Source organism: Acinonyx jubatus, chromosome C1 (genome assembly GCF_027475565.1).
Source record: "Acinonyx jubatus isolate Ajub_Pintada_27869175 chromosome C1, VMU_Ajub_asm_v1.0, whole genome shotgun sequence".
Taxonomy (NCBI): Eukaryota; Metazoa; Chordata; class Mammalia; order Carnivora; family Felidae; genus Acinonyx; species Acinonyx jubatus.
Window position 1 is genome coordinate 173,700,093 of NC_069381.1, and position 924,628 is coordinate 174,624,720.

The following is a 924,628-nucleotide window of genomic DNA, read 5'->3' on the forward strand; positions in this document are numbered from 1 at the left end:
ACCAGGGACATTTCCTGAACCACCAGGCCCTGGACAGTACATTATCTCTTCTTAATATAGCCATTACTCTCAGTAGCAGGAAACATTACAGGTTTTCCTAACACACAGAAGAAGACAGAGACCCAGACAAAATGCCAAGAGAGAGGAATTCATCCCAAAAGAAAGAACAAAAAAGGTCACAGCCAGGGAGCTAATCAAGACAGATATAAGTAATATGCCTGATCCAGAATTTATTGTTTTAATTTTATTTTAATGTTTATTCATTTTTGAGAGAGAGAGAAACACAGCATGAGTAGGGTAGGGGCAGTGGGAGAGAGAGGGAGACACAGAGAATCCAAAGCAGGCTCCAGGCTCCGAGCTATCAGCACAGAGCCCGATGCATGGCTCAAACTCACAGACCATAAGATAATGACCTGAGCCGAAGTTGGTCACTTAACTGACTGAGCCACTCAGCTGCCCCAACTGATCCAGAATTTAAAGCAACAATCGTAAGGTAGCTGAGCTTGAGAAAGGCATAGAAGATACCAGGGAGTCCCTTACCACAAAGATAAAAGACCTAAAACCTCATTATGCCAAAATGAAAAATGCAGTAACTGAGATTTGAAACTGACTGAATGTAATTGCCAAAAGGATGGAAGAAACATAGGAACCAATAAGTGAAACAAAGATAAAATTATGGAAAATAATGAAGCTAAAAAGAAGAGGGAAAGAAAAATATTAGATCACAAATATGGAGTTGCTAAGGAACTCAGCAACTCCATAAAGCATAATAATATTTATATCATAGAAGTCCCAGAAGAAGAGAGAAAAAAAGTGGACAGGTTTATTTGAGAAAATTATAGCTGAAAATTTCCTTAATCTAGGGAAGGAAACAGGCATCCAAATCCAGGAGGCACAGAGGACCCCATCAAAATCAACAAAAACAGGCCAACAGATGCAGAAAAAGCATTAGAGAAAGTACAGCATCCATTCTTGATAAAAGCTCTCAAGAAAATAAGGATAGGGGAACATACCTCAATATCATAAAAGACATATACTAAAGACCCACAATTAATATCATCCTCAGTGGGGGAAGAACTGAGAGCTTTTCCTCTACATTCAGGAACAAAACAGGATGTCCATTCTCACCACCACTGTTATTTAACTTAGTACTGGAAGAACTAGCCTCAGCAATCAGACAACAAAATGAAATAAAAGGCATACAAATTAGCAAGGAAAAGTCAAACTTTCACTATTTCCAGATGACATGATACTCTATATAGAAAACCTGAAGGACTCCACCAAAAAATTGCTGGAACTGATAAACAAATTCAGTAAAGTCGCAGGATCTATACACCAATAATGAAGCAGTAGAAAGAGAAATAAAAAAATCAATCCCATTTACAACTGCACCCAAAACCATAGGATACCTAGGAATAAACCTAACCAAAGAAGTGAAAGTTCTGTACCTTGTAAACTATAGAACACTTTGGAAAGAAACTGAAGAAGACACAAAGAAATGGAAAAACATTCCATGCTTATGGATTGGAAGAACAAATAGTGTTAAAATGTCTATACTACTCAAAGCAATCTACACATTTAATGCAATCTGTATCAAAAAACTACCAGTGTTTTTCACAGAGGTAGAACAAACAATCCTAAAATTTGTATGGAACCACAAAAGACCCCAGACAGCCAAAGCAATCTGGAAAAAGAAAAGCAAAGGTGGAAACATCATGATTCCAGACTTTAAGCCATGTTACAAAGCTGTATTCATCAAGACTATGTTACTGGCGCAAAAACCGACACATAGATCAATGGACAGAATAGAAAACCCAGAAATGGACCCACAACTACATGGTCAACTAATCTTTGACAAAGCAGGAAAGAATATCCAATGGAAAAAATACAGTGTCTTCAACAACTGATGCTGGGAAACTAAACAGCTACATGCTGAAACTGGACCACTTTCTTACACCATACACACAAATAAATTCAAAATGGGTGAAAGACCTATATATGAGACAGGAAGCCATCAAAATCCTCACGGAGAATACAGTCAGCAATCTCTTTGACCTCAGCCATAGCAACTTCTTATTAGACATGTCACTGGAGGCAAGGGAATTAAAAGCAAAAATGAACTATTGGGATTACATCAAAATAAAAAGCTTCTGCACTGCAAGGGAAACCATCAACAAAACAAAAAGGCAACCTACTGAATGGGAGAAAATATTTGGAAATGACATATCATATAAAAGGTTACTATCCAAAATATATAAAGAACTTTTACAACTCAACACCCAAAAAACAAATAATCCAATTAAAAATGGGTAGAAGACATGAACAGACATTCTCCAAAGAAGACATTCAGATGGCCAACAGACACATGAAAAGGTACTCAACATCACTCATCATCAGTGAAATACAAATCAAAACTACAATGAGATATCACCTCATATCTGTCAGAATGGCTAAAATCAAAAACACAAGAAACAAGAGGTGTTGGCGAGGATGCAGAGAAAGAGGAAGCCTCTTGTACTGCTGGTGGGAATGTAAACTGGTCCAGCCACTGTGGAAAACAGTGTGGAGGTTCCTCAAAAAATAAAAAAAAAAACCACAACTACCTACAATCCAGCAATTGCACTACTAGGTATTTACCCAAGGGATACAAAAATACAGATTCAAAGGGGTACATGCACCCCAATGTTTATAGCGGCATTAACGACAACAGCCAAACTATGCAAAGAGCCCAAGTATCCATTGACTGATGAATGGATAAAGAAGACGTGGTATGTGTGCATATATATATAATGTGTGCATATATACATACATATATATATATATAATATTAGCTATCAAAAAGAATGAAATCTTGCCATTTGTAACAAAGTGGATGGAGCTAGAGCTAGACTGTATTATGCTAAGCCAAACAAGTCAGTCAGAGAAAGACAAATAGCATATGATTTCACTCATGTGGAATTTAAGAAATGAAACAGGTGAATATGGGGGGGGCAGTCAGAGAAAGAGAAAGGCAACCATAAAACAGACTCTTAACTATAGAGAACAAACTAAGGGTTGCTGGACAGGAGAGTGGGTGGGGGGGTTGGATTAAATGGGTGACAGATATAAAGGAGGGCACTAGTTGTGATGAGCACTGAGTGTTACATGTAAGTGATGAACCACTAAATTCTACTCCTGAAACTAATATTACCTTATATGTTTACTAAGTGAAATTTAAATAAAAACTTGAAATTACATAAAAAAGAAAGTAAACAAAAAGCAAACAAACAGAAAATGCCAAGATAAAAATTTCTTTAGTTGAACTAAACATTTTAATTAAACCATGTGCCTTATAGAAAAAAAGCCCAGTTACGGGCTTATATTCATGGAGAACCCCACCTAGTTATATTTTATCTTCATCTACATGACTCTAAGTAAAATTACAATTAGTTCAAATATTAGTACCAGTTGTATGATCATAATTTCAGTTATTTGAACAACACAGTCTCCCAAGTTCTAACTGCCTGACTTCATACTCTTTCACCTCCTCCCTCTTTCCCTGTCCCCTATATATATTCTTCTGCAAAAGCCATCCTCTGCCCCTTCTTTTTTTATTATTACTTATTTTGGGGAAAGCACAAGTGGGAGAGGGGCAGAGAGAGGGGGACAGAGGATCTGAAGCGGGCTCTGCGTTGACAGGCTGACAGCAGTGAGCCTAACGTGGGGCTTGAACTCACAAACCGCAAGATCATGACCCGAGCCAAAGGCGAACACTCAACTTCACCACCCAGGTGCCCCTACCCCTTCTTTCAAGAGGCCTAAACCACCAGGCTGGACTGCAGTGGCAGCCATACCTATGATGACAGCAGCATCAGCAGTAAGGCTTTAGTCATCCGGAATTTAATCTCAGCCTTGTGTACTCCACTTCCACTATAAACCATTGGGAGCTATGGACACATATCCATGTGTTGTTTTGTTTTGTTTTCCTAGGGCAAGCCAATAACCACAGCATAGCAGCGCTTTTAATACTAAAACAACAGAACCTACAAGCTAACTTGTAAATTGAACTACCTTGAACTAACTTGTTTGCTTGTTTACACTATGATAATACAAATAGAATTTTCCTGGTAGTTGCTTCACAAAGAAAGAAAAAAACACCAAGGTAGAGTTACATTGTTACCATAAACAAATTTTTAGTACAGCTTTGTAAAACCTTATTATAGCTAATAGTCAGAACTAGGATAAAAATACCCAGCTATGAAGAGCTCTGCATTATAAAGAAGGCATTCTCTACAAATGTGCTTCACTAATACATCAATTAGATTTTATTTGTTCCTGTTGATTCACTCAGATGGACACATTTCTGCATGTTTTAGAAGCACCTAAATGCAAATTTGGTAACAATAAATGCCTAATCACTTTGAGATTCTTTAGATATTAAGCATTTCATAACTTTATTTCATTGACTACCATTCACTGTAGTCTAGCTCACAGAGATGGTTATGTTTAACTTTGCTTCTTCATTAATGTGGAACAGAACTTTTTAAGCACATCCTTAGTCTTTCCTAAAAATTTTTTAATGTTTATTTATTTCTGAGAGAGAGAGAGAGAGCACGAGCAGGGGAGGGGCAGAGAGAGAGGAAAACACAGAATCCGAAGCAGACCCCAGGCTCTGAGCTGTCAGCACAGAGCCCAACATGTGGATTGAACTCATGAGCTTTGAGATCATGAGCTGAGCTGAAGTCAGATACTCAACTGACTGGTCCACCCAGGTGCCCCAAGCATATCCTTAGTCTTTGAGAACATGTGAACATGTGACAGAAGTCATGGAAAAAGCTAAGATAATTTTAATCAACCTCTTTCTTAACTGTCAGACAAGTAAAGATGCATGGGCAGTATAAGAAGCATTTTTCACTGGTGTCATTCACAAGCCACACTGACCCCTACCTAGATTGTAAGATAGTATCACCAATAATGAAGTGTTCAGATCCAGTTAATACAAGAGCAGGGCCGAGACCAGAGTGAGGTGTATGAGATACCTAGAGTGGAAAATCTAAAGAGGTGCTCATTGCAGCCCCTGAGAGTGTGTGCATCCTTAAAATCTGCACCTATGTGTCTCATTTGTCTTACTCCAGTCCCTGCCCTACACAAGATCCCCAAAGTGATGTTGGCTGTAGGAACCAAGGGTGCCCGATCTCCACATTCCATAGCTGAAACTAAACTGCAGAACCAATCTTATCTCTGGTAGAAAGGGTTTACTCATCTTCAGCACAGTGCTTGGGAGACTCAGCCATTTCCCTTAAGTGACTGAGATCAGCCTGGTATGCTTTTCAACTAAGCTAAGACACTGCCTCCTTCCCCCCCCCCCCCCCGCCACCAAGTGCCTGTATGATAAGACCCAGGAGTCCCCCTTCCAGATACCAGAGCCCTGCTTATAAACACTAGTCCAAGATCTCAGGCCTCGTCACCTTCTGACAGAATTCCTGATGCAACACACCTACTTAGATTACAGTATTACCTCTTCCTTGATTTTACCTCCTTGTTATTTGACTCTAGAGCCTGGTCCAAATCCCACTCCATGCAATTTCCAGTTCTGTCTGCTGCTGAGACCACCCTCTAGGTGGCTGATCTAGGCTTCTTATAAGTCTGTGGCTCGATGTGTCACCTTTCAATTGGCATCCAGTAGCCCTACCCCAGCAAAGTGAACAGAACTATCTATTTATTGTGACAACCAAAAATGCCTCCAGCCTTAGCCCTGTTGAGAATCACTGGAAGTAGAAGATAGGACCTATTTTCAATAAGAAACAGGCCAAGCATTTTGGAACCTGGTTCTTTCCAATCCATTGGTTCATAAATCTTGCTTGTGTCAAATTCATTTTGGGGAACTTCTCTTTATATTATTTTTTAGTTTTTGGGAGAGGGTGCATGTGAGGAGTGGAGAGAGGCAAAGGGAGAGAGAGAATCTTTTTTAAAAATTTTTAACAGTTTTATTCATTTTTTAGAGACAGAGAGACAGAGCACGAGCAGGGGAGGGGCAGAGAGAGGGGGGGACACAGAATCCAAAGCAGGCTCTAGGCTCTGAGCTGTCAGCACAGAGCCCGACGCGGGGCTGGAACCCATGAACCATGAGATCATGACCTGAGCTGAAGTCGGCCACTTAACTGACTGAGCCACCCAGGAGCCCCAGAGAGAGAGAATCTTGATCTTGCTTGTGTCAAATTCATCTAGGGGAACTTCTCTTTTTATTGTTTTTTATTTTTTGAGAAGGGGGTGTGGGGGGAGAGAGTGTATGTGAGCAGTGGAGAGGGGCAGAGGGAGAGAGAGAGAGAATCTTGATCCCCCGGCCCTGGGATCATGACCTGAGCCAAAATCAAGAGTCAGACACTCAACCAACTGATCCACCCAGGCATTCATCTGGGGGAGCTTCTAACTTACCCTTTTAACACACACTTAAATAGTGCTTACTATGTGTCTTAAACTATTTTAAACACCTGACAAACATTAACTCATTCAATCCTCATAACAACCCTTTGAGTTAGGCATTATCATTATTCCCATTCTACAGATTAGGAAACTGAGGCTTGAAGGGTTAATGACTTATTTACCCAAAGTCACACATCTAATAAATATAAGCCTAAATTCAAGCTCAGCCCTTTGGGTTATAGGGTAAATGGTAAACACTATGTTATGCAGCAGACAACCATATCCCATTCCTAAAGATTTGTTTCAGTAAATCTAGGGAAAGGACTGTGATATCTGTATGCAATATGAACAAAATTTTGAGGTGACTTTGTATAGTTAGAAGGGCACCCACCACCAGCACTATTCCACACCTCATTGTGGAGAGACAGAAAGGAGACTTATGTGGCTAGAAATGTGTGTTATAATATACCAAGAAAGCAAAGAAAAACAGTGGTTGGGGGCACTATTCATTCAAAACCTTGGAAGACAAGGTAATAATACACCTCATTTTCATAAAATAGTCAACAGTGAACTATGTATTGTTAAATGGAATAAAATATATTAAGAATGTAGCATCAGAGGAAGAGAATAGCATTAATAGACATGAAATTATCTTGTTAAGTAGATACATGACAGCAATGGACTTAAATGAAGGAAGAACAGCCTTGCTGGTTGTATGGTGAGATACAGATAGTCCTGAACCAGTCAGGCAAGACAAATGATACCAGGTAACCCCAAAGTGTGATTTTAAGCAATGCAGTAATTATAGCAGCTGAGGGAGGAAATAGACACGACTGGATACACATGAAAAAATAAGATAAAATGTGAAAGAACTTTGAAAGCAGTTTAGCACCATACTAATATAACTATCACCACTTTGTTTAGTAGTAGGTCATCTTAAGTGGCCCCCAGGAATAGAACACACACAACAACAACGAAACCAAAACAACAGAAATATCCAAACCGGGCAGAGCCATAAGCAACAATCCACCACCAAAAGGGAGTGAGCAGCTGTAGACCAATCAGCAGTATTTCTGACTACTCAGTATGGAAATAATTGAGTCAAAGAGTAAACTCAAACCTGAACCAGAACTTCTACTCTGCCAGCCACTGCCATAGAAGGTGGAGTACAAAGAAGACCAATATACTGAGAACTTGGTTTCTAGCATTATAGAAAAGCTTCACTTTTTCCTGCAAGCACAAATTAAAATCATATCCCATGTGTCAGGAAAGGTGTGGTCCCAGATTCCCACCATCTCGGCTGTATTAAACCCTAAAAGTGTTGGAGAACCAGCCAGGAGGTGAGTTAAAAGAATGCCAAATTTCAGTTTTTAATTAATATAATATTTGGTAATAAAAATTTTAAAAACTATTATCTGGAGCACCTGGGTGGTTCAGTTGGTTAAGTGTCCGACTTTGGCTCAGGTCATGATCTTATGGTCCATGGGTTTGAGCCCCACATCAGGCTCTGTGCTGACAGCTCACAACCTGGAGCTTGCTTCTTATTCTGTGTCTCCCTCTCTCTCTGATCCTCCCCTGCTCATGCTCTGTCTCTTTCTCTCAAAAACAAGCAAACATTAAAAAATTTTAAAAACTATTACTTGTGAATATGCCCTCAAAACTTTTTTCCCCTTCCCCTATGTTAATCTGTTTCATTTCTTAAATTCCACATATGAGTGAAATCATATGGTATTTATATTTCTCTGACTGACTTATTTCACTTAGCATAATACACCCTACCTCCATCCATGTCATTGCAAATGGCAAGATTTCATTCTTTTTGATAGCTGAGTAATATTCCAGTGTGTGTGTGTGTGTGTGTGTGTGTGTGTGTGTGTGTGTGTGTACACCATATCTCCTTTATGAATTCATTAGTCAATGGCCATTTAGGCTCTTTCCATAATGTGGCCATTGTTAATAATGCTGTTATAAATATCAGGGTGCATGTGCCTCTTCAAATCAAAATTTTTGTATCCTTTGGGTAAATACATAGTAGTGAAATTGCTGAATCATAGGGTAGTTCTATTTTTCACTTTTTGAGGAACCTCCATACTGTTTTCCAGAGTGGCTGCACCAGTTTCTGTTCCCACCAACAATGCAAGAGGGTTCTCCTTTCTCCACATCCTCACCAACATCTGTTGTTTCCCATGTTGTTAATTTTAGCCATTTTGACAGGTGTGAGGTGCTGTCTCCTCCTGGTTTTGATTTGTATTTCACTGATGATGAATTATGTTGACCATCTTTTCATGTGTCTGTTAGCCATTTGGATGTCTTCTTTGGAAAAGTGTTCATGTCTTCCACTCATTTCTTAACTGGATTATTTGTTTTTTGGGTGTTGAGTTTGATAAGTTCTTTATAGATTTTGGATACTAACCCTTTATCAGCTATATCATTTGCAAGTATCTTCTCCCATTCTGTAGGCTGCCTTTTAGTTTTGTTGACTGTTTCCTTTGCTATGCAAAATTTTTTATCTTGATAAGGTCCTAATAGTTCATTTTTGCTTTGTTTTCCTTGCCTCCAGAAACATGTCTAATAAGAAGTTGCTACAGCCAAGGTCAAAGAGGTTGCTGCCTGTGTTCTCCTCTAGGATTTTGATGGTTTCCTGTCTCACATTTAGGTCTTTCACCTATTTTGAATTCATTTTTGTGTATGGTATATGAAAGTAATCCAGCTTCATTCTTTTGCATGTAGCTGTCTAGTTTTCCCAACACCATTTGTTGAAGAGACTGTATTTTTTCCACTGGATATTCTTTCCTGCTTTGTCAAAGATTAGTTGACCATATAGTTGTGGGTCCATTTCTTGGTTTTCTAGCCTGCTCCATTGATCTATGTGTCTGTTTTTGTGCCAGTACCATACCATCTTGATAACTATAGCTTTATAATGTAGCTTGAAGTCTGAAATTTGATGTCTCCAGCTTTGCTTTGCTTTTTCAAGATTGATTTGGCTATTGACTGAGATTCCACCAAAAAGTTGCTAAAACTGATACACAAATTCAGCAAAGTCACAGGATGCAAAATCAATTACAGAAATATATTGCATTTCTATATACACCAATAATGAAGGAGCAGAAAGAGAAATAACACCAAAATCCATAAGATTTACAATTGTACCAAAAACTATAAAATACCTAGGAATAAACCTAACTTAAGAGGTAAACGTTCTGTACCTTGTAAACTATAGAACACTTAGGAAAGAAATTGAAGAAGACACAAAAAAATGGAAAAACATTCCATGCCCATGGATTGGAAGAACAAATAGTGTTAAAATGTCTATATTACTCAAAGCAATCTACACATTTAATGCAATCTGTATCAAAATACCACCAGCATTTTTCATAGAGCTAGAACAAACAGTCCTAAAATTTGTATGGAACCAGAATTTCTTTAATATAAGAGACATTATAATGGAATTTATTAATACTCTCCAGAAGTATGAAAACATTTTACACTCAGCAACATAGAAAGGCTATTCTGAAATATAGACACATGTACACATAGAAAGCTTATAGCTTCAGTTTTACATCTCAATCCCAGGTTGAAAGCAAAACAGAAATACAAACCTTCACCAGCCCAGATCTCAAAAAGCAGTTCTATTTCCCAGTGGGCACAAAGTTCTTAATTAATTTGAGCTCACAAAAGACAAAAAGACCATAAAACTGGATTCTCTTTCATCTCTCTTCTAATAGAGACTAGATCTCCATCATGCAACAGGTATCTTCAAATGTTTATACCATAAAATCAAATTCCCAATCACCGCTGCTACCAATGTATAATAACTTATCAGACATGCATTAATTAGAAACAAAAACAAATTTTTAAAAATCAGTAAAAAGTAAAAGTAGACAGTTAACTTAGTTCTATAACCACTTTGAATTTACTCTAAGAGCCAATAAAAGATACACCTGGGCCTAAATAACTCTGAGGTGCACTTCCTTAGCCATACAATTTCACTCCCTCAGTTGAGTACACATCAGTTGGCATCTCCATGGAAGCTTGAGAGTTCCTATGTTGAAGTATAATTTTCAAATATACAAAATCATGTCTCTCATGAAAGTATAATATGAACATATGTCATATTACTCAATTTTATTCATTTTATTCAATCCAATTAATGAAGGAACAGATGTCAAAACAACAGTTTATTAAAAATTAGGCATATATTAATAAAAAATCATTATTAACTGCAGAGTTAGATGTAAAACTGATTAATTTCTTACAGAACAATCAATCACAACCTGTGGCATTATCTGGTCCGCCAGATAGAAATTATTTGCATCTCTGCCACAAAATTTACAAGTTAACCTCTGCTCCTGCATAATTGTAAAATAGCCCAGTCAATAGAAAATAACGTTCAGAAAAGATATTAAAGAACACCTCTTAATCTCTTGCCTGTTTACAACGTTTGGATAATTTTTCTCATAGGAGATACTGTAAATATTGCATGCAACATACTTATACTAAAAATTTATTCATTTATCAGAAATTTATATTTAACTAGGCATCCTATATTTATCTTTTAACCCTAATAAGTAGTTAGCAAAAATTTTACCAAGTCTGTAGGGTTCCGTTGCCAAAAATGTTATCTATTAAATCTATGCCTAGTTTCATATCCTTCTTTGCCTAGATAATAAATAGGAAGTGGTATTTTTACCGCTCTTCTATTCTTTATATTTACCACTGGGGGGCGCATATAACTCACAATCCACTGGATTCCAGCTCGTGTGGTGACCACAGGAGCTTTTCCACATCAGATCCGCTAGGGCACCGTTCAGATACCACTCACATTTCACGAACGTCCTAAGCAACTGTGCGCACGCGCACAACTGCTCCCAAGATAGAGCGGGTTTGCGCAGGCGCTCTAGCAAATGCGCAGCCGCTATCGGTAAGACAGATGGGAAAGTGAAAGGAAGGGGGTGGGGGCCGCTGGGAGCGCGCATGCGCTGAATTGGAGCCTGTTGGGTAGTGGGAGCTAGTGGGGTGCCGTATCCTGAGTTCACCGCGCTCTGTGGAGATGCCCAGCCGTGGGTCTCAACCCGAGGACGGCGCTGCGCTGTCCTCTGCAGATAACTCGACCCCGCACAAGGAGGATCTTAGCAGCAAGGTGAGTGTAGGACGAGTCGCGAACCTTCGGACTGGGCTCTGCTTGACTCCAAAGAAGATCCACCGCGCCACATGGCCCGCCCTCGACTTTGCCCTGAGTCTTAGCACTTGGCAGCCACAGTTAAAGGGAGATCGTGAAATTTGCCCGAAGAGTAGACCCATTTGGCAGTGGGACAGAGGCTTGGTGGAGGTCTTTTCTCTTTACTCTGTAAACCATTAGAAATACGGCCCACCCCAGATCCGGATGCTACAGTATTTCCCATCTCAGAAAATGTCACCACTATCCATTCAGTTGTCCATGCCAATAACCTGGAAGCCATTCTTGACGCCCATCACCTACCAGTTCTACATCTGAAGTTCATTTCAAATAGATCCCTTCATCACAGTGTACGCTCACCATCCTAAACGAGCCATCTTCATCCACCATCGGGAATCTTCCATAGGTTTCCTAACCACTCTCTCCGCATCCATCCTTACCTTCTTCCTATCTGTTCTCCACTGTAGCGAGAGCAATGATCCTGAAACGTGTATCTGATGGTCACTGTTCTACCCAAAAAGGTCGGGGCTGGGGGGGTGGGGGGAGGGCTAAGCAATGTAAATCTTAACCGCCATAAACAAAAATATACTGGAGATGGGAATGGTTATAGCCATTCAGGTATTAGATGTCCTAGATTTTACTTTAGTTTTGTCCTAAACTAACATCTCAGGCAAGTCACTCATCTCTCCGTATCCGTTTCCTTGTTTGAAGTAAAGTGAAATGTATAATGTACACCTGTCATTCCTAAAATGAATGGGGAAGCACTGTTCAAACGTAAGTCTGAAGGTTATACAAATTTGGTCTTGGAATTCAACTCCAATCTAGCCAGTTACTACACTGACTGGAGAAACAGAAGAGTACACACCCATAGGGAGTGAATTTTCTTTTCATTTTTTTTAAATATATGAAATTGATTGTCAAATTGGTTTCCATACATTACCCAGTGCTCATCCCAAAAGATGCCCTCTTCAATGCCTATCACCTACCCTACCCTCCCTCCCACCCCCCATCAACCCTCAGTTTGTTCTCAGTTTTTAAGAGTCTCTTATGCTTTGGCTCTCTCCCACTCTAACCTCTCTTTATTTTTTTTTCCTTCCCCTCCCCCATGGGTTCCTGTTAAGTTTCTCAGGATCCACATAAGAGTGAAAACATGTGGTATCTGTCTTTCTCTGTATGGCTTATTTCACTTAGCATCACACTCTCCAGTTCCATCCATGTTGCTACAAAGGGCCATATTTCATTCTTTCTCATTGCCACATAGTAGGGAGTGAATTTTCAAACCACATACAACCTACTCCAATTACTACCATAGCAAGCCATTTATGCTGATGTGTGACAGATCTGTGAGGTGTGTGAGGTAGGACAGAGTTTATAAAACCTGCTTTTAGAGGCACTGATAACACAATGTAATCGGTCATGTTCACAGTATAACTGCCCTTGCTGAAAAGAGTTAGAAATTCACTCCCACTTAATTGTGCCCTAGCCTACTAATAAAAAGTGAGGCCTAGTTCAGCAGTGCCAGGACTGTGCTAGTCTTTGAAATGTAAAGAGGAATAAAGCCAAGATGGAAAGTGATAACACCTTAACAGCCCCAGGTAGGTCATTTAGTACTACTTGTTTGTTCTGCATGTGTGGCTGCACTATTTATACATGAATCATGGAAACCATTGATATTTGAGAGGGAAGAAAAGTAGCCTACTCCTTATGACATTTGCTATTTGTAAAAAATAATAATAATAAAAATAAAACATAACTTAAAAGAAGTCATTAAAAATACTCTTGGTGCTTATTGTCTATTTTAAATAAAAGGTGCAAACTTAGTTTAGTAACTCTGGTCCTTGCATGAATGCTGGTTACCAACACTAAACCCTCTGTCTGGGTTCAGTGGGCTTTCTGACACCTATCAAGTATAATCACTGTTTCCTTTTTCAACTTCCCCCCAGGCGCACCCTCACACACTGCTGTTGGAAAGAATCTATATGTTCACAGACTGCCCATCTGGATAGTCAGTAAATTATAATCCCATATCCCATCTCCAATTTTAAAGGGCCCTCAATTGAACATACTTGATAGCCTCTGATTTAAGAAGTTTTTCTTTTATTTCAATAGATTAAAGAACAAAAAATTGTTGTGGATGAACTTTCTAACCTGAAGAAGAACAGGGTGAGTTATTAGAGTAATTCTGAATTGTATGTGGGAGAGTTTGATTATATTAACTATATACTAAAGTTACAAGAATTATATCTAAGATTTATATTTACATTAAAATTTGCAAGATGTCAGCATTCTTTTTAGTTACATTGCAAAAGTGTCCAAGATTTTATACACATACATACTTATATGTTAATTATAGTTGATAATATTTTATTCCCATCATATACAATTCACATAACCTTTGAACTAAAAGGTACTAATTATACAATGTAATCACTAATGGTATTTATTTTATACTTGAATTTGGTGTTTTCTTTTGAAATAAATAACCTTAAAATATATTAAGGAGACTATGCCTTTAAGTGAATGTGGATAGTTGTTGAAAAACAAAAAGGATAAATTGCTTCTCTCTTCCTCACATTTTTTACACAAATCTGCCAAATATTTAACATGGTTATTTAATGACAATTCCATTAATGTATCTATAAACAAGCAAGCTACTGCTTTATGTGTAGTAATACTGTCAAAAATTACATTTTAAAGTTCAGGAAGAAATTATTTTGAGCCCTTTAAAATATTTGATACTGACAGGTTGGTTAGCCCTTTCTGATACTGTCACTTAAAGGAATTTTAGAACTTAAGTCACAACTGATACAAACTTTCTAGAGGGCAAGTTGGCAGAGTATATCAAAGCCTTAAAACTATGTAGCATTTTGACCCAGTAGTTCCCCTTATAGGAATTGATACCTATGAATCATGGGATTATACAAAGATTTAGTTACAAAGAAATTCATTACAACTTTGATTTCTAAAGTTGGTTATACCTTCAATGTGTAAAACATGAAGACTTAACCAAATAAACTGTAATGTTATACCCATACAATAATGTTGTAAAAGAATGTTTATTGATAACAGAAACTGTTCCCAATATGTTGTTCCTTGATAAAAGCAAATAATAAATCTGTATTTATAATAAGAGCCTTTTTTGTTCAAGAAAACTGATATGGTATATACAGAAAAAACATTTCACTTCAGTGTTAATGGTAGCAATTTCTAGATGGTAGAATAATGGGTGACTTTTGTTTACCTGTAATTTGCTAAGGTATTGTTCTGAATATACGTTACTGAAGTTCAGGAATATATACTAAAAGGATTCAGAGTTTCGACATAACACTTTTTAGATCAAATCATAATATTAGCCTAAATTATGTTTTGCAGAAAGTATATAGGCAGCAACAGAACAGCAACATATTCTTTCTTGCAGACCGAACAGAAATGCTTTCTGAAAGCAAAAGTAAGTTTATTTGGTATATTATATAGAAATGCATGGAAAGTCTTTTCTAGGCTTTCTGTAGAAAATAATAGTAGTGCCTAAATTATATTGTCTATCTGAATGTTTAAATCTATATCTGAAGATTGGATGGTGATATACATATAAGTAAGATTAATGCTGTGGTTTGGTTTTCTTCAAGTTAGCCTAAGAGTGTTAGAAAGCTATAATTATTAATGTGTGCTTTAGAATTTTAGATAGATCTAGGTATGAAAATTTTCTACAACTTTCTCCTTTTATGACTTTGAGTGAATTACTTTGGGACTCAAAAGTTTTGTGGGATTTAAACAAGAAAGGGAAAAGAGAACCTGGGTGACTCATTTTGGTTAAGCATCCAACTTTGCCTCAGGTCGTGATCTCATGGCCCCTGAGTTCAAGCCTGCGTGGGGCTCTGTGCTGACATCTTGGAGCCTAGAGCCTGCTTTGGATTCTGTCTCCCTCTCTCTGTCTCTCTGCCCCTCTCCCTCACTCTCTTTCTGTCTCTCAAAAATAAATAATACATGTTAAAAAAATTTTTAATTAAAAAAATAAATAGGAAGGAATGTATAAAGTTCATAGTCCAGTGCCTAGGCCAAAGTAAGCATTTAATAAATGGAAATTATTTTCCTAAAAGTTAAACATTGTCATCAGAAGCCTGTTGTAAATGATTATTCACACTAACACAGTGCATATGCTCAAGTGCTTTGATCTTGGTAAGTAGCCTATGTTGCTCTATGAATTACTAGGTGAAGGTCCAAGAATTTTTATTTTACTTGACGTATCTTCTCCCCTCCCTCCACAGATATATTGGATGAACTGAAAAAAGAATACCAAGAAATAGAAAACTCAGAGAAGACCAAAATCAAGAAATAATATTTTATTTTATCAAGAAATAACTTGATTTCACATAACAATGTGTGGCATTTGCTGTTCTGTAAGCTTTTCTGTTGAGCATTTCAGCAAAGATTTGAAAGGGGATTTACTGTATAATCTTAACCGACGGGGACCCAACAGTAGTAAACAGTTGTTAAAGTCTGATGTTAGCTACCAGTGTTTATTTTCTGGTCATGTCCTTCACTTAAGAGGTGTTTTGACTGCCCAGCCTGTGGAAGATGAAAGAGGCAATGTGTTCCTGTGGAATGGAGAAGTCTTTAGTGGCATAAAGGTTGAAGCTGAAGAAAATGATACCCAAGTAATGTTTAATTATCTTTTCTCTTGTAAGACTGAATCTGATATTTTGTCACTCTTCTCAGAAGTCCAGGGTCCTTGGTCTTTTATATATTACCAAGCATCTAGTCATCATTTATGGTTTGGTAGGGATTTTTTTGGTCGCCGTAGCTTGCTTTGGCATTTTAGTAATTTGGGCAAGAGTTTCTGCCTGTCTTCAGTTGGTGCCCAAACATCTGGAGTGGCCAACCAGTGGCAAGAAGTTCCAGCATCTGGAATTTTTAGAATTGATCTCAAGTCTCCTTCCATTTCCGAATCTTTGGTTTTAAAATTGTACCCTTGGAAATGTATTTCTAGGGAGAATGTTATCAAAGAATGTGTTAATAGCCTGACTCAAATTTCAGCAAACTTGCCAACATTTGTATCAGTGGTAGCAAATGAAGCCAAACTCTGTCTTAAAGAACCTGTTGTTCCTTTAAATATGACGTTGCCACAAGCTCCATTTGAGATTTATTGCAGTAACATTGCTAGTGTCCCACCTACCAGGGAAACGCTTCAGGTCTTTCTTACTGATGGACACATGAAGGAAGTAGTTCAGCAGTTCATTGATGTCCTGAGTATCGCAGTGAAGAGACGTGTCTTATGTTTACCTAGGGGTGAAAACCTGACACAAAGTGAGGTTTTGAAAAGTTGTGATAGGAAAGCAAATGTTGCAATCCTGTTTTCTGGGGGTATTGATTCCATGGTTATTGCGGCCCTTGCTGACCATCATGTACCTTTAGATGAACCCATTGACCTTCTTAATGTGGCATTCATGACTAAAGAAAAGACCATACTTACTGGTTTTAACAAAAAGAGGAAAAAACAGAAAAATCATTGTGAAATGCCTTCTGAAGAATCCTCTAAAAATGCTGCTGCTGCTGCTGCTGCTGCTGCTGCTGTTGCTGGTAACGATGATGATAGTTCTGATAAACAATTCAGTGTACCAGATCGTATCTCAGGAAGAGTGGGACTGAAGGAACTACAGGCTGCTAACCCTTCCCGGACTTGGAATTTTGTTGAAATTAATGTTTCTCTGGAAGAACTGCAAGAATTAAGAAGAACTCGAATATGCCACCTGGTTCAGCCCTTGGATACAGTGTTGGACGATAGCATTGGCTGTGCAGTCTGGTTTGCTTCTAGAGGAATTGGTTGGTTAGTGACCCAGGACGAAGCAAAATCATATCAGAGCAGCGCAAAGGTATGGCACAGAATGTCTACTCGAAGAATTTCTGAGACCTAATTTTTATCCTTTAAAGCTATTAGCATTTAGATTGCAAGAACATAGCGTATTTTAATTGCATTTAATCTACAATGCAACATAGAAGACTTTTATTTAAAAAAAATTTTTTTTTAACGTTTATTTATTTTTGAGACAGAGAGAGACAGAGCATGAACAGGGGAGGAGCAGAGAGAGAGGGAGACACAGAATCTGAAACAGGCTCCAGGCTCTGAGCTGTCAGCACAGAGCCCGACGCGGTGCTCGAACTCACGGACTGTGAGATCATGACCTGAGCCGAAGTCGGATGCTTAACCGACCAAGCCACCCAGGCGCCCCTAGAAGACTTTTTTAAAAATTGGGCATATTTTTACTACTTTATGACTTGCCGTGTGTTTTTTGTCTGAAGATGTTATTTTTGAGATTATAATTTTTTAAGCTTTGCTTTTGTCTTTATCATATATCATAAAAAGGGATTTCTGTAAACCGTTACAGGTGGTTCTTACTGGAATCGGTGCTGATGAGCAACTTGCAGGTTATTCTCGTCACCGTGTCCGCTTTCAGACCCATGGAATGGAAGGATTAAATAAGGAAATCGAGATGGAACTGGGTCGAATTTCCTCTAGAAATCTTGGTCGTGATGACAGAGTTATTGGTGATCATGGAAAAGAAGCAAGGTAATTCAAATTAAGTGTTGTGGGTAATTTTGTAAACAAACAAAACATTAGCCTGTGGAGAATTTTAGGTCCCTTTCTTTGGAGACCACTCAAATGAGTAACAGTAGCAACAATAATATGTTGGCTTTATATTACAAACACCGTCAGTCAGAGGGAGAGTGGGGTGGGCGGGGCAGCCAGAAGAGCACTTGTTGTCCAGAGCTCATTCTGTAAGGAATGTCTTGGCATGACTGTTATTAGTACCACAGCGAAAAAGACTATAAAACCGAGGTAGTGAAATGCTGAGAGAAAGTATTTAATGGGTTTGGTTTTGTTGTAAATGTTTACTTTCCTCCCAGCAAGAGCATAGGCCCTACCCCCACGTTTTGCCCTCCAGTGTTAGAGAACCCAGCTTTGTCTCTAGGGACATATATGCATGCTCGATCCATGCTGATGTAAATGCTGGTTCCAGAACTGGATTCCCCTCTGCTATGTGTGTTTTGAACTCAGTTTGGTCATATGTTGCAGGTTACCTAAAACTTGCCAAGAGATCAAGGCATTTACATATGTATACTTTTTTTTAAATTCAGGGGTTTATTTTTACCTAACAGTATATTTATGGTGGTAGTGAACAAGTGCTTGAGAACACCTTTTTAAATTATTAAGGATAAAAAAAAATGTGTTATAGTTATAAAAAGCAGAAGTTTGTTCAAGTGGGTTAATTTATTAAGTGGTAGTTTATTAAAAGGGTACAGCATGCGAGAACAGGGAGTCCAGATCAGCTTTGTGAGAACATCGTAATACACCTACTCTAACACTTCACCATTTCTTACCTCTATTTCAGTTTCTTATATATATTATATAATTTAAATATATACCACAGTATAAAAACTATAAAAATATTTTCCTTTTGAAGGGTGTGTATATTTGAGAGAGAGCGATATTCAGTCCTTTATTTCAGGTAGGTCAGAGAAAAGGGAATTTATTTTATTTCGTAGAACAGTTAATTCTAAAGGCCCCATATGATACCCTCAGGTAAAAGTGCATATGAGGAATGTTTAAACAGCTAATAGAGAATTGTGATTTAACAAATACCCTGATAGTGGGTGGATATAAATAATTTATTACTAAATTATTATACTTTTATTTATTATTTATTTATTTATTGTTTATTATGCATTTGGCATGCTGTTAATTCAGCGATCAATTGATTAGATTATGCTATATATAGATTTGCTTTTGCGATTAATTCATTTTTATAAAATATTTCATATGACGAATGCCTTACCTTTTCCAGTCTCTCTACTGGAGCTAGGATAAAATTTAATAAAACAGAAAGAAACACTACTGTAACAGTATTGCATATTAAGGAATTGGCAGGAGAGTATTAAAGTATTTTAGGGGCACCTAGATGGCTCAGTGGGTTAACCATCTAACTTTAGCTCAGGTCATGATCTCATTTCGTGAGTTCGAGCCCCGTGTCAGGCTCTGTGCCGACAGCTCAAAGTCTGGGGCCTGCTTCAGATTCTGTGTCTCCCTCTCTCTGTGCCCCTCTTCCACTCATGGTCTATCTTTCTCTGTCTTTCAAAAATGAATAAATGTTAAAAAAAAATTTTTAGAAAAAAAAAGTAAACAAAACAAAACAACACAGAATTTTCTAGGAAATCAGGGAAGCCAAAGGGCAGAAAGTTAGTTTTTTAAATCTAATACTTTATTCTGTTATACTGATTTGTCACCATTTAAATGGGTTGAATGTAATTAAATAATTTTGATACTGTAAGATTTTACCATAAGTAAACATTTCACAATTTCAGGATTATAGAGTGCTTCTATATTGATCTCATATTCATTCTCTTTTTATATGATAAAGAACAAACACAGATTGAATAATTGACCTAAGACCATACTTGTTTTCAAGGCACTGCTAAAGATTCCTTGTGAAACAATTTGAGATTATTTCTTACCATAGGCCTAATGTATTTATTTTTTCAGGCAAAATTTATTTTGTAGTATATGTATTAAAATTAGTCACATGAAACATTTGTCAGTGTGATTACATTTTAGGTGTGAAATTGTGTAAATAACCAGAATATTTTTAATTGAGAAAAATAGTGCCATGAAAAATTAATTTGATGCTATAAATTTTAACATTGAATAAAATGCAAAAGAAATAATCATAACAAATTGGATCTTTTTATGTAGTGGTTATGTTTATCTATTTATTTTAGATTTCCTTTCCTGGATGAAAATGTCGTCTCCTTTCTAAATTCCCTACCAGTTTGGGAGAAGGCAAACTTGACTTTGCCCCGTGGAATTGGTGAAAAACTAATTTTGCGTCTTGCAGCAGTGGAACTTGGCTTAACAACCTCTCCTCTTCTGCCGAAACGGGCCATGCAGTTTGGATCCAGAATTGCAAAAATGGAAAAGAATAATGAAAAGGCATCTGATAAATGTGAAAGGCTCCAAGTCATTTCCTTAGAAAACCTTTCTATTGAAAAGGAGATTAAAACATAATATTTCACAATGTAACAACATTTACTGAATGATGATTATGTAAAAATAAAACACTCGGCTGCTTTATTATTATACAATCTAATGGTTTTAAGGTTCATTACATGAATTTATATTTAACTATATAGCTTAATATAACCAAGTTAGTCAAGTTGACGAGAAAAAGAGAATACTTGAAAGAATAGTTGGGATGTTTTAAACTGTGATATCAACATTGCTTTGAGCTCTTACATGGTAATGTCCCACCAGCAACAAAAGAAGGCAGCTTTTACTGACTCTTGTCATGGTAGCTACACCCAGAAATAACTCAATTTGTCATTGTCGTCAGGGGCCTGGCTTAAACAGGGCCTTCTTTGGCAGAAGAGAGAACTCAGGTTTACAGAAGCTAAGCAATTTGCTTGAGATTCACACTCCTGAGCAATACTTGGTACTTCTGTTACATCTCTTTAGGCAGCTCATTTTCTCAGTCAGAACTTGTGACTATTTTAAGCATTCTGTCCCACACATCTGTGCCTTCCTCTCTTTGCCCCATTCTCAGCTCATGACCTGAGCTTTTCACAGATCAAAGTCATCAGGACAGGAAATGTGTCCATCCACCCATCAAAAAGCTGTGCCTCCACCTGCTTTCTGTATCCCAACCCTTGCCTGTCTCGTCAGCCCCTCTTTTATAGGATCCTTCCTATCAACGTTTAAAGGAGTCTGGTCTAACCAATGTAAAATGCACATACATAGTTCTATATTTTCCTCTGCTTACCATCTCTTGCCTCCTATCCATACTCCATCCTCTCCACCTTTTCAGCTCCACTCCAGCCTTACATCCGCCCACATTAGTTGTGACCACCATACCAAGGTCACTGGCGTCTATCCCCAATTAGTGCTGACACCCTTTCTGGATCTGTTCAGAGTACTTCGATTCTTTTAATCTTAGTGGGAAAGCAGTTTCAGGATACTGACAAACAGAAGTCTGTTGGACACTTTCACATGCCCTGAATTTATCCCCTGGTAAATGCAATGTCTAAACCATATTTAAATACTACTTTAATGGCTTTCATCCCTTTACCTGAAGGCAGACAACTTCCAGTATCTATGTGGTCCTGAGCACCAAACTGACATTGCTCTTTATCAGAAGTAGATAAACTAAGAGGTTTGCCTAGCGGCCTAGATTTGAATATAGTAACAATTTTTAATAGTAACAATATAGTTCAACACTAAAAAGATCTATCATCTATATTGTGATGACTATGTAAGCAGGCACTACTTTATGAGCTTTACATGTATTGATCCAGTTGAATCTGTAGGGAATTTCCAGGTCATCTCCAGCAGAATACTTGTGTGTAGGTGTTTTGTTTATTCCTCAGAGGGCCTGGTTTCTTTTTTTTTTTTTTTTAATTTGTTTTTTCAACGTTTATTTATTTTTGGGACAGAGAGACAGAGCATGAACGGGGCAGGGGCAGAGAGAGAGGGAGACACAGAATCGGAAACAGGCTCCAGGCTCTGAGCCATCAGCCCAGAGCCCGACGCGGGGCTCGAACTCACGGACCGCGAGATCCCGACCTGGCAGAAGTCGGACGCTTAACCGACTACGCCACCCAGGCGCCCCGGGCCTGGTTTCTTTTTAGAACCTTCTTACTACTACATTCCATAAGCCTGGGATGAGGATCTGTGTTAGTCCTTAAACAATTTTTCCCAAGATTTGAAACAGTTGGAACAAACCATCTAGGTACCTAAGCAAAAAACTTTTAAGTAGAAGAATTTACATACATTGTTCATAAGTGCAAACATGCAAATCTCTTAAAGAAGCAGTGATTTTTTCACATCCCCTGCCCTGAACAGCAATCATAAATTTTTAATACTACCTCCGTAGCAACTGAAATAATGACATGGTTGGACTAAGAAATTCTGCCCCCAAATGTTATAAAACCACCTTGTTGGCAAACTCTGTGGAAAAGTTGAAGTTATCCCCCTTGAGGTAGCAGCAACAGCCAATGAAGTTGGGCATTCCCCTATTCACAAAACACTTCTCTTGGCTTCTGTGACTAATCTTGGTTTTCATGACAGCTGTCTCTGTGTTCTTTGGTAACTCCATCCTCTCCACCCAACCTTTAAATATTAAATTTCTCAGGTCTCCCATCCTAGGTTCCGAGCTTTTTTTCTCAGTTCTTTCCCTCAATGATTTCAGCCACCCCCTTGGCTTTTGTCACCGTAAGACTGCCCAAATGTATGCATCTACTGCAGGCTGCCATTCTAACCCCAGTTGTATATCTACAGCACATATGGCATCTCTACTTGGGTTCTCTTACAAATATATCAAGGTCAGTATGTCCACAGCTGAACTCTTAATCTTGCCTTGATCTCCCATTTCTCCTGACAAATTTGGGTGCCACCTGGACAACCACTCTCTTTTTGAACACTCAACCCCCATTCAGTCTGTTGCCACTTCGTTATTTCTCGAATCCATCCACAGCGCTGCATCTCCGCTGCCACCGCGCTAGTCTGTACCTAGCATCTACAGCCACCAACCCAGCCTAAACTTTTACAATGAAGCTCAGGATCATCAACTCAGCGACCCGGGTGATCAGGCCCTCATCTGCCTCTATGGCCAGTTTTGTGCCCACGTCTCTCTAGTTCTTTAACCAAGGTTTTGTTTGGTTTCTCAAAAAGTTCAACTTTCTTCTCAACTGGATTCTTCATCACCTGTTGTGCCCCGTATCTGGAAAGCTATTTCTCCAACTCCACTTGGATAGCTCTTTTTCATCTTCCAGGCTCAGCTTAAAATATCACTTCCTCTGGGCACCCCTTCCGAGCCCCTGGTTTTGGTTAGCCTTCCTTCATATGCTATCATTACATCTCACATTATCACCCTGTTTCAAAATACTTGTATGATCATCTGTGTAACTGGAAGCACCTTGAGGTTTTGTGTCTGTCCTGCCCTCCAGCGGTCTCCAACTCCTGGCACAGTGCCTGGCTCATAATAAACGTTCCATAAATATTTGCTGACTGAAAGAATGATGATGGAGGTAGGATTCCAACTCAGGACTCCTTCGGGGCCTGGAGCCTTCATCTCTGCCACTCTGGTTTTGTGTTTTCATAGAGACAAATCGTGAAAGGGAAAAGTAATGGGGAAGCACGGTGCCCAGAACACGCAGCGGGACTGAGTTTTAAAGAACGGAGGGGCCGGGACACCTTTCAGCAGTGCGGTGTGACCGCCGAGCGGGGGAAGGCCCTACGCGCGGGCAGGCCCTACGTGCGGGCGGACACGGGCGCCCCCTTGCGGCGCAGCCGGGCTATCCTCGCGCCAGAACTACCGGCTTCCACACGCAGATCTCCCGCTAGAAGCAGAGGACGCCCGGGAGGGTCGACAGAGTGCGCTGGGCAAGCAGCCCTCCGCAGGGAGTCTCCTCAGGGAGACTGCCTTCAGATCCCACCCGCAGCGGTTCCCCCCTGCTCTCGCCCACGCGGGGCTCCGGACGGTGGATTCTGGCCCAGGGAGAAGCCATTCGAGACGGCCACCGTCCCTGGCCTCCAGGAATATTCTAAGGACCAGTGTGGACGCAGTCTCCCTCTCCTGGACAAGGAAACAATCATTTCAAAGTAGGTTTCTTCCCTTCCCTTGTCCTTGCCTTTTTCTCGCGTCCATGTGGGCATAGGTCTTGGACAAACCTGGCTTGGCTCTAATTCCGAAGGTATGAAACCATAGGCACAGTCTGTAAACTTCCTAGTCTCCATTTCTGCGTCTACCTAGTGGGGATACCAACGCCTATCTCAAAGAGCTGGGTTCTCCAAGTGTCCTGCCCGAATTAGCAGTATGGACATCATCTCTAATCTTTCAGAAATGCAGATTCCCTGGCTCACTCCAACCGACTGAATCAGAAATTCTACAGCAAGTTCCAACAACCTGTTTTAACAAGCCCTAGAGGTTTCAATACAGGCTAAATGTTGAGAATCACTATATACGAAGGGCCAATTAAATGAAATAAATAAAATACTATGTAGAAAGAACTGGACAAATAGTAGATGCTCAAAAAATAGTGCTTATGATCATTATTTTTCCAGGAACAGAAAGGCATTTAGTTACATAGAAGCAGAAAGTTAAGCAGGCTCTTCTTGTCTTTCCTTTTCCTTTAAGCAGGTCTTTATTTTCTTGCTTTTAAAAAAACTGAAAACAAAACAAATCTACAAAAAGCCTTCTCCAACAAAAAAGGAATAGATACACAACAGTAGCTTCTCTATCAACATTTCTTTTTGACATACTTCTTAGTGTCTTTTGACTTCTTTTGAAAAGCAGAATATGATTAATGTTAAAGGCATTTTCTTTTAATGTTTATTTGTTTTGAGAGAGAGAGAGAGAATGCGTGAGAAGGGGCAGAGAGATAATGGAGAGAGAATCCCAAGCAGGCTCTGCTCTGATATCACAGAGCCCTACATGGGGCTGAATCTCCCAAACCATGAGATCATAACCTGAACAGAAATCAAGAGTAGGATGCTTAACTGAGCCACGCAGGTGCCTCAAGGTTAAAAGTTTTATTATTTTATTTTAACTCAAATTTCAACTTTCTTATGGTGCAATTAGCTTAAGATTGAAAATTGTAATAGAACTACCATATGACCCAGCAATTCCACCTCTGGGTATTTAACTGCAGAAAATTAAAACACTAACTCAAAATGATATACGCACCCCCATCTTCACTGTAGCATTATTTACAACAGTCCAGATATGGAGACAACGTAAGTGTCCATCAGTAGATGAATGGATAAAGAAAATGTGGGTAATGTGTACAACAGAATATTCAGCCATAAAAAAGAATGAAATATTGCTATTTGCAACAACATGGGTGGACTTTTAGGGCATTATGCTAAATGAAATAAGACCGAAAGACAAATACTGTATGATCTCACTTATATGTAGAATTAAAACACACACACACACACACACACACGTTCATAAATACAGGGAACAGATTGGTGGTTGCCAGAGGAGAGGGTTGGGGGGTAGGTGAAGTTGGAAGGGAGTCAAAAGTACAGACCTCCAGTTATAAAATAAATGAGTCATGGGGTGTAATGTACAGCATGACAACTACAGTTAATACTGCATTGCATATTTGAAAAGTTGTTGAGATAGCAAATCTTAAAAGTAGGTATTACAAAAAACAATTTTGTTACTATGTATGGTGTTGATGTTAGCTAGACTTATTGTGATCATTTCAAAATATCTACAAATATTGAATCGTTGTGTTGTAGACCTCAAACTATTATAATATTGTATGACAACTGTACCTCAATTGTTAAAAATGTTATTAAAACAAGACTGAAAATGTAATGGTTGATCATGAAACAACCTAATAAAGGTGCAGATTTATTTCTTGAGAAATCTAGCTTCATTACCATGACAAATTTCATTGCCTTTTTCTTTTTAGTCATTGCAGAAACTTCAGAAAGGACACCTACAATTAATTAGAAATGTTAAGATTGCCCAAAAAAGGATTACCTAGATTTGATCAAATTCAAGATGAAGAAACCTACCTGGAAAACTTATCCATACAGAGAAATGCTTCTGTTTTTTTTGAAAAATATGATCGGAGTGAAGTACAAGAGTTGCTAACTACTGCCTTAGTCAGCTGGTTGTCTGCCAAAGATGATGTCCGCTCTCAGTTGGACATCCCATGTGGAATTATGAGTCAAATGAATAATGTCAGTTTCTCCACTGCAATCCTTCTGACTCCTGTGGACCCTGTTGCCCTCTTAGACTATAGAGAAGTTCATCAAATTATAAGGGAGTTGGCTGTTGGAATTTATTGCTTTAATCAAATTCCCTCAATCAGTTTAGAAGCTAATTATGATCAGAGTTCTTCTTGTCAATTACCACCAGCTTATTATGATACCAGAATTGGGCAAATTCTGATCAATATTGACTACATGCTGAAAGCACTGTGGCATGGAATATACATGCCCAAAGAAAAACGAGCCAGATTCTCTGAATTATGGCGTACTATCATGGACATTGATCCAGATGGGAAGCCTCAAACAAATAAAGATATTTTTGCAGAGTTTAGTGCAGCAGGTAAGAGAATTTAATATGTTTTATTAGAAGCCATCTTTTTAATTTAGTAATTTATCTTTGGCTCAGTTTTACGTATTTAGTCACATTTCTTAAAAGAGATATTTTGAACTCCAAAGAATCTTTTCAATAAACCTTTCATTTTTTTCAATGGCACCAAAATTATGTTTAAGTCTTGCGTCTTTCATCTTAACCTCCAACTTCTGCAGAACAGATCAGATTTCAAATACTTGATAAAGAGTTTTCAGTTTATACCTTTTCTTACACAGCCTAAATAGGAAAATCAGTAATAGAGTCAAGAGTAGAATTGGAATGCAATGAGAAAAATCTCTGAACTTGAAAACAAAATGATTGCCAGTTTGGTTAGTCATCTATAATGCCATTTTTGTAAATCTCAAAAATGAATGATATGAAAGTTGAAGTTAAGGATCAATTTGCATCAATGATCTAAGCTTTGGTATTTTAGTAGCATTTGGTTTAATAAGTATTTTTGGTTCACCTAACTTTTAAATTCCTTCTTTTTTTTTTATTTTTTAAAATGTGTAGTTATTTTTGAGACCGAGAGAGGTGGGGGGAGGGGGAGAGAGACAGAGCAAGAGGGAGACAGAGTCTGAAGTGGGATCCAGGTTCTGAGCTGTTAGCTCACGAACCTTGAGATCATGAGCTGAACGGAGGTAGGGTGCTTAATGGACTGAGCCACCCAGGTGCCCCTTAAATTCCTTCCTTCTTAGGGCCTGACTTCTCTAAAGCCTGTATATTCACAGTAGGTACCACTAAATCCTGTGCATCTCCTCAGCATATGTAAATTTTTTATTCTTAAAAAAAAAAAAAATTCCTGTAAGTTCCTTTGTAGCAGGCCAAATGGAATGGAGAGTAAAATGGAAAATGTGTGCTCCAGACAGTATTCCCAGCTACTTTCGCTGATTAAATATATCTAATCATTTTCTAAATAGATTTCCAGTTTGTGGGCACAGGCTTAAAGAGAAGTCTCAATTCAGTTAAAAATGTACTAGAATTTCACTTGACTGGAGTTGAGAGCACAGCAATAGATTTTATATAGATTTTAATCTCATTGGAAACTGGAAAAGGATGACAATTTGTCTTCAGGAATAAAATGTCACTCAGATGCTTCCTTTCTTGACTATTCTGAGAACAAATTTGTTGATTTGTGTATTGCATGTAATTGTTTGCACTTTATGGGGTTGATATTCAAAATATAAGATTTTCAATCTTTATTCAGTGTGTTTTTATACATAATCTTAATATGGCAATAAGTTTCTGCATAACCTTACTAAGGAAGAAAAGAATTAATATTCTCCCCTAATTAGCCAGATTTCCCTTGGCTAAATAGATCTAATAACAGAAGCTTTTAATGGTCAATTAGGTGGAAAAGAACCACTTTTTATCTGAACTGTACATGTAATTGAGGAGAAAATTACCTGAAAAAGACTTTAGTTTGTCAATATAAATCTGGTTACTAAAGCAAATGCCCTGAAAACAAAATTTGTTTCTTAGCGTCTCAATAAAATGTGGAAGAATTGTGATCATTTGAATATTTAATACAGTTAATGGTAAGGTAGTTTCATGGAGTTTTCTTATTTTTCCTTCTGTCATTGATAGCTAAATAAAAAATTATACATACACATACAAAATATACATATATATGTTCATAAAGGACTCTAGTTTGATTTATTCGTTTTACAAATATTCACTGAGTTTTTATTTCTAGCTTAGACACAAAAGTAAGTCTGATGTCAAGAACAAGTAAACAGGAAGCTTACATACACATAATCTCCATGAAAAAGAAGACGCTTACCTGCCCTGTTTATCCCTACATGTTTTGTGCCTAAGATAGTCCCTGATACAAAGTAGGCATCAACAGATATTTGTTAAATTGAATTAACTGAATTGAGTTTAATTGAATCAATGAAGAATTAAATGGGAACAGGGGTGTTACACAGCTTGAGGGGATTTCTACCATTACCAGTTGATCAGATTGGAAATTAAGTCTAGCATGGATGTCCCAGAGGGATTTAATAACTGAACTGAGGGAGCAAGTCCTCAGCAAGCATGTCACAGATAGATAGATCAGCTCAAAGTTTTGACTAAAGGGTCCAATCAGGATGATGTACAATGACTACAATTGGATGGTCATTCCCCAACCACCACATTCAGAACTATACACCACTGAACACTTCTGAATTTGGGCTAAGACTTAAACCACAGAAGTGCTTGTTTGCTACTTATGCTATTTACTGTATCTACCACTGGACTGCTGTGAAGTTCAAGTGCCTGAGAATAAGATTTGCTTGATGGCAGTGAGGCAGCCTGACTCACCTGCTCTGGGTTGGGTTTTCAGAGATGTTTCAGGCTCTGTAGCCTTACTGTACTAGCAAGCAGTACAGTCTCTTGAAGATGGTATTTCTGTGTCTCAAAGGTAGTTTAGATAGCTAATAGCTCTCATTTCCATGCAGGGTAATCAACTTCTGTTGAGAGCAGTCTCCAAGAGTAGTGAGTATAAGGCAGAAATTCTCCTCTTGTGGGTGAGAATTATTCAATCTGTGGCGTTGGTGGAGTAAGGACTAATGCCACCTGGCTTGGTGCAGAGTACCATAGGATTGGAGGGTCACTGGCTTCTGAAAGATTATAGCTATAACTGGAACTGACAAATCCCTTCTTGTTGTTCAAGTATTTGAAGTGAGAAGGCTGAAGCAATGAAAAATATTGCCAGTAATATCTAGTGAATTCCATTCATTTCTGCATTCCCTTGACAGTTCCCTCTTAAAGGACACTGACACTTTGGCATGACGTAGCTGCATTGTTGAAGAGAATATGACATGGTCAAAGTCTTAAAAACACATTTCAGTGTTTTCCTAGAAGTACTATCATTGCTGGTAGTTTACAATCTCCAAGGCTAGATCAGGTAATGTAAATAAATTAAGATGTCATTTTGGTAGTTGATGACACTTCTATCCTGGAAGTTGTCCACTAATCCATTTGCTAATCACTGGAAGACAGCAGGGAACATTACACAAGCCAGATGATGTTTCTCTGTAATTGAATTGGCCAAGTTGTGTCTGGGAAACTAAGTTGCATTGTTTGCCTTTCCTGATCGAGATGATGGCAAGAGCTTTATGAAGAATTTGAGCTCTACAGATGTTCAGGATCAGCAGATATTGATAGTGGTTTCCAATGATGTTTGAGACTTGACAATTCTGACAAAAATTGGGTTTGCTTTTCTTCCCTTTTTACGAAGATTACTTGGAATCATCATTCCCACCTGGCATTTGTCAAGCAAGGCAAGGGCCAGAGCTGAGAGATTTGACTGGTAAAGAAACAACAAGCCCTTTTGAGAGTCACATATTTAGGTGGAAACTTTCATCATAGAAGTCAAATTCTGGAGAGTGATCTGGGTTAGAGGTACATACTAAGGAGTCATTCACATATGAAAGTCTGAAAAGCCTTTGGATCATTTGGTGAGAATATCAATAATAAAAAGGGACAAGGCCATGATAGGAGGGAGCATACGTCCTACTGTGTAATTAAGAACAGAGGGCTTCTGGTTAGTGGATGACAAAATTGAATATATCATGTGACTTCATGGCCCACCATCTGGTCTCTTCAGCCCAACTATTGTATCTGAGGCTACCCCAATAAGGATCCTCTCAGAGTGATGCTCCTGGTTAACAGGATCAGAGACAGGTAGAGATGTTCTAATCAAGTTGTAGGGGGAGTGGGGGAGCACCCAGAGACTAACTGCCTACATTTTCAGGGATGATATTAAAAATACTTAACCACCAGTACAGCATGATCACTGAGCAATAAGAACAGACATCAGCCATAATGTTGGAGTAGGATCTCAGAGACCTCTTGTTTGTCATAGGTAGCCTTTGCTGGATCATGAAGCTTTCCAGGAGATCCCAGGGGAGGGAGGTATTCAAACAGCTTGGGGCTATAGCAATTCAGTCTACCAAACAATAAGAAAGGGATCAATATTTTTACAACCGATGTGGCCATATTGATACATGTCAGCTAAATATCAGCTCCAGACAGTTCTACTTAATTCTCCTTTCCTGGCTGGGAAAGGAGTCCATGTCTAGACTAGTTGTGACTCTGATCCCTTTTTCACTGTATATGAGTGAAGCTGGAAATCTTTCCAAATTCAGTCACTCCACCACCATGTGCCCTTGGGGAAAGTGCTGTTACATTAAAGCACTTTGTAATATTGGCTGTCAGGCCATCAAAGATGAGCATCATACCAAGACGGAGATTTTTTTTCTCCCTTACTATGCTTGGGAGTCTGCTGAAGCACCAGCAGCATCAGCATGCTTCAGGCACTGTAACAATGGTGTAGTGCAAACAATGGTATATGACCAAGCAGAATGCACACCAGACCTTTACAGGAACAGGAACAGGTACGGGCTCCCCATCATGCACCACATTTGGAACATTGCTGTGAAATCTTGCACGGCCCAAGTGTCAGACTTGGGGAAAGGAACCCAGACTCTTAGACTGTGGGGCTTTTTATACTTCATGATCAGGGAAACAGCAGGTCAGAGGCCAGGTACAAAGGCAATGTGTATTAGCCTAGATTACCCCCAAATTAGAGCCTGAAATGGGGGCTTAAATCAGGGTAGATTATAGGAAATAACTCTAAGGAACAGAAGTGGGGGGCAGGAAAAGTGAATAGAAAAGGAGGAAACATCAATCCAAGGATGTGCTTCTGAGCTTTCATTAAGATCCATTTTGTAAGAGTCAAAGGTTGCTCCCTCACTCTCCAGATTTGTTCTTGCATTGGAATGACTGGATGGGTTCCATCAGAAGTCTAACACAGCAGTGGTAGAGAAGTCCCAGGGTAAAAATAAGAGCCATGTGGTGCATCTGAAGCAAAGCACAGTTACATCTTTGTGAAGCTGGTTAGGGCAACAACAGCTAGAGTGAAAAATACAGTCTGGGAGGAAGTGAGGTAGAAGTGTCTGATAAACAGAGTGACTCATGGAACCTTGGCCCCAGCTCTATCCTCAGTGTTTGAGGTAGAGAGGGAATGCCACTCCTCCACTGACTTGACCAGGAAACTGGGGTCCAAGCCTTGTAGTTGTGGCTATACAAGGGCAAGCTAGCAGCAAGAATTTCTATATCATCATGCATATTTGGGGAAGTGGCACCTCCTCTCTTGGCATGACTGAGAGACTGGGCTCAAGTCTTGGAACTGCCCATGTCACTGCTCTCAGAAAACGATAGCAACAGCAATAGAGAAGGAGAATACCAAACTCCGGTCATATTATCTAGTTTTCTGTAGGGGATTTTAATTTCTTGATCTGAATAATTCTTGGATTCTTCAATGTATTACATAAGGTTTGTAGGATGAGAGGAAAGAAGGAAAAACATATGTTTGTGATAGAAAAATGTGGGAGCGACTTTTAGTTGACACACACACACACACACACACACACAAGACCTTGTTTAATACTACAACTGGAAGTGAATTGGGTTTGTTTGTTTTTTGGTTTTGTTTTTTATGCCTCTGCTTATTCCCTGCCCTTTTATCTGTAATGCCCTCCTCCTGCCACTTTACCTCACCCTTCCCCATTCTTCCCCAGGTCATTGTTTCCCCCTTCTCAAGACTTGATTCAGACACAGCCTCCTCTGTCCTATGCACACTGTATCATTTTGTATTGAAATGACTGATTTCATCTCTGTCTCCTGTATTAGCCCTTAAGCTCCTTCTCAAGAGCACAGAAAAATGTCTTTTTTGTTTTTAAATTCTCAGCACCTTATAGCGTGCTTGCAGATAGTAAACTTTCAATACTTGTGGAAATTAAGTGGTTAATAACAATAGAATGTGAAAGAAAGAGGAGACTCTTGGGCTTCTAGTTTGAGGAACTGGTAGATAAATAGAATCATTAACCATGACAAAGAATGAAAAAAGCAGATTGGGGGGAGATGAAGGATGAACTTAGTTTGGGAGTGCTTCTGTGACGTTCAGATAAAGAGAAGTACTAGGCATTGAAAAAGAATGGAGTTCAGGAGCAAAAAGCAGGGCCGGAGATAAGATTAAATTAGCATAGTATAGAGGTTAAAACAATGGAATCTAGTGTTTCCCCTCCCTGTCCTTCAAATTCAGTTATATCCAATTTTTTTATTAAATCCTTTTTCATTTTCTACATTATGACTTTGTACATATCTGATTTGTATAACATGCTGTGATCACACTTCCTCTAATAACTTTTTATTTTTTGTGACATGAACAACTGTGTCATTAAAACAAATTAGTTCGGTTTTCCGATTCAGCCCCAAACTTTTGAACAGCAATATCGAACTCCTCTCAGTACAGCGAAATATCAGGTAGCGCAGCAATTCCATTTTTTCCCTTAGCGATGTTTCGGTCCACACCTTCCTTCATTCTCCTATGCTCGCGTGAACTGACTGGTATCTTTTCCAGGCAATTTCTCTTCCGGTTCTCCAAAATCCTTTCTCCCTTTCTCGACCCTCGCAGCCCTGCACGCCCGCCCGCCCTCCCGCCTTTCCTCCTCCCCTCCCCCTTTCCGCTCCCAGTCCCGGTCTTTCACCTGAGAGGTTTTCCTCATCTGTGTGGAAACACTTGCAATTTGTTCTCATTTAGAAGTGGGGCAGGAACAGGGCTTGCTGACTGCTACCACTGCACTGTAGTGATCGGGAAGAAACCCTGCCCCTTCACTGGGGAGCTTCTCCCCACATGTTGTATTAGTAGGTCTTTTCTCCTTGATCCATCGGTTTCCCGCAGACTCCCGCCTGGAAGGAGGGCGAGACTGGGGCCAGAGGAGGGGGAGGGGCTGAAGATGTCCCCCTTTCAGCGCGCAGACTCACTTTGCCGGGTTTTCAGCTCAGCCTCTCCTCCCGGCCCTCAGCGGTGCTGCTCAAACCTTTTAGAGAGGAAGGGGAGGGGCTGTGTTCTCTGGGGAAGACGATCGGGGAGTTTCACTGCACCAATTCAGACTTCGAACCAATCTTTTTTTTTTTCTTCTGCTGCTGCTGCTTCTGTTTCTGCTCCGGGGGCCCCCCTCCCCCCCCCCCCCCCCCCGTAAATCTGACGTGACGATCTGTTAGATTCTACAGGCTTCCAATTTCTAAGGCTTCCTGACTTTCTGTGGGGAGAAGTGACTTGCTGCCTGTTGGCCCCCAGCCACCTCAGGCTACAAAGTTTTAGGCGTGTCAACAATACTCTGGCTTATGTTTAGATTTTTTTTTAAGCTGTCAGAAATACTTAAATTTCTTTATAATTTCTTAAATTTTGCAAAAAGGAGGTGAATCATAGTGGCCACTTAAAAATCCAAGTGAGGGGTGCCTGGGTGGCTGAGTTGGTTAAGTGTCTGTCGCTTGATTTTGGCTCCAGTCATGATCTCGCAGTTGTGACTTCCAGCTCCGCATTGGGCTCCGCACTTTCGGATCTTCTGTCTCCCTCTGCCTCTCTCTCTATCTGTCCCTCCCTGCGCGGGCTCGCTCTCTCGCTCTCTCGCTCTTTGAAAAATAAATAAATATTTTTAAAAAATAAAAATAAAAATGTAAGTGTATTCTGCTTTTTTTTGGAGGGTTTTTTTTAATAGATTTGAGGAAGGAAAAAGAAAAACGCAAATTGATGTCTCATTTACACGTCTAAAGCACGTATGTTAACAAACGCCACATTTTCTGTGAAGTCATTTTGTGATTCTAAGCAGTTTTCTCAAGCTTAGATTAAGGGTAACATTCTAAGTGTAATTGTCTTTAAGAAGACAATTTGGCAGCAAGGAAGTCCTTAATTTCATCATAAATCGGAAGAAAATGTAACAGGAAATTTGTCATTGATACTAGAGAAAAATCGAGTTTTAATTCTTATTTATTTCATCACGATTAGTTAGCAGGAAAGTTCTTATTGTATATGTTTAGCTTCTGTTATCAGCAAAAACAAGAAATGTGTAATAATATAAGGCTTGGAAAAGAAAATTATACTTTTGGCCAAGTGAGAAACTGATGCCCTGTTTAAAGGGAAATCACATTTTCTTGTTCTTCCTTAGTTAACCCTGATTAAATATGGGACTTAGGTTGTTTCCATGGTATGGTGTTTCTTTCCTCCAAAGACAACGGAAATCTATTCTAATTCTACAAGCTTCCATCTTTCTTTACTCTGCTTAGTTAGCACCAATCAACCTGCTTTTCATCTTTAATAATTTTTTTGGCATCTCATCATCACTTTGTCACTTTAGTAGGATTTCAAGATGAAACCCAGTGTTCAATACACTCTATTTATCCAGAAGCCACATATGATGTTTTCACTATCCAAAATTTTTCTTTTTTACTGTTAAGGTTTGGTTGATATTACAAAGGATCCAGACTTTAATGGAATCTATGATGAAGACATGAATGAAGATCCAACATATGATCCCAACAGCCCTGAAGAAAAAGCTGTTTTTATGAAATATGCTGAAAATATTATGCTAAAATTGACATTCAGTACCATACAAGTTCAACAGTGTGAAAATGTTTTTATATTTGAAACAGCCTATTGGCTTACTAATGCTATAAAATGTAATCAGGATTATCTTGATATTTGTACCTATCAGAGACTACAGCAAAGATTATATCTTCAGAAAAAGGTTATTCAAAAACACTTTGAGAAGAAAACAGACCTCAGAAAAGGGATAGGATACCTAAAGTTAATATGTTTTCTGACTCCATTTCTACTGAGTTTGAAAAAGAAGATGAAAGTTCCATATTTAGATAGTCTGCTTCCACTTTTTTCAGGTAAAAGTATCACCACAGATCAAATATAAAATAATTATATATATATATATACACATATATATATGTATATATATATATACATATATGTATATATATACATATATATATGTGTGTATATATATATATATATGTTAAATTTATATTTAAATTCAATTTTGTCTGTAGTATTTGAGTCCACTCATGTAACCTAGCTGTAGCCTGTTAGAAAGAAAAAACAAAATTTAATGTCTCCTAAGTAGTTAAAAATATTTGGTATATGTACATAGTACTTGGTATGAATTTATACTATAATTAAGGGCTATTGGAAGACTTTAAACATGTTCTGAGAAAAATAGGGAAATAGGCCATGTTCATGATGGAACAACATTGTGAATGTATCATATCTGATTCAAATTACTCTATAAATTCAATGTACTTCTTTTCAAAATCCCTATTGTGTTTTTCACGAAAGTTTAGAAATTGATTCTGTAATTAATATGGAGCAGTACAGGATCATGAATGGTCTTACATTTCTGAAAAGGAGCTGAAAACATATTTTAAAACTTTACTAATGTGTCAGCACTATTATACACAAATAAACCAATGTAAGAGAAGAAAGCTGAAATAGGACCATACTTACATGGAATTTGACAGGACTGCAGGGCATACTGTTCCTCCCACCCAGATTAACACACAATTTATATATTTTCATTGGTGCCCAAACGTGCACCAATTATGGGAGCAATTATGGGAGGATGTCAGCCATATCTGTAATGTTTTATTACTTAGATTATTGGAAGCAAATATGACTGTTAATAGTTAAATCTAGGAGGTGGTATTAGGGTGTTATATTATTCCTTGTACTTTTCTGTACCTTTTACCTTTCTCAAAATGCATTATATACTTTTCATTAATGAAACCATATTCTGCTAACAAGTCAAAATATTGAATCTAATCCTTACTGGACTTTTAGAAAATTATTATTATTTTTTTTAATAAATGTTATATGTGGATTTTATTACTTTCCAAAAAAGTGAGCTGGTTTGACTTTTTTTTTTTGTCAGTGAGAGATACCCACCTATTTCTCATTAGTGTCTCTTTTTGCCTAAACCAGCTCAGGTTAAGTTTTTATTTATTTAGCCAAAGATTCTCTGAGGCAGAGTTTCAAATCTTTTCTGACAATTGGAGGTAAGATACTAGTCTTAAGCTCACACATAGAATAATGTTTTAACTAGTCTCTTGAAATGTCTGTACAATGAAACTACAGAAAATGCCCAAAATGTGTGATATATTTTCATGTTTAAAATATATACTAAGACTATGATTTTATAGACTGTAACTGCCAAGATTTTCAGTTAATATGGAGTTTTCTTCAGTTGGTTTATGTAAATGAGAATCCAGATCTCCAAAATATGATTGTTTATATGCTGTTTTCACTTTTTAAATAAAAGTTTCTTTTTATTTTGGAGATGACAAGGTCAAGACAGAGCGAGAACTGCCTCCATTTATTTATGGGCGAGATTTTAAATGCCAGCATTTTCACTACAAAGAGGATCAATATTTTCATGTTCATGGAGGAATTGAATTTGATATCAGCACACCTTCAGTTGAGAATGCTTTGGAAGACTTTAAGGTTTAAATTATTATTGTTCCTGAAATGGTTTGTCATTTCCCAGCGCTTTTATCTCATTCTCCATCCATAAAGAGTCTCTTGCTGGCACAGGCACTAGGCAGCTCTCCAAATGATTATCTTCCTAACTCACTAGTTTTTTCATACATTATGTAACACACATGAATGAAGTCCAGCTACCCTAAGGTAGTATGTGAAGTGTCAGAGATAAAATGACAGATAAGCTAGGTACAGCTATCTTCATAGAATTTATAGATCTCAAATGGACTATATTTGCGCTAAAATTGTTGATCAAAGAATACAGTAGAAATCCCTCAACATTCACTATACACTTTCCTTGAAGAAATCTTCCATTTTCCTTGAAGATTAGTATTAAAACACAGATCCTCTAGAGTTTAAGAACAGTAATTTCATCTAGAATTTAATATAAACATTATACATGTGAATTGTCATTGCTTTTCTACCTTCTTTATATTTTCTTTTGTATTTTTTCCTCCCTCCTGAAGTAGGAACTGGATACGTGCAAATATTATTAGGGTTTTATGGGATATTATATTAAAAATTTATCATTTACGTGTACAAAATTTCATCTAAAATAAACCATAATTGATGGGGCACCTGGGTGGCTCAGTCAGTTGAGCACCTGACCCTTGATTTTTGGCTCAGGTCATAATCCCAGGGTTGTGGGATAGAGCTCATGTCAGGCCCCATGCTGGGTGTGGGGTCTGCTTAAGGTTTTCTCTCTCTCTCTCTCTCTCTCTCTCTCTCCCCCCCCATTCCCAACTTGTGCATGCATGCATTCTCTCTATATATCAAATTAAAAAGAAAAAGCTATAATTGTTTAGACTTATTTAAAGATATGTTTTTAATAATATAACTCATATTTTAGAATAATTTAGAAAAAATACGGGATTGTGCTGCTAATACATTTGTAGAAGATTTAGGATACAAAGAACATTACTCAATACCAGTCATGGAAGTTAACGGAAAAAGGTAAGGAACTTTTCAGTAATTATTCACAGTAGTGACAACCTGTTGAAAGTTAGGAGAAAACAAGGAAAGTGTCAAAATGCAAAGGCTAACTTAATACCTCAGCATGGAGATCCTAGCACAATAACGCCTGTGACTGAAATAGTCAACAAAATAAATAATATATTTATTACTTCATGCACTTTGGTACATTCTGTGTAATAATCTTTAGAGATAGTGATTAGTTCTTATAATTAACATCGTTATTAAATGGGAATGGAGGTGAGGATCAAATCCTATGAGCCTACTGAAAAGCAGTGGACTCAGCAAATACCCCTTTAGTTCCATAACAGATATGATTTAAAATCCTCTTCCTCTGCTGGGTCTTGTTACGCCTGCCAATTTTTGAAGCAGTGTGTTTTTCTTAGTATTGCTAGGATCTTTATGTCTTGTGTTCTTGGGTTTCCATGTCTTGGATACTGAAGTTTATGGAAAGTAGAGTAGGGGCATTACTATTAGGAGGTAGAGACTTGAGATTTAAAAGCATATAGGAGAGGTTTTTTTGTTTTCTGTTTTTTTAACGCATGGAAGTGGTTTAGAGACCAGGACCAAGTCTGGAACTCTGGAGAATAGCAGCTTTTAAATAGGGAGATGCAAAAGAGAGAACGAAGGAGTTGAGAAGGAATGATATAAGGAGGAGGACCAAGAAAGTACAATAGCATGGAAGCCAAATGGGGAGGAATTTTTAAATATGGAAATAGATTAAAAGCATCAAATTCAACAGAGAAAAAGGCCAAGTCAACTTAAGACTGAAGACAGCACTCTAAATTCGGCAGTGACTTGGGAAGAGGATTAGTTCTGGCTTTAGGCTATGTTTAGTGAGCTGAAGGGTGAAGCTGGGGAGAGTTCATGTGATGTGAAGAAGACAAAGATTACACATGCATCTCCAAGATGCATGGTCGTGAGGAAAATAAGAGAAAGGAGGCAAAGGGAGAATCAGGATAAACAATGAAAGGTGGGTCTTTTCATTGAATACTGTCTGGATGCACACATAGTACTAGAGATGAAGTCAAAGACCATGTGGCTAATGACTTCCATGATTTTGGAGGGAATTAAGTAGTAGACCTCATGCCTCTAGAATGGACAGTTGGTGTGCATCTCGCTCAAGAAGGAATCCCTCATTCAGGGATCCAGCAACTGCTGACACATTCCATGTACAACACCTGCCAAAGTAAATAGTATTTCAGAAGCACCTCTGAATAACACTTTATCCCCCCAGGCTCCAGTGACTAGCTGGACACTAATGATCCTGAGGATGCAGGGAGGCAGCTGAGATAAAAGCTGTACTTGGTGAGAGGTTGTTATAGGTAAAGGAGTATGGTTGGCATAAGCCCACTGTCATTGAACAGTAAGAGATCCAGTCAAATTGTTTCAATGGGATACTGTAGTAGAATGGTTCTCTAGTTTCTGACTAATGCACAACATTGGTCATCAATGTTGGTGAATTGCAGATAGATGGATTTGAATTTGCAGACTTGCAAAGGCAGCATGAGCTTGTTTCCCAGACCCAGGCAGCATGGAGTAAAAGTAAAAACCACAAGTGGAGTAATAATCAGTGTTTTCTTGGTTCCTGTAACAATTACTAGAGAATCTTCAGTTCCATAATATCCCCCCTACATAGTTATTTTAGGAATCTCATATGCCAATGGATCAGCTCTCAGGTACTGTGAGATATCTTCAGTTTTCCTCTTTCCTGTCTGAGCAATCTGTAATGATCCACTCCTGGGCCCCTGGAGCTCAACAGACCCTATGAAGGCAACTCAACATTAATGCCATTGTTGTCTCTGACATCATTTCTCCTGGTTGTGGATCTGGGGTCACTTCTGGAGCTGGCTTCTCCTGATGCCTGTTAAATACCTTGTATCAACTGTGAGGCATGTTGAAGCCAATCCAGTGAAGTAAGTATTTCTTTCCCAATTTTATTGGTGTCAAGGAAGTGCTACCTTGAACTCCTAATAATTTGATGCAAAAACAGCTCTTTTAGTCATTTTGCTAACAGTTCTTTTCTGTGATGTAGGGATCATTTGGTGAATGATTGAAAACATGCCATGTTAAAATCTCCCCTCTTTGATTTTAGGGGCATTGTTAGTGGACTGAGGTCTTGAGTCTTGATGTTCTCTTTCCTCAGAATGGTTTATCTCCTAGGAAACCCCTGGTCCATTATGAAAATAGGGTCAGTTCCACTGGCCCTCCAGGCATGCCTGAAAACATCTAAATCCTAGATTCATTTTGGTTCAGGTTGGGCCCTCCTACCATACCAGAATCAAAAAGTAGGGGCCACAGTCAGATACCCAGGATTTGGCCATTCCATTAAAGTACAAGAACTCATGAATTATTAAGGTGACAATGACTGGAGCAAAAAGATTAATTTATATCAGTACCAAAATGTCCTATTTTGGGGACAGTATACCAGCATCATGATGTTGCTGTGATTATTAGGAGGCAGGTCAGAAATCAACTTAATGTGACAATGGTGTATCAGGGAAATGTGGTCCTAGAAGCTCCTCAAAAACTGGGTGCAGATTCCCAGGTAGAAGAATCTGAAGGGAGCTGTTATAGTTCCTGCTATAACTAGAGCTAGGGAGCTAGAAGCTCCTCAAAATCTGCACTGGGTGCAGATTCCCAGGTAGAAGAATCTGAAGGGAACTGTTTTAAAAGTGAGGCCCCCTTATAGTTCCTGCTAATATCTACACATAGGTTTTGAGTAAGAGCAGTGATATGTCCCTATGCAGTACTTGAATGAATTCTCCCTCAAAGCACTGGCCATCTGGGCTTTCTATGCTTCCATAGAAAGGGGGCCAGTGCAGATAGTGTATCCAATCTTGGGGGGAAGGGGTCACAAAAGTCTGTGGCCAAAGACTTTCTCAGGGTATAGCCACCTTCACCACCTCTTGCTTCTCCAGTTTCTAGGGTAGGATAGCCCCCTGCTGGTTCTGGAAGCTTGATTTGTATTGGATAAGTAAATTGAATTTCTAGAAGAAATCAACCCACATTCCTTTGGTATTTGTTAAATTTATACATCTGTTTCATTGCCTGAGCAGTGATCTAAGAGTACATCACTAAGTACCAGAGCCCCCAAAGGTAGTCAGCAGCTTCTGACCCCATAGCAAGTTACCACAGCCAGAGGCAGCTCCCTGGAGAAGTACATGAAAAGATAGAGGTTGCTGGCACTGGGGCTCTATGATGTGGAGCTGGGCCACTGAGAGACCAAAGGACATCCTTAGTGTGATCTCCTGGGCCTGTATCCGTGGAGGCAGTCTTATGAGACTTGGAGTATCTGTTTGTGGTGTCCACTCTTAGCAGCGTGTGTGACACCAAGAGAAGGTGAGCTGTTTTCTTCTAGGTATTTAGTTTAGTCATCCAATGTGAATCAAGCATCCAGGTCTGATTCAGACAGCCCCTTAAGGTCCTAGAGCTTATCATTGCTGTGATGTGAAAGCCTTCAAATCTGAGTAAGATTCAGAGTACCTGCTCCTCGATTTTAGAAGCAAGTCCCTAGTGATGAAGTTGGCACCTGTACAAGTTGAGGCCCATGGGCAGTGACAAGTTCCACCACCTGGACTGGCGCTGTCTCTGCAAGGTGTGGGTAAAGATGGCCTTTAGTTTATATTTTTATGGTCTAGTTTCTCTTGGGGTGAGAGGATGGTAGACGGGAAGAATGACAACCTCAAATAAATGCAAACAGGTCCTCAAACATGCCTTTATCCATGCAGAAGTCTATATTATTCAGAAAACTGAAGTGGAAGTAAAGGTCAAGGAAGAGAGGATATTAGCCTCTGACCAGTTCATAACATAGCATTTCCCTAAGACTTTCTTTTTCAATCAAGTCCAATTTAAACTACATTTTTGTACTTAATTATTATAGAAAAATAAAGTTTAGCTAGCATAGAAAAAAAGTAGCAAATTACTTCAAAGTCAGAAAGATTGATGTTTTTTCTTTATTTTTTTTTATAGCTACTATGTGATCTGTTTTGAACTTGAAACTTTCTATCATCAACTATATAAGACAAAGTGGTGGGGAGCCATAAATGAAATCGTGAACAATCTGAAACCAAAAAGACTTCCTCTAACAGATGCTCAATTACATGAGCAATTTAAGAAAAAATTTGGCTTCAAAAAAGCTATGAAATGCAAGGTATTTCAGTAATCATTACATAATTTAGTATAGGAGGCTATTATAGATAATATGTTATTATAGGTAAGTATATGTCTCAAATTTTTATTTTAGGGATAACTATTGGGTTAAATTAAGTTTTCAATATGAAATATAAATTCCACATTTTAGCAGCTTAGAAGCCATACAATTCTGGATAATAAATTTCTGGTAGGGTTGCAAAACAATCTGTTAATGAACTGGATTGTGACCAATCTTAATAAAGGTTAGTATTTATTGAGTGCTTATTTTATATGCCAGGCACTTTATAAATCCTTTTCACAAACTGTTTCAAGGTACTAGTACTACTGTTGTCATTCTGGTTTTACAAATGAGAAATTTGAGGCATTTATTTACCATTTATTTGTTTCAATGTCCATAAATTTAAGAATTGAATAAACTGTTCATTTAATTTTAAAATATTAAGTGGTCAGAATGTTTCAAAGAAGAGTGTAGTATTTTTACCTCTCTATTCTGAGAACTAGAACAAAGACGACAAATTGTATTTCTATAGCTATGTAATTTTAGTTTCTAGATTTCTAAATTAGATTGTTCTTAAATCAGAAAAGGAACCCAGGGATCTTCATTTGCTTAAGTATTTCAGGAAGCAAATTTTCCCATTTTAAGCATCTACAAAGAAGTAGCTATAATTTCTCCCTAAAAAGTGGGGGGTGGGGAACTTCCCAAAAATATTTTTTAAACTTCTCAATGTTTCTTAATAGTTCTAACAACTTTAATCATTGCCCAGTGAGACACTTTCAAATGGAAAGTGAAAATTCTACTATGACTGAGCACCAATCATGTAATTATATCAATACATACTTATTAATTATATATTAGTATTATATTTATTATAAATATATTAATATATGTTTATCGTCCTTTTTTTCCTTAAACCAAAGTTTAGGTGTATTTTAAAGAAACTTATTCTGGTGCTCTTAATCCTTTTAGAGCATCCCATTTGGTATGAAGTCTGCTGTTAAAAGAGGATTATCTGCTGTTTTCCATACATTTAGCCGTAAAACCTCAAGCTTGACCATCAATATTTCAGATGAGGCAGGCTATGCCATTTTCCATCATGCTGCTTTACACAACAGAGTTTCTATTATATGTCAACTGTGCAATGCTAGCTTCAACGTCAACCAAAGACGCTTTGTTATGTCTAGCCAAGGTACCATAAAGTTTAAAACATCCAAACTGTTTTTCTTTTACCTGCTCCTACTCAGAGTTAAGAAGACATGTTGATTGTAGAGCAAGATAAAAATTTGGTATTGTATCTAGAGCATAGTTGAGGTTTGTGTTTCCCTTATTTCAGAGAGGCTCTTTTCTAAGTATCACTTATTGCTCTCTCATATAGTATTATTTATTTCTTTATTGTGTCTCCCTCACTTGAACATAAGCTCTGTAAAAGGCAATGATTTGCTTTACTTTGTTTGCTATGGTATTTGAACGCCTAGAAGAAAGCCTGGCATTGTAGGTGCTCAGGAAGTAGTTGTTGGATGAATGCATGATTGGATGAACACAAGGTAGCATTTGATAACCACTGGCATAATTAAAACACAATGGTGCACTATAGAAATTCACAGAAAAGGTAGATAAGTAGAGATCCCAGCAGAAGATCCATTTTTATCCCAGAGTTCTCAAGCAGGGAATAACTTTTTCACAATATATAAACTTAAATAATATTTAATAACAAAAAATTCTTATAATAATAATTGTTTTTACTTAATGGCCCCTTTAAAGCTAACCCTAATTTTGACTTTTAAAAAGCCATTTTTCCTGATTCTTAGGTAGGAATATATATATATATATATATATAAAATATATGTTTATATATATATATATATAAAATATATGTTTATATATATATTCCTATTCACTGGAATAAATTTAACCAGTATAAAAATAACAATGTTGAAAATGAAAGCAGAAGTTCTCTATAACTGAAAAGGGAAATACAGATTTAATATCAGGAATGGCCGATAAGAAAATTGTGATTTTATATTTTATCTTATATTTTATATCTTATATTGTATCTTATAATATTTTATATCTTAAAAAGCTGTGTTATATTTTCACACACCAAAACATGTTCTGCTTTAATCCTACTGGCTACTAATAAATTATGTACTCTTATCAGTATAATTAATATGTTTTCATATTAAGATGCTTCTATTACTTGATTAAAATAGCACAAATTCAGTTAAATTTAAATATAACAAGTAGCTTATTGTTTAAAGATACATAATATTTTAAGCCTTTCTTGGTGTGAAATAAATCTTTGGTAAATTAAAGTCTCTCATTCATCCTGTGACTGCTTGGATTTCCATTTGCTAAGAATTGGATAGATTTTGACATACGGAAAATGTATAACTCTACTGGCAACATCCACATATGATGACTTACCCAACACAAAACTGCACCAACTGTCAGTTTTAACCAGACTCTAGAGATGTAGCATTCCAGGTCTGCTCTGCCATGATGCCGGCCGTGTGCACCAAGCCCAGATGGCTTGACCAAAACCTCCACTCAATCCTGTCATTGATATCTAAATATAGCAATTTTATTCTTATTCATATGAATCTATTTTGACTAATCTAGGGAACTCATATATGTTAGTAATCGTACTTCTGTGTGTATTCCCCTTTAAAACAGAGTCATCAAAAATGGATGTGAAAAAAGAAAGAAATGGTAAGATATAAATAAAATATTTGGTGCATTTGAAAAGGATATTGCATGTATTAAAACTCTTCTATAGTATATAATCTCCAAAATGTTCTGTTACATGGAAATGTCACATAATGATATTTTCTATATATTTTGAAGTCTAAATTTTTTCTGCCTATGGTTGTTTATTCATATTCCTCTTAAGTCTTGTTTTTTTTTTCTTTTTTCTTATTTTTACTGTGGAATTTACAGTTACCTCTACTTATTTTTTAAAAATCAATCCCCTGGGGCGCCTGGGTGGCGCAGTCGGTTAAGCGTCCGACTTCAGCCAGGTCACGATCTCGCGGTCCGTGAGTTCGAGCGGCGCGTCGGGCTCTGGGCTGATGGCTTGGAGCCTGGAGCCTGTTTCCGATTCTGTGTCTCCCTCTCTCTTTGCCCCTCCCCCGTTCATGCTCTGTCTCTCTCTGTCCCAAAAATAAATAAAAAACGTTGGAAAAAAATTAAAGAAATAAATAAATAAAAATCAATCCCCAAAGTAGTTTTTATGCCAAAAAAAAAAAAAAAAAGCAGTTAATATTATTTAGATATGCTGCCACCTAGTGACAGTAACAATGTATGAGGACTGAGGAATGAGGCATTCTTGACTGAGGTGAGAGATTTTACCTAAGTAGTTTTTGTTAAATGTTAATTTATTTAGTGTGTGTGTGTGTGGGGGGGGGGGGGTCTGGTGCTGAGAGAGAGGGAGAGAGGAAGGATCCTAAGCAGGCTTCTCGCTTTCAGCACAGAGCTGGACACAGGGCTCCATCTCACAAACAGATCATGACTGGAGCAGAAATCAAGAGTCAGACACTTAACCGACTCAGGTGCCCTTGACCTAAGTATTGAATATGGAAAATCAGAAAAAATTTTAAAGGCTGTACCTTCCATATCTATATCTAAAAGACTATATACCTTCATACTCTATATAGGATAATTCAAGGAGGGTTTTTTTTTTCTTTCAGGTTTTAGGCATGTTTAATAGATCAACGACAACCAACTTCAGCTTGATTTATCCCCAGAATATTCAGCTAGCAACACAATGACCTGACATGAAAGTGGTGAATCCTAGCATGATTTAGCCATTCTTCCATGTCAAGAGTTTAACATCTTTTTTAAAATTCCAGTATAATTAATGTACAGTGTTATATTAGTTTCAGGTGTACAATACAGTGATTCTACAGTTCTATACATTACTCAGTACTCATCATGATAAGTGTACTCTTTAGTCTCCATCACCTATTTCACCCATTTCCCCTCCCCACATCCCCTCTGGTAACCACCAGTTTGTTCTGAATATATGAGTCTATCTTTTGTCTCTTTTTTCCTTTGTTTTGTTTCTTAAATTCCACGTATGAGTGAAGTCATATGGTATTTGTGTTTCTCTGATCTACTAGTTTCACTTTGCATTATATCCTCTAAATCCATCAATGTTGTTGCAAATGTCAAGATTTCATTCCTTTTTCTGGCTGAATAGTATTCCATTGTGTATACAGTAAAACCTTGGTTTGCAAACATAATTCATTTTGGAACCATGCTTGTAATCCAAAGCAGTTGTATATAAAAGCAAATTTCCCCGTAAGAAATAATGGAAACTCAGATGATTTTTCCACAACCCAAAAATATTCATACAAAAATGATTACAATACTGTAATATAATACAAAGTAATAAAGAAAATATAAAATTAACCTGCACTTAGTTTGAAAACCATCATGGCTGGTGTGAGCGAGATAAGAGAGAGGAAGGTTATTGTGTAGGACAACTTTTACCATCACTAATGGAATCACTGCTATCTATTGACTCAATGAAATCTTTTTCTTTCCATGCAACTTTAACAAGGAACCTATCCAATGACACTTGATTTTGCCTCCTTTGAGAATTTTGTGGAAATGTGACGTTACATTGTTGTTAAACAGATTCATCGCTGGTACTCTTACAGCCTTATTCAGGTGGTGCTTTTCTACATAATTTTGCACTGTTTCCAACACTTTACACATCTCCCTAATCTCATTTGAAGTGAGGGATTCCTCTGCCTTTTTCTCCTCCTCTTCACATGAGATGCAGGCATAGACTTCTTATAAAATCTTACAATTTTGGCCACTCACATACCTCATTCGTACTTTTCGATGATTTCCTTCTTAACTTCCACCACAATCATCTCCTTCTTACCGCCTTTCTTTTCAACATTTTTCCGCACAGGGACCATTGTATATGCTTACACAGATGTTGAATATAGTACAGTATTAATAAACTTGTCATATACTGTATTTAATGTAACTGGCAATAAGGCAGCAGAGGAAAGTGTCTATATCTGCAGGCAGGCTGACCTAGAATGAAGCAAAGTATCCATAAGCTTACTATTGGATGGAAAAGCAAAGGACTGTCCATAGGTGCTTTGAAGTGACAAAAAAATACACTGTTGGTGCCAGCTGTGGGCACCTTCCAACGTTTTGAAAAATCACTGATTTCTGCCAAACACTGCAGCCTGAGACTGAACATCCGAGCATGGGAGATGATCACCCACAATCCCACAGAGAGAGAGAGAGAGAGACAGAACCATTGGCTTAGTTGTGATCATGTGATATTCGACATCACATACTACTCGTATTGCAAGACATCACTTGTTTATCAAATTAAAATTTACTAGAAATGTTTGCTTGTCTTGTGGAACACTCACGGAACAAGTTACTCCCAATCCAAGGTTTTACTGTATGTGCATACCACATATTCTTTACCCATTCATCTATCAGTGGAGACTTGGGCTGCTTCCATATTTTGGCTATTGTATATAATGCTGCAATAAACATAGGGATGCATGCATATTTTTGAATTAGTGTTTTTGAATTCTTTGGGTAAATACCCTGTAGTGTGATAACTGTATTATATGGTAATTCTATTTTTAATTTTTTGAGGAATGTCCATTGTGGTTTTCATTTGCATTTCCCTCATAATTACTGATGTTGAGCATCTTTTCATGTGTCTTTTGGCCGTCTGTATGTCTTCTTTGGAGAAATATCTGTTCATGTCTTCTGCCCATTTTTAAATTGGATTATTTGTTTTTTTGGTATTGAGTTGTATATGTTCTTTATATATTCTGTATATTAACCCCTAGATCAGAGTTTTCAACCAGACAATAGTTTCTTCAGACAACATAAGCCCCTCCAGAACTTCCCTAATTCTAGTATGTCTTAGGCCAGTGTTTCTCATCCTCAGCACTGTTGACATTGTGAGCTGGATAATTCTTTGTTGTTGGGGGCTTTCCTGTGTACTATCAAATGTTTTGTAGTATCCCTGACTTCTCTACCCACTAAATGCAGCAACCTCCACCCCAGGTCTTACAAACAAAAATGTCATCAGACATTGCAGATGTTGTGGGGAGGGCACTTCATCCTACTATTCTGGGATAAACTTTCAAGTACAAAGGAATCATCCAGGGATCTTGTTAAAATGAAGATTCTGTTTTAGCAGCCTGGGTGGGTGCCAAGATTCAGCATTTCTATTAAACACAATTTCAAGTAGTAAGAGGGGGATATAGGATAGTACTCCTGCCCCTGGATTGTGCTGAAATATTTTTTGGAGGGAGGTGGAGAGGAGAAGGAGAGGGTGAGTGGGGAGACTTCTGTGTGTGTGTGTGTGTGTGTGTGTGTGTGTGTGTGTGTGTGTGTGTTTAAAAAAACAAAAAAAATGTTGAGGTCATTTTGATTTTTTTAAGTTTATTTATTTATTTTGAGAGAGAGTGTGAGAGAACAAGCAGGGGCGGGGCAGAGGGAAAGGGAGATAGAGAATCCAAGCAGGCTCTACACCCTCAGCACAGAGCCCTATGTGGGGCTCAAACCCACAAACCATGAGATCATGACCTGAGCTGAAACCAAGAGTCAGATATTTAACCAACTGCACCACCCAGGTGCCCCTTGGTGTTTCTCCTGCTGAGAGCAACCAACAGCCTTTCATTGACTGAAATAAACCAACATATTCTATAGTCCTATGATTAGGTCTCAGTCTTTTGTGAGAGCCTGTGCTCCTGGACTGTGAACTTCACATGTCTTTGTTAGTCCTCTCCCTGACCTTAGCTGTGTCAGGATGGATGAAGAGTGGCTAGAGTTGGGTATTTCCCTTCCCCTAGGTAGGTTAGGCTCTGATAAAACCCAGCAGGTTAGGCTCTGGTATAACAGTTTCTCCTGAGGCCAAACCTTGTTAAGGAAAATGGAATGCTCTGCTATATCTCAAAATGGTTCCTTTTTCCCTCCCCCTGCTAGAAGCATGAGGGGATTTTTCTCCAATATCCATTGTGAGATCCTGGTCAAACTCCAGGAGTTAAAACTCACTAAAGCATGGGGGCCTCCTGGGACTGGGGCCCCCAGAGTTTTAAACTCTCAGACTTATCACAATGAGCTGCCAGCAATTCGTCAATTATAGTTCAGATTTCCCTACTGTTACTAAAACCCAAGTTCAGCTGCCTGCTGCTCGAAAAGCCAATACTTGAGGGGCACCTGGGTGGCTCAGTCGGTTAAGCATCTGACTCTTGGTTTTGGCTCTGTCATGATTTCAGGGCTTGTGAGTTCCAGCCACACATCGGGCTCCATGCTGACAGTATGGAGACTGCTTGGGATTCTCTCTCTCTCTCTCTCTCTCTCTCTCTCTCTCTCTCTCTCTCTCTCAAAATAAGTAAATAAGCTTAAAGGAAAAAAAAGCCAATACTCAGAGACAGTTTTGATTGAAAAGGAATCTGAGCTTTATTCAGGAGGCCTGCCACTAAGAAAGCAGACTCTTGTCCCCCAAGGCCAACTCTGAGGTTTCTGCCTCACCCAGGGATTTTTTTTAAGGAGTCTATGGCAGTTAATCAGTAAATCAACTACAATTGTCCATAAAAGTTCTTAATTACACACAGACACAATGGTGTCAGTGACAGATGTTATCTCAGTGCTTGAAGGTTGTGCAAGGTAGTTGTGCAAAGGGGTCTGGTTCCTTACTGCTCAGGGGTTGTACAGGAGGGTCTGATTTCTGTTTTGTGATGTGCAGAAGCCTCTGTTTTTTCTAAGAAAGAATGCATGATCTATAGATTACAAAGAAATGGCAATCACTCACATGGGCTAAGTAAGGGTGATTGCTAAAGCTTAAAGACTACTTGGTTGGCTGGAGGGGCCCAGGGGGCTTTACTACTCACTGGTTCTTGTGGAAGTTTCTTTTCAGTAAATTTTGATTCTCTGTATCAGCCTGTCCATATCTTCATTTTTGGAGGCAGTGTTTTTGCCCTGAGACCTCACTTCTGTATCGAATCTAAGAAGCATTGTTGATTTTTCAGTTTGTTTAAACTTTTTACTTGCTCTTAGGACATAGTGATGATTTATGCGCCTTCCATGCCTGACCAGAAACTGGAAGACTAAGCAGTGACTTTAGGTAGATAGATCAGAGAAAATACTGTAGATTGCCAAAGGCTGTGATGTAAAGCTTAGATGAATAAGGCAGGCCAGAGGTCATTGGAAGTGTCTTGAGTTGGGAGAAAACCAGTGCTTCACTGAGGAATTACCATTTAGGCTGAGAAATAGGAGTTAACTGGACCCTGGTCAGAAAAGCGTGTGGGAGAAGGAAGCTCTCAGCAGGAATAGCCCAAGGTGACTGGATCATTCATCATCCAAATAAGGGAGACATGAAAATGGAAGAGGCACTGTTAATCATTATGCTCAGGCAACAGGCATAGATGAGTACTTTCCTGGGCAAGCTGGGTCGTGTGGCTGATTACCCCACATTTGAAGAGAAGAAGAAGGCCCAGATGAAGAGAACAAGTTGTGTATGTCATGGGTGTTTTGGGGTGAGGGAGGTAGCTGTTGGTTCAGGTGAATTGGAACCAGTGGATCCTTTTCCTGTATTCATGATCGATGACGTTTTGAAACCTCTGAAGCGTTTTAAGCAAGGAGGTAAAAAGATCAGATTTATAATTTGAAATAATGGATTGGTGAAGGGCAAGAACAAGGTGGGGTACCAGCTGGGCGGCTTGGAGTGGGGAGGTGGTGGCAATAAAGATAAGTTCTAGAGATATTTAGTCTTGGCAATGGACTGGTTATGGAGATGAAATGAGAAGGAGACACTAAGGAGTCTTTCAGGTGTCTGATTTGTAGAACTGGCCGGATAGTGATATCCTTCACTGATTTAGGTAGCAGTGAAAGAGGACCAGGTTTGGAGGGGAGTTCAATTCAGAACATGTTAAGTTTGACGTGGTGTGTGGAGACACCTCGTAAGAGGTTAGAGATAAAGATGTGGAGCTTGGAGAAGAAACAAATCTAGAGACATAATCCTGGGAGTCACCGACTTATAGGTGGTAAATGAAGTCACTGTGAAGATAAAAAGGCCAGAGACAGAGCCCTAAGGCTCATGTAGGCATTGGGATAATGAGAACGTCCCAAAGGAGACTCAAAAGGAGTAGCCAGAGAGGTAGGAGAAAAATAGGAGGTTATGGTATCACAAAAGCCAAGGGGGGAGGGGGGAACATTTTAAAGAGGAAGAACCTTACTGTTGAGAGGTAAGATGAGAATTGAAAAACACCCACTGGATTTAGTGACATGGAGGGCTTTTGTGAGCATATTTTTCTTTGAATTTCAAAGGATTTTACCTCTTACTACAAAACATTTAAGTAAAATGGAAAATAAACAAGAAATAGCTTATTTGATATCACAAAACTATTTTACACATTGACTGAATTTTTCAAATATTTAATATTTTCAATGTTATTTATTCTTCATTTATAAAGAAGTACTAATTTTTAATGGTCAGACATCCTGAATTAAAGAAATCTAGAATTGCCTAAAATTATACTTTTTAATGCTTATCTTGCTTATCTTTTATGATATAAAAGCTCCAGATAAGCACTAAAAAGCTCCACAGATGGATATCAAAAAGATATGTTTTTAGATGGACATTTTAGATCTTGACCGCCTAAATAATTGTCCATACATTTTAGGTCCAACACCTCTACACCTGGCTGCACAGGCTTGCTCACTGGAAACAACCATCTGTCTCCTCTGTTTCAAAGCTGATTACACACTTTCTGAAAAAAGAGGTTGGATGCCGATTCATTTTGCTGCTTTCTATGACAATATTGGCATCATCATTGCTCTCTGCAGGAAGGATCCTAGTTTGATAGAAGCAGAGGCGACAGCTGAGTAAGTTATTAAGCATTTGTAAAAACATAAACCTCTGCTCTCATGGCTTGCCCCAAACACTGACAGTAAAAGGAATGGTTGATATGATCCATGTGAAAGGCTATGTAAGGCTTACCCTCTGGTCCCTATCTTCTTCATCTACCACTTACCTCTACAATGTATAAAGAGAGAACTGCCATTGACCTATCCATGCTATCTGAAAGAATAAGAAGTAAACCCTAGGAAGTTTTTGCTAAACTTTTCTTAGTGGTTTGGTTCCACAGACCAGTTTATCAGGTTAATTACTTAGTGCTCTGGAAGAAGCCTGAGACTAAGGAGGAGAAAAATTGCTCTAAATTGGAATCTACTCAACCAGGAAACAGCACAAGATTATCAAAGGCTGTAGATTACCAGATTATCCAGACCAGTGTGGATAGGCCTCAGATAACAGGAGAAACATCTAATGGTATACAGAAGAGAAACACATTAAAAAGAAGAAAATAACTATGGGGGCACCTGGCTGGCTCATCTGGTGGAGCATGTGGCTCTTGATCTTGGGGTTGTGAGTTCAAGCTCCACATTGGGTGTAGAGATTACTTAAAAATAAAATCTTAAAAAACGTTTTTTTTTTAAGAAGAAGAAAATAACTTTGAAATAGAGAAACACCCCAAATACAATTTCACAATTTAGCTTCTATTTCACAATTCTCTTTCATAATTTAGCAGAGGACCAAACTTTAAGATGGAGGTGTAACTTCTCCTGAAGGGTACATTCTTGGTTATAATTGAAACACAAAGTTATCATTTTGAATCTGAACATGGTTTAGGCATAGTTTCATTCAGATATTTCTGGGTCTTCAGATAACCTGGCCATTATGATTAAGTGAAGAAATTAATCCTCCCTCTAGGTTGGGGCAAAGATGTATGTAAAGAAACCTTTCAGGAAACAATGGTCTCTGGCTAATAGTTTCTCTAAGAGACTCTGGAAAGAGCCATGGAATATAGAGACCCAAATCAGCTCTGCTCAGTCATATTGTGACAATGTCTTTGAGTGGAGGGGCATAATGATTAGTGGGTTGTAAAAGCTCAAACAATTGGATATCAGAGGTGGAAATAAGAAGCTATCTGTGAACATAAGGAAAAAGGAAAGGATTCATAGAGAGGACAATTACCGAGGTTGGGATCTGTGTGGAGTTAATGAAGAGTGCGACCATGCAGGTGTGTATGAATATGGAGCCCAAATGAAGGTATGACAAGGAACTGAGAGATCAGAACACAGATGGTAATTAGCATGGATGTTAAAGTCACAATCCAAGGGGCATGTTGGTGAGGCAGTTCAGGAGCTAAGATGCTGGAAGAGCACCCTGCAGGGCAGGGGGAATGGCAATATGGAACTGAAAAGAGAAATACAATTTATTGGGTAGTATGCTTTTCATGAGGAAAATCAGAGTGATAGTGTTAAAGTAGAAGTAATCTTTATTCCTACCACTGAATAGGATAAATAAAGCAATAGAACAGTCTTATTAAAGAACAAAAGGGAGAAAGTGAAGAGATGTTTACTCATAAAAGACAAGAGTTTCTCTAGGACCCAGGGAAAATGAGATAGAGGAGAGAGAGAGTTTTGGGGCTAACTGGGCAAAGGTGAAAGAAAGTTCAAGGACAGGCAGCAAGAGAAAGAGGGCTTCACAAAGAGAGAGGCATGGGTATAAGGATAAAAAGTAGGCATGTGACAGTGAAAAGACAATGAGAGGGAAACTATGTATTGAGACTTGCTAAGCACCTTATTCATCCCTTACACTAACACTGTGAGCTGAGTGTTGTTATCCTCATTCCTCGACAGATGAAGACAATAACCCAATTTGCTTAAGGTCACACTGCTAGTGAGTAGATCTGTTAAGATACAATCAAAGCCACTGTGACAAACATATGCCAAAATATTGTAGTTTAAACAAGGTAAACATGTAACCTTCCTCCTGTTGCTTCTTCACATGTGGCTTCCATATCCTGATACAAAATGCCTACTCTTGCTTTCATCGTTATGCCTGTATTTTAGCCATGAAGAGAAACAGAAATGCAAAGTAATGGCACATTCCTGTTCTCTTTAGGGAATTGCCCAGGTCACTTCTACTAACATTACATTGGCCAAACTTAGTCATTGGCCAATAGGTATCCATAAAGGAAGCTAGGATGTAACATTTGGCTGGACAGTCATGTGCCCAACCAAAGATCTTCAGTATCTAAGAAGTAGATAGTGGGATTTTTGAGAAAATCTGTTAGTTTCTGCCACGATGAGGAAGCTGGGATTTGAGAACTGGACATGAAGAATAAAGAAGTGGCTTGGAACACTCCCTGGGCTCAGTTTCACTATGTGTACAATGGGCTGATGATACTTGCCTTGCTGTTTCCTTCGCTCATAGAGTTGTAAGGATTAGATGAGGTGGTGTATTCTAAGAACTTTGAACGTTATCAACTTCTAAACAAATTATAAGGTGTGATAATTAAGTTGGGAGGGAAAGTAGGGGCAAATACTAAGGACAGCCAAGGCAAGGGAGGCAAATCTATTTACATGTGGAATATATAGAATAATACCATGTACTGAAGAGAAGGTGATGATATAAATCAATATAAACCAGCCTTCCTCCAACAGCAATGTGAATGGCTTCGCAAGAAGTACATTTGACACTATACGTGTGCTTAATTATCATAATATGTTCCTTGATTTTTAGGAATCAGTGTACTCCACTATTGCTTGCTGCCACTTCAGGAGCACTGGACACTATTCAATACCTATTTTCTCTTGGTGCTAACTGGAGAAAAACAGATATTAAAGGAAACAATATAATTCATTTATCAGTGCTAACCTTTCATACAGAGGTTCTCAAGCATATAATAGAGTTAAATATTCCTGAACTTCCTGTTTGGAAAACTTTGGTAGGTGAGTGCACAACACATAATCTCTTTATAAATAAATGTTCTCATTATTATTCAGCTTAATCGTTGATACTCTGAAATAGAGCAAATAAAATAATACATGCATCATATTTTAAACAGTTAAAATCAAAAACTGTTTAGTTAAAAGCAGAAATACAAATAATACTGAACTATATTTTGTGTGTTCAAAAGTACTTTTATTTCTAAATTAAAATCAAAGAATAATAACTCACACTGTACTTTACACAATTATATTTATTTTTATTTTCCAACTTCCTCCAAAAGTCCATCTATCCTCCTTTCTGTCAAAAAGCAAATTAAAACAAACAAAAAACAAGGAAAGAGGAAGAAAATTAATTAAAGTGAAGAAAACTCCCTCCAATTTATTCCTTCCTAATTTAAAAGACAGATTCAGGGGCGCCTGGGTGGCTCAGTTGGTTAAGTGTCAGATCCTTGATTTTGGCTCAGGTCCTGATCTCAGGGTGATGAGATCAGGCCCTACATCAGGCTCCATGCTGAGTGTGGAGCCTGCTTAAGATTCTCTCTCTCCCTCTTTCTCTGCCCCACCCTGGCTTGCATACGTGTGTGTGCACGCTGTAAAATAAAATAAAATAAATAAATAAATAAATAAATAAATAAATAAATAAAACATAGATTCAGCAACATTTTCCCTCATATATTGATATATGTTTTATGAAAAGTTTTGCTTGAGATGTTGCTCCAGATTTTTGTTTGGTCTATCCTGAAATATTATAAGGATAAGGATCTCTAAGCCAATTGAATGCACAAATCTGATTTTACTATCCCTCAAAACCCCACTAAAATTACACGGAGCTTAACTAATAACATTAGCAACAGTAGGAAATAAGCATTCAAGAGAAAACAGGAAAGGAGAAACTAGCAATAAAATGTTGGAAACAGGCAAGTCTTAGAATTTAGCAGACTGGACAAATCATCCCAAGCTGACAGTGGGAAATCTGAGGACCTCTCAGACTTACACCATAAATCCTCACTAGGCACTCTGACTGAGAGCACCAGGCTAGGCCAGAAAGACCGAAAGATGCCAAGGCAGGAATTCTCCTCAACAGACAGGAAACTGGGAGTCTGCACCAAGAGAAAAGCAAAGGTGATTTCAAAGATGACAGCAAATGAAGTCCCCGAATGGAAACTGTGTACCCGGGCCAAAGGGATGTGGGAGGAATTACCGACAGGTACAAAGAAAACTAGGCAGATGGAATAAAATAAGGTTCCCAAGAAAGACAAAAGTAAGAAAGGAGACAAAACTGTAGTATGCTGCAATGCTTACCTGTGAATAATACCTGCATAGGCATTATAGTATAAGTATGGAATATTCATTTAACTGAATACTATAAATGTGGGGAAGGGGAGGGAGAGGGGTGGCAGCACAGTGGTGGAAGAGCTTACTTCTCATTTACCATAACATGAAGTCAGTCGATGATGTCCAAAATTGACAGAGCAAATGGTCATAGTGTATATAAGCATTTAGAAATATGGAGGTATATTGAAAGTCCAAAATGGTTATATCTGGAGAGATGAACTCAGAAAAGCGGAGGGTAAAGAGACACCAGAAAAGAATACTTCTATGTGGTTTCTTCTTGTATGATAGACGTTGTTTAAAAGGATGTATATTTATTTGCATTACCTCCACATGAATTTATAGTATAAATGCATTTAGGATTTTTTGAAGTTATCTTCTTCATACTCAGGAAATGTATAAAGCTGCCTATATGCTTTAATAGATATTACATTTTTATTGACAATAACGTAGTTTACTTTGCCATTCTTGAAAGCTTACGCTTAAATTTTATTGAACAACTGATTTCAGGCAAAAGAGAAGTGTACTGTTTCCCAAGTAAATTTGAACCATATGACCAGTCAATCCAAGTCATTCAGACCAAGTATTAAACATTTCAGGATTTTTCTACTAACTGTATAGATTATAAACCTCAGAGATTATGGGCATTTGCAACCTGTTCAGCACCCCTCAGAAGGCCGTGCACAGAGGGAATTTAATGAATGCATTTGGTGTAATAGTCGTTATCTCAACTCACAGCTTCACTTGGCCTGTACAGAAGCAGATCATTCCATTCCCTCTTCTAAAATTACAATATGCATTTTTCTGTTGAATGCTTGCCAGAAATGTTGCAGTGTGAAAGCTATAAACGAAGGATGATGGCTGTGATGTCCTTGGAAGTAATTTGCTTAGCAAATGCTGGATACTGGAAATATATTTTGGATGCAGGTGACGTAAAATCCATTTACTGTCTTTTGCTTACACTATTTTATGTAGCTATAATTATATTCAATCGGTTTAAAATCTATTTTTAATTGTAGAGAAAACTTTTTAGTTGATTTTAAGTTTCTATTTTTCTTTTTTCCAAGGTTATTACCTTTACCTGACGATATATGTAAAATTTTTAATTCGAGTATAGTTGACGCACAGTGTTACATTAGTTTCAGGTGTACAACATAGTGATTCAACTACTCTATACATTATGCTATACTTACCACAAGTGTAGCTACCATCTGTCATTGTGCAATGCTATTACAATACCATTGACTATATTCCCTACGCTGTGGCTTTTATTCCTGTGACATATTCATTCCATAATCGGAAGTCTGTGTCACTCACTCACACCTTTACCCATTTTACCCATGTCTCCACCCCCTTCCCCTCTGGGAACCATCAGTTTGGCCTTGTATTTATAGGTCTGATTCTACTTTTTGTTTGTTTTATTTTTTAGATTCTACATATAAGTGAGATCATATGGTATTTGTCTTTCTCTGACAACCTTATATTTTATTTCTCATGTGGAAACTGCACACAATCAAAAAACTATATAAATTCTACTTCTCTAAAACTTTGTAAACTTAAAAATGATACTAAATTACTGTACTACATTTTATATTTACTTTCAATTAGAAATTATCCTTATTCTGTATTTACACAATTTATTTTTTAAATTAAAATGGGGCAGCTGGGATGGCGCAGTCTGTTAAGCGTCCGACTTCAGCTAAGGTCATGATCCCGCGGTTTGTGAGTTCGAGCCCCGCGTCGGACTCTGTGCTGACAGCTCAGAGCCTGAATCCTGCTTTAGATTCTGTGTCTCCCCCTCTCTCTGTTCCTCCCCCAATGCAATCTGTCTCTGTCTCTGTCTCTCAAAGATAAATAAACATTTAAAAAAATAGCAGGGTTTTGTGTATGGGTGTGTGTGTGTGTGTGTGTGTGTGTGCTGAGCACCAGGTATTGTATGGAAGTGTTAAATCATTCACTATATTTACAACTGAAACTAACATTACACTGTATATTAACTAACTGGAATTCAGATAAAAACTTTAAAAAATAGCAGTTTTTGTGTCAACCCTGGGTTTGTCACTAGCTCTGCATTTAGAATTTAAGTTAATTGCTCGCCCTCTATAACCCTAATTTCCTTGTTAATCAAATGATTCCTACCTCAGTTAGTTGTTTTGAGAATAGCACTTTCCAATATAACTTTGTGAAATGATGGAAACGTTCTATCTTCATTGTCTAATATGGTATCCACTACTCTAATGTGGATATTGGGCATACATAAGATGCTCCATAAATATTTGTTGAATGAATAAATAAATGAATAAAAAAAATTACAAGTAGTACCCTAAAACTAACATTTAGTATTCCTAAAAACATGTACAAAAATCTGTGTCCAAAAGGTAAACTATAGATAAATAAGTCATGAGGGAGGTATCATTTCAGGTAGATAAATAAATAAAGCCCTGGTTATACGGTTATATTTTCCAACATTTCTTGTGTCTCCAGAGTGTGCTCTCTTCTTTCATAGTGAACTGATATAACAAACATCTGACTGAAGCCAATTTTCTTTTTTCACCATGCCCAGTGATTTCCATCCTTGAACCAATTATAATTAATGAAGCTAAGGTTGCTTTTTACTAGATTCAGCACTTTTTGTTTTTCAGTTGCTTGTAAAAACTATAGGTAAAATATAATAAAATGCTCAAATAATTGTACAAATGCTGCCACACAAATTTAAAGAATATCCAAAACTGAACTGTATCATGTGGTGGCTCAAAGAATTTATTCATCTATCATTTGAAGCTGAAAATCCATGGTTCCAAGGTGGCTTAGCGTTACCAACATGAAATAATAGGCTTGTGTGCTATGTGAAAATCAGACGTGTGAACATGAGAGCTGCTTGAATTATGGAAAAGACAGACAGATGAATTCATATGGTTTCAAATTATAATTTTATAAACATGTTATAGAATTATTTGCTAATTGTTCATATGGCGATGACCACAGCCATTATTTAAATCTTATCATGATAAATTAACTATAAATGGTTACAAATAATTCATGCTTTTTCTTGATTTCTTTATTGCAGGTACCATTCCTGCCTTAATTAATCTATTAAAATGTTCCAAAATAAAATTACAGTGCAAAACAGTTGGGTTATTGAGTAATATCTCAACACATGCAAACATAGTGCATGCTATAGTAGAGGCGGGAGGCATTCCAGCTCTGATCAACCTACTGGTTTCTGATGAACCTGAACTACATTCTCGCTGTGCTGTCATTTTATATGACATTGCTCAACTTGAAAACAAGGATGTTATTGCCACATGTGTAAGTTCTTTTCATAGAATATAGTTTTGACTGACATTCCCTGGGTGTCTCAGTCGGTTAAGCATCTGACTTTGGCTCAGTTCATGATCTCATGGTTTGTGAGTTCCAGCCCTGTGTCGGGCTCTGTGCTGACAGCTCAGAGTCTGCAGCCTGCTTCTGTTCTGTGTCTCCTTCTCTCTCTGCTCCTTCCCTGCCTGTGCTCTGTCCCTCTGTCTCTCAAAAATAAACAAACATCAAAAAAATTAAAAAAAAAAAAAAAGAAGCTAGAAAGGTACATACCCATTTATTATGCAGTGGTGAAATTCCCAGGGAAGAAATCCAATCTCAAAGAAGATGGCAAAGAACAAACCTGCCACAATCCCATGAGTGCTAAAAGTAAACAAGAGCAAGATAGTACCAGAGCAAGCACAGCAAAGGACATGAGCTTCAGCAGAGGTATCCGGGTCCCCTCTCCCTTTCTCCCAAGCAACACAGTAGGCCCCAGTGGATGCTATCCACACATTGGGTTTTTGATGTACCTGAACAACCTCGAGCCTGAGAAACCTATCACTTTGGTAGCAACCAGTAAGCAAACCTGTTGTTTGTCTAAAGGGAAATGTTATCACCACACCTTTCAAGGTTACCAGCTACATAAAAATCCTGAGGCTTGGCCTAGGTGAAAGAGCTGGCATAGTCTTGATACGCTCCAACATGGGTAGGAATGCAAGAGGCCCAGGGAGGACTGTTTCTCAACAGAAATGATCACCCAAGATAACACAGAAGGCTGGGCAAGGGCCTACTTAGCTCTAGGGTGTGGTTGCTTCTTTTTGTTTATGAGAGGGTATTACAAGAAATGCTACCACTTTGGCTATTTCTGTCCTGGCTGGAAAATGCAGTCCAACTGTACCAGAAAGTTATTTTTTGTGAACACCAAGCAATCTTTGCCCTGCTGCATTTCCTCAAATGAAACCCACTATATTGTGTCTGCTTATGCTTGATTTAAGATCTTTTATGAGATATTTATAAGATTATTTTTATTGTTTTCTTCAGTAGATGCTTCTTCACCATGGATTGAATAATTTAGCATCATAAAATGTACCTTTTTTGTCGAGTGTAATACTTTTTTCCTGAATTCTATATTGTCCACAATTATGTTTGTGATGTTTCCTTTGCACTCTCATGTTTAATTTGGCTCTGCCCATCCTTTTTAACTTTTCTGAGTCATTTCCTGTTGGTTGGTTTGTTATCTTTGGGAAATATATTGGAAATATAGACACCCCAGACTCACCTCTAGAGTTAGTCTTTACTTATTTAGAATTTATAATCTCCGGCTAATCTAATAATTACCCAGAATTGGGATAAATGTGTCCCTTGAATCAGCATATTTAGGTTATGCTTTGCCACTCACTTTGTATTGAGTGTATGTATTGAGCTCATTTATACTCATTGACATGACATGTTTAACCTTAGTTCTGTCATAGTTTGTTATTACTATCTTTTTAACTTTAATCTATTGTGTGGTCAGTGTTTTCCTTCTCTTTTTATCTTTAAAGTGCAGGATTTACATGTCAACATTCATTACCTGTATTTCCTGGGACTTAGTATAACTTTTCAACATGTATATTCATCTTCTTTTATTTTTAGAATGCTTTCCTGAATTCATATCTTTAAGTATTTTTTTTTCTGTAATATTCTTTTAGTCCATTCACACGAGGACTTTTTGTAAGTTTATTAGATGGCAGATTCTATTCTAGATGTTGGGGTTATAACAGTGAACAAAACAAATAAAACCCCAGTTTCATGGAAATTGTATTCTACTTGGGAGTAGCAAGACCATGAGCAAAGCAAATAAAACAAACATATATGTTAGGTGAAAATAAGTGGTAAGGGGGGCAATAAAGCAGAGAAAGGGGAGAGGGGAGCGTGGTGAAAAATACTTCAATAAGTATTTGCATTTGAGTGCAGACTTAAAGTAGATGAGAAAGTGTGTCATGTTTTTCTGCTGGAAAGAGTATTCTAGGCTGAGGAAACAAGTGCAAAGTTAATGGAAGTTGGAATGTGCCTGGTATGTTCAAGGAGCTACAAGAAACCAAAAGTAGCTGAGGGGAGAGATACAGGAGATGCTCAGCTGGGTTGGGTAATGGTGGGCCACATCACGGTTGTGGGGGCAACTGTCAGACACCTTGCTTTTGCTCTGAGTATGTTAAGCCATTGAATGATTTTGTTCTGGGAAGTTCCATGAAGAGATTTAGATCTACCCTCTATTGAAATAGGTGGGCAAGAGTGGATGTGTCAAGGCTAATTCAAAGCTATTATAGTAATCCAGATGACAGATAAAGGTATCTTGAACCAGGGTAATAATAGTGAAAATGGTGAGAAGTGATCACATTCTGTATTATATATTTTTTAATGTTTATTTATTTTTGAGAGAGAGAGAGAGACAGAGTGTGAGCAGGGGAGGGGCAGAGAGAGAGAGAGAGAGAGAGAGACAGAATCTGAAGCAGGCTCCAGGCTCTGAGCTGTCAGCACAGATCCCAATGCGGGGCTTGAACCCAAGAGCTGTGAAATCATGACTTGAGCCAAAGTCGGACGCTCAACCAACTGAGCCACCCAATCGCCCCTACATTCTGTATTATATTTTGAAAGTTAAGTTCACCAGGATCTGTGGGAAAGTTGAAAGATATGGAGGGACCTCAAAGGAGACTAAGAAGGAATGGCCAACAAGGTAGGAGGAAACCTGAAGAATCTGTATCAGCCAAATGAAGAAAGTGTTTCAAAGAGGAAAGAATGATCAATAGTGTCAAAGCTATTGTAAGGTGAAAGTCAAATACTGACCATTGCATTTATTTGCCTGAATTAAATGACCAGCTCTCTTTGGGAACACTAATTATTTGCATATTATATTACCTTTTCCTGCCTTACATAGCTATCATTTTTTCTCTCGTCCTTTTCCACTCATTGTTTCATTTTATTTCATTTTTTTCCTTAATCCTGTCCTTGTCCCTTGCTATGTTTTTCAGCATTGTTTATTTTTGTGTGGATTACAATTTGGCTTTTATATTTCTCCACATCTTTCCTGAGCTTTTCCAGCTCTCATTTCTTCTCCCCTATTTCAAAAATATCTTCCCTGAGCTCTGATGTATCTCCTGTGCACTCTTGTTTTATAGAAGTGATTGTTTCATTAATTTTTTTCATTGATAATAATGTACCACTTTAAGTTAAAATCTCATCTATTTTTGTGGAAATATTTTTTTGATGAACATTAACCATTTGTCGTAAATTTTTCTACTTTTTTTTCTTAAATATATTTGGACAGATGCTGTTCTAGTTCTGTTTTGATCATTACTCATCTTTGAATTAAGTAAGTTCTTTCTCGTCCTGCTACTTGCAGGAAGTATATGTGGGAAAGGGTCCAGTTCTAGGCTAGCAAGCATATGACTTATGCCACAGAGTTGTATGCATGGGTTCTTTCAGCTTTACTTTTCCCTAAGCCAACAGAGACTGGTGCATAGTACCTCACAATGTAAGATTCTATTTCCTCCACAATGCGGAGTCCATCTCTTCCTTTTTACCTCACCGAGAGTCTACTTCTTCCAAACATATCTTGTCAGTATGATTCCTTGTCAATCCTTGCCTTCCTTCATTTTTGAAACATTATGCCAAATTGACCCAGGAAAGAGCCTGCTTCCATCCTGTATATACCAATTCCTATTATTTCAGACAGGGAATTGTGTATTTCTTTTTCTGCCCCTCAAGGTCAAGGGGCAGAAGGTCAAGGTCTGCCCCACAGACAACTGTGGTCTGCCAGCATTTCCTATGGAGAGTGGCCATGGGAGATCTCTCTAATTCTTGCTGGTAATTCACACAAACTTATTGTGGCTCAATATTACAGATGTCTCCTAACTTTATTGAAAATGAGGTTACATTTCTGTTTATCTTCCTTAGTATTCTTGCATTATTTCTGTTAGTAGAGAGAAATGCTACCTTTATTCCATTTAAAATTAGGAATTTATATTTAAAAATATTTTGTGTTGCACAAATATAATTACCAATTACCAGTACGATGTTTACAATGGCAAATATTTCCAAATTGGCAGTGTATTTAATTGATCTTACTCAATTACTTTACTTTTTAGACATTTATTAAATGTTACAGTGAACTTGTAGCCTTAACTTATTTTGCTGTAGAGGAGACTATTTTATGCTCAGAGTTAACTGTCATTTAATGTGACATGCCAGTAGAGACATTTGTTTATGGGCAACCATTCTCTCCTATGTAAGCAGATATTTATAGCAAGAAAGATTATAGACTTACATTTTTAAATAAAGATTGCATAAATCTTAAATAATTCTATTGTAATTAATTTTTTGTTTCCTTATCTTTAGAATGGAATCCCAGCTCTGATAAGTCTCTTGAAGTTAAACACAGAAAATGTGCTAGTAAATGTAATGAACTGTATACGGGTATTATGTATGGGAAATGAACAAAATCAAAGAGCAGTGAGAGACCATAAAGGCATCCAATATCTTATCACATTTCTGAGTTCAGATTCAGGTGAGCCTCAATTTCTATATTATTTTTAAGTGGCTGGATATACTGAGTGAAGCAAATACAGGTTGGACTTGCCTTATATGAAGACATGTCCTGTTATCTTAGAGTGCATCTAGACATATAGAATATAAACTAAACATCTCAAACACTCAAATTCAAACACCAAATTTATAAAAGGAATTGACTCTCAAAGGTATAGTTTTTATAAAAAAAAGTTTAACTGGATTTCTCTATAAATGGAAATACTGGCATAAATAATGAAAATCATGCAGTTAATATGCCCAGGGACTTGAGTAGATGACTCCTTGTATGAATAATACATATATTGATCATTGGAACGTTTTATAAGTTACAACAAAAACTTCAGGTTTTCTGTGAGATATTGGTATCAAAATTCAAAGTCATCACATCTTTAAGCTAATTATCAGACTCTGAAGTACATATCAGTTCTAAGAACATCACAGGCTATGATGTACTGTGGGTACTCTTGCAGGTACTGCAAATGATCTCTTAGGTTCCATAAGTATTATCTCATCCCAGTGAGCATACACATAACAGGGTAAGCTTCAAATCCATGGTTTTCCCCAAATTTGAGGGGATAAAAAATTGGGGAAAAGCTTGTCCTTTTTTTTTTTTTTAAAAGGAAATAGAGCTTATTGGGGAGCCTGGGTGGCTTAGCTAGTTAAGCATTTGACTCTTGATCTTGGCTCAGGTCATAATCGCAGTGTGTGAGTTTGAGCCCCACATGGGGCTCTGTGCGGACAGTGCCGAGCCTGCTTGGGATTCTGTCTCTCTCTCTCTCTCTGCCACTTCCCCACTTGCTCTCTCTCTCTCTCTCTCTGTCTCTCTCTGTCTCTCTCAAAATAAATAAACTTTAAAAAGCTCTTTTAAAAAAAGTTTATTGAATACACCATAAAGGAGTGGCGGACAGGACAGCAAAGGAGAGACTGTCTGCCAAGCTTGCCCATTTGTCTTCCTGCTTAGTTTATCATCTTTCTGGTCTAGTTCTCTAGGAATAAATACAGAAAAAAAATACGTTCGTTGATATGTAATACAAGGTTATGGATAAAGGGATTGTTGCAGAAGACTTTCTTTTACTTTAGAGCTTCAAAGTTAAGGAATTATCATCTTCTAAGAACCTCTGTCATATAGGGAAATCATTTGAAAGTCCTTTCCCTTCATCACAAATTCCTAAGGTCATCAGCTTGCCCTCCATCAGTAACTATGCTCTACTTTATCATTTTTAAGACTAGCATTAGAGATTATGTATAGAATCGTCCAATCACTATGCACTATGTTGTACATCTGCAACTAATATAACATGGTATGTCAATTATACTTCAATTTAAAAAAGAATAGCATTAAAGAGAACCAGCTTTTATGCATATTTTAGCCATAGAATTTCTACTTGTTTATAATTACTCTTTAGTTTATTCTTTGTGTTTTATCACCTAAAATTTAAATACAGGGACTACTTTTTCCCTATCCTTTTTCATCTTCCCAACCCCAGATGCTAGAACAAAGCACAAACTGTAGAGAGAATTTGAATGAATAATAAATACATTCATGAAAGAAACCTATAGAAATAAATTGTTGAAATTGTTTCTTTTGGTGCTCTTGTCTTATCTAAATGAAAGTAATTCATCCTACACTATAATCTATATTATCTCTGCATTCCAAGGAAGATAATTTTTGGGAAAAAAAGGAAATTATTTTTTTCTCTTTGTTTATAACTTATAAGTACTTCATTTATAATTTTAGTGCTTCAACAAGTAATTCTCCTGACTGTTAGCTGGTTTGGCAAGTTGTAGGAGATCACAAAGGAATTTTGTTAATTCCAATATCCTCTTAAACATTCTCAACCACTCTAAGATCTCATGCATTAAAGTAAAATGGCCCCAAAGCAGAGTCACATGCAGTTTCTTGAGACTATGGATTCATTAACATCTCCTTAGTCTTGACCCCTACCTCCAGGAGTTCCTCAACCTTTGCTGAGTTTGGTTTGTTTTAAGCCTTTGCTTCACCCATCTTTAGCTGCTTATTTCACACTCTTCCACATATGTGTGTGCCTGCATGCATATTCTCATTCCTACAATGTGTCAGATTTCATCTTTTCTGTGGCACACAGTTTTCCTGTTCTGTGTCATGAGGCCACTATGGCAATTGAAATATGTAACAGAAAGTATACAAAATACTTTTCAACTGCCAACTATCTGAGCAAAACTTAAAGAGCACCTCATCCTTCTTAGAATGGTTATTCACACATTTCACTGCAGAAGTGTTTTCTCCAGACTCTCCCGGATGTTATGTAATACATAATATATGCACTCATTATCTTCTAAAATCTGAAAATTTAGGAATTCTGTTTGCAAGAGTTTTAGATAAAGATTGCCTCTACCATTAAGCTTCTTGCACCTCTTTTTTTTTAACATTTTAAAAATGTTTACTTATTATTTTTGAGGGAGACAGAGCACGAGCGGGGGTGGGGGGTGGGGCAGAGAGAGAGGGAGACAGAGAATCTGAAGCAGGCTCCAGGCTCCAAGCTGTCAGCACAGAGCCAGACGGGGGGCTTGAACCCACGAATTCATGAGATCACGACTTGAGCCAAAGTCGGACACTTAACTGAGCCACCCAGGCACCTTCTTGCACCTAACTGTTAAAGTTGGGAGTTCCTTGGGCATCTGTTCTTGTTTTGCTGCTTTTCCTTTTTCTTTTCTTTTCTTTTCTCTTTTCTTTTTTCACACAGCACATTCTCTCAAGCAAGTCTATTTACTGTTCAGAATTTTGTTATGGTTAGAATCTATTCTTTCTAGTCCTGTATCCAAATCCCTGACCTCTCTGAGCTTTAGAGCTAGTTTGGATTATTGAGGAGCTAAGACAGCCCTTCTTCCTTTAGAAGAATTGATAATAAACACATGAATCAAATAGAGATCAAAACTTCAGCCTTATTGCTTGCTTTGAGAAAATAGTAAACAAATAAAAACAGTGCCCAAAAGAACCCAAGGCATGCATTTGCAATGACTCATTTTCCAAATTAAGAAATTATGTTAACTCACTATTCCTTTTATGGGGGAAATGAGTAACATGCCTGAGTGGGATGTGAGAGAAGTAATTTCCACTTTTTGAACTGACATAGCAGTAAGGGGTAAGAGAAACAATGATCCCCCCACATTCTCTTAATTTTATTAACCTATTGGGCTTAACAACATTCCAAGTGTTACTAGAGTGATGTATGTAAAATGCAAATTGATCATATCTTTTCTCTCCTTTATTTTTTTTTAAAGTTTATTTATTTATTTTGAGAGACAGCATGAGTAGGGGAGGGGCAGAGAGAGAGAGGAACACAGAGAATCCTAAGCAGGCTCCACATCATCAGCACAGAGCCTGATATGGGGCTTGAACTCATGAAACTGTAAGATCATGAGCTGAGCTGAAACCAAGAGTCTGACACTTAACTGACTGACTGAGCCACCTGTCCCTCTTTACTTTCCTTTAAGTCATTCCCTAGCTCTTTGTCACCTAGGATAAAGTTCAACTTTCTATCATAGTCTATAAGTCCTTCTAACCTTCCAACTCCAAAGGGAAATTATCTTCCTATCACTCCCTTCCTGTCTTATTTTACTCTAAAGTAGTATGGAACCTATTGCTATTTCATACTTCTGGCTTTTGGCTTGCTCCACAAGGTCAAGAACTTTTGTCTTGTTGGTTCATCACTGTTTCCCAGTGCCTAGGACAGTGCCTGGCATATAGTAGCTCCTCAATAAAGTATTTGCTGAAAAAACAAATGACTGAATGATGAAAATATTCATAGCAAAAAGTTAGTATATTTGATATAAGTGATATATATAAATTGATATGAACAATAAGGGCTTACTAGAGAGAGAAAACTAACCCAAATAGTCTATGAAAGAACAAATGCTGGATTGAGTCTGCCTGTTTGGATACAAAAATGACTTCTGTACATTTTTTGACTTTTTGAAACATATGTCTTACATATTAAAACACACACACACACACACACACACACACACACACACACACAGGATCTATAAGGCTACCAGGGGGAAACTAAAATTGAAACCAAACAGAATCAACTGTATTTCAAATTGATGACATAAAGATTTTAAAAGAAGAAAAAAATGAATACAAGTGAATTTTGACATAGCACTTCACTATATAGCCTCAGTCTAGGGGAATAAAAAAAAAACTGCAAACATATCTTGAATTCTTCTTAGTGGATTTGTATTTCATAGTGATATGGATGAAACAGCTCTGAACTGTTAAAGTATTAAAAGTATTGTAGAAATGAACATGTGAATAAATATGTTGATAGTTTTGGGTTCTCACTGTGAAAAGAACTGTAAGAATGTAGGAAGGCAATAAAGAATCCTGTGAGGTTGGATTGGAATTGGAACATTGGAAATACATACATTTTCCTAATCTTGTCTAGTAAGAGTCTAGAAGAAATGATACTTAAGTAGCAATGAACACATCTAGTACTCAAATCTTGATTTCTAAGTACCATTCCTAATTAAAAGGAACCAGAACTTCTTGGAAAAATGGTTTATTTCAGGGGTAGAGCAGAGCAGGAATTGGTGAGTCTGAAACATCATACTGTGACAGAAAGTAAAAAAAAAAGTTAAAAAAAATGATGGATGTCTATCAATTGTTGCTAAATCTTGAGAGAGCTCTCAGATTTATTCTTGAAACTTTCCTGTAAGTTTTAAAGAGAACAAGCACAACTGGTTAAAAAGTATATATGAAATGCTGTAGTCTCACCAGTAACCAAAAATATGAAATAGGAGATACAATTTTTTGCCTATCAAATTAGCTAAATTTATGTATTTATTCTTAATGATAATATCTATATTTAAAAAGATACAGCAACATTGAAATGCTCATACTCTGATTATGAAAGGCTAAGATGCAATGGTCAATTTTGGAAAGTAATTTAATGTGATATATTAAATTACTCCAGGAATTCCTGGGACACTATACTAAGGGAAGAAACAGGAAGGAAAAATACCTTATGTGCCAACATTTCTCCTAAACATTGTTTAAAACAGTGAAAAGTTGGAAACACCATGTATTTTTTTTTTTTTTTTAATGTGAGGTTTTCCTACCACTCAGTGTGGCTCAGTCAGTTAGGTGTCCGGCTCTTGATTTTGGTTCATGGTTCATAAGATTGAGCCATGTGCTATCAGTCAGGAGCCTGCTTGGGATTGTCTCTCTTCCTTTCTCTCTGCCCCTCTCCCATTCACACTTGTTCTCTCTCAAAATAAATAAATAAACTTAAAAAAATGTGAATGGCTAAGGAAATGTAATACATTCATTAATGAATATTTGAGAGACGATGTTCATAAAGAAAGGGAAAATGTTTTACTTGTAAATTAAAATGCAGGATATTGTGCTTATAGTACAACTATATAAAATATGTCCAGAACATTATTTAAATATGTCTTTTCACTTAAAAAGTGAATGAGAATAGGGCACCTGGGTGGCTCAGTTGGTTAAGTGTCCAACTCTTGAACTCTGCTCAGGTCATGATCTCAGCATTTGTGAGTTCGATCCCCATATTAGGCTCTGTGCTCCTAGCACAGAGCCTGCTTGGACTTTTCTCTCTCTCTGCCCCTCTCCTGCTCTCTCTCTCTCTTTCTCTCTCTCTCTCTCAGAATAAATAAGTAGGCTTTTTAAAAAAAAAAAGTTAATGAGATAAACAAAATATTTGTGTTTGGGTGGTGAGAATCTGGGTGGTTTTATTTCTATTTTTCTTTATTTTCTAAATTTTTACACACTCTATAAGTTTGATTCTATAATATGAGAATCCAATGATAAGTTGCATTTTTAAAATATTTTTAAAAGATTTATTTAACTGTTCCTTGGATTGATTTGAAGATGTGTTGAAGGCTGTATCTTCTGCAACGATTGCTGAGGTGGCACGTGACAACAGGGAAGTTCAGAACGCTATGGCTTCAGAGGGAGCCATTCCTCCTCTGGTGGCCCTTTTTAAACGGAAACACCTTAGTGTCCAAGTGAAGGGTGCAATGGCTGTGGAATCACTGGCGAGTTACAACCCATACATACAGAGAGAATTTCTGGAAAAATCATTAAGTAAATATCTTTTAAAACTCCTCAAGGTAGGAATTTTTATGATTACTTGTCATTTTTCTTAGACAAAGTATTCAATATTGAATTTTGTAAAGTGAAAAGAAAACTAAAACCAATTCTAGAATAAACATTTTATAAAACATTCCTACAGTGTTCAATCGATGCTCATTGAAAGAATGGAATATATTTTTTTAATAGGCATTTCAAATAGATGTTAAGGAACAAGGAGCTGTAGCCCTTTGGGCCTTGGCAGGACAAACCCTGAAACAACAGAAGTATATGGCAGAACAGATTGGATACAACTTTATAATAAATATGCTTTTGTCACCATCAGCTAAAATGCAGTATGTTGGTGAGTTCTTTTCTATGCATCCACTTGCACAATGTAAAGCAGCACACTGAAGTGTCGGACATGTTTCTTGCTTTTCTTTACCAGGAGGTGAAGCAGTCATAGCTCTAAGTAAGGACAGCAGGATGCATCAAAATCAAATATGTGAAGGAAATGGAATTGCACCATTGGTTCGCTTACTAAGGATCAATAAAATAGCTGAAGGCACACTTCTGAGTGTCATCAGAGCAGTGGGGTCCATTTGTATTGGTTTGTAATTATTTCCTCAATTTTTAAAATATCAATAAGATTCTTCCCTTCCTCTCTGTTCCCATTGACAGAGCCCTAAATCATATTTAATTTATTCAAGGATTACCATTTTTTTTTATTTCTCCAAGACTTTAATGAGTAAAAGTGGTATAATTAATAATTTTATATCCATTTTCCCCTTTAACTCTGGTTATAAAGGGTAATGAGGACAATGATCCTTGGCTATTTTGAGTTAAAAGAATCTCATTTTTTTTTTTTTTGAGTGTAAGAGAAAAATATTTCTTCTTTTGAATTTCAAGAACTGTATGTTTTATACGGATTCTTAATGTTGGGGCACATTTTTCAATTCCAGTCTTTTTCCATAATGATTCTTTCTTTATAAAGTGGCCAGTAGGTCTAGTTCCTTTCATTGCAAAGGAGTTAACCTTTTGGGATATCTGTAAAAGTGCTGTCAGTGGTTGATCAACCAAAAATAAAAAACTTGGGTTCTTTGCTGACCTTCATGAATGTGTGGGGCTGACTGTAGACTGTTTCTTATAGATAAGAAAAAAAGCCCCCTTTTTTTTTCTAGTTGATTATATTTCCTCGAAAAATAGTCTAGCTGAATGAAGAATGTAGGAATTGGTTCCAAAAAGATTTGTTTCTCCTCACTTGAAAAAACTACCTTGCAGAAATTCATTAAACTCCAAGGCAATCAGTCAGACAAAATAATGTGTCTTTTTTCAGTCCAAACCTCTGGTATACATTATAGATCTTTCTAAAATTTTAATAGATGGTAACATATATACAAAGATACCTTGTGTGTGTGCGCGCATGTGCAATTGCTTCTCATTAGTTCACTTCAAAGCTGTCTACATTTGCCATAGACAAAGGATTCTCCAGTAGAACTACAGAAGAAAACTCATTTCAAATTTACTAGTTTAGACTGGTTATATACATACACACACCTTCTTTTTTCTTCCTTATCATGTTCATGTTTTCTTCTATGGTCTTGAACATATGTAATATATTTAAAATGGCTGTTTTAACTTCTCTGTAACTAGTTCTAGCATCTATATCATCTCTGGGTCTCTCTCTTTTCTTTTTTTTTTTCAACGTTTTTTATTTATTTTTGGGACAGAGAGAGACAGAGCATGAACGGGGGAGGGGCAGAGAGAGAGGGAGACACAGAATCGGAAACAGGCTCCAGGCTCTGAGCCATCAGCCCAGAGCCCGACGCGCCGCTCGAACTCACGGACCGCGAGATCGTGACCTGGCTGAAGTCGGACGCTTAACCGACTGCGCCACCCAGGCGCCCCTCTGGGTCTCTTTCTATTGGTTGATTTTTTTTTCTTGATTATGAACCATATTTTCCTACTTCTTTACATACCTAGAAAAATTTAAATGTGGGTGTTTAAATATTGACATAATTTACATACAATAAAATATTTGAATAAAATATATAATAGCATAAAATATAAAAATACCTTCAATTGGGGGTGTCTGGGTGGCTCAGTTAGTTAAGCGTCTGACTCTTAATTTTGACTCAGGTTATGATCTCACAATTTGTGAGACTGAGTCCCACATCAGGCTCCGTGCTGTCAGCACAGAGACTGCTTAGGATTCTCTCTTTTTCCCTCTCTCTGCTCTTCCCCTGTGCATGCTGTCTCAAAATAAATAAATAAACTTTAAAAATACATTAAACTGTACAATTTGATGAATTTTGACATATGCTTTCAGCTGTATATCCATCACCACAATCAATGAACATAACCATCACCCCCAATGGTTTCATTGTGTGCCTTTGTAATCCCTCCCTCTTTATACTCCCATTCCCAGAGAACCACTGATCTGTTTTCTATCATTAGAGATTAGTTTGTATTTTCTAGAATTTTATGTAGATGGATATACAGGTATACTTTTTTTCTTGCTTCTTTCACTCAACAGTTATTTTGATATTTATGCATATTATTTTGTATACCAATAGTTCACTTTTATAATGCTGAGTAGTATTCCATTGTATGGTATGATGGATAATTTTATGCCTTATGATATACATACTTATTACCTACCTACCTAACTACCTACATACATATCTTGTTGGTTCTGTTTTTCTGGAAAATCCTGATTAATACAAATGGATATTCTGTGATTTGTTTATCCATGCACCCATTGATGGACATTTAGATTGTTTAGTTTCTTGCTATTGTAAATAAAATTGCTATGAACATTTGTGTATAAGTTTTTGTACAGACACAAATATTTTCATTTTTGGGGGGTAAACACCTAAAAGTAGGATTGCTGGATCATATGGGAGGTGTTTGTTTAACTTTTAGAGAAACTGCCAGATGGTTTTTCAACATTGTGTTTTAACTTTGCATTCCTCCTAGCAGTGTGTGAGAATCCAAGAGCTTCACATACTCGCCATCACTTAGTATTAGGATTTTAGCCATTGTAGTTAGTGGGTGTGCAGTAAATCTCATTGTGGTTTTAACTTGCATTTCCCTAATGATTAGTGATGCAGAACATCTTTTCATGTGCTCATTTGCCATTTGTATATCCTTTTTGGTAAAGTGTCTGTTCAGATATCTTGCCCATTTTAAAAATTGTGATGTCTTATTGAGTTGTAAGCATTCCTTATATATTCTAGATACAAATCCTCTGTTAGATGTATGTTTAGCATATATTTTTCCCAGTCTGGGTGGGTCCTTCCATTTTTGGGACAGGGTCTTTTTATTTTTTTATATGTTCATTTTTGAGAGAGAGAGAGAAAGAGCATATGTGAGATGGGGGAAGGGCAGAGAGCGAGGGAGACAGAGGATCAGAAGCGGGCTCTGCACTGACAGCACTAACAGCAGAGAGCCTGAAGCAAGGGCTCAAACTCATGAACTGCGAGATCATTACCTGAGCTGAAATCAGATGCTTAACCAACTGAGTCACACAGGTGCCCCTGTAACAGGGTCCTTTGAAGAGCAAAAGTTTTTAATTTTGATTAAGTCCAGTTTATTGATATTTAAAATTTTTTAGTTCATAAGTTTTGTGTTCTCTTTAAGAAACCTCTGCCAAACTCAAGATCATAAAGGCTTTCTGTTTTCCTCTGTTTAGATGTATGATCCATGTAAGTTAATTTTTGCATATGGCTGACATTTATTATTATTTTTTTTTGCATATGGCTATCCAATTGCTTTAGCCCACTTATTGAAAAGATTATCTTTTCCTCCACTGAATTTTTGTGGGTCTATTTCTGGACTTTTTATTCCATTCTATTTACATATTTGTCTATCTTTATGCTATACTCACTCACTGTCTTAATTATTGGAAGTTTACAGTAAATCTGGAAAGCAGGAAGTATAAGTCCTTCAACTTTGCTATTCTTTTTCAAAGTTGTTTCAAAGTCTCCCAATCCATAAACACAGCGTTTCTCTCTACTTGCTTAGGTCTTCTTTAATATATCTCAGCAATGATTCCTAGTTTCCAATACACAGTTTTTGTACACATTTTATCTTAGGTATTATTTTTAAATCATGCATAATAAACTTTGATTGAATGCTGGACATTGTGAGTTGTAAACTGTTAGATGCTGGATTTTATGGTCTTCCTGTAAACAGTTAGGTTCTGTTCTGGCATGTGATTATCTTACTCGGGATCAGTTTGATCCTTTTTCAGCTAGCTTTCAAGCTTTGTTAGCACAAGTCTAGAGTAGCCTTTACTCTGGAACTAACTTAACTCCACTATTAGGATGATATAGTTCCAAGGACTCAATTCCTTGTATAATCCCTTGAGTTATGACATATCTGAACTCTGGCCATAGAGCACAAACCATTCTTAGCCCTGTGTGAGCTGTGAGAATTGTTCAGCTTACTTCTTATAGTGGTTCTGTTCCCAACCTAATGGAGTTTCATCTCACTATTAACGTGAAAATTCAAAGATTTGAGGGTATTCTTTTCACACCACCATCATCTTATCATAATCATTATTATTAAAGCTATTCATTCTGAGGGGACCTACCTACAGCACCTTAACCCTGGGAAATCTCCCTGCTTACTCCTTTTCCACCTACTCTGAAGTGAGCAATCCCCTTTCTGTGATTCCAGTGTATTTTTCTCTACCTCTGTTAAAGCACTTACTGCATGTATATAGTTGCTTCCCCTATAAACTCCTTGGGGGCAGACATTCTAATTTCTCTTTTTAGTCCTAATTCCTACTTCAATTCCTGGTACATTAGGCATTCAATATCTGTCAGCTGAATCAAGAATATTCATGTGGGGCCCCTGGGTGGCTAAGTCAGTTAAGTGTCTGACTCTTGGTTTCGGCTCAGGTCATGATCTCAGGGTTGTGAGATCTAGCCCTGCATCAGGTGCCATGCTGGGTGGGGAACCTGATTAAGATTCTCTCTTTCTCATTCTCTCTCTCACCCTCTTTCCCTCCCTCTACCTTCCCCCCTACTCTGCTCACAAGTGGGCTCTGTCTCTCTAAAAGAAAGAAAGAAAGAAAGAAAGAAAGAAAGAAAGAAAGAAAGAAAGAAAGAAAGAAAGAGAGAGAGAAAGAGAGAGAGAGAAAGAAAGAAAGAAAGAAAGAAAGAAAGAAAGAAAGAAAGAAGAAAGAAAGAAAGAAAGAAGGGAGTAAGGAAGGAAGGAAGCAAGGAAGGAAGGAAGGAAGGAAGAATATTCATGTAATCAGTGTCTGTGTATATTCCTGGGTGGTCAGTGGGGGACTAGGGACAAGGAAACAAACATGTTCTTTGCTCTTTCTATTACCTGCAGTTCCTTCAAACTTCCCCAGATGATACTAAGTAGGTGACTTCCTTCATTGTTCAGAGACAGGTCTGATCTTGTATTTATATTTAAGTATATAAACCCTCAGTGTATGTGTTGTGATTTTTGATGGCAAAATAAAAGAATTACAATTATTTATACATGTTCACTAGACAGAGATGACTTTTAAATTGAAATTAGGCCTACAATTTAAAGTATTATGTTATAAAAGGAGACAGTAAGGTTATCTTTTTAGTATGTGTATTTAAGGAATCTAGAATTTTTAACCAGGTGATTTACTCTAGTCATTTTTATAAAAATAATTTTTTATGGAATATAATAGCACCTGTAAAGTACTTTGCAAATAAAAATCTTCAAAAAGTGATAGCTATTATACTTTTATTCCTTGATAGTCTAGCATTCTTATTTCTTTGTTTTGTGACTATTAGAAAAACATCCACACTTCTAATAGTAATTTTTCCATGTTTATTCATTCTGCCTTTTAAAAAAATTAATTCAGGGGGCACCTGGGTGGCTCAGTCCGTTAAGCATCCAACTCTTGATCTCGGCTCACGTCTTGATCTCAGGGTTATAAGTCTGAGTCCCACATTGGGCTCCATGCAGGGTGTGGTGCCTACTTAAAAAAAAAAATAATTCAGGTAAAATAGTGTTGACACAGCATTTCCTTTTGTAACTTATTAACCATATTATGCTAGAACACTTTATCAGCCAAATACACCAAGCTATTTTTGACCTTACCATTTCTAAGATAGAAAGAAATATTATCTTATTGACATGTATGTTCTTATAGGTGTTGCCCATACAAGTAATCCCATCAGTCAACAATTTGTTGTAGAGGAAAATGCCTTTCCAGTACTTATTCATTTACTGAGAAATCACCCTTCTCCTAACATTAAGGTATATAAATGGTTTTAATATTTTTTCTGATACAGTAAAAATTAACAGAAATATGACTTTCTGAGAATAAACTGTATCTTCATGCAAGTTCACAAGTATACTAGAAAAATTTAACCTATCCTAAAAGTTTAAAATAAAAGAGTTGCTTTATAAATATAGTAGTAAAGTTAATTTTATTAAAATAATAAATTTTCAAATAATTAAGTCTTGTGTCCTTACTCATCAAAATTTTATTCCTCAGATATTTGGTTATTCACAGAATTTCTTCCCTACTTCCTCAGATATTGATTGCTAAAACTGGGTGGGGATGATGAGGATATGTGATTTATGTAGCAAAAATTCTCAAATTTAAGTGATTCCTGTCAATGTTAACCATCAAAACAGTCCTACCTCTACCAACGTGAACATTACAAATATCTTACAAGCTGTTTAAGAGTCATTCACTCTTCTATTTACTTCTAGTGAACTGCCTTTAATAAAATGACATTCGCATATATTCAAATCCTTTGGAGATTTATGACATCTAGAGTTGGCCAGGCAGGAAATTATAACAACAAAAAATACATTTTCTCTTCAAAATTAGGTATGAGTTCTGCTGGAAATGAGAAAACAGAAATATGTAAGCAAATACAGAATTATTTCTTTTAAGGAATGTGTTATCAGAAAAGATGTTAGAAGTTATGCAGCTTTTCTGGTTATGAAAGAGATTATTCTGTTATAGGAGTTGATTAGGGAAACGGAAGGAGCATATTCTTGCAATTTTTTTGGCTTGAATTATATGAAAAGCTACACTGACTTTCAAAGTACAAATAAATTTCAGAAGACCATGGAATTTGCCACATAAAAATACATTTTTATTTTAAAACATGCATTTTCATGTTTTAAACAGTTTACTTTTACTGTGCCCATCCATATTTCAGTATATGCTTTCAATGAGTTCTTCAACTTGTTAAAAACATAACATCAATACATTTCAATACTTTTCTTCAAATAAGATGCGATAGTAAACAAAATAATTTTGAAATAATAAGCATGCTGTTCAAATTCATAACATTTTTCATAGAAGTGCATAATGTAATCTTAAAAAACTTATCTTGAGTCCCGAAAATAAACAAAGTTCATTTACATCCTCCTAAAAGGCTTCAGAATGTGAATTAAATGACCCTGGAACTAGAGCAAAACTATTCTTCAGGACTACTTCCCAGTCTTGGGAATTTTTTCCTTAATTGATAGGCCTTCCACTGAAGCCTTAGAATTCAATGGTCAACAGCTAACAAGCAGTTCAAAACAGTTTTTTATTCCAGGCCAGGATTTAAAAAAAAAAAATTCTCTTTTAGATGTGGAAAGGATACAACTATGCACTTAAGATAATACCTCCTCACATTTCCTGCTGGCTCTGGTTGCTCCCCCCCCACCTCTCAAACGGAGCTTTGTGTTGGTGATGGCACACTTAGGAAGGATATTTTCCCAGCTGTTAAAAATTGCTAGGGACATTGCTTCGGACATTGTAAATGCCTCTCTATTATTAGAGAATTGGAATCAATGAATTACACAGTTGAATTAGTATATCCCATATAAATGTTTGTATAATGAAATATGTCATTTGATAAACCATGAGTGAAAAATAAACTAATTTCTACATACTTAGGTTGAAGTGGCATTTTCCTTGGCATGCATTGTCCTAGGGAATGATCTGTTACAGAATGAATTACAAGAAAATGAAGGATTTAAGTATGCCGATGTCCTTCATCTTCTTCACTCACAAGATAAGGTAATGCCTTTACAAAATGTTAAAGCTCATGTAGAATGGTTTTTAGACCATATCCTCAAATTATGTCTTTTGCACACCAATATTTAAATATATTACATAAGAAATGTAAAATCTCTTTGGTAGATCATTAGTTTGTAATAATGAAATATTGTTCCATATTTTTCATAGTTGACTTATTTCATCTTTGAAAGGTAGCAATTTTTTTCTATTTATTTATTTATATTTTATATTTTATTTTTTATTTTTAAAAATTTACATCTAAATTAGTTAGCATATAGTGCAACAATGATTTCAGGAGTAGATTCCTTAGTGCCCCTTACCCATTTAGCCCATCTCTCCTCCCACAACCCCTCCTGTAACCCTCAGTTTGTTCTACATATTTATGAGTCTCTTATGTTTTGTACCCCTCCCTGTTTTTATGTTATTTTTGTTTCCCTTCCCTTATGTTCATCTGTTTTGTCTCTTAAAACCTCATATGAGTGAAGTCATATGATTTTTGTCTTTCTCTGACTGACTAATTTCACTCAGCATAATACTCTCCAATTCCATCCAATTCCATTCCATTCAAATTTCTTCACCGGATTATTTGTTTTTTGGGTGTTGAGTTTGATACGTTCTTTATAGATTTTTGGATACTAACCCTTTATCTGATATGTCATTTACAAACATCCTCTCCCATTCTGTCGGTTGCCTTTCAGTTTTGCTGATTGTTTCCTTGTTGTGCAGAAGCTTTTTATTTTGATGAGGTCATAGTAGTTCATTTTTGCTTTTGTTTCCCTTGCCTCCGGAGACATGTTGAGTAAGAAGTTGGTATGGCCAAGATCAAAAAGGTTTTTGCCTGCTTTCTCCTCTAGGATTTTAATGGCTTCCTGTCTTATATTGAGGTTTTTCAATCATTTCGGGTTTATTTTTATGTATGGTGTAAGAAAGAGGTCCAGGTTCATTCTTCTGCATGTCGCTGTCCAGTTTTCCCAGGACCACTTGCTGAAGAGACTGTCTTTATTCCATTGGATATTATTTCCTGCTTTGTCAAAGATTAGTTGGCCATTCATTTGTGGGTCCATTTCTGGGTTCTCTATTCTGTTCCATTGATCTGAGTGTCTGTTCTTGTGCCAGTACCATACTGTCTTGATGATTACAGCTTTGTAGTATAGCTTGAAGTCTGGGATTGTGATGCCTCCTGCTTTGGTTTTCTTTTTCAAGATTGCTTTGGCTATTCGGGGTCTTTTCTGGTTCCATACAAATTTTAGGATTATTTGTTCTAGCTCTGTGAAGAATGCTGGTGTTATTTTGATAGGCATTGCATTGAATATGTAGATTGCTTTGGGTAGTATCGACATTTTAACAATATTTGTTCTTCCTATCCAGGAACATGGAATCTTTTTCCATTTTTTTTGTGTCTCCTTCAATTTCCTTCATAAGCTTTCTATAGTTTTCAGCATATAGATTTTGGTTAGATTTATTCCTAGGTATTTTATGGGTTTTTTTGTGCAACTGTAAATGGGATTGATTCCTTGATTTCTCTTTCTGTCACTTCATTGTTAGTGTATAGGAATGCAACCGATTTCTGTGCATTGATTTTATATCCTGCAACTTGGCTGAATTCATGAATCAGTTCTAGCAGTTTTTTGGTGTAATCTTTTGGATTTTCCATATAGAGTATCATGTCATCTGCAAAGACAGAAAGTTTGACCTCCTCCTGGCCGACCTGGATGCCTTTTTATTTGTGTTGTCTGGTTGCAGAGGCTAAGACTTCCAATACTATGTTGAATAACAGTGATGAGAATGGACATCCCTTCCTGACCTTAGGGGGAAAGCTCTCAGTTTTTCCCCATTACGGATATTAGTGTTGGGTCATTCATATATGGTGTTTATGATCTCGAGGTATGTTCCTTCTATCCCTACTTTCTTGAGGGTTTTTATCAAGAAAGGCTGCTGTATTTTGTCAAATGCTTTTTCTGCATCTATTGAGAGGATCATATGGTTCTTGTCCTTTCTTTTATTGATGTGATGAATCACTTTAATCGTTTTGCAGATATTGAACGAGCCCTGCATCCCAGGTATAAATCCCACTTGGTCGTGGTGAATAATTTTTTTAATGTATTTTTGGAGCCGGTTGGCTAATATCTTGTTGAGGATTTTGCATCCATGTTCATCAGGGAAATGGGTCTATAGTTCTCCTTTTTAGTGGGGTCTCTGTCTGGGTTTGGAATCAAGGTAGTGCTGGCTTCATAGAGTTTGGAAGTTTTCCTTCCATTTCTATTTTTTGGAACACCTTCAAGAGAATAGGTGTTAACTCTTCCTTAAGTGTTTGGTAGAATTCCCCTGGAAAGCCATCTGGCCTTGGCAGATTTTTGATTACTAATTCGATTTCCTTACTGGTTATGGGTCTGTTCAAATTTTCTATTTCTTCCTGTTTCAGTTTTTGTAGTGTATATGTTTCTAGGAATTTGTCCATTTTTCCAGATTACCCATTTTATTGGCATATAATTGCTTACAATATTCTTTTTTATTGTTTTTATTTCTGCTGTGTTGGTTGTGATCTCTCCTCTTTCATTCTTGATTTTATTCATTTGGGTCCTTTCTTTTTTCTTTTTGATCAAACAGGCTAGTGGTTTATCAATTTTAATTCTTTTAAAGAATCAGCTTCTGATTTCATTGATCTGTTCTACTGGTTTTGTTGTTGTTGTTGTTGTTGATTTGTTTCAATAGCATTAATTTCTGCTCTAATATTTGTTATTTCCTGTCTTCTGCTGGTTTGGGGTTTTATTTGCTGTCCTTTTCCCAGCTCCTTAAGGTGTAAGGTTAGGTTGTGTATCAGAGATCTTTCTTCCTTCTTTAGTAGGGTCTGGATTGCTATATACTTTCCTCTTATGACCTTTGCTGCATCCCAGAGGTTTTAGGTTGTGGTGTTATCATTTTCATTGACTTCCATATACTTTCTAATTTCCTCTTTAACTGCTTGGTTAGCCCATTCATTCTTTAGTAGGATGCTCTTCAGTCTCCAAGTATTTGTTACCTTTCCAAATTTTTTCTTGTGGTTGATTTCGAGTTTCATAGGGGTGTGGTCTGAAAATATGCATGGTATGATCTTGATCTTTTTGTGCTTACTTAGGGCTGATTTGTGTCCCAGTATATGGTCTATTCTGGAGAACGTTCCCTGTGCACTGGAGAAGAATGTATATTCTGCTGCTTTAGGAGGAAATGTTCTGAATATATGTTAAGTCCATCTGGTCCAGTGTGTCATTCAAAGCCATTGTTTCCTTGTTGATTTTTTGATTAGATATCTGTCCATTGCTGTGAGTGGGGTGTTGAAGTCTCCTACTATTATGGTATTACTATTGATGAGTTTGTGATTGTGATTAATTGATTTATATATTTGGGTGCTTCCACATTTGGTGGATAAATGTTTACAATTGTTAGGTCTTCTTAGTGGATAGACCCCTTGATTATGATATAATGCCCTGCTGCATCTCTTGATACAGTTGAAAGGTAGCAATTTTAACGCTTAGAGAGCCAATAAACAAATCTCTTCTGTCCTGGACGCATCAAAATTTTTCTTTTTGAAATTTTATGAAATTTGAAATTTTATGACCTTTCAACTCTCAGTCACCCACTATTCTAGTGGTGCTTCTCAAACTTTGTGATAAAGGAAAGCCTTCCCCCAGCAATCTGTAATGGGTAGGATAATTAAAACAACAAAAACTTTAAATTTTGCAATAATTTTAGGTTTTCCAAAATTTTGCAAAAATAGTGGAGTGTTCTAGCATATCCTTCATCCCGCTTTCCTGGAGGTCAACCAGCAATTAACATTGATACCATACTATTAACTAATCTGCAAACTTTATTTAAATTTTGCCAATTTTCTCAGCAGTGTCCTTTTTCTGTCCCAGAATGCAATGTAGGACCTCACATTACATCTATTTGTCATGTCCCTTTAGTTTCCTTCAATCTGTGAAACTCGGTCCTTTGTTTTTCATGATTTTACATGTCTTCCATGATTTTGACATTTTTGATGAGTCCACACCAGTTACTTTGTAGAATGTCCTTCAATTTGAGTTATCTGATGTTTTCTCATGATTAAATTGAAGTTATGCATTTTGGCAAGAATACCATAGAAATGATGTGGTCTTCTTCATTCACCTGTCTAGTGCATCATTTCAGGAGGTACATGGTGCTGTTATGTCTTATAACTGGCAATGTTAACTTTGGGTACTTGGTTAAGGTAGTATCTGCCATATTTCTCCACTGTAAAGTCACTGTACTTCCCTTTTTTAATAAGTATCTTAAGGTGAGACATTTTGAGCCTATGAAAATATTCTGTTTTGCATGTACTTTTGCTCAACAATTTTAGCATCTACTGATGCAGCAATGATTACTGTGGTATTTGGCTAACGACAATTTTTTTTAAAAGTTCTCCTTTTTTTTTTTTAAATCAAATTTATACTTAAATTCCAGTTAGTTAACATGCAGTGTACTATTAGTTTCAGGTGTACAATGTAGTGATTCATCACTTACATACAACACTGGTCCTCACTACAAGTGCCCTCCTTAATCCCCATCATCTACTCAACCCATCTCCCCACCCACTTCCCTTCTCGTCACGATCAGTTTGTTCTCTATATTTAAGAGTCTGTTTCTTGGTTTTCCTCTCTTTTATTCCCCTCTATGTTTGTTTTACTTCTTAAATTCCACCTATGAGTGAAATCATATGGTATTTGCCTTTCTCTGACTGACTTATTTCGCTTAGCATACTACTTTCTAGCTCCATCCACGTCCTTGCAAATGGCAAGATTCATTCTTTTTATGGCTGAGTAATATACCATTGTATATATACATATACACCACATCTTTATTCATTCATCAGGCAATGGACATTTGGGATCTTTACATAATTTGGCTATTGTTGATAATGCTGCCACAAACATCTTTCTAGATTTATTAGTTGGTATTTAACTATAAGGAAGAGCTGTTCCTTTTAAATTCGAATTCCCAGTTTTTGTAATCCTGATGTCAACCATTTTGTCGACTGTCATTGGTCCATGGGCCATACTTTGGATACCACTAACCCTAGAGAAATTTGAGAACTTTTGTTGTCTATAGTGCATTTAGCAATTAGGGAAGAAAACTGCCAACTGTCAGCTTTAGATTTGGGAGGAAGAAAAGAGGGCTATGGGGGAGAAATGAACTCAAAGCATTATTTATTAATATATAGATTTCTACTGTACTGTGGTATATGAAAAAATGGAGATGTGCTGCTGTAATAATATGGGGAATATGGGGAATATAGGGTGAGGAGACTGAATTTGTGTCTGACTGACTCTTTAAGCCACCTTTCTTCTCTCTCTGTTCATTCCACATTTTATTCTCATTGCTCATTCCTCAGGGACACCCTTCTCCTTTTTCTTCTACTACTCATTCTGCTCTTAATCATTCTCCTTTTCTTCTCAGCCTGTTCCCACCTGCTTCATTCACTGGACCCTGTTCTTTTGTGTATTCCTAATACTTTTCTTCTTGCTTATGGCCAGGTGACTACTTTGTGTGTACATAATTTTTATTATGGAAAATTTCAAACACATACAGAATAAAAGAGTAGCACAATGAACTTAAATATTCCTCTGACCCCGTTTCAGCACTTATCAATTCATGGCCAGTTTTATTTAATCTATATATCCACTTGCTCTTCCTATATTATTTTTCAAGAAAATCTCAGGCATCATATAATTTTATTGGTAAATATTTTAGTATGCACATATAGCACTTTTATGTAATGATTAACACCGAAAGAAGAAAACTCGCTAAGATTTATGGTTCTCTCTGTACTACACTGTTCAAGCAAAATATTAAAAATAAGATTTAGTCATAAAGTTCTATCTTTTGGGTCTTTCTGGAAGATCTACCATACTTGTTCATCTTTGGCAAGTGAACAGACTCTAAGAATTGGCTTTTGCTCTGTTTGCCAAGTCCCAGAAAATTAAAATGTGATTTGTAAATCATCTTTCTTTTGTTTCCCTCTTAGGATATAGTACAGACTTTTACAAATGAACTTATTTTGAGAGATGATAGAGACCATCCCACAATGCATAACATGTAATATATAGTATGCTATACAAGGAAGTTTTGACTTATCAAATTCTACTTTGAAATGTTGAAATGAAAATAAAAATATGTTAAAACAAAAAAGTTGAGGGTTAGTGAAATTATGGAATTTCCTATTTCTGTTTAGGTATTTATTTGCACAATTATTAACTAACATTCCCTCTGAATATGAAAATTACTTCTCTCTTCTCCCTGAAGCCACAACTTACTTCTCTATTTAATCTGTTCAATGACATCCTGGGTTGACTCTATTACCTGTTTTCCCCAATGATGTCATGTTTTACTCCTAGAGATAAGAATGTAATGTATTTAGATGGGCGAGAATTCAAAATCTATTACCTTGAGTAACATAATAAATCAACTAAGTTAAAGATAATGCATGTGGGGCACTTGGGTGGCTCAGTCAGTTAAGTGTCTGACTCTTGATTTCAGTTCAGGTCATTGTCTCACCGTTCGTGAATTTGAGCTCTGCATCAAGCTTTGCACTAACAGCACAGAGCTTACTTGGGATTCTCTCTCCCTCTCTTTCTGCTGGCTCTCTCTCTCTCTCTCTCTTAAAAATAAATAAAAATAAATAAACCTAAAACCTGCCTTTTTGAGTTAAAAAAAAGAAAAAAAGATAACGCATGTTTCTCCTATTTCTAGGATGTTTGTTTAAGAGCAGGCTATGCATTAACCCTTTTTGCCTTCAATAATCGCCTTCAACAATACTTAATATTGGAAAGTGGAATAATGACCATATCAATTTTTGAACCTTTTCTTGAATCAACAATTGAAACTGAGAAGGCAATGGCAGCATTTCAGGTACAAAACTGAAGTTAAAACTTCAAATCCATAAGTGTCTTTTTAGTCAAAAACTTGAAAATTAGAAAAAATTTTAATCTGGAAAAGTGTTTACTGATTTGTAAAATTTGCAGTATTTTTCACACCAGCCCTTTCCACCTCATAAAATCCCTGTTATTTATGAGGATATCTTCATTTTACCAGCACTTTTTGCCTTTGTACCTTACCTGATGCTTATAAGAACCCTGTCAGGTTGATGGGCAGATAGTATTATTTTTATCATCCACATATTACAGGCAGAAAAACATGGTAGTATCCAAGACATGTTTTCTAACTGCAGATCTTTACCTGATCACACTGGTTCTTCAACCCATGACAACTAGATGTATATGGGTTCTTCTTATTCTCTCTCTTCTTTTTCTAGCCTATAACATTTAGGAGAAATATTTTCTATGAACCCATACTTCAAGAATGGAAAACCTGCAAATATTGTAGGAAGAATGCAATGGCCTACCATGTTCACTGCAGTAATCAGATAGCGACAAGCACTCTAACTCACACCCCTGCCATTTGCTTTTCTTCTACTGAATAATACCAAATTACCCCTCTAACCTTCCTGAGAAGTAGCCAAAAAACATTAAAGCTTAATTAGAGAAGCCAAATAGAAAACATTCAATGATTCTATGCTTCTTTTTGTTTTCAGATTATTATATTAGCTAAAGTCATTATAGACATGGACTATATTACTTTGTCTGCAAGAGGTGTCACTATTTTAGTTGACAGTCTGTATTCAGTTCATTCTACCACTATTGTCTTGACAGGTAAGAAATAACTGGAAGGTAGTTACATAAAATAACTACATAAAACTATTTTCAAAAATAATTTTTTGTAATCTGAGCAATAATAAAATAATAAGCCTGATACTATGTCACATGGTTTGAAGAATGAGCTGGTACAAATCTACATGAACTCCACAGTAAGCCTACATGGAACAATGGGAGTCTACTCTGCACCCCAAAAAGCAGCAGGGTAACTCTGAACATGGCCTTTTTGATTTCTTACTTTTTCAAACCTCTAATTATTTTTTCCAGAAAGAAAATGAGAATTAAACTATGAGCTACCACCAACAAAGTTTACACACTGATTTATGAAAGTAATGGCAGATTTATACTGCTATACTTCTGTCTGGTTTTCTTTTGATCAATTGTTCACATTTTGCTAACATTTAAAGAGTTCCCTTTGTTGCTATGCAATATAGCAAAGCAAAATAGTCCAACAGAGTTCTTGGCACACTTACGCTAGTTGTGTAACTGTATCTCCTCCAGAGCTAACTTTCAAAATTAATAATAAGCTAATTGACTTGATATATCACTTTTTTTTTTAAACGTTTATTTATTTTTGAGACAGAGAGAGACAGAGCATGAACAGGGGAGGGGCAGAGAGAGAGTGGGAGGCACAGAATCTGAAACAGGCTCCAGGCTCTGAGCTGTCAGCACAGAGCCCGACGTGGGGCTCGAACTCACGGACTGTGAGATCATGACCTGAGCCGAAGTCGGACGCTTAACCGACTGAGCCACCCAGGCGCCCTGATAGATCACTCTCAACACAACATGAAACAGTATCAGGATGACAACCATGTGGAGTGACTACTACCAAAAAATAGTTTTTTTGTTTGTTTGTTTGTTTGTTTTAACTGAAATGGATCATAGAAGGTAGGAAAGGAAATCATACTTGCTGCCATGGAATTATATTTTTACTTGAGATGGAAGGAAAATTCATGCAAACACAAACTTTCTGATGGAAACTAGGACAAAAACATGTTTAAAAGAAATTATTAAATACTTTTTATCTAAATAGCATTCTTAATTCAAGTCATAGTAATTCTATGGCTCTGAGAAACAACTGTAGTGGGTTTAAATTTTACTCCACAACCTCTTTTGTGCAAGAAATACCATATTATACTAGCTTTCACATATTGTCTCAGGCTGGTAGGAACTGAATCTCAAAAATTACTGGGCCTTTCTCTGCACTCCACCATCAGAGTCATATGCATCTCCAGAGTCTGGGGTATCTCAAGCAAAGCAGGATATTCAGGCTGCAGATATAATGTAAAATAAGTGTCGTGCTAAAGGTCTAAGTCATGGTTCCCAGAAGAAGCTCCAAAGGCACAGAAGTTTTGCAAAGACTAGGATTTCTGTTGCCAACTGTCCAGTTTTCCTATGTGCACTACATAACCATTCTCCACTCAAAGCTCCTGTTCCTATCATCTCCTTCTTAGTCTTAGAGTCTCTGACTGCCTCCATTTGTTCCCCATTTCTTACTCCTCATCTTCAGAGACACCTCTCTTCCTTTCTCCTTTTCACCTAAAATAATGCCTTCTATACACATAGATTTTAATATATAAGCCTGAAGAAAAGGTTATCTTAAGACAATTTTCGCTCCAAGCCATACAACCCATCCCTCCCCATCCTGAAACAATAAATACAAAGGCCTTGGTTTATAAAGAAGGCCAGAAAAAAAAAAATACAAGAACAAAAACCCAATGAATACCTCAATAAAGTATCCATCCACATTTATATGGGTGGATGCCTTTATATCTTAAAATTTGTGTTGCACTTTTTCCAACACAGCAACAATATTGTGAAACAATATCACATGAATGCTTTAAAAATAAAACACATATTTGAATGAAACAGTTGTAGCCTGGTAGCTGCACATTTATTTTATTACTGAATTACCTTATTTTCAACCCCCAAACATTTGTTTTTATGGCAAAAACTTCAATGATTTTAAGTTTAAGTTAGTAATACATTGCTTGGTTTTAAAATCCCATTAAGCTCTTAACTCAAAGCAATCTGGGCTACAAAGAGGACATACTAACTTTAAAATTTTTTTTTTTTTTTTAACGTTAAACTTCTGTGCCTTTGGAGCCACCCAGGCGCCCTAGAGGACATACTAACTTTTTATGGTAGTTCAATCATTACGTTCATAGTCATTAAAAAAGTGCTAAACCTCAGGGGTGCCTGGGTGGCTCAGTTGGTTAAGCTTTCAGCTCATGTCATGATCCCATGGTTCATGAGATTGAGCCCCACATCAGGCTCTGCGCTGACAGCAGAGAGCTCTGAGCACAAAGCTACTTGGGATTCTCTCTCTCTCCCTCTTTGCCCCTCCCCTGCTCATATGTGCTCTCTCTGTCTCTTAAAATAAATAAATAAACAAACCTAAAAAAATGTAAAAATGTTAAAGCTCAAAACAAAATATATTCTGAAGCCATGGGGATAAAAACCTCTGATTTTCAAAATTCCCCACTCTTAGATAAAGCTAATTAATTTTTACTGTTTGTGACAGAAAACCAAATCACAATTTGGGGGAAAAACTTCCACATTTAATATATACATGCTTTTTCTCAGATCTTCTTCATTAACAGAGATGTCTTGTGACTCAACCCTTTTTAACAATATGTGCAAATGAACAAAAGTACAGTATATCAGTTTATATCATTTAAATAACACAAGCATTTTTTTTCTTATTTGTAGGAAATTTAATAGCTAGCCTGGCTCATTCTAGAGCTGGTATTCCAGAAGCATTTGCCACATTAGGGACAATCCAACGGCTCTGCTATCATTTGTATTCAGAAAAAGAAGAGGTAAAAACAAAAGTCTTTCTATAATTGAATATTCTAAAAATGTAAGTTGCCTCTCACTTTTGTGGGCTAATTTCTCCACAGGTTAAGTATGTTATATAATAGTTCATGTTACTAATACAAAATTAGAGGAGTTTTCTAGTACAGTATCTGCCATCCACAATTCTGTTCCTACAACACGTGCACATTTAACTTCAATAACTTAAGATTCAATCTACAAATAAGTACACTGATGATATAGAAATTGGTAATTAAAATATTTATAAAATCTCTCACAAAAACTGGTTAGTTACTAACCAGTGATGTCACTAAGTCATTTCTATGATTATTTGGAATGCATGAAAATGGAATCCATTGGAGTTTTCCTTATCTGCCAAACAGGATTAGAGATGACAGTGTGAAGAAGGCTGGGCTGGCTGTAGTAGTGGTTTGCCTCTAAGTATTCCCCTGCACTTCCCCCCTCCAGGTCTAAGGTAGTGTTTCTCCAACTTCAGGGAATATAGGAATTACTTGGAAGACTTGTTACACCATAGATTGCTGGGCTCCATTCCCAGGGTTTCTGATTGAATATATCTGGTATAGGCCCTACAATGTGCATTTCTAACAAGTTCCTAGAAGCTGAAACTGATGGATAAGGGCCATACACTGAGAACCACTGTTCAAGGTATGGAAGTTATATGGGCATATAAAGCAGTCAGATGCCAATGTAGAGACCAGTATATGAACCCTCTGTTACCCGGGATGTGTGTGGTTTTTGTTCATTCTATGACAGTTCTTAGGCCACCACTAACAGATTTTCTAAGAACTTCCCAGGAATATACTTTAATTAATCATATGAGTAACTTAATTACTTCAGGGTCACAGACTAAGGGTATTCCCTTTAAGAAAGGAAAGATCTACTTTTTCTGTTTTTGCCAGTGGAAAACTGAATCGCTTTCCTGAGTGTCTTATTTTAAACTTGTTTTTATCTTATCGTCTCTTATCTGGTTTCCTATTATAATCAACTGAGCTGTTTTGAAAAATTCCAGTGTCCAGACTGCACTCCAAAATAATTAAATCAGATCGTCTAGGGGTGGTAACTAGGCACGAGTAATTTTCATAACTATCAAGGGGATTCCAATGCACAATCAAGACTGAGACCCACTGTCCTACTTCAAACTCAATGGTTCTTACTCTGGCTGCATATTAGAATCACCTGTGGCACTTTTAAAAAACAATACAAAAGCCCAGATTCTACCCCCAAGCGAGTCTGATTCAGTTGGTGGGTTTTTGTTGTTGTTTCTAACTGCTGACGATTCTAAAATGCAGTCCGGACTGAGAACAACTACTAGTAATTAGTGGCAGTTGACATCTCTCTCTCTGAAAACATCGTTGTTATGCGTCCATGTATAGATTGCCATTGGTTGACACATGTTTGTTAAACATAGCTACAAAGACTTTCTTAGGAAATGTTTAATGAGAACATGTGTTAGATGTTTTAGCTCAATGGAGGAACTGTTTCTTCACTTAGGTTCGCACAGCTTGCTCCTGTGCTCTTGGCTACTTAACTTACAACGCAAGTGCTTTCCGCATCCTATTAAAGGAATGCAGAAATAAGCCTAATCAGTTCCTTCGATTAACAAATAATATCAGCAGAGATGCAAGTATTAACCCAGCATTTCTAAAGGAATTTCAGATGCAACAGCGAGTGGGACTTCCTGCATTAAGGTATTGTGTCTGTATTTGTGAAGTTGAAATTATCGATAAAGGAACTTGTAAGAAAGTTTAAGGAAGCTCAAACAAGGGGAACTATTTTTGTGCCTTGTATACCAAGAGATACACTTCATTCTAAATGTCCACTGCCAAAGCCTGTTTTAATTCTGATTTTGCAACAGAACTTCTTGTGCCGGCATGAACACAACCAGATCTTGGGGATCCTGTTTGGCCAAGATTATTCACATTTCAGAAAGCTTTTTGGGATTCTGGTTGCCTCCAAGTCTGATCCAAGAAGCCATTTTGGGGATATACTTGAGAGATTTGAGCTGACCAGGAATGCCACCATGACCTTGGCATCAGATGGGACTTTGGAACCCGATTCAAAGTTAGGCCAGACTCCCAGGATAGAAACAGCTAAATCAGACTCGGTGACTGGAGTTATGGCAAAGTCTGAAAGGCATTTATTTACTCGGAGGATTTTGCTTCAGTGTTATAGTTTCATTATAGCTTAAGCTTCTGCAAAAGGGAGAGGAGAATCTCCTTAGAATGGGCACATTTTCTTTTCTTTAGTAGATATAGCTGCATTACAAGTCTCTGCAACTAGCACTATTTATGTGTAGGAAACAGAACTATTCAAGGTACAGTATTAACTCTATAATAATAGAAAAGAATAAGATCCAATACATCATGGTTCTATAAACCAATTTTTAGTACATCTTCATTTTAAGTCTTTGGAAAACTGAAAACCCAAAACTGAGTACCTAATTTTATATAATAAGCCAGGGAAATCTAAATTAAATTGCTATAATTGACATTTTTTTAAAAAAAATTTAATGTTTATTTATTTTTGAGACAGAGAACATGAATGGGGGAGGTTTAGAGAAAGGGAGACACAGCATCCAAAGCAGGCTCCAGGCTCTGAGCTGTCAGCACAGAGCCCGACGCAGGGCTCAAACTCAGGGACTGTGAGATCATGACCTGAGCCGAAGTCGGATGCTTAACTGACTGAGCCACCCAGGCACCCCTATAATTGACATTGTTAAAAATAATATTTACTGGCTCAAAAATCAATTTAGGATAAATAATGAAAAGTATTATTTTACACAGTCACTCCCCCAACTAGCCTACATAGCAACTTTTTGAGAATTACAAAAAGATGTCCCTTCCTTGGGTACTTTACTGTCATCTACTGGAAAATAGGTGTAAAAACTATACCAATCTACAGTGACCGAGGATGAATGGCAGCCCCTGGAGCTGTGAACACCCAACTTTTAGGATTCTACATGTGCTACCGAAGCGAGCACCCAACTTTTAGGATTGTAAGTAGTGATCAGTGGTCAGTAAACTTGTAAGAATGATTACCAGGTGAGGTGAAGCTAGTAAGCAAATAATAATTACTACCATAACTAACAGTGTTAAGAACTCTCCTTAGAGTATTTATATGGACTATTCCCTTTAATTTTCATAACAACTCAGTGAATGAGTTTGGTTAAATGAAACTATAGGAAATGTGCTAAAAGATTATTAAAATCAGTTTGGAAACTTTGGGATAGACAACAATACCCTTCCACAAAATATTCCTTGATACCACTACTGGAAAGTACAATGATTGTGGTTGGGATCATGATAGCATTTTTTTGGTGCACATATCACTTCTCTATTCCCATGCCCCCATCCAGCCCCAAGAGTAGCAGATTAGAAAAGTCTTTGTATATGGAAATTTTGAAATATGGAGAGAGAGACATAATTTTACTGGTGTTAACTGAACCTGTATGGAAACACTCTGAGCCTACATGCTAGCCTAAATGTTACCCTGTAGCCATCAAGTTGGCATATGAACAGATTGAAGACTATGCCTCATTAAAGTGGATGGCAGCAAATGTTCCTCATCAAATTAGCCAGTTATACATTTGTGATAACCACCTTTAATATATTAGCTTAGGCAAGACTTAAATATTATTACCAGGGAAATTCTGTAACTATGTTACACACACAGGATGATGATTTAAAATAATTGCTTTTAAATCCCTACACATACACACACACACACACACACACACACACCCCTATATTAACTAGGTACACCTTGTTTGGCTTGAAACACTTCATTGGTAAACCATTGCTTTGAAAATAAAGTTTAAATTTTGTTGTATTCTTAATACCTAAAATGACCTTTCTCCAACCTATCTTCCATCATATATCTCTAGATACCTGTAATTCCAACCATGCTAGACTACTTAGTATTCTCTGAACATGCCATGCTGTTTTATAGTACTATAATTTTTCATATCCTATTCCCTCTGTCTCATTCATTTGAAGACATATTTTCTTCAAAACCTAGCTGAAGTGTCTCTTTTACCATGAAGTTTTCACTGATCACTTCAAGCAGATTTAACGTTCCAAATGTTTGAGTGATAAGTGGGTAAATGAGTGACTGAATATAAAATACCTACAGGTAACATGCATAGTTAGTACAGGTAACATATAAATTAGGCCACTGGGTATGGAATTTATTGCCTGGGTGTACTAAAGTCTTTATATATTCCTAGTTTTTGTGATACATGTTTTCCTTTTAGTCTAGAGAAAAATGGAGGACCATCCATAACTCCTGTCTTTAAGAAAGGTAATTGATTTTTCTTTCATCTCTGAGGTACCTCCTAGACCTGACACTTTACAATTCTGTGTTCCATTTCTAAAAATTCAAACTGTAGAGGTTTACCCCCTAAAAAGTTTACCTGTAAACTCTGCTTTTGTCATTCTGTATACTTAAAATACCTTCCCATTTATAAGACCATGTTAATCATTTCTTTCAAGGCCTTTCCTACTATATCACTTGACATAAATCCTTCTCTGTTTGCTTTTTCTCATAAGCCATGCATAGAAATAGGTCATTATTGAAACAACATGTAAGTATGGCTTAAATTACAATATTTCTATTGTTTTGTTTCATGTACAACTTGTCTGTGGGTTCTTAGGGCAGAGATCACATTTTTTCCACTGATACTCTACAGTTTTATATATATTTGGCAGATGATGGCTGAGTGACTTAGGCCTGTAAAATCAGAGCCCAGATCTTGTAAGGTTACTATTAGATATGAAAGAGGGAAAAGAAATTTACTTTTTTATTTCATTTATATACTTAGTGCTTGTTCATGTGTGTTTAGTGTAGGACCAATATCAGCCTTGGTATATTATCCTATAATCAAAAGCAAGGATAGAACATTCAAAAGTCACAATCAGTTTGTAGGTGTCACAAATGGAAAGGGAGAGAAAAAAAGAGAATACAAGGACAAGAGAGAACTTCACTTATTCAGGGAGTTTCTGAGGAAAGCTAGATGTGTGGGGGAGGCTATATTTCTGAATATCATGGGTAGAAGAATATTTTTTGTATAGCTTCTTTAGTGTAAGAGTAATTTACATAAAGGAATAAAGTCAATCCCATTTTTTTCTTCACTTTAATATTGGTTTCTAAATAGCAATCTGTGTACCAATAATGGTCTGATAATGTTTTCACGGGTTTATGATAACATAAGAAAAAATAAGGACAATATAGCAAGTTTCTCATAAAGTTAATTTCATTCAATATAAAATGTGTCATTTTGAGATAGCACCTTTTATAGTTTCTTTTGGGTATTAAAATATCTCTTGTTTTATAAAATTGTGTTGCTATTTGTTCTTTTATTAGTCTCAACTTGGCATAATAACAAGCTGGAACCATATTTTGGCGCCCACAAATTTTTGCACTCTGACATCTACAAGTCTGGAAGCTACTGATCCATTCTCTTATTATGTTTTAGTGATTTGGACAGAGTAGAACTATACAGAACCAAGAGCAATGAGAATGTATCTAGGGCTCTTGGGCTTAAGAAAGAGACATTTAATTGTGCCTCTCTCATTTTTAGGGAAAGAGTACCGAAGAAAATTAAAACCTAAAATTCAACCAAGAGATTCTTTGACTTTGATACCTCCTGTAACAAATTTCATGGGACTCTTCAACACAACAAAAAAGACCACTGTTTCTCACAACGTTTTTTCCTTTTCATCTGCAACTTCATCAGATATCACAGAAGTATCAAGACCAAGAATAGTGTTCTTGAGCCAACTAGGGAAACATGTGCAGAAAGCTAATCCAGAGCCTACCGAAGGCTAATAAAAGCATTAGAAGGAACGTATAGAAGAATTCCTGAGCAATCTTTTTAATTTTTTTTTTTTTTAAGATTTTAAGTAATCTCTATATCCAACACGGGGCTCAAACTCACCACCCTGAGACCAAGAGTCACATGCTCTGACTGAGCCATCCAGATGCCCCCCAATTTTTTTACCTTTAATTTTAATCTAATTGTGGTAAAATACATACAACATAACTAAGTAAACAGAGTATTTCAGCGAATTGCCTTTTACCTGTACTATTAGCTAACTTTGGTAAATATGCTTGCCCGTATAGAGTTCAACGTTTTTCCCTTCCTTTTCCTTTTCACCTTTTCCCTTCTTTCCCTTCCTTCCTTCCGTCTGGCCTCTGAGAGGCCTACAGATATGGAATGTTTCTAAAAATTGCTTTTTCTTTATCTGTAGTTTCTCTTATTTATATCATGAACTCAATGTTAACAAGTATGGTTGTATTGATGCACCTGTAGCAGTTTTGATACTTAAAAATTTTAAGAACTTAGATTATAGATATCCCCATTTTATAATATTTGTGACAGCGGGAAGAAATTTTGGTCAATTTCTTTCCATAGTTTATATGCACTCTGATTGTGTGAGCCACAGGAAATACTGATACTGCTTCTTTGTGAATTCAGGTTCATATGATACAGAATACAAATTTAAATGAAAACTGTGAATTCACAAACTAATAGTTTCTTCCAAATAATATTTACAAACCAATTCTATCATAGCTATACTTCAACAGCAAAGAATGCAAAGTTGTATAAATATTGGCTGTTTCTATATGTTCCCTCATATAAAGTACATTTTTTTATTCTCGAATGGATGATCCAAAAGCAGTATTCTATGATTACAATTCTTAAAAAAAAAAAAAAAAAAGGAATTACTTATGGAATTTCCCAAGAAAGAGGTCACCTTAAGGCAGGATTAAAGTAAGAAATCTTTTCATTTTCGATTTTTATCCTTACCCCCTAGTTTCTTAACAAAGCAAGTCATTGAGTAGAAAGCTAACAACCTGGTCCAGTATGGATGATGTGACATAACTCTTTACTGGTAAAATCTCTCAAAGGACATTAAAGTCAGCATCATCATCTTTATAGTCAAAGCACAGTACATTTAGTTACTTTAATCTAGGCAGAAAAAAAGTGATAAACTGGTATAAAGATTCAAAATCAGAGGAAATTATCTAAAAACAAAACCGAAAACCTTTACATTTCATTTACTTTCATTGATTAAATACAATTTCTAAAATAATGGATATAAATATATGTGGTCAACTAAAAAGTACAGTACACACTAGAAGGATTACTTAAAATCTCAATGGATTTTAAGAAATGTATAGATATCCCAATTGCTCCAGGGAATATACCTAATAACATATATTTTCATAATTAATAACATGCATTCTGTTAGAGTCACCTTTTGTCTTCATTTAGAATTCTCTGATTTGACATGACTTTGACCTGGCTACATTTCTAAAATTTCTCTCTCATTAGTAAAGTTAGGCTAATGTCTCAGCAGGAGTCAAAAAAATAGCTTCTACTGGTAACCACCTTTTTGCCAGGGGTGAGGGTAGGGGCAGGGTACACAGGAAATGGGTGAAATAAGTGAAGGTGATTAAGAGGTACAGACTTCCAATTATAAGATAAATTTGTCAGGGGATGAAAAGTACAGCCTAGAGAATATAGTCAATAATACTGTAATAACTTTGTATGGTACAGATGGTAAAACTATACTTATCATGGTGTCATAATACATATCGATGTTGAATCACTATGTTGTACACCTCAAATTAACATAATATTGTATGTCAATTACAGTTCAATTAAAAATAAATAAATTTAGGGGCACCTGGGTGGCTCAGCTGGTTAAGCGTTCAACTCTTGATTTCGGCTCAGGTCATGATCCTAGGGTTGTGGGATCGAGACCCACGTTGAGGTCTGTGCTGGATATGGAGCCTGCTTAAGATTCTCTCTCTCCCTCTCCCTCTGCCCCTCCCCAACTCACACGTGTGCTCTTAAATAAATAAATACATTTAATAAAATAAAATAAATAGGATATAATGTAAAAAAATAGCTTTTAGTATCCTGATATGAGAAGATAGAAAGATCTAGGCCTGTATAATATGGGGCCAGGATTTAACAGAATCATTGTATATCGTCCAAGGTTTTCTTTCTACCTACCAATAGCAGTACATTCTTTTCCCCACAAGATGTTTTATTTTACTTTCGATAATAAAAAACCTATACTACCTTATAAGACTATAACATATTATTGGTCTCTCAGAAGACCAGGTTAAACATCATATATAAGAAAAGGAATAACATAAGAAAGTCTTGATGAACAATTAATATTATGTATCTTCCACAACTTGATATACAAAAAAAATCACAACTTAATGTTGAAATCCTACCTTAAGAGATTGTTTGAAAAGCAAAAATCAAATCTTCATTTTTAATCGTGGTACTTTTATGGCAGCTTCTCCAACTTCTTTTGATATATCTACTCCAAGAGGACATCTGCATCACAATCAGATAAATCATATTATTTCAAATATTTGCATCCTGATCTGTCACTATTTGCTTTGAATTCTGACAAACAGTATACATATCTAATGTACAGTTAATCATATGTGATGATGGTTCTTGAATATAAATACAGCAGAAATAATGGGTGAAGAAAAGGCCAGTTCCTTTAACAAGAACTCTAAATTTCATAATTTTTTAAACCACTTTGAAGTATAGTTGACATGTGAAAAGCTATACATCTTTAATGTATACAATTCAATGAGTTTGAGCATTGAGAAGTTTTTGAAAGAAATAGTTCTGCTCTCATACTGTAAATAAATTAAAAACTTGAAATAAGAAAAAAAAAACAACAACAAAAATACGTTATAATTCTCTACAAAGCTGAAAGGGTAAAAACAGTTCACCATACAGCTAAAGTCAAATCTACATCCATTCCTACTTTAGAAATTCTCCAGGTTTTTACTGATTCTTCTTTGAGGTTTCAAAAGCTGGGTTGTTTCTTTTTCCACCTTCCTCTGTTGCTACCGGCAGGAGAGGTCTTAGATCCAACCCTCTTTCTCTGTGCTTTCCCAGTAAATAATTTTGGCCTCAGATTTCTGCTTTTTAGCAACGTTGCCCAATGTAAGGCTTCAACTGGACCCTAATGTGAAAAAAGTCATCACCTCCAGCCTCAACACTGCCACAAGAAGGCAACACTGGATCAGACATTATATTCTACCTGAGGGTAAGCCATCATCATAGGAGATTCCTTCTAACACAACTAATTAAACTCTGTTCGTTTATAGTCTTAATACTCTGTGGTTCATGTAGCAATAGTTATGGACTAAAATACTGAAAAGTTTTAAAACATTAAATGAAATCATGTGGAAAATAGAATTATAGACTATGAAACATAATCATCCTTTAGTATTTTTACTATTCCAGAAATAACTTAGACCAAAACTTGATAACAAATTGAAACACTGTGCTATTCTTTGGAACTCTGATTTGGTAGAGGAAATAAGGCTTTCAGAAAGTAGCTATCTCTTGGCCATTTTCAGCTGCCTGTGGAGGAGCATACTCACAACCCAGTCTCAGACCTGATTGCTTTTTACAAATTTTTCTGAAGTTTCCCAGCATACCAGCTGGTCCTGAGATTGCTTTGATATTGCAAAAGTCCAGACCATGGACATGGTTTCCATTCTGCTAGTAAATGAGGGTATTCATCATCCCTACCCACCCACCTATTTTTAACCTATGATTTGTCAAAATGTTTATGATTTGATACTGTAGCAAAAATATTTATTAGGAAGAAATTTCATGAAATAATATAATCTTTATTCAGGTACCACCAGAATATTGATGAAAACCTCATATATAAAAGGCTTTGAATTTTATACTGCAACTTGCATAGAGATTATAAACGGTACTACATACTTTGGTTCATAGCGGATGCCTTCTGTGTTGTGTAAAATGCCCAAGCCAGCACGCAATCTTTCAATACCATTCCTAAATAAGAATCATTAAAATAAAATAAATAGACCAGGGTTTAAAGGAAGAAGACTTAACATGATGAAATAGAAATTAATATTTACATAATTATGAGTGAAGCACATATATCCTGTGGCTTACCATGCAATCATAATGCCATTGTCAGTGCACAGTCTGGGAGGAGGACATAACAAAGTGCATTGTGTTGCATTTGTTACAATTTCCAGAGCTTTTCGGATATATAGGTTACTTGCGACACCTCCAGATACAACCTGAAGGAATTGAGAAGACCCAAATCAACAAATACTACATAAGGATATGAGCCAAACTGTTAGCTAAACCTGGGGAAAATACAAGCATTATACAATAAGAAAATATTACATTTTGATAGGTGGGGAACAGGCAAGTGATATAGCTATATGATAAAAATTTGGAAGAAAAGAAAATCAATAATTTCAATACCAGCATCACTATTATTTTTATATATATTCTTCTAACATTTTTCTAATTATAATCATAGTACAACAATATGTTAGACCCTGTTGTTTTTACTTATAAGCATTTTTTTCATTTTATATTATTCTTAAAAAGCTATTACCTTTGATATTCACATAATATTCTATTTTGTGAATCTACCATCATTTAAATATTTTCTCATTTTATAAGTTTCAAAAGGATGAAGTTTAAGATACAGTTAAACAGGAAGTTTACCAAGGCTTACATGCAGATTTAAATGGATTTCATCAAAGGAACATAAATTTCAAGGAAACTAGCTTATTTTTCTAAAATAACAGTAACAGTTACTGTATTTCATTTCTTATTGCAAACCCACTTTTAAATTCAATAAGAGGCAGCCTTGGAGTTTTTTGCCACACAGTCTGTAAAGATGTCCCATAAAGCTGACATAGAAGCTGTACGAGAAATGGCTGTTAGTATTTATTCTGCATAATTTCATTCTGTCAGGGCTAGCACAGGACATAAAGATATCATATTCTATGCACAGGATCAATTAAGTTCCTAGAAGGAAAATAACATACTATAAAGTGTTACTATTATTGTTAGAGGCGATAACAAAACTTACCAGCACTGCATTACTTTGAGATAACAAATCTCTCTGCTTGCAAAACAGAATGGCACGATGTGTTCTTTTTGCAATGTGGCACGCTGTTGTGTGCTGTACTGCAGCAGCAATGTGTGCAGCCGAAGACAGGATTTGCCCCTTCTGGATCCCTGCAGAAACGAATAGGTGTTTTTAGGCACAATCCAGGATTACTTATTTTTCCAACTCTACAAATTAGAAATATACCTTCCTCTTTTTCCTTTTGTGTTATTATCTTATCAATAACATGTTGAAGTCCAGTAAAAGAAAAATCACAATTTTTAGCTCGTTGCATGGGAGGTTTGAAATCAAAATGCAGTTTATTTCCTTGTTTGGCCAAATGTTCTATAGCTTTCCCACCACTCATGGTAGAGCACTCGGGATGTTTTATCAAAGAAAGTCTTCTTGCTACCTTTCAAAAACAAACAAAAATTTTGTAATGAGTCATAAAATGGCACATTTTGAAACCAAGGTACAAAGGAAATGAAATTTACTAAAACAAAACAAAACAAAACTGGATGAATAAGACATGCTATACTTGTACAAATATGGACTATAGCTAGCAAGCCAGTAAACACAGACTTACTCCTGACAACCTTATCAATAGTGGCCAATCACTGCTTCCCTATCTACTCTTGCTCTTCTATTGGGGATAAAAAATAAGTTTGAAGTTCACAATGACTGCTTAATGATAAACTTCAAATATTAGAACCTGCCCATTTCTTCTAATCATTTCTGCTGTTGGCAGCGGGATTTTTGCATATAGCAGTAGGCTCTGTACAATTCAGAAACAAAGAAAAAAGAAACCTGCTTGGTAGTGGTGTCAACAACTGTGATGTTTAATCACAAAACTTTGTGCATCTTTAATGTCTTTATGTTATCTTTATATATCTTATTTCACATTTTTATAGTACTTGGCAATTTCTTTCACGTCTTTTTTGATTAAAAACATAACTGCATCTGCAAACTATTTGAGCCTTTATGTACTAATCTAAACCTCTTATCATTTTATTAATAATGGGTAAGAATCTTTTATAAAACTATGTACTACTTTTTCTTTTTTTCTTATTGCATATAAATTTTTTTCAGTCTAATATGTTTATCAGAAATATTTAGATAAATGGTAGTGTAGTGCATCTCTTAATATTTGATTGAAACAGACACCATAACAGAAAAGAGAAATTAATTCTTTAATGATTACCTTGTCAAGCATGTCACCTGGTGCTATGTCCAAAGATTTTCCCAGAAGCAGAAAATCTGAAACTCCTCTAACTAATGCCAATAGACAATGACCTCCAGAAATCAAAAGAACTAAAAAGGGAAATTCTACTTTATTTAATAACCTAATAGTAAGTGCATGAGCCTCCATATGATGAATGGGAATAAAGGGTTTCTTTAATTGGTCTACCAGTTGTAAGCTAAATGATAAGCCTACGCCCAAGCTTAAAGCAAGTCCTGGTTTGACGGTAGTTGCAATTGCTGAGAGTTCACTTGGAGAGACTTTACTGGTAGAGAGAGCTTCTTGCACTATTCGTTGAATATTTTCTCTGTGAAGCTGTTGAGCTACTGGAGGAACAATTCCACCTGTTCTGGGGAAAAAACAAACAAACAGCTTTTTGTAATTTTAAGATTGTGAAAATAGACTAAGAAAAGTTTTGTATTAGGGCTGAAGGCATGTTTTCAAATTAATCATTATATAGCTAAAAATGTTAGTCATACATTCAAATATGTGTGCCTTATAATGCAACACAATATAAGAATTCAATATGCAGGGATTAAGGGTGTAATGTCTCTGACTTCAAAATTGTACACAACAGGGGTGCCTGGGTGGCTCAGTCGGTTAAGTAGCCGACTTCGGCTCAGGTCATGATCTCGCGGTCCGTGAATTCGAGCCCCGCGTCAGGCTCTGTGCTGACAGCTCAAAGCCTGGAGCCTGTTTCAGATTCTGTGATTCCCTCTCTCTGACCCTCCCCCATTCATGCTCTGTCTCTCTCTGTCTCAAAAATAAATAAAAGTTAAAAAAAAAAATTAAAAAAAATTGTACACAACAAATTCCTATGGATTTGTTAATATACGGAATCACCAAAATAATCTTAAGAAGCATTCTAATGAAGATGTCTTGAACAAGAAAAGGCCAGGATAAAATTGGATTTTAGAAAAATTATCTCTCTGAAGACAGGGAGATTTTTTTTAAGGTTATTATAAAAGTATTTGTGTAAGATGATTACATCTTATACTATGTGATCATGGGAAGTGAAAGAATGGGGAAGAGAGCCTTGAAAACTGTTAAGTTAGACTGGATATAAGGGGAAAGGGGACCAAGGCATCCAAGATGATTCAGATATTCAGCTGGAATGACTGGGAGAAAAGAAATACTAACAGAGAGAAACATGAAGACAGTTTTGTAAAGAAGGTGAGTTTATTTTTAAACATGTTGCACTTGATTAAGGTCATGGCAGGACAGTAGACAGCTTGCAACCTTGAAATACAGTGTGGGAATCTAGTGCTTAGAGCTGATCGTTTTGATTTTTGGTCTATGTAGGACAAACAGTGGATAACCACTCCAAATGTCAAGAGTAAATAAGTAGTTGCTAGAAAAAGTTTGCCAGAATGAGACTGACTTACAATCATAAAGGCAGAGCAATAAAATATAGGGTCTACAAAATATACCTCTAACCTCAAAAAAATCTTTGAATATTTGATGCTGCTAGTTCTAGACATAGAAGTGAAAATCCTAGGGTGCCTGGGTGGCTCAGTCAGGTAAGTGTCTGACTCTTGGTTTTGGCTCAGGTCATGATCTCATGGTTCATGGGTTCAAGCGCTGCATCGGGCTCTGTGCTGACAGTGTGGAGCTTGCTTGGGATTCTCTCTCTGCCCCTCCCCCACTCTCTGTTGCATGTGCACACTTTCTCTTAAAATAAATAAACTAAAAAAAAAAAGAAAGAAAATCATCAGTAAGAACATTCAATTAATATTTATTTAACTGAGATGCCTGGGTGGCTCAGTCAGTTAAGCATCTGACTTCAGCTCAGGTCATGATTTCGTGGTCTAGGAGTTCAAGCCCCGCGTCTGGCTCTGTGCTGACAGCTCAGAGCCTGGAGCCTGCTTCAGAGTCTGTGTCTTCCCCTCTCTCTGCCCCTCCCCCTCATGCTCTGTCTCTCTCTGTCTCCCAAAAATGAATAAACGTTAAAAAAAATTTTTTTTAATTTACTTAAACAGTTATAATATGTATTGTGTCAGGTAATGAGGGAAACAAAAGAAACCATCTTATTTCAACACATCCACATAGTAATACTATTTTCTTTAATTTTTTTTTTTTTTTTTTTTTTTTTTTTGCTGGTTGTTTTTAGTTTGTTTGTTTTTAAGTTTATTTATTTTGTTAGAGAGAGATAGAGGCAGGGAGAGAGGGAGAGAGAGAATCCCAAGCAAACTCCACGCTGTCAGTGCAGAGCCGGACATGGGGCTCAAACTCATGAACTCTGAGATCATAACCTGAGCCAAAATCAAGAGTCAGACACTTAACCGACTGAGCCACTCAGGCGCCCCATGTTTGCCTCGGTTCTTCAGAGCTACTTTTTCTCTTATATTCTTCAACTCTGTTAATGGCATCAAACCTCCTAATCACTTGGGTTTCAGGTTTCATCTTTATCTCCTTTATCTCACTGTCCACATTAAATATATCACCATTCCCAAGTTCAAAAACTCTCATTATCTCAGTCTATTCAAAGTCTACTAACTGCAGTTCCCCCAGACAGATTTTCTGATCCTTGGAGTCTATTCTATATTGTATTACCAGAAAATAAAGCACAATGCTGACCCCATAACTCTCCTACTCAAAAGTGTTTACTTTATTGAAATTTAGGTGACTTTAAGTGCAAATCCTCTCCCTCCCACTTCTTTCTTCCTTCTCCCACTTGCTTACCTCCCTTCCTTTCTGGGCATCTTCTATATATTTTACCTTCAAAGGATTATGCTAGCTAAGGACCAGAGACAATAAGACCATGGCTTTATTCTCAAAAGAATTACTTTGTACACAGTATGGAGAGTAGGTAATTGAGTGACCAAAAAGCTAACAAAGAGGCAGGAAAACCATCTGGCCTCAAAGCTGGAGCCAAATGTTGCCAGGAAACTGTAGGATTTCAATAAATGCAGAGATGAGCTGTGCAGATGGTACCATAGTTTGCTTGCCTGTGTATCAAGTAACCTATGCACTAACTAAACTGAATGTCCGGTATTTTCTCACCTCTTTGCCTTCACTATGATGCTTACTCGTACAACAATATTTTTTTCATCTCCATTCATTGAAGGCCTATTTTTCAAGGCCACTAATATCAGATGCAACATATCAGATGCTACTCTGAGTATCAAGGCATGGTATAGTGATTAATACAGACACAGCCCCTGTCACCATAGAGCTTAGAGTCTATTGGGGGAAAGAGTATACATAAGTAAACAAATGTAAAAATTATCAAAAGGATGATGAAGAAGATAAGCAGGGTTAGATAACATGCAATAAACATGGTAGAAGTACTTAATTTTGATAAAGTGGTTAGGAGAGGCCTTTCTGTGCAGTTAACATTTCCACGTTCAAATGTCCAGAACTCTTGGAAATACTGAAAGAACCATGGAACTGGGGCATGGTAGTAACACTTACTGTTTGCACTGGTTTCATACTTTATGCTGTCTTGTACTGTATGTTGTATGTTTCCTTTCAGGTCTATATATGATGAGATTAGGTGAGGCTCCTTGAAGGTAAGGACTTTCTAGTACTTCACCACGCCTTATTATTGCCTGCTGCAGTCCCTTTTACATAGTGTGTAACTCTTAGAGGCCTATTCTGTCTCTTCACATGTATTATTTCTATTATGCTCCCCACAATCCTGTAAGGGAAGCATTATCTTTCCCATTTTACAGATATGAAAACATAATCAGAGAGGGTAAGGAACTTGCCTAAAATCAGAGCCAATACCAAGCGCCTAATTCATAATTCAAATACAGGTCTGTGATCTCAAAATACCAACCTTTTTCACTACGCAGATGTTATAAATTGGTGGCCTGAAGGCATATTTTATCTGTTCAGTATTTTAGTATAGTTCAAGCTAGCTACTAATTTTAAAAATCTGGAGATATTACAGTTACATTCTGGATTTCCATTTTCTCTAGAAAATTCTGATGATCAAATAACACAGGGCCTACATTTCTGCATGGCAACAATTGGCTGGAGCTGAGTAGTGACCCCCTCCAGATATCTTCCACTTTATATCCAGCCCACTTATCTATATAACCCGACTAGTGGTCCTCTGCAAACAGATGAGTTTATAAACCTTGCACCATTCTGTGGTTTAATACAGCAGTATATTATTTATTTAAGTGTCAACATGAGTTTTATGTATACATGTGAATAGGAATTTTTTTTTTCCAGTGATCAACACAGGTTAGAGGTAGGGTCATACTCTCCAAGGACTTCAGTCGAGACCAAGAAACATACAGGTGAGCAAAAGAAGAGAAATTACTGAGGAGAAATTATGGATAAATATTGGAGTTGGGAATGAGTTTAGGTTTTTTTGGCAACAGGATTAGCTAAAGTTGGACTTTATTGTGGAGAGCCTTAGAAACCAGGTTGAAGGGCTTCAGGTTTTCTACAGCGGTTATTAGAAGTTTTCACACAAAAGAAATGAGCTCTTAAAACTGAGCTTTTATATATACTGAGCTTTTAGAAAAGAATTATTTTATTTTACTTCCCCCCCCCCCAAAAAAAATTGGGAACTACAAAGATAATGTCTACTTACTTTAAATGAACTTCAGTTTGGGAATGTATTGCTTCTCCCAAAACATTTCCAGTTTCATCCACCACAGCAGCTGCCGTATCATCACAACTGGTTTCAATCCCCAATACTAGTTTATGAAGAAATACTTTTCCAGGACGAAAATTAAAACTTCTTAAAAATTCATAAATTTCCCTTCTTGATGGTTTAGAAAAAACTCCTGCTGCCTTATTCAATATTAGCATACTTACTCTATAGATAATTCCTGGAAAAGAAATGAAGAAACAATTATTGGGAATGGACATTGACCACTAACCCATTTAGGTAAGCAAAATTCTAAAAAACTTGATTTATTTTTCAATATAATAATTTTGTAAAATTATAGGAAAGTTTTGGAAAAGTTAGCAAAAATTTTTAAAGGCTGTAGCAACCCATTAATATCAATGACAGTAGGAATGAATATAATGTTCTTTAAGGGGGAAAACAGGGAAGTCAGATATGAAATTTTTTAGTATTACTATCATGCTGTTCTTAGCATACTATTCATTATTCTTTATAAAACAGCTAATAGTCGCATGGATAGTTATCTGAAAAGTGCTATTTATTGTTTGATAGCTATTAACTAAGATAGAATTGGTTTTAAAAAATAATAAAGGCAAGACAGAACAAATAAAAATAAATGCATTCTATTTCCTGAAAATATCTTTCAAAATAAAAATTGATAATTTAGTTTGAACACAAGAATTCACATTAAAGACACACATTTTAGTCATCTACTTTGGAAACAAGTGTTCTTATGAAGCTCATCTTAAAAGAACCACTTCTTATCTAAAACAACTGCAACCTAATACCCATTTTATCCATTAATTTCAATTTCTCTAACTCAATCTCCATTTTACCACAAGTTTATCATAATAAGGATCTCCCCCAAATCCCTTTTCCCTCCTCACATAAAAGCAGTCCATCACTAAAGCACCCTGGTATCTTCACACTTCCAAGTATCTAGTTTCATGACTCTAAATCATCTGTCCTAGAACTTTCTGGATGCTTAAGGAGGTCCTTTCCCTACACACTAATGGACAAAATGGGTAAATGAGAGAATATTGGAATTTTTATTGTTCCACTGGGGCAAACGGCATCCAGGGATGAGAGTGATGAAAAACCTCGCAGAGGGGAGTGGTGGGGAATGTAGCACAGAAAACACACCTGGAGAACTTTGCAGTCACAAAACCCACGCAAGGCTGCCTGTGCTGAGCATTTGTCTTTGGGCCAAGAAGACTCCCAAGTGAACCCAGGGAACTTGGCCAGTACCAATCTCTGTTGTAGGAAGGCGAAGGGCTTCTACTGGAATCGTTCTTCCAGGCACACGAAAGAACCAGTAAGAGAGGGGTGAGCAATTTCACCCACCTTCCTCGTGAATGACAGTAGCTAGTAGAGGCGTCCTTTCCCTAGCAAAGTCAGTCGCTGCGTTATTGCAGGAGGAAGAGACCGACCTTGTCGCCCCGGAAGTGATGTCATCAACACAGTCCCGCGTCTCGTCTCCAGGACTAGCTGCTATAAACCTAGAGGGCGTTACACTTAATTCAGTTAAAAAAAAAAAGTATAAATGCTGTCTTTGTCCAAGATTCAGTGCGTGTACTCACGCGCTTCCCTTAGATTTGTAGTAACAAGACTTTTACAACATCACACGGCTAATGACCGATCTAGCGGAGGCCGAACGCAGATTTGTCTGACTACACAGCATTAAGTTCTAAACACTACGCTACACTAAAAGACAATTTTGTTTGTCTTTGGATGGAATTTGGACGCCACTGTGAGAAAAGGATGGAGATTATTCGTCATTCCATTTTAGAGGAACTATCATCAAATCTAAAAGTTGTGGCCTGAAACAGCTAGTACTTTCAGAAGCAGAGTGGAAAGTAGGGACGACACCAAGGACTTGATTGTACAAGGTTCCGAGGGAACGGAAGCGCTTCTGATCGGATAGTCTAAACCGTTACTCCCGCTTTTTGGAGTAAAAGGTGTGGGGCTAGTCCGTTTTTGTGATTAAAAAGAGGAGGAGGAGATGGTACATATTCACTTAACATTAAAAAATTATCCTATTTTCGTAATGCATTGGATGGTTTTTGCTTACTATGTATGCAGACTTCAGAGTAATATGTACTCATATTCTTGGACCTTTTTCAGTTTTTTTTTTTTAAATTACTATTATTGGTATGTGAACTTGTTGTCATTTGTATGAATAGATTTATCCCCAAAGGCTCTCTTCTTCCCTGCTAGACCTTAAGTTTTACTAAGCAAGGACTTCATATATGCAAGGTTCGATAGCCTGTCACGTATATCTGCATCTTGAATGGCAAGAAGCTCTTGGTATAAAAGAAGTGAATCATGGTTGGGAAGTCACAGTTAGAGTCTAGCAATAAGACACAAATATATATATTCATAATTACCAGAATGTTATTGAGGTTTTTTTTTAGGTGGAACTGATGCTTTCAAAAATTTCACTTATGGTAATAGCAGCTAATTAACAATAAAGTGGCACTTTTGTTGTACCAGGCAGTGTTGCAGATTATTTAATCCTCACTACAATCCGGTGAGGTAGCTAGTGTCCTTATTTTATAGATGAGAATTTGATGATTTGCAGGTCACACAGCTAGTAAATGCAAAGCTAAGAAGTTAGGCCATATGGTTCTGGAAACTTGTTTCCTTAATTTCTAGAAGAAAAAATAACCCATATTTTCTCTAGTATATGTGGCTGACCCACAAAAAGGAAAAAAGAAAAATTAAGACCAAAAGGTGAAGAAAAATTAGTTATCCTAATTGCAAATGATTTGTTAGAGGTTATTTTATATGCTGAAATCTAGTCTGAACATAAAAACTTTCACATCTGGCATTTTTTTGCAATTTGAATTATGTTCAGCAAGTGTGTCTCAATGCCCTCCTGTGCAAGAATGTGTCAGGAGTTATCCCTTTTGTATGTGTTGGAATCACTGGTAGATTCTCATCCAGGAACTTTTGGCTAGTGTTGAGTCTTAATGCTGCATTATGTGAAACAGCAGAGCTCTAGGACACAGTAGGAAGGAATTTTATTCTTCCTTTGATTGATTTCATGTGAGTAGCAGAAAGAAAAGGCACTTATACTAATACCACATATTTGGCAAGTGAAGGTACACATTTTCCATCTTCTTTATTGTACTAGAGGAAAAATTATTGGTGGAAAGGCATTTATGCTCTCTGAGATCTGAGCTTCCATACAGATCATTTCATAGTTTGAATGCCACTGGTGGACATTCTCAACAAAATATGACCTAACTACTGTAACTTCCACTTGAATCCAGAATTCCAACTGAATCGAAACATGCTATTTTGTCAATGCTATTGCCCAAGTTTTCATTTGTAAGCTTTTGAGGAAAATTACATACAGAAGAACCTTTACAATATTCATTTCCTAATTATGTATTACTAAATAGGATTTTATTTTCATTTACCATGTATTTATTGGGTTCTTCCCTTTCAGCTGGGAACTTTATTAGTTGTTGGGGATAAAACATAAGATTCACTCCCTATCTTCAAGGAACTGAGTCTAATGATGTAATTACAATACAGCATTATTGTACGCATTGAGAGTGGGAAGTTGCTGGGAGAAGGTGGTGTAGCTTGCCACAGATGTATCCACAGCCTAGCAGGACCTGGGTGTGATTACTGGGTTTCAACATCTCATTGTCTTCTAGGCTTGAAATTGGTTTATCAGATCTGGAAGTGACTGGACTCTGGGGTGCTGAGTCCCATGCTCCATCTGCTAAGAAATTGTAAAAACCATAACACTAATGTGTTAATGTATGAGAAATGTAATGATGGAGCTAGGTTACCTAAGCTTGCTGGTCCTTACCTTCTCTGTATTGAGCAAATTACAATGAAAGCAGAATCAAATTACAATCAGATTGTTTGGTAAATATGGAATGAATGCAATAGAAATGAGTTTGGTGCTTCTAATGGTTAATGTTTCAGGCCCGATGCATGTTTCCATTTGAATCACCTGTCTTACATGCTTCATGGGTTGGATTGTGCTAAAAATACGTTATCATTTGCTTTCTTCCTTTTTAAAGAGCTTTTTTTGTTGAAAAATCTTTGATGTGGAACATTCTTTCATTAATGGTAATACTGTCAATCAGGTCTCATCCTTGGAAGATATTTTGCTTTTTACCTTAGTTGCTTAGCCACTATGCTTATTTTACAAATTTACTCAGCTGATTTTATTGTGGTGAAATACATGCAACAAAATTTATCATTTTAACCATTTTTAGGTGTACAGTTCAATGGCATTAAGTATAGTCACATTGTTGTGCAACCGTCTTTACCATCCATCTACAAAACTTTTTCATCTTCCCCAACTGAAACTGTACCCATTAAACACTAATTCTCCATTTCCCCTTCTTGCCAGCCCCTGGAAACCACCGTTCTTTCTGACTACCAAGTACCTCATATAAGTGGGATCATACAATATTTGTCCTTTTGTGACTGGCTTATTTCACTTATTAGCATTAATGTCAAGGTTCAGCCAATGTGGTAGCATGTGTCACGATTTCTTTTAAAGTAGACTAATATTCTATTGTTTGTATATACCACATTTTGTTTATCCATTCATCTGTCAATGGTCACTTCGGTTCTTTTCACCTGCTAACTATAGTGAATAATGCTTCTACAGACATGGATTGTATAAATATCTTTTCAAATCCCTGCTTTCACTTCTCTTGGGTACATATCCAGAATTGGAACTACTGGATCATATGGTAAATCTGTTCAATGTTTTGAGAAATTGCCAGATCCAAACGGTCTCAGTTTTCAAGTGTGTGGGGTATGTATATTTTCGGCAGGGGAGGGAAAGGGTAAATTTTTTTGTTACTCCCATATGTTAAGTGCCGTAACAGAAACATAGGATTTGATAATTCATAGGAGGGACCTATGTTTCAAAGCAGAATCACTGTATAAGGTTTTTATGTAGTATGTGGTATACTGGTATTTTCTCAGAAATGCCAGTTAAATCATCCGGCTTTTCTGTTCCCATTTAAGAAATTGTAACATGAATAATGCATGCTTATCTTCTTGATAATATGCTCAAGTTTTTCTTTTTGGTTTTTTTTTTTTTTTCAGAATCTGAATGTTTTCCAAAAAGTGTTGTCAATAGAAATTTTTAAATACATTATTTGGAAAATCAGAGATTTAAATACTATAAAATTCCTGTCATAAGAAGAGTTCATTGTACAGTGTTAATGCAGTTTACTATAGTTCTTATAATTGAGAACTTATTTTTATCAATATAATTATACAGTTAGAGTGAACATAGTGATAAACTTGGCCTATCTGCTAAACTTAGAATTATATAGAACTTCAGTGTACAGGCTGAGCCACTTCCATAATGATTAGTTGATTATTAACGGCTTAAACGAGTTAAGAAATGGAACTAAACTACTATGCTTAACATGGAATCTGAATATATTTCTACTAAACTGTTTTAGTTATGAAATATTTCAGATTATGAAAGTGTCAAGAATACTATAATCAACTTCTGTGAACCCAACCCTCATTCAAGAGAAAAAACATCACCCAAAGCAGTTGAAGCCTTCTGTATGCTATTTACCTAAGATATTCAGTATTCTAAACTTGAGTTTATAATTCTCCTGTGTTCATTTGAAGTGAAATGAAAAATTTTAAACCCCAAATATGAAACTACCTGCTGAATCATTTTTAACTGGAACTGAAATTGTGGACTAAAATAAAAACCTGAGGCCTTTCATAGATCTTCTTTTTGACATTAGGCAAAATGAAGGTTTATCTTTGCTAGTCTCTTACCTACCTTCTTTCCCTGCCCAGTGCTACTCCAAACTCCCTTCTAGATTGTTTTACTTAGACCTGTCTTCCCAGTACTGCACCTGTTTACATTTTCTATATCAACATGTAATATCCATGAAAGTAATTTTAAAATTACTTTTAGGGGCGCCTGGGTGGCGCAGTCGGTTAAGCGTCCGACTTCAGCCAGGTCACGACCTTGCGGTCCGTGAGTTCGAGCCCCGCGTCGGGCTCTGGGCTGATGGCTCAGAGCCTGAAGCCTGTTTCCGATTCTGTGTCTCCCTCTCTCTCTGCCCCTCCCCCGTTCATGCTCTGTCTCTCTCTGTCCCAAAAATAAATAAACGTTGAAAAAAAAATTACTTTTATATCTGTCCTATTAGAAGGATTACAAAACTGCCCCGGTCTATACTGGGTTGCTGTATTTGTCTTCTTCAGGATTAGCACGAGTATTCTGGCGTCATATTTACTGGTAACATATTAATAAAGAAGATATAGGAGACATATATTGCATGGCAGTCAAGATTCAACTTGAGCTAGACAAGATAAATTAACAGGTTAAAACCTAACAAGATGGGGTTCCACAGGAAAAAGAAATCTTAGACTTGGCTTAATAAATCCATTAAGTATGTGAAGGGAAAGCCATCATTTATGATACTACATGTTGGAGAGTTGAGGTTTTCGTGACTGTAAGGTGAATCAGTGGTATGCGGCTGTCAAAATAGCTAAAGTATGAAGTTATATTAAAAAGGGCGGGAGGGGAGCGCCTGGGTGGCTCAGTCGGTTAAGCATCCGACTTGGGCTCAGGTCATGATCTCGAGGTCCGTGGGTTCGAGCCCCGCGTCGGGCTCTGTGTTGACAGCTCAGAGCCTGGAGCCTGTTTCAGATTCTGTGTCTCCCTCTTTCTCTGACCCTCCCCTGTTCATGCTCTCTCTCTGTCTCAAAAATAAATAAATGTTAAAAAAAAAATTAAAAAAAAGGGTAGGGGGGAGGAAGGGAATCCAGAATATGGAAAGCGGTACTGTTGTAGTGACACCACATCTTATCACCTCCTGTAGTTAGCTCTAGTGCCATATAATAATGAACTGCAACTCAGAAGAGCATTACCAGGATAGCAGGAGAAATTTGAAACAGTATCAGTTGGAAAATGGTGAAGGCTCTGGTAATGTTTATTCAGTGCTGCTGATAACAGTTTAAAAGTTAAACAATTGAAGCCTTACGTAGAATAAGGATAGATTTTGGCTCAATTTAAAACGTTATAATTTCCATTACAAAAATGCAGCCTTGTAAGTTTAAATCCTCTTTTATTAGCATTAATGCAGAAATGAATGGTGGTGTGGCAGTTAATGAAAACTCAAGGTATGGTAAGGGGTTGAAATTACATAGCCTCCTAGGTCTTTTCCAACTCTTAGCATCATGTAACTCCACAAGGGTAATTCATGCAAACATTAGTTAAGGAGATATTATGCCCTTTAGGATCCCTATAGTTTAATAGACCATAGTGCCATAAACCTAGGAAATACAGTCCTATGCTTAAGAAAAAAAGAGGGGAGGGAAGGTGGGGCAGGTCAAAAAGACACAGAAGCCAACCTGGAAATTACCATTGCAAACTCTGACTTCCAAAGGCCAAATATGGAGGACAATTTAAACAACAAATTAATAATGATGATAATGGATTGTAAACCAAAGAATAAGATATCTGTAGGTCCAAAATTATATAAGTGATTGAATAAATAAATGGAGAAGAGAAAAATCTTCCTTACAGAATCCAATAAATAAATGTAGGGGAAATGAGGCAAATAGAAAATCACCATGGAACTCCACAGTAATAGATGTTGCAGGAAATATTCATCAATGAACGCTGAAATTAGTGGTACTTCTGAGCTCATGCATATTTAGAAACTGCCACCGTCTCCTGACTTGAAATTAGGAGCAATTACAGCATTAGCAGTTAGTTTTGTTCCAAATAACAAGTCATTATGGAATTTTTTTTTAAGTTTGTTTTTTATATTAAACTGTTTAAACTTGTGAAATTGGGAAGTTTGCATATTTAACACAACCATTCACCTAGTGTTAAGACCAAAAAAGCATATCCCAAATTTGACCACTACTCACCACTTCATCAGCCATTCCCCTAGTCTGAGCTACCTGTTGTATGTAGTTTGCCAACTATTCCTCCTGCTTCCTATTCCTTTACACTCTATTCTCAACATTAGCCAGTAACCTTTAAAATAAAATCAGATCCCTTTAATCTCTAATATAAAACCATCCAATGGCCTTGTCAAGCTTAGAAAAAATTTGCTTATAACCTTGGTCAATACAGCTCTATATGATCTGACCCACACCTACTTCTCTGACCTCATTTGTTAGCATTCTCATCCTCCTTGTTTATTACTCCTTGCTAGTCCCAGTGGCTGTCTTGTTTTTCCTCAAAAACACAACCTTATTCCTGCCCCAGAGCTTTTAATATTATCATTACCTACACTGGGAAGCCTCTTTCCCCAGATGTTTGTACTGCTTGCTCCTTTAGGTCTAAATATCACCTTACGAACATTAGGGAAGACCTTTCTGAGGTAGACTCCCCTGCCTTTCACCTGCTTAATTTTTTTCCCATGGCATTTATCACTACATGAAATGATATGTATTTTTGACTCATTTATTATGTTCTCCAATTTGAATATAAGCTTATTAAGGGAAAAGATTTTAATAAGCTTATATTCAAATTGGAGAACATATAATAAATGAGTCAAAAATAATGTCTTGCTTGCAAACTGTATCCACAATACCTAAAACAATACCCACAACAGAGTGGGCCCTCTGAATAAATATTTTTAAAACATTATAGGATGAAGAGTGGGGGAAGCAGAAGGCCTGCATTAACAGAAGATTTCTATCTCTGAAGTCTGTGCAAAAAGTAAGCCTTTTGAGGTAAACTTTAAAATGAAGAAAAAGAGGAGCACCTAGGTGGCTCAGTCGGTTAAACACCCAACTTTGGCTCAGGTCATGATCTCACAGTTCACGAGTTTGAGCCCTGTGTTGGGCTCTGTGCTGACAGCTCAGAGTCTGGAGCCTGCTTCAGCTTTTGTGTCTCCCTCTCTCTCTATCTCTCTCCTGCTCGCACTCTGTCTCTTTTTCTCAAAAATAAATAAACATGAAAAAAAATTAAAATGAAGAAAAACAAAGCAACATTTTTAACTACCTTAATGAAATTCAGTTGCTTAAACACAACTTGAAAAATGTGACATTGCTGACTGAATTTGGAGATTTACAATAATCTTACACCAAAGAAAAGTTTTATTCAAGTATAGATTACTAACTAAAAAATACATGGGTAAAAGACAAACATACAAAGGCATATCATACAATGGAGTTCTAAACTCAATACTTTTGAAATACAAAACAATGATCATTACCCCCATAAGTCAGTTTATTGAAACAAATTGATTTTTCAGTTGGTCTATAACTCTTGTCACTCAGTTTTGTTTACAAATGTTACTGGATATTTCAGTCTCATCCCATATCAGAACTTTGGTTTTGACATGTTTACTTCTCAAAGTAGTATGCAGTTATTTTTTGCAACTAATTAATATCAATTATAGGAAGCTTCTCTAAGTCACAAGAATTCAATATGGTTGCTGTTTTGGAAAGAGTTACCACTTTGGGTTATCTACACCAAGACCCATGAACTGAAAGGCCAAACATTAATGAGCAAAATATGGGGAGTGAGAGCAGGGGGACTAAGGAAAGATGTTTTCTTTTGCTGTAGACCTGCTAAAGATGACTCCATTATTTACTATGGTACTACTGCTAGAGAAGCAGTTTCTGCCAGACCACAGGTTGGCTATATAGTTGTCCACTTTATGTTTCCTTTTCTAAATAACAGCAGACTTTAACAATTAGATTGATCAACCAAATAAGCAGAGACCTCTAAATTACCATATACTCTAACTGTGTGAAATAAATTATTTTCTTAGTTGGTTTAGCAGCCTTGTGTCTGGAAAGGCAACAAAACCCATTCCGTTCCAAAATTAGAAGGTTGATTCAGAGGCTGTTTGTAAGATGCTGTCTTCTGTCACCAGTCATGAAGGTGGACCTTCATGAACTCATTAACTAATAAATGTAACTCATTAATTAATAAATGTAAAAATGACCTCAATCTATCAACACAATGTTGAGCCAGCAAAAGCAAAAAAAGTACAATCATAAGGTAAGGATTGGATTGTATAAAACAAGAGAGAAATATCCTCCTCTACAACACAAGAGGAACATGTATGGTAATAAAAACAATCTATAATAAACTTGTAAAGAGATGATTCTGGTTTACACGTTAAGTCTGCTTAAACTGACCATGACTGAATGATTGGAAATTTTCTTCTCCTAACATAATGCCCATTCATTATAAGCTAAGCTGGTCTTGTTTTCTTATAAATCTCTCATTTCTTTGAATTCATCTACTAATCCTTCAGTGTACAGCCATTTAACTTATAAGCTGGGCCTGCCCAGCCTGCCTATAACACCTCTCTTCAGAAAGATACCAGATGCATTAAACAGAGGCATCTTCTAGTAAATACCTGCACTTCAAAACAGCATGTGAAGAACCAGCAACTGGCCCTTCAATGTAAATACTTCTCATTTCACAATATCACGGAAACAGTGCAGTTTACTAACCACTCCTTCCTTACAGAAAATTCAGTAGCTGTAAAAATTTTCTGTTCCATTTCAAAACATTTCAATACTTATTAATTCCAAAGATCTGAACACCATGTAGCTGTGGCATTTTGGGAATTAGTACACTCAGGAGAGAAGCTGTGTTTAGGATGAAGTGAGTTGGATCATACTTCGTATAGAAACTTGCCAGAAAATATCTGTAGAAATAAAAGTTAAAATATATATAACATCTAAAAATGAAATTAATTAGAATTTATTAAAAAATTTAAAGGTAAAAAAAGCCACTGAAACATAAATACCTAAAAACAGGATCACTTTTGAGTACTAAAACAGGAGGCACCAGATGGGGGTCTAAATTCATTCGGGATTTAAAATTTTATTTAATGGAGGCATATATGCACATTTTGCATTTCTGCAATCATGTGAAATGCATTTAAAAGAATGTGTTTGCTACTTAGCATCCTTTAAAGAAGTCTTTCAAACTAGGGTTCGTATACTCTGAAATTTCAGGTACAGTTTTGTATTTAGGTGTATGTTTCTGAAGAGAAGATCCAGACCCAAAGCATCTATCATAGTCTCAAAGGGTTTGTGACCCACCAAAAGGTTAAAAACTACTGCTATAAAGTTGTGAAAATGGGGTGTTAGTACATTAATACAATTCAGTATCTTTGAAAGAAAACAAGTACTTGGTTGCCTTTTTTTGATGTTTATTGTAGCCAAACAGGTTGATAACCAGTTTAACTGGAAATCTGGAAAACACTGTTGTAACATTCCAGCTGTTTTGCTGTAACTGACCATATGTACACATTCAAAGACATCCAATATCTAAGAATTTGTTTTAACAAGCCTAAGCTACCTTTAGGACCATAAAGTATCAAGTCAGAATGTCTAGTTTTACCCAAGTGCACATCAGAGTGCAGACACATCATTTGGACACTGAGAATATCCTAATATAGACAGGATTTAAGAATAAAACATTGGGGCATCTGGGTGGCTCAGTCGGTTAAGCGTCCGACTTCAGCTCAGGTCATGATCCCGCGGTCCGTGAGTTCGAGCCCCACATCAGGCTCTGTGCTGACAGCTCAGAGCCTGGAGTCTGCTTCAGATTCTGTGTTTCCATCTCTCTCTGCCCCTCCCCTTTCATGCTCTTTCTCTCTCAAAAATAAACATTAAAATAATAATAATAACAATAATAATAATAAATTAAAAAGAATAAAACATCATACTCTACTTGATCACGACTAAGAAGTTAGTCTATGTATGGGTGTTTGTCTAATTGGTACTTTTAGAGTACACAGTAAAGTATTCTAATAGCCTTTCCTCTAAATATGGTCATTAATTTCTAGTAAGAGGAGATAAATTATCTTCTGTAATATGGTTAGAAAAGAATAGCTATTTTGAAGTATGACTAAAAACATCACAGAGCTGTATACATCATTTTCAGAGCCATCTATATTGAGAAATTCTATAATCTTCCACCTATTTCACAAACTATAATCAGAAAATTCTTCAAGAATAAACCATATTCTTCAATCTTTAGTTTAAACCCTTTCTTCCAGCTTTCATATATTTGAAGACTGTGTTTATACTTCCTACCACTTGCATTTAGTAAGCTCATTTGATTTCCTATAATCAATATGGGTTAACCCATAACTTGACGTGTTGGAAATAAATATTTTTGGAATGGCTCCTCCTCATCATACTGTAGCATATATTGTATGCATCATACTGTCCCCTTTGTCGTTTAATAGAAACTAATTTTATGTGTAAATTACATGAAAATTACAGGTTCTTACAAAAACCTAGACAACCCTCTGAGGGGATGCTAAACCGAGGTGGGAGTCATGTAATAGCATTTATATGCCGAAGTATATACTGGAAAGAGACGTGTATTAGGCACTAGAAGTTTAGGATTTCATCTGGGCTCTTGACTCCAACCAGTTGCAAGATCTGGAACAAGGTAATGCATTTGAGTCTGTTCCTTTATCTAAAAATTTGGGATAACAATGCATATCCTACCTACCTGACAAATGATCAAATAAGAAAATGTGAAAGCACTCTGAAAAGTATCAATGCTATATAGATGGCTTTAGTGTTGTTTCTTCAGTTATATAAGGAATTTAATCACAGAATATTTGAAATCATGCCTGTGGGTCAAAAATATATTTTTAGAAATACGGATGTTGTACACAGGTACATCTTAGTTGACAATTTTGTGATAGCTGTTATTGAAAATTCAGTATACATGTCAGGCTTTTTACATTAATTATAATGCAATCCTCAACATTTTACAGATGAGGAAATGAGGCTTCAAAGAAATGGCCAAAAGTCACAAAGTTAGAAAGCAGTCCAAATTTAGGGCTGTTTGAATAACTATTATTCCTGTTACTGTGTTTATCTTTGTTAGATCATACAAATCATTTCTCTTTTGACATTAATTTTATATACGGCTCAAACAAAAATTTAAAAAATTTCCTCAAAGTCCTAACAACATAAAAAAAAAAAAAATCTACCACTTTATGATCAATTTATTCTTTTCATTTAAAAATGCCTTCCTTTTCCTGAAATCTACTTTCCCTAAGTCTCAGTTTAACGAATCCTAATTTAGTCTCCAAGGAGTCTTTCCACTTACTCCAGACTGCACTGATTCTAAATCATGGATATGTTATATATATGAGCTATATGGTATACAGTGTTTGCTTAAAGTAGATGTAAAACATCCATTATATGCATGCAACAATACTGAGTGTGGAATTCAAAGCAATCTACACATTTATAAATTCTTTGCAGAAATAAAACATTTATAATAACAGAAATAATGCAAAGTGGCATAAATAAGGGATGTGTAATAACTACTAAAGGAGTTCAAAACAGGCATTATTTTTTAAGGTTGGGTGCTAAGGAGAAGACCGCATGAGAAGGCAGAATTTAAATACTGAAAGAAGAGTAAGATAAATTAAGAACGGAGAAGGTATTTCAGGTAGGAGAAATGATTTGAACAAAGGCATAGAAATAGGACTATGCACGAAGCATTAAAAAAAAAATGCTGCTTAGAAGAGCTTGACCAGGTGGGAGTTGGGTGGGGGTAAAATATTCACATAAAGGAAAAATAAGGTAGGAACCATTTTGTGGAGGGCCCTGAATGTCAGGCAACAGGAGGAAATTTAAGGTTAAATGCTTTACAGACAGATATTATCTCATTTATTTCTTAAGGCATCCAATTGAATTATGTAGTATTAGCTAGAATTTTATCCATAAGCAAACCAAGTAGGTGGTGCGATAAACAGGATTCAACCCAGGTCTGTCCTACGATGAAAGCCTAACTTCTTTTATCTATAAACTATACAGCAATCTCTCCCAAGGAGCTTGAACATCCAAACTGGGGGAGGTGGGTGGTCAATGAAATTCATCTGAAATCACCCAAATCCTTGGTTAGGGTGATTAATCTAATAGTGGAATATAAAATAAGATTATGCATTTAGCTTTCTTGTAAGTAACTTAAGGATATGAACTACAACATATTTGATCTGTGTATCCTAGGTCTAAACACACTGATGAGCACATTATTGTTGTTGTCTCCATGTATTACTGACTGACGTAAAAACAGTTTATCACCAGCTTGTTAAATTTTGTCTGTATTTTATGCTCTGAGTTAGCTATTTATTGGTAGAGGTTTCAACAAATATTCTGTTTCTAACTGAAATTCAACCTAATAAAAGGACAGCTTCCTCTTATCCAATCTTCTTCATACCTAAAAATTTCCATCACTTACAGAATTATTGGAGAAATTGTGAAAAACTTCCGTGAAGATGTAAACTGTACTCCATAGTCCAGCTGTTCCCAATGAGTTAGGAGCCGTGCTTTACCCTGGTCAGGAGTTTCAAAAGGTGTTCCTTTTACTGCATGCAAAAATACATACATCCCCTGAAAAACAAGCAATATCAAATATAAAATTAGTATTTGTCAGTAAGCATTAAGATAGTTCCAGACTGCTTATGGCAGTATGGGTGATTTAACTTAACAGTTCAAGTTTTAAGCTTTCATTACTATTTGTGAAAGACCAGTTTCTTCATAGTAAAATAAAACTTTCAGGGGCATATAAAAAATCTTTGGGGAAAACCAGTAAAAGGTCAACCAAAAAAGTAACCTGTTTTCATCTCCTATTAAATTGAAATGCACACACACAAAAAATGAGGATAGCTTTACATCATTACATTTAGATTTTCTAACTCCCTTCTTATTAGGAAATAGGATTATCTTATCCTTGATGTATAGGAATGTTCAGTGTCACATTAGTAAATCTGATGATACTTCTAAAATGACAAAAACATACAAATTGGTAAATAATAATAAACAAAATTTCTGTATCAGGGGAAAATGGGTTTGATAATACTTAATATTAGGACTGTGTTTGTCTCAATGGTTTTCTTCTAAAGCGAGAAAGATGGTTATGTAGTAAGAATAATTTTCAACTCAATTTGCTTTTAAAATCACCACTGTGCCCCAATGGAGTTTCTTTTGTAGTTGTGTTTTTTGTTTTTGTTTTGTTTTCTTTTTTAAAGTAAAAAGTCTTACTAAAAGCCATTCTGTTCAGGGATATGTTTGAACATCTAATTTTGTGATTAGGTAAAAACCAATATATACTAGATTTGGTTTCCTTGAGATTATGATATCCATTCAGATCACTGGTATTACTACATTGCAGGATCACTGTCTGAGGCACCAGTAACAGGATATTCCTGCCTAAATATTATCATGAAACAGTTTTTCCCACTAGAAGTCATAACGAGGTATCATTTTTTTCTATTTCAACTTTCAATAAATGTATGGGAAGAAAAGAAAAACTTGTGATTTGAAATTTTATATTATTAACTAGGTTAAGACAGCCCTCCTTCTCCAAGCTTAGCCTACTTACTAGTTACTCCACTAGGCAATTAAAAAGTTGTTTGGCTGCAATAACACCTAAACTATATAGAAACACTCATGTTCAAATGGATTAACTCAACAAATTTATCAAGTGGCTTATGTGTATAGGACACAGGACATGTATGCATTTATGAAATTGAGTAAAACATGTCCACAGTCTTGAAAAAAACTCAATCTCCTAAGAGACGATGAGAAAAAAAAAAGATATGCATAAGCAATTAGAATATAGATCAGAAATTGCTATCATAGGTACAATCAGAGTATTCAGCAAATACAAAAGAGGGAAAGGTTCCTTGTTGCTGAGGCAAAAGCTGTGATGCTACCTTGTCAGCTACCTCATTCTTGAAGGTTCAGCTCAAATGACAATCCTTAATGAGGCCCTCCTTGTTAGTAGTAGCCTATGTGCTTGTATAGAATTTTATTGAAAATATTTTATTTATAGCACAACATATTGTTGGAATTGTTTACATGTTTATTTTTCCATTAGCCTGAATACCTCAGGAACAAGGGCTGGTATATAGCAAGTATTAGACATTAAGCCAAGATGAAGGTAAGCTAAGGGATATTTATTCTGTAAGCACAAAGAAACCATATTCACATGGGCTTTACGGGAGACAATAAAACAGAAATTACACGCTTTTAAATTCTGAAGAGTATGTGACCCAAAAGGCAAAGACTGTGTTTTTTCTAACCAGGGATAACAACCAGGTCTACTTTCCCATTTAAAAGCATTCAGAATATATTTCACATTTTTAATTGGTTTAAAGTGGGCTATCTTCAAAAGAAACTTAAATTTGGAGTCATGTAATTGCTTACATCTATGGCTGGTACGTAGGTCTTTAGTGTGGTGAACTAATAAGTCAGAAGTTTGCTTCCCTACGTGTTGTCAATTACCATGTGGCCATATATTGTGTTTCAATATCAGTTAGCCAATTGAAAATACAGGGCGGGGGAGGGGGTGACTTCTAAAGCATATTTAATACATGTCTCATTGGAGAAGAGAAAATTACATGACAATACAGACTAATTAATTCAGCAAACATTTACATAAGTCTTTAGAGATATGGAAAATAAAAAGATAAATTCCTAATTATAAAACTATGATAAATATAAGGATAAAAGAATGTAGGATGGGAGTTTTGTAGTTTTCTGGAGGTGATATTTGAGTAGTTTTCCTGCACTAAGAATCAGCCTGGCAGAGGGGGATGGAGGAAGGGATATTACAATAGTGGAAAAAGAGCCTAAGCCAAAGCAAAAAAAGGTGAAAGCAAGATCATTTTCATTATTGTTAGAGAAAAATTCCTGTTTGGAGATGAGCTGATATAAGATTGAGTCCTTTTCTTGCCTCTATACTATTCAACTGGTCTTATATGCCACATAATAAACTTGTTATTTTATTATGAATGTAATGGGGAATCATAAAAGGACTTAGAGCATGACTTAAGCATATATGCATTTTATTTATTTATTTATTTTTTAATTTTTTTTTTTCAACGTTTATTTATTTGTGGGACAGAGAGAGACAGAGCATGAACGGGGAGGGGCAGAGAGAGAGGGAGACACAGAATCGGAAACAGGCTCCAGGCTCTGAGCACTCAGCACAGAGCCCGACGCGGGGCTCGAACTCACGGACCGTGAGATCGTGACCTGGCTGAAGTCGGACGCTTAACCGACTGCGCCACCCAGGCGCCCCTATGCATTTTAAAAATAACTGTGCCAACTTGGAATGGAGGAGAGTAGAATAGAAGAACATCAAGGAGACCATTTGATCTACTGGAGTAATCCACCTGAGAAAAAAATAAGGGTATAAATTACAGTAGTATCTGTGGGGATCAAGTTGAGAGACAGTAAAGCAGAACAGACAGGGCTTTGACTATATGGATATGGAAGATAAAGGAAAAGCAGTTAACCTAAAACTAGAGTGACCATATATCCTAGTTGGCACGGATGGTCCTGATTTATACCTGTTTTCTTGGATTAGTTATTACTAGAGTTCCCTTTTACTCTCAAAACAGACTCAGTTTCGATAATACATTATATGAATCACTTTACCTTTGAAGCTATCTGGCTTGACTTATTGGGCATACAGTGGTGCCTTTAGATTAGATAAGGAATAAAGCCAGAGGAACGGGTCATAAGTGGTAAGAGATCAGGAATGAGTTCAATTTATATTTGTTTGTTCTAGGGTAGAAACCGAAAATATGGATAGATGAAGTACCCTAGGCACAATACATAGAATAAAAAGAGATGAAAAAACGAACCTTGGAGACAGCAATATTTAGGAGACGAAAATAGAAGACTGTACAAGAAACAAAGAAGGAAAAATCAGAAATATCTAGGAAAAAGTGATCCCATGGAAGCCAAAGGAAAGGAATTCTAGTAAAAGATATAATTCTTGTCAAATATTTCAGAGAAGTTGCTACTTAAAACTAGTGTTTGCCCTATCAAAGTCCATTGCATAAAATGTACTAAATGGACATTCACTTATTTTTACCACATTATCCTGCCCTCCTCCAGTCAAATTCAAATACTCTTCAGAAGACAGGGAATAAAGAAATACATAGTTAATCTGGATTCAATTAAAAATTTGAATTAATTGTATTTCTCCCCTTTCATTCTGCTTTCATAGGCTGTTAAAGATAAGAAAAGTCACTATCAGTTGTTCTTTTTTTAAACAGATAATTTCCAGGCTGCATCATATGGTCAATAGAGTCAACTGAATCTCTGATACTTTGTAGAGCTATCCTATAGTACAGAAGACCCACAGTCAACATGAAGAAGCTAAGGCACTATAAGATCCTCAATAATGTATGATTAAGCTCAAAATTTCTATACTGAACCAGGAAAGTATATTTAAACAATTCAGAAAAGTTTCTAACAAGGATTGAAACCGAAGATGTTTTAGACTCCAGTTAATCAAAAACCATAACTTCTTCTGAAGCATTCTCTTTAATACTATAGTAGCCTGAATTACAGTATCTTGGAAGTGTTGCTAAAATGGCCTATTTTCTAGATCCCATGAAACCAAAAGGAGAAAAAAAGGCATAGAGAAAGGGCCGATGTTTAAATATAAAGAATTAATAGATAACCCTATCTATCCCATATTAGATATGGCTATCTTCAAAGTTATCATATATACTAAAAATTACTGAACTGTACACTTTTAAGTCAGCAAATTTTATGTTACATACATTAAAAATTATACCTCAATAAAACTTTTAAACTAAGTGGTGTTTTTCTTTTTTTTAATTTTGTGGTAGAAAAACAAAATTTTTTTTAATGTTTATTTATTTTTGAGAAACAGAGAGACAGTGCGAGGAGAAGGGCAGAGAGAGAGAGAGGGAGACAAAGAATCTGAAGCAGGCTCCAGGTTCTGAGCTGTCAGCACAGGGCCCAATGTGGGGCTCAAACCCACAAACTGTGAGAGCATGACCTGAGCTGAAATCGGAAGCTCAACCGACTGGGCCACCCAGGCGCCCCATGTTTTTCTTTTCTTTAACATAAAGATTTAAGCTTTTAGGAAATTGTTTTTAAATACACATAACATAAAATATATCTTAATCATTTTTTAAGTGTACAGTTCAGTGGCATTAAGTACATTCACACTGTTATGCAACTATCACCACCATCTGTCTCCAGAACTCTTTTCATCTTGCAAAACTGAAACTGGACTCATTAAACAGCAACTCCCCATTTCTTTCTCCCTCAGCCCCCGATAAGCACTAAAGCATAGGCTTTTAACCGCTTTATATAAGGTGAAATTCTTACCAGATTATGTATCACATTTGTCAAGGTCCAAGCAACAGGAACACTGAAGAAGGGAATACTAAGTAGAACAATATGAAGCAAGCCAACTCCCAAGGCATATGTCAGCCACATACCCCGGCTGTTCATTACACGGGTATTTGGATTCACCTCACTGTGGGCAACTCCAACATTCATGTTTGCTCTGTAGGAAAGCAATGAAATGAATCAACACTGACAGAACCGGAAACTTAAATACTCTACTCTCACATGACAAAATAAGTGTGTTACTAGGATCATTTTTCTCTGGTTGTTCTGAAATAAAATAAACACACTCACCAAAATATGCTATTTGCAGATCTGCTAATAAAAGCAGTAAATAATTTTTAAATCTGACTTCATGATAAGACTAACAACTTATTTTTACAGTTCTTATCGATAAAATAAGCAATTAAAATCCCTTTCCTAAAGCTTGTGTTCTAGCATGCTGGTTTTACTAAATGAAATAACAGACAGGAAAACTCAACTGAAAGAAAACCTACATTTTCTTATGAGACCAAAGTGAAAGCTCAGGAGCTAAACATACCAACAGAAAAGACCAATATAAAAAAAAAGACCAAAGCTGCAGCATTATTTATAACAGCCAAAATATGGAACCAACCCAAGTGTCTATCCACAGATGAATGTATAGAGAAGATGTGATGTATGTATATAATAGAATATCACTCAGCCATAAAAGAGAACGAAATCTTGTCATTTGCAACAACATTGATGAACCTAGACAATATACTGCTAAGTGAAATAAGTCAGAGAAAGACAAATACCATATGGTTTCACTTATATGTGGAATTTAAGAAACACACACACACACACACACACACACACACACACCAAAAAAAAAGAAATATAAACACAGAGAACAAACTGGTGGTGGTTGCCAGACAGGAGGTTTGTGGGGAGATGGATGAAATAAATAGAGGTGATTAAGAGTACACTTATCTTGATGATCACTGAGAAATGTACAGAATTGTTAAATCATTATATTGTACACCTGAAACTAAATAGAAAACTGTATGTTAATTACACACTTGAATTAAAGATGACAAAAAAAAGTAAAGTAGATGCAGCTAGTCTATTATGAGTAGCCAGACTCTTACATATAATGTAATGTTGTTTCCATAAAGAGTGGTCAGGTTCAATTCACTTCTTTTTAAATACTGAACCTGGGAGGAACATAATGTGGTGAAAAATTTATATGGTCAAGGGATAAAGCTTGTTTCTGTCCCCTGGTACAGTAAGGTTACAACAATGATTCCTCCTTTAACTTGTCAACTCTCCTTAAATTTTAGTTTTTTTTTCTTTCATTTTCTAAGTTTTTCCCTTTATTGCATTCAAGTGGAACACCAAAGGAGAAATGGATTACTGGTTCCCAGTTAATTTAATGCTGGCATTTACTTGGTTCTAAGAATCCCTTGAACAAAGTATAACCGTCTTGAAGAATACCTATCATCCCAGTAAAAACCAACCAGTGAGACTGAAAGGGGGACATGGTGAAAGTATATTTGGAACAGCTGATTTAGAAATAAATGAACCCTTTCCATAACAGAGTTGGCACTAAGAGAGGAATTTCCCATAACTGCATGCAACAAGTGTTTCCAGAGTAAAATGCCTCATTCTCTTTCCAAAAATCTATGGAAAACGCACGCATCAAGGTTTATGGTGATGAAAGTTGGTCGCACTAAGAAGCAAAAGTCTCAAATTTACGTGTGTAAATACTTCTTCTAACCTAAACACATCTACTTTGCATCGTACATTATTTTCATGAGCTATAGGTTATATTTAAAAGATACCACAACTCAAGATACTTTTCCATTTTTCTACAGGATGGAGGGGGAAAAAAATAAAGCTCGAAAAAGGCTTAAAATTTATATCTAGCCTGGAAGGCAAAGCTGGTGTGGTACGGACCCTACGCCGGTTCACAAAATCTTTGCAAGAAGGCAGCCGCGCCGCTTCAGGACAAAGACTTCCGACATTGTCTGCCTACGCGAGTGCCCCGAGGGCTGCGACCCGCTAGGACCCTCTTGGGGACTCCATCGCCAGCCAGACAACCACGGGCAGCTTTCCCCGAATGCTGGAGCGCCTGGCCAGTGAAAGCTCAGCAAAAGCCGCTGCTGCTACCCCCGAAGGGCCTCCTCCACCCTCCCCGTCCTTCTCAGAGCTACACATCCCGCCAGTACCACGGCAAGACGACGAGAATGTGGGGGCAAGCCTCGGTGGCCACTAGACCCGCACGGTCAGACTGGGAGCCCCGGACGCAACCGTAGTTCACTCTCTCCCCTCAAGCCTACCCTGGCCGGCTAGCAGCTCCCTACCTAGCAGCACATCCCCTACAGCCGTTTTTGACCACTCACCCGCCGGCCAGCTGGGAGCACAACTAGCTCCGCGGCGACGGCGTCTCTCCCAGGCCGAATGCCAATGATCAACCTCAGCGCAGCGCAGCGCAGCGCAGCTTGCGGAAGCTTTCAGAGCCGAACGCGCCGTCAGGGGATTGGCCGCGGACAGCGTCAATCCCACGTTCCTCGGGAAGGGCGGGACTAAGTGCTGCGCGCCTAGGGCCCACCCCGCCGCGCGCGCTGGGGGCGAGTCCGAGTTCCGCGAGGCTGGGCCCATGAACCTTGCGGGACGCTGTCAGCTCCGACGGTGGATGGTAATTGCCTGCCTCCCGCGAGCAAGAAGGTAGTGTTGTGTGCCTAACGGCCATTCATTCTTATCTTCTCGTAGTCTCGGGAGTCCCTTCTCCTCAACTTGTCCCGGTCGGCGTGCAAGCGCCACTGGCCGCCGTGTGCCCTCCTCCCCTCCACTAACCGCAGGGGCGGGAAGCGGCCGAAGCCAGGCTCTTGGGCGCGCGCGCGTGGAGAGCGGTCTTTGAGCAGGTCTGGGCTCGCTAATGTCTGGTGTGGCCATTCCTGACCAAACCGTGTTTAGGCCTTTGTTGCAGCCCATTTCCCAGATCCTTCTGAGTGCAGGACTTCAAGTTGCCTGCCAGGCAGACATTTTAGCCCCGGACAGCCGTAACTCGTGAGTGTGGTTTAGGTTGTATGTTGTGGCGTCCTACAGCTGAGGCAAGCAAACTCTCACTTAACCATGGTTTTTACTGGTGTCATTCTGGGTGTATCCACGCGTTGAAGACAGGCACTTGTAATACCTGCTGAGGAAATGTGAATTTCAAAAATTTATCTTCTTTGAGAACGGAGAGGAAAAGTTAAGATTATTTGAAATCATCTCTGACAGCGAATTTCATTACCTCGTCAGTTTGTGATTTGTATTCCTGAAGTAACTTTCAGTAATATTTCAAAATTAGTGTAAAAGAAGGTTGGTTATAGCTATGTATGTATCTTGCATTTCTATTGGTTCTATGAAACTATTGGGTTATATTTATTATGGTTCTTTTTCCACTTTAGTTTTTCCTTGTTTTTAAAAATGTGTATTTATTTATTTTGAGAGAGCTGTAGTGGGGGGGGGGGGGCGGGGGAAGGGAGCAGAGAGAGGAAGATGCCAAGCAGTCTCCATGCTCAGTGCAGAGCCCCACGCTGGCCAGATCCCAATCCAGTGAGATGATGATCAGAGCTGAAATCAAGAGTTGGAGGACAAACTGACTGAGACCCCAGGTGCCCTACATTTATCATGTTTTCAAAGTAAATTATTTCACTGTGTTTCCCTAAAGCCTATTAAGTTCTCTGCTTTCTTTTTTAGGTACTTTGTTGTCCTTAAATGACTTTCCTGGAAGTACTTTCAGGAGTGTTTGATTTCCTTCCCATTAAATATGGAAGACTGATTCCTGATAATTTCACACATTCTATGCTGTGATGTAAGCCTGACTGCAACTCTTTCACTTTTCAGAATGTGTCATTTAGCATATATACGGTGGAATGCTGGCTGTGTTCAACAGGTTATGCTAAGGATATGAGTTTAATATAAAATCTCTGTCCTCAGAGAACTCTGAGCCAGGAGGAAGAGACAGAAAAACAATGGTTAGAATAGCCTATGCTGAGTTTCCGTTAGCTCTAAGGAAAAGGTGCTATGGGAGTACAGACAAAGAAATGCCTAATCTGTTCAGTGGGAGAGGGTTGATGTTGGAGTGGTTAAGAAGGGCTTCCTTGAGGAGGTGATACTTGAACTAAATCTGGAAGGATGATTAGAAGTCATTCGTATAGAAAGGGAACCTTGTGAGCTAAGGAACCAGTGAGTGCCACCACATTAAGAGAGACAGGTTGTGCAGTATGACAGGCTTACTGTGCATTTTTAGAACAGTGGGATGAGGTTAGAAAGATAAAGGTCCAGTTAAGGATTTTGGACTTTACCTGGTTAGCAGTTGGAACTCTTTTTTTTTTTTTTTTTAATTAAAAAAATTTTTTTTTTTAATGTTTATTTATTTTTGAAAGACAGAGACAGAATGCGAGTGGGTTAGGGGCAGAGAGAGAGAGGGAGACAGAATCTGAAGCAGGCTCCAGGCTCCGAGGTGTCAGCATAGAGCCCAACTCAGGGCTCAAACTCATGAGCTGGGAGATCATGACCTAAGCCGAAGTTGGATGCTCAACCGACTGAGCCACCCAGGCGCCCCAGCAGTTGGAACTCTTTATAAAATTTTAAGTAGGGTAGCAACATGATGAAATTTAAATATAGAAAGAACCCTATCATTGGTTGAGATTGAGGCAGAATATCAAGGTGGTTATTGCAGTGCATTAGGAGAGAAATGTTTAAGGGCTAAACAGAGGTCATAGGTATAGAGAGGACTAGTATGAGAAATATTTAGGTAGTAGGATAGATAGGACTGAGTGGCAGAATATAGAAAAAGTAGAATTTTTAGGATGATTTCAGGATTTTTAATTTTTCCATGTGAGACTGGATGAGCTGAGCATTGCCTTTGAGTGAAACATGCCAAGATATGCAGGTGTGTATCCATCACAGACTAGTTTTGTGATCATGAATCTTCTGATCTTGTTCTTATAAAACTTTCAAATTTCATTTGTAATAGAGGAATGATAGGGTTGTTGTAAGGACTAATGGGAATTGTGTGTGTGTGTGTGTGTGTGTGTGTGTGTGTGTATATGTATATAGATATATACATATATATACATATCTATATGAAATTGCTTATGGTAGCTGTTTTTATTACCAAATATGGGAAGATAGTTTTTTTTTAATATATGAAATTTATTGTCAAATTTGTTTCCATACAACACCCAGTGCTCATCCCAAAAGATGCCCTCTTCAATGCCCATCACCTACCCTCCCCTTCCTCCCACCCCCCACCAACCCTCAGTTTGTTCTCAGTCTTTAAGAGTCTCATATGCTTTGGCTCTCTCCCACGCTAACCTCTTTTCTTTTCCTCCTTCTCTTCCCCCATGGGTTTCTGTTAAGTTTCTCAGGATCCACATAAGAGTGAAAACATATGGTATGTCTTTCTCTGTATGGCTTATTTCACTTAGCATGACACTCTCCAGTTCATCCACGTTGCTACAAAGGGCCATATTTCATTCTTTCTCATTGCCACGTAGTAGTCCATTGTGTATATAAACCACAGTTTCTTTATCCATTCATCAGTTGATGGACACCTAGGCTTTTTCCACAATTTGGCTGTTGTTGAGAGTGCTGCTATAAACATTGGGGTACAAGTGCCCCTATGCAGCAGTACTCCTGTATCCCTTGGGTAAATTCCTAGCAGTGCTATTGCTGGGTCATAGGGTAAGTCTGTTTTTAATTTTTTGAGGAACCTCCACACTGTTTTCTAGAGCGGCTGCCCCAGTTTGCATTCCCACCAACAGTGCAAGAGGGTTCCCGTTTCTCCACATCCTCGCCAGCATCTATAGTCTCCTGATTTGTTCATTTTAGCCACTCTGACTGGCGTGAGGTGATATCTGAGTGTGGTTTTGATTTGTATTTCCCTGATGAGGAGTGATGTTGAGCATCTTTTCATGTGCCTGTTGGCCATCTGGGTGTCTTCTTTAGAGAAGTGTCTATTCATGTCTTCTGCCCATTTCTTCACTGGATTATTTGTTTTTCAGGTGTGGAGTTTGGTGAGCTCTTTATAGATTTTGGATACTAGCCCTTTGTCCGATAGGTCATTTGCAAATATCTTTTCCCATTCCATTGGTTGCCTTTTAGTTTTGTTGATTGTTTCCTTTGCTGTGCAGAAGCTTTTTATCTTCATGAGGTCTATGGGAAGATAGTTAATTAGAGAAGGTCTGAGGTCAATTTGGGACATGTTATCTAAATGATGATATTTAGAAAGTTCTTGGAAATAAAGTCCTTCAGTCCAGAAAAAAGTCTGATTAGGAGATACAGGTGAGGTAGGGGATAATATGGAAGCCAGTTAAAATAGAGTGTGACTTGCTAGGAAGGAGGACACTTTTCCTAATGTTTACATTGGCTTGCTGGTAGAATTGTTCTTTGTGGCCCTTGATTAGTATTCTTCCAAGTGCTTGCTGTGAGTGAAGTACTATGATTGTTCTGTGCTGCATCCAGAAATACATAATATATGATTACCTGCATTCAGAAGTTGTACAGGTCAAGACAGGTGTGATAAACATCCCATGAGTGATGCAAGCCAAGTTTTTTAAGAATGTAGGGGGAGGAAAGGATCGTTCTTGGTTGAGTGATCAGAAGGGACCATGTTACAAATGACTTTGGAACTGAGTCTAGATTGATAGGTAGGATCGCACAAGGAAGTAGAGATGCAAATAATGGGATTGATGGCAAAAGAAGATTGAGGTTTTTGACTTGAGTCACTAAGAACAGTGTGTTACTAAGAGAAACAGCAAAGTGAAGTAGAGGGCATGGGAAGGGGCGCAGGATGATAAATTCTGTTTTACAAGTACTTATCTTGAGGTCACTTTGACACTGATTATTAGAAAAGGCTGTTTTGGGGGTGCCTGGGTGTATCAGTCAGTTAAGCATCAGACTTTTTATTTTGGCTCAGGTCATGATCTCACTGGTCATGAGTTTGAGCCCCATGTTAGGCTCTGTGCTGACAGCGAGGTGCCTGCTTAGGATTCTCTCCCTCTTCGTCTCTCTCTGCTCCTCCCCTGCTCACTCTCGTTCTCTCTCTCCCCCTCAAAATAAATAAGCTTAAAGAAAAAAAAATGCCTGTTTTAATGTGGGAAAAGAAGAGAGATCTCTGTTGTGGTTATAGATTTAGATGTTTGGCATCATAAAGAAACAAGATAATCATTGGGGTAATAGGGTTGAGGGAAGAATTTTTTTGCTTTTGCTTTGAAGGTCAAGATGCCTGTGGGAGGACTGGATAAAGAAAGTAGATGAAAGTTCTTAGAAAGAAGAGACATTGACTTGGGAGTTAGGGAAGTAGAGTATGGGCAAAGGTGTAAACATTTTTAAGAAACCAGAGGACATAGTGGGGTGGAGGAGGTAAGATGTGTGTGAAGATAGAAGAGTGCATGCTGTGGTCTGCCTTGACCTCAGTAAACTGGAAGATTGGGATGAAATTAGGGACTTGGGGAGAAAAATAGTAAATTTGGTAAGACAGATTGTAGAGAATGAGGCAAAGATGCTGAGGATTAATAAGATTGCCCAGAAAGAGTAAAAGGTGAGGTGATGCTAAAGTTATACCCCAAAGTTTGATTTGTTTTTCTTAGATCCTTGGGATTCTCAAACTAAAGTAGAAGACCTCTTGAACCCAAGCCTGACCTGATTCCAGGCCATGGATTAACCTCTGTGGAAGTAAGGATTCGAAGGTGAGGGTAGGGACGGTATTCATTTAGGTGTTTGGAGGAACTCAATGTAGTCCAAGTATCCTGGGATCTTTAAAATGTGTATGTGAAATGTTGTAATAAGTTGTATTCATTATCTTATTTACTTCTCACCAAAACCATATATTATTATCTTCTCCATTTCTATAGATTAGGTGATTGAGTTCTAGATTTTAATTTTATTAGCATACGAGCTAGGATATAACGAAACCTGCTCTGTTTCGTTATAACAGATATAACAGAGCCTGCTCTGTTAACCACTACTCTGTATGTCTCTGTCCAATAGAACTATAATGTATGCCATGTATAATTTTAGATGTTCTCATAATCATATTAAAACAAATTTTAAAAATGAAGTTAATTTTAATACTGAGGTAAGCCAGTATATTCAGAACATCATTTTATCTTAAGGTCCATATAAGAACTTAATAAAAGTGTATATTGTATATGTTTTTTTATATTGTTTGAAACCCAGATTGTATTAGAATATCTTAATTTGGAGTAGCCACATTTCAAGTGCTCAGTAGTCACATTTGCCTAGTGGCTACCATGTTGGATAGTGCGGCTCTATATCCTCAGACCTGTGTCCAGTCAGAACCTTGGGTAGAGTGCAGAGGGTGCCTTTTGCTATGATAGCACTAATTTGTCTGAATGGTATGAGAGTGGAGTGGCCTAACTGTCCACACTGTTTTCCAGACTACAATAGCCTCCCAGCCCTTGAGAGCCACAAAAAAAATTGAGAGATGGTTGTTTACAAAGCCACTCTCCCTAAAACTATGTACCCCAAAACTAAATCAAATATGCAGCTTAATTAGAAGTTAATTGTTAGTATTAAAAATTCCCATCATTCCATTCCATAATGACCCCATATCACAATACTGTACATTTTCTGTAGCCTTGTCATTTATAGAAAACTTCATATAGCTTGCTTATTTGATCCTCACAGCAAACCAGTGAGACACTATCCCCATTGATACAGGTAATGAATTGATTTTATACAGAAAGGTAAGTGATTTGTTTGAGTTAACATGTAATAAAGATGAACCTCCAAACACGTTTTTTAAAGACTCCAATCTGGTATGTTTTTCTGCTGTGCTAATCAGATTCGCCTTGTACAAAGCATAATATAGTTCTATTTATTAACAGTGATCAGTTAATATTGCTCAGAACTCAGTATGTTGGCCTCTTCCCATAAATGCATCCCCTAAATTCCTATGTAATTGTTCTAGTGGCTACTCTCCATTTCTTGTTTACCTATTCTTTACATGACTGTGCTGTTTATGTTTTAATTTGCCTGAGAAAGGATCCTAAATGGATATCTTTCTAGTTTGTTTGGCATTGCTGGCATTGCTTTTGTTTGGATTTAGATTCCATAGGATCAAATCATGTGAGCATGTGAATCATGGTAAATTAAAGAAGTACCTAGGGTTCCCCTCTTTCCCATTTTTGGGTCTTGCAATAGAAAATAGAAGAATTGCACTCTTTCAAGTTAGTGTTTTTTCTTTTCCTGAAATCTCTTCTGAAATTAAGCATTAAGGCAGATGCAAACCTTACTCCCTGTATGCTTTACATATGGGATTTCCATATGAGGTTTTTTTTTGTTTCTTTGTTTGAAAGGGTTTTATTAGACAAAGGTTTTTTAAATTTATTTAAAAATTTTTTTAGTGAGTAGGGGACAGCAGCAGAGTGGGGAAGAGAGAATCTCAAGCAGGTTCCATGCTCAGTGTGGACCTTGATAAGGGGCTCAATCTCACGAGCCTGTGATCATGACCTGAGCTGAAATTAAGAGTCAGGCACTCAACTAACTGAGCCACTCAGGTGCCCCTAGACAAAGGCTTTTTTAGCTAAAACATTTAGTGGCAAAGAGATTTTGGATATATAGGTTCGACTGTATGTAAAGGACCTTGAATGCCAGCATAGAGATTGGAGCTTTGTCTTGGGAAGCTCCATGATTGGAATGATGTTTTAGGCACGGTAGTATAGAAGATAGCTATCTGATATGTCTGAGATCTGAGTAGTTTATATTAATGGTAATGCTAGGGTCTAGGTACCCTAATTGCAATAGAGCTCAGTAACTGAAAAAGGCATTGGACTCATCATAATGTATAGATGGTTAATGATGTTTGAGAATGCCATTAAGGCTTATGACTGACTGATGTCATCCACATCCCAAGGATCCACCTGGTCATTCCTAGCTTGGTAGATCATATACTACACGCATTATAGCACAATTCTTCTTATTGTTGTTTAATTATTACCATAGTGTGATATACTAGCTAACTTCTCTGTGCCTCAGTCTCGTAAGATGGAGGTGAGATTTCTATTTTAAAAAATATTGTAAGAAATAAATGATTTAATACTGTGTGCTTAAAATAGAACCTGGCATACTGGGAAGTTCAGTAAATGTGAGCTGCTATTAATTATTGTTACTATCAGATCTGTTAGGAATGTTTGATAATGTTTATTTTTATAACTTACATTTTATCTTTAGCTACTCTGCTAAAAGCTAGAATGAAACAGTTGCCTGCAGCAACAGTGCGCCTCCTTTCAAGTTCTCAGATAATCACTTCAGTGGTCAGTGTTGTGAAAGAGCTCATTGAAAACTCCTTGGATGCAGGTGCCACAAGCATAGATGTTAAACTGGTGAGTGTCCCTGAAAAGCCAAATACCTTTAAAGCAAAAAAGGGCTGGGCAGATGAGTTCTCCTTACAGCTGTTATCTTTCTCTTTATTAGTGAATTATTCTTAGGACATTGCATGTTTTACTTTCTTAAGAGTAAATTCTTAAAAATAAATTTTAACTTAAGTCAGTATTACAGTAACACTAAAGGAAATTTTAAAAGAAAAGTTATTCTTTAGGACTCCATCACCAAAAACATGAATCTAATTTGTCCGTATTTTCTACTATTATTCTTTGGTTATGCTTGGTTATTTACTTGTTTTATGCTCATTTGCATTTTATCTTTTCTACAAACCTAATTTCAAAACTATTCCCCTTGTTGTGTCATAGTTGTCACATTAAAAAATTTTAAGTGCTATATATTAAATCATGAGTTAATATGACTTACGATATTGATTTATTACAATTGGTTTGCATGTCTATCTCCCTTATTATAAACTACTAGCTCCTAGAGGTAAGGTATATATTTTTTCATTTTTTGTGTGCTTCATACCTGGCCAGTGCCTGGTACATAACGGTGAATAAATTGTTTGAGTGAATGTAGGAATACATTTTTATAATCTTCTAATTATCAGGTATTTACAGTTAGTATGACAGCATAAATGATACTGATAAAAATCTTTATAGCAAAGGCTTTCCTTTTTTCATATATATATATGTATATATATATTTTATAGTTTGTATGTGAACTACATATACATGTAGTTGTAATTGCTCCTTATAAAAACTCTGAATTATCTACTACTATACCTGTTTTACAAGTAATTAAGGTTCTGAGAACTTTCCCAAAGTCCTATAATTAGTAAGTAGTGAATCAGATTGCAGTTCAGATCTTTCTGTTTCTAAAACCCATTCAAGATCTTTGCTCTATGCTAGTGGTTTTAATAATGTTTGGGTGCATCAGAATACTTTAGTTACTGGGCCCTAGAATTACATTTGTAACAAGTTTCTAGTTGATGCTGAGAACTGCTGTTATAAGCCATTTCAAACCTGTATTAGAGTTTTTTTTTAAATTTTTTTTTCTACATTTATTTATTTTTGAGAGAGCACTAGTGGGGGAGGGGCAGAGAGAGAGAGAGACAGACAGACAGACAGACAGACAGAATCCAAAGCAGGCTCCAGGCTCTGAGTTGTCAGCACAGAGCCCAACGTGGGGCTCGAACTCACAAACTGTGAGATTGTGACCTGAGCCGAAGTTGGACGCTCAACCGACTGAGCCATCCAGGTGCCCCAAACCTGTATTTGTTTTCAACAATATACAGTTGGCCCTTGAACAACACAGGTTTGAACTGCATGAGTCCACTTTGATGTGGATTTTTTATTTGATAAATATAGTACAGTACTGCGAATATATTTTCTTTTCCTTACGATTTTAATAACATTGTCTTTTTCTGAATTTACTTTATTGTAAGAATATATAGCATATACTATATGTAACATACAAAATGTGTGTTAATTGACTTTTTGTGTTATTGGTGAAGCTGCTAGTCAATATGAGGCTATTAAGAGGAGGCTGGGAACATGGCGGAGTAAGAGGACCCTAAGCTCACCTAGTTCCACAGATACAACTAGGTAACACTCACATCAGTGTAAATAACCCGGAACAGACTTGAAGGCTGGCAAAACAAACTCCACAACTAAAGAGAAGTGGTAGACAAGAGGCCACATCAAAGACGGTAGGAAGAGCAGAGACGTGGTGGGGAGTGCTCCATGGAGGGGAGAGAACTGCAGATATGAAGAGGGAGGAGAAATAGACTATATTGCACTAGGCAACCTGCATGGGGAAGATGAAGCCCCAAATATGTGGCTTTGAAAGCCAGAGGGGCCGAATTCCATGAATTCTTAAAGCCAGCAGGACCTAAAGCATGGAATTTTAAAAAGCCACATTCTGGGAGAGCCTGGATAACAATAGGAAGTAGAGTCCCTGCCCTTAAAGAGAGAGCACAACCAACAGCCCTTGGAGTTACAGCATAGAAACAGCAGTTTGAAAATGGGAGGGAGAGTAGTTTACTCATTTCAGAGCATGTCCCGGACAGCAGGGATCACTGTGGGTCTCCTCCCGGAAAAAAGGAATGGGCAGATACCATTTCTCTCCCATATGCCCCAGTGCAAACACATGGCCACGTGTGAGAACCAGCGTGGCACTGACACTACCTAACTTGCTTACCCCATGGCCCCTGCCCCAACACTGCACTTCAGCAGATCCATACTTCCCAGTCACATATGCCTCAGTTCTGACATTTTGAGTCCCCTCTCCCAGAAGACCAGTGCAAACCTTCCCAACACTGTATCTTCCAACCTATGCACTATGTGGGGCTTCAGTCTAGCAGCAGCAGCAGGTCTCGTTTTGCAAGCAGACCAACACTCATCTTGTTAAAACTGTGTGCCCCACAGCAGCCAGGGACCAAATAGTGCCCACAACAGTCAAGGAGAATCTCTGCAGGGTACTGCAGCAAAGGAAAAAGCAGCCAGGATACAACAGCAGGCCCAACACACATAGGAGACACTCCTGAAGTGACACGTTCTGGTGAATAGGGGACACTGCACTGTGGTTGACTTTCCTAACACACAGAAACAGACACAGAGAGCTAGACACAATGAAGAGACAGGATATATGTACCGAATGAAAGAGCAAGGCCAAACCACAGCAAGAAACCTAGGAGAAACAGATAGATACAAGTAATATGCCTGATAGAGAATTTAAAGTAATGATCATAAAGATACTGAACTTGAGAAAAGAGTGGAGGACATCAGTGAGGTCCTTAACAAAGAGAGAAAAAAAGAACAAGCTATAAATAACACAGTAAATGAAATTTAAGAAACAATAGATCGAATAATAGCAGGCTAGAGGATGCAGAGGAGCAAATTAGCAACCTGGAGCACAGAATCTTAGAAAGTAATCAAGCCAAACGGTGAGAGAAAAAATTATTCAAAATGAGAATGGACTTAGAGAAGTCAGTGACTCCATCAAGCATAATATTTGTACTATAGGGATCCCCGAAGAAGAGAAAAGGGGGAAGAAAATATATTTGAAGAAATAATAGCTGAAAATGTCCTTAATCTGGGAAAGGAAACAGAGGTCCAGATGCAGGAGGCACAGAGATCCCTCAACAAAATCAACCCAAGGAGGCATACATAAAGACATATAGTAATTAAAATGGCAAAAAGTAGTGATAGAGAATTTTAAAAGCAGTAAGAGAAGCCAGTTCCATATAAGGGAAACCCCATAAGGCTATCAGCAGGTTTGTCAGTAGAAACTTGGCAGGCCAGAAGGGAATGGCATGATATAGTCAAAGTGCTGACAGGAAAAAACCTACAGCCAAGAGTACTCTATTCATCAAGGCAATCATTCAGAACAGGAGAGAGAGAGTTTCCCCATTCAGAATAGGAGAGAGAAAAAGGAATTCATGACCACTAAACCAACCCTCCTATAAGAAATGTTAAAGGGGATGGGGCACCTGGGTGGCTCAGTCAGTTGAGCGGTTGACTTCGGCTCAGGTCACGATCTCGCGGTCCATGAGTTCGAGCCCCGCATCAGGCCTCTGTGCTGACAGCTCAGAGCCTGGAGCCTGTTTCAGATTCTGTGTCTCCCTCTCTCTGACCCTCCCCTGTTCATGCTCTGTCTCTCTCTGTCTCAAAAAAAACGTTAAAAAAAAATTTTTTTAATAAAAAAAAAAAAGAAATGTTAAAGGGGAGTCTTTGAGTGGAAAGGGAAGAGCAAAAGTAGGAGTAAAAAAAGTGAGAAGCACTAAAGCAGTAAAAATAAGTATGTCTTTAAAAATTGGTCAAGAGTGGGGCGCCTGGGTGGCTCAGCCAGTTGGGCAGCTGACTTCAGCTTACGTCATGATCTCACAGCTTGTGAGCTCGAGCTCCACATGGGGCTCTGCGCTGACAGCTCAGAGCCTGGAGCCTGCTTTAGATTCTGTGTCTCTCTGCCTCTCTGCCCCACCCCCACTCGCATTCTGTCTGTCTTTCAAAAATAAATAAACATTTAAATAAAAATAAAATAAAAATCAGTCAAGAGATTCACAGAAGGATGTAAAATATGACACCATATACCTAAAACATTTGGAGAGAGAAGAAATGGTTCAGACTTAAGTGACCATCGATCAGCTTAATATAGACTGCTATATGCAAAAACCCAAAAAGCCAGTAATAAAAATGCAAAAAATAAAGAGAAAAGAATCCAGGTATATAATTTTAAAGAAAGCCAGCAAACCTTGAAAGAGAGCAAGAGAAGAAAGTATCAGAGAACTACAAAAACAGCCACAAAACAAGTAACAAAATGGCAATAAATATCAATAATTACTTTGAATATAAATGGACTAAATGTTCAAATCAAAAGATGTACGGTGATGGAATTGATAAAAACCCAAGACCAGTCTATTTTCTGCCAACAACAGACTCATTTCAGACCTAAAAACATCTGCAGATTGGAAGTGGGGGATGGAGAAACATATTTCATGTATATGATGTCAAAAGAAAGCAGGGGTAGCAATGATTTATGTCGGACAAAATAGACTTTAAAACCAAGACAGTAACAAGAGACAAGGGCACTCTATAATTGTAAAGAGGACAATCCAGCAAGAAGATGTAACAACTGTAAATATTTATGCACCCAACGTAGCACTTAAATGAGTAAAATAGTTAAAAAGAAACAGGAACTAATTGATAGTAATAAAATAACATAGAGGACTTTAACACTTCACTTACATCAGTCGACAGATAATCTAGGAAAATCAACAGGGAAACAGTAGCTTTGAATGACACACTGGACCAAATGGATTTAACAGATATATTTAGGACAGTCCATTCTAAAACAGCAGAATAGACTTTCTTTTCATATTCCATCCTAGAACAGCAGAATACACTTTCTTTTCAAGTGCTCATCACACATTCTCCAGAATGGATCACATATTAGGCCACAACACAAGTGTCAACATTCAGAAAGAACAAAGTCATACCATGCATCTTTTCTGACCATAATGAAACCAAATAACCACAAAGAATCTGGAAAGAGCACAAATACATAGAAGTTAAATAACATGCTACCAAACAATGAATAGGTCAGCCAAGAAATCAAAGAAATTAAAAAAAAAAAAAAAAAGAAAAAAAAAACCATGGAGACAAATGAAAATGCAACAGTCTAAAATCTTTGGGATGCAGCAAAAGTGGATCTAAGATGGAAGTTTACAGCAATACAGGCTTACCTCAAGAAGCAAGAAAAATTTCACACAACCTAACCGTATACCTAAAGGAGCTAGAAAAAGAACAAACAAAACCCAAAATGAGTAGAAGAAAGGAGATGTAAAGATTAGAGCAGAAATAAATGACACAAACTAAAAAAGTAATAAAATGTCAGTTTAGGAGCTGGTTTTTAGAAAGGATCAAAAGGATTGGTAAGCCTCTAGTTAGACTCATCAAAAAAGAAAAAAAGAAATAAAATCACAAATGAAGAGAAATAACCAACACCACAGAAATACAATTAGAATATTATGAAAAAGTATATGCCAACAAATTGTAGAACCTAGAAGAAACATAAATTCCTAGAAATTTATGAACTACCAAAAACTGCAAAAAGGAAGATATAAAAAATTTGAATAGACTGATTACCAGCAGTGAAATTGAATCGGTAATCAAAAAACTCCCAACAGACAGAAATTGCAAATGAACTGGCTTTACAGGGGAATTCTTCTAAACATTTTAGGAGTTAATACCTACTCTCAAACTATTCCACAAAAATAGAGGAAGGAAAACTTCCAAATTTATTGTATGAGGTCAGCATTACCCCGTCACCAAAGCCAGATAAAGACATCACAATTAAAGAGAACTGCAATCCAAAATCTCTGATGAACATAGATGCCAAAATCCTCAACAAAATTTTAGCAAAGAGAATCCAACAGTACATTTAAAAACATCATTCACCATGGGAGATGCCTGGGTAGTTCAGTTGGTTAAGCATCTGACTTCAGCTCAGGTCATGATCTCCACTTTGTGAGTTCAAGCACCACATCAGGCTGTCTGCTGTCAGCACAGAGCCCACTTTGGATCCTCTGTCCCTCTCTGCCCCTTCCCTGACCTCAAGAATAAATAAACATAAAAAAAAATTTTTTTTAATGTTTTATTTATTTTTGAGACAGAGAGAGACAGAGCATGAGCAGGGGAGGGGCAGAGACAGAGGACACACAGAATCTGAAGCAGGCTCCAGGCTCTGAGCCGTCAGCACACAGTCCAACACGGGGCTTGAACTCACAAACCACGAGATCATAACCTGAGCCAAAGTTGGAAGCCCAACCGACTGAGCCACCCAGGCGCACCCCCCCCTTTTTTATTTTTATTTTTTTAAATGTTTTATTTATTTTTGAGACCGAGAGTATGAGCAGGGGAGGGGCAACATTTAAAAAATTTATTCACCATGATCAAGTGGGATTTATTCTTGGGTTGCAAGGGTTTTTCAATATTTGAGAATCAGTCAATGAGAGGATAAAAACCGTATTATTTCAATAGGTGCAGGAAAAGTATTTGACAAAATACAATATCCATTCATGATAAAAGCCTTCAACAACGACAACAAACCATCACTAGAGTAGGTTTAGACAGAACATAACTCGATATAATACCACTGACATAGTAATGGAGAAGAACTGAGAGCTTTTCCCCTAAGGTCAGGAACAAGACAAGGATGTCCACTCTCACCACCTTTATTCACATGTTGCTGGAAGTCCTAGATATCAGACAATAGGTAGTCAGACAACAGAAAATAATAAAAGGCATCCAAATTGGTAAAGAGGAAATAAAACTTTCACAATTTGCAGATGACATGATACTATATTTTAAAAACCCTAAAGACTCCTCCAAAAACTGCTAGAACTAGAACTACCATAAATGAATTCAGTAAAGTCACACAATACAAAATCAACATACAGAAATCTGTTTCACTTCTGTATACTAATAATGAAGTAACAGAAAGAAATTTCAAAAAATCCCATCTACAACTGCACCTAAAATAATAAGGTACCTAAGAATAAAGTTAACCAAGGAAGTGAAAGATCTATACTCTGAAAACTGTAAACTCTGTTGGAAGAAATTGAAGACATGAAGAAGTGGAGAGACATTCCATGTTTATGGGTTAGGAGAACAAATGTTAAAATGTTCATGCTACCCAAAGCAATCTACAAATTTAATACAATCCCCATCAAAATAACAACACCATTTTTCACAGAACGGGAATAAACAGTCCTAAAATTTGTATGGAATCACAAAGACCCTGAATAGCCAAAGCAGTCTTGAAAAAGAAATACAAAACTGGAAGGATCACAATCCCAAACTTCCAAGTTATATTACAAAGCTGTAGTAATCAAAACACTATGGTACCAGTACAAAAATAGACACATAGATCAATAGAACAGAAAACCCAGAAGTAAACCCATAATTTTATGGTCAATTAATCTTCCACAAAGGAAGCAAGAAAAATGCAATGGGAAAAAGACAGTCTCTTCAATAAATAGTGCTGGGAAAACTGGACAGCTATATGCGAAAGAAACTGCACCACTTTCTTAAACCATACACACAAATAAATTCAAAATGGATTAAAAATCTAAATGTGAGACCTGAAACCATAAACTCTTGTAAGAGCATTGTGTGACAGACATAATTTGTCAGACTTTGGCTGTAACATTTTTCTAGATATGTCTTATCAGACCAGTGAAGTAAAAGCAAAAATAAGCTATTAGCACAACATCACAATAAAAAGCCTCTGCACAGCAAAGAAAACAGTAAAACTAGAAGGCAACCCACCAAATGGGTGAAGATATTTGCAAATGGCATATCCAAAATGTATAGAGAACTGCTACAACTCAACACCAAAACCCCAAATAATCCAATTAAAAAATAGAATACATGAACATTCTCCCAAAGAAGTACAGATGACTAACAAACATGAAATGATGTTCAGCATCATCAGAGAAACGCAAATCAAAACTGCAATGAGAGATCACCTCACACCTGTTAGAATGGCTAAAATCACCAACACAAGAAACAAAGTGTTAAAGGTGTGGAGAAAAAGGAACCCTCTTGCACTCTTGGTGGGAATGCAAACTGGTGCAGGCACTGTGGAAAACAATATTGAGGTTCATCAAAAAGTTAAAAATAGAACTACCCTATGATGAAATAGGTGAAGGGGATTAACAGCACACTTGTCTTGATGAGCACCAAGTAATAGATGAAAGTACTAAATCACTATATTGTACACTTGAACATAATGCTATGTTAACTCTGCTAGAATTAAAAATTAAAAAAAAACAGGCTATTAAGTTCTTGAGAAGTCAAAAATTATACATGGATTTTTGACAACGTGGGAGTCAGCACCCCTAATTCTTGTGTTCAAGGGTCAACGTATTGTAACCTTTATAAACATGGAAAATATTTATTAAACCCAAAGAAAGGCAATTTATGTTTTTTAGGGTATTTTGTATACTATAGTGACTGATTCTGATTAGAATACAATTGATAATAAATAGGATTAGATAATTATATTTGACATATTTCACTCCTGAATCTTAGGCAGACATACTTTGTTCTTAAAGCTCTCTGGAAGAAAAGCACGTTTTTAAAAATAGTGTTAGGCAGCCCACAGAAGTCTTCTGATAAAAGTAAAGTACGCATTTTTATCTGGCTGTATATTTTAGTATCTTGCTATTTACCAGTTTCTGCTTTGTAGAGTTTGAAAATAAATGACTGTGTTGCTGTACATGATAAGACTTGTTTTATTATGATTTCATACAATAATAACTATCCTGACTAGGAATGTTTTCATAATTAGTTAAAGTTGATCTTATTTTAAAAATTTAAACAGATCTTTGTATTATTTTACTCACGTGTCTGGAGTTGTATTTGTATTGCAAGATTAGTTTTCTGTAGTTAATGATTTTTCTATAAAATGAAGCAGCCAAACTGTTTCTAGGATGTTAATTGTGGATTGAGAGAGATGAGGAACTAATTCTTAAGGGTCTCCCTCCAACACCTTACATATCTAATTTACCTAAAAAGTACTTACACAGTATTACTTAAATTCAGGTTATTAAAAAACTATTATTTTAAAATACTAGAGTGATTGTAATTGCAGGAAGATCTCTATAGGGATTTAGATTTTGTTTTTGAACCTTTTTTTAAATGTTTATTTTAATTTATTTTGAGAGGGGGGTGGGGGGGGGGCAGAGAAAGGGAGAGAGACAGAATCCCGAGCCGCATCATGGGGCTCGAACTTGCAAACTGAGATCATGACCTGAGCTGAGATCAAGAGTCATACACTTAACCAGCTGAGCCACTCAGGTGTCCCTAGATTTTGTTTTTGTCATGTATGCATACTTTTAGTATTAGCCTACAAATACTAAGCTATGAATTGAGTTGGGGTTTTTTTCCTCATTTTTCAAGTAAAGAACTCACAGAGATTGCCAAATTTAATGTATTTTCTCAGCATTTTTCTGTTCAGTGATTATTTGCAAAAAGAACTTTAGGAGGTTATACTAAATATTTAAAATTCTTATGAAAGCAGTAAATAGTTAAAGGGAGAAAGTATTGAAAAGTATTAAAAGGCTGAATAAGGATAATTGCTAGACTCTTGGTGGGTAGAATCAGCTGCTGTTTTTGAAGGTGATAGTATTCAGTTTTGTTTTTTTGAGAGATTATATATGCAAAAGCATATATAATTTAGTAGAATTTTCTTAGTCAAGTTTAAATGTAAATTTAAACACAGACATCCAATGGTGCTGAAATACTTCAAGGGAACTGACTTCTTTATTTTACAATTAGACTGACTTCTTTATTTTACAATTGAATCTGAGTTCAGGGAAAACAAGGGGCTTCCCCATTGTACCATAGTTAGGAATTGATAGAGTTAACAATTTGAACTCTTACTTTCTTAATATTAAGATTCCACAAAAGGTAAATAAATGACACAACTGTTTCTCTTATGTTGCTTTCTGTTTCTGTGACAACAGTTTACTGTATGTACTAAAAGTATTCTTTAACTTTTTATAGGAGAACTATGGATTTGATAAAATTGAGGTGCGAGACAATGGTGAGGGTATCAAGGCCACTGATGCACCTGTAATGGCAATGAAATACTACACTTCAAAAATAAATAGTCATGAAGATCTTGAAAATTTGACAACTTACGGTTTTCGTGGAGAAGCATTGGGGTCAATTTGTTGTGTAGCTGAGGTAAGGTAATTTATATTGACTTTTTTAGTGATTTCACACTCAGAATGGTAGCATTAAGAGAAAACTAACCCAGGATTTGGCAGAGTGTAGTTTTTTTTTTATTGTAGTAGAATATACATAACATAAAATTTACCATTTAAGCCATTTTTAAGTGTACAGTTCAGTGATTTTAAGCATGTGTAGCCATCATTGCCATCCATTTCCAGAACTTTGACATCACTCCAAACTAAAACTCTGTGCCCATTTAATGGTTAGTCCCCATTATCCTTCTCCACCTCCAATCCCTTGTAACTACTATTCTACTTTCTGTCTCCATGAATTTGACTAATAGAGTCATATAATATTTAACCTTTTGTGTCTGGCTTATTTCATTTAGCAAAATGTCTTCTACATCTTATAACATGTATTGGAATTTTATTCCTTCTTAAGGTTGAATGATCCTCTGTGGTATGTTTAAATCATGTTTTTGTTTATCCTTTTATTTGTTGATGGACATTTGGGTTATTTCCACCTTTTGGCCATTGTGAATAATGCTACTGTGAATGTGGGTGTGCAAATGTCTGTTGAAGTCCCTGCTTTCACTTTTTTTGAGTAAAAATCTAGAAGTGGAATTGCTGTATCATGGTAATTCTGTCTGATCTTTTGAGGAAAGGCAAAGTGTGTTTTGCAATGTTAATATTTTGTTTTAAGTTTATTTATTTTGAGAGAGAGCACATGTGCGAGTAGACGAGGGGCAGAGAGAGAATCCTAAGCAGGGCTCGAATTCACTGTGAGGTCGTGACCTGAGCTGAAATCCAGAGTCCGAGGCTTAACGGACTGAGCCACCCAGGAAGTGCTACAATGTTAATGTTTATAAATAGAAAAAGTACTTTAATGACCCATTGACTTTGAAAAAATGTATTCAAATTAAACCGCTATCTTAATTATAAGCTCTTCTTAGAGATTTTACTGTAGTAAAGTTCATTGTGAATCTCTAAGAGTGGTGGCTTTATAGTAGTTACATTTCCCTATGCGTACTTGACTATGAAATCCTTTTATTGGTAAGCATTTCACTGTTTTGTTGTTATTGTACTGTGGAACCCACTCTGGAAATACCTCTCTAGTAAATACAGATAGATTGATTCTAGAGATGTGAATTGACTTGTTCTAAACCCTAGCTAATCAGAGGCAGACTGGATCCCAGAACTTTGCTCTCCTGATCCTGGTTAGGTGCTTTCAATGTTGGTAACCCCTCATTTCAGTGCCTGAGCAACTTGTTTGCGTAGTACCATTTATACTTCTCTGCCTCTGCACTAGATTTCATAACTAGTTTGTGGCAAAGCCTATCTAAAACTTTGATCTGTTCATTTCCATGTGTCTCACTTACATTTGATCACACTACTCTGTACTAGGTTCTTTGTGCTCTACTGTTACTCTGTATGTCAGGCTCTGTTTTATAGTGTGATGGTATGTTTCCCATGTGTGCTCACTGGCTGTGTATCCCTCCATTTGTGCTTTGGCTTGTAGACTCTATTTGGGTGAGAATGCTCAGGTACAATTAAATGATAGGACTTTGTACCTCTTGTCCCAGAAAAGTGTCATGTATATGAGATAATGTTGCTCTTTTGTCATCCATTCTTTGGGCATCTGTTAGGTAGCCAGCCTCATCTCCCTGGCAGTCATATAATCTCCATGCTTATTGTGGTCTTCCCTTTTTCCTTCTGCCCTTAGAGTGCTGGCATAGTGTAGATTTTCTCCATTTTTTTATGAAGAGTCCCAGCACAGTATCTACTTTTCTCTTTGACTTTGGGGCTCTGTAAAGTGATACCTAACTAACAAAGAAAAATTGTGGGTAGAGGACGAGGTAGGGTTTAAAGTGGGAGAGTTTACTCTTCTAGTACTAGGGGTAAGACTAGGGGCCCTTGTGTGTTAGAATCTAGATGTTCACACATTGGTAGAGGAGAAAAGGCCTTGTCCTTCCTTACGTGCATTCTGCTTAAAACCTTTATCCAAAACACTTTATTTAAGTTCACTGAGTCTCCAAATATATTTTAGGGAAGAGCAACTAGAGGGTACAACTAACTGGACATTGCCCTTCTTCCTCCCTAGAGACTGTATCTGGGAACCTATAGCCCTGGGATCTTGTAGAAAGTGTTTGTTTCTAGAATGGGGTCAGATTTGTATCGGGGAACCTCTCAAACTCCCAGTACTATCACATACTATTGTTTGAGCTTTTGGTAGCTATTTTAGAAATCATACAATTTATTTGAAAACATAATTATTTGATTTTTTAGCTGTTGTCCAAACGTGGTAGTCTTTAAGGTATATTTTGGCAGAGTATTGTTGAATAATATACAGCTTTTCTGGGTTTTTAAAAATTAATTGATTTTTTTATTTGAGTATAGCTGATGACATTAGTTTCGGGTATGCAGCATAGTGATTTGACAAGTTTATAAATCATGTTGTCTTCACTACAACTATAGCTAACATGTCTTAATATATTGCTATTACAGTATCATTGACTATATTCCTTATGCTGTGCCTTTTATTCCCCATGACTTAATCATTCCATAATCGAAAGCCATTATCTCCTTTCACTCAGAGGTGGAATCTAAGGGATAAAAAAACCCACAAATGAATAAACAAAAAAAAGGCATTTCTGTATTTCCTATAAGATATATATAACTTTTTAGAACTGAAATTGGTTATTATCAGCTTTGTCTACTAGGTGGCAGCACTATACTTAGTCTTTTAAAATGCATGGTAATAAGCCATATGATTTACTCAAATCTTTACTGTAGTTCTGATTTTAAATGGCAGTTTTGCAAGTCTGTGTCCAGTGGTGTTCTCTATTTTGTTTCTTTTTTTGATGACTTAGGCCCACTTGATATCCAAGTTTGTCATTTTGTCTTTTGTTTCATTTTTGATGCATTTTAATGCCTTGAGTATAAATACTTGAAGTAATTTGTATACCAAAATTACAAGAGAAGTAAAGGAATTGTCTATCAGCATAACCTAAAACTGTAAACTTTTTAAAAATTATATTCAGTTTACACATTGTAATGTCAGGTGTTTATTTTATAGAATATTAACAGCATTTTATGTAAATCTCTTTTCTTGTAAATCTTTGGGAAACCCTCACATCGGTATGTGTGTGTGTATTTTACATACTCCAGGGCAAGATATATACTATAGTCAGCACCCCTGAAGGTTCTCTCATTCCCTGTCCCAGTTAGTATTTCTCAGAGGTAATAGTTGTTATGACCTCTGTCAACATAGATTAGTTCTACCTGTTCTTGAACTTGATCTAAATGAAATCTTACAGTATATATTATTTTGTCACAGATGTTTTGATGATGATTTGAGCTTGTTTCTGAAAGCCAAAGCATCACCAAAAAATCTAGAACTGGAAGGGATCTTGGTAGTAGTAGTGGCCCCTGGTTCACTGGCAGATCCCCCATGACAGGACTGAAAACTCACCCCTCTAGCTGCCAAGCATTGGTAACTGAATGCTCAAAGCTGTGTCTCTCTGGCGATTGCCTTTACCTCATCTGTACAGCAGTAACTTACCCATATTGTGCAGGGCAACCTGCATCCAGTGACTGACTAATGAGGGGTTATAAAGATTCTATTCCAATTTAGAACAACTCTGCCATGCTATCTCTGGTCCAGAGTGGCAACCCCCCCCCCCCCCAACTCCCATCAGGGTCAGCCAAGTCCTTGTTTGTGACTACAGAGCCCCACTTCTTTTTCTGTCCTGCCCTCACAGGTGATCATCTCTGGAGCACCCCCAGTGAACTTCCTGCTCACTAGTCTTCGTCTCAGTCTGCTTCATGAGTAGCCACCCTAAAATGTAGGTCTTCTATGGATCTGTCTTCTCATATTATTGATAAGGAAACTGAGGTCTTATGTAGCCAAATGCTAGGTCTTCTTACTCCAACTTCAAAATATAGTCTAATAGTTACTGTTTCATTGTGTGTTGTTTGCAGGGTGCTTTGCTAAGTAGTTCACTTTAGAAGAACTGTGCACAGTGCAGTAAATGGAATATGAAAATTGTGACCTATTTAGGGACATATAATGTGTCCATGGCAAAGCCAAGAATTCATTTCCAATATCCTGTCTCCCAGTACTGAATTTTCCACAGTAGGTCATGCTTCCGTCTTACTAGCATGGTTAGAGAGGTATCTATTAGTTTAAAATTACTTCATATTAAAATAATAAATATATCCAGGCCTGCAGTGGTAGGCTCAGTAGATGGTATCAAGGAGTAGTCAAGTTGAAACTTACGTGAAAGGATTCTGAACAGTATTTCAGAAATACAGAAAGTAATATATGCTTGTTAAGGTCAATTAGATTTAAAAAATTGTTATTCAGGATTTATTGTTATTAATTATTAATGAGTGCTTTTTGGAGAAAAAAGCTTACTTTTTAAATGTAACGAGTATTCTTTACCACTCAGAAAGAATTGAAGTTTTATGTATAGAAGTTGCATATTTACTTTTAAAGGCTCCAATTTATTTTGAAAATCTTTGGACAGAGATTATAGTTACATAATAAAAATTAGCGATTTGGTTATTTTATCTGCCAGATTAACTGATGCAGACAATTTTAAAGTCATAAAGATGTAAATTATCTCAGGCTCGGTAGATTGATAATTTGTATCTGGAATATAGTTTTGTCACACTATTAAATGGCCATCACCGAAAATTCTGATTGTTGAAAGTATTCTTATTAAAGATGTTAATAATTTTAGTTACAAAAAGAAAATTAAGTAGGTTTTTAGCAAAATTGGAGGAATTTAAAACATATCTTATTCTATATTCTTTATTGACACACTTTAAAAGAATGGGCAGTTTTCCTAATTTGTCAATTTTAAAATGACTTCCAGTCTTAGAATTAAACAGTCCAAAGGAGTAAACCATTGTTTTTATACCTTCAGAGTATCCTGTTGGCATTTAAAAATGTAATTATGCTTGATAAATCCATGATGAATGTATCAGTTACTGACACAAATTGATACGGTTTTCTTTAAAATCTTGAAATTTATTGTTGTTTGTAGAGCAATAATTTGGAGATACTTGTTTTCTTCAGTGTTAAATTCCTGGTACTGATTAAAAAGCATACTGACTAAAATGAGCTAGAGGTAGTGAAAATTCTGTTTTGAGCTGTTCATAAAATTTTTTGTGAAGACTTTGTATATATTCTTATCACATAATAAAACACATAATAAAAGATTTTATTTCTTTTTAGGTAGATATTTTATATATTTATTAAAAAATGATCTTTTTCCTTTCCAGAGAAATGTTTAAGAAAGTTATACATTTTTTGAACCGGATTTTAAGTGGAGGCTAAGTTACACTTCAGTTTTAGGAGAAATACAGAACAGTTTTGTTTTCTTAAAATCAAAACAAACTCAATGAAAAGTCAGAACCCTAATTCTCAAGTGTTTGCATAAGAGACTTGGCCAAAGGCATAAAGCAGGTTAACTTTTCTGAGAGTCGTGTGAGGATAATGATTTGAGAGTCAATTGAAATAATACATATTAAAGTATCTTTAATACAGTCATGTGCCGTACAAATGAAAGTTACTTTCAGTCTGGACTTGAATGTGAAAAGTAGTATGTACCTTTATCATAAAGTTGATAATATCATCATACTTGCTCATTTTCTTGTTGACAAGCAGTATTTCACCCTTTCAAAGTTTATGCAGACAACTCAACATTTTTGGGAAATCGTTTCTAAAGTTTAACAGACATTCCTACATAAATTCCTTCTATTTCTCACAAAAGGTCTTTATTCTGTAGCCTAAGTTCATTATTTTCTCTTGTTTATCCCTCTGAAGAACTAACAGAGGTGCCAGCCATCCTTTGTATAACACTAATGTTTATGGATTCATTCCTCCATTTTTTAATTAGTTACAATGTGCTGGGTATTACTCTGATCTACCAAGTTTATTTTACACAATTTTGTGATGAGATGACATCGTGTGTGGGTTTTTTAAAATTTCATTAAACCTCCATGGCTCAAAAGGGGCAGAATGAGAAGCTATGTCATTCTGTTTTAAAGATGAAGGTTGGGACTTCCTTAATTGTGGGCCCCCATATCTGTAAAAAGGTAGGAGGAAGCTGCTAGCATCATTTTGATGTTTTCTGCCTCCTGTCCACAGTGTAGATAGAGTACCTTTCATGTTCTTTAGAGCCATGGTGACAGAGCTGTAATTAAAATAGGCACAGGAACTTTTGAAGAGTAGGGTAGGTATCCTGCTTTCTAAAGTGTAGCTTCCTCACAGGTAATAGAACTCTGTTCTAAGGAGAAAAGCCAGGGCCAAGATTTTCCTATTGCTAGTCTCCCTCAGTGAAGTATCTGGGAGAAGGTTATGAAGTCAGAGCTCTTATATTAGTGTACAACTATGCATAGGCAGGCACACTCACAGAAAGAAAGACATTTCAGTGATCCAGGCAAAATTGATATTTCAGCTGAATCATGAAGACCATTTACCTTAGTTTTCAGACTCCTGTGTCTGTGCCAAGGTGTTCATCCAAAAATCAGCAAAAAATAAAAATAAAAAATAAGAACAAACTTTAACATAATTGTCTTAAATGAATTTTTGTCAAGAAAGGTTTTTTTGCATGAATTGACAGTATGTATACTAAAGTTTTAACTGAGTTTTATCTAAAACATTGAGAAAACTTATGCTTATCTAAAGTTTAGATGCTTTTATGAATTTTGTGAATTTTAACTTTGTATTAGTATTATATAATTTTTGAAACTCAGTAACTAGACCAAAAAGACAGTTTTTCATAACTGATAGCCAATATAATCTGTAAGGTTCTCTGAGAACTCTTAAAACTTTACCTTTTAAAATAAACTTCTCCTTTTAAAATTCTTTAAATAAATTTTAGTTCTTCCCTTGACACCACTAGATTCATTCTGCCACAGTTCATTAGTGTCTCTAGTAAGAAGCGCAAGTAAAAATTCGTAATATTAGAGATGCATCTGATGGTGGAGTTACTGCAGGTTCAAAATGTTAACTGCTGCAGAGCTAACACATTCTAAGCCTGTGCCTGGTCCAAAAAAAGGTTTGCTGTCCAGGACACAGGGTCATATGAAATGAACTCTTGAAATACAGTTCCTTCCTCTGAGGAGCACATTGTATTTAACAAATTTGTGAAACATGCTAACCTGTGTTGTCCTTCGCTGTCTTTAGCAGTGAATTGTGAAGCATTTCCTATCAAGATAAATTTTCACAGTACCCTTACACATTCTAATTCAAAAAAATTAATATTGGAAAACAATAGTGTATTTTTTTTTTACTTTAATACAAATGTTACATTTATGACCAGTAAGGTCCTATTTTACTTTTTAGCACATCAGTTTATTCATCTAAGTTGGGGTATTTTGCTATTAACTAATATGTTTAAAGGATGAACAAGTTAATATTTATAAAATGCTTTGGAAGTAGTTAAAACAAAAATCCATATAACCTTGTGGAGTATTAGTATCATTTTCATCTTATCATTGCACTTCCTTAAAGATGATAGAGTAATCATTTATTCAGGACCATCTAACAAGCCACTGGCTTAATTAGTACTAGAACTCAGAGTTTTAGGACTACTTTTGCTTAATAACACCAACTTTAGGTCAGGTGGCTAGCTCTTTGGAGAATAGAAATAGAATTCAGTTGACCTTGGCATTTTTGAAAAATGGTTGGTTAAATGTAGAATTGTTTTTACAGGGACAATCATAGAGTAATTAAATTAAGAGACAGGAAAGAAATTTTCTGTACTCTTTATTTTTAAACAGAGTTTATTAGAGAAAATCACTACTGGACAAAATAGAGTTGGGGATGTAGCAGGGAAGATTAAGATTGGTTATCAGGAAAACTTTTAAAGTTATACAACTTTTGAACCACGGAATATAATTTTGGAAGAAGTAGAAGAATCACTTAAGGTTATACAGAGGCTCACAACTTTGATTTAGCTGTATGTTTTTGGAAAACAGCTTAAGGCAGTGCTTCTGGTAAGGAATTTTATGGACATTACCCTTAGAGTCTAATAGATTCTAATATTGTGAGCTAGAGAAGCTGTGTGTGTGTGTGTGTGTGTGTGTGTGTGTGTGTGTGTGTGTTTGTTTGTGTGTTTGTGCACGTAATGGTGACTCTGCTATTCCCTGCCTGGTATCTACATGTTTTATAGCCATATGGCCTGCTGTAAATTAGTGCATGTTTAGGGCAGAGTGTCAGAACCATCAAATCCAATGTAGATCCAACTGGACCTAGATGAGTTCCAGCAGTGGAGCTGGATCTTTGTGGCTTCTTTCTTAAATATAAGTTTCAGATAACTCTCCTGAGTTCACAGATGGCCAAGAAAGATTGCTTCCAATTTTGGATCATTATTGCTCACAAAAAGTGTAAGGAGGGCATCCTCTTCTGAATCCATTGTGCTTTCCTGAAGAAGTATGCCCACTCCCTGCCTGTTATTTTCTGACAGTGGAATGGTTTTCTATTGTCATGCTCTCCCACTAATCTCACAGAGTAGGTAAACAGAAAGCCAAGGGTGAGGGTAGCTCAGAAGAATGCAGACATTCTTAAATTTATATTTATGTGACTGTAACACCTTAGGAAATATTTTTATGCTCAGTGAAATCTTTTCTTACACATAAATGTCTTAGTGCTAATATCTTCTTCATTTAACAAAAAAATTACATTTAAATAGTTCAGGTTTTAAGCATTTAAACTACATTTAAATTACATTTAAATAGCTTGGTTTTAAGAAAAAATTGTCCACAAATGTATGTGTGTATGATTTATATTTTTTTATTCTTTTGAACCATTACCTTGAAATACAGAAAATACATTACCTTTTTATACAGATTATAAAAAGAACGATTATTTTACAAAAGGCTTTTTCACATTACCAACAAATTTATGGAAATTGTCTTTTAAAAAGCAAGTTTCCCAGAGTGCCTGGGTAGCTCAGTCATTTGAGCGTTCGACTCCTCATTTTGGCTCAGGTCATGATCTCACAGTTTGTGAAATTGAACCCTGCATTGGGCTCTGCACTGACAGTGCAGAGCCTGCTTGGGATTCTTTCCCTCCCTCTCTTTCTGCCCCTCCCTTGCTCGTGTGCTCTCTCTCTCCCTCTCAAAGTAAATAAACAAAAAGAAGTTTCCCTAATGCAGTTACAGTATTTGATTTTACAGATGTAAGTCATATAATACAAATAGCCATTTCAGTCATATATACAAATAACCAGTACATTTCAGATGTATAGATTTGTGTATGAGTATTTTAGTTAAAGTTAAATACTCAAAATAAAAATCAGTAATTTGCCACATAAAAAATATAAAGTAGCCTACTATTAGTGTACTACTGTTAGGCTACTAATTAGCCTATTAGTTACTATTAGTGTAACTCTAAGGGAATATTATAGGAGAAGTGGTCATAAGAGCTTAACAAGTAAGACTTTAAAAAAAAAATTTTTTTTTAATGTTTATTTTTGAGAGAGAGAGAGACAGAATGGGAGCAGGAGAGGGGCAGAGAGAAAGGGAGACACAGAATCTGAAGCAGCCTCCAGGCTTTGAACTGTCAGCACAGAGCCTGACGCAGGGCTCGAACTCCCAAACCTTGAGATCATGACCTGAGCTGAAGTCGGATGCTTAATCAACTGAACCACCCAGGCGCCCCTAACTTTAATTTTTCTTTTTTTTTTAAATTTTAAAGAGGGAGAGGGAGACTGCAAGCGCAAGCAGGGGAGAGGGGCAGAGGGAGAAAGAGAGCTGGAATCTTCAGCAGGCTCCACACTCAGTATGGAGCCCAACATGGGGCTCGATCTCACAAACTGAGATCATGACCTGAGCTGAAATCAAGAGTTAGATGCTTAACCAACTGAGCCACTCAGGTGCCCCAAACTTTTTTTCAATCTTAAGTAAATGTATAATCATTTTAAATTTAATTTGATAATGAGTCCACTGCAAAATCTAAAATCATAATTTTATTAGTTTTTTTATATTCCAGGTTTTGATTACAACAAGGACAGCTTCTGATAATTTTGGCACCCAGTATGTTTTGGATGGCAGCGGCCACATAATTTCTCAAAAACCTTCACATCTTGGTCAAGGTAAGAGAGTAGCTTTGTAGTTTTGCCTTTTCTTTCTTGTTTATTTTATTTTTTTCTTGTTTATTTTTTTAAAAATTGTTACATCTCAAATTCAGATGCATTACTTCAGGTTTGCTCGTGATAAAGGGTAGTTAACTTCCAAGTGAATATTCAACCCCTACTTTAGTCACCAATCTCTTAAATACTTAGTTTTCTAAAGAGAGACTGTTAAAAGACTATGGAGAGTATAGACATTTTAACAGTATTCATTCTTCCAATCTTGAGCATGGAATGTTTTGCTATTTCTTTGTGTCTTCTTTAATTTCTTTCATAAGCTTTCTATAGTTTTCAGCATACAGATCTTTTATGTCTTTGGTTAGGTTTATTCCTGGGTATCTTATTGTTTTTGGTGCAGTTGTAAATGGGATCAATTCCTTGATTCCTTTTTCTGATGCTTTATTATTGGTATATAGAAATGTAATCGATTTCTGCACGTTGATCTTATATCCTAGGACTTTACTGAATTCACGTATCAGTTCTAGCAATTTTTTGGTGGAGTCTTTTGGGTTATCCATGTAGAGTATCATGTCATCTGTTAAGAGTGAAAATTTGACTTCTTCTTTTTCAGTTGGTATGCCTTTTATTTCTTTCTGTTGTCTGATTGCTGAGGCTAGGGCTCACAGCACTGTGTTGAACAACAGTGGTGAGAATGGACATCCCTGTTGTGTTCCTGACCTTAGGGGGAAAGCTCTCAGGTTTTTCCCCATTGAGGATGATATTAGCTGTGGAACAAACTGAGGATTGCTGGAGGGGAGGTGTATGATAAGATGGGCTAAATGGGTGATGGACTTTAAGAAGGGCATTTGTTGGGATGAGCACTGAGTATTATATATAAAAGATGAATCACTGGGTTCTCCTGAAACCAATACTACACTGTATACTAACTAACTTGAATTTAAATAAATTAATTTTTAAAAACAGACTATGGACAAAAACATGGATTAGTTACTCTTTTGTAAAAACTGTAAGAGCAATTATTTTGCTATTGTTGGATCACTTAGTGTCCTCTTTATATGTGAAGGATATTTTATTGAAATGCCTAAAACATTATTGATTTGGTAATTGTAATAAACCATATAATTAAGATACTATGATTAAATAATTAAAATATATCTGTTTATGGAAAACTTGAAATGTATGTGCAAATAAATAGAATAATGTACCCATCACTCAATTGCAACAACTCTTAGCTCATTGCTAATGTTACTTCATCTAATAATATTGCTCTATTAATTATTATTACAGTTCTTTCGTGTTTTATACACTTATGTAATTTTATTACATTTTAGTTGACATCTTATGTTTTTATGTTCCTTTACTGTCCACTTACAACAAAAAAGAAAAGCTTTTCAGGCTTGAGTTTCATGTATCTCCTTTAATTGTTTCCATACCACTAACTTCCGGTAATGAGTGTTTAAAATGAGAGAATGTTGAAGGTATGACCTCTTTAGTCATGTTCAAAAGAATTATTTGATCTGAAAGGATTTGTTGCTGTTTGCCCTTCTTTTCCAATTGAATTATAAATTCATTTTTTAATTTTGTGGTCCCTCATTGTAATTTATTGAAGTACTATATTTTTTCTTTAGTTTCTTCCAATTTTACTATTAAATTATTAGATCTATCTTTTTAATAATTACCATCTTTTTTCATTAAAATATATTTATTATGTCTTAATACTGATACCAAATTCACTTTTTCTTATTTTTTAATCTTCAAATTGCTGATTAATTTGCATATTAAGAATTTATATTTTTATATCCACACAAAGGAAAGAGTCAGTTGGAACTTCTAAGAAAACACTTTTTTTTTTTGGCATTTACTCAGTTAATAAAAATGAGCTCATCTTGTAGCTGTTTAATTTGATGTATGATAATATTGTACATATTTTACTTAAAAATAATAGACTGTGATTCTTTTTCTTTTTTATGTACTGAAGGTTACAAAGGAGAAGGCTTTTTTTGTTTAGTATAGTCCCTTTCCAGAAATGTTCTGACCCCAATTCTGAGGAGTTCAAATTAGGAGGCCATTAGGAGATATTTGGGTGGCTCTCCAGTAGAGTACTTTGAAGTAATCTAGTCACCTTATAAAACTTAAATGTATTTATTTTTATCTTAGTAGTAGCCAGTCTAATCTGGATGGCCTGTTGCTCTGCATCACTCATACTTCTCATGCTTTTCTGTGTTCATCACCATGGGAACTATGAAATAGCAATACTTAAATATGGAATCCTTCTGATCTCTGCCCATTTGTTGATTGATTTTTCTTTTCTTGCTGACCCAAGTCTTCTACTTTGAGTGAAACTAGGTATGCATATTAAGGAACTTCTGTAGTCAGTAAATGAACCTTATTTTCTTTAGCATATTCCTTTTATCTTAAGAAACAACATACTTGGAAGGTCAGTAGTTGTGAAACTAGTAATTGCCTTTCATGATTCATTTTTATCTCCTAATTATAGTTGGTTGGCTAGGAAAACAACAAAGAATCAAGCTCTTACTTTTAAATTTCTGTAGATGGACATATTATAGAAATCTACAGCACTTTTAAAAGCTTTTTACATTTATATTGCCTTAGTGCTGATAGTTTTTGAGTGATTGGATCACAGACTCACATTTCACCACCAGCTGTCATTCAACTTCCATTTAAATATTTTCTGTGTAGGATAAAACTACAGTACAACCATCCTAATTAGTACCTGTGCATTTAGGGTTCTTGTAGATAAATTTCTGCAGTGGTGTGAACATCCTTGCTTCACAGTTACTCTTCATATCATCTGATCAGAAGATGACACCTAACTGTAGGTGCTGGGACAACTTAAAGCAAAATCTTTTTTAGACACTGGAAAATTTGTTACCCCTTAATTTTTTTTTTTTTAACATTCATTTTTGAGAGAGAGACAGAGTGTGAGTAGCGGAGGGGCCCAGAGAAAGGGAGACAAAGAATCTGAAGTAGCTCCAGGCTCCGAGCTGTCAGCACAGAGCTGGACATGGGGCTGGAATTCAGTGAGATCATGACCTGAGCTGAAGTCAGACGCTTAACCAACTGAGCCACCCAGGCACCCCTGTTACCCCTTTAAAAACCATATTTAAGATGTTTAAAAATAGTTTACTAGAGATTTCAATTCTGGTTTTCCTGGGTGTAGGTATTCGTTTTGTGGATTAATTTAGCCCTTTAAAATGATGTATGTGCTTAATAGCGTGTCATTTTAAATTACCCTTCTGTTCACTTCTGTTTTAAGACACTTAAAAATTTATAAGAAATGTAAAAATAATTTTAAATTATCTTACAATAACTTAATAAATTATTTGTTGTAATCATACCTTTTTTCTGTTATTACTTCCATTTCCTTTACCCTAGATAATCAGTAGTAAGCTTTCTAAATTGATTTACCCTCTTGGCAAATTCTTTTAACATATCCTAGTACTTCTGCCGTAGGAATTTCTCAGGTATCAAAAATAGTATATTTAAAGTACTCTGATCAGGGTCATTCCTTTCCTTACCCTGTTACTAGAGTAGAGCATCGTGTTCTTTGTAAATCCCTGTTAGGTATGATTGTGCATGAATTGGAAGATTTTTTTCATGTTGAGACTGAAACTTTATTCATTAAATAGTTTTTAAAAAGTTTGATGTATTCAAGCAACCCTACCTCTTTACATTAGGAATATAAATAGCTAGCTGCCTTTATAAGTGGCATAACATAGGGTCATGTAAAAATATAACAGGGAACATATTATAGGATTGCAGTTTAATTCTGGTGTTTGTAGAATGTGCTAAAGTTAGAGAGCTGAGCAGTTCTCTTGTAAAATATGATAGTATACTAGGGCCTCCTCCCTATTGGCCAATATTACTTGGTACTTTTTTTAAGGATACACATTTCATTTGGAATCAACATAGTTTTCCATCATTAAGTTTTATTCAAACATATATAATTCTTGGCTTATTGTTAAATCTCAATTTGCTCTAAGAGAACATTTTTAACTGCTGAAGCAATAATTTATCAGTTAATATATGGATTAATTATAGTGTGGTCTTTCACGTATAACATATTTAAAAAGTCAACAAGTACCTTTTCGTACATTTGTATTTTGCTTTATTGATTTCTGCCTGCCTTCCTTCTCACCATCTGTCCACAGATACACAGATATACACAGATATACTGTCACCACAGCTACAGTATATGCTCTTATATTTGTCACAGGCTAGTGGAGAACACAGATGAGTTAAAGGAACTCAGAGTAGTGGAGAACACAGATGACTAAGTAATGACAGTAAAAAGAAGCCACCAGCTGCCTAGAGGAAGGTTAGGGAGTTTTTCAGAAAAGTTATCATTTGAGTTTGAAGATGGTAGGTAAGAAGGGGTGGGGGTTTAACCTTGTAGCAAGAGAAGAAAGATGAAGAGGAAAAGCACCAATTGAAGAACTATGTCACAAAGAAGACAAATACCATATGATTTCACTCATATGTGGAACTTAAGAAACAAAACAGATGAACATGGGGAAAAAAAAGAGAGGCAAACCATAAAACAGACTCCTGATTATGAAGAACGAATGAGGGTTGCTGGAAGGGAGGTGGGCAGCGGGATGAAATGGGTGAAGGGTATTAAGGAAGGCACTTGTGATGAGCACTGGGTGTGGTATGTAAGGGATGAATTACCAAATCCTGTACCTGAAACTAATATTACACTGTATTTTAGCTAAATAAAATCTAATAAAAACTTGGAGGGCAAAAAAGGAAGTTAAATGAGTTAGGTTCAAGAAAAAGATGAGTAGACAAGAAAAGTACTTGCATCCCTGGGAGCATTAACTGAGTCTGGGGGCATAGGTGGGCAAAGGAACAAGTCTGCCATGAACAAGGCATCTTTTATGGCCCTAGGAGGAACCAGCTGAACTTCTTTAACAGCCATGTGTAAGCTGACATGAGATATTGGAGGATGGGATCCTCAGACAGAGTTGGTTCACCTCAGATGCCAGATCTCATCAGGACTTACGCTTAGTAAGCAGTGATAAAGAAAATTAGGACTGAGCTAGAGAGACAAAGTTTTGCAGTGCTAGAGATCCCAAAACCTTGCTAGAAGAAAAGACCCCATTCCATCTTTAAGACATTTGAAACGAGAAGTGAACTAGAGCTAAATAAAGGGGCAGCTCAGCTCCAACCCAGATACATTGCTAATTATATTGAAGAGATTCTCTCTTTAGCTACTTGACAGAGGAAATAAAGTGCCTTCTCTGGGGGAAAATACCTACTTACGTATCTATTTTTCTTTCATTTACTTATGTATCTATGCAATGTCTGGCAAAAATAAAAATATTAAGAAACAAAGGAAAATGGGATCTATAAGAGAAAAAAATAGTTGATATAAGAAAACAAACATGACCTCATATTTGAATTAGCAGACAAGAACTTAAAACAACTATGTTAAAGAATTTAGAGGAAAAGATGGTCAAAATTGCTAAAAAGGTAGACAATTTCAGCAGAGAAATGGAACTCTAAAAAAGAACCAAGTGAAATTTCTAAAACTGAAAGTAAAAGTTTATTTCTTATAACCAGCAGTGAGCCACTGAACCTTTTTAGGTAGAGGGTGAATGTCATGGTATTTCTAAAATTAATTAGAACACTGTAACTCCTACCATAAACTATGTCTTATTATAAGAAATGTTATCTTGAACTAAGTTTTGAAGGAGGGAAAGGGACTTGACATAGATTTGAAACAGATTTTTAGGATAGAACAGGCCTAAAAGACTTACACAATATTGGCAGTAAGAGGGAGAGGGAAGAATCAGTTAAATCTAGAGTATCTGCCTTTGGAAACTGTTGGATGTTAGTGTTATATGAGAAAGAGGATTAAGTGTAAGTATCAGACGTAAGAAGGAAAAGAATGAGTTCAGGTCTGGGTGTGGTTGATTTGAGGTGGCTTTGGGACATTCAGGTGATATTGAGTGAGCGTTTATTTATAACTTGAATGCTGTCAGTTTCATATGTATATCTTTAGTAAATTCTAAGATGTGTGTTTTCTCACATTTTGACGTCTCTAAAAACAGGTCGTGGCTTGTAATTAATGGCCTCCCCAAATCCTTTTTGGATGGGAAGTTTTGTGCATTATTGATAATTCATGTGTTGATTGCAGGAATAAACAAGTTTCATATTTTTTTTTGCAAAACAACAAATGCTTTGTGAGACCTAAAAAGAGAATATAGCCACAAGTGAAAAAAACTGGGTTAAGTACAAAAGGTTTGCTATCACATGCCAGGCACTGAAAACGAAGACACAAGAGGAAATTGCCATATCAGTGAGGATAGATAAAAGAAATATCTAAGCAGTGAGAGGCTGGTGTGGACCAATTCATGTATTGCACAGGACTGTTGTTAAGGCATTGTATCATGAATTATTTGGCATATATTTTCTTTTTCAGAGATTCATAAAAGTATAGTGTTTCTTATAACTTTGATCAAGAATCATTGGCATACATGTAGTAGTTGAAACTTTGGGCGTGGAGGAAATATCTAGAAAGAACATAGAGTGAAATGAGAAAAAGGCATAAGAGGTCTCTGATGATAGGGTCTGATACACTCTGCTCTGAGTGTGTCCTTTGTTTAGCAGGAAGGCAGAGTGCATACCTGTTGTGATTGCTGGACATGTGCACTCCTTGATCTCTGTCAACTTCACCTCGATGTGAATTTGGCAGTAGCCTGTTTACTTTCCTAAGGCAGAAAATGTAGCACCAGAGTGTTACAAGTGAGAAATACCATGGTGTTCCAAGGACTTTAATTCTGTGTGTGAAGGTGACATGTTAAATTTAGGCCAAAAAAATACCTACCTAAAAATGGAGGAAAGCAAAAAAAAATTTTAATTAAATTGTTAGTAACGTAATATGCTGATGAACTTACCTGATCAAGAGAAAAGAAGCAGGAAAACATCAAATGTGAGCAAAATAGAAATACAGCTTTTCCCTTGTTTTTTCTCCCCTCAAAGATCTTTTTTCCCTAAGATAAAAAAAATTGTATATATTTATAAAATAAAGTTTCAAAAATTATAAAAACACCATGTGTCCCTTATAACTAAGAAAACAGTCCAAACAAATTTGGGGTTTATTCTTATTACCACATTTGTGTTTTTTTCTTCTATGCATTCATTTCTGTGCATGCATTTCTATTTGTTATTCAAAACTTTTTTGTTAAATGCCTGTAGGTTATTAGTCATTGAGGTGCTGGGGCTGTAATGTCATACGTGGTACATAATCATTTGCTCTCATGCTTCTTGTATTCTAAAAGGGGAGGCGGACACAAATTTTTTCAAATATTGATAATTTCTAGGAAGAAATAAAACATGGTTTCACTTTGGGAGAACCAGTCTTTGATAGGGCATTCAGGGATGGATTCTTTAAAGAGGTGATACTTAGGTTAGGATCTGAAAGTTGATAAAGGAGTTAGCCTTGCAAAAGGTAGTAGGGGGAAGACCATATGCAAAAGTTCTGAGGTGCAAATAAGTATGATGTGTTGGAGGACACACCAGAAGGAGAACATTGGTAGGAAAGGAAATTGCCATAGTCAAGAATATATAGGTCCATATAAGTTTTAGCCCTTTTTATTCCCAACCCCTTTACTCCAGTTATCCAGTGTTATTAATAATAGTGTAAAACAGTTTCATGCTACTGTTAGGCCCTCCCCTACATCTCTTTCATTTCAATAATTCCTATTTCACAGTTACATTGCAAATGCCAGCCATGTTGCCATATTATGTTTACATTTGGCTAAAACTCTTTGCTTATCAGTTTTATTTTCTCATCTTCTTCTGTCATAAAACTTCTATTTTGATATAATTCTCATTTGGCTAGTGCTCATCCACCACTGTTTTAATAAAATATACTTGGGGAATGAACTTCTGAATCCTTGCAGTGTCTTCATTTTATCCTTATACATAGCCCTTACTGGGTGTAAGTTTCTAAATTTCTTAAACTTACTGGGTGTAAGTTTCTTAATTACCCCTCAATCATTTGTAGATTGTCTTCTAATGTTATAGTTAAGAAATTTGATGCTAGCATTTCCTCATAAGGAACTTACTGTCTCTGAAAGTTTCTAAAATTTTTTCCTTACCCTTAAATTAATCCTAAAATTTAGGATTTCCAGTGGAAGTGTGGTGTCTCTTTCTCCATATATACATACACACACACACACACACACACACACACAAATATTCCTGCTTGTAGTAAGCTCTTGAAATTTGTACTAAAGACTTTAATTCAAGAAAATTTTCTTCTGTTTAGTTAAACCTGTATTTGTTTCTTTTTCTCTTCCTGGAACTCCTGATTTTATGCTAGGGTTTCTAAGTCTTATATTTTCCTCATGATTGCCATTCTGTTTTGTTCTTTTTTGTGAGCAGTAGGTCAAAGATTGACCTATTGCAGCAACTTTTAGCCTTTCTGACTTTCGTTCACATAGTACATTTTAATCCTACAAATCTAATCAAAGCAAAAAATTCTTGATGCAGTATATACTCTTACTATGTGTGATACACTCTATTTTCTGCTCTTGTTTAGTATATTCTAGACTTTATTTAATTTTAAAAAAATACTAGTTGCTATATATACTAAATCAGTGATTCTCAACCAAGGACAGTTTTGCCTCCCAAGAGACATTTGGCATTGTGTGGAGACATTTTTATTGTCATGACTGAGTTGGATACTGCTGGCATCTAATGGGTAGAGGCCGGAGATACAATTACACATCCTACAATGCACAGGACAGCCCCCTCAACAAATGTCAGTAATGCCAAGTTGAAAACTGTACACTAAATTGATTTTTTGACTTCTCAGTGCTTTGTTTCTCAACCCTGGCAGTACAGCATTAGAATCACATGAGAGGATTGATTTACTAAGTTGAGATTAGCTCATGACTGGTAGTTTTAAAAGTTCCTCAATGTTTAAAAAACACAGATTTATGGTATAGTAATGAGAAAATATCAGGCCTAATTGTGTGTGTGTGCGTGTGTGTGTGTGTGTGTGTTTAACAAAAGCTGGTTATTAATCTGATATGTAAGCATTATAATATTTATACTTTTATTCAACTTTTTAGTTACTACACTAGTAAAAAGAAAATCTTTGTGTCAGATTATACTGTGTTTTGAATATTTGTTGTTCAGAAGATGAAATTAAACCAGACAGTTAGACATTATTTCAGATAAGAATTTTTAGTGTAGTAATTAAGGTTATCACATTTGCTATATTTTAGCCTTATACCACCTATATATTGTATTTTAAGGTGCAGACTAAGCATCATTCCAGGTGGTTTGAATATCAGCAAATTATTAAGATACTACATTCTGGTGAGCCCATGTTTCTGTGTGGTGGTAGAAATCAGATTATTCTTGTTTAGATCACACAGAAGAGATAATACTTAGCCAAGTTAGTCCAGTTACAAATAGGAGTCTAGCAGAGGATCAGAGTAAGTTGCAAAGTTGAGCCACATTGGGTTCCCGGAGTTGGGGGAGGACTGGCCTTCAGTGATAGAAGGGGTTGAATATATTGTATATAGATTTGAAGATGTGTGAAGTTCTTTTCACATCTAAATGTGCTTTCCTCTTATCTGCCAACAGGTACAACTGTGACTGCTTTAAGATTGTTTAAGAATCTACCTGTAAGAAAGCAGTTTTACTCAACTGCTAAAAAATGTAAAGATGAAATAAAAAAGATCCAGGATCTCCTCATAAGCTATGGTATACTTAAACCTGACTTAAGGATTGTTTTTATACATAACAAGGTAAGTATTATTATGTTTCTATAAGAGTTTTCGGTATATGATATTATAAAGGCACAATTTTATCAAAATCAGATATGTAAAGTCTTCTTGCAAAAATTTGTCCACATTTGTTTAGTTTATTATATAAAGAATCTCTTTACTTTCTTATCTGACATCTAGATGAAATCTGATTGAACCTTTCATAATTTCTGAGATCAGGGATTTTGCCAGTAGACATCCAAGAAATATTTGAGTGCTACCTAAATATGCAGATGTATAAGACTTGTTCTTTTCCTTTAAGGAGTTCACAATTTAGTGACATTTTTCACCTTCTATTACAAACTGTTTCTCCTTTGGAAGAGTTTTTTTTGTTTTTTTAAAGGAAACTACCTCATTTCTTCCCAGTTTTCAAGTGAGGCTGATTAAGAAATTCTTGTTGCTTGATGAATCTTGATAGAATGAAAGGTATTTTCTGATTATTCTGTTTTTCATAAAATTCCACATGTGCACTTGAAATATTTAAGAGAGGAAAGCACAAGTATGGAAACCCAATAGGGAGTTGAGAGTTAACATTTATTGAGGCCCTACACAATGCTACATCATATCCTGGGTACATTAAACTCCTATGATCCACAGCAACAACTGAGTGAAGTAGACATATCAATTTACCATTGTCCTCTGGACTGAACTCAAGAGAGGTTTAATACTTTGCTCTGTGTTGCACAGCTAGTAAATTGTTGAGATGGGATTTGAAACTTAACATGCCTACAGAGTGCAGGCTATTTCCACTCTGCTGTCTTGTCTTTTCATTTGAATACCTTATGTATATATAGTTCTTTTCCAGGTTTCAGAACACTTACTAATAACTTTGTAAGTTAAGCAGCATTATTTCTATTTGTAGGAGGAACTTAAAGCTCAGAGGAATCAAAGAAATTGTTATATACTTTACAGTAATTAGTAGTACTAGGGTCAGAATCCTTTTTCATCCAGCATTCTTTCTATACTGTGTCTATTTACTTGTTATTAAGATGATTCTGTCTTAAACCAAACCTTGGTGGAATATTTATGATCAAAATCTTTGGTCATTTTAAAAAAAACAGAAAAGAAAGAAAAACATTAAGATTAGTCAGCCACCTATTCCTGCTACCATAGAACTCAACCACATGATACCTTGAGATCTCTTCCTGCTCTACCATGCTATGATTCCTCAGGATGTTGATAGATGGAGGCTCATCCCGGTAGTATAAATAACCCTATGACCTCTTTATCCAAAGGACATTTAGCAATTAAAAGCTGAATATACCCAAGTTAAGAAAAGATCAAGGACAGAAGAAAGTGATTGGGAAGGGAAAACATATGAAAAAGGTAAAATATGAAGATAGGAACTTCTTGTTTTTAAAGAAAAGCAACAATAAGGAGAAAATAGAATAAAACAAGATTTCTGCCTCATGTAATAGAAATGAGTATTTAAAGTCAAATATATATATTTTCTAAGTTTTGGATAAGTTTATATTATTTTCCAACCACTGTACGATCACCAGTACAGGCATTATCTTTTGAGAATGGAAGGTAGTATTTTATAATATGCTGCATTTTATTATTTTTTGAGGACAGCACATCTGAACTTACATTGAATAAACACAAGTCCCTTGATAAGCCTTCAGTAATTTCAGATTCAGTTCAAATCCTAAAGAGTATGCTGAGAGCATTTTACCATGAAAATAATGTGAGATTATCAAAAATCTTACAGTAAAATTAAGTATTAGTATTATTACACAAGATCAAGGACTGAATTAGAAGAAGCACTCTGTCTTCAAGCTTCCTTCTCTTAGTACAAATTATTGTGCCACTTTTTTCTTTCTTAGTAGTGCTGTTGTGCCTCAAATGCTGAAATATATTGTTAAACCTCCCAGAATGGCAGTGGCACATATCATAAATCTCTTTGAACATTGAGTCCTGCTCTCCTCTTAGCCTTTTCTTTTAAACATGTTTATCATTCTTTATGTGCTTTTCAGAAGAATTTTTTGCCTTTGCTTGAAATTTAAACATGACTATATTGACATCTTTTCTTGAAATTTTTTTCTACTTTATAAACAATCATATTGCACATAATATGAGAAGTACTATTGCTATTTTGACATCTTGGATTAGATAGTGTTCCTTCTTTTTATGAAGGTTTAACCTGCCAAGACATTCTTTGAATACTGATAATGTTGATGTTCTTGCCAGTATGGTTATGTTAGAAAGAGGTATTTTTCTTCTTTCATCACCATGTTCCTTGAAAGCATATTGAATAATGAGACAGCCAAAGGGAAATAATTTACAAGTGGATTCAGTGACTTTATTTAAAGTAGATATTATTTGGGGAAATGTTAGAGCCATTCCTTAAACAAGCACTATAGTCTTCAGCTTTAGTTGTAATAACTGAATTCCTATGAAGTCCTGCTGTGTATATTTTCATTTATAATGTAGTTATTTCCTAGAACTAAAAAATTTTCTCAGTGTGATTATATGAAACCAATTTAGTATTCTAGCTCTTTCATATATGCATGAATAGTTCTGTAGACGACTAGTTTAGAATATAATGTTAAATTGTGATTTCAAATAAGGGGTACTTTCATATTTCATGGTTGTTGGTTTTTGTGAATGTTTTCTTCTGCCTAAAATACTATTTATGGTTGTAAAAATTGTTTTGAATTGAATTTTGTCTTGATAATTAGAGGCCCACAGGTATTGAAAAGCTGAATTGGATTATCATTGATACCAGAAGGTTTTAACTGTTACAAGAGAATAGTAATTAAGGAGTGACTTTCCATCTACCTACCCTACCTCCATGTCACATTACTCTGAAGGCTTATTGGGATCAGTTTATTTTTAAGGTCTGGAAGAATGATGACACAGCTTTGAAGAGTTGAATATCTCTGGCATCAGTCAATCTGGGAAGAGGCAGGACCTTAGCTGGAAACAGAAACCCAGAAAACTGGCCATAGAGATTTGGTAGTGTGTGTAGTGGCTTCCTCTCTTGACATAGTTTTCTGGGTCGCTAGGAGGGTACTCTTTTGTGGTGGTGGCTGAAGATGTAGGAGGAAGGGGGTGACCAAGAATGAGAAAGAAGGGACATGTTTATTAGATTATAAACTGAAGATTAAAAAGTAGTAGTTTATAATATGTATCCCCAACATTCATGATATTCTCTTTGTTCATTGTATTATTATTATTTTTTTTTGTAACTCTCAGCCTTTTACACAAATATTGTTAAATGTCTCAGTTTTGTTTCAGCTGTACTATATGAGGAATCAAGAAAAAGTCCACAGTTGGGCCAGTATTACCCACATCCCAAGCAAGGTTATGGAGGCAGTATAGTCAACAGGAAATTCCAGTTCAAGACTGTAGTTCAAATGCCCTTTCCTTAAATTCCCTTTCTTTCTTCTAGTTCCAACTTTGAAAGTTTGAGTGGGTTTTGTTTTTTGTTTTGTTTTGTTTTTAATTAATGAAGGTGGAGGTCCATTCAGAATAGTTTTCAGGTTAGCTTGAGGTTGATTATCAGTCTTGATTGGTTGGTTGGGATTTTTTGGTGATGTTGTGTTTTGTTTTGTTTTTTTGCTGCCTGCAAATTAATGATAACTAAATTCTTTAAATGGTTCTGTTTTTTTCTTTATTATATTCTTTTACTTTTCACCTAGTTTCTGTTAACTTATATAGAAAAGATGAAAGACATACATAAGTCACATTTCATAGTATATTTTAAGCTTATTTATTGTTTTTATTTTTAATTTATTTATTTTGAGAGAGAGAGAGAGCGCACACACACACACACGAGTGGAAAGGGGCAGAGAGAGAAGGAAACAGGGAATCCCAAGCAGACTCCATGCTGTCAGCACAGAGCCCAGCACAGGGCTTGATCTCACGAACCGTTAAGATCAGGACCAGAGCCGAAATCAATAGTCAGATATTCAGTGGAATGAGTCACCCAGGCACCCCTACTGTAGTTTATTTTTTATCTTGATGTTTATCCATACTATCCATATTGAAGGAATCTCTGAGTTCTTCCCCTATCCCCAGCAAGACATAATTATTCTTCGTCGTCTTCTGTAACATTATTTACATATTTCTATTATGTCATTTTTGCTTTGTTGGCAATGATTTGTGTACTATCTTTCCTTCTCAGCAGACTCTTGTGGGAGGGAGAACTGCATCTAATTCATATTCCCCTTAATACTCAGTGCATAGCACACAGTAAAATACTAAATGAAATACATGGTGCTAAAATCAAAATCACAAAAATTTATAAAGCTCCAGTTTTGAACACTCTGGCCTCTTTCAGAACAGGCGTCACTGGAGAATCCAATAGGATGAATCCTCAAAAAAGGATTCATTTTATATAATATGAGGATTCATCCTTTTAGATTCTTCAGTGACCTCTTAGATATTTACAGAGTATATTCTCACTTGTATTCATATATACTGTTCTAGTCTCTTTTCTTGGCATGTAAGTCGTTGATATGTCTTCATTAGAACTAGTGAGGAAATACATAAAGATTGCATGGAGGGACAGTGAGTGGGAAACACTTGACAGGGACATAGTCTTTAAGTTATCAATTTAACATATTTTGTTTCTATTAACTTAGTTAAATGGAACTATATGATTATTCCTTCACAAATTCTCTAACCAAATACATCTTACAGTTACTATTTATCCTAATACATTTCTCTACTTCAAAACAGTAGATTTCTCTTCTGATCAGTAATTTCCAGAGAATTCTGCACAAATCTAGCTTTTTGAGCTTAGGCCAGTAAAAGTTGATCACATGATCTCTAAGGCCCTTTTCAACTCTAAACCTCTTTGAGTTTTAAGGATGTCTACATAAATCTTAAGCACTTCATTTCTTAAAAAATTGGAGCTTCACATTTCCATCACTTAGAAGTTCTAAGAAGGTGATTTATATATCAAATCACAAAATATAAGCATTTATGCCTCCTAGATTTTTAGGTCTTTACATCTAGAAAAGACCACTGAAAATCTTTTTTGTCCTGTCCTAAACCTTTTAGCAAATAGAGTATTTTTATCTCTATCCCTTCCCATTTTATCTTCACGTGACCATGTGAGTGGATTGCCTAATAACTTAAATGTTTAATGTAGCATAAGATGAGCTAAAGTTCAATTCTCTTAGCTCTTAATGCAATATTTATTCTCCTTTGCTATAGCTTTTCCACAGCTACTAGATACAGAGCTTTGAGTATGTGCTATGGAATAATTATGTGATAGCCTATGGAATAATTACATGATAGGAGTTTACAGAATAAGTGAGGAAGATGTGAAAGTGTATGAACGTTTAAATAGATGAAAAGAATAATGAAAAGTTACTGATTATCAAATGATATTGGTAAATACTATGAAAAGGGAAAGGTTACTTCAGGCTAGAATAGTCAAGGAAGACTTCATGGTGGATGTATTTTGATCTGTATCTTTCTGTGGATGTTTAACAAATGTCTTGGCTGGACTGGAGCTGATGCTGGTGTAGATCAGTGTGTGTGGAGATAGGTCTGACCCCCATGAACAAGAGTTTTTTCTTGCTCTGAATAGATAAAATGTCACTTTACCTGTAACAAAATGCTTAGAGAACTTGCCTAAAGCCTAAGAGCTTCATGAAAATAAACTTAAAACCTCTTTATAGCTGGAATTCAGTTCCATACTAAATGTAGATGGTGAGGCAGGAGAGGGTCAGCAGAATTTCTGAAAAAAACCCTATGAGTAAGTGAAGGTATCTGATCTGGACAGAAAGCAACACTTCTCCTTAGGTTTTTTTATTGATAGGAGCCAGATGAGAGCCCAGAGCAGTGAGGTGTAGATGTCCATGGGTAGTTATCAACAGGGAATCTTTAAGACCATCTCTCTCTCCTCCATGCTTTTATCTGTGTGTCAGATGGTATTTCCAGAACTCTCAATCCTGGCAAGACCTCTCTAGTCTTTCCCTTAAGAGTCAAAGTCTTGCAACTGTGAAGTGCTTTGGGACTGCCAGCCCTAATCTCATCATGTTTCTATTCGCTTTTATGTCAATCAACTCAAGAAGGCTGAGTCTCTCAATTCATTCTTTATCACCCTGGACTCTTTTTCTCATCCAAATCATTTGTCTCTTACATATCCCCATGTCCTGAAATGTCCCATTTCATGATTAGTCACAAGTAAAATCCTCTGTGTCCTTAGCCTTTTCTTGCTCTGGAATCTGACTTTCCCTGAGAACACTATATCCTCTGCAGCCCTTTCAAATGGTGACTGATTTCTCTCATCTGTTTCTCACTTCCTTGTTCCTCATTGCAACTTCCAGACCATTCCTTTTTCTCTCCAACCCAAAATCTCATTCAGATTTTAATTTCATGTCTTTAGATCCCTAGATCACTATCACTCTGTGATTTCAGTATCCACATAGTCCTTTCTAGCTTCTCAAATCTTTTAGCTTTTCTCCAGTGATGTTCTTTCCACCCTACTGTAGCTATTAATTCCAGTGGCTATACCATAGACTTTGTTATTGCCAAAAACCACTTCCTCCATAATTTCATTGTTAAGTATTTCACTCTCTGACCATGACCTCCTGTGTTCCCAGCTTATTCCATCCAGCAACCTTCAGACTCTACTGGATCCATTGATCCTACCATCTTTTAATTGTTTTTTATCCATTTTTTCCTCATTTCTCTGCTTAAATTATAAGGTCCATAATTATCATGCTGTCCTTGGGTACTCCCTTAGTTTCTTGCTTCTCTCTCACTGAACTGTGCTTGTTTGACTAACCAAATCCTGGTGAAAGCCATCTTTTTGTCCTCTTGGTGCCTGAACCAAGCTGAATGTTGTAGAAGAAAATACACACCCATCATGACTTTAAATTCATGATCACTAATTTGAGTGCTGCCTGGCAGTCATACTGTGTTTCTCTAGTGCATTTTTCTCTCCTGATCTCCTACATCAATGCTTTAAACAGACTGTAATGTGTATGTAGATCACCTGGGATTTCAGGATGCAGATTCTGATTTAGTAAGTTAGAAAGGGCCTGAGATTGTACATTCTCAACAAGCCTCCAAATGATGTGGTTGCTGCTGTCCATGAACTACACATTGATTGGCAAGGTCCCAAATGGCCATTTCATCTGTCCTGTCCTCAGACGGCCAACACCTTCTTTTCCGTCTTCACTGTCATCTGACCTTACACCCTATTTTAGTGAGAAAATTGAGGCAATCAGGAAAGGACTTCCACAAATCTATCCACCTATCTGCAGCTGTGTCCATACATCAGCCTTCCCTTCCATCACTATGGATGTACTCCCCACGTTCCTAGGAAAAGCTGACTTGGCACCTCTTCTAGAAATAGTTGTTTTTATTCATTGTCTCCAATTACTGTCCTCCCATTCTCTCTTGAACCTATTTTCTCTCAGTTTTTCTCTACCACTCTCCCAAAACTGCTCTTGTCAGGGACACCATTTACCTCCACATTGCTAAATCCAGTAGTCACTTCTCAGTCCTTATCTTAGTTAGCATTTGCCACAGTTGATCTTCTCATCCTTGAAACACTTTTTAACTTGGCTTCTAAGTCTGCACAACTTGTTTTTTTCCTCTCTCTCTTTCTACATCAGTCCTCTAGTTGCATTTCATATCCTAACTTCTAAACTTTTAGTGTCCTACAGTTTACTCTCTTGTATATATGTGTGTGTGTATATACACATTTTCATAGTGTGCTTATTCAAATGACTTTACATATCATTTATCCATTGATGACTCCTAAATTTTTATCTCCATTCTATAACTCTCTCCTGAACTCCAGAGTCTGATTACCACCCAGAAATCCTCTGCATATTTGGTAATGATAATTTGACACATTTAACTTGTCAAAAACTGAGCTTTGTATCTCCTCTTCTGGAACTTTTTCCACAGCCTTTCCCATCAATATATGAGAATTCTGTATTTCTAGGTGGCAAACCAAATGCCTTAAGATTATCCTTGACTATTGATTCTCTTTCACTTTGATTCAAGAGTAAATTCTGTAGGCCTACCTTCAAAATATATGTAAAACCTAACCAGATTTCACCATGTCAGTGACTACCACTGTGGTTCAAGCCATCATCTCTCACCTGGGTTTTTTTAATAGTATCCTAATTGGATCTCTCCACTTCCTTCTTTGCTGTTTTAAGTCTGTTTACTGCCCAATAACTAGAGTGATTCTGTAAAAATGTAAGTCAGATCATGCAACTCCTCTTTAATGAGTTTCCATATCAGAGTAAAATCAAAGCCTTTGTAAATGGCCTATCAATTTTACATCCAGGTCAGTAAACTTTGTTTAAAAAAAAGAATCATATAGTAAATATTTTGGGGTTTGGGGGCTATACAGTCTCTTACAACTCTTCAGCCTTGCCTTTGTAGCATGAAAGCAGCCACAGACTGGAAAACTTCAAAAAGAACATTTAAAGGCAGTCAGCCCCTTGGCCTGTAGTTTGCTTCCCTTTTGTAGATGATCTGATTCACCATTTCATCTGATGTCATTTATTTCTTTCCTCTTACTCACTTTGTTTCAGTTGAACTAACCTCCTTGTTGTTCCTTGAACTTGTTAGTCATACTTCCAATTCAGGACCTTTGTGTTTGTAGTTCCTTTGCCTAGAAGATTTTTGTATACATTTGGCTCAATCTCATCTTTTAAAACTTCTCAGGCTTTCTTTAGCCACCCTAAAATTGCAGTTATTTCCCCTGTCCCACACACATTTTCCTGCTCTATTTTTCTTCTTAAAACTCATAACCATCTAATATGGTATATATTGTACTTATCTTGATTTATTGTCTTTCTCTTCTCTAGAATATAATTTCCATGAGAGGAAAGGTGTTTTACTACTGTCTCACTGCTGCACTCCTAGAGCCTACAGTAGTATTTCATGTAGGTGCTCAAAAAAAATAGGTGGTAAATGAATGTAATCAAGGGTTCAGAGCATGGAGGACAGGAGTGCTCCATCACATGAGTGGCACTAGTGCATACTAAATTGTAAATGTAGGTAGTTAAGCACTTATGATACAGGCTGATGAGGTCACTAAAGATTAAAGACAGCAACTGGAACAGAGAGGTAGCAAAATAGCAAGTATCGGCTCTTAGACCTGAAACACTTCCTTTTCCTTCTGGGGAACTCATAGAAAGTCTGAGAAAAGGGAGGGCTGACTTTGGTCTCTAGGCAGATGTGGATATTATTGAAGTAGACACAACCTGTAGTGAAGTAGACACAACTTGTAATTTCATCTAGGACCCCCCCCCCCCCCCGCCCCAGGTGGGTGAGTCTATATTATAGAATTTGCTAATATGGATAAATGGATCAAATCATTCTAGGTAGAGAAATAGTGTGAAGATAAAAGGTATAGGTAGGTAAGTACAGAGCACATTTAGAGGCAGTTAAATCAGTTTAGGTGAGTCAGGTATTTTATATAGAGAAGTAGAGGAAGATAGATAAGTGAAAGATAATTTGAGGCTAGATTATAAAAGAATATAAAAAAATATAAAAGAATGCTAGGCTGAATCTTTTTTGTTTCTTTTTAATAGAAAATTGGGAATAGGGAAATGATCAAGGTGTTAACTCTGACATTAGTTTGGCAGTAGTGTGCAGGAAAGAATTGTAGGAGGCTTTGAGCAGTAAGTGTTACAGCTTTAAGCTGTAACAAAAGTCCAGGCACCTTGGGCCTGAATAAGGATAAATACATTGACAAAGAAAGCAAAGGGTGTCTGTGATAGCCATTATAAGGAAGAATCAATGAGACTGGTTGACTGACTGCATGTGGAAAATGAACACAAAAGATCTGAGGGTATCTGATTTATTTAATTTACATGCCTAGGAAAATGATAATGCTACATCCCTTTTATATCCCTGGATGGGTGTATCTGACTTTCACTTTTAATATGTAGTTACCTTCATGTATTACTCTGACATAATTTTGATTTCACTTTAAAAAGAATCTAATACAAACAAAAAATGAGGTTTTGAAGTGAAGTTATTGTTACCTCATCAATAAAGGTTTTGGTAACTAGTCAATTAAGAAAGGAAAGTTAATCATCTCCAAGTTGGATGTTAGTTGTTAGCTTTAAACCTTACTGCTTGTTTTTTTTTTTTTTAAGTGTTTTTTTTATTTTTGAGACAGAGACAGAGCATGCAGGGGAGGGGCAGAGAGAGAGTGAGACACAGAATCTGAAGCAGGCTCCAGGCTTTGAGCTGTCAGCACAGAGCCCGATGCGGGGCTCGAGCTCACAAACCGCGAGATCATGACCTGAGCCGAAGTCAGACGCTCAACCGACTGAGCCACCCAGGTGCCCCAAAACTTACTGCTTGTTTTTAAAAAGAGGCACAATGGGCACCTGGGTGCTCAGTTGGTTAAACCTCCAACTCTTGATTTTGGCTCAGGTCATGACCTCACGGTTGTGAGATCAAGCCCCGTGTTGCACTGTGTTATGGGCATGGATCCTGCTTAAGATTCTCTGTCTCTGTCTCTCTGTCTCTCTCTCTGTCTCTCCCTCTCCCCCCGACCTGTCCCACCCCTATGCGGGCATACACTTTCTCTCTCCCCCTCTCTATCAAAAAAAAGGCATAAAATTAGAAAATAAGGTTATCTATCACCAGGACATTTGCCTGAATAAAACAGGATGCTTGGGAAGAGAAGTACCATCAGGGAAACACCAGGAGCCAGCTGATGGGAGTATTAGAAGCTCAGAATCTCTGGATTTGGTGTTTATCTCTTTCTTTCTAAACATTATTTTGTCAAGAACACTTAACATGAGAGCTACTTCTTAATCTTTTTAGTATACGGTGCAATATTGTTGACTAGAGGTACAATGTTACACAGCAGATCTTTAGAACTTAATTGTGTTTAACTGAAATTTGATGCCCATTCATTAGTAACTCCCTATTTTCCCCTCCCCCCCATCCCCTGGATAACTACCATTCCATTCTTTGATTTAATGAACTTAACTAATACCTCATATAAGCAGATTCATGGATTTGTCTTTCTGTGACTGACTTATTTCACTTGGCATAATATCCCCAAGAATCCTCCATGTTGTCACATATTACAGAATTTCCTTTTTTAAGGCTGAATAATATTCTATCAAATGGATATACTACATTTTCTTTAACCATTGATCTGTCAGTGGACATTTAAGTTGTTTCCACATCCTAGCTGTTGTATGTAATACTGCAGTGAATGTGAGTGCTAATACCACTTTCAGAGCCTGCTTTCAGTTCCTTTGAATAAATACTCTGTCATGAGATTGGATTCCTAGATCATATAGTAGTTCTGTTTTTAATATTTTGAGGTACCTCCATACTATTTCCATAGTATTTGCATCCTCATGAATAGTATACAAGGGTTCCAGTTTTTCCACATCTTTCTCAATATTTATCTTTTCAGTTTTTGATAATAGCCATCCTGACAGGTGTGAGGTGATACCTCATTGTGGTTTTAATTTGCATTTACCTGATGATTAGTGAGATTGAGCATTTTTTCACATATCTGATGGCCTTTTATATTTTCTTCTTTGGAGAAATGTCTGTTCAAGGTCTTCACCCATTTTTTCATTGGTATTAGTGTTTTTGTTAGGGAGTTATAGGAGTGCCTTACATACTTTGGAGATTAATCATTAGATATATAGTTTGTACATGTTTTCTACCATTCCATGGGTTGCCTTTTCATTCTGTTGATAGCTTCCTTAGCTGTGCAGAAGCATTTTAGTTTGATTAGTCCCTCTTGTCTGTTTTTCTTTGTTGCTTGTGCTTTTGGTGTAATATCAAAGAAATCATTGCCAAGATCAGCATCATGAAGATTTTCTCCTGTCTTCTCTTTTAGGAGTTTTACAATTTTTGGTCTTATATTTAAGTCTTTAATTCATTTTAAATTGATTTCTATGTATAATGTAAGATAAGGGTCCAACTTCGTTCTTTTGTATATGGATATCATTTTTCCAGCCCTGTTGGTTGAAGAGACTCTCCTTTCTGCATTGTGTGTTCTTGACATCCTCATCAGATATCAGTTGACCATATATGCATGGATTTATTTCTAGGCTTTCTACTCTTTTCCGTCTGCCTTTATGATTGTCTTTATGCCAGTACCATACTGTTGTGTTTACTGTAGTAATATATTTTGAAAGTAGGTAGTGTGATGTCTCCAGTTTTGTTCTTTACCTCTGGATTGATTTGGCTGTTTGTGGTCTTTTGTGGTTCCATGAGTTTTAGAATTGTGTTTTTCTATTTCTATAAAGAATGTCATTAGGATTTTTGGTAGGAATTGCATTGAATTTGTAGAGTGCTTTGGGTAATATGGACATTTTAATAATACTAAATCTTCTGATCCATGAACACAGGATGCCTTCCCATTTGTCATCTTTAATTTCTTTTGTCAGTGTTTTGTTGTTCTCAGCCTACAAGTCTTTCACCTTTTAAATTTATTCCTAAGTATTTTTTTCCTTTTTGGTGCTCTTGTAAATGGGATTGTTTTTCTAATTCTTTTTCAGATAGCTCATTGTTAGTGGATAGCTGGTTTTGTATGTTGATTTTGTATCTCGCAACTTTACTGAATTTATTAGTTCTAAGTTTTTTTTTAATATGATATTTTTGTTATTTTGAGAGAGAGAAAGAGCAGACGAGAGGCAAAGAGAAAGGGAGAGAGAATTCCACGTAGGCTCTGTGCTGTCAGTGCAGAGCCCAACATGGGTCTCAAACCCATGAACCATGAGATCATGACCTGGGCTGAAATTAAGAGTCAGATGCTAACCCAACTGAGCCACTTACGTACCCCCTAACAGGTTTTTGATGGAGTCTTCAGGGTTTTCTATGTATAGGATCGTGTCATCTGCAAACATGGACAATTTTACTTCTTCCTTTCTGGTTTGGATGCCTTTTATTTCTTTTTCTTGCCTAATTGCTTTAGCCAGGACTTTAAGTTGTATGATGAATAGAAGTGGCAGAAACAGGCATCCTTGTCTTGTTCCTGATCTCAAAAAAAAAAAAAACTTTTAGTTTTTTACCATGGAGTGTAATGACTGCTATGGGATTTTCATAGATGGCTTTTATTATGTTGAGGTACTTTCCTCCTATTCCTAGTTTATTGAGTTTTAATCATGAAATGGTGTTGAGTTCTATCAAATGCTTTTTCTGTACCTGTTGAGAGAATGATGCAATTTTTATCCTTTATTTTGTTAATATACTGTATCAAAAAAAACAACTCTTAGGTTTTTTTTCTGCTGTTTTTCTATTTTCTCTTTAATTTATTTCTGCTCTGTTCTAATCTTTATTTCCTTCCTTCTGCTAACTTTGCTCTTATTTTATTGTTTTTCTAGCTCCTTCAGGTGCTAGAAAAGTTGGTTGGTTGGGCTAGTTAGGTTGTTTATTTGACATCTTTCTTTTTTAATGTGTTATTGCTCTGGATAAACTGTACTGCTTTTACTGCATCCCATAAGTTTTGGTACATTGTCTTTCATTTACCTTAAAGTATTTTCTGATATTCTTGTGTCTTTGACTCAGTGGTTGTTTAGGAGTGTGTTATTTAATTTCCACATACTGTGACTTTTCTACTTTTCTTCCTGTTGATTTCTAGTTTCATTCCATTGTGGTCAGAAAAAATTCCTTGATATGTTTCAATCTGCCTAAATTTGTTAAGACTTGTTTTGTCTTAATTAAGAAATATCTCATGAAAAATAAATTGTAATAGAAAAGGTATTCTATTCAGTGAGAATAAAGAGGAAAAGCTGAAATCAAATAGTTACAAAGCAAAAGCAGCTTGATTTGCACATAACCTTTTCTGTAAAGTTAAATATGGATGGAAGTGATGGTTCAGGGTTCCAAGATGAAAGCGCTTTCAGAAAGGCTAATCTGAAAGATTATTAGAAAAACATTTCTAATAAGATTAATCAAATCTTGGAAATAATCTTTCTTGTTTTAAAGACCACAGAGAGTGTCTACAATCTTCCTTTGAAAGTTCTGTAAAGATTAATTTCATGTTTTTAAATTTTTATTTAACTTTTTGAAAAATCCTATCTTTACAGGGTTCAAAAACCAAAAAAAAAATAAGAAAAGGTACAGTGAAAAAATTACTCTTAATTAGCTCCTATAAGCCTCCCCTCCCATAGGTGAAGTTACTGGTACTAATTTCTTTGTAATCTTCAGGAAAAATTATTATGTATACTCTATTTCAAAAAATGAATATAAAATAAGAGACATTGAAGCTGAGTAAAAGTAAGGATAAGAGATACTAAATTCAGACTTGTGTTGAATAAATTTTACTCTTCCTTTTTTAGTCTGTGGGTACATAGCAAGAATCAAGTCATATGAATGTTTATGATGTTAATACAATGTGATATTCTTTTAGCAGTAGTGATAATTATATTGGAAGTAGTTAAAGCTTTTTTAAAGAAATTCAGGTGGGAACTTATTAGTATATCTGTGCATATTATCTGTTTCAAAGGTTTGATTGCAGTCTAGGCCAATATGTATACTTTTTATTTCATATTCTAGAATGAGTCACCTTTGGTCAGGCAGTGTTAGTAGCAGTGCATTTTTTAGTTAATTGTACATCACCTGTGTGCAGCCTCCTTTTTCCTGCTATTGCAAATTGACTTCACAGTTGAGGCTTACTACTTTAATACTGAGTATCTCATCTAATCACTTCCTTCAAATAGTATATGTCAATGAAATAGGAAGAGTGACAAGATATATTTGGCTAATGTCAATCAATTACTTAATGTGCATGTAATAATATATTTTTTATTGAGGTGTTTTTGCACTGTCATCGTACTGACTAGAGTCAGATTCTTACTTGGCACATCCAGATGCTCCAACTTTGTGTGACCTAGATAGAAAACATATGGGGGTATGTGTGTGTATTTTTAGCACATGTTAAGCTTTCAGCCTTAGGGCAAAATATATGCAAAACTTCAAGAAGTGAAAAGAAAATCTCTTTTAGAAAAGAATACAGGATTGATGAAATGGTGGAGAAAACAAACTAAACTAAAAACTTTGCTGTAGAAAATACAGTATTTAAAAATTGAGTTTCTTTAAAAACAAAGATCCTTAATTTTTAATTACCACATTTAAAAAATTTTTCATCCATTGTTTTCACAATGGGTTCTTTTTTTTGAAAATGAATTTTACTTTGCCTAAGTTGAAGTGAGGATTTAATTTGTTGGCAGACCTCTTTATCATTTATTGCTATCCCAACTGTAACTCATTTAGAAAATGCTCCTAAATTAGCCCCATTGATCTGATGCAATAATCGCCTACTGTGAAATGTTGTTCCAGAACTACTAGCCATGTTCACTTTAAGAAAAGAAATTCTACATTTAATGATTCTTATGTTTGATAGCTTTTTTAGAACCCATTTCTTCAAGTGATCTTTTTGCAATCCTGTGCACTAGCTGTTTATCAGGTCAGGCAGTGAAATAACATGTTTGGATTAATCAGCAGCTAAGATTTATATCTTTAGGCATCACCTTAGGCAGCACTCTAATACAAACTAAAATTATATATTTACATTAGAAGTATTACAAGTTTTATGTGTATTCAGTGCAGGAAATTTAGAAATCTTAAAACATTAATTTTCTTGAAATATTTTCTTGACTACTTTTTAAAACATCTTTACATGTATATATCAGAGATGTAGCTTTAAAGAGAGAAACTTTTTGTGAATAAATTGTTATTGCTCAACTGTTCCTTGTTTAGAGTAAATTGTGATATGGAAAGTTTGAAGCAGGGGCACTTCATTCCCGTACATTATTCAGAACTTTACCTACTTTCTGTTATTTTGAATATTGTTCCTTAAAACACCAGCTAATAGCTGGCTTAAAATAACAGCTATAATTCAGAAGCCAGCAGGGGTACTGGGGTGGCTCAGTTGTTTAAGCGGCCGACTCTTAATGTCGGCTCGGGTCATGATCTCCCAGTTTGTGAGTTGGAGCCCCGCAGCAGGCTCTGCACAGACAGCCTGCTTGGATTCTCTCTCTCCCTCTCTCTCTCTGCCCCTCCTCTGCTCTCTCTCTCTCTCAAAAATGAATAAAAAACATTAAAAAAAAAAAAAAGAAAGAATCCAGCAGTTCTTTGTCTTTTTACGTGCAAACATACAGGAAATGTAAAGAGTGCAGTCTGGCATTTCCTCAAAAACTAGTTACCATATTACCCAGCAATTTCACTTCTAGGAACATACCCAAGAGAAATGGAAACGTATTTCACACAAAAACTTGCACATGAATGTTCATACCCACATCATTCATAATAGCCAAAAGGTAGAAAAAATCCAAACATATATCATCCAGTGAAAGGATAGTTCAAAAATATAGCCATACAGTGGAATATTACTTAATCATTAAAAAAGGAAGGAGAGTGCCACCTTGATGGCTCAGTTGATTAAGTGTCTGACTCTTGATTTCAACTCAGGTCATCGTTTCATGGTTTGTGAGATTGAGCCCCATGCTGGGCTCTGCTCTGCAGTGGTTATGGAACCTGCTTAAAATTCTCTCTACTTCCCCCCCTAATCCTCCCCCCATTCCCTATTGACAAATCTCATGTGATCTAGGGAAAAATCTCACAGACATCTAAAGCCAAACATCGTGAAATCTCCTTCAAAACAACAACAACAAGGGGGCACTGTTACAACATGGATAAACCTTGAAAATGTTACATTAAGTGAAAGAAACCACTCACAAAAAACTATGTATTGTATGATTCCATTTATATGAAAAACCCCAAGTAGGCAAATTTATAGAGACAGAAGGTAAATTAGTGATCACCTTGGGTAAAGGTGGCAGAGAATGGAGGGTGTTAATGGGTACAGGGTTTCTCTTTGGAATGATAAAATTGTTCTAAAATTAGTTGTGATAGTTGCATAACCTTGTAAATATACTGAAAACCATTGTCTTATACACTTAAAATGGGAGAATTTGTATGGTTTATGAATTGTATCTCAATAAAAGTGTAATATTTAAAAAATGAAAGAAAAATAGAGGTTCCTTTGGATTTCCTAAAGTAAATTAGTAGACAATGACTATAATTTCTTTCCTTTTTTTTTTTTTTTAAGCCCCCACACCCAGCATGGAGCTTAACTTGGGGCTTGAACTCACTACCCTGAGTTCAAGACCTAAGCTGAGATCATGAGTCAGATGCTTAACCTACTGAACCATCCAGGTGCCCCAAAGACTATAATTTCTAACCCATGTAGTGAGATGACAACCCACAGTCTTAATTTTTAAAAATAAAGAAGTCGTTTTCAATTCCACTCAGGTTACTTTTCTCTAGAAAAATGTATTCTACAAATGTTCATTCCTTCAACAAATTGTTTGTTGTGCCCTATTGGGTATATGACAGTGTTCTTGATACCAGGGACACCGTTGCATTCCTGATTCTTCTTTTCTTCCTCTCCACATGCAGTCAGTCACCAAGTCACATTAAGTCTATTTCATGTCCTTTAGTTTATCCGTGTTCTCTTCCCCTCTTAGCAATATGTGTGGTTCTATTACCTAGACCAGTCTCAACCACAGTATTAATATTAGTAAAATACCAGAGATTGTAAATGTTTTACCTTAAAAAAAAAACTAGAGGAATAATCCTGTAAATGTCATTTTCACTAACTTGTATTCCACTTTGTTTTTTGGTAAGTGGAAGAAAAATTGTTAGCTTTACAGCTAGTGTGCCAGGAATCACACACAGTCCTCAGGGCTGAATGGGAATGTTTTATGAATGTGGACTTCAATTTTGCATGTCCTCAGTATAAGTTGAGACACTTTGAGTTGGATTAATACAGTCACATTTTTAAAAATCCATATTACTTTAGTTTCAGTTCTCAATAAATCATTGTTATAAAAGATCATTTTGATTTAAATACAGTTTACCTATTACATAAATTTAAGATATATACAGCATGTTATGGGGCACCTAGGTGGCTCAGTTGGTTGAGCATCTGACTTCGGCTCAGGTCATGATCTCACGGTCTGTGGGTTCAAGCCCCGCATCGGGCTCTGTGCTGACAGCTCAGAGCCTGGAGCCTGCTTTGGATTCTGTGTCTGTCTGTCTCTCTCTCTCTCTCTGTCTCTCTCTGCCCCTCCCCCACTTGTGCTTTGTCTGTCTCTCTCTCAAAAATAAAATGTAAAAAAAAATTTTTTTTAATTAAAAAGAAAGATTTACAGCATGTTAAATGATACATTTATATATTGTAATATAGTTACCATTGTAGCAATAATAAGTATTTCTGTCATATTACATAATTTTCTTTAGTGGTTGGGATAATTAGGTTCTGCTCTCATAACAAGTTTAATGATTATTATGTAATACTGTTGTCAGTATTTGCTATATTATGCATTAGATCTCTAGGACTTATTTACTACTTGTTGCAAGTTTGTACCTTTAAACAACATCTGTCCTATTTCCCCATCCCCTAGTAACTACCATTTTATTCTGTGATTTCTACAAGTTTGTCTTTACATTCCATATATGAATGATATCATACAGTATTTATCTTTCTTTGTCTGACTTCTCTCACTTAACATAATGTCCTTAAAATCCAAAGATCTTTTTCTGATATCTATGTGTGATCAGGCATTTTCCCAACTAGATGTGTTTCTCCAGTGACTCTGCATTGCATGTAAGATAAACCATAAACTTGCTTCCATGGTATGATAGTTCATTCAGGATCTTGCTCCTTTCTGTCCAGCTTCCATCCTCAGCAAAGGCATATTCTCTATGCTTCCATGTGTTGCATGTGCCCTTCTATCTGTCAGCATTGCCCTTCCCATGATTTGTGGATGGCCAGCTCCTTTCAGGTCTCACTGCACATGCATTTGGCTCTGTGAAGTAGACCTAGGTTTCTTCTATACTGCCTCCTCTGTGTTTTGTAATAGCGGTTTTTATAATGCATTATAATTTTTATTTATTTTTATTTAATTTACATCAAAGTTAGCGTATGGTGCAATAATGATTTCAGGAGTGGAATGCAGTGATTCACCCCCTACGTATAACACCCATTGCTCATCCCAACAAGTGTCTTCTTCTATGCCTCTTGCCCACAACCCCTCCAGCAACCCTCAGTTCTCTGTATTTAAGAGTCTCTTATGTTTTGTCCCCCTCCCTGTTTTTATATCATTTTTGCTTCCCTTCTCCTGTGTTCATCTGTTTTGTATTTAAATTCCACATGAGTGAAGTCATATGATACTTGTCTTTGACTAATTTCGCTTAGCATAATACCCTCTAGTTCCATCCACATAGTTGCAAATGGCAAGGTTTCATTCTTTTTGATTGCCGAGTAATACTCCATTTTAAAAAAAATTTTTTTTTTTTAACGTTTATTTATTTTTGAGATGGAGACAGAGCATGAACGGGGGAGGATCAGAGAGAGAGGGAGACACAGAATCCGAAACAGGCTCCAGGCTCTGAGCGGTCAGCACAGAGCCCGACGCGGGGCTCGAACTCACAGAACGCAAGATCGTGACCTGAGCCGAAGTCGGCCGCTTAACCGACTGAGCCACCCAGGCGCCCCTACTCCATTTTACACATATACCACATCTTCTTTATCCAGTCATCTGTTGATGGACATTTGGGCTCATTCCATACTTTGGCTATTGTTGAGAGCACTGCTACAAACATTGGGGTGCATGTGTCCCTTCAAAACAGCACACCTTTATCCTTTGGATAAATACCTAGTAGTGTAATTGCTGGGTCGTTGGGTAGTTCTAGTTCTAATTTTTTGAGGAACCTCCATACTGTTTTCCAGAATGGCTGCATCACTTTGCATTCCCACCAGCAGTGCAAAAGAGATCTTCTTTCTCTGCATCCTCACCAACATCTGTTGTTGCCAGAGTTGTTAATGTTAGCCATTCTGACAGGTGTGAGGTGGTATCTCATTGTGGTTTTGATTTGTATTTCCCAGATGATGAGTGATGTTGAGCATTTTTTTCATGTGTCTGTTAGCCATATGGATGTCTTATTTTGAACAGTGTCTGTTCATGTCTTTTGCCCATTTCTTCACTGAATTCTTTGTTTTTCAGGTGTTGAGTTTGGTAAGTTCTTTATAGATTTTGGATAGTAACCTTTTATCTGATATGTCATTTGCAAATATCTTCTCCCATTCCGTTGGTTGCCTTTTAGTTTTGCTGATTGTTTCTTTTGCTGTGCAGAAGCTTTCTATTTTGATGAGGTCCCAATAGTTCATTTTTGCTTTTGTTTCCCTTTCCTCCAGAGATGTGTTGAGTAAGAAGTTGCTGTGGCCGAAGTCAAAGAGGTTTTTGCCTGCTTTCTCCTCGAGGATTTTGATGACTTCCTGTTTTATTTTTAGGTCTTTCATCCATTTTGAGTTTATTTTTGTGTGTGGTGTAAGAAAATGGTCCAGGTTCATTCTGCATTTGGCTGTCCAGTTTCCCAACACCATTTGCTGAAGAGACTGTCTTTATTCCATTGGGTATTCTTTCTGGCTTTGTCAAAGATTAGTTGCCCATATGTTTGTGGGTCCATTTCTGGGTTCTCTGTTCTGTTCCATCAATCTGAGTGTCTGTTTCTGTGCCACTATATACTGTCTTGATGATTATAGCTTTGTAATACAGCTTGAAATCCAGAATTGTGATGCCTCCAGCTTTGGTTTTCTTTTTCAGGATTGCTTTGGCTATTCAGGGTCTTTTCTGGTCCCATACAAATTTTAGGATTGTTTGTTCTAGCTCTGTGAAGAATGCTGGTGTTGTTTTCATAGGGATGGCATTAAATATGTAGATTGCTTTGGGTGGTATTGACATTTTAACAATATTTGTCCTTCCAATCCATGAGCATGGAATATTTTTCCTTTGTGTGTGTGTGTGTGTGTCTTCTTAAGTTTCTTTTATAAGCTTTCTATAGTTTTCAGTGTATAGATTTTTCACCTCTTTGGTTAGGTTTATTTGTAGGTATTTTATGAGTTTTGGTGCAATTGTAAATGGGATCAATTCTTTGAATTCTCTTTCTGTTGCTTCATTATTCGTGTATAGAAATGCAACTGATTTCTGTGCATTTATTTTATATCTTACAACTTTGCTGAATTCATGAATCAATTCTAGCTGGGTTTTTTGGTAGAATCTTTTGGGTTTTCTGTATAGAATATCATGTCATCTGCGAAGAGTGCAAGTTTGACTTCCTCCTTGCCAGTTTGGGTATCTTTTATTCCTTTGTGTTGTCTGATTGCTGAGGCTAAGACTTCCAATACTGTGTTGAATAACAGTGGTATGAGTGGACATCCCTGTCATGTTCCTGACCTAAGGGGGAAGCTGTCAGTTTTTCCCCATTGAGGATGATATTAGCAGTGGGTCTCTCATATATGGCTTCTGTGATCTTGAGGTATGATCCTTCTATCCCTACTTTCTTGAGGGTTTTTATCAAGAAAGGATGCTGTATTTTGTTGAATGCTTTCTCTGCATCTATTGAGAGGATCATGTGGTTCTTACTCTTTATTTTATTAACACAATATATCACATTGATTTGCGGACATTAAACCAACCTTGCATCCCAGGTATAAGTCCCACTTGATTGTGGTGAATAATTTTTTTAATGTACTGTTGGATCTGGTTAGCTAGTATCTTGTTGAGAATTTTTGCATCCATGTTCATCAGGGAAATTGGTCTATAGTTCTCCTTTTTAGTGGGGTCCTTGTCTGGTTTTGGAATCAAGGTAATGCTGGCCTCATAGAATGAGTTTGAAGTTTTCCTTCCATTTCTATTTTCTGGAACAGCTTCAAAAGAATAGGTGTTAACTCTTCTTTAAATGTTTGGTAGAATTCCCCTGGAAAACCATCCAGCCCTGGATTTTTGTTTTTTGGGAGGTATTATGCATTATAATTATTTTAATATTTTGTTTTCCTTTTATATTTTTAGCTTGTTGAGAGCCAGTTCCTTGTCCTTTCATCTTTGTATTCCCAGCTTTTAGCATGGAATCTGGTATGAAGTTAATGCTCAGTAAATATTTGCTGAAAAAATTCAAAATCAGTTTCTCTAATTAATTGGGATAAGTATATATTATATGTAATGAAATTAAAGATTAGAAATGTTCTTGTGATTCTTCATCCCATGTTTCCTGGAGCAGTGACAGTTTTAAATAGTCCAGTGTATTGTCCTTTAAGTATAAATGTAGTTATCAAGACATAATTTTTTGTTTAGAAATATACACATTAAACCTATACCTCAGTTTTTAATTATTTACTATTTTTTAATACTTAGATTTCATGTAGTTTGTATATTTTTTTCTAATTCAGATCACTTTCAAAGCAATACATAATAGTGAGATGTTGAAGTTCTCAGTTTTTCCCCGTTGAGGATGATATTAGCTGTGGGCTTTTCATTAGAAAGGGAAGGAAAACTTCCAGGCTTATTTTATGAAGCCAGCATTAGTTTAATTCCCAAACCAGACAGAGACCCAGCAAAAAAAAGAGAACTATAGGCCAATATCCCTGATGAATATGGATGCAAAAATTCTCAACAAGATGCTAGCAAATCGAATTCAAATAAATAAATTCAAATAAATAAAAAATTATTCACCGTGATCAAGTGGGATTCATTCCTGGGCTGCAGGGCTAGTTCAATATTTGTAAATCAACCAATGTGATACATCACATTAATAAAAGAAAAGATAAGAACCATATGATCCTGTCAATCGGTGCAGAAAAAGCATTTGACAAAATTCAGCATCCTTTCTTAATAAAAACCCTGGAGAAAGTCGGGATAGAAGTAACATAGAAAGATAATTTTATTTATTTATTTTTTTAATTAAAAAAAAAATTTTTTTAACATTTATTCTTGAGACAGAGACAGAGCGTGAACAGGGGAGGGGCAGAGAGAGAGGGAGACCCAGAACCTGAAACAGCCACCCGGCTCTGAGCTGTCAGCACAGAGCCCGACGTGGGGCTCAAACCCACAAACTGTGAGATCATGACCTGAGCTGAAGTTGGACGCTTAACCGACTGAGCCACCCAGGCGCCCCAAAGATAATTTTAAAGAGCATGCATTATCTCAAATTTTTATATAAGTGTATTTACAGAAATCATTTAGCTTAACAATTTAAATGTACTTTGAATTATATATTCTAAAGTTTAGGATTAGGTACTGGCCTTTGTGTTTGCCTACATTGTATATTTTCATGTTTCAAAAATTCTGGGAGATAAATATTGTTAGTCATCTTGTAGAGAGAACACCGAGGTTAGGGGAAGTTAAATAGATTTTATGCTGTAACATATACAGTTACTAAAATTCAGAACCAGAGTTCTGACTGACTGTATAGCCCATGCTTCTCTTCTAAATGATATTGAAAATACAAGCTGGGGATGAATGCTAAATACAGAAATAAATGGTGTAGTACTTGAATTTAGTAAATCTAAATTGTATTCAAAGTTATCTGTGTCTTTTGTCCTTAGGCGGTTATTTGGCAGAAAACTAGAGTATCTGATCATAAGATGGCTCTCATGTCTGTTCTGGGGACTGCTGTTATGGGCAACATGGAATCCTTTCAGTACCACTGTGAAGAATCTCAGGTATACAACAAAGTGTTCTTTAATAATTCTGGTTTAACAATGAAACTCAATTATTTTTCTTCTGGGGAGTTGAGGTGGCAATAAGTTCTTGTAACATTTTACTTAAATATATGTATAGGTAAAAAAAGAACATAACATTTACAGCTTATATTTAACCCTCTCTCCCTATCCCTACTTCCTGTTTTTATCTTTGTATTTGTTTTTAATTTTAAGCATTGTGGTTACATTATTTTTTTTATAATGATTTTCAATTGAGTATCTTATCTGTTTACATTTCAGTATTAAAGAAGAGTTGAGTTCTCTTACCTTTGTTTTCCCTTTCCTATTCTAAATAGATTCTGCATCTTTCTTTTCTTGATCTCTAGCTTCAGACAGTGCTTCTTGAGTTCCTATAATGTTAGATGAGGTTACGAACACTCCAACTCTTACTTGCTCTTCCCTCTCTCAGTTGTGTCCACTCTACTTTTATGTTGTCAAGCAATTTGTTTTCTTTTATAACCATTTTTAAGTTTTCCATCTTTTGTTTGAAAATTGATTCTAAAAGTTGAAAACTTATATGGAGTATATTACTATGGCTACAAATAATTTACATTGTAAAGCCTAGTATTGTTCTAGGATCACATTTCTTAAGAATCCACATTATGTATCCATGCCATACAAATGAGACTATTTCTATTGTCCCAATTAAATAGAATATCCTTTCTTGTTGTATTTATTGCTCAAAATGTCATGTTTTTCTTTGCTTTATCTGTGGACTCTTATATAGTTTCTTGCTTTTTCTGGAGTTTCTAAGATCTGGGTTTTTTCCCTTTTTTAAGTGAAGAAACTTTTCTTCGTCTTGTCAGCAATAAAATCCAGCACTTTTACTTACTCCAACTATAGCTAGAGTTCCATTTTTTTTTAAATAATTAGATTTAGAACCCAATTTCTTATTTGGACTGATCGCATATCAGACATTCTGCACAGATCTTATCCTGGAATGGAATTTTTTTTCATAGGAGTACTAGTTGTTTCCACTATTTCTTATATCCCATGCCTTTTTCTTTCTTAGTCTTTGTTATCATTTTTCTCATATACATCTTTAGTTAACTTCCACAGAAAGGGGATATGAGGGGTAGACTTTTATATACAAGAATGACTTTATTTTGTACTTCTCTTAATAGTCTGGTAGAGGTAGAATTCTAGGTTGAAAATAAGTTTTTTTTTATGTTTTTTTTTCAATATATGAAGTTTATTGTCAAATTGGTTTCCATAACACCCAGTGTTCATCCCAAAAGGTGCCCTCCTCAATACCCATCACCCACCCTCCCCTCCCTCCCACCCCCCATCAACCCTCAGTTTGTTCTCAGTTTTTAAGAGTCTCTTATGCTTTGGCTCTCTCCCACTCTAACCTCTTTTTTTTTTTCCTTCCCCTCCCCCATGGGTTTCTGTTAAGTTTCTCAGGATCCACATAAGAGTGAAACCATATGGTATCTGTCTTTCTCTGTATGGCTTATTTCACTTAGCATAACACTCTCCAGTTCCATCCATGTTGCTACAAAGGGCCATATTTCATTCTTTCTCATTGCCACGTAGTACTCCATTGTGTATATAAACCACAATTTCTTTATCCATTCATCAGTTGATGGACATTTAGGCTCTTTCCATCATTTGGCTAATGTTGAGAGTGCTGCTATAAACATTGGGGTACAAGTGCCCCTATGCATCAGCACTCCTGTATCCCTTGGGTAAATTCCTAGCAGTGCTATTGCTGGGTCATAGGGTAGGTCTATTTTTAATTTTTTGAGGAACCTCCACACTGTTTTCCAGAGTGGCTGCACCAGTTTGCATTCCCACCAACAGTGCAAGAGGGTTCCCGTTTCTCCACAGCCTCGCCAACATCTATAGTCCCCTGATATGTTCATTTTGGCCACTCTGACTGGCGTGAGGTGATATCTGAGTGTGGTTTTGATTTGTATTTCCCTGATGAGGAGCGACGTTGAGCATCTTTTCATGTGCCTGTTGGCCATCCGGATGTCTTCTTTAGAGAAATGTCTATTCATGTTTTCTGCCCATTTCTTCACTGGGTTATTTGTTTTTCGGGTGTGGAGTTTGGTGAGCTCTTTATAGATTTTGGATACTAGCCCTTTGTCCGATATGTCATTTGCAAATATCTTTTCCCATTCCATTGGTTGCCTTTTAGTTTTGTTGGTTGTTTCCTTTGCTGTGCAGAAGCTTTTTATTTTCACAAGGTCCCAGTAGTTCATTTTTGCTTTTAATTCCCTTGCCTTTGGGGATGTGTCAAGTAAGAGATTGCTGAGGTTGAGGTCAGAGAGGTCTTTTCCTGCTTTCTCCTCTAGGGTTTTGATGGTTTCCTGTCTCACATTCAGGTCCTTTATCCATTTTGAGTTTATTTTTGTGAATGGTGTAAGAAAGTGGTCTAGTTTCATTCTTCTGCATGTTGCTGTCCAGTTCTCCCAGCCCCATTTGTTAAAGAGACTGTCTTTTTTCCATTGGATGTTCTTTCCTGCTTTGTCAAAGATGAGTTGGCCATACGTTTGTGGGTCTAGTTCTGGGGTTTCTATTCTATTCCATTGGTCTATGTGTCTGTTTTTGTGCCAATACCATGCTGTCTTGATGATTACAGCTTTGTAGTAGAGGCTAAAGTCTGGGATTGTGATGCCTCCTGCTTTGGTCTTCTTCTTCAAAATTACTTTGGCTATTCGGAGCCTTTTGTGGTTCCATATGAATTTTAGGATTGCTTGTTCTAGTTTCGAGAAGAATGCTGGTGCAATTTTGATTGGGATTGCATTGAATGTGTAGATAGCTTTGGGTGGTATTGACATTTTGACAATATTTATTCTTCCAATCCATGAGCACGGAATGTCTTTCCATTTCTTTATATCTTCTTCAATTTCCTTCATAAGCTTTCTATAGTTTTCAGCATACAGATGTTTTACATCTTTGGTTACATTTATTCCTAGGTATTTTATGCTTCTTGGTGCAATTGTGAATGGATCAGTTTCTTTTTTTTTTTTTTTTTAATTTTTTTTTTAACGTTTTTTTTTTTTTAATTTATTTTTGAGACAGAGAGAGACAGAGCATGAACAGGGGAGGGGCAGAGAGAGAGGGAGACACAGAATCTGAAGCAGGCTCCAGGTTCTGAGCCATCAGCCCAGAGCCCGACGCGGGGCTCGAACTCACGGACCGCGAGATCGTGACCTGAGCTGAAGTCAGACGCTTAACTGAGTGAGCCACTCAGGCGCCCCGGGATCAATTTCTTTATTTGTCTTTCTGTTTCTTCATTATTAGTGTATAAGAATGCAACTGATTTCTGTACATTGATTTTGTATCCTGCAACTTTGCTAAATTCATGTATCAGTTCTAGCAGAGAAAATAAGTTTAAAGGCATTTAATGTCTTTGACCATTCACTGTGGCTGATGGGAAGATGTATGCATTCCAATTCTTTCTTTCTAGCTGATCTGTGTTTTTTTTTTTTTTCTGAACGTTTTTTAGGATCTTTGTGTTCAGTTTTTTAAGCATGTCTATAGATGTGTCTTTTATTACTCATTTGCTTTTTATACTGAACACTTGGTTTGAGACTTCTTGAGTCTGAATAGTCATATATCTTTTTCAGCTCTGGGTTATATACTTCTAGCTGTCATAACTTTGATAATTTTTCCCCTTTTTTTTGAGAGACAGAGCATGAGTGGGGGAGGGGCAGAGAGAGAGACGGAGACACAGAATCCGAAGCAGGCTCCAGGCTCTGAGCTCTCAGCACAGAGCCTGACACGGGGCTCAAACCACAAACTGTGAGATTGTGACCTGACCCGAAGTCAGACGCTGAACCGACTGAGCCACCCAGGCACCTCGATAATTTTTCTCTTTTAATTAAACTCCTTATTATTGATTTAGGACTTCCTCTTACTTTTCTCTTACTATTTTTCTCAGGTTTTCATATTTTTTCTGTAAGTTTTTGGAGATGTCTGACCCTCTTTTGCCCCTTCTGAATATTTTGAAACCTTTATGTTTAATTTCCAAAGGCATTTTTAAATTTACCGCTTTTTCACAACTTCTTACTGTTTTGTGGATACAAAATCTTGAATCTTTAGAGATGCTAAGTTTTGTTTCTATTTTAAAGTTGTTTCTTAAACTATCTATTGCTTAGGAGGTCAATTTTGCTTTGCTTTTCAGGTCTTTTACCTCCAAGCCATCTTTTTGTGTGAATAAGAAATCTAATTGGGAACTCAGTGTTTGTGGCTAGACTTATTGACTATTAGGCTTTACTTGACTATTAATTAATCAAGATCCTGTTCCTGTTCCCAGACTCTGGGGGAGTCACAAATACCATCATGGGGTGGGGGCTTAGCACACTGCACTCATACTCACTGTTCTAGTTCTCAGGAAATTCATTTCATTTCTTTCCCTTCCCTGCCCCCTCCATTCCCTTTCTTCTTCTTTTTCTTTTTTTTTTCCTTTCTAGCACAAAATTAGATCAATTGTTCTTATTCAGTCTCTATAGAAGAGTCTATAATTATTCTTATTCAGTTTATTTACAGAAGAGTCTATAAAATAGAATCTGTTTGTTTTTGCTGCTCTGTTGACCTTAAACCTGAAGGCTGTCTGTTGTGCTGGGCAGTTGGTTTCTCTGTTCTATTCTTTCTTTTTTCATAATTTGTTGAAATCTTTTTCTACTACTCGTTCTTCTCTTTTTCTTGCAGTATTGAGTTCTTAATTATTATCATTTTATTAGCCTTAGGTGGGAGTTTATACTCAGTTAATATTCTCTGCCTGAAGAACAATTCAGGCCATCCTTACTGGCCAGCTATAGTACCTGGAGCATGGCCATGATCTGACATGTGTCCTGTTTTTCAGAGCTCCCTTAATAGTTGTTCAGTGGTTTCAATATAACCTAGTGCCACCTTAGTCTGGTTATGATGGCTGACCTGGGATAGTAAAGGTACTGTCTTGGGCTAGTAAATTCCCCTGTGTTCCTCGTGGCTTCGTGGGACTTTGTTGTTGACACTGGTAACCCAGGAAGCTTATGACAGGAGATCCAGACTCCGGGTCTTTGGTATTGTGCTCTAGAGATTCTAGCTGTCATAGTTTGGTCTGAAGACCAGCAGCATTGGCGTTACTTGTATGCTTGTTAGAAGTGAAGGATCTCTGGCCTCGTCCCAGAATACTGAATCAGGATATGCATTTTAACAAGGTTCCCAGTGCACATTCAAGTATGAAAAACAGATTTAGACCTTGGTCAGTTATGATTTCATGTGTGATTGGAACTATCCCATTAGTTTTGCAATTGAGAATTTTTTCCCCTAATCTGTATTGAGATGTGTTGCCATATCTCTGCTTGCCCATTGTTTTTTTAAATTTTCTCTTTTTTTAATTCTCTCTCTCTTTTTTTTTTTAAAGTTTATTTATTCTTGAGAGATAGAGAGAGACAGAGCATGAGCAGGGGAGGGGCAGAGTGAGATGAGGAGACACAGAATCCGAAGTAAGCCCCAGGCTCTGAGCTGTCAGCACAGAGTCCGACGCCGGGCTCGAACCCACGAACCGTGAGATCATGACCTGAGCCAAAGTCAGACGCTTAACTGACTGAGCCACCCAGGCGCCCCTTAATTTTCTCTTGAGATAGAATTGTGTGAGGACTGCTGGTAATCCATCTTGGATATCAAAACTTTTGCTACACCTTCATGTGATTATTCTTGCATGGAGGAATAGGGTAATTTAGAAAGCATGTGTTGCTGAATCATTCCAGTTCCATGAGTTGTCAGAATAATAACCTTTTAAGTGTGTCTCTAGTGAGTGATCATCTAATCAAATCCCTGTTCTATTTGTGTACTGCATATTTAAATAGGTGCTATATTTATGTTGCCAGTAGCCACCCATCACCACTCCATGCTTCCTGGGCTTGTAAGGAGGGTTGTCCTATATCAGAGTTTCTTTGACCTCTTCTCATTCCTGCCCAAAAGCAATCTTAAGTTGCTTGTCAACGCTAATAGTTGTCCCCCCTCATCTCACTTTTATCCCATTACATACCTTCAAGTTGGGACACTTGCCACCAAGGCCCCTTCACTGTACTGGGATGGCAAACACATTGGTCATTGGGAACCTTGGGTATAGAGAATCTTTATATATCTCTTCCTACAATGTTGAAGGTCCGTTTCTTAACTACAGCCACTCCATGTTGTACAGTCTCTTAATTATGGGTGGTGATCCCAGCTATACTGCTGCTGTGGTAGCATTTATTAGGAGTTTCCCAGTGTGGCTTTGTTGGCTTAAGGGAGCTCCTAAAGCTTTATTTTGTTTCATATTTGTTTTTTGGCATCTGTCTTCTCTGGATATTTTTTATCTCTGCATTATTCCATGCCAAGTTCTTGGTGAATTCCTCAGTGCTGTCTGATTTTTATTCCCAAATCTGTGTATTTCCAGGATTTAGAATTTATTCATTTTCCTCTTCTCTTTTAAACTTAATTATAACTGTGGGGTTCCTGGGTGGCTCAGTCGGTTGAGCATCCGACTTCGGCTCAGGTCATGATCTCGAGTCTGTGAGTTAGAGCCCCACATTGGGATCTGTGCTGACAGCTCAGAGCCTGGACCCTGCTTCGGATTCTGTGTCTCCCTTTCTCTTTGACACTCCCGCTGCTTGCGCTCTATCTCTCTCTGTCTTTCAAAAATGAATAAGTATTTTTAAAAATAAAAAAAAGACTTGAGCTGAGATCAAAAGTTGGACGCTTTTGATACCTGGATGGTACCCCTGCTTTTTCTTCACTCTTAAAAGTATAGTACACATACTAACTTCAAAGTTCTTTTCATATTGCTGTACTGTTTCTACTTTCGTGGGAGAATGTTCTTTCATTCTCTGCTGTTTGATATACTTTGAAATTTTAATTTGCACAGTCATCATGAATGTAAGTTTATTGTTTTTGTTATTTTGTTTTTACTCACTCGACCTTCTCCCTCTCTGTGGTTTGGCAGATACCACCACCCTCCAGGCCCCATTTTAAAACCAGGTAGTTCATGTCTTTCATCCTGCCAAGATTTTACAGACCTCTTTTCCTAGCTGACTTGGCTTAGCTTTATTTTTGATTTTGGAGTTATCCATGCTCTTTCCTATAATCCTTGCAAGCAGCCCCACAAACCGTGGTCACAGTATTTTTAAGCATTTTTGAAGGGGTGAAAGGGAGGTGTCTCAGCAGCCCATTTCATATGGAAAGACTGATTTTGATCTCTTGCCTTGTATGTATTTTCTGTCCCTGTTTCCACATCAGAATTTAAATTCTAACTGGCATAAATAGTTTCTTTTCTAAATTGAGATATAGTTGACATATAACATTATATTAATTTCAAGTGTACAACAAAATATGTATGTATTACAAAATGATCACCACAGTAAGTCTAGTTACATCCATTACTACACATAGTTACAAAAATTTTTTTTTCTGACAGCTGGTTTGTGATCCTAGAGCACATAGGGCTTTTGATTTCAGCCATCACTTTCTGTTATGGTTTGCATCCATAACATCTTGTATTTGTCTTACTTTTAAATGGTTCAGTCTTTTGAAATTTTTGTATAAGTTGATTTTATCTATCACTGCTATATATTTGCAGTTGTGATGGGGTGGGGAGAAGGGAGTTCCTTCATGAACTTATTCCAGTGTTCTGAGCAGAAGTACTTAAATTATTACTTTAGAAATAGAACTCCCTGGTGTTCTTGAGGCTTACTGAAAGAGGAGACTACTGTTAGGACACCAGTCAGGGTTACTTGAACAGAATCAGAGTAGAGGAAAGGAGATAGGTTTGACAGATTGGATAGGTGGCAGGGCTCATTATCATGCTAAGGGAACGTAGGAGAAACCAGTTGTGCAGCAGGACAGCAATGGGGTGAAGTATTTTATCAAGTTTTGAATGTGGTGAGATTGAGAAGATTTTTGTGACAGCTAGTTAAAAATAGAAAGCATTTGGGGGGTGAAAGAAATACAGGCTGCACATCTTTATCTTAGTATCGCTGGTGTATCTATATAGATGTGAATGATATTACTTGGAGAGTAGAGACCAAGAAAAAAGGCTCTGATGATAGAACTCAGGACCATCATCATTTATAGGCGGTAAGCAAAGGGAAAGAAATCAGCAAACCAGACTAAGAGGAAGTGTTGGGGGGAAGCAGAAAGATGAAAAGAGAAGGCTGAAGCAGAGTGGTGCTTCCCAAATTAAAGAATTATGGTGTCAAGATCTGCAGAGAGTCAAAAAGTTGACTGAGTGTCCATTGGAGATGTAGTAGTAGCCAGATTATAGGAGGTTGGAGATGAGGGTAAAGAGGGAGAGGTCTACAGTTGAAGAGTAATCAGGGGAGAAGTATTTATGTTTTGCTTTTCTTTTTTTTTTTTGTTTTGTTTTCTAGGTTGAGGAATATTTAGGCAGAGAGTCCTGTATAGTCAAATTTTTTATTTGGTTGCACTGATTTGGTCTAACAGTCATTCTTTTTCCATAAACTACCATGATTTTCATTTTTAGAGCACTTTAAGACTACTCTTTGATTTTACTTTTTTGTATAACTTAAATAATAGTTAGTTCTTAAGGTTATCCTAAGCCATTTTTAAAGCTCAGTATTTGGTAATAATAATAATTATTCAGTGGACAACTAAGATGGTATAAAAAGAAAACATTAGTAATATCACCAGTTTTTTCTTCATTTTATTTTTTATTCTTACCTATTTGGGGAAGGTTTTTTTGTTTTAAGTCCACAAACCCAGTAAGTCTTTCAGAGACTAAACAGGTGCTTTCTGATGCTCAGCAGGTACTTAAAGAAGGGTCTCAAGTTACCTGGTATATGATACAACCATTTATAAATGCTGTGAAGTTTTACAGTTAATTAAGTAGTATTTTGTAATGGATTATCCAGCTTTATTAATTTATTTTTTAAATTGGCATAGTTTGGCACTGTGACAGTAATGCACTTAGTGTTCTAAAATTGGTGATGCAGCTCCTTAAACACTTACTTCCAAGGGTAGGGATAGCCATAGACTTATATGGCAGCCTACTCACTATGTTAGTGAAGAGCCTCGTGGTTTCTGCTTACCTAAAAATAGCATCTCCACTGACAGTCTCACTTTCCTAAACCTAAGCTGAAATTTTACTATTAGTGGGTTTTTTTTAAACAGGTTAATATAAATACATCTGTTTCTAGTTGTTCCATGTAAGAGACTATAGGGCTTGTATTTTAAATAACTTGACCAAGGTCCCGTAGTTAGTAGTGGAGCTGGGATTTAAATCATGTCAGTCTGGCTCTATCCTGTATTCTTAACAATTCTCTATATTATCTTTAAAGGTAAAAAGTAGGAGCGTTTTCCTTGCCTTCTATCTCCTCAATCTCTCTCTTTTCTCTGGTATTTTTTTTCTAGGATCCTTCATCATTTTCTGTCTCCTCTTCATACATTTGTAAAATAGAGAAAGCATAAAAATAATTGGTTTGATTGTAGATAGGTTCTCTAAACAAGAATGGAAATAAAGTATTGCAATCAGTGTCAAAGAGTAAAAGACGGTTTTTAATTGAGAAATGAAAATTCAGATTGACTTCACAGCCCACTCAGAATAAAGATATAAACTAGTCACTTCTCTACATGAAGAGCTGGCTAAAAAGGACAAACAGCTAAAAGAAAATCACAATATGAAGAATTTTTAAATGTTAAAAGAAATTTTTAAAAGTCTAAAGAAGATAGGGTTGAACAGAGATCAGTATTTATGCTGTATGTCTGTGACAGTAAGGCATATGCTCATTCATGAAGCTTTTATGAATGCTAATTTTTCCTTAAAATAGAGTTGTAGAAAGAGAGACTGAGAACATCAATGTAATATATGCTTCAGTATTTCATTTAAGGTTAATGTTCAAGGCATGGTTATCAGCAAGTATATAACTCTTGAGACCATAAGATGAAAATCCATTTTGTTTTTTTATAACGCTTGTATATAGCCAGACCCCTGGAACCACAGTCATTGTTGACAATGCACATTAATTCTGTAATTATTTATTATAATTGCAGATTTATCTAAGTGGATTTCTTCCAAAGCAAGATGCAGACCACTCTTTTACAAGTCTTTCAACCCCAGAAAGGACTTTTATCTTTATAAACAGTCGACCAGTACATCAAAAAGACATATTAAAGGTAATCTATTTTGGGAAAAAAATATTGCTTGGATCAGAAATGAAAACTAGCCCTGTCATTTGTCAGCTTATTATGAGGACTACTTCTAAGGATTTGCTCTAAAATATAAAGAAAAGAAAAAGAGATACAGTAATATTTTTTAAGCATTGAGCTAGGTGTCTTACATAGGACTTCACAACAATTCTGTGATGAACTGTTATCCTCATTTATAGTGAAGAAACTGAAATGTTAGTGACTTTCTTAGCCCACTGTAGCCAGGAAGTAACAGAGTTTGGATTTGAAGCCTGGATTTTGATAACATCCATGACACTATGATCTTTTAACCATGAGGCCAGTTACATTGAATATTTGTACTTCCTAATGAATATACTTGTATTTCATGCAAGTTCAAGGGCTCTAAATGAGTAGTACCATTTAGATACTGCTTTTCCTAACAAGAAGTTACATCCACTCAGTTTCTCAGCTGACTGTACTTCTTTTGGTTGTATTTAAGGATGGCAATACTATCCTTATATACATGGTATTTTTATTTCTAGCTAATCCGACATTATTACAGTCTGAAGTGCCTAAAGGAATCCACTCGTTTGTATCCCATTTTCTTTCTGAAAATTGATGTTCCTACAGCTGATGTGGATGTAAATTTAACACCAGATAAAAGTCAAGTATTATTACAGAATAAGGTAATTTTGGATAATTTTTTAAAATTTATGTTATTTATAATCTTATGCAGCTCTAACCATTTTCATGTGTGAGAGTTTTTATGTATTTTTAAATATTTTAAATCTAGCTTATTTATTATTTTCATAATTTTCTGTAACATTTGTTAATTTATATTTTTAGGAATCTGTTTTAATTGCTCTTGAAAATCTGATGACGACTTGTTACGGATCACTACCTGGTACAAATGAAAATAATAAAACAGATGTTTCCTCAGCTGACATGGTTGTTAGTAATACAACAGAAACAGATGTGCTTTTTAATAAGATGGAATCATCTGGAAATAATTATCCAAATGTTGATACTTCAGCCATTCCTTTCCAAAATGATGTGCATAATGATAAATCTGGGAAAAACACTAATTATTGTTTAAGTCATCAGCTACATGTTGATGACCATTATGATGATCATTTTAATAGTGAAAATTCTAACATTAATAAGAACACTAGAAATACATTTCAGGAGATCCCAGTGAATAATTTATCATGTGAGGATGCTCAGAAGGAATGTAGTGAAACTTGTTTTGTAGATGCTGTTAAGCACACCCAATCAGAAAATGGCAATAAAAGCAATAGAGATGAGAGTGGGAAAAATAAGGAAGCAGCAGGTCCTGAGAAGTCTTTGGAAATCTGTGCAGATGACTGGAGCAAGGGAAATACACTTAAAAATTCAATGGGAGAAAACATTGAACCTGTGAAAATTTTAGTGCCTCAAGAAAGTTCACCGTGTAAATTAAGTAATAATACTTCTCCAAGCCCTGAACAAAAGAATCTCAGTGAAGGTTCCTGTAACAAAAAATCAAATGTGGTAGACAACAAATCTGGACAGCTTACAGCTTATGACTTAATTAGCAATCGAGTAATCAAGAAACCCATGTCAGCAAGTGCCCTTTTTGTTCAAGATCATCGTGCTCAGTTTCTCACAGAAAAGCTGGAGGATGCAACAGTACAAATTGAAGAACTGTGGAAGACATTGAGTGAAGAGGAAAAACTGAAGTAAGTTTCCAGAGCTTGCATGTGACCTGATGCTGAGATATTTCCATTCTATATGACTCACTGGGTTAAAAAAAAAAAATTAAACTTCTTATTTATGGAAAAGCAGAATGGAAAATACCTTTTGGTTTGGCTAGAGTACCAATTTTGGCATCACTTTTTTAAATTTAGAGGTTTTTAGTTTTTTGTTTTGTTTTTTGTTTTTGCTACAAGCCTTAACTACTGTCTTATTATTGAAATTTGAAGTTCAAGGTTTTCCATTCTTCTTAATTTAAAACTACTATTTTCTTCTGTTTCTTATTTTATGTTAAACAATCTTTCTATGACAGGATTTTCTCTTTTTAAAGCTTATGCATTAAAACATCTGTAGCAGTGGCGGTTTTAAGAAATATCTTGACCATTCCCCTTTTTAAATTGGTCTTCAAAATATGTAACACAGTATAAAAATTACAATATTTTTGCAGATTCGGTTTAGTGGAGTTAATGCTATCCCTCTTCAGTATAATTCAAGGATTCCTTCTAAAATCTTTTATTTATTTGTTGGCAACTAATAAACTGTGGTGAGGTTTTTTGGTAGGTAAATAAGTGGTTTGATCTGTCTTTGATTAAAATAACTACATATTACGTGCCACCTTTAGATCAGATGATCTAAATAAATATCATAAAATAATATGATGAGTGTTTATAGTTGACTGAGGGCACTTACTATAAATACAGAGTACTATGTCTTAAGTGATCTAGCCCACCAGAAAATGAAAGAGTGGAATTATACTTCCAATTATGTATTCGTATTTGGGGCATATCAATATTACATGAAACATCTGGAAAACAATTTAAATGCAACTTACCATTTAGATCGACAAATTATGTGGATACTAGATCAGTTTTTTGTTTTGTTTTTTTACTTTTTCATTAACTTATTCAATCTTACCCTCAATTTAAAAGAATAATGATTAACACCAGTAGGCAAAGCCTCCATAAATTAGCTTCTCTCTTTACTTTTTATTTATTTTTTCTTTCTTTTTTGGTGGGGATGGTTGTATTTTTTCTTTTCCCAGACATACACAAAAATAGACTAAGCAGACAATGAACCCATACCTTGTTTCACGAACCATCATCTCGTGGTCCGTTTCGTTTCATCTGTACCTCTATGCACTTCACTTTTCCTTTTTACCATTATTATTCTGAAGCACATCCTAGGATAGTATCATATATTTCATAAACATTTTAGCATGTATAATAAGATACTCTTATTTTAAATATAGCCCTACTACACTCATAATAATTTTTAAAACAAGAATTGCTTAATATCCCCAAATATTCAGTGTTTGGATTTCTGATTACTTCATAAATATCAAATTTTTAAGTTTGTTTATTTAAATCAGGCTGCAAATAAGGTTCACACATTGTGATTGTCTTTAGTTTTATCTAAGTGATACAGGCATTTTAAAGATCAGTGCATTTAACTTTAGTACAGCAGGCCCACAAAAGTTGAATTGCATTGACCAGCAGAGAGATGATGAATTGAGTATTATCTGAGAATAGGGAAAAAAGGCATAGATGCTTCCCTTTCCTGGAAGGTAGTGACAGTATAACAGCTTAGAATAGCCATTCCCTTACAACCCAACAGCAGGTATTGTTCCTGTTGACTTTTGGGGAGTGTGTGTCAGCATTGTTTCTTTTTGTAGGCCTCAAGGTAGAAGATTATGGTTAATAGAACTCATCTAAAAATATGTTTATCATCAGACAGTATTCTGGAATCCAGAATCTTCTCTGTCTTACTGCCATCAGGTAGACAAAAGAGGCAGTGTTGGTCAAGAGCAGACCTCTGGAACTACACCAGGTTTTAATTTGAGTTTCTTTCTCTGCTGACTTTTTCTAAAAATGTGTGGGCAGTATCTCTTGGGTTGTTGGAAGGATTAAATAAGATTTTGTGTGTTATAAGAAAAATGGCACATAGTAAATAATTGTTCATGATCTTACTCAGTTTTTAACCTGTGAACAGAAAACTTGTTACTGACATTATTTTTCACTTGCTTAATCAAGATTAATTTGGAGGCCAGAAATAGAAGAAAATACAGGTATTTTGGAATCAGAGAGCTACAGTGTGTCACAAAATGTTGTGTTACAATCTTCCAGGGCCAGGGGTTTTGGGACCATGAGGGCTGTGTCCAAAATTATGATTAGTGAGAAAGTAGAGCAAAAATGAGATCACACTCAGCAATCACAGTAACTACCACTTTTTTGTAGTATTTACTTTGGAATTCTTTCCGTGATCCTAAATTCTGTAAGAAGTGCTAAGGGATATCAGAGTAGACTCCTCTTCTATGGATAAGAGACTTCTATGGACTTTCCATCTATCCTCTCTTCATTTTTTGTCCTATTCCTTCTGTTTCTTTCCCTTCTTCTTCTCTTCCTCCTTTCCCTTCCCTTCTTTTTCTTATTGTTTCTTTCCCTTACTTCTTCCTTCTCTTCCTCCTTTCCCTTCCTTTTCCCTTCTCCTTTTCTTCTTCCTCCTTCCCTCCTTTCCTTCCTGTCTTTAGTTAGAGTATTTATTAAAGACATTCTGCATACAAGGACCTATGTACTCTAGCTAATCATTTCAGATACAGTGATAAATAAAATATACATGATGCAGTATAGTGAGGAAGACACAAACAGTAATGATAGAAGACAATGAGTTTTAAAATAAACACAAGGAGTTATGAAAATACTTAGCAGTTGGGCTTAATGTCATCTATGAGACAGGAAATGAATGATTCCCTGAATAGAAATTAATCAGAAAGGTGTAGGGAATTTTCTAGATAAAATGGTACATAAGGCTCAGAAGCTAGAAGGAAAATAGTGTTATTGAGGAAATAAAAGATGCCACTTTGACAAGAACAGAATATGAGAGAGTATAGTAAAGTAAGTGGAGGGAAGGCAGGCCAGATTATGGAAGGTTCTGTAAGCCATAACACAGAGTTTGAATAAGGTCTAGGATCAGGGTTTTTCTGCTGAGAGCATAGGACAGACTTTGGAGTAGGGGTACTTCATTTTTTAGTTCTTCCTTTCTGGATATATTTTCCTTTGCTTTTTTTTCCTTTCCTTTCTTCTCCTTTCATTTCTAAATATGGATTAGAAACCATATTTAGACCATGTGCCCTGTCACCGGGGTTTCAGTCAATTGATGTTAATTTGAACTTTTCATTTGTAGTAGCTATGAACATATTTTTACCTAAAATAAAAAATAATAATATTTAGTTGGAGTATTGAAAATGATATACATAATTACAGGTAACCTGTAGTTACAAAAACATTTGAATTGATTACTGGTCAAATCAGAATTAATATTTTCCATTCAGGTTACTGAATCCCTTAATGACATTAAGTCAAAGGTAGCAGCTGTTTTTACTTAACATTTACTTAATATTCCTTTGGACATAGCTTTTTATATTTCCCAAGGAACTAATTAAATTGACTTCTTGAGTAAATCACAAGATTAGTACCATATGTGAAAATTTACACATTATAATTAATTACAAATGGTGACCTTCATCTTGAACTCATTTTTCACTGTAAGGGAAAAATCTTGAATTCAAATATCCAAGAGCTAAAAATACTTATTTTTATAGTACCTATTGAAAATAAACTGTCAAAAATTGTGTGTTTTGTATAGCTAATCCAGAACTTCAGATTCTAAGTAGAAGTAGGAAAAAATTAGGTACAGAATTTTATGAGTATAGCCTGGTAAGTAACCAGAGATAATTTTTTTTTAATCTAGTTTACAGCGAAACAAGGTCTTTCTTAACTTCCTATCCAGCTAACATTCCTGCATTTAACAAACATGTACTGAGTACAAACTACACAATATGTTGTAGTCTCTTATCTCTTAGTCTCACCTTTAACATTTAATATAGTTCTCCCAAGAATATCATTACTTGCTAACACATATCTAAATTTCTCCTTTAAAATGTTTCATGTATATTACCTACAATAGAACTTAGCCAGTTTCTTAAGAGTTACTTAAGATTAGAAATAATGTTAATTCTCCAGTCTCAAATTTAAAACTGCATTTAAAATTTTTTTAGTAAAGTTGCTTAAATAATTACCAACCTGTAGTCAGCCATGTTCCCCCATTCATTATAAGATGTATTTCTTGATAGAAAATGATAGCAAACATTTGTAATCCTTTACTGTGGTGCCAAGCATTACTCTGTAAGTACTCGACACATTGTAACTCATTTTATTGCTCACATCAAAACTGTAAAGTAGATGTAGGTTAATTATATATTACAGGCAATTATCCTGAGGCACAGAAAAATTAAATAATTTGCGTAGGTTTACAGAGCTACCAAGTGGCAGAACCAGACCAGAGAGTCTGTCTCCAGGGTCTGTGCTCTTGACTATTACACTTTGCTGGACACCAAAGTTCAGTTCCGGTCTGGGTATGCATTAGAATCACCCATGGAGCCTTTTTTTTTTTTTTTTTAATATAGAACGCTTCACGAATTTGCATGTCATCCTTGCGCAGGGGCCATGCTAATCTTCTCTGTATCGTTCCAATTTTAGTATATGTGCTGCTGAAGCGAGCACCCATGGAGCCTTTTAAAAACAGTGCTGTTCAACCTCAACCTAGGCCTGGACAATTAGAAAATCTGAGAGTAGGACTCCGGCATCTTATTTTTTTAGGAAAGGGTTATATAATCACAATGTTAGACTACCTTTGATTTGCTCTAGAAGTTTCATTTTATTCCTGCTATCATTAACCACCCCCCCCTCCAAAAAAAAGATCTCTAGACATTTTACCCAGTATAATTTTAAAATATTCATTATCTTGTACCTTTGAAATGAACTAAATTAAATGGTTTGGATGTGTTGAGTTTATTTGAATTTATTTTTTCACTGATGACTCTAAAATGAGAAACAAATAGCAACTGAAAAAATTAATATTTAAGTATGAATCATTATAAATTTAATCATAAAATTTTTATTTTGCATGCTATCATAGTGAATTTTAATTTTACTAGTGTCTATTTAGTACATGGAGTATTAAAGTGTATGCATTTTCTTACATAGTGCTCAGGGAATTGTTTATTCCATGTTGATATTACAGTAAATGTGTAAGGAACTCTTCAGATGTCGAATTGACTATTTTATTTAGTTACATCTTTAAAAAAATTGTTTTAATGTTTATTTTATATTTTGAGAGACAGCATGAGCAGGGGAGGAGGGACACAGAGAGCAGGAGACACAGAATCCGAAACAGGCTCCAGGCTCTGAGCTGTCAGCCCAGAGCACAACATGGGGCTTGAACCCACAAACCATGAAATCATGACCTGAGCCAAAGGTGGATGCTTAACCAACTGAGCCACCCAGGCACCCTCTAAAAAAACCTTTTTTTAGAGAGTAAGAGAGAGAGAGAGAGAGAGGGAGAACAACGAAGAGAGGGGCAGAGGGAGGGAGAGACAGAATCTTAAGTAGGCTCCGTGGTCAGCGCAGAGCCTGATGGAAGACTTGTACCGGCGACCCTGCAATCATGACCTGAGCCAAGATCAAGTGTCAGACACTCAATTGACTGAGCCACCCAGAAGCCCTGAGAATTATATTAAAAGATCCTTTTTCTTTTTTACCTACATAGTTACCATTTTTTGGGGCTCATCATTTTTTCCTATAGATCAGAATTTCTATCTGGTATCAGCCCTTAACAGTGCAATTATTGTTGGCAAAAGATTCTAAGCTTTTATCTGAAAATGTTTGTATCATCTTCATTTTCGAAAGACCTGTTGGCTTTGTAGCATTGAAGTCTATATTCTGTTGGCACTTAAAAGATGTTATTCACTGTCATTTGGCTTTACATTGCTTCTGATGAGAATTTATATCCATCTTTTGTTGTATTCTTTTTTGTATTGTCTTTTTTTCCCCTCTCAGTGCTTTCAGAATTTCGTGTTTATCTTTGGTTCTGAGCAATTTCATTTTCATATGCCTAGCCGTGGACTTTGTATTTATCCTGCTTAGGGTTCACTGACCTTCTTGGATCTGTAATAAAAGGTTTCATTTATACAAATTACAACATCCATGCTATAATTTCTTCAATTTTTTTTCCCCTCACTATTATGGTTTTTATCCGGGACTCCCAATTACATATATGTGAGGTTGTTGTGCCATAGGCCACTGAGATTTTTTTTTTTAATCTTCATTATTTCTTTCCATTGTTCAGATTGGATCACTTCTACTGATCTGTCTTCAAGTTTGCTAACCCTTCTTTTGCCATCCCTGATCTGCTAAGCCTGCCCAGGGAATTTTTCATTTCAAATACTGTGTTTTTTAGTTCTAGAATTTCCATTTCCATTTGGTTCTTTGTAACGTCCCTTCTCTGTTTAGATTCCCCTTCTTTTCTCTCATTATGATCTTCTTTTGCCTTAAGTCCTTAAATATTTATTAAAACCTAATTTTAAAAAAAAATTTTTCTTTTTTGCAAATTCCAACATCTGAGTGAATGATCTTGAGGTTGGTTTTACTGACCACTTTTTCTCTTGACTGTGACTCTCATTTTCTTGTTTTATTGCTTGAATGGTAACTTTTGATTATATAATGGACATTGTGGGTGATCTGTTGAAGAAACTGTAGGTTTTGTTATCTTCTTCTGAAGTGTATTCATGTTTTTTTCTACCAAGCATTTAAATTACTGACAGATCATGTTGAGCTTGTGGAGGCTGTTTTATATATCCTTAGAGAGAGAGTTTAAATTTGGCCCTTAATCCTAGGGCAAATCCTAGCTTCCTTAGTTCTAAGACATAATTTTTTCCTTACCCTGGCCCTACTCCAGTTTTAATTTAAAATCCATAGTGTTTACTAAGCTATCTAATTATGTAGAATTCAAACTCGAAACTCCATTTACCCTGGAGTGGTAGTCACTAAAATCTCTTTTTAGCTCATTTAACATTCTAGCAGTTGTTTTCCTCTGGGTTGCCACAAATGGGATTTTCTCCTTCAATTTCCATTTGTTTTGGAAGCAAGGAACTCTGTTCTGGTGATTCAAGCTAATAAGAGTGCAACTTATAATATTATGTGATATAAAAATAATAAAAATCATAAAAAATTTTTTTAAAGTGCAGCTTATTTCTTGAGTTTTTGCCACTTCCCCTTAATGCTGGGGGCTGTCTTCTGTGTAACATCTGTATAAATATGGATATCTTTTTTTTTTTAACTTTATTTTGGGAAAGAGAGAAAGCGTAAGCTGGGGAGGGGCAGAGAGAGAGAATCCCAAGCAGGCTCCCCACTTGCAGAGCCCAACATGAGGCTCAAACCCCAAACCGTGAGATCATGACCTGAGTCAAAGTTGGACACTTGACCAACTGAACCACCCAGGCACCTCTGGATCTCTTTTTTCAAATGTCGAATTTATTCCAATATCTGCCTGTTTTTGGTTGCTCTTCATGCCTATTTTAAATGGTTGTTTTCTGTATTTTGTGCAGAGTTTATCATAATTATGTACGGGAAGTTCTTTCATCATTATCAGATTTAGAATACCAGAGCTTTACTTTTTATAAAATTTACTTCAGATGATTAATATATTTCTGATTATGGCCTCATTAGTTATATTTTATCTTTATTCATAGATATGAAGAGAAGGCTACTAAAGATTTGGAACGATACAATAAGCAAATCAAGAGAGCCATTGAACAAGAGTCACAAATGCCATTAAAAGATGGCAGAAAAAAGATAAAGCCCACCAGTGCATGGCATTTGGCACAGAAGCACAAATTGAAAACTTCATTATCGAATCAGCCAAAACTTGAAGACCTTTTTCAGTGCCAAATTGAAAAAAGAAAGAACCAAAATGTTAAAATAGTTCAGATCCCCTTTTCTATGGAAAACTTAAAAAAAAATTTTGAGAAACAAAAATTTGACTTAGAAGAGAAGGACGAATTTTGCTTGATCCACAATCTCAAGTTTCCTGATGGGTGGCTAATTACATCCAAAACAGAGGTAATGTTATTAAATCCTTACAGAGTAGAAGAAGCCCTCCTATTTAAAAGACTTATTGAGAATCATAAACTTCCTGCAGAGCCACTGGAAAAGCCAATTATATTAACAGAGAGGTATGGTGAAATAATATAATTCTTTTTTTTAACTCTCAAAACATTTATCAATCCATACTAGATTAGAAATTGAAAGTAACAAGTTGGAAGTGTTTCTAGTAGGGAAAAGTTTCCTAGTAGGAAAAAGATTTATTTAAAGAAATCTTTTTAAAATTTGATTTTCTAATCTTTAATGGAATTGTTTTTAAATTACTCATTTTAGAGTATGCTAGATAGTTTACTTCTGCAATTAATAAATAACCTCAATTCTTCTGTACACAGTGACTTTCCTAAGGGTAATTTTGAAGTTAGGTTGCCATGACTCTCTTTCATTGTACACTCTTTTAACATTTTAAACATATACCAAAATTGAATTATACAATGAATGCCTTGATCAACAATTATCAAGATTTTCCCACATTTGTCTACTTATCCTTTCAAATGTATATGTATGCTGTGTGTATATGTATGTGTGTTGTGTGTATGTGTACATACATATTTTCTTTCCTAAGTATTTTTTAGGCAGTTCCCACCCAAACATCTTTCAGTATCTTTCTCTTAAAAATGACTTACCTAAAGGGCTTTGGAAAGAGACAAGGGATGATCAGCTGCTTTCTTTGGCCTCTGGAAAGACATGATAACTGGCTGGAATGGTCATGCTTTGTATGTACTGATCAAAACAGTACATAACAGGTATCCAGCATCGAGAGGAGACCAATACCTCTGTTCAGGATCCAGTCTCCCTTCTCTACTTACACTTTCTCCTTCCCCTTCTTAGCTGTATGCATGGCTGCCCAGTCAGAGAATATGTTTCCAAACTCTGTCTCTTTGAGCCCAGGTAATTGAACTGGACCATTGAGATGTGAATAGACATGTTTACAAGTTCCGTGTTACTGTCTTACAGACAAAGCCAAAAAAATATAAAAATGACTTACCTAACTACAGTTCCTATCTTTCACAATATTAATTCCTTGAAAGCGTTCTTCATGGTCTCAAAATGTCTTTTTTTATAGTTTGTTTTTTTTAATTTTTTTTAATGCTTATTTATTTTGAGAGAGAAAGACAGTGTGAGTGGGGGAGGGGCAGAGAGAGAAGGAAACAGAATCTGAAGCAGGCTCCAGGCTCCAAGCATAGAGTCCAACACAGGGCTCCAACTCACTAACCGCAAGATCGTGCCCTGAGCCGAAGTCAGACACCCAACTGACTGAGCCACCCAAACACCCCTCTTTTTTATAGTTTTTAATGTATCAAGTTTAATTTTTATCTAAACAAGGTCCAGCCATCACATTTTGTTATGTCTCTTAAATCTCTTCTAAATATCACACCATTAACTTATTGTTGATAACAGTCATTTGTTCATTAGATTATCCTGTTATCTCAGTTTGACCCTTTGCTTCCTTAAGGTGGTGTTTAACTTGTTTCTCTCTCTCCCATATTTAAACAGAAGACAGCCCGAGAGGATTGAATAGATTTAAATTATCCTTTTTAGTATCACAGTTCAATAGGTTGTGCTATGTGCTTTGTATTTCATCACATCAAAAGGCACTTATCACTGGGTTCAGCCATTGACAGCCTACTTTTATACCTTAAAATTCCCTATCAACCTTTCCATTTAATGGATTCATCCATTGATGATTGTTTCCTGAACTGATTTTATTATACTTTGCAAAATGGGGTATTTCCCTTTTATCCTACATGAGCAAAGTATTTTCTGTAAAAGAGACTAATAACTATTAACATTTGCCTTTTTTATATTTAATACCTCTTTTTTAGTCTGACACAGGAGAGAATCTTATGTATGATAAAGGAGATTAAAAACCTGAAATTAGAAAGATATTGAGGATTTGTTCTCTAGGACACATCACTAGGTAATTGTTTCAGAACTCCCAAGAATAAATTACAACAAAATCTTTTATACAATATATTAAAACGCTTGTGTTAAAAACCCTGCCACCAGAAGAAAAAATAGGGCCAGGACACAGGAAAACATTTGTCCCAAGGCTACCTTTTTTAATTAAGGCCATGGTAATCACATTCACTAAAATCCAGCATAGTATTCTTTCATAGTAGAATCCTTTCGTAGTATTCTTTTAAGATTGGCTTAGGAAACTGTTGAAGAATTAGAAAAAGAATTAATACAGATTTGGGGTATATTAAACAGTTCAGAAATCTGATCGTACTTTCTCTTTTCTCCCCTTAAAAAGAGCTAGAGTGTATCTGAAATTTTAAACTTGATTGCTTTTCTAAATGGTATTTGTGAACTTTCATTTAAAGTTCAAAATTCATTTTGTGTGCTTGTACAAATTATATGTTTTAAAAAATATTTTCCTGTTACATTCTGTTTTTCAAAACCAAATACATTAAAAATTATTTTTGGAGGCCCATACTAGCCTGAAAAAAAGCTTTCTTATTTGAACATGAACTGCAACAAAGCTGAATTCAAAATTGTTTTCACCCTTCTTATCAAATGTGACATCCCCACCACAATGAATGTAAGTTTTTCATAACTGTGTCAAAGACAGGGTAGTTATGGGCTGGGCTTAGTTTTCTCACTATGGTTCTTTTTTTTTTTTTTTTTTTATGTTTATTTTTTGAGAGAAAGAGAGAGCCAGAGCTCGAGCAGGGGAGGGGCAGAGAGAGAGGAAGACACAGAATCCAAAGCAGGCTCCAGGCTCTGAGCTGTCAGCACAGAGCCTAACACGGGGCTCAGACCCAGGAGCTGTGCGATCATGACCTGAGCCGAAGTCGGCTGCTCAACCGACTGAGCCACCCAGGCACCCCTCTCACTATGGTTGTAATGCAGGAATGGAGTAATTTAGATTTCTATAAAATAAAAAATAAGAGCTCAATAATAGCAATAACAATGGCTAATGTTTGTTGAGGACTTACAAGAGCTTTACTAAACCCTTTGATTTTCACAACAACCTTATGATACAATAATATAGCTATGGCATTATTTATAAAGTTTTCAATTGTATGATTTGAGAGAGCACAGTTTTTGATTTCACATTTAGTTTGTCATGTTCTGAAAAATAGAAACTGTCTTTTATGACTAGTCTTCCTCCTTTCTGTTCACGGTATACAGTAGGTCTTCTAAAGATACAGAAATGTAAAAAAATAAAGTTTCTTACAGGGTTAGTTATATCTTTGTATTTTGGTTACTGATGATTTTTAGAGGGCCCTTGGGTTAACTTTTTCCCATAAATCCTCTTATTTAATTTTACATATTTAATAAGTTAAAAGACCATTAATTTCTTTTTCAGTCTTTTTAATGGATCTCATTACTTAGAGATTTTATGTAAAATGACCACAGATGATCAGAGACACAGTGGATCAACTTACCTGTCTGATCCTCGTCTTACAGCAAATGGTTTCAAGATAAAATTAATACCAGGTATGATAATGTGATTTAATATTTCCTGACTTGGAAATAAGTCTTGTTCCAGAAGTTACATTTGAGTTTCATAATGTACATATCATGGTATATTTTTATTTCATGAAAAGTACAGCGTCAGCTATGTATGTAAAAAGTCATATTTCAAAAAGGTCACTTCTGTTGGAAACAAGCAACCTTGGCATCTCTTTCAGTATATTACCTGGCATTTGTGTTTTCATAACTAATCGAGTAGTTTCATTGTAATGTTTGACCTCTTTTGTCACAAAATGCAAACTGCCTACTTTGTTTAAATTATTTAATACTCCTTTAGATGGGAAAGATATACGTAGTATATTGGAAAGGTCTAACAAAAGTGGACCTCTCTTACCTTTTTAAAAGGATTTTTACTTGTTTTGCCAGTTGGGTTTGTAACATCAGCAATCTTACTATTTGGAGAGTGAGTGATTTGATTCCATTGCTTTGCTAAAAAGACTGTGATAAAACTATTTACTTTGTGTGGCAATTCACTGGGTGGAGAGAAAAGTAAATCCTTCTGGCTAGGAGACTTCAGTTTTCCTGGTTGGCCTTTCTCTCTTCTTTCATAGCTTCCATATTTAACTTTTTTCTGCCCTAACTTCCTATGTTCATCTTGTCCTACTACTTTCCCTTCATCTGGTATCAAAGGTGCTGCGCAGAGTCATCCCACTGTCCCTTCTCCTGTTTGTCCCTAAAGCTGTCATGACCAAGGTGTAGAAAAATAAAGTTCAACCAAAACAGTGTTGAAAATTTTTACAGGAATGTTTTACTGAGACATAAAAAGAATATAAGTAAAAACAATATACAAAACTATGAAATTAGATATATGCAGAAAATGTTTTGGTGCAACAAACTTTAACTTCATTGACTTTTGCAGTTTTAGGAACACCTACCGTGAAATTTCTTACCTTCTACCTCAGTCTGGATATTTAGATTTGGAGTGAAAAGCTAGTCCAAATCTCAACTCTGCCATTTAAAGGGTTTTCTTGGGAAAGTCATTTGGCCTCAATATTTTCTCATTATAACAACTAATAATTATTGAATAATTATAATGTACAGGGCATGATTCTAAATATTAAATGTATTAATTTAATCTTCCTAATAGCCCTATGAAGTATGTTCTATTGCTGTCTCCATTTTATAGATGGAAAAATCAAGGCACAATGAAGTTTGCTTAAAGATACACGGTTAGTGGTAGAACAAGGATTTAAACCCAAGCATCTTTATAGGCTACCTTTTAACTAATTTATTATATTGCTTCTTTTAAAGTGGAGATATTTACTTTATAAAGTAGTTAGCACTTAACTAGGTACTTACAGGAATCAATACGCGTAGTATTTGACAGTGGTAGGTGTTTGAATATTCTCTTTTCTTGCCATCTTCCAGTACCCCTTTCTGAAAGGACTTGTCCTCATTTCTTTTAGTCATAGAAATCTTTCTTCCTTGGGACCCCTAACATCTTTTTAAATTATTTGAAGTGTGAAGCTAGGGGTGTGTGTATGTATATATGTAGTTAAATATTTTTTTCTTAATCTATTTTTCTGATTAACTATGTGGTATTGCTGGCAGGTGCCATTTTTTTTTTTCATGAAAGATGTTATCACAGCAATTTTTTTTTTTTTTTTGCATTTCCCATCCCTGAAATGCAGCCAAATCAACACCAAACACCAAGCCATCTTGCATACCTATAAAACTGATTTGAGGATTAACACAGCAATCTGCACAACTTGAACCACAGAACTCCGCAGGTTCACAGCAATTTTTTTTTTAAGTTAGGAGAGCCAACTTTTTATTTTTTTATTTTTTTATTTTTGAGTTACCCGGTAAGTTTCTATCTGACAGATGCTTTCAGCTCTTAGCTTTGTGGAAGTGTTTTTTAAGGCCTTTGGAATACCAGGTACCTTGCATGGCACCAGAGATAAAAATGACTAAGACTTATCTGCAAACTGACTTGATTTGATTGGAATTAACTTTACTTAGATTGTCATCAGCATTATTTATCTTACCAATAACAAACACATCAGATTAAAAACTCTCATGTTCTTTTTTAAGCCCTTTTTTTCCCTTCATTAATTTTTATGTCATGTTTTCCTAAAGACCACTTCTTTTTTTAGAGTTTGTTGTCTTAGACTAACTTTGGATAAACAGTTTGCCAGTTGTCAGAAAACATCGTTGAATAAAGATAAAGACATTTAAAAAAGAGGAAGAGTAATACATCTGGCTTTGAGGGAAGATTCTGAATGTGATCCTAAGAATTTTGCTTGTTAATGGGAATAGCGTTTTGTTTTACATCAACAAGAATTCCATATTTTAGGAGGTGAAAACTTGTCGGGGCACCTGGGTGGCTCAGTCGGTTAAGCATCCATCTGACTCTTGATTTCGGCTCAGGTTATGATCTCACAACTCGTGGGTTTGAGTCCCAAGATGGGCTAAGTTTCCTATATCTGTTTCAAATCTAGAAATTAAAATATTGCTTAATTTCCTCATCTGTTGCCAAATACTTTATTCACATCCACAAGTAATTCTGTGAAATGTGTATTATTTTCCAGGGCAAATGTAGTAAGTATTAGACTTTTCAGTCTAATCATAGCATAAAAGGTACAGAACCAGCGTAGTGGAAAGTCTCTTAGCTGATGTTTTTGTAATTTACTTATCTGTATATATGTGTAAAAATATGTGAACTAGAATATTCTGCTTCTTCCTCTTTGCCTACCTAAACCCTGTATCAAGTCCCATTTAAATTCCCCTTTTATTTCCCTTCATTCAACTCTTGTGTTTTATCCCTTAATGTTTAATTATAGATCTTCTTCTGTTACTCTATAGTTGTTTCCAAGGAGGAACATAGGATGCCTCCTCTATTATACCACCACTGCATCTTATCCAGGTCAAGGAACTGATCTGTAACTGGAAGCAGATTAGGTATAGGATCACTGACATGTCAGGATCTGAAACTCTTCAAGCTACATCACTCCTTTTTTTTTTTATCTATTGATAGCTACCACTTATCCAACATTGGACTGTCTCATTTTCTTTACTTCTAGGTAACCATGGTATGAAATTCAATATTAACAGTGTTACACAGAGCCAAAGAAGACAATCTCTGCTATTTTGCAGCATTTTAAAATGCATTCTAAAGCCAAATTTGATCCTTTGGAATTTATATTGTTATGGGTATTTTACCCCATTATATATCCAATCTAGTTTTTAGTTTTATTTTAATCACTAAATTAAAGTAGTTTAATAAATAATGTCAGTTTTAAATATTGTTTTACTAAAATATTTTAAAACATTTAAAACATTTAAAACATTAGTATTTCATTTTTTCAAGTTAGTGATATATTAATAAGTTAGTATAGTGGTAATCATTTGTAATATATAAGTGTATCAAGTCAATACTTTGTAAACCATAAATTTGTATAGTGTTTATCAATTATATCTCAATAAAGTTGGAAAAAATAAATTACTATGAATATTTTTATAATTAAGTTAAAATAGTCACAGAGATAATTCAGGCCTTTAAGCTAGATATTAACCTAGTAGAATAGAATTTGAACAGCAACAGTTGTTAAAACACTTAAATCAATTTTATTTTAATAAATATCATGGGACTCCATATTCTCTCCAAAGTAGGAAGTGTTCTACACAAATGGAGAGAACAGAAGTGCAATAACAGAGATACAAAGCACATGTGGTGTCTATGAGCACTTATGACTTAATGTGAAATCCTATGGGAAATTATCATTTGTTCTCCAACTAAGGAACAAAACTTTGTCCTGACTATATTAAATTCTAAGGAAGGTTCACTAAATGTTTTCACAGTGATTTTGTTTTTAATAGGCATTTTCTGGAATATAATTCAAACAAAACTATATCTACATGTGGTTTTATTTATTTTTCTTTTAGGTGTTTCCATTGCTGAAGACTACTTGGAAATAGAAGAAATGGCTAATTGTCTCCCATTCTATGGAGTGATGGACTTAAAAGAAATTCTTAATGCCATATTAAACAAAAATGCAAAGGAAGTTTATGAATGTAGACCTCGTAAAGTGATAAGTTATTTGGAGGTATGCATTATTAGATTATGTAGGTTGTTTAGGTTTTAAGATACTTAACTGTTTATCAATAAAATAGTAAACATTCAAAATAGTAAAGTTTCTGTTAGGTTTATTATATGTTTGCAAGAAGAAATACTACCAAAAAAAGAAAACTTCATTAAAAGTTTCACATCATAAACTGGTTGTAGTAAACTCTATCATGGATCCTTACCGTAACATTATTTCATGAGTACATATTGAGGAAGAGCCCTATGAAGGACACCCTTTATAGTGATGGTTTTTCTGAGGTTTTTTGTTTGTTTGTTTTTGTTTTTTGTTTGGAGTAGTTTTTCTGATTTTTAAGAAAGGATTCAAAATTTCTCCACTTTTACACCAAATACCTGTCTATAAAGGATTTTAAGCCCTGATCTCTTCAAGAGCAAAAAGGGAGAGTGAGTGAAAGATGTAGATTATTGAATAAATGGAAATTTTAGTTTTCTAGGAATATTTACCACAAATAAGAAATATAACAGTGGGTTAAAAAATGAATTCTAAAGTAATAGAGGATGGAAGAAGCTTATAAAGTTTTAAATGTTCAAGTATATGATAGTAGTGGGAAAACAATAGTGATTGTGTTTGAAGTTCTATCCCTTAGGTTTGGTATTTTAAAAACAAACCTGAATGTAAATAAAATCTGTTTTCTCCCTTTTAAAAAAAATGGGCCATTTTTGGTCAGACTCTTACCATGGTGTGTGCCCATTGCATTCTGAGGGTCAGACTTTTGGAAAGTCCACTTTTTACCCTTTCTGAAGATTGTATTCAATAGTATTCAGTGAGTCCTTCAAGAGCTTTGCCTTGTGGAACTTCCTAGCCTATTGTGGGAGCAATTTAACACGGATAGTTTCTAATGGCTTCAAAGGAATCTTTTCTTACGAAAGAGGTAGTATAAACTTAAACGAAGGTTGAAGGAGTTGAGGGGCATGTTTTGGGTATTGACGAACCATGTGGAAAGAAATACGATTTCAAAAATAACAAAAATGGTTGGATATTTAGATATAAATATTTTTACTAATATTATACTTCTCATTACATTAAGGCAATTGTGGATTGATTGTTAAGGAAGAGAGCCTGGGAAAAAAAGAACTTCCATAAGATCTACAGGCATATTTCCATTTAAGTTCAAGCTGAATAAGATGAATCAGAAATAAAAGATAGGAGAATAAAAGAAAAACCAAACAGAGGTACATATAAAAGTGAAGGAACGAAAGAAATTTCAAAATGAGTAATTAGTATCATATTCTCTATAGGGTAATAGTTGCTAGAAGACCATCAGGTATGGCTGCTAGATAGCAATAATAATAGAGAAATAGTCAGGAGAAGACTTGCCAATGGCTGAACAGCAGAGCAGTGGTGAAAAAGTGTAGGCTGCAAGTCACATGGTGTTAAAAAAAGAGAGATTAACTTGTCTGTGTTTCTGTGTTGTTGATGGGAAAGACTGACATAAAAGATTGGAGAGCGGATGTTCCAAAAGAGGCAGGAAGGAAGATGGGATAAAAGATATAAGCTTTAGAAAGGAGAAACTGTTCTCTTAAGAGCAGAAGAGAGGGAAAATGAAAGTAAAAATATTTTGAGGTAAACTTGAGAGAAGTGATGTATGTGATCCATGTGGGAAAGGAGTAGGAAAAGTTATCTGCTGAGAGTGAAGAGGCTGGGGAGGCATTGGGGATTTGAGTGTAGTAGAGAATATCTGAAAATAAGAGTTGTAGGTACTATAAGAAAAGGTTGATTAGAGAAGAATAAGATGTCCAAATGGCATTGAGGACTCATAAGAGCTAACACTGGTATTGGATCCAGCCAGGACAGTTTGGAAATTTTCTAACAGTGCTTGGTACAATTTATCCAGCTGTAGCAATTAGCAAGATGAATATGTAGAACAAGGGGGTGAGTGAGCAAATTTGAACCCATAGTGTATATACAAGAAACTGTGTTATGTCCTAGAGGAATAAATATGGTTCCTAGAGGAACCTAAAGATGAATTAGGTTCTAGTAGGAATCAAAAATGAATGCAGGAAGCTGGAGATAATATCCTTAATGTCTCACTAACTATTCAGGACCTTAAGTAGGGAAAGATAAGAAAGGTGCTGGTGAGGCAGAAAATTAAGGAGGGATTGAGGAGATTACAGGTCAAATTAAAGAAAAGAATAGGTTTAGTTAGAGAGGAGTAGGATGGTTGGAAAGATAAAGGGAAGAGGGTGTGTGGTTGCAGAGAATAATATTAGGCTCACCTTCTTTGAAAAAAAATTTTTAATGTTTATTTTTGAGAGAGAGGGAAAGAGTGTGAGATGAGGAGGGGCAGAGAGAAGAGGGAGACACAGAATCCAAAGCAGGCTCCATGCTCCAAACTGCCAGCCAGACTCAGGGCTCAAACCCATGAACCTTGAGATCATGACCTGAGCTGAAGTTGGACGCTTAACCAGCTGAGCTACCCAGGCACCCTTAGGCTCAAGTTCTTTGAAGTACAAGAATTTTTTTTAAATAAATCTTAAAAGAAGCTAGCTTTGCTAATACTATTTATCCCTAAACGCTCAGTTTTTCCTATCTCAGAAAACAGCATCACCATACTGAAAATGCAGACATTATCCTTGGGTCTATATCCATCATAACTAGTCCACCAGCAAGTCTTGACTCTACCTCCTGCTCGTGTCAGGAGTCTTTAAACCTCCTTCCATCTCCACTGCTATCACCCTTGTCAAAGACTCACCAGTCCGGACTGTAGTAATTGCCTGCAAGACTGCTTCTCTTCTTGACCTGCCTCAAACCATACTTCACACAACAGCAAAACTGATTGTTTTAAAATGTGAAGCAAATATTAGGCTCTTGCTTTAAAACCCCCTGGTTATTTCCCTGTGCATTCATCCTGTCCTAAAGGGTGATCTGGCCCCTACTTAACTCCCTTTCTTGTTTCCCTTTTCTACTTAGTAACTATGCTACACCCACAGTGACCATTCAGTTCTTTCTGTTACTTCTGCCTGAAATGCTTTTCTTACCCCATGATCTTTGCATTATTTCTTATTTAAATTGAAACTTAAATGTCACCTTGAAGAAGCTTTCCCTAACCACACAATCACTCTCTATCTTGTTGCCTAGTTTAATTTTGCACACTATTACTTACTGAAATTTTCTTTGTCTTTTTATGTTTTGTTTCTCTGCACTAGAATAGAATATAAATTTCACAAGAACAAGGATGTTGTTTGTCTTATTCTTCTCTGTGTGTAGAACCTACAATAATGACTAACATAATTTGTGCTTCATATGTGAGTAAATGAGTAATAAAAAGAATATAATCAATTTTCTGCCTTCTCTCTTGCCAGAAATAACAGGTTTTCTGCTTCAGGGTGTATCATGGTAAAATGTATGGCTTTCTCTTCACAGGGAGAAGCAGTGCGTCTATCTAGACAGTTGCCGATGTACTTGTCAAAAGAGGATATCCAAGACATTATGTACAGAATGAAGCACGAATTTGGAAATGAAATTAAAGGGTGTGTTCATGGTCGCCCGTTTTTTCATCATTTAATCCATATTCCAGAAGCTACCTAATTAAATATGTTTAAGAAATTTGTTCCTATTAAAATTGATAATAAAACGAGTCAGTTTTAAACCATCTTTGTATTATCATGTATTAAATGGTTATTTTATAAGTGAGGATTTACTGACTTGCATATTGAAAAAGGATTCGGGGCGCCTGGGTGGCGCAGTCGGTTAAGCGTCCGACTTCAGCCAGGTCACGATCTCGCGGTCTGTGAGTTCGAGCCCCGCGTCAGGCTCTGGGCTGATGGCTCGGAGCCTGGAGTCTGTTTCCGATTCTGTGTCTCCCTCTCTCTCTGCCCCTCCCCCGTTCATGCTCTGTCTCTCTCTGTCCCAAAAATAAATAAATGTTGAAAAAGGATTCAAAAACTGGAAAACTTAAATAAACTAACATTGACTGTTCATTTTATTCTGAAGAACCAGCTGTCATAACAATTATTGGTTGTAAACCCCAAACTCCAAATACCTAGTATTCTTGGGTGGTTGATTTACTAAGGGCTGTGGACTAAATCATGTCCCTAAAATTTATATGTTGAAGTCCTAACCCCTAGTGTGATGGTATTTGGAAATAGGGTCTTTTAGGAGGTAATTAGGTTTAGATGAAGTCATAAGAGTAAGGGCCCTCATGGTAGGATTAGTGCCCTTATAAGATAAGAGACACCAGAGCTTTTGCTCACCCTCTCCTTTTCTCCTACCAACCCCCATGTGAAGATACAGTGAGAAGGTGGCCCTTCATGATCCAGTAATAGAGATCTCACCACAAACCATGCTGACACCTTGATCTTGGACTTCTAGCCTCTAGAACTGTGAGAAAATAAATGTTGTGCTTTTAAGCCACCAGTCTAATGGTATTTTGTTATGGCAGCCTGAGTGGACTTTTACACTGGGTCGGTGCCATGCAGAGAAAAATCACACAGACTGAGCTGGCATATCTGACAGAAGTTATCAATGTTGTTTAAAGTATGATGGGGAGACAGGGAGTGGGAGAAAGTGAGAAAATGAAGTTTAGAGGAAAAGAAGTTTAGCTTTCAAAATCCTGCCATTTACCTCTATTTTGGGGTAACAGTTTAGAAATTGCTGTCTCTTAAATGGAAATTATTGGGTTTTGGGGTCAACATTTGTCAGAGAACATGGGAAGATCCAGAGATTTAACAAAATTTAGGTTAACATTATTCATTGTGTTTGTGTCCTTTCAAAAACTAGATCCCCCAGTGCACCAAAACACTTAATTTGCAAAAAATTCGTTTTATAAAGTAAAATGTTCTATACTGGATACATGATCTCCGTATTCCATATCATCTCAAGTTTAAATTTTTTTTAAATTTTTTTTAACGTTTATTTTTTTGAGACAGAGACAGAGTATGAATGGGGTGGGTCAGCGAGAGAGGGAGACACAGAATCCGAAACAGGCTCCAGGCTCCCAGCTGTCGGCACAGAGCCCAACATGGGCCTCGAACTCACAGACCATGAGACAATGACCTGAGCCGAAGTTGGACGCTCAACCGACTGAGCCACTCAGGTGCACCTAAAAAACTTTTTTTTAATTTTTATTTTTTTTGAGAGAGAGTGTGAGCATGGAGGGGCAGAGCAAGAGGAGACACAACTCAAAGCAGGCTCCAGGCTCTGAGCGTCAGCACAGAGCCAGGTGCGGGGCTCCAACTCACAAACCGTAAGATCATGACCTGAGCTGAAGTCAGACGCTTAACCAATGGAGCCACCCAGGCGCCCCAAAAAGTTTAAAAAAAATTTTTTTAATTATTTTTCTAAGCAAAGATCACAAAGACCTTGCCTCATGTTTTATTCTAAATTTTTTTTTTAACCTTTTATTTGTTTTTGAGACAGGGAGAGACAGAGCATGAACAGGGGAGGGTCAGAGAGAGAGGGAGACACAGAATCCGAAACAGGCTCCAGGCTCTGAGCTGTCAGCACAGAGCCCGACGCGGGGCTCCAACTCACAAACCGTAAGATCATGACCTGAGCCGAAGTCGGCTGCTCAACCGACTGAGCCACCCAGGTGCCCCAAGAAGTTTTAAATTCTTAAGACCCTTGTGTTAAGAGGTACAAATTGTGATACCCTGGAAATCTACCTGGGTACAAATTGTGATACCCTAGAAATCCACCTGTAGACAGTCCTTTTTTCCTGCCAGCACAGTCCTCTTACCCATAACCTAAATAGTATATATTTTTTCCATTACCTCCTTTCAAAGTTTGGGGCCCCTCTCTAGGAGACATTTCTGGTAGTAATCCTTTTTTTTATTTTTTAATTTTTTTTTTAATTTTTTAACCTTTATTGACCTTTGAGACAGAGAGCATGAACGGGGGAAGGTTCAGAGAGAGAGGGAGACACAGAATCTGAAACAGGCTCTAGGCTCTGAGCTGTCAGCACGGAGCCTGACGCAGGGCTCGAACTCACGGACTGTGAGATCATGACCTGAGCAGAAATCGGACGCTCAACCGACTGAGCCACCCAGGTGCCCCGGTAGTAATCCTTTTTAAAACACTGGGTAAATTGAAGAAAGAGAGAAGCCTACAGAGACATAAAAGATGAAATTTGCACCATACATTTGTACCAGCAAATGTATGTAAGCAAAATTTAGTACTCATTTTGTAGCTGATAACAGTTGTTGCAACAGGTCCTACAATGGCCTCTAAAACAAAGGTTTTTCTTTGCAGTTATGGGTCATGCCCGATGAGACTAGTAGTAATGACGGCAGGTATTTATTACCTATTTGCTAGATACACTATGCACTTACCTTGTATGATCTCATTTAATCTTCACAACAAATTTAAGATTGTAAGTACTATTGAGACTCTAATCCTACCACTATTACACATCCTGCCATGAGAAATGGCCCTCAAGAATCATTAGGGACAACAAAAACATAAGGGGTAAAATGAAAACTATAAAACATTTCCTGGCGCCGCTGTAAGGAATGCTACATCACCTTTGGGCTGCAACGCTTTCTCAGCGAGTCTGGTGGGTGGGATCCCGGTTGGTCCAGAAGAGGCCCCTTCTCTGGGCATCTTAGGAGTCTGCGGAAGCCCCGCCCAGCGCACTGCCGGGCTTCCTTCCCCATCCCCCACAAGCCCTTGCGGCCGCCGTGGCACCACCGGACAAAATGGCGGGAGCGGGTGGCAGCGACGGCCAAGCCCTGGCTCCCAGGATATTGGTAACGGCTGATGCATTTTGGTCAGCTGGCGCTAGGCATTACGGGCAAGGGGAGGAGATCTAGAGAGAAAGAAAGGCCCACCCCAAATGGCCCATTTTTCTCACTAGCTTGCGGTTTGGCCGCGGAGAGGGACGACCCTCAGGGAGTGAATTCTTAAAGTGCTCTTGAGACCCAAGGGCTTAGTGTAAGATCCCACCCATAGCTGGAGCGCAGAAGTGACGCCAAAGCCATGCAGAGGCGAGGCTTGCAGGCCTCTCTTGCTTGGCCCTTTTGCTTTGAGGGTAGCCACGCGTGGTCCGGCAGTGCCTATGACGTTTAGTTTAACCTGAAAAATGTTAGGCCCTAATTCAGATGGACAGGTTTTTGTTGTTATTTTCACTGGCTGTTTGATTCTCTGTGATCTTATGCACATTTTCTGGCTAGAAATTGCCAACTATCTCACCAGCAGCCTACATTTCTTAAGTAAAAATGTAAATATGACCTATTTATTGGGCCCCCAAATTTTGACCCACTAACTTAAAAACCAAAGTTGCCGGGCAAATTAAAATACCAATAATATTAAGGTATTTAAATGAATTAGACTTATTCTTGGAATTGGAGCATTCTAGATTGACTATGGCAAACCAGTGTTGGTGGATTCATAGTTAATAAAAAGAATCTTTGAGGTGGCCTAATCCAACCCAATTTTGCAGACAAATAATTAAATGATCTAGTACTGTACTAGTTCTACCTCAAATGTCATTACCATAAACAAAACAAAGAAAGGTAAGTAGTGAAAGAAAAAATAAATTTGTACTGCAAAGCCAAATAAAAACTGATTTGGTATTGTCAATTACTTCCTATCATAAGCATCAATAATTAAGAATTAACTGTTACCTTGGTCTAGATCTGTTGGTTGATCTCAACCTAAACTTAAAAATTTTTTAATATTCTAAACCTTTACTGTTTCCAGTAATACTAACAACACACCACTTAACTCTCACCACTATTGCCTTGAGATTGTTTTCTCTGCTTATTTTTTATTACACTTTTTATTACTCCTTAAGCCACTACAGATTCATGTAAGGATACTTTTTCTAGTTTTTAAACTCCTGTCCCAGTGGTTATCAAATTTGAGCCACACAAATTGGAACCACTACCCTATCCTATATCAGAGCTCTCCCAACAATCTCAAGTTCATTCCTTTTAGCTCCTTATTTTTTCATCTCTGTAGTAAAGATGTTGAACTTGACCCCCAAGTACACAATCATTTCTAACATTCTATGATTTTGTTTCTTTCTATGTTGTCTTGAATGTTCATTAGCAGGACCTGGAATAACCTTGTTGCAGTTATTTAATTGAGTTAATCCCTGTGTTACTATTGACCATGTTTAAGTACCTCTGAACTAGCCCACTTTTTCCATAAAATATTTTAAATTAATCAGTGGCAGAGGTGAGTGGAATAGATTTCTTCCACCCTACTCAAAGTGGACTAGAAATCACTCAACAAATTCCTCTGTCTCTAATTGTATATTCATTTCCTTGTTTTTTCAATAACATTTACCAAGTGTCATGCTCAGTGCTGAAAAGAGAAGACATCCTTTGCCCTCTAGAGGAGAAAACTATTGCAATCTAATATGATGAATGTTAGGAGGATATGTAGTATATACTACAGGAGTTTAAAGGGGCACCCACTTCAACTTGGAGAAACTAGTAAGCTGAGCCTTGATAAAGAATTAGCTGGGAGAAGAAAGAAAAGAAGGGTATTTCAGGCAGACGGTACAGCATGTGCCAGTGCATTGATGAATGCAAGGAATTCTACATCATTGGATCTTGAGTAAATGGAGATTTGATTAGAATAATAGGCAGTACCTTGATCATAAAGGGTCTGAGGCCTCTAAGGATTTGGGAAATTTTATCATAAGTGTTGTGAAAATCCATTAAATTTCAAAGCAGGTAAGTACACAGTAAGGTTCAGAAGACTTTAGCCAAGTTAAAACCAGATAGAGCAAGTTAGCGGGCTACTTCAGAATTCAGACAATGTGAGTGATCCAAATGAAAAGAGATAAAGGTTCTGTGGAGGCTAACAGAGTCTATTTGACAGGTATTGAGGCCCTCATAGCCTTGTGGGGGTTTTCAGTTTGCCCCCACATGGGATGATGCCATAATAGAATTAAAGTGGAAAAGAAGTCTCTCCTCATTTGGCTAATTTATGGTGATAACATTATTAGAAGAATGGAGGCTCCTTTGGCTTTCCTTCCTACACTAAGAAGTCAGAGTAATTTCAGCTAATCCTTCTGAGTTTCTCACGGACTAGGAAAATCATTCAGTATCTTTTTAAAAATGAAAAAAAAATTTTTAATGTTTTATTTATTTTTGAGAGCAAAAGAAAGAATGGGAGCAGGGGAGGGAAAGAGAGAGGGGGAGACACAGAATCCGAAGCAGGCTCCAGGCTCTAAGCTGTCAGCACAGAGCCTGATGCAGGGACTAAAACTCACGAGCTGTGAGATCATGACCTGAACCGAAGTCGGATGCTTAACCAAATGAGCCACCCAGGCACCCCCCTTTTTAAAAAAATTATTAGATCAGGTGTTTAAGTTGTAATCTAGGCTTGTATCTGGGGCCTTTTGGAAATCAACCTAAAGTTTCTAGTTGTTCCTTAAATGAAATAGTTTTACTTACAAAGGACTTCAATAATTCAAATATAATTTCCTAGAAAATTTACGTTCAGATGATTAGCAAAACAAAATAATAGTTGTCAAATTTAAAATTATATTTAATGCTGAACTGATTTGATTTTGAAGAACTCTCTCATAGGCATTTTATGTTTTATAATTTAGATCACAGAAATGAGTGATGAGTTAAGAAGCAAGCAAGAAATTGTGAATGGATTGAATATATTTTTGGAAGAAAATGGTATGTTTTCAAACGTTTATTCCTTTAAAAGACATTTTTGGTTTTAAATTTGCTTTCATTTTATCTAAAGATGTTGATAAATAACAGCAAGTTAACTTGCAGGACAATGATCCTATTCTGCCCCAAAATATATTTTAAGTAATTCACTAATAATAATATCAAAAAACATTTCTGTGTGTCTTTATATATAAATAGCTGAATGTACATAAGTTCCTTATTACCCATTTTTAAGTTCCTTGCACTTTTTTGGATCTGTCTCCTTAGCTTCCCTAATTACATAAAAAGAACTATCATAGATCAAACATTTTCCCACATACATAGTGACGATCCTTGATGTCCCACATAAAAAGTAAGATTCCCCTCCATACATGTAGTTTCTAATTTGTCAAAGATTTTTTATAGGAACAATCAGATTGTAGCTATTTTTTCCACTTAAAACCAAAATTGAATGTACAATACTTCTCTGCTTCCAAAGTTGGAAGAAGGATACTTCATATTTTCTAGATTTCTTCAGATGAGAAGTTTGAGGATGCCCTGTATATACTAGTGTAAGAGTATGGCCCCAAGTCAATACTTCTCAAAACTTTACTGTGCATTTGAATCTTTTGGACATCTTCCTAAAATTCATGTCTGATTCAGTAGTTCTGGAGTAGGATCTGATATTCTCACATTTCTACTGGCTCAGATAGTCTAGAGTAGGATCTGATATTCTGCATTTCTCACATTTCTATTTGTTAACACAATTTATGTGCACTGGGTTAATAAGAGTGCATATAATCCTTTGGCTAAATGCTAGATTCTTGAAATAGAATACAGATACATTTTTTAATACAAACATATACTGAAAATCAAATAATCAGAATTATGACTCTGTTTATGGTTCTCTATTCTCAATTTCCATTGGGAAGTTGGATTTAGATTTTCTTATGGGACATCATTCTTTATTTAAGAAGTTGGACTTCTATATTCTCAGAAATGTTACTGAGGTAGCTGGTTCCAAAATGGCCCCCATCAATTCTTACCTTCTTGTACCCACAAGCCATTCCCGCATTAAGAGGTGAAGAATGTTCCTCCACTTCTTTGAATCTGAGCTAGTTTATGATTACTTTGGCCATTAGATTATAAGTGACACTATATGCCTTCTAAGACGAAGTCATAGAAGCTTTGTAGCTTTCCTGCAGGCTTGCTTGAAACAGCTTCCCTGGGGAACTCAGAAGTCATTCTTTCTACGTTGAGTCTGTTTTAGAAAACACAAGCTAGCCAGGTGGAGAAAAGATGCTTGACTACTTTTTTCCCAGTTGTTGAACCATCCTAAGCTCAGGTGTCAGACATTGAGGGAAGATGCCTTCAGATGTCTCTAGCCTCAGCTATCATCTGTTTACAACTATATGAAACACCCCCAGTGAGAACTGCCCAGCTGAGCTCTTCAGCCTTCAGAACCACAAAAGATAAATTGTTAAACCACTAAGTTTTGAGGTGGTTTTTAAATTTTTTTTAATGTTTATTTATTTTGAGGGAGAGAGAGACAGAGTGCGAGCAGGGGAGGGGCAGAAAGACAGGGAGACACAAAATCTGAAGCAGGCTCCAGACTGAGCTGTCAGCACAGAGCCCGCGTGGGACTGGAACTCATGAAATGTGAGATCCTGACCTGAGCCTAAGTCAGACACTTAGACGACTGAGCCACCCAAACGCCCCTGAAGTGGTTTATTATACAGAGACAGAACACTTATATTATGCCAGTTTGAGGAGACTTATTAAAATGTTCTGTTGATCTTTCAGAAAATGATCAATATAGGAGTTGCAAATTCATCTGAAATTTTCATACAAAATATTGTAGTCTTTTTAAATATAAATTTATTTATGAAATATCTGGCATTTTAATTTCTTCTCATAAAAATGTTCTAGCATTAAAGAATTTATATTTATGTTTTATGATCATGCTTTTGAGATTGGAGATAATACTACTTTTGAGGATTATTTAAATATCTGATTTTCAGCTCTTCCACATATCATGAGAATTTTCCATTTTCACTTGTCCATGTTGTCACCTATCCATGGGATCAAACTATGAGTGAGAAAAAGATTAATATTGTTTACTGAATATTAACTTTTCTTTTTTCTTTGATTCATGCTATGATTTGTCTATATATTGCTCTCCACAATAGTTTCTTAAAGGAATCTCCTTTGGGCACTTTACCACTTTCATAAAGAATGATTTTAGTGACATTTTAAATTTATTCACTCACTCCATTTTCATCAGACATCTGTCATAAACCACCTTAGGGAATTCAAGACCCAGAGGGATTCAAAATTAAATAAAACATAATCTCTGCCTTTAGGAAGATTTGGTCTATTAAAAGAGAATAGTCCACAAATAACTCTATTAGAATCAATATTTTTGAATGAGAGGAATAAAAATGCAGGGAAGTTCAGAATAAATGAAAATCACATCAGTAAGGGTGATCAGCTTCACAAAGAAAATTGCACAGCTGGGCTGTGGGCCTGGGAATTTATCTTGTTGGCATGGTTTTTTGTTTGCTTTATTTTTTCCCACTTCTCACTTTTAATGAAATATTTTCACATTCTTTCATCATGGGTTATATTATGTTGAGTATACTTTTAACATAATTTTTATTCCATTTATTTAAATTTAAAAAAAGCAGTTCACCCATTTTTCCAACTCCCCACCCCTAGCCTCTACAACCACCAATTTGCAATCTGTACCTATTAGTTTTTTAGATTCCACATATAAGAGATCATATGGTATTTATCATTCTCCGACTTATTTCACTTAGCATAATACCTTCTAGGTCCGTCCATGTTATTACAACTGACAAATGTTACAAATGTTTTTTATGGCTAAATAATATTCCATTATATATATAAACCACAATTTTTTTATCCATTCATTCATTAGTAGACACTTAGGTTGCTTACATATTTTGGCTTGGTAAATAATGCTACAGTGAACATGGGGGTGCATATATCTTTTCAAATAAGAGTTTTATTTTTGAGGGGATATATACCCAGAATAGGGATTGTTGGACCATATGGTAATTATATTTTTAATTTTTTGAGGAATCTCTATACTGTTTGCATGTGGTTGTACCAATTTACATTCCCATCAGCAGTGCACAAGGGTCCCCTTCTCTCCACATCCTTGCCTACACTTGTTATTTCTTGTCTTTTTGACAACAGCTATTCTAATAGGTGTGAGGTGATATCTCATTGTGGTTTTTATTTGCATTTCCCTGATGATTAATGGTGTTGAGCATCTTTTCATGTACACGTGAGCATCTGTATGTCTTCTTTGGAAAAATGTCTGTTCAGATACCCTGCCCATTTTTTAATTGGTTTGTTTGTTTTTTAAAGGAAAAAAAATTGGAACAGGAAAGAAAAGGTGACTTGAACACTATTTCCAAAAAGGACTTGCAATGATTACCATTAAAGAACAAATAAAATGAGATCAAAACCATTAACATAGATGAAGACATTCAAATTAAATAGTAAAGGAAAAAGAAAGTGAAAGAATACAGAAAAGACAAGATGAAAATGCTCTCTGGGTGGAGAGCACAGCCAGAGTCAATAGGAAGAAGGGAAGAGGCCCTCGGGTTGGAGGGAACCTGTATTGTTTGATCACTGCCAAAGTTCTTCCCTTTCTCCTCCTCACCCATACCTTATAGGACTCTGCACTAATAATTAATCCCAGTGCCTGGACATCCTTCAGCTGGCCAAAATCCTGTGTGTGTGTGTGTGTGTGTGTGTGTGTGTGTGTGTGTGTGTGTGTGTGTTTTCCAAAACAGTGAGGTAAACTCTAAACCCTAGCACTTATTTTGTTTGCCATTTATTTAATGCTTAGTATACTTAGTATTAAAGTCACTTACTATTGTAATTTTTCTTGGGTATAATTTTATCTCTTCTTATCTTTATCACCTAGCATGGTGCCTAACCCACAAAGCAATCTATAATTATCTGTATATTTGAATGATGACATTTTATTTAGCACACTCTCCCTTTAATTTCAAGTCTGGAGGTATTGACAAACCAATACTATTCTTAGTCCCCATCCAAAGGAGAGTCCTAGGAAATAAGATTAGAGGTTCATTTGGAAGCAAATTTTGAAGGGCCTTGAATATCAGGCTAAATATTTTCAACTTTAGTAAGAGCAGCTAAAAATTTTTAAGCAGGGAAGTAACATAATCAGAACTGTGTGTTAAGAATATTAATTTAAAACATGTTGAAAATGAATTGGAATGGATAAGAATAGAGATAAGGAGGTTAGTTGAAAAAAATCACACTGCAAAATTCCATTTACATTATATCTTAAGTGTCTTAGTAATCTCATGTTCATTGTGTTCATTCAACATAGAAGAACTTTCTTTAGAAGAGCTTGAAGAATTTGACATTCTTGAGGTATAAAAATACATTATTCAAAACTTAAATTCAATCAAAGTAAATTTTAAGGCATATATTTTTATTTTGTATCTTTCAGTTCTAAATGATTCTTTTTTTTTTTCAAAACTTTATTATTTTTTTTTTAGTAATCTCTATACCCCATGTGGAGCTTGAGCTCATGACCCGAGATCAAGAGTTGCATGCTCTTCTGACTGAGCCAGCCAGGGACCCCTTCATTTTTCAGTTCTAATATTTGTCAGTAAAATGTGTTCATTAGTGACTCTGGATGATGATCAAACCATACTTAACAAGAATGTCGAGTTCATGGTGCACATGGACAAAAAGATGCTTTAAATTCATTTAATTTACCTTGATTTTCATAATAGCAAATTTCTGATGTTTTGCCTGGGGGAAATGTATATTTTATTATCCTTCTCTATAGCCTTTCTGGGCTCCATATTCTTATTGTAGTCTCTATACTTTCTCCTGCATTCTACAGAGGCCTGAATATTTCCAGATCACCTCTTGTTTGTTCTTTTCTTTCCCAACTACCAATTATACTTACTGTCTTAATTTGGTTGATCTTGGCCAATTGTTAAAAAGAATTAGATTGAAAGGGACTTGTATCAATGTGAATGATATAAAGATACATTCTATCATAACGGGAGAAAAACTATGGTGTGGATGACTAGGATATTTGGATTTTAAAATGAATCAGTTGCCCTGAAATTAATCTCTATAAATAATTGAATTTCAGGCAATTTAGGGATATACATTTTGGGAGAGAATTGCGTACTCTCATATACATGTTAAGCCTGAACCTAATATGCATTTTTCTTTTCCCCAAAGGAGGAAGAAACAGAAACTATAAGTGAAGATGGTTGTTCAAAAGAAGCACATGATATGTCAGTGAAATACACAAATTTCTTTAAAACCGATAACTTTTATTCAAATATAAGACATATATGTCCTATATTTATGAATCACCAGTAGTGTAGAATGTGGGCCTTTGAGTTGGAAAGCTTCAGGTTTAAATTCCAGCTGTATCTTTTATTAGCTCTGTTACTGTAGACTATTCAACTTCTATGTGCATCCTCTGTGTTGTATAGGGAAAATAATTTACTTTGCCAAGTTTTGTAAAGACAAAATAAGGGAAATGTAAAGCAACTAGTACAATACCTAGGACATGGTAGATACTCAGTGAATATGAGTTCACATCCCTTGTTCTTTTGTCCTATTTCTTAAGGGAATATAACAGTTAAAAACCAAAGCATTTTATTTATTTTTTGCCTGTTTGCCTTGCCCCTGCCTCCTTCCTTCCTTCCTTCCTTCCTTCCTTCCTTCCTTCCTTCCTTCCTTCCTTCCTTCCTTCCTTTTTTTAAAAAGTATTTTAAAAATGCTTAATCTTTCACTGTGCACCGAAGTATAACAAATGTATATCATTTTTGGTAAGTAACTCATCATGACAGTATCTTAGAGTCAGAAACCATTAATGATTAGATGCTGACAATAATTTGATAGTATGAATTTACAGTTAATTTTCTACTAAGCTAATGAAAGAGAGCTCCTGTGTAGTTAAAAATAATTTATATTTTCATTGAAGTTTGCTGTACTATATGGATATTTTTGGTCTGATTATTCCTAACTCTTCAAAGAAAAGAAGAACATTTTGAAGGTACATTTTAAGCATCTCTGGAAATGTATTGAATTTCTTTATCTTTTTCTTCTCAAATTCTTCTCTTACTGATAACTCCATTTTAGAAACAGATTGCATCAACTCTCAATGACATAAAGTATCTTTCTAAGCCAGATCTGAAACCACTGTCACTGTAATAACCTACTTGGGGTGCATAAGTTTTATATATTTCTGGGAGCAAATCGACAATTCATGAAAGCTCTTCTTCCAGCTTCTCCTTGTTTTGAATAAGCAGATCATCTTTATTTCAACAAAATGCTTTAATTGGGTGACAGTGTTGAAGAATTTAAAAGTTACATGTAACCTAGAGATTGTACCAAATCTTTTGAACTCAGAATGGAATGAAGTAGAAAAGTGAGAGTAGGGACTAAAGCTCTCCAAGGGTTCAGGGTAATAATAAAATAGTTAAAATTAATTCAAAACTTATATTTACTAGATACTATTCTAAGCCCTTTGTATATGTTTTCTTTTTTAAGATTTATTTATTTTAGAGCACAAGCAGGGAAGGGGCACAGAGAGAGGGGGACAGAAGATCCAAAGCGGACTCTGCACTGACAGCAGTGAGCCTCATGTGGGGCTCAAACTCACAAACCATGAGATCATGACCTGAGCTGAAGTTAGACGCTCAACCGACTGATCCTCCCAGGCACTCCAAGCCCTTTATATATGTTAACTCATTTAGAGAACTAGACATTGCCTGAATTGTAAGTACAGCTTTTAGGTGACTTGAAGTGAAAATGAGGACTGCTTAAAAAGAAAAAAAAAAGAGGCATCCCCACAAACATATTTTTCCATCTGTTTCCATCTTTTCTTTCACATACACATTATATATACTTCATTTTATATGTTGTCTTCTCCATCTTTTTTGTGTGCCCACACACTTCTCTGTTCACATGTTTTGTCATATATATATATATATATATATATATATATATATATATATATATATATATATATGCTTTTAGCACACATGCATCTGTATACATATAATCACTATTGCACACTGCGTTCAATCTCCCAAGTCAGGAATATGGCAGCTGTTTTAACATCTCCATGATCATCTTGTCCGTTCTACCTCCAAAAAGCTCTTGAATTGCTTCACTCATCAAAACTACTGTCCTAGTCCAAACTCTAATCACTTTTGGCCTCAACCATATTGAAAGACCTCTTTTTTTCTTTAGTCCTACCTACTTATTCATATTTCCTGTTGCTACCAAAGACTCTCAAATACAAATCTAATCAAACCATTCTTCTTGCTTATAATCATTGTTATAAATCAAAATTCTTAGTATGATGTATCAAGCATGTCATAGCCTGGCTTCTATATTTTCAGTTCATTTCCAATCATTTTTTTCTCTTCTACCCCAAGTTTTGACATGCTAAATTGCTTGACATTTTCTAAAATACTCGTTGGTTTTCCTGCTTTTCTACACATTCCTCTCTTTAGAATATCTGTCTCCCAACTTTCTGCTACCTGCTACCTCTCTATCCCAGGTCAGTTCAGAGTCACCCATGAAACTTTGATTTATCCTACAACACTCAAAATTAATGTTAATTCTTGAGAATTAATTCTTGATCTTCTTGAGCAAATTGAGCATTCTCTCCTTATTGTGTTTTCATAGCATCTTGTACCTATTTTACCATCCTTGCCACCTCACCTATTTTCACATTATACACTTCTTTATATATAGTTCCTCTCTCTGAATATATATTTCCTCCTTTTTTACATGACCTTCCTTTTTTTTCTACTGTATAAAAATATATAGGTTTCTAAATACATCAGTATTGTTTACATGTATAATTTTATAATATATAAGATAAAAATTATGTGTCCATCATCCCCACCAAATTTTGACACCTGAAGGACAAGCCATATTTTGTTTTTATCTTTAGAGGCTTTAAAACATCCTGGTACACTGGAATCACTAAATGAAATTTATTTATTTATTTTACAGTTATTTGTTAAGGGCTTTTATATACCAGGAGTGTTTTAGATGCTAAGAAATAGAGAACAAACCACACCAAAGCTCTGGCCTTCAGAGACTTTATACTCTATGCTTAATGATCGTCTTAATCAATTGATATAAATTTCCTAAACCCACATCTTCAAGTACAGAAAATATACAATTATTAAGCAGAGATTTTAGTGAAGTCATTTATGTCACTTTACAAATTAATCTGAATTATTATATTCTAAATGTTAATCTGAATTAATGCTATTCCATTTTTTTAATAGTGTAAGGTCACCTCAAAAAGTGTCCCTCAGGAGTATCTCATCAGATGAAGAGGTTAGGATTAAATTAACTAAGAAATTTGTCAACTTTAGTAACTAAATGAAAAAATGAAAAAAATGAAAAAAAGTAAAATTTTACCACTAATTAATTATTAATAACATATTAATGATTTTATTAATAATTAGTGTTATAAGAATTTAAGCTACTCTCCTGACATTTTTTTAGAATCTCAGGTAATCTCCTTTTTTTATGTGTTTGTGTATTTGTAAACATATAGTCTGTGTCACAAAATGAGAACAGCCTTAAATGTATGTATATACAGTTGAGACAGGGATTATTTACTACTGCGTTGTGGTGCCTCAAGGAGGCTGCCAGAAGTTCTCTTCAACTTCATATTTATTTATGAGTTAATTCAAACATACCAGAATATAATAGACTTTTATGCTCACCATTTAGGTTTAATCAAGTTAGCCCTATTTTCTTTAAATTCAAGGATCTAAAGTGTGGTCCTTGGCCTAGCAGCATTAACATATCACCTGGGAGTTTATTCGAAATGCAGAATCTCAGCCTACCCCCCATTCCCAACCTATTGAATCACAATTCTGTGTTTTAACAAAATTCCTTAGCTATTTGAAACTTTGCTGTAAATCCTTTTTTTTTAACTTTTTAAATTATTTTTCAACGTTTATTTATTATTGAGAGACAGACACAGAGCATGAGCAGGGGAGGGGCCGAGAGATGGAGAGACCCAGAATCTGAAGCAGGCTCCAGGTTCTGAGCTGTCAGCACAGAGCCCAACGCGGGGCTCGAACTCACAAACCACGAGATCATGACCTGAGCTGAAGTCAGATGCTTAACCAAGTCGGACGCTTACCCGACTGAGCCACCCAGACTCCCTGTAAACCCTTTTTAAAAAAAAGGTTTATTTAATTTTGAGAGAGAGAGAGAGAGAGCGCGGGAGGTGCAGAGAGGTCAGGGGCAGAGGATAGAAAGCGGGCTCCGTGCTGTCAGCGCAGAGCCCAATGCAGGGGTCAGACTCAGAACTGTGACATCATGACTTGAGCCAAAGGTGAGCCGCTCAGCTGACTGAGCCACCCAGGTGTCTCTTCTGTAAATCCTTTTTAAAAGGAAGATATAGTTTTGTTGATGGTTTCCTTTGCAGTGCAGAAGCTTTTTATCTTCATGAGGTCCCAGTAGTTCATTTTTGGTTTTAATTCCCTTGCCTTTGGAGATGTGTCAAGTTAAGAAATTGCTGTGGCTGAGGTCAGAGAGGCTTTTTCCTGCTTTCTCCTCTAGGGTTTCTATGGTTTCCTGTCTCACATTCAGGTCCTTCATCCATTTTGAGTTTATTTTTGTGAATGGTGTGAGAAAGTGGTCTAGTTTCGACCTTCTGCATGTTGCTGTCCAGTTCTCCCAGCACCATTTGTTAAAGAGACTGTCTTTTTTCCATTGGATGTTCTTTCCTGCTTTGTCAAAGATGAGTTGCCCATACTTTTGTGGGTTCAGTTCTGGAGTCTCTGTTCTATTCCATTGGTCTATGTGTCTGTTTTTGTGCTGATACCGTGCTGTCTTGATGATTACAGCTTTGTAGTAGAGGCTAAAGCCTGGGATTGTGATGCCTCCCGCTTTGGTCTTCTTCTTCAATATTACTTTGGCTATTCGGGGTCTTCTGTGGTTTCATACAAATTTTAGGACTGCTTGTTCTAGCCTCGAGAAGAATGCTTGATAGGGATTGCATTGAACGTGTAGATTGCTTTGGGTAGTATTGGCATTTTAACAATATTTATTCTTGCAATCCATGAGCACAGAATGTTTTTCCATTTCTTTATATCTTCTTCAATTTCCTTCATAAGCTTTCTATAGTTTTCAGCATACAGATCTTTTACCTCTTTGGTTAGGTTTATTCCCAGGTAGTTTATGATTCTTGGTGCAATTGTGAATGGGATCAGTTTCTTTATTTGTCTTTCTGTTGCTTCATTATTAGCATATAAGAATGCAACTGATTTCTGTACATTAATTTTGTATCCTGCGACTTTGCTGAATTCATGTATCAGTTCTAGCAGACTTTTGGTGGAGCCTGTCGGGTTTTCTATGTATAATATCATGTCATCTGCAAAAAGTGAAAGCTTGACTTCATCTTTGCCAAATTTGATGCCTTTGATTTCATTTTGTTGTCTGATTGCTGATGCTAGAACTTCCAACTCTAGGTTAAACAACAGCGGTGAGAGTGGACATCCCTGTCGTGTTCCTGATCTCAGGGGGAAAGTTCTCAGTTTTTCCCCATTGAGGATGATACTAGCTTTGGGCTTTTCATAAATGGCATTTATGATGTTTCAGTATGTTCCTTCTATCCCGACTTCCTCGAGGGTTTTTATTAAGAAAGGTTGCTGAATTTTGTCAAATGCTTTTTCTGCATCAATGACAAGATCATATGGTTCTTATCTTTTCTTTTATTAATGTGATGTATCACATTGATTGATTTGTGAATATGGAACCAGCCCTGCAGCCCAGGAATGAATCCCACTTGATCATGGTGAATAATTCTTTTTATATGCTATTGAATTTGATTTGCTAGTATCTTGTTGAGAATTTTTGCATCCATATTCATCAGGGATATTGGCCTGTAGTTCTCTTTTTTTGCTTGGTCTCTGTCTGGTTTGGGAATCAAAAAAAGATATTTGCAAATGATATATCAGACAGAGGGCTAGTATCCAAAATCTATAAAGAGCTCACCAAACTCCACACCCCAAAACCAAATAATCCAGTGAAGAAATGGGCAGAAGACATGAATAGACACTTCTCTAAAGAAGACATCCAGATGGCCAACAGGCACAGGAACAGATGCTCAACATCACTCCTCGTCAAGGAAATACAAATCAAAACCACACTCAGATACCACCTCATGCCAGTCAGAGTGGCTAAAATGAACAAATCAGGAGACTGTAGATGCTGGCAAGGATGTGGAGAAACAGGAACTGTCTTGCACTGTTGGTGGGACTGCAGACTGCTACAGCTACTCTGGAAAACAGTGTGGAGGTTCCTCAAACAATTAAAAATAGACCGACCCTATGACCCAGCAATAGCACTGCTAGGAATTTACCCAAGGGATACAGGAGTGCTGATGCATAGGGGCACTTGTACCCCAATGTTTATAGCAGCACTCTCAACAATAGCCAAATTATGGAAAGAGCCTAAATGTCCATCAACTGATGAATGGAGAAAGAAATTGTGGTTTATATACACAATGGAGTACTACGTGGCAATGAGAAAGAATGAAATATGGCCTTTTGTAGCAATGTGGATGGGACTGGAGAGTGTTATGCTAAGTGAAATAAGTCATACAGAGAAAGACAGATACCATATGTTTTCACTCTTATGTGGATCCTGAGAAACTTTAAGCCATGGGGGAGGGGAAGGAAAAAAAAAGAGAGGGAGGGAGGGAGGGAGGCAAATCATAAGAGACTCTTAAAAACAGAGAATAAACTGAGAGTTGATGGGGGGCGAGAGGGAGGGGAAAGTGGGTGATGGGCATTGAGGAGGGAACCTGTTGGGACGAGCACTGGGTGTTGTATGGAAACCAATTTGACAATAAGTTTCATATTTAAAAAAAGAGGAAGATATATATCCAGCAAAACTTGCTCCCCTCCCATGCTATTCACTTCCCTCTCTCACAACAGGTAATAACTATTCTAAAGTTGATATGTATCCTTTTTGTCCATAGTTTAAATTTTTATCACATAGTTTTGTATCACTAATTACACACATGCACACAGACTTTTTAAACTTTATATAATATATAAATGCAGAGTTTTTTCTGCAACTTTTTTCACTTGAACGGTATTTTTGAAGTTTATCCACGTCAGTCAGGAAATTCTTACTTGCCCCAGTGTTAACAAGTTTTTCTCTCATGTTTTCTTTCAAGAGTTCTTCTACTTTGTTTTTCATACTTATTAGAGTCACCAGAAATTAAAAAGATGACTTTATTGAGGGTATTGCAGGAGTGACAACATTCATTAGGAACATCTCAAAAGAAGGGGACCTGAATTTTATAAAGGCAGGTAAACAAGGAAGTTATAGTCACTGAAGAAGGGTAGAAGTGGGTCATATCTAGCAATAAGTTAGAACAGAGTGATCTTTTGTAGTTAATTGGTTCTGGAAACACAAAAAAAGTGGAGGGATTTTTCAACTACCACTCCTTTCAGAGAACACAGGGTTCAGCTAAAGTTCAACATTGCCACACTTAAGAATTGAGTTCATCTAGAATTTATTTTGTATGTATTCAAATATTTTTTATCATACAGATTATCAGTTTTCAGTTATCCTAATGATATTTATTACTGAGGCATATCCTACCTCCACTGATTTTTGAATTCCCTATTCTATTTCATTGGTTTTGCTTGTCTTAGAGTTAATACACAGTTTTTAATTATTACAGCTTTAGAAAATAAATCTGTTACAAATGTTCTTGAAAAGAACATCCATTTGTTGAGTGCGGATTTATACACACACACACACACATACACACTACACACACCCTTTCATTAGATCAGCTGAGGCTTGTTAATTGTGTTAACACAAACATGCATGAACTTTTGTTTTTTTGTTAGATATTGAGTACTGAAAGAGGATGTTAAAATGTTTTACTGTGATTGTGGATGTTTTTACTTTTGGTTCCAGTGGAAAGTTTTTGTTTGTTTGTTTTGTACTCATTTGAAAGTTACACTCTGGTTTTGTTTTGGTTTTATCCCCATTAAGTGCCTAGGGACCATGCACATTTAGATATTTAGTAAACCATGTTTATGACTTGGAGCAGAGGATGTAGCTGAAAATGCAGACTTGAAATAATTGTGTAAGTGAAGCCTCTGGTATAGATAAGTTATTCAAAGAGCATACTGAGAGGAAGAAAATTTAGAACTACATTTATTTAGAAAATAAGAATGGAATCCTGAGCAACACTAATATTTAAGGAACAGGATGAGCCCATCTATATTGTTGAGATGAGGCAACCAAAAAAAAAAATGTTGCAGAGGCAGGGGAGATCAAGCAACAGTCATCCCAAAAGCCAAGGGAAATGATAACTTCAGGAAGAAGGGTAAAGTCAGTATTAAATGCTCAGGAGAGGTCAAATAAGACAAGGATTGCAGAATATCCTTTAGTTTTAATAGGTTAGAGACCATTGGTGAACTTAGCAGGAGTACTTTCAGTAGACCAGAAAGAATGTATATCTTATTTTAGAGGGTTGACAAGTTTATGAGAAAAGAAGAGTGTACACCTGAAGCATAATATAATGAGGATAGAGTGTGTTAGCCAAAGTAGGACACGAAGCCAAGTGAGAATTTTTGATTTAAATATACTAAAAAAAAAAAAAAACCACACCCTTGAACATGTTTATATATTAGGAAAGAGGCATAGAGAAGAATGTGTAAAAGTACAGAAGAGAGGGAATCATTAACAGAATACGATAGACATAGGATCCAGCAGGATAGGAGGAAATAAAGATAGGAACTGATGGAGGGAATGGAGCATTAGGACCACTTTCTAGTGGAGGTCAGGTACACACCTTAGCTCTGTTTAATTGCAGAGTGATATACGTCATCTAGTACCTTTAATTCTGGGAAACATTTTAACTGCTGGTAGAAGAAGAACAGATTTCATCTTTTCTTCATTTTCTTCATGTCTGTCTAGCTTCTTGCGAGTGCTTGAAACTATTTCTCACTGCAAGGAATGGAGACTTCCCTTTAGACCTCAGTCATTTAGTGTTCCAAGAAATTTGGATATTCTTCTCATAGACCATGATTCAGTGTGCCCATGTACATGAAAGTTACATTAGTTCTAGAGGATACCATTTACTGATTTTTCTTTGTCGAGAACTGGGGCATGGATATATATATATATATATATATATATATATATATATGTATGTGTGTGTGTGTGTGTATATATATATATATATATATATATATATATATATATATATGTATATATCCCTGCTTCTGAAGGGTTAAAGATCTTCTGAGCTGCCAGTGTATTATCATCACCTATTTTTCATGTCAGGATGATCTGGGATTTCCTTGGAGACTTTTTTCTTTTTCCTTTGTCTTTTTTTTTTTTTTTTTTTTTTTTAAGTAGGCTCCATGCCCACTGTGGGCCCCAGTTCAGGGCTTGAATCACAACCCCTGAGATCAAGACCTGAGCTGAGACCAAGAGTCAGACACTTAACTGACTGAGCCACCCAGGTACTCCACTTGGAGACTTTTAATTCAAAGAATTTATAGGATCCTGTAATGTATCTACATTGTATCTACAGTGTCAGTTTTGCATAATTGTTCCACCTTTTCCAATTTGAATTTTTTTTTTTTAATACGGCAAGGAAAAGGAAGCAGAGCAGAAGCTTATCTGTGTTGTTTTATCTAGGTCAACTTCCTCAGAGTTACATATCATTTGAAATAAACAGGTCTTTTTTGTTCACTTCCTGCTCTAAGCGTATCTAAAAAGTTTCTTACATTGCCTCGATAGTTTTCATACATCAGTTCTCATTCTGGGCTGACTTCAAAGACTCAGTTTTTACAGATTAGTAGTATCACTGCTGTAAATCTGAGCAGTTTACAAAGTACTTTCATATGAATGAGCTTAATCATTCTGTTTTATGTTCATTTCTGTCCTTCATATAGATTCTTGGAAAATATTAAGTCATATGTTTCCTGAGCCATGACATTATTATTTTTATTGAGATCATTGGTAACTATATTGTCAGAAATAGGGTAATAAGTGGATTTTTTGCATCCACTCTTTTTTTTATCTATAATTGTTCAAGGGTCTTTGACCATGGATTCAAACCTATTTGTATAATAATTTTGAAATATTTTTTTTCTATGGTCCAAGCTGTGTGTTTTCCTTTGTTTGGCTATTGCTCTTTCTCAACCCTCGTATCTGTGAATCTACTGTCTCTCTTTTTTATTCATCTATTACCCCATTGTCTATTACCTTCATTCTCTCTCTCCTTTATAACCTGTTATTATAAAAGCATTATCTGTATTTGCTTCTTTCCTTTTTACCTCCTGTTTGTTTTTTAGATTAATTTGTGTAAGTGTTGCTATTCATTTTAGAGAAGGTGAAAAATTCAAAACCAAAAGGGAAAAGGTTACCTAAATTCCTACCCAGGCCCAATTTCTGTTCTTTTAAAAGGTCTTTTTTTTTTTTATGCACATAGACAGCATTCATGAAATTAAAATAATATTAAACATGGGGGTCTATGTCTTGCTTCCCTGATCAGTAATCATGAACACATTGTCGTATCAGTAAATATGTGTTGCCATTTCAGTTACCAGTTCAGTAAATATGTGTTTACCATATCAGTAAAGATTTGTGTTACCATTTAAATCATAGCATAGTATATCATATAGATTTGTGTGAACTTATTTAAACAATATCGAATTGTTGCATTTTTGTTTGCTTCCAGTTATTTCTCTCCATTATAAACAATGCAGCCCACAAACTTTTTTTATAAAAATATGTGCCTATTTATTTGCTTAGGATAAATTTGTAAGATGTGCAATTTTTACACCTAAGAATATGACTATTTTAAAAAGATGTTTTATACGTTACCACATTTACTCCCAGAAAAGATGGTAGTAGTTAACTCTCACATCAGCAGTAATTGTCAGTGGAGATTTTACCACACCTTTGCCAATGCCAGTTATCTTTGCTCATCAGGCAAGTAAAATATCTTGCTGTTATTTTAGTATGCATTTTATTGATTACTAGTGAATATGAAATATTTTTGTATGTTAATTGAGCATTCTGTGTCTTCTTTTTTGAATGCCCTGTTCTGTTTTTTACCAATTTCTTTTTCTATTTAGAGTACCAGTAGTTTTATTATTTATAGAACTACTCTGCTGGAGAGAGTAAAACTTTGTTCTATTTTGTTGAAAATAATATTACCGGTTTATTATTTGTATTTAACTTGATGGTAGTATATTTTGCCACAGAGATGTTTTAGGGTTTTATGTAATCAAATATTGTAGAGGCTTTTTAAAATTTTTTTCCCTTGGTATTCTAACAAAAATAATCACAATTAAAAATTATATAAATGTATATTATTATTTTTTTCTGCTACTTTTACATTATTAATGAAAATCTTTATGAAAATTCATTTGGTATGAGAAATGACATGGATATCTACTTTTCTTTTCTAAAATGTTAGCCATTTGTCTCAATAATTCGTGTTTACCTGAAATGCCTAGATCATATGCTAAATTATGCACTCAAGCATATTAGCTCTATGCCCTTGATTAAATTACTTAACCTCTGCGCTTTTTTTATCCATAAAATGGAGATAATAAATTTTTTTCAAGAGCTAAATATGTCATTAAATCAAATGTAAATATGAATAAGACATATATACCATTTAACACATTGATTAACTCATACTATATGCCCAATAAATGAGTTATTATTATTTTTGGTTAGCGTTGTTGAGTCTATTTTGTTATCAGGTCTAAACTTTTTATAATTATTGCAATATGAGAAATTTTAATACATGGTAGGCCAAATTTTCCATCTTTATGATTCTTTGAAGTCTAAGAGATTATATTCATCTTAATCTGTGAAAATTGTATATTTCTTTACTATTCTCTACATATCATATAGATATCTGACTATTCTAAATACTGTTCTTAATTATTTTATCTGTTGTTTTTCCTGAGAATTATTACTAGGAATATTGTCTTTAGTTATCTTTTGTTTCCAATGTAACTACAGTTTCTTAAACTTATAAAATATTTTATTCATTTTCAGAGACTTAATATGAGAATTAAGAAGTTTGGTATAATTACAAATGAAGAATTCAGAAAACCACCAGAAAATTCTTGGTAATTCCTGCCTTTCTAATCTAAAAAGTCTTTTTTTTAATGCAAAATCTGAAATACTTGCTACATGATAGTTGCATAGTTAGAAATTTCTCAAAAAGCTTTTCTTTATTTTTTCCTTAAAGCTTTGGATTCAATATGTCAACTGGTATGTACTGTCACTATTAAAAGTGAGTGCTTTCAAAATGTTAAAGTAGACATGTGTAGGACATAAACACAATTTATAAGTAATAGGTATCAGAATTATCTTTTTCTTCGGTCAGCCATGGAAAGTCCATACTTTGGTGTTCAACTTTTGCTATCTCTTTTTTTCATGACCCAAAATTTTTGTTTGAATTTAGTCAGTAGGGAAGACCAACAATAGGAAGGATATCAGTTTTCCTGCACATCTTAGCAGCACATATTCTCTTCCCTTTTCCTTGTTCAAGTGCATTAAATAAAAATGATTCTTTGTTAATTATTTCTTAAGGAGATGATAAGATAAACTGAAGAGAAAGAAACTAATAATTGGGGAGTGAGGAAGGAAGGAAATAGCATGGTTTAATAGAATTATATTACAAGGTACTGTAAAATAGGTTTTTTTAAGGATCTTGAGTATAAGAAAAACTGGAAGTGTAAACTATAGAGGAAACATTTATAAATGGAAGATCAGCAAATAAAAGTTGAGCAAGATAGCTGCATATGTTACATAACTATATATTGTGTTGCATAATTTTCTTTGAAAGATACAAAAACTTTACATACAGAATATATTACTGGGTTTAATTTTAATTATTGTGGGAGGTTATATAGGATAAGTTTAATCCAAAATAATAGAAGAGGGATGCCTGGGTCGCTTAGATGGTTAAGCATCCGACTCTTGATCTTGGCTCAGGTCGTGATCTCACAGTTCCTGAGATTGCATCCAGTTCTGTGCTGACAGCACAAAGCCTGCTTGGGATTCTCTCTCCCTCTCCCTTACCTTCCCCTGCTTGTACTCACTCTCTCTCTCAAAATAAAAAAATAAACTTAATAATAATATTAACAATATGGAAAATAATATGATTGCATTTAATAATGTGATATTAAACACACTTATAAATTAAATTTCTAACCACAAGTCATAGATAGCTGAATTATTATTAAAATACTACACAATAATTTGTATACATAACAATAATTCTTAGAGCAAGGGAAGATCTTGAAGAGAAGTTTCTATCATTTAAGGAAAATTAAGTTTTTTTATTGTAATTTGTGTTAAGTATATCTCATTCATTATATTTTAATTCTTTGAGAATTGATAGTTAACATCACCATTAGAGTCAGTAAATATTTGAATGCCTTTTATGTGTAAACATTAGATTAATTCAAATTTTTAGATCATTCTATATTGGAAAAAGAGATGATACATTGCCTGTTAGGACACACTTCAGATAATAAGTGATGGGACTGATAATGTATATGATTTATAGAAAGTAAACTTAGCATTTTAGAGTCATTCTTAATATGTAAAAATTTTAATTTACAAGTAATATATGTAAGTGAAAAGATCATTCAAGATTTGCTTTCTTTGATTTCTGTACACTTTTTAGTAACTCTTGTATAGCTTAAAATAGGTTCAACTATATATTTTGATTAAATGGTGGTTAGTATCTGCATTAGGCAATACATGAAAAAATCATGAATTCTGTTTTCTTACATTTATACAGTGCTAGATGCCTTACAAATTGCCATCATATACATTTTTGTGTAATTCTCACAGATATACTATAGGTCATTACTCTGTTTTGCAGACGAAGCACAGCATGTTGAAGTGACTAACCCAAGGTTTGTTCCCGGCAGATCTCTTTTCTCTTGATTCACCTCCCTTCCCACCATGCTAACATTCTGCAGAGTTGTTTACAAAATTATGGTTACATTTATACTTTGTTATAAGGACAAGTTATTTGTTTCTTTTAGTCATCTCTGAATATATGAAAGTTGTTAACACAGAATGGGAAAAGATTACCTAACTGGATTCCTTAATGAGAAATGCAAAAACAATTTCCTAGTGAGTCATCTTGGCCATGTTGAGGCCAGAACCTGTTTTTTAGAGTCACTTTTGGGAAAAGATATTTGAAAATAAGGAATGGTTTTCTAAATGATGGTGCAGTTATTAACATTAGTAGACTTGGCATTTAATCCTTGCATTTACACAAACCACCCTGAGAGAAAATATGGCACAGAAGAAATGATTTTGTATACTACAAAGAACACTGTTTAGAGTGAAAAGACCTGTGTTCAAATCATGGCTCTGGTGCTTTCTAGTTCATTGACCTAAAGAAAGTCATTTATCCTCTTTGAACCTTAGTTTCTTACTTAAAAAAACGAATACTGCTATCATCTGATAGGATTGTCCAGGTGAAACAAGATCATATATGTCAAAACACTATATAGGGTTTTTTTTTTCATTTATTGCTTCTAAAAACTATACTTCTGTGACTCTGTCATTTTTCTCTCCAAAAGGATGAGATTAAAACTCCTCTCTGATTTTAAAACTCTATCACCAATAAGTAAGATTTACAAATAAAGAAATTCAGGAATAAAATTTTCACCTAAAAGAAAGTTTGTTAAAGTGTTTGATAAGAGTAAGATACAATTATGTCATAATTTATTTGTCTTCTAAATCTGGATTTTTAGTCTTGTGAAGCTAAGGACTGCTGCAGTTGTATTTCCTAAGAAGTTGATGGTTTGTTGTAAGTACATGGTGACTCAGGTTTCCATTTGTCTCCGTGCTTAGAGAAATATTTTGAACTGTATTATTTATTTTAGAAGTGTGAAAATGAAGACATTTACGTAGCTCAGGGGCTGAATGAATACAGGATATAGGAAGAATCATGCATTTGTCATAAGACTGATATTCACAATTCCCATACCTGCCACACAATAAAATCTGAAACTCGACATAATGGGAAAAAAATCCTGTAGCACATAAGGTAATTTTAGATTCTTCTAGTGAAAGAAAATTCTTATCTTTTGTCTTTAATATCTATAGTCTACAATTAAAAAACCTTGAATCCTTGACCACTATTAAAATTTTAGGTATTTATTATGTTAAAAGTGCTTCCATCCCAGTCTATGGTCAGTTGATAATTATCTGTTTAATTGAATCAGTACTGTGTATGAATTTCCAAGCTCTCATCAGCTGTGGGAAATTGTGCTTCAGTGACTTTCATTCAGCATCTGCTTGAACAAATGTGGATTTGAATAAGTCCTCTCTAGCATTTACATTCAACTTTAGGAAGAGAGAATTTTAGAGCAAAATTTGAAAATTTCTTTCCAGTATAAGGGAGGACTTTACACAGACAGATGCCCCAAGGAAGGAAGGTAGCAATTTGGTTTGCCTTTTATATTAAATTTAGAGTGGTATGTTTTTGTCCAATTTGAACTGGATTGCAGGTAAGAGTGAACAGAGTGAAAGAATGAATAACATTTTTCACTTGTTTTGATTCAGGTCTTCATGGGAGAGTTTGCATTTTACTTGAAATATGAATTCTCAGACCATTAGATTTTTGTATTTCTTTCAACATATTTACCAAGCATTGAATATGTTAGGAATTATGTGAGTGCACTCATGCATATACTCTTCAGAGTCATTCTTTGAATGTGAAATTATTCTCATTTTTAAAGGGAGGAAATGAATATTTAAGAGAGAAATTAGTCTAAGAAACAACTGGTTAGTATCATATAAGTCATTTGAATTTATCTTTCAATTCTGTGTGTTTCTTAATTTTTGCAAACATGAAACTTTTTAAATTATAAAATTAATTCCAGTTCACTGTAGAAAATTTGAAGAATGCAGAATACAACAGAAAAATACACACAAAAAGAAATAGAAAATTTGAACAGATGGATAACCAGCAAAGAAAATGAATCATTGATTAAAAATAAAAAATCCCAACACACAAACGTCCAGGACCAGATGACTTCACAGGCAAATTCTACCAAAAAGAGTTAATACTCTTTTTAAGTTTGTCTAACAAATAGAAAAGGAAGAAAAACTTTCAAATCCATTGTATGAGGCCAAACTTACCTTGATATCAAAACCAGATAAAGACACCACAAAAGAGAACTACGGACCAGTATCCCTGATGCATATAGATGGAAAAATCCTCAACAAAATACTGGCAAACCATGTTCAACAATACACTTAAAAAAGTCATTCACCACTATCAAATGGGACTCATTCCTGGGTTGTAAGGATGGTTTAGTATTCTCAAATCAATCGACGTGATACATCAATTGCATCAATATGAGAAAGGAGGGGCGCCTGGGTGGCTAGGTCAGCTGGGTGTCTGACTCCTGATTTCTGCTTGGGTCGTGATCTCATGGTTCGTGAGATCAAGCCCCACACCAGGCTTGTGCTGACAATGTGGAGCCTCCTTGGGATTCTCTCCCTCTCTCTCTGCCCTTCCCCCATGTGTGTGCTCTCTCACTTTCTTTCTCTCTCTCTCAAATAATAAAGTTTTTAAAAAAAGAAAGAAAGGGTAAGAACCATGTGATCATTTCAGCAGATGCAGAAAAAGCTTTTGACAAAGTACAACATCCATTCATGATTAAAAAAAAAAAAAAGAAAAACACTCAACAAAGTAGGTTTAGAGGAAACATACCTCAACATAAGGCCATACATAAAAAACCTACAGCTAACATCATCCTTAATGAGAAAAAACAGAGCTTTTCCCCTAAGGTCAGCAATAAGACACGGTTGTCCACTCTCACCATTTTTATTCAACATAGTTCTAGTAGACCTAGCCACAGTAATCAGATAACAAAAAGAAATAAAAGGCATACAAATTGGTAAGGAAGAAGTAAAACTTGCCCTATATGCAGATGACATAATATACACAGAAAACCTAAAGACCACAAGAAAACTAGAGCTGATAAATGAATTCAGTAAAGTTGCTCAATACAAAATCAGTGTATAGAAATCTATTGCCAATAGATTTATTACCAATAATGAAAAAGAAGAAAGAAATTAAGAAAATAATCCCCTTTATAATTGCTCCAAAAATAATAAACCTAGCCAAAAGAATAAACCTAACTAAAGAAGTCAAAACCCTGTATTCTGAAAATAATAAAACATTGATGAAAGAAATTGAAGATGACACAAAGAAATGGAAAGATATTCCATGCTCATGGATTAGAAAAACAAATATTATTACAATGTCTATACTATACCCAAAGCAATCTTCTGATTTAATGCAATCCCTATCAGAAATCCAACAGGAGATATAGCTGAGAAGATGGCAGTGTAGGAGGACGCTGGGCTCACCTCGTCCTGCTGATTGCTTAGATTCCACCCACATCTGCCTGAATAACCCAGAAAATCGCCAGAAGTCTAGCAGAATGGACTCTCCGGAGCCAAGCGTAGACAAGAGGCCCACAGAAGAGGATAGGAAGGGCAGAGAGGCAGTGCGTGCTACAAGGACTGGCAGGAGGGAGCCGGGGCAGTGGAGGGGCAGCCCGCCAGGCAAGCCAGAGACCCGAAAGTCTGGCTTGTGAAAGCGGAGGGGCCAGACTCCGTGAGTTCTGACAGCCAGTGGGACTAACATCTGGAATGTTAAAAGTCAACAGCTCTGCTCTCAGCGGGGAGGGCAAGAGGACACCGGAAGGGAGGGTTGTTGAGTCCCAAAAGGACAGAGATTGATGGGGGAACAAAGGCGCTGGCAAGTGCCATTTCCCTCTCCGATCCCCCAGCCAAAATTCCAAAGGGAACCAGTTCCTGTCACCGAATTTGCTTGCACCGTGCAAATGCCCAACGCTGTGCTTCTGTGGATCCATCCCTCCAATGGGCCTGCTTCCCTCCTGGTGCTGCAGGGCCCCTCCCACAGGGGACCACCAGTGGCAAAGCTAGCTCTAAGCCTGCCTTTCCGGCCCCTGTGCACCTTGCGGATCCACCCCATCTAATACACCCTTAGCCAGATCCCATCAAAGCAGCACCACAAGCCTGGCAGTGTGCAAGCAGCCCCGACAGGGACCACACCACTCCACAGTGAGTCCTGCCCCTGGGAGAGGGGGAGATAAGGTACACACGAGTCTGACTGTGGCCCCAGAGGTGGGCTGGGGGCAGACATTGGGTCTGACTGCGGCCCGCCCACCAACACACGTTTCTCCAGACAGCACAGGGGAAGTGCCCTGCAGTTTGGAGCTACTGCAGGGACCACCCAAAATGACAAAACGGAAGAATTCTCCTCAAAAGAAACTCTAGGAAGTAGCGACAGCTAACAAATTGATCAAAACCGATTTAAGCAATATAATGGAACAGGAATTTAAAATAATAGTCATAAAATTAATCGCTGGGCTTGAAAAAAGCATAGAGGACAGCAGAGAATCTATTGCTACAGAGATCAAGGGACTAAAAAATAGTCATGAGGAACTAAAATATGCTATAAATGAGGTTCAAAATAAAATGGAGGCATCCATAGCACGGATTGAAGAGGCAGAGTAGAGACTAGGTGAATTAGAAGATAAAATTATGAAAAAGAGGAAACTGAGACAAAGATTAAAAAAATCGAAGAGTATGAGGGGAGAATTAGAGAACTAAATGATGCAATCAAACGGAACAATATCCATATCATAGGAATTCCAGAAGAGAAAGGGGCTGAAGGTGTACTTGAACAAATCATAGCTGAGAACTTCCCTGATCTGGGGGAAGGACACAGGCATTAAAATCCAAAAGGCACAGAGAACTTCCTTCAGATGTAATTTGAATCGATCTTCAGCATGACCTATCATAGTGAAACTGGCAAAATACAAGGATAAAGAGAGAATTCTGAAAGCAGCTAGGGATAAATAGGTCCTAACATACAAAGGTAGACACATAAGGGTAGTCACAGACCTATCTACTGAAACTTGGCAGGCCAGAAAAGAATGGCAGGAAATCTTCAATGTGATGAACAAAAAATATGCAGCCAAGAATCCTTTATCCAGCAAGTCTGTCATTCAGAATAGAAGGAGAGATAAAGGTTTTCCCAAACAAACAAAAACTGAAGGAATTCATCACCACTAAACCAGCCCTACAAGAGATCCTAAGGGGGACTCCGTGAGTAAAACGTTGCAAGGATCACAAAGTACCAGAGACCTCACTACAAGCCCGAAACCTACAGACATCACAATGACTCTAAACCCATATCTTTCAATAATAACACTGTAAATGGACTAAATGCTCCAACCAAAAGACAAGACCCATCTATTTTCTGTCTACAAGAGACTCGTTTTAGACCTGAGGAGACCTTCAGATTGAAAGTGAGGGGATGGAGAACTATCTATCATGCTACTGGAAGTCAAAAGAAAGCTGGAGTAGCCATACTCCTATCAGAGAAACTAGACTTTAAAGGCTGTAACAAGAGATGAAGAAGGACATTGTATCATAATCAAGGGGTCTATAGACCAAGAAGAAATTAAATAATAGGTTCTTTTTCAAAGAACTTTTTCCTATTTCAAGATCAAATATAAAAATATTTTCTTTGTGTGTTTTTTTCTTTTGGGGTTTTTACGTCTGTCATTCACTTATTCCCCAAGTCTTCCCAAGTGTCTAAATTGCTTTTCAGTACATTTACACATATTATGTAATCTATCATTTTTATTTTCTTAAAGTTACCTCACTGGAGGCTTCTGACCTGCTGTACTTTGAATTGGTCATTCTCTATGCCTCATTCCCAGCTGTTTCCCAGGGATCTAACATCATCTGGGGCTTCATTTTACATCTCTCTGGAGTTCAATATAGTTTCATGAATTCCAATGTCTTTCTCTTTCCTGTTTTCTACCTTTTTTAGTGAGGCATGTCCTCCAGTCATTTCTTGAGAAATGGTACATAAGAAAGTTTTTCAGACCTCCCATGCCTGAAATCACTTACATCTGATTGCTTTTACTCAGCAGGATATAGAATTCTAGTATGGAAAAAAAAAATTCTCACAGAACTTTAAAGGCATTACTTTTTTTTTGTCTTAGCTTTTAGTGGTGCTGTCTGAAGCCATTTTAAGTCTTAATCATTTTTGTATCTGACTTGTTTATTCTCTCTTGAAACTTGTGGGACCTTTTCTTTATTCTAACCATTCTGGAATTTCCTGATAATGTGTCTTGGTGAGGATTTGATTTTATCATTGTGCTGAGCACTCCATGTGCCTTTTCAGTTTTAAATTTATGTTCTTTAGTCTGAGATATTTCCTTATTTTTTAGTTGGTTTCTTTCTGTGTGTATTCTCTTAAATTTGTTTTATGAAATTTTTCTTCAATTGATGTATAGATTGATAGATAATGCATGCACACATATACACATGTGCATATATATGGATAATTTTCTGTCTCTTTGCCTTTATGCTGTATTTTCTAAATTTTCTCAACTTTATTTTCCAACTTTAAAAAGATTTGTGCTAATCTATTATTAATATCAACTGTTCATATCCAAATTTTTCAAATAATTTATGAACATTTTTAAACATATAGAAAAACTGAAAGAACAGTACTATGATTACGCATATTCTCACCTTCTTGACTTACAGTTGTTAACATTTGCCATATTTATCCACATTTGTATTTTTTTTCTAAACTGTTTGAAAGATGTAATCCTCATGACACTTGATCTTGAAGTACTTCAAGATGTGTCTCTTAATGGAATGCATTTCCTAGAAATAAGAACATTATTCAAAAATAAAATTGGTGTCACACGTAAGAAAATTAATATAAATGTCTTAAATCACCTATTATCCATCCATATTCAGATTTTCCCAATCCAAAAATGTCTTGTGGAACTGATTTTTTAGGATTCATATCCAGTCAGATTCATTCATTGCATTGGCTATTTTATCTCTTAGTTTCATTTCATATTGAACAGTTCTCTCATTTTTTTATATGGCTTTGCCCTTTTAAGGAGACCAAGAAAGTTGTCTTGAGGAAAGAATTATATCCTGGATTTGTTTGTTTTCTCTTGGTTTTCTTCTACTTGTTCTATGCTTTGTATTTCTAAGCTCAAATAATTTGATTAGATTCAGGTTAAATCTTTTTGGCAGGAATACTTCATAGGTGATACTGGGTATTTCATCTTACATATAGCAAAAGGGTGTAATACCAGGTTGTTCCACTTGATGCTAAGTTTGATCATTTGGTGAAGGTGGTGACTACTTGACCTCATCATTGTAAAGATAGCCTTTTCCTTTGCAATTAGTGAGTAATCTGTGGGAAGATACTTTGGTATTGTGCAAATATTCCTAAATGGGTTATTACACTGGAGGTTCCAGACTGGCAATTTCTTTTTTTTTCTTTGAGACAGAGCACGCATGAGCAAGGAGGAGGGGCAGGAGGATGAGAGAGAGAGAGAGAGAGAGAGAGAGAGAGAGAGAGAGAGAGAGAGAATCTTAAATAGACTCCATGTTCAGTGTGTAGCCTGACATGGGGCTCAATCCCATAACCGTGGGATCATGATCTGAGCCAATAGCAAGAGTCAGATGCTCAACCGGCTGAGCCACCCAGGTGCCCCCAGAATAGCAATTTCTAATTGGATTGTTCTTTTTATATTTATTAGCTGATTTCTTTTTTTTCTGTAAGGTAAAGCTCTCCCTCATCAGCTAGGGTAAAAACAAAAAACAGGATGAATGTCTAATTCTGGAACATTTACCAATTTTCACTATAAAAGTCATATGATATTTCTCTTCTATGGTGGCAGATGAGGGGTTTTTTCTTCCTTTCCCTTTAACTGGTACTATGGATTCTTGAATGTTTATTAATTTAGTATCTTAGCGCCAACCACAAATACTCTTTTAAACTAAAATGGTCCCAAACCTAGCCATTAAAAGTCCTTTCAAGCTGGTTTTATGTCCTTCTGACATGTCCTGTTATATAGTCTTTGAGCACATCACTGTTTTTTCACATATATGATGCCCAGGCTCATCTTGTACTTCCCTCGCCCCTGTAAATCAGCCATGTTTCCTGGTTCTTTTTGTTCAGAATGGCATATGGAACCTCATGGCAGGTGTTTTAGATGTACTCCTTCACTGGGATGATCTTAATAATTTTCGGCTTCCTGAGTGGCAAGGATGGATAGAGATACATACCACCCATGTCTTTTTTTAAAAAAAACTCTTGAGTTCAAATAAATAATTTCTAACTCAACTAAAATATTTCAGGGTTTTATTTTACTGCTTTGTTTTCATATTTAATTTTTTTCTTACCCTAAAAATATGAGTTCTTGTAACATAACATGTTATTTTGTTTTATTTTACAATGTATGTAAAATTACTTTTAGAAGTCAATACCAAGGTTATTGCCAACTGTGAAAGTGCTGATGGAAATTTAAGACTTTTTCACATGTTTTGTTTATATCTAAAAGAAAGTCAGTATTGTAAGAATATTTGATATGACTTTTGTGTGGTTTTACGGGTGGTTTTGTAACAGAGTTTGGGATTTTTTGTTTTTGTTTTTTTGCTTCAATTTGCTTTCAGTTTCACAGTTTAATTTTACTTTAAGCTATATAAAACATTTTTTTAATATTCAAAGTCAAAACCTAAATTAAAAATATATTTAAAGAAGTCTTACTTCCATTCCCTCCCCTCCACCATACCATTCTTATAGACATTGTTATAGAGAATCATTTTTATTAGTTTTGTATATTTCCATTGTTTCTCTTTGCAAAAATATCCAAATACATATATACATATGTGTAATTTATTCCTACTTGTTGAGTAAAAGGCAGCATATTTTATTCACTGTTCTGCACCTTGATTTTTTTAATTGAAGTATAATATACATACAATATTAGTTTCAAGTGTACAACTTATTGACTCAGTAATTCTGTACATTGCTCACCATGATAAGTGTAGTCACCATTTGTCACCATACGTTATTATAATAATTTTGACTGTATTTTCTATGCTGTATTTTTCATCTCCATGACTTCTTTATTTTATAACTGCAAGTTTGTACCTCTTACTCCCCTTTACTTATTCCACCCATCCCTCCATCCAGCTCCCCTCTGGCAACCACTAGTTTCTTCTCTGTATTTGAAAGAAAGTTTTGGGGGCACCTGGGTGGCTCAGGTCGTGATCTTATAGTTCATGGGTTCGAGCCCCACGTCAGGCTCCATGTTGACAGTGCAGGGCTTGCTTGGGATTCTCTCTCTCTTTCCTCCTGTCTCTACCGCTCCCCTGCTCGCATTCTCTCTCTTTCTCTCAAAATAAATAAAAATAGCTTTTAAAAAAAGAGTTTTTGTTGTTGTTTCTTTGTTCATTTATTTTGTTTTTAGATTCCTCATATAAGTGAAATTAAATAGTATTTGTCTGTCTTTATTTGACTTATTTCCCTTATTATAATATCCTTAATCCATGTTGTCTTAAAGGATAAGATCTCATGTTTTTAATGGCTAAGGAATGTGTGTGTGTGTGTGTGTGTCTGTGTGTTTACCACATCTTCATTATCCATTCATTGACACTTGGGTTGCTTGCATCCTTGGCTATTGTAGCTAATGCTACAATAAACATAGGAGTATATATATGTCTTTTTGAATTAGTGTCTTTTCCCCCTTTGGGTAAATACCTCATAGTGGAATTACTGGATTATATGATATTTCTATTTTTAATTTTTTGAGAAACCTCCATAGTGTTTTCCACAGTGGCTCTACCAATTTACATTCCCACCCATGGTGAACAAGTGTTTCTCTTTCTCCACATCCTTACCAACACTAGTTATTCTTTGTCTTTTTGATTCTAGTCATTCTGACAGGTATAAGGTAATATCTCATTGTAGTCCTGATTTACATTTCCCTGATGAGTAGTGATAGTGAGCATCTTTTAATGTGCCTGTGAGGAATGCCTGGGTGGCTCAGTCACTTGAGCATCCAACTTCGGCTCAGGTCATGATCTCACAGTTTTGAGTTTGAGTCCCGCATGGGGTTCTGTGCTGACAGCTCGGAGCCTAGAGCCTGCTTCAGATTCTGTGTCTCCCTCTATCTGCCCCTCCCCCACTCATGCTCGCTCTCTCTCTCTCTCTCTCTCTCTCTCCCTCTGTCAAAAATAAATAAACATTAAAAAAATTTTTAATGTGCCTGTTGGGTCATCTGTATATGTTCTTTGGAAAAATGTCTATTCAGGTCCTATGCCCATTTTTTTAATTGGGTCATTTGTATTTTTGATGTTGAGTTGTAGAAGTTCTTTGTGTTTTGGGATATTAGTCATTTATCGGATATATCTTTTGCAAGTATTTTCTCCCATTTTGTAGATTGTCTTTTCATTTGTTGATGGTCTCCTTTGCTGTGCAAAAGCTTTTCATTTTGGTTTAGTCCCAGTAGTTTATTCTTGCTTTTGTTTCCCTTGCCTGAGGAGACACCTAGAAAAATGTTGCAAAGGACTACATCAAAGAAATTACTGCCTATATTTTTTCTAAAAGTTTTGTGGCTTTAGGTCTCACATTTAGGTCTTTAATCCATTTTGAATTTATTTTCATGTATGGTATAAGAAAATGGTCCAATGTCATTCTTTTGCATGTAGCTATCCAGTTTTCCCAACACCATTTATTGAAGACATTGTCTTTTCCCCACTGTATATTCTTGCCTTCTTTGTCATATATAGTTGACCATATAATCATAGGCTTATTTCTGGGCTCTGTATGTGTTCCATTGATCTATGTGTGTGTTTTTGTTACAGTATCATATTCTTTTGATTATTATAGCTTTCTAGTATATCTTGAAATCTGGGATTGTGACACCTCCAGTTTTGTTCCTTCTTCTCAAGATTGCTTTGGGTATTCAGGGTATTTTATGGTTCTATACAAATGTTAGTTTTTATTTGTTCTAGTTCTGTAAAGAATGTTGTTGGTATTTTGATGCGCATTGCTTTGAATATAGCTTGCTTTGTGTAGTATATTTTAACAGTATTCTTCCAATCTATTAGTGTGGATTATTATTCAATTTGTGTCATCTTTCATTGATATTTTACAATTTTCAAAGTACAAGTCTTTCATCTCCTTGGTTAAGTTATTCCTAGGTATTTTATTCTTTTGGGGGCAGTTGCAAATGGGATTGTTTTCTTAATTTCTCTTTCTGCTGTGTCATTATTAGTGTATAGAAAGGCAATAAAATTCTATTAATTTTGTATCCTGTGACTTTACTGAATTCATTTATTAGTTCTAATAGTTTTTTGGTGGTCTTTAGGATTTCTATGCATAATATCATGTCATCTGCAAATAGTGACTGTTTTACTTACTTTTTACCAGTAAGGATTATTTTCTTTTTACATTTATTTATTTATTTTGAGAGAGAGTGTGTACAAGTGGAGGAGGGGCAGAGAGAAAACCCCCACAGGCAGCACAGAGTCTAATGCAGGGCTTGAACTCATAAACTACACAATCATGACCTGAGCCAAAACCAAGAGTTGGATGCTTAACCGACTGAGCCACCCAGGTGCCCCAGTATGGATTCTTTTTATTTCTTTTTCTTGTTTGATTGCTGAAAGTAGGACTTCCCGTATTAAGTTGAATAAAAGTGGTGAGGGTAGACATCCATGTCTTATTTTTGATCTTAAAGGAAAAGGTTTAAGTTTTTTACCATTGAGGATGATGTTAGCTGTGAGGTTTTCATATATGACCTCTATGTTGAGGTATGTTCCATCTAGACCCACGTTATTGAGATGAATGGATGTTATATTTGGCAAATGCTTTCTTTTAATGTGACATATCACATCAATTGATTTGTGAATATTAAACCACCTTTGCATCCCTAGGATAAATCCAGTTTGATTATGGTGAATTTTTTTTTTTAATGTTTTGTTGACTTTGGTTTGCTAGTATTTTGTTGAGGATTTTTGCATCTTTGTTCATTAGAGATATCAGCCCATAGTTTTATTTTTTCATAGCATCTTTGGTTTCGGTATCAGGGTAATGCTGGCTTTGTAGAATGAGTTTGGAAGTTTTCCTTCCTCTTCTATTTGTGGAATAGTTAGAGAAGAGTAGGTATTAACTCTTTTAAATATTTGGTAGAATTCACCTGTGAAACCATGTGGTCCTGGATTTTTTTATTATTGGTAGTTTTTCAATTGCCAATTCAATTTCATTTCTTACAATCACTTCAAAATTATTTCTTATAATCTGTTCAAATTTTCTATGTCTTCCTGTTTCACTTTTGGAAGATCTGTTTTTAGGAATTTATTCATTTCCTTTAGATTGTCCAATTTGTTGGCATTTATCTATAGCAATCTCTTAAAATTCTTTGTATTTCTGTGGTGTCAGTTGTTCTTTTTCCATTTCTGATTTTATTTATTTGAGTTTTCTCTCTTTTTTTTCTTGATGAGTTATGCTAAAGGTTCATCAATTTTGCTTATCTTTTCAAAGAACCAGCTTCTTGTTTCATTGATCTTTTCTTTTTTTTTTTTTTTTGTCTTTCATTTATTTCTGTTATAGTATTTATTATTCCCTCCTTCTAGTAGCTTTGGGCTTTGTTCTTTTTTTTCTAGCTCTTTTAAGTATAAGACTAGGTTTATTTGAGCTTTTTTTTGTTTCATGAGACAAGCTTGTATTGCATCTTGCTTTTTTTCATTTAACAATATATCATGGAAATGGCTCCAAATTAGCACATAGTTTCCTCACTCTATTCTTATGGCTGCATATTATTATATCGAGATTTTACAGTTTACTCAACTAGTACCCTAATATATTTATTTGTATTGCTCTGGTCTTTGTTATTACAAATAATGCCTTAATGAATAACTTTGTGCCTATGTCATTTTTTACTGGTGGAGATGTATATTCAGGATGGATCCTTGAAATAGGAACACTGGGTCAAAGGGTAAATATATTTAAAATTTTGTTAGATCTAGCCAAACCCTATCAATAGGGGTTCTACCATTTTGCACTTCCATCAATAATAAATGAATAAGCGTCTTTCTTCATAGGCAATTTGAGTTCTTTTGAAGGTTTCATATCCCTTTGTTCCTTCTGAGTTCCTCTTTTAGTTTGCAGTTCAGTTTTTTATGTTAGTGTCTTTTCTCACATGTCTTCTTATCCTTGGCTGCCTGTTTATACTAAGAATAAGAGACATTAAATAGCTGGTTGGGTGGGACTTGTTTATTGAAGGCTTCGTTAAATGGTTATTTGACAACTGTTCCTTTGTGGACCAGGCCAGAATTCAGGTCTTTTCTTTGGGCTGGTCATATTCCCAAGGAAGAATAGTTTAATTTCCTTCTTAAAGGGTAAACCTGGCTACCAGCATTTTGGAAACCCAGTTTCCAATATAAGAGATCTTTATATTCAGTTTGGGAGATAGTGTTTTGGTGAGGATAAGAGGGGATAATAATATCTTAGAAGAGCATCTGTACCATCTTACACTTAAATTATTTTGTATAAAAGATTGAAACCAGGTGACAGCATGGTTTCTCTCTATCTCCAGTCTTTTAGCAATATTGGGGATATAACTTGTGAATCTCCTTGACAATATGATATTGCTAATGGGTGAATTTAAATAATTACATTTATGGGGCACTTGGGTGGCTCAGTAGACTAAGTGTCTGACTTTGGCTCAGGTCACAGCCTCGCGGTTTGTGAGTTTGAGCCCCGCACTGGGCCCTGTGCTGACAACTCAGAACCTGGAGCCTGCTTCAGATTCTGTCTCCCTCTCTCTCTGCCCCTCCCCTGTTTATGCGGTCTCTTTCTCTTTTTCAAAACTAGATAAACATTTAAAATTTTTTAAAATAGGGGCGCCTGGGTGCCGCAGTCGGTTAAGCGTCCGACTTCAGCCAAGTCACGATCTCGCGGTCCGTGAGTTCGAGCCCCGCGTCGGGCTCTGGGCTGATGGCTCAGAGCCTGGAGCCTGTTTCCGATTCTGTGTCTCCCTCTCTCTCTGCCCCTCCCCCGTTCATGCTCTGTCTCTCTCTGTCCCAAAAATAAATAAAACGTTGAAAAAAATTTTTTTAAATTTTTTAAAATAAATAAAAAATAAATAATTACAAAAAATAATAAATAATTATGGGGATTACTGATGTATTTGGACATATTGCCATTATCTTATTTTATGCTTTTTGTTTTGTGTGTGTGTGTGTGTGTGTGTGTGTTCTTTCAATTAATGCTTTCTGCTTAAAAGAATTAAATTTACTTTCCCTTTTTCAGTTTCCCTTAGTTTGGAAGCTATGGACTTTATTTCTGTTTTTTGTTTGGTTGTTGTTCTTGGTGTTTGTTGTTTTTTTATTTTTTATGGTTACTTTTAAATGTTTAAAATATATCCTGGACTATAAATTTTTTTAACAAAATTAGTCAACATCTCTCCTCCCCCTGAATTACATAAATTTAACTTTACCCATAGAGCCCCCAAGGCTGTTTCTTGTTAAAATATTTTATCTAGCATTTGTTTCAGTATTTTAACACAAAACTTAGTAATGTTATATCAGTTGTTAAATTAACCAACATTTTATCAGCTTCTGTGTTTACCATTCATACTTACAACTGTCTTTTTGTCTCATTTTTTTTCAATTTTTGTTTTTTTCTTCAAATTTGATTATCTTGATTGAAACTTTAAGCTACAAAAATAAATAGACAAAAATAGCAATGATAGAAGGAGTAGTAGGGCCAAGTAATAATAACATAGTTTCAGTAGATAATATATTAATAACATGGGATTAAGCAGATATCAATGGAATGAAATTGGTGACTCAGATTTAACCTACGAGAATGAAAAAACAAGTGCTATAAATCATTGGTGAAGTAATGATTTATTCAGAACCATATTCAGGCATTACATTATTAATTTAGACAAAAAAGCTTAGAATCCTATCTCATACTGTGTTTCAAAGTTCTGGGTGTATTAAATTATACACACACACACACACACACACACACACACACATATAATGTCAAACTAGAGCAAAACTAGTAGAAAATAAAAATGTATATCAGACTTCTAAGAGGACTTTTTAAGTATAAGAGTTATTGGTTGAAGTGAACAGGTAATATATAAGTATATACCTTTAAAATCAAAGGGTATATGAATGTGAAAATGTTTGGAAAAACATAAAGCCTTAGAGATACAAATTATTTATGAGTTGTAGGTAGTATATATAGTGATTAGAGGTGAGGCTTCGAAAGCAAATATGACAGTTACCTGCTCTGCAAAGTCAGAGTGCCCTTCCCATTAACTAACACACTGTGCAAAATTTGTTCAATAAATGTCCATTGAATGTATTTTGAATGAGTCTGTCTGAGGCAGTTTCTTCATTGGTATGGTGACCATGTATTGTAGTTTTCCTAGAACACCTGTACTCCAAGCATAACTATGCCTTTTGCCTTTATTCTGAGAAATGTACCAATTTTTTCAGTTAATCTCATGGTTACCTTATTTATACATTTTGGAAAATGCCAGTCTTGCAGAGATGACCTAAAGGTTACAAATAATCCAGGTAAAGACTTATATACACAGCACTTGGCACACATAGATAGTGCTCAATAATGATAGCTACTGTAAGGAACAGCTTAGATTGCTTATGTAAATATTGATGTATTTCTTCCAGTTTTTATTTTTATTTATTTATTCTTTTTTTAATTGAAATCCAAGTTAGTTAACATATAGTGTAATAATGATTTCAGGAATAGAATTTAGCAATTCATCACACAACATTCAGTACTCATCCCAACAGGTGCCCTCCTTAATGCCCATCGTCCATTTAACCCATCCCCCCATCTTCCAGTTTTTAAAATTGGGTCCACTATCTGACAATATTTAATATCATTTGATATCTGAATTACCTTTTATTTTTAGGCCAAGAAGTCAATATCGACATGGTAAGCAATGATATTTATATACAAAAAATTATTGATATTAATGGTTATTAATATGTTTTGTATGTACCTCAAACCCTTTATGAAAGCTACTGATTTCAATAGTGATAGTTATAAAACTTTTACATTTAGAGTTGTGTTAAAGGTGTTTTTTCATGTATAAAAATGTTTTCTGTAACACGGGTCCAATATCTAGCTAGAACAAATATGTTTTGCTTTAGCTCTATGTTTGAATTAGCCCCCTATGAATAAATTATTCTGAAATTGAGCATATTTTGAGTTTAGCTTTCTGATACAAATTTTATTCATTTAAGAACTTATCATTTGAAATGGATAGGGCATTTACCTTTGAATTATGAAATTTTGCTAAATAAATATTACAGGGGCGCCTGGGTGACTCAGTGGGTTTAACATCTGACTTCAGCTCAGGTCATGATCCCACAGCTCTTGTTTCGAGCCCTGCATCTGGCTCTGGAGCCTGCTCAGAGCCTGGAGCCTGCTTTGGATTCTGTGTCTCCATCTCTCTGCACCTCCCTGCACTTGCTGTCTCTCTCAAAAATAAGCATTCAAAAAATAAATTAATCAATATACAAATGAAAGCTATTTTAATGACTTAAAAAAATTTTTTAAGGTTTATTTACTTTTGAGACAGAGAGAGAGACAGAGACAGAGCATGAACGGGGGGGGGGGGGGTGCAGAGAGAGAGGGAGACACAGAATCTGAAGCAGGCTCCAGGCTCTGAGCTGTTAGCACAGAGCCTGATGCGTGGCTCACACTCAGGAACCATGAGATCATGACCTGGACTGAAGTGGGAGGCTTAACCAACTTAACCACCCAGGTGCCCCTATTTTAATGACTTTAGAACATTAGAGGCACTGTTTACATAAAAGCCATGGTAATTTATAACCTCTACTTTTTATATAGGGAATGTTTGAGAATAAGAGAATGTTTTTGGTAACTAATTTTAACAAGGTTAAAGTTAACAGTTGCAGCCTTATCCCAGCATTGGTTACAGTGTATTTCTTTATTGTTTTTTGTTTGTTTGTTTATTTTGGCTTCATAGTATCACAAAAGTCTTGATTCACAGTGTCGTTACACTCACCTGAATACTCTCTTAAAAGTGGACCTAGGCAGGCCAATTTGAATTTAAGCCAATAGCTCCATAGTGAACTATACTTTCCCAAATTGTACTATCATAAGAATTTGAAATGTATTCAGAAATCACCAAACAAAAAAAGTTTACTCCAAGGTCTGTATCTGTTCCCTCCATCTGTCTGTTGATCTCTCTCTTAATCTATCTCTATTCCCTCCCTTTGACACCCAGACTAATGCATTGATGATCTTTCAGTTTGTGCAATAAATATGTCATATACGACATCTGAGTTTATATTTTTAATTGCTTTTTTAAAAGTTTTTTTTCAGTTTTATTTATTTATTTTGAAAGAGAGAGACAGCATGAGTGGAGGAGGGGTAGAGAGAGAGGGAGACAGAAAATCCCAAGCCGGTTCCATGCTGTCAGCGCAGAGCCTGATGTGGGGCTCAAACTCACAAAACCATGAGATCATGGCCTGAGCTGAAACTGAGAGCTGGATGCTTAACCAACTGAGCCACCTAAGCACCCCTAAAGTTTTTATTGAAATTTCACTTAGTTAAGACATAGTGTAATATTAATTTCAAGTGTACAATATAGTGATTCAACAATTCCGTACAACACCTGGTGCTCATTACAAGTGCCCTCCTATATCCCCATAACCTCTTTCACCCAGCCCCTCACCCACCTCCCCTCTGGTAACCATCAGTGTGTTCTCTTTAATTAAGAGTCTGTCTCTTGGTTTATCTCTCTCTCTCTCTCTGTCCCTTTGCTGATTTGTTTTGTTTCTTAAATTCCATGAGTGAAATCATATAGTATTTGTCTTTCTCTGACTTATTTCGCTTAGCATAACTCTGTAGCTCCATCCATGTCATTACAACCACCTTACTAATTTGAAAAATTAAGGATATACTTTATGAAGAATCACAGGTATTAATATAGAAACATTTTAGTGGAGGCTGATCTGTTTTGAATTGTAAAAGGCATTATATATTGGAGCACTTAGGTGGCTCATTGGTTAAGTGTCCGACTTCGGTGCAGGTCATGATCTCACGGTTTATGAGTTCGAGCCCCGCATCAGGCTCTGTGCTGACAGTTCAGAGCCTGGAGACTGCTTCGGATTCTGTGTCTCCCTCTCTCTTTGTTCCTCCTCCGCTCATGCTCTGTCTCTCTCTCTCAAAAATAAACATTTAAAAAAATTTTAAGGCATTATATATTAACAAGTATGTAAGAACATAAACACATTTTCACTTAATTTTGGCCATGTATCACCATCAGGGCAAGATATTTTACATCAACCAAACTTTTAGCCACACTAGCATATTATGTTCATGACTTTATTCATTGTTCTGTCTACAGAAGTAATAAAGGCTCAGTATTTATCCACAATATATGCTTTGGTCAGAAGAATCCTTATGACAGTATTTGGAGCAGCACTGGCACAAAACAGGCCCTTAGAAAGGCCCTTAGAAAGCTAATAAATACCTGTCAGGACACCTCAGCTTATTTTGGTACTACAGGTTGGTAATGGGGAGGCATTACTCTGTGATCAGCAGACCACTCCACGTCAAGAAGTTGATGATTATAAAAATATTTACATAAGTGCATCATAATAGCAACCCTATAGTTTTGTTGTTGAGTTATGTCATGCCTTCTCTTATTTAATGTCATGCCTTATTTTTTTTCTTTTATTTAAATCCTAGTTACTTAACATATAGTGTAATAATGGTTTCAGGAGTAGAATTTAGTGATTCATCACTTACATATAACACCCAGTGCTCATCCCAACAAGTGCCCTCCTTAATGCCCACCACCCATTTAGCTCATCCCCTCTCCCAATACCCCTCCAACAATCCTCAGTTTGTTTTATCTAAGAGTCTTTTATGGTTTGTCTTCCTCTCTGTTTTTATTTTATATGAATTTTTAACCTGGAAAAATTCAAATGACACAGTCATAGAACAATTTGAAAATCCCTTTTGATTTTTAGTAGGTAATATTTTCACCTATTCTGATACTGTATACTTAACAGTGAAATTTTAGTTCTTTACAATTCACTTATTTACTACTAAAAATAGTTCTCTTTGGATTAATATGTATCAGTAGTCTGTTATATTTATGAGTGTCTTATTTTATTTAATTATAACAATTAAAGCATAATTAAATTTCCTTTACTGTTAATCAGTATTTAATCAATATTGAAATCAGAAACTAAATTGCTAATATGGTAGCAAATAAAGCTGTTTATTTAAATTTTCAGTGAAAGCAAAGACACGGCTTTTGTTTTGGGATATAAAACAAGGTGATATGTAACATATGTAACTTTTTGAATGGTACTTATAAGCAGTATTTTGTAATTTACTCTTTTCACTAAAGGTTGGAGGTAATCTGACATAAACTATATGTACCTCAATCTCTGTTTCCTTTTCAAGCACTGTTCACATCTCAAGTAAAGGCAGAATTAATTCCATGCGTTTAAGTTAAGGTTCTAATATACCCTTCCAAAATGAAGTCCTCTATGTATTACTCTACATGGATTTATATAGTGATGCAAAATTTTGAGTCTTTGAAAAACAGAGAATGAATGGGAGGAAGAATTTACTTCATCTGAAGAAATAATGGCATAGTAAGTAGACGGAAAGCACACTAGTTAGACTTAATAATGCTCTCAGAATTTACAATGGATAACCACATCATAGTTTTAGAAATAACAATCAATACTTAGGGATATTTTAAAAGAAATTGTATAGAACAAGGAAGTTGAGCTTTGCTAGTCTTAACATACCATTTTATTAGAACCTAGCTGAACATCTGATTCTAATTATGTATTTGTTACTAATTTGGGAGCAAATATATTAGTTTTTAAGACTGAAGTAGGAGATACATGCAGTAAGATTATTAAATTATGAAAGAGATTTAGAGAATTTATTGATTTGTTACCATCCTGAAATTTTTCAAGCCACAGCTGTAACTCGCTACTTGATTGTTAGGTGAAGTGCAGTGGCTACTCAAGTGCTATGTAATGTAACCCCCATGCCGGGATCTCATGATTCTCCCCATACCTATACCTAATGTAGAAATTTGACTAAATTTATACAATATGGCTTTTTAAAATTCAGTAGTTTTTCATTGCTAGAAACACTCATTCTGTATTCTTTAAAGGCTAATTCTTTTTAAGGCATTGAACTGTCATTCCTACTGTCTTTAATGAATTGACAAGTGATTTTGTTAGAGACAAAATGGTGTTAGGTCACCTAACTGCTTTAGCAAGTACTTTAAAATCTCAGTTTTCTAAGAGAGGCTCTATTTGATTCTTTCCTCTCATAGTTTTTCTTTTATATCTATATCAGCTGCTTCTTTTATTAACACAAATTGGTCGGTCCACAATTCCTTATGAACATAAATAGACTGCAAAATAAATATGTAATTATTAGAATATAATAATTAAAATTATTATAATTAAACAATTTAACATAATCTTGTATGAGAAAGAAATTTAAAAATTCTTTAAAGTATACATTGTGCTTTTGTATTTAGTATACCACAGCATATACTTCAATGAAATTCCAAATAATAAAACCCTTTCTTGATAATTAAATATGATAAAGATTAAGATAGCTTGGATAAATCATCATATACAGTAACTAAATTTATGAAGACTGAGAGCCTTACGAAATGTATATAAACAACTCCCGAATATTATTATCATATGATTTGGATTATTGACTATATACTTTGACTTATTTTACAAATCAGAAAATCCCGTGGTATGTTGCTACGGTAACATGATTTTACCACATTATAGAGAGAGTTAAGCTTTGTTAGATTCTGCAGTAAAATTGATGTTTTTCTGTATTCTTTTGATGTAAAACTTTGCTTCCTGTGTTTCTTTTCAAAACTTAAGCAGCAAACTAATAGAATTTTCACTGAGCATAACTTGTTTCCAGAAGGACCATAAAGCAGTTGTAACTAAATGACCTGACTGAGGACACTTTATGGCAAAGCTGTAGAGTATTTTGTTTAAATTTGTAACTTAGCTAACAAGGAAACAGAACTATTGGGGAAAGATCTGAAGTCTTTATATAATCTTAAATAATTAAAATGTATATATCTTATATGTTTTTCCCTAGGTGTATATCTCAAAATATAGACATAGTCTCAAGGACTCTCTTAAGTATTTGTAAATGTTAGTGAACCTCTTTTTCTGAAGCTAATTTGACAAATGTCTTTATTTTAGGAAACGAAAAGAAAGAGATTGGAATGCTTTGGACTTCTTTGATATCCTACGTTAACATTTCCTCTCTAAGTTTTATATATTAAAGTAAATATAATAACCAAATTAAAATATTTCAGTGTTCTTTCTTATCACCAATACTTTAGTATTTTCATTGACCTTGATTTTGTAATTGTCCCATAATGTCACCGTTATAATTTGTAAAATCTAAAAATTAATTATCCATGTTTATTAAATTCCTAGAATAAAGTTAGTTCTTTTACTTGAGATATTTTAAGTTGATTGTGGCATATGATGTTTTAAAAACGAGCAAACAAAAAAATAAAAAAACTATTTGGTTAATGTTATGTGGTATTCACAAACTTTGGTTACGCTGACTTGCTTTAGGTGAGTGATTATTGAGAATTTATTATAAAAATACTGAATTTCCTTATGTGGCCTTGGATTAAATATATATGGCTACAGATTAGCTGAATACTTGTCAAAATAAATTATAAGCTCAAGCTTCATTATCATTTGTAGTTTAAACATAACAAATCTGATACAGTGTTACTTCATAATTTTGATGCTCTTTGCAGTAAATTTGATATAGAACAGTTGCTAAAGAAACCCTGTTCAGATGTGTGACCATTTTTATGGAAAACATCTGGGGTAATTATAATTAGTTCAGGATGTGTATTGTTTAAAAATAATCTTGAATTCATGAAGAAAGAAGTGTATCTTTTCCACAATGACTAGAATGATCCAAGTTAGTATAAAAAATTCTCTAAGTTATTGGTAGCTGTTCTTACAGTATAATTTTAGAGTATTCCAAAAGGAAATGAGGAGTAACTTTTATGTAAAATGCCAAATTGGCACTTTACACCTGTTAGTGTGTTTCGTTTAGAACAGCTGTGTCTTTTATTATCAGTAAACAGATGCAGAAAGTAATGGAATGTTTTAAAGCAATATGTTAATCCTGTCTTCCACTACTGAACTGTCTCACAATATAGTGATTAAATATTGACTGTGCAGCTGTTACTTACAATTATAGAATTTCTTAGTTAATTTCTCCTTCCCAGGCCCAGATGAGATCTAATTTCTAATCTTAAAGTATTCATAATGTAGTTTGTTTATCACAATTTGATTTCTAAAGATCAGTTCAGTTTGACTGTTAAGGAGACTGATTCATAGATTCATATGTTTATAAAATTCTTACTCTCTCTCTGAATTGACTAATATTCTAGGTAGCATAAATAATTTTTAAAAGTTTTTTAAATAAATTGTTGAATATGAAGATGGTTATTAAATAAGTAGCAATTTTTTTAATTTTATGCTTGAAAATTGCCATCAATAAGCTAAAAAGGAAATTATGGTTCTTTTATCAAATATAAATGGAGCAGAGTACATAATACTTTCTTAGAATAATGACCATATTCATGCAAAATCACCCTGAAAATTATTTCAGTTCTAGTGACCCTTTTGTAGTTTGTGTTTTAATCCTTACATCTTACCTTGTCAGAAAAGATATTTTAGATGCCACAATAGTAATTATCACTTTTATACTTAAGCAGTTGTATTAGGTAAGATTGTTTTATTATTAATGATAAGATTAATTTTACTCTTAATATCTGAAAGTATTTATTTATGCAAAGAACTTTATATATATTATGTATTCTTGCCACTTTTTGTAGATGAGGAAATTCTACTGTAGAGATATGATGTAAATTGATCAAATCTTACAGCTGGGAAGTGGTGGAGACTGGATTTAAACCCAGGCATTTTCACCCTCAGGCCTCTTGTTCTTAACAACTTTGCATTTTGCCTGCCTTTAGCATCTAACACTAGCATTATATAGAAGGGAAATTATGTGCAAAGTAAACTTTGGTTCCTTTCTTTGAAGCCACTCTGTGTGTACTCCAAAGTGATAGTTATCTCATTTAGTCCTCTTGCCTAAAAAGAAGACATAACTAAAACATGCATGGAAAGAGGAAGAGTTCCAGTGTTTGGTTTTCTTACCACACGATGACTGTGTCAGTGATAGTGAACATCATGAGGAGTGTCACAGGTATTGTGACATAGTCTACACTAGAAAAGATTTACAAATACCTCCTTATGATTTTACTCTAATTGGGCTAGTTTGTGAAGACAACTCCAACAATCTGATCCCCTTCCCAAAAAGGAAACTTTATTTGGTTCAAGAGATTTTAAAAAGCAGCATGATATAATTTATACCTATGTTATATTATTTATGCCTTACCCCAGAAGTATCAGCTATTATTAAACTTTATTAGACTGTTCCCTGTGAGATATTATTACTAACCACTTCTATACTTGTAGTTTATTTTTGTCATTTGTCGTAAGAAGTACCCCATATTATAGTATGAAGAAACTGACACTCACTCAGTGAGCTTAAATTAATTGGTCAAGATCAAGGCTAGCAAATGGTGTTTGTATGCAGTTGATTAAAAAAAAAAAAAAACTCTAGAAATCTAAAAGTGTCCCGCTAATTACTTTTGTAGAGAGTTTTAAGATTTCCATTTCTAACAGATGGTTACTTCAATGTAGTTTCCCTTGACACTGATGAGAATGCTTATAAGATTAACTAGGATCAGCAATGTCATGAGGTATTGCTGGTAGAAACTTAATATAATAGAGGCCCATTATAAGGTGGTTTTTAAGGGGAAAAATGTTCTTGCATAAAAGTCTGAAATATGAGAAGAAGCATAGACATATATTTTTGCCTACAAGACTATGAAATATCATTTTTTATGTTGTCAGTTTTAAATGAATATTTTACATATTTTGCTAAATTTAATCAGTTATGCTATATTCAACATTGGTATTTTATTCAAATTATTTTTTATTTGTCTCCATCAAAATTAATTATCCAACACAGAGAATAAAAGATAATAAAATTATCATTTTATATAGTACAAAGATTTCTTAGGCAGAAGTATTTTGTCGTTTTTTTTTTCTTATTTCTTGAAGTGAACATTTATTTTGAGATAATTGTAGATTTACATGTAGTTTTAAGTAATAATACTACCAGAGAGTGTAACTTTTACCCAGTTCCCATCAATTATAGCATGTTGCGAAACTATATAGTACAATATCCTACCTAGAACAATTGATGTTAAAACAGTCAAGATACAGAACATTTCCATCACTATAAGGATCCCTCATGTTAACCTGACACAGCCACAGCTACTTTGTTTCCCACCGCCTTCCCGTAACCCTACAACAAACAGCTAATCTGTTCTCCATTTCTGCAGTTTTGTCATTTAAAGAATGTTATATAAATGGAATCATACAGTATGTAACCTTTTGGGAATGTTCCCCCCGCCCCCACCCCCACACACAGCATAACCCAGCCTCCAGATTCATCCAGAGAGTTGTTGCATGTATCAGTAGTTTGTTACTTTTTATTGCTGACTAGTATTCCATAATATGGATGTGCCACTGTGATTGTTTAGTCTTTCACCCATTGAAGGACGTCTGGGTTGTTTCCAAAACAATGTAAAATCTGGTTTATTCAATGGCACTGAAGTTTTATAGCTTTATATTTTACACTTAAACCCATGATTGATTTTGATTTAATTCTTGTATGAGGTGTGAAACTTAGATAAATTGGTGTTAATGGACACCAAATTGGTCCAGCATCATTTGTTGAAACAGCTATCTTTGCTTCATGGAATTGTTTTTACATTTTAGTCAAAAATCAGTTGTGCACATTTGTATGGTGTGTTTCTTGGTTCTTATTTGTATTCCATTGATCTATCTGTGTATCCCTCATCTAATATCATAATGTCCTGATTACTGTGTCTATATAATGCCTTGAAAATGGGCATTCTATTCCTGTCACTTTATTTTTACAAAGTTGTTTTAGTTTTTCTAGTTTCTTTACTCTTCATAAAAATTTTAGAATAATCTCACCTATATCTATAAAAATTCCTGCTGGGATTTTTGATAGGAACTGAATTAAGTTTGAATATCAGTGTGGAGACTATTGAAATTGCTGCTATATTGTGTCTTCTAATACATGAATACAGTGTGTTTCTGCATTTATTTAGGATTTTTATCTCTTATCACCATTTTGTATTTTCAGCATGCAAGTACTGTATGTCTTGTTAGATTTATAACTTGTTAGGCTTATACATTTTTCTTGAATGGTTATAAAAGGTACTGTACTTTTTACATTTTGTGTCTATGTGGTTATCTCTAGTATATAGTAGTACAGTTGGTTTTTGTGTGTTTATCTTATATCCTGCAACCTTGCTGAAATTATTCTGGAAGTTTTTTTGTGGATTCCTTGGGCTTTTCTATGTAGACAATCATATCATCTGGAAATAGAGACAGTTTTCTTTCTTTTTAGTTTCTGTGCCTTTTGTTTTTTCTACCATTCCACCAGCTATGTTAAATGGAAGTAGTGTAGAGAAGACATTCCTTTACTTGTTCCCTGTCTTAAGGATTTCTCACTAAGTTTTTCCCTTCTGTTTTATCATTGACTGTAATGTGGGCTGTAGGTTTTTGTATATATTCTGTCAAGTTGAAGAAGCTCCTTCTATTCTCATTTTTCTGAGTTTTTTTAAATTATAAAATGAGTATTGAATTTTGCCAGATGTTTTTTATGCATTGACCATTATGATCTAGTGATTTTTCTTTATCTTGTTAATAATGAAGGAATAAATTGATTTTCAAGTATTGAACCAGACTTGTATCCCTGGAATAAACCCCATTGATCATAGAGAAAAAAACCTGTTTATATATTGCTGAATTCTATTTACTAATACTTTAAGGATGTTTGCATCTATACTCATGAGGGATAGTGGTCTGTAGTTTTCTTTCAATATACTGTTTTTTTTTTATTTTGGTGTCAGGCTATTATTAACTTCATTAAATAAATTGTAAAGTGTTCCATCCTCTTCTCTTTTCTGGAAAAGGTTGTGCAGAGTTTGTGTCAATTCTTATTTAAACATTTGGTAGACTCCTGCGCCAGGAGATTTATTACATGTGGAGTTTTTTAAATGATGGGTTATTCAGTCTAAGGTAATTATGATTATGTTGGATATTATCTATTTCATATTATGAGTTATGGTAGTTTGTGTTTTTTGAGATATTGCACCATTTTATCCAAATTGTCAGATTTGTGTGGGCAGGGTTCTTTGTAATATTTTCTTATTATCCTTTTGATGCTTGCAGGTCTGTTATGACATCACTATTTCATTTTGGATATTGGTAATTTTTGTCTTTGTCTATTTTTGCTTTGTCAGTTTTGTAAGAGGTCAGTTCTAGTGTTCTTTTTGAAGAACCAGCTCACAATTTCTTTCATTTTTCTCTATAGGTTTTCAACTTTTTATATCATTGATTTCTTATCTTTATTATATCCTTCCTTCTGCTTGCTTTGGACTTATTTTGATTTTTTTCTGGGATCTTGAGGTGAGAACAGATTATTGATAAGAGACTTTTCATATAAATATATTTAATGGGTAAAATTTTTGCTTTCAGTACCTTTTTATCTGAGTCATGCATATTTTGATGTGTTTTATTCCCACTTCATTCAGTTCAGTGTATTTTTTTAAATTATGTTCAGACTTGTCTTTGACTTATGGATTATTTAGGAGTATGTTTTGTTGTTGGTAGGTGTTTGAAGATATTCCCATTATCCTTCTGATATTTGATTTCTAGTTAGATTCCATGGTGATCAGAGAACATACTCTATTATATTTCAATTATTTTAAATTTGTTGAGGTTTGTTTTACAGCCCAAGGTATAGTCTATGTTGGTATATGTTCTATGGGCATTTGAATAGAGTGTATATTCTACTTTTAGGAGTGGAGTATTCTGTAAATGTTTGTTAGATCTTGTTTATTGATTGTGTTGTTCAGATCTTATATCATTCCTAATGTTCTGTCTAGTTCTATCAATTGTTGAGAGAGGAGTATTGGAATCTCCAACTGTAATTGTGGGTTTTCTATTTCCTCTATTCTGTCAGTTTTTACCTCAAATATTACAGCTTTGCTGTTTGGTGTGTACACATTTCAGATTGCTATATTGTCTTAATGGATTGACTCTTTTTCATCATATAATGTCACTCTTTGTATCTAGTAATTTTCTGCAGTCTACTAGAGCCACACTTGCTTTCTATTGATTTATGTTTGCATTATACATATTTTCTATCCTTTTATTTTCATCCTGATTACATTACTATATTTGAAGTCGTATTTCTTTATATATATATATGTATATATATATATATGTATATATATATGTATATATATATGTATATATATATATATATATATATATACACACACACACATATACACATATATATACACTTTTTTTGAGAGAGAGAGAGATCACATGCATGTGTGCAAGTAGGGGAGGGGAAGAGAGAGAGGGAGGGAGAGAATCTTAAGCAGGCTTCATGCTCAGTGCAGAGCCTGATGTGGAGCTCAGTCTTACAAACCTGAGTTCATGACCTGAGCTGAAATCAAGAGTTGGATGCTTAACCAACTAAGCCATCCTGGCACCCCTGAAGTTAAATTTGTTTTAGACAGCCACTGTCTAATTATGAATATATTGGACCTAAGTCTGCCTCTTTTTTCTGTTTAATGTGTTTTTTCATTTTTATTTTATTTTCTCTGATTTTCTCTAGGTCACCTGAACATTTTTTAGAATTTTGATTTATCTTTAGTGTTTTTGAGTTTCTCTTTGTATAGTTTTTTAGAGGTTGCTCTAGCTGTTGCTGTACACACACACACACATACACACACACCCAACTGCTCTTGTCATTTTACCAGTTCAAGTATAGAAGCTTTATTTCCCTTCTGTTATTTTATCTTTTCCCATTTATAATATAATTGTTTGAAGTATTGCTCTACATACATTTAGAGACATAGTAGTTAATGTGATAATTTTTACTTCAGCTGTCAAATATAATTTAGAAACTCAAGAAGTAAAGTGTAGTGTATTTACCCATACTTTTTGCTTACTGTATTCTTTCTTCCTTCTTGATATTCCAAGATTTCTTCTTTTATTATTCTCTTTTTGTTTAGAGGATTTCCTGTAGCTTTTTTATACAGTGGGTCTGTTGATGACAAATTCTGCTAGTTTTTCTTCATCTAGGAATGTTTTGATTAATCTGTCCTTCCTGAAGGAATTTTAATGGATATAGAATTTTGGGTTAACAGCTCTTTACTTGTAGCTCTTGAAAAATGTTATCCCACTTCCCTCTAGCCTCCATGGTTTCTAATGAAAAATCTACTGTCATCTGAATTGTTTCTTGCTGCTTTCAAGATTTTTTTCTTTGTCATTAGTTTCAGAAGTCTGACAATGATATGTATTGGTACAGATTTATTTGGGTTTATGTTTGGGGGCTTACCTTGAATATGTAAGTATATGTCTTTTGCATTTCCTAACTAGGGTGCTTGGGTGGCTCAGTCAGTTGCAACTTTTAATTTGAAGTAATGTTACACTTACAAAAATTTGCAAAAATAGTACAAAGAATTCTATACCCTTTACTCAGATGCTCCAAATATTAACATTTTACCACATTTGATTTAGCATTCTCTCTTACCTTTCTCTGAAACGCTATGAACCATTTAGGCTGCACACATAATGCCCCTTAACCTCTAAAAATTTTACTATATATTTCTGAAAATTAAGGACAGTCTTGAAAACTTAATACAATTATCAAAATCAGTAAATTAACATTGATACAGTATCATTGTCTAATCTATATACTTGTGCTTTCCAATATGATAGCCACTAGCCATGTGTGGCTACTTAAATTAATTAGACATTGGTTCCTCAGTCACACTACTTAACATTTCAAGCACTTGGCAGTTCAGTGGCTATTGTATGGGAAAGCATAGATTTAGACCATTTTCATCATTGCATAAAGTTCTACTAGACAGTTATGGTCTAGAGATTCTAATTGTGCCGCTTGTTCCACTAATGCCCTTTACAGCAAAAGAAAAAGAGTTCCAAATTTCGCTACACATCCTACTGCTCTTACTTTGGTTCAGGATCCCTTATTATATTCAGTTTTGAGAAGAGGTTTCATATAATTAGCATTATTTCCTTTTTTTTAATCAATTCTCTTTTTCTTTCAGTTTTATTGAGATATAATTGGCATACAGCACTAAGGTGTGCAGCATAATGACTTTTATATATTATGAAATTATTGCCACAATAAGTTTAGTTAATATCCATCATCTCATATAGATATTAAAAAAATAAAAGGAAAAATATTTTTTCCTTGTGATGAGAACTCTTGGGGTCTACCGTCTTAGCAACTTTCATATATACCATGCAGCAGTGTTAACTACTGTAATGTGCATCCCTTATTTATCTTATAATTTGAAGTTTGTCCCTTTTAACCCCCACTTTCATTCAATTCCCCTACTTCTACCCCTGCTAACCACAAATCTGATCTCTTTTTCTGAGTTTGGGTTTTGTTTGTTTTTTAGATTCTACATATAAGTGAAATCATGCAGTATTTGTCTTTCTTTGACTTGTTTCACTTAACGCCCTCAAATTCCATTCATGTTGTCAAAAATGGCAGGATTTCCTTCTTTTTTATGGCTGAATAGTATTCCATCACACACACACACACACACGCACACACACACTATATTTTCTTTACCTATTCATCTGTTGATAGATGTTTAGATTGTTTTCATGTCTTCACTATTATAAATAATGCTGCAGTGAACATGGAGATGCAGATATCCTTTCGAATCATCAATTCCAAACACACCTTTTTTTTTTTTAATATTTTAACATTCTGGAAATCAGGAGTATCTTACAATGAATAGTGAATTACAATCCCTGTATGTCAAGCATCTGTTCTCATGTATTTATACTTGTGGAAACATGCAGGAATTTACCCAAACTAACTCATATCAACATCATTTTGGTTGGGTTATATGTACTGTTGATATTACATTTGTTAAGTTCAGTTGTCATTAAAAAAGATTTCAAAAATATTATACCATTATTTGCCATTGAAATGAAAAAAAATTATTTTATTTGCAAAAAGCCCAGAGCAGCAAGGCATAAATTAAAAAAAAATTTTTTTAATGTTTATTTATTTTTGAGAGAGAAAGACAGAGTGTGAGCAAGGGAGGGGCAGAGAGAGGGAGACAGAAAATCCGAAGCAGGCTCCAGGCTCTGAACCGTCAGCATAGAGCCCAATGCAGGGATTGAACTCACAAACGGTGAGATCATGACCTGAGGTGAAGTCAGACACTTAACCAACTGAGCCACCCAGGCGCCTCAAGGCATAAATGTTTTATATTAATGAAGGTTTAAATTCTTCTTGTAGGATAAAGAAGTGCCAGCATCAGAACTTGCATAATGGGTGCCAATGGTTTGGGAAATCCCAGAGACAATAGTTGAGCATTAACCAGTGCAGCATTAGAAACTCTCTAAGTGGGACGCCTGGGTGGCTTAGTTAGTTGAGCAAACATCTCTTGATTTCAGCTCAGGTCATGACCCCACGGTTCATGGGATTGACCCCAACTTGGGTTCTATGCTAACAGTGTGCAACCTGTTTGGGATTCTCTCTCTCTTCCTCTCACTTTGCCCCTCACCTGCTCGTGTGCTCTCTTTCTCAAAATAAATAAATAAACATTTTTTAAAAAACCCTCTAGGTGACACAAAGGATGATAATGTTTAGAAAAACCTGCAGCAGCAAGAACCAGTATATGAAATTGGTATAGCTACCAAGAAGAATATTTCCCCAACTTCCTCTTTGTATGTTATCATGGGGAATCATAGACAAAAAAGAAATTCCCAAAGAGCAAAGATAGGCCCCTAGAGGATGGTGGTGATAGTAATTCTCCCCATCAGCAAAATCAGGGCAGTCAGTCTTTTCAAGGAATTTAATCTACTGTCAGGGGTAGGAGTCTTTGCAATATCTACTAAGTGGGTTTAACAGCTGATACAGATCAATGACTGTTAGTGTTTCTAATTCTTCCTTTTTCCAAATAAGAGTTTCATTATGGTTATCCTTTCCCACATTACCATTGGATATTGGCCGAGAGGGAACAGATAATTTGTCTTTTTTTTTACAGATATATATAGACCATTAGGAGGCACAGTTACTAAATTTTATTCCTCTTTCTTCCATAATAACAGAGCCATAACTAAGATATGGTTGCCTGGCCTGGACTAGATTTCCCAGTCTTCCTTGCAGCAAAGCCATGGTCATGTGACAAAGATTTCACCAATGGAATGTGAGCAGAAGAGATGTAACTTCAGATTCTTTTGCTTAAAAGAATTTCCCTGGCCCTGAGATTTTATTTAAAAAAATTTTTTTTAAATTTTTTTTAATGGTTACTTATTTTTGAGAGAAAGAGACAGAGCATGTGCAGGGGATGGGCAGACAGAGAGGGAGACACAGAATCAGAAGCAGGCTCCAGGCTCCAAGCTGTCAGCCCAGAGCCTGATGCAGGGCTCGAACTCGTGAACCGTGAGATCATGACCTAAGGTGAAGTTGGACGCTTAACTGACTGAGCCACCCAGGCACCCCTATTTTTTTTTTAATTTTAATGTTCATTTATTTTTGAGAGATCAAGTGCAAGTGGAGGAGGGGCAGAGAGAGAGTGGGACAGAGAATCTGAAGGGGGCTCTGCTGCTTGAACTCACAAACTGTGTGATCCTGACCTGAGCCAAAGTTGGATGCTTAACCGACTGAGCCACCCAGGCACCCCTGGGATTTTATTATTATTATCGGGTTTATTTAAAATCAATCAAAAATGACAGTTCACACATTTCTCCCAGTCCCCACCCCCTGACGCTGTCAACCACCAATCTGTTCTTTGTATATATTAGATTCCATATAAAGGAGAGATCATACAGTATTTGTCTTTGACTTATTTCACTTAGCATAATGGCCTTGAGGTCCATCCATGTTGTTGCAAATGGCAAGATTTCATTCTCTTTTATGGATGAATAATATTGTGGGGTTTTTTTTCTAATTCTATCAAATCTTCCATCGTCATTAATTGCAATTCTGTTTTAAGAAAGAAAACACACACACACACACACACACACACACACACACACCACAATCTACTTATCCATTTATCCATGAATAGACAATGAGGTTGTTTACATATCTTGGCTATTGTAAATAATGCTGCGGTGGACATATCTTTTCAAGTTAGTATTTTCATTTTATATGGATAAATACCCAGAAGTAGAGTTGTTGGATCACATAGTAATTATATTTTAAATTTTTTGAAGAACTTCCATACAATTTTACATAGTGGTTGTACCAATTTACATTCCCACCAATAGTGCACAAGGGTCCCCTTTTCTCCACATCCTTCCAGCACTTGTTATTTCTTGTCTTTTTGGTAACAGCCAAAAGATGTGAGGTGATATCTCATTGTGGTTTTGATTTGCATTTCCCCGATGATTAATGATGTTGAGCATCTTTTCATGTACACGTGAGCATCTGTATGTCTTCTTTGGAAAAATGTCTGTTCAGATACTTTGTCAATTTTTTCATTGGATTGTTTTCTGCTATTGGGTTGTATAAGTTCTTTATATATTTTGGATATTAGCCCCTTGTCAGATAAATGATTTGAAAATACTTTCATTCAGTATGTTACTTTTTCATTTTGATGGTTTACTTTGCTCTGCAGAAGCTTTTTTAGTCTATTGTAGTCCCACTTGTTTTTCTTGCATTTGTTGCTAGAATTTGGTTATTTTCTTGCTTGTTATATACCTTTAATAATGTCAGTGCTTATGCAACAGGTTATCATTAGAGAGAGAGAGATTACATTAGGGTTGCAACTAGCAGTTTATTCAAGTATCTCTCAAAAAACATTCCTAGTCTTTTGGGGGGAAATATAAACATGAAGTACGAGTAACTTCTTAGAAAGTCAAAACTGTACCTCCTAGCATTATGTTTGGCACTTAAGTTAATGCTCAGTAAATATTTGTTGAATGAATGAATAATAGCTAAAGGAAGGACTCAATTTGCTGTTATTTTTTTTAATGTTTATTAGTTTTGAGAGAGAGGCACAGACAGAGCACAAGTCGGGGAGGGGCAGAGGGAGAAGGAGACACAGAATCTGAAACAGGCTCTGTAACTCTGAGCAGTCACAGAGCCCGACTCAGGGTTTCGAACCCACAAACTGCGAGATCATGACCTGAGCCGGAGTCAGACGCTCAACCGACTGAGCCGCGCAGGTGTTATTATTATTTTTTATTTTCTTATGTTATTATTATTTTTATTTTAAATTCCTCAGATCATTTTTTAACTTAATAGTTTTTCATATGTGAGCCATTTTTTACTTTTAACACTTTGCTGCCTATATAACTATAATTATCTATTAAAACATTCCTAAATTGTCTTCTGTAGAAAAGTATGAGTGTTCAAATTTTCAAAAAGGGGTGGGAATTTCATGTACAAAAATCAGGTTGATATTTTTTCCAGCACTTTTCTCACAGAGTCTTTCATACTCTATTATTCTGCATTGTAAATCTCTTACAGGAAGGAAAATACGCAGTATCTTTGAAGCTTATTTAATGATAAAACCCATTTCCTCAGTTTGTTAGAGACCATGGTATCATAGAACACACTTCAGGAAATGCTTATCTGATCTCTAAAATTCTTTCTAACTTTCTTTAGACTTATTTCTTTGTTATTTTTTTGTATCACATTGTCATTTTTAGTCTACTTGATATGCCCAAAATGAATTTTCTTTCTCACTAATCCAGACAGCCTCTTTTCAACTAAATGACATGGCTTATGAAATCCATTGGTTTTCCAAAAAGCTGAGCCCATGTATTACAGATGGCTTTAGGAAGATTATTCATCTAAACATTTGTCACATGCTCATCAGACAAATTTAATACAATTTTTCAAAATTATTTAGATTCTTTGTAAACCATTCTATACACCTTTGTAGGAGATGTTTTGTATCTTAATAGAAAAAGTAGTAGAAATTTTAAACATTCATAGAATGTTGAGTCAGTCTCTTAATGGCAAAATTATGCAGAGTAAGAAAAGTCCATAGAAATAGAACCAAGAGGAGTCTATATAAATAGTAATGCGAAGACGAGTGAATTCCTTTTTAGCTGTAACATCGCATTTTTTGTGTGTTGCACAAATTGTTTAGCCGTTTCTAAACACATTTCCATTTACGTCATTTGTAAAAACTGCCTAGCCTCATATTCTGGAAAACTGACAAAGTTGTAATGAACAGATGCAGATTCCGTAATTGTAATTGGCTTTTACTCTAAACCAATGTTCTGACTCATGCATCATTAATGATTTCTATTTTTCTCCATATATTACCTTACAAATACGAAAGGGTATCTTTCATAGTGAAAAACTTGACTTTTTAAAATGAGGGCTTATTACATTATGACCTATGTGTTCTCCAAACACCTATATTTAAACCTAGAATTCTGTTTAACATTTTGCTTGTATTTCTTTTTCCATAATATTTTTTATTTTATTTTTGCATTTCCCAGAGAAGCACACAATTTTAAATGTAACCCTTCTTTTGATTGTATTTTTCTTACCATTAATAAGTTCTTGTTTTTTAAACTAGATATTATAACATATGGTATATCTATTTTATGTTTTTTTCACAAATTCAACTTAATCTGAAAAATGAGACATAAATATGAGTAGATAAGATTTTAATCATAACATAGAAACAACTTTCACTTTCCAAAGTGGGACTAATTTAGGTAAATATCTGAAAGACTTAAAGGGACCAAATAATCTTGTTTTAAGCATAATACATACACGTTTTTAAATAAGATGAAATAAACCCCCCCCAAAATCCTGATCTTTGAATAATTCTTTGGTAGTTTCTGACTATTGCTGAATTTTGTTTTATGAATGGAGAGCATAATATATATTAATGAAGGAATGATTGTTTTATACTTATTTTTGTGGTAGTTTATAGGTTCTTTTCATGAAAGTGCTAAACTACAGAGCAAGTGTTTTGGCATATTGTTGCTTGTTGTAAGGAAGACTTAATAGCTTGTTATGGACTATTAATATGAACAGAAGTCATTTAGAGTTCAGATATATATTTAGAACTAACATGTGTGCAAAAAGATACAAAGTGAATCAAGAAATTCTGGAAAAGATAGTTTGAAAAGGAGAAATTGCTATTTTCTAGCTAGCATTAATGAAATAAATATGGAAAAGAGATTTAAATGTTTTCTTTATTTTGAAGAATTTGAGTCTCAAATAGTAACTTAGAATTGATAGAATTAAATCAGTAAAAATGTGAAACTCTTTAAAATAGTAGTTACATAAATTTAATTTTAAATGTTCAACTAGGAAACCCAAAAAGTTAGAACTGCTGGTTGGATGATTACAAACTGAACATCTGAGTTTAGTAATAAAATGCCATTTGTTATTGCTATAGCAAATTTAAAATAATTACATATAAATTAGTTTTCTCTGGCTTTGAAAATCGCTTTATCATACTATTTTGCATAAAGAAGAATCATCATATTGCAGTACTTATTGAACAAATGTTAGTAGGAATGTAAGTGAATGATTTATTATTTAACTTCTAATTTGTTGATTAAAAGGTATGTATAATGTAAGCAAATGCCAAGTAGGTTTGCTGCATGAATTTTGCAGCATATGGTAAACTAAAACCCTGTTGACCTTTTGGTCTTGTTGATCACATGCATGAAGATGATCATCTGTTAATCTCTACTAATCACTGGTACATCCTTGTACAGAAGACAGAACGGTTTTTATTTGTGCTACATTTGCTCTTTTGGAAACTGCTTTAACAAGGAATTTTTAAGAATTATTTTATAACCTTAAGATGGTAAAATAATAAACATTTTATCTAAAGAATTTTAAAATAAGACTTAGAATTTTCAACCTATATATATCTCCATATTTTGTTTTTTATGAGTTTATTTTAGATACCAGTAAAATTTTTCTGAAAGTCATAGATATGAATGATTCTATTAGGCTTACCAATGCACACATGCACAGACTCGTGCACTTTTACATATACGGTAGATATGTGTTGTTTCTTGTTAGAATTGTAAGAAAAAGAAAACAATAGGGCTTCTCAACCTTTGATATGCATATGAATTATCTGAGATCTTGTTAAAATCTAGTTTCTGATTCAGTAGTTCTACAATGTTGTTTGAGACTCTGCATTTCTAGCAAGGTCCCAGTTCATGACTATGCAGCTGGTGTGAGGTCTGCAAGCATTTTCTTTAAGGGTCTAGGTAGCAAATATTTTAGACTTTGCACAATAAGGATATTGGGTAGGCATTTACATAACAAGACAAAAAAATGAATGTTTTATTGGTAAAATTCAAAGTATAATAATTTGTTGTGGGTGCTTCCATATAATAAGACACCATTCAGCAATAAAAAGGAATGATCTAGCGATACACACAACAGGAATGAATCTCAAAAAGAAGGAGAAAGATGCCCTTACTGTAAATTACAAGAAGGAAGAAAAGTTCCTCACTAATGGTCTTTCCAGAAAATTGATGCTTTTGCAGCAGGAGAAAGCCAAACTAGAAGGGCATCTTGAACAGGACCAGGAATTCCAGGTCAACAAAGTGATGAAGAGAAATGTTAAAACTGGAGAATGTTATACCATTTCTAAGTACCATACACTGGAGCAAGTTTGTTGGGGAGACTAATATTCCATCCTGCTTCTCCTCACATGCATATTGAAGGTCTTTTGTCCCTTGATGCAGAGTTGTTCAATAGGAACTGCACTGCAAGAAATAAGTATATGGTAACCCAGTATACTGATATTTCTGTAGCTGCGTCTATGACTGCAACAGAGTTCATGAATAATGCAAAAGCAGCCAACCAACCAAAAAAACCACTTCTGGAGTTAGAAGTGAGGTGAAGTTCCTGAGGGAACTGTTTGGATGAAAGAAATGTTTTGTATCTTGATTGTGATAGTGGTTATGCAGGTGTATGTGTTTTTCAAAACTCATTGAACTTGGGGAATCTAGCTGACAATTTGTGAGGACATTCAAGCAGCTCAGTGGAGAGGCCTATGTAGTTAGAGGAACTAGGATCTGTTTCCTAGCCATCCTGGAAGCCTATCTCTCAGCCTCACTCAAACCTTCAGGTTACTCTACGCCATGGCTGAAAGCTTAATTGCAACTTTATTAGAGAGTTGGAGCCAGAAGCACCCAATTAAGCCACTCCCATAGTAAACCACACAGACTGATAGTAAATCTTTGTTGTCTTAAACCAAAACTACAACTAAAAAACCTCAAACCATATTGTTTTGGTTTATTGTATTTAAGTTATATACTTCAGTAATAAAGATTTTCAAAAACAATCTTAGTTGACAGTCTTCAGCTAAGATAATATGTGAAATACATTGTGAATCATAAATCAGTATCCAGGGGCACCTGGGTGGCTCAGTGGTTTAAGCTTCCGACTTTGACTCAGGTCATGATCTCACCATTTGTGGGTTCGAGCCCTATGTCAGGGTCTGTGCTGACAGCTCAGAGCCTGGAGCCTGCTTCAGATTCTGTGTCTCCCTCTCTCTCTGCCCCTCCCCTGCTTGTGTGCACTCTCTCTCTCTCAAAAATAAACATTAAAAAATATTTAAAAAAATAAAATCATAAGTCAATATCCAAATATGTTATTACTGTTTTCAGTACTCCCTAAGAATACTTTACATTGTAGGTGGGACTGCATATAATCTGTATCCCTTTCATCAGGAGATTGTTTATTCTGAAGTTATTTATACCTGACCATTATACATTTAGGGTAAATATTAAGTAGTCATCTACTCTAAGAATATGTCTAATGTCTTCAGTAGAAGAGTGGGGACTTCTGAAATATTTGCTTGGGGACCCAGGATTTAAATATGCTATGTTTACCACTTGACATTATCCAAAATAGAAATGAAGGTAGTATGGTGATATAGTGTCATAAGTTTTGGACACTATATCAAGAAAACTAGATTTCATTCCCCACTCAGGTACTAATTCACAAAACAGTCACGGAAAAATTCATCAAATTTCTCTGGATCTCAATTTCCTACTTTATAAAAATGAAGTTATTGGATTAGATTGTCTTAAATAACTTTAAAATCTATGATTCTATGAAGTAGTAACCTTAAAGGATGATGAGAATATAATATATAGAATAAAATAGCATAAATGTAGCATTAAAAATGCTTCTATTGCTGATTTTACATGAAACAATTTTACATGAAACAATTTTACATGAAACAAGACAGTTCACTCTGATGCTTTTCTATATTCCTACTTTTTTAACAAGAAGTCTTTGAAAGAAAGGATTTTGATTTAACAACCTGAAAGTGTTGGCTATGTTGTAGCATTGTACATTGTGAGGCAAAAAAGTAGAAACTAAAATGTCTATTTTCAGATATTTATCTTAAACATCCTGTTTTTCCTTTTAGCTCATAAAATCTTTTCAATCCAAAATTCTGAAAAATTCTGAATTTATGTTACTAGATTTTTAGTCATGAAAAATAGGTGCATGTATTATGATAAAAAGTTATTTCTTTCTTAAATCTTCAAATAGAGAATTTAAAGCAAAAGAGTTTACACTTTGCAAATGTTTTCATTCCTCTAAGTCTTGAATTTCATACCAGAAAGCTAGCTTGTTCTGCAATATGTAAGTATAGTAATCCATGATCAACACACACAAACATTATTTTAAAAGTATAGTTTATTAATCTCCTAATTGTGCTATCTTATGTTAACATTAAACTATGCCTGGTGCAACTTTGGGGTCATGTATACCTAGAAACAAATAACTGTCATTTATCAGCTCTATATGAGTTGTTCAGACTTTCTGAACCCTAGTTTATTTACTTTCTTTTTTTTTTAAAGGGAGCAAAAATACCTATCTTATGAAATTGCTGAGGATTAAGTGATCAAGCATAACAAAAGTACTTAAGATTGAGAAATTATTTTCTTTTGTTCCCCAAAGTTAACAAATTTAGCAATGAATGCATCAATTATTAGATCTAACAAATGAATTTTTGTTTTGCCATATATGAAAAACTAGTAACAGAAAAAAGATTAATTTGATCCCTTAAGTTTCATCTTGTCCCATCTGCATATGTTTTGGCTTGATGTGTGACTATTTCCTGTATTTTTTGTACTTCATCAGTTCTGAATAGTTTCAAGCATGGATTACTAAGTATTCACGTATTTTTATAAGCATATGATTTTAAACTATTTTACTAGTGCTTAAATCATTTTCATTTAGTCTAGTATTGCTTGGTAGCTAAATGTATGAAATATTTAATGAAGACACGATGTATGTGGCACTTACTAGCCAGACAGTAGTAGATTGGAATTGCCACACTAAATATATGACTTTGGGCAAGTTGTATAACCTCTGAACATAAATTTTTCAAGAAGTTAAAAAGTGATAATGATTAAGTGCTTAACTTGGTACTTAATACTTGAGTATTAAGCACTCAAAAATGTTCGTTATATACCATCATCATTGTTAAATGACAATTACAGATTTAACCCTATCTGGATTAAGTTAGTTGACTGTTGGTGATTTCTGATTCTAACCAGAGTTTTCAAATTTATGTGAAGAATAAATCTATTGCCATTATTCAAAAGTGCATACTTTAATGATAGACAAGTAGTATTATTTTTATTGAAGATGGCATGTTACATGAAAATTTGAAACAGTAAGTCTATATTGCTGAGATTCTTGACTAGGAAGCTTACCAAATCATCATTTGTTGGGTCATGCCAGAATGACTTAGTGGAAAGTTTGAATTATTAGATATTTAACACTTAAGTATCTTTGTTTTCTTCCCATAGAACTTACCACAGTTGTAAATACAGTATAAGCAGTATGTAAATATTAATTCGTTAATATTAATTGCTGTAATTTGGGAAAATTAAAAATGTTTAGCATTCTTAACTTTACTGCACACCAGCAAATAAAATCCTGAAAGTTAACAGAGGAAGAAATTAATTCACAATTTACAAAATATTTTTTAACAAGTCTTAGTTTTCACACATTCAGAAAATGAGATTCATATCAGAAGAAGAATTATTACTTTGTCTCTGCCTCAGATCAGAGGACATAGGGCTTTCTGTACATCTCTATTTTCTTTTGAAGCTTAATTTTTTACATTTAACTCTAAAAATTTTTTTTAATGTTTATGTTTTGAGAGAGAGAGAGCGCAAGCGGGGTAGGGACAGAGAGAGAAGGAGACACAGGATCCGAAGCAGACGCCAGGCTGTGAGCTGTCAGCACAGAGCCTGACTCAGGGCCAGAACCCACTAACTGCAAGATCATGATCTGAGCAGAAGTGGGACACTCAACCAGTTAAGCCACCAGAGCGCCCCTACATTTAACTCTTTAAAGTGAGTTTTTTTCTTATTGCTACATTAACATGTACTTCACCCCCACCAAAAAAGAAACTTTAATACAGAGAACAATATAAAAGTACATGTAGTTCTTCCTCTCAGGATTACCCACTATGAATATGTGTCTGTACTTTTATGGGCTCTACTTATTTTTTATGTATTCACATTTTTACATGTATATAAGTATAAATATATGTGTGTATATATAGACACACACACACACACACACACACACACACATCTATATACCCACCCCTCAAAACATATTGCCTTTTCACTTTTTCTATTAGGGTCTTGATATTTTTAGTTTAAGTGTTCTTCTATATAAAACATATATAGCATGTTAATATATATATAGCATATATCTAACAAAGTACTGCCATAATTTTGTGGTATTTTTTACTGTCATGAATTTAAAATTTTTAGTCCCTCCCTGAAAAAGACAAAAAAATTTTCTTTTAGTTATACTTTCAGTGTTAGGCTTAGAAAGATCTTTTTAACCCAAAGGTTATTTAAGTATTTGTTTGTGTTTTTGCTAGTTCTTCTATGGTTTCATTTTTACATTTAACTCTTTAATCCTTTGGTAAATGCTTGAAGTACTTTAAAGCCCAAGCCATACAGTAGGGAAGTACATCTGTATGTACTATGACCTACATTTCACGGTCCTGAAATAGTTCCCCAAATGCCCTTCCAAGGGCTGAAAATCTAAAGTTAGAGAATCATCTTAGTTTTTAATACAACATTTGCTCAAAGTAAGAAAGAGGCTTAGGTTAGCCCCCTGTTTCTTCCCCCTGCCCTGTGGTGGTCAATGATACATCCTTAGAGCTTGAGCTTCTGATCTTCCAAATCAGATGTCACTGGGAATTGAAATAAAACAATTTTTCTTCTTGAGAGAGTACCTAGATATTAGAAATAAAAACCATTCTATGAAGATTGTATTTTGGACTTGTAAGCCAAGAAGTTAGATTTTTTTTTATCCGCTCTATTCCCTGAGGGCAAAATTTATAAATAAAAAGAAATGAGTAAAAGAAGGTTAACAATAGGGAATGGAAAGAGCAATCTTTCAATATCTAAAACCAGCCCATTACAGTTATTTTTATGGTCATTTTGAGGCAGGATACTTCCACTTCCTTAGGATAGGCAACCATAAGATAATTACAGGCATGTATGTTTTTAAGAAATTTTGCCTTGAAAATGGTAGTTTGTAGTAATAGAAAGGAGGAAAATGCGAGCTAGAATTAATGTCAAAACAGAGGAAAAGAATATAATAATAACAGAAATTAGAAATAAGTGGCTTTGTCCTCTGTGCCAGTCCTGAGGATTGTTATCTTTTCTTGATGGTTTAACATTTTTGGTGCCCACTAATGTGATAGCATCCCTAGCCAAAGACTTTCTGTCCAGGGTCCACTTATGAGTCTGAGATAGGGAAATAGGGGACAGTTTGCATCTAAAAAAAAAAGACTTTCCCAAGGGCATTGTCTGTCTAGTTTACTAATATAATCCAAATATGCCAAGAATGCTTGGCACATAAATGCCCAAATGACCCCAATAATGTTAATAAAAGCAACTGACATTTATATGATTCTTACTACATATTAGGCACTTCATAAGACTTTTACATAATATTAATTCATCCCTCATAACAATCTATGAGACAGGTATTGTTAATACCCTAATGTTTACAGATAATGAAATTGATGTACAGAAGTTAGGTGACTTCCCCAAAGGTCTAATGGCTAATAAATAATTGGCAGAACTAAGATACAAACAAGCACTTGGGTTCAGAGTCCAGCTCTTCACTGGTAACCTCCACCTTTTGTTTGTGATGATGAATGAATGAATGAAGCACACAAGTGCATGGCCAAAATGAAAACAGTGTCAGAGGGTTAGAATGAAATTCGAGGTGATGGTAATGTATGTTGAGACAGAGAAGTTGGGTGAAGATGTAGTAATATCATCAAGGTTGGGAATCAAGGTTAGAGGGAAGGCAAGAGAAAGGGAAGAAATATAGTCCAGGTCAGGTATTTCTAGAAGCAGAAAGAATGTTCTGTAAGTCCTTTTTTCTTATCCTCTTGGTATGAGCTGCTTAGAGGTACATCACCTTCATCAAATTTTAATTTGCAAATTAGAACATCAGCATACATGGTTTGACCAAACTTCTCTCCTGGTTTGTTGATGTGTTTATGTGAGAAACCTTACAAATATATAAACATTAAATCACAGTGTATTTGAATATTAAATATTGTTTTAACTGTTACAATAACACACCTTTGCATCATTTTTATTGTAATGACTAATTCAGCTCACTTAATTATTATTTTTTGCAGACATCTGTTAGCATATCTCATATTAATTGATTTGGAATATTGCAGTTCTATTGACCATCAATGACTTTTCTAATATTCAAACATTATCAGCAAAATTGATCTCTGCATTCTTGCTCAGAATTAGACCATACACTTGTGCATGTGTTTGTTACTGATGAATGAATTACCGGTTATCTTTGTCCTCTAAAAGGTTTCTCTTTAACCTATTCAGCTAGCAAATTCTTACTGGGATGAGATTTAAGAACACAGAATTTATCAGAAACACCACTATGTGACAAAACAGGAAGAGAAGCACCTGGGTGGCTCAGTTAGTTAAGCCTATGACTCTTGATTTTGACTCAGGCTATGATCTCAGGGTTGTAAGACTGAGTCCTGGGTGGGGCTCCATGCTGGGCGTGGAACTTGCTTAAGTTCTCGCTTTCCCTCTCTATCTGCCCTTCCCCCCTTGTGCTCCCAAGTGTGCGCTATCAAAACAAACAAACAAAAAAACCCAAAACTTAATCCAATACAAGTTTCTTAAAAATTAGGGTAACTCAGAAAGTTAACATAGAACAACACCAGATAGATATGTTCACAGTGAATATCATTGTTAGCCATTTGCTTTGTTTTCTTGCGAAAAATTATGTTCACAAATGATGTCTAGTGCTGATATATTCTGCCTCTCCATTTTGGAAATAACAGGATCCACAGTCTATCTAAAGATCTTTCAAAAAAATTCTTTATAATATAGTCCATTTTCAACTGCTAATGTTTCAGCACTTTTGAATTTATTTTGCCTAGTATATTTTTCAAGAGCAGTTAGAAGAACTCTCAAATCTTACAAACATTACAAAATTGATCTGTGTTGCACTATAATAAAATCACAAATTTAATACTATACACATCTAAATCACTTTAAGATTTTTACAATAAATTCAGCTTGAAGAATATCAAACATGTTTTTCTTATAAAGGTAGTCCATGTTTATATTATAATGTTTAGATATTACAGAAAGGTTAGATATGAAAAGTAAAAAAATCCCTTTTTCCACCCACCTCAACTCCCATTACACAGAACTTTCTATACTTACACATATATATCCCTTTTGGTAAACAAATTACATCAGCTCCATTATTAATTCACATTACAAATGTGTCCTTTACAACCAATATTCACCAGTGTTTTATTGCAGTTAAGTGATAAGTTATAGAAAACTTTGCAGAAACCTGTGTTTTTTGTAGCTCCAGATTTATCAGCCAATAAACTAATTTAATATATCAACTGCCACCAAAACTAGAAAAAATAATCATTTACCTAGCCATCTGTCTATGCCACAATTTTTCATATGTATTTCTGTTGTTTAATTTTTAAAGTATATTCTGTGATAGAACAACTATGATATTTTCTCAATTTCTATGGTACAATTTTTTAGCTTCAGTAGTAAGACTTTTTCATAAGTGAATAACAGTATGAAAAATAGTTTCAAACAAGGAAAAGATGGGTAAGTAGTTCTACATTAAAATTAGGAACTGTTGGGGCATCTGGGTGGCTTAGTTGGTTAAGCGTCTAACTCTTGATCTCCGCTCAGGTCTTAATTTCAGGGTCATGAGTTCAGGCCCCACACTGGGCTCTGCACTGAGCATGAAGCCTACTTTAAAAAAAAGTTGGTGTGTGGGGGGGGAACTGTTGATCAAAAGACATAAAAAGAGTAAAAAGACAAGGCATTGAGAAAAAAATTGGCAACATATAATTGACAAAGAACTAATCTCTAGAGTAAATAAATAATTCTTCCCTGTTCAGTTAAGAAAAAGACAAGCAATTCCAAATGAAAATGAACAAGAGACTTGAAGAAACACTTCATAAGAGGTTATCAGTATGGCTGTTAAACAATCAAAAAGGTTCTCAACCTCATTGGTAATTGAAGAAGTACAAATTAAAACCACAAATAGATACTGCTATAAACTTACCAGTTTGGCTTATATTTAAAGTCTGAGAATATAAAGTATTGACAAGGAGATGGAGCAGCTGAAATACTTACATACTGCTGGTAGGAGTATAAATTAGTAAAAAGCAAATTAGAGAATAATTTGACATAACAATGCATATATTACATATAATTTTGACATTTCATGCATGTGTGTGTATATACATGTATATACATATACCCTTTAGAAACTCTTGGATATGCGAACCAAGACAGTTGGGCAAAATTGTTAGTAACACTAGGCAAAAACTGGGAACATGCCAAATGCCCATCAATAATAGAATGGATAAATATACTTTGGTACTTTTATATGGCATAATTATATACAGCAATAAAAATTCATTAAATACAGCTGCCCATAATAACTTGGATGAATCTCGGGATTACAGTGTTGAACAAAGTAAGTGTCAAAAAAATACTTACAGTATTATTTCTTTTATATAATGTTTAGAATATTCAAAAGTAAACAACAGTTGATTAAGGATGCAACCTTATGTGGTACCACCTAAAGAAATGCAAGAAACTGAAATACACAAAATTCAGGAAAGTGATTACCTCTGAGGTGCAAAGGGGAAGGAAATGAGTTCAGGAAAAGACACAAAGAACTAAAGTGGTAATGTTATTTTCTTAAACAGAGGTGGCATATAAATATTTCCTATCAATATTTAATTAAAACTAAAAAATAATTATATAAAACAATTTAAATTAATATAGAAATTTAGTTTTTAATATCATCTAAATACCTGAACATTATCTTTCTGTAAAATGATATATATTCCCCTCCTCTGGAATACTAGCTGTGTTTCATGTAGAAGTAATGCTCTAGAGACTGAGTTATAGCGGTATAGGCAATCTTTCATATAGTGTAAGAATGCAGCTATTTCCACCATAAGAAATACATTGAATAAATAGACTTGATTTAACAGGTTAACTTTTTCTTTGACAGTATTCCTTTTTTCCCTTTGATACTATTCTTAAAATATTCCTTTATGTACTGAATTTTTCAAAAAATTAGAGCAGTATTTGTAAGCATGCTTTAATTTTAAGAAAATATTTGAAAATTGCCAATTTTAAATACTGATAGTTTCCAAAGTAAATGCTATTATCGATACATTATTAGATTTTGCTGAGTAAAGCTGTTTCCACACAAAAACATCTTGGCCACCTGCAACTGTTTGTCAGTGGACTTTGAGAACACTAGTAGTAATTGTAAACTTAGGAATGTGTGACAAGCTAACAGCCAGCTGTGCATATCCTGACTTCTTCCAGGTGTTAAAATAAATATGACCATTTGGTTCACTTGTAACTCAACAAAAATATTTCATGATTCATTAGCTTAAAAATCCATTTATAATTTCTGTATTGGAGGGAGTGGATAATGTTATATTCATTTGAAATGAAAAACTACATACCCAGAAATATTTGTGGTATCATTACTTATTATATTCAATGGTCTCTTCATAAAATGAAAAGAATTTTAATGTAACATTTGTGTAGATTTTTTTTCACATTCTTTTCACACGAAAACACTACTGAGCCACTTCCGCCTATAGGCATCAAAAAGAATGAAAAAAAGAAATCCAAGTATGTTTTTTATTCAGTCAGAGTTCAACTTGCCTTGACAGAACCCAGTTCCAAACTGATCTGATATTAATTTCTATCTTTGTTCCATACCATATGTTTGATCATTAATTGATAATAATTACTATTTTTTGAGCATTGCTGTTAAGCATTAGCTCAAGAGACCCAGATGCCTAAATCTTGCCTTGGGTAAACTACCCATCCTCGAAAGTTTCCTGAAGAAGAATATGCATATAAGAGAAAACTGCAAGTGGAAAAATCCAAATCCATTTTATTATTAGATTATCTTGTATCTGAAACTCCAAATACAGAGCTAGAGTTCTTAGATAATCTGGAGTAGAATATATGGCTTAGGCAGCTCCTTAAAATAATATACTCAGGAAGAGCAAAGAGATGGAGTGAGCTAAAAGAAAAAAGAGTGGAGTTAGTTCTCTTACCCCTCCCTCCCTCCCATCACACGCACTTCTATTTCTAATCTGTTATGGCAGTGATTGCTAGGATCCAATCTTAACAATAAAGCAGAAGAGAGATTCTACACTTTGAAAGAGAAGATACTTTCTTGCCTTTTCCAGAGATGAAGATAAATTAGTATAATTGGTCAGATTCCTGGACACTAACTCGGGCTTGTTAACTTCTGGCAGAGACTATGTTTTCAAAAAGAAATATATTGATGCAGACAGCTTTGTTTTCTTGAGTGATACCTACCATGTGACTTACCAGAGGGTATTAAAGTCAGGATAGTTAGGTTCTTATCCCCACCTCTGTGGCCACTAACTTGATATTCCTTTTTTTTTTTTTTTAATAAAAGTGTAACATGCCTATGGAGATGCCTATTTTAAAATCAATGGTAAGAGGTTTTGATTAACTCCAGTTCCAGACTAGATCAAAATTTCATGCCTGTTTATTTTCTGTTCCAAATAATGCCCAGCTTTGCACCCCAATCTACACCAAATTTTAGAAGTTTATGCTGGGGTTTTGCCCAGTCTTTGGCCAGTAGTGTCTTTGACCAATACTTATAAATGCCCAAATTCTGCCTGTTTGGGTTTCAGAGGCAGTTTAATACATAAGACGAGTTGGGGGAGGGTGTCAAACTACATTCCTCTTACTCTTTCAAATCAGGTCTTCCTACCAATTCCAGCCTTATACAAAAGAAGAGAAGGCAGGGAGGGACCCCCACCCACACCCACACCCACACCCAGTCTTTCCACACATACATGGCCCAGTATTTGTTTTGGACTATGACCAATCAAATTAATGATTGTTCCTTGGGAAGAGAATGAGGAGAGCCAGGCAAAGGAGGAGGGAGCTTGAGCATGTTTTCTTTCCAAAGGATATATCTACTGTACCAGACACTACCATACACACTGGCTTCAGAGCTTAGGAGTGTGCTTAACATTAGTTTTTTGGTCTTGTTGAAATTGACTTCAAGTCGGACTGCCTTTACCGTACTAGTTCAGAGAACAGTTTGTTTAAAGACTAAAAGAGAAGTCTTTTTTTTCCAGGAAACAATATATTTACTTTTGTATAAAGGTCTATAAAGCTTATATATTCATTAGGGAGATTTTATTTACATCATTATTCCAAGGTTTTGACTTTTTAAGATTTTTATAAACAAAGTGTCAGACTCAACTAGGACATATTTAAAATATCGTATAAAATATACAATGCATTTTTATACAAATAGATGAACATTAGTCTCTTCATAGTAACTTTTATCAATCTAATATAAACAATGAAAACTGCTGTAAGACCTATTAAGATACATGAATGTGTTCAAGTTAGAAACACTAAAGGCAGGAATTAAGGATGCTACGTATTTTTTCATTTTCAACATTGTTATAAAGGAAGAAATGTAAGCAATACTAACATTAGAAAAGAAAAAAAAAAAACTACCAGCAGATACTATGAGTTCTCTCAAATGAAAAATAATCAACTGAAAAACTTTTAGATTTGACCAGATCTTGGATAAATATACACTTTAAACTATTAACAGTAGTCACCCCTGAGAAAGGGGGGGGAGGGGGATAAAGGTGGATATTTACTTTTTAATCAATGTACTGTATTATGCACTTTGATAGTGTCTGAACTTTTACAATGAGCATGTATTTGTCATTTGAAAAACTAAACTGTATTAACACTTTACATAAAAATCCATTTAAAAATTTTCAAAAGAGCTCTATGTAAGATGCTTCACTGTATATATTGGATATCTTTGCATAACTTGAACCATTATAAAACAGTGGTATAAACCATATTTTACATTTTGGAAACAACCCAGATGTCCTTCAGTGGGTGAATGGTTAACTTTGATACATCCATAGAGTACTACTCAGTAATAAAAAGGAATTATAGGGGCACCTGGGTGCTCAGTCAGTTAAGCATCTGACTTAGGCTCAGGTCACGATCTTGTGGTTCATGAGTTCGAGCCCTGCATCAGGCTCTGTGCTGACAGCTCAGGGCATAGAGCCTGCTTCAGATTCTGTCTCCCCCTCTGTCTGCCCCTCCCCCATTCACACTCTGCTTCTCTCTTTCTCAAAAATAAACATTAAAAAAATTTTTTTTAAAAAGGAATTATTGATACATACAACAACTTGGTTAAATCTCCAGGGAGATTATGGGAGATTATGCTGAGTGAGGAGAAAGAAACAGTCCCAAAATATTACATACTTTGTGATTTCACTTATACCACATTATCAAATAACAAAATCTTAGAAATGGAGAACAGATTAGTGACCACCAGGACCGAGGGCTGGGAGGAGGAGTCAGGAGTGAGGTGGGAGTGGTTATAAAAGAACACGAAGGATCTTTGTAAAGAAACTCTTTGGTATCTTGACTGTGGTGGTGTATACACGAACTTATACATGTGATGAAATTGTGCAGAAATAAATACACAAATAAGTACAAGTAAAACTGGGAAATCTGAATAAGATTGGTGGATTGTATCAATATCTGTATACTGGTTTTTATACCAAACCATAGTTTGGCAAGATGTTACCATTAGTGAAACTGGGTAAAGGTACATGGGATCTTGCTGCATTATTTGGTATAATTTCACATGAATCTATAATAATCTTAAAATTTTCTATACCAATGAAGGATAGCTAAGAATTCCACAGAAATTATAAAAACTATCACACATTCAAGTGGCCCAGATAATCCCAAGGAAAATAAGTAAGTAAAACCTTGGTTTGAAAGTATAATTCCTTCTGGAAACATGCTTATAATCCAAAGCACTTGTGTATCAAAGTGAATTTTAAGAACCATTGGCTCAGTTGGGATTGTGTGAGGCTCCGTGTCACATACTACTTGTATTGCAAGACATTGCTCATTTATCAAGTTAAAATTTATTAGAAATGTTTGCTTGTCTTGCAGAACACTCATAGAACAAGTTACTCAATCCAAAATTTTACTGTAAAGAGATTCTGCACGTAGAGTGGTAAGAACAGCTAGGTATTTACCAATTTGCAATTTCCCTTTCTTGCTTAGTAACAGAAGTGCCAGAGACATGACTGTTTAATCTATATTATTGAGTCTCCTTTATGGTTAGATGTGACTTATTGCCTCAATTCTTACCTACATAATGCTTTCAGCTGGAGACCTTAAGAAATAAAAAGTCTAGAGGTGCCTGGGTGGCTCAATCAGTTGAGCCTCCGACTCTTGATTTTAGCTCAGGTCATGATCCCAGAGTTGTGGTATTGATTGAGTCCCATGTCAGACTCCATCCTTAGCATGGAGACTGCTTAAGATCCACCCCCCCCCCCGCCCCACCTCTGCCCCTCTCCCCAGCTCACATTTTCTCTCTAAAATTAAAAAAATAATAAAATTTTAAAAATTAAAAAAAAATAGTGGCACATGGGTGGCTCAGTTGATTAAGCCTCTAAATTCAGCTCAGGTCATGATAGGATTCGTAAGTTTGAGCCCTGAATCGGGCTGTCTGCTGTAAGCATGGAGCCTGCTTCAGATCCTCTGTCTCCCTCTCTGTTCCTCCCCGTCTTTCACTCTCTCACTCAAAAATAAATAAATATTAAAAATAAAAAAGAAAGAAACAGGCTACCTCCATTTCTTTCTTCTTCTTATAGGAATATGCCTATAACCTGGTTTTGACCATAGGGGTGGCAGGGAAACTAGATGGAAGGAACCTGGGTTCCTGAATAACAGTGTAGGGGAGAGCCCACTTACCAACCTGGAATAGGCAGCTTAGATTGTTACCTATAATATTGAACTACTTTGTGTTTAGTTTTCTTCTTGCACACCTGGTATTTCCCTGAACTGATAATATACCTAGACATACAGATGAGACTGTAACTGCAGAAAAACCAAAAAGAAAAACAAAAATACTTTTAAAGGAGCTACTGTTAACAGAAACAGACCTTGAAATGGTATCTCTAATGAGCTAAAAGAATAACCACCATTCTAAATTCTATACCTGATTTAAAGATTCTTCAAAAACAAGAATGAAATAAGATAATTATCACAATAGAATAGAGATTATAATAAGCAGAATTTGACAGAAGAAATTCCCATGGATGTACTTTATTCAGAGCTGAAGTGATCCCAGATAAAATGTTTGAGATGTAAGAACAAAGAAATATTGTCTTAATAATAATGTTTAATGATAAAAAAGATTTATTTAAAATATTGGAGAACAACAGAATATAAATCAAAAGAAGGGCAGATGTTCCTGTATAGTTCAGGAAGAGAATAAAAGATACTAATATAAAACTTTTAAGGGGTGCCTGGGTGGCTCAGATGGTTAAGTGTCTGACTCTTGATTTTGGCTCAGCTCATGATCTCGTGGTTATGAGATCAAGCCCCACATCACTCAGCATGGAGTCTGCTTAAGATTCTCTGTCTCTCTCCCTCTGCCTCTCCACCCCAACTCATGCTCTCTCTCACTTTCTTTAAAGAAAAATTTACAAAAAAAGGATTAAAGAAAACTAAAGAATAATATAATGAATGCCTATATATCTTCCACCCAGCTTGAGACATAAAACATTACTAACAGAGTTAAAATTGTATGTAATTTTCCTGGATTATATTGTCTTCTTTTCCATGACTCCTCCAAATATTACTACTATATTGTATTTGATATCATTTTGATATTTTTGGAATACTTTTATTAAATATTTATCTCTTTAGCAATATAGCTTTTAACAATCTCTTTAGCAATATAGCTTTGCATGTTTTGAAACTTAACATAAATGTTATCACCATGTGTTCTTTTGCAACTTGCCTTTTTGCTCAGTGTTGTCTTTATGTTGTGTTATGTATATTTGTATTGAAACACATAAGTATTTCATTCATGTTCACTGCTGAGTAATATTCCATTGCATTAATATGCTGCCTCAATTTACTCATTCTTCTGTTAATGGCCATTTTGGTTACTCAAAGTGTTGCTATTTTAAATAATAGTGCTATGAATATTTTCCCACATATGCCTTTAGGCAAGAGTTATGCCCTTATGCAAAGAGTTCCTTTGAGTTATGTACTTAAGAGTGTAAGTACTGGTCATAGGGTATGCATATTTTCATAAGCTATTGTCAAATTGTTCTCCAAAGTATTTGTACCAGTTTATATTCATTAGCATATAAAATGAATATTCTGTACATCCTCACTAACACTATTGCCAGATATTAAAAATTTTGTAATTATAGCAAGCATGAAATTATATCTTTCTGTTGCTCTAATTTGCATTTTCTTGATAACCCATGAGGTTGATCATCTTTTTGTATATTTATTGGCCTTTTAGTTTTCTTCTCTCATGAATTGCCTTTCATTCCACTTTAGTTTGTAATCTTCAACAATAGCCTAAATGGCTAGGTCAAATTTATTTAATTAGGAAATCTTTATGAAGTGCCTTCTATATTTCAGTCATTGTGCTAGATGCTGAATATATAATGGAATGAATATATAATAAGATAGTCCACTGTCCTTGCCCTAATGTAGGATACAATATGATTCTCTGCCCTGCCGTTTTTTCAGCTTATAGTGTTGAGAAATAATTGAATATTTTCCTCTGGACTAACTCAGTTTGATAACCATTGATTTTCATGCAAATATCTACTCTCAGGTGAAGACATCCAGAGGGCTTTTATAGAGTAAAGTCATCTCAGACTCATATAATTTCAAATATTGAAATTTGATGTTTTTGAAACATGTTTTTAAAAATGATGTTTGTCTAAAAAGATTTGATATGCTTACTAGGCGTCCAAGTAGACAAACATTTGGACACTCAACTCTGGATTCAGAAGAGAAATCCAAGCTGTTAACATAATTTTGGTCGTCATTTGTTTATAAATGGATTTAAATCCATGAGACAGGATGAAGTCATTGGAATGAGTGCAAATAAAAAGTAAACGAGGCATTGGACTGGACCTTGGGGCATTCTGACATTTCAAAGTTGTGAAGGTCTGGAAAAATCTCAAAAGAGACAGAGTAGTATTCAGTAACATAAACAAACAAAAAAAGGAGCATGTGGGCACTTGAAAGTCTTACAAGGGCAATGTCTCAGAGGACAGAGTGATAAAATATCAACTACTGCTGATATTTTAAATAAAATAACATCTGAAGGTTAATAAAATTATACTAAAAAATAAAATGGTTGAGATAAGTACTGTGGGGTGTGGCATATAAAATTTTATAAGCATTAAGAGGAGAATTTGAATCAATGACTTACCTAAAAACATTATAACTACTGAAATGTGAAGAAAGAGTGAAATAAGCTAGTTGAAATGAGAAGAGTCTTTTATATAAAGGAAACAACAGGTATAAATGTTTTGCAGGTGGAAAGAGACGAAAATAAGCCAGTGTAACTGGTGTAAGTGAATTAAAGAAAAATAAAAAGGAACATAGTAGGAGATGGGAGCTGGGCAGGTCTAGGACCATGCACAGCTTTGGGCCATGCCATGATTTTTGTTCTTAATTTATCCTAGTGGTAATGGGAACTAATGTTTTTGATGAAAAGTCCGATGCCATTTGTATTCTTGATCTTTTGCGTATTACTTATTGTTTCTCTAAGGAAACTTTTAAGACTTTCTCTTTATTCCCAGTTTTCTAAAATTTTATGGAAATGTGCCTTGTTCTAGATTTCTTCTTTCATTTTACTGGGTATTCATTCATTGGGTAATTTCAGCCTTGAGATTTATGTTGTTTAGTTTTGGAAATTTTCTTGTATTATTTCTTTGTTAGTTTCTTCCAATTTCTCCTCTTTTTCTGAAACTTGTTTTAGATGATTGACCACCCAAAAGGATTCTTAAATTGTTGTATTTTTTTCTCTCCTGTGGCTTATATGTGATTTGCAAATATTTTCCTCCTATCTCTGGCTTGTATTATCATTTTTTGAAGAATGTATTACACAAAACAAAGTTTTGAATTTTGAGTAATCTGATTAATTGATTTTTTTTCTCTTGTGAATTGTTTTTGGTATCATGTCTAAGAACTCTTTACTTAAGTTATGAAGATTTTCTTTTAAAAACCTTACTGTTACACATTTTACATTTAGATCCATGATCCATACTGAGTTACTTTTAAAAAAAATTTTTTTTAATGTTTATGTTTGAGAGAGAGAGACAGACAGAGTGCAAGCAGGGGAGAGGCAGATAGAGAGGGAGACACAGAATCTGAAGCAGGCTCCAGGCTCTGAGCTGTCAGCACAGAGCCTGACACGGAGCTCAAACTCACAAGCCACAAGTTCATGACCTGAGCCAAAGTCAGATGTTCAACCGACTGAGCCACCCAGGCCCCCCCATACTGAGTTACTTTTTGTTTAAGGTGTGAAGTTTAGTAAAGTGGTTTTAATGAGGTGGTTTAAATTGAGTTTCTCAATCTCAATCTCTCCATCCCTCAGTCCCTCTGTCCCTCTAAACTTCTCAATCTCTCTCTGTCTCTCTTCCTCCCCCCCCCCACCACATAGAAGTGGTCTCATAAGCAATTTTCAGATTCTTCCAGTATTACCTTTTCCCATTGATTTGTTTTTGCACTTTTCACTTGCTATACAATTCTGGGTTACAGGTTTCTTTGTTTTTTTCTTTTGGCACTTTAAAAATGTCATACCACTTTTTAAAAAAAATTGTGTTGAAAATCATATAACATGAGATTTACCCTCCTAACAAACTTTTAAATATAAAGTATAGTATTATTTACTGTTACAACAATGTTGTACAACGGATCTCTAAAACTTTTTCATCTTGCGTAACTGACAATTTATATACTTTGAACAGTAACTTCCCACTTATTCCTCCCCCACCCAGCCCCTGGCAAACACACTCCTATTTTGTGCTTTGATTAATTTGACTACCTTAGAAACCTAATATAAATAAAATCATGCAGTATTTGTCTTTCTGTGACTGGCTTACTTCACTTAGTATAATGTCCTCAAGTTTCATCCGTGCTTTGTAGCACATTACAGAATTTTAGTCTTTTTATGGCTGAATAATACTCCATTGTGTGCGTGTACCAAATTTTCTTTATTTGTGATAGACATTTAGATTTTTTCCACCTCTTGGCTATTATGAACAATGCTGCAATGAACATGAGAGTATAGAGATCTTTTAGAGTTTCTGGTTTAAATTCGTTTGGTTAAATAACTCAGAAGTTGGATTGCTGGATCATATGGTAGTTTTGTTTTGTTTTTGTTTTTGTTTTTTGAGGAATCATCATACTGTTCTCATAGCAGTTGCATCATTTTACATTCCCAACAGCAGTATAAAAGGATTTCAACTTCTCAACATTTTCACCAATAACTGGTATTTTTTTTTTAATTATGGCCATCTTCATAGGTGTGAAGTGATCTCATTGTGATTCTTATATATTGCCATTTCCCTGATGATTAGTAAGGTTGAGTGTCTTTTTTCTCCTCTTTCTAATCCTTTGGTCACTCTTTAGTTTGGGAGAGGATGAGATGCTTCTGTTTGCTTTTCTACTTAGTGCAAGTTAGGAATTGTCAACAGGGCTCTATCCCAAGTGTCTGGTATGGAAGGAAAGACCACTGCTCCTTTCATTATGTTTACTTGGAGTTGGGAGGGTATAGTAAAAAGAATTCTTTTCTTCAGAGCCACCCTCTTCCTAGTTCTTTGGGTAGGGCTCTCTTTGGGGCTTTTTTTTTTTTTTTTATCTGTGCCCATTGCATATATACAAGACAAACAAACAAGAAAAAAATAGCATACTCACATAGTCACATAGGTTTCAGTTCCATGGTCCATAGTCAGTCTGTCTTCTTTTTTCCACCTTTCAGAGTTGCATTTTGTCCATGGTTTTGTTTTTGTTTTTTGTTTTTTTGTAATTAGCAAGAGGAATGTGGTTGAATATGCTTACTCTACCTTGCCCAGAACTGAAAGTTTTTTGAAGATTTAATTATCATTTCTTTAAAGTTTTCTTCTGCTCCAGCATTCTCTTAATTTCCTCCTAATTTGATTTCTTCTTTTTGCTACATTTTCACGTTGGAGGCTAAAATTCACTATTCATATTTAATAGTGAGGCACTAAAAATCTGGTTACAGACTCTTATTCTTCTATGGGGCTTGAATGACTAGCAATTTTTACAATAGGGCAATCTCTGGCTAGGTGCTGTTTTTATTGGATACCACTATTAAAGTATAACTTTCAAACATGTTAAAAAACACAACTCATACAAATTAAAAATAAACAAGTATCAAAGATTTTATTTGACTCAGTAAGATGATATGACTAATTCAAAGGAAAGTTGAGAAGCTAGCATATGCATATGCTAATATTTATTTATCTTCAGCTGGTTGCAGAAGAGGAAGTCAGAGTGACACTCCCTGGATGGCCATGAAAGCATGCATCCATGCTGTGAACTGCCTATGGGGGCCATGTGGAAAGGAGCTGAGATGGACCAGTGGGTGATGATGAGCAAGAAAAGGGGGACCTCAGTCATAAACCCCAAAGAACCAAATTCTGCTAACAAAAAGAATAAGCTTGGAAGAGGATTTTCTCCCCCAAGGCCTCCTGATGAGAACTTAATCTAGCTGACAGGTTGATATCAGCCTTGTGATACTCTTAGCAGGGACCCAACCTTGCCTTGCCAGACTTCTGTCATACAGAACTGTATGCGAACAAGTGGGTGTTGTTTTAAGCTGCTAAGCTTCTGGTAATTTGTTATGCAGTAACAAAAAATTAATACAATGACAAAAATGGGTGTATATAAGTTGGTAAACATGTAAGTAAGTTGAAACAAACATCCACATAAAAATAACAATATTATCTATTTGGGGGGTCTCCAAAAAAGGCAAATTTCTGAGCAATATCATATAAATTAAAAGGGATTGGCCATAGTTAAAGTATTCTAAGGTATTTATATTCAGGGACAGAAATTTGTAGGTGTGTCTCTCCTAAAAAAAGATCAGATCCTACATCTTATTTCCCCTTCTTTCTGGGAAAATGCCCATTCAATCAGTTCCCTACATCCTATGCAATGAGGCGGCCATATGTCAAGTTCTGACCAACATAATATGAAATTGGAGTCATGTGTGCACTTTTCACTTTATTTGCTTAAAAAAATCACCTGTCCTAGACTTCTCTTTCCCCTTTTTGATGTTTGAGACATAGACAATATAGAGTCCTAACTTTGACCGTACAAATGCAGACTGTAGGGAATAGTGGAACAATAAAATGGAATCATCTAAGTCCCTGAATGACTAAAAAAGCAGACCCATACTGCTAACCTGACCATATCTTAGGACCATTACTTGAGATAGAAATTTACATTATTTAACTCTGTATTTTCAGAGCTCTTTCTACTCTCTATTTCTAGAGCTCTTTCTTAGATTAACTTAAACTTAACCTTAACTAAATCAGTCCCTGAACCAAGTGGAACAATCACAGAAACCTAAAGTATGGGGCACTTGGCTTAGCAAAATTTAGGGCTTAGTAGTAAGGCAATGGATCTTATGTTGTTTGGGGTACAGAAGCAGTTGGCTCTTTCCAGCTTGTGAGGCTCAAATTTCTGGATTCTCTATCCCTTTCCTTCTCTGCTTGCAAATTGGCATATTCTTGCCTTAGCTCATCTTTTTCTTATAATACCTTGCTAAAAGCAGCAAGAGCAGCCAACACATATTCCTTATTGCTTTTAGTAGTGAATTAAAAGAAATAACATGAGATAAAATTACAACTCTAAACATTTCCCTAAAGCTTCCTCAAAGAAAGCCGATCATTGACAAAGATTGGATTAAGTATGTTGCTTTCTAACGTAAACCTATTTTTCAGATAACCTCAAAGTAGCTGTAATTAAAATGAGAAAGAAGGTGAGAAGGAGCCAAGATGTCAGGAAAAGTTTGGCTTAGAAACTTTGTCCAAAAAAAAACCAAACAAAAAACAAACAAAACAAAAAACACAAACTAAACAAACCAACAACAACAAAACCTTTAATGTGATTACTGGCATATAAACAAACAGGAAATAAATAGAATGGAATTCTACTGAGTAGTTTTGAGAATTATACCACCAACAAGTCTATCAGAAAGATCTTGTGAAAAGCTGTGGTTGTTCAATATTTAAAGCAACTCTCAAGGTCCCAAACCTACTCTAGTAATGAAGTGGGCTGTTAAAACAGTGCACCATCCCCCACCACAATTTCCTCTCTACCCTACCTACATTCTCTCTAAAATCAGGTATAGCCACTGAAGATTAGGAACAATGAAGAACATCTAGAAGGCAAAGGCAGAATTCATAGATGGTAAGGGAGTTTTTCTTAGTGCTCAAAACTAGCATGTAACCAAGGAAATTTCTTTACTACTAGGTCAAGAGTTTCTTTATAATTCTTGCCCAGGGTTATTTCCTCCTGTATATTGGACGAGTGATGACTTTGTATTTTCCATTCTTCCTTATCCAAAAGGTGTACCATCATTGTATATTAGGGTTCAGGTTCATATAACTTGTCTATTAATATGTTGTTCACAGGACTATGAAGAGCTTCATATGAACTGAACAGAGAGAATTTTGCAGCACCTAGATAGCTTGGATTTTGGACTAGAGAGGATCTTGGATTATATTCATGAAGAGATTAAGTCTTTTCAACGTGTGGGAAGTAAGTATGCATAACTATTTAGATGGTCAGACTCCTCCTTGTCTATGAAAGATCTATTGCCCCCTTCTTGCTAGCACATGGTCTTACCAACAGGAGACTACAATCCCCATTCTGATTTACAGTAAGATACTACCATATGACTAACTTCTTGCTATTGGACAGAAGCGCTGTGTGCAACGTCTGGCCTCATTGGCTTAAAAGAAAATTGCCTACGCTGGATTTTCTCTCTTCTTCCTATGGCATGTAGATGTGGTAGCAATCCAGCTTTGACAATGCAGGTGAGGATTGACGTGACAATGCAATGACATAGAGGCAGACTAGGGCTCTGAATTATCTAATGAGCAGAGCCACCATATTAACCTGGACTGCTTGCTTCAGGACTATTACATGAAGGAAAAGTCAACTTTTTGTTAAGACATTGTATCTTTGAGTAGCTTAGCCTTTTCCCTAATTACCAGAGGGCTAAGACAGCATCTTAGATTAGGCTTTGTTAAATATGCATGATACATACAATGTCAAGGGTAGCCACTAAAAGAACAGAAATAGAGTGCATAACTTCCCGTGTAAAAATCTTAATGTTTACCCCCCTTCCAAAAAAGAAGTAGAAGCAAAGAAGAAAAGCAGAACAAATAGCATAAAGTAAGATTATAGAAACAAGTCCAGAAATATAAGTAGTCTCAATATATGTAACAAGCTGAACTCACCAATTAAAATCACAAGAATATAGAAAGATTAAAAGTAAAAGAATAGAAAAATATATATATATTAGGCAAATACAGTAAAACTTTGGTTTGTGAGCATAATTCATTCTGGAAACATGCTTGTAATCTAAAGCACTTGTATATCAAGGCAAATTTCAAGAACCATTGGCTCAGTTGTGATCATATGGTGTTTGGCATCACATACTACTCATATGGCAAGACATTGCTCGTTTATTAAAATTTATTAGAAATGTTTGCTCGCCTTGCAGAACACAGAACAAGTTACTCATAATCCAAGATTTACTGTTATCAAAATAGTATTGAAGTAGTTATATATCTATTAGACAAACTCTGACACATGAAACATCATTAGGGATAAGAAGAGTCACTACATACAAATTTTAATTCTGCAGGAAGATATAACAATTCTGAATTTGTATTACCCTAATAACACAGTCATGAAATACATGGGGATTATTTTAAGAGAGGTTTAACCCTATCTGGAAAAGTATCCTTGATTCTGGATGTAGAAAATTTCAAGGAATCCTCAAAAAAATTTACTATAACTTCTAAACAAATTGAGCAAGATGGCTCAAATAAATTTGACAAAAGAAGCACAAGACTTGTATACAAAAAACCAAAACATTGCTAAAAGAAATTAAAGATCTATATCAGTAGAAAAATATTTCATATTTATGGATTGGAAGACTCAATATTATCAAGATGGACTTCTGCCTAAATTAATCTATACATTCAATGCAATCCCTATCAAAATCCTAGCAAACTTTATTTTGTAGAAATGGACAAGCTGATCCTAAAATTTCTATAGAAATATAAAGAACATAGAATAGCAAAAGAATTTTAAGGGGAGCCTGAATGGGTCAGTCAGTTAAGCATCCAACTTCAGCTCAAGTAAGTCATGATCTTGTTTTTTGTTAGTTCGGGCCCTGCATTGGGCTCTGCACTGACAATGTAGAGTTGCTTGGTATTCTCTCCCTCTCTGCTCCTGTCCATCTCTCTCTCTCTCTCTCTCTCTCTCTCTCTCTCTCTCTCTCTCTCTCTCTCAAAATAAATAAACTTTTAAAAAAAGAGTTTTGAAAAGGACAATTTTACTTTTTCTTTTTTTTAATTTTTATTTAAATTCTAGTTAGTTAACATATAGTAATATTAGTTTCAGGAGTAGAATTTAGAGATTCATCACTTACATATAACATCCAGTGCTCATCACAACAAGTGCATGCCTTAATATCCATCACCTATTTAGCCCATCCCCCATCCACCTCCCTCTGTCAACCCTCCGTTTGTTCTCTATCATTGAGTCTCTTACAGTTTGCCTCCCTCTTTTTTTCCCTTCCCCTATGTTCATCTGTTTTGTTTCTTAAATTCCACATATGAGTGAAATCACATGGTATTTGTCTTTCTCTGACTGACTTCTGTTTTTTAAATTATTTTCTTTATATCTTTCTTTCTGTATATCTTTTTAGGAATGTTTCACTTCCATAAATTTGTCTAACTCATTGGTATAAAGTTGTTTATAATATTTATTTATTTAAAGCTTTAATTTCTACAGAGTCAGAATTGATATGCTCTCTTTTATTCCTAATTATGACAACTTGTGTCTTTCTATTTTCTTGGTCAGCTGTAAGCACTGCTTTAGTTTCTTCCAATAGATTTTGGTACCTTGTGTTTTCTGATTTACCTTGTGATAGCTATTTTGACATCTGGGTTATTTTGAAATGCATTTAACTTTCAAATATTTCAGGATTTCAAAGATTTGTTTCTGTTAATTTTAAATTGAATCTCTTTGTGGTTAGAAAATATAACTTTGTGTGAAAAGATATATTTTTATAGTTTTTTATATTAGCACACAAATTTACCATTATAGTGCTCTTCACGTCTTCCTATGGATTTCAGTCACTTTCTTAGAGCCTGGGGGACTTTCTTTAGTACTTTTTTTGCAGGGCAAGTGTACTAGCAGTGATTTCTCTCAGTATTTGTTTATCTGGGAATGATTTGATTTGATCTGATTTGATTTGGTTTGGTTTTTCCCTGCATCTGACTGCTTAATTTTCTTTTTTGACACTCTAGGGACTAGGTATCTGAAGAAGGATAGGGTACACAAGTACAGATTTGAAGTCAGTGTACTGTCCATTTGGGGACTGTGGCCTCTCACAGTCTTCCTTCCATGACTGAAATATTTTTGGTGTATTACTATTTTAGGGTCAGGCATTGATTTTGACAAAAGTCTTTGTTCTTAGACATCTGAGGTAATGTGGACTCTTAAGAGAGCCTACAAAACTAGACCAGTTGTAAGTGTTTGAGGTTGCCTACAGCAGGAATTGTCCTTAACATAAACAATAGAAGGACATTTATAGTTATATACTTATTTGCTCACAGAATCAAAGTAAGAGTTCAGTAGCTAGACTTCTAGAAGTACAGGAATTCACTTTTACACTCACTAGAAATGAGATATCTTGGGCCATCTCTTTTAATATCCTCAGGATTTCAATGGTCAGACTGCTGGATAATTCAGTTACAACCACCTTTGGTCTTTGTACCTCAAACCTAATGATTATGTTTCCCAAAGAAGATGGGCTAACTTGGGTAACATGACCACCTTTGTGGTAAGAATCCTGTGATTGTCAGTCCCACTAACCATATGAAGTAAATAATTTCCATAAGTAAAAACTTTGCTATTATCAAAAGAGAGAGAAGGGACACTGGACAACCAAGCAAACTATACTCTAAATTTACTGTGTCATCTCTTCTTCATACCACATGTGACTTGACTAAAAGTTGGTCATTATTTTTGCCTGCCCAGGATTTATTTCCTTTTATGTTAATAGTACTCTATTACTCCTTAGATATCCTTTCCTATATCCATTTCGTGTGACTGGAGGTCTAGTCATGCATATGTGACCCTAGTGAGGACAATTCAAACTGAGAAGTTTCAATTCCATGATTTTTTCTTGGAACTGTTATGAGAAAGGTACTCTTTTTCTTCTGGAGATTTACCTTAATATATGATGGATAGTTCCATCAGGTATAGAATTACTGGTTGACTATTTTTTCATTTCAGCACTTGGAATGTGTCATTCTCTTGCCTTCTGATCTACATTGGTTTTTAATGAAAAGTCAACTATTAATTGTATTGGTGCTACTTTGTGTATGAGTTGTTTTCTTGTTGATGTCAAGATTTCTCTTAAATCCTTCAACTTTTAAACTATGGTAATGTCTACTTAAGGATCTTTTTGTATTTATCTTACTTGGAGTTTGTTGAGCTTCCTGGATCTATAGAATTTTTTTCTTCAAATTCAGGATTTTTTTAGCCATTATTTCTTCTAATATTATTCTGCTCTTTTGTGCTCTTATTTTTGGAAGAGACTCCCATTACATGTGTGGTGGTACAGTTGATGTTGTCCCACAGGTCTTTGAGGGTCTATTCATTTTTCTTCAATCCTTATTCTTTTTGTTCACCAGACTGTATAATTTACAATTGCTCTATCATCACTTCTCTGATTGTTTTTTCTGCCATCTCAAATATGCTGGTGAAACCCTATAGTGAATTATTAATCTTCAACTCCAGATTTGCTATTTATTTCTTTCATCTTTTAATAATTTCTGCATCCTTATTGAAAATCTCTATCTGTTGATTCTTTGTTGTCATACTTTAATTCTTTATACATGGTTTTCTTTAGTTCTTTGAACATATTTGTAGTAGCTGCTTTACAAATCTTTGCTAAATCACAACATCTGGAGCATCTGAAGACACTCAGAGATAATTTCTATTGACTGCTTTTTTTCTAAGGAGGACCTCACTTTCCTGTTTCTTTGCATATCCCATAGTTTTTTTTGTTGGAAACTGAACATATTAGGTAATGTACTGTAGCATTCTGAATGCTTAATCTCCCCCTTCCTCCCACCTCTTAATCCCATAAAGTCGTGCTTGGTTTCTGTTTGTTCATTTGTTTAGTTACTTGCCTGGGCTTATTCTGTGAAATCTCCCTTGTGGAGTGTTACCACTGATGTCTCTATTCATTTTTAAAAATTTTGTTTTTATTTGCAAACTTGGCTTTCTAGGTTCTGCCTTTCATCTGCATAGTTTAGTAGTCTATCATTGATTGACAAATATTGTGTTCAAATACCTTGAGCCAATAAAGCTCTAGGATCTACAGATAGATCTATATGTAGGCAGGGGAACACATTCAGGACATTTTCATACCTGGCTCAGGTTTTACTTTCAATGGAGCCCTTTTGAGTTTCCTGTATGCCACATGAGTAAATTCTCAGGAGTGTGTGATTAACTTGGGACGACTCCTTACCCACTGCATACATATACAGCCTCAGTCAGTAATATACTTGCCCAGCCAAGGCTGAAACCTTGGGGAAGTAGAGTCAAGCTATTGGCTGTCCCCCACTGGGCAGCCATTGGGAAGTCCCTTCTATCGGCAATGCCATTCCAAATCAAGTGATCCCCTTTTGAAGGTAGCAGAGAAGCTGCCAATCCTCCCAGCTTGCCCCACCTGACAAAACCTCTACACAGACCAAGACAGATGTGGTAGGTACAGCCTCAGGCCCGGACACCACACATTCCTACTGTTTTTACCTGACATTCAGCCATACAGCAAGCATTAAAATGCTTCTTAGACTGTTTCTGTCTGTAATTTCCAGAGTGATGAGATGGTTATTTTTGTGCATTTGCCCAATTTATAGTTACTTTTTGGGAGAGTGTTGGCTGAACACATCACTATGCTGTAGCCAGAAACTTTGTCCTCTGCTTTTATCTAGACCTTCTCTTTTCTTCATCTCTTTTTTTCTTATCTTGTTGAAAATTTATTTCACTCTCTGTAGTTTCTCTTCAGTGTGGGAAACCATTGTAGAAAGCGGTCCTAGTGGCTCAGTTTTATGAATTCATAGGGGCTAGTCAGCTCCAACCCTTATCATGGACGCTTTGTACTTACCCGCTACTGGACTACACATCTGCTCTTCTCAAGGTAACTCACTGCTTTCCATTGAATACCTGCTATTGACTTTGGTTATCAGGGCCATCAGATGGTTTATTTTTCCCTCTGTCTTTACTTTCACAGATGCTAAGTTCTTAAATGTCTTAAGGTCTGTCCTTGCCTGTTTGATTTTTGGGTTTTCTGGGAATACTTTGTCACCCAGCCTTCTCGTAAATGCCTATAGAATTTTGATTTTTTTTTTAATTTAGTTGCTTTTTCTGTTTTTATGTGAGGATTCAGAAATATGCAAACTATGCCATCAGTGCTCCAGTGCTATGAATGTCCTGGAATACTGGATCTTTATGTTGTTCATTAAATTGTCTAGTTTTTTTTCCCCTAAAAGGTATTTAGTGTTTCTTGTTGGTTTTATTCCTAGGTGAGTTATAGTGTGTATTGCAATTAAAAGCAGAAAACTATTTTTCTCATTACATTTTTTGATAGGAACACTATCGACTTCTGCAGGTTGGTCTGGCATCTGAATTCCTTACTAACCTCTTTTTAGTTTAAAATTTTAAAAGTTCATTTTGGATATTCTAGGAAGACCACTATCTATTTATGTAAATAATTACATTTTTCTTCCACCTTTTCTAATTTAAACTTCATAAATATCCTTCCATGTCTGTACTTATAGAGCTAATTCTTTTTTTGTTGCTATTTGCATTTATTTACTTACATCATTCTGCCATAATCTATGTAAACAGTTTTCTTTTGACAATTAGATTACTTCCAACTTTTTCCTGTTATAAAAAATATATCTTTGGGGATTTATATGAATATTTCCATAGACTAAATTCCTAAAAATAGAAATATGGGACAAGTGATATATATACATAAAATTGTCCTCCAAGTTATTTTTAGTAATTATAATAAATTTTAATTGACTTTCTTTCATTACCCTCATCTATTCTGTCACCAAATCTTTTTTTTTAATGTTTATTTATTTTAGAGAGAGAGAGCACAAGCAAGGGAGGGGTAGAGAGAGAAGGAAACACAGAATCTGAAGCAGGTCAGCACAGAGGCTGATGCAGGACTTGAACTCGTGAACCGCAAGATCATGACCTGAGCCAAAGTTAGATGCTTAACAGACTGAACCACCCAGGCACCCCTATTCTGTCATTCAATTTTAACTCTCAGTTTATAATTTCAAGAATCTTGTCACTTCTCACAGTTAATCACTGATTTTACCTGATCCAAGATGTCATCAGTTGGCGGTGGGAAGGGGGCATGGATTATTGTAATGACATAACCAATCTCTCTGTTTCCATCCTTGTTGAAGAATCTATTCTCTTAGAATCACATTCAACTTAGCCAATGTGAGTATATGAAAATGTAAGCCACATAATATAAGTGTTCTGATCAAAATCCTCCCCTAGTTTTAATTTATACAGAATAAAAGTCAAAATTTTTACAATGCCTCATAAGGCCTTTTATGATCTCTTTTTTATCACTTACCTTAGCACTTAATACTATTTCCAGCAGATCTATTTCAAAAGTATGCCTTCCTTCCCCTTAGGTACTAATATTCTCCTTATTTTGTGTCAAGAAATATTTTCTTTTATATCATATTGTTTCTTATTTTATGTTTTTTCATCCTTTTATTTTGAAAACAACAAACACCTGTTTTTCACACCTCTGCCCTAGATATCATCTAATTTCCATTGATATCATATGATTATATGATTATGTCATGTGATTATAATCATTTTACCATGAGCTTAGGGCACTTCTGCCTTACCAGGACCCCTTGCAAAGGAAGGAATCAGCTAAGAAACAGTAGCAGAAGCAGCAGATACACATGGAGAAGGGGAAGCAGTAAGGGGAGGAGAAGCAAGAGGACATTCTAGTATAAACTTTTGAGTGTGTCTACCTTTCTGGGAGGGAGAAGTACCAAGATTTTATTGGATATTTCAGTGAACTCAAGGGACAGCGCTCTAGGATCAATTGCTTAAGGTATCAGGTCTACCACTCTGGGAGTAATCTCACCACCTTCTCCTCAGCCTCCTGCATCTCTGCCACAGGACTTCTACGTAACCCAGATGCTGTTACCTACAGAGTCCTGTCACAACCTTTATATTTTGCCATTGTAGGGCAGACAAAAGATTTCCCAGTGGCATGTTCCCTATTAGTCTCATGGTTTTCCCATTTCTGTCCCTAAATTAGGAGAGAAGACCATGGGGTTTAGAGTCTGCATTTTTTTATTCTCAAAAGGCAATACTGTTTTCCTGTGGAAGTGAATGGCAGGCACCTTGTAGTGTCCTCCTTTAGTTTAGAACTCCCTTTAAATATTTTCAATTTTGGAGCATTTGGCATTCTTTCCTTAGCTGTAAACACTAACTCAACTTTTCCTCATTTTTATATTTTCCTTGGTCAATTTAGTTGGGATTGGGAAGAAGGGAGGCAGATACTGTTTCTTATCTGAATTTTTGTCCTTTAGCCTTCTTTCTTGATAGTATCTGATGTACTATACTGGTGCTCAATATGTATGAGTTTCCGTTATCATCCAGTGGAGGTGCAAATGAGCCCTAAAGGTACCTAAAGATGGCCATTTAAACATTCCACTATGTCTAGTGAGAAAAATATAGCCCTAAATATATAATATTTTATGTTCTTATCACTTATTCACAAGATGAATGAGTGATTAGTCTGTGACAAGATTGTGTCAGAGGACTAGAGAATATTCAAGAATTGCAGTTACAAAGTTGGTATTCCTTGACACCATTTTTTAAATTTAATTTTTAATTTTTTAAATTTGCATCCAAATTAGCATATAGTGCAACAATGATTTCAGGAGTGATTCCTTAGTGCCCCTTACCCATTTAGCCCATCCCCCCTCCCACAACCCCTCCAGTAACCCTCAGTTTGTTCTCCATATTTATGAGTCTCTTCTGTTTTGTCCCTTCACTTCCCTCCCCTCCCTTATGTTCATATGTTTTGTCTCTTAAAGTCCTCATATGAGTGAAGTCATATGATTTTTGTCTTTTTCTGACTGACTAGTCATAATACCCTCTAGTTCCATCCACTTAGTTGCAAATGGCAAGATTTCATTCTTTTTGATTGCCAAGTAATACTCCATTGTATATATATACCACATCTTCCTTATCCATTCATCTGCCGATGGACATTTGGGCTCTTTCCATACTTTGGCTATTGTTGATAGTGCTGCTAGAAACATGGGGGGGTGCATGTGTCCCTTCAAAACAGCACATCTGTATCCCATGGCTAAATGCCCAATAGTGCAATTGCTGGGTTGTAGGGTAGTTCTATTTTTAGTTTTTTGAGGAACCTCCATACTGTTTTCCAGAGTGGCTGCACCAGCTTGCATTCCCACCAACAACGCAAAAGAAATCCTCTTTGTTCACATCCTTGCCAACATCTGTTATTGCTTGAGTTGTTAATGTTAGACATTCTGACAGGTGTAAGGTGGTATCTCATTGTGGTTTTAATTTGTATTTCCCTGATGATGAGTGATGTTGAGCATTTTTTCATGTGTCGGTTGGCCATCCAGATGTCTTCTTTGGAGAAGTGTCTATTCATGTCTTTTGCGCATTTCTTCACTGGATTATTTGTTTTTTGGGTGTTGAGTTTGATAAGTTCTTTATAGATTTTGGATACTAACCCTTTATCTGATATGTCATTTGCAAATATCTTCTCCCATTCTGTCGTTTGCCTTTTAGTTTTGCTGATTGTTTCCTTTGCTGTACAGAAGCGTTTTATTTTGACGAGGTCCCAGTAGTTTATTTTTGCTTTTGTTGCCCTTGCCTCCAGAGACATGTTGAGTAAGAAGTTGGTGTGGCCAAGATCAAAGAGGTTTTTGCCTGCTTTCTCCTCGAGCATTTTGTTGGTTTCCTGTCTTACATTGAGGTCTTTCATCCATTTTGAGTTCATTTTTGTGTATGGTGTAAGAAAGTGGTCCAGGTTCATTTTTCTGCATGTTGCTGTCCAGTTTTCCCAGTACCAGTTGCTGAAGAGACTGTCTTTATTCCATTGGATATTATTTTCTGCTTTGTCAAAGATTATTTGGCCATACGTTTGTGGGTCCATTTCTGGGTTCTCTATTCTGTTCCATTGATCTGAGTGCCTGTTCTTGTGCCAGTACCCTACTGTCTTGATGATTACAGCTTTGTAGTATAGCTTGAAGTCTGGGATTGTGATGCCTCCTGCTTTGGTTTTCTTTTTCAAGATTGCTTTGGCTATTCGGGGTCTTTTGTGGTTCCATACAAATTTTAGGATTATTTGTTCTAGCTCTGTGAAGAATGCTGGTGTTATTTTGATAGGTATTGCATTGAATATGTAGATTGCTTTGGGTAGTATCAACATTGTAAACATTTATGCACCAAATGTGGAAGCACCCAAATATATAAATCAATTAATCACAAACATAAAGAAACTCATCGATAATAATACCTTAATAGTAGGAAACTTTAATACCCCACTCACAGCAATGGACAGATCATCTAATCAAAAAATCAACAAGGAAACAATGGCTTTGAATGACACACTGGACCAGACGGACTTAACAGATATATTCAGAACATCTCATCCCAAAGCAGAAGAATATACATTCTTCTCCAGTGCACATGGAACGTTCTCCAGAGTAGACCATATACTGGGACACAAATCAGCCCTAAGTAAGTACAAAAAGATCGAGATCATACCGTGCATATTTTCAAACCACGATGCTATGAAACTCGAAATCAACCACAAGAAAAAATTTGGAAAGGTAATAAATACTTAGAGACTGAAGAACATCCTACTAAAGAATGAATGGGCTAACCAAGCAGTTAAAGAGGAAATTAAAAAGTATATGGAAGTCAATGAAAATGATAACACCACAACCCAAAACCTCTGGGATGCAGCAAAGGCAGTCATAAGAGGAAAGTATATAGCAATCCAGGCCTTCCTAAAGAAAGAAGAAAGATCTCAGATACACAACCTAACCTTATGCCTTAAGGATCCAGAAAAAGAACAACAAATAAAACCACAAACCATCAGAAGACAGGAAATAATAAAGATTAGAGCAGAAATTAATGCTATCGAAACCAAAAAAAACAGTAGAACAGATCAATGAAACCAGAAGCTGGTTCTTTGAAAGAATTAACAAAGTTGATAAACCACTAGCCAGTTTGATCAATAAGAAAAGGGAAAGGACCCTAATACATAAAATCAAGAATGAAAGAGGAGAGATCACAACCAACACAATGGAAATAAAAACAATAATAAGAGAATATTATGAGCAATTATATGCCAATAAAATGGGTAATCTGGAAGAAATGGACAAACTCCTAGAGACATATACACTACCAAAACTGAAACAGGAAGAAATAGAAAATTTGAACAGACCCATAATTAGTAAGGAAATTGAATTAGTAATCAAAAATATGCCAAAAAACAAGAACCCAGGGCCAGATTTCTTTCCAGGGGAATTCTACCAAACATTTAAGGAAGAGTTAACACATATTCTTTTGAAACTGTTCCAAAAAATAGAAATGGAAAGAAAACTTCCAAACTCTTTCTATGAAGCCAGCATTACCTTGATTCCAAAACCAGCAGAGACCCCACTAAAAAGGAGAACTATAGACCAATTTCCCTGATGAACATGGATGCACAAATCCTCAACAAGATATTAGCCAACTGGATCCAACAATACATTAAAAAAATTATTCACCACGACCAAGTGGGATTTATACGTGGGATGCAGGGCTGGTTCAATATCCGCAAAACAATTAATGTGATTCATCACATCAATAAAAGAAAGGACAAGAACCGTATGATCCTCTCAATAGATGCAGAGAAAGCTTTTGACAAAATACAGCATCTTTCTTGATAAGGACCCTCAGAAAGTAGGGATAGAAAGAACATACCTCAAGATCATAAAAGACATATATGAATGACCTAACGCTAATATCATCCTCAATGGGGAAAAACTGAGAGCTTTCCCTGTAAGGTCAGGAACAAGACAAGGATGTCCACTCTCGCCACTGTTATTCAACATAGTGTTGGAAGTCTTAGCCTCTGCAATCAGACAACACAAATAAAAAACATCCAAATCGGCCAGGAGGAGGTCAGACTTTCACTCTTCGCAGATGACATGACACTCTATATGGAAAACCCAAAAGATTCCACCAAAAAACTGCTAGAATTGATTCATGAATTCAGCAAAGTTGCAGGATATAAAATCAATGCACAGAAATCGGTTGCATTCCTATACACCAACAATGAAGCCACAGAAAGAGAAATCAAGGAATCGATCCCATTTACAGTTGCACCATAAAATACCATAGAGGTATTTCACCAAAGAGGTGAAAAATCTATACACTGAAAACTATAGGAAGCTTATGAAAGAAATTGAGGATGACACAAAGAAATGGAAAAAGATTCCATGCTCCTGGATAGGAAGTAATTTTAAAGCTATGAGGAAAGGAGAAGAGTCAGGGATATCTCTAAGGTTTGGGTTCTGAGCAACAAGAAAAAAGGAGAGAGAAAGAGAATCCCAAGCAGACTCCATGCTCAATGCAGAGCCTGACTCAGGGTGCAATCCCACGACCCTGGGATCATGACCTGAGCTGAAATCAAGAGTTGGATGTTCAACTGACAGAGCCACCCAGGCACCCCTGTTCTAGCAATTTTTAAGAGCTCTTACTATATCACAGAAGTCAGCCCATTATCTGTTATTTGCAATAGAAATATTTTTGTAAGTTTTTTAATTTTAATTCTGGTACTGTTAACACACAGTGTTATATTAGTTTCCTATGTACAATATAGTGATGCAGCAATTTTATACATTACACAGTGTTCATCATGATAAGTGTGCTCCTTAATCCCCATCACCTATTTCATCCATCCACCCTCCTACCCACCTCTGGTAACCATTAGTTTGTTCTCAATAATTAAGAATCTGTTTCTTGGTTTGTCTGCCTCTCTCTTTTTTATCTTTGCTGTTTTTTTCTTAAATTCCATATGAGTGAAATTATATGGTATTTATCTTTATTTGACTGACTTGTTTTGTGTAGAATTATACTCTTTAGTTCCATCCACACTGTTGCAAATGGCAAGATATCATCCTTCTTTATGGCTGGTAATATTCCATTGTATATACTACCACATCTTTATCTATTCATCCATTGATGGATACTTGGGCTTCTTCCATAATTTGGCTATTGTAAATAATGCTGCAATAAACGTAGATGTTCATGTATCCCCTTAAATTAATTTTTTTGGTGGGGGTAAATACCCAGTAGTGTGATTATTGGATCATAGGATAATTCTATTTTTAAGTTTTCGAGGAATCTCTGCAATGGAAATATTTTTTTCCTAAATGTGTTGAGTCTGTTGAATTTGTTTATAATCTCTTATACCATACATATTTTTTATTTTAGCTTGGTCAAACATGTTATGTGTGTCATTTTTAAACTTTTCTGCTAATGATTTAATGTCATACTTTTTACTTTTAAGTGTTTAATCAACCTGTACGTAAGCTTGTATGTGATGTGAGATCAAGGTCCAGACTTATTTCTTGCAGATGATTGGCCAATTGAGCCAATACCATTTATTATGTATCACATCCTTTTCCCACTGAATTGAGACACCACATTTGTCATCTATACTCAGATCTATTCTGTTTAACCAAAGACGGTTTTTAAACCATTTTAACCATTTATAGGTATACACTTCAATAGCAGTAAGTGCATTCACAATGTTGTGCAACCATCACCACCATTCATTTGCAGAATCTTTCATCTTCCCCAAGTTAAACTCTGTATCCATTAAATAATAACTCTCCATTCTATCCATTCTATTTTCTGTAGCTATGAATTTGATTACTGTAGGTACTTCATATCAGTGAAATTATTCAGTATTTGTCCTTTTGTGAATGGCTGATTTCACTTGATGTAATGTCTTCAATGTTTATTGATGTTGTTGTAGTGTGTGTCAGAATTTCCTTCCTTTTTACAGCTGAATAATTTCCCATTGTATGTAGATGATACATTTTATTTATCCTTTCATCCATCAATGAGCACTTGGGTCACATCCACTTTTTGGCTATTGTGAATAATACTTCTAAGAACATGAGTGTACAAATATCTGTTTGAATCCCTCCCTGCTTTCAGTTTTTTTGGGTATATATCTAATAACTGAATTTCTATGCCAATACCATGCTGATTTCTAAACACCCTATAGATTTTATTTCTATGTAAAACAGATCATTTTATCATTTACATTTCTCGATGTTTATTGCTATTACAGAAAGAAAGGCTATTGATTTTATTATATTTAATCACCTTAGATTCTTGTATGATTTCCAATAGAATTTTATTATGGTTTCTTGGAATTTCTAGATAGTATGCATCACTTTCTGATATCTGATGCTGATTTAAATTATTTTTGTATCTTACTTAAGATGATATTTGCTATGGTTTTTAGAAAAGAATCTTTATCACATTTAAGTCATCTTAGATATAAATACCTCTTGGCATCTACTGTTATGACCATACAGTTTTTCTCCTTTAATTGGTGATGTAGAAAATATGTTAGCAGATTTCTTGATATAGTATCATCCTTGTATTGTTGGAGTTAAAACTTACTTAATGGTAGAATATTATTCTTTTGAAACAATGCTGTATTACATTTTTTAATATTTTACTTAAAATTTGTCATGGTAATTATTTTGCAATATATACATATATCAAATCATGTACACCTACAATTAATACAATGTTATATGTCACGTATATCTTAGTAAAACTGGAAGGAAAAAAAGAGATACTTTGATGGGAAAGCTTGAAAAATATTATAGAGATTTATCATTCTGGAGAAAAATCCTTCTCTGTTTTTATTCCAATATTTTCTTTTTATTTTAAAACATCAAACTTTTAAAATTAAATTTGTTTCTTATAATAGAACAATCTCTTTAGTTTTAAGAGGATTATCTTCCTAGGAACATAGGGAAAAAGAAAACCATATTAGATTTCCTTTGGAGTATAAACAGAACCTCAAAAGATCATATTCACTGTGCTGTAAGTAATGTATAAAAATTTACCAATCCATTTTTAATAGTTTGAAGTAAAGATATCTTAGTTAGAATATAACATTTTCTAATTTAGTGATGATTACAATTTTTAGATGTTTTCTGAGAGACCACCGAAACTCCATTAAAGAGGAAACATACCAATTTTTCCTTGTAGTAATTTCCCCATACCTGGGGAATAAGTATAAGTATAAATCTATACTATTATTGCCTTATAAAATTCAAGATGTCCTCCAGGGGGCACTAGATGCAATAGTGAGTGTATCTGATGTTAAAGCAAATACAAATGACATGTGTGGGGAAGTAATGAGGTAGGAGGGCAGCATGACTACCATGGTGCTCCTATTGGAGCTGTTGTCAATTAGCAGTATCCTAGTAAATGTGGACTTCCTAAGGATATGCATCTAGATAAAGCAATTATGTGGCTGATACACACTTGGAATCGTAAAAGTTTTTTTGAGTGAAAAACCAAGTTAAGGTTTACAAAACTGGCATATATTCATTTATCAAGATGCCTAGTTCATTCCACTCCATATACAAGGACACAGAGAAGTAAAGTCATGCTTATATATACCTTGTGCAATTGTAGAGTGGGCACAACTCCTATGCAATGCTAAATTGGAAAAAGTATATTTAGACTGCATTTCTGAAGAGAAGGCACATTGAGGCATATTCAGACTTATGTCATTGAAAGCCAGTGCAAACATATTATTTGTTCAGAACCTCATCTAGGCTTGAGTAATTCCCAGTGGATACTTGAATTAACTCAAGTTGATTGTAGGGTCATATATAAACTTCCAAATTAGTCTAAGAGGTTCTATATATTCTAAAATATCTGGTTTTAATACCACATGCATCTAATAATCCAGCCATTTGTTATTTCTAACTGAGACTATTGATGCACCATATGTATATGTCTTTTACTTTGTTGTAAAGGAAAATCTCTAAATTTATTTATAATTGCTTGGAATGATTATGTCTAGAGGAATTACATTTGTGTCCCCAAACCAGGGAATCAGCATTAGCAATTATTTAAAAAATCCTTTTTGTATCTCTGTTTTTGAGCTGAATGTCTTATTTGCCTTGAATATAATTGCCTTCCTCCAACTCTTTCTTACATTCTGACTGCTGTATTTTTCTCTATCTATACTTATTACTACTATGGAACACAGGGTTGAGATTGGTTGGGGCTTTTTAAAAAGTTTCTAAGTAAGATTTGGTAATCCAAATAATTATTCTTTTTAACTCTATCAGAAAATACCTGTCCACAAGATGCAATCATTTATTAGTAGGTTATAGATAAGATGAAAACTAGCCCAGATTGTTCCATGTCTGGACAAATAGGGAACTACTAGGCAAGGTAAACAAAAATCAGACAGTTATTCTTTGAAATCCCACAAATTCAATAAATTCAATCATCTACTTATTGATCTTCTAGCCTCCCAGGAATGCCTTCTCTGATTCATCTGCCAGATTACTGTTCTTAACATAATACTCTTGGGGTGCCTGGGTGACTCAGTCGGTTAAGTGTCTGACCCTTGATTTAGGTTCGGGTCATGATCTCATGGATAGGGGGATCGAGCACCAAGTCAGGCTCTGCACTGACAGTGCAGAGTCTGCTTGGGATTCTCTTTCCCTCCTTCCCTCTCTGCCCCTCCCCTTCTTGCTCTCTCTCTTTCAAAATAAATAAGATTTAAAAAAAAGACCACAATATTCTTATCACATTAATTTTTACTGTCCTTTCTATCACATCCACCCTTTCCACACACACTCAAAAGATTCAGTGTGTCCTCATTTCCTATATAATATGTAGGATAGACTTATTACCCTGCATTTCAAGTTCTCCATAATAAAACCTCAACCCATTTTTTTGGTCATTCACTAAATATTTATTAAGTGCCTATTATGTGTGTATTTTCTCTATAATTGATTTAATCTTTGTCCTTTTCTTCATTCTTTGGCACTTTTTAAAGGCTTTCCTTTTCCTTGACAATTAGGTTTTCAGTACTGTCTATCTTAGTATTTCTTTTTTTTTTTTTTTTAGATTGTTTTACTTGTTTGAGAGAGAGAGACAGAGAGACAGAGAGACAGAGAGCATGAGTGGGGGAGGGGCAGAGAGGGAGAGAGAGAGAGAATCCCCCAGGAGATCATGACCTGAGCTGAAATGAAGAGTCAGATGCTGGGATGCCTGGATGGCTCAGTCGATTAAGGGACTGACTATTTCGGCTTAGGTCATGATCTCACAGTTTGTGAGTTGGAACCCCACATCAGGCTCTCCGCTGTCAGCACAGAGCCTACTTTGGATCCTCTGTCTTCCTCTCTTCCCCACCCCCTCAAAAATAAATAAATAAACACTTAAAAATAAATAAATAAAAATGCTATTTAAAAAAAGAGAGTCAGTTGCTTAACTGAGTGAGCAACCCAGGTACCCCATATCTTAGTATGTCTTTTTTGTTAGCTCTATATTATTGTTTTCATGCTCAGTTCCTTTTCTTTGTTGTCAGTCTCCATTTTAACCTCATTCCATTTTGCCATGAGCTTTTAAATTTTTTCTTGCTCTACAGATTTCATGCTCTCTTTAATATGAGAGCTTTGTTGAAAATTTTCTTCTGTTTCCTGGAGGGATGTCTACTTTCAGAATGCATTCTTCATTTGTTTGCCGCACGCTATGTTTTCTCTCTCCTCTCCCTCCCTCCATAAGTTTTCCTTTATACTGTAGTATATTTATAGAAGTCATGCTATCTCTTTTTATTCTTCATTCCCTTCCACTTTGAAAGATCATGTTTATATCATTCCTTTAGAGCTTTAGTTTGAAGGCATATTTTTTAGGGCTTATGTCCTATCACATTTTTTTAAATTATGTGAAATAAGAGATTTTGGAAATAATCAAACGAACATGCATGTGTTCATCACTTGTTTAAGAAATAAAACATTTACTTTTCTGCATGTGTGTTGTTCAAAGTGGAGGTGTGAGTAGGCAGGGAATACTTAGCTGTGTCTGTAGGCAACCATGATATTTGGATTTCTTCTCTACTCTTTACTTTCTACTCTTCCTTTTTGTAATTAAACAAGCATTCTGTACCTGATTTCACTTTACTTGGACAAAAATCCTTCGGACTTTGTAATCTCTTATTCAAGGTGAATGTTAAACTTTTACTTCTAACCATGACAGTCCTTTCTGGTGTTGAGCAAAACTTAAGGGTTTTGGTTAAGATGCTATTAATACCTAGTTTTTCATCCTACCAGGTGAAAGACATTTTTCAAGGGTATACTCCTTATTATTTCTTGTCTTCATTTCTTTATCTAGAAAATCACTGTTTATTAATGGAGATGGTTAGCTCTGGATGATTATAGGCCATTATTATATCTTTCTACCTGACACATGTGCATTCACATGCACAAACACACACACACCATCAGAAATGACATAAAAACAAACAGAAAAACGCCACCAAAATGCCAGATCCTAACTTTCCCCTTATTTATTTGTTATTTATCCATGATGGTGGGAAATGACACCTGTTGCAATTCTCCTATTTCCATGGGTTTTGTAACAACCTTCTCGATCTGCTTCTTTTCAGATTAGGAAGCATTCATGAGAATTTTCAGAGTTTACAAACTCATCTTATTCCCCAAATTTGGCAGAGGCATTTTTTGCCAACTGTTAATTATTAGAATCTTCTTCCTCTTTATCTGGATAATACTTTTCAATTTTATAGTATGGAATTTTGTATCATTCTTAGTCTGAGTGCTACTAGTATATATTTTTTCAGATTTGGTTATTTTTGTTGTTTTCGTTTTGGTGTATTTTGCTTTTGCTATTGTTCATTTTATTGTATTTTTAAGGAAGGGAGGTTTTGTGATTCAAATTTTCACTACCATTTTCCCTAGCCACTATTTCTTTTCTTACAAAGTTTCTCTCCTCCATTTATATTGCTCTCTTAGTTCTCTTCTCTCTTTTTTTATGCCTTCTTCTAACCTCCAAGATTTCTCCTCTTTCTGCTTTTCCTTGAAGTTTTGATATCTCCTAAAATTTTATTCTTGACTCTCTTTTATCTCCAGTGCATGAGTTACCCTCTACACACTAGTGCTATCACATTTATAGCTCTTGCTCAATCTTACTAGACTTCTTCTATTTCTTGTCTCCTATTGAGCATATAACCTTGGTTATATTCTGTGCTCACTGCTTATTCAACATCCTAAAAATAGAATTTATCTTATATGTGAAACCTAATTTTTCCCCTGTATTTCTGATCTCCACACTGGACATCATTATCTATCCAATTGCCCATGGTGGAGGCATATTCTTTTTAGACGTGTCTTCCATTTTAGCTCTCACATCCAACTGATCATTAAGATCTGTTAGTTTTTTCTCCCAAATATCCATTTAGGGTGACAACCTCATACTTCGTCTCCCTGCTTCTAGTCTCATCCTTTTCTTTAAAAAAATTTTTTTAATGTTGTATTCATTTTTGAGAGAGAGAGAGAGACAGAGTATAAGCGGAGGAGGGGCAGAGAGAGAAGGAGACACAGAATCTGAAGCAGACTCCAGACTTCGAGCTGTCAGTAGAGCCTGACTGGTGAACCGTGAGATCATGACCCGAGCCTAGATCTGACGCTTAACCAACTGAACCACCCAGGGGCTCCTCATCTCTTTTTCATTAACACTCTATGTTAATACTAGAGTGATTCTTTCCAAAAGTAATTGGACTACTTGCAAATTTGAATTCTTTCAGTCACACACTATTTAATACAAGGTATGTTTCAAAATCTTTAGCAGGGCACAGGAGATGCTTCAGAACCTAGCCCCTTGTTGCCTTCAGATTCTTAACTCCTCTTCCTACTTTCCATCTTTCCATATCACATGCCCACAATAAATAATTATTTTTATATAGTTTTAAAACACTACTAGTTTTCAAGCTCCTCACTACTATTACCGGTGGTTCAAGGATGAACACAGGGGTGTGAATGTGTAGGAACTGCGTGTTAGTGAAAAATATCTGGCACACTGGCTGTTGTGCACAAAGTAGGTTCGTATTAAAGTTTGTTGAATTACCCAGTAGTGGAACTACTGAATCATAAGGTAGTTCTATTTTTAATTTTTTGAGGAACCCCTATGCCATCTTCCACAGTGGCTGCACCAGTTTGCATTCCCACCAGCAGTGCATGAGGGTTCCTTTTTCCCCATCTCCTCGCAAACACTGGTTGTTTCTTATGTTTTTGATTTTAGCCACTCTGACAAGTGAAAAGTGAGATCTCACTGGGGTTTAATTTTAAGTGAGAGAAGTCAGTCAGAGAAAGACAAATACTTACCATATGATTTCACTCATATGTGGAATTTAAGAAACAAAACAAGCAAACAACAACAAAAGACAAACCAAAAATCAGATGCAAACACATAGAATAAATTGATGGATGCCAGAGGAAAGGTGGATGAGGAGATGGATGAAATAGATAAAGGGGATTAAGAGTATACTTATCTTGATGAGCACTGAAAAATGTATAGAATTGTCAAATCATTATATTGCACATCTAAAACTAGTGCAACACTGTATGTTAATTATACTTGAATATTTTTTTAAAAGTGTATTGAATTAAATTGAATAAACATTTTGGTCATTTAGTGTGCTAGGCACTTCACAGAATGCCTAGATTAATAAAACCATTTCTTGCCTTTAAGTAGTTTACAATCTACTGCTTGTAAACCAGTCTGGTGAGAAAGGCTGAAGTGTAAACAACTAAACCGGCTGTGCCTTGAAGTATAATGTAAATAGCTGGTGAATAGATTGCAGGGAAAGTGCAAAAAGAAGGCAAATGGAAAGAATAATTCAGCTTGGAGGATGGTAATGGGATGGCTTCTTGGCAGAAATGGTATATACCTTAGGAATTAAAAACGTTTCCAAACAGAAAAGATTAGAGAAAATTCACTTGAAAGGGAAAAACAGGAACCGCAGTAACAAGATGCAAAAGTAAATGGCCTTTGGAGGGAGTTAGTACAGGGTAGCTGTAACTTAATGAAATTTTTTTTATGTTAAAGTACTTACGTTTTGAAAAATATAATAAATGTTATTATTCCATAAAACACATTAATTTTCTTAAGTCCTTTCTTTATATATACCTCAATTATGGATTTCAGTGTAACCCAGATCCAAAATTCCATGATTAGAATTTGAGAACGGTTTTATTGCATGCACTAAAATACAAGTACTTAAGTTGGCCCTTGGAAAGATTATGTACCTCAGCATTAACTTTATACTCAACACCATTTGTTAAAAGAGTAAAATTTCCTGCCCCCTAACCCCTGCCCTCACCCCACATGCCACACCATGTTCCATATCCAAGACTGGGACATGCATGCACAATGCTCTACTCTTAATAGAGCCAATGGGAATCATATGGTGGCCGTATGTACTAGAGAGCAAACTTGACTTGAGGTTTCAACTAACTAATTTATCAGGTTTCACACACTTTATACCAGTCACATTCTGCATACAGGGAGGAGTACATATAAACATGACCACTTAGTAAACTTTTGGTTTCCATTTAAAAAGGAGGAAGTAGGTTAAAATGAAGATTTAAAACATCTTTATTTTTAAATTAAGTGATGTACATAAGTCTGCCACAATTAGCACCCAAAATTCAGTGTGACCTTTCAGGCAGCTGGTGATGCTCTAATATTTCTGAGTAGTACGTAAAAGGTGAAAGGGCATATCTCCTTTCAATGTGCATATGTAACTGCAATAAGTATTAATAGGAGTACATACTTGTGGATAATCCTGGAATGTATATCTATATTTATAATTAGGAATAGTTATGTGAATTTGATATAAATATCTGTCATCAGTGGTGTTTGATTATCAATTTCCCCTGTACATTTTGCAAGAACTAGAAGCATATGGCAGTCTACTATTAGGTTTATAACAGGTAATAAAAGTGTTTAGAATTTCTTTAAATTCTTTCTTGCATAACAATATTCAGAATCCATAAATTTCAATGGGAGGATACTTTTTTATTTGTTTTATTGTGCAAAGTTACAGCAAATGATCAGACCAGTCATTGTAGAACTTTAAAATGTAATTTTGTACATGAAATTCAGTTCTTACCTGCCTGCTTTTTGTATCCCAGATGAAATCTCAAGAGCGGAGATGTTTCTTCTATTATAATCCCTTGTTCTCCACACAAATTTCTCTTATTTTCTGGTTTGTTTTAATTTCCTTTCTTTGCTTAGCTTTTCTGTTGTCCTCATTCCCTGCCCTATGCTTCAGATATGTATGATTGGTGGGGAGAAGTGAAAATAAACATAAAAACATGTTTGTATAAAGGATTTTAGGTGGTTTTTATTTTCTCCTTTATATTTTTCTTTATTGTTTGAGGTTTACAAGCATTAGAAAAATTAAAAAATGATTTTTCTGATCATAAAAATCTAGCATTAACATCCTAGAAACTTTAAGAACTTGCTCAGTAGGATTCTTAATGTATAGGTTTTAGAGACAAGCTGTTTCCTGTGATTAGATTAATTTCCAAATGAATTTATTTGACTTGTTCATGATGTTGCTCTAACCAAGAGATGTTTATGAAACAGTTCACTGAATATTAGGAAGGTCTTTGCATTTTACATGTCAGACAAAATGATAACTCTTTTCTTCACTAGATTGTCACTATGAAGGCAGGAACCAACCTGATTCTTCTTAGTATGGAAAATAGTCACACCCTCTCTTTTATCTTAGTAGGTATTTGTTGAATTATTTAACATCTGGCACACTTACAAATCAGTTTAGGAAATGTTCCAACACAAAAACTGGCAAAGTACATGATGTACATTTTATGTGAATATAAGGTAATGCAGTCCATTATTTCACAAAGAAAGAAACACAAATGGCCAATGCTCATGAAAGATGTTTTACCTCATTAAGAATCAAGCAATACAAGTGGAAACGAATGGTGTATTTTTTTTTCCTTCAGGATTCAAAATATTTGCTTATCCTCAGGATTTCTAGGGGTTAGAGAAAACTGTGCACCTTCATGATCTATTGATAGAAGTGAAAATTGTTTCAATTTATTCCGGGAAGCAGTTTGGAAATATGCATCAAATATAACATATATGGAATTTTTGACCCTACAATTCTCTCTCTAAGAATTTATCTTAAGGCTATGATCAAGTGGGGTAAAATGTCTATGTAAGGGTATTTGTGGTTGCATTGATTATTAGAAGAATTAAAACTCTAAATATCCATCAATGGAAATTTATTAAATATACTGTGATTCCTTTATATAATGGAATCCCGTGTGACCATTATAATGATGGTCCGTATTTATTGATCTGTAGAAATAGTAATGACATATTGTTGAATGAAAAAGCAGATTAAAATACAGCATGTGTAGTATGATTCTGCATATCAAGGTGGGAAAACTTTTGCTGTAAAAGGTAGTAAATATTTTAAGTTTTGTGGGTCATCCAGTCTCTGTCATATTATTCAAATACAAAAGTAGCCATGGACAATGTGTAAGCAAGTGAGCATGGTTATGTTCCAATAAATCTTTATTTACAGAAATAGGCAGCCACCTTGTAGCTTGCTAACCCTTAATATATATGTAGAAGTGTGTGTGTGTGTGTGTGTGTGTGTAGAAAGAATATACATTTCTAGAGGAGTGTTCACACAAATGTTAACAGTATGGCTACATAGGAGGGATTATAGAGGCTTTTTACTTGTTACTTGTATTTTCTATATTGTTTGATGTTTACAGACATTAGAAAAAATCATAAAGATTCCTTATTCTTTCATAAAAGGTAAGACACTGTTTGCCTTGCAGAAAAATAGGTTCATAGGATAAGATGCCTGAGAGTTCTATTTTTAAGATCTTCCATGTTACATACGTAAATATGAAATACAGTAGTATTTAAATAGAGTTAACCATTTCATTTGGTACAAAATCACCTCATGCCTGCATTACTGTACTTGCTATTTTAATATTATCCTTGCTGCTGGTTTTTAATAGCTCTTCTTCTTATTGGTACAGACACAATTGCCAAATTTAACTAAGTGCATTTTTTAATGTAGAATTCTATTATCTAGGTTTTCTAGGATCTATCAGAAGTAATCCAATTTTGGGGGCGCCTGGGTGGCGCAGTCGGTTAAGCGTCCGACTTCAGCCAGGTCACGATCTCGCGGTCCGTGAGTTCGAGCCCTGCGTCAGGCTCTGGGCTGATGGCTCTGAGCCTGGAGTCTGTTTCCGATTCTGTGTCTCCCTCTCTCTCTGCCCCTCCCCCGTTCATGCTCTGTCTCTCTCTGTCCCAAAAATAAATAAAAAACGTTGAAAAAAAATTTAAAAAAAAAGAAGTAATCCAATTTTGTAATAAATACACACACACACACACACACACACACACACACACACACACTACTTTCCTGGCTCTTCCATTTCTGTTACTGCCAGATTTCTGGTTTCTCTTCCTATTCCTTAATATAAGAGTCCCCGCATTTCTGTCCTTGTTCTCATCTCTTGCTACATTGTTTCTTTTGGCATTTTTGTGGAGTCAAATACCACCTCTAATGTGCAGACTCATCTAGACACTCATGAACATAAATGACAGTCAATTCTGTCTTGGGAATTTATTCAAACCCACACCAATTTACAATAACAAGTTACCCATAACTACTTTCAGCTCCTCATGTGGGCTTTAGCTTTCCATCAAGCTCCTACTATAGATGTGCCAAATATGGATTTACTAACTCAGCTTTAACATCTGGATCACCACACTATGCCTAGATTGTGAACCACATTTCCAATATCAGCCTTGGAAGAGGCATTTTGGTGCCTTCTGGATATGTATTTGGAGAGAGGAGGAATACAAGTAGAGAAACCAATTAGTCTGGCATGTAGTTTTTTAGGCAAGATGTAATGGTGGTTTTAACAAGCTGGATTACAGTGGAAATGAAAAGAAGTAAATGGCTTCTGGGATTTTAAGAACACTAACAAGATTTAGTGATGGAGTAGATTTGGAAATGTGAAAGAGAGGGTCCACCAAAGATAACTCAGTTTTCTGGCATGTACAAACAGGGGAAACTGGCTTCCCCCCTCCCCACCCCCTCCGCCATGAAGTCGAAAGCTATTATCATCTGCTGAGACCGAGAAGTAAGGGTTCAGAAGTTTGACGATTTGGCTAGGCAGAGGGGGAATGGCTGTATCAGGCAGAAGGAGCAATATTAGCAAAGGCTTGAAGGTATGGAAATAGTGTTTTCTGCAAATTGTGTATACTTGAGTATTCAATAGTATAAAGTGTGGGGTAGGGAAGGTCAGTATAGAGAAGTCTGGGAAAGTAAGCTAACCCCTCATTGTGAAGGATCTTAAGTCCCATACTAATTAGTTTTTGCCATATCTTTATAATTCAGCTCTCCTCAGACATTTAGATCTATAGACTGCTAAAATTTCATATCCAGTTTATGAGACCAACATAGATTTACCTGCTTTTATTTTGCATAGTAAAGCATTAAAGCCATAATAAAAACAACTATTTTTCCTTTATGTTCCATTGCTTATAGTTTTCTGTTAAGGAGATTTTGAAAACTTAACACTAAGTATTTCTCACATTTCAGGAATAGTTCTAGAATTGACCTAACTCTAAATTACATTATAAAGGAAGCTAAAGAGCATATAAATCATGCCAAAAATACTTAGGATTGGGAGGACTGGATGCCTCAGGGAATTGGTAATTTGATCCAAAGCCTGTCACCTGTTAAAATTTATCCTGGGTCAGTAGTGACTGAAAATCATCACGACCTGACAGGTGTTCAGGATCGTGTGTAAAATGAAGTGGCAGATTCAGTATAGTTCCTACTTGGCACGTGTATGCATTACTGAAACCACTGCAACATTAATTGATAACTATGCTGGCAATCTTGATCGAGGTGCCAAGGACTAACTGACCTGAACTCCCTTCACCCCTACTTACATGCCTTTTTAAATAGGCTCAAGTGTGCTTGTATAGTAGAAAAGTGTGTTTGGGCCTGCTCTTTGACTACATGACTTTATACCTAAAATTGACCATCTATGTTTTTTCACAGTGGATTCCTTTATTATTACATTGGAGGGTTGTTTTTTTTTTCCTGGTGAAATGTTTTGTCTGTCTTTTGAGTCATCAGATACTATAAAGCATCAAGTTCCTACTACTTATCACCCACGGGATAAGTAGGTCCATTCCTTTAATGTAGTCTCTCCTTGGAATTTAACTTAGAAGCATGAATATGCTATGCTCTTAAATGTATAAGAATTTATATCACTCAAATATTACTGAAAAGATTGTTTTTAAATGTAGTTAATATGTCATTCAAATATCATTACTTTATATACTAGAGAGTCAAAAATGAAAGAAGCCAATCCAGCCCTCCCTAGTTGGTAATGGGTGAAGGAGAGGAGAAATAAAAGTGCTGATCCTCACTGGTATCATATAATAAATTCTTTTCCCTCAATAAAGGATCATGATGATGTGCAGAACTGTACATGTGAGTTTAGCCTGAACCACAACAAGATTTTAGCCAGGTAGAACAAAGAAGCAAACTTTTTAACAATAATCTAGTAGTTTTGTTGATTGCAAGCTTCTACTCTCTATCAGGAACATGATTGTGCTGCTTAGGAAATGGCTTGATAGTGCTCCTTGGTTAGTGGTTATGGGGAGTCTTAAATTTAACTAGCAAATTATTCTCTCCTTCTACAGCTTCTTCTAGATTGCTAAGAAAAGATGAAACAGAGTAAATCTCAAATGTATGTGTTGATAGACAAAAATAATGATGGCATGAAATTTAAATTGACTTCCAGTCAAGGCAATAAATATATGTCCAGAGTCTTGCCTCCAGGTTAACAGCATACCTTTGCAGACTACCTGACCAGAGTTGGGGACATAACTTGTGACCATGGGGCAAAACTGGTTAATCTATTTGTGGAATAAATTCATGAATTTATTATCATCATGCCTTTATAAACTGCACAATAACAGATTGGGCTGATTATAGATGAATTATTCAGCTTTGTTTTTCTGCCTCTGCAGTTCTCAAATATGCTTTGTCCTTCTGCCTTCATATCTTTGCTTGTGGTGTCCCATCTCCTTAGAACTTGTTCCCTTTACTTCTCCCTTCCTCTCTCCTCACCCTCCCCTTCTATCCACACCTCTCTCCTGGCCCAGTAAACTTCTAACTCATCTTTCTAGGTTTAGAGTATCTGCAGATTCTTTTCTAGTCCTCTGTCTCTCTCCAGCCATATCCACTCTCCACTCGGCAGTATTAATTTTTCTTTCCACACATTTAGCAATTGTGTTGTAGCCGATTGTATTTGTATCTGTGGGCTCATTAAAGGAGAGACTATTGTGTGTTTAACATGTAGTAGACACCTAGAGATGTTTAGGGCATGAATGATTGAATGAATAATTACAGCTTTATTCATTCCAATTTTGTTATATTTAAATAAGTGTTTTGTCTCAGATGAATTTTTAAAGGACCAGAGAAATATCTATAGAGGCACTTCTAAGTATTTTTGCTTCTAATGAACTTAATTTTAAAAATCTTGACTAGGGCGCCTGGGTGGCTCAGTCGGTTAAGTGTCCGACTTCAGCTCAGGTCCTGATCTCGCGGACTGTGGGTTGGAGCCCCGCGTCGGGCTCTGTGCTGACAGCTCAGAGCCTGGAGCCTGTTTCAGATTCTGTGTCTCCCTCTCTCTGACCCTCCCCCATTCATGCTCTGTCTCAAAAATAAATAAAGGTATAAATAAATAAATAAATAAATAAAGTAAAAATAAAAATCTTGACTATAATTTTACTGACTGGTATGAGGTAGTTTTCATGATTGCTAATTGGTGTACATACGTTGAAAATTAGCTAACAGACTCTTTTCTTTGATCAGTCATGTGAAGTTCCACAAGTTTTATACTTTACTCCAGGGAAAAATGTGGCAAGATGGTTGGAGGATTGTAAATAGCACAAACCTAGCAATCTACAGTGCAAAAATAATTTTTTTGACTGTTAATTATGGAAAAGTTTGAATATATTCAAAACTACAGAGAATAGTTCAGTGCATTCCCTGTGACCAATCATCCAGCATTCAGCGTTTGAGCGCATGGCCAGGCTTGTTTCATCTACTCCCTACGCATTGTCCCTGCCCCAGATTTTCTTAAAGGCAGACTTATTGAGGTCTTATTTATATAAAATATACTGTATGCTTTTTAAAGGGTAAAGGTCAAAGAGTTGGAATAAATGTACACAGTTCTATATGTGTTCAGGATACAGAACGTCTCTATTACCACAAACATTTCCCTCATGCCACTTCATAGCCAGTCTCCTTACCCACCCGTCCTCTGGCAACCACTGGTTTGTTTCTGTTACTGGAGTTTGGCCTTTGTCTAGAATGTCATGTAAATAGAGTCAAACAGTAGGGAGCTTTTTGTGTCTGGTATCTTCCATTTAATATAAGGCTTTTGAGATTCATCCATGCTGTTGCATGTATCAATAATTGTTCAGTTTTCTCTATTTTATGGATGTACTATATAATTTGTTTATTCAACAGATGGTGGACATTTAGATTGTTTCCTGTTTTAGGCTATTATGAGTGAAGCAACTTTGAGCATTTACATACAGGCTTTTCCCTGGATATATATGTATTTATTTCTCTTGGATAAATACCTAGGTGTGAAATTGTTAGGTCAAAGGATGCGTAGGGGTATTTTTATAAGAAATGGCTAAACTGTTTCCCAAAGTGGCCTCACCATTTAAGGGGAAAATCCAGTGAGTTTCAGTGTGAAATTTCAAACTAAGAAAACTATCCAAATTCTGGAGTTTTAAATTTCTGTTACCAATAAATCTTTGATCTAAAGTGCTTGGCTATTTTTATTACTCAAAGCAATGAGACTCACTGAGGCAACTATCAAGACATCTTGCTGCCTACTGCTGGCAAGGTCCTGGCTAGAGTTCTCTTGGACAGACCTCAGTCCAGCCCTGCCAACCATGTGCTCCCAAAATCACAACGTGGCTGTGGGCCATGGCGCAGTACAGCTGACTTGATCTTTGCAGCGTGTTTGGATTTAGGAAAGTCAGGGCTTAACTCAGGCTGTATCTTAAAAGATTGCAGATTCCAGAACATTCATTTTTCTGGTTAAATGAAGCTGCCACTGAAGAAACAAACCTTATATGTAGGGTTAAAATAGGTTATTTTTAAATTGAAAAAGTAATCACTGCCAGTAAGTATTTTGGAAGGGAAGTGTAAACAATGGCATCCTAGAACATTATCCTTTGACCTGGTGAAATGATTTGATTAAGCCAGGAGTTCCAGCTCTTGATAGTACTTTTTTTTGGTCATCAGAGTTCTGAAAAATCCTGTATTTAAGAGAACGGCATATTTTCAATTATGTTAGAAAATTAAAAGTGCCTTATTTAGTTCTTGCTTTGAGATGGTGTAGAATAGATTCAGATATATTATTATTATTATCGACATCTCATTTTCAACTGCCATTAGTTGAATGCCACACACAATGAGGCCCTATACCAGATCTCTATCTTTAAGCATAACAGATTAAATTAAAATGACTGGAACAGTTTCCTAGAAGACCAAGTACACGACAGCTTTAGCAACATGCAAGCTTTATCCAGTCTGTGATGGAAGTGCACAGGAATTACTCTCTGCTATTAAACAAATTTTGGCAATTTTTAAAATAAAAAATCTATATAACTATCCTTGAAATTTATAGCACAACACAACAGATAAACTGCCAACCAAGAAGGTGTAAGGTCTCATTTTATTTTCAGAGAAGGCCGAATAACTGCTGGATAAGGATGTTGTTGATGATTCCTAAAACTGGGAGAAAGTTCCAGTGAAACCTGAAATGACTCACTCCTAGGGATCAGACAGCCTTGAAGTCTACCCACAGAGTAAGCAGACTTGATTTCTTTTGGATTTCTAAAACTTAATATGATTCTTTGCCATAGCTACCCAGACTAGACACAGTCCCACAGTAATATTTATTTGCACCAAATGCTGTAGTCATTCAGAACCCGTCTAGGATGCCCAAGATTTCAGACACAGCTTATATCTGCACCATAGAGTGATTATAAATCTTAGATTGGAAAATCAAGTCAGTGTGAGGGGTGGGCCAGAAACCTGTAGAAAGAAAGAAGAAATAGAAACGTTATGCAGAGTTTGGAAGGGCATTTCCCTTTGCTTGAACTCTGAATTTTCAAAGTATTGAGACTTTTCAGAAGGGGAAGGCAGAGACAGCTCAGGTCCTAAATACAGTGTTGCCTATTTAGAGAATAGACTGCAAAGCCAGGGTAGAAGGAGTACCTGCAGCTAGTACTGTGGGTGTGAAGAATGGTTTAAAACAGCCAAGACCATCATAGTGGAGTTATGCTGGCTTTCTAAGAGACAAGGCTCAGCTGATATCCATGTTGCTCTTGAGCCTGAGTGTCCAGTTCCAGAGCCTAAGGAGTCTTTTTCGTTAGGGTCCATCTAGTGAGGCTGAATTGTAATAGTCACAAACTGGGGTTGAAGAGATGTAACTTTATTTCCTTAAACTGGTCTCATCTTGCTTTGAAACCTCCACTCTTTCTAATGATAGAAATGACTGAAACAATCAGCAAAACTAAAAGGCAACTGACGGAATGGGAGAAGATATTTGCAAACAACATATCAGATAAAGGGTTAGTATCCAAAATCTATAAAGAACTTATCAAACTCAACACCCAAAAAACAAATAATTCAGTGAAGAAATGGGCAAAAGACATGAATAGACACTTCTCCAAAGAAGACATCTGGATGGCCAACCGACACATGAAAAAATGCTCAACATCACTCATCATCAGGGAAATACAAATCAAAACCACAATGAGATACCACCTTATACCTGTCAGAAAGGCTAACATTAACAGCTCAGGCAACAACAGATGTTGGCGAGGATGCAGAGAAAGAGGATCTCTTTTGCACTGCTGATGGAAATGCAAGCTGGTGCAGCCACTCTGGAAAACGGTATGGAGGTTCCTCAAAAAATTAAACATAGAACTACCCTACGACCCAGCAATTGCACTACTGGGCATTTATCCAAGGGATACAGATGTCCTGTTTCGAAGGGACACATGCACCCCCCATGTTTCTAGCAGCACTATCAACAATAGCCAAAGTATGGAAAGAGCCCAAATGTCCATCGATGGATGAATGGATAAAGAAAATGTGGTATATATATATATATATATATATATATATATACACAATGGAATATTACTTGGCAATCCAAAAGAATGAAATCTTGCCATTTGCAACTAAGTGGATGGAACTAGAGGCTATTATGCAAAGTGAAATTAGTCAGAGAAAGACAAATATCATATGACTTCACTCATATGAGGACTTTAAGACACAGAACAGAGGAACATAAGGGAAGGGAAGCAAAAATAATATAAAAACAGGGAGGGGGACAAAACATAAGACACTCTTAAATATGGAGAACAGAGGGTTGCTTGGAGGGGTTGTGGGAGGGGGGGATGGGCTAAATGGGTAAGGGTCATTAAGGAATCTGCTCCTGAAATCATTGTTGCACGATATGCTAACTAATTTGGATGTAAATTAAGAAAAGAAAATTAAAAAAAAAGAAAATGATTAAACTTGCTCATCAAAGTTATCTCTTTTACAGTTAAAAATTTAGTTGTTTTTTTTTTTGAGGTAAATACTGAAAGATTCCGCTTACAGAAATATCCAAAATAATCAAACTCCTAGAAACACAAAGTAGAATGGTGTGGGCCTGGGGCTGCAGGTGGTGGCAGTGGTGGTGGGGAGGGGGAAACGAGGAGGGAGTTGTTCCATGTGTTTATAGTTTCAGTTTTACACAACGGAGAAGTTCTAGAGATCTGTTCCACAACAATGCGAATATAGTTAACCTTACTAAAATGTACACTTAAAAATGTTAAGATGGTAAATTTTATGTCATGTGTCATTTTACCCATTTTTAAAATAAAAATAAATTAGAGATCACCAAAAAATTTAGGTTTTGGCGGGGGGCTATTACACTTTTTTCAACATTCTTCATTTCCAAAGGGTTCTCCCCTTATGCCTATTTGGCTTTTCTAAATGAATCTGGAACAGAAAGCCTCACCTAACTTCCTGGTATTGCAGAAGGGTTTTCTGCTCCTTCCCCTCAGGCTTCTTGAGGTGATTTGTTTTGCTTAGCCTAAGGGCATCATCCTTTCCTCTTGATGTATCTACTTTAATTTAGCTAGGGTACTTGGTGACTGAGTATCCTGTCTGGTAGCCACTGATACATTGCTGGTTTCACTTAACTTTTGAAGCATTGTGCTGGCACCTGTTGTCAATGACCACACTATTGCTTCCAGTTATGAGGTTTCTGTACTTTGTCATCATCATCTGAACCCAGCAGCCTGTCCAGCAGCCCATTCAATATGCTGTCCCCCCACTTGGAGACCTAGAGGTTCTTAGATACTTTCTTAGAAACTGTCTGGAGAGTTCAGGATCCCGTGTGAATGTCCTTTATTGTAGCCATCTACCAAGTCACCGCTACTCAGCCACTCTGGCATCATACTAGATATAGGACCATGTCAAGCAAAGGAAGTCTCTTAAAGGTTTCTGAGTTTCCATGCTGCACAGGAATCAGGGCACCAGTGTCAGTATTCTTTGATTCTTTCAGATTTGTCTGTATTTTTCCCCTCTACTTACTTCTCTCAGCCAAGTTTTGACCCCAAAACAGGAGCAAGAATACCTGGATATATTCTTTCACTTTCTTACTCTTTCTCTTTCCTTCTGCCCGGAAAAAAAAATTATATCATATCCCAATTTCCTAGTTAGTGTTTTCTCTACTTTCCCAGGGACAATGAGCCTCAGCCTCATGGTTTACCCTCCTTGACCACAAATCGACTGGGAGAGGAGGGTAAGGAATTACCAAGAAGGAAAAAAAAATTGCGTGGCAAATATTTTTACAATATCTTCACTTCATCTGGGCTTCTTTGTAGATTCCTCTCTTCCTGCTTCTCCATGTCTTGTTCACTCTATTTCTTACATGTTTCTAATTACATTCATTACAACTATTTTTAGTGCCCCAATAGTGGGTGAGAGTGAAGTTCTAGAATCAAACTACCTCAGTTCACACCTGGTTCTGCTAACTCACCAGCTATGTGAATGTATGAACTTCCTTAGCTCTCTGTGCTTCAGTTTCTTTACCTGTTAAATATAGATTAATAATAGCCCTAACTCTGTAGATGAGTTAATTGTAGAAAAACACTTTGAACGGTGTCTGAAATATAGTAATTACTCAGTTAATGTTAGGTTTTAGATTTAGACCGTCGTCACTTCTCCTCTAGACTAGTAAAATAGATTTCTAATTTTAATTCATTATCCCTATTTCCACCCCTAGACGTCTTCATTTATACTGTTATATAGAATTCAGAGGATCTGAGAATTGTGTGGGAGAAATTATATCTTTATTTACCTCTTATTTAACCAAAATTTGGCATTTCTTTCCATTCTGCACGTAGGCTTGAAAGCACAAAAGTATTTATATGTGTGGCCATGTCACCAACAGAAATCACAAATATTTTGTGTCACATTGTAGTTTTTGCAAGTATCTCATTTATGCCCATCACGACTTTTAAATTATGATAGTTATTCATCTCGCTACTAGGTGTTGTTATTTATTTCATTAAGTTTTTGTGTTATCAGATTTTATTATATTACATTTAAAGTATTTTTATAATTACAATTTAAGCCATTATTTTGAGAAGGGATATACAGGCTTCATCAGACATCAAAGGGACCTTGGCACAAAAGAGGTTAAAATACCTTATTTGAAGTAGGTTTTTTAAAAAACTTATATCTAACCATTTTGCTTCCTGATTAAAATCTTTCACAAGCTCTCATCACTGACCATATTAAAGCACGAACTCCTTAAGCAGATATACAAGGCATATACTGTATGTTCAGTATATCCTTGAGGCCCTATTGTCCCTCCAACCATCCTGAAATAGTCTCAGGACCTGGAAGGCATCATGCTCTTCCATGCCTGCATGTGTGTGCGTGGGGGGGGGGGGTGGGGGGGGGAGGGAGTTGTTTTGGAATGCTCTTCTTCCTTCTTCTTCCTCATTTATTCCTTCTCCTTGTTCATCCATCAGACTTTTACTCATCATTAAAGACATGCTGACATCATCTCCTCCTTGAAGTCCTCAGTGAACTCCCAGTATGACTGAGGTGACTTTCCTCTCCTCTCCCACAGCACCATGTGTAGACCACTTTTCACATTTTATTAAATTTGTTTACTTTTCTGCTTTCACTAGATTGTGAGCTCCTTGAGTGAGAGCCATTATTTATGCATCTCCTCCCCTCTCTCGGTTCCTGCAGTAGTATCTAGGACTCAATGAATGGGTAAAATCTGATCGGGTATCACACAAATATTAACAGAATTGATATTATCTCAGAGGAAAAGTACCAGAGACATACTGAATTATTTTCATGCCCTCCTTTTCTGATAATAGTAGGGGGGAAACGTTGCTTCTTTGGGAAGCTGAGGTGTAACTGAGGAGAAGCTTTGTTACTTTGTAGGGGGAGGATATGTGTAATATTTTTCCTCTGAGGTCCTGGGAGAAAGGGATCTTGGCTTGGCATCTGTAGAGGTAAGGGACACTATCCTGGAAGGATTTGATTGTTGTGGGCTAAATATCCCACACCTAAAGTGAAGTAGGAATTAACATATGACAATAGAAGACTTAACATTTTTGAGGGAATAAATGGATGAATATATGAGAAGGGCTGCAGCTGGTCATTTCTGACCAGACAGAAACACTGTTGCCAATCATTCTACTGTTTTCACATTCATCTGTACTGATTATGGTTAGATTTCAAGAGAGTGCCTGATTTGACACTTAGGCATCCTGTGTTATTGCTTAATTTTATGGAAATAACTTTTTGGATCTAAGGATCTATGTGGTCAAGATAAGTGTCTGTTATGCACCATTCCACATTTCAAATCACTCTCGTGGGAAAGATAGTGTAAATGATGACAACTGAATACTCATCTTTATCTGAAGGAAAATAAATTGGACACTATGCCAAAATGGAGTTGAGATGGATTAAAGATTTTTAAAGTAAATAAGCCATAAAAATATTAGAAAATATAAGATGCATTCTAAAATATAAAGACATAGTGGAAAAGGCCTTTCTGAGTACGAAACAAAAACGGGAAGTCATAAAAAAAGACTAAAATATGTGACATCATACAAACACTTAAATTCTGTGTTAAAACACACACACACACACACACACACACACACACACACACACAAAAGAAACCACAGTCAAAAGGCAAAATAAAAATCTGAAGTAGTGGTAGCTAATTTCTTAACTATGTAGATTTAAAAAAATACTACCAACCTAATAGAAAAAGTGAGCAAAAGAGAAAAACAGTTACCAGAAAAGGAAGTACAAATGATTCTTAAACATAAAAAAAATTAATCATCTCAGTCAAAATAAGAAAAATGCAATTAAAATCATGATCAGATACCATTTTTCACCTATCAGACTAGAAATAGGAAGGGAAAATATGTAATCTCCTACATTATTAATGGAAATATAAATTGGTACAACCTTTAGAGAACATAAATGGGGAATATATATTAAATTAAGGAAAATCATATCCTTTGACTCTGCAAAAAGAATTTTCACATACACATGCACATACACACACACTTCCTTCTTTCAGTCTACATGGATATTGTCATGCAAACTGCAGCAACCATGTTGTACCATACAAGGTGACAGCGTTAAGGCCCAGCAAACACTGAGAGGATGACAGAGAGGTAGAAGGAGTCTAACTCTTCACTGATATTATTGAGCTACGGATCTTACTGTACCTAGAGCTGCCTTACATCTGCACTTATACAAGAAAACACGTTTTCTACTGCTTCAGCTATATTTGAATTGGGGTTTCTGTTACTTACAGCTGAAAGTATTTTAAATAAATAAGGAAATATGTATGTACATATATACATCATGTGTATATCTATACACACAAGTCTTTAAATTTGAGTATGCTATTGTGAAATCTATCATAATCAATGTAACCATACCTTATTGTTGGAATATGTTATTACCCATTTTTAAAAATAATAATATTGTGATTTTACAAAAATGTTTATACCTTTGTTTTCTTTGAGTAAAATTTTAGAAATAAAATCACTGTATGGAAACTTTAAGGGTCTTGTTAGATATTGGAAGGCAACTGGTCAGGAAATGTGTAGAGTGTTCATTTCTGATCACCCTTACTAATAACACTAGATATTAACATAAAAATGTGCTGCATTTGTAAATGAAAGGATAAGTAATTTTAATTTACATTTTTATTATTAGTGAGAATGAACGCTGTGATTTATTAAAAGGTTACATTTTTCCAGAGGGTGCTTTTCAGATCAGAATCACAAAAAATAAAATAAAATAAGATTGCAAGTATCTAGCAAAATTTTAAGTCCAAGAGTATAGGGTTCAGGAATGAAATATAAAGGGTTAGTACATAGATTTGGTCAGCCAGAACTTATTACTACATCTTCTCACATAAAGATCTCATGAGCTGATGATTGGAGTGAATTTGTTGGAAAGAGAGAAGCTTCAGTCATTAGCCTCTTTTGGTGCCCTATCTCACAGGCTGAGCTGGACATAAGGAGGAGAAACACATTACAATCCTCCTCTAAGTATGGAGATTTGACCATAGGGGGATATTGTGCATCATTTTCTGGGTGAGGTGCAGGGAGGTGATAAATATTATTAACGCAGTCCCCATCAACATTATAATGTTGCATCTATAAAGTAGAAATGGTAATATATCACAAGGGGATTTGAGCTAAAAGCTGACATAAGTTGTGCAACAATTAGAAAGTCATATTTTTTCACTTTTGAGCTAATGATTGAAAAATTGTACCACTACATTTGCATTTGTATTTCTTCCATTATGTATGAATCTCTTAGTCACTCATTAGTCACAAGCATCTCTGAACTCAACTTCTTCATTTTATTTTTTTTTAAGAATATGGGATTTTTTTGTTTTTTTTAAATGTTATTTATTTTTGAGAGAAAGAAAGACAGAGCACAAGTGGGGGAGGGGCAGAGACAGTGGGGGACACAGACCGGAGGCAGGTTCTGCACTCACAGCAGAGAGCTCCAAGTGGGGCTCAAACTCATGAACGGTGAGAGCATGATCTGAGCTGAAGTCAGACGCTTAACTGACTGAGCCACAGGTGCCCCTCATCTTCTTCATTTTAAAAATGGAGATAAGAAGGGGTGCCTGGGTGGCTCAGTCGGTTAAGTGTCCAACTCTTGATTTCAGCTCAGGTCATGATCTCACGGTTCATGGGATTGAGCCCTGTATCAGTCTCTGCACTGGCAGCACAGAGCCTGCTTAGGATTTTCTCTCTCTCTCTCTCTCTCTCTCTCTCTGTCCCTCCCCCACAATCTCTCTTAAAATAAATAAAAATGTAGATAATATCTACATAATATGCTTTCTTATTGTAAATAAATGCTCCTGCTTCTTGGATCCTATGGGTGGTTTATTTGTTGCCAAGATGAATAGAGTATATGGGAGCCAAGTACACTAACTAGGTAATATACCTAGTCAACAACTATATGTATTGTGTCAACACAGTATACATTGTGTCAACAGATATAAAGCCATATTCCAGGCTCTGGCATACATTCTGCCCTGCAATGACACCACTCTTTGGCCAGTACCAGGAATCTGTAGTCAAACACCTGGTCAAGCAAGGTGGGGGCTTACTGTTGATAGTCTACCCACCTTTATCAGCAAAGAAGAGAGGTCCTCTGGCACTGCAGTTGCAGGACTGTTTCTTCCAGGAAAGTCCCACTTGCAGTGTTTCGGTCATAGGAGTACATCTTGGCCTATGAGTAGATGAGAACCCAGCCTGATTCCCATCAATCAGTCCTATGCCACTTCCTCGGAATTTTGTCTGATTCTGGAGCTATAAAAATCTTCAGTTTGCTGTAATACACAGGTTCTGGTAGATTCTAGTCTTTGGGACAATATTGCTGGCTGCCAAGGCACATCTACAAGTGGGGAGGACTACCCTCATCTACTTTTTTTTGTTATAATTTCTATCCCATGGCACCTGGCCTGGTTTAGAGCCCATGATGACCTAAGGTTCATTAATAGAATCCTTTACTTAGGGTACAGGCAAGCATATAACTCATGCCATTACTTGAGTAATGAGCTGCTGAGAAGTATGAAGCTTTTCAGGAAGATATTCTTGGAGCTTGAAGCCAAGTAGTTGCCTCAATGACTGCCTGATTGTTTCCGTTTAACAATTTGGATTTTCTCCCACAGTCACTTCAGTGTGCTCAGTAAATTGGTGTTTTATGCTTGATTTTTACTTTCAGAATTCTGTCTCAGCATTATGAGGATCTGATGTCATGATGTAGGCAAACGTTCTTGTATTGACATGTTTTGTTTTTGGCTGGTGGAGGATGCCAGAATTTTGAGTTCCATGGGAATAGAGCCAAGAGACGTTTGGCTTCTCAGTTGGAGTTAGTGTCCGTGGGAGCGGATCTGGGAAAGTCTTGTAGAGGATCCATGGCCAAAACCGCATAATCAAATTTTGTTCTGAATAGGGTCCTTCATAAGATGTTAGAAAAAAAAAGAACATAACACTTATTGGAAAAATTTTTTCTTAATAGAATAATCTTGAATGGTTAGGGAAAATAAAGAAGTTACTTAGTAGTTTCATCTGTTTGAATTTTAAAGTTACCTTTATGATTAATTGAATCAAAATTGCTGTTGTTCCTTCTTAGGAGAACTTTTCAACACCTCCTTAAGATCAGAATCTGGGAATATGATTTAGATCTCTATAACTTAAATCTAGTGAATCGTGTTTTGCCTAGAGTGCATATGTAGAACTAATAAAATAAAATTTTGTTAAGTCAATTTTTTTAAGAAAGTACATACGTATGTGTTGTTGAATAAAAAATTACCTTTATTATGGAGCAGAAATAATAGCATTACATTGTTAAAAACTTTTCTGTCTTACAGTAACCCAAAACCGGAATCAATGAAACTAAACATGTACATCTTTGCTTACTGCCAAGCTATGCATTTCTGTATCAGGAATGTTTAGTGTAATGTTCCATCATAGCTGACGTGATGTATGGCTGCCTGTATGACTTTTATAGCAGATTATTAGAGAGTTGTTTATCATTATTACACATACATTTTATGCCTGTCAAATGAAATAGGCAGCTTCATATATAAAATCTTATGTTCAAGAGTATCCTGTGTTCTTGACAGGATATAATATTCATTGAGTTATTTTTATAGGTAGCCTAGTAAAATAAATGTAAATATTCCCTCCATTTAGTGTTTTAAATGGCAAGAAAGATAATTTTGCTATAAATCATGCATGCTATCTAATTACAATGTGTTCATTTTCCAAAGACATTCTCTGTAAAATTCCATCCAGACATGAATGAACTAAATTTAGTATCATTTTGCATTGTTTGACATCTTACACAGAGATGACCCAAATGAATGTAGTTTACTTTGATATGTTTTGCAGTGCGTAAACTAGAACTGAGTGACCATGGAAATGAAATTTAACACTATACATGTAAGTATATGTACTTGCCAGGCAAGTCATGGTTGCATATCACATTTTAGCCTATGGTTTAATTCTTAGTTGTATCATAGGGTAGTATTCATGTGTCTTATTTTAGGAACCACATGCGAAGTAACCGCTTGAGCTAAAGCCGACCCAACATGTGTCTTATTTTAAAACATGATCATCTGATGGGGTGCCTAGGTGGCTCAGTCGGTTAATCATCCGACTTTGGCCGAGGTCATGATCTTGCAGTTCATGAGTTCGAACCCTGTGTCAGGCTCTGTGCTGACATCTCAGGGCCTGGTGCCTGCTTTGGACTCTGTGTCTCCCTCTCTCTCTGCCCCTCCCCTGCTTGTGCTCTGTCTCTCTCTCTCAAAAATAAACTTTAAAAAAAGTGATCATCTGATATTTTAAATGAATTTTTTAACATACTACACTTTTAATAAGTACTATTGGAATGATCAAACAAGTGTAACTGATCTAGATTCCTATTTCTTATATAATCAAAATACAAATATAAATACTATGTTTCCTTGGTCGTTTGATTAATTTTGTTTAGCCTCAGTTCCCACTATGAAATGAGTGTTACAATGATAATAGTTAACTTTCAGCAATATGAAGATGAAATTACATCATTAATGTGAAAGCACTTTGAAAACTGTTAATTATTAATTTATTATTAATTTACTTGTTATTACTATATACAATAAAGTAATGGATTTAAGTGCATAATACCATAGATTTCCCATTAGAGACTATCTATCCAGGAAAATCTTCAGGTCGATAAAATTTATTTAAATAGATGTAAATTGTGATAATCCTATGAACATTTATTTAGTGTCTTGTATTGACTTTTCCCAGCAAACAAACCATGACTTAGAGCTTCTTGTTTGTTTTTAGCTCTCCTGCATTTTGTCCTCTGGAATCATTCTTCCCACTCTGACCCACCCTTCATTCCTCTCTAGCATTTTAGAGCTCTTGTCTCAGTTCTTGAAGCAATTCGCTTTACAACTTTGGGCAACCCTGTCTCTAGACCTCAATTCTGTCATATATAAATCAGATGATTTCTAAGGTTTGTTCCAGACCTCACATAACACTGACCCATTTCCACCTCTCTGTGCCCATTTCTGTGCTATGCTAATCACCCTGTCTTTGTCCTCCTTCTCATTAATACCAGCTCTACTCTCCCCCACTAAAATGCAGCCCCAGAGCCTTTTGCAGAAGCCAACGCTAAATCCAGTAAGGACATATTACAACATATAAACATTAAAAAATATATAGCTTCACTCTTCCATTAGGGCTTGGTGAAGAATTGTAACCAGAGCAATAAATTTTGTTAAACTGCTCTTAGTTCACATCCAGGCTGGCCACTGAGATACCTCCCATTGTCACAGATCCTCAAGGTTTTCTCTCCTGTTAACTGGGAACAATAATGTCTTATGTACTGAGCATGTCACAAAAGTGCGTGGCACAAATGTGGTGCTCAATAAATATTACCATCTCATACCCTCCTAATTCTGATACCCACACATCACTAGTCCTGATGATATCCTAATTTTGTTTTTGAAACATAAAAAAGAATATGCTTCTATAATTTGAAGTCCATTTTATTTAGTTATCTAGTTTAACCTATCATAGAGTTGCCAGTTGGTGATTGGATAGTCTTTAAGAAACAAAATGTTTTTGTAAATAATAAGGGTTTTAGCACGTTAAGACATCCAGGCTGATTTGAAATTTATATTCCTTTTGTAACACTCAAATTGTTTAACAAGTAAAACTGATTAATTGGGAAACAGCCATGATAAATATATTTTATTACTTCATAAATAATATTTATCTTAGGAAGAAAAATACAAGATCCTTCCCAAGCGTTTATAAACTAGGTTCTATGGATGCACTCTAGGAAGGCCCTAAATTCCCTGAAATTGTATGCAAAGTTGTGAGTTTTATTTCTTCTGGTGAGACTGTCTTTAGTTTTCAACAGATTTCAAAAGGGTCATTGACATCCTAAAATGTGTCTGTCATGATTTAAAGTGAAATAAATTTGTTTTCATTTTTAGGGTTGAGTAATTTGGCTCTAATTTAAATACTGTCAATATCAAATGACTGCCTTCTTTTAAGAAAATAAGGTTCTATACAAAAGTGTAAAAACCAACTTGAATACAAAAAGGACTGTTCAGTTTGGAAGGGTTTTTGTTTTTATATTCATGTATGCATGTATGTATTTTTAACTACTATAGGTCGGTAGGAAGTATGAGAAGTCTTACAAAACAGTTAGAATATTAAAACTGATGCACTGATTGAACTTTACATGATGTTTTCTGAAAATCCCAGAGGTTACTATGATACCACAAGTGGATATTCTTGAGGTTCTGACAATGAAAGTTATGAGTATTCTTGCCATTTCTAAGACCTTAGCAAAATAGAAAAGGAAATGCCTAGGTCCTGTCACAAAAGAGATTGATCCTGCTGCTTTCTTTCATGATCATATGGGCTTCAAAGAGGGCTACCACACAGTGAAGCTGGTGTGATCCTGGGGCTCCTTGGTAAAGGTGAGTATAAAGATTGGGGAGTCCTGTGACTGGGTCTTTAGAAACCAAGGGTGTTTGTTCCTCCCATGACAGAGAGCAAGGTCCCCAGTTATTTGTACTCCAGAGCCCAAGGTACGTGAATGGGCCAACTAACCCAGACTTTGGGATCAGGTGTATCCATGGCCCTAGAAGAAGTAGGTTCTGGTGTGTGTGTAACTGAAAGTGGCCTCTCCCCATCACCATAGCTGGTCCTTCACTCAACAGGGGCAACCCCCTCACAGCTCTAGACTGGTCAATGTTAAATATATTCATGCTAAAGTTAGAAAAAGTACTACACTTCGTTTGTATGAGTGTAAATTGCTGTAATATCATTGGTGGTTAAAAATTACATTTACATTAATTATAAATTACTTATTTAGGAACCATAACACTAGATAGAATTTTGATTATCTCTTCTATTAGACTTAGAGACTGCTTTATAGCAAAGTTATTAAACTACTGAGGGTGTACTGAAGAGAGTCCACTTCAAAGACATTACATACAGTGTTACACTTAAGGATTTCTAGGTACTTTATAATTGTTTTTCAATTCAATTTGAAAATTGGTGCCCCCAAAGTTCAAATAAACGTGCCAGTATCATTAAATGCTAAGAAAAATAAATTCAGCTTCTCTCTGTCCCTGTGGCTTCAGTAGAACTTGTAACTCTAGGACTATATATCCTTGCCAACAGCAATGCATTTGGAAATTGAACCTATGAAAACATATAAATAGTTTTCAGGTCAAGATAAAGAGAAATGAAACAAGTATAACTAGTTCTTGCTTTCGTGTATTTAAAGCAACTTGACCAGAACCAATTTAATGGGAATTTCACTTATGAGAACTTGAGCAGCAGACTTACAATTCCTAACCCAAACTTTTCTGCTAAACCATTAGAATTTTATAATAAAGTGAAATCAGAAATGCAGAATTAACCATTATAACATAAAACTTGTCTTTCAAAAAAGGTGAAAACACTTTAATATAATTTAGATTGTTTCTACACATTAGATGTAGGAAATAATTTCACTTAGTCATAAGTACAATGAATTTGATTAACAAAATCCTAATTTACAAAATAGAAGTAAATATATGCAGAAATATATTCATTATCAAATTATAAAATAAAATTAACAATTAACAATTCTTGTTAAGATATCATCATATTATTATTTTGCATTTCAGATAATATATATTTTGCATTTCAGATAATAGAGTTAAATCATTTTGGTATGCTTAATAATATTTATAAGTATTAAAATAATGGAACGTTGAGATTTGAATACAATGACAGTAAACCATTGAAATTTCACATTCACATTATACAGCCATCCTGAATCCATAAGTGAATGTTAATAATGTAAAAAAATATAAAATGATTGTAATATAACCATCTAACCATTACCATATGGAGTTTTAAGACCACTATTTAATTTGCTAATTTGCTCTGAAATATAAGCAGTTGCTTTTCTGTGATCCATGACATGTCTTTGTGCCTTAAGACTTAATTTGAAATGTCCTTACCGTAAAAATATACCAAAGTAAATAAAAAAGGAGACACTTATTTACAAAACAATATTGTATACATATTACATAAATGCAATTGTTTCAAAGTCTTTTTATACAATATTGATAGAATCAGTCATTTCCATTATTTTATCATAAAAACTGCAGTGTTGCAAAGGCAGGCTGTAATTTTGAAATTCTGATTAAAAACAAATACTTTTTGGCTGCCTTTTAAGATAATGCAGTTTCTTCAAGTATGCTACAGAATTGAATGCTGACCTCTAGAAAAATGATTCTTCTTTCATTAAAGAAAATCCATTCCCCATTTGGAGGTGTATGACAATGCACCTTAAGAAAGGAGAAACTTACTATTTTACTGAATGTTTTTTATTCAAGAAACCCGATAATATCGGCCATTCAGCCTATTGTATTAGCACCATTGGCATGGATTGTTAGTGTACTGTACAGATCATAATAGGGATGGGGACTTGCAAATGGTGTACCATCCCTATTTTTGTGGAATTTCATCTTACCAGTATGCTATCGTACAATATAAATTCAAGTGTTGGAGGATGATTCAGATGACAGTATTTAACAATCCTGCATTTTACCAATACTACATACAGATTTTACTGTAGATATTAAATGATACCATAAAGAAATAGACTTTAAAGCACACTCCTTTAATTCACGAGAACACAAGGAGAATTGCTTTCATTTACCTAGATATGTTGTAATACATATGAACATAAAAGTAATTTGATCTCCTCGTTCAAAAACTCTGGAAATCATAAGACTTTTTGTTGTATGATTTATTTTGATGGTTAAATGCCAACCATTGCATATATTCTCTTTTAGTCCATATACTGAGCTTGTGCGTAAGTAACTGTAGCATACTCAAGGCTTATAGCCTGTGGTACATAATTTCACAGTTTCAAAATTGTTGAGGGGAAGGCCTTCCATATTTTAGGAAGTTATGAACCAAATATAAATCTCATGAGCACCCACAGCGATCTACTACCATGGCTGGAATTTTCCCATATATTATTTGTTCTTTGCCATTAAAATATAGCATATTAATTGGAGACATCTTGGTGGGAGTACAGCAGGGGCCTGCTGAACCTCTGGGGTTTGCTTGGTGTACAAGATGAGTATGAGGATATTTTTGTAAAAACACAAATTCACACTCTCCAGAGCAGTAATTGGCCTTATATCTTTTGGGTGCAATAATCCAATCCCATCCAAAAGCTTCAAAATCCACAGTGAGAGGGTAACGACAGCACCGAGATTCTGTTGAGTGCTCATCACAGTCAAGCCCAAAATCTCGTCTGGATCTTTTTGGTGTGTCTGTCACCTTGACTTCTAAAAAGGGATTCTGCATGAGAAGGAAAAGAACAATCAGTAATATTAATAAGTCCTGAAACACTTTCCTACTTCAAGAAGTCATTATTGAAGAAATTAATCATTTTGCTCATACCACATTTATTTTTTAAAGGCACGGCATTAAGGAATTTTAATTTACACTAGGTGTGATTCTTCCCTTATGGCTCATAAGAACATAGCAACAATGCTAATTCTCCTGTGGTCAGATCTATGTCTTTTTAATTTTTGTGTTTACTGGTTTGAGTATCTGAATGCCTGGCACATAACAGATACTCTGAAAATATTTATGGGAAGGAAGGGACAGAGGGAGGAGAGTCAGGGAGGAGGGAGGACAGCAGGGATGAAGAAAGCAGTTAGTTCTCTCTCTTCTAATTAAATATGTTGGCTAAATATGTCTGATGACTTCTGGAGGGATAAGTATATTCATCCATCCTCTGTTCCCTAGATCTTTAATTGGGGAAACTTGCTATTAAAGCCAGAGCAAAATAGTTACCTCCCAGCCCTTTATGGATTGTAATAGGAAAAAGAGAGGTAGGGTAATGAAGGTGGTAGTGTGCATACTGGGTTGGAAAGAAAAACTCTGAGGAAGAGAGGGACAGATTCAGAAGATACAAAAAATATTTCATTTTATTTTTTCACTGAATGTTTCTATTCATATATTTAAACAATAATTTGCTAGTTCTTCCCTTGCCCCAATCTTTTAATGCATTTGAGACTTATCTTTTTATATGGGAAGATCTGAGGAGTAGGTCATATTAATAATTATGTTTAACTTGTTTGATAATAATAATCTGTTTAATATTTATTTATTTATTTATTTTTATTTATTTATTTTTAACGTTTATTTATTTTTTTGAAACAGAGAGAGACAGAGCATGAACGGGGGAGGGGCAGAGAGAGGGAGACACAGAATCAGAAGCAGGCTCCAGGCTCTGAGCCATCAGCCCAGAGCCCGATGCGGGGCTTGAACTCACGGACCGCGAGATCATGACCTGAGCTGAAGTCAGATGCTTAACCGACTGAGCCACCCAGGCGCCCCTGTTTAATAATAATTTAAACTTCTGTCGCATTACCAACTTTGATCATTAAAATAATACCCATAAAAAGTACTTTCTTAAATAATTAATAATGGTTTTTATCCTATATCAAAATAAAAATCAAAATCGACTTGGTAATTATTGTTATTTAATATTATAAAAAATCACATCATTTTGTGAGTCAATCACCTGTTATGTAGCACATTTAAAGAAATATATATCATTTGGAAAATTATATAATCTTTTAAAGAATATGTTTTGATTTAAAGTAGATCTGACCTTGGGACCTCATCAAAATAAAAAGCTTCTGCACAGCAAAGGAAACAATCAGCAAAACTAAAAGGCAACCGACGGAATGGGAGAAGGTATTTGCAAACAACATATCAGATAAAGGGTTAGTATCCAAAATCTATAAAGAACTTATCAAACTCAACACCCAAAAAACAAATAATCCAGTGAAGAAATGGGCAAAAGACATGAATAGACACTTCTCCAAAGAAGACATCCAGATGGCCAACTGACACAGGAAAAAATGCTCAACATCACTCATCATCAGGGAAATACAAATCAAAACCACAATGAGATACCACCTCACACTTTTCAGAATGGCTAACGTTAACAACTCAGGCAACAACAGATGTTGGCGAGGATGAGGATGCAGAGAAAGAGGATCTCTTTTTGCATTGTTGGTGGGAATGCAAGCTGGTACAGCCACTCTGGAAAACGGTATGGAGGTTCCTCAAAAAACTAAAAATAGAACTATCCTACAACCTACCAATTGCACTACTAGGCATTTATCCAAGGGATACAGGTGTCCTGTTTCGAAGGGACACATGCACCCCCCCCATGTTTCTAGCAGCACTATCAACAATAGCCAAAGTAAGGAAAGAGCCCAAATGTCCATCGGCAGATGAATGGATAAGGAAGATATGTCCATCGGCAGATGAATGGATAAGGAAGATGTGGTGTATATATATATATATATATATATATATATATATATATATATATATACATACATATCATGGAGTATTACTCGCCAATCAAAAAGAATGAAATCTTGCCATTTGCAACTACATGGTTGGGACTGGAGGGTATTATGCTAAGCAAAATTAGTCAGAGAAAGACAAGTATCATATGACTTCACTCATGTGAGGACTTTAAGAGACAAAACAGATGAACATAAGGGAAGGGAAACAAAAATAATATAAAAACAGGGAGGGGGACAAAACAAGAGACTCTTAAATATGGAGAACAAACTGAGGATTACTGGAGAGGTTGTGGAAGGGGGGATGGGCTAAATGAGTAAGGGTCATTAAGGAATCTACTCCTGAAATCATTGCACTATATGCTAACTAATTTGGATGTAAATTTAAAAAAAAAAACAAAACTAAAAAAATAAAGTAGATCTGACTTAATAATTATATACTTCTTTAAAACCAAGACCATTTAAAGACTAAAAAGATAGCATTTATTGTTTGCAAGTATCATGTTTTGTTCTAAATTATGTCAATAGGTTTCAGAAGTAAAAAGTGTGGTCACATTAAATAAGTTTGTGAAAGCAGAACAGTGAGTAACTCTAAACTTATACTAGGGTTTAAAATGGTTTTTATAAAATTTTATAATATATGAAGTATTGTCATCTGCTTGGTCTGATATTAATTAGTTGGCATCACCTAAGTAAACCCTTGCACAAAAATGGTAAGGCAGCTTCGAAATAAGCTAGGTGACAAATGTTAAGTAGCTTGGAAATTTAAATTTCATTAGGGATAATTCACAAAGTAATCTACATGTACATCAGTCAACAGTCTACAAAATAATAAACATATTTATTATGAGAAACCTTGAAGATGATACATTTAATAAGACATAGGCCTAAACATATCATACTATAAATATCATATTTATATAAACATAAATAAAGATATAAACATATCATGCTATAAATAAAAGCATTTTATTTTAATTATAATTTTTCAAGTTTGTTTTTTCTGCTTTTCTAAACCAAAAAATTTCAATATATTTGGCACTTTTCTGGGATAAAAAGATATGTTTAAATTTGTTGGCTATGTAGTAGAATCCACTATGAAGATTTCATGTTTTTATCCATGAAATCATGTAGCATATCAATGAAAAGCACTTTATATTTCATCCCCGCTTCTAAAGAACTCCCTAAGAAGTTAAGGACTATGGCATAACTGTTTTTTTTAATCCTCATGCAAAATAAAAGTATCAAGAGGGTGTTTCATAGGATATGAAATTAGACACCTACTTTTTATTGGGTACAGAGCTACCATTGGAGTAAGATACTTTTGTCTGGTTTATGAGCATAGGAAATGGGTAGTGATTTTTCCACTATTATTCATTCACATGATGAATCAAAATGTAGCAATGTTTGCTGCTAGATGTTATTTTCAGTTATCACTTACCAGCCCATCTTCTCCTGGTCCTGGGAAGGTTACAGCAAGATCATGACCATTCTCATCTAAAGCTTTGATTTCAATGCCTAAGTTGGATTCAGGCTGTTTGAGCCAATTTTGCAACACTGTCTTCACATCAATGCTCTGCCAAATACCAGTGCCTGGGTTCATGTCAAGTTTCAGAGATCGGATTCCAGTATACCTTGTACCGTCTTTCATGGGTTTGATGAGTCTCAGGATTTGCACAAACACTGTTGTAGGAGTCTTGACGGGTCTCAGATATATCCACAGTTGAGCCTTTACGACTTTATTATATTGTATTTTAGAGCTAAATTTAAAGAAGCAACATTTGGGTTTTCCTTCCACTTGCATTAGAAGATCAGCTATAAATGAATAAGAAAAGAAAAATAGTTATTGAAATTATTTCTCATAAAAAATGAATAAAAAATTGGTGAGCATTTTTCCCCCATTGGAATAGTGAATGCATATTTTAAAGTGAAAAACCATGTAGGATTTCATTCATAATTCAGAAAAATATCAAAGAAAATAATTACTCTAGCTTTTCAGAATTTTTTAGATATATGTTTTTTCAGCTGTTTATGAGGAATCTGCTCCCTCTCAGAGAACTGTGGGCTAAAGAGAATTCTATGAAAGAATGAGCAGTGGATGAAATTTTAAAATGATGATGATTAGAGAGAACAAGAGACACCGTGGAGGAACATCCACTTAGAATTCTTTGGGAATCTGAGTAGTTACACTTACTGAGCAGCTGTACCAATCAGTCTGGAAGAAGGAACCCTTCCCCCAGGCCTGAATTACCTGGGGACAAGACACGCTGAGCAACTAACTGAGCCTTGGGAATTAGTAGAAAATATAGCACATCTGTTATGTTTTGGCTCTGGAATAGCCCTAAAGGAACAAAACGAATCAGGTAATTAGCACAAAAATGTGCATGTTATATTCAGGCTTATCTCAAAAGTTAGAAACACGGTCTTTAGAGCCAGGTTGTCGTTGTAAGCAGCACAAGCAGTTTCTTCCCCCCTTTTGTTTTTCCAAGATTGTTTACAAATAAGGTAAATTTACTCCAGGACTAGATAGCAGAGTCTTAAAAGAGAATTATTTGTTGCATTGTAACATGATTGCCTAATAAGCAAAACAGTATTTGAAACTGCTTTGAGTCAGGTTTCAAGTGTATAAAAGCACTGTTTAAAGCAAGACTGCAGATACATAGCATAAAATCTTTCTTGTCTTGCCTTCTCTGTTAAGATGACTGTCTGCCTTTCCTTGAGTGTCGTTTTGAAATGACTGAAAAAGCAATGGTACAAAATATCTTCTCTTTCAGAAGCAAGGTAGATACTACAGGTAATAGTCCTCCTTCCTCATATGAAGAAGAAAACAATATTTTAGAAGGCCATTGAGCAATGTGCCTTCCTGGAAACATGCAAACCAGGGACTCTCAACAATAGTGCCAGGGTCAAGGGAGAAGTGGGACTTTGTGAGCCATAACCTGTTTAATTAAAATGTTTATTTCTTAGGCATTTTCTAATAATAAGCTCATGATTATCATTCTGCTATGTCACTTCATCACTGGTCTTACTAATACATTAAATTAAAAAAACATTTTTTATACTCTCCAGTGTAAAAGCTTTCAAAGTTAAATATTTTAATTTGTAAAGAACATAAAAACACTGTGAGGAGTAGCTTTGAATAACAGAAGTCATTCTAGGCATTTAGCAGAAGACGTTTTTCTCTTTTATTAGAGAAAAAAACTTGTTATTACAGATGCCTATTTCAGGCAACTAAATGCAATCATGAAATTTCATGTAGGTTTTTAACATTGTTTGTAGTATCTCCCAATCGTTGCCTTGCAGGTACTGAGCAGTGAAAGCATAAGCATTTCCTATTTGTCAAATTTAACTAAACATTAATGCCATGCAAACATTTTATTTTATCTCCTTTTGGGTTTTTAGTGCAGCAGATTTCAGTCTCATTAGTAGATTTCCCATGAAATCTTGAAAAAGAGAAACTCTTCCTTCCTACTTACATACAAGCCAACGGCTTGTTAAAAGAGCCTGAAAATAGATCTGTTTCTCATAAACACTAGAACCACAGTCAGCAGAATTGTTGATATACACTAAGAGAGCTACTCACACTCGGTGGGCATGGTAATGATCGTTTCCGTGGTAGCGTGGTAATCGTCGTCTTCCAAAGAGCCATCACTGCTGTCATCTCTCTGGACATCGTACTGATCAATCAGTTCCCGGAGCGGAGGAGCTTTGGGCAAAAGTTGTCTTATAGCATCTTTGCTGATGTTGGGAGCCGTTTCCAGGCGAAGTTTACTGAGGATCTGAATTTTTATGGCTTCTATTCTTGAAGATTTAGTGTTTTGTCTCCAAGTACATGCATTGCACAGCCCCTCTTTTTCCACATTTTCTTTTTGCTCACTGTTCTCATTTAGATCCACTGGACCAGCAACAATCAGCATAAACAGGTAAATATAAACATAGATTTGCAGTTTCTGCATGATTTTAAAATCAATACAATCTTTTTCCTTGTTCTTATTTCTTCCTTTTACTTTTCTTTTGCTTTTGAGTAATGCCAAGCACAATTTTAATGCCTGTACAGTCTGAGAGACAACTTGCCACACCAGTGAATCTTTTATACTGTATTCCAAGTGGCTTTTTATATTCCAACTTTGATGAGACAAGTGTCGTCAGGATCTATGATTGGCTCTTGCTCCACAATGAATCTCGCTGTCAGAGGTTAAAACCCTGTCTGTCACAAGTCACCAAACAGTATTTTGTTACAGTCAAGGGTGAGCTGATTCATTCGACTACTTCATAAAAGAAATAAATCTACAAATAATGAAAGATATATGTGACATTTGAAAAAAAATAAAGTCTATGTTAACAATAATAGAAACTACACTTAAATCTTCTTAATCTTTACATGTGAAACTCAGGTTATAATTTAAATAAGTAAATCATAGTTTTACACTTCATGCTTAAAAAGTTGAAATGTTACTTCCTTAAAAATTAAAATGAGTATCTGTTATTTAGGCAAGCATTTGAAGTAAAAATAATTTTATTTACTGTATTAAATTATGTTTAAGTGCCGTGTTATTAGGGAAATATGAATTTAAGTTAGGAAGACCTGAATTTAAAGAAAAGCTAAGATAGTGTTACTAGTAAAAGATTGGCAGCTAAAATTTGAGAGGCTTGTTTTCCTGTTTAAATTCTTAGCACACATTAAAAATCAACTTATTATAATGTTATATTACACATGGAATTATTTTTAAATAATTTAATGTTTTTCATTACTATGAAAATGGTGCTCAATTTTTGGCTGATTACTATTCAGTTCTTTCCTCTTGTAAAGCTGCAGATTAGTATTATTCAGAAGATGTGTTTCTTCATTGTTTATTACCAAGAGGATAATGTCAGCTAGTAGAAAAAAATCTCTGAACTCAGAATAAGAAGACAATGGGTTTTACGACTGGCAATGCAGCACGTAAGCACAGTTTGCCTCAGATTTCCATTGGCAAAAGTAAAAAGCCTAGTATCCATTCTATGTAAATTATATCAAAATACTGTCAGCACATAAAAGTGAAAGAGCATCATAATAAAGGGGTGTCCGTTTTTAACATTCTCCAATACTACGATTGGTTTGCACCCCTTTGCCAGTTTCTCATTTTGACCAGAGGGCAGACACCTGGCAGGGATTTGGGGTAAGGTCTGGGAGCAGAGAATGGAGCTTTTTGTTCTCTAAATTTAAGTGGCCTGTGTAGGGATCAAACTCTCAACCTTAGCTTTGGGAGCCACAAGATCTAATCAAATGAACTGTTAAAGAGCTAAGCAAACATAGCCAGTGAGAAACAAGCTGTTTCCAGGCCACAGGAGATTTCTTCTTCCTACTGCTTTTTGGGAAGCTAAGGACTCCTAGGAGAGTTAATCCATTACCTACCCCCACCCCCAAGAGAATGCAGTGGCTCATATCAAATATTTATTTTTTAGGTCACTACCACTTTTGCACATTGTACACTAATTTACTGCCTCAGTGCACTAAAATGCAACTCAGTAGCCTGAAAAGTTAATGCATTTTCATCAAATTCTTAAGAGGTATCTACATCTCTTGAGAAAAAATGGCCTTACATAATGCATTAGATTTGCCCATCATTAAAGATTAAGGAAAACCAGACACAAACCAGATGCCTGAAGGGTTTCAGATACTCTATTGTGGAACAATATTAGATCAGGCTTATAAAGTTTTATTTAGTAAATTTATTTTTCTATGTATAAATATTGGCAAGGTTATAATCATTGTAACATATGTTCCTGTATACTTCTGAGTAAGTCAAGGTTTTTTTGTTTTGTTTTTTTTTAAACTTGATTAGAATTGCATAGCAGTTGGGAACCCGGGCTCTGGAGTCAGGCAGACCTGAGTTCAAATCTCAACATTGCCACTTCTAACTATGTGATAATGGATGAGGTACTTAACTTATCTAACCTTCAGTTTCCTCAGAGAGCTTTGGAGGGATGTAATTTAATAATGCATGTAAATTGCTGAATATAGTGCCTGTCATATAGTAAGTGATTGGTAACTGTTACTTGAGTGCTCAGTCTTTGTTTCCTACAGAGGGGTTTGGGATTATGCTTAAATATATCCTCCCCATGAACTAGAACTGGTTGTAGCTGCCAATTATCAATTCATGTAGACTACCTCTTTAGTCCTCTGAGGTAACTAGAATTTTCTAAGGCAGGCCTGTTGCAGGCATATTTCAGCTCTTTATTCTTACTACATAGAATAAAGAAAGGTTGTCATTTCCACATATAGTCAATGCTTATTATTCATGGATTCCATATTTGCAAATTTGCCTACTTGCTAAAATTTATTTTTAACCCAAAATCAATGCACAGGGTGCTTTTGTGGCCAGTCATGCACATGCACAGAATGGTGAAATTTTGAATCTTCTAAGGCACAGGTTCCCAGCTGAGGTCATACAAGACAATGCTCTGACTTGTTTCAGCTCTCATACTGTAAACAAATGCCCTTTTTGCAATCTATTTAGTACCACATTTTTTACATTTTTTGGTGGGACCACTGTTTATAGTGGTCCCCAGTGCCTAGTGCTAAGGTGCTGTGCTCCTAAGAACGAGAAGGCTGTGATGGAAAGTAGAATAGTGGTTGCTAGGGACTTTGAGGAGGGGTTGGTGGGAGAGTTACTGTTTGATACCTACAGAGTTTCAATTTGGGAAGATCAAAAAGTTCTGGAGGTAGATGTTGATGATGGCTGCACAAAATATAAATGTATTTAGTGCCACCAAACTCTATACTTAAAAATGGTTAAAAGGCCAATTTTATGTTATATATGTTTTACTAGAGTTTAAGAAATAAGGTTGTGATGTCTTAGAAAAAAAATTCCTTATGGAAAACTATGTTGTTAGATGAGCTCTATTCAGGCTTGAGTTATCTATAACCTGTTGGCTGTGAGTTCAATGTTAATGAATCCACAGTATGTATTAAATAGGATATTTTTAAACAGATAAACAGGGTTATATATTGATTGGTTGGTAAAAATGTTGTGACCAGAGGCTCACAGGAATGTAGCCTTGTATTTCCTCTAGGAGCAGAGGTTCAATAATCACTCGTTCAGTGCTGGCAGTGACTTTATAGAACATAACTACTGTGAATATTGAAAATCTATATCTAACCAACTTTGATCAACATTGAATGAGTTAAGAGGTACTGAAGAAATTTCGTGAACATATATTGCTTCTCCATATATTGCCTGGGACTGCAACCTTCCCAAGGCCTCAGAGTAGGAACCTTCACTGTGGTCTGACTGCTGATGGCCTGGCTTTGGCTGTTTCATGAAGGAGACAGGACAGTGTGTGATTAGGATGAGTGAGCAGAGAAGAATTTCTTTTAGCTGACTGGGAGAAGTTGGTCAACCAGCTTGTTGGCTTTGTCTTAGGTTGGCCATCTTTAAAAGCAGTTTCTCATAGGAATCAGATTTTAGGTGATTAATGCAGCACTTCACAAGACTTGTATTTTTCTTTCCCCTATGCTTCTTTGCACTGAGTGGGCCTTACATTTCTAAATGTTTATTTATTTATTTTTGAGACAGAGAGAAAGAGATTGGGGGGAGGGCAGAGAGAGAGAGGAAGATAAAGAATCCCAAACAGGTTCTGCACTGCCTGACACAGTGCTCTGACTTACGAATTGCAAGATAATGACCTAAGCCAAAATCAAGAGTTGGATGCTCAACCGACTGAGCCACCCAAGGCACTTCGGGCCTCACATTTCTGTAACCGTAAGTAAGGTAGTAAGCAAACTTCTCTCATCTCTGATACAAATACCAGGGGGTGTTTTAAAATAACTTTGAGAGTATAAAGCATATTTCCCCAAGCAGGTTTATGGCTTTACTCTTTATAATCTGGGAACTACTGAGTACACAAATATAAAGCTTGCCAGATTTTTTTTTTTTGCATTTTCCTTTTTTTTCAATATATGAAGTTTATTGTCAAATTGGTTTCCATACAACACCCAGTGCTCATCCCAAAAGGCGCCCTCCTCAATACCCATCACCCAACCTCCCCTCCCTCCCACCCCCCATCAACCCTCAGTTTCTCAGTTTTTAAGAGTCTCTTACGCTTTCGCTCTCTCCCACTCTAACCTCCTTTTTTTTTTTCCTTCCCCTCCCCCATGGGTTTCTGTTAAGTTTCTCAGGATCCACATAAGAGTGAAAACATATGGTATCTGTCTTTCTCTGTATGGCTTATGTCACTTAGCATCACACTCTCCAGTTCCATCCATGTTGCTACAAAGGGCCATATTTCGTTCTTTCTCATTGCCACGTAGTACTCCATTGTGTATATAAACCACAATTTCTTTATCCATTCATCAGTTGATGGACATTTAGGCTCTTTCCATCATTTGGCTATTGTTGAGAGTGCTGCTATAAACATTGGGGTACAAGTGCCCCTATGCATCAGTACTCCTGTATCCCTTGGGTAAATTCCTAGCAGTGCTATTGCTGGGTCATAGGGTAGGTCTATTTTTAATTTTTTGAGGAGCCTCCACACTGTTTTCCAGAGCGGCTGCACCAATTTGCATTCCCACCAACAGTGCAAGAGGGTTCCCGTTTCTCCACATCCTCTCCACATCTATAGTCTCCTGATTTGTTCATTTTGGCCACTCTGACTGGCGTAAGGTGATATCTGAGTGTGGTTTTGATTTGTATTTCCCTGATGAGGAGCAACGCTGAGCATCTTTTCATGTGTCTGTTGGCCATCCGGATGTCTTCTTTAGAGAAGTGTCTATTCATTGTTTTCTGCCCATTTCTTCACTGGGTTATTTGTTTTTCGAGTGTGGAGTTTGGTGAGCTCTTTATAGATTTTGGATACTAAGGCTTGCCAGATTTTAAATGATGTGGCCAAAGAAAGGAGAAGACTAGGAATTAGAATGGATCATGAGTTATTCAACTCTGTTGTAGGAAAAAAACAGAAAGGTATTTTATCTGATCACTCTTGCCATTTCCTTGTAATGACAGCCCTTTAGTGTCATTCTGTGCTAATTATGCTTAAGGCCAGAAAAAAAGACTGTATGGTGTTATAGTGTCCAACTCACACAGCAGCATGAGAAAGTAGTCATCCCACATTGATGTCCAATTACTAATGCTTTAAATAGATTAGAACAAAAATTAACAGAAACAAAAGTATTCTTGAGCGAGAGACCAACAGTATAGGAATAAGAGACCTGAAATATACTTTGACTTTGCTGCTGAGGTTTTATGTGACCTTGAATGAGTTGATTAGCAAAGCCTTCATTTATGAATCTAGGTATGTATGTATTCTTTTTAATTTTTTAATGTTTGTTTATTTTTGAGAGAGAGAGAGAGACAGAGAGTGAGTGGGGGAGGGGCAGAGACAGAGAGGAGTTACAGAATCTGAAGCAGGCTCCAGGCTCTGAGCTGTCAGCACAGATCCTGACACAGGACTGGAATTCATGAACTGAGATCATGACCTGAACTGAAGTTGGATGCTTAACCAACCGAGCCACCCAGGTGTCCTTGTATGTATGTATGTATGTATGTATTAATTTATTATTTTATGAAATATTTTAATGCCTACATGTACCTGGAAATGTGCTGGAGTTTAAGGAGAAAACAACGAGCCAGACAGAAATTATCACTGTCATCATAAAACCTACAGTCTAGTTTCTTTGTGTAAAACATGAAGAGATTTGATTAGGTGTGCCCCTTCAGCTGAGGTTTATCCTCTAAGGTAGTAAATCTTAAACTTTTTGGTCTCAGGATTCTTTTACACTCTTAAATATTATAAACAATCCTCAAAAGGTTTTGTTTATATTGGTCATAGTTATCAATATTTAACGTATCACAAAATTAAAAATGAGAAATTTTAAAATATAAGCATTCACAAGCATATATTGTATTTGCTGACAGTGATGATGTTGTCACATGTCATGGAGCCTCTGGAAAACCCCACTGTACACAAAAGAAAAAAAATAAGAGTAGTAAAAACACATCTTAGCATCACTATGAAAATAGTTTTTATTTCAGAGACTCTCTGAAAGGGTCTCCACTCCAGAGATTCCCAGACCACACTTTGAGAACCATGCCCCAAGTGATAATGTTTATACTTCAATTAAATATTGTTTCCCTGTAACTTGAATACCCTCTTCCTAGTACCTGTAGCTTTGCTTTTAATGAGAAATCAAATATGGGAATTTTTAAACATTGTGTATTTATTTACTGACACATAATTGTAGCCAAGAGCAGAAATATAAATATTACTCTACTATAATCACCAACTACCAACTTACAGTATATCGAGAGAACATTTTCACATTTGTCAATTCTAGGGTATTGACTGAAATCTGTGGTCGTGAGGAATTTTTGTATATGGTCTTCAGTTCAGTCTTGAGATAATAACATCCATATTATGGCAATGCTTCATAATAATGTCCCAGATAGTAAAGTTTCTGCATTCTACCCTACTTTAGAGGTAGAATTAACTCAAAAAAAAAAAAACTTCAAAATGTGATTTCTGCTCTCTTTCCTTTCCAAAGTAGGAACTCTAATTTATTTATTAGAGATTTGAAATGCAGAGAATAGAGTTATAATTTAGCTTTCTCATTTTTTCCATTGAAAAAAGATGCTATACTCAAAGAGTTAGTGCTAACATTGTATAGGTTGTGCATGCCTTTATTATTAAAATCCTAAATTGCTTGCTTTTTCCCCCTTACTTGTCTTCCTGCAACTCCAAACAGACTTTGAGCTCTTTAAAGGCTGGGAATTATTGTGTTCATTTTTGTGTCTTCAGTTCTTGGTTCAACAGCCAGCACATAATTATGTTGGCAAAAGGGTATTCACTTAATAATTAAACTAATAAATGAATGAATGTTTCCTTAAATACAAGAAACATCAACTTCCTAATTTTCCAATGGTAGAATTAGTTATTTATAGCTTTTCTAAGTGACTCTAGTTGTGTTTTTAGTTTGCGCTGATGATGGTCTGTAGCATTTCTCCTGGGGTCCCTCCTCTGCCAACTGGTAGGGAGACTGGTGTTACAGGTCCCTGTTGTCTTTGCCACCTCTAGTAGTTCTCTGGTAGAGCAATGAGCACTTTGAACGTCCCAGGGGAGCTTTTGCATTTAAGAATTATGACTACCCTTAGACATCGTGTGGCTCTTAATGGGGACCTTGCTAGGGAGTGGCCATGACACCACTATTTAAGACCTTAAGACGAGAGCTCCCACCCAACATAGGTCATATTTAGGTCAAATTGATTTTCAGGAGTATCAAAGGTAGCCAGAGAAGAGAAAAGAAATCTCAAAAGAGCAGTGTGTATGTCTGTGTGTGTGTGTGTGTGTGTGTGTGTGTGTGTGTGTGTTTAAGCAAGGCAAAGGTAGAACAATCTTTTTTACCTTGACCCAATGCAGAGAACTGAGAACTGATTATATGTGCCATAGTCTTCACTTCTCCTTCACATTCTTTTCTGTAAAGTACTAAGTTTCTCAGTGATCCTTCTCTCCCTGCTTTCTTCTCATACGAGAAAGAAGGAGCTTTCCTCCAAAACTGGGATAGAGTTTATCACCTCAGTTTACCCAGGAAGGCATAGCTCTTTGAGTGAATAGCCAAGGTGGGCCAGAGGTCAACCTATTTCCCAGAATGCCCTCTTAAATAAAGTTCCTTAGCTCCCAGGGATGTCTGTGAGTTCCATAAGTAATTTCATAAAACTTAGCTCTTTATGCATTTTCTAGATCATCCAGATAACCACCTTACATCTGATTACTGCTTCAATGTCTTCATTTTCTACACTGTCTGCAAATACAGTGTTTACAGGTGAGGGTTTTGTTTTTTTGTTTGTTTTGTTTTGTTTTTGCTATAATCAAGCTGACTTCAAGTGCCACCTAGAGTGATAGGGGTTACCTTTTACTCATGGGAATTCTTTTAAAAAAATTTTTTGGAAAGGTATCTTTACATTATTCAAGTTTGAGAACCTGGCTCAAATAATTTCCTATTTTATCCATAGTAAATAAGCATAGCTACTTCAGTTCTTTGCCCAAAGACAGTGGCTTAGTTTGGAAAAAGTCTGTAATTCACTAATTTATCTCTTTTTGCTGGAGCTAAATTTTCTTTTTAGAAAATTTAGACTGGGTGGCTCAGTCGGTTGAGCGTCCGACTTCGGCTCAGGTCATGATCTCGAAGTCTGTGAGTTAGAGCCCCGCGTCGGGCTCTCTGCTGACAGCTCAGAGCCTGGAGCCTGCTTCAGATTCTGTGTCTCCCTCTCTCTCTCTCTGCCCCTCCCCTGCTCATGCTCTGTCTCTCTCTGTCTTAGAAATAAATAAATATTTAAAAAAATTGTTTTTCTTTTTTGTGTATGTTGAATGTATATGCAGTGAGACAGCATGTCGAATATTTCAGACTGCCTGATTGCAAGTTATACCAGTCTTGAGTTGGGCTCTCTAATTTGCTCCAGCCACACCCTCACTTTCAGCCTACATTTCCACACATTGCCCATCATCCTGGATTAAGAAGGCACAAACTTCTGCCTGCAGCTATACATTTTCTTCCCAAAATTTAATGAAGTCAAATTTTTAAAATTTACAAATGAGAAATATAATAAGTGTAATAAGAAGTTAATATTCATTATTTTTGATGACCGATTTCCTTCATAATATTTTGATTTACTTTAGAACAAGCACAGGGTTTCCAGAGCAGATAACAATATAGATTGCATTGGCAAAGGCATATCTTTTGTTTTAAAATCTTTACCCTTATTATTGAGTTAAGCTTTCTGGTAAAGAACCACTTCCCAAGAGAAAATCTTGCAGTTTTCAGGGTTTTGTTTTGGGGGCCTTTGGAAACCATAGTAGTCTCAATAAAGAGTGTTTTTCTGGAAATAAAAAGAAATATTTTAACTTTTTTTAGATTTGGGTTTTAAAATGTAAAATCTTAAAATGCTTTTTTAAAAAAATAACTCCCTTTGTACTCAATTAGTGGCTTGGCAGTAATGATAGCCTTAGAAGAGTTTAGTTCCTTCCAAGAGTATTCAGAAAATGTTTTCTTCTTTTTTTGGAATTGCCTACAGCATTGTTTTTTATAATTCATAGAGTATTGGCTTCCAGAAGCATTCCGTTTCCAAATTCTTTTGTAAATTCCTAGAAAGAACTCTTCAAAAAATAATATCCATTTGGTCATGTTTTCATTTACTTGTTCATTAAACACTTATTAGCACCTGGTTTATGATAGGTACTATGCCAAGAATTGGAAACAAGGGGGCGGGGGAAATGATGCTTTTTGCCTAGGGGGAAAAAACTCTGAATTTTAGAAATAAAAGAATTTTAAGATGGTCATGTCTAATCTACTTGTGAGCACATGGAGAAACTGAGGCCCAGAGAAAGGTTGCATAACTTAAATTATTAAATTTTAAAAAGCTTGTTTGATTTACAAAGGTAATTTGCATTGAAGTACTTTTGAAGCACCAAGTATTTCTTTTACATTGAGTTAGGATTTTTTTTTAATGTTCTAAAATTAACAAATAAGGTCAGTGCTCAATTTCCTGGGTCAATGCCACAGTGGTGCCCTTTGTTCTTGGAACCAGTCCATAGTCTGGCTTGGCAACTGAAAGACCCAATGACCTGCATTTGGCAATTAGTATAGGAGTTTTAGTGTCTACTGACTAAACATACTTTGATTGCCCATTTGCTTAGATATTGGGGGTCAGCCTTTTGTTATAGAATGTCACCCTTTCTGTTAAACTCATTTTTCAATATTTTGTATTATATACTTGCATTCTGGAAATTTCAAATGAATAAGTCAGTAGTTTCTAGTAATTTTAACCATAGAGAGCTCTGACCTTTTTTTATTAGTTTAAAAAAACATACCACCTTTAATTATAGGAAAAACATTTCATTTAATTAGATTTAACATGAACATTCTGGCCTCTGCTGGGAACTCTAAGAACTACATCACTCGTACTACCAATTGTTCTAAGGTCTAAGGACTTAAACCTTGAATTCAGTTTTATATACATTCTCTCTTTTTTTGTAACATACAGAAATGTATTAAATAAAATCTGTAAGTAAAGCTAATGCTTTACTATTATTGAAACTCGAAATCTGTGTTAAATGTTGGACATTTTTACATGGCACATGAACTTAAATCTACCATAATTCAAATTTTGTACCTTGGTTTTCAGTATGAAGAAATCTAATATTTTTCATCTGCACTCCAACTCAGATGAGAAATCTGATAAGAAAACAGGTGAAATGTAAATACTTGAAAAAATGTGGGAAAGGATCTACTTAGCATTTCATTTCATCAAATATTTGCAGAATACCTAGTGTTTGGTTGTGGGTAGGCACTGAGTATATTTATAGAAAACATTGCCCCATTTCAGTGGATAATAGTTATAAAACAGCACTCAGCAAATGTGAAATCATGGAATGGAGTATTGACAGTAGGACAAACCAACAGTTTCTTGGGTATAGCTGGAACAATTTATGTACATGGGAGGCAGGCTGGAGGGTGGTGGACAAATGAGAGACTGGAAACAAGATTATAAAACCTCCCCTTTCCAAAACATGTGAATAAATAAATACTCTTCCCTAAACAGTCTCTATGAGCTCTCTGACTTTGACCAAATTAAGTGACCTTCATTTCCTTTTCTGCAAAATGGAAATATAGGTCACATTGTGAGGCCTAAATGAGATAAAGTGCCAAGAACAGTGCCTGGTGCCGAGTAAGCACTTAGTAAATATTCAATGTTAAAATCACTGTCAACATGTAATAATAATATCAGTTGTACCTAACAATATGTATATAATTAATGTTAATTTGTATTAGAAATCTTTGCAAAACTGAAAATTTATTAATTGAAATTTTGTAAAGTGAGAGATGAGTATACTGTTGACTCTTGAATAATATAGGTGTTAGAGGCCCCAACCCCCATGCAGTCGAAAATCTGCATATAACTTTTGACTTCTCCAAAACTTAACTAATAGCCTACTGTTGACCAGAAGCCTCACCAATAATATACGTGCTAATTAATACATATTCTGTATGTTATTAAATAAAAATAATGTATTATATATACAGTAAAGTAAGCTAGAAAAAAGAAAAGGTTAAGGAACTCATAAGAGAAAATATATTTACAGTACTGTACTGTATTTACTGAAAAAAAACCTGTGTATAAATGGACCTGCACAACACAACCTGTGTTGTTCAAGAGTCAGCTGTATATGATGTACACAAGGGGAGTATCTAAAGCAAAATGACTAAAAAAAAAAAACTAGAAAGAAAAATGTGGGGGGAAAACATGCCAGGTAAATGCTAACAAAAAGAAAGCTGGGGTCATGATATTAATCACAGATAAACAAAATTTAAGGCAGATAAGACAGGACAAATAGGGAAATTTTATGATGGCAAAGGATTTGCAGAAAGGATACACCTTTCATATATCTTCAACCACTGAATAATATAATAGCAAAAATAAATAAAGAAAAACTGCAGAAATACAAGGAAAAATGATCAGACATGAAATAGTAGCAGCCTACTTTAATTCACTTCATGGATCAAGCTGTCAAAAGTTAGTAAGAATATACCGGAGCAACAAAGTCAATAAGGTTGATGAAATAAATGTGGTTAATGGAATAGATGAAATAGATACCCTGTTAACTGATAATCTTATTTTAAAAAACTCATGAAACATTTACCAAATTGACTAAATATATTGGCTCCTACCCAAAAAACTTCTCAATAAATTCCCAAAATTAAAAATAATCTAGACCACAGTCTCTGATAACAGTGTAATTAAGCAAAAATGAATAACCAAAATAAAATTCAATGTCTCCACTACTTGGAAATACAAAAGTTATTTAAAAGAATTTTGGGTACAAATTGGAAGTAAAACTGATATTGCATAATGTGTACAAAATAATAATTAAACACTATGTAGAAAATAATAATTAAAACATTATATACCAAGACCTATAGGATATAACTATCAGTGTGTTTAGCAGATATTAATAGCTGTAAACATGTATTGCTAAACTAGAAAACATGAGATAGCAAACTATTTAACTCAAAAATATTAGAAAATGAACTACAAGGGCACCTGGGTGGCTCAGTCAGTTAAGTGTCTGACTCTTGATCTCAGCTCAGGTCATGATCTCAGGGTCATGAATTCAAACCCCGTGTTGGACTCTACCCTGGGCGTGAAGACTACTTAATAAAAAAAATTAAAATTAAAATTAAAAAAACTCAAAAAAAATCCCCAAAGCAACGAAATAAACTATAAAAAAAGCCATAATACACTAGCTAAGCTCATCAAAACAAATAAGGCACAAATATTCTAAATTAAAAAAGGGAAGATTTATAGACACTGTGAGAGAATTAAAGAATTAAGAGTATACTGGAGAAGTATTATACAAATAAATTTAAAGACCTGTGTGAAATTAAGATGATAAAGATTTTCTAGAGAAAAACATAACATAGAAAGAACATGGAATAATTACCAAAGAACTAGTCTCTGAAATGTGCCAGTTTATAGATGATTCTTGCAAATCTTCAAAGGACAGATAGTATTTTTCAAAATAGTGTTTTCAGGTGAGCATTTTTTTTTTTTACTGAAATATAACAATATAAAGTGTATTCTCATAGTAAAGGCAAGTATTATTTAGGTGAAACTTTTGGTTCAATGTATATATTTATACCAGGTTTCCTTTTAAAGCTGCATTTCTTATTGTGAGTCACAAGCAAAACACTCTGAAAGCTAACTTTTCTAGAATTTTAGTAAATTAAAGAATGAAAATAAATGGACAGGAAGCTTACAAAAAAATTTAAGCTCCCATAGTACTGATGCTAACACCTGGCAATGATAATAAGAAAAGAATATTGACACAAAATTTTAAATTAAGTATTAGCAAGTACAATTCTGCAGCACATTGAAAGAACAGCATACTGTAGCCAAGCCCAGTCATTCCAGCAGTGCAGACATGGTTCGATATCTGAAATTATTAATATCTTTCAACATATTAATAGGTAAAAGGAGGTGGGAACATGATTGTCTTAATAGATTCCTGTAAGGCACATGACAGAAGTCCTTTAATTAGGATCAGTCTTTATTTAAAAACCTTCAGTAAAATATGAGGAGATGGAGAGCTTGTTAAAGTGATAAATCAGTATTATGTTTAATGATAAAACACTATGCATATTTCATTAAAATTGGAAATATATGAATTATATATTCATATATATAATCATAAATTTTCTTCATAACTTCATATATATATAATTATAACTATTACTTGTCGTTTTTATGGCATTATTAGCCAAGAAAAATAGACAAGATAGGAGGATAAGGGGTGCAAATATAGGGGGAAAAAAGAGCCACAGATAGAGGACAATAAAAGACAATATTACAGATGGTATAATTTAATGCCTGTAAAAAAAAACTAAAGAATCAACTGAAAAATATATATATATTTAGTAAGATGGCATGTTACAAAATTAATACAGTCTGAAATCACAGATTTTGTCTATGCCAAAAGTAAATAACAAGAAAATATAATGAACAAAAAAAGATGTCATTCAAAATAATAGCCAAAACTAAACCAAACCAGATAAAAAAACACCTAAGGAGAACTCAGCTAGAGGTATGTGGGCTCTACATTAGTAGTTCTTAACCCTGACTGGGGTGAAGCTCTTCATAAATACACAACGCCTGTGCTTGCCACCAAGCCAATTAAGCCTTTGGGGGTAGGGCCTAAACATCTGTATTTTTCCATCCAAGTGATTGTAAAATATAAAGAAAAAACTGCTGCTCCATATGAAGAAAATATTAAAAATCATAATAAATGGAACAACACATCCTATTCATGGATAGGGAGACTCAATGTTGTATAAATCCCATTCTCTTTAATCTACAAATGCAGTGTAATTTCCACTTAAAATAGCAGTCAGTTTTTAAACATAAGAAGTATTTCAGAATAGCTAGGTAAGTTTTGCAAAGGCAGAGAAATGAGAGGGGACTAACATTCATGGATATGAAAACATTTTAAGAACTGGTCATTTAAAATAGCATGTTATTGACAGAAAATAAAAAGGTAGAGAAGTGACACCGAAAAAAAAGGAGTGAAAAATAGAACCAAGCAAGGGTCATTTTTAAGTTAGGCCACTAAAAAGATGCATTATGTATTAGTATTGAGACAGACCAAGAGTCACATGGACCCCTGGCTGTAAGCTCCATAAAAGCAGGGATAATTTCATATAAGTCAAAAATTTAAATCTCAAAAATGAAACTAGAAAAGTATGAAAAGAAAAATGTGAGTGCTTTTTGTATACCATTATGTAAATTTTGAAGTGGTGCCTTACGGTCTAAGAATATATATGCACATGAATTTGTTTAAGGTTTTCTTTGCCATGATGGAAATTTAAAATTCACTAGTCACATTTATCAATTTTTTCTATTGTAGCTTGATAAATATGCCTCAGTAAAAGTTTTTCATTTCAGCATGGCAAAGAAAACCTCTAAAAAAAGTCATGCACAGTACAAAATATTTTCCTTTTTTTTTTAAGTTTATTTATTTATTTTGAGAGAGAGAGAGAGCAAGAGAGGGAGGGGCAGAGAGAGAGTAAGAGCGAATCCTAACCAAGCTCCCCACTGTCCGCTCAGAGCCCCTTACAGTGCTAAAACCCACGAACTAAGAGATCATGACCTGAGCCAAAATGAAGAGTCGGACACTTAACCAACTGAGCCACCCAGGTACCCAACATAAAATATTTTCTAATTTTTCTTGTGGTTAGTTCTTTCACCTAATGGTTACTTACAAGTATGTTGTTTAGATATTTCCAGATATTTAGAGATTTTCTAGATAAACTTTTGTTACCAATTTCTAGTTTAATTCTGTTCTGATCCGAGAACATACTCTATATGATTTCAATCCTTTTTCATGTATTGAAGCTGGTATTATGACCCAGCAGATGGTCTATCTTGGTGGGTATTTCATGAGCACTTGAAAAGAATATGTATCCTTTTATTGTTGCCTGTAGGATTCAAAAAATGTCTATTAGGTAAAATATGATTAAGTTTTATATATACTTATTTCTTTTTCTTCTTCTTTTTTTTTTTTTTGAGAGAGAGGGAGAGTGTGAGAAGAGCACACGCACGAGTGGGGGAGGGACAGAGGCTAGAAACCACGTGTGTTTATTCTGAGACGTTCTGTGTAAGGATGCCCTCCTTAATCCCCATCGCTATTTCTCCCATCTCTTCCGCCTTCTCCCCTTTGGTACCCATCAGTTTGTTTTCTATGGTTAAGAGCTCCAAGAGAAAGATAAACAGAGAGAGAATCCCAAGCAGGTTCCACGCCCAGTGTGGAGCCCAATGTGGTGGTGGGGGTGGATCTCACAACTGTGGGATCATGACCTGAGCCAAAATCAAGTCAGTTGGCTAACTGACTGAACCACCCAGGCACCCCATCCTTACTTATTTCTATCTACTTGTTCTATCAGTTACTGAGAGAGGAGTATTGAAGTCTCCAGCTCTAAAATGTTGGATCTGACCATTTCTCTGTTCATTTCTGTCAGTTTTTGCTTCATGTATTTTGAATTTTTTTTTTCAACGTTTATTTATTTTTGGGACAGAGAGAGACAGAGCATGAACTGGGGAGGGGCAGAGAGAGAGGGAGACACAGAATCGGAAACAGGCTCCAGGCTCTGAGCCATCAGCCCAGAGCCTGACGAGGGGCTCGAACTCACGGACCGCGAGATCGTGACCTGGCTGAAGTCGGACGCTTAACCGACTGCGCCACCCAGGCGCCCCTGCTTCATGTATTTTGAAGCTGCATAATTGGATGCATTCATATTTACAGTTCTAATCTTTCTTGATGAATTTGACTCTTTTATCATTATGCAATGTTCCTCTTTATCTCTGGTAGTATTCCTTGTCTTGGATTCTGCTTTGTCTGATATTAATATAGCTACTCCATTTTTCTTAAGATTAGTGTTTGCACTAATTTCTTTTCCCAGCCAATTACTTTCAACCTATCTGTGTCTGAATGTTTATTTTTATTTTGAAAAATTTTAATTCCAGTATAGTTAACATACAGTGTTATATTAGCTTCAGGTGTACAATATAGTGATTCAACAATTTTACACATTACTCAGTGCTCTTCATAATAAGTGTACTCTTAATCCCGTTCACCTATCCCCCCATCCACCTCCCCTCTGGTTACTATCTGTTTGTTCTCTATAGTTAAGAGTCTGTTTTTTAGTTTGTATTTTGCTTTGTCTTGTTTCCTAAATTACACATATGAGTAAAATCATATGCTATGTGTTTTTCTCTGACTTATTTCACTTATCATTATACTCTCCCATCCATGCTGTTGCAAATGGCAGGATTTCATTTGTTTATATGGCTGAGGAATATTCCATTGTATATATATACCACATCTCCTTCATCCATTCATCTATTGATGAAACTTGTGTTTCTTCCTTAATTTGACTATTATAAATAATGCTACAATAAATATAGAATGCATATATCTTTTCAAATTTGTATTTTTGTATTCTTTGGGTAAATTACCCAGTAATGGAATTGTGGAATCATGTAGTAATTTTATTTGTGCCTTTATTTTCAAAGTGTGTTTCTTGAGGACCACATATCATTGAGTTTTCCTTTTTTTAATTCAGTCTTGCAACATTTGCCTTCTAATTAGAGTATTTAGATTATTTACATTTAGTGCAGTTATCTGTATGGCTCAGTTTAAGTCTAGCATGTTGCTTTTGTTTTCTATTTGTCCCACCTGGGTTTTTTTGTTTGTTTTTCTCTTTCTATCTTATTTCAGATTATCTTTTAGTGATTAATTTTATCTCCATTATTGATTTATTCACAATGCCTGATTGTTTTATGTATGTAGTGGTTGCTCTAGAGTTTATAATATGCATCTTTATCACAGTCTACTTTTAAATAATATCTTATTGCTTCATGTATAATGTAAGAACCTCATAACAATATACTTCTATTTCTCCTCTCCCATCCTTTGTGTGGTTGCTGCCATACCTACATTATAAATCTCCTAATACATTCATTATTATTTTTTGCCTTAAGCAGTCAATTTTCTAGAAAAAGTTTTTATACTTATGCATATATTTATCATTTTCAATGTTCCTCATTTTGTTGGGTAGACCAGGATTTCTCAACCTTAGCACTATTGACACTTTGGACTGGATAATTCTTTACTGTGACTGTCCTATACACTGTAGGATCTTTAGCAACATCACTGGCTGTACTATTAGATGCAATAACAACTCTCCCCCAGGTCATGCCAACCTGAAAACAATTTTTTTGCCAACAAACAAATGTCTCTAGACATTGCCACAAGTTCCCTGGGAGATGAAACTGTTACCAGTTGGGAGATAAAACTGTCACCAGTTGAGAACTACTGGAGTCAACTGAAGTTTCTATATGAAATTATTTTCCTTAAGCCTAAAAAAATATTCTTGAACACTTCTTTTACTTCAGGATTGTTGGTGACAAGTCATCTCAGCTTCTGTTTGTCTGAAAAAGGCATTATTTTACTTTTATTTTTGAGGAATATTTTCACTGGATGTAGACTTTTCTATTAACAAAATTTTCCTTTAAGCATTTTAACAATGCCATTTCATTGTCCTCTAGATAACATTGTTTCCCACAAGAAATTGGTAGTAAAACATGTCATTGCTCTTGTACAGCTTGTCTTTTTCTTTGACTACTTTTAAGATTATTTTCTTTATCATTGGTTCTCATCCACTTCATTATAACGTGCCTTGATGTGGTTTTCTTTGTTGGCTTCATTGGCTTTTCTGGATTTGGGATTTTATAGTTTTCATCAAATTTGGAAAAATTTAGCCATTATTTATTCAAATACTTTTTTCTTTCCCATCCCATTCTGGGACTTTAATTGCACATAAATTAATTAGACAACTTGATGTTGTCCTACAGGTCACAGAGTTTCTATTTGTATTATTTTTGATTCTCTTCTTTTCTCTGTGCTTCAGTTTTGATAGCTTCCATGACTATTCTTCTGGTTCATTGATTTTTTTTTTCTGCAGTGTCTAATCACCTATTAGTCTCATCAAGTGAAATTTTCATTTCAGACATTGTATTTCATTCCTAGAAAATCCATTTGGTTCTTTAATATATCTTTCTTTACTTCCCTTATTGTGTTTATGTTTGAGAACTTTGAGCATATTTTAATGACTGTTTTAAAATTCTTGTCTGCAGATTCCATTACCTATGTCTTTTGTGTGTGTGTGTGTGTGTGTGTGTGTGTGTGTGTGTGTCTGTTGACTGTTTTTTTCTCCTGGTTATGAGTCACATTTTTTTTCTCTCATTTGTATATCTGGTCAATTTTAATTGGGTGTAAGGAATTGTAAATGTTATATTGCAAAATTTTTGAATTTTGTTTTCTTCCTTTAGAGTGTTGAAGTTGGTTTAAACAAGCCATTAAGTTACTTGGAGATAGCTGGATGTTTTGACTTTCAAGCTTTGCTTGTGTGGATCTACAGTAGCCTTTATTCCAGGCCTAGTTTAGTCCGATTACTGAAGTATGACTTTTCTAAGGTCATTTAATGCCCTGAATATCCAATAAGTCTTTCTACTATGGCTGGTCAAAACTTAGAGTTCTTTGTGATCCTGAAGAATGTTCAACTTATGGTTCCCCTGGCCCTTGAAGCTTCACTCTGTTAACTTATAACTGATTTTAGATTTAAAGGAACCCCTGTGCAGACTTCTGGAGTCTTTCTTTGCATAGCTCCCTCCTTTCTGGAACTCTGCCACACAATATCCTCAGCCTCGCCAATTTCTGTTTCCTCAACTTAGCAAGATTATTGTACTCTCTTCCCCTTCTCTACCTTGTGATCCAAAATGTGCCTCATTGTTACAGCAGGAAGGCAAGTAAAGTACCAGAAAACCATATGTGCCTGAGTTAGTAGTCCCCTTAGAAGACAAATATAACAAAGGGAAAAATGAAACAACAATGACAGGAAAAGGGCTAAATTTCTTCTTACCTTCAATCCAGGACCCTTAAGAATAAGAAAAAGTTAAGCCAATAGAAAAATGGCAAAACATAAATACTAAGTTCTAATGAACCTATAAAAAGTATTCAACCTCACTCCTAAGTAAAAATATAATTAAAATACCAGTGAAATTCCATTTCTCATTCAAGTATCAGGATGAACACAAGAAAATAGCCTCTTCCTTCCCTCTTGGTGGGAGTGTAAATTTTAATTTTTATCCACACTGCAGGACAATTTGGCACTCTCAAATTTTTAAATATGTTATTCCCCTTTGACCCAGCAATTCCATTTTCTTGGATTTGACCTCAGATTAACTTACACAAACTCAAAAATATTTGTAGAGCTTATAATGTTGAAAAGGTAGAAATAATGTACATGTCTAATAATTTAAAATAAATAAGTTACAGTATCTCTAAGCAGATCTATATGTATATACTGACATGGAAAGATGACTATAATATACTAAGTGGAGAAAGCAAATTTTAGAACAGAATAGATTTTATAACAATGAAAAAAGAAAAGTTATATTCAATACACATACGCTTTCTTCATAGAAATTTCATCCAACCCCATGACTTTTAATATCAAATATTTGCTGGTGTTTGCTCCAGACTTATATTCAACAGTCTACTTTACATCTCTGTTGGATAGTTAATAGGAATTTCCAATTCAACATGGCCAAAGCAGAAGGCCTGATTTACCAATTCTTTCCCCCACACAGCCTTCCCCATCTCAGTAAATGACACCACCATTCAACCACTTGTTCATGTCAAACACCTGGAGTCAAAGAATTTTTCTCACTAAGCTCCCTACTCCACATCATTCAGTAGGAATAAAGGAGTCAGAAAGCTGGAAGTTATAATAGAGTATTTCCTGGTTGTGGGATAATGAAATAGCTACCATTTTTTCAACTAGCAATAAATTAGTCACTATATCAGGAACTTCATACACGTTATCTCATTTAATCCTCACAAAACTCTATAAGGCAAAAGTTATTTCAACATTCATAATAATTTAAAATTTCACTTTTCAGTGAAAAGTGAGCCTTGTGTGTATGTTTGTGTTTATGTATAAATCCTCTTGTGTTTCTCTTTCCCTGTTGCAGCATATAATTCCTGCCAGAATATGGTTACCAGGTAACATAGATGTCCTAGAATACCCGTTTAGTCCCAAAGTAGATTCTAGTGGAGACATATTAGGCACTTGTTGTGAGGTGTTGATTCTCATAGCTGTTATGTGCGGATAGGTCCTGATATTCCCATTTCTTCACTAGTTCAAATTCTATGATGTAGAATGCATTCTCCCTAGGTTATACAAAAATTGTGCTGCTTTCCCAGTTGGATAAAAATATTAGCTGTCTTTATGTTTACACGGGTGCAGTTTTTTTTAAACAAATGCATTCAGCGTGATTTATTACTCAGCAGAATCACAGAGGGGTTTGAAAATTAATTTTATCAGATGCTGTGCTAAGTTCCAGTAACAAAAAAAATTAATAAAAACACGATGCCCCTGATGACCTTACATTCCAGTGGGGGAGACAGACTTGTAAACAGATATGTTAAAGTAGAAGGTGGTAAGTGTTCTTCTGAGGATTGAGCAAAGAGCTGTCAGTGCAAAAGCACAGAGGACTCTGCCTAAGGGAGTCAAGAAGGTTTAACAGAATAGGTGACATTTGAGCTAGATCTTGAAGGATGGGCAAGAGTTTGCCAGGTGAATGAGATGATCTCTATATAAAGTGCCTAGTACAGGGCCAGGCACTTGGTAAGACCCAATAAATGTTAACATCTAGTTCCAGTTGGGGAAGTGTTCCAGGCAGAGGACACAGGTCAGAACACTTATTGAGTACCTTGTATATGTCAGGCACTGTTCCAGGTTCTTTAGTCCTATGTGCCAGGCACATCCTGTGAAGACAGATAATTACACAAGGGTCTGGTGTGAGCCATGTTCAGGTCTACTATTTATAGACTTTGCTCTCAAGATGGAGCAGAGATGTTTGTTTTAACACTGCTGACACATTTCATCTTGTTTGCAACCCCCTCCTACAACAGTATTAACAGCACTGAGCAGCTAATGATTGTTCTAGACTCAGTTTCATGAAGGCAGTGGTGACATTCTAGCCCCACTCCTCCTGTGTTCAGGGCCACTTTGATCTGCACTTGGGTCAGGTCCAGGCAATAGCTCATCCTCATAGCAAGGATGGAAGAATCCCGATGCTGGCTTTTCTGTTATAGTTCAATAACCCAGTAGGTTCAACTTGCCCTGTCTTCAGTAAGCCCCTTTATGATAACTGACCACCAAATCGTGATGTTTATTCTATAGTAGAGTAGGAAATAGTACAGAATAAATAGAATCTAGGGACGCCTGGGTGACTCAGTCATTTAAGCAACTGACTTGATTTTGGCTCAGGTCATGATCTCACGGTCATTGAGCTTGAGCCCCTTATTGGGTTCTGTGCTGTGTGTGGAGCCTACTTGGGATTCTCTCTCACCCTCTCTCTCTGTCCCTCTCCTGCTATGTCTCTCTCTCTGTGTCTCTGTCTCTCTCTCTCAAAATAAATAAATAAACTTAAGAAAATAAAATCTATACTGTTACCTGAATGTATTGTACAAAACAGAACCTATACATTTCTGTGTCTAAAATAGAACACTTCTAAATGTTACAAACATTCTATGATTGTTTTTAGTAGAGTTTTACTAGCATAGTCCAGTTACAAATAACAGAACAGATGTGCCAGGTGTTTCACAATTTATTTAATTCTCACAGAAATTCTATAACATAGGAAATATTTTAATTATTATACAAATTAGGAAACTAAGGCACAGAACATTCAACATACCTAAAACTAAAAATGGCAGTGCTAGAATTTGAAACCAGGTCTATCGAACTCCCACCCTGCTCTCTCTCCTCTATAACAGTGTCCAGTCTTAATCCTACCATTTAGTATGGTTCCACCATATGCCAGACATAATGTGAGATGCTCAAATACATTCTCTCTAACCCTCATGAATTTTCTTTCATGCAACATTTAAAGCAATTGAATACCTTGTTAGCAGTCACAGCCAGCAAGTTACAGATCTCAACTTCAAGCCTGGGCCTAAGACTTGGAAGCCTACTTTCTTTCTATCATACTACACAGTGGTTCTCTACCCTAGAGTACCTTGAAATCAAATGGGGAACTTTGAAAAAAAAAAAGTCCCACCTCCAGAGAGTCTAGTTTAATGGTCTGGAGTAGAGCCCAGGTGATTTAAAGCTTCTAGGTGATTACAACGTGCTGTCTGGCTTGAGACCACAGCTCTTAAAAGTTAAAGTGAATAGGAACCTTGAGGTAAGGCACAGTTTCATTTATCATTTATCATGGTGGAAAATGCCACTTATAGATTATTTTTGAAGTGATTATATTTTTGTAGAAAGTTCTGAAGAATATAGAGGAACCAATATGGGCTTTGGAGTAAGAATGACCTGACTTTGAACCTTAACTTTGACCCTGTCTTACTGACTGGCCCTTGGCAAGTTACTTAGCATTCTGCAAAATACTTATTGTGAAAGATGTAAAAGGTGACCTTGAGAAGAGGATTCTCATCTTGGAATAAATGGAGTGAATGCTGCCCTTCGTGCTCTCCTCCTGTAGTTCATCGTGCACAAAATGAATTAAAAGGGACCTGGGAAAACTCCTTGGTTTTTCCAGTCAACCTCTTTCTTTCCTCCCTCCCTCCCTCCCTTCCTTCCTTCCTTCCTTCTTTCCTTCCTTCCTTTCCTTTCTGCCACTGACTTTATTGATTTTATAAATCTTACAACAACAGCGACCATTCTGCTCATAAAAGGAGCCAAATTGCAATAAAACAGACCAAGTGAGAGCGGGGGTGAGGGAAAGGGCCAGGAATTCACTCAGAAAAGCTGATAGCTGTTAACATGAAACTGGCAGAGACAGAGAAGGAAGATGCCTGCAAGAGTGAGAATTTCCAAAAAACTAAAATGGCAAGGGGAGAGTATTTCGGAAAGACTTCAGAGTACATCAGAGATGAGTACAGTAGCAATCTCTTGTTTTGTGGAGGACTGAGGAGAAGTCCCCATTAGGCTGCAGACTTTGGAAGCTTAAAGCTGGGGCTGGGGACTGGCAGCTCCGGAGACAGCATCACAAGAAGCAGCACCACTCTTGAGAGCACCCGAAGCCATCCCAGGACTGCTTAGTGTTGGCACCACTTGTGTCCTTCAGCCATTCTCAGAAAACCCATCTTCTGCCTTCCGCTGCCAAACATTCCCAAACCACCAGGACTCTTCTTACAACTACTCAGGACTGATTCGTTTCCTGCCAGACCACATGGCATCGCTGGGAGGTGACCAGGAGAGGATGATTCCCTCTTAGCCAGAATGTCAGTGTGGGATATGCATGCTAGGTGAGAGGGGAAGGGAGAGGATATTTATTTTTTATAGTTAAATTATTTATTTTTTTTTAATTATTTTAAATTATTTTTTTTAATTCTAGTATAATCAACATACAGTGTTATATTAGTTTCAGGTGTACAATATAGTAATGCAACAAGTCTATACATTACATGGTGCTCATCAGTGTACTTTTAATCCCCATCACCTGGTTCACTCATCCCCACACCACATCCACCTCCCTCTGGTAGCCATCAGTTTCTTCATATTTAAGAATCTAGTTGGGGCTTTTTGGTTGTTTCGCTTTTTTCTTTTTTCATTTGTTTCTTAAATTCCACACATCAGTAAAATCATATGGTGTTTGTCTTTCCCGGACTGATTCATCTCACTTAGTATTATACCTTTTAGATCCATCCATGTAGTTGAACGAGGGTTCCTTTTTCTCCACCTTCTCACCAACACTTGTTTCTTATGTTGTTGATTTTAGTTATTCTGACAGGTGTGAGTTGATACCTCATAGTGGTTTTGATTTGCATTTCTCTGATGAAGAGTGATATTGAGCATCTTTTCATGTGTCTGTTGGTCATTTGTATGTCTTCTTTGCAGAAATGTCTGTTCATGTTTTCTGCCAATTTTTAATTGAATTATTTGTGTTTTTGGTGTTGAGTTGTATAAGTTATTTATATGTTTTGGATACTAACCGTTTATTGGATATGTCATTTGCAAATATCTTCTTTCATTCAGCAGGTTGTCTTTTAGTTGTATTGATTATTTCCTTGGCTGTGCAGAAGCTTTATATTGTGATGTAGTCTATTTTTACTTTTGTTTCCCTTTCCTTGGGAGACATATCTAGAAAAATGTTGCTATTGCCAAATGTCAGAGAAATTACTGCCTGTACTCTCTTTTAGAGTTTTTATGGTTTCAGGTCTCATGTTCAGGTCTTTAATCCATTTTGAGTTTATTTTTGAAAATGTAAGAAAGTGGTCCAGTTTCATTCTTTTGCATGTAGCTGTCCAGTTTTCCCAATGCCTTTTGTTAAAGACTGTCTCTTTCCCATTGCATATTCTCATCTCCTTTGTCATAGATTAACTAACCTTATAAATGTGGGTTTATTTCTGGGCTCTCTATTCTGTTCCAATGATCTTTGTGTCTATTTTTTGTGCCACTAGCATACTGTTTTGATTACTACAGCTTTGTGGTATATCTTGAAATCTGAGATTGTGATATCTCCAGTTTTGTTCTACTTTTTCAAGATTGCTTTGGCAACTTGGGGTCTTTGTGGTTTCATACAAATTTTAGGATTATTCTAGTTCTGTAAAAAAATGTTGATATTTTGATGAAGATTGCATTGACTATAGACTGCTTTGGGTACTATGGACATTTTAACAATATTTGTTCTCCCAGTCTATGAGCATGGAATATCTTTTCATTTATTTGTGTCATCTTCAATTTCTTTCATCAGCGTTTTATAGTTTCAGAGTACAGGTCTTTCACCACCTTTTAAAATTTCTCTTTCTGCTACTTCATTATTAGTGTATGGAAATGCAACCCATTTCTGTGTGTTGATTTTTTTTATCCTGCAACTTTACTGAATTCACTTATCAGTTCTAGTAGTTTTTTTGGTGGAATCTTTAGGGTTTTCTGTGTACTATAGCATTTGCAAATAGTGAAAGTTTTTCTTCTTCTATACCAATTTATATGCCTTTTATTTCTTTTTCTTGTCTGGTTGCTGTGGCTAGGACTTCGAGTACTATGTTGAATAAAAGTGATGAGAGTGTGTATCCTTGTCTTGTTCCTGATCTTAGGGGGAAAGCTCTCAACTTTTCACCGTTGAGTATGATATTAGCTGTGAGATTTTTTTCCATATGGCCTTTATTATGTTGAGGTTATGTTCCCTTTAAACCTAAAGGGAAGGATATTTGTAATGTCTCAGATTAGACTCAAAGTATATTTTGTAATAGAAACAATGTCTGGATGATTATTAGACTTCTTGGTTATGTAAGTAGAGCCTACTCATAATTTTTTCAGAAATGTACTGTATTTTATATTCAAATAGGACTGTATTTCAGTGACCTTTTGTGTCAAATAGGCTTTAAGGAATTAGTGTGGAAGCTTAACCATCATTATAACACTGTTTCTGTGAGAAATATGGTGGCACTACTTGGGGCTGTAAGAATTATCTTCTTTCCTTTCTGACTCAGCTTAACAGATATAGTGCCCACTGGTCATCTAATGAAAAGAGAATGAGGCAGCTCAAAGAATGCTGTGTGCTATCTGGAGGTTGGCAGAACTCTTTTAGCTATTGATTATAAGTTCACAACATACTTGAGGTCGAGGGCCACTGCTCTCCTTCATGTGTGTCCCTCTTCTTCCCGAGCAACCTATCATATAATATGAGCATATAGTGGACATTAATATATACAAAGATTAGATCTGAAATCAGGAATGACCTCACTGTTAGTGGAAAAAATGGACACCAGGAGTCTATACCATGCATGCAGTGACAAAATGTTCCTCAAAACGTAACCTATTGTTTCTAAGAATCAGGTGCCTTTTAATGACAAGACTTTGGGAAATTAAGTGATTATTAGTGTAAAATATCATGGTGGAAATTATGAGTTTAAGGGCCTGGGAGTTGTTCTGAGTATACTGGAAAACTTACATAAAGAAAGTGATAAATTCAGGGATTTATATTATTAGCTCAAGGTACTGTCAGAGAATCAGAAAATTTCCTTGACTACCTTAAAAAAAAAAGAAGAAGCCTTATTTCTTGTATCAGTGGGTCTGAGGTACCAAAAATCAAACCTACATTTGATTTTACAGCTTTATGCATTACAATGTAGACTTTCTAAGCACCGATTGGGAGCATGGTATCCCCAAAATAGAAATACTTGGGTAGGTTCCAATGATCCAGCTATGTTGAGTCCCCAAATCTCACTGAGTGTTTGCTGTCAGTAGAAGTAACATTTGTTCCTCTGTCTGATATAATCTTTATTTTTGCTTAATAACCTGATATAATATTACCTGAGATAGTCGATTTGTCAGAGGGTGATGACTCGCCTTGTACCCAGACCCAGGCCTATTCCATAATTAAATTCAAATCCTGGAGTTCCTCAGGGAAGAAGATAAAAAAGAAAAAAACTGAAAAATATTCATGATTACAGTCCTCATTTCTACATAGTTGATGAGCTATAGTTGGTATTTGCAACTCCCTTCTTTCACTACCCTTACCCTGTTCCTACTGTCAGCTACACTTTAGCTGGTCATAATTATTTATCAGTTACAGTGATCTAAACTTTCATTCTTGACACATCTGAACCGTTAGTGATTCTTGCTTGGCTTAGGTTGCTCTAATCTTCTAATAGCTTTCATCATGAATGTGGGAGTATTAAGAGCTGCCCAGAGAATCCCTGGACCTCCAGACATAGTCTTCCCTCTCTGCTTTGTAGTACCAACCCTTTTTCTACTTTATAATTAGGATCAGTTGCCCCAGCCAGTACAGTAACCCCCTCCTTTGCTTGTTGGTTCAGTGGCATGAAGAACCCAAAGTGGCTAATGTGGCCATCTCAAATCCCATTCAGTGGAGCCCTTCTGTTATTTCTTAGAGAGAGTATTCTTCCTTTGGAAACTAAGAACAAATTGTGGAGATGGAAACAAAAGTTGCATGAGTTCGGTCAATAGGAATTACAATAAAGGAGTCACCACTACTATACTTTGGTTCTTAGAGCTAAGTGTGGCTATGGAAGAAATAGCATTATATATTGGTTGCTGGCTTAGGGAATATAGTAAAACTTGTGTGACAGCTCCCAGTCCCACTTGTGGCAATAGTGCATTCCACCATTTTATCAAACCACCTTCTTCATATGGACATGACCTATGTCTTCAACTCTAATTCTTTAAATGGAATTTCTTAGTCAAAAGCAATATATTATGCGATTCTAGGACTGTGAACAAGGAAGTCCCTAAATCCACGGATAGCGGTGCTACCAGAAACGTTATAGGCAAAGAAGGCAAATCCATATCCAAGTTAAGTGTCTTGTCCTCTATGATAATATAGGTTCAGTGTAATACATCTGCCATCAGGTGCTGGCAGATCCTGGGATTCGTGCCATTTTAGAAATTTAGTCTCTGATGTTGGTGAGATAGGCACTCATCAGTGATAGTAGCCAGATCAGGCTTGGTGAAGGGTGTGGTGAAGTCTGTGTTCTTAAGCCCACACTGTTGCCAGGATCATTATATTCCTGAGCCCATTATACAAGCACCAGGGTGGCTGGGAAAGACAGCTAACTGATATCCACAGGATTTGTCATATTGTTTACTTGATTACTGAAAATCTTTTGTCAGTGGATGTCTTTTATTAAGCATTTATATGGGACACAATATCCTCACTCTCCCCTCTCTGAGAAGCCCATCCATATAACTCTTCTTCAGATCTCCTTTTAACCAGTCTACCAGTCCTGTTTTTTTCAAGCCTCTGACTTATTTTTTCTAGCCTCCTTGTCCAAATAGCCACTTATCTGTGAATCAATGTAGATCTCTACTTCTGTTTATCTCTCTGCCAGGTAAAGTGGACAGTCAGGTTTTAACACATATATCATGAAGTCTTCTACCTTGTGGCCTTGCCATCTTCCATAGGTACAGGGTAGGCTCTACTGTGTCCCCATTGGTCGTGAAATCAATAAACTTCTATAATCTATCTGGTCATATTGGGACAAACTTTTATCTTGTTCTGTCTTCAAACTTCTATCTTCTATCTTGTTCTCTTTACTTGATGCCCTCCTCTTCTTTCCTTCTCCAGAACTCCTAATATAATCTTTTCTATAAAAGATAAGAAGAATTTTTTTAACCTCAAATTAAGATTTCTCCATGCAAAAAAATTCCAGAAGTAAAGAAATAGAAAATAATCTGGCTACCTGCTTGAATAGTTGTAGAGGAAATAAATTACAAAGAAATAATAAAAATAATGTCTCAAATATATCCTGCACATAATTCTTTACAGTTTCAAAGCTCATTCGATATTTCATTTTATTATCACTGAAACACTGTGAAGTATAGCTGATATGATTATATACATTTTAAAGATGACACAGTTGAAATGCAGAAGGAGTAAAGTGGCTTTGCCAAAGGTTCCATAACTGCCTAAGACTATAAGCTGGGACCAGGATTTTACCTTCTAGTAGAGTGACAAGAGAATGAATGCGCAAATCCCATTGTCATGATATCCTGGGGGAACTCTTGATTTATGGAGTGGAGAGAGCTGTTGATTGATGGAAGAAAGTTAAAGCAGCAAAGGGTATGCTGGAATGGGTGACTCCAGGGCACTGAGTAAAGGGTAAGAATCAGAGTCAGGCTTTCCAGAAAATCCTGGTGTAAGAACCACTACCATTGTGTTATTTTTCTTTTGTCCTTTTTCTTAGTACATTATCAAGAGTTTTCTTAGGGGTAAAGAATGGGGAAGGACATAAAAAGCATACTCAAACCCAAAGTAATATTTCAAAAAGATCAAAATAGCAGAGATGGGGAACACAGGTGACCTAGTAGAGGACAGAACAACTTAACACTCCAAAAATAAACTTGAGTCTGATATGAAGTTATATAAACTGACAGGCCAAAGAGGAAAGAAAAAAAAACTGTCATGTTAATATCAATTAGAAATTTTTCTTTTTAGTAAAGTTGAGTCCTCATTTACCAAATCAAATGTATAATTTATTTTAAAACCCAGGTTCCTGAGGTTTTGCTTGCCCTCCTCATTTTGTGGGTTATAGACATTTTTATTTGTTGTGACATAAAACTCCATCTGTGTAAACAGGCCCAAGAACTCAGCAGATGTCTATTTCCTGTTAATCCCAATTCTGTAACCTAAAGCATGTCGTTTAACCTCTCTGGACCAAAGTCTATTTCATCAGTCATGAATTAAAGAGATAATGCTACATATCCTCTAAGCCTCTCCTAGCTTCCAAATGCAATTATTCTATGAAAACTTTTTATCCTTACACAGACCTGATTTGGCTTCTTCAGTTAAAAAAAAAAAAAAAAAAAAAAAAAAGACTCCAGCAGGGGTCACTATAGTCACATTGTGCCCTAAATCTGATTCTCTTTTATGTTCTAATTTACAGTTTATATCTGCCCTTTGTTTTGATTTTCTGTTTGAGACTACATAGAGCCTCTCTTGTACCCAGATGTTATCTGAATTGATTTCCAATGTACTTCGAAAACCCACTGCAATGTTCTTTTGTTCTGTTTCTTTGTCTTTCTTTCTTTCTTTTTCCTGTCCTTAGAGATCATTTTACCTCTATCGACTCTGGGGTTCTTAGGAGAATTTATTTTATTTAATTAACTACATTATGTTTTTCACCTCTGAGAACTGTAATGAAAATATAATATTGTATATTTCTTTAAATGTGTGATATTAAAACAAAACACAAAATTCAACCCTATCCTGAAGGGTTGTTTTTTGTTTGGGGAGGTTTTTTTAGTCTATGAACACCTAAAAAATGTAGTTAGCTTCTTTAGAAGCCACTCGTCCTCAAGAACCCTGAAATTCTATTAATTGCTTATACTCCTCCATAGTTATTTTGCTATATACATGAAACATAAAAGAACTGGTTTATATATCTAAGAGAAAGTATGGATTTCAATGACAGTTCTAATTTCAAATACCCTGCCCATTATCAAATTATATCCTATGGTTTTGTTCTGAAAACATAGAGACTGTACATATGAAGAGATGGGAACACTGTGTCCATTATGCTAGAAGATAGCCATCCAAAAAAGTCAATGTTACTCCCAGAAAATCATAGGATTCCCCAGAACCCTAAATTTTAGGATTAAGTCCTTAGTCTTAAACTCTGAAATTTAGGACATTTTAGAACGAGGATTCTATTTAGGACTACTCTAAAGGGGTTCAATCTGCCTTAAAACCTCTCCCCCAAATCCGTACATTTATACAAAAGCTAAGAGTGTATCAGGAACTTCTCATACCTTGAAGAGCAGTGTCTCTGATCCTTTGGCCCAATGTATGTGGCATCCCCATCATGACACTACTTAGCACAAAGTAGTTCTTAACAGGCATATGACGGCCCATTTAGTCTTCTTCTGTCCTTTCCTCCTTATACATACCTGCCTATCCCTTTGAGAAAGATTGATATTGCCCCTCTCAATGGCAGCACTAGCTGCTGCCGCCATTTCCAACATTACCATTTTAAAGTCTTAGTCCAGTTAAGCAGGATGGCTGGTCACAAATAACAGTGAAAACACTGGTATGTAGCTTCAGAGACAAGGTTATGAAAAGTATTACATCTTCTGCCTTGGCCTCTTGGATTGAGGGAACCAGCTGTCATTCCTCAACTAGTCCTGTGGAGAGGAACTAAGGCCTCCTAACAAAAACCAGCACCAACTTGCTAGCCACAATGGTGAGCCCCTTGTAAGAGGATTCTTCCCAAGTGGATTGAGTTCCATTTCTTCTTCCAACTCCAGCAGAGTAGCCTTCTTTTCTCTACTTGTATGTAGCCTCCAACAACCACCCCCAACAACCCCTGATTTTACATAACTGTACTTATTCAACTGCCACAGCTAACTGATCAGATTTCTCTTGGGATGAGTTCCAGCCTGGGTCAGGTATGTACCTCTCCATGCAGGAATACCTCATCTGTGGCTGGACTTTTTGGTACATAGTACAGACAGGGCTGTGGTGCAAAAATAGAAGGCAGCTTTCAGGGAAAGGTGTATGAGCTAAACAGGTCCCGCAAGTGGTTTCTACCAGCGTCCTATCCGATTTCTCCCCTAGCAAGAGTACTTCTCTTAGAATAGAATTTGACAATCTAATCTAATTGCCTGCTTATTTTCAGGTATTCATTCTATTCTGTAGGCTCCTCGAGGGCAGGAACTCTGGCCTATTACAGATGTATCTATCCTCAGCACTTAGCACAATACCTGACACTTAGTAGGTAGTTTTAAAAAAAGTTGAAGGTGTGCCCTTTATGAAAAGACTTTGGTATTTTTACTGCTTAGTTGCCACCACATTAATAGAAGGAATTTTTGCTTAGTATTCCCAAGAATGGGCAATGCCCATGAAAGTTCAACCATGTATTGCATTTAAAAAGACATTTTTTTTTGATGCTATATAAATCAGGCAATCTATCAGTGGTACGTGTTTACATTTGGGGACAGAAACAGAAATTCATTTGTAGTTTAATTCTGGAAGACTAAAAAAATATTACCAGAATTTCCGGTTTGACATCTGATATACAAATTTGTTTTAGAAAGTGTGTTACTTCACCGGAATCCTACTACCATGATGTTTAGACAGTAATTCAAAAGAATTTTAAGCTGTATTGAAATATGTTACAAGTGACCTACTTTCAAAGGTAAAGAGCTGTTTCCTCTGTTTCTTAAAGTAAAAGATAGTTTATCAAACTAGTAGAGATTATCCTCTTTAATTAAAAAAAAAAAATCAGAAGTGGCCCAAGTGGAACCATTTTAAGGACTAAAGAGGTCATAATTTATATTAGTGATTTTAAAAGTCTATTCAATGATGTAAGTTATGTCTTTTAAATTTCTAGAGACCAAACTTTGTCTCTAGAATTCACAATATCCCTGTGATCCCTTTCAAATATGAAATTTCATGATTCTAATAATAAATACAAACATAAATATAAATAAATTCCATAAATTTGTTTTTGTAATTTTGCATAAGCTTTGAAATAAATTTAATAAACACAAATATAAATATGCTAAAAATTCTGTTTCTAGAATAGTTTTTAATACCTAACAGAATTTGAATGCAGTGTAATGCATATTCATCATGGAAAATTTATAAAATATAGACAGCACAAGGTTAAAACCAAAAATCACTTGTAATCTTTTCATTTATGAATAAGTACTGTTAACATTTTGGCTTATATACTCAGTAAGTAAACAAATTAACTGACTACAATGTGAATATTTTCCCATCACTAAATATTTTTGTATGTTATTGTGAATGATTATATAGCATCATGTCATATTAATATTTGGCAATTTAATTAATATTCTATTGTAGGACATTTAGGTTCTTTCAAATTTCTGTCATAATAACATTGCAAAATATATCCTTGATGTCTTTTTTGTAAATACATATATTATATATAAATATATAAAGAATATATATTTTAAAAGAGACACATTTTTGGGCACGTGGGTGGCTCAGTCGGTTGAGTGTCTGACTTTGGCTTAAGTCATGATCTCACAGTTCACAAGTCTGAGCCCTGTGTCAGGCTCTGTGCTGACAGCTCAGAGCCTGGAGCCTTCTTCAGAGTCAGTGTCTCCCTCTCTCTCTGTCCCTCCCTTGCTCACACTCTTGTCTCTCTCTCTCTCTCTCTCTCTCTCTGAAAATAAATAAAAACATTTAAAAATAATTAAAGAAAAAAGAGACACATTTTCAATAAATACATCTTTAAGAATTTGAATCCTTTTTCCATCTTTCTTCAGAAAGACGTATTGATTTGGATGTGTAACAGGGATATTCAAAAGTGACTGTTTACCCCAAATCCTTGCCAACCCAGAGTAGTAGCCTTTTAAGAACACTGTTCATCTGATCTGGGCATAGTTTTGTATTTCATCAGAGTAAAAGACTGGCTATTAAAACCAGAGTTCTGTTGTCTAATTCTAACTTCTGTGAATAAAATTCCACTTATATTGGGCTTTTTTGCTAGAAGCAAAAGTACTAGAAACGCTGTGTTATCAATAGTTCATTCTTAGGACTATAATAATTCATTATATTCATAAAGGTGGTGTTCTCTTGGGCCACACATCTACAGAAACTTTAAACCACAGGTAAAAAGTGTTTAGACAGTACAGATGGGCTTATCAGGGCAATAGATGAATGTTTACTGTTTAAAAAAAAAGTCACTACTCTACTAAGCTAAAATAGTAGTAATACATGTGGCAAGAATCAGAAAATAAATATTCTTGGATGCCTTATAGTGTAAGTCGGGGACAAGAGAATTCTGTTTAAGATTATAGAATAAAGATTTGTATTATAGAATAAAGATTTATATTCTTGGCCCCAGAGTTTTTTTAAACTATTGCCTGTGATAGGATAATGTTTTATTTGCATGTTTTCCTTTCTTCATCCATAATTTCATTTCATTTAGGGAATACTTTTTATTTATGTGATCTCTTCCTTTTCATTCAGTCTTTTGGGGATAAGTTTCCTGTAATTTAAAGGTCAGATTTGGCCCTGTGTAATTGTTAAAATGCTGTTAAATAGATTCCAAACACAGCTGTCAGTGTATCTTCACTTTGGGAATTCCTGGGCTTGGTAGTCTGACCGTGGGAACCTACAGAAGAAGGTGGGAAAACGGTTGGAAGCAGTCAGAGAGGAAAGCGATCTACTCACCCACTCACTCTAAACTGGGCCAGGAAGGGCCTGACCTCTTTTTGTGGTCCCCTGTCGTGTGACGGAGCACCCAGTGCAGCTACGGAAGCAGCAGCTGTCTGCTGAAGGACTAGGGCATTGCTTTCTCTGATGCTCTTCTCCAACGCTCCCGCCTGGGCTTCCATCCTCCCCCAGCTATGAAGAGGGTGAACTCCTACATCCTTTAGTGTGACCTTAGACTCTGTAGGAAAGGTTTGGTGGGTGTGGGTCTTGGGGCTGGAAGGTGAGATGAGTCCCAAAGCAATTCCAAAGTATATTGCATCCATCTGTAGGGATCTTCCAAGACGTTTTCAGAGATATATTTTTTATAAATTAAAAAAAATTTTTTAAAGTTTTTTAAATTTATTTGGAAAAAGAGAGAGTGTGTGAGCGGGGTAGAAGCAGAGAGAGGAGACAGAGAGAAGCCCAAACAGACTCCATGCTGTCAGTGCAGAGACCTATGTGGGGCTCAAACTCACGAACTGTGAGATCATGACCTGAGCTGAAATCAAGAGTCAGATGCTTAACTGACTGAGCCACCCAGGCACCCAGGAGACAACAAAGGGGATGCATGTACCATTTGAGCTGTTTAGTAATAGGAGGTAGCACCCCCCGCCCCAAGTGCCTTTTACGTGCCAGAACTTTTACATATTATTTCTAATCTTTTCAGCAATCCTATGAGGCTGGTACTATTACTGACATTTTGTAGATAAGAAAACTGAGCTTCTTAAAAGTTAAATTGTTGGCTCAAAACCACAGAATATGGAATGCCAGGACCATGATTGAAACCCAGGCCTATCTGACTCTCAAATCCCCCACTCTTTCCACGTAGGTTAAGTATTTTTTAAAGGGGTCAAGAGGAGTGGAATTCTAAGTTTGCAAGTGTTTGTTTTATGTTTTCTGGCTGTATTTGCAGGATTACTTCATTTTTTATTTTGAACTCTGTTTTCCAGAAATCAAAGGATTGATTACAGGATGTTTTCTTGCCAGCAAAGTCTGTTGAGCTGAATCACAAACATCGCCTTGCCTTCTGTCACTATTCATAATTTATTCATGGATCACTGACTGGTTCCTTTATTAGCATTATATCTGAGTTATGTATTTTGAATGATCCTTTAAGGCTTTGGGGGGGGATGTTGAAGGAGCAGTAGGGAGAGGCATTTTATAGATAGTTTTAAGTAAGAAACAAATAATTACTTATAATAATGGATAATAATCCATGAGAGGCACTAAATATAATTCCTACAAATCACATAAATTGAAAAGAATTTTTGGTAACATCAGAAACAAATAAGATGGAAACTCAAGGATTCAGAGGAACAGGGTGTATATATACATGTACATTATCTCATATTCAAAGGGATTTATTACAGGGATTTGACCTTATGGAGTTTGAGAACTAGTTAAGCAGTTTCTGTAAACCATTGTCTTCCTATCTCATGTTGGAGCTTGAAGTCCAACAGGCAGGCAGTTGTGAAGAAAAGATAGATATGATGTAGGAGAAAGCAAGAACCAGCTAGAACCTACGGCTTGAGATGGAGCCTCACAGGTGGTCTGACACCTTTGTTCTTGTTGCTTCTGACCTTGGTGGGGTAGGTGGTCTGCAGAAGCCACTTCTTTCTTCATGGAGTTAAACCCCCACCTCAGGATTCAGGGAGGCTGAGGAGGATCTAGGTGAAGGTGACCCAGTTTCAACTATGGCACTGCCTCACCAATAAAGAGAGCCAGCCAGTAGAGAAGTGACAATATAGTTGAACTACAACATGGCTGCCACTTTCCTGCCACCCTCCGTATTTCCCCACAAGAATGGCTTTTGTTGCTCACCCTAACCTACAAGAAAAGAAAACTCAAGAAATTTAGTTCAGTCTAGACAGGTTGACAAAATTATCACACTAAACAAAAAGAATATTAGGATATAGCACTGGAGAAAAGAGGGCAAAGTACTATTGGCCAAAATAAGAACTCTTAATGAGGCCAATTAAGACACCTTCAGACTATCACAGCACATAGCCATTCTGCTTAGTGGTCTTGCTGTCTCCCTGCACTTTCACCAGGTATAAAGCACAGATCATATGTACAACCCCATTTCAGGGAGTTAGCTGCCTGCCTGTATGTTGGCCCAGAGAGCAGGGTACAAGGCTGTTTTATCTGCTGTTAACAAATATCCATGTTATCATTGCTTCTTCTCTGATGTTGTTCTCCCTTCCCTTTTCCCAGATAATTCCCTCCTTAAATTTCCAATTCTTAAAACTTTTTCTTTGCTTTTGTTATTAGTTTTGCTATTGCCATTGTAACATATCACCACAAATTTAGTGGCTTAAAACAATAGAAATTTTGGGCGCCTGGGTGGCTCAGTCGGTTAAGCGTCCGACTTCAGCTCAGGTCACGATCTCGCGGTCCGTGAGTTTGAGCCCCGCGTCGGGCTCTGGGCTGATGGCTCAGAGCCTGGAGCCTGCTTCCGATTCTGTGTCTCCCTCTCTCTCTGCCCCTGCCCCGTTCATGCTCTGTCTCTCTCTGTCTCAAAAATAAATAAAACGTTAAAAAAAAATTTAAGAAAAAAAAAACAAAAAACAATAGAAATTTATCTTACAGTTCTAGAGTTCAAGTCTAAAATAGGTCTCCCTGGGCTAAAAGCAGGGTGTGAGTAGGACTGTACTCCCTCTGAGGACTCTAAGGGAAAATGAATTTCTTTGCCTTTTCCATCTTCTAAAGATGACTAACCTTTCTTGGTTCATAGCTCTCTTTAATCTTCAAAGCCAGCAATGGCCAGTCAAGCCTTTTTGTGTTGTCTAACTCTGATACTGACTCCTCTGCTTCTCTCTTCCACATTTAAAGACCCTGTGGATAGATTTAAGTCTCCTTAATTCCACCTGTAATCTTTTTTTTAAACTTAAATCCAAGTTAGTTGGCATATAGTGCAACACTGATTTCAGGAGTAGATTCCTTAATGCCCCTTACCCATTTAGCCCATGCCCTCTCCCACAACCCCACCAGTTACCCTCTGTTTGTTCTCCATATTTAAGAGTCTCTTATGTTTTTGTCCCGCTCCCTGTTTTTATATTATTTTTTGCTTTCCTTCCCTTATGTTCATCTGGTTTGTATCTTACAGTCCTCATATGAGGGAAGTCATATGATATTTGTCTTTTTCTGACTGACTAGTTTCGCTTACCATAATATCCTCTAGTTCCATCCAGGTAGTTGCAAATGGCAAGATTTCATTCTTTTTGACTGCCAAGTAATACTCCATTGTATATATATACTACATCTGCTTTATCCATTCATCCATCGTCCATCTGTAATTTTAATTCCCCCTTTCCATATAACCTAACATATTTGCAAGTTGTAGGGGTTAAGACATGGACGTTGTGGGGGGCTGTTGTTCTGCCCATCACACTTTTCCATTATTTTCATGGCTTGGGCCATTTGTAGGCTAGAATTTAGGAGTAGTGTTAAAGGCCCTTGGCTTTCCACTTTGCTACAATCCTCACACTGAGGCAATGAGCAAAAACTAGCTAACTAGTAAGGGCTAAACACAAAAGACAAAGAAATACCCGAAAAAATATCAATTAATAGTCAGAAGTAATTTCCTATCACAGAAACAACCATATGTGTTTATGAGGACTGGCTATATGGCCATTCTTATCTCTCCACAGGACTTTATTGGGCAATAGTCCTGATTCCCTTGCAGTCTAGTGGCACAGCTGGATTCCTATTGCTGAAGTGATAGATTTCTTTATTGTTCCCAAATGCATTTTCCTAGACACTTGCTTTTCCACCCAGGGCAAAATCCTTCTCTTCTTAAAAAGTTTGGATTCACCATTCAACTCTCTTCCTTCTCATTGCTCTTATCTACCAACTTGCAATGGCACTTCCTTTCACTAAATGCTATAGCACCTCATTCAGTTTTTCTTTCTCCTACAACTCTGACAATCATCAAGGATGCCCTTCCATAATGACTTTATTTGTAATCACCTTCACCTCCATCCATCTCAGCAGCCATGGAGAAACATTAATTTCTCATTTAATATCCATGCACTCCTTCAAGTTTCCCAGCCCCTTTGCAAATAGATGAAGCCATATGATGACTTCTGGACAAAGGATTGTGAACTGAAGTCACATGTTTTGCTTCTAGACCAAGGCATTTAAGAACTTGGTGTAGTCTTATCCTCTGTCATAGAAACCTGGAAGCGTTTCAAAAAAGCAGCATGCATGATAAATAAAGCTTTGTTTTATTTGATATTTGTATCTGAGATTGGCACTAATCTTTTAATGCAGGATAGTTTATATTATCTTGACTAATATAGATACCATTCCCAGAGTGAGACTCTGGAACTCATCCCTGGAAAGTCTTCCACCTTTGAAACCACCTCTACAAACTTCACATTTTTAGTTTATAGACTCTGATCATTTTGGCTGACTTGCTTGGATCTATCACTACTTCCAACTTTCAGTCCATTGACCATTTGTTTTAGTTTGTTTGGGCTGCTATAACAGAATACTACAGACCGGGTAGATTATAAACAACAGAAAACTATTTCTCACAGTTATGAAAGCTAGAAGTCTGAGATCAGAGTGCCAGCAAAGTTGAATGAGCAGTCTTCTGGGTTCATAGCCGGTACCTTCTCTCTCTGTCCTCACATGGCAGAAGGGCCCTAGGGATCTATCTGGAGCGTCTTTTATAAGGCACTAATTCCATTCATGAGGATTCCACCCTCATGACAAGAGCACCTGCTATGGTCTGACTTCCTAATATCAATATCTTTGGGGGTTAGGATTTTAACCTATGAATTTTCGGGTTATACAAACATGCAGACCATAGCACTCTTCTATTATCTTCTCGTCTTCTCCCTCCTATATTGTTTCCTCCCTTGTCCAGTCTGTATTCCATAATCCATCATCTTAACTAGCTACTTTCATGTCAATATTCTAACTTACTGTGACTCATTGTCCTTTTCTAGCACCTGTCTGGCAAAGTCCCAAGCCTGGCAAAGCCAGGTACCCACCTCTATGTTTATGCTCAGGATGAAGAACACTAGCAGAGAAAAATCATATGAACTGGAAGACTTATGAGCTGTCAATGTTGCCTGGAAATCCCACTGTGTCTTTATGGTCCATTCTGTCTTAAACTCTGTCTCCTCAAGCCTCTGTCCTACTACCTACCCTATTATACTGAGCAGATGAACTCACCTTCTAGTTTACAGAGAAAATAACACAAAGAAGAACTACCACAATCTTTCAAAAATCAATTTACAAACCTATCTGCATCTGTATCTGTCCTTCCTTTTCCCCTCTTGTTATAGTGCTGTCCCCCCATTAAAGGCCAATCCTTTACCTCTGCTCTGAATCCCCATCCTCTTCCAGTTTGTCAGAAATTTTATGTTGGTAAATGTCTTTCCTTTCTGTAATAACTTCTTTGGTGTCCTTCCCATTAGCTAATAAATATTCTCAAGTCTGTTCCTTCTTAAGGGGAAAAAAGTCATCCTTCATGTAATACTTCCCTCCAGCTGTTCTTTTCTTGGCTCCTCTTTACCTCTACCCAACTGTCAAGTGAGTAGAATCCCTCAAGGTAGATCACAAACCCTCTTTTTCTTCTACTCTACTGTCTCTCTTCAGAAAATTTCATCTACCCCAAACAATTCAGTTTTCTTGTTTTTTCTTTTTTAAATTTTATTTATTTATTTTTGAGAGAGAGAGCAAGCAGGTAAGGGCAGAGGGAGAGGGGAGACAGAGAGAATCCCAAGCAGGCTCTGCACCATCAGCACAGAGCCTGATGCAGGGCTTGAACTCATGAACTGTGAGATCGTGACCTAAACCAAAATCAAGAGTTGGACACTTAACCGACTAAGCCACCCAGGCACCCCCAATTCAGTTTCTTTTTTATTTTCAGCTCAGATTTATGCTCTGAGCCCCAACCCAGATAGCCTGCAGCTTACTTGGTATCTCCACCAGGCTGTCTGCTGCCTTAAACTCAACATGCCCCAAAACAAACTTGGGATCAAGTTTGTTCCTTCTTGTGTTATTTCATTAAATGGTATTAACAACTACTCAAGCCAAGCACCTGGGAGTAATCTTTGACTCATCCCTATCCCTTCCCCAGTTAAGTCTGGATGCAAGTATTAACTAAATTCACTACTAAAAGTCTCCTGAGTTCATTCACTTTTATCTACCCTCCCTGCCTGGTTCAAGTCACCATCATCTCCTGCTGGACTACCATACACTTCCCCCACCCACAGACACACACTACTCTTTTTGGGCTCTAATCCATTCTCTATTCTTCATTTTCAAAATACAAACCTATAAAGTTTTTCAGTAGCTGCTCATTTGCTTTGAAAAAAAAAATCCAGATTATTAACATGATTTTCATACTTCATATCACTCTTCAATCTTAACTCATGCCCCTCTACCTTTACCCTCTACCCTTCAGTTCTGTAATACTTAGAACATCACAGATGCTCCATAAATATTTCTTGAATGAATGAATATGTTTTTTAAAAGTTTCCCAAATTTATCATGTTGTAACATGAGCTGATATGAAAGAATTCTTCACCCTTCTGCTCTAAATATGGAAAATATATATCACTTAAAGCTTCTTTATATTGCTGAGCTTGAAGCCAAGAAAGAGTTCTCAGAATTAAATCAGAATTAAAGACAGAACTCTAAGTCAGAGTGCTAAGCAGAACCTCACGCCCCACACACATCATAGAATTGTTGAACCAGATACAGGCCTTAAGAGCTGGAATTGGTTCTAAGAAGTCTCCTGGAAGAAGGTTCCATGTTCTGGGACCTAAGAGGAAAGTTTGAGCTATTTAGATAAATCTGGGAATCACAAAAGGTTGTACTGACTTTGAAATGAAGACTAAGGGAACTCTGCCCATCAGCCCAGAACAACAAGAAGAGGGTTTATAGTATCCCAGGATCACAGAGGAGAGGACATCACCTGTAAGAAATCAAACGCCAAGGTCCGTGCCATTCACAGATGGAGAATTTGAAATCACATGGCCTAAGTGGAGGAAACTGAAGCTGAGAAATTAACCTAAAAAGGGAGCCAATTCTTTTGCTCAAGTTGAAGCAAAACAAAAGCAGCCTGTAAACCACTTCCCCACAGAGACCTCTCTTCTAATGACTAGCTCATGGTTAAAATTTATAAACCATGCTATAAAACAAACTATTCATGAAGGTCAGCTGGTGAAAGAAATAGGAACCACAGCTTGGAAGAGTAGAATAACCTGGATGAAAAATTTACAGAGTATGTTTAAAATGTTCAAAGGGATGAAGGATGGAATGTAAACCATAAGGGAAGAAAACAATGAGAAAAATGATCGTAAGAATTTGAAAAAATGTATATATTAGAATTTAGAAGTCAAATGTAATGTTCTTTCCCCTCCTAACGCCTTAGTAAATGTTCTTCCCTCTGCCTGGACACTCACGCTCATATCTTTACCTTCAAATTCCTACTCACCTTTGCAGTCTCAGCTTAGACGTCCTCTCTGGAGGAGACCCTTTGCCAGCCTCTGAGAGGGCATCGTTTCCTGTCTAATAAACCCTGTGGCGCTTTCACCTGTCTTTTTAGCAACACTAGACACAGTTATAGTTTCTAGTTCAGTGTTTGTCATTCATGTAGGATGTAAACTCCATGAAGTCAGGTCCCATTTCTGCCTTGTTTTCCATCGTATATCCAGTGCCTCATACAGTGTCGAGCACAAGGTTACTGACAGGGCAGCTACGCCTCCTAAGGTCATCCCAGTATACACCTGCTGCCTGGAGTAATTGTTAATCATCTCTTGTGCTCCCCTTCATCCAGTTTGAGAAATAAGTTATATGTATACCCTGATTATTGGCTAATTGATATATTGAGCCAAAATGCCTAATTCACTATTCCTGTCCTTAAAATCTCATTGAGATCTACAAACTCTCCCAACCACTTTTAGCTTTCTTTCTTGCCTAGGTAGTTTAGACTGAGCTCTTTATTGAAAAATACCCTAAATCTCTCAATGTCTTTTTTTCTCCTGTGCTACAACCTTGCAAATCTCTAGGTTTCTAGCAAATCCACTTGATTTCTTTGCTTCTTTACTTGGGTTGATATATTTTGTTATTTTTCTCTAGCAGCCAGTTGCGTTGATACTGGCACAAATTCATTGTTTCCCACTCAGGTGGGCCATTAGGGCTTCTTTGTAAGGTTCCCTAAAGTCCTGACAGACTTCAAATGTGCCTCTGACCCACCACTGTCACCCTGTACTGAGGTTTGGGGTTTGAGAGTCTGTTTATCCCACTGAACAGAATTCCTTGGTGATGGGGCCTTTCTCATACTCCTCTCTCTTCCTCTAGTATCTTGCAGATTTCCTGGCACAGAGTAAGTTCTAGACATAAGTATTTGATGAATGAATGAGGACAGGAATGAATGACAAAGAACTGATGCAAGAAGCAGTAGTAGGAACAATGGAACATAATGGTAATATTCATGCTATGTGACAATATTACCATCTGACTTATCAACTTTTTAAGTTATGGCAAAATAAGCAAGTATGCATTGTGTTTCTTGTTTGTGAGGTATGTAATATGAGATATTATAATAATTAAAACTATAGATACATCATACTAGGACAATTATACTATGTTTAATTTAACTGGCCTTAATGCCTGTATGGTATCTGTTCTGAGCAGCCCAAATGGCAATGAGATCCAAGGATATCTGAAAATTTTGTCACTGGAGTGACACATATTCCAATATATGTTCTCAGTCTTATAAAACATATTCAGTTTTACTGAGTTCCTGTAGTTCCTACCCTAGAAAAAGCTCCTTCCTACATTTCTTTTTTTTAATGTTCTTTAAACTTTTTTTAATATTTATGTTTAATTTTTGAGAGAGGGAGAAACAGCACAAGCAGGGCAGGGGCAGAGAGAGAGGGAGGCACAGAATCTGAAGCAAGCTCCAGGCTCTGAGCTGTCCACACAGAGCCCGACACAGGGTTGAACTCAAGAACCACGAGATCATGACCTCAGGGAAAGTCGGACGCCTAACCCACGAATCCACCCAGGTGCCCCCTTCCTGCATTTCTATCCATCTGTGCCATTATTCATCTGTGCCAATATTCATCCTAATCCTAAATCTGATTGTCAGACCTCTCTTTGCCCTATCCTACTTCTCTGTTCTTAATTTTTGTTTAAGCCCTTAGACATTGGTATCTTTAAAAGTTTCTGTCCTCTCTCCTTATCACTTATCTTCTACACTCCTGGATGACTCTGAATTTGGCAGCCATAACGTCTTTATCTCTTGGATCTAGATTAATTCTTGTGTGAGCAAATCATCTTTACAGTCCAACTGAGGTACCTCATAGCAATCAGTATCATCATTCTACATGTCCAGGAAATGTAACTGTTCAACAAAATGCTTTGAAGTGACTACATTCTTTGTCTCTGTCTGACCCCCCCCCCCCAAAAAAACAACAACCAGGGACTGATAGTTCACTAAAATATCTTTTTTCGTTAGCATTTAGGGCAAACGATTGTCTAGCAACTCAAGAGGTGTGTTTTTTGTTGTGGTAATGTTAAGTGGTGACCATCACTGAGGAACAGCTTAAATTCACCCAACTGAGGAGATTCTATTCCTAGATCCTACTATTCTGCCAGCAAGAAACATAAGCTGGAGAGGGAAGGGTTGAAATTAGAGACTGCTAAGTAATCTTTGGCAGCTGTGTGGGCCACATCTAGGTGTACTGAAAGGAAAGGCCATATTTATATGGAATAATGTTCTTTTTACTCAAATGTCTATGCTATTATGCTTCTGTATTCTAATATTATATGTTTCTTGGTCAATATCTAAAATGTGAGAAGCAGGATGATATAGTGGAAAGAGCATCCAAACTGACCTGGGTTCCAATCGATTCTATCATTTACTAGGGGCATGATCTTTGACAAGTCACCAAATTGCTCTGAGATTATGTCTTCACCTGTAAAATGGGAATGCTAATACTTACTTCACTGAGTTGTTAAGAGAATAAAAAAATATTTAAAGTATATGACAGAACATCTGGCATAAAATAAGCAATTATTTAAAACAAGTTTTCATGGAAGTTGTTCCAAGGTTTTGCCTTATTCATCCCGATGTACTTGGCCTCGGGACTTCAAGCCAGAGAAGGAAGTAAAATGGATTTTTATTTTAGTTTGAGAACTATGGAATTGGGCTGGTTTGCCAATAGACGTAGGCTATTTAGATGAGTCTATTTGATTTCAGGATGATGTCCAGCCTCATCCTTCACCAGCTGAGTACTTCTTGTTCCAGAAGTGCGTTGCTGAAAGAGTGGAGTCATACAAAGTCAGGCGTGGGTGTCTCAAGAAAGCAATGCCAGGACACAGTTTTGGAAACATAGTCTAAGAGTCATCCAGTAGCATTTATTACTATTCTGTGCAAAGAAACTCAACCAGACAATGCGAGGTAATGCAAAAGAACAGATCAAATTGAGTTTTACAGCATCAACAATATTTATGTCTGGACTAGACTTTAAAGGCTACTAAATATTAGTTAAGATCAGAATTCAATTCATTCATTTTATGGATGAAGAAGTGGGGCCTAGAGAAGTTAAGTAACAAAGCCAGCTGTCCTTACTGATAATCCAGTATATTTGTCACTAAACTCTTCTGATAACATAGTTCCTGCTCCATGTAGAAATTTAGGGACGTGTCCAAATTTTACATAAGGACAACTCAAAAAGATCTATTAACCAATGCAATCACTTTCAGTTATACAAAGAAAGCTAAATTTGTTATAATAAAAGATGTTCTGTGAAAATGTTTGGAAGGACCACAAGCTGTTCCCCTGTGATTTAGCTGCTAGTTACTCTTGGTGCCTAAATGGCAACTCCACTCTGGATATTCCCTGAGGGAAAGCTGAAATGATTGAAATGACTGGATTGGCATTTGAATCAAGGAAAGTCTTAAATAAGATGTTCATCTTGGCAGCCTGGATATAAAACCCATAAGAAATGTCTAGGAGTGTCTATTGGAATCAAAAGAGAATGGGAGATTAAGAAGTTAGAATAAAAATCTAGTGATGGAACACGTATTTGAGGCTATGTTGTTCATCTACATTGTTTTGTTGTTGTTTTATTTGGTTTTGTTTCTGAACTCCTTAGGATTCTTAACAAAATTCCATAAAGACCTCATTTCAAGATAAAAAGAAGAAATTGTTCTCTTTTTAAAAACGTAAAACGTAGGGTCAGCTGGGTGACTCAGTTGGTTGAGCATCCAACTTCTGCTCAGGTCATGATCTTGAGGTTTGTGGGTTCAAACCCTGTGTCAGGATCACTGCTGTCAGCATGGATTCCACTTCAGATCCTCTATCTCCCTCTCTCTCTGCGCCTCCCTTGCTTGTGCGCTGTCTCTCAAAAATAAATCAAAATTAAAAAAAACCCCTAAAACATAAATGTATAACTTTCAAAGAAAAGTCAAAGAGGCTAAATAAGTTGACTGGAACTCTAACTGAAATTTGCCTCACTTTCCTAAATTCTTACCAGTGAAGGGTAAGGCCTTATTATCCCTCTCAAAATTCTTAGGTGAGATTTATGCTTTCTTCAGTTTCTGATTACTTCATGGGTGTTGGTTTATAGTGTCATAAGAAAAATGGAGGAAGAATGAGAATTAATAAGATGTGTTTTTGCAGTATCCTTGTCTTAACTGTGAAACGGTATGTCCTGCCTTTCAAATCTCATTGATTTTTATATATTATAATGTGAGGGCCAAGGGAAAGGTCAGTACAGTGTGAGATAGGGGAGAACCAGGCACTGAGTTAGAATTATAGGTCAGCAAAGTAGGGGTAAAGGAAGTTGTGATAAGTAGGCAGTCCAACAGGTGTGAATGCATATTTGAGTTTCACCAGCCTCTAGGTATAACATTCATCTCTACTGCCAACATTACCATGCCTGCAGCACCCATCCTGAATTAGGCCTCTACACTATTTTCTCAGGTTTGTTCTGACAGTAACCCAAGAACTGTCACACAGGCTCCTTTCTCCTTGGGCCTCTATGCCACCACCTCTGCTGACAATGGTCTCACAAGATCCCTCTGCATGGGGTAGGTGGTTTCATTTCCAGGTCCCCATTGCCTATCCCAGGATCTGCCTCTTTCTACAGTTCATGGGATAGACCTGTCCATTTCATTCTGAAGAAATTGTAACTTCAGGGTGTGAACTTGCCTTACAAACCCACAGGGAATATTACAACAAAATGCAACAACCTAGCATCAGAAAATTGGGCTAATTTTTGTGGTGCTACCATGAAACTACATCCATGGTGCTACGTGTTGAGGGTAGAACTGACCAAGGGCGAAGGCTTTCAAACTAGCGTGCGTCAGATCACCTGGAGTTTCTCTCACAAACTGGAGACTGCTGGACTCCCAACTCCAGAGCTTCTGATCCAATAGTTCTGGTGTAGGGCCTGAGAACTTGAATTTTTACAAGTTCTCATGTGATACCAATGCTGCTGGCCCAAGGAACCACACTTTGAAAACCACTGGCCTAGTGTAGGATGAGATCAAGAGAAAATCACAACAGAATGGAGTAGCCCAACATCAGAATGTGGAATATATGATACTTCCATAAGTATCACATAGGGAAGGTATATTTGACCAAAGAATGTTAAGCTATTTTTAATAAGATTACTTTAATCTTGAAAACTGACAACATTTGGACAAAATACCACATTGTGAAATGACAAATCACCCAGAAAACTCCTAGGAGTGATATCACTCCTAATCTTTCTTTCAAGCATCCCCATGATATCACTATATTTAAATTCTCACAGAGAACAAAGAGCACTGTTTTCCAGACCCATATGAAACAGCTATCTTTACACCCTGCTGTAACACTACTGTTTCCTCTTAGACATCAGGAAATAAATTAACTATTTTTAAAGGCCCTTTAATTCCCTTAAATCCAGAGTTAGCCCAGACTCTGCTCAGACGTAAGTTGAAATCAAAGTTACAGTAACACTAATTAACAACAATGACATCACATGAGGTGAACAAATACAGTAGTGGATAATGTAAAAAATAATTATAAAATCATAACATTTTTTTCTTTTATACAGGATGACTCACATAAGTAACATCACTATTTAGTATCATAGATTCACCTAGTCTCAAAAATGATCTAGAAGTTGTAATCAGTGATGTTTAAGAACATAAATTTGGGGCATGAAGTGCTTCTGACCATGTTTTATATCTGCTAATGGATGCTGAGACATCTGCTGCTTTTACCGTCTCTGAGAGCCATCCTTACCCTGTTACATACATGGAAGTCTAAGAAAAAATCTGATACACACCCCTAAGGAGAAGAGTAAGAATGTGGGGCACAGAGATTGGGGAGAGGGCTTCCACTGTGCCCCAGGGGCTAACTCTCAGAGCATTTAGAAGCTCAAAGACAGTTCAAGATCAGAACAATTTCTTTAGGACTCCTAATCTTTCTTTCTAAAGAACCATTGGTCAAGTATTGGAAAGCAATGATTATAATTCTGTGCCAGAAGTAGGTGATTTGGGCCTCTAAGAGAGCAGAGAACCCCTCAAGGCATGGGAATGGTCTGATTTGTGCTGTGCATGGTCACAGCAAGGAGATTAGAAATTGAGTGATGAATAGGAGCTGCCAGGTGACCCATATACATCATCAAAATATCTATTTTGAAAACAAAACACAACCTGTGTTGGAATCTGTCTGTTGCTTGCTTCTTTCCACCTCAGAGACGAAATCAGATTCCTTCTCATGGCTGAGTCCCATTACTGGTAATCGAATTACTGAGTAGTACATCATCTCAAATAGAAGACTGAGCCTCAGAATGCCCAGTGTCCATTAGCCATCAAGGGATATTGCATTAATATACCCAAGCAGAGGTATGATATTACACTGTAAATGTGTTTGGAAGATTTTTATTATCATTCTAACTTAGTGAGTATGCCAGCATCATCTCTTCTAACCCTGAGTAAACTAAGCTAAGTATTTAGAGAGATTAAGTCTTTCAGGACCAGCCTAAGTTACCATTTAAGGCACTTGTGAAAGCAATAATAAGCTTCCCTGGGTCTTTAATGTTTGTTCTTAAAATAGAATATATGGATATATATAAAAACACATATGACTAAGAAATAGATTTCATATGAGGAATGTATGTATGTGTGCACACACACCCATATATCTTAAAAAATATATAATATAGTTTTTGTTTATAAATTTTACATACATTGTATAAATTTACATCTGTTTATTTTTTACTCATGTTATGTTTTTAGATTCCATGTTCTTATATTTAGAACAACTTACTTCCTTCCCACTTCTGCATGAGTCATTCCAATCATATACCAATCAAACATGGTATATCCCTCCATTATTTATAACCTTTAATAGAATGTTGTAACCTTATTTGTGACCTTTAAAGAATTTTAAAGAATAGATTTTTCTTTTGCATTCATTGTTGGTTTATGTAGGGAAACTTATTAATGTTTTTATTACTGTTGCAATATCTTATTTTCTGTTAGAGCAACACTACAAATTTTTGTATATAAATCTCATATTTTACTTATTTCTTTTTTATTTATTTAATTTATTTAGTTTGGGGCTTGTCTTCTATTGTCCAGGACATACAGTGTTCTACGTCAATAATAGGATCTTTATCTCGATTCTAAATGTAAAAGGAACTCTTCTAAAATTTCTCCATTAATATGAATCTTGCTATATATTTCCCTTATCAGAGTAAAAGAATTCCCTTCCATTCCTACTTTTATTTTCTTTAAATTTTTATTAGTTTTCTTTATTATTTTTTTAATATGAAATTTATTGTCAAATTGGTTTCCATACAACACCCAGTGCTCATCCCACAGGTGCCCTCCTCAATGCCCATCACCCACTTTCCCCTCCCTCCCACCACCCCCCCCATCAACCCTTAGTTTATTCTCAGTTTTTAAGAGTCTCTTATGGTTTGGCTCCCTCCCTCTCTAACTTTTTTTTTCCTTCTTAAGAGCTTTTTATCACAGATAGTAGTTGGATTTTATCAAACTCTTTTTTAAAGTTTATTGAGTTAGTTATATGCCTTCTCTCTTCTAGACTTTACCTTCCTGGTATAAACCTTAGTTGATCATGATGTTTTGTTGTTACTATTGTTATTTATAGCATGTTGGGTTTAATTACTTTTTTGTTTAGTATTTTTGCATCTTTGTTTATATATAAAATTAACCCATAATCTCCTTTTCTCTGTCTATCCTTTTTAAATCTGGTATGAAGTAGCATTATAACATTAATTGGTTAGCTTTAATTGGAGGGTATGGGTTTCTTGTGGACCTTATCTGTAAAACAGCCCAGACATGGCCACTTGTAAACTTTTTTTTTTCAATAATTGATTAAATTTCCTTAGTACCTATTGGTCTGTTAAAGTTTTCTTTCACCTTGGTAAATTTCAAAATTTTCTCTTTCTTCAGTATTTGTTTTCATTTCATCAAGTTTTCAGATTTACTAACTTGTAGTTTATGATGTGCTTTCATTATTTTTTTAAAAATATGTTATTCTTTTGGCTAGTTTCACTTTTTGTTTAGTATATTATTTATTTACATCTTCCTGCTTTTTAGTAAGCCTTTTCATTCAGTCCTAAATATTTTTGAAAATATCTTTCCTTAATTTGTTCAGAGACAACCCAGTAGAGTGGATAAGAGTCTCACAGAAGACACTCAACATATATACACATGCATATGTATATGGTATACATGCATGTAGGTATATGCATATATATGTAAGCATGCATGCATGTATACATACATACATATGCATATATTTTTATGTATATTCATACATTTATTCAAAAGGCATTATATTTTATGCAGTCTATTTTATTTATAATTTTATTTATCCATATACTTATTTTATTGTTTATTCTTTATTCTCTTCTTTTACACTGTTTCCTCTATTTTCTAAACTTTCTTCTCTTTGTCCTTCAGTTTGGATATTTTCTTGTGATCTGTTTTCTGGTTCATTAATTCTCTCTTGAGCCATGTGTAATCTGCCTTGAAAGCAATCCATCGTATTATTAATTTCAGTTATTGTTCTTTTTAGTTCTAGACTTTCTTTTCAGCTCTTTTGTATAGTTTTTAGTTCCCTGCCAAAATTCTAAATCTTGCTTTTAGTTCCCTGAAGATATTAGGCATTATTTTAACTACCACTATCTGATAACATCTTTATCCTTGTATATCTCTTTCTTTTAACTATTATTTCTCTTACTATTTGGGGATGTTTACTAGTATGCCTGGGTTTTGTTTAGCTTGATACTATAATTGAATATGAAGAACTGTAGAAATATTTTGAGGATCAGCATGACGCTGTTTTTCCTCCAGAGAGGATTTACTCTTGTCTAGGTGTCTAGGTGCATTAGTGACCCAGACTATTTTAGTTTAATCCAGTTATTGAGGTGATTTGAAGCTGACTGTTCTATTTTAGTTCACATTTACTCCTGGAGTGCAGTATTTGGGGATGCCATTTGAAGCAGGGAGTGTTACAAGTCCCAGATTACTGCTTAATTGGCCCTGCAGTCTAGTTTTTATCCTACTAACCCTATGAATCTGTGAAAAGCTCAGTTCATCTTGTAGCCTATCAGCTGATTCTTCCGGAATCGATACATGTCCCAAATATCAGCTGTCCCATGTTTGTTTTTTTCTTTTCCTGAACCCTGGTGCTGTAATTCTTCTTAGGCTCTCCAATATAGCTTTCCTAGTTCTCAGCAGGTGCGTTGATTGGAATTACCAGATTCACCATTACAGAAAATATATATACTTTTTTAAACCTGGCATGACATTATTTCTATTGTTTTACATTACCCATTGTTTATATAGGTTACCTAAGTATTTGTCATTTTCTTCATTATTCATTTCTTTCGTAGATGCTTTAGAATTTTTGCTCTGAGTATATTGGTAGTAAATGCTTTCTTTTTTTTTTCTTCACAGAATCTCTTTATTCTTGAAAAATATTGCTACTGAATATGGTTTGACTGTTCTTTTTCAGCACAATAAAGATGCCATTCGACTTACTTTTAGTTTGCATTATTGCTGTACAGAAATCAGCTATACTTGTCTATTGGCTATTTGAGTTTCTTGAATTTATAGAATAATGTATGTCTTTGTAGAATTTTCAGCCATTATCTTTTAAAGTATTGGTCTCTCCTTTCTTTCTTTATAAGACACCAATTTGATATGCCAACCCTTCTTATTTTATCCTTTAAAAATATAACCCTCACTCTTAAAAACTGAGAACAAACTGAGGGTTGATGGGGGGTGGGAGGGAGGGGAGGGTGGGTGATGGGTATTGAGGAGGGCACCTTTTGGGATGAGCACTGGGTGTTGTATGGAAACCAATTTGACAATAAATTTCATGTATTGAAAAATAAATAAATAAATAAATAAATAACCCTCTTTCATATATTCTATTATCTCCCAATGCTGTATTCTGGATATTTTCTCTTTACTTATCTTCCTAGCTGAATGTAATCTACTGATTAACCTATCCACTGAGTTCTTAATTTGGGACATTGTATTTTTCTGTTTTAGAGGCTTAATTCGCTTCCTTTTAAATATGATTTATTAATCTTTATAGGTTCTTTTTCCTTGCAAACTTTCCCTCCAAATTTGTCTTTATTTATTTAAACATAATTATTTTACAGTCTTTGACTGATAATTCTGGTATCTGAACATTTGTAGATCTGTTTCTTTTGTCTATTGCTTTTCCCAGTTCTCATTTATAGTGTTTTGTTTATTAACTTGGTTATTTTGGGCTGCCTTATAGCCATTGTACTTTCAAAAATATTACAAGGATATTCTGAGATCTTGCATAAAGTTACTTTTTTCCAGAAGTTTCAAATTGGTTTCTGCCAAATACCTAGAGATATTACTTTAATTATATTACCATATCAGGGACACCTTAATCCATGTTTAAGACTTAAGGTCCCCCCCCCAAAATGACTTAAGGACCCTGGGTCTATGTTAATGATGGAAATGTACACTGTAATACCCCATAAGTGCTGGTTCATTTCTAGTTAACACTTAGTCTCAGAATGTAACTTTGTGAGAGCCCAGATCATTATGGAAAGTGTCTATAGTATTTAGATTCTTCACCTTGTGTGACGCTGGGCTTTTTTTTCTCAAATGAAGTTATCAGAATGGAAGTTTAAATACACTGGGATTGGCAAACACTTTCAGGCCCAAAGAGGACACTATATTGGCTTACCTCTTTAGGTTCCTTTGTCCCCTTCAGGCTTTAGTAACTCCTGGTAACTCCTTAAAATCTTGTTGGCTGTTTGTTAGTTTTAGGAAGATTTTTAAAAATTCTCCAGTGTCTGACTCTTAATTTCAGCTCAGGTCATGATCTCATGACCTCAGGTTTGTGGGATCGAGCCCCACGTCAGGCTCTGACCTGACAGTGTGGGGCCTGCTTGGGATTCTCTCTCTCCCTCTCTCTCTGCTCCTCTCTTGCTTGCCTGTTCTCTCTCTCCCTCTCTCAAAATAAATTTAAAAACTTAACAAATTTATTCAATATGTTTAGTTGTTTTCAACAGGACTCATTCAGATAACCAAATTTACTATATCCCCCTGCCAAAAAAAGAAAAAAAAGTAGAAGAAGAAGACATAATAAAAGCAGGAGTTTCCCCGAAGAACCTTGTTTTTCAGTTCTAATTTTATTTCATTAAAGTCAGAGAATATAGGTTGTCAGGTCTTTGGAAGCTCAGTATATTAATATTTTTGTATGCATCCTTTAAATAACATAGCACTGCATTTCTTTAACCTGATGCATTGAACCCCTTTATAAGGCTTATCATTACAATTATTGTGTCATCTTTCGGCTTATCATTTTACTCCAGGCTTTGTTGAAGCCACCACCTGTATAAAGATATAACCTGACAGTACATTGTCTCAGCTGCACTATGGATCTCTTGCTTTGTACTCCAAGACTTTACCACCACTGCCTGGGACACCTGCAAGAACCTTTCACCAATGTGACAGATGAGTGAACCAAGAAGTGCAGATGAATTAACAACCATGGGCAACCCTTGATCAATGAAGCATAGGAGCTGGAAGATAAATATTCCTCTCTTCTATCCTTTGAGTAGATAATTCTAAGGTGCATCCTGTCTGGCTTCTCAGAAGACCCTAGTGGATTGAGCCCCAATTGCCCACCATTGTGATTGACTTGATAAAGCAGTCTTAAATGGACTCTGTTAAATTGGTTTTCCCTCCTCTCAGTGTCACTCTTGCCAGTCCCCTACTGGCAAGTCCCCCAGTTCTTTGGGATTCTTTCCAAAGTAACTGCCTAGATACAAAACCATGAGGGAAGCTAGGAAGAAGCACAATGCTTTCTTCCTGACTTTAGTTTCTTTTTCTCCTTTTCTTTCCTTTATTGGGTAATCAAATTTGCTTCCTCTGTTCTGAAAGTTACTCATTCTAGGAGCACCTGGATGGCTCAGTTGGTTAAGCATCCAACTCTTGATCTCAGGTCAGGTCTTGATCTCGGGGTCATGAGGCTGGGGTGCAAGCCCTACTTAAAAAAGCTTACTTTAAAAAAAAAGGAGAAAGTTACTCATTCTACTTTTACTCCCTGGCAGTTACTTCAAAGTTACTAAAGTAGAAGAACTATCTAAAGTTTATCAATATCTCAGTCTTTTCCTCAAACAGATAATCTTAACTGGTTCTTAACACATTTTTATCTACATCTGTGCACGCCAAGATCCTATTTGTATGATTTAGCATTTTTATTCCAGATTCATATTGGTCAAGTGGGCTTATTTGTAGTAATGGCTCATTTAAACAATTAAAGTACACAATTCTTTACTCTTTCACATTTATCTCACTGTCTGCTCCTGAATTTGTCTCTTTTTTCCTCTGGAGTTTGGGCTATAATAGTTATTTCAAAGAGGATGTATGGTAAACTTTCTGTAATATTTATTTCTCCTCACATTTAAAATATAATTTGGCTAGAAGTAAGATTCTAGGTTTAAATGTATTCTCCTTCTGAACTCTGAAGATATAGCTCCAATGTTTTCTAACCAGTATTGCAGTTGAAAAGTCTAATCCCTCTGTGATTCCTGATTTGAAGGTGGTTACTTTTATTTCCTTTTTTTATTTTTATATTTTCTTTTTGCCTCTGGAAACATTTAGAATTTTCTTTGTCTTTGAAATTGTTTTCTTTTTTTAATTTTTTTTAAAAATTTTATTTTAGAGAAAGAGCATGTGCATGAGCAGGGAAGAGGGGCAGAGGGAGACAGAATTGCAAGCAGGCTCCATGCTCAGTGTGGAGCCTGATGCAGGGCTTGATCCCACAAGTCTGGGATCATGACCTGAGCTGAAACCAAGATCTGATACTTGACCAACTGAGCCACCCAGGTGTCCCTATCTTTGAAATTGTTAACTTCTATTGTCGTCTGAGTTTGTTACCTTTATTTCAAAATGCTCACCTTCCTTAGAGATCTAATTAATTTTCCCTTTAAGCTCATCTTTATTTTTTGGCACAGTGGATTGCCTTGGTTAGTGACATTTACCTTGAACAAAAGCCTAAACCTTGGCTTATGTTTCTCATAGGGTGTGTGTGTGTGCGCACACATGTGCATGTGTGCATGAGACAGAAGAGAAAAAATGAGTGGAGAGGGAATGAGAAGACAGGGGAGGAGAGAAGAAATGCATGTGTACCTTAATCAGGGTTCCATTGTTCTATTTTCCCTTTCAGTGGCCCACTCCTCCCTTGGAGGTGTTCTCAGTCCCTGCACTGGAGGCACTGTTCATGTCTCAGAGCAAACACCTTTATATTTTATTTCATTTCTTGGTCAGGGAGTGAGGAATACAGGAAATGCACAGTTACACACTACCTCCTCTGACTTCTACTCCAGCTAGATCCAGGCACTATTCCTATCTTAATGCGGTTGTTTCCAGCTGATACTCTTGCTTTCTAGCTCCATGATATCAATGTAATGGGTAATGTTCTAGGTCTGGGAGGTTCATGCTCATGCAGTGTGTGTGTGTGTGTGTGTGTGTGTGTGTGTGTGTGTGTGTTAATGCACAGCAAATGTCCCATATTGCAGAGCTTTTATTTCTCTACAAACCTGTAAGCCTTTAATGTTGGTCAAACTTCCAACATTAAAATGAAGAGATATATTCTAGTTTTGGCCCCAGTTTGGCTGACTGACTATGATTGCCACTCCCAGTTTTAGGTTCCCACAGGAGAGTAAGAGGGGAAGAAGAATTTGCCATCAGCACTATCAACCTCAATCCGTATCTCTACTTCTACCTTCTGGCCCTTCCCTCTACCCTCACCACCATTTTCCATCTACATTGGGTTTATACTACCTTCTCATTCATAAGGAGCACTCACAAGGTTGGTTTCCATTGCTGAACATGGCTCTCGGTTTCATAAATTTCCTCCTCCCTCTTCTGGTCCTTTTTGGCCCACAGTTGGAGGTAAAGTGGGAGCCAGCAGCCTGAACCTGGTTTCCCATCTGGCAGAACTGGGTTTGCTTTATCTTTAAACTCTCATGTGGCTACTTAACTCTGTATGGGTGTATGTAGGTGGATTAATTTTTTCCCCCCAAGATGCCTGACCTGGTCTACTATAAACACATTCCAAAACTAGTTTATAATGGAAATAACACTGCAAGCTGAAGGGAGGCAGTACAGCCTAGTGATTAAGGGTGTGGGATGTGGGGTCAGATGACTAGGGTGCAAATTCCGGCTCTTGAGGTACACTGATGGCATGACTGAATAACTTACTATCTGTATATCGCTTTATATCTCCATATCTCAGTGTCCTAATCTCTAAGATGCAAATGGCTAATGCAGATCTTTTCTCCTGTTATTTTTCTTTACCAGGTGAGCTCTATTACGGACTTTGCATGTAGGTGGCAGTCAGGTAGCAAGGGATATTGGAGCTGAAATATAGTGGCCCTTTAAAAGAAAAACATGCAAAACTATAAATACAAAATTAGAGACAGGGCCTTGGAAGAGGCCTATGCAGGTGAGGAGCACCCCTGAGCTTCACTGCAAATTTCCTCTGCTGCGATGGGAATGGTGCAGAAACTACTTTGGGGTTATTCTATAGTGTTATTGGGGGTGTATTTTTACTTAATATAGTCCCTGGCAGATAGTAAGCATGCAATCAGGGTTAGTTTTTATTATTCTTGGAGGAAACACACAGGGTCCTGTGTTGAAATAAGTGTGGGAATACTGCACAGTCTTTCACTCTTGGAGACTGATAATGCATGCTAACATGTAATTGTAATACAATAATCGAAATGTGCAGATAACTCGGAAGCTTTGTCACTTTGTAGCCAATCTTGTCTTCTTCCCATGCTCACCATCTGCTGCTTCAAAAAACAAAACAAAACAGAAAGTCCAATCTAGTTTACACGTCCATCCAATATTTTAAATACAGTTGACCCTTGACCAACACAGGTTTGAACTTCAGATTCACTTATACACAGATTTTTTTACAGTACAGTGCTGCAAGTGTATTTTCTTTTCCTTCTGATTTTCTTAATAACATTTTCTTTTCTGTAGCTTTATTGTAAGATTACAGTATAGAATACAGATAACATACAAAATATGTGTTAGTTGACTATGTTGTTGGTAAGGCATCTGGTCAACAGTGGGCTATTAGGAGTTAAGTTTTGGGGGAGTCAAAAGTTACACATGGAATTTCGACTGTGTAGGGGGTTGGTGCCCCCAACCCCTGTGTTGTTCAAGGGTCAACTGTAGTTGTCTTAGGAAGTACTTGGGTTCACTTGCATAAAATGCCTAGTGTCTTATCTATCCTCTTCCTTCCACCAAGAAGGTCAGATGTCTGAAATAAGATATATTATTATTATTATTATTATTATTATTATTGTTATTATTATTATTATTATTATATTAAGAGAGGTATATGGCTTATATGACCAGAAGGCATGGGGGTAAGATAGGCCTCTGGCATTCCCAGTGCTCTACCTTCGTTACCTCCTTTGCATGCTGGGCAGTCTGTCTGCCTGGTGGCTGAAGGAGGCTGCTGTTCCTTCTAGTTTAGGCAAAGGCCCTTGTGGGACTCACTGATGGACTCAGCCTCACTTTCAGCTCCTGATGATGCTAGGGACACGTACTCTCCAACTTTAACAGGAATAAGAATCACCAGGATAGCTTGTTAAAAATACAAATTCCTGGAGTAAGTAGGCTTTAGGTAGAGCCTGAGACTTTAAATTTTTCAAAAATCTCCTAGGTGGTGATGGTGGTGACGCAGCCCATCCAGGGAGCATGCTTTGAGTTATCAAGGCTCCCCTTTGAAATCTGTGACTGCAATATAGCCCTACCTGAGAAGTCTACCCTGTAGCCAACTTCTGGCTACCTTCCCTGCATGGCCACTATTTAAAAGGATTCTCAGCCCAGAAATGTAACCTCTTGGCAACTCTCTATCTGATCATGCTATGTCAACATGTTGTAACTGCTCCATGTCGGGGTGGGATGGGGTGGGGTGGGACAGTCTGAGAGAACTTTCTTCCAAAGTGGGGCAAGCACTGCTCCTTTACCTTCAGTATTTCCCTCACATACTGAGCATTCCTCCCCATCGCCAGGTCAAAGCCAAGACAGCAGAGTGGTTCTCATGTCTGCTTTTCTCTCTGTCTACCTCTCTCCCCTGCACCTCCTTCCCATTAATTACCAGGCCTGAGAGAAGAGAAGGATGCTCATTCATTTCTCTTACACCATAATCTTCTGCTCAGAATCATTCCGTAGTTTCCCATCTCAGAATAAAAGACCAAATCCTCATGCAGACCTATAAGATCTTACATGGCCTAGCTTCTTGGTTCCTCTCTTATTCCAAAGCTCTGGCTCTTCTCCTATTGCCTCCTCCACTCAGTCTGGCCTCCTTAATGCCCCACTGATACCCAGGGACACTGTTCTAGGGTCCTTACCATACCTATTAGCAATGTCTTGGAACACGGTTTGGGAAACACAGACTAGGGAGTAGTTAAATATTCCTCAAAATGTAAGATACTGTCACTTTGTTAAGCTGAAAAGTAAGAGACACATCACTAAGCAGAACTCAAGGCACTGTCAACAAAGCAATTCAAAATTGTCAAGACCTCAACCACAAGGAGATACTATCTCACACCTGTCAAATGGCTGAAGTAAAAAACACAAGAAACAACAAGCATTGGGAGGATGTGGAGGAGAAGGAATCCTCGTGCCCTGTTGGTGGGAATGTAAACTGGTGCAGCCACTGAGGAGAACAGTATGGAGGTTCCTCAAAAAATTAGAAATACCATATGATCCCATAATTCCACTTTTGGATATTTAACCAAAGAATATGAAAACAGTAATTTGAAAAGATATATGCACCCCTATGTTTATTGCAGCATTATTTACAAGATATGGAAGCAACCTAGGTATATATTGATAGATGAATGGATAAAGAAAATATGGTATGTATACACAATGGAATATTTTCATAAAAAGAATGAACTCGTCATTTGCAACAACATGGATGAACCTAAAGTGTATTATGCTAAGTGAGATATGTCAGTCCGAGAAAGACAAATGCCATGCAATTTCACTTATATGTGGGATCTGAAAAACAAAACAAATGAGCCAACAAACAGTGCTTAAATACAAAGAACAAACTGGTGGTTGCCAAAGGGGAGAGTGGTAGGGGAGTGGGTAAATAGGTGAAAGGGATGAAGAGGTTAAAAAATATTAAGACCTGAGTCTTACAGCTAGAAAAAATTAAGGTTGAAACTTAGTTTGGCTCCTTACTTGCTGTATATGACACCAGTAAAATTACTTAACCTTTCTTGTCCTTCTTTTACTTAAAATAAGTATAGGCAGTCCTTGCTTTGCACGGTTCCGACATGTACACATTTCAGTCACCATCGTTTAGTTAAATTATACCAGTTTCCCAACAACACAGTTCAAACAGCAGTTACCACATGTAGTAACTGTGAGTAATTGCATAAAATACAAACTTTGTTGCTAGCATTTCGGTCTCAAATTGCCATGTAAAATAATAGACGCACATTACAGTCAATAATCTATCACATCACCTTTTTCAAAGTCTGTCCCTGATTGGCACTGTGCACCTGTTATTCACTTCATGCACAGACCGCAAAGCCTATATTGTATTGCCTCCTTGGCAGGGATAAACACATGTGACATTTTACAAAAATCGCTAACCAAAAGAAGAAATGAGCTAAAGAACATGAAATGCAGCAAAGAAATGAAAAGTGCTGATGCTAGAAATGAAATTGAAATCAAACATAAATGGAGTGAAAGAAGTAGCTGACCATGGGAATGTTAGTATTGCTGCCAGTGGAGAGCCCCTAGACCTGCAACCAGAGAAACAGTGAAGGCTGCTTAGCAACACGAGGAAAGTAATTATGAAGAAAAAGGGGAAGACATCGCAGAACAAGACGCTGGCAAGAAACTTCCCGCTAGGGGCCCTGGGTGGTTCAGTCTGTTAAGCGTCCAACTTAGGGCTCAGGTCATGATCTCGTGGTCTGTGAGTTTGAGTCCCACCTCAGGCTCTGTGTTGACAGCTCGGAGCCTGGAGTCTGCTTCGGATTCTGTGTCTCCCTCTCTCTCTGCTCCTCCCCCACTTGTGCTCATGTGCGTTCTCTCTCTCTCTCTTCCCCTCTCTCCCTCTCTCTCAAAAATAAATGTTAAAAAAATTAAAAAAGAAACTTCCCACGAAAGGAAGTCTCAATGATATGTCATGACATTGATAAAGGATAAGCTGATCCAGACTGAAAACAGATTATGTCCATTTGCCAAAGAGTAAGAAAGATGCTGGATCCATATTGTAAGATACATGACAGGCAGAAGGAAGCTGGAGCTGTTCAGACTACTCTCCATAAGTGTTTATAACTTAGTGTTTATAACTAAATCTCAATAAGAAATAAAATACTTCAGTTCTATATGTTTCTAATGTTTTAAATTACAGTATACTAATTTACTAATTTTATAAATTTTTAGATTTCCTCACATATTTAGAATCTAACAATAAGAGAATTTTAAAAGCTTTGACAAAACGTTTTTAAAATCATGGACCATTGTAATTTTTCCCATTGATTATTAGACTCTCCGCACACTTTCAGCCTGCACATTTTTATAGTCCTGTATTATCTACCATGCAAAGGGAAGACTACCTGGATAGTAAAAGAATTTACCTTACAGGGTTTGGGAGCAGATTAAATGAAACTGTGTGGCAAGCACTGACTGTGTGGTCTGGCCTGCATTAGGCTCTAAATGAATGTTGTCTATTTTATGGGATTGTTCCCAGTTGCTTTACCTTGTAGGAATTTGGGAGAATTATAGATATGTATGACTTATTTTAAATTATAATTGGGTGATTTAGTATCATTGGAAATATTTTAAAAAATTTATTCCAAACTAAATAACTAAGCATTTCCTCCAAAAGAATTTGTGACGGCTATTTCCTGCCTCCCCACCCAAAAACATCCACAAAACTTATGAGTCATCCATGGAAGGAGAATACAACATTTAGGAGCACTTCCATTAGATAAGGAATCAAAAGGATTCAAATACATTACAAATAAGACATTATTGTTTCATTTCCTTAGTATTATTATTATTATTATTATTATTTGTCCATCCCTGGGTTTTCCCTTTAAAAATAAAAAGTGTCCAGGCACCTGGGTGGCTCAGTCGGTTAAGCATGTGACTCTTGATTTAGGCTACAGTCATGATCTCGTGGTTCATGAGTGCAAGGCCTGCATAGGGCTCTGTGCTGACAAAGTGGAGCCTGCTTGGGATTCTCACTCTCCCTCTCTCTCTGCCCCTCCCCCATTTGTATGTTCTCTATCAAAATAAATAAAATAAAATAAAAAACAAAGAGTGTAAATTTCCTTTAAAAATATGGTTTTGGGGCGCTTGGGTGGCTCAGTCGGTTGACTGACTTTGGCTCAGGCCATGATCTCTCAGTTCGTGAGTTCGAGCCCCACTTTGGGCTCTGCGCTGACAGCTCAGAGCCAGCAGCCTGCTCTAGATTCTGTGTCTCCCTCTCTCTCTGCCCCTCCCCTGCTGGTGCTCTGTCTCTATCTTCCTCAGAAATAAACAAACGTTAAAAATTTTTTTTAACTATGGTTTTAGAGATAAAAGAATGCACATTACCTGAAGCTCATTTGGGGAATTACTCGTGGAAGTGCCCACAATGCTTACAGAAAGGGGGACTTTTCAAAGGGATCAGCACAAGGCCAATGGAGGTCTTATATGGGATCTTAGGACCCAAGAAAATCCTGGAAATGAAGAGAAGTGATGATGTACCTGTTATTTAACTGTTGATCCTATATTGAAAATAGCAGCTTAAAATACTCCAGAAATGATTTTTGTTGGTTACATGATCATGTGCCTTGTAGTGGAGGAAAGCTCTTAAGAGGCTGCCTGCTGATGAGTGAGCGTTTTTGGTTTTTGGTTTTTGGTTTTGTTTTGTTTCTTTTTTGATGGGCAGCTTGTGAGGATTTTTTTGAGAGGGGGTAGGTGGTAGGGGAGCAATGTGTGAGTTTTGATGCTCTTGAAGAATACTGTATCTGTTACAGAATCTAGTTGGGCTGCTGAACTGATAAAGTGAGTGTGGCTTGTATCAGTTCTTGTCACCAGGGAGAAGTAGTATGTGCTCAATCGTTAAAATGGTTTACTGCGTGCAGATATTCTTAAAGAAGCGGTTGAGCTAAGACTGCAACCTAGTGGTGAGTTTGTTATTAGGAAAAAAGTGGCTGCACTCATTATAGGCCATTATTTGAATTCAAAGTGAAAATAACTACAAAAGAGAAGTATGCTCTTGTCCTTCATGGGAAGATTGGTCTTCGAGGAGTGTTGTCCAGGGGCTAGAAATGGAGAGAGGATGACTGGAATCGGACGCCTGTGTAGGTAGCATTTTCTATCTTGTCTGAAACTTCTGCTCACTTCCCTGTTGGTCTCTTTAAAGATGAGGTAAAACCTTGCTGGGCCTGCCCTGGCTGATCTTCTCACACTAGTTGGACTCATTTCTTCTGTTTACTGGTTTAATCCGTTCCATCTTAAGGTAGACTTTGACTTGCTTTTTGTTTCTGTGATTGAAGCGATTCGAATCCTACTATTCTTGAAGCCAAGTAAATATTTCGTGTAACATGATTCTAAGTATCATTCTCATTATTCTTTGACTCAACAATAATGTTGTTTTTTTTTTACAGTCTGACATAGCTTTTATTTCTTAGAAATGCCTCTTACTCATTGTATTGATTACTATTTCATATTCTATTGTATTAACATGGAAAATTGATTGACAAAGCACCACTGAGGCTTTGTTCCTGTTAAAAGGATCGCTTCTCTTCATACAAAATGTGGAATATCTGAGAAATGTCTCTGTGTAAGAATTTGAGCCTTTTAATTATTGTGTATCTTGATCTCACTTTTAAAGTCTGCTTGTATCTTAATTTCCCTCATTTTTCATCAATCTTTTTTAAGCATATACTTAAAAATTAATTTAATTGTTTTTTGATTTTCATTATCAAATCATTCTTGCTCCTTAGTACTCTAATTTTTAGTTCACTTATATAAAACCTTTCTTTTTATGTAGTTTTATTTTGTGCTCCTAAATGTTGGAGTATGGGAGTCTGTAGCATTGCCAAATGCAAAACTTTACCTGTGAATTTTTTTTCTTTGTTTGCTCCTCCCAAATCTTTTTTTCTGGCAAAGCTGCTTGTTATTTGGGTATGAAATCTGGTTATTCTGTACGTAATAAAAATCAGTCTTGTGCTTTCATGAAGGGTGTCAATATATACTAGCATTGGCTTTCAAATTCTTTCTCCACCTCAGGTCTTCTGCATTTAATTTAAGTGCATCTTCAGAAAATGTCTTCATTCTTTCAAGTTTATGTGCTCCTAAATGTTGGAGTATGGGAGTCCATAGCATTGCCAAATACAGATAACTCATGATTGCAAGCAAGATTCACTGCAGTAAGTTGACTGTAGGAAGCCCATCTCTGTCAGTGAAATGATGGCCTCTATAAAATTTAGAGGATTTTTTGTCTCCAGTGTCATCCTAATGAAACAGTTTTGGATTTTTGTGTGCTCTTTAAAACAACTTTCTACAAAGTACAAATTTGGACTTGATTTTAAATGCAGTGAACCAAGAAAGCTATGAAATCAGCCACTCTGTAATCGATACAGAAATCAATGCTGTAATAGTAAATTATCTGAGAGAGCTTTCTCTTTTCCTAGCACTCATTTGGGATGTATCCTGGGAAATCTGTGACACAAAGATCATGGTGGCTGACATGGCAAAAGACAATTTCTACTAAAATAAAAGTTTGTGGGGCAAAATGCTTTTCTATAAATTAAAGAGCATAATATTGAGGGAACCAAAATAAATCCTTCCTCCCCCATGCACTTAATTATATTTTAGAAAGAGGAGACAAATTAATGAAACAGCATGACAGTTCTCAGAGCTATAGATTTTCAACAAAATTACTTATATAATGAAGCTATGAAAAATATATGAGGAGATATTTTTGAAGGCCCTCAAAATCTTTTTACAAACAATAATGTCTTTAATAATTCAGATTTATTAATTACTCCAGAAGTAATATATTGAAAATGAGAGTACATTGCATACTGGAAAGTATCATTATATAATTAAAATTTTATTAACAGAAAATCATGTTGTATAAATATGTGTAAAAATACTATAGTAAATCGAAAGCATCTTTGCAGTGTCCTTTTAAAGAAAGCTTAATTTTTGAATAATTCCTGATTCTCATATATGAGAGAAACCCACAAAGTTTATTTTTCAGGTCTCAAAGAGCTATTTTATCTGGCATTCTAAATACATCTAAGAGAAATGTAAGGAATACTGTTTTCTTTTACATCCTTCTCTAACAACAAAAAGATACCTTTAGTTGGTGATTAATGTTATTTAAAGTCCATAATAAAAGCTCCTGGATACATACTTGTTTAAGGGCAAAATAGAGTAGGTTACAGAACTACGACTTTAGGTAAGGGAAGATGAAGCAAACAGAATTTGGCCCACAAAATCACAGATGTGGAGAGGGCCAGAGTGGTAGGAAAAAGGGGGCAGTCAGTAAATGTCTAACTCTTGATTTCAGCTCCGGTCACGATCTCATGATTTGTGAGATCAGGCCCCGCTTTGGGCTTTGTTCTGTCAGCACTTGGGATTCTCTCTCTCTGCCCCTCCCCTGCTCACCCTCTTTCTTTCTCTCTGTCAAAATAAACAAACATTTTTTTAAACAAAGAAAGAAATGACATCAGAAGAACTGTCATCCTTTTTTGTTTTGTTTTTTAACTTTGTAGGCTTAAATAGATGATAGATGGCTAGAAAGAGAATATACCTACTCACTGTCCTGAAGTTTCTGATGGATTTGTGTATTTGGCCCAGGACATAGAGGCTTAGTGGAAGTCAGCTGGCCACATATCTCAGCAGCTTCCCTTGGCCACCAGAGCCCTTAAAAGAGGGATATACAAGTTTTAATACTAGCTGCAAAAGGTAAGCCTTTTCAGATCCAGGAAGTTTTATGTTATCCTATGCTTTAAAAAAAATTTTTTTTTTAATGTTTCTTATATTTGAGAGAGAGACAGAGACAGAGAGACAGAGAGCAAGCAGGGGAGGGGCAGAGAGAGAGGAAGACACAGAATCAGAAGCAGGCTCCAGGCTTTGAGCTACCAGCACAGAGCCTGATGCGGGGCTCAAACTCACAGACCGTGAGATCATGATCTGAGCTGAAGTCAGCCGCTTAACCTACTGAGCCACCCAGGTGCCCCTATCCTGTACTTTTTGTACCAGGGACATACTTTACTATTTAAGAAGAACTTGGACAATATATGCCCTCATTGGAAAAAACAACTAAGACATCTACGACTCTCTCAGCAGCAAGTTCATTGAGAAGAAAAAGCAGAATGAATGCCCAGATCCACAAGTAGTGTCCTGAACTCCAGCTTTCTGAGGTCTCAGAAAGCCTATTTCCCCCCAAATACTCTTTCCTCCTTCAACCCCATATCCCTAAACCACTACCCAGAGCAATTAATTGATGGGATATAGAGACATGAATGGTGAATTTATGGATGATAAATCTTGCACAAGCTCAATACTTGCACAGGTTTGAGAGGGGTGGTAAATCTTAAAACTATTTAAATGTAGCTCTTATACTACTACAAAATAAAAATTCATGTGGAAAAAAGCACTATAAAGTTTATTCATCCCTTATGATCTGCAAGAAGATGATTCAAAATGGGGTATTTTTTTTCCTAGCAAATTGTCTCAGGCACATTTTCTCCCACCTTACCTGTTTTAATGTTTAGGTAACACTGGATGGAATAAGTCTCAGCTAGCATTTCTGTTTGTACTTGCTGTTCAAAGTGTGGTATGTGGACCAGTAAAATTAGTACCATGTGAGGACTTGTTAAAAATGTAGACATGTAGTCTCCATCCTATACCTACTAAATTAGAATCTGCATTTTTAAAAGACCCCTGGGTAATTCATAGCATATTACATTTTGAGAAATGCTGCTTTATGTAACTTAGGGTGGGTTACTGAATCTTTCCCCTTCTTGTTTTCTCTTTGGTCAAATGTGTAGGAATTTTAAGACTACAAGGAACCTATTATGAGGATTAGTGGTTTAGCATAGACTCTGGAACCAGCGTGGCTGAGTTTGATTCCCAACTCTGCCACTTACTGTGTGAACTTGGGTAAGTTATATAGCTGCCCTGTGTCCCAATTTCCTCATTTGAAAAATAGGTATTATGTGATGGGTATTAAGGATGGCACTTGTTGTGATGAGCACTAGGTGTTATATGTAGGTGATGGATCACTAAATTCTACTCCTGAAACCAATTTTATCAGATATGTTAACTAACTAGTATTTAAATAAAAACTTGAAATTTAAAAAAACTTTAAAAAAATAGGGATTATAATCGTATGTACTTCATGAAGTTGTGAAAAATCGAATTTAACAAATGGAAGTATTTAGATTAGTGCTAACTTAGTACAGAATAGGTACATGTATCAGTTCTCATTATGACAACATTCTGGATTAACTACCATTCTAGAACATATGGAGATGCCAACTGACTAATTTTGAAAGATACAAGTGAGAGTTTTCCGTTAGTGTGTTTGGAGACTTGAGGAAAGGTCCATGGAGAAAGTGGGAATCTAGAATAGCTTTAGGGGATGACGAAATTTGGGGATGATTAGAGACAAAAAGCATTTAAGGGCATTCCAGGTGAAACAGGTATAGAGGCAGGAATAAATACTTGAAGAGGAACAGAGGAAAGCAGGGAATAATACCTACTGGGTGCCAGGAATGTTGAAGAAGGTGTGGGGTGACAAGAGCGGGAGGCTGGTTAAGCATTTGAGAGGCTAAGATTAGATCTTCTTAATTCCAGACTAAAAAATGGGAGATAGATGGATAGATAGATAGATAGAGGCGAACAGAATAAAATGATGCAGGAAAACAATAGACAGGATGGCTCAGTGGAAGAGAGAACAAAAGAAATACGAAGCAGGATTTGGTTATTAGACATGGAGAAAATATAGGGGAGGAGGCAATTATAGCTCCAGGATTTTAAGTCTGCGGGATGAGGAATGTGAAGGTGTTTTTAGCAAAAATGAGAATATTAGAAGCATAGGTGCTTTGAAGAAAAGATATGTTTGTTTTTTGAAGTGTTGAGTACAAAAGATGGAAATACATCCAATAAATGATTTGGCAGATGTAGCAGACAGAGCTCCATTTGGAAAAAGGGCCATCATACTTTTGCCTTTTATTTTTGCATTACTGAGCACATGACTGCCATCAATACAAAAGTAACACCTTAGAATTCTAGAATGATATCTTTGTTTTCTTTATATGTTTCAAATTCTCAGAATCTGTCTCTAAATATTTTTAAAGTAAGTTCAAATTAAATGAATTGCAGTATTGTTTTTTTGTGAATCAATCAGAGAACCTGAAGGACGATGAGTCTCACATCCACTATTCCATTATTCTGGTCCCTGGACAGCATTTCCACTAGCCTCAAAGGAATTAAGAACAAAGGAAATATGTAGCTCTCAGACTTTTCTAAATACTCCCAGACCTAGAAGGCAAAGATCTTAATCTTTTTGTTCAGGAAATAGACAGGCACAATTCAGTGCCGTCATCAATAATGTTGACCAGAGTCTCTTGCCTTTAATGAAACAGGAGCAGAAAAATTGATTGGGAGGTGGCATGTATCTTATCATAATACCCATCACTGGGTGAAAAGTGCATTTGTGAGCAAATCTAATACTGCCTAGCAACTGTTTCCAGGCAAAGGGGGCTTGGGAGCCAGCTGTGGTTGCCTTTCAGGAGACACCAGCCTGTTTCTATACACTTCACTACCTGTTTGGGATTATTTGGATTCCAGTTTTAAGGTATAGTTTTTATTGGAAACTCTTAATACTAAACATTTTGCTTTTTAGTGATGGACACAATAAACCTAATATTACTCCTTTTTGTCCCTCTCTAAATATAACTACACAGATTTTTAACCATAATGGAATATGTCTGATGTCAGGAGCTTCTATGTTTTAAAAGCTATTTGTCCATTCCTTTTAAACCTGCCAGTTTCTTAAGTGGTCTAAGACCATACCCAGATAAATTTACACCCACTTCTGAGAGCATAAGATGTGGTATTATATATACATCAGAAACTTTAAACTTTTAACTCTCCCCCTGGAAAATCCATCCCTGGCCTTCTTGTGCAGACACTCCTCTCCTTCCAGAGCTGAGCATGATTTATGTTCTTGCCCCTGGCCTCTGCAGCAGGATGTAGCTCAGCTCATAGCAGTGAAGCAGGAGTCCAGAGGAACTGGGAGTTATGCCAGAATTTGATGAGGGGCAAACAGGCCATGCTAGTAAGTAGAAGTCTCTCCAGGGAGAAGAGTGCTCAGAAAACTTAGAGGAATACAGTAAATACCATAGACTCATCCTGGTTGAGTACCTTCTGATACACCTGAGCAGTTCACCACCATCCCCCCTCCCGCCCCTGATTCTGTCCCAGCTTGTTGTTCCTGGAGTCTGCAAAGACTTCCCAAAGTAGACACTTACGTTCAGTCAACCACACGTTCATGCTTTTATCCCCATGGCTGCTGGAAAGCCTCACTCTCTTTCTGGCTCATTTTCCTCCTGCTGTCCAGTCTCTTCCTTCCATTCCACAGGATCCTCTGAGAGCCCTATCCCTTTGCAAACCTACTTCCCTCATCACATCATTATTATGATGTGAGGTTGAAACCCCAAGGACCTTACTTCATCTCCAGCCCCCTCAAACTGAGCCTGCTCTTTTTCTATAACCATAGCCTCATTTTTTATTATTTTTTTAAATATGAAATTTATTGTCAAATTGGTTTCCATACAACGCCCGGTGCTACCATAACCTCATTAACAAGAACCAGACTGCCTTCCTCTTTAGCTACCTACGCCGCTTCCAGGCCTTTCTTATTTATTTTCATGAAAAGCCCCTCTGCATTTGGGAGACAGTGTAGCATTCAAAACCACAGGATTTAGATGTGGACCATGTTTTGGAATGCTGGATAGATCACCCAACTTTTCTGATCCTCTATTTCCATATCTGGAAAAAGAGGATAAGAATATCATTTTGCAAGTTTATGGAGGTTAATTCATTCTTTCTTCTCACAAACCTTTACTGATTACCACGTGCCAAGCATTTTTCAAAGTACTGAGAAAAACAGTTCTGCCTTCATGAAGCTTGTAGTCTCATGAGATAACAGTTAAGAGTCTGTTTTGGTTTGTCTCTCTTTTTTGTTTGTTTGTTGTTTTGTTTCCTAAATTCCACATAGGAGTGAAATCATATGATATTTGTCTTTCTCTGACTAATTTACTTCACTTAGCATTATACTCCCTAGCTCCATCCACGTTGTTGCAAATGGCAAGAATTCATTCTTTTTTATGGCTGAGTAATATTTCATTGTATATATAGACCACTTCTTCTTTATCCATTCACCTGTTGGTGGACACTTGGATTGCTTTCACATTTTGGCTCTTGTAAATAATGCTGCCATAAACAGAAAGGTGCATGTATCTTTCCAAGTTAGTATTTTCATATTCTTTGGGTAAATACCCAGTAGTGGAATTACTGGATCATATGGTAGTTCTATTTTTAACATTTGAGGAAACTCTTTAATGTTTCCTACAGGGGCCACCCTAGTTTACCAGTTTGCATTCCCTTCACAGAGTGTTTCCTCTTCTCCACATCCTCGCCAACACTTTTTTTCTTCAGGTTTTTATTTTAGCCATTCTGACAGATATGAGGTGATATCTTATTGTTGTTTTGATTTGCACTTACCTGATGATTAGTGATGTTGAGCATCTTTTCATGTGTTGGCCAACCTTATGTCTTCTTTAGAGAAATGTCTGTTCATTGTCTTCTGCTGTGCATTTTTAATTGGATTGTGTGTGTGTGTGTGTGTGTGTGTGTGTGTGTGTGTGTGTGTTAAGTTCTATAAGTTCTTTATATATTTTGGATACTAACCTTTTATCAGATATGTCATTTGCAAATACCTTCTCCCATATAGTGGGTTGTCTTTTGGTTTCATTGATTGTTTCCTTCACTGTGAAGAAGCTTTTTGTTTTGATGTAGTCCTAATAGTTTATGTTTTCTTTTGTTTCCTTTGCATCCAGAGACCTATCTAGAAAAAAATGTTGCTGTTGCCAATGTCAGAAAAATTACTGTCTGTGCTCTCTTCTAGGATTTTTATGGTTTCAGGTCTCACATTTAGGTCTTTAATCCACTTTAAGTTTATTTTTGTATATAGTGTAAGAAAATGGCCCAGTTTCATTCTTTTGTATATAGCTGTTTAGTTTTCCCAGAACCATTTATTTAAGAGACTGTTACCTATTGTGTATTCTTACCTCCTTAATCTAAGATTATTTGACCGTATAAATATGGGTTTATTTCTGGGCTGTCTATTCTGTCCTATTGATCTAGGTGTCTATTTTTGTGCTGGTACCATACTGTTTTGATTACCACAGCTTTGTAGTATAACTTAAAATCTGGGATTGTGATTCCTCCAGTTTTGGGGTTTTTTTCTTTCCAAGATTGCTTTGGTTATTGGGGGTCTTTTGTGGTTCCATACAAATTTTAGAATTGTTTGTTCTAGTTCTATGAAAAATTCTGTTGGTATTTTGATAGGGATTACATTAAATCTGTAGATTGCTTTGGGTAGTATGGATATTTTAACAGTATTTGTTCTCCCAGTCCATGAGCATGAAATGTCTTGCCATTTGTTTGTGTCATCTCTATCCTCTTTCATCAGTGTTTTATAGTTTTCAGAGTACAGGTCTTTCATCTCTTTGGTTAAGCTCATTCTTAGGTATTTTATTATTTGGGTGCAAATGCAAATGGGATTGTTTGCCTAATTTCTCTTTTTGCTGCTTCATTATTAGTGTATAGAAATGCAGTGGATTTCTGTACATCAGTTTTGTGTCCTGCAATCTTACTGAATTCAATGATCAGTTCTAGTAGTTTTTGGGTGGGGTCTTTAGGGTTTTCCACATATAGTATCATGTCACCTTCAAATAATAAAAGTTTTACTTTTTCTGTACCAATTTAGATGCCTTTTATTCCTTTCTCTTGTCTGATTGTTGTGGCTAGGATTCTGAGTTCTATGTTGAATAAAAGTGGTAAGAGTGGACATCTGGCCTTAGGGAGAGTTTTCAGTTTTTCACCATTGAGTATGATGTAAGCTGTGGGTTTTTCATATATGGCCTTTATTATGTTGAGGTATTTTCCCTCTAAAGTGACTTTGTTGAGGGTTTTTATCATGAATGGATGTTGTCCTTTGTCAAATGCTTTTTTCTCCATCTACTGAAATAATCGTATGGTTTTCATCCTTTCTTTTGTTTATGTGCTATATCACATTGATTGATTTGTGAATATTGAACCACCTTTGCATCCCAGGAATAAATTCCACTTGATCGTGGTGAAAGACTTCTTTAATGTATTGTTGGATTCAGTTTGCTAATATTTGGTGAGGATTTTTGCATCTATGTTCATCAGAAATATTGGTCTGTAATTCTCTTTTTTTGTAGTGTCTTTATTTGGTTTTGGTGTCAGGGTAATGCTGACCTCATATAATTTGGAATTTTGAATTTGGAAGGTTTCTTTCCTCTTCTATTTTTTGGAATAGTTTAAGAAAACTAGGTATTAACTCTTTATTTTTTTTTAAATGTTTTTTAGTAGGCTCCACAGCCAACATGGGGCTTGAACTGACAACCCTGAAATCATGGTATACCAACTGAAATAGCCAGGTACACCCCTAACTCTTCTTTAAATATTTGGGTGTATTCACCTGTGAAGCTCTCTGGTCCTGGATTTTTGTTTGTTGAGAGTTTTATGATTACTGATTCAATTTAATTGCTGGTAATCAGTGTGTTCAAATTTTCTACTTCTTCCTGATTCAGTTTTGGGAGGTTATATGTTTCTAGAAATTTATCCATTTCTTCTCAGTTGTCCAATATGTTGGCATATAATTTTTAATAATATTCTCTTATAATCCTTTGTATTTCTGTGGCATCCATTGTTATTTCTCCTCTTTCATCTCTGATTTTGTTTATTTGAGTTTTTTCTCTCTCTTTATATTTTTTTGATTCATCTGATTAAAGGTTTATCAATTTATTGACTTACACAAACCAGCGCCTGGTGTTATTGATCTCTTGCATTGTTTTTTTTAAGATTTTATGTCGTTTGTTTTTGCTCTAATCTTTATGATTTCCTTCCTTCTACTGGTTTGAGTTTTGTTTGTTTTTCTTTTTCTAGCTCCTTTAGGTGTAAAGTTAAGTTGTTCATTTGAGATCTTTCTTGCTTCTTGAGGTAGGCCTGTGTTGCTATGAACTTCACTTTTAGAACAAATTTTGCTGCATCCCAAAGATTTTGGATTTTTGTGTTTTCATTTTCATTTGCCTCCATGTATATTTTGATTCCTTGGTTGACCCATTCATTGTTTAGTAGCATATTATTTAAACTCCATGTATTTGTGCTCTCTACAGATTTTTTTTTATGGTTGATTTCTAGATTCATAGCATTGTGTTCAGAAAAGATGCATGGTATGACTTTCATCTTTTTGAATTTATTGAGACTTATTTTTGGCCTCATGTGATCTATTGTGGAGAATGTTACATATGAGCTTGAAAAGAATGTGTATTCTGTTTTAGGATGGAATGTTCTGAATATATGTTAGATCCCTCTGGTCCAATGTGTCATTCAAAGCCTGTTTCCTTGTTGATTTTCTGTTTAGCTGATCTATCCATTGATGTAAGTGGGGTGTTAAAGTTGCATACTTGTATTGTGTTACTATTGATTACTTTATTTATGCTTGTTATTAACTACTTTATGTTTTTGGGTTCTTTCAAGTTGGGTGCATAAATATTTGCAATTGTTATATATTCTTTTTTTTTTTAATGTTTATTTGTTTTTGAGAGAAAGAGAGAGAGAGACAGAGACAGAATGTGAGTAGGCAAGGGGCAGAGAGAGAGTGAGATAGAATTTGAAACATGCTCCAGGCTCCAAGCTGTCAGCACAGAGTCTGACATGCAGCTTGAACCCATGGACCGTGAGATCATGATCTGAGCCGAAGCTGGACGCTTAACTGAGTGAACCCCCCCAGGCGCCCCTATATTCTTTTTTTAAGTTTATTTGTTTTTAAGTTCATTTATTTGGGGGGGCAAAGAGAGAGGGAGAGAGAGAATCCCAAGTAGGCTCTACACCATCAGTGTAGAGCCCAATGTGGGGCTTGATTTCATGAACCATGAGATCATGAATTGAGCTGAAGCCAAAAGTCAGACGCTTAAGGGATAGAGCCACCCAGGTACCCTGTTATATATTCTTGTTGGATTGTTCCCTTTATAATTATGTAGTGTCCTTCTTTGTCTCTTGTTACAGTCTTTGTTTTAAAATCTATTTTGTCCAATATAAGTATTGCTACCCCAGCTGTCTTTTCACATCCATTTGTATGAAAAATGCTTCACCATCCCTTGGCTTTCAATCTGCTTGTATCTTAGGTCTGAAATGAGTCTCTTGTAGGCAGCATATGGATGGGTCTTGCCCTTTTATCCTTCTGTGCCCTTGTATCTTTTGACTGGAGTATTTAGTCTATTTACATTCAAAGTAATTATTGACAGGTGTGTGCTTACTGCCATTTTTGTTTCGTATTTTGTGGTTGTTTTTGTAGTTCTTCTCTTTTCTTTTCTTCTCTTGCTCTCTCCTCTCACAGTTAGTTGGCTTTCTGTAGTGATATACTTGATATACTTTCTGTAGTGATATACTTTCTCTTTACTTTTTGCATATCTATGACTGGTTTTTGATTTGTGGTTACCATTTGGTTTGTTTATAACATCTTATGCATATGGAAGTCTGTATTAAGTTGATGGTCACTTTAAGTTTGAACCCATTCTTTACTCCTCTACTCTCCATGTTTTAGGTATATAGTGTCCTACTTTACAAACTTATTTTGTGATTTCCTTGACTGATTTTTATAGATATACTTATTTTTTACTTCTTTAGTGCTTTCTACTTTTTTTACTCCTACTTATGGTCTTTCTTTTCTACTCAAAGAGTCCTCTTTAACATATCCTGTAGGGCTGGTTTGGTGATCATGAATTCCTCTAACTTTTGTTTGTCTGGGAAACTCTTTATCTCTCCTTCTATTCTGAATGAAGGCCTTGCTGGATAGAGTATTCTTGGCTGCAGGGTTTTTTTCCTTTTAGCACTTTGTATATATCATGCCACTCCCTTCTGGCTTGTAAAATTTCTGCTGAAAAAATCCACTGGTAGCCTTATGAGGTTTCTCTTGTATGCAACTGTTTTATTTTTCTTGTTGTTTTTAAAATTCTCTTTTAATCACTACTTTTTGCCATTTTAATTACCATGTGTCTTGGTGTGGACCTCTTTAGGTTGATTTTGTTGGGGCCTCTCTGTGCCTCCTGGATCTGGATTTCTGTCTCCCTCCCCATATTCAGGAAGTTTCCAGCTATTATTTCTTCAAATAAATTTTCTGCCCCCTTCTCTCTCTCTTCTTCTTCTGGAATCCCTATCGTGTGAATGTTATTACGCCTGATGGCCTATTTTCATTTCTAGTCTATTTCATTTCATTTCAAGTCTGTTTTCATTTTTTTGCTCTTACCTGTTCAGCTTGATTATTTTCCATTAGTCTGTCCTCCAGTTTGCTGATCCATTCTTCTGCTCTCTATCTATTGTGTTTTTTATTTGATTTATTGAGTTCTTCACCTCTAAGTGATTCTTTTTTATGTTTTCTATCCCTTTGTTAAGGGTCTCACTGAGGTTTTTCACCCTTTTCTCAAATCTGGGAATATCTTTATGACCACTCTGAGGTTAGTAAACAAATTACCCTCCTATATACCCTATATACCCTAGGCATTTTTCAAACTGCTGCTTCTATGCTGTGTCTCTGAGGGGCTATTTGTTGTTCTGTCTCTTTAAGGGAGGGAACTGAGTTTTCTCTGACCTTTCTGGCTCTTCCAAAGCCAAGTCGTTGATTTTTAAAGTTCTAGGTTTTAAGTCTTGCTGATTATAAGAACTCATGAAATCTGGCCCCTCTGGTGTTCAAAGCCAAATGTTGTGGGGATTCGTCTTTCCCATGTGGGTACACCAGGGTGAGAATCTGTTTCTCTCCACTCTCTGTGCTATTGGCTCCTTCCCTCCTGCAGACACTCCTGTAGGTCTCTTTAGCTCTGGATCACATCTCTGCCCTTCCTACCTTCTTCAGTGTGGCCTCTTCCCTATACTTAGCTGTGAAGAGTTTGTTCTGCCAGACTTCAGGGTGTTTTCTGGTTTATTTACACTAATGTGAATGCTATCTAGTTGTATCCATGGGACAAGGCAAACTTAGGGTCCTCCTACTGTACCATCTTCCTCAGAAGTCTACATTTATAATTGCAAATACATAGTAATTTAAATTACTTTAGCATGTTTTAATATCTGGTAAGGATAGTACCCTTATTGTTATCAGAATTTTCTAGGCTATTTTTCTTTGTTCATGTGTTTTTTTCATGAGAACTTTAAAACTGGCTTATCTAGTTCCAGAAAATCACCTGTATTTTTATTATAATTGTTCCTTGGTAATTTATAAATGTAACATACTGCCTTGTGATATTGAATCTTCCTATCAAAGAACACAGTATGTCTTTACATTTGTTCAGATTAACTTTTATATCCTTTGTATTAGAACAATTCTCCTTTAGTTCTGCATATTTCATAGTAAGTCTTGATTATTTTGAATTTTATTGTTATTGAAATGGGATTTACTTGTTTATTATTTTAAGTCAAATTTGTATGTATTTATTTTAATTCTGTATGTTGCTCAATTTCTCTTTATGAATAAATTTATATTCTGCTTGATGCCAGCAGACTAGGTCTGAGGACCATCCAAGAGGGTCCTTGGCTTCACACAGGAAGGAAATCAAATGTGAGCCAGCTGGAGGTGAAAGCAGAGTTTACTGAAGATCTAGAGAGAGTAGATATGAGACAGAGTGAGTGTCTGAGAGACTCAGAAAGGAAAGGAGGGAGTCTCATCTTTGGGATCAGGGTTTTTTTGGTTTTTGTTTTTTTTTTTTTTTTGTGGGTTTTTTTGTGGGGTTTTTTGGGTTTTTTGTTTTTTTGTTTTTGTTTTTTTGTTTTGTTTTGGTTTGGTTTTTTTTTGAGGATGGAGTTCTCATGTATGTGTACATGTACAAGCATTCAGGAACCAGTTAGAACAAAGAGCCCAGGTGTCATTCCTTGGAGTCAGGGGGTCTTGGCATTGAAATGTATAGCACTGATAGTCTGGAATGTGCATTTGATAGCTCCCTCTAGTCATTCTCACCTGGTCCTTCTTTAGATGTTATTTATCCTAGAGAACCATTAACTCCTTATCCCTTACATGGAGGATATATGCTCTTTACAAGACATGTGTAAGGTGGGGGGGGGGGGGGTGCAGGTCCTAGCAAAAACAGAAGCAGGAAAAAGGAGCAAAAGGCAGATTTTTATGGAGTCCTTTAGTTTCCCTGTCTCATTGTTACCTTGCTGAATTGTTTGTCATCATTTTCATTTGCTATCTCTTGGATTTTCCAGGTGTACAATCATACTATCTACAAATATGTAGTTTTTATTTTTCCAACTGTTACACCTTTAATTATCTGTGGTATTGGAGTTATTGGACAATCAATTAGACAATATGAAGTAGTAGTGGTGATTGTGGACATCTTTGCCTATTTCCTGACTTTGTGAGAAACATCTCCAGTGTTTCTCCATTAGGAAATATGCTAGCCTTAGGGCTGATATAAAATATGTATAAGCATATAAAGGAAGTTTTCATCAACTCTTATTTTGAGTTCTTTTTAAAGAATCTAGAGTAGATTTGATTTTTATCAAATGCCTTTTCAACAGCTATGTACATGAACAGAATTTTTCTCCATGGATACTTTAATACGTTATAACACATTAATATATTTTGTACTGTTGAGCCATTCTTGTGCAGGTGGTGGGGAGGAAACCCATTTGATTATGATCCATTATTCTCTTAATGTTTGTTAATAATTTATTATCTTTTTCAATTGATATTCAACAGTAAAAATGATCATTTTTTTTGCAATTTATCAGGTTTTAGTATCAAAGTCATAATTTATAAAATAATCTGGAAGTTTTCATTTTTCTAATATCTGGGACAGTTTAAATAGCATTAGAATTACCTATCTCTAAAGATTCCTTTGTGAGACAAGACAATGGTACTTTTTAGGGGTGGAATACACATTTGCAACATACAAAAGCAACAATTAGTTTGCAACCACTTCTTTAGGCTTTTCCTCAATTCTAACACACAATTTTAGTATTAGTGTTTAACTTTGGTATTCTTAACTATACTTACGCTACTACAACCTAATTCATCTATTTCAATGGAAATTGAGCTCTGAAGAATTTCCAAATCTTCTGGGGTTTTAGTTGATTACATTTTCGTGAAACATTATCCATCTTATCCAGGTTTATTTACTTTCTAGAGTTGTATGCAGTAACTTCTTAATCCTCTTTGTTTCTGTGATTATTTCCATCTCTTCATATCTTTTTTTTTTAACCGTTTGATCTATTTTGGATTGGAAAGTATATTAAAGTGTTCTATTTTTAGTGCGTTTCTGTTTCTCCTTGTATATTCTATAGCTTTTACTTCATGAGAGTTATTGCTAAGTTATTTGGTACATAGATATTCATATCATATCTTCCTTGTCAATTCTTCCCTTTAGCATTGAGGTCTTTTAAAATTGCTTTTTGGGGGGGGCGCCTGGGTGGCGCAGTCGGTTAAGCGTCCGACTTCAGCCAGGTCACGATCTCGCGGTCCGGGAGTTCGAGCCCCGCGTCAGGCTCTGGGCTGATGGCTCAGAGCCTGGAGCCTGTTTCCGATTCTGTGTCTCCCTCTCCCTCTGCCCCTCCCCCATTCATGCTCTGTCTCTCTCTGTCCCAAAAATAAATAAACGTTGAAAAACAAAATTTTTTTTTAAAAATAAAATTGCTTTTTGGTTTGGATTATGTATTCATACATATCAAAACCATGGTCCATACTTTCTTTTTGTTCGTATTTGCTCATCCTTTTTAAAAAATGTTTTTATTTATTTATTTTGAGGGGGATAGAGAGAGGATCCCAAGCAGGCTCCATTCTGTCAGTGCAGAACCCCACGTGTTGCTTGATCTCATGAACCATGAGATCATGACCTGAGCCAAAATCAAGAGTCAAATCCTTAACCAACTGAACTATCTGGGCACCCCTCATCCTTTTATTTTTATCTTTACTGAATTGCATTGCCTTAGGAGTATATTTTGTTTAGGGCTGAGTTTTGCTTTACAATAGCAGTAGGACCTGTATCATGCACACAAACCTCAAAAGTCACATTTTCTTATGTTCCACTGGCCAAAGCAAGTTATACAGTTGAGTCTGGATTTAAGGGGTGGAGAAATAAACTCCACTCTCAGGGAGAAGTTGTAAAATACTGTGGCAATTTGAGCAGAGACTTAGTCCACTCCAGGCAACAAGATAGACTGCCCATGTGGGAGCTAATGAGGAATGGAGAAGAGATATATACCTGCAGGCAGATCTCCCACCTGAGACCCTTTTTCCAAGGCTTATTTAAGAATCCATACAAGTATTAGAAGAGAAAGCCAGCATTTGAACATGTTCACAGTTCATTGATGGACACTCAGTGTTAGTCACAGAAGCAGGGACTCACAACACTGTAATTTGCCCCAGTCCAGGAAAGAGACATTTTTCTTTCTTCTCTCTACAAATACAGAAGAGCTAGAAAGAGGCTGAGGCAGTTTCTGGGAGCCAGAGCCTTGTCTGTCCTTCTCACTCTAAGCTGACAGAGCCATAGTTTTAACCTAAGTTAAGGGAGGATGGGAGAAAAACTAAACAATCCAAATTATGTATTTCTGATAACTGGAAATGACTGAATGACTGTAGAATCAGGCCAAGATCATTGAAGGAGCCTCTCCACAACAGAAAAGAGAAATTTAACAGAGCACAGAGAAGAGATTGAGGAAAAGAAACAAGAAGCAGAGATGGAAAACAAAGGAGAAAATGTGGCATAACTAATAAAGCAAGGTCCTCAAGGAAATCGAAAGGGTTGGCTGGAGTTAATATAGCCTGGTCTTCAATAGGAAGAAACAAATTTCATCCTCCAAGAATGGAGGAAAAGCTGTTAAGAATGGGTATGAATACAGGTGATTATGCATACAGGAGTCTGGAAAGCTGATAACCTCAATTCTCTTAATGAAGTAGGAAGTGAGGATGTCTGATGAGAATAAGGACAGCTTGAACAGTGAGGAAAATTTATAATGTTCATTGAAATACTGGGGTCAGAATTGACCTAAGGTGGTAAACAAAAGTAAATTACCTTTTTTCTCTGCTAGCAACAAGTTATAAAAGAGAAAAAAAAAACCCAAAAGACCATCTAAAAAAAAATAAAATGTTATATAAAGGCATCAAGGGGTGCCTGGGTGGCTTAGTCAGTTGAGCATCCGACTTTGGCTCAGGTCATGATCTCGCAGTCTGTGAGTTCGACCCCGTGTAGGGCTCTGTGCTGACAGCTCGGAGCCTGGAGCCTGCTTCGGATTCTGTGTCTCCCTCTCTCTGCCCCTTCCCCGCTCATGCTCTGTCTCTCTCTCTGTTAAAAATAAATAAACATTAAAAAAATTTTTTTAATTAAAAAAAATCAAACAATATGTCTTTAAATAGAAAGATACAATATGAAAAAACCATGAATTATCCCCAAATTAAGGAAATATAATATAATATAATTGTAATTTAAATTTGACTAATATTTGGGAGGAATTGGCTAAAGTGATCTTAAAGTTTATGTGAGATAATACATGAATATAAGACTCGTGAGGAATGATTAGCCTTAAAAGATTAAAACATATCACAACCTCCTTATATTGGCTTCGGTTTGGGCTTAGTAAGAGACAAGTCAGAGGACAGAATAGAGAGAGCTCAGAAATAGATTCCAGTACATGTGGGTATTTGATATGTAACAAAAATGGTATTTCAGTTAAAAAGGATAAGATGGGTTATTTTTAAAATGGTGCTGACCTAACAGTGTATTCATCTGGAAAAGAGTATTTCAAGAAGTTCCAGGTTGATTAAAGAAAAGAAGGAAAAAATAATAGGTTTCATATGCAAGAAATATTCCTCAAGTTGTTGATTAACCGAGATAGGACTTAGAAGCTATGAAAGAAAATACACACATAATTTAAAAATTTAATCCATTTAAAAAGGATTAAACATCAACCAAAAGGAAATGAACGTTGTGCTTCAACATAAACTTAACTTTAAAAAAAGAAGCAATGGGGGGTTCCTGGGTGGCTCAGTTGGTTGAGCATCTGACTCTTGATTTCGGCTCAGGTCATAATCCCAGGATCATGGGCTCAAACCCTGAATTGGGCTCTGTGCTGAGTGGGGAGCCTACTTAAGATTCTCTTTTTATCCCTTGGTCCCTTTCCCCCACTTGTGCTCTCTCTCTCTCTCTCTCTCTCTCTAAAATAAATAAATAAATCAGGGTGCTTGGGTGTATCAGTTGGTTGAGCATTGGACTCTTGATTTGGGCTCAGTTCGTGATCCCAGCATTGTGGGATAGAGCCCCAAGAGCCTCATGTTGGGCTCCATGCTGAGCGTGAAGCCTTAATATTCTCTCTCTCCCTCTGCCCCTCTCCCCTTCTTGTGCTCTCTCTCTCTTTAAAATTAATTAATTTAAAAAAGAAAGAAAAACCAAATAAGTTTCAATAATAATAATAATAATAATAAAATTAAAAAGGAAATCATAACTTAGGGAAATGACCTGAAATACATGATAGAGGTTTAAGCTATATAAAAAGTACTTACAAATGGATAAAAACACAAATAGCCAAAAAGAAAAAACGGGCAAATGAGATTGGGAGAAAGCAAATCCAAGAGGTCACTAAACATGAACTCATGCCCAACTTTGCTAGGAGTTAGGGAAATGCAAATAAAATAATATCAATATATTACTGTATAACCATTAGATGAGCAAAAGTGAAAAGGGGAAGTACCTCTTGCTGAAGACATTCAGGGAAAGGGTACTTTCTTGTATGCAGAAATGGTAACTGTTTCAGCCTTTTTAAAAAGAAATATGACTTAGCCATTGAAATTAATAATATATTTATCTCTCCCACTCTTAGGATCCTGTCCCATGGAAATAAAATCACTGCTAGATGAGATCTACATACAATTATGTGTGTTGTAGCACTGTTTGTAATAGTTAAAAGACTGAAAACAAAGTAAATGCCCCTCAGTTGGTGAGTGACTAAGTAATGATGGCACCCCCACATCATGTAGTATTATGCAGCCATTAAAAGAAGTAAATAAGGTTCTTAAGAAGCATGTGCCCTGAGCTAGGAACTCATTTGGTCCTTACAACAACTTAGTAGGTGGTGGTAATTTTACAGGTAAGAAAACTAAAACACAATTTTTTAAGTTACCCAAGGCTTCACACATCTGTATTCAAAATTACTATATTTTTTCCTTATGCCAAGATCACCTCCAACATTAAACAGTTACTTGGAGATATTTTCATAACACTGTGTAGTACAAAAATATTAACACACAGAAGCATATATAATGAGATATTATTATTATAAAAACAAATGACCACCTAAATTTTGTTCACATATACATACACATGCACACACACACACCACACAGCATGCTATATATCTAGAATATATTTGTATACTAGAAAAAGTAAGAACCGCTACACATGAGGTTGTTAACCTTATTCCTTATGGAAGAAGCATATTTACTATTCATAGTAAAAAAATTATGTAAGCTGTAATCCCAAGAGCTATTTATGAAAGAATGGCTTTCTGAGGGGAAGAGTGGATTCTACATGAGTTTTACGTTCACCTTGGTTTTTTTATTTTTTAATTGTATATATTTTTTATTTATTTTACTAATTTATTTATTTATTTATTTATTTTCTCAATATATGAAATTTATTGTCAAATTGGTTTCCATACAACACCCAGTGCTCATCCCAAAAGGTGCCCTCCTCAATACCCATTACCCACCCTCCCCTCCCTCCCACCCCCCATCAACCCTCAGTTTAATTGTATATATTTTTTAATTACAATGCCTGATTGAGGGAAGAGAAAGCTATATTCATTGGGGGGGAAAAATCTAAGTTAATGGGGATATAATAATAATACATCTATAAAGACACCTGAAGATTATTTCCACACATCTCTAGAACTTAAAAAGTTAATGCTAACAAGAGAAAGTATAGTGATAGTATACAAGACTTAATGTGTAAGACTCTAAATATCAGGTCATGAAAGAACAGTTTTTTAGCAGAAGTTAAATTTACATTTTAGAATGTAAGCAGACCCTTCAAATAAGCAGTTTCATTTTAAAAATTGGGTGCCATACTATTTTTTACACTAATTAATTTGAAGCAACTTAAATACTGTTTTACTTATTGAACAGAAACCAGTAAGAAATTATTTTTATAATTCTATATAAATACTTATATATTTTAGATGAGTTCTATTATACACAAACTATAATCACATTACTTTTAACATTATTGATAAAATTATAAATTCTTGAGGTGATCCACAGTCTCATATTATCACTAAGAAGTTTATCTTTTTGATTCTATTCAACATGGACAAGATCACCTCCAACATTAAGCAGTCACTAGGTGGAAAGAAAGGGTGAACGCAGGCCCTGAAGTTCCCGCTGAACAAGGGAAAGTGACATAACAGGCTGACATAAAAAAGCGATGAAGTGTAGCAGAGAGTATGAACACAGGGCAAAGGCCTTAAGAAGCAGGGAAATGCTCACGTTGGCAGACAGGAGTGGGCCAGAGAATTTTATTCATTTTGCAGGAGAAAGCTTATCTTCAGGGGAGGGCCAGGATTCCCATTGGGCCTGGAGGAGAGGTTTCTAGGACAAGATGAGGGTATAGGAGCTTGAGGAAAATGGGATTAAGATTCTCAGGGCTGCAGTGAAAGGGGCTGAGGTAAAGCATAACGGTGGGATTTCACCAGAGCTGAGAAACAAAGGTGTAAGGGAACTAGAGAAGGGAGGTGGTCCGAGTTGTGATGAAGCACTTGGCTTCCTCCTTGCACATGATAGGCCTCCACCCAGTTTGGTACAAATTCTACTGGTGCTGTAGCTGCCTTAGAGTCCCATGTGGTCTGACCTGTCTTGGGGTCTTGTGTACAAGGGCCTTTGACAGTAGTGGAGCCGAAGGGCAAGACCTCCTAGAGGGTCATGCAAGTTCTAGATGAGTCTGTTGTGCTGAGTTGTTGTAGTCTCACTTCTATACAAATCACTATCAATGGCATTTTTGTGAGTATAAAATATTCACTTTTTGATCAATATCTGGAGATCTTAGATGCTTTTCATCAAATTCAGGACGTGCCCTATTTCTCTTTGGGAAGCGGTGCTGCTAGAGTGGCACAGTTCTGTCATATTTGGCTGGGAGTGGGACTCATTTCTTTGAGGATCCTTTGTTTTGTGAAGCGTGGTGTTCCAAGTTCTCTTTCCCTGAGGCCTAGGCTGATGACTGCTTTGTAACTACATTGCTCTAGCCAACATGAAGTAAAGTAATAGAGCTTGCCAATAACATTCAATTATCTCAGATTGAGAGATCACTTACAGAAAAAAAGCTGAATTCAGTGACTCACAAAACTTGGCATATATGGAAGGAGAAAATGTCAAGGAAGTCAGTGAAGAAAAATGCAAAAAGATTCAAGTTGTAGTAATCAATTCTAAAAAGCCATTGTTGGCCCCCTGAACTTCTGTTCTTTAACTTCTGAAACCACTGCCTTTATCTGAAAACATTAAGCTGCTATGAACGAGAATTTGTCAATGCCAAACTGGAAATCATTTATGGGTTTTGAATTTCATTGCAAATAAAACTTTATTAAACACTTCCTTTTAATATTCCAATTTAAAGTTGAGAGTTGACACCATTCTTTAGATCCAGGCAGCTACACTGGCAGTTCATTTTTGGGTTTCTTTTTGTTCATTTTTGAAGATGTAATTATGAACTTTTTGAGGACAATCATGGAGTATTTGATCTTCTCATGGATCTGGTTTTAATGCGACTTTCAATCTCAGGTTACTTTGATCTTTTTGGTTTGTTTCTCAAGTTAAGTTGCTTTGCAAGCATCTACATATTCAAAGGCCTCAGAGTAGGTTAAGCTAATGATTATTTATGAACTGCCTTTAGATATTGTTCCATTATCACCATGCTCTATTCCTATCCAACTTTTCCCACTTGCCTTGATGGCACAAGAAGAAGGGTTTTTTTTTTAAGTCACGGTCATAGGCATATATGTTCATGTTACTCCTGGAGGATCCCCCACCTCAAAATGCCAAGCTCAAAGTATTGGGTTCTTGGTCTTTTTTTTACAATTCTTATGAAAATTGCATAGCTTACCATAGCTTATGCTGAAAGAACATACTTTGAAATTTGTTTTCTCCAGTGATATTTACAAGGTATGATTAAATAAAACTTGTGTGTTGACTTATGGAATGGGAAACAAATTAGAATTTTAGGGCATACTTCTTTCTCATTTAATGCAAGTATGACTAGACTTTTGTGTTTGACCCACACTGACGAGGCAAAGTGACAAGAAGGCAAATGTTTTATGTAATTTGTAGCTCTCTTTCTTCATCTGGGATTTTTAAAAAGAGAAATAGGCTTTGAAAAATTAAAGATATTAAATAATAACCACAAAAGGACTGTAGCATGAGGAATGTCTGATTCCAAGTTAGGTAAAGTGTATAAATTCCATGAACAGCTTTTAATTCTTAGTAAACAGTGAAATCTTCAAATGATGCCACACATCCATTTGCAGTTATGTAAAAATCTAGTCATACTTGCTTCAAATCAGAAAGAAATGTATTATATTCCAGATTGTTTCCCTAAATGGAACTGTGGTTTCAGTCAGCTAAATTCTATAAATTTATAGCCAATAGTTATAGAAAAATTCAATACTATTTCATGTTATGTGAAGTCAAAGTCATATGATTGAACTGTATATGAATAAGAACCACTACATAAAGTATGAGTAGGTAAATATTTACTGTAAAATATATAAAATATTGAAAGGAAATATATTGAAAAAACAGTAAGAAGTTCTATCTTTGAATAACATACTGATTTTTTATTATGTTTAATCTTTTATGTTATTTTTTTAATGTTTGTTTATTTTTAAGAGGGGGGGGAGGAGCAGAGAGAGAGGGAGACAGAGGCTTGTGCTGACAGCACCGAGCCCGATGTGGGGTTCAAACTCACAAACCGTGAGATCGTGACCTGAGCCGAAGTCAGATGCTTAACTGACTGAGCCACCCAGGCACCCCTTTTTTTTTTTTAAGTAAGCTCTATGACCAGCGTGGGGCTTGAATTCACAACACTGAGGTCAAGCATCCCATGCTCTACAGACTGAGCCAACCAGTCACCTCTATTCTGTTTAATCTTGAAAGAACTAATGGTTAGAATTAATTTAGCTCTGGTCAATCACTAATAGTCTTCAATGAAACCTAATAAAATACTGATATATGAAGAATGCTAAAATGTAACTTGATAGTTGGTCTTGATTCATAGATAAGCAAATAGTTTTTTCTAAGAGACCTGAAATTCTTTTGAAGCTTCCCAATTATTTAGGGATAAAACCATCGCTTTAACTCAAGTCTCTTGATTACTAGATTTATAATTAAATTAAACATTTTCTCAAAAATAATACATGATGAAAAAGTGAATGCAAATATGAAAGGGAAAACTATTTAATCAATCATCAGTGGTTTTCTGAGTTCCCAACCCATCTTCTGTTTTTAAAGGGTAATTTTCTGATGCTGTTTTTTATAGTTGGAGGTAATTCTAAAATAGGCCACGTATTCTGCTTTTCTCATTTTTGTTTAAGTTGTGGAGAGAACAGCTACATATCTAGAGTCGTCTGTCAGTCTTGTCAGCTATGCAGGACTGAGCCAGCTGTAGAGAAGAAACTCAATTCTAGCTGCTGTTGAAAAGAAGCTTCCACTAATTTCAGTACCAGTGCCAGTGCTTGAAGGAAGACTTTACACAAAGAAATCCTTGCCTCCAGAAATTATCAGTAACACTTTCTATTAACTTGTCACCGTGCTTGCCTTTATCAGCCCTGCATGGATGGCCCAATATGATTGAACCCAGAATGCAGTTTGTACCAGTCTTTAAAAGGCATTTCTTTACTCTATCCAAATGGCATACCTACTAATTTAATGGACGTTCCATCTAAAATTATACTAGATTTTTTTTCATAACACATCTGGGCTTCCTAGGCCTATAATCTAAACAAGTAGCAAGTGTTCTGCAGGCATAATCATTCATTTTTTTTACTTTTGCCATGTCCTTTTAATAGAGAGATCTGTCAGACTCACTATATGACAGAATATTAGTTTTTTGTTTGGGGGGTTTTATTATTTTTTTTTTTTAACCTTTCATCAACCTTTGATTCCTGGAGCAGGAATCAGTTATGAGATAAAATGTAACAGTTTAATACAGACAGTCCCCCCACGGCTTTACAGATGGTTATGCAGAAGCAGAGCTGAGCAGTGGAAGTATTCTCTTGTATTTGCCAGTGCATTGAAATAGGAATAGATTCTGGATTTACTCTTGGATAAACAGGTTACTTTTTGTTTGTTTGTTCAGCTGCCAAAAAGAAAAGACCTATAATCAGATGATAGGAGTTTATTATTCAGAACCAGTAGTGACCTTAGAAGACTATTAGTTGTACTCTCTAATCACAGCCAGAAAGAAGGAAGATGGTATCAGTTCAACTATTCCAAACCAAGGACTTTAGTTTTGGTAGACATATTACCAATATTACTCTCCTCAGCCACTCTAGGCAACGAAGTAGTTGGGACAAAAATGGAGTGAAAATCTTGGGAAGGAAATAAGCCCTAAATGTGGAACATTTACATGGAAGAGAAACTTGTCATTAAAACTCCATGAAAAGAAGCTTTGGAAAAGACCAAAGAATTGCGAATAGAGCTACAAAGGCAACATCTGAGAGAAACAAGTTTTACTACAATCTCTACTACTACATTTATGACTACTGAGGTAAGGTGGTAAGGCTTTATGCCTTTTGTTTTCTTCATCAGTAAAACTGGAAGAATAATATCCCCATGTTCACTTACCAGGAAAATCCAAGCTGACTATCCAAGAACCTTGCTTAAGATTTATCAGTAATAAATAAATAAAAAACACTTCAGTTCTGATAGACATATCAGAGGATTCCTTTGGAGTTTCCTTAAGATGTTGGGTACATGGGAGCATTTATAGGAGGCATTTTAAAGAAGATATTTATGGCACTGGGTACTGCCCATCAGAGTTGATGGATTAGGAGAGGTATAAGAGGAATGCTGCCTGGAACTGCGGCCAGATTTAATAGGCCATTGTGTGAACAACTGAGACTTTAGACTCAGGCGTGGGTTCAAATTCAAGTTCTAGCTTCCATTTCCTCATATTTGAAACAGAAATTATACATACCGCAAAGTGTTATTGTGAGGATTAAATGAGATAGTGTGTGGAAGGCCATTGTGGCTCCCAGCACATAGTGGGTGCTCAGTAAATAGTCATTATCATTGTTACCTCTAAGTTATAGTAGCTCCCTATTTCCTCAAGCAACGTTATCAGTTAAGTGAAATATCACAAGCCATAAAATATCCCCATGTGGATAGACTGTTGCTTATATTGAATCAGCTAGAATTCTTCCTTGCATACCAATTAATACATGTGGTAGTAGACTTGCTTGTTTTAAGGAAAAAATCTTTAAAAGATGACAAACTGCTTCCTTAGCAACAAATATAGGAGGGCTCTCTCTGCCCTTGTACAGGGCACACACAGTAAGACATCAAGATGATGCCTTAGTGTTGGAATGGATGCAGTCCAAAGGCCAGCTCACATGTCTTCATATTGTAAAATAACTCCTAAGTTATAGAATCTTGGCTTTGGAGAAATTTCCTTAGAAGATATAGAATTTTACTATTCCTTTTAAAAATCTTCATGCTATGTTCCAGATAGATTACCTAACTTCTGGTTTAAGAGGAAGCCCACAAACCATTCTGTCCTGTTGTAAACTTTAACCAATAGAAAGTCCTTTCTTTTTTTTTTTTAATATGAAATTTATTGTCAAATTGGTTTCCATATAACACCCAGTGCTCATCCCAACAGGTGCCCTCAATGCCCATCACCCACCCTCCCCTTCTTCCCCCCCCCCCCCCCCCATCAACCCTTAGTTTATTCTCAGTTTTTAAGAGTCTCTTATGGTTTGGCTCTCTCCCTCTCTAACTTTTGTTTTTTCCATCCCCTCCCCCATGGTCTTCTGTTAGGTTTCTCAGGATCCACATATGAGTGAAAACATATGGTATCTGTCTTTCTCTGTATGACTTATTTCACTTAGCATAACACTCTCCAGTTCCATCCACGCTGCTACAAAGGGCCATATTTCATTCTTTCTCATTGCCACATAGTGCTCCATTGTGTATATAAACCACAATTTCTTTATCCATTCATGAGTTGATGGACATTTAGGCTCTTTCCATCATTTGGCTATTGTTGAGAGTGCTGCTATAAACATTGGGGTACAAGTGCCCCTATGCATCAGCACTCCTGTATCCCTTGGGTAAATTCCTAGCAGTGCTATTTAGAAAGTCCTTTCTTAATTAAATCCAGATCTGCCTGCCATGATTTTTTCCTGGTGGTTCTTCCCATGAGAGCAATGTAGATTAATCCCCTCAACCATGTGAATACCCCTCAGATACCTATTCTAATACCCCTAAATTCTTGAATAAACATCTTAATGTTTAATAATTTTTATATTAAAGTTAAATATTTGCTAAATATACTTTGAAAATGGGAATAATAAAATTTTTTTATCCAGAATTTTTATCCAGAATCTCCACATTTCCAGGAGGGAAGCTGAACTATTTTGATCAAACTAGAACATTATTTTTAACAACCATGGTATTCAGACAATGGATAATGAGTCATAATGAAAGACGCATATGCCCTAAGTAAAAAACATATAATACAATATGATGTCTGAAATAATAAATTTTGGAGCAATGATTGTAGTATTTACCTGGTTTTAAATGTCTTATACCCACATTGTAATCAAATGAAGTTGGCCCCATCTCAGTGCCAGAAATGGTTGTCCAAATAAACATGGTTAAAGACTTAAAGAAGCTCAGACCCATGGATCTAAGTAGTAATGTTTTCCTCTGTTTAAAGTGAGATGAAATCATAGTAAGCACCACAGCAGAGTAAGAATGTTCAATTCAGCAAACATTTAATACCTTCCATATGCCAGGCACCAGAAATAAGTACATAGAATACATAAAGTACACAGTTCCTGTCCTCAAGATGTTTACAATACAGGGAGAGGACAAATATAGGTCACCATTAAAGACAGCAAAATAATTTTTAAAAATAAGATGCTAATTTATTTCCAGACATTTCTACCTTTTGGGGGGGGGGGATATTAAATTTACTTATACAAGAGAAATAGAGCACTGATGGTGATTTAAAATAAAGACTCCAAAATATATTTAATTTAGTGTAAAGATCTTCAGACAGATCTTCCATAGGTACAAGGAGACTTATTTACTGACAAATATACATTAATAAGCTTAAAGACTGTTAACCTTAAAAATAAAACTGCCAGTTATTTTAATCAGCAAAAATGGATTTATTCAGAAATGGCAGACAATTGCAGTCGGGCACAGGCAAGCTACAGCAAAACCATAGGCAAGTCCAGAGAACAAAAGAGAGGACCGCACTTATATGGAAGAAAGAGAGGAGTTGGGAAGGCTGTTATAAACAAAAAGTCCATGAAAACTAGGAGTTCCAAGCATAGTAGCTTTTCATTGGTTGAGTAGTGACAGTCTCTCATTGACTGGGCTACTGCTGGTGAAGGAGGAAAGCCTTTCTTCTTCCTGCTGCTGGGGTAGTATAGTATTCAAAGTCCCTCTCCTCCTATGGAGTCTGCAATTGACAACAGTGGTAGGGCACGAGAGCTCCCCCTGCTGGTCCCCTAACTCCATTGTAAATGAAGTTTTCCTTTTATTCACAATACTAAAACTGAGAATGTAGAACTTTAAGGAAATATGAAACAAGGGAGAAGAAGAAATAGGCCTATGGCACAGTTGACAACTTGTCTAATTGTTAATGAACAGAATTGGATTATATAATACATAGTCAGGAAATATTGTTCCTTAATACTCTATCTAATGCTCTGTGCTAGTTAAACTCTTATTTGAAATTTTTCCCTAGTTTGCATTGGCAGACATTTAATTGCATCTGGAGAACAAGAATGGGTCTAGTGAAGCCTGACAAACATGAGTAAAGGAAATTCGGTGAGAAAAAGTTAAACATTTTTTCCTCAGGAAAAGAGAAGTTCTGAGGGGTGATTGGATTCTTGACTTTCCTATAAGGAAGATAATGTAAATCACTTCTCATTTCAGTGACATAATGAATAAGACTAGAATAGCCTCAAATGAAGCTTTGAAAATTTACTTTGGGCATAAGAACTTTTAAACATATTCAGATATATATTAAAATATTAAAATGGGAAATTCTCCCAGTGGGTTTATATTGGCACTTATTTAGCTGGTCAGGTAATCTGATAATTTGCTCTTTGATTCCGAGAAAATGTTGACCAAGCATAGGTCTTTCACAACAGTGTAATTAAGGTTTATAACAAGATTTTGAAGCCTGCTATGGCATAGGAAAAACTAGGAGTATTACATGGAGTGCAGAAAAAGTTTCAGGAGTGAAGGATGACACCATTTTCATACCTACAGCTAGTTCTTCATCAAGAAATGTGTTTATGTGTCTTGGGCTACAAAAAATTGAAGAATCAATGTGTCACTTCTGCTGCTGAATTTTTTTTATAGCTTTGAATCCTAAAACCCTAGTCTAGGGCCTGACATGAAAATATGTCTGTCGCCTACTCAGAGGAGATATCTGGGTCTCTCAGCCAAATCTAAAATATCTTAGCATGTTTAAGACATATTTTGGAGAGACCATTTTAGCCTAAACATAAAAAATAATTCATAAAACCTGAATCAGTGAAAAGTATATGTGGGAAATAGCCTTGTTTCCAGTAACCACTAAGAAGTTGGTTTCCCCCCCAACCCCCCCGCCCTGGACTAGTGGACTATTTATGAGAAATGAGGAGATACAATTTTAATTTGTATATGCATAAAATAAAAGCATTATTTTTATCTTAACATAGTTTTATTATTATGAAAATCAAAATGTTAAAATGAGGTTTCTCATAGGTCTTATCTGTGTGCTAGTCAATCAGTTTATACCCCATGATGGTGTATCATAATGGTAATTTTTTTCTGCCTCATTTTTTATCCTTTATAAATTGTTTCTGTGACTTCCATAACTCTCTAATGGACATGCATGCTCTAGTCTCTATATGAACATTCACATACTATGCCATCTACTTGTCCTGTCCTCATCACTTTGTTATCAGAAAGCAAATGAAGACATTTGATCTTTGGTGTTCTAGTAAGAGCCCCAATGGCAGGTGAGTCCTGGTGACCAGATCTCTCCTGACAGGGTCACATCATTTCACTAGTTAGAGTTCTTTTAGAGAGAAGATTCCTTCTACCTCGCTGGCATGGCCTCCCTTGCTTCTCCCAGAGATGTAAGCTCTGAGTGGTCAACCTGAAGCAGGAATGGAAGTTAGAGGTGCTCAGGGTTTAGATGGAGAAACCAGTGGAGGGAGTCAGCTACCTACCTCTCTCTGAACTGTCCAGAGTGGAAGTGTTGTAGGTGGCTGGGTTGGAAATGGGATTTCTTTACAAGGGTAAGTTACTATCTGGCATACAGTCCTCAATCCAGCTTAATACCTCTTTGCTGTTGATAGCATGGGTTCTGGGGTCAGACTGCTTGTGCTCAGATTCTAGTATTTTATTGTTACTGTTTTAATTATGCTTCCTTCCATGCCCTTCAGAAAGAAAACCCGCTGCACATTTGTTAGAGCCCAGGCTCCCTCACCCTAACCACATTCAAGTTGGGCTGTCTTTGGGGTCTTTCATTTCCTCTCTCACTTTGTTCTCCAGTTTTTATTAATTTTTTTTTACATTTATTTATTTTTTAAGAGATAGAGACAGCGTGAGCAGGGGAGGGGCAGAGAGAGAGAGAGAGAGAGAGAGACAGAATCTGAAGCAGGCTCCAGGCTGTCAGCACAGAGCCCGATGCGGGGCCCGAACCCACGAACCGCGAGATCATGACCTGAGCCGAAGTCTGCCGCTCAACCGACTGAGCCTCCCAGGCGCCCCTGTTCTCCAGTTTTTAAAAGTTTTATTTAGCACGATTTCAAAATCGTACAGTCGGCGTCACTACCAATTTGATGAGCTCCGGGTTCCCTCCTCAACCATCTTGTTCAAGCCAGGATGGGAGGATAACAGGAGAGCAGAAATACCGGGCTTTGTTTGGCTCCTAGTTCCAGGCTGCGGTGGCTTTGAGGAAAAGCCAGCCTTTTTGAGCCCCAGCAGCAGGGGGCGCTCGGTTCCTCCGAGCCATTTTAGCTCTGGCTCTTACCATATTGACCAAAGCATGACCTGCAGTCCCGAGGAGAGGCCAAGGCTCTGCTTACCTTTTGACATCCTAAGGTTGGAGGCAGGTTTCTTCTCAAAAGCACTCGGAAAAGCAGCTTCTCCCACGGCCGTAGTGAGTTCAGGGCCTGCATCCTTCCTAGTTCTGAGTGAATCAAGTACCTCTAGCAGTGGGGGTCAGCCAGCAGCCCAAATAAGGCCCCGCCAGTCTGCAGCCTGGCCGGTCCACACCACCTTAGACTTGGGACTCTGAGTATGAGGCCAATCTGGAGAGGCAGCGCAGACAGGTGGCAAGGGCTGCTTTCGGGTTTTTCTGTGTCTTGGCCAGACCCAGGATGATGGAGGGAGAGCCTGGCTTGGATCTGGCCAGAACAACAGCCCCTGTGACAAGTGCCACCCACAGGGAACAGGGAGGCCCAGCACAAAGCTTCCACATGACTCCATTTTTTAGACCAAAGGGTCAGAGAACAACTAACATTTGGTAAAGATGATCCACTGTATCTTTTTTTTTTAAGTTTATTTTTATTTATTTTGACAGAGAACAAGTGGGGGAGGGGCGGAAAGAGAGGAAGCCAGAAACCCAAGTAGGCTCTGTGCTGTCAGTGCAGAACCTGGACAGAGCAGAGCCTGATACCAGGCTCGGACTCACGAATCTAAGATCATGAATCCAGCTAAAGTCAAGAGTCCTTCGCTCAGCCGAGTCACCCAGGTGCCCCAGATCCACTGTACCTTTGAACTGAGTGAAAGAAGAGGATGTGCGCCTAGGGAAGTTATTTCTCTTCTAGGCAAGGCCGGAGACTCTTTCCTCCCCCACTTCTGCTGGGGTAACTGGGAAGTGAAACACAAATTTCCAAGTTTCTGTTTTCTTGCCTTGAGCACATCAAGAGCTGACACTGAGCTCTCAGTGTGGAACCCAGAGGTCTCATGGATTATTCCAGCACTAGTTTGGTAAAGGCTTAATGCTGGGAAAGAAAAAAGGCAAGTAATGAAATAGGTTAAGTGAAGAATTAGGCCTAAAGGTGGATCCTGGCATTTGATCATAATTATTTAGCATGATATGCCTGAAATATGTAGAACTAAAATTTGCTTGTATTAGTATAATCAACTTGTATACATTAAAATTTGATACATATCAGACAAATCAACATAAGTGTATTCACATTCTGTGTCAGAATGTACCCACTGCAATTCCACTAATCATTTTATCATGCAGAAAAATTACATTTCTGGGCTACTGTATTTGTATATAAAGTCACCTTAGTTAATTTAAACATAGTAGTAAGAATGCTCGGTGCACTTAAAATCTGAAAGATTCTGAGCTAGATTTTGTATAATGTACGCTCTCAACTCCTCAGCAATCTAACTATATTCTTTCCCATGTTATATCTTTAGAGACCTAAGCTTCACGTTAGTCTACAAATTGTGGGCTTTGTAGGTTCAGGTGTTTCTTTTTCACATTTAGTTTTGCAGCTGTGAGTCTCAGGGTCCTCATCTGTAATGTGAAGGAGTCAGGTGAAGCTGTCCCTAAAGTCTCTCCAAGCATGGATTTTGCATGACCACTCCACTGTAGAACACAACTAAAATAATGGTTCTTTTGTAGTCTTCTTGGGGCTTTTACTGCTGCTAGGAATCATGCGGGGCAGATGCAGGCACCACGTGGAACGCACAGGGAAACACAACTGAATAATGGCCATGTATTGAGAGAGTGACTTCAATAGTTTAAAGAGCGAGAAAATGGTGTTTGGCTAGAGGTGTTTTGTTTTGAGAAACAATCTTGGAAAATGTTCTTCTTGAGTATTTTGGGATGGAGACGTAGAAAATGGATGTGTACTTTTAAATGATTAAATGCTCCAAGCACTTTTGCTCTGCATGCTCACGGTGCAAACTAGTTAGGAAGGCCAGAATCCTTGGCCTAGCCCTGGAAAGTGGGGTTTGAGGTCAAAGTGGGTTTGACTGCTACGCCTAGATCTGAGCTCCAGATAGCTTAGCTGGGAAGTCTGCCGCGAGGCTTCTGCGAGTTCACCCGCTTAGCGTGGCGGGCCGAGCATCTGCTCTCCCCAAGGCAATCTCCGCCCGTCGTGCGGTGGTCTCAGAGACCATTCCCTCCTCTTACCTGGGCAGAGCCCAGAACAGTTAGCAGCTCAGGTGGTTCGGATGAGGGGCGGAGGAGGAGCAGGCAGCGAAGTGAGTTGCTCACTTCTGTTTTGTTGGAAATTTGGGGATCTAATTCCTGCTGCGGAAGCGGCAGCACTCTGGATAGTGGGAATGAGGGCGGTGGTGTCCCGCCCCTGCCTTGTACCCGGCGCCAGCCGACGTGTCGGTGGCGGTCCTCGCAGCCTTGTACTTGCGTGCGGCCCGCAGAGGGCGCGTGCTGGAGCCGAGCACCCTTGGGTTGCCACCTGCGGGGCCCGGCTGGCCTGGTTCGGGGCGCGAACCCGCGAGGAGCGCGCGGCGGGCGCGTCGGCGGCGACAACGGCGGCTGGAGGAGGGGCCCAGAGCCCAGAGCCGTGCCAAAGGACACCCCGTCCTCCAAATGCTGCCACTTGAGTGAGGCGCGCGAGAAGGCGGCGCCGCTGGCCTTGCAGCCGGACTGCGCTGCGCTCCGCACCCCGCCGCCCTGACGCCAACCGGCGCCCCCCCGGGCGGCGGCTTCAGGGACCGAGCAGCGCACGCAGCCGGCCAATGCCGGATGCCTCCCCGGCCCCGCGGCCGTCCCGAGGGGCGTTGGGCACGCAGCCGCCCCGGCGATGTGCTGTGTAAGTGAACACCTGGGAGGTGGGCGACCGCTGTGTGTCCGTCGGTCTTGGCTCGTCAGCTTTGCCCTTTGGGTTTTTCAATGGCAGAAACCTGGGAGTTACAGGCGACTTTAATTCAAGCAGACCTCTCGCGGCCAGCTGCCTCGGATAGAGCCTCACGTCTCCGTCTCCTCATTGAGAAGTTAGCCCCCACCCCTTCCACTTGGTTCTGAGCCCCAAGTCCGAGGTATTGCATTTCTGAGCTGCAGTTTCATTCTCCTTCCTACCTGAAGAGTGACTGAAGATTTTCAGGTAAAAGATTTGCCTATGAGCATTTAATTTGTATGCCAAACTGTCAGGCTTGTGCGCCGAATGACATGTGATGAGCAAAGTACTAGCTCTTGTGCTCTTTTAGAGCTGTGGGAGGCTGTGTCTTGGGGCGAATTATACTGCAAAGGGGGGGGGGGGGATCGGAATAGATCTGTAAGATCCTTCAGCCATTAGCTAAAGGATCCGAGAAGCAAAGCGGAACAATAGGAGTTGTCTATCTTCTGTTTCCTGTCTGCCCTCTCCCCATCCTTTATGGAAATTAACATAAAATTATAAACTAGTAAATGTTCCCATTAAAGACTACATCTTTTTAGGATCTTTTTAGGATCTGGTGTATGCAGTATTTACCTGAAGCAAAATTGTAATTAAGGATTCAGAGGAATAAAGAATCTACTTTTATTATGACTAAGTATAAATCACGTCAAGATCAACAGTTGAATAAACCTTTTTTTTCTTTGGATGAGGTCATTTTCAAGTACTTGATAGAGCCAATATCAATATATAGATGGGAAACAATATTATTTACGTCTTCTATTTGACATGTTCAGCAAAACGATCTGGAAAAACAATTATTTCCAGTTTTTAACTTTTTTATCTTGCCATCAAACAAAAATTGCCGAAATTACCTATTAGGCTCACAATCTTATAGTAAAAGGGGTACTTTAAAATCATAGACCAACCTCTAATCCATGTTAGTATCTCCTTTGTAGCATTTCTGACACACAAGCCACATTTTCATCGAACACTTCAGTGACAGGGAACTCACCACTTTTAAGGTATCCCTTCTTTCTGTTGCCATTAATAAGGCTCTGTTTACACTGAACTGACCCACTGCTTCCTTGGACCTGTTTCTCATTAGGCTTACTTTTGTCAGTAGTCCTCCAACTTGTGAAATTACATAGATAATATTTCAACAGAGAAGATCTAAAATTCATCCATCTGAAAGGAGTCTATGACCAAAAAATAGTAAAGAAATGAAAAGTCTAAAGTGGTACAGAGTTAAGAATAGAATTATTCTTAACCTATACAATTATTGTGAGGGTTAAGTGAAATAATGTTCATAAACTACTTGGTATAGCTACCTAGAAGTCAGTAAATGTTAGTTATCTTCACGAAAAAGTCATTGCTTTTATGTTTCCTTCCATACTTAAGACCTTTCTCTGTGCTGAAGATCCTTAGCCCCAAATTGAATTCAATAATTCAATCTAATCTGAACAGTGCAAAATGCAGTGAATTCCTATCTTCAAACAAAATCATCTAACACTTAATTGGCTTTTGTAATAAATACACCACAGTTGACTGAAAACCTCACCACCACCAGCCTCTCCCTCCCTCTCCCCTACCCCCAACACATTGCTATCAACGTAGGCTTTATTAATTTTTTAATTATACAGTTAAAAATGTCCTGAACATGAACAATTTTTTTTTCTCTTGTGTGACACTAAGCTTCCAATTTCCAGTTTGCTAGGTATGTTTTAGATTTGATCATGGCATTCATCATGCTAATTCTATCTTCTAGTTTTATGTCACCTGCACATTTGGTGAGTTTGTACACCAGACATCCAAGCCATTAATAATATATGAAACCGTTCCTTTTGCCATGGTGGCTCACCTAGAATTCTGCCTGTGTGGCACAGTAGAAGTGGCCCTGGACTTTTGGAGGCTGGTTTTAGAGCTTGACGGTGACACTTACTAGCTCTGTGACCTTGGGAAACTTATTTTCCATATCAATAACGTCATATTAGTAACATCTACTTTTCAGGATGTTTATTAGAATTAACACCCATGTACTGAAAGTACCAGATATAGACCTGCTTGGGAATGTAGTCAGCCTTGAGAGATATTGCTGAGACAAATCAATGATCAGCTGAATTCAGTTAGCACTGTCCGCCTTATTTATCAAACTATTCTAGCCTGTAGGTCAGTCTTCATTATAAGACATCATGAGAAAAAGTTTAATCAAATGCTTTGCTAAAAATAAACATCTTGAGTATTCCTAATCTATCACAAAAGTAAATGATACTAGTTTAAAAATGACTGATTCATAGTGAATTTTGAATGTCTAGTTCCTAGAAATCCCCAATCTTTTCCCTCAGAATATTCAGTTTACTGATTAAATTTTGAATTTTGCCAGAAATTAGTGTCAAACTAACTTGTCTGCAATACCTAGGGATTCAAATTTCCTTTTGTTTCAGAGTTTGAAATAAACTGGGAGAAAAGAAACTGACTGAGTCTCTGGCTTCTTGAGATGTCCCTCCTTCATGTTTTTTTCACTTTGTTTTTGTTTTTAATGTTTTTATTTATTTTTGAGAGAGAGAGAGAGTAGGGAAGGAGTATAGAGAGAGGGAGACACAGAATTTGAAGCAGACTCCAGGTTCTGAGCTGTCAGCACAGAGCCCGATGCAGGGCTTGAACGCACAAACCTGTAAGATCATGACCTGAGCCGAAGTCAGATGTTTAACCTACTGAGCCATCCAGGTGCCCCTTTCTTAATTTTTTCAAAGGTTGTAATATTGCTGTGCTTCTGTATGCAGGCTTTCCCTGGAATATAATTCACCAGAAGTTGTGACTTCTTCTGCTTGTACCTAGGTTCTCTCTTAATGCGGTCTCTTCTGTCCTTTCCTGCATAAAAATCATTTGCTTTTGAGAAAGCAAAATAGTTGCTGAGCAGTTCTGTTTTCTTTCTCTACTTAATATACCATCTGCTCTTGGGTTTGGGAATTTTTTTTTTAACTGGATCCTGTCTTCCATAGTGAGTGTACTATAAACAGTATGCAGCAACTCAGTGGTGGAGAAATATAATCAATCATGACATTATAATGTTGAAAGTTTGGGAAGTAATAACTAACTCTAGTCAGTATCTGATATAGGAAGAGCCGTACTTTAAGAATTAATTTATTCCTTATAAATTCAAAGTTGTAAAATCAAGGATGTGTTGGGGAAGAAATTTTTTTCTCTAACTTTCTAGGTTCTTTGCTGATAAATTGATATAAGATAGATTAACAGGAGGAAAAACAAATTTAACTATATCCATACAGGAGCCCCATAAGAGACCCAATAGTAAATTGGGCAATTGAGGCTTATATGCCACCCTGAGCTAGGGAATGGGATCTGGGGTTAAAGGGGGAAGAAGGGCAATTCACAGGATGATAGGAGTAGATATTTGGCAATTAGGTGTTTGATCTGTCATGTAGATAGGGAGCCTGGAGATAACTTTTACTTGAATGACCTATCTAAATTCTTTTAAATAGTTAAAGGAGAGGTCAGAGTTTTTCTTGAATTTGCTGGGTCTCAATTGCCTTCAGCTCAAAATAATCCACATGCCAAAGTGGCCTAATTTGGATTCATGTAATCTCCCTTTCAGATGTTGTACAAGAGGCTGGAAGTAACATAAATTAGTGAAGCTGGATAGGTGTTGGATACAAGGGAGTGAGAGAGCCCTGTGAACTGGGGAGTGAATGTTCAGCTCAGAATTATTCTAATTCAGAACAGTTTAAACATTGCACTGGCCAAACAAAACACCAACCCAACACTACCATGAGTTTGTGGCCTTTGTTTTTAAGTGTGATGAAAGAAATAGAACTCTGTATAGTTCACAGTTTTACTGTCAACATCTAACACACTTTGAAGTACACGGATATTTGGTAAATAGCCAAACTTTAATTAGCATTCATTAAACTCATGGATGTAAGAACTGCTCTATGCATAATAACAAAAGGAGAAATGACTGTTGCCTTTGAGGAATATTTAATCTCATTTGGGGAGTAAGCACTTAGAAATTAGACCAACTGGACATCAGTTCAAGAAGAGAATTCTGAATAAGGGTTAGAGGAATTCCAGGAAGTCTGGACAAAGAGATGGGGCTTCCCTAGCCATGAAGATAGTATGGATTTGGTTTAAGCAGGGAAGAGGGAAGGAGTGTTAGGTGGAGATAAGGGGGAGGTTGTGTGTTTCAACATAAGGGAAGCTACAAGGAGAAAATGAGCATGGGTGTGTGTGGTAAGGAGAATAATTGACGGGACAGGAAACTTCCTTGGATTAGTTAAATTTAATAGGTAAAAAGAGGGCTTTAAAAAAATGTTTAAATTAGATGTACCTCTGCCCCCACCTCATCCCAACATCCCACTTCCACCCTAAAATACTGTACTGTCAGCTACAAAAAATAGGAACTCTGTAATGACCACATTCTTTAGGAATGTGGCATATGCATAATGAAAGAATGATCAAACTTAAAAGAGCAAAACTTTCTGAATTCTGGATCTTTTGACCTAGATTCCAAGTGGATTTGGACACCGTTTTCCCATATCTCCACGTAAGAATAATAGTTCTTTTAAGTATTCAGAAGTACATACACTACTGTATTAATTCAGTGCATAGTACTTAATACACTTAATTTATTATTTATGCCTCCTACTTGTTCTAAAATATTTGATTTCACTAAATAACATAAAGACTAATCTTGAATTTTTAGGGAAAGAGAAAAACTCTTTCTCAACCCTTCTAAGTTCATTGGCTGGGTCTGCAAATCAAACTGATAATAGATTAACAGGAGGAAAAAACATTTAATTACCTATGTACACATGGGGGTTCACAAAGGAATGTGCTTCAAGGAAACAGAATTGGAGACTTATATGTCATCTTAAGAAAGGGTGAAAACCATGGGAAAGAGGGTAGACAAAGGAAAAGGAGTTTGGGGCTCCTGGGTGGAGGTAAGTTATGGGAAGGTGACTAGGAAATATATGATAAATCAGGATTTGTTTTATAAGGCCTGTTAAACAGATAAGAGTTGTCTCAGATGATGAAAATTGTCTCTGGAGTAGTTTTCCTTCTCATATAGGAGATGAAGGACCTTTAAAAAGGGAAATTTGTGTCCTGCTTTTTTGACAAAAAGGGGGGTGCTGAGAGCTTATTGCCTTTGGCTCAAAGCAACCCTTATACCATTGTGGCATGTGTTGGGATGGCAAACTCTGATCTCCTTCAAATTCATTAATGGCATTTGAGGTAAAGAAAATTTAATGATCCAGAAAAATGTCAGTTAAGATAATTTGATCTATTAAAATGACTAAGATTTAGATATTTTGGATGAACTTTGATTAGAAACTACTTATTAAAGTTCATGCTTGAGTAAGGCAAAGTCTCTACCCTCCATGAATTCATAGATGTGTGAGAGAGAGAAATATACCATCCATCCCGTGGAATGAGATGCATTCACATTGTAATAGAATTTCACAAGAATTGACATTTTTAGGATTGTTTTTGGAGTGTATGGCTTCCACCTTTGAAGAAGATTTTGAGATTGGGGAATCTTGTGTGTTTTTTGCGGGTTGGACTTTCGTGAACAGGATTGGGACAACTGTTCAGAACAAGGGAGTGTGAGTTATCCAAAATAATCTGTTCAAATGCCAGCTTCTCTTAATAGTAGCAGAATAGCAGCTACATTTTTATAGCGCTGGTTTTCCTTACTGCAATTCAAGGAGGAATTTGGGGCAGGAATTAACCTAAGTTTAGAAATGAGGATACAGAGAAGCAAAGGAAAGTCCCTATAATCACATTGCTAATTAAATTCCTCTACCCCTATCCAGTTAAAATCCATTTGAAGACATCGCTATGAAAAATTTATTGATTTTTTTTCCTTTTTTGAGCTCTGAATATACACATTTGTTGTATGTGTATTTCTCTCCATACACCCAGTGAAGTTGAAAGAAAACTAGACTCAACACACTGATTTTGAGTATAAAGTAATTTTGTTCAGTGGAGACCTTTTAAGTTTGGTATTTTTATGGTATCACAGAGTCATTTTTTAAATTTACTTTTAAAATTCTAATATAATTAATATACCATGCTATAGTAGTTTCTGGTGTCCAATATAGTGATTCAATGATTTTAGAAATTACTCAGTGATCATTGTGATACAAGTACTCCTCATACCCTTACCTATTTCACCCACCCCCCCAACTCACCTTTGATAGCTATTAATTCTCTATAATTAAGAGTCTTGTTTTTTGTCTTTTTAAAAATTTCTTTGTTTTGTTTCTTAAATTCCTCATACAGTACTTTTCTTTCTGTTTTATCTCAGTATTATACCCTCTACATCTATCTGTTTTGTTGCAAATGGCAAGATTTCAGTCCTTTTTATGGTTGAGTAATACTCCATTGTGTGTGTGTATGTATGTATGTATTTATATATATATATATAGTGTGTGTGTGTGTATACACATATACATACACACCACATCTCTTTTTTTTTTATATGAAGTTTATTGTCAAATTGGTTTCCATACAACACCCAGTGCTCATCCCAACAACACCACATCTCTTTTATCCTTTCACCTACTAATGGACCCTTGGGCTGCTTCCATTATTTGGCTATTATAAATAATGCTGCAATAAACATAGGAATGCATATATCTTTACAAATTAGTGTTTTCGTATTCTTTGGGTAAATAGCCAGTAGTGGAGTTACTGGATCATATGATAGTTCTATTTTTTATTTTTTGAGGAACCTCCATTCTGTTTTCCACAGTGGCTGCACTAGTTTGCATTCCAACCAAGAGTGCATGAGGGTTCCTTTTACTTCACATCCTCACAGCACTTGTTGTTTCGTGTGTGTGTGTGTGTGTGTGTGTGTGTGTGTGTGTGTGTGTGTCTAGCCTCATACACTAGAGGTGTGAGGTGATATTTCATTGTGGTTTTAATTTGTATTTCTCTGATGTTGAGCATCTTTTCATGTATCTGTTGGCCATCTGTATGTTTTCTTAGGAGAAATGTCTGTTCATGTCTTCTGCCCATTTTTTACATTTTTTGTTTGTTTTTGTTTTGGTGTTGGATTGTGTAAGTACTTTATATATTTTGGATACTAACCCCTTATCAGATGTATCATTTGCAAATATCTTTTCCCATTCAGTAGGTTCTCTTTGAGTTTTTTTGATTGTTTCCTTTTCTGGAAAGAAGGTTTTTATTTTGGTATAGTCCCAATAGTTTATTTTTGTTTTTGTTTCCCTCGCTCCAGGAGACATATCTAGAAAGATGTTGTTATGGACAGCGTCAGACAAATTACGGCCTGTGCTCTTTTCTAGGATTTTTATGGTTTCAGGTCTCACATTTAGGTCCTCAATCCAGTTTGAATTTGTGTGTGTATGTGGTGTAAGAGTGGTCCGGTTTCATTCTTTTGCATGTAGCTCTTCAGTTTTCCCAGTACCATTCGTTGAAGAGACTTTTTTCCCATAGGAAATTCTTGCCTCCTATGTCAAAGATTAATTGACAATATAATCAAAGGTTTATTCCTGGGTTTTCTATTCTAGTCTATTGATCTTTATGTCTATTTTTGTGCCAGTACCATACTGATTGATTCCTAGAACGTTTTAGTATAACTTGAAATCTGGGATTGTGATACCTACAGTTTTGCTTTTCATTGTCAATATTTCTGTGGCTATTCAGAGTCTTTTGTGGTTCCATGCAAATTTTAGAATTGTTTGTTCTAGATCTGTGAAAAATGCTGTGGTATTTTGATAGGGATTACATTAAATCTGTAGATTTCTTTGGGTAGAATAGACATTTTAACAATATTTGTTCTTCAAATCCATAACCATGGAATATCTTTCCATTTGTTTGTATCATCTTCAGTTTCTTTCATCAGTGTTTTATAGTTTTCAGAATACAGGTACTTCACTTCTTCGGTTAAGTTTATCCATAGGTACTTTATTGTTTTTGGTGCAATTGTAAATGGGATTGTTTTCTTAATTTCTCTTTCTGCTGCTTCCTTATTAGTGTATAGAAATGCAGTGGATTTCTGTATGTTGATTTTCTGTCCTGCAACTTGCTGAATTTATTCATCAGTTCTAGTAGTTTTTCAGTGGAGTCTTTAGGTTTTCTGTATATACTATCATGTCATCTGCAAATAATGAAAATTTTACTTCTTTTTTGCCAATTTAGATGCCTTTTATTCCTTTCTCTTCTCTGATTGCTGTGGCTAGGACTTCCGGTACTATATTGAATAATAGTAGTGACAGTGGACATTCTTATCTTGTTCCTAATTTTAGGGGAAAAGTTCTGCTTTTCACAAGTAAGTATAATATTAGCTGTGGATTTTTCATATAAATTCTTTATCATGTTGAGGTATATTCTCTGTAAACCTATTTTGTTGAGAGTTTTTATCATGAATGATGTCTTTTGTCAACTGCTTTTTCTACATCTATTGAAATAATCATATGGTTTTTATCCTTTTACTGATGTGATGTATCATGTTGATTGATTTGTGAATACTGAACCACTCTTGAAACTCCTCTTTCATTTCTGATTTTGTTTGAGTCGTCTCTCCTTGTCAGTCTACTCTCTTGTCACAGACTCTGAGCCTGGAGTTCTCTCTTGTCCACCAAGAGAGCAGACTCAGAATTGAATATGAGAGAGGCTAATGTCTGGGAGGAGACAAGAGCCCTGAACAGGGGTTTCGTCTCTATTTGTTGAGCTCCTAAGATCTTACATACATGATGAAGTTGAAAGCAATTAGACAGTAATCATTAACTGGTGTGTGTAAGAAGCAAAGGGTCTGGGCAGCAAGTGGAGTTTGTGATCAAAGCACAATAGTATATTGGTGCCAGATGAAAAGTAATTTCCTTCAGGTGGTATAACAAGTTACTCGTGATCCCATTATAATATCTCGCTAACTAACCTTGGACGCTTTTGCCCTGTGGCGGCAGCTTTCTGCTCTAAACTCTAACCCATTTTTGTAAGTATAAGAAATTCTTGGATCTGTCTCCCCTCACTCTTTCTCCTCCCTCCTGTTCTCTCTCTCTGCCTCTTTCTCTCTCTCTCCTGAGTTTGGCTAAAGGTCTATCAATTCTGTTGATCTTTTCAAAGAAATAGCTCCTGGTTTCATTGATCTTTTCTATTGGGGCTTTTTTTAAGTTTCTGTTTCATTTATTTCTGCTCTAATCTTTATGATTTCCCTCCTTCTACTGGTTTGAGGTTTGTTTGTTCTTCTTTCCCTAGGTCCTTTAGGTGTAAAGTTAGGTTGTTCATTTGAGATTTTTCTTGCTTCTTGAGATAGGCCTGAATTGCTATAAACTTACCTCTTAGAATAGTTTTTGCTGTATCTCAAGGATTTTGGACTGTTGTGTTTTCATTCTCATTTGTCTCCATGTATTTTGTTATTTCCTCTTTCATTTCTTGGTCATCCTATTCATTGTTTAGTAGCATGTTTTTTAACCTCCATATATTTGTGCTCTTTCCAGATTTCTTCTTGTGGTTGATTTCTAGTTTCATATCATTGTGGTCAGAAAAGATGCATGGTATGACTGATCTTTTTGAATTTGTTGAGACTTATTTTATGACCTAATATATCACTTATTGTGAAGAATGTTCCATGTGCACTTGAAAAGAATGTAGATTCTGTTTTAGAATGGAACATTCTGAATATATTTGTCAGATTCATCTGGTCCAATGTGTCATTCAAAGCCACTGGTTCCTTGTTGATTTTGTTTGGATGATCTATCCATTGATGTAAGTGGGGTGTTAAAGTTGCATACTTGTATCTTGTTACTATTGGTTACTTCCTTTATGTTTCATAATAGCTGTTTTATGTATCTGGGTGCTTTCCTGTTGGGTGCATAAATATTTACAATTGTTATATCTTCATGTTGGACTGTTCCCTTTATGAATATACAGTATCCTTCTTAGTCTCGTTACAGTCTTTAAAGTCTGTTTTGACCTATATAAGTTTTGCTACCCCAGCTTTCTTTTCACATCCATTTACATGATAAATGCTTTTCTGTCCTTTCACTTTCTTTTTTTTTTTTTTTGAAGTTTATTTATTTTGAGAGAGAGAAAGCGTGAGCATGAGCATGAGCACGGGAGGGACAGAGAGAGGGAGAGAGAGAAAATCCCAGGAAGGCTCCCCACTGTCAGAGCAGAGCCTGATACGGGGCTCAGACTCATGAACCATGAGATCATGACCTAAGCTGAAGTCAGATGCTTAACCAACTGAGCCACCCAGTTCCCCTCTATCCCTTCACTTTCAATCTGCATGTATCTTTAGGTCTGAAATGAGTTTTTTGTAGACAGTGTATGAATGGGTCTTGGTTTGTTATCCACTCCATCACCCTATGTCTTTTGACTGGAATATTTAGTCTGTTTACATTCAAAGTAATTATTGATAGGTATGTACTTATTGCTCTTTTGTTACTTGTTTTATGGTTGTGTATGTAGTTCTCTGTTCCTTTCTTCCCTTGCTCTCTTCTGTCATGATTAGTTGCCTTTCTTTAATGATATACTTAGATTCCTTTCTCTTTATTTTTTGCATACTTACGACTGGTTTTTGATTTGTGGTTAACATGTGGTTTATATATAACATCTTATGCTCATAACAGCCTATACTAAGTTGATGGTTGCTTAAGTTTGAACACATTCTTTAATCCTTTCCCCCTCCCACCACGTTTTAGGTATATGTTGTCATAATTTACAGACTTTCATTTTGTGAGACTATTGACTGATTTTCATAGATATAATTAATTTTATTGCTTCCTACTTTAGTGCTTCCTACTTTTCTTACTCCTACTTATGGTCTTTCCTTTCCACTCAGAGTCCCCATTAGCATTTCTTGTAGGGCTGGTTTAATGGTCATGAATTCCTTTAGCTTTTGTTTGTCTGGAAGCCTCTTTTAATTACCATTTGTCTTGGTGTGGACCTCCTTGAGTTGATTTTGTTGGGGGCTCTCTCTGTGCCTCCTGGATGTGGATTTCTGTCTCCTTCCCCATACTCAGGAAGCTTTCAGCTATTATTTCTCCAAATTTTCTGTCCCCTTTTCTCTCTCTTCTCCTTCAGAATCCCTTCAGAATAAAATGTTGTTTCATGTGATGATGTCACTAAATTCCCTTAATCTATTCTTACCTTTCTTCTGCTTTCTCTGTCCTGTTCAGCTTGATTGCATTCCATTACTCTGTCCTCCAGGTCGCTGTTCCATTCTTCTGCTTTCTCCACTACTATTTATTCCTGCCTGTGTACTTTTAACTTCAGTTAATGAGTTCATTTCTGATTTATTCTTTTGTATGTTTTCTTTCTATTTTGAAGATCTCACTGAAACCCTCCTCTCTTTTCTCAAGTACAGTATCTTTATGACCATTACTTTAAATTCTCTATCAGACATATTACTTATTTGTGTTTCATTTAGCTGTCTTGATGTGATTTTATCTTGTTCTTTCATTTGGGACATATTCCTTGATCTTCTATTTTTTCTAACTCTCTGTGTTTCTCTGTGTTAGGAAAGTCAGCTATGTCCCTTGCTCTTGAAAGTAGTGGCCTTATGAAGAAGAGGTCCTGTAGTGCCCTGCAGCAGTGTCCCCTGTTCACCAGACTCTGGCGCTTCAGGGGTATCTCTGTGTGTGTTGCATGTACCCTACTGTTGTGGCTGAGCCACATTTGCCTTCAGTCCAGTCATCTGCAATGGCTATCTGCCTGTTGTGGGCAGGGTTTGGTCCCTCTGTTGTTAGTGAGCCAGTCTGGGGCCACCTTGGGCTTGATTTGGGTCAGATCAGGCATCTGCCAGGGCTGCAGTAGCACTGAATTACAGGGCTTTTGTTGGTAGGTGGGGCCTGCAGTCAGGCCAGTTGTCTGCCCCCAGGCCACTGCTAGTGCCACCGTTGAACTGGTGTGTGTGGTTATCTTTTTCTCTTCCCAAGGAAGAAGTCACTTTGGGGCTGTTGGGGCTCTTGCACAATGCCATGCTTAGTGCTCTGCATTGGATGGACTCCTGCCCAGTGCAGTTTGGGTGGGGCAGATCCACAGGTTATGCAGGGGTGGGGTGGGTGATGTTAGCAAGGTTTGCACTTATCCGCTGTAGCAGGAGACCTTTGTAGAAGTCCTGTGGAGGACGGGTTGGAGGGGATCAGACTGCAGAAGAATGCAGGACTGGGGTATGCTATTAGCAAGCTAGGTAGAGATCATGTTCCCGCTGGTTCCTACAAGTGTCTGTGTATCTGGGGAGCAGAGGAGGAAAATGGTGCCAACCACCTCTTTTGTTCCTAGAGAAGTCTCCCAAAGATCCCTGCCCCTTCAGCACACCCTGAGATTAGTAAATAAATCTCCTTCCTGTGTACCCCAGGCATTTTTCAAACTGCATCTTCTGTACTGTATGTCAGGGCTGTTTGTTATGCTATCTCCATTTCCTATAGCCCTCTGGGTTCCCCAGAGCCAAGCTAGCTGAGTTTTAAAGTTCCTGGTGTTAAGCCCCACTGATTCTAACAACTTGCCAAGTTAAGCCCCACTGGTTTTTCAAAGCCAAATATTGTGGGGATCCATCTTCCCAGTGTGGGTTCTCCATGCCGCAGGTGCCTGGAGTGGGGTCTTCTCTTCCCTCTCCATGCCTGTAGTATTCCGCCCTCCTGTGGACAATCTTATGGGTCAGTTTGGTTCCTGGCCACATCTCCATCCTTTCAACCATTTTTGATGTGGCCTCTTCTCTGCGTTTAGCTATGGAGAATCTGTTCTGCCAGTCTTCAGGTTATTTTCTAGGTTACTTTTACTGATGTGGGTGTTAGCTAGATGTGTCCATGGGATAAGATAAGCTTAGGATCCTCCTACCCTGTCATCTTCTCTGGAAGCCTCAAGGTGTCATTTTTTTTAAAAAAGAATCTTGGTCAGGATCTTAGATGAACTGCCAGTCTACGCTCAAAGAAATAAGAACTGGCTTCACAAAAAATAATTTTACCAAACCCTAAAATCTCAAACAATTTTTCCCTTCCTCCTGTACATATAGTGTTAGAATTAATAAAAGACATACTTTACACTACACATAGAACAGCACTGCCCCCAAAGTCATATAAGTAGGGTAGAATGTAAGATTCAGGAATATTTAGGTAAATCACAGATGATAAATACTGAATTTATGGAAGATATAGGAATTGCTCAACTTTTTTTTTTAATACATGAAAATTATTGTCAAATTGGTTTCCATACAACACCCAGTGCTCATCCCAAAAGGTGCCCTTCTCAATACCCATCACCCACCCTCCCCTCCCTCCCACCCCCCATCAACCCTCAGTTTGTTCTCAGTTTTTAACAGTCTCTTATGCTTTGGCTCTCTCCCACTGTAACCTCTTTTTTTTTTTTTTTCCTTCCCCTCCCCCATGGGTTTCTGTTAAGTTTCTCAGGATCCACATAAGAGTGAAACCATATGGTATCTGTCTTTCTCTGTATGGCTTATTTCACTTAGCATCACACTCTCCAGTTCCATCCACGTTGCTACAAAGGGCCGTATTTCGTTCTTTCTCATTGCCCTGTAGTACTCCATTGTGTATATAAACCACAATTTCTTTATCCATTCATCAGTTGATGGACATTTAGGCTCTTTCCATCATTTGGCTATTGTTGAGAGTGCTGCTATAAACATTGGGGTACAAGTGCCCCTATGCATCAGTACTCCTGTATCCCTTGGATAAATTCCTAGCAGTGCTATTGCTGGGTCATAGGGTAGGTCTATTTTTAATTTTCTGAGGAACCTCCACACTGTTTTCCAGAGCGGCTGCACCAATTTGCATTCCCACCAACAGTGCAAGAGGGTTCCCGTTTCTCCACATCCTCTCCAGCATCTATAGTCTCCTGATTTGTTCATTTTGGCCACTCTGACTGGCGTGAGGTGATATCTGAGTGTGGTTTTGATTTGTATTTCCCTGATAAGGAGCGACGTTGAACATCTTTTCATGTGCCTGTTGGCCATCCGGATGTCTTCTTTAGAGAAGTGTCTATTCATGTTTTCTGCCCATTTCTTCACTGGGTTATTTGTTTTTCGGGTGTGGAGTTTGGTGAGCTCTTTATAGATTTTGGATACTAGCCCTTTGTCCGATATGTCGTTTGCAAATATCTTTTCCCATTCCGTTGGTTGCCTTTTAGTTTTGTTGGTTGTTTCCTTTGCTGTGCAGAAGCTTTTTATCTTCATAAGGTTCCAGTAGTTCATTTTTGCTTTTAATTCCCTTGCCTTTGGGATGTGTCAAGTAAGAGATTGCTACGGCTGAGGTCAGAGAGGTCTTTTCCTGCTTTCTCCTCTAAGGTTTTGATGGTTTCCTGTCTCACATTCAGGTCCTTTATCCATTTTGAGTTTATTTTTGTGAATGGTGTGAGAAAGTGGTCTAGTTTCAACCTTCTGCATGTTGCTGTCCAGTTCTCCCAGCACCATTTGTTAAAGAGACTGTCTTTTTTCCATTGGATGTTCTTTCCTGCTTTGTCAAAGATGAGTTGGCCATACGTTTGTGGGTCTAGTTCTGGGGTTTCTATTCTATTCCATTGGTCTATGTGTCTGTTTTTGTGCCAATACCATGCTGTCTTGATGATTACAGCTTTGTAGTAGAGGCTAAAGTCTGGGATTGTGATGCCTCCTGCTTTGGTCTTCTTCTTCAAAATTACTTTGGCTATTCAGGGCCTTTTGTGGTTCCATATGAATTTTAGGATTGCTTGTTCTAGTTTCGAGAAGAATGCTGGTACAATTTTGATTGGGATTGCATTGAATGTGTAGATAGCTTTGGGTAGTATTGACATTTTGATAATATTTATTCTTCCAATCTATGAGCAGGGAATGTCTTTCCATTTCTTTATATCTTCTTCAACTCCCTTCATAAGCTTTCTATAGTTTTCAGCATACAGATCTTTTACATCTTTGGTTAGATTTATTCCTAGGTATTTTATGCTTCTTGGTGCAATTGTGAATGGGATCAGTTTCTTTATTTGTCTTTCTGTTGCTTCATTGTTAGTGTATAAGAATGCAACTGATTTCTGTACATTGATTTTGTATCCGGCAACTTTGCTGAATTCATGTATCAGTTCTAGCAGACTTTTGGTGGAGTCTATCGGATTTTCCATGTATAATACCATGTCATCTGCAAAAAGCGAAAGCTTGACTTCATCTTTGCCAATTTTGATGCCTTTGATTTCCTTTTGTTGTCTGATTGCTGATGCTAGAACTTCCAGCACTATGTTAAACAACAGCGGTGAGAGTGGGCATCCCTGTCGTGTTCCTGATCTCAGGGAAAAAGCTCTCAGTTTTTCCCCGTTGAGGATGATGTTAGCTGTGGGCTTTTCATAAATGGCTTTTATGATCTTTAAGTATGTTCCTTCTATCCCGACTTTCTCAAGGGTTTTTATTAAGAAAGGGTGCTGGATTTTGTCAAAGGCCTTTTCTGCATCGATTGACAGGATCATATGGTTCTTCTCTTTTTTTTTTTGTTAATGTGATGTATCACGTTGATTGATTTGGGAATGTTGAACCAGCCCTGCATCCCAGGAATGAATCCCACTTGATCATGGTGAATAATTCTTTTCATATGCCGTTGAATTCGATTTGCTAGTATCTTATTGAGAATTTTTGCATCCATATTCATCAGGGATATTGGCCTGTAGTTCTCTTTTTTTACTGGGTCTCTGTCTGGTTTAGGAATCAAAGTAATACTGGCTTCATAGAATGAGTCTGGAAGTTTTCCTTCCCTTTCTATTTCTTGGAATAGCTTGAGAAGGATAGGTATTATCTCTGCTTTAAACATCTGGTAGAACTCCCCTGGGAAGCCATCTGGTCCTGGACTCTTATTTGTTGGGAGATTTTTGATAACCGATTCAATTTCTTCGCTGGTTATGGGTCTGTTCAAGCTTTCTATTTCCTCCTGATTGAGTTTTGGAAGCGTGTGGGTGTTTAGGAATTTGTCCATTTCTTCCAGGTTGTCCAATTTGTTGGCATATAATTTTCATACTATTCCCTGATAATTGTTTGTATCTCTGAGGGATTGGTTGTAATAATTCCATTTTCATTCATGATTTTATCTATTTGGGTCATCTCCCTTTTCTTTTTGAGAAGCCTGGCTAGAGGTTTGTCAATTTTGTTTATTTTTTCAAAAAACCAACTCTTGGTTTCGTTGATCTGCTCTACAGTTTTTTTAGATTCTATATTGTTTATTTCTGCTCTGATCTTTATTATTTCTCTTCTTCTGCTGGGTTTAGGCTGCCTTTGCTATTCTGCTTCTATTTCCTTTAGGTGTGCTGTTAGATTTTGTATTTGGGATTTTTCTTGTTTCTTGAGATAGGCCTGGATTGCAATGTATTTTCCTCTCAGGACTGCCTTCGCTGCGTCCCAAAGCATTTGGATTGTTGTATTTTCATTTTCGTTTGTTTCCATATATTTTTGAATTTCTTCTCTAATTGCCTGGTTGACCCACTCATTCGTTAGTAGGGTGTTCTTTAACCTCCATGCTTTTGGAGGTTTTCCAGACTTTTTCCTGTGGTTGATTTCAAGCTTCATAGCATTGTGGTCTGAAAGTATGCATGGTATAATTTCAATTCTTGTAAACTTATGAAGGGCTGTTTTGTGACCCAGTATATGATCTATCTTGGAGAATGTTCCATGTGCACTCGAGAAGAAAGTATATTCTGTTGCTTTGGGATGCAGAGTTCTAAATATATCTGTCAAGTCCATCTGATCCAATGTATCATTCAGGGCCCTTGTTTCTTTATTGACCGTGTGTCTAGATGATCTATCCATTTCTGTAAGTGGGGTGTTAAAGTCCCCTGCAATTACCACATTCTTATCAATAAGGTTGCTTATGTTTATGAGTAATTGTTTTATATATTTGGGGGCTCCAGTATTTGGCGCATAGACATTTATAATTGTTAGCTCTTCCTGATGGATAGACCCTGTAATTATTATATAATGCCCTTCTTCATCTCTTGTTACAGCCTTTAATTTAAAGTCTAGTTTGTCTAAGTATGGCTACTCCAGCTTTCTTTTGGCTTCCAGTAGCATGATAAATAGTTCTCCATCCCCTCACTCTCAATCTAAAGGTGTCCTCAGGTCTAAAATGAGTCTCTTGTAGACAGCAAATAGATGGGTCTTGTTTTTTTATCCATTCTGATACCCTATGTCTTTTGGTTGGCGCATTTAATCCATTTACATTCAGTGTTATTATACAAAGATACGGGTTTAGAGTCATTGTGATGTCTGTATGTTTTATGCTTGTAGTGATGTCTCTGGTACTTTGTCTTACAGGATCCCCCTTAGGATCTCTTGTAGGGCTGGTTTAGTGGTGAGAAATTCCTTCAGTTTTTGTTTGTTTGGGAAGACCTTTATCTCTCCTTCTATTCTAAATGACAGACTTGCTGGATAAAGGATTCTCGGCTGCATATTTTTCCTGTTTAGCACACTGAAAATATCGTGCCAATCCTTTCTGGCCTGCCAAGTTTCAAAAGAGATCAGTCATGAGTCTTATAGGTCTCCCTTTATATGTGAGGGCACGTTTATCCCTTGCTGCTTTCAGAATTTTCTCTTTATCCTTGTATGTTGCCAGTTTCACTATGATATGTCGTGCAGAATATCGATTCAAGTTACGTCTGAAGGGAGTTCTCTGTGCCTCTTGGATTTCAATGCCTTTTTCCTTCCCCAGTTCAGGGAAGTTCTCAGCTACAATTTCTTCAAGTACCCCTTCAGCACCTTTCCCTCTCTCTTCCTCCTCTGGGATACCAATTATGCATATATTATTTCTTTTTAGTGTATCACTTAGTTCTCTAATTTTCCCCTCATACTCCTGGATTTTTTTTTTTCTCTCTTTCTCTCAGCTTCCTCTTTTTCCATAACTTTATCTTCTAGTTCACCTATTCTCTCCTCTGCCTCTTCAATCCGAGCTGTCGTCGTTTCCATTTTGTTTTGCATTTCGTTTAAAGCGCTTTTCAGCTCCTCGTGACTGTTCCTTAGTCCCTTGATCTCTGTAGCAAGAGATTCTCTGCTTTCCTCTATACTGTCTTCAAGCCCAGCGATTAATTTTATGACTATTATTCTAAATTCACTTTCTGTTATATTATTTAAATCCTTTTTGATCAGTTCATTAGCTGTCGTTATTTCCTGGAGATTCTTCTGAGGGGAATTCTTCCGTTTGGTCATTTTGGATAGTCCCTGGAGTGGTGAGGACCTGCAGGGCACTTCCCCTGTGCTGTGGTGTATAACTGGAGTTGGTGGGCGGGGCCACAGTCCGACCTGATGTCTGCCCCCAGCCCACCGCTGGGGCCACAGTCAGACTGGTGTGTGCCTTCTCTTCCCCTCTCCTAGGGGTGGGATTCACTGTGGGGTGGCGTGGCCCGTCTGGGCTACTTGCACACTGCCAGGCTTGTGATGCTGGGGATCTGGCGTATTAGTTGGGGTGGGTAGGCAAGGTGCCCGGGGGGCAGGAGGCGCAGGATTAGCTCGCTTCTCCTTAGGAGAAGCCCTCCACTTCAGGAGGGGCCCTGTGGCAGTGGGCAGCAGATTCGCTGCCGGAGGTTTGGCTCCGCAGAAGCACAGAGTTGGGTGTTTGCGCGGAGCGAGCAAGTTCCCTGGCAGGAACTGGTTCTCTGGGATTTTGGCTGGGGGATGGGCGGGGGAGATGGCGCCGGCAAGCACCTTTTTTCCCCACCAAACTGAGCTCTGTCGTCCAGGGGCTCAGCAGCTCTCCCTCCCTTTGTCCTCCAGCCTTCCCGCTTTCTGAGCAGAGCTGTTAACTTATGACCTCCCAGATGCTAAGTCGTGCTTGCTGTCGGAACTTGCTGTCGGCCCCTCCGCTTTTGCCAGCCAGACTCGGGGGCTCTGCTTGGCCGGCAGGCTGCCCCTCCGCCCCAGCTCCTCCCGCCAGTCCGTGGAGCGTGCACCGCCTCGCCGCCCTTCCTACCCTCTTCCGTGGGCCTCTTGTCTGCGCTTGGCTCCGGAGAGTCCGTTCTGCTATCCTCTGGCGGTTTTCTGGGTTATTTAGGCAGGTGTAGGTGGAATCTAAGTGATCAGCAGGACACGCGGTGAGCCAGCGTTCTCCTACGCCGCCATCTTCCCTCTCTCCCTCAACTTTTTAATATTCTGATTATAAATCTTAATCTTTTAGAACCAGTGCCATGGAAGGCATCTACAATTTCTCCTCACAAACTTGTGCTTGGTTCTAACCAATTTTGCATTAGTTTAGCCCTCTCATTTGACTCAGCTTGATGGCTTTTTTTTTTTTTTTAATTTAGATGTATTATAGTCCTATTGACTATTTTTACTTGCTTAAGTATTACCACTTGGATCAGTGGATCCAGTGCTGTTCTCTTTCTTCACAAAATGGTGAGTCTCATATTAGCATTAAATCTGGGTTTGAAGGATAAAATGTGTTACATTACATTATCAGGTTGGCTTTTTTAAAAAGACATTTCCGATACAAATTACATATACACACACACACACACACACATATATATATACACACACACATATATATGTATATATATACACACACATATATTTGAAAAAATTTTGGGAAACAGAGAAAAGCATAAAGAGGAAATTTAAGTTACCTATGATCCCACCATCCAAAGAGCAACTCTGTTCATGTTTTCTTGTATTTAACTCTATTTTTTCTTAAGCATCTATATTTTAAAAACCAGAATAATACATATATATTTTTCTGCTTTTAAAAATTATCAGTTCTTAAGACTCGGATAAATCTATTCTTTGTAAACTTTTCTACCATGTTTTAGGAGGCAGGTTGTAATATTTTCAATGTTTGGTGTCTTTTTTTAGCTAATAATAATTATACTTAAAATTATATGATATTACAAGATAGGCTTTATAACAGTCTTGAAAATATTTTCAGTGAATGGAAATGTAGGAAATTACTAGTTCAAATAACAAATATGTGAGTACACAATACATGTTTTAAAACAATACTTTCGTTTGTTTTGTCATGGATAAATAAACCTCTTGACTAGTTATTTAAAAACTTAACATATGAGTATTGCCTCATGCTACTAAGTATTCTTTTAAAAAGTTATCATCTGTTTATTATGAACTACCCTAAAAGTAGGTGGCTTAAAATAACATACATTAATTTTGCAGTCCCTGTGAATCAGGAATCTGGGTGCAGCTTAGATGAGTGCCTGCCTGTCAAAGCCTTTCACAGTTGCCAGTTGGGGCTGTGATCTCATCTGAAGGCTTAAGTGGGGAACAAACCAGTTCTATGCACCCTGCTGTACAGAGATTTTCCTCGATTCCTTGCCTCATGGGCCTCTCCATAACACAGAAGTTGGCTTCCATCAGAGTAAGAGTGCAAGACAGAAGCCATGGTCTCTTTAACATTTAATCTTGGAAATGACATCCCATCACTTTTGCTATACTCTATTGTTAGAAGTAAATCATTGGTCCTACAAGAAGAGGGAATTAAGCAAGGGATGGGAATTTCCGGAGGCAGAGATTACTTGGGGGCCATTGTAGAGGCTATCTACTACAGTTATTTAACAGTTACATAATATTCAGGATATAAGCCTATGATAAATCACATGTCATTGCACATGTAGCTTATTTTCAATTCTTCTAATTATAAAAAGACTACCATGAAAAAGCTTATATATAAATTTTTGTTGGCAACTCTGATCATTTCTTTAAGATAGATTTCTGAGGTGGGATATTTGGCTTAAAGCTTCTAACATGAGTTGTTATGCTACTATTGAAGCAGTTGAAACTACTACCTGTGTTTGAGAATGTTCATTGTACCGTATCGCCTTTAAGACCATTCTTTTTTTTTAAATTTTTTAAATGTTTATTCATTTTTGAGAGAGAGACACAGTGTGAGTGGGGAGGGGCAGAGAGAGAGGGGGACACAGAATCCGAAGAAGGCTCTAGGCTCTGAGCTGTCAGCACAGAGCCCAACACCAGGCTCAAACTCACAAACTGTGAGATCATGACCTGAGCCGAAGTCAGATGCTTAACCGACTGAGCCAGCCAGGCGCCCTAAGACCATTCTTTTAAAGAATGGGCTTGTAAAATAAATTGTTCCATAAATACACTGTTTATCTGATTTAGTGCATATCATGAAATCTGAAAGGGAGAAATTGTGATATGGCAGCGAGATCCCTGAAGCCATATTCAAAAGATCTGAGTACCAGAACAGGCAGTGCAACTGGTCTCTCGTGCGTGTCATCCAGACTATGTGCTTCCTCAGGCAGGATATTTAACTTGCTTACGTACACAGTCTACATCAATGTACTTTGTAAAATATGGAAAAATAATTCCTTTCTGTTGCATAAAAGATCGATAAGACACCAGGGAAAGAGTAAAAGGAAAAATGGAAATGAGATATGCTCAATAGAAACAGAGATAGATGGATAACTTACTCTGAAAAGCTCCAGACACTTGGTTATCATTTGTAATGTATGGTTATATATACTCTGCTGCTCTCTTTGTAGGAGTACAGCTATACCTTGTTTTATTGCACTTTGTAGATACTGCCTTTTTTACAAATCGAAGATTTGTGGCAACCCTGTGTTAAGCTAGTCTGTCTGCACCATTTTTCCAACAGCATTTGCTCACTTCATCTCTCTGTCACGTTTTGGTAATTCTCACAATATTTCAAACTTTTATTATTTGTTATGGTGATCTATGATGAGTGATTACAACTCACTGAAAGCTCAGATGATCGTTAGCAGTTTTTAGCAGTAAAGCATTTTTATTTACATTCGCATTTTTAGACATAATGCTGTGGCACACTCAGGAGACTACAGAATACTGTAAACATAACTTTTATTTTTATTGGGAAACCAAGACATTCTTTTCACTTGCTTTATTGTGATATTTGCTTTAACAGTCAGTGGTCTGGAACTGAACCCACAGTTTTTTTGAGGTATGCCTGTATAGGAATTTCTTTCTAACATCTAGAGTTAAATTATTTAAGTCAATTAACATTTACTGAAGCCCTTCATTATGCATGCGTATAGAAGTGAGATGCAAGGATGAATAACAATGACTTATTACCAGTCTTCTTTTAGAAAGCATTTAAGTGCTGTGACCATGTTCAAGCCTTTACGAGTCCATCTGGTATGGGTACAGACTTGTAAACAAGGCAGAATGGGAAATACAGTGATGAAAATAAATATGGCACGGAAACCCAAGAGTGTGATAGAGTGATATTAGGTAGTGAGATGGCCTTTATACAGGAAGTGGACTTGAGATGCACACTTAAGAATAGGTAAATTTTTAGAAAGAAGAAATTTTTGTGTAGTAATACTAGAGAGAAGGAGAAATGATAAGAAAGCCCTTTTTAAGAGACAAAGCATTTTACAAATGTGAAGAAGGAATCTATGGAATAATTGGCTTAGCATATAAGGATGATTGGATCATGATTTTCAGCCTACAGTGAGTTTTAAGACTGAACATTCATTTTTGCATTAGTTTTGGTTTCATGTTCTGATTCAAGTTCCAATTCCTAGTTTCAGGTACAGGGTCTAAAGAGCAGTCCAGGTGTAACAAACTAAAGACAATATTCTGACGTTGTTACCAGTTTTTCATACCACCTCCATTTCACAACAGTTGTTTAAGGAACTGGCTTCAGAATTTTATGGAGCTTAATTCATGCATCACAAGTACAGCTGTGTCATTTAGCTGTGGCCTGACATGACTAAGAAATGAATATAGAATATAAAGTTTAAATGTTTTAAATTCTTGGGGTGCCTGGGTGGCTCATTCAGTTGAACATGCGACTCTTGATTTGGCTCAGGTCAGGATCCCAGGGTCATGGAACTGAGTCCCTGGTCAGGGGGTGGAGCATGGAGCCTGCTCAAGCTTCTCTCTCCCTCTGTCCCTCTCCCCTGCTTATGCACACCCCTTTTCTCTAAAAAAAAAAAAAAACAAGTATATGTTTAATGTTTTATATTCTTAGTGGTGATCTAGATCAAATTTTTTTCTTCAGCTAGTTTTTTTTTTTTTTTTCCCAACTAATTGATCAGTAGTTACTCTCCATTTTCCTGCAGGGATTTATATGGATAGTACTGGAAGAATTACTGCAGACTAAGATTCAATATTCCTAGTCATAAATAGGATTGGTCAGGTGAAACCAAACATGTACCCAGAGTAAAGCTCAGAGGGCCAGGAGGAATGCCTGTTTCTCTTCTCCACCTGGAGGACTTGGTAAAATGGGTGAAACATGGACACCTGTTTTAGATCTATCACCTGATTGTAATGATTCAAAATCACTGTCAGCATTCTTATATTCTTCTCTTTCTTTAATTATCTTAAAGTACAGTAAAGCGCTTAACATAATAGTTTGGTAATAGTAGTTTTAGGGGACAATCTAAGAGAAAGAAGGAAAGGAAATGACACTTACTGAACACCTTGCTTGTTCCAAAACAATTCTAGATGTTTTATATATGGAAGCTCACTTAAATTTTATGATGAATGTCTGAGGTGGATCTCGGTTTACAGATGAAGTCCTACCACATAGCTCTACTCAGGTTTATTAGAATCTCATACATTAGCCTCTCAATTAACAGTGTTATTTCCCCTGCCCCTCCATTGAGAAAACCGAACCCCAAATGTGACCTCACGAAGAGTCATCCTGAGACCACCGTGCAGGTGAGCAAATGCACGCTGTGTACGTTCTGCATGCCTGAGGACCAATCCAACTGTTTGGTTTGCCATATTTTCCAGCTTTTACTTTTTGGTGAGAGTATTAAATCTGACTTCATTTGTTTGCCAGTTTAACTGGCATCATTTGACCCTGTTATGAATTTAAAGTCTAAGTGATTCTCAATATTAACAGGACAAAGACCTCTGTTTAAAGTCCAATTTTATGGACCCCCCCCCCCAACAAGAAAGAAAATATACTCTTAGTTTCCATTATTAGAGAATGAATAATGACAAACATCCTATTAGGAACTCAGGTATTTTTTTTAATGAACTCATGTTTTTTAATGAATTAGCATTTATTAATTGCATCTACATTGAAATTTGAAAAATATATATGCATAAGACTTTTTTTTAAGATTATTTTGAGAGCAAGAGAGAGCACACATGGGAGGAGCAGAGGGAGATGGAGAGAGAATCCCAAGCAGGTTCCTCACTGTCAGCGTGCAGCCCAATGCATGGTTTGAATCATGAGATCATGACCTGAGCTGAAATCAAGAGTAGGACATTTAACTGAATGAGCCACCCAGGCACCCCTATATGCATAAGACTTCTTTTAAAGACTATAGCATTTTTTAAATTATATAAAGATTCGCATTAATTCAGGGCTAGGGCCCATTTTAAGCCATAGCTTGAGATTTAAACATCTTGGAAACCTGTTCAGAGGCTTAGAATATGATATAAAGTAGGACAGCAGTAATAACCATTTCTGTTAATCTAGTATTTAAGGTGGACTTTCAGGGATTTAGAGGTCTATTCATTTCCAGAGCAGATATTTAGAAGCTGCTTTTTTTTGGCTAGTGCTTTGTGTTTGGGCCTCATACTCAAGTTATGGCTTTTTTGACACCTTCCCTGGTATATTCCAAAGGAGCTTACTCATGAGGCTTAGTTTGATGACACTGCATCCAGGATGGAGCACCACAGCTCTGAAATGAACTACACGGAATGAATGGGCTACAGTAATTTAAATCTTCTGTTTGAAGGATCCAATAGAAGACCCAGTAGGTGCTAGACCTGTTCCCAAGGGAAGTGCCAGGGCTGTGGCCTGACACCCTCCACATACTTAGTGCTTTGAGGCTCCTCAGTAACATTGAGGGAAACAAGTCAAAGGACTTTTCTTTTATGCATGCCTGTGCTCTGCCTGCGTGTGTGTGTGTGTGTGTGTGTGTGTGGGTGTTGGGATTGGGGGGGTGAGGGAGAAGGTGTGGTGGGAGGAAAGGCATCTTTATATTGTATTTAGCTGCCAGTGGCATAAACAAAAAATGGCCACTTCTCCTATTAAGGCAAAGATAAAACAAATTAAGGACTTTCACTGGGCATCTACACTATTTATTGCCTGAATAAGCTGTCATCTTGTCTCACTCTGCCTCTCTTTATTTGTTCAATAAGTTTGAAAGCACTTAAAGACATTGGTCCTGAACACATAATAGAGACTAATTAAAGACTGGCTGGATGGTTAAGGAATGTTCTCACAGCTCTTTATGTATCTTAAGATTATAAACTAAAGTATAAACAAAATGGATTTTCAGTATTTTTATTGAAGTATAATTAGCATACAATGTTATGTTAGTTTCAGGTATACAACATATTCATTCAACAGTTCTATACATTACTCAGTGCTCACCATGATAAGTGTAGTCACTGTCACAAGGTTATTATAATATTATGACTGTGTTCCCTGTACTTTTATATTTTATAGACTGTACTTTTCATCTCTGTGACTTATCACTGGAAGTCTATACCTTTTAATCCCCTTTATCATTTCACCCATCCTCCCACTCACTTCTCCTGTGGCAACTACCAATTTGTGCTCTGTATTTAAGAGTCTGGGTTTTTTTGTTTATTTCTTTGTTCATTTGTCTTTAGGTTTCACATTTAAGTGACGTCACATGGTACTTGTCCTTCTCTGACTTATTTCATTTAACATTATACCCTCTAGGTCCATCTATGTTGTTGCAAGTGGCAAGATCTCATTTTTCTTTTCTTTATGGCTGAATAATATTCCATTGTGTGCGTGCATGCGTGTGTGTACACATAAATCATATCTTCTTTATCCATTCATCTATATGGACACTTGGGTCACTTCCATATCTTGGCTATTGTAAAATAATGCTGCAATAACATAGGGGTGCATATATCTCTTTGAATTAGTGTTTTCACTTTCTTTGGGTAAATACCCAGTAGTGAAATTATTGGATTATATGGTATTTCTATTTTTAATTTTTTTAGGAACTGCTGTGTTATTTTCCACAGTGGCTGCACCAGTTTGCATTCCCACCAACAGTGCACAGGGGTTTTCTTTTTCTCCACATCCTCACCAACACCTGTTTTTCTTTTTGATTCTAGCCATTCTGACAGGTGTATGGTGATATTTCATTGTGGTTTTGCTTTGCATTTTCCTGATGATTAGTGATGTTGAGCATCTTTTCTTGTGTCTGTTGACCATGTGTATGTCTTCTCTGGAAAAATGTCTATTCAGGTCCTCTGCACATTTTAAAATCAGATTGTTTCTTTTGTGTTGGGCTGTATAAGTTCTTCATATATTTTGGATGTTAATCTCTTACTGGATATATCATTCTCAAATATCTTCTCCCATTCAGTAGGTTGCCTTTTCATTTTGTTGTTTCCTTTGGTGTGCAAAAGGTTTTTATTTTGATGTAGTCCCAATGGTTTGCCTTTGTTTCCCTTGCCTTAAAGGACATAGTTAGAAAAATATCGCTAAGGACGGTGTCAAAGAGATTACCGCCTGTGTTTTCATCTAGGAATTTTATTTTTTTTCAGGTCTCACAGTTAGGTCTTGAATCTATTTTGAGTTTATTTCTGGTGTGAGAAAGTGGTCCATTTTTATTCTTTTGCATGTAGCTGTCGTTTGCCCAGCACCATTTATTGAAGAGACTGTCTTTTCCCTATTGTCTATTCTTGCCTCCTTTGTCATAGACTAACTGGCCATACAGTACAGGTTTATTTCTGGGCTCACTTTTGAAAATTGATTTCTTTAATCAGCCATTTAAAATGACAAGAGCTAAAATACTTTTCCTGGTTAATATCCAGCATTTATTGTATTATGCCTTCAGCTGATAGCCATAGTAACTTCCCAGCCAGACAGATGAATAATGTAGGCTGAAAATTAACTTAGGACAGCTGATCCCACATGTTGTCCTAAGAAGGTTAATTGTACAATCTGCTAAATTATTGACTTGCATTAATAACTAACACTGTTGAGGGCGCCTGGTTGGCTCAATCAGTTGAGCGTCCAACTCTTGATTTTGGCTCAGGTCATGATCCCAGGGCCATGGGGATCTCTCCAAGTTCCTAAAGGAAGTGAGAAAGCCCTTGAACTGGTAGCAGTGGGTAGATGGAGGGTTCTTGCTTTTCTGTAGGTGCCGAAGAATATGACCACTGAGTTTGGGCTGATTTAGGCCAGTGTGAGAGCAATGGAAATCACATGCCTATCACAGGAGGCACACAGCACTGTGAGCTGGTTTGTGCACTGGATGCTGCCTCATCACTTTAAGAGTTAGAATTTTAGACTGATTTTAAAACTTGGTGTGACTGATTCAAGCAGGCAGCCTTTTTCAGGTATAAATATATCAATTCCCTGGACTTGTATCTCCCAGAATGTTCTCAAAACTGTTACATACATTTTATTGAAGTAAAAATTACAGTGAAATTACATAGATATTAAGGGTATAATTTGAAAAGTTTTGACAAATGTATATACTCATGTAATCAACACTCTAATCAAGATATACATTTATATCACTTAGAACATTCTTTCACGACCCCTTCCACACAGCCCTTACTCAAAGAAAACTATGTATGATTTCCATTTATGGGATTAATATCGTCCATTCTTAAAATTCATAGAAATACGATCAGCCTTTTGTATCTGGCTTGACACATTTCTGAGATTCACCCATGTTGTTGCATTTATCTACAGTTCATTCTTTTTTATTGTCAACTAGTATTCCATTTCATGGAGATCCCCAATTTGCTTCTCCAATAAGCCTACTGATGGACATTTAGGTTGTTTCCAGCTTTGCTGTGAATAAAGCTTCTATGGACATTAGCATACAAGTTTTTTGGCAGACATGTTTCCATTTGTCTTAGATGAATGCCTAGAAATATATATATATACATCAATTTGGGAAGTAGTGACACCTTAATATTGTCTTTGAGATCATAACACTTTATTTCAGTTTTCTCAGTAACAGTTTGTATTATTCATACAAATATACAAATACACAATATTATGCAGTGTAGTTCTTTAATGTTTTGTTATATTTATCCCTAAGGGTTCATACTTTCCACCCTATTCCAAGTGGCATTAATTTCATCTTCCAGTTCTTCACTGCCTAATCATAAAGTAATTGATTTTTGTGTAGCAATTTTAGATCTTGAGACCTTGCTAAAATTCTAGTTTTTTGTATAATCTTAAAGATTTTCTACATATACAATCATATCATCTGCAAATAAAAGCAATTTCCTTTTCCTTTTGGACAGTCTTTGTATTTCTCCCCTCCCCCAGTACAATATTAATAGCAATCATGAGAATGAACATTGTTGACTTGTTCCTATCATGGCAAAAGTATTCACTTTCACCATTAACATTAGTTTTAAGGAAATTCCTATTGCTAGTTTGCTGAGAATTTTTATCATGAATGGTGGTTTTATCAAATGCTTTTTCTACATTTATTGAGAGGATTATCCAGTTATGGTAATCTTTATGTTTTGTTTGTTTTTGAGAGAGTAAGTACATGAGCTAGGGAGAGGAGCAAAGGGAGAAAGAGAATCCTAAACAGTCTCCATGCTCAGCACGGAGCCTGATGCAGGGCTCGATCCCACGACCCTGGGATCATGACCTGAGCAGAAATCAAGAATCAGATGCTTAACTGACTGAGCCACCCAAGTGCCCCAGTAATCTATATGTTAGTGATGAATTATAGGACCACCTGGGTGGCTCAGTCAGTTAAGTGTCCAACTGTTGATTTCAGCTCAGGGCATGGTCTCACAGTTCACGAGTTCAAGTGCCGCACTGGGCTCTGCACTGACTGACAGTGTGGAACTTGCTTGGGATTTCCTTCTCAAAAAATAAATAAGCTAAAAATTAAAAAAATGTGAATTATATTTCTTGACTTTTGAATGTTCTGTTGCATTTCTTGCATTCCTGGTATAAATCCCACTTGGTCATGATGTATTAACCATTCTACATATGAATTGAATTTGCCATTTAAAAAAAAATGTGATCTGTGTCTGTGTTCATGAGGGATATTGACTTGTAGAGTTTTCTTCAAATCTCTTTACTTCTGGTAACAGTGTAATCCTGACCTGATATAGAATAAATTTAGAAGTGTTTCCTCCTTCTCTGTTTTCTGAAGAGTTTAAGTTGGATTGGTATTATTTCTTCCTGGAGTGTCTGAAACAATTTAGAGCACTAGCTAGTCTTTTAAGCCTGGGGTTTCTTTTTGGAAAGATTGAAGTTATAGATCTAATTTCTTTAATTGATAATGAGCTATCAACCTTTCTATTTTCTCTTGTGTTGGTTTTGGTAATTTGGTATTGTTGTAAAGTTGTACATAATATTCTCTGGTTGGTTTGTTTAACACATATAGCATCTGTACTACTGTTTTTCTCACATCTTGGTAATGTGTCCTGTCACTTTTCTTGATCAGAGTAGAGACTTCTCTATTTTATTAAATCTTCCTTAAAAACCAGCATTGGTTCCACTGATTTTTCTCTATTGTTTGCCCTTTTTGCTTCATTGATTTTTGCTCTTATCCATATTATTTCCTTCCTTCTACTTATTTTTGGTTTACTTTTCTTTTTCTAGTTTCTTATGGTCATAGTTTAGATCACTGATTTAAACTAAACCTTCATTTTTATTAGAAGCATTTAAATCCATCTCTTTCCCTCTAAGCGCTAGTGATACATTTAAAAAAATTGGGGGTGCCTGGGTGGCTCAGTCGGTTGAGCGTCCAACTTTGGCTCAGGTCATGACCTCATGGTTTGTGGGTTCAAGCCCCGCGTCGAGCTCTGTGCTGACAGCTCAGAGCCTGGAGCCTGCTTCCAATTCTGTGTCTCCCTCTCTCTCTGACCCTCCCCCACTCACACTCTGTCTCTCTCTCAAAATAAACATTAAAAAAAATTTTTTTAATTTGATATGGTTTCTATTTAGTTGAAAACATTTTAATTTCCCTGTGATTTCTTCCTTGCCCCACGGGTTATTCAGAAATGCGATAGTTTCCAAATATTTAGGGCCTTTCTGTATATTTTATTACCACTTATTTCTAATTTAATTCTGTGGTGGTTGGAAAATATACTCTAAGATTTCAAGCTTTTGAAACCTTTTGAGACCACCATGTTGTCTTAGTGAATATTCCATATGCAGTTAAGAATATATATCCTGCAGGTGTTGGGTATAGTATTTTATAAATGTTAACTAACTCAAGTTACTAGTTCAAATACTAGTTGAATACTAGTGTTCAAAATTCGAATTCTGTATTTTTTCCCTTGGATATTATATCCTTTACCAAGAGAGCAATGTTCATTTCTCCCTTTACTTCTGTCAGTTTTTCCTTCATGTATTTTGAAGCTCTGTTGCTAGCTACATATACACTTATGATTGTCGTACCTTCCTCACTGACACACAAAATGTCCCTCTTTATTTCTGGTAATCCCTCGGGTCTTGAAGTCTACTTTGATATTCATATAGCTATAGAAACTTTTTTATGCTTCCTATTTTCATGGTATGTCCTTTCTAACTCTCTTGCTTGCAACTTTTATATCCATATTTAATTAAAGTACATCTCTTATAGGTAGTATATAGTTGGATTTTTTATAAAGGACTTTATTTTTTAGAGCAGTTTTAGGGTCACAGCAAAATGGAGCAGGCAGTACAGATATTCCCCGCACTCCCCCACCCCAACACATACAGCCTCACCCACTATCAACATCCCCATTCCAGAGTGGTATATTTGTTACATGAACACACCATCATTACTCAAAGTCCATAGTTTACACTAGGGGTCACTCTTTGTTGTGTGTTCAATAAATTTTGACAAATGTATAATGCTGTGTATGCACCACTGTGGTATCATACAGAGTAGCTCACAGTCCTAAAAATGCTCTATGTTCTATCTGTTCAGCCCTCCCTCCTTTCTAATCCTTGGCAACAACCATCATACTTTTTACTATTTCCATAGAGTTACCTTTTCCAGAATACCATAGTTGGAAGGATTGGCTTAATACTGTCATATGCATTTAAGTTTCCTCCTTTTCTTTTCATGGCTTGATAACTGATTTCTTTTTAGCAATGAATCACATTCCATTGTATATACAACTGTTTGTCCACCTACTGAAGGACATTTTTGTTGCTTCCAACTTTGGCAATTATGAATAAAACTTACTATAAACATCCATATGTAGGCTTTCATGTGGACATAATTTTTCAACTCATTTGGGTAAATACCAAGGAGTATGACTGCTGGCTCATATGGTAAGATTATGTTTAGTTTTGTAAGAAAACACCAAACTGTCTTCCAAAGTAGCTGTACTATTTTGCATTCTCACCAACAATGAATGAGTTTCTGTTGTTCCCCATTCTTGCCAGCATTTGAGGTCATCAATGTTTGAATTTTCACCATTTTAATAAGTTATAATGCTATCTCAGTGTTGTTTTAATTTGCAATTACCTAAGATAGGATGTTGAACACCTTTTCATATGCTTACTTGCCATCCATCTTCTTTGATGAGGTGTCTGTTCAGATCTCTTGCCCATTTTTTAAAATAAGTTTGAGAGAGAGCATGCATGTACAGGGGAGGGACAGAGAGAATCCCAAGCAGACTCTGCACTGTCAACACAGAGCTGGACTTGGGATTCGAACCCATGAACCATGAGATCATGACCAGAAGCCAAAATCAAGAGTCAGGCCTTAACCAACTGAGCCACCCAGGCACCCCTACATCTGTTGCCCATTTTTAAATCAGGTTGTTTTCTTGTTGAGTTTTAACAGTTCTTTGTACATTATAGATAATCCTTTATCAGATATGCTGTTGCTTCTCATTTTCTTGACAGTGTCTTACACAGAGCAGAAGTTTTTAACCTGATGAAATACAAATTATCATTTATTTCATGGATCATGCCTTTGGTGTTACATCTAAAAGGTGATCACCGGGGCGCCTGGGTGGCTCAGTTGGTTAAGCGGCTGACTTCGGCCCGGGTCATGATCTCGCAGTTTGTGAGTTTGAGCCCCGCATCGGGCTCTGTGCTGACGGCTCAGAGCCTGGAGCCTGCTTCTGATTCTGTGTCTCCTTCTCTCTCTGCCCCTCGCCCACTTGTGCTCTGTCTCTATCAAAAATAAATAAAATGTAAAAAAATAAAAGGTGATCACCAAGCCCAAGGTCATCTAGATTTATCTAGATTTAACATCTGGATGTGATCTTCTAGGAGTCTTATAGTTTCATGTTTTACACTTAGGTCTGTGATCAATTTTGAGTTAATTTTTGTGATTGGTGCAAGGCATTTTTGTTTGTTTTTTGGTTTGTTTTTGTGGCTATACAATTCCAGTACATGTTGAAAAGACCACCTTCGCTCCACTGTCAGAGATCTGTTGGCTATGTTTGTGTGGGTTGGATCTTAACTATTTGGCCTTTTAATTGAAATTTTTAGTCTCTTTCCTTCCACATAATTTTTGATATGTAAGGGTTTAAGTCAGTCACTTTGCTGTTTTCTAATTGCCCCATATTCTTTTTCCTTCCTATATTCTTTATTTCCTGCTCTCTGGGTTAAATGTGTCTAATTCCTCATTGCTAATTTCTCATTGTTTTTAAGCCATACTTTTTTGTGGTTTCTCTGTTCACATTTTAAAACTTTTTCCCCAGATTGGATATATCTATAGACTTATGTTCAAGTTCATTAATCCTTTCTTAAGTATCCAATAGCTCATATGATGAGTTCATTTTAGTTCTTGAGTTTACAATTTCCATGTCTCTGATGAGATTCTCTACTTGTTCACTCTTTATGATCATTTCTCCTGTAAATCCTTGAACGTATTTAAATAGCATCTTTACAGTTCTATTGTGTTAATTACCAAATAGTGGGTCATTTGGGGGTCTATTTCTAATAACTGTTTTTTGATAGGGCACATTTTCCTGTTTTGCATGGCAAGTAATTTTTATTCTAGGATGATTGTTGTGGATGATACCCTTGAAGGAGTCTGGATTATGTCATCTTCTTTTAAGTGGTATTTTATTCTTTGGGACTGTTTGTTTGACCTTAGGCTAGCCAGTCCATAGGCCATATTGGACTGTTTTTGTCAACTTTTATTGGAACATAGCCACTGCCCACTTTTTTACATATTGTCTACAGCTACTCTACACTAAAACAGCAGGACTACATAGTTGTGACACAGAACTATACGGCTCACAAACCTAAGTCCTATGCGATCTTGCCCTTTAAGAAAGTTTGCCAACTCCTGCTCTAGGATTCACACCAGACTCCTAAGGTGTCAGGTTTCACTGAGGTGTCTCCATTTGGGTTGGTCTGGTTACTCCAAGGATTCTGCGGCACTAAGTCTTGCAAATTTTTTTCCTGTACATGCGCATCCTAAGTCCTCAGACAAGTACTCTTGATGAGACCCCATCAGATGGGAGACCCCACTTCTGCCTCCCTCCCAACAGCTCCCTTATCTCTTGAAACTTCTGTTTCAGTAACCCAATCTCTTCAGCTCAGTAGCATCAACACTCTAGTTAGGGCCAATTTCCCCAAGATAATCCTGGAAGATGCTCCCAGGCAGAATCTCAGGATGCTTAATTAAGGGGTTTAACAGTCTGTGTTTCTGTTCTCCCAAAGATCACAGTCCTGTGCTGGTGTTCAATGCCTGAAAATATCTGCCCACATATTTTGTCCAGGTTTAAAGTTGTTTTTTGTGAGGGTACATCCGGCACTAGTTATTTTGTTATGGTAGATAAAGCTGCTTTTTACAGAACCAGAGATCCTAGAAAACAAAATATTGTGATAATTCTACTCCTGGCCTTTTATTTGACATTTACTGAATAATCATTTTCAGGTTAACTGTGTACAATTCCCTTAACCATCCCGGATAGTACAAAGTAGACACTATGTAAGTCATTACATGTTGGCCATGTACAACCAGGAGAGTTCCCGTCTGCAGGGAGTTCAGTCTAGTAAATCAGACAAACATTATACACATCCCCTTTTCCCTTTTTGAAATACATCTCTAGCAAGGCATACAGAACTAGAGGTAATTAAAAGCAGAGGGCTAGATTTCCTCCCCTTTCCCACCATATATCCTTATTGGAAGTAGTATTATGAGAGACACTGGATAGGCTTTATAGAAATCTAAAAAAATATAGGGCAAAGGTCACCTCTTCTGGACTTTGACTATCAAGTGTTTAAAAAAAACTACAATTACCATGCATTTAAATCCATTTTTAATCTTAAGATCAGTAGTTTCTAAAATAAGTCAACTGAGTTTGATTTTGTGAATTTGTCTAGAGCTATGTCTTTTGGGTCCAAAAACTAAGATATAACCAAGGATCATAATCCTATAGAGACTTTACCTGTGCTTTCTTATGGCTACACTCCCTCCAGTGAAGTTGCTTTGTATTTTGCTACTGTTAAGTCCTATCTTAAGATAGGACGTGCAAGCTTATAAGGCACATTGTGAGCACTGCAGTCTACTTACTGACCGGACATCAAACGAGAGTGAGACATTTAGTGGGGGGGGAGAAACTTTTAACCTTATTTTAAATTAATCTGAGCTTTTCATATAGTTTCATAGGGAGTATCTCATTCAGAAGGAAAAAAAAAAAACAAAAAACAGGTGGCTTTGCCTCATCTAACTTGTGTTGGCTAAAGGTTGTCATTCTCTTTGAATTGTAAACCTCTAACCAGAGGACAAAGCCTGACTCTGAAAACAGTCCAAGATGTGTAGGCTCATGAGGTTTAAGGCAGGAGCAAATGTCTGATATGCTTGTTTCTCTCAACAGTACAGATCAGGGGTTGGCAAACATTTTCTGTAAAGGGCCAGACAGTAAATATTTTAGGCATCTCAGGCTACGCGGTTTCTGTCAAAACCACTCAACTCTGCCACTGTAGCATGAAAGTAGCCGTAGAGAACACATAAGCAGATAACACAGCTGTGTTCTAATAAACTTAATTTACAAAAACAGGCAGCTAGGATTTGATCTAGAGTTTGCTGAACCCTGGTGCACATAAATTAGCAAAAGTTTAACTGTGTTTTTAGTTTTATAAAATGTTCAAGATCTTGAAAAATTTTCCTATTTTGTAAATTGCCAGTTTTACTGAATGGTTATCTTTTCTGTTGATGAGATAAAGCTGTTATTACCTCCCAACTCCTGCAAGTGACCAACAGTGGTAGAGAACTATTTCTACATGCTACCTAATCACACAGTATTTTGCAAGTGGTAACTTCAAAATGAAACTTTTCTTTTGACAGATAAACACTACAGGTGAAGATTGGTAAAAAGACGCACTGATTACTGCGGTGGCCTGGAGAGGAAAAGCGCTGGTCGGTATCACATGGACAAGCTCAGTGTTTTCCAAAGATGCTGTTGAAGTAGTCTTTGCTACTGCTTTCCTTCAAAGCTCTTCATAACATGGGCTGCATGAAATCAAAGCAAACTTTCCCATTTCCTACCACATGTGAGAGTGAGAAGCAGCATGCAAGTGAAGAAAGCTTTATGTCTGGAGACAGATTTCTACCTAGGATGCCTTCTCCAGTTAATGTCGAACAGGAAGTGAAGAAACCATCAGGGCCCGAAACTGTGGTCTTCGAATTTGCACATCGCCTGTCCCAGGAAATCCTGAGTGATGCCTTGCAGCAGTGGGCAGGCAATAACATCAAGTACTATGACATCCCATATATTGAGAGTGAGGGGCCTTGACGCTGTAGGATGATGATAACTTCTTGAATTGTGGATAAAGTTGGTGCTAGCTTAAATACATGAAACAATAGCAAAAACTGATGTGAATAAATACAAATAACTACGTCTGGATGTAAAAAAAAAAAAGTCTATGGTAATATCAAGAGTATACAATACTTACATGAAATATGTTAAGCACTTTTTATGTTAACAGTGATTTCTACCTGCTTGGTCTTGGATTTCAGTCATTTAAAGGGCTAAACATAGGTCCTGTACCACAGTAATCAGCTGGTATGTCATAGCACTTTCTTCCTGAGGCAGTAATAGAATCACCAAAGAAATCCAATGGTTATTTTAAAGACACTCCTTTTAAAATTACTATTTGTTAATTTACACACACACATACAAATAAGACATGAGAAGGTTTTTTTTTTCCCCCAAAACGCCTTGGCAAGGAAATGGCACTTAAGCCACAGTAATTAACAGTGGGTCTTGTTTGTCAAAACCATTTGTGTCAAGGATTCCTACTTCTTAACACAAATGATCAAGCAGTAGAAAGCAACCCATGCAGAAATAGTCCACTTTGAAACCTGTCCTTAAGATATTTTTGTAGATGAAAAGCCTAACTACCACCTTGAACCTCAGGGCCCTAACTAACCTCAGCTATCATTGGATGACTCAAGACATCGCACATACGGCACCCGAATGAGATACAATTTACAGAAGTCATGACATTAATGTTTGTGGTATTGAATTAAGCAGCCCAGTGATATAACAAGAAAACAAGAATTTTTACAAATAGAAATACAGTAAATTTTAAAATAAATAACAGAAGCCCTAGTCAAGGTAGAAAGCAGAACCTATTCTCAGTGCATGTATGTTAAGTTTTACCATCTCAAAGATGCAGAAGGTTGGTATATGGGCAATCGTTCCCATTTTTCTTATTGACTGGTGGGACCAGTCTATGCATGAGTATATACAGTTGTATTACAAAAGACCAAATGCTCCTCCAAAGAGTATTCGTGTGTGTGTACGGTAACAATGCCCTTAAAGCATTTAAAGCCATATATGATTTTCTTAAATTTGTCTACCTTTTTGAGGAAGTTTTTTAACAAGTAACTACTGTTTGAGATCAATGGTACTAGAAAATTTGGGAGGGGAAGAAGATATTGAGAAGACATACCTGTAGAAAAATTGGGATGCAGTCACTGGAATTTTCATCAAGATTTGCTGCACACTGACTTTAATTGGAAAGGGAATTATTTTTTAAGTCTGTGTGCATTAGATTCTTTTATTTCCAACAGACCCTGGTCACCAATATCTAAAGAAAGGCAGAAGAAGACCTGCGAAATATGTATTTGGCCTTAAAAGCAGGCGGAAATGCTACCTCTAGTTTTAACCATGATACTTTGAAACCCACAAATAGAGTAAATTCTCCCGGTTGCATGGACAAAGAAAGTTCTTTGAAGTGAGTGATGTGCTATCTTTCCGTTGCCTTTAGACACTTGGTCATTCAACTTTCACTTTACCTAGTCCCAAGATCTGAACTGTCCTGTTGTACTTGCAATCTAGAAACAAAGTAGAAAAACTCACCATCCCCATTTATACAAGGATCTGAAGTCATAAGACTAAGGGACAAAAAGTTTTCTGAAAGTGCAAAACATATTTCCAGCTCATGAAGAAAAATTTAGGTTTTTGAGTATACTAATGACTCAGACAAAAGCTTAGATGTTGCTGTTTTTCATTCATTTTGTATCTCACATCAAGATATTTTTGCTGCAAAGTCACTCACTGTTTAAAAGGTGTAATTAAGTATGTAAGGTAATACAATATTATGGTGAGAACACAAAGCCATAGCTACACTAAATTTTTCAGCATACATAGGGATGTAGACTGGCGAGTTTTATTACAGCTAAGTGTTTTAACCTCAGGTTTCTCCTGTGCCTGGGCCCCTATTTCCCAGGGGGGTAGCAGGCACGCCTGTTCAGATCCATATCTAGCTAGAAGTATAATCTCTGTTGCCCTGACACTATGACAGTATGGTTTTGTCACCAAGCACCAACCCCTCACTCCTGAATCATTTTAACAGAGTATAGTATCTGGTAGTATAGACTTATCTTGGAAATATATGCTGTATTATGTCAAAACATGGACAAGGAACTACAAGGCTTGCGTAATCAGTGAGTTAGCAGATAAACCAAGTTGGAGGCAGGCAGGAAAAAGAACTGGATAAGCAAATGTGTACCACATGTGATCATTATCAAGATATAGTTTGGCCTTGATGACGAGACAGATGAGAACATCTTTGATAGGATTCCTTCTATCATACCTTCATATTTAAATACTGGATTTACTTCACTTTGAACTTTCATGAACAGTAAAAGGTCTATTTGAGAAGGAAGGAACATATAAAACAGACGACTGGAAGAATTATTAGCTACTGGAAAGGGAGACATTTGTTCCAACTTCTATCACAAACACAGATGAAATAAGAATAGTGGCCAAATCATAAGGGAAAGGAAACGGGGGGGAAAGAGGGCCCAAGAAACAGCACTCACGTCAGGCTCCATCAGAAGACACACTGCAAAACAAGTCTCCATTGTTCTTGACTGAGGGAAGGGACACAGTAGCAAGTTCCTTTCTTTACCACCCTGACAGGTGACCAACTACTGACTCTTTTCTCTCGAGAACATCCAGGATAGGCGCAGATGAGCCGCAGCCAGGGCGACAAAGAACCTGCTGATGGCAACTGTAAACGAAGATTCTCAGAGGAAGCGTGCAGGTCCCTCACTTACACAGACTCACGTAACCCCGCAAAAGTGCTTCCCTGCTCCCTTCTCCAGTTAAAGGTCTCCTGTGTGCTCTTACCTTTCAGTTACAAGCCTTTGATATCAGAGTGCTCCACTTTCAGTTGCCTTATCTGTCCTTTGCTAACCACCTATGGTCATTAGCACTCAAAGCACAATTTGGAAGGGGATAAAAACGATCCTAGTTCCAAAGGAATAATTGGTGTCAAATTGCCTTATTAGTATTAAAAATAGACATACTGCTGAATGAATGAGCTAGCATGACACATGTATCCTACTTAATATCATTGCCATTTTATGAGATGAGGGAACTATACTTTTTTATTGTATAGTTTTAGGAATCAAGTAAATTCAAGGAATAGTAGTTAAAAAACAAAGTTCCAACAAATCTATTGTTTGCTTAATCATAAGGCCCTCACTATGTATCTGTGTGGCCAAATAGAACATATCTTCCTTGGGCAAGTGGGCACAAGCTCAGATGTACTCCCTATCTCTTACTTTGCAAAACTCACATTTTGTTAGCTAATTCTCTTCCTGTAAGACTTAGCTATGAAATGGTATATTTTTTTCCAAATATTTTTGAGAAAACATTTTTTTCTAACTGTACAAAAGTCTAGTTGCAATTAACTAGCTATGAGTTCTTATTAAAGCAAATGCCTTTCAACATTGTATACTGTCAAATTTTTTGACATAAAGAACAACATTTTATGCATGTCTAATGAATACAAAGTGAATAAAAATACAAATAATTTCTTGGATCATTCAGGTCCAATTTAAGAGCTTTAAGAATATAAATGTAAACATGTCCATTATCATGCTGTCTTTAGTCTAAATCTGTTCCTCACTTTTTGGGGGGCGGAATGCTTCATGTTAAATATTAAAAATAGAAAATTTAAAGCAACTCCTTCTAGACTGCAATTTCCTCATCTAAAAGAGGAGTGCAGGATATAAGTTTTGATGTCTTTCTCAGTTCTTCCACCTTTGTGGAAATCTGAAATTTTCTTCATTTCTGAGGGGTTTTGGATGAAGGAAAAACTGTAACAAGTTATAAATGATAAACTGGCCTTTAAAGGTCATTCTTCTCTAGACTTTAATGTGCCAAGTCTGGAACACCCTGCAGTTTCTTGTGTACCTTAAGAAAAACTTATTTTGTCAACAGTACCAATTATTGAAGGTATTTCTATTTTGAACAAAACTCCTGCTTTCGACTTTTTTTTCCTCCTGATTTAAACTACATAATGGCAAATAATTTCCCACACTTCTTAATTTCTCATTCTGTCAGTTTAACAAATCCTAAAAAAAACAATGAGAAATAATGCTTTCACTTTCACTATAGGAAGGATTCTGGTTAATTTTAGGGAAGACCAAAGATGAGTTAATAATACTAGAGAGATAACCTCATAAAAACCTTTTTGCTTTCCCTGAGATTTCTAATATTATAAAAGGAACACTTCTACAGTAACATAATTATTTTAAAATAGATTTATTCATGCAGAAAATTCTATGAAGCATTAACACAACAGACAAAAAAATTTCAGGGCCATTTCTTAATCATCTATATATAGGTTTATTTAATCAATGTACAAACTACTACCCAAAGCCAAAACATAAGGTTCCCATTTCAATTAGAGATTTCAACTCCACAATCTCTAAAGAATTTCAAATTTTCCCATCTATAAAGCAGGGGTTGGCAAACATTTTCTGCAAAGGATCACACAGTAAATATTTTAGGCTTTGCTAGCCTGACAATCTCTGTTGCAACTACTCAAAGCACCCATAGAAAATATGTAGAGATGAGTATAGTTACGTTCCAATAAAGCTTCATTTGTGGACACTGATACTTGAATTTCATGTAATTTTCACACATCATGTAATATTAGTATTTGCTTTCTTCCTCTAACCATTTAAAAATGCAGAAACCATTCTTAGCTGGTGGAAAAATAAATAACAGGCAGCAGGCCAGATCTGGCCCATGTGCCATAGTTTGCCAACATCTGCTCCAAAATAATCCCTTAAAAATCCAGCCACTTTATAATTTCAAATCGTTACTTGCCAGAGATTTAAAGTAACTATTCAAATCTTCTTCAGTAACTTCTTTTAGATTAGCCGGTTTCCATTTTGGGCTCTGGTCTTTATCTATTAAAACTGTCAAGTGAAGACATAAGAAATGTTAGTACATTTCTTTCAGGTATTACCAGATTTTAATTACAGAACTGACAGAAACTACCTTAACACAAGGCATATTTTCTATAGCACTTTTTCTGCAAAGTTTAAATCTTCGTATGTGTTCCATTTTTCTTTTTAAATTAAGCCCCAACAGAATTTGGATGGATGATGACCCATGTGGTTATCTCCCAACCTGCTAAGTCTGATGCCCGGAACTTGAATATAGCCTATGAACTAATGTGGTTTAAGACTTGGAACTCTTTTTCCTTCTTCAAACAAAACTGTAAATGAAATCTTCCTGTTATAAAACAGCTAAAACCAGGGTTGGTGTAGTTTAAAGGGAAGGCAGGGGAGGGTGGAGGGCCCAGATCTGCCTTCTAACCTCCTCCACATTGAGTTGAAAGGAAAATTACTTAGAAGGGGATGACTTTATGCATAATTAAACGAGGATACTGTTTTGCTGAATCCTCTGGTTCACACAGCTCTGCATTAAAATACCAGACCACCTTCAGGTTATCATAAGAAACTCGACTTCTCTTATTTCGGTGTAGTCATCATTTAGTGTAGCCACATAGCATCCCCCCAGGATCATAAGTATGAGGCAATCGGCAAACCTCTCCTTTAAAAAGGTAGGCGAGTGTCCACTTCCTGGTTGTGACTGTATACTATAGTTATACAAATGTTACTGTTTGGGAAAACTTGGAGGGCACATAGGATCTCTCTATATTATTTCTTAAAACTGCATGTTAATCTACAATTATCTCAAAAATTTTTTTAAAAGAGAAAGGGACTAGGTATGGTTATGGGAGGGAATTTCAACCATATTTAAAATGTAAATAATTCCTGTGAATGATAAAAATATTTAAACATAAAAACTCTGAACTTAAAAAACCAAATTTAGTATTAAAAAGTTAAATAAAGAAGCAATCTGGAAACCAAGAAACAGGAAGCAAAGGGGCTTTCTGCATTATTAAATGTGGATACTAGAGGTTTTTAAGGCTCGGCTGCCTAGCTACATGATTCTAGCTAGTATCAGATCAGTGGTAACACTGAACACTGATGTTATGATCCCTGCCAATTTGACAGTTTTACATTCCCCAGACAGCATAAGTAAAAACAATTCTGGAACATTTCTTCAAGAGTCTCTTCCTTTTTAAGCCCTCTGGCCAATGCTATCATGCTATCTACCTCCTTGACAGTCTGAAGGGCAAAATGAAAGAGAATATTAGTCAAATCTGTATGTTCTTTTATTTCAAACTGACATAATTTTTTACTTAGCATAGATATAACAAGTTCTTGCCATGTAGACAGCTCAGGGTTTTTCAAGTCTCGTGAGGCACCCACTCAAATCCCATTTGGTAACTCTCTAGCTCTGCTGAAATAACCTATTTTTATTTTCTTCTATAACCAGGAAGAAGTTTATTCTAGATGTTAAGAGTAAGAATTTTTAACAACCACTCCCCTAATTTGCTAGTTTATTTTATCTAATTTGCTAACATATTTTATCATTAGCAAACTGTAGCAAACATTTGGTTATTATGCAAGAACACCAAACAGTTTTACCCAGGATACTGCTTTCAAAATAAGGAGCTTATGCTAAAGATGGGGCAGTATACTTTCTCTTCATTAGAAAGTAGCTTGATAAGCTCTTGCCTTATGAATCAGAATGTTGATGCTGCTTGGTTTTAACTCTGTTTCCTTAAGATAATAGACAGTAAATATGAAAAAAAAAACCTTCGTTTTTTAAGTTTAAGAAGGGCTGCTATAACATATAATGAGTATTTTAGCAATAAAACCCAAATAGCACACACATCCTTCTAATAACTAATAGTTGTCTAGGCTCTGATCCACATGCAGCAAGAATTTGCAGGGAATTAGTGGGAAAAGTGCTTATTTTACCTGGTTTCTATAAAACATATAGCCATCTCCTCTGACTCAATTCCCTGTGTCTTCTAAGAGAATTCAAACCCCTGCTTATTTTTTTTTAATTTTTTTTAACATTTATTCATTTTTGAAAGACAGAAAGAGACAGAGCATGAATGGGGGAGGGGCAGAGAGAGAGGGAGACACAGAATCTGAAGCAGGCTCCAGGCTCTGAGCTGTAAGCACAGAGCCCAATGCGGGGCTTGAACTCACGGACCGTGAGATCATGACCTGAGCCGAAGTCGGCCGCCCAACCGACTGAGCCACCCAGGCGCCCCTAAACCCCTGCTTATTTCTGATATTTTATCATGCCATAAATTAAGATAATTCTACAATGGTGACCAGTATTTATCAAAGCTTACAGCTCAAAGAACATAATCTTTTATTTAGATAAAGTAAATACAGAGTCTGCACTATATTAAAGTGATCAATAAAAACATTAAAAAATTAGATGTGCAAAACACATGCAAAGGTTAAGAACTCATTTTATACAACATAAAAAACAGCTATTATTTATAGGGATATGAGCTTATACATAAAAAATTGTTGCAAATTTGCTAAAAACAAAAAAAAAAAAACCATTTCACTTGCTTTTTCTAAATATGCTGACTTTGGAGATGATAAAGATAAACCAGAAATTAATAAGAACACTAGCACATGTTACCAATTATGTCATATGGTTTTTCTCAATGTCAATTTTGAACTTGTAGGTATAGGCAAAGAGGTAATGGTAGAGATTCAATGCTGCTGGGATTTTGCCAGGCCAGTACTAGAAAGAAGAGGGGCAGGGGACTTGAGGGCTTCTTGCAAGGGAATAAATGCACCTTTCAAAGGTTTCAGCAACAGAATGAGTGTTCAAACTCAGCTGCACTTAGCAGAGGCAGTCTGTGTGACTGTAGAAGCAGGGTCACCTCTTAGAAATTAGGGAGCGGTGACATAAGGTTATGTGAATTTTTCAAACAATATTGGTTTTAAAGACAGATCTTCCCTTATATGTCAGTTGGTAATATTAAAATAGCAACAACTTTGCAATCTTTATGAAGGTATAATTTTCACTAATAAAACAACTATCATCTTTGATTAACAGTATAGGCTCGCAAATCCTATTTCCATAATAGCCAGGAAGAAGACAACCATCACTTACCTGCCCTAACACCTTCATGAAAGTCATGGCCTCCCTGAAAGAAAATGAGATTAAATGGTGAATTTCCAGGCATCCTCATTCGCAGTGATGATCTCTCCCCTCCACCCACTGTAGCCTCCCACCCCATGGCCATAGCCTGAAATATACATTTAGAGACTGGACTGCCTTTATGACCCACTCTCTGATCACCACCTCCGATTCTTATCTGCTCGAGTATCTTCACTTGGAAATCTCTGACCCCACTGAACACCACCGATACTACAACTTTTCCACCACTCACCTTGCTCTTCATCCAGCCCAGTCTCCCCAGTCCATTAATGTGGTCACCTTGCCTCAAAAATGCCCTCAACTCCCTCAAGCCTTTTTCCTCCCTCTAGTCTTTCCTGGCAAAATCCCAGCACCAGCTGTCCCTACCATTTACCTCTGCCTTCTTTCGAGCAGCTAAATCTTGCTGCCGAAAAATCATACAACTGTGACTGGTTTCATTTAAAATTCATGACCATACAGTGGCTAAACTTAACAATTCAGGAAACAACAGATGCTGGTGAGGATGTGGAGAAACGGGAACCCTCTTGCACTGTTGGTGGGAATGCAAACAGGTGCAGCCACTCTGGAGAACTGTGGAGGTTCCTCAAAAAATTAAAAATAGAACTATCCTACAACCCAGCAATAGCACTACTAGGAATTTATCCAAAGGATATATAGGGGCACATGTACCCCAATGTTTATAGCAGCACTTTCAACAATAGCCAAATTATGGAAAGAGCCTAAATGTCCATCAACTGATGAATGGATAAAGAAATTGTGGTTTATATACACAATGGAATATTACGTGGCAATGAGAAAGAATGAAATCATGCCATTTGCAGCAACATGGATGGAACTGGAAGGTATTATGCTGAGTGAAATAAGCCAGTCAGAGAAAGACAGATATCATATGTTTTCACTCATATCTAGATCTTGAGAAACTTAACAGAAGACCATGGGGGAAGGGAAGGTGAAAAAATGGTTACAAACAGAGAGGGAGGGAGGCAAACCTTAAGAGATTCTTAAATACAGAGAACAAACTGAGGGTTGATGCGGGGGGTGGGGTGGGAGAGGGGAAAATGGGTGACGGGCACTGAAGAGGGCACCTGTTGGGATGAGCACTGGGTATTGTATGTAAGCGATGAACCATGGGAATCTGCCCCAAAACCAAGAGCACACTTTACACACTGAATGTTAGCCAATTTGACAGTAAATTCGATTTTTAAAAAATTAAAAAAAATTAAAGTTCATGACCACAAACCTCAAACAGGCATGGAAAACTGCCTAACAATCCACGTTCTGTTCCCTGCTTCCCAGGATGATAATTCTAACTGCCTTCTACCTTCTCAACCTCTAATCCTAGCATATCTCTAGTTCTCCTCCTGGCATCATCAGTGTCGGCAGCATAACTCAGTGACTGACTACAATTCAAATGTCTGGGCTCACCTCCTGGCTCCACTACATGGTTGGTAGCTATGTGACCTTTATCTACTAATTTCATTAATGCCAAGCTTCCTTGCATGAAATGGCAACATCAGTCATCATCAGCAGCATCACAGGATTATCTTACTCCACATCCCAGCACAGTGTCTGACACACAGTTAAGTATCCAGGAAATGCTACTGGTATCATCAACATTATCTTTTTTCTCTATTGGATCATTTCCAATCAATTATAAACATGTTCTAGTATCTTCCACCTTATAAAATAACAAGGAACCTCACTTGATTCCACAGTCCTAACTTCTACCCTACTTCTGTTTTAAGAAGAGTTGTGTACATATAGCCGTCACTTCTCCACATCCCATTTATTCATTTCCTCTCCAGCTCCCCATACTATAACTTTTGCCCCCACACTCTAAACGGCTTGCCAAAACCACCTGTAACTTCAGTGTTGCCATATGCTGAGTATGACTTTATCCTCCCCTACTGGGCACTTTCACAGTGCTTCCTCCTCCTTGAAACATTGATCTCTTGCTTTCATGACTCCTGGTTCTTCCACCTCTGTCCTTTTTCTCTTCCACCCTATTCAAAATTTCTTGGGGCTCAGATCCGGGCTCTCTCATTTTCCTTCTATATGCTCTTACCCATTCTATACCCAACACATGAGCACCTGAGTTATCAATTCTGTTAAGATACAAGATCACGTCACTCCTCTACTCAAAAACATCCAGTACCTTCCCATGTTATTCAGAACAAAAGCCAGAGTTTTATAAAGGCCTTTGAGGAAGCTACATATGCTCTGCCCAGTCCTTCTCTACCCTGTTAGCTCTCATCTCTCTCACTCACTTGACGCTCCTTCTCTGCCCATGCCACCCATCAAGGCTTCCTGCAGCTCCTAGAACAGGCAGGCACACCCCCGCCTCATGGCTTTGTACTGCCTCTGCCTGGATGCTCTTCCCCAGATACTTACACAGCTCATTCCTTCACTTCCTTCAGGTTTTTACTCAGAGAACATCTTTCCAGTCAGGTCTTTTCTGGTCATCCTATCTGTAAATTCAAACTCTCCCTCACCTCCTCCTTACGCCATACCCTCCTTCCCACTTTACTTCTTCTCCTTAGTACTTATAATCATATACTATATATTTTATAATTTTATCTGTTTATGATCTATCTCCCCCACTATAAAGTAAGTTCCATAAGAGCAGGTATTTTTGTCTGTTTTGTGGACCTATGCATTCTTGGTGCCCCTAACAATGTCTAGCACATGGTAAGCATTCTTATTAAGTAAATAAATCTCCAAAGCTTCAGACTTAAATCTCTAACCCACAGCTCCGAGCTCCAATTCCTAAATGCATTCTTTCCTTCTCTCACATCCATCATCAAGGCCTATCAATCCTCTCCCACATTATTCCCAAAATCATTCACTTCTCTCCGTTGCCGCCACCCTCGCCGAAGCCACTGCAACTTCACAGCTGGATTACTGCAAAAACTCAAATCTGGTCTCTACATCCCCTCTTGAATCCTTCTAACCCCATCTCCATTCAGCAGCAATAATTACTTTCTTAAAGCAAACAGAATCAAATCATCCACTGCTGAAACCCAAGGGACTTTTCGACATACTCCTTTCTCACCCTTCGGGTCACAGATGAGCACGCATCTCAAAGACGTCTTTTCTGACAACTTATTTCCCTTCGTCTTTCCCACCTGCTCCTGTCCCTGCCTCATTCTCTCCCATCATCAACCTGTATGTTTCCTTTGGAGCACTTGCCACAATTTGTAACTATTTTACATATTTTGTTTACTTGGTCTTCATAGTCTCAGTAGACTCTAAATTTCATGAGAACAAGGACTGGGTCACTCTTTCTACAACATAACACTTAGCACAGAACCCGGCAACAACACAGCTAATGGATTTGCTGAAGGAAGGAAGGAATCAATCAATCCAGGCAGTGCAGTAAATGTACAGTGAGAAGCATGGACTGTGTGAGGTATACTGGGGTAGTAGTGGAGAGTACAGGGCCCCCGAGGGAAACCACCTGGTTTCACACACCATGTGTCTGCCACTTAATAGCTATACCACCTTAGGCAGGTTACATCTCTCTGCCAGCTTCCTCATCTGTAAAGTGGAGACAAGAATAATACCTACCATTCTAGAAATAGCGTAAAATTTAACGGACAGGATGTATGTGAAGTGCCTGGCATAGTACCTTTCTTAACAAACAACAGACCTCAGCTGCCACTTTCATCCTACTAGGAGCGACTTTAAGATTAAAGGGACTAACCGAATTTTATTTATAATTGGATGAACTGCTTGAACACCTTAACTATTTTTTTTGTTGTTGTTTATTTATTTATTTTGAGAGAGAATGCACGAGCAGAGGAGGGAAAGAGTGAGAGGAGGGAGAGAATCCCAAGCAGGCTCTGTGCTGCCAGCGCAGAACCCAACACAGAGCTCAATCCCACTAACGGTGAGATCATAACCCGAGTCAAAATCAAGAATCGGACACTCAACCAACTGAGCTCCCCAGGCACTCCCCTTAACTACTGCAAGACATGAAAGTCCATTTGGGATATCTGCTTCCTGGTTATTAAACAGAGTATTTTCTTTAGGGCATAAATTTATTAACCTAAAGGCCTTCTACCCATAACACAAAAGCAGTGATTCTGCTTTCAAAGAGTTTATCGTCTACAAGAGGAAATCTCTAGGACTCTGAAATGTTTCATAAAATTAATTTTCTAGGTGATTATTTTCTACTTTAAGTGTATTTATAATGGAACTTTCAGTCCTAATCTATTAACTAAAACATGTAACAGACTAGTAACTTCAATTCATACATTCTATATATGTATATATGGGTGTATATATACATATTCTGTATACACACACACACACACACACACACATATATATATATATATATATTCTCCTTGTTTTACCAATGAGGGAACTCAGCTATAGAGAGTTTATGCCTCTTATCCCAAGGTCAGAGACCATGCCTGAAAAATGGTTAATTTCTACTTTGAATTCCACCTGAGGTTAGAGGCTTTCTTATAGTACATGCAAATGTAATTGCCATTTCATAAAGGCTTAAGAACAACTTGGAAGAATAGTTCCACACATCTTAAGTTAACTGGCCTGTTGTGTTTCCACAGAGTATATTTACAGATAGTTTTAAGTTTCTTGTTTATAGCTTTCTGTATTTTACATGCTCTACAATGAACATCTATTACTTTCATAAATAGAAAATAACTATTTTTCAAAAATTCTTACCATACAAGCTTGACTCAGCCGATATTCCATAATTAATACTTCTTGCAAGGTCTTTGAAGACCCCTCCATGAGTTGCCTTAGTGTGATCTTTAGGGATGTTGGAGACATTTTATTAATTACCTATGAAAGAAAAAAAATTTTTGCTAGGTTTAGCCCAATAGTTCCTTTATTGTCTACAATAAGCATTTTGATATAAATCTTATTAAAATTTTCTCCTTAAACAGTACTTTCATATGACAGTTTCATAAAAGTAAGATTATACCTTAGCCTAATCCTGCCAAAGCACCAGCAGTTTTCTAATCTATTATAACAAGAAAGATCATTCCATCAGTGGAATAAATTCTGTGCCTATAACTTAATAACATAAATCTGTATTTTGTAGCTGCCTGACATAAATTATGATCCCAACTAAGTAAGCAGTGATTATGTTTAAATAAAATTAATACACATCTTATAAACAACAAATATATCAGAGGACATTTTACTTTATAAAGAAGCTGGAGTCAAAATACAGTAGTCTTTCCTTCCCTTTTTGTGACTAAAGAGAAGTGTTTTTAACTGAACTATAGTTTTTACCTATAAATAAATCAACTTACCTTAAAAGGAGAGAAAACAATTCAAGATACCATGAGATGGCTTCTACAGTATTTAAATATTTAATAAAATAGAATTACAGGCCCAGCTGGTTGGCTACAGTGCTATACCACTTCCTTCTGCATTTAAAGATGCTATTACTAGTGTTCTGACATATGTGTATGACTGTGACCAACAGCTGCTACAAGAGGTCCCATCACATGTTGTGTAACCCTAACCCTAACCCTAACCCTTTTCCTTATAATTGCAATATACAGTTTTCACGTGTGTTGAGTGACTGTCTCAAAGGTATAAATTTCACTTTTTGAGGTCAAAGAATTCCCCACATCAAGACTCCAGGTTCTTTGTAGCATCCTCAAGTCTTGCACACAGATTTGGAGAACAGACTGAATGGAAAGGACAGTATATTACCTACCAGCTGCTAAAATTTAGATGGCTACTCTACAGGAAAAGGTCAGTGAAGATCAGTATCCTACCTGCAGTCACAATGCTGAAGAAAAGACAGACAGAGAGAGAGAGAGAGAGAGAGAGAGAGAGAGAGAGAGAAAGCAATTAAGGCTTTTATGTACCTGATTCATTTTCACAGGAACTCACCCTTTTGCCCCCAGTGTCGTACGCACATGATCTCATTTAATGCCCAAGTAGCAACACCACTCACATTCTTGCCTTTCTGGTTGCAGGCCACAAGGTTGATGGCACCCATAAAGCAGTCTGCATACTGTGCTAGGAGGCCCCTCCTTTCCACAGGCAAGAAGACAAGAGGTCCATTTTGCTGATGAAACCACTGGTTTTCTCTAGCCAGAGCCATGCCCACATTATCACAGGTGAACATCTGGAAGAACTTCATTCACAATGCTAAAAGGTGTTCTTAAAGGAGTGACACAGCCAACTTTGATCTCTTCTAGTCTGCAAAGTCAATGAAGCTCCAATTCCCTTTCCAACAGGGCTGTATTATATAAACCCACAGTCATGTACCTCAGAACTACAATGATGTCTAATTGCCTGTGTCCTCTTTCTTGGTTTGGCACTTTATATGCAATCTAGAATTCTCAAAACACAAACTCTATCTTTGCTATACTTCCTCATTTGGCTACCAATTAATTTCATTAAAAAGGCCACTTAACAAGAAAGCAATCCCATTTATAATTGCACCAAAAAATAAGATACCTAGGAATAAATAACCAAGGAGATAAAAAAACCTGTATTCTGAAAACTATAGAACATTGATGAAAGAAACTGCAGATGACACAAATGGAAAGATATTCCATGCTCATGGATTAGAAGAACCAAATACTGTTAAAATGTCTATACTGCCCAAAGCAATATATAGATTTAATGCAATCCCTATCAAAATACCAACAGCATTTTCCACAGAAGTAGAATACTACTAAAATTTATATGGACGCACAAAAGACCCCAAATAGCCAAAGCAATCTTGAGAAAGAAGAACAAGGCTGGAGGTATTACAATCCCAGATTTCAAGATACACTACAAAGCTAGAGTAATCCAAGCAGTATGGTACTGGCACAAGAAGAAACACATAGACCAATGAAACAGAACAGAGACCCCAGAAATAAGCCCACACTTATACGGTCAATTAATCTACAAGAAAGGAGGCAAGAATATACAATGGGGAAAAGATAGGTTCTTTAATAAATGGTGTTGGGAAAACTGGACAGCTACATGCAAAAGAAAGAAACTGGACCACTTTCTTACAACATACCAAAAATAAGCTCAAAATGGATAAAGACCTAAATGTGAAACCTGAAACCATAAAACTCTGAGAAGAAAACACAGGCAGTAATTTCTTTGACACTGACAGTAGAAATATTTTTCTAAAAAAAAAAATTTTTTTATATATGTCTAAGGCAAGGGAAACAAAAGCGAAAATAAACTACTGAGAGTATGTACACACACACACACACACACACACACACACACACACACACACAAGCTTTTGTGCAGCGAAGGAAACCATCAACAAAATGACCAGGCAACCTACTGAATGGGGAAAGATATCTGCAAATGATATGTCCAAAAAGGAATTGATATCCAAAATATATAAAGAACTTATACAACTCAACACAAAAACAATCTAATTAAAAAGAGGCAGAAGACATGAATGGACATTTTCCCAAAGACATATACATGGCCAACAAACACATGAAAAGCAATTCAGCCTCACTAAGCATCAGGGAAATGTAAATCAAAACCACCACAAGATATCACTGTATACCTGTCAGAATAGCCAGTATCAAAAAGACCAGAAACAACAAGTGTTGGTGAGGATGTGGAGAAAAAGGAACTCTTGTGAACTGTTGGTAGGAATGCATACTGGTGCAGCCACTGGAGAAAACATTATGTAGGTTCCTCAAAAAATTAAAAATAGGATTACCATATGATCCAGTAATTCCACTACCAGGTATTTACCCAAAGAAAACAAAAACATTAATTTGAAAAGATACATGCATCCCTATGTTTATTGCAGCATTATTTACAATAGCCAAGATATGAAAGCCACTCAAGCATCCAACAACAGATGAATGAATAAAGATATGGTGTGTATATACAATGGAGCATGACTCAGCCATAAAAAAGAACGAGATCTTGACTTTTACAACATGGATGGACCTAGTGTGTATAATGCTAAGCGAAGTAAATCAGAGAAAGACAAATACTGTATGATTTCACTAATATATGGAATTTAAGAAACAAAATAAATAAACAAAGAAAAAAGAAAAAAACAAAAACAAAACAGACTTAAATACAGAGAACTGGTGGTTGTCAGAGGGAGGCAGGTGGAGGAATGGATGAAATAGGGTAAAAAGGCCGTGTAAGGGGTCCTCCAGTTGTCTGTGCTTGTGCACACACACATAAATACACAAGAGGAAAAAAAAGGGCAGAAAATTTCATTTGAAAAGCTCCACTGGTTCAGACATTTCATGAATTAGTAATTACAGATATTTCCTAAGACAGACATCATATGTAAAGAAAGAGTATACTGGCAATTTGACACACTCAGGGTTTGAACTCAAGTCCAACAACTCAGCAGAATTCCAGTTCCACGACCTCCTACATGATCAATCTTAATTTCCTCATTAGTAAAATGGATATAGTAACACTACCTACCTCATAAATGGTATGGCAATACACGATGTGCACCATGTCAGAAACCAAGCCAAACAGGGAAGGGAACAGATGGAACATGTACTAAGTAGATTTCCCTCAGCTCTGAGGCAAGGACATACACATGTATGCACATAATACAAATGAAACCAGAGGTCACACAGAGAGGAATCCAAACCCAAGCCTACCAATTCCAAAGCCTACATTCTTCTTCTACCAGGCAAGGCAACCATAGTCAATGTCAAAGGCTAAAAAAAGGCCAAAAAGAGCAAAGATGGAAAAGATGTTACATCAGGTGTAGAAAGAAGCAAATAAAAACTTGCTTGTGCAATTTTGATGGCGGGGGGGGGAGGGGGGGGGGCAGACAAAGTCAGTATGGTAGTTTGAGAAAAAACAGCCAAGAGAAGGCTTTTTTGTGAAAGTAGGCAAGCTCCTGAAAATAACAGCAAAAGAAAATGTGCACTAACCCAAGAAGGTAAAATTTTGAAGATAACTGAAAGAGGGAGAGGGCTGATGCGTTAGCTCCTAAATGAGACAGGAAAGGACAGAATGAGGGCACAGATGGGGATGCTGTCCTTGACAAGAAGGTGAGACACATGTTAGAGGAATCAAAAGGATGACAGAAGAGAGTTAAAGGAGCTCATACAATACAGCCTCATTCATTAAGAAGGGAACACAGAGACTATTCCAGAAAATTGGCTGAATGATTAGAATTTGGATCTTCAGCTATGTCAGAAATGTGTATGGATACGATCCTGCACCCACACAGCCTAGTAAACACATTTCTACTTGGTAAAACATTGGTTAACGCTGTCACCAAATTATCTGACCCTTTAAAGATTAGCTGTCTCCTGTATGCCAAAGAGTCATCTTCTTTCCTTTTTTTTTTTTTTTGTTTTAAAGTTTAATTTTTTTCTTTATTTTAAGAGACGGGGGGGGGGGAGGGTGAGGGAGGGGGAGAGAGAGAGAGAGAGAGAGAGAGAGAGAGAGAGAGAGAGAGAGAGAGAGAGAATGAATCCTAAGCAGGCTCCATGCTGCCAGTGCAGAGCCCGACAATGGGCTTGATCCCAGGAACCATGAGATCATGACCTGAGCCAAAATGAAGAGTTGGACATTCAACCAACTGAGCCACCCAGGTGCCCCTTTTCTTTTTTTATGAAATAATTCACACTCTCATCTCACTTTAATATTACTGAGCATTTACTATGCTTTAGAGATTTCAGAGGAGAAAACAGTGAATAGGACAGGGTCCTTGCACTCAAAGAATGGTATCAGCATTATAATCATTGCTTTTTGGGTAACAATCCTAGGAAACCTTTTTGTGTTAAGTTTTATCAAATCCTGGGAAATTTCCAAAAAAAAGAAAAACTCAGGATACTGCTTCAGCATCTACCAGAATACCCAGTAATACACAGTCTGATATTCGGGGTGCCTGGATGGCTCAATCAGTTAAGCATCCAACTTTGGCTCAGGTCATGATCTCACAGTTTGTGGGTTCAAGCCTCACGTCGAGCTCTGTGCTGACAGCTCAGAGCCTGGAGCCTGCTTTGGATTCTGCATCTCTCTCTCTCTCTCTCTCTCTCTCCCCTTCCCCCAATTGTGCTCTCTCTTAGTCTCTCAAAAATGAACAAATAATATTTAAAAACAAAAGCAAACTAATATTCAACAAGCCTATAATGATGCAATTAAAAGAATATTATTTAACAAGCCTATAAGGATACAATTAGAAGAATTCTACTAAGTAGGCCTCCTGGCTGACTGAAGGGCTATATAGATAGATAAGCTCCAGCTCCTTCTCTGATTCAGTAGGTGATCTTAGAAAATGAGCTTCTGAGGGTTTTTTCCTTTATAAAAAAGGATGTCACTTATGACATTCTCAAAGTCTAGGCTCTGTCAGATTTAACTCCAAGAAGGACCTTAACAATTAGGAATTCATGTATATTTAGATCATTTATATTAACTATGCTATGAACTGTGAATATTTTTCTAAATAATCATCTTACATATTTTGTACTCCTTTCTATAAGTCTTTTCCAGACATGTTCAGATTGACAATAAGCCAACAGAAATATAAAATATACCTACACTAGAGCAAGTCAGTCTAATTCACAGTAAACTGCAGTTTCACAGAAATATTTTTATTTTTTAAATATATATATTTTTTATCATTCTGAAGGGTCATATTATTATATAAAGATAAAATAGCACTTTAAAGAAATGGGCACTAGTATTTATTTTTCTTATCTATAGCAAAGGCTTAGAGCCAGTCCAAGAGGAGTGCTTTTTGCAACCTTAAGACTTTTTTAGTAATTTCTTAAAAGCATCAACAATTTTATAAAAATGCAAAGACAGGGTCTAAAGAATCAAATACTGGGGCACCTGGCTCAGTCAGTTGAGCATTTAACTCTCGGTTTTGGCTTAGGTCATGATCTCATGGTTCGTGAGTTCAAGTCCTGTGTCAAGCTCTATGCTGACAGAGCAAAGCCTGCTTGGAATTCTCTCTCTTCCTCTCTCTCTGCCCTCCCCTGCTCGTGCTCTCTCAAAATAAGAAAGGAAGAAAGAAAGAAAGAGAGAAAGAAAGAGAGAAAGAAAGAGAGGAAGAAAGAGAGGAAGGAAGGAAGGAAGGAAGGAAGGAAGGAAGGAAGGAAGGAAGGAAGAAAAGAAAGAAAGAAAGAAAGAAAGAAAGAAAGAAAGACAGAAAGAAAGACAGAAAGAAAGACAGAAAGAAAGAAAGAAAGGCACGTGGGTGGCTTGGGTGGTTAAGCATCTGACTTCAGCTCAGGTCATGATCTCACTGTTTGTGAGTTTGAGCCCCGTGTTGGGCTCTGTGCTGACAGCTCAGAGCCTGGAGCCTGCTTCAGATCTGTGTCTCCCTCTCTCTCTCTCTGCCCCTCCCCTGCTCACACTCTATCTCCCTGTCTCAAAAATAAATAAACAAAAATTTTAGAAAGGAAGAAAGAGAGACAGAGAGAGAGAGAGAGAGAGAGAGAGAGAGAGAGAGAGAGAGAGAGAAAGAAAGAAAGAAAGAAAGAAAGAAAGAAAGAAAGAAAGAAAGAAAGAAAGAAAGAAAGAAAGAAAGAATCAAGTACTACTATTTCATATTATCCTAAATGCTCATGATAGTATTTTAGGATCACTGATAATCCATCAGTGCACTGGAGAAATGTTTGCTCTTCCTGTTTACCTAAGTTGATGCGTTTCCCCATCAAGGTTTATTGTACTCCTTCCCCAAAGGCACAATGCATCCATCAACACTGCATTAAATTATTCTTATTGACAGCAATATATAGCATAATATAATGGGTGCCTTTAGCAAATATAATGCCCACTTCTATAGGTCAAACTGCCTTAAAAAAAAAACAATGTGGTATGTCATGTTTTTTAAAATTTATTTTTATTTTTTAAAAATTCTTTTACATGTTTATTTTCAAGAGAAAGCACATGAGTGGGGGAGGGGATCTTCAGACAGAGGATCTGAAGCCTGCTGTGTTCGGACAGCAGCGAGCCTGATGTGGGGCTGGAACTCAAGAACCATGAGATCATAACCCAACCTGAACCCAGATGCTTAACTGACTGAGCCACCCAGGTGCCCCTTATTTTTTTAAGTAATTAGCTTTACTCAGGTAGAACTTAGAAAATTCATTCAATTTAAGTGCACTGTTCCCTAAGTTACGATAAATGTTTACAGTTGTGCAACTACCCCCACAATCAAGATACAGAACATTTCCATCATCCTGAAGAGATCTCCACTACTCCCAGGTAATTGATCTGTTTTCTAGCCCTATAGTTTTCTCTTCTCCAGAATTTCATAAAAATAAAATCATAAAGTAACCCTTTGTGTCTGCTTTCTTTCACTTGGCACAATGCTTCTGAGATTCATCCATGTCATTTCACGTATCAACAAATCATCCCTTCTTATAGCTGAGCAGTATTCCAGGTTTTGGCTACTGTAAGTAAAGTTGCTATGAATGTGTAAGTACAAGCATCTGCGTGGACATAGGTTTACATTTTTCTTGGGTAAATAAATCCCTTCGGGTGGGATTTTTGGGTCTTACAGTAAATGTACATTTAACTTTATAAGAGACTGCCAAATTGCTTTCCTGCCAGCAGTGTGTAAGTTGTAGATGTTGGTACTGTCAACCTTTAAATTCTATTTTTAGTATATGTGCTGCCGAAGTGAGCACAACCTTTAAATTCTAGCCACTCTAACAGATGCACAGTGACATCTCACTGGTTTTAATCTGTATTTTCCTAGTAATCAAGGATCTTGAACATTATTTCATGTGGCCACTCATACATGTTCTTTGGCGAAGGGTCTAAATTCCCATTTTCTGGGTGTGTTTATATTCTCATTAAGTTGTAAGCAGTCTATTTATATACACTGGATTAAAATCATGTTATCAGGGGCACCTGGGTGGCTCAGTTAGTTAAATGTCCAACTCTTGATTTAGCCTCAGGTCATGATCTCAGGTCATTAGATCAAGCCCTGTGATGGGCTCTGTTCTGGGTGTGGAGCCTGCTTAAGATTCTTTTTCTCCCTCTCCCTTTGCCCCTCCCCCACTCACACTCTCTAAATAAATAAATGAATAAATAGATAAAATCTTGTTATCAGATACAAATTTTGCAAATATATTTCTTCCCAATATGTGGCTTCTTGATTCTCTTCATAAAGTCTTTCAAAAAGAAAACTATTTAATTATAATAAAGATCAATTTATCAATTTTTTTCCTTTGGAATTCTTGCTTTTTGCATTAAAAAAAAAAAAATCTTGACTTTGGGGCACCTGGGTGGCTCAGTTGGTTAAGGGTCCGACTCTTGATTTTGGCTCAGGTCTTTGATTGTGGCTCAGGTCATGATCTCACGGTTCATGGGACTGAGCCCCACGTTGGGCTTTGCACTAACAGCACGGAGCCTGCTTGGGATTCTCTCCCTCTCTCTCTGCCCCTCCCCAGTTTGCGTGTGCATGCTCGCTCACTCTCTATTTTTTTTTTAACGTTTATTTATTATTGAGAAACAGAGAGAGACAGAGTATGAGCATGGGAGGGGCAGAGAGAAGGGGAGACACAGAATTTGAAATAGGCTCCAGGCTCCGAGCTGTCAGCACAGAGCCCCACGCGGGGCCCGAACCCACCAACCGTGAGATCATGACCTGAGATGAAGTCAGACATTCAGTCAACTGAGCCACCCAGGTGCCCCTGCTCTCTTTCAAAATAAATAAACTTAAAAAAAAAATCTTGGCTAACCCAAAGTCACAAAGATTTTCTATGTTTTCTTTTAGAAGTAGAGTTTTAGCTTTTACATTTAGGTGCATAATCCACTTTGAATTGCATGTGGTGGGAAGGAATTCAGAGCATGAAACCTAAAGATATATTGCTTTGGTACACTGATTATTTTGAGTTAAAGGGATGTAAGAAATGATCTGACCCTCCTTGTTTTCCTGGAACCAGGAAATAAAACTCCTATGTGAAAGATGCCCTCCCTGTAGCAGGAGGAAGACATTCTTATCACCAGAGACAAGGAATGTGGGGTCAAGACATCTGTACAAACCTTGTTAAACTCATCCGTATCTTCCTACTTACTTCTTCAGCACTTACTACCCCTAGCCCAAACTCCTTTTTCTGGTCAATTCTTCACAAATTTGTCTAAAAGGTACAAAAGCTCTGGTTATTTGTTCAGGTCTTCATTCTCTTGTGCAGGCTCCCATGTACATGTAAAAATTTAATGAAACCTGTATGTTTTCTCTTATTAATCTGGCTTATGTCAGTTTAATTGTTAGGCTGGGCTAAAGACCCTAGGAAGAGAGAGGAGAATTTTCTCCACCCCTACAGGTGCAAGGGAAGAGTCAAGTACCTCATTCTCTTGCACAGGGATATCTAATTGTTCCAGAACCATTTGTTGAAAAGACTATCTTTTCCCCCACTGAATTAATTACCTTGAGAGCTCAGGGCAGCCTTTACTTTAGTATTAACTTACCCCCACTACTAAAGTGTAAACCTCCTGGCTGATGGCAACATGAACTCTTCCCAGACCTGTATGAGTCTTGTTAAATGCTCAGACTACTACTTTCCTATGGTTCCTTCCATGGTCTTGTAGAGTTTCACTTAAAACATGTACAGATCATGGGACACCTGGGTGGCTCAGTCGGTTAAGCATCTGACTTTGGCTCAGGTCATGATCTCGCAGTTCGTGAGTTCAAGCCCCATATCAGGCTCTGTGCTGACAGCTCAGAGCCTGGAGCCTGCTTCAGATTCTGTGTCTCCCTCTCTCTCTCTGCCCCTTCCCTGCTTGTGCCCTGTGTCTCTGTCTCTCAAAAATAAATATTTAAAAAAAATTTTTTTAAACAGAATATTGATTCAGATCAATATTCTGAAAATTCCTGCAAGAAGGAAGCTGAGTCAATTTTAAGGCTTTCCCATTTGTTTCCCTTCTCTCAGAAGTCACAGTCCTAGGCTGCCTGCATTGTCCAATGTTGCCAAACACTTGTTTCATATACTTTGTCCAGTTTTCTAGTTGTTTACAAGAGAGAAACAACTCCTGTAGCACTTAATTCTTCATGAATATGTGTCAATTTTTAAATGGTGTAGCACATGACTAACAATTCTCAAAGCTTACAGAAAGATTAGTAATCTTTTAAATTTAATTTCTCTAATATTTTGTTGCTCTTTGTTAAATCTATGCCTAGTTATTATTTTTAGTTTTCCTTTTCCTCTAATTTTTAAAGTGCATGAATTCTTTACAGAAGCCTATCATATTCTTACATATTTACTTCAAGTATAAAACTGAGTTTCATTTATTCTTCACAAAACTAGCACTCAAAACCAAATACATACGTCCCAGATTAGAGAAAAGAAATTCCTTGGGGAGCCTAGGTGGCTCAGTCGGTTGAGCATCCGACTTCGGCTCAGGTCATGATCTCAAGGTTCACGAGTTTGAGCCCCACGTCAGGCTCTGTGCTGACAGCTCAGAGCCTGGAGCCTGCTTCAATTCTGTGTCTCCCTCTCTTTCTGCCCCTCCCCTGCTCATACTCTATCTCTCCCTCAAAAATATAAATGAACATTAAAAAAAAAATAAAAAGAAAAAAGAAATTCCAAAGAATTTTAAAAGTTTTCTAGTATTAAAAAAGGAATTATATACCCTCTAAGCCTTTAACACAGTAGGCCATCCTATTATATCCTATCAATAACTAAGAAAACACCTGAAAAACAAGTCAAAAGCAACACTGGCTTCCCTGGCCATTTGCTCAGGACCACTTTCTGGACACTAATTGGACCCACTGCTCCTTGCTCTTATTTTTCTGTCTGGCTATGGACTTCATACCCCAGCACTACTAAGGATTACTGACCCCACTAAACTATCTTTCCTTGGCTTAGTGTCCATGTTGACAGTTGGGCTATGAGGCAGGAGGGGAGGGAGGGGGGGGGTGTCTCAATCTCTTCTATTCATATTCTTTTGATTACTGATATCACTTGCAGTTCTAGAAAATAAATACTTCTCCCATTGGCTCTGAAGAACTTCGCAAGCCTGCTATTACCAGAAAAGGGAGATGACATAGGATAGCATTTCCTACAGCTCAATCATACACCCCTCCCCCCCGCCAAAACCCAACTAAAAAATAGGTAAAGGACTTGAACTAGACATTTCTCCAAAGAAGATACAAATGGCCAGCAAGTATATGAAAAGATGTTCAGTATCACTCATCATTAGAGAAATGTAAATCAAAAACCACAATGAGCTATCATGTCATAGCCATTAGGATGGTTACCATCAAGAAGACAGAAAATAATGAGTTGGCCAAGAGTAGAAAAATTGGAACCTTATGCACTGTTGGTGGGTGGTAATGTAAAATGGTGCAGCTGCTATGGAAAACAGTATGGAGGTTCCTCAACAGTTAAAAACAGAATTACCATATAATGCAGCAATTCCACTCTGGGTATATATCCAAAAGAATTAAAAGGGTCTTGAAAAGATATTTGTACATCCATGTTCATAGCAGCATGTTCACAAGAGCCAAAAGGTAGAAGCAATCCAAATTAAATGTCCATCAACAGGATGAAGAAAATGTATTATATACATACAATGGAATATTATTATTCAGCCTTAAAAAGGAATGAAATTCTGGCACATGCTACAACATGTATGAACTTTGAAACATTATGCTAAGTGAAATAAGCCAGTCACAATAGGACAACTGCTGTATGATTCCACTTGTGTGAGGCATCCAGCATAGTCAAATTTACAGCAGCAGAGAGCAGAATAGTGGTTGCCAGAGACTGGAGGGAGGAGGAAATAGGGAGTTATTATTTAATGGGTATAAAGTTTCATTCAGTTTTATAAGATGAAAATGTTCTGGAGATTGGTTGTACAACAAGTGAATATACCTAACAAAAGTGAGGTATATACTTAAAAATAGTTAAGATGGTAAATTTTATGCTGTATGTATTTTACCGCAATTAAAACACACACACACACACCCCATATCAACTGGAGACTTTGGTCAAGGTTTCCCTAACGTTTAAATAGCCCAAACAGCTTACATGGATTGTTTGGCATGAAGAACAACCTACACCCAAAGGGGGATTAAAGGAGATTGGAGGAATTCCAACCATAAGCATTTAAAAAAAAAAAAAGTGTATTGGAACATTTGGAACATTGAAGGGAAATCTAAGAAAGGAAGTGAGAAGCCATAAAATAAGGTACTATGAAAATTGCATCAGTTGTAAAGAATTTACAAGCTACTCATATTTGTTCTTTTTTTAAAATCCATGTTATCCTACAGTGATTAGCAGTAAAAACTTTAAAAATCTAAACAAAGGATAAAAAAGCTTATGTTTTTATTTAATGATTAGCCAAGTATATTGAAAAGATTTTGTTCTTCCCCGTGAGCAATCATGGAAAGGAACACTTATACACAGAATAGGTGGTTGCAATTTGGAACTTAAATAGACCTACAGAAGGAAGACAGGAATCCCTGAAGAGCCCACAGGGATTAGGAGCAATCCTAGAAGCTTACTGACAAGTAAGCTTGTCACAAGTATTAGAATCTAATACTTGTCACAAGTATTAGAATCTTTTAAAAATTTTGTTCAAATTTTGATCTGCAAATCTTTCATGGAAGCATTGAAAACTATCTTCAGGGTTTTTTCTTGATGTATGCTTCTGGTTGAGATAATTAAAAGGAACCCTGTATCTAAGCTCTAACAGGGAAGCCTCAGTGGGGATTTTTTGATCTTCACACCATGTTATTCCCAGCAGATACTAGTATTGCGGAGCCACATTCATTCACCAGAGCTATAGGTCAACTGAAAAAAAATGAAAACCTATCCTCCCAATGGGAGTGCTTATGGTGATCCCAGCTGTCATGGCTGGCTTGCCTTTTTGAATACATAATCACCATACTGCCAGAGGTACAGAAGGAAAACTGAAAGAATATTTGAGTTCTATGCCTTGATTTTGGCTTAGGCTGGTGGTTTTCAAACGATATGTCTAGTTGCATATCTGTACTGCTTTAAAGTGACATCATTTAACTTACAAGGTAAGGTGCTACATGACTATTTTCAAATGAAATTGCTAAGTGCATACTTAATTGGGCCCCATTGCTGGGGGAAAAAACAAAAACAGGAATACTAGTTTCTATATTGCTCTGGAAACAAGAGAACCAGCTTCAAGTCAGAATCCTTGATATATAAAATGATTATCCACATTTATGCAAACATTCCTAAAAGTTAATGGTGATATTAATTTTTTGAATTAGGCTGATCTACTCTAATTTATGCCTATCCTTGAACGCTAACAGACTTGTAATTACTAAGTAAGACCCTAGACTAACGTAAGATTTCCACCTTAAGAGTATAGTAACAATGCAGAAATATTTCCGTCTTCACAAGTAAAACTTTAAATTTTTGTAAGTTTTCTGACAACTGAAACACTAAAATTATATGAAAAATACTATCAGATAAGGAAGAGCTAAAACACCTTTTCTTTAGAGTTTAAGGAGGGGTGCCTGGGTGGCTCAGTCAGTTAAGCATCTGACTTCGGCTCGGGTCATGATCTCATGGTTTGTGGGTTGGAGCCCCGTGTCAGACTCTGTGTTGACAGCTCGAAGCCTGGAGCCTGCTTCAGATTCTGTGTTTCCCTGTCTCTTTGCCCCTCCCCAATTCACACTCTGTCTCTGTCTCTCAAAAATTAATAAACATCGAAAAACAATTTAAAAAAATAAAGTCTAAGCGGGGGGGGGGGGGAAGAGTTAAGATGGAGGAGAAAAAGTAGGGGGACCCTGGGCTTTCCTGGTCACTCAAACACAGCTGTACCGAAGTCAGATCACTTGGAACACCCAGGAAATTAAACTGCGGAGTGGCAGAAATATCTCTGTGGCTGGGGGAGACAGTGTGGCAGGTGCATGGTGTGTGGAAGTGAACTGCAGGACAGAAAAACTGTGGTGCTGAGGAGGAGAAGGAACCCTTTCCATGGAGAGACAAAAGGGAGAGAATGATAGAGGGGTTGAGAGACTGCAGCACTGGGTCCACATAAGAGGAAAACCTCTCTGGACCATGGACTAGAGGAGCAAGAAATACTGAGTGTCACAGTTTTGTTTTTGTTTTTTTTTTTTTTTCAAACAGCATGTGGAGCTCAAACTCTGAGGTTTTGTAAGTGAGTGGTTTTCTCTGGAGCAGAGCTGTGGTGTGTGCTCCTGGGGAAGAGGGAGCTGGACCCAGAGTACAAGCATGGTGTAGGGATCCCCAAGGTCCATTGGAAAAGAACATTCCCCTTCCTGGAGTACTTCCGGAAGGTGCCAGCAAAAGGCCTTTCATTGGTAGGGGACAGAGGTACACACAGAAGGCATATAACCTCGTTACTGCTTTTAGTGGTGCTACACCCCAGACCCCATGCACTGCACAGGTGTGGAACTATTTTCCTGGGACAAAGGAGGTCAGACACAGCATGGAGAGGCTCTACTCCGGGGTGGGGGGGGGGTGGTCCACGCTGTGTCAAATCCCTTAAGATTTTGCATTTTAGATCCCAGCTGTGTACCAAAGAAGAAAAACGCAGGAAAGCTGTCACTCAGGGCCAGGTGACTGCCCTCACTATTCTGTGAAGGTTTCCTGAATAGTGGGGGGGAGAAAAGACAGTAGGGTGGCACCATTTCCCACCCCCCCCCCAACACCAACATGGTGGTACTTCAAAGAGCAACACAATGGTCCCCAGTGCAGGTGGGACCCCGCTGCCCCCTGTGCCTGGCAACTGCTTATTTACTGGGGCAAGACTGACGCTGAGCCAAAGCATGCAGACCTCTCCTCCAGAAGACCAGCACAGCAAGCATCCCCGTGTACCAAGTGCACTGAAAATCAAATGCTTCAAAGCATCACCTGCAGTTCTGGTGGAAATAGAATCAGGCTTACTTTTTTTTTCCTTTCTTCTTTTTTTCTTTTCCTTTGGAATCAGTATTATATTTTTTGACTCTGTTTTTTTTTTTTTTTTCATTCCTTTTCCTTCTCTCTCTTTTTTTATCAGGCTTTTTTTCTTCCTTTTTTTTCCCCCAGGCTTATTTTAACAAACAAATTAAAGCACACTGAGTTAAAGGTCCAACCCCCCCCCCCAACCCCCGCAAGCAAGGAGGAGCTCTGCAGCTGACTGACCAGTGGGAAAGCACAGCCAATCTGCAATAATATAGTACACACAGTTTACACCAGACACACTTCCTGAAGTGCCAGGCCCTGGACAGTGTATGACCTCCTTTTAATGTAGTAGCATTACTCTCACGTGCAGGAAACGTAACGAGCTTAGCCAAAATGACAAGATGGAGGAATTCTCCCCAAAAGAAAGGTCAAGAAGAAATCCTAGCCAGGGACTTGCTCAAAACAGATATAAGCAATATTATCTGAACAAGAATTTAGAACATCAGTCCTAAGACTACTAGCTGGGCTTGAGAAAGCATAGAAGACACCAGAAAAACCCTTGCTGCAGAGATCAAAGACCTAAAAACTAGTCAGGCTAAAATAAGAAATGTGATAACTGAGATGCAAAATCAACACGATAGAGTCACAATGAGGAATGAAGCAGCAGAGGAGAGAATAGGTGATATAGAAGATAAAATTATGTAACATAATGAAGCTGAAAAGAAGGAAACAAAACTATTAGATCGCTAGGGAACTCAACAATTCCATCAAGCGAAACAATATAGGTATCATAGGAGTCTCAGAAGAAGAAGATTGGGAAAAAGGGGTAGAAGGCTTATTTGAACAAATTATAGCTGAGGATCTCCCTAACCTGGGGAAGGAAACAGGTACTCAGGCCCAAAAGGCACAGAGAATTCTCCTCAAGATCAACAAAAACAGGTCAACAGCACAACATATCATAGTGAAACTTGCAAAATACAAAGATAAAGAGAGAATTGTGAAAGCAGCCAGGGACAATAGGTCCTTAACCTCCAATGGTAAACACATAAGGTTAGCAGCAGATCTATCCACTGAAATGTGGCAGGCCAGATGGGAGTAGCAGAAAATATTCAATGTACTGAATGGGAAAAATATGCAGCCAAGAATGCTTTATCCAGCAAGGCTGTCATTCAGAATAGAAGGAGAGACAGAGGTTCCCAGACAAAAACTAAAGGGGTTTGTGACCGCTAAACCAGCCCCACAAGAAATTTTAAGGGGGACTCTTTGGGTACAAACAGAAACCTCCCCCAACCTCCAAAAAACAAAACAAAACAAAGCAAAACAACAACAGCAAAGCATCAAAGCCTAGAAAGGACCAGAGAATCACCAGAAACACCAACTCCACAGGTAACACAATGGCACTAAATTCATATCTTTCAATAATCACTCTGAATGTTAATGGACTAAATGCCCTAATCAAAAGACCTAAGGTTTCAGAATGAATAAAAAAACAAGATCCATCTATATGCAGCTTATTTTAGACCTAAAGACACCTGCAGATTGAAAGTGAGGGGATGGAAAATCATCTGTCATGCTAATGGACATCAAAGGAAAGCCAGCATAGCCATAATTAGACAAACTACATTTTAAAACAAAGATTGTAACAAGAGATGAATGAAGAAGGGCATTATATCATAATTAAGGGGTCTATCCATCAAGAGCAGCTAACAATTGTAACTATACCCGCAAGTTGAAAGCACTCAAATATATAAATCAATTAATAACAAACAAACTCATTGATAATAACACAGTAATAGCAGGGGACTTTAACATCCCACTTACAACAATGGGCAGATCACCTAAACAAGGAAGATCATCAACAAGAAAACAATGGCTTTGGTGTTGTTTTTTTTTTTCATTACAATTTTTTTTTTAATGCTTATTTATTTTTGAGAGAGAGAGAGAGAGAGAGAGAGAGAGAGAGCAAGCACACACACACGAGCTGGGGAGGGGCAGAGACAGAGGGAGACACAGAATCCGGAGCAGGATCCAGGCTCTGAGCTGTCAGCACAGAGCCCAATGAAGGGCTCAAACTCCCGAACTACGAGATCATAACCTGAGCCAACGTCAGATGCCCAACTGACTGAGCCACCCAGATGCCCAATGCAAACAATAGCTTTAAATGACACATTACACCAATGGGCTTAACAAACATATTCAGAACATTTCATCCTAAAGCAGCAGAACACACATTCTTCTCAAGTACACATGAAACATTCTACAGAATAGATTACATACTGGGTCACAAATCAGCCCTCAACAAATATAAAAAGATCAAGATCATATCATGCATATTTTCAAATCACAATGCAATGACTTGTAATTAAACACACGAAAACATTTGGAAAACCCTCAAATACATGGAGGTTAAAGGGTATCCTACCAAAGAACGAATGGGTTACCAGGAAATTAAAGAATAAAAAAATATATGGAAGCAAACAGAAATGAAAATATGACAGTCCAAACTCTTTGGGATGTAGCAAAGGCAGTGCTAAGAGGAACGAATATTAGAATTGAGGCCTATCTCAAGAAGCAAGAAAGATCCCAAATCTTGCACCCAAGCAAGAAAGGTGCCCAAAGATCTGGCACCTAAAGGAGCCAGAAAAGGAGCAAATAAAGCCTAAAGCCAGCAGAAGGGAAATAATAAAGATTACAGAAGTAAACAATCTAGAAACAGCAACAACAACAAAAACAGTAGAACAGATCAACAAAACCAAGAGCTGGTTCTTTAAAAGAATAAACAAAATTGATAAACCTTTAGCCAGATTTATCAAAAAGAGAAAGGATCCAAATAGATAAAAACACAAAGGAAAGAGGAGATATCACAATAAACATTACAGAAATACAAATTAAGAGAGAATACTATGAAAAATTATATGTCAGCAAACTGGGCAATCTGGAAGAAATGGACAAAATCCTATAGAAACCTGCAAAGTACCAAAACTGAAAAAAGAAGAAATAGAAAATCTGAAGAGACCTGTAACCAGCAAAGAAATTCAATCAGTAATCAAAAATCTCCCAACAAATATAAAACCTCCTAGAGTCCTGGGCCAGATGGCTTCCCAGGGGAATTCTACCAGACATTTCAAGAAGATTTAATACCTATTCTCAAACTGTTCCAAAAAAATAGAAATGGAAGGAAAGCTTCCACACTCATTCTATGAAGCCAGCATTACCTTGATTCCAAAACCAAAGACCCCACTAAAAAGAATTATAGGCCAATATCCCTGATGAACCTGGGTGCAAAAATTCTCAACAAGATACCAGCAAAGTGAATTCAACAGTACATTAAAAGAATTATTCACCATGATCAAGTAGGATTTATTCCTGGGCTGCAGGGCTGGTTCCATATTCACAAATCAGTCAATGTTATATACCACATTAATAAAAGAATAGATAAGAACCATATGATCCTGTCAATAGATGGAGAAAAAGCATCTGAAAAATACAGCATCCATTCTTGACAAAAACCCTCAACAAAGTAGGGACAGATGGAAAATACCTCAACATCATCAAGGCCATATATGAAAGACACACAGCTAATATCTTCCTTAACAGGGAAAGACTGAGAGCATTTCCCTTATGGTTAGGAACAAAGCATTTCCCTTATGGTTAGGAACAAAATAAAGATGCCCACTCTCACCACTACTATTTAAGACTGGAAGTCTTAGCCTTAGCAGTCAGGCAACAAAAAGAAATAAAGGGCATACAAATTGGCAAGGAAAAAGTCAAACTTTCAGTATTTGCAGACGACACGATACTCTATGTGGAAAACCCAAAAGACTCCACCAAAGAATTGCTACAACTAATGCATGAATTCAGCAAAGTCGTAGGATATAAAAACAATGTTCGGAAATCTGGTGCATTTCGAACAATAATGAAGCAGCAGAAAAAGATATCAAGGAATTGATTCCATTTATAATCGCACCAAAAACAATAAGATACCTAGGAATAAACCTAATTAAAGAGGTAAAAGATCTGTATTCTGAAAACTACAGAAGACATGAAAGAAGTTGAAGAGGACACAATGAAATGGAAAAACATTCCTTGCTCATTGATTGGAAGAACAAACATTGTTGAAATGTCTATACTGCCCAAAGCAATCTACACACTTAATGGAATCCCTATCAAAATATCACCAGCATTCTTCGCAGAGCTAAAACAATCCTAAAATTTGTACAGAACCACAACAGACCCCAAATAGCCAAAGCAATCCTGAAAAAGAAAAACAAAACTGGAGGAATCACAAGTCTGGATTTCAAGCTATATTACAAAGCTGAGGTCATCAAGACAGTATGGTATTGGCACAAAAACAGACATATAGATCAATGGAACAGAATAGACAACCCAGAAATTGACCCACAACTATATGGTCAACAAATCTTTGACAAAGCAGGAAAGACTATCCAACGGAAAAAAGGTCTCTTCAACAAATGGTGTTGGGAAAACTGGATGGCAACATGCAGAAAAATTGGAACACTTTCTTACACCAGACACATTCAAAATGTATGAAAGAGCTAAATGTGAGACAGGAAACCATCAAAATCCTACAGTAGAACACAGGTAGCAACCTCTTTAACCTCTGCTAGAGCAACTTTTTAGTGCACATGTTGCCAAAGGCAAGGGAAACAAAAGCAAACATGAACTACTGGGACCTCATCAAGATCTTCTCTGCACAGAGAAGGAGACAATCAACAGAACTCAAAGACAGCCTACACAATGGGAAAAGATATTTGTAAATGACATATATGATGGTTAGTATCCAAAATCTATAAAGAACTTATCAAATTCAACACCCAAAAAACAACCAACCAGTAAAGAAATGGGCAGACGTCATGAATAGACATTTTTCCAAAGAAGATATCCAGATGGCCAACAGACACATGAAAAGATGCTGAACATCACTCATTATCAGGGAAATACAAATCAAAACCACAATGAGATACCACCTGGCACCTGTCAGAGTGGCTAAAATTAACACAAGAGACAACAGGTGTTAGTGAGGATGCAGTGAAAGAGGAACCCTCTTGCACTGTTGATGGGAACACAAACTGGTGCAGCCACTCTGGAGAACAGTATGGAGGTTCCTCAAATAGTTAAAAATAGAATTACCCTATGATCCAAGAATTGCACTAGGTATTTACCTAAAGGATACAAAAATACAGATTGAAAGGGGTACATGCACCCTGATGTTTATAGCAGCATTATCAACAATAGCCAAACTATGGAGAGAGCCCACATGTCCATCAACTGATGAGTGGATAAAAAAGATGTGGTGTGTATACACACACACACACACACACACACACACACACACACACACACGAGTATCAGGCATCAAAAAGAATGAAATCTTGCCATTTGTAATGACATGAAGCTATATTCACGGAGCTAGAATGTATTATACTAAGCAAACTAAGTCAATCAGCAAAGTAAGTCAAATACCATAATTTCATTCATATGTGGAATTTAAGAAACAAAACAGGTGAATATATGGGAAGACAGGGAGGAGAAAAGAGGGAATCAAATCATAAGAGACTCTTAACCATAGAGAACAAACAGAGTTGATGGGGGGAGGTGGGTGGGAGATGGGCTAGATGGGTGATGGGTACTAAAGACAGCACTTGTGATGAGCACTGGGTGTTATAAGTAAGTAATGAATTACTGAATTCTATTCCTGAAACCAATATTGCACTGTATATTAACTAAGATTTGAATTAGAAAAAAGAAAAATAAAATATAAGGAAACACTTTTTTTCTTTCTTTTATGTAGAAGTCTGAAATATTCCAAGTTTCATAATTATATTGTAGTTCCAAGCACATCAGTATCCAGTGTGCACTCCTTTATACAAAAACAGCTTTTCTTCTGCTGTTACCTGTTGAGTCACCTTGTAGAAAGATCAAAGTGTGCCTAACACTGACAAACACTGCTTAAAATTCAACTATGGCTATGGATGGGGCCTCTTTATTAGTTTGAAAAGGATCATTTTTTTTTAATTTTTATCACTGTTGCTTAGAAAGACCATATATTGATCTGTTGCATATTAAATAGAATATATAGATTAAAGGCACAAATTGCAATATATTACAAGAAGACTATTCTCCAATGACCCAGCCTTTCTAATAAAAATGTCCTTAAATGTTTCTCCCCAGGACAAGGAGGACTACAGGGAGATGAAGCATGCTTACTGAAGTCTCTGTTACAGTCACAGGACCTAAAAACAGCTCAGCTTTGCTATAAACATCCAGCAGGTAGACAAGACACTTGGGTATAGATAAAGGTTTTGTGAAACTGCTTTCTGAGGCTCAAGTGAGCTCAGGAAAAAAAACCCAAAAAACTGTGCAGTGTCACCACCATGGAGCTGATGCCCTTCAAGGTTTCCCTATCACAAAATCCACCACACTCAGAGCAGAAATGATCCATATATTACCTTCAACTGTTCTAAGGCAAAAGATGAACCATCTTGCTGTAAATTTTCAATAATCTGTTCCACAGTATTGGCTGAGAAGCAACTATAAAAAAGGAAACACATGATTTCACCAATCTGCAAGCAATTTCTTCTTTCCAAAATAGCAATGAATATAAACACAGGCTTTCCCCAAACTGCATTTCAATAATGAAAAAATTTCTAAGATACTTTACAGGATGATGAAATAAAACACTGCCTCTCTGGGTGTTTGCAGTCTGCTTTCATTAATTCAACACGAAGCCAATTTTTTCTTTTTTTTGCTTTCTTGCGTCTATTATATGTAAATAAATATTGTAACTGTGAAAAACTGATGCTTCTAAAATTAGAGGTAGATGTCTTATTTTCCAGTAATTTTCCTCCTCTTATGTTCCTTAAGCCAGTCTGTCAATCTCTCAAATCACTGCACAAAAAAATTCTTGGCTGATCAGCTTCATAAGAACTCTGTAAAAAATGACTTTACAAAAATAAAAGATAATTCAATTGTTATTTTCTAGCCTCATCTTTAAAAAAAGATGTTTTGCACTAAAATGAATCAGCATGATAAAGTATATGGATTTAATCCCTCTGAAAGAGTAAGCAAGAAGCTACTTTAAAAAGTGAAAATAAAAGCACTATGCTATCTAATCTCAGAATTCAGTGCATTTCCAAACACAATGTAATAATGTTAGCAAATTCAATTTAATACAGTCCTTCCAAGACCTCTCCTTAAGTACCTGTTTATTTTGTCCATGTGTTCCTCAAGTATAAAAGACTTGTCTTGATCAATCTTGGACTGTTTGGGAAAAAAAATCTCATAATTAACTTGAAGTAACCCAAATCTTCTAAAAGTCCTTTAAAATGTCATCAAATTTAATAATACACTTTGAGTCAAATTATCACTTTCAGTCAAATTATATCCAACAAGCTCATAAATAACTAAAAATCCAGACTGTATTTTTCCAGAGTAGGCCTTAAAAGTGTGAACGGCAAAATATGTTCTTGTATTTTTATGTAGAATTCATTATATATGCTACATCATTAAAATATGTCAATGAACTAAGCATTTTAAGGGACCTGAGAAATCATCCTGTCCAAATTTCCATTTGGTATGGAAATTCCTACATGACTGTTATCTCTGTAGCGCTGACCTCCAGGGACAGAAAACAGTACCTCAGGAAGGAACTCACAAATGATTGAACAATTAGGATTTTTTTTTTTTTATTCTGGACCAAACTAGTCCTTTCCTGTTTATAGTGCTAGTTAATCCTACTTCCACCTCTCTTCTCACACAGAACAGTTTTGTGTTCCCTCACAAACCAGGTCCAGTCCTTCTACATTAGCTACAGGTATGACTGGGTCATAGCAAAGTATAGCAGGGCTCCACATATCCTTGTTTGTTCTGGGTACAACACTTTTACTAATAAGACTAAGCCTGAGTTAGTTTTCAGGCAGTTCTATTATGCTGCTATTTTTTTTAAACCAGTCCCATTGTAAGCTACATTTCTCCCGTGCTATACTTTATAAATTTGGTACTTTGGATGGAAATTCAAAATTTTCACTTATCTCTATTGTGATCCTGTGATTTAAAATAAGAAATACAAGGGCAACCAGCTGGCTCAGTCAGTAGAGCATGTGACTCTTGATTTTGGAGTTGTGGGTTTGAGCCCTAACTTGGAGGTAGAGACTACTTAAAAATAAAATCTTAAAAAAATATAAAAAAATACATATTTAGTCTTTGCCCATACATTTGTTCTTTGTTGCTGGCTCTTAGCTCCCCCAAACCTTGGAATTTCTCTAAACAGGGCATCGTTTTGTAGTATTTGGTCTTTTGTCCTGGGTTCCTAAAATAAAGGTGAAATGGGTCTTTGGTTATTCATAACAAGCCCCTTCCAACCACACTAGAGTTCAAGTTAATGAGGGGACTTTTGGAAAAGAAAGGGCTGACTTCCAGGGAAACCAACCAGTGATTAGAGGGTGAGACTGAAAGTCCCTCCCCCACACTAGTACCACCTCCCCACTTCCCTCCATCTCCAGTGAGGGGAAAGAGGTTGTGGACTGAGTTCAGTCACCAATGGCCAATAGTTTAATCAACAGTGAGTACGTAATAAAGCCTCCATAAAAATCCAATAGGATGGAGAGCTTCCAGGTTAGTGAACACATCTCCAAGTGGGCAGAGTGGTACACCCCAACCTCACTGGGACAGAAGCTCCTGGGCTTGAGACCCTTCTAGACCTTGCCCTGTGTACCATTTACTGGACTATTCATTCGTATCTTTTACTGTATCCTTTATAATAAACCAAAAACACTGTTTCCCTGAGTTCTATGAGAAATTCTGGCAAATTATCAAACCCAGGGAAGGGGTCATGAGAACCCCAATTTATGGCCAACCAGTCAGAAGTGACAAGTTGGGACTTGTGCCTGGCATCTGAAATGGGGTCGGTTTTGTGGGACTGAGACATTAGGGTGTGGTATCTGATGCTAACTCCAGGTAGACAGCATTAGGATTAAAACTGACTACTGGACATCCATCTGGTGTTGCAGAGAATTGCCTGATGTGTGCACACACATTTGGTGTCAAAAGTGTTATGAGTGTGGTAGTAGTGGGAGAGTAAAGGAAAACACAGGGAGTGATTTTTTAATCCATATTCTTTCACCTAATTTTTTTTCTTAGTTTCAAGTCAATTTGATCAAAATGCTGTCAACAGTCTCATCCAATTCACTGAGAAAAATTCTAAAAAACTGAAAAAGGCCAACATGACTTTATTTATAGACTAATACCCTCAAATTTAACAGAACTGTTTGATAAGGCCCTTCAACTCCCACACACTATAATTCACGCTATATTTACCCAACATGAGAGACTGTCAAATGCTTTGACAAAAATCTGGTGAAATCCTCATGCACTCTGTGTTCACAGTCAGAGCACTGAACATTCAGGGGCTCTGTGAATCCATATTCATGTTCTTGAGTTCTGGATAAAATTCTTATACTATTTTTCTAAAGATTTCCTCCCCTCTCACTTCTCTGTTATGAATTCCTAATAATAAGATATTAGACCTCTTGGAATAATACCTCTAATCTTCCTTTCTCTTCATTTTCCAGGTTATTAACCTTTCTGTCTTGTTACAGTTTTCTTCCACCTTCAATTTTAATCTAATCTGTTGTGGGGTTTTTCCCTTTTGTTAATCACACTTCTCTTTTATTCTTTGACTACTTTATTTTATTGCTTTTATTTTTAATTTTTATTTTTGAGAGAGAGAGAGACAGAGCATGAGTGGGGGAGCGGCAGAGAGTGGGAGACAAAGAATCTGAAGCAGGCCCCAGGCTCTGAGCTGTCAGCACAGAGCCTAATGTGGGGCTCGAACTCTCAAACCACAAGATCATGACCTGCTCAATCAACTGAGACACCCAGACGTCCCTGAATACTTTACTTTATAACTTCTGTTCTTATTTCACAGATGAAATATTTTCCTCTTATCAGAACCATAAAAATTTTAACAGTTATAGTTTTTCTTCCTTTCCTTCCTCCCTCTTTCTCTTTCTCCTCCCTGCATTGTCTGCTTGTTTCAAGTGCCTTCTTTGTTTTTACACTTAGCATAAAAAATTTTAGTGTGAAGTATTACAATTAAATAGCTTTATGTGTAAAGTCAATCGTAGTTATAGGATTATCAATTGTCAATTGTCGGAAGCATTACAGATATCAGGCAAAGACCTGGATGTTTCCTGGAGGCGGAGGGGGGGGCGGTGGGGACAGTCCTCAAGTGGCAACATCTATAGTTTTTTTTCTTTTTCTTCAAATGTACTGCTTGGAAGTGGGATGGTGGCATTGACCGAATGTTTGTGTCACCCCAAAATTCATGCTGAAACTTTAATCCCCAAAGTGATGGTATTTGGAGATGGTGCCTTTGGGAGATAATTAAGTCAAGAGGGTGGAGCCCTCATGATGGGATTAGGATCCTTATAAGAAGAGACCTGAGAGAGTTCACTTTGCTGTGTAAGGACACAGCAAGAAGGAGGTCATCTGCAAACCAGGAAGAGGGTCCTCACCAAGAATTTAACTGACACCAAATCTTTGGAATTTCCAGCCTCCAGAACTGTGAGAAATAAGTTTCTATTGTTTAAGCCATCAAACTTAATGGTGTTTTTATTACAGCTGCCCAAACTAAGATAGAGGATATTTAATAGTCTGGAAGCTAACTAGAAGAAGAGGCTAGGGGTATTCCTATTCACTATGTTATGCCTCTTTTTTTTTTTTTTTTTTTGGAAGAACCTGCTCCTTTCCCTCAGTCAGCAAGGTCTGTTTGATTTGATCTAAGGAGTAAATTTCCAATCTTCCTTCAGTCAGGCTATGAAAGGTTAGTTGCTGCTACAGGAGGAAGACTTGTGGAGGCCTAACTGCTCCTTATAAAAATTTGAAGGGATCCTCTTGTTTTTTCTGTCCATCTCCACACCCCAGTCTTCAGAGGACCCTGGTACCTTACAGAGCATACACAGCAAGAACTGGCTTGCTTCTTACTGCCTTCCCCCACTGAAAGATAAGACTTCAATGTTCTCAAATCTAAAGTAGCCGCCCCCTAGGGGCGCCTGGGTGGCTCAGTCAGTTAAGCGTCTGACTTCAGCTCAGGTCATGATCTTGCGGATCGTGAGTTCGAGCCCCGCATCGGGCTCTGTCCTGACAGCTCAGAGCCTGGAGCCTGTTTCAGATTCTGTGTCTCCCTCTCTCTCTGCCCCTCCCCCGTCCACGTTCTCTGTCTCAAAAATAAATAAATGTTAAATAAATAAATAAATAAATAAATTTAAAGTAGCTGCCCTCATCCTTCTGTTTTCAGCCTTCCAAAATATTGACATCTCATGCCTGCCACTTTCTCCTTTTCTGTTCTTTGTGGATTTGCACCTTTTTTATTCCTTCATTACAATTAAGTGGGGTTTTAGAAGGGAGCATGTATTCAACCCATCAAGTTTAATAAAAAGTCATATAACATTTTTAGAGTTTTGGCTCTTAAAAGAAAGTTAAATAACATAAGTAAGGAATTACAAGTGACACTGCAATATATTTTATTATTATATTTAGATATGTACCAGAGTTTCACTTTTAGCAGCTCAACAGGGTCAACACTGAACCATCCATTACAGACATGTCACAGTGTACTGTAAAAAGCCCTTGCAAGGGCAATCACAAGGTTATGCACTGATATTCACCAGCAATGAGAAGATAAGCTGTGCAGTTGTGCAGCAAAGAAGTTGTCTTCTCAGATGACTATCCTAACAATTGTGAAGCAGTGATCCTTCCATCAAGCTTTAAAGAAAATTAATCTCAGCATATTTATATCCACCAACTGCTAATTGTTCAATCACTCCCTCTTCCCCATGAATTAAAATCTGAAGTTAGAATACTGAAAGATTACCTTTGTATGGTAAGCTTCTAAGACATCCGCAATATTTTCTTTTGAAGGTGATTTTAGGGCTATCAAATCTTCTTCTAACATGCCCAACTAAAAGAGGAAAAAAAAAAAAAAAGAAAACACTTGAAACCCAAAAGAAACACTTTTTTTTTTTTAGAAACCTTATATTCTTTTTAAAAATACTTGTCTTAAAATTATGATGTGCTCTCTTCAGCTGAATCAGTGAAGGAAACTTTCTCTGAAGTTGAATGCACACACATTCCCACACAGCACATACCTTGCAAGGAACTAGATAAAGATGGAAGAAAATAAAGAGGAGAAAGAGAGACATTCATCTTTGTTTCTCTCTGGCTATTAGACACTTGAAATGTAGTATTGCAACCAAAGATCTGAATTACAAATTTTAACTAAAATTGCCACATGTGACTAATGGCTACTATAGTCAATGCACAGCTATACCATACAGCCACACTTAACTCTCCATCTATATCCCTCACATACCTGTTCTAAGCTCAACAAATGGGACTTTTTATTGTTTCCAAAACATACCAAATGCTTTCCTGCCCATGAGCTTGCTCATTACATATTTTCTCTATCCAGAATGCCTTTCCTGACAAAACTCATCTTAAGGCTTAGCTGAACTGCAACCTCTGTGGGAAAACTTCCAGTCCCTTCTTATAAGTAAGTTTTCCCTCCTTTCAATCCACTGAGTACTTTCTCTGTATGACAGAGAAGGGAATAGGTTGTGCATTAGCACTGTCTCCCATCCTTAACTAAATTCCGCTCTATTCAAGATTGTCCCTCCAGAAGAGATAATGGACTCCTATGTTTGCTTCCTATTACACCTAAAGAGAAGAATGGGACTGCCCCCTACTCAATGTGACTGTGGATGCCCAAAACATGGAGAAAGATCTGAAACTTCAAGCAAATGTGATAGAAGGCCCTCCTAACAGTGTACAGGAAACAATTTTCAACTTTGTGTACTTTATTTTTTTTTTCTTAATGTTTATTTATTTTTGAGAGAGACAGAGACAGAATGCAAGTGGGTTAGGGGCAGAGAGAGAGGGAGACACAGAATCCGAAGCACACTCCAGGCTCTGAGCTGTCAGCACAGAGCCCGACGCAGGGCTCAAACTCATGGACCGCGAGATCATGACCTGAGCCAAAGTTGGACACTCAACTGACTGAGCCACCCAGATGCCCCTGTACTTTGTACTTTTTTATAATATTCCTTCTCCTATCCCAAAACATCTCCTTCAAGATCAGATATTCATTTAGAGACCTATGTGCATCCTGGAAAGCTAAGTTCACCCCATAGTTCCAGAAATGGAACACATTAATGGAGCACATTAGCAAGGTGGGCTAGTTGATACAGGCTAACCCACTTTCGGGTTCAAGGGTGATATAAGCCAGTTCAATGAGAGTGAGCTAAGCCAGTTGAAGCAGAATAAATCCCAAATCTCTTACTGGGAATTCTGAGGCAAAACCACATTGAATTGGATTTTCTCTTACTTTTACCACAAAGAGATTTAACTACTATGGTAGAAACTGCCATCCCCATTTGGAAATGAGAAAACTGGGTGATAAAGAAGCTAAATTCAACCTAGGATTTAAACTCAAGCTGTCTGTCTGCAGTTCTTTCCCACTATGCTATACTGTGCTAAGAAAATTGGCCACATTGTTAAAAAGAAGAGACAGATAAGCAACATGTGTCCCTTGCAACAGATACCCTTTAGAAAAGTTTTTAAGACTATTTTACAAATGGAACCCTTAAATGCACTGGTAAGGAAACTCACAATTGAGAAGACCTTTCAAAAATGTTTTTATAAAAGCCTATCTTTTTATATATAAATTTAAATCTTTATATATTAGGTTTTCTTAAAGAAGGTGTGGGGTTTTTTTGACCAAAGTGTAAATATTCATTAAAAATTAGGCACTGAAGGTGTCAGGCAAAACAGCCCTGAATCCAGATATAATTCTCTCCATTTTGCACATAAGGAAACATGATTGGAGAGCTTAAATACTGTCTCAAAGGTCACACAGCTTTAAGCGGCAGATCCTGGATTCAGACCCATGTCTAACCAAAAGCCTGTGATCTCAACCACTCATAATGCCTCCATGTACAATAGGAATTATTCTAACAACACAAAATGCAATCATCCAAGCAATTACCTTTTCAGAATCCACAAAATGTGTCGCAATTCCTGCTGCATACACATCTCTTCCTTTCAGTCTGAATCCTGTTAACGCAAGGAAGTAACCAAGTTTTCCTTGAAGTCGTGGCAAGAAATAACCTCCACCCACATCAGGGAAGAGTCCTGTAATAAAATAATGGAAAGAGATATCGACTCAAATGAAAAAAAAGAATGTAACTCTTTGAGATCAGATGGCCATCTCTCTCCGGAATTTGAATCTATACTAAAAATATTACTAAACTAAGTACTATCCAATGCAATCAAAATCACAAAAGACTTGCTATTAAATTGTGCTAACTTGAGGTTTTTTTCAAAATTTTCACATCTTACTGCCATACAAGTTAAAGTATTTGACAGCATAATTTTCTATATATAAGTAGTACTCAATAAATACTACCTAAAGTTTCCTATTTTTGATCATCTCTGAAATAGTAAAAACCGAAAGAATACTTTCTTTCCAAATGATAAGCAAAGAAAAAATATGCATAATCCAATATTATGTGAAAATTCATTATCATTTAAGTCATAGTCTATTCCATTAGTCAATGATATAATATTCAAGATTTAAAGTGATGCCATAACCTTTAGTCCTACGAAGAACAAGTTTACACCTAACAAAATCACTTGCATTAACTCTTTTCTTAGCCATCTTTTTTTAATTCCCTTATTAAAAATTCCTTATTAAAAATGACTGAAAGTAGCATATGCAAATATATGCCAGTACTTTTTGGTACTTAAGAGCTCCTTAAATAACTGTGACCCTCTTGTTTTATAATCCATGTATCTATTCTAAGATTGCTTCATTTATTCAAGTTGAGACTAGAACACAGGCATTCAAATTCTTCCCAATTCTACTTGACAAAAAAGTTCTTAGACTTGAAAGAATTACCATTCTACTCTAAATATCTCTTAGCATCTCAAATAAAAAAGGTCTAAAAGGGAATTCATGAGTTCCCCCAACTGCCATCATCTCCCTTCCAATATCACTCACCTCAATAAAGCAAGCACACAGCCATCCAGCCTGGACACCTTCTTCTCATAACCACCCCTTTAGCACCCACCAGTGACTATGACCTATTGATTCCTCCTCCAGAAAGTTCTCCCTACAATGAATGGCCAGAGTGATTTTTTTTTAATTTTTTAATGTTTATTTATTTTTGAGAGAGAGAGAGAGAGAGAGAGAGAGAAAGACAGAGTGCAAGCAGGGAAGGGGCAGAGAGATAGGGAGACACAGAATCTGACACAGGCTCCAGGCTCTGAGCTGTCAGCACAGAGCCTGATGTGGGGCCCAAACCCACAACTGTGAGATCATGACCTGAGCTGAAGTCAGATGCCCAACTAACACCCAGGCACCCCACCAGAGTGATCTTTTTAATTACACAAACCTTGATCATGTTTTGCCTTCTACTGCTTAAAACTCTTCCATAACTCTTCCAGAAAGTCTATCCCTCTTAGATTAAAACTAACACTTTCAAAGTCTTCAAGGCACCCAACCACTTTTTCAAATACATCTCTTACTATACTCACTCACTACATTCCAGCCACTCTGTTCTTCTTTCAGTTCCCCAACATTCTATACTCTACATACATTCTACACCATATACTACCTTCCCCACAGCCTCAGCAGCACTCTTCACAAGTGAAAAAATACTTTGTCCTGAAGTACTTTCCTCTGCTCCAGGGTAACACATTCTCTCTTTTTGCCCCTGCCTCAGTGGCTGCTTCTTTCCTTCCCCTACTGCCGGGTCCACTTCCCTTGCTTGACCTCTACATGCTGCTATGCCTAGGCTTGACCTTAGGCTATCCCTACCTCCCTACACACATATTTCCTCAGCACTTTTGGCTCTAGATAACATCTGTATGCTCTTAAGTCCCTGTTATGGACTGAACTGTGTCCCCCACAAAATTTTTAAACTGAAGACTTGACCCCCCCCCCACCATGTGACAATTTGGATATAGGCCCTCTAAAAAGATAAAGTTAAATGAGGTTATAATGCTAGGCCCTAATCCAGTACAACTGATCTTTATAAGAAGAAGACAACAGCACTAGAAGCACAGACACACAGGAAGGGCCATGTGAGGACACAGCAAGAAGGCAGCTATCCAGAAGCCAAGGAGAGAAGCCTCAGGTGAAACCAAACCTTCCAATACGTTGGTCTTAGACTTCCAGCCTCCAGAACTGTGAAAAGTAAATGTTGTTTACATCACCAGTCTATAGTATTGTTATTGTAGCCCTAACAGACCAATACGCTTCCAAATCTATATATCTAACTTATGCCTTTTCCCTTGAATAGGAAACTCTTTAGATCTGCACTCTAGACATAAGCACATGGATAATAAGCACCTCAAATATAACATGGCAAAAACACAATATGATTCCCAAAACCCTCTAACTACATGGCTCCTTCCCTAATCAGCCTCATCCATCCAGCCACACAAGCTAAACACCTTGGAATTATTCCTGATTCATCACATGAGTAAGCCAGTTCACTCCAAAACATTTTTCAAATCTATTTTATTCCAACATATAGTTCCATACTACCCCCAGCCAAAATCACCCCCTTTTAGACCTGTGCTATCCAATAGAATTTTCTGTGATGATGAAAATGTTCTATAATCTATGCTATCCAATATGGTAGGCACTAGACAGAATGTGGCTATTAAACACTTGAAATGTGGCTGGTGTGACTAATGAACTAAATTTATTTGAATTTAATTTATATTTAAATAGCCATATGCGGCCAATAGCTATAATATTATACAGCATAGTTCTAGATTAATATAATGACCTCCTAACAAGTCTCCCTGCTACTGCTCTTGTAACCCTATAATCCATTATCCTTAAAGTAGAATGATGGTATTAAAATGTAAATCAGACAAAGGGAGTTATGGTGGAGAAGTGGAGTGACCGGGACTTTCCTCATCCCTCCATCACAGCTGTACTAAGGTCAGATCACTTGGAACACCCAGGAAGTGGATCTGCAGAGTGGCAGAAGGATCTCCACAGTTGGAGAGAGACAGCTTAGCAGGATTGAGGTGCCTGTATGTAAATTGGGGGAGATAAAATGGCAGAGGCACAGAAGGGAGGGAAACCCTTTATGCAAAGACAAAAGGGAGAGAGAAGGGGGTTGTAAAAGTCAGCATCGAGGAAGGAATGGAAGAAAGACTAATTGTTAAAACAATTATGGTTCAGATAAGAAGAAAATATTTCATCTGTGAAATAAGAACAGTGGTTATAAAGTAAAGTAGTCAGGGGCACCTGGGTGGCTCAGTCGGTTGAGTGTCCAACTTCAGCTCAGGTCATGATCTCACCATTCCCGAGTTCAAGCTCTGTGTTGGGCTCTTTGCTAACAGCTCAGAGCCTGAAGCCTGCTTCAGATTCTGTGTCTCCCTCCCTCTCGGCCCCTCTCCTGCCCATGCTCTCTCTCTCTCTCAAAATTAACATTAAAAAAATTTTTTTAATGTCGAGAGTCCAATAAAAAAAATACAAGACATTGGGGTGCCTGGGTAACTCAAATGGTTAAGCAGTCGACTCTTGGTTTTGGCTCAAGTCATGATCTCACAGTTCATGAGTTTGAGTCCCAAATACGGCTCTACTTGGGATTCTCTCTCTCCCCGTCTCTCTGCCCCTCCCCTGGCATGCACTTGTGCTTTCTCTCTCTCAATATGAATAAACTTAAAGAAAATTGCAAGGCATTTAAAAAAGCAGGAAAATACTACCCATAATGAGGTGATAAAACAATCAAAATTGACACAGAATTGACATAATAAACATAAGAATTAGCAAACAAGAACATTAACACAGAATAAGTATATCTTATAGGTTCAAAAAGTTAAGTAGAAACAGAAGATATAAAAAAGACGTAAATGATACTTACAGAGATAAAAACCAAGATGAATGTATAAATAGAAAAATATCTGAATGGGAATTAAAGGAAATTACACTTAGTAAAAGATTAGTGAACTTGAAGACACAGGAATAGAAACTATTTAAATGAAAAAATGAAAAGCTTTCAAAATAAACAATACGTTAATGAGTTTAATATAAGTTTAAATGGAGTTCCTGTAAAGGGAGTGGGGGAAAGAAAAACACTTGAAGAAATAATGTCAACGTTGGAAAATTCAACAAAAACTATAAATCTAAGCTCAAGAAACACAAGCATAAGATGAAAAATACACCACAGCACATTATAATCATTTAGCCCCAAACAAATGTAAGTAGAAAATCTTAAGAGCAGCCAGAGATAATAAAAGCACACTGACAGAGGAACAAAGATGAGGAAAGCAGATTTCTCATGGGAAACATAAACAAGACAGCAATGCAACAACATCTTTAAAGTATTGAAATTTAAAAATCAGAATAGAATAAAATTGTATCCCAGGAGTCAAATCGCTGGCTTCAGCTTTCACCTTAGGAGATTAGAGAAAGAAGAGATGAAACCCAAAGGAGTAAAAGAAAGTAAATAGGATAAGATCAGAAAACAAGAAAATAGAACATGAAATAAAAAAGATGATTTCTGAGACCAATAAATAAACTTCTAATTAGAATGATCAGAAAAAAAATGAGAAGACACAAATTACTAATATCAAGCACTACAAAGTCTACAAAACACTAAAAAGGTAAGGGAATGTTATAAAAAACTTTATGCTCATAAACTGGACAAATTCCTTACAAGACCCACTGTACTAAAGCTTTTGCAAGAAATAGATAATCTGAATAGCCCTACATCTATTAAATACTTTGAAACCGCAGTTAAAAATCTTCTCACAGAGAAAAATTCAGGCCTCAATGGCTTCACTGATGAATTCTACCAAAGATAGAAAAAAATTATACTAATTCTACATAAACTCTTTGAGAAAATGAGGCCACCATTACCCTCATACCAAAACAAAACAAGGACACTACACGAAAATCACAGACCAATGTCTTTCATGAACAGAGATGTAAAAATTCCAAATAAAATTTTAGTATACCAAACCTAAAAACGTATAAAAAGTATAACACATCATATCAGATTGAGATTTATCTTAGTGATGCAGGGTTAGTTTAATGAAAAACCAATCAAAGTAATTCACCACTAACAAACTAAAAAGGAAAAATCAATAATCATCTCAACTAATGCAGAAAAAGTTTTGGCTTTAGAGATCCAAAATCCATTCCTAATAAAAACCCTCAGCAATTTAGGAATTGCTGATAAAGGACACCTGATAAAGGGCACCTAATGAAAAACTTATACCTAACCTCCTACTTGAAGGACTGAATGTTTTCCCTAAGACCAAGAACAAGGCAGGAATACCCACACTCAACACTTCTATTCAACATTGTATTAGAGGTTCTATCCAGTGCAAAAAACAATTAAGTAAATAAATACTATCCAGATTGGAAAGGAAAATGTAAAACTGACTTTATTGGTAAATGGTATAATTATTTATACAAAAAATCTAATACAGGAGCGCCTGGGTGGCTCAGTCGGTTAAGCAGCTTGACTTCGGCTCAGGTCATGATTTCGCGGTCCGTGAGTTCAAGCCCCACGTCAGGCTCTGTGCTGACAGCTCAGAGCCTGGAGCCTGTTTCAGATTCTGTGTCTCCCTCTCTCTGACCCTCCCCTGTTCATGCTCTGTCTCTCTCTGTCTCAAAAATAAATAAACGTTAAAAAAATTTTAAAAAAAATCTAATACAGCCTACAAAAAAAATTCTACTAGAAATAATGAGTTTAGCAAGTTTGCAGAACACAAAGTCAGTATAGAATCAATTATATTTCACATGGCAGTCCAAGATGGTGGCTTAGGAAGAACCTGAATTTGCCTTCTTCCAGACATACCAGATCTAAATCTAAATATAGAGCAATTCTTGCAGAAAAAGAACCGAGAACTGATTGAACAGCTTCTGCACAAAAAATGATAGGGGGAACCACATACATAAGAGTAGAAGAGACAGAGACATAGTAACCACAGGAACACCACTCCCAATGTGATAACTTGACGAAAGAAGGGATGTCACGGAGGGGCCCCTGCATAGACTGGCCAATACTGGGCACAGCAAAACAAAACAAAATAATACAAAACAAAACATAGCTGTTAATCCACTATTAACCCTAAGGCATCCACCAAAAAGGCAGGGAACTGCTGGAACTCTCTGGGGTCAGAGGTGCCAGCAAGCACCACATTTTATATGCCCCCTCCAGCTTCATAGTGCAGATGGGAGCAGGGTCCAGGCACTCTAGTCAACTTAGTAGGGCTGCCCTAGCAAGTCCCAGGTTCCTAGCCCACAACAATTCCGGCTGTCCCCTGAAGCCCCAGGTGTCCTGCCAAGGTAACCCCAGAGCAGCACACTCCTGGCCCATGTCTGCTCCACTCCAACCAGCCAAAGCTGCCAGACATACCAGTCTACACAGAGGATGCTCCTAACTCATGGCCACTTCTTCAAGACTAAAAGAGGGAGGTAGCTATTCTAATTCACAGGAGACACACACACACACACACACACACACACACACACACACACACACAGTCAAACAAGAGGAGGAGACACAGGAGTATGTTCCAGACAAAAGAAGATAAAATCCTGGGGTGGGGGAGGGGGGACCTTAATGAAACAGAGATAAGTAATTTACCTGATAAAGTGTTCAAAGTAATGGTCATAAAGACCCTCACTGAACTCAAGAATGAACAAACTTCAACACAGAGTTAGAAAATATAGGAACCAAAGCTGAAGAATAACTGAACAGGTCAGCATCTGGCAGAGTAGAAACTACCTAATCAGAACAGCAAAAAGAAAAAAGAATTTTATTTTATTTTTTTACATATATTTAAAAAAATTTTTAATGTTTATTTTTGAGAGAGAAAGAGAAAGAGAGCACGAGTAGGGGAGGGATAGATAGAGAGAGGTAGACATGGAATCCGAAGCAGGCTCCAGGCTCTGAGCTGTCAGCACAGAGCCCGACGCGGGGCTCGAACTCACGGACCGTGAGACCGTGACCTGAGCCGAAGTCGGATGCTTAACCGACTGAGCCACTCAGGCGCCCCAAGAAAGAAGAATTTTAAAAAATGAGGGTGGATTTAGGGACTTCTAGGAAAATATCAAGTACACAAATATTCACATTATAGGGCCCCAGAAGGAGAAGAGAGAGAGAAAGGGTCAGAAAACTTATTTGAGGAATTGATGGCTGAAAACTTCCCTAACCTGGGGAAAGAAACAGACATCCAGGTCCAAGAATCAAAGAATCCCAAACAAGATGAACCCAAAGAAACCCAAGCCAAGACATTATAATTTAAAAAAAGCAAAAGTTGGGGTGACAGGATGGCTTAGTCAGTTATCACTACCTAACTTCTTTATAAAGCAACAACAATCAAGACAGTGTAGGGGCACCTGGGTGGTTCAGTTGGTTGAATGTCAGCTCTTGATTTTGGCTCAGGTCATGATCCCAGGGTCATGGGATTGAGCCCCGAGTCGGGCTCTGAGCTGAGCATGGAGCCTGTTTACAATATTCTCTCCCCCTCCCCTGCTCACACGCACATGTGCTCTCTCTCCCAAATTAAAAAAAAAAAAAAAAGGCAGGGTGGGGTTGGCATCAATAGAATATATATAAAGATACAGAAGCCATCAGTGGAGAAACAATAGCTGTCTTCAAATGCAGTGTGTGAATGACTACATGTCTATAGGTAAAATAATAAAACTTGACCTAGACCTTCTATCTATATTTCACACCATATACAAAAATTTCAAAAAGGATCATAGATGTGAATATAAGACTATTTTCCCCTAGTAATACTTTACCTAAAATTAACTACAATTTGTTAGTGCTGCCAATTAAATATTCTTGCTTGCGTGTTTTCAGATACAATTACTGAGCTAATACAACTTCCAGGTGTCTTCCTATTCTAAGTTCTTAAAGAGCTCTTTCATTGCTGTAATCTCAGCAAGATTCCATCAATTCCTTTAACAACAGTGTAATCTGAAACATATCAAAAGATAATTCTAAAAATGATTATGAAAAATTTGGAGGTTTTTACCGATTGCTGTTTCTGGCATTGCAAAAATAGACTTCTCAGTAGCCACTCGGAATTGCCCATGAACTGAGACACCAACTCCCTAGGAAAATAAGGCAAAAAGTTGTTTTAAAATGCTGAAAAACAAACAAACATAGACTCATATACACACATACATTTTAAACCAAGTAAATTATATTCCACAAGAATTTCTTTTAGGGGATACACTGGAGGAAAACCCTGAAACACATAATTTCAGGAGAACTTACTGGACAAAAAATATATGGGTAGCCGTGATATGTGGAATGCATTTGTTTTCAATCAGTATTTTTTGCTATGTTTCATGCCCTTTTCCCCCATTCCCTCTCATTTCAAATCAGATACAGCATTACAGAACAGTGACTCTTCCCAGAACCACTGAGTGCTGCTGTTGGCGGACCGTTCATCAGAGGAGCACAACCAAGTTATTCTAGCTAATTTCAATAGCTTTAAACAGAATATTAACACATTTTATTCATTCACCTATTTCATGGTTTCATTTATTGTGTATTTCAGAATATTGGCAACATTGTTTTTATCAGATACAATATTTAACGGCCAACTATACAACTTCTAAAAAGTGATTACTGAACACAAGTTTTAGAAAATAAGATCTGGCCGAAAATCTCCGATTTGTTCAATGTCACTGAAAAGGGCAAACTTAATAGTCATCTTTGAAAAACATATTTGAAAAAACATATTTGAATACAATGAAATAAGAGGTACACGTGTAATGACTAAGTATCCAGTTCATGTCAGTGCTCACACTATACACACATTTCCTATGTTGTGTTCTTTTTACATTATTCAGAATTTCTGTTAGATTGTTTTAGTTCTTCTCATTCTTGGTTCTTTTTAACCAGTGTACTCTTCATCATCACAGTATTAAAGGTGTTAAAACATATAAAGTATGTGGAACAATGCCAGGCACTTAAGAGTTCTATAAGCATTAACTAAACAGAAAGGGCCTCACCTCTATCTGGTTCTTCTAATCTTTCATTACAATTTCTTCAACTCTTTGAAGTGTTTTCATACTCAGTTTTAAGAAAACACTCAAAAATACATGCAATTTCTTATAAATTTTATGTTCTGTATGCTAAGCTTAAATTTTAGAAAACCATGCAAATAAACACGGAAGTGAATATAATTCTTCAGCCACCACCTACATCTTTTGGTGTCAACATTTATAAGTTAAATCTACAATGTTCGATACTCTTTGTACAGGTAAATATCATCGTTATAGGTATTCTATCATGACACAGTCAACTGACAACACTGACCCAAATTCAATTGTATGTATTCGAAGATCACAATCTTACAAATTTTAATGAAAATAGAACATTACTAGTTTCATTAATAATTTATTATACTATTTTAAAAGTCCTTGCTTCATATTCTACTCCCCACTTCAGTTTATCACATTGTAGATGAGAGTTATCAGTATTCACGAATGTCTTGCTAAGAACTTAGAGTTGGAATGGACTCCCAGTTTTTGGACTTTGTTGAGTCCCCAGACTCAGAACTGCCTCCCTCTCGGGTTGCACAGTAGGTAGATCTCCAGGCCTCACTGACTGACCCTGTTTCAAACCATACTCCTCTGGTTATTGCCTCCTACCTCTTTTAATTAACCCTGAATTCCACAAATAGCAAGGACTATATCCGCCTTTATTAAATCTGACCATAGCCCCAATCCTAGTCTCCTCTCTTTTTTCCAGAGAAAGTTACTAATTTGGTATGTAACCCTTCAGATTTTTTCCCTGTGTATCTCTAACACATATTTGAACAAACATGTTTATATGAGACACACATACACTTCAAACTGATCCATGGCATGCAAGGTATACATAGTATGGCCCAGCTCACCTCTGACCTCATCTCCCATCACACTTGCTGTGCTTATTCCACCAGCCACAGGGCCTTCATGCCATTCCTCCAAAATTCCAAGCCTTTACAATTTCAATTAATCATACAATTTTAAAGTGAGGAAAACATACTAAAGAAGAATACTACCTGCCCCATTGCTGCCCTTTCTCTATGGGAAACTTCTCTGTCCAGAGACTTTGCCCTTCCCTGAGCGGTGGCTGAACTAGGGATGGGCACCCAATGGAGGTGCCTTACACCAGAACTGTAAGGCCCATGGAGCAAAGGGGGAGAAAGAAAAGTGCATTAGACAAGGTTCTCACTGTCAGGTATTTAAACTAAAACATGGTGGGCAGCTGTGAGTTGATGACAGCCAAAGCTTAAAGGTCATTTGAAATTTGAGCCGAAGACATGTGAGCCAAGTTAAAGCAGAAACTACATAGGGTGAAGACAAATAAATGGAGAAATCTGCATGCAGCCTGTACAGCACAGAGAACAAAGCAAACACACAAAAAGCAGTGGAGACAATTGGAGAGAAAAAATGACAAACATACTACTTACATTTGCCTCAAGTCCACACTTGCAGTTCAATTTTTAGGAAGGCAAGCTACGCTACAGATTTTGTCTATGGATTCCTGTGTAATCCCTGTGCTTGTCTAATAACTGCTCCATTCTCTTTTCTGCATCTGTTTCATTAAGTCCATCTTTTCAATTAAAAAAGTCTCTCACCACATTTTCGATTAGAACCAGATCTACATCCTGTCAAGCTTCAGCATCACACAGTATAAGCTGCCTTGTGCCCTTTTTCCTAACAGAGCTCATCCCTGACTAGTCATTTCCATTCTATCTCCTGAAATCCCCCTTACCTGGCAAGAGAACCACCTAACAGCCAAACTTCTCTATAAAGGGCCTTATCTACCTCTTGATATCAATAGAGAAAGAAATTTATGAGCCCCATATTCTTTGATCCAGAAACTACAGATCCTGTACTCATTGATTCAGTGCTTTATCTTGTTATTACGTGATACCTTTTGTTTCACCCGTAGCTGAAAAAACAATGAATGAAATCAAACACTTCAAGATTTTAGAAAAAATTTATTAATGACAAGCTTTCAGAATAAGAGATCCTTGCCATAAGTACCATTAAGAGCCAATTTTAAAAGCCTTTCAATTAAGAGGAAAGCTGGGAAAATGCAAGCCACCTCGCTTGGAGATACTACAAATATAAATGCTGATCAATGTTCAAAGGGAAATAGCAACGACATGGCAGATTCATATCTAAATTTTGTATCTTATATAAAAGAATCCATTATAGGTTGTTTACAATAAGCCCTCCCTTGAATCTTTAAAAATTTACTGTTATATACTTTCTAAACTCCTTTGCTAGACTAAAAAGGCTTCAAAGTCTTCAAATTTTATTGGATTAATGGTTATACTGTACAGATTTATTCCCCAAATGTAAGATATCATTCTTATTCCTGACTCTTCTCAAACACTCCCCCTGCATCCTACCAAACCCACTAGTCAAATCTCATTTCATCTAACTGGATTGTATCTGTAGCATTTGGCAAAGCTGCTTAGTCCCTACATCAGGAAACACTTAACTTGACTTTGAGATACCATCACTCTCCTGGTTTTCCTTGCGTCTCATTAATTGTTCTTGTTCTTCTCCTTGACACCAAAATGTTGATCTGCCCTCCTCCCCACCCCCCCAATGATCAGATGTCTTTCCACTGTCCACCTGTACTCTCTTCTTTCTACATTTGTTCCCTAGGTGATCTCTTCCAAGAGCCCCAGGAATTTAAGCACCATAACACTAATGACTTAAATTATTTCTCCATCCTGATTTCTCTAGAATTGCATACCTAGCCACCTATTTCACATCTCCATTTGAAGCTCTAGTATTTTTCTCAATGTTCATACATCAGAAATAAATCTCTTGATTTACTGAGGAATAAATTGAGAAATAAATCTCCTTAAATGAGTGGCTCCCTCAGTAAATAGCACCACCATTCACCCAGCTGGTCAGGCCAAAAACCTCAGCATCATCCTCTTTCTTTCTGATCTCCCAATCTCATCTATGAACCTGTCTGGATAGTTCTTACCTCAAAATATACTTTGGATCAGGCCACGGTTCACATCTCCACTGTAACAGCCCGAGTTGAAGTCACTACTATCTCTGCCTGGGCTAGTCTTGCTTCTGTTCTTGCCATAATCCATTCTCTACCCAGCAGCCAAGGAAGCTTATTAAATAAATGTAAATCAGTTAAAGTTTTCTCCTGCCCAAAATTCTCCAGTGACTTCCCATCACATTAAAGTATTACCAAATTTCCTCCTCATGGCCAATAAGGCTCTATGTGATTTGGTCCCTTTTTAGCTCCCTCATCTTAGAGTTTTACCATTTTCCACACTCCTCACTTTCATTCAGGTCAGGCACATTGGTGTACTTTTTGTTTTTTCTTTAATAACTTTCTTGACATAGAATACACATTCAAAAGTATACAAATAGTAACAAATGATAAGTATACAGGTCCAGTGGGTTATCCCAAAGCGAACACACCCAAGTAATGAAAATGCAGATAAAAATTATCAGAAATTATTTTATGCACTCTGTCAACTCATTATCTCCTCCATCCTTCAGGCAACTACTATCCTTCCAACAAAATAAGATTTATGTTTTCTGGTTTTGTATTGATATAAATAGGATTATAGAGTATATACTATTTATCTTTTAGTCAACATTCTGTGAGATTCGTTCATGTTGTGTGCAGCAATTTTTTTTCATTGTACAGCAGTCCTTTGTATGAATAATTTATTGATCTATTCTACTATAAATAGCCAGTTAGGTTTCTAGTTTGGGACTATTGCAAATAATGATTCGATGCCATTCTTATGCATATCTTTTGGTGCAAATGTAAGTGCATACATTTTGATGGGGTATATATACCAGGGAGTAAAACTACTGGGTCAAAGGACACTAATTCAAGCAATTTTAAAAAAATAACAATTTTCAGGGTATGTGGGTAGCTCAGTCAGTTGAGTATCCAACTTCAGCTCAGGTCATGGTCTCACGGTCCTTGGGTTTGAGCCCTGTGTCATGCTCTGTGTTCCCCTCTCTCTCTGCTCCTCCCCCACTCACATTCTCTCTCTCAAAACTAAACATTAAAAAAAATTTTTTGGGGGGCGCCTGGGTGGCTCAAGTCGGTTGGGTGTCCGACTTCAGCTCAGGTCATGATCTCACAGTCTGAGTTCAAGCCCCGCGTTGGGCTCTGTGCTGACAGCTCAGAGCCTGGAGCCTGCTTCAGATTCTGTGTCTCCCTCTCTCTCTGACCCTCCCCTGTTCATGCTCTCTGTCTCAAAAATAAATAAACATTGAAAAAAAAATTTTTTTTTAATTTTTTAATAACGATTTTCCAAAGCATTATTAGTACCAACTTTGTACTCCACCAGAAGTGAGTTTGTTATTTCCTATCCTCACCAATATTTGGTCTTTCAGAATTTTAGCTATTTTAACAAGTATATGTTAATATTCCATCGTTACTTCAATTTGCATCCTTGATGATTAACGCAGTTGAGTGTTTTGTTACATTTATTTGTTATCTGGATATCTTTGTGATAGGTCTATTCTCATCTAGTGCTCATTTTTCCATTGGATTTTTGTATTGATTGTAGAAATTCTTTATGCATTCTGGATATGATTCCTTTACCAGACATATGCATTCCAGGAGCTATTTTCTAGCCCATGGTTTGCCTTTTCACTCTTATTGATGACTCAGAATGCACAAAGTTCTTAGTTTTTAAATGTGTTATTTTTGTTTATGGTGCATTTATGTATTATTTAAGTAATCTTTCCCTACCCTTAAGACACAGCCATAAGTGTATGTTTCAAATATTCAGAATTTCTAGTTATTATTATTGAGTGCTATCTTAATTCTATTGGGGCCAGAGTCTGGAGATTAATCCTTTGAAATTAATTCTGTAAGACTAATTCTATGACCAATTTTGGTGAATGTCCCATGCACACATGAAATGAACATATCTGCAGTTACTGAATACATGTTAATTGGATCAAGTTTATTAGACAATGTTCAAATTACATGTATGCGTGAAAAATGTGTGTATATATGTACTTACACTGAGCTGTTTTCTGCTCCAGATTGTGGTTTTGTCTATTTCCCCTCTTAGGACTTTCTACTTTTTAGCATAAAAATGTTTGACAATATCATACCAGTAGAGTTACTTCAGATAGCCAGGGGTTTGTTCCCATAGTTTCTCAGTTTTAACACTACTGTCATACTGTATGTTATGGAACTCATTAAGTATAACTCAGTTCAGCTTCATATTCAGTTATAAACTGAGAGTTTTAGATAAATATTTATAAAATAGTTTTCTACAGTTTATTAAGGTCAATAAAATTTTCAGAATCTGACTTCAGTGATCCTAAGAGGGTGAAGATCTGAACAGAGTTTAACAGACTGAACTAAGCCCTACCTGCTAAGGGAACAAATAATGGAATTTAGGGCTTGCCAAACTGGGCCCCTCAATGCAACACCCTAGGAGTTAAGGTTACCTGAATCCAGACCAGCCCTCACCTGGAGTGAAGCCCAGCTACATATCCTTCCATCCCTGACTGGATCTAGATGATTGGAATTACTAGTGCTCTCAACCTAGACACCTGCTAGAAACAAAGGCACATCTTCCTTGAAGGAAGATAATGTCATCCCAGGACTCAAATAATAGTCAGAAGTAACTAGCACCTGATTAGAAATAATCCAACATGTAAGAAAGGACCACATGACTAACACCAAAGAGAAACAATACACAGCAGATTCACAGGGCATACAAATTTGGGTTTGTTATAGCTAACCATTCTATAACTATGAAATGTCCTTCTATATCAAATAAGTTTGTCATAAAATTTACCTTGTTATTAAAATATGTCAACTGCCTTTTAGTTTAGTGGTGGTATAGTATCTAATTTACATTTAACCCTTCTGTGCCTTTTATTTATGGTGTCCCAAGCACTCGGACATTCTTTTTTACTTTTATTAATAGTAAACAATCATCACTGCAGTACTGTGCTCACCTTGTGCTAATAAAGTAAAATGAATTTGATCCATTTTTACAACTTAGTATAAAAATGCTAATAGGGACAAACAAAAAGCAACTAAACAATATATGAACGTAGTCAAACTCATACTGCCCTAAGAGTAACAATTACTTATTTAAATTTTATAATCTTTAAAGGCAAAATTTAGGCAACCTAAGACTTTTTAATTAAGAGACATAGATGAGTTTTTAGACTGTTTGATAGATGGAAAAAGCTGACATAGCTTTATTTAAGGCTTTTTACAAAGATCTTATAATTACTTAAAAAGCACGGTTAAATTCTTTACAATGCAAATATGTTAATTAGCAACTAGAAATAAGCACCACTTATATATTTCCAGATAATATTACTATTTGAGACAAAAACATTGTAAAAATTGATAATTATAAGAATATTTAAAGTTAACCTAAGATATAGTCAACCATTCCATTATTATATTTATTTTTTTATGTTTATTTTTGAGAATGAGAGAGAGATAGACAGAAAGCGAGCAGGGGAGGGGCAGAGTGAGAGGGAGACACAGAATCCGAAGGAGGCTCCAGGCTCTGAGCTGTCAGCACAGAGTCCAACACATGGATCCAACTTGTGAACAGTGAGATCATGACCTGAGCCAAGTCGGACACTTAACTGACTGAGCCACCCAGGTAGTCCCCATGATTTATGTTAACGGCAAGATTATTCTCTCCACAAACAAGGACACATGTGGAACAATTTAATTTGGTGCTTGAAAAAGAAATGTTCCAGATAATAGTATTGTATTAGTGTTAAATTTCTTGATTTTGGTGTCTTTATTCTTAGGCTATATGCACTGAACAATTTAACAATAGTTATCACATCTCTAACTTTCTCTCAAATGGTTAAAAAAATTCTTCACAGATAGATGCAGAAGAGAGGAAGAGAGAATGATAAACACATGTGGAAATAACAGGGAATATGACGAATACATAGGAGTTCTCTGTACTGTTATTGCATCTTTTGCGTAAACTTGAAGTTGTTTCACAATAAAAATGCTTTTCTAATTAAAAAAATAAATTAAAATTAAATGTTACAGAGTAAACAGAGCCAACAACCACCGTTAAGAAAGCAACTAACCGAGAAAGGCACACAATGGGATGATGTGACTAATGCTTATACAAAGAGTCATGGATTTAAATTCTAATCAGGGAGAATGAGGAAGCTCCTGCCCAGAATGAACACTGCATCACAGTATCGGAGAGTATGTGAGAGTCCTCTCTCATCATCATTCAGGGTTTGAAACAGTGCTTTCAAATAGGTATAAGTTTCTGTTAGAAATTCAAACAGGTTTTTCATTGTACATTACTTCACTATAGTATAAAAGTTAATATCATAAATATACAATAAGTTTCATAATGTATCTCTGGGACCACATGCATTAGATTAGCAGTCTGATCAGCAGTCTCCACAGTGAAAACAAAGACTTTATTATGCTTCTCGCATTAATATTAATAGGCTAGTACTGCATATTAATGATACTAATACATTGATTACATAATGTTAATGTATTTTAACTCCCCCTGCTTTGGATGCGTAATTCATATTATTTCTGAATGAAAATTATATTCAGCAGAACCAAACAGTCGAATAAAAATATTTATTTAGATATTAACAGTCTACCATTCTTCAGGTATAGTTTTACTTTAAGTAAAAAAGCCAGAGGGATACATGAAAGTTGCTAAGAGAGTAAATCTTAAAAGCTCTCATCACAAGAAGACAAAAAAGACTTTTGTTAACCATTTGTGGTGATGGATATTATTGTGGTAATCATTTTGCAGTAGATACACATTCCAAATCATTACACAGTACACCTAAAACTAACACAATGTTATAGGTCAATTATATTTCAGTTTAAGGAATAAATGAATTTTGGCATGTCATACCTTAAAGCATAAATTTGAAATAACTTAAAAATATTCAAAGTTTTTTTTTACCTCAATGAGCACATTCCTCAATATATGCATATTTATGAATTATGTATGTACACGTGTCCAACTATAACATATACGTATCTGTAACATATTGCACATTTCATTTATTTATTTTTGAGAGCATGAGAGAGAGAGAGAAAATCTTAAGCAAGTTCCATCCTCAGCGCAGAGCCTGATGCAGGACTCGATCCCACAACTATGGGGATCGTGACCTAGCTGAAGTCAAGAGTAGGATGCTCGACTGACTGAGTAACCCAGGAGCCCCAGGCTCATGCTACATTTATACACTTAACAGAAGTTTAAAAAGAAGTTCTAAGAAACCACTGCTTTATATCATATACTTAAGCAAAAAGGATTATTACACTAGGAGTACTCTTACTCGACCTTTGATTTACCAAGGATTTCCATTAATTCTGTAAAGCATATTAATGTCCATATTAACTAGCACCTGAAAACTACTCTCTGGCTACTTTTTGATACAATTTCATACTACGATCTGTGGAGTTTAGAGTTTATGAAATGTTAGTCATATGTATTTCTAGTCTGTTTATGCCAGTCGTACTTGTATAGTAAGTATGTGCTTTAAATAAAATTCATTGTAAACTGATAAGAGTATAAAAATAAAGAGTTGGTTCTATGAGAACCAGGTTGAATACTCTAGAAAAATATGAAAAAGACAAGTCACTAAAAAAAATTTGGTATAGGGGAAAGAGAGTAATTATTTCAACTGGCTTTATCTTTAGTAATATTGTTATTCTAAAACTAGTATATGTATTAGGACACAGCAAATCTGTAACGGTGTTAACATTATTTTTAAAAAAAAGATGTTTAATATAAAAAAGATACCAATATCAAAGAAGTAAAAATCTAAATTTGAATAGATGTATTAACTCAGGACCTATCTTCTTTTAAAAACAAGATCTGTATTCTTAGTTCTGTTCACTGAAAGAGTGTAGAAACAATCAACTTAACTAGTGCCCAGGCTGTTATTGCTAACTACCATTTTCTACTAGAAGTAACCAGAGCTGTCTTGGAGAAACAGCTGACTTTCAGGTCTGGGGAATGCAGCATACAAGAGGAACCTAGGATATGCTCTTTACCACAAAACAAACTATCAAAGACTTCTGGGGCACAGTAGCCAACTTGAAATTTCCCATGACAAGGCCATTCTTCTGATTTGCCTCTTCTGGACCCCTTTTATTCAGTGCCTTTTATAGGGTCCTTGTTCTGCCCCTGGCCAATAAACATTGGGTGTTTTTTGTTTTAGGATTCCAATCTGGACTTACTTTGGTTGTCACTCTTTCTGTCACATTTCCTTGCATAATCTTTTCTATTGTCAAGTTTTCAATACAAGGCAGCTCTAAGAAAATGAATTTCTGAAAAAAATCCTCAGATTCTACAAAACTGCACAGAGCTTACAGGAAAAATAGAGTTTGGGCAGTCTGCTCAAAACCTACGCAACTTTGTAATCTGAATGCTAACAGAAACTGTAAATGGTCCCAGGGACCTGATCTAGATCACCCAGTCAGGCATCTCATTATAAACAAAGAATACCAGAGCAGGTATTTAAAATGCACAAAAATAAAGTGGAAACAATGGCAATACTTTAATCAGGGCAGGACCAGCAGGTGTGGAGAACAAAGCAGGCAGAAGTGCAACTAAAAGCCAGTGGGGCTGCCCTTAAACATCCAAGTGCCGGGTGTATGTGGGTCGGGGTGGGGGGGGGTATGGGGGGGTAGCTCTGGGTGGAAGCTGCCCAACAAGTATTTAATTTTCTTAAAATATAGACAAGAGAATTCCTATTCACTGTACATCAACAGATCTAAGCACTTGTTTCCTGCATAGCTGATGATTATATATTTATTGCCACTATCCTATCTCCCCTTGTCTAGAAAAAAACCCTGCATATGAACCAACACAACTTTTACATTATTGCTAACATGATTTCACCACTTACCAATCACTTATGAGCTTATTCATGCTCCAGAAGCACACACTGTAGAGCATACTGTGCCTACACGAGTCCCAAACTGAACTTCTTGCCCAGGCAACACCCTGATTTTCAGACTTGCATAACCAACACTTTTGTTCAGACACACCCACCCATGTGGATAGTCCACAGGCATTTCACATTTAACAAGCCCGAAATTAAACTCATCTCTGTTCACCCTCCCGTCTACACCGCCTGCCATTCTTCCTCCAAAATCTCAGTGAACAGTCCACCCTTCATTCGAGTGCCCACACTAGACCTGGAACTCAAGCTTGCCTCCTCCTCCTCTTTACCCTCCCATGTTCTAGCCCTCATCAAATCCCAAGTCTCCTAAATATTGCCCATAAATCTAATTTTCAGGTCCTTGATGCTACCCTAGTCCAAAATCACCATAATCTCTCACCTGGATCCCTGCAATAACTTGCTAAACAATCTCTTTACTTCCAACCCTAACCCCCTCCAATCTGTTCTTCCCACAAGAGACTTATCTTTCTAAAATGCAAACCTGATCAAGCCATCTCCCCATCTAAAAGCACTTTAAAGGCTCTCCTTACTGATTTTAGGATAAACTACCCAACATAGCTTATATAAAAGGACTGATCTAGCTTCTTGTTTACCTTTCTGGCCTCAGACTTTAACCACTATCTCCTTCACACTCCAAAATCCAGGCACACTGATGTTTACCCAAATACACATTCTCTCATCTCCTTTTACATGTCTCTATCTTCTCATTTTGCCCACTGTCCTTCCACACTACATCAACACCTTATACACATTAGCAATCATATTTCTCCACTATTTCCAACTTGTTCTTTCCTGACTGCTGATAGAACTTCCTCCAAGATGCTTCCCCTACACCAGCCCTTTCACTAAAGTACTCACACATATTCACACAGTTGAGGATGGTACTGTTGTGTATTTCCAGAATACCTGTCCCTGCCTCTCTCTACTGGAAGCTCCATAAGGAAAGAAAACATATCTGCCTTGTTAACTATTTTAGCCCAGAGTCTAACCAGTATTTAGCACACACAGATTAACTTTTGATGGCTGGGTGAAATAGTGGAGAATAATCTCAAATAATGGCTAAAATCATAATGAACCTCTTGTTAACATTAAACCTCTTAAGTCAATATATCGGTAGGAGAATGAGCTCATTTTAAGGGCAAGAGGAGCTCCCTCCCCCTTTCTTCTTAGTGCAATAATCTGATGCCTCAATAAGGAACCGAGCCCTCTAGACCACAAATCATTCAACCCAACATGGTGTATGGATGACATGGTAGATGAAACAGAGGCAGGGTAAGGATGGCACAGGGAGGAGGTGCCTGCCTCTTGACCAAGAACCTAGGGGAAATTCACAATTAAAAACAAATTGAACCAAAATCCTACGAATATATCCACAGGAAAGGGCCAAGGAAAAAAGAAAAGAACTCCCTGTAGATCTGAGAATCTGCAAGTCTGTAGAAGTTGCCAAGAATACCCATACTCCTATAAAGTCAAAGTTCTATACTGAGTTCTATATTGAGTCACAACTCAATACCTTAAAATGGTGGATAAGGGAGGCAACAAAGCCAAGGTCCTGGTAAGGAAATACAAGCACCTCCCAATTCTGCCTTTAGATATCCCTGAGTCAGGGGTAAAAGAGTAAAGTGGAGAATCAAGGGTTCTATCTAATAAGACAGACAAGGGGTAAAATAGAGTTAAAAAGTATAGGAACTTCTGTTAGAGGATAATCCATTGCAACTTCAAAAATACAACCCAATGTTTACCTATGAAAAAGGCTGAGAAACTAAATGACCCTAAAACTTTACTATCAGAAATTGTGCAACTATAAAGCCATCCTAACTCTCCCCTAAAAAGGCATACGGAAATCATAGAATACCATAGGGAGAGAGGGAGACCCTACCCCTCTCTATCAAGACAAAGAGGATAATCACCCACACTGGAAGAAAGTTCAACATGAGCACAGATAAAAATGAAGGCATATAAGCACATATTCTACACACTTTGAAATCCAATGGAAATTTCCTAATTCTTCCTTTCACAGCCCCTGCAGTCTCATACCCCTGTCTATGCCTTTAAACTTTAAATTTTCCATTATATTGATCATAAAGCCTTTTGCTAGCAGCATCTTAGGACACTTTGAGAGATACAACAATACCATACTGCACCATATTTTGAGTTGGGGAGGGGGGCGAACTTTATTTCTATTATAAAATGCATTGTGGGAAGAGAAGAGAAAGAAGGAATGGAGAAAAGGAGAAGAAAGGAAGGAAGAAAGAAATTTGAAAGCTCTTTAAATCCAGTTCAGTTGAGAGGGAAATGGGGATGGAACTACACATACAGAGAAAATTTTAAAGATTTTTCTCTGTTCTATATCTACTTAAAATTAATATTGATTTTTAGGCATTTTCCTTTCTATATATACATATATATTAATGTGAAAAAATATGAATTTAGATGTTTAAACTAAAGGGAAAAGGAATTAAAAATATGTCTTTCTGGGAAACAGAATGACCTATTCTTTCAAATTGCTCATAATAAAAAATTGTTAATCTATTGCAAAAACACTGGAATGACATAATCTTCAACAATTTTGAGCAACTACGTGAAGAAGCACTTAGCAAACATTTTTTATTTTACCATAGACTAAAATATGGAGTAAAGTTTCAAATTTCTGAAATCTAAAACATAATGGAATATAGCCATCCCCTCTACAAAGTTTCATGCTACTTACTCTTCATGATAGAGAACATAAGTAAAATTGTTACTTTCCTTGATTGGGAAAAAAAAAGTTTATATAAGAAAAAGAAAAAAACCACAAAAATAAAAGCAAGCTCTATGGTGCCATCTTTTGGATTGTTCAAGTGTTCTTAACATATTAGTAAGAATGCCCAGTATTTTTTTTATTTTCATTTTTTTCCTGGTTCCTTCCACATTCACAAGGCAGCTCTTCCTTCAACATTTCTATTATTTTCCTTCCCTTTATTCTGCAGTATTTTTTCAGGGATTTTCTTCCCCAGTATTTGGACAAAGAAAGCAGGATCAACCCATGCTCAGTAACTGCCAACAAGCCAAGAAGTACATGTGGCCCGTTGATCCTACTTTCTAATCACAGCTGTTAGTAGAGTCCCTTCCCAAAATGATGTGCAAGATCTAAGCAATTCCCAGTGCCCAAGAGGCTTTATTTAGTTTGGTTCTACCAGAAAAAGAGGGGTCTTCTTATAGTCCCAAAGACTAAATCTCTGAAACACTGAACATGGAATCTTTGAAATTCTGCCCTTTGGCCTCCTACAACCTACTTAAATCCTTTCTTTTCTTGCCATGAAGGTACATTCTGACCTCTCACTTTCTTAAAGGCTTGTCTTTGGTATAGCCAGTGCCATGCAATTTTCCACTTTTTCTGTAATTATTTCATGTTTTTCCAAGTTTATTCAAGGCCAAAAACATTTAAGACTTCTTTGTAACTGCACAGACACAACATAGATATTTGTAACTGATAAGAAACGCAGTTTCAGAAAACTTCATAAAGTACCCAAACACTTTCACTGACGTGAGATTTTGTGCAATAGATACAATTTAGGCAAACACATCCCCAACCACTCAGTCTAAGAAAACCTTAACATTCCAGGTGCTTTTCTGAAGCTGTTGGAAGCAGTTTATTTATAAGTAGAAAAACACTCTATGTAACAAGAAAAAATTCAATCGTTCTGTTGGTTAAAAAAGTTTGCTAATTCAAGAAACGAAAATAGTATATAACATAATTAAGAACATATTCTTTTGGGTGGAAATAAGTCTAAAAGTGTTATATGCAAATATTATATCCTAAACCTAGAAAGCTCCAAAATCCAAACATGATTTTGTTTCAATGAGTTCTGCCATATTACATTAATCATCTCATTTCTGATTAATAATGACTAACTTATTTTTAATAAACTCACATATCAATGATGCGTGTATAATAGTCTACTCACCCCACCCATTGTAATTCCATGAATAAGTGCAACATATGGTTTCTGGCAAGAACCTAAAAGAAACAGAGCTATAATTAGTTACAATGTTTAAAATATATTCACTTTTTCAAAAATCACATATTACACTAACTCTGAATATTTTCCCTAGAAAAATTTTGTAAGAAATACCAAAGTAGCTAAATATACGGCTTGTAAAATATGTTTTTAAAATGTCAATTTCTACACAATCCTGATCATCTATTTAATTTAGCAATTCAACACTTCAATTTCAAACAAAATGAAAGCCTTTTATAGCTCAGCCATTGAAAAATGTAATTAAGATTTACTTTATAAGCCATGGCTGTTTATGTACACAGTTGTATTCAAAGGAATGTAATTTGTTTTCAATACATCCAAAGTATTTGGATACAAAGAGAAGTGCAGCATACAATACAAAGCAAGGACTGGGAGTCAAAAAGACCCAGATTCTAGTCTCAGCTTTGTCATTAACTATATCCAACTATATTCAACATATATACTACTGGCATCAGATGTACCCCACCCCCCGACATGTACACACCTATATATTGGCAATTCAACACATATATAGCTTTTGGTATACATACACATACACACACACACACACACACACACACACACACACACACACACAAGTTAATGTATATGCACATATATGTGTATGTGATACACATGTAAGTTTCCTCATCTATTAAACAATGAGAATATTAAACAATGAGAATATATGGCCTCAGAAGTTCCTTTCAGCTCAAAAATTCTGTAAAATTTTACTCTGTTCCTTTCCCTTTTTTCTTTTTCCTCTGAGAGGGGGAGTTGCTTATAATATAACAAAAATGTAAATCACTGAGCTTCTGTTACAGCTTGTTGCCAATATTACTTCCTTAGTGAAGACCACAAAAAAAAAAAAAACTTCAGTTTTTTTGGTTTCTCTTTTGGACTTTATTTTTTTTTTCCTTTTTGATTGAAGTGTAGTCAACATACAACGTTCGTTATATTAGTTTCAGGTGTAAGACATAGTGACTCAACAAGTTTATATACATTATGCTATGGTCACCACCATTGTAGCTACCATCTGTTACCATGCAATGCCACTATAATATCATTGACTATATTCTCAATGGGCTGTACCTTTTATTCCTGTGACTTATTCATTCCATAACTGGAAGACTGTATTGCTCACTCCCCGCTTCACTCATTTTACCCATGCCTCTACCCTCTTTACCTCTGGCAACCATCAGTTTGTTCTCTGTATTTATGGGTCTGTTTCTGCTGTCTGTTTATTCATTTGTTTTTTAGATTTCACATATAAGTGAAACCATACGGGATTTGTCTTTCTCCTTTTTCATCTAGTATAATACCCTCCAGGTCCATCCATATTGTCACAGATGGCAAGATCTCATTCTTTTTTTAAGGTTGAGTAATATTCCATGTAATGTAGAAGGGTAAAACTACAGTTTTAACACAACTAGCAGTTCTGTAAATGTTTCCAATTTGCCAAATAAGCCATCAAAGCACAATTCCAGAATTAATGTAATTCTGATTTCATATTTGCAAGGACTTCCACAGCCTTCAGTCTTGAGCTAGAATTCCCTTCAATCTTGAACTGCAATTCCCTACAGAACTCTAATTCCCTAGAAACTATGGAAAGAAGTTTCTCTATTGGGATGGAGATACACAATCCCCCCATTTCAGCTATAGATATATATATTTCAGACATAAAACATTAGAAGCTAATTGATGCAGTGCATAAAGCCACAATCTGTCAAATTCCTTATTAGCTAAAATAGGTCACTACAATGTATAGAAATTAAACCTTGAACGCTTCCTATTTTTTTACCCAACTGCTTCAAGGTTTTCTCCTATCTCCTTTTATTTAGTATAGAACTGCACTAATATAGTAGCCACTAGCCAAATGTAGCTATTAAATTAAAATTAATTACAGTTAAGTAAAATTTAAAATTCAGTTTCTTGCTCACACTAGCCCCATTTCAAGTTCTCATTAGCCATATGTGGCTGGTAGCAATCACGTTGGACAACACAGATACAGAATAATTTCATCATTGCAGAAAGTCCTATTGGATATCACTGGTATAAATTTTCAAAATGAGTAAGCCATTCTAAGTAAATCCGATACACAGAATTTGAGACTTAAAGAAGTGAGAGATGTCCATTCAATCCAGCTCACTGAGTTAAATCAAGAAACAGCCTCTTTTCCCCACTCCTACTTCAAAGATATATAAATTCTAGGAAAAAAAAATTTTTTAATGCACATCCAAGTTAAAAGCCAAACAAAGGATATCCATCAGTGCCATAACAAACCCAAAATCAATAGCTGAGGAGAAGCTACAGCCAATAATTGTGAGTGAGTGTGTATTTATTTTAAGTCAGAAAGAAATTCTAAGGGTGCCTGGGTGGCTTAGTCAGTTAAGCCTCTGACTGGCTCAGGTCACGATCTCGTGGTTTGTGGGTTCGAGCCCCATGTCGGGCTCTGTGCTGACAGCTTAGAGCCTGGAGCCTGGTCTGGATTCTGTGTCTCCCTGTCTCTCTGCCCCTCCCCTGCTCACACTCTGTCAAAAATAAACAAACATTAGAAAACAAATTTTTTTTAAATAAATTCTAGGCCATATAATTTATGAAATGGACTACCTGCATAAAAGCTCATGCTAGGAAGAGCTATTGGATATGCAAAACATGATTAGAAAACCCATCTGCTGAGCCAGGAAGTCAATAAATTCCTTCCAGGAGAGGGAGAGAAAAAGCATGCTCAAGTACAGGATAACAAGCACCACCACTACCACTGCACAAAAAAATCAAAACACCCCTAACAAATTTGCAATAGAAGTAATATCCATAACCTGGTAAAATAAATAAATAAATACATAAATAAATAAATGTCTACAAAAAGATAATACTAAAAATTAAAATTGTAAAAGCTTTCCCATGGACATCAGAAATAACACTACAATCATTCAACATTGTAACGGAGGTCCTATCCCCAAAATATAGGAAAATTCATAATATAAAAATTGTAGAGACAGAGGTGAAAAAAAATTATGTGCAGATGGTATAACTGCCTATGTAGAAAAGCCAAGAGAATCTATAGAAGTATCATTAGAATAACAAATTTCAGCAGGGCTGCTAGATATAAGAACCAAATTTAAATTTCAAATCACTTCAATATGCCAAAGACAGTAAATTACAAAATTTAACGGTAAAAATTACAACTAAATGTAGTAACAAAAAAGTAAGCTACCTAAGAATAAAACTTAAAAAAAAAAAAAAAGCAGGAAGATCTTTATGAATAAAGTTACAAAACATTATTCAAGGATATAAAAAGTCAAATCTGATGAAAAGTTCCAAATTGGTTTAGGGTAAGAGTTACCCAAGTTTACTAAGTTATTGAATTATGTATTTGAAATGGGTGAGTTTCATGGTACGCAAACTATTAACTCCACAAGTTTTTATGTGTTCATACAGATATGCCACACGCATAGATGGGAAGACTCAACATGAAAGACGTCAATTCACCCTAACCTATAATTGTCATTCCAATCAAAACCTCAATGGAATCTTCTGTAGAGCCAGACAAAATAAAACTAAAATTCTAAAATTCATATGTAAGATCAAAAGCCTAAGTGTAGCCAAGACAATTCTAAAAGACAACAAAGGCAACTTACACTACTAGATAGAAACATATCTTACAGCTGTAATAATTGTGACACTGTAGTTTCATCATAAGTACAAATAGACCACTGAACAAAGAAGCCCAGAAACAGACCAGGTCACATATAAGAACTTGATACCTGACAGAGGTATCATTAACATCAGTGAAAAAGGCATGAAATTTACACATAAAAGAAATCACAACATCTGGCTTTCTAGCTGAAAACTAAAAGTTAAAGGATGTCACATGCAAAAAACTATCCCAAGTACATTAAAGACTTAGAGTACAAAGAAACAAAATATTGAAACTATTAAAAGAAAATATGACAACATCTTAATAACCTCAGTGTTGTTACACGGTTTAATGCAAAAAAGCATAAATCATAAAGGAAAATATATGCGTTTCAACTCATCAAATAAAAAACTTAGATATACCAAAAAATAACCTGAAGTAGCAAACAGAGAGAAGTATGTATAGTTTACAAAAACGAGGAATCCAGAATACATAAAGACCTACACAATCAGTAAGAAAAAGACAATCCAACGGAAAGATGAAGAAAGGATGACACTGAAAAGAAAATCTAAATGATCACTTAAGAAAACACCTTCTATCAGGGCGCCTGGGTGGCTCAGACAGTTGGGTGTCTGACTTTGGCTCAGGTCATGTTCTCACGGTTCATGGTTCGAGCCCCGCATCGGGCTCTGTGCTGACAGCTCAGAGCCTGGAGCCTGCTTCTGATTCTGGGTCTCCCTCTCTCTGGCCCTCCCCCCGCTCACGCTCTTTCTCAAAAATAAATAAACATTAAAAAAAAAGAAAACACCTTCAATCTCACCAATATGCAATGAAATACAAATTAAAGCCACAGTAAGATATTAAACATACAAAGTTTAACACAAAAAAATGATGGAAACAACATGCAAAAAATAAAGTCTTGTACTTTAGAGAAGAATCTGGAAACAGCTGAAGACCTATAAACTATGATCCATCCATTCTGCTTCTATTATTCCTAGAGAAACTTTTGTACATAGACACTAAGGGGACCATATCTGTATTAGTAAAAATTTGAAATAACCTAAAATATTAATTAATGTAGAACAGAAAAGTAATGTGGGATACATTCATAATACAGAATACTACCCAACAGTTTCGTTCCATGTTATTAAAAACAACTTATGCACTGGTATACATAGTAAGATGTTACTTCTATAAATTTCAAAACCACACAGTAATACTACTTTTGTTCATAAATATACAGTAAAAATATTAAGTATGGTCTAGTAGAATACACTAAAAACTAACGACAACAGTTGCTCCTTGAGGAGAGATAATGGTTGCTTCTGGGGAGAGAAAAGAATGGCACTAAGGAAAACAACAGAGCCAACTAAAGTATAAGTTTAAAACATGTAGTATTTTATCCCTTCTAAATACATCTTAAAACATCAAGCAAAAATAAAATATTAATGTCTGTTCATTCTGGCTGGTGGGTACACAATTATTTATTATATTATTCCCTGCAACTTAACATTTGAAGCACATGCTTGATAAAAGTACTGCTTCACTTCCAATGAAACTTGGAACATCAACTATAAAGGCATTTTCATCCCAGAGTTCCTGAAGAATTAGGAAACGGTACTTAATTTTACAGAGACAACTGAGGCCCAAGATTTTTGTTTTCTAAGAAAGCCAGCGATATAATCAGAATCCATGTTTTCATACTGAGTGTAGGACATACAGTAACTAAGTATAGCTTACTAATATTAAAGTATGAATTGTTCTGGAATGAGCAGTCAGAATAGTTTAATCAGCTTTATTTATGCCTGACATATAGTCTATGAAAGAGTAGAAAGAGTAATAAGAATGTCTACTGATTGTATCTTTAACAATTGACACTGCAGCTCATATCTTGATTCCATTTTTAAAGCTCTCAGAGGAACACACATACCAATGGCATTGTTCAGCCTATATTCTTCTCTAAAGAAATCTTGAGCTATCTTCTGGTTTGCCCTTCCAGCTTCTGAGATCACTACAAAAAAAAAAAAAGGAAAGAAGAGGAGAAGAAAGGGAAAAAGATTGTAATTTTTTAATAAAGTGCTTTCTAGTTAACACTGTCAAAGAGAAAGAGAATAAATTTAAAATACTGTGATATTAAGTACCAGGGGAAACTCTAGAATGGTTTGTTAAAGTTTTGAAGTGCCCTTGCCACAGACACAGCCCCAGATCCATATTCAAAGTCAAAACTTCAAGGCAAAAATTCTTAAGAATTTCTTACAAAGCGCTATACCTAATTTAGAACTTATATATTGCTACCATTTTATTTTGACTATTTTCTATAGCACCCAAATAAAGATTTGCTGGATATACATTTCCAATGGTAACATATATTAACACAAAGTACATTATACATACACACAGAGAAATATAAGCACGTGTGTGCATGCGTATCCATGTACCCATACACACAGTACAATATATTCTGTCTAGTTAAATATTTCTGCCACATTCATTTCACCATGAAACACTGAGCACCCACTGTATTCCTAGTCCAGTCAATGTTAAGACTACTACCAAACCATTCTCTTCCATATACTGTAAGATTATATGCCTTTCCTCTTTAAGTCTTTTTAATGTTTTTTTAAGTGTCTTTTTTATTTATTTTTCAGAGAGAGACAGACTGCAAGCAGGGGAGGGGCAGAGAGAGGGGAAGAGACACAGAATCTGAAACAGGTTCCAGGCTCTGAGGTGTCAGCACAGAGCCCCATGCAGGGCTCAAACTCAGGAATGGCGAGATCATGACCTGAGCCCAAGTCGGACACTCAAACAACTGAGTCACCTAGGCACCCTTTCTAAGAATTATCTACTAAAATACAAATTAAAATATAAACATATTTCTTCTATGGGAAAGAGTTACCTAAAAATTGACTATAGGTAATTAGACTAATTCTAGAAAACTGATATATTTTCTTTCAAAATGTTCCAAATGTTGACTTCTTTTTCTTGTTTTTAAAAGAAAGTTTTGGTGTCTATTTTTTGTCATTAATGGTATTTCACTGATATACGCATGCCCCCAAACCCTCATCTATTATTTCTTATTCAGTTCTTACCACTATTTAGCAATTCTAAAATGACAAAAGTGCAAATTATATTGCCTATGGAATGAAGCTGTTACCTCAAAAATCTTTGATTTCCTCTTTATCTTATTCTAATCAATTAATTCCATAGAAGTTAAAATTAAATGAATAGCGTTTAAAAAAATTTTTTTTTCTGAGTGCCCACTTATCATCTTGGACTAAATAAACATCTTTAAAGCAACTAAATTTCCTGGAATTGAAGACCACTTCTTTATACACATAAACTAAATCTGTAACTTGTAACTGTACCTCCAAATATCAATATATATATATATACTTATATATATATACATTTACATATATATATTTATATATATAATATAAAGTTAAATGTGTATGTAAAAATAGCTCACAGTTAGAAGAAGCTAAAAACAATACGTAAGGTTCTGCCTGTCTGTAAACTATGAAGATCATAGGCTCAACTCCACAATAAAGGTTAGCTCCATGCTGAAAAACATTTTTTTAAATATATTCATGTTGTGGGCAAAACAATAAATTCAAACACAATTCAGTTAACAAATCTATCTAAGCAACTGAAATTTTAACACTCAAGTTACTTTAAATTTAATAGGTATCTAAATGTCCATCAACTGGCGAATGGATAAAGATGTGGTTTACATATATAATGGAATACTACTTGGCAATGAGAAAGAATGAAATCTTGCCATTTGCAGCAATGTGGAGGGAACTGGAGGGTATTATGCTAAGTGAAATAAGTCAGGCAGAGAAAGACAGATACCATATGTTTTCACTCATATGTGGATCCTGAGAAACTTAACAGAAGGCCATGGGGGAAGGAAAAGGGGGGAAAAAAAGTTACAGAGAGGGAAGGAAACAAACCATAAGAGATTCTTAAATACTGGGTTGATGGGGGGTGGGGGAGAGGTGAAAGTGGGTGATGGGCAATTGAGGAGGGCACCTGTTGGGATGAGCACTGGGTACTGTATGGAAACCAATTTGACAATAAATCACATTTAATAATAAAAAAATTTAATAGGTACCTAAAATTATATCCTAAATCAAGCTTGTTTTTCCTATTCCAAATATAATAGAAACAGTACTGCCTTAACACAATACAAAAATAAATAAATAACACACACACGATAAAAACTCAAGGAAAAAAAACCATCCCTGAACTCTACCAATTTCATTACAAAGTGTAAAAACAGTTTCAGTATATATTAAATACTGAAATATCATCACCAGTGGTGATGATAAATACATGACTTTGATCCTGAGAATATACATTTCTTCTTTCTTTTGTCTTTAATAGTTATATGTATACAGATTGACCTAAAGAATTAGAAAGGAGAATTAATCTTTTTAACTCATTTCAACGTTTTTAAACGTCTGTAAAAATACATTGACAATAGGATAAATGTATAAGTACATTCTTGCTTTGGGATCATGAACTGGGGAAAAGCACAAGCACAGTCAAGGAGATATGTGAAAGAATGTCATATTTGGACAATGACAAGTCACTCAACATGGCCAGATTGTCAGGTTATAGAACAAATTGAATTGCTGAATATCAGCTAACCTAAAATAAAAAGTGGACTCACACACCATAACTATACATTTTGTTTAGGATGATTTAGGTTGAAAGACAGGATATATGAAGAGCACATACATAGTTTAAAAAAATGCTATTCTCATTTTTCTAATATTAACTACAAAAGCTAAGACATTATAATAAAAAAAATTCTAAGTAAAGCAAATTACAAAGTACTACAAAAATTTCCTGTTGGTTTTATCAGTTCTACTCAGGGAAAAAAGCATTTAGGTTAAGAGGAGGAAAAGTTTTTACCTCTGATATCACCCCCAGAACAGAAAGCCTTTCCACCAGCTCCTTTTATAATGATCAGGAAAGTTTCAGGATCTTGTTCCCAATTCTATCCAAATTGAAAAGAAAATGGGAAAAGCATACTATAAATGAAAACTCATTTAAAAAATCTATATGCATTTATATACACATATGGATACACACATATACATGTATAGATAAATATATGTCAATACACATAAAGTACAAGCTTTATAAAGTACATCCAAAAGAATGGATCCTAACTTCATTTTCTTTTCTGACATAAATTGGAGACTATTCCAACAAAGTTGCTAGATGAATACACTTTGTGATCCAAATTGTATGATGATATCTGAAGAATCTTTGCCATGACAACTTTGAGACCAAGATGAAAGAAGATGGGCTTAAATATACATCCCAGAAGCTTATAAATCTGGTGAACAAATCAGTCCAAAGACTGTTGATAAACTGAACAAGAACCTTTCTATTGTGGTAATATAGGGCTCCAACCTACTGACAAATTTATAAGCAATAGAATGAAACCACAATACTGATTAAATCTTGAAGTGATTTGAGGTTGGCAGGGGCAACTAATAAATAATCAGGATGAAAGAATCAAGAGCCAAGGGCAATTCAAAAGACTATTCACTAAAACATCAGTTAACCAGAGACAAAAAATTAACAGGAGCTGTATAAATTCTACACTTGAGAATAAAAATATAAACACACAAGGAAGAGGTGTAGCTGGATGGATGTGGCTGTCCAAAAGACTAATGCAATATTGGATTACATTAATAGAAATATGGCATTCTAACATGGAAGTTTCTACTTTCTTCCACTCTGGTCCACTCCAACCTGAAATACTTGATTTCTCTTTATTACATTTAAAGACATATTATAAAGTGTCCCAAACGGACATAAGGAAATAAAAGACAAACTCATCAAATGAAAAATTAAGGAACTTGTAACCAGGGGAGAATTAGTCTTTGTGGCTGACCATATTAGGTACACCATTTCACTTCACAATAATCCTGTGAGATATTATAATCCCCATTTCACGGCTGAGGTAAATGAAGGACAGAAAGATGAACACTCCCAAGCTGAAGAGTTAATAAACAGAAGTCCAAGTTTCAAACAAAGTAGTCCAACTACAAGTCATGCTTTTCCACAGCACCATGCAGTTCACTTAGAATAGAAAAGCTTATAGCCTTCTCTAAGAATCGTGTCGAAATGCTGTCACATGGAACGTTAGATTTGTATACTCCTGTCCCAAGAGGCAGAACTATTATCACTGGTTAAAAGGTCAGAGAAGCACAGTGGCAAAACACAGGAAGAAACTCAGAGCTATGGAAAAGTGGAAGGAGCTCTCAGGAAGTCATGAAGTCCCCGTCATTAGGGATGCTTCAAGATAATCACATAGGGAAAGGACGAAGACAAGAAATCAGTGGGGCTTGGGCACTGATCCCAAAGATTCCATGGAAGAGAATCCCAGAAATGTTCTTTTAGGATACATTCTTATTTATTTTTAATGTTTGTTTATTTTTCAGAGAGGAGAGGGAGAGGGAGGGGGGGGGAGAGAGAGAGAGAGAGAGAGAGAGAGAGAGAGAGAGAGAGAGAGAGAGAGCAAGTTGGGGAAGGGCAGAGAAAGAGGGAGATACAGAATCCAAAGCAGGCTCCAGGCTCTGAGCTGTCAGCACAGAGCCTGACACGGGCTCGAACTCATGGGGTCCAAGATCATGACCTGAGCTGAAGTTGGCCACTCAACCGACTGAGCCACCCAGGTGCCCCGAAGGATACATTTTTTAAAGTATCCATATAATTTAAAGAAATCACAAACCTTTAGTTGTGGATAAATGTGCCGAATCATATTAAGGTTTAATGCATTTAGGAACTTTGGTCTGTTTAGTGTTATCACTCCTGCACAACCTCTTCTTTCCAGTAGTACTTCTCCTGCTGCATCCATGTGCATAGACCTTCTCTGTGTAAAAAAAAGATTAAGCCTAGGATGAAATTCATTAAGATTTTGTCACAAGCCAATATTAAACCATATGCAGGTATACTTCAGAGGTGCTGTGGATTCAGCTCCAGACCACCACAATAAAGCAAATACTGCAATAAATTCAAATGATTTTTCCCCCAGTGCATATAACAGTTATGTGTGTCCCATGAACACAACTAGATAACTATCAGTTCATCCTAAATACCCCCAGAAATCAACCTGAAGGCTGACAGAACAAACTCCACAACTAAAGGGAGAGAAGAGGCCACACTATAGAAGCCAAGTTAAACACATGCTTGATAATTATGTCAACCTTGCTTTATGACTGCATAAAGCTGACACTGTGCAAAGGGGGGAAAAAAAGGAATTTTGCTAGTAAATACTAATGATCATCTGCACTTTGAGTCAGAATCTTTGCTGGTGGAGAGTTTTGCCTCAATGTTGATGGCTACTGACTGATCAGGGTGGAAGTTGCTGAAGGTTGGGGAGGCTGTGGCAATTTCTTAAAATAAGACAACAGCCAGGTTTGCTGTATTGAAGGACTCTTCCTTTCACAATTTCTCTGTAGCATGCAATGCTGTTTGATAGCAGTGTACCCACAGCAGAGCTTTCAAAATTAGAGTCAATCCTCTCAAACCTCAAGGAGCTGCTTTATCTACTATGTTTATGTAACAGTCTTAGATCCTTTGTTGTCATTCCAACAATCTTCACAGCATCTTCATCAAGAGTAGATTCCATCTCAAGAAACCATTTTCTTTGCTCATCCATAAAAAGCAACTCCTTCTTCATAGTTTGATCATGAAATGGCAGCAATTCAGTCACATCTTCAGGCTCCACTTTTAATTCTAGGTCTCTTGTTGTTTCCACCACATCTTCAGTTACTTCCTCCACTGATGTCTTGAACCCATCAAAATCATCCATGAGGGTTAGAATGAACTTCTTCTAACTCCTATGAATGTTGCTAGCTTTGGGCCTCTTCCCAAGAATCACGGATGTTCTTAATGGCATCTAGAGTGGTGAATCCCTTCCAGAAGGTTTTCAATTTACTTTGCCCAGATCCAAAGGACTCACTCTCTATGGCAGCTATAGTCTTATAAAATGTATTTCTTAAATAATAAGCCTTGAAAATTCAAAATTGCTCATTGACCCAGGGATGCAGAATAGATGCTGTGTTAGCAAGCTCCATCAAAGTTCTTGGGCAACCAGGTGCATAGTCAATGAGCAGTATATTGAAAGGCATCTTTTTTTCTGAGCAGTAGGTTTCAACGATAGACTTAAAATATTGAGGAGGCACCTGAATGGCTCACTCGGTTGAGTGTCCAACTTCAGGTCAGATCATGATCTTGGTTCTTGAGTTCGAGCCCCACATTGGGCTCATCAGGGCTTCAGATCCTGTTCCCCTCTCTCTGCCCCTCCCCTGCTTATGCTTTCCCAAAAGCAAACAAACATTAATAAACATTTTACATATATACATGTATACACATGTATACATGTATATACGTAAATGTGTGTATGTGTATTCAGTAAACCATGTTGTAAACAGCTGTGCTTCAACCAGGCTTTGTTGTTCCATTTATAAAGCACAGCAGAGTAGATTTGGCATGATTCTTAGGTGCCCCAGGATTTTCAGAATGATCAATGAGTATTAGCTTCAACTTAAAGTCAACAGCTGCATTAGCCCCTAACAAGGAAGTGAGCCTATCCTTTGAAGCTCTGAAGCCAGCCATTGACTTCTAGTTATCAAAGTCTTAGATGACCTCTTCTTCCAACAGAAGACTGTTCCATCTATATTGAAGATCTTGTTTATTAGTCACCTTCATTATCTTAGCTAGACCTTCTGGATGACTGGCTGCCCTTTGCCATCAGCACTTGCTGCTTCACCTTGCATCTTTACATTATGGAGATGGCCTTCTTTAAACCCCATTACTAACTTCTGCTAGCTTCAAACTTTTCTTCTGTAGCTTCCTCACCTCTCTCAGCCTTCATAGAACTGAACAGTTAAGGCCTTATTCTGGATTAGGTTTGACCTTAGGAAATGTAGCTGGTCTGATCTTCTATCCCAACTAAAGCTTTCTCCTTATCAGCAATAAGGATGTTTCACATTCTTATTCATGTGTTCACCTGAGTAACACTTTTCATTTCCTTCAAAAACATTTCCTTTGCATTCACAACCTGGCTAACTGGTGCAAGAGGCCTAGCTTTTGACCTATCTTGGCTTTTGACGTGCCCTCCTCACTAAGCTTAAGCATTTTTGGCTTTTGATTTCAAGTGAGAGACATTTGACTCTTCCTTTCATTTGTACACTTGGAGGCACAATTATTAATTGGCCTAATTTCAATGCTGTTGTGTCTCAGGGAATAGGGATGCCTAAGGAGAGGGACATGAAAGAACAGCAGATTGGTGGAGCAGTCAGAAGAAACACAATATTTATTAAGTTCACCATCTTATGTGGGTGCATTCATGGCGCCACCAAAACAATTACAACAGTAACATCAAGATCACCGTTCATCAGAATAGTGAAAAAATTTGAAATATCATGAGAATTACCAAAATGTGACACACAGACACAGAGTGAGCAAATGTTGTTGGAAAAATACCACCAATAGATTTGCTCTGCTGATGCAGGGTTGCCGCAAACCTTCAATTTGTAAAAAAAAAAAAAAAAAATCTGCAAAGCACAATGACACGAGGTATGCCTGGACATTAAATGCAAATCTTTCATACAAGTTAACAGTAAGTAATCCAATGGACTACTACGTATATCTGACAAAGTTTCTTTTTCTCTTTTAAATGCTTATTTATTTTGAGAACAGCACACGAGCAGGGGAGGGGCAGAGAGGGAGTGAGAGGGAGAATCCCAAGCAGGCTCCACCAACACAGGGTTTGATCCTATAAGAGATCATGACCTGAGCTGAAAACAGAGTCAGAGGCTTAACCAACTGAGCCACACAGGTGCCCCTGACAAAGGTCTCTAAAATTCTTTAAATTCTGTAGAAAAGCAAAATATACATACCAAAAGCAAAAGTATATACATAGTATATACAAAGTACACACATAGTAATTAAATCTTTTTTGTTTCTGAAGGAACAGAGTCAACTGATTTAGAACAGAACCTAGTCTTAGAATTACTTGGACTACAAAATACTCTCAAATCTCTTAATTTATTACTATATACCAAATAATATGTTAGGTGCTTGCAAAGCAAAGATGAATAAAGAGGGCAAATAATTCTGACTACAGTAACTACTGACAATTTGAAAAAAAATAGAAAAGGGGATATTTGAGCTGGGCCTTGATGCATGCCAAGAAAAAGAGTGCAAGAATCCTAGAGAATAACACATCCTAAAACAAACAACGGATATTTGGAAACATCAAGATTTTTTTTTTAATGTTTACTTATTTTGAGAGAGAGCGAGCATGAGAAGGGGAGGGACAGGGACAATGAGAAAGGTGGAGAGAGAATCCCAAGCAGGCTGTGCACTGTCAGCATAGGACCAGATGTAGTGCTCTATCTCACGAACCTTGAGATCATGACCTGGGCTGAAATCAAGAGTAGGGCACTTAACCAACTGAGCCACCCAGGCGCCCAGGAAATATTAAGATGTTAAATATGAGTGAATAAAGGCTGACTGAGGAAATGAGGGATAGGAAAGTAAACAGATTAAGCAGGTGAGGCCAGATTATAAAATGACAGACTTACAAGTCATATGGCTGTGATGAACTGGCCTATATGCTTACTTAGGAACTCATACGCTATAACTTAATTATCAGATTTCACTGCTCATGTAATATATAGTACTAATATAAACACCTGTAAGAAACATAACAATCTCCCAGGACTCTGCTATACACAATTGTTAGGACTAATGGCACAATCATACTTATTACTTTAACTAAAAACAATGCTTTAACCTTCACATGAGAACTGTGTACAATATAAAGCTTAAATTGGAAAATTTTAACTAGAGAATGCTAATTAAAAGCAAATGCACACTTCTTAACTGAAATCTAGTAAAACACAGAAGTCCATAATTTAATAGCATTAAATGTTACACAGTGTTTAAGTCTTCATAAAATCATGCTGCACATTTAATGTCAGCTTAGTTTTTATTAAAATTCATTATCAGATAAAAATAACGTATATTCACTTACAAGGGTTATGGAAAAGGCTATTAAAAACAAAGTCTGAATTTTTTCAATTAAAACTTAAATTGGATAAAGTGTAAGTATCCAAAATCTACAAAGAACTTACCTAACTCAACACCCAAAAAAACAAATAATCTAGTGAAGAAATGGACAGGAGACATGAACAGACACTTTTCCAAAGAAGACATCCAGACGGCTAACAGACACATGAAAAGAAGCTCAACATCACTCATCATCAGGGAAGTACAAATCAAAACCACACTGAGATACCACCTTACACTGGTCAGAGTGGCTAAAATTAACAATTGAGGAAACAATGGATGTTGGTGAGGATGTGGAGAAAGGGCAACCCTCTTGCACTGTTGGTGGGAATGCAAACTGATGCAGCCACTGTAAAACAGTGTGGAGGTTCCTCAAAAAATTAAAAATAGAATTACCCTATGACCCAGCAATAGCACTACTAGGAATTTATCCAAAGATACAGGAGTGCTGATTCATAGGAGTACATGGACCCCAATGTTTATAGCAGTGCTATCAACAATTGCCAAATTATGGAAAAAGCCCAAATGTTCATCAACTTGTGAATGGATAAAGACGTGGTTTACTTATACAATGGAATACTACTTGGCAATGAGAAAGAATGAAATCCTGCCATTTGCAACAAGTAATGCAACAAGTAATACCTGGATGGAACTGGAGGGTATTATGCTAAGTGAAATAGATCAGAGAAAGACAGATATCATATGTTTTCACTCATGTGCAATTTGAGAAACTTAACAGAAGACCATAGGGGAAGGGAAGGAAAAAAAAATAGTTACAAACCATAAGAGACTCTTAAATACAGAGAACTAAGGGTTGATGGAGGAGGCGGAGGGTGGGGGGGGGGGGTGTGTTGGGGAGAAAATGGGTGATGGGCATTGAGGAGGGCACTTGTTGGGATGAGCACTGGGTGTTGTATGTAAGTGATGAATCATGGGAATCTGCTCCCGAAGCCAAGAGCACATTGTATACTCTGTTAGCTAACTTGAAAATAAATTATATATATATAAATAAATATGAGAGAGAATACCATTGGACTCCCGATACATGATGCCATGTGTGGTCACGGCAGGCCCAAACTGTCCATTCTTGCAGGCCATCCAAATTATGACTTGTTTGAGCTGCAAACTGATAAAAGGGATTTTTCCATGACTAGTCACCTATATGGCTATCCAGATGACCTAGTGCCATTTAGCAATAAAACCATCCTTTTTTCATTGCTCTGAAGTAACATTTTTATGGTAATTCTTATTTCCATATCTATGTGGATCTGTTTTGTACCAATGATTACATTGGTTCTTAATGTCTCATTACCACATTGTTTTTATTACTATTTTATTTTAATCATTGTTGATAGCATACCAATGTCTTCCAATATTGTTTTCCTTCAACACTGTTTTCTTGATCTTTTGTGTTTTCTTATGGATTTTAGAGTCAGCTTGTCAATATCTACAACAAACTTCTGCAGGGAGTATGACTACTATGGCAGTGAATTTAAAGACCTATTTAGTGGGACTGACACTTTTGTAATATTGAGTGTTTTATATATAATTTAAAATTTCAAAATTTTATATTTCCCTGAGTAGAGACTGTCCACACCTTTCATTGGATGTATTCCAATTGTTTTTATTTCATTTATTTTTAACATTTTAAAAGGCAACCACTTAATAGTTTTTAATTATTATTTGTGTATGGGGAAAGAGTCTATTATTCATATTGACCTTATAACAGCTAATAAAAATTTCCCCAAGCATCCCTTAAAGTAATTAAATTAAATTAGGGGCACCTGGATGGCTCAGTCAGTTGGGCATCCAACTCCTGCTCGGGTCATGATCTCTCAGTTCGTGGGTTCAAGCCCCGCATCGGGCTCTGTGCGGACAGCTTGGAGCCTGCCTGGAGCTTGCTTCAGATTCTGTATCTCCCTCCCTCTCTGCCCCTCCCCCACTCATGCGCACGCGCGCTCTCTCTCTCAAAAATAAACATTTTAAAAAATTAAAAAAAAAACTTAGAACCTATAACTATAGTAAAATGTTTTTTAACCAACTTGGCAAGAAGTTTGGTATCCTGTGATATCTAGAGGGTGAGGAAACAGATATACTGTAGGAGCAAAAACTATTGGAGAGCCTAAGAAAAATAACCTGACAACCCATTTTTTAAAGCATATACACTGGGGGCACCTGGGTGGCTCAGTTGGGCGTCCGACTTTGGCTCAGGTCATGATTTCACAGTCCACCGTCTGTGGGTTCGAGCCCTGCATCGGGCTCTGTGCTGACAGCTTGGAACCTGGAGCCTGCTTCGGATTCCGTGACTCCCTCTCTCTGCCTCTCCCCTGCTCCTGCTCTGTCTCTCTCTCTCTCTGAAGAGTAAGTAAACATTAAAAAAAAAATTTTTTTTAAAGCATACACACCGACACAGTAATCCTTGTTCCAGAAGTTTATCCTATAGACATGTTTACATATGGGCAAAATGAATACACAAGAATAGTCACTGCAATGTCATTAGTAATGGCAAAACATTAGAAATGACCTAAATGTTACCAGTGAGAGGCTGGTTGAAAGAATTATAACCATTCCTACAAAAATGCATACTACAGAGGCTTTAAACGGAATGAGGCAGGGGCACCTATGTGCCCCAGTAAGTTAAGTGTCCAACTCTTGGTTTCAGCTTGAGTCATGATCTCACGGCTTGTGAGTTGGAGCCCCACATCCGGCTTTGTGCAGATGGCGCAGAGCCTGCTTGGAATTCTCTGTCTCCCTCTCTCAAAAATAAACATTAAAAAAATAAAAAGAATGGGGCAGCTACCTCTCCATACACTGTTGTGTAACAACCAGGCAGTGTGTTTACAATGCTGCCCACCCACTCCGTACACGGACACATACATTTTTACACACAGAATGTATTTCTTTTTTTATTTTTTTTTAATGTTTATTTTTCACAGAGAGAGAGAGACAGAGCATGAGCGGGAGAGAGGCAGAGAGAGAGGGAGACACAGAATCCGAAGCAGGCTCCAGGCTCTGAGCTGTCAGCACAGAGCCTGACGCGGGGCTCGAACCCACAGACCACGAGATCATGACCTGAGCCGAAGTCGGATGCTCAACCGACTGAGCCACCCAGGCGCCCCAGAATGTATTTCTAAATAGATACAGAAAACATTGCTAAAATGGTTGCCTCCAGGAGAGAAAATTGGACATAGAAGTGAGGGGTGGGAAGACTTTTTAATGTATGATCCCTTTGAACTTTTTGAATTCTGTGCCTTATGTATTTACTACCTATTCAAACCAGTATTTTAAAAAAAATTTTTTAATAAGAGTAATACATTAAGTGTAAAAGGTATTAAGCCATCTCCAAAAGGGAACTTCATTAAAAGGCTTTGTTCCAGAGGGCACTCTTGTTTGACTGTCCATGGGGTCCCCTGAACCCCAGTAATGATCCCACATGTGCGGGAGAGTTGGGAAGATAGGACAACATGCATATACGTGTGCACTGATGACAGCCCCTATTTCCTGCTAAACCATACACTGGTTTCATGGAGCATTCCAGAAAGTTTTAAGGAAGGGTTTTCACAAAGCAAGGCCCAGAGAGCTGTGAGCATCTTTGTTCTCCCACTGGAAATTCAACTGTATATAAGGAAGAGCAAATGTTAAAATCATTTAAAGAGAGTTATTTTTCATAGTTTGCAGTACAAAAATGTGTTTCAAGTACGTGTTATTGTAAAATAGTTGTTTGTACTTATGTTCTTATAACATCTGTTACGTTTACTCTTCCTCTAGTTCTGACTTGTAGAAATAGCAATAAATCTATTTTTTCATCCCTAAAAGAAAAAAAAAGATGCTAAGTAAACATATGAGTTAGGAAACTGTATTTTTTCATTTTCTTACCTTACTGATACTAAAAGCATTTGTGGTAAAAGCAAATTATACACAAAAATCACAAAAGAAACCAGACCAAAAAGGACACCAAGTCCACCAGCAGACACAGCCTTCCCCAGATTTCACCTATCACCTTCTTTGCAGACCTACTCTAGCGGTTAAAGTACCTAGCTTCTCTGATTTTCGTCCAAGTTCCTACTGACCCACTTGTGTTAGTAGATGAGTAGGACAGATGGTAAGTTTTCTGACCCTCCGACTCCTTCTCTAGACCCTCTCATAATTTCTGTCGGTATTGTGGAAGATCTTATTCCCATACTAAATCTTTTATTCCATAATACTGTAGGGGAGAAAACATAATTTTCCCCCTACCCTTCCAGGTTCTTGGCTAAACTCCTCCCCCACTGTAATAAAGACAGATTAACTGGAGAAAATTTTCATTTCTTAAGTAAGGTGGACCACAATGGTGTGAGACTCAAAAGCAGCAAGGCAACTGAGGTTCATATACCATCCTGAGCTAAGAAAAGAAATAGGGTCTGAGGCTCCTTTCTAATTTCTTTCAGGCATTTGAAAGGGAGGTAAAAAGCTTTTCCCAAATCTGCTGGGTCTTGACTGCCTTCAGCTCAAAATAATTCACATGCCAAAGCTGCATATTTAAGGAATGGCATATTCTGCTCCCCTTAAATACCCATAGTGGTTGTACCTCCTTGATTAAACCCTTACTCATATGACAGGACAGATGACAGATTAAAACAGCTATACTTTTCAGATAACCGCATCATTTTAAATCTTAAAATACAGACAAAAGTTTTCCTATCATACAAGCATGTTAAATGCAAGTATTAATAAACTTTCATCTCGAGATCTCCATACTAGCCAAATTTCTGTTTGAACCCAAGTCAAATTTGTCAGCCAAAAAAAATTTCATGGTTTTCACTGAGTAGTTTATATAAATTATCACCCAATATGGAAGCAATCCTTCAAAACTTTATTATTATTTGGTTTCAGCTTCGAGATGTTGAGAGCTGAAAAGATGCTCATCCTAACCTTATTAACAAGAAAAAAGGCTGAACAGACTGCAAATTAATGGCTTCTGGTAAGCTCAGAGAACTGAGGTCACAGGGCAAATGGCTGTAATAAAATCTGGAGAGTGACAGGTGCCTTCAGGGACACACAGGACCAAAATATTCGCTTACTTCAGGCAAAAGCTTTCAGGAAGATTAATTAGAATTTTTGATGACCTGCTGGAAGCCAAATGTGGGCAAATGTGACAGCATGAAGCTCCTGGGGAGGTCACAGTCATGCAGGGGTTTTCTCTGGCTGGCTTTTCCTCCTGGAATCCAACCAGGAGCTCTCAGGGAAAACTGGAGAAAGCTCTCCTGTGTGGTGCTGGCTGGGGTAGGGAAACAGCAGGTATAGAGAAATCCTTTCCCCTCATCTTTCATACAAAACAAAAGGCTAAATCTGAAGGGGAGTGAGGAAGAACTTCAAAGTCTGTAGCCCAGGGTTCTGGTGAAGCCTCACTATAGTGGGGGAAGTAAATGGAGGTCTACAAAATAAAAGCCTTAATCTCATGGGGGAAGAACCTCGAAACCATTCCCAAAGACATCAGTGTTTACCAACCACAACTGAGGAAAAGAAATGAAGGGCAAAGGAAAGGGAGAAAAAAAAAGCAGCCTATCCCTGGAGGAGGGACAGGAACACTTGTGAGGGCCACATCCCTTAAAACCATGGTTCACAGTACCTTCCAAACATTAAGGCTTAATGGGATAACATTGATAAACTGAGTTTCATCACCATTAAAAACTTCCATTCTGCACAAGATACTATTAAGACAATGAAAGACAAGCCAGAAATTGGAAGAAAATATTTGAATAGCACATACCTGATAAACGACTTGCATCCAGAATATATAAACTCTTAAAACTCAGTAAGAAAAACCCAATATTAAAATGAGAAAAAAAAACGACACCCTGAAGCTCTTCACCAAAGATATGTGGATGGCAAACAAACATAGGAAATGCTCAAAATCATCTGAAGATCATTAGGAAAATGCAAATTAAAACCACAAGGAGGGGGTGCCTGGGTGGCTCAGTCAGGTGGGCAACCAACTCTTAGTTTTGGCTGGAGTCATGAGCTCACGGTTTGGGGGTTCGAGCCCCACATCAGGCTCGAGACTGGGAGCCTGCTTGGGATTCTTTCTCCCTCCCTCTCTGCCCCTCCCATGCACTCATTCACTCACACTCTCTCTCAAATAAACAAACTTAAAAAAAAAAACCAAAACGCAATGAGATAGCACTACACACATCAAAATGGCTGAAATCCAAACACAGACAATAACACGCTGCCAAAGGTACAGAACAACAGGCACTCTCACTCTGCTGGTGAGAATACAAAATGGTACAATGACTTTGGGAGACAATTTGGCAAATACTTATAAAGTTACACATAGGCTTAACATACAACCCAGCTGTTGCACCCTTGTGTATTTATCCAAGTGAATTAAAAACTTATGTTCACACAAAAACCTGTACACAAATGTTTAGCAGCCTCACTCATAACTGACAAAAACTGGAAGCAACCAAAATGCTCTTCAACAGGGAAACGGACAAACTGGCATATCCAAAATGGAATACCAGTGATAAAAAGGACCAAGTCATCAATTCATGCAACATAGATGAATCTTAGATGCATTTCACCGAGTGAAAGGATCCAAACCCCAAAGCCTATATATTGTATCATTCCATTCATAAGACATTCTGTAAAGGACACAACAATGGGGGCATAACACACATCAGTGGTTGGGGGTAGCAGAGGCCGACTACTAAGGGAAAGCACAGGGGAAGTTTTAGGTGATGGAACTGCTCTGTATGGTTGTGGGGTGCTGGACGCATGATTTACGCATTTGTCAAAATGCACAGAAATGTACCTCACAAAAAGTAAACTTCAATGTATACAAACTATGCTTAAAAAAAAAAAGACAGACAGCTAAGATGTCACAGGATTCCAACATGGAATGCAGACTGACAAATCTAATTAAATTACACATGTATGACATAGCATCACTGACGTAATCATGATGGTGACTTCAGGGGAGCTGACCCAAGTAACTTTGGAAAACAGTCATCTGATTAGAAAATGTAAAGATAAATACAAAAGGACTCTGTCTATCAACACTGTGCTCTAGTTGGTAAATTTGTTTTTCATGGGGATGGTTAACAATTCTGAAACTGCTTTGCATGCATACTAGGGTGAAATAAGTAACAGAGGAAAGTTATAGATAAACAAGAAGGGAAGCTTCTACAATGAACCCTGCCCTGTGGCTCTGGATTAAAGTCAGAGATGCCGTCAGAATGATCTCCTGCTTAGCTTATATATATATGTGTGTGTGTGTGTATATATACACACACACAGGATAGAGATACAACTACAGACACGTATACATACATTAGTTATAGTGTAACTACATTAATAACAGGGTTAGTATACAGTGTGTGTGCAATCTGCTATACATACATACATTACCCTAGCTCTCTCCCCCTGGAGAAAGCCATCATTCCCCAGTATCAAAAAGCACTCCCAGAGGTCAGATCTTGATTTCTAAATGCAATTCTCTGATACAGAGCTCCAACCAGGGCTTCTTGGAGAAATGGCTGATTCCAGAGCTGTAAGAAGGAAAACATGAGGAGCCCAGAGCACACTTCTGGCATGAAAAAGTAAGGAAGCATTAAAAAAAATAGGATCATATCAAAAGGACACAAGATCCAGAATGAAGGAATTCCTCATAGCCAAAGCTAGAATAATTTGAGTAACACAATGTGATATTAGATTATAACCCAAAGAGTAAGGATAAATGAGCCCACACAGGTATCAATAACTGAATAAAGAAATGGAGAATGGCTCTTTTTTCCTACAGAAGATTCCTAAATAATACACGTAAAAATCTCCCTTCCGGTAGGCAGAGCTTAGTCGCCTCACCTTCTGAGTGTGGGCTGAATTTACTAACTTGCTTCTAAAGAACAGAATGTGACAAGGGAATAATGGTAACTTTAGAGGGGAGAAACCAAACAAACACCACTTTAACCAAGTAATAAAGGTCAGCATCACCAGCTATGTAGTGTGAATGTCATGTATCCCTGATGCCTACATCAAAACCCACAGATACTCTGTTACGATGTGTTGAAAAGGGCGCTTTTCTTTTGTGTTATTCTCTCCAAAAACATTTTAACTGCAGTTTACTTATTAAAAACAAAAAACACTAGATCCAAGCCTAGATTAAGGGATATTCTACAGGCTACCGTGCCAATACTCCTCCAAACTTTTAAGGTCACAAAAAATAAGATGCAGAAACTGTCACAGGCCAGAAGAGACTAAAGAGACATGACAAGGAAATGCAATATGGTATCCTGGAACAGAAAACTAATGGAAACACATGAAATCCAAATAAAGTTTAAAGTTAATAGTAACATACCAATGTTCTTAATTTTGACAAATGTACCATGGGAAATGCATTCATTTGCTAGGGCTGTCAACTCAAAGTACCACAAGCTAAGTGGCTTAAACAACAGAAAGTTACTGTCTCAGAGTTCTGGAGGCTAGAAGCCCAAGATGGAGGTGTCAGCGGGAGGACCACACTCCCCCTAAAGGTGGCTAAGGGGAAGGATCTGTCCCGGGCCTCTCTCTTAGCTTCTGATAGTTCTTGGTTTGAAGCAGCCTAAGTACAATCTTCACATCACTTCTCCCAGGATGCTTGTCTCCAAATTTTCCCTATATAAGGACAAGAGTCATTTTGGATTGATCCAGTTATCTCTCCTCCTGTATGACCTCATCTTAACTATTTATGTCTGCCATGACCCTATTTCCAATTTGGCTGTTAGAAGACGCTATCTGCCATGGGCCCTGGGGTTTCCTTGCAGTTTAATGCTTGGGTCGTGAACCCAAGGGCCTGACCATTCTCTTTGCCTGGTCATTTTCAGGGTTGTATTTGCTGTGAGCAACTTTAAAGAAAGGGTAATGTCTCCCTCTGGGACAGGAGAGCAGGCTTGCTTACAGCTTGCTACAAATCAGCAGGTTCCCCAAATTCAATTTTATTGTTCTGTAATGCAACCCACGACACATGCAGGCATTCTTCTGGGCCTTCTATGTCACCCCGTGGAACTTGGGGAGCAAGGTAAACCAATACAGACATCAAGCTCAAGGCTGTTTGAAGTGCCACTAACAAGAGTTTCATATCCTCTGCCACCATCCATGTAGTAAAGGCTAACTATTAGCTTGTAATTGGGGTAAAAATCAAATCCCAAGCCCAATGCTGTCCAGTCAGCCCGAAAGCCCTTGGCCCTCCACCTGCCCCCTCCCCATCACAGCCCTCTTCCTCTGTATCAAAATATAACTATCCTGATTTGTACAGTAAACACAAAGTGTAAATCCAAAAACATCATCTATTTTTTTAAATGGATATATTTTTCAAGTCTTTTAATCTAGAAGTTCTCCCTTCATCCCTTTCTTTTCCTTACAATTTGTTGAAAATAACAGGCCAATTAACCTGTAAAGTTTCCCAGGGTTTTGCTGATTCCACATGCATGCTACATACTTATTTTTAACAGCTGTCCATTTTTACATATCAATTTAATCAGTCCCCTATTGGTAAACACTGAGTAATTTTCAATTTTTGCTATTTCAGTGATGCAGGAATATTTTTAAGCATGGATCTCCAAGCACGTAGGCCAAGTACTTTTCAGGACATTTACAGAGGGTCAGACTTTGAGCAAAGAATATTACAGAATCTCCTGGTAATGCCATTAGAATGACGTAAATGAATGGACAAATAGGATTTTTTTCTTACCTGAAAAATTCATGGCCTTCTCAAAACCTAAAAACAACTGTTAGTTCATTAACCAAAATCATTCAAGCGAAAGGAGATAAAGCTTCCAGTATTTGCATAATTGATGTATAGGTTAATTCTGCAGAAAAAATTAAATATCTGTTCTGAAAATATCACAAATTTTTAACAAAATCTAGAAAAGGTTTCTATAAAGAAAAATTGCCATATTAGGAAAAATTACAGAGACTAGAGTTGGAAATGGAATTCACATACAATCCACAGTTGGGCAGGGAAGGGGGTAGGACATAAGGGATAAAGGACAACATAGAAGGGAAAGAAGAAATGCTTCTAGCCAGAACCACGATAAAGGAGGAAAATAGATGTAAGGTGGAAGGAAATTAGAACTTTATTAAATCTTTATTGTACATCCAGGAAAGACAACAGGTTCACATTTACTTTTATTTTCAAATATTTTCTTAGGCAATCAGCAAAAGCTGTTCCTTATTATTAACTTACCATTTAGAAGTTTTCCATGGACACTATGGTAAAACATTTGACTGAACACTTAATCCTGAAAACACCTCTAATGAGTTATATACCAGAAACTCCTTTCCACAGATAAGGAAACTGAGGCCCAGGGAAGTTAGATCACTTGCCTAGAGTCATACAGCTTCGGGGCAGGACCAAGATTCAAATCTAGGTTTACCTCATTCTAGAACTATTGCTGTAACCATTATACCCCTAAACAGACTCTCCCAATCATCTTCTTCAAATGATATCATCCTACCCACTCTAACTCACTCCACAGAACTTTTTCTACTTCCATAAGGCCTGGGTGACCCGTTATTTACATCTGTTCCAAGGAGAAACGTGAAGGAAACTTGCTGAAATCTATAAACACCATCAACACACAGCTCTGTGCTGAACTGAATGCATGACGTCGGCCAAAATAAAACTCCTAAGCCACACACAACTTTAGGATGTCTACTTTGCTAGAACATAGAAATATTCTGGCAAAATTCATAATAGCAACATTTCCCAAAATGTGCAAAAGGATGATTGGTGCTGCTATGCGGAAAGATAAATGGTCCATGGTCAAATCAGTCTGGGGAAAAAACTTAAATAACAATAAGACACTTTAGTCCTTAATATGCAAATATTAAATATAAATTTTTTAAACAATGAGCAGTTTTTTTACCTCATTAAAAATTTTTTTTCATGGAATATTTACTTCTTTGGACTTGTACTTTGCAGGCTACATTTTGGAAAACACTTTAGAGTTGTCATAAACATTGTGAGAAATGAACCTTTCCAGTACCTGATACATAGGTATCTCAAAAATGTTTAAAAAGCTTGGATGAATAATCCATCATTCTAGTGACGCAGTTCTGCTATAACACAAGCCTAGGGCAAACATCACGTTGTGGATATCCACACCTTCCATTATATGTAACATCCACTGCCATTGAATGGAGTTGCAACCCACAGACACACCCAGGAAAATAGCCTATCTTTAGCCGAACATGATTTTTTCTGACATCTGACTTTCGTCTTTATCCAAACACATATCTTTCCTACTCCTAAGATTTTCACCTATTTCCAGCAAATGTTGAATGCCATTAAATTTAAATTACTGTAACCCAAAAAGGACACCAAAGCAATGTAAGTAAGGTTCTTAGCATCTAACAACATTTAATAAATGTTGATTATTCCACCTTCACTCAATCCTTCCTGACTTCAAATTAGATCAGTAAATTACTCCACAATATTTCAGAGCCTCTGAAATGGTCTTTAGCTGTGTTCTATTCTCTCACCTTTTTGTGATAAGCTACTTTCCATCTTCAATTATTACCTTTAGGCAGCTGGCTCAAACTTGCATTTCTTTACTTCTCCAGAGGCCTGGGCCCCTATTTCCAAATGCCTGCTAAAATTACAGAAGTGCATGGTGCCCTATGCTCAACTTGGTAAAAAACCAAATTTACCAACAAATTTCTCCCCAACAAATCTGTCTCTCCTCCTCTGTTCCCTAGAACAGGTTAAGGCATCACCATTTTTCTCAACCAGACTTGTTCTCTTTCCCTCTCTGCCAACAATGTGAGGCAGTTACCAAGTACTAGAAAATCTATTTCTAAAACAACTCTCTCTTCCATTCCATTCTATTCCCATTGCTGTAAGCCATGTTACAATCTTCCTCTCTGGCAGATTTCCAGAACCTTTGCCTGGTGGTCTGTCTATACTTCACACTGCCACCAGAGAAAATTTTGTTAAAACATAATTTTAATCTTGTTCCTGCCATTCAAAAATGGTCAATGACTCCCTGTTACCTTCAAAAACATCCAAGTTACTTAGCATGGCCTTCAAGTCTCTACATTGGATCCCGGGTAAAATGGGCCCACCACCACATAGCACTCCTTATAACACAGATACTCAGAAAGCCCTAAACGTAACCGCTATTCTCCATCACACCATTCTTGCCACATAGAACAAGCATATTGTGTAACAGAAAGAAACCAGATTTTAGAGTCATACAAATGCAAACATTAGTTTAGCCACTCACTACTGTACACCCTCAAGCAAGTTATTCTCAGAGCCTCAGTTTCTGCCTTTGTAAAATGGAGATAATAGAATCACTTTAGGATTACTATATGAACATCCACTTATTCCCGTCTCCACATGTTGAAACCATAATTGTTCTTCAAGGCCCAGATCAAATGATTTTCCTCCAGTAAGCTTTCATTGGTTATAAAGTCAGTATCACTCTAGCCCACCTTTGTTCACACCTTTAATTTATTTGGTCTTTTTACCACACTTTGTTAAATATCCTTTTTTTAATTTAAAGTTAGTTAACATAAAGTGAAGTCTTGGCTTCAGGAGTAGAACCCAGTGATTCACCTCTTACATAGGACACCCAGTGCTCATCCCAAAAAGTGCCCTCCTTAGGGCCGAGCACCTATTTAACCCATCCCACCTACCTCCTCTCCAACAATACTCAGTTCTCTGTATTTAAGAGTCTCTTATGGTTTGCCTCCCTGTTTTTATCTTATTTTTCCCTCCCTTCTCCTATGTTAATCTGTTGAATTTCTCAAATTCCATGAGTGAAATTATATATCTTTGACTTATTTCACTTAGCATAATACACTCTAGTTTCATCCATGTTACTGTAATAGGCAAAATTTCATTCTTTTTCATCACCAAGTAGTAACCCATTGTATATATTTGGCCTCTCCATAATTTGGCTATTGTTGATAGCACTACTATGAACATTGGGGTGCACGTGTCCCTTCGAATCAGCACTCCTGTGTATCCTTTGGATAAATACCTAGTACTGCAATTGCTGGGTCATAGGGTAGTTCTATTTTTAATTGTTTGAGGAACCTCCACACTGTTTTCCAGAACGGCTGCACCAGTTTGCATTCCCACCAGCAGTGCAAAAGTGTTCGCCTTTCTCGGCATCCTCACCAACATCTGTTGTTTCCTGAATTGTTCATTTTAGCCATTCTGACAGGTATGAGGCGGTGTCTCATGGTAGTTTTGATTTGTATTTCCCTGATGATGAGTGATGTTGAGCATTTTTTCACGTGTCGGTTGGCCATCTGGATGTCTTCTTTGGAGAAGTGTCTATTCATGCCATCTGTCCATTTCTTCACTGGATTATTTGTTTTTCAGGTGTTGAGCTTAGTAAGTTCTTTATAGATTTTGGATACTAACCCTTTATCTGATATGTCATTTGCAAACATTTTCTCCCATTCCATCAGTTGCCTTTTAGTTTTGTTGATGGGTTTTTTTGTTGTACAGAAGCTTTTTATATTAGTAAATATTTCTAGGCCTTTTTATTAGACTATTCATTTCTTGAGGTCAGGAATGGTCTTTCATAATAGTATGTCAAAGCACTTAGTTCACTGCATACAAAGCAAGCACTTAATGTGTATCTGTTCAAAAACCGTAGATTATAAATTGGTTGACACAGATTCTAGATCATCACCTAGATATACAAAATAAGACTTGACTGCTGTCGTGAAAACGATAAGTACAGTGTCATTTCATGCAGCCCATCCAGTGAACCTTCATATGGAAAAGAACTACTTTCAGAAATAAGACCACAGTTTTCTCCGTGTTGAGATCGAATTTATATGGAAGAAATGAGCTTTTGCACATTAAATGCTGTGTAAGAGTTTAAAATATAACATTATGGAGGAGCGCCTGGGTGGCTCAGTCAGTTAAGCATCTGACTTCAGCTCAAGTCATGATCTCACAGTTCGTGGGTTCAAGCCCCACGTCGGGCTCTGTGCTGACAGCTCAGAGCCTGGAGCTTGCTTCAGATTCTGTCTCCCTCGCTCTCTGCCCTACCCTTGTTCACACTCTGTCTCTATCTCTCATATATAAATAAACATTAAAAAAATTTTTTAATAGAATATCATGGAGAAAGAAAGAAATCTTTCCATGAATACTTTTGCAAAAATATGTCCACATCAGCCTATAGATACAAATGAAACCTCATTAATAGGTTCTACTTGCTTGCATTAGCTTGATAAACCTTGCCCCCCTTTCCAGGTTCAGGTCTTCATCCACAATCTTTGAAGGGTAAGAATGTCATACTGTTATCATAAATCAGTCCTATCCACTTCTCATAACTCTGCCAATAGTACTGCCATCAGTTGCATGCTTTCATCACTCCATTATGAAATAAAAAGGGCTCTTGCTCTATTGGCTTTCTTAGAAGGGTCACGGAAGGACTCCTTGGAATACAGCCGATCTCTGAAGCACATGTAAAAGCCAACACTGGGATAAGAATGATTCAGTCTTCAAGCCCTGCTAAAAGTTCAGTTTATCTTCCTTCTCACAATGTGGTTTATGCCTCAGGTCACTATAGTCCAGGTGATCTGGATTCTGTCATGTCTTTCTATTCTACCTGGGTGCATGTGTATAAATATGAATCTGTAATATTAAGTTCTTATTCCTAGAAACTCCTCAGCTCCCATGTATATATGCTGACTAAAAGTAGGATGAGATATTCCAGTCTTAATTTGCCCATCTCCATTTAGGCTTACCTGAAACAGATTCTGCAAGTTACTTAATGCCCACTCTGCCTCAGGCTGTAAAGTACAATAGGAAAGTCTATGGAGCCAGACCGACTGGATTAAAATTCCACCTCCTATTTACTAGCTGGGTGACAGTGAGGCATATTACATAGCCTCTCTGTCCTTCAATTTCTGATCCATTAAGTAGGGATAAAGCCATATAATCCCTTAACCAAAAACCCTTGGGTCCAGATATGTTTCAAAATTCAGAAAATTTTCTAGATTTTGGAAAGGTAACACCATACATATTAATGCTATAAAAAACATCCCAAGTAGAATCTGGTGAGTACACTGCAGTAAAATGCTTTAACACTTCTGCAGCAAACGATGAATATGCGTACCTATTAGGATAAAGAAAAAAGAGCTTCAAGTACATTCAGGTCAGATTTTGTCACAAAATGCATTTATCACAAACCACAAACTTTTGGTTTTGAGGTTTCAGAATTACAGTTAAAAGATCCACAGTATCTATTCTATAGAACTACAATGAGAATTAACTGAGCAAATACATATCAAGTACTTGGAAGAGCACCTGGCATACAATAAGTGCTATATCAGAGTGACTTGGCCTTTTGTTTGTTTGTTTTCTATGTACAAGGTACTTGCCAGGCTACACAAGAGTATTTTAGTCCATTTGAGCTGCTATAACAAAAGTATCATAGACTGGGTGACTTATACAACACTTCTCACAATTCTGGAGGCTGGGGGGTCCAAGATCAAGGCACCTGCAGATGTAGTCTCATGAAGTCCCTCTTTCTAGTTCACAAAAGACTGTCTTCTTGCTGTGTACTCCTTCATAAGGGAAAAGAGGTGAGAAAGCCCTTTGGGGTCTCTCTTATAGGAGCACTGAGCCCATTCATGAAAACACCACCCTTCTTACCTAATCATCTCCTAAAGGCCCAACCTCCAAATACAATTGCATTGGGGATTAGATTTTAATATATAAAGTTCAATCCATAGCAGAGAGACACAAAAATTAATAAAAATTATTTCTTCTTTGCAAACTGATAAACTAAAAACATCTAAGCTTTGGAAGAATGTTATTTGAACGATAGTAGCTAACAAGTATAAAATAATTACACACCAAGCACTAGTGCTAGATTTTTAAGTGAATTATTTACCATTCATAAGTACTCTAAGATGGATAGTATTATCTTCATTCTATAACATCTAAAAGGAAGCTGAGAGAGATGAGATAATCTACCCAAAATTAAGTAGTGGACCCATTATTTAACCTAAGCATTCTGGGGCACCTGGGTGGCTCAATTAAGTGTCCGACTTCGGCTCAGGTCATGATCTCACAGTTCTTGAGTTCAAGTCTGAGGTCGGGCACTGTGCTGACAGCTCTGAACCTGGAGCCTGCTTTGGATTCTGTCTGTCTGTCTGTCTCTCTCTCAAAAGTAAATAAACATCAAAAAATAAAAATAAACCCAATCAGGGGCACCTCGGTGGCTCAGTCGGTTGGGCGTCTGACTTCAGCTCAGTTCATGATCTCACAGCCCATGAGTTCAAGCCCCGCGTCAGGCTTTGTGCTGACAGCTCAGAGCCTGGAGCCTGTTTCAGATTCTGTGTCTCCCTGTCTCTCTGACCCTCCCCTGCTCATGCTCTGTCTTTCTCTGTCTCAAAAATAAAATAAAAACATTTAAAAATTAAAAAAAAAAAATAAACCCAATCATCCTGAATTGAAGACCACAACTCTTTTTTTTTTTTTAATTTTTTTTTTAACATTTATTTATTTTTGAGACAGAGAGAGACAGAGCATGAACGGTGGAGGGTCAAAGAGAGAGAAGGAGGCACAGAATCTGAAACAGGCTCCAGGCTCTCAGCTGTCAGCACAGAGCCCGACGCGGGGCTTGAACTCACGAACCGCGAGATCATGACCTGAGCCGAAGTCAGACGCTTAACCGACTGAGCCACCCAGGTGCCCAAAGACCACACTCTTATTCATAACTTTCTACCATCTCGTACAAGTTGTGTCAAGTCTTGACACAAGTCTTAAAAAATTGGGAACCATGTGGCATAAAGGTCAACAAAATCTGCCAGTATTTTCCACTTCCCTAAGAACATTTTATATTACACATCATAATCTAATAATGCCAGCAAAACAGAGTCCAAACTTACCAAATGTTGCAGTATGATATTCGTCCTTTTGAATGAATTAAACCTGAAACAAATGTAGAATACAATGAACACAGTAATGTGGGTAGTCATGCCTCAATGTATAAATACCATATTTCCTTTTGTTTTAGCCTCTTCTAAATGATATTAGAAAAAAAATGTTTTTGGTTTTTTTTAAAGGTTTAACTCTCATTCTTTGTGGTAAGAACACAAAACGGTACAGCTACTTTGAAAGACAATTTGGCAGTTTCTTACAAAACTAAACATACCTTACCACATAATCCAGCAACTACACTCCTTGGTATTTACCCAAATGAAGTGAAAACTTATACACACACACACACACACACACACACACACACACACACACACACACACACACAAACTTGCACATGCATGTTTATGGTAGCTTTACTCAGAATAGCCAAAATACGGAAGTAATCAAGAGGTCCTCCAATAGGTGAATGGATGAACAAATTATGGTATATCTATACAATGGAATACTACTCAGCAATGAAAAGAAATCATCAATCATTCCACAATAAGACATACAGAAATCTTAAATACATACTGCTAAGCAAAGGAAGCCAATCTGAAAAGGCTATATATGGTATTATTCCAACTACAGGACATTCTGAAAAAGCCAAACCATGGGGACAGTAAAAGATCAGTGGTTACCAGGAGTTTGGGGGAGGGAGAAAAGGAAGAATACGTAGAGCACATGGAATGTTTTCAGCAGTGAAATTAGTCTGTAGGATTATATAGTAGAGACATGCCACACATTTGTCAATTTTCTACTCAATATTTTAATAAACCTAAAACTGCTCTAAAAAATAAAGTATTAATTAAAAAAAAAGAGTTTGGTAAAGATACAATAAGCATTCTCAGACACTGCTGTGAAATCTATAAATTGGTACTACCTTCCCAGCAGGCAATCTGGAAGCACAGTTCCACAACCTTTAAAATGATCATACCCTTACGCCTAGTAATTTCACAAGCATTTGTATTAGGGAAATCACAGATGATCAAATTTTGATTTATAAGGATGTTCACAATTATTTACAGAAGGGAAAAACTGGAAACAAACAATTTTTTTGTGTGTGTATACATTTAGTTTTCCTACAACAATGTAAGTTGTACACTTTTAATATTTAAAAGTGACATTATCTTGGGGCACCTGGGTGGCTCAGTCAGTTGAATGTCCAACTTTATTTTGGCTCAGGTCATGATTCCAGGGTCGTGGGATCGAACCCTGCATTGGGCTCTGTGCTGAGCACAGAATCTGCTTGGGATTTTCTCTCTCTCTCTCTCTCTCTCTCTCTCTCTCTCTCTCTCTCCCCCTCCCTCCCTCCCTCCCCATGCCCCCTCCCCACTTGTGTTCTCTTTCTAAAAAAATAACAGAAATAAATTTTAAAAATAAAACTGAGCATTATCTTTCCTTTCCAGTAAAACAAAATTAAAAATAAAATTATGATAGAGAATGTCAATTCCATAGAATGTCAATTCCAAATAAGATCCTACACATTCTTCTAATTTTCCCATCAAGTGGCAGAACTCAAGTCATCATTAGGAGAGAATTTTATTTTAAACGTATCATCTTAAACTGCAAGGATGTCCATTAAACATCACAAACATGCCAAAGAAGCCATGCTGTCAAAATGCCCACTTAACTCATCCAAACATCTTAAACCCACCCTTTACTGACCTTCTCTAACGCCATTTTAAGGTTTTTATTTTTTTAACGTTTACTTATTTTTGAGAAAGAGAGACACAGACAGACAGAGCACAAGTGGGGAGGGGAAGAGAGCAAGGGAGACACAGAAATCTGAAGCAGGTTCCAGGCTCTGAGCTGTCAGCACAGAGCCTGACTTAGGGTCCAAACTCACCAACCATGAGATCATGACTGGAGCTGAAGTCAGACGCTCAAGTGACTGAACACCCAGGTGCCCCTATTATGTTTATTTTATATCTTGCTTTCTTTTTGTAATTCTATTGTGATTATGTTTCCATGTCAAAAGTATTATTTAAATATTTTTAAGTAAATATTTTCATTGGTTTTGTAATGGTTTTGTACAGATGACAGTTTTTAAAATATTACTAGAGGCAGCTAGACCAAGTTGCTGCCTTCACCCTTTGCCTCCACCATCCCGACCCCCACCAAAGTCAGTAAAAAGAAACTCAACCCTAACCACGATGGAGCCCTTGAGACCTCAGAAAAAGAACACAAGGAGCAGTTGAATGCATTAATGAAGTACAGAATGCAATAGACTTAATGAACAAGCCAATGAGGTTTTGAAAGTGCAACAGACCTATAACAAATGCCACTGACCAATTTTTTCCAGAAGAGGTTGGAATTGATTGCCCAAATCCCACATCTTTGGGTTAACATTTGTCACTCATCCACAAGTATCTGCACTGCATTATTGGACAGGAGTTAGAGTGACATAATTTGAAGATATTAAATCACGTTACAGAATTGTGATAAAAAAAAAAGAACCTTACTTTGAATATAAAGTTCTCTCCAAAGAATTTCATCAAAATGAGAGTGGTAATCCATCTTCAAAGTACACTGAAATCAGATGGAAATCCAGAAAGGATGTGACAAAATGTTCAAGTTAAATGCAGAATAAAGCCAGCAGGAAGAGAGAGCATGAGGAACTCACAGAGTTCTTTCTCTGGCTTACTGATGATTCTGATGCAGGTGCAGAGGAGTTTAGGGGAGCTCATCAAAGATATTTGGCCAAATCCATTACAGTACTACTTGGTTCTTGACATGCTGATGAAAGGGATGAAGATGATGATGATGGAGTTGGAGCAAAGAGAGAAGGATGAGGAGAAGATGACTAAGGGAACGCTAATGGATTCTAACCTTTTTAAATTTTCTCCAGGCCCCACAAGCAACTTTCAATCTTCCCACCTCCCCCACCTCTTGTGTTCAGTCGCTCTGGTTTTTTGAAGCCCCTTCTGATTTGTACTATGGTTCTCAACTTACTTTAGGAGGAAATACCTTGAGAAGAATACAGTGGGTACAGAATCCCTATCCCTTTTGGTTCCAAATTCATTTTTATCCTTTCCTGCTTAAAAATTTTATGAAATCAACACCACAGTGTTCTGTGGAGGAAAAAAAGAACAACCTTCTGCTCCCTTAGCTCTGCTGGAAGCTGGAGGGTGCTGGGCTCCTGTGTAGTACATAGAATTTTAGCTTTTTTCCTCCTTTCTCTGTATATTTGGCTCAGAGAATACACTGCCTCTGTGTGAGTATGAACAGTTAGCATCTACCAACGCGTATCTATTTTCTTACGTAAAAAAAAGAAAACCACAGGGCACCCGAGTGGCTCAGTTGGTTAAGTGTCTGACTTCGGTTCAGGTCATGACCTCACAGTTCATGGAGCACCCCCCCCGAATTATAAATTCAGGTGACTTAATTTATAAAAACATTTGTAACCCAACTTTTCCAGAATGTTTTCTTTTATATTACACTTAAATTGAACAATACCACAAAAAACAAAAAGGGGGAAACCACTAATTTGTTTAAATTGGTCACACTTCACATTCCTGGACTAGCAGGTTTTGAATTTGTCTTACCACAAGTAAAATATTCTAGCCCAGTAATTCCACAATTTGTCTGAACATTAGAATTACCTGGAAACCCTAGTAAACATTCCAAAGCCCAGCTCACAGCCAAGAACAATTAAATCAAACTCTGGAGGTCGGACACAGGCATAGGTATTTTGTTTGGAGCTCCTCTAAGTGATCCCAAAGTGCAGACAAGTGGTCATTAAAATCAACTTTGTAAAAATTAAACTGAAGTGACAGATACTAGCATATTGCTTATTTAGGGGTATTTTCTAAATAGGGATTTCATATAGACTTTTAAAATCTGAACTATACTTATCATGAAGCACCATTTTTAAAATTTTTTTGAACTTAAAAAATTCCAAAAAAATAAAGTTGAATTATCAAAGATTTAAGGACTAATTTCTTTAGATCCAGAATAACCCTGAATTCCTTAATAAGACCAGTACCCAAATGCCAGTTCAAGGTTAAACACAATGCTGCCAGACTGGCATGTCTTATGTAATAGTTTAAGTACTACCTGCTGCATACAGAAACACAGGCCTGGCTTCAAGTCTTGGTTTTATCTGGGAGATAGAATTTTAGCTCAAAGAAAGTCAATGTATACCTACCAAACGCAAGTGCAAAGCACTGTGCACAGCACTTAAAGGTCACAAAAATCTCTGGAGCAATTGCTACAAAACACAAAAAGCTAAAAGGTTCCTTACCAGACTCCATATAATCATTAATTTTATTTCTTCCAATTTATACTCAACCATTATTTAAAATCTGCTATTATCTTTTACATCTTAAAAAATGTATTTGAGTGTTTAGAGTCCCCAAATAATTCTGAATTTATGGTCTTCTCTTTCCTTCCTATTGGCTCCCAGACTGCCATCTGGTGGAGAGAAATGGACACGCACACTCTAGCTACTGCTAATTTACTAAACCACTTAAGCAGACTTACTTCCTTCAGGTGATGGTCAACTGGTCTGCTTGGGGCAGCTGTTCTCCAAGTGTGGTTCCTGAACCAGCACCATCAGCATCCCGGGACACATGTTAGAAATGCAAAGTCTTGGCCCCACCCCAGACCCACTGAATTAGAAACTGTGGAGTGAGCCCAGAAATCTGTGTTTAACAAACCTCCCAAGTGATTCTGATAAATGCCAAAGGTAAAAACAACTGACTTAGAAGGAGAAGAACATTATCAGTCGGGAGATTTTTTGCAATTAACCAATAAAGCACTCACGAGTTTACAAAATTAAACAACTTTTCATGAATTTTTTTTAAGATGAGATCATGAAAATAGTGCTTAATAAAGATTACAGCAGAAGTAGGCAAGGGAGAAGGTGAAGAGAACAAAAAATCAAACCCAAGGCCAGGTAATTCAGGCATGAACTGACAAACAGCAGCTGCAGAAACAAAGGAATGATTTACTAGGAACTATTAGTAAAAATTCAAGGAAAAGAACTTTGTCAACAGCAATTCCAAGATTTCAAGCGAGAATAGCTGAGAATATAGGCACTGAAAAGGCTGGCAAGGAAACTAGCTGGTTTGTAGAATGAAATATGAATTCCATTTTCAGTTTCTTGAGACTGTACTGACATAAGTAGAAACATTCAAGAGCAAGCAGACTGGAGTCTGAAAGAAAAGTTAGAACTGAAGACACGTCACAAAATTACCTGCCAGCTCTCTATGAGGAGTAGATGAAGGATCTGCAGTTGAAAATTAGTGGCCTGAATGCTGGGTCTACAAATGTGTTTCGTCTGGTCAGCAGTGTTTTAAAACAACAAACATTTAAAACCAAAAGGTTCCACCTAAAAATGCAGTTTCCCAGAAAAATTAGTTACGGAAACTGCAGGTCTACATTCTACAATGGCAACAATGCCTGGGGCTGAGAAGCTGGCTCCTTTAGACAGAGCACTTTCTCCAGCTCATAGTTCCCTACTAGTCCCCAGTGCTGCCATCTAGACAGCATCACTCAATGCTTCCTTCCTAGCCTCTGCATTTGGGTCTGTGACTCCTAACACAGAAAAAATATAAGGGAATCAAATATTGAGCCTTCAGATACAACTATGTATGTAGTGAAAGAGAAAAGAGGCAGCTCAAGAAGAACCAAAATAGTGTAGTTCAACAGAGTACACAGCAAATGGATAAGGCACTGAGTGCCTTTAACAACTTAAAAGATCAATCTCTTTGAAGAGCCTCCCTGCCCGTCTCTTTCCTTTCTAAATCCCATTCTTCTCATACTTATACTTTTCCTTTAAGACACTATCAGAGTTTATAACTATTACTTTTATTTAAACATCTGTTTCTTGTCTGCTTTCCTTTGGGACTTCAAGGCCTTAATAAGGAAGATAACAAGTAGTCCAGATTGGCTACAGGATAACAAAAGTGCCTAGAACTCCCAGAAGCTAGAATATAAAAGTCTGGTAGAATTCATGAGTAAATTGGGGCCAAATCTTTGAAATCGGGCTGGGAAATTTTTATTTAATTCCAGAGGTAGGAGGACTTCTTAGGAGAAGAATGGCAGACACTGAACTGAACTTTAGCAAGATTAACCTGGCAGTGAGATGCGGAAGCTATTCAAACTGGGAAGAAGTCCACCAACAAGTTTCTGCAAAATGAACAAATGAAAAATTTGAAACGATTGTTCAAATTTGAATCAGCAGTCAGAAATAAGAATTGGGAACGTGGGAGAATTTACATAACTTTAAAAATGTAGAAGAATAATAAGAGTTCCAAGAAATTGGAAGTGCAGATGAGGAGTAAGGGTTACACTTACATGCAAGTTACAGTTGAGGTACAAATGAGACATTCAGGTGAGTGTGGCCAGCACTAGCACTTTGGATAAATCAAGATTAGACATACACATTTGAGAGTTTTCTTCAGAGAACTGTGCTTTATTTGGAACCTTCCCCCTCAAAAAACCCAAGGGCTGTACTGGCACTAGGGCAAGATAAGAAGTAGTGGAGAGGGAGGAGGGAAAGTGCCAGAAAAGTCAAGGGAAACCAGAGTTCAAGAGGGGACTGCCCAACAATGTCAACCACAGCTGAGAGGACTTATTTCCTCTCAAAAGCACTGTGGCACCCTATTCCTTAATACATTTGTGGGTTAGGCTATTGTAGACTAGATGACACTGGCCTCAGGTCTCTGCTTTGCTAGGGTAATATCCACTCCAAGGTCCTGGAAAAGACCTGATTTAAACCCCAAAAATGGTCCGGGACTCACCTAACCAGTCTGCAACCTTGAGATCAGAGGGTGGAATAAAGCCAACTTGAACTCTAGGGGTGTCAGATTCTTTCCCAAGTCAGTTAATTTTGTTAACCAATATGTCTTCCTATTTGTTTCTCAAATAATCCAGTGTTTACTCACAACTTCAAAAAGCAGCAGCAATAATGACATGTGCTGATTTTCTTAATATTTGCCATGTTCAGAGACACAGGGACAACTAATTTCAAGGTATTAAAAAAACAAAAACAAATGGGACGCCTGGCTGGCTCAGCTGGTAGAATGTGCAACTCTTGATCTTAGGGTTGTGAGTTTGAGATCTCACACTGGGCATGGAGCCTACTTTAAAAAATAAAATGCCATTAAAAAAAAAGAAAGCATTCACATTGCTGGGCACCTGGCTCACTTAGTCAGAAGAGCATGCAACTCTTCTTTTTTTTTTTTAATGTTTATTTGTATGGGGGGGGGGGGTGAGTGGAGAGGGGCAGAGGAAGACAATCTGAAGCAGGCTCCAGGCTCTGAGTTGTCAGCACAGAGCCAGCCACACGTGGGGCTCGAACTCAGGAACCTGGAGATCTGGAGATCGTGACCTCAGCCAAAGTCTGACACTTAACCGACTGAGCCACGCGGGTACACCAGAAAGGCGTGAAACTCTTGATCTCAAGGTTGTGAGCTTGAGCCCCACATGAGTTGGGGGGGGGGGGGGGTAAAGATTACTTAAGTAAAAACACAAAACAAAAAAGAAACTCTTCCACTTTTCTTTTATTGAGATCCAGGTCTGTGAATACAATGTTAAACAACCCGACATCTTCCCCTAAAGCAGTAACCACTGTTCTTAAACCAAAGAAATGCTCCCATCCCTTTCCCCCAAGGCAAACTCAAAAGCTAAAGAACCCAGCAATTGAAGTTATGGAGTAAATAAGATGGCTCTCTTTTCAAGTGGTCACAGCTGCTACCTGAATGCACAGGGGCAGGCAGTAAGCCTCAAGACTGATGCAGCCTAACTTCCTACACTCATTACGACTAGATTTCCTTAACTGAGCTCAAGATGCATTCAGCAGCACTTTCAAAAGCTGAACACCAAGTTCGCACACATACTCCACCAAACCACAATATGTGTCCACAACACTAACCTGGATGTTCCGTACACCTGTATTAACGCTGGAGCCAGCCAACAGAACTGAACGAGAAAGGCACACCACGTGCACAGGTCTAACAGCCGCCAAAGCAGGAGCGTTTGTTAGCCGCACAAAACACAGCACGAAAATCCTCCGCGTTGAAACCCCGCGTGTCCCCCCAAACTATACTCAGCTTTGAAGAAAGGAAAGAAATGGGAGTCAAAAGTAAAGAAAGTTGTGTGTGCCCTGGGGAGACCGCTTTTAGGCACACAGGCTTGAGCAACGGAACGCAGAATACATATCGGCCCATCAGGCGACCCATCTCGAGATATTTAGTGGCCCTAACCGACCAATGAGCTACTTACCACTAGGCACAGTTGCCAAGGAATGAATTCCATACGTGGCCACACCTCCTCAACTTTCCCCTTTAAAAACAGGCCCATTCACGGCCTCCGTGCAGCCTCTTCCATGCAGTCCTGCTCGCGGCTCCCTTACGATATAGTCAATAAACTTCTATCTTCTTTGTTCTGCCTCAGGTGAATTCCTACACCTCCCGCCCCTTCCACCTGATCGTTGCCCCACATTTGGGGGTCCCCACCAAATGCGGAGACACCACAAGGTCAAGGCTGAATACGAACCAGAATAGCAGAAAACGAAGGTGATGCTGCGAAGAAGGCGCCTAAACACAGTAAGAGCGACATAACAGAAAGGGGCCCGGGCTCAGATCTAAGAGCTGAGCCTCCAAAAGTGACTAGAAATTTCGAGGCCAGGCAGTCGCCACCTGCAACCCTCTGCCACCTCGGTGAGCGCAGCCCCGGAGCCTGCGCTGGCAGCTCGCTAGCTCACTCACCCGCACATGAAGCTCCACGCCTCTGGCAGCCCCATGGCGAAGACACCCACAACCTTAAAGTAGTCAGAGCAGGCGCACAAGAGTGGCTCGTCGCGCCGCACTTCAGACCCGCCCGCCGCCGCCGCCGCCGCCGGGCGCCTCCAGACACAGATGACAAGTCCTCCAGGCGGCCAGAGAGGCCCACTACGGGATTTTCCGCTACCGGAGGGCGCTGAGGGGCAGGGCGAAAACCCCTGCGGGAGGAAATGGGTGGAGAGCGGAAGAAGCGGACGGGGCGGGCTTGGCTAGGGGGCGGGGCCTAGGCGAAGGCGGAAGGCGAGATCCGGCATCGCTGGAGTAGCGGCCGAGTGCTGACCCCCGCTGACGCCAGCTGACTGGGCAAAGAGAAGTGGCTCCCTGGAGGCTCTCTTGGGCTGGGCTTCACCGGTGTCGTTTGACTAGCGGAGACTGACATGACAGACTTTGCTTGAATTTGAAGATTTTTTTTAACTAAAAATATAAGCTTAGTATTCTCTCGTTTGAGGATCAGATGAAATACGCTTGATAATAGGACACTGATGTAGTTTAATCCTAACCTTACCACAGCAGAACTTCTTTTACATTAGGATCGGTATATTTCAAGTTTTTTGGAAAAGTTATTGATCCCCTACTCCTCTACAATAGCAGGCAAAAATCTGTCCCATTAAGAGGTGATAGATAACGTCTTCACCAACAAAACTGAAAGTTAACTGTTACCAACGAAAGCCTAATTCTATTCAGAACGTAGCTTACTCAAAATACTCGAAGTATTACTCAAAGTATACTCAAAATTACTCAAGATTTACCTTATACATTAGGATCCACTGTTGATTCAGAAGACTGTTCTTCTGTATCCCAATACACCCAGATGTCCAGCAGCAAACATTTCATCACCGCTAAAGCATTGGCACATTTGTCAGAAAAAAGGAATTCAGTGAAGCATTTCAGAGGGAGGGGAGTTAAAAGAGTTAATCCTAGCAAATTAACATTTAAGAAGATACTGTCAAGACTTTGGTCAAAAGTTACTTTTCTAACTTAGATCAAATATATGTACTGAATGCCCACTGAACAAAAGACAAACAGGCATCCCAGAAGGAACTTCTGACCTGCAATTCAGTTTTTAAACAGCTATGGGACATCAATATTTTATATCACCATCTGACATTGCCATCATTCAGTGTGCACAAAAAGTCTCATTCAGTGTGCACAAAAAAATGAATGGATCCCTCAACGCAGTACGGTTTATTGGAAAGAGCATGGGCTTTCCTGTTAAACAGCCCAAGATTATATAATCTTCCCTGTTCCCTTAGCTTCATGTGCACATAGCCTGTGTCTCATAAGGCCTCATGCTTAGAAAGGCTCTGCATTTGGTTTAATGTTCTATTTTTAACAAGTTTTTAACAAGGTGCACCACATTTTCATTTTGCTACAGGCAGATCCTAGAAATTAATGTAGTTGGTCCTGTCTTGTCCCTAGCATGCTGACTTTAGTGACCTTGGGCAAATTATGTAACCCAAGATGTTTTTCAAAAGTGTTTATACCATTTTGGATTAAGTATTCTTTCTAGAGGTACTTCGGTAGCTCAGTCTGTTGAGCATCCCACTCTTGATTTTGGCTCAGGTCATGATCCCAGAGTCATGCGATCAAACCCCGTATCGGGCTCAGTGGTGAGCATGGAGCCTGCTTAAGATTCTCTCTCTCTCTCTCTCTCTCTCTCTCTCTCTCTCTCTCTCTCTCTCTCCCCCTTCCTCCCCCACTTGCACTCTCTCTCTCTAAAAATAAATCTTAAAAAAAAAAAAAAGAATTCTGGTTGCAGAAAACCCACAGAATAGGAAAAAAAACTTTGCAAATGTAGTATTTGATAAAGATTTTGTACCTAGAACATGTAAAGAACTATTACAACTTAATTTTAAAAAGACACAGATCCTTCTATTTAAAAATGAGCAAGGGATCTGAATAGACAGCTCTCCAAAGAAGATCTACAAATGATAAATAATCTTATGAAAAGATACTCAACATAATTAGCCATCAAGAAAGTACAAACCAAAACCACAATGAGATACGACTTGATACTCACTAAGATGGTTATAATCAAAAAGACAAACAGTAATAAGTGTTGATGAAGATACAGAGAAATAATAATCTTCATATACTGATGGTGGGAATGTAAAATTATATGGCCATTTTGAAAAAATTTGGGAATCCCTCAATTGGTTAAATATAGACAACCATAAGACCTAGTAATTCCACTCCTATGTATATACCCCAAAGAAATGAAAGTATAGTCCACACAAATGTTTATAACTATTCATAATAACCAAAAAGTAGAAACAAGTATGTATCAACTGATGGGTTTAAAAAGTGACATATTCATATAATGAAATATTATTTGGCTATGAAAAAGATGAACCTTGAAAACACTATGTTAAGTGAAAGAAACCAAGTGTGAAAGACCAAATATTGTGTGATTTCATTAACATGAGTGTCCAGAATAAGCAAATGTACAGAGCCAAAAGTAGACTAGGGTTCAGGAAGGGTGACAGCTAAGAGGTATTGGGTTTCTTTGGACTAATAAAAATACTTTAAAATGTATTGTGGTTATGGGTGAACTATACTAAAAGTCATTAAATTGTATACTTTAAATGGGTGAACTGATTGGTACATGAATTATATCTTAATTTTAGAAGAATTCTGGTTGCTCCACATCCTCATCAACATTTTATGCTTTCAGTCTTTATTTTTACCCTACTGATGTGTGGGTAGTGTTATCTCATTGTGGTTTCAATTTGCATTTCCCTGGTGTCTAATAATAATTGAGCACTTTTTTTCTTTGCCTCTCTTCTTTTGTAAAGTGGCTGTTCAAGTCTCTTGCCTATTGTAAACGAAGTTATCTTTTTCTTACTGCTTGATGCAATCATTCTGTGTTGCTGTTACAATTTGCCCCCAAGTTTAGCAGCTTAAAATAACAAATATTTATTATCTCTCTCAGATTCTGAGGTTTAGGAATCAGAGAGAGGCTGAGAGGTAGTTCTGGCTCAGAGTCTCTCCTGAGGTTGCAGTCACAGTGTTTGCTAGGACTACAGTCATTTGAATGCTCATTTGGGGCAGGAGGACCCCCTTCCAAACTCACTTATGGGCTCATTGTCAAGCTTCAGTTCCTTGCTACATAGGCCTTTCCACGGAGCTGCTCACAACATAGCAGCTCCATTTCTCCAGAGTAAGTGAGCCAACACAGAGAAACACCAAAACAGAAGCCAGAGTATCTTTTATAATCTAATCTTGAAAGTGAAGTACTATCACTGTGGCCTTATTCTATTGGTCACACATACCACACCTGGAGGCGAGGATCACTGAGGGCTGTGTGGAGGCTGGCTACCACTCGTGAATTATTTTTTTTCTTTTCTCATTACCAGTCAGTCATCAAGGCACACCAATTATTTCTTTGAAGCATCTCTCAGATTTGCCCTATCCTCTTGCCCTGTCCCATGGCAACCATTTCAGCACCCACATATAACTCATTCCAAATCTAACTTCCCTCTTCACCCACAATCATCACACCCTTCAATGCACTCTGCATTTCATTGACAACAAATTCTCCCAAGATACTATTCAACTTTGGCTTATTATTCAGCTGCTAAATAATCTCGCAATTGTCTATAGCTATGTTGACCAATACTAGACACGTGTGGCTATTGAGCATTTGAAATGTGGCTTGTGCAAGTGAGGAAATGAATTTGTCTTTAATTTAAATTTAACAACTGAAGCAGTGTAAAATTTTTTTAATATTGATTACATGTTAAAACGGTTATATTTTAGATATATTGGGTTAGGGAAAATATATGATTATTTTCAGTTGTTTCTTTTTATTTTTTTAGTGTGACATAGAAAGTTTTAAATTACATACGTGGCATTATTATTGAACAGCAGTGGTCTGTAATGTCGAGTTCAAACTGACTGACTTTTGAGGTGACAGAAATAGGGCTCTACCTTACCTACCCAAACTTATTTCCCATGTACCTGCCCTCATTCCTGTCACACATCTCTCCTGGATGCCCCTGAGTACCTAATGTTCATGTCCTGCCTCTGTTCCTTGGTTCAGGTGATTTCTTATGTCAGGAAAGCTGTTCTTCTTTCATCCTCTTCTAAAATTTTTCCATCCTGAGGGCCTGTCTTGAGTCTCATTTTCCTGCAACAGTCTCTTATTCTAACCTGTACCAGATTCTTTTCTCCTGCATTTGAATTATACTTCTCATCAGCATCCTAGTTCATCACTCATTTAATGCTTAATTGCTGAATGCTAATCTTCTCTCTTGAATTATACATTCCTTGAGGATAGAAACTATATCTTATATGTTGTCTGAATTTTTCGAAAACCTAGTGCTGGGAACATGATAAACAGGCATACAGATTTGATATACTAATTAACTAATTAGGAAAGATTTTGCATACAAATAACTGTGTGAATCTTAATCAGTGTAAACCTGGCATTGGTATGGAAAATAAGTTGTAAAAATTATTTGTCAAAACACAAATGCTCCTTGAATTAAGTACGCACAACATGTGAAAGATTATCCAGGAGCCAACACCAGGCAGGGAAGTGACTCCCTAGTGCTCTTCCCTGTTAGAAAGTGATTGGTAATCAATGAAAGGCTCTGAAAAGCTTGCCAAAAGATCACCACTGTTGGGTTGAGGTCCCTCAGCACACCTAGCCCCACCCCCTACCCCTAAGCTCCACCACCAAACAAGGATCTCTTCAGTGCCAGAAGTGAGCTGCTTACACTAGCTGTCCCAATAACCCACTTCTGGAAAAGCCTCAGCGGTTGTGCCTTTTCTTCACTCTAACCAGCCTGAGGCTGTGCTACTTGGTCAGTTCTACCCTGCTCCCTTGCCCATGAGTTGGGTAGTAAGTCTTAAGGCTCAACCCTCCACTCCCTTCGATCAGTCTTCTTGAAAGAGTGCTGAAACCCACTCATTTCACCTTCTTTTCATACCTGAATTTCCCAAAATTTTGCAAAGTGGCCTTTTGTGGGAATAGTGTTTTGAGCCAATCTTTTTGTTTGTGTGCGTGTGTGTGTTTTTGTTGCTGTTGTTTTTGTTTTGTTTTCTTTTGTTTTATGCCAAGCTCCAGGGAAAAAGCCTGACCTAGAATTATCTCATTGGTCCCAACCTAAAGCTGTAAGTGTAGTGGTCTCAGTGTACCCCTTTGGCCAGCACCAACCACAGGATGCATACAACACAGACTACATGCACAGAGTCCCAGGTGTCTTCCCAAACAAAAGGAATTGGGTCATACAGTGGAGGCCAAAAAGTAAGACATTGCTCAATTATTACCAACAAGCAGTGCAGAAAACAGACCTTGATCCAATGACAATGTTAATCTCAACTTATTGGTCCCAAAAAGGATGTGATACTTTCTTATATATAACTAGGTGAGCAATATGGGATACTGTTGAACCTGTGACCCAACAGCTCTTCTTTTAAGGCATTTATCGTTTTCTCCTTTGTACTACAGTCATGGATGAGTAACCTTATAGACCCCAGAGTTCTGGGGAAGCCCAAAGTCCAGTAATGAAATCTGATCCCTTCCTTTTCCTCTTGCTCAGCCCAGTGCAAGTTAAATAAGCCCTTCTGTAAGGCTAATATTCAGTAAATAACATCAGTATGGCTACATGGTTGTTAAGACATCGAAATGCTTCCAAACCAATTAATAAGTACCCACTGTCCATGTCAGCTAATCTGGTCAATCTGGCCCAAGGACCCCAGGTGGGCACTACTGAGGAGACCAACCTGGTACCTGCCAACCAGCAGGCCACAGCTGTCTACACTAGACCACAATGCCATGTGCTCATAGTAGGCCAAGCCCTTTTATGGAAGATAACACTTCTGGCAATAGTGCTGTGTACCTGAAGGCATGTGCCTGGTGCCTGTCAGGCTGGGCCTTGACTGCTGCGGGCTAACCCCAACATTGCCCTCACAGCACTGCAGTATACCACAGCTGTTCAATATCTTGAATATCACCCTTGCCCTTTTGTATGTTTGTGCTAATCACTGTGTGCAAACCAACGAACAGGACCCGACTACGTGCATAGTAGTGCAGTTATTGAAAGTATCACATATGCCAAAACTGGATCCAAAAAATCTCAAGTAGCACCACATCTGGGTGCCTTTTCTTCTCTCTCCCTCTTTTCTTGGCCACATGCAATCTCGTGCACACTTGTGAGATGTCTGCTTCTCTCCTGGTGCTTTGTCTAGTCAATTTGAAGGCCTATTATAATCCAGGTACTATGTGAGGTGTTGGGCCCTGCAGCCTTGGAGGTTAAAGTGTGCTATGGAAGCACCTAGTAAGGCCACCTGTCATAAACCAGAAATCAGAGAAGGCTTCTCAGAAGAAGTGACTGTTTTAGACATAGGGAAACTCGGCACAGATAGAGCAAAGCATACAACTGCAGATTCTGATGGTGGCACTAGAGAGGTAGGGTGGGATCAGATCACAAAGAGCCCGTGAAGCCACCTTTAAAGAGTATGTAAGCAGAAATACGACATTATCAGATTTTAGTTCCGTCAGTATCACTTTGAAGTACGGCCGGTGGGTCAGAGAGAACATGCCTGGCTCCCCACACTCCTCCCCATATCTTTTCTGTGCTTTCATACTTGCTTGACTTGCAAGAAGTTTTGATTTGCCCCGGCTTGTCTGATCCCAACTGTACTTCATGACATCATCCCACAATTTGGCTTTTAAATAGTTATTTATTTACGTACTCTTTTTGCTTTTGCCATGTTTGCTAACTAGCCAATCTGTTTCTCATTATCTGAACTCAGCAGAGCAATCTGATTAGCTCATGAATGTGAGACCTTGGATCAAGGAGCCATGGGGTTTCATCATCTATTTGGATACTGGGGATGTCCGTGGCTTCCAAGATTAAGTGGGTTTGGCAGGGAAGGGTGACTTATTTCCCAGATCATCAACCAGTATCCATGCCCAGAGTTATGATTCAAATAGCAACTGATAAAAATAGGAGCATTAATAAAATAGAAAATTTTAAAAACAAAAATGGTTTCTGTTAGAAAAAAATGTGCACAGAAACATTCTAGAAGAATATCTACCCCAAATGTTAACAACAGGTAGGTGGTGGTGAAAGTATGGGTAACTCAGTACTTCTCTATAGTTATTTATATTTTCTATTGTTTCTCATGAGAAAAGTTGTTTTATTAACAAAACACAAAAGTGGTTTTAAAGAAATGACAAATACTGCACAAAATCTACCATATTTTTTTCTTTATAAGTAATTCTGAAAATAGTTTTTAGACAAATTTTCTGTTTACTAGATGCACTGGATTCTAGGGAGTTGCTACCAGGTAGTGATGTACCACATCAAAGAAGATTGAAAGGTTTATGTTTTTTCCATAAAATAGTTTCTCCAAATAAAATTCTTAGAAAAGCTTTAATACAGCTGGTCCAAAGGTAGTGAGTTATTTCAATTGATTGTTCGCAGTCAGTTACAGATCTCTTTGTTCTACTCTTCCCCTTTTTCACTATTGCACTTCACTAAAAAAAAAGGAAAAGAAAAAGAAAAGCTGTAATGCATTTCTTGACTTTGATATATTGCATGTCAAATTATATCTCTAATAATTAAAAACACACACATAACACATACACATCATAAGATGTAATGCTAACATTGTAAAGACTTCAAAAAAACATAAGCCTTGATACATAGTAACAGTACAGAATCTATTTGTATATTTCTAATAATTGGCATATTTCTAATATGCAATGTCATTATTTAAAAATATGTGTATTATACAGGCACAATATTGAGGACCTCAGTTTAGCAATGCATATTTAAAATGACTATTAAAACATCTCCAAATGAGTAAATGAGTAAACTGATCTGTCCTACCAAGTTCAGTAAGTTACATTACAAATTCTATGACATTAGCAAGTGCCACAGGGAACTGTGTAATCAGGAAGATCTTTTGTAATAATTATGGCTTTTAAGCTCTTCCGGGTTTCCCTAGAACTGTTTGTATGTATGTACACATAGCAATAATAGTTACAAAAATGTAAGTAGATTAACATTTGTCTTAAAGTATGCATATACCTTTATTAGATGCTTTAATATTTGGTATCTCTTTTAGGGAGGAGAAATAAAATCAAATGAATGTTGAAATAGTATGTTTTTCTACTCATATGAGAAAGGTTTTCGAATCCTTTTCAGAGTCACTTTTACGTTGTGCTTGGTTGGTGAGACTTTCTATGCTCTTACTACTATATTCACTTTCCCTGAAGGCTAAGGAAAGAAATTATAATTATTGGTATTCCATGCAACTACAATGCTCAAAAACCCTCCTTTAAGACTCTTGCCTCCAAATCCAAATTAAAAAACCAAGATAACTCATCCCATGATATTAGTGGTAATATCAATTGAAATTTGTGTAATTTCTGCCTATATTTAGGAGCAAAAGAATAACTTAGAGCAAAAAGATAGTGGAAGGCAAGACAGCAATGTTTGGGATGTGTTTTTAAGATTCACAGTGGATAAAGTAGGAAGTAATTTTCAGCTGATGAAAGGTTTATGGTAAATGGTAACACCAAAGATTTTTTTCAAGTTTTAATTTGTGACTTCAACAGCAACAACTTAGAGATAGCTGCTGCTGTATGCTGACCTCTTCCTAGGTTCTGGAGTGTATTAAGGATGGGACCTCCACCCTGACAGAGAACATAAGACTATGTAAGAAGATGGAGAGCAGGAGGCCAGAAATGGTGTGGAGAAGTGAATGGTGACTGGAAATTCACTGCTTTTCCTCATCCTGTCAAGCAATGGCCTGCACCTTTCACTTAATTCATTGGTCCTCACAGAAGCATCTGTTGAATTGCATTTACTATTATTTCCAACATAAAATGTAACTGTATTTGTCAGGTAATATATTTAACTTTTCTTGTGGAAAAAGAGGGGGAAAATGTGTATGAAGAAAGACACTGAAATAAGCACCAAAAAAGGAGACAAGTGTATGTTCTTCCTAATTTTCCAAGGTTTTCTTTCCATTTATAACATTTCTTTTGTGGAAACCTGAGATTAGTCACAATAAGCAAATATTCCAGTGTCAGTACATTCCATAAAAACACTTACGATAATCATTTAGGGTCAGATTTAATATTTGTGAAGGCATTTTAAAAGCTAGCATTATTTTTAAGTTGTAAGGTATTAGGAGTAATAATACAGCCTATGTGCCCAAATGTGTCTCCAAAGGCACTTAAATACCAGAAAAAGAAATTAGTTAACAAATTAAAAACCCAGTATAATCAGCATGTGAGAGATCTATTTGTCTCCTCTTGCCTTTCTAGTCTCTTGTTGCCTTAAGTTTTTACGAGAATGATTTGGTAACATGATGTGTAATGGAGATAATATGGGTGCAGTTTAGGAAAAGAACTTGATTTTGTGTGTTAGATATTTTAAAGTAGCCTTTTAAAGTTCTTACTGAATAGCTAAGAAATTAAGAGATATTTGATGTTCTAGTCCCTATGAAATGAATGTCATAATCATACTTGTCATGCAATATCCAAAAGATAGATTACGAAATTGTTAACAATTCGTAAAAATTGTTAAAAATTTGTAAAGCTACGCCAACTTATTCCAAAGCAAAACACACCAAAGGAATAAGCAATCAGGATATAAATATTCTGAGATTACAAAGTATGCAATAAAATGATTTTACAAACTAAAGAGTATCAGGGAGGATCCAACAATAAATTGATTTTAGGGTCTTCTCTGGATAGCTAATGTAAACAAGAAAATATTCAGGAAAGTTTAAGAATTGGAGGAAATGACTCAATTGATAATATGCTCCAGCAGATAACCTTTGTACTAAACCACAAGAACACTCTACACTAATCAGCAGGGGCTGGGCTGGGCAGTTTAGTAAGGAATGTTCAAATGAAGACAGGGGAAGGCGATCCAGTGTCCCTCCCCCAAACTTTTTGCTCTCAGATTCCAGTGTTTAACTTAATTTAATCCAGTGTTAATTAAGACAGAGTGGAGATCAGACCCTAAGGATCCATATACTTCAAGGCTTTGAAATTTACTATATTTTACCTCTAGGAACATGGAAAAGTAAGTGAAAAAGTATATAATTCCCATTTTATGAAAATTAACATATATACATTGTGTGTGTGTGTGTGTGTGTGTGAGTAGTGTGATAGAACAAAGATAAATATATAAACCCAATAAAATTTTGCTAGAAGCCTATAAGCCCAGGAATTGGAAAACACCTATAAATATATTTGCATTACTTGTTCTAAAAAATCTATCCTTTGCTTTTGATACCTTAGCTACTTGTAGCCCTCAATATTATATCTGATTTCCCCTAGATTATATAGTTCAGTAAATTTTCACTGTAACTTAAGAACAACTCAAAAAGTTGTAATATACTATCACAAATGCTAATGATTTCTCCCTCAAATCTTTAAAAGAAATCACAGCTCTGCTTTGTTTTCACAAGAGTTGTTCAATCTTTTCTAAGACAAGTATAAATGATTCGTACTAGTTAATGATTTAAAAGGAATCCATAAGATTGTGCAATATGGTGCTAGGAAACTCTTACAATTAATTCAAATCTAGTCCTTGTGTGGATAACCTACATTTTCCTTATTTGTTAACCACCTAATATACTGTGGTTGCGTCATCTTTCCATACACTTGACAGAAAATATACAGGTGGCAAATGCTGCAAAAATCATTAAAATCCAGCCAACTACAGTCAAAACCAATTTCACACGTCTAGCAGCTGATTTCAGGTTATGAGGTGTGGCAGGGGCAGGTGTGCAATGTTGATCTATGAGGGAACAACTGGAGACTTCAAGCGAGTTTAATATGACGGAGGAAAGGGTATGACTCAGTCTAGAAAGCTGAGAACTGCCTGCTGCCACTGCTACTAGTGACCCTGATTCTAGAGCCCTTGGCTAACGTGTCATTAAAAGTCATGTTGAGCTTCCGATTTCAGCTCAGGTCATGTTGAGTCAGTCAGTTGAGCTTTCGATTTCAGCTCAGGTCATGATCTCACAGTTTGTGGGTTCAAGCCCCACATTGGGCTCTGTGCTGACAGCTCAGAGCCTGGAGCCTGCTTTGGATTCTGTGTCTCCCTCACTCTCTGCCCCTCCCCCACTCACACTGTCTTTCTCTCTCTCTCTCAAAAATAAATAAACCTTAAAAAAATTAAATCATGTTTCAAAAAATATATAAATCATTTAATGATATGGCAAAATGCTCATATCTGATGATTAAACAACAGCTCACAAAACAGTATGTTTAGTACATTTGTAAAAATAATACAGAGAGAGAAGATGGAACATTATACTCTAAAATGCTAACGGTTACAGTATTTGCGGTGGGTTTTATTTCCTTCATATTTTTTTCACATTTTTTGAGTTTCCACAAACTTTTCTTCATAATGTGTTAATTTTATAACAAGAAAAAAGTCAACAGTTTCATCTGAAAGCATTTATTTAGAATACTTAGACTATTTTTCAAAATATTTACAATATTTGAAAAAGCTAATTTGGGCACAGAGTTACATTATTGAAATTAAAAGGCTATGCCGTTGGCACAGTATAATCCAAAAGAAGATGAATGAAAGGAAATAGAGGACTCAGAAATATGGCCTAGTGCATAAAACAGCTTAAAGTATGATACATTGATCATTACACATTAGTGGGATGTTTGCTCACTAACAATGTCAGGAAAGTTGGCTAGATATTTGAGGGAAAATGAACTTGGAGTAATAAAAATGCAACTAAAACTGTGATGTGAAATTAGGAAAGGTTTTTTTTGTTTGTTTGTCGGTGTGTATTTGATAATAGACACAGTAATGAGATAGGCAACATCATTGACAGTGAGGAGTGTTTTGAAGGGCAATTGTCATATTGTAGTCATATTGTAGACTATGTAATTCTAGGCATCTAACCTAAAGAAATATAATAGACACTGGAAATTTATGAAGGATATATCTTCTAGACTTGGACTCTTTAAATCTGTGTTTTCAAACTGTGTTCCAAAGAGCTCTGGTGTTCTGTGATGGTGGGGAGAGGGGCAGAGTATGCCTCAAAGATAAGGAAGAAGGTTCCTTTAACTCTGCAGGTGGCTTTTATTTATATGTTATGTGCCTATAGATTACTTATTTTCTTAAAGATTCCACTGAAAACATTAAGTTAGAACACCACTACACTGGACTCTTTGATTTCTTCAATAAAATGCAATGGAGTGTTATTTCTCAAAAACTATTGGAGAAGTAGAGAACAATAGTCAGAGTGTTACATTCCCAAACGCTGGACCCATGGTAATTTAAATTCCTGCTTCAGGAAACCTGAAATCATTCTATAATTACCTTGTAAATAGTCAAAATCTCAGATATAAAATCTGAGACTATCCGGGCCTGTCACTTAAGAAATAAAAGATTGGAGTTCTATGATATTCACCAGTGTTCTTTAACATATCAGTCTGTCCTAACAAGAACCAACTTCCACTCAGATGTTTCAACAGAAGAGGTTTTATTAACTGAGAACAAACTGAGGGTTGATGGGAGGTGGGTGATGGGTATTGAGGAGGGCACCTTTTGGGATGAGCACTGGGTGTTGTATGGAAACCAATTTGACAATAAACTTCATATATTGAAAAAAAAAAAGAAGAGATTTTATTGAAGGGACTACTTATAGAAGTTTTGGGTTAGGTTTAGGGTAGGGCAAAGGTATATAACATGACATGGAGATGGTAAGAGATGTGGAGGTACCCAGGTTCTGACAACGTAAGAAGCCACTGACCACTGCTAGGACTGAAGGGGTAAGGGGAGGAGATCAAAACCAGGAAAAGAGGTGAGAATAAATACCCCAACTTTTCTCCTTTTCCCCCTCCAACCTATTGTCGGTATAACCCATTGGTCAATCCTACCTGGAATGACCCCAGAGAAAATAGTTTTTGAAAGTTCTGCCTTCAGAGGCACAGAGTTTAGCAGAGAAGGATGGAAAATGGATCTGGCCGAGAGCTGGTAGAAAGTAACTGGCAAACTTACAATAGTGAAGTATTGGGAACCCTGATCCAATAATAGGGGAATGCTTAAGTAAATGATGGTATTAACCATTCTCTAATTAAGTAAATAATGGTACTCAAAAGACCGTTATGAATTCAAGGAGCATGGCAGAGACAGCAAACAACTCCATCTGGGAGAGTGAATTCAGGGGAAATTTTCTCAAAAATCTAAGCTAAAGTGCTTTTTTGCTGCCTAAGCAAAGTTTCTTATATTTTTGCTTATTACAAAAGCAACACATATTCACTACAGGAAGCACACACATAACAGAAAACCAAATATCTACAATTTCACCTCTAGCCCAAGACCACTATCAATATCTCAGTGTGTTTACAGCTTTCCAGATCTTTTTCTATGCGTACATACACATGATTATGTCGTATTTGAGATGATAACATAGATATGCTTTTCTTAATGTAATAAATCACGAATACTATCTCATGCAATAAATATCATTCTGCAACTTTTAAAAACATTTAAAACTTTTAAAATACTTGTTTCCTCATATCTGGTTGTGACTAATTTCTCTCCTCAGACATTTAGCATGCTTTCTTTTTTGGCTATTACCAAATGCACTAGGATGAACTTTCTTGAAGTCTACTCTTTGTACACATTACTGCCTTCATGCCAATTTCAGTCCACAGCCTGTTTTTCTACAGCCCTGAAGCTAATAGCTCTCATATTTTTAAAGGGTTTTGAAAACAAAAGCACACACACAAAGAAGCAACAGAAACATATGTGGCATATGTGGCTGCAAAGCCTAAAGTATTTACCATCTGGGCTCTTACAGAAAACATTTGTCAATTCCTGTATTATGAATTCCCAGAAATGCAGTTTTTGAGGCAAAGGGTGTGAACATTTTTTGAGGCTTTTACTGGGTTCGGCCAAGTTGCCCTCTAGAAACACTGAAGTAACTTATATCCTTCTCAGTACTGAGCTTGGTGGTTGACAGAGAATCTGAAGCAGGCTCCATGCTGTCAGCACAGAGCCCAATGAGGGGCTCCAACTCACTAATGGTGAGATCATGACCGGAGCCGAAAACCAAAAGTCAGATGCTTAACCGACTGAGCCACCCAGGTGCCCTGCAAATTGCAAATTTTTTGACAGTTTTTACTTGTCTTTTACCTTTATGGGTCTTTTTGATGAAAGAAATTAAAAATTCTATAGTCAAGTCTGTCACTTTTCCTTTGTAATTTTGCCCTTTGCTCCAAGCTTACTTTCAGATTAAAAGCAATTCACTTATATTTTCTCCTTGCACTTTTAAGACTTCTAAAAAATTTAAATCTTTTAATCCTTCTCAAATTTAGAGTCTGAGGAAGATATTTAAAACACCAATATGTAATAGAATGGGAGTCACATTGCTGGGTTCAAATTCGGCCTCACTACATATTACATGTTTAAGTAAATGACCTAACCTCTTAGGTTCAGATTTCTTTTTAAGTGGAAATAACAATAACACCTACCCCAGGACTGATTTAAGAAAGAACAGCTATACAACACAAAAAGCACTTAGCATAGTGCCCTTAGCTATTATCATAGTAGCTAGAGAATCCGGCCTGCAAAAGAACTTGAGTTGTCCCACGCTAGAGACCACAGAAGCAGGCTAGGAGCAGAAACATGAGTTCAGTCTGGGAGATGGAAAGTTGTAAGCTCTATTTCCTGGACTATGACAAGTTGAGTGTTGCCCTGGGCTCCTGTGTTGGTGGTTCCTCACAGCCCAGGGAACGGCGGACCAGGCGTTGACAACTCAGGAGGCAGTCTTGGGTGCTTTTGGAAAATACAGTTAAGAAAACCTGCCAGCTGGAACTTTAAAACAGAGCTTCTAAATTTCTAGCCATGGAGTGAGTTACAGGTATGTAGATATTGGTCTCCTTGGTCCTCCAGGTGGAAGGGCCCAGTTATGCCTGCAGAAGGAGCCTGTTTTGTTCACCCTGTTTGGGGCTGTATCATTTCCTAGCTGTGCCAAGAAGTGAAAGGAAAGGGCAGAAGGCCCAATGCATTCACAGACAACATTCAGTCGGTTGGGCCAGCTGCCAGGCCACCTTCTACTCAAAATTTCATGTTGCTTTTTAAAAATTTTGAATCCACCCCCAATTCAAAAATATTAAAAAAAATTTTTTTTTATATGTTTATTTATCTTTGAGAGAGAGAGAGAGAGAGAGAGAGCGCGCGCGCGCATGATCAGGGGAGGGGCAGAGAGACAGGGAGACATAGAATCCAAAGCAGGCTCTAGGCTCCCAGCTGTCAGCACAGAGCCGGGACACGGGGGCTTGAACCCACTAACTCAGAGATCATGGCCTGAGCGGAAGTCAGATGCTTAACTGACTGAGCCACACAGGCGCCCCTCAAAACCATTTTTAAGGCATCCTGAAAACCACAGTTTAAAGGGTTTTTAGAGAGAGGGGTTCCCTACCTATGATGTGCTTCCTGTCAAGGTGGCCCTAGGCCCACACCTTATAAGGCAAAGGCCCGGGAGACACCGCCTTGGTTTGGAGAACCACCAGCACACTTGACATTTCTATTAGAATAGTGGGACCCGATTGTCACTGGCAGAAAGTCTATGTTCAGAGCTGCCGACCCGTCTGTCAAAAACCCTGAATCCCCAAAAGAGTACGGAAAAATGGAGCAGGAGGATTTCACAAACGAAATTTGTGGGCGGCCGCAAAGAAAGAACAAAAACAGCGGGTTAGGTGACCCGGGGGCCTTTTCCTCCTAGCGCCCCTGCTCCCTGAATCATCATGCTCTACTTGTGACGTCGCAGACGCTTGGCCCCGGCGGGCGTGGGATGCCCTCGCCGCCCCCGGGAGCCTCCAGGCGTCACCGCGTTTCCACGCCGCGGTCCCGCGTGGGCCGCGGGGGGGCGGCGGCCCCGCGGATGCTGACGGTCCGAGAGCCGGGACGAACGGGGCAGCGAGCACGACGGCGCGCTACGCGGTCCCCTCGAGCGCCCCCCGCGGTGCCGCGGACCCCAAGCCCTCGGGCTAAGCCTGCGGCCAGCAGCCTGCAGCCCCTCCGCCAGCCTCCGCGCCCGCCGCCGCCTCCGCCGCCGCCGCCGCATTTTCCTCCTCCTCCTCCCCCGCCTCTTCCGTTTCTGGAGGGAAAGGCTGCAGCCTCCTTCGCTCCGCATCCCCGGCTTAGGTAATACGGTTTCCTTCTTGCGTGCCCCTCGCCTCGCCGCCGCCGCCTCCCCACGCCTCGGATCTGGGTCCCCGGGCTGGGCGGAAGGCACGCGCCCCACCGCCCCAGCGGACGGTAGGTGAGTAAACCGGGCCCGGGAGGCTCCGTGCTTCTCCGCCTGGCCTGTGACGACCTCTGTCCGCGGCAGTCAGGCTGCCACCCGGCCCGCCCGCATCGCGGCTGCAGCCCGGCGGGGCGGGCCGAGGAGCTCACGGCTCCCGCGGCTTCCTCGGCTCCCTCCGCCCTGCAGAAATGACCCGAAAGAAGCAGAGGGTGGGAAGAAAGATTAGCCAACAACTTTGTTAAAACAAAAACAAAAACAAAAAAACAAACCGATCTTGAGCATTTCTAGATCGAAGAAGCTGACCTGACAGTTGCGGAGAGCAGTGGCCCAGGTTCAACAGGTAGATGGCGTAGCTGTCCAGCGCCCCTTGGTTTTGCTTTGGGAGATGCTTCGAAGTGTCCGTTGGGGCTGGCTGCCGCTGGTGACCTACTAGATGAGTGTAAAATAAACATGATGAGGCTATATTTAGAAAAGTCTTTACTTCCTTGCTTTTAATTCTCTGCATTTGGAAGGGCGGTTTTGTGAGATGTGCATAGATAGGTGGTGTGGCCAGAATAGTAAGTGGGAAAATTTTAATTTGGCCGAATCCTATACGCTGTTAGACACAAAGAGCATGAAAAAAATCCCTAGATTATTTAGTACATCCATGAAAAATACATACGAACAATTAAGGTGTGTATTTGGGAGATTTCCAGTTGTAAAGCTAATTTTAAGGCATTGAATAAGCAGAAATTTGCCCTCTGTTTGAATGGCATTCACTTCAAAAGAACAGTGGGTTAAGGCTGTATGGACAGACCACTTAAGTGAATCCCACATATTGAAAATAAAACATTTTTTTGGCCCTTTTCCTGTGATTCCTAACTTTGAAACCAAAGAAGTTGATGAGGATCAGCCCCACTCAGCCGGATAACAGTCTAATGGTGAAAATAATCCACTGAACTACTATTGAGTGATGAATTAGCTAAGTGATCTCATTTTTTACTTTAAAAATAGGGAATATAAAGAAAAGATAAAGGCAGGGGAAAAGTTCGTTTTTTCAAAACATACTTATTGAATTATTTAGAGCCGACTTTATTTTTAAGCTTTTGTGGATTTTTATACTACTCTTTAAATTAGTTCTTGGTCATAAAGAGGATTATGTAAGATGCATAAAGTTACACTTTTTGCATGGAATAAGCTACCATTTCTTTTCATGCTTTGGGACTAAACCGTGCTTGGAAATTGCATGCTTGGAAATTGCAGCCTGGACTTGCCCTTTGATGTGAAATACCTCATTACAGATTTAAATTATGACTGTACTTGTGGTACTCCTGAAAAATAAAAAAGAAAGAAAATATGTCTTGTTGGGCATATAAGGACTGTGAAACAAAAGTTATAAGTTTATTCATTATGTATGTATTTCTCCTTTTATTTCTCTCTGATAACAACTAGAAAATGTCTTATTCTATTCCATCTTGTAGATAAATTGTGTAAAGATAATTACATTGGGGCGTCTGGGTGGCTCAGTCGGTTCAGTGTCTGACTTCGGCTCAGGTCATGATCTCCTGGTTTGTGGGTTTGAGACCCACGTAGGGCTCTGTGCTGACAGCTCAGAGCCTGGAGCCTGCTTTGGATTCTGTGTTTCCGTGTCTCTCTACCCCTCCCCTGCTCATGCTGTCCCTCTGTCTCTCAAAAATAAATACATGTTAAAAAAATTTTTAAAGATAATTACATCATGTAAAGTGATTAATAACAAGTGTCTTCCTCCTTTATTAAAGATGAGGATGGTGTATATGAGAACTTTTTCTGGATGTGTTCCTAATAAATGTCCTTATTAAAATATTTTGAATCTTTAAATGAAGCTAAAAAAAACTCTGTACACTGATGTTTTTGTTTGGTTTAGGGTTTAGAAATAAAAGCAGGGTTGACAACATTTATCTTCCCATCTCATGATTAGCATAGTGTTTCCCAGATTTGCCTAGTTAAAAAAAAAAATACCTCAGGCACATAGGGGAGGGGGCAACAAAAGTGGTTTAAAGATTCCCAGGTTGCAGCTTGGAACTTCTTGAATCAGAATCTCTAAGGGAAAGAAGATACTTCAAATAGGTCAAAATGACAAAATTTTAAAAAGACAAACGAAAAAGGCAAGGATGGGAAACACAAGTGGGAAATAACTATTGCTGGAATGAGTAGGTGACATAACCTATTCTCATTCCTGTACATAAAATGGTCTTAAATGGAAGCTATGGTTTTATTAATGTGATGAAGTCACCCATTTAGGAAATCTGAAACTTTTATATCCTTTTGTAGTCAAGCCTCCTGATGATTGAATCTAACAAACATTTTTGCATGTTTAGTCTCTTTTATGTGGTATGCAATGTTAATTCAAGTCCTTTAATGTTATAGGAACATTTTATTAATGGGCTTTTAATATAGATTACTGTGACTAGTAATCTACAGCAAATTCTTGTGTTTGATCATTTCTCTTTCATGTAACAGATTTCTTTACTGCCCCTTTTGTGTTCCTAAATAGGGAAGATAAGCACACACATTTTAATAACTTATTTATAACTTTTACTAAAATGACCTAACTCCATCCAAAAGAGAAAAAAAAAAAAACTTTACCTGGGCATAAAACATGGGCAGTTATATATAAAAACAAATTAACAAAATAGAATATTAAATATCTATAAAAGAATTTGTCAAGATGAATTGCCACAATGGAAAGTGTCAGAGTATTCTGTCCTCTTCTTCTCTCTTCCTTCCTTTTCTTTATTTCTCTTGTTTTGTTGTATTTTGTTTTTTGAGGGGAGGAGGAGGTTTGTTTGCTAGCTTATTTTTATTTTTAATCAACTAAATATTTAAAATCTATTATCCAAGTTTAAATTAATGTAAATGTTTGCTAACTTTATCAATAGATACTTGAACGTATCCTTTTCTTTACAGAGTGCAATGCTAATGAGAGTTATAATTAATAGCTAAGGAGTTAGGGGCACCTGGATGGCTTAGTCAGTTGAACATCCAACTTTAGCCTACGTCATGATCTTGCCGATCCTGAGTTGAAGCTCCGCATCAGACTCTGCTGACAGCTCAGAGCCTGGAGCCTGTTTTGGATTCTGTGTTTCCCTCTCTCGCTTTGCTCCTCCCCGACTCACACTCTGTCTCTCTCTTTCAAAAATAAACATTTAAAAAATTAAAAAAAAAAAAAACAAAGGAGTTAAATTCAAATGATCAAAGCAAACTGTTCTCTTTTTTTAATGTTTATTTATTTTGAGAGAGAGAGTGTGTGTGTGCACATGCCCATGCAGCAGGGGAGAAGCAGAGAGGGAGAGAGAATCCCAACGAGGCTCTGACAGTGCAGACCCCCATGAGAAGCTTTATCGCAAGAACCATGAGATCTTGACCTGAGCCAAAATCAAGAGTCAGACACTTAACTGACTGAGCCACCCAGGTGCCCCAGAAACTGTTCTTTTAATATTGCTTAAGGAGAACCTAGTTTAGTTATAGTGATGTCATAATTTTTCATTATCAATTGCTTTTTAAATAGGATCTGATCTTCCAAATTCTAGAAAACATCTGTTTTTCTCCTGGGAATTTGTAACAATCACATATAATCAATCACATATAGTCCCAATTTGACCTGGGAATAAGAAAGCTCTGTTTTACAAACATGGCTGATGGTAAGCATCATTAATACCAAAGAATGGGGAGATAGAAATAAAGAATTCAGATCAGGAAGATAAATATTAACCAACTTAGATAGTTATCTATGGTTGTAGGATTAGCAAGCATGCAGGATAATTTTTACATGTTGGCTTTAATGAGCCATTTATGTCTTTTTACTAGTTTGAACTTTTTGAATAAAAGGACTATATTCTTTTATTAGTTTGTGTTCCTTTAAAGGCAAATGTTACATTCAGTTTTTGGTATTGATTTATTCAACATCTGTCAATATCTGTTAAAAATCAACTTTTGCCTCTATAACGTGGAAGTAGAATGACAGGAGGTAGGCTGCTACACCCAGCCTGCAAAAAAATGATACATAACGTGATCTATGACCTTGCTTTCCTACTGTAATATTCAGAGAATATATTTGGGTCATGTTACTTATCATCACAGAAATAAAAAATAATAGCAATTGTCTAAAAAGATCAATAAAGAACTCCTTTGAATCACATTTCTCCTAACAGTTATAATTTGAAAATTTACATAATGAATAATCCTTGACAGACTAATTTTGGTGGAAGAAAATCCATGTAAACATGTTTGTTTCCAGTGGAATGAAAATCAGTCAATTAACTTACAAAACTCCCCCTGTGTGTTACAAGGGACATTGAAAAAAATGTGTGTCTTACTCTCAAGGAATTTATAGCCCATTAGAGAGAGAACAATGGTGCCTGAAGGGCTGGCTTGGAGGGGACGTAGGCCCTCCTCATAACATTCATTAGCTCCTTCACCCACACCCAAAGCATTGCATATGAAAATATAATCCAAGTATTAAAAATCCGTGTGATTCCTGTAAAAAATCAACTTAAAGACAAATAGCCTAGTGCCCATTCTTTCAACCCAATTTTCATGCCCCTTTCCCAGCCTCATTTTTTTTCATTCAACAAATATTTACTATGCCCTCATTAGGTAGATGATAAATAGCCATAGCTTTTAAAATGTGCATTTTTTGAACCTAAAATTTTGTTTTTTACTCTTTAAAAACTGTAATAACATGAAATTTACCATTATAACCATTTTTGAGAGTATAATTCACGGACATTAAGTACGTTCTCATTGTTAACCAACCATCACCACTCTCTATCTGTAGAACTTTTTCCTTATCCCAAACTGATACTCTGGACCCACTGAACAATAACTCCCCATTCTCCTCTCCCTCCAGCCTCCGTAACCACCATTTCACTTCCTATGAATTTGACTACTCTGGGTACCTCATATAAGTGGAATCATACAATATTTGTTCTTTTGAGTCCGGCTTATTTCACTCAGCCTAACGTTTGCAAGGTTCATCCATGTTGTAGGATGTGCCAGAATTTCATTACTTTTTAAGGCTGGATAATATTCCCCAACCTCTTTTGATTTGGAAGATAGATATAAAAAACGGAAGTTTTGAACTGGAACACACCATACAAATCCCCTTTAAGCTCTCTGTCCCTGCTTTCATTTTTCATATTTACAAAAATAAGGAAAACAAGTCCCTGAGCTTGTGGCCCAAGTTTCACACCTGGTTGGATAGAGGCAAAGTGGGGCCTAAGAACCAGCTCTTCTATGGCCTAAACGAAAGCTCTTTCTGCTACACACCCATGAAGCCCATGCAGCCAATAAAAGACAAGTGTTGAATGAGTTGGTGCCAAAAGCGAGTGTTGCAGGTTTGAGAAAGAAAGTTAAAATAATTGAAAAATGCTACCTTTGAATGGAAACATTGGAACCGATTTGAAGATTAGTAAGACTGGATTCTGAGTAACAGTTATCATCACTATAAATAATCTTCTCCTGGAAAAGACTCTTCTACAAGCCATACATCTTGTCTCTTTTCTTTCTGCTTTGAATTATACATTACATTTGTATTCTTAAAAATATTTATTTTGGGGGCACCTGGGTGGCTCAGCCAGTTAAATATCTGACTCTCGGTTTCGACTGGGGTCCTGATCTCACCATTCATTTTGTGAGGTCAAACCCCTTGTCGGACTCTGTGCTGACAGCACAGAGCCTGCTTGGGATCCTGTCTCTCCCTTTCTGTCTACACCCCTCCCCCACTCTCGTGCACTCTCTCAAAATAAATAAATAAAACATTAAAAAATATATTTATTCTTTCCTATGGTTAAGATAGTTACACTGAATCTGCTTCTATTTTTCATATTTTGAGGGAATTCAGGTTTCATTTGTGACTCCATGATTGTTCTAAACACATCCTTCACCGTATAGAAGTTTAAACATACAGTTGAAACTTAGAAGAAAGAAAACTATCCAAATGAATAGGGTTTCTATTTAGTGAAAATGTTCCTAACTATGGTGAAGAGGCTTAAAAGGGTCACTATCAAATTTAAAATTATTTCTGAATGGAATTCATAGTTTTCAAATGAATACTGGGAAGTCTTTGAATGCATATTTTATTCAAGTATTATGCTAATATGAAATACTTATTAGGTAGATCAAGTTGTGTTTCCTCCCCAGCATTTAATTTTCTTTACAAAAAAGGCAACATAAATTGACCCTTTAGCCAACCAAGGCCCATCATTCTTGGCTGCAGTATATATAGGATTCCCTGTTCTGCTTCCAAGTGAACAGCCAGACACAGAGTTCACTGGTGCACTTCATGTTTCCTTAAATTATCAGAAAAGGATCTGCTGAGCAATGTTCCCTGTCCTCAACCTAGATCTCCTGAATCAATATATCCAGGCGCAAAGTCCAAAAATCTGTATTTTTAAACAATCATCCCATTTAGTTCTTGATCTTACTAATCTGGAAAGCATTGCTTGAGCACAAGATCCCATTTATAAGCTACCAGAACATTGGAAATGGAGGACATTTTTGTGGTCTATTGCTATAAGTAGCATCAGTGAGAAAAATGTGGACTACTGTGGTCCAATAGTAGCCTTAACAGGGCTAGGGTGAGGTAGGCTGACCAGCTTGAAGGCAGCACGTATGCAAATGCCATCTGAAGGTAATGAAGGAGGGAGGGAGAAATGTTAAGGTTAAATAGATGGATTTACATATCCCATATTTAATGTCTTGCCTAACGAAACCAAGTTAAACTTAGTATTCTGGTCTTTTAATCGACTAAATTCATCGTGTCAAGATAGGTCACCTCCGGATGACAAAGCATAACCTCAGATTCTGATGTGGCACAAAGGTGGTTCAGTTCTAGTCATCCAGATACAGCTTTGATTTGTTTTTGTAAATGAATACAGAATATATGCAGATTTTTATGTGAATAAATATAGTCCCACATGCCTAACAGCACCTAGGTGTTGCTGATAAAAGCCAAGCACAATAAGCCATATTACAAGGACGAACTCTGTATTTACAAAGCTCAGAGAAAATGCATCAGATGACATTGTTAAATACCTCTGAGATATGTGCTAAGAGTTATAAGAAACCACACACCTTTAAAACTTCGGGTTTTTGTAAAATGTTTATTTTTAAGAGAGAGAGAGAGAGCGCACGCACCCAAGAGTAGGGGAGGGGCAGAGAGAGAGGGAGACAGAGGATCCCAAGCGGGCTCCTTGCTGGCAGCAGGCTCACAGGGCTGGAACTAATTAATGAACTGACAGATTGTGACCTGTGCTGAAGTTGGACACTCAACTGACTGAGCCACCCAGGTGCCCCAAAGTTTTGGTTTTTAAAAGCTTTATTTTTATGCAATCTCTACATTCAAAGTGGGGCTCGAACTCACGACCCCAAGATTAAGAGTTGCACGTTCTACTGGCTGAGGCAGCCAAGTACCCCAGAAACCACACACCTTTAAATCTCCTGCCAGACAGAGCCTAGACAAGCAAACCAATGTACTGGTGTTGGTGAGATGGAACACAGATTTGGCTGGCCTCTGTGCTCCAGGTGCACAAGAAGGAGGGTCAGGCATGGTTCCTGGAGGAGCCAACTGATGAACTGACTGTTCTCTCTCTTTCTCCCTGCCCTCCCCTTTTAAAAAATACTTTTTATCGAATTAGAAACACATGCAGAAAAGTATGCAGGTTCAAAGTGCATAGCTTGATGAATTTACACAAAGTCAACCTACTCGTGCAACTGTCACTCAGATCCAGAACATTACCAGTGCCTAAAAGCCCCCATCATATCCCCCCATCAGTAACCTCTCCTTCTTCTCCAAGAGGAACCACCATTGTCACTTCTAATACCGTAAGTTAGTTTTGCCTATTTTCAGACTTCAAATACATTACATTGCACAGTATGTATATTTTGTGGCTGACTTCTTTCAACAGTGTGTGTCTGTGAGATGCATCCACCTTGTTTCCTAGAGCAGTAATTCATTCATTCTCACTGCTATGTAGATCTACTTATGTGAACATGCCATAGTTTGTTCCATCTTATGATTGATGGTTGTTTGGCTTATTTCTAGTGTTAACTTGTCACAAATTATGCAATCATAAATATTCTCATGCCTGCCTTTCATATTCATACATGCATGAATTTTTGTAGGGTGTATGTCTACAAGGGAAATGGCTGGATCACAGACTATGCTTATATTCAACAACTTAGAAGTAATTTCCAACACTGGCTTTACCAATTTCATTCACACCCCAGTGTATAAGAGTCTCATTGCTCCAAATCCTCACCAAAACTGGAAAGTGTTAGTCTTTGATTTAAGCTATTCCATCCATTGGATAGGCAGTGGTGTCCTGTTGTGATTTTAAGTTGTATTTTCCTGATTACTGAGATAGAATATCTTTCCATATGTTTATTGACCATTTAAATATCCTCTTTTATGAAGTATCTGTTCAAGTATTTGTTTGTTTGTTTGTTTTGCCCGTGAACTGATTGTGAGAAAGTAAGTAAACATTAGGCATAGAAGGCAGGTGGAAAGGCATCATCAACCAGAGGGAACAGCATTACAAATTAGAGCATAGGAGTAAATGAACAGATAGTGGGAAATCAATTATGAAAATGCTAAATTTAGAACCTATGAATTGATGACAGCAATATCGCACAGTACAAAGTAAAATAACAGTACAAAGTAAAAAAAATACAGGTGGTCTCACACTGTACTTCTTAATGGATTCTGAGAAATGTTTGACAAATACCTGAAAGTTGAATACAGCTTATCCACTAGAAAGATAATTTAATTTCCAGTTAGCTAAAAGGTAGTATTTAAATACCTAGTAATGCTTATGATACAGTTCCCCTGTGGCCTAGGTAACCGGATGGGCCGACGAAAGATCCATAGGGGCATCAGGAGAGGCTATTTTTACCAAGTTGCTCTTTAGCCCTCACTGGTTGCTCCAACTGAGCCAACTGAGACCCCGCCATACTTTATGTGGGTCCACTTCTGTTCTGCCCTATCCCTTCTGCCAGGGAAGCCGCCATTCTCTCAACTAGCCCCTAAAGCAGTCCTAAGCAGGAAATAGAGGGAGAACAAGGTCTGTGTTTCCCCTAAAACTGTGCACTAAGTGAAGCCTTGGTCAGCCCCTCAGCATGTGCCCACCTAGGGAGACTCCTGGACATTTGCACCCCCTTGAGAGAAGTCTCCACAAACACATTTCTTGTAAAACACCCAGGTATTTCATGGACGTCTGGCCTTTCCCCCCAACAGCAATAGCTGTCAGGCATGGCCACCACACAACAGCTTCCAACTGTCAACCTTCAGAGGATGAGCGAAAAACTAAATTCAGGATGTGAATGGTGGAGGTGGGGTGGGGAGTCATTGTATATTGGACAAAATGTAAGTTCCCTAGAAGTTGTAGAAGTTATGTATGAAGTTATCTGCAGGAAGAAAGGAATGTCAACAGAAATGCTTTGACCTACTTGCTTACTCACTAGCAGTTCTGTTTTGCTGAGGGCCCTTATCTATGTCGTCACACTTCTGTCACTGTAAACAGCTAAGGGGCAAGGCCAGTTCCTGGTACAACCAGGCTCTTCACACAAAAAGAACACACTTGGGCCCTAGAATCCGCATAAAATATCCTGACAAAATGTCCCCCTTGACAGTATAATGATCCTCTCAAGCCATCCATACAGGGCCTACCATGATGTCAGAGTAGCCATGCAGCCTCCAGGAGCCAAGTTTCCACTCAGACGCCCAGAAACTGAAGCAATCAGATCTGGCCTGCATAAAGGAAGTTTATCTGGGTCATTCAGAGAATTACAAGTAGCTCCCAGCCTTTGGGATTTAATGGACTAGTAAATTTTCAGAAAAGATTTTGGCGACCCATATAAAGTTGCCAACCTCTTATTTTCTCAAGGAAGGACACGTGACTGTATTTCTGTGAAGTTGTATTTAATAGTCATAGCTGTCCTTTGTTATCTCCTATATGCAAAGCTCTGTGCTCGGTACTTTTCCAGAAATATCTCATTTGATCTTCACAGTGTCCCTGCACTTTAAGTATTCTATTCATATTACAGATGAGGAGAGAGGCTCAGACGGCGTAAGTAAATTACCTGATGCCCCACAGCTAGTTAATGGCAAAGCCAGGTTTTGATCCCAGGTTTGTCTCCAAAGCCTGTGTCTTTCCCACTGTACTGTTTATCACATCTGAAATATGCATATATTATTCAAATGTGATTTTTAAAATACTGGTGTTCTGATGAGATGACAGGATGGTTAGGAATTAAAATGGAGTTTTGTCTGTGTAGAGATTTGGGTTTCCATGAAAAGTCTTAAGAACAGTTTTTTCACCCACTTCAATGTATTCAATATTTCTCCAACTGGGGATGAAAAAATTCCCCAAAAGCTAAAGAGACCATTTCTGTCTGACATTGCGATACACTATTATGTTGACATACATTTGGTCTGAGATGGTGAGGAATATAACTTCTTCAAACCTGTTCTGCTCAAAAGTGCCTTGAAGTAGGTTGTCCCAGAGTAAGGCTTACAGGAGGTTATTTCAATGTTCACTGTATCATTAATGATTTGGCTGTTAAAGTGAGTACCTCCTATTAGGAAAGACTGACTCACAGAATTAAATTTATTGACCATATAGACGGGGCAAAGTACCTTACTCCATCTTTACTATCTGGCCAGAAGACAGAAGATGAAGGAATAGATTTTGTTGACATTTGCTAAGATTATCAAGCAATACCTCTTTCAGGAGAGGTGTTGGGTGATAAGTTGTATTCCCTCAAAATGTGCATGTTGTAGCCCTAACCCCCAGTACCTCATAATGTGACTGTATTTGGAGACAGGGTCTTCAAAGAGATCATTAGGGTTTATGGTATCATATGGATGAGCCCTCATCCAATCTGACTGGTGTCTTTATAAAAAGAGGAAGAGACACCGGGGATGTTCATGCACAGAGGAAAGGCTATAGGAGGACACAGCGAGGAGGTGGTCATCTGCACATCAAGGAGGGAGGCTTCAGGAGAAACCAAACGTGTAGACACCTTGCTCTTGGAACTTCAGAACTATGAGAAAATACATTTCTGTTGTTGAAGCTACCCTGTCTGTGGCATTTTGTTCTGGCAACCCTAGCAAACTGATGCAACAGGAATTAGATATTTGGAATGAGCTAAGCCCTTCCCGCTGATGCCAACACAGCCATTTAAGTGAGACATCAGTAGAATATGATGGATGAGATTTTACTCTCCAGCAAAGATGGTATACATTGAAGATCAGCTGGGGAAAGGTTTTTCTAAGAGTACAAAGGAAGTGTCAGATAGTGATTTTTAATAGTCAAATTAGTGACAGCTGTCAGCTAGGTGTGTTTCTCTAATTTTTTTGCCATATAATAGCAATAATATACTTATAGTATATAGTAATAATATACTTATAGCAATAATATACTTATGGTTATTTACCCAATAATTACTTTTCCCCTGACTTAACAGGTAAGAATTTATGAAAGAATTTTACTGGCTACGGTGATGGCTAATAGAGCAACTGCCATTTTCCTGGGACTTGGATCTTGTCATAGTCACTTCCTAGCTGTGTGATTTTGGACAAACTACTTAACCTCCTGTGCCTCAGTCTCTTTATCTGTAAAATAGAGATAATAGTACCTTCTTCATAAAGTTTTGTGAAAATTAAATAAATAATATATGTAAAGTGCTTAGAAGGATACCTGGCATACAGTAAGCACCCAATACATGTTAGCTATTATTTTAACTTGGCCCTGTCTCTGCATGTGGATAACCAATAGAAGAACTCTTGCACCTACATGGTTCCACCAAGATATCTGCCACCAGGTGCCAGCCCCCATGGACTTGCCAGAATGGTGTTGAAGAAGAAGAAGTGGGCCTGAAGAATAGTAGATATTCAATCTCAGTGGTCAGGGGAGCCTGGGTGGCTCAGTCGGTTAAGCATCGGACTTTGGCTCAGGTCATGATCTCATGGTTTGTGAATTCAAGCCCCGTGTTGGGCTTTGTGCTGACAGCTCAGAGCCTGGAGCCTGCTTCAGATTCTGTGTCTCCCTCGCTCTCTGCCCCTACCCAGCTCATTCTCTGTCTCTGTCTCTCAAAAAATAAACATTGAAAAAAATATATTAAAAAACCTCAGTGGTCAGCATCATCTAGGAGGCTGACAAAAATATAGATTCCTAGGCCCTTTCCCTAAAGATTCTGATTCACCAAGTTTGGATGGAGCCCAGGAATTTGTCTTTTTAGTAGGCACCTTGGTTAATTCTGATACAGGTGGTTCTCAGAACAACTATTAAGAAATACTAATCAAAAATAATTTCTTCTTTATTGAAGGCTATTAAATTATGGCAAATGTCATAACTTACTAATCATGAGTCTGTAATAATTTTCATTTAAGGCATTTGAAATGTTTAAATAAAACTAGCTTAGGTTAAAAAATGAGTATGTAGACTTGTTTTTAAAAATCATCTGAGGGGTGCCTGGGTAGCTCAGTCAGTTAAGCATCTGACTGACTCTTGATTTCAGCTCAGGTCATGGTCTCGCAGCTTGTGAGATTGAGGCTCGAGTCAGACTCTGTGCTGAGAGCACAGAGCCTGCTTGGGATTCTCTCTCTCTCTCTCTCTCTCTCTCTCTCTTTCTCTGCCCCTCCCCAACTCGTGTGTGCTCTCTTTCTCTCTCAAAATAAACATTTAAAAAAAGCATCTGAAAGATAATTTCCACAAGTGTTTTTAAGAGTTATTGATAAACCTGAAGAAATTCAGCATCGAGTGTAGACCTCAGTTTTTCCATAGACAATTTGAGTTATTCCAGTTGAGTCACTCAAGGTGAGGATGAATTGTTCAGTGCTCCCCTCAGGCTAATGGCCTGAGTGACCTGAGTTGAGGGCAGATGGTGAGAGATACATGGAAGCAGTTTGAAGAGAAGCACAGAGAATGTTGGTTCAGTTTGTATGGTGGAAATGGTCCATTCAGCCAGAAAGTAGCAGGCTAGTTGTGCAAATTAATCAGAAAGTTTTGCATGTAGATAATGATAGCTGTGAGAGATTTTTTAGGAAGCTAGGATCCTGGAGAAAGGTAAACAGTGCTGGGTTCTATAGGATGGCTGGAGAAAGCATAGTCCGAAGTTGAAACTGGGCATTCAATCCGGAGCTTAATAAAATATGATAGTGTTGTCCAGGGTCAGAAGAAAGAGTGATTAAGGTTGGACTCTAAGATAACTTTGGAACTGAAAAACCCGAGTATTGTGTTATGATGAATTCCTAAAATCTGTACACCTATTAATTGCAGGACTGAAGTTTATAGCTGATACTTCTTTCCTGCTGGTCAAGCTGCTGTGCTCAAGTTGTGAGAGAATGGTCATTATTGAGGAAATAAAGGTCAAGTTCAAAGGGGAGAAACTCCAGATCCCTGGGGTGAGCTTTCTGTGGGAAGAAAGGGGTAGTGGTGTGGCCTCTGTAAGTAGCTCACCTGAGTGTTCTGAGGGCATCATAGGGAAAGTTTCTTGGTTGTGCAACAGTGCAGTAGTATAGTGTTTCTTTAAACAAACTTGGTTTTAACAAAGTTGAGGGAAATAGACAATACTGATACTGTTTATCTAGAAAGCTTTCAAATTAGACTCCTTAAAATCTTTATGCTGCTTTTAAGATAAGCTATTTGGATGCTATTGGTTCACTGATTATTTTCTCTTCACTTATAATCAGTTACTTAGAACATTTACAAAGAAATCAATATTATCAGAGTTACTGAATTTATACCCTTGGGGCATATGTATTCCAAGATATGTATGTATCCGGGTATATACACATTTCATATAACTTATAATTTATAGTGTACAGGTGCCATAAATTATTTCTAAGTCAAAGTGCCTCAGCTTATTAATATAACTTTTTTTAAAAATGTTTTAATGTTTATTTACTTTTGAGAGAAAGAGAGGCACAGTGTGAGAGGGAAAGGAACAGAGAGAGGGAGACACAGAATCTGAAGCAGGCTCCAGGCTCTGAGCTATCAGCACAGAACCTGATGTGGGGCTCGAAATCACAAACCATGAGATCATGACCTGAGCTGAAGTTGGATGCTTAACCGACTGAGCCACCCAGGCGCCCCTGTTTTTCTTAGTGTTTAGGTTCAAGTCAACCACAGTGAATCTTTGACTATTATTCACTCCTGGATGAAAAATGGCAGTTAGGTAGGCAGGTGTTTTTGTTTAATTTTTAACTTCATCTTCTCTACCACCTGACAGCTCTGTGTGTTATTACCATAGCACTACTTTGGACAACTGTCTCCACGAATTGACGAATTATTGTCCTTCATGCTTAATTGTCCCAAGATAGTTTTAATTTTTTTTTTCAACGTTTATTTATTTTTGGGACAGAGAGAGACAGAGCATGAACGGGGGAGGGGCAGAGAGAGAGGGAGACACAGAATCGGAAACAGGCTCCAGGCTCTGAGCCATCAGCCCAGAGCCCAACGCGGGGCTCGAACTCACGGACCATGAGATCGTGACCTGGCTGAAGTCGGACGCTTAACCGACTGCGCCACCCAGGCGCCCCCCAAGATAGTTTTGAATGTCATTTCTTATTATAAAAATAGTATATATTTATTGTAGAATATTTGAAAATTATAGAAAAGCATAATAAAAAAATCATTTACAATTCTCGTACTCAATAACTACCATTAAATATCTGCATAACTACCAGTACAGCATCACCTATTGGTCTTTCAATCTCGCTCTCTCCTCTCTCTGTCTCTCTCTCTCTCTCTCTAGATATATATATACATACATATATACATATATATATGTATGTATTTATATGTATACATATATACGTATATATGTGTATACACACACACACACACACACACCTAGAGAATGTATGTGTGCATATAAACACAAATTGGTAACATATTATCATACTATATACATAGCTATAAGGTTTTCCAGTTTAATGCTATAGCATTAACATATCTCCATATTATTAAATATTCCTTAAAAACGTGATTTTAAGGACCACATAGTAGTCTGTCATACATTTTACAAATATTTAAGATTATTTTCAACCTTTTGCTATTGTAAACAATATTAATCCTTCTTTTGCAAATATATCTTAACCCAACTCTGACTTTTTTAAAACAAATTAAGCCAAAATGGAATTACTGCCTAAAGATAAGTGACATACGTAGCAATCTTGATACATTTATCTCAAACCCCCTCTGGAAAGCCATTTGTTTGCATGTCCCTGAGTAGAGCATCCGCACCTGTTTCACCATACCTGCAAGAATGAATGCTAGCTTAAAATAGCTTTGTCTACCTAGTAGCAAAGGAAGAGATCTCATTGTTTTTATTCACTTCTGTTACTGTTGAGGTTGGACATATTTTCTCATGGTGGTTGACGCATAATCTTAAGAATATAGCATTTTTTTTTGGCAAACTTAAGACAAACCAACTATGACCACTCACAGTTAACTCCATTGCAAGGACATCCTTGTTATATTAATCCTCAGCCTCTGAGAGTCCATTAAGGGAATTTTTTTTTAAGAAGTTGAGTGTTTATTATGACAATAAAGATCCTGGGCTTGTGAATGAGACTGACTCAGAGCCCTGCCGTTTAGTCTTTTGTAACCCTGAAGAAGTTACCCAATCTTTCTAGGCTTCAGGTTTCCTTGACTGTAAAACAAAACTGACAATCCTCACAGTAATTCTCACAATGACATCGCATTTTAAGCTTGTTGGAGCTTTCAGTGAAATGCACCTACTGCTGAAAAGTGAGAAATGTTTCCTAATTACCCAATTGCTATGTCAAGTTATGACAGCATACTTCTTAGAAGCCAGAACTTTTAAAGTCCCAACAAGTTGTGTGTTTTACTTTACTATTTAAACTTTTACAGCAGCATAGATTGTGGGACTTTTTTCTCCCCATTAAAAAAAAAGGTAGTTGGAAGACAGCTTAGCTGTTAGCCCAAGTGTGGCTTCAGAGTCTTGTAGGACACTACAGTGCTTGCTGAAGTGATGCTTAGTACTTTAGAAAGTTGCCCTAAAACGGATAAGGACAAATCCTCTTCCACTTCTGTCTTCTTCCCCAATAGGGTGAAAGAAAGTGCTGCTTCAACATTGCCACTGAGCCTGTGTGATCATTCTAAGGTCATTACAAGACTTCTGTTTTCCTTTTAACATTGTGCTTGTATCCACCTGCCTGCCCATCTAGGGATTTAGAAATATAATGTAGAGGATTCTCAAAGACTTCCCTTCTCTGAGAATTCAATTCTTTGCATAATGGATTTTTGAGACTGAAAGTACATTTTGAAGTATTAAAGAATAACTTTGATATTTTAGATGCGATCTGCTCTTTCACACTGAAGATGTGACTAGGGCATATGCTAGCTGTTCAGCCCTGCCGACCAGGTTGACTGCCAGACGGGCTGTTTAGTAGTGTCAGAGGCACCCTGACATCATTCCCTGAACTGCTTTCTCTTTCACATTCTTGTACTTTTCCAGCTGACAGCCCAGAGGGTAGGTGCCGATTCCACCAGCACCGCCACTGGAAAGCAAGGTTCAGAATGTCAGATATCCTCCGGGAGCTGCTCCGTGTCTCTGAGAAAGCTGCCAACATCGCCCGGGCATGCAGGCAGCAGGAAGCCCTCTTCCAGCTGCTGATAGAAGAAAAGAAAGAGGGAGAAAAGAACAAGAAGTTTGCAGTTGATTTCAAGACCCTGGCTGATGTACTGGTACAGGAAGTTATAAAACAGAATATGGAGAACAAGGTAAGAAAGGTCACAGCCAAGGTAATTGCCCTGTGGTTTTTTTCCGATAGAATAGCATGCCTTTTCCTTTTCCCTCCCCACCTCAGAATACTAGTGCCTAGGATTCTAACAAACAACTTGGGTTTTCCCCTCCCCTTGTTTTGACTACAAAATTACCAAAATGTTCATTGCAGAAAAAATTTAAAATACGGAAAAGCAAATAAGGGAAAAAAAATCACAATTCTGACAGCTAAAGAGAAACATTTGGGCGTGGAGCTTTTTACTTATCAATGAATTTCTTTTTAATAAATAATACATGTTCTCTGGAAAATAAGCAAAAATAAGAATCCTTAATCCTAACACTAGAGAGAACGACAGCTATGTTTTACCAAATCTTGTAGGAACATTTTCCGTCTATATGTAGTTGTTTGCATGGCACATAGAACTGATCTCAGTAGAAATGAGAACATACTGTTTTATTGAGTTCTTTTTTTAACTTGACATATCATATCCCACCTTTTGATGTAATCTTGTATCTAATGGTTGCCTCAGTTATTGGCTTGTACTGTCCTGGATACTGGAAATTCCCTTTATTATAATAGAAAAACATTTATAACTAACAATGATTGTGATTCTAGGTATCTTAAGCTGACTGGGAAAAGAAACTATTTGTAAGTAGTTATAACAAACAATAGCACTAGCAGACAATTACGAGTCCTCACTGTGTGTCAGGCACTTCTAAGGGCTTTAAGTATATTAATTTATGTAACTATTATAATATTATATAATTATAAATAATATAAATAATTATAAATAATATATATTTATATTTTATATTAAAATTGTAATAATTTTATGAGGTAGAAACTATTATTCCAATGTAATGGATGAGAAAAGGGAAGCACAGAGAGGTTAAGTAACTTGTCCAAAGTTACACAGCAAGCAAATAGCAGGGCTGGCTTTTGAACACAGGCCGACTGGCTCCAGAGTTTGTGCTCTTTGCAATACTATGTTGCCTTTATATGATAATAATTACATATTTTTTTAAGATTTGAGAGGATAGAACTTTATTGCAGGAAGCAGTACAAAATATTGGAATAGTTTCTATGAAATTCTCAAAATGTTGGGAATCATTTGGAACCATTTAAATGAATTCTTGAACATAGGCAGGAAGAGAGAATAAATGACCCCTTGAAATCTCTGCCAACTATACTTTTTCATGCCCTATAATATATAGCTCCAATAAATGAAGCAAGTTTATTTTTGTTACTGATCGAGATAGTTGGGTGCAAGAGAAGGTTGAGCAACTGCATTAGAAATGTATCAACATGCACAGTTATTGGCTAATATTTGCCCCCAAGCATTTTAACAAGCTGAGGTAACTGTTCATTGATAAACATATGACAGGACTTATGAACAAATAAAGGACATTCATTGCTGGCTATATAAGAGGCTTTGTTTCATGACCCTTATATCCTGTAGCCTCGGGATGAATGGGCTCACTGGCAGCCCCTGTTGACTTGGATTGTTCTTCAGAAGAGGAAAAAAATAACAAGTGGTTGCAGGCATTGTTAAAGCTATTGGCCATCTGCAAATGACTGGGTTCAAATATCTGAAGCATTTCCTTGCTTTTGTTCCCTGAGAACATCATGCATATCGTAACTGAGCACATATTTTGAGAAAAATTATCTTTACCACAGAGAGGATCAGAAGCAAAATGTCCCTGAAAGCTTCCTGGTCATACAAGGGATGAGAGAAGATTCTTACTTAGCTCCATTTTTTCATTCTATTTTGATGCATTATCAGTCAATAAAATATTCCAACCCCCCTTTTTTTTCTGTATCCCCTTCCTTGCCTGAAGTCTCGCGATACCTCCAACAAGTGCGGAAGACACCTGAAAATGAAAGCAATGACATCTAATGTCATCCTCTGATCCCTTCTATCCAGTCTCAAGTCATAGTCTTAGGTACTTGGTCAATCCCTCTAACTCACATAAGCCAGTAGGCTGCTGTTGAAGAGCAACAGTTCAAGTGTCTCCTTTGCAAATATTCTAGTTCTATCGCCTGTAAGTGGAAGGATGAAGTTTCTAAAGTACTTCTGCAGACCCAACAGAACATAAGGAAACCAGACTTCTACCACGATTTGAACTTCCTGGAGGAGCAAAGAAGCAGGAAAATATTAGAAAACTAAGTACTGAACCAACCTGACTTCACTTTTTATACTAGATTGATTTCTGGGATTGTAAATTTCTAAATTTCAGATCTAGTTGTACTATTTAATTTGAAGTACAAAATGAGAATATGCACAGAATTGAACATGTATGTGGGATTTGGGGATTTTTTGGTTTTTGCTTTGTCTTTGTTTTTGTCTTTTTGTTTCTTTGTCATACTCTAAATCATTCAGTTTCCAGGCTTGGGAAAAAACATTTTGGGAGAAGAATCCAATGAGTTTACTAATGATTTGGGTAAGTATAAGAATCCTAATGTATTTTTATAATTTAATTATTATATGGTATTGTAATTTTCAATGACATCAAGAAATAAAGGAATGTTTGTAAGCCTTTCATATAAATAGCATATTTTAATGTTAAGCTTCATTGAGTACCTCAGAATATTATGCCATTCAAGTTAGAGAGATGTAGTATCTTGTAAGTATTTAGCAAGTCCACATGTATTATTTTATATATAAATCTGTACCATTTAAATAATGTTTGGGGAAGTTTCATGGCCCTTTGAGAATCTAATGGAAGTCACAGATACTCTCAGAAAGATGCACATTTACAGTTATATAGACAATTTTAGGTTCAAGTTTTGTGTTTTTTTGTTTTTTGTTTTTGTTTTGTTTTGCTTTTTTAGAGAGAGAGCATGAGTAGATGAGAGGGGCAGAGGGAGAGAAACAATCTTTTTAAAAAAAAATTTTTTTTAATGTTCTATTTATTCTTGAGAGAGAGACAGAGACAGAGCATGAGCGAGGAAGGGGCAAAGAGAGTGGGAGACACAGAATCTGAAGCAGGCTCCAGGCTCCGAGCTGTCAGCTCAGAGCCCGATGTGGGGCTTGAACTCACAAGCCGTGAGATCATGACCCGAGCTGAAGTCGGATGCTCAACCGACTGAGCCACTCAGGCACCCCGAGAAACAATCTTAAGTAGGCTCCGTGCTCAGTTTGGAGCCAGACACAGGGCTCTATCCCATGACGCTGGTACCATGACCTGAGAGGAAGTCAAAATTTGGATGCTCAGTCAACTGGCCAGGTGCCCCTAGGTCCAAGTTTTAAACCCATTCATGGACCTCCCGGGGAGTCTGTAGACCTTGGTTGAGAATCTAGAGAGGCCCTGTCTCTGAAATACTGTGTGCTCTTGAGTAAAGAAAACGTGTTCACCTCATTAGTTCTCTGGTCTCAGAACCTTGGTAAAAGGAGTTGGATTAAATAAAAGGTTCCTTTAATACCAAATTTTATGTCTTCTTTAATTAGTTTCCTGTGGGCCAGATTGTCCGTTGATCTACTTCCATGTTCCCTTATGGTAGAGAGAAAAATATCAAAATCTCTGATCCCTTAGAGAGAAACAAATTATTTTTAGTTTGGGTGTTTTATTTGTTTAAGGTAGAAGATTAAAATAGTGAACTTTAATCACTGATCACTGACAAATAGTTAAACCTCTAGAGGCACAGTTACAAAGGCAAAAACTAATTTCTGGATTAACGCTGGGAAAATTTTCCCCTTTGTGGGCTGTGTATTAAGATGCAATTAGTTCTATGATACTCCTTGAGAGAAATCTCATTTAAACTTCTTAAGGTTGAAAAAAACACCTGTGATTAACTGGTAAGAAGTCCTATGCTTGCCTACCTCAAAAACAATTTAGTATTTTATTTACCTAGAATTATAGGGGCAAAAAGGCATTCCACATACATATTCCTGAGAACCGAAGGGGAGAATGAGTTTAGCGTGCTGGGGGTGGGTCACAGAAACATGGCACGTGGGATGGATAAGGTAAGTGGGGGCAGGAACAGAGCGTGGAAGTTTGCAGGAGGAGTTTGAATTTTCCTCTAAGTGTGATGGGAATTCACTAGAGATTTTTTTTATTCTTTTTTATTTTTTTAAGTTTATTTATTTTGAGACAGAGAGAGAGAGTGTGTGTGTGAGAGTGAGCAGGGGAGGGGCAGAGAGAGAGGGAGAGAGAGAACATCCCAAATAGGCTCCTCACTGTCAAGGAGAAACCTGATGTGGGGCTTGATCTCACAAACCATGAGATTCATGACCTGGGCCTAAATCAAGAGTCAGATGCTTAACTGACTGAGCCACCCAGGTGCCCTTCACTGGAGCATTTTAAGCACAGGAGTGATGTGATATGATTTGCTTCTTGGCCTGATCCCATGACTTTTACTAAGCCCAGTCATAGGTGCTTGGTTAAGTGGCAGTGATTAGCATTATGATTCCCCAACTTCAACAGTCTAATTTAATTTGAACTTAACTAAATATAATTGAATGTTTCTTGCTGATACAGTCATCATTGTAATAGATTCATACTGTGTTTCCCAAACTTTAATGATCACATGAATCACTTGGGATTCTTTAAAACTCAGGTGTGGGATGGAGCCTGAAGTTCTGAATTTCTAACAGGCTCTCAGGTGATGCTGCTGCCAGTCCTTGGAATGGCTAGGGTCACTAGTAGTACTTGTCTATGTACCTAAAAACCCCCAAAGTGCCATGTCTTCTTCTTTTAAAAAGTTTATATTCACCATTGCCGTCCCTTTGTGTTGCTACTAAGTTGCCTATTTTTGCCTCTTTCCTCACTTCTGTTGGGAGCTAGAAACCAGATTAACCAAGGGTCTAAGAAGCATGTTCAAAGTGATCGTGAAGCAGCTGGATTTGGTAACTTGTGGTTTCATTTGGATGAGTAGCTTTACTTACATCCTAATTTCCAGTGGGTTTCACAGAGGAGAGCTATTTCTAGGTATGTCATTTAGAGTCATGCAGTTTACCACACATAAACAGTAGTTACACTTCATCTTATGGTACTTTGCTGAGCATAAACACCTTTTAGTTAAAAGCAGTTTTATAGAGGGAGGTAGAAGCATTTCGTGTGCTGATAAAACTTCCCTTCTTTTCGATAATACATTCTAACACTAACAAGGTGACCTGTGTATATTCAGAAGGCAAAAGGCATAAAACATAAATATTATCAAGGGCTCGGGATTCAGGGTTTCTTAACTGGTTCATGAGTTCCCTTAAACTAGATGCAAGATTGTATGTATGTTCCCCTGTGGACATTTTCCTGGGAAGAAGTTTCTTTGATACCTGGAATCTACCCCTCACGTCATACTAGGTATTTCGGCCACTACTGGGCACCTGTGACCTTGTGAAGCTGCCTGGGTGATTCTGGCAGTCAACCAGGGTAGGAACCAGGAGTATGAACATATTGCCCTCGCCCAATCTAAGTGCACAGCTTTGGCTCTTCCTCACCCCTCAGTTGTTGTTTCTCCCCCAGAGCTCTTGAAATGTAATGGCTTTTAGTTTGTCTTTATTCCAGGGGAAAAGATTATCTTGAGACTGTGTCCAACAGAGGAAGAAACAGTAGAGCTTCTTAGCAAAGTCCTTAATGGTAACAAGTTGGCGTCTGAAGCATTAGCCAAGGTTGTCCATCAGGATGTCACTTTTACTGACCCAACTCTGGATTCAATAGAGATCAGCATTCCACAGGACATTTTGGGAATCTGGGTGGATCCCATAGGTAAGTAGAGGAGAATGTTTGCTTTTATTTGTTCTTATTAGTAATCCTTTTGTGGGAGGAGGCATGGGAAAATAAAAATTCAGAGTGTAGTTTAATTCTCCTAGAAGATTTTAACATTTCAGAGTTATAAAATGAATAGTGAAGAGTGAAAGTATACGTGTGATGATGTGTTGTTATGTGTATATTTGTAACATTTCTACAATGGATATGCACAAGTATTTGTGTGCCATCTCTGTGTGTGCATATATATACAAAGCTGAATTAACGTACACACACACACACACACACACACACACACACACACAGCTGAATTAATTCATCTTTGAAAGACTTCAGAGGCCAGACTGGTAAATATGAGAGAATAATGAACTGATAGTAGCTATAACTAATTGAGCACACGTCCCATTTAAAGAATACTCAGCTCTAGCAGATTATTGCCATATAGGAGTACAGTCTAGATGTTTAGGTTTTTAAAGAGAAACCAAAATCCAGGTTTTTAAGTGATAGCTCCCATTTTTTAACCACTGACTACTAATTCAATTAAACAAGTAAACAGTCAAAACCACTGTATAGGTCAAGCAAAACACAGTATAACACAGCTGAATGTGATTCACTCCCAGTTTGTGTGCCCTATGTAAATCTTACCTATTATTTTCTTGGGCATGGTTGTGGTAGAACCCTAGTTTATAGCTCTGTGTTTTAACAGTGTAGGTGTATTTCAGTGATGCTATTAATACAATGCCCAGGATATTAATTTGCAGAGTCTCTCCTTTTTTTTTCATTTCCACTTGCCTACCACATTCTGCCCAATACAGTTGGGACCACTCCCAGGCACCCCCTGCCCCCATCCTCCCATCTTGCAAGCACATTAATATAACATTACAGAAGTGCCTTTAATCATCAGGGAATTACAGAACATTCAGTTGATGGATTACATATGCAAACTAAGATTTCCCAAAATCTTTTATCACACAATGGTAAATTAGCATTAGTTGTGGTTTTCTGAGGGACCAGAATCTCCTATTTCTTGGTTCTATCCTGAATTGATTCTGCTAGCCAGCTCTTTTGCACAGCACACCTTAACTGGGTATTAACTCACTACTAGATGTTGGCAGTCAGCTGCTGGCATGTATGTCTCTTAAGCTCATTGCCTTCTTTTTCACAGGAGGACTATCAATTTCTTCCTTTTGTGCCACCATCACTGACTCTCTCTTCTAATTTAAGGGACAGGGGTGCCTGGGTGGCTCAGTCAGTTAAGTGCCCGACTTCAGCTCAGGTCATGATCTCACAGTTTGTGAGTTCCAGCCCCGCATCACGCTCTGTACTGATGGCTCAGAGCCTGGAGCCTGCTTCTGATTCTGTGTCTCCCTCTCTCTCTGCCCCTCCCCCACTCATGCTCTGTCTCTGTCTCAAAAATAAATAAAACATTTTTAAAAAAATTTAATTTGAGGGACAAAAAAAAAAAAGGTAATTTCACCCCTGAGAGATTTCTGGAAGGAGATTTTCCCATCCATCCACACTATACTTGTCCTCTGATTAGTAAGAGGCTCTAAAGAAACACCACAGTCATCCTGAGTCATTAGCTTTTAAATGCTTTTGACATATGATGGATATTTGAGTGCTTATGGTATGTGAGGTGCTATGCTAGATGCCACATGAACTACAGACATGTCCTCTCCCTTCAAGAGTTCCCACAGAGTTGGGAAAAATGGAACACAAGCAGCTTGAAAATGGAAGTACAAGAGGTCAAATAACAATTTGAAACAAGTGACACTCAAAGGCAAAACTTGACTGATTACTCTCTTAGTCTGTTCGGGCTGTGCTAACAAAATACCATGGACTAGGTAGCTTATAAATAATAGAAACTTATTTCTCAAAGTTCTGGAGTGCCTGCATGGTGAGATGAGGGCCCTCTTCCTGCTTCATAGCTGGCACCTTCTCACCATGTCCTTATAGAGTGGAAAAGACTAAGGATCTCTCTGGAGCCTCTTCTATTAAGGCACTAATCTCATTAATTAAGGTTTCACTCTCATGACTTAGGTATCTCCCAGAGGCCTAACTTACTAATACAATCACCTTTATGGGGTTAGAATTTGGGGAGAATACATTCAGACCACAGTAGTTACCAAATTGGTAGAACACAGAAATGATACAGCACAGCGTTTCCAGTTGTATCCATCATTATCTTTGAAATAATCATTACCTGAATCCAAACAAATGTGCTTCATTTTTTTTTTCCAGATTCAACTTATCAGTATATAAAAGGTTCTGCTGACATTAAATCCAACCAAGGAATCTTCCCCAGTGGACTTCAGTGTGTCACCATTTTAATTGGTGTCTATGACCTACAGACAGGAGTGCCCCTAATGGGAGTCATCAACCAACCTTTTGTATCACAAGATCTAAACACACTCAGGTAAGATCTATCACTCCACATGACATTACCATGACTTGATACACTAAGATGTTCCTACTAAAGTCTGCAGGTTTAAATTAAAACTCCTTCTATTTTCAATCCTGGGTTAAATATCATTTTAGTGGGGCTAGGTGGATGCTGATAGAAACTGCAAGGTGCTCTGCTAGATGCCACATGAACTACAGACATGTCCTCTCCCTTCCAGAGTTCCCACAGAGTTGGGAAAAATGGAACACAAGCAGCTTAAAAATGGAAGTACAAGAGGTCAGACCATTCCTGGAGGCCAGAAATCCCACAGATGTTTCCACATTGTTCTAGACTGATGTGATAATGCTGACAGCATTCCTAACTGGCAGCCACATGACACGTGCAGGCATAGGAGTTACTTTTACAAACCAATTAGCTACTTGATACCTATTTCTAGCCTTAAGGGCATTGAGATTTGTTGCCTGATATACTTTTTTCATATCATCCTGTTGGAAAACAACATAAGTAATAAAACAAATGTGACAGCCTATGGCCACAAACTGAAAGTTCTCTTCTGCAGGTGGAAAGGACAGTGCTACTGGGGCCTTTCTTACATGGATACCAACATCCATTCACTTCAGCGTCTTGACTCTACAAGAAAGAACAGTGAAGCGCGGAGCCAAATGACTGAAAACACCAGCTCTGAGGCGGAACGCTCCCACCCGTTTTCAGCGGTCATTAGTACGAGTGAAAAGGACACTATCAAAGCCGCATTGTCACGTGTATGTGGCGAGCGCATATTCCGGGCAGCCGGGGCTGGTTACAAGAGCCTTTGTGTTGTCCAAGGCCTTGTTGACATTTACATCTTTTCAGAGGATACCACGTTCAAGTGGGACTCTTGTGCGGCTCATGCCATACTCAGGGCCATGGGTGGGGGAATGGTAGACTTAAGAGAATGCCTGCAAAGAAATTCAGAAATGGGGCTTGATTTGCCACAGCTGGTGTACCACGTGGAAAACGAAGGTGCTGCTGGCGTGGATCGGTGGGCCAATAAGGGAGGACTGATTGCATACAGATCAAGGAAGCAACTGGAGACATTCCTGAGCCTCCTTATCCAAAACCTTGCGCCTGTGGATACATGCACGTAGATGAACTCTGTTCTCATGTACTTGAAAACCCAACTGTGAACAATTTCCCACATCTCTTATCTTTTGAAGACAGCTTTGTCCTATGGATGGTCAACGTTCTCCTTCCTCTTTTGAGGAGCATTTTTCCATTATGTGTTCATAATAACGATAATTTCAATAAATGAATGACATCATGTAGCAGTTACATTCATGTGCAAAGTTCTTAATAGTGGATATTGTGCTACTAGTGTTGCTTGAAACACTGCAATAAAATATTGAAGAGGAAAAATTCCTGCTCAATTAGTAATACTCTTCCAAGCACCTAAGCATAAATAAAGTGTCACTGAAATACTAGGGAGAGCACAGGAAAGGGCTGTGCTTGGGTTTTGCTTCCTGTCTTGAAGGGAAAATCTGCAGCTCTAGCCTTTGGCAGAACATTTAGAACTGTCAATTTTATGCATAATTTAGCCAAATTCAAATACTTTCAATAGTATTCTTATGTTGCTTATGAGAATTAAAGCCTGGAACACCGTGTGCCCCCTCCTACTCTCTCTCACACTCCTTCTCTCACACGTGCACACACCCCCTCTCTCACACATGGGCATGCACGCTCAAATATTCTCTATTTCTCTCTCTAATATCCTCACATACACACTCCATTTCTATCTATAAGGTAGAGGGGATAAGGAGGTTTCTGTAATTCTTGCAATTTTTACACTTCAAAAACTAGGAGTAGAGTTAAATATGGACAGTCCTTATGTCTACTAGAATCCCATATTGAATGTCCTCTGAGGTGGATGTGGACCTCTTTTCCTATTCTCTTAAGCAGCATTGGTAAGGTCGGAGGCCCCCATCTGAAGGGATCCAGCTCTCAGCTCTGACTTCTTTCCGCCTCGCGCCCTCTGGGGGCCAAAGGATATTTCTGCAGCATCTTCTATTTTTTTTTTTTTTTTTTTTACAATTACAATGAAAAGAACTGTCCAACTCTTTTTAATAGTATTGTGTTGCATACAGCAGATTCAATCATTACTGATAATTGAGTTATAGTGTTTAAAGCCATCTTTATGCTTTGTGATTGACTGTTGGCTCTCAAGCTATATATTCTTACCACTTGCAATGTTGTTTTAATGGTTGATTTTAAATACAAGATAATCCGTTCTTCATAAACCACATTAAAAATAAAAACCCAGAGGGGCGACTGGGTGGCTCAGTCCGTGAAGCATCCAATTTTGGCTCTGGTCATGATCTCATGGCTCAGGAGTTCAAGCCCCACGTTGGGCTCTGTGCTGACAGCTCAGAGCCTGGAGCCTGCTTCGGATTCTGTGTCTCCCTCTCTCTCTGCCCCTCCCCCGCTCATGCTCTGTTTCTGTCTCTCAAAAATAAACATTAAAAACAATAAAATAAATAACAATAAAAACCCAGAGTGGTGCCTGGGTGGCTCAGTTGGTTGAGCGTCCAGCTCTTGAGTTTGGCTCAGGTCATGATCACAGTTCGTGAGTTTGAGCCCTGAGCTGACAGTGCAGAGCCTGCCTGGGATTCTCTTTCTCTGTCTCTCTCAAAATAAATAAACTTAAAAAAAAAAACCAGAAAAGAAAACCTGGAAAATAGTCCTTCTCCCTGAATGGAGAAACAGAATATGGTTCAAGAAAAAGCATTTATTGGGGCACTTGGGTGGCTCAGTCAGTTAAGTGTCTGACTTCAGGTCAGGTCATGGCTCAGGTCATGATCTCATGGTTCACTATCAGCGCAGAGCCCACTTGGGATCCTCTGTCTCCCTCTCTTTACCTCTCTCTCTCTCTCAAAACAAAAAGGAATAGCATTTATTGTCCCTATGAACATTTTTAGGATATGTAAATTATCAATAAAATGCAGTGAAAACAGTCCTCTTCAGTGTGATCTGAACAAGCAGTTTGCTAATTTATTGGAGAAGAAAATCTAGACAAGACAGGAAATCAGATCTATTCTGTTAACGTCCATTATGCACACTCCTTGTCAATCTGCAGGAAAGCCAAGGCCCTTCCTTAAGCATGCATCGGTAGGTTACGTCTGTATTTTTTCTTGCATAAACTACATCCATGGGAATATGACCTCTAGTGTTGATTTCCTTAGAAGAAAAACTTAAAAATACTTGCAAAGTGATCGTAGAACATATTCTGAATTTAAAATTTTTCCCTCTATTTTTACAATAGTTTCATACTCTAATTTTTTTTAAGACTCACCTTTATTAGGGCACTTGGCTGGCTTGATCAGTGAAGGATGTGATTCTTGATCTTGGGGTTGTGAGTTCGAGTCCCACGTTGGGTGTGGAGATTACTTAAAAATAAAATCTTCAAAAAAAAAAAAGACTCACTTTCATCAACCCTTTCCAATGCCTTTAATTATTTCTTTTCAAAATCATGCTCTATCATTTTTACTTTATATTTAATCAATCTATTAAAAGTACAATCGGAATATATAATTTGGGGAGCAGCTGAGTAGCTCAGTCGGTTTAGTGTCTGACTTTGGCTCAAGTCATGATCTCACAGTTCATGAGTTCGAGCTCTACATTGGGCTCTGTGCTGACAGCACAGAACCTGGAGCCTGCTTTGGATTCTGTGTCTTCCTCTCTCTCTGCCCCTCTCCCACTCGCACTCTGTCTCTCTCTAAAAAACAAATAGACATTAAAAATTTTTTTAAAAAGAATATACAATTTGGAAAGTAGTCAACAACTCTTGGCAAACACAGAACTCAACTGACAGGAATGGGAAATGGGGGTAGTGGGCAGAGGGAATGTGCCAGGTAGCGTGTTGGCCATGAAGGTCAGGGGTCTGGTGCATTGGCCAATGTGTTTTAAAGGAGACTGGAGAGAGAGACTAATCTGCCAGTCACTTAGATAGACGGTGATAAAAAGACAGCTTCCACTGCATAATGGGAAGAGCAGTTCTGGGAACCCAAGTCACTTCCTCCACTCTAATGTCCTTTTTTTTCACTCTAATATCCTTTTGATGGTAAGGCAGGAACAAGAGAGTTTGCAGTAACTGGAATTTGAGGAAAACTGGCCACCTTTCTCTACAGTAAAAGCTAAGCCCTTTCAAGTGGGTTTGGAAATCAGTAACTTGAGATACGATGCTATGTAAATGCTTCTATGTTAGGCCAAGTATTTTTAAAAGCACAGAGTTCCACGCCAGGAGAGCTAACCAACCTCACACTTTCAAACAAGCCCAGCTATGCCCATGGTGTATTCGGACAGCTTGCAGCAGGGGCAAACTCATCATACAGTTAAATTGATATATCAAGGCTTTCGAGTATAGAAGTAGACAAAATAATGAAAAGTCAGAGAGAGAGAGTTCATATATTTTTATCCTTAGAATACAGGAAGGAGAGGGGCGCCTGGGTGGCTCAGTCGGTTGGGCAGCCAACTACGGCTCAGGTCATGATCTTGCGGTCTATGGGTTCGAACCCCATGTCGGGCTATGTGTTGTGAGCTCAGAGCCTGGAGCCTACTTCTGATTCTGTGTCTTCCTCTCTCTGCCCCTTTCCTGCTTGCTCTCTGTCTCTCTCTCTCTCTCTCTCAAAATTAATAAACATTAAAAAAATTTTTTTAAAAAGAGAATACAGGAAGGAGTGCCATTACAGTGGGAAATTGGTAGCTTTGATATTACTTTTCCCCCAGGATAGATATTTCTATCAATTTATCATATTAATATATCCTAATCAAAATGATATATGTGAGACATTGTTTTTTTAGAAATAATTTCTAGGGATTATAATTTCATTATCCAGATTATTCTGAGAATCATAATCCAATCTATCAGTAATCTAGACTTGTGCTTCCCAAATGATATCCACAGCCTCAGGTGGCTGTTGAGCACTTGAAGTGCATCTACTCTGAATTGAGATGTGCTATAAATGGAAATACATACTGGATTTTATGAAAAAAAGTAAAATATTCATAATTCATTATAGATATGTCTATAAGACAATTTTTTTTGCAAAGGGACAATAGTTTTATTTTTTATTTTTGCAAGAGAGAGAGAGAGAGAGAAAGAGAGAAGGGGAAAAGGGAGAAGGAGAGAATCTTATGCAGGCTCCATACCCAGCACAGGGCCTGGTGCAGGGCTCGATCCTATGACTGTGAGATCATGACCTGAGCTGAAAGCAAGAGTTGGACCCTTAACCAACTGACCTACCCAGGCACCCCAGGATAATAGTTTTAAATTTTAGAACAAAATACCTTAACTTGCAACTTAATGAATATTATAACAAAGCAATAGTTCAGTAAGGCATTAAGTTCACTATTAAAAGCAATTAGTAAGTATTTACTTACTGGTTTTATTTTCTAGGTCCTATCAGTAAGGTAGTCATTTACATTTTGTTGTTTTAGTTCTCACATTTCCTATTGTAACTACTGGTTTATTCCTTCTTTCATGCAATCATATGTTACTGTATCTTCACTAGCTGATTTAATTTCTATTAAAAATAACATGATTGGGGCGCCTGGGTGGCTCGGTCGGTTAAGCATCCGACTTCGGCTCAGGTCATGATCTCACGGCCCGTGAGTTCGAGCCCCACATCGGGCTTTGTGCTGACGGCTCAGAGCCTGGAGCCTGTTTCCGATTCTGTGTCTCCCTCTCTCTCTGCCCCTCCCCTGTTCATGCTCTGTCTCTGTCTCAAAAATAAATAAACGTTAAAAAAAATTAAAAAAAAATAACATGACTGGGGTGGGTGCCTTGGTGGTTCAGTTGATTAAGCGTCCAGCTCTTGATTTTGGCTCAGGTCATGATCTCACAGTGTGTGGGTTCGAGCCCCAGATTGGGCTCTGTGCTGATGGTGCAGAGCCTGCTTAGGATTCTTTCTCTCTCCCTCTCTCTCTTCCAGGCTCTCTCTCTCAAAATAAATAAACTTAAACATTTTTTAATAGAAGAAAAAATAACATGACTATGGGGAAATTATTGTCCACCACTTTGTTTCAATAGGCCAAAGTGAACCAGAGATGAAACGTGACATATATCTTGCCACCAAAGGAAGAGTAAAAACTGGTACAAGGGGAAGGACATGGGTTTTAGAGTAAACAGGGCTGGGTTCACTGGGATCATTTACGATGTGATCTTAAGCTAAAATACTAAGCCATGTAACCTCTTTGAATCCCAGTTTCTTCATCTGGTAAAATGATTTACACCATCTCTCAGGAATATTGTGAGAAGGAAATGAAATAACATATGTACATCTCTAACACAGTAGACTGATGCTCAATAAAACAAGCTACTAATACTTTTATTATTCCTATATGATGCAGTCAGCCTAAAAATTACCAGGAAACAAGACATAAGTTAAAAGTTAAACAGTAAGTTAAAGGAGAGACCTCACTTTATTCAGTCAGCAATTCAGTTGATTAATGAATAGAGACTAATGGGCCAGGTCACTTAGATGGATGGTGATAACAAGAGGGCTTCCTCTACTGCACCGCAGTAAGAGCAGTCTCTGGGCAGCTTAATTCTTTTGTTTTAATATAGTAACAATACTATATTAGCAGTTAACACATTGATCGCCAGATTCCAAGTGCTGTGTTAGATATTTACTTGCATTCTTTTATTTAAGATAATAAGCAAATTTGTGTATCCCTAGATGCCATGGCATAACACGGTCTTTTCCTCCTAACTAGATATTTTGCTTACATTTAAAAAACTAAATTAGTTAAGCTAATTATTTTTCAAGATTTTCTTTTTAGAACATTTTCCACAGATGCCTCTCACCTGTTACCCTCTACCAGCCACTTGCTTCCTCCTACCGTCACCCCTAACTCAGCCCAACTGTTCCTAAGGACTGGCTCCCACATTGAGCAGGGTCCTAAAGATCATTGCCTTTTAATACACTTTGTATGTTGCCAATCTTCTGCCCTGGTTCCCTGCATGAGATTTTAAAATGCCAAGAGACATATATATTGTAAAGGGCTTTTTGCTATGTTATAATGATAGGAGTATAAAAACGGACTTTTGCACCTATGTATAAAGTCTTTAAGATGGCCCTTCTGACCGGAAGAAGTCCAGCCAAGCTATGCCTGCAGGAATACTTTATATCAGTAAGCATTAACCTTAACTATGAGTGGCAAAATGACAAAATAACGGTGGCTTCAATTAAGATGAAAGCGGTTTGGTAAGCTGAATGGTGGTTCTACCCCAGTGTCCTCAGGGACTCGGACTCCTTCCATCCTTCGACTACGGCCCTTCTTCTCATGGTCTAAGACAACAGGATCTGCATTGCAGGTAGCAAGAGAGAGGAAAAGATAGGAAAGAGTAGGTGATTTCTCAGCTCAGTGACCAGAACCTAGTCACATGACTATACTTATATGGGAAGCTGGAGAATGCACCCAGCCATGTACCCAGCCCAAAACCAGGCAGTTTATCACCCTGGAAGATAGGAAACAGGCAATGGAGAACAACCAGTAGTCTCTATCACTCAGTCAAACTGAGCTGTCCAGGCTTTGGCCTTGGTCTGACTGCTGATCACACATCACTTGTTCTTATCACTAATGCCTCATGACCTTTATAGTCAGATTATTCCAACCTTTAGCCACGGTCACTTATCTAGTTATAATGTACTTATCTATTTCATCCCCAAGGAATTAAAAGTGCCATAAATGTATGCATTTATCAAAATGATGAAGAAAGTGAACCTCCTGCCAATAAAAGCACAGATGAAAATACAAGACAAACATAAGCAGTGATTCCTCTCCCAAAATCTGGGATAAATCTCTGAGCAACTTCCCTATCACCTCCTCCTATCAAACCAGCCCCCCTGCCTCTGTCTGTTGAGTGCACAGCATGCAGACGAGCTTGTGTCCAGTCTATACTCTGCTTAGCCATTCACCTTAGGAGTCAGCTTGGCCCAGTCCACAGAAGCTGGATATAACTCCCTGTCCTGCATTCACAGCCCAGAGTGTGTTGCTGCAACCGGCCTTACACAGCTACCACGCAAAAACAGCACTGCGCATTCCATGGCAGAAAGTCAAACCACACATGCACACATTTGCTGCATTCCTCCAAGGGGAAAAAAGCAAGCAGAGGTTACAGTTTCCTTCTTGTCCCCCAGTTTTGTTTCCATTTTTTCCTCCAAGTGCTAAATGCAAAGACAGAGTAAAAACACTAAGTTGTAACCTTCACATCCATAGTGAACACCTCTAATTGTATCTGGCTTGGTACAGACTGGTTGAAACACATGTTCATAAAGCAAGCCTAAGTAACAGCACGTGTCCCCTTAGAATGGAAGGGAACTCCATTAAAGTCTGGTTTGTGCGCAAGTAAATCTTTGAAACTGATCCAGGGGAAAGTAGCTGTTTTGAGCTGAACTTTTGTTCAGGTTTTATTTGTTTATTATTTCTGATAACCAGCCTAGCCAAAATTCTGGCTCTCAGGAATATTCAATTCTCAGGAATATTCAATATTCCTGATCCTGAGCCATGACTATGCAGGATTTAGAGTTTTCTTTATTTACCCATTAGAAAGAAAGAAAGAAAGAAAGAAAGAAAGAAAGAAAGAAAGAAAGAAAAAAAGAAAAAGGAAAGGAAGGAAAAGCAAAAAGGCAGAACCATTCCTGGGCTGGCTTCGTGGCCTTGTGACTTGTGCAACTGCAGCAGGCTCCACATCAGAAAGGCACTGAACCTGGTTCTGCTATTGTCATCTTGAAATTCTTAAAAACTTTTTCTTTGAGAGTAGGCCAGCAGGGAGATGGGTTATATAGGTGACAGGGATTAAGGAGGGCACTTGTGATGAGTACCAGGTATTATATGTAAGTGAGGGATTAAACTCTACACCAGAAACCAATATTACACTGCACGTTAACTGGAATTTAAAGAAAAACTTGGAGGGAAAAAAAATAAAATCCTCTTCTTATAACAACAAAAAAATTATCTTTGAACTTGTAAGTTAAGTGGAAAGGACAGTGAAGCACGTGCATGAACAGGGGCATGATGTACAATGTGTGTCCGTCCCTCTTCCTGTTGCCCCCATTCCATTCACCTAATGCTCACAGTGCCCGGTGAGGACAGAATTCTCATGGGCCCATGATGTACAGGACTTCAATGAGACTCAAACTGAATACAAGTGTGTTACACTTATGACTAAGTGGGGGCACTGACAGCCTCCGAGAGCCAGAACTTGCTTCCAATGAAAAAGGAAGGCAATGGTGTTCTGAGGAACCTGAATGAACAACCAAGAAAACCTACCACCCCTTTCTTATCTGTGTATTTTTATCTGTGTATTTATTTATTCTTTATTCTGTGTATTCTTATCTGTGTATTTATGCAATTAGCAAATTGCATAGGCTGAAGATCATGGCATGGAAGGAAAGGGAACGAGAGGGCCACCTACAGTGCCTTCTCTTTCTAGTCCTTCCTTGCCGGTAAGCTGAAGGTAGTGAGGGCTGGCAGAATGTGTAAGTACCAAGAAAAGAAAAGAAATAAAAACAGTTGAGCTAGTGTCATGGACTGTTTCCACTACTGTGGTAAGAATAAAATATATATTCATGTAGAGCTATGGAAAATGGATCATGTAATTCTGGTGATTCCATATAAAAATTAAATACACTTCTATCTGCATTTAAAACTGGCATGACATAATATAAAGATGAATAAAATTCATGCCAATAAGTGAAGTTTTAAAATTTTCTTTACCTAGAATGACATTAAAGAGCAAATAAACAATATCATGATGGGCTGAGAGACCGTGGAAGAAAGGAAAAGTCTTTTTATTTTAGACCTGTATGTACTTAAGTACTTTAGTACTGTGTTTTATTACCTTTTCTCCTGCTGTCTGAAAAAAGGCCCCCCATTTTCATTTTGCACCAGGTGCCACAAACTATGTAGCCGGTCCCAAATTGGTCTCATTTCCACTTCTAACCTCACTGTCTTTTTCTCTATCTGAATTTTTGTCATATCTGCTGGCCAGTCCCGGAGCCAGCCCACCAGTGAGCTAGGTCTACCCTAACTGAGAGTTGAAGGGTCTTTTTAGTTTATCCCCAAACTGAGATGATAAGGGAACCAAACTATGTTTTGTGTACATTTCTCACCTGGGAAGTAAGCTGGCCCTTTGTGCTGTGACATTTCAAGCACTTTTGCCATAAGCTTACTGACACTCTCCACCAGGTGTCTCCAGCAGATTTTTGCAGGCACTTAACATAATATCAAAGGCAAATTATAGCAAAGTTCTTGTCTTGGCTAACTTTTTCCAAAGGGTTGCCTTTAAATTACATCATTATGTTTTAAATATGCTGCTTTCTTAAAACAACTCATTCCTTTTATTGTGTCTTAAGTAGTCTTTTCATTACATGCTTCTTAAAGAACTGGAATATATGAAGAAGTAAAAACAAGGAGAAAAATCCAACACCCAGACACAATTACTGCTGACATTTTAGTCAATTTTCCTAGAGTGGTTTTCCTTCTGTACAGAGAAGAGGGAAAACATGAGCTACAGAGGGGGGGAGAAGATAGCTGTAATATATATATGGCAAAGGGCCTGTATCCTGAAGATATAAAGGACTCCTACAGAGTCAACCAGAAAAATAAAGCCCAATTTTAAAATGGCCACAAGACCCTTTACAAAAGAGAGTGTTTAAATGGCCAATAAATATATGAAAAGTGTTCAACATCACTAGTCACCAAGAAAATGCATTAAAACCACATAGACACGGGGCGCCTGGGTGGGTCAGTCAGTTAGTCAAGCCTCTGACTCTTGATTTCAGCTCAGGTCATGGTCTCGGGGTTTTTGAGTTTGCGGGTTTGTAAGTTGGAGCCCTAAGGGGCTTCCACTGCTTGGAATTCTCTCTCTCCCTCTTTCTCTGCCCCTCCCCCACTCTCTGTCTCTGTTTCTCTCTCTCAAAATAAATAAACTATATAAAATAAATAAACTTAGAATAAAATCCACATAGACATGCCACTACACCCACCAGAATAATATGTATTCAAACTTGGAACAACTAAAAGTCTCTTACATTGCTGGTGGGAGCATAAATTTGTACAGCTACTTTAGAAAAATATTTAACACATATCTGAACAGCCACTTTGGAAAAATATTTAATAAAGCTGAACATATGTGTGTTCTATGACCGTTTTCTAGGTATATGCCCAACAGAAATGCATGTAAATATACATCAAGCGACATTTACAAGAATATCCATAGCAACAGTATTCAAAATAGCCAAACCCTGAAAACTAAGCAAATGCTCAACTACAGTAGAATAAGTAAATATGTCACTGTATACTGAAATAGAATGAAACAGTATGGACTAATCTCACATACATTATGCTGAATGAAAGAAGCAACAGAGAAAAAGCATGTACTATATGATACCATTCATATGATGTTCAAAACTAAGCAAAACTAAGGGAAAGCACCATCAAGATCCCTCCTCAGGAGGAAATGCCTCAACTGACTGAAGATCACATTGCCAGTCCTGGGGGCTCTGAGCTTCAGAGCTCCTGTAGAGTTAGTTAAGACTTTGCTGACATTGCAATTCAACCTAACTTCTACTTCTGCTCAGTCCTGTTTCTTTCCTTCCCCTCCCTCCCCTCCTCGTCTCTTCCCTCCTCCCACAATCATTGGTCCCTGCTACACAGTATATCTGAGGCTGCCTCCTTGGGAACCTAATCTAAATGAGAGTAGTAGTTACCTTTGGGGACTCCATGACTAGAGAAGGGCAGGAGAGAGCTTGTTGGGGTGCCAGTAATGTTTTATGCCTTGATGGCAGGTACACAGGAGTGTTTATTTTGTAAAAGTTCATGGAGCTGTATAAATTTTGTATATTTTACTATATGTATGTTATACTTCAATTAAAACATCTGCAATACAAAAAGCCAATGAATATAATTGAAGAATGTGTATATTTGAACATTTTTCTAATTATTCCATTAAGATAAATTCCTAGAAGCGAAATTACTAGATCAAAAATGGACATTCTAAATTTGGCTGCCTATTGAAAAAGGGTCCTCCAGAAAACGTATACCAAATGATACCTTATCAGCAGAGGATGAGAATGTTCATTTCCCACATCCTTGCCAACACTAGATAACATCAATTTTCCAATCTAATATGTGAAAAAAGTAAATCAGGTTGTTTTAATATTCTACGGCTCTTCTTTAGAACTAACTACATGCTGATGATTAGTTGGCCAATTGTAAGTAATTAGTGAAGTCTACTGTATTCTTTGAATTATACCATTTTATTATGCAAAGTAAAAAAAAAAGTTTAACTATTTGTATTAAAGAACCGGCAAACACACATTACAGAGAAGCAAGTTTGAACTCAATACAAAAAGCATTTTGAAAGATTTGAGATGTCCAACCGTGGAATGGACTACATTCTTTTTTTTTTAATGTTTATTTTTGAGAGAGAGAGAGAGAGCAGTGGAGGGGCAGAGAGAGAGAGGGGGAGACAGGAGATCCAAAGCCAGCTCCGTGCTGTCAATGTGAAGCCCAATGTGGGGCTTGAACCCAAGAGAACCCCATGAACCGTGAGATCACGACCTGAGCGAAAGTGTCATGCTCCCCGACGGAGCAACCCGGGCGCTGTGAATGAACTTCACTCTAACTACCATTTATCCTACAGGCCTTGGGCAGGGGCTAGTAAAATCTAGATGACCCTTTTCCTAGGATTTGAGGCATGATCCCTAGTTTTCATGATGAATCAGATCATCTATATTGGTTGTTTCTGTTGTTGTTTTGTTTTATGGTTTGTGGGATTTTTAGTAATTTAGTTTTCACAGTTTTGTAATTCTTTTCCTTTATAAAATTTTCTAAAAATTTATTCATTTAAGTAATCTCTATACCCAACATGGGGCTCAAATTCATGACCCCAAGATCAAGTTATGCTCCTCTGACTAAGCCAGCCAGGTGCCCCTATATTGGGTTTTTTAAATTATAAAATTCTAACATACCATGCTTAAAAAAAATTCTTTTCTTTATGTAGTTTTTCACTTAAAGATCTCATTCATTTCTGCAACTTCAACTATGTATTTGATTCCCAAATTTCTAAAAAGAAAGATGGAAAAGAGGAGGGAATAAAGAAAGGGTATGGATTGGAATAGGGAGAAATCCTAATCTCTCTTTCAAACCCTGGACCTATATTTCTCAGTGCCTGCTGGCCACTTCCACCTCCATGCCTGGCCAGGCCATGGAACTCAGCCGCTTCCAAAGCGATCCTCTTTCCCAGTCTGCCCTCCCCCTCTTCCTCTAGCATTCTCATTTCCTGAGTCCAGGCCTCCTCTTCCAGATCCTGCCCTTACAAACTCTGGAGTCCCATTTTCACCCTTGAGCTCTTTCTTCCCAGTCTCTCCCCATCTCCTGGCCTCTAGCACCCTTTTATCCTTCAAACCTCCAGGTCACCACTTTGGGCCAGACCTCTCCTTGCCTGTGACTCACTCTTACACACATACTGCAACATGGCTTTGAGGAACCTGCATAGTTCAAGAAAAGCTACACTGTGGGTCAGAGTTAAATCTGCAGCTGTGGGTGATACGTGACTGTGGGCGGGACAACTCCCTGTGCTGCAGTCTCTTCATTGGCAGGACAGTCACAAGGGACCCTTATTTTTTTTTTTTTTAATTTTTTGACGTTTTATTTATTTTTGAGAGATAGAGAGACTGAGCGTGAGTGGGGGAGGGGCAGAGAGAGAGAGGGACACACAGAATCCGAAGCAGGCTCCAGGCTCCAAGCTGTCAGCACAGAGGTGGGGCTCGAACTCATGAGCTGTGACATCATGACTACAGCCAAAGTCGGATGCTTAACTGACTTAGCCACCAAGGCACCCCCACAAGGAGCCCTTTTGATGCCAGTATTGTACAATTGATTCCAAGTCAGGCTCTCATTTCCCTCAAAACCCTCTGGTGACTTTCTGTTAGCTCCTAGGCTTTAGCTTGTCTACAAGACTTTCTTCCTGCTTCCCCCCTACCCCCTGCAAAGGAAATTTAGAAAAATAGGAGAGGCTGTCAAAATCTTTTCTTAGATTTTGAGACTCTTAGCACGTAGCTGCTTTTTGCTGGGTGTCTCATCATTTTGCCCATAGCATGTATGGGCATCGCAAAAGAAAGCCTTGAAGGGAAATTGCATGCAAAGCACCAGACTCACTGTTCTCTATTCTTCTCTCTGGGCTCTTAAGCCCTCAGATATTGGCTGCCCAATCCTTAAACTCCAATTTCTGTCTCCCTAAGTCCAGTGAGACAGCCATAAGCTGGAGCTCCCTCTGTCTCTAGGTCCCACATGGTGAATTTGAGAATACCTTGGGGTAAGCAAAGATTTTGGGACAAAACACTAATCATAGTGGGCAAACTGGAAATAACCTCAATGATTATTAATAAAAGAATGGCTAAAATAACTTGCAGTCTATGTATATTTCACAGTATATTATGCAACCAATAAAAAGAAAGAGTTATGTCTAGATGCCTTGTTATGCAAACATACTCATGGTATAGGGTAATGGTGCATAGTGTTGCTAAGTGAAGAAAAGTTTATAAAAGTGATTCCGTTTGCAAATTAAAAAAAAATTATTCTAAAAGTCTGTAAATAAATACACCAAACTATTCATAGTAATTATGCCGGTGGATAGGATTATAAAAGAATCATTTTCTGTATCATTTTGTTTCCAATATACAAGAATTATATATTTTATAATTAGGATAAACAGTGAAATAAAGTTGATACATTTCTTTAAGAAAAAAGTAACATTTGGACTACAAGTCATATATACCCTCTGGAATGTAAGCTTGATGAAAGTAGGGACTTTTTAAACATATGAGGCTGGATTCCCAGCACCTAGAACAGTGTGAGTTTCAAAATGGGCACTTAGTATAATATTGGTCAAATGAATGAGTATGTCCAGAAGTATTTGACGTGAATGTTAAGACACTGGAGCTATCTTCCTATATCTAGTAATCTCCAAAAGAGCAATACATGTGGTATTATGGGAAAATATTTTAAGGGGCTCAGTCAGTTAAGTGTCCAACTTCAGCTCAAGTCATGATCTCACGGTTCATGGGTTCAAGCCCCACATTGGGCTCTGTGCTGACAGCTCAGAGCCTGGAGCTTGGAGCCTGGAATCTGCTTTGGATTCTGTCTCCCTCTCTCTCTGCCCTTGCCCCACTCATTCTCTCTCTCTCTCAAAAACAAATAAACATTAAAAAATTTTAATATCATGGCCTGTTTTGTTTCTGTGTGTGTGTATGTGTGCTCTGTATTATTCCATTTCAATAAGGACTGTACCAGAACTTTGAGCACCCAATAAATATTAACTAAATAATTGTTCAGTAATTGGTATTTCAGGGGTGCCTGGGTGGCTCAGTTGGTTGAGTGTCTGACCCTTGATTTCTGTTCAGGTCATGATCTCAAGGTTTGTGAGATCGAGCCCCACATCAGGCTCCATGCTGCCATGGCAGATGGCATGGGATTCTGCTTGGGATTCTCTCTCTTGCCCTTTCTCTCTTCCCCTTCCTCACTCACATGCACTCTGTCTCTCTCTGTCTCTCAAAATAAGTAAAAATAAAAACTTAAAAAGAAAACTTTTAACAATTGGTATTTCATTACTTATTGTCAGTGATAAAAATGATGACCTGGTATTTAAGGATGTAAACTTTACTCCTATTTTATTTTAGCAATATTAAATTTAAAGTTTTTTTATTTCTTTTTAAACAGTTTATTTATTTTTGACAGAGACAGAGCATGAGTGGGGAGAGGCAGAGAAAGACAGAGACAGAATCTGAAGCAGGCTCCAGGCTCTGAGCTGTCAGCACAGAGCCCAACGCCGGGCTCGAACCCATGAACCGTGAGATCATGACCTGAGCCGAAGTCGGTTGCTTAACCAACTGAGCCACCCAGGCACCCCTTAGCAATATTAAATTTAGTAGAGAGTCAAATTCCAATCTAGTTAAGTGACAATAGATGGACTTATGATTCCTTTTACATTCTCTATGTGCCATGTCATAATATTTTCAATATAGGATACACAGAAGACTAGTGATATAACAATAAAATTTTCAATGTATTTTCTGGGGAGGGGGTTATTTATTTTTTTAATATATGAAATTTATTGTCAAATTGGTTTCCATACAACACCCAGTGCTCATCCCAAAAGATGCCCTCTTCAATACCCATCACCTCCCCTCCCCTCCCTCCCACCCCCCATCAACCCTCAGTTTGTTCTCAGTTTTTAAGAGTCTCTTATGCTTTGGCTCTCTCCCACTCTAACCTCTTTTTTTTTTCCTTCCCCTCTCCCATGGGTTTCTGTTAAGTTTCTCAGTATCCACATAAGAGTGAAAACATATGGTATCTGTCTTTCTCTGTATGGCTTATTTCACTTAGCATCACACTCTCCAGTTCCATCCACGTTGCTACAAAGGGCCATATTTCATTCTTTCTCATTGACATGTAGTACTCCATTGTGTATATAAACCACAGTTTCTTTATCCATTCATCAGTTGATGGACATTTAGGTTCTTCCCAAAATTTGGCTATTGTTGAGAATGCTGCTATAAACATTGGGGTACAAGTGCCCCTATGCATCAGTACTCCTGTATCCCTTGGGTAAATTCCTAGCAGTGCTATTGCTGGGTCATAGGGTAGGTCTATTTTTAATTTTCTGAGGAACCTCCACACTGTTTTCCAGAGTGGCTGCACCAATTTGCATTCCCACCAACAGTGCAAGAGGGTTCCTGTTTCTCCACATCCTCTCCAGCATCTATAGTCTCCTGATTTGTTCATTTTAGCCACTCTGACTGGCATGAGGTCATATCTGAGTGTGGTTTTGATTTGTATTTCCCTGATAAGGAGCGACGTTGAGCATCTTTTCATGTGCCTGTTGGCCATCCGGATGTCTTCTTTAGAGAAGTGTCTATTCATGTTTTCTGCCCATTTCTTCACTGGGTTATTTGTTTTCCGGGTGTGGAGTTTGGTGAGCTCTTTATAGATTTTGGATGCTAGCCCTTTGTCCGATATGTCATTTGCAAATATCTTTTCCCATTCCGTTGGTTGCCTTTTAATTTTGTGGGTTGTTTCCTTTGCTGTGCAGAAGCTTTTTATCTTCATAAGGTCCCAGTAGTTCATTTTTGCTTTTAATTCCCTTGCCTTTGGGGATGTGTCAAGTAAGAGATTGCTACGGCTGAGGTCAGAGAGGTCTTTTCCTGCTTTCTCCTCTAGGGTTTTGATGGTTTCCTGTCTTACATTCAGGTCCTTTATCCATTTTGAGTTTATTTTTGTGAATGGTGTAAGAAAGTGGTCTAGTTTCATTCTTCTGCAGGTTGCTGTCCAGTTCTCCCAGCACCATTTGTTAAAGAGACTGTCTTTTTTCCATTGGATATTCTTTCCTGCTTTGTCAAAGATGAGTTGGCCATACGTTTGTGGGTCTAGTTCTGGGGTTTCTATTCTATTCCATTGGTCTATGTGTCTGTTTTTGTGCCAATACCATGCTGTCTTGATGATTACAGCTTTGTAGTAGAGGCTAAAGTCTGGGATTGTGATGCCTCCTGCTTTGGTCTTCTTCTTCAAAATTACTTTGGCTATTCGGGGCCTTTTGTGGTTCCATATGAATTTTAGGATTGCTTGTTCTAGCTTCGAGAAGAATGCTGGTGCAATTTTGATTGGGATTGCATTGAATGTGTAGATAGCTTTGGGTAGTATTGACATTTTAACAATATTTATTCCAACAGAATTTTCAACAACAGCGACAAAAAACTTGTTTACCCTCCCAGGCCTTTTGTTTTAAAGAAAAACATTGTTTACTGCATATTTTTTTAAAGCAGAGATGAAAACACTTGATATGTACAGACTACAGGGAATCACAACAACATGTATATAAAGAGACCTTAAAGATGACCAATTCCAAGTTCATTCATTTTATATAAGAGACCCTTATAACAATAGAGGTTCAGTTATCTACATACAGTGAGGGAATTCAGTGTCCTCAGGCCTTAGGGTCCCAGAGTGAACAGTTGGGACATTTTTAATAATAAATACAACAGAACTAAAAGGCAACCTACGGAAAGGGAGAAGATATTTGCAAATGACATACCTGATAAAGGGTTAGTATCCATAATATATAAAGAACTTATAAAACTTCACAGCCAAAAAAAAATAATCCAATTAAAAATGGGCAGAAGACATGAATACACATTTTTCCAAAAAGACATCCAGATGGCCAACAGACACATTAAAAGATGCTCAAGGGGCACCTGGGTGGCTCGGTCAGTTGGGTGTCTGACTTTGGCTCAGGTCATGATCTCACAGTTTGTGAGTTTGAGGCCTGTGTCTGACAGTTCAGAGCCTGGAGTCTGCTTCTGATTCTGTGTCTTCCTCTCTCTCTGCCCCTCTCCCGCTCACACTCTGTCTCTCTTTCCCTCTCTCTCTTAAAATAAATAAATAAATAAATAAACATTAAAAAAAGATGCTCCATATCACTGATCATCAGGGAAACACAATTCAAACCCACAATGAGATATCACCTCACACCTGTCAGAATGGCTAAAATAAAAAACACAGGAGAGGTGCCTGGGTGGCTCAGTCAGTTAAGTGTCCAACTCTTGATCTCAGCTTAGGTGTTGATCTCAGGGTTGTGAGTTCAAGCCCTGTGTTGGGCTCTGCACCAGGCATGAAGCCTATCCAAAAACAAAACAAAACAAAACCTCAAAACAAGAAACAACAGGTGCTGGCAAGGATGTGGAGGAAAAGGAACTCTCTTGCACTGTTGGTGGAAATGCAAACCGGTGCAGCCACTTTGGAAAACAGTATGGAGGTTCCTCAAAAAGTTAAAAATAGAACTACCCTACAACGCAGCAATTGCACTACTCGGTATTTACCCAAAGAATACAAAAACGCTACTCAAAGGGATCATGCACCCCTATGTTTATAGCAGCATTATCCACAACAGCCAAAGTATGGAAAAGAGCTCAAGTTCAAGTGTCCACTGTGGAAACAGCCCAAGTGCCTATCGATAGATGAATGGATAAAGAAGATGTGGCGCATATATATATATATATATATATATATATATATATTGCCATAAAAAAGTATTGCCATTTGCAATTGCATGGATGGAGCTAGAGAGTATTATGCTAAGCGAAATAAGCCAGTCAGAGAAAAACAAATACCATATGATTTCACTCATATGTGGAATTTAAGAAACAAAACAAACAAGCAAAGAGAAAATAAAAAGAAAGAGGCAAACCAAGAAACAGACTCAACTATAGAGAACAAACTGAGGGTTACCAGAAGGGAGGTTGGTGGGGAAATATCTGGGTGAAATAGGTGAGGGGATTAAGGAGTACACTTTTTGTGGGGCACTGGGTGGGCTCAGTCAGTTAAGCGGTTAAGCATCTGACTTTGGCTCAGGTAATGATCTCACAGTTCATGAGTTCAAGCCCTGTGTCAGGCTCTGTGCTGACAGCTCAGAGCCTGGAGACTGCTTCGGACTCTGTGTCTCCCTCTCTCTCTGCCCCTCTCCTGCTCACACTTATTCTCTCCCTCTCAAAAATGAATACACTTCAAAAAAAAAAAAAGAGTACACTTGTGATGAGCACCAGGTGTTGTATGAAGTACTGAATCACTATATTATACATCTGAAACTAATATTACACTGTGTATTAACTAACTGGAATTTTTGTTTTAATTTTTTTTAAGGTTTATTTATTTTTGAGACAGAGAGAGACAGAGCATGAATGGGGTAGGGGCAGAGAGAGAGGGAGACACAGAATCTGAAGCAGGCTCCAGGCTCTGAGCTGTCAGCACAGAGCCCGACGCAGGGCTCGAACTCACAAACCGCTAGATCATGACCTGAGCTGAAGTCAGACACTCAGACACTCAACTGACTGAGCCACTCAGATGCCCCTAAGGAACTGGAATTTTTTTTTTAAAAACTTAAAAAATAAAAGCAAAAATCAACAGAAACAAAAATACGATTTGACTTTAAATCATTCAGAATAGTTCAATTATTTCATACTTTTGTTTTGACATATATTCTAAAATACCATATAGCAAAAGTTTTAAATTCTATGTTAGTGCAAGTTGGTGAGTATACAAATATGTGTTTCTTTGTTGTTGTCTTTTTATTTTTTTTTAAGTTTATTTATTTATTTGGCGTGCAGAGGGACAGTGAGAGAGGGAGAGGGAGAGAACCCCAAGCAGGCTCCTGTCAGTGCAGAGGTCAATGTGGGGCTCTAACTCACAAACCATGAGATCATGACCTGAGTCAAAGTTGGACACTTAACCCATTGAGCCATCCAGGCACTTCTGTTGTTGTCTTTTTAATTTAAGTCCATAATTACAAACATACTGTTTTACCTACACAGCTCTCCTGAATTATAGTAAGTCCACCATCATATAGAAAAATATTCAATATGAAGAAGGATCATTTTATATAAATTAACTCATTAGTAAACTCCTAGACAACCAAATGGTATGATGGATTGGGCTATGGTCTGTGGCATGCAGAACATTGTTTTCAACTGATCTGCTGAGTGAAATACAAATGGAGGCATTACAATGAATCAAGAGGAAATGATGACACTTTGGATATCACAGCAACAGCTTCTCTAGAAAGGCTTTAGGATTATAAATACATTCCAGTTGATACCCAAGATAACACTTTGCAAAGGATACAGAACTAGAAAATGTTCAGAGAAAGTGACCAAGATAGTGAGAATTTTCTTGTTGTTCTGAATGGTGTCATTTCCCCCCATACTATGGTGTTTATTCTTTAAATGGTATTTAGGAAATAGTGAATTCTGTATATCAATTTTATACCTTGTCATATTACATAAAAACCTATTTTTTAGTTCTAATAATTCTTCAGTTTGATTCCCTTGAATTTTTCTAGATATATAATCAAATAGTATACATAAAACAATTTCATTTCTTCCTTTCCAATATGTATAGCTCATCTTTTATTTTCTTACTGCATTGGCTAGAAGTTCTGGAAGAACACTTTAGCAAGCATATGGAGGATGATTATGAGTAGGTGTACTTTTCTGGCTCCTTAACACGCACAGATTAGCCTTAGTAATGAGAGTTTATTCTAAAAATAAATGGTAACTTTATATAGCAAGGAAGGGAAGTTTCCTAATTTCTTGTATAATATCTCGAGTCCTTTGGAAGCAACCAATCTGGGGCACTCCTCTTGGACAGAGTTTTAAGCCATGAATACCCTGAGGCATCGACTCCCTTTCAGTCCAGTATTGCAGAGTTGCACTGGGCTTATAAAATAAGACTGGACTGTGGTCCAGTCTGTAGTGGCCAGGAGGAAAGAGGTGATTTTACTCGTTCACACAGAACATGAGTCACAGCCTCCCTGCCTCCACAGCTTTGCAAAGGTATAATTGATATGCAATAAACTGCATATATTTAAAGTGTACAATTTGATAAGTTTTTGTAAACCACTCCTAAAGCCGTCACCACAATTAAGATAATGAACATATCCATCATCCTCCAACTTTTCTTCATGCCCCTTTATAATTCTTCCCTTCCTTCCCCTCTCATTTCCATTCCCAGGCAACCACGGATCTGCTTTCTGTTCCTATAGGTCAGTTTGCATTTTTTAGTTTTTATAAATGGAGCTCTACTGGACTCTCCTTTTTTGGAGGGGAGTGTCTGGCTTCTTTCACTCAAGATAATTATTTTTGATATTCATCCATATATGTTTATATATTTATTAATGCATATATCAGTAGTTGTTTCTTTTTACTGCTGAGTAGTATTCCATTGTATGAATAAACCACAATTTTTTTATCTGTTCTCGTACTGATGAACATTTAGGTTGTTTCCAGTTCTTGGCTGTTACAAATAAAGCTGCTATGTACATTCATGTATAAGTCATTATGTGAACATATGTCTTCATTTCTCTTGGAGAAATACCCAGGAATAGAATAGCTGGAGTAGGTTTATGATTAACTTTTAAAGAAACTGCCAAATTATTTTTTTTCTTTCTTTAAAATTTTTTTAACGTTTATTTATTTTTGAGAGACAGAGACAGTGACAGAGCATGAGCAGAAGAGGGGCAGAAAGAGAGGGAGACACAGAATCCAAAGCAGGCTCCAGGCTCCGGGCTGTCAGCACACAGCCGGACGTGGGGCTCAAACTGACAAACCCTCAGATCATGACCTGAGGGTCATGATCACTCAACTGTCACTCAACTGACTGAGCCACCCAGGTGCCCCCAAATTATTTTTCAAAGTGGTTTAACTATTTTGTATTCCTACCAGCTCTGTGTGAGGTTCTGCTTACTCCACATTCCCTTCAATACTTGGTATGTCCAGTCTTTTAATTCACCATTTATTTATTTGTTTACTTATTCTATTACACGCATACTGGTATATCACTGAGTTTTTGACTTGCATTTCTCTAATGCAGAGTTTCTCAACCTTACTACTATTGACATCTTAGACCAAATAATTCTTTGTGTGGGGGCCTGTCCTGTGCATCCCTGGCCTCTACTCACTACATGCCAGTAGTACCCTTGAATCCAGTTGTCACCATCAAAAATGTCTCCAGACGTTGCCAAATGTCTCTGGGGTGTAGAGGCAAAATTGTACCCAGTTCAAAGATTGCGCTAAGTGGGCACCTGGGTGGCCCAGTTGGTTAAGTGTCTGACTTTTTATTTCTGTTCAGGCCATGATCTTGCAGTTCTTGAGATGGAGCCCCACATTGGGCTCTGTGCTGACAGCACAAAACCTGCTTGGGATTCTCTCTCTCCCTCTCTCTCTGCCTCATCTGTGTGCACGCTGTCTCTCAAAATACAAAAATAAACATTAAAAAAAAAAGATTAGCAGCTAACGATATTGAGCACCTTTTCATGTGCTTATTTGCCATTGACATATTTTCCATGGTAAAGTATATTTCAAATCTTTTGCTCATTTTTAAATTGGATTGTCTTGATATTGTTGAGTTGTGAGAGTTCTTACATATTCTAGGTGCAAGCCATGTGTTGGATATATGTTTGAAAATATTTCCCCTATCCTATGCCTTCCCTTTTCATTTTTAGAACATTGTGTTTTGGAGAGCAAAAGTTCTTAATTTTGATAAAGTCCAATTTATTATTTTTTAGTTTGTATTTTTAATATTATACTTAAGAAAAGTTGCCAAATTAAATGTAAATGAAGTTTTCCTCTGGAAGTTTTATGGTTTTATCTATTATATTTAGGTATATAATTGATTTTGAGTTAATTTTATAGGGGGTATGAGGTAAAGTTGAGGCCCACTTTTTATTTTTTTTATTTTTACTTTTGTTTTTTTTAAGTAGGTTCCATGCCCAATGTGGGGCTTGAACTCACAACTCAAAGATCGAAAGTCACGTGCTCCGCTGACTGAGCAAGCCAGGAGCACTTTTTAAATGTGGATAATCAACTGTTCCAGCACCTGTGTTGGAAACATTATCCTTTCTCTATAGAATCACCTTGGTAGCTTCATTGAAAATCAATTGTATATGTGTGTGTCTCTTTCTGGACTCTCCATTCTGTCCCATTTGTCTCTTCATTATCTTTATACCAATACCACACTGTCTTGATTACTGTAGGTTTATAATAAGTTTGGAAATTAGATAGTATAAGTCTCCAACTTTGTTCTTTTTCACAGTTGTTCTGCATACTAGATCCTTCACACCTGTGTAAATTTAGAATCAGTTTGTCAATTCCTACAAAAAAGCTTGTGGAGATTTTGACTGGAGTGGTGTTTAATCTGTAGATGAGGGGAGAACTGACATTTTAAGAATACTGACTCTAATCCAGTATTATGGTTCATTACTTCCATTCATTTAGATTTTCTTTAATTTCTCTCAGAAGTGTGTGGTAATCTTTAACACTAAAAAGTTTTTTAACAAAAAGTTTTTAACAGGTCAAAAATAAGTATTTTATATTTTTGATGTCATATAAATGGTATCTCATAAATGTAAATTACTTGTCATTCACTGCTCATACAGGAAAATATGATTCATTTTTAAGTTGATTTTTTTCTTAGTTTTTTCTTTTAGCGTTTATTTATTTTTGAGACAGAGAGAGACAGAGCATGAATGGGGGAGGGGCAGAGAGAGAGGGAGACACAGAATCTGAAGCAGGTTCCAGGCTCTGAGCTGTCAGCACAGAGCTCGACGCGGGGCTCGAACTCATGGACCATGAGATCATGACCTGAGCCGAAGTCAGATGCTTAACCGACCAAGCCACCCAGGCGCCCCTAAGTTGATTTTTTTATCTTGCAAACGGGATATTCTCACTAATTAGTTCTTTCAGTTCTTTCATTATAGATTGTTTAGAATTTTCTATATAGACAAACATGTCACCTATGAATAAAGACCGTTTTACTTTTTTCTCTTTCCAACTGTCATGCTTTTTATTTTTCTAGCGTTATATTAAATAGAACTATTAAATTGAATAGTTGTTGGAGTCTGTCAGCTTGTTCTGTTGAGATAATCACATTTCTTTTTTATTCTGCTCACATAATGAATTACATTGATTGGATTTTAAATATTGATCCAACCTTGCATTCTTGGAATAAACCCCAGTGGTCAGAGTGTGTTGTGATTTTTAATATATTGCTGGATGCAATTTGTTAAAATTTCATTAAGAATTTTTGCATCTGTGTTAGGGATATTGGCCTGTAGTTTTACTTTCTTATAATATTTTTGTCTGGTTTTAGGATCACGATAATTTTAGCCTCATAAATTGAGTTGGGAAGAGTTCCCTCCTCTTCGATTTTTGGAAGTAATTGTATAGAAGTGGTATTATTTCTTAGTTAAACCTTTGGTAAAACTTACCATCTAGGCCTAGAATTCTCTTTGTGAGAAAGTATTAAAGTACAAATTTAATTTCTTTAATAGATATATGTCTAATTGTGTTCTCTATTTCTTGTTCAAGTAGCTTTGATAGTTTATATCTTTGAAAAAATTTGTGTATTTCATTTAAGTTGACAAATTTATTAGTATATAATTGTTCATAATATTATTATCCTTTCAATAGGATTGGTAATGATACCCTCTCATTTTTTTTTTTATACTGGTAACTTGTATCTTCTCTTTTTATCTCCTGTTCTATTTGGTTAGAAGATTATCAATTTTATTGATCTTTTCAAAGAACCAACCATTAATTTTATTGATTTGGCAAAGATTTTTTGGATAGGACACCAAAAGTATAATCCATAAAATTAAAAAGTTGATAAATTGGATTTTATAAAAATTAAAAACTCTGCCCTGCAAAAGGCACTGTTAAAAGAAAAAGAAGACAACCTAAGGACTTGTAGTAACATTTGCAAATCACATATCTGGTAGAGGACTTATATCCAGAATATATAAGGAACTCTCAAAATTCAATAATAAGAATATAAACAACCCAATAAAAATGGGCAGGAGAAAGTGTCCACTAATAGATAAATGGATAAAGAAAATGTGAATATATAGATAATGAAATATTAGCCATGAAAAAGAATGAAATCTTGCCATTTGTGATAACAAGGATGGACCTAGAAGGTATTATGCTAAGTGAAATAAGTCAGAGAAAGAGAAATACTATATGACATCACTTATATGTGGAATCTAAAAAACTAAGGAACAAACAAAACAAAACAGAAATAGACTCACAGATACACAAACATGGATACCACTGGTTACCAGAAGGGAAGGGGATTGGAAGGGCCAGTAATATATGTGCAGGGGATTAAGAGGTACAAACTTCCACTTACAAAATAAATAAGTCATGGGATATAATCTACACCGTAAAGAATATAGTTATAATATTGTAATAGCTTTGTAAGGTAACAGATAGTAACTAAATTTATCATGGGGATCATTTCATAATGCAGAAAAATATTGAATGAGTATGATCTACACCTGAAACTAATAGGATATTGTAGGTCAATTATACTTCACTTTAAAAAAAGAAATATTTATTTCTTTTAAATAAACTTTCCAACAGAAATGTTCCTAAGCCTCAAAAGAAACCTAACAAGATATAACGGATAGCATGTTCTCATCAATCTAGCTATGTGACCTTAGAGAGTTTAAAATCGATGACCTCACTTTTTTCTTCTGCAAAATGGGAATAGTAGTAACTACCTTAAAATGTTGTAAAAATTAGACTTTGTGCATATATATCAGCATCTGTATATATTAAGTCCCTGTCATAGGTCCTAGTTCCTGGGAACTAGGTGGTAGCAATCAAAACCTTCTTGTGCTTATAATTACAGTGATTTCTTTATATAGTGCCTCCCTCATTAGACAATTGGTTCCTTGAAGATAGATACCATGCCTCTGAATTCATTTCTGTATCCTATCCCCATTCCCAATTAACTAATGTATTGCAAAGTGCCCGGTACTTAGAAAGCCTTTTTTCTGTTTGTTTTCATTTTAATAAAAGTAGCCTAGGAGTGCCTGAGTGGCTCAGTCAGTTGAGCATCCACTCTTGATTTTGGCTCAGGTTATGATTCTAGGGTCCTGGAATCAAGCCCCACAATGGGGGCTCTGCACTGAGCATGGAACCTGCTTGGGATTCTTCTCTTCTCTTCTCTCTCTCTCTCTCTCTGTCTCTCCCCTTTGCCCCTCTTCTCTACTTGCATGCTCGCTCACTCTCTCTAAAATAAAATAAAATAAAATAAAATAAAATAAAATAAAATAAAATAAAAATAAAGTTGCCTAAATGTATTCAATTTTTAAAAAATGGGTGAAAGATTTGACACTTTACCAAAGAGAAATATAAGCATATGTAAAGATGCACAATATTTTTAGTTGTAGGGAAAGGCAAATGAAAACCGTAATGATATGCCCTGCACACCTATTAGAAGGGTTAAAATAAACACATTGTAAATGACAAGTGCTGGCAAAGTCTTGCCACCTATTGCTGGCAAAAAATGCCAATGTTACAGCTGCACTGAAAACGGTTTGGCTATTTCTTATAAACTTAAATATGTGCCCCACGTGCCCCAGCAACTCCACTCTTACGTATTTACTCGAGTGAACCGAAAGCCTTTCTTTACACAAAATGTGTATACACACATTTACAGAAGTCTTATTAATAATAACCAATAACTGGAAACAGCCCAGATATCCTTCAATCAGTGAGTGGATGAAATGGAACACTACTCAACAATAAAAGGAATAAATGATTGATTCAGTGGATCCTAAACAGAATTTGCTAACTGAAAGAAGTCAGACCTAAAAGGTTACATTTTGTATGATTCCATTTACATGACATTCTAGAAAAGGCAATCTATAGGCACTGTTAGGATAAGTGGTTGCCAGGAGTTAGGGGGGTTAAGTACAAAGTGACATAGCACAAGGGCATTTTTAAGGTGATGGAACTGTTCTTTCCGTTGCTGAGCTGATAGGTACATGACTCTTTGCACTTTTTAAAAACCTACAGAACAATCCACCAAAATTAATGAATCCCACTCTATGTAAATAAGAAATAGAATGTGGGAGGGCAATTCAAGATAAAATGCAACATTTTGGCAAGTGATTCTAATTGCATTACAAATTAATCTAATTGCGTTATACACGAGTAACCACGTTGAAAGGTTGAGTAAGAAAGGAACTGACCTAAGGAGCTTTGGAAAACAGTGTTTTAACTGGATATTGTAAGGCTAATCAAAAAATTTCCAAAACACTGTGCTCAGGGCGCCTGGGGGCTCAGCTGGTTAAGTGTCCAACTTCGACTTCTGTCATGATCTCACGGTCTGTGAGCTTGAGCCCTGCATCAGGCTCTGTGCGGTAGCTCAAAGCCTGGAGACTGCTTTGGATTCTGTGTCTCCTTCTCTCTTTACCCCTCCCCACCCTCGTGCTCTGTCTCTTTGTCTGTCTCTCTCTCTCTCAAAAATAAATAAACATTAAAACACACACACACACACACACACACTGTACTCTAGTTGGTAAACTTACTTCTCTGGGGTATTAGTGAAACTACTTAAACTATTTGAATCATGCATACTGATTTGGGATAAATAAGTAAGTCTCTTGTAGATAAAGCAAGCCAGGTTTCTCGCTGGCAAAGAAAGTTATAAATAAGCACAAATAGTTATAAATAAGCTGGATTGGAATTGAAAGTATCAGTATGAACTCATGTGCTGTTTTGTTTTTAATTATATATACAGTTAGACAGGTACAGAAATAAATGCAGACATGTATGGATAAATGGATTAGTAAACATACATACATTTCCTACTCCGTCCACTGATAGGGCCTAGAAGCAGTGATATCCCAGTTATAATGGCCACAATCAGTTGGTTTCTAAACACCATCCTTCAACAAAAAGACAGCTCTTTGGAGAAGTTGGTTCTAGTGCTGGAATACGTGAGATGGGTCTAGAGCATCTTGTGATGCCAAAGCTCCTAAAAATAAATAAATAAATAAATAAATAGGCACAGAAATAAACACAATGTGGTATATACTAAAATGGAATATTAGTTAACCTTATAAAGGAAAGACATTTCAACACACACTACAACATGGATGAACCCTGAGAAAATCATGCTAAGTGAACCCAGCCAGACACAAAAGGACAAATACTGTATGATTTGCCTTATATAAAGTACCTAGAGTAGTCAAATTCATAAAGTAGAATGCTGGGTTCCAGAGGCTAAAAGGAGGAGAAGATGGAAGTTATTGCTTAATATGTTTGTAGTTTCAGTTTCAGAAGATGAAACAGTTATAAAGATGGATGATGGTGATGGTCGCACAACAATGTGAACACACTTAATGCTACCAAACTATGTGCTTAAAATAGTTACAATGGTAAATTCTATGTTATGCATTTTTTACCACAATTAAAAAAAATAAGTTTATGAAGCAACTAACGTGAGGACTGATTTTAGAAAATGTTTTGCCAAAGTTCATGGTTATTTATATGTTTAAAATTCTGCTGTAAATAATAAATTATACTCAAATTCCACCCTGAAAAAAATCACAGAAGTCAACCTGAAAAGAATACCCAATGGCTAAATACAGAACAATTTGAGAATGAAAATAATGAAAAAATTGAATTTTAAGTCAAAGAATAGAATAAATATCCATGAGTCAATACTGATATAAATAAATAAGTAAATAAGTGGAGAAGAAGGGAAAACTTTTTTCTGCAAGAGAATTCCAATTAATAAGTGTATAGGTAATAAGGAAAATGGGAAATCTCCATTAGAACATCACAGTAATAAAAGCTGCCAGTAGGAACAACCAGTGGAAGCTAAAATGAATGAACAAAGGTTTAAGAGGAAATGGCATATTTGCATTAAGTATCAAAGTGTCTCCTTCCAAATACTGTTGATTAGAAAGTGAAAGAGAGAAATCTAGTAGACATCACCCTTCTCAAGGGATCAAGATTAACATCATAGGATGTGTGTGCTTCCTGATATGATCTGAGAAGTGCACATACCTCAGTGACATTCTTCCTCCAAAGATATGGCCTCACTCTAACCATGAGAAAGTATCAGTAAAACTAAATTGAGAATCATTCTATAAACTACCTGACTAGTATCCTAGTACTAATAACAAGGTAAAGGAAGGAACAGGGAAAATTGAGGAGCAATCACAGATTGAAGGTGACTAGGGAGACACAAGTGTTATGTACAATCCGGGATTCGATCCTGGAACAGAAAAAAGGATGTTGGTGGAAAGACCAGTGAGATCCAAATAGCATCTGTATCAGGGTTCAGCAATGTCAGTGTCTTTGTTTTGATCATTGTACTATCATTATGTAAGATGCTAGCATTGGAGGAAGCTGGTTGAGCTCTCTGTTCTATTTTTATAATTTCCCTGTAAGTATAAATTTATTTCAAAATTTATCTCAAAATAAAAGATTAAAAAAAAAAAAAAAAAGAAGACTGAAAATACCAAGTCAGGGCAAGGAGTATACATTCTTGCAACCCCCTTGGGAATCTTTTTGGTATTAACTAATAAAGGTGAAAACCTACATATTCTATAATTTAGCAATTACACTTCTAGGTATATAGGATAGAAATTCATATATACGTGAACCAAAAAACAAGTACAGCAATGTTCATAGCAGCATTATTTATAATTGTGAAGGAATGTAAATAATCCAAATGTCCAGCAACTGAAGAATAAAAAAAATGTGGCATCTTTGTATACTGGAAATGAAGTAACTACAGACAGCAATGTAATTTTGAGGAAAAGAAATCAAATATAAAAGACTACATACGTTGATTCCTTTTATATAAAGTTCTAAAACAGGCAAAACAAATCTGTGGGATTACAAATGAGAATGATGGTTACCTTTGGGGAGAAGGGTGGGGTAGTAATTTGTAAGGGTTACAGGGGGACCTTTTGAGGTGTTGGTAATATTCAATTTCCTGCTAGTGGTAGTGATAACACAGAGTTTTTATTACATTTATTATAAATTACTGAATTTTACTCTTATGGTTTATTGAATTTGTACCCTTATGACCTTCTACAGGTCATATACTCTAAGAAAAAGATTTAAATATTAAGAAATAAAGGGCACCTGGGTGGCTCAAGTGGTTAAACAACCAACTCTTGATTTCAGCTCAGGTCATGATCTCAAGGTCATGATCTCAAGGTCATGAAACTGAGCCCTGCATCAGGCTCTGCACTGGGCGTGGAGCCTGCCTAAGATTCTCTCATTCTCTCCCTCCCTCCCTCCCTCTCTCTCTCTCTCTCTCTACCTCTGCCCCTCCCCTGCTTGTGTGCATGCACAGTCTCTCAAAAAATAAATAAAAATAATGATTTTTTTAAAAAGATTAAGAAATAAGTATACTTTAAAAAAATTATGTAACTGTGATCCACATTTAGTGCCTTGATTTGTGTTGGACAGATTTTCAAGGCTCAAGACAGGGAAGCCATTTTGGACACTTTTTCATGAAGACCTTAGAGTAGTATAGGTAGGGATGGGCAAGATGAAGCATGTTACAGAAATGACAAGGAAATAAAATTGGTAAGACTTAGTGTTTGACTGAAGGTGGTGAAAAATTTGGAACTTCATGCATTAAGCCATAAAAATCTAATGAATTTTTCTTAATTGGAAAGGAACAAGATGGAAGTGATATTTTTGAAATGTTAATCTGTGTGCCACTCATAGGATATGCTACCTCCTATAATAATCTTTTATTTTTAGATTTTTTTTAATGTTTATTTATTTCTGAGACAGAGCATGAGTGAGGGAGGGGCAGAGAGAGGGAGGGAGACACAGAATCAGAAGCAGGCTCCAGGCTCTGAGCTGTCAGCATGGAGCCCAATGCAGGGCTTGAACTCACAAACTGTGAGATCATGCCTGAGCCGAAGTCGGTCGCTCAACTGACTGAGCCACCCAGGTGCCCCTATAATCAATCTTTTTTAAGCCATGTCTCTGCTAGTAAGTAAATCACAAGCCTTTTGATGGAAAAGACCTGAATTTTATGTTTCCTTGTATATCTGGGGCTTAACTTTATGGTACACTACAGTGAATTTATTATTGTCTAACAAACACATATGATGATGATGTGCTACTGGACTGTGAACAGACAAGAAAACATCTTTGAAAATACATGAAGAAAATTACATTCAAACACCTATTACAATTTAAAAAAACTCTTACTATGTCATAAACTCTTATTTAAACTTGATAAATACACAGAGGGATATTTTAGTAACCTAATGAAAAATTATATACCTCAAAGCACTAGCTAGTCTTATTCTCAATAGTGAAGCAAGAGGGGCCGTCATAGTAAAAAAAAAGTAATAACACAAGGGACAACTATTAATCATCATGAGTATTTATGATTGTTTCGTCAATGTAATGATATTTTCAAAAACAGATATAAATATTGGAAAAGAGACTACAATATCATTATTTGTAGGTTGATATGCTTACCCACCTGGAAAATTCTGAGAATTAAGCAAAAAGATACCAGAATAAAGGATTTCTAGAAGTTAGCCATCTTTCCTATTTATATTTTAGGCCACTTAAAAAAAAATAAATACAGATACATATAGATAAGTGGGTTAAATTATTTACCTTTTGAGAGATACAGTGAGAGTTGGGGAGAGGCAGAGAGAGATGGAGAAAGAGAGAATCCCAAGCAGGCACTGCCAGCACAGAGCCCGACACAAGGCTTGAAACTATGAAACGATGAGATCATGACCTGATCCAGAACCAAGAGCTGGGCGCTCAACCAAATGAGCCACCCAGGCACCTCAGCCATCTTTTGAGTCTAGTATAAATAGCACTTTCTCCATGAAGCCAAAGCCAAGGAAAGAAGCGATGGTGGCAACGGGAGCAAAAAGGAACCAACCTCATCACACTTGTCACCTATAATTTATACATTTATTATCATCCATTTATCTGACAAATATTTATCACCTCTCCCTCCGTGGCCCTTCCGTTTCCTCCCACATGAGACCACCAATCTCCAAAGCTTGGTGTTTATCCTCCTACCTTTCTCTATGCTCACACAAGCCAATTCTACGAGTCAGCTTCTGTGATGCAGTAACAGGGGTATGGGAGGGCTGCTAGTTGCATCTAGTATCTATTCTGTCCACTGGTCATGGTAATAGAATTTTAATCTGTGCATATGCCACTAAAGACTATATTTCTCAGGCTTCCTTGCAGCTAGATATGGCTGAACACTGAGTTCTGCCACTGGGATTTAAGTGTAATATGTACCTTCTAGCCATGTTCTTAAAAGAAAGGAACATGCCTTCCCCTTCCTGTTTCTCTTTCCCAATGACTGGAATGTGAATACGATGGGAAGAGTTGGAGAAGGCATGTTGGAGTTTGAGATGAGAGCTTTATGTTGAAAGTGACAGAACAATAAGATCAAAGGAACATAAACCTCCTGGTCCCCAACACCACTGAGCCACCTATTTATGTAAACTTTTATAAGGGAGGGAAACACTTTCATCGTGTTTGAACCACCATATGTTGACTGTTACTATGCTAACACAAATAATACAACTCTCGAACAAGACATGTTGTTCCCGGTTTTTAAGGAGCTCATGGTCCACCATGGAAGACAAACAAGTCATTAAAATGCTATTTTGTAAGTGCCATATTAGAGAAGGCACCAGGTACATGAAGCCCTTAAAGGGCAAAAAGCCTAGTCTACAGGGATATAATGTTTTTTATATGGCATCTGAAGGAAGGAAGCTGGAGTGGTATCTACTCAATCCTGCTTAAAAAAAAACTTCTCTAGGCTTCAGTGACAATACCCTTCTGAATTTCCTCCTCCTTCTATGGCTGATCCTTCTTTGTCCCTCCTCCCACACCAACTGACTTTTCCAAAGATTCTCGCATATATTCTCTCTCCGGGTGATCCCCTTCATTCCCATGATTATACACAGCACCTCAGTGCTGAATACCTGCTGAGTCCAGCCCTCTCTTTTGAGCTTTAGACTCATATATTTAATTGCCTACTTCACAGTTCCACCTGCATGTCTTACAAGCATCTCAATGCAGTATGCCAAAATGTGAACTCTTCTTTTCTTCCCTCCAACCCGCTCCTCCCACAGTCTTCTCCCTCTCAGTAAAGGTTATCACCATCCACCCAGTTTGCATGAGCCAGAAACTTGTGAGTCATTCTTGCCGCCTCCTTTCCCTTGCCTCCCACACCCAAAACATCACCAAGTGTGCTGATACATTTCCAAACACTCTGTCTCAAATCCATCCACTTTCTCCAGCCCCATCGCTCGCTACCACTCTGCTCTAAACTACTGTTAATCTCTCTTCTCACCAATGGCTGTTTTCTAAATGAGTCTCACTTCTTCTGTCCTCTCAGTCCCATTCTTCACATAATAGCCACTTCCGGATCTTTTAAAGGTACAAGTCAGACCTCTTAAATGTCCCTCAATGGATCCCATTGAATGTAAATTGAAATCCAAAATGCTTAACAGGAGGCACAGGTTTCTGCCTAAACTGCCTGGGCCAACTTTTCCAACCTAATCTCTTGACATTTACCTTTAGCTCCCCACTCACTTTTTTTTTTAATATGAAATTTATTGTCAAATTGGTTTCCATACAACACCCAGTGCTCATCCCAACAGGTGCCCTCCTCAATGCCCATCACCCATCCTCCCCTCCCTCCCACTCCCCATCAACCTTCAGTTTATTCTCAGTTTTTAAGAGTCTCTTATGGTTTGGCTCTCTCCCTAACTTTTTTTTTCCTTCCCCTCCCCCATGGTCTCCTGTTAAGTTTCTCAGGATCCACATAAGAGTGAAACCATATGGTATCTGTCTTTCTCTGTATGACTTATTTCACTTAGCATCACACTCTCCAGTTCCATCCACGTTGCTACAAAAGGCCATATTTCATTCTTTCTCATTGCCAAGTAGTATTCCATTGTGTATATACATCACAATTTCTTTATTCATTCATCAGTTGATGGACATTTAGGCTCTTTCCATAATTCGGCTATCGTTGAAAGTGCTGCTATAAACACCAAAGCTGAACTCTTTGCTGCCTCAGAGCTGCCCATTCTGTGGGGCAAGGTCTGCCCAGAACTCTTCCCGGCCCTCTCCTCAGGTCTTAGTTTACTACTTCCTCAGAGGACTTTCATATTCTCCAATCTAAATTATACCCCTCCATTTTCCTTTTGCATAGTACCTTGTTTTCCTGCCTGTGCAAGACTGCTCGTTGACTTCCCAAATCTACTCACCGTTTCTTTTGTAGTAATAGAATTTAGCTGTGCATATGGCTGCTCAGCTAAACTAGACTTCCCTCCTTTGCACCTAGATGTAGATATGTGACCATTTCCGCCAAGGGGAAATGCATGGATACGATGTGTACAAACACTGGGGCTTCCCTTTAAGTGACTGGGCTTCTGCTTCCCCGTCCCACGTACTGGGAATGGTGGGACCTAAAGGAGTCACCTTGGAGAGATGGAATCCATGTGTTCTATGGATGGTGGGGACACACTAATAACCTTGGCCTGCCTACTTACAGATGGTTACATGAGAAAAAAAATTTAATCATATTTAACTACTAGAATTTTGAATCTCTTTGTTATAGTCAAGGGACTTTGGATGGGATTTAAGTAGAGGAGTAAGGCCTGCTGGTAGCACATCCAGGAGGCCTGACACAATATGAGTGGTCTCCCATGGTATTACGCAGCACCGTGGGACTGCAAAGAAGTGACATAGGTCAGATGTTTTTAAACATTACTTGGGTTGCAATAGGAAAACTGATTGGATGAGAGCACACATTAAAGCAAAGAGGCCCAATAAATGGTGATTATAAGGTAGAGGAGAGAACCTCATGGATGAGCTTAAAACAGGGACAGAAAACAGAAGACAAATTCCTGAGATATTCTGAAAGATGGTCTCCAGAGGGCTTGGTGTTGACTGGGTGTGGCAGGCAAAGTCATTGCCCCCTAGGGATGCCAACGTCCTCATCCCAGGAACCTGTGAATATGTCACCTTACAAGGCCAAAAGGAATTTGCAGATGTGATTAAGTTAAGGCTCTTAAAAATAGACTCTTAACTGTAGAGAAGAAACTGATGGTTACCAGAAGGGAGGTGGGTGGGGGATGGGCCAAATGGGTGATAAGTAATAAGGAGGGCACTTGTACTGGGTGCTATATGCCAGTGATAAATCACTAAATCCTACACCTGAAGCTAACATTACTCTGTATGTTAACTAACTGGAATTTAAAGAAAAACTCAAAAAACAAAAAAGTTAAGGCTCTTGATAGGAGAAGACTATCCTGCTTACCAGGATGAACCCAGTGTCATCACAAGGATCCTTAAAGGAAGGAGGCATGGAAGGTCAGAGCCAGGAAGCAATGTCACAACTGAAGCAGAAGTTAGAGTGGGGGGCTCTGAAGATGGAAGGAAGGCTCCCTCCACAAGCCAAGGAATGTGAGCAACCTTGAGAATCTGCAAAGGTAAAGCAGAGGGTTCTTCTGTAAAGTCTACAGATGGAAGACACTTGAAGACACCTTGATTTTAGTTCAGTAACACCCATTTTGGACTTCAGACTTCTAGACTATAAGACAGTAAATTTGTGTTGCTTTGATCTGCTAAGTGTGTGGTAATTTAGTATCGCAGCAATAAGAAACGAATACAGTGAGTATGAGGGTAAGGGTGAAAGGGGCGTCAAGTATGAGGCACCTGTACAACTGGGTGGATGACCATTTGGGAACCCACAAGTAAGAGTGAGTGGGGAGGGGCAGAAGCCAACGAAGGGCTGATGTGGGACTCAGGGCCTGTGAAACAACCTACTGGACAACTGGCCACATGGATCTGGCACTCAGGAGAAAAGCTGCCCCAGAGAAGAATAGGGAAGAGCAAGCACAGGGAAAAAACAAAAACAAAAACAAAAACAAAAAAACAGAAGAAAGAAAGGCCTAGAACAAAAGACAGGTATTGTATACAAAGGGAAGTGGCTAAAGAGGAAAAGAAAAACCCAGGGGATGTGGGTCACAAAAATCAGTGGAAGGGAGAATTTCAAGGAGGGAATAGTCAATGCAGTAGGTCCTCTCTTATCGACAGGGGATAAACTTTGAGACCCTGAATGGATGCTTGAAAAACAGATGGGGGCCCTGGGTGGCTCAGTCAACTAAGCATCTGACTCTTGATTTAGGCTCAGGTCATAATCTCCCGGTTCATGGGATAGAGCCCCATATCTGGCTCTGTGCTAACAGCACACAGCCTGCTTAGGGTTCTCTCTCTCCTTTACTCTCCCTCTCTCTCAAAATAAATAAACTTAAAAAAAAAGTGGTGAAAAAAAAAAAGCGCAGATAGTACCAAACTCTATACTCTGTTTTTTCCGATGCATACAAATTTGTGATAAAGTTTAATTCATAAATTAAGCACAGTAAGAGATAAAAAACATTAACCAACACTAAAATGGAACAATTAGAGCAGTATACTGTAATAAAAGTTATGTGAATGTGGTGTCTCTTTCAAAATATTGGATGGTACTCACCCTTCTTGTGATGATGAGAGATGATAAAATGCCTAAGTGAGGAGACAGAGTGAGGTGAATGATGTAGGCGTTGCAACGTACCATAGGCTACTATTAAGGATCATGTGCTTCCAGACCTTGGTTAGACCTCGGGTAATGGAAACTCAGGAAAGCAAAACCGCTGATAAGGGGGACTACTGTTGTGTCCAATGATGCTAACAGGTGGACAGAGAAAAGCAGATGATACCATTTGCATGTATGTAAAACCCCCAACCCTCCACATGTGAATATAGGTATTTCTAAATATTTCTAAGAGTGAAGAAGAAGGTCTGGTTAAGAGCCGGGGCCCTGAAGCTGGATGACCTTGGTTTGCATGTGGATTCCACCACTTAATGGTGTCACCTTGGTCAAGTCACTTAACTTTTACAGGCACCGGTTTTCTCATTTGTAAAATGGGATAATAACAGTAGCTACTTGTATGTGACTCTTGTAAGAATTAAATGAATGAATATATGGAAAGTGCCTGGCATCAGGGTAAGTCCTGTATTAGCTATTATTATTATTATTATCACATATAGTGATGTGTTTGCTTTGTTATTTAAGAATAATAAATTCTGCCAAAGGAAATAGGAGACACAAACATTATAAGGGGGAAATATAAAACTGAAGTAGAAGCAAATAGTTTGTGAGAGAAAGTACATAGTATGTATGTAAACTGAACGTAGAGGAAAGGATAGAAGGTCCAAGTAGGCACCAAATACTCTTGATGCAGTAAACCTTCAGGAAGCACATGAGACACTCAATATTAGGAATAATACATTAAAATGGTTAAAAAGGCTAAAATCACCACTCACTGGTAATACCTGCATGGCTTCCACTTGTTCTTTGCCTGACAAATGCAGTTAAAAGCCACAGCTACCGGTCAGGCTAAATGGTGAGCAGGAACAGTGGCCAGGCACCTGGTTCCTGTGCCTCAGTACAGAAAGCATATGTTGGCTCTGGCACCAGGCATCTCCTATCTGTCAAGTCCCCTTGTTGCACCTCAGTGATGGTCCTTGTAACCCCACCAACAACACAAGGAAGGCTGAATCAAGGAGAGAAGGGGAGAGAAAGGCACATTTCATAAAACATACCACCTCACGTGCACCCTATCCTAAGTGTGTTAATCTACCCTCTCTTTTCCCCCTGGTTTCTTACCCTGTATTGTAAATTGATTCAAAAAGCATATGACATCAACATCTTAATTTGGGGAACCTTTCTGTGCCGGGACCTCTGGGATAGCCCACCCGGCAGTGCACTTGGAAGCTAACCACCACACCCATTCGGTACCCCACAGGGGTAGGGAGATGAAGGGTAGCAGATCACTTTTCTTTGGTGCATGTGTGCATCTTATACTGAAAAGGGAAGGGGCTGCCAGGAAAAAAAATCCTGCCCAAACAGGGCCAATGAAAACAAGATTTTCTGCTATGCTGACCCTTGAGGCTATCCCGTCCTATTTGAAATAGAAACACCAGCTTACATCTCTAGGATGATTTGGCTTCACTTTTCAACATGGACCTGCCTTTGAGCATCTTTGGTTTAAGAACTACCCTATTTTCCTACAATTTGTTCCTGTTCTCCTTTCCCCCTCCTTCCATATGGAGGAGAGAACGTGAACGGTGTTAGATGTGGAATCTGTTCACTTTCCTCTCCCCACTTTTTAAGGTTGCTTCTTTAATAGCTAGACAGAAGAGGATGGTAATTCTATCACGATAGCTACCAACTGGATACTTTGTGAGCTGTCCGTTCCAATAATGCAGTAGGAAGCTGTCTAAAGGCCACGCTAGACCCAAATATCTCATTCTCTAACAACCACCTAATCTCTTTCATTTTAAATTTCAGCATTCACTGCCTTTAACTGTTTTGCTTTTCTGCAAAAGTACTGCAACTATATTTATCATGAGGCTAATGTCGCTTAGGCTTCAGAACACTTCCTGGGGTCCAGGAGGGGCTACAGTGACTTTGCATTCGTAATTTTGTTTCATTAATTTGTCTCTAAATAGGGACCTCAAACCCCAAAGTTTCTCATCATTTCTCATCAATAGGATTTCGTGGTTAAATCCTGGAAATGAAAGAAGACTTCTCTCCCTTTTATTTAGTGATTTTTGGATAGGTCACATTAAATTTCAGCCTCGGTTTTATCAGTTCTAAGTAATAGTACTATCTGTACCTTTAGGACTATGGTAAGGTTAAATGGCCCTTAAACAGTGTTTCATATATTAGAAATGTTCATAAATGTAAGTTGCCATTATCGTTGCTGTTTATTGCTAGGACAAGACCAGAAGCTCCCTGAGAACGCTATGTGGCACCCCCAGAGCCCATCACGGGCTCACAAAAATACTTACAGAGGGAATGCTACCTTTTACAACCACTCCACTCTCCCCACCTTCCCAGCGGGTCTAACCAGAAATACAACTTGCATTACGTTCTTAGTGCGACACGCGCGGTTACCTCCTTCAGCAACGCGCCAGATACTCGGTAACACCTTCCCAATTTGAAACGCTGATGTAGCTCCGGTGTATCCTACCCCCGCGAGTCCAGGAACCCACGCCGTTTGCCTCCAGTCCCCTGCCTCCTTCCTCTCTCCCTGGTCAACTGAGGACAGTCTGCCACGCTCGGGACCAGAGGCTCTGAGATAGCCCCCTAAGAGCGTCAGCACTGTGTCTGCGCTTAATAAGCGCTCAATAAACGCCAAGGATGTAGATTCCCAAGCAGGCCGCCATCTCCTCCCCGCACCCTCCCGCGGGAGCGAGGCCTGCATCACTAGCCTGGGGAGGGAGCCGGGGCGGGGTGGGGTCGGCTGGGGTGCGGGGATAGAACCTGCGTCTGCTTTCCCCAGCCCCGCGCGCTTCCCCGGCAAGGCTGGTTCCGGGGGTCCCCCGGGGCCGGCGGGGCGGGCGGGAGGCCGGGAGGAGCGGCCGCCGACGCATCCGCCGCCGCCGCAGGAGGCGGAGCGCTGCACCTGGCGGCGGGTGCTCGGCGCTCAGCCCTGAAGCGGGTCCAGCTGGTAGCCAGCGGCGGAGGCACCCGGTCGTGGAGGAGCAGGAGGAAAGGTCGCCCCGGAGGGTGCGCTCGGTTCGCCGCTGCGGGTCGCCCCAATCGGCCCGCATCCCTCGGCCGCGCCCCGCCCGCCGCAGCCCCCGAGGAGCCAGCGACCCGCCCGAGATGGTGCGCGACGCCCCGACAGCCGCCGCCCCGGCGCCCCGAGCCGCCGCCCCGCGCCGGGGGGAGATGGCTCCCCGCACCCCGCGCAGCTGAACGCCAGCGCCGCCCGCAGCAGGTGAGTCGGGGCCCGGTGCGCGGGGAGGGGGCGCTCGGCGGGGGCGGCCCAGCAGCCCCACCCAAGCTTTCCCCTGCGGGGGCCGGGCCTGAGGGCGGAGAGCCCCCCTCCGGCGCGCGCACACCTGCTGTCGGGGGAAGGGGGCCTCGGAGGCGCTGCTCCCGGGGCGGGCAGGTGTGGGTGTCTCGGTTCCCAGTCCCGCTTGCCCGTCGCTCCCTCCCTCCCTCCTAGCCTCCCTCCCCTCGGCTTCTGTGTCGGCTGTCATCTTTATAGGGCGCTGGGGAGGCAGCAGCCGGCACCCCCGGCGCCCGGCGCAGGCAGCACTTCCGCAAACGTAACTGGAGTAGGGAAAACAAAGGCGCTGCCGGAGGGAGCCCTAGCCGGGCGCAGGCAGCAGCAGGGGGTGGGGGTGGGGGTGCAGGCAGAGGGCTGGGCCCCGAAGGCCAGGCCATTCTCCGCCCGCTCCCACCGGCGCCCTTGCCATAAACATCCTTGGGGGAAAGGAGGAGGCGAGAACCTCCAGACGGCCCCAGTGAAAGAACGTGGCCGCCCGTGTGCGGGGAGGAAATTGACAGCGTCTGATTCCCCAGGTGAAAAAATACAAAAATATACCTCCCCCGCCCCCCCCCTCGCACCCCACCCCAGGCCTGCTACCACCTCCTGCTTCTTTACTTAACTAAAGTCTAACATGGTGTAACATGTCCCTAGAGCTCTTGGAGGTGCTAATGGGGGTTACTAGCCTTTCTCGGTCCTATTTATTCCCTACATAGCTCGCTGTTAAATTTAAGTAGGATACTGAAAAATTTCAAACGCAGCTTACCCCTTCATCTACCTCTTCCCCACGTAGAGAGACCGGTGGGTTAATTACCCTTAAGGCAGGTACACGGTGCATTTTGCCTCTCCCATACACATTCACAGCCACAAACATTTCCATTTCATCCAAAAATATTTAGTAAACATCTTACAGAGTTCCTGGAGCAGAAAAAAACCCTGCCTAATTGTTGTAAGAAAAAACCTTAAATTAAGGCGTTGAGTTTCTAATTCCTATTGGTGTCTACATAGTTGTATGTCCTTGGGCACATCACATCTTCCCCAGCCTCAGTTTTTTTCACATGTAGAAGGAGATGGTTGGATGGTATGGTGGCCAGGTTTGCCTTTAATTGTTCTAGAAGTTCAGGATTTTGTGGAAATCCAGCCTTTTCAATATAGATGGATATAAGGGGTGGGTGGACAGTTAACCAACAACATATGTGTATTTAGTAGATTCCTGCTGTCTGGAGGGCATCCCTTCCCTAAGACACTGGGAGCTAGCCAGCTAAAGGTGTATGCATCATCGATGGTTTGTTAACTAAAAGGAGAGGATAGGAACCCTAGTCATTGGGAAGATTGACTTTTGACACCTTAAGCTGCTGGTCATTAGCAGACATGCAAGATATTTTCAGTTATTTAGTGATAGTCAGATGGCTTGTGTTTATCACAGGTTGGAAGTGAAATTTAGGATTGCTTAGGAGGAGGCTGGGACATTGCTGTTTAGCCCAGTGCATGACACTGGGGGAGTAGGACAGAGGATCCTGTTTCAATAAGGCATTAAAGCTACTAGGCATGTTTACAGTAATTTAGGCTCTGTTTCTATACAAATAAGGCAAACTAAAACACAAAGATAGAACAGCAAGGTTTGCATGTGTTCAGTGGTACAAGGTATTGGATCGCCAAGTCTATCTGGATTGTTGACAGTAATAAGGCATTTTTTGAGCACTTAACTATGTTCAAAACACAATCTTACACACTTAATTTCTAGATCTCTGAGAGATGAGTCTTTTCCCCAGCATTGTGAGTGACGAAAAGGAAGCTGAGAAGAGTTAAAGAATGTACACAAACCACATAATCGGTGAGAGGTGGAATTAGGTTTGACTCCATGTTTCTGGCTCCAAAGCCTGGGAAGTTTCCACAACGTGTGCCTCCTTATTCAGGACCCATTGGGCCTCACCACCTAAGCGGGTGCCCTCGTTTGCTTTCTGCCTTTGAAAATTAGCTACATTTCAATGTACGTGTATTCCATGGTAACAGTTTTCTATGTAAGATCAATATTTATATTGCAGGCATATTAATGCAAATATATTTACCCATTTCTCACCATTTTTAGGTTGAAGGCAAGTGTAAGTACATGAAAATGACCAAAGATAAATTTAGTTTTAGGCAGACAGGATTTTTTGTTTTACTTCTTTTGATAGTAAGTCTTGACTTAGCAATTGCATTGTAGGGAAAGGGAGAGATGGAATAAATGTAAATGTGTCTGTTAGCCACTTTGATACATTGTCTTGGGGAGAATCAAGATACAGTTAAGTGAAAAAGGCATTTGAAAAAGATTTATATGCAGATACTTAACGGTGCATACAGGCACACGTACGCCTCATTGTCCGCAAACCGTTGACATTGACTACTTGAAGGAAGTGGGATGGGGTGATGGAAAGAGGGTGCTTTTCTTTTTTCCTTGTGAGGTTATGTTTGGGTTATTTATTTATTTATTTTTATTTATTATTTTTTTTTTGTTTGGGTTTTTTAAAAGGGCCTGTATAGCCTGAATTTTTTTGCCCTAAATCCTGAAGGACACACTGTGTATAGTACTTGGCCCTAGCGATGATTTCAGTTAACATTTGCTTTGTAGTTGGTTTTCATTCTCGTATTTAGAAGACACTTATTTATCACTTTGCGAAGTGGCACTGTCTTAATTTAGTTGGCCAGGAAGCTTTTGGAAACTCTCAGAGTCATTTGTTACGACAATGATTTATTGGTGCAGAGCCCAAAGCAGAAAACCAAACCAAAACAAATAACTGAAATGTTAAACAACTAAACCTTGAGCCTATATATTAATATGTATTTGCTATAGATATTGAAACTTGTCTTGCTAGTCTGTGGCTCTAAATAGCTGCCAGCACACCCACACCCCTACCCCTACCTCAGTACCCACAAAAGCTACCCAGAGTGTTGTATTAAAAGTAGCCTCCCTCCGCCTTGGTCTAATGTCATGTAAATGCAGCTAAGCTGGGGATGTGCTGATGATTGTGTGGAAGGGAGGTTTGAGGCTCAGAGATGTGAAGGAAAACCCTGTATTACCTTAGGTTCTGGTGGTGCTGCTGCACTTAGGCAGCGGGGGAGGGATGGAATGGGAGAGGATGGGCCAGATGGAGTGAAATTGACGCTCTGAGAAAAAACATATTCCAGAGGTATGGCGAGAGGATTGAATAAAGGAGGGCTAAGACACCTTTTTTGACATTTGTTGCGGTGTGTGTTTGAGAAGACAAATACAGAGAACATTTTGCAAATAGGAAACCGAAAGTCCAACTTGAATAACTCCGAGGGTACGCTTTGATCTGAGGCCAAGAGTGGGATTGGGGTAGAGTGGGAGACTGGCCCTCATGAGTCAGCAGAGGCCAGAGGGAGCTCTGGCGTGGCTTTGTGGAGGATAAAAGGAGAACTAGAAAGAGGAACTGGTGTTGTCTCAACAAGCCTGATTTGTGGGTTAACTGTGCCAAGGGAAAGTGAGTAAGGAGCCTGAGGTGGTAGTTAGCTGCCTGTATGACTCTGTAGACAGACATCCACTGCACAGCTCGGTGCCCTCTGCTTTCCACAAGCTGCCTCCCCGTGGGCCCTTCTGCCCATGGGGTGCAGAGTAGGGATGTGGCCAGCAGAGGAACCCTGGAACCCTGGAACCCTGGAACAGTGGAGGAGTGGGGCCCTATGAGCCATGTGGCAAATTCTTCTCTTGTAACTGCACTGGGTACTTTAGGGACAAGGTTAAGGTAGAATTGGCCCCAAGGTAAACAAGGCCTGTCTCCAGCATAGTTAAGCTTCTGCAGCTATTACGAGTGCCTTCTTAATTCTGTTTTAAGATAATTTATGTGGAGTTGTGTTTATTGGACAAATGGAACCCAAACTCACCTTTGTGAGGGAGTTTGAATAAAAGATTTTATTGTTGGGGTGCCTGGGTGGCTCAATTGGTTAAGCGTCCAACTTTGACTCAGGTCGTGATGTCACAGCTTGTGAATTCCAGCCCCGCATCAGGCTCTGTGCTAACAGCTCGGAGCCTGGAGCCTGCTTCAGATTCTGCATCTCCCTCTCTGTATGCCCCTCCCCTGTCTCTCTCTGAGACACGCTCTGTCTCTCTCTCTCTCTCTCAAAAATAAACATTAAAATTTTTTTAAAAATTAAAAAATACAAGATTTTATTGTTATGCTTCCATAGGGTAAAGATACACATTTTAATTTTATTTACTACATAATCAGGTTCCCTATATTTTGAAGGTATGATATCTTTTTTAAAATTATTTTTTGTTGAAGTATAGCAGACATACAGTGTTACATTAGTTTCAGGTGTATAGCATAGTGATTCAACAAGTCTGTACCTTAAGCAGTGGTTACCACAATAAGTATAGTTACCATGTGCCTCCTTACAAAGTTGTGGCAGTATTATTGACTATATTCCCTATGCTGTACTTTTCATTGCCATGACTTATTTATTTTATAAGTGGAAATTTGTATCTCTTAATCCGCTTTACCTATTTTGTCCATCCTTTCAACATCCCTCCCCTCTGGCAACCACCAGTTCTCTGTATTTATGAGTATGATTCTATTTTTTGTTTGTTCATTTGTTTTGTTTTTTAGACTCTACATGTAAGTGAAATCATATAGTATTTGTCTTCCTGTCTGACTTATTTCACTTAGGATAAGACCCTCTAGGTCCATCCTTGTTGCAGCTGGCAAGATCTCATTCCTTTTTACGGCTGAGTAATATTTCATTGTATATATTGTATATTTCACTTATATATATTCTTTAACCATTCATTAGTGGACACTTGGGCTACATATCTTGGCTATTGTAAATAATGCTACAGTAAACACAGACATGCATATATCTTTTCCAATTTGTGTTTTCATTTTCTTTGGGTAAACATCCAGCAATAGAATTACTGGATCCTGTGGTAATTCTATTTTCAGTTTTTTGTGGAATCTCCATAGTGTTTTTCATAGTGGCTGCACCAATTTACATTCCATTAACAGTGCACAGGAGTTCCCCTTTTTCCATCACAAAGATATAAAAACTTTTAAGAAATGTCTCAAAGCCAGGGCGCCTGGGGGGTTCAGTCGGTTGAGCATCCGACTTCAGCTTAGGTCATGATCTCATGGTTTGTGAGCTTGAGCCCCCACATGGGGCTTTCTGCTGTCAGCACAGAGCCTACTTTGGATCCTCTGTCCCCTTCTCTCTCTGCCCCCCCCCCCCCCGCCCGCTCATTCTCTCTCTCAAAAATACATAAACATTAAGAAAAAAAAATGTCTCAAAGCCCTTAAAACAGGCCTTTTCAGTTGTCTCTTCAAGTGAGCAGGAACAGCCCAAGGAGAAGCCGACTTCAATTTAGCAACTTGCTGTGACTTTTTACAAACTACAGAATCAAGGGTGCCCTGATTGTCAGTCAGCTACCTTGTACTTAAAATAATGCCTCTTTCATATGTATTTTAAAAGTGATAAATGCTCAGGGCACCTGGGTGGCTCAGTCAGTTAAGTGTCCGGCTCTTGATTTTTGGCTCAGGTCATGATCCTGGGGTAGTGGGCTCGAGCCCTGTGTAGGCTCCTCACTGAGCATGCAGCCTGCTTGGAATTCATTCTCTCTCTCTCTCTCTCTCTCTCTCTCTCTTTCTCCCTCTGCCTCTCTCCCCACTCACACTCCCTCTCTCAAAATAAAATAAAACATATTTAAAAGTGATAAAGGCTCATCGGAGGAAAATCCAGCAAAGTGTAAGAAAAAAAATTAAAGTACTCCTCACTTCACAGAAATAGCCCTAGTAATATTTTGTTATTTTCTTCAAGTTTTTTTCTAAAACATATTTCATATGAAGCACATAGACTTACAAGTATAAACTCTTGCAATACATAGGGGTTTTTATCCTGCTTTTTTTTTTCACTTAATGTGATGCATATATCATAAGCATTTCTCCATATTCTATTCAGTTCTATTCAGTTCTATTTTTTTATCCTATGGATATAAGTTTGTATTTTTCTCTGACATGGATATGCCACGTTTATTTAACTGCTCCTGTTACTGATTGCTTTCTGTGCTTCAGCTTTGATTATTATGAAAAGTACAGAAATGAACATCCTTACACTTAAATCCTTGCATTCTCATGAGAGAATTACAATGAGGGTGCCTGTCAATCTTCATCCTTACCAGCACTGAATATTTTCATTTTCAAAAGTATTGGTAGGGCATGTATGTATTTTTACTTTAATGGGCTAGGTAATAAGTCATTTTCTGAAAGAAATTTATAGCTCATGCTAACTCTCAAGAGTTCTAACAGCATAAGAAACAATTTTAGATTATATATACTGGAATGTGTTAGGATATAAATTGTTGTTTTAGATAATGGCATTTAGGGGATATAAATAAAAATCATAGATAATAGCTATATGTCTGTAGAAAAATGTATTTTAAATCTTGGCAGTCTATATTTTGATCCAAAGTATAAACTCATAAAATATGTGTCTGAGCACCTAGAAATTCCTAAAATGCCTTATCTTATGGGTAGATCATACTTTTTGTAACCCTCTTAACTTCCTTGGTGTCTTAATGGTGTCAGAATGGTCAAGTAATGACACCAGTCTTTTACTGAATAAGCTTTCATCAAATACCCATTGCAATTATAACATTATTTTACGTGTGTGTGTGTGTGTGTGTGTGCATGTTAGTGCTCTAACCTAATGTTATATTACTAATACTTGGAGTTGTGTTTTTATTTCTCCTTATAATTCTTATTTTTACACAGTCTGCTTTTTCAGTGTTCCTAGTGTTTTTAGATCTTGAACCTATAGTCCTATACCAATATATTTACCTGAGTGAGTCCTTTTCTGAAAAGATTTGAAAAAAATTGTATCTGTCTCTGTGTATAAAACAGGCATTCACATAACTAGATTGAAAAATAAACCAAGAAGCATTTTAATAGTATTGTAATTCATCTTTTTTTCAACTATTGTATCTTCCATATAAGTTGCTCCTCAAGTATAGCAAGCAAAAATTTATTGAGGAAAATCTTTCTCTAAAACCTTAAGCAAATAACTTCTTTCAGTATCAACCTTTTAGAAATCTTTTGTTTCAGGCTTTGAAAAGATAAGTCTAAGATTTTTCATGTTGGCTTCTTGGCAAAGAAACAAAGATTGCATTTACAGCCACTAAACTAGTGAATAATTCCGTAAGATTAAGTGTTGACTTGTGGCGGTGGCCAGGTTCACCGTGGCCGGCTCTGGTGCTGACCCGGTTACATGAAAGTAGTTACGCTTGGAGGGTCCCTTGTCTGAGAAAAATGCATAGAAAGCTAGAAGAATCACACGAACACTTACCAGAGAAATAAGTGCATGATGGTAGCATCAGTGTACATCCAAAAATGAGTAGAAGGCATAGGCGTGACACATTTGTTTTAATGCTTTCAAAGACTTCTGGCAAGGACTCCATGGCTCCCACAGGTTGGAACTGTCACTCTGGAGGAAGCGAGTGGCTGGGATTCCATCCATGCCCACTGCTGTGGGTAGAGGGGAGTGGTGAGTAGGGAGGCTGGACGGGCCTGTCTTGGGAAACATGTTGCTGGCATTCCAGAATTGAAAAATAGAAAGAATTTCCTCTAACTTAAAAATGATGCACTCTGGGGGTGCCTGGCTGGCTCAGTCGGTGGAGCGTGCGACTCTTGATCTCAGGACCGTGAGCTTGGGCCTCACGGTGGGTGTAGAGATTACTTAAAAAATAAAATCTTTAAAAGTAAATACAAGTTCTGAACTCTGTAATACCCAGGTTCTTTCAGCACTCGTGCTTCAGTAATCTGGGTACTGCCACTGTTTGGAATATTAGTTCAGTGGGGAGACGGTTTCTAAGTGTCAGCAATTGAAGTGCAACAAATATTGGAAACCCAGCCTATTCATTAGTATGGTTATCCTACACAAGCAATTTCCTTGCCCTTTCTGGCTATTGATCTTTGTTTAGGGAGAGATGACTGTACTTCGGTTCTATTTTTACAAACCTTCTGTGACCCTGCCCCCCCTTAAATCTCTTCGTTTTCCTTCCTTTTTTAAAAATTTTTTAAAATGTTTATGCACTTTTGAGAGAGAGACAGATAGTGTGAATGGAGGAGAGTCAGAAAGAGAAGAGACAGAATCTAAAAGCCTCCAGGCTCTGAACTGTCAGCACAGAGCCCAACGCAGGGCTCAAACTCCTGAACTGAGAGATCATGACCTGAGCTGAAGTCCGATGCTTAACTGACTGAGCCACCCAGGCACCCGTCTTTATTTTCCTTCTTGAGTATCAGCAGCAGCATATTCAGTTACTTTCACTCCTTATTTTGAAACATCCACTGGATTTTGTTGTTGTTGGAGAAACTCAAGATCGAAATATCTTTTAAAAAACATTCTGTTCATGTTGTGATTTGAACTGTTACTTGTTCTTCACACTAGGCTTGTTTTAAGGCAGGAAGTTTATTTGAAATGTAGAAGGAAATGAGGTTCTGGGGCCTGCTTCAAATTTATACTAGAAGCTACTGGCACAGTATTTAATCAGAAGCCAAAAACAAGAATCTGCTTCCATGATGGTTGATGAAGTCTAAGGACCTAAATTACCAATTTTTAAATGACATTTAGTTGGGTCTTACGCAAAATGAAAGTGAAAATCCCCCTTGGCATTTTTTATTACTAAAACCACATTTAGGATTAAAGACTATTTCCTCCTCCACATCCACACCCAGAAGAGGTGAGAATAACTTGTTCCTTTCACCCTCTTAGCAGTATGAAGGGAAATATGTTAGGATTTCAGCTCCTATCTTTCATGTTTATTATGTTACAAATATAATTAAAATGTTCCTACAGGTGATTATATTTTATTTTATTTTTTTTTAATTTTTAAATGTTTATTTATTTTTGAGAGAGGGAGAGAGACAGAGTGTGAGCAAGGGAGGAGCAGAGAGAGAGGGAGACACAGAATCCGAAACAGGCTCCAGGCTCTGAGCTTTCAGTGCAGAGCCCCTTGGGGGCTCGAACCCACAAACCATGAGATCATGACCTGAGCCGAAGTCAGATGCTCAACCGACTGAGCCACCCAGGTGCCCCCTGGTGACTACATTTTAAATGAAAAGGTATTTCTGGTCTGGAGATACCTAATTATCATTCCAGTCCCTAATCCAACAGTGTGTTTTTGTTTGTTTGTTTGTTACATTTATTCATTTTTGAGAGACAGAGAGAGCACAAGCAGTGGAGGGGCAGAGAGAGAGGGAGACCTAGAATCCGAAGTAGGCTCCAGGCTCAGGGCTGTCAGCACAGAGCCCAACGCGGGGCTCAAACTCACAAACCACGAGATCATGACCTGAGCCGAAGTTAGACGCTTAAGCTTAACCAACTGAACCACCCAGACACCCCTCCAACAGTGTGTTCTCTAGTGAGTCAGTATGCATCCTCTCCCACCTGATCGCCTGCAAAAACTAGGCTGAGGACATGGAAGTGGATATAAACTTAAATCCATAAGCACTGATGGGTAAAATTCTAGCCTAGTTCATGGGTGGTGCCAAAAAGTTCTAGAATACTCACTTGGGAAGGATGTTTCTAGAGTAATTGTAAAATATGGCCTAGCATTTCAATGAAATAGTACAGCTTGAGGAGCATGATCACAATCATCACCAGCAACATATGTGGTTTTGAGTTAGAAAAATACTTTTTCAATACATTATTTCATTTATGCCCTAAAATCCCTCTGTGAGTTAGTTGACTTGGGTTTGTGTTTTGATCCCCATTTTATAATGAGTAAAGGGAGGCTCAAAGAGGCACTGATTTGTCAAAGCCAGGAGAGCAATTGGGACTTCTTTCTGTACTTCCTAAAATTAATCTGTCACATTAAACTTTAGTAAAATATTATATATACAATATATTATCATCAGGTAATAATCAAAAATAATCTTTATTGGAGCCTACAAGAGTAAAGGGCAATATGCTGAGCACTAGATTCCTCATTCAAGGAGATTATAATCTAGTTGGGAAGACAGGAAGTACTTATAAAAAGAGCAATAAAATTATCCACAAGTCTTACCACACCTCAGGTGTGAGACCAGTCTCCAGAAGCAGAGAAAGGAGTCAGGAAAATATCGTTAAGTTTATTCTATTTCCAGATGTTATAAAATATTGCATTAGGTACAATTCATAGAGTACTATCCAAAGTAAATTCTATCACAGAATATTAGTACTTATAAATATGTACTGGTTAAGACCAGTACATTAAAAGGTCAAATGTTAGGAAAACCTTAATAGGGTGGCAGTAGCAAAATCCTGCCATTCTGTTTTCTGCACTGAAGCTATAATAATCTTTGTACAATACAAATGTGACCATTGTATTCTAGTCTGTTTCATTCTCTTCAGTGGCTCCCTGTTGTGCTCGAAATAAATAATACCAACAAGTTCTATATATTATATTGGGCACTAGGCTAAGATTGAACTGCATTATGCTTTTTCATCCCCCCTGGCTACCCTAACGGAAAATATTATTACGTTCCTCCTTTTGTAGATGGGGAGACTTTGAGAAGTAGCTTCTCCAAGGTCATTGATCCAGTCAGTGGCAGAGCTAGGATTCTAATCTCTGACAGTCCCTAATCCCCTGCTCAGTGACCTCTTAGTAGTGTGTAGAAGGCCCTTCTTGATTAGGCCCTCCCCTGCTCCTCTTGTGGATTACTCTCTCATCCTTGAAGACTTCCTTAAGGCCCCACCCAGAGACTTCTGTGTCAACTCTGCTTGCTCCTGTTTTAACATATAGCATCGTGTATTTGGCTGTGCTTACCCCTCTCTCTTTCTTACCACTGGACTTGGTAGCAGGGACTGGGTCTTCACCATTTGAATTACTGATCACCAAACACGCATCCCATCCAATTGTTGGCGCTAAGTTTGTATTTGTTGGATTAAAAAAAAAGAACATCTTAATTTTCATTGTAAGTGTCTAATATGGTATTTTGTGTTCTCTCCTGTCATCCCTCAGCATGATTTGTAGGGCCATCTGTGATCTGTTGCTATCCGCTAGCCTCAGATGCCCTTCAGCCCCAGTATTACCATTTTAAGGATCTTCTGTTATCTCTTCTCTTCCCCCATCCTGGAATAGTTTTCCCTTTCATCTTTGCCCAAGGCAAATCCTACATATCTTTCAGGGTTCAAGTTAAGTCCCTCATTCTCTTGACAACCTCTGTCTGAAGTTTGGGCTCTCTGCTCTGAGCCCCAGAAGCATCCCATTGTCTGTTAACATTTTCTGTTAATTATGGGGTGCTATGTGGCTTCTCATCTGTTATTCTTGTGACTTATCATTTAAATCTTCCTTGTGTTTTGGGCTCAACTTGTCAACTATAAAGCAAGTCTTTGAGGCCCAAGACCATGTTTTTGACATCCCTGTCTAGTGAGACAGCATGCTAAGAGCACAGACTGTCTGGATTTGAATGCCAGCTCTCCTTCTTACTCCCTGTTAACCTTGGGCTAATCATATAGTTTCCCTGTGGCCCATTTTCCTCATTGTCAAGTTGGGAGAGTAATCATAGTCACCCCAGAGAACTATTGGGATTAAATGAGTTAATACATTTTAAACCCATAGCAGATATTACTTAAGTGTTGTTGTGTTGTAGTTAGTAATAATTGTGATGATAACATAGCCCGCTGAGCCCTTATTAAAGTAAAAATATGTTGTCAAGATGGCCAGCCACAAGGTACGCATTAGCCACTGTATGGATCAGTTTGCTTGTCACCCAGCAGACAGGTTTTGCTATGAGCCTGGGAAAGGTCCACCAGGAATAACAGGGATGGCAGGTTCTGGATTCTGGAAGGAGTTTCAGTCCAAGTGGAATACTGTTGGCAGCAACTGTGGGGACCACTGAGTATCTGGAGGGTTCAAGCTGGATTTTGGGGAATCAAGCTGGGCTGGAAGGACTAGAATCAGTTTTGATCTTACAGTTTGGCTGAGCCATTAAGGAGCCATGTCAAAATGCTCCAAAAGGGAGAGGAAGATTCTAAAACAGTCATTCACCTCTGTACATCTTAATGCCCTTGTAGCTTATATAACTGTTATAAAACCAACCTTATGTTTCTTTTTCATGACATTGGCAAAAGGTCTAGCAGATGCTAAAACAATCCTTATTGAAAAAGATCTGCTGGAATTGACACTGAATGCTGTCCTCTGAGGAGAGCGCTTTCTGGAAAATTCTGGGGGTTGAACTGAATGTTCAAGAATGTAGTGCCTGAATACCAGGACTCTAAGACTTGTTTAGAGTGGTTTCTCTATGTCTGTGCTCATAATAGATTGCAGCAGTAGTTAGAGACCTGCCCTGGGACTCACATTGATCAATGCTAGAGAGAATGGTCAATAACAGTTGACAGTGTAGAGGTAGCTCTGAGGGTCCAGAAAGTGGATTTTCCTGTTTTGCAGCTTCAGTACTGGTCTCTGGGCAATACTGAGTTATGATGGCAATGGTGCCAGGGAAATGTCCTTTCTGTGTCATCCAGGGATTATTTCCTCTCCATTGCTTGTGGTTATGTTGCTACGTTATAATGCCTGCAAGTCTGACCTTTGGCAATTTGTTTAAAATTTTTTTTTGTTAATGTTCATTTTTGTGAGAGAGACACAGAAACAGAGCATGAGTGGGAGGGGGCAGAGAGACGGAGACCCAGAATCCAAAGGAGGCTCCAAGTTCTGAGCTGTTAGCACAGAGCTCGACACGGGGCTCAAACGTACAAACAGGGAGATCATGGCCTGAGCTGAAGTCCGATGCTTAACCGACTGAGCCACCCAGGTGCCCCGACCTTTGATAATTATTATTCCAAAGAACATATTCAAGTTTAAGGGTTTTTTTCCCCCCCTCAAAGTTGAATCCATTTCCATACTCATATATTTGTGGATAACTCAATATACGTTTAAGCAGTTTCAATTTACATACATAATGAAGAAAGCTATCAATTTTAACAAGGATTATTTCATCACCTGTCATCAATAATTCAGAAATACCTGCTATTTGAATGACTCAGGGTAGGTACTGGTAGAATGTCTTTCCAGGTTTTAAAAGGCTGTGTTCTTACAGCATTAGAGAGTGCTAAATGAGAAAACTTTTCTGCTTTCCTAATAAATAAAAGCCCTTCTTATCCAAGCTGGCTTAACAGCAATCCTACAATAGAGATTTCCCAGAGAAGTTAATAAATTTTAATTCTGTGTACTATTTGAAATGTCTTCTCTCCTTTTTAAAAGTTTCTTTTAGGGACACCTGGGTGGCTCAGTTGGTTAAGCATCTGAGTTCAGCTCAGGTCATGACCTCACGGTCTTGAGTTCAAGCCCCGCATCAGGCTCTGTGCTGCCAGCTCAGAGCCTGGAGCCTGCTTTGGATTCTGTGTCCTTCTCTCTGCCCCACCACCACTAACACTTTGTTTTTCTCTCTCTAAAAAATAAATAAACATTAAAAAGTTTCTTTTAAACAAATCATTTTTTTAAACAAATGAGCTTTTTTTTTTTTTTTTTAAATGTTCATTTAGTTTTTGAGAGAGCCAGCACACAAGCAGGGGAAGGGCAGAGAGAAGGGGACAGAGGATCCAAAGCAGTGTCTGTGCTGACAGCAGAGGGCCCGGCCCACGTGGGGCTCAAACCCACGAACTGAGAGATCATGACCTGAGCTGAAGTTGGATGCTCAGTCAACTGAACCACCTGAGCGCCCCTCTTTTAAACAAATCTTTAAGACTCAGAGGTTTAAACAAAATGTTAGTTTAATGGGTTCGTGTTGTTAAATACTTAATAAACAAAATCCCTCCTTGGTTTGTAAAGAGATTAAGTACTTCATCCAACATATAAATATTTTTACTGCTCTTTATACTTGCTCTATCAATCCTTATAGCAAATTAAATGTAATCTAATGCAGCCAAAGCATGGCCTACTTTGGGACATATTTTAATTTTACTAAAATACAGAGGTTGTTTTCGTTTATTTGCTTCTTTTTGTCCCTGATCCTATGATAGCACAGATGAATATATTTAAACTGTATTTTGTCACTGTGTTTTAAATGTGATTATTTTGGGGGTGCCTGGCTGGGTCAGTCAGTAGAACATGTGACTTTTGACCTCAGGGTTGTGAGTTTGAGCCCCACATTGGGCACGGAACCTACTTAAAATAATACGTAAATAAAAATAAAAAGTTTAAAAAAAATAACTGTGATTATTTTGGTTCCTTTTCCTCAAAATCTAAGTATAACCTGAAAATATTGTCTAAATATTAATGTCCTGAATTGAAAGTGAAAGTTTTTGTTTGTGTATATTTTTAGATTTCAAATTCTTATAAAAGTTACTGAATGTGACATTCATATAAAGGTACAGAGTGTTATAATACAGGAACATTCCCTTACCTACTTTGCATTTGTTTATACTTTGAGGACTACTTAACATCTGGACTCCTGTAACAGGAGACACCTTGCATAACCTTATGATAATAAAAAATAATTTGAATAAGATAGAGAGGAAAGAATGCTTTGGAAGAAAGTCCCTCATCAAGGTTTAAATCAACACACTAACGTAAGATATTTTGCAGCGTGGAATTAGCATTTGGGCATCAGTTCTCATCATCACGTGGACAATTCAGAGACTTGTACCCTTTTAAAAGGACTTTGTGTCCTTCTGTGACCTCCTTGTTAAAGACTCAGTGGTTGATTTATGGAAGATAATTAATTAAAGGCCACCTGATTAGAATTCATAGTCAGAATGCATTTTGTACAATTCTGAAAACTATCTTTAGTTTGTCATAGAAGGGTACAAGTAGCTGCTTTAAATTACTTTCTTTTGTAAAGGTAAAGCTCATATGACTGTGTATTTCTTTTTTCTTTATGTTTATTTATTTATTTATTTTGAGAGAGAGCGTGCACACAAGTAAGTGTGAGTGGGGGAGGGGCAGAGAGAGAGGGAGAGGGAGAGCGCCCAACGCAGGGCTCAGTTTCATGAACTGTGAGATCATGACCTGAGCTGAAACCAAGAGCCGGACACTTAACCGACTGAGCCACCCACCCAGGCACACCTTAATTTTTATTTTTTAAAGCAGAATACAAAGTGGTTTTTTTTTTTTTTAAGATGAACATTTTTTTTAAAAAAATGAACAAGTTTATAAAGTAAAACACCAGATTCTATACCTTTCCTCATTTCCCATCCCAGAGGCAACTACTTTCTTGCCTTTTAGGCCACTATTTTGATATTTATCTGTGTATTTTTAAATAAAATGCTTGCATTCTTAGCTCTTGATTTTTTTTTTAAATTTTTTTTTTAACGTTTATTTATCTTTGGGACAGAGAGAGACAGAGCATGAATGAGGGAGGGGCAGAGAGAGAGGGAGACCAGAATCGGAAGCAGGCTCCAGGCTGTGAGCCATCAGCCCAGAGCCTGACTCAGGGCTCGAACTCACAGACCGCGAGATCGTGACCTGAGCTGAAGTCGGACGCCCAACCGACTGAGCCACCCAGGCGCCCCTCTTGATTTTTAAATGTAGGCATTATCTACTGTCTTCCCACCTTGGAAGGTATGGGACTAACTCTTGTTTCCTGCCCCAGCTCTCTATACCTGTTCAGTCTTCTCAGTTCCTATCTTCCCACTGTTGTTGGACTTTACATTAGTAGGACTGTGTAATCATAGCTGAGACATGTAGTAAACTGTGGTTATTTTTTTTTTCCTGTGCCACTTTTTGTTTTCTTGTGATGTTTTGCTTACCTAACTTTCTCTCTGCTTGCCACTAATTCATCCCCAGTCTCTTCACCGTTAGAGTTCCTCTTGACACATTCAGATGTCTTGTTATTCTGTCAGTGTCCTTTTGCTGTCAGAGCTCTCGGGGAGCCTTCAGACCTGCCACTGCTAGACCTGCTGCCCTCTCCATCTGGTGCACAGCTGTCACGCCGGGATCTGTGGTCACCAGTGTGCTTGTGTCCCTTTTCCTGTCTCCCACATCAGGTCTTTTTTTTTTTTTTTAATTTTTAAAAAATGTTTATTTATTTTTGAGACAGAGAGAGACAGAGCATGAGCGGGGGAGGGGTAGAGAGAGAGGGAGACAACAGAATCTGAAACAGGCTCCAGGCCTGTCAGCACAGAGCCCAATGCAGGGTGCCAACCTCACATCAGGTCTTTAATGTCCTATATCCCCTTTTTCTTCATTTAGTCCACCCCCCTTTTGGGGGGGGGCACACACAATCTGAGAAACATGAGAGGTACATTTTTTTGAGAAACTGCGTATGTAAAATGTCTTTCTTTATTTCACCTAGAAACTTGAATAATAATTTAGCTGGCTATAGCTTCCAGTATTACTGTTGAGAAATCTGAAGCCATCTCTGGTTCTTGATCCTTAGTATGTGACACATTTTATTCTCTGAAACTTTGTGGGGTCATCTGTTTGTCCTAGTGTTCTGAAATTTTAATGATGTGCCTTGGCTCAGGTCTGTTTTATTCTCTGTGCCTGGTGCTCAGTGGGTTGCCTCAGTCAGATAATTCATAGCTTTCAGTTCTGAGAAATTTTCTCAAATTAAAAAAATTTCCTTCTCTTAATTTTCTCTATTTTCTCTTCTTGGAGTTCTAATGTTTGTAGATACTTGACTTTCTGGATGATCCTATATTTGTCGTGTCATTTCTGTCCTACTTTCATCTGTTTTCTTTTTTTTCTTCTTCAGATTTTAGGTTAAGTTCATTTTTTGTTGAAAAAAAATCATACAAATCAGTGACCTTTTACACATTGAACCCATCCATATAATAAAGAGCCAGATCAAAAACTATAAAATTATCAGCACCCTAGAGCACCTTCTAGTCACCACCTCCCCCAAGGGTAACTACTATTTTAAAAATAAAACTTTTATTAAAACTAAGGTTTTTGTTTTGAGATAACTGTAGATTCACATACAGTTGTAAAAAATAATACAGAGATGGCCTATGTATCCTGTGCTCACTTTTCCCCAATGGTAACATCTTGCACAACTTTAGTACAGTAGCACAGCCAGGATACATCTATATGGTCGAGATACAGAACGCTGTATCACCACCAGGATTTCTCATGCTTCCCTTCTGTAGCCACTCTGCCACTTTCCTCTTGCCTCTATTCCCTACTTAACTCCTGGAAGTCTCTTATGTGTTCTCCATTTCAGTAATTTCATCATTCCAAGGATGATACAGGAATGGAATCATACATTATGTAATCTTTTAAGATTGACTTTTTTCACTCTTTACAGTTCTCTGAGATCTGTTCAGGTGATTATATGAACCAATAGTTTGTTCCCCTTTTATTGCCGCATAATATTCCATGGTATGGATGTACCATAGTTTGTTGAACTAGTCCATTGAAGGACATCTGGTTATTTCTAGTTTGGGGGGTATTACAAATAAAGCTGCTATAAATATTTGGGTTTTTTTTAATGTTTATTTATTTTTTAGAGAGACAGAGAGTGTGAGCAGGGGAGGGGTAGAGAGGGAGACACAGAAGCTGAAACAGGCTCCAGGCTTTGAACTGTCAGCACAGAGCCTGATGTAGGGCTCGAACTCACAGACCGTGAGATCATGACCCAAGCCAAAGTTGGACGCCCAACCGACTGAGCCACCCAAGCACCCCCTGCTATCAATATTTGTGTATTAGTATTTTGTGTGAAATTTTTTCATTTCTCTGAGATAAGTGCCCAAAAGTGCAGTGGCTGGGTTATGTGGTAGTCACATGTTTAAATTGTTAAGAAATTGCCAAACTTCTTTCCAGAGTAGCTGTACATCCCCACCAGCAATGTAGGAGTAATCTAGTTTCTTTTTTATCCTTGTCAGAATTTGATGTTGTCACTATTTGTATTTTAGCCACTGTTACACATGTCATGATACCTTTTAATTAAATTTACACTTCCCTGATGGTTAATGACCATGAACATCTTTTCCTCTATCTATATGCATCTGTATATCCTGTATCTCCACTTTGACGAAATGTCTCTTCATGTCTTGTGTGCATTTTCTAATTGGATTATTTGGGGTTTGTTTTTTGTTTTTTGTTTTTTACTGTTGAGTTTTGACAATTCTTTATATATTCTAGATAGCCATTTGTTGAGTGTGTCTTGCAAATATTTTCTCCTAGTCTATAATTTGTCTTTTCCTCCTTTTAGTAGAGACTTCTACAGAACAAATTTTTAAAATTTTGATGAAATCTAATTTATCAATTTTCTCTTTTATAAATCATGCTTTTGGTGTTAGGTCTAAGAACTCTTTGGCTAGCTTTAGAGCCTGAAGATTTTCTCCCAGGTTTTTTCCCTGAAAGTTATGTAGTTTTACATCTTACATTTAAATCCATGATCCATTTTGAGTTAATAATATTCATAAAAGGCATGAAACTTAGGTTGATGTTCATTTTTTGCCTATTGATGTCTAATTGTTCCAGCACCATTTATTGAAAAAGTTATATTTCTCTCATTAAATTGTTTTTGCATCTTTGTGAAATACCGGTTGGGCATATTTGGGTGGATTTATTCCTGGGCTCTCTGTTCTGTTCCATTGATCAATGTGTCTGTTCTTCTGCCAATGCCACATAGACTTGATTACTGTGTAGCCATAATAAATCTTCTTTTTCAAAATTGCTTTAGCTATTCTTGTTCCCTTTTCTTTTTTTTTTTTATTATTAAAAAAAAATTTTTTTTAACGTTTATTTATTTTTGAGACAGAGAGAGACAGAGCATGAATGGGGGGAGGGTCAGAGAGAGAGGGAGACACAGAATCAGAAGCAGGCTCCAGGTTCTGAGCTGTCAGCGCAGAGCCCGACGCGGGGCTCGAACTCACGGACTGCGAGATCATGACCTGAGCCGAAGTCGGAGGCTTAACAGACTGAGCCACCCAGGCGCCCCTCTTGTTCCCTTTTCATGTAAATTTTAGAATAATCATGTCTATTTCAAAAAAAAACCAAAAACAAAAAACCTTGCTCAGATTTTGGTAGGGTTAGTGTTAAACCTGTTATAAATTTTAAGAGAATTGAAATCTTTGCTGTGTTGAATGTTCCAGTTCATGAACGTGGTCTGTCTTTCCAATTAATTAATTAATTAACCTATTTATTTATGAGAGGGGGCGCAAGTGAATGAGGAGCAGAGAGAGAGAAGCGGGGCTCACATGAAGTGGGGCTCATGCTCACCCAAAGTGGGGCTTGAGCTTACCCATTGTGGGACTCGAACTCACGGACTGTGAGATCATGACCTGAGCTGAAGTCAGATGCTTAATGACTGGGCCACCCAGGCCCCCACTATTTATTTAGATTTTTATTTCTTTCATCAGCATTTTGTAGTTTTTAACATATAGTCCTATGCATCAATTTACATTTAAATATTTATTCTTTCTAGGAGATTTTGTAGATTTCTTGATATTTTCTACATAGTCTCATGTCAGCTGCAAATAGAGACAGTTTCTTTCTTTCTTTTTGATCTGTATACCTTTTGTTTTCTTTTTTGTCCTTATTGAAATGCCATTTGATTTTTGACAGATCAAAAAAGAATGAAATATGCAACACTATGTTGCATAAGAGTGGTAAGACCAGATGATCTTGCTTTGCTCCTCTAGAGAAAAAAGTCTTTCACCATTAAATGTAATGTTACCTGTACGTTTTTGTAGATGATCTTTATCCAATTGAGGAAGTTTCCCTGTCTTCCTGTTTTTCTGAGACTTTTCATGAGTGAGTATTTAATTTCGTCAGAATCTTTTTCTGCATTGATTAACAGCATTATGATACTCTTTTTCTTCAGCTTAATGTGGATTTACATTGATTGATTTTCAAATATTGCACTAGCCTTGTATCCTTGGAATAGATCTCACTTGGTCAAAGTGTACAATTCTTTTTATATATTGCTAAATTTTCTTTTCTAATATTTTGCTAACGATTTTTGTGTCTATGTTTATAAGGAATATTGGTCTGTAGTTTTCTGGTGTTTGCACTGTTTTTCTTAATATAAGATTCTGGGTTGATAATTCTTTCTTTTAAATATTTTTAATGTTTTATTTATTTTTGAGAGGGAGAGAGACAAAGTGCCAGTGGGGGAGGGGCAGAGAAAGAGGGAGACAGAATCTGAAGCAGCTTCCAGGCTCTGAGTTGTCAGCACAGAGCCTGACGTGGGGCTCAAACTCACAAACTGTGTGATCATGACCTGAGCTGAAGTTGGATGTTTAACCGACTGAGCTACTGAGGCACCCTGATAATTCTTTTCTTTCACAAAATATATCATGCCACTTCCTTCTGGTGTATATAGTTTCTAATGAGAAATCTGCTATCATTTGTTTTTCCAATATTGGTAAGTTGTGAGTCCTGTGTCATTGCTTTCAAGATTTTTTCTTTGTCTTTGATTTCCAGTTTGACTATGATGTGTTTTGGTGTGGGTTTCTCTTGTTTGGAGCACATTCAGTATCTTGAATCTGTAGGTCTTTTGCCAGCTTGAAAATTTTCATCTTTTATTTCTTTGAGTAGTTCATCTGTGCCCTTTTCTTCTCTTTCCAGGACTTTGATGACATGAATGTTCAATCTTCATGATCCCACAGGTCCTTGAGGCTCTGTTAATTTTTTTTTTCCAGTCTATTCTCTCTGTTGTTCAGATTATGTAATTTCTATGTTCTGTCTTTCAGTTCGCTCATTTTCCCTCTCTCCTCCATTCTGCTGTAGAGTCCATCCATTGAGTTTTTTGTAGTTTGGTTATTGTCTTTTCCAGTTCTAAAATTTCCATTTTGTCTCTCTTTATATGTTACATTTTTTGCTGGGACTTTCTATTTCTGTGCTTCAGCTTTCTTCTTTTCATTTTTTTAAGTGTGTTTGTAATCACTTGTTGAAGCATTTTTTGAAGTCTCGCAGGTTCTTGGTATGCATTATTTTTTATTGAAATTTTGACACTTTGGGTATTATGTTATGAAACTGTGGGTTGTATTTAAGCCTTCTGTTCCAGCTGGATTTTTCTGACATGCTCTAGCAAGGGAATTGGAGATGTTGCCTCAGCACTGCCAGATGGAAGTAGAAGTCCAGGTTCCCCACTCAGCCCCTCATGACACCTGAGGGTGAAGGAGCTCCTTGTTACTGTGATGTAGAGATGGGTGTTCTGACACCCCATTAGGTGTCCACCGATACCTTCCTGGCTGGAAGGAATAGGAATGCCTCGTTACTGCTCCCCATGTGGCTTCCACTGACACCGTAGTGCTGGGTGGTGGCAAAAGTCATGAGTCTCTATTAGACCTCTTCTGACGCCACCTCAGGTGGGAAAGGTAGGGGTTTCTTGTTACTAACAGGTGGGAGTGGAAGTCCAGGATCCCCCTGTGTTCTCCACTGATGCTGTTGTGGGGATATGATCTCATCACCACCTAGCAGTGATGAAAGTCCCAGCCCCCTACTTGGTGTTCTCTGATGACACCTCAGCTTAGGGGTTGGGGTGCCCTCTTGTAGCCTGGTGAGGGTGGAAGTCTGGGCTCCTGTGCAGCCTTTGTTGGTGGAGGTGGGAGTAAGGCCACATTACCCTGGTCTCCTTCTGTGGTATTTGGCTGGAGTAGAGCAGTTATTACCTAAAGCTTTCTGTTTTTTCTAGGCTGCATTTTCCCTCATCCTTAAGCCAGAGAGGACTTTGTTTTTTGTTGTTTGGTTGGTTGGTTGGTTGGTTTTGGTTTGCATTCATTGGTATTTTCAAGTTCTGTAGCCCCACTCATCCCCATGTTCTTTGGGTACCAAGGTCCCTAGCAGGTCTGCCTTCTGTCTGTCTTTCAGAGTCTTCTGTATTTGGTTTATATATAATGTCCCAGTTGTACTCAGCAGGAGCAGTATGGAAAAGTCTGTCTACTTCATCTCTTTGGAAGCAAAAACGTATCCTGACTTTAATACCATCAATTAGTTTGCCTGCTTTTGTAACTCTGTATAAATGGAATCATACAGTGTGTGCTCTTTTGCTTCTTTCTTTTCTCAGTCCATATTATGTTTGTGACATTCATCCTGGTCATTGCATGAAGTTGTAGTTTGTTCATTTTTACTGCTATCCAGTATTTCGTTATGTGAATATAACATACTTTGTGTATTCTGCTGTAGACAGGTTGTTCCCAGTTTTGAGCCATTAAAATTGTTCTGCCGTGAACATTTTTTGTAGATGTCATTTGGTGAATAGATTACTACTCAATACATATCTAGGACTTGTCGTCAGGTATACATTCAGGTTTGATAGCTATTCCCAAACTGTTACCAAAGTAGCGTATCCATTTACATTCCTACCAGCAATCTATGAGCATTCCGGTTGCTTTGCATCCTCACCAACACTTGGTATTATCTTTCCTATTTATTTTAGCCATTTTGGGAATATGTTGTATTGTTGCATTTATTAATAAGTCTTTTTCTATCCTGAAATCTTTAAGATATTTTTCTGTTTTATTCTAAAATTATGTTACTTTATCTTTTACTTTTATTTATGTTGTATTTAAAAAATTTTTAAAGTAAACTCTACTCGAACACGAGGCTCAAACTCACAACTCTGAGATCAAGAGTCACATGCTCTACTAACTGAGCCAGGCAGGCGCCCCTGTCTTTTATTTTTAGATATACAGTCCATATGGAATTGATTTTTGTATATGAAGTGAAGTGGAAGATCTGTTTGTTGTTGTTCTTTTTCTTTAAGAAGTTGCCTCAAATTTTTCTTTTATATCATCCCTTACTTTGACATTTATGCTCTTTTTTCCACAAAAACATTTCCATAACTTTTTCATTCAGGCATTCCTTTCATTCCCCTCCTCTTCCTTCTTTAAAAATATGTATTATTTTTGTTTCATAGTTGCATTTCTTTTCCTATTGCTGAAGATAACACATTTAGAAGTATTTTCCTCCCCACATAGCTCCTATTTTCCCCATGTGTTTTTTTTTGTTTTTTGTTTTTGTTTTTTGCTGTTTGTTTTGGTTCTTTTTTTTTATTTATTTAAGTTTATTTTAAGAAAGAGCATGAGTGGGAGACGGGCAGAAAAAGGGGGACAGAGAATCCCAAGCAGGCTCTCCATTGACACCAGAGAACCCAATGTGGGGCTTGAATTCACAAACTGTGAGGTCATAACCTGAGCCAAAGTCGGATGCCCAACCAACTAAGCCACCAGGCATCCCCATGGTTCTATCTTTCATGTAAGATACTTTCCTCAAATGTCTTATAATTCTGGTGACTGATCATATCTAGTGACAGGGCTTGATGACGCTGGGCTTCCATGTAGAGGGATTTGGTGGGATGTTTAGTTAGGGAGGCTTCAGTATCAGCATCTCCAGAGAAGAACCTTCCAGTTTCCTGCCTGGAGGATGAAAGCCTTGCCAGCTTCTGGGAACCTTGTGAGAGAAATGGGATGGAGATTTGGGACAGGTCTAAGGCTTGGAATCAGCATGTATATGTTCACTTCCTGCCCTGTTTTCAGTATGGCACCCCTACTCTCAACTCCAGCTATTTCTGTATGACAACAGAACTTGTTTTATCCTCTCCAGAGGAAAAAACCTCTACTTGTTTGGTGAGCCACATGGGGTGGAGAAGGGGATTGGGTGTCCTGAGTTGGTGTTCAGATTTTCAGTCAACTCCATTGACAGCAGCCTCCACTCCCTCTCTATACACACACACACATACACACACATACACACACACACACACACACACACACACACACTCTTCCTTGCACTTCAACCTGATATGGCCAACCTATGAGCTTTTGAAGGATTCTGAGTAATAAATTATTCCACTGTCAGCCAAGGTTTCTGTTTTCTTAGGTCTACTAAGTTATTTACCAATTGTCTAACTATATTCTGGCTTCCAGAATCTTATTTTATTTTTCCATTTACAGGCGCTTTAATTCTCCTAGCTTGGACTATTGGATTTTGACTTTAAAAATATATATGTGTGTGTGTGTGTGTGTGTGTGTGTGTGTGTGTGTGGTCATTTTAGTGGGGTTTAGGGTTGGAGGCCAGATGTACACAACCTGCCATCTTCACCCCGAAGTGCCATGAAATTTTATACACTTGAAAAAGAACAAATATTTCTTTAAAGTTTGAGCTCAGAAATGAAAATAATTTAGAAAATAAGTCCAAAGGAGAATTATTGTTATTTTCAGGTGATGAGATGGAATTGGAACCGACTGGGATGGGTGAAAGCACTAATGATGAAAAAATAAATAAATATAGAACATTGAGGAAAGTCTTTCAGCTGGACAGCAAAATATTGGATTTTGCTTTTCCTTCAAGTTTTGTGGGGAAAAAAGTTTCCTTTCACTCCAGGAAAAACATGAGTTAGGAACTAGTGGGGGCGACACCATATTGTGAATGCACTAAATTCCACGGAATCATTTACATAAAATGGTTAATTTTATGTTATGTGAATTTTACCTCAAATAAAAAATTTTCTTAAATCTAAAAATAAGAAACACACAAACATTTTCAAAACTTAACAGCTATTTTGACACCTGGCTTTTGGGGGTAAAAGATAAGTTGACTTACTACACGGGTCTCATTAAGTTGTGTTTCTATTGTCTGCCTAGGAGCTATTTTTAAAATTTTTACAGGCATGATTCTGGAAGATTTTCAGAAAGTTAGTCTTCGTTTTGGGAAAAGGGAAAGCAAGATCTATTCCAAGGGGTAGCAAAATGAAGTTATTTCTCTCTGGCTTAGAAGGTGAAAGGAAGTAATACGTATTTAATGTATATGCCTCCTACCTCAGAATATATTCATTGCAGCATGACAGGTCTTGATGCAAGCAGGACCTTTTGGCTCTTTAATTCTCTGTATAATGGAAGAAAGGGAAATTCTGGTGGAATGTGGCACAGTTCCTATAAATTTATACTATTGATATATTACTTATCTTTTGTATGAAACACCCTGTCTTATAAAAAGGTTTAATAAAAAGGCAACATTTTATTGCCCAGAATGTAACATTTGGCAGTTTATTGTGGTTTTTAGAGCACACAGCTTAAAGCCATAATATTAGGGTTCAAATCCTCACTCTACCCCTTACACAAGTTGTTTAAGCTCACCATGCCTCATTTTTCTCATCTGCAACATGGAGAAGATAGAAGGGATTTTATGATCAGTATGAATCAATACATTTAAAGATCTTTATGTGTTGCCTGGCATAGAGTAAGTGCTCATTCAATAAATGGTATCTGCCATTTTTTTCCTGACATTTTTTAAAACTATAATCCATAAAAGCACAGCTGGAGAAACATATGCAGTATAAACAGTGTGAGGACTGTCTCCTTACCCAGGGTATCTGTCATGGCTGTAGTGACCAACTCCAATTGCAAATGTGCATTTTGCTCCCTCATTCTCATTACATTTGTGGTTGTGGTTAAAAGCTTATTTCTACTTTTCTATAGAAACTTAATGATTGTAGCTACCTTTATTTCCTAAAAATTCTGTACCTCATAGTGCATCAGATTTGTTTGAAAAGTAAAACCAATAAACTATAAGGACTATTTATTTTCAATTCTCTATATTTGGTTTAGACATAATCCCTGTCATTTGTACATTTTCACTAGACATCGATGAAAAAGATTTGAGATTGAACCGGAGCCATAAACTTGCCATTAGAATGTGTAATTTGTCAGTCAGTGGCCACAAAGAGTATTTGATGTTTTGAAAGCTGTTTTTCTTTTTTAGTATTGTATGACTGCAAGTGACAAATGGGAGAATTCTCTCTCATAATTATTATTTTTAGTAGTTTGAAACTCCTCAGTTTCTTGCAAGATGAAGCTCAGTGCTTAAATGTTATTTTCATACTAAGCCATCTTTTAAATTTTACTTTACAGATCAACAATAAAAATTTTGAAAGTCACAAAACTTTAAAATTTTCTGATGGTGGTGAGAAGCCATGGCGGCAGATGATAAAGTTGCCATCTTAACCGATGATGAAGAGGAACAGAAGAGAAAATACGTGCTTGCTGATCCCTTTAATGGTATTTCCAGGGAACCTGAACCACCTTCAAATGAAACACCCACCTCTACAGAAACATCTGCTCTTCCTGAGGAGGAAGTAGACTGGATAGAGAAACATTGTGTTAAAATAAACAATGATCTTCTGATATCCAAGGTCTTCTATTTTTTCTTTTACTCTGCATATGGCTCTCTTTACCCACTTCTGCCTGTGTATTATAAACAGCTGGGAATGTCACCAAGCCAGAGTGGATTGCTAGTAGGTATCCGATACTTCATTGAATTCTGCAGTGCCCCATTTTGGGGTGTAGTTGCAGATCGCTTTAGAAAAGGCAAAATTGTCCTCCTCTTTTCTCTTTTGTGTTGGGTTTTATTCAACTTGGGCATTGGATTTGTCAAACCCGCTACCTTGAGATGTGTACCAAAGATTCCCCCAACGTCTCGTCCCACCAACTCAAGTCATCTGTTAACTATCCCGCCAACCAATTCTTCCATTACCACATCACCAAGAATGCGTGAGAAAAGGAGCCTGCTCCCTTCCACTTGGCCAGTGATATTAGAAACAGAGCCCAATGTCACTGAAACTGTCATCTTTTCGACAGCTCCAAATAAGACCAGTGCACCCACCCCACAACCTCAGACAGATGAAATTACTGACCATATTATGGACTTGACCTTGAATCCGAGCACGGCAACCCCTGCCTTCCTGGGAAATGTAACCAGAGAGACGACCACTGCTATTGTCACTACCACCAAATCTTTACCTTCTGATCAAGTCACTCTTGTTTATGATCAACAAGAAGTTGAGGCTATATTCTTGGTGATCTTGGTGGTTGTCATAATAGGAGAATTTTTCAGTGCCTCTTCTGTCACCATTGTGGACACTGTAACACTTCAGTATCTGGGAAAACACAGAGATCGCTATGGATTGCAGCGTATGTGGGGCTCCCTGGGCTGGGGCCTGGCGATGCTGTCTGTCGGCATTGGGATTGACTACACACACATAGAAGTGATCATTGATGGAAAGGGGTGTAAACCCCCTGAATATCGGAACTACCAGATCGTCTTTATTGTCTTTGGGGTTCTCATGACCATGGCTTTGATTGTTGCCACTCAGTTCCGGTTCCGCTACAACCATTTCAAAAACAATGAAAATAAAGGAAAAGAGGTGGAGATCCCTCAAGTGGAGAGAAACAGCTCTACAGAGTCCTCTGAGGAGACACCAACCACCACGAGCCACTCACAAGCCTTCAACTTTTGGGACTTAATCAGACTGCTTTGCAGTGTGCAGTATGGCTCGGTGTTGTTCGTGGCATGGTTTATGGGTTTTGGATATGGCTTTGTGTTCACCTTTCTCTACTGGCATTTGGAAGACTTGAATGGAACTACAACTCTCTTTGGGGTCTGTTCAGTCCTGAGTCATGTGTCTGAGCTGACAGCTTATTTTTTTAGTCACAAGCTTATTGAATTGATTGGCCATATCAGGTAAGAACATGCTTATTATTGCTGCCCCTCAGCAACTGAACCTCATCTTTTTAGTTCACAGCTCTTTTTAGCACATAGAAAGAAACTGTAATTTGTGTTGGGGTAAGGCTGGAACGGGAATGAGACTTCCTGTTGCTCTTCCTCCTCAAAATACAAACAAAAGGAAGGAAGTAATGAACCTACTTGGATTATCTAAAACAAACAAAAAATGCTGCTTCCTCTTTGTATGCCAGGAGGCTCTTGGAATAAATGTTTTCAGGTATAGGAGCACCAATGTAGTGAACTAGATTATGCTGTGGACCTCGAAGGGTCCACTTGTCCCAGGCATTTGTGAAGGAGGGTTTAAGTGGATAAAGTGGTTTAGGTTTTTTCAGCCTTCAGTTATTCTCAGCCCTTGTTATATATGGTGTTTTATGAAGATGTCCAAATTATTTAATTAGGCTGTGATATGACCCATCATAATCCCTAATCCATGATACTACATAGAGAAGATTCTTACATGATTTTTTTCCCTGATTATTACATCAGTCTCTGCATTTTTGTCTGCCCTGAAGACATGGGACATTTAAAAATCTTTCTTTCACCTAAATTTCCCGTATGATCTTTTTAGTCAAAAAAAAATCTATAAATGCCTGCTGTTTCTTGTGTAATTTTCCTCACCATTAATGTTTGTCTGAAGTTGATCGAACAGTACCTTGCTCTTTGTAAGTCTTTCTTCTCTGTTGTTGGTCTAAAATGTACAGCTAGCTACACTTAAGCCTTCCTAAGTAGAAAAGTATGGCATGTCTGACCCTAAAATTTGAAGTTGCTATGACTGAAAGAGAGCAACCACGCGTATTTGTGTGTGTCTGTGTGGTAATCATTAAATCTATTTCTGTGAGAAATTAAAAAGGAGAAATAGGCACTGACAAGATTTGAGAAACAGTGACCTTTTTTCCTTTCCTTTGTCTTCTATTAACTGAAGATTTTAATTAGTTAATAACTTAAGTAATTTGATTTAGTTTAAAGTTTCAACCTAGAATCATTCTTTTCCCCCAAACAATTGTGAATATTTTTTTCTTGTTTGGTTGCTTTTGCTTTGGGAGGCTGTGTCCTACTGCTTTTGTTTCTCAAATCTTTCACCCCTTTGTTATCACTAAACAAAGCCAAGCATTGTATAGATGGTTCCGAGACCCACAGGGTCCCCAAGGCATATTCAGTGGGTCCAATTTGAAAACAGTCTTAGAATATTAAGGACTTGGAAGGTCCTTTAACTTTGTCCAGGTAGTGTTTACATTCTCTGAGCTGTGTGGATTCACCATGATGCATGGGATACTTGTCTTCAGCAGGAGTGTATGAGTGACTTCTCTCTTCAACTAATAGCATCTTTAAAATCACAGTCATTTGGACTGGGCACGTGTGGGCAGGAGGCGAGGCCACCCAGGCCCCCTGGGGTGGTGGGGGGGTGGGTGAAATATTAAAAAAAAAATAACAGGCATTTATTCCCAGAGAGGTACTCAGGCCTTATGAGTGAGTGGTGTTCCTAGATGTCATGGTTTAATCAATTAATTTGAATATTGAATATTAATTTGAATAATTGAATATTGACTCAGTACAGAGTATGAGTGTGCATTCTGTTTTCAAAAAAATTGTTAGACTCTTCTCACATGCTAAGAAAAGAAGTTTCTTCTCTGTCTCTGCCTTTTGTCTAAGGTGTATATTTTCATGATAAAATCCTGGAAGATTTACTACTAATTTTGGTAATTACATGAAACTTACTCTTGTATTTCCTGAGCATTTTTAGTTGTGTTTCCTTTTTTCCTGAGCATTACTAGTTACTTATTACTTAAAAACCTACAGCTCCGTTAACCTTAATTTTCTGGCTTTTATGTACAGAAAACATATTCCTTTTCTTATTTAATGATGTGATGGAAGAAAAAGGCTCTTGTGGTCACTTTGCTGCCCCCAAGAGTCTACTGGGATTCCATTCATTAATTTGTGGTCATTTACCTCTTTTGGGTTTTGATTCTGTCCATTAAATGTATTATCTTCACTACTTTTGTAAGATCCTAATAGCTGTGGCGAGATTATGCTCACTGTTCAAGTAGAACAGATATGTTTCTTTTGATGAGAATTTGTGGAGCCCAGTCAGGTGGTGGTGATTGAGATTTGGGGGCTTGAAAGTGTGATGATGACAGTTGTAAACATTTCACTGGAATTCTGTCATACAGTCAATAGTTGACAAAGAGATTATGTTTCTATGAATTGATAGTCTTTTATGTATTCCTTATAGGATCATAAGGAGGGATCTGCCTGTGGCTCTTATGTATGCACATATTTTTTTTTTCAATACTCTGACTGTCTTATTGTTTGTTTTTAGGAGTCTGAACCACCATAAAGATGGTAAATACCCTAATGTAGCCCAAAGTGGATTTTCCACAACTTTTTAATATAGATTCATAATGAAGAAAAATATCATACCAGAAAACAGTTTTTTAAAATAGCATGTCCAGGGGCACCTGAGTGGCTCAGTCTGTTAAGTGCCCAACTTCAGCTCAGGTCATGATCTCACAGTTTGTGAGTTCAAGCCCTGCTTCAGGTTCTGTACTGACAGCTCAGAGCCTGGAGCCTGCTTCAGATTCTGTGTCTCCCTCTCTTTCTGTCCTTTCTCCACTCTCACTCTGTCTGTCTCTCTCTCTTTCAAAAATAAATAAACATTAGAAGAAAAATATTGTAAAAAATAATAAAATACAATGTCCACTTTTGAAGTACTTAGCATTTTAACAGTTACACAGTTTGGGTCCAGTTTTTCAGGGGATAAACTAACAGTCTAACCACACACACACACACACACACACACACACACACACACACAGAAGTGATTTCTGGTTTTGATCTTGGATTTTGTTCTTCTCTGGAAAGTAGCTTCTCAGGCAAATAGGATAATGCTGACTATTTCCACTAAAAGAGGTAAATTTCTTTTGATGTGAAATCACATGACTTTGGAATTTACAGCAAGTATATTTCTAAGCTAATTTATGTAAAGGTGATAACTAGACTTCTTTAACTAGAAATATAAATGTATCTTAAGGATACGTTTATGCTGCTGAATGTTTTAACAGCTGTGAGTAGAGCTGAGATCAAAATACATTGCAATTAATCATTTGTAAATTTGTAAATCATTGCTATCCAGTATTAGGCCATCACCTATGTTATTTGATTTAAATTTGTTTAAATTTTAAGGGATACAAAAATCTACTCAATCAACTCTGACTTTGCCCTAAAATTCTTGCACTCAAGGTCAGTTTTGCCATTCAAATGTCATTTGGAAGGGGTTATAGATTAACCATGCTTAGCCATTAATTACTACTTAATAGTAGCCAAGTATCCCAACGAGCTAGCCAGTCACTTGGTAAAGAAGCAAACAGCAAGAGGAAGAAAGCACAGGTTTTCCTGGTGCAAGAAGACCAAGAACAGAGAACAAGACACTGGGCTGAGGACCAGCCCTGTCCTGGGCTGAGGACACATGAGACATAGGATGTGAAGTTTTGTCATTGGAGGAACAGCAATCAGCATTATAAGAAGGAGGAAACACTACTGTCGGGGTGCTCAGGGAAGGCTTCACAGAGGAGGTGGAATTCGAGCCTGCCATTGAAGGATTTAGAGAAGATCGTGTTTATTTACTTAAGTTTCGCTGCTTCTCCTCTCCCTTGTTCTACCATTATATTAGCTAAATCTAGATCTGCTGGCTGCCAGATCCTATTCTCACCCTCCGTGGCAGGGTGCTGATTTCTGCAGGCTACTTCTCCCAGGACCTGGTCTCCTGGCTTCTGCATGGGTTCAGCCCATCCAGTAGTTCTCAACCAGCAGACACAGGAGGAATGCTTTCAGGACTCCTGGTGCTCAGGCTGCATTCAGACCTGTTACTTACGGCTCCCTAGGGTGAACCCAGGCATTCACACTTCTTCAAGTTCCCTGGTTGGTTTTGGTTGATTTCATCGTGTGACCAAGATTGCTGGCCACCAAGCTGGTGAGAGGCACAAGTGGAGGACTAGAGGGAGGGAGGGAGGAAGGGAAAAAATCCAGGGCATTTCCTTCTTTTTAGCTCCTACAGTGTCTTCTGTGAGTTTTGGCAACTGTTTTCTTCAGTCCTTTCAGGTGGATCTTTCCTAGCTTTGAGGACTTTCCTCAGAGGCAGATCAGTGCTCAGCCACTGTGGCTCTCCGCACAGCCCTCTTCAGTCTCTACCCTGCCCCCCAGACTCTCAGTCTTTCTCCTCAGCTCTGAAGACCCCTGTGCCCTGTCAGGCAGCGTCTCTCAGAGCTGCTGTACCTCCCTGTGGCCCGCCACCATGGGTGTCCCTGACCCCTGCTAACAAGCCCATTCCCGTCAGCCTTCCACCATGGGCCTGCCAGAGGCTGCCTGAGTTCCCTCACCAGACTGGGCTTCTCAACACTTCGTTGCAGTTCTTGGTGAAAATGCAAAAAGAGTGTGGACCTTAAGCAACTTCTTTCTCTTCTCATTTTTTTAATGTTCATATGTTTTTGAGAGAGAGAGAGAGACCGACCGACCAACGCCACGAGGGAGGGGCAGAGAGAGGGAGACTGAGAATTCGAAGCAGGTTCCCGAATGTCAGTGCAGTGTCTGACGTGGGGCGCAAACACAGCCATCCAGGTGCCCCTGTCTTCTCATTTTTTAAAGGAGACTTAATTTTCACAGTAAATTTGTAGTTAAGTAATACATTCTCTACAGGAGCAAGTATTTCTCTTATTTAAAGATCAAAACCCTGCATATTTGTTCAGTTTAGCGGAACGGCTATTTAGGCTTAGAGAACTGCAGGTTCATGGGATGTAGGGCCTCCCACTGAAAGGACTGGGAGATTCGAGGCCAGGTGGGTGCTGGGATTAGGAATGCAAACTTTATCCTGGAGGCAGTAGGGAATCACTGCAAGGTTCAGAGCAGGGGAGCGTCATAGATTTTTATTTACTTTGAAGCAGGGAACCCACTGAGAGGGTTCTTAAAATAGTCCAAGGGAGAGCTGAAACAGAGAGAAATGATACAGACCTGAACTACAGCAGCACCAACAGAAATTGAGGGAAGGGATGGACTTGGGAGGTAAAATTAACAGAATGGTTTGTATGTGGGAAATAAAGTAGAGTTCCCCATGTTTCCAGTTTGGGTATCCAGTGTCCAGTTTCGTGGTTCCTCTAAATCCAACAGGAAATTCAGGAAGGAGATGCAGATTCAGGGCAATGCAATCTGAATCATAATTGGGCTTGAAATTGGAACATCTATTTGGGAATGTCTAACAGAGAGTTGATTATTCCAAGCCTGAAGCTTAAGCTGTATCTCCAAGCTTAGGATTGGGGATATCCATTTGGGACAGTTGAAACTGTGAACACAGATAAGATCAGCAAGGAAATTTTGTGGTCAAGAGAAATGGGCTGAGGAAAGTCAATTATGGTGGTCTCCAAGATTTATTCTTATTGAAATGTTGGTCTATGCTCTATAGCTTAAAGTGTGTATTCTCATGCTTAAGAATATTTTGTGTTGGGGGAGTGTGCGGTATGGTATTCACTGTAACCTTTTTCCATCTTGCTTTAGGAGGAAATGACCTTTTGAGCTCTTCTCCAATCCCATCTCGAGCCAGGCACCCTCTATGAGTGTTTATAAGTGGACTTAAAACATAAACAAGGAAGAGAGAAAAATAAAGGGAGAAGGAATGTAAGGAGCAGAAACAGAAAGAAAGAAAAGTAGAGAAAGGAAATGCTGTTCTCTTGAGGGGAGGGGATGGTTTCTTCTTGTCCTTATTCATGAAAGGCACTGCCACATAGTGGTTCCAGACACAGGCTTAGAGTCCCATTGCCTGGTTTCAGAGCCCGGCTTCGCCTTTTGGAACTGTGTGGCTGTGGACAAGTTATGTAAGTTTTTGCATCTCTGTTTTGTCATCTGTAAATAGGGATACTTTTAGTACCTACATCTTAATTGTTGTTTTTATTTCTTTTAATGAAGACTAATGAGATAAAGTAGGGCAAGTGCTTAGCACAGTGGCTGGCATATATTAGGAGTTCAGTTGATTTTTTAAAATTATTACTTGGTCAATCCTCGGCTATATCATGTTGCTTATACAAGAGCCATTGACTATGACAAAAACGCAGGGGCTTAGCACAGTATCACAAGTGTACAGGTCATTAAGCCTGCAAAGTCCAAATGTTTGTGGTTTTCAAAATTTTCAAAACTAACACTCTTTTCAAAAACATTTTGATCCAACTGAGTTTTTCTCCGCCCCCCCCCTCCCCATTTTATGACTATAGATTGTTTATATACTCTCTGGTGCCATTTTTTAGGGTTTGGTAAGTATAAGCTACCATTTCTGTAATGCTGACATACAGAGTGATTATCATTGTAACTGTCATTATTTATATGTGATAGATTTCTATTTTTTCTATTTCTCTCCCACTTTACCTTCAAAGACATTGATATCCATTTTTATAGGAAAAGCCTTTTAGAGCTATTACAAGCAAGTATAGATTCTCATTATTAAAAAGCTGTGAGCTATAGAATCTCAAAAGTAGAACTTACGATCAAGAGTTGAAAGGGAGTAATTTGCTTTTTATAGTCCCTTGAAAAGAGCAACTCTGCAAAGAAATACATTACCATGTTATAGCTACCAGGCTGACTTGTTAATAACAGCATTACTGATAATTGAGCCATTCCTAGTTCAGAACAAAGGCCATTATGGCAAGGTAGTGTAAGTGAATCCAGGACTTTTATTTATTGGTGTCATATTTGGTTTATTTTCTCTTCTACCTCTGGTGGCTGGCTTGACCCAGGTGCTCACTGAGTTAAAGAGAACAGAACTCACTCTGTATGAGCTGTAACTTGTGGTTGTGGACAGCCTCCTGCCCCTGCAATCTCACGGGCTGAGATGATGTCTGTCAGGGTGTGCACCAGCAAGAGTAAACACCGCTCCTGCAAATTCATTACCTAGACCACACTGTGGGACCAGTTCTGCAGCCCCTGGGGTGCTCAAGTGAGACATTTTCTGTGGAATGAAAATTGCATTTTAAGGTATAGCCTTATCTGGAAAAACTTAAACACATGCAGAAAGACATGTACATGGACACTTACTTGCTTATGCAGCTTTCTAACAGTGGAAAAGAGAGTCTAAATATCTATCAACTGAAGAATAAATATGTTCAATATGGTATAGTCGTAAGATAGAAGCCTATGCAAAAGGTAAAAGGAATGGACTAGATCAATATGCCAACATGGAAAGCTCTCAAAAATATGTTGAATGGGGGGGTTGTGCCTGGGTGGCTCAGTTGGTTAAGCGTCCAACTTCGGCTCAGTTCAAGATTTCACAGTTTGTGAACCCCCACATAGGGCTCTATGCTGACAGCTCAGAGCCTGGAGCCTGCTTCAGATTCTGTGTCTCCCTCTCTCTCAGCCCCTCCCCGGCTCTCTCTTTTTCTCTCTGTCTCTCTAAAAAATAAATAAACATTAAATAAAATCTTTAAGAAATATATTGAATGGAGAAAAAGCAAGTTTCAGAATGATACATAGTTTGGTACATTTATGCATATCTTCACAATGCATTTTATTTTATTTATTTATTTTTTAATTTTTTTTTAATGTCTATTTATTTCTGAGACAGAGCATGAGTGGGGGACGGACAGAGAGAGAGGGAGACACAGAATCCGAAGCAGGCTCCAGGCTCTGAGCTGTCAGCACAGAGCCCAACGCAGGGTTCGAACTCATAGACCGTGAGATCATGACCGGAGCCGAAGTCGGACGTTTAACAGACTGAGCCACCCAGGCACCCCTTCACAATGCATTTTAAAAGCTACACATATTTTAAGGCCGCCTTGGTGGCTCAGTCGGTTAAGCATCTGACTTCATGAAGCTTAGGTCAGGATCTCACCATTCATGAGTTCAACCCAGATTCGGGCTCTATGCTAACAGCTCAGAGCCTGCAGCCTGCTTCAGATTCTGTGTGTGTGTGTGTGTGTGTGTGTGTGTGTGTGTGTGCGTGCGTGTGCGTGTCTCTCTGCCCCTCCTCCACTGGCACGCTGTCTCTCTCTCTCTCTTTCAAAAATGAATAAACATTACAAAAATTTAAAAAAAATAAAAGCTACACATATTTTTATGGGTATATCTATATCAAAAGACATTTAAATTTGGAGAGGAAAAATATATTTCAAATTCCTATTAGCCCTGGACAGGATGTAGAAAGGAGGTGACTGGGATGGGGAACAAAGAGGACAAGAAGAACCTCCACTTTATCCATAATATTTAATTTTTAAAGAAAATATGGAAAAATACTCATAATTTTCCATTCTTGGTGCTAGATATATACCTTGCAGGTTTTTTTCTGGATTTTCTGTTGGAAAATAGCTGAAAGCTTGTCTACTTAATAGTGAATCATTATAATTATACTTATATAGAATTGTGTGTTAGTGTAACTGTATATATTTTATAGACACGTATTATATACCAATATGTCAAACATTGAGAATTTGTGCCCCTGATATGTACATTGCCCATGTGTTTACTCCTAAGTAGCATATATATAAATGACTAAAAGTGTATTTTCTATAAGTATCATGGCCTTAGGTCTTTCAAATGAGATCAGATGCAAATTTATACTATCTTATTGGGAATTAATATCAAACTGCCCAACAACCATGTTTTGGGTAGCAAGTACATTTCTTTATATACAAAAAGAAATTAAGGTACCGAAAAGACAAGTGAAATCCCAAAGACCATAAAGTTTATTGCAGGCAGTAAGCCCAAGTATGAGTGTTTGTACCAGCAGTTTAATTATTTTGAGTCATACAGTGCCCATTTACTGCCTTTTTTTGTGTGCAGTCAAAAATCTAAGTAATCTGACTAATTATATTTCTACTTCTCCATGGAAATATTTATCAGACTGCAATTATATAATTGTGTAGGATACTTTCAAGAGTGGATAAGAAAAGAAATTTTCTTAGAAGTTTACTACAAAGCATACCTCTCCAAAGCCTTTCCAACTGGAAGGAAGAATACTGCTCCGTTCTTATTGCTGAAGTAGTAAGCGTCTTTTCTTCACCTTTTCTCTGCTGAAAACAGCATCTCTGAATAGTAATCTGTAAGCAGACAAACAGTACTTTGTTAACTTTTCCTGAAAAAGATAATCCACAGATTGAAGCTCAGACATTTTCAAAAAGAGTAAATGTTATTACATTTGTCTAGGTACTGTATCTTTGAACCATGCTGCGGTGTTTTGAAGTTGACCACTGGGTACCGTGAGGAATCCTCATGGATGAAGTGTTGGCCATAGTCCTTGGCTGTGACTGTGGAATGTTGGCCAGACATTTCATTCCATTTAGAAGAATGAGAAAGAGAAGGGAGCAAATTGGTCTAGCCTTGGCTTCAGTCACCTTTTCAAGCCCTGGTAGAATTGTGGGGTAGTCTGGTAGCTATCCTGTTGCCTTTTGTTCTTCTTTTTGCCAGTCTACCTATACGGAGTGTGTATGTGTGCATGACCTAGGTTCAGATCTCACACTTACTGTATGTCTGACCTTGGTTAAGCAGCAATTTAGCTTTGTTAAGCCTTTTAGGTTCCTCATTTATAAAATGGGGTTAATAATTGTACTGCATAGCATTGTGATTAAGATTAAATGACATAATGGATAGCAATGCTAAGTGCTCAACTATAAACAGTAGGTCGTATTGTTACTGTTATTATTAATTGACTCCTTCAACAAGTATTTATTAAGCACATACTAGATGACAGAGACTTTCCTAGACCCTGGAGCTATATCAAGTGTGTAGTAAGATAAACACAGGCTCCTCATGGAAGGAACTAACATACGGTTGGGGTAGACAATAAGCAGTAAACAGATTATTATATTTCTGAGGATGATGAGTAATATATGGCAAAAATAACACAGGATGAGGGTTCACAGAGTGACTGAGTAGAGGAGACTGTTTTAGCTTGGGTGGGCTAGGAGAAGTGACCTTCTCTGAAGAAGTGACATTTGAGTAGAGTCCTGAATAGAAGCTACCCAGTGAAGATTTGGGGCACCGAGGAAGCCACAAGTGTGAATGGCCTAATGTGAGAGTGAGGACTAACGGGAAGTCAGCAAGGTGGACAGGGATCCTGAAGGGCCTTGAGGACCACATTAAAGGATAGCACGTGACACATCTAAGAGAAGTGGGAGCCATTGGCGAGTTTGAGGAAGTGGTGATATGAACAGATTTCTGCTTTTGTGTTTTTTAAAAATATCTATATGAGTGGTAAATTTATCATCATTATTTACCTTGTTCTACTTTAGAAGGGTCCCGATTTACTTCAGTCTCTGAGTTACAGAGAAATTATAGGTTGTTTTCTTCTTAAGTCATAAACTGGTAATCCATGCACTACCTTTGTTGATTTAATGCCTTCCACCAATCCAGATGAAGGTTTTGAGTTTTTGTGGGGTTTTCTTTTTCTTCTCTTTTTTTCTTTTCTTTTTTTTTTTTAGCAACTTCACAATTCAGAATAGCCATGCAATCTAGAGGATAAACAAAATATAAACATTAAACATTTAAAAATCTCCAACTTTAACAAAAATATAATTATAGGATGATACTACAAAAATAATAATAGCTGGTATGCTACCATTTGAGTGCTTATTATGGAAAAGTGCTTACGAAGGCATGTGCTAAATACTCTATGCCACACCCTCATTTAACTCTTTTAGTGGCCTTGTGAGTTAAGCATTGGTATGTCTATTTCAAATAAGAAAGGTTCAGAGTAGTTAAATAAGTTGCCAGTGGTGACACAGTTAGTAAACAGCAGAGGTAAGATTCAAACCCAAGCCATTCAGATCCCAAAGCTCATGATCTCAGCTACTTTATAGATTCATGGGCACAGACTTAGAGTGGCAAGTATTGCCCCTTTATGCAACCCAGTCTTACCTCTCAGTCTTCTTCTTTTCTGTTGTGGATGACCAGTGTCAGTACAATTTTTTCACCTGTTTCAAGCACCTTCCTTTATCTTCCTGGTAAGACCTCCATTCCTCTAAAATGCCCATTCTCTCAAATTATTCCTTTTACCCCCGATCAAATTCACATTTCTCTAGATTAGCTGCCTTTCAGTAGTGTGAGGATGAGAGTCATATAAAACTCACACTGAATATAAGTGGAAAAAACTAATGTTTCTCATGATGGCTGTGTATCATATAGAGTTAATTCACAATTAAATATTATGTTCACTCAAATGTTTTTTTAAAAGAAAGCTTTATTAAAGACCAGATCCTGTTCTAGGATACAATGTTGAACAAGATAGACACAGCACCTCTATCATGGGGGTTCACATAGTGTAGAAGACCATATAACAAACAAAAGTGTTGGGTGCTACAGAAATGTTAACTTAGGCACCTAAGACATTGGGAATGGGAAAAGAATAAAGCAAATAAAACTGAAAGTTCTTTTGGGCAGGATTTACTGTAGCTGGAGCAAGGGAGAAGTTATTTTGTGAGCTAGATACCACATAGGTGGTGGTGCCACCCGCCAAGGAAGGGAACCCAGGGAGGCGGGGAGAGGATACTGGAGTATGGACCTTGTGTGAAGCCTCTGAGACAGTGGAGATGCCCACTGTTGTATTTGTAAGTCTAGATCTTGGAAGAGAGGAGGAGGCTGGAGAGAGGTCTTTGGGGGAACACTGACTGGCATGTAAGTAGGACAACTAGCTCCATCCCATGATTTCAGTTTTCTGTAACCATCTTCCTTCTCTACTTCCCTTCAGCTAGTAGATCCATTTTGGGAAACCATTTACCGCAAATAAGGAACGTGTTACTATCAGTGTTACTTCTGGAAAGCAGTGCCTACCACAGAGCAGGACTATTGAAAAGAGGCAAACTCAGTGCTTCTAAGATGGGGATGAAAATTATATCCTAAAGTCAGAACCTGAAGTCTTGATGATTATTTCTCTAATGTTCTCTTGATGTTATTCACTCATAACTCAAGGCCTTCATCCTAGAGTGAGCCACTATTCACCCTTAGGAATGGTGGCCCCTGCATTTCCATGGGACTGGAGAAACATAGTACTGGAGGGAATATGATGCCCCAAATAGCCTAATGGCTTAGGTGTGATTTTTTGTGCTTAGGGCTTACTTGATAAGTGCAATTTAAACTAAGAAAGCAAACCAAGACCAGCAAACAAATCAATTACTATTTTTTAATACACATGCCTGAAGGTAAAATTATTTTTTATTGCCTTAACTGAGGAATGCCACTGATAACTGGAATATACTTTATTCCACAGATTCTTGTATCTTTTAGAGGGAACCATTTTATTCTCAGTTTCCTAATTAGACTACATTAGAAAATCATTATTTCCATTTCTAATTTCTAGATCACCAATAAAAATAAATGGAAATAATACTGTAGGCTTTACAATTTATACAGTTTTCATAAATATTTTTATTGTTATAGCCATTTGACAAAACAGTTAAGTTTTGTTATATTCATTTTACAGTGGCTTGATGAGAGCCGGATAACCTCCATTGGTGGAAAAGACATGTTGACTCCCTGGGGGCCTGGGGTGGAGCACCTGAGAACCTGCAGCCAGGGTTCATGGAGCCCCAGGGTAGGTTCCTAATTGTGTCAGAGAACATGGGTATTAAGAACAGAGAAGCCTGTTGCTATGGACTGAATTGTGTCCACCCTGAAATCCATGTGTTGAAGCCCTAACCCCGAGCGTGATGGTATTTGGAGATGGGGCCTTTGGGAGGTGACTAAGGTTATATGAAATCATGAGGGTGGGGCCTTCATGATGGGATTAGTACCCTTATAAGAAGAGACACTAGAGAGCTTGCTCTGGCTCTTTCTCTCCACCATGGCAGGACACAGTGAGAAGGTGGCCATCTGCAAGTCAGGAAGAGGGTTTTCAGCAGAATCCAACAGTGCTGGCACCCTGTTCTCAGATTTCCATGTTCCAGAACTGTTAGAAAATAGATTTCTCTTGTTTAAGCCACCCATTCTGTAGTATTTTGTTATGATAGCCTGAGGTGACTAAGACCTATGTCCTAACAGAGCAAGGAGAGCCTAAGAAGGATAGAGAGGGCTGGGATTCCCAAAGATTCTAAGAGTCAGAGGATACTGGAGTAGGAGTTATGTGTGGCTTAATATTGGGATGACTGTGAGAGTGAGTCAAGCAGTGGTAAACTTCTTTTTCTGCATGTGTACTCCATTCCTGGTGGCATTTACATTGGTTGGATGGGCAGATCCACCATGCATGACTAAGAAGGAACAGATTTGGTATGATTGCCCAAGGTCTGCCCTTCTGAATGGTGGGGTGGGGACTCAGCCCAGGTCTCTGGCTGGTAGATCCCATACTCTTTTCAGTGAATCAGATAATAATGTTGGCATCCATCAAAGTAGATGAAGACTAGTTTCATTATTACTTGATTACTACTCTTAACCAAGTTACTCTTAATTATGAATACTCTTTTGTTACTACTAAGTTATTACTATTAAGTTATTCTTAGTTCTATCAACAAGATTTTGTTAGAAATCTAGTATGTTTCAAATCCAAGTAGAATATCACAGCAAATTTTTGTGAAACAAGATTTTTAAGGTAGAATGGTCATTGTGTGTGTGTGTGTGTGTGTGTGTGTGTGTGTGTGCGCGTGCGCGCATGTGTGTAAAAGAGTACCCTTTCAATTTCTCTGTTTGCCTCCAATCCTCATTGTCAGGGTGGAGGAGGTCTGCTGACTATGGGAAGGGTGTAGGATTTGACAGCAGAAGATCTCAAGTTGAGTCTTGGTTCTGCGATTTGTTTAGTTTTGTGACTCTGGCAACTTGGTTCACCTTTCAGGGCCTTGATTTCTTCAGCTGCAAAATAGGATTCATGAGAACTCTTGCCCTTCCTATTTCAGAAGATTATTGGCAGGAACAAATGAGATAGTAAGTGGGAAAAATGCTAAAGAATTGGAGAACATTATAGAAATACTAGTATGAAGGGTTAGGCATGGTGAGGGGCCTGCAGTAAGCAGAGGTCTCAAGGCCACTGAGGTTGATGGTCTTTTTTCCTTAATGTCACAAAAAAGGGGGAAGAGGAGTGGGTTTGGACAGAATCTAATATTCAGTTACAGTTTCCTATTTTGAAAAAGAATGGAACAAAATTTCTAGTCATAAAAATATATTAATTGACAAGTTTGGGGCAGGAGTTTACTGAAATTGTATTTTTTTGTTCTTTCTTGAAAAACTCATAACCTAATTTTCACTTCAGGGAGAGTGTTTAGCATTGTGAGTTGGGATTACATTGAATTAAGTCTGAAAGCTAGTGAAAGTTCAAGAAAGAGAGAAAGAGAGGGAGATAGCTCAAATTCAGTGTTGGTAGGTAGAGTAGTTGACTCTTCACAGTGGGTTCTGTGGAGCTACTTTAGGGATCAAGGAAGGGAAAAGATCCGGGCAACTTTCAACCCCCTGGTGGGCTAAGCCCATCTCAGAGACCTCCCAGGTGGGTCTAGAGACCTGAAGTGTTGATGAACACAGCCTGAGTCGGTGGTTGGACCTACACAAGATGGAGACTCTTAGCCCCTGTCTTTGCTGTCTCCCTACAGTCCTGTTAGGGGTGTGTGTGTGTGTGGGGGGGTGCCCCTCCCTAATTTCTGTTCCTTACCCAGCCCAAGCCAGATAGTCAATTTCTGATTATTTGGTTTCAAAGTCTGTCTGCTTGGGGACAGAAATCCTGGCTCACCTTGTGTCCTGCCTTAGCATTGACACCTGAACTTTCTGGGGCTACCTCAGGAGAAATAGGTTTTTGACCCATTTTATCTCATAACAAAATTTTCCTCTTAACTTTTCTTTTTTGATCCAGGATATTGGGCAGCTGTTGACTGGCATTTGCTTTACTACTTTCCTCTTATGCCATTCCTCTTAATGATTCATCAAAGTTTAAAATGTTAACTGTCTTCTAAAGTCAACTCAAACATATATCCAACTTCCTTGATCCAAACGCATAGCTGTTACCATAGGCATAACCACACTAGCGTCACCAGGCCCTGTCGCTACTGGTCCAATCCACAGGCGTTTCTTCAGGCCCTTGTCTAAGTCTGACTTCATGTAGGAACCCTGGAGTAGGAACACAGCACATTGTTGTTATCTACCAAAAGAGCCAAAGGGCAAGGGAGCAGGGACCTTGACTTTCACTGGCTAATGGATTTTGAGGCCCCCATTCTGCCTGTCTGGACCTCTATTTCCTTGTCTTTATAAGACGGTTGGACTTAATGGCTGTGGCTTCTTTGAGTTCTGACTCTAATGATCTAACTTTCTACTGTGGTTGGTTTTAGTATGTGAAAAACCACACATCAGACCTCACTGCTCCCTGCCCACCCCTGCAAGGACTCAGACTCTGAATGGGTTTTGCTGAGAAATCAGAAATGTGCACACTGCCATTCATGCAAATTCATCCAGGCGATGCCATGACAACAGACTGTCTGGTCAGAGATGGGCAATGTGATTTATGATAGTGGATCTGTATAGAGGATTTTCTTTCTGGAAGGCCAGTAGATTTGAATGGAAGTTAGAACTATAAAACTTGGACATTTATCCATGTACTGGCTCAGAATTTGTAAAACACTTGGCTGCCCTTGCTGAGATGTTTGCATTTTATTTTATTTGCATTTTGTTTAATGCTAGTGAAGGCAGTTATGACCATTCCTGAGAAAAGTCTACTGCCAGTATGTCTGTGCCCTGGATGACATCACTTCAGACAAGGTGTGGCCTAGGCCCCACCATGCTGCCTGTTGTAAAAACGTATTAATTAGCTCTGTTTGTCAAAGCCTTTCACTCTACATCAACCACTGGAAAAGTAAATAGCAGTCCCCTAGATAACATAAATGAATAAATATAGTTGGATTGGGTTGTACAAACTGCTAACAATTCTTTTCTAAGGGTGCAGCCTCATGCTACTTCAGAAGCCCAGGGCAGCTACCACTGGCATCATACATTTTATTTGTGATCCACGGAATAAATAGCTCTTGAGTAAAACACGGCATTCTTTACTAAATTTTGTTGGAATTCTAAGTAACCTTGGAGATCATTTTTGTGGCCTGAATTGTGTCCCCTCCCCCAAATTCATATACTGAACTCCTAACCTCTAATACCTCAGAATGTGACTGCATTTGGAGACAGGGTCTTTAAAGAGGTAGTTGAGGGGCACCTGGGTGGCTCAGTCAGTTAAGCGTCTGACTTTGACTTGGGTTATGATCATGTGGTTTGTGGGTTTGAGCCCCATGTTGGGCTCTCTGCTGTCAGCGTGGGGCCTGCTTTGGATCCTCTGTCCCCTCGCTCTCTGCCTTCCCACACTTGGGCTGTCTCTCTCATTCTCAAAAATAAACATTTAAAAAAATTTAAAGGGTAGTTGAAATGAAGTCGTTAGCGTAGACCAGTGTCTAATATAATGGGTGTCCTTATGAGAAAAGGAGATTGGGACACAGGCACACATTGAAGAAAGACCATGTGAGGACACAAGGAGAAGACAGCCATCTACAAGCCAAGGAAAGAGGCCTTAGAAGAAACTAATACTGCTGATACCTCGATCTTAGATTTCTAGCCTCCAGAATTGTGAGAAAATCAATTCTGTTGTTTAAGTCACCCAGTCTGAGGTATTCGTTATGGTAGAGCTAGCAAACTAATACCATCACATACGCTTAGCTTGAGCCCAGTTTAGATTTCTTTCCCCCTACTCCTCGGCAGATGGTTAGTCTTTGGCCACTTCTAGTGATGTGGAACTTGCTACCTCACAAGGTAGCTAAGATCTTGTCTCACTTAGGACTCTTTCACTTGAGGAAGCAGAAAACCTTACTCAAAGGGGCTTAAGGAAAACAAGGAATGTATTGTCCAACTGCAAAGTCTAGCAGATACCTGTAGGGGTAGCTTTAATCGGAGCTCATATGATGCAGTCAGAACCTGGGTTTCTTCGTCTACCAGCTCTGCCTTCTACTGGGTAGGCTTCCTATGCCTATGCTGAAGTCCCAGGCCAGTCCAGGATCAGATCCAGCTGAAAAGAGAGAATGCTTTATTTTCTTAGTTTCTGCTTAGCAGCTAAAACAATTTCTATTGTACTGACTGCTCACAGGTCTGACTTAGGGTTAACATAGCCCCTTCCCTCCTCAGCAGAAAAGGCCTTTATGAATGTCCCTCATACAGCTTTGTCTCTCCAGTTCTCTCATGGATTTTCCACAGGGCATCTTATCCCAGACTCCCCACTATTCTTTCCCCTCCTTATTCTGGCTCCTTTCTTTTTTTGCCAGTGATCCCTTTAATTGTTCCCACTTCCTCCTGTGGTTTGGCCAAAGTCAAGAACAGTGAGACTATTATCTCCTTTTGGTTTGGTCATGATACTCCTTCAGCCTGAATTTTGATGAACTTGTTTAACTCCCTCAAATTTAGCTTAGGGTCAACTAAAACTCTTGAGGCCTATTTCAAATTAATTGCTATACTAAATGTCAATGATTCTTGTTTGGAAATGATAGAATTTGTATTTTATATATACCTCAGGTCATCTCATGGAAAATTTTTAAACAAAAACTTATATGGGGTGTGTGTGCGTGTGTGTGTGTGTGTGTGTGTGTGTGTGTGTGTGTGTGTGTGTTTGGTCATCTAACTTTTACCCAAATGGAAACTAGAACAAAACAGCATATTGTGTCTTCCAAGTAGTTGGGTTCCATTAATTAAGGTTCTGTTTTGTTTTGAACATCCTTATTTTTCTACCTAAGATACACACAACCTTAAGAAAAAGTAGACAGATAAACTAAAGGGACAATAGAGAGGAGTAAATATGGCCAGGAACCAGCACAGTGAGCCAGCTGATGATTGCCATAATTATACTCTTAGCTTGTCAATCACTGAGAGAGGAAATATTTGAAGGCAGCTAAATAAAGAATGACTTAACACCAACAGAGGCTCAGACTTCACTTTTTCTAGCAGAAAAAAAAAAGGAAGTATTGGTAGCTGTACAAACCATAGGTAAATGAATAGTCTTTTTCCTTCAATCACTCTTCGGACATACAATATGGTTCTTATGCTCTGTTCTACAAGGATGGGTCCGTAGCCAGCTACGCCTGTTTAATGAAAGGAGCTTGGTGACTTGGTGTCTCTATTGATGATCCCCTTGGCTGTGCTGTGTTTGGTACGGGAGCGCCACTGATTCTTTGAGCTTTGTGGCATGTATGCTCTTAGTCCTCTAGTGAGATGGGCCTGTGGGTACCCAAGAACCCTGTTATCTGCTAGTGCACATGTGTTGAAGATTCACTGCATGATGCTTCAGGACGCCCTCAGATAAGCAAACAACAGACAGCTGTTCATTGAACTATTGCTTGTTCACAGAAATGACTTATTATCTTCAACCATAGCCTATTAACATTAATCACAAATGGTGACAAATATGGACATCCATTTTTTTAATCATCCTAGTTCCAGGTTTTTTTTTATAAATCAAATAATTCTTTCACATACCTGTCTCTTATATACACACACACATAAAATTATAAGCATAATATATTTCATAGTTCATATCTTGTTCATCACCATATCCCTGGCACTTAGCACAGTGTGTTCAGTAAATATTTGTTGAGTGATGTTCTATTTAAAGTATTTATATTTTCCCTCTAGTTATTGAATATTTATTGAGTGCCTACTGTGTGCCAAGCACTGGGGATAAAACCTAGCCAATATTACATGAAATTGATCTCACCCCGCATGAAGCATACAGCCAGGTTGTTGACACACAGGTACAACTGAGATAAGGATTATGAGGAGAGGCACATGATAACAGCTGTGATCACATATAAAGGAATTGAGTGAGATCGGAAGGAAGGGTAGGACATCAGGTCATACTGAGGGATAGGTTGGGACAGTAGCCCAGTGGGTCCATTTGGCATTTGTGTGGCTGGAGGACAGAGAGCTAAGCAGAACATTGTACCAGATAGGCTGCAGAGAAACATGTTTTATAATAGAATCTTGTTTCTATCAGCTGCTTTGTTTCAAAGGTTCCCATTGTGTCACATACATTTTCTGATGATCCAAGTGGTCCTTGAAGTAAATAAGCACTTTCCTGAAGTCTCTAGAGAGAGACTGCCATTTCCTTTGTCCAGGAAGAATACAATAATGGTGATGCTGATTATTTTATGTCCTTTTCTTAACTATTTGTGTCTATATGGTTTACTTACACTCAATCTCACAACAAATTCAAAAGATAGCAATAATATTGAATAGTAGCTAGGATATCATATTGTTTTCATAATTTTTTAAAAGTTTATTTTAATTACTTTGGGAGACAGAGAACGGGAGGGGCAGAGAGAGAGAGAGAGAGAGAGAGAGAGAGAGAGAGAGAATCCCAAGCAGACTCCACACTGTCAGTGCAGAGCCCAATGTGGGACTTGAACCCACAAACTATGAAATCATGATCCTAGCTGAAGTCGAGTTGAATGCTTAACCAACTGAGACACCCAGGAGCCCAAAAAAGTACTAGTTTTATTATAAAATAACCACCAATTTGTCCTTCCAATACTGTGAATTGTTGTTGTATAAGAAATTATAATGTCATAAACACTTTTTTTCTCCTGTTATATTTTGCTCAAATACAGAATCAAGGAGCAGGGGCACTTTGTCAAGGTGACACCTGTCACACGTTTGACAAGTGATTTGGGTTTTCCATGGTGTAGTTGTTTTCTGCTAAAGCATTTGCTTCCTACCAATCGTGCCCATCCTCTTTATAGAGAAGTTCACTTATATCAACCACCTATTCTAAAATTGCCTTTATTTCTTGCCTAATTTTATACTTACTGACTTCCTGTTGTGAAATAGGAAAGCGATGAGGTTGTCTCTGAGCTTCTTCATTATAGATGCTCATTAGGTATCTGTATCTCAGTGAGAAGCATTTTTCACCCTATTCTTCTGTACTTCCAGACCTCATAGTGCTCAGGAATATTCTAGGACTCTGAACATGTGCTTTATATTCAGTATAAAGAATTTGACCATCCAGAAGATGATCTAGTAAAACATTTTTAATTTCTTTTTATTCCAAATCCTTAATTTCATAGGTGTGCATGAATTCATTTGCTAGGGCTGCCACAATAAAGCACCACAGATTGGATGGCTTAAACAACTAGAAATTTATTTCCTGAACAGTCCTGGAAGCTAAAAGTCCAAGATCAAGATGTCAGCAGGTTTTATTTCTTCCGAGGAACTCTCCACTGTCTTCATCCCAGCCTTCTCTCTGAGCCTGTCTCTGACCTGTTCTGTTCTCTTCTTATCAGGACACCAGTCATACTGGATTAGGACCCACCCATGCGACATCATTTAAATGTCGTATTTAATGATATGTATTTAATGATACATATACGTATTTAAAGGCCCTATCTCCTTATATAGTCACACTCCAAGGTACTGAGGGTTAGGACCTGGGACTTCAACATATGAAATTCAGGGGACACAATTCAGCCCATAACAGTGATGAAATGTCAGTTTAAAATTTTTTTTAATGTGTATTTATTTTTGAGAAGCGGAGGAGGGGCAGAGAGAGAGGGAGCTACAGAATCCAAAGCAGGCTCCAGGCTCCAAGCTGTCAGCACAGAGCCCGATGTGGGGCTCGAACCCACGAACCGTGGGATCACGACCTGAGCCAAAGTTGGACATGTAACCGACTGAGCCACCCAGGTGCCCCTGCCTGTTATTAATCTTAAAGTTGAGTGTCTGACTTCAGCAGGGATAATAACATCTACTCTGCAGGCTTGTTATAATTACAACACAGTGAATCACCCAAAATAAGCACTCAATAAATTGTAGCATTATTATTATTGTTGTTAGTAGTAGTAGTAGTAGTAGTAGTAATTATTTTAAAGAAAAGCATCCAAGTACCCTCTTGTTTTCTGACAGTACCTTTATTCCAGAATTCCAAAAGAGAGAGGAACACTATCATTTCGTCCTCATCAACCATTCTGGGGTAGCCAGTGCTTCAAGAAATCAGCAAGAGTAAAATTGTGAATTGTGAGCAGAAAGGCAGCATTTTGACCCATGAAAAGGGAAAAGAATTAGATATGTATTTATTGAATAGTCACTGAAAAGTATTTCAGCAACCTAAGAATCTCTTTAATACATGAAAGGGATATTTAAACTGACATATCACTGGGAAGCTGTGTGGCATGACCTAGACCAGTGGTTCTTTACCCTGGCTTAGTATCTGAATAAACTGGGGAGGTTTCTAAAGCATAGTGCGTGGGTTCCAGCCAGAGAGATCTTTATTGAGACTAGCATGGGCCTTGACATCTGTCGTTTTTAATAGTTACCTGAGTAAATCTGATGTATAGCCAAGAACTAATGAGCTAGATCAGGGCTTAGCAGGCTTCAGCGCTTGGGCCAAATCTGGCCTGCTGCCTGTTTCTGTATGGCCCAGAACTAAAGGTGGTTTCTGTATTTTTAAGTGGTTGAAAAAAGTCAAAGAAGAATAATATTTTGTGATGCATAAAAACTACAGTTGACCTTTGAACAACATGGGTTTGAACTGTACAGGTCCTCTTATACACAGAATTTTTCAATAAATATAGTATGGTACTGCAAATGTATTTTCCTTATGTTTTCCTTAGTAACATTTCCTTTATCTTATTATTAGAATATAGTATATAATACATATAACATATAAAATACATTGACTGTTTATGTTATTGGTAAGGCTTCCAGTCAATAGTAGGCTATTGGTAGTTAAGTTTTAGGGGAATCAAAAGTTATATGTGAATTTCCTACTATGCAGGGGGTTGGCACCTCTAATCCCTGCATTGTTTAGAGGTCAGCTGTCTATGAAATTTAAATTTCACTGTTCATAATTCAAATCTTACTGGAATACAGCCATCCATGCTCCCTCATGGACATATTGTCTATGCTGCTTTCACACTACAGTGGCAAGGTTGAGTAGTGGCAACAGACCTACAAAGCCTAAACTATTTATGTATGGCCCTTTACAGAAAATGTTTACTGACCCCTGAGGCTATGTCAAGGTCATCAACAGAGTTAGATTAGAACTTAAAAAGGAGACATGGGTTGTGTCATTTGTATGTTTGTGTGATGTATTTTGCATTTTAATTTCCTGTGGGCTTTTTGTTGTTGTTTCCCAGCAGAAGGACCCTTGTTGATGGATCTGTATAGCAAGTTTCTTCAGGAAATTTTTATCAAACAGGATCTAAACATATGCTTTTTTCCTCAAAACATTCAAGTACAAAGAACATAATGTCCACAGAATATGATAACCCAGACCTTTTCAACACTGAAGATCTCCTAAATCTCTTTTAATATCTATTTCCTATCCCATCCCTGCCCCTCAACCATTTTTGTCTTTCTTCCCATCCTTCTGTTCCCTATTTGTGGTTAATATCAGCTGGATGCCTCAAAGCATTTCCTTTCCTTGATCCAGTGTTGGGAAAAGAGAACAATGTTTATTTGATGATTTTAATATAAAAATATAGTTGAGCAAGATGAGGAAAATACCACTGACTGTTATATCGGCTTATTTCTTTTACCTTTGAATTTTCATTCACTTGAATTAAGAAAAAAAAAGCATTAAGATTAGAAAATTAAAGAAAATGGAAAACAAGTTAGAAAGAGAAATCCTTAGGGGTGCCTGGGTGGCTCAGTCAGTTAAGCATCTGACTCTTGATTTCAGCTCAGGTCATGATCTCATGGTTTGTGAGATCAAGCCCCACATGGTGCTCTGTACTAACAGCACAGAGTCTGCTTGGGATTCTCTCTCTCTCCCTCTGTCTCTGCCCCTCCTCCACTTGTGTGTGCTCATTTGTTCTCTCTCTCTCTCTCAAAATCAATAACTAAACTTCAAAAAAAAAAAAGATTAAATAAAAAAAAAGAGAAATCTCTACCATCAGGCTGTGTTTTATACAAAGAAACAACCACCGTTTACTTCCAAACCAGCTCATCCAGTTCAGAAAGACAGAGAATGTAACATACCACTTAAGGCCTTTAATTATTTTGTTTTCCTCACAATTTTGGTGGTGGTACTTATGAGGGGAGAAAGTGATGTTGATATATATTTATTAGTTTGGTAAGCATATGATATCATGGATTTATTTGTAAATAATGAAGATGTGTCAATTGAACTGACAGAAAAAAGTATTTGATCTCCAAATTGTTTATTATTCATCATCGGATGATAGTTTTCGATGACCTTGAGAGTCTCCTTATAAAACTTGGTGTCTTCGATATTGCATGTGAGACCAAGTTCATATTCATGTTCTCATTTTTATCCTGTCCTTCCCCCATCAGAGTAAAGTAGCTATAATCCCAGCATGTTTACCCTACAGCCACCTGGAAGGAAGCCAGTAATGTCATTAGACATGGCAGTGTGCCCAGGCTATCTTAAAAAAGCATCAGCTCTGCTCCTAATTAAGTTTCAGGAAGGGTGATGGTCACTTTTATATTAACAGGTGTTTTTGAAAAGGCTAACGGCAGATACGTTAGAAGCAGCCTTCTTTCTCCTAAGAGTTCCTGGTTAACTTGAATTGTCTTTTAGCTTGCCCACTCCTAAGTTTGAACACTGCTGGATGATGGATGGTTTGGGCAGGGGAAGACATAGGTAATATTTGCATGCTTTATGCCTCATTCCAGGGCCTCATCTTCTTCTCCCCAACCCCCCCCCCTTTTTTTTAGGGTTCTGTACATTGGCCTGGCTTGCAATACGGCTCGCTATATTTATATTTCCTACCTGGAAAATGCCTGGACTGTTCTCCCCATGGAAGTTCTTCAAGGTAAGTTAACAGCTGGAATTAGAATTATTTTTCTACCTGACTGAGCTATGACTGTGTAAAAGTTGAGTGGCCTTCAGCATGTGACTCTGTGAAGGAAGGGCAGTCCTACTGTTTTATAGGATTTTGAAATGGTTGTTAAGGAAGAGGTGACATCAGGGGAGTTGGCTCTTCAGTTACTCTGAGTGTTCTGTGTTTGTTGAGCCAAACAAAGCTGGATTTGTCCCACACCCTTGTGATTAAACAAAGAAAAAGGAACTCTGGAATAAACTGTTATGTACAATTGTTACGCATGCACATCCAAAGGTAGTTTTAAGTATAAAAGGATTTATCTTTTAAAGGCTTTGGTATTTTGGTGTTTGTAGGTTAACTGTAGATACTGGAAAAGGTTGTCATAATTATTTTATTTCTTCAGTTACTTTGATCACATCTAGTGATTTACAACTAAAGCTTTACAGTCAAGCTATTATTTTCCCATGAACTTTTAAAAGCTTTGCTCAAATGTGAGTTCTTCTCTTTGCTTCATTGGACTGTTTCCCTTCAACATATAACTTCGAAAAAAAATTTTTAGGAGGCTCTGGCCATATGCCTTAGGAGCAATGAAAACTTGGATTTCTATACAAAGTTCATTGACATATTCGCTCATATAATCTAGACTGTGTATTGAAAACCCTTGTTAGCTGCTTGGCTGAGCCATTTGGTGGTTGGCATTATGATTAAAATAAAGGTTCAGGACAAGATGATTGGAGTTGAGGTCTTCTGGGACATCCCAGGCTCCTAAATCATTAATTGTACTAGATAGTATGTGATTATACACAATTTCATTAGCTTTAGAGACCGCCATTATTATTTTCCAACACTGAGGATACAAATATAGCACAATCAACATAACTTCTCATCATGATCTGTAAGATGAAACAAAATGTATAAAATGCAAACACCAAATCCCATTGTGGCATTGAAAAAAAACTATCCTTATTGAAAGGAAACATAATTTATATTCACATTATAATAAAATTAAAATATATACATAATCTAAAGGTCTTTAGACCTTTAGGCTTTTCTCAGGTCTGGTGCAATAGTATAATTGATGAAAGGGGATTTTATTTGTAATAGGAAATGGAAATTTGGTCTTATAAGAAATTATTGTTCATAATAATTAGAACTCTGAAAGAGTCTTTTTTTTTTTTAATGTTTATTTTTGAGGGGGGGGGGTGGCTGCAGAGAGAGAGAGGGAGACACAGAATCCAAAGCAGGCTCCAGGCTCTGAGCTATCAGCACAGAGCCCAACAAGGGGCTCGAACTCACGAACCATGAGATCATGAGCTAAGCCGAAGTCAGATGCTTAACCAACTTAGCCACACAGGTGCTCCTCTGAAAGTCTTGAGGCAGAGCACATACCTCAGCATTGTGTCATTTAAGAATAACAAAGCACTAAATATGGACTGCAGGAAAGACTTGTGTAATAACATGGCAAATGCAACACAGTTCTTTGATATCCCATTTTTAGTCCTATTGTATGAGGCAGGATTCTTGCCTCTTTATTAATTGGTATGCCACAGTGTGCAGACTCTACATTAAAAAGCTAACTGGTATGCCCGTAGAAAACAAAGCATATTGTAATAATATATGCATATATCTTTCTTTCTCCTTTTAATTTGATATGAATTAAATGACATAAGTGACTCAAGAAAAGAGAGAAAAGAAGCTTTTTAATTAACTGGTTAAAGGAACAAAAGAGGAATTTTATAAAAGGGAAAAAATAAATGTTATGAATCAAAAAACTTTTTTCCTATTAATTTATCAAAGGTATATTAAATAACTACAAGAGTCAGGTAGCATGCTGGGAATGTAATAAAGGTAATAAAATGTAATAAAAAATAATATATTAACTAGGGCCCCAAGGTCTCCCCATCTGTTCTGGAAGCTGGATATGTAAACACATAATTACTACAGCATGTTAGATGGAATCAGAAAAATGTACCAGGTAACAGAGAAGCTCCTTGGAAGGAGCAGGGAGTGGAATGATAAAGATATTATTTAAAGATTTCCCAAGGAAATCACTTATGAGCTGGAGTTTGAAGGGTGCATAGGAATCCACTCTGGCATAGAGAAAATGCCACAGAGCCATGTGCCAGAGCTAAGACATGGAAAGCAGAATGGCAACTTCAGGGAAACTAAGTGTATGCCATGGCTAGAGCTTGATGGGTTTATCATCATCATCCCAAGCTGCCAACCCAGGACATATTTACATAATACTATGGATACCTCAGAGTGGTTATCCCAGGATTTAGGGAGCTGGCCATGTTTGAATCCAAACAGGAATTCTGCTTCCCATGGCAGGCTATAGTTTATACCTCTGTCGTTCATTTTATTTTCCCCTGTGCTCTTAGAAATCTAGTTCCTGATCTGAAGCAAGTGAAAGGGGGATCTGTAAATACCTAGAGTCACTTTGTCTCACAGAGGGCTCTGTGACCACTTCTAAGAGTTCTTTGTGTCTAAGACTGGAGGAGACCGTTTGATACCCTAGCAGAAGTGAGTGCTGAGTGTGTTTTGGTTGTACAATGGAAACAAAATCCCTTGCCTTTGTTAGACCCGTGCGCTCCCCACAGAAAATAGTGGATCACCCACGTGGAATAAATCCGGCATCACAGAAATGCACTTCTGACTGAAGAGGTTTGTTTTGCCAGTCTGGATTCTTCCACCTTTACAGGTGTCGTCCAAGTGCTTTCAAGTCTTTGTGCTTAAGGCAGCTCTACTTAGGATGTAGGAGAGACAAGAAAAAATGATGAAAAAACACTGAGTTAATTTTAGGACAAGCCCACTATCATAATAGATGCTCCTTCATTCCTTGACTGGAATTGTTACTGATGATTACCAGAGACCTAGTCTTGGCCGGGGGTGGGGTGTGGGGGTGCAGAGCATCTTGACAGTGAATAGTCAGCACTTCCATTCCCAGCCAGTGCCATATAAGACACTCTTCTTTAAAAAAAATAGAGGTGAGGTCTATCTCTTCATCCTGTTACTCCTTGCCTCATCCCCAGAACACCATGAGAACTAGTATCACCTAGTGGACAACAGAATAGGAGGAGACAAGGGGTGTGCTTTATTCCCTATCTTCCACTGCCCATCTCTCCCTCTTTGGGACTGAATGTAACAGGTAAGACTGTTGGATAATGGTGGGAATTGTGAGGATGTTTCTTTTCCCAAGATCTTTTATATTTAGTGGCCAGTATTCTTGTATTCCCTTGCAGGTTTATCCTTTTAGCAGTTCAGCTACCATCTGCAGCAAACATGTTGTTCTGTAAGCAACTGGCAGCACCATATAGAGAAGCAGAAGACATATTTCCTGCCCATAAGAAGCCTGCCATTTATTTTAAAAAGAGACAGTGGGTCTAAGTCCCTAAAACTATTGCTGGGTACAGTGGAAGGAGTAGGAGAGTTTATATATATTTCTCAAGATCTCATTTTTAAAGACCTATAGGAATTTTCTCTGTTACTTTTGTACAAGAAACATTTAAACATTCATGGTTGTGATCAAGCATATCTATTTGTTATAAAGATCAAAAATAGATATTTTATGCTCCTTCCTATGCAGGTACTGGTTGTGAATCCTTACTAACTTTGAGATGAATGTGATCAAAATTATTCTTGCTATAAAATGCATTTAAGGCGACTAAGGCCAGTGTAGTAGGGCTGCTGTAACAAAAGAGGTCCTTCGAGGTACTTGAATGGTTTAAGCACTGACAGGTGCAAATGAGGTCTGTGTCAGGTCCTTCTCTGCAGGATGCTCTATCAGTGGGAGCTGGGTTAAGATTTTGATGAAAGATGTCCTTCATTTTTACCAGTAGGAGGGCTTGAACTGATATTTATGAAGTTTTGCTCTTATTTAGTATACCAATTCAGCCAAATAAGAACTGTGTTTTCCTTCCTCTTATGTTCTGGAAGATCATGGAGACATTATGAAAGGATAGTGCAGTCCTTATCTGACAGCAGCAATTCTAGACATGGCTCTAGTCTGTTAGCATCAATATTGGAAATTGTCTGTCTGGCTTAACCCTTGAAACACAAGTCACTTGCCACATGAATATGTAGGATAGAAAAAATGCTCTGGGTTTAGCTTTTCAGTTGATAAACCAACATATAAAAGTCACTGGTGTTAACTGTTAAAATCATTTTTTAAATCAGAATTGTCTTATAAATTGCAGTAGAGCAATTTTATTCTGTGTCACTCCCATGGTTTATTTAGTTACTAAAACTCTTATATAACTTTTTCTTTAAAATAGGCATTATTTTGTCCACCTAAAATTCACTTTAAATGTCTTCTGCTTCAAGAATCCTGTTCTGGACATTTTATCCCATACTTGGCTCTTCCTTTTCTGAATTGTTCTTAGATTTATGGACTGTGTTATATAGTTTAGTACTTAATTGCTATCCAATTATTTTACAAATACTAGTTTAACTTCATGATTTAGTTTTAATTCTTTAATTTTTTTTTTATTTAAATTCGTTAGTTAACATACAGTGTAGTCTTGGTTTCAGAAGTAGGACCCAGTGATTTATCTCTTACGTATGACACCCAGTGCTAATCCCTAAAAGTGCCCTCCTTAGTGCCCATCACCCACTCAGCCCACCACCACCCATCTCCTCTCCAGAAACTCTCAGTTTGTTCTCTGTATTTAAGAGTCTCTTATGGTTTGCCTCCCTCTCTGTTTTTATCTTGTTTTTCCTTCCCTTCCTCTATCTTCATCGGTCTTGTTTCTTAAATTCCACATATGAGTGAAATCATATATGTCTTTCTCTGACTTACTTCGGTTAGCATGATACATTCTAGTTCCATCCACATTGTTGCAAATGGCAAGATTTCATTCTTTTTCATCACTAATAGTCCACTGTATGTTTGTACGTGTATATCTATATTGATATTGATATATAGATATACCACATATTCTCTATCCATTCATTAGTCCATGGACATTTGACTCTTTCCATAATTTGGCTATTGTTGATAGTGCTGCTGTAAACATTAGGGTGCATGTGCCCCTTTGAAGCAGTACACCTGTATCCTTTGGATAAATACTTAGTACTGCAATTTCTGGGTGATAGGGTAGTTCTATTTTTAATTGTTTAAGGAATCTCCACACTGTTTTCCAGAGTGGCTGCACAGGTTTGCATTCCTACCAGCAGTGCAAAAGGGTTCCCCTTTTCCTACATCCTTGCCAACATCTGTTGTTTGATGAGTTGTTGATTTTAGCTATTCTGACAGGTGTGAAGTGGTATCTCATTGTGGTTTTGATTTGTATTTCCCTGACAGTGAGTGATGTTGAGCATTTTCTCATGTGTCTGTTAGCCATCTGGATGTCTTCTTTGGAAAAGTGTCTATTCATGTCTTTTGCCCATTTTTTAATTGGATTATTTGATTTTTGGGTGTTGAGTTTGGTAAGTTCTCTATAGTTTTTGGATACTAACCCTTTATCTGATATGTCATTTGGAAACATCTTCTCCCATTACGTCAGTTACCTTTTAGTTTTGTTGATTTGTTGATTGTTTCCTTCACTGTGCAGAAGCTTTTTATCTTGATGAGGTCTCAACAGTTCATTTTTACTTTTATTTCCCTTACCTCCCTTCAGAGACATGTCAAGTAAGAAGTTGCTGTGGCCTAGGTCAAAGAAGTTGTTGCTTGTTTTCTTCTGTGGGATTTTGATGGTTTCCTGTCTCACATTTAGGTCTTTCATCCATTTTGAATTTATTTTTGTGTATGGTGTAAGAAAGTGGTCCGGTTTCACTCTTCTGCATGTTGTCATCCAGTTTTCCCAGCTGAAGAGACTGTCTTTTTTTCATTGGATACTCTTTCCTGCTTTGTTGAAGATTAGTTGGCCATGTATCTGTGGGTCCATTTCTGGGTTCTCTCTTCTATTCCATTGATCTATGGGTCTGTTTATATGCCAGTACCATACTGTCTTAATGATTACAGCTTTGTAATACAGCTGTAATACAGTTTAAAGTCTGAAATTGTGATGCCTCTAGCTTTGGTTTTCTTTTTCAACAATACTTTGGCTATTTGAGGTCCTTTGTGGATCCATACAAATTTTAGGATTGTTTGTTCTAGCTCTGTGAAGAATGCTGGTGCTATTTTGATAAAGACTACATTGAATGTATAGATTGCTTTGGGTACTATAGACATTTAACAATATTTGTTCTTCCAATCCATGAGCATGGAATGTTTCTGCCATTTCTTTGTGTTGTCTTCAGTTTCTTTCATAAGCTTTCTGTAGTTTTCAGCATATAGATCTTTTACCTCTTTGATTAGGTTTATTCCTAGGTATCTTGTGGTTTTTGGTACAATTGTAAATAGCATTGATTCCTTGATTTCTCTTTCTGCTCCTTCATTATTGGTGTATAGAAATGCAACCAATTTCTGTACCTTGATTCTATATCCTGCGACTTTGCTGAATTCATGGATCAGCTCTAGCCGTTTTTTGGTGGAGTCTTTTGGGTTTTCCATGTAGAGTATCATTTCATCTGTAAAGTTTGACTTCTTCCTTGCCAATTTGGATGCCTTTTCTTTCTTTTTGTTGTCTGATTGTTGAGGCTAGGACTTCCAGTACTATGTTGAACAGTGGTGAGAGTGGACAACTGTGTCATGTTCCTGATCTTAGGGGGAAAGCCCTCAGGTTTTCTCCATTGAGGATGATATTAGCTGTGGGCCTTTCATATATGGCTTTTATGATGTTGAGGTATGTTCCTTCTATCCTCTTGAGGATTCTTATCAAGAATGGATGCTGTATTTTGTCAAATGCTTTTTCTATATCTATTGAAAGGATCATACGGTTCTTATCCTTTCTTTTATTAATGTGATGTATCATGTTGATTAATTTGTGAATATTAAAAAAAATTTTTTTTAATGTTTATTTATTTTTGAGACAGAGAGAGACAGAGCATGAACAGGGGAGGGGCAGAGAGAGAGGGAGACACAGAATCTGAAACAGTCTCCAGGCTCTGAGCTGTCAGCACAGAGCCCGACACGGGGCTCGAACTCACGGACCGTGAGATCATGACCTGAGCTGAAGTCAGACGCTTAACCGACCAAGCCACCCAGGCGCCCCTAATTTGTGAATATTAAACCAGTCCTGAAGCCCAGGAATAAATCCCACTTGATCATGGTGAATAATTCTTTTAATATACTGTTCAATTCCATTTGCTAGTATCTTGTTGAGAATTTTTGCAGCCAGATTCATCAGGGGTATTGACTGTAATTCTCCTTGTTAGTGGGATCTTTGTCTATTTTGGAATCAAGGTAATGCTGGCTTCATAGAATGAGTTTGGAAGCTTTTCTTCAAGTCCTATTTTTTTGGAATAGTTTAAGAATAGGTGTTAACTCTTCTTTAAATGTCTGGTGGAGGGGTAACTGGATGGCTCAGCTGGTTAAGTGTCCAGCTTTGGCTTAGGTCATGATCTCATCATGAGTTCAAACCCCACATCAGGCTCTCTAATGTCAGCACAGAACCTCTGTGGATCCTCTATCCCCTTCTCTCTCTGATCCTCCTCTACTGGCTGTCTCTCTCTCTCTTTCTCAAAATAAATAAACTTTAAAAGAAAAAAAGTCTGGTAGAATTACCCTGTGAAGCCATCTGGCTCAGGACTCCTATTTGTTGGGAGATTTTTATTTTTATTTTTTTACTTTTTGCATTTTTTTAAATATGAAATTTATTGTCAAATTGGTTTCCATACAACATCCAGTGCTCATCCCAAAAGGTGCCCTCCTCAATACCCATTACCCACCCTCCCCTCCCTCCCACCCCCCCATCATACAGAGAAAGACAGCTACCATATGTTTTCACTCTTCTGTGGATCCTGAGAAACTTAACGCAAGTCTATGGGGGAGGGGAAGGAAAAAAAAAGGTTAGAGAGGGATGTTGGGAGATTTTTGATAACCGATTTAATTTCTTTGCTGGTTTTGGGCCTGTCCAAATTTTCTATTTCTTCCTTTTGAGTTTTGGTAGTGTGTGAGTATCTAGGAATTTGTCCATTTCTTCCAGATTGTCCAATTTGTTGGCATATAGTTTTTCATAGTATTCTCTTATAATTTGTATTTCAGTGGTGTTGGTTGTGATCTTTCTTCTTTTATTCATGATTTTATCCATTTGAGTCCTCTCTCTTTTCTTTTTGAGAAGTCTGGCTAGGGGCTTATCAATTTTGTTTATTCTTTCAAAATACCAGCTTTTAGTTTCATTGGTCTGTTCTGCTCTTTTGGATTCTCTATTATTTATTTCTGCTCTAATCTTTATTATTTCCCTACTTCTGCTGGCTTTGGGCTTTATTTGCTGCTCCTTTTCTAGCTCCTTTAGATGTAAGGCTAGAGTGTGTATTTGGGACTTTTTTTGCTTCTTAAGATAGGCCTGAATTGCAATGTACTTTCCTTTTAGGACTGCCTTTGCTGCACCCCGAAGGCTTTGGACTGTCATGTTTTCATTTTCATTTGCTTCCATGTATTTTTTAATTTCTTCTTTAATTTTCTGGTTAACCCATTCATTCTTTAGTAGGATGTTCTTTAACCTCCAGGTATTTATTTGAAGGCTTTTCAGATTTTTTCTTGTGGTTGATTTCAAGTTTTGTAGCATTGTGATCTGAAAATATGCATGGTATGATCTCTGTCTTTTTGTATCTGTTGGGGGCTGATTTGCGACCCAATATATGATCTATTCTGGAGAATGTTCTATGTGCACTTTAGAATAATGTGTATTCTGCTGCTTTAGGATGAAATATTCTGAATATATCTGCTAAGTCCATCTGGTCTGGTGTGTCATTCAGAGCTGTTGTTTCCTTGTTGGATTTTCTGCTTAGATGAATCTGTCTATTGTTGTAAGTGGAGTATTAAAAGTCTCCTACAATAATGTTATTATTATTAATGAGTTTATGTTTGTGATTAATTGACATATTTGGGTGTTTCAAGTTGGGAGCATAAATATTTACAATTGTTAGATCTTCTTGTGGATAGACCCCTTAATTATGATTTAATGCCCTTCTTTATATCTTGTTACTGTCTTTGTTTTAAAATCTAGTTTGTCTGATATAAGCATGGCTACTCCAGCTTTCTTTTGACATCCATTGGCATGATGGATGGTTCTCCATCCCACTTTTTTTTTTTTCCCCAATCCCCTCACTTTCAATCTGCAGGTGTCCTCAGGACTAAAATGAGCCTCTTTTAGGCAGCATATAGATGAATCTTGTTTTTTTATCACTTCTGATACCCTGTGTCTTTTGATTGGGGCATTTAGTACATTTACATTCAGAGTGATTATTGAAAGATACGAATTTAGTGCCATTATGCTATCTTTAGATTTCGTGTTTCTGGTGATGTTCTCTCGTCCTTTGTAGTCTTTGCTGGTTTCCACTCAGAGAGTCCCCCTTAGAATTTCTTGCAGGGCTGGTTTAGTGGTTATAAACTCCTTTAGGTTTTGTTTGGGAAAGTCTTTATCTCTTCTATTCTGAATGACAGCTTTGCTGGGTAAAGGATTCTTGGCTTCATATTTTTCCTACTCAGCACATTGAATATTTCCTGCCACTCCCTTCTGGCCTGCCAAGTTTCAGTGGACAGGTCTGCTACCAACCTTATGTGTCTACACTTGTAGGTTAAGGACCTTTTGTCCCTGGCTGCTTTCAGAATTCTGTCTTTATCTTTGTATTTTGCCAATTTCACTATGATACGTCATGGTGTTGACATGTTTTTATTGATTTTGAAGGGGGTTCTTTGTGCCTCTTGGAGTTGGATGCTTGGTTAAGGAAGTTTTCAGTTATATCCAAATAAACCTTCAGCCCCTTTTTCTTGCTCTTCTGCTTCTAGGACTCCTATGATACGGATATTGCTTTGTTTCATGGAATCACTTAGTTCTCTCATTCGCCCCCTAGTGATCTAGTAATTTCCTTTCCCTCTTTTTTTCAGCTTCATTATTTGCCACAGTTTTATCTTCTATTTCACCTATTCTCTCCTCTGTCTTCAGTCCTTGCTGTCACTGTATCTAGTTTATTTTCATCTCAGCTATTGATTTTTTAATTCATCTTGACTACTTTTTAGGTCTTTGATCTCTGCAGCAAGGGCTTCTTTGGTGTCTTCTATGCTTTTTTCAAGACCAGCTAGTAGTCTTATGACCGTTGTTCTAAATTCTTGTTCAAATATATTGTTTACATCTTAAATTCAAAGACCATGCTGACACTTTTTGAATTCTCCAGAGAAACACGCACATAGGAAGATACACTTGATGTTATAATCTGCAAAATGTACTGTAATTGTATTTTCTAATTTTTAAAGTTCTTGAATAATACAGTAAGTTCTATGTCAAAAATTTATAAATATGTAAAGAAAAATTGAAAACTAAATTTAAAAGCTGAATCTTCAATATGATAACTTTTTTCCTAGAATACCATCCTGTCTCCATTGCATATCTATAAAAACATCAGTATGTTTTTAATCATTTACTTATGTTCCCACCTCATTCTATAAATTATTTAAGACAACTTACCAAAATATGCAATAATATATAGAAACTATAAAGTGCTTAGGCTTGAATTAGACTGTCTTGTATTCCAGCTCTCACCTATAAACTATGTGTTGTGAGGCAAGATGCTAAGCCTTAGACTCTTGTGCTATGGAACAAACTGATATGAGTATTAAATAAACTGATGCATGTGAAGTATTTGGCATATTACACGGCACACAGTTACCTTCAATAGATGTTAGATAATATAAGTAAAATGAAAAATTATAAATAAATAAAAATCAGGACCAAAGGAAATATAATTTAGAAGATTCTCCTTGAAGAGGTTAAATTGCAATTATGCATTAAAGCCTGGCCATAAATGATTAGTCACTGCACACTGTTCTTAAAGCTTTCTTTGGGAAGTGAAATTTTTACTGTCTTTGATATAACACCAGTTCTCATGTGTGGCTTGATATGGGGAATCACTGAGCATGAAGCATACACTGGTTAGCAAGTTTTGACATTAAACACAGTCAGTTTTGGTGGTAACCTCCTAAAACCTTTTTAAAGGTATGCTGAGGCAATGGTGCCTCCATGTGAAATTCACAAGGGCCCATAAAATATTGTTATATCAGTTATAGACCTTTTTTTTTTTTTTAAAAAAAGCAACTCACATGTCTTTTTTTTTTTAACTTGTAAAGTGAAGCTTATAGAGACTTACAGAAGCTTCATTTCTTTTTTAAAATATTTATTTTTGAGAGAGAGAAAGAGAGGACACATGTGCAGGGGAGGGGCAGAGAGAGAGGGAGATGGAGGATCCAAAGTGGGCTCCACAGTGACAGCAGAGAGCCTGACGCGGGGCTCAAACTCACGAACCATGAGATCATGACCTGACCCAAAGTTGGACGCTCAACCAACTGGGCCACCCAGGCGCCCCTCCTCTGTTCATTTTTACTCATACATGGGATTTGGAATCTTTCTCCAACCTTACCCAGGGCACCTTTTATCTCCAAATGCTTTTTCCTTATACCGCAACATGTGACCACTGCCTGCTTCATTTCATTTCACCATTCTTTTGCTCAGCTGCCATTGTGTGTCAAGCCCTGTGCTAGGTGCTGGATATGTTTATTCTCCTCAAGGAATTCAATGTCTTTTTCTTTCAGGTAAATCCAGGCACTTTTCACCCATTAGACTATAAACTCCATGGTGGTTAAAGAGGTGTTTTAATGTGTACATTATCAGATTTTCAAAGCAGAGCAGGGGTTCTGGCACATAGTCTGGGTGCTCAGTAAGTGCTATTTGAATGAATAGCATGAAGGTGATTCTTGTAGTGCTATATGTTGGTGGATATGGGAGCACTGATCTTTAACAATATTGTATGTCTTATTTAAAGTGTCTTTTGTGCAACACATGTATGGTTCATGCAGCTGCTGCTGATAGGTCAACTGCTCTCTGTAGGGTTCTGTGCTCTTTTTAAAAGGTCCATTGCTGTTGGTGGCCCTTACTTTGGAAGAGACACTGGGCTTGCTTTTAACTGATGTGAAATGTATCCTTTTCACCTGATATGAAATGTATCCTTTTCTTCATGGACACATAGTTGGACTCTATTTCCCAGCCTCCCTTGCAGTTAGGTATGACCATTTGGCTAATTCCGTTCAGTGGCTGTGAGCAGGAATGATGTGTTTCACTTCTAAACCCAGACCATAAAATTTTCGATGTGCCTTCCTCCACTCTCTACTCTGCCAGCTGGATATATGTACCCAGGGTAACCAGGTGTTGAAGATGGCTGAAGCTCTGTAGCCCGCATCCCTAACAACTACATGGAGCACAGCTGTTACTCTTCCTGACCCATGCCCATTGGGCTTTAGATGAGCAAGAAAATAAAACATCTAATGTATGAAACCACTAAGATTCCAAGGTTTATCCATTACAACAGCTATCATTACTTTAACCAATACAGACTCCTTTTATTGCCAGCCCAGTGGAGATTTTGGTTTTTGGTTTTTGTTTTGTTGTTGTTGTTGTTTTTAGAAAGAGCAGTCTCTTACTTTTCACTATATGGATCTTTCAGAAGCTTTTTTTAACTTTTTTTTTTTTTTTTAAGCCCAGCATTTGAGAAGTACCTTGAAGTAACTGACATGTATGCTTTGGTCCATCAATGGAAAGGGTCTGTCACAACTGATTCAGTGTGCCAGTGCTTTGGGGATACTTATGTTTTGTTTAGTGAGCATAAGTCAGTGGCAGAGCAAGAAAAACAAAAGAAAAAATCCCAGTTCTCCAGTATTTTGATTGTCAGTTCTCACCCCTCCCAGCCATTACAATGGCTTTGTAAAAGCCAGGCAGCATTTTACAAAGAGCAGCTGTCTACTGGTGAAGAAAGGATTTTTTTCTTGCTAATACCTGCATACATTTATTGCAGTAGAGCATTTTTCTGGGACAAGACTGAACAATCTTGAAATTCATGTTACAGGATCAGATACCAATCTTGAATATTATAAGGTAAAGAGTTATTTGAGACATATAAAAAACTTGATAATATCAATGATCTGAGCTCTTTGGAAAAGGAGGGGAAGTAGGTAGTAAGATTATACATTTTTTTTTAATTAGTAGATTTTTGGGGGCATGTTTGATATTATCAAAAAACTTCTCAAAATAGATAGTTATGTTTACTATATAATACTTACAATAGTTGTTATGAGGGTATATAGTATAGTACTTAAGCACTATACTTCTATACCTTTGGTTCAAATCCTATTCTACTACCCTGTTGTCTATGTGACTTTGGACAAGGCACTTTAATCTCTCTGTGCCTACTTTCCTTTTTTAGAAAAGGGAGAATAAAAATAGTACTTACTACTGGGAAGAATAAATGAGATAATCTATATAAAACACTTAGCACAGGAGCACCTGGGTGGCTCAGTTGGTTGGGTGTCCAACTCTTGATTTTGGCTCAGGTCATGATCTCACTCATGTTTTGTAGGTTTGAGCCCCACGCTGGGCTCTGTGCTGATGGTGCAGAGCCTACTTGGGATTCTCTCTTTCCCTCTTTCTCTGCCCACGCATGCTCTTTCTCTCTCTCTCTCTCAAAATAAATAAACTTAAAAAAAAAAAACACAGCACAATTCCTGGTAGACTACTATATCATTAATGAAAAAAATTCAATGTGAGTCATACTTATTTCCAGTGGTTCTTGATTATTCAAATGTAGTGTATTCCCAAACAGTTAAGGTCCTGGATGTAGGTCCTGTGAAGCTATGTCTGTGTTTCTGTTAAGCCTTGTAAGTAATCATGTGGGACGCTAGTAAAGGTAAGGAATTGACTGAGAGACTAAGACTCAGACTGAGAGACTGAGTGACTTGTGTGGTCTTTGAGAGTCATTCACTGCCAATTAACATACGGTATTGAATTGCCACTCAAACATATATATTAAGCACCTCTTATGTGAGTTGGGTGTTTGAATTGCCATTCACAAATATCAGTAGTTTTCTGACAAGTAGCCAAGGAAGGAGAGTCAATTGCAAGGAGAGTCACTTCAAGTACCTTTGTTACTATTACCAGTCAGGGGGCAACATCTTTTTATTCTTCGACTAATCCATCAACCTAGTTATCTCATACTAAAAGGTTTAAAAACTTATAAAAGCTCTAGTGTGAAAACACTTTACCCATACCACTGAATAATTTATTTCATCATATAGGGAATAATCAGCTACTACTTTTTTCATAGTTCTCTAATAAAAGGTAAAGTGGATGGAAGCATTTTCTTTTCTCGGCTTCTATCTTTTACCTCCTAAATCTTACAGGAAAGTTTCAGGTAGCACAATTGCTACGATTTTCTTTGTCTTACAAATAAGAAAAATGGCAGAGGGTTTTTAAGTTTCTAGATTGCTTTTTCCTTGTTTTAAAATTAGAGGGCCAGAATACAACTGTGATTAAAAACACTGTCAAGAGTTTCAGATAATTAATATGATTACTAGAAGTTTGCATATTTAATTTAAGAATAAGAATCACAACTCCATAATTGTCTTTTATATACAAAGGTGTTATTACCAACCCAGTCCCCTCTTGTGGATTTTTTAGTTTTGCTAGTTTCTTCTCTAGGAAGTGGTATGGATTCTTCTGTTTACATGATATTTTGAAATAAGGTATCTCAGAGAAACCAATTTTAGTTTTATATCTTCCCTGGAAAATGTTGGAGCATACAGGCAGAATGGCTTTCATTCTTTTGCATTTGGTTCCAAAGAAAAAATTTCTACTGTATGGTTTACTATATTTTCCTTCAGTTAATGCCCTGAGTTGCTTTACGGAATGTGGTTCCCAATTATCTTATTAGTCCTCAAAAGCAGTAAAGAAACTCTAGAAATCTAACTATAGAGAATCTTTTACAACTGCCACTTAATACCACCCCCTAAATTCTAATAGTTTAGAACCTTTAAGAATCCTGACTTAAGTCATCCTGCTGGAAGATGCTTTAATTATCTTAGAAGACTCAGTGTTTTAGAAAACACTTAGAATTTTGAAGAAAAAGAAAGAAGCCCTATTTACTGCTAGACTTATAGTTGATCTAGAATTACAGCAAATATATATTTGCTATTGTTTTGGTCACATAAATACATAGGCCCATCTCTGTCTACTTGTAAATCCTGCAGTTGATTGCTCAGACACAGACAAAACGATAGATTTGGCTTCACTATTAAAGTTAATTTACAGTCATTTGATGTGGTTTCAGATCTTTGATGATTCATTTTTAAGAAATGATTTCCACCTCTATGTTGGATTTTACCATTGAATCTAATTAATTTTGAATATATCTGGGGTGCCTGGAAGGCTCAGTTGGTTAGGTGTCCAACTCTTGGTTTCAGCTCAGGTCATGATCTTGTGGTTTTGTGGTTCATGAGTTTGAGCCCACATCGGGCTTTGTGCTGACAGCATGGAGTCTATTTGGGATTCTTTGTCTCCCTCACTCTCTGCCCCTCCCTGCTCATGTGCTCACTCGCTCTCTCAAAAATAAACATTAAAAAAATTTTTTTGAATACATTCATTTTATTTCTTGGAATATAGGAGTTTTTCCTTAGTGTTGTTAATGAAGAAAAACGTGTATCTGAGAAGAAATGGAGTTTAGCAGGATCTTTAATAATATAAAGGGAAGTATTTAAAAGTATTTCCATTGTGTACTACTGTGTCAACATTTATAATTAAGACTATCCAGGAATTACTCAGTTCTGAGAAAGCTGGCATTATCTAAGGTACTGCAGTTGTTTAGTCAGATAAAGCAAATATTTCATTTGACTTCTGTGGAAATTAAGTATGCATACTATTTCTAGTCATCTAAGTAACCTGGTTGAAATGATTACTGAAACATATATAAACCTCATAAAAATTATTTCTATTGTTTCAGTTAACTATAGGGCATATAATCTAACATATCCAGCAAAAATAGTGTTTATTCGATTATTGAATAGTGGAATCCACTTAAGTGCAGATCATCCCTGGTAATTTAATTGTATGCTAGACATTGCGAATTTTACTTTTTTGGGTGCTAGATATTTTTGTATTTCTTATAAATATTCTTTAGCTTTGTTCTGGGACACAGATAAATTACTTGGAAATAGTATGATCCTTTTGGGCTTTGCTTTTGAAGATTACTTAGGTGGGACCAGAGCACTGTTCCCAGTAATTCTAATTCTTTCATAATACTAACACAAGACCCTTCTGAATACTCTACCAATCATGAACTTCCCTGTGTGGTTGAAATAGGTACTATTCCTGGCCCTGTATGGGTTCTGAGTACTGTTGTCTGCGGTGATTTTGGATGGTTCTTCCCTGGCTGTGCATAGTTTGTACCTATGTTTTTGCTGCAGCACTCTGCTGAATTACTTGAGGGTATTCAAGTACCTTGAGGGTACCTGCCAATCCCTCTAGTTTCTGTAAAGCTCTCTCCTCTCTGGTACTCTGCCCTAGAACTCTAGCTGCCTTGGTCTCTCCAGACTGTTAGCTTCATCTCAACTCAGTGGCTCCCCCTCTATGCCTTGCAGCTATTTTTTTTTTTTAAGTTTATTTATTTGTTGCAGGGAAGGGGGGGGGCACAAAGACAGGGAGAGAGGGAGAGAGAGAATCCTCAGCGGGCTCCATGCCCAGCATGGAGCCCAAAGTGGGGCTCTAACTCATGACCATGAGACCATGACCTGAGCCAAAACCAAAAGCCTGACGCTTCACTGAGTGAGCCACCCAGGCACCCCTGCCTTGAGGCTTTTAAACTCTAACCAGACAGTAAGCTGGGGCTCCTCATTTGTTTCCCATCAATCAGAGATCAGTCATTATTGTTGATATCCAGTGTCTTGGGAACTATATTTCATATATTGTGTCCAATTCTGGTTGTTTCAGAAGGAGGGCAAATCCAGTCCATTATTCCATTTTTGTCAGAAGCGGACTAATGTCAGATTAAATATTAAGTGAATATTAATCTTCTAGTTTCATTTTTCAAAACCTAGGTTATGAGTTTCTGATGACAGTATCTCCAACTAGGATTATTTTTCAGGGAGCAAGCTCATTACTTAATCTAGGCAGAATCAGATGATTTCTTAACCCCTTCTCAGTAAAACTTGTTGTGACAGTATCTTTTTATTACATGTATTTACTTATTTATTATTTTTTATTAAATTTAAAGCAGTGTTCTAATAGAGATTTAAATTTAGACAATGCACAGTTGCTGTACATTTAAAATAACGACCCAAATTATTTTTCACCTGTTATCTTTATCCTTTCCTCCCTCCGACAAATGGTGAAAATATAATGAAACTGGTATTGAGGCATTGTAAATGGTCTCTGCGCTCTTTCAGAAAACCAATTGGAACTATATATTAAAAGGTATAAAAATTGTTATATCCTTTGAATCATTAGCCTTATTTATAGAACTATAGCCAAATAAATAATCTCAGATTATCTAAAAAGCTGTATCTCTAAGAATGTTATTCTTAAAAAAAATTTTTTTTAATGTTTATTTATTTTTGAGACAGAGAGAGACAGAGCATGAACGGGGGAGGATCAGAGAGAGGGAGACACAGAATCTGAAACAGGCTCCAGGCTCTGAGCTGTCAGCACAGAGCCCGATGCGGGGCTCGAACTCACGGACCGCGAGATCACGACCTGAGCCGAAGTCGGCCGCTTAACCGACTGAGCCACCCAGGCGCCCGACTAAGAATGTTATTCTTGGTGCTAATCATAATGGAAATAATTTTAGGTAAAAACATGTGTCCAGTAAGGAGTTAAAACCCAAAATATATCAAGAACTTCGATAACTGAACAACAAAACTCCCCACACAACCTAGTTCAAAAATTGGCCAGGGTGCCTGGGTGGCTCAGTTGGTTAAGTATCCAACTCTTGATTTCGGCTCATGTCATGATCTCATGGAGCCTGCTTGGGATTCTTTGTTTTCCTCTCTCTCTCTCTGCCCCTCCCCTACTTGTTCATTCTCTCTCTCTCATAAGTAAATAAACAAACATTTAAAAAAAAGCTGGGGTGCCTGGGTGGCTCAATCAGTTAAGTGTCCAACTCTTGGTTCTGGCTCAAGTCATGATCTCATGGCTTGTGAGTTCCAGCCTGCATCAGGCTCTGCTCTAACAGTGTGGAGCCTGCTTGGAATTTTCCCTCCCTCCCTCTCTCCGGCCCTCTCCCACTCATGCTCTATCTCTCTCTCTCAAATCAATAAATAAATAATTTTTAATAAGTTATTTTAAAAAATGGGCAAAAGACTTGAATAGACATTTCTCCAAAGGAGATATACAAATGGCCAGTAAACACATTAAAAAAAAAAAAAATGTTTATCTTCACTAGCCAGTAGGGAATGCAGATCAAAACCACAATGAGATACCACTTCATACCCATTAGGAATGCTATTATAAAAAAAACACAGAAAATAACAAGTGCCAGTGAGGATGTGGAGAAATTGGAACGAACTCTTGCGCATTTCTGATGGGAATGTAAAATGGTACAGCTACTGTGGGAAACAGGTAGTTCCTCCAAGTGTTGAACATATTATTACTGTATGACTTAGTAATTCCACTTCTAGGTATAACACACCAAAGAACTGACAGCAGGGACTCAAACAGATATCGAACACCCATAAACATTGCAGCAGTATTCACAGTAGCCAAAAGGTGGAAACAACTGAACTGTCCATCAACAGATGAGTAAACAAAGTGTGTTATATACCTGCAATGGAATATTAAAAAGGAGGGGAATTCTGACACCTACTACAAACGTGGATGAACTCTGAAGACATTATGCTAAGTGATAAGCCAGACACAGAAAGACAAATAGCGATTCCACAGATAAATGATTCCACTTATATGAGGTACCCAGAGTAGCCAGATTCAGAGACAGAAAGTAGAATAGTGGTCTCCAGGGCCTAGAGGCAGTTATTGTTCAATGGGTGCAGAGCTTCAGTTTGCAGTGTTAAAATCTGGAGATGGATGGTTGCATACCACTTTGAAGGTACTTTAATGCTTAAAAGTGGTTAAAGATGGTAAATTTTACGTTATGTATATTTTACCATAAATCATACATATGTCTTTATTAGGTAGGTGTGTGTGTGTGTGTGTGTGTGTGTGTGTGTGTGTGTGTAATTAAATAAATAATTCACTCTCCACAAAAGAGTAACCTAGGCAATGCTGATCAGACAATCCCACTCTTCTTCCTCTCCAGGAGTGACACACGCGGCCATCTGGGCAGCGTGCATTTCTTATCTCAGTGCAGCAGTTCCCCCTGAGCTGAGGACGTCTGCTCAGGGCATCCTGCAGGGCCTTCACCTAGGTTTGGGGAGAGGTTGTGGTGCCATGATCGGAGGCGTATTAGTCAATTATTTTGGTAAGAATGACTTTCTCCTTTTCCTTTCCTTCATTGTTGAAAACATGACTTTTTTTTTAGCAACACCTCAGTAAACACTTAAATTATTACTGAAGGTTGCCAGAAGTTAAAACTCCAGTCAGTATTCATATTATCTTCCTCACTTTCATGGTAGTCATAATTGTAAAGCTGAGTTCTTAAGTCATTAAGATGATTAGAGCCAGCCTGTAACTGTGCACACGTCTGTGACAAACAGCCTAATGAGATGCTACAGATACCTCAAAGGAGCCAAACAAATGAATGGACAGCATGTGCTTTTGGATTGAAGCAAAGTACCCTAACCTTGCTGATATTAATGCTAGAAGAAAGAAAATTCATCATTGTTATTCCAGAAAAATCTAGCTATTTGCTGGCTTTGGTAATGTCACTACATCTCTTGATAACACAATCTGTCTGCCCTGTCAGGTCTCCCTTATCGGAAATACAGGGGGTGGGGTGGAAATAAGATTACCCTGCTCAAGGGATCTGGACTGATCAGTCATCTATGGAAGGTGGGCCCAGGGTATCTGAATTTATAGCACTACTTGAGCTCTGCTGTCCCAACTACAGATTAGTAGGGCTGTTTAATAGTTAGGTAAATGGTGCTCAAAGAAGAGAGCACCACTGAGTTTTATGGTAAGAGGCACTCAGAGATAATCCTTTATAAATACAGTTTTAAAATTTGATGAATGACCAATCCAATACCAGCATCTGGGTCTCCTGGGACCTACCAGGCCTGTGTTTTTCCACTCTATGAAGCCACTGGCTATTCATCATTCTCTGGTTTGTCCTAAGCTCTGCTGCCTTTGCCCTGAACTTCAGCACATTGACAGCCGTAGATGAGGGCTCTCTGCATTTCCTGGAATCACTCTATGCAGTGCTCTGTTTTCACAGGGGCTGCCGCAACCTTTCGAGGAATCGGCATGGCCTGCCTGGTGATCCTCCTGCTTTTTGCCCTGATCCAGTGGCTGGCAGTGCCCGGTGAGGAAGAAGGTAAACCTGTTTATTCTTTCTGAATGGTTCTAAAGGTTGAAGCCATGGAGAAACCCAGAGGTGGTCACAGAATACATAGCAGACCTGCCTGGCTGGATTTTCTCAGTGGTGTATGAGAAAATGAATTGATGTGTACCATTGTCAGAAGCTGTGTCCTATGTTGAAAAGGATACTGGCCATTTTAAGTAGCTTGGGGGTTTTCTTGTTTTTGTTTTGTTTTATAGTACAAAGTAGTATAGGAAGTACTGGTTTTAAATTTCTCTGGTATTCTAAAGGGATTTTGCACATATAAAGCTATGCAGTAATTTTACTACTAGGGATAGGGAGTGGTATTACTTACTATGTTTTTGCCTTCATTTGAAAAAAGTGTCTTAAAATTTAAATTTGAAGTTTTCCCTTAACCAGGCATGGCCTTCATTAAAATTGTTATATACAAAGGAGGTTATATCAAATATAATGTACAAGTTGAATCAGCTTTTTTTTTTTTAATGAAGAAAGCCAACTAGTAGAATGGAAATATTCTTGCTTAACTCATGGGTCCCAGAACAAGGCTCATCTTCTTTGTCCTATCCTTTGAGGGGCATTTGTTTGCCTCAAGTACCTAAAATGCTTCTGTAAAGGGAAAAACTAGCTTATTACAGAAAATTCCAAGGCCGGTTTTAATGCTAACGAGCTATACAGAAAAGAGGACCAATACTGGTCTTTCTCACATTTTTTTTCCTCATGATCCTAAATGGTCTATGCCTTCAGTAAAAGGCCAACAGAAACAGCTATTTCTGGCATTTCCTGTTTTGATGCTTATCTTTAAAAACTCAGTCCTGTAAGTGGGCCTAAGGCCACATTCATTATAACCCATGCCCACAGATTAAGTTATATCTAAGTTTAATGAAAAATATATTTCATAAACAAATACAAGTTAATGTCTATTAATCCCTATAAAGAGTTCCTGCAAGATGAACATCACATCTGTTGCTCAGTACCTGCACCAAGAGGCCCCTGATACATAGCAATTTATTAATGTTGCCAAGTACACTAGCATGGGCTCATGGGATTGTCTACTTACTTTGTTTGTTTAAATATGACGAAAACTCCAAAAAATGATTTAAACATGATTTTCTCTCCAGACAAGACAATGTTGGCAGAAAGGATTCCCGTGCCCTCTAGTCCTGTTCCCATAGCCACCATTGACTTGGTACAGCAACAGACCGAAGACGTCATGCCACGCATTGAGCCCAGACTTCCTCCCAAGAAAACCAAGCACCAGGAAGAACAGGAGGACGTGAACAAGCCAGCCTGGGGCGTCAGCTCCTCCCCCTGGGTGACCTTTGTCTACGCACTCTACCAAATTAAAGAGATGATGCAGCTAACAAGAGACAACCGTGCTCCTGAGATACAGCCTTTGCAGGTAAAGTCCCTACCTTAAGTGGGCTCAGTTGTGTTAATTATTCACTCACCAAGATTTATGGTAGGTCTAGTGGGCAAAATAAGACACACAAATAATTTTAGTATTCTATGACAAGTGCATTATAGAGGTGTATACAAGGTTGTGCAGAGGGAAAATTCCACCTTATGGAGCACAGGAAGGCTTCACAGAGAAGACATTTCTTGAAAGAAAGAAAATTTTAAAAATCCAATAAATTGTATATTTCTTTAAAATTTCAGTGTTGACAGGTACCAGTTCCAGTGAGCATATATGGTTCTTGCCATGGGAGACCGTTAACTATTAATTTCTGTAATTCTAAAATTCTAGTGGGGACATTATATATAATAGGACTTCAATAAATAATCTGATGAATTAATGAATTCTGTATGAGTCTAATGGGATACGCAACTTAGTGGAACTGTGACCTCATGTGAAAAATAAAAAGTATGATTTTTCTTATCCCTGGAGATGTGGTCTCTCCTGAGTAAAGTCAAATCATGTTGATAAAACTGGGGGTAATTGTAACTAAAGCTATATACTGCCTTTGGAAATGATTAAGTGTGACTTCTATGAATAGTCTGGCTAAAGTAATGAGTCTACTTCCTTGTGTTTAATCATGTCCTTTTACTTGATGAGTCATGGTCAGCTATATATATTAGAGTAGCTTCTGAGGACACATAAGAAAGACAAAAATAAAGAGTAATTTGGATAATCTCCTTTTTAAAAAATAGTTTGAACTATGTTAGTTCAATTTCTCATGACTTTGTAAACTAACATGTAATATTTCTATAATTTAAACCAAATCTGATTTCTTCACCCATAATCATAATGCATCCTGGTGTATGCATGATCCTATTCATTTATCAAGATTATAAACTCACATGAATCCCCTGCCCAGTCAAAATGGAGAGTATCAGGGTGGGAGGAGCATATAAAGAATGTGAAGCAGGAGAAAGGATGAGATCTTCTGGTTGAATAGCAATGTTTTCATTACTTTGGGTATTCAACCTTATTTTTATGGAAGCCTATTAGGCTTATATATCATTGCACTTTTTTTTTTTCTGGCATGTTAGGATCAATAAAAACTGGCTGGTATGGCTTGGTTATTTTTATGAATAAGAAGTCATTATATTAAGATTTCTTTCCATTTTAGAATCAATCACAGAAATAAAACTTTTTTTGGTGCTCAGTTATTTGAAATGATATATACTAATTGAGAGAAAAACCCATTTTGGTTCTTTATTTATCTTGAGAGAGAGAGGGCACACACGCACAGGTGAGGGGCACAGAGAGAGAATCCCCAGCAGGCTCTGCACTATCAGTGCAGAGCCCAATGCGGGGCTCAATCCCAGGAACCGTGAGATCACGACCTGAGCCGAAATCAAGAGACGCTTAACCGACTGAGCCACCCAGGTGCCCCGGAAAATCTGTTTTTAGAAAAACATGTTTCCTGATTTGTATAAGTCAGAATGTATCACGGAATGTGGCAACATGGCATCTTACAGACATGCTGTGGGTGATGCGCTGGGGTATGCGTGTACTCCTAGTTTCTTATAGTGTATGACCTAAGTGGTTGTTGCCATTCTCTTTTTTCACACAGATGTTCTGTGTTGTTTGACTTTTAGCGTGCACTTTAAATCCCCAAATATACATCAGGACTCTTAATTTCAGGACATTCTTTCCTGGCTTTGTGTCTGAGGCTGAGAAGCCTTACTTACTTTCTGTCAGACAAGTGCCTCCAGCTCTTGAATTCTGCAGTCTCAGCAAATGACCTGAGTTTCAATTCTATGCTGCTTGCTCAGTGACTTATCACAGTGATGGAGGCTCAGTAAACATTTGTTGATGTAAATTATTTTCCTAGTAGTAACAGGCATTTTGGTAGTGATGTTCCGTTATCCACAAGATACGTCTACTTACAGTGTTTGTGTTTTTCATGCGGCTTTGGCAGTTGCACATAGGAAAAGAGATGAAAGGTAAGACATTCTATCTTTATTCCTCTTACTTGTTCTTTGAAGTTACTTCAGGATGATCTTCCCATGTTTCCTATATCTTACTTGAAAGCATATAAAAAGTGTTGGATTTATTTGTTAGCACCGACTACAAAACATCTTTTCTTTTTTCCTTCCAGGGGACCAGTGAGAATCGGGAAAATTCTCTAGCTGGTGGAGTCCGGCCTGTCCCATGTGAGACTCATTCTGACCCATCCAGAAACCAGCCATCCCCTCAAGCAGCAGCATCTCAGACACAGAGCAGCCCCACTCACCCCAGTGTGGACCAGCGTGTGGAGAAGGAGGACCAGCAGGCTCAGCCTGCCGCTGGGGGACACTGAGGGCTCCCACTCATCTCCCACCCTGCATGGAACTGGGCCCCTCTGCCAGGACAGAGGGAGAGGCTCCCTGAACCCAAGACATGCCTCACCTTGAGAAGCATAGCACTATATACTCTTCTAAATACCTGAACTCATCAACATGGAAACACACACACACACACACACACACACAGAAGCTACAGTACATATTGACAGAAACAGGTAAATTTCTATAATCCCACTGGAATCACAGAAGGGAAATAAGAGTTCGGTAAGGACTTCAGTTCTTTGGTTGGTTAGGTTAAGAACTGTAGGACTTCTTTGCCAGGGCAGTTAGGGTTGAAAGCAGCAGTTACACTAAGTAAGTGGAGGGAAAGAAAGTGTTTCAAGGTGAATGCTGATACAGTTTCCCTCTTTTGATTATTTATTCTAATTATTTGGTTCTTAATGCAAACTGGGAAGAAATAAAATATATCTATAATTTTGTTTCTCTTGAAGAGAACTATTTAAAAAATTACAAGACATATTTAAGAAGTAGCCAGATAAAAGTTACTAGCTTATATGCTTTTGTTTAAAAAACAAAACAGAGAAACAGGAAAAAGTTTCATCAGAAACTTGGCATATCTCTAGCAAATATATTTTTATATGTATATGTTATATAATGAAAATAGTCCATTCTTTGAGCAGCAAAAGCCGTACTGACTACCACAAACTAAGCTGAGCTTTAAATGCCTTTTGTTTTTAAATGGGCTTTAAGACAAGAGGACAGAATATTTCAAATCAACCAACCAACTCAGTATCCTATGGCTTGACAGACAAAGGTTTACCAAATATATTGATACTGTAAATAGCCTCTATCACTATTTCACAATTTTATAGTGATTTGGGCTCTAAATAGCTGATGGAATTTTTAAAAAAATCACTGAATTCCTAAGGGTTTCTTTAATTAAGCAGTACTATTTACAAATAACAGTGTAAGATTTAAGTGCCTGGGAGAGGGATTATAATTTTTAAAAATTACACAATGGGTAAGTTTTTGTTTTGTTTTTGGTGAAGGGAAAAGGTGGTGAACAGGAAGCCAGGAATGGAAAGGATTAAGAAGTAACTATATTTTCCAATGACTAAAGAAATAATCTCAGTGTATTCCTTTTCATGAAGATACAGTCAGACACTGGACAGATGAGACAGGGGTGTGCTACTGTAAATATTATACCTACAGTCAGAACAGTGGCTAGGTGACTCACGCATAAAGCTTGCTGCTAAAAATGAAAAGCTAAGGATACTAAGAAGCCTTGGGGGAGGGCTGTGGAAAAAGCACTGCTTTACCTGAATTGAAGGTCAATGGTATGTGTAATAACTGTGAGTGAGCACAGGAGAGAGGAAAGAAAAGAACAGAGTTAAAAATGAGCAACTCACCTTACCTCCTGACCCTGATTAGACAAGATCAGTTGTAAAGTGAGGGCCTCTCCACGACACCATACTTCTGCCCAATACTGCATCTGGGAGAAGAAAGTCTATACTTGGATGTTTAGCTTTGCCACAAAACACAGCTTAAAAATAAAATAATGGAAAGAAATAGAATTAAGCAAATAGCTATTTTTGCACTTGAACTGAAACGTACTGTACTGTAAATTATCATGACTCATTTTAAGTGACCTTTAAAATCAGATGTATTTATTATGCTTATGTAACTATAGAAATAAAGAAGTGGCTGACAGGCTGAACCTCACCTATGAATGTACAGTATGTGGATTTGTGACACTGACTTTAGGAAGTCAAAAACTTATACTGTGTCTTGTGTTTACAGTTCTGATTTATTCCTTTGAAAAGCCTGCTGTTTTGGAAATGCACAGTTGACATGTTGAAATAAAAATAAATATCATTTTTAAATATTTCTTAAATGATAAAGATGTGACCAAACAAATAAAAGCCCTTTACTCTGGAATAATTGAGACCAAATTCAACAGGCCTTTGTTATGGAACATTTACTATGAACGCTGATGCATTGATGCAGTAATTTCTAGCCTTTTTAGGGAAGATACCTTCATGGGGTTCTGCACTCTGTTACTTTTTCTTGCTGTCCTCAAAGTGCCATGTGGCATTTTAAAAAATATTAAGTGTATTCAAATTAAATTCTGATACTTTTATAACCCCAGTTGAGATCCCTTGGGAATCCCCAGAGTTGTCACAAAACCTGGGCTGATATAATCACTGTCTTAAGTCTTATTTCATACTCTTTCTCTTATGAGTGTAGAAAGAGTAAATTACTGGAGTCCTGAGCTTGTGTGGATCCAAAAAGGCTAGTTGCTAATTATCAAACTATTTATTCAAAGCCTTAAGTAGAATATTAGATGATTATAACACACATAGATCCACTAGCCAGTAAACCTCAGGAATAGCCTAAGTTATTCATAGGAAGAACAACACTACTTTACTGGCTTACTACTCTCGCCATGGGCCACAGGAAGTGATTGCCTCAGCACTTCCCGGATTTGCAATTCCTCCAGTAAAGTGGGGTGGGGGCTGCTGGTGGTACTGGGACCATTACCTAAGCAGTATTCCTTCAAGCCAATCTGGAGTTAAGCAGTGAATCTTGGAAAAGGAGAACCACATCTACAGTTACTGGGTTTGGTTGTGTGCCAAGGAGATGATCTTTTTGTCCTTAAAACAACCCAGTGTAGCTCCTGGAATAGGAACTCCCATAATAGGAAGAGTCTGCAGCTAATAGAGCTTCCCTCATGGAACCGAGATCACAGAGCCAGGATTCAAACTGAAACCTGCCTGATGCCAAAGCTCAGGTCCACCCAGCACCTTCCCCCAGAAGGTGGGGAGGCCACTCCATGCTTCTGCTGTGGTAGAACAAGCTACAGAGCAGCCCTGGCCTGCACCTGTGCCTGATTCGGGTATGTGGTTCTATTTCCATTAGGATTTCTAGATATTCCAAGATACCCAGAAATCCAGTAACTTCAAACCCCTGGTGTTTTGTTAGTTGTGAGTGTCAGACCCCTTATACTCTGGAGGTGACTTGGATAGTCTGGCAACCCTGTAGACAAAACTTGGGAGGCTGGCCGGGACCCTGAAGGCCCATGTCACAGGAGTCAGGAAAGACAAGCCAGTACCCAGGAGCAACAGCTTTGGTAAAGCAGCACCTTCTGGTATGGTAGCCATTAGCCACAGGTGGCTATTAAGCACTTGCTATGTGGCTAGTGCATCTGAGGAATTAGATTTCTCATTTAAATTTAAACAGTCACATGAGGCTCATGGCTACCATACCTGGACACTGTAGTTCTAGAGGAAGAGATCATTTTGGGGTGATCTCTGGGCCTCAGTTCTCTCATCTTCAGTATGAGAGGCTGGACCCTAAAATTATGTTATTCTGTGAAGATGAGGCATGCTGTGTCAGAGCTGACTACAGGGAAGTGAAAAGTGATTTTCCCTTTAGAAGTTCTGTCCTTTGCTGCGTGGGGATAAGACAAAGCTACTTCGGAAGCCCCAAAACGCTCCTGTGCCATTTCTGCAAAGCTCTAAGATTACCTGACTCAAGAATTCCAAACCATCAAGCAGATGGGGAGACAGCGGGACCAAATAAAGGGGTGAGAGAAAGGGAGACTGGTTTCTCAAGTCAGAAAGTAATTTACCTTATGCCAGACAAACCGTGGCTTAAGAGAGTAACTGGAAATATGTTGATGTCTAGACTGGGGGAGAAATGAGCCCAGTCCAGGTGGCTCTCACTCGGCTCTCATCTGCTTCAAGTGGCTAATGCCAAGACCATCTGCACCACTGTGGCTCCAGGAAGATTTTAGATGGCAACCCAGGAACCTGACAGCGCTGGGGGTAAATTGTGGGCTCTGGAGTGCCACTGTCTGGACTTGAGTCTCAGCTCTGCCAGAGGAAATTTACATATATTCACAACCTCTCTGTGCCTCAGAGGCACTGTAAAATGACGGTAATTGTAATATCTGCCTTCAGGTTGTTTTGATGTTGAAACACAGAGGTACCTGACACACAGTGTGCACTATAAATACTGCCATCGTTGTGTGGCCAAGAGCCCATGGCAAGAGGAGTGCAGTCTCATTTCCCCAACCAGCACCCCGTTCTCTTCATAGTTTGTTAACACTGACATCTATAATAAGATCGCATTCCCCCGGACTACAGTGCTATGTTACGATGTTTGCCGACACCTAGTAAGTTGTACAGTCAAGCATTTGGTTCCAACGTGAATTATAATCATTAAGTTGGTTGCAGATATGAGTTCGTTAAGGGACAAAATTAAGCAAAATATAAGTTGAGGAGCTGGGGAAGAATGACAAGTAACAAGGGCCAAATCTATAGTGTGCAAAAGCCATAGACAGGAGAGGTTATAGGATATCTGTTCCACAGTTTCAATATTTCTTTTCTAAGAGGTGTCAAAAAGATGTAAGCAAGAGTTTTATAATCATTTAACAAGTTACATACCCTCTTTCCCAATTGTCAGCTATTATTCTCTTCACCTGTAAACTTGTATTTTAAAAAGGTCAGGAACTTTTTGTTCCCTGAAAATCTCAATGGGGGTAGGGGGGAAGGGTCTCAAAAAAATAACATGTAGACCAGTGCTACTCAATTCTAATTTACTTTTAGTGTACAAAAGTACAGATTTGCAGTAGTTTGGAGGCGGGGGAATTGGTCCATTGCCCCAGAGTTGGCACACACATAAATTCAGGAGATGTAGTCATCTCTTCAACTGATCAGCCACTTAACTTGACTTTGTTTTTTTAAAGATGGCAGGAAAGGAAATAGCAAGGGCACGGGCCCTGACACACTGAGCCTTACATTCTGATTATACCACTTTAGCTACATATGTCCTTTAGCAACCTTCTCCGAGTCTTTCCTCAGTTGAAAAATGGAAATAATGCTAAAGTATATTACAGTGATTATAAGTCAAAATGAAGAGGCATAGAAAGTGCCCAGTATAGTACTTGACAGATCACCAATAAATGCTGGTTCTCCTCCCCTTTCTCCTTTTGATTATTGCCTTTCTGGAAAATGGACCAAATGTAAAAAATAGATTCTCCCAAATTATTTAAATAATAGTGGTTAAAATAGTGGGTGGCTCAGTTGGTTAAGCACCCGGCTCTTGATTTCGGCTCAGGTCATGATCTCACAGTTGTGTGGGGGGCCCCTGTGGGGCTCCTTGCTGGGTATGAAGCCGGCTTAAGATTCTCTCCCTCTGTCCCTCCCCCGCTTGTGCTCACATGTGTGTGTGCTCGCACTCTCTCTCAAAAAAAAAAAATTTAAACAAGGGGTGTCTCTGTGGCTCAGTAGGTTGAGTGACTTTGGCTCAGTCCTGATCTCGCTGTTCCGGAGTTTGAGCCCCGCATCGGGCTCTGTGCTGACAGCTCAGAATCTGGAGCCTGTTTCAGATTCTGTGTCTCCCTCTCTTTTTCTGCCCCTCCCCTGCTTGCGCTCTGTCTCTCTTGCTCTCAAAAATAAATAAACATTAAAAAAATTAAAAAAAAATTGAAACAATAAAGAGCAGCTATCCCATTGAATGTGTCTTCCAAGATGTATCCTACTAAATATACACTCAGCCCAAATCTCCTGTGACCTGTGAAGGCATCACATTCAGAGACCATAGCAAAAATAGGCAGTTACCTTAAAATGGTAACTAGATTCCTAAGCCAGAGAAAGACTGAAGATTTTAAGAACGTATCTGAATGAAGAACATGCCCAGTAGAAGGGGGTGGAGATGCTGGTCAGTGACAACAGGCACAGACAGGAAAAGCTGGCAGGGTCTGCATAAAGGAGGCCTGTGCCAAAAGATTTAGTACCTCATCACGTTAGGGTAGTCCCACTGAGGGATTAAATTAGACTTTTTGGGCTGGTGACATCAAACACTTGAATTATGTAACAAACTCCCTTTGTTCTCTTTCTGCTCAAGCAACCTTATTCCTACTATTTGACCCCTCATAGATCTGTCTTCTGGGAGAGAATCTGCTGGTCTTATGAATTCAAGTGTTTTTATCCTTATGCTAGTTTTATTTTTGGCTGTGAGTCACTAAATACACTATATGAATTGGCTAACTCATGTGGTAAACTCATCAGTGTCATACCTCTTGGTGGGGGTCTCAGAAGGCAGCAGTGGGGTCACCTACAAACACCTCTCTATCTTAATGCAGGCATCTTCAAAATTCTACATCCATTATGTTATTTATGCAACAGCTGGACAAAAAAGGCTGATTTAAAAAACTGTACTTCTTTAGGAAATAACCTCATACACAATAATCCTTTTTCTTTTCTTAACGCAACTGCAGGGGTCTTAATTTATGAACTTGTTTCGATACATTGATATAATCCATCATCTATTCCAAGCCTCTTAAAAACTGAAATCTCTTAAATTTCTAGATTTTTTTTAAAAAAGGTCATAAATTGAAATACTGTCCTAAACATCAGATGGACATTCCCCTCTGATTTCAGCCCTTAGTATTATTGGCAAAGTGTACAACCAATTCACAAAGCAATTTTTGTGATATGTAAAACGTGTTTTAAAACATTTTAAAAATAACATTTGAATGATATAATTGTTTAAGCATGGCCCCCTTACGCTAAATCTCACCCACACATTTTGGTGTCAAATAGCCCCAACTTGCTAACAACAGTAAGCTTTTATGAGGCACCTTGCCTAAGCACTAACACAAAGCATCTGTTCTGTTTCATAATTGCACACCTATGGCGATATGAAGCACGAAGCCAACTTTTAACCGTGAAGGGCAGAGCCATTTTACTGAATGGTCATTTAAACAGTTTAAAGGACTTTAAATAAAGGAGGGAGAGGGAGGTGGGAGGGGGAAGACAGAGAGAGGAGGGAAGGGAGAAAGGAAAGAAGAGAAAAAAGCTCTCCTATGGGAGTCATCGGTGTATTGCTTCACGGGGATTAGAACTGTGATCAGCACTATAATAAACCCCAAATCAAATGAACACAACAGAAATACACCAAATGTATCACAACTCATGCTTGTAACTGTTTTGCTTTTCACAGTACTCACATAACAGAAACTGACAAATCCATGATTCCCTCTAAAATAAACCTGAAAAACAGCATCCCAGAAGACTCTTGTACTCTTCCTCTCTTTAGCTGTTTTTATTGTGATGGTCCCACCCAGCTTGACCCACTATGGCCTCCTTCTGCAGCCAGCCCCTCTTCAACATGGCATAGGTAAGGCCCAGACTGCAACTGACTGTGCACACATCATTCAGACACACATTCTGCCAAAAACTGCCTCCTGGGAGGTGAACATGGTGAGCACAGCACTGATGCATCTGACACATTCATAATATACCGGCAATAAATTTAATTATAAAAAATTCAGATAAAACTATAACAAAAGTGTCAGACCTGTTTACACTTATAAAACAGTCATCATCATAATCATCATAAATCTGAATGGAAGATTCTTTGATATTTGAAATCAATCTATGTGAAAGCACAGATTGAATTTAGTGCATTTCACAAAGACTGCAGAACTCTTAATACTGAAAGGTGTCTGTAAAAAGAGGAACTGGTAAAATACTGACACACTGCTTCAAAGAGAAAATATTTGAAAATCAACCTAGAAAGTTCCAAATGGGTAGCCATGCTCTCATTTTAACAATTAGAAACACTCTACTGATCTTGGCTCAGGAAAGCAGCTCCTAAATTTTCTGTAATGTCCTTCCTCCGTATCCACATCCCTCCTAGTAAAAAGAGATTCCTCATTCTGTATGCCTCTTTAAGAACTCAACACAGCAAAACCTTCTTTAAGTGAATCAATTTAGCACATCTTAACCCTTAGATTGTTTTGCCATGTTCAGATCTTTTCTCAGCTCTTAGTTTTGGCCTTCTTTCCCCAGGGTCAAAGCTCAGGGTCATTTCACTCCGGAGAATCAAGAAAAAAATATTTGTTCTCTGAAGAAAGATCACAAGTCTGTTGTGTAGGAAACTGTTACAAATATATATAACTAAATTTTAAAAATGGACCAGTCAACTCAAAATGTCACAAGAGGTTAAGTGTCTTCAATTGCAATATACAAAAAATTATAGAAAATAATTCCTTCTAAAATTTATATGTCTACAAAAATCTTATCAAACTTTAAAATATAATCTTAGGAAATGTTCTCTATCATAGTTATCAAATAGATAGTTGTCCATTATTAAAAAATAAAAAAGTCACCAATACTGTGAGATCCAAGGCTGTAGGGAGATGGCCCCTAGGCTCACCTCTGAAGGTCTCTTCTTAACCCTGAGTTGTAGGTAACATTAGGGCTGATGTCTAGTCCCAGTGCTGCCTCTAAATAGCTTTGTAGTTTTGGACAAGTTATTGAACCTCCCCAAATCTCAATTCTGCCATCATTAGCATTTTCCAAACTGCTCCAAGGAATATCAATCTCACGGAAAAGGGTTCTGTGGTCAAATTAAGTCAGAAATGGCAGCACACAGTTTCTATCCAGGAGATTGACAACGTGCATCGTCAGTATTAAAGGCTCTGAGAAGTCCTGTGGTACATTTGTTTAACTTTGTTACTATCTTAGTTGACCTCACAATCCCTTTACTGACTAGCACTTATTAGCACCCTGTGGATTATACTTTGGAAAACACTGGTCCAGCATATCTCAGGTCTCTTCCAACACTTATATGCAGTCTTCAGACACAGGTTCTGAGGTTAAGATTTAATGCCTGGTGTTGACAAGGCAGATGTTCATGTTAACTTGCTCTTTGAAGATCAACGTGATTCTCTTGTTCCTAATGAAAGTCTTCATTCAAGGAAAGTGGCAATGACTCTCACAAAATCTTGATGACTACAATAAGTAGCAGAACTCACCAAGAACGAGAAGTTATCTTCAATAATGTTTAGTTTTCCTTTCCAGTATGACTCTTCTCCATAGCAAATGCTTTTGCCACTGTTCCCTAGAACCGTTCTGCCCAATGTTAATAGGATCCTTGCCCTTAGCCCATTTCTTGTCCAGAATGAAGTCAATGGTCATCAGGCAGTCCTCAGGTTAAAAAGCTGTTCTTCCAAGAAGGCGCCCCCAAAACCATATTGCTCTTCATGCAGACTAATTTCTTCAGGCGACAAGTGGCTTCCTCCAAGAACAAAGTCTGCAAATCTAATAAGTAGTTTTTTTGTTTTAAATAAAGTTAATGTTATCACAGAAAGGTTTATGTGGAAGATAACATGTTCTCTTGCTATTTATCCTCTTTTTAATTAAATTTGACTTTATGTCAATAGAGAATGGCATTTATACATTGGGTGTAAAAATGGGAATGGCTTAGGTGATCCCTCTGGAGATATTCAGAGAAAGAGCAGAGAAGGAGGCTGACTTACGAGCACTGACTGCTGCTTATCCTAACGAGTCCTGTTTTCTAATTCCTTTTCTCTTATTAGAGTCATTATTCATTCATTATTTTAGTACATCAATACTTTCCCCCTTCAATGTTTAATTTGAGGGCACTGTTATTTAGATAAAACTATGAAGGAAGGGAAGCAGTAAGGAAAAAGATTTTGGGACAAAGATGTCTTTCCTGGTAAGCTTTGACAATTACTTTCGACACCGGTCACTTCTCATGTGGAAGTTATGTTTACGACCTTCCGTATCAAACATCAGGTCACTATTTGTCCTGACATTAGCAGCTCTGTGCAAGTCAGAGCACTGAAGAAAGAGCAGGGCCACTGACAGTTTCCGCATCATGGGTTCTCCTGGGCAGCGGTCTGTTCCTAATGTGAAGTACCTGTAGCAAACCGTCACAGTGTTTTCACAATCATCCCAACCCCAGTGTGGTCCCGGCAGCTGAGCAGGGCTTACTTGTTAGGAGCCTGGAGTCTGGAGACTACCAGCCACGTGGGGAAGTCGGGCCTGCGGCAGGCTCCACGCAGCTCCTCCAGGGCGCTGCTTGTCTCAGCATCAGCCTGTTCCCGGTATTCATCTTCAGTCAGATACTTAAACACTGGCTTCTTGGATGTCCACCATTTCTTCATTTTCCTAAAACATGTGGCATTTGGTTGCTAGATTCCTGGTCATATTTGACTGCTCAATTCAACCCTTAAGATTTATAAAACTACATTTCTTAGAAAGTAACAGTAATACTTAACTTCTTGACACCATACTATACTTTTTTATGGTTCTTACTGTGACTATGGAATACAGAACATGCAGTTCGGGCTAATAGTACATTTCTTCTCTTCCTGGACCATCCTAAATAATGTTCTTAGGAATTTGAGACTCAATTTCTGATAGACATGTTAATTGTATTCTCAGTAATTTTCAATCGCACAATCAGATCGTTGAAAGTTTGGTTTCCTTATGCTTGGCCTGCTCATTATCTTGGGCGCTAACAGAAGCAAATCTTTTGAGATACCGTTTTACAGAGACCTGGTAGAATTCATGGCCACTTACTTGCTAGACCTAAAGGAAAAAAAAAAAAAGGAAGATTTGTGGGATATCACCTCCACCTAGTGGTGGTGATTCTGACTAATCCTAGAGACAGGGAGTAAATACCATACAAAAGTCGTTTGTGTACAATAATTTATAATTCCTCCTTTGCTTACATGCTAAGGGGCTCATTATTGGAATTTTCTTTTTGAATCGGGAAAGTCCTAAAGGGGAGAATCTCATAAAGATGGTAATGATGATAAGGTTTTAACACATATGTTACATTTATCAATGAGTTTTTAAAAATGTTCTTGGGTGGTTTAAAATTTAACCAGAGATTCCCAAATCTGGATGAGTACAAGAATTACCAGGAGGTGGTTAAACATATATTTTCTTGAGTGTTGGGACCTGAAAAGTCTTTTAAAGATTGTGTGGTGGATGATGAGTCAGATTGAGGAACCACCAATATTGTTTCCTTTTCCTTGTCTGAACACCTAGCCTGATCTCCCTAGAGGAAAACCTCTGGTCTCTGAGCAGAAGACTGGAACACAGTCCTGGCTTTGAGTTTTACCCACTGTATCAACTGAGGCAACTATTAACAGCTCTGACCCTCACTTTGCTCATATGAACAAAGTGAAAGCAATAACATCTACCTCACAGGACACCTGGGTGGCTCAGTGGGTTAAGTGTCCAACTTTGGCTCCGGTCATGATCTCGTGGTTTGTGAGTTCGAGCCCTGTGTTGGGCTCTGTGCTGACAGCTTAGCCCAGAGCCTGCTTCAGATTCTGTGTCTCCCTTGCTCTTTGCCCTTGTGCACTTTTGCCATCTCTGTCATAAATAAATAAACTTAAAAAAAATTTTTTTTTAAATATAACATCTAAACCTCATTAGGTCACTATACAGGTTAGATGAGATATTTTGTGTAAAGCGAGTGGCCTATAGTAAGTGTTCAATAAGGATAATCAAGAGAGTAGCTACCATATATTAGGATATATTCAAACAGCTCTTTGTAAAACTAAAATACTGTACAAATCAAGGTATTATTTCTCTGGTTTGTTATTTATGTTCCTGTTTTGTTGTTGTTTTGTCTTGTACTTGTTCACATAATTATTCATTAGCAAAATGAAAAGCTAAAGAAGTTACAAAACATTTTATTAGGTTTGTGTTAACAGAACGCACAGCAAATGCATAAAAGGACCATCACACAGGTAACAGAACACACCTTACACTTGGTGAGGCAGCTGGAGGTTTAAAACAAAAGGGGTCCAAATGCTAACCCGCGTTCCTCAAGCCACAAGCCTGGCAAAGGACCCAGGCCTGGGGAATGTGGATGGCTAGCCTCCTCCTAGCAGAGGGACCTCTGGTAGTCCCAGTCACCTTTGGCCTCTGAGGCAGTGCAGAGAGCAGCTAGCAGCAGCCCCTCTGTCCCAGCCTCGCTACCTTGCAGTCTTGCCAACATTCTCTGCACAAGGGCCCTGTCCTGTCACTGGCTATATGTGTAGTAGCAGATCCATAGACTACAATTACCAGAGTCTCCTTCCTCTCAGCCAGGTTTACCTCATAAATATTTATTAACACCCTCACTCCCTCACTGTCTCTCTGCCCAACTCTGGGCCCTCATCACCTCTTGCCTGGACCGCTATGATGTCACTGTCCCAGGGCCTCCCGCTTACATCCACCCTCTGTGCCAGAAGGCAGATGGGCCACATTCTGCCACCCAATGAGGTTCATGGTCTCTGCTTTGATTGTGTTAACTGTATTTTTATTTTTAGATTAGTTGCCAACATTTAAAAATAATAAGAATTCACATTCAAATCCATATTTCCAGCTTTTCTAAAAAAAACCAAAAGATCTGGCAAGGCAGGGCCCATATTCCTATGTGGTAATAATCAGCTCAAGCTGAGTAGTAATTGCCCCCTTACTGATGAGGTTGCATTGTAGAATTTCTCACAGTCCTCATGATGGCCCCACTGACTCACCCCTGCTCAGCATCACCCAGTCAGGACCAGCCCCAAGCATTTGGATTTGTAATTCTGGTCTAGGCAGCAGGCAGAGAATGCTGACTGCATTGCAGAATGGCTTCTTGCCTCCACTATGCACAGGATCAGACTAGATTCCTTAACACAGCCTGTGATGCCTCCACAACCTGGCCGACGGCCATCTCCCTTGCCTGCCTCATGATGCTACCAAACTGGGCTTTCTCCCTGTAAGGGAGGTCCTTCCCACATTTATTCACCCGGCTGTTTTAATTCATTAAGGTTCAGCCCAGTAATATCTCTTTCAGGAACTCTCCTGAACTCTATGTGCCATAGTCCCTGAACAGGCATATTTTTAACACTCCAAAGATACAGAAACGCATGCTGATGGCTCAGCAAGTACACCTCAAGGGTAGGGACTATCTCCTTCATCTGTGCACCTGACACAAAAACAGGTGTTCAGGCTCAGTGACTAAGGAGAGACATAATACACTTGTGACAACAGAAGCTACCTCATCTCTCTTTCTGTATTTTTCAAGAGCTTAAGCCTTAACTTTATTTAAAAAAAAAAAATTTTTTTAATGTTTATTTATTTTTGAGACAGAGATAGACAGAACATGAATGGGGGAGGGTCACAGAGAGAGGGAGACACAGAATCTGAAACAGGCTCCAGGCTCTGAGCTGTCAGCACAGAGCCCGACGCGGGGCTCGAACTCATGGACCGTGAGATCATGACCTGAGCTGAAGTCGGACACTTAACCGACCAAGCCACCCAAGAGCCCCTTAAGCCTTAACTTTAAACCTAAAAAAACCCAAAAAGTCCTAAGCATAAACAATACATTCATTTAGCTCTATTTCATAAGCACAACAAATACCTTTAAAGCAATCTTTGGTCCTAATGAAAGGAAATGTAGAATAAAAGTAGAAATTGTAGGCAACCCAGAACCCAAGTAATTTTGCCCCTGATCTTAGTAAGTTCTAGGTGAGCTGTAATTACCTAGTATTTGGGGGTAGACCTCTGAAAGATTAATGAAGACTAGAAATGGAGATGGGATTAGATGCTTAAATTCTCTATCCTCTTTCTCTCCCAAATCCCCAGATGAAATGTAGTTAATTGTGAGACTAAATAGGACACATCCAAGAAACTTCCCCAAACAATAAAGAAAACCAGAACTCAAAATGTCACATTTACAAGGAGAAAAAAGATACGCACCACCTCATATAAGTGAACGCCTTCAGTGGGTAGCGTAGACTCCTGGAGGCCAGGATGAGGATCAGAGCTGCATAGGAGCCCTGGGGCACGGTGACTCCACAATAGATCAGAACCAGGGCGAGGAGCCGCAGTGTCCATGTCAAAAGAGTCACGCTCCTTTCATCAACCAGGGGCCCATGCTTATAACAAACAGCAAAGCTGAGAAATCCAGCTACCAAAACATAGCCTGTAAAAGCAGAAGAACTTGAAAATCTGAACCTGAAAAGTTATGTGAAAGATCCTGGTAGAGCCTTGACTTAAGCAGAAAACCTTCATTTGTTTTCTTTTCCCAAAGAAGTAAGGCTGAAAAACACGTAGAGGGCTAGTTATTCCTTCAATGTGAGATACTGTGCTTTTTGTGATAATTAAGGTTGTCTAATAATAAATTATTATGATAGGTATATTTTTTAGTTCAGAGTCCTAGATGGGCAAATGATACCATAGTTCCTTTGGTCAGGAATAAGCCTCAGCATATGTCACAGTTGGCTACAAACCCTATTTTTTCATTTTTGCTTTCTAGTCAAAAAAAGAAAATATAGTGGAGGGATCAGTCTATACCCCCCTAATACAGTGCTCAGTTTCTACATTAATAATGGCAGGATGATGAGATATTCTGCATCCTCCCTCTGATCTGATGTGAAATACACATCTCCTCTGATGTATACTATGAAAAATGGTTCACTTGTGTCTAAGAAAGCCTCAAGATCTAATTTCCAGTTTAGGAAATACAGGGGAGAGAGGAGCAAGTTAAATTATACCACAAAGGAGTAATCAGAAAAATCCAGACAGTTGGGACACTCTACAGGACAACTAGTCTCTTCACCAGAGCACTATGATGAAAAAAGCAATTGTTATGGATTAAAAAAGACCTACAAGACATAATAAACGCAAAATATGGTACTGGACTATATCCCACCTTATACAGACCAACCATCAAGGACACTGGGGAAATCTGAACATGGCCTGAGTAATTTATGTAATTATTGATTTTTTTAAGATTTAATAGGTATTTAACTATAGAAGAAAATGCTCTTTTTTTAGAGATGTTTATTGAAATATTTAGAAGAACATACCATGATATCTGTAATTTACTTTAAAAATACTTAAGCATAAAAAGAAAAATGAGCTAAAGACATAAAAATCTTCAGTTAAAACAAAAATTGATTGCTTCTGTTTTGGGTGGGTGAACTTATATGAGAAGTTTGGCACCAAGGGCTTAGGAGAAAGTTGACCCTCCCATTCTCCATTATTCCCCAATTAAAACAAATAAATAATTTTTAAAACTTGTTCATCTGTTTTTGCTTTCAGGAAATAAGAACAAGTGGTTTCTTAATAGCTTCTCTGTTTCTGAAAATTCAAGTTTTCATTAGTAATTTATATTTAGGATTTTTCACCTTTCATGCTGAATACATTAAGAAAAAGAAAGAGTCATGATTCAAAGGATAAAAGCAGTCAAAAGGGACAAATACTTTTTTGCTCTTTTCATCATTAGTACAGAAAACTAAGAAAGATGTCATTGGGAAATAGACTAAAATGAGATCTAAAAGGGTTGCCTGGGTGGTTCAGTCAGTTGGGTGTCCAACTCTTGATTTCGGCTCGGGTTGTGATCTCACCGTTTGTGAGTTCAAGCCCCCCCATCAGGCTCTATGCTGACAGGGAGAAGCCTGCTTGGGATTCCCTCTGTCTCTCTCCTCTCCTCTCCTCCCTCCCTCCCTCCCTCCTTCTCTCTCTCTCTTTCTCTCTCTCTCTCTCTGTCTGTCCCTCCCCCACTTATGCTCTCTCCAAATAAATAAATAAACAAACTTAAAGAAAAAGAGAGATCTAATGAACTGAAATCATCAACTGTGGGAATAAAATAAAATGTTTTTAACAGCACTTCTTAGTTCAAAAGGAAAATTTAGATGCTAGAGAGAAACATACTTCCAAAGGAAGGCCTCTTAGTTATACTTTCAGCTTTGTCAATAATACATATATATATATTTTTTTTTAATTACCTACCTAATATATATATTCTGTTTTCATGCCATAGCCACTTCAGATCTTCCATCAAATGGCATACAACATAAACTGAAGCAAACCAACAACCAACCATTAGAGCCCAAAAGGTGCTATACTGTGTGTGAAAGAGAATAAATGACACAGGTTTTGGTTCATTCACTCTCACAAAAATAGGAGGAAACAAATAAACCCTTTATATTATTAGAAACTTCTACATCACACTGCACTGAGGTCAATTCAAGGTGCTCTCTGGTGTCTTGTTAAAGTTATGGCCCATGAACCAGCAGCATTGGCATTACCCGGGAGCTTGCTGGAATGCAGACTCTTGGGCCCCATGGCAGACCCCCAAATCACAACCTGCATTTCAGCAGGATAATACTCAGGTAACTTGCATGTATACTAAAGGTGGAGGTGGAGAGGCACTGTTTTAAAGAATAAATTTATCTCAAAATAATGCCAGTGTTGCAAGCTTTAATCAGAGTATCTGCAACATTATCAACATTAACTAATATTTATCCTCAACTAAGTGCAGGGCATTCTTTCATTAAAGGTGTTTCGGTGAACTAATAATAATGAAGAAATCCCCAGTTGTAGCAATGCTGTTACTCAAGGCTTTGATGGTTCAGCATCACGACATTCCTCAGGTCTGTCAAGATAAGAGAAATTTCTACTCAGCATAGAATCAGCCCCCACCATTCCTAAGAAAGATCTACTACCTGAAAGTAAAAGGGTCTTGGGGCAACTGGGTTGCTCAGTTGGTTAAGCGTCCAACTTTGGCTCAGGTCATGATCTCACAGCTCCTGAGTTCGAGCCCCGCATTGGGCTCTGTGCTGACAGCTCAGAGCCTGAAGCCTGCTTCAGATTATGTGTCTCCCTCTCTCTCTGTCCCTCCCCTCCCTGCACTCACACTCTGTGTCTCTCTCTGTCTCTCAAAAATAAGTAAACATTAAAAAAAATTTTTTTAAATAATGGGGTCTCAAAAAAGTATCACCAAAAGTTATATTTACTTAAGGGTATACATAATAACAAATAAAAATGGAATCTCTAGAAAAAGATACATTTTAAAACCAGTTTTGTAATACAGTGTAGAAATACAGTTTGAATTTGGAACTGTCATAATCAATGTGATTAACTTTGATCCATTTTGCATGTCTATGAGATCATGGTTTCCCTCTTTTATTCATTTATACACAGTATGCCTACCTTAGGAATAAACCTTTTCACCAGAAGCAGGACAAAGACTAACGTCATTAGAACACCTAGCACGGTCCCAGAAGAGTAAAAGAAAATAGGACTTCTGTCAAAACAAGCAAATAAAGGCAATTTAAATGCCAAGCAGCACTTTCAGTATTAAAACTGTTTAACCTGACGATAGCAACTATAAAGAATACGAAGAAGAAAAACTCAGATGTTAGTTTTAATTAGATCCTATACTCTTAAAAAATGAAATTTCTATACTTGAAATTTATAGTCAATAGCTTGCCACTAACTCAAAACAAAATGTCTGAGTTATCTATGTTTAGAATCTGATCCAAGAATAATTACTGAGTGCCTACCATGTAGCAGGCACTTGTCTGAGAGCTCTGCATGCATTCACAACAGCCCTGTGAAATAGTTATCCATGTCAAAATTTTACAGAGGAGGAAGCTAAGACACCAAGAAGTTAAAGACCTTCCATAAGTCAGTATCTGCCAACTGGAGGATTCAGGCTTATAGCCCATCTCCTCTGAGTCCAAGCTTTACTCTGCAGGCTATGTAACTAACATTGGTTTTATAAAGGCCATGGATTACATTAAACATACTTAATTGCACTACAAGAAAGATGAACAGTATTAAGAATAGCAAGCTAAGAAGTAAAATATTATTGGAAAAGGACTCCTTTTTCATGAAAGAAGTTGTAATAAACAAAATATCAGGATGCTATGTTTATCTAAGAGTCAAATATTTGTTAAACTCAACCTTCTGTATCAGAGCCACAAATGTTGGAGGCAGCTTGAATCTAATAGAGAGAGCAAGCATCTGGCATCAGAAAACCTGAATATAAATCTCAGCCCTAGCAAGAACTAGTCAGTGATGATGAATGTTGGTTTTCTCATTGATAAAATGAGAACAATAATGCAAAGTTCACATAATGAAGAGGATCAAATAAAAAACGTACATTAATACGTAACACAAAATGATGCATGTAAAAGCATGCTGTAATATATACGTACATATCATGTGTACTGTTTCTGGTTTTAAAAGGCCTTTCAAGCACTATCTTCAGAACTACTGTTTGTAAAACCTAAAGCAAGAACTGCAAACTAGTGTGGAAATACTTAGTATAGGGTCAAAATTGTCCTATACTCTTTTTAATTTACAAAATTAACAAAATAAAAAGGGATACTTACCTACTCAAGGTCTTTGCATAAAAGAAGAGTAAAATACCTGCTACAAACACAAGGAAGAGTTTGAAATCCACAACTGGAATAAAAAAGACACACACACACAACAAAGACTTTGTGTCAATGTAGTTGGTAAAGGAAAAGTCACTTTATTGAAATGTCACTCCAGAAAAACTAAATCCATAAAATCAAGTATAATGAAAACAGACTTACTGTTTCGATTCACACTAATTGTATAGATAAATATCTTCCTGACAGGCTTCACAGAGAAGCACATGGTCTCTCCATATGGATTGATGATTATGGTAACTTCATTAGACTCCTTTGGTGTCCAAAAATTATGAATCACACATTTGATAAAAGATAGAATGGTTTCTGGATACTGACAATTATGTCTTCCTGTGATATATGCAATATTGAGCAGACCTGAACTGGTAATTTTCACCTATAAAATAAGAACAAAGAAATCCATAAACACAGAAGTTAAAACTTCTCATAAGCTCCTTCAAATCATAAGCAGAGGAGTAAAGAGAGCCCAAGATAACTGGATAAAGAACACTCAGATATACACGATCCCAAGGGATCCCAGGGATGGACCTACAGATCTGTGTTTAGTTCAAACACACTGAGCACAGAGACTTTTGAAAGTGGTTATTTCTTCCCCTGAGTTGTAGGTGACTTAACTCCCTCCTGTAGCAAGTTGTTGTGGTCAAGGGACATGTGAAAAAGGATGACAAAAGTAATAGGTGGCAAACTATTTGGTTATAAACATGAGAACAGGAATTATGTCTCTACCATTTTCTACTGTGTTGTGAGAAAAAGCACTTCCTTCTGGATCAGCTGAGCATATGTAATTCAGGCTTCTCTCCCCATGCCTCCTGAAGAAGGACCAGAATCCAACCACAGGTCCTATTCCAGTCTCACAACAAAGTACTGGCTACAGTACCAAGCAAACAGTGACAATCCAGTGTTCATTAAAGAACAATTCTGCTGCTGCCTTTCTCCCTCTCTATTCCTCTTCTCTGTCCAAGAGTAAGGCAAGCCTGAAAAGGATAGTGAGATCACCAACTCTGAAGACACGGCATCAGGTGATATAACCCATTACCTACACTCATTTCTCCTGGACTTTAGTTCCTGGCTCACTGATGCTCTCTCTCTAATACTATTTCCTGTCATATTTCTCAGGGTTCAATGTGTTTATTATGTACGCCAAACTCCTTCCAATGCTCTGATTCTCAGCATCTTGAGCTCCTACCCTCTTATGCTTGTTCTCTGCCCCACCTCAGCTAACTACTCCCACGGCCACACCCAGGACCTTGTTCATACCAAACTACAGCCCCACTACAGGTTGTTTCATGCATCCCACTGGCTGACCACCAACTCCTACCTTTCTAGCATGCCCTGTATAGTACCTCGACCCCAGTAAGCCTTTGACCCCACCATGGATCAAGCCATTTTTTCCCTGCTCCTCACCCCTTTGATGTCCTTAGCCCCTTCTTAATCCAGCTAAATTCCACGATCGATCATTACAAATCATTCTCTTGCAGGTACCCGACTCATTTGCACTGCTCTTGCTTTGTCACATCCACCTGCAAAATCCAACTCTCCACCCATTCTACTCTTGGCATTTGTACCACCCAATGGTGCTAGATAAACACATAGTAGCTTGACTTCAAGCCCCTGAGTGGGAACCTGAAGTGGGACCTGCAGCTGTAGGCGATCACACCACATTCCTATCTACTCTCCACTCTCTTCAACAAAGATTTCACAGCTTTTCCTTCCTCAACACCAATACCTCCTCCCCTTCCTCACTCTCCACTGAAAATGAAAGAAGCCAGAAGAGAACATCAACAGGTTCCTATCCCCACCTCCACCCACCCGGCAACACCTGCAGGCACGTGCTCTGCTTCCTGCCTGTGGGGAGGAACTTTCTGCCACAGAGGAGACTTAAAGAAGATTCTCAAGGCACAGAATCAGACCCACCTCTGTCCACTCAAGGACAGCCTACCAGCACTTCGTCCCTCTCTGTTAGACCATTCCTATCAGGACACAAACATGTTGAAGCTTTTCCATTTAAAAACAAAAAAGCCACTTTCCCCTCCCGCTATCCCCTTGCTTCCCAGTGCACTCAGATTCTTTTAAAAAGTTGCCCATACCTGCAGTCTTCAGTTCTTCTCCTCTCCATTCTCTCCTTAACCCTCTTCCAATGTGTCGTTTCCAACAGGCTGTCCCTGACAAAGTCACCAGGGACCTCCATGTTGCTAAATCAAATGGCCAGTGCATTCTCCGTCATCATATTTGATCCACCAACAGCATTTTGGCCCTGCTTGTAACACTTCTTCCCACAGCGTCCTGGACATCTTCACCTGTTGCTCCTTGTCTCTCTCTCCTCTGTTGGCCTCTTCCTCCTCCCTGACCTCTTCATTTAAGACTGACCCAGGCTCAGCCATTGGTTCTCCATCTAAACCCACTCCTTAGCACTGTCTATAAACATGCATCACTGCTTAGTTTTGAAAAAAGAAACACAGGAAAGACAGAAGCTAGTAATATTGACTACCCACAAGGGTTGGATAGGAATGATAGAGAAATGAGGGAGAGTGACACTTCTCTGAGGATACTTCTGTGTAGACCTGTGATTTTAAACCATACTAATATTGCACATACTAAAAAATAATTATAATAAAATCAACTAGGATGGGGGAAAGCCCTTAAAAATAAAAACAAATATATTTCAAATGAAAATGGAAATGAATGAAACCAAATATATTTCAAATGAATAATATAACCATATTGAAGGAGGATGGGTGGGAATGAATTAACCTAAGTAATTTTGGAGCATAGTATTAGACTATGTACTGTTAAACTAGAGATAAAACACACTCTAAACAAACGTTGACAAATAAATAATAAATAAACAAATTACTACCCTAGCATTAAGCAAATAAATTAATATACTGAGGATAATGAAAACCAGGTTCCCCATTATCAGAGAAGAAAGTTACAAATACGACAAGGAGAGAGATTAGACTGAACCCAGTAGTATGGGAGATATCAAAAAGCATGTTTTTTTGTTTTTGTTTTTAATTTCAGAGAGAGAGAGAGAGAGAGAGAGAGAGAGTGTGTGTGTGTGTGTGTGTGAGTGGGGGAGAGGGGCACAGGGAGAGGGAGAGAGAATCCCAAGCAGGCTCCATGCTTAGCACAGAACCCAATACAGGGCTCGGGTCCAAAACCCTGGGATCATGACCTGGGCTGAAATCAAGAGTTGGAAGCTCAACAAACTGAGCCACCCAGGTGCCCAGAATGCATGTTTTTTAACAGATAGAGTGACAGGGGGCCCCTGGTTGGCTCAGTTGGTTGAGCATCCAACTTTGGCTCAGGTCATGATCTCATGGTTCATGAGTTCAAGCCCCACAGTGGGCTTCATGCTGATAGTGTGGAGCCTGCTTTGGATTCTCTCTCTCTCTTGCAAAAACACATATTAAAAAAAAAATACAGTGACAGAAATAGATACATGTGCAGGTGTAGGGGTGTATATGTCTCTGTGTCTCTGTGTGTCTGCATATGACAATGGTATCCCAGCACTAATAAACACACCTAACTCTGAATGCTCCTTGAAAAAATGTAGGATTCCAGAGCTGGGTTTAGGAAATTACAAGATAAGCCTGGAGCATCCTGTTTGCCAGAGATGCTCAAATGATAGGCACAAATTAAAAGGACACATGAGATACTTTAAAAAAAAATTTTTTTTAATGTTTTTATTTAATTTTTAGAGAGAGGGCGTGAGTGGAGGAGGGGCAGAGAGAGAGGGAGACACAGAATCCGAAGCAGGGTCCAGGCTCTGAGCTGTCAGCACACAGTCTGACACGGGGCTCAAACTGACAAACTGTGAGATCATGATCTGAGCCGAAGTCAGACGCTTAACTGACTGAGCCACCCAGGTGCTCCCACATGAGATACTTTGAAGGAACTCCTACTGGCCAAATCTAGGATAATTTGAATATCAAAATAAATTACGAGGTAATGGATTCTAATCCACTGAATGAATTGGCAATCTGTAATATTACATGAATATAAATAAACTGGAGAAGGAAAAAGTCTTCCTTCTTGAAGAATACTGATGAATGAGGAAAGAGTAATGGAATTAGAAAATCACCATTTGATAAAACAGCATGATGATAACTGGTTCAGGCAAGCATCATCAATGGACGATAAAACTACAGGGTGAAAGGTAAGGAAAAGAGTATCTACATAGTTTCAAAGTATCCCTCAAAATACTCATTTATTACAAAGGGGAAAATGGTCACTTTCCAGTGGTAAAATTGTAAACTGACAATACCACCTTAAGCAGGTGATCAAAATGGGGTATATTATCAGTAATAGTACAAATCAACATCATATGCCTTCTGATATGCTGTCCCATCTTTTTCCCTCAGCCTAGAACACTCTTTCTTGGTATATTATCTTGGTAACTCACTAACTTCATTAAAATCTTTCTCAGGGCACCTGGGTAGCTCAGTCAGTTAAGTGTCTGACTTTGGATCAGATCATGATCTCCTGGTTCATGAGTTTGAGCCCCACGTCGGGCTCTGTGCTGACAGCTCAGAGCCTAGAGCCTGTTTTGGATCCTGTGTCTCTCTCTCTCTCTGCCCCTCCTCCTCCACTTGCGCTGTCTCTCTGTGTGTCTCTCTCTCAAAAACGATTAAACATTTAAAAAAATTACAGTCTTTCTTAAATATCACCTTCTCTACAAGAACTACCCCGATCACTCTTTTTATACTACCCCCCCACCTTCCTCATTCCGCTTACCTTACTCTACATTTTCTTTTTTCATAGCACTTACTAGTTTTATAATTTTCTTCTCTATTACATTTATGGCCTATCTCCTATCCCTAGGAGTATAAACATCACAGGAGCAGGGATCTATTTTGTTCACTGATGTATCCTAAGGGCCTATAATAGTTCCTGGCACTTAACTAGTGCTTAATAAGTATTATTAATGAAGGAAAAGTACTGGGCTATTGAGATTAACTATTATCTTGGCCATACCTAGAATCAGAGAGGGGCTTGGGATAGCAATGATTTTGGAAAGTATGTATCTGAATAGCAAGCACACTGTGCTCACTTAGAAACCATATTTATTTGGAGTAGTTTGGGGAAGGGCTGATGAAGCATATGAAGAGTTAATGTACCCTTCCACATATCCCTTTCCCTTGGGCCACTGGATGTGATTCCCAAGCTAGCTTTCATACTGATACACAGCTCTATGTCATATAAAAGCTATTTTGTATTCTTGAAGAAGTACATTTTAATTCCCAGCTCCTCAGACATAATTTAAACATAGGCTCTTACCTGCAGAGTTGACCACATGTATTTCCACTCCATTCGGGAATTTCGATTGTAGCAGTAACAGTCTGACTCAGAAGTTTTAATTAAATCCATTTCCTTCAGAGCTTTACACCTTGGAACTGAGAGATCGAAAAGCGATTATATTTCCTAAATATTTAATTTCCCGCAATCTTATCTTTTTTTTCCCTTTTATTCACAATAATAATGCATTTTACATTCTCTAAATGAATTCTCCTACATAGTAAGTATAGTCCCTCCATCTTTCCAACCTACAGGAGACAGACAAAAAATTAGTCTAGTGTCAGTACTCTTGTGATATATGGAAGGCACTATAAGAACACAGAAGGTGGGCAGGAGGATGGGTTAAATGGGTGGTCGGTATTAAGGAGGGCACTTGTGATGAGCACTAGGTGTTGTATGTGAGTGATGAATCACTACATTCTACACCTGAAACTAATATTACACTGTTATGTTAATGAACTGGAGTTCAAATAAAAAGTGAAAGTAAAAAAAAAAAAAAACTCAGAATGGGTACTTCAGTCTTGAAGTAGAGGGCAAGAATTGGTGGCAGCTTCAACACCTGCAGCTAGAGAGGTAAGCAGTAGTTACTACTCACTCTAAGGAGTATGGACTTCATGCTGAAAGCAGAGCATGGAAGGATTTTAGGTAAGCATCAAAGTCTCAGCAGGAAACTGATGACACTCAAAAGGGTTTAACTGAAGAGTTCAGTGAGGATGTGGGCAGAGTTAAGGCATTAACAATAAGGCGCTGTGAACTTCCCAGACATCAACAACAGCAGGAAGCCTTTAACATCCTTGCCTGAAATGGCAAAGGGAGGGCCCAACGTTACCAGAGCTGCTGAAGCCCAGAGGACAGTAGTGTCATGGGATGCAATCCCTGCCAAAATGTGGAACAGTGGGATGAAGGTATGACTACTTCAACCTCTCTCTCCTGCCCTCCCATCAGTGCCTCTCACTGGCCAAATGTAATGGGAAGCAGGAGGGCAAAGAAGCCCAGGTGATGCAGTCCACAGATGTCCACTTCCAGACACCGAGCAGGGAAGAGAGGGGCACAGAACGGATCTGTGAGAACAGAGAATAACCAGTTTAATAGGGAAATAACAGGTACACAGTTGTGTTTTAGAGAAAGAATTCTAAAGCAATGTGCAATTTTAGAGGTGAGGAAGTCTAAAAGTAGAAGAACCACTAAGGAGGCTACTAAAGGAGTCCAAGCAAGAAACGAACTAGGTAGGAGGGAGAAAGAACAGATAAAAGACCACTTAGGACTGAAATCAACAGGCTTTGGAGATTCATTAGATGAGGGAGAGCAAGAAGACGACCTGAAAGTTCTGGTGAGTGGAAAGATGGTGAGGTCCCTCACCCAGAAAAGGAACACTGGAGAAGATGCAAGCCTGTGCAGGGAAAGGGGGATGAGTTCAATTTGGGACATAACCGAGTTTTGGTTGGTGGGACTAAGTGAAAACGGATAGATCTACAACACAGGAGAAATGTGGGGACAGAAGTAGATACATATGTGTCTGCATATATAAATATATGTGCATCTGTATGTTATATACAGCATATAAATAACATTTAATACAACACAACACAATCTAATATACAGAGGAAGAGAGACAGGTGCTTTATGAGAGGGTAAATGCCATACGAAAACTGTAAAGTAATGGGATTCATTTTATTCTGTGGCTGCCTCTGTATCTGAATTTAAAGTGAAGTGAGATGAAAGTCATAAATTCTTCTGGATCCAGGACAGGGTGTCTGTCACCACTACACATGTCAACAGGAAACAGGCACAGAGAATGTTATGGGCACACAGAAAAATGGGCCTCATGCCCATCCCCCAACTCCTCTAAGGAGAGTGTGGTCAGCTGCTCCATAAAAACATCAAGTGAAGTTAGAATAATCTGCTGCACCACAGTTCGGGAAGAACTAAGTAACTAGAAACTAGTCTACAATTACATCCATTCAGGGAATGATATCGAATAAGCCCACATAGGTTTGTGTCCTAGCTAGAAGCATCCTAAGCATTAAGCTTAAAGGAAGTGAAGACAGACTTGGGGAGAAGATGCAGAGAATACCCACCAATGCAACTGCATGGAAGTCACAAAGCTACACAAAGCAGGAAAGTCACATGAGAACCCAGTATCTTCCAATGTGACACTGTCAAATCATTTAATCTATACTCTTTTAAAAAAAAAATTTTTTTTTAACCTTTATTTTTGAGACAGAGAGAGACAGAGCATGAATGGGGGAGGGGCAGAGAGAGAGGGAGACACAGAATCGGAAGCAGGTTCCAGGCTCTGAGCCATCAGCCCAGAGCCCGACGTGGGGCTCGAACTCACAGACCGTGAGATCGTGACCTGAGCTGAAGTCGGACGCTTAACCGACTGAGCCACCCAGGCGCCCCAAATCTATACTCTTAACATTGTGAGGAAATGCACAGTTTTTTAAATATACCAACAAATTTGCAGAGTTTGAGAGTCTGAGATGGAAATACAAGAATCCAGGTGAAGAGGCAGGTCTCAAAACGGCACGTAAAGGAAGCTCTAGAAGCTCTCTGCTAAATACAGACTACTAAAAATTAAAACTGCATGCCCTGGGGGTGAGGGGGCCACTGGCTGGCTCAGTCCGTTGAGCAGCTGACTTCAGCTCAGGTCACGATTTCACTGTCTCTGAGTTCAAGCCCCATGTCAGGCTCGGTGCTGACAGCTCAGAGCCTGGAGCCTGCTTCAGATTCTGTCTCCCTCTCTCTGCCCTCCCCTGCTCACACTCTGTCTCTCCCTCTCTCTCAAAAATAAATAAACATTTTTAAAACATGCATCCCTCGGCACAGCCTGTTTATATACAAGACCAAAAGGGGAATGCAGAACCAGTGCTACCAACACACAAAGCAACCAACTGCTGAGGCAAATTCTTGGATATATCTGAGATGCAAATGACTCCTGGCCAAGGGCTACACAGGGGAGAAAGCACTCCTGGACATTGAAGAGCTGGCAGCTAGCTGTAGAAGAGACAATGTCAAAGGCAGTGTAGAACCTGGGAACACCTAAGCAACTAAAACACATAAAAGCCCTCAGCTAGTGAGAACAAGCATTAGAAGGAGGGCTGTCGACTGGCCTTCTGGTATCCTATGTTCTGCCTCTACGCAGCCCTCCTGTTGGGTCTCTGAGCAGGAACAGGTCTCTACCGGGTGGCTAGAGTTGACAACTTTATACTGACAACTATATTCCTCAGTAAAAGAGGGGAATCCCTACCTATTGTTGAAAGGGGAGTGCATTCCAACCAGGCAGGTAAAGGGGGTGAGGCTTAAGGTCCACAGACCCCAGCAGCCCCAGACCACTGTAAGAATGTTAACTTCCAGCCAGTTGTTTCTTCAGGGCTACTCCTAATACGACACTTGTGCTCAATGCCAGGAGCTTCTCTCTGCATCGCCTCTCCTAGTGGGCTCCACTACTTCAAGGAATCAATTCCTGTAAGAACAGTGAACTACTCTTGTTAGTAGTTTGAGGGAATATCCTGTTTCCGGGACCTGAGCTTTGCAAACAAATACTGCCTTCAAATGAGTTTGCTCCCCCTTGGTCCTAAGACTGTCTCCTTAAATCATTTGGTATCTGTAACTTTTAAGAGCAAGATGGTGCAATTTAAATACAGTGCAATGATCTGAATTTAGAAGTAAATGCTTCTCTGCTGTCCAAACCAGTCTTCTTGCACTTGGATTACTGTAATAGCCATTTAGCTGGTTTCCCTGCTTCCAGAATTGCCCCTATGACATTTCCCTACTACCGATTCTCCAATCAGCATATAGATCTTTCAAAAACATCCATCAGAGCAGATTATTTACCTGCTCAAAACCAATGACTTCTCATTGCATTCATAATAAAATCCACCATCCCTTCCAAGGACCTAGTACTCTGACCTTCTCTCCTCCACCCCTCCCCCTCTCAGCTACTCCGGCCACACCGATCCTCCCATCCTCAAGATGCCGAACCATTTCTACCGCAAGTTTTCCTACTTGCCAATTCCTTCACCTGCAATCTGCCTTCCCCAGATTTTGGCAGAGCTTGCTCCTTCTCATAATATATGTTTGCCCAAATGTCACCTTCTCAGGAAGACCTTCTCTGACCCCACTGTCTAAAATGGCACACTCCAGCCCCTTTTATCTACTTTCTCCTCACTCTGCTTTATTTTGTCTTCATATTATTATTCGTTCATACTTTGTCTCTCCATGAAGTTAGGGACAGCAAGTTAATTACCATATCTCCAGCCTTTAAATATCAGTCTTCTGTGTGTGTGTTGTAATTCCAGAGGGTTAGTGAGTTATTTGGGCATGCATAGCCCAGACAGTGAAAGCCTGACCAATCTTTGTAAAAGTCTGGCCAGCACCAGTCAGCACAATAAAAGGAGGTACACTTTGTCCCTCCCTTTGAAGCAACATGATGTAAACAAACATCCTATCCAGTCTGTGTCATTCCCATCACGCCTACAGAACCCACAGGACCTACAGAACCTACCCTACTCCATCATCAATATACCTTAACTAGAGGGTTGAGAGCTGTAATCCTTAAGATCCCTTGGACTAGGGACTCTCTTCTTTGTCCTCACTGGTTAGAGAAGGGCAGAGAGATGCAAGAGGCAATGTTTTTGTTTTACTCATATATGGTACATCAGTGTGTTCTACATAGGAGGCCTCCCAGTTAGAAGAGAATAACTTGCTCTGAGTTTCTCCTTGGTCCTCAACAGGATTAAGTAAAGTACAGAAGGAGGTAGGTTGCTCTGGCTATTGATTTCAATAGAAACACTACTAAAAGCATGTTGCAAAGTGTTCCCCTGGAACAAAGTGTTCCTCCAGAGTGGCCTCTGGCTCTTGAGGTCAAGTTGATGTCGAATTTACACAATACATGAGATATGATAGATAAGGTGTTTGTATTTCATGGTGTCCACTGGCTGCCCTCATTGTTATTAACTCTCTTCTGAGATGAATTTCATTCAATCCACACAAGAACTCCGAAATACCTAAGGAAGAACATGCCTAACTTCAAGTGAGTTCATGTAAACCATAAGCCATGGGCTAGCTGGGCTAAGCGTAAGATACTGTAGCAATCAAGATTGTTATCTATTGCCCAAGTGTGCACACTCTTTCTAAAATAAAAAATAAGCAAATAAATAAATAAATAAATAAATAAATAAATAAATAGAGATTGTTAAGTAGGCTGGACTACTGCCTTCCTAGAGATAACAAGATCTTCTAATCTTAGATTGTTTATAAAGGTTATCTTTCCTAGGTCTCTCCTCCCTTAAATAATCTTCTAGAGACATTTCATTATTCAGTTTCTTCCTCCTCCATCTCCACCTAAGGGTGGAAATAGAAAACATAGCCAGCTAATCTGAACTCTATTGGCTGTTCAAGCCCTGAACTTCAAGACCTGAACTCTGTGAAGTTGCCAGATGTCTATAGGTATCATTTATTTATGTGGCCTCAGTCATGCTGGTTCATTCTGCTAGGATGGAACTTCCTGGAGGCAGATGTAGGGAAACCCAAAAATATCACAATGATACCAACAAAATCCCTTCACAATATAATCAAGAAAACAAAAGGGAATTTCTGGGGCTTCATAAAAACTTAATAATAATCATTCATCTGATCAGAAGAGAACAATACCTGCCTAGGGACAGCTACTGCTTCCACCTGAGGCTGAAATATGCTTCCACCCTAGAAGGTGCCCCATAACCTGGGTATTCACATCCTCACACCTGATTCCAGATGCAGAGAAAGTTCTGGAAGTGTGGGCTATCCCAGCTCTGCCTCATCTCCTAAGCACTTAGGGAGTATCTACAGGGCCAGCCCAGCATGCCATCATCACAATGCCTACCCCAGCAAGTCTGCAACTCTAAGTCGCAAAATGACCATTGCCTTCTGTAACTCTATGCAGTCCTCAGCAGGTTCTCTTGATTCTGCAATAAACCTGACTTCCGTAGAATATATTTCTGGACAATTGTGCCCAAAAGGCTAAGACAAAGCGCAGTTATTTACATTACCAAAGGATCTGAGTCAGGGTTACCTTACCCAATGAGATTCCTTAGTTCATTTTATTTTTTATTTAAAAAAATTTTTTTGATGTTTATGAGAGAGAAAGGGAGAGAGACAGAGCATGAGCTGGGGAGGGCAGAGAGAGAGGGAGACACAGAATCCGAAGCAGCTCCAGGCTCTGAGCTGTCAGCACAGAGCCCGACGCAGGGCTCGAACTCACAGACCACAAGATCATGACCTGAGCCGAAGTTGGAGGCTCAACAGACTGAGCCACCCAGGTGCCCCCTTAGTTCATTTTAAATACCACTCAATTTAGGGGCGCCTGGGTCATTCAGTCCGTTAAGTGTCAGACTCTTGGTTTCAGCTCAGGTCATGATCTCACAGTTCCTGAGATGGAGGTTCTATGTCATGACAGCTCCCTCTCTCTCTCTGCCCCTCTCCTGCCAGTGTGGGTGCTCATACATGTGTGCTCGCTTGCTCTCTCAAAATAAATAAATATTAAAAAAATGTTTTAAAAAGTGCCAATTTATAAATATTCAATGAATCTAATTTTAACATTACATAGCTTATATAAAAAAGGGACAGATGGGTATCACCTGCTTTAACTAATAAATTACATTTAAAATTACTCCTTTGTACTACTTTTGTCATTTTTTAGTTTTCCTAATATAAAAGGATATATTTAAGTTAAAGAATTTAGTCATATGTAAGGTAAAAATATTCAGTCAAAACTTCAGAAAAGGGCAGGTAGTACTTAAACCTACTTATAGCATGTGCTAAAAATAAAAAGCACAAACACTCCTCAAATCCTAGCAGATCTTAAACAACCTCCAACATAAAAATATTTCAGCAACGTTCTTCAAAAATTTAACCTTACATGGCCCTCATATGGGAAATAAATATCTTCAGATGAAACTATAATATAAAATCACTTATTAAATTAGACTGCCATTTTCTCCATCTGGCCTATCACTGCTTTTCTTTTGGGACAAAGAAGGGGAGGTAGAAGAATAGGAAAAACAAAAAGGAAAACCAACAAAACGTAGCTCCTGAAAGGTCAAAGGAAGAAGGACTTTTCTGGGTATTATTTTATAAATTCCTAGTTTCAAAGGAGTTACCATGGAGCACCAAAGTTACAAAGTTAACTTTCCTATTCTAGTAACCCTAGTTTTTTTTTAACCGGACTTGAATATCAATCTGGATTTTTATTTCTCCAAGAATGTGCATAGAGGATGAATCTGAAATTAGCACATGCTGATGTACATTCAGGCTAATTTTAACTTCGAGTACTGATTTTTCTTCTCCATAGAGAAGAACCTTGAAAGCTGTAGTTTCAAGTGGCCTATTGCTATATAGTTCAAGCATGGGAATTCAACCCAGTGGCCTGAACTTTATCATAGGACATGTGGTCTCTAGGGCCCTCTCCCACTCGCTGCAAACTATGAATAACTCTTCCTTTCAGCCAGACAACTATCTGCTTCTCCTGTGTCATTTGCCTCTGACTTTCATCCAAATAGGGTGACAGAAAGCTGGCTTCGCTCTAAATGTTCTCTATTGTACGGAAGGGTGTGTACATTCAAGACAGAATTTTACAACAGTAAGTATCATCTAATCCAAGCTTCTCATGTTATAGATGGGCCCTATTTCATGAAACGAAGTACCAGCTGTTTGATCGCAGGGATACTCATAAAACCACTTTTGGAGCAACAATGTTCCTTAGACCTAGTCTAGTCCAGAGGTTCCAATGTGGTGTCTTTAGAACCTTCACAGGATCCAGGATGCTCCATAGCCTCTGCTGTATAGTATATCTGGAATGGCAAGTGTTACTATAAGGCTATGTAAATTGCCATTTTTCTTAGCTGTGGGCTAGAATTCTATCAACTCGGTGGGCATCCTGCATGTCTTGGGCAGAACAGTAGCTCTGATAAGCATTTACGTGGGTCTTTGGCTAACAAAATAGAAGGAAGAATAGTTAATACTAAATGTAATAGAAATATGAGAAATATTGGGTTGACTGAAACAAATAAAAAAGTGAGGAAAATATTGGAAGCCATTCAGCAACAGAAGAACTTTATTTTACTCATGAGAAAACCATTGTCCATAAAGATTATGTGCCTGGACCAAAGTAAATTCTGCGAGTGGGGAAATGTAATGAATAACTAGAACTCAAGGTTCTGGGTGTTGGTCCAAGGCTACTTACAATTTTCTGGCTGCTGCTATGCTCAGAAACCCTCCCTCTTAGACACATCTGTCATTTATTTTTTCATCAGTATATAGACTGGTTACATTTCTTACTCCTAAAGCCTGACTTTCCTCATCTGTAAAACGGGTATGTAAATGGTACTTAAGCCCATAGGGTTACTGTGGGTATTAAAAAAGATTATGCATTTAAAGCACTTTTAACACATAGGAAGCACTCAAGGAATGTCCATTCAATGAAAACTGGTACCGAACAGTTCCCCAAGTGTTTAACGCACTGCAAGATTCCCATGAGTTGGCAGCTCTGGCAGAATCGGAAAACTGTCCTCATCCTTAGACAAAGAACCTTGATCTCGTTGGAGAGGCTAAAGGATCACACTTGGGTAACCCCCTTGCGAACAGAGGTTACCAATGAGAGGAGGAGAAGCTGGTGGACAGAAATTCCAGGAAATCTTTTAAAGGATTTTACGCGAGGAGTGGGGATGAGCTAGAAATGTTAAGCTCATAGCATATTACTAGAAGTTCTGGAGTCGGAACTCGCGACCTCCCTTCCGTGCCAGGATCTTGAGAGCACTCCACAGATAGCCCTTAACAACAATATGAGGAGCTACCATCTCTTGTTTCCTATGTAACATCGTGCACACTTTAAACATCACAACAATCCCGTCAGACAGGATCTGCTTTACATGTGACCAGTAGCGTGCCTTGCTCAAGGTCGCAGAGCTAGTCAGAGGCAGGGGAATTTCGGTCTAATTCTAAAGCTAAAGCTCTTCTATTGAGTACAAAGTAATAGCTATATAGAGAAATACTGAGGTTTTCAACACAAATGGATGTACTATACAAAAGTCTTGTGTTGAAAGTCGGGAGACTAGCTAGGGTCAGCTGTGCCAGTGACAAGCTGTGTGACCTCAGACAAATCAAAACATCTCGGAGCTTTGGTTGCTGCTTCGTAAACGAGGAAACTGGGCTAGACTGAGCTTGGCGGTTGCTTCTACTCCTAAAATCATAAAAGTGTCCAAGTGACAGCAAGAAGACCAGGGAAACCCAAGCAGGCGATAAGGGATGTTGGGCCTGCCGCCGGCCACACCCGGCGAGCCTTAGGGGACGAGAAAGCGCCCACCGGGCTGCCTGAGCCTTACCGCCGCCGCCGAGGGCAGGGAGAGCGCCCTCGAGCCGCCAAGGCCTACGAACCGAGGAGTCCGGGAGCGCGCGTGCGCGCCGGCCGCCAGTGCCCGCGGTTACCTGCCAACGCCGCCGCCGCCTCCTCCTCTCCGCGCACCGCGCCAGCGGGCGGCGCGGACAAGGGCTGCAGCCAGATTAGCAGCCACCACCGCCCCAGGGGCGGCCGCATCCCGCCCCGGGACCAGCTCCGCGCCCCCGTTCGGCCGATAGTAGCAGCAATGGCGCAAGGCCTACGAGGAGGCTGAGCCGGGCGGCGAGACCCGTACGCGGGAAAGGCGGAGGCCCCGCCTTTCCGGGGCTGAGGAGTTAGCTCTGGGCTGCGGGCGACGGCTGGTCGAGGCCTGGGGGCTCCCTGTAGCCCCCCTCTGGCCCCTACCGGCCTCGGGGCTTCCGGGCCTCGTCTTCCCCTGAGGCAGTTGGGCCGTGGCCCAGTCCCGTCGGTCCCTGCGCCAGGGTGGAAACGGCGGCGGGGGGAGGGGTGGGAGCTCCTCTGTGAATTTTGCCTAAAACTTCCCTGACCGGTGACCTGCGGAGTTTTAGGTCTCAGTTCTCGGAGGTCCCCTGAGCGATGCCTCTTGAAGGGCCCTTCAGGAACAACTCCCACGCCCCCTCACACCTTTTTTTTTTTTTTAACAAATCAAAGTTTATTTTTCCTTTTTTTTTCTCCCATTTTCCTTTGTGTATGTAACAATAACAAACTGGCAATATGGTTGCTTAAGTAACACTTATATGTCCAAGCTCATCAACACACCACACTTCAGTATAAAGAGGGTGTAAAATGGTCCCTCACCAATACAGCACGTCTTAAAATAGCTTGCATTTAAAAAAAGAAAAAGAAAACTGATTGATGGATGCCACAGGGAGGGGGAAAGGCGGGCAAAATGCGCAAACAGTTCAAAAAAATACAAACTTACAATTATAAATAAGTTCTGGTGACGAAATGTACAGTATGATGACTAAAGTTAATACTGTAATGTCTATTTGAAATTCGCTAAGAGTAGATCTTAAAAGTTCTCACCATACACAAAAGTCTTTGTAATTCTGTGAGGTGATGTATCTTACTATGATGATCATTTTGCAATATATACATATATCAATCATGTTGTACACCTAAAACTAACACAATATTATATGTCAATTATCTCAATAAAACTGGGAAAAATATCTTGAGTGGCCTTAATATTGATAATTAGTAGAGAACTTGCAGTTAAGTAATATATATACTGTAGCTTTTTTTCTTTTTAAAGAACGGAACTTTCTCAGGCCCTAGAAACCCATGAAGGTGATTCAATATTTCATACCAAACATTTATTAGAACAAAAGTTCATTTCCTCTTTTCTAATTCTGGTCTTCTGGTTATGTACCTCAGGGAAGCCAATTGTGACAGAAATCATCCTCTAAAAATAACTTAGCTTCATTTTCCCTAAAGGTATGAGTAGGACTGACTAGACTTACCCTGGCTTCAAAGTAAGGTTTAACCAACTGTCCTCAACCTCCTGGCACCGTGTGTGCAGCCATAGATGGTTTGGGAAGTTCAGAAATCTCCTTATAAGGAATTCTTCAAGGGGATGAGTTTTACAAATAAACTGTTATTAATGAAACTGCCACCTTGTCTAACCCTGCAGACTGTCTCCAGAGAAACTGCAGAGCTCCTGGTCCAAGTGTGAGGTGTGCATTTGCCTCTTGCACAATGACTTTTTTTTCTAACCACATTCATTTTGATTTAATTTTGGATGGCACTATAAAAAGTGGCTAAAAGAAGCAGGTAGATACATGTGTTTTCCTGCAGCAGCATCTGGTAGAGAAAGGAGCAGGCAGCAGTATAATAAATTAATATTTAAATTAGGAATAAGTTCTGGTGATGAAATGTACAGTGTGATGACTAAAGTTAACAATACTGTAGTGTATATCTGAAAGTTGCTATGAGTAGATCTTACAAGTTCGCATCATACACAAAAGTTTTTGCGCTCTATCTTTCCATCCATCAGAAAATAGAGAAAAAGTTTGTCCATCAGTAGGTCAGTGAAGTGAGAAAGTTGTAGTTGAAATCACCATTAAACTTGCCAAGAGGATGTAAAACAATTGTAATTGGATAATAGCACCAGCTCATAAATTTCTACACCAAAAGAGATGATTAAAAAAGGAAAAAAAAATCATTGCCTCCTAAGGCAGTTGCCCAATAGTGGCACAGATTTTAGCTGTGGACTTCTGGTAAACAGCCCATGTCCACCTCTAAGATGGGATGAAGCACTACGGCTTGGGGGTCTGGATCTCATAGATAATGAAGAAGTTGGCACTTTCTCCAGAATGCTATTATTGGTGTGGGTAATAAGTAAATGTTTAGCAATGAAAATGCAGATTCCCAAGACATACCCTCTGGAGACTGATTCAGTTCATCTGGGGAGAGCCCAAAATATGCCTTCTTAATCTGTACCCCAAATGATTCAAAATCTTTAGAATTAAAATTTGAGTTTTATAAGTTTCATGCTTGACAGGAAGTGGCTTTTTCAGCAAGTTTGTAATCACAGCTAAAATATTGTGTGTCTGTACTTTATGTAATTCATATTGGTTTAACATGACATATTTTGGGGGGAAATGTGTAACAAAGAGCTTCCTTAGTATTATTTTAGTGACCTGAATTTTTATTTTCATTTTATTTTATTTTTAAATTTTATTAATTCATTTTGAGAGAGAGAGAGAGAGAGAGCAAGGGAGGGGCAGAAAGAGAAGGAGAGAGAATCCCAAGCAGGCCTTGAGATGTCAGTGTGGAACCCAATGCAGGGCTCAAACTCTCGAACTGTGAAATCATGGCCTGAGCCCAAACCAAGTTGGATGCTTAACCAACTGAGCCATCTAGGCGCCCCATGACCTGAGTTTTTAAATTCCATATGACTATTTCCACACGGTATAAAAAAGATTATAATTCAATTTTCAGCCTCTGCATTTTTATTTCTAGAGTTCTTGTTCTTCATAACTAATTAATTTTCTATAACTGTCATAGTGTTATAATCAGTCATTATGAATCAGAAGTAAAATTTAGCTCATGTCAGAAATTATTTAGGAACTTTCACTTGGTTTCTAGGTAGGTAGAACATTTAATTAAACGAATTAGAATAAAATAAAGTTCTACTACTTTGGGCTCTTTCATAAAGATTTGGTGTATTACTGCAATGATACCTGCCAATGTCATAAAGATTACATAGGCTATATGTCGTAACTTCTTTTTTTTCATTTATTTATTTTTGAGAGAGAGCGCAAGCGCATGAGTAGGGGAGAGGAGCAGAGGGAGAGAGAGAGAGAGAGAATTTTTTTTAAATGCTTATTATTTATTTTGAGAGGTACAAAGATAGCACAAGTGGGGGGAGGGGCAGAGAGAGAGGGAGAGAGAATCCCAAGCAGGCTCTGCGCTGTCAGCACAGAGCCACTCTGGGGCTTGATGCGATGAACCCTAAGATCATGACTTGAGCCAAAACCAGAAGTCAGACGCTCAGGACCCCAGAGAGAAAGAGAGACAATCTTGAGCAGGTTCTGCCATCAGCATGGAGCCCAACACAGGTATCAATCCCATGACCCTGGAATCATGGTTTGAGCCAAAATCAAGAGTCAGATGTTCAAATGACTAAGCCACCCAGGTGCCCCCATAACTTCTTTTTAGAAGTTCCCAGTTTTAGAATTCTACATATAAGAGAAAAAAAAGAAACCACCACCACCAACAGGCTGTTCAAGACCTCTCCATAAAAGAAACAAAGAAAGAAGTTGACTTGTTGGATCATGTTTTTCTTAACAGATTTCATTTGTGAGATATTTTGAAATTGACTTGCTATATACTAGTTCAGTAATTTTAGGAATAACTCATGTCAAAACTAAAAGGGAGATAGCTTTGCAGTATGACTAAGTGATATTAGGAAGTATGAGAATAAATATAATTTATAAGAAAGATAATATGTCTTCTATACTAAATTAGTAAACCTCATGGTAAAAAATAATTGTCAAATTCAATTCAAATGTTTCAATTCAAAGAGAGAGATGTGGAATTCTTTAAAATCGTAGTTCTTGGGGCACCTGGGTGGCTCAGTTGGTTGGGCGCTCGACTTTGGCTCAGGTCATGATCTCATGGTTTGTGATTTGGGGCCCTATGTCTGGCTCTGTGCTGACAGCTCAGAGCCTGGAGCCTGGTTCAGATTCTGTGTCTCCCTCTCTCTGACCCTCCCCCGTTCATGCTTTGTCTCCCTCTGTCTCAAAAATAAGTAAACGTTTTAAAAAAATTAAAAAAAAAAAAAAACGATTATAGTGAGATCATTATATTTCAAAATCAATTTTTCTTTCCAGGAAAGCTGTAAACTGCAGATGTCCTTTTCATTTAAATTCCTTAACTGACTCTATTGGTTATTTATTGACAATGAAAAAAAATTTGTGTATGATTTAGGAGCCCTTCCATTCAGTTATAACAGGGATTTTCTCTTCTTGCTTTCAGTTCTTGATCATGTACTTTCTTCAGAATGCCCCCAGTGGTCACAGTCTATCCAGAAAATTCCTCAATCTATTTTCATGTGTTTTTGGAAAGAACTCAAATATTTTTTAAAAAGGGCATGTGGGGGCTGGGAGATGAAGATAAATATAACAGAGTCTCAGATTTTGCTCTTCTGTGTGTATGTTCTCTCTCCCCACCCCCTCTTGCTCTCCAAATCAGATATAAATAACTTCTATTTCCAATATTGCTGTCTCCTTGTATCTATATCGGGCTAGATCCAAGTATATTATGGAATTGTTGTAAAGATATTTGACTTCCTTTATTTTTCCAGAATGCTATTGTTGATCATGGGAGCGGAAACAAAGTGTAAGCAACTATTGGGAAGATATTTATAATGTTTTATTTATAATAAAAACAATATTTTATTTATGAGGAAAACTGACACAAGAGAGTCTGTTCTGAACTGTTTCTATAACACAATCATAGTTTCTAGATTAGTCATGTTTCAGTGGAGATTATGGAAAGTGGAAATAATTCAATTAATTGCTTCTAGTTTTTGCTAATGTTATTGATCATATTTTGCCCATAAAGCCTATGTGCCTGAAATTTTACTTACATTAAGCAAAGTCTATAAAGCTAGATGAAAAAAATTATTATTCAATACATTTCAGGAACTTTCCCCCTCACTCAATTATATTTCTTCGCTGTGATTTATGGGCTCTGTCCTTATTGACTGGGTCAAAAACTCCACCTATATTATCAGAGTATGTATTAATTAGGATGTTCCCAACTACCAGTAACAGGATTTCCGACTAAAAGTGCTTTAAACCATGAAGACATTTATTATGTCACATGGAAGTAAGTCCCAAGGCAAGTTAATTCAGCAGCTTAAGTGTGCTATCAAGGTCTCAGACTGTTTTCAGCTCTCTACTTCACTCACCACTCTTAGCTTATCTTTAAGCTTTTCTCCTCATAACTGAAACAGGCTGCCAATGCCCCTGCTGCTGGGTCCTGACACAACCATGACCAAAGGCAAGGGGCACTAACTCCCCTTCCATCTCTTGAATAGGGGAGTAAAGCCATTCTTAGAAACCCTCACCTTCACCCTCCCTGCAGCGTCCCTTGCTGGTTCTATTAGAAGTGACTAGCCCATGCCCTTGCTAAATGGGGTGGAGTGAGTATCTGGCATTTTCAGCCTCCATGGTGGGAAGTGGTTTCACAGAAGACAAAAACTGGAATAGCAATAGACAGGGAATAAAATCATTATGGTGATAGTTCTGACAGTTTCCAAATGCTTTCAGAGTTTTCTGAAGATGGCAATTGAAATTTACGCTGACTTAATAAACAAGTTTTATTCATTATCACAAACTTTGATAAATGTATTTTCTTTTTGAAATTTAACCATGGACTCAAAATGGGAATTGCTTCTACATCAAGTAAGTATTTTTCTTTCTGTTGCTCTTTTGTAGATTTACATAACATCTTTATTCTAAGACATTGAATTTCCTAAATAGCAAATATTTCCTATTCTAATAATGAAAGAGAAGAAAATTAAACAAAGGAGTATGGGTTATTATAGGGAGAGTAAGGGGACAGTAATAAGAATGTAGATAAAGGAAAACAAGGAAGGGTAGAGTACTGAGCAGTGACTATTCTGGATGGTCTAATGTGAGAGAGTTCAGTTAACTAGGTCACTTGCCACTTGGAATGAAGGGCAGGATGAGCCATTAAGACTCTGTAGGAAATAGAGAGAAAGGAGGAGGGAGTTAATTCCTTTTTCAGGCATGCATTCTGCAGGTTAGAATTTGTCTGTCCCAACCACAGGTGTGTCCCTGGAAATGCATGTTCATATAGGTTGGCACTCCTTTTTTTTTTTTTCTTTTTTTCACTTACAGATATTTTGCCCAACAACAATGCTTAAGATAATCCATCTAAATATTTAAGGCTTTTAACTTGTTTCTGCAATAATTAAAGATAAACCCATTAATATTTCTTGAATTTCTTTTAGGATTGAGAGGTTACTCCTCCTGCCTTCCATTTTACCATTTCACCTGGTTCTTTTTTGCTTTTTCCTAGTTTTCCCCCTTTCTACTCCTTACCTGATATTATAATCATCAGAAATATTATAGGTTCTTTTTAACACTTTATCGATCTTGAATAATAGACAAGAAAGAATTTTGTTGAAACTCTCCCTTTGTTGTGATAGGTATTCTTTACGTTAGATAGGTTTTAGTTGTTTTAATCCTTATATCTATTATAAAATAAAACTATATAAAGCAACACAAAATGAATGTATACCTTTATGAGTTACTTATTACAAGGCAGACATTTTTGTAGCCAACACCCAAATCAAGATATAGAATTTTCCAGCTATTCCAGAAGCTTTCCATGTGCCTCATCAATTTCAAACCACCTACCTCTCCCCAAAGGACCCCCCATCCTAATCTTTGTAGTAATTATTTCCATGTGTTTCTTTATCGTTATGTAGCGGAAGTGCATATCCATAGACATTATGTTTCTGCCCGTTAAATTTAAAAACTTTTAATGTGTTTTTTTTTTTAACTTATTTTTGAGAGAGAAAGAGATAGAGCATGAGCATGGAAGGGGCAGAGAGAGAGGGAGACACAGAATCCGAAGTAATCCCAATCCCAGGCTCCAAGGCTCTAAAATGTCAGCACAGAGCCCGAAGCGGGGGGTCGAACTCATGAACTGCGAGATCATGACCTGAGCTGAAGCTGGATGCTTAACCAACTGAGCCACCCAGACACCCCCCATTAAATTTCTTTTAAGTTTATTTATCTTGAGAGAGAGAGAACATGAGTGGTGGACAGGCAGACAGAAGAGGAGAGAGGGAGAATTCCAAGCAGGCTCCCCTCTGTCAGAGCATAGGAGCATAGCCCAACATGGGGCTCGATTTCATGAACCATGAGATCATGACCTGAGCCAAAATCAAGTCTAATGCTTAACCGAGTCACCCACCCACCCATGCCCATTAAATATTTTTAATATATCTTTAAAATCTCATTCTACAGGTTCATCCTTCCACCATTTGGAAATTTGCTATTTTCATACTCATGGTGCAGTACAGCATGTTCCTCTGTCCTCAGTATTTCCTGAAAACTGGCAGCTGGCTTAAGAAGCTTCACTGGACTTGGGTTTTATTTCTTTCAGCAAGATGATAGGTTGTATTGTGTTCTTTCATCACGAGACATATGATGTTTGGTTGATTCTTTTTTTGTGATATTACTAACTGTTGATATCTGGATCCATTAATTCACTGGGGGGTTGCAAATGGTGATATTCAAATTCCATTAATTCTTTGTCACTTATTGTTTGGGATACTTTAATCAGGAAATATATTTCCTTATGTATTATATGGTTACTCTGTGGTACAGTTCATTAAGAAAAGGTAGGACAAGTACTTGGTTCTTTCTTCCTATTTACTAGGTTTTTTTGTTGTCTTTTAAAAATGTTTATTTATTTATTTTGAAAGAAAGAGAGTGGGGGAGGGGTAGAGAGAGAGGATGAGAGAGAATCCCAAGCAGGCTCTACACTGTCAATGCAGAACCCGACAAAGTGTTCAAACTCACAAACTGTAAGATCATGACCTGAGCTGAAATCAAGAGTCTGACACTTAACTGACTGAGCCATCCAGGTGCCCCCTATTTACTAGTTTTTAAGAGAATAAGTTGGTTTCTTATCTTCCTCTGAAGGTGACTCTATGTTTTAAAAAATATTATCATATAATCATTATATGATTTCAACATATTGGATAGGTTTCAATCAATGGCAATTCTTTTTTGAAGCTCAAATTGTCCTTTGGCTAAGAGGATTCTCTTCAGTTTGGCTTCTGAGCCCTTTCCACACACCATACTAATTTTGGATAACTTCTTTGATTTTTAATTTTATTTTAAGGTTTATTAATTTGTTTGGAGAAGTGTGGAGAGAGGGGCAGTGAGAGAGGGAGAAAGAGACTCCGAAGCAGGCTCTGCACTGACGTGGGGCTCAAACACTCAAACCATGAGATCATGACCTGAGCCGAAACCAAGAGCTAGATGCTTAACTGATTGAGCCACCCAGGTGCCCCTTCTCTGATATTTTATATCAGTGGTCCAGGTTCATCCTGTACTTGTCCCAGACATGGAATCACAGCCATGTTTCCAAAAGTTCTGATTTCTTATACAATTTCAAGATCATAATCTAGGTGCTAATACTTATCGTTCCAGGGGTGGTTATTGTTTCTGGGCCTTTCCAGTGGCAGAGCTAGGAAATCTATTTATTGATAAGTATGCATATAGATATGATTTTACATATAAAAATACCTAGTATACTGATATTTCCAATTAAAATTCAGAACTGTGGGGTTTTTTACTTAGCCTTTTTTATCCTTTTACTACATCTGTATCTCTAATACTCCATAACAAGATTTCTGGTTCCCAAGGATATAGGAGATGATGGAATTAGAATATTTAATAATTACTCATCCACATTGTACACATGACAGGTCCAGAATAACAACATACATATTACTGCCACCAATATAATTACAAGGAACAGCTTAAAATATTCTTTATATGCTCTCCCCACTCTCACTCAATTTTTTATAGTTATATTATTTCTATATTCTGCAAGAATATAGCTCTTACATATATACTCTCTTTTAGCTCCCATTTAATAATATTTCTTCAGTTAACTATGTTTTACTATATACGACCCATCCTTATATGGATGTCACCCTGATCATTTTGTCTAAAACTCATCCTCTACTAGATTCTTCAGGAAGGGCTAATGAAAACAATATTCTCTGAGTTCCTGCATATTGGTAACTGCCGGTCTATGCTTTTTACAGCAAAAAGTCAGTTTTGCACGATATAAAATCCTCAGTTCACATTTTATTTCTTGCATCTCTTAAACATGTTATTTCGTTTTCTTTTTGGCATAAAGTATAGCTGTCAAAACAAAATAAAACAAAACCTTGATGATAATCTAATTTTCTTATCCTGTAAGTTACTTGGTGGTTTTCACTGCATACTCAATGGAATATTTTCATTTTCTTTAAAGTTCATTGAATTTACTGGAACTATGTCCTGGTGTTGATTATTCTGGGTCAATATTCTCAGCTACCTGGTATGCTTTTTCAACACATAGTTTCAAATTGTTTTTTATTTAATGAAAAGTTCTCTTTATTGTGTTTAGTATTTGTTTTGTCACCTTGTTTTGTGTCTCTTCTTCAAAGATTCTGGTCACTTGTTTTTGAATCCTTTTGTCAATCTTCACTATTTTGTCACTTTCTCTCAAAATTTTTTTATTTTTTATTTGTTAAAAATTTTCTCCTTTTTACATTTTATTTCTCTTAGGCATAATCTGTTTAATTATATTTGCTTTCGTGTTCCTTCTAGTTTACTGTCACTTCTGAAATTATTTTTAATGTTTATTTATCTTTGAGAGAGAGCACGGGGGAGAGGAGGGGCAGAGAGTGGGAGACAGAATGGGAAGCAGGCTCCAGGCTCTGAGCTGTCAGCACAAAGCCTGACGTCAGGTTTGAACCCACTAACGGTGAGATCATGAACTGAGCCAAAGTTGGACGCTTAACTGACTGAGCCACCCAGGCGCCCCTGAAATTTTTTTTTTCAATTTCTAATTGTCTCCTGAGTTCTGCCACCTCAGTGGCAGTGTTTTTAAATTTTTCTGAGTTTAAAAAATTTTGATTGTTTTTATTTCATATCTTTTATCATTTTCTTAATGTATTTTAGCTTCTTTTGTGATAGAAGGCTATAGTTTTGATTTGTTCTGTGGGTCTCTTTCTGGCATAGGGATACTATTCCACTAATTATTTTTCTCAGATATGACTTTGCAAAGGATTTGGCCTCAATACTTTTTTTGTTTCTCATTTTTATGTGAAAATGTTTTTCTAGAACTTTTAGTAGGAGATGTGGTTTTTGAGTAGCTTCTCTAACTTCACAAACTCCGTCATCTGCTGTTTTCATGAAGTTAAGAAGGATCGGCTTGCTTTATGACAGTTCCTGGTCCTGTTGCCTCCCTCCCAAGACATTTTTATTTGGGCCTCCTTCTATCTCTGTTCTGTTGTCTCTGTCCAGCTCAATTGTGATTCCGCTCTCATTTCTCTTCTGTGTGACTCCCAGTCCTTTGATGGGAGCTCTGGAAGGTGTCTAGAGAGAGTTCGTAGGGCCTACACTGCTTAAATACCTTCAGTCTTTGTAACAGACCTGGTGCACTCACCATCTACTGGATTGGGCAAAACCTACCCACACTTTCTAGAAATAGTTGCTACTTTGGACTTCTCCCAGTCTCAAGTTTGTCAAAGTCTGCCAAGCTTCCCTGCTTCTCTCTGCTTTTCCTGCTCAGAGGTTGATATGATTCAGGTCTTGTGGCTCCTGGTGGTTTGTCCTTACTCACATGTATTTTGAAGTCTTTGTGGATGCCTTGTAACCTAGCATCAGTGTAAATGTTGTCCATGGGCTTTTGATTTTATTGAGTTGTTCTGTGTATTTTTATGTTGAGACTTGGATTCAAAATTATTCTGCCTCTGTAGTCATCTCCCTAGAACCCACCAAACAGATTTAAAATATTCTCTTCTTTAAGTAGAATCTACCTTTTGACACGAATTGGAAATGGTAAGTGCTAATAACTTCCTAAGCCCTGATAATTTTATTATAATTTTAGTAGGGTTTAGGGAATGTCTTCTCAATGTTAGAAAATCCTCCGAGAGCTTCAGAGGCATGTATTTGTGTCTACTTCCTCACACAATTAAAGAGAGAAAATTTCCATATCCTCAACCCAGTTTAAGAAATTAAGTGCTCCAGGTATTAATGGAAAATCCAACTTCATATAAAACTTCAGCGCAAAGCAGGTTATAAGCTGAATATAATAAAAGTAATAATTCTTACTGTTGTATAGGAGGAGGTGTGTTTACAGTGTTTTTGCAAAAAAGTATCTCATCTCAGCCTCAAAATAACCTTAGGGAGGTAATGTTATTATGAGTCCCACTCTTCAGAAGAAGAAATTGAACTTAGAGGACTTCGATGATTTGACTTAAGATTTTTCGCAGACAGGATCTACGTATAAAGGGTTTACTCTTCCACCAAGGCCTCAGCCTCAGAGAGATCCCTGTGGGGCATGTGAAAAAGGAAGAGGAACCTGCCTAGCCAGCTCTAGGGATCACACATTTCCTGAGGACCCAGAGGGTAGTAGGTGATGCAGGTGGTTGTCTCTCACAGTCTGGTTCTCTCCCACAGTCCTGCTAAGAGCCTGTCTACAGCCTGTAAGTGACAGAGTGGCACCTGAACTTAGGACTCTAGACCCCTTGAAAGGTTTGCTTTTTTCTGCCAGCTGACATCAGTTTCAGCCGCATGTTTTGTGCGACCCGCAGCACATTGAGTAGCTCCGTGTGGCCTCGCTGTACCTGCATGTTGTTGGATACGAGTAACTTTGATTCAAGGTAGATGTGAACAGACAGGGCCAGGGCATTTCTGGTGCTTCTGGCAGCACTTCTCCAATGTTCACAAGAGAATCCTGTCCCAAACCTTCAGGAAGTCTTTCATTACATCCTAGTATTTCACCTTAAAATTTGTGCAACTTTAAAATTTTACTTTGCAATATACCTGTGCTATTTGAATTCAAAAAGAGCATTTCCCATACTTGCCAGCAAGTAAAATTGTTGCTATAAGGAGGACCTAGACTGTTTGTCCGGTGGCTCCTTGGTACCCCCTGGCATATAACCACATACTCCTAAAGTTTGAAAGCTTCATAGGAAGTGGAAGAAGAAGGCTGCATGCAGGTCTACCATGGGAGTTTGAAGGTTTTGCTCCATGTTTGAACTTTATTCTGTAGACACTGAGAAACCAATGCCGTATTTTAAGAAAGAAACTGACCTGGTCAATTTTGTGTTTTAGAGGAATGGCTTTGAACTTCTATGATCATCACCTATAGTAAGAAATACATTTTACATGGCGATTCATATGCAGACTGTATGTGCATATACACATATATGAATGTGTATATAGACACATATATGAAGCAAAAATTTGATAAAACATTATCCTAATACTTCCCATTCTAGTCTATTTCATCTGGAAAAAGTTAATGCAATTCATTAAACTGGTTGCAATTTTTTTATTTTTTTATTTAAAAAACTTTTTTTATATGTTTATTTTTTGAGAGACAGAGTGTGAGTTGGGGAGGGGCAGAGAGAGAGAGGGAGACACAGAATCCGAAGCAGGCTCCAGGCTCCACCCTGTCAGCACAGAGACCGACGTGGGGCTGGAACTCTCAAGCTGTGAGATCCTGACCTGAGCTGAAGTCAGACGCTTAACTGACTGAGCCACCGAGGCGCCCCTGCAATTTTTTAAAAAAAATCGTTTTGGTGGCAGTATGGAGGAAGGGAGATAGTAGGACCAGTTAAAGTGCAAATAGGTCAGGATAATCAGGATATAAAGCAAGGCAGTGGCAGTGGGGATGCATTTAGAATCCACAGAAATTGGTTACTAATTGCCCACGAAAGTGATTTGGGGTTTCTGCTTTGAGTGAATGTCCATCCTATTTACTGAGACTAGGAAAACAAAAGATACAAGTTCAGAAAGAAAAATAATAAATTCCAGTTGGAAGTGAGTTTGAAGTACATGCAAGACTAGTTAAGTAGCTGGGTAGGAGATTTGGAGCTCAGGAAGGAGGTGCGAGCAGGAGAGAAAGATCTGGGACTCTTGAGCATAGATGTCTTAATTCAAGGTGGGGAATGGGGACAAGACTGCCAGGATGAGTGGAAAGAGTCAAATGAGAGGAGGGCCAAGGACAGAACCTGAACACCTTCATTTGAAAGGAGAGCAGAAGGGCACCTGAGTGGCTCAGATGGTTGAGCGCCAGACTTCAGCTTAGGTCATGATCTTGCGGTTCGTGAGTTTGAGCCCTGTGTCAGGCTCTGTGCTGACAGTTCAGAGCCTGGACCCTGCTTTGGATTCTGTGTCTCCCTCTCTCTGTCTCTGCCCCTCCTCTGCTCATGCTTTCTCTCTCTCTCTCTCTCAGTCTCTCTCTCTCTCTCTCTCTCTGTCTCTCTCTCAAAAACAAATAATCATTAAAAAAAATTTTAGTAAATAAAAGGAGGGCAGAAAAGAAGAGCCTGCAACAGAAACTGATAACAGACAGGAGAGCAGAGGGTCACTTGCGCCAAAGAAAGAATTTTCAAGGAAGGAGTAGTCAGCAGAGCTAATGCAGGAGGAAGGTCTAATAAGATACAATTTAGCAACCAGAAGGGCATTCTATCTTGAGAGATAGCAACAAAAGGGGGTAGTGATTTAGGCAAGCAGTCATAAATGCTTAGCAAAGACACTTTGCTAAGTCTTTGAACTTCAGGACAAATATGCCATGTGTTGGTGTTATTGTGATTTTAGGTGATAACTTATATTTAATTCAATACCTATTTATGGAGAGCCTGCTCTGGGCAAGGAGTTTATATTTATTAACTCACACCCCAAAAATGTTAAATTTGGCTGTTGTTTATAAGTGCCATGGATTTACAGTAAAACCTTGGTTTGCAAGCATAATTTGTCTGGAAACATGCTTGTAAACCAAAGCACTTGTATATCAAAGCAAATTTCAAGAACTGTTGGCTCAGTTATGATCATGTGTTGTTCGGTGTCACATACTACCTGTATTGCAAGACATCACTCGTTTATTAAGTTAAAATTTATTGGAAATGTTCACTCGTCTTGAGAAACACTCACAGAACAAGTTACTCGCAATCCAAGGTTCTACTGTATTGTGAATTCAGTTCATTCACATAGCAGATCGTTAACATACATAGGAGGTACAGCCATTAAATCGACTTATTCCTGTTAATTATAACCTGAATGGACCTGGGTAAAGTTAGGGATCCAATTGTCAGTGTTTGTATTCCAAGCAATTTTTAAGTACTGAAATACTGTGTTTGTTACAATATCAGTAGTATTTTAAAAAAATGACAAATCTGGATAATTTATGCAACAGGTATCCAGAGAATTTATACACTGCATTACTATTGCAAATGGAACAGAACTGTACCCATTAAGAACATTTTAATGCTTCTTCCAGGAGGATTAGAAGTTGCTACTGGGCAGGAAGATGAGGGGATGTTCCCAGACTCCATACCACCATTTCCTCAGGGGCTGGATTCTCTCTGCTTCCCTCAGTAGTGTTCATCTTCTTACATCCTGTCCCCTTCTCCAATCACCCTATGTGAGAGGACTCAAGAAGTGGGAAAGGGTCATCCCTGCCTTAAACAGCAGTCTTCTCTCAGAGAACACTTGACAGCAAAGTGTGGCACAGAATGAAGACTGTATGTATTAGACAGCTAGAGCCGCCATAACAAAATACCACAGACCGGGTGGCTTACATGACATAAATTTATTTTCTCACAGTTCTAGAGGCTAGAAATCCAAGATCAAAATGTCAACAGGGTTGGTTTCTTCTGAGGCGTCTCTCCTTGACTTCTAGATGGCCGAATTCTCCCTGTGTCTTTACAAGGTCTTTCTTCTGTGTGTGTCTGGGTCCTAATCTCTTCTTTTAAGGAGACTAATAGAGTTGAACTAGGGCCCACCCATAAAACCTCATTTTAACTTAATTGACCCTTTAAAGGTCCTATCTCCAAATACAGTCACATTTTGAGGTACTAAGGGTTAGGACTTCAACAAATGAATTTGGGGGCAGAGACACAATTCAGTCCATAGCACCAAATAGGTTTATTTCTTAAAAATAAAATACAGGCATTTTAGTATTCTACAAAATAAGTGTCAAAATACCAGTATTACAAATAACATCACAGCTTTCTTCATAATATAATGAGGTCAGTTACTTAAGTATATTATAGATAGACTTTCTATTTTAGTGACGTCTAGAATAGTCTTAGAGGCTATTAACTTTATTTTTTAAAAACTAAGAGGATCTTACTTTTTATTTTACTGTGCAACCACTGCTGCCCAACTGTTTCATCTTGCCTTTGACTGGATGTCCTCAACACATAGAAAAATTTTGTATGAAAACCTAGTTTTTAAAGGGTAATTAAGAGATGTCAGTAAACGGGAAGAGAAAGACAAATCTTTGAATTGGGATTCACTGGGCTGACCTAAAAGAGAAAATTCAAACAGTCCTTTCCCTCTTTAGAAAGTCCACCAGGGACCAAGCCCAGCAGACCTGAATTAGCTCAAAGGGAAAGCACAGGCGAAGACCAGGAGAAATGGGACACAAACTCCTTCACTAGCTCTGGTCTGAGAAGACTACTTCCTGGCCAGGAAGCTCCCATTGTTAAATAGAGGACTAGGTGTCTCCAGTCCCCTCCCAGTTGCCCAAGAAATGCACTATAGCATCAGAGTGGGCACTTTCTACTCTGCATCCCACCGTCCCAGTTCATGTGCTTCTCAAGGGAGTCATGAACACTCCACACGTATTTCTGGAGGCTGCTATGGGTGGAGGCCAGTGCCCTTTCATCCCACCTCGTTTGTTGATTGATTGATTGATTGATTCATCAAATGTTACAGATTTCCCACCCTATTGGCCAAGTCCTTTGCAGTGGAGTCTGTGTGGCTCATGCAGTAAATGTGGCTTGGCTGTGCATTAAGATGACCTCTATGATCTGTCTTTACCCTCATGTTATAGGAGTCTGTGCTTCAGTTTCAGACTTTAATGCAGATGTTTAAATAATCCCAAGTACAGTTTTTAAAAGAAACTTAATATAAATGCCTGGGGCTAACAAATAAGGAAAGAAAGGTGTCCCTTTCTTCCTAGAGTTTTCACGCTTGTTTTAGATGGAAAATTTAAGTTCACCTAACCATGAACCTTCAACATGTTCCTCTGCTCTGCTTTGGGCCATTCTTGTTTATGAAGGCAACTCCCAGATCACTCATAAAACTGCATATGAACTGAAACATTCTTCGAAGAGGTAATTTTTAAAATTCAAAATTACTATCTGTAAGATGGCATCATCAGCAAGTTTTGCTTTTTAAAATTAGAATTGCTAATGAATTGTTTTCTAATGCTCTTTTTACCATCCTATGGATATTTTCTTAAGACATTCACATTTGTAAAATGGCTTTGTTTTCTCTGCTTGGCTCTCTCATCACCCACACAAACCTGGCCTCCTACTCTTTGCTGACTCAGGGGCCCAGCCTCTTCCCACACAAGTGCTCAGTGACCTGGTGCCCGCTACCCACCCTCTCTTTTGTTCTCCCACAAATCCACCCCCTCACCTTCTCTCCTCCATACAGGTAGACATTTTCATACTCCCACTGCTCAGCAGCCAAAGCCAAATAATGGCCTGGGGGTGGGCAGGAAGAAGAATACTTTTTCCCAATGACCATTATGGTTTGTTTTTTTAATTAATAAGCTCTATCCACAAATTAGTTGATAAACAATTCTTTTATTCTTAGATTATTTTTTAAAAACTCCTTCATACACAATAATTGGATTTTCTATTTTTGAGAACTCTACCAAAATGTAGACACATTGAGTGTTGTAACTTTTTTCAGCAAAAACAGATGCTCTTATTTTTTTATCCAAAGTAAAATGTTTTACTCACATTTTCGAGTGAATGGGTGTACCAATGGGACAATGGCTCATTGGGATGGTTATTTGCAATGACAGTGTTTGAGCTATAGCTGAAATCAATAGGCAGCCTGACAAGATTAATTAGCTGCAAATTATGCCTGAGCCCATACCAGAAATAAGGGCCAGCCCACTCATCAAAAACCTGCCAAGAACTCCCCACCCTGTGGGGCTAGCCCTGGGGGAGGCAGAAAGACCCGTCTCTGCTACTTATGTATGTTTTTAAGGTTACCAGAAAGGCTTTCCCTAAATCATCCTCACCTTTATGTTGCTATGCCTAAAATTCCAGCATTAAAGAGTCATTCCTGAACCTTCTCAGCATTTATAGTATGACGAATTAGAAAGATGCTGGATTTTCTTCCATTCATGACAACTGTTTTTATCTTTTCATAGAGTTCACATTATATACTACTTGGCATAAACAGAATCTATTCTGCAAAGCCACAAATCTACTCTTTAATAGGAAATATGAGCATAATAGTGGGTTTTAATAAGGAGCACACAATTGAATTTGTGTTGGTATGGTTTGTTTTGTTTTGTTGTTTAGCTTTTCCAATGTTATAATTGATATGAACTCCTTGAAAGAAGGCTGGGACCATTTCTCCTCTTCATTAATCTCTCTGAGGTGTGGCACCATACCTGACATATAGTAGCACTCAGTCCATGACTGGAAAATTGCTTCCTGTCCCTGGTAATTTCTCTTGTCATCACTAAGACCTGGGGGCAATTTTATTCTACTTTATATACACAACTAATTTACTCTTTGTTTTTTTCACAACACTGCACCTGTTTTCTTAAGTAGTCATCATTTTCTCTCTTGTATCATTTTTTTTAACGTTTATTTATTTTTGAGACAGAGCATGAGCGGGGGGGGGGGGCAGAGAGAGAGGGAGACACAGAATCTGAAACAGGCTCCAGGCTCTGAGGTGGCAGCACAGAGCCTGACGCGGGGCTTGAACTCATGGACCTCGAGATCATGACCTGAGCCGAAGTCGGACACTTAACCGACCAAGCCACCCAGGCGCCCCTCTTGTATCATTTTTTTTTTAATTTTTTTCAACGTTTATTTATTTTTGGGACAGAGAGAGACAGAGCATGAACGGGGGAGGCGCAGAGAGAGAGGGAGACACAGAATCGGAAGCAGGCTCCAGGCTCTGAGCCATCAGCCCAGAGCCTGACGCGGGGCTCGAACTCCCGGACCGCGAGATCGTGACCTGGCTGAAGTTGGACGCTTAACCGACTGCGCCACCCAGGCGCCCCTCTTGTATCATTTTTAATCTTAGAGCTCTTCATGGCTCATAAGGACTTTTAAGATAGAGTGCTATATGATTTAACTTTATATGCTCACATAAAGCAAGGCTTCTTACATAAAAAGCTTCTTGCATAAAAAGATGTGAGCCAGGTGCAAATACCTCACTGCACCTCTTGCAGCCACAGTGGTGATATGACTACCAGTAAATTTCTACTTGTTGGCTTCCAGCTAAAGATGGGGGAGCCTGGGTAGCTCAGTCGGTTAAGTGTCCGACTTCGGCTCAGGTCAGTATCTCACAGTCCGTGAGTTTGAGACCCACGTAGGGCTCTGTGCTGACAGCTCAGAGCCTGGAGCCTGCTTTGAATTCTGTGTCTCCCTCTCTCCCTCTGCCCATCCCCCTGTTTGCGCTCTGTCTCTGTCTCTCAAAAATAAACATTAAAAAAAAAAAAAAGAAAAGATGGTAAATGAACCCAGGCATATATGTCCTTTCAGTAGAGGCCAGAAGAGGGGATAGGAATAGGTGAGAGATTTCAACAAATATTTGAAGGAAAGAGAATTAAGAAGGGTTAACGGCCCAATTGGGGAGGAAGCCTCTAAGTCGAAAGTGTGTAAAGTGGGGCATACTGAAGATAAGCAAGATATTTTGCCTTGAAAAACCTAAAAGAGGCTCAGGACTTGGAATCACCAGATTTGGCAGAGTGGGAGTGAGATGTGTGGTGTAAAGCATGAGATAAGTTGAAAGCTTGAAAAGAACAGACAACTGCTTTTGTACCCTTCGGCACAGAAAATCAGCAGCTGTGCTACCCCCTCACCCAAGGAGGAGATAGAAGGTTTATTTCCTGGAGATACTCAGTAGCAAAGGCCTGAGCATCAGAGAAACCAGGCCTGGCAGATGACATGGATATGGCATGGCGATTAAACAGTGAAACAAATTACAAGTCTACACTGAGGGGGCACCTGGGTGGTTCAGTCTGCTAAGTATCTGACTTCGGCTCAGGTCATGATCTCATGGTTCGTCGGTTCGTGCCCCGCGTTGGGTTCTGTTCTGACAGCTCAGAGCCTGGAGCCTGCCTCGGATTCTGTGTCTTGCTCTCTCTCTGACCCTCCCTCGCTGGCTCTCTCTCTCTCTCTCTCTCTCTTTGTCTCTGTCAAAAGTAAATAAAAACATTAAAAAATACAAAAAAAAAAAAAAAAAAAGAAAGAGGTCTATATTGGGAATGGTTGGATTATCTGTGTTCTCTCCCCTGCCACACAATCAAAGAACTGTTAATCAAACAACTAACCTCTAGGCCAGTGTTTTTCAAACTGTGGGTTATGAAATCAGTTATGATTAGTGGATTATGAAATCAGTTTAATGGATCATAACCAACATTGTCATGGGCTGAGTTCCCCAGGAAACAGACTCTAGGATTCAGTTATGAGTTCAGAATATTTATTAGGGCATGCCCCTGGGATCAATACCTGCAGAAGAAAACAGAACAAATTACTACAGCCCCCATATTGGATGTGGCCATCCCAGGGAATGTGACCTTGGGCATGGCAGCTCTCTGCACTGAGGCAATCCCTTAAAGGGCTGACAGCTGCAGACTGCCCACCAGCAACACTCTCATCAGCTGGGGAACCAGTCTTTCATTGCAGAGGGATCTGAATGATACATCACAAGGTCTCTCAGAAACATTAAAGAAAATAAAGTTCAGTAGACTGGGTAGAAAATATCAGAGTGCGTTACATGTAGACAAAGTAAATATTTTTGCATGAAAGCTTTTTGCCTTTATGTATATGTATGTGTGTGTGGACTGGGGTGTGATGGAAAATCACTTCTTACTGTCAAAAATGTTTATAAGTCACTTTCCTTGGCAAGAAATTAGTGGAATGTTTTCTGAAAAGCTAAACTGACCCAGAGAAGAAACAAAATGTTTTCTCCACAATCCACAAGTGAAGTCCGTCACTCTCTAACCCCATCTGCCCATACAGAGTTCCTCATCAGCTTTTTAGCACCTATTCTTAAATTTAAAGGAACAACAAAAAGACCACTGGGCATGTAAGGCAACCTCTAACTTTAAAGAGAGAACTCAGTTTGAAAAACACAAAGAATAAAAGAGGAAACTGTAGAGAATAGAAACAGCACTCTTCATATCCTAACTTATAACGTCAAAAATCATGAAAAGATTTTATATATAAAATAAAAGCAGGGGGCGCCTGGGTGCCTCAGTCAGTTAAGTGTCTGACTTTATCAGGTCATGATCTCACAGTTCATGAGTTTGAGCCCTGCGTCAGCCTCTGTGCTGACAGCCCAGAGCCTGGAGCCTGCTTCAGATTCTGTGTCTCCCTCTCTCTCTACCCCTCACCCCACTAACTCTGTCTCTCCCTCTCTCTCAAAAATAAATAAAATATTAAAAACAAGAAAACTCATTAAAATAAAAGCAGAACACTATGATAAAAGAACAATTAAGGAGAAAACAGGAGAGGGCTCTTGGAAATGAAAAATATTATAATAAAAAATTTTCAGTAGAAGAATCAGAAGACAAAGTCAGGGAAATCTGATGAAAACAGAACCAAAACATGCATAGATGAACAATGAGAAAAAAGATATGAGATTTAGAGATTCAGTCCAGTAAGTACAATATCTGACTAGAAGTAGTTCCCAAAAAAGAAGAAATGGAGAAAAAATTACACAAGAAAAGTTCCCAGAACTGCAAGGCATAAGTTTCCAAATTGAAAGTGCCTACCAAGTACAGCACAACAAATGAAAACAGGCACATCATTGAGAAGTGTCAGACCACTGGGAATATAGAAAGAACCTCAAAAGCTTCCAGGAATAGAAAAGCAAATGACTCTTACACTACAAAGTAGGAATCAGCAGACTTCTCAACCACAATGTTGGACTAGAAAAAGCAATCAAACAGTGCTTTAAGAATTATGCAGGATAAATTTTTTAAACCTAGAATATAATACCCAGCCAAACTATCAAAGTGTGACAGCAGAATAAAAACTTTTCAGATACAGAAAAATTCAGAAAATTTATCTCCCATGTATCTTTTGTAGCAAGCTACTACAGCAGATTATCTAGAAAAATAAGGGGAAGAAAACAAGAAAGAGAAAGACATTAGATCTAAGAAATAGGAGATCCATTACATTTGACATGAAAAGGGAACCCACATGGTCATGGCGAAGGTGATTTGGGTGCAGCAGCTCTTCAAGAAGCCTAAAGAGCAACAAGTTCAGATTGATGCAAGAGGATAAAGGGCTTCTGGAAGGATATCTCCAAGAAAATAAAGAAATTTATAGAATCTTTCATAAATATCAATGTATTAAGAGATTTACATTTCTGGAAGATAATAGGGAATTAGTTTTTTTAAATTCTTTAATTCCATACAGACAGTGTTATATTAGTTTCAGGTATACAATATAGTGATTCAATAGTTCTATACATTATTCAGCACTCATCATGATAAGTGTACTCTTTAATCCCCATCACCTATTTCACCTACCCACCCCCCACCTCCCTCTGGTAACCATCAGTTTGTTCTCTATAATTAAGAGTCTGTTTCTTGGTTTCTCTTTCTCTCTCTTTTTTTCCTTCCCATATGTTCACTTGTTTTGTTTCTTAAATTCCACATATGAATGAAATCATATGGTATTTGTCTTTCTCTGACTGACTTATTTTGCTTAGCATAATACTCTCTACATCCATCCATGTTGTTGTAAATAGCAAGATTTCATTCTTTTTTATGGCTGAATAATATTCCATTATGTATATATACCATTTCTTCTCTATTGATCTACTGATGGATACTTGGGCTGCTTCACTAATTTTGTTATTGTAAATAATGCTGCTATAAACATAGGGATGTAAGTATCTCTAAATTAGTGTTTTTGTACTTTTTGGGTAAATACCCAGTAGTGTAGTTGCTGGAATTTAGAGTAGTTCTATTTTTAACTTTCTGAGGAAACTCCATACTGTTTTCCACAGTGGCTGCACCACTGTTTGCATTCCTACTAACAGTGCAAGAGGGTTCCTTTTTTTTCCACATCCTCACCAATACTTATTTTTTCTTGTGTTGTTTATTTTAGCCATTGTGACAGGTGTGAGGTGATATCTCATTGTAGTTTTCATTTGCATTTCCTTGATAATGAGTGATGCTGAGCATCATTTAATGTGTCTGTCAGTCATCTCTTATGTCTTCTTTGTAGAACTGTCTGTCCACATTTTCTGCTCATTTCTAAACTGGATTATTTGTTTTTTGGGTGTTGAGTTTTAGAAGTTCTTTATATATTTTGGACACTAACCTTTTAATAGATATGCCATTTGTAAATATCTTCTCCCATTCAGTAGTTTGACTTTTAGTTTTGCTGTTTCCTTCATTGTGTAGAAGATTTTTATTTTGATGTAGTCCCAATAGTTTATTTTTGTTTTTATTTCCCTTGCCTTAGGAGACATATCTAGAAAAGCGTTGCTATGTCTGACATCAGAGACATACTGCTTATGTTCTCTTCTAGGATTTCTATGGGTTCAGGCATTACAGTTAGGTCTTTAATACATTTTGGATTTCTTTTGGTGTATGATGTAAGAAAGTGGTCCAGTTTCATTCATTTGCAGGTAGCTGCTCAGTTTTCCCAATACTGTTTGTTGAAGGACTGTCTTTTTCCCATTGCATATTCTTTTCTCTTTTGTTAAAGACTAATTGACCATATAATTGTGATTTTATTTCTGGGTTTTCTATTCTGTTCTGTTGATCTACGTGTTTATTTTTGTGCCAGCACCATACTCTTTTGATTACTACAGCTTTATAAAATATAATTTGAAATCTGGAATTGTGAAACTTCTTATTTTGTTTTCTTTTTCAAGATTGATTTGGCTATTCTGGGTCTTTTGTAGTTTTAAATAAATTTTAGGATTGTTTGTTCTAGTTTTGTGAAAAATGCTATTAGCATTTTGATAGGGATTGCATTAAATGTGTGATTGCTTTGGGTAGTATAGGCATTTTAACAATATTTATTCTTCCAGTCCACAGACACGGAATGTCTTTCTATTTCCTTGTGTCTTCTTCAAATTCTTTCATCAATGTTTTATAGTTTTCAGAGTACAGTTCTTTCACCTTGGTGAAGTTTATTTCTGGGAATTTTATTATTTTTGGTGAAATTGTAAATGGGATTGTTTTCTTAACTTCTCTTCCTGCTGCTTCATTATTAGTGTATAGGAATGCAACAGATTTCTGTACATTGATTTTTGTATGCTGTGACTTTACTGAATTCATTTATTACTTCTAGTAGTTTATTTGGTGGAGTCTTTATGGTTTTCTACATACAATATCACATCATTTGCAGAATGTGAAAATCCTACTTCTTTACCAATGTGAATGCCTTTTATTTCTTTTTGTGGTTTAATTGGACTACAACTTCCAGTACTATGTTAAATAAAAGTGTATGCCACATCTTCTTTACACATTCACATCTTGATGGACACTTGGGCTACTGCATAATTTGGCTATTGTAAACAATGTTGCAATAAAAAACCCCACAGGGCGTGTGTATTATCCTTTCAAATTAGTGTTTTTATTTTCTTAAGGAATTAATTTTTGACAGGTACATAGAAAAGTAAGCATACGAATAAAATGAGATAATCATCAATTCTCAGGAAAACAAATTTGTGCCCAGAGAAGCAATATAATCATAGTATATTATATGCCTCAGCTTTAAATAATATTTACATCATCTTAATCGTGTAAAAACTGATCAGTGATCTGATAAAGCCATTGTATATAACCATATTAGGAAAATTAGAGGAGAGAAGAGACTAAATCCATATCTTCCCTAGAGGAGAGTCACAGATAATACATGGAACTTTGAGAAATCAAGAAACAGCAGTAAAAATGTGGAGATAAATACCAGATGAAACACCTGAAAGAGTTGAGTGTGGTTGCTTTTGGGAATGGAAGCAGATCTTGTAGGTTAGACAGGGAAAGAGGCTACTTTTTTTCTTTTAGACTTTGAAGAGATACGTAGCTATTAAAACTTTGCACATTTCTAACCTAGATGAAAATATAAACATTTGGAGAAAGAAAAATGACAACACAGGCATATTGTTTTTGAGATATGGAGGCCACCATCTTAAAAGCTAAAGGGAAAGCTTGAAAGTGGTTTCCTTTGGAGGAGTGGGACTGGATTTGATTTTCACTGTAAGCCCTATCTGATTCTGTGGATTTGTGACGAGGTTGCATTGAAGAAAATTTTTATTTTATTATTTATTATTTTTTAATGTTCATTTATTTTTGAGAGACAGAGAGAGATGGGGAGGGAGGGGAGGGACAGAGAGACAGAGGGAGACAGAGGAGCTGAAGCAGGCTCTGTAGTGACAGCAGTGAGCCTGATGTGGGGCTGGAACTCATGCAACTGTGAGATCATGACCTGAGCTGAATGTGGACGCTCAACCAACGGAGCCACCCAGGTGCCCCTAAAGGAAAAATTTAAATACAAATAATTGCAAGAATGAATCCAGGCATGTAAACACTTAGGAAGAGTTTTGAATTTTAGCTCTGCCTACTTAGTTGATTAGGTTCCTAATTTTTAAAATCTTTAATGTCTGCCTTACAAAGGGTAAGGAATTCATGAGAAAATACATTAGGAACCTCCTGGTAGATTGAAAATGATCAATAAATGTTCCCCTTTTCCCTCTTACAGCTAAAACCAGGGCACTAGTTTTCAGTAGTATAAACTCATTCTTTGAAACCCTTCTCTTTCCTGGACTCACAAGGACCCTTCCATTACATCTTGGATATAAAAGAAATAGTGTACACGTGCATAATGAAGTCATTTAAAAAAAATCCTAAGTGAAATAATAAATGTCCTTTGTGTAATCTGACTAACCTTGCAATCCATCCATTTTTTCAACAATAAACTATGCAATACATAGTTTGACTTTTCTCAAGCCTTAATGATTTTTGAATGAGTTCCAGATTCAAATTTTATCTAATAGTAAACAGAACCAATCCGTCCATTGTAGAATGACATTAAAGCTGGGCTGTGGCGAATAGGTTAGGAGTGAGGGATTGAGAAATTGAACCCTACATTTTTGGGGGCAGGCAGGCTTCCTGGATCAGTAGCCCCTGGCCAGGATCAGCCTAACTGTTTCATACAGCACTGTGTAATTGTTACTATTTTCCTTTGAGTGCCATGTCATGAAAAAGGTTGGGAAGTACTGCCTTAAAGAGGTGACATAAAAATCCATTGTAAGGATGGAGAGCCATTTAGGTAAGGTCTTTTTCAGTTGCTTCCTTATTAAATTTATAAGAGAAGTAGTTAAATTTACGTGTCTTTAAATGAGTTTTTGACGTCCCCAAAATCTGTGTGGAAATTATGTAACATTACGTTTATGTATGAGTTGGGATTATCAAGGTTAGCTACAATTAACTTAACTGAGACCCCAAGACAGTCATTTAAGCAATGAGATCATTACTCTGTCCGTAAAAAGAATTCTGGAGAAAGCTAGCCCAAGGCTAGCACGGTGGTTCATCATCATCATCAAAGATCTGGCTGCTTTTAGCTTTTGGTCTTGCATCGTTAAGGCATGAGTCTCAGCTCAGGGAGCACAAACCAGCACATCCACACCCCAAAAATTAGGATGGAGGGGGAGAAGAAGGGTGTGCCCTCTTCCTTTTATGAAGACTTTCCAGAAGTTACCACCCTATTTACATTTAGGTCTCATTGTGTGGAACTTAGTCACATGACCACACAGCTATAAGCATGGTCGCAAACTGTGGTCTTTTAACTTGTTGGCAGTATGTCTAGCTTAAAATGGGAGTTTTATTAGAGACAGAAGAATGATTATTTTGTAGGCAAACAGCAGTCTTCACATGTTTTAGTAACTGCCATGTAATTCATTTCAAACAAAAACCATCTGTCAAGTAATTATTTAATATATACTGCTAGAAAGGCTGAAATAAGCATTAAGGAAGATGAATTAGGAAATTCATTATTTGACATCCTGATTACATATTATTGCTGGATTTAATAATTCATGATGAAGACAGTGTAGCTAGGGGATAAAAACTCAGATTCCAAAGTAGACTGTCTGACTTCCATTTATTAGTTGTGTGAGCTTGAGAAAATTGCTTAAGTGCTCTATGCCTTAGTTTTCTTTTTTTGTAAGGTCAAGGTAAAATAGTAGTACCTATCTGATAGAAATTTGAAGGATTAAATGAGTTAATACATGTAATGTACTTAGAGTAGTATCTGGCATATACTAAGTACTCAACAAATCTTAGCTATTAATAAATCTTTTACTTAAATTGAAATCTTTTTCTTTAAAATCATATGTAGCTATGACAATCTGGTTCTCCATTAAGAATTTCCAGGTATGAAATGCTTTCCTGGTTTCACATTTGTAGATGCTTGAAAACGGTGATCCCTGGAGTAAAACCATAGGGCTTTACTTGAGCTAATAAGTGTTATGTTTCATAGTAACATTAAGAAAAAGAAAAGATGGGGGGCGCCTGGGTAGCTCAGTAGGTTGAGCATCAGGGTGTCTTCTTTGGTTCATCTGGCATTTCCTGGGTTCCAGCAGTGCATCAGGCTTGCTGCTATCTGTGCGGGCTGCTTCAGATCCTCTGCTTCCTTCTCTCTATGCTCCTCCCCTGCCCACGTGCTCTCGCAAAAATAAACATTAAAAAGAAAGTAAGAAAGCAAGAAAGGAAGAAGAAAGAAAGAAAGAAAGAAAGAAAGAGAAAGAAAGAAAGAAAAAGAAAGAGAGAGAAAGGAGGAGCACCTGGGTGGTTTAGTCGGTTAAGTGACTGAATCTCAATTTAGGCTCAGGTGTAGCCATTGAGCCCTGCATGGGTCTCCACACTGACGATGCACAGCCTGCTTGGGATTCTCTCTCTCCTCTCACTCTCTGCCCCTTCCCTGACTCTGTCTCTCTCAAAATAAATAAACTTAAAAAACAGAGAGAGAGAGAGAGAGACAGACAGACAGACAGACACACACACACACACACACACACACACACAGAAAGGGCGAGAAAGAAAGAGGAATTAGGTATTGGTCAAACTGAACCTTGACTGGTTTGTCTCCTTTCTCCTCCCCTGTCTCCCACTTCTGCCTTTGAGTGGACTGTACTGATGACAGTCCACCCCACCAGCCCTGCAGTCTGAGGTCTCCTACTGCCTCAGGGCTGTTTAAAATTATAAATTTCCTAGGGGAATGCAAGCTGGTGCAGCCACTCTGGAAGACAGTATGGAGGTTCCTCAAAAAACTAAAAATAGAACTACCCTACAACCCAGCAATTGCACTAGTAGGCATTTATCCAAGGGATACAGGTGTGCTGTTTCGAAGGGACTCATGCACCTCAACGTTTATAGCAGCGCTATCAACAATAGCCAAAGTATGGAAAGAGTCCAAATGGCCATCGATGGATGAATAGATAAAGACGATGTGGTATATATATACAATGGAGTATTAATTGACAATCAAAAAGAATGAAATCTTGCCATTTGCAACTACGTGGATGGAACTAGAGGGTATTATGCTAAGTGAAATTACTCAGAGAAAGACAAAAATCATATGACTTCACTCATATGAGGACTTTCAGAGACAAAACAGATGAACACAAGGGAAGGGAAACAAAAATAATATAAAAACAGGGAGGGAGACAAAGCATAAGAGACTCATAAATATGGAGAACAAACAGAGGGTTACTGGAGGGGGTGTGGGAGGGGAGATGGGCTAAATGGGTAAGGGGCATTAAGGAATCTACTCCTGAAATCATTGTTGCACTATATGCTAACTAATTTGGATGTAAATTTAAAAAAATAATAAAAATTTTTATAAATTATAAATGTCCTAGATCGGGACAAAAATGTAACCTCCAGGGGCACCTGGGTGGCTCAGTCCATTAAGCATCTGACTTTGGCTCAGGTCATGATCTCACAGTTCATGAGTTTGAGCCCGGCATCAGGCTCTGTGCTGATAGCTCAGAGCCTGGAGCCTGCTTCGGATTCCTTGTCTCCCTCTCTCTCTGCCCCTCCCCTGCTCATGCTCTGTCTCTCTATCAAAAACAAACAAATAAATAAGCAAAAACATTAAAAAAAAAAAAAGGTCACTTACATGTGTGTATCTCTATTATTTTTGTTTTCTTTCCCCAGATTTTCCTCAAACATTTCCACAAAAGTGAGAGGATGTATTTTCCTTTTGGAAAAAACAATATTCAAGTGAAATTTTGAGGATTTGTTGCATTAAAACTATGCTAACACATAATCATCTTCTTTTAATAATTAAAGAAGTTTCAGAAAAATACAAAGTTCATATTTCCATTAACGTATGGCTTTCATCTTTGGACCCGGGACGACTGCTTCAATGGTTGCCGTTTCCTTTCTAGTGGGAGGGGATAAATAAGGCACAGGGAACATGTGCCCTGTCACTTTTCTGGGCAAAACTGGGAAACTGCATACATTCCTCTTACCTCTACTCTATCGGCAAGAACCTAGTCATATGGCAATACCTGGATTCAAGAGAGGCTGGGAAATGTGGTCCATAGCTGGGTGTCCCTCTGAATGGCTAAAATTAGAGGTGGGGGTTCTATTACTAAAAGGAGGAAGGAGAGGACAAAGTTGGAGTGTGTTAGCAATCTTTGCCACACGATTGTATCACACAGTTGCAATACTGTAAAAACAATTTTATGTTGTTTTTTACTTAGCATTATATCAAAAGCTTTTTTCCCCCACATTACTGCATGATTTTCATAATTATAAGCAACAAATAGCTTTATAATAATTTATTGAGTGATAATCAATAAGTTCTTTAACTCTTCCTGTTATTGAAAATGTAGATTCTTTCTAGTTCTTCACTGTTCTAAAACAAGGTCACAATAGATCTTTCTGTGACTATAATTTTTTCATCTTCTTGAGATGACTCCCTTAGGACAAATTCCAGGAACTGGGGATTACTAGGTCAAAAGAGTGTGTGAACAGTTTATGATTCTTAATGTTTTTGTTCCAAATTGGCTTCTGAGAAGGCAGTACCAATTTGTTCCCAAAGGAAATATGCACATTTTTTTTTTCCTATGAATGTGGCAAGGGAGACACGGTCACATATCCTTATAGGTAGAATATTTTCAGTTTTCAGAGTCTGGCTGGAACAGTCAGGATACCCAAGACTTGGGTTTCAATCTCTTATTCTGCCATTTCCTAGCTATTTAGCTGTAGGCCAGTACTTACTCTCCCTGTGCCTCAGATTCCTTACGTTAAAATCGAGGATAAAAATATTCCCCTTATAAGATTGTCTGGTAATCATTAAGGCTATTAACAAATCTTCTGTCTTATCATCTTCTATGCACATGTTAAAAATATAATTCCCTGCTCCCTTGAAGATAGATATGGCTATGTGACTTTCTTTAGCCAGTGATATGGAAGCAAGTCACATGTCATCTCCAGGCATACATTCTAAGACTTGTTTGTGATTTGCCACATTCTTTTTTCCCCTTTGCCATGTGGTCAGAAGTATTTTGGATCATACTAGCTCCTTAAATGAGCCCTAGAATAAGCATGGCACAGAGAGGAGCCCCAAGCTGTGATGGATATGTAAATTGAGTAAAAAAGAAATCTTTGTTGTTTTTTCTTAAGCCACTGAGACTTTGGGATTGTCTGTTATTGCCACATAATGTAGCCTATCCTGACTACTGCAGATTTACTCAGGATTAATAAAATAATAAGCATGCTATTATTTGGTCCAAGATGTTGAACCAAAGGAAGAGCCTCAATATATGTCCTTTGCAATAATAATTACTACCATTCATTCTGCGCTTTCTATATACCAGACGTTTGTATACACTATCACGTATCTTCAAAACAATGTTGCATATTATAAAGGTCCCCATTTTATAAAGGAGAAAAAACAAAGCTCAGAACGGTTAGTGTTTTACCTGACATCATCCAGCTAGAAAGCTGCAGGGCTGCAATTCAATCCTGGTGTATTTCTTCCCATTTTAATCTATTTTCTTTGTGTTTGGATTTTTTTGGCATTATTATTATTATTATTATTATTATTATTTACAGCACTGTGTAAATTTCTCGACAGTCTTTGGTTATGAACTTTGCATGTATTCCTGCAACAAAGCTTCTATTTTCTTAAACTTGTTGCAAGATAAACAAAAATTGAGACAAAGTTTCAGTAGCTTGCTCTTCAAGCCCCTGCTTGTTCCCCAGAAGAAACCTCAAGAACCCCAGTACCCTTTATATTTTTCTTGGCCTGAGAATATACCTGAGAGCAGTTAAGATTTATATGCTTATGAAAGGAAAAAAATAGTTTTAAAATTGGAATGCAATGAGTCAGATTAGAATGAGTTAGATTAGATGAAGTAAATTCTAAAATCCAACATCTATGGACTCTTTCAATAGCTTGATGAAGATATGATTCACATACCACACAATTCAACAATGTAAAGTTACAATTTAATGGATTTTAGTATATTCACAGAGATGTGTATCCATTGCACAAATCAATTTTGGAATATTTTCATTACCTCAAAAAGAAATCCCACACCCCTTAGCTGTCGCCCATCCTCCCATCCACTCCTCACCCCACCCTCCAGCCCTAGGCGCTTACTAATTTACTTTCTGGGCTATGCTTCTTTTTACATGGCTCTCTAAATGTCAGTTTCCAGCCACTCCCAACAAATGATCTTTCTTCCCACCTACCCCCAGCCCCACTCCCAACTCAGCAAAGCTATGCTCAATTATTTTTAATTCAAAGCTCAAATTCTGAAGTATCTGGTACAAAAACTAATTTTTTCTAAAAACTTGTTTGCTTGCTTCACTAAACTTAGAATTTCATTGCAGGGGCACCTGGGTGGTTCAGTCAGTTAAGTGTCTGACTCTTGATTTTGGCTCAGGTCATGATCTCACAGTTTGTGAGTTCCAGCCCCATGTTGGGCTCCTTGCTGGCAGTGCAGGGCCTGCTTGAGATTCTCTCTCTCTCTCTCTCTCTGCCCACTCTCAAAATAAATAAAAACTTTAAAATAAATAAAAAACTTTAAAAACAAACCCCCAAAAAACCCACAAAATCTTTTTTTCTCTTTCACTATTCTCTTATGAGCCTTTTCAAAGCTTGTTAGTACCACTAATTCTTTATATATAATGGTCAAATAAATAAGATTAAATTAAAGTTGCTCTCCTTTTGACCCTAGTTTTTAAAAAGTGTTGGTTAGGAGAAAGGCAAAACTTGAAATTAATGGTTAAAAAGAGTACTAAGGATCATTTATGAATTTTAGTGACTTATATTCACAATTACTATGGGGAATATCTGATTTACCTTTTATAATGCTCATTGCCATGGAAAATTATTGACAACTTGTTGAATTGGGTTCTATTTGTTACCCTGAGACTCTTAAACTATTTGAAACATATGGCTGGAAACAATAATTTCTAGAACTAGTACCAACTTCCAAAGTTTGTTGATGGAAGGCAGAACTGATGCTAATACATTTTACTGGTGTTAAATAAAGCAGGAAGCAACAAAATAAAGCTAAACATTAAGAGCAGGGGAGGAGGGAGTTATTCCCTAGGAAGGAAGAAATTAATGAAGTGTGAATGCTTATACACCCTTGAAGACAGTATTTCCTCAACATACTGAAATGAGGGTGAATTAACTAGTTTATGGGGGGAGGGTCTGGTTCTAGTCTCTACTTGTGCTGTGCTGACTTGTCTTTTGTGTTTTGGAAACGTCTGGTGATAGCAACCTCTGAGTCTGTGGTAAAACCCAGTCCAAAGACATGTGAAGCCTGGACACGCGAGGTTGAACAAGCATATCCCAGAGACATGAAATATAGTAACAATGTTGGGGAGGTATGGTAACGCAAAAAACAGTGTTGGTGAACAAGAACGCTTGAGGGGTCATGGCTTAATCTAAAGAGAAAGCACACACTTTATTGGTAAAGAGGATATGGTATACCTTTTCATGTTTTTCAATGACCTTTGCAAATTCTAATTCTGCCCTAATTATAACTGCCTTGTTCTCATGAAGCTTACCCTCAGCAAATGTTTATTCAGCAACTACAAAATTATGCATAACTCACTGAGCTAGGAACTGTGAGGGATACAATATAGAAATGACCGGAGTCCTGGCCTCGAGATGGCGAGGGAAAGCACACTGTGCCTGGGAGTCAGCAAGTTCAGCCTATAGACTACTACATTGGTGGGGAGAATGGAAGACAGAGCTGGAAAGGAGGACTCAAACTGGTAGCTTCCTGAACACCAAAGTTATACGTTAGGACTTTATTCTTTGGAAAGAAGGGACTCACCGATTTTTTTGTTTTGTTTTTAACGTGGAAAAAAAGCAATCAGAGCTGTTTCTGGCTATTTAGTCACATATTTTTTGTCCTGTTGATACAATCTTTCCTTAGATGGTAAATTTTCAGTGGACAAAAACAGTATCTATCTTACTTGCTTGTTTAATGTTCAATGCAGTGTGATAGGCTATGCTTAATACTCACTCCATGTAAACAGCAGCTGTTATTAAAAATTCATGTGTTCTTAGAATGGAAGGAATAAAGGACCCCCATTGTTCTTAACATTCATTTAGTTAAACTAGAGGAAAATTCACCTCACCAAGGAAAAATAGGAAACCTAGGCAACATGGCAAATCATTTGCCCAGGAAGAGCACTTTTAAATCCTAGTGAAGCTATCAAGTACTACCCAGCATGGAAACAGTATAAATTCGTATGTTTTGTATTCCATTCATCCAGCATTTTTTTCAGTGTCTTGTCTGTAGGTAGATTCCAGGTGATTAACATATATTTAAATTATCTAAGATTCTGGTTAAACAGAATCAACCTTAATTCCCCTCTTTTCTTGTCCCCCATATCATCTGTGGGTTTGTAGGGTCCCCTAGCCTCAGGCAACTTGCTGTAATGAACAGGATGTGAGGGACACCACCACAGGCACTGTGCTGTAGAGAGCAACTCAAGAAAGGACTGGAAAACCGTGCAGCAGTTAGAGGGAGGGTGGAACGAAAGGTGATGACCCCTGTAGAGTCTGCACTGGCTCCTCTGGGGATCTGAAGAGGGAAACCAAGAGTGTTTGTAGTTTCCAGAAATAGGACGTATTGCCAGCTTCTTTCCGTACTCTGTCTTAGCCTGGCTGTGGGAGAAGAACAGGCAGGCACATGCAGGCTGACTTTCCTGCTTGTGACAGCTCCAGATTACAAATGTGCAGAACCAGATTACAACACCAGCATTCCCAGGCCCTGGCAGCAAAGTGGGGTGAGCTGGGATGAGGTGAAGGAAAATCCTAAAAGAAAGGAAAGCAGAGGAGATCATGAGATGAAGAGGAAGTAGGCTGGTAGATATGGTCCTCAGGTGTGGGAAAAGTCTGTGTGGAAGACAGGACAAGGGCCCCAGACAAAGTCTTGTGTTGCCTGGGCGTGTGTCTGAGAGAGATGTGGGTGTGTTTGCAGAGGAAGCTGTGGGGGCATGTGTGTGTGTGCACCGTGCACGGTAGGGAGGGGTTTCATTGAGGCAGGAGTGGGAGGGTGTGTGCAGTAGGGTGTGGAGTGTGGGGGTGGGGAGAAAAGAGTGAGGAGCAAGGGAGGACTTGTATGGAGTGCCAGGAACACCCATTCCACAGAGGAAAACTGCCAGCTGCCAGAGAGTCAAATCTCCTTTATGGGAACGGATCGGCTCCCCACAGTGGATTTTGGCCACAGATCCTACCCCAGGAATCTTGCCAGATGTTTGACCCATGAAGGGAGGAACACAGTTTCTGGGTTTTTACCACACCCTGATCCATGATCTTTCCCAGGGACTGATGTTTTTGCTTGGGTATTATCACAGCGTTGGTCACAGAGCAGCCTTTCTTGGCAGACAGTCTAGTGAATAGAACAGTAAATCAGAAAGAAATACTTTCTAGTCTTGATTTCATTGTGTGCTTTTTGATGGCCTTTGGAACCCTACCATAATATTTCTGTGCTTGATTCTAAATTTTCCTAGTAACAAGGAAGAGTATATCAACCAGCTGAGGAAAATGTGGTGTAGAATTAATAACTGCAATGACGAAGTAATTATAAGGACCGATGGGTGACAAATTTTAATCCAGTATGAGAGAGAACTTGTACTACTTAGAAGTGTTCAAACCTAGGAGAAATTGATGTAGGAGAAAGTATACATCATGTCATTAGAAGTATCCGGACAGGAGATGCGCAGCTGTTAGGTATTTAGGGGGAATTCCCGAAGCAAATAAAAGGTGTACTTAAGGTACTTAAGGTACCCAAAGAGTTATGCAAAAACTCTGAGATGTTATAATGCTAGAATTATTATTATTATTTTTAAAGTTTATTTGTTTGTTTGGTTATTTATTTATTTTGAAAGAGAGACAGAGAGAGAGAGAGACAGAGAGAAAGGAAGAGAGAGAATCCCAAGCAGACTTTGTGCTGTGAGGACAGAGCCCGATGTGGGGCTCTATCTCACAAGCCATGAGATCATGACCTGAGCCGAAATCAAGAGTCGGGTGCTTAACTGACTGAGCCACCCAGGTGCCCCATAATTCTAGAATTACACAGTACTTTAAGCAATACAGAATTATTTCAAATATTAAGATGCCCTGGATATGGAATAACCAAAGCATTAAATGATCAACTAACAAAGACTGTCTCTGTGTTTAGCACTGTTATTGGATAGGCTCTATGTACAGCATAAAGGTAGAGAGAACCTGAGGTCCAAGTTTTTCACTGTAGCCCTTAAACAAACTAAATACAGAGAAGAAGGCTATGTTATACACCAAGGAGAAGTATTCAATAAAAACAGGCTAGAACTCTCGTCAGTCATTCCTGAATAGTTTGTTTCTAAGAGCGATCCAGTCCAACTTTATGTAGTACTGAAAGAATGCTAGAAGTTTCCCCTTCAGTGATTAAAACTTTCAGATGTTTGCTGACCACCCAGTTCAGACACATACTAGGTGCTTGCTTGAGAGCTGGTACAGAAGTCTTTAGAACTTCCTTAGCTTCCAAAAACTGTTGATAAGTTTTCTCAAACATTAATGTGCATTTTAATCATGGGGACCTACTAAAATGTAGACTCTAAATCAGCAGGTATGAGGTAAGGCCTAAGATTCTGTTTCTTTCTTTTTCAAAATTTTTAATTTTTTTTTTTTTTGAGAGAGAGAGCAAGTGGGGGAGGCGCGGGGGGGGGGGGGTAGGGAGAGAGAATCCCAAGCAGGGATTCACACTGACAGTGTGAAGCCTGATACGGGACTTGATGCAGGGCTTGAACTCATGAACCGCGATGTCATGACCTAAGCCAAAGTCAGACACTTAACCCACTTAGCCACCCAGGTGCCCCAAGATCCTATTTCTAAGAGATGCTGATGATGTTCATCAAAGAAGCAAGGCTATGGATGAAGGCTGTCAGGAAATTACAAGTATTCCCATATTTTCCTGGGCAAGCGCACACAGTGCATCAGAAGGGTAAAATTCAATTCTACCCCATCCATAGAATCACAAAATTAGTAGTACAAAAGGAGAAAAGCCTTGCAAAGCCATCTAAAAAACATAATTTGGTTATTTTCACTGGCCAAAGATTTATTATGTGAGGGAGTATCAGATCTGTGTGGGCTAGACGGGGGTCTCCTTACGGTGGTGATAATATGATCTATTAGGATAAATGTCAGGGATTTCTTGGGAATTCCAGACTACACTGTCAAGTAGATAAACTTTGTTTTTTTTAGTCCCTTCTTACCCTTTGTCTCTTCCTTCTTAGAACACACCTTTCTATAAGAGGGAACATTGAACTTTTCCCTCAGGACTTTGACCTCAACTAATTTTCTTCATTTCCTCTAAGGACTCAGATGGTAAATAATTCAAGGTGTGACCCTTCCCAGGGAACTCTAGACACAAAAGGATAAAGCTCTATCAGCATATGTCAGAACTATGACAGGTATAAAAGTATATTTTGATAGGAGGGCTTACTTAAATAGCCTTTTACTTCTTCCACAGTCTGACCTGACTCAGGATAAAAGGAGTGGGGAGCAGTAGGTATTGGGAAGAGTCATTGTTAACCATTCTCTGAATGGTTACTTATTTATTTTGCATCAATGAATCGGAAATAATTAGATTCGACCCTGTTTCTCACCTCAGAATAGAGAGCAACTAACGTCATACCATATATTTTTAACTATACCAGAAATGTAAAAATTACTGGCTTCATCCATTCACAGCTTAGCTCTCCAGTAATACTGTCCATCCAGGACACAATACAAATGAAGAATTATGCAAAAAGTTCCCTGAACCAGCAAAACGGATGCCATTAAATTCCTATGTGAAAGCTCATGAGAGCTAAAGGTGTTGGTATTCATATAATCAGTATCTCCCACTTAATGTCAGTAATCCATTAGTGACAATAAGATGTTCCATGTAAACAAAGCTGACTGGAAGCCTATTTCTCATTATTTCAAATGGGAAAAATTATAATGTGTTGCGCATCAGCCCTAAACCACCAGCAAATTACTTAAAACGGAATGAAAACATGGTAAAATGTGTATAGTACATGTTATGATGTAAAATGACTAAACAATGCTTGTTGATCATCCAAGAACTGAGACGGTTTTTAACAGCTGCTTTGTATGCTGTGATGTCTCTCTTAGTACCCGTGACAGAGAAAATTACCTTTGTTGACAATATATACTTTTTAAAGTGTGTACACATGATTCTGACTTTCTATCAGTTGTGTTTCTTTTCCCACTTACTGCTTTTTAAAAGTGTTCTATTGAGTGTTGAGTATGTAAATATACACTTATCCGAAGATTTATGGGAAAAACGTGTATTTACATACTGAAAACTCAATAGAACATAGAATATATATATATATATATATATATATATATATATATATATATATGAAGTTGGGTGTCAAAACCAAGAGGAAATTCTATGAGAAAAATGTTCACTGGGGAGATGTTTGTGGCATATGTCTAGTGGTATGCTGGAGCCTACTTATAGTAGTTTGCAAGAACCAATGGCTAAATTTTCAGTAATTTAGCAAGCTGGCTGATATCACATTGGTAATTTGAAATTGGCCATGGTGGGAGTATTTATACCACAAAAGTAGGCAAATGATACAAATCAGGGACTCCTCCCACCCCCATGAGAGCTGGTTGCTAAGCATTTACCAGTTGAGTTACCACTGAGTATGCCTATACAGTATTTCACCAGATGTAAGATACCATTGGTTGTTGGGCGGATTATAGTATGTCATAGTAAAAATAATCCCCAAACATCATTGGTTTACACAATGAAAGCTTATTTCATGCTACAATGAGGGTCACTTGGGGCTTCTCCTCTACTGGGTCACTCAGGAGCCATATGCTGATAAAGTCTCCATCACCTCTATAAGAGGCTTCAGGGTTTACTGTGCTGACAGAAAAGTCATTTGAAAGTCAAGACCTAGTTTTTATATACTTTGATCCAGAAATAACACAAGTCACTTTCCACCCATATCCCTCTGGCCAGAACTAGTCATGTGGCACAACCTACTTAAAAGAGCCCTGGGAAGCATAGGGAACAGATTAGGTAAGCACCACTGGTCCAGTCACACACACCATTACATTATATGTCTCTGAGGAAAAAAAAAAATACCAATTAAACTATGACTTAAGGCTTTTATTATAACATAGAATGAGTTATTTGGATATGTAGTTTTTTGGGGTTTTTGTTTGTTTATTTGTTTGTTTGAGAAAAAGAGCACACACACAGGAGACAGAGGGAGAGGGAGAGAGAGGGAGAATCTGAAGCAGCCTCCACGCTCAGCACTGAGCCTGACACAGGGCTCCATCCCACAACCCTGGGATCATGACCTGAGCCGAAATCAAAAGCAGGACTCTCAACTGAGCCACCAATGTGCCCCTGGACAAAGATTTAAGAAAATCATTTATCATGCATAGCAAAGGGTAAATTAGTCAAAACAAATTGGTTTAACTATTCCCTAAAATTTCTTCACGTGTAGAAGCTGGTTCCTCTGAATCACTTTTGGATGCAGTCAACTGGTATCTCTACAGCGTATCAGACACTGTGCCACCAAGAACATGAGCGAGGTGGCATTTCCTAAGAGGGCTCCATTACTGTCTCTAATACTTTTTTCCAAACCACTGGCACCCATTATAAAAGTTTTAATTCTGGAGCTTTATAGGTCCTACTGGAAGCTATTCATGGAAGTTTTTCAGACCACACGTTTATACTCCCACCTCAAGTATCCTCAAATGACATTGTCTGGAGCTGTGCAGTTGTCCGGTTAGACCCTGACAGGAAAAACCAAGTCACTATCCTTTCAGTGAGCTCGGTTTTATAATGGACTAATTCCTCACAGAGAGAGGCAACTGTGTCACGAATCCTGCTTGGCTGAGTGTGATTTGAGAAGCCATAGGTTGTAAGATACGTTGATTATAGAGACGTTGAATATACAAAATAAATAGATTAAATGTATTTTAGACCCTATTAAATATCATACTTAACTAAGAGGGATGACTAAACCTTAGCCTTAAAGATTTTTTAAAACATGATGAGCAGAAAGAAGAAGAAAAGCACAGTGATTTATTTCAAAGCTATACGTTGTTTTCCTCTCAAGAGATGGAAGCTGGAATTCACCTGCAGGACAGAATGTTTTCATATTTTGGAAAAATAATCAGAATGAGTCATTTAGGTGTTCATACGTAAGCAAAGGCCTTGTCTTACATTGGTGACTCTGTGTTGCTAAACATCCCTGTGTTATAACTCAACAACAAATGCCTGTTTTGCAATCTGTAGAGTTGCATCTCTGAGCATTGTATCTCCCTTAGACAAATATTTATTTTCTTTAGCATATGAACTTAGACTATATTGTGCCTGAAAAGTATCACTTATTTACTTAGAGATTTGTGCCCATTGTTGTCCAGAAGCAAAATCTGGAGACTGCATGAAGAATGAGCAGGCAGGGCCTCCTGTGAGTGGACAGACCACACAAAGGAGCAGAAAGGACTCAACAAGGCCAGGACTATCAGCGCCTGTGGGCAATATAAGGTTGAGTTGTCTAGAGTGTATTGATGTTGGGCTGTTGTGTTTTGATGCATTATCCTACTGGGAACCATGGGATAAGTAAGATACTGGTACCAATGAGTGATGATTGGAAAAGTTGGCCTTGAACTGGAAGGAGGAAACATCTCCTTTCCATCTCTGGAGCTTGGCTTGGGCTTGTGTTTGGAGTTGTGCGGTTGTTAGATCTGCTTCTGCAGTTGGAGTGAGCTGCACTGGGGTGGGAACCAAATGGCATAAACTCAGAATGGGTCTGAGCCTCCCTGAGTTCAGGGGTAAGCACATCTGGCAGCCAAACCTAGCAGCAGTTAGACAATGTGCTCCTCTTCTGTTATTCCCCAACCTTCAGTTAAGCTTGTTAGTAGTGCAGCCTGGTCTCCGGGGGCTCTAGTGAATGAAGGGAAGATCTGTTTCACAGCTGAGATGAAATGACACAGAACAGAGTGAGCGCTTTCCTCTGGAGTCAAAGAGGTGAGGGCAGCATATTAGGAAGGAAAGGTTTCTTCCTGGAAGCCAATCACAATCTGAGAACAGAAGCCTGAAGTACAGGGAAGAAGATCAAAACTTTTATCTAAAGTAAGCAGAAATACTCAAAGCAATGAAAAAAAATTAATGCAATAGCTCCATGGAACCAGGTTATAGTCAAACAGTGACATGCACTCTTTTACAGCCCAGTACAATATTGTGCATTTGTCATGAAAACTCCAAGTTCTTAAGAAAAAGTTGAGTTGGACAAACTCGGTTTAAGATCACATCAAAGTACATACTGCCATTGAGACAGATTTTTACACAATTTGTTAGTATAAAGAATGTACTTACGACATAATAGCTTCACTCTCAGATATCTGGAAACCTTGGCTATTTTTCCCTGAAAAACCTGGACAGTTATTTCGCTCATCCAATTCACGGCACTGGCATTATAGGACATCTCGGTATTTTCCCTGAAAGCATTTGGAGACGTTCCCTGTGTGTTTCTAACAATGCTCTAACAGCTCATATGAATCTAACAAGCATGAATTTATCTAAATCTTTCTTTATCCTATTTATATTTGTGGACTACGCAACATCTTGAGGATAATGAGTTCCATATGTTTACTACCCACTGTATAAAGTAATGCCATCTTTTATTTATCTTTAAACTACTTTCATAGAATTTCAATGGGTGCCCTTGAGTTTTAGCATTCCAGGATTTGAGGATGTTCTCACTCTGGGGCCCCAGCTAGCACAGACAGGGCTTTATGCAGAGGAGGAAAAAGCACCCTCTGGCATTCAGTTTAGGAATGGGTGCTCCGCCTTTCAGGCAGATGTGGCCTTGTTCCAGGGGCATGGTTCAGTGAGCAGAACACGGCTAGATTTCAGACCCAATGTGGCCCCCGCTCCGTCCCCCATTCCTCACTATGCCCTTGGCCAGGTGCCCTTGCAGCATCCAACTGGTACAATGGCAGGCAGCAGCCTTGAACCTCACCACATAGATCCTTTAAAGACTTTACAGATTTTGATAATAAACTCTCTCTCTCCGGTTTTGCCTTCCTGAGATATCTTAGTCTTCCCGTTTGTTCCCAATTTAGAGCTATTGAGCCTTCTCTGCCTTTCTTGGGATGTGGGGTTCAGGCTGAGGAGCAGCCCCAGACATTTTCTGCCTTCTTCCTGGGACCCTCAGGATCCAGTGACCGTCAGCAGGCTGCTGGGCTTTAGAGCAGCCACAAAACAGAGGCCAGAGCAACAAGTCAATAATAAATTCTATTTCCAGGGTTTCAAGTGGATAATTCAGAGATGATCATCTTATAGTCATAGTTTAGATTCATTTGCCCCAGACTTACCGTCTGCTTGTTGCCCACACCGAGAACTCCCGGATACTTTTCTATCCATTTCCCGAGCTTGATGAGGTCTCTCTTCATTTTATCTTCATCAGTGCAGAACTGTACCACCTGTACCTGTCACTCTTCAGATTTGATTCTCTATTTCCTTTCCAAAAACATATTCGAATCCTAAGTAATACAGGGACTAGCAATAAGGATAACACCACTTACAAACAAATACTGAAGATCATGAGTTTATTTCCCCTTTCCTTTAAAAAAAAAAAAAAAAAAGGCTTTAAGCCTGTCCTCCGCTCATCTACCCCAGGGCCTGACACTTGGTTGTTACTCAGTGAGAGAATAAATGACTAGATTCCCCTTAAAGTCAGTTTTGTTTTGGTTTCATTTGTTGTTGTATAGAAGCAGCCTCTGTTGTACACATTTGCAAGGCCCTCATTCTCCTTGTTCTGCTCAGTGAACATTGGGACTGTAGTGATGCATGGGTTATGTAATTAGATCCTTCTAGAATGTTGGATACTGCACCCAGTCATCCAGTGAAATTTAATTGTTCAGCTTTCTTTTCATCCCAGGTCTTTGTTCCCATATTTAAAATATATTGGGGCACCTGGGTGGCTCGGTTGGTTAAGCATCTGAATCTTAATTTCGGCTCAGGTCATGATCTCACAGTTTGTGGGTTCGAGACCTGCATCAGGCTCTGTGCTGACAGTGCAGAGTCTACTTGGGATTTTCTCTCCCTCTCTCTCTGCCCATCCCCCATTCACATTCTCCTCTCTCTCTCTCTCAAAAGTAAATAAATAAACACTAAAAAAATATATCAAGTATTTCTAAAACTAACAGTTCCATTTCAATTTTACCTTTAGATAAAACGCTTACATATTTTCCCTAATTCTACCATAGAAGGGGTTTTCTGGGGGAGAAAAGTTCTATACAAACCTCAACTAATAAAGGTTTTTATCATAAGCACTTTTCTCTTCAATGGAGAATTCTGCTATTTTCAAATTATTTAATTAAAAAATTTAACGATTAATGTAAAAAAATTTAAACACATAGAGTCACTAGTAAAAGGAACCCCAACATATACACATGTTCCTGCTTCAACAGTTTTTAGCTGCTCTTGAACTTAACCGTGGTTTGTTAGTTTGTTTTTAACATGCCTTGACATCTATTGTCTCTTCTGCTCCTGAAATTATCATGTTCTTCCTCCTCTTGTGGGGATTTTTATTTTAACCTCTTGTGGCAGGTTGAAAATTTATTTAAGTAATCATAAGCTCCCAACATATCCACCTGTATTATCCACAGAATGACATAGGCTATGGACTTCCTAATCACAGGCTGTTTGAGTGCCATTCTCATATTGTTTGTTACTGGATACTTGTCAATTGTATTTCTGTGAGCAAAGCATTGATTTGCCCTTTGTTGTTTTAAAGGATGTTTATGTGGCAAAAAGCCTTCAAAGTGAGAGGTAGCAGGAATACTCACTGACCATTACAGAAAGATTCTGGGCTCAGGGTTCATCTCCTGTAACTCAGCACTGCACAGGGTGATGTCATCTGGCATATTCCCCTCACCCTGTGGGAACTGGGACTGAGGAGCTGATGTTAAAATGCCAATGCTCTGGCCGTCGCTATTGCTGTAATAAACTCCTTCATCTCTGACCTAGGAATCTTGTTGTTGTTGTTGTTGTTGTTGTTTTTCCTAGCATCCATGAAACTATGGCATGTTAACTTACTGGTTTGCTAGTCGGGTAAATGTCAGACCCTTCACAGTTCTTGACAGTTTTGGCAATGATAGTGGGTGCTGATATAAAAGACACGGCCTTCTGGAAGGGAACGGATGAGTGCCTCACAGGCCAGTTAACAGGATTTGAGGGAAGTCTGGGGTAATCACTAGTGAATGGACTAAATTTTGTGGCCAACTAGGAAATAGATGTTTGTTTGTTTTACTTTGTTGCCTGATAATGACAAGGAATTAGAAAGGTGGTTGCAGGCTGAATATCAGGAAGTAGTTTCAGAGACAGTTGCCTAAGTGCCTTGATTGTTGCTACCTTTCCCCTGGATGGGGGAACTTCTTTACCAACCGAGGAGTCAACACTGAATGTGTAACAGCCAGTGCTAAGATTTATCCTGGGTGGGCAGAAGTTTCCACCCCCATCCAGACAAGTTACACAGACACGCATCCACAAAGAGCATGAAAGGAAGGATATTCGCTACCACCACGGGCAAAAACCAGATGGGTCATTAGAGCTTCCACTGGTCACATGGGGATGAGGGGGTGGGGTTTATAACAGTTATCAAGGAAGAATGCAACAACTGTGCTTTCTGATACCTCAAAGCCTCCTGTAATCTATAATGCTAATTTTAGATCCATTTGGAGATGACAGTAAAAGGTCTCAGAATTTTTTTTTGCAGTGAATCCTGGCTACTATAAGGGAATACTGGCCTTCTTTGGGAGATTTTTTTCTGAGACAGAAAAACTCTTGTTTTGAAATGGTTTGAAAAACCATTTATGAGGCACTGACTAGGGTCCAGGCTCTTACTTCTCTGGATTGGGTTTATAATGTTAATAAATGAGAAAGAGAAAATGATCTCTCTCTACCCTCTCTGACCTCAACCACATTAAGGAGAAACCATTAGAGGTAGGGGCTGACATTTCCCTTCCTATCCCCAAGGAGGATTAAAGGCCATACACATCCATTTCAGTAAGCTGGGGAGTCCTGGAGTGAAGTAAAACTTTTATGACTCTATTGGTACAGAAGCCCAATTCACTATCCTACCTGCATGAGTGGAAGGAAAAGGCATGCAGATTCACCTAATGGAGTTGGGCAGGGTTTATAGTGGGGAAAGGAAGCTAGCCTGACTTTGTGGGTGCTGCCTTTTTAGCCAATTCAATGTACTGTTGTTGCTGCTTCTACATCTTTTTTGTTGTTGTTGTTAATGTTTATTTCTTTTTGAGAGACAGAGAGAGACATGGCATGAGTAGGGGAGGGGCAGAGAGAGAGGGAGACACAGAATCTGAAGGAGGCTCCAGGCTCTGAGCTGTCAGCACAGAGCCCGACACGGGGCTCGAACTCATGGAGTGTGAGATCATGACCTGAGCCGAAGTTGGACGCTCAGCCGACTGAGCCACCCAGGCGCCCCACTGCTTCTACATCTTAATGTCAATGAGAATTGATGCTTATACTTCTCTGTTCCATAAGTATCAGAGAGGATTCTCCTCAGTTGAGAAGAGGTGCATGTAGAGAATGTTAAGATGACACACAAGCCTTTATAGTGATGCCTAGGGGATTTAGGTACTCCCAGAGGGGCACTAAAAACATATTGGAGGTCTTGCTGTGCAAATGAGACTGACCTACAAGTGCCAGTGGTAAGATGTGCCATTAGTCTGTAAAATGGATCCAGTGGCAGTCACAATGTTTGGCACAGGTGGTGTAATGGGGGCAACAACTGAATTCAGTTGCCAGGATGTATGTATTTAGTGAGCACCTCTACCCTCTAACATCTAAAGCTTTCCTTACGTGATGTCCCGTCAATTGGCAAATCAGAAGCCTCAGTTCAACCACTGTGACTACAGTATTATCATATGTCTCTTAGAGGTGGCTGATAAACCTTGAAAAAATTCAGGGGCCTGCTGACCAAGTAGTTTCTTGAAGCTATGTGGGTGGATTCACAACATTCAATTTTTCTGTCAGTCAAGGAAAAACTGCCATCTCTTTGACAACCTGCCACCAAAAGGATGCCCATGTTGGATACTTCAAGTACTGGAGACAGTGAATGCCTCATTTGGGGACTCTATTTGGCTCTTCGTATGGGTTCACTTGCAAATCAACATCCTTTGAGTGGAGCCCAAATGACTAGACTGCATTGGAAGCTATCCAGAAAGTTACAACATAAAGTGTTGTAACTTTAAACCATAACTTTAAAGACACCTCTGAGCTAGAAGTCTCTGTGCCTGATGATTTTGTTGATTAGAGCCTCTAGCACAGGGAGGCAGCCTCCACCCAGAGATGCCCCTTTGGGATTTTAGATTCATTACCTTCATGATACAACGATCAGGAAAATTCCTTTGACAAATACTTATTAGCTTGCTAAAACTGAACGCCTGACCCACGGAAGCCTTACAACTTTCTGATGTGATATTCCTATTTTTGGGTGAGTCACCTCAGATTCAGGCCCAACAAGCTTCACTTGTCAAGTGAAAATGGTATATTTAAGAACACAGCCAGCTTGGCCTCAGCAGCTTCTAGACTTTACATATAACAATGGTACCTATTCTTTGGGGGAAAACTGTTCCCCACTATGCCAACTAAGGCAAAGTCACTGGCTCTATAGGGCCCTTAATTCACAGCAGTTTCCCTAAATGCCTGAGCCTCACTATTCCAATAGGCTGAAACTTGGTGTAATTCATAGGGCTGCTATGGTCATTCAAGTTCAGTGCCAATGATGCAAGCCCAAAATAAAGGAAGTTGCTCTAGTCATTGGGCTGAAATCAAGGCTGTTCTCATAGCAATGGACAATACTGTCCTTGAAGAACTTTGATATACATATTTTTTTACTGACTCTTGGGCCATTGTCAATGGTCTAGCTATTTGATCTGCCTCTTAGAAACTAAAGACTGACAGATTAAAGACACCCCTCTTTGGGGCTATGAACTGTGTGAATAAACTGTGGCTGCTGATAGAAGTGTCTGGATTAAGCCCAGGCTAAGAATCTATTCTCTGTTGAGACTGACTGGACTCAAGTCACTGACTAAGCTAAGCCTGCACTGCCCAGATTTCTACCATCCATGCCTGGATCCATCCCCTTAGTAGACATGGAAACACATCTACCATCACAGACTGGGCATAAAGTAAAGGCCTCTATGTTTCTGATGCAGAGGCTACAGCTGCATGCCAGACTTGGAGCTCCTGCCAAAGTTGACTCATTTGTCTTGTAATGAGGGAGGACACATCACCCGGGGCATCGACTCCACCCACTCCTAGTAGACTGACTGCTTTTGGCCTTTCATTCCCTCTCAGCATTACCCACAGGACCTCACTTCTATTGATACTTTTTCAGGTGATGGTGTTTTTGTTCTAGTCCGGTCAACCAATTCTAGCCACACTGCTGTTACCCTTGAAACTAATCCATGTCAAGTTTTTGGCTGTCTGGACCATTTGCAGTCTGACAATGGTGTGTCTTCTATCACAAGCCATTCAACAATGAGCTGACAGTCAAGGCATTTGATGGACCTTCCATGCTCCCTGCCTTTCTGCATCTGAAAGCCATCCTGCATCCTGAGCACTGGAATGGCCTCCTCAGTAACTGGCTCAATATTACCTCCATCTCTATCTCCCTCATCTCCTCCTGGTCCACACACATTAGTAAGACAATCTGATCACTGAATGCAATCTCCCCAGAAGGGGATCATTTTCTCTCAGCTGCTTCCTGGGTAATGATTAGCATGCAAGGGGTAGGAAGTTATATAGTCCTAACTAGAAAACCCAAGACTCTACTCTTGCCGTTCCCAGTTAAGATACTTTTACTTTTCTCCTCATGGCAACCTCAGGCTAGCCTGGTTGGTTCACCTACTATTGCTGTAAATAATAAACTGTCTTCTATCTCTGATTTTTATTTTCTTATTTCTTATTTCTTATTTCTTCTGCTAGAATAAACGAAATTATACAAGGCTAACTTGTTAGCTTGCAAGTAGGGTACAACATCAGACTTTTCATAGTCCTTGACACTATCCTACACTGAACAGCAGTCTGGATTGTAAAACACTCATAGCATACAGCTCTAAAGAAATGATGCTTGCTTTTTACCTTTCTGCCTAGTGTTGTCAAACTGAGGGTGATGACTCTGTTACATGCTCTTACGGACTCAGCAAGATTATGCTAAGAACGTTTTGACAAAAACTGGAAATGAGTAGGATCCAGGCACTATTTGTTTCCTTTGTATTACCATGCAGAACAAGAACCTGTGGATTTTCTTTGCCAGTTGCCATCACACTTACAGGGTCCAGGGTGTGATTATCTACATGAGAGTGTGCTTCTTAATGACCTTTCCTCCGCGGTGACAATGTGTACAACAAAGACTCTCATTACAGTAAAGATGGTATGCAGCTCAAATCAGGGTTGCCTAACTGAAATTTTAATATCACTGCTGATAGCCATGAATATGTTTAAAGAACTTGTTGTGAAAGCTCCTCGTATGTTTACTAGTATGATTCAGCCTCCATGCTGTGAGATTACAGTTCAGGAGGTTCCTGATACAGTAGGGATAATGCTAGCTCGCACCGTGTGAGCGTGTGTGTGCGCATGCGTGCATGTGCACATAGGCTGCCCTTCAGAACATATTAATTCCTCAAACCCAGGAAAAGTGAAGGAGCTTTTTTCTCACTTGCTAAGAAAGGCTTCTGCAGTTATCATAAAGCACAACCTCAGAAGGCCTTTGTTTATATCAGTTAGTGCGTAACAGTTCTGACACGCAGTGCTTCACATGTTTTCACACGTGTGTGTGATCGCTGACGCTCATGGAAACCTCATGAAGCTTGAGGGCCCTGGAGACTGAAGATGGCTCAGCGATATCCCTGGAAATGGTCATGGGCAACCGGACAAGGGTACATTAGTGCTGTTGGGGAGTTTGTGGATGATTCAATAAACACTTATTGAATGTTTGAATTCTTGAACCCTACTATCTGCAGGTATTGTAGGAGACACTAAGAAAACACAGATGCTAAAACATTTGCCCATGAAAGGCTGTCCATCTAGTGGAGGCACCATTAAATGGCCTGTAAACCAATAACCATTTTACATGTGAATGTGCATACAAGATACTAAATGGTAATAAAGAGGTGGAAATGATTAACTCTGCCTGGGATTAAATGAGAAAATTGAGAGTGTAAAGTGGTTTTGAGGTCCAGTACTGTGTTCGGGAGTGTTACATTTAACTTTGTATTCTGTGCACCATGAGGCTTAGACCTCCTCAGAGGTGCAGGCAGGAAGGTGAGCTCTGGAGTCACACAGCCCTGGGTTTGAATTTCAGCTCAACTATTAACAACCACTTATTAGTTCTGTGACTAGGAAATTAACTTCTGTCAAATCTGGTATCTTTATTGTTAAAGTAGGAATGCTTATATCACTATACTGAATTATGAGGATCGGAGGAAATAACCAATCTAGGAACATCTGGGTAGCTCAGTCGGTTAAGCGTCTAACTCTTGATCTCAGCTCAGGTCTTGATCTCAGGATCATGAGATCTCAGGAGTGTGTCTGGGTGGCTCAGTCAGTTAAGCGTCCGACTTTGGCTCAGGTCATGATCTCTGCAGTCCGTAGGTTTGAGCCCCGCGCCGGGCTCTGTGCTGACAGTTCAGAGCCTGGAGCCTGCTTTGGATTCTGGGTCTCCCTCTCTCTCTGCCCCTCACCTGCTCACACTCTGTGTCTTTCTCTGTCTCAAAAATAAACAAATGTTCTTTAAAGAAAGGAAATGACCAATCTAATGCGTACACAAAGTAAGCGCTCCATACATGTTAGTCCCTCTTCCCTCTTAACCATTCACCCCTTATTCCTGTATTAAGTGATGTAGAAAAGCCAAATTACCTGCTTACTGGGAGTCATCATTTGGTCATTTTGTCAGGGATTTGTGGCAGAGTCCAGAGTATTTTGCAGTTTGAAAGCCAAATAATTGAGTGAGTATAAGGAGAGGGGAAACAACAAGAATGCTTTTTGCTGCTTATTTTACATAATTCTCTTTTTTAATCTTCAAAAAACCCTGTAAGGTCATGTTTTCCTCGTATTGGAGACAATTTTATTACCTACTATAATATTTAGTATTACTTAATTCATTTTGTTTTGTGTGTGTATTACCCTTCATAACCTTGAGATAGGTGTGTTTTTGTTGTTGTTGTTGTTGTTATTTTTAATTAGTAAGGGTCCCAAATTCAGGTACACTTCAAACAGATGAGAATAGTTGGCGACTGCCATCCAGTACTGATGGAAGAAGGCCTCGTGTATACATGTGCTCAATTAACCGAGAGCTTGGTATATTTTCCATATACATATAGTATACACATAATTCCTCATTAAGAGTAAATGTACAGTTTCTTTATGTTTTTTTAAGTTTATTTATTTATTTTGAGAGTGGTATGGGACAGAGAGAGAGGGAGAGAGAGAATCCCAAGGAGGCTCTGCACTGTCACCGTGGAGTCAGACACAGGGCTTGAACTCACGAACTGTGAAATCATGACCTGGGCCAAAATCAAGAGTCAGATGCTTAACTGGCTGAGGCACCCAGGTGCCTCTAAAGGTTCTTTTAAACAATGGGTAAAGAAAACAAATTTATATTATCTTTTGGTTTCTTTTTTATCAACATATCACAGCCTTAAAGTTATACAGAGTTCATGATTGGAATGTTCCTTTATCTCTCACCCTGAATCTTAGCTGGAAGTCAGAGCTCTCCCCAAGGGTTGGGTATGGCTCTAGGGCTTTGGTGTAGATTTACCGTATCAAAATAATTTTTCTCCCAGTCAGCTATGCTTTCTTCCTACATCAGACAAGAGGGCACTGAAGAGAAGACATTAGCTTATCTTTTTAAAACTTCTGATCAGCCCCAAGACATCTGCCTTGCCCTAGCTTCTCTGTTATCAATGCTTCTGTTGGCTTTCCCAAAGCTCCTCATATTACTGAGGGTATGAAATAAGTAGTTCTAACCAAAGACTCTAAAATACAGCATAGTTCTAAAAAGAAAGTTTATTTTTCTCATGTGATATAGACTAAAGCAGACCACTGGGGCCAGCCAGAGGGCTGTTCCATGAGGTCATTCAGGGAAGTCTGTCTCTCCATCTTGTTGCTCTACCATGCCCTTGGGGTTATATTCTCATGCCCTGGGCTCAAAGCTGGTTGATCCATGTCTGAGTTTCAGCCAGAGAGAAGAGTTAGAAAGTCTTACCAAGTGGCTGTGTCCTTAAGGAGATAATTTAGACAGGGCATACATTAGTTCATTTCTCAATGGCCTGAATTTAGTCACAAGGTCACCCCTAATACCAAGGAAAGCTGAGAAATGTAGTTTATAAACTAATGGCCATGAGCCTAGCTAGAAATTAAGGAGCTCTATTACAAAACAGAGGAGAAAGGATACTGAGAAACAATCTCATGCACACCCCATAAGAGAAAAGGTGGAAGAGATGAGTAGATAGGTAATAGAAGAGCAGAACCTCCCCCGTCCCCCCTTTTTTGGGGGAAGTCCCCAGTCAGGAAGCATTCATCCATTTTAAAGTGTTTAGTATGTCTCTCCCACTATCATCCCTCTGTGGCAGCTCCTAGCTGCATCCTCTACAGTAAGCACACTGATTGGCCTCCCTGTCTCTCCCCTCGCCTGCAAATCCACCATTAACTCAAGTCAGCAGAATCTCTAACAGCTACAAACTAGACAACATCACTTCTCTACTTAGAACTCACCACAAACCTCTCCTCGCAATGACAATCAAATCTAAGTTCTGGACTGTGGCCTGGAATGTTGCCCTCCTGTCTTCTGCTTGTTCCTTTTCCTTCTCTGTACTCTGCCACTGTCTTTTGGTTGTTGTTCTTCCTTGACTATACTAAACTTGTCCTCATCTTGGTTCTTTCCCTTATGCTATTCCTTCTGCTTAAGAGACCAGATCTTTACAAAGTTGTCTCTTTCTAATATTCGGGCTTCAACCCCAAGGTGACCACTTTAGTGAGGTCTTCCATGAACATTCCAGCCAAAGCTCCCTCACCTCTCAGTCACCATCAGTGACATAACCCAAAATATTTCCTTCATCACCTGCATCACCACCACTATCATTTTATTATTTAATTACATGTTTATAGTATATAAGCTTTTGGAGATAGGATACTGTTCACCACCGTGAACAGCTCTTAGCAGGCACCATGGCCCTATGAACATATAGCAGGCGGTCTGTAATTATCTGTTAGCTGACAGGCTTGACCTTTGTAAAACAGTAAAACGATTTATCTCATAGCTATTAGTACAGGTCCTTGAACAGTGTAGGTATTCAGTAAATTTTTATTAAATGAATAGAACTAGCTACAAATCCAGTGCTTCAGAGAGATAAGGAGTGCTGTTTGAAAAGGCTTTTACATAAGTATTTTGTTTTTAGTTAATACTTTCCTAAACATTAAAGAATTCAATAAGCGTTGTAAAATATAGAGGCAAGTATAAAGAAAAGTCTTACCACTGAAAGCAAATCATTGTTAACATTTTGGTAAATACTCACCTAGACTTTCTTCCTATATGCTCACACTCATACAATTGTAAAAATTGGTATTATACCATATACAGGCATACCTTGTTTTTTGCTCTACTGCACTTCTCAGATACTACATTTTTGTGTTTAAAAGCATTTTTTTAAATGTTTATTCATTTTTGAGAGAGAGAGACACACACACACAGCACAAGTGGGGGAGGAGCAGATGGAGAGGGAGACACAGAATCCGAAGCAGGCTCCAGGCTCTGAGCTGCCAGCACAGAGCCCGATGTGGGGCTCGAACTCATGAACTGTGAGATCATGACCTGAGCTGAAGTCGGACGCTCAACCGACTGAGCCACCCAGACTCCCCTCCACAGATATTACATTTTTCACAAATTGAAGGTTTGAGGTAACCCTGCACTGGGCAAATCTATTGGTACCACTTTTCCAATAGCATTTGTTCACTTCGTGTCTGTGTCACATCTTGGTAACTCTTACAATATTTCACACTTTTTCATTAAATATAACAAATATGGTGATCTGTGATCAGTGATCTTTGATGTTACTATTATAGTTGTTTTTGGGCACCACAAACCGTGCCCATATAATGATGAACTTGATTGATGACTGCTGTGTGTATTTGACTGTTCCACCGACCTGCTGTTCCCCTGTCTCCCTCCCTCTCCTCAGGCGCCCCACCCCCACTCCCTGAGACACAACAATATTGAAATTAGACCAATGAATAACCCTACAATGGCCTCTAAATGTTTAGTTGAAAAGAAGAGTTGTAAGTCTTTCACTTTAAATCAAAATCTAGAAATGATTAACCTTAGTGAGGAAGTCACAGCAAAAGCCGAGACAGGCTGAGAGCCAGGCCTCTTGTGTCAGCTCCCCAAATTGTGAATGCAAAGGAAAAGATCTAGAAGGAAATTAAAAGTGCTACTCCAGTGAGCACACAGATGATAAGAAAGTGAAACAGTTTTATTGTTAGTATGGAGAAAGTTTTAGCGGTCTGGATAGAAAGAAGATCAAACCAGCCACAACATTCCCTTAAGCAAAACCTAATCCAGAATAAGGCCCTAACTCTTTTCAATTCTGTGAAGGTTGAGAGAGGTGAGGAGGCTACAGAAGAAAAGTTTGAAACTAGCAAAGATTGGTTCATGTGGTTTAAGGAAAGAAGCTGTCTCCATAACATAAAAGTGCAGGGTGAAGCAGTAAGCACTGATTGTAGAAGCTGCAGCAAGTTCTCCAGAAGATCTTGCTGAGGAAATTGGTGAAGGTGGTTACACTAAGTGATAGATTTTCTGTGTAAATGAAACAGCCTTATACTGGAAGAAGATGCCATCTAGGACTTTAACAGCTAGAGAGGAAAAGTCAATGTCTGTGTTCAAAGCTTCAAAAGATAGGCTGACTCTCTTTTAGGGGCTAATGCAGCTGGTGACTTTAAGTTGAAGTCAATCCTCATTGACCATTCTGAAGATCCTAGGGCCCTTAAGAATTATGCTAAATCTACTCTATCTGTACTCTATAAATGGAACAACAGAGCCTGGACAGCACATTTATTTACAACATAATATACTGAATATTTTAAGCCTACTACTGAGACATACAGCTCAGAAAAAAAGATTCCTTTCCAAATAATTCTGCTCATTGACAATGTACCTGCTAAGCCAAGAGCCCTGATGGAGATGTACAGTGAGATTAATGTTTTCATGCCCACTAAAACACAACATCCATTCTGCAGCCCATGGGTCAAGGAGTAATTTTGACTTTCAAGTCTTATTATTTAAGAAATAGGTTTCATAAGGTTGTAGGTGCCTTAGATAGTAATTCCTCTGATGGATCTGGGCAGAGTAAATTGAAAACTTTCTGGAAAGGATTCACCATTCTAGATGCCAGTAAGAACATTCATGATTCATGGGAGAAGTCAAAATATCAACATTCACAGGAGTTTGGAAGAAGTTGATTCCAACCCACATGGATGACCTTGAGGGATTCAAGACTTCAGTTGAGGAAGTAACTGCAGATGTGGTGGAAATAGCAAGAGAACTAGAATTAGAAATGGAGCCTGAAGATGTTACTGAATTGCTACCAATCTCATGATGAAACTTTAATGGATGAGGAATTGCTTCTTATGGATGAGCAAAGAAAGTAGTTTCTTGAGATGAAATAGACTCCTGATGAGGATGCTATAAAGATAGTTGAAATGGCAATAAAAGATTTAGAATACTCCATAAACTTACTTGATAAAGCAGCAGTAGAGTTTGAGAGGAATAACTCCAATCTGGAAGGAAGTTCTGTGGGTAAAATGCTATGGCATCACATGCTACAGAGAAATTGTTCATGAAAGGAAGAGTCAATCAATGCATCAAACTTCACTGTTGTCTTATTTTAAAAGATTTCCACAGTTACCCTAACTTTCAGCAACCACTATCTTGATCAGTCAGCAGCCATCAACATCCAGGCAAGAACTCCCAACAGCAAAAAAAAAAAAAAAAAAAAAAAGTTAGGACCCACTGAAGGCACACATGATGGAATGGTTAGCATTTTCTAGTGATAAACTATTTCTTAATTATATACAATGCTTTTTTTCAATATATGAAATTTATTGTCAAATTGGTTTCCATACAACACCCAGTGCTCATCCCAAAAGGTGCCCTCCTCAATACACATCACCCACCCTCCCCACCCTCCCACCCCCCATCAACCCTCAGTTTGTTCTCAGTTTTTAAGAGTCTCTTATGCTTTGGCTCTCTCCCACTCTAACCTCTTTTTTTTTTTCCTTCCCCTCCCCCATGGGTTTCTGTTAAGTTTCTCAGGATCCACATAAGAGTGAAAACATATGGTATCTGTCTTTCTCTGTATGGCTTATTTCACTTAGCATCACACTCTCCAGTTCCATCCACGTTGCTACAAAGGGCCGTATTTCGTTCTTTCTCATTGCCCTGTAGTACTCCATTGTGAATATAAACCACAATTTCTTTATCCATTCATCAGTTGATGGACATTTAGGCTCTTTCCATCATTTGGCTATTGTTGAGAGTGCTGCTATAAACATTGGGGTACAAGTGCCCCTATGCATCAGTACTCCTGTATCCCTTGGGTAAATTCCTAGCAGTGCTATTGCTGGGTCATAGAGTAGGTCTATTTTTAATTTTCTGAGGAACCTCCACACTGTTTTCCAGAGTGGCTGCACCAATTTGCATTCCCACCAACAGTGCAAGAGGGTTCCCGTTTCTCCACATCCTCTCCAGCATCTATAGTCTCCTGATTTGTTCATTTTGGCCACTCTGACTGGCATGAGGTCATATCTGAGTGTGGTTTTGATTTGTATTTCCCTGATAAGGAGCGACGTTGAGCATCTTTTCATGTGCCTGTTGGCCATCCGGATGTCTTCTTTAGAGAAGTGTCTATTCATGTTTTCTGCCCATTTCTTCACTGGGTTATTTGTTTTCCGGGTGTGGAGTTTGGTGAGCTCTTTATAGATTTTGGATGCTAGCCCTTTGTCCGATATGTCATTTGCAAATATCTTTTCCCATTCCGTTGGTTGCCTTTTAATTTTGTGGGTTGTTTCCTTTGCTGTGCAGAAGCTTTTAATCTTCATAAGGTCCCAGTAATTCATTTTTGCTTTTAATTCCCTTGCCTTTGGGGATGCGTCGAGTAAGAGATTGCTACGGCTGAGGTCAGAGAGGTCTTTTCCTGCTTTCTCCTCTAGGGTTTCGATGGTTTCCTGTCTCATATTCAGGTCCTTTATCCATTTTGAGTTTATTTTTGTGAATGGTGTGAGAAAGTGGTCTAGTTTCAATCTTCTGCATGTTTCTGTCCAGTTCTCCCAGCACCATTTGTTAAAGAGACTGTCTTTTTTCCATTGGATGTTCTTTCCTGCTTTGTCAAAGATGAGTTGGCCATACGTTTGTGGGTCTAGTTCTGGGGTTTCTGTTCTATTCCATTGGTCTATGTGTCTGTTTTTGTGCCAATACCATGCTGTCTTGATGATTACAGCTTTGTAGTAGAGGCTAAAGTCTGGGATTGTGATGCCTCCTGCTTTGGTCTTCTTCTTCAAAATTACTTTGGCTATTCGGGGCCTTTTGTGGTTCCATAAGAATTTTAGGATTGCTTGTTCTAGTTTCGAGAAGAATGCTGGTGCAATTTTGATTGGGATTGCATTGAATGTGTAGATAGCTTTGTATACAATGTTTTTTAAGAGATGCTGCTATTGCACAGAGACCACAGTATAGTGTAAACGTAACTTGTATATACGCTGGGAAACCAAAAAATTCATTTGACTTGCTTTATTGCAATATTTGCTTCATTGAAGTGATCTGGAACCAAACTCACATGTATGCCTATATGCAGTTTATTTACTTATTTATTTTTTAGGTATGAGATGTATTTATTTTTATTTTTTTATTCCAGTATAATTAACATACAGTGTTATATTAGTGTCAGGTGTACAATGTAATGATTCAACAAGTCTACACATTTCTCATCATGTGCTCATCAAGGTAAGTGTACTCTTAATCCCCTTTATCTATTTCACCCATCCCCTTACCCACCTCCCCTCTGGTAACCACTAATTTGTTCTTTGCATTTAATAATCTAGGTTTTTTGTTTTGTTTTGTCTCTATGTGCAGTTTAAATAGAAAACTTGCCAAGTATACTCACAAGGAATGTTTGATTAATTGATTGATTGATTAATTAATTTTATGTCAGACGAGTAATATGCTGAGGTAGTAACAAGAGAGAGACTCATGTCACACAAGAGCATGACGACCCAATCAAAGTTCCAAAATAATGCTTATTTTAAAGTATGAGGGCAAACATTAAAATAAATTAGATTGTGTGCTTTAGTTCTATGTTTCAGGTGGTGATTAAAGAAAGCACAGAATCAATTTTGCATGACACATCTATTAGCTGGCAGACACATGCTCCATGCTAGGGGCTCTCTGCAGAGTATAGGAAAAAAGAATTCTCTAGAAAAGTTTGTCAAGCCTGAGATGCTGCTTATTTTTATTTAGATCTAACTAACTCTTCTTCCCTTCCACAGAAGAGCACTGATTGCTTGTGCTTTCATCTTCCCTAGCAAAAGATGGTAAAATATCAACGGAAGAAAACTATCAAGATTTATTTTTGCCTTTACCACAAACAAGTATGTAATGCAAACTGCCATGATGGAACTGTACAGATATGGCTATGCTATCAAAATGTCAGGGATGCTTTCTTTCCGGAAGGTGGGGGAAAACAACTAGATTTGGAAATCTGGTATACAAATGTATATGAATATACAAATGCCATTTATAGATCCAGATATGTCCATCCACCCATAAGTATATATAGTTGGCACCAAGTCACTAAGCATAAAGATGTTGTGGGTGTTTACAACTTTTTTAAAAAAGGCATTATTTGCATTAAAAATGTTTTCTAATTTCCACAATAGTCTATGTGAGGAGTTGGGAAATTTGGGTGAAAAGATAAGAGTGGGGGAAGAAAAGTACTAGAAACAAATTGGACACAAATGCATATAAATACCACAGTCTTTTGTGTTTTCAGCCTTTTACATACACAGAAGACGACGTACCTTGTGTTTCCGGTTCTGACTTTGCCCAGCAACTGGTATGAGTTTGGTCAAGTCACTTTCCTTCCTTAAGCCTTTGTTTCTTCATCACCAAAATAAAACGAGAGAGAGAGAGAGAGAGAGAGAGATGTTGGCATTAGTACATCACGTAGCTCCCCTAAGCAGTACAGAATGTCCCCTCCAGCCTAGCATTCTATGATTGTTACTATGAATACATTAATCGTGTTATTTTGCACAGATTAATTATATGGGTTACTGCTAATTTTTTTCTTTTGTCGTTTTGTTTGTTTGAAGGATGCTGGTAGGTGGTTTTGCTAAATGGGGCTTTCTTTACCTGCTTGAAATTTCTTGTGTGGTATCTACCAACATGACTGTTACCAGTTATCTGTCAGTTGCGTCTGCAAGCCTCTGATGCTGGTTGAAGCTTGACTTAGGCCAAAACCCTTCTCAAGTGGGTTTACTGTGGATGGTACTGTTCATAAAAGGGGTGGTTGATGACTTGTCTCAGGGAGACCATACTGAAGAATACAGTCACTTCAGAGCTTTGGCCAGAGAGACAGGGGACTGGATGAGGAAATGGCAGTGTGCAGTATGGTTTTCAAGAGAGAAAAAGTACTTGCCATAAGTGATCAGTGGTTTGTGAAAATAAAATTATGCTGAAGTCCTGTAAATCTTGTGAATACTAAAGACTTCATCATCAGCCACAGAACAACTCTTGAGAAAGGAAACACACTGCCTGAAAATTTCCTGCTGCCTTGAATAAGGGCTTGGAGGGTAAGAAGGAAAAATGGACATCAACCGAAAGGAATAACACAAAGAATGCTCATGTGTCAGTCACTGCTGAAATAGACAGTTAAAACTTCCATGACAGAAGGAAAACCCTCGCAGAGGTGCCCCATACAGCGGTCGAGAATCCCAGGCTAAGGCTCAGCCACAGTTCTAAAACCTTAGAATAAAATCAACAATCCCTCTAATTGTTTATCACAATGCTTTCTTTAGACATTTTACTTGAGGAGTTGGGGTGGAGCGAAGAATAAGAAAATCCTTTCTGAGCTTGCCTTACATCTAGTTTGAAAGTAGAATTTCTTTACTGGAACTGCTGATCTGTAAGGCCACCAGTTTATGTGGGTTTCAAAGGGCTCTTAGAGTTCAAGTATGGATGTGTTCTGTTTGTGTGCCAGTACTGTGCACATACACACACACACCCGCCCCGTTTATATCTCCAAGCCAGTGTTTCTCAATCTCTGAACTACTGATATTTGGGGTCAGTTAAGTCTTTTTTTTTTTTTTTAGTGTTTATTTTTGAGAGACATAGAGAGAGAGGGGAGGAGGAGGAGCAGAAAGAGAGGGAGACAGAAGCTCTGTGCTGACAACAGGCAGCCCAACGGAGGGCTGGAAATCAGGAACTTCGAGATCATGACATGAGCCAAAGTTGGAAGCTTAACCAATTGAGGCACCCGTGTGCCCCTGGTCAGTTAATTGTTTATTCTGGGGCTGTCCTGTGTATTGTAGGCTGTTTGTGAGCATGCCTCGGTTCACCTACCAGCAGCCAGTGCTATCTCCCCCTTCTCTTTACCTGCACCCCCATCTCCCCTGACATCCAAAAATATTTCTGAACGTTGCCAAATGTCTCCTGGGGGACAAAAATCTCCCTTGGTTGAAAACTTCGGGCTGAGATAAGGATCTTTAGAGAGAGCAAAGGAAGACAGAGAGTGAGTAACATGAGGCTTTTCTCTAGGATTCAGATACTTATTCTCAGGGTTACTCTATTTATGGAAATTATTCGAAGATGCTTATAAGTGTTTTTAGGAAGCTGCTGTCATTCCAAACAAGCCAAATATTGCAAATATTATTTTAAACTGTAACTCATAACCGCTTTCTACAGCATGTCTTCATGGATTCAAGCATTTGCCTTAAAGAATGCTGTTGATTATTTGTTGTTTTCACAACTTGTGTCACCGCTGGCCTTCCCCTTGTAATAGCATCAAGTAGTGTTCTGGTTTTTCCCCCAAACTTTGCAAACCACTGATACATTGCTGAAGATACATTTTAGCAGACTAACTTTTTTTTTTTTTTTAACTGCACTTCTCAAAGAACCCACTTCGTCTACTTGCTAGGAGAGAAATTATTTTTAATCTGAATGTAATTGAGGCATAGTTACCTAGATCCACTTTGACATTTTGCCACACAGTCTTAAAATATTTTGCAAGTAGCAAAATTATACTTTGATACAACACTGACCTTACCAAGTAACCTTATGACCGAACCTAATATCTTAAGTAAAGGTGACCAGAATTAATATACCTTAATCTGAAGCTTAAGGAATACGCCCTTATTCAGTGTTTATATCTTATCTTGACTTGTATTTTACTTCCAAAGGAGAGGAAAACAGTACAAAGGATGAGGGGTTTTGTGTGTGTGTTTGTTTCCTGGTGGTAGCACTCCAGGACTTTCCTTCCAGAATTTATTTCAACATCATTTATTGAACACTGACTGTGAGCAAGGATTTATGCCAGTTTTTAGCAGATTTTGTTTTTGCAGTAAAATCAGATGCATTTCTTTTAAAATTGTGCTGTGATGAATCTTTTCTCTATTATTTTGATATTAGTGAAGATTAACTACCACAAAAGTAATGTTTTCTCCATCTATAAATGCAGGACTAAAAAAGACTAGAAGAGAGGGAATCTACAAAAGGGAGACTGGGTTTTTAAAAAGCCAGATATATAATATTATAAGATTAAAATAGGTGGTGAGAATTCTGTTTCTTATCACTTCGCTATTTGGCATTAAGTGGACAAAAAAGCAGACACTCTCAGGCTAACTTTTTATTTTCTTCTGGATAGATGGCAGGCCCAGAATATCACAGGTTAAACTCTTGAAATGCCTATAATTTCAGATGAGTGAGTTCTGGTAAAAATATACACTTTCTGGCCTATAAATTGTCCATCATGTTTTTCCATATTTGCTACTGTTTTATTATAATATGTTAAATACCAGTAAATAGGAACAGTGTGAATATTACTATTGCATTTAAGGATTTTAACTTTAATTCTTACTTGCTTTTAGATTCTGCATCTTTTATGTTAGGTGCCTGGTCTCCAATTTTGTGTTGATTTACTTGGCTGTGTGGGAGTTATGTAAAATTATCCAACTGATATAAGCCAGGTGTTCACAGCTCTTTATGCATCAGGGACTACACTGGAAGCTTTCCAAGAGTAGGTGTCTGTGACCTATATAGCAAGTATGACAAAGATGGCACATGGGCCTATTTGCAGTGTCCCTTAGGCAAGCCGTCCCCTCAAGCTCACTGACCTCCTCCAAGGTCTCCTGCCTCCCGAATCCCAGACCCACTCCCCAATCATTTGGGAGAAATGTCTTTGGCAACAGTCAGCTCTATGGTGCCTTCCTGACCAACATGGAGAGTTTGCAGCAGCACAGCGGCCCCCGCCCTCTCCCATGGCTGAGTGTCATCTTCACACCTCTACATCCTACACCCCTAGCTGGTCTGAATGGTACAAAGCAACTAGAGCCTCAGAAAGTTACTTTTCAGAGGTTCTAACCCCAGCTGCAGATAGCACAGGAAACAATACATTCGCTATCTTTAACAAAAACGATTATTTTAACATTTATTCATTTTTGAGAGACAGAGACTGAGTGGGGGAGGGGAAGAGAGAGAGAGGGAGACAGAATCCGAAGCAGGCTCCAGGCTCTGAGCTGTCAGCATGGAACCCAACGCAGGTCTCGAACCCACGAGCTGGGAGATCATGACCTGAGCGGAAGTCAGAAGGTTAACTGACTGAGCTGCTCAGGCACCCCAAAAGCTGTTCTTTTAAAAACACTTTCTCTTGTTCTTCTGCTCATTCTTTTCTTTTTATGTTGTTTCGAATTCTTGTTTCTTGGTTATTCTTTTCACAGAGGGAGAAGAGAGAGGTTAAAAAGCAACCAGAAGATACTGGAGAAGGGAAAGAGACTTGCTAGTGGAGGGCTCACGGGGAGGGTTATCAGCACTCATTTTAGAGCAAGACTGGGGCCGCTGGAATAGAAATTACTTGCTTACTGTAGGATTGTATGGCAGCAGTCATGGACCCAAGTGGTAGGGACCGTAGCAACGTGTCCCTAGCTCTGCAACGCAGCCAGCATTCCTGCCCTCCCGCCACAAACACACAAATAAAACCCTGGGCAATTCAAGGGTGCAAGTAGGACTTAGGTAGTGTATTAGTCAAGGTTCTCCAGGGAAATAGAATCCATAGGAGAGACAGAAGGAAGGACAGAAGGTAGGGGACAGAGGGAGGAAGGGAGGAGAAAAAAACCAAAGATACAGAGAGAAAGGGAGACAGACAAGAGAGAAAAGAGATGTACTTATTTTAAGGAATTTGCTCACATAATTGTGAGGCAATTTGTAGGGCAGACTGGCAGGCTAGAAATTTGGGCACAAGTTGATGTTGCAGTCTTGAGTCTGAATTCTGCAGGGCAGAGGGCTGGAAACTCGGGCAGTGTCTCTATATTGTAGTCTTGAGAAGTATTCCTTCTTGGGAAATCTGTCTTTGCTCTTAAAGTCTTCAAATGTTTCCATGAGGCCACCCACATTATGGAGGATAACTGCTTTACCCAAACTCTGATTTAAAAGTTAATCACATTAAAAGCAAAACAAAACAAACAAAAACAAAAAAAAACAAAAAACAAAACCTGTACATAAACATCCAGATTAGTGTTTGACCAGAAGACTGGTCACCACAGCCTAGGCAAACTGACACATAAAGTTAACCACCACAAGCAGTGTGGAATCCAGAGAGTGCCCCCAAATCATCAAAAATCCACCCCTCCCCAGCTTCCTTGGTGAAGGCCTCCACTGACCCATCTTCCAGTCATGCCCCATGAACAAACACTGTGGCTAAGGGAATGCAGGTCCCTGGCTAGGGCTGAGAATGGGGGGAGAGGCTGCTGTGTTACAGAAGGGATGTTGAGAGGGCATCAGGAGCTGTTCAATTAGAGGGATCCCACCCGCCAGAAGTAAGGGACAGGGGAGTGTCATTTTGGGAAGGAAAAGAAAACATTTTGTGCATATCTAGACCTTGAGTACTTAAAAGGTGGGAAACAGAAGGGAGAGAGGAGAGACCCTTTGGGAGAAAAGAAGGGCTCTTGCTGGAATGTCCTATATGCTCCTGCAGCTGGAGGTGGGCAGTTTTTCCAGTGGTCACATCAGATATCAAATGCAACTGATGGGCATGTATCACATTAGCTTGAGTTAAACTACCTTTGAATCTCATGAAACTTTTCTTTGAGGAAAATTTACTTTTTCTCATTGATTTGAAGTCAGTAATTTCTGTTCCTCTGAACACAGAATTGCTTTTAATTATAAATGCATGACATTTAAAATTATTTAAATACAAATATTTTTACACCAACGGGTGTGGAATGTGGGGTGTGGGATGTGGGGATGGAAGCAATGAATTCTTTCCTGTGCAGAAACCCTGCTAGAAAAATATTTTCCCTTAGTCATCGTTACAAAAATCATCCCTCTCAGGGATGCTTGTTATTTAAAATTAAATGGAATTGGCATTTGGAGATTTTTTTGAATAATTTAGCTGGATTTATTTCAATGATTACATAATGGCTACGAATGGGTCAAGGCCCCAGTCATATCAGGGAATGAAGAAATGTATTTGTTTATATGGCCATTGTTCATCTGCCTCACCTACTCTCATCTCCTGCTTCCATCCCCAAGGCTGCTACCCCCACTTGTCTCACACACTCCATAAGGATAGAGACTACCTTTGATTTATCTTACTCTCTGGTGTGGTCTCTGACATATAGCACAGTGCACCCGTGTGTGTTGAGCTGAACTGAACATTGATATCTGGGGATCCTGGCCATTTAGGAAGATAGAGAATGCTATGATAGTTCTGTAACTTCTCAGCAAACAAAGTTCCTTTAGAACAAAGTCAACAATGTTATAACAACAGCCTTACAGATTTCTAAATGCACAGCTGTCATTACTGGCAGCTGCTTACGCCAAAAATCTTACGTGCGCTAATGTCTGCCAAATATTGGAAACCAACTCTAGGCAAAGTCTGAAGTATGTTTCCTATATCCCCACTATTCACCTTAAAAAAAAAATCTATTTATTTCGAGAGAGAGAGAGAAAGCAGGGGAGGGGCAGAGAGAAAAGGAGAGAGGGGATCCCAAGGAGGGATGCGGGACTCGAACTCACAAGCCATGAGATCATGACCTGAGACAAAATCAAGAGTTGGACCCTTAACCGACTGAGCCGCCCAGCTCCCCCCACCCACTATTCACCTCTTTTAAATTTCCCTTTTTTAATATTTCTCTTTTTCATGTTCAGATCTCCCCTACCCTTTCCATTCCTTCCTTTTATCAAAATAGGAAAGAACCTCATTTTAATCATTTTTACTTGTAAGTTAGTCAACTGATTATAATTTGGAATTAATGAATTTCATTTGACTTTTCTTGATTATAAAATGAAAAAATGTGTTACACTCTAAAAGGAAAGCCAGGTATGAATAAGCAGATGGGGATGGTCCTTCTGCTCATCTGTGGGTGCCTCCTTTCTTCCATTTCTGCTTTCCTTCTTGGGGAGTACGTGGGAAAGAGGCATAGACAGGGCCACCCTAAAGAGCACCCCTTACAGTACAATGACTTTAAGCCATTGAGGGTGACTAGAAGCCGTCCAATAAAAAAGATGGTCATGCACTTTTTCATATACCAAACATCTATTTCCAGGACCTGAATAGAGCTATGGATCTTGGAGATCCATTTCTCTATGGATCATAAGTCCACTTTGCCCTACCCCAACCACTTTAGGCAAATAATTTCCTTTCTTTCTTTTGAACACAGGCCAGTCCCCTCCCCCAACTTTAACTCAACTCTTGTCATCCACGGGCTTTAACAAAAACTACCACATGCCGGGAGGGCCTGGGTGGCTCAGTTGGTTAAGCATCTGATTTCATGGCTTGTGAGTTTGAGCCCTGCGTCAGGCTCTGTGCTGACAGCTCCAAGCCTGGAACCTACTTGAGATTCTGTGTCTCTCTCTCTCCCTCTCTCTCTCTCTGCCCCTCCCTGGCTCATGCTCTCTCTCTCCCTCTCTCTCTCAAAAATGAATAAACATTAAAAAAAATTTTTTTTTTAATTACCATGTGCCAACTCTGTGCATTGCTAGGAGTCTGCAAATATTGCTAATCTGAAAACAGTCCTGGAAGACTGTATTAACCACCACAAGCAGTGCGGAATCCAGAGAGTAACCCCAAATCATCAGAAATCTAAAATCGCCCCTCTCCAGCTTCCTTGGTGAAGGCTTTAATTGACCCATCTTCTTCTAGTCCATGCCCCAGTGAACAAACTGTGGCTAAGGGAATGCAATTCCCTGGCTGGGGCCGAGAATGGGGGCAGAGGTTGTTGTGTTACAGAAGAGATGTGGAGAAGGCATCAACACCCCAGCAAGACAGGCTAACATTGTTTCCATTTCACCTGTGTGATTCAGGGAGGCTAGGGACATCCTCAAGCTCATAACATTAAGTGACCAAGTCAGGAAGCTTGGGTGTCTTCAGCAATAAAGCCCATGTCTACTCCCAGATGGATTTTTAATGTTGTCTGGCAGTCTGGCATTTATTTGTTTAAAAATTGACAATTTAATTGTGCTGCTTCCCTAACCTGAAATCTTGGATTATATCCTCATGCCCCCTATATTATTTCTGCCTCCACCTAAATGTCTCTTGGGAACTTCACATTCCACGTGATCAAAACTGAATGCAACACTGTTCCTATGTTCCTAGCCTTTAATTCAATCAAGTCAGCTACTTACACTAGAAACCTGGGACTCCTGATTTTCCCCTTTCTGTCATTCTCTTTTTAAAAAATTAGCCACTAAGTCCTATAGATTCTTTCTCCCACATATACATACAAATACACATGTGGTGCTATAAAACCCTCCTTGACTTCTCTGGAAAACTCGGTCCCTCTGCACCTTCCACCACTGTTGATACATGCCGTGATTATAAGAACATACACCACTGTTCTTGGAGTGTCTGTTGATAGAGTGCATCTTGCCCCCACCGGAGACAGAACTCTATATAGGGGCAAAGGTCTTATATTGTCTGTGCTTGGAACTCAAGGCATCTTGCATTGTTTCTAGCACATGGTAGATCCTCCATCAATACCGCTGGGCTGGTTTTAATTGGAGTGCATCAGAGGAAGAACGGTCTCATAGTGCTTATATCTGAGATTTAGATACCTCCTTATGATTAAGCTGAGGCCTGAGCAAAATAGGTGATTTTCAAAGTTTGTCTTTTATGTGTGTGACCTCTTCTGTTTTAGTCCCTTTTTCATATCAGTAACAGCCCCTCTCCTTTTAGATCCCCAGTGACCATCTACATTTCCTCTGTCCCTTTCCCCAAATCAGGAAGGATCTAGAAACATCACTTGTATCACAACTGAAACTCTCAGCTCTACTGCACACTAGCTGGGATTGTGGGCAAGTTCTTAACCTGTCTGAAATTGTTTCTTCATTTATAATACAGATATGAAAATACCTGCCTCCTAGAGTTGCCATGGAGATTCAGTTTAAAAAAACAAACAAACAACTCTACATAAAGCATTAACACTATCCTAAGCACATAATAATGGCCCGATTAAGGGGCACCTGGGTGGCTCTGCCGGTTGTGCATCCAACTTCAGCTCAGGTCATGATCTCACAGTTCTTGGGGTCGAGCCCCATGTCAGGCTCTGTGCTGACAGCTCAGAGCCCGGAGCCTGCTTCGGATTCTGTCTCCCTCTTTTTCTGCCCCTCCCCCACTCACACTCTCTCTCTCTCTCTCTCTCTCTCTCTCTCTCTCTCTCAAAAATAAATAAACATTACAAAAAATGGCCCAATTAATGTTAAAAGAAGACTGCCTTATTAATACCAATATGCTAATTCTTTCCAATGTATTTACTTTAAAAATTGCTATTTAATTATGGAATGCATGATCTCTTATTAAAGAAACCTATTTGTTCAACTAGTATCTATTGAAGCTTCCCTGGTGTCTTGCTTCACACCTGAGAACACAGGAAAAAGACTGGATCCTAGCACTGGGGAGTGGAATTTCCCACCTTTGTGATATAGTGAGGTGTGCTGAGGGCAAGTTTCCCAAAGAAGGGTTCCAAGAGGGCTGAAATCAGTCAGAGGAGGGCAGTCCTGTTAGAGGAAACATGAACAAAGGGGACAGAAGTCAGACAGGGTTTGACAGGAGAGGACGAATGACAAGTCATTTGGTTCAGCTGTAGCTTGGGTGCATGTAGGCTGGGGCAGGGGAGTCAGAAAGATGAGGCTAGAAAAGGTAAGCGGGTGGCCAAATCCTCAGGGGCAATAGCAAGTAGGTGGGAAAGATGTGGGCTGGGGTTCTTCTAGCCTGGGGGAAATCACGGCTATGTTTGCATACTGGAATAACTGGGAGCTTTTAAAAATACCAAAGCCTAGGCCCCTAAACAATTACATATAAACCACTATGGGTGGAACTGAAGCTTCATTTTTTTTTTTAAAGTTCCCCAAATGATTCTAATATGTAGCTGAATTTGAGAGCTGCTATATAATCTAGTCCTCAAAATCATATCAATCCAAATTCAGCTATGAAGGTAACGATGTGATAATCATTGACCTTCAGAATGGGGGAAGTGGGAGCTGTGTTTTTCAAATTAATTAATTTCTTATTGTGGAAAAATATACATAGCATGAAATTGATCATTTTCACCATTTTCAAGTATGTAGTTCAGTGGCATTAAGTACACTCACATTGTTGTCCAACCATCACTTTTCATTATTTTTCATTATTCCAAAATGAAACTCTGTGCCCACTAAACACTAATTCCCCATTCCTCCCTCCCTCAGCCATTCTACTTTCTGTCTCTAAATTTGACTACTCTAGGTACCTCATGTAAGTGGCACCATATAGTACATGTCCTTCTGTGACTAGCTTATTTCATTTAGCATAATATCCTCAAGATGTACCCATGTGGTAGCTTGTGTCATAATTTCCTTTCTTTTTAAGGTTGAATAATATTCCACTGCATGTACATACCACATCTGATCCATTCATCCACCAGCAGAAACTTACACCCATATAAGGGTGTATAAATGGGTGTACTAATATTGATTTGAGTCCCTGTTTTCAATTCCAGAAGTGGAATTCCTAGGTTATATGGTAATTCTATTTTAATTTTTTTGAGGAACTTTAATACTGTTTTCTACAGCAGCTGCACTATTTTCCATTCCCGCCAGCAGTGCACAAGTTTTTTGTTTTGTTTTAATGTCTATTTAATTTTGAGACAGAGAGCAAATGTGAGCAGGGGAGGAGCAGAGAGAGGGAAACAGAGAATATGAAGCAGACTCTACACTGTCAGCACAAAGCCCAACATGGGGCTTGAACCCAGGAACTGTGAGATCATGACCTGAGCCGAAGTCAAATGTTCAACTGACTGAGCCACTCAGGCACCGCCCCCCCCCCCAATTATTCCACTTCTTTACTAACACTTGTTATTTTCTGTTTAGTGTGTGTGTGTGTGTGTGTGTGTGTGTGTGTGTGTGTTTGTGTTTGTGTGTGTGTGTTTATAATAGCTATCCCAATGGGTGTGAAACAGTATCTCACTGTGGTTTTGATTTGCATTCTCTAATGATCAGTGATGATGAACATTTGTTATGTACTTATTAGCCACCTGTATTTCTTCTCTGGAAAAATGTCTAAGTAATTTTTCCATTTTTAAAATTGGGTTGTCGGTTTTTTGTATAAGTTCTTGATATATTATGGTTATTAATCCTTTGTCAGATATGTGATTTGCAAATATTTTCTCCCATTTCACTAGTTGTCGTGTGCATTAGTGGTATAGTGGTGAGCATAGCTGACTTCCATTTCATTGTCTTTTCACTCTGTCGATAGTATCCTTTGATGCACAAAAGTATTTAATTTTGATGAAGTTCATTTCATCTATTTTTTTCTTTTGCTGCCTGTACTTTTAATGTAATCACCCCTGTGTTTTGCAAATGTGTGCACAAAGTACCACAGGTTGGGCTCCCCATAGAGAAGACTGAGATGGAGGCTGGTATATACGGTATTTTAGGCAGTGCTCTTGGTATCACCACCTGTGGAAGGGAAGGGAAAGGAGCATGGGCAGCAGGAGAAATTGGGCTGTGATGAAGGCTCAAGGAAAGACTCAACTGATCATCACAATGAATTCTGAAGCTGAGAAGAACCTTCAGAGATGTCCTTCATTTGGGTGAAAGGGACAGCCTTTATATTTGACCCGTCATTGGATAGGGGTACTACCAGAAGGGGCTATGACCAAGAATAAAGCAGCTCTTTTCAGGCCAGGCAATGCCAAAGAAGGCTGACAGCTGAAAACTGTTGGCCACGTGCTCTCCCTGCATCTGGTCTTCATTATTGGAAGGAAATCTGGGTGACATAACATAACATCCACTACATTCCCAAAGAAGTCTCCTCTTGCTTGCTTTAGTCTCCTGGTGCTTGTTCTGGTCCCCTCCTGGTGAAGGGGAGCTGGGTGACATATCACCATCCACTACAGTCCCAAAGAGGTCTCCTCTTGCTTGCTTTGATGCTCCTGGTCCACTGGAACTTTACTATAATTTAGGGAAGTATCTAAGGTCATCAGGAATCCCCAGCCTATTGCTGGCCCACTCTCTCCCTTCTCTTCTTCACTCTTCATTTTTCAATCCCTGGTCTCTCTCTTCCCCACCTACAACACAGTAACATTACTGTTGCCCTCCTGTTGGTCATGGCTCAGCATTCTTCCACCTCAAGCCTTTTATTGCTCAAGACATGATGAGCAGGAATGGGAGCAGAATGTGGCTGCTTAAATCCTGGAGTATGGGTGGACGGCATGAGAGAACAGCAGAGAAATGTTGGGATAAAGTACTTATGCACAGAGTATCCCATACCAGGAGCTGAGGTACTGAGGGAGAGGATATTGAATCAAATAAGTACATGATGAGAACATTAAGAAGAAAAACGATGACAGTTAAATAGTACTTGACGTTAGGGACATAATAAACATTCACCTTAGTTTTAGATGTTGAAAAAATGGCAAAATGAGAAAAAAAATGCAAAGTTAATATTTATGTCTAATCGCTATCCAGCACAATAATTCAGTATATAATAAAATGTGTTCAAACTTAAATGTGTTAATACTTTATTTCTAGTTGTATTTGATTAGAACTGTAAACTCTTACATACAAATATGGGGCTTCATAAATTGTGGTTCACATAGCATGGAGATCTGCTCACAAACCCAAAACACCAGAGGGAATGTTCACTACAGTGCATCCTCTTTTAGATTGAAGAAAAGGGTACTTTTGGATCCTTCCCATGGCCCCTTGGCTCTCACAGATACAGAACCTATTGTACTGAGTTCCTAATCCTAAACTCTAAGATTTGCTTCTCATACAAATTTCCCCTTGGTCATCTTATCTGTGTAGTGTAACTATGTTTTGTGACTTTTCCCTAAAAATAAGTTTTAGAATATTTGAATAATTGGATTTATGAACATTTCAATTCCTAGCCCTTAGGTAACCTACTCCTCTTTGGTTTTAATGAAAGTCCACTACCCAAGGCCTTTATGTCATCTAAAGTCAGACTTCATTTGGAAGTTCAGTAATCTTTTTTTCTAAGAAGTATTCTTGAAAAAGTATTATCTATTTGGAAATGGTTTAGGGCAATCTAGATGGAGAAAAAAAATGTAGATTTTATATTCTTCTCTTCCTTTCCTAGTTGTATGGCTCCAAGATACCAGAATTTCCCCCCACTCTCACCCTACTGCATCCCACCCCCACTCTCGCCCCAAACTAAATTATCCCTATAAGAGAGGTAAGTAATATATATACTGATTGAAAACATTTCACCTGCACAGAATTTCCACTTGACCTCTGTTTCATTTTTGAGTGTCATTTCCAATACTTTCTCTGACCCTATTTCTACTGCAGTCTATATCTTCAGACTAAGAAAAAATAACATTTCTCTGAGGAAATTTACTCTGAATAGACCTCCAAATGCAAATTCTCTGGAAAATAACAAGATTATGCACTCTTTAAAAACAAGTTTTGATATTTCCTTCATACTAGAGCCTCATTTCTCTTAGGACAGCCATGGGGGAATTGAAGGATTTCTTCACTTGCATTAGTTTTCTGTATCCTCATCACCATGATTATCGCTATTAAGTGTTTAGCCTACATTTTTATGATTCAATCTTGGAAATGGTTTTTAGAGTTTTGTGATCATTTCCTCGTTTCCATTTTTCAGGCTTTTACAATGACATTAGCTATTGTCCTTTTTTTAAACTGCCCGAAAATCAGGATTTAAATTTTAGTATCAAGTAGCTAAATGGAAAATCCCTCTCCTGGGATTCTTAGGAAGGTCACACGAGAAGCCTCCAAGGATGCGCTATCTCATCATAGGTTACAAGCTCAAGATCATAGAACTAGGTCAGAAGCCCAAGATCTGAGCAGGTTCTCCACTCTGCTAACAACTTTATCAGCATAACTCATCAAGGCTTAAGCACTATCATCCTGCCTTTCCGTGGCTTTGCCCCACTGTTGGCTTAGTGTGGCCAAACTACAAATCTCTTTTTAGTCTTCTCTCCTTTTGTCTATCAGTTCTTCACCTTTTCCCAAGTGTTCCAGGCAGTTCCTTTTTCCTTATCATCAGTTTCTAGCAAGTAGTTCTTAGACTCTCCAGGCCAGGATGGAGCACTACAAGTATATCTCTTAGGGATCATTAGCACTTCGTGAGAAACACCCAAACTTCCCCCATTGAGACCCTTCAAAGGTAGAGTACTGCTGTGAGATTTTATGTATCTTAATTCCTTCTCCCACCATCATTCCTTTTGTCCCTTCCACCAAGCAGAAGTTATTAGATAGGAATAAATGATGTCATCTTCAACAAAGGAGATAATTCCCATTACTAACTTCTTTTTTTTTTTAAGTTTATTTATTACTTTGAGAGAGAGAGAGAGAGAGAGAGAGAGAGAGAGAGAGAGAGAGAGAGGGCAAGAGAGAAAGTGAGCATGAACAGGGAGGAGCTGAGAGAGAAGGAGAGAGAGAATCCCAAGCAGGCTCTGTACTGTCAGGCAGAGTCCAATGTGGGTCTCAATCCCATGAAGCAGGAGATCATGACCTGAGCTGAAATCAAGAGTCAGAAGCCTAACCGACTAAGCCACCCAACCCCCCCCCCCGCTTCCCAATTATTAACTTCTAACTTAATCTATGACTGGGTTATAGTGTTATCTGAAAATAGAAGATTCTTTATTCTTTTAAAGTTCTTATTATCCCCACAATGTCTAAAATGTTGGGAGTTGGTAGAATGAAAGTTAGCAAAGAATAATCTCTCTTCTATCAGATGTAGCAAAGCTGATTCTCAATTCAAAGAGCAGGACTGGTTTTGCTATTAAGACTAATAGTAACCCATTTGTTGCTTGGCTTTTAAAGTACAAGAGGTGGACTTAAAAAAACTTTTTTTCAATGGTTTCCTTTTCAGATGGTAATTGTCATACACAAATAATGCATGGCTGAGCAGAATCAAACCTGGGGTGTGTGCAGGGTCAGTTCCAGAAACAAAAGACAGGTTTCTACAATCTAAGGGAGAGGTTCAGGAGACAGCCAAGGGCAATACTTACTGTTCCCTAGGCATGGCATAGAAGTAAGAGCAAAGTACTAAAAGCTGACAGTGAGAGATGAATAATGGCCACTGGGAAAAAGGGCAAGCTATTAGGCAATAGGCAGTTGGAAAACAGAGATTAAAAGTTAGAAAATAGAACCAAAGCCATTCAATTAATTCTGTCATTCTGTATCTTCCCTGGTTGGGACTGCTTTTGCCTGGGTGGCCAGTCCTGCATTGGCTCTTGGGCCTCAGCTTCTTAAAGGTACTACCTGGCACCTGGCATCACTATCATCATCAAATCAGTGCTTATTTTCCCAGGATGCAGAGCAAGTGTTGATTTGCCAGATCCCCTGAGAACTAAACTCTTAGTCGGATATGATAGCATCTTTTCTTCTCAGAAGATTTTTGAGAAGGTTTTCTGAAGTTGACACCTTTACTGACTTCCTGCAGCTTATTTTATAAACATCTGTGGCATATATGCTATTAAAATTTGTGCACAAAGGTACTGTATCCTTACAAGCATCAGAAGAGTATGGAAAGAAGCTATTGTAGCTACTTACCACAACCAGTTGTTTGCTCTCAGGTGGTGGGAGATAAAAAAGAATGCTTGGAAGACACGAAAAGAGAGACACAGAAAATTTCCTTTTGCAATACTCAGCCTTTTCCAGAGAAAATATGTAACCTGTAGTGGGCATTGTTTCCACATCTTATTACAATATTGAAAAGGACAAGAAGTCCCAAAAGAACTTGTAGATCTCATTAGTGTTAGCAATTCAGTCGTGCCCATCAATGGAATTTAAAGAGAGCTATACTGGGAACTTCATGAACCCGATAAAGGTCATCTACAAAAAACTCCGATACATACATGATGGTGAAAGACTGGATACTTTCGCCCTCGGATTAGGACAAAGAAAAGGATATCCACTCTTGCTACTTCTGTTCAACACTGTGCTAGAGAACCTAGACAAGGCAATTAGGCAGGGGAAAAAAAAACCACAGAAGTCATAATATTGGAAAGAAAAAAGTAAAACTACCTCTATTTGTAGATGACATGATCACGTATATAGAAAATCCTAAGGACTCTATTAAAAACAATATTAGAACTAATAAACAATATTAAAAGTTGCAGGATACAAGATCAATATACAAATCTCAATATATTTCAGTATACTAGCAATTAACAATGTGAAACTAAGAAAACAATTTCACTTAAAGTAGCATCTAAAAGAATAAAATAGGAATAAGTTTAACAAAATAAGTGTAACATTTGTACACTGAAAACTCTAAAACAATACTGAAAGAAATAAAGGCCTAACTAAATGGGAAGACACTTCAGGTTCATACATTGGAAGACTTAATATTGTTAAAATGGTGATACTCTGCAAATTGGTCTGCATATTCAATATAATACATATTAGAATTCTGGCTGGCTCTTTTTGCAGAAATTGCCTGACACTTCCCTATTTCAAAATTTACTACAAAGCTTCAGCAAACGAGACAATGTAGTAGTGGCATACAGGTAAACATATAGATCAATGAAGTAGAATTGAAAGTCCAGAAATAAACCCTCATATATATGACCATTGATTTTCTACAAGGAAGCCAGCCAGACAATTCAAGGGGACAACTAGGTATCTACATGCAAAAGAATGAAGTTGGATGTTGACCTTTCACCGTTTAGAATGATACCTCAAAATAAATCAATAGAATTACAAAAGTCTTAGAAGAAAACATAGGAATAAATTTTTGTGACCTTGACTTAGGTTTCTCAGATATGACACCAAAAGCACAAGCAACAACAAGAGAAGATAAATTGGACATCATCAAAATTAAAAACTTTTGTGCTGCACTTTAAGAAAATAAAAAGACAACCCACAGAATGGCACAAAATACTTGAAAATCAAACATCTGATAAGGGACTTGTACCAGAATATATAAAGAATTCTTAAAATTCAACAATAAAAAGGGAAATAACCCAATTAAAAATAGGCAGCAGATTTGAATAGATATTCCTTCAAAGTAGATATACAAATGAGCAACAATCACATGGAAGAAATGCTCAACGTCATTAGTCATTAGGGAAATGCAAATCAAAACCATAATGAGATACTGCTTCACACCTACTAGGATGACCATCATAAACAAATTGGACGATAACAAGTGTTGGCAAGTATAAGGAGAAATTTGAAACTTTATCCTTTGTTGGTGGGAATGTAAGATGACACAGTCAATTTGAAAGACAGTTTCTGTTCCTCAAAAAGTTAAATACAGAGCTACCATTGACCTAGCAATTCTAGTTCTAGGTATACGTCCAAGAGAACTGAAAACATATGTCCACACAAAAACTCGTACACTAAGATTCGTAACAGCATTATTCATAGTAGGTAAAAAGTGGCAACAACTCAAATGTCCATCAGCTGATGAATAAGTAAACAAAATGCAGTATTCATACGATGAAATATTATTTGGCCATAAAAAGGAATAAACATGGATGAAACTTGAAACATCATTCTGAATGAAAGAAGGCAGAAACTAAAGGCCATATATTGTATGATTTCTTTTTTATAAAATGTCCAGAATCCACAGAGACACACAGAAAGTAGATTGGTAGTTGCCAGGGTTTGGGGGAGGGGATTGGGGAGTAATTGCTAATGGATTCAGGGTTTCTTTTTGGGGTGATGAAAATGTTGTGGAAACTGTGCTGATCATGGGGCAACTTTGTGAATACACCAAAAACACTGAATTGCACACTTGAAAGGGTAGATTTTTTGGCATGTGAATTACATCTCATTAAAACTGTTGTGAAAGAAAAAAAGAAAGAAAGAAAAAGAGGGAGGGAGGAAAGGAAGGAAGGAAGGAAGAAAAAGTGAGCCGTACATAAAGTAATCTGTGATGGTCTATTTAGGTCACCATCAGCCCTAACAACTTCAATGCTGTCAAGTATTTGCATTTGTTAGCTTGTGTTTAGTTGTGCCTGCCTTCCTTCCTTCTTTTTTTCCTTTTCTTTTCTTTTTACATTTTGAAGCTTCAATCCAAGTCATCCAGCCAAATGTATTCTCAAACATGTGTTTGTAACATATCTGAGTCCATGGCCAAGTAATCCAGATTTAGGGAGAAAAGTATGACCAAATTCATTCATTCATTCATTTATTTTTTAAAGAGTGAGAGAGCATGAGTGGGGGAGGGGCAGAGAGAGAAGGAGAGAGAGAATCCCAAGAAAGCTCCATGCTCAGTGTGGAGCCCAATATGGAACTCAATCTGATGACCCTGGGATCATGACCTGAGCCCAAATCAAGGGTCAGATACTCAACTGACTGAGCCACCCAGGAGCCCCTGACCAAATTCATTTTAGTCACAGATTAACAGACAGGGGGACTCTAGAGACCGAAATGTTTCTTTTCCAAATATGGTGATATAGAATTATTAAATTAATGATAGGTTCCTTTTAGTGCCAGGTTAATATCTGAAAATAACAATCAATTTAAAAGTTAGAATGAATAACAAATGGAATGAAACACACATTCAAATGTACTCTGAGGAATGCCCTTTTATATTATCATATTAAGAGTATATTAAAAAAGAGCTGTACTTGTGGGTGTATAATGATTTTAGGTAGTTATGCAGCACCCTTCTTTTCAAGTGCTCAGAATGCTTTACAGCATTTACTTCGACAATTGTCACAACACCCTTGTGGGTGGCAAGTGCTGTGCTAGCCAGTGCAATACAACTGCAGGTCAGATAGCCAAAGGACACAGAGTTATCGCATGAGGTCTAGAGTACAAGTAGGCGTGAAATCCAGGAGGTGCATCTAATAATGCCTCTTGTACATCTGACCAAAGTGGTATCTCCTTGGACTGATAACCTTTCTAACCAATGATGGCTTTGAGTTCCCATTACTCTGGATATTCCAAATGTGTCAGTCATATCCTAAACAGATGGTCACTATCACACAATATGACTGTTTTTTTTGTGGGATTTTTTTGTTTTCCTTTTTTTTCTTTTTTTTTTTTTTTTTTTTTTTTTACTTTCTTTTTTAAATTTACATCCAAGTTAGTTAGCATATAGTGCAACAATGATTTCAGGAGTAGATTCCTTAATGCCCCTTACCCATTTAGCCCAACTCCCCTCCCAAATCCCTCGAGCAACTCTGTTTGTTCTCTATAATTAAGAGTCTCTTATGTTTTGTCTCCCTCCCTGTTTTTATATTATTTTTGCTTCCCTTCCCTTATGTTCATCGGCTTTGTATCTTAAATTCCTCATATGAGTGATGTCGTATGTTTGTCTTTCTCTAATTTCGCTTAGCATGGTTTCATCCACATAGTTGCAAATGGCAAGATTTCATTCTTTCTGATTGCTGAGTAATACTCCATTGTATATACATACCACATCTTCTTTATCCATTCATCCATCGATGGACATCTGGGCTCTTTCCATACTTTGGCTATTGTCGATACCACTGCTATAGACATCAGGTGCATGTGCCCCTTCAAAACAGCACACTTGTACCCTTGGTTAAATACCTAGTAGTGCAATTGCTGGGTTGCAGGGTAGTTCTATTTTTTTAATTTTATTTTTTATTTTTTAATATTTACATTCAAATTAGTTAGCATATGGTACAATGATTTCAGGATTAGATTCCTTAGTGCCCCTTACCCATTTAGCCAATTCCCCCTCCCACAATCCCTCCAATAACCCTCTGTTTGTTCTCCATATTTAAGAGTCTCTTATGTTTTGTCCCCCTCCCTGTTTTTATGTATTATTTTTGCTTCCCTTCCCTTATGTTAATCTGTTTTGTATCTTAAAGTCCTCAAATGAGTGAAGTCACAATATGAGTGTTTTTGATGTTAATAAGAATCACATGGCTAACACTTCCTTAAAAAAAAATGGACTAGATATTGAAAAATGGACCTCAGGGTTTTCTGGGTTTTTTTTGGCGGGGGGGGGGGGGGTGTTGATTTCCTGTTTTATTTCCAGAAAAGCACAAGAGTATTCAAAACCTATAAATAGTATTTTGAAATGGATTAGCATCTACATTTGTTATATGTCATACAATCTGAGAATTTTAGAAGGATCTATAAAACAAGAAATGCTTTTTGGAAAGCAAAAATTGAGAAGCCAAGAGCATGGACAGTTTTACTTAACATTTTGGGCCTCAGTTTCCTCAACTGTAAAGTAAAACTTTGGACTAACTGAGCTCTTAGATTCTATGCAGCGATTTGTTTTGGTGATTATATTTCCCTGGGTCATCTCAAAGGGTGGGCAGGGACACGCATGTAGGGACAGTCTCCATCTTATTAACCAGTATGTTCCCCATGCTTAGCACAGGATCTGGCACATAGTATTTTTATCCAAAAATATTTTTTGAATAAATGTCTACCGTATTCTGTTTTAAAAGATTTTCTTTGGCTGTGAGGCACTACAGTTGAAGTTAAAATTAACATGAAAACCCTTCCCAGGAATATATCTGTTGTATTGGCAATGTGTTTTTATTTTTCCAGATTTCTTCCATTCCTAAGTTACTGACTGGCCATTCACAAAAGGATATATTAAGCTTTGAAGGTTTCCAAATACCTCTGGTGAGGGAATTTCTACGAGTGTCCAAGTGTTTCTCACTAACCTTGAAGTTTATTTATACCTGCAGTATTTTTGGTATTTAACAAATAATAACATATTTACATTCCATCAACACTTCATTGTTTTTCCTTTAAAAGTTCTTTAAAAAACTTTTTTTAACAATCTGCCCTGGTTTTATTCCCCTCCTCTCCATTAGTTACCAGTGCTGACTCTATTCTTTTGACTGCCAGTATTCATGCAGAAAACTTAGAGATTTTTGCTTCCAAAGATGTGCCCCTAAAGAATAAGAACTTCTTACAGAATGCATACGCTTTAGGGGCATCTGTCTCTAACTTGACAGAAATAAAATAATAAAGTTCTGTGTTTCCTTCACACATTTAGAAGCCAGAAATAGATTTAGACGTACATTTTTCAATCCGTGTGCCAACCTAGTAAGCGGAGGGAAACAGACTGCAGGGAGGAGGCTCCCACCCCCCTCATGCTTGTCCTACTCCCTGGGCCCCCACCCCCCAGCTGCCCGCAGCCCCACCAGCTGCTCCCCTGCCGGCTGCACTCCAGCCTCTCCGGCTGTCCTGTCATGCCGCTTGGTGTTGCTGGGTGTCCTGGAAATCACAGCATCACAGCGTGTCAGAGCTCAGTGACTTCGGACTGGCTTCTTTTACACCACTGAACGTTTGCTGATTATTGCCTTTATTTTAGACTTCACATTTCATCATCCAAAAGGGCTCAGAGAAGGTACTGGGATCAGCAAACTGCTGCAATATCTTGCAGTTAGCCTCCTCTTCTTAAAGCGGAGGTCAAGAGAAGGTTCTAGGTGCCTGGAGAGATGGAGTCAATGGAGAAGGCCTGTCTGTTACTGCTCTTCACCCTGCAAGGAAGGAAATCCTGGAGACTCCTGAGAGTATAGAGCCCAACAGTGTAACATGGTTTTAAGTAGCAATGTAAGCAGTACACATTTTTCCTTAGAAAATATAAAATCAGGTTTGTAATGCCTTTTGCCCCAGACTGTTATCACACAAAACACTGAGTAAAGAGTGTCCCCTGGCCTGAGCTGGGCAGATCAGTCACTCTCACTGGAGTTTGGAATCGAGACAGAAATGCTCATCTGCCTGTGCACTGGGGAGGTGTGGATTAGCAGTGTTTGGGGCTATGCACCCGAAGGCAGTGAAAACATCTGCAGGGGAGAGAGGAAAAGAAAAACAAATCTACAGAGAGAAAAACAGAGAGGAGAACAAGAGAGAGAGCATGCTTCCTGGCTTCCTACGGGCTTGCTGGCTCTTGGGGCTAGTCCCTCAGGATACTGGGCTGCCTCTAACATTTGGCCTGAAGTTCACCTCTCTAATATGCAACAAAAAGTCTTTCCTAAAACATTGACTTTGCAAGTGTTTTGACAACAAAGCACAATCATAATCCTTTTACCAAGTTCAATTATCCAAACTCGCAAGAATTTGAACTACAAGAACCCAGAAGTAATCACAACACATATCCAAGTAGCAGAAAGCTGTGCTTTCGGTCCAGAATGGTGAAGAGTATCACTCCTAGCTGTGCCCAACACTTCCAGCTATCCCCTCCTCAAAACACAGTAATTCACCAAATATCTATCGGGCAGCTGCTACACGTTCTATATCAGGTCAAATGCTGAAGGTCTGAAAGCCATCACGACACAGCCCCTGTCTCCTAGGAGCTTTCAATCTAATGAAGAAGTTGGATAAGCAGAGTGCGCCATATTTCCCCAATGCACACTGGTGAGAGAATTCAGTCTTCTCTAACATCGCTCTCAATGAAAACTTCAGTGTTGATTAAGAAATAATAATACTACTTTGCAGATTTTATTTTCATATTTCAAGAGGACAAGCATGAGCATTAGCTACAAAAATCTCAAGAATTTTGAAGGCATGACTAGCTTAAATTCTTTAGAAAATTTTGGACGGATGCTGCAGGGTTCTAGACAAGGAAGAAACAGTATCTTTCAAGATGTTTATGCATCCAACCTGATGAAGCAGATTACACACAATTTAACTTCCCTCTGCTGGTTGTAAGGAATGGGGCATACGGTACACTTCCAACTTTGATAGGATCATGTTGGATTTTTTATCAGGTTCTCTATGTTTACAGTATAGCAAAGTCCTTAATGTGAAGGAAACAAACCTTACTTAGACACTGTCAAAGATCACTTATAACATCAACTGATTTTATTAGATCAATGTAATGTAACTCTTCATATTAATATTTTACTATTTTTATACTAATTATGCACCAAAGGTCATATGCAGTTTTTAAGTTAATTTGGTATTCAGAGTAGGACTTATAAAAGTAACTTTTACCTGATTATGAATTAACAAATATTTATTGCAGAATATTTAAATAAATATTGTATGACTTAATCCACAAAACCATTTTATTGTGATAGTCATAATTTTTATTTTTATGTTTTTTAGATCTTTACTTGCACTATCAGCACAAAATCTAATACAGACTCTCCCCAAATTGTCTAAAGACTCCAGGGGCTTAGTCCAAATGTAGATAAGGCTGAGTTATAGTTCCAATGCCAGGCCTAAAGGGAATTGGTCCAGACCCTTTCACTGTTGCACAGTCCATGCTGTGGCAATGCCCATGATGGTTCTGGCCATTGTCCAGACGTGGTGGGGCCTGACCTGGGGCTCTGCAGTTACAGCTTTCTTAGAGTCCCATACTTAGAGCTTTCTTAGAGTCACATACTCACACATTGGGCCAGGGTGGCTGTGTCCTAAGGAACTTCCACCTCAGCTGTGTGCTAAGCTTCCTCCAGTAAGGCATAGGCCCTTATGTTTAAGCCAGAACACCAACTTAGGTCTGATCATTTCTAGAGATAATTTTATTTCAGGGCTTCATTATTCTTATATGATAATGAGCTTTAACCAGATTTGGTAAATCTCAAAAAGAGCAGGAATAAGCATTTGTCCCTGCCTTCCCAGATGGTCAAAGCTCCATACTCAAACTGTCCTGCTATTTCATCAGAAATCAGTTTTATTAAGGTCACCGTAATGTGTGCCAATAGGTGGCCACCATAGAATAAGTTGACTATATAGAATATTACAACGAAAAACATCAAAATTATCCATAATTCCAACCATAGATAACCACTGTTGTGTAAAAAGATTCTTGTCCTAACTTACCTTCCCAACTCCCTATTGCACTGCTCTTCCATATCCATCCTTGACACAATTTGGACAGGTTGCTGGCTCTTTGAATGCTCTCTACTTTCTCTGTCCACTGTATTTCCTTTTCCTGGAATGCTTTCCTTACTGTTTCCCCCATTGATACATACTTCTTTCAAGGCCCAGATTGAATGTCACTTCACTCTGATCTCATCCTCTGGTGGAGGCTCTGAATATTCTAACCCCCCAATCTGTACCTCTCTGGAGGCACTTATTTTATGCCCTTGTATTCTTATTTTTGCTCTCAAGTAAGAATTTTGTTTTACTCAAATTTTCATCCTCCATGTCAATTGTGGCAATGTCTTCCTTGCAAATACTGCATACTTGACATTTATTGGAAAATACATGTATGCACAAGCTATAGAAAGATGACATACCAATTTAGTTAGCCCAAATTCTTTAACTTCATTAAAATCAAAATGATAAGTATCAAGTGCCTACTACATGTAAGACACCAGGTATTTATTATTTCAAACTTTTCTTAAATTTACTTGGAAAAAGCGTAGATGTGAAAAATTATGAAGAATAACATAATACTCATATACCCACCACCCATATTAAGAAAGAATGCTGGGGGTTATTCTTTCCAGTCATTTGTTTTAACCATATTACACATGTATTTATAATCTGTGTTTGCTGAATTATTTAAGAATACTAGATTCTGATAGGGGCACCTGGGTGGCTCAGTTGGTTGCGTGAACGATTTCAGCTCAGGTCATGACCTCATGGTTTGTGAATTTGAGCCCCACATTGGACTCACTGCTGTCAGCACAGAGCCTGCTTTGGATCCTCTGTTCCCCTCTCTCTCTGCCCCTCTCCCGCTCGTGCTCTCAGTCAAAAATAAATATTAAAAAAAAAAGAGTATTGGATTCTGATATAGAAAATAAGAGAAGTGAATACATAGGAAGAAGAATGAAACTAAAAATTGAAGCAAATAGCTAAAGGGGCGAGCAAAATATTAATATATGTTCAATAAGTAAGTTAGTAACCTATTAGATACGTTAGGTAAAGTAAGTAGAGCATTTGTGTAACGAACATAATTACAAAGGGATGGAAAGAGGAAGAGATTCCTAGTAGTCATGACACATATATGAGATCGTGAATCATCAAATATTCATGACACACTGAAGATAACATGAGGAATATGAGGCACTTGCTATTAACAAGGTCTTAATTCAGGCAACCACTGGCTCCTCACATCCGCTGCACAAGGAATGCAAAATAAAATCCATAGCTGTTCATCAGGCTTACATGTGAGCTACAGCCATCAAGCAGATGCACTTGATTCCAAACCTATAGAGGAAGTGTGTGTTTTGACTCCAAACACCTTCTGAGTGTAGTGTCCACTTGGTTCAAATCTCAGTTCTGGTCCTTGCAAGCATACCCTTAGCAAGGAAGACAGAAAGGACTGAAGACCGGGGAGTATCATTTTTCCACCCTGCCTACATCATGTTTTAAATGTGTTGACCTAACCTATCTCTTTCACCTTGCCTCTTGCTGTATGTTTTCAATTGATTTAATAAACCATGAGATTTAATCATCTCCTTTTGGTCTGGAAGCCTTTCTGTTCGGCGATGTCTTAGATAGCTTGCCTGTTACTGTACTTAAAGACTTCGTAGTGCAAAGGTAATTTCCCACACATTTGTATTTACAAATTTTAACCTGGATATAAATGGCATCACACTGTACATATTCATCTGCAACTAGATTTTTTACTCAATATCATATTTGTGAGAATCTTCCAGAGAGATATGTAGATCTATTTCATTTATTTTCACACTATATCCACTATATAAATACATCATGATCTGTTCATGAATTCTTCTGTTCATCTAATGTAGGTTGTTTACAACTTTTTACTATGGAGACCAAGGCTGCTGTGAATATTCCTGTACATATCTGCTTAGGTACATAACTCCTGAGGTTGATCTCAGAATATACCCAAGAGTACAAATTTCTGGGTCAAAGAGCATACATATCTTTAACTAGACTAAATATTGCTAAATGGCTCTGTAAAGTGATTGTTTCAATTTATACTCTTACCAGAAATATATGAGTCCCTATGTTCTTAATCCTAGCCAACATTTTGTGTTGTCAGACTTTGACATTTTTGCTAATCTGATGAATGGGTGCACTTTGGTTACAAAGAAATAATAACTGTGGCAATTAAAAACCTTTACGGTATTTCCTCAGTACTTCAATTATGAGGAAAAAATATGTGCAAATTTTGTCTCAGCTTTTTGAACTGTCCCAAGTAAAGTTTCCCCTTCCTCTTTCCAACTCTGTGAACACCAAAGAAAAAAACAGCTTTCAAACAAAAGTTGCCATTTTTTTTTTCTCTGTAGGGATTAGGGGTTGGAGGAATACTATGTTGGTTGCTTTATGTCACAAAAATATCCCTCTGGTTATAAAGAGCACAAGAAAAAGAATTTAGCTGTATCCCTGCAAATCGGCTATCCCTAAGCACATGCCACAATGATGGTGGGTCAGTAACTCAACAACTATTACTTACAGGCTGGGAATGCATTCATTCAAAAAATTCTTGAAAGCTGCTCCTTGTCCCACAATATCTATTGCAGGGGCTTCTTCCATGCCTTAAATTAGACTATTATAAATTAATGTACTGGGGGTCAAAAAATTTCATATTTAAGAAACCTCCCAAAGAAACGACATCTCAAAAAAATACATTCAGTACTTAGAAATTGCTATGCCTTATTTGTCACATATCTTTCAATAGCACAGATGGATGAGACATAGGACTTATAAGTTCTATTGGATCTAAGATGAAAGTCATCCTCAGCATCTTTCTTTTCCTAATCTAGCACATTCAGACAGGCAAATCTTTGTTCTTCATTTCTTGCTTAAACTTTTGGATCACTCCCTGACAGCCCTAGCATTCTCAAATGTGGTTTAGGGGTCCCTTTTGGCTTTAGATCCTCTAACATAATTGTTTTAAAAATGCAGATTCCTAAATCCCAGCCCAGGCCTACTCAATCAGAATGTCTGAGCCCTGGAATTTCATTTTCTACAAACTACCCAGCTTGATTTTTTTTTCTTTTTTGCAACTGAGAAATAGAACACACATTAAGAACCAAAAACAGAAATATGCAGCTCAACAAATTATTTTTTTTTAATTTTTTAATGTTTATTTATTTATGAGAGAGAGAGACAGAGCATGAGCAGGGGAAGGGCACAGAGAGAGGGAGACACAGAATCCGAAGCAGGCTTCAGGCTCCAAGTTGTCAGCACAGAGCCCAACGCGGGGCCTGAACCCACAAACTGAGATCATGACCTGAGCTGAAGTCAGAAGCTCAACCAACTGAGCCACCCAGTCACCCCAATAAATCATTACAAAGTAAACACCCATGGAAGTGCCCTGCCAGCGCTTCAGAATCACCCCCCCATCCCCCCACCCCCCCTTGTTCCCCTTCCAATCACCTCCCTCTTCCCAGTTCCAACTACTCACCTAATGTCTAGCACTAGTTGACTCCGGCACTCTCTGAAGCCTAGAACTACAGTGACAGACTAAAATCCACACTGGTTTGGTCTTGCAACCATGACTTCTGCCTCTGCCCTCTTCACAAGTCATTCTCAAGTCCTTTCGAGCCAGTTATGTTTCATTTTACAATTACTGCCCTAATTCACTGCTTCTGCTTCATGCTGTTTCACTGCCTCTGTACTTGCTGGGGAGTGCCTGTATTTCCCAAGTCCTACTATTAAATCGATCCTTCAAGACACGTCCAATTGTCACTTTCTTATAAGCCTCCTGATGTTTGTCCCTCTGCCCCATCCGGAGCAGAACCATCATATTTTCCATTGTGTGACTAGGAACATCTTATATGTGGATTAACTATTCTTTTGCATGTCTGTTCCCCTTCCTAGACCAGGAATTAGGGCAGAGGATTTTTTTAAAATGTTTATTTATTTTGAGAGAGGGAGAGAGAGAGAGAGAGCAGGGGAGGGGCAGAGAGAGAGAGGGAGAGAGAGAATCCCAAGCAGGCTCTGTTCTGTCAGTGCAGAGCCTGATGCGGGGCTCAAACTCAGAGAGCCCAGGATCATGACCCAAGAGGAAGTCAGATGCTCAACTGACTGAGCCACCTAGGTGCCCCAAGAATTTTCTTTTTTTTTTCTTTTTAAAAAATTAGAAAAAATTTTTTTTAACATTTATTAATTTTTGGTAGAGCATGAATGTGGGAGGGGCAGAGAGAGAGGGAGACACAGAATCCGAAGCAGGCTCCAGGCTCTGAGCTGTCAGCACAGAGCCTGATGCGGGCTCGAACTCATGGACCGTGAGATCATGACCTGAGCTGAGGTTGGCCGCTTAACCGACTGAGCCACCCAGACGCCCTCTTTTTTGATTTTTTTAATGTTTTTTTATTTTTGAGAGACAGAGAGAGACAGCATGAGCGGGGGAGGGGCAGAGAGAGAGGGAGACCCAGAGTATGAAGCAGGCTCCAGGCTCTGAGCTGTCAGCACAGAGCCCAACAAGGGGCTTGAACTCACAAGCCGTGAGGTCATGACCTAAGCTGAAGTCGGATGCACAACCGACTGAGCCACCCAGGCACTCTGAGAATTTTCTTTTTTAATTCTCTTGAGCATGTAGGCTTCGTGTGTGTGCTTCGGTAGGTGCTTAATTGTTGAACAAATAAATAATCTCCAGGCATGAACATCTGTGCCTCTACACACTAACACCTCCAGGTATATCTGAATTTGATCATGTCCTTCCTTGTCAGGAAACAAACTCAGATGTCAGGAGAGTACTGGGTGCCAGAGAGGCAGGGGAAAGCAAATGGAAGCAGTAGGGTGGAATGCAAAGGGAGAGGTGGGGAGCCAGACTTTGCCTAGATCTCTGTGGAGCCCTGGGGAGAGAGGAGGAGTCCCACCACTCCAGGCAGCTGGGGTGGGGGCAGGGCGCGACCCCGCCTGGCCTGAGTCCCCCCTTTTTTCTCAGGCAGGACTTCTGGTTGTTAGAGCGTTGTGCCCTTGTGCCGTGTGGGAAGTCCAGACTGCCCAGACTTCTTTACAATACCTTTTCCTGCCTCTAATTGTCCCCAGACGATCGACCTGTTTCTGAGTGTCTGTTCTTGCTTGCCAAGTGCCACCTCGTAAGTAACCTGCCTTTTTCTTGACCTTGGCATACAAGGAAGGTAGAGCGTTCAGTTCTTCAAAACTCCTACCCATCCATAGTATGTGTGAGTGGGAGTGCAGGGCGAAAACGGGACACACAGAAGGGCCTTGTGTAACTGCCCTGGTGCTCCGAGGATCTGGATCCTAAGCATCTGGGCAGCCTGCCACAGGAACCTTCGCAGCAATGTAAATAGTCCTTACACAAATGAACCTCCACTGTTAGGCACACTGAGAGGTCCGAAGAACAGGAATGAGAAGAATGACTCAAAACTGATATAATCCAGAAAAGATACAGTAAAATAAAATTTAAATCTATCAAAAAGTCATCTGAGAAAGAGTCATTGCCATGGTTTGATCCCTGGGATGGGGGGTAGGGATGGCTTTAGGTTTGGAGGTGAGCAAGGGCCAGCACAGAACTGGCATTCTTGGGACACGGCTGCATCTGTGAAAGGAAGTAAGACCAGAGACCTGCAAACTGAAGTCTTGGAGAGAGTGGGCTCCTCCGTCCTCCCCTAAACAACCACAGTGACCTACAGAAGGGTCTCAGGCAGCAGGCCACCAGCACTGGACCTGGTCCCCTTTCTGGCCAGCTTTCTGCAGCAAAACAGGGACAGTGAGAAACAGTGACAACAGAGGTGGCTCAGACACCAAGTGTGTCACTCTTGAGATGTGGAAACCAATAAGAAAGAAAGGAACACCACTCTTTGAATCACTGTACAAAAGCCTGGGGCTGCAGAAGTCTCTGGAGTAGGGGGAAGCCACGAGAAAAAGACACAAGCAGACACATACTTGAATGATTAATCAGACAAAAACAAAGAGATATGACTGCATTTGTAATATCAGATTAAAGAAGTGCAATCAAGCTAAGCCTATATCTCTAGATCTATCTGACACATGGTAGACTTTCAAGACATAATTATACACGATGGATTACGTACAAAGGGCTCAATACATATTTGCTGAATAAGTTCATGATTTTTGTTGCCTTCCTCAAAGAAGTAGAAAAATATAGTACAATTCTGTTTTAATTTTTATTTCATTGTAAACTGCTTTTGAACCAGAATCTTTGTTAAACATAACACTTAAATCCCCCCCCCCGCGATTTTCAAAGTAATACATTTGTTGCTGAAATTTTTGCAAATTAAGAAAGCATAAAAATAAAAATTATCTGTAATACCATCACCCAGAGATAACTATGCTAACATTTGGTAAACTTTTTCCTATATGTATTGAGGTAGAGAGATTGTGGATTATTCTGCTCTGTTCTATTTCGCATTATATCATGCAAAATATCATGCTCTGTTCTATTTTAACATTATATCATGAGCATTTCCCAATATTATTAAATTGAATTAAATTAAAATGAAATTAAATATTAATTGAATTAAATTAAATTGAATATGTTCTATCACATTGATGTGATATAACTCAACGAAATCACTATTTGGGGTGTTTTGCTTTTCAAATTTATAAATAATGCTGTGATAAATATCCTCTTCTTAAATGTTCATAAACTTAGGATAATATACTAGAAGTGAATCTATTGGGTCAAATAGAATGAACACTTTGAAACTACTGGTTCGATTTGCCAAATCGCCCTGCTAAAATGTTGTTTTCCTTTTTACCAGACATGTGCATAGGAGCCTCTAACTTTACCAAGAGCAGGATGATTTGGAGAATTTTATTTAAGGAATATATTTTATGGCTGGAAAAAATTCTCACTCTGTCACTATTACAAATTGTTGTTTCAGTAGGAAATGAAAAAATATACTGACAGAAAATGAGGAAATCAAAGTCTTTATATTTTTTGACTACCATAAATTATTGCCAATCCCAGGCAAGCTGATGGTCACAAAGTATAAGTCTGGGTGTGCACAACAATATAATTCTATAAAACTATAAAGATGTAACTTGGAAATTACATGTGGACAGAACCGTGTTTGATTTACTTTTATTTCAATAATTTTAAATCTCCTATTTTTCAGTACATGCATTGCCCTTTCAAAGTGTCTGCTCCTTGAAGGCAGTCAGTGTTGAGTAATTTGTTGTGACAAGTAGCTCAACTCGTTAACACACTCAATTTCCTTATATTTGAATAATCGCAGGGTGAAAGCACTTGGTGTGGTGGGTATTCTTTGAACCTATTCTGTTCTTCTTTTCTTTTTCTGATATACACATATACCCAAAATATACACCACCACTCCCAATCCAACTCAAAGATAACGTACAGGCTCTCTTTAAGTGAAGGGGACAGGAAAACCACTTTTCCTCTGTCCCTACTTCCTGAGGATCAATCCCTAATGCTCCCTTCCATCATTGCCATTTGTCCCAGGTCAAGAGCACTCTTTTGTGGAATTTATGTCGGGATGATCTCTTCTCTGTCTCTTCTTTTTCTTCTTCAGCAGAGTCATGCACTTCAGTACTTTCTTTTTTTCTACTTCTTTCAGAATCATTATGTCCACTTGAGTCAGCTTCTCACAGGTGCATGGTTATTTTCTTTGTCTCTTTTTCTCCCTCCACTTTCTTCCAACTCTTGCCCATTTACCTTAAGAACAGCTCTCTTCCTTTACATGCTATTCCTATTCCCTTCCTCCTTTCATGAACTCAAAAAAGCCCCATATCTTGGCTGACAAGTCAACACACTTTTGGCAAGGAAAATACCAAAGTCTTTCATCCACCCTCATATGTAATGCTTAAAAGAGGTACTCTAGCTGGGGGTGCCCTGGGTGGCTCAGTGCACTGAGCAGTTGAATCTTGATTTTGGCTCACATCATGATCTCACAGTTTGTGGGTTTGAGCCCTGAATTGGGCTCTGAGCTGACAGTGTGGAGCCAGTTTAAGATTCTCTCTCTCCCTCTCTCTCTGCCCCTCCCCCAATTGTGTGCACACTTTCTCTCTCTCTCTCTCTCTCTCTGATTGAATAAATAAATTAAAAAAAAAAAGAGAGTCTCCTTCCTGCAAAGTGCAGACCTGAAGTAAGAGAGCAGCTCAGAGAAAGGTGGGTGACTGAGCATAGAATTCTGTCAGTCTCAGTCAATTGGGTGGAGAGCAGAAGCCAAACATGGGATTGTGAGGAATGAGAAAGCCCAGAATGAGGTGTGCATATGGAAGACAATTTGGATAAATTCCAGAGACTATGAGCAGAGTATTTCACCCATTCTCCACCCTCTGCCTTGTGTAGTTAGCTGAGAATTATTAGTGACCAGTGTCTTAGTCCATTAAGGCTGCCACAACAAAAATACCATAGACTGAGTGGCTTAAACAACAAACATTTATTTCTTCACAATCTGGAAGTCCAAGATCAAGATACTGACAGATGATTTGGTGTCTTAAAAGGAGCCATTCCTGGTTCATAGGTGGCTATCTTCTTGCTATGTCCTCACATGTTAGAAGGGGCAAGAGAACTCTTTGGTGTCTCTTTAACAAGGGCACTCACATTGATGAGGGCTTTACCATCATGACCTACTCATCTCCCAAAGGCCCACTTCCTAATAGTTGGGATTAGCATTGCAACAAATGAAATTTGGGAGGACACAAACACTCAGTTCATCACAGCCAGGGATAGGTGGACAGTAGTCAGTGTTGAGACCTGAAAACAGCATTATGAAACAGTTAACTGTACAAATCCTGCATGGACGATGTCAGAGAAGGAAAAGGATAGGAAGAGAAAGCGTAGCTGAGTTGTAATCACTACTGCCAGAGAAGATAAAGAAGGAAGAAAAACCAGTCCCAATTCCTTAAAAAGTGTCCAGAAATTCTCTTTGGAAAGTCTTCTCAAAACTTTACATTTACATTCCCTTCTATCTTAAACACAAATTTTTAAAAATAACACCAAAATTGGGGCGCCTGGGTAGCTCACTAGATTGAGTGTCTGACTTTGGCTCAGGTCATGATCTCGAGGTTTGTGGGTTCGAGCCCCACGTTGGGCTCTGTGCTGACAGCTCAGAGCCTGGAGCCTGCTTCAGATTCTGTGCCTTCCTTCCTCTCTGCTCTGCCTCTGCTCGCACGCGCTGTCTCTCTCAAAAATAAATAAACATTAAAAAAAATAAAAAACAAAACCAAAATTACTCTTCATTCAATTAAATGTTTGGTTGTATTTACTATTTAATATTATATTAGTATTTTTCTGCTGTTCATATTAGCAATGTATAGTGTAAATGTCTTTAACTGTAGAAGTCAATTGTGTTAGATGATCTCTAAGAGCCCACCTTGTCCCCCCAAAGTCTGTAATTCTGTATTTTAACTTGCACTTTATAACCATTTGTAGATTCCCATGCTGGGAATCAGTCTCATTTTTTTTTCTTCCCCAATAGGAATGGAAATACAAGTTCAAAATAACCAACTTACAAATGAGCTATTTGAACTAAACTAATTGTATGTTGAGTTTCTGCAAGGTATTTGAACATACTTTGAATATACATAAGAGGTTGAATTAGGTTGGTGAACTTCATAATCCTTTACATCTTAAGATCTGTTTACAGTGTTTTATAATAAAATGCAATGTGCGAAAATATGCTTATTTTTTGAAAAAGAGCAAGCTCTTGAAATTACCAGCTATGAAACACATTCCTATCAGCTTACCTTGAAGAAACTTGTTTTTTTTAAATATTCAAGTCTCATTGAAATGAGAAAATACTCAACTCTCACGCATTCAAAAATCTACTTAATTTATAGTACACGTCCAAAGCTTTAAATTTCTTATTGTAAAATAAGGATAGTTTTAATTATATTTCTGGTAATATGAATATTACACATGACTCAGTTAATTGTAGGGCCACCACCACATAGAGTGGAAAATTCGTTAAGTATAGAATTGTTCTGAGGCAGTAATAGCAAATCTGGAGGATAGCATTATATTGTATCTTAAATCTTATAGGTCATAAACCATAATGCTATTCTTTGTCTCCTCTAAGAACATTTTAAATATATTGTGAATTCTTTTGTTTTGAATCACTGAGGCATTTTAAAGTAAAAAATCTTTCTGAAAGTAATAAAGTAATGCTCTTTCAGCAAAATTTTTCACTCAAATGTCAGAACCACTACCAACTTTTTACATTTTTTTTTACTAAAAACTTTTTTAGTTTCATCATGTGGAAATGGTTTTGTCCAAAGAACTCCTTATTTGTGCAAATGCACTTTAATCACTGAAGTATTTTTTTTGGTTTTTAAAAAATGTTTATTTATTTGGAGAAACAGAGACTGTGCAAGCAGGGGAGGGGCAGAAGCAGAGAGAGAAAATCCCAAGCAGGCTCCACGCTCAGCTCAGAGCCCGATGCAGGACTTGATCTCAGGACTGTGAGACCATGACCTGAGCCAAAATCAAGAGTCAGAAGCTTAAGTGACTGAACTATACAGGTGCCCCAATCACTGAAGAATTTCTGATAACATATTTTTTTTTAGATCCTGTTAAACACATATGTATTGAATTCAAGAGAAGTTTAAGACACACTTACAAGATGGAATGGAATATGGAACGATCAGAATTTATAGTTTTTACCATAGGGGATGGAATGTCTTCCCTTAACAAACCACCAGGGCCTGGCAATGGGAGATAACTGTGTGTGTCTGGACATGGGGTGGGGTGGAGGTGGAACAGGAGGTGGTGTTTGGGGTAGTATGGATGACAAGTGGTATGGAGGTAAGTAAGAATCATACTTTTTTTTTTTAACATTTATTCATTTTTGAGAGACAGAGAGAGACGGAATGTGAGCAGGGGAGGGGCAGAGTGAGAGCGGGAGACACAGCATCAGAAGCAGGGGGCTATGAACCCACAAACCGTGAGATCCTAACCTGAGGTCAGATGCTTAACCGACTGAGCCACCCAGGCACCTCAAGAATCATGCTTCTTTATCAGATACAGATGAATTCTCTTTGTGAGCAGCCACACTGACTAGTTGGCTATATAGCTGTCATATAGACACTATACAAGCATAGAAATTGATGCCTAAAAGCTTAAAAATTTATCTTTTCTTCATGTTCCTTCCTCCCATCACTTACCCCAGCACCATAGAGTGTTTAAGGCAATGCAAAGATGGAAGAATAGACTACCTAAATGTGCCCACAAAACAAACAAGAAGGTTTTCAGTGTTTAACTGTAGAAATATGGTAGCCCCAGATTTCACTTTCTATAGTTTCAGTAATCCATCATCCAGAAGTAGATGATCCTCCTTCTGATACATCAGAAGGCCAATTATGTCACAATACCTAGTCATTCACCTCAGTTCATCTCATCACCCCAAGAAGGGTTAGTATAGGACAATAAGATATTTTGAGAAAAAAAGACCACATTTCCATAACTTTTATTACAGTATATTATTATAATGGTTCTATTTTATTATTAGTCATAGTTGTTAACCTCTTACTGTGCCTAATTTATAAATTTATCATAGATATATACAGGAAAAAACGTAATATATATAGGGTTTGGTACTATTTGCGGCTTCAAACATCCACTGGGGGGGTCTTAGAACATATCCCCATGGGTGAGGGGGAACAACTATAGCAGTTACAAGTCGGAAGAAAAAAATATCTGCTGTGACATACTTCCTTTTCAGCAGCATGTTCAAGACTGGCCAAACATACAAAGGCTCAGGAAAAGGATTTAATGTCATTTCTACCAACTCTGGAAACAATTCTACTGGGAGGCTCAACAGTCCAGGTTAAGACCGCTCATTTCATGACTTGTGAATCACTAACTGTACATACTTATGGAAGAAACTTATTTTTTTCTAGCTATTCAGAACCAACAATGTTTGCAAAACATGAGTATTCCAGACACAAACTAGAATTTTGCAGATTTCATTGCCTGAAAATTTGTTAACCTGTATCTTTCCAAGAAATTGTCTTTATTTCATAACAACCTGTTAACTTTCTCTTTAGCAGAACAAGGTCCACAACTTCAAAACCATGACAATTAGGCTAAGACAAACTTCCAGCAGTGATTTCTTCAGTTGAAGAACTTGAGGAAGCAAGCATGCTTATTCATTTGATATGTCAATGCAACTACTCCATACAGAACCTTTCAGTAACACTGGAAAAAGAAGTTTAATTCTATATATCCCGTTGTGGTAATACTCATTCTTTCAACGTGTTTTTGAAAGAAAGAAAAAAAGTTCAGTACTTTAATAAGGCCTTTTTCTTTCAATGTTATCATCCCATCCGTTGCTGCAACATAAAGATGTGGTATGAAGAATTTCCCATTTCAAAGAATGCCTTGTATCCCCATCAGCGAAGTAGGCACACTGGGAACCCAGCCAGGATGTGGGAATGGCTTCCTATAAAACTGAGTTTTTATATGTATGTTAAAACGGAATTCTACCTGTATCTGCAGTAGTTTAGATTTACTAAATGTGTTCTGCCCTTCAAGAGCACGTTGCTAAACATTCGGGGAATTCTTTCATTTTCCCGTTTTTGTAAAGAGATAATAGATTCTAAAACAAATTTCCAAAAATTGTGACAGTAGTTGAGGTACATTTATGGAGGTGTTTTAATACTTTCTTGGGTTAGAAAAGTTGATGCAAACCAAACTCAAAAATTCTATAGCGTGCCTCGGGAACTCTGTTTAAATACACCCCAGAACTGTTCTAAGCACTATCGGATTTCTTCACCCAGGAAATAGAAAATATTAACCAGTAAAATAACACAGGCAGGTTTTTAGGAGGGTTGAGAAGGGTGGAATTAAGTTGCCGGGCAAAGCAGGACAGTCGTCAAATCCGCACTTCGGGTTTGTGGGTTCTCACTCTTCCCCTCCTCCCCCACCCCCAACGCCGAGGCAGTGCTGGGGAGGGGGCAAGATGGGCGAGGCAGAGATTCTCCAAAATCGCCAGTTTTTCTCCCAGCTCTGCGCACCTGCCGCCCCCACTCAGTGCGGTCGCGGCTAACTTCCCGCAGGCCGCCTGGGACCAAAGGGCAAGGGGCGCACCTGGCGCACCCGCCTCGCCTGCGGGGGCGAGGACGGCGCCCAGATTAGTGGGCCGAGGGCGCTCTCTATTTTTTTTCAAGTCAGCCTCCCGGAGGATGTTGGATTTGGCGGGGTGTGCTCTTTGAAATACTATATTGGGAACCTCACACATTAAAAAAGAATTTTTTTTTAAATTGCAAATCTTCCCGGTTCACTTGGCAGCTGGAGAGCAGGCCCGAGGCGGCGTCCCCTCCCGCCCTCCACCCCCGTTTCCCTCCTTCCCGCCCCCTCCCCCCGCCCGGAGCGGGACTCGCGGGAGCCGCCCCCTCCCGGGCGCCCACTTGGTTCCTCCCAGCTGCCGTGTGAATGGGCCGCCCTCCGGATTCCGCGGAGGGGGCGGCGGGAAGAGGCCGAGCCCGGGTCCCGGCGGCCGCCGCCCCCGCCCCCGCCCCTCGGCGGCCCACGCCGGGATCTGCGTCACTCGGCCGCGCGTGGGCGGGAGCCGGAGCGGCGAATGTAGCAAGAGCGGAATCTCCCAATGTGACAGCGCGCGGGGGGTGGAGGCGGCGGAGGCGGGCGGGGGAGGGGGAGGGTGCAGCGCGCGCCGGGAGGAGAAGAGAAGGGAGGAGGAGGGAGGACGCGGCGGGGGAGGTGCGGCTGCCACCGCCCGCGCGCCGGAGCCCTGAGGAGCCGCCGCCGCCAACGCGGCCGAGCGGAGCGCCGTCGGGGCTGGCGGGCAGGAAGGAGCGGCGGGTCCGAGCTGGGGGGGAAGCAGGGAGAGCGCGCCCACCACCTTCCCTTCCCCCCTCGATGGGAGCGGGGGCGTCCCGGCCGCCGCTGCCGCCTGAGGAGGGAGAGCTGGGGGCCGTCACTTCGGAGTTGGGGCTGAGCAGTCCTCGCGGGAGAGTGTGCCAAGACCGCTGCAGCCGCTGGCCGAGTACGTACCTGCTCGCTGTCTGCCAAGTGCGAGACGCGTTGGCGCTCGTGAGGCGGCGGGCGAACTTGGGGCGTCAGAGTCGCCGGGCCGCGCGGGCACTCAGGGGCCGGCGTCCTGGGGAGCGGGCCCCGCGCGGCCGCCACCGGAAGGAGAGGGCGGCATTTGGCTCGTGTGGGCGATTCCCGGAGAAATTCGGTGCGCCGGGGCAGCGAGAAGAGGGCGAGCAAGGCAGCGGGCCTGAGTTGTGCGTCTTTCCTCCGAGAGAGCCGGGGGTGCGAGTCCATTCTAATGCGACTGGGGTCGTCGCGCGGGGCTCGGGGGTGCGTGGTGTATTGTGCGTGGTGGGTGTTTGCGCTGGCCCCTGAGTTTTGCAGCCACCTTCCCCAGGGGGGGATCTTTTTGTTGATTTGTTTACTTTATAGAAATGTTACACTCAGTCTTAATTTTTCTCCTGGGTATCTTCTCCTTCCAAATGTAGTTTTCTTTTTAAAAGCGGAAGGAGAGTTTTGCTTGGAAGTGGCTTACAGAAACTTGGCACCAAGGTGCAGGGAAGCGAGAGACTCGTGCTCACTAAGGCCGAGTGTGGAATTTGCAAACACATGTGGGACATAAAAGCCTTGGATGCAGGCAGAGGTGTGTGATCTTATTCATGGAGAAACATTGCAAGTGCTATGAGGTTTATGGCTTTCAATCTCAGGGTTCACAAGGCTTAAGATATGAAACGACACTTCCAAGTAAGCCTGAAAATATAAAAATATTCCGAGGTCTTGGAAAAGGATAATTGAGTTGGAAGATGTAGGTATAGATTCTGCAGACCAAGTTTGCAGCCGGTGATCTGAAGGAAATCTTTGACTTGCATGTAGCTTTATCCCACCACGCTCATTGAGATCCGTGAGGCATGGAAAATTTGGGGTAACTGTCAATTTCAGATTGCATCCCAAAGAATTGACTTGGAGTAACCTGTCACTAACAATTGGTTTGCCAGTGACGTGTCTGCAAACTCAAGGAGTGCAAAGATCAGAAGCTGAGAGGGAAATTCTCAGATCTTGTTTAAAAATATTTTGGCAGTTTTAATAGATAATATTAGATTGCATAGGAACAGAGGAACAGAATTTAAAATGGATTAGTCACGTAGGAAATGCTAGGCTGTTTTGTTAGAAAAGTGTGCACACAGTGAATTACCTTTTTAGATTTTCACTTTTTTGAAGATTTTCCCTTGTGAAACATACCAAATTATGACACGTCACAATTTATGTGTGGGTTTTAAGGAGAAATATTGGAAAACGATGCATAGGACTTTCTCTATTTTGGGTGAAGGCTTAAAAGAGCTGCTTCTAACCTAAGTGCCAGTAGAACTGGGCTCTTAGATTCAAGGGTATCCTTTTTCCTCCATCTTTCAATATCATTTGAGACATTTAATATTGTCCTTTAATTAAGCTTAAAAATTATGTTATACCCCTAGGTATTAAAATACATATAAAAGTCCTCTTAAGAATGTATAGCTGTCTGGCAAGGTCAGCCTTCTTTGTTCTTGTTGGGGTGTTGGATGCTGGAAAATTAGGTCTTGAAAGAAAATAATTTCAAGGAACCATGGGAAAGTTTCTTGTTTTAATTTTATTAGTTTAGCATCTTGCACAAAAGTTAATATGCCATCCTGGTATTAGAAAAATCTCCTATTCCTTTTCTCTGGTGATTCTCTGTTATATGTGAATGAATCCATATTAATAATAATAACATTGAGGCATTGTAGACTTTTTATTTCATTCTGCCTGCTAATTGTGGATGTAATTAAAATGACAGAAATCCTTAGGAATACTAAACCTGATAAAAGAAAATTTAGTGAGTTTGTGTGTCTAATAAGTAATTTGCTATATTAATTAAATCTCATCCTTTTTCAGAATTATTGATATAATTTAATCTCAGCTAAAATAATTTAAAATTTTCCTTTTTTTGTGACTATTAAGGAACACCCATTTTCGTATAGGAAAGTTAATAGATTTTTATTCCTCTGAGAATCAGTTAAAGCTTCCGATATTTTAATCACACTTTAAGGACATAATGGTTTATTATTAAGGATTTTGGGGGTTTGCATTGTGGATGCTCTGAAAGAAGAAATTAAATGTATTACAAAGTGGTAGAGACCTTTGAAGAATCTATTGCATGAGCTTTAAATATTTAAAGTAAAAGGTAGTTGAATGGAAACAAATATGGCAGGTTTGTGTGTCTCTTGACCTAGACTCTTTTCTAAGACTTGGGTCTCATCTATTCCATTAGAAGTCTGTTTATTTTTGTTGGTGCTCTTCATGTGCATTATGAATATGATGTTTTATGCTTTATATTTCTTTCATGGAAAGGACCATTTTATAATGTTTTGAACAGTTTAGATCTTGCTAATGTATAATTGTCTCGCATATGAATATTTCATCATGGAGTTCTTTAAATCTATTAAGGAATAAATAACCCCCATTCAGGCATAATAAAAGGTCCCTAGCCCCTTTGCTTTGGATTTAGTTTTATCTTACCTGCTTCTTTCATACTTTTCAGTAGAATGAAGATTAGCACAGTTACGATATTAAATGCAAATTTCCTTTTTGATCTGACATGTTCAAAAAACTAGTACAATAGTAGAATGTCTTAAACTCTCTTAAACTTAATAATGGAACAAGTGGGAAATCAGAGAAGTTGATGCTGGGAAAAAATAGTAATCCTCATCTTGTCAGAATTCTCACAGCTAAAACATACCATTAGGGTTTCAAATAGTTTGTCATTTCTCAATACATTCTGTTTAGGGGGCTGCACGTTAATTTACACAGTACATTAATTTAATTTTAAAGAGAAATTTCTTTTTTTTTCTTTCTTTAACATTTATTTATTTTTTAGTGACACAGAGAGACAGAGCATGAGCAGGGGAGGGGCAGAGAGAGAGGGAGACACAGAATCCGAAGCAGGCTCCAGGCTCCGAGGCATCAGCACAGAGCCCGACGCGGGGCTTAAACTCACGAACCGCGAGATCATGACCTGAGCCGAAGTCGGACGCTTAACCGACTGAGCCACCCAGGCGCCCCAAAGAGAAGTTTCTGAAAAAAGTGTTAACATTTATATACACTGCATGCATTCTGTGTGCTCAGAGGACAATGTTTCTTGAATGATTTGGCTGTGAGTTAATTGAAGAATTTCCAGCCGTATCCTATAAAATACCTATGTTAATGCGTAGTTATTGTTTAATTGAAAAAATAAATATAATATACTGTTTTTCTAATTTAATAGATTAAACTTAAGCATTGGATACTTTAATTAAAACTTTAAGGGGTCTGTAAGACATTTTTCTCCAGCTTCATTCAGAAATCAGAAAAAATCAATAGGAGGGAACATTTTAAGTTTCCCAAGTTACGACTAATATCCATTAGGAGCTATATGTTTAATTCAGAGCTATGACAGCAATGAGATCCAAAATACCTTAAGATCACTAAATGCTTAGTAATAAATGTGTTTAAGTAAATTATTTGGCACTTGGAACATACAGGAGTTAGTGCCTAGGCCAAGTCTGCAGTCTTAAGTGTAAGCCGTGATGTAACTAAACTTAATTATTTTAACTTGAGTTGTAGGACTAGGACGAAAGTTAGAATTCATTTCCTAGGCTTAAGGCTCATCCATTCCTAAGCCCAGTTCTGGCTTTTCGTAAACCTTTTGTGTTTCAACCTGTGTCCTAACCCACTGAGCCCTTCTCCCCAGGCCCTATACCTTTAAGCTACAGTCTTCCGAACTTGGTGGTACTTCAGAGGCTTTAAATGCGGTCTCTACCCTCAAGTTTCCTGTTTTTTCCTTACCATTTCCAGTCCCTATCTTTCATTCCTTTGGCACACACTGGATCTCATCTAGATGTTAAGAGGAAAACAGTCTGGTGGAACTAATTCACCTTAATCTGTAAATGACTCATGAGCTAACTTCCCAAGTTTTTTTCACATTTTTTATAAATCTGTAAGAAGCTGCTGTTAACTTAGACAATTTTAAAGTAAAAATTTCAGGCTGTGTTGGGAGGAAGGAATTTATAGTCCTTTGCATAAAAAATCAGTCACATTTTACTGGGATTTTGCCCTTGCTTTCTCCTCACTGCTGGAAGAGTCTCTCCTCTTTGGAATGCCACAGACTTCACAAAAGTGTGTATATTTCCTATGACATGAAGAGGAGGATTCAAGAGTAGTGATTATGAATCCATTTGGTATTTGTTATTTGAGGATAGCTTCGATTGCATTTTTATTTGTGGAAATGGAGGGAAAAGACTTTTCTTTCATGATCTCTTAAAATGCTGGTGCTGGGTCTGGACTAACACATGAAGTATATTCTAACACTAATCATGTGTAGTTTCTGCATCAGGGAACGCATCCTTTGATCTCTTGGAAAAATAGCCATGTTATGGGAATCAACCATACAGCCTTATGAGAAATAAATATTGAGGATGAGAGAATGTAGGAGATTATAGGGAAAGTAACAGCTAAAGCACTGTTACTAGATTCGAAATTCTTCAGGACACCAGTTTACACAGAGAGCATCCCTTTTGGTATGTGAAAGGGGGCCAATGATCAGATTTTGTCTCATATGTTGGTTTCATTCAACAGCAGCCTTCATAAAGACTTTATTCTACATTGAGCACTTTGCTAGGAACAGAGGGGGATAACAAGGCCGGTTCCTACCCTCAGGGAGCTTATAGCCTGACAGTAACCTGTTCCGCAGAGCCAGGTGGGGTTGCTTCTCTGTTCTGTGGCTTCTTATGTATAACACTTAGAATGGCATTTGTCACAGTGTTTAAGTGTCTGCTTATCTGTCTTCCTACTCCCTCTTAACTCATTCCCCATGAAGGTCATCTTTCTTCCAGATCCCCAGGACTAGGTCAGTAACTGGCATGTTTGAATAAGTGGGGAAAAAATGAGACAGGAAGTAGTGTGGGGTTCAGAGAAGGGAGAGGACACCTACACCAAGGGGGTGTGGGAAAGGCTTTATGGAAAAGGCTAGTGGAGGTGGGTGGGAGGGAGCGTGCCTGGCACAGGGGCAGGGAAGTGGGAGGCACATTCGAGGAATGCCCGGTGTATCAGTTTGGCATGAGCACAGGGGCATGTTTGGGACCAGAGAGAAGGCTGGAAAGGTAGGTTTGGGTCTGGGATGCCTGTATGAGTAGTTTGGATTTCTTTCCCTTGCAGTGGGGGCATTTGCACAGGTGGAGTAAAGAGGAAGATCTTTAGGAAGATAAAGTTGGTATTGCAGTATGGGATAGTATTGGAGGTAAGGGGGAGCTGTTTTCAATGTTGAAGCAAGAAGCAGTCAAAACTAGAATTGGGTGCTTTTGAGGCAGAGAAAGAAAAAGGGTGGTGATGTGGTTTAAAGAGATGAGAATTTGAGAAAGGAAGAGGAAAACAAAGATGAAAGAGTAGTGGCGCAACTAAAGAAATAAGAGTTGGGAAGAGTAGATTTGGGAGTGTGGAAGAAGGGAGGAAAATGTGAAGTTTTGACAATTTCCAGGTAGTAGTTGAAATGCGAAATTACCAGAAAAATGATTTGGTCTGATGGTTCTCAAACTTTTCAGTTACGAAGATTATTTTTTTAATTAAAAAATTGCACATGTTCATTGATATTTTTTAGTATTTTTGAGTGAGAAACATATACTGTAATGACAACAGCTACTGTGACCACTTCGACCACTACTGTGAATTCGGTTACACTTTTAAATAAGTTTATTATTTTATTAAATCACAAGGTGTTTACTTTCATTCACAAAGTAGGCCTGTGTGAAAGGCATGTTTTTTACTCACTAGCCAGTGCTTGTTGCACATTTGCCAGTAACCCCACGGTCCCTGGCACTGGTCCAATCTTCAGATAACGATTTGGAGGTCAGTCTGCTTTTTGTGATAATTGAAGCCTGGGAGTGGTTGAGATTCTCTTTTGATGGAGAATATGGAAAGACAATAGAAAAGAGATTTAATGTAAAAGTTGAGAGAACTCTTGTACTTAAGGAAGGCATTGCCATTACCAAAGTCAGGTATAGAGTGTTTCATGGAGTTCTGTCAAGCTGCAGAGAGGTTAAAGAGAGAGGCTAATGATAATAGCTGCTTGAGAGTTTTGATAGAGTTGTAGGACCAGGAGGCAGGCTGAAACTTCTTGGAATGGATTCAGGCAGGTTTAAGGGAAAGGTTCGTTTCTCTAGTGACCAGTAAAGGCCTCTGTCCTACACTAAATGCCAGAGAAGTTTTGTTTCCTGTAGCCATATTAAGTGCTTCGTTGTGGTTCAAGGACAAAATAGTAGGAGTTGACCTGTCAAGTTTTCTGGGCCAAGCTAACCCCTTCTTTTATTGAGCATAATTCGAATCTGACAGGTGACTGATGGTATCCAGTAAGGAAGCAAAGTGAGTTTGTTTTTAAGGTTCTGTAACAATTATTACCATTAAAAATAGATTAATGAATAACAAATGGCCTTAATTGAATCCATTGTTGTTTAATTCCTCTTCCTCTTGAACTGACCAGGCTGAGAACATTCAAGCTAGTACAAGTGGAGGTTTGCTGTATATAGGCAGCAGGCCTTTGGTTGAGATTTTGAATGCAGTAAAAATTAGTAACCGGTTTCTCTTAACTTTGGAATTCATAAAAAGGTCAGACTCACCATGGTTGTTTCAGCATCCTGCAAAGGCCAGGTAGCAGTAGTTTTCAGCTGAGTAGATTTACTATACTTATTAGCTACCTGCTTATCGTGTTGTCGTTCGGATCTTTTTATATTTACTAAAGATTGGAGAGATGTAGATAGATGCTTGCTCTTGACTTGTTTGACCTTCATGTTGAAGCATGAATAGATACAGCGTTTGTAAAAACAGAAAAACTCATCTTATAAGAATTTTCTTTTAAATCAAATCAAGTTAATGTATGAAGTGGTGGGTGTTTAAATTATCACAACTGGCTTTTGTAAGAAACTGAAACATTCTCCTAAAGCAAAAGCTTAAGGTGAAAACTCCTTTCCCAGCAGTCAGTGTGGGCCTTTAGAAGCCTCCTGGGACTCTAAATAGTTGACTTATTTATCTTTCATCTGGTATCTTGACTTTGGAAATGCACATTTGGTCCTATCAGTCATTACGGAGGCAGTATAATAATTACTGCTTTCTTAATGGCACTGCTTTCTTACCCCCTTAGGAACTAGAGGGTTTCTTTTCTTTCTAGGTAAAGATGAGAAAGGATAGACATTTTAAATTAATATTTTCCAAACTTACAGACTTAATGTCAGAAGAATAAAACTTAAGTTTGGGTCTTTAGTTCTCCTTAAGTTTTTTCTCTTTTATATTTGTCTAACATATATTCCTTTCCTTTCTTATTGCTAATAAAAAGATTCAAAAACTATTCTTACAGATTTTCTCATGTAGTCTTTCCTTTATTGTATAATTTGGGGGAGCACATATGATGAAATCATCACAAACCCTGCGAAGTTATAGTCCTTTTATTAAAAAGATTGTGTGTGTACCTGTATTTTTTTTTTTTTTTGTATACTCTTGAGCTGAAAGTCTTTGAAGCTCTTGCATTAGGTGCATGATGGGAAAGGAGGTTTCCTTTTTTCTACCTCAGACACTTTCTAGAAGTCCTTCTATTTGGTATAATGTAGTTCAATACGGACTTTATCTTGCGTCTGTAGTTCCAAAGAACTGTGTTCTTAGGTTTTAGTGTCCAGCTGGATGAAACGCTCTCTCCCTGGAGAGGCTCCCTGGAGTGGGAGGGCAAGCAGATCCTCTTGTGGGTGATTTGGAAGATGCGAGAATGTTTTTATCCAGAGGGCTGAGGTGGCATGAATATGAAGGTAGACTTAAAAAATCTGGATGATCACAATATGTAGGAGTTTGTGGTACCCAGAAGGTATACTAAATAGGGATCTTCTAGTGTATGTTGCCAAATTTATCAAATCATGAGTCTCCTAGGGTACAACTCTGTGACGTAGGAAATTGTATTTTTTAGTAGCACCCCAAGTGATGGCTGCTGCTCCCCAATTAAATTGTTTTTTTTATATCCCTTATAAAGGGATATAACCCTTGGGGACAGGTCATCAAGTCACCTGGCAATACCCTTGTAAAATAAAGAACCATAAAATTTGAGGAAGTCACTAGTTGATCCAAGCAGATTGTGGATGACACAGAGGTCCCCTTAGAAGTCAGTCCTTAGGGTGTTAGGGAGCTACATTCTTCTTCAATGGGATGACTGAGACTAGGATTTTGTATAGCATTCTGGTCAATGACATAAAACAGAAGTCCCAAAAATTGGATGACCTCCTGGCCTTTAGAGATGTTCCTGAGACTCCTCTGCTTGCCTTATCTCCCAGTTAACTGTTGCTCTGTACAATTTTGAGTTGCAAGTGGGGAGCTTCCGTTTTCCTCTGATGTACATACTCTTTCGGCTTTCGATAACTTTCTCCATGGAGGGCTATAGGATACTTTTTAATCCTAAAGGAGTAGGTTGATTACAACATGTTTGTTTGTTTCTCTTATATGGAAGTACTTGGCCAACTCCTCTTTGTATGTGGGAGGTCTCCAGGCAACTGTGAATAACTTTTAAAGGCTGCTAAGAGGTCAAGAAGTGCTTTGCTGGGTCTTGTTCTGTCTCTTTAAAAGCAGGCTTCTCTGTCTTGATTGGGTTCTAAGAGTATGTTTCTTCCTGGACTCTGTCTTAGGCTCTCCTCTGTTTCTTTGGAGGGCTGTTCCACTCTCCCTTTTTCCATTCTGTATCTCTAACCGTTATACACACTTAGGCTCCAGTCTGTTACTTTGCATGCAGGGCATATCTATTTAAGCATTCTACCTTACGCCATCTTCAAGTGCCATATGTTTGAAAGAGAATCTCATCATCCTGATTTTTCTGTATCCCCAATGCCTGTCGCGGTTCTTAGACTGTGTAATCCTGTAGTCATCTATTAACTCTTTTCTTCGTGGAATCACAGAAAGTGTCAAAAAATGGTAGCCATTTCCTTTCCTTCATCACTTACATCTAAGTAATCACCAAATCCTGTCATTTATTTGTTTGAATTTTTCCTCCTTCTCTTTTTCTTGGTTCTTAAATTACCACCACCTTCTATCTTCTCACCTCCAATTCATACTGAAATCTATCTTCCTCTGCCTGCCAGACTAATCTTGCTAATTATTCTTCATAAAATGGGAATTACTATACCAATTTCGCAGGGTTGTTGAGAGGATTAAAGATCTTCTTTGACTTATAGTTGGGGTAACATTCCAGAAAGTTGTAACATGTCATGTGTTGAAAACGGGTTTAATACACCAAACCTAACTGAACATCATTGGTTAGCCTAGCCTACCTTAAACGTGCTCAGAACACTTACATTTGCTTACAGTTGGGCACAATCATCTAACACAAAGCCTAGTTTATAATAAAGTGTTGAATATCCATGTAATTTATTGAATACTGAAAGTCAAAACCAGTGGTTGGCATGGGCACAGAATGATGGTAAGCATATTGGTTGTTATCCTCATGATTGTGTGGCTGACTGTGAGCGTTGGCTCACTGCTGCTGCCCAGCATTACAAGAGAGTATTGCTAGCCCAGGAAAAGATCAAAATTCAAAATCTGAAGCATGGTTTCTACTGAATGCATATGGCTTTCGCACCATCGCAAAGTTGAAAAATCGTAAGTCAAACCTGTAAGTTGGGGACCATCTGTAGATGTAATGTAAAGTATTTGTCATATTGTCTGAGGCAAAATAAGTATTCGGCAAATGGCAGTATAACATACTTATTATGTCCTTCTGAATTTGATTATCCTTCACTTCACCTCTGTATCCATACCATGGAAGCAGCAACGTGAAAAGTCAAAAATAGAGGAAATAGAGCCCTGTAAGCCTTGGTTTGAGTCTTAGACTTCTGCTTCACTAGTTGTGAGATTTTAGGCAAATTACTTGCATTCTTTATAGTTTTCACTTTAAAATGGAAACAATTATATTGACCACTAGGATTGGTAGGAGAATAAAATGAGAGAACTTATGTAGAGGGGGGATGCTTCCTTAACAGTTGCTATGCAAATGCTCCTTGTCTTTGTTCTTCCCACACTGTATTTGTAAATCCTGTGGTGTCTGAAAAACAGGTTTAAGAATTTTGGAGCAAGTGAGATGAGTATTTCCTCTCTTCTTCTTGCAGGTTAAGACCATCCACAGTAATGGCTGCGGCCTTACCCAGGACCCTGGGGGAGTTGCAGTTGTATAGAATATTACAAAAAGCCAATCTGCTGTCTTACTTTGATGCCTTTATTCAACAAGGTGGTGATGATGTCCAGCAGCTCTGTGAAGCTGGAGAAGAGGAATTCTTGGAAATCATGGCGCTCGTGGGCATGGCTAGCAAACCCCTTCATGTCAGAAGGCTACAGAAAGCTTTGAGAGACTGGGTTACAAACCCTGGCCTTTTCAATCAGCCACTGACTTCCCTGCCTGTCAGTAGCATACCCATCTATAAGTTACCAGAGGGATCACCAACGTGGCTGGGGATATCCTGCAGCAGTTATGACAGGAGTAGCAGTGCCCGGGAACCTCACTTAAAAATCCCCAAGTGCGCTGCCACCACTTGCGTGCAGAGTTTGGGACAGGGGAAATCAGATGTGGTGGGGAGCTTAGTGCTGCAGGGTATTGGGGAGTCCAGACTCTGGCAAGGCCACCACGCCACCGAGAGCGAGCACAGCCTCTCTCCGGCAGACCTTGGCTCCCCGGCTTCCCCGAAGGAAAGCAGCGAGGCCCTGGACGCTGCCGCCGCGCTGTCTGTGGCCGAGTGTGTGGAGCGGATGGCCCCCACGCTGCCAAAAAGTGACTTGAATGAAGTGAAAGAGCTGCTAAAAACCAACAAGAAGTTGGCCAAAATGATCGGGCACATCTTTGAGATGAGTGACGATGATCCACACAAAGAGGAGGAAATTCGAAAGTACAGTGCAATATATGGCAGGTTTGACTCAAAGAGAAAGGATGGGAAACATCTCACGCTTCATGAGGTAAAAAGCCCACATTTTTCTTTGTATGTGTGTGGTAGGTTTTGTTCCTTAGAGGTAAGTTGGGTAATATTTTGCAGCGAAGGAGATACACTCCCTGAAAGCAGTGTTAAGAACCTTTAGGTGTTCGCAAAATATGAACTCTTTTATGAAAATAGACCTTGTTTATTGTGTTGGGGTGTTTTTGCGTTGGACTCAAACATGTTGAGCTTTGGAACTACGGTGTAGGGGAAGAATTTAAGCAGGGAAAGCATAAAGTCTGTGCACTTAGAAGGCAGTTTGTATTTTAATGAAGAAATAAAACAGGGTTTTAAATACAACCATTTAAAAAGCATTTTTGTAGACATTTTTTAGAAAAAAAATTTGTAAAAAATAGCTGGAACTTAAAAGGAATTTTCAGCTAGCATAGAAAATAAAATTATATTAGATGAACGTTATTATTATAGGTTTGAAAATTGTTTTGGTTTGACATTTGGCATTCAAATTCTCATCATTGTATATTTGTAGCACTCTGTCCAGAAATATCTTCCTTAATTAGAAGAATGCATATATATCTCTTTTGCACGTACTTCCTTTCTCTTCTTGTCCATCTGGTCAGTGCATCATCTTTAAGATTTCACTCAAGCATAAGCTTAAGTCTGTTCTGATATGTTTTCCCACAAGTAGAATGATCTCCCTTTCCGTTTCCATTTTTATCCCTACGTATACTACTGTCATAGTAACCTCGGCACTTCATTGTACTTATTTGAATACTAGTCTGTCCCTCACAGTTTACTTTGGGTTCCTTCATGGCAGAGGTAATGTCTCATTCATTTTTATATCTTCAGAGTCTAACACACTCAATATGTGCTTAGAAAATAAACACATTTTCAAGAGTTAAAAAGGCGATTTTATTGCTGATTTTTTAAATAGCTTTTATCCTGTAAAGATTGAAAAAATGTTCAGTTGAATATAGTATTCCATGTAAGAAACGTTAGATTTTTCTCCTAAGATTTGTACTTTAACACAGAAAAGAATGTATACTTACTGCAAAAATATTCAGTCCTTACAAAAGGATGTAAAGTAATTGAATCTGTAAACTTTCAGATAGTTTTCTTTACACATACAAATAAGGGATCATATTTTGCACACTGTTCTCCAAATTCCTTTTTTTTTTTTATTTTCACATTGGTATTCCTTTTTTTTTTTTTTTTTTTTTAAAGTTTATTTGAGAGAGAGCAAGTGGGGTAGGGGCAGAGAGAGAGGAGACAGAGAATCCCAAAAAGGCTCCGTGCTGCCAGCGTGGAGCCGGATGCAGGGCTTGAACTCAGGAAACTGTGAGATCATGACCTGAGCGGAAACCAAGAGCCGGATGCTTAACCGACTGAGCCACCCAGGTGGCCCTCCAAATTCCTTTTTTTTTTTTTTTTTTTTTTCCAAAAAACTTAACAGTACACTCACAGTAGAATATACTGTTAGATATCTTTCCAAGTAAGTAAACGTAGAGGTGCCTTTTTAATTTTTGTGTTGCATTATATTCCATAATGTGAATGTGCCATTATTTATTTACCTGAACCATTCACTTGTTGGTGTCATTTAGGTCATTCTATTTTTTCGATACTATGTATGGTGGTACATGAATATTATACACCTGGTCCTTTACAGACAGACTCATGCATATTTTTCTATGGAATAGCTTCCAACATCTAAAATTATGGGATCAGAGAATATCTAGATTTAATATTTTAGTAGATACTGCTAAATTGCTTTCTGCAACTTCTATACTGCCATTACTATATGCAGGTATCCATTTCTCCACACTCTTGCTAATACTACAATATCATTCTTTTTAATCTTTGCCAGTCTAACAGATGAAAAATTTTCATTGCTCATATTTACTTTCCTTAGGGAGGATGAGTATCTTTCTATATGTATAATGGACATCCAATTTTATGTTCTTATCCTTTGTTTTAATGTTGGGGTTTTTCTTAGCCTCTAAAAAATTGATTGGATAGAACTTTTTATATTTTAAGGATATTAACCTTTTGTCTCACGTTGTAAACATTTTCACAGATTATCATTTGTCCTTTGACCTTTCAGACTCATTGCCATACTGAAGTTTGATTTTATGTAGTGTTATTTACTGATCTTGTCCTGTTTGATTTCATTAGTCTAACTCTCTATTCCTATACCAGTGTAGAGTTACATTAATTAGTATAGCTAAATAATATATTTTGGTATCTGGAAAGGCAAGTGTTCCTTCAGTAGTCTTGTTGCTTCTGTTTTTTTAGGTAGCCATATGCATTTCTCCTTTCAAATGAAATTTTTAATGCATTTGTTAAATTTCCCAAAATTTTCTGTTGGTATTTTTATTAGAAATTCCTTAAAGGTATGGATTCACTTGGGAAAAATTGACATATTTACAATAATGAAAACACCCATACAATAAGTATAGTGTCTACATATTCCTCAGTAATTTTATAGTTCTTTATTCACATATCACATAGGTTTTGCACATTTTTTGTTAGGTCAAGTACTGCGTATTATATATATGCATGTTAAATGTTTATTATATATTTAAATTTATTTTGTTTAATACAGGGTATGCAAATATATAGGATTTAAAAGGGATATAATTGTAAATGAAATTTTTTTCCCCACTTTTTTTTAATTACTATCACTGGCTGATTTTTGTATATTAATCTTTTTTTCAGCAATTTCACTACCTCATCTTTTTAAATGCTTTAGATTTTGATGCATAATGGAGCTCAGAATAAGGAAATTGGTTAGTAAAATGTCTTAAAGTAACAGCGAATCTGTAATTTGATATATGTTGGGCATATCCTTTTGCAATTGTTATATGTATTGTGGCCATACAATAACAGACTCACAAGGATTTAGGAATAGATCCAGAAAATACACTTAGTGTTATAATTCTGATACACTTTGACGTTTTCACTACCTATGAATTAATAGAGGAGTTGTTGTGGTTGTCATTAGTAGAAAACAAAGGGCAAAACATGTTGGCAGTTTTAGTTTCATGCTTTAATCTAGTTTTTATGTGATTTTTTTAAACATAGCAGATGAAACACAGAATTGAGCCAGTATTATTATCAAAGCAAACGTATGTTAAAGAGATGACTTTAATAAACCAAATCAACCTCACTTTTTTCTTTTAGAAGTCCTAACCTACTTTTAAAAGAGAGAAAAATTATTTCACACTTGGTTTTTGCTAAAGGGTTCTTTGCTTCTGTAGATAAATAGGTACAGATGGTATTTAGGTAATGAGATTATCGTGGGTTTCCCAAAATAAGAGAACACTCAAAATGAATGCTAGTAGGCTGAGATGTGGGGGTGGGGGCTTTAGAATATGTGGCTTGTATTTTTGAAACTTAGACCACTTGTTATTTGTAACTCAAGTATGTGAATCTGGTCCAAAATTATAGCTTAGGATAGATGTTTATGAATCAGGATGCTTCCTTCAAACTAGTAACCATTCAACAGCTTGGTGGAAATTATGAAATCTTGAGAGAATTAAAAGAGAAGGTGCTACATTAAGTGTACCATCTAAGTATGATAATTTCACATTTTCTCACTTGACTGTTTAAAATGAATGAAAGATATTTGAGTTTTTTCTAAATTCCTAAGATTAAAGAACGATACTGGTTTGTCTTCAATTTCCAAATATAGAAATACATGATTTACTGTTAATTCACTGTTCCTGTTTGTGAGTTTTCTTCATATACACGCAGTGGATACTGTTCTTTCAATCTTTCAAGACATAGAGCTGTATGTAGGTCTTTAGTGGATGAAAATCAAAAAGTTATCTACACCTGAAAACATTTTTTCAACTTTCTCAGGTACTTAAAATTCTTTTTTCTTGTATGTATTTTTATATTTGTTTCCAAATGCACTGTACATGGGCAGTAAAGAATTACAGAATTAATCATTGTTATAAACTTTTTTTTTAAGCTAAAGAATCAGCAGTGGTCTTAAGACCTGGTTATATTGATTTAGCATAATTCCCAAAGTTTTGGTATGAAGTTATTTTTTTCCAATTCTGATTACTTCTCTTTTTATTTATGATTTCGTACCCATGAACTATTTATATGTTTTTTTATTTCCAAATATGAGGGGTTTCCCTTAATTATTTTTCTGATGATTTTTAACTGAATTACAGTGTGGTCAGAACACAAGGTTTGCATGATGCCAAAGCTTTAAGATTTGTTGAGATTTTAGTTACAGTTCAGTATGTGGTGTTTTTTTATGTGCTTCTGTAGCTGTTGGTAGAGCGTTCTGTGTCTGTTTTAACAAGCTTATTAACTTCACTAGACCTTCTAAAGTAGTATTTTATTTCATTTCATTTCATTTCATTTCATTTCATTTCATTTCATTTCATTTCGGTCTGCTTGCTCTATCAGGAAGACTTTTGTTTGAAAATCACCTACTGTGATTGTGGAGTTGTCTGTTTCTCTTTGTATTTTGCAGTAACTATATCAATCTTTAATAACACATTTTGCTTTAAAAGCCTATTTTGGGCACACCTGGGTGGCTCAGTTCGTTGAGCATCAGATTTTGTTTCCGGTCATGATCTTGCAGTTTGTGAGTTGTGCCCCACATTGGGGTCTGCAATGACAGCCTGCCAGTGCAGAGACTGCTTCAGATCCTCTGTCCCCCTCTCTCTGCCCTTCCCCCGCTTGCTCTCTGCCAAAAAATAAATATTAAAAAAAAAGCCCATTTTGTTTGATATTAATACAAATACGTGTGCTTTCTTTTTGTTAGTAATCGCTTTATGTTTTCTGCATCCTTTTACTTTCAGTTTTTCTGAATCCATGTTTTACATACATCTCTTGTAAATACCAAGAGTTGGATTTCTTAAAAAAATCGAGTCAAATTTTGTCTTCTCACTGTAATATTTGACCTTTTTACATTTATTATAATGACTAATATTTTGAATTCATTTCCCTTATTTTATATTTCTATCCTGCCTCCCCCTCTTCAGATCTCAGGTTTACTATTTGGAATTAAGTTTCCTTTAGCCTGAGGTACATGTTGTAGAATTTCTTCAAAAAAATTTTTTTTAATGTTTATTTTTGAGAGACAGAGACAGAGTGTGAGCGGGGGAGGGGCAGAGAGAGAGGGAGACACAGAATCCGAAGCAGGCTCCAGGCTCTGAGCTGTCAGCACAGAGCCTGACTCAGGGCTCCAACTCACTAACCACGAGATCATGACCTGAGCTGAAGTTGGAAGCTTAATCGACTGAGCCACCCAGGCACCCCATATTGTAGAATTTCTTAATGAAAGCCTACTAACCTACCCCAACCACTGGAATATAGCTTAATTTTGCCCTCATTCTTAACTGCTGTTTATTCTGTGTATCAAATTCTATATTGTTATCTTCCCTTAGTAATTGAAGATACTTCCTTGGCTTTTGGTTTTCATTATTATGTTTGCAAGTCAGTGGTCATCTGACTACTGGCTGCTTCTGAAATCTTCTGTTTGCCTCTCCCTGGTTTTTTTCTCTCCTGATTTCTCAGTTTTTCTTGGTCTTTTCTTTACTGTATTATTCATGTCATGTTTTCAACTCTTTTTATTTCTTTAAATGAAATCTTTGAGAGCTCATTCTGCTGTCATTTCTGCTGATTATTACTTTTGATGCCTTGTTTCTTTGGATGTTTTATGATTTCTACCATTCATATTTCTTGGAACTGTGGGAATGTTTGGAGGTCTGGGAAGAAAATGGATTCTCCTAGAGGTTATTTGCTTTTGCTTCCACCAGGCACCTGTTTTCTGCACAATACAAGTCTGGGACCCCCTGAAAAAAATTCTCAGCCCACTTAGTGTGAATTAGGGCTAAAAATCATGTGAGGGCTGATTTGGAGTTATGAAATCTCCAGAGAGTATCTTCTGTTTTCTCCCACTCATAGTAACAAGGGTCAAAACAGGTAATTTCCCCAGCACTCTCCTGGGAGTACAGGTGTATTTTTAATTCAGGCTAATAGTGGGTATGTAGTGCTTTGGGATTTCAGCTTTGTGGAGGAGGGGTCTTAGATGCCTCACCTTTAGTGGATCCTGCGTTTTTCTTCTTCTCTTCCCAGAGAGATGTTCCCACACTTCAGGCCGTGAAGACTGAAACTCAGGGTCATCTGGTTTAGCAACTGTCCTCAATTTACTCCTTTGAGATACTGTCTTCATTCATTTGAGCCTGACTAACCCTTACTGTTGTCTTGCTGGCTTATTGATGCATTTAAGATATTTTTCCCCTCCATTTCATCCAACATTTTTTAGTTGTTTCCTTTGAGGGGGCCAGTCATTCCCTCCCTGTGCTGGAAAATGAAAGCCTTGAATGCCTTTGAGCCTCCCTATCACACAGCGTTCTCATGGTATTTTTATGCTAACAATACTCAGTGGAAAGTCAAATCATGTGATTGTTAAAGATTATAATTTTAACTACCAGTAAAGGAAATTTTAAGTCTAGTTATAAATGATAGAAAGCTAACTTCAAGAAATATTTTACATCAAGATTGAATGGAATTTTGGTGTTTTTAGCCACAAAAAGAGGAATTGGAGGAAGTAAACAATTACAATATTTTATACTTTTAACAAAATTAGACACTTGGAATTTTTAAAAAGCTAGTATGGTACTGCAGTGACTACTGTATTAGAGTATTTGTATAAGTTTTCGAAATATATCATAATATTTATTGATTTAATTATTAATTAGTATGAAGTCTAGAAAACACTGACAGAAAATACATTTTTGAGGGGTAACCTTGATAAGTCAGCTTCTTATTATAACTTGGAGTGGGCCATAGTTATTTCTGCAACCTCAGTTTTAATACCAGAGGTCTCCCTAAGAGCCTGGAGTGCTCAGTCTACTTTTTTTTTTTTATCTTTTAAGCCTGAATTCAAGTAGCGAAGGATGTGTTATGTTTGTTTGCTTTTTTGGTTCCTGATAGGATGGTGGAAAGAATACCAAATACTGTTTTCAGTTTATGTTGAAAGGTTATTTTCTCTGGTTGTACATAAGGTGGTACCTCTAAAGTGTTGTCAACTAAAATATCTTAATGACAATCAGAAGTTCTCCATACTAATTTAGGGTTATCAATACAGGAGAGACCAGGCTACATAAGAAGGAGCTTGAGAAGGACTTCAAGGTCATTGTAGCTACTACTAAGCCAAAATTGAAGTAAATTTATTTAGGAAATCATTCTTTAAGTATATTTCAGTTTTAGCTCCACTAACACTGTGCCTTTCAAAAGCACTTAGGGAAGAAACTGGTCTATTGATGATTCTTTAGGAAGAGGGGAGAAGACTGAAAATACATTGCTTCTATTACACTCTCCTATTCAGTTGTGGATTTAAAATAGGAAGCCTGGGGTTGGGGGGGAGGGTGTGCCCCAGCGCAGCTCAGTTGGTTAAGCAACCAATTCTTGACTTAGGCACAGGTCCTGATCTCACAGTGGTTTATGAGCTCAAGCCTCGCTTTGGGCTCTGCACTAACAGTGCAGAGCCTGCTTGGGATTCTCTCTCTGCCTCTCCCCTGCTCACTTACTGGCTCTCTCAAAATAAATAAATAAACATTACAAATAAAATAGGATACTTGGGTTTATTATAACATTGTCAGTAGCAAAATTATTTGAGAATAAGCCAGTGTAAATTACAGGTGGAAATCTGGGGAGGAGGATGTAAGGTATGTAATTTATATCATATAACATATTCTTTTTAAAAATGTTTTTTATTTTTTTTGAGACAGAGAGAGACAAAGCATGAGCAGGGGAGGGGCAGAGAGAGAGCGAGACACAGAATCTGAAGCAGGCTCTAGGCTCTGAGCTTCAGCACAGAGCCTGACACGGGGCTCGAACTCATGGACTGTGAGATCATGACCTTAGCTGAAGTCGGATGCCTAATCGACTGAGCCACCCAGGCTCCCCTATCATAACATATTCTAAATGGTTTCAGTACTTAAGTGGAAAAAATAAAGCTGTTAGACTAAATTACAGGAAAACATTTATGTATTATTAGGGTGTGAACGGAATTTCTATGCTTGGCACCCAAGACAAAAATTATAAGGCTGATGATAAACTGAAAAAGGAAAATACCTCTGCACATGAAGAGTAAATGTTCTTAAGTTCCTGAAGTCCATAAGAAACAAAATAGTTCAATGGAAGAAACAGGCAACTGCCATGAGCAAGCAGATTTTAAAACAACTTAAAAACATTAAAAAAGGTTCAGTTTTATAGTTAAAGAAATGTGAATTGTAATCAAATGTCACTGAAAATACATTAAATTGGTAAAACTTTTAAAAGCAAATAACCAGTGTTAGTTAATTCTGAGTAATGGATCTTCATATAATTGTTGCTAGCGTTATGATTTGGAGCAATTTTTCTGGAGAGTAATTTGGTGAAATATGTAAGTTTTAAAATGTAGTATGTTTTGTGGCCTTACGAGTTTATTCATAGGAATTTATTCCAAGAAAATAATTGAATATGTGTGCAGAGATATACAATTAAGAATGTTCTTTGCAGCTTTCTTTGTAGTACATGAAAAACTGGGGAGTTTAATGTTCAGAGTGAGGTTGATTTAAATAATATATTACTCTTAACTATAATGGAATATTTCTAGTTAGTAAAAATGAGATCATAAAGAATACTTAAATTCATTTATCAGTTTACATGCCACGTGCTGATGTAAACAAACCACCTTTCTGCCTTAATACGTGATGTACAAAAATGTAGCGTATGTGAGAAAAGGCAATTGCAAATCTATATTCACGTGTATGTTTATATGTTCACAGACAGATAGTAGACTATATACATTAAAATGTTAGATGGAAGGTGTGCATTCTGCATTTATTTTCTTCTTTTGCTTCTATTTTTGAAAATTTAAATGCAGATGATTTTTATGAATAAAGTGGGATGCCTGGGTAGGGAGAAAGTAAATGCCTGCCTTTTTATGAAAGGAAATCAAGAACTAAGAACAACTTTGTGCCACGTGTGTCTCCTCATTTATCTCTTGTTAAAATCCCTTGAAGTAGTTCCCGTTTTGATTATCCTGTTTTTGCCTCTGAGAAAACTGAGGCTCTGAGAAGATTTTACATGCCCAAAGTCCTACAGATGCTAAGTGATGGAGCAAGACTCCTCTCAGATCTGTCTGCCATCAAATCCCATTCTCATCTTGCCATCAGTCATGTGTGGAACCAGCATGTTTCTTGCTTTTTAAAAAAGTGTGATATACCTCTTCGCAGTTCCCTCCATCAATTTAAGTTGGTAAAATTATGTGAAAAAAACTTTTTCCGATTTATGAAAAAATTAATAGGTTTTGAATTTAAAAGGTAACATTTGCTACTTTAAATTTCATTACAGAATGTTTTGTCAGGTAGCAACTCTGTATTGGCATTATTTAACACTTTGATGAAAAAGTAGAATTCGATGAATTTTAGAGAATTACTGACTCCAAGACAGTGATTTTCCTTTTTGGCCCTAATTTGTGATAACTCTGGTACTAAGTGATTTGATAAATATTTAACTCCAGTCATCTAATTTTTATTCCTTTCTAAGAATTTTCATATCCGTTCACTTTGAAAAATATGTCAGACCATGTATACTCATTTTTAGTTAGGGGAATGTTATCACCAAATCATATCCTATCCCCTGGCTTTTCATAAAAATGAGATACAGAACATTTTTTACTTTTTATTTTTATTTTATTTTGCTTACTTTCTATAAATTCTCATACCTAAACAAAAGTATTTTAAGCCTATAAATACCTAAAACCAAGATGACTATTTTGATTAATTTGAGTCCTGAGAGATGGTAGATGATGTGATTTTCTTGTGAAATTAGGCATTAGGACTAATAAGGAATAAAGAAAGGCCTATCCTGATTTTTATAAATTACGGTCTCATTATATAATGACCTGACATTTTTATATCCTTAAGTGAAGCATTTTTCACACTGGTGAAATGAGGGTGTTTATAACTTTTAAACTTGGTTTTGGATCCACAGCTCACTGTTAATGAAGCGGCTGCTCAGCTCTGTGTGAAGGATAACGCCCTGCTGACGAGAAGAGATGAACTATTTGCCCTGGCTAGGCAGATTTCTCGAGAAGTCACCTACAAATATACCTACAGAACCACCAAGTAAGTGTCTAACTAATTGGCAATATTTTTACATTGCTTTATGGGAGTAGGACATTTTTCCAGACATTGCTAAAGTGGTTTTTCTTGTTTTGTTTAAATCCTCTTTTGTCTTTCTTTTGAAAGGCAGTTCCCTAGTATTACAGCATCGTTCTGGTAGTGGTTTTAGACGTTCTTCACACACAGATGCTTTGGTTTTGAGTGTGAGGATGGGATTTAGTCAGTCAGCATGTGTAGGCTTTTTTGTATACTCACTTACCATATGAACTTGTTGAACTCTCTGAGGAAGCAAAGGGGTTCCTTTTGCTGCAGGGTGTTTGCAAGCTAATGAGATTAGCAGAATAGATAAAAAAGACTCCATTGATGAGTATTTAAGGGAAAATTGAATGATACCAGATGATGTGGAATATGGACATGTAAAATATGGAAGTGCAATATGGAATATTTGAAATAAAAAACTTAATTGTTGAAAAGCAGTGTGGCTTTAAAATTTGATATTATTTATATATTATTATATATTATTTATATATTATTTATATATTATTATTTATATATTATTTGATATTATTTATATCTTATTCCTCTTATCTCATCCTCACTTAAACCCTAAGCAAAATGGTTGTAGTACCATTTTGATTGTATTCTTCAGTTCCACATGGACCCTAACTTCTCGTTCACCATCAGTTGTGTGTGCGACTGCTTCTCTGAGGAGATGCCAATGACCACTGGCATTGGAGTAATTGAATGTGTATTCAGAAACCACATCCTGAGCACCCTCCCCGGCCCTAATAAATCACAGTTTCTGGATGGAACCTTGGAATCCACATTTTCACAAGTATCTCAGATTATTCTGGTGCCTGCTCCAGATTGAAAAACCACTGTTGTAGGCATTTGCTGTCATTGTCATGATTTCCCCCTAGCTCCTAGCAGCCTCATTTGCTACCCTGCCTAAAGAAAGATCCCACATGTTTACAAACTGACACAAAGTAAAATTCTGCAGACTAAATGAACAAGCTAATCAAGAGCTGATTCAGTGATATATTTATTTTTTTCACTGTATTCTACAAAATTTCTGACTGCTTAATTTAATTTTTTTAATGTTTATTTTTGAGAGAGAGACTGAGCACGAGTCGGGGGAGGAGCAGAGAGAGACAGAGGGAGACACAGAATCCAAAGGAGTCTCCAGGCTCTGAGCTGTCAGCACAGAGCCCGACTGAACCCATGAACCTCAAGATCATGGCCTGAGCCGAAGTCGGATGCTTAACTGACTGAGCCACCCAGGCGCCTCTCTGATTGCTTTATTCAAATGATTTGCTTTAATCAGAGTAATACATATACAGGATTTAGGGAGTCATGCAGTACACAGGGCTTATGATGAAACTCAGCAGTTTCTCTGCTCCACACCTTCCCCCTTCTGAGTACCACATCACATCTTAGAGGCAGCTGCTTTCAACAGTTTTTAGCTATTTCTTATAGTATGTACATTTATATGTTTTTTAAGTTAAATATATTTTTAAATATATAAGACTTTTACATCATGTGAAAGTCAAAACCATGTGAATATGTAATATAAAAAAGTTGCACTCTGGTTCTTGTCTTTTTACCCTCTTCCTCTCCTCAGTGTGTAAATGGTTTTATTAGGTTTTTTTTCAGCTTTCTAGTGTATGTTTATGTACTTGCAAACAAATATAAATATATTTTCTCATTTTTACCTTTTTTCCAAAAAACAATAGGCAGCATATATTTACATTATTCTATATCTTGCTTTTAACATATCTTGGAGATCTTGTCGTGTTAGTACGTACACATCTAGCATTATTTTTTGCATCTGCATGGTATTGCATTGTGTGGATATACCATGATTTATTTAACCAGTCCCCTATTGATGGATACTGGAGTTATTTCTAGTCTTTTATCATTATAAATAGCACCATAATAGATAACATCATACGTATTTTGTTGGTTCTGAGATATACTTTTTTCTTTTTACATTTTAACGTCTTTATTTTGAGGGATAACTTAGAATTGATGGCTTATTGTAGTTTAAGTGGCCATAGTATTTCAAATATCTGTAGGTACCTTTGGGAGATTTCCCAGAAGAGGGATCTGTAGGTCAAGGGAAAATGCCTCTGTAGTTTCAATAGATAGACAAAATGTATTTTAATCTTATGTAGCCTTAAGCATTCATCTTAAAGAGCCACTGGTCATTTTATCCTGAAGTGTTTCTACTGATTCATAAAAGGATATCATGCAGTGTAAACCTCCTTGATTTTTTTTTTTCTTTTTCATTATGTGATCATTACATACTTATTAAGTAATTTCTTTGTGGGTAGTTCTTAGGTAGGGGCCTTTTAAAGTGTATAAGTGTGTCTGCGTATTTTTCTAATTTTATTTAGAAGTGATAAAAAGTCTCTTCTTTATTATGTCCATGTTCACTATGAATCTTTTACTTCCAGTGTAAAGGTTCCAGTGGTATATGTTTTGGTGGAAGTTTATAGATTGAGATGTCTTCAGGATAAAATTTTTTACCTTCTCAAGTTTTTCTCTTCAGGTCAAAATGTGGAGAAAGAGATGAATTATCTCCGAAGAGAATTAAAGTGGAGGTAAGATTATGCATTATATATTTTCATGCTAATAATGTTTATTTACTAATTCAAACCAAAAAAAAGGATATTCCATGAACAAGTGAAAAATGGGAATTTTGGAATCTTTAAAACAATATAGAATTTTGTTGCTTTGAAGTATCTAATTTGAACTAGGAAACTGAAGAAATTCTTAGAAAACAATGATGAGATTGATGTCCAGTCATTTTATTACAGCTTGATATGTCAGTGGGTGTTGCTTATAGATTTAAAACTCTCCTGGTTACATGATTTCTTTCTTTTTTTTTTTTTTAACTTTATCTATCTATCTATCTATCTATTTTTTTGAGAGAGAGAGAGCACAAGCAGGGGAGGGGCAGAGAGAAGGAGAGACAGAATCCAAACCAGTCTCTGCACCATCAGCGCAGAGCTCAATGTGGGGCTCCAAGTCACAAACTGTGAGATCATGACCTGAGCCACAATCAAGAGTCGGACACTTAAGCAACTGAACCACCCAGGGGCTCCAAATGATTTCTTTTATAATCTTATTTACATCATTTAGTCATCTTATCAAATACATTTAGAGGAGCCAAGGTTTATTTATATTAACAATCTGAGAGAAATGACAATTTAGTAGCTGCAAGTAATGGAGACTTGCCTATAATTAAGCCTCTTAGAGGATTGTGGTTGAGGCTGTCCCTTCAGATTTTAGGCTTGCAAGAGGTAAGGTGGGAGTTGAGCAAGAAAAACGAGCTTTTGTTAGGGCTGTCAGAACTATAGAATGGTTTCAAAACCACTGTTCCTTAATTTGGAATAAATACTTTTTAAAGGCCAGTCTGAAGCAGAGTAGAAATTTGAAGTCAGAGAGCTCCTTCCTTTTTTTCTTGGGCAGGGGATTGACAAGGGGGGGAGGGGAGGGGGTCATTAATTCTCTTAGCCATCCATTATTTAATTTCAAGTTCAAACAAATAAACTATGTTTGACTATCCTAAATTCTCTCATTATTTTAACTAAGCATCTGTTTGGACTAATCTTTCAGCCATACCAAAGCCACAGTTATCTTTTAAAAACATAAATCCTGGGGCACCTGGGTGGCTCGGTTGAGCATCCAACTTTGGCTAGGATCATGATCTCACGGTTAGTGAGTTCGAGCCCCACATCAGGTTCACTGCTGACAGTGTAGAGACTGCTTCCGATCCTCTGTCCCCCTCTCCCCCGCTTGTGCTCTGTCAAAAATAAAAAAATAATAAAAATTAAAAAAAAAAATTACAAAAGAAAAAAAGAAAGAAACAAACAAACATAAATCCCTTCCTTGCTTAAATCTTTCCAGGGCTTTCTACTGTACCTAGAATAAAATCTACACTTTTTCCTGAGGCATCTAAGATCCTCTATGATCTGACTCTAACTTTGTATCTCTGGCCTCATCTGCTACCACACTTCCCCATTCTTACTGTGTCCCAGCTACACTGACCCACTTTCTGTTGCTGGAACATGCCAAACTCATTTGTGCCTCATCACTCACTGTTTGTTCCCCTACCTAGATCTTTAGCTCTTCACCTGGCTTTAGCTCATAGCTGAGAATTTGCTCTGACATACCTGCTTCCCTTTCTAAAAGGGCACCTTTACCTCAAAATCACATTCAGGCTCATTTTCCTGGTTTGTTTGTTTTCTTTTTTTTTTTTTAATTTTTTTTTTTCAACGTTTATTTATTTTTGGGACAGAGAGAGACAAAGCATGAACGGGGGAGGGGCAGAGAGAGAGGGAGACACAGAATCGGAAACAGGCTCCAGGCTCCGAGCCATCAGCCCAGAGCCCGACGCGGGGCTCGAACTCCCGGACCGCGAGATCGTGACCTAGCTGAAGTCGGACGCTTAACCGACTGCGCCACCCAGGCGCCCCATGTTTTCATAGCACTTACTGGTACCTGAAACTATTATGTATTTATTTTTATTATCAGTCTTCCCCATTAGATGAGAGTACAGCTCTTATCTGTCCACTACTTTATACTCAGATTTTATAATAGTGCCTTGCACTTAATAGGCACTTAATAAAATCTGTTAGATGAAATAATGAATGGCCATAGTTAAGCATCTTTGATTTCTTAAAAACTTTAGCCTAAAGCAGTGGTTCTTGAAGAAGGGAAGAATTTAAAACGTTGTGCTTATATTTGTAATCAACCTCTTATTAGGTCTTGAGTAATGTTTAAGATGGGTTAGCTTCAGATACTATACAAAAAAAATTGTTCAAATGATCCAAAAGTAACAAACCTATACAATTTTTAATTTTATTTGAGAGAGAGAACATGCAAGTGGGGTAGAGGGACAGAAGGAGTATTGTATAGTATACAAGACTTTTCATCAAGTATTAATGCTTTGTCTAGATCTACTTTCTATGTGGCTACTGCGAAGGGGAGAGTTTCTGGCATGAGGAGAGATTAAGGGAGGCTCTGTTGAGTAGATAACTGTTTGAGCTGGTTTATTTTATTTTTAAAAAAATTTTTTAATCTTTATTTATTTCTGAGAAAGAGAGAGAGTGTGAGCGGAGGAGGAACAGAGAGAGAGGGAGACACAGAATCCAAAGCAGGCTCCAGGCTCCGAGCTTTCAGCACAGGGCCCGATGTGGGGTTCGAACCCATGAACCGCAAGTTCGTGACCTGAAGTTGGACGCTCAACCAACCAACTGAGCCACCCAGGGCTGGGTTTTAAAATAAGGGTAGGATTTCAGAAGGTAAAGATGTGGGGTGGAGGGTAGAGTGGCATCACAAAGGTAGTCTATCTAGCATGGGCAAAGACACAGAGGAGAAAATCCTGTGCATTTTTAGAGAACAGTGAGAACAGTTTGTTCAGAATATATGACTGACACCAAGGACTTCATAAGTACAACTAGAAAGATTTTAGAATTCTTTGAACATAGTGTTTCTTATTTCATTTGAATTACTAATTCTCTATTAAAAGAATATACTATAAAGATAACCTTAGTACGTTGTAAATTATAGCAGATTACTAATTACTAGGTCCATATGAATGAGAATTTAGTCTTTAATTTTCATGTTTCTAAAATCCTTGACAGTAACCAATTGGCATACATGCCAAGTTGCTGACTTCTTTTCATTTTAAAAAGATAATTAAGAAAAAAATTTTTAAGCTTATTTATTTTTCTTGAGAGAGAGGGAGAAGAGTGCATGAGCAGGGGAGGGGCAGAGAGAGAGGAAGAGAGAATCCCAAGCAGGTTCTGCACTGTCAGCACAGAGCCTGCCTGCCCAACACAGGGCTTAAAGTAAGGATCCTTGAGACCATGACCTGAGCCAAAACCAAGAGTTGGACGCTCACCCAACTGAGCTACCCAGACACCCCTTAAAAAAGATAATTTTTATAATGAACAAAAAGAAATGTAATGTCAGTAGATAAAATAGAAATGACATCACAAATAGACACGTAAGGGAAAGAAAAAATTTCTTGCATGCCATTATCAGTGCATTAGGATAAACTAACGAAACTAAACGAAAGTGTTTTCTTGTTGCTGAATTATGTAATTTCCTGAACTGTTTGTGAAGGATTGGCTAGAAGTTTTAAAATCCTTGTCTGATATTTTTCCTCTTATTATGTAGTGAGTTGTTCCCTTTTAAAGATTTTTTTTTTAATATAAAATTTATTGTCAAATTGGTTTCCATACAACACCCAGTGCTCATCCCAGCTGGTGCCCTCCTCAATGCCCATCACCCACCCTCCCCTCCCTCCCACCCTAAAGATATTTTGTAATGGTAGTTTTGAGAGTGTGAGCCAGTGCGAGTGGGGAAGGGTCAGAGAGAGAGAGAGAGAGAGAGAGAGAAAGGGAATCCCAAGCAGGCTTCTTGCTGTCAGGATGGAGCCCGGCTCTGGGTTCTATCTCAGGAACTGGGAGATCCTGACCCGAGCTGAAATCAAGAGTCAGACTTGCAACAGACTGAGCCACCCAAGCACCCCAGTTGTTCCCCTTGAAGGATAGTTAGCTATTTATTTGATTGTTTTTGTTTAATACAGGATACGTATTGTAGTACTCAGCATAATCTGCTGTCCTTAAGTAGCACTCCTTTCTACAGGGAAAGCTTGACATTAAAAAACCTACAGATTTTAGGGGCGCCTGAGTGGCTCAGTTAGTTGAGCATCTGACTCTTGATTTCAGCTCAGGTCATGATCCAGGGTCATGGCATGGAGCCCCAGGTCAGGCCACCCCACACTGAGTGTGGAGCCTGCTTAAGATTCTCTCTCTCCTTCTGTCCCTCTACCCCACTTGCATGTTCTCTCTCTCAAATAAAATTAAAAAAACAAAACAACATAAAGATCTTGAACTTTCTTTCTGTAATTCCTAGAATAATGAAGTGGACACAGAGGAAAAAGGTTGCTAGCTTGGGGAGGCCTTAGGGTAACTCAGTGGAGCCTCTAGGGAAGGCACCTCTTCAACCCTGTAGGTTAGTAAGCAAGGCTTGGGAATATTTCTCCTGTCAAGGCTAGATGAATAACTTGTCCACCTGGAATACAACCCTTTGTGTAAATCCACTTTCAGCTAAAATAAAAATGAATTATGTTTATTCTTTCCTTTTTCATCAGAAACCCCAAACCTAATTTCTGGGACACTTGGAAAAATAACTGCTTTTTCCTGAATGTATTGTATGCCTGTCCCTGCTAGGCATTTGAAATTCATGATCACAAACCTTCCTGTCTCTCATTATATGGAGGCTTTATGATTTCTGTGTATAGCCAAGGAGACCCCCATGAAGTCTCAGGAGCCTGCTCAAGTTGCCGCATTGCTATCTAGTGGCAGAGCCAGGGCTCCTAATCTAGGTCTGACTCCTAAACTGCAAAGCAGAACTACCTTCCTGGGTGCTCATGAACCTTGGCTATAAAAACACTGTTAGAATTATACCTTTTCTCCTGCTAGTCTGGTATGAAAAGCCAAGCGTGTATAGCAACTGAAGTCTTTGAAGAAAGGGGAAAGGGTGGCAGTTACCATTTTCTGTTTCAAGGAAGCTTATCTGAACAATTAAGTTTTGAGTAGAAAATTTAACAACATAAATTACAAAATGTATTTAAATATAAGACGTTACCATTTGTCAAACTAAATGCTTAGCATGAGGAAAAGCACTGTTTTTGGAAGGAGGTTAAACTGAGTAAATCAAGAAAAATTAGCTTGATTTACGTATACTGTACCTATGACAGTGTGTTTAAGACAGCTTGACAACTAAAGGAGGTGAAAAACCAACAGCCAAAGTCCCTGGCACTCATATCTTTCCCTCATTTTTAAAAAATATTAATTAGGGGCACCTGGGTGGCTCAGTCGGTTAGGTGTCCGACTTTGGCTCAGGTCATGATCTCACAGTTCGTGGGTTCGAGCCCTGCGTCGGGCTCTGGGCTGACAGCTCAGGGCCTGTAGCCTGCCTTGGATTCTGTGTCTCCCCCTCTCTCTACCCCTCCCCTGCTCACACTGTGTCTCTCTCTCAAAATAAAGATTTAAAAAAATTTTTTTTTAAATATTAATTAAAATAGATTTCAGTTGATAGCCTTTCTTTTTCATTAAGAACATAACATGTTCTCAGAACAAACCCTGTCATTACCTTCAGTGTTGTAAGTAGTGTCTTGGAAGAGAGGAAGGATATGGTGGTTACTGTTCCAATCTCATCTGTAAGTTTTCTTCGTTCACTGACATTGCTGGAAACTAGGGAGAGAGATGGGAGGTGACAGCATTCCTGATCCTGTGTGGGCTGGGAGTGCCAAGCAATCAGAGATAACTGCATGAAAGAAATGCAGTTTGTTAATAGAGTCCAGAAAGTCAGAGAATTGGGGTTTTGAAGAAGAAAGACTTAGAGGAAACATCTGCTAGCAGTTCCAGGGGGGTGGGGGTGGGAGAGGGAGGCAGGGGGAGGGAAGAGGGTCAGAACATCCACCTACGCTGTTACTAAGCTATTGAGAGAAAGCTGGTCTAATTTGATGTAGACTCTTCCCCTCTGGATCAGAAAAACAGAAGCATTACAATCTGCTATTCATATAGAAAGTGTGAGTAGAAAAAAAAAAAAGGAAAATGCACGTGTGAGGCTGAGAACATCTGTTGGAACAAGTCATTTTAAAGACAGCTAAGCAGTGGCTTTAAAGCTTGCCGGTATTTGGTGGGAAAGTTGAGGAGGAATGGGGGTGGAGACCAGTGGGATGAGAGTAATTAGGTCACGAACAGCATCCCACCCTGTGTCTTTTATTTTCTCAGTGCTCAGAATCAGAGTCTCACCAGTAAGGGAACACTGTGATTAATGGCAGCAGCCAAGAATATGACATGAAGATAAATTGCTCATAGCGTGGTACAGCTGGTTCTTGGGAAAAAAGCTTGAGAGACATATAACAAAAGTCCTGCACCAAACATAATATGAAAGACACCAGTTTCTTGGGAATGTTCTCACTTTTATTTCTAAGCCACATATTTTGGGTACCTGAAACCTAGATCATGTAGTGATAGCTCCTCAGTCCTGTATTTTTCCGTAAAGAACTATCAAAGACTGTGGGAGAAAATCAGAATGACTAACGTCTTCATTACAGAGACAGACCACTCATTACTTGGATATTGTTGTTTATTGCTTATTGCATGTTTTTACGTCTCTTTATTAATGAAGGAGCAGTGTCCATTTCCCAAAAACTTGCGCATACATGTAGAGTTTGAAGTTACCCCTTCCAGCTTTTCCAAATTCTCATGGTTGAATAATCCTGACAGTGATGCCACTGTATGTTTGTATAGCAATGTGGGCTTTTCCAAGAGTCACTGTTTGCATTACTTCATGGAATCCCCACAAATCTCTACTGGGCAGATAAAGCAGATGGTTTAAATCTCCATTGAACAATAATGAAGTTAACTTTCCTACCTGGGATCACACATCTAGTTCTTAACATAAGAAGACTAGATCACTCTTTCTTCTGTGAGTTCCTTTAAAAATACCGGAATATAGGCGATTCTGGCCTGGGCACACCCCACCCAGGGCTTGTTGAGAAGCTGGAATTTTCTAGTGTGGTTATCCAACCTGACTCTTGCCCCAAGTTCACAACTCCGTGAACGTGCCTTGCAAACTTACCTGCACAGAGGTCTCCAGAGTGTAAGATGTAGCCTGTCCCCTACTGAATTCATCAACCTTCTGCTCCCTCCCAAGCCTCCTTCTTGGTGCTGAATTCATTACTTTAGAGAATGTTACCACCAAACTCCTGGTTGCCAAAGCCATATCTTAGGAATTCGTGTGTTTCTCTGTTGTAAGGCCACTATTCTCTGTCTTGGTCACAGCCTTCTAACCAGTCTCCCTACCACCATCCTTGCCCCCCCAGTACATTGCCCCCATCACATTCAGATTGGACTTTCAGAAACACAGTTCGGGTTCATTTTCTCCCTGAGAGCTATGTTTCTCCCTGAGCTATGTTAAATATTCTCCAGCCTCTCAAGTGTGTCCTCCTGTTCTTTTTGCCTCCAGGCTTTTATATAAGCTGCTCTCTTTCCCTACAGCCTTCTCTTCTTTCAAGTCTCAGCCTAGATGTCATGCCTTCTGGGAAGCCTTCCCTGACGGCGTCTGTGCTCGGGATCTCTTCGTCCTTGCCTTCTCTAGACTGTTTGCTAGAAGGGCAGGAGGCATGGAGTCCAGGCATCGAGTACCGAGTCTAGAACCTATTATGCAAACAAGAGATTTTGTATGAATGAACAAACAAGTATTTCCAGATTTCCACTGTTCTTTCCACTAGAATAGTTCCCTTCCAGTATGGTCAATATTGTCCTGCTGGTTTTAGTGTTAAAAACCCAAGATGTCTAGTATGTAAGTAATCTCTGAGCTGCCTGTGCTATATCATAGAAATGCAGTAAGTCACTTAACAGCGTGTTCTCTATTTTACTGTGGTTAAATCCGGTAGCTTTTAATTTTTTTTTTTTCAACGTTTATTTATTTTTGGGACAGAGAGAGACAGAGCATGAACAGGGGAGGGGCAGAGAGAGAGGGAGACACAGAATTGGAAACAGGCACCAGGCTCTGAGCCATCAGCCCAGAGCCTGATGCAGGGCTCGAACTCACGGACCGCGAGATCGTGACCTGGCTGAAGTCGGCCGCTTAACCGACTGCACCACCCAGGCGCCCCATAATCCGGTAGCTTTTAAAGGGAACTTAATAAATATCAGTAGCAGACATTTGTTGGGTAATATCTGTGTGCCAAACATTGTGCTAAGTGTTCTTTATCAATTTTTGCTTCTTTAAAATGGTTCTAGGGGCACCTGGGTGGCTCGGTCGGTTAAGCGTCCGACTTCAGCTCAGGTCATGATCTCACGGTCCGTGAGTTCGAGCCCCGCGTCGGGCTCTGTGCTGACAGCTCAGAGCCTGGAGTTTGTTTCAGATTCTGTGTCTCCCTCTCTCTCTGCCCCTCCCCTGTTCATGCTCTGTCTCTCTGCCTCAAAAATAAATAAATGTTAAAAAAAAAAAAATGGTTCTAAAGTTAGCAGAGTAGACAGAGTAGACAGAAACATGAAATGGTCTGTCCAGTATCACAGCAAATAAGTAGTACAATTGGATTTGGAACTCAGTACAAATCAGAGGGTTAAACCCGTTCAGCTTATGAAAATCCAAGAGATGTGCCTCTGTTTATTGTTAGGAGTTTCATAAGTATGTAAGTCTAGGACTTTCTTGTTTGAGCATAGGCTTTGAAGCCAATGTCCGTAGCTGTAAAATGAGAGAAACCCAGGGTTGTTTGTGGTGGGGATTAAATGAGATAATATATGTCAAATGATAGTTGGGAATTGGTGGTACATGGTAGTCACCTGGAAAATGATAGCTTCTCTTTTCCAAGTCTTCTACTACCTTACCTTGTTGAACTTCAGAACTTAAAGGAGAGATTGCTAAAAAGAGAAAGTTAGATTTTTAGGTCTAAGTAAGTTCTTAGAGAAAAACTGAATGGCTAAAAAAGTGTACTTTTGATTTAGACTTAGATTATATACACTTGCAGTTCATTCTGGCTCCGTTAATGATTATATTCCATACATTCTTCTGAGCCAAGTGTCTTTGGTCTTGTAGGGGCCTAGACAGGAAGCTTTTTTCAATACTAAAAAAATTCTACGGTGCCTGGGTGGCTCGTCGGTTAAGCGTCCTACTCTTGATTTTGGCTCAAGTCATGGTCTCACAGTTGTGAGATTGAGCCCCACATTGGGCTCCACGCAGAGTGTGGAGCCTGCTTGGCATTCCCTCTCTGTCTCTGTCTCTGTCTCTGTCTCTCTCTCTCTCTCTCTCTCTCTCTACCTGGGCCCCTGCCCTGCTCACATTCTCTCTCTTTCTCTCAAAATAAATAAATAACTATTAAAAAATAAAAATGTTGATTATATGTTTACCCACCATAAAGCTACATGAGATTATCTCAAGATGTCAAATTTATTTGCTTCTGACTCCGTTTCATTTCATGTCTTTGAATTTTAAAATAGTAAATTACTGCTTAAGAAAAGAAGTTTGGTAGATGAAATCTTTGAAAACATGAGTTCTGCAGTGGAAAAATAAGACCTTGTTGGGGAAAAACTTTTGAATCCGTATCTCTTATTTCAAATAAGATAAAATATTTTGTTATTATCACATCTCTTTCTGCTGTTATTATAAGAACTTTGGTTTTTAATGATTTACCCTTTGTTACACAAATATATAGTTCATGAAACAAGGGGAGAAATGTTTTGGAGGTCAATGACCATTTCTGTGAAGAGTCCTTTAGTAGTTTTTAGTAAGGTTACTAAAACCATGCTGTCATATTTGTAGATAACAATTTCATGTGGAGCAATAAATTACCAAAAAACCCACAAAATAACTGAGAAAAGTAGTAGATTGACACTTTTATATATACATAAAGTGGACAGTGGTAATAATGTAAGTTGGTATATTGTCCAGGAGTAGAGTGCCCGAGGTAGGCTCTGTTTTATGTAAGAATTAAGTATGCATTGATACACTTATTTAGCAGTGATTACATGCTGAAGGCAGTATCTCATTTGCTCCTCACAACAACCCTAACAGATAGTTGCTCTTATCTTTATTTTTCATATGAGGAAACTAACCTTCTGAAAGGTTAAATAACTCATCCAGTGTTAAGTGGTAGAATTGGAACTTGAGTGCAGGTGTTGAGAATTCAAATCCCCATTGCCTCTTATATGAAATGCTGAAGGAGAAATCACAAGTCAACATGGAAGAATTCTGAAATTCCGGTCGGGATTATTGGGTAGCACTTCGAAGGAAATTTACATTGGTTCTTTACAACATTACATATAACAAAATAAAATCCTGATGGACTAGAGAGTTAAATTTAAAAAACAAAGCAAACAAGATAAAGCTTTAGGAAAACTGGAGGGTAGAGTTGGGTATTTATCAAATCTGTAAAGCAGAGTGCCTTTCTGAAGTTTATAGTGATAGAAGAATTTACAAAATAAATGTATACACAACTACAGTAGATAAAATGTAATAAAAATTTTTGAATATTGATACCAAAATGCAAACTGGCAAAAATTAAGAAGCCAACACTGCCCAGTGCTGGCAAAGAAAACTTATGGTAAGATTAACCAGTGAAGGCCCTTGGGTAGAGGATGTGAAAGAAAAATGTTCATAAAAATGTCCATCCCTTTGCTGTAATTGTACTTCTGCAATCTATTGTATCGGAAAATCTAAGCTATGGAAAATGCTATTTCCATGAAAATATTTTTGTGGTGGTTTTCAAACCAAAAATAAGAAAAAGAAAAGAATGTCCAGTATGAAGATAGTGAATATTACTAGTTGAACCACTAGATGAAATGCTATGTGAAATGTATAAACATATAAATCTTTTTCTCTTTTTCATTTGTATTTTTACTGATGTTACAGCTGTAGAAATAAACTTGGTACCATAAAAGTCTGAAGTGAAGTATTATACATTAAAATTTTAATCATGATTACTTGAACTGTAGGATTAAAGCTGTTTACTTGGCCCTGTCTTCCCAGTTCTGATATTTTATTTACAAACTCCAACTAAAAAGGACTTATGCTTTGGTCCATAGGATGGATTTCCAGATTTCCAGGATTCTGTGCAGACACTCTTCCAGCAGGCTAAAGCTAAGAGTGAAGAACTTGCTGCTCTTAGTTCACAGGTAACGTAAAACCACCAGTTAACATTTCCTAATAATGTCTGTCGATGAACAACAAATGGCTGCTTCGGCTAGCTTCAGTTGTAAGCATCCAGGGATTGGATTTCTTTCTGGTGGTTTTTTAAATGTCATCTGATCCACAGCTGTATCAACAAGATAGCAACAACAATGTAGTTTGATTTGGTTATGAGCAGAATTTGATAGAGTGATATTTATTCTTTGTAGTTTTGTAGGAAGAAAGACAGATTCTCTACCTAAGAAAACTCAATTTGGTACCAGGAAAACAGCCATGTTGACTATGGCTGTGTGTAATACAACTCTGAGATAAACTAGAACTCGTTCTCAACACAACATCAATTGCCATGGTAGCTATTGTTAAATCATTTCAATTCGTGTATGGTAAAAAAAAAATCCTTAAATTAATGTGTAGCTTCAGGTGCTTTTGCTATTGAGTTATTTTATTGTTGTATGTGAAAATTAACATTTAATTTAAATCTAATTTAACATTTCTAAAAGGTGTTAAAAGGTCTAATTTAACCTTTTAGAAAACACCGGAAGTTTTATTCCTGTTGATCTTCTGCCTAGTGACTGCTTTGGGTCAAATTCAGTAGTGCCAAGTCTTGTTTTTGTCTTGTTCAGAGGATGAAAACTCCATTTCCTCCTTAGAAATCTTACTGAAGTTTTATCAATTAATAAGCTCGAGTGAATCGACATTACTGTTCCTTTTGATCTGGTTTATGTGCATTCAGAAAAATAGCATAAGCTTTTATCCCAGTCTCTGAATTAATATTTTTCACCTGTTGATTTTTACTCCTGTGAATCAGGATTTTTTGTAACTAATTTTATATAGGAGCTTCCTTGTGCTACTGTTTTATATGGAATGATAGTGATTCCTGTCTGCATTTTGATTATTACCTGCTTAGCAAAATACAAAAATACAGTGCTTTCAGTGTCACATGTAAGTAACTTAAAGCAATACATAAAGAAGAAACTTACAAAACACACACAGAGATAATTTGTATGTCAGCCAACTTAATTGTGATTTTAAAGCATGTCTTTTTTACGATTGGTTGGGAAATACCACAGTCTCATTCCACGAGCAAGGTGAAGATTCTTGTTGGCACTCATGTTTTTCCTGCATAATTTGCATTGTTTGATTTTGGTGGGAGATGTATTTGTCTTGTTCTTCTAGACAGCCATTTTACACCTTTTCTCCCCCAAACATACTGTCATCATATCAGAGCATGTGTAGTGCCAGATCCTAAAATAAAAAATGCCAAGATGTCACCCTGTGTGTTAGAAGCAGATTATAGCAGATGTTGCTGTTGCTCTGAGGTTCCTTTTTTAAAAAAATATTTTAAAGGACTCAGTACTTTGGGAAACAAAGCTAAGGTTATTTTGCCTTTGAGCTGAAGTGGAATTCTCTTTCAAGAATGAGCAGGAAGGTTTTTTTCTTTTGCACAAAATCCAACATTTTATGTTTTAACATGATGATATAGACATCTAAGCATATTTATGGAATGTGTATACCACATGATGTGCGAACTAATTTAATGAATACTAAATATATTTGCTGGAGTCTGAAATTGGCATCTTTAAACCATTAAAATCATGTAGAATGTTTTAGTTACTGATTTTATTTTTGCTTTACTTACTAGCAGCCTGAAAAGGTGATGGCAAAGCAGATCGAGTTCCTTTGCGCCCCAGCTGGCTGTGAGAGACTGCAGCATGCTGAGAGAAGACTGTCCGTGGGGCTGTACAGGCAGACGTCGGAAGAGCACAGCCCTAACGGCCTGGCTGCTGACAGCTCTGACGGACAAGGTACCTCTCGAGAGTGGCCTATGCTTCTAGCGCAGTTGCTAGGTGCACGTCAGAGAGAAACAAAAGTTTGCCTAGTTTTAAATCTTAATATTTTAGAGAGACTGTTTTATACATTCTGTGTAAAAATTAATTGGTAAATTGTCTCTTTTTTAAAAAGAAGGAATTCATCCTACAAATGTAACTCGTAATTATTTTGGGGTTTTTTTTTGTTTGTATGTTTGGTTTTTACTTTATTATCCCTAAACAGTAGCCGACACATGGATTTGCCATGTATTTTGTAAAGGGTGAGTGGGAATGGGAAATGTAAACATTACAGATCATTTCCCCCCAGGAAACTGATTCCATGGGAGACGTTTGTCATTTTTTAAAAGACCACAACTTCATACTTTTTTAGACTTCAAAAACAGATTTATCTATGAAATTTATAACATTTGGTTTCTAAGGGAATATGGTTAACTGCTTCTAAAGTACTGTGACGAGAGTTGAGATTTGTAGAGATAGTATACAAATAGAGAGACTTGAAGAAATTTTGTATTCTCTCAGGCTTTAGATTGGCCCACAGTCCCTATGAAAATATTTTGTGTGGTATGTTGGAGATTGTTCTCTTAGACACTTAGGTTTAGAAAGCTATGATTCATGAGTATTTTTATCATTTTAAAAATTATTTTCATTTTTTTGTATTCACACATGAAGAAAATCTCAAGTCATTGTCATTTACTCATAGTATTTCCTGGGTGCTGCCAGGCATCCTTCTGGGCACTGAAGATGCATCGGTGAAGTTAAGTCCCTGCTGGCTTGGAGCTTATGCTGCAGTGGAGGAAGATAATAACTAGTTTCAAATAGTGATATGTGTCTGAAGAAAAACAATAATTTTTGTAGAACCGTCTTTTTTGTTTTGTTTACATATTATTACAGTTTTCTAGAGAGTGGTTACTACTGTCAAAATACTAGATTTCTTTCTAAGTAACAGTACCATGTTTTTTTGTTTTGTTTTGTTTTGTTTTTTGGAGAGAGAGAGGGCGCAAGTGAGCGAGGGGGCAGAAAGAGAATCCCAGGAAGGGCAGAGAAAGAAAGAGAAGTGGGCTTCACCCAAAGAGGGGCTTGAACTCAGAACTGTGAGATCATGACCAGAGCCAAAGTCAGATGCTTAACAGCTGAGCCACCCAGGTGCCCCAGTAACAATACCATCTTAATAAGCATTCGCCAAATGTAGAGTAAAATATGTCAGCTGATTTCAGAGTACTGGAGGAGAAGAACATTCTTCCTTTTTAAAATATTATGGAAACTTTATAGTTGAGGTCTTGTTTAACTTCTCTAAGTCATCCTTGACAGTTAAGACTCAAAAGGGTTAATTTTGCAAAAGCAAAATTAATGAAAGATTTGGTGACTCTTAATTTGTGAAACCAGGACAGTGCACTGTGGGGTAGCAGTCAGCTCTGTGTGATGGATTTAGGATTATGACAGAGAATAGGATTTGGTGCATTAAGCGTTATTACCATATCTGTGCTAATTCTGTCTTCATGGATTTACCATAGACTTTGTTGTTAACAGGAAGTTGCTTGAAGCCTTCTCTGTCTCTAGTGTTATTATATAGTGAATGACATGTCTTGGTAAATAAAATGGTTGCACTGCTAAGAAAATGCCTTACTCGGGGGATGTATTACATGCTAAAGCTGGAGTGCTTACTGGAAATCCCAGTCTTTTGTTTAGTTCATGTTTCAGTCTTAATGTCCTGGCAGATTCATAAACCTTGGAACTAGCATGAATTGCCATTTCCCTCTTAAGTTATCATTTAAGATATTTCTCTAACTCTTATTCAAATTGTTCAGTGCCTGTTGGCCTTCCTTACTTCTTTCCTAAGGAGTGTTCAGGCAATTTGTGAAAACTTATTTTTAAGAAAAACCACAAAGTGTTTTTAGTATTGTTCATGTTGCTTTTTTCCCCCTTTTCATTAGGAGAAAGACCTTTGAATCTCCGAATGCCTAATTTACAGAACAGACAACCCCATCATTTTGTGGTGGATGGAGAGCTGAGTAGACTTTATCCCAGTGAGGCAAAGTCCCAGTCAGGTAAGAATATGGGATATTATTAGAGTAACACTGGAATAAAATATCTTTAAATTCTGTTTTCCTGCCCTCCACTGTCATTCCCTACTCCCCCCCCCCCACCCCGTGTCCACCCCCCACCCGCCAAAAAAAAAAAAAAAAAAAAGTAATTTACTAACAATGTTACTAGTCAGTTTTTCTCCTTTTGGAAATAATAGATTGCTCGAATAATAGCAAGTCTTTTGTTTGTTTGTATAAAGTAGGCTTGAATTCATGACCCTGGGATGCTTGACCCCGAGTTAGGGTCTTAACTGGCTGAGCCACTCAGGTGCCCCATTAGCCAATCTTTTTTAGAAAATGGTATTCCAAAGAATTGACAGAAGCTTATGAAGGTTGATACTATTTTGATTAGCTATTACACTAATGGTTACTTTTATACAAGATTTAAAACCAAATAATACATGGCTGATTTATGTAATTACCTTTTTCCAGCCTTTCATAATGTGAAATTGAGGGATTACATGTTTCTTTTCATACTAAGAAAACCCTGTACACCAAGTCTAAACTTTTCTTACAGATGCATTTTGGGGGTGATATTTATATTTTCGAAGTAAACGGAACTCCATAAAGGAAAAGTTATTCCTTATTACTGTTAGATGTTTACCTATTTTCACCCAAGAAAAAGTGAGTTAGACACAGTATTAGAGAACAACACCATTTGAAAATATGTAGTATCGCTCAGCCTTTGAGTTAAAGTAACTTCACTTGAAGTCCATTGCTTCATCTGTAAAACAAGTATCATTTCTACCGCATGGAGTTAATGAGTGTTCTACAGGTAGCATATATATAGAATTGTCTGGTTGATAGCATATATATATAGAATTGCCTGGCTGATAGGAATTCAGTAAATGGTAGCTACTGTTTTTATACTCTTGCTAAATTTAAAATCTACTTTTTCATAGAGAGAGTAAATTCATAAATTGAACTAATTTCGGATCAGCTATTCGTATTGGTTACATTTCTAGAATCCTTTTCAAAGTGTGTGCATATATATTTGTCTTTTAGTGCTAGTGCTTCCTATCAATGCTCTATGCTGTTATTCTCTGGTGTTTTTGTGAGGTTGAAATAACTGCACACACCTGACTCCAGGAAATGGTTCCTTATGAAAGTAGTCTTCGTTCTTCTATCATGTGTCATGGCTGGAGATACTTTTAAAGATAGTTCTATGTTGAAATGTGGAAGATTTTTTTGTCTCTTTTTTTCATTGATAGTGATTAAATATTTTAGCCAGTAACTTTGTATACGTGTGACCCATTTTATTTCGCATATATTTTTTTATCATGTTGAACCAAATGTTTAATAAAAATATGGTCTATTTGTTAAATGCTTTTTTGTGCCTTTCATCATTTAACTCTCATGCCGCACTATATAGATACTATCCCCATATTACAGATGAAGAAAGATACTAAGGCTTAGAGAGGTGTGTACGTTGCTTGGAGATGTACACAGCTAGTAATTGGCAGAGATGGAATTTAAATCCAGAATCGAAGCTCTTAATCACAAACTCTATAAACATAAAATGTTTTTATGGAATTGCTGAATTATGAATAGTTGATACTGTTTGCTGTGGATTTTGGGGATTTGTTTCATATGTTTGAATTTGTTTTTTGTGATCCATTGATTTAAAGTATCAACACACCCTGTTTCCATTTTTATGCAGAGAGTCTTGGGATTTTAAAAGACTACCCTCACTCAGCTTTTACTTTAGAAAAGAAAGTCATCAAAACAGAGCCTGAAGATTCAAGATAGCTGTGATTCTCCCACTGTTCTCTGGAAATGGCATTCAGTTTAAGGATAATGCTCCATCATAGAAATAAGCCTTAATAACCAACGTTGCCTCATTCAGCTCAAACAGATTTCATAGCCAAAGCATAAGGATTGATACAGTAGTCTGTGGAAACCAGGAAGACAAAACAACAGCCACAAAAGAGAAAATTGAGAGAATGTTGCAATCTGTAACAGAAATATTGATCCATTCACATTCCTGTGTAAGTCATTTTACGTGGAAAAGCTTACAAATTAATATTGTAAGCATTCATTATTTAAGAATGTACAATGTATTTGTGTAATTTATAGAAGTAAAAGCTAGATGTGGAGACCTGTTTGGTCCAATAGATGTGGATACAGTTTATTTTACTTGAAATTTCACTGTCTACTTTTAAGTGTATTTAGCATAGATATTATTATTTGTTAGAGTTTAGATCTTTGCAGTCGTAAAGAAAGTTTAAGTGATGTAGTTATTGGCAAGGTTGCAATGACTTTGGAAAAATGGAAAGCAAATGGCTTAATTTAAACCAAGAAAAATATTGTGTATTTAATATTTGATAAAACTGATTTTAATAGAAAATGTGTCTTTTTTAGTAGTAAAATGTCACTTTTGCTGGCTTAATCAGGCACATTTATGCAATTAATAAATACTAAAGTAAGTTTAAAAATGGGCACTAGAGTAGCAAATCTCTTACTTAGTCGACTCAGATTGCATTATATCATTATATCGTAACAAAAATAGGAAGCTATTACTTGGACAGAGTATTTGAAACAAGTGAACTGATGTGTAAAAGCCTTGACTTAAACATTGTTATTTAAGAATGTGTTGAATAGATTAAGGCATAATAAGTTAACCTCAAATGTGAGAAGGATGGTGACTAGTAAAAAGGCTATAATATATAGTATTATAGAGTAAGAACCATTTTATATCCAGAAATTCTTCTTTATGTCCTAGATAGAGTCTGAGAAAGTAGGTGGCTCTCCCTGGGGAATGTCTCACCACCCAGACCGTAACAAGTGTGGACAATCACTACATCCACATTTGCAGGCATAATTCTGTGGACATTTAGTTGACACCTGTATTTGTTATTTATTTTACAATTTTGTGGACCTTTCATATTTGTGTCTGCAGTTTTTTTCTTAAAATTCATTTTAGCTTGAAAGTATGTTTTAATTTCTTCCCCCTAATTAGTGGGCTGTGTGCATATTTATGGGGGTGTGCTTAAATGTTAATAATGTACTTGCATACTTAGGAGAATTTCACATTGGAATCCATAGTTTAAAAAAACCAAATACTATTTCTACCAATTTACATTTTTTCTTTTGGTTTAAAAGAAGACACTTGACCGCTTTACCTACTTCCTCCAGATTCATCTAAACCCAGATATTGCTGACAACAGCATACTGAGTTGAATATGTGGGTTTTTTTTGTTTTTAATTCTGCTCTAGGTCATAATTGTGTACAAAATACTCAGTTGTACTCTGTTATACTAAAATTCATCAGCCAAATGTTGGATGAAATGTCGGGACTGTAGTCTCTGATCACTGTCACATATATAATTGCTTTTTCATTTTGATATGTAGAATAGCTTTACAGTAGAAACACCAGTAAACAACTTTTATACTATTGAAAGGCTCTTTCCCCTACCTGAATGTTTTAATTGTACCATAGTGTTTAGCCCACTGAAGAAGCTTTTTATGGACCTTGCAACTTCGTTGCTAGCGTGAGGTTGATTATTGTGGTGGTATTGTTCACTGTGTAGAAATAGTAGGAGTATGATTTAAATAGATTGTTCAGTTTTTAATATTAGCCATAGAACTGGTTAGTATCTCAGTAGTTTCATGAAACGTTTCCTGTATTCTAATCTATTTTGAGAAATTTTGTGGGTTTTTTTTAATTGTGTCTTACAGTTCAAGTTTGTAGATTTTAATAAGCAACAATTTTTAAAGATGCGGTAATCTTCCAACTAATATTTATCCATCTTTCGTGGCCCCACAAACTGCATCTTTAAATCCATAAATAAGTTTCCGTAAGTATCATACTTTCCTGGTCTTTCAAGCTTAGTGATAAGGGGGAAGCACAAGAAAAATTTCAGTAGAATACAGTTTTTATTTTGTAAACACTAATGTATTAAATTTGCTATACATTGAAGCAAATAATATATATTTTTATTTGAATTGTATATATGAATTGGATGTTATAATTAGTTGATTTTTTTCATTGTGTTGGAGGTATTTTCACTGAACAAGGTCAATTGGTTACCTCAGTATTACAGCCAATATAGTCCAAGGGACCATTTCTCCCCAAGTCTGTGTTGTACTTTATTATGTGAAGTCTGCGTTTCTGTGACTCTTAAATCTGTTGGTGAGGTGGGACGAGTGCACTTGCTTCCTGTGGCAATAAAGATTTTCTGTGCCTCACACATTTATGTGTATAGAACTTTCTGCATACCACTTTTCACAGTAGGTATTAGTAGCCTTCTCTGCCTCCCCTCTGTGATTTTTTGGGCTGGACTTGGGTGTTAGGAGCCAGGGCCAGGACTTCTCTCTTTAAGTCAAAACTAAATATCATTGTCTGCCTTCATTTCTAGAAACTAAATATTATTGTCTGCCTTCATTTCTAGAAAGTTACTTGGCAAACAGGTACTTAATTTGACTCTGTCGGGGATGGCGTTTGGTTTATATTGTTCTCACTTAAGAGAAGTTTACAAAGACATTGTAAAAACTATCCACCATATCTAACCAACAATAAATTAAAGGAGGAACATTAGGATTTAACATTTATGATACACTAATATTTATAAAGTGTTAATGTGATTTGGCCTCAGTGTTACAGCTAATTACATGATATTGAGCCAAACTGTGGTAGAGTATTAGCAAAAGCTTTGCAGTGAAGTTTTAATTGATGAGTTTGGTGGGTTAATAAAGAGCTTCATTGTGTCCCAACACTGTGCTAGATGGTAGGATGAGGGTGGAGGCCACAGAGGAAACCTAAGACATGATCCTTGCCCTTTGTGAATCCAATACCTAGTTGAATTGGAACTAATACCACTCAGATAAAAATACAGATTTTCATGCGTTACAGACTTGGGATGAATAAGGAGCTGACATTTATGTGTATTCTGTGTTTAGTAGGCATTATGGGAGTAGGCACTGCACAGGTGAAAGAAAGCATATTTAGTGATTGAGATGCAGAAGAGATCAGCCACGACTAGAATAGTTAACAGAAGGCCATGAGATGTGATGAAAAGCCATAGCGGTTGCGCATTTCTCTTTGAGGCCACTTAAAAAAAAAATTATTAGGTTGTTTTTTTTTTTTTTTTTTTAAGTTGAATGCCAGTTACATCTGCTTGCCAGGATAGTAATTCTTTTGACCGGCCCACTGAACCTGTCAAAAGGCAGGGGGAAATTGTGTTTTTTCTTGTCCTTAATTAGCAAAACCACTTGTAAAAGCTTTAGGACGCGGTGATTATGAGGCTACTAGCTCCTAGTGTACCTTTACAATTATAGTTGGCGGCATTTAAGACTTAAAACCTAAATAAGCATGCAAGGAATTTTCTCACATACTTGGCTGCTCAAATGTTAAAAAGTATTATTGACACGATACCTCTTTTACTTGTATGCTTGTAACTTCACTTATTGCACTGAGACTTAAAAAGAAAATCAACGTATTAACCTACTGAAATTGAGGAGGTATGTCTCTTATAGGAAATGAATTCAGTTAAGTAAACAGCTAAAGTTAGAGTTGAGTAAATGTTTTGTGTTTGTAACAGCTTAAAGCATATAACCAAATATGGTAGCTGCTATTTAACTAAAAACCACCTTATGGTCCAGCTGTGTGCCTGGGTGTTGTTTCAGGGAATCCAGGCTTATTTATTTATTATTATCCGTGGGTGTCCTCATAAATGAGATTCTCAAGTGGGCCTCCAAAATTAATAAAAGAATGAGCCAATGTTCAGAAATTTATTTTTATTGTAAACCCGTTTAATCTTAAAAAAAAAACCCTACTGTTAACTATTTCCTTACTGACTCTGTAAGATGATTCTTATTTTACATAGAAGTGACCAAAAGCTAAATGCGAGGGCCAGAGTTTTTCTTACTTTTTGAGTATGCACTGGTTAAAGCTTTAAAACCTCTTCTCTGACTTCCATTTCTACCGACCTTTGAAAAAAATTTTTTAATTACCTTGAAGGTCTTTTTATTTTTTGTATGTGTGCAGAAAAAGCTAATCGGAAATTTAGTTTTTAAGTTCCAACTTGCAAGTCTTTATCAGTGGAGAAAATTTTAACAATCACTTTTAAGGGAACAATGAATAATGACTGGTTCTGCTTACAGAATTGGTTAACTAAGCTTCTTTCTTTCTTTATTCTTTCATATCCTTCCTGTCTTTTAAAGGCCATGAAACTTCTAAGTATTAAAACATCTTATTGAATTCTGGGTCTCCTGGTTGTGTCTGTTTGGTCACAGTTTCCAAGGTTATTCTTCTGACAGCTAAATACCTATTTTCAAAGTTTAGTTCATCTTTAGCTAAAGGAGATTTTTCTGACATTTTCGTAGCGATTGGATAAAACTCTCAAACAAGAACCTCGAAAATGAATCACATAAAATACTAATCTTAGGTTTTTTTCAACATACATACGAAATGTGTATTTACGTCCTCTTTCTATTTTATTCTTATTGACCGATTCCAGACACTTTAGAGAGAAGTTTCCTCTTAACTTTTTTATTTTATTATACAACTGCTGTCTACTTAAGTTTTCCAGTGGAACTTCTCCAAAACAACTGACTTCTTCACAAACTCAGAGAAATAAAGTTAATTGAATATTGCCACCAAACATGTTGCAGATGCAGGTTACATAAACAGAACAGTTGTTCAAGGTAAGAGGGTAGTGCCACACAAATGTTAACACCAGCCCGAGAATTTTTCTCACCAACTCAGGAAGGATGGCCAATTTTGTGAATGTCCTGGCAGTGCAAACAGTTTGGTAAACAGCCCAGTTTTGCTGTGGGTGAGCACCAGTGACAGGGTAAGTTAGATTGTGCTTCATATTTACACATTCTGAAACTCTATGAGTCATCTTTGCATTAGAAGTTTGCACCTCATAAATTTATGTTTAAAGCGCCATGTTCAACACCCACATACAATCCTAAGCAAGCAAGGCCATTCTCTTACGACTGTCACAGATACCCTCTGCTGACAGGTCACTTAGGCTCAAGTATGTGGGAAGATATTGAAGTAGTGCATACGTAGGTGGGATCTTACCGGTAACTGGCTTAGCAGAAGCATTTTCTAATTTTCTGAGACGACCTACCATCGTCAACCGTGAACTGTTAAACCAGACACTCGTGGTCTAGCCCCATACCCTATTTATTACCCTTCACACAAGACAGTGATTTCTCTGGTAGCATCTTCTTCTACTGTAGGCCCTCCAGAAGTCACATCATTTTACTTAGTTGTTGTTGTTTTTTTTTTTTTAAAGCACACACTTTCCACCCTCAGATTCCCAACAGCATAAGGTAAGGATCTTTTCCATCAGCAGTTAAAATGAACTGGGTCATCCTTTTCCTTTCTGAATTCAGCCAGTGAACTCTGTCATCAGAACACATCCATATACGGATTGAGTGAATTTCTTTTACGTGCATTGGCTAAGTCTCAGATTGGACCACATCTTTCTGATTTTTACTGATGAGAAGACAAGACAGCTTGTACAATGAGAAGGATACCACAGAAACAGCCACCTACTTAACTCCAACGCTTAGGGTATTAAAAAAGCAATTTGCACTTATTTAAAAATTAACTTTTCAAAAATTAACAGTTCAAGGTAAGAAATTTGAGGTTACCTAATTTATTCAAAGAGAATAAAAGTATTTTTTAAAGTTTATATATTTATTAATTTGGAGACAGCGTGCAAGTTGGGGAGGGGCAGAGAGAGAAAATCCCATCTCCGCACCATCAGCGCAGAAGCTGATGTGGGGCTTGAACTCACAAACTGTACGATCATGACCTGAACCAAAGCCAGACGCTTAACCAACTGGGCCACTTGGGTGCCTCTGTTGTAATATTTAAAAGTAAGAAGAAAGATCAAATTTCCCACGACTTTCAACAGGAGAAATAAGTCACTTTCTATGTTCCCTTATTAAAAAGACAACTAGTTCTGCTTTGGAAAGCAAATGACCTAAAAACAGGCTTATACTCTTAATCCTGTGGTAATTGTATTACTGCCATGTATCACATTTACCATTTCCTAGCACTGGGCCATTTGCTGTACATTTAATCCAACTCCAGGAAGTAACTATCAACCCATTTTGCAGATGAGAAAACAGGTCTTAAGATTAGGTAATTAGTTATCACAGAGCTAGTAAGTAGTAACTTGGGCCATTCTGCATATTTGATGGCAAGACCGCATGCACCCTGTTCTGTTAAATTTCCTTTGAACCAAGTGATCAGCTGGTTAAGTTGTTAGTGGTGTCTAGATTCCAGCAGAAACTTCCTAAAGGAAGGAAATATCGAGCCATTCTGAAGGCAGGTATTTAAGCAGAGGAGTAAAAGGACATTGCACTGCTTTGGGATAGGCCCACAATGGGGGAGCAGAAAAGTCACATTCAAGTACCGTTAGAAAATTTAACAGACTAGAGCAAAGACTTCAAACAAAAATTTTATTAGAGAGGAAACATCTAGAAAGGATATCATGTCCATTCAATGAAATCTTTTGAAACTCCCACAAAGTTCTGGTTTAATTTGGGAAGCAATTAGAAGCTTTTCGGGAGGGTAGTGAAACAGTCCAAAAATGTCTGGAACATAAGAGCAAAGTAATACAAATTGGATCCTTAAGGTGTTTCAAGGAGCCCCCAAAGAGTGTGATTCTGGCTCTGAGGTATGGAAGGAGCGACTAGGATACTATAGCAGTGTCCAACATTCAGGTGGCCAAAGTGAGCAGTGAGAATCAGGACCAGGGAGAACAAGAATGAAAGCTACCCAATCATGCATTCATTAAGCCACCTGCTTAAAAATACCCAGGCACAATATTAGGAACTAGGAACACAAAGATCTCGAGGCACGGTCCCTGCCCTTGAGGGACACGCACTAGTACAGCAATCAAGACAGCAATCAAGACAGCAATCAAGATCATTGATGATAAAGTGGCAGTACTTGACAACAGATTAAAATAAATGTCTGGCTCATGAGAAAGGAACATATTAACCAATCGGATGAAAACTATCCATGCCTTTGACCCTGGGAAAAGGAAAAGTAGTGCCACTTTCCAAAAAAGAACTTAGGAAAGAGTTTAGTGTTCAATAATATTTTGTCTCACATACATTCCATTTTGGTGTTGATCTGTGTGACTAGGGCTGCCTTACAGGCAACAAGAAATATCAAAACAAAGATCATGTAAAAGGTCCAGGATGGAGTTCTGGATTTTTGAGAATTTGAAGTCCTGTTCCCAGAGAGACTCCACCAAGAGCAAAGTTTGTATAGACAAACTGATAAACCCACAAAGAAAAACACCATGATGAAAGGCTAAGGTGTGTTTACAGTGTATTTAGATGGAAGAGAGGAAGGGTTCGGTGAAGGAAACAAATTAGCTAGATTAGGAACTGCTTCATTTAACTTCATTTACATCTCCAAATTTCACCTACAAATTATTAATTACAAAGAGAAAAAGCGAATTTTACTATTGTGAAATCTATTCTTTCCTGAACTGAGTGGAAAAATTCTAGAAATAGCGCCTTCACTTAAAGCTTGCAAGGCTATTTTTATCATTACAATTGTGACCTAATTAAATCCTTTTCACACCCTGCAAATTTGGCATTATTTTCCTTGTTCTCTGAAAGAAAAAACTGCACCAAGAGCTTTAGGAACCCATTGATACCTAGAGAAGGAATTAGTTTGCAGGTGATGGTTATTTCTGCTGTGGTTTCTGTCCTTAAGAAAAATTAGACTGTACATTTAAAAAAAATACAGGTTGCCTCCAGCTCTTTTATGAGAGCCAATGTGAGGCACTAATGAGACAATTACGGAAGATTTGAGGAAGAAGCATGGGCACTGTGGCTTAAGATACTCAGAGTCAAATATAAATATATACTGTGTTTTTTAAATTGAGGGTCTTTTTTTAATGTTTATTATTTTTGAGAGAGAGCACAAGAAGGGGAGGGGCAGAGAGAGAGGAGGACAGAGGATCCGAAGTGGGCTCTGGGCTGGGGCTCAAGCTCATGAACCTCAAGATCATGACCTGAGCTGAAGTCAGACGCTTAACTGGCCGAGCCACCCAGACGCCCCCATTGAGGATTTTTTTGTTTTGTTTTGTTTTTAAGATCGAGAAATGTTTTGTTAAAATATTTTTTTAAGAACTCAAAGGTTTCTCAAATACAACAAAAATTATCATCTGAACAAATGCAAAGAATAAGAACTACAAACTGTGTCCACCACCCAGACCCATTCTCTGCCTCCACTCAAGGGCATGAGTACCCAAAACGGTATCACTGAAGGCCATGGTGAGAGCTGACTTCCACAGTGAGCCCTGTTTGACATGTTGAGTTTGAGGTTCTCTGCCTGTCTTAGCGGTGGTACTTAGGATTTACTTGGAAACAAAAATCTGGACATTGAAAAATATGGAGCTCAGGTCAAGACTGGCATCATAGATTTGGGAGGTACTGGTGTCTCACAGATGGTAGTTGAAGCCCTGAGAGTGAAGAGAACAAAAATAGAAGATAGTTAAAGATAGAATCCTGAGAAATATTAGCTCATATGGAACAGGTGGGATGACAGAGCCACCAAAGATACTCAGAGCAGTCAGAGAGAGAGGAGGACTAGGTAACATCAAGCAGCCACTGAGTAGAGGTCAGCAGTAAGGTCAAATTAGACAAGAATCAATTAGGATGAGAACAGGCTGGATTTGATTATTGCTAAGTAGGTCACTGTTAACCTTTAAGATAGTGCTACCAAAGAGGGTAATTGGGAAGAGTAATTGATGCAATTGTTTAATGCCATTAAAGTAAAACAACATAGTGATAAAAGTAAACAAAGAGTATGAAAATTACCAACTGGCTTCATACAGGCCTCTTCTATTCAAATCTAAGGTTGTTTAAACCTTGATAAAACACCACATCCTTCCTTCATCACAGAAACATTTTTTTTTAATGTTTATTTTTGAGAGAGAGAGCACGGGCAGGGGAGGGGCAGACAGAGAGGCAGACACAGAATCCGAAGCAGGCTCTGAGCTGTCGGCACAGAGCTCGACACAGGGCTCGAACTCATGAACCGCACCATGAGATCATGACCTGTGCCGAACTCACCCAGGTGCCCCTTTCATCGCAGAAACTTAAGATAGATTTACTTAAAACTATGGGACACATTTAAGCTTACTATGCAAGCCAGAAGGCAGGGCACTAGAATCCTTAAGCAACTCATCCCAGCTGCCATCACAGTCTGCATCTCAAAAGGCCGCAGTAGAATCCTGTAACAACTAATTGGAAACACCAGACCTTACAGCAGAACAGATTTGTATAAAAGAAAAAATTTGTTGTGTTTTCGGTTTTTCTATGTGTTTCAGTAAAATGACCTTTTAACAGTAAAATACTACTGATTCTCACCCCATGATGCCAGGCCACCATCACAAACATCTGGCTGTTTATTATAATCTTGTGTTTCTTTTTGAACACTACTTTTATGTCATCCCTGCTTATTTGTGGTTTTTATGGTTTCAGAAACAGGTAGCCATCGCTTCTCAGCCTTTTGGCTAAGATGAAGTAGCGAGACAGGTAGAAACAAGTAGTGAAAATCAAGAATGAAGAGAATGTTTAGAAGAAAACAGTAATAGGGCACCTGGGTGGCTCAGTCAGTTATGCATCCGACTCTTGGTTTCAGCTCAGGTCAGGATCTCAGTTATGTGAGTTCGAGCTCCATATCAGTGCTCGGCACTGAACTTGGAACCTGTTTGGGATTCTCTCTCCCTCTCTCTGCCCCTCCCCCACTCACACTGTGTCTCTCTCAAAATAAACAAACTTAAAAAAAACCCAAATAATTCATCAAGCGATACATTTTTTAAAGATTTGTTGAAGTACGTTTTAACCTCTAGAATGTGCTTGTTTTCCTCATGCTAAAGGCAGCTTTGAGGTATGAATAGAACACTCTGATAGCTGTAGTTCAGCCTAAACATATTCTCCCTGATCTCACATGCCCTGAACTTCGATGCCTTTAATTCCATGAAAGTGAACTTGACTCATCTGCTCTTTGCTTCTGCCACCAAAGGGAGGGGGTGTATGTTGACACAACAGACCCTAAAAAGAGGTATGTGCCCTGGCAGTTTGGAAAGATAGGCCTGCTCAAACTCAAAGAACATAAGAATCGAGACTACAGAGCTGTAAAAATTAAAATTTTAGTAGTCTACAAGGTAATTAACTTCTATAAAAACC

General features: G+C 37.6%; 13 protein-coding genes, 1 long non-coding RNA gene, 2 other non-coding genes and 1 pseudogene across 54 annotated transcripts; 10 read left to right on the plus strand and 7 right to left on the minus strand.

Annotated features, from left to right (window-relative positions):
- Positions 1–11,337: 11,337 nt before the first annotated feature.
- On the plus strand, positions 11,338–16,084 carry ASDURF (ASNSD1 upstream open reading frame). The gene is made up of 4 exons (XM_027054807.2): positions 11,338–11,542; positions 13,688–13,741; positions 14,951–15,026; positions 15,844–16,084. Exons 1-4 carry the CDS (start codon positions 11,453–11,455, stop codon positions 15,912–15,914), a joined length of 291 nt encoding a protein of 96 aa, XP_026910608.1. The 5' UTR covers positions 11,338–11,452; the 3' UTR covers positions 15,915–16,084.
- On the plus strand, positions 15,955–20,713 carry ASNSD1 (asparagine synthetase domain containing 1). Its single transcript, XM_027054796.2, has 3 exons — positions 15,955–17,448; positions 17,962–18,143; positions 20,351–20,713. The coding sequence occupies exons 1-3, from the start codon at positions 15,955–15,957 to the stop codon at positions 20,634–20,636; spliced, it is 1,962 nt and encodes a 653-aa protein (XP_026910597.1). The 3' UTR covers positions 20,637–20,713.
- Positions 20,714–22,472: 1,759 nt separating this feature from the next.
- On the plus strand, positions 22,473–94,864 carry ANKAR (ankyrin and armadillo repeat containing). 2 transcript variants are annotated; one of them, XM_027054725.2, is made up of 24 exons: positions 22,474–24,224; positions 26,048–26,691; positions 35,008–35,445; positions 36,894–37,057; positions 37,944–38,047; positions 42,038–42,218; positions 43,188–43,407; positions 44,892–44,927; positions 51,896–52,097; positions 54,802–55,010; positions 57,165–57,269; positions 59,410–59,651; positions 64,017–64,185; positions 70,078–70,319; positions 70,489–70,642; positions 70,727–70,888; positions 76,433–76,539; positions 78,188–78,310; positions 85,055–85,213; positions 85,896–86,013; positions 88,729–88,838; positions 90,346–90,542; positions 93,107–93,153; positions 94,433–94,864. In XM_027054725.2, exons 2-24 carry the CDS (start codon positions 26,091–26,093, stop codon positions 94,678–94,680), a joined length of 4,338 nt encoding a protein of 1,445 aa, XP_026910526.1. In that variant the 5' UTR covers positions 22,474–24,224; positions 26,048–26,090; the 3' UTR covers positions 94,681–94,864. The 2 variants fall into 2 exon arrangements, with proteins under 2 accessions (XP_026910532.1, XP_026910526.1); XM_027054731.2 differs by lacking the exon at positions 26,048–26,691 and having other exon boundaries at positions 22,473–24,224.
- OSGEPL1 (O-sialoglycoprotein endopeptidase like 1) lies at positions 76,093–111,458 on the minus strand. Of its 2 annotated transcripts, XM_053215433.1 has the most exons (9): positions 107,050–111,458; positions 105,581–105,821; positions 100,993–101,380; positions 99,999–100,203; positions 99,774–99,922; positions 98,834–98,964; positions 98,639–98,710; positions 97,108–97,213; positions 76,093–76,255 (listed from the first exon to the last, which is right to left on the minus strand). In XM_053215433.1, the coding sequence occupies exons 1-8, from the start codon at positions 107,072–107,074 to the stop codon at positions 97,135–97,137; spliced, it is 1,290 nt and encodes a 429-aa protein (XP_053071408.1). In that variant the 5' UTR covers positions 107,075–111,458; the 3' UTR covers positions 76,093–76,255; positions 97,108–97,134. The 2 variants fall into 2 exon arrangements, with proteins under 2 accessions (XP_053071408.1, XP_053071409.1); XM_053215434.1 differs by lacking the exon at positions 107,050–111,458 and having other exon boundaries at positions 76,093–76,258; positions 100,993–101,375; positions 105,581–105,714.
- Positions 103,089–127,630, minus strand: ORMDL1 (ORMDL sphingolipid biosynthesis regulator 1). Of its 3 annotated transcripts, XR_008295487.1 has the most exons (5): positions 127,509–127,630; positions 124,763–124,942; positions 119,841–119,992; positions 105,581–105,821; positions 103,089–103,768 (listed from the first exon to the last, which is right to left on the minus strand). XR_008295487.1 is itself a non-coding variant. In XM_053215436.1 (4 exons), exons 2-4 carry the CDS (start codon positions 124,934–124,936, stop codon positions 116,130–116,132), a joined length of 462 nt encoding a protein of 153 aa, XP_053071411.1. In that variant the 5' UTR covers positions 124,937–124,942; positions 127,509–127,630; the 3' UTR covers positions 114,569–116,129. The 3 variants fall into 3 exon arrangements, 2 of the variants coding, with proteins under 2 accessions (XP_053071411.1, XP_053071410.1); XM_053215436.1 differs by lacking the exons at positions 103,089–103,768; positions 105,581–105,821 and adding an exon at positions 114,569–116,265; XM_053215435.1 differs by lacking the exons at positions 103,089–103,768; positions 105,581–105,821; positions 127,509–127,630 and adding exons at positions 114,569–116,265; positions 127,111–127,204 and having other exon boundaries at positions 124,763–124,943.
- A 7,383-nt stretch (positions 127,631–135,013) lies between these two features.
- PMS1 (PMS1 homolog 1, mismatch repair system component) lies at positions 135,014–219,893 on the plus strand. 4 transcript variants are annotated; one of them, XM_015077638.3, is made up of 12 exons: positions 135,014–135,147; positions 145,222–145,404; positions 155,398–155,500; positions 165,125–165,288; positions 188,675–188,791; positions 198,818–198,940; positions 199,477–199,620; positions 199,781–200,652; positions 208,251–208,733; positions 211,976–212,106; positions 216,028–216,188; positions 219,591–219,893. In XM_015077638.3, the coding sequence occupies exons 1-12, from the start codon at positions 135,016–135,018 to the stop codon at positions 219,753–219,755; spliced, it is 2,778 nt and encodes a 925-aa protein (XP_014933124.2). In that variant the 5' UTR covers positions 135,014–135,015; the 3' UTR covers positions 219,756–219,893. The 4 variants fall into 4 exon arrangements, with proteins under 4 accessions (XP_014933124.2, XP_053071407.1, XP_053071406.1 ...); XM_053215432.1 differs by lacking the exon at positions 208,251–208,733; XM_053215431.1 differs by lacking the exon at positions 188,675–188,791.
- Positions 205,118–205,224, minus strand: LOC113598416 (U6 spliceosomal RNA). Its single transcript, XR_003419067.1, has one exon. It is a non-coding gene; the product is annotated as a U6 spliceosomal RNA (small nuclear RNA).
- A 2,598-nt stretch (positions 219,894–222,491) lies between the features above and the next one.
- Positions 222,492–266,203, plus strand: LOC113597772 (uncharacterized). 2 transcript variants are annotated; one of them, XR_003418554.2, is made up of 5 exons: positions 222,492–222,913; positions 225,733–225,808; positions 242,930–243,003; positions 260,743–260,765; positions 266,087–266,203. It is a non-coding gene; the product is annotated as an uncharacterized LOC113597772 (long non-coding RNA). The 2 variants fall into 2 exon arrangements; XR_008295488.1 differs by lacking the exons at positions 242,930–243,003; positions 260,743–260,765; positions 266,087–266,203 and adding exons at positions 231,053–231,108; positions 234,136–234,241.
- Positions 266,204–346,469: 80,266 nt separating this feature from the next.
- MSTN (myostatin) lies at positions 346,470–354,394 on the minus strand. Its single transcript, XM_027054723.2, has 3 exons — positions 353,768–354,394; positions 351,626–351,999; positions 346,470–348,151 (listed from the first exon to the last, which is right to left on the minus strand). The coding sequence occupies exons 1-3, from the start codon at positions 354,138–354,140 to the stop codon at positions 347,771–347,773; spliced, it is 1,128 nt and encodes a 375-aa protein (XP_026910524.1). The 5' UTR covers positions 354,141–354,394; the 3' UTR covers positions 346,470–347,770.
- Positions 354,395–415,756: 61,362 nt separating this feature from the next.
- CC1H2orf88 (chromosome C1 C2orf88 homolog) lies at positions 415,757–488,007 on the plus strand. 10 transcript variants are annotated; one of them, XM_053215454.1, is made up of 4 exons: positions 421,251–421,389; positions 440,415–440,638; positions 484,110–486,004; positions 487,225–488,007. In XM_053215454.1, exon 3 carries the CDS (start codon positions 484,270–484,272, stop codon positions 484,555–484,557), a length of 288 nt encoding a protein of 95 aa, XP_053071429.1. In that variant the 5' UTR covers positions 421,251–421,389; positions 440,415–440,638; positions 484,110–484,269; the 3' UTR covers positions 484,558–486,004; positions 487,225–488,007. The 10 variants fall into 10 exon arrangements, with proteins under 10 accessions (XP_014933160.1, XP_026910487.1, XP_053071429.1 ...); XM_053215455.1 differs by having other exon boundaries at positions 487,234–488,007; XM_053215453.1 differs by having other exon boundaries at positions 484,110–484,690; positions 485,841–488,007.
- An 879-nt stretch (positions 488,008–488,886) lies between these two features.
- On the minus strand, positions 488,887–606,709 carry HIBCH (3-hydroxyisobutyryl-CoA hydrolase). Of its 4 annotated transcripts, none has more exons than XM_027054613.2 (14): positions 606,459–606,709; positions 581,104–581,146; positions 559,871–560,011; positions 558,037–558,121; positions 555,044–555,124; positions 549,420–549,472; positions 534,528–534,606; positions 526,492–526,637; positions 524,323–524,409; positions 519,652–519,710; positions 518,900–518,981; positions 497,317–497,436; positions 492,577–492,610; positions 488,887–489,488 (listed from the first exon to the last, which is right to left on the minus strand). In XM_027054613.2, exons 1-14 carry the CDS (start codon positions 606,692–606,694, stop codon positions 489,373–489,375), a joined length of 1,362 nt encoding a protein of 453 aa, XP_026910414.1. In that variant the 5' UTR covers positions 606,695–606,709; the 3' UTR covers positions 488,887–489,372. The 4 variants fall into 4 exon arrangements, with proteins under 4 accessions (XP_026910414.1, XP_053071418.1, XP_053071417.1 ...); XM_053215443.1 differs by lacking the exon at positions 606,459–606,709 and adding an exon at positions 589,855–590,127; XM_053215442.1 differs by lacking the exon at positions 606,459–606,709 and adding an exon at positions 589,020–589,531.
- On the plus strand, positions 581,751–584,056 carry LOC106979709 (protein SET-like; annotated as a pseudogene).
- On the plus strand, positions 605,955–632,382 carry INPP1 (inositol polyphosphate-1-phosphatase). 5 transcript variants are annotated; one of them, XM_027054657.2, is made up of 6 exons: positions 605,955–606,086; positions 622,693–622,958; positions 625,341–625,401; positions 628,465–628,665; positions 630,907–631,081; positions 631,629–632,382. In XM_027054657.2, the coding sequence occupies exons 2-6, from the start codon at positions 622,755–622,757 to the stop codon at positions 632,194–632,196; spliced, it is 1,209 nt and encodes a 402-aa protein (XP_026910458.1). In that variant the 5' UTR covers positions 605,955–606,086; positions 622,693–622,754; the 3' UTR covers positions 632,197–632,382. The 5 variants fall into 5 exon arrangements, with proteins under 5 accessions (XP_026910458.1, XP_026910449.1, XP_026910467.1 ...); XM_027054648.2 differs by having other exon boundaries at positions 606,066–606,204; XM_027054666.2 differs by lacking the exon at positions 605,955–606,086 and adding an exon at positions 619,591–619,612.
- Positions 606,202–873,835, minus strand: NEMP2 (nuclear envelope integral membrane protein 2). 11 transcript variants are annotated; one of them, XR_008295489.1, is made up of 17 exons: positions 779,422–779,820; positions 769,939–770,054; positions 764,803–765,034; positions 764,596–764,668; positions 763,409–763,502; positions 762,206–762,320; positions 760,169–760,394; positions 756,413–756,589; positions 709,035–709,268; positions 707,744–707,858; positions 678,708–678,886; positions 668,866–669,086; positions 668,024–668,217; positions 666,809–666,972; positions 659,308–659,482; positions 634,395–634,502; positions 606,202–606,618 (listed from the first exon to the last, which is right to left on the minus strand). XR_008295489.1 is itself a non-coding variant. In XM_053215449.1 (11 exons), the coding sequence occupies exons 4-11, from the start codon at positions 770,026–770,028 to the stop codon at positions 755,593–755,595; spliced, it is 1,131 nt and encodes a 376-aa protein (XP_053071424.1). In that variant the 5' UTR covers positions 770,029–770,054; positions 836,317–836,395; positions 851,833–851,927; positions 873,711–873,835; the 3' UTR covers positions 733,653–755,592. The 11 variants fall into 11 exon arrangements, 9 of the variants coding, with proteins under 9 accessions (XP_053071420.1, XP_053071421.1, XP_053071419.1 ...); XM_053215449.1 differs by lacking the exons at positions 606,202–606,618; positions 634,395–634,502; positions 659,308–659,482; ... (5 more) ...; positions 709,035–709,268; positions 779,422–779,820 and adding exons at positions 733,653–755,716; positions 836,317–836,395; positions 851,833–851,927; positions 873,711–873,835; XR_008295490.1 differs by lacking the exons at positions 606,202–606,618; positions 634,395–634,502; positions 659,308–659,482; ... (2 more) ...; positions 668,866–669,086; positions 678,708–678,886 and having other exon boundaries at positions 707,489–707,858.
- MFSD6 (major facilitator superfamily domain containing 6) lies at positions 671,182–748,325 on the plus strand. 3 transcript variants are annotated; one of them, XM_027054581.2, is made up of 8 exons: positions 671,182–671,321; positions 697,143–698,751; positions 722,419–722,516; positions 741,693–741,854; positions 742,767–742,865; positions 743,990–744,270; positions 746,237–746,261; positions 746,417–746,560. In XM_027054581.2, the coding sequence occupies exons 2-8, from the start codon at positions 697,205–697,207 to the stop codon at positions 746,425–746,427; spliced, it is 2,223 nt and encodes a 740-aa protein (XP_026910382.1). In that variant the 5' UTR covers positions 671,182–671,321; positions 697,143–697,204; the 3' UTR covers positions 746,428–746,560. The 3 variants fall into 3 exon arrangements, with proteins under 3 accessions (XP_026910382.1, XP_026910370.1, XP_053071412.1); XM_027054569.2 differs by lacking the exon at positions 746,237–746,261 and having other exon boundaries at positions 746,417–748,325; XM_053215437.1 differs by lacking the exons at positions 671,182–671,321; positions 746,237–746,261 and adding an exon at positions 671,767–671,911 and having other exon boundaries at positions 746,417–748,325.
- LOC113598390 (small nucleolar RNA U13) lies at positions 835,446–835,550 on the minus strand. The gene has a single exon (XR_003419053.1). It is a non-coding gene; the product is annotated as a small nucleolar RNA U13 (small nucleolar RNA).
- Positions 873,563–916,640, plus strand: NAB1 (NGFI-A binding protein 1). 3 transcript variants are annotated; one of them, XM_053215439.1, is made up of 8 exons: positions 873,563–873,702; positions 883,865–884,702; positions 894,686–894,819; positions 897,368–897,419; positions 908,436–908,525; positions 910,181–910,343; positions 912,299–912,412; positions 914,109–916,640. In XM_053215439.1, the coding sequence occupies exons 2-8, from the start codon at positions 883,884–883,886 to the stop codon at positions 914,195–914,197; spliced, it is 1,461 nt and encodes a 486-aa protein (XP_053071414.1). In that variant the 5' UTR covers positions 873,563–873,702; positions 883,865–883,883; the 3' UTR covers positions 914,198–916,640. The 3 variants fall into 3 exon arrangements, with proteins under 3 accessions (XP_053071414.1, XP_053071415.1, XP_053071413.1); XM_053215440.1 differs by lacking the exon at positions 873,563–873,702 and adding an exon at positions 873,740–873,897 and having other exon boundaries at positions 910,184–910,343; XM_053215438.1 differs by lacking the exon at positions 873,563–873,702 and adding an exon at positions 873,742–873,897.
- Positions 916,641–924,628: the final 7,988 nt, after the last annotated feature.

What these genes read in the sequence shown, in the direction of transcription:
- PMS1 (XM_015077638.3), top strand. Translation starts at nt 135,016, where the DNA reads ATGAAACAGTTGCCTGCAGCAACAGTGCGCCTCCTTTCAAGTTCTCAG. An exon ending in ACCTTCACATCTTGGTCAAG is followed by an intron (nt 155,501 to 165,124) that starts GTAAGAGAGTAG and finishes ATCTGCCAACAG; the next exon opens with GTACAACTGTGACTGCTTTA. An exon ending in ACCACTGTGAAGAATCTCAG is followed by an intron (nt 188,792 to 198,817) that starts GTATACAACAAA and finishes TTATAATTGCAG; the next exon opens with ATTTATCTAAGTGGATTTCT.
- INPP1 (XM_027054657.2), top strand. Translation starts at nt 622,755, where the DNA reads ATGTCAGATATCCTCCGGGAGCTGCTCCGTGTCTCTGAGAAAGCTGCC. An exon ending in TGAGTTTACTAATGATTTGG is followed by an intron (nt 625,402 to 628,464) that starts GTAAGTATAAGA and finishes TCTTTATTCCAG; the next exon opens with GGGAAAAGATTATCTTGAGA. An exon ending in CAAGATCTAAACACACTCAG is followed by an intron (nt 631,082 to 631,628) that starts GTAAGATCTATC and finishes TCTCTTCTGCAG; the next exon opens with GTGGAAAGGACAGTGCTACT.
- OSGEPL1 (XM_053215433.1), bottom strand. Translation starts at nt 107,074, where the DNA reads ATGACATCACTTCCGGGGCGACAAG. An exon ending in ATCACTTCCGGGGCGACAAG is followed by an intron (nt 105,822 to 107,049) that starts GTCGGTCTCTTC and finishes TTTCTTTTCCAG; the next exon opens with GAATTATCTATAGAGTAAGT. An exon ending in GGCATCCGCTATGAACCAAA is followed by an intron (nt 97,214 to 98,638) that starts GTATGTAGTACC and finishes ATTGTGATGCAG; the next exon opens with ATGTCCTCTTGGAGTAGATA.
- HIBCH (XM_027054613.2), bottom strand. Translation starts at nt 606,694, where the DNA reads ATGCAGAGAATTAAAAGCAAGGAAGTAAAGACTTTTCTAAATATAGCC. An exon ending in ATGGAATTACAATGGGTGGG is followed by an intron (nt 534,607 to 549,419) that starts GTGAGTAGACTA and finishes TTATTTTCCTAG; the next exon opens with GGAGTTGGTGTCTCAGTTCA. An exon ending in TTGCCTTAGAACAGTTGAAG is followed by an intron (nt 497,437 to 518,899) that starts GTAATATATGGA and finishes TTTCTTTCATAG; the next exon opens with GTAATTAATAAAATGTCTCC.
- ASNSD1 (XM_027054796.2), top strand. Translation starts at nt 15,955, where the DNA reads ATGTGTGGCATTTGCTGTTCTGTAAGCTTTTCTGTTGAGCATTTCAGC. An exon ending in CATATCAGAGCAGCGCAAAG is followed by an intron (nt 17,449 to 17,961) that starts GTATGGCACAGA and finishes AAACCGTTACAG; the next exon opens with GTGGTTCTTACTGGAATCGG. An exon ending in GATCATGGAAAAGAAGCAAG is followed by an intron (nt 18,144 to 20,350) that starts GTAATTCAAATT and finishes TATTTATTTTAG; the next exon opens with ATTTCCTTTCCTGGATGAAA.
- MSTN (XM_027054723.2), bottom strand. Translation starts at nt 354,140, where the DNA reads ATGCAGAAACTGCAAATCTATGTTTATATTTACCTGTTTATGCTGATT. An exon ending in CATTACCATGCCCACCGAGT is followed by an intron (nt 352,000 to 353,767) that starts GTGAGTAGCTCT and finishes ATTCATTTATAG; the next exon opens with CTGATCTTCTAATGCAAGTG. An exon ending in GACCAGGAGAAGATGGGCTG is followed by an intron (nt 348,152 to 351,625) that starts GTAAGTGATAAC and finishes CTTCTCATGCAG; the next exon opens with AATCCCTTTTTAGAAGTCAA.
- MFSD6 (XM_027054569.2), top strand. Translation starts at nt 697,205, where the DNA reads ATGGCGGCAGATGATAAAGTTGCCATCTTAACCGATGATGAAGAGGAA. An exon ending in GAATTGATTGGCCATATCAG is followed by an intron (nt 698,752 to 722,418) that starts GTAAGAACATGC and finishes CCTTTTTTTTAG; the next exon opens with GGTTCTGTACATTGGCCTGG. An exon ending in CCCCATGGAAGTTCTTCAAG is followed by an intron (nt 722,517 to 741,692) that starts GTAAGTTAACAG and finishes CTTCCTCTCCAG; the next exon opens with GAGTGACACACGCGGCCATC.
- NEMP2 (XM_027054594.2), bottom strand. Translation starts at nt 779,530, where the DNA reads ATGCGGCCGCCCCTGGGGCGGTGGTGGCTGCTAATCTGGCTGCAGCCC. An exon ending in AATTAGTGTGAATCGAAACA is followed by an intron (nt 764,669 to 764,802) that starts GTAAGTCTGTTT and finishes TTTTTATTCCAG; the next exon opens with TTGTGGATTTCAAACTCTTC. An exon ending in TATGCAAAGACCTTGAGTAG is followed by an intron (nt 763,503 to 764,595) that starts GTAAGTATCCCT and finishes TTGTTTTGACAG; the next exon opens with AAGTCCTATTTTCTTTTACT.
- ASDURF (XM_027054807.2), top strand. Translation starts at nt 11,453, where the DNA reads ATGCCCAGCCGTGGGTCTCAACCCGAGGACGGCGCTGCGCTGTCCTCT. An exon ending in CTAACCTGAAGAAGAACAGG is followed by an intron (nt 13,742 to 14,950) that starts GTGAGTTATTAG and finishes TATGTTTTGCAG; the next exon opens with AAAGTATATAGGCAGCAACA. An exon ending in AATGCTTTCTGAAAGCAAAA is followed by an intron (nt 15,027 to 15,843) that starts GTAAGTTTATTT and finishes CTCCCTCCACAG; the next exon opens with ATATATTGGATGAACTGAAA.
- ANKAR (XM_027054725.2), top strand. Translation starts at nt 26,091, where the DNA reads ATGTTAAGATTGCCCAAAAAAGGATTACCTAGATTTGATCAAATTCAA. An exon ending in GAAGCAGAGGCGACAGCTGA is followed by an intron (nt 52,098 to 54,801) that starts GTAAGTTATTAA and finishes CTTGATTTTTAG; the next exon opens with GAATCAGTGTACTCCACTAT. An exon ending in AGCTAAAATGCAGTATGTTG is followed by an intron (nt 70,643 to 70,726) that starts GTGAGTTCTTTT and finishes TTTCTTTACCAG; the next exon opens with GAGGTGAAGCAGTCATAGCT.
- CC1H2orf88 (XM_053215452.1), top strand. Translation starts at nt 448,306, where the DNA reads ATGAGGGGCGGAGGAGGAGCAGGCAGCGAAGTGAGTTGCTCACTTCTG.
- NAB1 (XM_053215439.1), top strand. Translation starts at nt 883,884, where the DNA reads ATGGCTGCGGCCTTACCCAGGACCCTGGGGGAGTTGCAGTTGTATAGA. An exon ending in TATACCTACAGAACCACCAA is followed by an intron (nt 894,820 to 897,367) that starts GTAAGTGTCTAA and finishes TTTTCTCTTCAG; the next exon opens with GTCAAAATGTGGAGAAAGAG. An exon ending in CGAAGAGAATTAAAGTGGAG is followed by an intron (nt 897,420 to 908,435) that starts GTAAGATTATGC and finishes TTTGGTCCATAG; the next exon opens with GATGGATTTCCAGATTTCCA.
- ORMDL1 (XM_053215436.1), bottom strand. Translation starts at nt 124,936, where the DNA reads ATGAATGTTGGAGTTGCCCACAGTGAGGTGAATCCAAATACCCGTGTA. An exon ending in CAAATGTGATACATAATCTG is followed by an intron (nt 119,993 to 124,762) that starts GTAAGAATTTCA and finishes CTTGTTTTTCAG; the next exon opens with GGGATGTATGTATTTTTGCA. An exon ending in ACAATTTCTCCAATAATTCT is followed by an intron (nt 116,266 to 119,840) that starts GTAAGTGATGGA and finishes TTATTTCTACAG; the next exon opens with ATATTTTCTGGCAAGTTTCT.